At 58.2% G+C, this 1078601-nt stretch overlaps 3 protein-coding genes, 3 long non-coding RNA genes, 1 other non-coding gene and 1 pseudogene across 15 annotated transcripts; 3 read left to right on the top strand and 5 right to left on the bottom strand.

Moving 5' to 3' along the window:
* The first annotated feature begins 80536 nt into the window (after window positions 1-80536).
* ERICH1 (glutamate rich 1) lies at window positions 80537-96221 on the top strand. The gene is made up of 9 exons (XM_054701137.1): window positions 80537-80587; window positions 81070-81362; window positions 88365-88946; window positions 91153-91262; window positions 91585-91770; window positions 92156-92311; window positions 92931-93335; window positions 94660-94845; window positions 95782-96221. The coding sequence occupies exons 1-9, from the start codon at window positions 80537-80539 to the stop codon at window positions 95850-95852; spliced, it is 2040 nt and encodes a 679-aa protein (XP_054557112.1). The 3' UTR covers window positions 95853-96221.
* Window positions 96222-104756: 8535 nt separating this feature from the next.
* TDRP (uncharacterized) lies at window positions 104757-108630 on the top strand. Its single transcript, XR_008553733.1, has 3 exons — window positions 104757-104813; window positions 107833-107936; window positions 108547-108630. It is a non-coding gene; the product is annotated as an uncharacterized TDRP (transcript).
* A 2959-nt stretch (window positions 108631-111589) lies between these two features.
* FBXO25 (F-box protein 25) lies at window positions 111590-130457 on the bottom strand. 5 transcript variants are annotated; one of them, XM_037526736.2, is made up of 11 exons: window positions 126583-126632; window positions 121413-121595; window positions 120287-120390; window positions 119659-119708; window positions 117754-117846; window positions 117170-117263; window positions 116035-116219; window positions 115167-115349; window positions 114029-114172; window positions 112564-112590; window positions 111590-112171 (listed from the first exon to the last, which is right to left on the bottom strand). In XM_037526736.2, the coding sequence occupies exons 2-11, from the start codon at window positions 121526-121528 to the stop codon at window positions 112082-112084; spliced, it is 1086 nt and encodes a 361-aa protein (XP_037382633.1). In that variant the 5' UTR covers window positions 121529-121595; window positions 126583-126632; the 3' UTR covers window positions 111590-112081. The 5 variants fall into 5 exon arrangements, with proteins under 5 accessions (XP_037382633.1, XP_037382637.1, XP_037382638.1 ...); XM_037526740.2 differs by lacking the exon at window positions 112564-112590; XM_054701104.1 differs by lacking the exons at window positions 111590-112171; window positions 112564-112590; window positions 126583-126632 and adding exons at window positions 112597-113893; window positions 130417-130457.
* A 25305-nt stretch (window positions 130458-155762) lies between these two features.
* LOC119258298 (uncharacterized) lies at window positions 155763-161014 on the top strand. 3 transcript variants are annotated; one of them, XR_005128172.2, is made up of 3 exons: window positions 155763-155855; window positions 157485-157700; window positions 160666-161014. It is a non-coding gene; the product is annotated as an uncharacterized LOC119258298 (long non-coding RNA). The 3 variants fall into 3 exon arrangements; XR_008554063.1 differs by having other exon boundaries at window positions 157485-158247; window positions 160684-161014; XR_008554062.1 differs by having other exon boundaries at window positions 157485-158247.
* Window positions 157387-165156, bottom strand: LOC129146803 (uncharacterized). Of its 3 annotated transcripts, none has more exons than XR_008554065.1 (4): window positions 165120-165156; window positions 162696-162749; window positions 157924-158077; window positions 157387-157671 (listed from the first exon to the last, which is right to left on the bottom strand). It is a non-coding gene; the product is annotated as an uncharacterized LOC129146803 (long non-coding RNA). The 3 variants fall into 3 exon arrangements; XR_008554066.1 differs by lacking the exon at window positions 165120-165156 and adding an exon at window positions 163414-164578; XR_008554064.1 differs by lacking the exon at window positions 165120-165156 and having other exon boundaries at window positions 162696-162797.
* Window positions 165157-201254: 36098 nt separating this feature from the next.
* On the bottom strand, window positions 201255-830977 carry CSMD1 (CUB and Sushi multiple domains 1). The gene is made up of 70 exons (XM_054701136.1): window positions 830896-830977; window positions 628217-628433; window positions 523533-523645; window positions 396101-396295; window positions 387158-387365; window positions 343079-343191; window positions 341806-341883; window positions 326454-326541; window positions 320284-320408; window positions 317276-317397; window positions 312296-312399; window positions 309013-309125; window positions 307477-307659; window positions 306295-306621; window positions 305419-305613; window positions 304528-304666; window positions 303271-303458; window positions 301426-301614; window positions 298419-298535; window positions 297625-297840; window positions 296540-296728; window positions 295038-295207; window positions 292955-293111; window positions 283266-283457; window positions 282858-282984; window positions 274585-274787; window positions 273951-274142; window positions 271479-271617; window positions 271104-271291; window positions 268870-269064; window positions 267736-267852; window positions 266527-266640; window positions 265595-265690; window positions 262928-263131; window positions 262136-262260; window positions 261734-261830; window positions 260230-260334; window positions 254928-255046; window positions 252316-252385; window positions 251732-251848; window positions 247913-248122; window positions 245643-245831; window positions 243112-243289; window positions 242869-243014; window positions 242264-242344; window positions 241406-241519; window positions 240630-240818; window positions 237543-237689; window positions 235376-235564; window positions 231824-232009; window positions 227947-228141; window positions 225834-226007; window positions 225550-225723; window positions 224538-224711; window positions 222870-223058; window positions 220501-220674; window positions 219740-219922; window positions 215669-215845; window positions 214996-215175; window positions 213083-213256; window positions 212761-212934; window positions 211577-211650; window positions 211109-211220; window positions 209937-210116; window positions 208868-208912; window positions 206712-206873; window positions 205362-205474; window positions 204784-204871; window positions 202183-202315; window positions 201255-201434 (listed from the first exon to the last, which is right to left on the bottom strand). The coding sequence occupies exons 1-70, from the start codon at window positions 830975-830977 to the stop codon at window positions 201275-201277; spliced, it is 10692 nt and encodes a 3563-aa protein (XP_054557111.1). The 3' UTR covers window positions 201255-201274.
* An 87850-nt stretch (window positions 830978-918827) lies between these two features.
* LOC119257041 (thioredoxin-like protein 4A) lies at window positions 918828-919255 on the bottom strand (annotated as a pseudogene).
* Window positions 919256-1045406: 126151 nt separating this feature from the next.
* Window positions 1045407-1050324, bottom strand: LOC129146802 (uncharacterized). Its single transcript, XR_008554061.1, has 3 exons — window positions 1050114-1050324; window positions 1047982-1048022; window positions 1045407-1045428 (listed from the first exon to the last, which is right to left on the bottom strand). It is a non-coding gene; the product is annotated as an uncharacterized LOC129146802 (long non-coding RNA).
* Between the last annotated feature and the right edge of the window lie 28277 nt (window positions 1050325-1078601).

The raw sequence follows: 1078601 nt of genomic DNA, 5'->3' as shown, positions 1-1078601 counted from the left end.
GGGTATGGTTTGGCTGCAATGTTGTTCTGCTGAGCTGAGCCAGAGCCTTCAGAGAAATTGAATATTTTTGTTGTTCTTGCTGTTTTCTAATATTTATGGCAAAGCTTCCCAGAATCTGAGTTGAAGGGAGAACTGGGTACTCTTTCATTTGATTGATTAAAAGGGACCTCTGGAGCCTCCGAAGAGCTCCTGAGACATGGGAGAGATTCCCCGTCCTCATGGGAAAGAGGTTAGCTGGACGGGACCTACTTGGTGTTTACCTGGTAAGCTGGAACGTACTGGAAGGCCTGTTGCTCGGGAGAAAGGCATAACTTAGGCAGGTGCACACACGTTAACGCTGGTGGGCTGAACCTGGTATAAAACCTGTAAGTGCCTGACATGTGAACTGTCAGGTCTGACTATCGTCCTGCAGTGCTGTTGGCTGTTTCCACAGCTGAGCGTCTTCAGAAAGTGTTTCTGGAGAAATTAATAGCAGAGAGACCTCAGCGCTTTCCAGCCATGGGAACCGCAGAGCAAGGGTCTCCTGCGAGGGGCTGCACGGGCTGTGGGGAGGAACGAACTCTTTTAGGTTCTGTCTGAAATATCCTGGGTTTTTTTTGTATTTTGTTTTGATGCAAAGAAAATCATCCTGTCTGGGCTGACCAGGGTCTGCGGCAACATCCGGTGTTTGTAAGCGGAACTGACCCACGTTTGCATTTTCTCTCTCCCTTTCTCTCTCTCTCTTTGCCATTATGGGAAAAACAAAATGATAATAATTTTCATTACTCATGAAAATGGGTCTGTTTCTGCATAATTTCAACAGGGAATTCTGTCTCCTAGAACTGGAGAATTGAAAGCATGTTTCATAACGTGGCCTTGATTGAACTTCCAGGAGTTGAACTTGAGCTGAGCCGAGAGGAGGACTCGCCAGCGGCCTGGAGGGCCCAGGGGCCGGGTGTTCTGGGAGGGGGGTGGGGGGCTGCGCTGCCTTGGCAAGTCCAGGGTCGGGAGGACGGGCCTGGACCCTGCCGCCCACACCCTCACTTCGCTATTTTTCCTTCAGACCTGCAGATTATAATTTCCTTTTCCTTTGCGGACACCTGCATTCTTCCTGTGGTGAGCTCAGGTGCGCCGGGCTGTCTCTGTGGTGGACTTTTCCCTCAGTTACTGCTGTTTCATCTCCAGGATCTCTGCTCAATTGTTACGATTTCTACCCCTTTACACTCTCATTTTGTCCACACGCTCTTTTGCCACGTCCCTTCCATTCTGGGAGCGGGACTCGAGCAGCTGTTTCCAGACCTTTGGGGGTGCACCCTGGTTCCTCCGCTCGGGCCGGCTCCTCTGAGGCTGAGCCTGCGCTGCGGGGTAACTACAGGGACGCTCTGCATGGGCCGGGCTGCTGGGCCGCTACGCAGTCAGCTCAGAGGCCTCCCGCCTGCGTGCTGGTGAAGGCTGTTCTCTGTGGTGTGTGGCTGTGAAGTTTTGCCCTAAGCTGTGTCCACCTCGGATCCAGGCGCTGTGGAAAAAGCCCCAGAGAATAGACAATGAAAGCTGCTTCCAAGGAGCCATCCAGCCCCACGAGCAGGCGGCCAGTGGCCAGGAATGCCCAGAGGGGCCGAGTCTCAGCAGGTCTTTGTAAACGTGGACGCTAGCCGGCGGTACGTGCGAGGTTCGAAATTCTCCCACACGAATGAGTGTGGGGTGGGGGGCGGGGGTCAGGGATGGTCATGACTGTATCGTTTTGGTTTTGACCAGCACTTTCCTATGAGGCTGCACCGCTGCACCTCAGGAACTGAGCGGTGCGGGAGAAGGTGCCCCCCTGAACGGGCACAGGACGCAGGCGCCTCCGTCCTCAGGAAGCAGCAGCCTCCACTGAACCTGGACGGCAGGGGCAGGGTCACCCCACAGCTGGACATGCATCTCCGCACAGAACAGCCCAGTCTGCATGTGTCCACCTGCATGTGTCCACTGCTGGGCCACATTGGGCACAGGGCTGGGCCCAGGGCGGCCCCCCTCAGTGGGATGGATGGACAGGGGATGGGGTGTGGCGGGGTGCCCTTGGTAGGGACACTCAGCCTACGGTGAAACACAGGTGCCATAGACCAGAAGGGTAGACTCGCCAGGGTCCGTGGACTTGACGCGGCTGTGGCATGCGGCTGCTGGGGTCCCCCACGGCCCGGGCCTGTGCTCTCTCCTGCGCCTCAGGGCTCCCATCTGCCTCCCTGGTAATGGGACCCAAGGCCACGCTGGGGCCAGAGGTGCCGCCGACTCAGTTCCCGAGACACATGTCTTTGTAGAGCAGAGGGAGACATGGGCACAACCACCCACATTCAGCAAGAGAAGACACACAGAGACTCCACCCCCTCAGGCGCGACGCCTGGGGGACGCTGCCGCCCGCTCCACCGCTGGCCCTGGCCGCCAAGTCGCATGCGACCCTCTCGCCGGTGCTGTGATGTCCTGCAGGCACACAGGCCGGGGTGGACTCCGCTCTGTTCCCCAGTCACGCACTGAAGGCAGCGGAGGCCACCTGGCTGGCCTGCGTGGGGGCCACCTGGACATGGACGGAGCATGAGGCAGCAGTCTGGTCTGCGGCTGACCTTGACCCCCAGCTGGAGGGCACCTGGGCCTGGGTCTCACCATGAGCGGGTGAGCAGGGAGAAGGGCCGGAGGTGGCACGATCCCCATCACCCTGAGGTGGGGGCCGCAGGACAGGATGCTCTGAGGTCACGCCGTGGGGAAATCCATGTGCGAAGTGACTTTGCCAGACCTCCCTGCTGGCCGCCAGAACACAGGAGTCACCTCCACTCTCCATGCCTGGCCTCCCCCCGCAATGCTCCTGCCGTGCTTGCTGCACCCCAGTCTCAATGTGGAGCCTCGGGCAACGAGGTTGTCCAGAGAGCTGTGGAGCGATAATCAGGCTGACAGCAGGCCCAGCCCATGGGGAGCCAGTCGCGTGGATGTGTCCTCCGAGGTCCCAGGTCACGCCTGTGCTCCAAGGTCCACTCAGACGGTGGCCACTTTCCCTCCACAGCAGTATTTCTAGGGTTTCCAGCCTTGCCCAAGGAAATAGTCATGAATAAGCACCTACATAAAAGCATGAATATATTCATGAAAGCGTAATTCATATTACTAAAAAGATTAAAAACAGCTTAAATTTTCATGGCGGGGAGATTAATCCAAAACCTCGCGGCTCCCACAATAGTGGGGTCACACAACCACCCGGGCCCTCTGCACGGGCAGGGTCGAGATCCACAGGGGTGGACAGGCCCTCGGGGCCGTGCCAGTGGCCACGCCTGAGCCCCCAGGGGAGAGCCGGGCATGGAGATTTAGTAGTTTGCATTTTAATGGGAAAATTACAATGTCGCTTCCAATTCAAGAGGACAAATAATGTCCACCCACAGTAAGATATACGTAAATAGTGCAAACAGCTTCCAGGTCACTAACAGCGCCCCGAGGCAGCGCAGAGCAGCCGGCTGGTCCCCCAGGCCTCTCGCGAGCCGCTGACCTTCGATGGGCACGCCCGCCAGGTCAGGGCCCGGGCGCCCTCGGGTCTGGGCCATCGTCCCCTTTGGCTTGAAGCCGAGGAGGCGGCGGCCTCGCCAGGTGCCCGTGGTGGGCAAGGAGCTGAGTGGTCTGAGGAGCGCAGGGCGCGGCCGGCTGGGGTCAGGGTGGGCGGTCGGGGTGCTGCTCACGCGCCCGCCAGCGAGGTCAGAACGGGCGCATCCGGAGCGCAGCAGCGCCTGTGTGCACGGCACAGCAACGCGAGGGTTTCTAAAACGGGCAAGTGGGCTTTTTTTTTTTTTTTACAAAAAGCATATTTTATTTTGATCCCTTTAGAGTTCTCCAGGCAACCTTAGTTTATTTTGGATTTCATGCTTTCTCTCCCTTCGGAGTGAGGGCGGCAGGTCCGAACTGACCCCTCACCCGACCCTGGCCGACCCCTCACCCGACCCTGGCTCCACAGTGCCCACTGGCCTGGCCGTGCCCCTCCCTGCAGGGGCCTCTCCTCCGTCCCGGCCACGCCCCTCGGCCTCTCTGTTCAGGGGAACCACTGGGCCCGGCCCTGCTTCTCTGGCTTACGTCCTCCTCAACCCCCGGGCTGGGGCTTCCTTTCTTCCGCTCAAGTGCAGCCTCACTTTGAAGCACAATCACGTGCATCCAGTGGCAGCAGGACCCACGGTGGCCAGGCCAGAGGGGGTGGCCTGCGGCACCCCCATCACGGCGGCAGGCCTCTGCCTTGCTGTGGTATTTCCCGACTCCCACCAAACACCCGACCGTTTTAAGGTCCTAGAAGACAGCTTGGTTGGAGCAGAATTCTGTTTTCTCTCCCAAATTAGCTGAATTCTTTAGTTCCTAAGCAACACTAATTTTTTCTAGAGTGCCTGGCACATGTTGAGAACGCAATACGCCAGTTATCTCTACCAGCCCTCCCAGAATAGCAGCCAGAGGCCCGCTGCCCCGGCACACCCCCAGGCAGGGCCCCTCAGCGCCGGCCCATGTCTCAGGGGGCACCAGGAGGCCTGCGCCCCCACCCTGCCCAGGCAGCCCCGGCCCTGCTGCTCAGGGCGCGCCCCCAGATGACACATTCCATGAAGTCACAGAGGAGCGCGGAGGTTTCCGTGTTCAGAGCCGCTTGTCGGAAAGTCTCGATGTTCCAGCATGAAAGGCAGCCCACGGCCCCTCCGTGCAGGCAGACCTGCTCTCCGTCCTGCCTTGTGAGGGGGACAGGGGTTCCCGCCTGTGCCTGCAGCGGGTGGGGCCTCTGCGGCCCACGCGCCGGGCCGGCCCAGCCGAGTGAGCAAAGTCCGCCTGCCAGGTCCAGGGAGGAGACGCGTCCCGTGAGCTTTCTGCGATTTTGTAAAACCCAAGCGTTGCTTTTGCACTGGAATTTATGCAAACAGCACTTTCCGAATGACACTCTGTCTCTGCCCCGCAGTGGCCCGCTGCGTCTGAAGTTACAACACCGAGGCTCTACCGCTGAAAAGCATTGCATGCTTACATTCACCGGAAGAGTTTTGTGGCAAAACTGTGCCAAATTTACACATAATAGGTTACTTTATCTCTTAGTTGTCATCAGTTACATAACCGGAAGTAGGTGCTGTGATGGCGGCGGGTCTCGGGCGAGCTCTGAACCGTGGCCTGTCTCCCGCGCCAGAAATCTATTTGCCAAGAGGTTAGAATTGAACCCAAAATATAAACAATACACAGACCCAGCAAATGAGATCCAAACAGCAAATATGATCCCTAGGGACAGTTAAGTCTCAGCACTATCAAGCTATCGGGGCCACTGCAGCCTGAGTTTGATCCTGGCCAGGGAGCTACCCACAGGGCGCGACAGACTCTCCTGCCTCGCCCGCTGCTCCCCTCAGCAGTGTATTTCAGTCAGTCTGCCTGTTCTGCTGCCCACTCTGTCTCTGGTGGATCCTCTCACCCTCCCGCATCTCTGGCCTGTACCCCAGTTCGTCTATGCAAAATAAATAAATCTTTTTTTAAAAAAGGAAGGAGAAGTGAGCCCACTGTTAGTGGATTCTAGACTTTCTGTGTTTTTGGAACTGGTCCCTGGAACAGCAAACCCGGAGGCGGCAGGGCCTGCTGGGCGGGAGGGCACAGCCCAAGGCCTCTTGCCCATCGAGGTCAAGCTGTGTGTGTGCAGTAAGGAGGCACCGACAAAAATATATTCCATCAAACATTTTCATGTCATCAAAACGGTCACCCAAATTTCAAAACCCTCACAACGCAGGCAAACGTGCACCCTCAGAAACTGGCCCACCGCTCACCCACAGAGAGGAAACCGAGGTCTCTGAACACAGGCCCCGTGGGCCCTGGGCCCCCGCCCCAGGACACCTGGCAGGCGGGCCCCAGAACACCCGTCCTGCCCCAGTCGCCTCTCCATGGCGACTGACCACTCGCGCGAGGGGCCCCCGGCTCAGCAGTGACCCTGCTGGGGCCCTGACCTCCCGGGACAAGCCCCGCAGCCCCCTCTGCCCCACGCCAGCCAGCTGGTCCTCAGGGAAACTGGAAACCACTGCGCAGATGAGCCGACTCCAGGCTCCCCGGCCGCGCAGCCGCCCTTACCCAGCTGGCCACAGACCCAGCAACACTCATGCCTGTTCCCTGGCCGAGCCCGCCCTGGGGCCCAGCGCATCTGAGGCCCCACCCGCAGGCCGGGGACCCCGCCAGGGCCCCGCGGCTCCATCAGCCTGGGCTTCTGCCAGGCCAGGGGGTCTCTGCCCCCGTGCTGCCAGGGACACTTCTCCCCATCTCACGACTGGTCTCAGAGCCAGCTGCAAGGGGCCCCTGAAAATGTGGGGAGCCCCAACAGTATCAGGGACCCGAGTGTGGGGGAGCCCCTGAGAATGTGGGGGTCCCCAAGAGTGTGCAGGCCCTGAGGGGGTTGGGGAGCCCCCGAGAGTGCAGGGGCCCTAAGGGGGTGGGGAGCCCCTGAGAGTGTGGTGGCCCTGATAGGTGTGGGGAGCCCCCGAGAACCCCAAGGCTCCAGCCCTGGGCAGCAAGGACAGCCAGGGTCTCAGGTCCAGGCAGGCAGGGCCCTGCCGTGTGGGCTCGACAGTCCCCAAGCTGGCCCCGTGCTGAGCAGGGCAGCCGCACGGCTCCACCGCCCAGGAGCAGCCGCACAGTGGACGGGCAAAGGGCGGCACAGCTGTGCCCGAGCCCCCTGGGCCGACGGCAGGGGCAAAAGGGGTGAAAGGGGCCAGCGCGAGCACAGGCCCAGGGGCAGTAGCCATGGGTGCAGACGAACGCGGGGCCCAGCCCACACGGCACTCGGAGCACAGGGGGTGCCCCCTGGCAGGCTGGGCAGCCCCAGGCACTGGGCCACTGCCTGAGAGCCCTGCCCTCTGACCTGGGACACCGCGTCCAAACCACTGCCACCTGTTTCACCACAGCGACCTTAGGCTTTAAAAGGTCAGTCCAAGAACTTTACGGCGCCTGGCACCTCGCACCCAGTGCTCGGGAGAGGCCACTGGTGTCTCCAACCTCCCCAAGGAAGCAAGCCCACCCCTGCCCCGCTGAGCTCTGAGACCGGAGACCCCCGGGGCCGGGTGAGCCCAGGACTGAGTGAGCCCCGGGAGAGCCCCGCAATAATGGCTGAGCCTGGCGGCAGTGCAGACAGTGGCTCTCACGACCAGCCCCGGGACGGGGGACGCACCAGCAGGCTCCAGCCCATGCTGGCTGCTCGACCCAGTGTCTCCGGTGTGGGCCTGTCTCCCCAGCCCTGAGGCTGACTAGTTTTCTAGGCGATTTGCTTCTTTCTTTTGAGAGGAGATGAGAAAACCAAGAGCGGCTGATTCTGAGGCCCCACGAGAGGGGACGCATTCACCACATCCACCTTTCTCCTCTGCTCCGAAAGTGAAACATCATGTGCCTTTGGGTTCTTTATTTTGGAACACATTTCACTTCCCTGGTGAGCTCCACGTTTCACAGCACGCTAGACACGTGCAGTGCCAGGTGCCAGCGATGCAGGGCCTGGCCCCTCCCCGTCACCGTGGGGGTGCCTGGGGGCCGAGCCCGCCAGCCGGGCCCACACAGAGACAGTGGCGCACACCACCTGGAGGAGGCTCCCGACATCTCCGGGGCACTCAGGAAGGCCGTGCTGGGTGCCCCCGTGGGAGCACCCGTCCAGGCCTGGCCAACCCACCCTCCGTCCACCTTGCGTCCCGCACTGGGAGGCCCAAGCGGTGCCCCTGGCCAGGCAAGCACTTACCTTCTGGCTCCCCGCAGAGGGTGCACTGGGACTCTGCAAGAGAGAGAGAGAGAGAGGTGGTCACTGCAGGCTGCTGGCCCAGACCCGCACCGGCGGACAACAGGCGCCTCCTGGCGGGCACTGGCCAAGCCCCGCACCTGCTGCCTCACCGTGCCCGGGGTCCATGCACACAGCGAAGGCCACGGCCAGACCGGCGGTCAGGGTTAGGCTGTGCCACCACCTCTCGGGCTCAGGGTGGCACTGAGCCGGCCCCGCAGGGCATCCTGATGCTGAAGGCCACGCACACCTGGCTTAGGCGTGCTCTTCCTGGGAGGGGCTGGCAGGTAAGCCAGGAGTTGGGGTGTCTTAGCACCCCAGGCCAGCAGTGGGGACAGGCCCAGTGAGAGCCAGTGCCCTGGGGCCACCTGCCCAGCCAGACTCTGCCCCACGCCAGCCTCTGCATGGGCGTCCAGCTGCCTCCTGGGGCCACCAAACTCCTGATGGCTCAAAAGGGGGTGAGTTTGAATTGAGGCATGAAAATTGGGGTGACGCAGTCCCATTCAGGGAGCTGGCTGCGGTGCTGGCCCAGATGGGGTGGGCAGGGAAGGCAGGGGCGTGAAGCTACCGCGGCACACACTGGCGGGTGGCGGGCGTGTGTGGCTGGAGGGCAGGAGTGGGGGGTCTGAGGGAGCGGACAAGAAGGGGAGTCTGGATTCTTGGGCCCCAGGAGGGAGTGGGAACAGGGGCCAGCGAGACCATACGCCTTGTGGACCCGGAGTGTCCAGCTCCTGGGACTGGGCTGAGGCACCTTCCCACAGGGACCTGGGAGCCCCAGAGGGAGCTGCGCAGCCGGGGTCCAGCACTGCCCTCGGCCGCAGACCAGCTGGGCCAAGGCTGCGGCATTTGCCACCGTCATGGTGCTGGTTTCTGCTCCAGCAAAGGTCATACCATCCAGGGCCTCCCTGGTGGCGCAAGGGGTTAAGCACCGCACCATGAAGCAATTCGCCTCTGCAGCATGAGGTCAATCCCCAGCCCGCCAGGGAGCTACCCCCATGGCGCAGCAGACCCCTCCTGTCTTGCCCGCTGCTCCCCTCAGCAGTGCACTTCGGTCAATCTGCCTGTTCTGTTCCCCGCTCTGTCTCTGGTGAATCCTCTCACCCCCCACACTTCTGGCTTGTACCCCAGTTCTTATACATATAAATAAATAAATCTTTAAAAAAAAGATTACACCATCTGGTGCACCCCGATGGCTGTGCATCACGGGGGGTCTGGATGAGGAGGCACAGGCAGGAGCCCACCACAGGCCCCTCACGGGCGGCCAGCCCGCCGGCCCCGCCCAGTCGTCACCCCACAGTGGGGGGTAGGGCAGGGCAGAGCTGGACCCCAGGCACCAGGGGCAGAGCTGGCCCACCAGGTGTGCCCATACCCACAGCGGGCTGGGCACCAGGTCCCACCACCTGGGCCTGGATGGCCACACGTCAGCCGGCCCCGGGAGGCACCTCTGGAGTGGGGCCACCCCCGTTCTGCTGTCCCCAACTCACCGGCTCAGCCCTGGATGCAAGGATCTCAGGCGCAGGGGACGGGGGACCTCAGTCCGGGGGTGTCCACTTCATCAGGGGCAAGTTCAGAGCCGACACCAGTCCACATTCAGGCTCTGACACTGAGGCTTTGTCCCCAAAGGACAACTGCGGCAGAGGCCAGTGAGACCTGTCGCCGCGGCCTCCAGGACCGCCAGCCGGGCCTTGGGCGGGCGGCCCCAGGACACTGGAGCTCAGACCCAGGCATCTGTCATCTGCCCCTTTAAAAATATCCTTGGTGTAGCAGCAGCAAAGGCCCACGGGGGACCCCCAGCACATAAGTGCCTGCCCTGCCCACCCTGACATGCCTGCTTGTTTGTCCACCGGGCGCCCCTCACCGGTGCTGGCCCTTGCCCCAGCCCCACAGTGTGCCGGTCACCCCCTGGCCACCACACTCTGACGCCCCTGAACTGAGTTTTCCGTATTTTGAGTCCTCAGCACCTGTTCTGCTCCGCTTTCGTCCTCAGCAGACAGCGCGTGAGTCTGAATGGCCGTAAGCCAACCTGGACACGAGCAGCGTCTCTGCTGAGCCTGTCTGTCCACAGCGATCTAAGCTGACCAGCAAGTCCAAGTGGGAGCCCAAAGTTGCCACAAGGGCACATCTGTCCTGACTCCACTGCTGTCCCCCGCCATTTCCTGCCAGTCACCTCTACTGCCCCATGTCCCCGAAATCCCCCCGACCCCTCCCCAGGCACCCAGAGACCTGCTGCAGACTAGACGCGCTGAGCGCCTCTGTGCTGACCAGCGGTCCGTGGCCGAGACAAGCCAGGAGACTGTGGCTCCCAGGGGGCCCCTTCCTGAGCTTATCTGCAAATCCAATCCCATCACGGCCACTGCCCGCCGAGCAGTGGGGGTGCCCACCCCTGCAGGCCCCAGCGTCACACCGCGGGGGATGCTCACAGCAGACATGGCACCCGGGCTGCCCTGGGTAAACTTCAGAAAGACTCGGCGGAGCCACGGACAGCGCCAGGGCGGCGCGCCCACGTTCCGGGTAAATCGTCAGGGTGAAGAGCACGAGGGCATCCAAACTCTGACGTTGAACAGGCAGTCGGAGGTTTCCGGAGGCGACTGCTTTTCCACGCCCACCTGTTTTTTGCCAGTTTAACCTAAACCACACTCTTACTCTAAGAAATTAAAACCATGCAGCTGACTCAAGCCCTTCCCACCGTGGACGGCACAGAGCCGAGGGGGCCAAGACCGCCCCGGCAGGGCAGAGGGCCTGTGCTGGCCCAGCTCTCACGGGGCATCCAGGACCAGCGGCCGCCCAGGAGGGCCTGCCGTCCAGCCACGAGGCCCACAGCCCAGGGCGGAGCACAGCCCCTGCCCCAGACACATCCAAGCTGTGGGCAGCTCGTGCTGTCTTGCCCACCTCCCTCAGCAGCCAGGTCCCCAAGCCCGGCGCCTGGAGTGCAACCGTGTTTGGAAAAAGGGAGGTGGTCACGAGACCGAGCCTTCACAGTTGACCGGCTCCTGGCCCGATAGGACGGGTCTCCCCATGGAAATGGACATCGGGGCCCAGACTGGGCAGGTCAGCTCATGTGTTCAGGCCAGTGGCAGGTCCAGCCCCTGAGCAACCGTGCGTCCTGCACTGATGAGCCGGCCCTGCAGAAGAGCCCAAAAAGGGCCTTTAAACCTGATTCCCCTGCAGTCCCCACCTGGGCCCCGTCTGTCCCTTTGGCGTTTCTTCTTGAAACAGGCCAGATACTCAGCAGTGCCTTGGCCATGCAGGCCAGGGCTGGGGCTCCCATGGGGCCCTCGCAGCAGAGACAAGAGCGTCTCATACACAGCACAGGGCCGGGTGGACACCCGAGCACACACACTTGTGAAAACCACTAAGTGGGAACACTCGAGTGCCAACAACTGAGAAACGGATCACACAGCCATGCAACGGAATATTATGCAGCCAGGAAGAGGAACATGGCTCTGACAGGAGCACATGAACGGAACTCAAACACCAAGCCCAGGGGAGCTTGAGAGCCTGACCCCACTCCCAGGCAGGGCCCAGGACAGACAGATCTACAGAGATGGAAACCCAGAAGCTGCTTGGGTGGGGCCCTGGGCCAGAAGCTGGGGCGGCAGCGTCTTAGAAGACAGGGACACCCTCGCCAGGCTGGCAGTTGTGCCCTGCACACGGATGGTGACCCACGCATGTGTCCTAGAAGGATGAGTTACGTCTCCATTAACTACACCTCAAGGCAGCTGCTGGAGGCAGGCGGGGGGAGTGAGGGACGGCACAGGCAGGTTCCGGGACGTGTGGCAGAGCTTCTCTGAGCGAGCCTGTCTCCTTCACAGGGTCCTGTGAGGACGCGTGAGACGCTCGGCCTGAGAGCACCTTGTCAACTGACCACTCCCTGTGCAGACAGACACCTCCTGCCAGCTTGCAGCAACACCCCGCAGTCTGCCCTCCACGCTGGGCATCCGCTAATGACCAGCCCCTGAGGTCACACCTGGCACAGAGGTGGTGGCAGAGCAGGGCCGGGGCTGTGAGGGGAAGGCCCTCCTCACCCCCACCCTGCCCTCTGCAGGCCCTGGGCGAGGGGCTGGGAGTGGACCCAGCTGGGCGCCCAGAGAGGGACCCACCGGCCCCACAGTTTGCTGCCCTGCACCCGTCCCTGCTCTGGCCGGCCCTTGCGCTGGGGCTGCAGTCAGGCCTGGGGCGGGCGCCCGTCTCAGCAACCTGAAGCAGGGTGGGCGCCCTGGACAAACGACTCAGGCTCTTCCAGTGAGGCGAAAAATCAGAATCTGTGTTTACCGAGTGCACAGCCGCTTTCCAATAATAATAAACGAAGTGCCAGGGAGGTGTGGAGCGAGCCCGCGGGTCAGGGATGCCCGCGGCGGTGGCGAGTGTCTTGTGGGCATCACGCGTGCCCAGCAGAGAAAGGCCGGAGCGGGCCTGACAGCCCGGCCCCTCGGCGGCCTGCTCCCCAGCCTGGGCGGCCTGCGCCCTGGGGTGGGGGTGCCGGCGCGCTCCTCCGGCCGAGCCCGACAACCCTGTTCGGGCCTCATTTGCCAGCCGGTCGCGCCCCGCGGTCCTGCCCTCGGCCCCGCGGCCGTCGCGGGCGTGAAGCGCGCGGCGCTGGCTGGAGACGCGCGCGGGCAGCAGACGTGCCCGTCCCGGAGCCGCCCCCGCGCCTGCCCAGAGCGGCCACCCCGGCGCCAGGGCCCGCCCGGGCCCCGCGGGGCTCCGCGAGTGGACGGACCGGAGCCGCACGGCCCTGCACGTCCGCGCTCCCGCCTGTCCTCGCAACGCCCGGGGCCAGGGGCCACTCTCCCCGGCCGCTGCCCCCGAGGTGCCCTTTTGATTAATGGGGTGGGCGGCTCTGCGCTCCCGCTGATGAATCTTAGGGGCCCGCGGAAGAGGCGAGGCCAAGCCCCGCGCACAGCCCCCCCCCCCCGCCCCCGCAGGCCCCCAGCTGCTGCCGGCGCGCGCTCCCCTCGCCCCCGCTGGTCAGCGGACTCCAGGCTGATGCGCTGCCCGCGCAGGGACCCCGCGAGTGCCGCGGCGGGGTGGGGGGCGGGGGGGGGCGTGGTGCAGAGCCCCGGGGCGTGCCTGGCGGGGTCCCGCCCCGCTCCGCCCGGGTTTGAACCAGGTCTGATTTCCAACCAGTCACATTTCAGGCGGGAGGACGCAGCTGAGGCGGGCCGCGCCGGGACCCCCCCTCGCCCTCCGAGGCGGCAGCGAGCAGGACTCGGGGCGGCGGTTCCCCCAGTTCCTCCTGCGGTTGTGCCTGCGCCGTCCCAGGCGGCTCAGAGCCGGACTCGCGCCCCAGCGCGGCCAGGGGTCCACGCGGCCCCGGCCGTCCACGCGCCCGGGCACCACCCTAAGCCCGCTCCCGCAGTGGGGCCGCGGGGCACTCCGCCCTGGTCCACACTCGCTCAGGCCGTTCCCTCGGACTCCTTCCAACCCGACGCGCCGCCGCCTCCAGGCAGCCTCCGGGACGCGCCTCCTCTGCGCCCCGCGCTCGGGAGACGCCCCCAGGGACCGGCCGGAGCGGGAGGCGGGCGCGCGGGCCTGGCTGGGGCTGCGCCTCTGCGCGTCTCCCTCGGGCGCGAGCCCCCCCCAGCCCGGGCAGCGCGTCCTTCCCGCGCACCCCGGCTCCCGGCCTCGCGCTCCCTGCGTCCTGCCAGCCGGTCCCCGAGGCGCAGCCTCCTCTGGGCACGGTCACTGCATGCCCTTCGCTCTGGGGCCGCCGGCCGTGCGGTGACACACGGTCGGGGCAAGTGCGGGGCCGGGCGGGGGCGCGTCCGGCGGGGGCGCGTGGGTCCAAGACCAGCGACCGACCGAGGGGCCGCCGGGGGGCGGGGGGGGCAGGGATGCCGCTGGCCCACGCGCTCCCCTTTTCTCTGGGTAAAATCGGGGCAACGCATTGCGCGGGCTCCCGTCTTCCCAGATTTTGAATCTGATCCAAAGCGGCGCAGCGGTGGGCTGTAAGGTGGACTCCTCTGGTGACCCTTTTGTGTCCCGCTGTCTTTCCAGCGTCAGGAGGAATAATCGAAGTTGCTTTACGCACACGCTTCGCGGGGAAGCGGCCCGCTCACTGGGTGGGGCTGGTCACGCCGCAGACCGTCCACCCCGCGTGGCCTCGCGCCTGCGAGCCGCTGCCCCTCCAGGCCAGGCTGGAACCGCCGTCCCCCTCCGGGCCCAGCCCCCGCCTCAGAGGTCCCGGGGAGCTCGCCGGCTGGGCCGGGCCTCGGGAGGCCACCTCAGGGCTGCGAGGCCCCAGAGCCGCTCCAGCAGGGAGGGGCCTCCAGCGCCGGCCCCGCCTGTCCCCGCCCGGGCCCCGCAGCGCCTCCGAGCGGAGCGTGCCCAGGCCGCCCCCGCACCCCACAGGCCCGCGCCCCACAGGCCCGCGCCCCACAGGCCCGCGCCCCACAGGCCCGCACCGCTGGCGGAGCCCACGCTTCCGCGAAGCCGCCTCTCCAGGGCGCCTGCTGTGGGCGGCGTGCTCTCCCGCAGGCTTGCCAGGCGCTGCCCCTCCCGGACCCACCCCAGCGCCCGGCCGGAGCCAGACCTGCGGTAACCCTGCTTCCAGAATCTTCCACGTGAGCGCTCAGCCACCCCTGAGGCCGCGCACACACGCGAGAACCAGAGGCGCACGCACCTCCCAGGCGGAGGCCAGTCTGACCCACGCGCGTGCACACACGGTGCACACCCACCGCACACAGACGCACACCCACGTGCACACAGACGTGAGCCACACGCACCCCAGGGCCTGGCGGCAGCGGGGACCAGAGTCCCCCGCCTGCTCCCGGTGCCCCAGCGGGGCAACAGCCCGGGCCAGTGTGTCGGGCGGCGGGGCGCGGCTGCCCTGCTTGGGCGCAGGTGGCCACCCCACGCCCGTGACCCTCTTCCGCGCCCTCTCAACGCCAGGAGGTCGTCCGGCTGCGGAGGGAGGAGGACCCAGAGGAAACCGAGGGGCCGCACAACCGCGCGTCGCTTTCCGTCGGGCGACTTCGCAAAGCCGCGCGAGTCCCTGAGGCCCACGCCGCAGCTGCGCCTCCCGCCCCCGCGGGGCCCCCGCGCCCGCAGGCCCCGGCGGGGGGGCGCGTACCTTTGAACAGCGAGAGTCCCAGCCAGCTCCCCTTGATCTTAGTCAGCTTCAGCTCCATGGCCCGGCCTCCCACTCATGTCTGTGGACACGAGAGAAGCCCCTGAGTGATGCGTGAGCCGCGGGTCGCGCCCCCGCCCCGCCGCGAGGCCGTCCCGGGGCCATGTCCACGGGGCGGCGTCACTCGGACACGCAGACACCCCCAAACATTACACACGGCAGGTAAAGGCACACGCTCCTGAATCAGCAGGGACACCCCGGTGACCGTCAGTGTCAGGGGAAGGTCCCGGACACAAGCAAATGGGACGCACCGCTCAAAGGCGCTCACGGCATGCACACACCTGCACATACACACCTGCACGCACGCACCTGCACATACACACCTGCACGCACGCACCTGCACATACACACCTGCACGCACGCACCTGCACATATACACCTGCACGCATGCACCTGCACATACACACCTGCACGCACGCACGCACTTGCACATACACACCTGCATGCACGCGCACACCTGCACGCACGCGCACACCTGCACACACGCATGCACACCCGCACGCCCACAACCCTCCCCCACACACGCCCCCATGCACGCCCCGCCGCACGCCCCCCACAAGCCCCGCCCCCGCAGCCCGCCAGCCCCGCCCCCCCAGCCTCCAGGCCCTGCTCCGCGGGGGGCTCTGCGCTGCTGTCCTGTCCTGACACCGCCTCATTTTTTAAATTTCAAAAAGCTACGTGCTGGCTCCCCAGTAATTTTCCCATCTGTTTAAGTGGGAGGCTCGTGACCACACAGGGTGCGGCCGCTCGGCCTCGACGGCAGCCCCGGGCGGCGCGAGCACCGAGCTGGGAGCCCGAGTCCGCGGGTCCACCTGCCGGCTGGGGTGCACCGCGGGCCCGGCCCGCCCGCAGCCCGTGCTCGGAGGGGGGGTTGGGACCGCACGCCCGCGGGCCCTCGCCGGCTCCTAGACCGCAGACATGGAGGAGCCGCCGGGGTGGCGCCCTGGAAGTCGCCGCGGGGTGCGCTGGCCAGGAGGAGAGGGGCGACCGCAGCCCGGCGGCACCGCTGGCGGCCCAGCCAGTGGCCACTGCTGGGGCTCAGGGGTCACTGGGTCGCTGCCGGGGAGCCCAGAAAGGCAGGCCTGAGAGGTGGGGGGGCACGGCCCCTCCCCCAGCACTGGCCCTAAACCGGCCTTCAAGGTCTCCAGAAACACCCCGGGGGCTGCCCCGCCACATGACGGCTGCTCCTCCGCCTGCCCATCCCAGCACAGAAGCCAGGACACCTGGTTCCAGAGGGTGCACAGACGCCCGCGGGAAGCGCCCACAGAGCAGGACGCAGGCCACACCCACCAGGGCAGGGTGACTGGGGTTCAGCTGTCCCTGCACCGCGGGGAGGGCAGGCTCCTCCACCCCCTTATCTCCCAGGAAGAGGAGAGTCCGGCCCAGCGCCCGCAGGACGGCGAGGAGGACACGGGGCTGGGTCCCCGCCAGCCTCGGAGGACGTGGCCCTGCCCGTGGCTCCCGACTCCCGAGCAGCCGCTGCTCTGCCACAGCCTCCCCTGATCAGCCCACACGGGGGCTCAGGGCATGGGAGCAAGCCCACGGCACCCCGCAGCACAGAGGGCAGCTGAGAGGCCCCATGGGAGAAGGGCCGGGCGCTGGGCTGCCTGCACCAAGGCAGCGGCCTGCTCTGAGGGGCGCAGGGTTGGGGGGGCAGAGGAGCCTGCTCTGGGGGGCGCAGGGTGGGCGGTCAGGAGGAGCACAGGGCCCTGTCGGGGCCGCCCCGGGGCCCGCAGCCGCATGCCCTGCCCGGAACCGGCGGCTATTTTAAGCGCGTTACTCACTGAAGGCAGGAAGCAGCAGCCAGATGGGCGCAGACAGCCCAGCTGCAGGGGGCGCGGCCGCCGCCTCTGAGCCAAGGGCCCGGGAACCCACGTCCAGAAAGTGTCCCTGAGGCCCCCTCCCACCCAGATGCAGCCACGGGACGGCCCAGCGGGGGTCAGGCCCGGCCAGGCCCCGCTGCCGCCCTCTGTCCCCGCTCCTCCTCCAGGTGCCCTCACACCTGCCTTCCCAGAGCTCCTGGGGGCGCCCAGCCAGATGCACTCGGGTATGGGCCACAGGTGAGCTCCCAGGGCCAGGCCACAGGGCACTGGTCAGGGAGGACACGGAGGACAGGCTCGGGACCACAGGAAGGTAAAGCTCCCTGCTGAGGGGGTCCCCAGAGCAGCACAAGCTCTGCTGAGCAGACGGAGGAGGGGGGTCTGCTCCAGGGCGTGGGGGAGGGGGGCACAGCGCACGGACCTGGGTCTTCATGCTGTTCTCTGGGCCTGAGGCCCAGGGGACACTGTCCAGCGGGTGGGGCTGGAGGGCAGCCTGGACCATCAGTGACAGGACCGTGAGGTCATCCGGGGCCCGCCAGGTGTGCAGAGGGGCCGTGCCACCCAGCCGGCGAGCTGCCCCCCGCTCTTGCAGATGCTGAACAGGACGGCAATTTGGGGAGCTGAGGTTGCCTAGCAACCTGCCCACACGGCCTCGCAAGCTGCTGCCATGACGATCCTGCCATCGGCTTTTTTAGAAAGTCCCACTGAACATTTTTAGAATGAATTTCCTAAGGTCGCTAAATGGCACCAGGGGGCTGGGGAGCTGGTGCCAGAGCCAAGGGCAGCGCCTCCCACTGTGTGGCCGCCCACCCCACCACCAGCAGGCCGGGCCCCCAGGGCCGGGCCAGGAGCGGTGGGCAGAGCAGGCGGCCCTCTGCAGCGGTCCCCTCCTCCCAGGGGAAGCACCGGCGAGCCCACAGCTGGGCAGCATGGCCCCCACCCTGGGCCCTCTGCATGAGCGTGGGGTCCCGAGCAGCAGGGCCGCGGGGACTGGTCCAAGGTGGACCCGCAGGGAGAGAGGCAGGGTGTCCGCGGGCGACTCCTGCAGGCGCCGTCGGCCAGACCCTGCAGCCTGCTGAGGAGAACGGGCCATGCGGGGTCTCCTGGCCACTCGGGCGGTGTGGGCGGTCAGCAGGCTCGCCTGGCATGGCGGGCTGCCTGTCTGACCGGGCTCAGCCCTGCGCCCTTGAGACAGGGAGCCCGAGCCTGAGCTGTGCTGCTGTGAGGGCTGACCTGGAGCAAGGGCACTGCCGACCTCCCTCCAGAGAGAGCACGAGGTGGGGGGATGTTGGGGGGCGGGGGACCCCCACACACAGCGGATGACAAGGACATTGGTGCAAAGATACCTTGGCCACTGGGCGGGGTCCATGGCGCCCGACCGCGGTGAGCCCCTGAGCCCCTGCCCCGGGAGAGGCCGGCAGGACGGCCTCCTCACACGCGCCCCACATGCCGCTGTGTTTGTCGGGGTCGCGCCGGCTCACAGCGCCACGCCACTGAGGACGGGCTCGACCTCTTGAGACAGTTCCCCACCCCCCACAAACACCAGGAGCGGGCGGAGCAACGCGGGGTCCCAGAGCACCGGGGCGACCTGCGGCCCTGGGCTCACATGCGCCCCTCGCACGCCCGCTGTCCCCATGGCCCGAGCCCCGCCGCTCCCGAGGCGCGTCGTGCGCCCCCACCCGCGGGAGACGCTGCTCTTTTTTCTTTTTCTTCCTTTCTGCTTTCTTTTTCAACAGGCGTTTTTGGGAAAGAAAACACAGAGGAAAAGTCCCCCAAGAGAGCGCCGCGGCGCTGCCTTGTGGGGTGAGGGGCCCCCGCCAAGGACACAGCCTGACCCCGGAGCGGCTCCCGGACCCCGCGTTACGGGCCCTCACTCGGTGACGCTGTGCCCTGGGGAGGCGTCCGTCTCCCAGGGACAGGGACGCCCGCGCGTCCCCCAGGGTGGGGCAGAGCCGCGGCGGGTGTGGGAGCCCCAGCGCCGCCCACCACATGCCCACGCACCCCCGGAGCCGCAGCCGAGGCGCTCCCGGCTCTCACCTCACGCGGCTCTGGAACTTTACTCGAAAGCAAAACAGGAAAGGAATAAAAACAGGAGCCTTCTGCACACAGGCCTGGCCGGACCCGCGGGCTCAGCAGGGGGCTCAGGCCAGGCCCGGGGAGCGTGGGCGCGGCAGGAGGCCAGCGGGGCCCTGCCCGGCCGCCCCAGCAGTCTGTTCTGTGGACAAGTCGTCCCCCGCAAGGAAGGCAGGCGCAAGGCTCCCCGAAAGCCCCGGTTCCCGGTAGCGAGATGCCAGGTCCAGGCGTTGTTTTAACAGCCTTGTTTTACCCCCTCCTGTCCTTCCTTGGAAGCGACATCAGACGCCTTAACCAGATCCGGCCCCATGTTCCTGCTTCTGCAGAAATCCCCAAGTAACCGCGACGCCTCACGGCGGGGCTCAGGACGCGCAGGCCGGCAGCGACCCCGGGGCTGACTCGCCCCCCACACCGGCCGCGGCGGTCCTGTCCCCAGCGCGGCCCGCTGCCCACTGGACGGCCTCTCCGCTATTCAGCCACTCACCGCTCCCCGTGGGAGGCCGCCCAGGCAGCCTCGGCCCTCCCGCCCGGCTCCGCACACACCAATCCCATCAATATCCTCTCAGCTGAGTCTGCTTTGCCTTTGTGTGCCGCGTGGCCAGACCCTTTAGGGCGCGCAAGGTTGGGGCACCCCTGGGCACCCCTCATCACGTGCTACAAAGCTAAGACTTGTCAGTGTCGAGGACATACAGCTAATTCCCGGGCAGCGGTAAGAACCGTGCAGCTGGGCAGACGCATGAGAAATCATCGGCGGGGCGGGCAGACGGGCACGCGGGGGGGCCAGCCGGAGCTGCCCCCAGCAGGCCCCCAGCCCCGGAGCACCCAGCCGAGCCCAGCGCAGCAGGCGCTCTGGCACAGCTTGGACCCCAACTGGAGCTCAGCAGCAACGCACCAGCCAGGGCACACCCGGCCACGCAGTGGCCGGCGTGGAAATCCTGGTCTCCAAGGAATGGGCGGGCAGAGTGTCCCGAGCAATGGCTGTGAAGGGCTGGCTGGTCCAGACAACCCCGCCAGCCGGCACGTCCCATCTCTCCCTGAGGGGGGGACAGGACTTGGGTGGGGGGTCCCAGCCCGTGTCTGCCAGCGGCCAAGCTGGAGCAACAGCCTGGGCACGCGGGCAGGCCAGGCCGACAGTGCTGACGCGGCTCCTGGCACGTCCTGCTGCCCACGGGTGGAGGTCCACGGAAAGGCACCCGGTGCCGGGGGCATCTGGCCCAGCGCTCCCGGAGGCCTGGGGGCAGGCGTGCCCGCAGCACCATCGCTGAGGCCACAGGGCCTGTGACCGTGACAGCAGGACCAAGCCGCACTCGCCGGCACGCTGGAGGCGCGGCAGGGAGGGCGGCGGGGGTGGGTGGGTGCGAGCCGAGAGGCTCTGGAGATCCCTCGGGAGGGACTCACTCTGGGTGGGGTGGGGCCCTCTGCCGAGACCCTCCCCAGCACACTTAGTGGCCCCCGGCTCAGAACGCGGCCCTATGGCCGAACAGGCGTGGCGGTCAGGGCCCGCATCCTCCTACCCCCACCACTCCCGGTCCCAGGGGTAACGCAGGGGCAGACCGCCCACCTCCTGCCAGCCTCTCCCCCCAGAGCACGCCCCCACATGGAGAGCCGCAGGGTGCCCCACCCCACCTGCAGGTGCGTGAGAACGGGCAGTGGCCATGCGGTCAGCTGCCCGCCGGGCGGGAGCCGGGAGATGCCTGCAGTGCCTGCAGCCACGGAGACACAGGCTCCAGAAGCAGAAAGAAACCACCCCAGAGGCCGCCTCGGCCAGCGCTGGGTCTTGCCTGCAGCACGTTGCTCAGGCTCTAAGTGACCTTCAAAAGTGGAGCCTCGTGGCCATCACAGGACACCCTTCCCGTGAGGATTTCCAGGCCATGTCCGAGCTGTGGCCAGCCAGGAACATCCATCCGTGTCTGATCGTTTCCCAGGAAAGAGTCGAGAGCTGGGTTGTCGCTGTCCGGGCAGGACCAACAGGTGCCGCTGACTGCAGGGGAGACCCCCAGCGCTCCAAAAGGCCTCCCTAGGGTGTGGGGCAGGGGCGCAGGCAGGCCAGGGGCCCTGGAGGCCAGGGCAGCGGCTGGGACTCCAGTGCGGCTTCATGCCAGAGCTGCCGCACCGGCTCCCCCAAACTTAGACCCCTCGTGTGGTGCTTTCGCGGAAGGAATTGGGGAGAGTATTTAAAGTCACGTCACACCCGCCCCGAGCTCAGGTCACCTTCCCGGGAGCCGCAGCGCCGCGTCCTGGGGAAGCCATGCGTGCAGACACAGCACACGCAAGCCCCGGTAGCCCATGCCTATGCCGAGGGCCACACCCCAGTGGGCCACACTCCAGACAGGCCGCACCCCCAGGGCTGCCTCACCCGGACTGGCTCTCCCAGAGAGCGCCCAGCAGCCTCAGCCAGGGGCCAGGCAGTGGGGCTGCGGCTGGTCACCATGGCGATGGCCACTGTTGTGCATGCAGCCAGTCCAAGTGTCACTTGTGGCTCCTGTGGGGCCCAGGGGGCCGCGTCCTTCCGGTCTCGGCTGCAAGCTGCCCTCAGGAGGCCTCGATGCAGTGACCCAAGGCACCCACTGGCTTCCTGGCCGTGCAGCGGAGGCCCCGAGGGGCACGTCCATCCTGGCTCTCCGCCCGGCTCCCTGGAAGGGCTGGTCTCCTGCCCTGGTTTCTTGTCTCTGAGATGCCTATTTTTAATTTTTAATAAGGAGTGATTAAAAAATAATTAAATACAGAGAGCGCATTACAGAGTAAAACAAACCAGAACGCTAATCTTGCCTCATCTGAAAACCTGCTTGCCAAATGACTCCCTCAACGGGGCGTCGGGCGGGTCCAGCAGGCTCCTCCGCGTATGGCCATGGCTGGGGCGTGGCGACTCCCATGGGAGCGGGCCCAGGGGACACGGAAGCCCCTGCAGCCACCGCGCAGCTGCACCCACAGCCAGGGGCGGGCACCAATGTGCGGGCGGACCACTGGGGCACCGGGGCCAGGGCCTGCGGGAGGCCCTGGGCGCTGGGTAGCGACCTTCCGCTGCAGCCGCGCGCTGGTGCCGGCCCTTCTGGGCTCCCTGGAGGCACAAACCTGCCTCCCCACCCATCCACTCCTGAGGGCCCTGGAGCCCTGGCCCAGGGGCCACCCCCCTTCCTGGCTGACCACCAGCTCCAGGGCTCAGGCAAGGGCAGCTCACAAGCCCAGCCCACACTGACCAGCAGGGGCATCAAGCCAGGCTCCCAGCTTAGACGAGGATGGGGGGGGGGTCTCTGGGGCCCCAGGAAAGGTGCCGGGTTCCAGTGTTTCTAGAGCTGTTCCTCGACACCCTCACCTCCCAGCCCCCCCAACAGGGCAGCAGCAGGCTGGCCTTGCTGAACGGATTCTGGGCAATCTGGCCCCACGCCCACCTAGGGGACCGCCCGCCCGCGCGGCCTGCAGGGTGAGGCCCTGCAGGAACCTCCACGTGCCACCCGGTCTTGGCAGACAGGGTCCCTCTGCAAGCTAAGTCCCGGGGGGAGCCTTCCAAGGCTCAGGCAGCGCCCCCCATTCCTCCGCGAGGGACTCACCGCCGCCTCCCGAGACCCCTCCCCGAAGCAGACGGCACGGCAGGTCCTGCTCAAGGGCACGCTGTCCCCCTGGCCTGAGCCCCCAGCCGGCCGCATCCCGCCTGGGCTGGAGAAAGACGGCCCAGCCCCACGGGGAGCAGCCCCTGCGGAGACCCTGGCGCTCCTGTGGGAGGGCGCGGGGGGGGGGCGGGGGGAGTGGGGGGGATTGGCGGGCCCAGGCTGGGCTGGTCAGCGTGGGCGGGGGGAGCTCCCCTGTGCCGCCCCCGGCGGAGGAGAAACCGCGAAACCCCGCGCCCTTCAAGCGGTAAATGCACACGTTCTCGAGAGCAACGGCCACCGGGCAGCGGCGGGCGCGGGAACGGCACTGGGGGTCAGGTAGAAGGTCGAGGAGCGCCCTGGGGCCACCCACTTGGATGCCCCCGATGCCCCCACCTGTCCTAAGAGGTTGGAGTGAACTCACTGCAGGGGCCACCTCGGACACAAGCCCCACCGCGGTCTGGAGAGGCCGCGCGGACACCGGGCCCAGGGCTGCAGGCCGCACCTCACCCAGCGCTGCCGCCCCTGCGCCCCGACTCCTTGCCCTCCCCCACCCTCCCTGCATGGACCTGCCCCCCTGCGTGTTCCCGCCCGGCCCCGCCGTGCTCCAAAGTCTGTCCTCTCTCCCAGGAAGCTGCTCGGGAGGCTCAGGCTCTGGCTGATCGGACCAGTGAGTCGTGGGGCCTCCCCAGGAAGAGGCGTCTCCTAGGTCAGCAGCGTCCAGGTCAGCCTCACCCGGCCGCTCCTGGAGCCCAGACCCTGAGCTCGGCACCCCCAGGAGCTGCTGCGACTGGAGACGGAGCCGCCTGGTCTCAGCCATGGCTGAGCCGCTGCTGTCACGCAGCTCACCCTGGTGGGGCCAACGGGAGCCCTGTCCGCGCCGCCTGGGCTGCCACAGGACGCTGCACCTCAGGGCACAAGTCGCTCGCTCTTCCATGAGAAAACACCAGGACCAGAGGACACGGCCACACACAGTGGTCCAGGAGGGGGAGCATGCCCAGAGTGGGGAGCTCGTTGAGGGGAGCACCCCGGAGGGGGGGCACACAGGAGGGCGGCACGCCGGGAGAGGGGAGCACGCCTCAGGGAGCTGGGACATGTGGTGGGGTTTCGATTCTAACACTCTCCCTACCACCCCTTGTCATCCCAGGCGGAGAACTGCATTCCCGCGTCCTCGGGGAGCCGTTCTGAGCGGCAGCGGTTTCACGCACCAGGCACCCGGGAGCTGTAACGCTCTGAGGCCACACGGAACAGCAGGGACTGTCACCGGCCACCGTGGGAAGGCCGGCCCAGGAGGAACTCTCCAGGCCCCTGCGTGCTCCTCGGGACACCCAGGCGCAGGTGCACGCGGCAGGGAGTGCACGGGACAGGTCCTCCGCAGCGGGTGGGGTGGTGCGCCCAGGAGCATGCCTGCCGAGGGACGTGCAGGTGGGCAGGAGCACAGCCCTCAGCCCTTCGCGCGAGCTCCCAGGCTGGTCGGCACCTGCGCCTTCTCCATGCCTGGGAGCCTCCCAGGCCCTCCCGGGCCCTCACCTTCCCGACCACCTCTCAAGTCCCTGAAAGGAAGCAGGGGGCCTGCTGGTGTTGGGAACCGGCCAGGACGGAAGTGACCTCTGCCAAGGAGCAGGCCCAACAGCAATGCCTTCGGGCAGGCCTGCCCCAGAGGTGTGTCCACCCCTGGCGAGTCCCGGGAAGGGACAGCCTTGGGGCCTCCAGTCGCAGTCTCTCGCGCCTCGGCCCATGTCCCAGCAGGTGGCAGGGCTGCTGGCTGATGTCCCCCCAGCCCCGTGCTAAGGACCAGGGGGCTCCCGAGGGCCAAGCCCCCGGACCAGCACCGTGGCCAGCACCAGCACACGCACAGCCCGGCTCAGTGCCAGACGCCCACACGCAGCCACTCTGTGAGGACACAGGAGCCTGAGGCGCTCCCCACAGCCGCAGCTGAGGCGACACCATTGCTACCAGGGCGGGAAGCTCCTGTCCCGGCTCCGGCTCAGCAGCCCTCCTGGGGAGCCTGGCTCTTGGGGGTCCAGTGGGGCATCCAGCGGGGGTCCAGCTCACTCTCCTGGCCCAGACAGCACTTGCATGAAGAGAAAGCGGCCGGTCCGAGGCCCCCAAGGCAGCTCCTGAAACTGCGTTTAGTGCTGCCTCTGGCCACATCTGGACCACGCCTGCGAAGAGCGCACATTCTTTTTGTCCAAAACATGCATCTTCGCACTTGTAGGCACGGTTCCTCCGGGAGGGCGAGCAGCCCCACTGGGGCTCTCAGCCCGGGCCCCTGCGCTCCCCACTGCAGCAGCTGGTGCAATTGCCCCAGGTCGCAGCCTGAGGCCCAGTCAGGGCCTGAGACCGGCCACTGTGCTGGAGTTCCCTGGCCTGGCTGGCCAGAGGCGGTGTCCAGCCCCCGCTGAGCATCGCAGCAGAGACCAGGCACAGCTGTGGCGTGGGCTTTGTCCGCTGCCCACAGCAGATCCTGTGTGGGGAGCAGCCATGGCTGCACCCACTGTGGGGGCCCCGGGCAGCGCTGGGCGCCACAGGGAGCCGAGCTGCAGACGCCGGCGTCCCGCCCACACAGACCTCTGGAGGGCTGGTTCTGCCTCACCCAGTGGCCCCCGGGCCTTGTCCTGTGCCACGTCCACACGTTTAAAACACCGAGAAAAGGAGGCCCAGAGAGGCCCGTCTCCCCCCAAACAGCGGGGCCACTGCCGTGGCCACAGTATGACCCCAGAGGCAGGCGGCCAGGCCCCGGCCCCAGCCCCCAGGACAGCCCCGAGCCCAGTCAGGCCCCCTGGGGGCCCCTGGGGAAGGAAGGCGCCGCTGCGGGCTGCTGGGCTCTGGCCGGGCCCGGACAGAGGAAGGGCTGCAGTCTAAGTCCATCGTGCTTTCAGAACAAGACACTTGTCCACAGATACGCTGGGACCTGCCTGGCCACGAGTCCCCCGGTGGGCCCCCGGGATGAGGGGACACTCCTGGGCACCCTGCCCAGCCACAGCAGACCCACACACACGCACGCGTCCGGGCCTGGACCCCAGGGCAGGCGCCGCGGTGAGCGAGACCCAGAGCTGTGGCTTCAGTGTCGCCATGGAAACAAGGCACGGTGAAGAGGTGATATTGTCAAAGGACTGAGAAATTTAAGCCTCAGCAGAAAACAGAAAAGCGCTTGAAGGATTTTTCTACCCAGAAAAACAAAATTAATTATTCACTCCCTGCACTGGAAATGCTGGGCATCTCCGTCCTGTACCGCTCGGGACCCGCGGGCCAGCTGAGGGGAGCTCCGGGGCCCTGGGGGCGCATCGTCAAGGTGCAAGTGCCTGGAACACTGGGGCCCGGGCCGGGGCAGGGGCTGGGCTGGGGCTGGGCCAGAGCAGGGGCTGGGGCTGGGGCAGAGGCTGGGGCTGGGGCAGGGGCTGGGCTGGGCTGGGGCCAGGGCAGGGGCTGGTTCTGGGCTGGGGCCGGGCAGGGTTGGGGCCAGAGCTGGGGCAGGGGCTGGTCCCGGGCTGGGAAGAGCTGGGGCTGAGCTGGGGCCTCTCCTGGGGACTCAGAGGCCGTCGGGGCTCTGCGGCTGGGGGCGCTGGGCAGGCAGCTGGTGAGGCCATCCTGTCCTCGGGCGCGGGCCAGGCAGCCTCTGTCTGCTTTTGAGGTTTTCTCCTTATCTGCCCGTGAGAAGTGGCAAGCCCTTCAGGTCGATATGCTCCTCCCTGGAGCCTGCTGTGCCCCCCTCCCCAAGCCCACTATGTTCCCCCCAGCCTGCTGTGCTCCCCCCAACCCATGTGCTCCCCCCTAGTCTGCTGTGCTCCCCCCGTCTGCTATGCTCCTCCCAGCCCGCTGTGCTCCCCTCACGAGGATGGATTCAGGGCTGACAGGTCCAGCCTGGGCGTCAGCACAGACCCGCGCGTCTTCAGTGCACTAGCAAATAGCAAACACGGCTCCAGGTGCAGCGGCCACTGCCCTCGCAGCCTGGGAGGCAGCAGGAAGGCCCATGTGGGGGGCAGTGGAGCCGCCGGGCCTGGCAGGAGGGCTCTGTGTGACCGGCTGGCCTTCACCCTCTCACCCTCCCTCACAAATAGCAGACGGTCAGGCAGACAGAGAGACCCAGGGCCTGTCCTGACTCTGGGCCTAAAGGAAACTAGTTCACCGCCATGGAAGTCAGGGGAACGGAGGTGCGCTGGCCGCCGGGTGCGGGCATGGGGGGAGGGGCCTGTGGGCCGGCGTTGGGTGTCTGGCAGTGGCCCCAGGGTGACCTGCTGCGGGAAACTGCTCGGGACTCTCGGCAGACGCTGGGCAGGCCAGGGAGGGAGGCCAGGGAGGGAAACCAGGAGCCATGGACAGGTGCCCACACCGGGAGGCACAGCACTCGGGATGCAGGGGGCCGAGCCAGCAGGGGCCTGAGCTGGGGCCTGGGGGCCGTGGTGGCCAGGGGAGGGGTGGGCAGAGGGCTAGCCCGGAAGGTAGTTTGGTCCCAGCACAGCCGCGCCACCGGATGGGGAGAGCCAGGGGCGGGATGGCCCTGGCGGCTGAGAGGTCGCGGCTGCGCCACTGTGGGTATCTCCTGCGGAGGTGCCCAGGGGGAGGGAAAGCAGCTGGGAGCGGCAGGGGGACACCAGGGAGAAAGGGAGGAGGCGGCGCTGCACCCGGGGGACCAGACGGGGAAGGCCCCAGCGAGCCGGGAACCCTGGCCTAAGTGGGAGCTGGGGGCCTCAGGGCCACAGAGCCCTGCAGAGGGAACCTGGCAAAGCAGCCCAGGAGGGCGGGCGGAGCCGCAGGGCCCAGCAGAGTGAGATCCAGATGGACAGTCCCTGAGTGGGGCGGGGGGCGGGGCAGGAGCTGGGGGAGCGGGGTCGGGGCTGGGGGCGCCTCACCTCGGCGCCAGGCAGTTTCATACAAATGTCATCAGAAGGACCAACTTCTACAAGGTCGAAAACAAAAGACTTTTAATTCACATTTCAGCCCTTGCTGGTCCCAGCGCGACGTCAGGGAGATAGAAATGTTGCTTTATTTCATCACCAAATGAGAGGCTTGAGCCACCTGCTAAAACCCGCTTACTAAGGCCAGAAGAAAGGCCGGGGCCAGCCCCCCGCGGGGAACACACCCCTGTTAGCTGGCAGCGCAGGGGCCGCCCTCTGTCGGCCGCACAGGGACCAAGGCCGGCCTTTCTCTCCGCAGCACCAGGTCCTGGCTCTGCCCTCGGAGCCCAGCCCGCCGCGAGAGCACCACAGCGGCACCAGCTTCTGCGGTGGGCCCTGCGGTCTGAAGCCCTCTTCTAACAGTGGACTTGAAATCACGAGTTGTCCCAGCTCGGTCCAGCACGAAGGACAAGACAAATCCCACGCTCAGCTGCTGGTGCGCCTGCCGCCGGGAAGGGCCACCCTGAGCCAGACTCGCAACGGTCAGGAGCGTCGGCACGTTGGCTCTGCGGAGGCCACAAGCCCGGCGCGCAGTTCTCACAGCACAAATTCGGGTGAGGATCCCACGGAAGCCAGGCCTCAGCAGAGCGTCGGCGGCCAGTGGGTCAGAACGCAGACGCACTGCGGCCGCCCGGGAGAGGCTGTGCCCAGCTCCTGCGGGCTCAGGGGGCCATGCAGGGGCTGGTCCCCAGCCCAGAGGCCCTCCCAAGCACCCTGCGTGGAGACACCCTTCCGAGGGCAGCGAGCGCCTCTCCCAGAGCGGAAGAGGCACAGGACCTGCAGCAGCTTGAGCCTGGACGCTGGGCCAAGCCTCCTGGCTGCTGCAGGGGGTGCATCTCTCCTGCCATCACGGTGGAGTTCACGGGCACATTAGCACTTCAGTAAGGAACATTTAAATCCATTACGGACCCTTTTTAAAAGGAATTTTTCTCTTTCATTTTCTTTAACGAAAGAGGCTGGGAAGCAATACACACTCCCCCCGCCCTCTTCCTGAGTGGTCTGTCCTAAAATCAGTCACCACTTATTATCTCCACAAAGAAGCATTTTCTTCCAAGTTTTTAAAATTGAGGTAAAATTAAAAAAAAAAAAAACTAAAAACAAGAAAAGTGTCCACCATCTCTCTGCACGCCAAGCCCTTGCCAGAGCCTCCAAGAAGCCACTTCACTCTTTCTCTAGGAGATGAGCCTGGATGGAGACAGGTGGACACAGCTGGGGGCTGCCATGTGCCAGCCCAGTGGGCGCCAAATGTTGGCTCTTTGGCACGAGCGTCCCAGAGCCACAGGCCTCTCCTCGGAGTTTAATTGTCTGTGAGTGTCCTGTCAGTCCGCACCAGAGAGCCGCGGAACCCACGCGGACATGACAGGCCAGCTACTTCCACCTCGACCAGACCCAGGCCCAACCATTACTCCCCAAAATCAGCATTAAAATAAATAGAATGCAAAAATCTGAAGTGCAAAAGGGTCAAAGAAGGGAAAAAGGGCGGGGGGGAAGTATGCAAAATAGTGCATGAAATTGCTTTCAAGCAATGAACACAATTCTTAAGTATGGTCTCGACCTGCTCCTTGACTTCTGTCTCCAAGGACTAAAGTCACAGCAGTGGGGAGAGGCGTGCCCATGCTGCCCAGTGCAGGGGCAGGGCCCAGGCAGGCACTCTTCTGCCCACAGAGTTCCCTGTGGCGTCACAAGAGAAGAAAGGGGGCCATTATCTGCATTTCTTTGGAGCTTCCTCTTCTGATTTAATCTAGAGCTTGCGGGCATTTTCCTGCCATCCCAGTTAGAGCTTAAAAGACCAGGAAAGACCAACAATAGTGTTGGGATCCTTTCACGGCTGCAGGAGTCAGAACACTCTTGCTTGGTGTTCTTTCTCTCTCTGATGCTGGGGTGACATTCAGTTCAGAACATGTGGCAGTGTGCTCAGCTCTACAAAGCTCCTGACGCAGCAGGGGCCTGCACTCGGAGCCCCAGCACACCGAAAATGAAGGGCTGGAGCTAGTAAGAGAAGAAACACACTCCTGGTAACTTCCCTGAAAATACTCACTCTGTTATGAACCAGAAATTTAGTGACACAAATAGCAGTGGCCATGAGTGATGCCTGAGATCCTACTGTGACGGAGTGTGAGGAGTTCACAGGGACCAGCATTTTAATATCACCTCCCTCCATGTTGGGAAGGCATCATTGTTTAGGTGCCAGTAAACATCAAGGAATGTAGCAGGTTCCAACTTTACCATTCCAACTGGAAAAAAAAGTGGAACATATTCATATAGTTATATTTTATAGTTGTCACCTGAATAAAGCCTTATTTTAAATTTTAATGTAACACAATTGTGTGTGAAGATTAAGTAATATATATAACTTTATCTTGTTAAACTATTGAGACATATGTGGCTTCTCCACTTTCGAAGAAATTCTAGTTCTGGGTATGTAGAATGCCAGGGAATACATTACTCCCTTATAGAGGTGTTTACACAGTAAAGTCTCAGCACAACACAACAAACTGGACAATCCCTCAGCGTGTTGTGTAAGTGGATTTGACGCAGTTAAACTCACCACTTAAGGGTTATTTTTAACTTGATAATGTGAGCATCTATGATTCATAACTGGAACTGAGGAAACTGGATCCCAGCTGCTGCGGACAGAACAGCCGCCCGTTTCAACGCCTTTCCCGCAGCAAAAAGTCCGCTCAGCACCGCGGACAGCGGACCGGGCGCCGGCCGAGGCTGTTCAGCACCGCGGACAGCGGCCAGGCCGCCGGGCGAGGCTGTTCAGCACCGCGGACAGCGGCCAGGGCGCCGGGCGAGGCTGTTCAGCACCGCGGACAGCGGCCAGGGCGCGGGGCGAGGCTGTTCAGCACCGCGGACAGCGGCCAGGCGTGGGGCGAGGCCGTGACCAGCACCCGCACAGCGGTCAGGGCTCCGGGGCTAAGCTACATTCACCTCCGCGGACCAGGCCCAACACTCCTTGTGCTTTAGCTTGTAACATAAAACAGGAACTCTACTTCCTTAACTCCTTCCACGGGCAGATGGCTACTTCTAGTGTGACAAGAACACCTAGTGCTAGTGCCCTGCATGGTCAGTGGCCAAAGGGGGTCCACAGAGCACTTGAGGTCACACTCCAGGGACAATGGTCTCAGGTACCCCCACACCCAGTGTCCACCCTGGCAGCAAACTCTGCCTTTGTAGTACATACGGTGCAAAAATCTGCATGCAATGCCTACACGTGACACCCCAGAGGCAGCCCCCCCTTATGCCCTAGTCCATACCACTCAATGGCAGAGGCAGCTGCAAACTCAGCCCCAAGCACCAGCCACCAAGCACACGCTTGGGCCCCCAAGGCTGCTCTTAACCACACTTCTCCCCCACGGACCGAGCTGTCCACCCAGAATGAGGATGAACAACACTAATATCAACAATAAAACAGTAACAATAATGCTGGCCCGTGTTAACACGAGGTCAGGATGTGCTCATTGATCGTTTCTTAAAGTCGCTCACCCCCTTCTGACCGCCACAGCCCCATGCAGTGCTGTGATGCCTCCCTGTGCCTTTCAGTTTGAAATGACTTCCTTCAACTCTGGAATTAAAATGCCAGCTGCACTTCAAAGTCCAATCAATAGCTTTTCACTCTGTGAGATTGTCACTGATCCTTCAGACCCAAATTACACTGACTGCACAGCCACGTCCCCGTGGCACTGTGTCCACGGCTTCCCGGTGGCCTCCAGTTGCCATGCGTTGCTGCTATTTATGCCCACGACGATCTTCCCAACTAGATTATAACCTCATTCAATGCATGAATCATAGTTTAATTGACTCTGTATTTCTAGCACCTTGGAGAGTTCCTATTCATAGTTCATCGTCAGTAATGTTCGTAAAACAAGTGCATGACTTTAGGACTTTTACTTGTGTTAGGGAACTGGTCGTATGAATGAGTCCACAAATAACAGGACAAGGTAGCACATCAAGGCAAAATGGGCATTTAACACACCATCTGTTCCTCGGCAGGCAATGAGTGCCTGCTGCTAACCTGATTTAAACCTTTATGAGTGTAGCTCAACAAAATCATCCAGAAGAAATTAAAACAATGCTACTTCTTAAAAAGACATATATCTATGCAATCTCTTAATATTAAATATACCCTTTTATAGTAAATCTTTTATATCGAATTATATATTTATAATCTTTTTATGTCAAGTAGTCACAAACTGAGATAAAATCTGTGCAAAATGTGTATCAAAGGGTTGGTATCCAAAATACATAAAAAAGCCTTAAAATTCAAAAAGAAAGTAGACAATCCAATTTAAAGATGTGCACCAAGCCTGCATACACACCTCACCAGAAAAGACTCAGATGGGACATAAACATGGAAAGATGCTGCATATCCTGTGACATTAGAGAATCGCAACTTAAAATAATCACCACACACCCTGGCCCCAAAGCCTGCCTCTCTGTGCTGCAAGGACGCGTGCTCAGGCCCCCGGGCGCCAGGGCTGCCTGCCCCGGAAGGAGCCCGTCCACGGCACAAGCAACTACATACACCCTCCCCATGCGACTCCGCAGCTGTACACAGTGGTGCTCACCCAAGGGAGCTAAAAATGCATTTCCACACAATAAAACCCACACAGGACATTTACAGCAACTTTACTTATAACTACCAAAGCTCGGAAGGAATCAAGAAGCCCTTCGGCAGGTGAGAGGATAAACTGTCGACCCTCCAGAAGTGGAATATTGTTCTCTGCCAAGAAGAGACAAGCTGTCAAGCAGGAAAGGACACGCAGGAAAGGAGCCTTAGATACATATGGAAAGTGAAAAAAGGGCCTCCCTGGGGGCGCAGCTATGACGCTATCACCAGCCACTGAATTCGATCCCCGGCCAGGGAGCTGACCCACAGGGCGCAGCAGACCCCTCTGTCTCCCCGCTGCTCCCCTCAGCAGTGTGTTTTAGTGGATCCACCTGTCCTGCTCCCCACTCTGTCTCTGGGGAATCCTCTCAAATCACATACCTCTGGCCTGCACCCCAGCTCTTATATGCATAAATGAATAAATCTTCTTTAAAAAGTGAAAGAATCCCATCCAAAAAGGCTACATACTGTGTCACTCTGAATATGGGATGTGACGGGAGATAAAACCCGGGAGAGGGCGAGAGATCAGTGCTCCCGGGGCTTGGAGCGAGGGAAGACTTGGTGGCTGGGAGCTGTGGAGGCGTGACGATGACTGTGATGCTGTAACGAAGCACGTGTCTCCATATTTTGTCCAAACCTGCAGAGTACACGACCCAGAGGGCCCGGATGGGACCTGTGCCCTAGGGCAGTGACCCGAAGGGGTCACCGTGGCAGTGGCTGGAGAGTGGGGAGGGGCCTCCCTACTTACTGCTCCATCTTCCTATAAACCTAAAGCTGCTGTTAAGAAGAAAGTCCACTGACCACTCCTGCTGCTGGCTGCCGGTCTCGCTCCCATTACAGCTATTTTTCTCGATGAACAGATGAGGCAGGAGAAGCCCTCTGATGGGGCAGCGCGGAGGCATCGGGCCCAACGTCAGGCCCAAATCAATGTTCACGAACATGAGGGCCCTGCCAGGGCCCAGGGGATTAAGATTTACCTGGGCTGGACCCTAAGTCCACTTCTTGCTCTCGGGCGCAGCCAGAGAACAGCACACCTTCAGGGGAGGCCTGGCAGGGCCGTGCAGCCCAAGGAAGCGTGTGGACCCCACAGAGCCTGGCACCCACAGGTACAGGCGCCCACCGCGGGGAGAGGTGGTTTGCAGATGATCAGATGCCAGAGCTGAAGAGCCACCGGGCAGGGCAGCCTCCAAAGGTACAGCGGGCGAGAGGGAGCCTGCGCTCTGTGGACCGTCCGCAGCATGAGGCGCGACGTGGGGCTCTGCAGGGTGTCCATCGTGACGGACAGTGCTGCCTGCTGGGGCCGGGGCCTATGACCTGCCACGGCCCAGCATCTGAGACCGCGAGGGCAGGGGCGTCCCCAAAGCACAGGCCCAACCCGGCGCAGCTGCAGTGTCCCGGGTCCACGCCCCACAAGCCGCCTGGGCTAAGTCCCAGGCCAGACCGTGCCCCAGACCTGCCGGCTGAAGCGCTGGGGGACCCTGCCTACAGACGGCTTCCAGCTTGGGACCTGCAGCCTCCAGGCTGAGAGGCCCAGAGGACAGCACCCCTGGATGGGGGCCATCACAGGAGGAGGCGTGACTGCTCAGTTCCCCAAATCCACAAGGTTCAGGAAGGAGGGGCACGGCGGCCTCGCACAGGCCCGTGACCCGGGGGCAGCAGGTGGAGGCAGGCGGCCAGAAGAGCCTGCTTCCTTCCCGGGAGCTGGCTGGGCTGGGCACCAGCAAGGAGGCGTCTCCAGAGCCCCGCTGGACGCCCTTCCACCTGCGCTCCGGACGCACCACACACCGTCCTCACACCACCCGTGTCCCGCAGCCCACACTCACCGCCGGCGGCTCAGCCACGCGGGGCCCGGGTCAAGGTCAGAGTCAGAGTGTGGGGGGAGCAGCCTGGCCTTCCCACGCCTGCCTGCCCCGCCTGCAGAGCTCGGCCCCTCGCCCCACACCCGCCGGCCGGCCTGGCAGCTCAGCGGAGGGGCTTCAGCCAGCCTCGGCCCGTCCCCACCGCAGCCGGGAGAAGGTAATTATGGAGGAGAGGACAGGGCGGAGACTGTGACTGGATTGCAGGCGCCACAAAAAAATGCACAGGAGCGTGCTCGCTGCTGGAGACCACGCAGCTGTGAGCCAGCGCTCCAGCAGCTTCCACAACGTCAGCATGGCCGGGGGGGGGGGGCAGAGGGGAGGGTGGTGTGGGGTGTGCTCCCTACTGCACCCGCCGGGGGCGGGGTGCTCCCTACTGAGCACCCAGCTGGCCATCCTCCGCGGGCCCTGTGCACCCTATAAGGAAGCCTGAGTGGCGAGCGGGGCAGAAGGTGCCCCTAACGCTTCACACGACCCCCACTCTCCTGAGAAGGAGCTTCCCCGCGCCCAAACCAGACGGTCTCCAGCTCCGGGAGCCACAGCGCAGAGCGGAGGGCAGCTGAGCCAGCGCGCAGCCCTCGGGCCTGCTGGGACGCGCTCTCCTTGCACAGCGGCTGGTGCCGGCCTCAGAAACCCGCCCGCGGCCCGGGGCACTCCTGACCACGCGTTGGGCCGAGCCGTCGGCAGAGCCCAGGAGCCCCGCGGTCACTGCGGCCACCAGCCCAGTGCACGCCCGGAGCCAGCCCTGCTCTTGGCTGCCGGCGGCGCCCCGCGGCCACGGGCAGGGGTGACCCCGCTGATGGCTGCGGCTGTCCGCTTGCTGCGTGGAGCCTGAGCCACCCCTGGCACGGGGCGCCTGGCCGCAGGGCACGGGAACCCCCTTTCCCCGGTGCACCCCCACAGCCTGACGCCAGTGGGCTCACCAGAAGAGCAGCTGGGAGCAGCGGGGAGTCCTGCCGACAGGGGTGCAGACAGCACGCCTCACGAGGGGCCAGAGGGAGCGGGCACTCGCCAGGCTCCCCCGGCGGCCCCTCGCGGCTCCCCGCCACCCACTGTGCCAGGGCTGGGCCGTCCCTCCTCCGCCCCCCCAGCGGCCGTTGGGGCAGCCTTGAGCTGCCAGCCGAGGGCGGGGCTCCCGCCGGTTCCCAGGGGCGGGCGAGTGTGGACAGAACTCACCCCACAACTGGCCCTGCAGCCACGTGGTGGGAAGGTGGGGGGCGGAGGGCGGCCCCTCCGTGGCCCCTCTGTGGCCCCGCCCCGCCCCCCGGGCCACCCGCACCCGCACCCCACGCGCCCCGCCCGCGCCCGCGCCCGAGTCCCCCGCAGAGGCGGCTCCGGAGGAACAGGCAGGAGCTTCTGGCGCGAGAGGGGCCGCCTTGCGTGGGTCTGGGGTCCAGTCCCCAGAGCCCGAGGGCCCGACTCGGCATCGATGTTTCTGGGTCTCCTGTCCCCGCCGGCTGCCTGGCGCGACCCCGGCGCTGTCCTGTGGTGCGACGGCCACAGAAGCCGCAGGACGGCTCGAGGGACTCTTCAGCGTGACCACTTCCCAACTGGCGTCCGGCCCTGTTCTCCTCGGCCTTGAGGATGAGAAGAGCAGGCGGGCGGGGTCGGCAGGAGAGAGGTGGGCTCTGGGGCCCTTGGGAGCCCTCAGGAGCCCTCAAGAGCCCTCAGGTGCACTCAGGAGCACTCAGGAGCCCTTGGTTGCTCTCAGGAGCCCTCAGGTGCTCTCAGGAGTCCCCAGGAAACTTCAGGTGCTCTCAGGGACTCTCAGGTACCCTCAGGTGCCCTCAGAAGCCCTCAGGGACTCTCAGGAGCCCTCAGGTGCACTCTGGAGCCCTCAGGTGCATTCAGATGCCCTCAGGAGCCCTCAGGTGCACTCAAGTGCCCTCAGAAGCCCTCTGGGACTCTCAGAAGCCCTCAGGTGCCCTCAGAAGCCCTCAGGTGCACTCAGGTGCCCTCAGGTGCACTCAGGAGCCCTCAGGAGCCCTCAGGTGCACTCAGGAGCCCTCAGGTGCTCTCAGGGACTCTCAGGTGCCCTCAAGTGCTCCCCAGGGCCCCTCGCAGGCTCTCACAGCACAGGGCGAGAGGCTGGCCAAGCAGTCTGTCCCCGCAGGACCTGGAGACATGAGGTGCAGTAGGATGATGCCTCGGGCCCGATTAAAGCCCCGTGTGCTCCCCAGAGCAGCCAGCACGCCCTGGCAGACAGCAGGGCCTTGCCCGTGGGCTCCCCAGTGGACCGGTGCTGGGCTTGCCCGCACTCTCAGCCAGGGGGCTCACGGGTACTCCCCGCTAGGGGCCCTTTCCTTCCAGCACTGGGGGCTCCCCAAGGCATGGGGGCAGGGACGGGTCAGGCACCCCCGCAGAGGAAGCTCCAGGCCGCGCAGGCTCCAGATGCCTGGCCTGACCCGGCCACCAGGGAGGCCAGGCCCCGGGAAGCGAGCTGGGCAAGAGCTGCTTCCTCAGGACGCAGAGCCCCGGGCAGCCCCCAGACGGGGCGGAGGCAGGCGGTCCCGACACCGAGGGTGTGGCTGGGCTGGCGGGGTCCGGGCCTGTCTGGGGCTCCCGCGGGCGGGGAGGGGGCGATGGAAGGTCTTTCTCCTCCACGGCCTTGATGGAAGCTGGGTGGAGAGGCCAGGAGTGGGGGGTGGGGGATGGGGGTGCTTCCAGGGTTCTCTCAGCGCCTGGGGCAGCCCTGAGGCCCCACAGGCCAGTCCCTGTGGCCCCCGCTCCTCCTCCCCCCACTAAGGAAAGTGCAGGTGAGGGGGGGCCACTGAGTGCGGGGTGGGGATGCGCTGGGGGCAGGGCCGGGGTGGGGGCTGGAGGGGGGGTGTTGGGGGCCGATGAGAGCAGGGCCTGGGGGGGCGCTGGGGGCAGGGCCGGGGTGGGGGCTGGAGGGGGGGTGTTGGGGGCCGATGAGAGCAGGGCCTGGGGGGGCGCTGGGGGCAGGGCCCGGGTGGGGGCTGGAGTGGGGGGGCGCTGAGAGTGGGGGCTGGGGGGGCGCTGGGGTCAGGGCCGGGGTGAGGGCAGGAGGCGGGGCGAGGTGTTTTGGGGGGCACTGAGAGCAGGGCCTGGGGGGCGCTGGGGGCAGGCCGGGGCGGGGGGCTGGAGGCGGGGCCAGGAGGTGCTGGGGCCAGGTGGGGGCCAGGGCGGGGCCTGGGGAGGCTCCCGCCACCCACCCTCAGCACCTCCGCCCGAGGAGTCCCCGCGTCCACACGCGGAGATGCTGACGGGGCGCCCCGAGGCCCAGCACGGCCGGGCCCACAGGTGCCACGGGAGTCGCGGGTCGCAGCCACCTGGACTGGAGCAGAGGCGCGGGGTTGTGGGGTCCGGCCCGGCCCGGCCCGCCACCTCCCCAGGGCTCACGAGGCTGTTCTGGGGGGGCTGGGAGGGTCGGCGTACCCCGTCTCTCCCGCAGCTCCCTGGGGCCCCAAGCCCAAGGAAGGGACGCCCGTGGACGCGCAGCCCCGGCCCCCGCCACACGGCACAGACGCCCGCGTGAGCGCCCCCACCGCGCCCCGGAATCCGAGTCGCCCCCACACCGCCAGGGAAAAGCCTTGACTCCTGCCCTCCCCGTTTTCCCATGGGGCGGAGAGAAATTTCTGAAGACGTGCGAGATGCGGCGCCGGGCGGAGGCCGCTCACCTGCGCAGAGGCCGCCCACCCCCCTGCCCACGCCTGCCCCGGCCACCCCCCGCGCCTGCCCCAGCCGCCCCCTGGCCCCCCGGCCGCCCCATCACAGGGGCCCGGCTCCTTCCAGCAGCCTCGCGCTGGCCCCGCAGCCCCCGCGCCCGCCCCTGCGTCTGACCTGCCCCCCACCGGCCGGGGTGGGGCCCCTCCATGTCAGCCGCAGTGAAGGCTGCCCAGCCAGGGCCTCCCCTGTCCGGGGCCCACCCTCCTTTTCTTAGCAAAGTTCTTAGCGTTGGGTCCTGAAGGACACGCCCAGCGGGCAGAGGCCCACGCCATCTGGGGGCCCCGCCCAAGCCCAGGGGCCCCTCCGCGCCCCCTCGGCGCCCCTTCATCCTTGCCCTCGGCCCTCTGGCCTCTCCTTCCCGGTCCAGCAGAGAGCCCCGGGCGCGCACTGTCCAGTGTGGCCGCCGCAGCCCCACCCGCGCACACGCCTGGGCTCAGCCTGGTCACCCTCTGGACTGCCTCCAGCTGGGCGCGCGGAGGCGCTCGAGGGCGTGCAGGGCGAGCCTCCCGGGGCTCGGGAGGGGCTGGGCAGCCCCGCTCTCTGCCCTTGCTGACCCCGCGGGAGCCACAGCCTGAAATAACCAGTCACTCAGCATGATGCCCCGGAGCCGCGGCCGGGGGCTCAGAGGGACGCGCGGGGCGAGACGCCTGTGCCCACCCCACAGCGAACCGGGCAGCCTGGACTGGGACCAGCAGAGACGGGGGCTGTGGACGGGGACTCCGCCCAAGGGCAACTCTCCCGGGAGCCCAGAGCCTGCGGGAGGAGCAGGGCCGGGGGAGGAGCAGAGATAGGGGAGGGCCAGGGGCCCCAGGGTGGGGCTGCTGGACTGGGGGGTGCCCGGGAGCTTGCTCGCAAGCACACGTGCAGGGAGAGTGACGTCACAGCCGGGCCGTTCCCTAAATAGCAACGTTAAGACTTTCCCTGAAGTTGCTCTTGTGGGGGCGCTCATTTCACCGCCGCTTACTATCTCGAAATAATGATGAACACAATAATGACCCAACGATCGAGTTTCTGGCGAGTGCCGCAGCCCTGAACCCGCCCGCGTTGGGAGCTCGTGGCCCAGCTCGGAGGCCGCCGGCCAGCGCGGAGCCGGAGGGCTGGGCAGCCCGGCCAGGCCGAGAGGAGGTGGCGCCTGCAGTGCCGGTGCCCCCAAGGCCCACGTGCCGGACCCTGGAGGCGGCCTGCGGGGCCACCGCTGCCCGGGGCCGCCGTCTGGCCAGCTTCGCAACCCCTCACCAGGTGGGCCGTCGGGCAGGGCAGCCGCGCCAGAGCCTGGCCCACAGGCCGTAGCACCGGCCTCGTGGACGCACCCGCCTGCCCCCCAGCCCAGCAGCGTCTGCCTGACCGGGTGCGACGCCGGCCGGGGCTGTGCTGGGCTCCGTGTGGGCCCCACCGAAGGCCTGGGAAGCGAGTGCCGCTGCCTGCTGCCACCACACTCGCGGGGGGAGGGTCGCGGCCGGAAGGGGACAGCGGAACCCGGCGCCCCGACGCCCATCATGACCTTGCCCTCCAGGACCCCCTGGCCGCCCAGCGGCTGCCCGCTGGCCAGTGACCCGAGGGGTCCGTGGCCCCGACCAGCACTTGTTGCTGAGTCAAAAGTGACTCCCAGAGCCACAAAGTCTCGCTGACCCGCCCCGATCCTGAAGAAACCGCAGGCCGGCGTGTCCCACCAGGACCCAAGCCTGCGTGGAAACCCCTGAGCTTGGGGACAGATCCCGGCCGCCGGTGACACCCGCGAGCGCTCAGGCGCCCTCCCCGGCGAGCACGACTCCCACCAGCAGGCGTTTCGCTCCCTGGGGGAACTTTTAAAGCCAGCGATTGCCTGGCGCCCCAGCTCAGAGAAGCCGCTTCCCTGGCCAGCTCCGCTGCGGGCTCCCGTCCTGGCTGTGCCTTTCTGCATGGAGAGCCGCCGTGGGCAGAGGTGCCCTCGCTGAACGCCCTGTGCCCATGTCAGTGCCGGGGTCACTTGCTGAGAAGTTCCCTGCTGGCACTGGGGTGGTGGAGCTAGCGCCCGGGGCCCCAGGCCCCTGTCCACACCTGCACGCCTGCAGCAGCCACCCCTGGAGCCCCAGCAACTCCGGCCACGTTTAGAAGTCACCTCTGGCGAAGCTGAGGACGGGAGCTGGCTGCCAGCACAGCGTCCGCGCCTCCGGGCAGGCCGGCGCCTGGCAATGCACCCACCATCACAGACACCCCCCTCCGTGAATGCGGCTGGGGCGCTCTGGCTGCGGGCAGCGCACAGGCGGCCGCCCCGGCTCACGTACAAGAGGGGCTGCAGCCCCTGCAGCGGCCGGTCCGCCCGTTCCCAAGGCAGCTGGTGCGGCCGGCGGAGAGGGCGCCGTGATCCCTCCTGACAAGCCGCCGGGGCTGGCGATGCTGGATCGACGGTGAATTGGAGCTAAACTGCCTGCTCGCCAGCAGCAGAGGGGTCAGGCAGCCCCGCCGGGCCTCCCAGCCCTGGGCGCACAATGCTCGCGGGAGCGGCGGCTCGGGAAGCAGCTGCAGCTGGAGGAGGCGGAGAAAGCCCGCTGTGAGGTCCCTGCTGCCGGCGCGGAGCCGGTCAGCGGAGCTGGCCCCACTCAGAGGCCACATGCAGGCAGCAGCTTGAGGCGCGAGTCCCCGGACTTACCGAGGCAGACCCCCGCCCGCGCACAGCATCCAAGCACGAGCTTCCCTCCCAGCGGCGGGCGAGCGGAAGGCGGTGCTGGGCCCAGGCGGCCGCTCAGCCCGGGACGTCCGCCGGCCCCGCCGAGAGCACTGCAGCAGCGTGGCGGGCTGTGCGGAGCCTGCCCCACGTCTCCAGCCTCAGAGAAAATGCGGATCCGGAGCGGATTCCATGCGGACGTGGGGCCGCTGCACGCGCAGGGGAGGGCGGCGCCGGCTCGGGGCGGGGGAGGGGGCTCGGGCTCGGGCCCAGGCAGCGTGGCCCCGGGGACGCAGCCCCAGACGCGGGCAAGCGGCTCCCGCGCGTGCAGACACACGTCTGTAATCTCATTTCACAAACGGTCCCTGCTCAGGCAGAGCCGCGTATTGTGATGATATCATCTGCTCGAGTGGCCATAAATGGGCAACTTCCTAGGGAGCGTCACACGCTGACGAGGCCCCGCGAGGCGAGTGGGCCGGGAGCCACGGCACGTCGCGCGGAGACGGAGGCTGAGCACCGGCGGGGAAGCCCTGCACCGGGCGAGGGGCCGCTGGGCCAGGCCGCCGGGCCACAGGGGACGGGCGGGCTCCCCACTGACCCGCAGCCGGCTCCGCCCCGGCGCCCAGCCCCGCCCCATGCCCGCAACGCCTCACACCTGGAGGGCGCCCCGTGGGGTGCCGGGAGCCTCCCCAGGGCAGCCCCCCAGCTCCCATGAGCAGAAGTGACCGGTCTTCACCCAGATCCCCTCCCACGCTGGCCCCTCTGCCTGTGGCTGGAGAGAAAGGCCTGGAAGGGTCCAGGGCTGGGCAGGCAGCAGTCCCGGCAAACTTGGGACACCCCCAGCCCCGTGGCCAGGCAGGGTGGCCCTTGTCGGGAGGCTGTGGTCAGCGAGGACACGGGCACCAGGCTACAGTGCGGTGAGCGCTAGCTGGCTGGACGGCCAGCGACCCAGGGCTCCACCCCGCCCTCAGCCAAGCCCACCTGCGGCCCCTGAGGCTGCAGCCAGGGGGATGGGGCTGAGCCGCCACACCAGAGGAGGGCGCTGAGGGGGATGCCAGGCTGTAGGCTGCAGCACGTGGGTTGTTCAAGAGCACAAGCTGGCCAGTCAGAAGCTCCAGAGGACAAACCCCACTTGTGGGCCCCTGGGGAGCACATGTTCTGAAATGCAGGGTGTCACTCAGCTGGGACACCCCAAAGAGTGTCCCCAAGAACATCAGTCCCCAGAACCCCAAAGTTAGGGGGAACAAGATCTTGGGAGACCCCGTGATAGGGTCTGGAGGGCCAGTTGTGGTGGGGCAGGCAGGTCCTGACCCCATGAGGGAGGGGCAGGCGAGCAGGCCAAGGCCAGGACGGGACAGCGGCAGCTCCCACCCTGGCCCTGGAGGACAAGCTCCTGCCGGTGCCACCTCGTGTGGAGGGGCTGAGCAGCATGGGCCTCTTGACCGCGCCCAGGACAGAGGCTCCGCCTTGCGGCCGGCCTGAGCTGCTCAGGCCGCACTCTGCACTGTGCCCCAGTGTCCTCCGTGGCCCCTCCCAGGACCTCTGCACCTTCCTTGGATCACCTGCCCCCACCACCCGCCCGGAGAGCTGGGGCTTGGGGAGCCACGTCCACTCAGCAGCAGCACTGAGGAAAGCCAGGGCCAGGGCCAGGTGGACCCCCAAGTAAGTCGGTACACACCCTTGCTTCGTGGCCCCAAGAGGGCGGTGCCAGCGCAGGGGTGAGGGGGGCTGCCTGCCCGCCCAGACCTGCTCAGCTCCTGGCCCCATGACGTGCACTTCTTGGCCCCATTTTGTGGGGGGGGAGACTAAGGCAAAGCTGGTATGGGGGGCCGGCCAGGTCTGGCTGAGGAACATGGTCCCAGAGTCCACTTTCCTCTGGGCCCCCGCAGGATGCAGGACGCATCCTGGCTCCTGCTGAGCAAGAGCTCCTGTGTCTGTTCAGACGCCCCGAGAGGGCGGCCCCACTCTGGACACATCCGCGTCAGGTCTGCTGGGGGGACGCTGTGGGCGCCATCAGGACAAAGTGGTGTCCCCAAGGGGAGTCCCAACTCCCTGAGATGCGCCCAGCACCTTGCCCACAGCAGGGACACGGCTGCGGTCTGCTGGCCAGTCCACTGGCCGGTCCTCAGCCGACTGACCTCTGCCCTGGTCCTCCCCCCAGGCCCGTGTGCCAGGTGTGCCCACCTGCTCCAGGAGGCTGACCTCACTTGGCCTGCAATCCAAATGCTCGTGCCTCCCAGAGAGCCTCAAGACATGCGCAGAGCTCCCGCTCCCGGGCGTCCCGGTTGCGCTGCCCCGGGAAGGGACCGCCACGGCTGTTCCCGCTGCTGCCCATGAGGGGCCCGCCAGGGAGCAGCGAGCCCCACGGAACAGCACAAGTGAGACTCATTGTAGCCAAGCGGGTGGGACAGCCGGTGGGGCCCCGAGTCTGGGGTCCCACACGCCCGCCGGGGACAGGCCTGAAGGCAGCAGGCTCTCCTGTGACCGCCACCACGCCGCCCTGAGCCCGGGCAGAGGCTGAGGGTCCAGAGGGCACGGGGCCCCGAGCTCCCTCCATGTTCCCCGCATCAGAGCACCAGGAGCCCTTTGCTAGCTCCGTTAAGTGAAAGATGATCTTTCCTTTTGTTTCCTGGGAGCAAGTTCCCGCCTCTGGCCTCTGGCCTTAAAGAAGAAAGAGCACAAGCTGTGCGGGCAGCTCTACTCAGGCCAGCAGGCCCTGTGCCTGCTGATCCCCTCAGCACCTCTGGGAGGTCTCGCTGCGCTTGGAGCGGAGAAGCAGTTGCAGAAATCTGGACACAGTCAAGCCAGCAAGTTACGGAGGCAGCAATGGCCAGGGCTCCCCGAGGGCTGCTGGCCTGGGTGGGAAGGACACTTGGCCGAGGCCCAGCGCGCCCGTACCCGCAGCGTCGGGCTGGCCCCATGGCCCCTGCGGGGGAGTCACGGGCCAGGCTCTGGCATTGCAGACCCGGCGCGGTGCCCACCCTGACTGCGTGGACCTGGGTGGCAGCCCCCAGAGCCCCGCGAGATGCAGGACACCCACAGGAGAGGGCGTTGGGGCCAGCTGTGTCTTGGTGAGTGGGAGGCCAGGCGGCCCACATGGCTAGGAACCCAGGACATCCTGGTGTCCCGAGGCAACCACGCCCCAGAGGGCAGGAAGACTGCAATCCCTGTGGGAACCACCCCATGGGGCGCCCCACCCCGCGGCTTCAGCCCCTGCGCGCCCCTGCGTGCCGGACAGCTCCCACGGGCCAGGGTTGGGGTCCCCCCTGGGTGCACCAGGCTGTGGCGGGCCGGTCTCTTCACACAGGAACTCCAAAGGAAGGTGGACGCCTCGGAAGGACCCTCTCATCTTTGGGAAACTATAAACCCACTAACACTAAAACCACAGCGGAACAAGTTTCCTTCTATAAATAAGCTACAGTTATGATAATGAAAAATCAAATATTAAAGTTTCAGTTCTTAAATATTATAATGACTTTTTGCTGCCTGCCAACCTGCTACGGTTACCCGCTTGGTTGCCATGACGACCTCCTACTAGCTCCCAACATGTGAGGCAGGAAAGATGGGGGCCCTTTCCGGGGCGCCCCAGCCCCGCCTGCTCCCGCCACGTGCAAGCCCCTCCCTGCTTGGCTGGCGCTCCCAGGCGCCCGCCCCCAAGCCCTCCCGTGGGTCACCCGAACGACTCGTTCCTGAGTCCCGAGGGGCCGGACTCAGGACCGGGGAGGGCACCGAGCAGGGGGACCCCATGGGCAGCAGGGCCTCCCGGGGAGCTGGCCAGGTCCCCACCAGCCTGTGAATGGCCCTCTGGGGGAGCCCGAGGCCATGGCCCCCAGAGGCCCCAGAGACCATCCCTGGGCGGGGAGCTCGAGGTCAGGGCAGCGGCCGGCAGGAGGGGACGCGCCCCACAACACCCACGTGTCTGCTGGGAGTCCTCTGAGCGCCCCGCCCAGAGCGAAGCGCGGAGCTGCCCCTGGAAACGCACACGCAGCCGAGCGACCCTCGAGCGGTCCGACGGGGCGTCCACGAGATGTGGCCACCCCTGCCCTGCGGCCGGCGGTGCCTCGGCCACCACGCTGTGGCCCCGCTGCGGCCGTCTCTGCGCTTGGCTGAGTCTCGAGAGAAGACGCCGCCGCAGCAAGATGGCCCAGTGCTGGCCGCTCCCGCGGGCTGTTGGCCTGTGGGCAGCCCCGCGGCCGGGACCAGGCTCCGAGCAGCGTCCGGCGCGCATCCCCTGGGGCGCCCCACGGTCAGCGCCTGGGCCGGCCACACCTGCCGCGGGCTGTGGGGCTGAGCCCCACACCAGCCCCGGAGGGCCCCATGCGCGCGCCGCAGTGACAGGCGCCAGCCAGGCGAGCGTGGCCGTGGACAGTACGCGGCTGTCCAGGTGTGGGCCCCCAGGGGGCACGGGGCGGCGGGGCAGCGAGAGAGCTGGAAACGCGGGGCAGCGTTGCTAGAGTCGAAGCAGGAGAAACAAGGGTTTTCTGTCTGGCCCATCGTGCCCTGACCCGCACGGGCGACGCGGCCCGTTCCCGGGTTTCCTCCCTGTCTGTCCCCAAAGTAGGGCCCCACCATGTGGACGCCTGTCCCGCTGGTTCCCCCTCGCGCGGTTCCCCCTCGCCAAGGTGCCCCGGCCTGGTCGCCGGCACCCGCTGCTGAACCAGGGCAGGGCAGAGCCGACCCGCGCGCTCTGGACAGCCTCTGCCCGCCCTCTGGACGGCATCGGGGCGCGTCGGTGCCAGCAGAGCCAGGGGTGCGGGTGGACAGAGCCCCCGGCGTCCACACACCCGCGCAAGCAGACGCGCCAAAAGCGCAAGTGCTCAAACATCAACTCAAGTGAATTAAATTAAAGATTTAAAATACTTGCGGAGAGTCTTTTAGGGCACTTCTTCCCGACATGGCGGGGGATGACACCTGCACCCCGTCTTGCGGCCAAGACTGTAAGCCCAAGTAAGCGCGCGCTCGCCCGCCACGGCCTGGCCTCCCGGTTTCCAAGCCCTTCCTGCGCTTTGATAAATGAATTTAATTTTGAGTAGAATCATATCTCAAAAAATACACATAAGTGGTTTCATGACCCTCACGAACACAGCGCAGGGGAGCGGGGTGGGGGCGGGGGGGCGGGGCGAGGCCGGAGCACGGGGGGGGGGGGGGTGGCGGGGACTGAGGGAGGCCCCTTGCGCCCCTACTCTGCAGAGGACGGGGGGAGCTGGCGTGCGGGCGCAGGTGCCGACCGGGAGAGGCCAGCTCCGGGCGTGACCGAGCCTGTCAGCGGGCAGGGTCCACACGAGGAGGAACTGCAGCCGCGCGGCCACTCGGGCGGGCAAAGCACTCCTTCGGGGACAGACGGGAGGGAAGTCCTGGCCCGCGCCTGCACGGTCAGGCCCCTCGGTCAGAGGGACATGGCCGGGGGCCAGGCAGCCCTTTCTCCACCGGACCCCACCCCCGTCTGGACGGCCAGTCTCCTCCTGCTGGCTTCTCCCTGGCAGGAGCCCAGCCCTGAGGCTCTCCAGCCCAGAAGCAAGCCCACCTGGGCCCCGTGGTGCACAGACACCCCACCCGGGCCGGATGCCGGGCAGCAGCGCAGCTCCAGGTGCTCGAGCCGCGGGGCTCCTTCCCGCAGCCTGCCGGAAGCCGGCTCCCCCATCCCAGCACATCCAGGGAATGGTCCTCCCGCGCCGCCACTCCGCGCCCAGTGCTGCCAGGGCGCCACGTCCCTGACCACGGCAGGGTCTGCAGGGACCTCCCCTGGCCGTCCTCCCTAAGCCCCTAACCCGCCCCGGCCTGCAGCCCCAATCCAGCGTCATCGCTGGACTGCCTCGCAAAACCCATCCCGGGCCTGGGGCCGCCAGAGCCGCGCCGCTGTGCTGACGAGCCGCCCCAACCTTGTCTGGGACTCCCCACCTCCAGGCAGGGCCCCCCAGACCCGACCCGGGCACACGCCACCCCCTGGACCCGACCCCTAGGCACGCCCCCAGACCAGCACCTTCTGCGCGCAGCTCCGCAGCTGCTCCTGCGGGACTGATGCGCAGCAAGTCTGCGCTGAACCCACCAGCGCCCCCACGCGCCGCCACAGGTTCTCCTGGCCGTGTCACGGCTGAGTAACGAGAAATAAGGGCATTTCTTGCATCTCCTACCCTGCGCCTGCACCAGGCAACCCTCACCTGCCCGAAAACAGGCGCCCCATGTGCCGGCCTGGCCCCCGGACCTGCCTCCAGCGCGGGAATGCCCGGCTTTTAAACAGCTTCCCGGCTCACGGACCTAAACACGAGGAAACGCTCCTTGCTCGGTGACAACCTCCGGAATGTCAAAGACAGGCCGAAGTGAAACCCGGGGGGAGGGCGGGTGGGGGGGGGCGCAGCGCTGCGCCTGGCTGGGCCCCCGTGGGCTGCACAGGAGCTCCCTGCAGCTGGAGCAAGAAATCCGGGTCGCTCGGTGCGGGTTTAATTTCGGGCTTCAACAGCTCTGATTCAGTCATGACAAAACAAGCACCTGAGAGCAACAGAAGCGCGGTTCTCGCGCCAGTGGGCATGCTCGGTGGCCAGGCGGGGCGCATCGGCAGGGACAGGGCCTTAACCTAAGCGAGCGGCCAGAAGGAAGGCGCCTGTGGGCGCAGGGCGGCTCCACGGCCGCGAGGGCAGCGGGTCGCACGGACACTTACGCCGGGTTCTGGCCGAGGGTCCCGCGCGGCGGCCAAGGAAACGGGCAGCCACCTGCAAAACCAAAGGCAGAACATGACGTCAGGCAGGGCCCCGGGCGAGCACCACTTGGCGTCAGAGTGCCGGAGAGCCCAGCTCGCTGCGGCCGGGACAGCGCTGAGAGGAGCCGCCCTCGCCGGGCACCGGCTGGGCAGCTCCAGGTGCCCAGTGATGGGGCACAGCCCCTCCTGTGGCCACGGGCCTGCCCGGCCACCACAGCCTGGGGGCCATCCCCCAGGAGGCCCCTTCTTGCCCTCTGGGGCGGACCGACCGCGCCTTCCCAGGCAGAATGAAGCAGCTAGGGGGACTGTGCTGAGCAACTGGACGGAACTTCTCCAAAGACTTTATTAAAGTTCGAGAATCTGCAGATGGCAGGACCGAGGACTCACTGAAAAGAGCAGCGAAGACGCAGCTGAAGTGGGAGCCCCTGCCGCTGCCAATTCACAGGAAACAGGCGTGGGCGAGGGGGGAAGAGAGCAGGATGCGGGGGACGGCGAGGATGGTGGGGACCCGGGACGGGGGGGCAGGGGGGGCAGCAGCGCCCGAGATCCTCAGCAGAGGCTCAGCACCAGATGCCCTGGGCGCGCCCCAGCACCAGGCGGCCTCACCGGATCCGGGTTCAGCGATCTCAAGGAAGGTGTTGTGGGATCTAAACAGGGGGCCTGAGCCGGCGGCGGGGTGGTGCCCCCACCCCCTCTAGGGCAGCCACCTGTGCCTTAGGCCAGAACCTCCTGGATGCAGCTGTGGAGCTGCCCACGGTTCCAAAGAGCTCTGACTCCCGACAGCCGCCACACCTGCTCGGCCCCTGTGCTGCCCCAGAGCCAAAGCCTCACCCGATGGGTCTGCACCCCTACGGCGACAGACAGACAGCGCTGTGCAGTCAGCAGGGTCTCTCCTTGCCCCGTGTGAAAATGGCCGTGACCAGCTGCGGGGGGAGCCCGTGCCCGCGCACTGCCGGGGTAACCTCACGCTGCCGGGGCGACCTCTGCTGCCTCACTGTGCTGGAGCTGGCGCCCCAGCTCATGGCCGCAGCTCCAGGCCCCGGCCGAGGTCATTCATATTCCCACTTCTCAACTGGCCAGTTTCCGCGGGGACGGGAACACAGCGCTGACGCGGCCAGCACCACAGGGGAGGGCCTCCACCCCAGACAGCGAGAGGAAGTCCACTCCCCAGTCACCTCGCCGGCCGGCTGGCAGCACTGCTCTGGATGGTCCCAGCCCCTCCCGGCCCCACACCCTGCGGCTGCTGCTCGAGGGCACCCCGGCCACCACCAGGCGAGCACTGCCGGGAGCACTGCCGGGGAGCGGGAGGAGCGTGGCCCAGGCGTTCACTGCCAGGGGCAGGGGGTCTGGCCAGGCGCTCCCGCCCCACTGTGCGCCAGCGTTTCTTGCTCATGCCGCCCCGTAGCCCCCCACACTCAGGCTCCTCCACTCTCTGCCCCGGCTGCTCAGCAGGTCTGTTTCCCGCACAGCCCTGGCCCCACACTCTCGCTGGACTCCTCCTCAGAGCGCCCGTGGCCGAGTCCTCCTGTAGGCCCAGCGCCCCCCCCGCAGGCCCAGCGCCCCCCCGCAGGCCCGGCACATCCCTGCAGGCCCAGCGCTCCCCTGCAGGTCCAGTGCCCCCACTGCAGGCCCGGCACCCCCTGCAGGCCCAGCGCCCCCCTGTTGGCCCAGAGAACCCCTTCCTGCAAGCCCAAAGACCCCCTGTAGGCCCAGTGCCCCTGGCAGGCCCTGGCACCCCCCTGCAGGCCCAGAGCCCTCCTATAGGCCCAGAGACCCCTGCAGGCCCAGAGACCCTCCCCCACTGCAGGTCCAAAGTCTGCAGACACATGGGGCTTGGAGGGGCAGCTGAGAAGCGCCGTGGGCCTCCAGGATGTCACCGCACAGCCTGAGCCCCTCACTCCAGGTGTGAATGGCACCCACCCTCCCCACAGCCAGAGTCCTGCTCTGAGTCCCTGCACCGCCGGTCTGCACAGCAGGGAGACAGGGAGCATGGGAGCTGGGGGGACGGTGTGGTGTCCCCGAGTCTGAGGGGCGCCCTGTGAGAATCTCACAGACCCCTGTCCCTGGGCCTTGTGCTAGGCCATGCTGCTGGGGGTGGAGAGCTCCTTGCTCCTTCCGATGGAGCCACACAACCCACGTGGCCCCAGCTCTGGCTCCTGCTCCTGGTCCGTCCAGGTCCTCAGCTAGGAGGACGGCAGCTGGGCGGGGGGGGGGGGTGGGGGGGGAGATGGGCGCCGAGCTGGGGGCCTGGACACGGCTGCTGCGGCCCAGCCAGGGCCCTCCTGCACTCGAGCTCAGCAGGCTGCCGCCAGCATCCAAGCGTGCACACCGCGCTTTCCTAGTTTCAATTATGTGCACAAGGTCAAGATGCTCTGGGGTCTAACAAGCACCCCGGAAAGTGAGCTCCTCCCTGCGGAGCATAGTCAAGCCCGAGCTGCTGAGAGGCCATGGCACTGAGAGGCCGGCCGCTTCCCCGGCACTGGCTTCTAGTGCGTCTCACACTTGACCTTAGCCGAAGGCCGAGAGGGGCGACCTCCAGCGTATCTGGTTAAGCCTCGCGTTTCCAAGGACACGGGGCTAGTGTGCGCACCGATGCCTTCCAGAGGTGCAAGGAGAACGCTCTTCTTCGTTTTCCTGTGAGAAGCTTTTCTGAAAAATATCCCTCCAAAATTGAATCTAACCACACGCGCTTGCCCCGGCCCACGGAGGCGCCCATTCTCTTTCCATCACGGAGGGCACTTGCCCAAAGTCAAATAGAAGTGCCTCGGCCAGGCTGTGTCCTCCGGTGGCGAGCGGCAGTGGCCAGAGGCCCCTGTGGAGACCCTGTGTGTGTCTGTGTTTACGCATGGAGTGGAGGCCCAGTGCACAGCCCCCCGCAAACTCTGCACCCCACCAGCTCTGCAGATGCCACTGCTGGCGAGTGTCCACCATGAGCACCATGGTCTGCCACTGTGAGAACGTGATGCATCGCCCGGTGGCCCAGGGCCACAGCAGCCCCTCTGCCCACTGTGCCTGCCCCACGTGGCCATGGCTGCTGCCGTTAATGAGCAAGACAAAGGCACAAACTGAGGACGAGTCAGAATCTCACACATTTGTCAGTGAGCAGGCATGAGTTTTTGGAATCTAAGAGAATGTTCCTTCAACTTTTCATGCTGCTTCCAGCATGATGGCCACAGACTCAACTCACTTGTAAGCTTAACCGGCACTAATAGCACATCCTTCATCCATGTGGCCCTGGACCAAGCTCCCCACTTTTCAGACCCCTGCTCCCACATCTCCGCAGAGTCCCTAGGCCAGGGCTCTAGCGCCCCGCTGCTCGCAGGGGAATGTGGCAGCTCCAAGGCCCCGCCAGGCAGAGGGGCCGCCAGCCCTGAAGGATGGCCCCCCACAGTGCCTCACGGGAGGGAGGCTGCACGCTCGGCTGGGGCCACCAGGGGAAGGTCTGGACAGGCAGGCGGCAGCTCAGAGCCCCTGGCCACCCAGAGGCAGCACACAGGACCCTCCTCCCTCATAACCCAGTCTGTTCCTTCGGTGGCCCCCAGCTGCTGCCTACCCAAGACACGGCCACAATCCGGCTATGTGCCCCATGGATGCCCGGCGGCCAGTCCGGACTCTCAGCCAACCCCAAACATGTGCACACGGCAGACGAGGATGGGCCTGTGTGAGCTGACCCTGCATGAGGCCACTCCTGCCGGCAGGCGGCGGGGGTGCTGGGCGCCCACTGAACTGCAGCCTCTGGCTGCTTGATCGCCTCACACCTCTGGCCCGTGCGCCCCAGTGACCGGAGCTGCTCTGCCCTGCCCGCCGCCAGGCTGTATCTGATAACACCACAGCTCGGACCCCCAATTTTAAAGCACCTTCACGGACTGTCCACCATGTACCCAGAGCTGGATCATCCTCAGCGGTCAGGCAGGCCTCGCTGAGGCCTCTGCCCTCAAGAGCAGCCCACAGCCGGGCAGCCCAGCGGGAGCCGGACTGGCCTTGCCTCTGCTCAGACAGCGGGTGGCAGCCCCACCAGCTGTCACAGACCCCAGCTCAGGGGACGCAGCATGCAGAGGCGGGCTGGTCCCTTCACCATCCACAGGGCCAGGCAGCAGCTGCAGAGGTCGCTGCTGCTTGGAGAAAAACTGCCTGTGAGTGTGCGGACAAGGTAGCTCACTCAGCGCAGAGAAAGCCAATCGCACTGAAATGACCTCTCTGCAGAAGCCCTGTTCAAGCATTTCTAGCCCATGGGAGGGCGCTCCCTTCCAGCTTGCCCAGCCCCTGAGACCTGCCCTGGAATCTGCCCCATTCTGGCCATGGAGAAGCGCGTCCCAGACACGGCGCAGGGGAGGGGGCATCCGAGGACGTCCCCCGCTGCCCTGGCAGAAGCTGCTCTGGATCCAGACACTTGCACAAGCTGCCTCCCACCATGGTCCTGGGGGTCCTCCCACTGCCATCCTGGGGGTTTCTGCAGCTGGACAGCAGGCTCCAGCGGGTAAAGTCAAGGGTCCTGCAGGAGGGCTCAGCCGTCACCTCACACGAAGAGCATGGGGCTGGAGATGGAGGCTGCACACACTGGGCCTGTCAGCAGGAAGAGCTTGGCCACATTCTCCTCATGACCCAAGTTCCAGCTTCCCGAGGAAAAATACAAAAATTAAAGAACTATAAAGAAGCAATCAATGAAATCCACTCCAGCACTCTATATCATTATCCAAAATTGTCCTGAGTAATCAAAATGGCAAGAGAAGGTGATGACATATTTCCCTCCCAAAGCAGCCATATGTCACCCAAGAAGGGCCGTGTAGACCCACTGTGCGCCAGCCACCAGCCCCATGGCCGCGCCAGCGCGTGCGTTAGTTCCACTGCATGAAAAGCACCTGAAGACCATGTGTCTCTCAACGTTTCCAACAACATAATTAGATAATGGAACACACAACATTTCTGACATAAGTAAAAAGCAAAGCAGCAAACAGAAGGGACCCAATGATTCATCCCGATCTTTATTCTTTTTCAATTGTGGCAAAATGTACACAGCATAGAAGTCTCTGTCTCGAGGGCTGTAGAGGAGGCAGTGCCAAGCAGGCGCACACTGTGGCCGTCGCCTTGCCCACCTCCAGGAGTCTTTGTCTGCCCAAACGGACAGCCCATCCCAAAGCGGACCCTTCTTGTCAAAAATTCTGAAATGTCTTCAACAAAAAGACTGAGCTCAAAACAAATTACATTCAAGTTGATAAGGACCTTAAATGCCGTGAAAATGCAGAAGCAATAACCACTGAGTCTGCAGAGATTCCAAACAGCCTTTCCTGAATAATGAAGCAAGTTCAGATATGGCAGAGAAACTTCCATGGTAAAAATTAGAATTAGAATCCTCGAATCTTTCACTTCTGAATAAACTTTTGCTTTTAGGAGTAATAATTTCAACCAAATATTCATATTCGACACCATTCCTTTCCTTTTCTGTACTGTACTGTCATAACTGACCTCAAAATGAGACATTTTATAGTATAGAAATTTTTTTAAGGAAGTTGCCTAGTAAATGTCTCTGAAAACTCAAATCTTAGTGGAAGGTAGCTTTGTTGGTGCTAGTGGCTGACTGACTGGATTCTTAAAGCATTTAAAAATCTCAAATTGGTAATGTTTTCTATATTTACTTAATATATATAACAAACTAAGAATACAAAAAATTCATTTCAATATTAAATCCACTTAGACTCCCACAGAACAGCCTTTAACTTTTAATTAAGGTTATATAATTTTCTGCATTTCTCACAATCGGCATGAGGATGGGCCTAGAAGGCAGACCTGACCGGGAAGCCCCCTCCCTGAAGCCACAGCCACTGCATTAAGACACAGCCTGAAAATAGTCATGATTTCCCCACTGTGCCTCATATTTGTATTTCCATTAACTAAGACTGTCAGAAAATAGACTCACAAAACACGTAACCATGCTCTACACAAACTTCCCAACGAGCAGTGAATATGCTCAAATTCACAGCCAATGGTAACTGAATGGGTGAAAAGAAAATAGAGACAGTTCCATAATTTTTTTGAAAAATAACAAGGCTGGGCCTCCCCTGGTGGCGCAGCAGTCAAGCGCTGGGCTGCGAAGCTGCCCGCAGCCTCTGCAGCGCCAGTTCGATCCCCAGCCACCGGCGAGGGTCCCACATGGCGCGCAGACCTCTCCTGCCGCCCGCTGCTCCCCTCAGCAGTGTACTTCGTCAGTCTGCCTGTTCTGTTTCCCGCTCTGGCTCTGGTGAATCCTCTCACCCTCCCGCGCTTCTGACTGTACCCAGTGCTTGTATAAATAAATAAATAAATAAATCTTTAAAAAAAAAAAGAAAAGAAAAATAACAAGGCTGGTAATGTAACTGATTCATATTTACAAATAAAGAGAAATGAAGATTTTATTCTTCCCAAAGTGTTCTGTGTAATGGAAAACGACACCTCGTCAGCCACTTAAGAAGGGCGCCCAGCGAAACACTAGCTGGTTAAGACGTTGTTTATATAAAAGTAGAATAAGTCCCAGCAAATTAAAGTCTGTACTTATCACAAAGGCCATTATGGCCCATTTTGTGACTGACGGAAAACAAACAAGGGCGCGCCTGGCGCCGGTGTTATACCCAGCCAAAGTGTCCGCAGGCGCGTGTGCAGCCGCCACCGGCCGCGCCCAGCGGAGCCTCCCCCTGCAGGCGCGGCGGCCTCTCGCCCCTGGACTTGCTATTTCTTTGACGAAAATACCTTAAATCGCAGCCCCCGCAGGCCAGACAGGAGCGGCGGGATAACCCGCTCCGTATCCGCCCGTTGGTCTTCATCCCAGCTTTGAAACAACAAAATTCCAAAACTTTTGAAAGACTTGTCTTCCTCCTTCGTGCTTCCTTAACGGCCCCGCGGACCAGGCCCACAGCCCAGGCGCTCTCTGCCCACAGTGAGAACCGCGGCCGTGAGAGCCCCCAAGCCACGGCCCCAGCCACGGCCCGAGCCACGGCCCCAGCCACACCCCCAGCCCCCAGCCACACCCGAGCCACGCCCCTGAGCCACGGCCGCGAGCCACGGCCCCAGCCACACCCGAGCCACGCCCCTGAGCCACGCGAGCCACGCCCCAGCCACACCCGAGCCACGCCCCTGAGCCACGCCCCGGCCTCACCCCAGCCACGCCCACCTATAGGTCGGGCTACAACTCGGCCCCGCCCCCGCCATGGCCCCGCCCCCGTCCCAGGCATTTCCGACCACGTGCGGCGCTCAGCTTCGTAGGACAACAGTCTCCAAGAAAGTCCAGGACAACGACCGTCTGCCTCTGTTTCCGTTATCTGCTAAAACCGGATCCCTGCACTCGGCCCGAACCAGCCGCGCCGACCCCTCGTCCGCCCGAACGCCGACGGCGCGCAGCGCCCGCGCTTACCTGTGTTCCCGTCGGGCAGCACGCAGCAGTGCCTCTGCAGGAGGCCGGGCAGCACCTGCGGACGGAGCAGGGACACCGTTAGCGCGGGCGGGCGGGCGGGCCGGGCGCCGCGGGGAGGGCCGGCGGGGCGCGTCTCATCAGGGCGGCTGCCCGGCCGGTGGGGGCTCCACACGCGCCCGGTGGGGGCTCGGCCGGGCCCGGTGCTGTGATGCTTTTGAAAGAGCGGGTGCGACTGGAGCCGCCGCGGGTGCCTGACTCTGGGCGGAAGCCTGCATGGAGGGGGTCACGGGAGACCGCGCTCTGCCGGGCGGAGGCAGAGGGACATGGCCCACGGAGCGACAGCAGGTGAAGACTGGAGAAACGGCTTTCCCAGGAAAACTCGGCAGCATCAGGCGATGGCAAAGCCACTGAAACCTGTGGCTGGAGAGCCCTGGGGACACTTGCGATCCTGACCGCTGAGCTCAGCCAGGGACAGGCCGGGGACGGAGCTGCAGCCGTCCGCAGCCCGGGGACCACCCCCCACCACCCCCACCCCTGGGGGCTGCCAGCCACACCCAGGCACTGTCCCCCATGCAGGGCCAGCTCAGGGAGGCTCAGCACGCGCAGCCCTCCCAGACCCTTGCTGTCCCTACACCCCAGTGCAGTCACAGAGCAGGGTCACCTACACCCGCATGGGTCAATCTCAGACACTGAAAGTAAAGCAAGAGCCAAACCACTACCAGCCCAAAATGCAAAATGTGGAATCCAAAGTTCAAATGCTTGTTCACATGAGGCTGCTGAGGTCGGGCACAAGGAGCACTCGCAAGACCACCCGGGTCAAGATGTGCCACCCTGCTGAAGACAGACACACGGAGAGACACACAGACACACGGAGACACACACGTGCACGCACGGTGAAGTCCCGTCTGTGCACCTTCACTCTGTGGCCCACACACTTGATCACACGCCTTCCCTAGACTTTCCAGGCCACGGGCAGCACCCGGCCACACAGCGCCTGAAGGGAAGGGCAGGGCAGCTGCGGGAGGCAGTGCCCCAGGCCACGGAGGGGAGGGGAGGCCTCCCACCACCCGCAGCCTCCAGGTGACTGGGCCTCCTAGCTGATGGCTCCCTGCAGCGCACCAAGAGGCAACGGGAAACTCTGCCTGTCCCTGAGCTTTTCAAAGGAACTTATACCAGCAGCTGCATCGCAAAAACATCAGGACAGAAGTCTAGGTTCTCTTCCGATACCCAGCCCAAGCTCCAGCCGGCAAGGCAGGCCAGCTCCGCCAAAGGCAGGGTGTCTGGGCAGGCAGGGGAGTGCCCAGCAGGCCAGGGCACAGTGCTGAGGGTGGGAGCAGACTCTGGGGCACGCTGGCCCTCGAGGGGGTAAGAGCACCTTGGGACAGGGCACCCCCTCCGGCTGAGGCACTGCCCGTCGCCTCATCTATCTGGAGGCCGCATGCCCAGATGAAGGCACAGCGGGTCAGGCTCCCTGGCAGGAGCTAGGGGAGGAGCGCTCCCTGCTCCTTCGGCTCTGTGGCCCCAGACACCCCATCTGCTCTGCCACGTGCCACGTGTTGCCCCGGCTGGTGTCCGGACCCAGGTTCTAGGAGGACACGAGTGCTGCTGGCTCCACCCCAGATCTCGTCTCCACTTGGTTAAATCTGCCGACTTGGCCATAGGTCTCGTGACCCAGCACCAGGCGTTCAGACCCCCCCGCCTCCCCGGGCCCCCAGGCTGCCGACACCAAGATGCTCCAAACGGTTAGACCGGAAGACTGGATGCCGCCAGCTTTCCACAGAGCCCCTGCAGCCCATGACAGCTCGGGCTCACGCCTGACAGTGGCCCCCATGCCTGCCTGGCAGCGCCTTACACCCGCCCCCCGTGAGCACCCATAGTCCAGAATCCCCCCAAACAGCAGGTGTCTCCAGGTTGATTTTGCTTCATGGAAACAAATACTTCACGTTGTACTGACTGCAGGAGGCATGTGTGCGCTACTCAGTCATTCAAAGACACGTGCCGAGAGCCACACTCGTTCCTGCTCACCCTCCAGCCCGGGCAGTGCAGCCCCTTAAGGCCCCTGGGCACAGCCCCATGGTATGTCCTCACCCGGCAGTTCTTAGAAAATCAAAACATTGTTTCTCTGCTCCCAGCACCTCCAGGCTGAGATTCTGCATCTATCAGGCCTGATTTTCTACAATCTCTTTCTGGTTCCTTTCTTTTCTTTTTGTTCTACTTTCTGCAAAATTCTCTCGAGTTTAATGCTCCATCGCTTGATCAACCTCCCACTCCCCTGCGGCACCGCCCTGGGCCACTCCCGCCCCAGGGACCATGGGCGCCGCACCCTGGGGCCCGCACACACAGGGACACAGGCTTGACCCCTGCAGACTGCGCGTGCTTGGTGACCCTCATCCTCTCCGCCCTGCACCCCCACCCTGCCCCACCATCCCCAGCCCCCCACCCTGGGCGCACAGCACGTTCCCCCTGGGTGGGTGCTGGGTGGGCTGGCACGCCAGGGGCGTCAGGCCTCTCGATCTCCTTCACCATGAAAGAAGCCGCAACAGGCAGCGCGAGTGCAGGGGCGGGAGGATGCCCCTCAGCCTTCCCATGACCCGCACACACCGCCCCCCAAGGCCAAGAGAGAGGGAGGCCGGCCCTGTGGTGCCAAGGCCACGGCGCGTCTGCCGGGCTTGCCTTGGTGGGAGTGGCCAGCGTCCTCTGCGGTCCAAATGGCCCCTGACGGCGACAGGTGGGCACCAGGGAGGCCCTGCTCATCCACAGATGTCTCCAGAGAGAAGGGCCACAGACACAGGGCAGCCATAAAACACTGTGTCCACGCCAACGGCCAGCTGGCCCCGCCCTGCCCGAGGCTGGGACGTGTCCTCACTGTGACAGGACACTGGTTTGGCCACATCTGCCTCAACAGGCACTTTCCTCTTTGCTGTGTAGACAAGGGTGCACATTGGTCCATCTGTTTAATTAACTTTAATTAAATTTATTTGCAGTGCAAGAAAATTCGAGTGCACAGGCCATGTGTGACAGAGATAAATCACAGGCCCATTTAATCGATTACCTCGGCACAGTTAAAATTCAGGAAACAATTCTTCAGGATTGGTCCATGTGTCTTTCTTCCTTTTTACTTAATGGAGGAAATTAGTGTATCCGTTGATCCAGAGAAACAGAAGCAATAGGAAAGGCATGTCCTACCCCCCCACCCCCTCCCTCCTCCATCATCTGCGCATCCACCCACTGACCTCCTAGTGAGGGTCGATAGACGCAGGAAACTGACCGTGAGGCACCAGCTCCCATGATCAGGCCCTGAGAGCCCCAGGCCCACCCCTGTGAGCTGGAGACTGGGAGCTCCAGGGTATGAAAGGGCTGAGACCAGGGGAGTGGGTGTGGGGGGCAGGGTGAGGCGTGAGCTCCTCCCCCATTCTGGTTCCACGCCCTGGAGAGGCTGGAGCTGCCCCCAGAGAGAAGAGAGCTGCGTAATGCTGGTCTCCCTGGAAGCACCAGGGATACTCGCATGAGCAGACACAGAAAGGCACTTTGCTCAGTTCCCCTGAACTTGGGGCTCCATCTCATGAGCTGGGGTAAAGCAGGAGACACCGTCAGGCAGGGCCTGAGCACCGGCTGCCTGGGCCCTGGAAACCACCACCGCAGAGGCAGAGGACCCAAATGATGCCACTTCACGTTCCTCTCAAACATGTGTCTGCAGAGGCCCCGACCACGGCCCACCCTCAGCCACGCGCTCACGGATGAGGAAACCGTGTGGGGGTGGCCACCCCTGGGCCCGATGCTGGCCACGTCCAGCGCTCTCTCCAGCCGCCCGACCGAACCCCAGTCCTGGCTTTCCTCGATGGATGCACTTAGTTCCCAGCTTGTCCCTGCCAGGAACAGCAGCTTCCAGCCAGAGAAGCTCTGCCTGCGCTAGGAGGAGCTGTGGTTCCCGGCGCCGCATCCCGCACACAACCCACGGCAGAGCAGAAAGAGGAGCTTAATGTACGCAGCTCAACTGTATCTGATCTACCAGACGGGCCACATTCACGAAATGTTCGTGAAACCATGAAATTACCATTTCTACGTTTATTCCAGAAGAATTACAGGAGACTGTTGAAAACACTGATGCACAAGTTGGAATTCCTTCAAAAATCTGTTAATCCGAGCAGTTGGTGGGGTGAGGATTTACACACAAGTGCCTTCCAGATAACTTCCTAGTGATCCCAAGGGAGACATTCGCGTTTATTTTCACTGAACCACAGACGCGTCACATGTGAGTCGTCAGCAAAGACTAACCTCCTGGCAAGAATACTCACATCGTGAGAGACCAGGCACTGTAAAGCAGGGCCAGAACAAGCCCGGTAGCAGCCACAGCCCGCGGGCCTCGCCGGCAGGAGCGCCTCCAAGCCAGCCAGAGAAAGGCCAGGCACCCACGGAAGCAGGCCAAGGAGCCTCCCTGGTGGTACAAGGGGTTAAGATGCATCCTATGAGGCTATCCGCAGCAACCGCGGCCTGAGTTTGATCCACAGCCAGCCAGGGAGCTTGAAACAGTTCCTCCACCGGTACCAGCCGATCAACTGCTCATGCACAATGCTCAGGAAAGCACCGACACCCTGGCCATGAAGACCACCTCAAGCAGATGCTCCAGTTGGGTCAAGAGCTAAGTATCCGCTGCCCGCCAGGCATGACCCTGGCTCGAGGGACTCAGAAGCATGCGCAGAGGCACGTGGGCCCTTACAAGAGCCAGGCAGAGCTGGGCCTGGGCGTTTGGCCCAGAGGAGGCGGGGCAGAGGCAAGCCAGGTGCAGTTCAGAGAGGAGCTTCCAGCTGGGTGTACAGGAGGAGCCCTCGCCTGCGTGGTGATGGCGTTGGTTGTGTTGAGGTTGGCCCCTTGGTGGAGGCAGGTCAGGAGGAAGGAGGTTTTCAGCATCCTTTGCTATGCAGAGCCTTTGAGTTTGAGTCCTCCCGTCTGTGTACAGGTACAGGAGAAGTTCATCATCCCTTTATTAGGTGAATGTAAATTAAAACTACAATGAGCTATCACCTCACACCTGTGAAAAGGGCTATCTATTATCAAGAGACACCAAGCACTGAGTGTTGACAGGAAGTGGAGAGAAGGGATCTCACACACGGCTGGCAGGAATGCAGATGGTGCAGCCGCTGTGAAAAAGAAGGAGATTTCTCAAACAATTAAAGCTAGAAATCCCATATAAAAATCACCAATTCAAAGAGATATCTGCACCCTTCCCCCGCCATGTTCATCAGTGCATCATTCACCATAGACAAGAAATAACCTAAGAGTCCAAGGACAGAGCTGTGGACAAAGAAGATGCCATCTAATACATGGTGGAATATTATGAAGCTATGAAAAAGATGAAGTTCTCACCATTTGCAACAACATGGATGGACCATGTTGGATATATAAATGTATCATCTGCAATGAGAATACACACGACAGAGACCTGTTCTAGGATGAGGCTGCTCCTGGAACCATGACTAAGGCAAGTAAGTCAGTAGGAGAAAGACAAACACGGTATGATTTCACTGACACGTGGACTACGGAGAAACAGATAAACTAAATAAGCCAAAACAAACATGTAGACGATCAGACCCATCACCGGCTACCAGAGGGCAGGAGGAAGGGGTGGTAAGCTGGGTCAGGGGTCAGCTGTAGGACCGGATGTCCAGTGGGGAGCTTGCCACAGCGGACACAGACATAGAGTGGTGCCTCCTGACGTGGGTGTGAGGCTATAAACCAATTTAGGGCGACTGAATAAACAATCACGGGAAAAAAGGAGCGGGAAGGCGGCGTGAGGCCAGGTGAGGCAGGTGAGGTGGCCAGGTGAGGAAGGCAGTCGGTGCGGAAGAGGGGCCGTGACCAAAGGGGCTGGGTGAGGAGACCACTTTGGAGCCGCTGCCACCCCAGGCCACGGCCACCCTGTGGGCCTTGCTCCCCCCAGCTGTTACCCCTCAGCCCTCCGCTGGGCCGCCTCCAGCTCCCCTCCCACGCCTGCGCCCAGGGCTCTGGGCTGCGGGAGGGACTTTCCCAGAAGGTCCCAGACTTGCTCGAATCCAAGCACTAGAGTCGCAAATGTCCATAACCAAGTTCCCCTGGAGATGTGCTTAACGCTGCTGTGAGTGTCAGGAGACCCTCCAGCCGTCAGAATGCGCAGCGACAGGCCGAAAAGAGCAGAAATTAAAAAATATTTATCCTGGTCTCACGCATAGCAGGAATCTAGAAAACTTAAACAAGGGACCAGAAAAAGAATAACTATAAGAAAGAAAATATCAAAATCAACAAACAACTATGAACAAGAGACACTCTATGGGGGTTGGGGGGCGGGGAAAGGAAGGCTTGGGGTCAAAATAAGGAGGTTGTAATTGTATGGGGAATATAAAAATAAAATTTAAATTAAAAAAAAAAATAAATAAAATATTTAGCCTTCTCGGTCTAATTGGGAAACAATAATCTAAAACAAAAACCAAGCTCAGTGTGTAAAGAAACGCTCTTGTCCGACACAATCTGTTTTTATCACCATTAAAAACCCCCAAAAAGGTGAGACCTCAGTATTGAATCACCGGACCAGAAGTGCCTGCTGTGCTGCACCCCGACCGTCGGCCGGTGAGGCGCCCCCCGGCCCACCCCGGGCACGCCGGCTGCTCGAGGCCCCAGCCTGTGTCGGGCCTGACCACAGCCGCAGGCACCCGGTCCCGCGCTGCACCCCAGGCCTCCGCAGCTCTGCCCTCTCTGGAGGCCGCGCCCGGGCCAGGCCGGGTGATGTGCACCCCGGCCCCTCACGTCTGCCCGCCCTGTGCCCTTTTCTCACGGGCCGCGCTGCTCCGCATTTCGGGGCCTGCGCGAGGCCGCAGAAGTGCAGTGTTGGCATCACACAGGCCGCCGCTCACTGGGTCAAACAGCGAGAAGCGGCCCAGCGTCGAGAAGTGGCTGTGCTGGCGGCGCCCCAGCAGGGCAGCCCTCACGGGGCTGGACGTGTCCCGCGGCAAAGGGGATCCCCGATGTGGGGACTGCAGCCCTCCGAGCGCACACGCCTGTGAGGTCTTCACGCCGTTCTCTCTCCTTGGTGTCTCCTGAGATTTTTGGTCCATTTTAACTTGGGTTCTTTGTTTTTTCTTGTCTTGCCTCTGGAGTCACCTGTCGTCGGAGACGCTGGCCCTGGGGCCTCCCAGACGCTGCTCCACCTGCGGCCATGGCTGGCACCTCCCTCCTCAGAGCAGAGGCTCTGATTTCAGCCCAGTCCGCCCTCTCCCTCCTTCCTCCCATGAGCCAAGCCTCGGGCCCACCCAGCCTCGGCCCGGCCCTGCTCTGGCGCCTTCCGGGCCTCACACCCTGCCTGGGCCCAGCCCCACCGACCTCATGCTTCGCCCTTGTTGGTGGGGTCACTCCAGGGCCGCACTGAAGTGACTCTTCACTCTCGGGTGTCACCTCTGCATCCTTGTCCAGGACCAGCCATGCACACCCAGCGGGTCTGCTCTGGGCTTACACCCTGCGCCCTGACACATCTGTCCTTCCTTGCCAGCACCAGCTGCTCGCAACACGCCGCGGGGCCCTCTCAGGCCTCCAGTCTCCATAGAAACATTTGGGTCAGTGTGTCAGGAGCCAGGTGCTGGGCTGGGGTGGGGCCACGCTGAGCTGCAGACTCAGTCGCGAAAGCTGCTCAGTGGCCAGTCCGTCCGTCCACCCTGTGCTCTCCCTCATCACCATGAGGTGGTTCTTTGATTTCCTGCCCCAGAGGTCTGCGGTCAAGCTCAGGCAACTCCGCATGCCCAGTGGGCGCCCCTGGTCTCCCGGGGGTGGGGTCGAGGCTGCTTGGCTGGCGGGTGTCCGCGCAAGCGAAGGCAGAGTGAAATGCCTCCTCGCAGGGCCTCGCGCGAGTGCAGGATGCAGGCGTCGCTCCAGGAACATGGCAGCCGGGGCCCCGGGAACACCAACGTCCTGCTGCTGCAGCGGCGAGAGCCAGGGAACCGCGGCCCTCAGCGCAGACCCGCTGGCGGAAGCCACAAGGCTGCCTGCGCGTCTTAGCTGCCGCGGGCGCCTGAGGCAGGCAGGCAACTAAGCCGGCGGGAGAAAGACGGAAGCTGTGCACGGAGTCTCGGGCAGAACGCAGGCAGCCGCTAATCCACGAAGCTTTACAGCCGCCGGCCAGACAGAACATGGAGGAAAAGGGCGTGGCGAGTCGCTGGGATTTGCTGCTGGCTTTTCTCTGTTCTGGCCCACAGGCCAAGTGTGGTGCGGGCGCCCCCCACCCCCTCCCGTGAAGGGCCACGCAGCTCCACCCAGGAGCCAGCGGGACCGGGAGGCGTGGACACCGCAGCGTGGGCGGAGAGGAGGCCTGGTCCTGCAGGCGTCCTGGGAGCCTCAGCACTCAGCTGGGCCGGGGCCAGACTGTCTCCACACACGCAGCAGGGCAGGCGGGGAGGTCAGCTGCCTGGGAGCAGTCATGCCAGGCTGCCCCTCCGACGGTCTTGAGACGTCCACAAGGCTCCTGAGGGCAGCAGCAGACACGGTTTGGACCCCAAGAAGCTGAGCACTGGCCCCGTTCCCCGCTCGTGGGCACAGTGTGGCTGTCCAGCTGCCCCAGGGAGGCTTGTGGGCAGGGTGCTCGGCAGGCCCCTCCGTCGCCGCCTCCGCTGACACCCAGATGGGCTGAGCTGGCTCCATATCCTGGGCGTCATTCCTGGGGCAGGGTATTACCTGGGATGTCCCCCTTTGGAATTATGCTGTTCCAGGCTTTACTCTTAGCCAAGCCTTCTATCCTCCGTCGGTCCAGGAGCCGGGGCACCCACAGCACCACAGACAGGCCTGGCCCCCTAAGAATAGGCACCGGGCTGGGCTGACAGCACATCACTGCATCCTGCACCAGCAGCAGGCACCTGGACCTCAAGACAGAGGGTGGTGGCCAGACAGTGCAGGACCCAGGCAAGGGCGGAAGCCCAGTGCTGGTCGGGGGTGCGCAGTCCAAGGTACACCCAGCCCCTTGCCTGCTCCCACTAGGAAGGAAGAAGCAGGAAGCCATGCATCCACCCAGGGGCTGGCGGGAGGCGCAGATGCCGCGGGGACACCACGGGGACCAGAGCAGGGAGAGGAGGGGAGGGCCTGTCGGTCTCACCACAGCTGCTCGTGGGCAGGCTGTGATTTCAGCTGGACATGACACCCAACACCAGCACTGCGAGGACGATGACGCAGCCAGAGACGCGGGCCAGGACAGACACGACCCGGTCGCTAGATTCCAACCGTGACATGAAGGGAGCGTCCAGCAAAGGCACCTGAAGTGCCTTGAGGAGAAACGGAGGCCTGGACGTCCCTCTACCACCAGCTGTGGGGTCTGTACCTTGACATCCTGCGGAGCAGGCCCAGCCACGAGGCCCTCCGGCCAGTCCTGCCTGCGCTGGAGCTGGGGGCGGTGTGGGCCCTGCAGGGGGGTGTGAGCAGCCCCCGGCACTGGGTGGGGGCGCCCCCAGCGCCCTACCCAAGAGCACGGGAGGGGCGATTCCCGATCCCGGGCTGGTCATGCACGAACATGTGTGAAAGTCCTGTGTGAACAAAGCCAAGTGTGGGATGTTTTCCAAAAGTGGAACAAAGTGCGCCCTTTCCAAGACCGCAAATCTGCCATTAGAGGAAGCGTCAGGACCGCGGCGTTAACAAGGAAAACGAAAACCCTGCAATGCGCGGGCCCAATAGAGGAAGAAAAGCATGTGCTGGAATTTAACACCATTCTTGGTTTTTAAAAGTGCCTCACAAATGAGGAGCAGGAGGAAACCTCTTTACTCCGGATAGGACAGAAGAAACACTATTTTATCGGGATGAGAAGCCATGAACTGTGCCCCAGCAGCACTTCTTCATTACAATAAAAAATGAAAAAAGGTGTAAGGATTAGATAGACTTCGTGGATTAAAGACTAAAAAGAAGAGGTGAGTGGTCAGGGCCAGGCTGGGAGCCAAGCTCACCACTGCACCCCAGGGCATCCAGTCCTGTCCATGGAGGAGGTCAAAGCAGGAGGGTCTGCACCCAGGCCCCACTTACCCCCAGCCTCCCTGACGGTGCCTGCGGGCAAAGTCTGACTTGTTTGAACCAGTGACTCCCAGCCTCCCCATCAGCCTCCCCACAGCCTCCTCACAGCACCCCCAGCCTCTCCCTCAGCCTCCCCACAGCCTCCCCTCAGCCTCCCCTCAGCCTCCCCTCAGCCTCTCCTCAGCCTCCCCTCAGCCTCCCTCAGCCTCTCCCTCAGCCTCCCCTCAGCCTCCCCTCAGCCTCTCCCTCAGCCTCTCCCTCAGCCTCTCCTCAGCCTCTTCCTCAGCCTCTTCCTCAGCCTCTCCTCAGCCTCCCTCAGCCTCTCCTCAGCCTCCCCTCAGCCTCCCCTCAGCCTCCCTCAGCCTCTCCCTCAGCCTCCCCTCAGCCTCCCCTCAGCCTCTCCCTCAGCCTCTCCTCAGCCTCTTCCTCAGCCTCTTCCTCAGCCTCTTCCTCAGCCTCTCCTCAGCCTCCCTCAGCCTCTCCTCAGCCTCTCCTCAGCCTCCCTCAGCCTGCTCCGGGCAGGACCCCAGCCCTAGGGGTAAGGCTCTAAGCAGACTTGAGCAAAGAAGACTCTTCATTGAAGGAGCCACAAGCAGGTGAGACCGGCCCGAGCCAGAGACCAGTGCATGACAGCACCATCCTGCGTGTCCTCAAGGCCGGACACCTGGACAAAGGGCGCCCTCGGGAGGGGCCGGGGTCACTGCAGAGTCGGGGGGCTCGGGGGACTCCACCTGCCTGGACCCCAGGCCCAACGTGGGGAGGGCGGTGGCTGCGCGAGGGGGCATCCATCGGGGGAGGGGGCCTGCGCGTCCACCCACCCGGCCCCAGGCACGGGGACTCTGGGGGGCTGCAGGCCGCACCACGTAGGGGGGAGCCTGTGGGGAGGACGCGTGGAAGGGCAGCCGCAAGCAGAGGCGCCAGGCGCAGCCCCGTCCACAGCCTGGCCACCGGGAGGACCGAAGACTGACCAGCCGCGCGGCCAGAAGGAGGTTCGGGTCAAGGCCCAGAGGCGCCGGCGCAGAGGCGAGCGCCGCGGAGCAAAGCATGGCCGCCGGACTCCAGCCAGCGACCCCGTGCTCGGCCGCCACGGGGAGGGGGCTTCACCCCAGACACACAGGACGTCCAGGGCACTGGGGGGGTGACCCCAGCTGTGCCCAGGAGAGCCCCGTGTGGGGACCCCCACAGAGCCCCTGGTGGGGAGCCCACATAAAGCATTAGGGAGTGGGGGCAGGGGGTCCCTGCTGGGGGCGTCTGGCCAGGGCTCCCCTGAACCAGTCCCTCCGCGCTGGACTGAGCATCTTCCCTGGACCTAGAGACCCACGCCTGCGCGGTGGGGCACCCAGCAAAGACCCCGCAAAAGAGCCGGGTCGGGCCAGGGGTGCTGAGTGTCCAGGACTTGGGGTCCTGCTGGCAGCCTGCGTGCGGCACCTGTGAGGAGGGGGGCCTCAGGGGTGAGGGGACAAGGCCAGCACCCCCCTTCCTGAGCCGCTGCACCAATGACCCCCCCGCTTCGAGCCAGCCCAGGGAGCCAGAGAGGCCGGCGACCCCCACCTCAGCCGGGAGCTGCCCGCCCACCCGCGCCCCCGCGCCCTCGGCTGGAGCGCGCCAGGATACTTACCCACCTGGCGTGACATCCCCCGCTGCTCTCCCCCGAGACGCCGCGCGCCGGTGGGCAGGGAGGGAGGAGAGGGAGGTGGCACCGTACCTGAGCCGTCCCCATGGCGTGGGCGGCCTCGCGGCGGGTGCGCGGCGCTAGGCCTGGGCCTCGGGCGGGACAGCCTGCAGCGGGGAGACAGGACCGGAGGAGCCGTCAGAGCAAGAAGAGGCCCAGAGGCCACCCCCCACCTCCACTGCCCAAGAACGTGGCCAGACCCGGCCAGGAGGAGCAGCGCTGTGCGTGGGCGCGAGGCCTTCTGTGGGCAGCGCCAGTGGGTTTGTGGCGAGGACCCACGAGGCCTCCATCTGGAGGACATTCATGGGAGAGCAGTGTGGCCAAGGCCCAGGGCCAGGCCCTCGGTGCCATCGCTGTCCCCGGCAGGTGTCGCTGGCAGGCCCTGCTGTCCAGGGCCCCTGACCCATGCCTGGCCCCACAGGACCCTGCGTGGTGGGGACGCCCAGTGTTGGGGGCAGTTGTTTGGGACTCCCGTGGGCCAGCCCCAAGGTCCAGACCCTGACCCTGCACACGGCTCGTGCACCCAGACTTCAGGAGACCTGGAAACGCCCTAGGTCTCAGGCCACATGCCCGACGGATCACCAGCCCCAGGCCACTGGAGGCCACACCTACGGGCACGACCAGTGGGGGAGCTGCTGCCCTGCCCCACAGCACGTGGGCGCCCACCGTGGAGACACCCACCGCAGAGGCCTTTCAACACATTTTCTTTTAACACCCTGGCGCCCGTGGCCCGAGCACAGCAGGAGGCCTCGGCTCAACCCCTCAGCCGCGGCCCCCGCAGGGCAGCCACACGGACCCCAGGAAGACCCACCGCAACCAGACAGCGCCCTGGGCACGTGGCTCAGTCCCTGCCCCCTGCTAGCTAGCGGCCTCCCCCAGGTGGACAAGCGGATCCCAGGGCCAGGCCACTCACTCTGGGTCAGTGGCACTGGGAAGGCCTTTGCAGCCCGTGGTCCTCACACAGTGCCAGCCTCTTCACAGGTCCCCCGCTTCCGGGGGGCTGCCAGCCCCACAAATCTGCCTCCTTGTCTGGGGCAGACCCTAGCCTGGAGTGGGTGTCCACACCCCAGGTCTTCTGCCCACCTCTGGGCTGCAAGAGCCCCTCCTCTGCCGTAAAGCAACCAACCCATTCCGAGCAGGTTTATGAACGGTTCTAGCAGCCACATGCTCTTCGCCGTGGTTTGTAGTCGCCGCCCGCCTCCGTGCACTCCACCCTCACCCTCGACACCGCACGACCACCACCCCGCACTCTGCTGCGCCACCCTTATAAGTCTCTTAGCGCAGGTGCACCCACTCCAGGTGCCGCCATCAGGCCTGCGTTCAGGACAAGGATCCATCATCTGTCCTGATGGCGGGAGGGAGAAAAGCCTGATACCTTTTACCTAACCCTACAGTCCACCCCCTCAGGGTTTTCTGCCATACAGTCTATACATATATGTACAATTTTCTAAGCAAACAAACACTGCAGCCGTGGCCCACAAAAGCAAATACATCAAATACAACAAAATACAACAGAACACACATAAGTCCAGGCAGGGCCCCAACCTAGTGCAAAAGACAATTATTGGCACCAGCAGATGAGCCACCACATCCGCTGCCGAAGGCTCTGCTCACACGAGGGAGGGGAACCACTCACGGCATCTACTGTAACACGCCAGGAGCCGTCGGGCTTCCCGGCCTTCTCTGGCTGTTGTCTCGGCTACAAGCCACACGCCGCATCCACCCCCAGGATGCTCTCGCTCTGGGACTGGCGATTCTATTCTGTTGGGGGTCATCGCCCACCCTCAGGGTTTCTGTCTGCGTCGCTCCAGCACTCGGCCTTCACAGCCACCCACGCGACTCGCGGACCCCTGCACTCAGGCCCGCTGCACAAGCACCTGGGTCGGGGATCAAACTCTGCATTCGGCTTGGGCTCCACCCCAAGCCACGTTCCCCACCCGTCCCCCAAGGACGGGTTCCTCAGCTCCTCACCCTCACTCAAGAACGAGCAGGGCGTCCCCCACAGGTGATTTTGCGAGACTCACAGGGCTTCAGCACACCCAGGCTGCTTCACAGCCGCTCAGGGCTTCCCAACTTAGCATCAGCACCAGCTTTTGCCTTCTCAGTGGGCTTTTCTCCTCCACCTGGCTGCTGGGCATAACAGGCTGCTTTCGGCCATCAAGGCCCACTGGCCACCCCCAGATTCCCATCTCCTGGGGTTTACAAACAAAACTGTTCCACCCCCAGGGTCCCAAAACATATCAACCTGCAAGGTCCTCCGCCTTCTGGCGGGATTGTCAGTCCATCAGTTCAAGTCCATTGGCCTCTCCCTGCTTCAGCAACGGCCTGCTGCCTCAGGGGTCATTAGCTGGTCCTTTCCGGCGTCGTTGGCTGGTCCTCTCGGGGCATCTCCTCCATGCGAGGTCTCGTCCCACAGCTCCGGACTGTATCCACCTTCTGTGCCGCCCTGGCGCCTCCAGCGTCGTCACAGGCAAACAGTCTGTTCTCCTTAGTCCCTCCAGGTCTTCGGAGGGCTCCATACCCGTCTGCATGGATCATCTTGCCGACTTACGCCAATTGTAAGGGCAGGAAAGGCCACAGCGCAGGTTTTCTGATCCCATGCAGACCGGGTCAAGGAGGAGTCAGAGTCCTCAGTGGCTTTTGCAGGTCTTTTATTGGGGTTCACCAGGCATATGGCAGGCAGGGGTGCTGGCTGGGGGGCTGGCAGGCTGGCAGGCGTCCCAGCCCCCAGCAAGTCTTCACTCTATCTGAGCTCTCTGGAGTTCGTTCTGCTGCTTTTCGGCTTCGGCTTCGGCTTCTACTGCTGCTGCTGGCGTCCCCATGACGCCGCCCTTAAAAGCACAGTCTTAGCTCAGCTGAATCCCATCTCCCTAGGCCCACCCCCTGCTCCAGGTGCCGCCATCAGGCCTGCGTTCAGGACAAGGATCCATCATCTATCCTGATGGCGGGAGGGCAGAAAAGCCTGATATTTTCTTTACCCTACATCTGCCCAGCCACTCGCAGCTGGACAGGCCTCCCTGTGTCCACACTCGCCCCTCACCTCTCCCTTGATGGCTTCTGGGGCCACAAAGATCTCCCTCCTTCCAAAACTTCAAGACCATAGCCTCTCACATTTTCTTTTAACTCACCTGTACCTGTTCTTAATGACCTTTTGCACACCTGACACTCAGCCCGGTGAAGTGATGAGCATTACCCACAGCAGCTAATTCCCCGACAGGCAACCAGAGGCCCTGCACCTCCCGGCTGTGCGCACCCCTCCCTCGCTGCACCAGCTGGGGCCACTGCCCCGACCGGCTGTTTCTCTCAGGGCTCGGGCAGGAGCCGGGGCAGTGTGCCGAGGGCGGGCCTATGGTCAGTGAGCAGGAGCCCAGCCCGATGGCAGCACCCAGGCCGCACCTCCTTCAAGGTGATGCTGAGTCACTTTAAAGTGGACTCTCCATTTTCACTGCTTAGCGCTGATAAGAACATTCCCGAGATCCCCTGCGCGGACACCGCGGGCAGCGGCCCTGGGCTCTGCCCACTGGGGCCCAGGGGCACAGGGAGGCGGGATCTGCCTCCAAACCACGGTTCAGTCCCAGCTAGTGAGGCCTGAAGGTGTCGCGCGTGGTCCCGCCTGGCAGGGCAGCTGCGAGCATCTCCACCAACCCCCAAACACCGCGGACGCAGGTCGTGGAATAAATACCAAGGCCCGGACAGCAGGAGCCGGGACAGCAGGAGCCGGTCCAGTTGCGGGTCTCCCGGCCCTTTTGTAGGTGACGGCGGATGGAAACTTGGCGTTCAGCGGCCTGCGTGTCAAATGGCACAAAGCCAGGAGCCGCATCTCCTGGAGTGCAGGGGCCGCGCAGCTTCCAGGCTCGGGACCCCAGCGCTGTCACCTGCTACTGCCCAACGAGCTTAGAACTGCCAGCCCGGCCGCGCCAGAGACCCCAAGGGGCTCGGCGGGTCACCTAGGCGCAGGCACAGTCTGAGGGTGACGCACAACGCAGTCCAGCCCCGGGCCGCCCTCCTCCACGCTCGCCGTGGCTGTCCTGGCCCCGTGAGCACCTGTGCTGGGAGACCCAAATCGCACAGAGTTCGGCGCCGCACGACCTGCTCGGGGAGCAGCCCCTCCTGGGGCTCACCCTGCGCCGGCGGAAACTCATTCCCACCCGCTCGCCCACCGCTGCTAGGACCCAAGTCCCGGCCGACCTGCGGCCCCATCCAGGCTACGCGGACTCTCCACACCACACGCAGGGCCGGGGCGGGCTGGGCCCCAAGCGGGTGCTGGACCTGGCAGGTGCGGGGCCCGCCGCTGCGCAAAGGGCCATCGCGGTCAGTTTCCATTGAAACGTTGGGCGTTGCCATCAGCAGAGACCCGCCCCCAAGCTGCCTCCTCCCGGCCGCGGAGCTCTGCTGGCGCGACCAGAAGGGCCCGGGTCAGGTTCTCGCCCGCTGTGGGGTGTCAGGCCCAGCGCCCCGCTTACCCAGGCCCTGGCTGCCTTTGCACGCTCAGCCTGGCCCCCCTTAACCCAGAGGGAAGGCCCAGGGCTCGCGCAGGAGCTGAGTTGAAGGGCTCTAGCAGATGAACCTTTCCAGCCATAATTTGACTTCCACTGTCTCTTGAAAGTCCTTGAATTCAATTTCCTCCCAGTGTCAGCGCGGCGGGTTCCCGGCCCACAGCGCCGTGCAGAGACGAGGGGCCGGCCCGCTGCGACTCTGAGCACGGCCCGCGCACCCAAGGGGCGGTCACCTCTCCGGCCACGAGGGTAGACCTTTCGGCCGAGGGCCCTTTACTTCCAGGGCACGAAGATGCGGAGCCCGCCCGCCCACTCTCGTTATTTTAGTTTGTAAAAGAGAGAACAGACGCGTAAGCCAAACAGCAGCCACTGCTCTGCCCCCCGCCCTCTGCTTCCCCCCGGCACAGACGGCCCACAGGCCCCGCACCTCAAACTCAGTCACCAGATTCTGGACAGTAGGTCTCCCGGGCAGAGCCACAAAACAGATGAGGGAGACACAGATGTTCTCCTCACAGCTCAGCCTACAGACCAAGCAAGGGAGACGCCAGGGGGTGCTGAGTGGGGGCAGTGCCCCACAGGGAGGCCCCGCATGTGCAGCACCCAGTTGCTGGGGTGTCAGGAAGGTGACCCCAGCTCCCCGCCCCCAGAGGTGCCCACAGCCATTGCAGGCGGCCGGGCCCCTCCGCTGTCACACACGCTGCCCCGGGCTCCTTATTCCAAAGCCCGGCAGCCACAGAAAGCCGCTTCCCGAGCGGGGCCGCCGCAGCGCGGGAGACGGGAGGGACCATCCCCCGCAGGCCTCGCCCGCCTCCGGGGCTCCCGGGGGTCCCGCCTCAGAGCGCAGGCAGGGGCGGCCAGGCCTGCTGGTGGAGCCTCCTGCCCGGGGCCCCGCCCGCCCGTGCCTCATCCCCAGGGAGGGGCGCCCCAAGGAGCCCTGGGGGAGTGGCGCGGGCAGGGAAAGTGGACGCGGACCCCGGGCCCGGAGTCAGGCTGTGGGGGAGCACACGTGTCACAGGCTGTGGGGGAGCACACGTGTCACAGTCGCCCGAGGACTCGCAGGCGCCGCCGCCACCAAGAGGAGCTTGAGAAATCGGAAAGCGGGTGAAAGTGAGGCGGAGGCAGGAAGAGGAGCCCGTGGAACTAAGGAGAGGGGGGCAGAGGGGCAGGAGCCGGCCCCGCAGGCCCAGGGACCCCCCAGGCCTCCCAGCAGAGGAGGGAGGGGACGCCCTGGGGAGCAAGAGGGAGCCGCCCTCAGGGAGCGGGGCCCCACGGGGTGCAGCTGTTTATTTATGTCAACTCATTTATCTACAAAAGCTTCTGAGCATTGCCGCGCCCAGAAAAACCTGCCACCGCACAGGAATATTGTTTTCAGATAACAGGGAAGCCTGGATTGATAAAAAATAGAAATCCAAATGTGCTGAACTTAAAAACACTCCACCCACCCACGAAACGCAGACATCCCCAGCGACCTCAGCCTCCCGAGCCACAGCATCCGGCCTGCGAGTCCCTGGAGAGGGCAGGCGGCTCAGCCCAGGACTGACCACCCCTCACCAAGGCACAGGGAGGGACGGAGTCCATGTGGTCAGCCAGACCATTCCTGAGGCCTCAAGTAGGCCGCAGGCGGAGATGAAAAGGGATCCGCTGCATGTGCGAGAGGCCACTTCCCTTGGTCAGCGGCACACAAGCCACGTGGGGACACCAGAGTCACCTCCATGCAGCGGGTTCAGGCCCTGCCTGGCCCAGGAAAACGGGTACCACTGCCCCTCCTGCCAGATGCCAGGCCTTCCCGCCCATGTGGCCAGTGGACATCATCCAGCTGGCGAGGCCTCAGAACCATCTCCAGGTGCTGGACCAAGGGAAAAGGGCCGGGGGACTGGAGTGAGCGTGAGGACAGGGAAGGGAGGCTGCGAGCTGAGGCAGGCGCTCTCTCAGGTGGATCTGTTTCAGGAAAAAGCACGTAGGAAGCACCCAAGTGGGAACATAATTCCCTTAACACTGTCATGTCCTCTACCCCACAAAGTCGTGTGGACACACGGAGGAGCAGGGCCTGCGTTGGAAGACGAAGTCACAGCAGATTCCCTCTCGAGCTCGAAGGAAGACGACTGAAGAGACCATGTCTGTCCTCAGCCCTTAAGCTCGAGGAAGTGGCAGGCGAGCCCCGGCATTGTATGGGCCTCTCTTACAGCACAAAAGCAGAAGGCTGAGCCGAGACGATGAAGGGACACCAGCGTGCCCTGGACCCCTGCCCGCGGCCGCACATTGACACAGCCTCACCCGCCCCAACACACGCAGCCCCGCAGCCCCTGGTCCACTGTCTGCAAGACAAGGCTGCCTGGTTCTGGCCCTACTGTGTGTGCTGAGGGCCCTGGGCAGGCACCCTGCTTCCGGCCACCTGCAAGCTGACAACAGTCTTAGTAAAGAGGCCTGGGAGGTCCAGGAAAGGTCTGCGCCTTAAGGTGTCTTAGAGCAGGTTTGTCACTAGCAGACAAGTTCTTGTGAATGAACATGCTGTAAGTTACTCAAATAAGACAAGGCTGACGGCGAGAAATAGTTGATAAAATTAACACTGAAAGAGGAGCACAGGAGGAGGAGCCACAGGAGGAGGAGCAGCAGGAGGAGGAGAAGCAGCAGCAGGAGGAGGAGGAACAGCAGGAGGAGGAGCACCAGAGGAGGAGCAGGAGACACCGGGGCAGGAGACTCGACGCCTGGCATAGGAACTACAGCTCCCGTTCCTGAACATGGGTTGATCTCAGCTTTCCACGGCATTAATTTAACCCAGATTGGTTTCTCAATTCCTTTGGTCAAGAATTAAAATATCTCATTGTGCGTTAAAAGTCAGTATTACATAGAGAATCAAGGATGATTAACGTTTAAACATTAATTCTCCTGAAATAAAGCGTCTCAGCATTACAGTACTTGGTGTTTGTGCCGACCAACAGTCCAGAGACAGGAGGTGACCATCCGTCCCCAGTTCGGGCTTGCAGATGCCTGGTCGGGCCTGGGATAGCCCCAGCCCCAGTGCCGAGGCCCCACCGTCACAGGAGGCCCTCCCTGTGGGCCCAGGCGTCCTCCTGGGCCCAGGTCATTAGCTCCTAAGGTTCTGAGCTTTTCCTCTTTAACAAAAGAAACACAAATTATACCGCACAAATTGTATTAAATAATTGTTGCTGCAGAAAATTGTAACATGTCAGGAACTGAGGTTGGAGTTTCCATAGCAACTGCTACCTGGGATTCTGACTGACTTGTGTGTTTGGTTTGGTTCTAGAAGTAACTTAATCCCATAAGGTGCCATTTAACTGTCCGGTCACATGCAAGCTGTGGCCTTGTGCTGGTGCCGGGGCACTCGCCGCGCCCCTGCCCCCCAGTCCAGAGAATGAAGGAGCCTCCCTTTCAAGAGGGTCACAGCCCTGGAGTTAGCCACGGCCGTGGGAGGTCTGCCTGCTGCGAGCCACGAGGTACGGAAATCCCTGGGGGTCCCCTGTGCTCCTGGCATCCCCCACCCATGTGAGCATGACCAGGGCTCAAGCCTGTTGACCAAGAAGACTCAAAGAATAATGAGAAAACTGCTAATGGCACTTAACAATGGGCAACATAATTCAATGAATGACAGAACTTGGCGTGACTGGGTGTCCCAAGAAGCAGCGCGGTGCTCGCTACTGAAGACGCGATGTGTTGACACGAGGAGGTCAGCAGGGCCCAGCAGGCAGACGCCGTATTCTGACACAGGTAAAGGCCCCTCAAAACATAAAGTGTGGCTATTGTGCACAGCGCCCTCTCCGTGCTGACACGAAACAGAAGAGCCTTAAAAACCACAGAGCACACAGCCTCAGGGCTGCAAGGGCAACTTCTCCCACATTAGCTCCACTCACAAAACGCAACATGAGTGACTCCTCTTGGCCGGCCCGGGGTGCCGTGGGCAACGCAGTGACCATACGTGGGTGCAGTCACCTAAGGCAGGCGTGAGCATTTCCTGCTGCTGTCTCTGTCTCTGTCTCTGACTAAGCTGGAAGGGGCCGGGACCCAGGGCCGGGAGGCACAGGACAGTGGGAAGAAAGTTCTGGAAACCAGAGAACCTAAGTCAGGATACCTTCCTAGAGAACGGCCTTGCAGATCCACCTGACGAGCATGTGCTCCTGCCGCCCGCCACCTCCAGGGCATCCTCGTTGCTGCTACAGTGAGCACGAGTGCACACGTGTTCACAGCCACTGCACAGGGCCACGCACACGCACGTGAGCACGCTCAGGAGCGGAGAGCGCACATGGAGCCCTGCAGCACAGGCTGCAGGACCCTCGGTCCACGGAAGCTCAGAGTCTGCGGCAGAGGACCTAGTCCACTCCCTGGGACACGGTCCCTCCTGCCGCCACCAACCACGGGTCTTGGGGCCGTCGCACGTGCGCACGTAGGCCAAGCCTGAAACACACGTCAGACCGTCAGGATGCAGCGCCAGAGGCAGCACACAGGGTACTCGGCGATGACGTCATACATGGAGGCGATGACGTCACCTGAGATGGGCGGGCCGGCACGTAAAGCCGATGCCCCCGACCGCATCACCCAGCCCCACCGCGCCCGCGGTGCCCTCTTGGCCCACGGGCCTCACACGGAGCCTGGACGCTGCAACGGGACCCGCTGGCGCGGGACAGGCCTGGGGCGGGGCCGGAGAAGAGGCGGCGGCCCCACCTCCCGCACCTCTCGGCCTCACCGCGCCCGGCGAAGCCACCCCCGGCCCTCGAGGCGACTGCGCCGCGGGGAGGGCGTCCCGGGGCGGGCGTGCCCAGGCCGACCCGAAGGCCGCGGCGGGCCGAGGGCCGCGGTCACTCCCGCCTCCGCCCTGGCTCGCGCCCCGCACGCCCGAGACCTCACGCTGCGGTGAGGGGTCCAGGAGGGTCCGCGCTCCAAGTGCTGTGGCTGCGGGTCACGCGCCCCTGCCGTGAGGGACGCCCAGGTGCGCGCCGCGTTCGCAGACCCTCAGGCAGGTGCGCGCGCCCAGGCCCTTGAAGCAGGTGGGGGGGGCCGAGGGGCAGGGCGGGGCGGGGCTGAGGCGGGAGGGGCGGGGCTGGGTGTGGGCGGGGCCTAGGAGAGGGGCGGGGCCGGGCGAAGGGGCGGGGCCAGAGGCGGGGCCGGGAGGGGGTGGGGTCGGATGGAGAGGCGGGGCCAAGGAGGGGCGGGGCGGGGCCGAGAAGGGCGGGGCGGGGCGGGGCCGAGGACGGGGTGGGGGGCGCCTCCCCTCAGCCTTGCTCAGGTGCTGACTTAGCAGCCGCGCGGTCACCTGTCTCCGGCTGGCGCGCAGGTGCCCCACGCGGCGCCCGTGGGCTGCTCTCCCACCTCGGGGCGCTCTCGGACGCTGGGGGGCCCGCGAGCAGGCGCCCCGGGACGCACCCGCCGTGTGACCCGTCGCCCGCGTTTCCGCGTCTGCTGGGGAAGCTGAACCCGGGCTCTGGCCGCGGAGCCGCGGAGCCAGAGCGGGCCGGGGTGGGGGTGCGCGCGCCCCGGCAGCGCCCCGACTTCCCCCCTCGAGCAGAGGCCGCCACGCGGGGCCGTCCACGGCGGGGCCGCCGCGCTCCCCGCGGACCAGAGCCCAGCCGCGCGGGTGGGGGGGTGGGGGGCTCAGGAGGGGCTCAGGCTCGGGACAGGGCGCCGGACAGGGGCTCTGGGGCGGGGGCGCAGGACGGGGCCCTCCTCAGCCGGGGTCCACCACCAGCCACCCGTGTCCACACCCGCTGCCGTGGCCCGGCGCCAGGGCCGCCCTTCCCAGAGCCCCAACCCTCCCAGGACATGCAGGCCCAGCCTGGGGTGGTGGCCAGCGGGCGGCCGCGCTGGAGCGTGTGCAGCACGTGAGTCTGTACCCCAGGAGCCGCAGCCCGAAGGCGGAGACACAGCAGACCAGTGAGGCTGAGAAAGCGGCTCAAGTGCTTTCGGGCCGAGACCTCGGCGGCCCCTCTGGGGTCTGCTTCCACGGGTGGCTGCGCCTGGGCTCACCAGCCTGGCCACGCCTGAGCAAAGCAGAGGGGGTGGTCGAGTGACCTTGCCTTGAGCCCCGGGCCAGCCGGAGCTGCAGAGGCGTCCAGAGGAGGCCCGGTCAGAACCCGAAACGCCAGTATCTGAGAAACAGCCGCGTGGAGAGGTGGGCGGGGAGGGGTAAGCTCAGCACCCGAGGCCGAGGCCGGGGTCTGTTCCTGCCCACTGTGGCCAGCTCCCAGTCTGCGGCCTCCACACCTTCCAGAGACCCGCACACCTGCCCAGACAGGGCTCTGTCAGGGCTGGAAGCGCCCGCACAGCAGGGAGGGTCCGAGGGGGCTCTGCCCCCACCACCCAGGGTACAGGTATCTCCCGGAAGCCCATGGCGCACTGGACACAGCAGCAACGGCTTCCTCGCCTCCTGCACAGGCCAGCGCGGGTGGGCACAGGAACACCAGGTGTTCTGGCATGAAAGGGGCATCCCTGCTGATGGCCCCCGCCCCTGTGTGCAGCCCACTCTGGCTGCTGAGCAGCCGGCATGGACGAGGCTGGCACCAGGGGAACCCAGGCAGAGGCCCGCCTGCCTAGGGCCCTCCCTGGCCCTCCTCGGTGCTGAGGGTCTGGTCCTCCTCGCATCTCCCGTCAGCCAGTTTGTTCTGGACAAGTGTCGGGACCAGCTCCCTTCACGAGTCCCGGCGCGCAGTGGGCGTTGTCGCGAGGCGGGCGCGGGGCCGGCTGTCCCCGTTTGCTCCTGACACCTTTGCCATGTCGAGGGCGGCGCGGAGAAGTCCTCTAAGACATTCGAGTCACCAAAGTGTCACGGGCCCTTGGGTGAGCCAGAAATTCCAGAGGCCTCTTCCGGAGGCCCAGCCCGGTGGCCTCTGCCCCCACCCCCAGCCCAGAGCCAGGGGCCCTGGAGGATGGGTGGGGGGGGGGCAGGCGAGGGAGGAGGGGGATGGGCAGGGTCAGGCGGGGGAGGGGGAACAGGTGGGGGACGGGTGTCCAGCGGTCAGGCGGGTGGTGGGGGGAGGTGCGGGAGGGGGCAGGGAGGTGGGGGAGGGGTCGGGCTGAGTCAGGCAGGGGGAGAGGGGGAGACAGGGCAGCACCCACCCTGGCCAGGCAGTGGCCTCACACCCCTGCAGCCTCTCCTCAGCTCTCGCAGCCGCTGCCCGTGGCCTAGCAGCGCTGGCCGCCTGTGTCCCGCAGGCAGCCCGGGCTCCACATCCCTGGTTACAGCCGCGGGGGCACAAACACCAAAAACTAAACTGGCGAACCCCACAGCAGGGGAGGGAGGCGGCGGGTGGGAGGCCGAGGGTGGGGCAGGCTTTAAATAGGCCTCCCTGAGAAGGGGGGGTGGTTTGGCGCGCGGGGCTAGGGACCAGCGTGGGCTCCGCAGCTCAGCCAGGGCCTGGCCAGGCCCCTCGCCCCGCAAGCCCCTCGCCGGGCAATTGGCCCCACCACGCCCACCTCTGCCCGCACCCCAGCGGGGAGGGGCCCTGCCGTCTGGGGGTGGGAGGCGCTACACCTGCGCCCCGCAGCGGCCTTGCTCCCGTCGGGGACTGGGGACAGCCCCGGGTGTGAAACAGGAGCCCTCCGCCATCTTGGTGGACGCGGGCGTTGGGCGAGGTCCCGTCACCGCTGTGCTCCCGCATCTGTCCAGGAGACGCAGCTGGAGCGTGTCGTCGGGGGAATCTCCCGCAGCCGGGGGCTCAGGCGCGCCCTTAGGGACGGTGAAGCCAAGAGAGACATGACCTGACACCATGCCAGGCACCTCCAGCGGCCCCCTCTTCCACTGCAGTGACGTCACCTGCAGGTGGCGAGGCAGGTGCGCAGGCACTCACCTGGGGGCAGGGAGGGCCGTGCAGAGCCCCTCGAGGAGGACACACAGCAGGGAGCATCGATTCCCACCCCGCACTTGGTGCCTAGGGCCCAGACACCCCGCTGGCCACGGACGCAGTGCCCGAGAGCTCGGCCCAGTGGCTCTGGTAATTTCAGAATCCACTACAGGATGCGGTTGTGGAAAATGCTTCTGTTCTGTACAGCCATGAAGTATCAGCCCTTCAAACAACGTCCACAGCAAGGACATCTTCCGGGGAAAGTGTTTTCTGGAAACGAGGACAGACAAGGCAGCGGGGGTGCCGCTCTCCAGGGTGGTGTCCACCACGGAGCCGCCTCACGCCTGTGGGGTCACTCCCACCACCTAGTCCCACCTTGGGGACGTTCTGGCTTGTCCTGGGGCTCAGCCAAGCAGCTCGGTGGAAAGCAGAGCACCAGAGATGAGGCCGGGTCACAGACACTCTCGGGAAGGTGTGACCGTGTCCAGCGCGGGGCAGGTCAAACTCAGCCCCATTTTATTTCTTCCTGATCAAAACAGCCTGTACACCCCTCCCCGCCGGGCCCCACCCGCCCCGCACCTGGGGGCAGAAGCCAGGCCCAGGCCCGTCCCCGGCGCAGAAGCCTCCGGCAGCTGGCGAGGCCTGAGCACGGGGACACTAGGGCACAGGGTCAAGGCCACCCCCAGGGCCCTCGGCCTTTCAGTGTTTTCTCTTCTGTGCGGGGTCCAATACGCGTCCCACACCCGAGCAACCCACACGCCGCCTTCAAGTGTCTGCTGCGGTTTCAGGGACGGACGAGTCACCAGTGTTCGTGCGTTTTCAACAATGATTCGTTTTAATTTTTTTTTTCTGTGAATACACCAAAAAAGTGACACCAGACAAAAAGATCATCTGGAGACGGGCAGATGCCGCACTCGGGGCTCGCAGGGACATTTGGGGAAACGAAACCCTCACATCCATCTGCTCTCAGGGCAGAAAGCCCAACGCACAGGGGAGAACTTCTTGCTTTACTTAATGAATCAGGCGGTCACGGCGGCTGCGGCTGCCACCCTCCCACCCGAGCCCCCACCCCGGCCCCCAACCTCCCCCTCTGCCCCCGGAGCCCCCAGCCCAGCCCGAGACCCCACCTCAGTCCCATGAGCTGGTTCCAACACCTCCAGCCCTCACGTCTTCTTAGCTCTCTTCCTAAAACTCTCCTCTCCTCAAAAGGCACCTAAGACCCTGGGCTAGAAGCACCGCTGACCGGCGGCCACAGGCCACACAGGCGGTGGCGTTCAGGATGCCCAAAGGGGCACCACCCCTGTACCGGGCAGTGAACGACAGGGGCGTGCCCCCTCCGAGGACCGATAAAAACACGTGTATTTGACCCCCCTCTGAAATCAGCCGCCAAATCGGGTTCAACATGGGCAGCCGAGGGCATCTGTCCTCGGGCTCGGCCTGCGGCCAGGCGGCCTCCCCATGTTCACAGCCAGTGCCCACACGCCTGGACTCAGAGCTGCCAGCTCAGGCTAAGTCTGAGGCACCCCACATCTTGCGCTTTGGGGCTTTTGACATAGAACTTGGCTCGTGGGCCTCCCTGGTGGTGCAAGGGGTTAAGCACAGGACGGTGAAGCTGTCCGCAGCCTCTGCAGCACGAGTGCAGTCCCCGGCCAGCCAGGGAGCTGACCCACAGGGCGCAGCAGACCTCTCCTGTCTCCCCGCTGCTCCCCTCAGCAGTGGACTTTAGTAGATCTGCCTGTTCTGTTCCCCACTGTGTCTCTGGGGAATCCTCTCACCCCCACAACTCTGGCCTACACCCCAGTGCTCGTATGCATAAATAAATAAATCTTTAAAAAAAAATAAAAAAGAACCTGGCCCTTCCGCCTGTCTGGACAGAGGGTCAGACCACACCTGAGAGCAAGGGTTGCCCGGAGGCCACATCCCGCCACTGGCCAGGGGTGCAAGGGGCGCTGAGCTCCTTAAAGACTCACAAATCGTCACTTTGCCTGCAGCCCAGGGACACACCCGCACCAGCAGGGCCCAGCACCTGGGGGGGGGGTGCAGAGCCCTTGGAGAGGGAAGAGGGGGTGCCCCCAAGCCTCTGAGCCGACAGGTCAGGGAGAAGACTCAGTTTTCACTCATCTCTGGACGACCTGCCCAGCGGCCCTCGCTCGCTCAGCTCCCCCGAGGCTCAGGCCTGACCCTGTGGGCGCCAGGAGTGGCCAGGGCTCCCCGACACTCCCCAGGACTGGCTATTTCAGGCAGTTGCTGAAGGGGCGGCTCTGGTGGGCCTGGAGGCTGCCCTGGCTTGCACGGGGCTGGGGGTGGCCGGGCAGGGCAGGGCACCATCGGGTGCTCTCTGCAGGCCCAGAAGGGGGAGCAGACTTTCTGGAGCCCACGGCCAGTGCTGGGGTCCCCATCTCCAGGCGCTGGAGCCATCGCGCCTCCTAGAGGGCGGCGCACAGGCCCGTCACCATGGAGCCAAGTCGTGAGTCACCACCGCCTGCACAAGGGGCCCGGCTCCGGGTACACTCTGAGAGGTGACATTTTTTAACACCGGAGTAATAACTTGGCCTGCCAAAATCACCATTTTTTATCATTTCACTGCTTTTTGCCTGGGCTACCTACTGCCTTTCACCAAGGCTGGAAGGAGCAAGGCTCGCCGGCTTCACTCCCAGAGCCTGGGCAGGGGCGCGGCGCGCGGGCTGGAGGCGCGGGGTCGGGTCGGGTCGGGCGGCCGGACCAGGACCCGCCGCGCCGCCGCCTTCCCGGGGCGCAGAGCCGCCCCGCCGCGGGCCTTCCCGGAGCCGCAGGGGTTCGCGGGGGCGCGGGCCCACGCGCCCCCGGCCCGAGGCCCCCGGGGTCCGCGCCGCCCGCCCCGCGCCCGCTCGAGCGCCCCGGCCCGGCCCGCGCGCAGGCGGCGCCGCCGGACACCCGCGCGCGAAACCCGAGCCCTCGCGGCCGGCCGGGCACGGAGGGGACGCGCCGCCGGGCGCTTGGTTTTTCAGGGATCCCAGCGCGCCGCGCCCCCAAGTCACGAATTCCGGGTCCGGCCCCCGCGCGCCGTCTGTTCCCGCAAGGGCGACCCGCGCGGACCCGCGGAGCCGCGCGCAGAGTCCCCGCCGGCCGCGCCGCCCGCCCTGGACGCCGGGTCCGGCCCGCCGGGTGCCCACACGGGGCGGCGGCGCCCCCTCAGCAGCCCGCCGGCCGCCCCCCGCCCGCGAGGCCGCGGCGACGACGCCCGCTCCCCCCGCGAGGCGCGCGGAGCCGGAGCCCGACAGCCGCTGCCGGGGGAGGCTTGGTTACGGCTCCGCGCCGGGCGCCGCGCTTAGCAACCGCCCCTAAAAAAGCCGGGTGCTCTCGCTCTCACTTGCGGAGCGGGGGGCGGCCACCCCTCCCGGCGCGCGCCTCGGCCCCGCCCGCCGCCGCGCAGGCCCCCCCGCCCGCCGCCCGGCCCCGCGGCCCCGCGCGGCCCCCGCCCCGCCGGCGCCCGGTCCGGCCGCGCTCCCCCCCCCCCCGCTTGAGGGGGCGCCGCGCGGGCGCTGGTCGCTCCCGGGGTCTCCGCGGCGCCCCGGCCCCCCGGTGGCGAGGAGACGGCACCCCTCGGCGCGCCCCGCCCGCGCTGCCCCCCCCGCAGCCCGGCCCGGACCCCCGCCCCGTCCGCGCCGCGCGCCGGCCCCGCCGGCACCGCCCCGGCCCGGGGTCCCCGCTCAGCCCGGGCGACGCGCCCCCGCAGGGCCGCCCCCGCGGGTCCCCGCGCCGGCCCCGCGCCGCCCCCGCCCGACGGCCCCGCGCCCGGCCCGGCCCGGCCCGCCCCGCGCGGGCTCCGCGCCCCGCGGCTCGCACCGTGCTCCGCGCGGACATCCTCGGCGCTGCCGGCGCAGCAGGAGCCGCGCCCGCGGGCGGGCGCCCCTCAGGCCGGCGCCCCCGGCCCGCTCCGCCCCGGAGCCGCGCCTCGCGCTCGGCCGGTCGGTCCGCGGTCCGTGCGCCGCCGCCACCGCGCGCCCAGCCCCGCGCACTCGGGGCCCGCCCGGCGCCTGCGCACTCGGCGCCCGGGGAGGCTCCGGCGCGTGGGGGCGGCCGCGGCGGCTCGGGGGGCCGGCGCCGCACCTGGGGACAGCGCCCCGCCGCGCGCAGACCCCGCCCGCGCGCCCCGCCCCGCGCGCCCCGCCCCGCCCCGCCCCGCCCCGCCCCGCGCGCCCCGCCTGCGCCCCGCCTGCGCCCCGCGCCCGCCCCGCCGCCAACTCTTGCGCGGAGCGGCGGGGCGCGCGGGGCCGGCCCGGACACCGGGGTTCGCCGCCGCGGGCGGGCCGGGGCCTCCTCCGCCCGCGCTCCCGCCGCGCGCCCCGCGCCCGAGGTGGGCCGGGCAGCCGCGCGCCCCGACTCCCGGGGGTGCTGCCCACGCGCGCCCCGGGCGGGCGACGGCCTGACGGGGCGCGGGGGCCCTGCCCGAGCCGCCCCGCCTGCGGGTTCCGAGAACCCCGCTCGCCGCCCGGCGGCCCCTCCCCCCGCCGCCCCCGCTGCCCCGCGCGGGCGCCTGGGCCGGGACGCTGCGCTCGGGCGGGGCGGGCGGGGTCCCAGCGGGGTGTCGCCGCCCGGGCTAGGGGCACCCGCGCAGCCCCGGCACCTGGGCGCGCGAGCAAACCCGGGATGCCCTCGGCACGGGGGGGCCCCTGGAGCCCCGCCTTTTCCCTGACACCGTCTGTCCGGAGTGCAGCCTCCAGCCCCAGAATGTCGGTCGCCCGAGATTCCGCCCGTGACGGGAAGTTCCCAGGCTGCGGGCACGAGCGGGCGGAGGAGTCCTGCCTCCCGTTCCTGTAACAGGGGGTCCCCAGGAAAGGGGGCTCCAGGCGCCCCGCCCCGCCCAAGGGAGGGTGGAGCTGCGCAGGGAGAGAAGGCGCCACGGGGGGCACTGGGGGGCCTCAGGTTTCCGGGGCGGAGCGGGACCGAGCCAGAAGGGGAGCCGCGGGAGGAGCCGACACTCGTGCCTGTGGTCAGGGCCGGGGACACGGACGCGGGGGAGGCCCGTGGGGAGGGGCCTTGGCGGGTGTTGTCTTGGTTTTGACTTTGCTCTTTTCCTCCCAGGCCTGTCCGGTGATTTCCGACCCTGTTCTGTGGGTCCCCCTGGAAGGAGCTTTAGACCGTGGCAGCTCCGGGGCCTGCTCTGGGCCAGTCCCGCTTGGGTGGACCTTGACCCGCCAGGGCGGGTGCCTGTGGGTGCTGGGTGTAGACTGTGTCCTTCGCCTGTCCCGTGGTGCTCACCACTTGTGCTAAGTCCTTCCCACTAAAGTCTCCTGTGTTTTGTGTTGATGGGGGGGCGGGGGGCAGAACCTATTTCGACCAGGCAGGTTCGCCGGGTCTGGGCTGCCCCTCCCTGCCCTGTAGCATGTCCAGCATCCTCCAGTTTGTCTCCACGCTCAGCGATGGAGGACTTGTGTGCTGACCCTCAAACATCTGGATCAAGGACCACTGCTGTGACTGGAGCGGCCGTACAAGGGCCACAGAAAAAGTAACAAAAACGATCTGAGTGACCCTTTTGTGGGTGCCCAGCAGTGACCCCAGCCCAGCCACCAGGGCCCGGCCCTCGGGCAGTGGGGGGGGGGCACCTGCGACCCAGGGGGCAGCGAGGACACTGGGGTGGGGCTGGGGGGCGGGCTCGCTCAGGAAATCGCAGGTTAACTTTGCTCAGGCAGGTCCTGAGGGTGGACTTAGGTAGGCCAGGTAGTGGGGGGGCGTGGGGGGACTCGATCCTGGGAAACCAGAGTGAGGAAGTAGAAGAGCACGCAGGAAACGCAGGGTGAGCGTGGAGGGGATGGCCCCCGCGGGGCTGTCTGGCTGGGCCCCCAGAGGGGCAGGCGGAGGGGCCTGGACAGGCTGCCTGGGCTGGAAAGGGCCGGCCATCCCTTCCCGGGCCGTCCCTGCCGTCACGCACCCCCCACCCCTGCCTGTGCAAGGCCCACAGCAAGGCCCACGGGAGGCTGGTGCCCAGGCCCAGGGCTGTGGCATGGGGCAGGCCCGCGGGCGCTGGAGATGAAGGCCAGGGTGCGTGGGCACCAGACAGGGGCCGTCCAGGGGCTGGGGACGGGCAGGCCTGGGGCTTTTCCTTCCGGACGAACGGTCGGCGGGGGTCGGTGTGTCTGGAATGAAGGAACCAGGCGCGGCAGGGAGAGGGGACTTTTCCCGCGGCGGTGGACACCACAGAGGCCCCCAGCTGCCAAGCTCCGCCATGGCCCCAGGCCACCCAGCAGGGGAAGGCAAGGCTGCCCCATGCCCCCGCCCAGCCCGAGTGCTGGCAGATTCCGCCGCAGGGAGAGAGGAAGGCGGTGCGGGTGGTGCAGGGAGAGGCCACCCACAGCTGGTGCTGGCATCGTCCCTGCCCCCCGACCCCTCAGCGCCGGCCCCTCTCTCCCTTGGTGCAAGTTTTCCCTGCGTGTGGAGGGCGTCTCGGCGCCTGCTCCCACACCCCTGCATGTGAGCCGTCCTCCCTGGGCGGGAGCGGTGGTCAGGCCCATGGACGAGGGGGCCCAGCGATCACCTGCCATTGAGGAGGAGGTGGGGTGGGGCCAGGAGCGGGGCGAGCCGGGGGCGGGTCTGTGATGTCTGCAAGGCTGGCCGCGCTGGAGGATGCAGCAAACGGCTGCTCCTGGAGTTGCTTCCGGGGTCCGGTTGAGGAGGAAAGGAGTGGGCGCATGTGCACCCCGGGCTGGTGGACGCCACCTTCGGAAGCCCGTGTGGAGGAGCACTGAGGAGCGGCGCTGCCTCTGCTGATGGCCCGGCTCGGCAGGAGCGGGCGGGGGGGGGGAGGCTGGCGGGCTGGCTGTGCACGGACCTCCCCAGGACGCTGGGTGTGAGCCGGGCAAGGGCGCATGGGCTCAGGTGGATGTGGGGTCTGAAGGAGGAAACCCACACTCAACAGGAGGATCCCAGGGCCTCCCCGGTGGCGCAGTGGGTCAAGCATAGCGGGTCGAGCGAGCGCTGTGAAGCTGTCCGCGGCCTCTGCAGCGCGGGTTCGATCCCGGCCAGCCGGGGAGATAACCACATGGCGCAGCAGACCCCTCCTGTCGCACCTGCTGCTCCCCTCAGCAGTGTCCTTCGTCAGGCTGCCTGTTCCGCTCCCCGCTCTGTCTCTGGTGGATCCTCTCAACCCCCCGCTCATCCGGCCTGTACCCGGGTTCTTGTATAAATAAATAAATCTTTAAAAAAAAAAAAAAGAGGAAGGTTAGAGCTGTGACTCTGGGAGGTGGACGGGGCACCTGGAGGAGGCCGCCTCATAGCCCATGTGGGGCACCTGCTGCCCCCCCGGGGCTCTGGGCCCGTTATGTCTGGGTGAACTGGGGTTGGAGAGCGGGTTGGAAGGAAGCCGTGTTCTGGGCCGCTCCTGGGCAGCACGGCAGGTCGCAGGTGCGGGCAGCCTGGCCACACACGTGGCCCCCTTGTTCCTCTGCTGCCTGCTTTATTCCTTGTTTGAAATAGACTTTATTTCTTTTTTTTTCCAAAGATTTATTTATTTATACAAGCCCTGGGTACAGTCAGAAGCGCGGGAGGGTGAGAGGATTCACTAGAGCCAGAGCGGGGAGCAGAGCAGGCAGAAGGACCGAAGGACACGGCTGAGGGGAGCAGCGGGCGGCAGGAGAGGTCTGCGCGCCATGTGGGACCCTCGCCAGTGGCTGGGGATCGAACCCGCGCTGCCGAGGCTGCGGACAGCTTCGCAGCCCAGCGCTCAACCACTGCACCACCAGGGGAGGTCCAAAATAGACTTTATTTCTTAGAGCAATTACAGTTCACAGCAAAATCAAAGGGGGGTACAGAGGTGTCCTGTGCCCCCCCACCCCCAGGTGGCTCATGGTTACACCGACGGACCTGGGGCACAGCATCGCCCCGAGTGCACAGTCCTGTCACGACGTCCACACCGGGTGTTGACCTGTGGCTTGGACAAGCGAACAGCGAACAGGGCCGTCTCTGCGGCCTTACAGTCTTGGGGGCTGGTCTGACCCCCGTCCCCGCAGCCTCGCCTGCTCCAGGACGTGCTGCAGCAGGCACCGCGGGTGTGGCTTTCTTAGCGTGGCGTCTCTCACCCAGTGGTGCCCCTGGACCCCTTGCGTCCCGGTGCGGGACGCCCCCTCTCGCAGGGATGGTGACATGGCGCTGCCCGCCGGCAGCAGCTCACTGAGCCAGTCCCTGCTGCCCTCTGGCTCTATTTGTTGATGGTTCCCGAGGAAGCGGCTGTAACATCCGTGTGCAGCTTTCTGTGCACAAAAGCTTTCAAATTGGGCCTCCCCGGTGGCGCAGCGGTTGAGCGCTGGGTTGCAAAGCTGCCGAAGCCTCTGCGACGCCGGTTCGATCCCCGGCTGCTCCCCGGCCACCGGAGGAGGGTCCCGCATGGCGCGCAGACCTCTCCTGCCGCCCGCGGCTCCCCTCAGCAGTGTCCTTCGGTCCTTCTGCCTGCTCTGCTCCCCGCTCTGGCTCTGGTGGATTCTCTCACCCTCCCGCGCTTCTGACTGTACCCAGTGCTTGTATAAACAAAAAACAAACAAACAAACAAATAAATAAATAAACATGCCTCTATTAAAAAAAAAAAAAAAGCTTTCAAATCGTTGGGGTGAAGCTACCTCGGGGTACAGCTGTGGTGAAGGAGGAAGCTTGGCCGGGTGACACTCCAGACTGCCCAGCTCACGGGCTCCTGCCGCCCCCACTCGCAGCACCGGGGCTGGGGTCCCACCGGGGAGCTGGGGGGGGTGCGGGGGCTCCCTTGCCATTTCGGTGTGTTTCCCTGAGCACCCAGGGGCGGGGAACACCCCTGCCCACATGCCCTCCCGGGCCTGCGAAGGCCTGTGCCTACTTCATCTTGCTGTTTCTGCTCCACCACTCACTCACTTTCCAGTCTCAACTTAATCAGGCCCTGCAGGACACACACTGTGCACGTGTGTGCGTGCACACGCATGTGCCCCCGGCTCTGCAGGCACACGCCCCATCTTAGAGGCCTGCACCTGCCTTGCACAGAGTGATGTCTGCCAGGCGTCTCCCGTGCGTTGAGCTCCCCCGGGCTTTGCCTCCAGCACCTCAACAAAATTGCCTGACTAGGTCCCCTGCCACCTCCCGGACAGGTGCAGCTGCCTGTGAGGTGCATCTCAGCGCCTGGGCCCCTGGACAAGAAGGGCCCCCCTGACTGCTTCAGGACGCCAGGCCCCTTAGCGCCCGCAGCGCGCGCCAGCCCTTCCCGCCTCTCCCCGAAGTCAGAGCTCTGCCCTTCCCCACCTGAGGCAGCCTTGCAGCTTCACATGCTGCCTCTGTGAGGACGGGACACCCTCTCCCCGGGCTCCAACCCACGGTCAGAGCCCCTCAAACTAACGTGTCTACATTTGCACACCCTCCACCTGCCCGCAGCCCCCCTCCACCTGCCCGCAGGCCTACCACCTGCCCGCAGCCCCCCTCCACCTGCCCGCAGCCCCCCTCCACCTGCCCGCAGGCCCCTCCGCCTGCCCGCAGCCCCCTCCGCCTGCCCGCAGCCCCCTCCGCCAGCCCGCAGGCCCCTCCGCCTGCCTGCAGCCCCCTCCGCCTGCCCGCAGGCCCCTCCGCCTGCCCGCAGCCCCCCTCCGCCTGCCCGCAGCCCCCCTCCGCCTGCCCGCAGCCCCTCCACCTGCCCGCAGGCCCCCTCCACCTGCCCGCAGCCCCCCTCCACCTGCCCGCAGGCCCCTCCACCTGCCCGCAGGCCCCTCCACCTGCCCGCAGCCCCCCTCCACCTGCCCGCAGCCCCCCTCCACCTGCCCGCAGCCCCCCTCCACCTGCCCGCAGGCCCCCTCCACCTGCCCGCAGGCCCCCTCCACCTGCCCGCAGGCCCCCTCCACCTGCCCGTAGCCCCCCTCCACCTGCCCGCAGGCCCCCTCCACCTGCCCGTAGCCCCCTCCACCTGCCCGTAGCCCCCCTCCACCTGCCCGCAGCCCCCCTCCACCTGCCCGCAGGCCCCTCCACCTGCCCGCAGACCCCCTCCACCTGCCCGCAGGCCCCCTCCACCTGCCCGCAGCCCCCTCCACCTGCCCGCAGGCCCCCTCCACCTGCCCGTAGCCCCCCTCCACCTGCCCGCATCCCCCTCCACCTGCCCGCAGCCCCTCCACCTGCCCGTAGCCCCCCTCCACCTGCCCGCAGCCCCCCAGGCTTCTGCTGGCCCTTCCCGCCCCGCATCCTCAGCTCTGAGGGGGGTGGTGCCGCCCTGGCCCACGTGGCCCGGCTCCGGGCTGCCGGGCTGGGGTGCTGGGGAACCCCCTCTTCCTCTCCCGCCGGCTCTGAGGCCCCGCCCCCCGGGCAGCCCCCCGGGGCCGCCTCCGCCCCACCGGGCAGCCTGCGGGAAGGACCCCATCGGCCGAGCGGCGGGCGGGGCCGGGACGGCGGGGCTCGCGGGCCCGGGGCCCCTCCCAGAGGCAGCGCCCTCTGCCCGGCATCCCGAGCCCGCGTGCCTGGGCGGGGCCGGGGGGCTCCGGGCCGGCCTCGCCGCCCACACGCGCCGCCCTGGGAGGGGCTCCCGCGGCCGGGAGACCGCGAGGGGCACCCCCGAGGCCCCCGGCGCCTCCCCACGGACCCTCACCCCTCCCGGGGCCCGTCCCCGGCCGCGGACCCCTCGCGGCGGCCGAGCCCAGCAGCCGGGCGGCCGGCCGGGGTCAGGCAGTCGCCCCGCGCATGCTCCGAGGCTGCGCGCGGAGGCCACGCCCACCTCCCCGGACGGCCCAATCTGCGCCCGGGGGCGCGTCGGGTCGGCTGACGGCGGCAGATCCTGCATCCGGATTGGGCAGCGCGCTGCGGGGGGCGGGCCTCGGGGGCGGACCCGGAAGTGCCGCGCCGCTCCGGGCGGCTGCGCTCGGGCCGGGCTGCATGGCGGCGGCGCGGCGGCGCGGTAGGGGGCCCGGGGCGCGGTAGGGGTTCCGGGGCGCGGTAGGGGGTCCCGGGCGCGGTAGGGGGTCCCGGGGCGCGGGGGCGGGTTCTCCGGTACGCGACGGGGGCATCTGGGCTCTCGGGGACGCGGGCGGGGCTCTCGGGGGCGCGGCGGGGCCTCGGGGCGCGGGGACCCGAGGGTCGGGGGCCGGGCCGGGCCGGGCGGCGGGCGCAGGGCGGGGCCCGGGTGTTCAAACCGAAACGGCGGGCGCGGCCGCGGCCCCGAGAGCCGCGTGGGACCCCCGGGTCCCCGCAGGACGCGCCCCCCGCGCGGGCCGGCCCGGCCCCCCCGACGGGCTTTGTCCCCCGCGCGTGGTTTTCCCCACCGGCGCGACCCTCCCTCCCGCCTGGCCCTGGCGGTCGCTGCGGGCGGGAAGCCGCGCTTCAGGCCGGGCCGCCCGCGCCCAGCCGCGGTGCTGCCAGGGCCCGGGCCGCCGTCCCCTGCGCGGCCCCTGGCCCAGCCTGGCCCCGACCCGGCCAGCTGCGGGAGCAGAAGCGACAGAGCCAGCGGCCTCTGCCCGCGGTGACTTAGCCCGGCCCAGGGCAGGGGTCAGGCTGCGACCGCCACACCGCGCAGCTGCTGGACCTGACATGCTGGTCAGCAGGGGGTGGCCCGCGCGGCAGGCGGGACGCAGGGCCGCTCAGCAGAGGGGGTGGGGCAGCGAGGCCCCCACGCGCCACCTTTCCCAGGGACTCGGTGCCGGCCCGCGTGGACAGGGCCCTGACTGAGGGCACTGGGGCAGCAGGGTGTCCGTGACTGCAGAGGGGCCAGAGCGCATGCAGGAGGGGACCCCCTGCGGTGTGGCCTTTGGGAGGGACGCAGCTCCCAAAGCCACGCATGGCCCTGGTCAGCACCGTCCGCAGCAGCACCAGCCTAGCAGCACCAGCCTAGCTGCACCAGCCTAGCTGCACCAGCCTAGCAGCACCAGCCTAGCAGCACCAGCTTAGCTGCACCAGCCTAGCTGCACCAGCCTAGCAGCACCAGCCTAGCAGCACCAGCCTAGCTGCACCAGCCTAGCTGCACCAGCCTAGCTGCACCAGCCTAGCTGCACCAGCCTAGCAGCACCAGCCTAGCTGCACCAGCCTAGCTGCACCAGCCTAGCAGCACCAGCCTAGCTGCACCAGCCTAGCTGCACCAGCCTAGCTGCACCAGCCTAGCTGCACTGCATGCTGAGCTTTGCGCCGCAGGGGAAGCTTGAGGGCCAGGGAGTGGAGGACGCAGGCCAGGGTCCCGGGGCAGTGCTGGGGGCAGCAGCAGAGGGCCTGTGCACCCCGACGGCCTTCCCTCGTGTCCTCACCGCCCCCCACCCACGCAGCCAAGCTCTCATGGGCTGGACAGTAAGGAGAATCAGGGTGACGTGTGCTGGTGGCCAAGGAGCCAGGGAGAGGCTTGGGGCCCTTTTAGGTGATTCTGGGCCCAGCTGTCCCCGCCCTCCCCCAGGGAGCTCAGGCAAGGGGATCCGGCCAGCCCAGGGCACAGCGGGGCTGCAGCTACAGGGGCCTCCTGCCCGTGGCCTCTGGCCAGGGCCCCTCTCAGGGGCTGTCTCCTCTAGACCTGGTGTGGGTTGCAGACCCTGTTGTGAGTCCGGCCTGAGCCTTGTCCGGCCGGGTCCGCAGACCAGCCTCCCGTGTCAGTGGGTGGGTCCGGTCTGGGCGGCGGGGTCTCGGGGTGAGAGCCTCCCTGCTGGCCCCTTCTCAGTCCCAGGTGCGGGCCTCGCAGCCCATGGGGCGGGCATCTCAAGGCTCTTCCAGTTCATGAGGGTTCTGGCTTGCCGGGGCAAGTGGGGTGTGCCTTTTGTTCTGCCTTTTGTTCCCCAAGAAATTGCCCTGTCTGTGGCCAGGCTGACCCTTGGGGCTACACTTGGAAAGGGGGTGCATAGGACAGTTTCGTATCTGGCTGGCCTTGGGCCTTCCTGCAACTCCCTGGGCACACAGCGTGTCTTTAAGGCCTCCCTCAAGCAGCCTGTGTCCCCAGGAAGAGCCTTCTGCAGCCGGCTGGCCTGTGGTGAGGGGTGTTCAGGCGGTCACCGGGGTCTAGGCCAGGCCCTGTCTGAACGGCGCTCTCCAGAAGGCGGGCCCCCCGGGTTGCCCCAGCAGCTGCCTTGGTGCTGGTGTCCAAGTGTCCCTGGCTAACGCGGTTTCGTCCCTCTCACGTCCACCCTTTGCAGCCCCGAGCTCCCCAGCCTGTGCGTTGCCCAGGGCCCGTGGAGACTGGAATGTGGGGTCCCACCAGAGACCCCTGGGTCGGCGGCCGCAGAGCTGCCTCCTCTCAGCCTCTGTGTGGCCTCCAGGTGGCCGGTGCACACCACGGGCTGACCCTTGGGGCTGCACTTGGGGTACCTCACCCCAACTTCTTCTTCTGGTACCCAGCCTGTGCCACTTAGAAATAAACTGGAGAGGAGATATGACGGGAGCTCCATGCTCAGGGGCCGGGGTGCGCCCTGAGTGGCCTGGGGAGACTGGCCCCTGTGCGCACAGGGTGCTCTGGGGACGTGGCTTCAGCCACCGGCAGATGAGACCTCCATGATGAAAGTCTGCGCGCGGCTGCAGGAAGAGAGACGCGAGGAGCCCGCCATCATGTTCTGTCCTGTCGCCTGCAGTGTTTGTTGAGAAAGTGCTGAAGAGGCTTTTTGCGGGAGCACCGGGAGCTGGGGAGCAGGGGGCACCTCCCGCCCACCAGGAAGCTCCAGAGAGCGCGGAGCCAGGGCCAGAGGCGGAGCCTGGGAGGGCCTGGGGCGCTCGGCCGCCAGGTGGGGGCGCCCCGCGGCCAGGTGTGCGTGCTGCAGGTGAGAGCCCGCGGCAGGCAGCCCCTCCCCCCAGCATATTTGCCCGTCCACCACCTTCCAGAGCAGACTTATCACCCCAAAACCAAGTCCACCCTACCGCCAGCGCCCCCCCCCCATGCTCTGCAGCCCCTGATGTGATGATGTCAAGTGGATTATTTTTCCTGCGTCCTACTGGAGAATTATTTATGCTTTTCCATCACGTTATGAAAACCCAGAGGCTCACAGAAGTACCTAACGCGGAGCTAAAGAGCCGCCGCGTGAACTCACTCCTCTGGCGAAATTCTCAGCTTATTAAAATAAGTGCCAACAGCCCCAGGGGGTGAACCTGGCCTGGCGGGACCCCACTGCAGGCTGACCAGTCCCCACACGCTGTCTGCCCCTGTAGGCGGCCCCAGCCAGGCCCTGGCCAGGAGGCGGCCCTACACCGTGAGCCTGCCGCCCGAGGGGTACCTGCCTGCACCCCTAGCCCCACCCTGCGGCCCTGACGCCCCGAGCCCCAGTGGCAGCAGCAGCAGCAGCAGCAGCAGCAGCGAGGAGGAGGGTGAGTGGGGGCAGGGGTGGGGGGGGCGCCTCTGCAGGAGGCCAGGCCACCGCCCTGAGTGTCACAGCCAGACCCGCTCCTGTCTGGAGCTGCTGGACGTGGGATCCTTTGGGGGAGTCTGTGGCCCCAAGTCCGGCCTACCCCATGGGGTGCCCGCGCGAGTCTTGGTGTGCCAGACATTTTTCTACACTTTCCAGCCTTGTAAATCCCTGAGGTGGAGAGTCAGTCCCGAGATCCTGGAAACGGCCGTGGGAGCCGAGCCCTTGGGGGGCCTGGGCGCCTCTCCCGGGCCAACTTAAGTCCCCCTCTCAGAGCCCCCTGAGCAGGGGTCCGGCCCTTCCCAAGACCTTTCCCAGACGGCTGTGAGGGTCTGACCTCAGAGACCGGTGGAGACCAGCTTCCCGCGGGCCTTCCTGACGGAGGGTCAGAAACTCTGACGCACTTGCAACCCCCGAGGGCATTTTAAACTCCTCCCCCCCAGGGGCGCCTTCCAAATGGTAGAATTAGGGACGTGTTCTTCACCTGACATGTTAGGCGTTGCCTGGTCAACTCAGGAGAACTCAGTTTTGTACTTTAATTTTAATTTTTTTAAATTCATGTATTTGAATTTTTTTCCTAGACCAGGATCCTCATGATCAGCCAAAGAGAAGAATTCGAAAGCACAAGTCAAAGAAAAAATTTAAAAATCCCAATAATGTTCATGTAGAACAAGCAGAATTAGAGAAACAGCAAAGCCTTTTACAAAAAGAATTGCAGCCGCAGCACACAGATGGCCCCACAATAAGCAAAAATAAAAAAAGGAAACTGAAAAAGAAGCAGCAAATTAAAAGGAAGAAAGCAGCTGGTCTGCTGACAAAACCAAGCCCCGGCTTGGACTTCACGTACCAGCCCGAGGCCTGCGGGCAGGAGCCGGCCCCGCAGGGCGAGGAGGCGGGGGAGGCCGGGGACCTGGCCGGGGCCTCCCCGCCCGCCCAGAGCCTCCTGAGCTTCCTGAAGTCCACGCAGGAAACTTACTTTTATGACGGTACGCGCTTTCCTCTTTTCCTCTGAGGGAGGGCATCCCCCTGTGTGGAAGAATAACTGTGTGAGAATGTAGGATGAGGACAGCATCCAACACACGCCACTCGCTGTGAAGCAGAAGCTCTTCAGGGAGTCTGGAAGGGGCCGGCAGAGCCACCCAGGAGCGTGGCCTCAGGGCGGGGGGGGGGGGGGCGGCTCCCTGGGATCCCAGGTTCCAGCTGTTTCTGGGGGGAGTGGCCCGGCACCTCCTTGGGGAGCTGCCCCTTGTGCGCCAGCGAGGGTGACCCCAGACTGAAGGCCCCTCAGACGCAACTTGGCAACCCCGTGTATTTATAGAGTCTAGAAATAGTTGTTCTCTGCACTCTGGTGCGGGCTCCTGGGCTTCCACCCGAGTTTGGGCTGGCCAGGGCGGGGCCCGTTCAGAGCCAGCCTGGGCCCAGCCAGGCCCGGGGCAGCCGCGCCCTCCCCCCCCCAGTTGCCCCCCGGGGGTCAGGGAAGGTGGGGCTGGCAGACCCTGACCCCAGCAGGACACCTGACCGCGTTCTCATGACCAAGACCCGGAAATGCAGGCGAGCATGGGGCGGGACCTCCGGGAGGAGGTTTGCCCGGGCGTGTGTGTCGGGTCTCCAGGCGCTGGCCCCCGGGGCCCTCAGCGCCAAGTGAGGGTGGACTCTGCGCGCGCAGGCTGAGCAGAGGCCGGCCGAGTCTCTGCAACCCAGCCCTGGGCTCCGCGCGCACCCCAGGCCCAGGCACCTCACGGGCGAGAAGAGATCTGTTGTCAGGCAGGAGCGCAAAACGGTAAGGGAACAACGCGAAGACGCAGAGCACCAGCTGATGTGATCTCCTGAGGCCTGGAGATCCTGGACTGCGCTGTGTGACCAAGTGAGGGGCTGGGGGGTGTCCGAGCGGCCACTGGAGTGGGCTAGGGCGGCCGCAGGGGGCTGCAGGGAGCTGGCACCCGGGGCCGGAGGTTTTCAGAGCTGCGAGCGCTGTCAAGTCACAGGGTCAGAAGGTCCTGTGGCTGCTGGGCCGGGCTAACGCCTTTGGCAACACCTAGGGCCCAGGGCCCGACCCGCTGCTCAGGGCAATGAAGAACCCCCCCGGCCCCTTGGGGACCACAGCTTTGCTGCCTGTCGACCCGCTGCGCCTGCCTCTGGCCGCTCCAAGCTTTGGGGGGCTTTACAAGATCAGACCCTTGGAGCAGTGGCTGATGGGCATCCCGGGTCAGCAGGGAGACATGCCTGTCCGGCCGCCCTGTCCCTCACCCGGCCCGACGGACAGGAAAGGAAGCGTCGCCTGCGCCCCTGAGCCCTGTCCCCTCTGTCCAGGCGTCTCCGACCCGGCTGTCTCCATGGAAACCGCGGAGGGGCTCCTCCGGCACCTGGAAACCCACGGCCTGGCGCCCTCGGACCTGCGCCTCCTGGACCACATGCAGACGCTGCTGCTGTCGGGGGACGCCGCGGGGCTGCGGGGAGCACTGGAGGCCTTCCCGGGACGCTGCGAGCTGCCGCCCGGTGCGTAACCAGCCTCTGGCACGGGGCTGCGCGTGTGGGGCTGCGCTGGCCCATGGGGCGGGGCGGGGTCCCCGGAGCTGGGCAGGGGCCTGTGAACCCCCAGGTGCTGTTGGACGGCAGGAGCCGGGGCGGGGTGGGGCCGGGTCGGCGCGCAGCCGGTGCTGGCACCGCTCCAGGTTCGTTTCTGAGAATTCAGGTTTCCATGAAAGCCTCACCTCAAAATGCAAAACGTCAGTTTCACTGGGCTGAACTAATGCCAAGTTCTCAGGGGGAGCGAAAGTCAATCATTTTAAAATTCACGCTGGAAAGCGCCTGGCTCCAGCCGGCTCCGGGCGGGCCTTGTGGGTCTTGGTCCTGCGCGGGGGCTGCATTTCGTGCCGGGCGGTGTCCATGACCGCGGGGTCCCCTCTGGCGCCCCTGGGACGTGCGTGTACAGCCGCTCCGTGTCAAGCCACTTCCTAAAATAAAGCCGTGGTTCTGTCAGACGCCAGGCATGTCCTGCGCTTTCCCGCGCCAGCCCCTGGGGACGTCGGGGTGGCCGCGGCCCACGAGCGTCCTTGTCAGCAGCCTCATCTGGTGGCGTGCGGGCCGCCCCCCAATCCAGTGAGGGCCGGGGGCCAGGAAAGGCCCGGCAGCCCACGCTGGGTGTTCCCCACGCCCGTCGCTGCTTCCGCTGGGCCCTCACACACGCGCCGCCACCCCACACCCCGCCCCCCGCCCCGTCCAGCAGCTGTGCGTGCTGTCCCAGCAAAGCCCGCGTGTGGCCTCACGCGAGGCCACGTCCACCCTGTGCGTGGGGCCCAATGCTCCTGTGCATGCAGGGCTCACGGCGGGGCTTGGCACCCCGACATCCCCTGCACTGTCCTCCCTGGGCCGCAAGGCCGATGGCTACAAAATATTACTGGTTTATGATTTCTGTTTTATTTTGCTTTTCAGACCATGCCAGAGTAATCTCAGCGCTCTTTAGTTACTGGATCACACACGTTCTTCCTGAAAAACAGCAGTGAAGTCGCCTATTCACAGACAGCTAATATTTAACAAGAAAATATCAAAGACTAATGTGAAGTACCGGAGACATGACTCCTGTGTGCAAAGATGAAATCAGCTATATTTTCTCTTTATTCCTGTTTTGAGTGTTGTTATCATGAAAGAATGTTGGATTTTGTCCAAAGCGTTTTCTGCTTCCACTGGGAATGTGTCCCCCTTTGCGTGTGGTGTCCTGTGGGCGCCCTGCAGGCGTCCAGCGCTGCCCTGGGCAGCCCGGGGGGGACGTGCGCCTTCTGGCCACTGAGCCTTGGTGGTGAGCATTTTGTTGAGGAGTTTTGCCTCAATATTTGTGAGTCCAAACTGGACTGTCATCTTCTATCTTTTTTTTTTTTTTAAGATTTATTTATATAAGAGCTGGGGTACAGGCCAGACGTGCGGGCGGGTGAGAGGATTCACCAGAGACAGAGCGGGGAGCAGAGCAGGCAGACGGACTGATAACACTGCTGAGGGGAGCAGCGGGCGAGACAGGAGAGGTCTGCTGCACCATGTGGGCACCTCCCTGGCCGGCTGGGAATCGAACCTGCGCTGCAGACACTGCGGACAGCCTCACAGCGCTGCGCTCAACCCGCTGCACCACTGGGGAGGCCCTGTCATCTTCTATCTTGCGTGCCTTGGTCTGACTTTGTTACCAGGCGCGGGGGCCCCACAGAGCCGGCTTGGAGGTGTTCTCTGCTCTTTGGAAGCTGGATCAAATCTCATCCATTGGCACAAAACCCAGAACCCCAGGAGTGTGGCCAGGAGCCTGGAGCACTGAGCATGTGCCCAAGGGGGTGCTGAGGCCTGTCCTGAGCGCTGGGTCTGGAGGTGGGCCTTTGGGGGGTTCTGGGTCTTGGGGTGGAGCCCAGACAAAAGAGAATGGTGCCCCCATGTGAGGACCCAAAGGCAGCCATCTGCCGGGGGAGAGGCCTTCCTGGGGACCTCTACCCCAATGCCCCTGTGGTTAAGCTCCCAGGAGGTGGACTGGGAGGGGGAAGCTGGGAGCTGCATGGAAGGGCTCCCCTCAAGGCCCCCAAGCGCCAGGTGGTGGGCACCTGTTCCCACCTGGCGGCCTCCAAAGCAGCACCTGTGCTATTTCCAGGGGTGATGGTTGGGTAGCTGGGCTGTGACGCCAGACACTGGGACCCACGAGCCCACTGCCCCCCCTGTTGATCAGCCCTGTTACCAAGCTGCAAGGAAGGCCTACAAGGCCGGCCTGCGTGGCAACAGCGTGGGCCTGGCTCAGGCGCTGCCGTCCAGCCCTGCCCCTCAGGGTGGGCCCAGCAGGTGCGTGGAGGCCTCCCTGGTGCTGCCTGGGCCACGGGCACTGTGCGCCGCCTCCACGGTTGGCCCCAAGCAGTCGGTCGTGGGGGCTGCGGGGCTGCGTCTGTTTGGGGCAGGATGCTGGTTCTCTGCTCTTTTCCTAACACTGGAATGGAGGCCACTGTGCAGACAAACGTGCTTCTGCACTTCATTGAGCCTCCCAGCTTTGCTCCAAGAGCTGAGGAATCCTGCAGTGCTTGCCTGTCCCTCTGTAAGGTCGAGTTTTTAAAGCTATGGCTGTAGTGGGGAATATTCTAATTTTTCTCCTTTTAATTACAGCTGTGAGATGCTATATCGATTTTGCTCAAAGTGGTTCTAGCTTACAATGTGTAAAACCAATTCCAGCGAACGCGACTCCTGGCTCCGCTCCTGACGGCATCCGCAGCCTGCACTGGGCGCTGCTGGCGAGCGGGCGAGCGGCCGTGGCTGGTAACGGCCGGGCTGAGCAGAGACGCCGGCTCCTGCTTGGAGGAGGTGCCCAGGTGGCGGGTGGTGGGCGCCGGGGCCCTAAGCATAGGTGAGAATTTAGGAATACGCAGAATCACGCTGACTGCTGAATTGTACCCCTGTGCCCGCCCCTTGTGACCAGCCATTAGCTGGCTCCAGCTGCAGTCCTGGAAACTCTAAAAATTGTCACATCCCTAATGAAACGCTCTGTCCCTCCGGTCATGTTTTTGCATGAAATCGGCGATGGAAGGCACGGAGGCCACTAAAAAAAACGCCCAGGGCTTCACACTCACTCTGAAAAGACAAGATTCCACGGGTGGAAGCCCACCCTGCCCTGCTCAGGCGGGTCCTCTCACGCACTGGCCAGGGCGTCTGCAAGCCCAGCGGCCCGGAGGCCTGTGCCCACCCTGGGCCGGCCTGCGCTTTGGAGGTGGCCAGACAGTGGGTGGACAGCTGGCCTCCAGCACTTTCTAAATCTGTCTGTGAGAACAAATGGGCCTCTTAGTCCCCCCATGACTTTCCCGGGTCAGCAGCAGCCCCCAGGTTCACCCTGCAGCCCCCACGCCCGCAGACCACAGCACCATGCACAGCTCGGCCCCTCCCAGGAGAAGCCGAGAGCCCCAGGCCCGGCCCGGAGCCTCCAGGGCCCGCGACCAGAACCAGCCCGGGCGGACCTGCCCGTCATGTCCCTGCCCCTGGCGGTGTCCCAGGAGGAGCCAGCCGCGCGCAAAGAAAGCCACGCGTGAACAAAAGTGGGTGAACCAGTCTCCAGGGTAGCGGCAGCAGGCCAGGGGGACCCCCACCCGCCCCAGGCACGGGGTGCCACGGGCCAGCCTGCGCCGAGGGACGGCTCCCCACGGGCCGGCAAATCAGGCGCGCTCGGCTGCCCGACCCGCGGCCGGCCAGGCACGCGGAGGCCGCGCGGGGCGCAAAGTCACCCCCAGCCGGGCCGGGGCGCCCCTCGGGCTGGCCGAGCGCTGGGAGGGCGCCCGCAATCCGAGCCTGGGCCCCGACGTCCTGCCCCCGGCTTCTGCGAGCGCGCAGCCAGCGGCGGGGGGCGGGGTGGGGGTCCCCCAGCCCTCTGGACCCCGCTGGGCCCCCGGGAGGGCGGCGCCGGGCGAGCAGCCGCGCGGAGTCCCGGCTGGCGGGGCCGGGCTGGCCCCTGGCTCCCGGGCAGGCGACCCTGGGCCTCGGCGGGCGGGCGCGCCTGCAAGAGCCCGTTCCTGGCGGCTCGCAGCCCCCGCAGGTCACAGCAGCCCCCGCAGCCCCCCAGACGCGGCGGGGCCGAGGGCTCCTGCCGGGACCGCAACCACCAGCCTCTCCAGCGTTACCGAAATGAATCGAGCGGGATTCGTGGTCCCGGCGGCTCCGCGGCACCTGCGGGGCGCGCGGGCACGACCCGCCTGCGGGGGGACGGGAGCCGGGACCCCGCGCTCCCCAAAGCCGGGTGTCCACCCGGCGGGCTGCGGGGCCGGCCGGGGCGGGGTGCGGGCCGCTCCTGCCGGGCAGCCGGAGCGGGAGCGCGCGGGGCCACGTCCGGGGCTGCGGCCGGCGTCCCCGCTCCCGGCCCGCGCGGGCATCACCCCCGCCCCCCGCGGCCCTCCCGCGGCAGGGAGCCCGGAGCGGAGCCTCAGCCCCGGGGGCCCCTCCCTGCTGGCGGGCTCCAGGGGCAAAGCTGACCTCTGCCGCCCGCGCGTCCTGCGCGCGCCGGAGCCGAGGCCCCCGCCGCAGGGAGGGCGGGGCCTGCAGGGCGGCGTCTCCGGGGCCGGGGCGGGGCGCGCGGCGGGGGCGGGGCTGGCGGCGAGGGGCGGGGCGCGCGTCGGGGGCGGGGCGGGCGGCGAGGGGCGGGGCGGGGGGCGGGGCGGGCGGCGGGGGCGGGGCGGGCGGCGAGGGGCGGGGCGCGCGGCGGGGGCGGGGGCGGGGGCGGGGCGCGCGGCGGGGGCGGGGCGGGCGGCGAGGGGCGGGGCGGGCGGCGGGGGCGGGGCGGGGGCGGGTGCCGGGGGCGGGGTTCGAGGCGAGGGGCGGGGCGGGCCGGGCCGGGCCGGGCCGGGCCGGCTCAGCTCCTCCGCCGAGGTCTTCGCAGACAGGTGTCCCTCAACCCTCACCGGGCCACCTGTCCACCTCGCCCCTCCGCGAGGCCACCTCCCACCCAGCGGCGGGCTCACCTTCAGCTCTGCGTGATAAGACAGTCCTTGGCCCGCTCGCACAGCCTCAGAACGTCTGCGGGGACCGTGTCCTCCCGAGGCGGTTTCTCCGGCCGGAACGCGCAGGCGAGGCTGGAGAGCAAAGCGCAGCTCTGATTCCTGCACACCGTCGCCCGCCCAGCCGCGCCCGGGCCCGCGAGCCGAGCCCCGCCGGTCCCCACCCCGCCCACCGCACCCCCACGGCACCCGGCCGCCCTCGAGTCCACGCTGGCTCGCACCAGCCCCGCCCGCAACCCGCCTGTCCACACCCGCCCGCCATGTTCCCCGCGCCCACCTCCCTGGGCGCGCGGCCAGCCCTGTCTGACCCTCCTGTGCTGGTGCGCCAGCTCCAGGGGCATCCCTGGCAGGACAGGCGCCATGGAGGGGGAGACCGAGGAACACAGCTTGATTTTTCTTCCCCAGCGTGGAGGGGGCAGAGGGAGCGATGGGGCCAGGGCCTGTTACCCCAAAATACGGCACGCTGGTGCCTTGACTATCTCACCCTGAATGGAGCCTGAGGAAATGGTAGAGCAGGAAGGTCACCCTGCCCCTCCCTGGCCCTCCTCTCCAAATCCGGTTCCCGCGTACCAGGAGGATGGGGCCCTCTTATCGGCACAAATAAGGCTGGCGGCTTCCTGGTCGGTCGATCACTACCCCACCCAGACCCGTCTGTCAATTCCCCACGGCTGGCTGTCCCTGCAAGCCCCAGGCCTGCGTCCCAAAGGCCCCGCATGGCCAGGTGCTCTCCCGGCCTCCACCTCATCAGCACCCAGACCCAGCCGGGACCTAGGGGGTCAGGAAACGCCGTCCTTCCCGACAGGGACGACAAGCCCCTCGAAGAGGTGCCTTCAGCTGTGTGTCCCAGTGCTGGGGTGGACCAGAAGGAACGTGGGGAGTAGCCACAGACCAGCAGGCCAGCGCTCCGCCCAGCGGCACAGGAGTGCCCTCAGGCGGTGCCCACACGGAGGCCCCTGGCGCTGGGCTCCTGGGCTCAAGCAGGCACAGCTCTGGGCTTTGTAAACACTGGCGGGATGCGGCTGCGGGCTACGGGCTGCGGGCAGATGGGCGAGCACTCCAAGGGAAGAGGGGCGCTCTCCATGGGGTGGGAGGGGACACTTGGAGGGAGGGGCTGGGTTTGGGGTGGGGGACCAGGGCTGGGGGCTGGGCATCGGGGTAGGGGTGGGGCCAGCAGAGTGGGGGGTGGTAGGGGCCTGGAGTGGCAGCCCCTGGAGCTCGAGGCTCTCTGGCTGGGGGAGGGGGGACAGGGCTGGGGTGGGGGTGGGGGACAAGGGGCAAGCGGGGATGGGATGGGGGTGGGGGACAGTGGGGCCTGGGGCAAGTGGGGCTGGGGTCCCTGGGGGCCGGTGTGTCCATTTTCTGACTTTGGAGCCCTGCTCTGGCCCCCCGAAGCCCCAGCCCGTACAGGGCAGTCACCCCAAACCTGGATGTGGGCTGAGGACCGCAGGGCCTGCTCAGGAGCAGCCCCGAGGTGGGGTTTTGCAGGTAGTGGGGTCACTCAGACCCACCAAGCAAAACGCAGCCTTTGTGGCCAGGGCAGGTGCCAGAAAACCCCTGAGGAAGGAAGCCTAGGGGGGTGGGTTCCCAGATCCATGGGGCAGGCCAGGGCGGGACACCCCGAGGCAGGGATTCCAAGGCACCCAGTGTGCCCCCCACACCCCCGCAGCTTCAGGGAGCTTCTGGCCCCAGGGCCTCAGAGGGGTCACAGCCAGTGGCATGCAGCCTCCCCATTCAACCTGCGCCCTGCACCCTCCCAGCTCCCAGCCCTGCCTCAGGGATGGAAACAGCAAAAAGCCAAACCAGCTGACCAGGGTCAGAGTTAGCAAGTGAGGGCGCAGAATCCCTTCCATCTGCCCCCGAGCCTCTGCCCATCAGTGTGGAGAAGCCTCTGCTCTGCAGCTGCCTGAGAGAGGCCCTCTGCGAGGGTCTTGGCCGTGGAGGGAGCCCGCTCCTCGCCCTCAGGCTGACCGGCTGAGTGCCCCTGGAGACACAGCCAGCCTTGCTGGACAGAGAGTGTCCACACCCAGCTGAGAGGCCTGGCCCCACCCCTGCCCTCCAGGACGGGGGCCCCAGGGCTGCTCCTTTCCTTCCCGGCGGTTCTGGCTACCAGAAGGCTCCCCCGGAGCCCCAGCAGCACCCCCATCCCAGGCCGCCAGGCTCTGGGGGCCTCCAGGAGGCGCGGCACGCCCGTCCTGTGACGAGTTTGCAGGGACACCGGCGAGCGCTCGGGACTGGCTTGAGCAAGGCCGCTGCAGGCAGCAGGTCTGCGTCCCCACCCTGAGCTCAGCTCCTGACCTGCTCCTCTTGGCCTTTAACAGCAGCGGCCTTGGTTTTATAAAACACATGAGTGTGTGGGTGAGTGGCTCATGTGGGCCCAATGGCCTCTGGCACCCAGGGGTGCCCTGTGCCCTGGACCTGCTGGGCCCCGTGTGCGGAGGGCCCACCGTTGGGAGCCCTCTGGGGCTGCATCTGCAAGGAGAGCCATGCACAGGAGGGCCAGGGGCGGAAGCTTCCGGCACCCCAAGATCGGTGCCGGCCGGGCCCACTAGGCCCCCTGGTCACAGCTTCTGCATCGGCGCTCACGCTCGTGAGTGGTCACCCGGCGGCCCTGGGACATGGCCGCACCGTGGCCAGCAGGCCATCCCTAGCCACTCGGCCACCTGGGATTCCTGCCCTCCCAGTCGCAGGGCCAACCCCGCGGGGCAGAGCAGGTGGACAGTGAGGCCCAGGCCTGCCCAGCAGGAGCGGCCTGGGCAGTGACCTCTGCTTTCCCTCATTTCGCAACCTCAGTGTGCCTGAAGGGTCCAGAGGTGTGTGGGGCAGGGAGGTAGGGGCCTGTTTATCTCAGGACCCGTGACCCTGCGAGAATGCAAGGTGGGGTCCCGTCTTGCGTCCCAGGTGGCTGCTCATATTTAAAATCTGACTCATGCTGTTGGCACTTTGGCCCCAGAGGCCAGAAAAATGAAATCAGATTGTCCAGATTCCTGCCCAAAGGTCTTCAGTGGCCCGCCCGCGCGGTGGACGGCGAGGCGGCCCTCACCCCTGCAAGCGTGGCTTCCCCAGGAGCTGGGGCCTGCTGGGGGCCATCTCCAGGCCCAGGAATCGGGGTGCTCCCGGCCCTCCTCAGCCCCTCTCGGCCCTGCCTCCACTGGCGCACAGCGAGCCTGGGCCCGGCGCAGGGCTGGGGTCGGGGGCATCGCTGGGGAGGAGGCGCGACCCCGCACAGCGGGCCCGCAGGGTCGCCCGCCCTCCCGGGGGCACCGCGCCAGCAGTGCGCATGCGCCCCGCCGGGTCCCGCGGCTGTTGCCTTGGTGACCGGAGCCGCCGCCGCGCGCCCCGCCCCCCGCCCGGCGGACTTGGCCGCGCCCCACGGCCGGGGTGAGGGGTCCGAGCAGGGGCTCGGGGGGCCGGCCCGGTCGGGCTGGGGGGCCGGGGGTGCGGGGCCCCGGGCGAGGGGCGCCCGGCAGGGTCGGCCGGCCGAGGCGGGGGCCCGGGGCGAGGGGCGCCCCGCGCGGGGCCGCGGTGAAGGGCGCGCGGTCAGCGGCCGGCCGGGCGGCCTCCGGGGCGGGCGGGTCCCGGCGGGCGGCCCCGGGCGCGCCGGGAGGGGCGGCCTCGGGGGCGGGCCCGGGGCGCGGGGGTCGGCGCGGGCGGGCCGGGGCGGGCCGGGGCGGGGCGGGGGGGCCGGCGGGGTGGCCGCCGCCGCGTCCGGGCCCAGAGCCGCAGCCGAGCGTCCGCGCGCTGGGGACGGGCGAGCGGGGCGCGCGGACGCCGGAGCCCGAGGCCGCGCAGCATGTGGAGGCTGCGCCGGAACCGGGCGCTCCGGGACGACCCCCTGGAGGAGGAGGACCTGCGCGGGGCGCTGCCCGCCGGCCCCGCGGCGCAGGTGGGGGCGCAGGTGGGGGCGCGGAGGCGCTGGGGTGCGCCGCGCGGGAGTCGGGGCGCGCAGGGGAGCGGGCCGCGGCGGTCGGGTGCAGGGGCGGGGCGCGCAGGGGGGCCGGGCCGCGCGCCGGCGGAGCCCCGAGTGCTGGTCCCGAGCCCCGCGCGCCGCCCGGGGTGGCCCGAGCCCGGGTCCTCGCGCCGGCGGGGGCCGCGGGGCGGGCGGGGCGCGCGTGGACAGCGGGCTCTGCTCCCCGGCCCGAGGGCCGCGCGCGGAAAGTGCGGAGAGCGTGGACTCTCGTGATCACGAGGGTCCCGGGGGGCCTCCCGGGCGGGCCCCCCTGGCGCGGCGCGGCGACACCTGGCCGCAAAGCCGGCTGCGCAAGCGACCGCGGCGCGGAGGGTCCCGCCGGCCCCGCGCCCGCCCGGAGCTCGCCCGCCGGGCCGTCCCGAGCCGCGCGCTCTGCGGAGTGTCCGAGCTGGGGAAAGGCGGGCGGCGGGGGGCCGAGCCCCCGCGGCGCCCCGCACCCCGTTCCCGCGCGTGTCCCCCCGCGGCGGGCACCCACGTGGCGGGCGCGCCCTGGGGCCCCGCGCTGCGGGGACGAGCAGAGCCCCCGGGGCGCCGAGGCCGCGGCGGGGTCGGAGGGGGAGGCGCGGCTCCTGCGGGGGCCGCGCCGTCCCGGCCGGGGACGCGGGCTCTGCGGGAGGCCGGGGCGCACGGCCGCACCCGCGCGCGTTCCGGTGGGGAATGACGCGCCGTCGGGGCCGGAGTCTGGAGTCCGGCCTGGAACGAGGACCCCGTCGGCGGCGCGTACCTGTCGGGGCCCCGGCCCGGCCCCGCCCACCCCAGCTCCGGGGCCCGCCCACTCCAGCTCCTGGCCCCGCCCACCCAGCTGCGGGCCCCGCCCACCAGGCCCCGGCCCCGCCCGCCCCAGCTCCGGGCCCCGCCCACCCGGGCCGGGCCCCGCCCCGCGCAGTCGCTCCGCCCCGGGCCTGCCGCGGGGGGCCGGTTACCTGCGGGCGCGGCCCTTTGGGCCGTTGCTGGGGCTCGGGGGACGCTCGGGGGGTTTATAGGGGACCATGGACTTCCGGCAACAGGTTAAGTTTGAGACATTTCTAGAAAAAGCACCTTTGCCGTTTACATTCCGGCGGCACCGCAACGCGCCGCGCTTCCCCGGGGGCGGGGGACGGGGGGGGGGGGGGACGGCGGGTGTGGGGGGACGGCGGGTGTGGGGGGACGGGGGGACTGCGGGAGTGGGGACGGCGGGTGTGGGGGGACGGGGGGACTGCGGGAGGGGGGACGGCGGGTGTGGGGGGACGGCGGGTGTGGGGGGACGGCGGGTGTGGGGGGACGGGGGGACGGCGGGTGTGGGGGGACGGCGGGTGTGGGGGGACGGCGGGTGTGGGGGGACGGCGGGTGTGGGGGACGGGGGGGACGGCGGTGTGGGGGGACGGCGGGTGTGGGGGACGGCGGGTGTGGGGGGACGGCGGGTGTGGGGGGACGGCGGGTGTGGGGGGACGGCGGGTGTGGGGGGACGGCGGGTGTGGGGGGACGGGGGGACTGCGGGAGTGGGGACGGCGGGTGTGGGGGACGGGGGGACTGCGGGAGGGGGGACGGCGGGTGTGGGGGGACGGCGGGTGTGGGGGGACGGCGGGTGTGGGGGACGGGGGGGACGGCGGGTGTGGGGGGACGGCGGGGTGGGGGGACGGCGGGTGTGGGGGGACGGCGGTGTGGGGGGACGGGGTGTGGGGGACGGGGGGGACTGCGGGAGGGGGACGGCGGTGTGGGGGACGGCGGGTGTGGGGGGACGGCGGGTGTGGGGGACGGGGGGGACGGCGGGTGTGGGGGGACGGCGGGTGTGGGGGGACGGCGGTGTGGGGGACGGGGGGACTGCGGGAGGGGGGACGGCGGTGTGGGGGACGGCGCGTGTGGGGGACGGCGGGTGTGGACGGCGGGGGGGGGACACGGCGGGGGACGGCGGGGACGGCGGGGGACGGGGGTCGGGGGGGACGGCAGGGGACGGCGGGTGTGGGGGGGTGGGGGACGGCGGGGGACGGGGGGCAGGGGGGACACGGCGGGGGGGCGGGGGACGGCGGGGGGGGGGGGGGACGGCGGGGTCCACGGCGGGGGGACGGCGGGGGACGGCGGGTGTGGGGGGACGGCGGGTGTGGGGGGACGGGGGGGACTGCGGGAGGGGGGACGGCGGGTGTGGGGGGCGGGGGACAGCGGGCGCCCACTCGCGCGGGCCTGGCCGGCGCGGGCGCCGCGTTGTGGCTCGTGTCTGGGCCCGAACCTCACCGAACCTCACCGAGCTGAGTGCGGCGGGACGCGGGCGGGTCTGCGTGTCCGTCCTCCGTCCCCGCGGGCCAGGGCTGCGGGCGGGGCCCCTGCGGGCTGCCCGGGCGCGCCGCGTGCGCTCTGGGCCTCGTCGGCTGCTCGGGTTCCGGTTCCGGTTCCGCTCGGGCCGCGCTTGCCCGGAGCTGCCCCGCGCTTTGTGCCGCTTGTTGCCTGCCCGGGGGTCAGCCCTGTGAGCAGGAAGCGGCCGGCCCTGCCCCCCGACGCCCGAGAGGCCCCTCCGCCAGGACCTGCCCCGGGACAGGCAGCGCGGCCAGGCCTCCAGGAGGAGGCGCCCAGCCCCGCGTCCCTCGGGGCCCAGAGGTCCAGCTCGCTGACCACGGCTCTGAGGGCCGCACGCAACCCCTAGGGAGGAGAAGCCCCTGGCCTGGGTGCCCCCACGGCTGCCCACGCTGCGTGCGGACCGAGGGAGGCCTCCCAGCCGCGTGGACAGGCCGGCGCTGGGGCAGGAGCCCTGGGCAGGGCCTGCGTGGGCCCGAGGCAGCCAGCAGAGGCGGGAGGTGCTTTTGTGCCAGTGGTGGGGGCCGGGTGCTCTCAAGGCGCAGTCCCGGCCCACGGCTCTCCCGAGGTCCGGCCTCATCTGCTGGGGGTACAGGTCTGCACCCCTCTGGGGCCCCCACGGCAGCCTGGGACTTGCCCGGCCCAGCTGGCCAGCGGAGCCTCTTTCCTGCCCCGCCCGGGCTGGCTCCACAGGGAGGCCCCCCGCAGGCCCCTGCGCCCCCTCCTCCGGCGGCCGCCCTCCTGATTGTCCCCGCGGCCAGTGTGGCCTGCGCGCCCCTGCGGCGCTCCGGGTGTTTTCCTTCAGCTCATTTCCTTCACGGTGGTTTCCCTCCTGCTCCGCCTGAGGCGCCCACGGAGGCTGTTTGGCTGTTTTCCGTCCCTCACCTCCTTGGACACGTGCTGTCGGGAGTCACTGACTCCAGCGCGTCTCCTTCCCTGTCACCCTCACAACATGGGACGGGGTTTCCCGCCCTGGAGCCTCCTGGATGGTGCGAGGGGTCGGGGCAGGTGGTGGCTGAAACCGTCACCCGACTCACAAGGGTCTCGGCCTGTTTCTCCCCCCCTGTGTGGGCGCATCCCTGACCCAGGCTTGGAGCTGGCCCCCCAGCCCCTGTGGGATGCACCCCTGGAGGACAGCGCCCCCTTCCTGCCGGCCCGGCAGCTGTGTCCTGGCCGCTGGGGTTTTGTGTGAGGGGACTCAGGCGTGTTCCAGAGGAGGGGCCGCCGCCCCACCCTGTTCCTGCCTCTCCGTCACCCAGCCTGCCCAGCCGTGTCGAGGGGCCACAGCAGGACCCCGGGCTCTGGGGCACAGGTCCACTGCCCCCCAGCGTGGCACAAGCAGAGGCCACGGCCTGAGCCGGTGGCCGCCCCTGCCTTGGCTGGTGCTGCCTTGTTGACATGTCCAGTATTTTAAAAAGCAAGGTCTCCCCAAAGGAAAGGCGCCTCCCTGCGTGGCCTGGGCGTCAAGCCCCGGCAGGCGGGCACCGGGGGCTGTGAGGCCGCCTGCGTCATTCCCTCTTGCGTCTTCCAGCCCAAACCCACGTTGAGTATCAAACGCGTCTCGATGGAACGCGGGCTGCAGAACCACCGGCTCAGAAGCAGCCCAGCGTGGCTCCTCCTTGCACGCAGCCGGGGGCCGGGGCCTGTGCGTGGCCGGGTGGCCGGGCAGGGCCGTGGGGCCTGCAGGCCGGGATGACCCAGCTGCCCCCGACCGTGCCCCACTCACCTCGACGTGGATTTGATCCTCCTCGACCCTTCCAGGTGCAGGGAGCAGGTTTCCGGGGCTGGAAAGAAGTGACGTCGCTGTTTAACAAAGATGATGAGCAGCACCTGCTGGAGAAGTGCCAGCCCCCCAAGATGAGAGAGTGAGTGGGGGGGCCCTGGGTGGGAGGGGCTGGGGCGCTGCCCAGGGTGCAGGCCAAGCCAGGTGCTGGGCAGGCCTTGGAGGGAGCAGCAGTGACTCCTGCGGCCTCAGTGCCCCCCACCACGACAGGTGACCTGGGGGGCAGACGCGCGAGGGTCGTGGGGGGGCAGCGGTGCTCGAAAGGCTGTGGAAAGGTGGGGGGTGGTTCCGGGGCCACCGCGGGAAGGCAGGGGTCAGGGGAGCCTCTCGGCCCGAGCCCAGCGGCTCCAGGAAGCACAGCCAGGCCGGCGCCCTCGCAGGGCCCAGAAACGCGAGCCCAGCCCGCCTGTGGCTGCCGCCCGCATGCGGCGGTGCACCCGGCCGTCCGCAGGTGGACACACGGGCTCCCCAAGGCCTCGCGGCGCCCCGAGGCGCTGCCCCCACGGCCCGTCCTCCTCGTGGCGACGCCGTCCCCCGCCCCGCTGACTCCGCGAATCCCCTCCGCGCCCCGCAGCCCCGAGGCTGGACTCCGAGTCCCGCGCAGCGCTGGCGGGGGCGGGGCGGGCGCGGGGTCCCCTCCCGGCACCCCTCAGCCCTGGCCTGAGGCCTCTGTTCCCGACACCCCTCCCCAGAGCGAGCCTGCGGCTGAAGGAGGAGCTGAAGGCGGCGCAGAAGCAGCAGGCGCGAGGGGCCCCCGCGAAGCTGAGCGCGCCGCCCGCGAGCCCCGACGACGGCGCGGAGGCCTGGGGCGAGGCCGCGCCGGGCCGCGAGGACGCGGAGAAGGGCCCGGCCAAGGGCAGCGGCCTGGCGGGCGCGGGGGGCCGGTGGGCGCTGCGCTCGGCCGGGCGGCTGGTGAGCATCCGGCGGCAGGGCCCGGGCGCGCGGCGCGAGAGCTGGAAGGAGCTGGAGTGAGCGGCCCCCGCGCCCCCCCCCGCCCCGCGCCCCCCGCCCGGACGCCCCCCTCGCGCCCCACACGGCCCTGCGAGCTGAGCCTCCCGGGACCCGCGGGGACTGGCCCCCCGGCCGCCGTGGGAGGGACGTCCAGGCCCGCGGCCGCGCCACCGAGGGGGGCCGTGAGGCGCGTCCACGCGGGGGAGCGGGCAGGGGCGGCGCACCCCCAAGTCCTCTGGCCCCCTCGGGCCGGGGCGCGGCGCTTACCTCTGCAGATCTTTATTTTCTTCTAAAAGTGGCCTTGGGTTTCAGATTAAAGGATGCTACAAAGTGCGAGTGGACTTTAGTAATTTGGGGGGACTGGAGTCAGGCTGAACACAACCCACCAAGTGCCTCTTCTCTGGGCGCGGGCTCGGGGCTCCTGCGGGCCGCCAGCGCCAGGGCCCCCTGCGGGGAGACCCCGGCTGGTCAGTGTCGGGGCGACCCGCGTCTGCAGAGCGCGGGCTGCAGCGTCGCCACCTTCGCCTTGTCTGCAAAGATGCCGAGAAACGAGTTTTCTTCTGTTGCATCTGATTAAATGGAAACAGCTGTGGTTGAAAATACATTTTAATGCATTTATTGGGGTGCTCTGGGAGAAAGGTGTTTTTCTTAATGGACTTCAATTTGCCGCAGTGACCTAGTGACCTCACAGGCTGATGACCTGGCCCTGGGGAGGTGCGGGCGCCGCGGCCGGCGGGGGCTGGCCCTGCGGGGTGCCTGGGCGGAGCTCCAGGAACGACACGTTTCTACATTTTAAGGCTCGTTGTAAAATGCAAACAGCACATGTAGAACGGCCCATGAATAAACGACCAGCTGCAGCCAGTTCCGTGTCCTTCTTGCACCTGAACTGCCCCGGGCCTGTCCTGATTCCCCCACCTGCGTGACCAGTGACTCCGCAAAGGAGCCTCCCCGTGCGCTGAGAAACCACAGACCTGCCGGTGCTGGGCTCCCTGCCCGAGGGCGGCCGCTGCCCCCGCCGCCCCGTCGCTTCCTCCTGACCGGTCTTGCCCCTCCCGTGGGGCTCCAGGGGCTCTGCCGGCTCCAGACCAGGCCCTCGGTGCCCACTCTGGAGAGCCGTCCACTCTGGGGAGCCACCAGCCCTCAGCCCCCATGCGCTGCTGGCGCCCCCCACTCCTGCAACACAGGCGGGCCCTTCTCCACACCCTTGCGGGCAGGGTGAGGCCGGAGCAGCTGCCCCCGTCCTCTGGGGTCCCGCTGCGTGGCCCCCTGGCCAGGGAGGCTGTGGGGAGGGCTGTCTCCCCGCGGGCAGGGGACCCTGGCGGGCAGTGGCAGCCACCTGAGAACAGGCCTGGGGCTGGCAGCATCTGGAGAGCAGCTGCCGGGCGTGGCCCGAGAGGCCTGGGCCCTTCCCGGGGGTGGTGCCGGCACTGAGGCAGCGGGCGCAGGGCAGGGCAGAGCCCCAGGATGGGCTGGGGTGGGGGGAGGGGCGCCACCGCTGTCACCCCCTCGGGGTTCACGCCGTTCTGGGTTGTGTCTGGAGGCGCGTCCCCTGGTGGCTCCTCAGCCTGTCCCTTCGGTCAGGAGGCCAGGCTGCCGGGCACCGCAGCCACCCCCGGCCACATGCTTGCCGTTCCAGGCCACTTAAAAACTGGGGCGCATTTCAGCAAAGGGTCAGAGAACTGGCCTGGGGAGCCCCAGGGCCCGGCCCGCGCCCGCCCGCGGCACGGGGGGGGGAGCCGCGTGCACACGCTAGTCCCAGGCGCTCCCCACGCGGGAGAGGACAGGCCTGGGGCGCCCCGCTCGCCCACCCCGCCCGGGCGCCGGCCCCCTGCAGCGCCCGCCCCGGGAGGCCCGGGGCTCCCGCCTCAGCGACGCCGGGACGGGCCCCCGGCGGGGCGGCCCTGAGCCTGCGGTGCTGGGCCGTGGGGTCCGGGTCGGCCGCCATCCCCGCCCCGCGACCCGGGCGGGCACACCCGGGGCCCTGTGCTCCACCCGGGGGGCCGTCTCGGCCCGGGGTCCCGGGGTCCCGGAGCATCGGCCTCGGGACACGCGCCGCCCGCCTGCCCGGCCCGGCCCGGCCCACCCACTGCGCGGCTCCCGCGACGGGGGGGGGGGGGGGCGCGTGGCCGGACGCGGGGAAGCGCCGGGACAGCCCGACCCGCCCGGAGACCAGAACCCAGGCGGCCGGACGGCCCCGGCGAACCCGAGACGGGAACCGGGACGCCCCGTTGGCGACAGGCCGGGCGAGGGGCCCGGCGCTGCCCCAGGCTCGGGGCGGGGCGGAGGGAGAGGCGGTGGCCCGGGCGGGGCGCGGGGTTGGGGGGGCCAGGTCGTTCCAGGCCGCTCTGCTCGTGCACGGCGGCCGGGCCGGGCCCCCGGAGGTGCATCTGCTCCGGAGGAGAAATGACTGGAACAGGGCGGCGCCCCCACAGGCTTCGGCAAAGAGCATTCATTTACCAAAAACTGGGGTCCGGTGGAGCTCGGGAGGACCCCCTCGTCCGCCCAGCCCCGCGCGTCTGGGGAGTCGGGGCCTCCACCTTCAGTCCCGCCTGGTCAGGGTCCAGATGCGGCGGCCCCTGCCCCACCTGTGCTCACAGCAGAGACCACCCCGCCTGCTCCGCGGCAGTCCCAGCGAGGAAACCAGGGCGTGGGGGCTCAGCCGGGGGACCCCCCTGGGGACCGGGGCAGCCCATGTCCGTGTGGCCTCCCGGGCGCCGCCTCCGTCAGGATCTGGCCCACGGGCGCCCCAGCACACAGCGGCCAACCAGGCTCCTGGGGGGCAGGAGCAGGGCCAGTTGCTTTTTATTAATCTTTATTTTCAAAATTTTCTAGAACGGACATGCATTATTCTGCAGGCACCCAAAGGCTAGGAGACGGCGCGGCCCATGGGCAGGGCCTCCCGGGGGCTGCCAGGCGGCCATTCAGGCGGGCGAGGCCCGGCTGCCCCTGTCCTGGAGGTGGTTCCTGCATAGGCACGGGGGCAGGCACGGGGGCTGGCACCGGCGCAGACCCTCCCTGGCCAGGCAGCGCTGGGGGTTGCTCGTCTGGACACGACAATGCAGCTAAAATACATCTTAGGAAAAATAAATATCGTATTTACAAGGCCCCGACCGTCCCCTGCCCCAGTGGAGAGCTGTCGTGGCCGGGAGCCCCCTTGGCCACCGGCCGGTCCAGCGGGTCCCGGGCCCGGAGCCACGTTTCAGACAGTCAGGGCGGGCTCCTGCCCTCCGCCAGGCCGGGCTCGGGGTGCCACAGGCAATGCGACTCGCTGGGGCCTCAGAACTTGAAGAGGTCGATGAAGTGCTGCGGGGACACGGGCATGAAGCAGCTGGCGGGGTCGGCAGCGGTGCAGGGGTGCCCCGAGTCCTGTGCGGGGAGAGGCAGGTCACCAGGGGACTGGGTTCCCGGGCCCCCAATGCCTGGTGCGGGACGGCGACATGGCCAGAACTGGGCCCGAGGGCAGTGTCCAGCAGATGCCCGCCGCTGCCGGGCAGCCCCGTCGTGCATGCTGGGGCAGGGCCCGCTGCAATGGTGTCCCCGGGGGCCACCGCCCCCCTCGCTACCCGAGACCGAGTTGCAGGAGCAGGGAAACAGCAAAAGAAAAACAGGCTGTGTTAGATGACTGTCAGGCTGCGCGGGGGGCGCCTGGAAGACTGGGGCGCAGGCCTGGGGCAGGTGGCGTGTGGGTGGATGTCCAGGGGCACAGGCTACAGGGTGTCGGCGGCCGGTGACCCGACCCGTGTGCAGCATGCAAGTACCTTGAGGAACAGAGCAAGGCGGCAGTCCTGAGAGGCGCAGAGCCGGGGGAGAGCGGGAGGGAGGAGAGCAGAGGTCAGCCGCAGTGGGCAGGACGCGTCATGGACATCACTGAGACCACCAGGCACGAGGCCAGGCGCAGGGGCCACCCTCCACCCAGGCCCTGACGCCGGCAGCCCCTGTCCCACCTCAGGTGGGCAGCAGAAGGCGTGACACGACCCCGTCGTGCCTGGAAGCAGGCGGGCAGCCCCGCGCCCCATGCGTGTGGAGGCTGGGACCGTGTGGCGCCGAGGCGGAAGCCATTTATCCTCACATGTCCGAGAGTCCAGCCACGCGCCGCTCTGCTCACGCAGCCCCGGCGCGTAGCCAGGGCCCACACCCGGCCCGGCACATCCGGCTCTGGCCGAGGTTCTATCGTGGCGCAGGGGCTGGCCGGCCCGGATGTGCCCCCAGCCGCAGAGGCCAGCTGGGCACGCCTGCGCAACATGTGCGTCTTAAGCAGAGCTGTCCCCTCCAGGCAGCTGGGGCTCCTGCAGCCCTGGCCGCTGGGACTGTCAGCGGCAACGGAGGCGCCAGCGCCATCGCACGTCAGACACCCTCAACCGCGAGGTGAACCAGGACTGGCAGGGCCCACAGCGCCCATGGAGTGGACGCTGCTCACTGCGGAGGTGCTGGGGCCGTGTGGCCACCGCCACACACGCCAGAGCCAGACTGCCGGAGGGGACGCTCCAGGGCCTCGCACCAAAGGGCGCGGTTTGCAGGGACGTGGGGTGTCGCGTTCACTCTGACCAGTGCGGAGGAAACGGCTGCGGCCTGTCTGGGCTGGCTCTGGGCACGGCTCTGGGAAGAGGAGCCGGAGCCAGAGCTCACACCTGCGGAGGGGCCCTGTGGGGCCTGGCAGTGTGGACAGAGCGGGGCTGCACAGGCCGTGTGCGGGGACCCCAGCACTGCCGGGCTCTCAGATGCACCTCTCACGGGGTCCGCCTAGGCACCCCGGGGCAGGAGGCGGCCAGGCGTCCCAGCCCCGCCTGCTGGTCCACACCATGGTTCATTCTGCTTTTCAAAACAACTGTTCCTGGGCCTCCCTGGTGGCGCAGCAGGTTGAGTGCTGGGTTGGGAAGCTGCCCGCAGCCTCTGCAGCTCCGGTTCAATCCCCGGCCGCCGGCGAGGGTCCCACATGGCGCGCAGACCTCTCCTGCCATGCCCGCTCCTCCCCTCAGCAGTGTATTTCGTCGGTCTGCCTGCTCTGCTCCCCGCTCTGGCTCTGGTGGATTCTCTCACCCTCCCGCGCTTCTGACTGTCCCCAGTGCTTGTATAGATAAATAAATAAATCTTAAAAAAAAAACAAAGATACTTGTTCCTTTGCCCAGTAGTTGGTGAAACACGCCCCACTTCACCCCACCTAGAATCCCCCGTGTTCTCACCACCACACGGAAGTCAGGGGCTTTCCCACCAGCCTGGCCTCACCTTCCAGAAGAGCAGGCTGCAGTGCCGGCAGAAGTGCAGCGTGTCCCCGAACTGCTCCCGGGGCGGGTAGCGCTTCCGCAGCACGAAGTACATCAGCTTCCACTCCACGTGGCCCTTTTCTGAAAGGATCAAATGTCTACAGAACTGGACAGAAACAGACTCTGCTCAGAATCGAGAGGTTCTCATCACACGACGCTTGGCGCAATTCACGAAGCACCCGCCCCCCAGACACGATCTGAGGTGAAACTTGGGTTAAGTGGGTGAGGGACTAAGTAATGAGCATGCAGGTCCCCGCCGGGGGTGGCCCGCGGCTGTGAGGCCCCGGGACCCCTGCCCGGTTCTGGTCCAGGCTCGGGGTCTTGCAGCTCCACCCTGACCGTGTCGCTCGTGCCTCTAGCCAACAGTCCTCCTGAGACTGCCAGGCCGCCCCACGTCCTCCCTGGGCGCCCCCCTGCCCCGGCTGCTTCTGCCGCAGCCACGCCTGTTCCAGCTGGGAGCTCAAGGGGCACCTCAAACCCCACTCCCGTCTACCCTGGGCGGAGTTTCTGCTCCGAGTCCCTGGCCCACCCACCAGAGGCGTCCCCTCCCGCAGATAGCCCGAGGCCGCACTTGCCCTGCATCCTCACCGCAGGGGACCCCCAGGCCCCTGAGAATCATCTCCCCACCCCCAGCCCCCCAGGACTCAGGGCTAAGAAGCCCACGGCCAGGCCAGAAGGCATCCCCTCTGTGGTGTGCACATGGCACCCCTCAATTTTACCCACACTGCAGAGGACATGTGATGCTGTGCCCCACCTCTGTGGGGCAGGGCCACCGACACAGGCCCCCCTCAGACGCCTGCAGCTCTGGGGTAGGCCCCGAGGTGGGCAAGCTTGACCCCGACAGCGCCGCGGGCCACGGGGGACTGTGAGCATGGGAGGATGTGCCCCTCAAATGGGGGCATGGAGGCCATAAGCCAGACGTCAGGACGGGGGCAAGGGGCTCGCCACTGTGGTGTGGACGTTTCTAGAATTCTGTTCTCTGGTTGCCAACAGCACGCTCGCAGGCCACACAGGAGGGCCAGCAGGGGCAGCCCTCTGGCACCCCCCACTTCGGCCCTGCCCCCACCCCGGCCCACCCCCATTCTGGGCCCCGCCCCCACCTGCTGCTCCGCGAAGTGGTACTGGCACAGCGTCTTCCAGAGCCGCCTGTCCTCACTGAGCGCGTGCAGCGTGGGGCTCACCTGCCCCAAGGTGACCACGTCCCAGCCGTCCGAGAGCCGGTACAGGATGTCATTGAGCGTGTGCAGGGGGAGGTCGCTGAGCGTCAGGCCTGTGCGCACCTGCTGCTGGGGCAGGGCCAGGTGAGGACAACCACACGGCGCTCGCGGGCACCCCATGTCTACGAGCGCGCGTCTGGCCCCAGCAACTCCGGAGACTGACTTCCAGGCTCCGGGCTGCGCTTGCCTCACTCAGGCACCCCTCGCTGGTCAGGCCCAGCTTTGCAATGGCCAGAAGCCCAGGGGTCACTTCTGAAGCCCGCTCCCGGCGTGAGCCTCGTTGCGGGGACAGGGCAGTGCAGCCTCACCTGAGCGAGCCGTGACCCCGGGGCCGCCCGGCTCTGGTCTGCCGGCTCTGGTTATGAGGGGCAGGGCACAGCCAGGCGCTCACTGAGCCGCCGGTGTTAGTGTTTTTCTGTGGAAACGAGTGACCAGAACAAACCAGAAGTGCCAAGACGGCCGACACGCTCTGCCTCTTCTCCGCAGAGGCCGGGGCCACCTGCAGAACCCCATGGCGGCCCGGGAGCGGGCAGAGACAGCGGTCCCTGGGGGCCCGGCCGAGTTCTGGCTCATCGGAGGCCACTCCAGGCTGGAGCACATGCCCTGGAGGCCGATCAGTTTCCCCGGCCACCCACGGGACCCCCGCCGTCCTGGTAGTGACGGTGCCTCCATCTTCCTGCCCTGACCCGCCTGGACGCCGCTGAGCCCTGCGAGCCCCCGTGAGCCCCCGCGGCCCCCAGCCAGAGCCCACCTCAGTCATCTGCAGGCTCTGCAGCTGCTGCTGCCAGGCGAGGACGGCCTCCAGCCGGCAGCCCCAGACGTCCATGCTGCCCACGAGCACGGACTTGCCCACGCCCCGGAGGAGCAGGCACAGGGTGGAGCTCAGGTCCCGCAGCAGGCCCTTGACCAGGCGAGGGTTCTGGTGGTCAGCCAGCACTGGAAGGACAGAAGCCACGGTGGACAGCTGCCCGCTCCGGGGAGCCCGGGCACCCATCACCTATGGACAGAGCTGACGACCAGACAGGCCACCGCACCTGGGGAGGACACGAGCCCAGCCCGCGAGCGGCCGTGCAGGGGCCAAGACACCAGGTAGCCCTGGAGGCAGGCAGGCCCATGGCTGGGAGGGTCAGGGGGGCGAAGTGGGGCGGGCCCACGGCCGGGCGGGGGCGGCTGTGGGGTTCTGGGTCGCAGGATGCGGCAGGGGGCGAGTTTAGGGCCCTGAGCTGCACGCTCTGCAACGGGGGGGGAGGGTCCCTTGTCTCGCAGCCGGACCGACAGCCCACGTCCGCTCTCGGCGCCCCGAGCGCGCCCCCACTATCCCAGGGCGACGACGCCCGAAGGGCCGGCCCACCGCCCGCAGTATCGCCTGTGAGGCCGGTCGTTCCCTCCCCACGGAGCTGGACTCAAGCTCCACCCCTTAACCACTAACCCAGGCAGAAGCATGGGGCTCCCTGTGGCCCCGGGCCGCACCCTCCCTCGGGGGCAGCTCCCTGCAGCCGGAAACTCGGGCTCAGCGGGCGTGTGGGGTGCCTGGCCTTTGACTTTAAATCGGGAAATAAAGGAGAAATCCACCCCTTGCACCAAATTTCTAATGAAGATCGATTATTAAAACTATTAGTCGTCGGGCCTCCCTGGCGGTTAAGTCTCAGCACCATGAAGCTGCCCGCAGCCTTGGAGTGACCCACAGGGCGCAGCAGACCCCTCCTGGCTCCCCTCAGCAGCGTATTTCAGTCCGTCTGCCTGTTCTGCTCCCCCCTCTGTCTCCGGTGAATTCTCTCACCCCCGCATCTCTGGCCTGGACCCCAGTTCTTGTATGCATGAGTAAATGAATCTTTTTAAAAAAATCAGTGTGGAAGAAGTAATAAAACTATCCGTCATCACCTTACCCTTCTGAACGATCTTGTCCAAAATGTTGAAGTAGTTCTTCTGCGCCACACCGCTCAACGAAGTTAGCTGGGATTTCGCAATGAGCTGTAGCAGCTTCAAAAGAAAGAGGGAAGAAGCTGAGCAGACGTCTGCTTGGTGAGCTGGATAGGCCGGAGACCAGCCTGTGCCAGGCCGCAAAGGCCAGGGCTGCAGCTGCCCACCTGCCCCCTGCCTGCACGGCGCTGCCAGCCTCCCCGGTGGCAGAGAAGCATTTGACCTCACGGTGAAGGCACAGCCCCGTGGGCCGGCTGGCTCCGCAGATGTGAGCCCCCCGCAGGCTGGCAGGTCCAGCGGGAGCACATGGGTCCGATGGCTGCCGCACAATACCCACTGTGGGGATGCTGGAGATGGCCCAGGCAGACCCTCACCATCCAAAGCCCCATCACAGCCACCCCACAGCACCCAGAGCCCCATCACAGCCACCCTGTAGCCGCATTGCAGCTACCCTGCAGCCCCATCACAGCACCCCACAGCCCCATCACAGCACCCACAGCTCATCGCAGCAGCCGCAGCCCATCGCAGCAGCTGGCAAACAAGCGCTTACCTTGACCACGTAGTCAAACCTCCGGACGTCCTGGATTGCGCTGGAGAAGTCCAGGCGGTTGAAGGCCTCCCCCAGTGTGCAGTAGCCGTGCCTCTGGGGAGAAATGTGGGGTCAGAGCAGGCAGCTGGCCGGGCCAGGCTGCCCAGCCCCGGCCATGCCATCCTGGTCATGCTGGCCCAGCCGCACCGGCCACACCATGCCAGCCATGCCAGCCAGCTGCCCTGGCCATGCCGCCCAGCAGCCAAGGGAGCCGCTTTTATTGCTGAGGGCAAAGTCAGGGGAAGCCGGTGTCTCCACTTCCTCCCACTCCTCAGCAAGTGTTTTTTTGGCTGGAAGCGCCGACCCATCCTGGTCTGTGGGCCCCGGCCCCAGGCTCCTGCTGGCCAGCCAGGAGCCGGTCACACGGGCCTCATGAGGGCGAGAGCCCTAGTCTCAGGCACACGGGGATCAGTGTGTGCTGAAGGCCGCAGGCCGCTCTCTCTCTCGGGAGGAGATGAGGTGCTGACTGACAGCGGCCCCAGGCAACAGACTGGCTCCTCCACCGCTGCATCCCCAACAACTCTCCTCTCTGAAGCGACCCTGACTAGAGGCGCTGGGGCAGGGGCTGCGCTTTTGGGGGGCAGCCCCTCTAGACCTCCGAGTGTTCCGTCTCTCCCCTGCACTGCTCCCAAGGCTGCTGCCCAGGAGGCCACACAGGTCCCTGCCCCCTCTTTTTTTGGGGGGAATTAAGTCGATTCACAGGTGTGAGGAACACAGGGCACCCGGGCCTTATTCACCACCCAGCGCCGGCTCTGCTTCCCCCCAGGCGTCCTGCCCTCCTGTGGGATCTGGTATCGCAAAAGCACTTGGGAGTGTGGTCACGGGCACCAGGGCCCGCAGGGACACCCAGGCCGCACAGCCGGGGCAGGGGTGCGCGCCCCTGAAAGCATGGACGCCCAGCCGAGATCCCTCTGGGACCAAGGGCAGAGATGGTGCTGTCCTGGGCCAGGCCGCCCGGCCTGTGCTTGTCCCCTGCTCAGTTTAAAGGCCTGTGGACTGCCTAAGGCCCCAAGACTCCTTCTCCATTACCCAAATCCACAGGGACTCTGGGAGGGGGGCAGCCCCCACTATGGCACAACAGGGAAGACCACAACAGTTTTTGGAGCGAGGAGGAGACCCTGCTGGGGGCCATAGGGCCCGGCCTTGCCAGGCAAGGGCAGGAGTGCGGCCACCTGGCCTCCCAGGAGTAGGGCAGAGCAGGAGACAGGCGCAGTTGAGGCCACAGTGGTCTGCTGTGGCCGCTTATGCTCAGCCTTCATGTCCAGACACCGCTCTCCACACGGCCCTGCAGCCAGGATGAGGGCAGCTGCGCACTGCGAACCAGCTGGGTGCCCCAGAGCAGCCCTACAGCTCTCAATCTCAGAGCTTAGTCCTGAAGCTTCTGGGGAGCTGGGCGGGTCCCAGAACATCCACTGCCAGCACTCGCATGGCTCCGCCATATACACTGAGCAGCAGCAGCTCCATCCCTCCCAGCTGCCACAGGCGGGCAACTCGGTCTCAGGCTGCAAAAGGGGTGTCCCCAGAGTGAGAAAAAGGAAGCACAGGGCTGGAGGGGAATTGATTTCCACTGGGGAAACGCTTCAGTGGACCTGGAGAGGCCAGGGCCGGCTGCACCTGCTCCTGGGGGGAGGGGGGCGGCTGCACCTGCCCCATGGCCCACACCCACCCTGCAGGCCGCCCACCCCGCCTGCGCCCCGTGCCACACCCAGCACCGAGGCCGCGTGGCCGAGCTGCTGGCTCAACAGCCTGATGCGCTTTGGCCGTGGGGCAGGGCCACAGAGGTGACATCGCAAAGTGACTTGGTGTGACAGCCAAGTCACACTCAACCCACTGCGTGAAACAGGCTCGTTAGGACAGAACACTCACTTCTCTTGTGCTTTCTTTGTGGACATAGATCCATTTTTCCCGATAAAAACCTACAAAAAAATTAACATTTTTAAAATCTGGTGAAACATTTCCAAGCGAAGACCTCGCGGAAGCGCATGAGGGCAGCCAAACGTTTCAGGAGAAATGACGTCTGGCTGAGCCCCAGCCGTGGGAGAGGCCAGCTCCGGGTGCCGCATCACTTTAACCACCAGCCACCGGGAGCCGATGCTCAGGTACCCGGGAGCCGAGTGCTAAACTTTTGCTACCTTCGACGGTATTTATTAAAATACCTTTTTCAAGGAACTCAAGACCCAAGGCACGAAGTTCATGACAACCGCGTGTGCCCGAGCCCACTTTTCCAGCAGAGTCTCGACAGGCAGGGCAGGGCTGGCCCCGCAGCCACCACAGCCCAAGGCTGGACTCCAGTTCTTAGGCCCAACGGCCTTGGCCTCACCAGTGAAGTCTTGTTTTCGCGACTCTCGTGAAATACAGAGCTCGGGGGACCGGGGCAGTGGGCAGCCCTGCACGCGGGGCAGGGAGTCAGAAGCCCGTCCACCTGCCTCGCGGCCAGAGGCGCGCACGTCAACACACTCAACAAGGACACAGCACAACACGAGAACGCTCTTACACTGAGCATTTGCGTCATTGTTAAAATGGTCCTTTTTCCTTTTTTTGGATACATATTCACGCTCTTCATTGTTGAACTTTTCTTCATCTTCACTATTTAAGATACTGAAACAAAAAGAAAAAAGATTGAAAGACTTTTACAAGGAGATCTTTATTTTTTCTCCACAGAAAAGGTAATAAATGGTTTGCAATTCAGGAGATCAAAATGAAACCATGTTAAATTTTGAAAGCAAGCAGTTACTCTTCAAAGATCCAAATCAAAGGTTTGAAATGACAAGGTCAATAGATAATTTTTTGAGAAATCTGAGGTTTAACCTGGCTTTCCTGATAACGTCCTACCAGGAAGCCGACTGTTTCGGGATCTCCTGGGGCTTCTGCTAGCTCAGCCAGGGATGTTTAGGACTTCAAAATGCTTTAGTAAAACAGATCACAGAGACCCTAAATGCTCCAGAACGTGTCCGTGGCAACATGATGTCCACACCCACGTGACTGGCTGGACCCCACGGATGCTAAGAAACACTCGACGTTTCAGGTTATCTTCTATTCTCAAAGACCGAACTGAAACTATTACAACATTTTCTTATTAACCAAATAAGCACTGCTCAAATAGCGCGGCAAAGACACTGAGGCCTGGGCCTCCCTGGTGCAGCAGGGCTGTCTCACGCTGTCAAGCTATGACCAGCCGCTGTGGCCTGAGTCTGATCCCGGCCAGGGAGCTACCCACAGGGCGCAGCATCCCTCTCCCGCCTCCCCGCTGCTCCCCTCGCCAGTGGATGTGCCTGTTCTGCTCCCCACTCTGTCTCTGGTAAGAATGCTCACCCTCCACACCTCTGGCCTGTACTCCAGTTCTTTTATGCATAAATAAATAAATCTTTAAAAAAATAAAAATTAATAGAACCTTTAACAGCCAATCAATGAAAAAATGAGCAAAGGGCTTGAAGGAACATGTCTCCAAAGACATGCAGGTGACCCACAGCAGTCCCATTAAAGAAAGGGACCCAGGCAGCAGCCGGCCGCGACTCGCCACACCGGGGCGATGGGGATGGGGCTGCAGGGACGGGGCGGTGGGGACAAGGCTGCAGGGAAGGGGCTGCAGGGACAGGGATGGGGCCTGGGGCGGGACTCACAGGCCACGGCTCCCGGGCTGCAGGCCCTCGCCCCAGGGCTCGCACCGCTTCCAGCCGTCTTCTGTCTTCATCCAGCTCCACCCAGGCGACCTCCAGTCCTGGCCCAGGAAGGGCATCGTTGTCCAGCCAGCGCAGGTCACGCAGAACCCGCGAGAAGCAGCTCGTCTCACTGGGGCCTATGGGCTGATTTTAAAGAGTAAACGTCTCTTACTGTCAAAGGTTGCCAAGGACACGCTGGGGACACACTGGTGACCTGGGCTGACTCACTCGGGTCAGCACCGCGGTGGGCACCCCGCCGGCCACCCGCCGCCTTCCGGGGACACAGGGACGGGCTGTGGTTCTGAAGCGGGGGCGGGGCGCCGGGCCAGGTGGGAGCCCAGCCCCGGGAGCTGTCACTGCAGGGCCAGACGACAGGCCCCCACGGGCAGGCGGCCACCTGAGGACAGACGTCAGGGCTCCCGGCGCTGAATTAAAGGAGTGACGCACGGAAAGCAGAGGAGTGTGGAAATGCTCGGGAGGCAGAGCCAGCACCCAAGGGCCCAGCCTGCTGGAAACGGGATGGTCACGTGTGAAAGGGCGACACCGGGGCGCTCCGGCTCCACACACACACACACACACACACACACACACGCACACGCACACGCAAGCGCTCACAGCGGGTTGAGGATTTAGATCTAAAACCCCAGGGTGTGCTCTGGCCATAAATTAGGGTGAACAGGATTTCATCCTGGGCTTCGGCGTCCACTTCGCTCATCCACGTGTCTAGTTTAATTGCAGTATCGTGTTTCAATTACTGCTGCTTTATAATGTGGTTCAACATCAGGTGACGGGAAACTTAGTTTTTAGCATTGCTTTAGCTATTCAAGGTCTTTCGTGGTTTCTGTGTAACTTTTTGTATTTTTTAACCTTATTTTCCTGAAGACTGCCATGGCATTGTAGCGGGCGTGACATGAGAGGCATGTATTTCTTTGGGAACGGTCACCCTGACTGTATTTCTCCTCACCATGGACACGGACTCTCTTTCCGTCCTGTCTGTCTTGTTCTGCGCTCAATCGCGTCTCACGGTTTTCCCTGTATAAGCCTTTTGCCTTCTTGGTTAGCTTAACTCTCCGTGACGTGATTGTAAATGGAATTGTTTTCTTTTTCTTCTCATTCGTATATAAAAACACAACAGACCTCTGTGTGTTCATTTTGTAGCCTGACACTTTCCCGTATTTGTTATTTTGGTGGCTGCTTGGTGGCGCCTCAAGGGCTCCTCTGCACAGCCCAGGAAGCAGCTGCAGATTGAGACCCACCACGTGGGGAAGCTGCTCCCAGCAAACCATCCACCGGTAACCCCGAGCCGGGGTCGCCCCTGGGGAGAGGTGGCAGCTCTCAGCAGACGTTTCTGCCAGACGTGCGGAGCCACCGGGCCACGAGAGCTGGGCCCTGGACCAGAGGGACGTGGCCAGAGCCGCAGTGGGCGTCACTGCACACTTGGGAGGCACCCACGGCGAGGGCCTCGGGCCCATGGCTGGTGAGGACCTGAGAGGAGCCTGCATGAGCCGGCAGGACGCGAACACTTGTCTCAGGAAGTGGCCTGAAGGGCCCGGAGAAGTGAGAAATGGGACATCGCACGCCCGGCGACCCCACACTGGGCATCCACATGGAGTCAGCCACGGGTGGTGAGTGTCTACTGTGCTCACTGACCACCATCACCACCCCAGGACAGGGCCGGGGGTGTCCTGGGGAGGGCAGCGAGAGCAGTGGTCCGTTCACAGGTGGACACCGGGTGTGGGTGCCCACGAGCTGGCTGCTGCTGGCCACTCATGGGCAGCTGCGGGTGACGTGCTATCTGCAGACCCCAGCAGCGCATCCTAGACCATGCGGAGTGTGGCCGGCCGGGCGCTCAGGCCCATGGGCCTGACTACGGGACTGGCTCTGGCGGACTCAGGCCCCTCTGCCTGCAGGGACGTCTGCTGCTCGGCTGACGCAAATGTGGATGTGTGGCCACCAGGTGTGGTCACCACGTCCCCTTAGGTGCAGTGCCCGTAAAACTCTGTCCTGCATTCTGACCCCACCACGCCCCTTATCCCTCAGGCCGCGGCCGGCGACCCCTCGCGAGCCCGGCGCTGCAGCCCACACAGAGTCTGGCTTCAGCCTGCCCGGCCACGGGTCCCCACCCACCCGCGCCACAGCCAGCCCTGCAGACAGGGAGGTGCGGCCGTCCCGGCAGGACAGGGGCCGGGGGCGCACGGGGCGGTCAGGGAGGCAGAGCAGGCCTCGCTGCGGAGCAAGACAGGCTCCGGCCCAGACGGGGGGAGGCCATGGGGCGCGAGGGACCTGGACTTGGTAACAAGTTTTGAAAAACCAGCAGCGCAGGCGGAGCAGGGCAGCAGGGACGCCAGGACCCGATGTCCAGGGACAGATGAGGACGGGCCAGAGAGCCGGAAAGGACAGCCGGGGGTGGCCCGGGGGTGGCCGGGGGGAAGGTGAAAGAAGGATGGGCTTTAAGAAGGAAATGCCCAGGGCCTCCCCAGTGGCACAGCGTTTGAGCGCTGGGCTGCGAAGCTGCCCGCAGCCTCTGCAGCACCGGTTCGATCCCCGGCCGCCAGCGAGGGTCCCACATGGCGCGCAGACCTCTCCTGCCGCCCGCTGCTCCCCTCAGCAGTGTCCTTCGGTCCTTCTGCCTGCTCTGCTCCCCGCTCTGGCTCTGGTGATCCTCTCACCCTCCCGCGCTTCTGACTGTACCAGTGCTTGTATAAATAAACAAATAAATAAATAATCTTAAAAAAAGAAATGCCCCGAGGGAGGCCGTGGAAAGCTAGGGATGAAGAACACAGAGTTGCAGGGGGCAGCAACTCGCTTCCCAATCCCCACATACATAAGACAGCAAACCCAGGCTCGCAATCCTGCTCAAGGAGAAAACACCTCCTGGGTGGCGCGGGAGGTGAACCTGCTGGAGCCCTGGCGAAGTTGGCAATGGCGCAGGAAGTCAGGGGGAAACCAAGCCTGGCTGGGAACTCCTGCAGAGACTAGCTGGCACCCCACGCTCAAGGCTTGAAGCCCCCAGGGTCAGGTGTCAGAGTGCACATAGCCGTGGAGCAGAAGAGAGAGCAAATGCCACGTCCCACAGGCGGTACGGCGTGAGCCAGATGACTCGTGGCGGTTGCGATCTGAGAAGGCCGCAGAAGTGGGGAGGCCCGTGGACTCCAGGTGAGCCCACTCCGGGTGAGCCCAGCGGTGGGATGGAGCCAAAGGGGTTTCCTTTACAAAGTGAACGACCCTGTAACCCGTGTCACTTCAGTAAAGAATTTGAACAACAAAAAAATCATTCTAAATCTCAGCACTATTGGATCAGCCTCACCCTGCAGGGCGTCTCGAGACCTTCACAGGGCAAGCCAGAGAACACGCTTGAAGAAGGCTGTACCGCGATTGGAGCAGGCGAAGCTGAGCGATAGATTTAGCCTCATAAAACATACAGAAAAAAAGCCCCAAGCACATCTTTAGGAACATCTTTGCCTAAGAATTTGGCGATGTCATGTGACTATGCCTTCGGTTCTGTTTGAAAAGATCCGCGTGGCCACCACCTGTTGCAAACCAAGTACGGTACTTGTGAGAAAACCAGCGCAGACAGAAATATTACGCTGTTCCGAAGGCGCCATTGTGAGAAAGGAGAAGACGCACAGCAATAGATGAAAGAGGCTTCCCGGTGGCGCAGCGGTTGAGCGCTGGTTGCGAGCTGCCCGCGGCCTTTGCGGCGCCTCGATCCCAGCTGCTCCCCGGTGGAGGAGGGTCCCGCATGGCGCGCAGACCCCTCCTGCCGCCCGCTGCTCCCCTCAGCAGTGTCCTTCGGTCCTTCTGCCTGCTCTGCTCCCCGCTCTGGCTCTGGTGGATTCTCTCACCCTCCCGCGCCTCTGGCCTGTACCCCAGCTATTGTATAAATAAATAAAAGATTAAAAAAATAACATTTACAGTTTCTGCTGTAAAGTTAAGACTGAACCGGGTGCTTTCAGTAAGATAATCAATTCTTTCACAATTATCAAAATTCTACAGATAATTCATTTTGACTTGACGACACTGAGAAATTGATGTAGTTTGCTTCTCTGCAGATGGGGCATCCACGGGTTTGTCATGTTATGCTCCTGAGAGCACAGAAGTCTTATTTGCGAACTGTGGCAGTGCATGTGCTCACCAACCACAAGCTCAGCCTCCTGAGCGCGTCCACAGAGACAACAACAAAGGCAACAACAACAACAAAAATTTAAAAAAAGGCGCGTCCCCCTGGGAAGACCGGCTCTCCAAAAACCGCTCCTGATGGAGGTGTGTGACTTAGCAAGTCAGACGACATCACCAAAGTTTCGGAATTTTTAAAGGGAGTTTCCTTGTCTGCACCCCCCCCCCCCGGAAACGAGCCCTGGGGGGCACCGACATGTGAGAGCAACCTTTCACAGGGCGGCCTCAGCCGCACCATCACCTGTGCCGCGAGCTCACCGCACCTCAGGTCAGCTGACGTCAAAGGGCACCTGGGCCCGAACTACCCGAACCCCCTCAACCTCCCGCACGGCGGCCGCGGCGCAGGGGCGGGAACCCGGCGGCGCCCGCGGGCGAGGAAGCTGCGGGCGGGAAAGTCCGAGCAGACCGAGGTGTTGGTCCTTCGCGCCCACTCGCTGTTAGCAGCAGCAGCGGCCGTTCACCGGGCCGCGCGAGGCCGGGTCCCCCGGCGCGACGCGGGTCACCCCGTTCGGGCCGGCCCGCCCCGCCCCGCCCCGCCCCGCCCCGCCCGGCGACCGCCCGCGCCCCGCAGGCCGAGCCCCACCCGCCGCCGCCGGGGCCGCCGCCCGGGCCGAGCTCGCAGCGGGGCGGCCGCGAAGGGAGGCGCCGCCCTCGGAGCCGCGGCGGGGGCGGGCGGGCGGGCGGCCCCCCAGGCCGAGGCGCGCCCCGAGCTCCAGGCGCAGCTCCACGCGCAGGGCGGGCGGCGGCGGCGGCGCGCGGCTCCGGGCCCGGGTCTCGCGGCGGGGCGGGCCGGGCTCGGGGGCGCGACGGCCAGACCCCGCGGGCCGGCGCCGCGCTCAGGGCGCGCTCTCGGCGGGCGGAGGCCGCGGCCCGGGGCGGGCGGGCGGCCGGGGTTTCGGGGCGCCGGGGGGGGCGGGCGGGCCGGGGGCTCCGGGGCCCGGGCGGGGCGACTTACGGTGACGGCGCCGATTCGGGGACCCCGGGCGGCCGCGCGGGCAGGCGGGTCGGGCCGGGCCCCGCGGGCCGCTCCCGCCGCGCGCCCCGGCCTGCAGCGGCGCCCCCGCCCGGCCGCACCCCCGGCCCGCGACGCCGGCGGCGGCTGTTGCCGGAAGCGCCCGCGCCCGCGCGCCGGGCCCGCCCCGCCCCCCGCGCGCCGATTGGCCGCGCCGCGCGCGGGAGCGCCGCGCATGCGCAGCCCCGCCGCCCGCGCGCTCCCGAGCGTGGCGCCGCCTCCCGGCGCGCCGGGGCTTCCGGGCGCGGCCTGCGGGGCGGGGCGGGAGGCGGGGCGGGGCGGGAGGCGGGGCGGGAGGCGGGGGCCAGCGCCGCGGACTCGGTGCCCCCGCCCCCCCTCCGGCCGCCGCTCTAGGCCCGGCCGCCCCTTCGGCCGCTGCTCGCGGCCGCGCATTCCCGGGCGGGGCGCGACTCTGCGCCCTCGGGGCGCCCGGCCGGGGGACGCGGGCGGCTCGGCCGCGGGGCGCGCGCGTGTCGGGCCCCCGTCCGCGCCCCCTGCGGCCCGGGTCGCGCCGAGGTGCCCCCGCCGTCCCCGGGGCCCGGGGAACCCGGGAGCTGCCCGCGGCGACTGCGGGCGGGGCGCGTCCCTCCTCCCCGACGTCCCGGCGGCGCCTCCTCGGCCCCCCGCGCTGGCGGGGACCCCGCGCCCCGGCCCTGCCGCGGTCGGACCCCCCGCCCGCCCGCCCCCCGACGCTGCCCGCGCTCCGGGCCACGCTGTGAAGCGCCCGAGGGCGCCGTCGGGGGCTGGACGGGCCGCGGGGCCCGGGCCGTGTCCCCCGCGCTGTGGCCTTGGGGGCGCGGGGGCCGCCGCCGAGGGACCCCAAAGCTCCGCCCAGCCGCCCTCCAGCTCCGGCGCGGGTGGTTGCGAAACCCGCGGCCGTCAGTGCCCCGCGGGGTTCCCGGCCGGGCGGGGGCTGAGGGACGCGCGAGGCCCGAGAGCAGGCGGGGGTCGGGGCGGGCTCGGCTCCGGAGCCTGGACGCTCTGCCCTGGGCGGGGCCGCCTCCGACGGGCCCCCCCCCCTCCCCCACCAGGCGCCTGAGCGCCCAGGGATGTCTGCGCGGCCCGCGGTGGGTGCCGCCCCCCAGCAGCCCGAGCGAAGCCCGTCGCCCTCCGAGGAGTGGACCCGCCCGACCCCGGCGGTCGCTGCGCAGCGCCCGCTCCTGACCGGGAAGGGCCTGTCGGGCTGTGTGGGCCGCGGAGCCCGCGCCCGGCCTGGAGGAGCGTTTCCAGACTCAGTTCGCCGTCATGTCACTCGAAAGCGTGATTTGCTGTGGAGACAAGAGCAGCGCAGCCGCCTCTGCTGCCTGGCGCCCGCCGGGCTGAGCCTGCACCTCGGCGCCCGCCCTGCACCTGCCCCCTTCACCAGCCGAGAAGCCGGGTCACCCCGCGGCCTTGAAAGGCCCAAATGGGGAAGCCCCAGGTCTGCATGAGCGTCGGCTGCTCAGCCAGGGGCGCCCGGCCGGCCGCGTGCAGGCCTTGGGTTCCCAGGACCGGAGTTGGCTTTGAGGCCCTCCAACCCTTCCTGAGGGCGCCGCTGGCTCGGGCTACATTGTTCAAAGGGGGCTTGGGGTGCAGGCACCAGGCCGGGCCCAAGGAGCAGAGGGAGGGCTCCCCGACCCTGCACCCCTTTCTCCCCAAATTTCTTTCTCAGTCTCTAGGTCTGGGGTGTTCTTCCTCCTCCCATCCTGGGCCTGGGGGGCCGGCGGCTCAGGAACCGTCTCTGGCGAGCTCCCGCTCCCGCGCTCCAGACAAGACGCCCAGGTCTGCCTGCGGCCCCAGCGTAGGGGAGCAGCTGCCGTCCGGCCGACCAGGGGCCTGTCCCCTCGCTCCAGCAGACTTGTCCTGGGGACCGTGTGGTCACCCGGGAGGGCACCGCTGGCATCTAGTGGCAGAAGCGAGAATGTTGCTCCCTCTGGCCCCCAAGACCAAGACTGGGCCCACCCCAGAGTTCTCTGCCCGGGTGTCCGGGCGGCCAGGCTGGACACTGAGAGCAGCACTGTCCACTAGGGACGTGAGATGTGCAACAATTAAAGGTAAAACTTTTCTGCCAGCGACAGTGAAGGAAAAGCTGAGCAATGTTCACGCCGCATTTTATTTGACGCAGTCGCTCCAAGCTGCTGCTCTTTCCACTCGCATCCATCTGAACCCTCGGCTGAGGTGTCTTACATTCCTTTAATTTTTTTTCTAAGCCTTTGGAATCCAGCACCTGCTTTTCACCGTCAGCGGAGCCGGCCAGCGGCTGTCAGCCCAGCAGCCTCGGCACCGGACAGCAGGCCCGGCCGCGCCTGACCCGCGGCATGCAGCGGGACGGCCCAGCTCCCGCGCGGTTTTCTGAGACAGGTTCTGTCGCCGTGTCCTCCCCGCTCCTGCGCGAGGCGGCCAGCGCCGTCACCGCTTCACCACTGACCGAGACACCCGGGCCCTGCGGCCGGGCCCGAGCGAGCCGGCTCCGGCGAGGCGCGGCTCCCAGGGGTGGGGCTGGCAGTGCAGGGCCAAGGGTCCCGCGGCCCGGGGAGGGCCGAGGGCAGCCCTGGGCAGGGCGGACGCCCAGGTATTTTGCACAGCAGTGAAGAGGAAGAGCGCAGGCCAGGAGAAAGGGGGGGGCAGCGTTTAGGGGGCACCCTTCAGCCGCAGGAGCCGCGGCAGACGCGTCCACGTCTCACCACTCCCCAGACACATCAGGAGCTGAATTCGGGCGTCGGCGCGCGAGGGTCCCGGCCGGGGAGCAGGGGGCGGGGGCGCAGCCGGCTGGGGCTCCCGGAGCCGGGCAGGATCCTGACACGGTGCTGCGGAAGCCTCAGGTGCCCGGGCCTGGCCTCCCGCCGGGATGCGGCCCAGGCCCGGGCAGCGCCGACCCGCCACCGGCCGCCACAGCGCGGGGCAGGTTGGCGCGGGAAAGAGGAGCGTCCTGAGCAGAGAAGGGGCAGCCGCCAGGCGGGACCCCGGCGGAGCCGGCGGGAGGGGGCGCGGGGGGCGGGGGCTCAGACCTGCCTCCGGGAGGGCGCGGGGGGGGGGGGGGGCTCAGACCTGCCTCCGGGAGGGCGCGGGGGGGGGGCTCAGACCTGCCTCCGGGAGGGCGCGGGGGGGGGGGCTCAGACCTGCCTCCGGGAGGGCGCGGGGGGGGGGGCTCAGACCTGCCTCCGGGAGGGCGCGGGGGGGGGCACAGACCTGCTCCCCCGGCCCACAGCCCGTCCCCGTCCCCGTCCCCGTCCCCGCGCCGCCGTCCTCGGGCCCCGCCCGCCGTCTCCGTGCGGCCCTGACCGCCGCGCTCTCGCCCAGTCCCGGCTGACCAGTGCCCTCTGGGGCCGCCGCCTCGCCCGGCGCCCTCCGCCCGCGGCCCGCGCCGCCCTCGGGCCGCTGGATTCCCGCGCCCGCCGGGGAGGCCGCTCGCGCCTCCGCGCCGGAGCCAGGCCGCCCGCACGGCGGGGGGGGGGGGCCCGCGGAGAGGAGGGGGGGCTCACGGAAAGGGGGGCCCGCAGAGAGGAGGGGGGGCCCGCGGAGAGGAGGGGGGGCCCGCGGAGGCGGGGGGGGCCGCGGAGAGGAGGGGGCTCGCGGAGAGGGGGGGCCCGCGGAGAGGGGGGGCTCGCGGAGAGGGGGGGCTCGCGGAGAGGAGGGGCCCGCGGAGAGGAGGGGGGCCCGCGGAGAGGGGGGGCTCGCGGAGAGGGGGGCCCGCGGAGAGGGGGGGCTCGCGGAGAGGGGGGCCCGCGGAGAGGGGGGGCCCGCGGAGGGGGGCCGGCAGTGCAGGACAGGCCGGCGGGGCGCGGGGCCCGAGCTCACTCTCCGCTCCGGAGGTCGCTCCCTGGTCGGCCGGAATCCCGCGTGTGTGTGTGTGTGTGGGGGGGGTGGGGGGGGTCTCCTCAGGGCGGGGCGGGCCTTCCTCGGGGGCGGGGCGGGTCTTCCTCGGGGCGGGGCGGGTCTTCCTGGGGCGGGGCGGGTCTTCCTGGGGGCGGGGCGGGGCCTCCCTGGGGCGCGGCGCCGTGGGCGGGGCCTTGCGGGCGTGAGGGTTGGGCAGCGCCAGGTGGGCGTGGCGGGAGGTGGGCGTGGCGGGAGGTGGGCGGGGTCCGAGCCGCGCCCGCCCCGAGCGCCGCGGGGCAGCAGCCCAGGCTTTGGGGCAGGGGCGGCTCGCGGGGCCTCAGGGTGGGCGTCTCCGCGCCGCGTGGGCGGAGCTCGGAGCCGCGCCCTTTGCGGGGAAGGCTGGCGCGTTTCCCTGCTGGCGAGCTGGACACGCATCAGGTGCCACTCCGTGAGGCTGGGGCTGGCTTTCCGGTGCCTGCGGCCGGGCGGGGGTGCAGCGGGCCAGGGTGGGGTGCAGCGGGCCGGGCGGGGTGCAGCCGGCCAGAGTGGGGTGCAGCCTCCTGCTGCCTTCCTGGAGCCGGGGCTCGTGGGCAAACTCAGCTCCAAGCGGGGCTGGGTGCCAGAGCGCTCAGGCCTGCAGGGGACCAGCAATGTCCACTCTCTGGCCAAGACAGAGAATTAGCTGTTTCGGTGTCATGATGGGGAAGTGGTGGCGCTTAGTTGCCTCCAGGCGGCTGACCCGCGAGGCCGCAGGGCCCAGCCGGGTGAGAAGACGCCCCGCGTGTCCTGTGTCGGGTTCCTCAGGCGGGAGACGCGGAGCCACCAAACCCCGAGTCAGATCCAGCAGTGAGGCCCACAGCACCGGCGCTGGAATCCGAGAAGCCACCTGGCCTGGAGGTCGAGAGTCCCGGTATCCACTGACCCTTCTTCCCGTCAGACTGGAACGTAGAATTCCATCATCACTACGACTCTTAATTTTTAATTATAATTTTTAAAGTCAAGTGACCACAAGCCTCGCGCACTCTGTGGGGCGGGCGTGTCAGTGGGGTGCGGGCTCCTGCTGGACACGCAGCATGGGCAGGCGGGGCGGGTGGCCGCGGGCAGAGGTGCACGCTGTGCTGGCCCGTATCCGCAGGTACCCAAAGAGACAGCCTTGCTCTTGCGGTGAGCACCGTCAGGTCTTCTCCTGTTTGCAGCATGTCGCTCGGCAGTGGTGACTGCGGTCAGCCAACACGGCCGGGAACTTTCAAGGTGATTGGAGAACGTGAAAATGTGAAGGGCCCCTGTGCCCCGGGACAGTCTGTCCTTCGGAGGCGCCCGACGAAATCCCTGCCCAGTGTGCGGGGATGTCCCAGCTGCACACTGCCCGCGGCCCTGCACGTAATGGGGCAAAAATGGAGGAAAAGTGTCTGAAAACATCGACACAAAAAACTAGAGTAACACTGGCCATAGAATTCTAACAAGCTGTGCTCACAGAAGGCACGAAGTGAAGCAAGTCAGGGTTACGCAGGAAAAAGAAAGGCCGGAGAACCCCTAGCCTGACCCTCAGGGCCTCGGGTCCTGCCAATCCCTTCCCGTTTTGCTTGCCTCCCTGGGGGAGCGCCAGGGAAATTGGAGCCAAACTTTCCTTTGTTCTTCCACAGGGGAAAGCAGCAGGTTTGCGCGGGCACGTCAGCCTTGTCTCCCGGGGGAAGCCCTGGCCAGCCCTGGCTGGTGCCCAGGGGAGGTGGGGAGCCCTTGTGTCCCCAGGTCTGCGCACTGGCCTCGGCTGTGGTGGCCCCAGGGTTCCCACTTACTTCTCATGGATGCGCCATTGCTTCCAGCGCTGTCCCCCAAGCCTCAGGCGCCCCTCAGCAGCAACCTGGGAGCGGAATGAGCACTGAGTGGGTGCCCTGGGGGTGCGGCTCTCGTGTGTTCTCCCCGCTTGGCTGTCCTGGCCAGGGTGGCTGCGCCCCTCGCGCAGAGCAGCCCACCGGCCGGACCCTGGGGCTTCAGCAGAAACATGCAGGGCGACCCAGGGCTCATGCAGGCTGCGGGGAAGCGGGCGACGGACGTTGGCTCGCGTCCTGTGAGAAACAACATGGAGCACCTTCCTCGGGAGACAGGACCGAGCAGCAGAATGGCGGGGCTGGTTGGTTCAAGGCTTGAGGAGTTTGTTTCAAAGTGCAATATCCAAGTCAGAGTCTAGCCCCGGGGAAAGGGGTGGTCCCGGTTCCCGGAGCCCAAGGGACGGGCGCTGGGGGAGACGGGAGCTGGGGGAGACGGGAGCTGGGGAGACTGGGGGACGGGGGATCAGGAGGGACCTGGGGGCGCCGTGCAGCAACCCAGGTGCAGCAGCCCGCGGGCCGCTCGGCCTGGCGCGGGCACCAGGGGCTCGGGTGGGGAGGAGGCCCTCGAGGGCATGGACGGCGGGGCCGTGGGGGCGACGCGGCCTTTCCCTCGCTCGGATGTTGGTTTTGCCCTTTTCCTCCCAGCTGGGCCTGCCCCTCCCGCTGCCCTGGTCCGGCGGGCGGTGCCTTTTGTGGGGCAGGCTTGGGGCCTGGGCTGCCTTGGCCGGCCTGTTGGCTGGACACTGGCCCACGGGGTGACCTTCAGTCCTCGCGGGGAGCCTTTCCCCGTCTTCTGTCCTTCCTCGCCGTGCCGGGTGTGTCCAGGGTCTGTCCCACTGATGCTCTTTCGCACTAGAGCCTGTTCGTCTCCACCGAGTGCAGAGCCCGTGGAGCGCAGGCATGCTGGGGGTCCCGGGGCCCCTCACCTGCCCCCCAACAGGCATCCCCGGCCCACACCACGTGAGCTCTGGTTCTCTAGTCCCGGAGAGACGCTGGCACCACTGGGATTTGCGGGTTCCTGGCCTGCCCGCTGCGTGCTGTCCACTCAGGTCCCCGCAGCCTCCCCGCTCCCGTCCGGGTCCCCCCGCTGTCACCCCTCGCTCTGACTGTGAGATCAGGTCTCCGCCAAGTGCCGTTGGCGTTGCTGACAGAGGAGCGAGTAACATCCCGGCGTTCCCGCGCTGCCCTCCCCGCAGCCAGCCTCAGGGAGCGTCTCCAGCGCCGCCGGGGAGGGGAGGGGAGGGGAGGGCCCCCCCGCACTGTCCTCGTGTCCAGCCGCGCCCTGCGCGTGCAGCCCCCCCCGGCCGCCCCCTCTGCCCTCGGGATCGAACCGGCGCTACAGAGGCCGCGGGCAGCTTCCCAGCCCAGCGCCCAACCGCTGCGCCTCCGGGGAGGCCCCGCCTACTTTAAATTTTGATGGCACTAATAAATGGCATTTCAAAATAAGAGAATCAATAGGCAAATAAACTTACGATGTACACAAATAACACTAGAATGACAGTTAAGACGTGGCTTGGCGCCCCAAACTGTAGTTCACATTCAAATGTTCTAATTGAGCTAAATACACGTTTCGAGCATGTAATAAAATTGGAACTTAGCCAATATATTAGATTTCTCACCAGCAATTAATGCTGGCCTCTCCCCAGTATTATTCAGTTCAGTTTAATCACATTTATTATTCCAAAGTTTCGCCTTCCGTATTCTCACATTGTCACAATGATATACTCCACCTGACATGTCAGCACTTTGGCCAAAATTCTGAGTATTTCTGCGCAATCATTCACTCATTGGTTCTCTTTAGTTTTTTTTTTTTTCCAATCTGAAACTTCTTTTTTTTTTTTTTTTTATAGAGGCATGCTTTATTTATTTGTTTGCTGGTTTGTTTGTTTGTTTTTGTTTATACAAGCACTGGGTACAGTCAGAAGCGCGGGAGGGCGAGAGAATTCACCAGAGCCAGAGCAGGGAGCAGAACAGACAGAAGGACCAAAGTACACTGCTGAGGGGAGCAGCGGGCGGCAGGAGAGGTCTGCGCACCATGTGGGACCCTCCTCTGGTGGCCGGGGAGCAGCTGGGGATCGAACCGGCGCCGCAGAGGCCGCGCGCAGCTTCGCAACCCAGCGCTCAACCGCTGCGCCACCGGGGAGGCCCCCCAATCTGAAACTTCTAACATGGAAACCATCTAAAGATTGATACGCTTTTTCCTCAGAACTGTTTTCCTCACAGCATGTGTGAGATCATCAGGGCTGAGGAATAACTAGTCATTGAAGAGACGCCTTCATTTATGACACTGAGAGTGTCTCAGACACTTTTAAACATGTTGCTTTATCAATAAAGTAACAATGTTTTTTTCATAGAACAACATCTTCAGATTATCTTGTATTAAGAGGCTCTGCCCTCTTAAAACACTTTTACACCTATTTCTTGTTTTAAGAGGGACCACAGACACTGGTCCCTCTTCCAGGGACCCAGAAGCTTGGCACGAGGCTTGCCAAGTTGAGAGGACATGTCCAGAGACCACAGACCTAGAATTCCTTACCTGTGCAGTTTCATTCATAATGAAAGGAATTGTATGTCAATTACATACAACTCGTAATATAACTTCTGTTTAACAGAACTGTGGATGTGCATTTTTCCACATTCGTCTTGTTTATAGTGCGAGTTCTCCCAGGTCAGTGTCTAAAGGTTTTGATCTATAAGTGACGTATGGATTCTCCCCTGAGTTAACTTAGGCTGAGTCAATAACTTCCTACATTGATTAAAAGCATAGCGTTTCTTCAATGTGTGAGTCAAGAATAGTGTTTGACGGTATGGTTGGAGACCTCCATATTTACCACCTTTACGGTGTGTGTTCTCCCATGTTGTCTGAGGTTAAAATATTTACTGAAGGCTTTCCCACAGAGATAACATTCGCAGGGTTTCTCTCCAGTGTGAATTCTTGTATGCAGTCTAAAGTTATACCTTCTATGGAAGGCTTCATCACATACTTTGCATTCATATGGCTTCTCACCACTGTGCGTTCTCTCGTGTCTTCTGAGGACAGAGGAGAGATTGAAGGCTTTCCCACACAGGTGGCATTCATAGGGTTTCTCTCCAGTGTGAGTTTGCTTGTGTTGTCTAAGGTACGAGGTTTTACTGAATGTCTTTCCACATAGATGGCATCCATATGGCGTCTCTCTAAAGTGACTTCCCTCATGCTAAGGTCAGAACAGTGAATGAAGGTTTTCCCACATAGATGACATTCATTTGGTTTCTCTCTAGTGTGAATAATTTCATGTCGCCTAAGGTTATAACTTTTACTGAAGGCTTTCCCACATAGATGACATCCATAGGATTTCTCTCCAGTGTGAGTTCTCTCATGTTGTCTAAGTCAGAACAGGGCGTAAAGGCCTTCTCACGCAGGTGACATCCATGTGGTTTCACTCCAGTGTGAATCATCTCGTGTCGTCTAAGGTGAGAACTTTTACCAAAGGCTTTTCTACATAGGTGGTATTCAAATGGTTTCTGTCCAGCTTCGATATTATTGTATTGTTTAAGAGCTTTGAAAAAATGCATTCCCACGTTGGTGGCGTTCATATGATTTACTTCCGTTGTGACCCTGCACATCTTGATTGAAGAATGACCAGTAAACTGATGGCTCTTCTGAAGTCCTGGTTGAAAAAACAGGGTGTCTTTCCCATGTCAGGTGTCACATACTGAGTCATTGTTAAGATTTCAGTGAAATTTTCTCTCAAATCATTACAATCAAAAGGATTCTCTTGAGTGTGGCATCTCTGCTTTTGGAAAGGAAGGGGAGATGTTTAAAAGTTTGGCCAAACTTATTCATTCCTTCATTTATCTACATATCAACTCTATAGTAAATTATTCAGCGATAGGTTCCAGTTAAAATTGTTCACACACTAGTTCCATAAACATGGGCTATTACCTTCCCCCAGCATAGAGATTTTCTCCTTTGGCGCAAGCATCACAACTGCAGGGCTATCCTATTACTGTTTAAGCCATTGTTTCAAAGTTTATGCACATCATCCATATTATGCAATTTGTGTTTTCAAGCCCGTAGGTAATGGTTCTGACTTTAATTTCTTCCTTAAAGCTAAACTCATTGAAGTTTGCTGCTACGAGAGGCCTTGAGCATACTTTAATTAGAGCCAGGTAGTGGCGCTAAATTCCTAAATTATTCGATTCCCAGGTCTTTGGAAGAACAGGCCCACACCCATGAAACTTACCATTGCACCAATGAAGGATACGTCCTTTTTGCAAATGTGATGCGTGGCTGTCATTTCTTTTTTAAAAGACACTCATTTATGTGTGCAAGAACTGGGGCAGGCCGGTGAGCTCTCGGTGTTGAATGGAGTTCATGGACGGCGGCGGCGTTTCATGCTGTATCCAAATTTTGGTTACTGGACCATTTTAACTTTTCTTTAATGAATCCCTTGGATCTTTCAATATTTCCACTGGCGGTTGGATTATGTGCCATATTATATTTGGGAATGCCATATTATATCAGAGTTTTGGGTCCACTTTGTAGCTTTGTAACTTGTGAAAGGGGATCCGTGGTCACTATCAGTTCCGGCAGCTGCTCGGGAATTTGCTGCCCGCTGCCTTCGTGCGGGGACAGAGCACCTCGAGTAGGTGTCTCTCAGGCTCTGGCCATTCCCAGGCCAGTTCTTGTGTGTCCAGTCCTGCGTGCGTATTTGTGTGGATCTTTTAGTCGTCCTATGAAATCTATTTGTAACATAAAAGTACGTATTTGTGGCTTATATTGTGTGCCTGCTTCTTTATGTCTAAACCTTGTCTTTCTGCTCGGGCACTGGGTGCAGTCTCTCATATTGTTTTTGTTATGTCTGCTGTTACTTGTGATCTCCTATTCTGGCTTTCTTTTCTTTTCTTTTCTTTTTTTTTAAGATTTATTATCCATTTATACAAGAACTGGGGTACAGGCCAGATGTGGGGGAGGGTGAGAGGATTCACCAGAGACAGAGTGGGGAACAGAACAGGCAGACTGATGAAATACACTGCTGAGGGGAGTAGTAGGCGAGACAGGAGAGGTCTGCCCCGCCATGTAGGATTCTCGTCGCCCGGCTGGGATCGAACCTGCGCTGCAGCAGCAGAGGCTGCAAACAGCTTCACAGTACGGCGCTCAACCACCTGCGCCACCAGGGAGGCCCTGGCTTTCTTTTCTTCTATTTTTGTATCTCCCAATGATCGTTGTTTTTTCTTTTTAAAGATTTATTTATATATGCATACAAGGGTTGGGGTACAGACCAGAGGTGCGGGGGGTGGGAGGACTCACCAGAGACAGAGTAGGGAGCAGAACAGGTGGATCCTCTGAGATCCATTGCTGAGGGGAGCAGTGGGGAGACAGGAGAGGTCTGCTGTGCCCTGTGGGCCATCTAAATATCCCAGGATAGAACTCATGCTGCAGTGGCTGAGACTTAACCCCTGGGCCGCCAGAGAGGACCCTATGATTTTTTTTTTAAGATTTATTTGTTTGTTTATATAAGCACTGAGTACAGTCAGAGCGCAGGAGAGTGAGAGAATTCACCAGAGCCAGAGCGGGGAGCAGAACAGGCAGAAGGACCGAAGTACACTGCTGAGGGGAGCAGCGGGCGGCAGGAGAGGTCTGCGCGCCATGTGGGACCCTTGCTGGCGGCCAGGGATTGAATCCGTGCTGCAGAGGCTGCGGGCAGCTTCGCAGTCCAGCGCTCAACCGCTCTGCCACCTGGGGAGGCCCAACCCTATGATTGTTTTAAAGACAGAACAGAGGGTGGCTTCAGAGGGTGTTTGAAATATGCTGAAAAAATGGATGAAAAGTAGCTGCTTGAACTCCAGGGGTCGCTCATTTTGGGGACCTGAGTTTTGAGAGGTTCTCTGTGATCCCTTCAAAATTTGTACAAACCTCTGTCTCAAACAGCTTCACATCCACTGACCTGCCAAGCCAGAGTCTTAGAACTCACCCCAACATCCGGGCCACCCACTGGTATGGCTGTTCGCTCCGGACGCACATCTGCAGGTGGGGCAGGAACCCTCCTTCCTCCGTTTCTAGAGCCTCCAGCTGGTCCAGACCTCCACGATGTCCTGCCTGGAACGACATCTAACTGCCCTCTCAGTTTCCACTCTCCACCTCAGTCTATACGCCACAGAATAGAACGACCCCGAAAGTGAATCAGAACGTGTAGCTTCCTCCCACCTCTGCTTCAACCCCTCGTTCACCTGGAATAAATCCCGTCCCTTTGCCTGACCTGCAGTGACTGGTACGTGCCACCTTCTCCCTCGTATCCCTGGCAATGGCGCCCTCCCTTCCAGTTCCTCCTACCCCGAGCTCTCACCTGGACACCTGCCCGCGAGCTCTTCCTCCCATTGTTGTGCCTGGTTCACCCTCATCCTGCAGCTGCAGACTCCAACTTCATTTCCTCAGAGAGGCCACCCCCGGCGCCACCCTCACATCACCATGTCACTTTTATATTCATGCTCAGGTCTTTGCCTTCGTCACGTTTGTGACACTACGTCATCATGTATTTCTATTTGTTCACTGTATAAGTCCCCTGCTGGGCTGTGAGCTGACTGCAGTCAAGGATCATCAATCTTTAGTTATATATCCAGCTTTTTGCATGTTGCTTGACATACAGTAGATGCTTAATTAACATCACTTGAAAGCATTATGTTCTGAAAACCCTTCTTGACCCTCCAGAGTTACAGTCCTTCCCTGCTCGGCGTTATAGAGGGAGACTTGTTTCCGTGGCTGTGTGCATGGACTCGACAGGAACCCTGAGGCTCAGGTCCGCTCTGAGGACCTTGGGCCAGTTATTCTATGCCTGAGAACTTCACCTGTAAAATGGAGAGAGTAATAATAGGAATAATACTTACTGGAGGACAGCAGAGGTTGAGTACATGAGTCAATGTATCTGTAAAAATCAATGCCTGATACATAGCGAATTGGCTGTCTTTACTGTATCTGTAATTGTGTCATTAGTTGCTACATCACTTCTTTGTGTAATTATTTTCATGCCTGTGTCACTCTCCAGACCGTGCATCAGATCCTCACGTCCCTCACTCTCACACTAAGGAAAATCAGCTGACCTGGGTCTAGTACACAGTATTCATCTGTGGGGAGTGTGTCAATAACTGATCATAAAATCTGATTATTTTTTGGTTTGGGAAAGGAAAAGGAAATCAAAGAGCAGAAGTAGGAAACTCCTGGAGAGAAGAATTCCACTGAGCTTTAGGAAGGACAGTCTTTATCATTCTAGCTGAGACTCCGCTTGGGAAAGGAATCCTTAGGCCGCTCCTCTAAGCAACGCTGGTCTGGAAGTTCTGGCTGATGGGCCCAAACAGGAAGCAGCGGCCTGGCAGTGTTCTCCAGCCGTGGCCTGTACAGCAGCCACTCCCAGGATATGTTCGTAAAATTAATCCGGGTCGCCCACGAAGATGAAGGTCGCTGGCTGGCCACGTTGAGACCCCGCTGACCACAGCTGGGTGTCCCCCGTGTCCGCGCGCCGCGGCGCCACTCGTGGGAATCGATGCAGCTGCTGCGAATCGTGTTTTCACAAAAACTTTCGTGTCCACGGGACACAAGACCAAAAAGCATAAAAGCAAGACCCCAAACTGCGCTTCTCTGTGTTTGTATGTGACTTTAACTTCCCTGTTTAAAATTTCTGTGCTTTCCAAACTGTTACACATGGATGAAAAGTTTATTTTTTTCCAATCATACAGACTGTTTTTGAGTTTGGCCTCGTCCCGTCATTCTGTGTCCGAGATCTGCGGCTCAGAAACAGGTCACCCGAGAACCCGGGGGCGGGCGGGGCGCGCTGAAGGCTCAGTCCGCGCTTCGGGCCGCACCTGCCCGGGGACGCCTCGCGGGGCGCGGCTGAAGTTCGCGCCTCCTCGGCTGCAGCGACCTGGCAAGTGGGGAGAAACCCGCGTCCCGTGGGCAGGAACCGCGGGTCTCAGGACGTGCTCAGTGAGTGCTTCTAATTGGAAGAATTTAAATTTTCATCTCATTTTTTAAAAAAGCTGCTCGCGGCCTCGGCCAGGAGAGGGCGCGGGTGACCCGTGGACTTGCTCCTGGGGCGTGGCAGGAAAATCTTGAGAAGAACCGGCTGGAGGAGCCGGACGAGCCTCCACCCAAACCCCGACGCACATCAAGAAACTGGGAAGAATTTAATCCTCGGGGCGCTGGGTGTGCGGTCGCCACCCGGTCACTCTCCTTTTGGGAAAGACGGGGTTTCGGGTCGCTCCTTGGACCGACACTGTTGCGGCTCCCGGCCCGGCTGAGGCCGGGGTGGGGGCAGCAGCGGGAAGGGACGGAGGCGCCAGCCCGGGGCAGGGGGAGACGGATGCCGGAGCCCCCGTGGGCGCCCCGCTTCCTGGCGGCCCCCGGGCAGGGGGGTCAGCTCCGGCTTGCTCGGGGGTCGGGGGTCCGTGTTTGTGATCCGGCTCTTTGTCGAGGTCCTTTCCCGCCCGGAATCAGTGGGCCACAGCGGCGTGGGGTGGGCTGGGGGAGTCTCCCTGCAGGTGGACGAGGGGGTGCAGATTGCAGCCTGCCGGGGTCTCCCCTTCAGCATTCCCGGGCCCGCGCCGGGCCGGCTGGACACTCCTGCTCAGAGGCCGCCCTCTTGAGCGGGCGCTGGCGCCCGGGGCTGTCCCCACGCGGGTCTGTCCTCACTCCGTAGCATGGGAAAGACTGACAAGGGGGTGTGGGGCGGGGACAGAGACCCCCGTGGCTCAGGCACGGTGTTCGGGCAGGTCCGTTCCAGGACACACGCGCGAGGCGGCGAGACCCCGACAGCCGGTCCCCCAGAACCCAGGAGCCTGAGGGCAGGTCAGGGGTGTCCTCCCCCCGCAGCCCCTGGAGGGGCGCCTTGCAGAGAGGACTCGGCAGGCGCGGCCCAAAGCGGGGGGGCGGTCACTGGGGGTTCCCGGGACTGTGACCCCGTCCTGCTCTCCCCTTCGCCTCCCTCTCTGGCCGCTGCAGCCCATGAGACGCGGGCCGGACTCCTGGGGCCGGATCCGGGAGGCTCAGAGCCAGCGGGCCGGCGTCCCTGTCGCCTCTGTCAGGCGGGTCTGGGCTCCTCCTCGGAACGGGCAGAGCAGCTCTCCCCTGGCTCCCCGCGCCCCGCCCCGCGGACCCTGGGCGGCCAGATCCCGGGGGCGGCCTGCGCCGCGCTGAGGATGCAGGCAGCGTGGACGGGACGGCTCTTAGATCCCGCCCGGGAATGCCGCGAACACCCTCGCTTACTCGTTATTTCAAATTCTTCTCTGTGCTGTTTTGTTCTCTTTCTACTTTGTGGTCAATTTCTTAGGGTTCCCCATCGCCGGCTATCAACGCCGTCGAGCCCCTCTGCTGTATTTGTTGTTATTTATTTTTATTTTCTGACATCATTGTTCATTTCTGTAGAATATTTGATTTCTCCCCTCGGATGAGTCCCCCTAATTCTCCCCTGACCCAGCACCCGAGTACTGTCAGCATAGTCCCTTGTGACCTTCCCTCCCCTGACAACCCCCCCCACTTCTGTGTGCCCCAGACCGGTGGGTGCCTGCAAGTTCTCCTTTTCCCTGGCTGCTCCGTGTCCGGGGTGCCGCCGGCCAGTGAAACCATCTGATGTTTGTGTTTTTCCTTCTGAGGTATCTCGCTGAGCACCACCCCTGCCAGCTCCATCTCTGATGCTGTGAGCGGCATGCGTTATCTTCATGGCTGAGTAGTAGTCCATGGTGTGCAGAGTCCGCATTTTGATCCGTTCATCTGTTCAGGGGCATTTGAGGAGTTTCCATAACTCGGCTCTTGTTCATGGTGCCGCAGTGATGATCCAGGCACGGGTTCCCTTCAGATCCGTGTTTCTGTGTCCCAGGAGTGGGGTCGCTGGGTCCTCAGGCAGGTGCGTCAAATAGTAGCTATTGATGGTCAGAAGAAGCTGAATCCCACATCGCCGCTAAGAAGTCAAGTCTTCAGGCCACTTGTCCTTGGGGACCTGGCGTCGTCGGGTGCAGCCGGGGAGCATGGCCACTTGGCCTTGGCCACCCCACGGCGGTGCCTGGAGGCTGAGCGCCCCCATCATTTATTGAATCATCTATCTGAGTTCTACTTTCTGCTCCAGAAAGGAGTGTGCTTACGTTCTAAACGCTGAGCAAGACGCCTGGGTCTGTTGCAGACCATCTGGAGCGCAGGCCCGCGGGGACTGGTCGCTGAGGTCGCAGCGTGTTTCTAGTCGGGAGAGCCGCGGCCGGCCGGCAGCACTCCACACGTTCACGCCCGTGTGCTTGGCTCATGCGTGTGCATGGCACCCCACCTGGTGAGGGACACCCCTTCATCTAGACCGGGGTGGCTGACCATGTTTGGGGACATCTGTGGGTGTCACGACTGGACGGAGAGTGCAGAGCCACCGCCATCCAGGGGCAGAGCCCAGGGACGGGTGAGACCTCAGCCATGCCCAGAGCAGCCCCCGTCCCCAGACAGCGGAGCTGGGGTGCGGGCCTGGAGTGGGCCAGTGCGCCACTTCCATGGTAAAGTGGGGGCAACTGCTGCATCCCCCCAACCCTCCAATGCCTGCAGGGGGTCCCGGCGTGGCCGGTGGGTAGGGAGCCCGGGGCCGCGCTGGCCAGAGAAGCCGCTGTGAGGAGCAGCAGGACACGGGGGCCCCCAGCGGCTGGCCCCCAATAGGTCTGAGCACCCCCCAGCCTGGCTCCGCCGCCCCGAGCAGCGCTGAGGGAGGCGCCTGTCCCCCCCCATCCCCCCTCCAGAGCTCGAGCTGCCAGAGACACCCCTGCGCAGCGGGGCGGGGTGGGGGGCGGCCTCATCCCGGCACCACCCCGGGCCGCAGCGCAGGGTCCCCTGAGCTGGAGCAGCCTCTGGTGGGGAGAGGCCGGGGCCGGGCCAGGGGCCCCCCAGGGCTCCAGAGCTCGGGGCAGGGTGGGGCGGCTCCTGTGAGGGCGCTGGTGTCCCCCACTGCCTCCTGGGCCGCGGGGCGGGCCAGCGTATCCAGGAGGCCAGGGAGGTGGCCGTGGGGCCCTTCCCTTGGGGGTGCTCGGATTTTGCTTCTTTTCCTTCAGCCAGTCCTGCCCCCCGTCCCTTTCCCGGGGCCCTGCCACATGGGGCCTCAGAAGGACAGCTCCGGCCTCGGCGGCCCTGTGGGCGCCCCCGTCCGCGGGGATTCCAACAGGGCCGGAGATGCGGGCTGTTTCCTTGGAAACTGTTTTACCTCTGTCCCGGCGCTTCGCTCTCGCACGCCAGCCCTGTTGGTGATTTTCTGCGGAAGGGCTCACTAGGGGTATGTTTTGCAGATGGCAGAGCCGATTTAGGGTGTGCAGGGTTTGGGGGTCCCGGGGTGCCTCTGCCCCTGCCCCTAGCACTGCTGCATGCTGCGGCCGCTAACTTTCCCTGCTCTTTCGTCACTTCACGTTCCCTCTTCTCAGTCCTGGGGTGATGCCTTTGAAGTCCCCTCTCGCTCCCTGCTGGTTGGGGGCCTCGCCCCGGATTCTCCCGCCCGTGGTGAGGACTCCCAACATGGGTCCACCCCTTCCTTCAGGTTGGTCCTGTGACACCTGCTGGCGTCCATTTGGGGAACTCCTCCGGGTGTGCGTCGGGATCCTGGAGAGAGGAAAGGTACGTTCTCTCTGCCCTGCAGGAGACGTCCTGGAAGGAGACGTCCCTGCACCGAAGGCCAGTTAGTGGGAGAAAAATACATTGGAATAATCACGGGTTCCTCCTCGCACACCTGGGGAGACCCAGGAAAACAGCAGCCCGCCACATGCCCTCAGCCCCTCGATAGCATCTTCAACTGCAGACAAAGGGCAGAGTGCGGGAAGCCCAGCGACAAGGGCAGGGGTGGTGCCACCCAAGGAGCCGCCGCCTCTGATGGGGGGTGGAGAGATTGGGTCAGTGCCTTGTAGCGTGAAAACCCAGGAGCCTCCTCACAGATGGGGATGTCCTTTATTCCTGGAATGTGTCTTGCACAAGGGCAACCTCCACCTGCCTGTCAGAGCCCCCCCCCCATCCGATTCCAGAAACAACCAGTAAATATAATCCTGTCAAAGAGGCCCTCGTAGAGCCTGAATGTCCTCCCCGCCGGCCCACACAGGCTCCATACCACTGCATCCGATTAATACACTTGCTATGTCGGCTCAGCCTCTTGGTAACCAGCAAATTGAAATTTAACCTATAAGCTACCCCTGATTTGTTGTCCTCCACAGCACTTACCTGGTGAAGAGGTGAAGCCGCTTGCCCCTCACCTTCCTGTGCGGGGCCTGGCCGCTCCAGCCCCGCTGCGTGGCTCAGCCTGCTGCCCAGTGAGTATATTTGTCCGAGACCCTAACTCCCCCTCAAGTTTGAGGTTTTTTAAATATTTACTTTTTTTTTTTATTTATGAAACAGAACTGGGGTGCAGGCCAGAGGTGCGGGGTGAGAGGACTCCTCAGAGACAGAGTGGGGAGCAGAACAGGTGGATTCACTGAAATTCACTGCTGGGGAGCAGCGGGGAGACAGGAGAGGTCTGCTGCTCCATGAAGTCAGCTCCCTAAGTGGGGACTGAACTCAGGCCATCGCGGTGGACATTTGCAGTGGTAGCGCAGACACTCAATCCCTAGGTCACCAGGGAGGCTCTGAGCTTGATTTTTTTTTCCTGTTACTTGATGCTGACATTTGATCTTTTTGTCATTTAAGGGATTTTATTAGTAACGCCAGAGAGGAGAAAGTAAATGATTTAAAAAAGAAAGACCAAGTACACGTCACCTCTTCAGGTTGCAGTGACTCTCAAGCAGGGGATGGGGCCAGCCTGCCCAGGGTGTCAGGTCAGTCGGGGTGTTCCTGTTCCCATGAATCGCCGCTTCACCAGAAGGGCAGCTCGTCCAGGCAGCCAGTCCCCAGGTACCACACAGCCCTGGCTTGTGCTTATTTCTCTATTCTTTGATCTTTAAGATAATGTCGGATATTAGGGATCCCAGCCAGTCATGTTCTATTTACGTACTGCCAATTCCATCTCTCTGTATACCTTGTTTTTGGCCAGAATTTCTCAGGAAGCATGTCCCACCCTCCACACCTCCACCCCACTGATGGTTTTCCCTGAGTGAGGACGCCAAGTCCATTTCTAAATTGTTTTCATACACGGGTGGGCCACCTCCCAGATGCCGGGCACCACTCTTTGTTAGCTTAAGAATTTCTCCATCTCATCTAGATTGTTGAGCTTGTCTGCATATAGATGTGTGTAGTGATCTCGGATTGTGTTTGTGTGACCCAGGATGTGGTCTTTTTCCTGGTCACAGTTCCTGTCTGCTGTGTCTGTTGTGATTTCTCTTTCATTTATGATCCTATTTGAGTTTTCTCTCTTTTTTTCTTTGTGAGTCTAGCTGCAGGTTTGTCTTTATTTCTTCAAAGAAACAGCTTTTGGTTTCATTGAAATTTTGGACTGTCTTTTATTTCTATTACATTTATTTTTGCTTCAATTTTTATTAATTCCTTTTTTCTATAGGCTTTTGGGTTTTTTGTTCTTTTTCTGGTTATTTGAGATGGGAGATTAGGTTCTTTCACTGTTTTTTTCCCCCTTGTTTCTTGATGTGGGGCTGAATTATTGTATCCTTTTCTCCTAATACTGCTTTTTCGTTCCCAGATCTTCTGAAAAGTTGTTTCCTCATTTTCATTCATTCAAGGTACTTTTTAATTTCTTCTTTGATGTCATCATGACTGCAGTGGTCGCTCGGTTGCATGCTGTACCGTTTCCATGTAGAGTGGGGGTTCCATGTTCATTTCATAGTTGATTTCTAGTTTGATGCCTTTATGGTCAGAGAACATCTTGATATGATTTCAGTCTTCATGTGCTTGTTGATGTTTGTCTTGTGACCCAGTACATGACTGATCCTGGAGGATGATCTGTGTGCGCTTTGAAAAGTGTGTATTCGGTTTTGGAGGTGCATTGTCTTACAGATGTCTGTCAGGCCTGTGTGGTCTAGATCTTTATTTAGGGTTATTGTGTTTTTGTTTAGCTTTTGTCTTGCTGATCTGTCCATTGGTGAGAGTGGCGTGTTCAGTAGGTTGGGAGGAGAGATTTCCCTTAATGGCACATAATTCGCAAGTTTTGTCTTTTTTTTGACATTTTGTTCAGATTCTCTATATTCTGCAAATAAATGAAACCATCTGATATTTATCTTTTCCATTCAGACTTATTTGCTTAGCATAATAAGTGAATGATAAATTTAAGACTTTTTCCAATTATTAGTTTTTCCATTTTATTGATTAATGTGGTAATTATGTTTATAAATTATTTGCTTTTAAACTCTTGCATTTGCATTGTGGTAAATATATATGTAAAATATACACAAAGTAGTTTTTACTGTGTCAGCTATTTTTTTAAAAGATCTATTTTTTATTTGTACAAGAACCAGAGTACAGGCCAGATGTGTGGGAGGGTAAGACAGGGACAGAGCGGGGAGCAGAACAAGCAGACTGACTGAAACACACGGCTGAGGGGAGCAGTGGGGAGACAGGAGAGTCTGCCGCACCATGTGGGTATCTTCCTGGACGGCTGGGATGGAATCCTCACTGCAGAGGCTGCGGCCAGCTTCCCAGCGCTGTGCTCAACCCGCTGCACCACCAGGGAGGCCCCGTGTTAACTATTTTTTTAAACACCCTTGTTTATTGTTTCACACTGTGGGGTTTCTCCCCTCAGGTGTGGTCAGTATCATTTTCCCATCACCAAAGTACCCACCGTCCTCCCCCTACTCCACCAAGTCCTCCTGCCCCCCCTTCCCTCCTGTCCTCCCTTTCTCCCCTCCCCCTCCCCCAGCTCTGAACTCTCACCCTCCCCCTCTCCTCCTGACCGTCCTGAGTATCTCACACTCACACTGCGTTGTCAAGGGTCCGCTTTACAGTTTGTCTCTGTCTGATTCTGTGTTTGGTTTGTCTAGACGCCACATGTGAGTGAGACCATCCGGTGTTGATCTTTCTCCTTCTGGCTCACTTTGCTTAGAATAATCCCTCACAGCCCCATCCACGTTGCTGCCGTTGGCTTGAGTTTATCTTCTTCGATCGCTGAGTAGTATCTCATTGTGTATACAGACCCCATCCTGTTCCCCTGTCTGTTCTGGGGCATACGGGTTGTTTCCACATCTTAGCTCGTGTAAATAGTACTGCAGTGAGCAGAGGAGCGCAGGTTTCCTTTCAGATTAGTGCACTTGTGCTTTTTTTTTTTTTTTTTTTAAAGATTTATTTATCTATGCATACAAGAGCCGGGGTGCAGGCCAGAGATGTGGGGGCGGGGGTGAGAGGATTCACCAGAGACAGTGGGGAGCAGAACAGGCAGATCCACTGAAATCCACTGCTGAGGGGCGTAGTGGGGAGACAGGAGAGGTCTGCTGCGCCACATGGGTTAGCTCCCTGGCCAGCAGGGGAATGAACTCCTGCTGCTGTGGCTGGCTTGATAACGCTGTGTCTTTAACCCTTGCACCACCAGGGAGGACCCGTTGTTTGTATTTTTGATAGTTCAGCAGCATTTCCAAATGTTTTATTCATATGCAATATTTTTATATGTTCTTGTCTTAATGGTTTCCAAAAGTAAGGACAGTTAACTCAGCACCATCTAAGTCCACTGCAGGTTCTTTACAAGCCATGTCAGTGTTCGTGTGGATGCACATTCTGGTGACCGGGACACTAGAAGTGGACATTGTCCAGCACATCAGCTCAACACTGATGTAACCACATAAAAATTAAAAGCAGCATGTGGTGTTTAGTGATATAGACGGAGGCCGCCCCTGAGCTGACATGCAGTTACCTGACTCCTCTGTGCTCATATGTGCACCCACACAAAGCAGTGGCCCAGAGCTTTAACTCTGGGGGGGGCGTGTATCACCAAGCAGTCAATCTTAATGACTTGGGGTCAGGAAGAGGTCAGTGCGTTCACTGAGAGGTCAAATCTAATGACTTGGGGTCATGCTGAGGTTAGTGGGGTCATGCAGGGGTCCGTGACCTTGGTGGAGACTTCAGTGAATTCAGAGTTGGAAATTATAGGTATCAAACTGATTAAATTGTGGTCAGGAACTTCAAATTCTTCTTTCATTTTAAAAGAAGATAATATATAATGAACTTTTGAGTCTAGAGACCTAGCTTTTATGACTAATCTTAAGTGACTTTAGTGGTCTGGGCCATGTAATTGTTAAAAAAAAAAATAAATTGATGGTCTTTAATTTTATTAAAGATGGCTATTTTAATAAGATACAAGGTTTATTTCTGAATTATTTGATGTCATTCTTTCCTTTTATACCAGATGGTATAAAACTCTTGGTATTATTGTATTTTATTCTAATGTAAATACTACATTGGTGTGAACATATCATGTTTATATAATCGTTAGTCTCCATCTTTTCCATGAGAGAAAGTATCTGACTGAATTTCAGCTTTTTAAAGAATTATGCAGATTCACTTTTGGGTAACATTTTTTTATTACAGAAAATACATTAAAAATTTACAATCTATTTAGTATAGTTCAATAGTGCTATAGTTAGTATTATTTTCTGCTTCAATGAATTAGTAACACAATTAATAATAGCACAGTTAATAATATGGTTTTTGGTGTTTTGTCGTTAGCTTGTTTCACTTAGAATAATGTCCTCAAGTTTCATCCATATTGTAGCATGTGTCCGAATCTCCTTTTCAAAGGTTGAATAATATTCCATTGTATGTATATACCATTTTGTTTATCTATCTATTTGCAAAGGGACATTGACGTAGCTTTCACCTTTTGACGGTTGTGAATTATGTCGCTATGAACAATATACAACAAATACCTGCTTGATTCTACTTGATTCATATGGTAATAATGTTTGAAAAACTGTTACACTATTTTTCATAGTGACTGTGGGTAACATACTTTTAAAAAAGATGACTATCAGGGCCTCCCCGTGGCGCAGCGGTTGAGCGCTGGGTTGCGGAAGCTGCCCGCAGCATCTGCAGTGCCGGTTCGATCCCCGGCTGCTCCCCGGCCACCGGAGGAGGGTCCCACATGGCGCGCAGACCCCTCCTGCCGCCCGCTGCTCCCCTCAGCAGTGTACTTCGGTCCTTCTGCCTGCTCTGCTCCCCGCTCTGGCTCTGGTGAATTCTCTCACCCTCCCGCACTTCTGACTGTACCCAGTGCTTGTATAAATAAATAAATAAATAAATAATTAAAAAAAAATAAAAAAGATGACTATCCTCCATTTCATCCTCTCTTCTTCCCACCTAGGTGTGATCTCATGCTCTAGGCAGGGCTTAGTTAGGACACACTGTGACTGTCACCAAATTACTGAAACACATTTTTTAGGTTTGCTGAACTGCGTTGCCGCATGGCCATTTTCATTTAATCATTTTTTCTCTTAAATGTAAAGCTTTATTCTGTATACTTTTTGGACACATTTTAAAAAATTATCTTATGTTTGTAACTGTTAACAGAAAACAGTTGAATGTGACCATGTTTTGGCTACATTTCTTTCAATGTTCTTTTTTTCGGTTGTCATTTTCACAAGCAGAGCCATATTGCTATTAAAACAACCATTTTTGATGTTTGCTTGTAGTTCGATTTTGGTTTTTGCAAATATGTATTTTTGTTTGCTCAGTTTTTTTGTCTTTTTAAAATTTTAAATGTTTTTACATCATTGTTCATTTTTAAACAATATTTGCTTCCCCCCACCCCCTCAGGTGTAGCCTCCATAATTTCCTTCACCGGTGCACCCGTGCACCATCACCTCAGTCCCCTGTGCTCCTCCCTCCCTCTGATACCTCTCCACCTCCTCCCCTGCAGTGTGTCTCTGATTTATAATTGTCTGTTTTAGCTTTGTTGTGTTTTGTACTTTTTTTTTTTTTACATTGATATCTAATTTGGTTCCCCTATATTCCTGCTATCAGTGAAACCATCTGATATATTTCTTTTTCCTTCTGGCTTATTTCACTGAGCATAATTCCTTCTAGCTCCATCCATGTTGCTGCGAATGGCATGATTTTATCTTTTTTGATTGCTGAGTAATATTCCATTGTGTATATGGACCACATCTTCTTGATCCAGTCCTCTATTTTTGGGCATTTGGGTTGTTTCCAGGTTTTACCTATTGTAAATAGTGCCACAATAAACAGAGGGGTACAGGTGTTCTTTTAAATCAATGTTTTTTGTGTCCTTTGGGTAGATCCCTAGGAGTGAAATTGCTGGGTCATATGGTAGCTCCATTTTTAGTAGACTGAGGAATCTCCACACAGCTCTCCATAGTGGTTGGACCAGTTTGCACTCCCACCAGCAGTGCAGGAGAGTTCCTTTTTCATCACATCCTCGCCAACATTTGTTGTTGCTTGTTTTTTTGATATCTGATTGTGGTTTTGATTTGCATTTCCATAATAATAAGGAATGAGAATTTTCTTATGTTCCTGGTGGACATCTGTGTGTCCTCTTTGGAGAATTATCTATTCAGATAGTCTATTAAAAAGTAATTATGAAGTCGTAAGAGTTATTTTCATACCTTGAATATTAACTCTTTATTAAATGTGTGCTGTAGAAATTGCCTCTCCCATGCAGTAGGCTGTCTTCATTTTGCATGTGTTGATATTTTCTCTTGCTGTGTAAAAAGCTTTTTAATGTGACATAGTCCCAATTCATGGTGTTTTCACATCCTGCCTCATCTCAAAAAATTTCTACTTGATGATTTGATCAGACAGTCCCAACTTAAGGGCAACACAGTAGCTTTATTCATCACTGATAACCAGAAAACTAATAGAGGGTAATTTGCCACTTATTTTCCAATTTAGCTTCAAGCCCTGGGCATAGGGGTGGGTCTTGGAAATGGGGCATCTAGGTGGATCCCGTCCCTGGTACCATGCCCAGTAGTTGGTGTGTGGGCCCATTCTGTGTGTGGCGCTGTCCTTTGGATATGGGGACAGGAGGTATGTGCTACTTCCTGGTCTGTGTCATCCCTCCAGGATCTCCCCGCTCCTTTAATTCATCCACATGGAGAGTACCCATAAGACAATGAGGAGGACAGAGCTATAAGATATTCCTGGGTATTGGAAATACTGTATAGACCATCTGTTAATCACTAGTACTATTATGTAAATTAGAAAAAAACTATTGTGATAACTCATATATTTTCAGATTCACTGTTAACCTAACCAAAGTGAGAATTAGATGAGAATTTGATCATTAGAAAAACTATCTACTAATTTAAAACAGTGGCCTCCTAGGGGTGAGCAGGAGACTATTTACAGTTTGTTCTTTATCACATGTTAAGTTGAAGGAAATTTTACTGCCATTTAATATATGCCTTACTGGTAGTACATACTTGTTAAATAAATTTACATATTTTGTTTTGAATAAAAGTGAAGAAGAATTTTAGTAAAGTAATTAGACAAGATTAAAATGTTCTAGATGTCTCTGATCAAAGATCCAGCTCCAGGTGTAAAGTAGACACCACGGATCCCTCAGTGGAGGTCCTTATATAAGCAAGCTATCCCAGCTGTGCACAGCCTAAATTGTAGCCAAATATCAAACTGTGTTTTCAAGCCATTCACTTTGGGATGATTTGCTAGACTGCAAAAGACAATGCATAAAAATGGTTTTATAGAAGAAACCTATTACTTAGGTGAAGGCACAAAGTTGATTATAAGTAAAGTTAAGATGTTTAAAGAATCATAAAAAGTCATATTAATAAAAAATGGATGGGCCTCCCCAGGGGCACAGCGGTTGAGCGCTGGGTTGTGAAGCTGCCCGCAGCCTCTGCAGCGCCGGTTCGATCCCCGGCTGCTCCCCTGCTGGTTCTATCCCCGGCTGCTCCCCGGCCACCGGAGGAGGGTCCCGCACGGCGCGCAGACCTCTCCTGCCGCCCGCTGCTCCCCTCAGCAGTGTCCTTCGGTCCTTCTGCCTGTTCTGCTCCCCGCTCTGGTTCTGGTGAATTCTCTCACCCTCCCACGCTTCTGACTGTACCCAGTGCTTGTATAAATAATAAATAAATAAATCTTTAAAAAAAATGGTAATAAACATGGTTTCTTGTACTTTCCAAACTACCTCGAAAGGGTAAAAATGCCTTCCAAGTATATGATGATTTGATTTAACGATTCTACCTAATTTTACATCCCCGAGCAATAGATTACTCTTACCATAGCATTGATGCAGCTGAAGTGAGCTTCTCTGCTCCATGACTTTGGACTTAGCCATAGGCCATATAATTCACTTTGGACAATGGGGTGTTAACCAAAATAACAGATGCTTAAAATACACTTGTGGTTGGACTTGTCCTATTATCTTTTGTCACATATCTGTTCCCAGATGAAATCCTAAAGGGAGACATCCTTAAGTCAGGTCCTTCTGACGGCTGGATACCTTTCAGACAAAGGACCTGCCTTGGGCTGCGAGGTAATTTTTATGTGGAGAAGCAGAACTGCTTGGGAAAAACATGTTCGTCTTGATAATGTAGCCAGGCTAGAAGACCGAAAGTATTTAGAATTGGTTAACATTTAAGCAATAAGCAGAAAGAATGCAGGACTATTTTGGGCGTGTATTTAAGCCTTTGGGGACTCCCTGGTTTCAGAAATGAGAGTGACATGACGGTGTGAGTGTACGTAATGCCACCAAACTCTGCACTTAAAAATAGTTAACATATGCCTTCCTATGTACAAATAATGAACTAGAAGAAGAAATTAAAAAAACTGTCCCACTTACAATTTCACACACACAAAATTAATTACCTGGGAATAAAGCTAACAAAAGAGGTGAAAGACCTTTACCAGGAAAACTATAAAACGTTGTTAAAAGAAATAGAAAACACAAAGAAATGGAAAGATATACCCAGCTCATAGGTTGGAAGAGTCAAAATTGTCAAAATGGCCACCCAACCCAAACCAATTTATAGATTTAATGCAATTCCAATAACAATCCCAATGGCATTCCTCAAAGAAATAGAACAAAGATTATGGAAGTTCATATGGAAACACAAAAGACCCCTGATATAAAAGGGGGTAAATGAAGGTATCATACTTCTGACTTCAAACTATACTATGAAGCCATCATAGTTAAAGCAGCATGGTAATGGAACAAAACAGACACACAGACCAATGGAATAGAATTGAGAGCCCGGAAATAAAACCACATGTTTACGGACAGTTAATATACAAGAAAGGAACAAAGTACAGACACTGGAACAAGGAAAGCCATTTCAATAAAGGGTGCTGGAAAATTGGACTGCCACATGTAAAATAATGAAACTAGACCATGATCTCACACCACACATGAAAATCAACTCAAAATGGATAAAAGACTTGGATAGAAGACCTGAAATCATAAAATATAGAGAGGAAAACCTATGCAAAACCCTCCCTAACATAAATCTCAGAAACATATAAAGGAGAAAATAAAAGTTTTCTCTATGGCAAAAAAGACAGTGACCAAAACAAAAAGAGACACCCTTCTGAATGGGGAAAATCCTCGCATACTCTACATCTGATAAGGAATATCAAAGATCTACAAAGTACTTACACAACTAAACAAAATGAAAACAACCCAATCAAAAATGGGGCGAGGAGCTAAATAGTCACTTCCCTAAAGAAGATACGCAGTTGGCCAACAGGCACATGAAAAATGTCTCATCATTTATCATCAGGGAAATGCAAAACACAATCACCACGAGAAACCACCTCACACCTGTGAGAATGGCCCACAGTTAAAAAAAAACCACACACACACACAAACAGCAAGTGCTGGTGAGGATGTGGAGAAAAGGACCCTCTTACACTGTTGGTGGGAGTGTGAACTAGTCCAGCCACTATGGAAAGAGGTGTGGAGATTCTTCAGAAGACTGAAAATGTATCTTCCACATGACCTAGCAATTCCACTCCTCTGGATCTACCCAAAGAGCACAAATGAGCGGCCTTCCTGGTGGCGCAAGGGGTTAAAGACAGTGCTGTCAGGCTATCACGAGCCACTGCAGCATGAGCTCGATCCCCGGCCAGGGAGCTGACCCACACCGCGCAGCAGACCTCTCCTGTCTCGCCCGCTGCTCCCCTCAGCAGTGTGTTTCAGTCAGTTTGCCTGTTCTATTCCCCACTCTCTCTGGTTAATCCTCTCACCCCACCCTTGCACCTTTGGCTTACACGCCAGTTCTTGTGTGCATAAGTGTTTTTTTAAAATTCTCACTTTTTTTGTTGCTGTATTGTAAAAATCACCATTTTCTATAAGCTTAGTTGTGTGCTAAGTTTTTCAAGGGATGCCATGGTGTCCACGACCCACATATGATTGGAATTCCGTGACACTTGTACATGATGGCATCTGTGGAAGGGTTTAGTATTGTCAAGTGGGAAAATACTGTTGATGTCCATCGAATGGTGAATAAAGAAAGGCTCTATAAACTTCAGTATGATTCTGTCATTTGAGGAACAATATAAAATAGCACAGCTGCCATGGGAAAACATTCTGGCCGTTCCTTTGAAAATGAAGCATAAAATGAATGGATGACAGAGCAATTCCACTTCAGGGAAAACTGAAGAATTCAAAGCAGCGGCTGAAACTGACATCTGTATGCCCACAATCATGTAAGCATTACTCACAGCCTGTCAAAGTCTAGAAAGAACTTGCATGTTGATGGAAGAATAAACGAAAAAACAAAATGTGGCATCTATGTGATGGACTATTATTCAGCCTTAAAAACGAAGAAAATTCTGATACAAGCTACAACTGTAGGAACCTTAAAGTCATTACGTTAAGGAAGACGCAAATGGACTAAGAGCCTATAAGTCCATTTCTGCCAGGGGTCCAGAGCAGACAAATTTCAGAGACAGCAGTAGAATGTGGGTGCCAGAGGATGAGGGTGAAGAGGAATGGGGAGCAGCGTTTAACTGGGGGAATGGAATGTTCTAGACATGATGTGAATGTGGTTAATGCCATAAAATGCCTGGCTTAAAAATATTCAGCGGTAAATATATTTTATAACAATGAACAGAATAAACATAGTCCTGACACATTCACAACACACATCAACATGAGAAAGGGAATGTCAGGCAACCGCCTCCACATGTTTATCCAAATTATCACCAAAAAATGGTAACAACCGGCCTCGGCGCTGTCATGACTAAGGGGTTAGGGAGGTCTCGGCTGTCACGACTAAGGGGTTAGGGAGGTCTCGGCTGTCACGACTAAGGGGTTAGGGAGGTCTCGGCTGTCATGGCTAAGGGGTTAGGGAGGTCTCGGCTGTCACGACTAAGGGGTTAGGGAGGTCTCGGCTGTCACGACTAAGGGGTTAGGGAGGTCTCGGCTGTCACGGCTAAGGCTGGAGTGCGGCCCCGGCCAGGGAGCTGACGCGCCGGCACAGCAGACCTCGCCTCAGCCCCTTCCCCTCAGCAGCGGGTTTCATGGACCCACCGGTTCTGCCCCCCGCTCTGTCTCTGGGGAGTCCTCTCACCCCCCACCTCTGGCCTGTACCCCGGTTCCATACAAAAAAAATTAACGCGTGCGCCCTGGCCGAGCAGACGAGGCCGATGCTCGCTGCAGAGCACGCGGCGGCCTCGGGGACGGAAAGTCGCCGTTTATGGCAAAACGGACGCGCGAGGCAATGGTGCGCGGCAGAGCCAGACGGACGACGGAGACACACCCCCGCAGCCCCACAGCACAGGTCAGTAAAATCAACCACCAGTAAAAGCGGCGCCTGCTGGTGACCCGGGAGGCGTCCGGGCCTGGGGGCAGGGGGCACCGCGGTGAGTGGCCGGGCCGGGCGTTCGCCTCAGGGGGCGTCTCCGCACGAAGCCGCGCTGTCCCCCCAGGGCGCCTGCCCCCCCCCCCCCCCCCCCCCCCCGCCCGAGCCCCTCCCTGAGGCGCTGACGGGTGCAGCCTCCGCCTCCGAGAAGCCCCGAGGGCCCCAGGCCGCGGGTTAAGCCTCCTCGGGGGCCTCCGGGGCCCGGGTCGAGGAGACGCCTCCCTGCGGGCGAGGCCGGGGCGGCGGGTCGGGCTGCTCAGACTGGGGGTCGGGCCGGGGCTTCCCTCCGCCTGCTAGGCCCGGGGCGGGGAGGGGGTCACCCCAGAAAACCTCAGTCTGCCCCAAGGACACCATCACCCACAGTAGCAGCCGCGCGGCCCGGGCAGAGCAGCGCCCAGAGCCCCCAGGCGCGTCCTCGAGCCACGAGGAGCCGGAGCAAACTCGGGGACCCACGGCCGTCAGGGGGTCCCCTCAGGCATGAAACTGACCCCCTAGGTGACTCCGTGCTCAAAACTGAACCCCAAAGACCCCCCCAGTTCTCCTCACCAGCCCCCCCCTCTTCTGACCGGACCCTCCTTCAGCCGCCCAGGGAGACGCGCTCGCCCTCCCGCCCGCCCTCCCCCGGCTCACCTCGTCCTCCCGCGACGCGCGGGGCCCGCGGGGTCCTGAGGGGCGCGCCCCGCAGCGCCGACCTCCTCGCGGCCCAGGACGCCAGGAACGCCGGAGGGGGCGGCCGGGGAGCCGCGGGCAGGGGGCGGGCAGGGGGGGAGGGGGGCGGGCGGGGGGCGTCAGGCGGGCGGGCGGGGGGGCGTCAGGCGGGCGGGCAGGGGGGAAGGGGGGCGGGCGGGCAGGGGGGCGTCAGGCGGGCGGGCGGGGGGCGGGCAGGGGGGGGCGTCAGGCGGGCGGGCAGGGGGGCGTCAGGCGGGCGGGCAGGGGGGCGTCAGGCGGGCGGGCAGGGGGGCGTCAGGCGGCGGGCGGGGGGGCAGGGGGCGGGCAGGGGGGCGTCAGGCGGGCGGGCAGGGGGGCGTCAGGCGGGCGGGCAGGGGGCGGGCAGGGGGGGCGTCAGGCGGGCGGGCAGGGGGCGGGCGGGGGGCGGCCCGGACACACCTGGACGCTCGGTGGCCACGCCCGCCGGGCCGGCCTTTCAGGGTTCAGTGACCCGGGGCGAATAGCCGTGTGTTCTCCAAAAATAATGTCACCAGAGCTTCGGGCGCCCCTGAAAAGCGGGACGTGTCTCCTTGGGGTTAGACGCGCGCCTGCTCCACCCCCACGCCCCCCGGGCGCCGCCCCCCCCCCGTTATCCCCGCGCCCCGCCCCGCCCACCCCAGGCCGGCCCCGCCGCTTCTCCGCCCTTGTCGCCCCGGGACCCTCCGCGTTCCTCGGCCCCCAGTCACGCCCCCTCGAACCGCCGCGCTTCGTCACACGGACACACGGGGACTAGCCGCCCCCCCCCCCCGCGGGCTCTCAGCAGGCGCTTCCAGACAGTCCTCTCTGTGAAGCAGGTGTTGGGCCTCAGTTCATACTTAAAATTTTTATCCGTATTTCCAGCGTTTCCTCAGGTCGTTTCCCCAAAGTGCAGTCACTATCACAGGCCGTGCAAACAGTCCAAACGCAGTTTTCTGCAGAAGGGAGGAGCAGCTACTCTCTTCTCAGAACGAATGGCAGCACCTGCGTCACCTCGCCGGCCACCAGCTCACGCCCCTGTCAGCTGCAAGCTGTTGATGCTTCCCTCGCACTAGAACCAAGTACACAAAAAGATTATGTGTAAGAAATACATACTTTAGACTCTCAAAAAGGAACATTAGCTCACTAGGACTAGCAATGAAAACATTAAACTATCTCAAAGTTTAGGAAGTAAAGTAAAAGGGTAAAAAAAAAAAAGCAGATGTTTTTCCCCAATCATGAAATTGTAACACCGCAGGTAAAAATTATTTATCTGTTGATGCACTATATGTATCCATAGTTCACACACACACACGCATAAAACCTTTTCTCAGTCTCCAAGAATCACTTTTCACCCCATCCCAGTCGCTACTGCACCACTGAGAATGTCTTGATGATAGAGTGTGCAGGATTGGAGGAAGGTGCTTCTGTATCCTTGTAGCACCCCAAGCAAGGGAGGAAGGAGAAGACACCTGGGCCTAATGAAGAAAAAAAAAAAAAACACTTGTGTGTGTTCAGCACGCTCTGGAGACAGCCTGAGCAAACAGCAGGAAGAGCAACTGGGAGGACTAGGAAGTGTCGTGAAAGGGGCCACCTCAGGGGAGAGACGTCCGCAGTGCCCACCTGTGGAGTAGATGGGAGAATCAAGGTACACACCTTCCTAACATAGTAAAGAGCTTCTGCACGGTGGGCAGGTACACCTCAGAAGGATTTCATTGAGAGAGTAAGTAATATGATTATCAGCTGCTATTCTGATAGGAAAAGGACTAGGCAGCCACAGCTCAAAAGCTGCCTCATGCCTAACAGCTTTGTGATTCCAAGGAGCAAGCAGACATGGCTGAGGGCTGCTCCTTGGCATGCTGACCTGGTCTGCTGCTCACCAAGTACCATCTCAGACACACACCTGAGTTTCCTTTGGGGTCCTGAGTTCTACAAAGAAAGGCATATAGGACAAGACACCAGCTTCTCAAGGCTCTTTCGTTCATGAGCACACAGGCTGTAGCAGTTTTTGCAGCCTGGGTTGTAGCCAAAACCTTCACCCCTAATCAGGTACACACACCTGCAAGGGTTCATTTCAAGACATGTAAGTGAAACATACGCGCTGAGCACTCCATCTAACCCTTATCTCCCTGCAACTTAATGAAGTCACTGTAAAGGCAGGACATGGGCACAGGGCAGGTTTTCTGATCCCATGCAGACCGGGTAAAGGAGGAGTCAGAGTCCTCAGTAGTTTTGCAGGTTTTTTATTTGGGGTTCACCAGGCATATGGCAGGCAGGGGTGCTGGCTGGGGGGCTGGGAGGCTGGCAGGCCTCCCAGCCCCCAGCAAGTCTTCACTCTATCTGGGCTCTCTGGCCTTCTCTGCTTCTGCTTCGGCTTCTCCTTCAGGTTCTGCTGCTGCTGGCTGGGGCTGCTGGCGTCCCCCCGTGACGCCGCCCTTAAAAGCACAGTCTTAGCTCAGCTGAATCCCATCTACCTATGCCCACACCCTACTCCAGGTGCCCGCCATCAGGCATGCATTCAGGACAAGGATCCATCATCTATCCTGATGGCGGAAGGGCAGAAAAGCCTGACATTTTCTTTACCCTACAGTCACCTTCTCCATATTCTTTATTTTTTATTTTATTTTTTTTAAAGATTTATTTATTTATACAAGAACTGGGGTACAGGTCAGAGGCACGGGAGGGTGAGAGAATTCACCATAGAGTGTGGGGAGCAGAACAGGCAGACCGATCGAAGACACTGCTGAGAGGAGCAGCGGGTGAGGCAGGAGAGGTCTGCCACGCCATGTGGGTTTCTCCCTGGCTGGCTGGGGATCGAACTCATTCTGCAGAGCCTGCGGACAGCTTCACAGCACAGCGTTCTACCGGCTGTGCCCCAGGGAGGCCCCTCCATATATAATAACCATGGTTCACACAGGGCCACATAAGACTTACTTATTTAGCAGAAACACCCAGCTACACTGCCACCAGAAAAGTATATCTTCCCGAAACATGGACATAGCATTTGTATGTTAGGGATGCTCAGACCTCAGCCTGCTTAGCTCATATACAAATTTTTTACATAAAAATTATGATCTTTGAATTGTTAAGGTTCTTGTTGTCTTTTCCAGTGCTTAAGGAAAACAGGCACCTGTCACTGCAAATGTCAGTCTTTCTGTGTACATTAATGATGAACAAGCATACTGCAAGTTGTTCTATAAAATCCATTAACTGCAGACCCAAGTGAAAGGCTAGCTTTAGTGTTGGTGCATGTATGTCCTTAGCTTATTTTCCACAATGTGGTAACCATGAAAGCTAAACACCAAATACTGGGAACAAACAGCAGAAGAGGTTCACCCTAAACCCACCAGAACAAAGTGGCCACTGAGGCTGTTCAAGCAATAGCACCTACATTATCCTAGACTCAGAGAGAAAATAATACCATAGTAACCCACACAGACTCAGCTCACACAGACTCAGCTCAATTGTTCCAGATTATTCTGAATATTAAGTATTATAATATTCTAAATTATTTAATCTAAAATACAATGATCACCAGATCTTCCATTATACCAAAGATGCCAATTTTTCAATCTGCCTCAAGTTGTAAAGTCTGCATGTAAAGAATATGACCAATTCCACAGGTCTCAGAACATCTACAAGCCTCTCAGACAATGCTCACAATCACATTCATAATGAAAATATTTTTAGTGAAACTTCAAAAATAACTTACACATTTGTATTAGTATTTCATAACATTAAATGAGCTCAACCAATAATTATGCTTATTCAACATTAAAGCAAACTTTGAGGGCCTCCCTGCTAGCCTAGGGGTTAAGTCTCAGTACTGTCACCACAATGGCCCACCAGATGGCCTGAGTTCAATCCCCAGCCAGGGAGATAACCCATATAGGGCAGAGAAGACATCCCCTGTCTTGCCCGCTGCTCCCTTGAGCAGTGTATTTCAGTAGATCTGTGTGTTCTGCTCCCCACTCTGTCTCTTGTGAATATTCTCATCCCCCCACACCTCTGGCCCACACCCCAGCTCCTCTACACAAAAATAAATAAAATATCTTCTTTTTTAAAGATTTATTTATTCATGCAGGCAAGAACTGGGGTACAGGCCAGATGCACGGGAGGGTGAGAGGACTCACCAGAGACAGAGCAAGGAACAAAACAGGAAGACTGACAAAATACACCGCTGAGGGGAGCAGTGGGCGAAACAGGAGCGCCATGTGGGATTCTCGTCGGCAGGCCAGGATCAAACCGACGCAACAGAGGCTGTGGACAGCTTCACAGCGCTGTGCTCAACCCGCTGCGCCACCAGGGGAGGCCCAAAAATAAATAAAATCTTTAAACAAAAACACAAACTTTGAATTCGAAATCGGTAGAGTTCTTGTATGCATAAATAAATACAAATGCATGAATAAATAAAAATAAACCTAAAAAACCACTGATGGTTCAAAGCAACAAAGCACAGAAATGGTACCATGATCCCAAGTGTCGACCGTAATGTCATGTCCAGTTTGGGGAGCGAAAGGATCAGCAGGTGGCAGGAAGTACTGGCTTCCTCCCTGCGGACACAGGGATGTACAGCCTGGGGAAGAACTGAACCAGAAACCAAGTCATGTTTCCCACTCTGCTTGCTCTGTAGCTCTTCAGTAACATCATAAACACTAAACTCTGTGTTTTCTACTTACAACTGAGATTCCACCAATGGTAGCTATAAGGTTTTTACATTTTTAAAAGACTGCATTTAATTTTAAGGAGGCTGTGTGTATAGCACAGTCCCTGGCAGACAGTGGGCACTTAGCAAACCCTTGTTCACTACTTTGAGTGTTCATATCATGGAAGAGAATGTTCTATCATGGAAAAGAATACACACTCTCCAGTGCCGATGTAACTGCTGAAAAAACAGTCATGCACAGACATCATCATTAAATTGGAGTCCACTTATCAAGATATGTGTACTTTATTAAAACCCAAAAGATCATTCTCACAAGTGTCTATAAAGGCACACCCCGTCCTGCTTGCTTTGCTTCATCATACCTCTCAGGTACTGCCTTTCACAAAGTGAAGGTTTGTGGCAACCTGGACTGGAGTAAGTCAAACTGCTATTTTCCAAAAAGTATATGCTCACCTCACGTTTCAGTCATATCTAATTAGGGTATGTTGTTATTAGACAAAACACGATTGCACACTTAATAGACTACACTCTAGTGTGAGCAATTTTTATTCATACCAGGAAACCAACAAAAAAGTAGTGACTTGATTTACGCAGTATTACGTTTGTTGTGGTATTCTGGAAATGAACCAACGATCTCTCCAAGGTGTGCCTGTATCACCTTTTATTTAGTGGAGGGTAAGTACACCTACTAAAGCAAATAAATGTATTTTGCTGAGGCTGCTGTTTGGGGCTGGCCCTACGCCCACTATGGCAAACCTAATAAAGATAGGAGGTGATCACAGCTGGTGCTTGGATAGAGAAACGCTTGTCACAATATGTTTAAAAATATGTGTCATGATCAAATAGACCTGGTTTTATCTCCAGAGAATTTTTTTATTTTGTTTATATCCAAAAGACAATTTAAAAGCTAAGGTAAGTAAGGGACGGTGCACATACACCAGTGGGCAGAAAGAGCTGTGAACGCAAAAGGTTTGTGACAAGAAACGCCTGCACAGTCATAGGCAGGCGGGAGCGCCGCCTCTAGCTCCAGGGAATTTTTTTAAGTAGGACATACATCTTTACACTCAACTTTACATTCGGTTCATTGTAATGATAAAAATAATCAGTATCATTTCAGACAAAGCATGTGTGCTCTTCAGTACTGGAAAGAGAATTACTAAGAGCGATGTGCAAGGATCTAAATTTTAGAACATATATAAATAACCCCTTTTAATCTAATCACAAAATAACACAAGTTCATTGAGAAATCTGTCAACAGAAAAAACATGAATAACAAAATCACCATGAATACCAACATCTTGAGGACACTGGTCACTGTGTCTAGCATGCTTCTCATTTGTATAGATGAGATAAATCTAAACATTAACAACTAAAGGGGGGGTCTTATCCTGAATAATACTGCAGGCACTGCTAAGGCATCCCTTTCTTACCAGTTGCTCTAGATCTGCAAGAATCCCTTCTGGTAGGTATAGAAGTTAAGCATGCTGTACGGGAAAAATTAGAGAAAAGATTTTTTAAAAAAGATTTATTTATTTATTTATTTATTTATTTATTTATTTATTTATTTATTTATTTATTTATTTATTTATTTATACAAGCACTGGGTACAGTCAGAAGTGCAGGAGGGTGAGAGAATTCACCAGAGCCAGAGCGGGGAGCAGAGCAGGCAGAAGGACCGAAGTACACTGCTGAGGGGAGCAGTGGGTGAGACAGAAGAGGTCTGTCACGCCATGCGGGACCCTCGCCCAGCGGCCGGGGATTGAACTGGCGCTGCAGAGGCTGCAGGCTGCTTTGCAGCCCAGTGCTCAACCGCTCTGCCACCAGCGGAGGCCCAGAGAAAAGGTTTTTTTTTGTTGACTGCAGTCTAACAAGTAGCAATCACATTTGGGATTAGAACTAGAGCGATTCTAAAACTATTAAGTAAATCACGTCCAATATTAAAGACAGCATCTGCCTGTAATACATTGGACTTCTGTATTAACCTGAGGTTCCCTGTGCAGAGGACATCCAACACCGTAGAGCTGTTTTGAGGATGCACAGGGTCGCCCACACTCCTTCCCTCCCCCTGACCTCCAAGGGGGTTTACAGTTTAGCCTCATTTGACAACTTCTGATTCAGACAAAAATACGAAGTCCAAAAACGCCTGACCTTTGTTCTTATTTGTATGATCTTACACAAGTTCCTGGTCTCTTTTAGACCTTAGGATTCTCAACTACGGAGTAGGAATATCTCTATAGCGTCATTAATGGAGATCACATAACTTAAGTGATGAACTTGTTGCACAGGATCAGGTAATCTCTGGCAGGTGCTCAATAAACATTGATTTCTTCCTCCTTCCCTGAAGAGTCCAACTTTTCTCCGAAGCAAGCATAAAAGGATTTGGGAGAGGAAGTAAAATCAGTTTAACACATTATAAATGTTAAAAAGTAAAGTGGATTATCTACAAAATGTCTAACCCCAGGTGAATGAGTGATTGTGTCTTATTCAATCCGTGAAATAGGAGGAATCCTCTTATCACCAGATATCAGTAGAGAAAAGATCTCAAGATCTTAGGAAAGGGCCCTTCCATGTCTCAGATTATTCCCCATGAAGGAACTTTCCATCCCTGTTAGGGACAGTGCCCAGCTGTCCCTGCTGCGGGGTTTCTCGGGTGGGTCCTTTGATGATGCAGAGAAGGTCACTGCTTGCACTACACTGAGTTAGTTAATAATAATCCGCTTTAGGAAACCAGAGATGTGCAGCCAGAGTGTGGCAGCCTTGTGGCTCCTGGTCACTCAAAGACTCAGGAAAGCCTGGATTCTATTCAAGGGAGAGTCTACAGTTGCCTCAGGCAGTTTCCGGATGTCAAACTCCCCCTTCCAGGCTCTGAGTGGCCACATCACGGGCACCACAGCTAAGGGAGCCTCAGCCCTCAGATGCGGGCCCACGACCAACAAGGGCAGCCTCTCAGACCCTGTGAAAAAATGCAGGGCCCAGGTGCCATGCGACCCATTGGGTCAGAACCTGCATCCCCGGGAGACTGGGATGCGGCTTGGCCTGCCGGCTGGACCTGGGTTGGGGAGGGGGTGTCGGCCCCAGAAAAGTTTACAATACGTTCCCCAAATTATAAGTCTACAGAAATAAAACATGCAGATCAATGGAGCAGAGCGGGGAGCCCGGAAAGCCCCCGGGGGGGGGGGTGTGATCAATGCGGCAGGGAGGAGCCGGGAGCAAACACGGGGGACGCGCTTTCCGTCAGGGGTGCTGGGCACCCACGGGTCGCACTCAGGGACGACCTGCCCCCCATGTTCCTCCAGGACCCAAAATGACCCGAGCAGAGCCTGCACCCCCAGCCCGCCCCGCCCGGGTCCCCTGACTGGGCCGCTCTGCACCGGCCACCGGCGGGGCGACGTCCTCGCCCTCCCCTCGCGTTGGGGGGTCGTGAGGAAACCGGGGTCCCGCAGGCGAGACTCGGAGTCGCGGGAAGCGAGTGCCAGGCGAGCCCGGCCGCGGGGGAGTCAGGGGCTGGGCGCAGGGGCGGGGGTGCGGGGGGTGCGGGGGCTGCGGGGGGTGCGGGGGCTGCGGGGGTGCGGGGCAGAGGGGAAGGCGGGGGGGGGTGCTCACGGGGGCGCCCGCCCGCCCCGCCGCGGCTGAGGTTTAGAGGCTCGAGCTGAAGCGGAGGCGACTCTCCCCGTCTCTGCAAATACGATCATGTAACATTTCCGCGGCCGTGGGGCAGCGACCCGCGCGCCGCGCGCTGGACACGCGCCCGCGACCCTTCACCCCCCACAGGGGCCCCCACCCGCCGCGCCCCGCTCCGCCCGCCCGGCCTTTCCCGCCGGCGCCGCAGGCTCCCCGGAGCCGCGCGTCCCCACCTCGCCGCCGGGCGGCGCGCCTCCCGCTCCCGCCGCGGCCCCGGCGTCGCCTCCCTCGGCCCGGGCCCTCCGCGGGCGGGCGCTCCCGGCTTCCGCGTCCCCGCCACTTCCGCCCCCGCCGCTCCGCGTCAGCGCGCCGGGCCGTGACGTCAACGCGCCGGGGGCGGGGCGAGGCGAGGACGGAGAGGCGCGCGGGGGAAGCGGGCCGGAGCAGCGGCGCGCGCCCCCTGGCGGCGCGGAGGGCGGGGCGGGCGGGGCCGCGGGGCGGGGCGGGACGGGGCGGGGGGGGGACACGGAGCCGCGGCCGAGGGGCGGGTCTCCCGGGCGGGGGGGGCGCAGCCTGGGGAGCCGTGGGGGGCAGGAAGCGGGGGGTGTGACGTCGGAGCCCTGGAGCTGGGAGACGGCGTGACGTGGGGCGGGAGCCCGCGGGCACGGGGTCCTCGCGCGCCGGGAAGCGCGCGGGGTGGGGGCGCCCTCCGCGGGCTCGGGGCTCGGGCCCGGCGCTGGGGACTGTGTCTGCGCGCGGGGCGAGGCCGGCCGCGGGTGCTGGAGGCGGCCGGGCGGCTCGTGTCGTGGGGCCGCCGGCGCGTCCCGCGCTGACAGGAGCCCGAGGCCGCTCGGGCTGTGGGGAGGCCGGGGTGGGGGGGTGCGTCCGCGGGGGCTCGGGGTGTCCGCGGGGAGGGGGTGTCCGCGGGGGGCGGGGTGTCCACGAGGGGGGTGTGGGGGGCAGCCGGTGTCCGCGGGGGCGGCTCTGACCGCCCTTGCCTGACGCCCCTCGGGCACCTGCGCCCTCTCCCATGTCAGAGCGGTCACGTCACCGTTTAATTTGCTATTTTAGTCTCTAATTTACATGCTGCTGCTTACATTTAAATAACTCCACATTATTTAAGACTTTAAACATTAAAGCTGTCATCGATCAATCTGATTTACTGTTATTTCATTTCCATGGTAATATGTTGCTAAGAACCCATTTAGCTATGCAAATATATGCACACTTTATGTCTGAAAATTCATTTAATTTTAATAAATAAGTGAAGAGACAAAAATCATATATTGCCAAATTAAAAGGATTATGAATAAAAAATGAAACAGTGATTACCTCACCAGAGGAATTTTTATTATTCAATTACTCAGTTAAGAATTAAAATGAGAACAGTAATGAAAAATTTGAATTGATCCAGTTGAATTATATACTTTTGGGACAAAATCCTTATTATTAATTTGCTAAAAAGCGAAAAGAAAACAAAATGGAAGCCTCTCTCCAAAGGTGGCCAGAAACGGCCTAAACCACTAAGCTCTTGTTAGCGCCCCTTAATGTTTTTCTGCTTCCACAAAGCAGAACTGAGGTTTTGAACCCGGAGCCACACCCCAAAGACGCTCCATTGGTATTTTTAATAATAAGCATCATTTTAGGCAGCATCAGGCAAACATTTGCTCCAAAGCCTGCAGAGTGCAGCTCTCCCAACTTTTGCAGAGTCTCAGTGAACACGCCTGCAAGAACGTTCCAGGCCATGCAAGCACCGTCTGACCTCCCGGCCCAGGCATGCTGGCCCCGGAGCGCGTCCCCCTGACCGCAGCTGCGGCCACGCCTGCCTCGGGACCTCCCGCCGGTGACCACTGCTGGGTTAGGTACGTGTCCAGGCGCACTGACAGAAACGATCGTTTAGTAACGTTTGACTAATTATTAGAATTTTAAAAAGTATGGGCATTTATAATTTTCTTCAAAAAATTTTAAGTAATCAGACAGGAGCTTTTCAGACTGGATTAAAAAAAATTCTGTCTTGACACGAACCCTGTTCCGAGTAACCTGAACACGCTTGCGACCTCGTTCCTTGCGAACGTTTAAATACCCAAACCCCTTGTTGCAGGCTGCTCTGTCCAGCAGCGTTCACCACGTGTGGAGCTAAGCCCGTCTTTTGTGCCTGGGCTGTTTCGCAGCTCAGGTGATTCTTACCTTTCCAATTTCAGTTTCCAGGGCGAGAGCGAGCCGCGTCCGGGGACTCCGCGCAGTAGCCGGTGCCCACTGCAGCCTCCAGCAGGACGAGGTGCAGGAAGATGGCCCCGAGGGGTACCCGGCTCCGGGGTCGCTATGGAAACTTGGAGGAACTGACCTTCAACAAGCTGCACCAGGTCCTCAGGTATTTAGAGACCAAGCACGTTGTGAATAATTCATCACATTCAACTTTATCACAGTGGTTGTTGCTTCAAAAGGGACTGGGCTTCGCATAGAGCACCCGTGGGCAGTGAATGTGGCTGACAATTACTCATCACTATGTTAATGAAACTATAGAATCTAAGGATGCCATTTTTACAATATTCATTCTTTATTACTATGGCAGATTCCCCAAGGGGAGAGATCTTCACACCTTCATGCATTTTCTAAGAAAGTGGAGAAGTAGTGACGCAAGTTACCTGAATGTGACTTGCAGAAAATTCCAATAGACAACCCAAGGTCATGCCTAGAGCAACCCGGCAAAGAGGAACAAATAAGACCCGTAATTAGTAGAAGGCAGGAAATAATAAAAGAGCAGAAATAGAGATCAGAAAGACTGCAACACACCCGTGAAGCCCGGAGCTGGCTCTTTGAGAAGATAAACAAAATAGATACCGCGCGAGGCTCACAGAAAGGAAAGCATCGATACACAGAATCGCAGGTGAAGGCGCAGTCCCTCAGATAGCAGTGATTTCTGTTAATAAATTCCATATAACCTTGAAGAAAAGGATAAGTTGGTAGGTCAACACCACCCACCAGGACTACCCCAGGAGGAAATGGAGGAACTGAGCAAACCTTCGCAAATGTGGACTTTGAATCTAATAAAAAGCCTCCTGAAAAGCTAAGCCCGGGCCTGATACTTTGCAGCTGACTTTGATCAAACCTCAAGAAGCAGTGATGCCTGCCAGGGGGCACAGTGGATGCCGCTGGCCTCCGGGGGGTGTGTGGGCACGGGGGGCACCCTTGCCAGGCGTCCACCCTTCCTGAGCAGCCAGGTTGTCCGGAGGACGCATGTGTAGCCTTCCACAACTGGTCGTCGGGTAGCTCCGCCTGTGCTGGGTCTGGCCTCGCAGAGTCAGGAGGGTGAGTGTTTCGGTAAAATATTCATTCTTGGTGACGTAACTGCGGTGACGCCCCGGAGTTTGCAGTAGGCTCAGAACTGATGTTTCCCACTCTCAAAACAGACGTTCACACTCTTGGCAAGGATTTTCATGGCCTTCACCTGCCCGCAGAGCCCGCACTGCCTTCCAGGCACCTTGCCGGTTAGCGAGAGCACCTGCGGCGGAGACGACCTCTGTCCTGGCTTGCTGGGATCTTGGTGGCATCTGCTGTCTGCGCCTCACGGGTCGAGAGTCTTCTAGAAATGGCCTGAAACACGACTCCCTGGCCCTCGCTGCGTCCTGCGGTTGGTGGCCGTCTCCGTCTGTCCCGGTCCGTTTCCACGACTCCAGCCCGTCCTGTCGCCCTCCCTGCTGCCGCCAGGAGCCTCCTCTCCTCTTCCACGTGTCCGTCTTCCTGCTCTTCTTCCTTTTCCTTCTCCCTTTCCTTCTCCTTCTTAAAAAAATCTGCTTTTGGGCCTCCCTGGTGGCAGAGGCAGTTGAGCGCCGTGCTGTGAAGCCTCCCGCAGCCTCTGCAGCGCCGGTTCGAATCCAGCCGGCGGCGAGGGTCCCACATGGCGTGGCAGACCTCTCCGGTCATGCCCGCTGCTCCCCTCAGCAGTGTATTTCGTTAATCTGCCTGTTCTGCTCCCCACTCTGTCTCTGGTGAATCACCTTCCCGCACATCTGGCCTGTACCCCAGTTCTTGTATAAATAAATAATCTGGCCTGTACTCCGGTTCTTGTATAAAAATAAATAAATCAGGCCTCCCCTGGTGGCGCAGCAGTTGAGCGCTGTGCTGTGAAGCTGCCCGCAGCCTCTGCAGCGCTGGTTCAATCCCCGGCTACCGGCAAGGGTCCCACATGGCACGCAGACCTCTCCTGCCGCCCGCTGCTCCCCTCAGCAGTGTCCTTCGGTCCTTCTGCCTGTTCTGCTCCCCGCTCTGGCTCTGGTGGATTCTCTCACCCTCCCGCGCTTCTGACTGTACCCAGTGCTTGTATCAATAAATAAATCTTTAAAAATAAAAATAAATCTTTTTTAAAAAAAGAAAAAAAAAATCTGCTTTTAGTTTCTCAGCCCTCTGTGATGGAAAGGCTGATGCTTGCGACCGAGGTGAGGCTGGCCGCGGCGCACCTGTCAGGTGAGGGCCGCCCCACGGCTGGGGAAGCTCTCTGCAATGCGGAAAGCGACCTGACACCCGCCCCAACGCAAGATCTGGATTCAGCACTGAACCCGTGTTAATGCACAAAAAGAAACTACGGTTGTTATTTTCATGCATGATCCCAGGTGACAGAACATCGCCCCTTCCGTGACTGTGTGACTTGCAGGAAAAAGGAGGCAGGGCCTGATGTCCCGCAGGGCGTCGGGCTTTGCCTACACGAACATGAACTTGGATGATTCATAACCTTGAGCTGATGATGCTTCCCCAGTAACATTCTGTCCATTTCCTTCCTGTCTCCTTACACTGGAACAGAGGGGACGGCCTGTATGTTTCGCCGTCTCCGTCTTGCCTCCTCAGAAGATCACTGAACAGACAATTTTGCTTTCACCAACACGACGTGCTCCCCAGACAGGCCCGACTGCTGCTGGGCTGGGCTGGAGGTGATGCACTTGCGCCCTGGCCCTCGCACCGGCCTCGGCTCCGGGCTGAGTCATGAGCAGGTGCTTGCGGGAGCGTGACGGGCTCGGACCATGATGTGTGGTGAAGCGTGGGGTGAACACACGCATGCATCTGAGTTCCCAGCCTGTTGGAGAAACTAGCTCGATTTTAATTTGAATCTTTAACTATATCCAGCAAAGTAGATCTTGGAAAACAGCAGCAATTGTAAATATTAAAAAGAATTTTCAATTTTTGATTGTTTTTCTAATCCCAAAGAGTTGATAATCCCTAAATCATCACTGTTTGAATTGGAAATGAATCCATTTTGTTTTGCTGCTAAATTAGCTTCACTAATTACCTTTTATCAAAACGAATATTTACATTAGTTGGCATTCCCTGGGCACACACTAATTAATCCTGGATTGCGCCAGGAAGAGCTGATCAGCAATTTAAAACACTGGAAAAGGATGCAAATACCAAAGCCGTGGCATTAGGTCGGGTTTGATTCAGTCTTTCGTGCCCTTTACATCTCTCTCTCAAGACCGCTGCCGTGTGGCAGGTCGAGCAGAAGCCCCTTCCCTCCTGCCGCCTCAGAGCCCCTCCTGGCGTCAGATGAGCCTGAAGACCAGGAGGGAGTCACGCTTCGGGGGCCTTCCCGCGGGGTAGAGGGTGGGGATGGCCTCGCGGGCGGTGCTGTCCTCCGCGGTCACCTCCCATGCGTGCTGGTTCATTGGTGCCAACTTACCCCACTAAGGAAGCCCAGTTGGGGTGAATGTGGTCATGGGGCCTGCGAGGCCAACCCCCGATCTCTTACCTGGTGCCTGTGATTCCGGGGCCTTCCCTGCGAGCAGGTGGTCCGGAGGAGAAGGCTCAGTGCCCTGGACCCGCTGCGCTGGGGGTGGTGATCTGTGTCCTGCAGCTGCCCCCCCCGGGGCCAGAGCGCCCGCACTCACCCTGAGGTAGGGACCGCGCGCACCTGCTCGGAGCAAGGCCCTCGCTCCGGTGCCAGCCCCAGGTGCCTCCACCCCACTGGGAGCCGAAGGGCCTGTCCAGTCTGTGAGGCTCATGGGCTCCAAATCCACTTCAGCCCCTGGCCTGTGCCCCTCTGTACCCCGCCTGGTCTACCCTGCGCTCTGAGTGCGGCCTGCCCTTGACCCCTGCTCTGCTCCTTGAACCAGCCCTCCCCCAGCACGGAGCCCCCCGACGCAGGAGAAGCAGCATCTGGCCTTGCTCTGGGGCTGGACGGAGGCTCCCGCTCTGACTCTGGCTCACTGCCAGGCTCCACCCCAGACCTTGCTGGGGCCAAGAGGGGTGCGAGGCGGCTCCTCTGGGCCATGGGCTCCAACCTGAGCCGCCCTCGGCTTTGCCATCTAAGGTTCTAATGGGCAGTGGGGGTGAGCGTGGCCAGTCAGGGGCCCTGGGGCCTCCTCACTCCCACACCCAGGCCCTGGGACAGGGCCCAAAACCCACCCTGCTCAGAGGGTGCACCCGAAATGTCCCCCCTTGACGGCTGCAGTGCTTCCCTGCACGAGTCTGCGATGGCGAGTCAGGGGTCGGGCCCGCCGCGCCCTCAGCGAGCGCTGCGGGACTGGGCCTGGCTTGGTTCTCAGAGAGTCCTGATTGCGAGTGGCCTGGTGCGGGGGCAGAAGAGGCAGCGTGTTCCTGGGGTGCGTCTTAGGTCGTTGTTTCTGGAGTTTGGAGAAAACCCCGGCCCTGGGCCCTGTGGGGGGCTCCGTGTAGCCTCTCCTGCAAGGTTGTCGCACGGCGGCTGCTTCCCCCTGCAGGTATTGTAGGAAATTTCCTGGGAATTTCTTAAAAGTAGGTATGTTGGGGCCGCACTGAAACCATAAAGTCCGCTCCTGCCGCTGGGACCCAGAAGGCTGCGTTCCCTCCCCCTGCTGTCCTGGGGTGAGTCACCTCGCAGAGCAAGGGCTGCCTGACCTTAGAAAAATGGAAAAATGAGAATCACAACATCCCCTTCGGGAGGCGCTTCCCTCCAGCCTGTCTCTGCTTCCCAGCGCCCCAGGCCCTCTCCGTGCAGGGAGCTGTGCAGGCTCAGCCACACTCCTGGCCGGCCACGCCGCCCTCCGCCCTCACACCACCTTCCACCCGCCACCCTCCCTCCACCTGCCACCCACCACCCACCACCCTCACCGGCCACCCGCCACCCGCCACCCACCACCCTCCACCCTCTCTCCACCCACCACCTACCACCCACCACCCTCACCCGCCACCCACCACCCTCCACCCTCCCGCCCGGCCATCAATATTGTGCAGCTGTTCCCTATTTCAATCATGGTTATTTTTAGGGCCTATTATAGCAAATTGCCAGAAACTGAGGTTTTCTCTTTTCTATGAGTTATGGCTTTCATGTGAGCCAGACTTGGCATTAATATTTCATCGCAGGAGACGAGTCATCGGCACATCCTGAGCGTGACTCTGCACACGGCCGGTCACACGCTGCCCGAGCCCGCTGGACGGGCCGGATGATCTCAGCTCCCGCCGTGGCTGCGCCCCGGCTGCGGGTTGTTAAACGTGCGGCTCCCCCTGTGCCTGCGGGGCCGCCCCTGGCCCGCACGGAAGAGGCGAGTGCCGCCGTGAGTGCTTCGGGGGCTGGGCGGGTGTCCCCGGGTCAGTCGCCAGAAACACGCTCATGTTCACGCTTCACGCTGTTTCATTGACTTCGGAGACTGGAGACGTAGCCAGCCCCGAGTTGCACATCTGACCTTGTTCGCTGCAAAAGAAAAGGAAAAATGAACGAGAACACGTCTTTGCAAAGTCTCGTTTTTTCCACAGGAAAGGCAGTGCCTGCGGACACACGCGCACACTCATGAGTGTGCCCTGGCACACCCGTCTGCGTCAGTCACCGCCTGTGTCTGCCCCCACCGTCTGGCGTCCCTCCCTGGCAGCATCCACCCCCGGGCAGCGCATGGTCATGTCCCCCGGGGGCTCGGCGGTGCTGCCCTGGGGCCAGCGGGAGGCTCCGTGGCGCCTGCGTGGGACGCGCCGCCTGGTCCCTGCCCCGGGCGCTGGCAGAGCAGCGTGTGTCCACCTGCAGGCTGCGCCACGTCGGGCTCCCAGGACTGGTGGCCATGAAAGCGGGACAAAGTCTCCGCGAGAGGAGAGAAGGCGGCGCTGACTTTGGGGTGACCTACGGCTGTGTGGTGAGGCCTGAGGGGCATGGGGCGGGACTGAATGGGGGTGCGGCGGCGGCAGGCGCCCCTCAGCCTGGCAGCAAGGTCAGGTCAGTCCCGTGAGGTCGGGGTCAGGCCCCAGGCTGCCCACGCCCTGTTTCTGGGGAGCAGCCTCCGTGGCTGGTGACAGCCATGCTCCCTCCTCTTCATCTCGGGGCCGCCCTCCCGCCCCCTAACCGAGTGGCCCTGCCCCCACAGCCCGTCCACCCGTTGTGCCTGCCGCACCAGCTTCAGGCCAGAGCACAGACCCGCCTCGTCTGGGCCTCAGGACCCACCCGACGACCCTCACCCCGCGCCCTGCTGCATTCCCTGGGGTCGCTCGGGAGGCGACGTACCCCGCCTTGTTCCCACGCACGCAGGAGCCCGGCGGGGCCAGGTACTGGGCTGTGTCCCTGGGGGCAGCCAAACCCTCGCCTCGGCTGCAGGTTGCATCAGACTTTGTTTCGGTCAAGCGAAATTTGGTGTTTCGTGCTGAGGTTTTATGCTACAGAATGAACAGAAGGAAAATGCTGGCCCCGGAGGAGCGTCGTGAAGACGGGGGGGGGGGGGGGGAGTTTAGCGCATCGCCGTGATCTACAGTGAAAATGTGGGTTGCAATTCATGTTTTCAGGAAGAAAACAAAAGCTCTGTTTTCAGAAAACTCAAGTGAGTGGTCAAAAGCCAGTCAATGTGCTCTCGGTGTGGGGCGACCCTCTCAGCCCGGGGTGCACTCGGCTGGGGCCACGGCGTCCAGGGCTCCGTGCTCAGGCCGCGGTCAGGGAGCCTATCCAGGCCTGAGGGAAACAGGTGAGCGGATGCCAAAGCTCTTCCGCCCAGAACACTTGATTTCCCATTATATGCTCCATAATAATGTGATTAAAAAACAAAATTGCGTCTAAATTGCCACGTTGTTGCTGGTGTTCTTCATTCTGGGGGTGTTCCGGGGGCGCGGGAGCTGTCGGCCTCACGGCTGCAGCTTGCACTGGCCCCGCAGCCCACCTGTGAAACTGGATTTGTGCCTGCAATGAATGAAATTATTCTCGACACATTTACCACAAAAAGGACATCGTGGGGACCGACACGCCAGGACGCCGCCGCAGCGTCTGTGGGGGCACAAACCAGCTGGCAGATGCCGTGGCGCCAGGGGGGCGCGCCGTGGAGAGGCAGCCGTGCCCAGGAGCCGCAGCCAGGAGGACGTGCGGCCTCTCAGGGGCAGCCAGTGCTGAAACTCCTGAGCCGCACCTGTCCCCACACGCGCGAGAGTGACCCGCGTCAGCCTTACAGCCCCGCCGCGCCGGCAGGTAGACGGAGCCTGCGGCGGTGCACCCCCAGCACGTCGGCACAGGCAGGTGCAGAGAGGGCGGAGGGAGGAGGGCGGGTCTGTCTACACAAGATCGTCCTCTGCCCAGGGTGTTCTTTGGATTAAAAAATAAACTTGAAATCATTACAAGAAAGAGAACTAGCAAGAGGCCAGGGAAACAGTGGGCTCAGGTGCGCGCGTGCACACGTCTGTTTTGAGGGAAGAACCACGTACAGATCTGAAAGTCACTGGCCTTGTAACAAAATACGAAGAGGCCTGTCGTTGCTGACTTGGTGTCTCATCTGTCTTAGGTGGTGGCCACTTGCCCCGCAGGGGAGGGGCCGCCGGTCCTGCCAGGCCACCTGGTCCGTGCGCGACGGCCATGGGCCTGCCAGTGTGGCCACAGGCCTCGCAGCCTGCTCTGGCCCCGGGTCAGTGTTTCCATTTCCAACTTCTGCATTTGCATGCACTGGAACGTGGCTGGAATTTCCATTACTCTTTCGCACCAGGGAGCTTCGCTTCATCTTAAACAAAACTCTGTGGAAGTTTCCAGGAGTCTGGGGTCAGGTCAGCAAAGGTGGGGGCAGAGAGGGCTACAGTCTCAGAGGTCCAGCCCAGCCTAACCCCAAAGCAAGGAATTCCAGACCATTTCATCGAGGAACATTATGCACAGCTCCCCGCGCCCTGGCAAGCGCAGGCCCCGCCATGAAGCCCGCCTGTGTCTATGCAGGCGCCTGTTTCCTTGGTCAACCTGCTGTGCGCTGACCGCTGGTCCTCTGCTTCTTCGCTACCAACCGGCCTCAATGCCTCCCGGAGTCCTCACAGATGAGCGAGGACAAGCTCCTCGCTCTCAGGTCTCTTACATGCCCCTGCTCCCTGTCTGGGAGACGTCACCCTGATTTCACAGTCAGGCACCCACCTGCCAGGCCTCCTGCCCGGTGTGGACCGGGCCGCGTGAGGCTCAGAAGCCAGGCACAGCTTCCACATGCCTGTCTCACCTGCTGGCGCAGCCTGGGCTCTGCTGGGAGGGGCGGGCGCATGAGGGTGTGTGGGAGTTGGGGTGGGGGGTGGTGATGATGCCCACACGATGCCCGCAGATGCCACACAGGGTGTCGCCACACCTGCCTGTGCCCCGTGCTCCTCTAAGAGGCTCAGGATCTGGGGCCCCAGGCCCAGTGACCCGCCCTCCGAGACGGGGTGTGTTTACGAGCACACACAGGGCCGTGGCCGCGTGCCAGGGGCTCCGCGTCGGGATCCTTGCTGTGATCTGAAAGACCGTGGCTGAAGCTTACCCGAGACTTAACATCAGACTCTGCCGTTTCAATGCTCTGTTTAAACTTTCTAGGATTGTTATGACATTTAAAATACCGTCATTTTCAAACAGTTCTAAAATTTCAACCATGTTTTTTAAATTCTCCCTTGGCAAATCTCTAATGCCCCTGGGAGGTGTTACATGCCAGTCGCCGCACAGATCGCTCACGCGTCCAGGTGAAATGGAAGATGGGCTTTTAAAGGAAATGCTTATAAATGTCACTGCGCGGGGATAAACAGCAATATCTTTAACATCTAATTAATATTTCAAAAGAATTGTCAAAAACGAAAGCAGTGATTATCTGAGACGAAAATAAGGGCTTCCTCCGAGCTGGATCACACTTACAGAAGGATGCGGGAACGCTGGAAACAGTGACGGCGGAGAGCCCTGTTGGCGCACCAAGCGCAGAGACAACACGGTTGGGGGTTGGGGTGAGGCGTGACCGCCGGTGTCTGCGGTCAGGGCGCCCCCGGCCGTGGAGGAGCCGGGTGACCACGGTCACACTGGGCACTGCCCTCGCCAACGTGTCCACCTGCAGCCTGTTGGCAGGGCCGGCTCTTCAACCACTGTGCCCGCAGGAAAGCGGCGACTGGCTGCGGCGCACCTGTCACGGCGCACCTGTCTCGGCTCACCTGTCACGGCGCACCTGTCCCGGCGCACCTGTCCCGGCGCACCTGTCACGACGCACCTGTCCCTGCGCACCTGTCACGGCAGGTGTCTGTGAGCCGGGAACCCCGGGCGCGGGTGACACACAGGGGCGCTCCCGCGACGCCCGCAGTCCCAGCAGCTCCGCCCGCGCCTCCCTCCGAGGTGGCCGCGCCCCAGCGGGGCGTCTTCTGGGGCGGAGACGCCGCGGGCGGCCGGGCTTTGGGGTCGCCGGTTTCCTCCCGCGTCCGCCGAGAGCCCGGGCTGTGAGATGTTCCCGCGGCGGCCCGTGTCCGCCTCCTTGTCCGGCCCGGCCGGGCGCTGTCCCGGGGCGGCCGCGGGGCCAGGGGGCTCGGGGTCCCGGGGTGCCCGTGGGGGCGCCGCGGCCGGGCTGCAGCGCGCGCGACCTGGGATGCCGCGTTTCACGGCGCCGGCAAATTAAACCGCTTTTCCTCGGCGGAGGAGCCGGACACGCGCCCCTGGGCCGCCCCGCGCGCCCCCCCGCCCCCCCGCCCCGCGCGCCCCCCCCCCCCCGCCCCGCCCCGCCGGCCCAGCTCCTGCAGCCCCACGCTCCGGAGCCTGCTGCTGAGAGGAGGGGCGTGTGCCTGTGTGGCGTGTGCGCGTGTGTGCACGCGTGGTGTGTGCGCGTGTGTGCTGCGCAGCGGGTGCTGTGTGTGCATGGGTGTGTGCACGTGTGCGGGGTGTGTGCCCGGCCCCGTGAGCTTCGTCTTTCCGCGAGGGGCCAGACGAGACCCGGGCGCCCAGACCCCCGGGGCGCCCCCCTGCAGGCGGACGCGGGCGGCCTGGACCCCGCAGCCCTCCCGACCCGGGGGCGCCGCGCGGGACCCGCCCCAGCCCCGCGCCTGCCCCGGGCGCGGCCCCCGCGCCGCTCCCCCGCGCAGACCCCCAGGCCGGCGGCGCCCCGAGCTGGCCTCGGGCCCCAGGTGGGGCGCCCCAGGGCCCCGATGTGTCCGCTCACGGGGTCAGGCCCGCCCGCCCCGCGTCCCCCGCAGCGCGGCCGGCCAGGGCAGGGGGGCAGCGCTGGCACCCCGAGAGCCCAGGGTGGACGTGCCCCCCTCCTGCTTTTCTTTTTTGGACAATTTAAAGGCTTGTTTCATTCTGATTGTTTAAAACTAGGTTCCTGCTCTGCTGCTGGTGGAGGCCGGGAGGAGGACGTCTCAGCTGCAGAGTGTGTAGGGGCAGGTCCGGCCACCGGGCAGGTTCTCTGATCCCATGCAGCCCGGGGGAAGGGGGAGCCAGAGTCCTCAGTGGTTTTGCAGGTCTTTTATTGGGGTTCAGCCGGTACTTGCAAGGCAGGGGTGCTGGGGGGCTGGCAGGCCTCCCAGCCCCCAGCAAGTCTTCACTCTATCTGGGCTCTCTGGAGTTCGTTCTGCTGCTTCTCGGCTTCTCTTTCGGCTTCGGCTTCGGCTTCGGCTTCTACTGCTGCTTCTACAGCTGCTGCAGGCGTCCCCGTGACGCCGCCCTTGAAAGCCCAGTCTCAGCCCAGGTGAATCCCATCTCCCTAGGCCCACCCCCTGCTCCAGGCGCCGCCATCAGGCATGCGTTCAGGACAAGGATCCATCATCTATCCTGATGGCGGGAGGGCAGAAAAGCCTGACATTTTCTTTACCCTACAGAGTGTTATTAATTTGGATCTATAAAAATAGCAATATAATTCCCACACCCCACTAATATGCAGGATCTATAAATAGCGGAGAAGCCCACCCTCGTTGCTATGGTGACGAGGGATTTCTCCTGTCTCTGCTCCAGCTCCTGCTGCCAGAGGGCGGTGTCCCCTGCAGCCCCCGGCCAGTTCCACTGTGGGGGGGACCCACACAGGCGCGGGGCCACGGGGGGGTGCGGGCCACAACCTCCCAAGTGACTCTTCCTTCTGTTGCTCTTGGGGGTCCCCCACAGAGCTCCTGGCCCCCACCTGGACATGTGCAGGGCACAGTCAGCTGTTTCAAGGCCTCTGAGAAACACGGCCCTGAGTCCACAGGCCTCTCCTTCCACAGGCGTGAGTCGGGTCCCCGCGTCCTCTTCTGGGACAGGTCTGACCTTGGCCCTGACCCTGCCCTGCGGGCGGGTCTAGAAGGGGTCCTCCCGAGAGCCAGGGTCCAGTGCAGGGGCCGCCAGGCCTCAGGCCCTCACTGGCGTTCACGCGGCTCCACCCCCAGCTGGGATCCGGCCTCCTGAGGCTCCTGTGGGGACCTTGCGATTGGGATCCCACCACCTGGACCATCGCCCCTGCTCTATGGCACTGGGGGGCCAGTCTCTCTTCTCTCTTCGGCAAGGCCTTCCTTATCACGGGGATAAAAGCCAAAGTTGCTCCTTAACGAGCCAAACCAGGGCCAGTCGAATGCCGAAGCCACTTTACTGCCCGACCCCGGGAGAACAGGGTGCCCCTGTGCTCACCCTCAGATTCCTGATTCATTCTCTCAACATGCTGAGAAAACAAGGAAACTTCCAGAATAATGTTACGACACACTTGTGATCATGAGGATTGTAAAGGCAGGAACGGGCACAGTGCAGGTTTCCTGATCCCATGCAGCCTGGGTAAAGGAGGAGTCAGAGTCCTCAGTGGTTTTGCAGGTTTTTTATTTGGGGTTCACCAGGCATATGGCAGGCAGGGGTGCTGGCTGGGGGCCCGGGAGGCTGGCAGGCCTCCCAGCCCCCAGCAAGTCTTCACTCTATCTGGGCTCTCTGGCGTTGGTTCTGCTGCTTCTCGGCTTCTCTTTCGGCTTCTACTGCTGCTCCTGCTGGTGCTACTGGTGCTGCTGGCATCCCCGTGACGCCGCCCTTAAAAGCACAGTCTTAGCTCAGCTGAATCCCATCTACCTATGCCCACACCCTGCTCCAGGTGCCCACCATCAGGCATGCATTCAGGACAAGGATCCATCATCTATCCTGATGGCGGGAGGGCAGAAAAGCCTGACATTTTCTTTACCCTACAAGGATCATGAACCTATAAAAAACTTAAAATCAATTTCCTTTAAAAAAATTGAAAACTGGGCCTCCCCGGCGGCGCAGCGGTTGAGCGCTGGGCTGGGAAGCTGCCTGCAGCCTCTGCAGTGCCGGTTCGATCCCCGGCTGCTCCCCGGCCACCGGAGGAGGGTCCCATATGGCGCGCAGACCTCTCCTGCCGCCCGCTGCCCCCCTCAGCAGTGTATTTCACCAGTCCACCTGTTCTGCTCCCTGCTCTGGCTCTGGTGAATTCTCTCGCCCTCCCGCGCTTCTGACTGTACCCAGTGCTTGTGTAAATAGATAAATAAAATCTTTAAAAAAAAAAATGAAAACCATTTGTAGGGTAAAGAAAATGTCAGGCTTTTCTGCCCTCCCGCCATCAGGATAGATGATGGATCCTTGTCCTGAACGCATGCCTGATGGCGGCGCCTGGAGCAGGGTGTGGGCCTAGGGAGATGGGATTCACCTGGGCTGAGACTGGGCTTTTAAGGGCGGCGTCACGGGGACGCCAGCAGCAGCAGCAGCAGCAGCAGCAGCAGAACCTGAAGGAGAAGCCGAAGCAGAAGCAGAGAAGGCCAGAGAGCCCAGATAGAGTGAAGACTTGCTGGGGGCTGGGAGGTCTGCCAGCCTCCCAGCCCCCCAGCCAGCACCCCTGCCTGCCATATGCCTGGTGAACCCCAAATAAAAAACCTGCACAACTACTGAGGGCTCTGACTCCTCCTTGACCCGGTCTGCATGGGATCAGAAAACCCGCACTGTGGCCGGTCCGGCCCCTTACACCATTAAAACCAGGTTTGGTAAAATTTACATTTGAGTTGAATTATTTTAAACAGGTGTAGCTTCTAGGGAAAACAGATATTTATGTGTTGCTTGGGCTTCAAGCAAGCACTGAGCGCCCGTCCCGCTTTCTGTCTTGCTTTGCCGGCGGTCGGGAATAAATGAACGTTCTTACGGCAGCGTCTTCCCGCGGCGCGCCACTAAGGGATAAAAGCCATCTTTGGCCTGTATCGACAGCTTCCAGCTTCTCTTGACACGAGGCATTTTTATTGGTAAATCTTGGTGCACCAGCTGGTGAAGCGGAGGAGAGCGAGACGCTGGCCGGGGGCACGCACCGCCCCCTGGAAAGGACTCAGGTTCTGCCTTCGTAACTCGAGCTGCTCTGCCTTTTGATTTCCTGATCGGGGCGATCACAGGAAGGAGGAGAAGACAGACGTGGTCTGTAGCTGATGGAACATCCCTCGCGCGCCATCCTCTGCGAACTTAACGAGAGCGGCTCGACTGTCAATTTAGTGTTTTAAACTGTCGCGATCATTTAGAAACAAGGTGCATTCCCAGGCTTCTCTCTCCTGCGTCAGAGCGCGGCTCGTGTCCGAGTAACGTCAGGAAGGACCACGGACCACTGTCCCGCCCCGCGGAGCCGCGCAGGGTGTGGGCCCGGAGCCCCAGGTCCCCGAGTCTGCGGGCGTGGGGAGGGGAGGGGCGCGAGGGTGCGAGCGCAGACCTGGCCCCCACAGTGTCCCAGCTGCCTGGTCAGCCGCTTCTCCGTCCGCGTGTCCGGGCGGAGTGGACGCTCAGCACCGGGAGGGACTGCGGGGCCTGCCCTGAGGGGGCTCCGAGCAGCTCAGGTCTGCAAGCAGCAGACCCCATAAAACGAGCTGTGGCCTGGGATTCACCCCGTTTGGGGGGACCCCGTCAGACCTCCATGGTCTGACGGAGGCCATCCCCGCCCCGGCCCTTCCAGACACACCTGGAAAGTAAGAACCAGGCATGTGCTGCGGCGGCCGCGGGCAGAGGTGGCTCTTGCTGAGCTGAGCTTCGCACTGCAGCTGTGCTGGGGCCGAGCACCTGTCAGGCCAGTTACAGGACAGCAGGACTCGGGTTAGGGGACAGCCGGACTCGGATTACGGGACAGCTGGACTCGGGCTACGGAATAGCCGGACTCGGGTTAGGGGACAGCTGGACTCGGGCTACGGGACAGCCGGACTCGCGCCTCGCCCAGAGCAGCGGCCCCGGGCCCGTGTGCTCCCGCCTCCGGTCACGGCCTGGGCGCTCCGCCGGAGAACGCCGCGGACCGAGCCCAGACAGGTGTCCAGAGCACCTGGGGCTCAGAGAGGCCGCGGCTGCCCGGGTGAGGCGGGAGGGAGGAACAAGCGCTGGTGACTTCAGCGCCACAAGCGGCTGCTGTAGTGTCCTGTCCCCAGGCCCAGTCCCCAGCCCTGAGGACCGAGTCCTGTCCACTGCAGCCACCGCACGCGGGGGAGCGAGCCCGGCGAGCAGGCGCCGTCTCTGCCTCTGGGGTAGCTGGGCACGGAGCTGTGCTGGCCGACGCTTCCCTGGCCTGCCTGGTTGCCAGCAGCCAGCGCCCCTCATCCTTCCTGGGGGGTCGCCCTGGAAGCGAAGGGGCCCCTGTCCCGGGAACCTGTGACTCTAGAATTTTTTTGAAAGCTAGTTTATTTATTTATACTTATTTATTCTAGAAGTGGGGTACAGGCCAGAGTCGGGGGGATTCACCAGAGTGGGGAGCAGAACAGGCAGATATACCAAAATCCACTGCTGAGGGGAGCAGCGGGCGGCAGGAGAGTCTGCTGCGCCCTGTGGCAGCTCCCTGGCCGGCGGGCATTGAACTCCGGCCGCAAAGGCCAGGACAGCTTTGCAGCGCTGCGCTCAAGCCCCGCGCCCCCGGGGAGGCGCCCCAGGGACGCCCTGCGTTTTTGTACTTAAGGAGCAGGTTTATGAGGGAAAGGAGCAGACGAGGAAGAGACACTTGTGAAGACACCAGCGGGCGGGAAGAGCCGCCCAACGGGGGCAGGTTTGCTGGGAGAGGCCTGCTGGCTGCGGGCAGGGGCTCGAGGAGCGCCGTCTCCGCTGAGTTAGTGAAATCAGGACACAGGAAACCAGTCTCACCGGCCTGGGGGCCAAGTCCGGCCGGCCTGGCAGGTGGGGCGGGGAGGGGGCCGGCGCCGCAGAACAATCAGGGCAACACGCTTTGCAGGTAACAGGTTTGAAATGTCGTCATCGTGGAAACGTCCGGGCGGCGGGGACGCACCCGAGGGCAGACAGCAACGCGCTTGTCACGACCGTGATGACTGAAGTGCCGATCGCCTCGCTGGGCCGTCCTTGCCCGATGATGCGTCTTGACGTCGGCCGTCACGTTCAACTTTCGGTGATTTAGCGAGATAATTTCACGGCCAGATTAGAACGAATCTGGCACATCCATGAAGAAATTGTGTTGGCTAAATGCTTTGTGGAGAAAGAAAGCAGCGACAGAAAACTGGGATAGTGAAGAGCATTCGGGGATTTACTGTGGCTGAGGTGCGCGTTTTAGCAAAAATCTGAGACTTCTTTTCTCTGTTCATTTAGAACAAATGACACTAAAAGGTCCATCTGCGAAACTGATTAACTTGGAAAGTCCTGGGCGAGGGAGGCTCACGGTGGCCTCACGGTCCTGTGTCCAGAACTTTAAACCACGGTTATCTGGGACGGGCTGTGTCTCCCCAGAGCGCGTCTTGCAGGCCTAAGTCCCGACGCTGAGCGCGTGACCCTCGAGCACTCAGGCCTCACAGAGACGACCAAGTCAAATCGGACCCACCTGTTCCCTCGCCTGGTGTGACCGGCCACGGGAGTCTGGACGCAGGCAGAGGGGAGAGCCCTGGGGAAGGCCCCTGGGCGGGCGGCACAGCCCAGCCACGTCTCCGGACAAGCACGAGCGCCGGGGCCTCCTCAGCCGTCAGGGGACAGCTGCTGCCCACGCGCTGGGTCAGGTTCTCAGTCTCAGAGCTGGGAGCGGCCATTCCTGCTCGGAGCCGTCCAGTGGGCAGCCGTGTGGGGGGGCCCTGGGCCTCTGGCACAGCCGAGCTTGTGCCTGCGCAGAGGTGCGCCCGCAGTGAAGGACCGTCCGGTCGCCGCGCCGCGCCACCCGCCCCCAGGACTCCAGGGCTTGGCGTCAGAAGCCTGGCGCACGGTAACCAGCCTCTGCCTGGGGAGAGTGAGGTGCCTGGTGGGGTGGGGTCCCCGCAGATCCGGCCACCTCTGCAGGGCCGCGCTCGCCGCTGGGGGTGCCCGGAGGAGGGTCTGCGGCGGCCGAGGGGCTTGACCGCTGACCGAACACCGTCCGGACCCTGAGGGAGGTCGGAGCCCGGTGGCGTTTGTTGCTCTGGTTTTTCTCCAGCACCATCGAGTTTCTTGGCCACACTCGTCCCACCCCCCCACCCCCCCACCCCGGCCCCAGAAGCTCCTGGGGCTCAGGGACAGACTCTTCTTCCAGCGCCCTCGGGCCCAGCTTCCTGGACAAGCCCCCGTCTCAGCTGCTGCAGATTCATTTCGCTTTTACTTTTCAGCTTTTGGCAGTTTTATCTTCCGGATGAAAGGTTTTGAGGAGAAAGCAATAAAGTTAAGTCTGATTGGCCTCAGCGGGGTCTTCTTTGGGTTTTGTTTTATTTTAGCGCAGACACGGGAAATTCCATTTACAGAGTCGGGAAAGTTTCTCAGCCTCACATCGTTTAACCGGGAGCAGGGAACACGCGTCCTTCACATTTCAGATGAGCCTGGACGGTCTGTCCGTCGGTCTTCCCTGACGGACGCGCCTCCCTCACAGCGCCCTCTCCCCGCCTCTGCATCGGAACCTCCAGAACGCGGTCGCGCCGTGAGGAGGGTCCAGCTCCCATACCTGGCTCCGAGCTTAGGGGCCCTCGAGCAGCGGGGCCAGCTGAGACCTTGGCATGTGATTTGTAAAAAGCGGAAGAGCAGCTTTGGGGGGGACTCGAGCAGAGACTCGGAGGCTGGATGCCTCCTGCCCCAAGTACATCCCTCGGGCCTGGGCCCCCAGCATCTTGGGGTCGGGGGTATAGAGAGTGGACAATCACCAGCCATTGCTTTGAGAGGTGCCTTTAATATCTCTCCAGGTTTGTGATGAAAAGTAAATAACAATGGCAACAACAAAATAAAACAAAAACACAGACTTCACTCACCCAGCACGTTCTGATAAACCTCCAAAGCGGAACCGCGTATCTAATAGGATTTCAAAGTTACAGCTGAGAAAAAATTTGACTCAGAGCAGTCAGTCAGATTCTTCTTAAAGGAGGTAACATTGGGCTACGGCCCCACCTGGCAGCAGCACCTAGTCCGGGGCCCCTCCCCCCGGTGGCCTCAATTCTACCGTCAGATTTCTAGGGTTAGACCGGCTTGGGTTCACCTGGCCCCTCGCTTTGTTTCTCTAGATTCCACCTGGAAGTGACACGTCTGGTGTTTGTCTTCCCTCCTCTGGCTTATTTCACTGAGCAGCATCCCCTCCAGGTCACGGTGCCACCTTGTTTATGGCTGTGTAGTACTCCAGCGTGTGCAGACCTCCTCTCTGTCCTCTCACCTGTCGTCCTGCAGTTAGGTTGTCTCCCCAACTTGGCTGCCGGCATGTGGTGACTGTGGGAGTCGGACACCCTTCAATTTACTGCTTTTTGCAGAATTGTGGGTCACGTGGAGATGCTCTTCTGCCCATTTTTTAAACCGGGCCACTTGCCATCATTTTGTTGGGTCGTGGGAGTTCCGTGGGTCTTGGCGTCCCCCCTCAGCGGGGTGCGCCTTGTGTCACCGACACTGTCTTCTGCGGCATAGACGCTTTTCGGTGGGATGTGTCCCGCGCGCTCGCGCTCCGCTGCTCTTGGCGTTGGCGGGAAGTCCACGGGGTCGGCGTGGGGAGGCCGCGCGGCGTGTCTGTGCAGGCAGGGCGGGGCCTTGAGCTGCAGACAAGCAACGACTGTATCCGGCGTCAGCCTGTGCCCTGTACTGTCCGGGACAAACGCCGTTGCTTACACTAATGTAAGGAAAGCCTGTGCTATAGTTGAGGCCACTTATACCAAAATATATTTGTTCTTGGCTGGAGATTCCAATCTACCTGCGCGTGCTGCCAGCTCCCGGCTGCCCGGGGTGCTGCCTGCGGGTGGGGGCCTGGGGCGACGGCGGCTTCCCTCTTTTTGCTGCTCTCTCTTCCCAGGACTTCCTCTCACTCCTTGACCTTCTCAAAGAACGACTCCTGCTTTCTTTCATTTCCCCTGCGCTGCTTTTCCGCCCTCCCTCCCGTCGGCTCCTGCTCCTGCTCCCTCGGTGTTGCCTGTGCAGCTGCCAGAGTGAGCCTCAGGGAGCGGCCGTGGGGGTGGGGGGCGCCTCCTCCCGCACCCTCCGCAGTGCCCCAGGGCCTCTTGCTGGGCTCTTCCCCTTGGGTTGAGAGTCTGCTGGGGAGGAGTGAGGCGGGGTCTTAAAGTCGTCTTTAAGCTCGGGGGCCGGGATGGGCGCCGAGTCCCGGGAAGCGCGTCGTCTGCGAGCGCGTTCCCTGCGCTGCCCGTGAGCTCAGACACCTCGAGCCCTTGGATTCTTAGTCGTTGCGGCGGAGAAAGAGCCACACTTTCCACCGAGAGTCTGTAACCCCCGAGGAAATCCTTAAAAATTTGACGAATTAAATCCATTTGAATTCTGTTTATTATTCATTAGCTGCACTCCTGAGAGGCTAGACCGCGCAGAGTAGGTTTCCAATCCCAGCCCTGCCGCTCGGCTGTGTGATCTGGGCCAGTTACTTAACCTTCAGAGACTCTGGCTTCTCCATCTTCCGTGCGGGTGACAACCACGCTCCCTCCGAGGGCTCTCAGGGAGATTAGATGAGTGAGTAAAAGTAAAACATTTTGAATAATGCCTAGAAATGAGGAGATAAAACAGTTGATTAAAAGCTAACCGGGGCTTGCGGAGATATTAGAATCACCAGTCCAAGGTAGTGCGTGATCGGACCGCAGCCCACGCTGCCAAAACTCGGGGCGCTGTAGAAGGTACAAGGAAACGGATGGCAGGGATGAGACCACAATGTCTCAGACGGAAAAGACACTGACCAGAGCAAAGAAATCACTTGGCGAAATGATTCTGAAGAAGAAGAACCAAGATTCAGGACGGCCACGCCTGATTATAGGTTGACCCTGACCCCGCAGTGACCACGGCGTGGGCCACGCCCAGCGGAGCACACGGTGGGGCCCCCGGAGCCGGCGACGCCTGGGCAGCCCCCGAGGGGACTCCCGGAGAAGGAGCCGTTTCCTCAAGAAATGAGGCAGAAAGAGCTGGCAGGAGGAACGCACGCCTTCCCTTTCAGACTGCGGGACAGTCGCTCAGCTCCCCGGAGGACGGTGCAAACGATGAAACCGCTGGAAGAAAAGCAGACGAAAGCCTCGGGGCGGGCGCTGAGCAGCTCACCAGCTCCACGGCCGCGTGGCCGCGCGTGAACACGAGAAAGTGGACGCTGTGGGAAGGCAAACCTCCCCTCAAGAGACGCTAGAAAGGGAGAAGGTGAGGCCAGAGCGCGGCCTCAGAGCCCGCGGCTGAGCGGCCACGGCCACAGGTGGCCAAGCGCGCCCTTCAGAAGGGAAGCGGGAGGAGGGAAGGCCGGAAAGGGCAGCAGCCAAAGGCGCGGGACTTGAGAGGCCAGCCTCGTGCGCAGGATGTCCAGCATCGCTGCAACTCTGGGGCGCTCAAGCTAAGAGCACAGTGACGACCCAGCGTCACAGGCACCTTCCTCAGAAGGGCCACGCCGCGTGGGGCAGGCTGGGTGGGGAGACCCCCCGCGCCCCCCAAAGCCGCTGAGCGCGAAGTGCTCTGGTTTTGGGCACAGTCGCTCCTTATAAAGATGGAGTCACTGCCCAGACACCCGCCATCCCGCCCGGAGCAAAGTTTCTGAAAGAAACGATGACAATGTCCCCCCACCAAGACCTGTCGCTTCGTGTTAGAGCAGCGTCATTTGTTGCAACTAAAAGCTGAAACAGCCCACGTGTCCACCAGCTGGCGGTGGGCCGGCGGGTCACGGCGGTGGGCAGACAGGTCCTCTGGGCACTTGCGGACGCTCTCCGAGGCGGACGGTGACGCGACCCGGAGGGGCCTGACCCAGTGGCTTTCTGGACCAGAGGAACCTGCAGGGCAGAGACCAGCTCAGCCACTGCCCCGGCCGGGAGGAAGCAGGGTCCGAAGCCGGGGGGCACGGGGGAAACCTGGGGGGATTGTGTGTGGAGGGAACTATTTTCACATACGTACATTCCTGCAGATTCGTCATCACACACACGGCTCTCCCTGCATGCTGGGCTGTCCAGATGGGGTTCCACGGTTATTTAGGGCGCCGCATCAGGGCAGTCGGGAAGCTCCCCTCGGTACAACTCCCAGCCTCTCCCCGGTCGGCCCCAGCCCCCAGCGGGCCTGGGCTCTGCATCTGAAGTCAGCACAGTGATTCGATGGACACCAGAAACCGCCACTTCAGGCCACGGCCGGCAGATCGGGGTGGGATGGCGGCGCCTGAGCCCCACCTCGGCTAAGGGCGTCTCTTCTGCTCTCAGCCGGGCTGCCTGGGGAGGGGGCGCCGCTGGTCCCGGCAGTGGCTGCTGGAGGCCCCTGCTCTCCAGAGCTCTCGAGCCCCGCGGGGACCGGGGGAGGGGGGAGCGGGCGGGGGGCTCACGTGAGCAGCCAGAACTCTGGAAAGGCAGCAAATGGCTCTTGCAGCCCCAAAATATTTTACTAGAAGAGTGAAAATCCCCAAGTTAACTGTTTCTTTGTATTTTCATTTGCATTTTCTACTGACCTCACTGCTGAGAATCAGTGAGAAAAATCAGGACAGGAAGCAGCGTGAAGGTGAGGCGCAAAGTGCGTCCTGGCTGCTGGGGGTAGCTGGAGCCCCCCCCACTCTGGGGTCCCCCACTCTGCCCCCCAGACACTCTGGGGCCCCCCACCCGCCATCGCTGCCTGGCAGGTCCTGCGGCTGTCCAGCCACCCGGACCCGGCAGGGTGCGCTGCACCCAGGGTCGCTCCCCCGGTGACCCAGGCGGTGCACCTGCTGGCTCCTCCTCCCCGATCTGTTGGAGTTTGTACACAGCCCCCCCCAGCACCCCTTTCCCGCCTGTGCACCTCCCCGTGGTACAGTGGGGCCTCTTCAGGTGTGACCGAGCTGCACCCTCGCCCCCCCAGCTGCCGGCGGCCCCTGAAACTCTGGGAATCGCTTGTGCGGTTTGCGCTGCCCCAGGTGCTGCTGCCCGGGCTGCTGCTGCGCTGGGGGTCGGGACTTGTGGCTCCAGTGCGTTGGGAAACCCCCGAGGCCGTCGTCCTTGAGAGAGGACGGGCTATGTCCTGACCTGTCCTGGCCGGTGCCTGGCGTGGGCTCCACCACACGCGTGCTGCGCACCCGGACACCCTCGTCCAGGCTAAGCAGGCCGCGCGCGGGCATTCAGGGCTGCACTGGGCCGGGGGGTGCGGCCGCGCGTGGGGCCGGGGCACTGGGGCTGGCGGGAGCCGGCGTGGAGTGTTCAGAGGAAGCTGCCACGTGCCCAGTCACCACCGCCTCGTCCCCACGCAGATGCACCCCAGGGAGCTCCTCCCGTGCGTCGGGCACCACCAGAACAGAGGAATAGAGTCCCCCAATAAAACACGCTCCCCCGAGGCCCCGGCAGGCCACCACACCCAACGCGTCGCTGAAATAAAAGCGAAGCAGCGAGTTGCTGCCAAAGATCGATCCCCGCAGGGCGCACAGGCTGGGGCTGGGGCAGCTCCTCCCGCTCTCAAGGCCGAGCTCCCCAGCCGGTCCCCGCGCAGGATGCTGGCCTGGCCTGTCCAGGTGCAGGGCTGCCCGCCAGAGGCCCCACAGCCCCGACACCCCCAGGTCCCCCCCAGCCGGGGCCAGCTCCAGCCCCGGCATGCCCATGTCCTTGGACATCCCTGGACAGCCAGCGCAGCCCTGGGCAGCTTTGAACCCGTGGGGTCCGCTGGTAGCCGGCTCAGTCCGAGGCTCCAGGGCGCCCGCTTCTCACCCGCCCACCCGGGGAGCTTGGCCCTGGGGCCCTGGGAGTGGCCGGGAGCTCCACGGTGTCTCCCGGGGCTCCGCAAGGCGCGGCTCAGTTATTCCACCACCGGCTGCGAGGGCTTGGCCGCCGCCTCTGCCCTGGCCATGCCCAGAGCCGCAGATGCTCAGTAGAGAATGGATTTCAGGGCCTCCCTGGCGGCGCAAGGGGTTAAGACGCAACCTATGAAGCTGCCCACAGCCTCTGCAGCGCGAGTTCGATCCCCGGCCAGGGAGCTGCCCACATGGCACGGCAGACCCCTCCTGTCGCCCGCTGCTCCCCTCAACAGTGGATTTCAGTAGATCTGCCTGTTCTGCTCCCCGCTCTGTCTCTGGGGAATCCTCTCACCTCCGCATCTCTGGCCTGCACCCAGCTCTTGTGTGCACAAGTAAATAAATCTTAAAAGAAAGAATGGATTTGGCAGTCGAGTGTGTGCGCCTGTGGGGCGGCGGCCTCCCGGGTCCTTCCTCGGGTCGGCGAGGAGAGTCAGGCGGCGGCGATTGAGCCGCAGACCAGGGCTTAGCCCGTGTGAACAGACACTGAGGCAGCAACACACGAATATTAATGATGAAAAAGTTCATTAAAATGCACATATTATGTTTTGTTATGTATTAATGAATAGCAAGGAATTGAGGGAACAAGCAAGGAATTAAATCACGATTCTCTGTTGTCATTAAGTGATTCATGTCGATGTTAATGGGGACTGTGGGGGGGTTGGCAGCGCCGCCGGGGGAGGGCGGCGCTGGAGATGATGGAGGCACGAACAGAAACAGAACTGAAGAGGAGGCGCCCCGAGACCAGAAACCCGGCCCCCAAGGAGGCGGCGTCGAGGGAGTCGCACCCCCTTGACCCAGCTACAGACACCAGGACCCTCCGGCGCGGTCGGCCCCGAAGCCGAAACCGGTGTCCTGGGCGCGGCCGCCGGGTCCCAAAGCACAAGACCCACGCAGAGCCGGGGGGGGGGGGGGGCTCCAGGGGGAGGACGTGGCGATGGAGCCACCGTGCAGCGCCCGGTCCCTTTCAGACTCTTCAGGGTTGTCCAAAGTCGGCAACCAGCCGAGGCTCACGAGGGGCGACGCCCCCAAACAGGAGACGCTCTCAGTGCAGTGTCTGCCCAGGCTCGGGGCCGCCATCCCCCTGCCCGCCCGGGCCTGCGCGGGCGCCTGGTCACCCGCTCCCTCCTGCTCGCAGCCGCCTCCTGCCTGCCCGCGCCCTGTCAGGGCCGCCCGCCGGCGGCCACGCGGGCCTCCCAGCACACCTGCTCCTTCGGGGCAGCCCTGCCTGCCCGCTGGTGCCCGTGCAGGGGTCCCGGCCTCCGCCGTCCCCGCCCCTGGTAACCCGCCCTGGGAGTAGAAGCAGCGTCTCGGCCTCGCGGAGAGACTCGCCTGGGAACCCGCCGAGCCGCTGAAGGGGCGCTCTGCGGACGCCTTTCCCAGAGTGACCCCCGGGACCCGCTCTCCAAACCCACAGACCAAAAACCGCAGCAGGCCTCGCGTCCACGGGGGCGGCGCCGTCTCGAGAGGACGCCGCACGAGGACTCGCCCGGAGACCCGGGGTCTCTGTGCCTCGTGCCTGCTGGGGCCCAGGGGTGCCAGGACCCTGCGGCTCTGACGTCCGTGCAGGGAAGACTCTCGGGGGAGTGAGCGCCGGGGCTGCCGGCCCACAGGGCACCCGGCCGGGGCCGCTGAGCGGCCGTCTCAGGGCGCGGCTCCCCTGGCGCCCCAGGCCCACAGATGCCATCGCTCGGAACCCAGCAGAGGCAGACGCAGGAGCTGCCTGAGCGGAGCGGGGGCCCTTCCGGGCCGCAGGGGGCGTGGGGAGCCCTGCCGTGCGGGGGAGCCCCTCTCAGGCCTGGGGCACCTCTGGAGTCGGCAGCCCCGAGCCCCCCAGACTGTGTCCTTGGACTGGGAGCCGCTATTGTGCAGGCATCTTGATTTTTCTGAAAATGTTCATGTTGACGCTAACGCTGAGAACCGGGGTGCAGCGGGGTGCTGCTCCTGCGGCCTTTGCTGCCGGGCCCAGCTCAGCCCATCCAGGGGACCCACCGAAAGGAACTCCCCGGGGCCTCGCCGACCTGCTGACCCGCTTCCGGCCCCTGCGGAGCTGCCGTGACCCTAAACCCCCCCCGCGGGGCGCGGAGCCTCAGCCCACAGCGGCAGGCCCGGCAGCGCAGAGGGGGCTGTGAAGGGCAGGACTGGACACGGAGCAGGATTTCTAGGCTCCAGCCGACCGGGTGAAGGAGGAGTCAGAGTCCTCCGTGGCTTTTGCAGGCTTTTATTGGGATTTACCCGGTACGCAGCGGGCAGGGGTGCAGGGGGCAAATCTTCACTCTACCTGGGCTCTCCAGGGCTCTCCGCCTCTCTCGCGGCTTCTGCTGCTTCTCTCGCGGCTTCTCTCGCGGCTTCTCTTTCGGCTTCTGCTGCTTCGGCTTCTACTGCTGCTCCTGGCGTTCCCGTGACGCCGCCCTTGAAAGCCCCGTCTCGGCCCAGGTGAAGCCCATCTCCCTAGGCCCACACCCCACTCCAGGTGCCGCCATCAGGCCGGCATTCGGGACCGCAGGGTTCCTTCATCCATCCCGAGGGCGGGAGGGCAGAAAAGCCTGACCTTTTTCCTTACCCTACAGGGGTCCGGCCCGCACTCCCACAGGCCCCCCCACATCCAGCTCGGAGCCCAGAGCTGCTCCCCGGAGCTCGCCGGACGCCGCGGTCAGGGTCCCGGGGTCTCTGGCTGGGTCTGGGGGCCCCAATAACACAAAGGCTTTGCAGGGGCCCGGCCGAGCGGCGCCCCGGGGGGCGTGTCCCCGAGTCCGTGTCGGGGAGCTGGGCTTCGGCAGGGGGAGCAGTCGCTGCTCTCGCTCTGAGGCTCCAAGGGCGCAGTCGGCGTCGCGCACACCCGAGCGCAGCGTCAGCAGGAAAACAATTTAAGTAAAAATTGTAAACGTAAAGGAAATCGCCCCGTTCATGATCCTTAAAAAGGAACCCCACGGCCCCCAGCGAGCGTCCTGTGCCGCGTCGCCCAAAATATCTGTCTTTCCAACAAGCCTGTGATAAGAGAAATTTCCCCACAGCCCAGGCTGCCGCGTCAGCTGCCGGCGCTCGGGTTCTGCCACGGAAGGCGCCGCGGCGGGGAAAAGGCATCGGTGGCACAAACTGTCATTTCCACAGTCTTAAGGGAAACAACTGTTCTTCCCCGGCACAATCCCTCGTCAAAACTCAGCACTTCCACAGCCCTGGGGAGGCCCCGGGCGGCGGCGGCGGGAGCCGGAGCGTCTCTGAGGCGCTGGCCCGACCCTGGCGCCGGGGCTGAGAGCAGGCGGGACACGGGGCCATCGCGGGGACTCACCTCCGCCGGCCGAGGGATGCCGGGCTCGGCGCCTCCCGTGTCCGCAGGGTCACGGCAGAACCCGCCCGGGGTGGGCTGGGGCTCCAGGGGGGCCGGGGGCGCGGGGGGGCTGGGCGTCTGGGCTTCTGCTCAAGCGTCCCGGCGGCGGGGTCTCTTCCTCCCCGCGAAAGGTTAGAGACGCCCCCGGCGGCGCGCGCTGAGGCGGCAGAGAAGCGTGGCCGGGTGTGGGGACCCGGGAGCCGCGTGGCCCAGTGACCGCGACGGACAAGGACCCGGAGTCACGGGCCCGGGTCAAGAGGTCGGCCCCCGACTGGAAGCGCGTGCGGCACCGGAGCGGGTGCTGAACCCTGTTTCCGAGGACAAAGTGTTGTCTCCACCGGTCCTGGGGGAGGGTCAGCCGGTCAGGAGGGGCAAAGCCCCTGCCCAGGTGGCCCGAGGCAGCGCGGCCTGCCGGAGAGGCCGCCATCCCCGGACAGGTCGGCCGTCCCGGGCGGCGCGGGCCAAGGGCGGCTTTCGGTGGAGACACAGAGCCGGGTGTGGAGGGGGCGCCCGCCCGCCCCGCCCCGCCCGCAGTCTGTGCCTCTGAAGTGAGGAGAAGCCGTGGCACCCCTGCCGGGCACCCCTGCCGGGCACCCCTGCCGGGCACCGACGGCTCGTTAAAATGGACACTGCAAAGTGTCTGACCGCTGCTCCAAAACGCCAGCATCAAGTTAAATAACAGAAACTTGTTCCCCAAAATGAACACGACAGCGGGCAGGTTTCGGGGTGATGCTTGATGATCGGGACGCCTGGAGCGAGTCGCGCTGCCGTATTTTCCTGAACCTTTACAGCCGAGCCGGACGTCGTGCGGGGACACGCGGGTGAACTCCCGGCGGCTGCGGCTCCTTCATGGGGCGCGGATGGACCTTCCGCTCGCCGTCCCGTTCGAGCCCGTCAGCCTCGGGTCTGCGCCTCCGGAGGACGCACCAGGCCCGGACGGGCGCCCCCGGCCCACGCAGCAGCCCCGGCCCGGACCCTGCCAACAGGGGGGAGGCCCGGCGTCCGCTCGTGAGGATGAGACTCGACGGTGGCCCTCGAGGCCCTGGTGGCGGTCGCAGACCGTGGCCAGCCCAGGCGGGGGACCGGCCGCGCCCCTGCAGCGGCGAGCCCCTCTCACGAGCTCGCCCCACGCCCTTGGTGCCGAAAACACCGGAGACGACCGAGAGCAGCATCTCGGTCCGACGTGGGACTCTGCGCGATCCCGACGTCCTCCCGCCCCATCACCCTGCACGGGCCGAGGCCGGCGCCGCGCGTCCCTCTCCGGCGCCCCGAGCGCCCTGCGGGGAACGGCCCCGCGGGGGTCTGCTGTGGCGTCTGTGAGACGAGGGTAACGGCTCCCCGGGTCCCGCATCGAGCCCAGGTCCTTGGGTTGACGTCCGAGACAGACCAAGTCCTCGGGGGTCCCCCGCTCCCCGCTCTGTGTGGCACCCCGTCTGCGGCCGGTTAACGAGTGCAAGACTCCAAGCCCCGCGGCCTCAGGCCCACGAGGGGCCCGGACAGTGGCGTGCGTCTTTGCACGGCGGGAGGAAGGGAAACCACACCGAGCAGAGAAACGTAGGGACATCGGCCGAGCGGACTCAGCGCCTCCGCCAAGCACTTTAAGGAGCTTCGGCTGCCGCTTTGCAGATGCAAGACTCTGCCCAGGTGTGAGAATATAAATGGGGGGACGTCGGCAAAGAGAATATAAATGGGGGGACGTCGGCAAAGAGAATATAAATGGGGGGACGTCGGCAAAGAGAATATAAATGGGGGGACGTCGGCAAAGAGAATATAAATGGGGGGACGTCGGCAAAGAGAATATAAATGGGGGGACGTCGGCAAAGAGAATATAAATGGGGGGACGTCGGCAAAGAGAATATAAATGGGGGGACGTCAACAAAGAGACAAGAAAACTTCGAGTTACTCCGGCTTCCAGGGGAGACGGAGGAGGCGCCGCAGCGTTGCCGGCCGGTCCTGCGGGCCCCGCGGGCGGCCATCCCTTGGCGCGTCGTGGTGAAAGAATGTTCGTTTCCTCGAGAAAAGGCGCTTGGACGGCGGTTACGGTTTCCACAGCTTGTTTGTCTGCGTCTGACTTCAAAGCCAGCGAGAGCGAAACGGCCCGACTCCTGCCCGCTGCGAGGGGCGGACGCCCGCCGGCCTGGAGGCGGGAGGACATGGCGGGGCCGAGCTGGCCGTCACCCCAGTGGGTGACGGATGCTTTCCCAGGATGCTCCGGAAAGTTCCGAGGCCCTCGTGGGGCACACGGTGCCTGAGAACTCGGGCGTGACCCTGGGTGGCCAGTCCAGACACCAGGGGAGCATGGGGTCACTGGACACTGTCTGCAATGCCCTTGGGAGCTGTCACCCTGGCGCCCGCTTTTGGTTGCTGCTGGAGCTACTCCGCCGTGCATGGGGTCAGAGGATGACCCCAGTGGGAGCACCCCGTGGCCAGGAGCACCCCAGGGCTGGGAGCACCCCGTGGCCAGGAGCACCCTGCAGCCAGGGGCACCCCAGGGCCAGGGGCACCCCGTGGCCAGGGGCACCCCACGGCCAGGGGCACCTCATGGCCAGGAGCACCCCAGGGTCAGGGGCACCCTGCGGCCAGGGGCACCTAGCGGCCAGGAGCACCCCGCGGCCAGGGGCACCCCGCGGCCAGGGGCACCCCAGAGCCAGGAGCACTCCACGGCCAAGGGCACCTCATGGCCAGGAGCACCCCAGGGTCAGGTGCACCCCGTGGCCAGGGGCACCTCATGGCCAGGAGCACCCCAGGGTCAAGGGCACCCCGCGGCCAGGAGCACCTCATGGCCAGGAGCACCCCAGGGTCAGGGGCACCCCAGGGTCAGGGGCACCCCGTGGCCAGGGGCACCTCGCGGCCAGGAGCACCCCAGGGTCAGGGGCACCCCAGGGTCAGGGGCACCCCGTGGCCAGGGGCACCTCGCGGCCAGGAGCACCCCTGGGTCAGGGGCACCCCGCGGCCAGGGGCACCTCGCGGCCAGGGGCACCCCGCGGCCAGGGGCACCTCGCGGCCAGGGGCACCTGGTGGCCGGGGCGGCCCGCGAGCAGGCGCTGCCCAGAGGAGGACGGGCCGCTGCTGCGGGCCGCTGGCCCCGCCGGAGGAGGGAGCTTTGGCCCCCGGGGCCGCTCCGGCTCCGGCTTCCGAGTCCGCCGGGCCGGGCCTGTCCACGCGCCCGCGCGGCGGCTGCCGCCGCTGGGACTGGAGGCCGCGGAGGGGACGCCGGCGGCCTGTCACCAGAGACACCCCGGAAACCCGACGGGGGTCCCCGCCAGTGACCTGCCTCCGCCACGGCCGCAGGAGCGGAGGACGCGCCACTCGACTCCGCCCCGGCCCCGCCCCGCCCCGCCCCCGCCCCGCCCCCTCCCCCGCCCAGCCCCGCCCCCCGCCCCCGCCCCACCCCCCACCCCGGCCCACCCGGCCCCGCCCCGCCCCGCCCCGCCCCGGCCCCGCCCCACCCAACCCCCGCCCGGCCCACCCCCGCCCGGCCCCGCCCGGCTCCGCCCCGGCCTGGCCCCGCCCGGCCCCGCCCCCGCCCCACCCCACCCTGGCTCCGGCCCCGCCCCCACCCCGCCCCCACTGGCCCCGCCCTGGCCCCACCCTGGCCCCGCCCCTACCCCGCCCCCGCCCCGCCCCACCCTGGCTCCAGCCCCGGCCCCGCCCCACCCCGCCCCGGCCCCGCCCCGGCCCCGCCCCGGCCCCGCCCCCCGCCCCACCCTGCGGCTCCCACAGTCTCTCAAGGCCCGGTCAGGAGGAGCGGGGGGCTGCCCCCCAGGACCCCCGGCTCGCCCGGAGCAGCTGCCTGCGGGGCCGCGGCGCGGCTGGGGCGGAGGGCCCGAGGGTCCGTCCCGAGCCCGTGGGCCGCTGCGTGTCGCGTCCTCACGGCAGGGGGTGCGGGGGGCGCCTCTGCCGGGGTCGCAACGCGGGCGCCTGTGTTCGCTGGGAGCCGGGACCCGTGGGGTCGAGTCAGAGAAGCAGACACGGCCGCAGCGAGGTGGGAGGAGCACCTGCGGCACCTGCGGCACCTGGGGCGCCTGCGGCACCTGCGCTCACCTGTGGCACCTGCGGCACCTGTGGCACCTGCGCTCACCTGCGGCACCTGCGGCCGCCACCCGGGCTGGCCGCGTCTCTGGTCTGCGCAGGCCCCGGGCGGGCGCCGGGCTCGGGCTGCGTCTCCCCCGCTGCGACCACGCGCTGGAGGCTGGGGATGGCGGCTGGGGAGGGGCTGGGGAGGGTGACGCCCTCCTCGCGCCTGACAGCCGGGGTCTCTGGGGCTGGTGCCCCCGGGCCAGCTCCACCCCCAGGAGGTCCTTCTGGCTCAACCCGGCCCAGGTGGGAGCCGCCAGGGCCCTGTCCCTCCCCGTCCCCACGGCTGCGCCCCCCGGGCTTCCCCTTGTCCCCCGCCCGCTGGGGTGCCTGCCTCCAGGTGGAGCTGCCGGGGCGTGCGGGGCACCTGGGGCGGCTGTGGGGGTGCGGGGTGCGGCGCTGAGGCCGGCCTGTGCCTGTCGCCTGCCTGCAGGACGGCGATGCTGGCCCCCGAGACCCCGGAGGCCAGAGACTCTCCCAGGGGTGTCCACGGGACTTCCAGGACGGGGCTTCTTCCCCGTGGCCTCTTCTCTCCTGTTTCCCCCCAAGTTGCACTGGCAAAATGATACAGCTGCGCCCATGGGGTTCGGGCCTCTCGATACCACTGAGGACGGGGCGCCTCCCCCTCAGCTGAGGGCGGGTCCGAGAGGCTGAGGGCAGCAAGGCCTCGTCCAGACCAGGAGCAGGCCCACCTGTGCAGGTGTGCCCAGGCCGGGCGAGGGGGCAGTGACAGTCCCCAGCGCCCCTGCACCTGTGGGTCCCCCCCAGGCCTTCTGTAGGGACCCGAGGGCCCAAGATGGGCGCCGGCCCCAGGCCTGGTTTCCAGACCACTCTGTCACCTGCCGGGCGCTGCATCCATCTTCAAGATGCGTGGGGGGGGGGTGGTGCGCTGAGCCTAGAGCTGCGCTTGCTATCGGGGTGACAGGCACCCCCCAAAAACGCAGGCCTGAGCCGTTGGGGGAGGGGCACAGGTGTCCCTGAGTGGCTGTGATGACGATTTGCCAAAGAAAAGCCGGCGGAGCAGAGCAGAGCTGCTGCAGGCTCCCTGGCCCCGGGGTGGTCTGTGAGGTCTGGGCGGGGAGGGGCGGGGGGCCGAGCCGGTGGGTGCCGAGCCTGTGGCCGCTGCCGCCGCGCCCAGCCCACTCACTGGCAGAGCCACCCACCTGAGCCGCCACCTCGTGACCTGAGGCTGCGGGTGCAGACAAGGTGGCGGCGCCTGGCGGAGCAGCGTGTGGCGGGGCCTCACCTGGCCGAGGCGCTCAGGCTCTCGGAGGAGCCATGGCCTCTTTCCCCGGACCCGCGGCGGCCACGTCTTGCTCTCGCCGGCGCTGTCCACTCTTTGCTAACTGGCCTCGTGCTGCACCTCCCCCTGCAGTGACCCTCGGGGCTAATGGCTGTTGCCATGGTCCCTGAGGTCCGGCGTGGGCAAGGAACCATGCGCGCGGTGGGGGAACAGCAAACTCCCTCAGATGCAGAGAAGCCGGATGCCTGCCAAGAGATGACGACCACCAGAAGCCGCCACAGAGATGATTAAAAGAAATGCTGACCACCTGGAACCTTATCTCGCTTTCTCAAGGCCCATAAACTGTATTCTGCTACAACTGTCTCTCTAAAATCTTTCCTTTTTCTGGTCATTGATTGCTAATTAAAAAGCATACGTAATTTAATAATTAGGCTAATGCAAATGAAACATTACTCAACACTGTGTTATAATAGAATTGTAGTTTAATAATCTTTCTATTATGTGCTTGACTTTAGTACCTTTGATATTAACTGCATGATAATATAAATTCACCCATGACAATTAATTATGAGTAAACATAAGTAGATAATAGTAGTAGTAATTAGTACAAGAATATAAAGAGTTAATAGCCTGTCCACTTAGGAATGCGGCCAGGTCCAGGTGTATTTTGGACATAGATCACTGCCCTGTCAATGAAAAGCTAAACCTATGAGCAAGCTGATTTCCTTGATGTTCACCGTTCCTATGCCTTTAGAAAAAACATATATATACTGACCACTAACAAAAATAAAGTTACACTCAGGTTTACACTCTCTCTTGAAGTGTGTCTGTGTGTCATTTCTTTAACCGAATCCCTGCCCACCCTGCGCAGTCTCTCAACCCTGAGACGGCCTCATCGCCTACTGCTGTGCTGGTCCGCGGCAGCCTCGGACAGTTGGCGTGTCTGTGCCCGGCAGGGCCTCCGGCCATGGGCCTCGAGGCCCCAGAACTCCGTGTCCTCGGCCCAGGGTCGGGGTGGGGGGGGCGCCTCCAGGTACCAGCCCGCCCGCCCCCCGTGTGCAGACGGCCCTCAGCACTGGGCATCCGGCAGGCCTGGCCCGGCGCCGGGGCTCCCGCGAAGGAGCCGCTGTGTCGCTTCGTGAAGATCCGAGCTGGAGTTTAGCTTGGCGGGAGCTGACAGCGCCGGCTCTGAAGGCCGAACGCCGGGAAGTCCGCGGACGCGGGGACGCCGCGGGGCCGGCTCCCGCCGGGAGCACCGAGCGGTCAGGGGGTCAGGGCGGGCCCGTGTCCGGCGTCCTCACGCCCGAAGCCTCTGCACGCGGAGGGGCCGGCGCTGGCCCTCCCGCCACGGACACGCAACGGCACAGAGCCAATCAATCCACGCCAAGAGGCAGAAATCTAAAATTAAATATTTAATTGAACTCTGATCTGCTTGAAAGGTGGGTGGCATCGCACAGGCTATAGTACACCTCCTTCCTAGAGTGTCGACAGCAAAGAGACTGTCCGCTTCACGGCCGCGGGGTGGGAGTACACGCGACACGGGCCGGGGCTGAGTCGGCCGGCGAGGGGCCGCTGGACGTTATTGGGAAAATTACAGTTCTGTATGTAAAAACATTTATTTTTTTTAACAATTTACCTACATGAATCAAAAAATTACAGCATATTTAATAATTTTACAAATTCTTCATAAAAAATAGATCTCTGTACAAAAAGGTCTGTGCACCTACGGCGTCTCAGCAGCGTGTGATGGAGGCGGGTCTGGCGCAGCGCCGGCCTTCCGGTCCCTTGTTAGAAGAGCTTGAGTGGTTGTTTACAAAACAGTTTACAGAAGAAAAAAATTATTGCAGCGAGCCGGAAGAAAGGCAAGATGTGTGAAACGAACAGCGGGTGTGGACAGCTCTGAAGCGGGGCCGGAGCGGCGCCCGGCCTCCGCCCCCCGCGGCCGGCAGGAGCCTGTGGCGGGCCGGCCCGGCTGGGGGCTTGCACCTGCGGGGGGGGCCTCTCCAGGCCGGCACCCCCTCTCTGTTCTCCGCGACACGCTCCGGCCCGGCCCGAGGGGCGCTCCAGCTGGGCGTGGGCTCCCCGCCGCCCCTCGAGGCGCCCCCAGGGCGAGGACCAGGTCAGAGGTCGGGGCGCGGGGGAGCCGCAGGCCCCGGCGTCAGTGTCTGCCCCTGCTTGGAAGACCCCGCTCCGCGCAGGGCTCCCGCGAGCGTGTGACACCAGCCCCCCGCGTCCTGCCCCCGGGCCCAGCTCTCACCCCACTCCGGGCCGCGTGGCGGCGGGAGCCTCAGTGGCTTTGGGGTCTCAGGGCGCCAGGCGCAAAGCAACCCGGCCCCAGGCCGGGGGCCCAGCGGTGCCGAGACTCGGCTCAGGACGCGGGCTGGGGGCGCGGGCTCCAAGGCGGGGCTGCCGGGGGCGGGGCACCCTGCGGCAACGGACACCCCCAGCTCTGAACGGCTCCCCACAGCTGCTTCGCTTCACCTCGGCAGCCCCCTGGAAGCCGCAGCCCCCGCCGGTCTGCGCTGACCCGCGGCCGTGCCCGCCTGGAGAGGGGCCGCCGGGAGGTGGACCATGGACTCAAAAACCAAATAATAAAATAATCACTGTCTTTTCAAAATATTTTTTATCAAACCGTTATAAATAAAAATAAGATGATTTCGCCTTGAGGTTGTCACGTGAACATTCTCGCGCCTGTGCCCCCCGCGCTCGGCCGCGGAGCCTGGTGATGCCGCAGCAGCAGCAGCTCCGCTCCCACCCGCGGCGTGGCGGGCACGGGAGACCCGCCTGGCGCGGCCCTCGGGCAGGGCGGGCGCTTCTGCCGCCACAGACTCGCGGGTCTGGATCGGCCGCTTCCCGCGCTCGGGCCGGGGGTGGCGGGTCAGCGGCCAGCGCCCGCCCAGGCCCCCGCAATAAATTACGATTCACACCTCACACGCGACGCCGGCAGCCCGCTCGCGGGAGCGACGACAAGGACGGGACGCGGGGACACGTGGAAATAAAAAGGCCTCTTTGTTCTCGGTGGACGAGCCGATGGAGGGACACGCGATGGGCTAAGAGAAGCGACCGTCCAGCAGCTCCACCTCGCGCTGCGCCCAGCCGCGGCCCGTGCTGCCCGGGGCGGCCGCTGCGCGCCGGACGCGTATGTACAATGGCGAGTGTGTATAAACCCTGTGGAAACAGTTTATTTTTATCAGAATCTGACTCAGTCGTTCAGAACACGCTAGTGCAAAAGATTGTGCATCGAAAACTCCGCAACAGAGCAGCTGACGGGCAGGCACCCGCGGGCGGGCGCTGAGGTGAGCGGCCCCTTGAAGCCGCAGGTCCCGGGCATCTGGGTCTCGGGGCCTCCCCGGGGCCTCTCCCGAGTCCTCGCGTCCCGGGGGTGAGCACGGAGGGACGCGGCTGCCGGCGGGCCCGGGGCCGGGCGCTGGCGCAGGGCGGCCTCCCGGGGTCCGGCGGGCACGGCCGGGCGGGCGGGCGCGGCGCGGGCGGCACCAGAGGCCTGGCGGCGAGGTATGGCTGTGGCGGCTACACCACGGTGCACACGGTGTTGAGCGTCGTGTCGAAGCGCACCGCCTTGGCCTCCGTGGGCTTCAGCGCCGTGTCGTACATGGGGTTCTCGAAGGACGCCTGCCCGTTGCTGCTCTCGTGGCCCGCGTAGCCGTTGTACTGGACCTTGGGCCTGGTCCTGCAAGGAAAGCGCAGCTCTGCCTCCGCCCGCAGGGCCCGCAGGCGCGGCGCCGTCGGCCCCACCCGCCCGCCCGCCCGCCCGGAGCAGGACCGACTCCCCGGCGGGTGACAGCCACGCTCCTGGGGGCTGGCGGAGACCCCGCACACCAGCGCTTTGTCAGAAGCAGAGTGAGGTGGAGACGCCCGCGAGGTGTGAACCCGGGCGTGCCCCCGCAGGACCTGCCTTGGGGGACACCTTTTAAAAAATTATCCCGAGGAGGCTAGGGCGGAGGGCGGCAGGCCCGGCCATTGCTGACCCCGCAGGTCGCACCTCGTCTGCATAGAGACGAGCTACAGAAGGACTTTCCGGCTCCTCCGGAAAGATTCTTGCTTTTTGGGGTGCTCGCTCGAAGGAAAGGGTCTATTTTAGTGAGATTGCTTTTCTCCAAGTTTGACAGCCCCCAGCGACCCGGGACGTGCGATCTCAGCGCTGGGAGCCGAGCCCGGGAGGACGCGAGGGCCGGCGTGGCTGGCCACACGGCCGGCCGGTCTGCACCCTTTCCCGGCCGAGAGCCGCTGGGCCCCTGCCCTCGCCCCTCGCCCGCCTCAGTCCCGTGGGGGTGGAGCCGCCTCCCCTTCACCCTCACGCGTCCTCCCCAGCTCGCTGCGCAGGGGCCCGTCACCTACACGGGCAGGGACCTGACGCTCCTGAGCCTGTCCCGGCCAGGGGGCCGGGCAGTGGGCGTGAGGGTCGGCCCGCCGCGCACCTGTGTTTGTAGAGGTAAAACGCAAACCCAGACAGGATGAGCGCGAAGAACGGGACCAAGATGGCCGCCGCCACGGAGCCGCTGCTGGTGCCCCCGCGGTGGCTGGGGGGGCCCTGGTCAGGGTCCGGCGGATCTGCAAGACACAGAGCAAATGTGGCTGCGGGCACTGCAGCTGCGTCACACCCGAGGCCCACGCCCGGGCGCACTGAAGGCGCAGGCGTCCTGTCCTGCGGGGACGAATGGCTCCTATCTCCACCGCCTCACAGCCACCCCAGGGACCGAGGGCCCAGGACCGTCCTTCGCACGCCCACAGCGGGAGGACGCTGGCTGGAGGCGGACAGGCGGCAGGGGTGCTGCCCCCATGCAGGCGGCGGCACTTGCACGGGAGAAGGGAAGGCCCGGATGCTGCTGTTCCTCCTGCCCTGAGCGCTGGTGCGGACCCCGGAGTCCAGCTCCCTGCGTCAGCGCACTGTGTCCTGCAGGTGTGAACACCCGGTACCAGCCTCTTATTTCAGGAAGAGTCCAAAACCCGCAGCCGAGTGTAGAAATCCCCAGAGCCCCAGGGCAGAGACAGGCGGGCGCCCAGAGTGAGTTTCCGTCAGGCACAGGGTGGTAGCAAGCGGCTTCTGTCCTTGCGGAGGGAAGGCGGACTCTGAGCACCTGACCCAGGACGTGCAGACGTCACCGCAACACCCACGGCTCCGGGTCACCCACACAGCCCGGCCTGGCTCTGGGTGCAAGGGGCTGACTGTGCTGCAGGAGCACGGGGCGCGCCCCGGTGGGCGGCCCTCCGGTGTGGGTTGTTCTGGTGCACACGTGAGACTTGCTTTGTTCTGATGTGACGTTACCGCGATAAAAAGCAATAAAAACTAAGAGGAAAGTCAAAACAGCGGATGCTTATTAAGCTACTGTTGCTAAACAAGGGGCTTCGTTCCACAGCCGTTCACTTGCAGAACCGGTTTTGGGGTCCATCTGGCCTCCTGCGGAGTCCTGCGGAGGGCGCAGCGCAGCGGGCCGGGCGGAGCTGCACCGCAGGGTGGGCGGGGAAAGCGAAGTCTTGTTTCAAACACGTTTTTATGGCTCATAAATGCAAAGCAACAATCAAATAGCAAAAAGATGTAAATAAAAATGTCGCATTTTCACATAAAAACTTAAAAATGACGCTGCTTGTCACGTTCGAGAGGCGAGGCCGCGCGCTCTGCGCCAACCCGGTACCGCCGCGCGGCTGCAGCCTGCACCCGCCAACCCGCGGCCGTGCGGCCGACACACGTGCTCCCGCCGCGGAGCGGCTGCTTGCGGGTCGGTGTCGTGGTGACACGCTCGCCACTGCTGGGGAGCGAAGGGCCCGTCACAGGGCACGTCATCTCCCTAGATGCTAAGAAAAAACCGGGTGATGCAAGACCAGCAGCAAGACGGAGGCGCAGCTCGGTCCAGGCGCCCCAGCCGAGCCCAGGGCCTGTGTGGGCTGGGGCGGGACGAACCTCAGGCCGGGCTTCCGGCGAGGGAAGGCGCCCCGTGTCGCTCCTGCCTCCAAACGGCGGAACCCACCGCAGCACGACCGCCACGAGGCTGCGTCGGAACGGAGAGCCCTTTCATCTGAGATTCTGCGTCTGGACCAAGTCTGCGTGGTGATGACGCGGGGCGGCTCCACCGCCTGGGCCCCGGTTGGATGAACGAGCTTCTCGGCCAGCGTGGCGGCGAACGGCACACGCCTCCCCCGGGCAGCGCTGCTCGGGTGAGCAGACACGCGTGTTCCTCCTTCGGGCTCGCAGCCCAGCAGTCTGCGGGGAGCGGGCGTCCGTCCTCCTGGGAGCTGGCGCGCGTCCAGTGCTGGGGTGTCAAGGGCTGGCGGGGCGTGGGCAGGAGCGGGCCCAGCTGTGTCTCCACCTTCTCTGCCCGCTCAGGGGAGGTGCGGCCGCGGGGCCTGTGCGCCGTGCAGGTGACACTGGATCCGGGGACGTGACTCTCAGGAGGGAAAGCCCAGCGGCCGGCAGAGGCGAGGCGGCGGCTCCGCAGCCGAGTCCGGGGCCTGCCCCCAGCTGCACGGGCATTCCCTGCCGTGAATGCAGCACAGGCCGACGCCATGACCGGGCACCCCGGGAGCCTGCACACAGTGGCTTCGACTGTTAAGAGCCTCTGCTGTGGACACGGCTGGACGGGCAGGGCAACCCGAACTGGCCGCTGAGCTCTCTTGCTGCGGTGCTGGGCGAGGAGACCGTCCAACTCCTTGACTCAATGTCCGGCAGAGCTGAGCCCCCGAGAGCCTGCTGCTGTCTGCTCAGAGCTGACCCCGCGCCCGCACCCAGACCGGACGGCTCCGTGGCCGCGTTGGCCTCTGTCAGCTCCCTGCCCCGCCTGTCATTCCCGAGGGCACCGCTGGCCTCTGCAGCCGAGCCTGTCTGTGCCCTGTTCACAGCAGCCTGCAGCGGGCAGGACTTGCATGCGGCACGGGCACGGCAGGCTCCCCACTCCCACCGACCGCCCGGCGAGTCCAGGAGGTGCCTCCCATCGGCCACCTGCGCCCCCCACCCCCCGCCCCTGCCTGTCTCTGCACGCACCGGAGGCCGGGCGGGCACTGAAGAGTGAGATAAGGCTGTTTACCTTGCCGTTCAAGCCTGAACGCCCCGAAGCCCTTCCCGTGCACATCTCCTTGGAAAGTAAATCCTCCTCTTTCAAGGCCTGAAGACACCTGCCAGGCAGGAGGAGGGAGAGCAGGTGCGTGAGAGGGAGCGACAGTCCCTTCTCCAGGGGAGACATGCCTGTTTCTCACGCCCACACGGCACCGGCAGACACTGGGATGTGAACCTCAGCTGACACCGACCCACTGTGCTCCGCGCTGACCTCAGGACAGGCCGCACCTCTCAGGACGTGCCGGGAGGTGCCAGCATCTACACACGACATCCGCCCTGCACTTCCCTCCGTTACATGCAAGCGGATGTTTGTAAATAGAACGCAGGACTCAAGCGGTGTCCAGCCCACGTTGCAGGCCCTCCCTGGAGCCACGAGTGTCCCAGGAGAGCTCTGTCCCCTGGCCAGCCACGCCCGGCCTGACCCCTGCAGTCTAAGGGGTGGCGGCACAGACCGGCCCTGAGTCTAGGCGGCTGCAGGTGGCCCTGGGCGCAGGGCATTTGCTCACCTCAGAGGCTCAGCTCCTCCCCAACCCCCCACCAAACACTCACGTAGCCGTCCAGCGCCCAGCCGCCGTCTTCAGACTCGCCCAGAAGAATGTCCGCCGGGCCTTTGGCTTGAAGAGCTTTCAGGAGTAAATGGGCCTCCTCCTTCTTGTAAATGCCTGTGGGGGGTCAGAGGGCGCAGGGCAGGAGGGAGCGTGGGGCCTAACTGTGGACGCCGGGCCCACCCTCCCCAGAGTCTCGCACACATGAGGGTGTCGGGTAACAAACTGTTATTTGATTTTTAAACATCAGCTCCAGCACTTCTTCCTTAAAATCCTTTCAAAAATCCAATCTTTAAAATCCAATCATTTTAAATAAAATCTTTTGAAAGCCTGTGCTGTCTGGATCGGGAAGGAGCCACTGCGGTAAACCCAACACCTCCACCCACAGAAGGACTCCGAGTAGCAGAGTCAGTCCTTAAGCCCCAGCAGCACTCACACCGCCCACGTGGCGAGAGGGGCATGTGCAGCTGCCTGGGGGGGAGGGGCTCGGTGTCGCTGGTGCAGAGAAGACGATCGGGGCCGCCTCGGGGCCTGGCCCAGCAGGCAGAAGCAGCTTCCGGCCTGTTTCTGTGCCAGAAACGCCTCGTTACGTCAGATGCAGCCTCTGAAGGCCTCACGTCTGCCTCGGATGCTGCAGGTGCTGGCCGGAGCCGCCCTCTGTGGGTCCCGTGTGGGAGCAGAGCCCCTGCCGCCCAGCCCCTGCCGCGTTTTCCCCAGAGAAGTTGGGGGCCACAGAAGTACCCCCCGTGACCAGAGTGGGCGCCATTTGCCATTTGAACCCTCCCCTGGTCCAGAACCAGGACTCTGGGAGAGTCTCAACCTGAGGAGCTAGTTCACAGCTGGGGGAGAGACCCTGAGCGGCCTCGGCGTCCGGAGCTGTGGTGAGGGCGAGTGTCTGGCGGCGGAGAGGCTCCGCGTGTCTGAGCCCCACAGGAGGCCCGGCCGCTCCCCACCCTGCTGTCCCTTCCCTCCTTCATCAGTGAGTGTTTCACTAAGAGCGCCGACATCACGGGGCTGACGTGGGGACGGGCGCGGGGCCCGGGGTGCAGGGGATACCCAGGGCTGCTGTCTGCTACCCGGGAGATGAGCGCTCCGAGGGGCGCCCGGGCACGGCGGCCTCAGGGCAGCAGCTCAGGACACACATGTGCAGTGAACCCTCGTCCTCGAGCTGATGCGCTGGGGCGCCGCCATGAGCCAGGAGCCTCTGCTCTGAACTACTTTCTTGATCTTTAAATGAGAAAACAACACTGCGGCCGTGAGGGCGTGTGGCGAGGCGCAGGTGTGCAGCCTGGCGGTGCCGGGAGCACTAACGCCGGGGCTCCTCTGGGACGGGCCGCGTCCGCTCCCCACCTACCTGTCAGCTTCAGCTCCACCTGAGAGGCCTCCAGGAAGGTGGCGTTGAGCTTACTGCTGCTGGCGTCCAGCCAGTCCACAGTCAGGGTCCCAGGCTGCCTTTTCCCTAAATGCTCGTAGTGCCCCTTCCACACCGAGCCCACGAAGAACACGTCCGAAGGAACTGCGGGAGACAGGTGAGCGTCAGCTCAGGAAGGGGGCGCAGGGTGCTGGAAGCACAGGGCGTAACCCAGCAGTGGGGGTCACACCCGAGGGCAGCAGAGGCGCGGCCCGCAGCCCCCAGAGGGTGAGGAGGCCCGCGGTGCACTCGCGCCTGTTCCTTGTCGGGAGGGACGTCTGAGACTCCAGAGCTCGTTGGGGCAGGAGGACCCGGGCCCCGGCGCAGTTCATCTTCATGTGCTCAGTGGAAGCACCTCCCCGCGGTCCCGGCAGGAGAAGGGCGGCGAGCCGCCCACCGCTGCGGACACGCACTGGGCAGGGCTGGCCGCGCCACGGGGAGGGTCCTCCCTCCCTCGGCCCGGCCCTCTGCGCGCTCTGGTCTTCCCGGACAGCATCCCGCAGCACCGGGCAGACGTGGGCCTCGGAACCACGAGTAGCGTGTCAGACCAAGTGCATGAGACTCAGAAATAGGAGACAGAGTCTTCAAAAAAATTCAGCGTCTCTAGGACTAGAAGATACAGAGGTGCTGGAGTCTCCTGTTGCCTCTGGCTGTGAAAAGCAAGCTAACGTCTCCCGTTTCTGCAACTTCCCTTGTGTTCACCAAAACAGCGATGGCAACTTATAAAACAAAGTTAACGGGACTCTGCGCCGGGGTTCTTAAGCCCAAGACCACGGTCGGCAGGGGTTGCGGCTGCTGCGACAGTTCTGTGGCTTCTGCTCGGAACTGCCACGCTGGCCTCCGCCGGGCCTCAGCAGGTGCACTTGCAGCAGGAAGTGTCGTGCTCCCGTCTCCCGCAGACGCGTCCAGCCCGGCAGTGTCTGGCAACAGGAGTCACGCGCAGAGGGCCGGCCCGTGGCCCTGACGCGCCCAGCCTCCTAGCGGCAGTCAGCGAAGGAGTCACCAGCAGAGAGGCCAGAGGCCCCGCACGACCTCGCCGCTGCAGGCGCTGCCCGGCCGGTGTCCAGCAGCCGCAGCAGAGGTGGCTCTCCGGGCAAGTCCACGGCGGCTTTATTTCCTTTGCGGAGCTCACGGGCTTTCCCGGGGCACCAGGATGGCCCACGTCTGCTCAGCTGCTGCTCTCTGGGCACCCGCCGGCCAGCGCGGGTGAGTGTGGGCTTTAGGGCGGGGCGCCGTCTGGCCATAGCCCTGCTGGCTGTGTGCAGGGAACTGCAGCCCTGGCGCAGGGGGACTGCGTGGTGAGCACCCCTGGAGGGCCTGGGCGAGCTGGAGATGCGGCGGGCACTCAGCACCGCGAGTGGAAGTCACCAGAGCAAGCAGGCACCCCACAGCAGGGCCGGGTGCGCGGGTCCCCAGGGAGGGCTGGCGGGTTCCTGCCTTGGTCTGCAAGTAACACCTAGAACCATCTGGAAGGACTTTTGCAAACAGCCGTGGTCATGCTCATGGCGTCAGCCGACAGCAGGCCTGTGTGGGGTCCCGGGCCAGTCCAGGACAGCGCAGGCCCTGGCTGAGGCCCGGGAGGCCCTCACAGCCCCCAAGGTAGCTGACTGTTAAAGGAAATCGGGGTGGGCGTGGCTGTGACGCCGGGCGCCGCACCCCTCGCCTTTCCCGGGGCAAGGACCGTGCAGCCGCGCCAGGCGCCTGGGGGATGGACACCGGGACCAGGCAGCCCCGCCACCGCCACAGCCAGAGCAGACCAGACCACATGCGACAGAAGCGGGACGACACTGGAGGCAGAGGACGCGCGAGCCCTGGAGGCGCTGGGAGCCTGGCACACGTGCTGCTGAGACGGCGGCCTGGCCGGCCGCGCCCTCTCTCTAAGGCCCCTGCTGCAGTGGCGCCGGCTGCCCGGCCCTCTGCTGGACACCGTCGCCCTCAGAGGAGTGTGGGCACCCAGGCCCCGGGACTGCCGAGAGCCCACACAGGCCAGGAGGTGGGCTTGGGCAGCAGCGCCAGCGTAAGGCTCGAGTCGCTGCACAGTGTATGGTGGGGAACAGTCGCTCGGGCGGCTTAGATCTGAAACTGTTCTGGATACGAACCTGGAGCTTTAGTAACTGTGTCATTAACTTCTCTCTCTCCTTTACCTACAAGTAAAAAGACAAATTATCATTTTCAAAAGCATTTATTTTTGAGTAAGTTTGAAAAACTGTAAAATTGAAGCCACTTTCTTTTCTCTAGATTTCTCGAATGGACGGAGTAGGAGCCGCCTGCCCGGCACGCTGCCCCGAGGCCACGGCGCCCCTCGGGTGTGCTACAACAGAAAGCCTGGCAAAGGCGGGGCGGGTTCCTGCCCGCCGCCAGCAGGGCCAACTGCAGGGCCGTCCGAGACAAGCTGCCCAGCACCGCCTGCCGGCCACGCCCCACCGGGACTCACGGAGTGCACGCGCAGGCGGAGCACTTGAGACCGTGTCCCGCAGAGCGGCTTCCCGCACCGAGGCAGGATGACCCCGGGAGGGGTAGTTTGCACGGATCTCTACCGCGCCACGCTATCACTTGTTAGGGCTCCTGCCTTTCTCCTCGAGAGCGCGCGTCTGAGCTCTCCAGCTCGAGGGCACTGAGGCTGCCGTCTCCCCAGGGGCAGCTTCAACCCCACTCCGCCGGAGCCGTGGGCGTGTGTCCTGCATCTGCCTTCTGCGGGGAGCGAGGCCCATCCCTCACCGAGTGACCACAGCGCCACTGCTCTTGGAAACAGAAACTGACAGTGATCACGGCGCCGTTCCTGTTAGATGCTTTTACAGCTTTACAAAGTAAAAGCGACACAAAGAGGTGGCCGAGGACAACGTGAGGTTAACGTCCGTCCTCATCTGCCTGTTTTCACGTGAACACGCTTTCCCAAAACACTGCCGTTTACCTTCCTCTTGGCCCGTAGTGCTTTTCTTCAACCAAATAGCTTTCCATTTTGGTTTAAGACGTGCAGATGACAGCACTGTCACTTAGCCTGTGCCTCCAGTGTAGGACACACACGCATGTGGGCTCACACATGCACATGGGCACACATGCATGCACACGGGCACACGCACATGCACACAGGTGCACACACATGCACACGAAGCTCGGGCTGGGTGGGTGCTGGCGAGGCCGCCGCCTCCCTCCACGGCAGGGACTTACTTTTGCACACGGGCGACTTCCCGGTCCACCGCATGTCTGCTCTGCATGTCCGGTGCTCCGACCCTCCCGCCAGGAGGAAGCCCGGGTGGCAGGAGTAGACCAGCGTGTAGCCGAAGGCCGGCAGGTCGATGGCCCGCACGTCGGCGTGGGCTGGTGTCTCTGGCTGCCGGCAGGCGTGCGCTGCAAGGGCGCCCCCATCAGGACAGGCTCACGAGCAGGGGCCAGCCCGGCCCCACGCATGCCCGCAAACCACCCCCTCTCCAGGCCCCGCCTGGGCTCTCCTGGCGTGCGCCTAGCCTGACGCATCACGAAGAGACGCGTGAGGAGTCTCCCTTGGGCAGCGCACGGTGGCCGGAGCACAGCGCCACGCCCCGCACAGGCGCACCCAACCCATCTGCCCACCCGCACAGCGGGCCCGGTCGTGAGAGCTCAGGCTCCCGCAAATCCGCCCCAGAGCGGAGGCCGGCTGCTCCCGACCGCACGGCAGATGCACTGCCACCCCTTCTTTGTGTGGTGTGTGCAGAGGGAACGCGTGCATGTGTGTGTGTGCACAGACACCACACACGTCGCACGAGTATGGACTCAGGAAGAGAGCCGTGCACTGCACACAGTGGCCACACATGGCAACAGACACACACACACATTCACACTCATACACATTCATACACGCTCACACCCAAGGCAACAGTCACACCCGCACACACTCATGCTCACACCCATACACACTCACACCCATGGCAGCGCAGCGCACGCCAGTCTCCGTCTCCACCAGCCTCCTCCGCGCTTCCGCAGCGACACCCGCTCACCTGCGGACGAAGCCGCCGAGGGCCCCGTCCCCCCTCATGACAAGGCACGAAACCAAACTGGTTTCGTAAGAGACTGCGTGACGGGCCGCCTCGCGCTGGCTTCAGAAACGGCAGTCCACCCGGGCTCTGCGCCCAGCCCAGGCCGCCGGCCCCAGGGCCCCGAGCTCAGCACAGCGGCCCCTTCGCGCAGCCTCTATGGGGGCACTTCTCGAGCTTGCGGGGGTCCCCCAGGGCCTCCGCACGGCCGCCCAGTCCCACCCTGCCCGTCTCTGGCTCCGCAGGCCCGGCAGGAGCTGTCACGGGGTAGCTGGTTGCTCCCAGCCTGCGGGGCGCAGCGCCCCCGGCCCCCCACGGAGTGGCACTCACGGATGCACTCGGTCTGGGTCCCGCTCCACGTCAGGTTCGCGAGGCAGGTGCGCGTGGTGGAGCCCTGCACGTGGTACCCTTTCCTGCACCGGAAGAACACGGCGCTGCCCACCTGGAGAGGAGAGTCTGCGTCGGGCCAGGCCAGGGCAGGTGCGCACCGGGCTCTTCCCCTGCCAGCGCGCTGCGGAGCACAGTCCTCCCGCCACGCAGCGCGCCGGCCGGGCTGGCCCGGCCACTTTGGGCTGAGCCTGCGCTGGCCAGAAGGGTGTGGGTGCCCCGTGCGGCCGCCGGGGACACACGCTCGCGCACCCCGACTGACAGGCCGCCGGGGACATGCTTGCGCACCCTATGACGGGCCACGTCCGGGCAGAAGCCCTCTCCCAGGGATGCGTTTGGGCAAATGTGTTGGATAAGCACACATGGTGCTGCCTCACACACAGGGACCCAGTGGGGGGGGTAGGGGGGCACCTCGTATCCTCGAGAGCTGTTCTGGGTTCCGAAGTGCGGGGTGCCAGGGTCGGGGCAGCTGTTATGAGCCGGATCTGAAATTCACAATCAAAAGGACAGCGGCAGCTACCGTTACAGGAATCCAAACATTTCTACAGACAGGCCTTACAAAGCCGAGGAACTTGTGATTCTGACAAAAGTGTGAGACGTTCTGTGTGGGAGTGGATGTAGTTGGGCGCTGCCTGGCGGCCCGCGGCTCCCTTAGACTCGCCCGCACCCCCGGGCGGAGCGGCTGCTGGCGCCCCTTGCTCGCACTCCCCGTGGACACGCCGAGCGGGGGTTTAACAACACCCTGTCGCCAGCACTGTCAATTACGACTCTTGGTTTTTAAGAATTGGGTTTATGGCACCTCTGAGGGTCACGCCACGCGCCGGCGCCGCCATCCGTTTCCTCGAGGGCGCCGAGTGAGTGGTGAGAGCCACAGTCAGTGCCTCGGGCTGGGAGCGGCAGCCTCCTGGAAACGGAGCCTGGGCCGCCAGGGTAGAGCCCGGCCATGGCAGCTCTCAGGCCCGGACGTAGCAGCTTTGTGCATTTGTCTGTCAGAGAAACCAGCCCCTGGGGAGAAGCCCGCGCCTGGTGCGGAGAAGCTGCCACCGGGCAGCGTCTGGTCGGCAGCATGACACCCGTCAGACAGGGGCTCCCGGGGAGCCACTTCTGAGCTGTCCTCCTGAGCAGACGCCTCTGCCCCTCGGGACACAGCCAGGCTGCAGACTGCTCTGTGCTGCGCAGCCCAAGGACACCGACCTGTGCCCACGGCTGGCTGGAGCCCCGGCTGCGCCCACATAGGCTCGGGACAGAGAACAGGGCTCAGACAGGTGCCCCCCCGCCGGGGACTGGGCTCTGCCTGCAGGAGGCCTGTGCTGCTGGCGCTTCTGGGGGGGCATCCCGAGGCCACACGTGGGGCCAAGCAGAGGGTGACGGAAAGGGCCCAGGACACAGCTGTCCGCTGTCCTTCCTGAAGAGTCTCTCGGCAGGGTGGGCGGGGCTGGGCATGGAGGGGAGGTGTGCAGGACGGGGGTCTGCTGGCCTTCTCCAGGCCCACTGGGGCTCCACACTCGGGCTGCGCGGCCCAGCGCCCGCAGAGCTCGGTGGTGGACGCAGTGTCTGCCCGCCTCCAACACCCCCCCACCCGCCGCAGCACCTACCGATGCAGCTGGGCTGGACCCCACTCCAGGAGCCATCTGCCTGGCAGAACCTTCTGGAAGAGCCCACCAGCACGAAGGGGGGCTTGCACTGGAAGGAGACTTCAGACTTGTAGGTGAAGCTTTTGCCGCTGAGTCGCCCCTCTGCAGGGGTGCCAGGGTCCCCACAGAAGACAGCTGCGGGACATAAGGGGTGTTGGTTAACACCATGGGGCCAGGTTTGCCCGGCTAGTTCCCGATAGACCCCCGGGCTCACGATCCGCAGCACCGCTGGGGCATCGCCCACCCAGGGGCCTGTGGCCCGGGTGGCGTGGTGGGCACTTACGCAGGCACTGGGGCGGCTCTCCTGTCCACACGCCGCGGCCCTCACAGGACAGGATGGCCGAGTAGGACAGCTGGAAGCCCGCACTGCAGCTGTAGCTGACACTGGCACCCCAGCGGAAGTCCGTGCCCTCCACGCGGCCATTCTGCACGGGGGGCGGCTGGCCACACAGCACGGCTGTCGAGAGAGGGGTGTCAGGCGTCTGCACACCCACGCCCTGAAGCTGTTCCCATGTCCTCATCACCTGAGTCACAGGGGACACGGCAGGGCTGGGCTCTTAAATAAAAGCCCCGGTGAGGGAGATGGTCACAATGACATGTGCCTGCAGTGCCCCCCGGCTCAGGTCAGAGACGCGGACTAAGGTCAGAGCCTGCCAGGCCGGGGTGGCCGCCATGGGCTGCCGAGGCAGGGGAGGGGCATCCCTGTACTGCCTACCCGCTCCCTACCAGCCCCCTACCTGCTGCCTTACCTGCTGCCTACCTTGTGCTTACCTACCTGCTTCCTACCTGCTGCCCTCACCTGTTTTTTCTCTCACACGTGTGCTCACTGCTTTCATGTGAAAAAGACACAGATGCACACAGATTCTTTCTCTCTCTCTCTCTCTCACACACACCCCCCCCAGCAGGTGGACGTGCACCTCTTCCATCCAACCTTCTGTCTATTCACCCCCAGCTCTCAGGAGCCCCCATGAGGGGGTGGGGTCCCACGCTCTTGACTGTGGACAAGTGAAAAGGCCCCCAGGTGGGAACAGTGGTGGCTGCACAGAGGTGGGGTGGGCAGAAGCGCAAAGGGAGAGGGCTCGACGGGGTCTGGTCCAACGCAGTGGGTACTGAAGAGGACAATGACCCACTGGCCCCCAGAAGCCCTGGCACCCAGGCCAGCATCTGCTCCCTGCACAACTCCCCGCACTGCCTGGCGAGTCTCGCTGACCGCTAACTCTGCCTGTCTCCGCATGACAGATGGAAAGGCCAGTGGGCGGCATGCAGCCTGGCGCGCTGCTGGTCTGGGGTCAGGTCTACGCGCTCTGGGGGGAGGAGGACACTGGCCTGGGCGTCCTGAGCCTGGCGAGCACCCCACAGACGCCATCCTCAGAGCCCGCTCTCCACGGCTGCTGCGCCTCCGGGCCCCCGGCCGCGGTGCTCAAGTAGCGCCTCCCCGGTGGGACCAGGAGTGCATGTGATGTCGGAGTACCGGCCACTTTCAAGCCCACTGGCCCTGGACCAGGGAGAGGCACCTGCCCGCTCCCCATGGTGCTGAACCCCCCAACAAGGAGAGGCGCCTGCCCGCTCTGCTGGTGCTGAAGTCCTTCCTGGCAGCCCTGCCCCGTGTGACCACCTGCCCCCCCATCTCCCTGGCTTGGCCTTCGCTGTGCCCCCAGGAAGCCCAGCTGTGGGAGGGCCAGGGGTGCTCGCTGCATCTCCGCATTTGAGCGGCATCTTCAGTCCGGCATCTGCCCCTCACAGAGCATCCCCACACTCACCCCTCTTCCATCACACTGACATTATTTGAGGATTAGTTTCTCTCTCTCCAGCCTGACTCTAAATTCCTATAATTATATTCCCCATCGTACCAGCCGTCAGGCTGACTAGATCCGGGGTTGGCGTGTCTACCACAGGGAGCAGAGCATTGGGATTCAGAGCACAGCCCCGGGGGGAGACCGGCTGTCACTCGAGCCCCGCGTCCCCAGTTACTGATCTGAGATCCTGAGCCGCTTGCTAAGTCTCTCTGTGAGTCAGTGTTCCCAGCTGTAAAACTGAGATTACAGTATTAAGAAAATGAAGTGCTTGAATATTTGCAAAGGAGTTTTTAAGAATCCCTAGTACATTGAAGGGCTACACAAATGCTTGCAAAAATGAAATAAAACCTGATTCGTGAAGACTGCTCTGTGGGTGAAAGCAGAGCACAGTGGCACGGACCTTTGCAGGCCGGTTTGCTGTGGTTCCACGTGCCGTCTTGGGTGCAGCGGATGGTGGCCGATGCGGGGGGCTCCATGAGGTAGCCGGGGTTGCACTGGAAACTCACAGTCTTATTGAAGGTGAAGTCAGTGCCAAACTGGATGCCATTGGCCAGTGTCCCCGGGTCTCCACAGCTTATAACTTATACGCAAAGACAAAAAGAGTTAGGGAAATAAAACATGAGCATGAGCATGAGCAATGAGCCCGTCACGGTTTCCAGCTAGCTGACTTACGCGGCTACTCAGTGAGCAGCAGCCATGCTCCCCTCTGTCCACGCCGAGACACGCTCTCAGGCATGTCTGGGGTCGCTGAGCTGTGGCTGTGGCACGGGTGCCACGCTGGCCTGCCTCACTTTGGAACCACATGCCTTCTTATTGCCCTCAGACTGGTCCACAGAGGAATAGCCCCTGACTTTTCTTACTTCGCTTTACAACATCCAACTCGACCAGCTACATAAGTGACCTCACCTTATAAATGAGAAAATGGAAATACATCTAAAATGTCTACCGAGTAGGTCATAACATCCAGCATGTACTTCCCTCCGAGGGTTACCAAGTCAGTGCTAGTGCAGAGGTGTCCTGGGTCTCGTCCCCAGCGGCGGGGGGCGGAGGGTCTCCCTGCCGTCGCCACTCACTCGTGCAGTCGGGGGCTGTGCCCGTCCAGGTGCCGTTGGCGGTGCAGTGCCGCGTCGTCAGCCCTGAGGTCCTGTAGCCCTCCCAGCAGGCGTAGACGACGGAGCTGGAGAACAGGACGCCGTCGCTGCTAACGATCATGCCATTGGTGGGCGTGCCGGGGTTCCCGCAGGACACGGCTGGGGGAGGCAGAGAGACGGGGCTGGGAGGGACCCAGAGGCGGTGACCCCGGCGGGGTATAGCTGGGAGGTCAGTGCAAGCCCAGCGGGCCCACATCCCTGTTCCCTGAGCAGAATGTAAGCTTTAGCATAGCTTATGGGGACAAGTACTAAGAGTTGCCTAATGCAACCGACACGGTGCTGCAGCGGGGGGCCCATCCTGGGCATGTCGGCCTGGAAAGTGAGTGAGCCTCTAAGTCTGGATTTCTCGTTAATTCATTGATGTTTAAGGAACTCTTCAAAGGATTTTTCTTTGGCTATTCCCTGCTATGGGCTGGCAGAATTAACATGTAGATATACTCATTTTACCGCCCAAAATATGCAGATTCAATGCACCCCCTAAAAATTGTCAATAGCATTTTTTAAGGAAATAGAGCAAACATTATTAAAATTGACACTGAATCACGAAAGACCCGGGCTAGCAACGCAATTCTGACAAGCAAGAGGAAGGGGAAGTATCCCAGAGCTCTCAGGCTGCAAGCTGTACTCCACACTGCAGCGACCAGACAGCACCGCGCGGGACTTCCAACTGACACCAGCAATGGGACAGAATTAAGAGTCCAGAAAGAAACCCACTCTGGCATGGACAGTTAGTTTATGACAAAAGGGCTAAGAATATGCAAGAGAGAAAGGAAAGTCTCTTCAACTATGGTGCTGGGAAAACTGCACAGCCACACGCGAAGAATGAAGCTAGACCCCTACCTCACACCACACAAGTTACCTGAAAAATGGATCAAAAACCTAGATGCTAAGACCTGATGCCATAAAACACACAGACGAAAACACGGGCACACCCAGCGATGCTCTGGTCAGTAAGTGACGGCTCCTGCGTGGCTAGACTAACGCCCTGGGGGGTTACCCCAGTGCCAGAGGGAAACACCTGTGGAAAAGCATTAACAAAAAATGGTTTTAATTTTTTTCACCATTTAAATCTGCAAAACCGGAGTGGCAGAGGCCAGCCTGATGCAGCACGCACAGCGCCAGGCAGGGTCCCTCAGGGAACACGAGTTCATTCAAGGGAGGCTGCTGAGCTGCTGGGGCTGCTGTTTCCGCGAAGCTTCATTCGCATCCAACCCAAAATTTTCAAAATACTTTCGCCCCACCCCCTCTCACTTTTTCTTCTGGGATTCCAAGCACGTAAATCTGCCTGGTGTTATCCTTAGCACATTACTGGGCTAAGGGTTTTGCTTCCACCTTTTTTCTCCTCTCCAGGTCAGCTGCTCCCCTTGGCGCCCTCAGGCTTACCGGCTCTCCCTGCCGCCGCGTTTTGCTGTGCTCAGCCCGCCCAGTTCCCAAGCCACACAATGTATTTTCCAGCTCAAGAGTTGCACCTGAATCTTTCTTATTATTTTTTCCTCTGTTGAGCTCTCCTGCTTATGAGCCAATTTACTTCAGGTTTTGAACATATTTTTAAGCATCACTGCATGTGATTTTCCACAACTGGGTCATCTCAGGATTGGATTCTGTTTCTGTGGTTTGCTCTGGCTCTGGGCGCCAACAGGAAAGCCTCGCAAACCTTCGCCAGCACTGCACACTGGGTTGGGCTGTTGCGCTGGGCTGTGTCACCCCTTTAGCTGATGTGGGATCTGCTACTTCAGACGCCTAAGCTCACGGTGGGTCCTCTGAGTCCTCTCATTAGATCCCTTCGCTGTCAGCGGCATCTGTTCAGTTTTTGTCCCCCCAGGTCCTGCTGCTTGAGAGCAGCAGGCACTCATGACGTATGGATACTCGGGGCTCCAGGAAATGTCCCGAGCACAGTGAGCTGACTGGCTGGTGTTGCCCAGTCTGGCACCACCTCAGATACCACGGGCCCCCCGTCACCTCTGCAGCTGGACACCTGTGCATCCCTGAGCCCTGCCCTGTGCTCATGGGCCCTGCCTCCGTGGAGTCACCCAACGAGCCCACAAGCACTCTGGTGCTTCACTAGTGGTGCGTCCCTCCTCATGTCCCTGTTCGGCAAATTCCAGTGAGCATTCCTGAATAATTTCTACTTCATGGCTTCACCAAGCCACCACAGCACCTGGGTCCCACCTCCCTGTCTCACCTCAAGACAAGCACACACACCCCAGGGCTGTGGGGCGTATCACGCTCCACCTGCCTGTCAAGAGCCAAGACAAGTGCTTAGTGGCCGCGCAGCTCACCCAGCTTTTCAGCTGTTCTCAGCAGGAAGACTAGACGCCCGGCGTACTAAGTCATACATAAGGCGACGTCTGATTTAATCGTCCTAATGTTCAGGTAGATTCTGGATCAACAAGTCATAGGTACAGGATAGAGGGAGACACTTAAGTGGAATTTAAATGCAGATTAAAAAGTCCATAGAATTTTGAGATGTTACCCTATATAGACTACAAGACACGCAGGTCTTGGTGAGAAAGAGATGCTCGTGCAAAACTTAGCACTCAAGGCTTCACAGAGGGGAAGCATTTGAGAAAATTGCATCTAAGTAAAAACACCTACCAGCTGGCAGTCACTGGCCTCAGTCAGAACAGCAAGCTCAGCCCTGCAGCCCCAGGCCAGGCGGTCGCATCTGATTCAAGCCTCCGCCGTCGAGCCTGGCCTGTGGGTTTGTATTAACTGTGTTGTCAGGAGGTGATCTGGAGTCACAAATTGTCTTGGGCCATCGTATACTACCATATATTTACATTATAAATTTGCAGACCACTCGTCCAGAGCTAACCTTTAGATCTTCAAGACAATCTCTGAGAACACACACACACACACGTACATCTATGCGTGCACATGGTCTACACATCCACCTGTGCACACACACAGTTGTTTTAGTTACAATTTTACATGATGTAGATTATATGTAGCATGGTCAGACCATGTCCCATGTAGTCTTACATGCACACATTGTTTTCTGTCAGTCTGTGTGACACATCACAAAACAAGCTGGCGGGGGGCCCTCCCTGGTGGTGAAGGGGTTGAGATGCAGCACTATGGAGCTGTCCGCAGCCACTGAGGCACAAGTTTGATCCGGGCCAGGGAGCGACCCACATGGAGCAGCAGACCTCTCCTGCCTCGCCCGCTGCTCCCCTCAGCAGTGGATTTCAGTCAGTCCACCTGTTCTGTTCCCTGCTCTGTCTCTGGTGAATCCTCTCACCCCCCCACACCTCTGGCCTGTGCCCCAGCTCTTGGATGCATAAATAAATAAATCTCTTAAAAAACCACAAAAAACAAAAAACAAGAGGCAGGAACAAGCAGAGAAGCCACCGTACGATGGGCAGGGATGACAAAGTTTCTGGTACTGACAGTGGAGGGACTTAATACAACTGATCAAATTATATGAACTAATCTGTGCACCCATTTTAGACTCAAAACTTAAGTAATTAAGAAATTGATATGGGAAAAATTCTAACATTCAAATCTTACCTGCCTGAATTCTATGTCAGTTATTTTCTGGGCTCGGAACAAACCCAGGGTGCAGGGCAGCACCCCCGCGGCCCAGTCCAGAAGGCGCCCGCAGCCTTTGCTGCGGTCCGGGGGGGCACTCTCTTCCAGCTGTGCCTCAGTGCACGCGCCGGTTTCCTCGGGGAGGCAGGGCTTCGACACGGCCGCCCGCAGGTCCTGAGACCCCTGGCTGGAGCCCCGCTTGAGCACACCCCTGGCGGGCGGGTCTCAGGAGGCCCCGCAGACCCCGTAGCCGTGGCGGGAGGCCGGGCCCCAGAGAGGGGTCCTCGGCAGAGTGGGGCAGCCTCACGGGGCCCAGCTTTCCGGCCCGGCCTCACGGGTGCGCTGAGCAGCCGCCGCACTCAGCCGGGCCCGGGCATTCGCTCACACGCGCTGGGGAAACGGGCTGGTGGGCAAGCGGCCTAGCGCCAGGACTCCCACAGGAAGCGCAGGGAGGAGGCTCACCCTCACACACGGGCTGCAGCCCTGACCACGAGCCGTCGGGCAGGCAGGTCCGCTCGGGGGAGCCCCGCAGCTGGAAGCCCACCTCGCAGGAGAAGCGCAGGAGGCTCTTCACCTTGAACTCGTCCCCCAGTCGAGAGCCGTGCGCCGGGATCCCGGGGTCGCCGCAGAAGCCAGGGTTGCTGCCTGTCGACACACGGGGGAGGCGGCACCTGTTCAGACGGCTGCCCTCTGGGGCGCAGGCACGGACGTGGGGCAACCCCGCCCCTCCCAGCGCCTGGCGAGCGCTGGCTAAACCGATGCAGCCGGTGGTGGCCACGAGCAGCTCCCCCAGATGCAGCCGGGGGCGGGGAGGGCGGGTGCAGGGGCTGCTCTGGGGGGGACCGCGCAGCGGAACGTGCAGTGAAGCCTGGACACCCAGGGGCCTTGTCCCTCTCCCATGGCCAGCGCTGCCAGGTCACTGAGCGCTATTTTCCAAAGAGACCTGCAAGAAGTAAGGGGGTCACTTTCCAAAGACGAGCGCGCCGCTGGCATCAGAGCCAGGGCAGCGAGACTGGGGCCGGGGACCCGGCAGTGGAGAGAGGCGCGAAGTGAGAGGGGCCGCGTGGGAGGGCTGCGACCATGACGAGTTTGGCTGAGGTGCTCTCAAGCGGCGCCACCGCTGTCCTGACGCGCGTGGAGGGCACACACGGAGGGGCGGGGTGAAGGGCGCAGCGGGGTGCGGGGGGAGGGGCATGCAAGGAGGGTGGGTGTGCGAGGCCCACCTGTGCAGTGGGGCGGCGCCCCGCTCCAGCGGCCGTCCTCCTGGCAGATGCGGGTGCTGTTGCCCACCAGGCTCTGGCCGCCTTTGCACGAGTAGTGGACGTGCGCCCCGTACGTGAACTGTTCTCCCGCTAGCACAGCGCTGGCAGGGACCCCTGGGTGCCCGCAGGAGATGGCTGGAGACAGAGGGGACATCATGAGCACGTCACTCCCGCCCGGCATCAAGGCTCCCCACGCCCCAGAGCCCCGGCAGGCAGCTCAGGCGCCGGGAAACCACCGACACGCAGAAGGTGCCTGGAAGTTCAGCGTCACTGAGGACGAGGGGCGCCTGGACAGCGAAGACTCTTCAGGTCTTCAGTCACAGCAGCTGCACTTCAGGGAGCAGCGCACTTAAGCGTCCCGGAGCAAGTCGCCCTACACGCTCCATCTGCCCTCGGTTCTACCCCGAAGGCAGCGCTGTGCAGGGCGTCAGAGACCGGCCCGCTCCGGCAGAGCCACGGCCGGGACTGCTTCAGCGGACGTCACGCCCGCGGCTTGTGCGGGTCCAGCTCCAGCAGCCCCGCTCCCCAAGGCAGCCCCTCCGCCGGCCCTTCTCTGGAAGGGCATTTGCTCAAGTTATTGTCTGAAATGAGCTCAGTGTTTCCTCCATGTCCTCACAAGCACCGGATCCGACCCAGCCTCGCGTTCTACGTGAAGGCCCCAGAGGGCCGTGCGGGCCGGCGCCCGAAGGCCGGGAGGACTTCTCTCCCTTGCACAGAGTTCCAGCTCAGGGCGCGCCGCCCCGACGCCTGTGCCGCTAGCTCACGGACTCAGGCCCCGACAAACGCCTCGTGGCCAACGGCCCACGTCCAGGGTCGTGGCATCTGGTCTCTGGGAACCCCAAAGTGTGACTGACCAGGGAGGGGTGCGGAGGCGGGAGGCTTGCGGGGCCACGGCGGCCCTTGCCATCTGACGCGCACGGCGACCACTCCGGAGAAGCCTCTGGAGAACGGGTGACTCTAGAGAGTCCGCACAGGCGCTGCTCAGGGCAGAGGCGGCCGGGCGGCTGGTGAATGACCAGCTCCAAGTGAAACGAGAGAGAAGCCAGTGAGGCGACAGAGCAGGGAAGCAGGGGGCGCTCAGCTGCTGCGGGGCGCCACTCCACGGTGGGGGGGGCAGCGTGTTGGTGACGGGGGCAGCCACCCGGGAGAGGCAGGGCGGCTGGCGCTTGCCGGGCCCTGGAACACGCCATTACAAAAGCTAATGGAGTCTCGCACTAGCCCCGGGAGATGTGAAAGAAATGTTTGGGGACAAAGAGAAAAAAACTATTTCCCTGAAAACCCCACGCCTAGGGTGGAGCGGGGGGCGAGCACAGGGCACCCCGAGGCAGACAGCAGCGTTTCTGGACGCTTCCTGCTCTGGGGCTCGGCCCGCGCCTGGGAAGTCAGCAGCCTCGCCGCGGGAAGCCACCAGACCTCAGGGAGCCTTTGGCTGAAGCTGCACTTGGGGGGGGAGAGGGGGCAGGGGCCACGGTGGGGGGGCAGGGGCAGCCCCCGCAGCGGCTCGGGACCCGGCCCGCCAGAGGCGCAGGGGGGCGGCTGGAAAGGCAGGGCCGGGCTCTCCTCGCAGATCCCTCTCACGAGGGGCCCGTCCCGGCCTTCCCGGCCCACGCGCCGGCGTGTGAGGACACGAGATCCCGCCGGGCTGTTTCATGTCCGCCTGACTTTGAAAAGCCCAGGGAGAACGAACCTCTTCCCGGTCCCTCTGCGTGTTGGGGAAGGCGATTCTCTTCGAGTTAGGGACAATTTGCTCTTTCAAGGGAAAGAAAGCACGACGCTGGCCGTTCGGGTGACAAAACCCAGCGATCCACACGCTCTAACTCCACGGAGCCGGGCCTGCTTTCGGGCCCTCGTGGGCTCTGACTCTGCCCGCGCGTGGGGGCGGCAGACGCGCCAGGAGCAGCGTCCCCGGGCCTGGGCTGACAGCTCAGCGGCTCCTGCCCCCATCCAGGGCCGGGCATGTGCCGTGCTCTGGGCCTGGGCGCCAGGACAACAGAAGGGCACTTGTGCTGGGCTGCGCCAAGCGCTGTGGGGGAGCGAGAGGGAGGGAGGCGAGAGGCGCGAGGGCGAGGCAGGCGGGGCTGCGCGGCGGGCAGCCCTCGCCCACTGCCCTCCGGGGCTGGTGTGGGATCGGGTGGGGCCCCACCCTCCCTTCTTGTCCCTGGAGCTAACGTGCCAAGTGCTGTGTCTCTGGAAACCCGTAACGACAGCACAGTACGGACAGACTTGTGCCGGGGGGTGGAGCAATGAGCCGTCACCCCAGCCCTGGACCCCACAAAGAGCCTCTGCTCTGTTGCTGGGGCTGCATCAGGAGCCCCAAGGCCTGCGCTTACCCAGGCACTTGGGCAGGGCGCGGTCCCAGTGGCCGCTGGCCGTGCAGGTCAGGGCCGACGAGCCCAGCAGGTAGAAGCCCGTCTTGCAGTGGTACAGAACGCTGCTTCCGTACTCAAAGGTCTCGGGGAAGCTCTCGCGGCCCTGCCGGACGCCGTTCTCCACGGAGCCTGGATCCGAGCAGTTCACCACTGGCGGAGGGAAGCAGAGACACAGCTGGGCCTCCTGGGGCGCGGGAAGCCCCTCCGGGAGCCCGAATGAGAACAGCATCGCGCCGCGTCATGAGGCCCTCGCGGGAGACCACTGGCTGCTTGGGCCATGTGGCCTCTGACGCGCAAGGAGGCCTGGCCACCAGTGGGCCGGCCAGGAGGCTGACCGCACGGCGCTCCCCGAGCACAGGCCCCTGTGGAGTCAAGTCTGAAATTGGTTCTTGGTGGAGTTTTCATGTTAAAATAGAAGCGGCCGGAGTCAGCTCCCCTGAGCCCTTCTCCACGAGCGTCAGCCCTGCAGGCGGCGAGGTCACGCCCTCTCCAGCCCCGGGGTGGCCTCCAGCTGCCACCGTCAAGCGTCTGGGGCCGAGGAGACCATGGTTCTCACACCAGCACTCAACAGAGAGGAAGCCAGCCTGGGCCGGAGGTCGCCCTGCAGGGAGCGCCCAGGAGCAGATGGACAGCTCTGGCCCACCTGCAAGCTTCCTGGTGCCTGCGAGGCAGCAGCGCTGGCTGCAGGGAGGGGCGGGTGCCCCCACTCAAGCCAGGCTGTGCCCTCCCACCCGTGGCCGAGGCTGGAGCCCATGTTTCCCAGCAGTCCTGGCGCCTGGGGTGGTGGGGCAGTGTTGGGAGTGGGAAGTGGTTAGGGCCCAGAGAAAGTTAGCCAAGGACACCAGCAGAGGGCCGGGCCCGAGCTGGGCCACGCTCTGGCCTCAGCAGGAAGACAGCACAGGCCAGCCCTGAGTGGCCTCGGTGACAGCGCAGGGCGGGGCAGGTGGCCAGGTCATCACACGCCTCTGGGAAACTGGGGTACAGCAGCGAGACCCCAGCCTGGGGAGTGGCCGGAGCCAGCAGCACTAAGTGCTGGCACCACGCGAAGCGTGGCTGGGGGCTCTGGGGCTGGCACGGTGTCTGCAAGGGACAGACACGTGGGCGGGTGTTCACAGACATGGTGGCCAACAGGACGCGGCCCCCTGACATCCTCCAAGCAGCCCGTCGCGGCACGGCCCATCGCGGCACGGCCCATCGTGGCACGGCCCGTCGTGGCACGGCCTATCCAGACAGCGGGTGGCCAGGAGGGGGCCAGTCTGACCACGGCTGCCATCCCCCTCACTCTGGAAAAGCAAAGTGAGGGCTGGGAGGGCCGGGTGGGGGGCATGGAGCACATTGGACCCCCGGGCATGGCTGCCATGTGACGCTGAAGTGGGTGCCTGCTGTTCATTTGCCCAGCCCATGGGATGGACGCCACCCAGAGCGACTGCTCCCTCTGCGGATGCTGACGGCAGCAAGTGAGGTCTCGTCAGGGTCCATCTGGGGGGTGTGACCCCTGGGGGCGGACAGTGTGGGAAGTGCCGACAGCAACCCCTCTCCGGCGTGATGTGCCCCACGTGGCTCCAGAACACAGGGCCATTAGAGCGGATTCCGGGGAGAGGCCTGCCCGCCCAGCGCCCCGGCGCCTACCTCGGCAGGTGGGCAGCGGGCTGCTCCACTGGCCGTCGCTGCGGCACTGGGCCCGGGCGGCGCCCTGCAGCAGGTGCCCCGCACGGCAGGTGAAGTTCACCACGTCGTTCAGGTTGAACTCGCTGCCGTCCGTTAGCCCGTGGGCGGGGTTCCCGGGGTGACCGCACGTGATGGCTGCGGGGCAGGACATGGCGGTCGGTGGGGGCCTGGGAGCCAGTGTGCTGTGGCTGCAGATGCCCCCCTGGGACGCGCCCCAACACGCCTGCTGGCCCCTCCCAGAGGCCGTGGCAAGGCCAGGCAATGACATGAAGCAGGAAACAAGAGATGCTAAGATCCTGGAGTCACGAGCCTCCAATGTTCCCTCCTTCTGAGGGACGCTGGCCTCGGGCGGCTGAGGTCTGCCGCAGGCTGAGGCCGCGTACACAGAGGTTACCCCAACACCAGCGTGGACACCATGGGCAGCTGCGTGCGGAGCTTCCGTGACACCCTTGCGGTCCTGGGAGTGTGGCTGCCACACGACACCTGCCACCCTTTGCCCAACTCACAGAACACTCGGGCTGCATCAGGGGACCAGCAGCTTAGGGTGAGGTTTGTGAGCAGAGAGCACAGTTCTTCTCGAAACACCCCTCTATCTTGGCAGCTGGGTGTGAGGACACCGCGCTCACTTGGCCTCCTGCCTCGGGGGCTGCCGACAAGGTCTGCTCCGGGTGACACGGGGCAGGAGCAGGAGGCCGTGGAGCAGGCCCTGGTGTGAGTCTGCACGGCCTGGCAGAGGCTGCCCCCAGGCTGGCTCCAGTCAATGATGCCAAGTCCCCCCCACCCCGGGTCCACCGACGAGCCGGGAGCTTGGGAGACACACGTACCGGACATCAGGGGCACCGGAAGGAGGAGGGCAGAGCCGCAAGGGCCTCCCCTCCTGCTCTGTCCAAAGGGCTGACCTGGGCGCGACACAACTCAGAACAAGGGGAGCGGCAGGGAAGGCTGCGCCCTGGCCCGAGGCCGCGGCACTTACGGACGCAGACGGGCGTCTGTCCCGACCACCTGTGGTCCTGCAGGCAGATCCTGACGGAGGTGCCCACCAGCCGGAAGCCGGGGTGGCACTGGTAGACCACCGTGTCCCGGTAGCTGAAGCCGTCCCCGCTGATGTGGCCGTTCACGACGGGGTCTGGGGAGCCGCAGTGGCCCGCTGGAGGCGGGGGGAGAGCCATGAGACCGGGCGTCCACATGGGGGCCTTGCGGGTGTCACGTCCCCCAACCGCACCCCTGCCCCCCGTGCCCACAGGGCGGCGGCCTCACCTAGGCAGCGGGTCTCGGGGCCGCTCCACAGCCCGCTAGCCAGGCACTCGCGCACGGGGGCGCCCACCAGCGTGTAGCCCGTGTTGCAGGTGAAGATGGCCGTGGCCCCGAACACCGTCATCGTCCCGATCTTGTTGCCGTTCGGGGGGGAGGACAGGCCCCCGCAAGAGATCACTGCAGGGGGTGGGAGGGTTACTCGTGCGGGGGCTGCTTGGCTCTGGGCCCTGGGCCTGAGGACTAGGGTCTGCGAGAGGCGGGCGGGCAGCGTCCCGAGCCGGCCTGGGCCTCCGCTGTCCCCGGGAGAGGCACCGGCCGCCTGCCCTCAGCACGGGGAGTCCAGGCGCCAGACACGCCCTGAGCAGGCATCCGTCTGTCACGGAGTCCCGGGGGCCCACGCTCCAGCTTGGGGACAGGCCCCACGCCCTTGCACCCAGCTGAGCGGAGCCCTCTCAGGCCGCACCCCAGACCGTGTGGGCGCAGAGACCACGGGTCTTGAGGCGAGGACAAGCTCACTGAGTCACCTGGGCTCGGAGGCCCAAAGCATTTCAAACAGCAGGTGTGAGGGGAGCTTTAGGGGGCTGAGCCCAGGACCGCGGAGGCCCCTCACGCATGGCCTCGGGACCCTCCTCCCACCCACACGGTCACTGGGAGGCACCAGGCATGGTGCAGGCTTCCGCGTCCAGCCCAGCCCATGGGCTCCTGGGGGTGGCGGTCAGTGCCCGCCAGTGCCTGCCAGCACTGAATAGGCTGCCTATGAGGGTCAGCCTGCCCAGGGCAGCTCCGTGCAGGTGCGGGGCTCCTCAGCCAGAGTGAGAACACAGAGGCTTCACGACAGCTCACATGGAGGAACGCGTCACGCCTGCCTCAGATGGCCTCAGGCCGAGCCGTCGCCCCACATGCCACTGCGGATGGCAGACGAGCGGCGGCTCCGAGCAGCCCATTTCGAGTCCACCTCGGGCAGCGCTGGCGCCTGGGCGGGACCCCAAGCAGCGTCGGTGCTGAGCTCCGAGGGCCTGGTGTTGGCCCTGGCCAGACCTGCTTGTTTGGTGGCGGCGGCCGCCTGGCGGGACTGAACACCAGGCGTGAGCTTTCACCAGGCGTGGCCGTCTCGTGACTGCGACGTTCTGAAGAGCCGTGTGCAGCCACGTAGAAAGGTCGCGTGCAGAGCCTAGTGCTCGTGGGGGTCAGCGCCCATGGGCCTCCAGAGCGGTCCTGAAGGGGGAGGCGCCCGGAGGGCTGGCGGGGCCTGTGCCCGGCTTCAGCTCCCCCCGCCAGAGGCTCGCGCCGGGGGAAGAGGAGCCGACCCAGCAAGCCGTGTGGCTCTTGGCAGCCGGGCCAGGGTTCGGACCTCCGTCTCCAAAGCGGGAGCCAGCACCCTTAGAAAAGGCAGGAGGAGGAAACGCGCCAGGCCCCTGAGAAGGAGGCCTGGCCAGAGGTCAGGGAACGTGCCTGCATGTGTCCCCCGGCTGCGCTCCCGCCTCTGGAAAGGCGCCCACACTCTTCTCCATAGCCGCCGTGGAGCCCATGCTCAGGACGCTGCACGGAGGCATCCCCGGCCAGCTCTGCCCAGTCCCAGCCCACCTGGGTCCCCGGCCCTGCCAGGCCCCTGGCTCTGCCAGGCACCCCAACTCTACCCTGTCCCCAGCTCTGCCAGGCCCCTGGTTCTGATCTGTCCCCGGCTCTGCCAGGTCCCCCCACTTTGCCCGGTTCCTAGCTCTGCCAGGCTCCCCCACTCTGCCCTGTCCCTGGCTCTGCCCAGTCCAAGCTCTGCCAGGGTCAGTGGCTGGGCCTGCACACTGCTCAGGTGCAGGGAGGTGCCATGGGGTGGGAGGGAGGGGGCTCGGTGCCACGCGGCTTCTCAGACCCGACTGGAAGGCACAAGGCATCAGGCTCGGGTCCCAGCATCTTTCCAAACACGGGCCTGGGTTTGGTACTGAGCCGACTGGGGATGGCTGAGCGCCCTCGTGTGTAAGTGCGCAGAGAACGGCCATCCACCAGGAAAGAGCACGCAACCTGTTCCGGCGGGTGCCCCCAAGCCAGAGTCCCCTGCACAGGGATGCACTGTCCACGGTGGCGGGGGCGGGGGGGACGCCCAGGAAGCCGCCCTGCTCACCTCGACAGCGGGGCCGCTCGTGGCCCGCGCTCCAGGTCCCGTCCGCCTGGCACCGCAGCAGCCGTGGGCCCTCCAGCGCGTAGCCCGGGCTGCAGCTCAGCACCACCTGGGCCCCGAACTCGTCGGGGGACCCGGAGACCAGCCGCCAGGTGACGTGCTCCGGGAGCTGCGCCGCGACGCTGGGGCAGGTGACCGCTGAGGAAGAAACAGCCGCTGAGCGTGCGGGCGGGCCTGGCCTGGCCCCAGCCGCCCCGTGCTGGCGTGTCAAGTGGTGGCTGCTGCCCGCGCGGGTCCCGAGGATGCCTCGTGCCAGGACCGGCCACGCCTGCAGGGGGCTTGGCACTCGTGTGGCAGGAGCGCACCGGCAGGCAGGACTCACAGGCCCTTGTCTCCCGCCCGTGCCCTGAGCCGCCCTGGGGTGACTGAGCCGCGGGCACCGGCCTCCGCCCCATGCGGTGCCCATGGCCCCTCTGCCTGCCGGGGCCGGGGGCCTGGCCCTGCTGGAGGGGCTCGGTGCTGCTGCGGGGCGGGCCCCAGAGGCACAGGAGGGGCGGCAGGAGCCGCGAGGGGAAGTGAATAAACGCGCAGTGTAGATGCGCCGAGAACACAGCGTGTCTGGTGCGCGTGAGTGTCACCTTCCTGCAAAGGGGAGCCGTATTTGAGAGGAACGTCACCGCGTCCAGGAGAGTCCTGCTCCCCACGCGAGCCAGCACTGCCCAGCCAGCCAGCAGCACCCCTGGCTGAGGCGCTGTTTGGTGCCCAAAAGGTTTGGGGAAACCGCAGCTTTTGTCTGGGGTGCTATTAATGTGTTTTCCTTTGAATGTAATAAAAGCTCATTATAATTGATTCAGACGTATCAAAAAATGTTACAGAACTATTCCTTCAACAAATCACTAGTATGTGTAGCAAGAAAGTAAAAATGGGCCTTTTTGGTGATATTACGGCAACCCCATCAGCGAGGTTTAAAATGTGGAGAGGGTTTGCGCATTTAAATCCTTGTATCTGTTCCTGCCAAATATTTTTAAAATAAAACAGTTATCCAACATTTATGCGCAGGGGCCGTGGGGTCAGGTCTCAGCGCTGTCGCCGGCCCTCGCCTGGACGCAGAGTCCGGACTCTGGGCTGCGTTTCCCTTTCCCGAGGCAGAGGGGCCGGGCGAGCTCCGGGTCTTCACGCAGGAGACACGGCTCCCGAGCACCGTGTCCAGGGAGGGTCATTTCCTGATCCCACGAGGGGCGGGGGCGGTGGGGAGAGAAGCGCTCGCGGGGTAAAGTCCACGATGCAGGAGTTCTGGGCTCTGGGTCACGCTGAGGGGCGGAGGGATGAGCCGGGCGCCCGCCTCCCTGAGCCCTCCTCCCACAGCGCCGCCGTGCCGTGGAGGCGTGGGGGCGCTCCCGCCCGCGGAGACGAGGGGGCGCGGGGACGAGACGCGCCGAGGGTCGGGCCAGCAGCCGTCCACGGCAGCCTGACGCCGGGCGGCGCGTCGGAGGCCCGGCCGGAAGCCTGGGATCTAAACACAGAGTCGGTGACGCCCCGAAGGCGGGTCAGGAAGCTGCGGGCTTGTGTGATTGTGTCTCGGGGTGATCGCTCGAGCCCGTGTCCTGCAATGTTTTGGGATGTGAGCGTGCGTGTGTGTGCGTGTACGCGCACGTGTGTAAAACAGGAGACCCCGGCCTGGGCCGCCCTCCTGGCGTGGGGAGTTTGGATCTTTGGCGCTCGCGTCCCCTGCAGGTGTCCTGCTTCCTGCGAAGGTCTGTGGGAAGGTGGGGCTCACTCAGTGCTCCCTGGAGCCCAGACAGCCCGGACTGGCCCCCCGCCCCCTGGGGGCTCCCCTTCCCCTGGGGTCCCCCTTCTGGTTTGTGGCAGCCTGGGGATGTGGGGCGTGGAAACGAGGAGGGACTCCTCAGATCTGCGCTGCTTGCTCGGCTCAGGCGTGCCCGGCGATGCCCCCAGCGCACCCCCTCTCCTCGCCTGGAGCCTGCAGCCGCTCATAGGGGGCGAGTGAGGGGCCGGGCGACGCCCCCTTACAGGCGTGCGGGCACAGACAGACGTCCCCGCCGGAGGAGCCAGGACAGACGCGCGCACAGGCTCTCCCGAAAGGCCGCGCTTGAACGGAGGGTGCTGGAGCGACCCCCGCTTGAGAGCGAGCTGCAGGAAATGCTTTTGCAACACATCGAAACTCTTAAATGTGTCTCAGCATATTTCAGGCTCATCACATTTGGCTTCCCTTGTTTAGAACTTGAAATTGTTTCTATTGACGCCCGTGAATAAGCCAGGCTCGCCCACAATAGCTAAATTTTTGTTCTTTTTCACCCACAAGATGGGGGCGGGGCTCAGGGCCGATGGGGGGCCTCAGGGCCGCATTATATGAAATCGCTGACTTTCAACTCCCTTGGGCTGAAAAAAGGAAACTTTGCACAGTTCAAGCAAATAATCTAGAAAGATTTCAGCTGGACACGGAAAATTTTTGAAAGTGAAAGATTCACGTGAAAACACCAGGGACACCCTCCTATGGCCTCGCCGGCGTGACGACCCCAGAGAGAAGGGACCCGTCCTGACCCTGCTCCGCTCCTCGCGGGGCCTCGGGACGCTCAATGTGGGCGCGTGGGGCGTCCTGGGGCAACGTTCTCGGCCGGACACAGGGCCGCGCTGTGACCCGAGCCTCAGCTGCCCTCGAAGACGCCAATGGAGCGAGGCCGGACCGTGCTCCGGGAGGCCCCTGCGCTGGCCTTGTTTGTATCCAGCACCACACAAGCAGCGCTGCTCGCCCGGCTGCCCGCCCGCCGGTCTCCAGACCTGCTGTGAGCGCGGGGCTGGCCCCGGGGCAGCTGGCATCTGCAGGCGCCCAGCCGGCGGTGGAGCTCCCAGCCTGGGCACCGCAGGCACAGGCCACAGGCACAGCCGCTCAGTGCCAGGGGTCTGCCCTGTCACCCATCCCTTTGTCCTTGGGCAAGACAGCTCCCCACAGTGGGGACGTGTCCCCGCCCCTCCTCCTGCCTTCACTCTGCCCGCATTCACCCAGGGACTGCCAAGAGCCGCCGCCCAGCTCCCTGCCCTAGGACGGCCAGTGGCCTGGAGGTGCCTGCGGGTAAACACCCAGGCTGGGGCCCCTGCGCCAGCAGGCGTGTGCACAGGCGACTCTGCTGCGCCCCTGGCTGGGCAGGTCACCGCCTCCACAGCACACAGGCAATGGCGTGAGCCTCACTCAGCCACGGACACACGAGGAGAGATGACAAAGCACAAAGGAGGATGCGGGTAGGGCTGGGCCATACCCACTGGCTCGGACTCCAGTGGCTTCAACGTCTCCGGTCAGAGCTCAAGTGGCCTGTGCCCGAGCGCGGACACAGAGCACAGGAGCCACGGCTGTGGGCGTGTGGGGCTGCGGGAGGGCGCAGCTGCGGGCGTGTGGGGCTGAGGGAAGGTGGGGCCTGGGGTGTGCGGGGCTACAGGAGGGCAGGGCTGTAGAAGGGCGGGGCCGCGGGCCTGCAGGGCTGTGGGCATGGGGCTAGGCGGGGCTGCGGGCGTGAGGGGCCACGGGTGTGTGGGGCTGCGGGCTTGCAGACTGCGTGAGGGTGGGGCTGTGGGTGCCTGGGGCTGCGGGCTTGCTGAGCTGTGAGTCTGGGGTCCCCACTGGGCTCCTCTCCAAAGGGCGAAAGCATCTGGTCTCATCTGCTGTCACCCCAGGCGGAGGCCGAGGGCATCCAGACAGCCTCTGACCGACCCTCTGGGTGGCGCAGTCAGTGGCGGAGACACCCTGCCCTGCGTGGGCTGGGCTGGTTTCCCATCACGGGCCAGGAACACAGTGCATGGGACGGGGGGGGGCCATGGCACACCCGACACTGCCCTCCGCTCTCCCCGCAGCCGTGGGAGCACTCACGTGTGCAGGCGGGAGGCCTTCCTCCGTTGCTCCAGGTCCCGTCCTCCTGGCACACGGCCGAGGCAGGGGGGCTGGTGGCCAGCACGAAGCCCTCGTGGCAGGCGAAGGTCACGCGGCTGCCCAGGGAGAACTCGATGCCGCTGAAGGAGCCATTCCCGGGGGCCTCGGGGATCCCACAGGACACAGCTGGTCAGAGACAAACACAGCGGCGGCTCTCACCAGTCTCCAGTGCGCTGCAGACGCTGCAAAGCTGGTTCTGGACGAGGAGGAGTAGGGGCTGCCACGCTGAGGGTGTTTCTGGAAGGTGCGGCTAAGCGGCCAGAAGCGGTGGCCAGGTGGCTGTGGTCGAGGCGCCACCGGGCAGGGCTGTGTCCCTGGACATCGAGGATGCAAGGGACAAACTATCCCCCTGGCCCTCAGCCCGCCTGTGGATGTGGGCCCCACAGGGGGTCCATGTGCAGAGCAGCGTTGCTGCCCTCGCTGGCCCTGCTACCCCAGAACTGTCTGCTGGGCACACAGGATCTGGGCCCTGCTGGAACCGGGCACCGGGGGAGTTGCGGAGGGGGCAGGACTGGCAGGAACCGCCCCAAGGGCGCTGCCCCAGACCGAAGACCAAAGACGCTCCAGGCCAGGCCACATGTTCACAAGCAAAGAGCATCTTATGTGTCATCAGATGATCTGATATTTAAAAAAAATCTCAATTTCTAGAACCACTGCATTATCTTTGTGCACACAGAAACAGTCATTTCGTAGAAGGAAATAAATACGTGTGAGTCCGGAGTCCTCACCGCCTGTGTGCTTTACACTGATAAGTCAGCGTTTGACACTTACAGTCGACTCTGTTAGTCGGGGCGCAAGGACCCTAACGTCCCCTAGCTCTGGGTGACGGAGTGGTTTTGAAATCAAGAGCGAAGAACCGTTTCCTGTGACAGGTGCAGGTTCCGGGGCCTGTCGTCCAGGGAGGGCGCAGATTGGGGTCGGGAGACCAGGCCTCGAGGGCCTCCTCAAGTGGCTGCGGGAGGGGCAGCTTTAGGCAGTCAGTGGGGCAGAGGGCAGGCGGCTGGCCAGCGCCCCCACACTCCCGTCCGTCAGCATCAGGCCCAGGCAGCGCGGGCTGTGGGGCCCCCTGTCCTGGGTTTGCCTTTGAGAGCAAAAGCTCAACCGTGTGCTTGTGAGGAGGAGGCTCCCCCGGCTCGCCGCTCCTGCGCAGTGACCCACGCACGGTCACTGACGGTGAGGCCAGCTGGCCCGGCTGGGGGAGAAGCGGGCTTGACGCCAGAGCCCTGGCCCTGCCCCCGCCTGCCGGGGCAGACGTGGGTGTGGGGCCGTGCCGGGCAGCTGACTGGGTCTTTGTGATAAGACAGGAGATTTCTGTCCTAACTCTGGCTTCTCCTCCAGATCATGGAGATTAGCGTGGTGGCGGTGGGAACAGCGGCTGGCGGAGACCTGCTTGTGCCAGGAAATGAAGCCAGGACAGAGGCCAGACCTGGCGCATCCTGGGGGACAGGCCAGCACAGCTTTCCTGGAGAAGTAATTTACAAGGTCAAGCAAAGAGAGAAGGCGCCTGGCGGCCTCTGAGCCTGTCACACGGCCGCTCCTCGCTCTCCCTTGCCTCCTGCCTATCCAGATCTTCCCGTCCAGATCTTTCCAGTTTGAGGCCAGGCCCCGGGGCGACCACTGCTCTGGTGGGGTCCAGCAGGCTCTGGCTGCCCAGTTGAGAGGCGCCCAGTTCAGGTACGCCATCACCTGGTACCTGCCCCTTGGGAGCTTCCGGGCATTTACGCCTACAGCCTCCTCGAGGCCTGAAGCTGAGCCAACCCCACCCCACCTGCCCAGCAAGGCCCAGGCCACACGCTGTTCCATTCAAATTGTTCACGAGCCTTTCCCCAAAGCCTTGATCAGTGCTGATTTTCACTATTTATTTTAAAAGGCTGAGTTTTATCTTCAAATTGAAGAAAAGATGACAAAATGCTTTCACACCGTTTAAATCAACAACACTGCTTCCGGTCAGGGTTTCGCAGCATCGTGGCTCACGTGGGTGAAAAGCTTCACGTGTTATTATAGTTGAAGTGTCATTTTACATAAACTGCTGACACCTGAGGGACAGTGCATGAATCTAGACATCTACGGTAAGATTATCTGCAGAACTTCTTTATCAAGAAACAATTTGAAACCCCGAGGCAGGGTCTGCACTCTGTGACCAACATTTCTGCATGTTAACAAGGCCACAGCCTCAGGATTGCAGACCGGCGGCTGCTGAGGGGCACCAGGTGCACTCATGTCCAAGATCGAGGGCGGGCCGGGAGCTGAGGGCTTCTGGAGGAAGGGAAGGCAGGAGGCACGGATGACTGACAGTGTGGCTGGGCGGGGCCAGCCTTGGGCCACAGCGCCAGCGGATGTCCGGTTGGCACCTGCCCGCAAAGTGATGGGAGTGGCGCCTGGTGCCCAGCCAGGGTCCCCAGCCCTCCTGTGCCCCTGGCCCTGCCCGTCCTGCAGCCGACCGTGGCCGGTGGAGCCCTCTGGCCGCCCGCCCGCTCCTCCTGCTCCTACGCAGGTGAGTCTGGGCCCTCTCAGTTGTCTTGGCTTCCTGCCCTTGCTGCCCCCCGCCCGGGCGGCTCCAGAGGGGGGCAGGCCCTCCAGCTCCATCCCTGCTCCGACACACGCAAGCTTCACCGTTATGAGAAGCGTTTCTTTTTAAAATACAAAGTACTCTGCTTTTAGAGAAAAAAACCCATCCCTCTCTATGAAACAGACTTTTGGGATCTGTCTGTCTATCTCGTGTGAGGGGAGCTCCAGAGGCAGCACGCAGCAGGCAAGGTGCGCGTGTGCCTGCCCCCTGTGGCGGGCACAGACAGCGGGGCGCGCGCATCTGGCATTGTGTCACAAAGCGATACCAGAAAACGTGACAGCTACTGGGAAGAGAGAAAAGACGCCCAATATGAGACTCCATCCACACACCATAATTCGCTTTCCAGGGCCAGTCTTCATTATGAATGTAAATCTCGATAAGAAAAAAACTATGAAAAATTCATGCCTGCAAAGCCTTCAATTAAAATTAAAATGCCTTACTTGGAAATCTGATTTTTATCCATATGACAGATAAAATGCAAAAAGGCATGAAAATTAAAATCAACTTAAACAACCCTAGATTTAAATGATGAAAAGAAAAGGAATATACAGCTTAAAGGAGGAGCTTTTACTCTAAAATAAGAAAAATGAGTTGTAGTAATTGGATTTTTAAATTAACAAAGCCGTCAAAAAATATTTTGAATCTACACCGGAAAACAGTTTTCACGTAAGGGAAATAACCAGCGAGTGTCAAGAGTAACTGGCGGCCTCTGGAGAGCGGCCAGCCTGGATCCAGGCCCCCGCCCCCAACCTCCAAGGCTGTGAGGGGTCGGGCCGGCAGGGGCAGCTCTGCTCCCGGGTTGGGGCTGGCTTTGCCCGGGAAACCCACACCCTGCCCTTGCCTCATGCCAGCCTGCCTCGGTGACTGGGCGCCAGGGCAGAGCAAGGACAGCACAGGGCTGTGGGGGCGGGGCGGCGACTTACCCTGGCAGAGGGGGCTGGGGGCGTCCCACTGGTACATGCCCGCAGGGCTCCGCCTGCAGGTGGCGTTGCTGCGGCCGACCATCCGGTACCCGGGCCTGCAGAAGTAGTGCACGGTGCTCCCCGGCGCACCCGCCGTCCTGTTGAGCACGCCGCCGTTCCGCAGGGGCTGGGTCAGGCTGCAGTAGGGCGCTGCGGGCCCACAGGAAGGGAAAAAGGAAGAGTGACCGGTGTGTGCCTCACTAGGTGCTAGACGTGGGGCACCCCTGCACTGCTCAAGCAGGGGATGTGGCGCGATGCGTGAAGCTGCTCTGGAAGCGTCCCCAAGGCCCATGTGGGGCGGACGTGGGCCGGGCAGCTCTGGGGGCTTTCGGGTCCTTACACATCACCCCCCAGCAGGGCGTGCCCTGGGTTTCACCCAAGGGAAGGCCCAGGGTATGGGGGTCTGCGCAGACCTGCCATAGGGTCCACCCTAGCCACAGTCCTGCAGCCTGGAGGAGCCGTGAGGCCCTCAGCATCTGGACGGCAGGCTTGCCCCATGCGGGGGTCTCCACTGAACAGCTCCAGCTCCGGGAGGACCCTGACATGCAAGTCCCCGGGCCTGGACAGGCCGCACGTGTGCAACGCCAGGGACCATAAGCCCAGCGGGGTGGCTGCCAGGCAGTGGCCTGCTGTGGCACCAGTGGTGGGCACGTGGCCCCACGTCTGTCCAGAGCATGGACCCACCAGAGACCCAGTGGCAGGAGGGCCCTGGCCCCCACCGGAATGAGTACACCGCCTGTGGGTGGGGGTGCTGGGGCGTGGGCGCGGGAGACAGATGGGGAATCGATTGTGGTCCTAGGTTTGAAACAAAAAATTCACAACACTGCAAAAAAAGGAAATGTCATTTCAGTGGAGAAAATCGAAAATATAATATTTTGCAATCAAGGCCATTAACTGTCCTGTGTCAGAGCTGAGTGGGCCTGTGAATCTGGCAGGAATGGAGACATTAAGCTTCTTTTTAACAAGAGATTTATTTTTTAACAAATTCTCTGAAGAAAATGAGCTACTTTAGGGCAACACAAATCTTACAATAGCTTTAATCATCTCTTTTCAGGGAGACTTTAAATTGGAGACAGCCACTTGCTGGATGACTTTGCCCCGCTCTGGCCCACCACACACCCAGGGGCAGCGTCTCCTCTCAGTCTCCTGGGGGCAGTTTTATTGCCCATAAGCCCACGGACTCTCCCCAGGTGAGCTTGAACAGCCACGTGCAGGTGAAGCGTCACGACGGCGGTTCCTTCCAGAGAAGGGAGCTCTGAGGGCTCGGCAGGTCTGGGGACCCACAGGCAGACCCTGAGTCTGAGCCGACGCGGGAGCTCTGGGGTCCTGTGCCAGCCTCGTTTCCATGGGAGGTGGGGGCCGGTGTCATGGCCGGATGCGGGAGGAGGCTGACCCGCGCAGCCAGGCGCACTACCTGGCGCCGGCCCTGTGCCTCTGCTGGACCTTGTGGGGAGGCCCAGGAGCACCAAGCCAGTCCCGTCAGGCTGGTGGGTCCGAGGCTGGGAGGGCCTGGCCTCAGCTGCACCTGGGCTGCGTTCCTGGAACCGCAAGGCGCCCGCTTGGCCCCCTTTGCTTTGAGAGTGTTGTGGTCATGAGGGCTTCAGCCCAGGCCCCGTGGCCCCTGCAGTGGACCCAGGTCCACCTCAGTTGCTGCGCTGACCATTCTGCTGACGAGCTCCAGCAGAGGAGCTCGGATTTTAACTGAAAATCTGTAAGATGCCGTGTCGCCACTGCCCAAATGTGAGGCTGGACAGCCTCCGAGATGCTGCGCCTCCCTCTTCCACCAGCGCAGCGTGATGGACGGTCCCGAGCTCCAGGAGTGGGAGCCCTCTGTGGAGCCGAGGCGCTGCCGACCCGCCCGCGTTTCGCCCCAACTCAGACCTGCTTTGGATTATTTTACGTCTGGGATATTTTACCTCCCTGGCATGCAGTTAAACAATTTATTTGCTGAACAATTAGTGTTTCCAAATGTCAGTCGACAAGTATTTCCCTGACGTACTTCTGAGGAATGACTGGGAGCTCCACCCGCATCGCTACTGAAGCACGACCCCGACTCGGACTGTGGCAACGGGGTTGTCACTCCCGGCTGCTCGTGCTGACGGTGTCCGCGCCCCGGAGCCCCACTCACCCGTGTAGCGGATCTTGAAGCCCTTCTTGCTGGTGGCATGGTCCGTGGACCAGCGCAGGTAGAGCTGGTGACCCCTGCTCGTGAAGTTCGCCTGCTCCGTGTGGTTGCCGCTCAGCACGACCAGCAGCGGGCTCTGGCCCGAGGAACCTGCCGAGACCAGAGGCGTCTGGTCAGGCCCACACAGCCCCCAGCGCCAGGCACTCTGCAGCGTCTCCAAAGTGGGCGTAGCGTCCCAAGGAAGAAAGCAGAGTCATTATCTGGTAAAGGAGAGGAACAGCCCCCACCTCAACCCCAACACACTCCTGACACATGGTGGGGAGCTGTGTAGCGCATCTGAACGTCGTGTCATGGACAACTCCAGTGAGTGTGGACTGTGATGGGCGCTTGAGAGGTGGCCCGGACCCCAACCTGAACCCCAACCCTGTTCACACGCCTGTGCGGGTCTCCTTGAAAGCAACTCGGTAGTACCCAGGAAATGCAAAGTTTCCTTTTATCTCCTGCACGACAGCACAGGTCCACAGGCAGGATGGCACAGGTGGGAGCGCACAGGTGCACAGGTGGGGTGGCACAGGTGGGACGGCATAGGCGGCACAGGCAGGGCGGCACAGGGGCACAGATGGTGACAGCACAGGGGCACAGGTGGGGCAGCACAGGTAGGGAGGCACAGGCAGGGCAGCATAGGTGCACAGGGGCACGGGTGTCACTAAGGGCACTGAATTTCTCGTAGACTGAATTCTTCGTAGTCGCCTGCAGCTTTAATGTGTGCCGAGAGGGCCGCGCCAGAGCCCGTGCCGCGATGGAAACGGATGGCACCTGCAGAGGGGGCTGTTCGGATGTTCGGATGATGTCCCGGCAGCGGCAGGTCTGTCCCCAGTTCAGGGACAGGGCGAGTGTGGGGATGTTCAAGGTGAAACGATGGTGTGAGCTCAGAGAGGTGATGGCTGGACAGAGGCAGGTGACGGGCAGTGTGTGGGCCTGGCTGTGAGATGCCAGGGGAAGACGCGACCCCACCCCACGGCCTCACGCCCTAGGAGGAGCAGGAGCAGTGAGATGCGGGTGGTAGCCCTGACATTTTCTGTACACCTGAGTCTTTTAAAAAGCAGCACCTGAGGTAAATTGGAGAAACTTCAGGCTCCTCACCTACATATAGACTTGTAAAATGTCACCTTTCTGGAAGATGGTGCGAGGACATGCAGCGCATGGCCAGGCTGCCGCAAACACAGGCTGGCCAGGCTGGGGTCTCAAGTGCTTGCCAGTGCCATACCTGCAGAGGCTGCACCTGCTGGGGCCGCACCTGCCGGGCGAGCCCTTCGGAGCTGCAGGAGCACCACAGGCCAGGGCTGCTGGCAGTGTCCCCACAGGCCTGCGCTTCCCCACAGGCCTGCCTGAGGTAGCCGGGACAGCCCCGCGAGCTGTGTCCCACCCGCTGTAGGTGAGGTGCTGCCGGCATGGCTCTCTGCGGACAGAGCTGGCCAAGGCCAGGTGGGTGCCAGGAGGATGTTAACTGTCACCAACGATTGTCCTTTGGGTGGACACAGGACACAGATAATGGGAGCCGCCGAGTACCCCACAAACTGAGGGGTGCTCTGGTGCAGCCACAGAGACGAATGCACCCTGCTAATTGCACCTGAACAGTCTACTCCATGTGGCTTCTGTCAGCTCATGAATGATGAAACAGTCACTGTCCACACGCGAGGAACAGGAGGCAGCTGCCTGGGGAGCGTCAGTGCTGACCCAGCCCCCGCGAACGTGTGGCAGGAAGTGCCTCTGAGCGGCCTCTGCTGCCCACGCTGTGTGCGGGTCCCAGATGGTGTGGCCTGTCCACACTATCAGGGTCAGGGTGAGAGGCAAGGGGTGCACGCTGCGGTGAGGTCACAAGACTGCAGCGTTTGGGGGCGAGGGCGAGCCGACAAAGACAAACAGGGAGGGCGAATGGATAGGGATGGAGGCGCCAACCCACCAGGTAGGTGCAAGGACCGGGCACACGCACAGACACACACATGCACAGACACATGGACACGGACGCGTAGGGACACACACACGCATGGACATGGTCGCACATGGGCACTCACACGCACGGCCGGGGTCACAGTCCCGCTCCCTGACAGAAGCGCCGTCCGGCGTGCGGCTAGGGGGCGGCCTTTCCGTGTCAGGGCGACGGGGAGTCACGGCCGCCGTCTGTTCCAGCGCTCACGTACGTCAGCGCTGAAACGGAAGCGGTGCCCCTCGTCCTCGTGCTGCGCGTGACTGGGTTAAGGCCAGTGTCGTAACTCCCCTCTGGGGTCTATCAGTTTGACACACGTGATGTCTCCCATGGGACGAGTCTGACTGTAGTTCACCCAGCAGGGAAAGGCTTACAAACGCGCAGGGAATCGATGACAGTGACTTTTCCCCACTGAATGGATTGTTATTTATTTTAACCCAATGACAAACCATCAAACCATGAAACCCTGTTACTACGGCAACCGGAACTGTCTCCGGGTCTAATCGCTGCTGTGATAAAGCCCCAAAGAAAAACACCAACGTCAACCACTGCAAACGCTCACCCCCTGCACCGCTCCCAGGCGGCCGCTGCTCTTCCCAGCCATTCGGATGCACGAGGCGCCTGCCCCGAGTGGAAGACAGGAAGCGCACCGGTGCAGTGTCATGCTATTTTTTAATGCACGTTGAAGACTCAAGAGCACTTGCTATCTCGAAAGCTCCATGAGTGAGCTTTTTCACATACTCCTACTAAAACAATCATTTGGATTGACTAATACACCTTTAGCTTTCTTAAATGTCCTAAAATGTCTTCTGAGTCAATTCAACACTTAGAAGGAAGCACAGAACTCTTTGAGAGCTTCTATCCTAAAACCGCATCGAGGATTAAGAGTGGCGAACTAAGGTACGTACATTTTCAGATTTTACTTGTTAAAAATCCTAACATTAACCAAAAAACTAGTGTATTACAGACCCCAGGAGGCTGATGCGTCCTAGAGTAATTCACTTTCTGTTAAGGAGATGGAATTTAACGCAAGGATAAATTCAGACTGTGTCTGTCAGGACCACACGGAGCTGTCCCGGGCCCCGGCCACGAAGATCACTCACCGTCAAACACCTCCAGGGCGTCGAACTGCTTCTCGCTCTGGAAGGCGTCCACGTAGAGGGTGATGTTGTAGTCCGGGTCCACACGGATGCTCCAGGAGCACGTCTGCGAGTTCAGGTAGCTGCCCGGGTAGCCGGGGCTCAGGATGACGCCAGCAGACTCAGTCCGGACCTCGTTTGCGGGGCATTGCGCTAGTGAGGAGAGCAGCCAGAGTTTCCCTTAACAGAGCAGACCCAGCTTCGGTGGATCGCACGATCTGAGCGTGTCCGGGCTAGAAGAGACACTGCTGACTGCAGAGGGGAGGCGACTGGGGCTTGTGTGTCACCACGCCCTGGCACGTCACTGGTGCCCGATTCATGAGGGGCGGCTGGAGGCTCGGGGATGGCACAGGACAGAGTGACGGGGCTCGCGCAGGCTGCACGTGGGGCGGGGGACGGCGCCGCACTTGCCTCGAGAGGCAGCGGCAATATTGGGCCGGACAGGGGAGAGCAGGGGCGGCGGCCGCGCGCAGGGCGGGCATGCAGAGGGGCCGCTGTGTGGACGCAGGCGTTTAACTGTCATGACCCAGCTTTGCCGAGCGCTCGGAACGTTCCTGGTAAACTAGATGTGGGTGAGCCCTTTCTCCGCGTGGCCTTGGTCTCTCTGGACGTCAGTGCAAGGGCAGGAGCAGATGTCTGTGAGCAGGTGCCCCATGGCGCTGCCCCGAAAAGGAGTGGGGCGAGCTTGGCCCCAAGCAGTGCCACAGCGGGAGCCCACCCTGACGCCGCGAGGGGCCCACCTTCACACTTGGGGGGAGCACCCTCAAACTGCAGCTGAGCGCCAAGCTTGCAGGTCAGAGTGTCAGCTCCCGACAGCGTGTAGCCCGGCTGGCACCGGTACCTGACGAAGTCACCTGCAAGGGCCAAGGACACGCATGGGTCAGCACAGACAATAGGGAGGGGCCAGGCGCTCCTGCCACAGCTGCGCCCACCCCGGTCTGTTTTATAAAATGTCACCGAGGCCAGCACAAAGGCCATCTTGGTTGAGACCAACGCTGGCAAGGACCCAGGTGGCCGCCCCTCAACCGCTCTGCCTCTGCTGCCTCCCTCAGAAACACCGACAAAAGAAAAGGAAGTGAGTGCTTGGGGCTTGGGCTTGAGGCGCCTGGGGAGGCTGGCAGGACCTGGGCTGGGACAGGGTGGCGTGGCCGGACCTGTAGGGACATGCGTGTTCTGTGGGGCGACCAAGGAGCCTCGTCTCAGCGCCACATGGCAGGCAGGGCCACGTAGCTCCCGACGTGACCTGGTGGCTACGTGGCAACGTGGACCCTTAGAGGACATGAAAGACAGCCACGCTGGGCTGGCTGTGAGGAGCTGGCACCACGTGAGCAGAGGCCACGCTCTCGGGGCAGCCATGAGCTCGTCCCGGCGTGCAGGCACTGCTCAAAGGAAGGACCAGTGATGCTTGGAGGGCACAGAGAGGACCAAAGCGAAGCTCCAGTGGCAGTAAGGGACAGAGCAGGCCCGGCTGTCTCTGGGCAGCCCTGCACCTGCAGGGTGTCTCTGCCAGACCGCACGGCCTCTCCCAAGCAGCTATGCGTCAGGTGGGTGTGCTGGAGCCCAGCTGAGCTTGGGGCGCTGAGCGAGGAAAACGTTACCTATTTCGAAGTCCTCGTCCTCCGCGACCATCTCTGCCCGCGGAACCACTGGGGGAGGCTGACATTTCTTCAGCTGAAACGCTACGTGGTTCACAAAAACAGACCGAGCCTGTGGTTACGTTGGCTGAATAAACGGAGGCGGGTGGGACGTACCCCAGGCTGGCCTGCTCGCGGGATGCCCTGCGCCTGAGCACTGTTCTGGGAGATCCGTGGCTGCTCTGCACACAGGCCCTGCGCACCCCAGGACAACGACAGCCGCGGGAGGCTCCGCAGCGGGGCTCTGGGGGGGCCGGTGGGGCTCTGTGGCTCCCACACTTTGGGTGCGGGGGGTGCTGTTCTCTGGGGAAGAGAGGGCCTTGGATTCCTTTCCCCAGATGACTCAGTGGTCATCTAAGAGCCCTGGGGGCTTCTGTCCTAGGCCTCTGGCGCCTCTTCACCTTGGGGGGGGTGGGGGCGCTTGCAGGGGCCGACCCGCGGGACGCGACATGGTCAGGACCCTCCACGCACAGGGCCGCGTGGGGCAGAGGCAGGGAGCCTGGGGCCCTCCCGCAGAGGGGGCCCAAGAGCGCAAAGCGGCCGCCCTGGCCCCAGTGGGCCGCACTGACCATGGAAGTTGAGCACAAAGAAGCCCCCGTTGGAGAAGTCGCTGTGGAACTTGAGCAGCACCTGGTTGCTGGAGCTGTGCGCCGTCTCCAGCGCCGTGTTCCCGCTGAACACCCCTAGCTGCGGGGCGCTGGGGTCGGGGCCGTCCCTGGGGGAGGCAGCAGCCTGAGACGGGGCCACGTCCGCCCCGCCTGAGCCGTGCTCCCGCACACGGAGGGGTAGGGGAGGCCGTGGCGGGCGCCTACCACACGGCAATGTAGTCGTTGACGGCCTCAGTCTGCAGCAGGCTGAAGTTGACATAGACGCCGTGGCCGGGGGGCACAGTGATGAGCCAGACGCAGTCCTTCAGGATGGGGTACTCGTCGGGAAAGCCGGGGGAGTAGATGGTGCCGTTCTGAGAGGTCACGTTGTACCCACAGGGAGCTGGGGGGCGAGCAGCAGGTGAGCGGGCAGGCGCTGAGGAGGGGCTGCTGGTGCCTGAGGGGCCACCTGCCCGGTCTGGCCTCGGCAGAATTACACCCCCACAGGAGGCCCTCTCAGCACCCAGCACCCCTGCAGGATAAAGTGCCCCAAGTGATTAAGAGTCAAGTCCTTGCTCACCAGCCACCTGCGGCTGGGCTGATGTCCCTGGATGCTGCTGCAGGAGTGACCAGGAACCCGCCTGACCACGCTAGGACACTGTCAGGCTTGCCAAGGTCTCTAAGGCCTGCTCAGCGTGTCTAAAAGAGGCGTCTGCGTGGGTTTGCCTTGAAGCAGACATTATCGACTTAGCGGCTCTGAACCTGAGGGAAGAGGCTGGGTCCACTGAGGGTGCTTTTGGGAGCCCAGCTGGTCGCACCCGCGCCCACGGTGGAAGGCATCCCAGTGAGCTGCAAGCTACGGCGTCCACGCCACCGCCTGGTTGGACAGAGACGGACACCAGCAGGAGTCCTGTGTGCTCTCCAGCTCAGCGTGTCGCTCCAGACAACAGGCTGCTCGCCCGGAGCTGAGCCAGAGCGGGAGCCTGCCTGGGCGTGGGGTCCAGGCAAGCAAGTCGAATGCCCCGAGGGTGTTTTTTGAAAGTTCAGTAACAATTCAAGGTGAGAGTGAAACAGACCTTGCCACCGCACACCAGGCCTGCGTGCGCTGGACTCCGACTGGCCCGGGACACCACACTCTGAGCGAGGCCTGGGCGTGCGTGGGACTGGAGACTCAGGGGCAGCTCGGCCATTTCCCAGGACGTAAGTACAGCTGTGAAGCCGGATGCCTGGGGTGCGTCTGTCTGGCGAGGGTCACTGGGGCAAATAACCCTGAGCCAGTGTATGTTTCCATGTAGGAAACTGGGCTTGAAAAACCATGACTCGGCTGAACATTTAATTGCATTTTCTCATTAAGCCAAGTAGTTTCCATTCACATGTAAATTCGTGGAACCAGGAAAACATTACAAGAAAGGAAAGGTTTTAATCCTGACAATTCAAAGCAATTTATACATATAAATATGTGAATTTTAAAATGAAGAAGAACATGAAGGGGTTTTTAAAAGTCTTTTAACTGAAAACTGCCAGACATGCCATTGCTATACTTACTTTATAAAATAATTTTTAAAATGCTTTTTATGTGTTACTAAATTTCTATTAGACTAAGATAAGGACATTTTTAATGCAGCCGAAGTCTTCTTTCCATGTGTTCTTAACAGTGACAGGGAATGGAAAAATACAGGTAAAAATGGGGTCTTAGAAGTGCCTGCTTTTTTTACTTCTTCAACTGAAATTCAAACACAGCTAGAAACCTTTTCCTTCCCCTGGGATACAAGTATTTAGCATTTCAAAGGTCCTGGAGCTGGTAATTTCCTAGATTTTTCCTGCCAAGGCACTGTATTTGCGGTCTGGAAGGCAGGCAGGGTGAGGGGACTTTGCTGTTGCGCGTGCATGCTTCCTGAACAAACTACTTGATCTGTTTATTTTAACTGGATATTGCAAAACTCTCAGGTCATCATAGAAATCAGGGAGCCACACAGAAAGAAGCTTCAGAGAAGTGTCTCTGCTGAGGGGAGGTGAGGGCCTGGGATTCCTTTCCGCAGACGACTCAGTGGTCATCTAAGAGCCCTGGGGGCGTGTGTCCTAGGCCTCTGGCGCCTCTTCACCTTGGGGGGTGGGGGGTGGGGGCGCTTGCAGGGGCCGACCCACGGGATGTGACGTGGTCAGGACCCTCCACGCACAGGGCCGCCCGGGGCAGAGGCAGGGAGCCCGGGGCCCTTGAGCTTGGAGCGGCCGCTAGAACCCAGAGGCTCTCTGCTGCCCCCACACGGGGCTGCTGCTCAGGGCGCTAGCCTTGTGAGCCCTGGGGGCGATGGTGGGTCAGCCCAGGGCCAAGGCCCAGGAGGCCTCCTGAATTCACAAGCCCAGAAGCTCTCCTGCCAAAGTCAAGGAGAATAACCTCTGCAGGGGGACTGGCAAGCCAGTCTGGGTCTGCTGAGGCCTCGGAGGCCAAACGCTGTCACAAAGCTCTCCCTCAGCCACACCAGGCCCGGCCTTGCCTGCTGCACGCTGTGCCTGGCGTGTTGTGACCACGCGCCATGACCTCGCTCTCATCTTTGAGGACCGGGCACATCTACTCATCCTTTTTACATACCAGCACGTGATCTGCCCTGGAAGTCCTACACGGAATGGGTTCCGCAGAGCAGATTCCTAATCGATGTTTGTTGGACAAGCGAACAATTCTTGAACACGCTCAGTTAAGACTGCGCGCTGCCTGCCTGGGAGGTGCCACCGCCGGCGCCGGAGGGGCAGTGACTCACCGTCGCATTTTGGAAAGGGGTGATTCCAGCTCCTGTTGATGCCGTGCTGACAGGTGAGGACAGGGTGGCCCATCAGGACGTACCCCGGGTAGCACTCAAAAGAGATGGACTGGCCCACACTGTAGTCCGAGCTGACCATGTAGCCGTTCTGGAAGGGTGGCGGATCCGGGCAGTTCTGCAGCTCGTAGGCTGAAACAGACAGGTGGGGTCGGCTGGCGGCCTGAGGGGTGAACTCGCGCAGCCCTGAGGGATGCCCTGTCCATGCAGCTTAAAACGTGCCTTTGCCAGTGGCCCATGGCCAGTGGCCATGGTTGAATTACAAAGTGTGTACTTGGCCGCTCACTGCACGCCGGCCTGTCTGGGAGCAAGACTCAAGGGGCGCCCGGGTGCCGAGTTCAGTTTCAAAAGCAGTAACAGGACAGCAACAGCACACATGGGCACCTAATAATCCTTTTAATTTAAGAGACTCACACTCTGTAGAAACTGGGTAGTTTTGTGTTGACTGTTGAATTGTTCACCACAAATAAAAGAGAAAAATCCACCCTTGCCTTTGCCCCACAGGCCTGTGGACGCGGCCCTGGCCATGGCCGCCAGGCCGCCCTCTCAGTGGCTTCCGGGCTCGTCACTGCGTCCGCTTTGCTCCCTGCAGACCTCCAGGTGGGCTGAGGGCAATAGGTGCGGCTGGGGCCGGTGACTCAGAAACCTACATGCGCCTTAATCAGAACTAGGGCCCGCAAGCCAAGGGCTCTCCGGCCGTGGGGTTCCTGCCAGAACCTGCCCTGCCCACAGCTCTCTGTCCGCCTGCTCTGTGCAGGGGCTCCTCTGGCAGGGACTGCGGCGCCCAGGCTGCGGGAGGCCCCGCCCACCTGCTCAGGGAGCCTGTGTGGCCAGCCAGGGGTTCTGGCCCCGCAAGCCCAGGGTAGAGCTGTATGAAGGCTCAAGAGGCTCCAGGAGCTGGTCCTGGGGGCACAGAGCAAGAGGGGCTTCGAGTGCAGATGCGGGCGCAGCAGGGGTCTCCCCGGTGGACAGAAACGCGGCGTCAGCAACCAACGCTGCAAAGCGGTGTGGACTGTGAGCTGGGCCAGGCACCGGAGCTGTGTGTCCCGAGCCTGTGCACCTGCTGCAGGGGTGAGGAGGGAGAGGCCAGCGCGGCGGGTGGGGAAGGCTGCTGGCCGGTGAGCAGGTTGTTGAGATGGGACAGACCATGCTGTGGGCGGCGGCTGCCGCCTGTGGAGCCCAGTCAGGATGGCCAACCAGGCTCCCCCAGGAGCCTCGAGCCAGGTGCTGACGTTGGGGGCAGGGGGTAGGGGGTGCGGGCCGGAAGCACCGGGCCTTGCGAGCTGACCCGTCCCACCAGGTCTGCGTCAGCTTCCCCCCTCCCCGCCCACCCCTGCCTGAAAGGCGTGTGTCCCAGCCCAGCCCCTCACCTGGCCCTGCACAGCTGCCTGAGCACCCTGGCCCTGGTCGCCTGCCAGCGCGGCAGCTCCCCTCTTCTCCTTGGCCGGGGGCTCCACGCTGTGGCCTCCCAGCCCTGCCACGCCCGTCCAGACTCCCTGACTGTGTCTCCCGAGGGCCTAGGCCTCCTCCCCGCCGGACTCTTGATTAGCTGACATGGATCTGGGAGAGCCGCACTTATGTCGTGCATGCGGAGCCACGGTTCAAGCAATGGCGTCCAAATGACCAGCACAGAGCAGGGTCTGCTCCGAGCCCCGCGCAAGGCCCCGCGCCCCTCTACGGCGGCAGGAAGGCGGGCTTGAGAGAAGCCTCATTCCTACACCCCAGCGTCACCTGACCTGCCACGTAAGGAAACCAGATTATTTTGTACGCAATGAAATTCTGGCCTTTCTCATATATGAGAACGCTGTGATAACGTTGGTTCTGACTTAGCTCCTATTTTGTAGGGCTACGAAAGGATGAGCTTTGTTCTCTGAAGTTTTTCTGGTACGATCTGAACGTGACTGGCTCAGCCCCCCTCAGCGCTGTCACTCGTGAGGACATCCACGGCAGTCCTCGCCCCCGGCTGTGCCCCGCGCGTCTGCTGCTCCAGTGGACAGGGCGCCCTCTGTGGCTGAGCGCCAGAGCCTGGCCGGGTGCCCACAGGTCTCTGGCGGCAGAGGGGAGGGGAGGGGGTGGTGGTCGGCGCCAGACCTCTGGCCAGAGCCGCTGTGCCCGCAGGGCAGCCACGGCCTGCACGACCGCTGCTTCCCCCGCTCAGTGCGGCCCAGCAGCAGCCGGCGCTTCGCAGATGCCCGACGCAGAGCCGCCCCTACCTTGGTAGGCAAGCTTGAACCCCTGTCGGCTCTGCGAGTGGTCGCTGTGGAAGTGGACGAGGGTCTCGTGCGTGGTGCTCAGCAGCGGGGCGGGCAGGTCGGGGCCGCTGAACTGGCCGATCGCGGGGCTGGAGTGGTGGGGGCCGTTCCGGACCTCCAGGTAGTCATGGTTGGCCTCGGTGGAGAAGTTCAGGAACTGGATGTGTGCGCCTGCGGGGACAGCCTGGTCAGCGAGGGCGGAAGGCAAAGCCGAGACAGCAAGGAGTGGCCAGATGCATTAAATTCCCCAGGCTCCCACAAAACCCTCCCAGGAGGCAGACGCTGGGGGCAGAGGGGACGCGCCCTGAGCCACAGCAGCGCTCGTCCACTCTCGCGGGTCCCTGCATTTGGACTGTCGGGTGGTCAGCCCCGAGCGCTCCCCAGGACACATAGGAGCGCGGGACAGCCCCAAAGGACAGCCCGGAGGATGTGACTAACCGCGGCCGCCTCACCCGGAAGCTGCCCTCCGCTCATCAAGGAATGCGCCTATCTAGGTCTAAATAATGCAAAGAAAGTTAACGCTGGGTTTTAGACGGACGGTCCTGCCATCACACAGCCCATGTGGCAGCTGACAACACCGGCCTCTGCGGGGCCCTCGCCCAGCCAGTGCGACCCCAGCCAGGAGCCGGTGCCGGTGAGCCCGACCCTGCAGCTCAATACCCAAGACGCCGTCGAGTGGCGAGGTGACAGGTGTCAGGAAGGGTCACAGGGTCTCAGGTGACAGGTGTCGGGCAAGTGGCAGGTATCATATCATGTCACAGGGTCGCAGCAGGTGGCAGGTGTCACGCGACCTGCAGTCACAGGAGCTACGCTGGCTGGTCAGGAGGAATCCCGAGGTGTCGACTTGTTTGCTGTGGGCTGGTGGCACTTTTGAAAGTCAACTTGACTACCCTGTCTGAAATGTATTTTAATTCATCTAAGTAGTTTATATAGAACTGCAAAGACACCAGTTTTTGCATAAATCCATGATAAATGGGGTTTCTAAAACATAGATCGAGAGTCTCAAGAGCTACTGCAGATCATTCTTGCAACCTGGAGAAAAACGTCACTTGGTGGCCTTCTCCTGGCCTTGAGAAGCAAGAATCTTCTTTCCTTTCACCTAATACGCTTGATCCATTTTTCCTGGGTGGGGAAAGCTGAGGATCACTCTCGGGCGGTGTCCCGACCCCAGTGTAAATGCGGGACTTAAAGCAGACACCCCGTGAGAGACGGGTGTGAAACAGAATCATCGAGAGGCAGAACTGGGTGAAGAGCGAGGAAGAGACCCAGGCACAGAGCGGGGCCCTTGGGCAGCAGCTTCCTGGGAAACCTGCGCGGTGCCGAGCGGGCAGGGCATCACCGGCGTGGATGTGGCGTCACCGTGGTGACCACGGGCAATCCAAGCATGTTAAGTGGGATCAGTGTCCAGCCGTGTGTCAGGACTGGCCAGAGCCCAGGCCGGCGCAGACGAGGCTACGCAACTATTTAATTTTCAGGGAATTGGGTCCAGCTTGATACCATGAAGCGAAATGAAGGGACTGAAATAGGTTGACGTGGTGGCCCTGGTCACCCCCCGGAGACTCCGCCCGCTGCCCTGGCGGAGCGCACGTTCCGCCCTTCCCGAGATGCCCTCCCAGGGCAGGGTCACCCTGAGCTATTCGGAACCCGGCCACAGGAGGTGGGAGGCATCCTGGGACATCAGCCAGAAGGCCTGGCCCACCTCCCAGCCTGCCCGCTGCCCTGGGAAGGAGGTGGACTGCACTCCAGGACCACCTCAGGCTGGTCCTTGCAGGAGCCACACGTGGGAAGAAGAGGGGTGATGCGTTGCCCAGTGATGGTGCCCCCATATCTAACCAGAGACTGGGGTGCTTGCCACAACAATGCAGACTCCTGGGGTCTGAGCCCAAAACCACTTCCTCAGACTTGCGGGTGCGGGGGCTGGTATTTGCCTTCGGTTCAGGAGATGCTGGGAAGAGCCGTTCCCCAAACGAGGTGACGCCGAGGGGCGCAGAGGTGCAGTCAGGCCCAGGTGAGCTGAGTGGAGCCACCACGGGGACAGGGTGGGGTGAGCTGGGCGCCTGCAGGCTGCGGAGCCAGAGGGGACGCGGTGGCTGGAGCTGGACGAGGGGGCCGATCACTGGGGTCCCGGCCCACGTGGTGTGCCCAGGCCTGTATGGCGCCGCTGGCCCATAGAAGCTCGGGGTCCCCAAGCCCCCAGCCTGGGCACAGACCCTCAGAGGATCTTCCCTGCAGGGACGTGTCTGTGGTCGCTGCCCACCGCCAGGCAGGCCCTGCTCATGCGGGGTCAGTTGCCTCGCCAGGGGCTGAGTGGGGTTTGGAGTGGAGACAAGATGGTTTTTCTTCTTTGCCTTTTCTTCCAGATGCTGATTGAAACTCATGGGGGAGCAAATATTTAAAAACGAGCGTTACTTATACTATCTCTTTGCTGTCTTCTCCTCTGGCATCCCTCAAGTCAGCAGCGCGCAAGTTGCCCTGTGGCTCAGGCCGTCCGGCTGTGCTGCCCGGAACCACCCTCTGGCGGGTCCACTCAGGCCCAAGCAGGGAAGGCCTCTGGGTGCTGGAGCCGCAGGGCAGCGAGGCTGGAGGGACTGAGTCCATGAGGGGAAAGGAAGGTGGGAAGCGACGCAGCGATGACGCCCGCAGCCGGTCTCTGCCTGTTGAGGGCCGGCCCGCCCGCGCCAGACCCTCGCCCCGCGCAGCCGCCCTGCCCTGCAGCCTCCAGTCGCCGGGGTCGGGCTGTGCCCTTGCCCGCTGGCCCCCAGGCCGCAGCTGCCGGCGCCAGGTTGCCTGGCTGGGATTCAGCCACTGGCCGCGAGCGGCCGAGGCCCTCGGAACCCGCCGTGCTGTGCCACTCTGTCAGCCGGGGGTCGGGCTGTCTCCAGGGGACTCCGAGTGTCTTGGGGAAGCCACACAGAGGCCTGTCTCCTCTGGCGCAGAGCAGGAGGCCTGGCCAGGCTGCCCGTCCTCCCTGGCCACCTGGGCGTCCCTGCAGACCCTGAGCACAGCAGGTGTTCTCCGGCGGGTGCCCTCCCGTGCCCGGCCCGGTCAGCTCCGGATCTGTCCGCACCTCCGCCTGGGCTCCTCTCGGCTGAGCGGGGCCTCCCTCTCTGGGCTGCCGCACATGTTAAGGCAAAAGCTTTGAAACGTAACACAAAATGGGGCTGGCTCCCAGGCCTGCTCCACTCCCGCGTCCCGGCCCCACGCGGCAGGGCTCTCGAGAAAACCACGGGCCAGCCGGGAAACTCAGCGCAAAGGACAGAAGCACCAGCCTGAGGCGGCCGTGCGGCTGGCAGGGTCGCTGAGACCAGGGGTCTGGGAAGGCTGAGTGAGACCTCGGGGTTCAATTAAATCCAGAAATTTCTAAGGCAAATAATCTAAATATTCGTAAATAAATATTTTTAAAAGTCAATGTAACACAGAATCAAGAAAACTTACAATACTCGAAAACATTCAGAAAAAGCCCTAAACATTGGTCAAGGACACAGCAGTGACATGGGCTCCAGACGCAGGGGTGACAGGCGTGTCCAGGGCTGGGCGCTGGCCAGGCCACAGCTGGTGCCAGGCTCCCACCCTACCCACCAGTGGACTGGCCTGGGCAGACCTGGCAGCAGGACCCAGCTTTCTGGTAACTTTCTGAGCCAAAGCTGCCCTAGTCCCCACCGGTGCTCACCTGTCCCCACAGGTGCCCTCCCCACGCCCACAGCTGTCCTCCTGCCGCTCCCCCGCCACGCCCATCTCGTTCGGGGCTGGACAAGGGCCTGCGGGGCGGGCAGCACTCACCGTAGCCGACAGGCAGGACGATCTTCCAGGTGCAGTGCAGGTTGTTGGGATATGCTCCCGGGAACCCGGGGCTCAGCACCACGCCCCCCATGCTGCTCAGCGTCCCTCCACAGGTGGCTGTGAGGTGGACACAGACACTCAGGCCTGGGGCACATCCTGCCGATGGTCCCCTGGGAGTCCCCCCTGCGCTGGCCATGCCCCACCTTGGGGCACCTGCTTGGGGACAGGCTGCGGCTCACCCCTTTCCCCAGGCACCACAGCCCCTAATGTCAGCCGGGGGTGGCCTGGCCAGCAGCCTAGGCCTGGGGTTCCGGGCTGGCCCTGTGCACCGCCGTGCCCAGGCTGAGACGCATCACCCACAGCCGCAGCCAGCAGTGAAGCCCCTGCGCCCCCAACCCTCTGGGGAGGTGCAGTGAGCCTGGGTGTGGCCCCCCACCGAGGAACCCTTGTCCCAGGGGAGCAGGTGGCCCCCCTGCAGCAGCTCGCCAAGGGTCGCCTGTCCCCTGGGGCTGGGCTCCGCCCCTCCGCCCGCCTGCGCCTGTGGTCTCGAGGCCGGTCAGCAGCCCCGGCCCAGCGGTCCTTACCGATGCAGAGCGGGGGCGGGTAGTTCCAGCGCCGCACGGTTCCGGGCATGCAGGAGATGTGGGACCGGCCCTGCTCGGGGAGGAGAGGCCGTCATGCGGGAGCCTGGCCTTGCCGACTCGCCGACAAGCGCAAGGACCAGAAACTCTGCAAATGGTTCCCACTCCTGTTCACTCATGTTTGGAACCAGAATGGAAAACCCTGCGCCACTATATTTATTGCCACTGTAGTTTCCAGTGTCCCCACAACTGCCCATCCAGGTCAGCATCGCGGCCCCCGCTGCCCGGCAGGCCTCGCAGCCCTCGCTCTCGCCCACAGCTCCTCGTCCCGGGTGCGCAGCCTTCACGCCTCCCTTCCGCCGCGCTGCCCCGCACGTCAGGGGCGGCAGTCGGCCTGCGCGCTTGCGGGCGCTCCTGGGGCAGGGGCCGGCGGTCTCCTCTGCCCAGGGCTCCCCTCGCCCCTCCCGCTGCCCCTCCGTCGGCGCTTTACAGGCAGCTCGCCCGCACAGAGCAGCCCCGCCCAGCAGCGCCGGTCCTGCAGCGTCGGCATGGGTGGCTCGGGTCTGGGCGTCCCCCTCCCAGCCCAGGTCCGCCGTCTGCGTGAGCACAGAGCGCCCGCGCGCCCCCGAGGCCTCCGGGGGACCGCGGCGCACTCGCCCCGGGTGTGGGCAAGGACCAGGCGCCAGAGGCTTTGGGGATACTTAGCGAAGCCTCTGATGAGAGCGCTGGACACCAGTCCAGGGTGGAGTCTGCTCCTGACGCTGCACGAATGTTTCCTGTCAGACCCAGGTCAATTCCTGTGAGGGTTCACAAGGGGGGGCCCCGCGTATCTGTTTACTAGATTAAGCGGGGAATTTTCTTTTTTTGTCTTTAAAAGAAACAACGTAGAACATGGCCATCGCCAGTCACCTGCCAGGAGAATGAGCCCAGTCTTCAAGGCACCCCGTCCATCCCTCATGTCCCCTGTCCACAGCGCGCCCTGTCCATTTCGCTGCCCTGTCCATCTCGCCGCCCTGCCCATTGCGCCCTGTCCATTGCATGCCCTGTCCATCTCGCTGCCCTGTCCATCTCACCACCCTGTCCATCCTGGCCACGGTGCCGCAGGCACACCTGTGTGGGCGTGGGCATGGAACGATGCTTCTGTCTGTCCGAGTGTGTGGACAAGCTGCAGAGTTGTAATTGTCAGCAATTTTTAAAAATCTAGAATCCCTTTTGCTCTTGTGAATGGCAACCACAGCTGTGCCCTCAAGCCCCGCTGTCTGCAGGAAGGAACCAGCTTCGTTTGCATCTGAAAGGCTGGGGCTGGCATGAGCCCAGCACTTCCCCAGGGGCTGCAGGGCCTTTGGAGAAGGCTTTTCTCTGTCCTCCTCTGCGGGTCACAGTGACCGCAGAGTGGGCAGCATGGGGAGAGCAGGAACAGGGTGGGGGCAGCGGGTGGGGCTTGGGCCGCTGGTGTGACATGCGCGGCCACAGTGGGTCGGAACACGGGCTGAGAACATGCTGGCGCATGTGGCCTGTCCTGCCGCAGCTTCGTGTGGACCCTGCATCCCATCAAGCGGAACTCTGGGCATGCACTGGGACGCCGCCCGGCCACCCATGGGACAGGAGAGCTTTGTTTCGACGATGCTTCAAGGCAGCTTCCCTCGGCTGCGAACAGACGTGTTCAGGCCCCACCCCTGGGGGCGCTGCCTAGCAGCTGCCTCTGCTTCCGGGCCTGCCCTGCTCGCCTACAGACGGGCCAAGACTCAGACAACGCGGCTTTGAGGACGGCGCCATCACGCGCTGATGCTCGGGCAACAGCAACCCAGGCATCCTTCCTGGAGCGCGCACAGACCGCCTGGTTCCTGCAGGTGGCATGGGGCATCTGAGTGCCCTGTGCTCCCTGCACCCCTCCTGGCCCGCGTCTCACGACAGGGTGCCACCCCACCACTCTGAGGCCAATGCATGGGCACGCACAGGCCCTCAGCACCTGCCACCCGGCCCTACTGGCTCTGGCCGCCCCAGTGCACGTGCACACGGGAGGGCCTCCCGCTGTGGCCTCGGCTTCTCCTGACATGTACCCAGAGCTTTTCAACCACTTAAATAATCCTGCTGAACAGTTCCCCTGAGCGATGCTGTGCCTGTGCTGGACATGCAGAGTGTGTCCCCCACATCCTCCAGGGCAGAACTGAGAGCAGCCCAAGGGCCCCACGTGCTTTGAGTTAGGGGTCGATGTCAGCCAGCGTGGCCGCGCAGGAGCTGGCGAAGAGCTTGTTATTTATAAGTTTATGCCAAATCACAAAAAGATCATGCCAACTTCAGCTCAGCGCTTTCCGAAAAGGATTCGAGGAGGCTGCCTTGCTCCTGACCACCAGTGGACGCAGCCCCGCGGGGTCCAGAAGGCGCCAAGCGGCCTGCATGCGGCCGGCGCGGGGAGAGGCCCAGGGCTCAGGGCTCCCCAGAGGCTGCCCCGGTGAGGATGCGCGACCCTGTGCCAGGAGAATGTGCTCCGAGACCAAGCAGCAGGAAGCACAGCGCTTATCGCCAGCCCCGGCCTGGGCAGGTCCCACCCTGTTGCCCCCTGCGTCACATGCCCGTAAGCGGCCACCATGCCCCCCCGGAACCCCGAAAGGTACCTGCAGCGTGTAGCCCGGCTCGCACTGGAAGGACAGCACGTCGTTGACCAGGTAGCGGTCCCCGGTCCGGATGCCATTGCTGGGCAGGGCGGGCTCTGGGCAGGCGGCCAGACCTACAGCTGGAGAAGCAGACACGGTCGGCACCAGCCCGGGCCATGCCGCTGGAGGACCCCGGGGCCCGCGGCTCCGCGCGGGAGGGGACGGCCCTGCCTCTCCACCCCCAGCGAGAGACAGAGTCAGAGCCAAGCGGATCCGGATGTGCTGCCTGGCTGCCTGCTCTCGTCATGCAGGAGCGTGGCTGCCCTCGGCGCGGCCCGCCCGGCACCACAGCTCGGAGGGCCCCGCAGAGCCACGGCTGCTGCTCCGCACGGCGCTGCGCCCGTCACCTGCTCTAGCTCCTCCAGCGCCATCTGTCCCCCTGGAACAGCATCAGCGCCAACATCTCGTATTCCACACGACCTCTTTCACTTAAAAACAACAGAAGACGCCCAGGCATGCCCCGGCGCACACGTGACCCCCAGCCGGAGTCCCTCGGGACAAGCACCCACAAATTTAAATAAAAAGAGCATCATGTGACCCCGGGCTTCAGGATAAAACGCCAGACACACTGACACTACGCATCACTTAGCGCCGATTGTGACCAACACTAACGCTCACCTCGTGCATGAACACACCCGGGGGGCTGAGGGAGGCGGCAGAGCCCCCTCCCGCCATGGGCGCCCGGGTCACCCCGCCCGCTCAGCCACCGGACGGGACGTGGGAAGGACGCTCCCGCACGGCCACGCTGGCTCTGCGCAGCCTGGGAGTCCAGCCTCGGCGCTGGCCTTGGCGTCGAGCTGGTCAGACCCCTGGGCCGGGCGGGCCGGCAGGGAGGGGCCTGAGTCCAGGGCGGCCTCGGGCAGAGCATGGCTGCTGGCGCCTGCCTGCCCACAGGATGGACGGGGTCTGCCGCGAGATGCCGGCCACCCTGGACTCTGCTTCAAGTGAGGTCCGAGACGCCCCACGAGCACAGGCGGAAGAGGGAACTCCTGGGGCTGGGGGCTGCAGGCTCTGAGCCCCGACCCACGTGGTGCCATTCCCGGAGTCGCCTCTGGCCGGTGCGGGGACCCCGGGCAGGGATGGAGAGGGCGTGCCGAGGCCGCCGTGCGCTGGCCACGTGTGCTGCTGGGGGCGTGACCTCTGGCCTCTGGCCCCCGGTCCCACGGGACCTCTGACATGAAGGAAGGGAAGCCATGCAACAGGCGTCCCCGACGTGGCACCGGGTGGCACAGCAGGCCCCTCTGCCCCTCAGCGCAGGGGGTGGGGGGGCGGCGACAGCACACACTGGCTCCCTGGAACCGGGAGTCAGAACCCGCACGTGAGCCGTCCCCGAGGATTCTCATGGGTGCGGTCGGGAATCACCCCCAAAGCTGAGCGGTGAGACAGAGACAAGCGTCTCCACGTCCCAGGCGGCGCCGGGCGAGGCCGGTGTGGACCCGCGGGCCTGGACCTGTCCCCCGACGAGCAGGTGTGCGGGGCCTCGTGTCAGCTGCTGGGGCGGAGCTGCTGTCCCCACACGGCTGTGCAGGCGCGCGCAGCACCGCGGGACTTCACCATCGGGGCATTTCAGAGACAATAAAATTGCTGACCATGGAAAAACCCAACACCTAGGCCTCTGAAATTGTTTTACTGGCACTGAGTCTAACTGCTCTCTCTCAGACACAGGTTGTAACCACCTTCCCCCTTTCCCCAGCGCGGGTTGAGAAGGCTGGGGATGGTTTATCACTGTCTAAAAAGTCGACCCTAAAAGAAACGCACCTAAGCTGTCTCGGTCTGAGACTTGTGCTGCAGCTGGCGCACCACAGCTGCCTCAGGACAAGGACCCGGGGCCACGCCTAGAGTGGAAACGATTCCCCGAATGTTCAAGATGGACAGGAAATAGAATAGAGATTATGGAAAGAAATGTGACCAGTAACTCAAGAACAAATTGCAATTATTAAACCCCCATCTCTTTCCACAGACATAGGATTCATAATACTTACTTTTGCATGTTGATTTACATGCATACCTTGTATCTTAGTCTACTTTACTTTTCACCTTCCTTGAATTCTATGTGTAAATTCCACTGATCCTTTGCAAAAAATAAAAAAATACTAGCATTTGTAGCTATGCTCATAAGAATTGTAATATATTTTGTGCATAAATTTAAAACACACACTGATCGTAATGTTTGACGCGAGGCTCAGCAGCTGCTCAGACGGGGACATGGGAAGCGCAGACAGCGCTGCCTCCTCAGACGCGGCATCGGCAGGGACACCCCCCGGCAGTGCCTCGCACCCGTCTGTCCATTCTGCCGAGGGGGCTCCCCACGGCCTCTATTCCTAACTCTGCAAGGTCCACCTGTGGCCCCGAGTGACTCATGCCACAGTCAGGGGGCTGGTGTCAGAACAGGGTTCCGGTGTCAGGGCTGGAGAACCTGGCCCTCGCGGGGAGGGGTGTGCAGCAGGTCTGGGCTGGCACTGGCCGGGCGACCCCAGGGGGACCTGGTGGAGACAGCACTGTCAATGCAGAATGCCCAGGGGTGTCTCCAAGGACATGCAAACGAACGGCTGTGCAACCCTCCCTACATGAAGCCACAAGGTGATCACACGAGAAAAACTCATCTCCCAGAGGCAGTGCCACCGGGACGCGAGTCGCTCATCACAGGGCAATGCTGTACGGGATGGGTCCCTGGTTCCGCCACAGTGTGGCACCCGCCCTGCCCAGAGGCTACGAAGCCAGGCTTCACGGAGGCGGAACACGGGGGCGCACGGCCATCCTGACCAACTGTGGGACAGCGCCCGTGGGGTGGAGCCCTGGAGAGGCCCAGCCAGAGCCCCGCCAGGACCTGCACTGCACCCCCCACGGGCATGTTCGGACCATCGCGGACCTCAGGATTGGGGCCTTCTGACACGCGCCTTCTTATGAAAGCGTGATTAGATTTAGAAGGCAGCAGACCAAGCCTCACACCCAGGCCTGCACAGAGAATACAAATGGAGCATTAAAAAAGAGTGCCCTCACCCGACCAGACACGCGGCCGGCCCCGAGCTGGCAAGGCCCCTGCATGGGCTGTGGCCTTGATCCTGGGTTTGTCGGGAGAAGTTCATCCCTGAACTTAAACCTTGCTTAAAACTTTGACAGTGAAAATGATTTTGAAACACAAAACACACGCCACTTTTGGCACACGTCTGGAGCAGGACGCAGTGGGGAAGCTCAGCGTTCTGCTCGTCTGAGCTCTGTCCCCCTTCGCTGGCAGCGTCTGGCTCTCCAGCCCATAATTTGGAAAAAAAAAAAAAAAAAGGGTCACTCTACTGGGGGAGTGCGGGGCAATGGTGACAGTAACAGGACGGCGAACGCGGGGAGAGGAAACAGCCCAGGCCCCAGGGACAGAGGGAAGAACGGCCCCCGCAGGCAAACACGAGACCCCTATATGCACCCAGCAGGCGGACACCCTTCAGGGTACACGGGTGAGGCGCCCCAGGGCAGCATCCCACGATCTCGCAAGGCCACAGCTCAGCTCAGTGAGAGGCCAGGTGGACACCAACACCGCACCATGGTGTGCTGGCAGCTGAGGAGGCGCCATGCACCGCCAGCCAGGCACCGGGAGGCACCGCCCTGCGCGGCCCGGAGCCACCAGGCTCGCCCCCAGGCAAGGAGACAGACTCCTCCTGGCCAGAGGTCAGCGTGGGATGGGCCAAGAGCGCTTTTTGCCCTCCAGCGCTGCCTGCACGGCAGACACTTTCTGTCCCTCCAGTAGGGCCCAGAGGCCCTTGAGGTGGCCCTTCACCCTCATCTCGCCCGGGGTTCCAGTGGGAGCCCAGGGCTGCCCCATGGGTCCAGCCGTGACGGCACGGGCAGAAGTGCTTAGCTGCTGGGTACGCTGTCAGGGGTGCACCCTGGTCTGGTGTCAGCGCCAGGGGCCGCTCCGCCTCCTCACAGCGCAGACGGACTCTGCAGGCAGAGCCCCAGCTCAGCACCAAAAGCCCCAGGCCCAGGACCCAGATGCTCTCCCTCTGTTAGTGTGCCGGGGGCTGCCCCACTCAGGGCAGGACCTCCGCGCTCTGGGGGCAGGGTGCCCTGGGGAGATGACTGGCAGCTGGGGCCACAAGGGTGGAGCCCCCACCCCCTGTGGGGTTGGTGTCCTTTCAGAGGAGCGGGAGAAAACCCCACATGGGCACCTGGCAGGGAGGTGACACCACAAGTCAGAAACCAGTCCTCGCCGGGACCACGCCTGCTGGGCCTTGGCTGTGGCCTCCAGCCTCAGGGTGATGAGGCCTGAGGTCCGCTGTTTGAGCAAAGCCTGTGGAGGCAGCCGGAGCCAAGACCCTGCTTGAGACTCAGGCCTGGGGACCAACAGACATGGCGGAACTGGTAGTGGGCACAGGATGGTGCATTTTGGCAAAATGCACTTACTCATCAGCTAAGAAATTTTTGATTGCTAAATAATGAGTCCTCGGCTCACCCATTAGACAGGAACCAACAGCGTGAAATGGGCGGCCCCAAGCGGTTCCTGGTCTGCAGGAGAAAGCAAGGGCAGCAGGTACCCACTTGTCTGGCCTACCCACCCCTCCTGTGCCCACCTGGCCCTGGGCAGCCCGCACGTGTCCCCAGACCTGCCTGGAGATCACCCTAGACATAGCCGCAGGGGCCGCCCCATGTCGTGTCGGCTGTCAGCGGAGCGGAGCGGAGCAACTTGCATGCAGATGCCCGTGAGGGGGTCGGGGCGGGGGGGGGGGTGTTTAAAGATGGCGGCACAGCCTTGGTCTGCGGCTAACTCAGGCTCTGCTGGCCGAGCCTGGCCTCGGGCAGCAATTTGCCCATGGTGCCCTGGCTCAGAGCGTTGCGTCTGCTCATGGAAGCTGCTCCTTAGAGGGGACGGGCGCGGTGCTGAACCTGGAAATGCACCCTGAAATAAAGCTTTCTCATCTCCCTCTCATGAGGTTACCTGCAGAAGCAAACGCCAAAGGGGTCTGCTCTGTGGCCCCTTCCTGGGTTAAAGTGAATAATGTGCCTCAGGCGGTTGGAGGGGGTGGGGGCCTGGCTGCCTTGCTCTTGGGAGCAAGGGACAGCCGCACCCCCAGGGACAGCGGCCTGGCGGAACTGTCCAGGCACAACTCCTGCGTGTCCCCACTGACCTGCCGTCTGCACGAGAGTGACTGTGGATGACCTGATTCCACGCAACGTTTACATGCGGTTTTGGAACATCGTGGTTCAGCCAGACCAGGCCAGGGTCTGCCCTCTGAGAGCCACGCGGTGCACAGCGAAGCCCTGGCGTGGGCCTTACTTTTGTACTCCAGGTGGAAGCCCGCGGCGGCCACGCTGATGTCAGACTGGAAGTGCAAGTAGAGCTGGTTGGACGTGCTGTTGAGCAGTGCTGGGACCGTGGTTCCTGTGGAGACAGCAGGTGGCTGCAGCGGGAGGGCTCCCTGCTCAGGTGCCCAGGCCCTGGTGCTCCCCCGTGCTCGCCCCGCTTCTGCAGGGCAGGCCAGAGCCTGCCCATCGGGGTGGGGGGGCATCCCTGAGCTATGGCTGCGTCCTCCCACACGCCTTCGTGTGCTCCTCACACCCAGCTCTGGCTCTCTCGCAGGAGGGCTGTGTGTGCTGGGGGAGCAGAACAAAGACGGGCCGGGCCTAAGGGGCTTCCGGGAAGTGGGGCCGCTCTGAGCCCCTACGCTTCTCTCGTCCACCCTGGTGGGCCGTGAGGGACAGTCTCCTGGGCGGGGGCCAGCTGCGGTGGATGCGCGGAGGAGGTGGCAGGCGTCCACACCTGTCCCTGCGCTGGGGTGTCTGGCCATGCGCCCGCCGGGGCACCTGGGACCAGCGCATGGGGTGGGCGTGGAGGAGCCGGCTGGTTCTGGAATCAGAACCCCGGGAACGTCTCATGGGGAGGGACAGCGACCAGCAAGCCGAGGCCCAGCTCTCCTGGCGCTGGGTGTTCCACACCAAGCGGACGCTGACCGGAAGCCCAGGACGCGGCGAGAGTGAAAGGCCCCAGGAGCTGGAAATCGCCAGCAGGGGCCAAGCAGAGCCGCAGAGAGCGCCACACTCCTGAGGAGCAGCAGGGGGCACGGTGCGGGGCAAGGCCACCCACCCACGCGGGAGGACCCAGCCCCAGAAGGCAGTGTGGTGAGACTCCACCTGGAGTGCCGAGACCTCACTAAGCGTGTTGTTTGGTCCTTGCACGTGTGACAAGTCAGGAAAATGAAAAGTGAAAGTGGTGTGTGATCCACCCGTTGCCAAACGTGGCTGCCGTGCCAGGGTGGGTGTGTTTGCTCTGGCCCGCCACCTGGGAGTCCCCTCTACATACCGCTGGCTTCCCTGAGGTGGGCAGCTGGCTTCGTGGGGCCCCTTGCACACCCGCCTTCGTGGGGACAGCGACGAGGCAGTGATGGGACAGTGATGGGAACAGCAGTGGGGCAGTGATGGGGACAGTGATGGGGGCAGCGAAGGGGCAATCATGGGGACAGCGATGGGGTCAGTGAAGGGGGCAGTGAGCGCCACGGGCTGTGGGGCTGGGGCAGTGGCGCCTGCACCTGGGCACACAGTGGCGGGGCCTGCCTGACCTGCGGGGCTCCTGGAACTGTGGTGCTGGGGCCGTCCTCCTGGCCCTAGTCTCCTGCCCCGAGAGTAGCCCTGGCCGGCGGCTGCCGCTGCATGGACCTTGCCTGGGCCTCTTCCATGCAGGAGGCTGATCCATGGTGGGGAGGGGGAGCTTCACAAGGAGTTTGCTGCTGCGCGTTTCATGGGCGTTGACGCTCTGTCCAGCCACGCGCCAGGTGGCACCTCACCTGAGAAGCTCCCCAGCCTGGGGGCGGATGCATCGGGCCCATCGTGGATCTCCAAGGAGTCCCAGTTCTGCTCCGTGGCGAAGCCCACCACCTGGATCTGCCGGCGACAGGGCCGGGTCAGCACCTCTGTGCCTGCAGGACCCGCCCACGCGTTGGGGTCTCCACGACATAAAAACAGGCATGGAAGAGAAAGGTGGAGCCCACGCCCCAAAGTGCCATCCTGCAGACTGTCCCCTGGCCCTGACCAGAGGTTTTATGCTAAGCGTCCTGTTATTTTCACTCCAAATATAAAAATGTGATTAGCAACTCTGTACAGAAATACAAAGAAAGAGAACAGGTATGCCGGGGCTTTAAATGCCGACACCACGCGCAGGAAGGGGCCGGGCCACACCACGGACGCACCTGGATGCCCGAGCCCTCGGTGACCATGATCCTCCACACGCAGTTCAGGTTGTTGCCGTAGGGCTCGGGGTAGCCGGGCGACAGGATGGTGCCTCTCCGCTGTGTGAAGTTGCCGCTGCAGGGGGCTGAGCACGGATGGGGCCGTGAGACGGAGAGTGGATGGGCCGGCACCCCCCGGTTGATCAGGTAGGGGGGCTCTCGGGGCTACAAGACCCTCACCCTGGCCAAGCCCATCTGTCTTGTTAAGGCAGCACCCACCGACCGCCCCTACTGCGTGCGGGCGAGAGACTGGGGTCCAAGGCAAGTCTCCTCACGCTCCCAGAGGCCCTGGCCTGGCGGTGGCAGCCACGGCCCCGGGCTCTGCTTTGACTGGTTCACGGGTCACTGTCTCCGAGTGCCTCCCGAGCGTGCGGACGCACAAGACGGGGCTGTCTCCAGGTTTGTGTGGAGCCCGGAGACGCAAAGCGGGAAGGGGCCACTGGCTCAGGGCGGGTCTGGGCTGCACTTGGGCCCCAGTGGGACCGAAGCCCCCCAGCATGCTGGCCATTCCGGCCTGGTGCTTCCCACCGTCCCCAGCCTGTGTGCGAGGACGCCGCAAGTGACACCGTGCATCAGCTTGCCGGGATCCCTCCAGTGAGACTGTGCCTCCCAGGACACACCCCGCAGAGGCTGCTGCCCCCCGCCGCTCCTGACACAGAGGCCGGGCTGTTCTCGAGGGGTCGCGAGCCCACCCAGCAGGCTGCCGTGGCGCTGAGGGTCCGAGGTGGCGGCAGCGCGGGCGCCCGCCCTTACCCACGCAGCTGGGCACAGTGTCGTTCCACTCGGCCAGGGCGCTGGGCACCGCCCGGCAGCGGATGGCCGCCGAGCCCTGCAGCAGATACCCCGGGCTGCACTCGAAGCGCACGACGGAGCCAGCCGAGAACTCGGAGCCGATCCTCCTCCCATAGCGGGGCTCGGGCACGGAGCTGCACTGCGTGTCGCTGGTCCGGGGGACGGCTGCAGGGACACAGAAGCCGCGCCATGCTCAGACGAGTCCCACTCTGGCTCTAGCTCAGGGAGCCCATGTGTGTGCGTGGGGCAGACACTTCCTGGCCTCAGCACTGGGCAGGGGGTTGGGGCTCCCTAGGCCCCACAGAGACGGGGTGTGGCTCCCCACTACACTGCACTGGCGTCCTCCGGGAGCCCGGGCACACCTGTCCTTTCAGGGGAGAAAGGTGTGGTGTGCGGAGAATGAGCAGCTGGGAGGCCTGAGGTGTCCAGTCAGATGGACGTAAAGCAGCCCTGGGCAGCTGTGCCATGGACGTGGCTGCTGAGAACGCCCCTCCTCCCGTGGGACCCGCTGCACCGGGGCGTCAGGTACAGGCCCTGCGACCTGAGTGAGAAGAGGCCCAGCAGCCCCAGTCTGGGCCTGGCATCAGGGCCCTCGAGATAACGTGGCACCATCACACATCTGAGTCCCAAGAGGCCTGGGCCCCAGCAAAGGGGGTTGGCGGCCGCTGCTCCAGCGTGGGTGGGGGAAGGAGGCTCCACCGCCCAGAGACGCCCCTTCACACCGGGTCAGGGCGCCTTTTCCGTGCTGGATGCCCCGCGGCTGGGTCCCCGCACCCCTCACACAGACCCGCTCTGTGGGGCGGGCGCGGCAGCCCGTGACCGCGGAGACCGAGCCGTCCCGTGCGGTTTTAACGGCCAAGGCGGCTGGCGCCGGCTCCCAGAGGTGCCGCTCAGCTCGGCTTCTCGACGTGCTGACGTCTTCCCCCAGCGCGCCGGACTGATTTATAAATGGCTTTCGTGATCCTGGTTCCTCACCGCCAAAGGATTTAGCTTTGACAAAAGATCAAGTTTTTGCATGACCTCTGTAGCAGGAAGCAAGGGAAGGAAGTTCAGCGGAACTTGATACAGAGGCGATGGGTCGTGCCCACGAGCACGGGGAGAAGCCCCGCGCGTGAGAACTTCCTTTCCCTTCTGTGTGCACGCGTGTCAATGACAACATGTTACTTTAAGCAAAAAAAAAAAAAAAAAAAAGGTGTAAAATCACGACTTCTAAGGATAACGTGAAGACGGGGTGGACTGATCTGATGAGCGGATTGACATTCTAATTTTTATCAAAGATTCGCGTATAACTATTTTTCATCAAGGCAGACAATGCCAGTAACTTGAATTTTTCTGGGATGAAAAACTAGCTGCAGGGATGATCTGCATCTACGCGCTGCTCTGACCTGTGGGGCCCGTCCATCCGCTGTAGCCGAGTAGCGGCCCGTTTACTTGAGGAACAAGTAAAGTGGGTTCCCGCGACTGTCCGCGTTTCAACGATGTCCGTTGTCTCAACATGGCTTCACTGTTACGTTTACGCCAACAGCATCACTGGCCAAGCAGGTGCTATTAACCCGGGATGAGGGCCCTGCTCCCCAGTTTGCCTCATTCTCATCCTGCTCTTTCTTTTTCAAATTGCCTTATTGCTGAAGAAGGGTTTTCACAGGGAAATATTTTGAGGGTGTGGATTTTGCGGTTTGAGATTATTAGAAACGATTTATGAACTATGGGTCTATAAATTTCAGGAGGCTTTTCTATATAAACTTTTGGGGGACCCCAGTTGCAGCACGGCCTGCATTCGCAGAAGTCGTCCTCAAGGGAAAGGGCACGCCTGTGTGTGCCTCACTTCCGACAGGAGAGGCGCTTGAACACCACCTGCAGCTCTGCCTCAAGGAGAACTGAGACCCAACCAGCTTCGCTCCTGGCGTCCGCTGCGGACCGCTCTCCTGTCTCAGCCTCGCGGCCTCTGCCAGTCAGGCCAGGCCCGACTCAAAAGCCTGACGGTTTACACGGCTCCTTTCCAGCGTGGGCCGTGAACGTGCAAAGCGAAAATGAAGCACGGTAGGAAAAAGTTCTCAACCTTTTCAGAAACTCTGTGCAATCTTAACTATCTTGAATAAACTCCAAATTGAAAAATAAATGTAAACATATCTAAGGCCCTAAAATGAGTAGGATACAAACAAAATACATAGATACTTATCAGGAAGGAGACAAGACAGTTTGTGTTTTGTTTTGTTAATTGCCTTTTCAGTTTTTACAGTAATATATGGCATTTATAATGCACTTTGAATGCAGGCCATTAAGACAGTTTCTACAATCAAAACTATTATGAAACATTTTACTTGGACAAAACACCATAATGGTCTGCAATCATTTTGCAGACTGTGACTAGCTCAACTGAGGTAATTCACTCTGTGCCTGCCTCCTAATAGTGGCAGGAAAAGAGGCATTATTATGTCTGTGCCATAGAAATTCATCTCGTGTCTAAAGCAAAACTGCAATATTTTTATTAAATAATTTTTGTAACTCTGTGAACACTGTCAATTTCTTAAATAGCAAAGACACATACCCCACTATATTTGGGGTTCCCCTGGAAATGTCTGCTGGCATGTGCAGTGTGGGGCAGACCCAGGGCACAGCAACCCCTACCTTGGAAGACGAAGTGGAAGCCCCGGGCAGACGCCCCGCTCTTGGCGCTGAACCGAAGCAGGATCTGATTTGAGGTAGCCAGCGGCAAGGTCTCACCTGGGGGGAAATGCAGGATGGGCTGTCATGCCCCCAGGCACGGTGGGGGCCTCAGCTCCTGAGCTGCACCACACCCCAGCTCCTGTGAGCGTGGCATTGGGACCGAGGCCCCAAGCGCCATGTCTGTGCAGGCGTCACAGCTCTGCCCGCGCCCGTCCTACTGACACGCCGTCTTAACCGTCACCTTGTCTGTGCGTCCTTGGAAAACACCTGAACGTGGTCTGTGGCAGGCAGTGCAGGGGCGCTGGGTGAAAATTGACTCAGTCACCTTTATTTAATAAATTCTTACTAGGATTTTACTGAAAGTAAGAAAATGTCTTCAAATCCAAAGCTAATTTAAAAAAGAGAAAGAACCCAGAAAAGCCTCTGCACACTATTCGGAACAGCAGCGACGGCAGCGGGCCCAGTTTCATTTTTGAAAGGAAAGGACGCTGCCGGTGATTTTCAGTGAAAGCACTTGAGGAACACCGTGTCCTTAGAGCCACGCTTTACGAAGCCCCTCAAGTTCACACGCACGTGTGTGCACACACAGGCGCACCAGACACGCGTGGGGGTGGGGCCTCTGGGCGTCTGGGTCAAGCAGTCCATGCTCTAGATCTGCATGTAGCACAACCGGGAGGCGGTCACGGCACTGAGGTGGGTCAGGGGACACTTGCTGACCACCGGTCCCCAGTGCAGGTGGGACGTGGCCACGCCGGAGTCAGAGGACAGAGCCAGCGGTTTTGGGGCCGGGAGGAGGGAGCGTTGGTAGCTGACACGGAAAGTGTGGTTCTGCTCAACAAGCAGGGAGTGCAAAGATGATTCGGTCTCCCCCACACAAAAGCCGAGCACCTTACCTGAGTGGGACCCTGAGAGGGAGCTCAGGAGCCGGGCCTGGGGGTGGGCACCGTCGAACAGCTCCGCCAGGTCATTCAGCGCTGTCTGGAAGTAGGCGAACTGCCCGAAGACCACTGCAACACAGGGCAGGCAGATGCTGGGGGGCCACGCTGGGGGAACTTGCTGGGCGAGGTGTTGGGGGCACACTCGGGCGGGAGGAGCTGGCCTGGGCCAGGCTCCAGCACATGCCATCCCAGCCCCAGCCCCACAGGCGCGTGCAGAAGCCTCCTGGGGCCACCACCACAATGGAGAGTGGCCAGTGGGTGCCCCCCCAGGGCCTGGAGGGGAGACCAGCAAGTCTCAGGACAAATGGTCCTGAGACCCAGGGAGCACCGGTGGCCGCACTGTTCCTGCGAGGCCGGGGAAGTGACAGGCGTTCCCAAACCCCACACGAGTCCCTTACACGAGTCCCCATACCAGTCTCTTACCCAGCAATTAACATTCTTGTCACATAATTGTGTTTTGAAAAATATTTTACCTCAAATAGATTCTAACTTTAGAATTTGTATCAACTTTATTTCCGAGCGTGGGAAGCTGCTATTTTAAGTATAAAGAAAAACCTTGACACAGTAGGATTTTTAATTTTACTCCTGGAAACACAAGGGAGTTTCCTATAAATCTACAGAAGCCTCCACCTGGATTCCTCCAGAAAAGAATCCAACTCAAAAAGGAGGTGACCAGGGGCTCGAGGCCCAGTCCCGGCAGCAGCTGCGAGGACCGACGTGAGTGGGATGTTCTGGCTCATTCCAGATCAGACGCTTCTGAGTGGCTTCCAGGAGCGAGTCCCTCTGAAGCCCGTGCTGACCCGGACGCCAAGTTCAGGAGGGCACTTGGCAAGTGGGCCTCGGGCTCAGGGGTCGGCCTGTGTCCACGCTGGACTCCTCCAGAGGCCACATCCCGGGATGCCGGGAACTTGCCGCCCAGCACAGCCAAGGCGCTGCCCACAGGGACCCGCCTCCTGCCCACGAGTGCAGCTGCCGCCCGCCCGTCACCGGGTAGGCTCTGAGGCAGACATGGTGTCACCGATTTGAGAGTGCGGGGGCTGCGCAGACATAGCAGAAACTTCTGGGGGGGCCAGTGCCTGGCCAGGGCAGGGTTATCTGTTTCCAGATGACCCTGCAGGGGGCTGAAAGGAGATGGGTAATGACTTGAAACAGGGAGGCTCTTACCGAACTCCTTGGGCACCGTTATGGAGTAGAGACAGGTCTGGCCCGCTGTGTAGTTGCGAGGGTAGTTGGGCGACAGCACCACCCCGTCTGGCCCGGTGTACTGGCCCCCACAGGGCGCTGCAACAAAGGCTCAGCTCACGCATGCATGCGCCACAGCAGGGACGCTGGAACAGCAGGCTCCCTGCCCCGGGGGCCTGCTCAGAGCTCAGCTGTGGGCCTCGGTCCCGGCCTCCCTCCAGCAGCATGCTGGGTCATCAGGAAGAGTCGTGACAGCAACAGGCCTCGTAAGGAGGCTGAAGGACAGCGCCCGCCCCATGGATGATGCCAGCAGGCTGCCACCGGCAAAGCCGGGAAAACCCACACATCTTCCTTCAGTTCTCAGGAGCCGCTCTGCTCACACGGCACACGGCTCCATGGAAGCTGAGGAATGCCTTGGGGCAGCAGGCAGAGGAGGGCTCAGGTGAGGGGCCAGGCGTCTGGCAGGGCAAGGGGTGGGGGGCAGGCCATGAGCACCCCCCCGAGGGTGCGGCCCTGGTGTGCACTCAGCTCTGGCCCAGGTTCTTGGGAGATCTGGAGGGCGGTGGGCCTCGCCTGGGGGCGCCTGAGCTCTGAGCACTACTTAACGAATCTGCAGGAACGGGGTGCTCAGGGGTCCACTGCCTGGGGCGCCAGGTGAGGGACAGAAACGGTCTCTTGCACACACTGGCTGTTCTATAATTGAAGTTGCTACTGCCTGTGAATTCAAACTGGGTGCAATTTGATAGCTTTTAATAGGTGATTTTATCCATTTAGTCTCTATGTGAATTGATAATTGACAACGCACTGATTTTGGGGAGAAATGAAATGTTTAAAAATGTGTGACTACATGGAGCTATCGGGGAGCAGGAGGGTGAGAGGAGAGGAGAGAGTATACACCCCAGGAAGAGACCAGCCGGGGGGCGGGGGCGGAGGCAGACAGGTGGGCGAAGCCTGGAGACTGCCCCGCCTGCGGTGGAGACCAGGCCTGGCCAGGGCAGCAGGACGGCCTGATGGCACCGGCACCTTCCGCAGCTTCCAGGAAGGCCCAGCCCCAGGAACACGGGGAGCGGTGGGCCCCGCACACTGGACCCTCCCCCGGAGCTGGGCCCCACGCACCTTCGCAGGCCGGCAGCGCCCGGTCCCAGGCCGGCCTCCCGTCGGCGCCCATCACACAGGTGACAGGGGCGGGGTCCCCCAGCGTGTAGCCGGAGTCGCACTGGTAGCTGACGCTGGAGCCCAGCTTGAAGTCCGAGCCAACCCTGGTCCCGTTCATGATGCTGCCAGGGTCGAAGCAGGCCTCCCGGGGCTTCTCTGCAGGCACAGGGGGAAGCCCTCGGCACTGGGTCGTGTAAGACACGACGGAAACGCCCCCCCGGCTGACTCGCGAGCAGTTAACCCCCACAGGAACAGCCACCGCCAGGAGTTACCCAGCTGAGCCGGCATCCTGGAAACACCCGGTTAATCATCACCAAATTGGTAACTAGCTGTCAGGCCACGTGAGACATTCCTTCGTGTTAAAGGCACATTTCTCCTTGTCACAGCGCGTCTGACCAGACTCTGGCCGTGTCGCCTCCACCCCGAGGGTGCTCCTCCGGCCCCGTGCACCCTGCTGAGGCGAAGGCCTGGTCCTCTCCCCGTGCCTGCTGACAGTGACAGTGGGAGCGGGAGAGGCGGCCCTAGCGGAGGGGGCCTCCCTGCCAGGTGGCGCCACAGCTGGTCCCTTCAACACGGGGCCCCTGCGATGCCCCAGGCAGGCGGCTCCAGGGGACCCAGAGGCCCACCGCCTTAGAAACGCGTCTTCCAGCCCCGAGGAGCTTCGTCTGTACAGAGTCTCCTGCCGTGCAGCTGCCGCAGGACCGTCTGACGACTGTCCTGCTCTGTCACCCGCGGCCACTCTAAGCACTCGTGCGTCCGAGGCACCCCTCCCCACGAGCACCCCCGCCTCACGGCGGCGTGGACACGAGCCAAGCTCCCTGGCTCCGTCCCGGGTCCTGCAAGAGGCCGAAGCCGTGCAGCCGCGTCCCTCAGAGCTGCGGTGGCCCACACGGGGCCTCACCAGCAGCCTCTCAGTTGGCTCGGCTGACCACAGGCCGCCTCACTTCTCTGGATCGAGTCTCTTGTCCCACTGGCCAGCAGGGGTGCCAGGGGCTTTTCTGTCTATGTGTGCGACACAGGTTCTGCCCTGGGTCCCCTTTCTTGGGGATACCAGGGGCCCCCTGATGGGAGCACGACTGGCTGCCAGCCACCTGGTCCCCCAGCCTCCCCGGCCAGTGCTCCTGCCTCTGCCTCTGGACTCGCTGAGGACCCCAGGGGGACCTGTACCCCAGGACCCACACAGAGAGCGGCTCCCCAGCCCTGAAGGGCACCCTGCCTCTTGAGGCCGCCTCCATCGTCCACTCAGCCAGCGGGGCGTGGAGCCCGGCAGGGAGGCACCCGCGCGAGGAAGAGGTGCAGGGGCCCGGCAGTGGCACTGGCGCCAGAAGAGGCTCCTCGTGGTTGCCAGCTCCAGTGCCCAGGGACGCGGCTGCCGGGCCGCGTCCATCTGCGGTTGTACATTTTAATAAAGATTGGTAACTGCAGGTGTTGGGGTTTGGGGGAAAGCATGAATTTATACTTAAAACCATATAAAGAAGTAAGTGGATAAAGTGTGGCAAGAGAGGACACATCCACGATCCGTTTCACACGCTCTCCAGTAGCGGAGGGACCGCGCACTGGTCTGCCGGCCCTCACCGAGCAGACTGATGCTTCCTCAAGTTTCTCGGACACCTCGCTGCCCTAAGTCTCCGTCACTGCCACGCGTTCTCTTTGTCGGGGGGAAACAATTGGAAATGCCTGTATTCATTTTCATGGACACAGTGTGATGCTCAGTTCGGGGCGTCTGTGTGTGTGAGTCTGTGCTCGCTCTCTGGGTGCCCGATGGGGAGCTGGGGCCTGGTGCAGCACGAGCCCTCACTGGGTGCCCCAGTCCGGACCCCCGGTCAGGACCCCTCAGCCGGTGCCCCCAGCCGGCACCAGAGGAGGGCAGGGGCAGGGCAGCAGGCGTTACACTGAAGACGCTGAGCTAAAACTAAGCTGTTTTGTTGCACATGCACTGTCCTGAAGGAAGCTCTGAAAGCTGTCACGGCACAGGCCGGCATAACCCTAATGCGAATTCTGCGGCGCACAGGCTATAATTTACTTGTGAGTGGCCAGGGGTTCAGGGAAGGAACTTTTGTCCCCTTTTCTCAGTGAAGGCAGCAGTGCTTCCCTGGAGAGCCTCCGCCTGAGATGGTCCCTCCCTGACAGAAAAGGGCGCTGGGCAGCTGCACCTGAGACTGGACCCGCCCGCCTGGGGGAGCTGAGGCCGGTACCTTTGAATTCGATGGCGAAGCCCGACAGGCCCACGGAGGCGTCGCTGCGGAAGGCCAGGAACAGGCTGCTCCCGCTGCTCTCGAGCCGGTCGGGCGCCTGCGCGCCCTGGAAGCTGCCCACCAGGGGGCTGTTGGAGTCCTCGCCCTCGTACACGTGCAGGAAGTCGTAACTGGGCTCCATGCTGAAGCTGCGGGCGACACGCAGCTCATTCCGGCCCCTGGCGCAGGCCCGCAGCCAGAGCCCTGTGCGCGAGGCTGAGCAACCTGCGGGGCTGGGAGGCTGCAGCTCAGGACTCCCTGCAGGACAGGCCCCGGGAGAAGCGCAGCCACTTCAGCTCCGACACCAAACCCGCGGGGCACCGGGAGAGGCAGTACCTTTTGAAGATCAAGGCGATGACGAAGTCGGGGTTCACGCGGATGGTCCAGTCACACTCCTTCCCGGGAGGGTAGGGCTGAGGGTAGTTGGGGGACAGGATGACGCCTGACGGGCCGGTCAGGTTCCCACCACAGGCCGCTGCCAGGAGAGGGGAAGAGCAGGGACAGCATGTCATGGGCGCATCAGTGATACGCGTGGGCAGACGCAGAGCACTCGCCACGCAGTCCGCACAGCCGCAGACACGGCGTCCAGGACGCCTGAGCCCAGAGGACTGGCGCATCCTTACAGCGAGAGGACCTTCTCCCCGGCCTCGCCCAGCGCTCAGGATGGCTTTTGAAGGGCTGAGAAGTAAAATTCACTTCCTAAAATTTTAAAGTTTACTCAACTAACCTAAACAGATTACATCAATCCCCTTGCTATGCATGTGCACACACACACGTGCTATGCATGAGCACACACACGTGCACACTCACACGCACTGACACACACCAACACGCACCGGGCTTTTGGCAAATAAGATGAGGTGCCTGGCGTTCAGCTAGCAGGATGCATGCGTCTCTGCGCACACGGCCTTCCCGACTACCTAACTTTCCACACGAGGAAACAACAGAGCAGAGATTTGGGTCACAACCTCGGGCGTGTCTGAAGTCAGGCACCAGGAGGTCCCACAACCCCTCTCAGACACATACTCGGGGGCAGAGCCCCAACCCCAGCGCCCCTGGTTTCCATGCGTGTGGAGCCCATGGTCTCGGGGTCTCCCAGGACACAGCTGTAGGGATCAGGGGTCTGGTAGCCATGAGCAGAGCTGTGCAGATTTGGGGGGCCCGAGGAGGAGAAAGGGGTGCCTGAGGTTCTGAGGAGACTGTCCTGTCTTAAAGGTCGTGAAAGAGGAAAAGGGCAGGCGGGGGCCTGGCTGCTGGGGTGCTGTCTCAGGACTCGGGTGGGGTGTAGACACGGGAGGACAGGCCCCCAGTCTGCAGAGTGACAGAAAGATGAAGCCGTTTCCCCCTGCACACTCCTTTTCCTGTACCGCGCGCTTGTGTGTGGACAGCCTGTCTGGCACTTGCTGCGAGGTGTCTGCAGGGCTGTGGCAGGGCCTTGAGTGGATGCTCAGAGGGATGAGGTGGGAGCAGCTTTCTGGGCCGCGGCCTGGGCTGTTTAGTCAAAATGAGGTAGCAGGAGAAGCAGGTGCAGGCGAGACTGCAGGTGAGTTGGAAAGGTGGCAGATTCCACATTAAGTGTTTAGATCAGTGTAAACAGGTGTTATCTTGAAACAGCAGTTTCGCTTTTGAAGCCTTCCTCCACGATCCTAAAATCATGCAAAATGGGATAAAGTGCATTTTCTATTTAAAACTAGGCCAAGGGTTTTGGAGGATGGTTGCCATTTACAGGTGATCACGCCACCTAGACAGGGAAACGCGCTGAAGTCTCGCTGGTCTCCCGGTGACTCAGCTTGAAATCAAGTGCACGGCCGCTTGGCCAGACTGGGGGCGGGGCGGCCGGGGTTAGACGGGCGCGGGCCTCCGTCACCTCCAGGACACTGCTGAGGGCCTTGTGGTAAATCAAGAGCTGGCATCACAGCTGGCAGGGCGCTGCGGGCGTACGTGACAATAGGAAGGTTTCAAATCACAAAAGCCTCCAAGGTCACCCTACGCAAAATGGCCAGTCAGCCCGGAGGCCCTCTCGCTGTCCCCGGCTCTCTCACAGATTCCTTAAATGTTACCTTTTCAAACAGATGAGAAAGAAGTACAGACACTGACTGTGCGCTGAAAGAATCAAGCTTGGTCGTGTTTCTTTAGAAAAGTAAAGGGAAAACTGTAAACGGTTATTTCTGTTGAAGTGTTGTGGAATGAAAGGACAACTGTGCAATGATTATTTCATATAAAAATAAGGACGGCCACAGCGCCCTGTTTGTGGTGAGTCTCTTGGGCCACCAGAGTGTGCGAAGCCAGCGTCGCCCTCTCCACAAGGGCATTAAGTAAGAATCTAGCGAATTTCAGAAACAAGTGTCTCCTCTTATCGCCCACTGACACAAGCGGTGTGATTTCCCTTCGGCAGGATTCTATGTGCAATGTACTGAAATGACGGGAAAAGCACCTGAAAAGAGGAAGTACATTTCCGCGAGGGCTCTGCCTCGGGCCGTGTTTCTACTCCAACAGGAGGGGCTGGTGGGTGAGGCATTTGCAGCTGCCCAGAATTTTTAAATGACGGTGATTTTTAAATGACGGTAATTTGTAAAAGACGCCAGTATCTGAGTAACACTGTTACTGACGGGAAACGGGAGGTACAGTTGGTCACTGTGCTGAGTAAACGGCCTCCCCCACTTCACCCGACACCCCAGTCCCATCACTCGGCCGTGTCCCATCACTCGGCCGTGCTGCCTCGGAAAACTGGGCCTCTGAGGGAAGAGACAATGGATTCCCGGGCTTCCCGCGCGAGCCGCCCCACGCGGCTCTCCCCTGCAGCGGTACCTATGCACGTGGGGGGGTCCGGCTGCCAGAAGAAGCGGTTGTCCAGCTGCACACAGGTGATGGTGGCCTGTCCTTGCAGCTGGTAGCCGGGGTCGCACTGGAAGGCCACCGTGTCTCCCGGCTCCCTGCTGTCCCCGTAGCGGGTGCCGTTCTGCGGCGTGCCGGGGTCATTGCAGGTGGAGGCGACGGACGCTGCAGAGAGGACAGAGGCGGTCGGCGCCTGGTGCCCACCTCCGCGGCAGCCCCGCGACGGGCCTGTCTGATGGGTGAAGTGAGCCGTCTGTCCCACCGCACGTGGACACGTGTAAGAACTTCTTGCAGCCTCGCGCTGGCCCAGCCAACCCTGGGCTCAGCATGTTGGCTCCCAGGGACTACAGCGTGCCTCCGTGTCACACTTGGCAGCAGCCCGGCGTGCCCCGCGCCCCCACGGGCACAGTTTTAAGGCACCAAAGGTTGACCAGCCACGGAATGTCTTGGCCGCCCGCCACCTTCCCCCACCCCCCAGAGGGCTGTGGGCAGAAGGGCCGGAAGGCCGGGAATCCCTCTGGACGAGGGTGGGCACATGCCCAGCCTCCCAGTCCCTGGGGGCTGACCCACCCACAGCCCGCAGTCGGCCACTCGGCCGGGAACCTACTTGAGAACTGGATGGAGAAGCCGGACTTGCTGATGAAGAAGTCGCTGGAGAACTGCAGGGTGAGCGAGTTGAAGGTGCTGTGGACGTCCTCGGGCAGCGCCGAGCCGCTCCACTCCTTGAGCAGGATGTCGCTGTCCACCGGCCCGTCCCAGACCTTCAGGATGTCGTGGGCCGCCTCCGTGTCGAACACAATGAAGTGCAGGCTGCAGGGAGAGACAGGGTTGTGGGCCAGGGTGGCATGAGCCCTGGGGGCTACTGAGCCCCCCCACCAAGACCCAGGCTGCTTGCAGGGCACAGACCACCCAAGGGCGCCTGGAGGCCGTAGCAGCAGCGCCGGGGTCAAGGCTGCCATGGGCAGGGGGCAGGAGGCGGGGCTCCTGTGAGCTCAGGGGAGGGCGGGCCTCTAGGGGTGCGGCTCCGTGCCCTCAGCACCTTCCAGGGCTCGCAATGAGACACATATCTGCGCACTTTGCCCCCTTTCAGTCGCTTAACCAAGTGCTGGTTTGCAACGTGTTTAGGTGAGGGACACGCCAACGCAAGTGTGGGTACCGCGTCTGCACCCCCAAAGTCCCCGACCTCCACGGGCCTGGGCAGCTCTGCAGGGGTGGCTGCGCCCCTGCTGGTTCCTGGGCCCCGAGGGGTGGCATCTCGCCCGCCGCGCCCGGCACCCCAGCGTGGGCCCCTGAGGCCTGAACCCGGCATGGCGGACTGGCTAGTCCACTGCCTCTGCCCGGTCTGGCGGATCCAGGCAGCCTCTCGGGACATGGGCCCGACGCACGGGGTTTTCCTCGGAGGCCGTCCCTCCCACTTCATACACTACCTGGAACTGCGTGCCCACCTCCCCCTTGCCCACGTGTGTCCAGTCCACCCCACCTGACCCAAAGACGGACCTGCCGAGGCTGAAGACAGCAAGTCCAGCCCTGGACTCGGTGACGACGCACCCCTGAGCCTCCAGGCACCCACGGGGCCCTCCACAGTGGCTTTGTTCATGCCCAGCACGTGCTGCTCCGACAGAGAAGGGCAGACATGGCCGTGGAGGCGGTCCAGGGCCCACCTTCCTTCCAGCTCGAGGCCCAACTCCCCGCCGGCGGCCCTGCGGAGCGCCCAGTCTCTGACAAGTGACCCTTGTGCGCGCTTGCACCGCTCCCACGTTGCCTTTATAGCCGGCGTTTTCTTTTTTTAAGATTTATCTATTTATGCGCACAATAGCTGGGACCCAGGCCAGAGGCGCAGGGGGTGAGAGGGTCCACCAGGGACAGAGTGGGGAGCAGAACAGGCGGATCCACTGAGATCCACTGCTGAGGGGGGCAGCGGGGAGACAGGAGAGGTCTGCTGCGCCATGTGGGTAGCTCCCTGGCAGGCCAGGATGGAACCTGCGCTGCAGAGGCCACGGACAGCTCCACAGGCTGCGCCCAAGCTGCTGCGCCACCGGGGAGGCCCCTGTAACCGGTGTCTTCTGATATCCCCGCCTGCCGCTGCCTGGCCTGGTGGTGCCTTTGCGGAGTGCTCTGCCCGTGAGATGCTTTAATGCGCCCATCATCACGTTCAGGGCAAAATGCTCATGTTTGCTATGTTAGGAGACATTTCTCTTCTTCTTTTGTCGACCGTAAAAACATAAAAACATGGTTAAATCTCGTTTCCTAACCCTGTGTTGATAGCATCACAGGATGTGGTTCTCGGCTAACCAGTGGGAGAAGCCACAGCTCAGCCCCACCCCGCCACTCCTGTGCCCGTCCCTGACGGGCAGCAGCTCGCTGACCAGCCAGGCTCTCTGGACTGAAGATGTCCCCAGGACAAGGCCTGACAGTGCCCCTCAGAGGCCCGTCCTCACAGGCTCTCACTGCTGCGCATTGATGACGGCTGTGGGAAGGGCCTCTCCCGAGGCCGGGGTGCTCTCGCAGCATAGTCTCCAGGCCCCAGGGACTGCCCCAACTGTCAGTCGGCCCCACTCAGGCTGGGGCAGGCCCCCCTCAGGCACTGTCGCGCAGAGCTGACAGGCACACATCTGGGCCTGCTTTAGTCATGCTGCTGCAAGGCCGGCTGCGTGCCCCCATGATGAGGGACAGGTCCTATGCGCCCGCTCAGGGCCTTCCCAGGACCGCTGGGTGGCCACTCTCCACGTGGGAGCATCCATTTCTTTTCCTGTCCTTGCTGCTTCCACTGTGTCGGGTCCTTTTGGTGCTCGTGACACCTCAGCAGAGACTCCCACTGCATGCCCTGCCGCGCAGGACACGAGATGTGGCTTGTTCCTAGTACGGGATGTCTGGGTGTCCACGGGTATGAGGGCAGAAACATGCCAGCTCCAGCTGCAGATGTCTTTTAAATGAGCTTGATGACCGCATGGCGCGGGCTTCTGTAAACTCGCTCATCTGTCATTGGTAGGATCTGGGAATCACAACCGTGGAGGTGAGCTGTGGGCCGCCAGGGCCTCCCTCACCCAGCCTTCTCATCGTCCTCCCCTGTTTTGAGGGGATGGCTGTGCCCAGCCATCACGTGTTCCTGGATGTGCCACCCCAGAACTGCTGCGCATTGATGACGGCTACGGGAAGGGCCTCTCCTGAGGCGGGGCGCTCGCCCAGCACAGCCTCCAGGCCCCCAGGGTCTGCCCCGACCTCCAGTCGGCCCCACTCAGACCAGGGCAGGCCCCCCTCATGCACTGTCGCACAGAGCTGACCGGCACGCATCTGGGCCTGCTCGGAGCTTTAGTCATGCTGCTCAGGAGCGTCAGACCTATGTAAATGCAAAGTTCACATCTGTTAGCTCCAGGAATTAGGGTGAGAAGGGGAACCGCCACTTGCTATGAAAATCACCGCAGTATCATTTTACATGATTGTGCATTTAGCATTTGATAAAATTAAAACTAACCAAGGAAGGAAGAAAAACAGGAAATGAAGCACACGTCTAAATCGACGGTCGGGCATTCTGCCTGACGCACACGTGCGTTCCTGAGAATGTAAATCACCTGGTGATCAGGGAGAGAAATAGAGACTAGTACAGGGTTGCGCATCTTACATCTTCCAATTATTTTAAAATTGGATAAATGAATTTTAGGAATGTATCCAAAAGAATGAGATGTTCAAAGGAATTAGAAGCTCAGTAAATATAACACAGGGAGAAATCCATAAAGTATTGGTAAGTTAAAAGATAGAGAAAACACTATGCTTTTTATTTGCATAAATAATTTCACCCATTATTTCAAATAATCTGACTATAAATTTTGGGGATTTTTTTACAACTCTAGATGTTAAAATATAACATTTAAAAACGTATCATGAGATTTTCCTACAAGTAAATACACTCTGATATGGAGAAACCGTGAACACTGCGCCTCTGGGCCCGGGACAGGCCAGCGATGCCGTCGCCCCCACTGGTCATCAGCGTGCGGGCTGCCACTGCAGAAAGCAGGAAAAGGGCACAGGCCTAGACCAGGGGAACAGATCTCTCCTTACTGTGGATTCTGCACACACAGCATACGTACAATCCTCAACATCATAGGTTTACAAGTGAACTGACACCAGGGAAACAAAAAAGAGAATCCATTTTTCAGAGAGAAACCACAAGTCAATGTCCGACGCTATGCTACGCTACAGGGAGTCGCGTGACTCCAGACACGGTCACGTGGTGTCTCTGCGGAAACTAACACGCGTCCCTCAAAGCCACACGCAGCGTGCGGGTCCAGGCAACTACAGGGAGGGCGTGGGGCCGAGGGCCACGGCGCCCACACCAGCACTTAGGCGCCCTCGGCGGACGCAGAGAGGATGGTGGGGACAGGCGGGCGGCGGGACAGGCCCAGAGGCTGGCGCCGACTCATGGTCCCCGGTCCAGGACAAAGGCGGCGACGAGGGAAGACGGACTTCTCCACAAAGGCCGGCCGGTTTCCACCGTGGACGCGAATCCTCGGCTCCTCGCCAGGCCACAAGCGGGACGCCAGCCAGATGAGTGGGGACGCCCGTGTGGAAGGCACCAGTGTACTTCCCAGCTCGGGGCGAACGGGATTTCCTAGCCGGGGCGCAGAAGACACTGGGACCGACCCGGCAGGCGCTGTCCCTGAGACGCAGAGAGAAGCGCGTCCAAACGGGGACGGCTCATGGAGAGCAAGGGCCTGCGCGTAGCGACAGCTGCCATTACCGCGCTGAGGACCGACCCCGAGGGTGAGGATGCCAGCGCCCAACACGGGGCCGGCGGGTGCCGCCCCACCTGTGGGAGAGGCCAAAGCCCCAGGATACAAAGGGCGTCGCTACAAACCCCGGCACCAGGCTCGTCCCGAGGGAGGTGGCTGCTGGAAGGGGCGGCCTCGCGAGCAGGCACAGCAGGCAGGGCCGGGCCCGGCCGTCCGGCTCCGCCACCGGGCCGCAGGCGCACGGGGCGCACGCCAGGCACACTTCTAGCACCAGCGCAGCCAGAACTCGCGTGGATGCCCGGGGCAGCCGAGCCTGGGCCATGCCGAGAACCGCCTCCGGAGTCCAAGGAATCCTGCGATGCGGTGAGTCTCGGGCACACGAGGTGACAACCGCTTCCCGTGGAAAGACACCAGAGGTCACGGCCAGACAGGCTGGGCAGGGAAATCAGATCCGAGCGAGGCTCAGACCTCCAGATGAGGGCGTGTGACAAGACCCCTGCACCTGTCCCACCTCCCACAGGCAGGACGAGGTGCTGCTGAGTGTGTGGGCGCGAGCCCCCCTTTGCCTCAGGCGCCTGTGGTGGGCCTGTGGGCCGCGAGGCCAGGGCCTCCAGGAAAGCCGAGGAGGCCGTTGGCAGAGACGCCTGTCTCCCGTCAGACTAAGATGCAAAGACCGTTCCCTCCTGAGAACGTGGCGTCTCCACCTCTCACATCTGGGGGAGCCACGTCTGTTCCGTTGAAGCCAATGCTGACCTGCAGACAGCTACACCCATGCAGGCCGGCGGCCCGGGCGCCCACCCACACAGGCGGCCAGGGCGCGGCTGCCCTGGCGAGAAGCGCTGAGACAAGCCAGACCTCCCCAGGGAGTCAGGTAAGCGAAGGCCCCGCAGGCGGGGCTGTCACCAGGGCCGCCCAGAGGTGGCAGGGCCACGAGGGCGGGCAGCCTGGGCATGACCGTCACCTGGAACACCTCAGGACAGCGCGGCGGGCGCTCGTGTGAACCTGACGAAAGCGCTGAGCCAGCAGCTTTTACACGCTTGCATTTGCAGGAGAAACTAGCAACACAAACACCAGAGTTTAACTCCAGTTCTCCTGGGCGCCAGGGTTAGAGCAAACGACTTTCCAACACTGGTACTTCTCGGCAACACTCCTCAGGTGTCGCACCAAAGCGGGGAGAACTCGGAAGGCCCCACAAACACGCCTGCACGTATCCTCACGCGCTGCGCCGGTGGGCAAGGGAACCGGCCGCTGCCGCTCACAGAGCAGCGTCGAGACAGAACTGATGCCGCTGTCGGCCCCAGTCAGAGAGGGTCCGGGAACCTACTCAGACGCTAATCACACACGCGCTCACACGTCACAGGAGAGAGGACGCTGACCTGAGGCCCAGGGGCCGGCGTCTCCCCCTCCCCGGCTCCGCCCCGCCCGCGGCGCCAAGGCGTGGCTGTCCGACGTGTCCGTCACTCCTTTCAAAAGGCCCGTCTGTGAACGTCCAGTCACGTCAGATGAGCGTCGGGAGTGAAGAGGGCCAGGTGCTGGGGTGGTGCGAAGAGGCACACGGGGCTCGGGTCCAGGCCTGGGGAGCCAGTGCGGGAGGCGGCGGAGGTGCCAGTGCAGCCGCGCTCGTCGGGAGTGTGGGAGGGAAAGGGGAGCCCAGGGAAGCGGACGGGTTGCTGGGGCGGGTGTAGGAACAGGACGGGAACGGAGGTGAGGCAGGAGTCGGGGAGCAAAGCGGGGATGCGGGTAGCAGCCAGCGGGCAGGAGAGCCCGGCTCGGTGACTTCTGCTGTCATACGTCGCCCTCGCCCCGGCCAGGCCGCACCTCGGGCGGACACCAGGCTGAGCCACCCCCATGCCCGTCTGCGGGCCCAGCTTCGCCCTCTGTGCGTCACCCCTTCATGCCTCTCGGAGGCACGTTCTTGGCCTGCGCTCCGCCGTGTGCGGAGACCCCGCAGAGGCCCACGAGGTGACAGGGTGGGGCTGCTGTGCAGGTGCCAGAAATGACGGGAAAGCAGCAGCCGGCCGGCCACAGGCCTCACAGGCAGCAGGGAGGGCCCAGGGCCAGCGCCGGGCACCCAATCCCTCCCCAGCCAAGCGCCAGTCCTGGTCACCGCCCCTCGCTCCGGGGCGTGCCGGTGCCTTGAGATGGCTCCCCCTTTCTCTTCTCAAAGATGAGGGCGCTCCCTGCGGCCTCACAGGAAAGGGGCGACTTGGGGCGCTTATGCCTGCCAAGCCCGGGTGCGTGGGTCAGCCCGCCTGTCCTGGGATCTGCACGTCTGCTCAGAAGCAAACCGAAATATTTCTGGGCCTCTAAGCCGGGCTTGCTGCCTCCCTTGGTCGCAAGGCCCATGGCCAGCATCCCAGCCCCTCCTCGGAGCGGCGCCAGCTGACAGCCGCGACACGTTTCTGATGTCCTCATCCCGCAAGCGCTTTTCTAAGGGCGGTCTCAGGTGAAACTTCCTACCTACGAGCTATCAGGAGCGGAAAAACTTTCCAAGTGCGTTTTCCAGACAATTACACTTGCAGAAAAGCAATTAAAACACAGAACAAGACCCATGTTGCCGCAGGCGGCGCTACCCATGCTGTCTCTTGACAAGGTCCGGGCACTGGGGGAGACTCCCGGGAAGAGGGGAGTTCTGCACTTCCCAGAAGACCTGAACTAGGGAGTTTCCTCAGCAACGCCTGCTCATGCTCTTCTGCTTGTTCTTGGTTAATGCGAAAGTAAGTTAGTTATAAATTGGCTTGTGAAAACCTCAATCGGGCCAAGGCGTTAATTGGCCTGTTGCTCTTACGCGTGAACTACTACAAAAGAAAGTAAAATTGCTAAAGCGTAGCCAGGAAAGAAATGTTTCGGCCCTGAGAACTATGGAGAACAAGCTGCCCTGACCAGCTGTGCTTGGAAACCATGGCCTACCCCAGGGGGAACGAGTTTGCGGCGGCAGGACGCTTCCTGGGATATGCAAAAGGTCAACAGTTTGCAGGCCGTGTGGGGGTTCGGTATTTCCAGTTAAGAGCTAGACTTCCGTAGGATTAAAATAGACTCGATGAGTTACCTTAGGCCACTTTGAAGTCATTGATAGATTAGCTGGATTACGTGTGTGCTGGGGAGATAGGCTGATTTTAGCGACAGCATATAGGGTAGGACTTCCACGCCCGCTGCAAAATTAGGAAAGTTTAATAGGGTGATTGTTACCGACTACTGGGCTGTCTTAGGTGATTGATCACGATGGCAAATCAGTTGCGGTTGCACTAAGAAAACTAATTGTCGCTGATGTTTTCCTTAAGGGGATCAAAGAAGTGCCCTTTCGGCAGGACCCCAGGAGGGTCTATGTTCATGAGAAAATAAGTAATGATTGTCTGTTTTGCTTCAGTGCTTACGGTGATGTCATCTCACCGCTCGCCGTAATGTATAAAGACCCGCCGAGACCCTCAGCAGGACATACTTGCACCTCATCAAGCGTCAGTGTCTCCTCACTGCCTCATCTCCCCCCTCCCCTCAGCCCTCAGTTTTCACCGACGCTGTCTCCTCCTTTCAGGGACTCCTGACACGACTTTCTGCTGAAATGGGCCTCCAGCACCGCGCACAGCCGCGTGAGGGCAGCACTGGCGCCACCTGCCGGGAGCTGGCCACGCAGTCGCCCCTGTGCCGGCTCTGGCCCGTCCCTCGGGAAATGCGCACACGCCGCTCTTCGTGTGGCTGAGTCTACTGCACGCCGTGACGTCGCTCTTTGTCAAGTCCAGCTCAGCTGCTTGAACAGCACGTGCTAGGACAGCCCTGTCCAGACCCCAGCGCCTGGGGCTGTGTCCTGCCTCGAGCAGAAAGTGGTCTGTGCTCAGCCTGCTCGGGGCTCAGAGGGCCTCCGGCCCAGGCGCCGCCCGCACAGGGCTGTCAGCGGAGGACGTGCACGCAGGGATTCCAGGCGCCCCGGCCGCTGAGAACTGTCCTCCCCACCAGCCGCTGGAGGAACACGACAGTCCCCGCTGTCCGCCCAGGCTCTTGCCTGAGAGGCTGGGAGCCGCAGGCCTGTGCCCCAGGACAGAACCCCCAGGCTGCAGCCCCTCGTGTGTCGGGGGCAGAGATGCTTTAAGGAACTAAGTTCTGGGGCCATCCATGACCCGCCCACCTTTGCAGGTCGCGGGGCCCAGGCGCGCGGTACCTGATGGTCCTCCCCGGGTCGGCCTCCAGCACCCACGTGCAGTGCAGGTTGTTGTCGTAGGGGGCCGGGTAGCCCGGAGACAAGATGCGCCCCGAGGTGGCTGCGTGGACCTGGCCCCCACACTCCGCTGCAAGAGACAGGGAGCCGGTTACTCGGGGCGCTCCTGGGGCCCCCTGAACACCCACCCACGAAAGCCAGCTCAGCAGCGCCGTCTCCCAGGCCCGCGACGTTTCTTCCTTGCAGGGAGACCCCGGCCTCCCGCCCGGGGACGCGCGGGGGCCAAGCCTGCTCTGCTCTCACCACAGCCCCGCAGGGCGCCCGCCTCACGCCCGGCCGCAGGCGGACGGCGGGCCGGGACCCCGCGGCGGGCGAGCAGACCCCACCCCGCGCGGCCCGCCCGGGACGCACCCACGCAGGAGGGCAGCGGCCGGTCCCACACCCTGCGGTGGCCGCCCAGGCAGGTGAGCGTGGCGCTGCCGTGCAGGGCGTAGCCGGGGCTGCAGCTGTACACGACCGCCGTGTCCGCGAAGTGGCCGTCGTCGCGGATCCGGTAGCTGTAGCTGGGGGTCCCGGGATCCTCGCACTTCACGAGGTCAAAGCCTGCGGGGCAGAGGCGGAGGGGAGCTTGGGGGCCGGGGCCGGGGAGGGAGGGAGCCCGACCGGGAACGCGGCCACCGCCACGGGGCCCGCCCGCCGCCGCCGCTCCCTAGGCAGGGGGCGCCTCCCCGAGACCCGCGGCCCGGGACCGCCTTGTGTGGCCGGCGCAGCCCGCCCCCGCCCCCCGCCCGCCCCCGGCCCTGCGGCCGCCCCGGCCTCGCCAAGACCCGCGGCCCGGGGTGGGGGGGGCTGCGGCGGGGCCGCCTGGAGCAGCTCCGAGGCGAAGGGCCGCCCGCTCGCCCCGCCGCCCGCGGGCCACGTCCCGGGGCTGCACCCCGCACCCCGCCTCGGCGCCGCGAGGGCGGACGCGAGCCGCGAGGCGACGCCGAAGCACCGGCGGGCCCGGCCGCCCTGCCCGCGCGAGGCGGGAGCCCGGGGCCCTCGGCGCGCGAGGCCGGGGGAGCCTGACCGGCAGGCCCCGGGGACGGTCCCGCCCGCCTCCCGCGCTGCGGCGGCCCCGCTCGGGAGGCGGCCCGCGGCGGGCGGGCGCAGCCCGGGTCGGGTCGCGGGGCCCCGGGGTCTGGACGCGCCGGCCGGCGGGGCTCGGCTGCCCGCGTGGGGGGCGGGGACCCCGGGGCGCCGCGCATGGACGCCGGCCGGGCCCGACCCTGCCCGGGCCTCCGGGCGCGCCGGAGCGGCGGGAGCGGCGTCTCCCTGAGCGAAGCGCCCTCCTGGCAGGCCGGAGCCGCGTCTCCCGCAGGACCCGCGCACCCTGACTTATATCCTGGCTCAGGGAGCCCCGCCCACCAGCCTCATTGGACCATTTTTCAATTTCGTGGCTGATTGGACCATTTACCCATCAGCCCATAGCATCTGATTGGTCCATTCCACAGTCCCGGACGTGCACTTTACATAAAAGGTTTCTGAGGCTCAACTGCGGTGAGAGGCCGGTCCTGGCAGCAAAAATCTGATTGGACCATTGAGCACCAATCAGCTCATAGCTTCCCCCCTGATTGGTCCATTCCACCATCCCGGAAGTCCACCGCTCCATAAAGGGTCTGTGGGGCGCACCTGCCACAACCGACTCGCGGTGGCGCCGGCCGCGGCGGTTCCAGCAGCCGAGGAGCCGCCTCAGCCCCACGCGTCCGAGCCCTCCCGGGAAACAGCCCTTCAGTGCCGGCGCCCCTCCCCTGGGCTCTGAGCCGCGCAGCGGGGGCGGCGGGGGGGGGGCAGACCCCGCCCGGGAGGGAGGCCCCGTCGGGAGCAGCGCCCGCTCCTGAGGCTCGGGGCTCCCCAAGAAGCCCCAGGGTCTGAGCGCAGATTCGCGGGGCGGGGCGGGGCAGTGCCGGCCTCCCCGAAGCCTCCCTGTCTGCCTGCGGCGGCCCGGGCCTCCCCGGCCAGCCCCCGTGACCCCCGGAGCCCCGCCGCCCAGGCCTCCCCGCCACCCTGGTGACCCCAGAGCCCGGCCGCCCAGGCCTCCCCGGCCACCCCTGTGACCCCCGAGCCCGGCCGCCCAGGCCTCCCCGGCCACCCCCGTGACCCCCCGAGCCCAGCCGCCCAGGCCTCCCCGGCCACCCCCGTGACCCCCCGAGCCCGGCCGCCCAGGCCTCCCCGGCCACCCCCGTGACCCCCGAGCCCCGCCGCCCAGGCCTCCCCGGCCACCCCTGTGACCCCCCGAGCCCGGCCGCCCAGGCCTCCCCGGCCACCCTGGTGACCCCCGAGCCCGGCCGCCCAGGCCTCCCCGGCCACCCCTGTGACCCCCAAGCCCAGCCGCCCAGGCCTCCCCGGCCACCCTGGTGACCCCCGAGCCCAGCCGCCCAGGCCTCCCCGGCCACCCCTGTGACCCCCGAGCCCGGCCGCCCAGGCCTCCCCGGCCACCCCTGTGACCCCCCGAGCCCGGCCGCCCAGGCCTCCCCGGCCACCCTGGTGACCCCCCGAGCCCGGCCGCCCAGGCCTCCCCGGCCACCCCTGTGACCCCCAAGCCCAGCCGCCCAGGCCTCCCCGGCCACCCTGGTGACCCCCGAGCCCAGCCGCCCAGGCCTCCCCGGCCACCCCTGTGACCCCCCGAGCCCGGCCGCCCAGGCCTCCCCGGCCACCCCTGTGACCCCCCGAGCCCGGCCGCCCAGGCCTCCCCGGCCACCCTGGTGACCCCGAGCCCGGCCGCCCGGGCCTGCAGAGAGCATGCAGGAGGACAAACAGCAGGTGCAGATGCTGCGGTCTGAGGGCAGCCGGTCACGGTGGGCGAAAGGAGCGTGGAAAGAAGCGCGGGACCCGCGAATCTGGGGAAGGCAGAACGCGGCTCCCAGGGGCTCACTCCAGGCCACGCTCGCCTGCAGCACACACACCTGTCCGGCACCCCCGGGCTCGGGCCCTGCACAGAGTCCTGTGAGCAGGAGCCGCCGCTTAGGGACACTGACCTCACGAGTCAGCTCCCCGGCTTGGACACCCCTGACGCACCCCGAGACCCAAGAACACACCACGCCACAGTTCGTGCAGGAAGGAGCATCTTCTCCGGCCCCAAAGCCGGCACGGAAACCTTTCTGGAGATGGAAGGGGCATTAAACACCAAGCAAGGAACAGAGAAGCACCCGCCACGAGGCCTGCGGCGCGTCGCTGTCTGCCAAGAGAGAGTCCGCTCCTTGCCTCGCGCCTCACCCAGCCGGGAGCGCCAGCCCGTCCCATGGCCTGACTGGAGACGCGAGCTCGCCCCGGGCTCTCCTCTCCCAGGCTTCCGTTCTCTACGGGTCACGTAACTCCCTCTCGGTGTCGCCAAGCCCCACGCCGCGCAGGAAGCCCGAGCCTCAGCCCCACCAGAGCCACATGGCAAACAGCCCCTGCCCGTCCGAGAGCGGAGCAGCATCTGGACGCTCCAGGATCCGGGCGTCCAGTGTCCAGCCCACCGTCGCGCCCTCTTCGCTCACAGGTCCCCCGGGCTCAGGAACTGTCGCCGCTCCAGGCGGACGCACCAGCTGAGGCGCTGCGGACGGGGTGATGAGCCTCTTGGGGGCTCCGAGGGCCTGGCCCGGGCCTCCCCAGACGGCTCGCACGGCAGACCCTCCCTCCGCGGCCCCTCGGGGGTCACACGAGCCACCTTCTGAGAGTTCCCGCGTTTGCTCCGTCCCAGCCGACGTGGTGGCAGAATCCCGGGAGGCTCTGACGCTCGAGCTGACTCTGAGTCTGCTGTGGGAGGGCATCTGCCTGCGCTCTGATCAAAATACCTCAGAAATAGTTAGGATTTTCTGTTTAGATCTGCAAAGACATTCCTCCCAAGTAGAGGTACTTTGTTTTCACGAGAACCTGGAAGACTTTAGAAGCATCGGTGTTAGGGAGATCAAGAGTTATGACTGAAAATAGAAATATCCCTTTCTCTCTCAAGTCTGTAAGAAGTCAGTGTTCAGAGGGTGATTCTGTGTTTTCTTTATGTTGTTAGAGCTTTTAAAAAGATTAAATCAAGTTATTTGTGTCCAAACTATTAAGAGTTGCAACTGTGGTTTGAATCTATTCAGTAATTCAATTCCTCTCTGTCTCCAGCACTTTCTTAAGACACACACTCGGAGACGCAGTGGGAAAACTTCCCGGCCAAAACAGGCTCCGGGCCTCCGGCGGATGAGAACCGCTACGTGGGGCTCCCGCAGTGACGACAGCCTCGCTACCTGAGGATTAGATTCTGTGTCTCCTCAATCTCTGACCACGCGTCGGCGGTCATGGCTCCCACTCCAGCCCCAGCACCTGGCGGGCCCCGGGCGAGGCCCCAGGAGGGTACGCAGGTCCCCCTGAGCCCACGGGAGGGGGCCTGGCCCCGCCAGCCCTGCCAGCCCCCTCCACGGAGGACGTGACTGGAGAGGCCTTGCCGGCTCGCACCTGAGGGCACCCGAGAAGGGCTACATGAAGCTTGGGATGTTTCTGGAAACCTATCGGCTCGTCCTTCCCCTGACATCTTTGATGCGGAGAACACACTGCTCTGGCAGCCATCTCTCCGGTCATCAGCGGAAGTTGCCGCGTGTGGAAATGCCCCAAACAAAAAATGCTTCCCACGCCCGCTCAGTGGACAGGAGGCGGCACCACACCGACACGTTCTTTCTCGTTCATTCTCTTGATGACGCCTCCGTGACGAGGGGGCTCGGGGAGGACTCGTGCGGCCGGCGTCGGCTCACGGGGCTCAGAGCTCGCCGGCTGGGATCTCCCGGGATGGCCGCGGGCTCTGGCTTCAGACAGAGCTCCTCTGCCTTGGGAATGAAACGTGGGTGAAGTGCGTGTGACTTTTAAGTTATTTTCTGTTAGATTATGCGTCAACGTTGTTTGTAAGCCGGCACTGGTCTCCGGCCGGTGCTTCGCCAGCTTGTCCCTGTGTAACTCCTTGTCCCGTGTGCTTCTGCTGTCCCCTGTGACCCCGAGACCCCGCGGTCCAAGGGCTCGGATCGTGTCACACGAGAAGCCCCGAGCGGCAGAGGGAAATCCAGAAGCAGCCACGGGGCACAGGCGGACAGAACTCACGGAGCCACCACAGCCCGGGCCGGGAGTCAAACCCGTTTTAAACGCGACGCGTGATCCCTGCGCACACGCTCATGCTCCGCCTGTGATGGCCCGGCAGGCAGAGGGGGTGGCCCTGGGGGCCACGGAAATAGGGAGAACACTGGGCTGAGGCCCCCAAAATCCCCGGTTGGGGGGCCCGGTGTCCCGGGCAGAGCTGTTTCCAGGAGCTTCTGTGTCTCGCGGGAGCTCTGTTCTAAGCACGTGGGGGCAGGTGAGGGGGCTGGAGCCCGAGGGCTCCCTGCCTGCCTGAGTGGACACGGCCTGGGGGGAGGGCCGGGGAGGGCAGGCTGCACGGGGGCGCAGACGGGCATGTGCGGCGCTCGGGCAGTGCGGGTGCAGCTGCAGCAGGAGGGAGAAGCAGGAGGACGGGGGGTGGAGGTGAGCGTGACCCCGAGGAGGGCATGGCGAGCGGATACGCTGGGCCTGGAAGCGTGGACAGTCCCGCTCAGGCGTGGACGGGGCTTTTTTCAGTTACAGGATCCAGAATGCCCTGGCCCGTGCCAGAGGAGCCACGACAGAGACATGACCGTGACCGGCTCCCTCCAGCCCCACGGGGCTGCACCCCAGACCCCGCCCGCCCCAGAATGACCCTCCCGGAAGCTCCGGGCCTGCCGGCGCTCTCACCGCGGTCACTGCTCTTATCGCCCCAGGAGAACGGAAAGGAGGCGTCCTGGCTCGCCCTAGAATGTTTGTTTTACTGCGTTTGGTGAAGCCTCTGTGCACCGTCATGTTCTCAGTCTCCAGCCGCACGCTCGAGTTTGAGCCTGGCCCCTCAGTTACCGACGTCGCCTTCTCTGGGCTCGGTGCCTCCAAGTACCAGTGGCCAGCAGTCCAGCCATTGGTCGGAAAAGCTGGACACAGCCGTGTGGAACAGTTATCCACCATCACAAAGTAGAACAGCTAATTGCAAAATTAAAAGGACTTATTCACAAAACTGGGCCTCGGGGAAATCACGCCGCACTGCAGAGGGCTCCCCGGCCTTGGCACCTGGGTGAGGGGCAGCCTCTCCGCCTGCTGCGGGCGGGCGTCCCCGGCTCCAGGGCTGCGGCAGTCTCTGCGGTGCTCCGGGACGGGACTCCCGCAAAGGCTCGCCAACCGCTCAGCGAGTCCACGGTGCCGATATGGCCCTGGCTCTCGGCTCCGTCCACGTGACAGGCGGTGGCTGGTCAGACTGTGTGGACGCCAAGGCCCTCATGGTCACCCTGTGGCCAGGCCCCTCTTGCAGCAGCTTGGTGTGGGCGGCCCCTGGGCTCTGAAGGTGGGGCTGGCTTTACTGCAATGGCAGGAACCTCACTTCGCCGGGGTGTCTCCGAGTCTCCAACGTCCCGGGCGAGCACCCGGCAGCTCAGCTGTGTCTTGTCATGCCCTGGGGCTAGACCAGGGGGCTGCCACTCTTGGTGTCCACGGTGCTAAAGCAGATGCCACGAGGCGACTAGCACCCTCTGGCGGCTGCCCAGCTGCTGCCCCCTGGGGCTGGTGGGTGCCTTTGTCCCTCCCGGGAGCCGGTGCAGCTCCTTCCCGCCTGCCCGTCTGGGCACTGCGGGGACGTGTCCATGTGTCCTCCGCACAGGCGGGGCAAGGCGCCCACACAAGCACCCAGGTCCAGTCCCACCCAGGCCTCCAGCTCCACGACCCTCGGGAACAGGGAGGAGAGGCAGCCCTGGCTGGGCCTGAATTCTGAAGTCCTTTTATTCTGGTCCTTTTTTTAGAAAATGTTCTTAAAGTGTATTCAATAAATATTTATTATGCACCTGCTATCAGACAGACATAGATATTTTCCCCATAATGGCTCCTGTGTCTGACTGACAGCTCTGAGCTTATTCCAGAGTCAAGACAGGAGCTGGGGACAATTCTGATGGCCTCAGAGTTCCCGGTGGGGGTTTCAGTCCTGCTGAATGAGGAGACACTTGCAGACAGAGCGGAGCCGTCTGGGTTCTGGGGGTGGGGGGGCGGTGGCTCGCCACTTGTTGGTTCCGGGAGGCTGGTGAGACTCAGGCCAACACAGCCGAGGTCCACGCACATTCCGGGGAGGGCCAGGTGGGCTGGGCAGGCGCCCCGTGGGCAGAGGCAGGTGCCCACAAGCCCCTGTTCACGTTGCCAAGCCACATGCTCTGGGAGAGGCTCAGTCACACCCCCAGTCAGCACCCTGCGCCGGGAGCGCCCCCACGGCCGGCACAGGAGGGAGGCAGGGTGGGGCTTCCCTTCCAGGGCCAGCCTGTACCTCGCTCCCGCCGGGGGCTCAGCCGAGGTCTGTAGTCCAGTGTCAGCACACACGAGCCTCAGGCCCAGCAGGAGTGTCGCCTGGAACGGGGTCCCCACACACAGAAGGCGAGACGGCGGGCGCCCAAAGGCGCGACCCCTGGCGGCTTCGAGGCCATGGAAGGGGAGTGTCAGAGAAGCAGCCTCTGCTTTGAAGACACACCGAGGAGCTGTCGGCCGGGCCCGCGCTCAGATGGCGGTGCTGGAGGGCACGGGGGCGGGAGGGGGGAAGGTGGGTGCAGGCACCTGTCCCCCCGGACGCCACGGGCGCTCGCCGAGCCTCATTTCTACTCTGGTCACGTGCCCCGACTGGCTCGTGCGTGCAGATTAATTAGGGTCTGAAAGCCTGAAATATCAGTTTCCCTAAGCAACGCAATTAACGAGCAAGAGGCAATTACGAAAGTCTTTTGAAAATAGTCGGAAGTGCCTTTTCATAGCCTCACGCGCTAGAAATTTTCTCCAAGCGATTTAAAACCATTTATTTCCAAAGCATCTTCTAGGGATGACTGTTTGAATCAGGTGTCTGATCCCACTGTAGGAGTCTGGGGTTTCGTAGACTTAATTACTTGGTGTTTAATCTAGGAATTTAGTCTGTGGTTAATCATATTTTGATTTCAGAGCTATTGGCACCGTCACCGCTTCATCATGACCGGAGCCCTTTCCGAACTGGCAGGACCTCGGCCCGAGGGACGCCTCCCCGGCCAGCCCTGGCCCAGGGGCCGCGAGTGGGACAAGAGGCCCGGACACCTCCCCCCCGCCCCAGGATGGGCTCGCCCGAGGAGCTAAACGGCCGTCAGTCACCGCCAATACGACTTTCTGCTGTTTCCAGAGTCTACGCTGCTACGTGATCACAGCTGGACAGCGCCCATGACACACCCACAGATCCCACTCTCCGGAAGTTACTCGGAGGAAGGGCGGGGCGGCTGGGCTGGACGCCACGGGGAAACTGAGTCACAACAGCCGCAGGAGGAACCAAGACCCCACAGAAGGTCAGCAGCCCGGGCCCGACTCCCGACACGCCGACCGGAACAAAGAGAGGAACCAGGATCCTAAAGGCCGGGTCTCCGCCCGGAGAGATGCCGCTCTGGGGCCTTCCAGAAGCTTCTGCACAGTGAGCGCGAGGACCCAAAGCTCAGACACCACGAGTCATCCTGGCTGGACGTAGCTGGAGGGCGATGGCAGCCGTCGCCAGGGCGGGACGTGGCGAGAGATGAAGGTGGCGTGGGCCCCCTGGGGAGGCGCTGGCTGAGGGCCCAGACGTGCGTGGGGCGCAGCCGGGGCAGGGAGTGGGTTAGGCGCATGGACCCGGGGGCATGGCTGCCAGGAGAGCCAGGACTGCAGGGCCCGGGAGCGGCCAGCGGCCTGGGACTGTGCTCAGCATGAGGGGGCGTCACCAGGGGCCCGGGAGACACTCGTGGGGGCAGGCGGGGACAGCCGCGTGGGGGCCCCGGGCCCCCTGAAGCCCCTTCCACAGGGAGAAGCTCTGGAAAGCGGCATCACGGTGGAGAACAGACTTCCGGCGCCAGTTCTGCTCAGTTACTTCGCACGTGGCGTAATCTTCCTGCTCTCCACTTTCAGAATCTCTTCAAAGTGACGTGAAAATGAAACTTTGCTGGGAGTTGCCGGCTACACTTGACCGTGGGGCGCTGGGCTGAGGCGGCCTGTCTCTGCGTCCTTGCCCGTGTGCGATGAGTCGGCCTCCACGGTCACTCGCGCTCGTGGGCCAGCGCGCGAAGCCCCAGTGCCCCGAGCCACGCGTCTGTGCCGTGAAGACTCCCACGGCCGGCCCGGTGAAAGGCTGATGTTTCCTGATCGTCCACGCTTCTCCGTTCACTGCCGTCCACGTAATGTGCTGTCCACCCACCCGGCCACTCACCGGCTGTCCACGTAACGTGCTGTCACCCTCCCAGCTGCTCATCTGACTCTGTTCATTACCAAAATGCTCGTGTGACAGCTGCCATATCTGAAAACACACGTTTCTTCTCCTTGGCCTTTACCTTCCTTAGCTGTCTTCGAGTTCACCTTCAAGTGAGCACGTTTCCTGGAGAGCCTGGCTCCACACCGCTGCGCCCCCAGTCGAGTGAACCCTGACTCCATGCCGCCGCACCCCCAGTCTTGGGTGAACCCCGACTCTGCGCCGCTGTACCCAGTCTCAGAGGAGCCCCGGCTCACGCCACCATGCCCAGTCTCGGGTGAACCCCGACTCCACAGCGCCCACACCCAGTCTCTGGGGAGGCCTGGTCCACGCCGCCGCGCCGGTCCTGGGCACATGGTGCATTTAGTTGTCCGGGAAATCCCTGTGACAAGGACCCTCCCACCCGGGCAGAAATCTGAGTGGACATGTGTGTGCAAACGCTTATCCCCCTGATGCGGTCAAGTGTGCATGTGATGCGCCCTCTGGTCTGACACGCGGCGGTGTGGACAGCCAGCGGGCGACACAGGGCAGACAGGCGGGGGGGCACCTGTGGCGTGGTGCGAGGTGGCCATCCAGAGACCATGGCGGTGGCCCCGCTGGGCATTCCAGAGCTCTCCTCTATAAGCCTGCGCGCATTTGCCTTGGTTCTGTCACAGTCGGCATTTTTAAGTCCGGAAGGTCTTCCACACACATTTTTCTTTCCAGGCATAGCCACTTCCCCGTGGACGCAGAAATAGCCCAGGAGCTGGCGCCCTGCGGCCGCAACAGGGGTGGGGGGTTGGGGGGCACTTACTGGTGTAGGTGAGCTGGAAGCCCTGGCGGGTGTCGGAGCCGTCAGAGTCGAACTCCAGCCACAGGTGGTTGGACGTGCTGTTGAGGACCCGGCCCTCGAGCTCGCTGCCGGTGAAGGCGCCCAGGGGCCGCGAGGCACTGTCCTTGCCGTCATAGACCTGGGGGAGAGGACCCCGCGTGAGCCGGCACGGGACTGGCGTCACCGTCACCCTAACAAGGAACTTGATCTTCCAAGACAGAACTTTGCACTAAATGGTCCCCAAGTTACAGAAAGCGGGGCACACTTTTGTGGAAGTTCCGCCTGAACACCCCTTCATGCTGCAGCTGCGGCTTGAGAGCCCACCGCTGGCCCAACAGGTGAGCTGGTCAGAGCCACGCCTGAAGGGTCTGCTCGCGGGGAGCGTGCCCTCGTCTGGCCTCTCCGGGGCCCCTGTTCTTGTCACCCCACAAGGCCCCGGAGATGCGGTCGGAGTGGGCCTTGCCTGGAGTCGGCCTGGATGCGCCTGCTCAGGGCTGACGGGCTTTGAGCTGGAAGGGACTGGCAGTGCCCTGGCGAGCGGCTGTGTCGCACCCACCCCGAACTCAGAGGGCAGCAGCGCTCTGGGAGCGTGGGCCTGACGCACACCTGGGGTGACCGGGCCCCACACCATGTTGCCCTGCTTCCCTGGTGCAGGCTGGCGGGGCCTGAACGCTGGCAGTGGGCCCCGGGGCTGGGAAGCCCACAGTGCAGGGCGCGCGGAGGCAGCAGGCCAGCTGAGGTGCCATGGAGCTGCGGGGCGAGGGCCTCTCCCAGCTCCACAGGAGCTAAGCCCCAGGGCTGAGTCCAGCCTGCTCACCCCGCCAGCCCCCGGCCGCTCCTGGCGCCACCAGCAGGGCGGAGATTCTCTTAACTTGGCTTTTCCACAAGCGGCAGGAAGCACCGCGTGCCCGGGGAGGCCCACCACGCGGCCTCTTTCTGGCCACACCACGTGGGGGCGGCCGAGGGACATGCTGCCACTGAGGGTTTCTCGCGCTGAGATGCTGATCAGCACCCTCACTGACACGCGTGTCAGGACAGACGTTCCCGGGACGGCGGCTCCTTCGCAGCTGCCCGTGGCAGCCAGGCCTTCGCCTTTTTGTTATGATCGACACCTGGCGCTGCGGCCATCGTGGAAGGGAGTCCTGCTCCCTCCAGCCAGCGGCATCTGTCAGGCCTGCTCAGCGCAGTCGCCCACCGCTCACCCGCACCGATGGGCGCGCACCCTGGAGAGTCTGCTGCAGACCTGCTGCGTCTAGAGCTGAGGCCATTCACGTGGCACGGGACACGACACTCACCCGCAGGCCCCGACACTCCCGTGCTTGTGGCTCCCCAAGGGGCCCAGGGCGGGGCCATGTCATGTAGGGGGAGGTAAGCAGACGCCTTGGAACTGTGGGAAGGGGGCAGGAAGCCGAGTCCCAGTCTTGGCCCTGGGCCTGGACATGGTGCCCACTCACGCTGGGACCAGCATTCTCTGCGCTCAAACCCCCCTCCATGTGCTGAGAGGACCTGCGAGGACGCCACGTGTAGCCTTGCGATCTGGGGAATTCCCAGTTGGAGCTGGGGTTATATAAATTGAGGTGAGGCCTAGGAGCCCCTACACCTGCCTCCTGTCTTTCCTCTGGGGCCATGCATAATGTGGGTGGTGGGTGGGCTGGGTCCTGAACCCCCAAGCTGGGGCGTCCCTCCTGGCGCTGGCTCTTGGTGACCTCTAAGGCACAGAACCTCCCCCTTCTGCATGGGAGGCCACAGCAGGACACCATGTCCCGGGCTTCTTCTGAGAGCCAGACCGTGTCCAGGGCCACCCCCATCCGCCACGCGGCCCTGCGTGGTCACTCGCACCATGACCGTGGGGGGGGGGCAGGTTTTCTGTGAGCCGCTCTGTGCGGACAGGCCCCAGGCCTGGCCCCGTGTGTTCTGCCACTGAGTCCTCAAGGCAGCCCGGGGGCTGTCTCGTGGCGCGTCCAGGTGTGGACTGGGGGGCGCGGCGTCGCGCTTTGTCCAGGACGGCTGCAGGGGCGGGGGGTGCAGGCGGTGGCTGAGCCTGGGCAAGCCCGGGCGTCCGTACCTTGAGGACGTCACCGTGGAACAGCTGGAAGGTCGGGGCCCGCAGCCGCACGCCCTTGCCGGGCTCTGTCTCGACGCTGTAGACGCACTCGTGGTTGTTGTCGTAGTTGGCCGGGAAGTTGGGGGACAGCAGCGTGCCTTCGTTTCCCCGGACGCTCGCGCCGCACTCCGCTGGGGTAAACGGGACAGTGAGAAAAGAGGGTTCAGAAGGGGAACCACTGACGTGACGGGGCGCAGCTTCAGGCCAGGGCGGCCTCTCTGTGACGCGCAGCTGACCATCCAGTCTGACTGATCACCCACGGGACGGGAGTGCTCCCCACGCGCCCGCTGCCGAGCCGCCTCGGTCCTCTAGGAGAAGGCCCAGACCCCGGACGCCCGCGGCCTCAGCGCACCCGCCTCGCAGGACGCCCGCCAGCCCCCAGCTGTTCCCGCGTCTGCCGGCTCCGAGCGGCCCCTGGGGGTGGGGGCGGGGCAGCCGGGCGGGGGCCACCGCTCCTGCACACTCACTTCGCATGAACAGCCTGTGACCAGGGTGAGACAGAAAACCCGGGTGTGTGCACCCGTGTGTGCCTGCGCTTGGGTGTGCAGGCGTGTGCACCTGCGTGTGTCACTAAATGCCATGTCCTTTCCTTCTTCAGACCGATCAAAACACGCATGCACTGCTCAATAAAAAGCAAAACCCTCCCAGACACGGGGAGGGCGCCCGGGCAGCAGAAGAGGGGTCTGCGCCCCAGTGGGACCACCCAGCCTGGCCCTCGCCCGGCCCCTCCGCGGCGTGGTGATTCGTCCGGACATTGCTCAGGGCGGCAGTGAAACCCCGAGGCCCGAGAGACCCAGCGCAGAAGCACCTGCTTCCCTGATTTGTTTCATCTTTCATGGCTTCGGAGTCCTGTTCTCACAACCGCCCGCCTGCGCTGGGGCAGCAGCCGAGAGCCTGGGCTGCCTCCTGGCCCCAGGCTCCATCGTGTGACCGCGGGGCTCAGCCGGCTCTTGGCGGGGCAGGCCCATTGCAGGTCCGGGGCTGAGACCGGCCTGAGCTGGCCCTGAGCCCTGGCCCCTCTGCTGGGCGCCGGGCACGGTTCTCAGCAGGCAGTGGACACCGCCCCGCTGTGAGCTTCCGCCCCGCCTCAAGGCACCCAACAGGATGCCCTCGACCTCCAGATCCTCAAGGACATACAGAACATGCGCGCTTGGCATCCACCTTGCTGAGGGTCCCGCTGTAGGACGCCCCGCCCCCTCCCAGGAGTGCCCGAGCCGCGCCCTTCTCCCGGCCCCTCACGGCGCCTCTCCACGCCCATGGGGCCGGCCGGGCGGAGCTGACGCCTCCTTTGTGTCCAGCCTGTTGGCAGCGTCCGTCTCCTACGAGGCAGCTGCTCTGGGCCCTCTTCCTCAGCCACGAGACTGAGGCGCGGCCCCGGCCGCCCCCTGACTGCCCCGGCTGCCCACCCGCCCTGACCGCACAGCCCGCCCGGATGAATGAAATGAAAGCGTGTGGCCACCTACCCACACACCTTGGCAGAGGTGCGCTCCACACACGGCGGCCCCCGCCCAGGCAGGTCAGCTTGGTGGCCCCTTCCAGGCGGTACCCCGGGAAGCAGGAGAAGGTCAGCACGTCCCCGACGCCAAACTGGAAGCCGACCCTCCGGCTGAAGGCCGGGACGCCCGGGTCCTCGCAGGGCTCCAGGTCGTACTCTGAGCAGGCGGAGACGCGGGGCAGAGACTCAGGGCGCTGGGGACACACAGGGACCCCAGGCGCTGACCCAGCGCCCCACGAGGCTGCAGGCTGCTCCCAGGACAAAGGCTGACCTCGCGCCACCGGAAAGCCCCCGAGGGTAAGCGCTTCATTTGAATGATGAAGTCGCTATTTATCTGGACATTTAAGAAATAAGCGCCATTAATTTAGTGCCAATTGGTGTCCAGGCAAAATGCCTCCAGAAGGAAAGGCTCTTGCCCGGGCTGAGCTCGGGCCCTGCGGAGCTGCTGTGTGTGGCCCCGGAGGAGGCAGCCCCCAAAGGCCTGCGCCGTCTGCTCTGCCGCCCACCGCGGGCCTGGCCGTGGCTGGAGACGGCGCATCGGTCTCCACGCCAGCGTCACTCAGCCTGCCCCAAAGCCACGGAGACCTGGGCGAGCGTGCTCTGCCGTCCTGGGTGTCGCGGCTGGCTGCCAGCGCGGGAGCCCACCCCTGCTGCGGTGGCCCTGGCCTGCCGGCTCTGCGGGGGCCGTCGAGGCCCAAAGGACGGAGCAGCGCGGCCCTGCCCCGTCCCGCGGACTCTGTCTACGCTCCTGTGGGCGTAGAGAGGGGGCAGCCAGTCTTCGGGGGACACTTTTCAGGGGGAGAGTTTGCGGGGTCTGTAGGCCAAGAGGCGTTCTGTGGCTGGCAGGCGGTGGGCTGGGCTGGGCCAGCTTCTGGGAGGGCCGCCCGCTCCCTCCCTCCCGGTCACCCCGTGCCAGCACCTGCCTGTGACTCCCCCCCGCCACTCTGCACCCACGGGCGCGCACACATTCACGCACACTCTGCACCCACACTCACGCACACACTTAAGACACTCACACACTCACGCCCGCCCTCGGCCGCAGAGCCCGCGTACCCAAGAAGGTGACGTTGAAGCCCTCGTAGGAGATGGAGAAGTCGGAGATGAAGCGGAGCTGGGCGGTGAAGTTGCCGAACAGGCCGGCCTTGACAGTGTGGGGCAGCACCGAGCCGGTGAGCCTGGCCACGGGCGCCGCGAAGCTGCCGTCCTCCGAGATGAGCAGGTAGTCGTGGGAGCTCTCCAGGTGGAAGGTGTGGAACATCATCTGGACGCCTGGGCCAGAGGGGGCGTGAGCTGCGGGCGGCTCCGGACGCAGAGACCATGTGGCCTCAGTGAGCAGAGCCGCGTCCCGGGTGGGAAGGCCAGGTGGGGGCTGGGCAGACAGAGCGGCTCGAGGGAGGGAGGCGGGAGGGGGGACCCCGTGGGCGAGCGAGCGGAGGTGGATGAGCCCGTGCAGGGACAGACAGACAGACAGGCAGGCCTCCAGCCAGGCGCCAGGGCACAGACAGGCGCAGACACAGGCCCGCAGGCGCACAGCGGGAGCTGTGGGCAGCCACCTGGGTTGCGCCCCAGGAGCTCTGGCCCAGGGTCCCAGGCCCCCGCAGAGTCCCCTCGGGTCGTCCCCCATTTCCTTCGGGTGAGCCAGCTCTTACATCCACTGGGCGTGGCCCCCTTCCTCACCACTGTCCCCGCCCCCGGCCGCCCCTACGGGAGCGGAGCAGAACATGAGGCCGACCCTGCGCGTGGCACCGTGCTCAGAGACCCCGACCCCGATGACACGGAGACACGGAGCCGCAGGCTCTCTCCTTTCTCGCCCCCGCAGTGCCCGTCCGGGCAGGCGCCGGCCTTACCCTTCCCGTGAGAGACTTCGATGGTCCACGTGCAGTTGAGGGAGTTGGGGTAGAAGTCCGGGAACCCGGGGGACAGCACCGTCCCGCTCGTGCCGTGGATGTAGCCTCCGCACAGGGCTTGAAACAGGAAAGGCACCTTAGGGTCAGGCCCACAGGCCCGCTAGGACGAGGGGCTTTTAGAGCGTCCTCTGTAGCAACCAGGGCAGGCGCAGCCCGTGCCCGGCGGGGGCAGGGTGGGCGGCCAGCGCAGCTGCCCTTTAGGAGGCAAGGGTGGCCCGAGGGGGTGATGCTGAGCGGAACGGCCAGAAGGGATGCCAACTGCTGCAGGATCCCCCTCAGGGCGGGCTGGGGGAGACAACAGCCCCAGCAGCCCTCCCGGGGCAGGCACAGGGCGGGAGGAGGCGGGGTGAGTCTGCCTGCGGTGGGAAGCGGCTTGGAACCTGCCAGTTGCCGCAAACTCGCGGAATAAAATAAATCAAAGATTTCCCTGGCCTTTGCCTTTCCCCACATACAAAGAGGGTGACGTCGCCCAACGCCCGTGTTATTTTTCCAAGACTGAAGCGAGGGGGGCTCCGCGAGGAGATGCGGGCAGCTCCTCTGACATCATGGGATGTGACACGTTAAGGTCAACATTGGCTTCTTCTTCCTTTGCTGAGAATTGGGGGTTTTTAAGGTTTAAATATCCTTCTGCTGTGTCGTCTGTTACGATAAAGCAGCCCTGGGGGTTGAGGAGGTTGCTTGAGATTTTAGAGGCCGACAGGAACGATCCTCGCAGTTAACCCCAAGCCGTCGGCATGACCCCGACGCCCGCAGAGCCAGCACCTCCCAACACCCTGCCCTCGCAGGCTCATCCTTCCCTGGTAGGTTCTGCAGCAGCAGTGACGCAGGGCCTCCACACCCTGTCCCCGTGGGGGGCGCGCCTCGGGTGCAGGCGTCTTGGGGGGGCACACCCGGGCCTCGCCTCAGCTCCAGGATGCTCAGCCCACGGGCAGCCCGCGCCTCCAGACCGGGTCCTGCCCAGGCGGCCGCGCCTGCTGTTACCCAAGCTCTGGGAGCCTCAGCCCTGCAGACCGTGCCGTCCGACAGGGGAGCATGCTGTGTCTGCAGAGAGCGGCTTCTGGGCGCCACTCTGGGCCTCAGGCTGGTTTTGACCAGGCCCTTTCCAAGTCCTGTTGGCCATGAGCTCACCGTCAAGGCCAGGGGGCTGTGCTGAATGGCCTGTGCTGGGCACCCACAAGGCTCGCTGGCTTGCCCAAGGCCTCCTGGCCACCCCCGGCAGACTGACCCGAGGACTCAGCCCAGGCGTGGGGAGGCCCTTGGGCGGTGCGTGGGCCCAGGGAGCAGTGTTGCTGCAGCCAGAGCCCTCAGAGGGACAGCCCCAGAGGCCTTGGCCTCCTGGTGTGAGGACATGGGGATGCGGGAACCAGCTCGTGGGTACGAAGAAGGTGGTTAGGACAGAAGTGTTGGGAGGGAGGGACTGAGCTGGGCAAGGAGTGGTCAGCTGCTGGGCAGGGCCAGGAAACAGTCTGGTTAGATACCAAACCACCGAGCACAGCAGATATTGACACGGAATCAAGAATCCCCGTGGCCTGAGCCGGGCAAGTCCTCTTCCGGGCAGAGTCCCGGGGCCAGAGCACCATGGTGCCGGGACCAGCAGTAGTGGGTGACCCCGATGGCTGCGCATCCTCTGCGAGCCGAGGACCACACGGCTCTGCACCAGGCTCAGCGGCCGCGGCCTCCACCCCTCGGCCTGCGGGGGAGCCGGACTGGGGTGACTGGGAAGCCTGCCCTGCCCAGGGTCAGTGCCGGCCGCAGCGGTCCCCAACCTAGTCGCGCCGAGGCTGGCCCGGCAGACAGCAAGCTCCTGTCTTGGCGCGAGAGTGTCCGCTCAGCTGCATGCACGCGTGACTTATCCTGCTGTGGGTTTTGGGGGCCGCTTAAGAAAAGAAACTGGGTGCTAGTGCACGTGAGCAACGCTAAGGCCTTTGAAGGGGAGCCTTGTTCTGGCGCTCTTGCTCCAGCGGGCCCTGAGAGCAGCGGACGTGCGCACACAGACCGCGCTGGGACGCCCTGAGCACGGCGGACGCTCCCCCTGCCAGCACGGGGCGCCTGGTGAGCGCTCCCTCTCCATGCGCTGATCCCGGATACAACCTGGTGCTGAACGTTCAAACCACAGCCAAAGTGCCGCGCTGACCCCTAGCCCCGGCCGCTGGGCGGCGGCCTCCGCTCGCTGTCTGTCCTGTGTTTCTGTGAACACGCGTGTGCAAGGCCGCCAGCGTGTGCCGTGGGCACCTGCGGTCACCTGCGTGCTCGTGTCCCCACGCGGGTGTGTGCAGCGGGTGCAGGGGTGCGCTCTGCGCGTTGGACTGTGCGTGTGCGCCCGGCACCCCCCCCCGGGGTTCTGGGGGCGCGTCCCTCGGGCCGGGACAGGGTCCGGGAGACCCAGCGCCGGCCCGGCCGCGCCACCCGCGCTCCCGTGGGCGCCACGTGTGTCCTGGGCCGAGGACGTGGCCCCGCTGTGCACCGGTGCCCGCCGTGGTGCCCGTCAGGGGCCCGCGCCGCCCGCTCGGCCCTGTTGGGAAACGGGGTCTCCCACGGACAACCCTGGCGGAGAGGCCGTGGTCTGGACAGGGCGAGACTGGACCATCCCTCCATTTCCCTCCCGCGGGTGCTGCACGGCAACGGGGCTCTGGAGCGGCTGGGGCAGCCCCTGCTGTGAGCCCAGCTGCAACGCACGCTGCCCCGGCCGCCCAGAGCCGCAGGGGCCTGGCTGTGGCGCGGCCGCCCTGGGGTCTCCCGGGGAAGCCGAGCCGGGTGAGGGCCGCGGGGGCCATGGTACAGAGCCGACGCACCGCCCAGCTGGCCTGGCCCTCGTGCACAGGCTCCTGCTGTGTCCAGCCTGACTCTGGCCAGCCTGGCCAGCCGCGGGAGACCGCCCTGCCCTCCCTCCCACGGAGCCCGCACGGAGCGCAGCTCTGGGGCCCTCGCGGCCCACGGCGCCACCTACCGTCGCAGCTGGGCAGCGCGTGGCTCCACTGCTGGCTGCTCTCACACACCAGGGGCTCCTCGTCGCTCAGCGTGTACCCCGGGTCGCAGCCGAAGGTCACGGCGGACCTGACGCCGAAGTCGCTGCCGCGCCGGTGGCCGTTCACGGGGATGCCGGGGTCCAGGCAGGAGTCAGACTCCAGGGTCACACCTGCTTGCACACATGGGGCCGGGTCAGCCCCCGCGCGGAGCAGGTGCGCGAGGGACGGCGGGGCCGGAGGCCATGCGAGGGAAGCCCACAGGCCTGGGCACCCCGCGCTGTGGGCAGGAGGCAGCGGGCAGCTGGCCGGGCGGGCCTCCCTCCCTGTTCGCCACTTCGCCCCTTTACAGGAAAGTCGGCACTACCTTGGATGGCGTCCGCCCTGCCCGCCTCTCGCCCCCTCCCTTAGGTGACCTGCTGGATGCGGCGGCCACATGCCCGCTCTCCTGTGCACGCGCACACCGACCCAGCACACACGCGAATGAAGTGGCTTTCTAAGTGTGCGCTCCACCAGCCCACGGTTCTGACTCCCCCGGGCGGCTGCCCTGAGGGAGGGGGAGCCTTGTTAGAAGGTGCCAAGGAGAGTGGCCCCGGGCCAAGCCCTGTAACCACCTTGAGTCGCTGTTCCTTTCCCATGTCACTCTCTCTTCTCAGAGTGACACGCCACTCCCCGCAAGGGCATGAGTGAAAAGGGCTCCACGTAAGCCAGTGGGTCCAGAACACTGATGACTTGAGCTACTAACCCAGCACCTTCCACCGTGTTCAAGCTGTTTAACCCCCAAGAACGAGCTCCGGGAGCCTGTTTCTGATCGCGGCTCACCTGTAACCACAGCTTGGGTGATGCACCTTATGAAGAGGGCATCGCATCTGACATTTTTGCTAAGGGACCACAAGGAATGTGCCTGCTGTCTGGTAGTGACAGCGGCTGAGCTCCCCACGTGGGCAGGGTCAGCGTGCGAGCCTCCTGGAGCCAGCCAGGGTGCGCTCGGGCTGGGCAGGCGCGCCGGGGAGGCTGCTCCTGGGGACGCTGGCCAGGGGGCAGCTGTGCCTGCACAGGGCGCAGGGCCCTGCCGATTCCCGCCCTCCCAGGACCTGGCCCGCCCTGGGCTGGTTCCAGCAGCTTGTCTGGGCAATGGCTGTCCCAGGACGTCCACCTCCCCCTCGGTCCTGCTGGGGACGCCTGCATTTTCAGCGGGTCCCAGGACTGGGGGCGGGGGTGCAGATCCTGCCGTCTGTAATGCCGGCCCTAAGCCTCACGATTGGATGAGCACCAGGTACAGAACCGCAAAACACCACTACCGGGGCGCTCTGCTAAGAAGAAACATTACAATAAGCGAGAGAAAAGGAGCAGCGAGGAAAACACCATCTCTGCCCCAGGACTGGGCTGCGTCTCCCGGAACCACCATGGAGTCACCAGCGGGAGATCCCACGGCTTCTCCCCAGTAGGTGGCTGAGGCCGCGCCTCCACCCCTGGGGCGCTCTACCGGGGACCCCCACGCACCCACGTTGTGAATGGCGCTGTCCTCCCTGCCCTGCACCCTGGAGGGCCAGAGGGCCCGTGGCCAGCGCGAGGCCCCCCTTACGGAGCAGCCCTGGCTAGGAGGCCCGGCCGTCCGCGTCCCCGAGACCCAGGCTGGAGCAGGCTTCCGCCCCAAAGCCGCGCCCCGAGAAGAGCCCCTCACACCCGGGAGCCCGCTCGCGACCACGGAGGCCCGGCCGCAGCCCCGGCAGCCCCGGCAGCCCCGGCGCGTCTGGGCGCCAGGGAGGAGCCGGAGCGCCCGACAGAAGCCCGCAGGGGCCGGCGCCCTGGGCCCACGCGCGACTCACTCTCGTAGCGGATGAGGAAGCCCACGCTCGCGCGGCTGCTGTCGGTGGTGAAGAGCAGCGACAGGACGTTGCCGGTGCTGATGAGGAACTGGGGCGCCTGCGTGCCGTGGTACTCCCCGATGAGGGGCGCGGCGCCGCCCGGCCCGTCCCGCACCTCCAGGGTGTCGTAGTTGACCTCGGTCTGGAACCTGCGGGGCAGCGTCGGGCGCGGCCCTCAGACCCGGGGCTGGGGCAGGGCCGAGCCGGCGGGGAGCCTGCCGCGGCCCACGCGCTGGCAGGCGGCCGGGGCGCACGGGGACGGCGACCCGGAGGGGGACACGCGGAGTGCCGGGTCCTGAGACGCCCCAGTGCAGCTCCCCCGAAGGAGCGACCCCAGAGACGGGCAGGAAGGGGCGCGGGGGGGGTCCTCGCCAGAGTGCCCCACCCCAGAGACCCGAGTCCTCCCCCGAGTCCTCCCCGAGTCTCCCCCGGTGCTCCCCAGAGCCCCCCGACAGTCCTCGCCCAGAGGCTCACCCTGCAGAGCCGCTCACCGCGCGCCGGGCCCCGGGGCAGCGAGCCTGGGGCTGGCAGGGATGCCAGGACCCGCGCCGCGCCGCCCCGCCGTGCCCGCCCCGCCGTGCCCGCCCCGCCCCGCCCACCACAGCCCGGCCCCGCCCACAGCCCGGCCCCGCCCACAGCCCGGCCCCGCCCACCACGTATCCAAACCCGCCCACACGCCCGGCCCCGCCCACAGCCGGGCCCGCCCACCACGTGCCCAAACCCCGCCCACAGCCCGGCCCCGCCCACAGCCCGGCCCCACCACCACGTGCCCAGCCCCGCCCACTCCACCCGGCCCCGCCCACATCCCGGCCCCACCCACTCAACCTGCCCCGCCCACTCTACCCGGCCCCCGCCCACCACGTGCCCAAACCCCGCCCACAGCCCGGCCCCGCCCACTCCGCCCGGCCCCGCCCACTCTGCCCGGCCCCGCCCACACGCCCGGCCCCGCCCACGTGCTGCCTCGCCACTGTGCCCCCATCACTGTGCCCGCCCCGCCCACTCTGCCCAGGCCCGCCCAGGTGCCCGCCCCGCCCGAGGGCCCCGCGGGCCGCGCCAGCGCGGGGAGCTCCGGGAGCCTGTCCAGGGCCTGCCCTGCCCGCCGGGCCGCCTCCCGGGCAGCTGCGGGCGGAGCCGCCGAGGCCGGTCCGGGGAGCCCTGGCGCGGGGCGCGGTGGGGCCCGCGGGGCGCGGCGGGGCCTGCGGGGTGCGGCGGGCTCACCTGTCGAAGGTGATCTTGACGGCGTGGCCCGGCCTGGCTTCGATGACCCACTCGCAGTTCAGGGAGTCCTTGTAGTAGCCCGGCCACCCCGGGGGCAGGATGACCCCGCTGGCCGCCGTCAGGTGCCCGCCGCACGGGGCTGGAAGGCAAGGGCGCCGCAGGTGAGGCGCGGGCGGGCGCCACCCAGACCGAGCCCCGGCTGCACCCCTGGGCGCGTGAGAGAGGAGAGCCCGGAGCGGCCGGCGCAGGGTCAGCCTGGCCCCGCGGGCACCCACGGCCGACCGGGCGCGGGGCTGGAGCAGCGGGCGGGGAGCAGGGCCTGGGGGGACACTGCGGGCCGCGGGGGTGCGGGCAGACCCGGGAGCAGGCCGCGTGCCCCGCGTGCCCCTTCACCCGGCTTGTGTTCCTTGCAGTAAGGTAAGTTTTCGTGCACGAAACTGAATTGTTGGCGAACGTTAGCAAACGGAACCTAATTCGTGGCTGATGAGCCAGGTCGGGCCGGGACTGGCCGGGCGGAGCGCAGGGCAGGGCGGAGCTGAGGGCCCGGGAGGGCAGCCACCGCGGACGCTCATCTGTTCTACTCAGCCGCTTCACTTTCTGATTTATTTTCCGCAAAGTTTTTTGCTGAGATTTCCACCCATGTGTGACGCGGCACGTGTCAGATGAAGTGTGTGAGAACATGCCGGGCACAAAGACCCGTCCTTTGGAAAGACGCCTTCGCGGTGCCCGGCACCTGCGCGCTGACGGCACCGGGGCCCAGGCGGCGGCCCGGACACCCACAGGCACCAGCGCAGGAGCCGGAAGGACAGGACGGGCCGGGCCCGGGCCCCGTGGTCGGGGCGTGGCGGGCAGCGGGCTCAGCCAGAGGGCGCGGCAGGCGGCGGCACCCACCTTCGCAGCGGGGCACCGCGGCGCTCCAGACCACGTTGCCGTCCTGCAGCACGCAGGTGATGGACTCGGCACCCTGCGTCTTCACGAAGCCGTCGTCGCAGTGGAAGGACACGGAGCTGCCCAGCAGGAAGCGGTCCCCGAAGCGCCGCCCGTTCACCGGGATGCCGGGGTCGTGGCACTCGTTCTGCCCAAACGCTGGGGGACAGGAGAGGGTGGGCAGCCCCAGGGGGGACACGTGGTGAGACCAGGATACGCGTGTTCACGGGCAAGCAGGCCGTGTCCCAGGCGCCTCCACGGCCGGCGCCCCTGCTGGCCTCCCGAGTGGCCTGGGTGCCCCCGGTGGCCACGAGCTGCCTCCCTACAGAGTCGGGACGGCGAGCCTGTGGGCAGCGCTGCAGGGGTGCTGGTCACTCTGACCCCACATGGCCCCTGAGAGCAGCAGCAGTCGCTAAATTATGTCACCACACCTCGTCCCCAGCGCCTCTCCATGCCCGCTCCAGAGGGCAGCTGTGTGTGGACACAGCTGAGGCACAGAGGCAGGCGTCCTGCCAACATCATGGTCATGCAGTGCTGCTGCCCCACACACCCGCCTCCGGGCCCCGCCGCCCTGCGCCATCACAGGAGGGCGCTGGACAGAGGGATGGGCGGGGCACGGGTGCTGGGTGGGTGGGGGCGGAGGGGTGGTGAGGGGATGGGGAAGGGACGGAGAAGGCGAGCGGAGGGGCCGTGCGGTCAGTCTTCAGTGTGGGGCCCGAGGGCGGCCTCAGCAGAGTGCAGCAGCTTCTGCTGTCAGGTTAGCGCTGGCCAAGGCCAGTCCGGCTACCAGACCCCGCAGGGGGCCTGACGCTCAGCCGCCGGGGAGCGGGGGACACTCACTGGTGTAGGTGATGTTGAACCCCCGGCCGGTGGTGGAGTGGTCAGACTGGAACTCCAGGCGGACGACGTGTCCACTGCTGGCCAGCTGCGAAGGCACTTCGTTGCCGGAAAAAGTACCCAGGACGGTCATTTCTGAAATGCCGTCGTCCTTGACTGCGAGGAAGTCAAACTGAGGCTCCACGTCGAAGTCGTTGAAGATGAGGTGGACCCGGCTCCCGGGCTCGGAGATGACCAGCCACACGCAGTTCATGTTGTTGCCGTACTCCTCCGGGTAGTTCGGGGACAGGATGACCCCCGCCGCCGCCGTGAAGTTGAAGAAACACGAGACTGCGGAGACACCGTGGGTCTGTGGACAGCCGGCGCAGGCCCCTCGGGGCGGAGCACCCCCCACGGGGCGGGGCTGGGAGCCCAGGAGAGCAGGGTCGGGACGAGCCCCTCGGGGGCTGACCCTGGCAGGCGCCGGAGCTCCGGCGTGACTTCCCGCGTCCCTGACCACTGCCAGCCCCTAAGGCCATTGGTGCCCCGCGCCCCTCATGGGCTCGGCTCGCTCTGCACCCCCACATGCCCTGTCTCAAACGACTTGGTCTGGTCAGCTATGGGGTGACCATTGCGAGCTCTGAAAGCCACTGAGCTGGGTGAGAGCACAGGACTCTCCCGGAAAATTCACCTCCAGTGCGTCTAGCCACGGAGTGCCAGCCTGGACTCCGCACGGAGGGCCAGCCTGGACTCCGCACGGAGGGCCAGCCTGGACACCGCGCAGCCCAGGCGGAGGGACTGCGGGCCCTGCGGTGAGGTTAGCGTCTTGCCCCGTGCGGTTTCTCGTGCATGTCCCGGACACTGCCTGGTCAGTGGCAAGATTGAAATTCCTGCTTCCCAGCAGGCCGTGAGTGAAAGCCCTCTGCGCGGGAGGGGGTCTCCCAGGGACACGCCCCGCTGCCACCCCTGTGTGTGCGTCACCGGCCGCCAGGCCCTCCGCTGTCCACGCCGGGCCTGCAGCCGGAATGGCCACAGCCGGATGGCCGCAGCGGGGTGCCGGGCCCTGGCGCCCCTTTATCCCGGGGACGGGGGCATCTCAGAGGAGCTGCAGTTACGTGGGGGATGCGGGAAGGCCGTAGGGCCTGCGTGTGGTGAGGGTCCCCCGAAGGTGGGCGCTGCCCCCGCCCCCGGCTACAGGACACTCACAGACGCAGCTGGGCTTGTTCCCCGACCACTGGTTGTTCTGCTGGCAGGTGATGACCCGCTCGCCCACCAGCTCGAAGGCCGCCTGGCACTGGAAGGTCAGCGAGTCCCCGTGCCGGAAGCTGCTGCCCGTCCGCTTCCCATAGGGGGGGACGCCAGGGTCTCCGCAGCCCCCCTTCTCGATCTCTGAACGTGGGAGAGAGAGAGCAAGGCCTGTTACCCCCCAACCGACAAGAAGACCGCGGCGGCGTGGCGGCCGCTTGGGAGGTGGACGGTGTCCTGTGGCTGCTGCTCGGAGCATCGCTCTGCTACGGGCCCCAGACGCTGCCTCTGCCCAGCAGTTAGTGGGGATCCAGGAGCAGGGCGGTGTCGGGGGTGCCAGGTGTCGAGGGCACGTGCCACGCAGACCGCTGGGGTCCGGGAGGGGCTGCCCCCAACTCGGCTCCACTTGGTGGCCGCCCTGCCCCTCCCCCGTGGCCCTGCCGGCGTCTGCAGAGGGATGGGGGGCGGGTCGGCCCTCCTCCAGGGACACGGGGCCGGGGGGCTGCCGGGAGTGACGTTACTTCAGTCGAGGACGGAGCCATTTTAGACTCTATCAGATCTCACCGGCTGGACATGGCACCTACCATTTCTTACCCCTGAATTTCATTAAAAAATAGGTTTTATTCTTCCAGTGGCGAAATTTAAAATTAAGTAGATTTTCAAAATTCATGCATAAGTTTTGAAAGTCCAAACAATTCCTGCTGCCTGCGAGGGGACCTAAAAACAGTGTTCAAATCACGTCCAGCGACTGTTTAATCAACATTCCAGGCAAAAGGGAACTTGAGAGACAATTTTTAAAAGTACAGAAATAAACAGCCCTGCAGCCAGAGCTGCTCCCGACGCGGTTTTCCTGGGGAAGAACTTTCCAGAAGGCCAGAGGACAGCAGAAGCGCAGGGGGCGGCTGCGGCTGGAGGGAGACAGCAGCGGCTGGCACAGCCAGGAGGGCCTGGCCGCCGCCGTGTCCACTGTGCAGTGTCCCCAGACTCGCTCAAGCCAGGAGGGCGCTGGGGGGCACTGGCCGCCAGGGGGCTGCGCTGCAGGCAGCGGAGAAACAGCCTCGCACAGCTGCCGAGGAAGGGACGGCGCTGCCCGCGGTGGCCTGGCAGCTCCTGGGGGAGGCCCGAATGGCATCGGGGGACCCAGCTCTGGTCCAGGTGGCAGCTCCTCCGCGCAGCCTGGCTCTGAGTGCAGACCCTAGGACCCGTGCCCCGCAGAGGCTGGATGCCCACAACCGCACCCAGCGCCCTCCGGGACACGTGCACCCCGGGCACACCCGGCCCTGTGCTCAGTCAGCAGGTCCCGGCACGTGCCCGCGCTCCGCACACCCCGCAGCTCCGCACCCCGCCCGAGGGCCGCGCCCCCAGCCAAGCCTCCAGAGCGGGGGTCTCGGTTGCCAAGACCTGCGAGCAGGCCCTGTTCGAGGGGCACAGTTACCCTGTGCTGCCCGCCCAACTCCCCCAGGGGGCTGGCCCAGGGGAGCCGCCCGCCCGGCCTACCTTGGTACACGGCCTTGAAGCCGGCCGAGGCGATGCTGTCGTCAGACTGCAGGTGCAGCCACATCTGGTTGCTCATGCTCACGATGAGGTCGGGCACGCTGGAGCCCGTGAGCCTGCGGGGGAGACGGGCCATCAGCCGCCGCGCCAGGGGGCGCCTTCCCAGACGGCGCGGGGCTTGTGCATAAGCAGCCCAGCCCGGAGGCGGCCAGAGATGGTGCTGGCGGCGGCCAGAGGGACGGAGGTGGTGGGGGTGGCGGGTGGACGGGGAGTAAGAGGACAGGTGGACAGACAGGTCCGGCCTCCTGGTCACCGCGCCCCAGGAGCTGAAGGGCCAGGGTCACGCAGGCAGCGAGCAGGCTCTTGTGACCTTCCGAGGACACTGAGGGGCCATCACACGTGCTGGGGTCTGGCCCGGGGCGGCCTCGTGGACACCAACGTCCTCTCACTCTGGGGACCCGCCTCTTGGCTCCCCAGGCGAGTCTGGCCGACAGCCGGTGCTGCTGTCAGAGCTGAGGGGTGACTGCTCGCAGCCCGCTGCCCCCGCAGTCTCCGGTGTCAGTTTCCAGTGATTTCGCGTTTGCAGTTCAGGCTGAAGTGGGCCCTTCTGCCGGCGAGCGGGGGCCTCAGCGGACCTGGAGCGGGCGCCGCCCCGCCTCCCCCTCGCGTCCCGCCGGCCCCGTGTCCGCGTGGGCACCCCTGGGGCTGCGGCTCCCGACGGCAGCTGGGCGCCGGGGCACGTTCTCCGCCTGCTCTCTAGGCCGGGGTCGGGCGGGTGGTGGCCTTGGTCCTGCCGAGCAGGCGGCTGCCGTCAGCGGGTCCCTGCACGCGCCCCTGCGCCGTGTCCCGCTCACCAGCCGCGGCTCCGCGCCCGATGGCACCCGCGTGATGTCGCCAGGCTCACGCCCTCACACTTCCCGGTGACGCCTGCGGAGGAGCCCCCGAGCCCAGACTGTGCGTCAGCCCGGCCGGCGCCGCGGCGCTCGCGCGGATAAACTGCCGAAGTTGATCTTCAGTTTCTCTTAAAGATAGTCGAGCACGATGGTCAGAATAATCAGTTTAAATTTTGTATTTTCACGGCCTACACATTTTTCTTATTTCTCTAGCTGGGGGATCCAGGACTGCCGAGAAGACACGATTCCAACGGACACTCTTGTCTTCCTCTGGCCCTTGGAACGATCCTCCGTCTCTCCCCCCGAGCGGGAGGTGCTGCAGCGCACGCGGGACGTCACCAGACACCTCACTGTCCCTCGGTCACTCGCTCGCGAGGACCCGCCGCCGGGAGGGCTGAGCCTCGCCGGGCCTGTCCACCTGCTGCGGGGACGGCGGCGCCTGCGGGTGCCGTGACGAGACGCGACGCTGCGCCCCGTGGTGACGCAACAAGCCTCTCGTTTACACTCCGTGGAGTTCACGGTGAGAAGAGCCCGGGGTGTTTCTCCTCGCTTGCCGGGGTGTGGACTCAGAGACTGTCCTCGCTCCTGGAGGGGCTGCGCGGGGACGACTCTCACCCGCAGGCCCGGCGGCGTCGCCCGTCTGGGTCCCGTCCCCGGGGCGTCAGCCACGCAGGCCACGGCCCGGGCTTCCTGCTCTCGCTCAGCTTCGGCAAGCAGCTTCTTCCAAGGAAATGCCCCACGTGTGTATTTAAACGCCTCGGAGAGATGTTCTCACCACCACTTACTTCACCCTGGCTTCCACCTTCCCGACCCGCCCGCCCTGCCCGGGGCGGCCTGCTCCACGCGGCCAGGCCGGGCCTGTGGGGCGCGTGTGCCTAGCGCCCAGGACCCGCCTCGGCCTCCATCCTTGCCTGGAGCCTCTGTGACGGGCAGGCCACGAGCCGACCCCCTCCCCTGGGCCTGCTCCACCCATCACGGAGGCGCTGGCCCCGCTGCCCTCTCACGGCGGGCTCTGGAGGCCCTTGTGACGTGGCCCTTCTGTCCAGTGGCCTCCCCCGTCCCACTCACAATCCTGAGCCGGGGCCAGACCTCGCCCCCGCCTTGACGTGCGCCTGCTCCAAGCGCCGTCTTCCCTGGTGCCCCTGCAGCCCCATCACCAGAAACCTGCCCCGCCTGCCCCAGCCCTGCTCCGGCCGACCCACAGCGCATGTCCTGGGCGGGCCGCCTGCGCCACCAGCTCCCCCCACTCCGCTGCTGGTCCCCCCCACCGTGTTCCTGCTCTCAGCAGCGAACGGCATTTGGGAGTCCACAAGGAAAATGTTCCAGGCCATTAAGACATTTAACTCCTGCCTCTCGGATTCTCGGAATCCCCCAGACGCCACGACTGTCCAGAACACTGACCGGCTGCGAGGCTGTCCCGTCCTCCCGGCGCGCCCACCTGCACCGGAGGGGGCCCCGCATCACCCCCTCCCGTGCTCTTCCCTCGAGGGCGCAGGCGGCCCTGTGCCCCCCCGCAGGCGCGTTAAGGCCTGGACACCTGGACACCAGCGGTGTTTATTTTACTGCATGATAATTTTTAAAAACTTATTCGAGTCTGGAGACCAGGACGCATTCCCGACGCCGAGCCGGAGGCTGCTCCCTGGGCGAGGCCCGCGGGCTGCAGCAGGGCCCCGGGGGGCGGAGAGCACAGGCCTGCCGCCGACACAGCCCCGCCTGGCAGTTTTGGGGTTTTTATGTCCGTGGATTCCATAAATGCCGCAGACGGGGGGAGATGCAGAGCTCTCGACACACGTGTCATCACCCACTTGCCTCGGGGCTGGTGTGGCCACTGGGGACGTGCCGGGGGCAAGCGGGGAGCTAAGATCCGGGGGGGCTGGGCTCAGGCGCCCCCAGCAGAGGGAGGGCCTTCGCAGGGCTGCAGGGGCGGGGGCTGGGCCCACATCGCGGGCGCACGGCAGCCCGGCCGGGGGTCGCATCCACGCCGGGGCGGGGCGGCCCTTGCTCCCCTCCTGGGGTGGCGGCCAGAGGGTGTCCTGTGCTGATTCCCTTGCGCGAGAGACGGGCTTTGTCTGGAGAGCGTTCAGCAGCCGCAGCGGTGGGCGTGGGGACGGTGTGGTGGTGACAGGTGTGGGTCTGGCCAGAGTCATGCCCTCGGGCCCCTGCCCCCACTCCCCGGTCAGGGCGCCAGGGAAGCTGCCCACCTCCCGGGGCGTGGAGGACCCGCTGACCCTCCCAGAGACGGCCAGGAGCCCCTGCTCTGCTCTCACTCGTCAGTACTTTTGCTCTTGCTGCTTTTTTATGATTCTGAAAAAACAACAACCCGCCACAGGCCGCGCAGCCCAGCGCAGCTCCCCCAGGGGGCCGCAGGACGCCGGGGCCGGGGCCGTACTTACACGTAGAGGACCGTCCTGCTGTCCCCCACCTTCCCCGCGTCCCCGACGGTCAGCGTGTCGTAGCCGCGCTCCAGCTCGAACTCCTGGAAGGCCAGCTTGATGACCTGGAAGACAGGCGCCCCTGAACGCTCGCCCGCCCCACCCGCTGTGCCCGGCAGCCTCAAGCGCCTTGGAAGGCGACCGTTTTGGGGGACCGAGAGCCCTGAGCCAGGCCTCCCCGGGCTCAGAACGGCTTGTTCCAGGCGCGATGGTCAGTCTGGGGATGGGCTGTGACCCCCGGGACTCGCGTCTACCAGACGGCAAGGCTCACGGTGTCTGCAGGGACCCAAGGCGACCGGCAGGGACGCAAGGTTCACGTCGCTGGCATCTCTCGGAGGCCCGAGACCAGCGTCACCCGCACAGCCACAGACGCCAGGGCCGCCCACGCCGCCCTGCGGACAGACCCGGCCGGGCTGCCCCGACAGCTGCTCTGCCAAGTCTTGAAGTTTCTGTTTATGAAACACTTTGCACAGGATGGACACCGGGTCACACCCACACCCCACCACGAAGGTTCTGTGCCTCCCGCAGTGCCAGACGCTCGCCTCCAAGACGCGCCCTCCGCAGTCAACGCGGCACGTCCGCCGGCGCATGCCGAGGAGCCGGCCGTCTACGGCTCTCTCGATGGCCGCGACCCCGCTCGCTGCTGGGCTCCCCCGGCCCCCTCTCCACCCCCTCGACCAGCTGCTTCCTCCTTTCCTGCCCCCGCGGAGCCGCAGTGTGTTCCTGGCACCAGGGGGGACCTCGGCCGAAGCTCAAGGAGGCGGCAGCGAGCACCGGGGTGGGCGCAGGAGGATGGGGGCCCGCCAGGGCACGGCGCCCACCTCCGGCCTGCAGGGACTCAGCACAGGCCCGTTTCCCCGAAGGCCTCACATCGTTTTCTTCATCCCACCTCAAGGCAAACCTGCTTTACGTGTGAATTTCAAATGCAGATGCACTTACACGCGCACGCTTGCTTGTGCTCGCTTTTAATTCAAATGTTTTTTTTCCAAAAAGGCGCCAACCACGATTTGCGTTTCCCCCTCACTTTCCACGCTCGTCATCCCCTGCGTGAGCACGTCACACACGGTCACTCGTCCACGGCTGCGCATCCGACCGCACCGGCTGCGGGGCAGGTGCGGCCCAGGAGGCCTGTCCCTGAGCTGCGGCCTCCGTGTCTGCTGGGGTCTGGGCTGCGCAGGGGGACACGCGGGAGCCTTGGAGCTGGCGGGGAAGACCGGGCGCCAACACAGCCAAGGCAAGTCCTGCGTGGAGCAGCAGCCTGGCCAATCCCTGGCCACTCCTGACCCACCAGCCTCCTCAGAGACAAAGGGCACGAGACACTGGCCTACTGCGCAGCATGAGGGCCGCCGTCCGCGAGGCACCCCGCTGAGGAAGCTCACGCCCGCGAGTCGGAGAGCGGGAGCCACCCGAGAGGCCGGAGAGCGGCCGCTGGCTCAGGGCCCTTGGGACAGCAGCTCTCGGAACAGTGGCCCCACCCCGACCTCCCCGCAGCAGCCACAGGCCCCGGCTGCAGACATCGAAAGTCTCTGCGCCTCCCGGGGAGCCGGGAAACACAGGCCGGGCGGAGGGTCCCGTGAACGAGAACGACCGTCTCTCGATGCCGCCCCTGCACAGGCCGGGCGTGCGGGCCGCGTCCTCGGCCCACGGGGCATCGGGCTCGTGCGCAGTGCCCAGCGCCTGGCCTCGCAGGGCCCCAGCTCTGCTGTCCAGCTCCCCCGACCGACGCCGCCCACACATGTCCTGGACGCCAGGGCCTGGGGCCACCGCCCGCCCCAGCCCTGCTTGAGGCCATGGGGACAGCAGCTCATGGAGCCGGAGACACTCGGGCCCGGCGAGCCTGACGTCCTGTCACTGGAGCGCGAGGGCAGACGGCAACGCGTGCTCACACAGACCCTCAGCGCCGCGCCCCCTGCCCCGCTGCAGAGACAGCCGCGTCTCCTCCCAGCAGCTGCCCGTGCGACTCAGCGCTGGCCGCCCCATCACGGGAGGCGGCCCCGCTCGCCCTGTCAACAGGCTGTGCCTGTGGCTCCCACCCTTGGGAAGGCGTGGCCAGGGCAGCCGCGGCCATCTGGAAGCTGACCTCCACAGATGGAACCTCCCTGGCCCTCCCGCGCCAGCCCTGGACACAGCTGAGCTGGGCTGGTCACCGCTGGGCGTACCGGACGGGCCAGTGCTGGCCACGGATAGGAGAAGGTGCGTGAGGACAAAGGCGTGCGCTGGGGGACACGTCCAGTGCCCTGTGGACTTATGCTGCACACGCTGCACATCCTGGCAGGCGTGACTACGGGACTGATTTCAGAGCCGCGGCTTTGTACGAAGAATTTTTTCTTGTGACTTGGCGTAAACTGACCGTCACCGGTTCCCGCCGGAACGCGGCGAGAGCAAGGCCTTCGTGCAAGGTTGAGGCTCTGAGGACAGTGTTTATCCTCTGATGGACGCTGGGAATTTATCTTTGTTTTCTATTCCAGCTCCATTCTCAAAACTTTGCAACTACTTCAAGTGACCAGTCCGGGAGCCCCGGGGAGAGGCCTCTGCTCTCGACGCCACACGGAGCTCGCCTCGTCGCCAGAGCGCTCATTCCAGAAACCCCCTTATTTGGAATTTCTCCCAAGGAATCAAATTAAGCCTAATTATACTTAATGGTGATGGCTGCTGCTTAATTCGGACGGTAACGCTGCTTTATCGAGTTGCCGTCAGGTGTCTGCACGACGGTCTCCATGAGCATCCCGTGCGGCGCTGTCGGCCCCAAACCCCTCACCAGGGCGCTGAGGGTCTGTGTGTGCACGCGTGGCCGTCTGGACACCTCGCCAGGGCAGGGCAGGGTGGGGAGCCCCTGGGGTGGTGCGCGGCTCCCGGTGTGCAGGCCATCGTGCTCGGAAGTGGCCGAGCGCACACAGAGCCCGTCCCGACGCACACAGAGCGCACAGAGCCCATGGACGCAAGCGAGAAGTGAGGCCTCTCTGAGACTCGTGGGGCCATGTCGCAGACGCCACCCTCAGCTGCCACTGTGCTCTCTGGTCAGGCTTACAAACCGGCTTCAAGATGACCACCAACCACACGCACACCCATCTGACCACAGGGCCAGAGTGCGCCACTGCCCACCTCCAGCCGAGGGCTGGGCGGAGACCTGCCGGGCTCATGGGCTCTGGCGCCGCTTGGCTTCCTCCGCAGCTGCGTGACCACCCGTGTGACCCCAGCGCCCATGTGACCGCCTGTGTGACCCCAGCACCCGTGTGACCCCAGGCCGCCAGGGCCGCCCCCCCTCAGCAGGAAGCCCCCGAAGGGCTCGGCAGTCCTGCGTCTCGCCAGCGGTTTTCCTCCAAAGCAGAACACGCTCGACCCGTTTGCTGACAGCGCGCCCAGGAGAGAGGACGGGGGAGAAGCCCCGTGGGTGGGCGTCCAGCGGGTGTCCCAATAAATCCTCTATTAATCGAATTACTTCTTTTTAACTTTTTTCTTTAAAAAATACGCGTTCAAGTAAAGAGGTCTGCTGCCTTCCAAACTGCAAATGTAGCGTGACTGAGCATTTTGCAAAATGCCCAGCGATGTCACGTCCTTAACACAGAGACGCTTCCTCCCCGCCCCTCAGGGGAGCGGCACAGCAGGTGCACCAGCCCTTCCCACCCGACAGATGCCCACAAGCCAGGCCGCGGTCGTGCTGCCCCTAAGATTTTACCATCTGACCTTAAGCTCTCGTAAACGCCACAGACACGTGATTCACTCGTTGGAAACAAAACGAAACGAGACCCCACAGGCCTTCAGATGTTCTGCGTTGAACCTTCACGCCCCACCGGGGTGGCCACGCGGGGACAGAAGCCCGGCTGACCAGGGGCGGTGCAGCATCCAGCCACCCCCTGACCCGTCAGCATCTCCCTTCACAGGTGGGCACCCGAGGCCCAGGGCCTCCACCAGCTGCCCAGGGCCCACGCCTCGGAGGCAGGGCTGCGGCCCGGGGTGGGACGGCCCGCGGGAGGAGAAGGCCCGCAGCAGCCGGGGCGGGGTTGGCCTGGACACCAGGCGCAGCCGAGGGACAGCGAGAGGGGGCGGCTTCCGTGGGCGTCAACGCCACCAAGAGGTCCCGCGTGGGAAGGGAAACCTACACAACCCTGAGCGAGTGTCAGTTGTGGCGACAAAAGCTTCTGTTTTCACGTAAGTCAGAACTGAGACGCTGGAGCAGACAGCAAGAGGTGCCGGAGTCAAAATCAGAATCTGGCCTCTGAGATCTGAGAACTCAACAGCTTCCCGATAAATGTATTTAAATCTGACAAATATTTCAATGAAAATAAAAGTGGAGGTGAGCCTTTCAGACATGGGCCTCCCGGCAACACCCAGAAACTGACCGTTTGAATGGGCCCAGGACATTGGGTGACTGTTACTAAAAACTATTCCCCTTCATGTTATTTAATTTAGTGAAATCCATACTTGGTTTTTAGACCAAGTTTTTATTAAAAAAATCAAATCAATACAAGGATGTGAAATGAAAAACGTGGGATCTCAGTGGCGTCTCAGACCCAACTCAGACACACAGTGAGGCCGGGGGCGGGAGGCCGGGGGCGGGAGGCCAGGGGCGGGGAGGCCGGGGTGGGGCCAAAGGCGCAGAAGTCCAGCCACGGGGTGGATCTGGGCGCCCCGCAGCCGGCGGCTGGAGAGCACGACGCTGAAAGGTGGTGAAGGGACAGATTCAGAAATTCCGACACCAGAAAACCGCGAGTGGTCGGGAATGTCAACGTGTCGTGGCGGCCGCTTTGCAGTGAGTTTATCCCCCAGTCGTCACGCTCCTCACCTGAAGGAGCCACGCGACTCGCCCGTGCGCCGTGGGCAGGAGAGGCAGACACGGCCCAGGGCCAGCAGGGCCAGCAGGGCCCGCGCGGAGCACGGCCCGAGTGTCTGCGCCCAGACCCGCTCACCCACAGACGGCCGCACGGCGCGGCCAGGGCCTACCTTGTCGGGGTCCGCGGTGGTGATGACCCACACGCAGTGGGCGTTGTCCTCGTACTGCACGGGGTAGTTCGGGGAGGTGATGACGCCGCTGGGCCCGCGCAGGTTGGACCCACAGGTTCGAGCTGAAACACAGAGAGGGGGCGTCGTTCCCAGCACGGCTCCGGGCCCACCGGCCAGCTCGTGGGCCAGCTCGTGGGCCTGACGCGGGGCTCAGGCCTCTGCCCACGGCCGGCAACGCTGCGCGGAGACACGGCTCGGCAGCCCCCAGGACTCCTGCCTCCTGCCCGGGGCGCCCAGCGAGCCCCGGAGGGCGGGCAGCTCCCTGCTTGGGCCGAGGCCTGGGAGCTGCAGTTGCTGCTTCCCGCCCTTCAGCATCAAAGTGAGAACTGCAGATTTTGTCCCATTAGCGAAACAGGCGCCACTGTGGGTCCTGGTGCGTCAGCGGGACGTGCCCTTGAGGCCCAGGAGACACGCGCCCTGTGCCACGGTCCCAGGCGAGCTCGCCCATGGCCGCGCTGGGTAGGGCTGGCCCCTTGGCCACTCCGAGCCCCGCTCCAGGCGACGGTCTCTGTGCGCGGGGCGCAGAGGCTGGCACAGTGGGCGGCGGTGGCTGCGGGGTGCAGCCGTCCCACAGCGGGGGGCGTAAGAGCCCAATGTCTCTCCCATCTGAGGCTCCATCCCACAATAAACTGTGCCGACGCCTTTCAGAGCAGCACGCAGGTGGACCGAGAACATCACTGGACGTTTAAAAAAGTAGGAATGCAGACTCCAAAAGGACAAAGAAAATACCTTGAATTTGAAAGACAAAGCAAATTACACGAATTGCATAACTCAATAAATACGACATTTCCAATCAAGATCTATTTCAGCCTCCGCTGCAAGAAGGGGTGCGTTTCCCCCAAATCAAAAGGCCATTTTGGAAATCAAGTGGCAGCCTGGGCGCCAGCCTCAACGTCAGTCATTTGGGCCTGAGCAGGCAGCGGAACAAGCTGATTCCGCGAGCAGGGGCCAGAGGGAGCGACGCTTCGCCTCGGAGACGCGGCGGCGGGGACTCGCCCTGGGGACCCCGGCGGGTCCGCCCCAAACTAAACAGAACCGGGTCCAAGCTCCAGGCCGTCTCGGAGGGGAGGCGTCGGGAGAACAACTCTCGGCTTCTCCTGCTCCCCGGGGCGGACGCGGGCCCCGTTTATACCGACACGAATACGGGTCACGCGGTTGCCGGCACCCCCTGAGCTGGAACGACCCGCCGCAGCCCGTGTTTCCAGGGGCAGCGCTCCCCGCGGCCGCGCCCTCCCCTCCGCTGGGCACCCTCAACGCTGCCTGCCACGGTCCCTGGCTCTCACGGGTGAGAAGGTGCAGAGGCGGCAGCAGGCGACTTCTCGCCAGTCTGCTCTAACTGCTCCACGACACGGGGTCGGCAAGGGCCTCTGGGCGCGACTCTGAGCAGGCGGCCTCGCTTCCCGCACGCGGCGCTCCTTGGCCGAGGCTGGACGCAGCAGGTGCCCTCGGGCCTGACCCTCACGGGCAGAGCCCGCCTCTGGAGACAGCTTCCGAGAGAGGACGCTGGCGAGACCCGGGAGACTCCCTGAAGACACTCGGGCACAGACGCTAACGAGGGGACGCCGCAGAGCAGCTCCCGGAAAAATCAAGTCCCAGCGCCTGCACGTCAGACGCTCACGCGCGGCCAGATTTGCTCTTGAGCAGCTGCTGTAAGCAGAATCAGCGCTGCTCTCTAAATACTCGCTGACGCGATTTCAAATTAGCATCAATGCGAGGACCGTGTGCAGCTGGGACTCGCGTGCCGCCCGCCCCCGCCCCCACGTGCTCCTGCCCGCGCCCGGCGCCCCAGGCTGCTGGAAGCGTCACCCCGAAACTGACTTATTCAAAGTGGCCACCAGCTCTCTGCGAGAATCCCCTCCCGCTGCCTGGGGACACGGGAGTTTTCGTGGTTATATTTTTGCGAAATAACTGTAGGTAAAATATCGGAGGGGAGCAGCTCGCTCACTGGATGTCCAGGTCCACACGGCGCTGCCCCGCACAGAGCAGGAGCGCAGGCCCTGCAAGGAGCTTTCTCGCCCAGAGTCGTCTAAAGAATTTTCTGTCTTTGCTCTCTTAGAAATAAATCCCTATTTTTGCAACTCTTTTTTGTATTAAATAAGATTTTGGCTCTTTTTACCCACACTTTTACTCAAGTCATCAAAGTAAACAGATGAGACGGAATCGGCTGCCCGCCCGGGGCAGGGTCCCTCGGGTACCCCGGGCGGGGAGCCGCTCCCTGGGTCCCGGCGTGTCCAGTCAGCACTGAGAGTTTCCAAGCGGTCGCCTTCCCTGACACCATCTAACTGCGGCGAGTCCTCGTCCTCCCCAAATAGCTCCCTGGGACCCTGCCCTGCAGCTCACTCTGGCTTTGCTCTCCCACCGGCCCCTGCCCGCCCTGCCTCCCGCTGGCCCTCCGGGCACCACCGCCCCGCACCCCGCCCCGGCCGCCATGCTTGTGCAAGGGCTTCCCACGGGCACGCGGGTGTCCCTGTAGCTCCCAGCGCCGGCATGATGGTGCGTCTGCAGGGAGTGATGTTGCCCCTGGGCTGTGAGTCCCACGAACGCCCCAGACTGGCTGGAGGTCACATGCAGGCCCCGGGTCCCCACTCTCCAGCAGGGCGGGTGCCGCGGGGCTTCTTCCAGACCGGGCAGCTAGGAAGGCTCCCTGTACCTGGACACTCTGACCCCCGCACCCGGACTCTGACCCCCGCACCCAGACTCTGACCCCCACATCTGGACTCTGGCCCCTGCACCTGAACTCTGATCCCTGCATCAGACTCTGACGCCCCCGCACCCCCGTACCCGAACTCTGACCCCCAAGGCCTGGATGCTCTGACTCCCACACCTGGACTCTGATCCCCCGACCCGGACTCTGACCCCAGCACCCGGACTCTGACGCCTGAGGCCTGGCGTGTGTGCCTGTGGCCCCAGCAGCAGGGGCCCAGGCGGCGGCCGTGGGGGCAGCTCACCTCGGCAGACAGGCCGGTGGTCGCTCCAGGCCGCCAGCGTCTCGGTCAGCCTCTGGCAGGTGACGCTCTTGGAGCCCTGGAGCACATAGTTGTCCTCACAGGAGAACTGCACGCTCGCGCCAACCCTGAGCAGCCAAAACAGAAAACACCACGTCAGCCGTGGAGGACGCTGCAGAGGCGTGAGGGCTACGGCGTGCCCTGCCGCCTAGTCGGCCGCCCATCGAGTCCCGCCGGTGTCTGTCAGCATGACGTGCGGGCAGTCAGCTCCGCCTGGACTCAGCACGGCACCCAGCCCATGGGCCTGGCTCTCGGGAGCTCTCCTGCCTGCACTGCGAGGCAAACATGTGAGAGAAGAGCAGGGTGACCACGAGGGCCCGACACGCTTGTGGGGAGACAGTGGACAGACCGTGTGCTGCCGCGCAAGCACCACACAGACAGGGCCGGGCACGCCCGGGGCAGGAACCAGCGAGGCGCTCCCGAGGCTCAGGACGCAGATGCAGGATGGGGCCGTGGGGCCCAGGAGGCAGGCGGTTTCCTGGCGAGAGCAGCAGAGGGGCCAGTGGTGGCAGCTGCTGCAGGATGCGCCTGGGTCCACAGCCACGTGCTCTGGCCACGCGCGGGTTGCGGCCTGTTCGGTGCTCTCGCCACTGTGATTTTTTAAATTTCCAACAAAGAGCAAAACAAAAGGCCTCAGTAAAGAATCGATGCTACGACCACAAAGAGTAATTATATTTTAGAAAAATATTATATTCTTGTGACATTATATTTCAAAATGACATATTATAGTCCGTGATGTAATATTTCAAAAATACGTCTTACAGGAAAAGAATGATTTGTTTTACAAGAAAACAATCCTTTCCACCCAGAGTTAGATGAGAAATTGCTTTGGCTCCAGAAAAAACCTCCTTTGGCTTCACTTGAATGCGAGGCGCCCGCCCAGGGCTGCTGTGAGGCAGAGGAAACTTCAGAGCAACTGGACAGTGAGGCCCCATCACAGGTTGGGGGGAGCACAGGGGGAAGAACCAGAGAGAGCGGGAAACAGAGGGACACCCCTAAATTCAGCGTCAGCATCTACTCCATGTGAGCAGCAATGCTCGTGTTCAGAGACCTCAGGCGGGAAATGCACACGAAGCGCCGCCAGCTCCAAGGCCCATCCCCCGTGGCCGATGGCAAGGCTGTGCCTCTGCCTAGCTGCGTAGTATTCCGCTCCAGGGGGCTTATAATAAAGGAAATAAGTCAGATGGAGAAAGGCAAACACCAAATGCTTTCACAAGTGTGTGCAAGATAAAGACAGCAAACACTCTAGCGAAGCAAAACAGAAACTGAGATGCAGAGAGCAGCCTGGTGTCCGCAGGAGCCCAAGGGGAGGAGGGGAAAGTGGGCCAAGGGAGCCAACCGTGGGGTCTTGGACAGAAGCTGGGCCGTGGGCGGCGACCACCGTGCGGGGGAAGCAGATGCCTAAGTGCACGGCCAATTCCTGGGACATACACTGGTTTAAAACAGGGCCAATAAAAATTTTAAAAAGCGCGAACGGGCCTAGTTCCATATAATAATGTCCCCAACCCTTGCATTGACACGAGTGATGTTCGTGCAGGAAGCCATCGCAGGGGGCTGGGCTGTAGAGCGTCCTAGTGGACCGGCCAGGCTCGCCCACGGGGAGCAGCAGGGGCTCCGCCTCCCTTCCTGCACCCGGGCCAGAGCCGGACCCGCTGGACCTCACCCGTGTCCGGACTCCTCCCCACCGGACAAGCTACACAGGTGTCCACAAACTGCTCGCGGGTCAGCGTGAGGGACGTGGAAACATCCAGCCATGGCAATTTTCCTTACTGAAACCATTAAAGTCGATAATGACTTATTTGCGGTTGATTGATGACATTTAGTTTCAAATTCCAGCTCTGAGCATAACCAGAAATATCTTGCTCTGTCATCATTCTGGATCTCACAGCTGTATTTGTGGACGTGGGGTGGCTGTATCCGCCTGTACCTGGCTCACGTCCCACCAACAGGAAACGGAATGACAGATGTCCGTGCACCCGTCAGCTCTCCATCCTGATTCCAGCTCCATCCTGTGCATGTTGGTAATTGAATTTTTCCATCCATCTGCTCATAAACACTCAGTTCTAATGAGGATACTTTGTCTTTTAGACAGTGGATGATGGTGAAGAAAATGGCTCCAAAATTGATCTGAATTCAAATAAGAAAGCTTATCCTCTTGGACACCGTTCATTTAGAATTCTTTATAGATACTAGCGGAATTAATATTTAGATGGTCTATGGAAAGAAAAGATTTCCAAAGAAACAAGAAGAATACTATAAATAAAATCAGATGAGAAATATTTTATCAACCTAATAAAATAAATTCTTTTCAAACAAAAGCAACCCCAAATTACACGCAATTACAGCACTAACTACAGATGAATCCCATCCTCTCCTCTTGACAATTCTGGTCATTAGTTTGGAGGACATGTTAGTCATTCAGTTTGATTTATTACAAGAGTTTAGAAAGAGCTGAAATGCCTTTCATGAAAAAAGTCTCAGAAAGATTTAAAATACCCAGGCTGGTCCTCCCCCGTCTAACACCAGCACGCGCAGCAAGGCCCTGCAGCCCGGCCACCTGCACGCGGCGCCGTGTGGCCTGGCGGGTGACTGTGCGTGGGCTCCGTGCGCACAGAACACACTCAGCTGGACAAACACAGAGTTTGCACATCGGACCCCAGGACCACCCCCATGGTTCCAACTGTCAACTTGTGTGACACTGAATTTAATTCAGCTGGGCACAGCGGCACGTTCCACTGGTCACCGGTTCTGCGCCCTCAAAGCTCCAACCGAGGACGGAGTCCATGCAGCCGCGTCACCGGCCCGCCCTGTGCGTTTGTTCCCTCTAAGACGCGAGCTGCAGACCGGGTGGGGGTGAGGGGCCCTCAGAGGCTCTGGTTATTTGATAATGATGCTCATCATAGGCATGCTGAGATGGCATCTGCCTTTTTCCAGATGTTACTGATGATACGAACACAAAGGTGGGCAGAACCGAGCGTATGAAGGTGAATCCGGGCAAGAGCAAAACGGCCCCAGCAACAACTAAACATGGAAATCAAAGGCCAGTGTCATGTTAGAAAGTCCTTGATGAAACAGGAAAACATATCAATTCTATGATGCTTAACCCTGAATTTCAAATGCACGTCAGGGGACCTCGAGGAAGGAAGCACAGGAGAAACTGTTGAGGTGTGAGCGGAACGTCACACCTTTATTTCCCTGGAACGTCTCTTTATTTGAAAAAATAAAAAGCTGGTGTTGCTGAGACGCCGGTATTCCTCGACACGTTCCAAAGAACGAGGGAGTGAGCAACTCAAGGAAGACAGCTGACAAGCCTTGCAGCCAGCGATAAATTCCAAGTTGTACAATCACAACTAGTGTTTTTGAAAAGTTGTATTTGTTACTGCGTTCTACAAACTGCAGTGCTTAGAGTTTTCCTGATAAGCTACGTCATGAACAAACATGACGCGATATTGTGCATTAAATGCACCGAAAGGCCAGTGCACAGTGGTAGGGTATCACAGGGGGGACAGACGGGACACTGGGCCAGCGCATTTCAATGCACTGACCTACAAGATGTGTGTTCTTGTGATTTCATATTTTATATCTCAACTAACCTTTAAGAAAATTTAATTGGTAATTTCTGTTATAATATCTAAAAAGAATTACATAATCATTGGAAAGGTTATTGGAATATTATTTTCAACCATAGATGAGGCAGCATTTTTAAAATATTAATCAAGGCGACATGATGTGACAAATGAAATGTAGAAACACTTTCCCAAGGTGATAAAAGAGGCCCAAGGAGGCTCAGCACCACAGTCACGCCTAACGATGCGCCAGAATCTTCCACCCAAGGTCACCCAGTGCCAGAAGTTCTAATGTGACCTTGTACTATATGTCCTGGCCGGTGCCTTCAGGCAAAGGAAAAAGCCATTCGTATTGGACAGAATTATTTGCAATTGACAGGATCACCCCAAGGATGAAGGAGAACGTCCTGCAAAATCTACCAAAACGCTACCTGTATTTTCTTATGAAAATACAGAATATTTTACCTTTCAAGTTATTTTTCCAGCTGCTGTGCTGTCTGATTCCCAGGGGCTCAGAGCCGTGTCAACAGCACAGGGGTTTCCCGGGACAGTAAGAAGAGAAGTCGCCAGCTCGCCTCCCCCGAGACGCCAGCACTGCCTCAGGCTGAGTGGTCCGGAGGCTAACAGGGGCCAGGCTGTGACTGCGAGACGGGGTGAGGCCAGTGGCCATCTGAGACGCGGATGAAGGCCCCTCACTGCTCGTGCCAGCGCTGGCCCTGAAGTCCTTGTTACCTTCGGGAGATTCAGCAGCTTCTCTGTTCTTCTCGCCAGAGGATGCAATTTGAGCAGCGTGGCACTGTCAGGTGGAATGTAACTTGCTGTCTTGAAGAGCAGAGCTCTGCCAGGAAGACCAGGAGGTGTCCAGGCTCAGGGGAAGAATGTCGGGGATGGCTGAGTAAAAGACAGGCAGGGCGCCTCCTACACACTGGTTGGCAGCCTGTGCCAGCACCACCTCCCCTACGAGACAGGGATGGAGACCCTCGTGCATGTCCTGGAGGAGTGAGCGTCAGTCCTGGAGGAGCGAAAATGGACCCGTCACTCACGATGCAGCTCCGGGGCCGCCTGCCACGGGAAGGCGACGGGTCCTTAGGGAGTGAGGCCTGGAGAGCGTCTTTCCTGAGTCGGCAAATGGAGGTGACTTGAGACAAGAAGGGATTACAGAGGGCAGAACCCTGCAGGGGCTCTTGCAAGAAGGTGGCATTCCACGCATGTTCTTCCGCTTTGGAGGTGAAAGTCCTAAGTGCCTCCAGCTGACCGCTCTTCTCCATGTGAGACTCCGGCGTCCATGTCGGCCGCCTGAGCCACACGCCAGAACGCACCAGGTTGGGGTGAGCCACGGCTGCTCCTGACCCCGGTGCTTCCAGAGTGCCCTGGGCTGGTGAGGGAGCCGAGCTGGCGCGGGCAGTGGCAGCCGGCAGCCAGCTGGGCCCCTAGCATGCTCCAGAACCGAGGGGCAGGGGCGTGCCCCCTTCAGCCAGCTCCTGCCCCCCTCACTCTGCCCCCTCTGGAGCCTCCTCCCTCCTGTGGGGCGCACACTCCCCAGAGTCTTGTGTAAGATCCCCGCTCAGGCTCTGCTTCAAGGAGCGCGGACCCACCCGCGGCCGTGATGTCCCAGCGCCCGTGGGGACCCTGCGGCCCCTCCACACTGCCTGCTCTCAGCCGGCCTCCAGCTGGGAGGCCCGCGCGGTCAGGCTCACACCCGCGCGGTTTCCCCTGCCCGTGGGAGCACAGCCTGACCTGCGCCACTAGGCACCCCTCAGCGCGGCTCTTTGCTGTGCTTTCCGAAGATGCCAGAGCTGCCCGGCCACCGGCCCTTCCCCGGGCAGCGCTGCCGCCTGGCGGTTCCCGGCGCCCAGATCTGGCCTGGGTCTCTGCACACGCCCCTCCCTTGCTCTCAAGACGGTGAGATTATAAGGCGAGAAATCACATCCGTGCGACCTTGGATTTGGGCGTCCTGCACGCTTGGATTTTGCAGCTGCCTCACAATACAAGTGTCCACCTTGTAAGCCGGAAAATGTTCAGTTTCCACAAATAATAAAAAATGCAAACATTGCCACCATCAGCACTCCAGCAGTCACTCTACATCCACAATGGAACCACTAGACAGCGGCGTCCAGTCAGGATAATGCTGCCGAGGGGACACAGCACCACTGAGTGCCACTGGCGTTCACCACCGCACAAGTTTATTTAATGAGAAGACTGTAGCTTTGGTTAAATTTTTGCCCCATTAATTTGTTAAACATTAACTAAAATACACCCATATATTGAAAGGTACCTAATTAAAAACAGAAGGGGGAAGAGCCTGGAGACAAAGTTTGAACATTTAGAGCTAAAATTTCAGTGGTGGTTCAAACAGCGAACGGCATCAACTGCAGAGAATCTGCAATTTCTCATCACGATGTATTTTAGGATTCAGAAAATAGCACGGCTGCATAATAAGCAGAAGTTGTATTCTGAGTGAGAAAGACAAAGGAGAGAAGAGCGGCGCGCTGAAATTATACGTGCTGGAAAAACAGCACGCTTTGAAATGATGGCTGCATCCCCTACCTGAAGTCAGAACCTGCTCTTCTTCCATTTTCTGGAACCCCAGGGTCTGGACACATGTCAGAGGCCAAGGCAACACCTCCTTGACTCACTGTAACGGAAAGAAACATAGTTAAAGTTCCCTTTAATTATTGAGGAACTATCCAGGAGATAAATTTACATTAGGCAGGTGTTATTCTTAAATTAGGATTTAAAATATACGTCAAGATTTAAGACAGCTTAGCTAGGTTAAAAGGAATCTATTATTCCTGTCGAACAATAACTTTTTACCCAGTGAGAAGGTGTTAAGATTTTTTTACTTGAACTCTTTCCTCATTGAAGAGGTTTACATTTAATTTAAAAACATTTCTCATTATGATTATGCTTATGACAAGTTGCAATTAATAATATGGTTGCAGAAAATAGCACCATGGCATACAGGCCGTAGCTGATGTCAAAGGAAGCCTTCATGCATTCCCCAGGGTGAAATAGAGACATTAATTGTCTGTTAAGACTGATACAAGGAATAATTTAAATAAAATTACCTATTATCTTCTAAACATCAAACATGATTTTCATTGAGCTAATAAGAGTGCTGTTCTTCTTGCACAGACACGCTGGAGCATTTCCTGAATCTGCCCCAGGAGGAAGCTGTCTTCCTTTTGGGATGTTGTGCTGCTACCGAACAGCTTGTGGAGGGTGCACTTGCTGATCAGATAGAGCGGCCAGCGTCCCTCGAGGGACCCTACTGAACCAGTCTGACCCAACCAAGAGGATGCTTCTGTCTTTCCAGAAAATTACATTCCATAAAGCCCAAACACGTGTGAACATACGATTTTATCACTTGCAGCTATAACGCATGCGTACAAACAATTTTTCCACATATACAATGGCTCCAAAACAAGAAAAAAATTAGTGTGGGTAGATTTGAACTTTATAAGCATCTTATTAAGTTCTGCACAATAAAACACCAATAATGACAGCAAGAGTTAGTGTTTATTGCTAAACGAGGGTGAAATGGGATATGGACATAAACCTTCATTAACTACAACCCTTACAGACCGCAGTCGACGAATGCGTGCCTGGGAAATATTTCATCATTACAGTTTCATTAACCTATATCTCTTAGAGATTTTATTTCCTTTTCATTAAGTTTTTATATCATCTAAAATATTTTGCTGTGTAGTTTGAAAGATAGGTTGAAATTAAAAATTTTCTTTCCCAAATATTTAATTTGCTCAACCCAACTTAAAAACAGTCACAAGTTCAGGAGTGACATGAGCAAGATGATGCAACAGGCAGCCCAGGACCCACTGTCCCCATGGAAATACCAACCAACAAGCATGACTATGAAGTGTATTTTGACGAAATTATCCAGAATCTAGAGCAACCAGCAAACATCAGTGAAGACAGAGTCACATGTACTATAAGAAACATCCTTATATTACATCTCGAGTGCAAGTTCCTTCAGCATTTATATACAGTTCAGCTGGATTAAATTTAATCATTTTTCAGGCCCTTGCCCGACGCCCTCCCTACATGACCCAGCACAGTGGAGAGGACTCAGCCCAGGGTCCTCGCTGAGGCGAGGATCTGGCCTGTGTCGGCTGCCTGACTTGACTCCGTCCTGCCTGATGTGAAGTGCAGAAGGGGAAGGTGGCTGGCAGGCAGGGAAGGCTGCACCAACCACCACTGCATTTATAAAGGGCAGGGGACGGCAGCCATGTGGGTGCCTGGTAGCAAGATAAGAACACAGTGAGACAGTTAAGACCCCGCCAAGCAGGCAGGGTGGGGCTCCGTGTGTTAAAGCAGTTGGGAGAGGGTGGGGTTGGAAGCTCACACAAGCCCAGCAGAACATGCACAGGCAGGGTCTGAGAGGACACGTCTTCCTGCCAGGCTAATCTCAAGGGAAGCGCTAATTAGCAATGGTCTTCCACACCCCCCTGCAAAGCCTGGGAGGGGTTTCTTTCAAATGCTCAATTTTTAACAATAATCGGAAGACATACAAAGAAACAAGGAAACGTGGTCAACATTCATATCCAAATGAGTCCCTGAAGACGCACAGGCATCAGCGGCACCAGACAAAGACTTCGAGGCAACTGTATTAAATGTGAATGTGAATAAATAATGGGGGGCCATTCTCAACTTTGACGAAAGAGATAAACACACCAATCCGAGGAGCACAATAAACTCCAAGTAGCATAGACTCAACTAGCCCCGTGACAAGAAACTTACACTGTCAAAAGACAAAGACAATTTTGAAGGCAGAAAGAGCAAAACAACTTATCATGAACAGCAAATTTCCAATCCAACTATCATTTGACTTCTCAGCAGGCTCCTTGGCGGTCAGAAGCCTACGTGGTGATAAAGTTAAACACGGAGAGAAAACAAACACGGTCAACTGAGGGTTTTCCATCCAGCAGAGCTAGTCCTCACCGGAAAGGAGGGAACACGAAGACATCAGCAAAAGAAAGCTGAGGGAGCTCACTGGAACTGCAGAGGGTGTGGTGTCTGCTGTGGTTACTATTACGCTGATTCCGTGGGAGACGCCGTCACTGGGGCTCTTCTGTGTGACCCCCAGGGCAGCACAAAGAACATATCTACAGATTACACACGAGAGAACCTGCGAAGGGAACCCCAATGCATCGCTACAAAAAAAAGTGTACTTAACACAGAGGGAGAGAGAAATGGCTGAAAGAAGGGCCCGGAAAGCCATGACACGCAGAAAGCAAATAACAAAATGATGAACAGCCACGCTTTCCCATCAGTAAATTTATTTAAATATAAATGGGACCAATTTCCTGTGCAGGCTGAATCATACCCCCAGATCCCCAAGTTGAAGTCCCGAGCCCTGGACTCAGAACATGCCTGAGATGGGGACATGGGGCCTCTGCTGAGGGAGGTGAGAGAAAGTCTCGTGGGCCCCCCTGTGGCGCAGGGGTTGCGTCTCAGCGCTGTCAAGCTGTCCGCTGCCATCGTGGCCTGAGCTCCTGGGATCAGCTGTGTCTGTGCCAACTGCTGAGTCTTCCCTACTTTGAGGTCCCTGCCCTGGCGGCCGGAGCCCGGGCAACACGGGTGGCCAGGGCCGGGCCAGTCGCTGCTGTCGCGGTGAGAGGGCAGTGGGTGGTGTCTCCTGGGCCCTCACGGGTCCTTAAGCCTTGAGCCTTATATCGGCAACGCAAGAACAGACAGCAGTGACGCCCCTGGGGATTAACAATCCGGAATGAGTCATTTAAACACGTTCACACTTCCCAGGGAAGCTGCCCCCGGGGGTCGCGGCCTGTCTCACTGCTGAGCCTCTTTCTGCAGAGCCGAGAGCTGCCCTTTCGTGGGGGGGACTCTGACGTGGCCGTGGCCACCTGCAGTCCCAGGAGCTGACGCATGCGTGAGCAGCACAGCTGCAGGCACATGCTCTGCCAGCACAGTCGGCTGAACCCCGCCAGACCCAACTGGGGGGGCACGCTCGTTGGCTGGGGGCCTCGCAGCAGCGGAGACCAGTGTCCACAGTCTCCGGGGTGGAGGGGCAGGCCGAGGCCGCCAGGGCAGGCCGGAAGCGGCAGCCGCACCAGAGAAGGCCCAGCCACGGCCCGATGCGAATGGGGCCTTGGGTGGTGCAAGGAGGTTTTCATGAAATGGCCCCTTCCTGATTTGCATCTCCCCTCGCTCTGCGCCTGCGCGGCTATGGAATAAGAGATGAAAACAAAACCTACTCGACTTCAGGACTAAGAAGCTTGTTTGGAAAGGGGGGCTTGCCTCTATAAGATACAATCATTTCCTTTTGCAGTGGAAATAACCCTGCTGGTGCCCTCGCTGGGATGGGCCGGAACATCCCTGACGTGTGTCTGCTCCCCTCACTCTCCCCGGCCGCGGGCCGCGGGAAGCCCCTGCAAAGGAGTCACTTTCCGGGTTCCCGCCACAGGCAGGCTCCGGGGCTCTGCGCGCCCCCTCCTCAGGCCCCGCTGGGCTTCTCCGCGGAGCGGCTCCCCGCCCGCCCCCAGGAGGCTGCCGGGGCGGAGGGAAGGTGGGGCCAGGTGCCCCATCCCGCCTGGCCCTCGTCTTCCCCACACCGGCCACTGCTCCGGCTCTGCCCAGAGGGCCCTGGGGAGGCCGGCGCGGCCTGGAGCTGTCCCTGGGGCTGCTGGGAGCTGTGTCCCTCGTGCGGCGGGAGCGTCCAGGGCTGGTCGAGGTGCCCCCGCGTGAGGCCCGAGCGGGTGACCTGGCCAGCCAGGTGGGTGTGGGCGGTGGCCTGAGACCAGGAGTCTGGCCGCAGCCTGTACCCTCCCTTGTGGCCCGGATGGCAGGACGAGATAGGCGATTCCAGGAGCCTGGGGCGCGGCGGGCTCCAGGCCGGTCAGCTGGCGCGGCCCAGCAAAGGGAACACAGCCCGAGCGCCTGATGACTGGTCAGATGTCCCCTCTGCGATAGCCAAGGGCCGAGTCACTGCCTCGGGTCACCCTGATATCAGTGTGAAGGCGCCCACATACAGGGGGCCTGGAGGGAGGCCTGGACGTCAAGGCAGGTGGCTGGGCAGGACCCCCCGGGGCCAGACCGCTGCTCCCAAGGGTTACGCAGGTCATGGCAGGGACGCCCTCGCCACAAAGGGGCAGGGAGGGGTGGGGGTAGGCAGGGGGCGGGGAGGGGGCAGGGAGGGAGCGGGGAGGGGCAGGGCAAGCCTGTGCAGGGCGGCAGGCTGGTCCCACCCGAGGCCTCCGCGGTGTCGCCCCTGGACGCCTGCTGCCCAACTGCATGCCCCGCGCGGCGCCTGCGGCTCCTGGGGACAGGCTACCCCCGGCTGGCCAAGCAGCCCCCAGAGTGTCCTCTGCATCCGCGGGCACGACCAGGGCCCCCAAGGCGGCACAGAGACCTAGGTGCCCCCACTTGTGCCCCAGCCGGGAAGTGCTCACCCTCCCCGGGGGCCGCGGTGTGTTCTCAGGGCATCGTGAAGCGCGCCCAGGCCTGAGCTGCGGACGGCGGGGTCCAGTGCAGGCGCCGCCCCTAACGCGCTCGGGGCCTCAGGCCGCGGCGTCAGGCCTTGTCTCACCGCCCGGGACCCCAGCTCTGCGCTTGTTCTGTCCCCTCCCAGCTCGGAAGACAAGCGCCAGAGGACTCGCCCTAGTCCCAGAGCCTAGAACTTTCCAGCGTCTGGTTGGAATTTCATAAACATTTGCTGACTGCATAAAGCAGCACCCCTGAAAGGGGACCCCCCCTTAGCTACCTGAAAGCATCATGAGCACTCTCGGGACTATTAAAAATGCTCAAATTCCATTAAAACTCAACGAGAGACACTGGAAGAGCTTCTAGCGGCAAACGACGCTTCCTCGGGGCTCACGCGCCAGCGCCAGCCCCATCCACCCAGCGGCCTGTGCTCCGTCTCAGCAACGGAGAACTTCAGGTTGCGCGCTGCAAGGTTGGAGCTGTTTTTAGAACTGTGGCCTTTCTAGAGCTTCCTCTGATGCTGTCTCTGGTCAGCACGGGGTCAGGCACCTGAGCCCAGGTCCCCCTCCAGATGCACCCGCCACAGCTCCCCGGGGCCCGGGGCCGCAATCCCGGGGCTCCAGTTGAAGAACAGCAACTGGAAGAGGCCTGGGCAGGCCCCCCCGGTGACCCCAGCACGCTGGGTCTTCAAGGGACTCGGCACACGTCGTCACATGTTGAAGGGCCACGGCCAATTTGCCAGGTCACTTGGATATTTACTTTGGTTTTCATTCCCAGGTGGAGTCTCGACCCCAGCGAGGTTCCGGCTAAGCCAGCACTTGCTCCCGTGCCTGGAGCTGGCGGCGTCAGCCCACCCATGGGCGCCTCCGCTCGTCACGGGAAACCTGGCGGCGCTTCGGTGACCGGCGTGACCAGCCGGTGCGGCGCAGAGCGGCTGAGCAGGTGGGTCCTGTCAGGGGATGTGACGGGACCTGTGCGTGGGGCCGCGGGTGTGCGGGGCACTGTCGCCGCCGCTGGCTCAGGCGCTCACGCACGCCCAGGCCACGGCGCCCTGCTCCACGGTGTCTTAAGGCAGCTGCAGCTTGAGCTCCAAAGTACTTTGCGTGTGACTTTGTCAGTCAAGGTGTGGACATCACAGAGATGGGAAGCTTATGAATTAACTTTTAGTGGGGTCCAGAAGCCACGTCCGTGGTGTCGGGGTGCGTGGCGTTCGTCTCACACCAAGCACAAGGGTCAGAGCGTGTGCGCGCGGTGTGGGTGCACACATTTTCCAAGCACGCAGGGAGTGTGCTTTAAAAATCAAGGAAAAACAAAATCAGTTCTGCAATGTTAAGAGAAATTAAGTTAAAAACAGGGATTAGTGATGATTCTGTGGAAGCTTTAGGGGAGGAACTAACTTTCGCATGAACTCAGAGCGCCCTGCCACCCTGCCCAAGCCAGCGAGACGTCGGGGGGCTGGTGGCGAGAGCCCTGGGGAGGCCCTGGTGAGACTGGCCAGCCTCCCAGAGAGCAGGCAGGAGCTCATGAGGGGCGCAGGTCCCAGCCCCCCCGCAGGCTCGGGAGGTGGCAGGGGGGCCAGTCGGCCAGGCTCCACAGGCCCCCGCAGGTCGCCACTCCACCTGCTCCCCACCCTGACGGCCCTGGCCAGGGCAGGCCCGGCGCCTGCCTGCCCTCAGCTGGCTGCTGCCCAGCGCCTGCGGGACTGGTCTGGGGGTCCCGCCTCGCTGGCCTTGGTGAGCGGCTCTGGTGCAGCGTGTCCAGAGCGACACACCAGATCTCGCTCACCGTGTTTTCGTTAATTAAACAAAATCCCTCAAAGAGAGAAACTATTCAACATATGGCTGTGCATCCTAAGCCAGTGCACTGCAAACCCGGACATGAAAATGGCCCCGATTTCCCACTTCTGAGAAGCAGCCTGCAGGCCGCCCCGTTTTTTCTTCCCTTTTTGCAAAGACCAAGTCACCGAACACCTGAAACTTCCAGCCCAGAGTTACCGTAAGTGACGCAAACCTCATTCCCCCGGAGGCTCTGGACGCATCGTCCTCGCCTCCCTTCAGACTTCAGAGCGGGAAAGGGCTCCCCGCGTCACGCTGGCAGTCACCCCCCCGCAGCTCATTGGGCAGCAAGTCTCACTTTCACAAACAGCTGCCTTTTCACACTCCTGTCCCCCGGGTGCGACTGCTTTGTGACAGCATCATGATGACAAGTGACTCCCCCGCGTCGGGTCAGCACTGATGGAGAGTCTGCGCAGTTGCAAACACAGCTGGGAGGCCCACATTTGCGGGTGCTGGGAGGGACCCCAGGAGGGACCCCTGTGGGAGCGCGGCGAGGGGCCTACGGGAGCCGGCTAACCCGCAGGCTCGGGAATTAAGTGGCCCCTGACAAGGACAGAAACATCTTTAAATCACAAAGAAACTGGCTGGCAGTAGAGGACTTGGGGAACTGCAGAAAGGAATCTGGGGTGCCTGATATTGGGGTGACCCAGCAGGAACCTTCCTCGCCTCTAGTGCAGCCCTCAGCCATTTACCAACGAGAAATCAAGGTTCTGGACGTCCAGGGCAGCGCTGGGCATGGGCGAAGACCCCGGGGATCTGGGCAAGAGAAGGGTCGGCTCCACGGGCCACAGAGGCAGCTCGGAGCGGACGGGACAGGCAGCGCCAGGGCAGCGGCACAGAGTGTCTGAGCGAAGGGCCGAGAGGGCACCCCCCGCGGGGGTTCGGCCGGGGCGGGCGCGCAGCCTGAGGAAGGCTCGGCCGAGGCCCTCGGGCAGGAGAAAGACAGAAGTAGCCGCCACCAAACAGCCTTTGCACCCGCCTTTCCAGAGTGCAGCTCCCTCTCCCGCGGGCCGGAGCCGCCCTGCGCCGCGCTGCGATGATCCACGCGCCGCTGAGTTGTCAGGTCTGACGCAGGCACCCGACCTCCCTGCGCGTCTAAGGCAAACAGTTGTTCCCGTGACCAGCCCAGCCGGGAGGGTTTATTGTTCTCTGCAAACACAGCAAACCCGGAGACGCCCCCCTGCAGGGAGGCTGCGGGATGTGGCAGAGCAAGCACAAGACAGTAACGCCGTTTCTATTAGCGGGACGCGCTTTTCTGCCAAGCTCCAATCAATTTCAAGCTCGATTCTACCCATTCCCTTGCCGGCCTCAGGAAAAAGTATCAGCAAACGCCTGAAGTTCCCAGGATGCGCTTGAACTGGGCAGGAAAATCAGGCGGCGCCAAGCAGCACGCCCCACGGGCCTCCGCGTTGCCAGAGAAAGGGCGTCACAGAGGCGGCAAGTGCGGAAACGTGGCCCCGAGGAGGAGCTCGGCTGGTCAGCCCCGAGGAGGAGCTCGGCTGGTCAGCTCCGGCACAGTGGGGTTCCGGACTCAGCACAAAGCTGCTCGTGCTGCTGGCTTTGGACAAACGCGTCTCTGGCCATCAAGCCCCTTCCTGCTCTGTGCTTAGCAGGGCCCTCGGGTGCAGGGCCCCCCAGAAGCGCAGCCCGTGGGGTGCTGCTGCATGGCACTGTCTGGGCAGCACTTGAGGTGCTGCTGGGGGCTGGGGTCCAGGCAGCGTGGACGTCTTGAGCCAGGACTGGGTCCCGGGCGAGGGGACTCCTGGGGACTCACTGGCCGGGCCAGGCACACCTTCCTTCCCTGGTCCTGTGCGGCCTCTGCTCTAGCATGGGAGAGTTATGATGTCCACCTTGTGGGGTGGCCAGAGGGGAGGGGACAGGTGGTCAGCAGGGGCTGGGGAGGAGCCCTCACTCACGCTATGACCCTGCCGCCTAGGAGCCCAGCCAGAGCCCAGTGCAGGGTGGCCTGGTGGCCTTCCCGGGTCACGTGGCTGGGTTTGCAACGCGTGAGCAAGCAGGACAGCGGGGTACCCCCTCAGAGTGAGACCCACAGTCAGGGCTGCAGGGGATCTGCTCCTGCCCCCTCGCCTCTCGCCCTTGTCTGGTGCCACGGCAGGGCTGTTCCCTGGCTGGCCCCGGAGAAACCCGAGGCCTGAAACGCTCCCTCTGCCGGGCCCGGCCCCGAGCCAAGTCTCCATCAAAGTCTCTGAGTCACTCCCTGGGTGGGATCGAACTCGGGCCACCATGGAGGGCCTTCGAGGTGGTAGTGCTGAGACTTACCCCCTAGGCCATGAGGGAGGCCCCAAAATTTATATTTTAAAAGTCTGGGGAAACTGTTGCATGGCACAGATTCTGGCTGCAGAGACGAGCTTGCTACAGGGAGTCACGGCCACTGCGTACTCAGCGGCATCCAGGTGCCCGGACGGCCCCATCCCTCAGAGGGAGACTCGGGCGTTACCCAAAGAAGTGGGTGGAAGACTGGGAGGAGGAGGCCACGCAGGGAGGACAGGAGCCAGGAGAGGGCGGTCAGCACGAGGACAGCTGGCATGTGTGCACGCACGGGCACCGTGTGTGCTGTTTGTACATCTGTGTGTATCTGTGCACACATGTGCACCGTGGCCTTCCTCTGTGTTGCATTGTGTGCTGATTGCATGCATGACATGCGGGGGCATGTGAGTGCATGATGTGTGGTGAACAAGTGTGTTGACACTTGTGTGCACATGTTCAATGTGGGCAGGCACCTGGGTGCACTGTGCGTGTGAGTGGGGGCTGTGGGCGTGTGCTCTCACGGGGCACGTGCATGGGGGGTGCTGGCTGTCAGGGGCCGAGGCTGGGGAAGCCGGGAGGCCTCCCCGGGGCTCAGAACAGCCCAGTTCCCAGGTGCATCCTTTGCAGACTTTGACACTTCGATCTCGAGCGATTTTGTAGTGCTTTACACAGAACTTGCACATTATACCCCTTTGCTGAGTAAGAAAATATGAAAAGGAGTTGCTCACACTGTCCGTGTGCTCAGCTCGTTTTAGCAAAGTGCCCGCCGGGAACCGGCCACGAGTGGCTGTCCCAGTCCCGGAAGCGGGAGTCTGCCCTTCTGCTGTGACAGCGCCCGCGGCAGGGGCAGAGGACACTGACAGGGCATCATCCATTCGTTTCCACGGGGAGGAAAGGAAGTGGTCATTCTGGAGGCTGACGGTATTGAGGAAAATCTGGGCCTGTTTCATAAGAACACGCGGAGACACGCTGGCGCGCGTCTGCACGGCCGAGGGGCGCGGGGAGAAACCACGTGGAAGCTGCTCCCTCGGCCGAAGCCCCCGGCCAGTTCAGTCCCAGGCCAGGGAGCGACCCGACCCGCAGGGCGCAGCAGACCTTGCCTGTGTCCCCGCCGCGCCCCTCAGCGTGGGTTTCATTCAGTCCACTGCCCCGGGAACAGCACGGAGCCTGAGACTACAGCGCCGCAAATGTTATAGATGAGTCTTCCGTGGATTCTGGCGCGTTGTGCCCCAGGGTGAGGAATGGAAGTTTGCTGGGAAGATAAATCACAGCGAAACCCCGTTCTGAGCGCCCTGGGCGCGTGACAAGCGGGGTGCAGACGGCGGTCAGCCGGCAGCCTCGGCAGTTTACAACAGGGGTCTCCTGCCCCTGCCCGGGGGCGCCGCTCCATCTTCCCCGACGCGGCGCCCGGTGCTGCTGTTCTTCGCGGTCTTGTTTTTAAGGGTAACGGGTGAACAAGCTCGCGACGCACGGAGCCCGCTTCGCAGACGCACAGAAACGCGGGGTCTTCTCCCGGCCAGCAGCCCCGGGCCCTGCGAGCGCTCAGGCCAGAAAACGGTGCAACGGCTTTCTTGGGGGGCGTGTGGGAAATTTCTTACATTCGAACCTTCATTTCGTTAAAGCCGTGCTCTTCACACGCACCGAGAAAGGATCTGATGTGGGCGTGGCGCGGTTTGTGCTATTTTCCACGCCCTCGAGGCGGCCGGCTCCAAGCACGAGGGAGCTGGTCTCAGGAGGCAGAACGCCCCGCAAGGACGGTCAGTGCGCAGTCCTCCGTGCTCACAGAGGGGGCACGCCCCTCCGCACACGCACTCACACACAATGCACACACAGACATGTAACACAACATGCAATGCACAGACACGCGACACACACAATGCACACATACGTGCACGTAGCACACGAGCAACGCGTGCATACACTTTACTGATCACCTAATGTCGTGATCTTAGCTTATCTCTTGCTTGCCATGTATTTTCACAGAGCTTAAAATAGAACTTATTTTGGGCCTCCCTGGTGGCGCAGGGGTTCAGTCTCAGCGCTGTGAAGCGATCGGCAGCCACTGCAGCAGGAGTTCAGTCCCCGGCCAGGGAGCTACCCACACGGCGCGGCAGACCTCTCCTGTCTCCCCCGCTCCCCTCAGCACTGTGCTTCGGTCCTTCTGCCTGTTCTGCCCCCCGTTCTGTCTCTGGTGAATCCACTCACCCCCCCCCACCTCTGGCCTGCACCCCAACTCTTTGATGCATAAATAAATAAAATAAATCTTATATATATAATATATAAAACTTATTTTTCTTCTGCAGCAAAAACTACCACTGCCTGCCTCTCTCCGTGAGCTTTCTATTTATGAACTGAACTCAATGAACTGTCCATGAACTGAACTAAAACTGAAAAAAATAAGTGATATTCCAAATAAATATAATCATTTATAATTAAATTATCTTCTAATCCAACGAGTATGATGATTAATTTGGATTAGAAAAAAAAATGGGGAATACTTTCAAATACTGAAACATCATCGTTTTAGAGGTGAGAGTGTGACTCTGCAGGCAAAGCAGCGGTAAAGAACATGAAATTGCCCATTTTAAACCTAAAAATATGCAGTCAAATTAGATATAAAAGATTAAGAATTTTGGAAAAGATCAGTTAGGAATTTGTACAACAGATGTCTTTTACTCTTTCACATTTGAATTCAGCTTCACTTCTGTAATTTCGGGGTTACCACCCACAGCTCATTTGAATTCCCAGGAAATCTGGCACCCATGGGGGTGCCGAGTGAGGACCTTCACCCGACTCTGCCTTCCACACAGGCCAGAGTCCAACCCGGGCCGGACACCGGCCCCAGGTCAGGACAGAGGCGCGGCTCACGGGGCGAGCTCTGCACCGCGAGGCCGCAGCGATGGGGAGGGTGTGGTGCAGGGCAGGGCCGTGCGGGCCTGGGGGAGGGCGCCTCCCGGTCCCCGGGGACTCGCCTGGCGCGCAGCTCAAGCTGGTGACACCGCAGGGGACCTTGGCGGTCCCAGGTCAGCCGCCACCTCCTTGGGGTGCCTCGGAAGGCGCCACCTCAGGGAAGGGGGTGGGGTCAGAAGCCTTCCTGCAGATTCTGTTCACGCTTCCCGGAACCTACAGTCAATTCAGAGGAGACGGTGGCTGTGGGGGTGGCAGGTGCGCGGGACATCTCTCTCGTCCACACCCAACGCCACAACCCCACGGCCCTCGGGGTCCGCCTTTCTGATCGTGAGGTGGGAGTACCGATTTCTTATAAAATTTCACAAAAATACATGTGACACGTTGCGCTCCTACAAAGCACCAAGCGATGGAAATACTAAGAGCACGTGCTCCTGGGGGCCGAAGCCTTTGCCGAGTCACCGTGGCGATAAACAGGCGCTCGGAGGGGAGCTGCTCCCTCCCCACGGCCACGGACGCCCACGGAAGCGTCCCGCCGCTCCTCGACCAGGTCCGTCACCTCGCCCCGCGTGCCTGGAGGGGCGCTGGGTCTCGCGCGATCCCGCACAAAGACGCGCATTAGTGACGGACACGCCGTCCAGCGCAGCCCGTGGCCAGCAGAGCCGCTCCCCGGCAGACAGCGGTTCCCAACAGGGCAAGTCTCCCCCCGCGTTTCAGATGTTCTCTCCGGCGGTGACAGAGCCTGGTTAGAAGCTGCGGGCGCAATTCTCTGACCTGGCGTGTGAGGCGCCTGCACCGCCTCGCGTGCTCCAGCGCACGGCTCGGAAAGCTCGGCCTCTCAGTGGCAAAACCCCGTGTTACTGCGTTTACGATGGAACAGAGGAGAGGGGGCCATTCCCCTCTTGTTTCAGCAAACCTTTCCCCACGGGTGCAGGTTAATGGGACGATCATTTCTCCTACTGTCCGGACCTGCTTCACGGCAGGATCCAGGGCGCCGAGCGCGAGCCCAGCCCGGGGGGGGTTCTCTGCAGCAGTCGCTCCTCACTGCGGCTGCCCCGGCCTGCCAGTCACAGGTGATTACATCCAACAACATCTTCAAAAACAAAACCGGAGAAGGAACATTTCTGGGCATTTGGTACCAAACCTCGTCGCCGCCACACGCGTGGGCTTCTGGGGTGGGTGAGGAGAGCCTGTCAGTCCCTGACTCACCCCTGGAGCTCAGGCGCAGCCGAGCATCTGGCTCGGGCAGTGACCAGAGCGAAGGCCCGTGGCCAGGGCTTCCGGGCAGAGCCTCGGGGCGACCCGGGCGGCGCACCCGGCCAGGGACTGGGGTGGGCAGACCGGCTCCTCTCAACCCGGGCTTCGGTGCTGGGGCTCCGGCCTGGCGCTGGGGACCCTGGTGCTGGGGCTCCGGCCCCCGTTAGCAGCCTGGCCGTCGCTCCTCACGGAGACGAGGCCAGCGCCGCGGCCCGCGGTCTGCAGGCTCTGGAGCCCGGGGGGACGTCCCAGCCCCCGTCGCGCGTGGCAGCGACGCAGAGAGGCAGCGTCCTGGCGGCAACTGAGCCCCTGTCTGGGCGCAGGCGTGTCCCTCCTCTGGGAAACGCCTAACTCCGCTTCCCGGTCACCCCTCTGCTGAATATCCCGTCGCGCCCCCGCGACCGCGTTGCTGACCTGCCAAGACTCCGGCGCCTTCAGCTCCTCATTTCCCTAGAGACTCGTTCTCACGTCTGACAAAGTCCAGCTCAGCCCCGGGGGGGCAGGACAGGCCTAAAGCCCGCGTGTGACTCGGTGTCGGTCCCGTCGTGGGAGCAGAGACCCGCTTAGGCCCCGGCCCGACGCAGAGCCACGGCCGGGGCTGGGGGCGCCATGGGGCTGCGCCGGCCGCAGGGGACCCCGCGCCTGGGTCTCCTTCCCGCGGCCACTTCTGCCCGGTCCCACCACACACGGCCGCTCCAGGGTCGTGCACACGCCGCCTCCCCGGGGGCATCCTGAACTAGCAGTGCCCAGACGTCAGACTTTGTTTTCAAGGAGTTCTCCCCTGGCAGCGCCCCCCCCCAGTCACCTCGTTCCGCCCCTTCCTGCCTTTTGAGCCCTTCGGCGCCCCCAGGCCGTCAGCAGAGGTCGCGCCAGAACACTCAGGGCGTCTGCTCGGGGCCAGGGCCTGAGCTGCTCTTGGGCTTGGGGGTCCCTCCCTCGGGACACTGAGTGTTTCGGGGCCCCTGAATTGCACAACTTGAAGCCCGGACCCCATGGTGGCGGGGCCGGGAGGGGATTCATCCCAGGGAATGGCCCGGGCAAGTCTGTGCCCTGCTGCAGGAGCCGGAGATGCCCTCTCTGCCTCTCTGCCTCTCTGTCTCGGTCTCGCTCCCCCGTGATGCCAGGAGAAGACACTGTCCATGAACCAGCAGACGGGTCTCGCGGGACAGGGGTCTGCGCCGTGACCGGGACCCCAGCCTCAGGGCTCAGGGGTTCCTGGAGGTGCCCGGCGTGAGGCTCTGCTTTGCCTCGAGGGGTCCGGGACACCGTGCCTGAGGCTGTACCCTGGGGACCCGGTCCCTGCTCAGCCTTGAGCGCTGACTCAGACCCGCGGGGGGCGCCGGCCGGGGACCCAGCACCTGCAGACACCAGCGTGGGCCCGCAGAGAGCAGCAGAGGCCACCCGCCGCGTCACGCGGCAGCAGGGGTGCGCTCGCTTTGTCTGCTTGTTAGATCTGGAGGCACTTTTGTCACCAGCACAACCTCGTGCAACACCCACTACATCACGCAGGGGATCGCGGGACCGTTACATCGCACCCCTCGTCGGGCACCTCGCACCGGCTGCCAGGATGAAGCACGCAGATCCCGACACTGCTGGGGGCACCGGAGAGCGGGGGGCGGGGGGCACCGGAGAGCAGGGAGGGAAGAAAATGGGTGGGGGGAGCACCGGAGAGCAGGAAGGGGGAGCACTGGAGAGCGGGAGGGACGGCACCCCAGGAAACTCCCAGGAGCAGGCGGCAGAGTGAGGACCTGACCATCTAGGGCAGGGTCGGGGCTGGGGAGAGCCTGGGGAGCTGCGGGGGAGCACGGGGGAAGCATCAGGGGAGCATGGGGGAGCTGTGGGGGAGCACAGGAGGAGCATGGAGGGAGCACGAGGGGCTGTGACAGGACAAGTGTCTCAGGCCTAAGAACACAACACAGGTGGGCTGCTGGCTGCGGCTGGGCCCCAGGGAGGCCTCGAGGGGTGGACACCCGGCGCCTGCCTTCCGCAGGGGTGTGGGTGGCCCCGTGAGGGCGAGAGGAAGGCTGCTCGGACACCCCGTAGAGGGGCAGGGACCCTGTTCCAGCCCTGTGGGGTCAGTGGTCAGTGCGTCCCCTCCCAGAAAACACTCCCGGGCCGAGCCTGAGTGGCCGCAGCCGTGCCCGCCCGAGCGGCCGCCGCAGCGAGGGACTCACACACGGAGTGCTTGTGGCTGCCGTCCTTGCTGGGGAGCACCTTCACGCCTCTGGACTTGAGCTCGATGGCCTTTTTCACTGCAAGAGAGAAATCAGGCCATTAGCAGGCAGGACGAGGAGGGCGCCCGTGCCAGGGCGCCCGGGAGCTGCCCCCACCCGCCCACGCAGACAGGAAGCTCCAGGGCCCTCTGCCCCTCCACAGTGAGGCCCCTGCCCCCCGTCCCTGCTGCTGGTGGGTCTTGGGGCCCCGCCCGCAGCTTCCCTGGGGGGTGCAGAGTCCGGGAGTCCCCTGAGGGGCCTGTCCTGGCACCTTCAGGCCTGCAGGAAATTGGCAGCTGTGTGCGGTTCAACGCACTGACAACACCCGTAGAAGAGGGAGGGCTTGTGGGGGTGTGGGGCCTGCAGGGGGCCTGCGGGAGGGTGGGGCGTCTGCAGGGGGGTGCAGGGGACTCTGTCTCCGCCCAGCCCCGCGGCCGGGCACAGCGGCACGCGTGGGATGCAGCGCCAGGAGGAAGCTCTGCCGGCCACCCGGAGCGCTCTTCGTGCAGCGACTTGAGACAGGCCCGGGTCTGCGGCGCTGCTTCCCCACGGCAGCTTTCTAAGCTCATCTGTTTTGAGCATGACTTTAAATTTCTAGGAGTCAACGTTCATTTATAAAATATGACGTGATTTCTGGAGGAACAAGGCGAAGACGTGGAGGCCTGAGTGCAGCGGGGGGAGTTTCTGCGACCGCTCAGGGAGGTGCTTTGCCATTTTCAACACCCGGTGTTTAAGCTCTAACCTCAAAACACACAATGACGCCACCCACTCCCGCAGGGCGCCGCCGACCCCGCCTGGACGTGAGCCGTCCGGGACGCGCCCCAGAGGTGAGACGGACAGAGCCTGGCGGCGGTGTCTGTTGTGATGGCCACTGCACGGCCAGCCGCTGGGTCTGTGTGGCTGGTGACGCGACCGTGCGCCGGATCCCCCCCGCCACACGCTGCTGTCCCCACGGCAGCGAGGAGGTGATGGCCTGGCGGCGGAAGAGGGGGGCAGTCGCCATTTACGCAAAGACATGTTTACGCGCAGAACTTGGCAATAGCCCCAGGCCAGCCGGAGAGCGCGGAGGCCACGATTTCAGGGATAACATTTCCTAGCAAGGCCTCCCCGCGGCCTCCACAGACCCAGAGGCGCGCCCGCGCCACGCCCCTCGCGCCGCCTTCAGGAGAGAAGCCGAGGTCCGGGCCGGACGGCCGAGCCTTTCCTGGCGCTTGCTGTGGAGACGGCGTCTCACCTTGGAACTGCGCGCTGAAGCCCTTGCGCCGGTGGTTGCTGTCGGACGTGAAGTGCACGCGTAGCCAGTTCTTGCTGCTGATCACTGGGGACGGGAGCTTCATGCCGGTCAGCCTGCGGGGACAGAGGAGACGCGTCACACTCGGCAGCACCCCGGAACCGGCTCCCACCCGACTGCGTGAGGCTCCCCAGCAGCGGGGGGAGGGCGTGCGGGCGCTGGAGCCGGGACCCCACTCTGCTGACCCCGAGGGGGTGCATCACCAACACCCCTCACTGCGCCCCAGGCCAGGGGCGGGAAGGGAGGATCTGTGGTGTCACCAGCAACTCGGCCGCCGCCCTAGCTGGGAGAATCAGGCAGAGGACGCAACGCTGCCTTTTATGTCTGGCCCTCGGCAGCTCTGCTCACCGGACACCAGCTCAAATGCCGGCGTCAGCGGCCCACCCCCGCCCCAGGTCCCGGGGCGCTGTCCTGGCGAGGGCCGAGAGCCCCCTAGGGCGCGGCAGCCAGGGCCTCGGAGGCTCGGGGTGGAATGAGGATGCGCTGCGGCAGGCAGCACATCGACAATCAAATCTTTCAGAGATAAAAGTAAAATAATGCATTCAATAAAATATACGTAAAAGTAAAATATTAAATAAATCCCTTAAAAATAACTGATCTGTGGTTAGGCCTTTAGACACCCAACCCACATTCCATGGGGACAGAGAGGAGCGGCAGCTCGCGTCCCCCACAGAGGCCGCCGCCGTGGCGGGGGAGGACGAGCCGGCTCAGCAGCGAGGGAGCACCTGCGGCAGGTGACACGCGCAGGTGTGCGGGCAACTATGTGCTGGCTCCCCCGGCGCTAGGGGTGCTGTGCAGAGGCCACGTGCAGACCCCGCCTGCGCCAGCGGCCGGGGCGTGCGCTCTCCGCCGTAGTCAGTGGCACGCACGGGGACCCCTAGAGCAGGGCGGGGCGGCACAGGTGCAGGCAGGTGCTGTGTGGGGTTCCCGCCTGCTCGGCCCACCTCCTGGCAGAGAAGCTGTGGCGGGGAGATGCGGCCGGCCTTGGGGGTCAGGGGTTCAGTGTCTACTCTGGGGTTTAATGAAAGTGTGAGTGCCCACATCGCACAGAATTGCCTGCTCCGCGCCAGGCCCTTCTCCAGGTCTGTCCGCACAGGCCCGCGGGCCCCTGCGGCTTCGCCCCTGTGCGTGCTCGAGCTGCCCTCACAGATCTTTGCCACGTTAAGTCCTTCTCGAATTTCGAAGCTTTTGCAAAAGAGTTTCCCTCCAAAAGGGCCTCCTCCTACCGTCTTGGAAGCAGCCGCCCTGGCCTCCTCCACCCCAGCACCACTCCACAGGCTCCGCGGACCCGGCGGGGGCTCCCTGGCACCCTGCAGGGCGAGCCCAGGGGGCGGCGGCGCCATCAGCTCCCCCGGCGTCTGCACACGCCCGAGTCGCATCAGCGCTGCGCTGAGCGGTCACTGCGCTCTTACTTTTGCTCATGATGCGAGCTACTGGGCCAGCAGGCGCCTGGGACCACGCGGATTTGAGATCGTTCAGGGCGACCATCCCGGCTTTGCTCGCACAGATTTCCCACTCGCCTCGGGGGCTGCCAAGCGCGAGGCCGCCTGGCTCACATCCGCCTCCCGGATTCCCCGAGCGTCACGGGCCCAAACCACCAACAGCACTCACGGAAGCGGCGGGAAGGCCCCGAACAGGGCGGGCCGGGGGGGCAGGCGAGGCCGTGAGCGGCCAGGGCTAGGCCCAGCGGCAGTGGGACTTGAGCGCGGCCACACATGCTGAGAACACGCCCAGAGGGCGGGCGGAGACGCGGGGAGAGGCTGTGACAAACCCCGAGCTCGCAAGCCGAGGGGCTGGACCTCAGGATTGCGGGGACGAGCCCGGGAGCGGCCGTGCAGACCCGTGATGAGATGCGACAGGGACGAGCCGGGGGTCGGCCTCTCCGCGGGGTGCTGGCCCGCAGCCCGCGCTGCTGGCCTCACAGGACACACCGCTTGCCGGAGCGCCCACACCCGCTCGGCCGAGGGGCTGGGGGCTTCCGCGCGTAGCCCGGGTCCTCCCGGGATGTGTGATCTTGGTGGCCACAAACCCGTCTGGATCTAAACCGACGACTTAGAAAACAAAACCTCCAAGGCCTGTTTCTAATCCTGTCTGATCCAGGGCGGCACCGAGGTTTGCAGCAGGAAAACCGCGCCTGGCTCGGCTGCCACCCGCGCGGTCACAGCAGCTGGCGCGGCGCTGGGCCGCGGGTCGCCAAGGCCGGCCGACTCCTTCGTGACGGGAGACGCCGCAGGACAGGCGCCCGCAGGACAGGCGTCCATCGTGAACAAACACGCAGCTTAACACTAAGCTCCCGGCCGTCGGGGGACCCGGTGACGACACGGACACTTGAGGACACTTGAGGTCCCCAGGGTCTGTGGCTCTGAACCCCGGCGTTGAGGTGGGGGTGGGTGGGGTGGATGATGGAAAACCATAATGAACTCAGGACGAACACCAGCTGAGGGTCAGCCCGGCCGTTACCTCTGCCGCAGCTTGGTCGTGGCACGAGCCCTTCCACAGGCAGGCGCTGCTCAGGGTCCCCGCGGGAAGCCCGGGCTGGCGTGCTGTCCGCGGGTGGGAGGAGCGGAGAGGCCAGTCCTGACTCAGCTCTCGCTGAGCTCGCCCGCGGCCCCTCCTCCACCGCGCTGTCCTCCTCGAGTGCTCTGGCTCTTTCCGCACGTGCTCACCGACTCATGCCCCTCGCGCCTGGAAATGCCTGCTGCCTCCTCCCAGAGCCTGAGGGTGCAGCGGCCCTTCTCAGACGCCGCCTCACACCTGCCGTCACCTGGCCTCCCCCGACCCGCCAGCCTCGTGCTTCCCTGTGCCTCATCCGTCCAGGCTGGGCTCACGTGCCCGGGCTCGCCCCAGGGAGAGCGACTCCTGCAGACGCCTCGGCCAGGGCGCCACCGGACGCGTCCCCGCATCTGATTCAGCGGCGTGCAGAGGCCTGGGTTGTGACGCGGCTGGTGGCCGCGGCCTGCTCCCCAGGTGCACGCGGGGCGTGCGGGACAGCGCTGTCCACGCGCGCCCCCGGCTGCTCGGGCTGGTCCTGCTGTGCTGAGCCGCCGTGGACGAGGGAGGCTGACGCAGAAGCAGGACACGCACGCGTGAACCAGCACCGAGGCCTCGTGTTCCTCTTGGCCATCAGGAGGCCGCTGCTTTCTGCCTTCTCCTAGGTAATCGGCAGCTCTGAAGGAGTTAAAGTTCCCACCATTCCTGCGGGGTCGGAGCCAAAAGCATTACACGAAATCACTCTGACCACCGGGAAGGGACGAGGAATCGCATCTTGACCTCTGCCGCGTCGCGGGGCGTCCCGGGCGCGGGGCCTGCTTGCTGTTCTGACGAGCAGGAGGGAGTGCGTGCCCGGGGCCGGCCGCACCCACAAAGCTCACGTCCACAGGCGAGGTGGAAGGCTTCGCTGGAACACACAAGTCAAAACCAAAACTTCACATTCAGAGAATGTGGACGCAAACAGGAGTGTGAGCTGGGGCGGGGCGGGGCTCAGGCTGGTCCTCCACTTCCGAGGCACCTGGCAGCAGTGGCCGGGGTGGGGTGGGGGGCGCCACCCGCAGGGCACATGCCAGCTAGACCAGCCGGGCGCCCAGGGGGTGGGCTGTCGGGGGCCACCCCGTCTCCCCGCCTCGTGCACGGACCAAGCCAACTCGGGGTGGCGGGAGGAGCTCACCACTCTGGGGGCGGAACAGGAGGCGCGGGAGCGTTGGAGGCCTCTGTCCGGCCCCGCCCCACAGGCCCAGCCCCTGCCCCACGCCAGGACGCCAGGCCCCGCCCCGCAGGGCAGCAGAGGGTGACAGGAGAGAGTCAGACCGGGTGGGGCCCCCTGCGGCCAAGAGTCCTGCATTCTGCAAACATGGGGTTCCCCGGCAGTAACAGGCAGAAGAGCCGCCGACGTCGCACGCGGGGGAGCATGGGGGGCTCACGGCCCGGCTCAGTCTTCACAACACGTGTGGGAGCTAAAACCGGGATTCAGTGAAGGACTCGGCGCACGGCCCTGCCAGCTGTGAGCGGGGAGTGGACACGCACAGCCCTCGCGGGCCGCCTGCTGCTCTCTGCAGCCCCAAGGGGGGCCTGGGGCCTGCCCTGGGCGGGGCGGGGCCTGCGGGGTGGGGGCAGACGGACGCCTCCAACGCCTTGGTCCTCAAGTCCTGTTCTCGACGGGCAGCGTGACGCCCCTTCTCTCCCCAGGCGGAGGCAGAGCTGAGTCCGGCGTCTCTCACCAGGGTACTCGCTTTCTTTTCTCGAAAGCTGGTGCCGTAGAAACCGGCTCCGGCACATCAGGCAGAAAATCTATTACTAGGGCCAGATCCGCAGCGGCGCCGAGGACGTGCTGGGTTCCTGCAGCCCCCCACGTTCTCTGCCCTTCCTACACCCCAAATGATAAAAGCTGCTCTCAGAGGCCGGACCCGACGGTGCTCCCGGGAAGGGGGGGCTGTTCTCCTGGCCGCGGAGGGGGTGATCACGGGGGACCCGCAGGACGCCTGGGCTCTTCTCCAGCAGAGAGGGAGGCGTCCGAGCTGGCCGGCTCCGACTGCCCGGGGTCTGAGGGCCTCCCACACCTCTGATGGGGTCACCGCAGGCCGCTCACACAGGGCGTCAGCCCTGCGCCTTCCTTGACGCGAATTCAAGGGTGACAGTCTTGTCAGCCTGACCTGGCTGTGCATTTCTGCATAGTGTGAGCAGCCCCGGCCCCGGTCACAGCACAGCGCCTCGCCCGGGCAGGGGACAGTCCCGCAGACCAGCCAGAGGCCAGCCAGCCGAGCCTGGCGCCCGCGAGTCGGCCACGCTCATCTCAGCGTCACCTCAGAGGGTGTCGTGAGGCTCCGCGTTACCTCCCTGGCACCTCAGGAGGAAGTTGTGAGGACGACGCAGGAAAAAGCTGAATTACCACAGAGTTAATCCACATAAGCTTGACCTTGGAGCCTGTCCTAACTACAAACTGCTGTTAAACTAAATGATATGTGCATTACAGCATCTAATGGTTCATCGTGCCCCTGACTGGCACATAAAGTATTCACTGTACAAGTTCTCTTGTAAACAAACGTTTCCAAAACCCTCTTGCAAAACAACGGTCAGCTCTCGGCTTGCCGGGTGAGGCGAGGTCCCGGCCTCGGGAGCCGCGGGTGTCCCTGCGGGGGGAGCCGCGCGGCGTCTGTGGGCAGGTGCAGAGCAGGGATTTAGCGTCAGAGAGACCGAGATGTGAATGCTATTTTGGTTGATTACTCGCTGATGTCATTTGAGAATTTTTCCCAACCTCGCTCAGCCGTGCTCCTCGCCCATGAGATGGCAGACGACACTGTTACCAAGTGTTAGAAGAGCTTCAATTATCTGGCGCGGGCACGCGCGGGGCCAGCGGAGGCGGCGGCAGCTGATGGGCGGCGCTCGCGGTGGCGCCAGGGCCACGGGGCGTCGAGCGCTGCTGGGGGGGGATGGTCCTCTTTACATGTGCACACACATGCCACGTACAGGCGTGGGTCACACGTGAGCACACACACACACGCACACACGTGGGCTGTACGTACAAACGTGTGTGTCCTCTGTGCGCACATCTAGCTCCTTCTCGGGTGACTGCACTCCCCGAGGTGGGGACACAGTCAGTGACTTGTGCCATGTTGGCATGACCTGTAAGTGATCCTTTCCACTTCCCTGTGGAAACTGTAATTTGCAAATCTAAAACAATGTAGGTCAGGTTAACGTGACGCTGGCGTATTACCTTGTTTAATGAGGTCTCAGAGATCATGGCAAACTTATATTTTTGCCTAAAAACCCTTTTCTTCCATCTTGTTGCCTGAGCACAACCTTTTATTTTACTCCCGCGCTGGACAATAGGTTTGCCCAGTGGATCCTTCCAGAGCTTACAGCAGACGGAGAAGGAGCAGGCCTGCCTGTCTGGCGCTGGGGGCACGTGCCTGACGTCCGCGCGGGGCCGCAGTGATGCAGCAGGCCCTGGGACTGTGCATTATGGACGCACACGCCTGGTGGACGCCTCCTGACCCTTCCCTGCAGCAGGAGCCGCCGATCCCAGCCTGCGTCTCGCCCGAGCGCGCTTGTGCGCTGAGACCCTGAGCCTCTTCTCTGCAGCCGCAACACCAGGCGCCCCAGCCCAGCCCGCCTCTCCCGCCCTTGCCCGTCCCCTGACTCCAACTGCAGGGCTCCCGTCCTGGAACCCCGTGTCTGGAACCCCCCGGAGAGTTTCTGGTCTCGCTTGGACGCGCTGAATCCAGACCGGATGTCGCCGTGACAGCTGTCCCGGGCTGTGCCGGGCACTCAGCAGCTTGAGACGCCCCTTTCTAGCACCTTCCTGCACGGGCCCAGCTTGTGCACGCGAGCGAGTGACCAGTGAGGGGACAAGCGTGTGAGTGGACCAGTTAGGAGCTAAACACAGACTTAAACTACGGGTGTGCGACTAGCGATGTTTTAGTTGAATGTCGGATCGTCCCTTTCTGGGAATTTATTGGCTAGTCTCTAAAAGACGTGCTGGGTGCCGGGGCCGTAAGTCCAAACAGACAAACCAGACGCCTCTGTCCCTTTAGCAACACGCGCGTCTCCCTGGGTCGGGGACCCCGAGTCAGTAAGAGGCCTAATAACGCCGACTTTCTGGTTTTGGTTTTCTGGGGTTTAAATTGCGTGGGTCCCTAGTGCTGTCTTTCCAGGCAGCGCCCACCCCCCGCACAGGCGAGCAGCTCCCGCACCGAGGCCGCCTGCGATGGGGCGGGTCTGGCCGGCACAGGGCCCCGCAGCCGGCCAAAGGCAGGCACAGGGACGGCCCCACTCCGGTGCGGGGAGCCACGCGCGTGCCTGGGGGTCAGTTTTTTTAATTAAAAGAAATTTTCTTAATATATTGGAAATGGTGTCTTTGACTTGTGATGTGGGGGGACACCGGCTTCTGGGCAGGCGTGGGGGCCCTCAGTCGGGGAGGGCGAGTGTCTTGGCGTCTCCCACCCCGCCCGAGGCCCGACCCTGCCCATCTAGTCAAGGGCTCAGCTGACTCACCAGCGGGGTCCAGCCTCGCGGGGCTCGCGATGGTCGCCCTCTCTGTCACACTGGAAGCTGCCCTCGGTGCAGGGGGGGTGGGGCCTGCTAAGCCACTGTCCTGTCCGGGATGCGTGAGACGGGCTGCAGAGGTCGGCCCCCCGGGCAGAACCGGAGGAGACCCGGCCGAGACTCCAAACCCGGCCGCTAAACATGACAGCCTCAGCCCCCCTGACGGCCGCGTGCAGCCGGCCGCGCCCCACTCCCAGCTAATCAGGAACGGGACTCAGGGGGAGGCGGGATCGATACGCTTCCAATTACACCCTCCTGCCGGCCGGCTCCGCTCTCAGCGCAGCGTCTATTTTCCTGCGAACGGCCTGAGGCGACAACACGTCACTAGAGAGTGGACTGGTCTCAGCTACATCTTAGAGGGGAAACTCTTAGAATATTTTTAATCAGGCAAATTCTAAAGTGATCTGCCGGGTCACCGTCAAGGACGGTGTGGGCGGCTGCTTCCCGTGGACCCGCCGGCCTCCGCAAGCACCGAGGCCTGAGTGTCCGCTCCTGGATGCCGGGGTCCGGCTGCAGGGAGAGGGGCCGCCGTGGCCGCAGGACGGAGGGGGGGAGGCACAGGGGAGGGAAGCGGCGCTGGCCTGCGGCTGAATTAAGTTCCTTAAAGGTGGTTGCCTGCAACCATCATCTGCTAAGGATGCTACCGGCTGGGCGTTTCCTGAGCACAGACACGCAGGACGCAGTTAGCAAAGTTGATTTTTTTTGTATAAAATGAAATGGTGAGGAGATAACACCTTTAATTATGTGACAGAATTTTTAAAAAAAAATTTTTAGTTTTACATCATTGTTCATTTTTTTTAAAAGATTTATTTATGCTACAAGAACTGGGGTGCAGGGCCTCCCCTGGTGGTGCAGCGGTTGAGCGCTGGGCTGCAAAGCTGCCTGCAGCCTCTGCAGCGCCGGCTCCATCCCTGGCCGCCGGCAAGGGTCCCACAAAAAAAAAGAACTGGGGTACAGGCCAGAGCTGTGGGGGTGAGAGGATTCACCAGAGACAGAGTGGGGAGCAGAACAGGCAGACTGACAAAATCCACTGCTGAGGGGAGCAGCGGGGAGGCAGGAGAGGTCTGCTGCGCCGTGTGGGTAGCTCCCTGGCTGGCGGGGATCGAACCCATGCTGCAGAGGCTGTGGACAGCTCCACAGGCTGCGCTCAACCCCTGCGCCACCGGGGAGGCCCCAGTGTTCCTGGAGGGCGGGGCTGTGAGCCCGCCTTAAAGGCCTGATGTGTGTGGGGGTCCCCAGGGTGAGGCGGGCAGTGGGTGGTGCTGATGTGTCCAGCCAGTGTGAGGCCAGCAGTCTGGACCAGTTGCCGAGCTGGCCTCGCTGGTTTGTGAGTGAAGTGTTAACGGCTGGTCACTCTGGGGGGACGCGTCCACTGTCAAAGGCCCGGCTGAGTGTCCAGGACAGACCCTGAGACCCTTGCTGGCCCTCTGGTACACCCACGTCATGCACTGTGTCTCTGCAACCACGCCAGCGGTTTCTTCTTAAAATTACGATCAAATGAAAGTCGCGGGTGTGGTGAGTCACCAGCCCGGACCACGCAAGACCCATGTTGCCCACCAGATATGCTCGGCAGGGGTCGCCCTTCTGGGCCATCGGCCTCTGCTCCGTCCCCCTCACTGGCCCGGTCCAGGCCCTGACGCCCTGCGTGCCGTCCTCAAGCGATGTGCACTAGCGTGCTCTCTCTGTGCGTGTGTGCGCACACACACAGAGACACGTGTGCTAGTTACACTCAGAAATCAACTTGCATAGTTTAGGAAGATAAAAGTTTTTTTTTAATTATAAGGAAATTAAGCTAAGCAGCAAAATATCTGGAGAATACAATTTACAGAGAAGGAGCAGTCGGATACCACGAGCTAAAACTGCTTTGCCATATGGTAGTTCGTTTGCTTGGCAATCTGGAGCATCGTTTCCGCTCAAACAACCTTTAATAAAGAACTAAGACCCTGCGACTTAGCATTTTGGGGAGTTTGAAAGATGCACCCTAACATCCACGCGTAGAGCAAGAGCATTGGCTGTGGAGCGCGCCCTTGGTGACACACGAAAGGGGATTTGTGAGGGCGAATGTCGAGGCTAACGCGCGAGCTCAAGGTCGGGAAGTGTGGGTGTCCGGCGTCAGGCTGGCCAGGTGGCCCCGGTGGACACAGGTGGGTGGTTCACTCCGGGAGAAGGACAGGACTGCCCACCCCAGCTCAGCCGGCCCCGCCGCCCGCCCTCCCGGGGCGTGTTAGTCCAAGCGTGCTGCTTCCGTGCTCGCAGCGATGTCCCCAGCTGTGGCTGAAGGGTCGGGCAGGAGCGACAGGTCACCGTCAAGGCTCGAGGCCGCCGAGCCGGGCGCAGCCTGAGCTCGTGCCGGGCAGGGTTGTCCTTCGCGGGGACAAACCTCGCGACCTGGATGTTTTCATTTTTGTTTTTCAAAAGTGCCGCTGTTACGAACACTCCGGCTCCGGCTACGAACGTGGCTGCAGTTCATTGCAAACCCGTCTCCACCGTCCTAATCACACTTGGCGAGACCCGCGGTGCCAACGGAGTCGCGACAGACGCGTCAACACTGTGTTTACAATCCTGATTCACTGCGCGTTTCTCATCCACGTTTACCCAGAAAGGTAGTCGGAGGGGCCCCCCTGGTGGCGCAGGGGGTTGAGACGCAGCCTGTGACGCTGTCCGCAGCCTCTGCAGCACGAGTTCCATCCCCGGCCAGGGAGATTCCCACACGGCGCAGACCCCTCCTGCCGCCCGCTGCTCCCCTCAGCAGTGGATTTCAGTCAGTCTGCCTGTTCTGCTCCCCGCTCTGTCTCTGGGGAGTCCTCTCACCCCCCGCATCTCTGGCCTGCACCCCAGCTCTTGTGTGCATAAATAAATAAATCTTTTTTAAAAAAAGTAGTCTGAGCAAACGGAGACCCCTTCAGGGACAGGGGAGCCTCGGCTCGTGTCTCTGCCACGGCCACCCCAGGGGTGGGGACGAGCACCCTGTGCTGACTGCAGGCAGGGCGGGGGCGTCCCCATGACACGGGCCCCTGCGTGTCCTCCATCCCCAGGTACGGGTCCCTCTCTGCCTCCCCGATCACTCCCACTGTCCTTCTTGTTGCTTTGGGTCCCGCAGGCACCTCCGGGGTGTAGCAGTGGCAGCGTCCTGGCCTCCCAGCACGTCCTGCAGCACAGCGGCCGGTACTGGTGACCGCGGCCCTGAGTGCATCGCCCGCCCCGCACCGGCCCCTGGCTCTGGGTGAGGAGCCGTCCTGTGCGTCCTGCTTCCTCACCCGGGCCACGCGGGCAGAGGCCTCCGGCCCTGCTTCCTGGAGAAGCACCACAGAGGGCGGACACCGCGCCTCGCCCCGGCCTGCACTGGGCCAGACACGTGTGCATGGGGCCCGGAAGGGGGACATAAAGGCCACTCTGAGCACACTGACCCAAGACACGTGCTGCGGAGATGAGAACTTGAGCCCGAGCACATGTTGCTGGGCAAATAAAATAAGCAGCCGCACCCGGGGCCCAGGGCCGCCGGCCAGCGGGAGAACGGCTCGCCGGACAGTGCCGGGGGCTAGGCAGGCGGCCTCCTGGCTGTGCTGAGTGTCCTGGGCTCAGGTCTCCTTCAGTCTCTCCATCACGAGGGTCCTTCCCCAGCCGGGGTGGGGTTACAAAGCCCAGCACCCGAGGAGCTGCGAGGGTCGGTCCGGCCACGGCGGTTAGTGCTGGTCCTCACGGTGGGGAGACGAGCTTTATCAGGGCGTGCCCCTCCCCAGGAGGCCTTCCCAACCAGCAGCGCCTCTGTCCGCTCCCGCCCCCCTCGCCCCGAGCATCCACCTTCGCTCCCCACCCCTGCACCTCCCCAGCGAGACCGGCCCTCCTTATTAACACGCTTTGTCCAAAAAGCACCCCTTTAACAGACTAACAGCTCAGCATCTGGGATTCGGGCACGCGAATGACTGAATTATGATCCCACCAAATTAGAGCCCAACGGTGCGGGCCATGAGCCCGGGGCCTGGGGCTGTCTCCGGGCAGTCGCGGACCCTCCGCCCGCGGCACGTTCCTGGGCCGTCACGCTCCTGCAGGAACAGCCAGGACCCCAAAACGGGCTGGAACCCCTGTGCTGGCCTGTAGCGCAGAGAACCTGTGGGCCACGTTCCTGTTTCCCGCCAGGAGCTTGAGCTGCAAACCTGTTTCTCCCTCTTTCCTGCACGTTCACGGACGGGCAGCCGAGAACACAGCTCAGACACGACAGGCTCAGACACGACAGGCTCCGCCCTCGGCCTGCGAGTCCCCCGCGGGGCCCCGCGCCGCGACCGTCACGTTAATCTCATCATGTCCATCTCATGAACGCAGAGAAGGAAGCTGCTTCCCGCCCGACGGCCGCTTGCTGTGTGTACAGCTTCGAAGACGCATTAAAAATAGATCATGGGGTTCTAAATGGAACGCTGGTAGAACTCTCTCTCCTGGGAGAGTCTCACATTAAGAGGTTTTTGACTCAGTTATTCACTCAACACCCAGGCGGGCGTGTGGTGGGCAGGGGGAGTGTGCGCCGTGGCCTCTCCAGCACCCTCGCGTCCGGGTTAATGCTTTGCTGGGGATTCTCCCCCGCGTCACCGCACGCTCGCCTGCAGCTTCTCCCCTCACGCGCCCTGGCGTGCCCAGCTGCTGGGGTACGGCTGACTTCGCAGAGTGCGTGTGAGGCCTTCCCTGCTCTCCGCCCTTCCGAGGGCTTCAGGGGGATGGCGCCGGCTCCTCGCCGAGCTTTCGGTGACTTCCCCGGGAAGCCGTCTAGCCCGGGGTCTTGTTGGGGGTTTTGATGATTTAATCCATTTCCTGAGTAATAATTTGCTTGTATATTTTTAGAATTTATCACCTCTTTTTTGAATAAATACAGACTTTATCCCATATTTTTAGGGCTCATCCCCTTCCGACCCGCAGCTGTGTGGTGTGCCCGGCCTCTCCGCGCCCACGGGTGGCGGCTGCGTCTCCCGCCCGCGTCTGACCCGCCTGCGCGGCCTCTCGGCGCCGAGTGCGGCCGGAGGTTCCACCAGCTTCATTTTCTCCTCTGAGAAGCAGCTCGTGGTTTCATTGATTTTTTTTCTATTGTCTTTCAAATCTCTATTTTATTTCTTCTCCGGCCTTTGATATTTCCTCCGTTGTCCTAATCCTGAGCCTCACTCTCCTCCTGGCGGCTCCTCCGGGGCGGCGGGGGGCACCCCGCGGGCCCCACCCTAGGAGGCCCGGCCGCAGCCGTCCCTTTTCGCGCCGCGCCCCCCTTCCGTTCGGCTCAAGGTATTTGCTTTCATTTCCCTTTAGCTTTCTCGTCGGCCTGTTGGTTCCGCAGCCGGTTGCTTGACCTTATACATATTTTTATTGTAACGCACGTTCCTTTTTTAAAAGACACTTTGTTTCTCCTCCAAGTATTACGTTGAACACGTTTCCATTTTAGAATTATCTGTAAATGGGCTGTACTATCTGATTTCTCAGCTTACGAAAAACCGATCTTATGGTGGACAAAAGTTCAACAATTCTGTCTGCGCTTCCTCCCAGCCGTGGGCGCGTCACTGGCCGTGGGGGTTCCCGCTCCTGCGCGTCTCCCTGCGAGCCGCGGGGCCCTGGAAGGCCGACGCCACACGTGGGCTCCCCTGCCGCGGCCCCTGCCTGCTCCCAACGCGCTGCGCACACGGAAGGTGCACACTTGTTGCTCTCACTGCGCTCCAGGGCCGTGGCCTCTCTGCGCCGGGGTAGGCTGCAACCAGGATGGGGGAGCCCGCGCGGCCCCCTCACACCTGCCACGTCCCGCGTGGTAACCAGGCGTTGCCCCTGGGGACGGACGTTCAGGTTTCCTTCTGCCGTGTCCCCTCTCCCGCGTCCTCTGCCGCAGGGACCCCGCCGTGTCCTCGGCCAGGTCCCCCAGAGGCCCTCGCGCCCGCGTCCTGGCTGGTGAGTGATGCCGCGATGAACCCAGGAGCGCGCAGATTCTGTGACGGTGGTTCCAGGCCCCAGTGTGGCCGCTGCACCCCAATTGCTGCTCTGCCGTGTCCCCATTTTGATCCTTTTAAGGTGAACCCATCACTGTCCACACAGCCCTGTGGCCACACAGCCTGCGAGAACCCCAATTTATGTTTTTCTCTGTGGTGACTTGGCCAGCGGGGGACAGCGTCTGGCCTTGCAGCACCCGGAGAGGCCAGGCACCCCGTCTGCAGAGCCCCGGCTCGGCGAGGTCCTGCCTGTGGTCCTGTGAGCCCCAGTGACTGCCGGCCTCGCCCACGGGGACTGACACAGATTCCCCCGCCGATCCCGTCTCGATGAAGACACGAGGACCAGTTGCGGCTCCCGGGGAAGGAGCCGGCTGAGTCACACGACAGCGAGCAGGGGCAGCCGCGTGTTCCCTCGAAGCCCCGGCACCTCGAGTCATTCCCGCGCAGGAGTCGGGCCTTGCGAGCCTGTTATTAAAAGGTGCAGTTAACCAAGCAGCATATCGCCGGTGTCTGCTCAAGCGCTGCCTCGCGCGCCGCGCCCAGGTTACAGGGAGCTGGGCGCTCCCGGCCTGGTGGCCGCTGCCCTTCGGGACGCGTGCCCTTTCGGGACGCCCTCCGTCTGCCACACGGGCTGTGGCCGGGCCTCTGGGCGTCTGGCCTCGTCCCCCTCTTGCTTGTCTCGTTGTCAAACCGGCTATTTTACTTTGCTGTCGAGCTGGATAAATTGCTGCTGTTTCTGTTGATCGAAGAAAGAAAATCACCACGGCCAGAGATGGGGCCCGTCGGTGTCATGGGGCCTCCATGACGATTCCAGGCCCGAGGGTCACAGGAGGAAACCGAGGCCGTGACCAGGTTAAGCCCCAGCCTGGGGCTCACACTGTGGGGCGGGGCGCCTTGGCCAGGCACACGCAGTGGGCAGCCCCCCGGCCCTGAGCCAGGCTGCCGGAGACACTGTCCTGGCCGCCGAGCCTGGCTGCCTGGGAGCCGTGGCCAGTCGCTGGGGGGCTGCATCAGGGGGCTGCATCAGGTCACATCAGAGGCCACGCTCTCGCAGCTGTTCCGGGAGTGGCAGGCACAGTTCCTCCGCCTGATGTATGAGCAGGGGCAAGACGACGGCTGTTTTGCCAGGTGTTGAACCTCATGTGAAGCTCCAATGTTCCTGCCTCTAAAGTGCAAATAACACCACTGCCCGCGACGGGGTCGCTGCGGATGAGGACGAGGAAGAGCTGGACTCCACTGCCAGCCGCCGCCTCCCTGCTGTCCTTGTCCCGGCCCAGCAGCTGGAACCAGTGAGTCCTGGAGCCAGGGCTGTGGGTCTGACTTGGGTGTTCCAGAGTTTCTGGGGTGCTGGTGTCGGGGCCTCGGGGCGCCTGCATTCCGCTGCCCTTTCAAACTCGGCTACAGAGAGCTACCCCAGGTTTGGGGGGAGATGGGCCCCTCTTTCATGATCACAATGAGCTTTGTGATGGGGGGACTTTGATCCCCGCCTGTCCACTCAAGTATCAGCTGAGCACCGGGCCCACGGAGCCCTGGGAGCCGTGAGCTCTAAGCCAGGGGGCCGCCCCCCACCCCATGTTCTCAGCCCTCGGAGCAGACACGCCAGAGGGCAGGTTCACTCCGGGAGAGCCCAGGCCTCCCAGGCCAGGCACACGCAGCGTTCGGGGTGGCCCCGGGGAGGACGAGCTTGGGGTTGCGTCTGGGGGGTGCAGCCTGTTCCCACGTTTTCTAAGTCTTAAACATCGTGCTTTAGCATTTCAGAATTTAGCTTTTCTCATCATTATAAAAAGTGATGAAAGGTCACACTAGAAGACTGTCCCCGACCGTTTGTTGGATTCCATCTTCGAGGCTCGGTAGGCCTTGGACGCGCCTGACCTGCCTGGCCACGCTGCGTGGCCCTGGCAGCCACCGCGCCCAGCCCTCAGGCGTCTCTTAATTAGAATAACTTAAAGGGCACCTTCCAGGGCTGGTTTCCTTGCCTCTTGAGGTGCCACTGGTAATAGAGCAAAGTGACAAACTGACTGCTTTATAGGACAGGACTGAGAACCGAGTGGACACCCCGAGGGGTCTGAGTGCGCTCCTGACCAAGCAGGCACGGCCTTCGCCCCCAAACCCCCCCGCTGCCCGCCCATCCCTGCCTGGGGCCCGGCTGTCGCTCGAGCTGCAGGTTGCAACAGAAACAGGCGTTCACACCACGAGGCGGGGCTCGGACAGCGCCACTGAGCCTCTCGATTCCCCACGTCTGCAAACGCGCGGTGTGGCCAAAAATGGAACCAGTTTAGTTATTTTAGTCTAATAATTTTTGTTTTATTTAGTTTATTTGGTTGGTTTCTCTATATTCCACAAACAAATGAAGTCACACGGTGTTTGTCTTTCTCCACCAGACCTACTTACTAGACATCACCCTTAGTCACCCACCTTGCACGTGTGCTGGGACCTCACCCTGCTTTCTTTTTTTTTTTTTCCAGCTGAGAGGATTCTTGTTTGTACACAGACGGCATCTTCCTGGCTGGCTCCTCCGCTGGGGGCACGTCGCTTGCTCACAGTCCTGGCCGGGTGGCGAGTGCCGCAGAGAACAAAGGGCAGGTGCCCCTCGCGACAGGTGCTGTGTCTGGGGGCTGGTGCTGGGAGCGGGATGGCCGGGTCCTGCGGGAGATCCGCCTCACAGCCCCGGTGGAAATCGGGTATATGTGGGCTCCAATTAAAAGGTTCTATTAATCAGTTACCTTAGAAGCTCTGACTCATAGTATATGCCACGTGCATGATTCACCTTATCAGAGCCTGAAAGAGTTTGCTTTTCACACTCACTCATTATGTGAACCCGCCCCCATTTTCCAACGGTTTTCAAGTGAAGACATTATGAAACTCCCAGGAGTTAAGGAACACTGTGCAACTACGTGCAGCAAATTGAGGGTGATACAACGAGATTAGAAATTTTCTCATATTTTAGTTCTTTGTGCAGACGATACACTGGATATTAACATATATATTAATATACAGGGGAACGCACAGAAATATTTTCTGTGTACGTGGAATCTGTTTAAGTTACTTTGTTGCATCTTTTCATACGCACATGTAGACTGGATGATGTCTGTGCAGGATAGAGAAAAGGCATTAGGGGAAGAAAAATAATGCTTTGCTCAATTAGAATCAGCCATGAGTTTCTAAGCATGCTCTGTAGTACCCTTTCCGGGTGTGGACATTCACAGCTGTTGTATCTCCGTGCATACATGTGCTTGCACACTCATGTTCAAATGCTTCTATGTATACATTGATTTATACGTTATATGGACTCATATTATTACTGGTTTCATAGAATCTCAGATTATTTATTTCACTTGTAACTGCCTTTCTACTATAGAAGCCTTTTTTTTTAAGATTTATTTATTTATTTATACAAGCACTGGGCACAGTCAGAAGTGGGGAGGGTGGGAGAATTCACCAGAGCCAGAGCGGGGAGCAGAGCAGGCAGAAGGACCGAAGCACACTGCTGAGGGGAGCAGCGGGTGGCAGGAGAGGTCTGCGCGCCATGTGGGACCCTCCTCCGGTGGCCGGGGAGCAGCCGGGGATCGATCCGGCGCTGCCGAGGCTGCGGGCAGCTTCGCAGCCCAGTGCTCAAGCGCTGCGCCTCCGCGGAGGCCCAGAAGCCTTTTAAATATATGGACAAGTGCTCATCAATAGCCCGTGCTGCTTTTCCTTCCTAACCTTCACCTTTGGAGGCTACCCCCAGGACAGCGGGTCAGAGGACCTGAGGCTACATTGAGTGTGTAAACGAGACACCAGTTCTGTGACACACTACTGCACACAATGCATACAAATCCACTTAGAGTTACATTACACCTAAGCGTAAATAACGAATTCTAAAATGTCTAGAAATATCAGAAGGGACTAAATTCACAAACATAGGACAGATGAAGGTGTCTCAGGTTGGATAAAAATGCTAACTAACCACAGAAGCAAAAAACCCTGATAAATCCTGTCTCCTGCAAGTCTGTCTCTGAGAAAATGAAAAGGGAAAGCTAAAGACCAGGAGACTATGACCGAAGTAGCTTTAGCTAAGAGGACAACACATTTAATACGTATTTATATAAAGAATTCCAGCCGGCCATCCAAATAAGGACACAGAGTTTCAGGAAACAATTAAGAAAAGAAACACAATGACAAGTGTGTGAAGTCTCTGCACCGGCCACGATCAGCCCCGGACTCGACACCACCATCAACGAGGGACAAACCGAAGTGGTGACGGTTGGTGGCAGGCGGCGGTGTGAGCAGCGTGGCCTCACCCCCAGGCTGGCAAACACGCGGACGGCCACCGGGGACGCGCCCAGAGGGCTGCGGGAAGGGCAAGGCCTCGCGCGCCTGGTGAGCTCGGGACCCCACGCTTTGCTCTCGCTGCGTAATGAAATGTCACGTCCGCGGCACGGTTTTCACAGCAATGTTCGTGGCAGCCTGTTCATCTCACCACAACCTGAACAACCCAAGAGCCCACCGGCGGAACAAAGTCCCACACGCACAGCCTGGAATACCAGCCGACGGCAAGGAGAGTTACGGATGCGCTCGGTGGTGTTAGTGACCCGTTCAGACATTACATTGAGAGAAGCCGGCATAGGAGAACGGCCTGACGCAGAGTCCATCCAGGAGACGAAGACCAGGCGGGACTCGTTTATGGTAAGAGAACGCGGGCAGGTGCCCGTGGCGGGCGGGACTGCACGGGAGGCTCGGAAAGGGGCTTCCTGGGGTTTGGAAACCGCCTCGGCTGGGCAGGTGGACGATCTGTCAGAACCGTTGATGGTGCACGTAAGACACGAGCATTTCACTGTGAACGTGTTTCACCTCTATTCAAAAAATATTCTGTAGCAACTTGGGTTCCGAGGTAGAGAGGGTTGGGGTCCGAGGATATTTCAGATCAGATCATCTTTGAATTTCAAGGATTAGGTTTGACTTTGTTAGCGTATTTCACTATTTACTGCACTTCCTCCACTCTGTCCCTTGCTAAAGGAGTGTCTCAGCAAGGTGCAAACTGCCTGCCAGCAAGCGGGATCATTCATAACAGATGTTTATAGTTTTTAATGTTACTCATTCCCTATTAGTTCGAATGAGCAGTTTTTAGTTGTAGAAAATTATTTACTTACAGCTCATATCGCTTGCTTGGTAACCAAAATAAAACTGCCTTTCAGATTTCGGAAGGACGGGGATGCGTGTCAGGGTGAGTCCTGTGACTGCGGGTTTCATGGGCTGACCACAGTGCAATGCTGCCAGAGGCGCAGAGTCAACCTAATTTGGTTTTTTTTTTTTTTGATAAAATATATAGAAAGATATTTCAAAACTATGATGCTCAAGAAGTTTACAATAGTTTCAATCACCTTGAAACGGGTCACCTTCCCCGCAGACGGCCAGGAGACATGTCAGGGGTAGGCGCCCCGAAAGGCGACAGTCAGCAGCCGGCTGACGTGGCAAGGAAGCACCCCACTCTCACCCCACACCCACCCACACCCACCCGTGCGAGAGGCCTGGGACGCAGACCTTGCCAGGCCTCCCCACATGCTGCAGTTCGGCTTCCAGCAGATGGTTTTTGTAAACTCGCCCACAAGGGTTTCAGCAGGGGAGCACGGGGACCCCAACAGCAGGTCTCCCCACCAGGCACGTGGGGCGTTCTGGACATGTCCAAGCCGTAGCTCTTCACCGGCCACTCATCACACAGTGACTGAGGAAGTCATGTCCACGCCCAAGTCCATTTGCACTGAATTAAATCAGCTGATTAAACACCTCCCGGGAAGGTCAAGGATGCCAGCCCGGAGCCGAGCCACCGTCGGGAGGAGGCGGCCGGGACGTGGCACAGAGCGGGGCTGGGACGCCACCGCACAGAGGACGCGTCGGCCAGTGGAGCTCGGGTGCTGGTCAGCAGTGGCCACGGCCCACCCACAGCCCGGCAAGGGGCTGCTCCGCCCTCCTACAGGATGCAAAAGAAGGTCGGGTGGAGGCTGCGAAGGGCCTTCGGGAATGAAAGGGCACAGCACAGAAAGGGCACAGCACAGAAGCCAGCTCCGCGGCGACCCTGAACAGAGTGGCGAGGCGGAAACGGTGCCTCCGCGACGGGGCGAGGAACACGCCGCCTCTCACGCCAGCCCAGCCTCGGCACCCGCGGCTCTCGGCAGCAGGCCTGGCGGAATGGCTCAGACCAGGAGCAACACTTCTCAAGGAAGCCCGGAGCCAGGAGCACAGATGCCGGAGCTCCGGCCGGGCCCGGGCAGCCCCACGCCTGGCGGCCGCTGCACCACACGCCAGCAAGGAGAGTCCCGGGGCCGCAGCTTCCCCAGAAGCCTGTTGCTCAGGTGAGCCGTGCCCGGCCTTCCTCGGCGCAGCACCCTTTTACTCCAGACCTGCGCGCGCCCACCTGGCTGACTCCGGTGCCGGAGGCGTGCGGCGGCGCCCCCGCCCTTGCTGCCGAGTTGCCCGCTCACGGCCCAGCCCGCGCCCTGGCGGGGAGGGCTTCACGCTGAGGGGAGGGAAGGGGCAGCTCTTGACCTTGTTGAATCAATCAAGCACATGATGAAAGCACAGCTCATTGCAGTTTAATCAGGGCGGTGGCCAGTTGAGGGCCTGCAGTCTCGTATTTCCCCAAACATTTATATGACGTTTCGCCTGGCGCTGGGGAATCCACGACGAGCCTGGCGGGAAGCTCCAACGCACGCCCGGGACGTGACTGACGTGGGGGATTTTCATGGGAGCTGCTGAAAGGAAAGAGCGCTGTAACCCGCTCGCAGCAATCGGAGTTCGAGGCGCTGGGCCTTAGGGCAGAGGCGAGGGTTCTTCTCTTCGCTGTGGCGCTCCAGTTCACGGCTCCGTGAGACGCCCTGTAGGGGCCGGACAGGGCACAGGGCAGGTTTTCTGATCCCATGCAGACCGGGTAAAGGAGGAGTCAGAGTCCTCAGTGGTTTTGCAGGTCTTTTATTTGGGGTTCACCAGGCATATGGCAGGCAGGGGTGCTGGCTGGGGGACTGGGAGGCTGGCAGGCCTCCCAGCCCCCAGCAAGTCTTCACTCTATCTGGGCTCTCTGGCGTTCTCTGCTTCTGCTTCGGCTTCTCCTTCAGGTTCTGCTGCTGCTGGCTGGGGCTGCTGGCGTCCCCCCCGTGACGCCGCCCTTAAAAGCACAGTCTTAGCTCAGCTGAATCCCATCTCCCTATGCCCACCCCCTGCTCCAGGTGCCCACCATCAGGCATGCATTCAGGACAAGGATCCATCATCTATCCTGATGGCGGAAGGGCAGAAAAGCCTGACATTTTCTTTACCCTACACGCCCCTACCCGGCCTGAGGGGAGACAGAGTCTCTCGGGTTTCTCCAGGGCCCCAGCACAGGCGGCTGCGCAGACAATGGGGGTCCTGGAGGCGCGGTCTGCACCCCCGCAGCCTGAGAGTGTGACGCTCCTGCAGCGATTGCTCGCGTGGGCACGTTTGGTCACGGAGGCCTCCCTCGGCCGCGCGGCTGTGGCTGCACACCGTGTGGAGCGAACTGGGCTCCTCGGGGCCACCCACGGACACTCCCGGGCTCGGGCCACCGCTGGGGCCGGGGCAGCTGCCACTGGACGGGCGCTGAGGCTCCGAGTCTCCCTGTGCCTTGTTCCCGGGCCTCGGGGCCTCGGGACCGGCTTCCTCCTGCGGCCCCCGAGCCGGCGGCCGGGCCGGCGTGACACTGACGGGACACGGCTCTTCCCAGGGAGAGCAACCACATCCCGGGGCGAGTTTCCACTCTCCAGTACCCTGAAAATTGTGTAAATATTTATTACGTATCGTGCAGGGGCGTGATCTATTCTAGGGAGGTACCGTAAAGGATCTGCTTAAGAGGAAAAAAAGTATCATTTCCTCTTAATACACCGGGTGCCCATCCCTGGACTTCCACGCAGGGTAACAACGACTTTCCCTCAAGCACATCTCTATGGCAGCGGCAGCTGAGCTCCCTCGCGCCGAAGTTTGCTGAGCAGAGAGGGTGGAAACAAGCTTGCAGCTCCCGTCAGACCAGCTTTGCTTTTCAGGCTTTAACCCCTTTCTTATTAGCTGTATTCTTGATCATTTACATCTTGGGCTGAACCCACCGGCGCAGAATGGGCAGCCTCCGTGCTCCAACCGCTGCGCCTCCTTCATGGAGCTGGCTGTGCGGGGGGCTCGGGGAGCGCGGTGCCGGCGCCAGGGAGGGGGCGTCGGTGCGGGACCCCGCAGGCCCGGGCGCACGGGTCCAGGCGACACTCCCCCCGCAGATGACTGCAGGCCCCACGCCCCACACCTTGCGTCTACACTTAGCATGCAGCGGGGGGCACAGACTTCTCCGCGCACCGACAGCGGCCCTCTGGGGAGCTGCAACTCAGTGGCCAGCCCCCGTCTCCTGCCTATCGGGGGACAGACGCGGGCAGGTCTCAGCGGAGCCTGCAAGGGGACAGGCGCGGTCACTCCAAGGGCCTTGTGGGCATCTCTGCGCTGGCGCTGGCTGCTCCTCTGCGACAGGCCACCTGCCTCGTGTCGGCCTGGGGCGTGGCTCCCCGGGGGCAGCCCCACCGACACCCACTCAGAGGCCTGTGGAGCCAGTGTCCGGAGCTCCCTGTGGGCACAGTGGCTGGTCTCCAGGAGAGGATCCCTGCGTGGACAGACACGTCTGTGAGCTCGCCCTGGCCGTGCCTCTTCAAAGTGGCAGTGACGGCTGGGGGCTGCGTGGGGGGTGCGGGGGGCTGTGCAGAGAGGGGACAGGGGCTGCGTGGGGGGCTGCCTGGTGCAGGGGCGACTTCATTCTTGTGGGGCAAGGGTGCAGCTGACAGCCCCTGAGAATAAATTAATCTCAGATGCACACTTGGTTGAAAGTGTATTGATTTGCTGACAAACGGCTCCTCTCGGAAGCAGCAGCCTGGTTTAGTTTGGGAACAGCGGACCGGACGAAAGAACCAACACAGACGTGAGCTTTCTTTAAAAACTGACAATGTTTGTGTTAAACGTGGACAGTGCGAGCGAGCGGGCAGCACACTGTGAAGCAGGAGCCTTGAGACCCACAACACCGGGCGGCGCCCCGTGCGGGGGGTTTCACTTCCCACCTTGCCGTGGGCGTGAGACGGAGCCTTGAACGTTCTCGCCGCCAGCCGCGCCAGCGCAGAGCGTGAGGGGAGGTCGCCGTCCCCGGGGAGAGCTCTGACCTGGGTTCTGAGGTACGGAGGCAGCGTCCCCCGCGCTCGGTGTCGGCCGCCATCCTCAGGCGCTTGTGAATTTGCTCTCCACGCTAGCACTCGCAGGAGCATAAAGCTGTTTTGAAAAATCATGTTGAAATGTGAGTAAACGTTTGTAATAAGGACGCGGTTAAAAAAGGAAACAAAATAATCAGTGTATTGAGCAAGATTCCAGAGCTTTGGCCGAGTATGACGGTGGGCGAGGGCCGAGCCCTGGTGTGGGGTGCGGGGGGCGAGCGTGGGGGGCGAGCGTGTGGGTGTGACGTGGACGTGAGGGCGAGTGTGCGCGTGTGTGGATTACGTCGTGAGGAAACAGATCACAAGGCGATGATCAACGTGTAATTTTAATTTTCATGTCTGTTATTTCCTCTATTTTCAGAAATGTTATATAATGTACTGAAATGTCAGATTAACATATTTTGAAAAGTCGTGTGCATTGGCTTGAACACGTCGTCCTGCTGAAACACTAAGTCCCCGGACAGGCACGTGGCGGAGGAGGGGTCGGTGGGCGCGTGGCTCGTGTGGACTCCTTTAAAAACGGGGGAGTTAGTCTCGTCTCCTCGTAGAAAAACACAGAAAAGACATGGCGTGACTTTTCTGACAAGCCACATTTGCTAAAGTAGAAACAAGGAGGCGCGTGTGTCCGTCTGGCAGTCTGGGGGCGTCTGTCTGGGCAAAGCGAGGGCCCTGCGGGCTGACCCCCGCCTGCGCTGTGAGCCCGTCCCCGGCCCGCTGGCTCCACAGCTGCGGGCGCTCAGGGCCCAGCCAAGCGCGTCTGGGCGTCGGTGAGCGGCTCCTGTCCGTGCCTCTGCGCCGGGTGCAGGGCGGCCGACGGGTGGGCAGCAGCTCCCATGACCCGCCGTCGAGGGTCTGCAGGTGGCCAGCGCAGGGGACGTTGTCGTGGGCGCGTCTGGAAGCCCCAGCGCCCTCCAGTCTGAGACGAGGCAGCTGCGGCGGGAAGGAGCAGCCCCAGGTGCAGGTCAGCACCCGCCCCCTGGGCGTGCGGGGGGACGCCCCAGAGCTCAGGGCCTCTTCCTGGGCCTCCCTCTCCCCGGTCCTGGGCACCAGCGAAGCGGGCATTGCCAGGACGCTGCAGCCATCAGCCTCGGCCGCCGCAGCCCCGCAGCCGGGAGACCACGCCGCGTCCTGCAGCGCCACCTGCTGGGGGCCGGGGACAGTCTCCGCCGCCTCCCGCACAGCCAGGCCAGGAGGTGCCCGCGCCCCCAGAGACAGCCCTCGCCAGGCCTGGGAATCGCCGCAGAGGGCGTCACAAAGAGAAAACGAGAAGCGCCCACGACCCAGGAAGCCCATCGCGGACCCGGCTCAGCTGGTCAACAGAGGGTCCAGACCTGGGGAGACGCCTGCGCCGCTGGGAACGGGCTAAGGCGCAGGCCTGGCCCAGCGGGGGCCAAGCAGGAGCTCGGGGCTGCAGCACCCAGTGAGGGAGGGTGCACGAGCGTTAGGGAGCCTGGTGGGGAAGCTCAGAGGCAAGTGGGGTGGGGGGTGAGGCGAGGTCTCCAAGGAGGGCCGCCCCAGGGCCCGGCACACACAGGAGCGGGGCTGCATGCTGGGGCCACAACGGGGAGCCCACCCGTGGGAGCAGGACGCTGGGTCCGTGTCGCCTCTGCGCAAATCCACCCTCGTGGGACGTGCCGTCAGGAACCGTCGTTGAGAGGTCCCGAGCATGGAGCCCCCGGACTCCAAGCAGCCAGTGCCTGGCTGGGGCAAGTGGACGGACACCCCCAAGGGGTCACGCAAGTGCCCAGCAGCGGCCTCACAGCTCTCCCCAAGAACTGAGGGAAAGCGGACGCCTCTAGACTCATCTGCGAAGCCACACCCCGCAGCCAGAGCAGGGAACCAGGGACATACCAGACCCAGACCCCAGGAGCGCAGGTGCCAGCCGGCCGTGCTCAAGCGGTCGGGGAGCCACGCTGGTGCCCGCGAGGACGTGGCTCCGGCGGGGACGTGGCTCCGGCGGGGACGTGGCTCCGGCAGCGCACCGGGCAGTGTCACGCGGATCTCTGCCAGCAGACAAGCACGCGGGGCGGGAGCGCGAGGACCGCAGGCCCGAGCCGGAGAGGACGTTGGAGCTGCGTGGCGCGAGGGGCGGGGCCCAGCCTCTGTGAAGCGCGCGTCAGCTTAAACAACTTTGTAAAAGGCTGAACCCGATGGACATTTCCCCAAAGAGGACTCAAGAATGAAAAGACGCTCGGCAGCACGCGGCGGAGAAGGGCAAACCCAGGCCCAGCAGCTCGCGGCGCCCGCTGCGCGCTCAGCCAGGACCCTGGAGCCGGCGGCGCGGCTGGTGCCAGGCAAGGTCTGTGGGGACGCCCCCCACAACATTCCCTGGACAGTGACGAGAACACGTGCCAGGCACCCCCAGGGCCCACCCCCGGGATGTCCCAAGAGGGGACAGCAGGGCGTGGGCGAGGCCCAGCAGCTCCACCCGTCCCCGCCCTGTGCGAGGGCTGAGATGCGGCCGGAGGCGGCAGAGGGTGGGCTCAGGGGGACTTGCTCAGCCCGAGCTGGGGGGCATCTCCCCATTGTGAGGACGTGGGTGGCCCCTGAGCACGTTCTGCTGAGTGAGGTAGCTCAGGTCATCACGGCCCCACACGCGTGGGGAACCAGCCTGTTCGCAAGCCCCACGCGCAACAGTGCAGGCCTGAGGGGGTGGCGGTGAGGGGCAGCGGCTCACGGCTACTAAACCCCACAGAAACGTGACGCACAACTTAGAGGAACGCGGAGCACACGCCCTGGACACGCGACAGCAGCCGTGTTACACTGTCTAAAGCTCTCAGAGTGACTTCCCTAGCCTGAAGTTACACAGTTATGCCTTGAATTTAACACACACACACACACACACACACACACACACACACACCACGGGAAAATCTAAAACAGCAAAGAGAAGAGGGGCCGGGGAAGGAGCGACGCTGGCTTTGCTGGACGCGTTCAACAACCCTTTGAATTGGGAAAGCTTTTCTCAAAAATTTGTTGTGAGCATTTTAATGGCTTTTTAATATATTTGGATGCTGAGCAGAGACTTCAAAAATGTGCACCTATTTCAGGATGGATGGCGCCGCCTCTCCGACTTGCTGGCGTCAGTTCTCGCCGGGTATTTTTAGAAAGCGTCACCGTCTGTGGAACTAGGAGGGCTGATTGGTTGTGTTCCATCAACTTAATAGCACAAAAATAATGATGGTCCCCTAATTAGTTGGCACACGGTGGTGTTTCTTCAACAAGCCTTGTACAATCAAAAGCAAATTTTTAGTCACCAGTTGTCGGTGTTGTGGGGTAATTCTCTTTGTAAGAAACACTTCAATTTTTAGTGTATTCAATGTTTAGAAATGAATAAAAGGAGACACTTTCTCAGAGAACTGACTAGATTAAAAAGAACTAGTAGGGCAATTGGTGACGGTTGCATGGTACGTGGTGCCAAAGTGCGTTGGTACAATAATGACAATGACTTGAATTTTTCCCATTTACAGAGTCCGCGGATGCTCATCTGCAGATGCGGCCCGGGGGAGGGCTACACGCTTCTAACGTTCTCTTCCCATTCTGAGCATTAAATTGCATGATTTAAAACGCCGAATCTCGTCTTATAAACAAACGGAACAAAGCTGCCTGCTCTTTGGGCCTCCCTAAGAACCCCAGTCAAGCCCTGGAGGGGGCCAGGCACAGAGTCGAGGAGCGTGGAGAGTGTGGGGGGCGGTCAGAGGACCTGGGCGGGCGTGCCCACACTGTGGGGCGCCGGGCCGGGAGCCCAGAGCAGCACAGAGGTGACCCGGGCACGGTCTGGGCTTCTGCTGCCTCCCTCCTCCACGCCGCAGGTGCCCCTGGGCACGGCGCCCCTCGCCCCACTCAGCTGCTCGCACAGGCCTCTTGGGGGGCAGTGACCGCCTCGGGGCGGCAGCACAGGGGGTGGCTCCGAGCTGCAGAGTCCCCTGCACTCGCCAGGGCGGAGCTGGGGCCCCGGGCCCTGCTGGCAGCAAATGCGGACGGAGCTGCGGGGGGCTCCCCTCGCTGCTGGCCCCAAGACCCCCGATCGGCCGTCACGATGCACTGACGCCCCCCAGGTCGTCGCAAGCACCGACTGAGGTCACTTGTGTGCAGCAGGAGGGACAGTCAGTGGCGCAGCTTTGATCACAGCCACACGAGGCCAAGGCCCAAGTCCCATCAGAGGAGCCACCGGCTCGCGCAGAGACAGGACGCAGGGGCTGGCGACCTTGTGGTGCTCCGCTGCCCGGGGACCGGTGGAGGGGTGCAGGGACGCTGTTTCTAAGGGTATGATGACGCCCCTGCCTCGGCGCCTTTGCCCCAGCTCGGGGGCCGAGCACAAGCCGTCGCGAGAATCGCTGCCCAGGGCCGGGCAGCAACGCTGCAGGGGACCCCCGTCTTGCTCCTTGGGGTCGCAGCCTCCTCGGGGCCGCGTCTCCCGCACTGCGCGCGTCGTCTTCCTCCACAAGTCACCCACGTTTTCACTGTTTTATCACCCACCAGGGACACGGCGCGGGCTGCAGGCCTCGTCACAGCGGTGAGCGACGTTGAGCTGTTAGGCCAAGAAGGCAACCTTGCTAAAACGGAGGTGACTGGCAGCAGGGCGGGTGGGGGCGGGTGGGTGAGGGGCAGCAGGGCGGGTGGGGGCAGCAGGGCAGGTGGGTGGCAGGCGGGGGGCCGGCGAGGCCACAGGCGCTGTCCCCTGCTCAGACCACGGCAGGAGCACAGTTCACCTCCGCTTTGATTCCCGAAGCCATCCCAGGGAGGAGGCATATTTTTTACATTTTTTTAAAATATTCAAAAGGAATCGTTAATGCATTTTCTAAATCTACAGGGGGAGGGACTGTATCAAAGTCGTTTATCTCGAGAAGGTGGTTTTGGCAGCGCCTGGCATTGGCGCCCAGAAGCCGGCAGGCGATGACACCGGTGGTTTCAGTTCCCGGGTGCCTGGACCGGGGGGTCCCTGCTGGCCGGTCACGCACAGCAGGCACGTGAGACTCTGCGCCCCGCGGCGGGGAGGGCGTGGATCACAGAGCCTGAAACTCCGCTCTGGGGGGACACACGCCGCCCCAGCCTCTGCAGCCTCACCCTGACGCGCCCGCACGGGGCTGGCTCCTGCAGACCAGGAGTATAAAGGCTGATAGCTTGGCTGGATGACGTTTATCACCAGAGATCGAAAATATAAAACATCAAGGGAAATGCAGTTATTCCAGGAGACAGTTGGTGAAAAAAGCCATGAGAAATAAAATCGGAATATGAAAAGCATGTGCATACATTCCGTCGAAACGTAAAATTAGACTTGAGGGCATGAACATTTTGGGGATTTTAAATGTAATAGCTGAAGAGAAGATGAGCACGGCTCCTGCTGGGAACAAATTATTGGACTGTAAAGTCAATGTTTTTAAAGAGATATAAAACATCCCAGAGGGGATAAAACCCATAAATAACCGGCAAAAGGTGATAAAGAAGGAGTCGATGAGTAAGAGGCAACATAACGGGGGGAACTGCCCCCGGCTGTGGCGGGAACGGCGCATCGGCTCCTGGGCAGGAGTGGGGACAAACACGCGGGCACGGCAGGTCCTGGGAAATCTATGAATGCCTTGAATAAAAACCCGGCATTTCCCGGGGGAAGGCGCATGTGGCTTAAGGAGCGGTTGGTGAGGAGCAGCTCCGGCGGCCCCGCGGGAGGAGGGGAGGGAGCCCTCCAGGGCGGCCACGGGCCAGAACCACTTTCATCACGCGAGGACGCAGCCTTCCCCGCGCACAGCCTGGCCCGCAGCGGCTCCCACACGCCTGCGCCGTCAGGCTGGCTCGGAGGGTTCTGCTGGGCCAGACCGGAAAGAGATGGGAAGTAGCACCCGGGGGTGATAAAACTGAGAGCTGCACTCTCAAAGAAGAGAAAAGTTAGGGATTTTAGGACAAGCAGCACCTCCCTGAAGACAGACGCTGAAGGACGTTCCTACCTGTTGACTAAACGCCAGAGAGCAGCGCGAGCTGCAGGCCTGACGGCGTGGGGCGCGTCCCTGCACCCAGGGGGCCTGAGACCGTTCAGGGGGCACAAGGCGCATCTCGGGCCATGGCGCCAGCCGCCCCGCCGTCGGCTCCCCGTTCGGCCCGTCAGGCCTGGAGACGGCGCTGGTGTGGCGGGAGCAGGCCCTGGAGCCCTGGCCGGAGCGCTGGGCTGGAGACGGCAGAGGCGCCCACGCCGCGAGGCCCGCGGGGGGCGCTGGGGAGGTCGGGCCGGCCTCACGCACAGGGCCAGTGTCTGAGACGTGTAAAGAAGCCACACCACTTAGCAGCAAGATTCACTCAATTGAAAACGGGCAGCAGCACCAAGTGGACATCGAAATGGCCGCCAGCCCGGGAAAAGCTTCTTGACACCGGGAGTCATCGGAGAAATGGAGAGACCGACGGGACGGACGCGTGGGCTCGGCAGTGCGGCAGGGCCCTGCTGGCGAGGGGAGACTGGTGCGGTCAGCAAGAAAAGTCACCAACCGCTGCAGGTGCCACCTGGGCCTCAGCGTTGGTGTGTGTGCCCTGGGGAGCCACGGCCGCACCCCGTGAGTCACGGGCTGTTTGTGTGGTTCCCACGGGAGGGAACGGGAACGCTCCTTCCAGGAGCGGGAGAGACAGTGGTTGGCGTCTCTGTGGAGTACTACTCAGCCAGGCAAAGGAGACCCCCCCCACTGAATACACTGAGTGAACAAAAAAAGAATACTTTGAGGTTTAAATCTAATAAAGGGCCTCCCTGGTGGCGCAAGGGGTTAAGATGCAGCACAATGAAGCTGTTGGCGCCACAAGTTCCATCCCCAGCGAGGAAGCAGCCCACATGGCGCAGCAGACCTCTCCTGTCTCCCGCTGCTCCCCTCAGCCGTGGATTTCGTCAGTCTGCCTGTTCTGCTCCCCACTCTGTCTGTGGTGAGTCCTCTCACCCTGCCTCACCTCTGGCCTGCACCCCAGTTCTTGCATGCATAAATAAATATTTTAAAAAATACATTTAATAAAATATATGGCACATTCAGAATAGGAACGCCGTGCCTGACCATGTATGTGCCCACAGGCGTGTGTCTCTTCTTAGTGTCAGTCACTTGATGTGAGGCCCGTGTGTATCGCAGCAGGATTGCACACGCAGCGATCGGTGTCAGACCACAGCTTACTATTTTAAAACACTACATAAAACCTATTTTTAGACCAACCAATGGACCTCGGTTTGAGAAACGAAGGTCCTTGTGTTACTGCTCCTGTACTATGTCTGTCTCCCTCTGGCCTGAAATCTGTCCCTCCTGGGAAGGAAGTTTGCTGAATTTAAAGGTATTTAGTTAGAAAGTGTGACTTGAGCGTTGCCAGGTGTACAAAGAGCTTCGTGCTGTGCATAAATCATCTTCATGAATAGCAAAGCATGAGGCGTTTGCTTGAATAACTTTTTTGTCAACAGCGACAAGAACCTCGTTTCAGAGAAGAAGTTGTGCTTGAAATTCACAGGAGAGTGACAACGAATTTTCATCCTAACAATAAACATTAAAGTCATTTTGGAGGCTCTGGAAACGAGAGTAATTTCCTAAATTATACTTGTTGCTAATAGTCCCCTGAGGCCTGCACGTCCTCCCTTCCTGACGGCGGCGGGTCAGGGACCCGCAGCCCTGGACGCTCGGCTGGCGGGTGCCGTCTGTGAGTTCACCGCACCCTCGCTGCCGCGCCTTGGCCTCTGTGTCACGTGGAGCTTTTGTCAGGAAGGGCAGCAAGCCGGGCGCTCCACATCCTGCCACCGAGCTCAGCCTGTGAGGGTCCCGCCCGCCGGCTCCCGTGAGGACGCATGGGCAGAGCTAAGAGATGGGGAGCGGGGGTTTCCTCGCCTGCCCAACCCCAGCGTGAGCCGGAGGGACGGACGGGGCAGGTTCTTGCTGCCAGGGAGGGCGAGAGCTCCTTGCATTTTTGAACATATTTTTTAATTTACTTGTCGTTACTGAAACGCCCTCGTCCCCTGCCTGGTGGCATTTTGCCGGTTCGGGGTTCCCGGGTGTGGCCATGCTCGTGCCCCCCGCCCCCACTGCCCTCTTGACCACAACTTGGTTAAACTAAATTTCTCGAGACATGGCTTAATGTAAATTATTCCGGGTCTTGCACAAAACTGCGTCACAATTGCTTGCTGAGGCCTGTTCAGCCTACGCTTCCAGTCAAATGCGCGTCTCAGCGGGGGGGGGGGCGGTTTCTACTGAAAAAGTGTGGTTTTCCATTTGCCATGTTTAAGAATCTGGCTCAACTCGTGTTTCCCCCGGGCCCGACATCTTTTGCCTCGTTCTGACCGGGCCGCTCCCGGTGAGGCGTCCCAGACCGCCGTCGTGCCCGACTCCTCAAAGCAAGTGATAATTCCTGCCTGTCAGGGGTGCAAAAAGACGATGAGACAAACAACGCGCTCCTTGGCGTTTACACCAAGGAGCTAAAACCTGCGCACACGCGGCCTCGCGCGCTGCCAGGGAGCCTGGTTCGCACCTGGACGGCGGCGCCCTCCCCGCGGCGAGCAGCGGACTGTGGCGCCTCCGGACGAGTCTTCACGCAAAAGTGAAACCGGCTGCGAGGCCACAGACAGGCGCGGAGGAGCCCGCGTGCTTGTCCGAAGGGAGAGAAGCCGCCCTGAAAAGGCCGCGGGCTGCGACTCCAGCTCCGCGACCGCCTGGGACAGCAGACTGGGGGGGCAGGAGAGGACCGGCGTGGCCGGTGGGTCCCAGGACGGGGCAAGGGGGGTGACTAGGAGGAGCGCAGGGCACCCCTGGGAGTGCAAACACTGGGGACGCGCTCTCTCGGCGGGCTGCTGGCCGGCACGCACCTGTGCAGACCCAGACACACAGGCGGCGCCGGGCGCGGGAGAGGCCCCGCGTCACTGCTCACCAGCGGGACACAAGTCTCGGCCACAGCGGGTCCCAGCCCCCCCGTTAGAATGAGCAATACCGAATGACGAGAGACGGCAGGTTGCGGCAAGGATGGGGTGCAGAGGGCCCCTGCACACTGCTGGGGTGCAGACTGGTGCACCCGGTTAGGGAAGTGGCACGGAGGTTCCTCAAGAACCCCAAATAGGGACCCCATGTTCACTGCAGCATTGTTTACACGGGCAACCGGAGGCTCCATCCACAGAGCAGTGGACGACGAGAATAAATGTATTTGTTCAACGTTCTAGGAAACATGTTAGGAAATGCTAGCAAGGGAAGAAACGCATATTCACACCGTGCTTCGGGTTGGCTCGAATTTGTAAAATGAAGAAAAAAAAGTCAAAACATTAAATATAAAATACAAAAAACAACCAAAAGACCAAAATAGAGAAATAGTGAAAAAAGAAATAATAACGTTGAAAGAGCTTCCGTGAGGACAAGCAGGCCAGCGCCCTGACATGATGAGCATTTTATTTTTCTTGTAACAGCATTTCCCACCGCATCGGAGACCAGCGTGGCCTGATACCAGGAGCTCTGCTTGTGGCACAGCAGCTGCGACCGGCCCAGCGTCCGTCACAGCAGGCGGGCGGGGAGAGCGTGCTGACACAGCCCTGCTTTGCGGGGACACACGCGGGTGGGGACTTGTGCTCCACACACACCTGCTTCCCGGTGGTGAGGAAGGGCTGAGCCCCCTCGGGGTGCCGGCACCCCTGCCCAGGGCTCTGGCCTCCTTGGGGAGGCTGCGCTGTGCTGACAATCAGGAATGTTCTCCAAAGAATATTTAACTTTTAAATATTTACAGAATTTCACTTCAGACAGTGAAGAATAGGCAAACTTTCAACATCGGTTGAGTATGAGTTGTAATATTCCTGAAGTTGTTTCTTTCTTAAAAAATAGCCTGCATGCCAGCAAGTCAAAGCTACAAAACTCTTTATTTTTAAAGATTTATTTATTTATTTATTTATGCACACAAGAGCTGGGGTGCAGGCCAGAGGTGCGGGGGTGAGAGGACTCACCAGAGACAGAGTGGGGAGCAGGACAGGCAGACTGACAGAAGTCCACGGCTGAGGGGAGCCGCGGGGAGACAGGAGAGGTCTGCCGCGCCATGTGGGTAGCTCCCTGGCCGGGAATGGAACTCATGCTGCAGTGGCTGCTGACACCTTGATAGCGCTGAGACTAACCCCTGCGCCACCAGGGAGGCCCATCTATAAAACTATTATCACTCTAGAATTTAAAAATAAAAGTAAAAAAATGGATAGCGGGGATTCCACGGCTACGTTACTTCTTGACATTTATTGTTTAGCTTGCTAAGTATCTGGATGTCAGAAAAATCATGATGCATTTTTGCATAGAAAACTTACACCATGACTTTTCCAACAACCCAATATACCGCAACGTGTCTGCCACTGGAAATAAAAAGAATGATAAAAATAGGTTATCGTTTTCTAAGATGAGTTAATATTGGGTTGATAAGTTCATCTAAACCAGTTTTGGTAAATTCAAGATTCAGCAGCTTTTTCCTGGAAATCAGCCCCGTGAACTTGTCTCCGGGCCCAAGTGCGCCCCCACGGCACAGACACCTGCTGCTGGAAGTGCAAGGCCACCTATTAACACATGGCAAAACTAAGAAAAAGTTCAGGTACTAAGGAAAAAAAGTCCTTGCGAAAATATTAATGTAGTTGTCTCAGAAATTTAACTATCTCCTTTCGCCTGGCCCACTCTATCTTCCCGTGATAACACCCACCCTTGCTCATCACGAGCCGCCAGCATCGGGGGCAGCAGCTCAAGCTGCTTAGCTGCGGTTCCGACGTAGGACACTCACCCGTCCACTGGTCACGGACACGACGCGAGCGCGTTCACGAGCGGGTTTAGATCACAAGCGGACGACGCCACTCTAACTAACGTGCTGAAAAGCAGCACATCCCGGTGGGTTCCTGGCTGGGCAGGACAAATCCCGACCAGCATCTGCTCAGGGCCCAGAAGCGTCTCTTCCTCGGAGGCTCTTCCTGGACTTAGTTGCAACATCTAACGGGCTTTACATCTCCTTTGGCGAAGGTCCAGATTCCCAGTGAACTTCACCCCACAGCCTGAAGGCAGTTTCCCTGATCTGGAAATCACGGTGCTCCGTGACGTCGTCTCTCCTCGGGTGTGGGGACGAGAAACAAGCCAGGAACAGCCACTCGCTGCCCCAAGGACTGCCGGCCTCACCCACCGACGGACAAGGAAGCTGGATTCCCGAGAGCCAGACCCGAACGACAGACGTTCAAGAGCCAATTATCTTAGTCAACGACCTTCTTGCCTCCAAAGGAAGCATTTTCCAATTTCAAAGGGAGCTTTGCATCCTTGGAATCTGCGCAGGAGTTTGCGGGACAGCGGCAGGGCGTCGGGCTTGGCGAGACGACCGCCCCCCCGCGACAATCTGGCGGTTATTTAGCATCTTTAGCTCAAGTTTTAATTCACAGAATGCTGCCCACCTCACTTTTCCTGAAGATTGAGTATCATAAAGTGCATTTTGCATCCCTGTTGTGATCTCCGTCTATGCGCCCTATGAAACGACTGTGAGCATTGAATATTGGGGTGTGGCAGGCAGAAGTAACCAACCCCCAAATTGATTGGCATTAACGTTTCTGATAAACATGTCTAATCGTCTCCACAGTCGATCCCGTTCAACACTTTGACTTTGTTACTTTCCCAGCCGAAGTCTCTCCAGCTGCCTTTTGGGGGTTCAGCACCCCCCACACCCAGTGACGTCACTCTCTTAATTCCTAGTGATGTCATCACCCTCTGCTTCCGGACAGTGGGGTCCTTCTTCAGTGCTGCCCTGCGCCGCGGTGCTCCAATGTTGTCACACACGTGGACAGAGAGGGCTGTGCCAGGCCCGTCCGGGGACAGTCCCAGGTGATCCTGGGCATCAGGAGCGAGGGGGACGCCGAGCCCGAGTCATGGACGCTCAGCAGGGCGCTTCTGCCTCTGACGGCGCGGTGGGCCCTCTCCTCCCCTCATGCAGCTGTCAGGCACCCTGGTCAATCCCAGAGGCGCCGCCCCCGCCTGGGGACATGGGCACCTGCCCACAGGGGCGATGGCTCCACATGGACAGAGATTCGCACCGTGCGTGGCTCAGAGGAAGGGCTCCCGTGGTAGCGCCCGTGGCTCCCGCAACGCCAGCGGCTCCACTCCGGCCCGGCCTGACAGAAGGTGACGAGTCAGAGGCCGGCCAGGCACCGCCTCACTGCCCGCGGACTCGGGGGCGCCGGCCGGGCAGCTGAAAGTGTTCTCTCGCAGCTTCCTTTGCTGACCGCGTAAACCTCTCTGTTGTTAATGAAAACACATTCTTCAAGGACAACGTCGAGACGCGGTGGCGCCTCCGTGTTTACATAAGACAGACGTGAAGGCCGCCGCGGCTCGTCCCCAGCAGAGATGAAAAATATCATGCGAAGGAAAGTGGGAGGACGATTCCCCACGTCCTGAGAGACGAGCTTCACGGGCCGGGTTCCCTGTCCCTGAACCTGGCGCGAAACTACCGGGGAGAGGCCTGGGGCCCGGGCCCACGCTCGCTCCGCGTTCGGTCTCCACGGGCTGCCGCGTGAATCGTGGTGACTTTCAGAAATGATTAAAAATGCATCTTCCCGGTTTCCTCTCCCCTGCCAGAGTAAACCCACGCATTTTCCTCCTACCATCAGCACCGCTTTAATCGCCATGTCAGGATGTAAATCTGACAATTCCGGCAACGACGCCGAAGCTGTTTCGAAGACGGATAATAGTCTCCGGGGCAAGAAGCGTCCGGGCGAGCCTGTCCCCTTGTTCCTGATGTGTTTGCTCCCAGCCTCTAGAGAGTGACAAACGCTTCGCAAAGACCTTTTGCTGACTCAAGTCAAAAGGCAACACCCCAGCTGCCATCCAGAGCAGTGACGGGCATGGCCTGCGGGCTCCGTGGGGCAGACCACGGGGAGTTACCGTCCTGTGCCCAGGCGCCTGGCCAGTGCCGGGGCCCTGGCGCTGACAACCCTCGTAGCACAGGCATCCAGGCCCCGAAGAGCTCGGGAACGCGGGCCTCCCAGCGGGGGGTCCATGCAGGTGGGGCCGCGGCTCTCTCCATTCTGCAGCCGACACAGACGTGGGTGCCGGCCGCCCAGTGTCCTGCCCAGGGGAGACGGTACCTGGCAGAGGGAGGCCACGGGTCCAAGACCCACGTCCTGACCGCGGCCCAGCCCAGCACACGACTCTGGGAGCCGGGCGGCTCCTTCGGGGCTCCCAGCCGAGCAGCAGCATTAGCATGTACAGACCCTGCCCTGTTTTGCGAGGTGCGGGGGTGACGGAATACACGCCTCTCCCTGAATCCCCCGCCACCCCTGCAGGCCTCGCGGCGCCTCCCCGGGGCCTTCCGACCTCAGTGTCCCGGACGGGCAGGGCAGCGGGCAGCGGCTTAGACGGCCCTTTCCTTTCTCCCCGCTCAGCTCCGCGAGGCATAATTGACTGAGCCAGTGAGTTTCACAGCGTCGCCTGCTTTGTCTCGGTACTAATTAGTGTCCGTTCATTTCCTCCTGAAGGACTCCGTCAGCTCTCCGGGCAGGCCGGCCTCGCGGCGACAGACTCCATCAGCTTTTGATCGTCTGCAGAACTCGGACTAATGGATTTCGAAGACGGATGAGGCTCATCTGGCCGGGCTCCCCGTCCATGAGCTCCGCTTCATTTGTGTTTCTCCGAACCCCCGCTTCCCCCACTGCCTGTCAGGAGAGTCCACCACACCGCGCTCTTGGCTGCCTTTTTTTTCACTCCATTTCCTTTATGGACCTCACCACAGTTGATCAGCGTCTGCCTTTTGTGTGTCTATGGGTTGCAAACTCTGTGAAAGCAAGAAGATCGCGTGGAGCCTAGAGAAGGTGGGTAAACATGAAAATGAAGTAAATGAATTTGATCTAAGTAGATGGTTTCTCCAGACAGAGAAGGGGATCGAGTTCATCTGAGAAACATACACACCTAGAGACTGAACTTCTGTCTTCATTTCCAGGCCATTCCTCTTCCCTCCATAACATGAAAGGGTCCTAATTTTACACCATTATTGATCAATACTTCTATTTCAAGAGTTTGGATTTATGTTAAAGTCAAATATTATTAGGCAAGAATAATTGCCCAGTATCTGGATTTTATTTACAGTCAAACTTACTAAGGAATAACGAAGTTCTACTCATTGTTCACTCATCACCCGAGTACACACAACGGTCTGATTTCACACCAAAAAGTCACGATTACTGAGAAACAGAATGTGAACCATAAATCACATCAAAATAAAATGGATTCGGTGCAAAATGCCTAACGCTGTTTACGTCCAAGGAAACCAACACACAAACACACGTCTAGGCCACACGTCACGCGAATAGAGGATCCTTTTAATCAGAAGCTTCTCCGGGGGTGAGCGCCTGAAAACCACTACGAGCTTGGAGAAGACTTGACTGCAATACACGGCAGATGTTTAGGGCGTAGATGTGAGGCAGCCTCGCAGCCAGAGAGGTGTGAGCTGCACCCCAAGTCCCACATCTGCACCTGTGTGGCTGCGATGAGAGTAACATGGTGAAGGGAATCACCTCGCACCACCCACGCATGATTTCCTATTAAATTTCATCTTCTCCTGCTCAGTGTGTTAAATATTTTAAATTTTATTTTCAGATATAGCACTAAGAAAATATTTGCCATTCTTAAGAGAAATTTGGAAATGTCTTTTTTTTTTTTTTTTTTTTTTTTTTGCTAATGAGAACGTGGTAAATCGCCAGCTTCCTTTTTTGCCTGAGAAGCCTGGAAATTAAAAATTAAATATTAATTTTGATTTCCATGATTCTATTAATCTCCATTCATAGTTAATTACTTTGCTCCTTCTGGCATTCATTTTCTTTTTCATTATATTATGCTGCATGTGTTTTGTTCAAACAAGCCAGTGGAAGCAATTTGTAAACACAGGTTATGAGCACATTTAATAAGCAGGAGGATGGAGCTGCTCTCTGATTTCATGTCCCCCCCACCGTGGTGGCGGGGAAGGTCCCCGTGGACAGGCAATCCCTGTTGATCGCCTGTGACGGTCCCCCCAAGAGCCACGTCGCACCCGACCCTGCGCTGGCCGGGTGGCCGGGACTGCGGCCTCCGCACCCTGCTGTCATCCTGGAGCCGGGAACCTCCTTTGGGGTGAAAATGAGCTGCGAGCTCTGTCCTCCAGGAGAGCGTCGCCTCAGTGAAGATTCAGCGTCTTACAGGCCAACCCCTCCCGGGGCCAGGCACCCCCCGGGGGCCACACCAGGAGGCCCCAAGCGCCCCTCAGCAGCTGTGGCACTACCACCCCCAATCTCATCCCCCTCGGTGCAGGCAAGTTTCACCTCTTATTATAAAGCATCCATGGACTGTGGGTTCATCCCGCTCGTATTGTCTCTATCCGCGCTCCTGGAACCCACCTCCCAAGAGGCGTCATCGCAGAACCAGGAATGTGTCTGCGATTTTAAATATTCCGGCCGCGGCGGCTGCATCTGATCGGCTCAGGGGCTGAGACATGCGGGTCCTCGCAGGGGCTCATGGACACACCACCTTGAGCACAGGCCTGCGAGCTATTAAAAGCTCCGAGTAACCTGTGGCAAAGGGACCTGCTCAGCTTTTTAGCCTAATGTTCTCCAAAAGAGTCCAAAGCGAGGTCATCTGGATGCGGCGATACTGGCGGACGCGAACAAGGCTGCAGCCACGGGGCGCCTGAGGCCAGGAGGCTGAGCGGCGGGTCTGGCCTCCTCGTCCCTCCCTCGCTGCTCATGCGGCCACGGCCGAGCAGCCTCTACCCCTGGGCCGGAGCTGTGGACGGAGGCCCGTGACCCTGCCGTGAAGCCCAGGCTGGGGATGACCCGAAACTTCCCGGCTCAGCCCCATCTTGCCTGAGGAGCCTTCACGGCAGTCTGAGGCCTCTCGGGAGCGGAGGGCCCACATTAAAAATGCTGGACATCGTTAACTACTGCAAAGTCGCTCGCTCTCGGGGAAGCCTGAGACCCTGTCCTCGAGGCAGGCCCGCACGCTGTGTCCACGCCGCTTACTCACGTGGCAGAGAATGGGGTCCAGGGGCTGGCGGCAGGTCAGGCGCGTGGGTGAGGAAAACGCGGTGCTTGTGTTTGAGCTCCCGGCCCGCATGTGCGCAGAGACACCAGGAGCAGAGCGCTGGGGCGAGGAGCCGCCCGCAGGCCCTGCCCGGCGTTTCCATCCCGCAGACGGGGTCTGGGCCTTGCCGAGGGCGCCGGCCCTGGGCCACTGAGCCCAACTTGGCGGGCCCAGAGCCGCCTCCGGCTCACACCCAGGTCTGGCCGGGGCCGCCGCCGCTGCTGCGTGTGGAGGGACAGGGCCAGGGGCTGGCCGCTGGGCAGCGGGTGGGAACGCTTCGCAGTGCTGGCTCTGATGGAGCTGCTTCTCCTTAACAAAGTCAAGGTGTGTTACCGTGCAGGCTGCTGCCCCGGAGGGGCTTCTCAGCCGTGGCCGCGTTCCCTGCACAACGCCCAGCGACGAGCTGTTGCTGCGGGCCGAGTGCTGGGCCGCGCCAAAGGGCCTCCTCCCACGCAGTCCCCCGCGGAAAGCGTGGGCTAAAGAAGAGAAAATTAGACGTGCCAAGTTTTGAGAGAACCCGACATGAAGACAGCAGAAGGTATAACTGGACAATGGGGGGACCAGCTGGTTGCTCCAGGGAGGAGCGGCGTCCACAGCAAGACTTGCGAGTGACCGGAACGAGCCGGCAGGAGGGCCCCGGGAGGCGGCTGCGGTTAAGACACGTGTCCCTGGCAGCTGTCACTGGGCCGTGCTGGTTTGCTTATTCCCTGGACAAACACCCTATGAGAATAGAGGCGTGGGGCCTCCCTGCTGGCACAGGGGGTGAAGACGCAGCCTATGGGGCAATCTGCAGCCTCTGCAGCACGAGTCGGATTCCCCGGCAGGCTGGGGAAATACCCACAGGGCGCAGCAGCCCTCTCCTGCCCCCCGCTGCTCCCCTCAGCAGTGGATTTCAGTGGAGACACCTGTTCTGCTCCCCACTCTGTCTCTGGTGAGCCTGCTCATCCCCACACCTCTGGCCTGCACCCCAGTTCTTGTATGCACAAACAAATAAATCTTAAAAAAATAATAGAAAATAGAGGCGCGGCACGAAACTGGGGATTCTGCATTTTGTGAAGGGAACTCAGATTCCCAGGGGGACAGTTTTCCCATTGCCTGCGACACAAGAAAGCTCAGAAACGCAGTCTCAGTGAATGCGGTCAGCTGCGGGGGCCCCACTGGCAGAGGAGGGCGCAACTGGACGCCGCTGGAGTCCCCACTGGGCCTGCCTTCCTGCGAGCGCCGCCTCCGACCAGGGACGTGGGGGTTGGTTTGCGTGTGGGGCCGTGTCCTGGACACCGCTTGGCCCTAAAGTGTGGCCTGTTATCCAGATAAACGTGACCTGCCGTCAAGTAAATTATATAAATATTCCGTATTCAAAATAATTAAAACAAATACCTGCAACTTCACCAACCTGGTCCACCTGAAATCTGGGTGCTGGTTTAGGGTCAGGTGCGGTTGCCTGAGCGGGCTGTGGGCATCTGAGGCCTTGGGAGGGAGCACCGGGGCTGCAGGGGAGACGGCCGGGGGGCTGCAGGGGAGACCGGCGGGGGGTTGCAGGGGAGACCGGCTGGGGGCTGCAGGGGAGACTGCCGGGGGGCTGCAGGGGAGACCGGCGGGGGCTGCAGGGGAGGGCCTGCAGGGGAGACCGGCGGGGGGCTGCAGGGGAGACGGCCGGGGGGCTCCAGGGGAGACCGGCGGGGGGTTGCAGGGAAGACCGGCTGGGGGCTGCAGGGGAGATGGCCAGGGGGCTGCAGGGGAGATGGCTGGGGGCTGCAGGGGAGATGGCTGGGGGTTCAGGGTAGACGTCCGGGGGGCTGCAGGGGAGACCGGCGGGGGGTTGCAGGGGAGACCGGCGGGGGGCTGCAGGGGAGACCGGCTGGGGGCTGCAGGGGAGACGGCCGGGGGGCTGCAGGGGAGACCAGCAGGGGGCTGCAGGGGAGAATGGCTGGGGGCTGCAGGGGAGATGGCTGGGGGTTCAGGGGAGACTGGCTGGGGGCTGCAGGGGAGACGGCTGGGGGCGCAGGGTTAAGCTGCCCCGAGACTGGAGGGGCTTGGGGGGGCCGCACGGGCCTCTCCTCTCCCCGCCAGGCAGCAGGGGGTTCGAGGCTACGCCCCCGTGTCGCTCTGCCAGGGGGACAGGAGGGGCTGTGGGGGGCAGGAGGGGCTGTGGGGGGCAGGAGGGGCTGTGGGGGCAGGAGGGGCTGTGGGGGGGCAGGAGGGGCTGTGGGGGGCAGGAGGGGCTATGGGGGGCAGGAGGGGCTGTGGGGGGGCAGGAGGGGCTGTGGGGGGGCAGGAGGGGCTGTGGGGGGCAGGAGGGGCTGTGGGGGGCAGGAGGGGCTGTGGGGGGGCAGGAGGGGCTGTGGGGGGCAGGAGGGGCTGTTGGGGGCAGGGCCCGGAACAGCCCCGCGAGGCGCACGCGGTGGGGGCGGGCGGCGCCCCCACACCGAACACCCGGGGCCGGGCACGTGACGTCACGCCCGCATTTAGACATGGCTCCGTAGCCATGGCGACCGTGACGTAAGCGCAGCTGAGTCGGTCTTTTCGCTCGCAGTTGATGGAAATGAAACGAATCAGCCCACCCTGCGGCGCCCCGACAGAGCGATACCCCCAGAAGTGCTGGGCAGCGAGGGGTGATGGCTGGCACCGCCCAGCTCTCTGCGGGGAGACCCCCTCACCCGCCCTGCTGGGAGACCCCCTCACCCGCCCTGCTGGGAGACCCCCTCACCTGCTGGGAGCCCAGCTGGGGAGACCCCCCTCACCCGCCCTGCTGGGAGACCCCCTCACCCTCCCAGCTGGGGAGACCCCCTCACCCTCCCAGCTGGGAGACCCCCTCACCCCCTCACCCGCCCTGCTGGGAGACCCCCTCACCTGCCCAGCTGGGGAGACCCCCCCTTACCTGCCCTGCTGGGGAGACCCCCTCACCCGCCCAGCTGGGGAGACCCCCCCACCTGCCCAGCTGGGGAGACCCCCCTCACCCGCCCAGCTGGGGAGACCCCCTCACCTGCCCAGCTGGGAGACCCCCTCACCCGCCCAGCTGGGGAGACCCCCTCACCCGCCCTGCTGGGGAGACCCCCTCACCCGCCCTGCTGGGGAGACCCCCTCACCCGCCCAGCTGGGGAGACCCCCTCACCCGCCCAGCTGGGAGACCCCCTCACCCGCCCTGCTGGGGAGACCCCCCTCACCAGCCCAGCCAGGGAGGGCCTCCCCCCGCCTGCGTCTGGGGAGGGCAAAGCTTTCCGAGACCCCAGAACGCAAGGTCACGGCGCAGACCGACCTGAAACCGGGAAAAGCACCTCGCGTGGCCAGCCCGGCCCTGCAGTCCTGGGCGGCTGCGCTGCTCCACCTCCCCGGCCGCCCCGGAGGAGCAGCTGAGGCAGAGCCGTCCGGCTCGCGTGGCCCCCGGGCCTGGCGGACAGGCTGCCCTCAGGCCTCCCAGGGCGGCGGCTGGTCCAGGGCTCTGAGGCGAACCCACGGCGCAGGGCATGGGGACCGACTCCCGGACGGGCCCAGCTCAGACCCCGTGTTCCGTGGGCACAGGCTGGGGACAGGGTGGTGCGGGGGTGTCCTTGAGCCAGCGCCCCTGAGGGCGAGCTCTGGGGGGGCCTGGGCGCTCAGGCCGCCTCCTCCAGTCCCCCAGCCCCCCGGGCTGCAGTGACAACGGGCCGGCGACACTGCTCGGGACCCCGAGGGGCTTTTGAGCCAGGACAGTTGGGGCCACAAGGTGCCCATCAGCACGGCTGACCGTGTGTCCAGAGAAGGCGATCGAGAGGGCAAGGCTGAGCCCCGAGACCAGGGGACCAGGGCCCCTCCACCCGAGACCCAGGGCCAGGGGACCCACGGAGGACCTTCTCGGCACCGACCGAGTGTGTCCAGTCTGGCCCACCCCGTCACCGGTGGGGGCCGGGGCCCGGGGATGTGGAGAGCAGAGGAAGGTGCGGAGAAGCTGAGGGCCGGGCGGGGGCTCCTGCCCCCTCTTCCCTGACACGAGGGCGGCGCCCGTGCCCCGGGGAGTCGTGGTGGGTCAGGGCCCTCGCCCTGCTGCGGGGCTCTGCTTCACTGTGCCGGGCCTTTCTCTTCGCAGCCGCTAGTTTGGATTTTAATCTCAGGCTGACCTGGACCTCTGGCCTCAGCGCTGCCCACACAGCCGAGCCCGCCTGGGGGAGGAGCGGCTTTTGGAAGCCTGGTCAAGCACGCCTCCCTCTGCTCTCGCGGCCCGCGGGCCTGGAGTGAGACGGCCACCCCCGCCGTGCCCCGGGGTCCCTCGCCAATCGGCCCGTGGGCCTCGGAAGACCAGATCCCAACTGTTTCCTGTTGTGGTCATTTTCCTGAGACCACAGCGGCGTGTTGGATCTGGGGAGGCCTCGCCATGCGTCTCCCGTGACGACTGACAGAAAACAGGCACCACACAGAGGCTCAACGGACGGACTCAGAGATAGATGATGCAGTTCTGCCCGCTCTGATGTGAACAATTACATGATCGCCCACGGGTGCCGGCCCGGCTGCTGACCGCAGGCCAGAGCCCAGCGGGAATGCAGGTTGTGTCCAGTGTGCCTGGCGCACAAGCGGAGACCGTGACTTCAAGAAAGTGGTGACGGCTCAACGCCAAAGTCACAACATAAAATCAGCCAACGGGAAACGCGCGCCATCTAGGGTGTTGCTCAAGGTGAAGGAAACTGAGAACAAAGATGGTGCTGACAGCGGTCACTGCACGGACGGCTCTCAGGGACGCCGCAGGGGGAGGATCCTGCGCTCTGAGTCTTGAGTCTGGGAAAACTGCATCACCTTGGCCTCAGCAACCGCAGAACACGGGCTGTCCCGCTCTGACCGAAACGCTCGCAGCCGCGGGGGACATGCTGGTCATCCTCGCCCTCCCCCTGCCCAGTGGCCACCTCTGCTGGCCGCCTGCACTTGAACACACGGTTCACGCAGCTCACGGTCCGCCGGGCACGGCTAACCCGGCCTCGTCTCCACCGCTAAGGAATTAAATAACTCGAAGTCGTGTCCGGCCCACGCCCGCGCTGGGAGGTCTCCCCCTGCACCCCCGACCGCGCCCCCCGACCGCGCCCCCCGACGCCCGGGCCCGCCGAGGGCCTGGCCCGCGCCTCCCGGCCACGCGGCCACGCGCCTTGTCCACGGCGATGCGCGCGGCTGCGGGAGGCTTCCTGGGGGCCGCGCCGGCGGCGGGTGTCCGCAGGGGCCCTGGACACGCGCGGGGCCGCCGACGCCTGGACGCCCGCGCGCAGCGCCGCGCAGCCTCGGCGCCCGGGTCGGGGAGCCCGCGCAGCGCCCGGGTCGGGGAGCCTGCGCAGCGCCTGGGTGGGGAGGAGCCCCGCGCAGCGCCCAAGTCGGGGAGCCCCGCTGGGCCACGGCGCCCGGGTCGGGGAGCCCGCGCAGCGCCCAAGTCGGGGAGCCCCGCAGCGCCCAAGTCGGGGAGCCCCGCTGGGCCACGGCGCCCGGGTCGGGGAGCCCGCGCAGCGCCTGGGTGGGGAGGAGCCCCGCGCAGCGCCCAAGTCGGGGAGCCCCGCTGGGCCACGGCGCCCGGGTCGGGGAGCCCGCGCAGCGCCTGGGTGGGGAGGAGCCCCGCGCAGCGCCCAAGTCGGGGAGCCCCGCTGGGCCACGGCGCCCGGGTCGGGGAGCCCGCGCAGCGCCCGGGTGGGGAGGAGCCCCGCGCAGCGCCCAAGTCGGGGAGCCCCGCTGGGCCACGGCGCCCGGGTCGGGGAGCCCGCGCAGCGCCCAAGTCGGGGAGCCCCGCAGCGCCCGCGCACGTCCCTGGCCCCCCACGCCGCGCCCTCGGCCGGGCCCGCGGCCACTCACCAGACGGACGGCGCGTCGGTGCCGCTGATCTCCAGGAAGTCGTAGCCGTCCTCCAGCTGGAAGTCGGTGAAGACCAGCGCGATGGTGTCCCCGGGCTCGGCCAGGACGGTCCACGTGCAGTCCGCGTTGTTGTCGTACTCGGCGGGGAAGTGCGGGCTGGAGATGGCGCTGCTCGTGCCGCGCAGGGTGCCCCCGCACGCGCCCTCGGCTGCGGAGAGGCAGAGCGGACGCGTGTCCAGGCGTGTCCAGGCGTGTCCAGGCGCCCGCGGGGCCCAGGGTCCCCTCCCCGCCACGCCGAGACACGGGAGACCCTCCGCGCCGGGGCGCCGCCCGGCCGGGCACGCGTGGGCGCGGGAGGCCCCTGCCCGGACGCAGGAGCCGCGGACCCGCCCGCCGGCGAGGCTCTCCTCGGCCGCCCGTGGCCGCCCCCGGCCCGGCTGGGACGCGCGTCTGGCTTTGCCTCCCTGGCGGGTCCTGCGCTCACGGGCGGGGCGGGAGGCGCCGCCCGCGGGGAGGCTCGGAGGCCGCGGGCGGGACCCGGCGTGGACACCCGGGAGGGCGGGAGGGGCCGCAGGGGCCGCTGAGAGCAGCCAGGCCCCGTGGAATTTTCCAGAGTGAAAATAGGTAAGTGAGAAGCTCTCGTGTTTTCTAAAAATACGCCTGTCGTGATGATGCGTTTGCGAGTGGAAACACCGCCGTGAGCCGGGAGAGGGTCTCCTGTGAGGCGCTCGCTACTGCCCGGACATGCTTGATGGTGTAAAATAATAAAACAACAGGCAAGTCGGAGATGAAAGTGGCTGCGCCCTTGCAAATGTCTAATTTCAACTAAGCAGAAAGGCCAGATGTTCCCAGGCAAAAGAGCTGTTGCAACATGCCGACCTAATTTATATCATTTTTTCAAAATAAATAAATCAAAATCAAGATAAATCCAACAGGGGCCTCCCCGGGGGCGCAGCGGTTGAGCACTGGGCTGCGAAGCTGCCCGCGGCCTCTGCAGCGCCGGTTCGATCCCCGGCTGCTCCTCGGCCACCGGAGGAGGGTCCCACATGGCGCGCAGACCTCTCCTGCCGCCCGCTGCTCCCCTCAGCAGTGTCCTTCGGTCCTTCTGCCTGCTCTGCTCCCCGCTCTGGCTCTGGTGGATCCTCTCACCCTCCCGCGCTTCTGACTGTACCCAGTGCTTGTGTAAACAAAACAAACAAACAAATATAATAAATAAATAAAAACATGCCTCTATAAAAAAAAAAGATAAATCCAACACAATGAAAATATTTGCAACAGCACAGCAAAGGGATAGTATCTATACTTATTTAATTTATACATTTAAAAACAATACACAAATAAATTCCCAGGGAAAGTTTGCAAATGATAACTTAAGAAACGATATTTTCAGAATAAATGAATAAACCAAGACGGGCAAAGGTTTAAGGGCTCTTATTATCATAGACATTGACATGAAAGCGACAGTGAAATACCTGAAGTCTGAAAATACATTTTTTTTTATTTTTTAAATTTTTTTTTAAGATTTTACTTATTTATTTATACAAGCACTGGGTACAGTTAGAAGCGCGGGAGGGTGAGAGGATCCACCAGAGCCAGAGCGGGGAGCAGAGCAGGCAGAAGGACCGAAGTACACTGCTGAGGGGAGCAGCGGGCGGCAGGAGAGGTCTGCGCGCCATGTGGGACCCTCGCCGGTGGCCGGGGAGCAGCCGGGGATCGAACCGGCGCTGCAGAGGCTGCGGGCAGCTTTGCAACCCAGCGCTCAACCGCTGCGCCACCAGGGAGGCCCTGAAAATACATTTTTAAAAAGGGAAATAGCAAAGGGTAAAGCTCACAAAATCCACACTCCTGGCTTGACTGTGCGTTGACGGGAAGGTTTGGGCCATTTGACAAAGTGCACACGGGTCACCTAAGGGCTCAGGTCTTTTAACAGTTCCCCAATTTAGGGGCTAAAAGTTACTGAGTACAGTTTAGTCTGTACTAATTCTCCATGTGAACCATTTTATTTAATCATTTCAAAAATGCATGAGGCGATTATTGTTATTCCTATTTCACTGTTGTCAAAAAAAGAGGCTCTGATTGTTTTCATAAAACTGTGTCTAGGACTTGTTCATAAAGTCATGAAATATCAACATGGCCCACGAAGCCGCATCAAGATTAATCAGTGTCAGCATATTGCCAGGCACTTAAAATGAATGATTTATGAAAAACAGAACAAATTGGCCTCAATCATGACCTAGACGTACAAATAACACTTAGACTTTAAGAACAAAGAGTCTCAACGCGTAGAATGACTGTGGTATGGGGATAATTAAGATAGGAGTGATTTGAAGACGTCTTCGTGCGCTCACCAGCAAACACTTCAACGCCTGAACGATGCCCTCGGTTGATGAATGAGACTCGTGAATTCTAACCCTTGTGTATGTAAAACTTCTGCCACTGTTTTTTTAACGCAATTCTGCACATACCTTTTTGGATAGGAAAGTCTCCGATGCCATAGGAAAGGTGGTTGCCTAACCTAGTATATATTTGAAGTTGGGTGCTCATTTTTTGTAAAATAAAGAGAAATCTCATTTTTTAAACAAGGACACAGTCACAGAGTAACCACTGTCACGCCAAAGACAGCACGTTTATTTGGAATTTTCCTTCTTTCCACAGTGTCCTGCTCTAAACCATGTTTAGGTTCGAGTAAATTCTATGTAATCACTTTGATCAAATATTTAGCTGATTAGTCTTTAAATTTTCAAGCCTATAGGAATTCCTTGTAGCTGCAGAAGTGAAGCGAGGTGCTGCCTGCACCCCAGAACAGATGGCACCGTCTCGGGGGGCAGCGCCTGCCGCGGCCCAGCCCAGCCCCGCCAGACGGCAGGACCAGGCCGGCGTCTCCCGAGCCCGGCCCCGCTGCTCCTGCCTCAGAAAACAGCTAACTGGCCGGCCCCTTGTTTGACGCATCCCGACACTCTAAGTCGTCGCACACGGCGTTCGGTTGCAGCGAAGGAAACAGTCACGTCCACGACGGCCCGTCTTGTGGCCACTGAGCCCGTCCACGGGGGGTGATGGCCGGGAGCCCCGGGAAACCACTTAGGGTTTGGCCTGTGTGGAACCTGCTTCACAGCCCCTCGCGTCTCCACTCAGCGAGCACCGAGCGCTGGCCCTGCGGGCTCTGGAGGCTGGTGCGGTGGAAAGAGCCTCAGAAGCGAGACGAGCCTTACGTCAAGATTTGAGGGAGCGCGTCCATCACGGGATGCGCCGAGGAGCGTCCTGACAGCGGTGATGAGTGAAGGTCAGGGGTTCTCCCTGCCTGCCGGGATCAGACCCCCGCGCGCTGTTTTCTCTCCAAGTTCGCGGCCTCCGTGTAGAGCCGCTTCTGAGACTCCAGGAAGGCCGTGTCTCGCTCGACCACAGGGCTCCTCTCGCGCACCAACAGGGGTGCCGCTGGGAGTGGACCCTAAGGCTGAAAGGCCCTGTCCGGGCGCCATGACCTTTATTCAAAACTGACGCTTCTCTTGGTCTAAAGCTCACGGATACAGCGAGAGGGTAACGCAGCGACGGGCGTGCTTTCTTTCACATCTGCACGCGTGCATGGAGATACTAGGATGTTCCTTCCCTAAGACGAAGGGAGGTCAGCGCAAGCCGCGCTTCGTGCGGATGTCCGTGGGTCGCTCCACCGCCCTCAATGCTGCGCATCTACAGCCTGAGGCCTCTGACCGGGCCAGGGAGCGCCGTCTACTCCGCCCGGCCACACGCGGCCTCCTGGCCCAGAGCCGTCCCGTGCCTGCCCAGGGCCTTTGCGCTGCAGCCTGCCCACTGCCTCAGGGCACTCAGTGGTCGCCTCCTGGCTGTGCCCCACTGCCAGGTGCGAAGGGCACCCCCTTCCACCTGTCCCGTGCGGGCACTGCCCTCGGCCCAGGAACCCGCCCCGTCTGAGCAGGCATCGGCAACAAGGTCACTTTCTCTTGCTGTTTTTCTCCCTGGAGGGCGACACCCACATTTCCTGCAGCGTCACCCCCTGTGGGGCGCCTCCTCGCCTCGACCAGCGTGACAGGGCTCCCTGGCGGGGTGGACTCGGGCCGTGCCCAGGGCGCCATCTCTGAGGGCAGAGGGAGGAAGGAAGTCCATGCAGGGATGGGACCATGTGGCTCTCGCCAAGCCGCCGCCAGCCTCAGAGTGATGTTTCAGACAAAAATTAGCTGCCAAGAGGGAGGGTTTATACTCACACGAGCCCACGAGGGACTCCGTCAGCGTGTTTGCTTTGCTGTGTTTGTTTTCAACAAGTAGCTGAGCCACAAGTCTGGGAATGTTCTTTTTAGTCTCAGCAGAGCGGCAGGGACATTTCAAGAAGAGGTGAAGTCCAGGCAGAAAGCGAAACGGTCACCGAGACCGTGGCGGGCCCACCGGGGCTCAGGAGCCACAGGCCTGGAGCAAGTCACCGGCCTCGGGCCCACTGCCCCCTCAGCAGTGTGGTCCCGAGGGTCAGCCTGTCCTGCTCCCCACGCTGTCTCTGGGCCGTCCTCTCACCCCCACACTTCTGGCCTGCACCCCAGCTCCTGTATGCATAAATAAATAAATCTTAAAAAATGATAAATGGTAAATAACATTAAAAGAAAAGATGTATCAAATTTTACTTTGCTATGGATTTCCCTCTATCCCGAGGATCTCGAAACTGAGAAGTTGGGGGCTTAGTCAAGTGAGTGCTGTGTGGCGGGCGGTCTCGCCCTCTCTTCCTGTGTGCAGCAAGAAAAGGAAGTTATGTCCTAAACGAACTTCCAGCAAATGCTTAAAATGAGCATACAGAGCACACAGTTTGTAATAAAATGATGAATCTTTTTTTTAAAGATTTATTTATTTTTTTATACAAGAGCTGGGGTGCAGGCCAGAGATGCAGGGGGTGAGAGGATCCACCAGAGACAGAGTGGGGAGCAGAACAGGCAGACGGACTGAAATCCACTGCTGAGGGGGGCAGCACGGAGACAGGAGAGTCTGCCGCGCCATGTGGGTAGCTCCCTGGCCGGCCGGGGATCAAACCTACGCTGAAGAGGCTGCGGACAGCTTCACAGCGCTGCACTCAACCTGCTGTGCTGCTGGGGAGGCCCTTACTGAGTCACTGCACTCGGGGCTTGCCAGGGAGGTGGCCGGCCCGAGTTGGGGGTGGTCCCAGCTTCTCTCCCCGACACTCTCCTCAAAGTTACTTCTTTAAAAGGGTTTCCTCTACTGAGTCCTTACATATCCTTGCATTGCAAGAAAAAGTTCTACAGCTAAAAGGAGTTTGACTACTGCTGAGTTACTCCAAAAGGAAGATGAAGTTTTTCATAAAATACGTGTGGACTCTGCTGATCTCTGTGCGGGGACTAACTCCATGTGGACGCGGACGTCGGGATGCTCTTTCCCTGAGGAATTCTGAAACGTTTGCAAAGTTTTACTCCCAACTCTGAAATTATTTCCTGCCTTGCCTGGGTATACTTGTTGCAAAGAATGGGCCTTAGGGGCATAATTCAAAATACAGAATAAAACGTTACTTAGAGACGTGCTTGGCCGCATTTATCATCAAGAAAAACTGAAACCACCTGAATGTTTAACAGCAGAAAAATCATCACGAGAATGTGACCCCGACCCCGCGCTCTGCCTCGGCCTCAGGAGATGCCCAAGCCCCAGCCTTCACTTTATAGAACGTGGGGGCGCACGGTGGGTGTAAAGTCTCCAGTCGTCTAGGAAGGTGTCTGAGCACATGGCCAGGAGAGGCAGCACTCGCTCCCTCCAGCGCCCCCGGCCTCCGCTGGTGGCCCCCGAGGCTGCGCCCCACCCGAGCCCGCAGGTGGAGCTGAGTCTTTCTGGGGACCCCCCAGGGGAGTGGGGTGAGGCTCAGGGTGGCTCTAGGCGGCGCTGCTCCCGTGCAAAGTGCTGCTGTTTGCTCCGAGGTGCGCAGTGACCCGTCGATGGTCCCTGAAATGATTTTGTGGCATCTGAGCACAGGTTTCCAGCCTCTCTGCTCTGTCCAGCTTCTCCTCCTCGTGACCTCACGCTGCCGCAGAGGGGCCGCCCCAGCAGCTGAGGGTTGGGGCGGGGTGCTGGCCGGAGCTACCGCCGGGCGGGTGCTGTCTTGTCCCCGCTGCAGACGCCGCCGAGGCCACAGGAGAAGGTTCCTTCATGTTCCTGACTCTTGTGTTCTGACCCGGCCACCCGTCCACGCTGTGGCGGCCCCTCCCCAGCCCCCCGGCTCCAGCTGGTGCGGAAACCCCAGGCCACTGGGGGCACACCCCGTCCGTGCCCCTCCACGGTGCTGCACCCCCTCTCCGAGGAGCAGCTGATGCCCCCAAGGCCCCAGGGCATCGTCTGGTCCCCAGCGCGGGCCGTTGGTCCCAACGCGCCGGCACTTGCCTGGGGGTCCTCTGTCCTCGGGAGCGAACCCCCCTCCCTCCTGTCATGGGCAAAGCCCTCGTGCCCCCTCCTGCCCTGAAGCTGTGTACGCCGGGGCCTGGTCTGCTTCCCCGGCCCCACTCGCCCGCATCCGTTCAGGCTGGGGAGACCAGGTGGGCCTGCAGTCCACCCGCTGCCCCGTGCTGCCCACACCCCACCAGCCCCGCGCTCGCCCCGCTGCGCCCGCATCTTCTCCCCGCCAGGCCAGGCGAGTCCAGGGCTGGGACTTGGATCCCCAGGCTCTCCCCATCTGTCACACAGGAGGAGGCCCTGCTGGCCGCCGTGGGCCTGTGACCTGCGCCCACTTGGGCACTAGCTCTCCCCACCGTCATTACAGTAGGTGGCCAGTGGGCACTGACCCGTGAGCCAGTCCTGGACAATACTGCAATTATTAATGCAAAAAGGGGGAACGGCGGTCTAGACCTGCTCACGATCACAGCTCATGTCTGACAGGCTGCACCGGGCAGCATCACGAGCCCACTCGCTGAGCGGGCGGCGGGGCGGGAGATGGAGCAGCTCGGCCGAGATCCACTGTCCACAGGCATGGCCGATCATTTGCTTTTCCGGCTTGGTCAGATCTGCATTGGAGTAGTTCGTGGCGAGAGAGCAGGACGGTGCTCAGACCTGACTGAGAGCCGGATTCCGGCCCCAGGCCTGTCCCGCCAGCCTCACGGCGCAAGGCCTGGCTCCCGCTTGGTGGCTCCGTGAGATTCATCGCCAGGTCACTTCTCCGGTGGCTGATGCAACCACAGCTGGGTTTTAAATATCACAGAATTTAGAGGCTCCCGTGACGTGCCTGACCCCGCCCTGCTCCCCTCAGCCGTGTCTCTCCAGTCTTCCTTCCCGTTGCCCGCGCAGCGAACGTCTGCGATGAAACCCGGGCGACGGGTCATGAAGCGTCGCACGTGGCACGCGGGAGGCTTTGGGGGGCTGATCCAGTAAAGAGCGTGCGATTCCCCTGCTGAAGGGAGCCGGCGCCTCTCACTCCCCGTCCTATTAAGGGGCACCGAGCTCCCCGCTGCTCCCCGCGGCGCCGCTGGCCGGCGGTCACTCACGCGCCCAGGGAAGCCACCGCGTCCTCGAACGGACAAAAATCCACGAGCTCTTAAAGGAAACAAAAGCGAGGCAGCCGCCGCCACTTAATTCTCCAAAGCTGTCACAGCGCAGCGACAATGTGTTGTGACACGTTCGCTGACTACTTATCGCCCGCGCGCGTGTGTAGACAGACGGCAACGAGGTCGCCGCTCCCTGGGCGAGCAGCCTTCCTTCCGGGGGATGGAGCTGCTGTTAGTCAGTGTTGCGTGGGGCGCGCGTCCCAGCAGGGCACGGGGCGCCCCTCCACCTGCTCTGGGGAGGCAGCCAGACTGCGGGGTGGGAGTGGGCCCGGGGCTGCGTCTGCGCCGGGCCGGGGCGTTGGGAGGGGCGGGGAGCGGGCGTGGCCCACCCACTCCAGGCAGCCTCTGCAGGACGGGAAGACCACGGAGACACGGAGCCCGCGGGTTTGTCTGAGGAGACTGATGCGCGAGAACGGCTCAGGAGGTCACGTGTGGCCTTGCGGCACAGCGCGAGGGCGCCGGGCCCAGCCTCTTCTGTGGGCTGAGCCTCTTCTGTGGGCTGAGCCTCGCCCCGGCCGTGTTCACACCGACGGCTCTCACCCGCGTCACAGGCTGGGGCAGCCGCGCCCAGGAGCGAGGGAGCAGAGGGGCGACCACAGATCTGAGGCGTGCAGAGGGGGAGTGGGTGGGAACAGGCGGGGAGCCCGGGGGGCTGTGGGTGCCTTGGTGATGGGGGTGACAGGTGGGCTGCAGCGGCAGACTGAGGGGTAGATCCTGCCTTGCCAGGACCCCAGCCAGGACGTGAGCCAGTGGGACTTCAATAAAAATAGACAAGTAAATAATTTTTTTTTTTGTGGGCCCCTCCCCGGCGGCCGGGGAATGAACCGGCGCCGCAGAAGGTGCCGCAGCCTCGCAGCCCAGCGCTCAACCGCTGCGCCACCGGGGGAGGCCCAGTAAATAAATTTTTGAGAATTCAGGGAGCTGAGGATGACATACACATGGTGCCGACGTTAGGGCTGCGGCCGGAAAACAGGGCTGTGGCAGCCCCTGCGGCCCAGCGGGGGACCCTGAGGACCGGCACCTGGGGTGGGGGCTCGCCTGTGCGGACGCGGCCGGGGGGCAGCTGAGGGCGTAGGGCCGGCCTCGTCTGTCATGGGAGGAGGGTACAGGGGGAACCGCGGAGCTGACGGGGGCGGGAAAGCCCGGCAAGGCTGGGCAGCGGCGTCAAGAAGAAATTTGATGATTGAGGCTAGATCTGAATTTCATGGCGTCCAGCGTCCTCACCACAGACAAGATTCCTCTTGGGAGCAGACCTTGGTTCCAGCCCCAGAGCCTCTCCCCACCCAGGCCCCCCCAGCCCAGGGCCAGCCCAGGACTCCCCCAGCCCATCCCCCCAGGACCCCCCCAGAGCCCCCCCAGCCCGGGTTCCCCCCAGGGCCAGAGCCCCGCCCCCTCCCCTGCCAGGGGCCCCACCCACCTCGGCAGAAGGGCGCCGGGAAGTCCCAGGAGGCGCCGGCGCCGGGGCTGAGGATGCAGGTCAGGGTGGCGTGGCCCTCCAGCACGTAGCCCGGGAGGCAGCTGTAGCGGACCTTGTCCCCGACGTTGAACCCCGTGCCGTGGAGGACGCCCTTCAGGATCTCTCCAGGGGTCCCGCAGGCGCGGCTCGGCAGGACTGTGGGAGGAGGGCAGAGGCCAGGGTTAGAGACTGTCCACGGACCGGCTGTTGTCACAAGCGGGCGCAGCCTGGCACCGAGGCACTTAGGCACGGGCCCGATTGCCTGATTGTGCCTGAGGTTCATCAGGGCAGGCGTCATGTCACTTTCCCAGGATTATTTTATTTTTTTTAAAGATTTATTTATTTACACAAGCACTAGGCACAGTCAGAAGCGCGGGAGGGTGAGAGAATTCACCAGAGCCAGAGCGGGGACCAGAACAGGCAGAAGGACCGAAGGACACTGCTGAGGGGAGCAGCGGGCGGCAGGAGAGGTCTGCGTGCCATGTGGGACCCTCGCCGGTGGCCGGGGATCGAACCGGCACTGCAGAGGCTGCGGGCAGCTTCGCAACCCAGTGCTCAGCCGCTGCACCACCCGGAGGCCCATTCCCAGGATTATTTTTGAAGGGTAAGGACACGTGTCTCCGGGGGAAGGCGCTGCTCTGGAGGGGGCCTTCTGAGGGAGCCGCTCTTCCTCGGGAGGGTGTGCGGTTCAAGTGCTGAGCAGCAGGGTGCCGGGGTTCTGCCCTGGGGAGGAGGAGGGAGGAGCCCCCGGTGGCGCTGGCGCCTGGCCCACAGCTGGTCAGCAGCTTGGGGCTGGACAACTCACTGAGAGGACTAGCCAGAGGCCTGATCAGCTCAGCTCCTCTGTTGGGGGCCAAATAGCGCCTGCGCCATGTCCCGGGCCTGGCAGTCCCCCAGATGGCATCCTCTTTGGAGTTTGTCCTCTGCTGTCGAGAACGGCGTGGGACAGCGGGTCAGCCGCCCAGGGCCCGCTCTGGTCACCAGAGCCCCACCCGGGGCTCAGCTCGGCCCGAGGCCGCCTCGCGGGTAGCCGTGTCCCCGCTGTGCACGTCCAGCCCAGTCCAGCCCTCAGCAGGCCGACCACACACAGCCGCCCGACGCGAGGACACCTGGAGGGTGACCCCCGCCCCGGGAGTGCACCTGATGAGATTTGCATGCCCTGGCTGGGTGAAAACAGGCACAATCACACACTTTTCCAAAACCCGTTGGACGAGACAGCGTTTCAGAAACCACGAAGCAGCAACAAATGCCTCGTTTGTCACTGTCCCCCGCACGGCTAACGACGTAAGTAGGGATCAAAGCTGAGAGTGAACACGGGAGTTTTCAAAGCAAAAGAGCCGAGCAGACGGGACAACGGGAGCGACAGGGTTGAGAGCCTGGAGCCTCTGGCAGCACCAGTCCTGGACGCGTTCAGGATTTCGGGATGAGGGTCCCTGCTGCCAACTGATTCCATTTTAAAAAAATCATTAGAATCGTGATGTGAGCAATGCCCACAAGCAGATAGAAATAATGAGGATGAATTAAAACACGGGCTTCTAGGGCACGCAGCAAAAAACACACGCACGTGGCTTTATCAAAGCGCCATCAATTTCACTAAAAATAGCAAAATGCCCTAATTGTGAATAATGGGTGAAAATAAATCTTTGCTAAGATTTAAGACGCAGACACGTCGGCCTGGCCAGCACAGGATGACCAGTGTTTGGGAAAAACTAATTTAAAATGAGTCTATTCACCCAAGCGGTCACGTCTGCCGATTGCATTTTAGTTGCATGTTGAAGCCGCCCAACGGGCCTCTGCGGCAGCCCCAGGACAGATGTGCAGTTAGCACCCACAGGCCCTGGGCATGGGCATGTGGTCAGTGCCCACAGAACCGGGGACAGGTGTGTGGTCAGCACCCGCAGACCCGGGGATGGGCGTGTAATCAGTACCCGCAGACCCTGGGCATGGGCTTGTGGTCAGCACCCACCGACCTGGGGACAGGCGTGAGGTCAGCACCCACAAACCCTGAACATGGGCTTGTGGTCAGTGCCCAATGACCCAGGGATGGGCTTGCGGTCAGCACCCACTGACCCAAGGACAGGCGTGAGGTCAGCACCCACAGACCCCAGGCACGGGTTTGCAGTCAGCACCCATTGACCCGGGGACGGGCATGTGGTCAGCACCCACAGATCCTGGGCACGGGCTTGCGGTCAGTGCCCACTGACCTGGGGACAGGCATGCGGTCAGTATCCACAGGTCCTGGCAGAACCTATGTGAGCCCTGCCTTCACATCCCGTTGTCCTCTTGAAGCCACCTCCACGCTGCCCCATGGATGCTTCACAGAACAAACTCACGTGGATCTGAGGATCCCCCACCCAGGGAGCCCCTGGCAGGGGAGCGGGTGTCCTAGGGGAATGGGCACGCCGTCCCTGTCGGTCGGGCATCTGGACAGTGAGGAACACGACGGGACAGCTTCCTCAGGCATAGAGGTGGACGCTGGCCCGGCTACTACCTCTCACCCATGGGGCTCTGGGGTCTCCCAACGCTTCCTCCTACAACAAAACGCGTCTGTGTCTAAGGCGAGTGCAGGAAGCAGCTTGGAAAATTAATGCAAAATTTAAAACCCAAGCAGGCTGTGCTCTCGCCTGCGCTCCCGAGCAGGAGCTGCCTGGGAACGGCTGAGGAGGGTCCCGGTCACCTCCTGCTCCAGCTGCCAGACTCCCCAGCACAAGGCCCAGCAAGGGACTCAGCCTGGGCAGGCCAGCAGGCCCCAAGGCCCGCGGCCCCCACGGGGAGGGAGCGTGTGGGTTCCCAGCTGGCCCCTGGGCCCCCGGACGGCCTGGTCACCGCCACCACGACAGCAGCCCCGGTTTCTTCAGCTCAGGCGACGGGTAAGTCAAATCTTCTGGAGCTGGGACGTTGGCCTTCGGAGAGGGGGCTTTAAACTTGCATCTTCTAATTTTAAGACATTTGTACAGGAAACACGACAAGGGGTGCCATCATCTGGGGCAGCCCGTGGGTCTGTCCTCTCTCGTCCGTGGTCGCCCGGTCGTCCCTCCGTCTAGCCTGGTCTAATTTTTCTTCTAGGTGCTGGCAGTTACCGGCTGAAAATAGTCTTAATTAAAGTTATAGCCATAAGCAGTTTACCAGGCACTGGGTATCACTAATTTATGATTTTCATATTCATTTGAATCTCAAAGCTTCCCATGATTGAATTCATATAAATAGCTCAAGCTTTATTAAAAAGAGTCGTCTGGAAACGCTGTGGCCTGCTTCTCTGCCAGAGCTGTCGGAGGCACACACGCCTCACACTCGAGGCTCGGGCTGCCCCGTGCCGGCTCGAGCAGCCGTCGCAGCAGCAGGCAGGGGTGGCCAGGACAGAGCAAGATGCAGCTCGGAGGTCACGTCTCTTCTTTTTTTTTTAAACATTTATTTAAACATTTTTTTAAACATTTATACATTTTTTAAACATTTTAAACATTTTTTAAACATTTTTTTAAACATTTATTCATGCAAACATGAACTGGGGTGCAGGCCAGAGGTGCGGGGGCCAGAGGATTCACCAGAGAGAGCGGGGAGCAGAACAGGCAGACTGACTGAATCACACTGCTGAGGGGAGCAGCGGGGAGACAGGAGGGGTCTGCTGATAATTTATCGTTGTCTCTAGAATGAGGTCATCCCAAACAAACTCTGGATTCTGTTGCATGTTTCCAGGAATGGTGGCATCTTTATTTCTTTTAGTATTTTGGGGGGTGGGGATCTTTTGCTTCTCTGACCCTAAGCAATTCGCTTGGCTGGACTCAAACAGGTAACCCTGGGGGGCCGGTTCAATTCTGGGTTCAGGCCCTGTCCCCTCAGCCACCCTGCTTTGAATCTGCTGCTCACACTCCTCTTCAAGACTCGGCCAAGGCGCTGGGCAGAACTCAGGACCGTTTGGGGCTGCGCCTTGGGTCTCACCTCTGTGGGATTTCCCCTCACTTTCCAGCGACTGGGATTCCCCAAACCTACCGTCTGGCCCTGCGGTTGAGAAATGTGGGGTTGAAACCAGAGTCCAGGCGGCCCCGGCTCCAGCCCTGGCTGTGGAGGGGCCGCATCCCCAGCCTCACGCCGTGCCTCTGCCCAGCAAGGCCGGCCCTGCTCCTCCGCCGGCACCTTCCCTGCTGCCTCGCTGGCCGGCACGTTGTGCACGGCTGCAGCTGTGAGGGCTGGGCCTGCGGTTGTTTGGATTGCCCTGAATTGCACTGATGGGGGGTGTTGGGCTCCGTCCTCAGGCTGCATTTGTTTTTATCTGACACAAATAGTAGCTTCCAGAAAGGCCATTTTATGTTTTAGATATTCAATGTGCCAGTCATGCTGTACAACATGTCATTTTATTCCCATTATTTCAAGTGTGTAGTGAAGATGACTGAAGCTACAGTCCCCACACACCCTGCGAGCTCTGAACAAGGCTCAGGTGGCTGAGGTCTCTAGGTAAGACACGCGTGTGAGCTTATGTTTCATGTTTGTGTGGATGAGTTAACACGGGATTACCGAGGGTGCTTTCATTCCGGTGGTTTGCTAGAACAATCCCAGTGCCTTGACTTGAGATACAGACACAGACTCGAAGTCTAGAACATCTACCTGTTCTCTGCAATTCCTTGTCAGTGCTCCAGAGCGACAGGTCATAGTTACACAGACTCACGGAGCTCGAAACACTCAGGGCTGAGCCACCTGGAAATCTCTTCGTTACAACAAGGTCCGTAAACTTGAAAACGAAACGAACGCCTTGATAGAGGAACGAAGTCAGGTCGACGCCGTCTCGCCTAGATGGCCACCTGGCACGCTCCTCGGGAGCCTGGACGGTTGCACGCGGGGCACCGGAGCATTCCCTGCAGGTACCTGCCGGTCGGGTGTCCGCCGCCCCGGGCAGCACAGAAGAGTCAACACCCCGGCTTCCTCCACCACCAACCTGCTCCGATTCTCTGTTCTCATCGCTGTTCTGGGAGTTGGCACAACACAGGTATTTTCGTCCTTGCAATTTTAGAAAAAGTTGAAACTAAACACTTCCAAAAAAAAAAAAAAAAAAAAAGCTCTTAACACGTACTTTATGTAAATAAAATAATAGGTACATTCAATGAGTGGACTGGAAAAACAGGCCAAAATTAGACTTGCAAGAGAAGCAGGCGGTTGGGCGAAAGCCGCACGATGGTGTGTTGTGCGGATTCACAGATCTCGGCCACACAAGAGCAAGGTCAGTCTTAGTGGAGCTAAAAAAAGGAAGCGCAGAAGGAGCTGAGGGAAGTGTGGGGACTGCTTGTTCTTCTGTGTCACCATCTCACTTAAATTCTGTTTTCTCCTCATGTTAGTTGGGCCTCCTGTTTCCAGAGACCTCGTGGGTCCCAGAGCCAGCGACATAAACAGAGCCACGCTGTCGCCCCAACGCGTGGAGATGGAGACACCCGATTCTCAGTGTTTAAACTGGATCAATTCTTAATGATTTTGCTCTGGGAAAGAATTCTCTGAAGTCCACTTTATGTTTTGATTATTTCCAGGGAGCGAGGTAACGTTCGAACATTGATCCGCGCACACAACTGTCCTGCTTTCCATTTCATCAGTTTATAAACTTGAAAAGCAACACAAATAAAAATGTTTGCTAATTAGTTATCTCACTATTAATTGGTTCAAAATTGGTGTAAAATTTCCAGTAGAGAGCCGTCGGCATTGCTCAGGCCAACCTGAAATCTAGATTTCTAGAAATAGCGGTTTTTATTCTTTTTTTTCTTTTTTTCTTTTTTTTTAAGATTTACTTATTTCGGGCCTCCCCTGGTGGCGCAGCAGTTGAGCTCTGGACTGTGAAGCTGCCCGCAGCCTCTGCAGCGCCGGTTCGATCCCCGGCCACCGGGCGAGGGTCCCACATGGCGCGCAGACCTCTCCCGCCGCCCGCTGCTCCCCTCAGCAGTGTCCTTCGGTCCTTCTGCCTGCTCTGCTCCCCGCTCTGGCTCTGGTGGATCCTCTCACCCTCCCGCGCTTCTGACTGTACCCAGTGCTTGTAGAAATAAATAAATAAATCTTAAAAAAAAAAGAAAAAAAGATTTATTTATTTCTATACAAGAGCTGGGAAACAGGGAACAGGCCAGAGGCATGGGAGGGTGAGAGGATTCACCAGAGCCAGAGCGGGGAACAGAACAGGCAGACAGACCAAAGACACTGCTGAGGGGAGCAGCGGGCGAGGCAGGAGGGGTCTGCCGCGCCATGTGGGATTCTCACCGGCCGGCCGGGCTGGAACCCGCGCTGCAGAGGCTGCGGACAGCTTCACAGGGCGGCGCTCAACCGGCTGCGCCACCAGGGAGGCAGGAAGTTTTTATTCTTAATCTATAAACTATTGTTGATGATTGATTTGTGTGATAACTCACTACAGCAAATTCCAATCTTCCACTACAGGGAGGGATTACAGTTTCGACCCTTGCTTATTTAATTTGTTATAGTATCGATGAGCGCTAGGACGTTCTATGACACAGTGCATTAAGTCAGCTAAATGACTTTTAACTTAATCGTGCAGAGCCAATGTGCATATAAATATAATACTAACCTTATTTGTTCGGCTGGTTTATGTCACCGGGCAAATTATAAACAGATTCCACCACGTTTTTAGCCCACTGAGAGTGAAAACAAATGAATTTATCAGGAAGGCGGCGAGAGCCCTCGAACCATCAAAGAAGATAAAACTGCAGATGAGTAAACTTCAGCACCTAAATATTTATCCAGCAAAATGTGGTTTTTAGCCCGTAAACGACGGTGAGCGAACATTTTCCGTCGGTGGCATAGCCAGACTGAGTGTATTTTGCACGTGATTCTTCACTCTCTGGAAAGGCATTCATCTAAAATCTGTTCATCTTTCCATTACACACATCTAAAATTCGATCCATTACAGCAGGTGACATCCGAGGGCAGGACGGGACACTCCCGCGGGAGGCTGAGGGGTTGACCTCGACTCCTAGACATGGTGCCAGCCCCTTGCTGACCCGGGCTCAGGCGATTCTGCAGCCGGACGCGTCGCTGAGCGGCCGGCACCCAGTGGCGCCGCGGGGACGCTCTGTGGGGCCGGCTGGGCGCCTGCTGTGGGGTCTCCAGCTGGTGTCTCTGACGCTCATGCCCCTCCCCGGCGTCCGGTCTCTGTGGGCGCCTCCGCATCGTTCTTCCCGAGCGGCTTGCGGGGTGCAGGACACAGCCCAGCTCCCGGGCGAGCGGGCAGAGAAAAGGCAAGAGGGAGGCGGCTCCACTTTCCAAGCCAGGGACCCTCGTGGCCGCGCAGTGAATAAATCAAACGACATTTAACCCCGGTGTTCAGGGAGAGCAACGTGCGCAGCGCCAGGTGTCACCGGCCAGGGAAGGTGCGTCATGGGCACACAGGTGAGGTGGGGGCGTGGGGTGGGGCATGGGGTGGCCCCCTCGAGACCACGCTGTTATCACTAAAGAAGAGTGGGGTTCCACACTCCTGGTAACACCCCTAGTTGGGGCGCCGCTGATTCCGTGGCCCTCGGTGCTGCTCTGCGGCAGGCAAGACAGAGCAACCAGGAGTGTCCAGGGAGCGAAGCGGGACACGTCATTCACCCGAGGAGAACGCGGTGTCGGGCGGACACTAAGCAGAGACTCGTGGTTTCTGTCCACTCGTGGCTTCTGCAGGCAGGTGTGACCCCGGTCCTGGGGCGCTCCCTCCGCAGTGGACACACCGCAGCTCCAAACTGGCCGTGGAAATGGCCCCCAGGCTCCGTTTTTCTAGACCTTTCTGAGTGTGTCCAGCAAGCCCAGTCTCCTTGGGGAGTTGAGAAGAACTTTGTGAACTTGGTTTTTATCACTTTAACCCCCAGGGCCACGAGCAAGGAGCCAGTGGTCAGCCACCCCTCCGGTGCGCACAGTGGCCGTGGGGTTCCGAGTCGCCTGAGGAAGGAGGCCAGCGCCCTGGCTCTGGGGCGGACACTTGCGTCCTCCTGGGCGCAAGGAGCTCGGGTGACGCCGAGCCTGGTTCCGTGCGAGACCTGGGCGCTGGGACCAGCCTCAGGGAGGCTCAGGGGGCCATGCCACGGGGCTGAGCGAGGGGGCGTGGGGTGAGCGAGCTGCCTGCTGCCCCGGCCCAGGGAGGCTGGCCGCCATACCCTGGTGGGGCACCGACCCCCACAGCCCCAGCACCCCTTCTTGGACTTACAGGGAGGAACCTGAGAACAAGTGTCGGCGTGTGCCCCGGTCTTCGCCTGCCCTGTAACAGCCCGAGCTGACGGCGCCGCTGCGGTGGTGATTATTTAATGATGCTAATTATTAGAGCTACACGGATATGTGGGCTAGTGAGAGCGCAACCCCAAGACCAGCCGGGCAAGCAGGGCTGAGTGTGCCAGGGGGAGGACCGTGGCCAGCCTGGGAGAGGAAGCGCCCCTGCTCCTCCCCCGCACCGGCCCGGCTGCCCGCGCCTCACCTCTGGGCCAGCCCCAGGCGCTCTCGGCCACGGGAGCCGCTCTGCTCGGCCCTGCCCGCCTGCCGCTCTCTCCCTGGACACCGCAGGTTGACTGACGCGCCAGCTGCCCAACTGGCGCATGAGATGCGTCGGGACTATTACAAAGACCTCGCTTGCTAGCGACCTTGGGAGAAACCCCGGCACGAGGGGCGTCCTCTGAGCCACACCGCAGCCCTGACCTCAGTGCCGGCACCCTGGGATGCAGCTGCAGTGGCCTTTGTGCAAAGAGGCCGTCTGTGCTGTCACCGGCCACGCTCCACGGCCCGTCCACTGGACTGTGGGTGACCGAGCTGCCACCAGGGCCGTCCCGAGTCTAGAGGGATCACGTGCCCTGGGCCCAGGGTCACTCCATGGGAATCCGGTCAGCGCCGTCCCCATTAACCGGTACGCCCTCGATGGCCCGCGTGTTGTGCCAGAGTCTCGGTGACAAGCCAACGAGAGAGCTTGACCTGACTCTGCCCGCAGTGTTATCACTGGCCGGCGCGTGTCTGCACTCACCGGCGCTTCAAACACACCCGCGTGTGCTTGTGTTTATAAAGCCACGTGCACCGATCTGTGCTCTGTATACGTGCCTGTTTACAAGCTAAATACAGGCATCTGATCGTGTGTAACTGCATGCGTATGTGTGTTTGTTATGTGTAAAGGCACATATATCATTGCTGGTTATTGTTTGCACTTACATCTGTGTGTATCATGTGTGAACGCACGTGTGTGACTGCTTGTTGTCATTCGTGACGACGCACACGGTGCTGGCTGTCCCGTGTGCGTGCCGTACAGCCTGTCGCGTGTGCATGCGGACCAGCCCCACCAGCAGAGGCTTTTCCTCAGCTCCTTCCAGAACGATCCTCACTCTGGCCCGTGCGAGTTTTCCGAGCCATAAACCAAATCCAGCCTGGAGACGCCTCAGCCCACGCCTGACGGGGAACTGGCTCCTAATACGGCCGCGTCCTTCCAGAAGCCCTTGCCGCCCTCGTAAACGCTGCTCCGGCGCGCGGCACCCGGCGCACGTGCCCCGGCCCTCGGGGGTGCCTCCTCTCTCAGCGGGAGACACGGTGCTGCTTCGGGAAAGACTCTGCGCCCCGCGATTCCAGAGAGAGAAATCCTCAAGCCAGTGACATGGAAATGGGGAAGCGATGTTAAAATCGGTTTCCGCGTTTCCAGGGGCAATTCAGTTTATGCTTTCATCTCAGCGAGCTGCGTTTTTATTGCTTTTTCTTTCAGTTTTATTTTTACACCTCTCAATTTATTACGTAATTGAGCCATGAATTAATAACCCAGATCTAATTCTGTCACAATGATGAGCTTGAAGTTAAATTTTTAACATAAAATCTTAAGTGTGAAAAACGGTACTTCTGGGTTTCCTGTAATTCGGGTTCTTCAGACTTTGGAGGCGCCAGACCCGAGGCCTCTGGTTGCACAGACACCTCTGAGCTGCTCCTCTCCGCCGGGTCGCTGGGCAGCCCCTGCTTCCCGCGCTGTGGCACGGCCGGCGCCCGGGGTGACCGGCCCGCGGGTCCTCGATCGTCTCCCCGCAGCTGGGGCGCGCCTGGGGTCCAGCGGCATTTGGGGCGCTTCACAGCCCAGGTGACCCCCGCTGACCCCGAGCCCTGGGTGGGTGGGCCACCGCCGCAGGACGTGACCCGGTGGCCGAGGCCAGGCCGGCCCGCACCTGCCCGCCGTGAGGCCGCCCGCGCCCGAGGACGCGGCCTCTGGAGTCGAGCGTGGACGCTCCGACCCGCCCACCGCGGGGCAGCAGCACAGACGTCCGCAGGGCGTCGAGCCAGGAGCTGGCTAAGCTGCCCGCGGACAGGCCGTGCGCGCAGGCTGGGCGCGCCCTCGGCTGGACACGCGGCCTCACTCAGGCCCGCGGGCCTCCGCGTCAAAGCTGGATGCTGACCCTCGGGGGGTCCGTTCGTGGCCCTCACCCCAGCCACGGTGGAGCCTGTCCAGGGGCGGGTCTGTCCAGGGCGGGGCCCTCCGTGGTTGGAGCCTGGCCGCGGCCGCCTCTGCACTGCAGGGCCGCGAGCCTGCCGTGGACGCTGACCGCGCGTTTTCCCGCCGACCGCGCGCGGCTTCCCGGACAGCTTGGACGGGCTCCTCGCTGGACCTCGGCTGAGCCGCGACGTCGCCCTCCGTGGACGGTCCCCGCCTGGGCTCTCCCTGCTGCCCGCTGCCGGCTGCGAGCCCCGCGGACCCTGCGGCGGGTGGGCCGGGCGGGCGCAGAGGGCAGGGCGGGAGCAGCAACTGCCCGCCCGGCCCGGCCTGGCCGCCTAGAGGCGCCGCCGGTGGAGCCGAGGGATGGGCCCGGACGGGGCGCCGCCCCCGCGGTCACTCCCCGGTGGCCGCCTGGGCTCGCCCTCCCGGCCGCCCGCGCCGCGGAGGCTTCTCGTCGGGGGCACCTGCCCGGGCGGGTGCAGATGCGGGGGCGCCCCGAGTCCACCCCCGCCCGCGGCGCAGCGGCTGCGGGTCAGCGGGCAGAGGCCGGGGGCGGGCAGAGGCCGGGGGCGGGCAGCGGGGCGGGCGACCCCACTGGCCGAGTGCACACCCGCCAGCTCTCAGACACACCTCGCGGGGGAGCTCAGGATGCGCTTGGGCCCTAAGGGAAGCGCGTGTCACGCTCCAGGCATCCTGGACACGGCGCACACGTGCGCGCGCACACACACACACACACACACACTCTCTCTTGTCCGCTTGTCAACCTTCTACCACGTCCAGGCCCTGCCCCGCGAGGACCTTCACCCCAGACGCCTGTGCCTGTCAGTCAATTAATTCCCGTGATCGTTTTCACCTGAGCTGCTCACTCGGGCAACAATCTCCTCATCCACATCAGGCCTGTGAGCGCATCCATGTCAAATTCCCCTATTTCTCAAAGTAGGAGTCACATGAACGAGGAGGTTGGCAGCCCCCGGGCCCGGTGGTGCCTGTAAAAGACGGCGCACCTGGGCGGGGCCTGCCCGGGTGTGGGCAGGGGTGGTCAACAGGCCTGAGCCACTGCGGGTGCCTCTGTCGCAGAGGCCAGGTTGGAATGTGAACTCGCTTTACCTATTTTTATTAGGAATTCATGAGGGCCTCTCCGGGGAACGGCCTACGGGGTCTCAGGAGAGGCCCGGGACCTGCGTGCCCCTGTTCTGAGGGCGGCCTGTGGTCACTCTCTAGCCACAGGGGAGCCCAGCGGCCAGGCCCCCGGGCGGAGTGTGGACGTGTTGGCCGCCGCAGCCCCAGGAAGGCGCCCCGACGAGGGCGCCCCACGCCGACTTGCGCAAGAGAAGGCGATTCGGAAAGGCACGAGCTGAGTCCCGCCGCCCAGGCCCGGCCCGGCGCTGACCCACGCCCTGCCGTGGCCGCCTCCCGAGTCCCCGCAGGCGCGCCGGCGCTGTGGCACGTTCTCCGCTCATTTTGAAAAGCCGTCATCGAAGCCCAGTTGTCGGGCAGTTCTCATTTTAATTAGGGACATTTAAAGCATCTTGGCGATGTTGTTTATAAAGAAGAACATTAAACATGAGTCATTAGCTATTATGCATTCGAAATAAATTACCAAGTGTCAGATTTTCCACCCTTTCTCCTCCTTAATTAACACCTGGGTCTGATTGGAAGTTTGGTTCTTTAGGAGCAAACATGGGAAGACTGTGAAATAGAAAGCAGGAACAAAACTCGAAATAACTTGCAGCTCATCAAGAAAAGCTTCAGCTTCTCTCCACTCTTGGATTATTCTTCCCTAATAATAGCAGCAGGCTCTGCGCAGGCCCGTCGAGACTCGGTCTGACGCAGGAGCCAGGCCGCAGGAGCGGGACGGAGGCCGGGGCTGGGGCGGGCGAGCTGCGGGCGCGGGTTCTCGGCCACGTGGCTGCTGTTTCCCCGAAGCTAAGCGGCACGCGCGAAGTGGGCGGCAGCATCGGGGTGTAATGTGGGCCACGTGCACAGAGAACATAGTCAGGTTGGAGAAATAGAAATCCTGGGGGGCAGGGGGGTGATTAGAAATTAACCACGTTTTCGGCCCACCTGGGCCGGCCAGGCGGGGTCGCGCTGGGCAGGGACGCGCTCCTGGTCGCCGAGACGTGTTTGAGGGGGAAGAGCCTCCGTGAAGCACCTGGACCTGAGGGGCGCCTGGGGCCTGCTTCCGCGGGAGCTAGGAGTCACCATTTTGCTCCAGACTGAAGGGCGCACGCGAGGGCCGGGGGAGCTGCCAGAGCGAGAGGGTGGACACGGACCCGGGCCTCACCGGGTGACGCAGGACCCCTCTGGCTCGGCGACTAGGCCAGAGCGCCACGTGCCCTCGAGCAGTTCTGCCAGGTGGAGCTTACTGTCCTCTAGAGGCCCCGTGACACCCGCCCTGCGTTCATTTCCTGACAATTCAGCCCGCGGTCACGGGGGCAGCGCTGGCCGAGGCCCGACGTTCGCAAGGGAGTGTTTGGCGACGGAGGGCGGATGATATAAGTTCTACGCGAGGCTTCGAGTGGGGCAGGCGCCCTGTTGTCACCCCACTGGCTGTCCCCCGTCTCCAGCCAGCACGCGCCCCAGGAGGGGGTCCAGAGACTCGGCAGACATTCCGGCCCCTCGAAGCGCTCGGCTACTGCCGGGCGCTAACGTTCGCCGCGTTCTCAGGCGGGGTCTGCTCTCCACTGCTGCTCCCACAGCTCGTGCGGGACACAGCGCCCACCGTGTGGAGAGAAAGCTTGTCCTTGGGGCCGTCTGAGGCGCTGTCAGAGGGGCCCTGCCAGTCGCATCCCAGAAGCCGGAGTCGGGCACGAGCCCTCGAGCTGCGGCCGTCACCTGCGCTCGTCCGAGCAGGCCCGTTGCTGGGCTGCCCGCCCGCCCCGGCCCGGCCCTCCAGGGCAGCCCCGACGCGCCAGCGCTTCCCCAGCTGCTTCAAGAGAATTCAGCCCCGCAACTGTCACCCACTTTCTTCGCTAGTGCAATAATTAGACGTACGCTTTTTAAGTTTTTCCAGGGCCAGGACATGCGCAGGAGGAGTCGGGGGCGTTATTTTAGAGGAATGTGATGCTCTCGACACCGCTAGCAAAGAGCGAAACATCGTAAGCGATTCTGAGAAGAGGAAGTTGGATCTAGACCATCGGCTCTTTTTTTTTTGTGTGTTAAAGTCCAAAAAGAATTCACTCGGTATTTTTCTGGGGAATATTTCACTTGAATTCACTTATTGAAAGTGACGTTGCCAGCATTTCGCGCTTCTGCATTTCCCCGAGCCCGAGTGTCCTCTCTCTTCGCGGCGCGCGCGTGGGCCGTGCCTTGGACGTGTTGTGCCCCAACTCCACGCCCCGGGGGCCGGGCGCAGCTGCCCCTGCCCTTCCCAGCAGGCTGCTCGCTCTCCCCCACCCCGGCTCCCTCGCTCGCTCGCTCCCGTTCTGTGCGGAAAGAGATTTATGCAGGGGCGGGGCTCGCTCGTGAACAATTTCATTTATGTGTCTGGCTGGATGTTCCCTCAAAACATAGTTCTGCGCTGAATATTTTAAACATGTAATTAACTCAAATGCCCTTGTGCCTACCATCCCCAGCCATAAATAATGCAAGGCTTTTTGACTGTTACCAGGTTTATATTAACAAGTAAACAGAAAATTTTAAATTTCACATTATGTAAATATTTAAAGCATAATTTACATATATTTACATAATATTTGCTAATTAAACTAAACTCACACTTACATGAAAAAAATGATTTAGCCTACACAATTTAGATGAACCAGCTTTTGATTTCCATGAGGTTAATACTAATGTTGTGGATAATGAAAGTTGCTTCATGGTTAACACTCGCAGTTCAGAAAGTCAGATTATTTGAAGCCACAGATGCCCCTGACTCTCCGGCGTCCCCTGAGTGGGAACGGAGACTCTGCAGGGAAGCTCCGCAGACGTGCGTGTCGCTCCTGATTCCGAGGGACACAGGGAGATGCTGAAGTTTTCGAGTCTTCTAGTTCATATAAAAGGAGCTGTTTTCCTGATTTGAAAATCAAATGTTGGCTGGTTTTGATTTCTAGATGTGAAGGTTGTTAAGAGAAGCAACAAAACCAGCAAGAGCTCAGTCCGAAGCCTGAGGGCAGGGGGGGGGGGGGGGGGGGGGTCCCTGGGGTGGGGCGGAGGGTTCCGGGAAGAGGAGGCCTGGCCCCTGGGGCCGTCAGAGAGCGTCTCTGCAAGCCCAGCCGTTCAGCCCCAGAGGAGCCCGAGGCTGCAGGATGGTCCCGGCCCTCACGGGGCAGGGCAGGCCTGAGAGCCAGGCTGACGGCGGGGGCCGTAGGGAGGCGGCAGGATGGAGCCCCGGAGCGGGCTGGGGACCAGGATCCCAGCCTCGAGCATCTGGCCGACGAGGCCGGGCCAGGCGGGAGCCCGCGGGAGGCGCCCTCTGGTTGGAGGACTCCAGAGGGGGCACCAGGAGGAAGCCCAGTCCCCGAGCTCGGGGGAAGGTGGGGCCAGGCTGGGTGCAGGGTCCGAGTGGCGAGCTGGGGCTGGGCGACCCCGCGGGTGCTACTAGACCCAAGAGTGTTCTGTGGGTCAGAGGGGACTTCTTTAAGGTCCTGAGCGGGCTTGGGGGAGAGGAGGAACCCCCCTAACTCACCGATGCACGCAGGCCCTCCAAGGGGCGCAGGCGGGCAGCACAGAGCTGCAGAAAGCCTGGCGGGGCCGGCAGGGGCAGAGCCGCCCGAGGGAGTGCAGAGGGGGCCGGCAGGGGCCGCGGGCGGCCTTGGGAGGGAAGCCGCAGGTGAGAGGGATGAGGCTGCCGGCAGGGAGGGGCTCCCCAGGCGCGCCCAGTCCTCACCCGCCCTTGACCCGGCCTGGCCATCCTCGGCCCCCGGGAGTCCCCTTCCTGAGCGTTGGGTTTATGACTTTTCAGCGTCCATTCTGCTATGCTCGGAGCCAGCGTCCGCCCTCCCGGCAGCCTGGCCTGCGGGCAGCAAACCAAACCCACCGACCAGCATGGCAGCCGCTGGCAGCTCCCGGGCCCCTCACTGTGTGTTTCTTTTTCCAAATTGAAGATAAACACTTGTCCCCTGCATCGAGGAAATGTAGATCCTCTAAAGTATTAAGAAAAGGTTAACTTGGCAGAGGCAAAGGAGCCTGGGAAAGAAAACTGTGGGGACGCAAAAGCTGCTCGGCCCGGCGGCTCTGGACTCGGCCTGTGGTGTGGACCACGAGGGCTCTGCCCTGGGCTCTGCCGGCGAGGGCTGAGCTTTCCCCCACATGCCCAGTGCTCTGGGTGGCCCCACAGGCGTGCAGACAGACACACACACGATGGGGCGCTGCTCCTGCCCGAGCCTACTTGGAAGTCAGGGGCGCGGAGCAGCGGCCACGGGCAGAGGAGACTGACCACACGCAGCAGAGGAGACTGACCACATGATCTTCGTCCAGACTTGAAACCGGTCATGCAATAGAGAAGAAAAGCAAAACCTCGTTGCACCAGAGCCTGGAGGCCGTCACAGATGGTCAGTGATGACACGGGCAGGCGGCTGCAGCAACGCTGCTCCCTGCAGCTCAGACGCCGCGTCCCCGTCAGGCGGAGCTGCTGAGCGAGGCTGGAACCGGAGGCAGCTTCCCGGCTCTCCAGGCAGAGGGCGTGGAGAACTGGCCCCAGGGAGGCTGCCTGACCCCCACACTCGCCCTCGGGCGTGCGCAGGAATAGAAAGGCCTGTTCCCTGGGGGCCAGCAGACTGGCCATCTGGGAAGCCCGCGGCCCCGAGCAGACGCAGCAGGAAAAGGCAGGGAAGTGGCCCCAGAGGACCAGGACGAGGACGCGCGTCAGGAAGGGAAACAGGCTGGACCCACGGGAGCCAGCGTCTGCTTGAATCTAGAAGTTTCCCCTCCTCTATTAAGGGCTGGTCATTTACGTATTTAGAGGGTAACTCCGTGCCGCTCGTGCTGCGATGACACACAGTCTTGTTTGACTCTCGAGCCAGGCGACGGGTCTGTGCACTCGTAACTCAAGCAAGAAGCCCCGGCGCCGAGGGCGTCGTGGCCGCGCAGGCCCGGGATGCCGTGGGCGCCCGTGGACCGTGGGGGCCGTGGGCAGCGGCGGGGCTGGAGTCTGGCTCATCGTGGCCTCCCGCGATGGCTGCACAGGACTGGGGGCAACAGTGGGGGATGCTGTGCTGTGTGGACTGTCCCCAAATGTGCTGTGAGCCTGAAGCTGCTATTGGAATTAAAATACACGGTGCACGCGGAACACGCGAGTGTGCGCTTCTTGTTTATGAGCAGCGAGGCCGCCCGTGTCCTCGCGGACCCGCCCGTAACAGCCCCGTCGGGTCTTCCGACCGCCTTGGGCTGGGCCTCGCCGGGGTCTGCGCCAGCGCAGTCCACGCCCAGCCACGGCTGCCGGCCGCCTCCCTCCGGGCGTGGCGGGGCACCAGACAACCGGGCCGCGGTCTCCTCTCCGCCTCGTAAACACCAGCGACGCCCAGACGCTCGTCTGTGGTTGCCTCTGCACACGCGTCCGCTTGGCCGGCACAAACGCCGGAGACTCGTGCGGGGCCGAAGCACAGCCCCAAGGGCCCACCTGACAAGGCGCTGCTGCTGCTGCAGGGTTCGTGGCACTGACGGCTGTTCCAGGGCTCACGGCTCAACCCGGGGACAGGAAAGAAGACGCCCCAGCATCTGGTGTCGGGACCCCACGCTAACGACCTCACTTGGGGGGCACTACCCCCCCCACTGCCCGGCAGGGACAAGGCTGACGGCAGGACGGATGTTCTGGAGCTGGTGGAGGAGTTGCCAGCCCAGGGTGGACACGAGTGGGTTCCCACAGGCTCCACTTGGGACAAAGAAAACCAGAGCTGTCGCCGCCTCCTGGGCGATGCGCAGGGAGTGGCAGGAGCCCAGCCCGCCCCTCAGCTGCCACCGCGGGGTCTCCGCGACCATATCCTCATGGGCCGGGCCGAGCCCTGAGCGGGAGCTGCCGGCCCGAGCTGGGGGGAGGGAGCATGACAGGGGGGCACCCGCTGCGGCTGAGCCCCGGGGTCCTTCCCTACAACCCCCTGCGCGAAGCTATGGGCATGTGGTCTTTGTCCGGGAACACGAGCACGCGCCGAGGCCCGTGGTTCCATCAAAGATGCCGCCGCGAAGGCAGAATTTAGATTCTCTCTCACTAATCAGATTTCTTATAAACCCTTTCAAATTGGGGCACCGCGCGGCGCCGCTGCAGAATGACGCTCATTTCCCACTTTGAATAGACTCTAATTGTATTCAAATAAATACACGCAACGCGCCCCAGACGTGACGCCCGTGAGAGCAGCACGCCAGCGCCCCGAGCCCGCGGCGTCTCAGGAGGAGGCACCCGGGGAAGCGGCGGGCGCAGCTCCTTCCTGCACGGTGTTCGTTTCTCGGAGGGTGCCTCGTCGTTTCCGGGGGGCTTTCCAGCTCGGCTGTCTCTGGGCACGATTCTGGGGCTCCCGCCCTCTGTGGCGTCAGCGCCACGACCCCGTCCGTGGCTCGGAAATCAGAGACTCGGGGGAAGCCCGGATCTGACACCCTGAAGGCCCCGCGGCCGAGCGGGGAGAGGCCCCCTGCCCGCCGCCCTCGCTGGGCCTCCTCCACGTTCGCGCCCCGTACCCCACTTCCAGACAGCAACACAGCGCCGGGGGGAGGCTGCGCCGGGGAGCAGCCCCTCCGGGCCCCCAGGCCGGGTCGGCGGCCCAGCCCTGTCAGGGGCCAGCGATAAACCGAAGAAGCAAAACCGAAACCGCCGTCCGGTGCTCAAGGCCAGGAGGACGGAGGGAGCTCTCGGCCCTCGCGCCCGCCGCCCCGTCAGCACAGCTGCCTCCTCGGCCATGGCAAGCCTGAGGCGGGGCCGGGGCGGGGCCAGCAAGGGGTGGACGCGGGTCTGCTCCCAGCAGTGGGTCACAGAGAGCGACGTGCCCGGGGACAGCGAGGGGAAGCGAGAGCCGGGGCTCCGCGGGGCAGCGTGTGGGGGTCCCCGTGTCCTGCCCGGCACCCGGGCGGGGCTCAGTAGTGACCGGCCCGTCTAGAGCCTGGCACGCGTGGCCTTGGCTTGGCCGAGCGGGGCCCACACGCGGGGCGCGCGCACGGGAGCCACGCGGCCTCCGGGGGCACTTGGCCTCAGAGGGCGTCTCCCCTCCCCCGTGCGCACCCCGGGGCCAGAGCTGCTGTCTGGGCTGCTGCCAACGCCACCCCCGTTGCCATGGTGACCCGCCATCTTGTCAACAGCCAGAGCTTCTCCCGCAAGGAGCTCCCTGCTAGGAGCCGAGATTCGCGTTTTTGCAGCGGGGGACCAGCCGGAGTCGCGGCGTCTGCGCGTCCCGTCGCGGGTGAGCAGCGTCCGGGGGCCCGGCGGGCACCAGCCCAGGCTGCCAGCCCCGCGCCGCCGTCCCCCGCGCCTTACCGCAGCTCTGGCCGCATCCTCGGCTCCCGGTTTTCTTTCCCGGGCGGGCTGAGTCGTTTCTCTGCGGGAGGAGCCGCTGCCTGGCCTCGCCCTGCTAGTTCCAGACGCGCGACCGTCCTTCGTCACCAGGACGGCGGCAGGACCAAGCTCCCGTTTAAGATTTTCATGGAAAGACACTTTCTCCTCTTTCCTGCGAGAGAAACCCGACGCCGGTCCTCTGGGGAGGAGACCCCGGAGGCCGTGCCCGGCGTCAGAGGCGTTCACGGAAGTCCTCGGTGGGTCCCAGGCAGACCCCGGCCTGCCAGCGCCGAGGGATTCTCTGCAGACTCGCGCCAGCGGGGGCTGAGGCGAGGGCCAGCCCCTCCCTCCCCACGGCCGGGGGCGTCCAGCCGCGAGCTCAGCGCCCCCCGTCCTGGCCTTTCCTTTGGCCCCAAATTAAACAATCCACGGTCAGGACGGCCGCTGACGTTCTTCCAAGAGGTGCCTAGGAGGCTGAGCGAGACGTGCAGGGCGGCCCTCCGCCCGCCGCGAGCCGGCAGCTGCATCTCCCCTCTCAGCCCGGACGCGTCCTCCGGTGTCTTGCTGGCCGTCAGGAAGACTCGGTGTCCTCGACTCAGTATTTCAAAGGTGACAGCCAAGCGCCGACTGCCAGAGTCAGCAGCTCACTCTCAGAATAAACGGCAGGTTCCCTGACAGCTTTCCCGGGGGCAGAGCCGGCCGAGCCGCTGTGGGATCCGGGCCGCGCCCTGGGGCGCCGGAGGCCTCCTCGCGGGGTTGTTTCCAGGCCCGCCTTGGACTTGGGTCCACACAGATCTGGGCAGCGGCGCCCACCTCCGGGCCAGGCCAGGCAGCAGCTTGTGGGGCACAGGCGGTGGGGGATCGACACGGGCCTCGCCCGGCCCTAAACAGAGCCCTGCGTCTGGGGCGCAGTGGGCCCACCTGGCGCCGCTGTGTCGTGGCGCCTCTGCCCCGCGCAGGGAGACTCGGCCTCAGGATCTGGGTCTCAGCGACACGCCTCGTCCCTCGGGAAACGTGGTCTCATCGCTTTGCAGGAGCATCCGGCAAGCAACGACAGAGGGGCAGAGGAAGCCTTGGGAGGGGAGGGGAGACCCTGAGGAGCCACACCCAGGCCGGGGCTTGAACTTCTGAAAGAAGGTTCCCTGTTACAAACGTGGCTGCTTCCACCAGAGGCGTGTGGGGACCGGGGGCCGTGGGCGCAGCCCACCCGCACGTGGCGATCTCAGCTCAAGCGTCCGCAAAGCCCCGGGATCTCTCAGCTTCACGAGGAGGCTGGCACCCCAGGTGCCGACAGCAGCGCCAGAGCGGAAGTGCGCAGAGACGGCGCGGCGGGTCTCTCCCCGGGAGGGGCGGGGAGCCAGGGTCTCCACGCTGCAGAGGCTCCTGGATCCCCAAGAGCTCACCCCAGGTGGGCGCCACCGTCCCCCCATGGTCATCTCAGCCCCGTAGCCGTCCTGCCCGGCCTGGGCCATCCCCACGCTCAGCTGCCCTGCCCGTGTCCCCCCGCAAGGACCGAGAGGCGCCCCCAAGCGAGCTGGAGGCCACGCAGAGCCCAGCGGGGATGGCAGCGGAGACTCCCCACTGTCCCCGCTGTCCCCGCTGTCCCCGCTGTCCCCGTGCACCCGCCCTCGCTGCACGACGCTGACGCCTTCCGCTTCTGCTGCTTTACACGGAGCCCCTGCTGCACAGCACGTGCATGGACACGCAGCTCACGCATGTTCACACACAGCGACACGCACGCACTCACTCGCACGTTGACACTCTCACGCACACTCGCAGTGAGCTCGGCTCCTCTGTGATGCGTTGCCGCACCAGCTCCCAGCCCGCCCTCCGCCGCCACCTCCACACGCCGGTGAGAGACCGGGAGGCCGGCCTGGCACGGGGACCCTCTCGGCGCCAGGACAGTCCCCCTCCCGTCTCGAGGCCCCACGCCTTCCCGCCCGAGGGTGTCAACATCAGTCTCAACGGCCAACAGGTGCCGAGTGGATCCGCACCCCGAGGCGCTCCCCGTGCACACGTGGTGTCCGCAGGCCCACGCACAGCAGAGGGGGCGACTTTCCGGTGGCGTCCGTGTGCTCTGCTTCCAGGGACTGAGCGCGCCGAGGCCTGGGCACCGACCATGGGGAACTTGCCCCCAGGACTGAGTCCCCTCCTCACGCCCCCGAATTCACACTCTTGCTAGGAAGCTGCTTTTTTGTTGCGTCTTTAATACACGATTTAGTCAAATGATGCTGAGATTCTGAACCAGAATGTACCAAATTAGGCTGAGCGTCACAGACGAGAGCTGAGCAAAACAAAAGTGAACAAGAAACAACTTGCATCGGCCAGAAACGTCCCCAGAGCGGCCTGGGCAGGCTGGACAGAAGGAGGCCCCAGCGGGCCCTGGGCGCTGGTCAAAGGCTCTGAGTCTCCACCCCCATTTTTCGTTAATTTTCCTTTTGCAGCCACTAAGACCCCCACGGCCTGCCATGCTGCCACACAGAGCGCTGCACGGAGAAGGCAGGTCAATTAGAAACCACGCTGTACACATGACCACGCCGCAGACATGACCACACCGTAGACACGACCATGCCATAGACATGACCACACTGTAGACATGACCACGCCGTAGACATGACCACACCGTAGACACGACCACGCCATAGACCACGCCATAGACATGACCACACTGTAGACATGACCACGCCGTAGACATGACCACACTGTAGACATGACCACGCTGTACACATGACCATGCCGTAGACATGACCACGCCGTAGATATGACCACGCCGTAGACATGACCACGCCGTAGACATGACCACGCCGTACACATGACCATGCTGTACACATGACCACGCTGTAGACATGACCACGCTGTATGCATGACCACACTGTAGACATGACCATACCGTAGACATGACCGCGCTGACCACACCATAGACATGACCTCTCTGTGGACAAGCTACGGCTCTAATTTCAGCTGGAGACGGCAATGAAACCCCCGGGTGATCAGCAGGTACGGCTGGCGCAGCTCGCGGCTCCTGGGGTGGGGGCCGGCACGCAGGGCCCCCGGCGGTTGACGTGCAGAGTGTGCAGGGGTAGGTACCGGAACCCTCCTATCCTGGGCTCTCCTATCCTGGGCTCTCCGCTAGGGTCAAAGGCCACGGGAACATGGGGAGTGGCTGTGGCTGGAGGACCCATGGAACTAGGAGGCCGAGGACGCCAAGGTCATCTCATGTCATTGCTCCTGCGGTGTTAGCCTGAGCCTGAGCTATTTCTGAAATGCTGCCTCGAGGGAGCTTAGACGTGCTTTAGGAGAAAACTGCACAAAATCTGGTTCACAGAAGAGCATTTTGGGGAAAGAGCCTGGGTATTGGGTAAATGCACTGGACGGTCTGCTCATCCAGGCGGACTCGGTCCTGTGCAAGGAGGGCGGGCCTCTCGGCGCCTCCGGGGCTGGCGCAGGGCAGGGAGGCGGACGCCCGAGGCCACCTCCAACAACACACGGAAACTGCTCATCAGCACGTCCGGCAGCTGTTGCGGCAGCTCCCACATGAATGGCGACGGCCAGTGTCCGGGCAAGAGGCCGTCCTGGATGCTGCCCCATGCCCGGCCCCTCCGTGGCTCGGCCCAAAGCCTCCCCCTCAGCGCGTGTGCCCTTGACGTGACCTTCAACGACCTCGCGCCCTCGGCCCTCCCACTTCCAGGGCTCGCAGCCGGGGCTTCTCGTCTGTCTTTTAACAGAAGATTCTGATTCCGAAGAAAGCGTCTGACTTGAGGGGAAGGCGTGACTGTCACTGCCGCGGCGCTGGCTGGCGCAACGCTGGGGAAGGGACGTCGCGGCCGAGGCTCACTTCATCTCCACAGACCTCGCCTGTCTCCTCTGCTTCTGACTCAACACGATTTCCGGGGATCTACATTCCTCTCTGCAGAGAGGCACAGTTTAGTCTGAGAACGAGCCTAAAGAGACCATCAGGACGCAGGGGTCCAACGATGAGACGCCCAGGGGTCCTGACCCATCCAGTGGCGGGTGCTGGGGGCACTCATGGGTCCCGTCCTGGCCGGGCTCACCCCACTGTGCTGGGCTGCATCCCAGATCCCCTCCCACAAGACCCCGGCAGGCCACGCCTGGGTGCTACTTGCCAGATGTTTCCGGTCCCCCCTCAGTACTGGCCGACCCCGCTCCTTCTGCTCCTGGCTCCCTTCCGACACCGGCCCTGGCCCCCCCCAACATGAGCAGGAGAGGCAGCCTCATCCAGAGGCCCCTGGTCCTCAGGGGCCCCCATGGGCAGGCTCCGCGCTCCGCTCTGTGGGCACAGGCCCCAGTCTCTGCCCTTCCACCAAAGCGATATTCTAGTAATGCCCCCACCGCCTCATGCAAGCTGCCTTCTGCTGCCCCCACGGCGCCCGCGGGGAGGGACGCACGAGCCCCCACGGCGTGGGCGAGAGCCGGCTGCGGACGCGCACGGAACGGTCCGATGCTAATTTAGTTACCACATGTCTGGGCTGTGGGCTGATTTCCCGCGGAGGCTGACAGAGTCGTGTGTCCCGCTATTGACCAGCGTTACCTCCGAGAAGAGCCACAGCTTTCCAGCCAGTTCTCCGGGGAAGCAGAACCGAAGACGCCTGGCGAGCTGAGTCTCCACCTGCACGACTCCCTCTCTGGGAAAACGCAGAATCGAAGCTCGCAGTTGCGCGTGGGTGGATGAGCGCGCAAGCCGGTCCTCGCGTTCACAAACCCTCTAATGACACACAGAAGGACGAGTCCTGAGAAGCAGGCACGAATCCCACGTCCGAGGCCCAGTCTGCTCGGACACGGCACGACCCCGAGGGCGCCCGCGCCTGGCAGCTGACGCGGCTGGCACTCGACGGGGATTCCTTTCGCAGGCCAGTCCCACGGCTCCTGACACCTAGAACCCCGGATGATGAAAATTCCATCCGTGGCAAAGTTTATTCTCTGCAGGTAAAATCAGATTGGGCAAGACACCAAGGAGAATACGAACGACCTTCGTGCAATGTTTGCAAAATTAATCTAGTCGTCCCGCTAGACAGTCGACCCTCCAGACAGCGTCTGATAACGAAGTCTCCTCATGGACGCCGCTCTTTCAAAAGGCAAAATACCATGGACGGCTTTCTCTTTAAACAGAACACTGATAGTTTCGTCGATTTTATTATGTGTTTTCCCATTTCTGAATATTATTTAAACATGCTAAGGTAACAGTGAGTCCCTTTGTGCTGCAGCAGACATCGTCCATGACTTGGAATCCATTCTAGAAAGTCGCTGGCATCCTTAAGCTAAATACATATTTCATTTCTAGAAGTCGTGGCAACCTGACGGGCAGCCCAACCCGACACGCCCCAGGCTCCCGGCAGGTGCTCTTTGCTCAAAATGCTAATGGAGGTCGGTGTGGAGGCGCAGAGAGGTGGGTCAGAAAACCACGAGATGAAGAGTGTGTGAGTGTAAAGGGGTGATTGGTGGACGGATGGGTGGAAGGAGGAGGATGGACACAGGGAGGCTGGAGGGATGATGGATGGATGGATGGAGGGGGGATCCATCTCGGGTTTGATCCACATACAATACAGTTACCGGAGCTGGAACGACGGGAATCTACAGAGTAATGCGAAGTCTACTCCCGTGATATTTCTATAAAGACTACATCAGCTTCGTCACCGAATATAACAACGCTCAGCCCGTCTTATTGAGAAAAAACGTCGACAAAGTGACTTCAGTGTTAACCCCTCCCGGGAGGGCCGGAGGGGCAGCTTCTCTGCGCGCAGGAGCCTCCCCTCGCGGGCGGAGCAAGGAGCTCGGCGCCTGAAGTCCTGCCTCTGTCCCAACCTGCACTCCCGGGCACGGAGCTGTGCAAACACCCATCCTTTCGCCTCACGTCAGCTGGCACAGAGCGACTCATTGTCGCGGACACGGCAGCGGCCCCAGCGCGCGCTGCCCTCACCCGCCAGAGGACGCGGCCCGCACCCGGCCGCAGGGGTGCTCGGGACCGCGCGGTTGTGGCCTCAGAACCGGCCTGGGAAGGGCACTGCCCACGGGACGCCCCGCGCAGCGTGAGGGCAGCGAGGCACAGCCTGAGGAACGGGAGGGGCGAGCGACACACTTTGCACAAAAGTGCCAGAGCACTTGCTCCTTTTAGAAAAGACCCAGAACAGGGAACAATATTCTGGCGACTAGAAATAGCAAATAAGGGCACAGGCTGGCGGCTGAGGCGCTGGGGAGCGGCGGCGCGGGGCCACCTCGGGGAGTCCCTGGCCGGCGGCAGCCGCTCACCAGAAGGGACGGGCAGCGACCAAACAGACGCCACCAGCGGACGCGACACGCAGGCGCGGGCTCGGCTCACAGGGACGCCGTCCTCGTGAGCGGAAACTGCCGTGAGGATTTCGGAATCAGGCTTGAAAGCGCGTCACTGGAACTACGGGCGTCTTCCCAGCCCAGAGGTTCCATTGACTCGTGAAGACGCAGACGTGCAACGAAAGATCCGCTGTCGCGGCGTCACGGTCATCGCACCAGTCCGCGCCTGTGCACAGCGCTGCAGCTTCTGCCCACGCCCGCGCCCAATCTGAATCGCACACTCAATCCACTGGGAACACCGGGCGTCTTGCCGCGTGGACCGTGGAAACGTCCCGCGAGCCCTCGCCGAGAGAGGCCACGGCTGTTTCCCAGCGGGGTCGTCCACACATGGCCCCTCGCGGCCGCAGGGCTCGCCCACGCGGGGTGAGCGCCGGGCAGCGCCGTCATCACGGCTTGAAAAAGCCCAGAAGCACCTGAGGCCCGTCTCCAGGCCCCGCGCTCATCGGCACCTCGATCTGTCGGCCCCGTGGCTGCCGATGGCCGGGGAGGCCAGGACTGCCCGCTGGGAATGGCCCGGAGCCCCTTGACGTTCACACACAGAGCCTCTGGAGACGGCGACCCAAGCAGGGCGTGTCCACTCGAGGATCTCGGCAGTGTCCACTAACAGGCACTAAGCTCGGTGTCAAAGACTCTCTGCAGATAAGCTCACGTGCCTTGGCCTGCGTGTCCGAGGGGGCGAGCCGTGAGGTCCAGCCCACCCCCGCGGGAACCTCGAAGGGGCTGTCCACTCGGCCCCCAGGGCTCCTCCCGGCAGTGCCCGCGCCTCCAGCAGCGCCTGTCTCTTCGCGAGTCTCCTCACCGCCAGCTCGCAGCACCCAGGAAGCTTTCGGGCTGGGAAGGGAGCCTCCCCCAACACATCTGGCGAGACGGCCGTGACCTGTGGTGGTGTTTTTCACATGAGAGACTTAGCCAAGGGACAGCACAGCCTCGCCGCCCCCCCAAGTGCTGGGCTGGGGCATGAATCAGAGCCACACGGACACTCCCTCCCTCCCCCGGCCGAGGACTAACCCGGTCGGGCAGCCGCGCTTAGGCCTTGGTGCCATGGCTGCAGTTGGCCACCCTCGGGCCCTGGAGCCCCTGGGTCACTGTGCCGTCCCCTGCCCGGGCCTGAAGGCAGGATGTCCCGCTGCCCCGTGCCCAGCAGCCCGTCCCGGGGGCTCGCCATGACCGCCCGCTGGCACTGCAGGAATACGGCCCTGGTGGGGCGTCTGCTCCCACCGTGGGCGCGACAGGGCAGAGGCGCCTGCGGACGGGGCAGCACAGGGCAGGGGGCACAGCACAGCCTGCAGCTGCCACCAGTACCCCACTGGGCTTGGCACCCACGCCGTGGCCCTCCGTGGGCAGAGCCCCGACTTTGGGCCGCCACGGTTGCCCAGGCCCGGCCCTGGTGTGCTCGGCTCACCGCATCCTCACCGCGGCGGCGTAGAGACGGCTGCTCCCCCCGGCAGGCGCAGCGACCCGCGCCCACGCCACGCGCAGCGCTGCGAGCCGCCCTGCTGATGTGAGGAGCCAGGGGCCTGGTCAAGTGATGGCCAGAGATGGCCAGAGGCGGGAGGACAAGGGTGGGAAGCTGACCGGGGGCTCTGAGTCGGGACGGACACCCGGGTCTTTGGGAAAAGGTAGCCTCTCAGCCCCAGAGTCGGGAGAAACGGGGAGCTGCCTTGTCATCTCCTCTTCATTTCTCAGAAAAAGAGAGAACTGAAGCCGAAGAAGCAGCTGAATGGCTCGTCAAGGTCACGCAGTTGTTGAGCTCAAAGGAAAAGAGGGAAACTCAGGCCGAACGATCCGGCGTCTGGAGCCTCGCAGCCGTCCCTGGGGGCTCGCCAAATGGCGCCGGCAGACGCCTGCCCGTTCGGAGTCAGGGCTTAATGTGTCTTCCCACGAAAACAACGGGAATACAAATCACTACAATTTAGCAGAAAACACCTGCAGTGAACTGTAAGGAAAATCTTGTTGACTTCAATTTCACTGATTCTGAAATGAGCAGCAAGCTATCAAATTAGACATTTTTGATCTGGGTGAAAGAGACACTGATTTGCGTCTATTTATGGGCTGGGCCATTACCTGCTTTCTTCTTCTGTGGAGTTTAATGCTCTGACCTTTGCCTTAGAAGACTTCATAATGGTTCACAAAGCGAAGCCTGGCTGCCGCGCACGTAACTGTTCAGTAGCCGTGGCATGAAGCGTGCCTTAAAAGTAACTTCTTGATGGTGACTCTGCATTTTGACGATCCATTACGTGTCTGCACACGACTCCGCTCAACTAAGCAATTTTCTTTAATGTCAACCTTGATGAACAAGGAAGCATTAAGGCGACACTTAAACACCAAAGTAATACATGTTAAATGAATCTAAATAAACCAAGCCAGCCAAGAAATCATAATTAGTTTCACGGCCTGCTTTGAGTAAATTTTCTTTCCAAAATTCCGTATGTGTTTTCTAATTGTTTCTTCACCAGTGTTCATCTAAGAAACTCCGCACGGTTAAACGTGGCACATTTTCAAACTGAAGTTGGCTAAATTAAGACTCAGCAGGATTTAATGGATTGACATTACCACAAAGGAAATTTTATTTTTCTTAAATGGTTGATCAGCAAATATTTTTAGGTCATCTGAGGAGTCAGTGGTGAAACGTGCAGTGTGACGGACGAGAGAGCCACGGGTGAGCTCCGCTTAGGGAGATTTCCACCGGTTTGAGGAGTTGATGCTTGAAAAGTCACCATCGTGAGCCGACTCAGCGGAACATGCCTCAGCAGAGGAGGCCGGGGGACGCTTCCGTTTCAATAGCAGCCGTTTCCCCTCCCATGGAACGTCACAGGTCAAAGATTCGTGTCCAGGCAGCGGTCCTAAGTGACGCTAAGAAGCGCTGGCGTGAAACACGCGACCGAGGGCCACGCCGGGAACACGCCCACGGCTTATTTGGGTATTTCTGTTGACTCCGCTGACCGACGACGAAGTTCACAGCCCAACGCAACGAGGTGAGGGGGTGATGTGTGCGTGGGAGGAAAGGGCTTGTGGGGCGGCGAGCGCACCCCTCGCTCGGAAGAGGTGACTGGCGAAAGGACCAGCGTGAAGCCAGTCGTCAGGTGAAAAGATGGGTCACCTCGGAGCTGAGCACCAACCGTGCTGTGTAGCAGTGAAATCTGCTTAGGTTCCTTTCACAGGCAAAGCCGGGGGGCCGAGGGGCTCTGGCGAGGGACGTGAGGAGCGTGGAGGCCCACGCGGGTCATGGCGGGAGCCACCTGCCGGGGCCGCGCCGTCAGGGAACAGAGGAACCATGTTGCGATACGAAGCCAACATCTTGCCTCGGGGGGCGGCGGGGGGTGCTCTCATAATTAAGGGAAAATCCTGACTTCTCCAATTCCAAAGAAAAAGAAGGAAAAAACCCGACGCGCTGGGCCTCCCTTCCTCGGCGCGCCACGGTGCGCTTCTTCTTGCCCTGCTCCCCTGAAGCCCACCCGGGCTCCGTCCTCAGCGCCCCGGGACGGAGCAGGCGGAGCCCGGCCAGACCCCCTCCTTCTGGAGCCCTCGACGCGCCGGCTCCTCCCCGGCGCCGCCAGCCTCCTCCCGCCCAGGGCCCCGGCCCGGCTCCTTTTCCTGTTCCCTCGTCCCTCCCAATCCCGTCTCGCTTCACCCGGCCCGGCAGCCTCTGTTCCGTGAGACGCCCTTGGCGACCCGGCCCCGCGCCAGGCGCCAGAGGAGAGGCGCGCTGGCCCCAGCGGCCACTTTCAGAGTCCCAACGTCGCTTCTCCGGCCAAGACACCCCTGAAAAGCCGGCTCCGACAGGAACCCCAGATCCCCTGTGCTCGCAGCACAGCACCCGGGCCCTCCAGCTCCGTCCCCTGCCCTCGCCCCCACGGGGCGGGCGCCACGACACCTTCCCGCGGCTCTCGCGAGCCCTCGTGGCCCGGCCGGCGCCTGCTGCTCGCCTCCCGCCTCAGCCACCCAGTCGGCCCCGCCGGCTTCTTCCCGAGAAAGACATCGACGCTCCGGCCCCTCATCGCCACCTTCACGCATGCATCGAAAGAAGCTTCTAGCATCGGCCCAAGCCGCTGTCCTCACGCGCCATCGAGAGTCCCAGTGAGGGCGGGACGTGCTCGGCCACCGCTGCCTGGAAGGCGCCAGGTCTGCCCGCCTCACCCGCACACGAGCCGATGTCCTTGCACAGCCTCAGGACAGCGGCCTCCCGCCTCCCGGACCTCGTGTCCTGCCCCGCCCTGCGCGGGGGCCCCCCAGGCTGCCCGTGATGTGCCGGGGTGCGGCCACCTGCCTGCGTCCACACTGGCTGGTTCTCACCCCCAGTGACCGGCTTCGCACTCACCACCCCGTCCGCTCAAGGCCCGTCCCGCCGGCGTGGACACGCCCGCGCCTGAATTTGGAAACGCGCCTCCCAAACGTGCCTGCCTGGTGGGTGTCCAGCACCTTCTCCCGGCCCCTGCTCGCCCCAAACGTGTCCTTGCACTTCGGGGCTCCGGGGCGCTGCCTGCGCCTCTGGGCGCGGCTGTCTCCGCACGGGGGTGAGCGAGGACGGAGCCGCCTTGAGCGTGAGCCCCCGGCAGCGTCCTCTGCCCACGGCCGGCGGCGCGCCCGGGGCACGGAGTGAACAGAGGGTAAATACTTGCTGGGCTGGTCAAAGGCCGCTGTGCCCGGCGCCGCGGGGAGCCGCGCGGGAGCTTCATGTCGGCGCCGCCCGGGCCCTGCAGCAGCTGCTCCCGCCAGCGCCAACAACCTCCCCGTTGCCGAGCCGCCCTCGCCGTGGCCGCGCTCGCTCTGCTGCTCTCCGGAGCCGCGGCAGCGCCCAGGCGGGAGCCCGTGCGGTCTGCCCTTCAGTTACACCCCGAGAAACCAAAACTACCTTGACCCGTGCGGCTCGGCACTGCCCGACACGGTGATGCGCGGAGCCAAGCGCAGCCTGAGGAGACTCTTCTCTGCACTTGGTCATCAAAGCGTTAAGGCGCATCTCTTGCTTCTCGGTCCGAGACCCCCCACATCTGGCGACTGAAATGAAAACGCTGCTAAGCAGATGTGGCCCCCGCAGTCTGGAAGACGTGGGACGGGACACCCCCCGGCAGCGTCCGGGCCGCGCGAGTGTCCACAGCCCGGATCGCACACCTGGACACGCGCCGGAGGAGCAGGTGGGGAGCGCAGCGGGCGTCCAGGCGGGGGGTCCTCACCTGCTGGGCTTCACGTTTTCCCCAGATTAATGCTTTTTGGGCGGAGGAGAGCGGGGGACGGGACGTTTCCAGTGACGGGTCAGGGACGCGGGAGGACGCGGCATGTTTCTCGCGTCTGCCCCGGCTCGATGGCGCCGGCATTTCTGCTTCCACCTCCCGGCACGCAGCCGCGCCCTTCTATGCATCTCCACCGCGTGTGCGCTACTTCAGGCGGGTGCCATTCTTGCAGCGCTGGAGGTGAGCTGAGGGGTCCAGTTTGCACCCCGCTGGGGCGGGGGACAGCTCCTGCCGGACAGCGCTGCCCACCCAGCCCCTGTCCCTGGGGTGCCCGTGCGCTTCCCTGCCCACAGGGCCAGGCTCCCTGCCTCCCTCCGCCCGCGCCCTTGGCTCCGTGGGCTCACGCGCCCCCGTCGCACAGGCTCTGCGAGGCTCCCCCGCGGCCAGTTCCCGGCGCTCCAGGCCGGCGCAAGTCCTGCCTCGTCCTCGCCACACATGGACTGAAGGTGCCCCCGGGCCGGCAAGGAGCAGGGAAGACGCACGCTGGTCCCCTTGAAATCTGCTTCTTTCCAAAGTCCTATCGCACATACATACCCACACGTGTACACACACGCGGTTTTACCACCGCAACCACTTTCCACTTCGTGTTGTAACCAGCCGCTGGATTGATCAGGCATGACTCCTCTGCTCCCCTATGAGGCGATCAATAAGAACAGACCGAGTCTGATCCATCTCTGCAGCGGCGGCGGCGCGGCCGGCCTGCCCCCAATGTCAGACGCGCGTGGCCTGCGAAGGGACCGTCCATCACTGCGCAGCGACTCAGAGGACGGTCCCGCCACGTCCCTGACGTGCTTCTTCCTCCCCATGCAGATGCGCTGGCGCAATATTTACAGCCAAGTTTATTTGTTTCTCCTGATATTTATGTGCCAAGTTTCTGAAATTTCCATCAACTTCATCCTTTTTTTGCTCACACTCCAATTTGCTTGAATAACCTCATTCATAAGACAAATCAACTAAATCTCAGTTTAATAAAAAATGCCCATTATGTGTGATTCTCTCATTACTTACATCAAATACTTGAACGCTATTGTCTGCATGTTTTTACATAAATTATGGATCACGCGATACACTAGACTTGGTGTTCTTTTCTGCATAATGTAATAATCAGCATCCTCCGTTTGAATATCCTGGTTTAATACCACGAAAGCAGATAACATTTTCAAATAAAAGGAAAAACTATGTAGATTGTTTAAAATACCCCTTCTCAGGAGTGGATTTATCAAACAGCTTCTCGTGTTGTAAAAAACCCCGTGGCTTCTGTGTCTTGCCGCCCATGGGCGGGGACCAGGGCCAGGATGGCGCAGTCCTGGGGGCTCCCGGGGCCTCACTCAGGGGCTGCCCCCGGCTGCTCCCCACAGTCGGCGCACGGCCGGGCCTGGAGCGGAGGGGCGCCCGGGGGAGCGGGTGTGGGGAGGGGCTGTTGGAATAGGCATGGGCCCTGCACGTTGGGCACAGTGGGGGGGCCGTGCCCAGGGCTAACACCGCAGAGGCGAGTGGGGTCGCGGCTACGGGCAGGGGTCATGTGCACAGAGACTAGGGCGCGACCGTGGGGGAGGGGCTCTGGCTTCATCCACCCGCAGGCCCTGCTGCAGGGGTCGGACTCCACTGTGGGTGGGGACGTGCGTCTCTCAGACATCCAGACACCGAGAGCGGCAGGTCCTGGAGTGGGGGTTCCCCAAACGTGCCTCCGCGGGCTCGTGCTGAAGCTGGCCTGTGAGGGTGCGCGCGGACGGGCTGAGGAGGTGCGGGAGCCCGTGGAGTCCGGCTGACCCGAGACCTGGTTGGCTCCCCACAGGCCCTGAGAGATCACGTGTGTTTATTGTCTTCAAGCGGCCGCAAGGCTTCAGGGTGACCTGCTGCGTGACGGGGGCCCCTGCCGGTGTGATTTCTGGAGACAGTGGTGAGGAGGACCTGACAGGCAATAGGGGGGGCCAGAGCGTGAGCGCTGACGCGGGACGGCCAGCCAGGCCTTGCACGCGCCGTGTGGGCAGCTTCTTAACTGCTGCCTCGCCCCCAGGAACCGCCGCACACGCTTACGCTGCAAACATGTACTTCCCCGCACGCAGCCTGCGGCGGCCTCGGCGAGCCTGGGCAGCCTCGGGGCAGGCGGGGAGCGGGCAGCCAAGCCCGTCAGGCGAGGAGGGGAGACGGAAGTCGAGGCGCGCCGTGTGTTTCTGGAGCCCAGGGCACAGCCACGGGGGCGTGGACAGAGAGCTGCGCCCCTTGGCGCCCCGCGAGCGGAGGGGTGCCCCACGGTTAGGTAAGGACACGGGGCTCGAGCCGAGGCCTGAGCTTCCCCGAGCGCAGAAACGGCAAATGCTGCGTCCGGGCCGGCGTGTGGTGGTGGTCGGGGCATTTCTGAGTTTCTCAGAGCGCTCAGGCTCGCTCAGCGCCCTCTGTCGCGAGTGAGGAGTTTTTAAATGAACCCAGCTGGGCTTGATGGGAAACACGAAGCTCATTCACTCCTGTACCCGGGACGGCACCGACAGACGGGCGCAGGCCAGACCACCGCGCGTGGGCCGCTCCTCTCCGGGGTGCACTTTCCCTGCCTGAGAGCCCTGAGCTGTGGTTCCGGCCGCTGGTGCGGCGTGGGGGTCCCCCCAGGTCAGAGCAGGCCCCCCCACAACTGGACCCGCCCGGTGCCCCGTAGCCAGACCGGGCACTGCTGCCCTCAGCTCCTTGGCGGAGGCCTGGGCGTGTGCCCACCCCTGAGCCCATCAGTATCGGGGGCAGGGCGACGGCACCCCGGGACAGAAGGGGGACACGTGCAGATCAGGGCTGGCCCTGCAGCCCAGCGGCATCCCGGAGCCCACGGCCGGACAGCGCCACGGCTCTGCTCAGACTGTCCACCTGCGCGGACGCCGGCGAGGACAGGAAACCGGCTGACCCAGTCTCCAGGCTGCTGGGCTCGTCAGCTCTCCGTCCCTCGGTCCCGGGATAAAGACCTGGTCCCACCGACCCCGCCCCATGAGGCGTCTGCCCAGGCAGCTGTCCATGGCCTCGCGCGTCTGATGGACAGAAAAGGAGCCGGTCACCTGTGTAAGGGCTTGGGGGATCCTAAAGCTCTGGGACTAGGGGTACGTGGAGAAACGACACACCCCTGCGCCCCCAGGGGAGATGTCCTCACCACACTGCCAGCACCAGCTCTTTTTCTAACAATGAAAGGCAATTTCTGAGAGCGCGGAGGGACGTGGACGCAGGTGCCTGCAAACTCCCCAAAGGCGGGGGGAGGCTGCAGGGGCTGGAGGGGCTGGGAGGGCAGTGGGGGGAGAGCAGGGAGGGGCGCAGGGTCGGAGCAGGTGGGGAGACAGGAAGACGAGGGAAGCGGGGGGCGGCAGAGGGAGACGCCCAGAACGCGGGAGGTGCCTGGCAAGCCACGCCCTGGAACAGAATCCAGATGAAATATTGACGCGACTGAGCAGCAGCGTCTCGGCCCCACGCTGACATTTCTACAGATCTGCTGTCAGTTCCTTAATTTAATTTCGGAGCCCTTTAAATTATTATCGATGGCTCTTGAGATCCTCCTGGAGTCACTTATCTCGCTGTCTCCACTCTGAGCATTTCATTCTTTTCTGAAGTGAACCCCGAGTCTCTCGCTGACCTCTGCGCTTTCATAGCTGAATGCTGCCAAGAATAATGTTATCTGAGGGATGGTGTAAGACCTTGACCATCAAGAGAGATCATTGTTGAAAAGTGATTTTTAATTACTTCTTACTGAGGGACTCCGGCGGGAGCCGCGGAGGCGATGGAACAATGTCAGCCAAGCGCGTGAGCCCATTTACGTTTAACTGCCTCCCAGCGAGGTCACCCCAGGACCCCGGCGCCTGTTGTCGGGTAAGTCACCTCTGCCCCCTCGTCCTGGCTGCGCTGACCAGGGCCGGGCTGGGGTCTGAGTTGCTTCCTCCTTACAGGGAGGCGTGCGCTGCCCAACAGAACGTGCGCCCTGACCGCGTCTTACGGCAGCAACGCACCCGCCGTGACGGTCTGTGGCTCTCCAGCTCGAGCACAGCCCGGTGCCAACCCAATGAGGGCAGCGCAGAAGGAATTGGCGTGGAAGGTGTGTTAGGAGGGTGAGCACAGGGCGAGGTAGCGGCGGCAGCAAAAATGCAAAGTCAGAGGAGTCCAAGAATCCCCATAACAAGCAATTCCCATCACCTGGTGCCTCCCCTGCGGGACAAGCGTGCCGCAGAGGCCGTGGGACCCGCGAACTCGCTGTGCAGCGAAGTCAGGATAAAGGGGGTGCGGGATCCTTTCTACCACAGCCGCCTGGCGCAGGCGCTGGGCTGTGAGCCACAGAGGAGAGCCGTGGCCAGTGCTCGGGGGCCGGGCTGCACCTCCACTGACCCCTGGGGCGAGGAGGCCGCGGGGGCCCCTGGCCTGGCAGGAGGTGGACAATCAGAGGCAGCAGGTCCCATGGAGCGTCCCTGAGCAGTGGTGCCGTGCCAGGGGTTAGGAATGCCCACGGTGGACCCACATCTGGCCCACGGGCGCGGCCCCCGTGCTTCTGCAGGCCCTTCCTGCCAGCCAGGCGCAGGGCCTCCCTCCCGAGAGGGACCACCCGAGGGTGCTGGTGCGTCCCGGGTGTCCCCCGCCCTCCCTCCCTGGTCCTCAGAAAGGAGGGTGGGTTTAGGGTTCCTGAAAAGCAAGAGCAAGAAGGGGTCAGGTGGACCTGGGACTTCAGGGTCACCTCTACCGCCTGTGTCCACACAGCAGGCCACGGGGCGTCCACGGAGGTCGGCCAGACCGGGAGGTTGCGAGCAGCGCGTGCTGGGCTCCCGCTCGGGAGCGGGCGTGGGGACAGCCTGGACCCGGGGCGGGGGCGGGAGGGCCGGCTGGGCACGGGCAAAGGCGCCGCCTGCTCTTGCCGGGGGACGTGAGCTGGCCCCTGTCGGCGCAGCCTCCTCCCTGGACACTTCGGCGGTGACCGGAGCGGGGAGATGGGAGTTGGCAGAGCGGCCGCGTCTCAATAAAAGCGCGCGAAGACGTGGCCACACTAGGCCTGAAATACTTAAATGGCACACAATTCTCCTAAAGACGGTTTTGGCAGGAAGGGGCACTTTAATTTATGTGAAATTTGACTCGCTTGACCCAAACAACGGAAGCCGGGCTTGGCCCGTCTCCCAGCCGCGGGCCCGCGGGCACCGGGTTCTCCGCATTCAAGCGGAATGAAATACAGACCGAGCCCCAGACTCCGGTCTGCGCCGGCCGGGGGGGGCCCGGGGAGCCGCTGCCCTGCAAATCCGGCTCCACGTACGCCGTGGGGGTTGGGAAGAGGGTCCTGGCCTTGATGACGGGTCGACCCTGGCAAGAGAGTCAGCCCGGACCCGGCTGGCCGGGGCCGCCTTCCGCAAGCCCAGCGGGGTCGGGGGGTGTGGGGTGAGGGCTGGGGGGAGACTGCTGGTCCTCACCAACAGGGAAAAGGGGTTTTTTAAACCTTTTTTAAACTTTGAAATTTTTAGTTTTTATAAATGAGAGAAAATGAGAATAAATGTAGACTTTTACGGGCAGGAGGACGGGCCAGGGAGGCCGGGAGGGGTGCTGGGGCGGGGCCGGCAAAGGGAGGACGCCGAGGCCCTGGCCTGTCCGCCACGGTCCCCGTCAGAGGGAGGCAGAGGCCGGAGTTGCGAAGCTGGTGCCGCCGCGTGTTTCGCTGGCCCAGGTATCGCGGCCCCACAGTCGGGGCGGCCAGACCCGCGCCAGGCTGGGCTGCACCAAGCAGCTTCCACTGGGTGAAGCCGCTGACGTCCCAGCTTCTGGGCTGAAGAGACCCCTGAGCGGAGGCTGGACTCACCAGCGCGGCCCCCGGCAGCCCAGCGTCGCGCGTGGTGGGAGCCGGGGGGACGTGTGCAGGTGCCATCCAGGCGGCGCCCCACCTGGGCCCCGCACCCGGCAGGTGAGGGCCGCCCCTGCCTGCAGAGAGCCGCCCGCGTCTCTGCCGTTGCCGGGGAGCCCGGGATGCGAGACGACCCGTGTTTGTCCCGGGTGACGACGGGGATGGAAACGGCCCTCGCTGCGCCCAAGCCGTGGGCACGGGGAGGGGCACGCAGGCCCCCAGGTGTGCGTCGGGGACTGAAAAAGAATCACGACACTTCTACCCCTGGGGGGGACCGGCTGTAGGAATTTATACTGAAGGTGCCCCGCGCCGCAGCTGCCGCAGCCGCCCCTGTGCGGGCATCGCACGTCCCCACTGGCCGGGAGGCCGGGAGGGTCAGGAGGGTCAGGCGGCGCCCAGGGCTGCCATGTGTCCGCGCAGCTCTTGATGCTGAGGCCTGGGCCTGCCTGGTGGGTGCATCATGACGGATAAATAAGCATTTACCGGGTCTCTCTATGCCTGTCCTAACTGATGGGCTTAAAGGAAATTATCAATTATGGAAATGACACCGCGTTGCCAGGTACGGAGGGTGCACCCGTTTGGGAGCGCGGCTGGCAAAGCATCAGCTTCACTGGCGCATAACACAGAACCCGGAGTCGGTTCTCAGCTGCGGCCAGCCCGTCCCTGCACCTGCCCACCGGGCCTGGGGATGCCCCGTGGACAGCCCGTCTCTGCACCTGCCCGCCGTGCCCAGGGACTCCCCGTGGACAGCACGTCTCTGCACCCGCCCGCCGTGGCGGGGGCTCCCCGTGGACAGCCCGTCCGTCCCTGCACCCGCCCGCCGTGCCCGGAGACGCCCCGTGGACAGCCCGTCCCTGCACCAGCCCGCCATGCCCGGGGACTCCCTGTGGACAGCCCGTCCGTCCCTGCACCCGCCCGCCGTGCCCGGAGACGCCCCGTGGACAGCCCGTCCCTGCACCAGCCCGCCGTGCCCGGGGACTCCCTGTGGACAGCCTATCCCTGCACCCGCCTGCACGCTTCTCTGGCCTCAGCCTCCCCAGCAGTCAGTGCAGCCTCCAAGGGCGTCGTGACATTGAGGGGGGCCCTGACGTGGAGCCGTGGTCACAGCCCGAGGCAGACAGCGGCGACGGCAGTGGGATGAGTTACATCCGGTTAGAAACGCCAAGCGAACGTGGAATGTCTGCCTAGAGATGAGAGAAGCTGGGCTGGGCGGGAGCCAGAGACTCTGACGCTGACTCCGTGAGCACAGAGGCCGCGTCATCCCGTCACGTCCGTGGACGCGCAGACTGAAACTTTGGCTTCACAGCTAGAGAGAACGCGTGTGACAGACGTTTCCTCGATAAACAGGGGGAGAGAAAGAGCCCAAGCCCAGCGCGGCCCGTCACGCGTCATGTCAACAAGGCGAGAGCAGAGGCCCTGGCTTCCTGGGGGTGCGCGCGGGCGGGTGGGGGCCCTGGGGGCGCCCGAGTCAGGCCCCTCGCGGCGCACGCTCCTGTGTTGAGAGAAAACTACCAGGTAAATGGAAAGAAAATAAAAAGCCACGTGAAAAATGCCTCGGGCCGGTGTTCAGTCCCCTGCGCCTTCGAGCGGCGCGTCCTCGGCTCACACGGCGCGGGAAGGCCCCGGACGCGGCCGGTCACTGCGCGGGGCGGGACTGAGCTGCGGCACCGGATACGCTGGTTTTAACCCCGAGGCCACGTTTACACGAATGCGTGAGAAGAGCTGAGTCCACACGTTTTCTGCTTGAGGCACAGACCTGGAGACAGTTTCTGGGGCGCAGGCCAGTGCTCTGAGGTCGGGTCCGAAGTCTCCCCCCAAATGCACGGACGCTCTCACCCGCGGCGCCGTGTGGCGTGGAGGGGAAGGTGGCTCTGGCGCGGCTGCAGCTGTCACGTCACGAGCCGATCACATCTCGGCCTCCAGGGAAGGAAATGCAAGACCAGAAACCAGGGAGCGCCTAGACGAAGCCAGGACGGGCGCTCCTGACGCGGGTCCTGTGACCCTCACTCGGGACGACACCGGAGCGAGGCCGAGGCCGCCCGCACAGGGGAGGGAGCCGTGGGACAGGGCCTCTGCCAGGGGAGGCCCTCGGCAAGGAAAGGCCCCCCACAGGGGAAGGTGTGCGCGAGCCGCGCCGAGGAACAGGGTCAGATCCGCAACAGACACGGAGCTCGGGCAGGACCGTGCGGAACAGAACAAACAACGCAGCTGAAAACGGGCAAATTACCAGCCCAAATGGACACGTCCTCACAGACACACAGCACCCGGCGCAGGGAAGAGGCTCCACCTTGCACCGCCTCAGGGGATCCCACGTGAGACCTCGGGAGCCCCTCCCCGCACCCGCGATGCCGTCATTGTCAGAAAGACAAGGCCCCGGCGCGGGTGAGGACTCGCAGAGGAGACGGCCCTGTGGCAGGCAGCGCAGCCGCGCAGCCCCAAGGAAGCAGAGGAAGTTCCTCAGAAAAGTCCCGACGGAAGGAGGCAACACGCACCAGAAGCCTGCTCCGGGGCAGAGCCGGAGAAAACGAGAGCAGCCGCTCCAAGACCCCGGGGCCAGGGCGCGCGGCGGGCGGCTGCAGCAGCACGTCCTGAAACACGGCCGCACCCTCGGCGGAGGGAGAAGGGACGAGCTCACTCTGTCTCTGCCTCGCTCTCCCTCACACGCACACGCACACGCACACGCACACGCACACATGCACACACACACATGCACACACACAGGGATGTTATCCAGCCACGGACAGCAGGGACCCTTCCACTCGCAACAACACAGATGAATTTCAAGGGCACTATCCCAAGTAGGGAAGACAGAGAAATGCAAATCCTGTCTCTGAATATGGAATCTGAAACAAGAGCAAGAAACCTGTTCTCGGGCCTCCCCGGTGGCGCCGCAGCGGGTGGAGCGCAGCGCAGAGAGGCTGTCTGCAGCCTCTGCAGCCTCTGCAGCGCGGGTTCCATGCCCACCGGCCGCGGGGTCTGCCACAGGGCCCTGCAGCCCTCTCCTGCCTCCCCGCGGCTCCCCTCAGCAGTGGATTTCAGTGGATCCGCCTGTTCTGTCCCCCACTCTGTCTCTGGTGGGTCCTCTCACCCCCCCACCTCTGGCCTGCACCCCAGCTCTTGTATAAATAAATAAAATCTAAAAAAAAAATAAAGTTTAAAAAAAAAAAAACTTGTTTGATTCAATCCTTGTTCGGTGCGTGGATCGAGAGAGACTGTGGTCCAGACTGAATATTGTTAATTCAATATTTCTCAGGAACTGGGTCCTTTGCCTCCTAAAATATATTTTTTATAAATTCAAGACTCAAGCATCCCATTGTTTTGATGGAAGACTGGAGGTTTGCATTATTCGCGATTTGCATTAGAGAACAACAACCACAAAATTCCCTTATAATGATTTACGGTGACAAAACCCTCGGTGCTCAGAGCAGCACAAGGGTCAGCGCAGCGTCAGGGCAGCTGCGGGCACGGCGAGCCTCAGCCGCGCGGGGAGCTGAGCTGAACGGGAAATGGTGGCCACTGACATTTCAAAGGCTGGACAGCTTGAAAACTGTCTTGAATCGTCAGGAAATCCTGACTAATAATTAAGTCTGAGCCCCAACAAATCACGGATAAAACTTTTCTGACAAGCATTTATTAGAAGTCAAAACATCTCAATAAGATGTGTGTCCATTATTGCTGACGTCTGAAATGTCAAATGCTTCTCTTCACAAAATGCTATTTAACACTATGATCATTAAAATAAACTCCGGTTAGATTTCCAAAACAATCCCGCTACTCAACTTGCTCATAATAATTCTCCTCCGATCACCGCGTCAGTGTTTGTTATGCTTCGGTTGTACTAGCTTTTAAGGAAAAAAACTAAAATTTAAAACACAAAATATTAGAAAGGAAAGAAAAATCTGTGCCAGCTGGAAGTAAAAGGAAACCCATGAGTCTCTCTCAGTGGACTAGTGTTTTCGACGAGCATGTTAGTGAGTCTCAGGGATGAAATCACTCAGGTAAATTTTCTTTTAAGTCTTCGGAAGTCAACATTGTGCTATCAAATAATCAAAAATCTTCAAGATGTGCCAAGCACCGTTAAAGGGATTTGGATTCATGTCTTTTCTAGTTCCCATAATAACATTCTGAAAGTTATTTTGCCATTTAATTTTTCCTCCTTAGCATCTTATTTTTCCTTCCGCATCCAGATGCTCTCAGCACCCACGACACAGGGGCCCCTGCCGTGAGAGATGGAAGACGGCAAATCTCATCCGTCACCCCATCCAGCTGGTGCCGGGCCAGGACTAACCCCTCGGAAGGATAAGTGGCTTTAGATATAAATTATAGATGATCTTTCACAATCGAAATGATTGCTGTAAGGATTAAGCGGAGTTACATGTGCAAAATCTCCGACCCCCTATCGGAGGGAGAAGAGAGATTGGTGAATTTTCTCCTTTGTCCTGTAAGTTGAAGCGCAGGGAGGACATAAGAACCGAAACACGGAGCACGAACTGAATACAGAGTACCGGGAGCTCTTACTAGCCTCAACCATTCTTTTCATTTCCAAAATATAGGGCAAAGGAGAATAATTTTGAAAATGCGGGTGCACAGCAGAGCACGCCGCATCCCTGCAGGACGCCCCGTGCACCTGCCGCCCTCGTGGCCACTGTCCAAGCCTGGAGCGCCTCCTGGGAAGGGCGCTGGGCCGGGCCCGACTGTCAGGCCAGGCTGTGCTCTGGGGCTGGGGGGAGGCGGCCTGCCCTCGCCTTGCTCGGTGGCGCTCGTCTGAGGTAAACACAAAAAATCCTGGGACAGAAAAAACCCTTTTCCCACGTCAGAGTTCGTGCTCTGGGCAGGCAGTGAGGAGCGCAGGGGAGCGGCGACGGCGACCACGCCGGCCTCCCGGCTCCAGCGAGAAGCATTTTTTTTTTGTTTTACTCTGGAGAAAACATTTTCAATCAGCCGTTTCTGGACGGCGGCGACCAGCTGTCTTAGATGCGTTATTGCTCCTCTAATGACACCGCGGAGTGAGCTGTGACTGCTCGATGAATTGTCTTTTCTTCACCAAATAGTTCGGTTTTTATTCATTTTCCTGAACGTGCTTTAGAAAATGAAGCATCTGCCCTGCTTTTCAAGGGCTCCTGGCAACATGGCATCGGAGAGCCTCCTCGAGCCGTGAGTTTGCTTTTCCTCTGGCCTTCGCTCCGCGCGGGCCGGCGTCCCGGGAATGGGAGACTGTCAAGGTCACGGGAATGCACACGTTGTTTCCTGGAATGGATTTTAGCTACGTCTTCGAAAGCAAATTCGCAGTTTATACTTCAGTTTAAAGCTAATTTCTGCCAACACGGTCTTCGACAAATCACGGGGTGCAGTCGCTAAAGAGGGGGGGTCTGTCGTCTCCGACCTCGTGTCCGTGGAGCTGATGCGTGAAGCTCCGAGGCCGGGCTCACCCCAGGGGTGGCGGCAGGCGAGCCCCAGAGCTCACTCACCCTGGATGTGCCTCAGGCCAGTAACGGTCACTGCAGCGCAGTGGGGGCGCTGACTGGACGCTGGGCAGCACCAAAGCAGCATGTTCGGGGGCAGGACATGGCCTGTGCCAAGCGGGAGCAGGGGAGGCCTCGTGTCACTTGTCTTTGGGCGTTTGGGGCGCCCCTCCTCCAGATGTCACCCCATCCCAGGGCCCCCAAAAGTGCTGGCTCAACTGGCCAAAGGTCCGGCGGCTGTGGGGGAGTCCAGGTGAGCGTGATGGCGTCCTGGCACCTAGCACGTGGCCGGTCCCTCCGCCGTGGTCGGGGCACATGGGAGGCGAGTGCCAGTTTTGCTCTGCAAACAGCCTAATCAAGGAAGAGCTTCTACGCCATTTCATGGGTGAAGAAACGGAACCTCACAGTGAGGACTGACCGAGCTGGGACAGAGGAAAGCCGGTGTGGATGCGACCCCAACGGGGGCTCCTGCCAGCCCGTGCGCTCCTGGAACGGCCCCTGGACTCAAGTCACCCCAAGCTTCTCCCCAGTTCATGTGTCTCCTCAGCCCAATTGGTGGCCCTGAGGCACCAACAGACACTCCGGGGAAGAAACCAAGCTGGCGCCCGAGGTTGTTCAGGCACGAGCTGAGACTCCAAACGACAGCAACCGCCTCCAACACCCCCAGGCGCAAGAAGCCCCCCATCACCTGTCCCTGAAGACCTGCGGAGGCACCTTACAGCAAGGTCTATGGGTTCTGAAGTCACCCCCTTATGTCCTCCCCCAGGCCCCTTCACAGCCCCACTGAGGGGCTTTTATCTGCTTTTCCCCCAAGAACCGCCGCCTCCGAGCAGCCTGGACGGCTCCGGGCGAGGCTGGAAGACCAATGGGCGGGGGCCAGTCTCGGAGGTCCCGGCTCCCCCCCGCTGCTCTGGGGACGCAGGCAGTGCAGACGCGCTGGGGTTGCAGCAGCTCGGCAGAAACAGGGTCATTTCAAAAATAATAGTTGTTCATCTGGACGGGTTCACGGTTTTTAAGTTTTGAGTGATTTCCCATGAGATTCTAGAGGAATCTGTTTACAATATTATTTCCCAAGTAGCAAAACTGAATATTCAATAACTTAGATTTACACAAATTGACCCGTCCTTGAAAGATAGAAGGTACCATAATCTGTAGAGACTCAGTCCACACCATATAATTATAACAACACTGTCTAAGAATGCTTCAGCGGGTGCGATCACATCTATCCCTTCCAAATGGGTATAAATACTTTGCTGCTGCCTCTTTTTTTTTTTTAAAGATTTATTTATTAATGCATAGAAGAACTGGGGTACAGGCCAGAGGTGTAGGGGTGGAGGGGGGTGAGAGAATTCCCCAGAGACAGAGTGGGGAGCAGAACAGGTGGATCCATTGAAACCCACTGCTGAGGGGAGCAGAGGGGAGACAGGAGAGGTCTGCTGCGCTGTGTGGGCAGCTCCCTGACCGGGGATCGAACTCGTGCTGCAGAGTCTGCGGACAGCTTCATTGTCCTGCTATTTAACCCCTTGCACCACAGGGAGGCCCCTGCTCTCCTTCAGACGGGGCATATTGTTAGTAAGAGACTACTGAAGTATTTTCTAAATGATCGTAAAAATACTACAAGCGGTAGAAATAAATTGTTGTATGTTTAGTGATAAATATAAAATTTCAAAATGAGATAGATAAAAATGAACGGGTAAAGCGCTACTAGGACACACAGAACCAGCACCGCCATCCTCACGAGTGTCAGCATCTGTCCCCGGTTACGGCCGCTTCAAATCACGTTGGCATTCGTGGCGGGGACGGGGGCAGGCAATGACCCGGCCGTCTGTGAAGCAGATCGACACTGGAGCTTCCACACAGTCAAGGGAGATTTAAAAAGTAAATATTTTCTCTTTGATCAAGTCTTTTGTAATTACCTTTGGAGGTCGAACCTAATCTAAAATGTGACGTGGTTGATTTAATTTGTCTTAGTCGTCTAAAGCTGTTGTCTTCTGAAAGGCTGACTCTATCTTCAGGTGACCCCTTTTGCTTGATCTCCAGGGTTCTTGCTTTTAAAAAGATAAATATGAAGATGAGCCCCCGAAGGAACCACATCCGGTTTCCTGCATATTCCAGGTCTGGGTTTCATTTAATGAGGACGGTCAGCGGCGGCCGTCCTGGGTCCCTGCGGCGCTGGCATTCAGTGTCCCTGGCTGCCCTGTGGAGCGGGTATGTTCTCAGGCGATGCTGCTTTTATAAAGGTATAAAAAGCAAAACATAAATTCTGAGTTTCACTGAAAAAAACCCTGTTAGTTCTTAATCTGAGAATTAAAAACATTTTAAGTAGGAAGCGGGAGTTGTTTTGTGGGTTACTGAGCATTTACTGTTGGTTTCAAATAAAACCTTTGTTGTGGGGGTGATTGTACTAGAAATCAAACCTCAGGAGCTATAACGTCACATTTCATAATCTCTTTGGATAACAAACCATTAAAATTGATAAGGCAAAAGGCCAAACTAATTATGTGGAAAGAGATGCGATCTCAGACTCAGTCATGTTATTTATAAATTGGCTTGTAATCGGGGAGCAGCAGGTCAGCATGAAGCAAAACACAATTACATTCCTATTAATTAGTCTCGTTTTCCCATTTCTAGGAATTTATCTTTAGAGAACGTCTATTTCATCACAAACTGTTTAAGCAGAAAGACTAGGCCCTCGAGTCCCAGCGGCGGGGCTGGTAGACAAGAGAACAAGATGGCAACTGGGTCCTGTTCACACGTGAAGACGGGAAACCACGTGTACGACGTCTGGCCCGTGGCGGCGGGATGGGAGGCCCACGTGGGCCGCCATTGCTGCGCGTGAAACCCCGAGGTGCGTGGGTGGAGGCCCGCGGGCCGAGCGGTGAGGGGACGCAGCTTGGAGGGGACACGGTCCTTCCCCGTAAGGGCAAGTGCTCTGTCCTCACGCGGCGCCGGCAGGTGCACGAGGGGGAGGGAACAGAGGCGAGAGGAGGAGAGGGGAGAAATGAGGGGGAGTCAGGCCTGATGTGGATCTTCCCCCGAGGACCAGGGCAGCAGCCCCCGGGGAGCTCAGCCGCTGGCTTGTTCTAATTACCTTGATATGAAGCCTCCGTCCTACTTGTTTTCAGGACCGGCTCTGCCTTAGAAAGTTGGTAATTGATGTTTCTATTCATTTGCTTCTGAAGCTTATTAATCTAAGATGAGCTGTAAGAGCAGATTATATTTTAACTTTATTATTAGATTGACTCCACTGATTTTATTTTCTTTTTGCTACTGAAAATAATTTTAAGAAAATGAATCTAGAGGAATAAAACCAGGACTATACTATGCAGCAGAACAACAGACCAATTCTGCAGAAGCTGATGACGAGCCAAGAAATGTCTGAAATTCTAAAATTATACCAGATTCGGGCAAGAGAAGGTTTGGAATAAGGAGAAATGACGATGGTGGGGATGCGGCACGGGGGAATCAGAAAAATAACCCGTAGAATATCTTCCCGTTTAACGGTTGTTGACTTTAATATTCAGGTTGAAAACTACAGCAGCAATAAACGAACCCTTCAGAATACCTTGAGTGGGATGCTCTTGACCTTCTCTGCTGTCTGCCTTCCTGACAAGAGGGACAGAAATGCACCCGCATCGAGCACACACTTCAGAGCGAGAACACGGGGTGGGGACCTACTTCTTGCCCCGGGAAACCTAATGAGGCCCGCTCGCCCCAGCGCCGCTGCGCCTCTGAGTTCCCCCCTGCGCGCCTTGCCCTCGCCCGCCCGGGGCAGACCAAGTCTTCTTCCTGAGAAATAGTCTCCAGGGAGCTCGAGCTTCTCTTCAGACACGCCTTTCCTCTCCTAACGGGCCAGGCTTTCGAGGGACAGTCGCAGGCGACCGAACCCAGGCTGTCCCCGTCTCTCCCGCCCTGCCCTGTTCCCGGGTCTCGACCCCAAGCCTCCCCTCAGTCTGGCAAAGAACAATAAATGCAGAAAAAACTGTTCTGTTCCTTGAATACGTGGAACGCTGCTGGGCCCCTCCAGCCTGGGGGGAGCGCAACCTCAGCCCCGCCCAGGGGCGCCAGCCCCTGCCCGACACGCCTCCCGGGGTGCTCTCGGGACACACGGCCTCCGCCCCGGCCCCCGCGTCTCAGCCCCGCTCTCCCGGGGCCTGCGCGGGCCAGTGTCCTGGGAAGCAGCACCTGCCGAAGCGGGTGGCCGGCCGAGCGACATCCCCGCGGCCCTCGCCCCCAAGCAGCGGGACGGGCGGAGGTGGCTTTTGTTTGGATTTTGAGTCTTTCATTCGCAACCTCTAGGGTCTTGTGACAGGATAAGCTGGCGTCCGGCTGTGACAAGTGGGGTCCTGGTCACACCGAGTTCCCTGCTCCTGTTTGGTTCTGGGCGCTGGTGACGCTCATGAATCCCAGTCGCTTGAGACAGAAAAGGTGGAATCTGAGACTTGAACTGTAGACAGAAACCCACGAACACGACGGCTCTTCTGCGGTTGCCCTGGAAATACTGGGTCATCTGTGAACTTCATACACATCCAAATAGGAAAACAAATATCTGGTCAATTTCCTAGAATATGGAGAATGAAACAAGTCAACAGCTAGTTAAACAACGCAGGAGGGCTTTTGAGTGGCCCTGGGAAAAAAAACTGCCTGAAGAAGACAGATTTTCCTCGTCACTTTGCCTGCTCGGCGCCAGCCGCGATGCAGGCGGGTCTCTCGGAGCCGTGACGATCAGCTCATCCTCCACGGGCTGAAGCATTAGGGACCTGTCATGTCAGAGTCCGCGGCCAGGGGCTGCTCTGCAGATCCCGAGACCCACCCCTGCGCGGGGCTTCTGTGAGGAGGAGGCGCGCCCCCAGGCCGCCCAGCTCTGCGGCCTCAGTCTCGGCTTCAGGCGGGGTCGGGGTGGACTTCGGCGGCGGTGAGCGCCCCTGAACGGAAGAGTCTCCAGAGGCAACAGGTGCCCATGCACCTCAAGGGCCTTGGGGAAACGCAGTATTTGAAAATATCGAGACGCTTCTTCCCGTAAGACTTTCCTTCTGCGCGTCACTGTCAGGCGTGTCCCCGAAATGCACTGGCTGGAGAGATCCACGAGCTGCGTGTCGGAACCACAGAGCCCCTGGGAAAGCCGCACGTTTCCTAACATCGGTCAGGCGAGTTGGACCCAAACACTGGAAAGAAAACCCCGATGACCCCCCCATCACCCCTGTCGTCCCATCCAACTCTGCGCGCCCCCAGCTCCCGCGCCCCTGGTGGCCCCACTGCGCGCCCCCAGCTCCCCGCGCCCCTGGTGGCCCCACTGCGCGCCCCCACACCACCAGGCAACTCAGGTGCCTCGTTCCCGGTTGCGAACATCTCGCGGCAAAATTCCTCCTCTCGACTCTGAAATGGACTTTGTACCGAACGCGACGTCTTACGCTGTGGTGGTTTATATTTTTCACAAGAATCTGAATCTCATCTTTTTATAATATCGTTTCTAAGGAGCAGTTTTGCTTTATTTCCCTTAAATGACACCATAACTTGTTCCCTGCTGAGCCGAGGCGAGTCCTCTGTTCTCTGCGACATGGCGGCCGCCTGCGGGGGGTCATGATCAACGAACGCTATTATTTATTATTATTATCATCGCCCCGTCTCCCAGGACAGGCTGAACTGCGGGCCAGGCCCAGCGCCCAGCGCGGCTGCTGACCCCCGGGCGAGCGGAGGGACGGAGGCCGGCCCAGGGCGCAGCGCTGTCTCCCTGCAGCCCCGCGCAGGTCTGGCCTCTTTCTCCTCAGGGTCAAGCTCGTGCGCTGACGATTATTTCCCCTCAGACTTGTCCTGCCACAACATGCCCCTTCTATTTTCACAGCAAAAATCAAATGCACACTCTTCCCTCTGCAGAGCTGGACCTCGGAAGCTCCCCCCGCTCTGCTCACCCCCTCCCCCCACCCCCCGGCCTCAGCGCCCCACGTGAGCCCATCACCCGCCGCCCCAGCCTCTGCGCCTCGCCGGCCTGACTTAGGGCAGTTCTCACACCCCAGCACGTCCCTCCTTCACCAACCAGGGCAGATGGTCAGGGAGCCCTGGGCTGTGTGCTCTCTGCGGCCACCCGCCCCCTTCTCCAGAAGGCCCCGCCGCCCTCGGCTCCGACCATGGCCTTCGTTTCTTCTCTGCGGGTCACCCACGCGCAGCCGCGCCCCGGCTGCCCAGAACCCGGCTCTGTCCCCGGCGCAGAAGAGGCCCCATCCACATGGAGGGCATCGAAGGGCCTGGGCAGTGACTTGATCCGGCTCTTGCCCACCCCAAGCCCCCCAACAGAGCGACCATCTGCCCATCCGCTCTTGAGACTTCTCTGCTGGGGCTTCTCACGACCACTGCGAACGTGGCTTCAACATTTACATCTGAGCAAAACCATAAAAATGTATTTTGGTTTCACTTCTATGACCGACTCCAGCCACGGGACACCAGGGGGCTCCGAGCCACTTAGTTCCCGCTGAGATGACCCCACCCAGCCGGGGGCTTGGGCGGCGCCCCCATCCCACACCCCCGTTCCTGCGATGGCCCCTCCTCCCGAGGGGCATCTGCTGCTCGGCGCCCCCAGCCGTCATCTGTTCCTTCGCTGGTCAGCAGGGACCGGCGGGCCTGCGTCCGTGACTTTTGTTCCCCCGGGCGGAAGGCTATGAAAAGACACGCCCTCCGCTAAAGGCCGTCCACACGCGACGCGAGGCGAGGCGCTCCCGTCCCCACGGGCTCCCCGCTGCTGACCGTGGCGGTGAAAGATAAATTACTTTCTCCACTTTGTTATCCTGTGCTCACAGCTGCTGATGGAAGCAGGCGCTCCCGGAAAGAAGACGCGCCGCCGGCCAGCGGGCTCATAAAAACTTCTCACCACTCATCATCGGGGAAATGCAGCGCTGCCCGTCGAGAAGCCCAGACACAAGCTGGGGGGGGGTTGCGGGGAAAGAACCCTGGTTCCTCCCCATGGAAACACTGTGGAGATCCTCAAAATACTGACACTAGAGCTACCGATGAGCCAGCAATTCCGCTCCTAGGTGTGGCGCGCAGGATGCAAACGCGCTGCAGAGAAGGAGACACGGGCCGTGTTGACGCCAGGTCGAGGTGCAGCGAGGTGCCGAGGGCAGGACAGGGTGGGGGTGCTCTGCACACACGGGGAGCGCCTCAGGGCGACTCCTGCCATTTGTGACAAAATAAATGGAACGAGAGGGGTTTATTCTAAGTGAAGTGAGTCAGAAGCAGAAAGACACGCCCCAGGGCCGTGGCTGGTCCCTACACGCCTCTTCCCAGCCCACGAACGTCACCCACAGCGCTCTCGGCTGTGCATGTCCAGTGGGAAATGCTGCCCTCGGGGGCACAGGGCTCGGCTCCTCCCCTCCTGAGCTCCTCTGCGTCCTCATCCCACCCGGGGGACACGCCCTGTGCCCTCTGGGGCCGCGACACCACGGGTGCCCATGGACTCATCCCAGCGGGTCCGTCCACATGCCCTCACGCCGCGACTTTCCCTTTGCACCTTCAAGAGCCACAGCCTCTGCCCAAGAAGGGGGCCTTCTGGCGACAGGGCCCCGACGGGAGGAATCTGACACTTGATAACAAGGAACTTACAAGTCCTGAGGCTCTACTTGACGGCAAGGCCAGCGTCTGCAGCAGTCACAGGGCTCTGAGGCTGACATTCGGTGGACAGCGCCCAGGCTGCTCACGCGAGAACAGAGGCCGCCCGGATCTGCAGGCCGACCACGGCATCAGCACCACGATGGAGATTATAACGCTGGCTATTCTTGATACACTTCACCAGACTGTTTTAAGATCTAGGTGTTTCTCCTCATTGCAATAGACTGTTTGGTGGCTGCTGACGGGGCTTATCCCTCAGTCACATGTTGACACATGTGACTCCGCAGCCACACACCAGCTGGCCGCGCCGCCCTGTCATAGACCAGGAGACCCGGGCGTGGGGCAAGCAGGCGCCCCGGGCAGTCCAGACGCTGACGGGGCCGGAGGCTCGGCCAGCCCAAGGCCGCTCCCCTGTCATGCCAGCGACTGAAAATCTTCATCTGTTTCCTAATAACTCATTCCTGAACTCAAACCCCACTCACGGCAGACAGAATCACCAGCACACGTTTTCACATGTATGACTAATTAGGCCATTTGCTTGATTACGCAGGATAACGAGGTCTATCCCTAGATCAGGCCTTCAGCATCATGGAGACAGGGCCCAGGACGGGCCTAAACCCCAGATCTGGGGTTCCCAGGTCGTCCGCTCTGTTCCCCACGAGATAGCAGAGCAGCCTGGACATGCCACAGCCTCGGGCCCGATGACTCCACAGGTCCAGAGACAAAGACGTCAACGTGCTCCCGAAGGGGACCGGTCATCACCCCTCACTCAACTAGCCCGTCCCGGCGCAGTGTCAGTTCCTTTCCCTGGGCGCCCGACCACCGTCGTCCTCAGCGGGGACACCACCATGGCCACGCCAGCAGGGACCCTCCAGTGCCCGCCCCCCTAAGCCTATCCCCCCACCTGCAGAGGCCCAGTACCCCCGGCCAAGGCTGCAGTGACCAGAGCAGGCCCTGCAGTGCCTGCAGGTCAGTGTGCAGACGAGCTCTGGGGGACGGGGTGCCACGGATGGGCTCGCCCTCTGTGCCCCCCACAGCCTCAGCCCGACTTGGGTCCCCCAAGGAGCCACCTGCCAGGCAAAGCACCGCACAGCTGGAGACCTGGGGCAAAGGCCCAAGAGCGGCCCAGAGGGATTGGGGTCGGTGAGGTTTGTGGAAGTCGCAAACAGGTGTCCCCACCCCCTCTGGACACCCCAGCCATGCTCCCTCGTGTGGGCGCCGTGGAAGTAGAGTCCAGGGTCCATCAGACTTTTCCATCTGTGATGACAGGACTGAGGGGCAGAGCCAGGCGCACCGCAGGGCACCCCCCAGGCCTGATGCTGTCGGGGAGGGGGCGCTTGTGTGTGCTGGTGACCCCGATACTCCGAGATCTCCACTCCGGTGACGGCTCTAATCCCTGCACGACAGCTTCCTCTCCCTCACCGGACAGACTTGGGGGCTGAGGATTGTGTGTCCGGGCCCCCGCAGAGATTGGCCGTTGCAGTCTGTGGCTCCTGCGCGCTGACCACCCCCATGTCCGCAGGCAGCGGGGCGGAGGGTGTCTGGTCGGCGAGTCTGACTTCTTCGCCTCCAGTCCCTGCAAACAGGGAGAGCTGGGCCGGACGTGGAGACAGGCTGGGAGCGCTGCGGCCACCGGGGTCAGCACCACAGGCGAGGCTCTCGGGTCGGCCCCTGGCCCAGCGGGGGCCGCTGCCACCCCAGGCGTCCCCCGAGGGACTCCCTTCACCTCTCCTGGGGGCAGTTCTTGAATGAGGCGGAAGGAGAAGCAGGACATGGGAGTTCACAACAATCCTCCTGGCAGTGTCCCGTGGCCAAGCCCTTTGGTGACTCGCAAGGGGGCGGACAGAGGACAGCAGAGCACCACGAGCGGACGCACCTGCAGCCCCGGACACCCGGAGGCGTCGCCAGGGGCTGTTAACGCGCATTGTTCCCAGGGCAGCACTGGCGGCTGCAGCATCCTGAGGCCAATCCTTGCATTTCAATAGCAGAGGCGACATTCATATGGAAAGCATATCACCGACCGATTGTCTTTCTCTTCCTGACGCTCATGCTGGAGGGGGACTGGCCTCAGTCCCGTCCTGGCGATGGATTCTGCAACCTCTCTCCTCCCGCAGCGCAGAGTCGCCACCCTCCTCGCGATGGGTCATCTGGACAGATCCCCGCCGACCTGCACGGAGGATGCCCAGCCTCGCGACCCTTCCTCGGTGGGGCTTGATATACTGTGGTCGTTCTGCTCCAGGAGAATTCCTGGAGAACTCCTGCTCCAGAACTCCTGGTTCTGGAGAATTCCAGGCCAAGCGGCATCCGGTGGCGTCTGCATGAGCCAGGCTGCCTTGGTTCCCGGAGGACCCTTATTTTTAGAAAACTAAACTTCCGAGGTGATGTCCCCTAAGCAATTGGATTAGACGTGTCCAGGGTGGCCTGCCCTTAGGTCTGTAACAAAGGGAGTGGCCTGGTGATGCCCCTGAGCTGGGAAGTCCAGGGCACAAAACACTGGAGGCCCCCGGAGCGCCCTGGCCGCCCGCACCTGCCCGTTCCGCCTCAGGGGCTTTGCCCGGCCCTGGCCCTGAGCTTGTCCTTCCGCGCAGAGGAGGCGGATTCCCCACGTAGGTGACGCCCAGGGTCAGTCCTGACCTTCCTCTGGGAGGGCGGGCGGGATGGGGGGCATCGAAGCAGTGTCAGCTCATCACGTGACTCCTGGGCACCCCTTAGGGCACTCGGGGATCCTGCCCCGGGGTCACTGTGGCCTCCGCAGCAGGTCGGGCCGGTTGTCCTCGTGGGCGAGCCAGTCCAGCCGCGCGTCCCCCGCCACGTGAGAACAGCTGCCCGCGAGGACGCGCCCAGGACTGACCTGACTGGAGGCGCAGGTCATTTTCCAAACGAAATGGACTTACACATTCATCTTAGACCCGAAACCTGCTTTCAGAAATCATTCCTTCAAGGCTGATGCCAAATTAGCCACTGAGATGTGCTCGTCTCAACCCTGGAGCTGCTTCTCCAACACGCCAAGGACGGCGGCGCCCAGGCCGCTGGCGAGACGCACCTGCTCCGCGCGGCGGCCGCACCTGCTCCGGCTGCCTTGAAGGACGAAGCCAGCGCCGCCCCCAAAATACACGGGGCAAGAGGACCCCTAATTACTTACAATTGGCAGCAGTATAAATCGAAATTCCGGGTTTGTTCAGCTAAAATTTTACTCTGAACAAGCGTAAGTCCTATTTCCTGGCCGGTGGCTCCACCGCAGACCAACTATCTTCTCACACGTACAGACTCCGAGTTGCCCGTGGCCCACGCCTGCGGCCCGGGGAGACCCTGGCCTGCCCCGTGGGAGGCCACGTCTATTTCTCACTCTCCTGTCGCCCACAACTGCTGGCGCCGCTCCCCGAGGACCGGGTCCCCCGCCCGGGCCCTGTCCGGGCCGTAGCTCCCAGGCGGCCGCGCGGCTGGCTCCTCCCGGGCGCGGGGTGAGCGGCGGGTCCCTGCGCAGCTTCGCTGTCCGTTGCTCCTTTCAGAGCAGACCTGCGCCCTGGGTGCTGGCGACACCCGGGGAGGGGAGGTCAGTGTAAGGCGCTCGTTTAGCCTCTGGATCCCCCCGCTGCCCTGAAGACTCCCAGCAGGTCCTGGCCCAAGGGTGGGGTAGAGCCCTCGCGGGAACAAGCAAACACGGGCGGGAAGGGCAGAGCCCTCAGCCTCGAGGAGCTCGTGTCTCAGCAGCGGGCGCGGCTGCTGGCAGGACGCGGGGCCGGGGGCGGCACCGGGGTGCTGGGACAGCGCGTGACCCCTCTGGCCGCCAGGGTCTTCGTGCCGCGCGGCCAGCACCGCGCTGGACGCCCAGGGCAGCGAGGGCGCGGGGCTAACGAAAGGCAGCTCTCCGGGCCTCGCCTGGACACGCGGCGAGGCAACATGTCCACCCCCGGGTCCCACGATGCTCTGAGAGCCACAGAGAGCGTTTTCTCCAAATGCCGGACTGGGAAACGATGGTGACTCGAAAAGTTGTGCTTTGTCAAGTAAATGAGATAAGAAGCCCGCCGGCGTCTACAGCTCACGCGCTGTGACCGTCTGGGGTGAAGGGCCGAGATTCCGGCGCGGGTCACGCGGGGAGGCGGCCGCCCTCGCGCTCCGGAGCTCTGAGTTAAACAGGAAAACGCTCCCGCACGCGAGCCAAGGCGAGGCTCTGCCCCGTGACCCCCAGACACGCGGAGCAGCCGCCGCGAGGGGCGAGAGCGCAGCTGCGGAGAGGGGCCCTCTGTGTCCCGCAGGGACGCACAGACGCGTCCAGCGGGGTCCCCTTCTCCCTGGTGAGACGGACTCACGGGGGCCGAGCTGTGGACACAGGCGATGGCTACGAGGTCGGCGCTGGACGGAGGTGGGCGGAGCGGGGAGAGACCGGCGGGCGAGGCTCAGTCCCAGCCAGACCAGGCCAGGCCTGCGTCCACACGGCGCTGGGGGACCGGAAGGGGCGCCCCTGCTGGACGGCCCGGCCCAGGGCTCCCATTGGGGCGCCTGCCTCGCGGGGGGCCAGCCTGTGCGAAACTTAAGCTGGACGGTGCTGAACACAGGGTGAGCACCTGCTCCTGGTGCCGGGAGGGACCCAACGCCCCTCAGCCGGGATCTAGCCTTTGGGCGTAGTCGGCCATCGGGAAATCCCCAGCAGGGCACTGGGAGGCAACGTGCGGTCGCCGAGGGGGTGTTTTAAGGGGGGTTAGCCCAGAAGACAGGCTCGTCCCACCCGCTGAGGGGGAGACGGCATCTGGGGGAGGCGCTGCGTGTGATCAGGGCTGCGTTGTGCAGGCGCCCGCGTCGGGAGGGCGTCCGTCCTGGAAATACCACGAGTGTTGCCTGATCCTACGAATTTTTCCACCCCGTGCAATTAAGCCTCTTAACACAGAAAAAGAGTCTTTGTGTTCCTGGCATATTTATATGTGCAGATTTATCTTTTCAGACTTACTTTGCATTTGTCCGAGGAAGGCACTTGGTTGAACAGGAAATATTTGCTGAGATCTGAAATTAGAAGTGAACGTGAGAACAGCGGGGACGCGAGGGCCGGGGCTGTCTCACCGTCTGGGCGAGCCCCTGGTGCCGACCGCGCGTGGCTACAGGAGTCAGCCCGCGCCCCCCACCCGAGAGCGGCAGAGCCACACGCGCCCGCACCCGGCGGGGCTCCAGGAGACGGGCTTCGCTGCGCCCGTGCTGCAGACAGCATCGCCTCCTTTCCAGAAATTTCTATTTCTATTCGGTTACCTTAAGGACACCTTTCCAAGGCCAAGTGCGTCTAACGTGAGAAGTCTAAACGGCCACGGAGGGTCTCACGGAAGGGAAGGAGAAAGGAGCGAGTCCGTGTCACCGGAATTCCCCCTCGGGTCACCTCAGGCCGGAACACAGACGCTGCTCCCCGGGCCCCGCCGGGGACGCCGCAGGGGCCTCCGTCGACGGCCGCGACGTGGAGCGCAGGCCCCGGCTCCTCCGGGCTGTGTCACGAGTGGTTAAGAGCAGAAGAAACCAAAGCAATCCAAGCCTGGGAAGCTAGTCAGTAAAGTGCAGAAACACACACAGTTTCCATCTAAATCCAGCCTCGCTCACGCTCCAGCGGTTGTCAGTACCGTCCCACCGTCCGTCCTCGATTCACAGCCGCCGGGCTTCAGGCTGCAGTTGGGGGGAGACCCCGGGGGAGGGGGGCGGGGCAGGGACAGGCAGAGGCGGAGGAGCGGGCGGGCCGGGCGGGACTGGGGACACCCTGGACCCCCGGGTCCCACTGCCCTCAGCCCGAGGCCACGAGCTGGGGGTCCAGGCAATGTCATGAGCTCAGAAACAACTGACCCATTTCCTGGGGTCAAACCCTCAGCCCAGGGGGCCAGGCGCCCCGCCCAAGCCTGGCAGGGGAGGCTGCGTCGGGACCGGGGTTCCCGGGAGGGAGTCGGGCCTGGCCCTGTGGATTCAGGCCCGTCCCTGCCTTGGCAGGTGGGGCCTGCGCCCTCCAGACCCCTGCACAGCACACGGACAGCCTGGGGCACAGACGCCCAGGGACAGGGGGCTCGCCTGCTGGACGGTCCCCATCCCTGCAAACGGGTGACGTCACGCCCGGCACGGCCCAGCAGGCGCTTCCTGGGAGACCGGCCAGATCCGGGGGCGCCTGAAGCACTGAACTGGCTCTGAGATCTGCGGCTGCCACCTTCAAGTTCTTCTTTTAAACCTAATTTATTGTTTAACCGAAGCCGCATCACTCTACAGTGCTATAAAGGCCGGCGTGGGCCACGAGATCAGCGGGTGTCCACGGTGCTGCTGGGCCTGCGCCCCCCGTGCCTGCCCCACACCCCACTTTCTCCTGGCGAGGGCTCGCTGCTCGCTCATCCGCGGAGGGGACGGTGAACCTGCGGGCGACCTCTGCATTTCTTTTGCAAATGACCTTGAAAATTGCGGCGCTGCTGCTCTCGGCTGTAGAGAGAAGATCGTCGTCCTCTCTGCAGGAAAATGATACTCTTGAAATCTGCGGCGCTTACTGGAGGCGTGTCCCGAGAAACGTCCTTAATTACCGAGTCCCAACCAGCCCTCCGAGAGGCCAGTCTGGGGGTGTGCGGAGGGGCCCTTCCTCCAAGGCCCAGTCAAGAAGAAACAGAGGAACCTGTTCTTCCTTTAACAGAGGGGGCGTCCGCAGCACGAGGGCAACGCCAGGGCTTCCCGGCAGGCCCTGAGGAATCTGCTCATCAGCGCCGTGAGGAGGGCTCGGGAGCTGACCCTAGAGAGCTGACGTCTGGCAGCCGCTCTGCGGGAGGGAGTTGGGGTTCGCGCTCAACTGAAGACACCGACGCCGGGCGGGCCCAGAGGACCAGCAGGAACCCGAGCGGCCCCTCCCCCGCCCCGGTGACTTCACAGCACCCCGAGCGCGTTCCTTGTCCCCCAAGAGCCTCCCGCGGGAGAGCGCAGGCAACGCGGAACCCACGGCACCTTCGGGGTGCGCCGGGGTGACTCTGTTACTCAGCAGACAGCGCCTGAGAGGTCCCGTGTGAACGCGGGGCCGGGTGGGTCCCCGAAGGCGGCACCATCTGCCGGGGACCCCACCGGGGGGCAGAGACAGGGCAGCGCCTGCGTCCCCCCACCTGTGCCCCCAACGCGGCTCCCGCGGAGAGGATTCCCGGGACAGCCCTGGAGTCCTGCCCAGCGACGCCGCACAGCTGTGAACAGGACTTCACCCGTTAAATACGCCCAGTGTTGTTGTTGTCATGTGTGTTCTCGGCGGCTCTCACGCTGGCGCGTTGCCACGGTTACCTTCCGACGCCAGCACTCACACCTGCTGATATCCGGAAGCTAGAGGCTCCCCCAGCGAGGAGAAGGGGGAGCAGGAAACCCCCCACTGGCTGATGCCGTTGCATTGCACCGCATTAGTTCACAAGAGTCAGTGTAGTTTCTCGTTTCTTGAGGGAGAGAGCAGAGAAGGCCGGAGACCCCGCGCCCTGCCAGCTCGCGTGCACGCGGGACGCTGCCCCGCCAGGGAGGGGCGGGCGCCCTCCCTCCTCCCTCCTCCGCGCCGGCTCTCCGGACGCCGGTCAGCCCTGACGGGAGGGACGCCTCTGTCCTTGCGGACGGTCACACTGGCATGTGCCTCCGGTCGTGGCTTCCTCTCGGCAGCGGGAATCAGCTGCCCTCCGGGCGCTGACTCTGGGCCCCGGCCGGGTGCCGCGGCCTGCTGTGACCGGGCAGCTGGGGGCAGCGGCCACCTTCCAGCCCGCGGCCTGCGCGCCCTCTGGCCCGTGCTCCGCTCCCCGCCTGGCCCTCCTCCCCTTCAGACTCTCGCCCATCGCACCTTCTCCTCGGCCTGCCCTGACCTGCCCGCAGGGCCCCTCCGGCTCCGCCTTGCCCCGTCCTGCTCCTGTGCAGGGCTCTGTCCTCAGCTGCCTGACCCTGCGCCGCTGCCTCCCCGCTGCTGCCTCCCCAGCGCACAGGGCGACGCCTGCCCGTCCCATCGCGGCCGTGCCAAGGCCTGCCCTGGGTCTGGCCGCGGTGACCCCTCGGGCGGGCGCTGACAAGAGCCGCTTCAGATCCGAGTGGACGCGGGAGGCAGGCGTGCGTGAGGGCAGCGCTGGGGACGGGCTCAAGGCCTTCCTTGGCCTCTCAGGCCAGTCCTACCACCAGAGCCCCCCAGCGCCTGGTGAGGCCCGGCTTGGGGGGTCAGGGGTGAGGGGGCGCTCTGCCAGGGGGGCTTCGAGGAGCTCCTGGTAAGCAGTGAGAAAGATGCAGTCTCTCCGGTGTGCTAAGACCCCTTCCCCGCCCAAGCTCTGGCCAGCAAGCGCGAGTGGCCCGTGGGCTCTGCTGGATTGATTAGACACTGATAGCCCTTACATCACAGCCAGTGACAGGCATATTCTCAGCCGCTGGACACACACTCAAGGCGGCGGCGCGCAGGTGCTTGTGGAAAGCTGTCCTCGCAGCTTCCCCGCCAGTTTTCTGCAGACGACTATAAATCAGTTTTTAAAAACCAGAGAGGAAGAGCAACGTGTAAAGGCCGAGGGAAGAGGCGACACCACAGAAAGGGGGGGCGGCTCACGTGAGAGAAGGGGCAGGGCGTGACCCCCCCCACCCCGCACCGCGGGCGCATGGGGCTTGGCCACACATTCTGCTCAGTGTCTTGGTTCCTGGCACGTGATGCCACTTGCATTTTCCACGCCCTTTCGGTGCCCCAAACACAGGGGCTGGCGGGATGGACGGTGGCGCTGCCGTCAAGCCCTCGCCTGCTGAACTCCTGCTGAGAAGGCCCTGAAGACCCGGGCCTGCCCCCCGCCCGCCCCCAGCTGGGGGGCTCCGCACCACACGGGCGGACGGACATTTCCGTGTGGACGTTGGAGATTCGCCAACACGCGTGTCATCCCATGCGAGTGTCTGAACGACTCTCCTGACCTACTGGTCTGAAGACACGTTTATGTCTCCAGATGTCAAGACACGGCCGCTCCCCGTGATGTTGTCCTCATGGGCTACTCCGGGGCAGGCGGGCAGCGTGAGCCGCGGCTGCTTAAGTGTCTGTGCACCTTCCGGAGAGAATCTGAACTGTCAGGGCGCGGGTGGCGGCGTGGAGGGAGGGACGGAGACGGAACGGCGGCCGGGCGGTGGCAGGGCACGGGCTCTGTCAGCGCAGGACTCGTGCTTCTCTGGAAGTGATGACGAATAGAGATTGTCATCAGCAATTAAACTGTAATTGATGGACAGACATGGGAACCATCCAGGAGACAGAACCAACCGGAAAGGAGAATTTCAGTTTTGTTCTGTTCCTTCAGCAGACAGAGCAAGGGGGAGGAGGACGCAGGAGTTGAATCAGGACACAGGTCAACCCCCCCCCCCCCGCCCCGGGCCCTGGCCCCCTCTGGCTCCCTCTGAATCCCCCTGCGCCATCTTGCACACACCCACGTGCCGCGCCAGCTAGGCCAGGGGGCGTATGAGGCGCAGCCCTTGGGTGCAACAGATGCCTTAGTTATATATTTTCCTTTCCTAGTTATTAAAACAAAAACTGAGATCAGGAGGATATAAACTGCAGGGAGCTGAGGGGGAGGCGTGCAGGAGACAGGCTTGCTTCACAGAGTCCACACACCCTCCTCTCACTCCATGACAACCCCTCGGAGCTTGACCACCTCAGGAACTGCAGGCTGCCCACCCAATAATCAGTTTTAAAATTCTTCATTACTCATAAAACCCAGTTTTGGAGGGAGCGCCAAGCTTAACATCTGGAGACTCCCAGGTGGAATGCACCACACGGTGGGATGTTATCAAGTAGCTCTTTACTTGGATGGAGTTTTTGGAAACGGTTAAGTGGGGCCTTCACGCAGACAGGCAGTGGCACACTCGGGCCTCTCCTCTTTACACTTTCTTCACGTCAAGGGTGCGTGCGGGACGGCCGGTGGTGCAGCTGCCGCTTTTGCACCACAAGGGAAAGACAAAGAGAATTGTAGGTGCTACGGTGCAGACCTGCGTGAGCTGCTGAGCCAGTGGCGACACCCGCCGGCTCCAGACCCGCATCCCTGGGACAGACACAAGAGTCCGAGTGTGCTTCAGCCACTGTTGCCTTTTTCCTGCATCCATGTTTATAAGCTGGAAAACTCTCCACGCAGAGAGACTCTTCTGAGCTACCCTAGCATCATGCCTGGCGCTGGATAAATATCGAATAAACATTAATCAAGAGAGCACACCAGTCAGCATGTGCCCTGCACACCCTCCGCCTTCCTTTCTCTGAACCGAGCAGATCCCTGCCTCGTCTTCAAATGCAGAGGCGCTGACGTCTCTAGACAGCCTGAGTTCTCAGTACCCCGGGGCAGAGCAGCCATTCTCGCTTCAATAGTCACAGTCTAGTGGCTTCCTGTTTTTCCACCCTAGACTTTGCCATAGTATGTGTTTTTATCCATGTGAGTGTGTCCTTCGTCAGCTGCTTCAAGCACACGTAGAATTCATGTTCCCCTGCATCCCCGAGCTTAGACAGCTGAGGTGCTTGTCAACACAGTCGATATCTAATGCGTATTTGTTCACAGGATTGAGGTGTTCATAAGGTCCCAAACACTAGACGGGGCGCTGGCAGGCGGGAGGGGAAACATGCTGGTACTTGCACCTGGAAAGCACCAGCTGTGGCGAGGGCCTGCTAGTCCTGAGCCGCCGGCTCGGCCGCCATCTCGCTGCCTGCGGCTCTGCCTTCCTGCACGAGGCCACGGCCGCCCGGGCACCCGGCCAGAGCCAAACCGCACAAGAGGCTTTCAAACCCCCCAAGAGCTCACCGCCGCCGGGGCCACCCCCGGGCGACGGCCCGGCCCCGGCGCCAGCGCAAGTCGGCGCGACCCAGGGCGGGTCACTGAAGGTTTGACCTTGAGCGACACATCGCGGCAGACATTTTTCAGCATGAGAAGTTTTATGAAAGAGACGGAGCTCATGGGGCCATGTATTTTAATTTTATGATACCGTCTCTCTGTGCCCTTTCTGTTACGGCTTATTATTTCACAGCACAGTTTTAAACGACAACTATTTTTAACTATCCAGGGAAGGGTTGAATAATTTTCTCTTTTAGAAAATTAAATATTACCATTTTTCTTCATCTCCTGTATAATCACGGGTTTGTACTTCGCCTCACTTTAAATTGATTATGAATTCGTTCTTTAATAGTTTTTAAAAATGCACATATTCCTGGTCATTTTAATATTTCTTCCCCCCTTTTGAACACAGTTATGCATAAAGCGCGCTCCATTATGTTTTCTGAATCCGGAATTAGAGGCTGATACAAATCTGGTCCTGCTGGATTAAAACACAGGCGACGACACTGTCGCGGTGGGCGGCGGGAACGCGGCCGGCGGCAAGCACCCGCCATGGCCTCAGCGGGCCTGCCGGACGTCCTCCTGCTCTCATCCCCCTGCTGGCCCGCGGCTGGACGAGCCCTGGGGCCTCAGGGCTGCACGGGGCAGCTGACCACAGCACGCTCTGCCTGGCCTGGGCGCCTGCAGCCTCTGCCGAGGGTCATGGCAGCCACGGCCACAGCCCTCTCAAAGGTGACGGTTTTCAAGATCATGCGTGTCCCACTTGGTTTGGGCTGTTCGGACGTGACACCACAGGCTGCGCCTGAGCAGGGTCATCCCCTGGGGCTGGGGAGCTGTCCAGGGCTCGGGGCGCCGGGATGGCCTTCCTCTGCGTCCTCCAGGCCCGGCCGGGCGCTGGCCGGTGGGGGCGAGAGGGCAGCGGCCTGCTTGCTCTCCTCATGGGGACACAGTCCCACGTGGGCCCCTCAGTCCGTCCTTCCTGAACACCTCCCGGAGGCCCCACCCCTAGACACGCCGCTGGGGGCATCAGCACAGTCGGGGTGGCAGGAACATTGACACCCAGATGGTGGCCAGCGGGCTGTCAGTGGGACCCACGCCGGACACCATGGACGCAGTGGACACCCCCGTCTGCTGCCCCGGGCTGGCGTGGCTCCAGGCTGCTCTACAGAGGAACCCGCCCGCACGCGGTGCGCTCCGCCCCAGCTTTTATTTAGGAGTTAAGGAGATTTCCTGGGGAAGCAAGTTTGTTAGGGTGCAGCTCATCGAAGGGAACCCCCAAAGACCCTGCGCTCCAGGAAGGAGGAGCCCCGTCGCAGGAGCCCCAGAACGCCAGCGCTCCTGAGTTCCTCAGCACAGCTCCCCACGCGACGGACCCTCCCCGAGCTCCGTCCTGCCCACAGCAGGTGTCGGCCCGAGGTGGGTCCGCCGTGTTGATGCGCACCTGGGCTTCCGGCCCGGCCAGTTTGGATGGACTGTCCCCCACGCGTGTTCTCCCCCGTGAGGAGAGGGAGCGTGGCAGCAGGGGCCACCGGCCCAGACCCCACAGACAGGCCGTGAGCCCTGCAGGCTCCGCGACCCGGCAGTTACGCCGGGACATCCCGAGCTGAGCCTCGCTGCCGCCACCCCCGCTTCAAAATAACCCTTCGTGGGGATCCTATGACCCCCGAGCCTTTCCTCACGGTTCAAAGTGAAATGTGCTTGTTCACGATCTCTCGAGGGCTCGCCAGTCACGCTTCGCGTCCCAGTGTAGGGCGGCCTCGTGTAAGGATGCGTCCGACATCTCAGACGGCGGAGTCCTCGCCCCAAGCACAGCCGGCCCTGCCCAGCCCTGTCCTGCACCGCACGGCACGCTCAGGGCACCGGGGCGCGGGTCGGGGTCTTCACACACACTCGCCGGGCACGCGCAGACACTCGCCGGGCACACGGGCACCAGCGTGGGGAAGAGCTCCATGGGCCTCAGGAATGCCCAGGATGGGCACGGCAGGTGCCCACTGTTTGGTATCTTGTCCTCAACGTTGTTTCTGGAATGTAGCCCCAGGGAGAGCCAGAGCTCGGGCCCTTCCACAGGTTCCGTGGCTGCTTCCGTGTCTCACCTTTACAGCCAGAGGCGCAACGGCCACCGCCACCCCCCAACCCCCGCACGGCGGCTCCTGGCGTGTGTCTGAAACGGGAATGCTGAGTTCTGAGCGCACCATCTCCAGCTCCACGGGGCACCCCAGACTGGCTGCCCTTGGGCATCAGCCGGCTGGGCAGAAGCGGGCGGGCGGGCGGCTCTGGGGCCCCGGGCCGCTGTCTGCCGCCCCCAGGCTGGACGCTGCAGGCTGGTGCTGCAGGGAGGTTGTTATTCGCACCTGCACCCGCCTTACTATTCTGGCCACTGATCAGGCATTTCCATTTGACAACTGAACACTGAGTCCATGTTCTCTGACTCTTCTGTTCAGACCTTTTGCCCAATTTTTGACCAAGCGTTTACTGACCTGCACACACAATTGCACGTGCTGTTCTGACACAGAGACAACAGCCGTCTCTGTGCTTTACGCAGGGGCCGCGCTTGCAGCTTTATATAAAACTGTCTGTGTCCCTAACACTAGCTTTCCCTTCAAAGGACAGATTTTAAAGTTTGTTTTGCACGGCAGCGAGAGGGAGGCCTCCTTGGTTACACAGTGTTTACCTGGCACGTTCCTTCCCACTCCCTAAAATCCCTCGCTGTCTGTTATCTCCTGCAAAATTTATCATTATTTTTTTTTAATTGTACGGAACAGTCCCTATGTGTATTGTGAATTTGGAATTTCAAATACCCTGTTGCTGTGCCACTTATTATACACCTTCCAGAAGCTTCTGATCCTTACCGTTCTGTCTTTGTCAGTCATTTTCCCCCTTAAACTCAGTCTTCCCCTCCACCGGCTTGCAGGTGCACATTCTGTCTCTGACGCAAACGTAGAGCAGGAAAGTCGGGAACAAGCAGAACAGAGCTGGCCGCGCCTCACCCTCCTGCTTTGCAAGAACGAGGCCCCGGGAGGGCGTCCCCGCCCCTCCGCCAGACCAGCCGCCCTGGCGTCCGGGCCCACCCGTCTGTCTGGGCCTTTCCCCGCGAGGGGCCGGGCGACGGGGGCTTCCTGGGAGCCGTGTTAACTATGTTCTTCCTCTGCTCCTGCACAGCGACACCACTGACGTTCTTTTCCGCTGAAGGCCTTACGTGCCTAGCGTGCTCTGTCCCGATGCAGCAGATGGCAGATCCCACGTAGAGTGTGTGCAGCTCTGGGGGGCCGGGGGTACCCCCCACTCTGCCCGCCAGCACTACCAAGGGACGGTCCCTCCCAGTAGCAGTGGCGGTGAGACCGCTCGGTGAGGAGCGCTGAGCCGCCCGAATCGCCGCCTGTGCACGTTCACAGCAGCAACCGCAGCCCCGTCTCAGCCAGACGGCGGGTCAGAGGGCGGGACACAGTCTGCTCTGTGTAAGGACCAAGTTTTCCTGGCGTGGAGATCAATTTCCATGCAAAAGCAATGTTCTTTCTTATGGGATCACTTGTCCCTAATGCATTTATTCGAAAATGATTATGTGAAAGTAATTTACCGGCCACTTATGCATTTCAGGATTTGCTAAACAAACAACAAACCAAAGAAATAGCAGATGCCCAGTGACGCCCAGTGATGCCCAGTGACACCCAGAGGAGTCACCCATGGGTTGGGGGGGGTTCAGCCTCCCCGCAGGGGTTCTAATCCCAGTCGCAGGTTGGCACCAGTGAGGGTAACGCGGCCTCCTGCCGGGAGAGATCTCTGCTCTAGCTCCTGACCCCGCCCGCCTCTCTCCGACCAGGAAAGTCTCCATTTCGTGCAGCCCCACGGACAGGCCTTTCCACCCGCGGGGCAGGGCGCTGCAGCCAGGCTACTCCAGGACCTGCGATAAAGTCAAGTCGATCTTTACATTTATTTGGGTGAATTTTGCTTTTTAATAGCATCATATTAAAAATCAGTATAGCCCCACCCCTGGCAGAACCAGCCTCTGCTCGCAACAACTTCATTTCAGGGGAAAACACAGGGAGACAGCGAATGTGATTCAAGGCTCTGATCTGCTCGACACACAGCACGCGGAATTTCCCTCTCATGTGGAATATTTATCAGGAACGAGCACCCAGGCACAGTCATCCTATTGCGCTAACATTTCTAAGTCATCCCTTTTTGATGTAATAGTGCATTACAGGAGTCTGAGTTTTAAAACAAAAAAAAGGAAGGGGGAGAACTGGGTTTCAGAAGGACAGCTGGAAAGGAGCGACTTCCTCTGAGTATTTTCCATATGAAAAGCGGGGCTAGTGGGTGCGGACCCAGAAAGGTTTCTAAGCTGACAAGTTGGATTTCCTAATAACCCCCCCCAGTAAAAAAACAGCTCCCCAATGAGCTGTCTGCTCCCTCCAGCCCCTGGCCAAGAGCAGCAGCAGAGCAGAGAAACGTTGCTCTGTCCGCACTTGGGTCAAATGAAGACAAATGCAGGCGCGCGCGGGGCCGTGTCTAGATCTGTGAGACGTTGTTTCTTGGGCATTAATTCAGCCCTGAAGCTGTCTGATGTGACAGCTCGTTTCCTTCTGTGACACCTGTTATCAGAAACTTTGATGTCTTTATTGGGGGTGAATCATCAACAGTCTTGAGAGCCCCAACAGCCGTCACTTCAGCACCCCTGCGGGCCCCACCTGAGCCCCCAGCACCCCTGCGGGCCCTACCTGAGCCCCCAGCACCCCTGCGGGCCCTACCTGAGCCCCCAGCACCCCTGCGGGCCCCACCCGAGCCCCCAGCACCCCTGCGGGCCCCACCTGAGCCCCCAGCACCCCTGCGGGCCCCACCCGAGCCTCCGCCAGCTCTCTGCAAGGGCGAAATCATACCATGTCAGTTTCCTCTTCTTTTTCTATTTGAAATGATGAAGATGAAAGCTAACTCCACCCTCTAGTATCTGGAGGGCCTGAGTCGTCCATGTGTTTTCCAAATGAAAATCCTGCGGTGCTCAAAAAACATTCCGCTGGCACTGTTTGGGCCAGGATGACCAGAACAAGGGCAGTAAAACCCCTGATTTCATGAAGTATTTATCGACACACCTAATGTGATTTGGTGGGACGCGAAGCGTGGCCTCGGGAGACGGGATCTTGAAATGGGGTGCTGCTGACCTGTGGCTCTGTGGACACCGGCACCTCGCTCCGTTCTTCTCTCTGAACCTCACGTGGGATTACAGGGGACACAGGGGATAGAGTAGCTCAAGGGCCTCACCCCTCCGCCTGACACCGAGCTTTTGTGCAGCAATTTTATGCTATTACATCAGAGTGACGGCGGCTCCTGGGGTCACCCTATGCAGTCAGGACAGTCCCAGACGCCGCTGTCACGGTGCATCACATGGCGAGCGCCAAGGCCGCCCTCCAGCCAGCGGTCAGCTGTGCCCCTTCTGTGATGAGATGTCCCCACGCAGTCATTTCCACATGCTACGAGAAACCCCTGGAGGTTGACCGTGTCTCGGGGCACCCAGTTCAATAAACTAACTATTGATCTAAGAACTCGCAGACGATAGCTCCCCTCATGGCTCCAGTCCGTGAACTAACATGCAGCCCCTGGACCTTCGCAATTTCAGTTCTCACAGCTTTACACGCTCGGGGCTGTGCGCCCTGGACTCGGGAGGGCAGGTCCTTCAGCCACGGGGGCGGGAAGGGTCCTTCCCCTTCCTTCCCCACCTGCCGGCGGCAGCTGCTGCCCAGGCCGCTGGGCCTCGAGCCAATGTCCAGGCCCCTAGAACTGGGCCGGTCAGTACCACAGAGCCAGAGACAGACGCGGAGATATCTAGAACTTTCTCTGGCTAAGACTGCTCCACACACTCGGGTAAGTTTATTATCTTTTTCAAACCTCTTCTCTCAACCAAACAGCACGCGTATCAAATGAAGTGCCATAAACCGTGACGGCAGAGAGCGCAGGAACTGGGCGTGACTCCAATCTCCAGACTGGAAGGTCGAGATAAACATTTGAGGAAAAAAATGTCGCTGAGTCAGCAGCAGCCACGGCAGGAAACGCTCGCTAATCTCGCGGCCGGCGCACGTGCCCGGCGCCCACCAGGAGCCCAGGGACGAGCGAGAGCTGAGCCTGCGGCCCCCCACGCCGGTGCTCCCGGGACAAGTCCCTTCCTGACTCGCCCTCGCGCGAGCGCGTCTCAGCCAGACCCCCGGGCCGGGCTCCCCGGGCGCCGCACCCCAGACCCGGAGCTTCCCTGCCTTCCGCCGCCCCCCACAGCCTCCGCGCCCGGGCGCCCTCAGGCCGCGGCTGAGAGAAAACACTGTTTGGCCCTCAACATTAGCCACAACCTTTTGGAAGGTAAAATAGAAAATATTCTCCAGCCGTAAGAGTTAAGACGTAACAACGTGACTTAAAACAAAAGCTTTGCAATAAATTTCAGAGCCGTGAGAGGTCGGTGTGAAGAAAGGGGTCACCCCACCGAGCAGCACGAAAGCTTCGAATCCGTGAGTCCAGCTTCTCCTGGATGCCAGAGCTCCCGCGTCTCGGGCCTAAGCTGGCTGCGGGCCTGGCGGGTCTCCGGAGCGCCTGGGGCGTGGGGCGGAGGGCGCCCCAGCAGCGGGACTCAGGCGGCCCTGTCCGTGCCGGCGCCAGGCTGAGGCGGCCTCGCCCTCCGCGCTCGCCTGTGGTTCCCTCCTGCGCCGAGCCGGCGGGGACGCCGGGCCAGGGGCTTCAGCCCGGTGCTCTCAGCTCGGGGGCGGCACCGGCCTCGTGCACCGGTGAGTCCCTGCCATGGGCGCCGGCGGCTCTGCTGGGCTTTTTAATTTTTTTTTTTACAAAGGCAGTAACACCTGCGGTTATGTTTCCAAATTAAATATTAAAATGTAAGACTATTTTTAGGGTTTTAATGCCCGAAATGAAAAAGGATTTGCTCCTTCATGCCCGGTGTGTACTCCAGGGACACTTTCAGAGCGTCGGCTGGGCACTGCCAGCCAGGCCGTGTCGGGAGGGGCGCCCCGATGCTGGGGCCTGCCTCTGCCCAGCACAGCCTTGCCAGCGTCACGTGGGAACAGCCACACGATGCTGACGGCAGGAGCGGGGCCTCCGGGGACACCCCCGACCCCGCCACACTGGCCTCGGGCCGGGGCAGGCGGCCCTGCGGCGAGGGAGGATGCGGGGGCTGGCGGGTGTGACTGAGTTTCTACGTCTGAACAAAGCGGTGACTGCCACGGGGCCCGGACTCGGCCTGGAGTGAGGATGAGCCTCTGCGGGGAGCGCGTCCCTCTTGGGTCAACGCGGGTTGCTCACTCTCAAGAGAAAGCAGCTCTTGGTGGCAAGGGATGGCGGCTCCCGGCCAGCCGGGCAGTGCCGTCCTCGTGCAGCCTCCGCTCTGCGAGTGGAGAGACGTGCAGCACAGTCATCCCGGAACTGCATTTCATTTACTTGAGAGACAATTGTCCTCATTGGTTGTTTTTAAGGAGTATCGACGTGAACACATGAGGCTCGCAGAGCACCTAAACTAGCCCCAAATATCAAATACCAGCAACAGAGTGATTCCCACAAATGAAGCTGAACCGGTTAAGTAACACAATCCAATGCTCGCACTGGTTCAACCCAATCGACAAAAAATAAATGTCCGCAAATTGTAACGTACTCACACAGGAAGAGACGGCTAATTGGTTGACGAGGGCCTCGTAATTATCCTAATATGTCACACGTCCAGAAACAGATTGCTTTCCATATAAAATTTAAATTCAGGATACACCATACTGTCAGCAAGATCCTTGCTGTTTGGAGAATAGGAATTAGTTCCTCAATCTATTCTCTCATTTTATTCATTTATTCAGTACACGAAAGATTTTCTTTAATGCATTTTCTGATTTCAAAATAAAGTATATGATTAGATATTGTTTCTCCAAGAATTGTACTCAGGCTGCGTTGCTTTTGATATTGATTGCAAGTTTGCTCTTTCAAGGCTGATAATGCAATTTTATCAGGGCCCACGCACTGTTTACCCGGGGCCTTCTGAAAGGGAGACGTGTGTTTTATCTATTTCAAAAAGCCCTCGGTGTCTGCAGTTTGCTGGGAGCTTTGTTCCCGTCTCGCCGTCCTCGTCAAGGCCCCCCACGGCCCCCTCCCCCCGGCACGTGCAGGTGTCCCCTCCGGCCGGGGAGGACGCGGCTTCACACCCAAGTGGCTTGTGTTTCTTGAGTCCATCCGTGAAGTTTACCAACTAGCCAGACGCGTGAACCCTCACCTGGGCGTGATTCCCGCTGAGACGCCGCCAAGACGACCTTCACGGGAACTTGCAGTGTCCACATCTCCGTGGGTCTCATCGGTCTCCAGAATCCACGTCACGCCAACCCTCCCCGCCGCCCCCCGCAGAGCCCGGCGCCGTCCCCCGGCACTCCTGGGGCTTCAGCCCCGACGGTGACAGAGGAGGGCGTTGCCAGGAAAGGGGGCGCTGACTCAAGCTGGGGAAGCGGCTGCTGCCTGCGGGGCCTGGACGCCTGGCGGAGGGGGCACAACTGCAGGGCTGCACGCGGGCAGCGGCCGAGCGCGGGGACTGGACTTGAGCGCCCGGTCATCTGCTCCGGTGACTCCCGCCGCTCCTCTCTCCCTGCGCCCTGGGCCAGCCCCGGGGGACCCCACCTTCCACTTCGGTCCCGCCATGGGGCTGAGACCCTGGGAAGAGACAGACCTGCTGGCAGCCGCTCCCTCTCCCCGAGACTGAACGCGAGCTCCAGGCCGGGGAGACGCCCGAGAGAGAAGTCGTCGGCCCAGCTGGAGAGAGGGGACCCGGCCCGCCACCTCACCGGCCTGCGCTGGCCACTCCCGGGCATCGCCTTGGCCACAGGCGGGTCCTTGCTCAGGTGCTGAACAGAGAGGCTGCGGCGAGTGGTTTGCACGCATGTGCGTGTGTGTGTGCGCGTGTGTGTGTGTGCGTGTGCACATGCAGGTGCTTGCATTGCCTGTCCTGGGAGGGCCACGTCCACTCTCAGTGCCCACTGCCGGAGGCTGTGGGGCCGCCCAGGAGTCGCTGGCGCCCTGGGGGACACGCCAGACTCTTGGAAACATGAACCAGAAAGAAGAGAAGTTCAAACCTCTGGCATTTTCCTGAGAAAAGATGTGGAGTTTTGTGGAAGACTTTCGTGGTTCGCTGGAGAAAACTTGACTGCGGGTCAACGAGCTCTGCAGAGAAGAGACCGAGTTGGGGCAGGGGACCCGCGTGAGCTCTGGCAGGAGAGTGCGGGGGGCCTGCAACGGTCTCTGTCTGAGGAGGGGTTGGGGGGCTGGGGAGAAGCCCGAAGGCACCCAAGACACACTCCACAGCGCCAGCGTGCGCGGCTGCCCGGCGCTGACAGACCCCAGCAGCGTTTAAGGCGTCTTTGCTTCCAGGACGCCCGGCACGGCCGGGACACACGCGTGTAAGCTGAGAGCAGCAGGGTCCGTGCACACCTGGGCCGGCCAGGCCGCGCCGTCTCGCTCGCCCAGACGCACCAGGGCGGCCGCCCGCCCCCCCGTGGGCTCACCCGAGCCTCCGCCGGGGTCAGGCGTGGTCGTGTCCGCCGCAGGGCGGCCTTCGGGACTCAGAGGCGCCTTCTCTGAGGGAAGACGCTGGACCCACTGGCCACCTACAGACACGGGACCCTCCGGCCCCGCGGCCCGCGCTGCCCCCACTGTGAGCGGGCGGGACCCGCAGACCCGCATCCCGGCGGCGCCTCGGCATCGCGTGGGAGGCCCCTGCTCCTCCCTGGGGAGAGCCCCCCGCGTGTCAGGCGTGTGACGGGCGTGGGGCCGGCGCCACGGGGGAGCTCCGGAGAGACGCCCGTCGCCGCGCCCGCCCCGGCTGCTCAGCGCCGCGGCCGGCAGGCGAGGAGGAACCACACGCCGAGCCGCGCGCCCGCGGCAGCCCCACTCCACGCGCCGGAGGGGGGCCCGGAGCCCGTGGACTCGCGAAGCCGCTTCCCGTGCAGACAGGACCGCGGGCGCCGCTGCCAGGACGGCGGTGGCCGCCGCGTCCCTTCCAGCCCTGACTGCCCGCAGCCCGGCGGCAGCGCTGTGGGGGGCAGGCAGCCCCCCCAGACGGCCACCCCGGGGCCCGCGCAGCCAGGGGTCTCCTCCCAGGACCGCCGGCGCCTCCCCACAGCCCAGACCCGAAACCAGGCGCCCCGGCAGGGAAGCCCAGATGCCAGCGACAGAGTTGGATGGAAGCCACGCGCCTCGCGACAGAAGCCGGGCGTCCCTCGGGCTTTTTCACAAACAAGCCACGGGGCTGATTCACGGACACGTGTCTTCCGCAGGCAAGGGCTTTGGGGCTTCAGTTAGGTCAGTAAAAGCCAAACTCTTCCTAGCACGGCGAAGCTATTGCAGATTCATGGAGAATCTACTTGTGTGAAGTCCCGGTTGGGTCTGTATTTCCCTGAGACCTCGCGGCAGACGGGAGGGGAGTGAGGCCCGAGGCTGCGTCCGACTCAGGCCGTGCACACCTGTCCCCTCGACGAGGGACGGTCGGCCCCGCAGGTGGGCTGTGGCAGGAAGTAGGTGGCAGGCAGGAGGACACGCAGGTGATAGCTACCAGGTGGGTGGGCAGGTAAAGAGGGGATCGATCCAGACAGACAGACAGACAGACAGACAGACAGACAGGCATTTCTCAAGAAGCTGCAGTTTCATGCCCTCACAGAGACCACACGCCAGGTAAGACTTTGGTATAAAATCCGGACCCAACAGTATTTTTCATTTCAAAGCAAGAACAATTCAAGTCTCCTGCAGCCGCAGTTCCGTGTCGCCCACCATTTAAAAAAGAATCGACGGCCACCGTTCCCCGTCACGATGGTTCGCGGCCGGAGGTGTGAGCACAGCACAGGAGCGAGATGGAGACACAGGCCGCCACTGGCTCTTTCTCTCTCAAGAGAGGCTTGAGGCCGGGGGCACAGGACATGGGCTTGGACGCCCAACCATCGTCCTTCATGGAAAGGACAGTTGGCGCAAATGAAATGGGAGTATCCGTGGGCGCGCCCGGGCGCACGCCTGCGCACATGTGCACGCGTGTCTCGGAGTCCACGCCACGTCAGCAGTCAGGGACAGCGCTGACCGGGGCGGGGGTCATTGAGGAGTCACCCGGGAAATGCCAGCCCTGCGGCCCTCGCCTCTGGAGAGTGCTGCCTCCCGGGGCGAGCATCCACTCTCTCTGCACCTTCCGTGTCTCCACTAAGGCAGGTATGGAGCCACCTGATGGGGCTATTTTGAGAGATGTGTGATAAGTGAGAAAATTAAATTAATGTTCACATAAGCAACAAATAAACGTCGAGGATAACTATTCACTGTTTACCCGAAATCCAAATTTAACTGGATTTCCTGCCGTTTTATCTGGTAACCCTGGTGATGGGCGGGTTCCTGGGAGGTGACTCCCCACGGACAGCCTGCACCGGGGGCAGTGACGGGGCCTGCGGGCCGCGGCTGGCGCGGGTGTCGGAGGCAGGGCCAGGCCCCCCCACGCTGCCCTGTGAGTGCCCAATGGGGCCTCGCTCTGATATGGAACAAGACTCGTCCTCCCCGCTGAGACCACCGACTACGAGCTGGCGCCCCGGGAGGGCCAGCACACGGGGAGCCGCCATGAGGTCACGCCGCTGCGCTCGAGGCCCCTGGTGGGTGCACGTGGGACCGAGCTGGTTCATCAGTGGGAGCAGCGCCACGGCGCTTGACAGACTCCCGGCGGCCTGCGCGGGAACAGCCTCGCTGCTGTCCCCTTGCCAGGATAAAGTGCCCGGAGGCCAGCTCGCAGGTCTTCCCAAAGCACCACTGTCGCCGCACGGGTCACACACCTATTTCCCCGGGAACAGCATGAAAGAGAGGGCTCTGCCCCACGCGGAACACACGCATAGAATGCGGGGTACACGGACAGCTAGGGGGGGTTTGCCTTTGGGGTTCAGAAAGTTTTTCTACCCGAATATTCCCCCAACACTGAGATCAGTGACACAAAAGTGAAACAAAGAAAAATGTCCTTAGCCTGACAAAGAGCATCGTCGTCTGCGTGAGAGCAGGTTCTAGGGCCTGGCTATGTTTTCCTGGACTTGTTCCCGAAAGATTTGAGTTAAATCCTTGTCCAGTTTACTTGTTATTGATTCTGTTGATAAGTAAATATGGAAGGAATTAAAGGGATACAACCTCCCCTATATTTCATGGAAAATGGAAAGATCACAGCTGTGGGGGGTGTTTTCACTAGGAGGAACTCCACGCCGAGATGGAAGAATCGTTCTTAACTTCTGCACGAAGGACAGAGGCTCGTGGATGTATGCTGATTTATGTGCACAAACCTGGTCCTTTATTTAAAGTTTACAGTGATGATTATGGGCACATCATGTCGTAAAAACCATGCGAGAAAACAAACACCTACATCGTATTGCAGTTTTACGAGCCGGTTAACTTGGAAAGCTTCTGAGCGCTCATAATCTGCATCTAAACGAGGAACCAATATTGCCTTTTCAACCCCGGAGTGCTAAACCCCGATGTGTCAGACTTCATAGATATGCAAATGAACACAAAAGTGATAAACATTTTGGTCTAAATTTACACTTTTTTCCCTAATGATGATATTCACATGCTTTCGCTCATTGCTGGGAAGAGCGTGAACGTGGCCTATTGGCGGTAACTACCTCAGCCACAACACCGAGAACCCTGGGCTGCTTCAAAATTTCACGTGTTAAGGAACTGTGCTGGACAGTATCGCGTGACATGTCTGTTCTATTCTACAGAGTATCGATTTTAGTTGGGAAAAACACAAATTAAACTCCATGCACGAAAGGAGAGGATTATTTAAATGATATTTTAGGTTAAACAGTCCTTGTGGTTGGGTGAACGATTTCTAAATGGGCAGTAAATACGGAAATATTCTTCATATAACGTCAGCACCTAGAGCGACACCAAGTCTTCATGTATATGGTGGTCACTGGGCACGATTTGGAAAACGAACAGGATGTGTCCATATTTTGTGTCATTAGGAAAAGAACAGCAGTGGACTTATCTGGGTGTTACGTTTCCTTCCAAAAACAAGTCCGCTTTCATCTCCCAGTCAGAGACTCGCTGGACAGCCTGAACATCTACGGTTCACTGCGAACAGGCCATGGAGGATGAATTCATCTCAGAGTAGCTCTACATGTCTTCATATCATCCATGGAAACACAAACTAGCTTTAAATAAACAATAGATGTGTGTATTCTAGGGTCCTGTAAGAAAAGTTTTCAAAATTATTAAAATGTCCTCTCTCCTTAGAGAGAGCGGCCAGCGAGCAGGGCCCCGTGGACGGCGAGCAGGGCCCCGAGGACGGCGAGCAGGGCCCCGAGGACGGCGAGCAGGGCCCCGTGGACGGCGAGCAGGGCCCCGTGGACGGCGAGCAGGGCCCCGTGGACGGCGAGCAGGGCCCCGAGGACGGCGAGCAGGGCCCCGTGGACGGCGAGCAGGGCCCCGAGGACGGCGAGCAGGGCCCCGAGGACGGCGAGCAGGGCCCCGAGGACGGCGAGCAGGGCCCTGTGGACGGCGAGCAGGGCCCCGTGGACGGCGAGCAGGGCCCCGTGGACGGCGAGCAGGGCCCCGAGGACGGCGAGCAGGGCCCTGTGGACAGCGAGCAGGGCCCCGAGGACGGCGAGCAGGGCCCCGTGGATGGAGAGCACGGCCCCGTGGACGGCGAGCAGGGCCCCGAGGACGGCGAGCAGGGCCCCGTGGATGGAGAGCAGAGCCCCGTGGACGGCGAGCAGGGCCCCGTGGACGGCGAGCAGGGCCCCGAGGACGGCGAGCAGGGCCCCGAGGACGGCGAGCAGGGCCCTGTGACAGGGGGCTCCCTCCCCTGTTCGCCTTCTCTGCCTGGACCCTGGGCTCCTGCCGAGCCCTCGTCCTCTCCTGCCATGACCGTGTCCATCACCATCCAGTGCCCTCCACGACCCCCTCTGTGCGCGACTCAAAACCAGCACATTTTCACCGTGCCCGTGCCAGCTGTCGCCTCTATCTCCAGAACAGGCACTGGGTGCGGCGCCACCGCTGCTCCGTGCCCAGATGCAGGTGTGCGGCCCGGTGGTGCCGCCGGCCCCGGGCCCTGCTGCTCGCCCCGGAGTGGGCATGGGGCCACGCGCGTTTGTCCCACACCGGGACCGGCCCACGGAAGCCTGGGCCGCAGCGCGGCCCCGCACGTGACACCTGCCGGCCCGGCCTGCGTTAGGATGATTAAAATTCCCTTTATAGAACCTTTGAAGGTTCCATTTCTCTTTCTATCCTTCTCGCTTCCCCAAGTGATGCAATCTATTCTGGAATTTCAGACTGAAGTTCATAATTTATACATCATCCCCGGGCCCAGCAGACTCCGTGCCTGGTGAGTCTTCAGTGACACACAATGACCAAAATTCAGTTTTATTTTCAAAGAATGGAGCTGAAAGACTCAAGATTCCTTAAAAAGACAGTGCTAACGCCTCAGCACCTGCAACACGCCCAATGGATGCCTCAACATTAATAAACAAGTAAACTGATCTGCGCAGTGACCAGCCATAAATATTTACACACACACTGGCTCCCAAAAGGGACTCAGACGTGGATGCATGTAAAATCCAATTCAGCAACATAAAGTGTACATTGGCAGTAAATATGTAATAAGAAACGATGTCAGATTCTGTGTGGATATTTTTAGAGTTTAATTAATTAATGAGGGATAAGAAACGGGCTATAAATTTAACATGAATGTGGTAGCTTCTTATTAGTTGATGAAACAGACTGTAGCCCCAGAACTTAAGACAAAATTAGGGTGACTCTGTGCCAGCGTCCTCGGCCTGTCACTGGCACTAGACAAAGGGGTAGAGCGCGTGGCTGGGAAGCAGATTTCCTTCGGGCTGCACAGATGAACTGCGGGGCGTTTACAAGATAAAAGATTTAAAAACCACATTCTTGACTTCAGTATGATAAAGAGTGTAACTAGTGTGTGTAGACACACGCCTAGATATACACACAATACATGCATATGCACGCAGCACAGATATACGTGCATACATACATACACACAAACACCACGTGCTTGTGCATGTGCATACACACAAGCCCTATACATGCACAGACATGCACGCACTCTCTCTCTCTCTCTCACACACACACACACACACACACACACGTGTACACTGTCCAGTGTTCCCAGCACCTTTCTTTGCTGAAGAAACTCCCTTTCTCTACTGTACACGCCTGGCTCCTTTGTTGTAGATAAACTGTGCATATATATGTGGGGGGGGGGTTCTCAACTCTATTCCATTGTTCTGCACGTCTGTTTTATTTCCAGTACCACACTGTTCTGATACCTACAGCTTTGCAGGTACTGGCGTGATACCGCCTATTCTCTTCTTTTTTGTCAAGATTGCTCTGGCTACCCAGGGTCATTTGTGGCTCCATACACACCTCACTTGTAGACACTTCCCTAAGTGAGTGTAAAAAGCCTACTGGGCAGGTTACAAGGGGCAAAAAAAACACTGGAACCAGACCCCACATCTTGCCGGGTCTCCACGAGCCTTAGGTGGGCCGCTCTGGAGCTCTTGGCAAACATCCCTTTGACTGGAAGGGCCAGGCTTGGTGGTGCCCCGCACAGCCTGTCTCACTGAGCTGGAAGGCAGAGCTTGCCGCTCCGTGCGGAGAAGGGGTAAGAAGCGCACTGTCCGCGCGCGACTCTCCGTCTGCTTCCTCTAAGCCGAAGGTCCCGTTTCCTCCCCAGATAGATTAGCTGAGAGGTCAAAAGCAGAAATCTGGGCACGGCAACATTGTTCAAGTATCTTAATGTTCAAATCATAATCACGCAAGTTTCTTGCATTTTTTTGTCATTCACCGCAGGTTTCAATGTGGCATTTCTGAAAAAATAAAATGGAAAATAAACTCCAGGGTAAGAGACAGAGGCCAGGAGCGCCAGGCTGTGTATTTCTGATGATAAAGTGACTGCGCGTTTGCGAGCAGCTTGCTGTCAGTAAGAATGAATCTGAAACAGATGCCAACCGCGTCGACAGCTTGAGTCCCATGCATTTTTTATTAAGCAAGGACACAAATCAGGAGAAAAAATACAGAGCTGCCCAACACATCGGAGGGCCCCATTATTTCATTCCAGCCCATTTGGGTTTGTCTGCCTCCCCCCCAGACCGAAAGCCACGACCTGGAAGGTAGCAAACCCAATGTTCGCTTCGGTGTAAAAAATTAATGGCACCGTCCTGGAGGCTGCCCTGTCTTTGATGAGAACTCGAAATCTCACACTCCTCTGTATTGTCATTATTCATGTGCTTGAAAGAAGTAATTAAGATGGACTGATATTTCTTAAATTATAGTTGGCCAGGCAAGGGTTACTTTCTTTTTTCTTCTATGTAGCTAATGATATTACCTACTTGATACACTTTTTTAATGATTTAATATAAAAATAAGCTTTTTTTTTTTTTTAGCAGTGGGTCTATCACTGCAGTCTACAGACTACAGCTTCCAGCAAATACTATGGAATGCATGAGACACACACATAGAACTTGACGGCGGAATCAAACTTCAATATAGAAATACAAGTGAGTGAAAACCTGATGTGAGCTTTGCACTCCTGACACGTCCGCACGACCTCCTTGGACCCTGCACGTCTTAATGGACAGAATAAAAGTTTACAAGCAAATTATTTATAGGGAGTCAGTTTGCACATCCACATTCAACCTCAGCTGGCAGTTGTGTGGGAAGAGCGGACGGTGCTGGGGTGGACCCGGGCCCAGGAACGCGGACAAGCTGTCAGCCGGGCAGGCGGCTGGCGAGGGCGCGCCAAGCCTCCGCGTCAGCTCTGTGGGCGCCGGGCGGCCGCACTGTCTGGAAGACACATGACAAAATATTTAAAATAGGGGAAATTAATTCTGAGGCCCTTGTAACTGCCTCCGTGCAGACGCTTCTCCAAGGGCTGTGGCGGAGAAAGCCCCGGGGGTGCTCGGGTCACACTCACGGTTGTCCCAGCCGCCGCCCATGTGAGTGTTCGCTGGACATCCATTTCGGGTGCTGAGCGCTCACGGATTGACAACTGGAAAAGGAGCCACGCACGTCCAAAATCTTCCAACACACTTTCCATTGGACAACGCGGAGCGAAGGGCTGGTTTCCCCAGGATGCCAAGGCGGCACCTGGACTCGGCCACACGCGCCGCCGCGGCCCCCAGGGGGCGCCAGAGCCCGGCGCGCAGAGGCTGCAGGTGCGCGCGGCTGGGAGAGGACGCGGCTGCCAAGGCGCGACCTTGGGGAAGACGCCATCTCAGCAGAATACGCAGACGGTGAAAGAAAGGAGGAGAGTGGAAGGCGATGGCCAGACGAGCAGGGCCCGAGACCCTGGGACCGAGCGGCCGGCGCCGCCGCGGCAGGCCCAGGAGGAGAGAAGGCGCAGCGGGACGCGTGTGCCCCCGGCGGGCCCAGGCCCACGTCTCGCAGGGTCAGGGTTTGCCACGGTTCATTCCAATATTTTCACATTCACGCTCATGGGCAAGTCTTCTAAAATGTTATGTTTGATACACGTGTACTTTCTAGTCCTTGTTTTCAGATCTAAAAATGTTGGAGCCCCAAGCGCGAGCTTTCAGGGCTACGTGCTGGTTTCTCGGCACGTGATTCCACGAGACCCACTTCACTTCTGCATCCTCACACCTATTTTTCACAATCTCCATGTCATAACATACATGCAATGTCTATGCATCAACTTCGAATTTGGTGAAGTCCCTATTTTCTCTTCAAAAAACATCATGGAAAAATGAAGGGATAATCTTATTAAAATGTAATTTAATGTCATCAGAAGTAGGAGACGTGCATTTGCTTCCACTGCCTCATCAGCGCTGAGCATGCACAGAAGTGATGTGGGGAGATGAGCAAAGCCTCTCAGAGGCCAGGCCAGGGGACAGTCCCTGAGGTCGCAGACGCCAGGCCAGGGGACAGTCCCTGAGGTCACAGAGGGCCAGGCCAGGGGACAGTCCCTGAGGTCACAGAGGCCAGGCCAGGGGACAGTCCCTGAGGTCACAGAGGCCAGGCCAGGGGACAGTCCCTGAGGTCACAGAGGCCAGGCCAGGGGACAGTCCCTGAGGTCACAGAGGCCAGGCAAGGGGACAGTCCCTGAGGTCGCAGAGGCCAGGCAAGGGGACAGTCCCTGAGGTCGCAGAGGGCCAGCGGCCTGGGATGTTGCTTCTGGGAAGTGAGGTGGCCACAGGCCCCGGCCACCCCCCCACCCCCCCCCGTCACAGGACTTGCAGCCCCGCGCCTGGTCTCGGCTCCCCTGAGCCGTGCCAAGTGTTCATGGCACAGATGTTTCTGGAGTGGGACAATGAGGATACGGACTCTTATATTAATCCCAAAGCATTTTTAACATTTTACATGTAGCCAAATATTGTCCAAATACTATTTCAAACTAGACTTTATTATTACAGTAGAACAACACACATTTATTATTATTTGAACAACAGGCATTTATTATTATTTGCAGCGACACCATTCAAAGGTGAGTCTGGGGAAGTGAACTCTCCCCTCGGGGCGTGTCTGTTGCCTTTTCACAGCCGGCTGCGGACCTGGAGGGGGGGCCCACCCAAGCCCCCTCCTGAGGCCGCGAGGCTTCCCGCGCGTTCCCCGGAGTGCTCAGCCCGGGAGGCGCCCGGCACGCCCCCTGGAAGCCTCTGGCACCCCTGCGGCCACCCGGCTCACCCTGGACAGGCTGGGGCGCCCTCGGGTGGGCGGGTCGTCGGGCGGGTGTCAGGGCCATGGGCACCTGGAACCGGGAGGCCGTGCGCGAGCAGCACGACGGCGCGCGGCAGCTGGCACAGTCTGCGGCCGGGCGTATCTGGGCATGCGGCACACGGGAGCGCCCTGGCCGCGAGCCCGAGGGGACCGGCGGGTCCCCTCCCGGGGTCCCCGAGCTCTGGGCGTGCCCCGGCCTCCGCTGTGACCCTCGGGGGGGGGGGGGCCGCAGGTGCAGATCTCCGCACTCACCTGCTCCTCCAAGCTGGGATTTCTCCTCTGGTGGGGTCCCCTGGGACGGTCCCCCCATTTCCAAGCGACTTGATAGCTGGAAATGGGCTTGTTTTTTGCGGAAATTCGCTGTTTTTAGGAGATTTGGGAAACGGACACCAGCGGGTAGGGTGGGCGCGGCCTCCCCAGCACCCCGCCTAGACGGGCTCCGGAATGTTCCCTCCCCGGATCCAGCCTCCTGGCGCCCCGTCCTTGGCAAGCAGGGGAGCCAGAGACCTCACCAGCCCGCCCCGGCCCGGGCCTGGTCCCGCGCTCCTCCGGGCGCCGCGCTCTGTTCCCATCAGGTGCAGAGGCTGCAGCGAGGCCTTGGGCAGGGCAGGTGTGCCAGGCGCTGCATTAATTATCGGAGCAGATTTTTCCCATTAGAGTCCCGGCTTCTGCATGCAAACCACCGTCATAGCGCCTCCTCCCTTTCTTGAAATGTGTCTGCCTGGATTTCTGCCCAATCCTTGCACCTAAGGACACTGGTTTTATGGACCCCTGGGGGGACGTGCAGGTGGGGGGGCGAGGGAAGGAGGGGCAGCCCCCCAGGCACGTTGGCGCGAGGATCGCAGGACGGGGTTACCTATTCCCGATGACCACAGTGTGAGGACGCAAGGACGACCCAGACGAGGGCAAAGAGGGGAAGGAAAAGCAGCTTCTACCCAGCGCTGAGGCCTGCACTTCCCCAGACGCTCCACAGCCTCGAGCGCTGTCGCCCGGGTCCTCCCTCAGCCGCTCACCCGGTTCTTCACCCTCCACCTTGGCGATCCCCGCGCCCAGCCGGAGAAGCAGCTGTCTTTGGGCTGCGGCTCCCGGGCCTGGGGGTCTCTGCTCGCGCATGTGCCCTCACAAGAGGACACCTCCCGGCTAACAGGCCCGCGCGTCCAGCAGCCCGAGCAGAACCGCGGACACTCAGCGGAGGCCCCGATGGCCAGAGTGGGGGGCCAGTTCTGAGTGTGGCGCCCTCGGCAGGGACAGATGAATCCCTTTGCAGCAACAGTAGGGTGTGGGCGGAGAGCTGCCCTCTCGGCTGGCTCCGCGGAGCGGCGAGGATGGCGCTGGGTGGCTTTTTGGATACTGGTGACAGCGGGGAGAGCCGTGTGACTCGCGAGCTGCCGTTTTGAGGGGACCAAAGTCCACTGCAGGGAAATGTGCGTGGATCCGTGACCAGGGCGAGGGGCACAGGGCCCGCGGGGCTGATGGCCGGTGGACCCCACTTCTGATGCCACAGAGCGTGGAGCGGAGGCCACGGGGCCTGGCTTCATGCTACTGGCTAGACGGTGGAGATTGGGGGGAAAACCAAATAATTTATTCTTCCCACTAGCTATTATTTAAGAAAATTGGTTAATTTAAGCAAAGGCACAGCTCTCATGTTAACAGTTAATAGTGCGCTGTAACAGTTTTAGACGAAGGCTCAGTTTCCCTCGTCTTCAGTCTCCGACATGGTAAATGCCGGCACAGCGGCCGCAGGTGACTCTGTGGAGTCATCGATCATTTTTAAAATAAACTATCTTGGGGTAACTTAAATTTACCAGATAGTTGCAGCATGTGCCTGACTCCCCCTCAGCTGGCGCCCCAATTCCGCGCACACGTCTCCCGACGGCCAACATGGCCACGTTCCTGTTAACTCGAGACGGTATTTGGACTGAACCAGGGCTTTTTTGACTAAAGTATTTTTTTCTGCCCAGGGCTGACTCCTGGGCGACACATTCCGCGCAGTCATGGGCTGTTCAGAGCATTAAAGCACCTTGAGACGAAACTGGGTGCGACAGTCTCCGGGACACGTCTGTTGGCACCTGTGCGGGGGTGACCGTGCGCCTGGCTCCCCATCTCCAGACACCCGTGTTCGTGAGCTAGAGGAGCCCGGGCGGCTGCTCGGGAACTCCCATGAGGGTGGCCTCGAGCATCTCCGTGGGGCCCAGGACGGCCTGCCGTGTGCCTCTTGCCATGAGCCACCCACCGCTGCCCCCGGGGTATGTGCTGCCGGCAGAACACGAGCTGAGGGGCCCGCATTGTCAGGTCTCCAGATTCCCCGATGGTTTCCGATCTGCCACTCTGCGAGTTACTTGACTGTGGGCGCGTCGTGGAGGCCGCTGGCCTCAGTCCTTCGTCAGGAAAACGGGAGTGATGGAAGCCCGTGCGCTGCTCTGCGGTGGGACTCACAGGCGGCAGTGAGAGCAGCGCAGGGCTTAGGGAGGATTAGCCGGTGCTATCGTCACTTAGGAGGTAATTGCTTTTCCCTTATACATATTTAGGTCGTGCGGAAGCTTTTACCCTCTGGATTTTACTCTCTGCACATCCATCAAGGGGAGCCTGCCTGGGAGCCGGGCACCGGCGTCCCGTTCCCTCGCGTTCCCCGCGATCCGCGCCACACTAATGCCATTTCATTCCTCCCGAAATAATCACGTTCCTCTTTGAGGCCAGGCCATTCTTTCTCTGTACACGCCCGTGTAACGCTTATCTGAAACGGCAGCCTGCGCCATTCTGGGGGCAGAGGGATTTGTGGTCACAGATCTTGAACCAAATTTATCATCAGAACACCCAGATGAGGCATTAATTCGGAGCTGTGGGGTGACGACGGGAAATGGCTTCCAGAGGGGGGGCGCTGGGCTCATTCTCAGGGCCGGGAGCGGCTCTTGCTGGCTGAGGAGAAGCCGCTGTTGCTGGTTTGGTCCACCTCCCGGGGCCTCTGCTGAGCGTCCATCAGCGCCTCCCTCAGTGTGCGCACATCGGGGGTGTTCTGGGGTGCAGGGCCAGGGAAGAGCTTCCTTGTGGCCGGGGATCAGGGCCACCGCGCCCGCCGGTCCGCGCTGTGCTGGCGAGAGGGCGCCCTGGTCTGCCCCTCGCGGTCACTGACGCACGCGTGCTCCTGGCCACTTCGGTCGGGGACATCCTCTACTTGTGGCCCTTTCTGCTCGGAAGACAGCGCAACCCAACTCTGCAGGCGGGGTCTGCGCAAGTGGCTCCGACGGGACATCTCCAGGGAAACGCTGTGCGCCCTCCGCGCCTGGACACGGAGCCGCTTTCACCCCGCGCTCTGTCTGGCCCCGGGGGATTTAGAGTCTCGGCCCAAACCCTGACACTGCTGAGCAAACAATGCGCATTTGGTAGCGCCCTGGGCACACTCGGAGGTGCGCGCTGAGTTCTGAAGTCCGGGTCCATGAACACACCGCGGGGTGGGGCAGTCGGCGCTTCGCTGCTCTGCTTTGGGCTGGACGTTTAGGCTCCCACGAGCTCGTGTGGAACCTCCCCCACTGCTGGTGCGACAGGTGGTGCTAAGCGTGGGCCCTGAGGGCCGCGTGCCCGTGGATGGGGCCCTGTCCTTTAGGGTCACGAGAGCTGGGGCGCCCGGCCCTCCGACGGCACAATGCAAGGCTCCCTGGAGGCCCCCCCACCATGGCAAGCCTGCATCTGTGGCTTCCAGGCTGTGTGGTCTGCGGCGTGGACACAGCGGCTGGAGCCCGGTCCCGCCTCCTGTCCAAGGCCCCCGGCTGTCCCGGTGACGCAGCCAGGGCTGATGTCCTGACTTGGGCACGTCTCCGCGGAGCGAGGGCGGGAGGGAAGGGGTTCCTTCAGCGTGTTCAGCGCCGCAGCCCCCTCCAGGCCTCCAGCGGAAGGGGTGGGGGACACGCCCGGGAGGGGCTCATCTGGCATGTGCTCACTGATGCCGCCAGCCGTGAAGGGCCCAGTGTGGCCTCGGATTGGGGCTCCGCCCATGACTCGCGGGAGGGGGAGGTGGGGGAGCTTCCCCAGCACCCCTGGGAGGGGAGGGCCCGGCTCCTCAGCTCCACCTCGTCACCTGCTGGTGCCGGGTCTGGCCCGTGTCCCTGCGCTGGGGAGGTGCCCGTGCTACTGGGGCTCAGGCAGGGCCTGGCTGAGCCACCAAATGGGGGTGAGCCCGATGAGCCGGGCCTGCACATGGGGCCACCGCAGGCGGGGCGGGGCGGGGCAGGGCGGCCGCTGCCTCTGAGGGACAAAGCCCGCGGTGGCGCCAGGGTTAGGCCTCCTCCCCCAGGGAGTCGCAGCCCGCACTGCGCTCGCGGGGGGCTGGGGTGCAGTGAAGACCCAGAATCCCTTTTCTTCACTGAGGTCACGGTAGGGGGAACGTCAGACGCTGGCGTCTGGCCAGAGTGGGGGCGCGCCTGTGCCCTGGTCTGGGATGGTGCAGCCAGAATCGGGGGATCTGCAACACGCGCCCCTCTGTGCAGCCCGAGGGTCCCCAACACGGCCCGGGTGATCTGACTTCCTAAGCGAGGCCTAGGACATGCCATTAGGATTCGGCTCAGCGAGGAGACTCTGAAACCGCGGCGCCTCAGGAGCGTGTGCTCGGCCGGCCGCGAGGACGGGAGTAATTAGAGGAGTGACTCCGGATGAAAGTCGGGGAAATTAGCAGCCAAGGATGCCGGCCGTAACGCTGGGCTCTAAATCACGTCAGAACACGAAGCAGGTGCGCGCGGCCGAGGCTGGGGGGCTGGGGTACAGCGCCTGCCAGGGCGGGGCTGCCTTCCCCGCGTTTCTATTTTGGCCACGTTGTTAAACAAAATGTAAATTATTTTTCATTTACCAAAGAACATAGCTCCTGCGTAGACATTTAGTAAAGTGAAAATACAGTATTTAATTTTTTTGTCATTTTTCATGGTATTGGATTTTTCCCCTGAAATTTCGGCCTCAGTGTAGAGACTGTTTCTATTTACTAGTAAATGAAACCCTCATCTGTTGGGTGCAAGGGACCACACCCAGCCTTATGCGGCGTACGGGAGACAACAGCCACAGGCTGAGACGAGCTCATTGAAGTAGCAGATCAGAAAAACATATTGAGTTCTGTCTCGCATGAGGCGTATGTTCTCTGCAAAAATCACTGAAAGTTTTCAAAATTTGGAAATTATCTCGAAACCATTATGAAATTAAATTTAAAATTTAATCCAATGATCAGTTCAGTTTAAATCCCACATGGCCTTCCCGGCAGGGGAGTGCTCCATGCAGACGGGAGAGACGCCGCGCTCCTCGCGCGAAAGCAGCCAGCGCGGGAGGGACGCGGGACGGCCGCACCCTCTGTGGGAGGCGCCGGGCGCGGGCAGCAGGGCCCTCGGGGCCTGGTCAGGCGGGCATGCAGGGAGTGGTTCCAGGGAGCAGGAGAGAGGGGCTCCCCCTCCCACGCCGGGCTCCGCCCCGCGCTCTGCCCCTCTGCAGGGAGGTTTCGGGGAGAACCCACACAAGGTGCTGCGGGTCCAGGGCCTCGTCCTGCGGAGGAAACTGGTCCCCGGGGAGCGGGGTTCTGGGCAGCCATGACGACGAGCCGGCCCTGGGCCAGACGCTTCTGGTGACGGATAGAAAATCACTGCTGCCTTATCAAGAGGCCAAATCGGAGCTACCCCGAGGGCTGGCTGGCTCCGCTGCTCTCCCCAGCTCGAAGTGCAGAGTCAAGGCCACGGACGCTGCACCTCGCGGCTCTGGCTGACGCGACACGGTCTCCCGCGGCGGCCCAGGGACTCGCGTCCCCCGCAGCACGGGCGCGCCACGCGCCGTTCTCTGCCTGGAGACGATGGTGGAGCTGTCGAGAGCTGAGCCGACACTGGGTGCCGATGTGGTATTTTCTGTACCAAAAATAAATAAATTATAATAATGATTCATCACTCAAAACTTGTCTCTCTCTGCAGGGGGCTTTTACGTCTCTTGAGACAGGCTCTCGGCAGTCCTGTGCTCGCAAAGGGTGGGGAACTTCAGGCAAGGAGGCGCGGACTCGGAAGCCACCTTCACTTTCCACCGCTTGCCTCCCTGCTGGCCTTGGCGACTGGACACTGGAGAGGCGGATCAGGTGGAGGAATGTTCTAGAGAGTCTCCCGGGCAGCTTCCCACAGCAGGGGGCAGTTCTCACAAGGCTTCAGCCAAAGCCCTGGGGAACTCAGGATTCGCCTCCTTCATGCAACCGTTGTTAGAGGATTTGCTGAACCTCAGAGGGTGCAGGTGTGCGCCCCCACGCAGGGCCCCAGTGCCAGCCCCACCGCAACCGCAGGGGTGTGGCCAGCCGAGAGAAACCCCCTCTTGCAGCTGCCGCGCGGCTGCGAGTTGGCTGTAGCTGAGTCTGGTCTCCTGACCTGCGGGAAATAACAGTCTAGTCGCCATTTTGAGCACGACCCAGCCCCGTAGAGGCAGCATCATGACGAGCAGACGGTCGATTCCTCCTGACCGGTGAGAACGGGGGAGTCTGCTGAGCACCCCGCCCGCGGGGCAGGCAATGGCCTCCGCTGGGACAAACATTGTCAAGGATTCTCTCGTCGGGGGCAGAGGTGGTGCTACTTACTCTGTTCCGCCGGGGGACACCGATCGCTCTCCCGGGGTCACGGTCAGGGGTGGCTCGGGAGGAAACCAGGCCCGGGAGGTCTCCAGGGTGACTCCACGGGAACCAACGTGGTTTTTCTTGGCGCAATGACATTTTAAAAATATTTTAACATGAGCATCTATTTTAGCTCCATTTGCATCTGAAGCAGGGAGCTGGCAGTGCTGGCCGAGGGCTGTGGCTTTCCATTTCTGCTCGTCATCTGGAACAAGCGCAGGTGAAATCAGCCTGGAGACAGGGTGTCACTCCCGCGGTGACTGAGTGACGCGGGCACTCCCGGGTGACTCGTCTGTCCTTCTTTGCCTTTCAGAGCCCCGTCCCCATCCCCGTCCGTCCACGCCAGGCATCTGGAACCTTTCTTCTGGCCTTCCCCACTCGGCTCGTTTCCACCCCAGCCTCGTCCTCATCCAGAATCTGTCTTCAGAGGAAATCCGAAGGTCACATCCATTCCTCGCTCCCCATCTGTCCAGCTTCCCAGGTGGACAGCCGGCCTGTCCCCCGGGGCCCGCTTGGCGCTGCCCTGGAGCTCCCAGGCCCTAGCAAGGACACGCGCTTCTCACCAGCACCGAGGGGTCTCAGCGCGGCTGCTTGGCCACTTCCTCTGCGAGAGAGAAGCCCCCGTCGGGAAACACAGGCACAGCTTGCCGTGGAGGAAGAAGTTTCTAGAAAGGAGCCGGTGGCCTCAGGACACCCCACATGCCCCCTCCTGCGCCAGCCCCCAGCTCGCACAGTGGTCCTGTCCAGGACCTGGCCGGTGGCCACCGAAGGCCACACCCCAAGGCCTCAGTGTCCACGGCCTGTTGACCTGGGGGGCTGCCCGCTGGAGCCCGAGATGGCCAGCAGCAGGGCACACGCCTCTGACAAAGAATCCGCAATCAAACTAGAGGCCACCCCAGGACCGCAGAGCAGCTGAGTGCGGGCCACACTGGGGCTGCCCCTTCCCGAGAGCTGCGCACTGCCGTGGGGCAGGAGGGTGCCTCTGGGCAAGGCTGGCGCAGTCCATTTCTGTTGTACTTTGTAAGCAAATATTCACCAAGCAATTGGCACGTGAAGACCCTGCGCTGCCGTGACTGCAGGGACAGAGAGGGGCTGGCCCGTCCCAAGCAACCCTCTTGTGTGCCCCTCCCTGCTGCCAACACCACCCGTCCGGAGTCCAGGCTGCCAGGCAGGGCCACAGGGCACAGCCCGGGCATTCACTGAAAACCCGTGGGGAGGGCTCGCCCGCTCCAGCCTGCCATGGACGCTCACATCTGAAGTGGAAATGCTCTGCTCAGTCCAGGGCATGAGAGTGGACGGCAGAGACCCGCGGTGGTAGTGCGGGAGGGCCAGAGGCGGGAGCTGTGGAGAGCAGGTGCGCAGGGGCCGGCCAGGCGGAGGGCGTCCCGGGCCTCCCTGACACTGGTCCGAGTCTGATGCAACGACATTGAAAATAAGCAAAACCATCATGGAAGTGTGGTTAGGGCTCCCTCGCTGGCTCCCCTCCGCGCCGTGATGACCGCCGTGCTCGGACTGGCCCCTGCAGCCCCGCAGGCCCACCTCGCGAGGGCTGACATCAGACACGACCCGGAGGGCGCAGATGAGCAAGTTCTAGTGAAGCTGACGTGGAATTTCTCCAGCCCTAAGCGTGGGGGGGGGCTCTGGAATTTGGCCCTGCGGCTCCTGTCTGGGTTCTACACTGAAATCAGGCGTGTCGCGCCCAGCAGGCAGCAGGGCGAGAAGGCGGATCTGGGAGAATCATCTGGTTTACCTGGATCATGGAAGACCCGGGCCGGGCAGGGAGCACAGCCCCGCGGGATGCGTCACAGCCCAGGCGCTGCTCGTCCAAGGCAGCCCTGGCCGTGGTGGCTGCAGGGGGTGACCGGTGCCCCCCGAGGTGACCGGAGCCCCCGGAGGTGATCTGCGCCCCCTGCCCGAGCCGCGCTGGCCCTGCTCTGGGGCGCTGGCGCAGCCGCCCCGCTGGCATTTCGTTTTCCCTTTTAACTTCTGGGTCTTTGCCGGGATTTCATTCCCCTTCTGTGACATCTCCTCCGTCTGTATAGACTCAGATGCCCCTCCGTGCCGGTCACACCCGAACACAGCCCGTCAGCCAGAAACATCTCCAGTTTCAGCAAATAAACCGGGAGAATCAATTAGACCCTCTGACAAAACCCCATTAGCAAGCGCACGTCACATGCAATTAGTGTCCTCGCTTCACTCCGATCATCACTCAGGGGAGCGCTGACGTCTCTGTCTTCGCCCCGACTCACCTCGCTCCATCACTCTCTGAGCAGAGAAAGCCTCTTCATCCGTCAAAAGCGCACGCGTTGGGGGCTGCCTGTGGGGACACCCGCCGGCGCCCCAGGGCTTTCCAGACCCGCGCCCTGTGGCCCGAGGCGCGCCCCGCCGCCCGGGCTCCCTGCAAAGGCGCGAGTGGCCGGATCAAACGGGAATAAAACAGAGCCACGCCCTGCAAACGCGGGCGGAATGTTTTGTAAACAGAATTCTGACCACGTGTCCCAAGTCCATCTATTAGCCACTGCCCCAGAAGAAGTGATGAGGTTGGGTCCTGGGGTCCCTCTGGAACACGCTTCTCTACAGGAGGGGCGAGGACACACGGGGGGGTGGGGGGCATCAGCCGGGGCTGAGCCCACGCGGCCTGCTGGGGGCGGGACCCGGGCCTCCCTGATCGGCTGCGCCGCGCCTGCCCTCGCAGGGACCACGCACTCCTGCGGGCGCGAGGACACTAATCCGGCTGCGGTGCGTGTCCCTGGGGGCTCTCTGGGCCCGGGGCCGGTGGGTTCAGGGACAGCGGGCATCTGGGGAGCGTGCAGCCTCCGTGAGGCCCGGTGTGAGCAGCGGACACGGCGGCGGGACCCCCCTGAGATGCCCCACCCGCGGGCGGCTCCCGAGACCCCGGCTCCTGGGAGGGCCCGGCCAGGGCGGAGGGGCCACCGCAGGCTGGAGCGCTAAGGGCTTGTTGCCAGAAAGTAATTAGAATATTAGGTTTCAGACAGAAGTCCCTGCAGTGTGTGAGTGTGTGTGGGGGGCAGAGAATGGGTATGGGTGTGTGTGAATGTGAGCGTGCGAGGCCGTGAGTGCGAGGGTGTACGTGTGAGTATGTCCATGTTTCTGTGTATGTTGTGAGGGTGAGTGTTCGGGTACACGTGACTGTGAGATTGTGGGTAGGTGTGTGTGCTGTGACTGTGAGTGTGTGTGTGTGTTCACACTTTACTTGGAGACGCCCCTAAAGAGCACAGCAGAGTCTGGGCTGACTGCGCCTGCTGCAGCACCCACGGGTGAGGTGAGGCCTTTGGGCGGGTGCCTCTCGGGAGCTCCCGGGGGCACAGGAAATGCACCTGTCTGCCCGTGGGAGACCTCTGCCCCCAGGGAAATGGGTGGTGGCACCCCTGGGGCCTGGGCTGGCAGGGCCAAGGTGGCAGGCAGGACACTGGAGGGGTGTTGTGTGCAGGGAGCAGCGGGGAGTCTAAAATATTTGCCCATCGTCACTTTCCCAGTATCTCAGAGACCCGGAGTATCCGAAGGTCAGAGCTGATGCTCACCCCGGGTTCCGCCAGCCTCACGCCTGCTTCTCCTCTCATTCCACTTTATTCAACATGAAAATTATTTGCACTGTTTGTGAGTTACATTTTATGTCAAAATGAGTTACAGAAAATTGTGTAAGTGCTGCACCCCCATCACCCTCAGTGCTGGTTCCGCAGCCGCACGGGGGCCCTCACAGCAGCTGCACAGAGTCCCGCTGCTCGGGCTCACGGGTCCCGTTGTGTGAAGCTCGGAGCTCGGACGCCTGACGCAAGTGTGAATGATGAAAGAAAAAGTAGATCAGTATATTGGAAAATCAGGTCTCCAGAAATCAGCCAGGCCCCGGCCCTCCCCGCGGGCGCTCGGGTCTGCAGTCAGGTTCCGAGGGTTTGCTTTGGTTTGGTTTCGTCTGTTCCTTGTTTTCTTTCTGTCTAGTCCACACACGAGTGAGAGCCACGGGGGTTGGCCTTTCTCCTTCTGGCTTATTTCACTCGGCGCCCCCAGCCCCACACTGTCCCTGTGACTGTTCCACCGACACCCCATGAGCGGATGACTCCTGGTTGTGGGGGTGGCGAGGCCGATCTGGACGCAAGAGTCAACGCAAAGCAACTGTCCCCATCAGGTGGGAGTCGTGGAGCGTTCGTATGATTGAGGGTCACGTCCGTCTCACGTGACTGCTCAGTCTTTGCCGGGAACTATTTTTAAAAAACGCAGAATTGCTGTAACGGTGAAGATGCACCAGGAGAGACAAAGCAAAGCATGACTTCTTAACTCGGCCATGCACCCCACAGATGTCGTGGTTGTCTTGTTACTATTTTCTTTCCTTTGAAAACTCAAGCATTGTTGAAATCGGGAACTAGCTGGGAAATATACAAATCCTCGAGTAGAATGAAGTGGTGTGTGCAAGGCAAACACTCATAATCACTAACCTTTTCATTTTTTTATTCTATTTTATTTTTTATTTGTTTAGATTTATTTATTTGCACAAGAACTGGGGTGCAGGCTAGAGATGCGGGGGGTGAGAGGACTCACCAGAGCCAGAGCAGGGAGCAGAACAGGCAGACTGACGAAGTACACTGCTGAGGGGAGCAGCGGGCGAGACAGGAGAGGTCTGCGCGCCATGCGGGACCCTCGCCAGCCGGCCGGGATTGAACCGGCGCTGCAGAGGCTGCGGGCAGCTTCACAGCACAGCACTCGCTCAACCGCCTGCGCCACCAGGGAGGCCCTCATTAACCTTTTGAATAACTACGTCAAAGGCTTAAGCGCCCTAAGAGTCTCTGCACCACCGAGGTTGCTCAGGCTGCAGACGAGCAGGGTTCCGGGCTCTGTAGAGCGCGTCTCTTGCCTTGTCCTCAGGTGACGTGTCTCAACGACACGTGGCTTCATCCGAACACTGTCCCGTCTGCCACCCTGGGGTGCTGCCCCCGTCTGCCTGGTTCCATGTGAGGAGGTTGCTCTCCTCAGCCTGTCCTGGAGTCAGCAGAGTTGACCTCACACCAAGCGCCCCCGCGTGGTGTTCCCCGCCTGGGCAGGCCGGTGCGAGCCCCCCGCCCCCGGGGCTGCTCCGGTAACAGAGACACCGTCCTCAGGGCCGGGTCTGGCTGAGGGACGCGTGATATGAACAGCGATGTTGCCAACAAAGTCCCCGGACCCGAATGTTTCAGAAACTCGTCAGATGGTCCCGGCAGGAGGTGATGGGGGAACAGAGTCAAGTCTCAGGCCCGACACCACGGACACTCACGTGAGGCCCCATGTTTGTGCTTAAAACTGAGGGCGTCTGAGAGGGACGACGGTCTAACAACGTGGCCCCACGGCCAGCGCGCCGACCCCTCTGGAAAAATGTGAGCGCCCCACTGCTGAGCGAGCTCGGGGCCGCGGCACCCACAGCCAGGGGGGCACCCCGCTGTCCCCAAACCTGGGCCGGGAGAAACGCCCTGCTCTTGGGAACAAGCGCAACGCGGGCCTGAGGCGAGGGTGCGGGTGCAGCACCCGCGGCCACACCCACGCGCAGGCCAGCATTTCCACGGCCGCAAGAGTTTCTCAGGTGCCTGCGAAGGAACCGCGCCATCAGTAACCGTGCCTCTGGCTGAGCACCGACGTGCTTCCCAGGAGACCACGCGTGCCGGCTGCTCCGAGGGTGTGCGCGCCCCGCGGCGCTCATTGGCTCCAGTGGGCCTCCAGCAGGGGCTCCTGAGCGGCCACGCGTGTCACCCCCACGTGTGTCAGCGTCCCCTCCACGTGTGTCGGCTTCCGTACCCCTCGCAGCTCCTAACGGCGCAGCTGGTGAGACCTTCAGCCACATCCCAGCTTCACGACAGTCCAGTAAGAGAAACACCAGCTTCTCTCTCCAGCGGCTCCAGACCACGCTGAGGGCGCGTGTGCAGGTCCGACTTGCTGGCCTGGTGTGGGGGCCCGTGGGGGACAGACACTCATTTCTCTGCTCCAGTCGGCTGCACTCCCCATTCTGCAGGTTCCGACCTCGGGCCACGCAGACAGCCGAGGTGGGGGGGTGCGCCCTGGACCTCCGCTGCCTGCCCGCAGCTGCCCGCAGGGCGCCCACCATGGCGCGGGAGGACGCGGCTGCTCGTCTGCCTGTGCGTGCTCTGGAGACAGCGTGAGGGGGCCGGCGCGCTGCTGCTTGAGGCGGATGGGTGGGTGGCAGACGGACAGAGAGACGGAGAGACGGAGAGAGAGGTGGCAAGGTGGTTAGACATGGACAGGAGGGGCACTCTGCAGATCTGAAGTTGACAGCAGCAAATGTGCGTGGGGCTGGGGCGCAGTGAGGACAGCCTCAGCCACCCACACCCGCGCGCTGGGACGGGTCACGCTCAGTCTGCCCCGCTCTCCGCACGCTCCCTCCCCAGAAGCGTCCTGCTGGACAGCCGCAGGAGGCTGCGGCAACGCATAGATGTTGAAAGCATGTTTTGGACCAAGTAACCATCTGGGGGGCAGGTGGAAACAGGGCCAGCCCTTCAGGGGTGCAGAGGAAATGCGCTTGAGAACGAAGCATCGCGTGGTGCTGCCTTTCATACGCTTCACACCCTGAGCAGCCACGCGGGCAATGTTTGGATACATAATGAGAAATCAGAATTAATTCCTTCATCAATATATGAAATGGTGGATTAATTTTTCTCATGTAAGTTTGCAATTTGTTTGTGCATGTCTGTAATGAGCCGCCGATTGCAAGCTTTGATATGATTAGAGAGCCGGGGATATTAGGTGATCATATCTCTACTCATAACTGAGTATTGTTTCTGTTCTTCCACAGGGTTTTTTTTTTTAAAGATTTATTTATTTATACATGTGAGAGCTGGGGTGCAGGCCAGAGACGTGGGGGGTGAGAGGAGTCCCCAGAGACAGAGTGGGGAGCAGAACAGGCAGATCCACTGAAACCCACTGCTGAGGGGAGCAGCGGGGAGACAGGCGGGGTCTGCTGCGCCCTGTGGGCTGCTCCCTGGCCGGGGATGGAACTCGTGCTGCAGAGGCTGCGGACTGCGTCATAGTGCGGTGCTCAACCCCTGGCGCCCCCAGGGAGGCTCCTCTTCTACAAGTTTAAATGGCACCGACTGTAGCTACTGGGGGGTCGTCTTCAATTCAGAAGGAAGTGATGTCAGCGATCTATTTAAGAGTTTCTCTGAAGTCCAAGTTCAACCTTCTTATCTCCACAAGTAAAACCCAAGAACGTTGCCTTTAGACGCTCATCTCTCACTTGCACGCACGAGCACACTCTCACACACACACCTTTCTCTCTCTAGTTTGATCAGATCCCCCGATGTGCTGTGCACAGAACACGGAGAAATCGTCCCGGCGGGGGGACGGGTCGTTCACAGGTAACGATGGAAACTCCCTCGCAGGACGTGAGCAAGAGGACACGCAAGTACTGGCTCATCAGAAACGTTATTTCATAGCTAGTTTAGGTTACACAGCGCAAAAGCCATTTGATTGAAATGGTTGTTCTTTATGAACAATGCTGGTGTCTTAGTGCACAAAAAGATCAACATACACAGGGGCTCACTCTCCTCCCGCCTGATCTGCCTCTTGGGACTGTTCAGTCTCCCCTGATCCTCACGGGAGCAGAGTCAAGTCTGCTCTTCCTTCAGGAGGGGACAGCAGGGAGCTCCTCGCGGGGCTTTGCTGGGGCTGGCGGGACCAGCTTTCCCCTCCCACCCAAAACAATGTCACCTGGGCACCGTGGGCACACAAAGCTGCTCTGCCCTGAAGCCACCGGCCACCCCAGTCTGCCTGGTGCCCCGGCAGCCTGTCCCATAGCCTGTCCCACGGCCTGTCCCGTGGCCTGTCCCGCGGTCCCGCGGCCTGTCCCGCGGCCTGTCCCGCAGCCGGTGTGGGGAAAGCTCTCCATAGCCACGTCTCAGTTTCGGCTGTGTCTCTGCTGAGCGGCTCTGCTGCAGCCCTGCGGGTGCCTCAGGAATCACAACGCGGGCCGAGCACCCCAGCTGCCAGCGGCGTCCGACCGTCCACTAGCGAGAGGCCACCCTTCCCCACCCCGCGGCGCCTGGCTGGCGAGGTCACGCTCTTTACGGGACTCGAAAGGGAGAGTCGCGTGGAGTGGCGGGTCCGGGAAGCTTTGTCAGAACCCAGTGGGTCCAGGCCTGCCGCCGGCTGGACTGAGGAGGGACGCCCTGTACAGGGGCGTGGCGGGGGGGCCGCCGGGGGTCTCCGAGGGGCAGCAGGATGGGGGGCTTCAGGGAGGGCGAGACGTAGCAGGGGCCTGGAACCGACACCAGTGGCCGTCCAGACAGACGCCTGTGTGTGCGTGTGGTTCGACACGCACCGTCTCATGAATCACTGTTGACGATGGTAACCGCATCACTTAACAGTGACACGCTCAGTGGCGAGGCAACTAGCATCGTATCTGCACACCGCACATGGCTGCCGTGATCATGGATCACACGTATGTGCCATGCAGTGGGCCCTGCTCACATACAGCCGCGGTCACTTCACCCAGGCAGAGATGACCATTCTCGGGGACACGGGAGCCTCCGCTGGCCTCTCAGTGGGCTGCGGGTGCCTCGGCCATGTGGACACGGTCCCGCGCAGGAGACGAGCGTGTTCCTCCTGGCACGTTCCCGTGGCCACTTGAAGATGCCGGTGAGGGAGAGAATGACCGCAGAGGATGCCCGATGCTGCCGTGAGGGCGTCCCCCTGACTGTCCGGCTGGGGTGGGGACAGGCCTCAGGAGCAGGCGGCTGTGGTGCTCCCGGTCACCGGGGCCCACTGGGCGGCTCCCTTCACCTGCCATCTGAAAAGGGCTGTTGCAGGGAAGACGGGGTGTGGGTACAGCCAGGGGACCAGCAGCTTCTGAGGTGCAGGCGGCAGGAGCCAGTTAAAGGGCTGAGAAGCTGCGGGAGGGAGGAGGGTCAATGTGAGGATGACAGAGGAGAGTCTTCAGGGAGCACCCACCTTCTGGGGGGGCGGACTCAGCTGGACACCTCACCTCTGAGAGCAGCCCCAGAGCAGCCCCAACCAGGGGGCACTGGGGCCATCAGAGGGCTCTGGGGCCATCAGGGGGCGCTGGGGCCATCAGGGGGCGCCGGGGCCGAAGAATCCACTCACGAGTCCCTGCTGTAGGAGACGCATCCCGATCGGCCTTAAACAAAGTCCCATTTTAGCTTCCTCGGCTCTTTAAGTCTCTTTTCCCTCACATTGTCTCCTGCTTTGTGAGGCTGATTGTGAAGAGGACACGAAGCGGCAGGGAGCTAAGAGGAGGCTGATGGGAGAGGCTCTCTGCGATTGCACAACCTCACGCAGCCCAGGGCCCTCTGTGGCTCCCGCGGGCACCTGACGGGAAATCCCAACACCTGCCCCGGGCACCTGGGGGGGTGTCTGCCCTTGAACCCCCCGCCCCCAGCTCTAGGAAGGGCTAACATTGCCATCCCAAGCGAGGCCGAGGCCCGGGGCGGGGGTTGGACTCCCAAGCTTGGCTGAGGCTCAGACAGTAAAATACAAAGTAAATGGCGACGAGAAACCCGGAGTCCGAAACGCATGACCAGAGCACTGGCGCGTCAGTCCAGGGGCCGAGCTCAGCTGCTGCTCAACCGTCTTCTGGGAAAACACGCGAGGCCTGGCTCGAAAGGGACGACGTCTCGCAAGGAGCCCGCGCTGCCGCTGGAGCTGCCCGCGCGCCGCACGCCTCGCTCCGCCGCCCCTGGTCGCGGCCTGTCGCCGCCCCCGGGACGCTGCACCTGCTGCTCGGCACCCGCACAGCCGCTCAGCGGAGCCCGTCTGCGGGGCTGCCGTGACGGTGCCTCGGCCAGCAGGGGCCTCTGCGCCCGGGTCGTGATGCTCACAGCTGCACCCACCGTCGCGGGGAGAGGCGGGAACTGTGGGCTTTGACAGACTCTGCACTTGGTTACGCCACGCTCACGTCTCTCCCGAGCCCACCATGCCCCGTGAATTACCCTCCCGACCGCTGTGGAGTCCCACGTGAGGCGAAGGCCTCTCTCTGAGCACCGGAACCTCTTCCAAGCCGGTGTCTGTGCATCCTCCCCGCCCGTTGGCCAGGTCAGAGCTGCCCGCGGACACCACGTGAGTCTGACACCCAGCCTGAAGGTGGCCCGGCCAGTGTGGGTGCCGAGAGCTCACCCCGGGCCGAGCTCACACCGGTCCCCTCACACGGGCAGGCTCTTCCCTCGGATGAACGCTTCAAGCACCACTGTCGCCGCAGCCTGGAGACGTGACAGCGCGTCAGCAGCCGTCACCCCACGCTCCCCGCCTCCCACTTTTGGGGCAGCTTTGATTTCTCAACATTCTCAAGTTTCGCTGTCACAGATAAGGCGGCATCAGCAGGCTTGCAAAACGTGTGAAATGGCGCTCCTGCCTTTTGTCACAATCAAGTCACTTTGTTTAAAAATACCCAGTTTATGTGCCAGGGACGGGCCCACCTCCCTCGCGGGAGGCAGCCGCACGCCTGTGCTCGACCGTGGCTGTGCCTGAGCGGGAGCTTGTGCTAAATCTCCTTGTTGTCCAAGCCCGCGCCTGGCACAGCGCCCTCTCTCCGTTAAAGACACTTGTCAACACCTCCATGGTTTCAGAGGTTGGAGCACCTTTTGCCAGAATAATCACAACTAAAAGCAGTGACAGGCCCTCATCTGCTCACTTGGTCTGCATCCCTGGTGTCCATTTTGCATTTGCTCTGTGTGTGGGCTCTCGTCCTGCAGGGTTTCGCCCTGACCAGCTACACGCAGGCTGCTCCCCAAGGCTTCAGCGTGACGCCCACTCTGTGCGTGGAGACACCGGCCATCCCGGAGTCGCCGAGTAGGATGCTGAGGCCGCGCCGGGACGCTCAGGCCACACATGGGGCTGCAGTTGGGGGCGTGCAAGCCCCTGACCTGTCCCAACCCTGGGCAGTGCCCCTGGGGCCCATACGCAAGTCACAGGCGTGGAGATTCTGAACCCCAATCTGCTGGGGCTGTGTTAGCTGAAAGGTGCACGACACATCACACCGCACAGCTTCTGGAAGGAGAGTCCGTTTTCCTGCGTCCTGTGCAGACGTGGAGAGTCTCTAGCTGCCGACTGCCGCTCACCAAAGCGGGTTCTCCGCGGTACCCGAGCCAGCGTGGGACACCTGAGGGCAGCGAGTGCAAGTTGAGGTGGGGTCTGGGCAGCACCCTGGGGTGCAGGGACATGCATCTGTTCAGAGGGGGACTGGTTCCTCCTGACACCCCGGGCCTGAGCGTCAGGACGGCCGGAGGGAGGGGAGACGCCAGCCCCGGAAGCCTGGGCGCCCCAGATGGGAGAAGCCCCAGAAGGCGGCTCCGCGTCCTTGGTGAGAGCAGTGGTGTGTCAGCGGCATTTCAAGTAGAAACACCCAGAAGTTGTCATAGTAACATCTTTTTAACTTCTTACTAACACCCTGCGGCTTCTCTGTGATTGTCAGATTTGAACGTAGAGGCTCACATTCACAGGCCACCAGCGCGTTCTTCATTTTCCTCCTAGTCTGCGTCCAGCGTCCTCTTCTGAGCCTGGCCGGGCTGATGCTGGGGCCGGGGCTCCCGGGCGGCAGGGTCAGGGGGCCCGGCCAGGGCAGTCGGCCTCAGAGATGCCCCACCCGCCGCGCCCACCAGGCCAGCCACGGCACGGGACTGTGAACAACCCCTCATCCCTCAAGAAACCCCTAACTATTCCCCCAAATAATTTATCCCTTGATGGGGGAGTTGAGTCCTTCACCGAGCATCAAAGGCAAAGCTCTTTCAGGTCCTTCCCGTACCGGCACAGGCCAGAGTGGATTTCAGAGTCCACTGGATTTCAGAGTCTGCTGGGCGAGCCTGGAAATCGCTGGCCGGCCTCCAGGAGTCATTCTGGGCCTCACCCTCATGGCTGACGGAGAAGTCACAGGAGACTGTGGCAAGCTCTTTCTTGGCAAAGGCGCAGCTGGAGCTGGGGCCAGAAGGTGTGATGAAGCCAACCAACCGGCCGGGGCCCCTGAGAAGGGCTGGCGAGATGGGGAGGCAAGCGGCACTTCTCAGCGCTGCCCTGGCCCGGGCCGTCGGCGCCAGTCCCGACACTGGCCTCTCTGGACAGGCCAGGGCGCTGGTGGCAGGACAGCTGACGACTCTGCCCAGCCTCGCCAGGCTGGGATCTGGCTCCTCCTGTGGCGCTGTCTGGGGTGGGGTGTCAGCAAACCCCCTGCAACCCGAAGGAAACTCAGGACCGGAGGCGGAGCCTGTGCTTCTCCCATGTATTCTAAGCTGCGTGCTTCAAGATTGTCATCATCCCATTATTCAGAGAAAAACATTCCAGTTTAAAATCCACATTCTCAAGCTACGTGAAAGGTAAAATCGGGGAGCGACGTGGGAGAGGAGCAGCCCCCTCACCCCAGCGCTGTTGCCTGGTAACAAGCACAGCTCAGCATCTTGAATTGGTGGGTGCGAGCATCTATATTTGGGATTCAAATCTGCAGCGGAGGCAGGCTCCATGGGGCTGGCGATCGCACAACTGTTTCCAGGAGTTTCTGGAGCAAAGTGGTCGGTCCCACATCACAGGGACACGCTGCAGCCTCAAGTGCACGAGCCAGTGGCTGGCGCCCGGGAAACCCTTCCACGTGCAGCTCAAGCACGAGTGTTCAGTATCAGAGGAGTCGCTGGACACCGCAGCCTCGAGCCCGAACGGTGGGGAAACTGCTGACCAAAGGGGCGGACGGGCAGCTCGGGAAGGGACACCCTCGCAGCCAAACACAGACCAATCTGCAGCCACAAGGGTGACCCTGAAGGCAGTGAGCCAGCGGCCACTTCCCCCACTGAGAAGAAATGCTGACGCCCCTGTATGGAATGCTGGGTGTGTCTCGGCGAGGCAGGGCCACGTGGACAGGACAAGAGGGGTCAGATGCGTCAAGCGGGCTTTGGAACCAGTGAGAATCAGACCGTTGGGCAGGTGACCGGGGCTGAAGACACGTGGAGACTGGACATGCCGCTGCCTGGATGGCGGGAGGACACATGGCTGCGTGGCAGGAGGGGCCTGACCCGGCGGCCCCGTGGGTGCGTCCGGGACGCCCTCGCCCCATGCACCTGGGGCTGGAACAGATCGTCCTGGAGGGCGCAGGCATCGCAGCCATCAGCCTCATTCCTTTCGGAGATGTGGGAGCAGCTTGGAAGGGACACATATCCGGAGCATCTTCGAGATCTGAGGATTTGAGTAACGCGAGCCCGTCTCTGTGTTACTATGGAAACTCTAAAAGGAGGATATTTAAAGCATTCTACTAGGCCTACATCTCAGCCTCTGATGGAAAACTTGGGGGCCTCTGTGTGTGTGTGTGTGTGCATGTGTGTGTGTGCGCGCACACACGCGGGAGTATTTTAACTACTCAAGTCGAGCTCCAGAAGTGGCCGTGCATGAGGCAAACCCCAGGAACTGCCCACACGGGGGCTGCACCCTCCAGGGACCACGTGTGGGCACCCGGTCAGGCCCAAGGGAAAGAGCTCATCACCCCAAACTGTGTGTGGGGGCTGCCGGTCTGAGAGCGGGGTCCAAGAGGGAACCCAAGGACCTTGGCGCGCTTCCAGGAGGAAGGGTGAGGCTGGACAGCACGGGGGTGGGAAGGCACCCCCAGCTCCTGGCCACAGACCTTGGACGTGACTCAGAGACTCTTATCTCCCTCAGTGCCGAGAGCTCGGGAGATGCCTCTTGGCCCTACGGCTCCCCCCATGACCTTGGGGCCTCTGGCTCACAGAGGGAGCTCAGGAATCAGAGGCAGGGGCTTCAGTTCCTTATTTGTGAATGAATATTGTCCCTTAAAAACTTCTCTGTCACGCAGGCTTTGTGGTTCAGAAATACGATGATGTGAAAGGGATCTTCATGGAAATACCACGAAAGCACAAATCCACGACACACTTGTTTCACCATTACTATTGCCGATACCCTTCCAGCGGGCAGGCGACAGGACACAGGCTAGGGTGACCGCCAGAAGCCTGAGATGCCGGAACGAGCCCTCAAGATCCTAAGTCGCCATGGACTCTGCTCCTGGACCCCAGGCCCCGAGGGACAGGGCAGGCCGCCCGGCCACCCCGGACAGCGGCGCTCGGCCAAGCACAGCCTCGCCAGCCGACAGCCCACACAGCACTGGCTTCATGCAGAGAAGGATGATAATCAGAAAAGTAAGTGGATGACTTGAAACAGGACGGGAGTGGACAGAAGCGCAGACAGACTGACCGCCGGGCACGTGACAGCACCTCCACGGCCCCGCTCGCCGGCCCCACACTCCGTCTCCGGCGGCTGCCGAGGTGGCCTCACTCAGATCCCAGGCGTCCTGTCACGTTGAACCCACTTGGTTTAGCACCTGAAACACACCGGCCAGCCCGCCGGGAGCTAATGGGATGAGAACCCCAGTCAAGGGTGTGCCATGAGTGACCTTGAGGGCTGTGAAGGTCATCCAGGGGATTCAGGGAAGTATGCAATTCATGTTCAAATCATCAGCAAGGTTAAAATTCAGTATTAGAAATCATCTCAGATAATTCACACAACAGCCATGAATGTGTCTGCAGACCCTCAGGGCATGAGACACGCCACTGTAAATGCTTTCTTTTCAGTTGAAAAAATAGTAAATAGCCCCAAAACTCATTCTTAGTCACTTCCAGTTTCCAGAAATAGAACTTGCCACCTGGAAAGGACAACAGGAGTCACCCGTGTCACCCCTCATTCTGCCTGTAGGTAACAAAGGGCTGGAAACATTAGCCCAGATGGACACAGCTAGCAAGTTATTACAGTCATGTTGCATGTTTTTCTATAAAAACCAATTGAAGCATCTTATAAATTCTAATCTTTGCTTTCGATAATAAAACTATGATACTTTAAGCAATAAAATAGTCAAATCTCTAGCTAGACTCCCTAAGAAAACAGGGAGAAAAATCTAATAAATAAAATTATAAATGAAAGAAAAGTTACAATGGCCATTTGGAACTACAAAGGGTCAGTAGCGATCACTAGGAACATCGATTTGCAGCCCACTGGATAGTCTAGGCGACTGAGCAAGTTCTGAGGAATCTCAGCCCTCTGCGCGGAAGAGGAAACAGAAAACCTGAACAGACCAATCACAAGCAAGGACATCCTCAATGGGGAAAGACAAGGGTTTCCACTAAGATCTGCACGCGGCAGGATGTGTACATTCATCATTACTATTCAACACAGTCTTGGAAGGCCTGGGAAGAGAAATTAGGCAAGAGAAAGATAAAAAAGGGATTCACATTGTAAAAGAAAGTAATTAAAAGACTCAAAAAACGAAAGCTCAGACCCGGATGGTTTCACTGGTGGGGGCTACCAAACCTTCCAAGACGGACGAGTGCCCAGCCTTCCAGCACAGAGGAGGAGCAAAGTTCCCAAACCCACTCCAGGAGGCCAACATCGTTCTGACACCAAAACTTGACAAGATTCTACACAAGGAGAAAACGCCAGGCCAACGCCCTGATGAACACAGAAGTGAGACCCACCCCCCAGCAAAATCTCAGCAGCCAAGTTCAACAATCGATCAAAATGGGTCATAACAAAGTGGGGTTTATTCCATGGACACAGGGATGTTCCATGTCCACACTCAATCAGCGTCGTTCACACCCCAACAGGGAAAGATCACAGCTACACGATTACATAAATGGATGCAGAGAAAGCATCGGAGAAGACCAACATCCACTCATGATGAAAATCCTCAAGAAACTGGGGACAGGAGGAATATACCTCAACATAAACAAGGTCATCCAGGACAAGCCTGCAGCTAATCCATCCTCCATGGTGAAAGACTGAAGGTTTTTCCACTCAGATCTGCACGCGGCAGGATGTGTACATTCATCATTACTAGTCAACAGTCTTGGAAGGCCTGGGAAGAGAAATTAGGCAAGAGAAAGATAAAAAAGGGATTCACATTGTAAAAGAAAAAGTAAAACTGCCACTATTTGCAGATAACATGATAATATACATAGAAAATACTAAAGGCTCCACTAAAAAGCTAATTGAAATAATAAATCAATAAAGTTAAGTGCAGGGTACAGAGTCAATTTATAAAAATCAGTTGTGTTTCTAATGCAAACAAGTTAGAAGAGAAATAAATCAAGAAAATAATCCCATTCACAGTTGCAACAAAAAGAATTAAATAACTATGAGAGAAAGTAACAAAGGGTTTGAAGGATCTGTACAATGAAAACTATGAGACATTATTAAAAGCAATAGTAGAACACACACACGCGAGGAAATAGCTTTCCTTTTCATGGACTGGAGAATTGACATTATTATTTTTTGTAAAGATTTATTTATTTATTTACACAAGCACTGGGTACAGTCAGAAGCGCGGGAGGGTGAGAGAATCCACCAGAGCCAGAGCGGGGAGCAGAGCAGGCAGAAGGACCGAAGGACACTGCTGAGGGAGCAGCGGGCGGCAGGAGAGGTCTTCGTGTCATGCGGGACCCTCCTCCGGTGGCCGGGGAGCAGCCGGGGATCGAACCAGCGCTGCAGACGCAGCGGGCAGCTTCGCAACCCAGCGCTCAACCGCTGCGCCACCGGGGAGGCCCAGAATTGACATTATTAAAATCGCCATCTTACCCCAAGCATTATACAGATCCAATGCAATCTCTCCCAGTGCCATCCCTACCGATGCTGTTCTTCAAATGAACAGATCAAACGTTACCGAAATTTCCATGGAGCCGTAGACGGACCCTCATGGCCAAAATAATCCTAACAAAAAAGAGGAAGCGTGGTGGCTTCACATCCCCAGACTTCAAACCATACCCCAAACCTTAGTAATCAACACAGTGTGGTATGAAACAAAAACAGACGCAGCAACCATGGAGGAGAGTTGAGGCCCTAGAAATAAGCCCACGCGTCTAGGGGCGGTTAATTGCTCCAGCGAGGGAGCCAAGAGTGCACACTGGAAAAGGAGCGTCTCTTGAGCAAACGATGCTGGGAAAACCGGCCAGCCACGTGCCAGAAATGGACCTAGATCAGCATCTTGCACTTTACATAACCTTAAATCACAGCGGATGGAAAACATGGATGTCAAACCCCAAACTGTAAAATACACCGAAGAAGACGTAGACTCGGGGACAGCTTTGCAGCACCGTCCCCGCCGCCAGAGAAGCAAGAGCAAATGCAAACATCGAGACCACGTGCAACGAAAGTTTCCTGCCGTGAAGGAAACTGCCAGCGAAGCACAAAGACCCTCCTGCCTGGGAGAAGCACCTGCCCGTCACCCCCCCCAAGTGCCGATATCCAGGGGCCGGAAACAACACGCGCAGCTCAACAGAAAGAAAACAAACAGCCCCATCAAAATCGGCCGCGGAGTGGGACACGCCCCTAAAGAGCCACGCGGATGACACGCGAAGACGCGCTCGTCACCGCTCGTCACCATGGAAACGTGGATCAGGGACAGGGGCGGCACCTCACGCCTGCGAGAACGGCGTCTCCAGGAGCGGAAACGACAGATGTTGGTGGGGATGCGGACGGGGCGCGCCCGGTGGAACACAGGGAGGCGTTTTCCCTCAACGTTAAAAACAGATGGACCACCCCGTCCAGCAGCTCCCCCGACACAGCTGCCCCGAAGCAGGACACCAGCCCGCGGGCCTCGCCCTCGGTGCCCACGGCAGCAGGAGACAGCAGCAGGGGACAGCAGTGGGGGACGGCAGCAGGGGACGGACGGCAGCAGGGGATGGACGGCAGCAGGGGACCGATGGCAGCAGGGGACAGACGGCAGCGGGGGACGGACGGCAGCAGGGGATGGACGGCAGCAGCCGCGGGGCGGCCGAGTTTACCAGGCCCGGGCGCCGGGATGGACAGGTGCCCTACCGCGGTGGGCAGGCTCACTGCAGGAAAGAGGGAGGGAGGGACAGACAGACGGCGGCAACCCGGTCCTACCTCAAGCAAATATTAGTCTAGAAAGAAGTGACGGCGGGCACATTCAACAGTCCCGGAAAGAAAAAGCGCGACCTGGGGCGCTCAGGGAAACGAGAGCGGAGCGCCCCGCAGCGTCGCCGAGGAGGCCGGGCTCTCTGGCCCGTGGCGCGGGGGGGCCTCTACACGGGGCGGCCATGCGCCTTTGGGCCCCTCCTGGCCAGCGCCCCGGTGTCCCCAGAGCGCTTCGGGCAGCGGAGGAGGGCAGGGGTTAGCCGGCGCCTCCGTGGGCAGCGAATGTCCCCCACCACGCACGGCAGGGCCTGCACACGCCACTCAAAGGCGTTTCCAGAGCGTGTCCGTTTGGGCAAAGCACTCGCCGGCCTCTCTTCGCTCATGGTCTCTGTCCAGTTCCTTCCCGCGCCCGACGGCACCTCGCTGCAGCTCTCCTGCCAGGACAAAGCTGTCAAGGACATGCTGCGGTCATTTGTGTAAGATGGTGGCCACCAGCCCCCGCGGCACGTCCTCGTGCTGGTGCTGCTGCCACGCCCGGGGCCCACCCAGGACCCGCCCCGGCCGCCCTGCCTGCGGCCTGGCCCGAGCTGTGCGCCCTTTTCTGCCGCTGCTGCTGGGCAACAGCTGGTCTCCAGCTGGAACAGGACTTGAGGAGGTGACTGCGTGGTCTGTCCCAGATCTCCTGGGGCTTGCAGAGGTGGCCTATTGGACAGTGGCTATTCAGTGAATATCTGATGAGCACATTTCTTACAAAATAAAGTCCTTCTCAAAGTCAGTGTCGCAGAGAGAAGGCTTTGGCGTTGGACAGACGCCCCCGTGGCCCATGCTGGGGCTGGACATGCGGCCCCTGACCACCGGCTGCCCCTGAGTGCCCGGGCGGCAGGCCTTGTGGGCGGTGAGGCCTGAGTTAGGAGACACACTTCACGCGCCTGACGGGAGGAGCGTCTGTCCGTAGCCCCGAGGGGGACACCCTCGGGAGCTGCCCTTTCCTGCAGCCGGGGGTGGACGGCTGGGCATAGCCGGCTCAGGGTTGAGTCCATTGCTTTTACACACTGCGCGCCGCTTCCTTCTGAATTTTGATGCGGGTTCTGACGCTCCTACTTTGCATTTATGCATTTGAAACAGGGTTAAATGCCTGCCACCGGGCACACGTCTTTTTTTGTTTTTTAAATAATTATTCCTTCATTGTAAGGTATTTATTTATTTTGGGATAAACCTGGGGTGCAGGCCAGAGGTGCGGGGGTGAGAGGATTCACCAGAGACAGAGTGGGGAGCAGAACAGGCGGATCCACTGAAACACACTGCTGAGGGGAGCAGCGGGGAGACGGGAGGGGGCTGCTGCGCCTGTGGGTGCTCCCTGGCCGGGGATGGACTCAGGCCAGTGCTGGGAGAGCAAACAATGAGAACTGATGGAGACTGCGACTCCAGCAAGCAGCAATTATTTGGCAAGCCTTGGGGCTGTGCACACAGAGGGAGACGGAGGCAGAGACAGCCCAGGAGGACAGTGTGGAGGCGGGGTGCTGGGTGCTGGGGTGCTGGGGTGCTGGGTGCTTGCAGGGACCCAGGCATCGGGGAGGAGCAGAGATCAACCCCGCCCTCTGTTTTTCCTGGTTTGGCCCCTTCGCTCTTCTCAGCTGCAGCCAAGGACTCCGACCCCGGCTTGGGCTGCTGCGGGTGTAAGCGGTTTGCCTGCTTTGGTTCCTGGAATCACCAAGAGTCGAGCCGAGCAGATTTCAAAGCCCCCCCAAGCACAGCGGGACACGCAGCCGGGGCCACAGCCCGGCCCGCTAGGCACCCGCCAGGGCCAGGGCGCTGTCCTCTGACCCCGGGGGCGCCGTGCGAATCCGCGGAGGGCTGTCGTCCCGCTAAATGTAAACACACCGTCCAGAGCTCTCGACACCCCTCCCTGCGTCGCTTGCGTGTAGCGCACGTCTCACGGGGCCCGGAACGGCCGTGCTCTCGGGAGCAAAGTCTGGTGTCTTTCAAGAGCTAAGTTTTACAAACGTGCTGTGCGGAGACATGTCTGCCCAGCGAGCGCGGTCACAACCGCGGCTGCTGCCCCGGGCGGTCACCTGCTACGTGCCCGCGTCAGCGCCCTGGATGGTAAAGCGTCTGAGCCGCCGCCACGGGACGGTGGCAGACGGGGGAGGATGTAGCGTCCTCGGCGGAGTTTAAAGACGCTTGTCGTCCTCGCTCTTGCTCCCGGGCCCCCGCAGGAGTGGAACCCCCACCGCCCGCCCCGGCCAAGCCGGCCTGGGCAGCAGACCCGGACCCAGAACGCGGGCGAGCGGGTGAGGCCTGTGTCTGCTGAAACACTCTCGCTCCTCACGCCCCCCGCACGCCGGTGACGCTCACTGGCTTCCAACAGGTGAGCCGTGCTGTGTAGTGATTGGCAAGAGTTAATAAAAGAGCCTTTGCTCCCCACCACCTCCTGTAAGCGGATTTGCCCCCGACAGCTTTGCTCTGGAAGCCGCCGCGGCGAGGCCAGCAGCGAGCAGGTGGGAGTCAGCACGAGCCGAGCTGAAGGCTGGACGGAGCGCGGCCCGCACAGGCGCAGAGCGGCACCCAAGGCCCCTGCGCAAGCAAGGCGGGGCTCGGAGAAACTCCTGGGAGAATTAGCGGCTGCTCCCCCTGCCTCCCTCACACCCCTCCTCCCTCGCCTAGATAGAGTTCCTCAACAGCCGCTCGCGGCCATTCCTCCCTCAACTCTGCACTTGGCCTCGCTCAGTTCTAAACACCTGAGGTAACACAGACGCCGACACAGAAGCCCGGGGCAAGCCGCACACGCAGGAGGAGCAGACCTTGCTCCAGCTGGCCGGTTGTAGGGTAAGGTAAAAGGTATGAGGCTTTTCTCCCTCCCGCCATCAGGATAGATGAGGGAACCCTGTGGTCCTGACTGCAGGCCTGATGGCGGCACCTGGAGTGGGTGCACCTGGGCTAAGACTGTGCTTTTAAGGGCGGCGTCACGGGGACGCCAGGAGAAGCCGAGGGAAGCCCGAAGCAGAAGCAGAGAAGGCCGGAGAGCCCAGAGAGAGTGAAGACTTGCTGGGGGCTGGGAGGACGGCCAGCCTCCCAGCCCCCCAGCACCCCTGCCTTCCACGTACCCGCTGAACCCCAATAAAAGACCTGCAAAAAACCACTGAGGACTCTTGACTCCTTGACCCTGTCTGCATGGGATCAGAAAACCTGCACTGTGGTCCATTCCTGACTTTACACCGGTAATCTCGGGGCGGGGCAGCCTCAGAGTGGGGACACCGCCCAGAGCACCTGGCCCACGCCCCAGGCCAGTGCTGTGGACAACAGGACACCCAGACACCGGGCCTGGGGACCCCACTCCTCGCCGCTGAGCTCATCTGGGCCACATGCCTGCTTCCGCCGGCTCAGGAGAAAGCAGCAGCCAGCCCCAGCCGAGAGGCCGACTGTGGCGTAAGGGACGGGGGCTTCAGAGCCGCGAGGCCAGGCCCAGAGAGGCAGAGGCGCATGGGCTGGCGCGCTGTGGGGGCTGGGAGGTTCCGGAACGGGAGGGGGTGACGAGGAAATGGGACGGGATCTGTTTTCAGACAATATCGAGTCCACAGTGATGTCCCATCTGATGGCTGCGCTCTGGCCATGTGGGGTGCGCGGGAGGCGCTGGCGCAGGCTTCACGGGACACGAGGACAAACCCACGCCAGGGACAGGGCTGCGGAGCCGCCCGCCTGCTGCTCCCAGAGCCAGCCTCTGCGCCCCCCGGACATCCTGTCTGTACAGACCCCTCCCCTCCCGCTGCTTTACAGCCTTGGCCCAGGTGGGGAGGAAAAGAGGTGAACGCGGAGAAGCCCGTGCAGGCACCGGCCTCTCCCGGGGTGAGCCGCCTCGCCCTGGGACTTGGGTTTCCGGCCCGACCCCAGAGGCAGGCCCGCGGGCTCTGCAGTGGACAGGGAATCGGCACATTTTCTTGTGATGCTATGACATCACTGGGGGCGGCGAAAGATCCCTCCAGATACTAATCGGTTCCGTCAAGCAAACACCACGGAGCCCCGCTGGCCGCGCAGGGAGGCCCGATCAGCTCTCCTCCTGCCGCAGGGCGAGCCGACCCGGGGAGCAACCCTCCTCGGCAGCGCCAGCTCCAAGCCCAGAGCCCTGAGCGCCCCCCCCCGCCCCCATCACCCCAGCTGCTCCCGAGGCGTGGTGCCCTCGGCGGCATCCCCGCGGAGAGCCGGAGGCCCGGGCCCCTCGGATCTTGGAGCCGCCGCGCCGCTGTTCCTAGGAGCGGACGGTGAGTCCCGTCGCGCTTGGCGCCGTGGTGCAAACTCAGAGGCCTCGGAGGCCCCGTGTTCACGCCTCGCGCGGGCCGTGGGCACTGAGCGGAGAGCAGGTGCGCGCCCACGTCGGTGGCTTTGACACGCGCCTCGGACTCGCACAGCCTCGCGCCCTGGCCCGCGGGCAGCTCCGGCTCGGGACGACGCTGTCCGGGTGACGCAGTGCCACGGGGGCGGCCACCCCGTGCCCACGCGTGCTCAGGCTCACAGTGGGGCGCCCTGTCAGCACGGGGGCGCCCCAGGTGGAGTCCTCCCCCGCCCCTCCCGGCCCCGTCCTGTGCTCTGTTTCCCCTGCCTGGGACGCGAGGGCCGCTGCTCCCCGTCCCCTGGCCTCCCCTCCCGGCCTCCCCCTCCAGCCCCCCACGCTGCGCCCCAGCTGAGTGCTGGACTGGGCAGCTGAGTGCCCATCGCGGGGGCTGTGGTGGCCACAGGTGAGGTCCTGTGTCCAGCGCAGCCGCGTCTGGCGGTGCTGGGGCTCTCAGGAGGACGAGGAGGAGGAGCCGCACTCCACCACGGGCAGTGGGACCAGCACTGCAGTGGCCCGGAACACTCGTGCCTGTTCCCACGATGTCTGGGCAGCCCCCGGGCCTCCCCGGCGGCCCCCGATAGTGGATGAACAGAACCCACAGCCTCTGTGATGCCAGCCCTTGGTGCCAAGAAGCCAGGCCATGGCCAGGGTCCGGCTCCAGGACTCATGAGAGCCCAGCCCCGGCCCCACACCTCGGGGGCTGGGGTGTTGGTGGGCGGGGCCCGGCCCCTCAGCACCCTCGGCGTCGGCAGACTCCCCTGAGGAGGGGAGCCCCCCCTGGAGGGGGAGCCCCTCCCCCCACGGGTGAGATTTCCTCCCCAAGGCAAATCACCATTTTTACAAAAGCCAAATGCTGTGATAGCTAATATTTGCGAAAGTGGGACTGGAAATAGGAACGCTGAAAAGAATAGAATTTTGAAAAGGAAAATCTCTGCCTAAGTACATCGCAGACATTCACCTGAGTGCCGAAGAGCACGACGCGCCGAAGAGAGACACGTTTTCTCTTATGGAAATAAAAGCCCTCGGTCGGGAGCGTTTACGTGGCGCGACTCTGGAAGGGCTCGGGACGCCTCAGCCCCTGGCACGCGCCTCTCATTGCCCAGCGCGACCTTCCTGCCTCGCGGGGCTGTGGCGGCCTCTACGGTCACCCACCGTCTGGCGTTGCGCCCCTCCCACTCAAACAGCCCCAACATCAGGGCCCCACCCCTGACCTCTCCATCGAAACCCCTTGGTCCCCTGAACACCCACAGGGGATGGGACTCCCCATGCCATTTTTTGTCTGACTGTGCAGAAGAGTCTCACAAGCCTGGGCGAGCAGACCCGGCAGGCGGGGCCGAGACCCAGGGCCGCAGCGGCTCCCCGAGGTGGCGGCGCCGTGGACGGCGTCCAGGGTCCCAGATGACTGGCCCAGGCAGAATGTCCTGGGACGAGGGATGTTCTGGGAGAGCCAGGGAAGCCTCTAGTAGGTAAAAGCCACAAGGAACCTTCTGGGCTCTTGAGATGTAAGCAAGAAAAAAGAAGCACTAAAGAAAGATGGTGCCATGGGCAGGGACAAGACTCTTCCAGAAAATGGAGACTGAGCAACGGTTTCTATCATTTATTTGAGGGGAGTGTCGGGAATAGGATTCATTTGAAATAGACTGATTTTAAGATGGTGGCGGGGTACCGGGTGGAAGAAATACCATGGGTGGAGAGCATCCAAAAGCACCGTCTGGGCTTAGAATAAACGGCAGATTCCACGAAGCACGTGCAGGCGGCCTTCTTAGGGGGCCTCGGCGGGGGGCACACGACGCGTGTTCACTTTGTCCAGACAAACCAGTCATCTCTGATTCTGTTGTCCACCGAGGCTGTCAAGGCAGACGGAGCGTCCATACCTGCGCTGCGGATACTGATTTTTCACAAAAACGTGCAATAGATGGAAGAGCAGCCTACGCTGGGGAGGGCAGGATTCTTCTCTGCTTTTTGGCTAAATAACAAATCAAGCCGTTCTAAAACACGTCAGTCACGATTTAACGTGAATTGTCAGGCTACGCGTGGCCGACGTCGTCAGGATGCCGCACCCGCTTCCCCGACGTGTGTGCACAGATGTTCAGCCAAAATCGGTTCTGGGAGAGCTTGTCTTTTACACGGAGAGAGAGAAACTCAAGGTTTTTTTTTTAAAAAAAGGAAGGTTTGGGAGCATTGAAAGCAATTACTACAAGCACTATTTATAATGACTGAAAATAATAACCTACATCAATTAACGAATTTCCCCAAGAGCAGCCTTGAGGCAAAAGTACTGTTTCCGCTAAAATGGAAATATTTATACAACTTATTTATAATGAGGCCTGGGAGCTTAGGAGAGTGAACGCGGGCTCTGAATATGTTTCTCCCCAGGGAAGCGTCTGTCTGTCGTCGTGAGTGACGCCCGTCGGCAGCCGCCGCCTTCCTCCCCAGACACGCGCCCGGAGCCGCACAGAGCCCCGGGCCCGGCCGCTGCGCGTGGCCGAGGATGTCCCGCCCGGGACACTGGCGTTCTGGAAAGCGAGTTTGGAAAGCGAGCCGAGCGTGTCCACGCCGAGGCGCCGGTTTCCGCAGACCGAGGCCCGTCAGAAACGCTCTTTCCCCAGGGGAGCCGCGGGCCTGCTCGGGCGCCTTCCTCCCGGCCGCGCCTCCGCCTCCGGGCCAGCTGGGACGCGCTGACTCAGCCCAGGCCGCAGGAGCCGGGCCAGGCTGGGCTACCGCACGCGCCGACTGTCCCAGGCCCCGCCCGGGGCGTGTGCGGTGGGCTTGCTGGTCAGGAAGCCTCAGAGCAGCGAGGCCCACGGGCACTTGGGTCTGAAGGGAATTCCTCAGCCTCCCCAGAACACTGCACGGTGCAGTTCGTGAGAGATGCTCCAAAGGACCCGCCTCCGCGCGGCTTACAGCACCGTTTGCCACACCGTGTACTACGGGCTTACGGGAAGGCGTTTAATTTAAAAGCCTGCAGGTCACATGTTTACTCAGAGCGCAGCTGTCTGGGCGTGGCTGCCACTAGCGGCCACCCTGGGGTCGGCCCCATGGGGTCGCGGCAGGTCTCCAGGACCTGGCGGGAGGAGGCAGTGGCCCTGTCTCTGAGGGGCTCTGGGGGGGCTGAGCTTGAGGTCAAGGATCGAGACGCTGACGTGGCCTCAGCTGCTGTCCCTGGCCGTTGGGCTCACGTCCGATTTCCTTTCTCAGGGCCTGGGGTCCTGGTCTGCCGTCCTGCCAGCCGTGCCGTCCCCTCGCCGTCTGTCCCGTGGCTCCTCACGCCCCCTCCTCTGGACTGCGCTCACGGTGTTCTGCCGCGTGCGGCTGCGCTTATTATAGCAGAAACCCATCTGGAAGAAGCTTCCAGAGTCCAGGTGCAGGACCCTCCCTGCAAGGCCCCTGAGGCCTTGGGTGGGCAGCGAGGTCTGTGATTCTGGGAAACTCCTCTGGCCGCTTCCTTGTCTGTGCTGCACGGGTGGCCACGTCACGGACACTGTGCCCTGGCAGGCGGGAGGGAGCTGGGCGAGCGGGGAGTTGGTGCAGCGGGCGCGTCACTTCCTGTCACCTCTGAGTGTTGCTTACGCCCACCCCAGGGGCAGGGTCACTGGGGGAGTCTCCCTTGTCCTAGGGTCAGAAAGGCCAACGCGGTGAGGATGGACAGTCCCACGCAGGACAAAGGCCCCAGCACGGGGAGTGCAGGCGGGGGAGACAGCGCAGCCACAGGCCACGCAAGAACAGTCTGCAGGGCGTCCTGCCGCCAGGCCTGAGCAGGGAGCCGAGGGCTCAGTTCTCACCGATGCCCGGTGATTGCAGACTCTCTCCTGACGCCCTCGGTGAGGACGCAGACGTCCACGATGCCTCTCAGCTTTTCTCTTTCATGATGAGACTCAACTGTAACAGGCGTTGGCAGCATCCCTGGGTTTCTAGGTCACACACCCGAGCGGGCCCGCAGGCCACGAGAGTGGGGAGAGACATAAAACAGGGTCTGCGTCCCAAGTGTCAGTAACCTCTGATGAGTCATCCTGGAGGAAAAACACGGAATGAGCTTTTGATCTCTGAGGAAAGTAATAAACTGTCATTTTCTAGGGAGAGGCGATCCAGAGCCAGGCAGGGGAAGGGCGGGAGCCGGCCTCACACGGCTGAGGCGCTGATGAAACGTCATCTCTCCTGCATGTGTTCTTCTGCGCGATGCCTGTGCTATTTTTAAGCTCTTCAAAAGTGACGCTCTCCTGCAGCTATTCCAAATGAATATTCGGCTTCATAATCACGCTTTGTATTCCTCTCCTTGAAAACCACCACGTACACTCTCGGGGTGCGCGTCTGCTGAGTCACAGCGCCTGCCCGGCGCTCCCCTCCTCCGGAGCTGGGGATGACTGTCCCCCGGGCCACTTCTTGGTCCTGAGCCGACGGGCAAGGCCTGCAGCGACCCGGTTTGCCTGGCGCCTCCTCTGGGTGCTGAACAGCACCCCTCGCTACGTCAGTGTGAGGATGACATCAGGCCCCTGCGCTGGGGGGGCTTCGCGGAGGGACGGGTTACGACAATGCTCCGCAAGTGGGAACCTTAGGAAGCAGCAGTTGCCACCAGCCTGTCTCCCACCTCTGGAGCCACTCCACGCCCGGGGCACACCCCACGCCACCCGGTGCGTAGGAGAGGCCTCTCCCGGGCATTTGTGCCTCGCGCCCCTTCCTGGAACTCAGAGCCCCGGCTGCCCACTGTGGCATCTCGGGCTTCGAGAACAGCCCTCACGTCCAGTCTGTGGGCGAGAAATATTTGTAGAACGAGAGATGCCAACGCCATGGGGAATGAAATACGTGCAAGCTTCTGCCCCACCTGTGTGGCACACCTGGGACGGGCACACCTGGGACTTGCACACCAGGACGGGCACACTGTGACGGGCATGGGCATCTGGTGCCCGCGTGGCCTGGCGTGAGGCAGCAGAGGGCGCTGAGCACATGCACTTAACACAACGCACATCTCAGCCAAATCACCCCCAGGCAAGGGTTTCCCTGTCTCTACATGGGCTTGTAAGCGAAGCGCTTTCGTGACAGTCATTGCAGCTGAGACTCGCCAGCGAGAGGGACTCAAGTCCCTTCCGGACAGGACACCGCGGCGGCTGACCGCGCCGACCCCTGGCCTCCGGCACCAGGGAGTCTGTGACTCCTGCCCTCCAGCCGGCTCCTCACCCCGTCGGTCTTCTCATCATGCGGGTGCTCGCGTAGCTCCGGCGCCTGCTGTCTCTCCACCGTGTAACCCTGAACGAGCCTCTGACAGCGACGGGACGAAGCATTGCGGTCCTTGTGTAGCTGCCCCTTCAGCGCGGCCATCTCGGGGCCCAGTTCCGCAGGCGGGTCCGCCCCCCATGGCCGCCCCCGCCCCCGATGGCTCCAGGAGCGCTGACAGAGGCACGGCCCTGATGCCTGGGAGAGCCAGGGGGTGGGAAGCGCCTCGACAGCAAAGGCTGAGTGCAGGCCGGAGCCCAGTGGTCAGCACCAAGATGTCCGTCCCCTGGACCAAGGTCACTGTCTCCCCGCCTCAGGCTTCCTCTGCCAGGGAGCCCCGCCTTCCCCAGGGGAGGATGGGGTGCAGTTAGGGGCAAACATGGGAGACAGGCAGGATTCAAAACACTTTTTCTCAAAGTGAGTCTCAAGGACCCTCGGCCCGTGGGTCACCCCATGAGGACGGTCCAGGGCCAGGCGTGTTGGGGAGACTCACTCGGGACAGCCCCTGGGACGCCTGCAGGGGCGAGGACGGAGGGTGTGGTGAGGAAACGGTGAATCATTAGCTCTAACATCCCGTCAAGGAACTTTCTAAGATTAATTAACTTTGCATTTTCCCATCACCTCACTTTCAGCCCAACATTTATTAAAACCCATCACGAGATCCGCAGGAAGCGCGGCCCCGCGGGAGCCGTCAGGCTGGGACGTGGCCGGAGCGAGCAGGTGCCCACGGGGAGGGCAGAGGCGTGAGAGGACACGTCCGAGAAAGATGATGTTCACTGCCATCAAATACACCATCAAAAACTCCAGTTGCGATTCAGCTACTCGCAAGACATGAATTTATGTCAAATTAAACATTAATACTTACAGTAAACGATATACTCACTCACGTGGGCTTGCGGTGCTGCCATGTTCATGTATACTGCATCGTGTTTGAAATCCATGTGCCCCGCGGTGGCGCCACACGCGTCACCTGCCGAGCGGAGTGGCTGGAAGCAGCGCCCGCCCCCACCCTTGCTCGGCCGGGAATGGCCCAGACTCGCCCTGCCCCAGCGCCGTGTGCCGCTGCCCCGCCCTGGTCCCCCGCCCGGCCCGCGCCGCCGTCGGTCTTCCCGCCACGGCCCCAGGGGACACTGAGGCACCAGGGGGTGCAGTAAGTAACTCAGACATGACAGGAAGAGCGAGCGCTGGGGCCAGTTCCTGGAACCGCAGCCGCCTGCCCTGCCGGCCCCCCCGGGGGACGCCGCGGATGGAACAGGGGCCCTTGGTCCCCTGCCCGGTGCTCTAACCTCCTGCTGTGCCCTCTCCCCCCAGAGTCTGTCAGAAGAGACACAACGGCACGAAGTGTCTGATTCGAAGGATGTCCTCGGGTCTGTCACTGACACGAATGGCTTTACTTGAGCTGTGAATACTGAGCTTGGACAGGAAAAGCAAAAGGCAAAATGATAATTATCTCATTATATGGAAGGGACCTACCCCATTTCAGTCTGTCTGTCATCTATCACCCATCAATCTATTTACCTGTCTATTTATCTATCTGGCACCTGTATCCATCCACCCACCCACCCATCCATCCACCCACCCCTGTGTGTCATCCATCTATCCTCTGTCTATCTGTCTTTCTGTCTATCTATCTGTCTTTCTTTCTATCTATCTATCTATCTATCTGTCTGTCTGTCTGTCTGTCTGTCTGTCTGTCTGTCTATCTATCTATCTATCTATCTATCTATCTATCTATCTATCTATCTATCTATCTATCTATCTATGTATCCGTCTATGTATCTGTGTCTCAGTCTTCTAAGGACAGGGATGGTCATTAAATTCTGCCTCCAGGCACCTCCCATCTGTCTGCACACAAATAAGTTGCTTGACTTCAGCTTCTCCAGCGAGATCACGCAGCGCACCAGCCTCGCTGCTCAAGGAGTGATTATAAGACAAACACCAGGAAAACATCCCTGGGGCCCGGGATTACGCGACGCAGAACATCGCTGGTTTTGCCCATGATCAAAAAGGAGCAGAAGAAGGTGTCTGGTGTGCTGCCGTGTCATCCTCCCTCACGGGCAGGGCGAGTGCCCGAGCATCGGTGCCCGAGCGCCGTCAGCACACACGGCACGGCTGGGGCCGGACCTGCCGCCAGACCTGCCGCCCAGGGGGACGGAGGGTCGCTTAGAGACGTGGGGCCAGTTCTCGCCCACCCCGACATTTGCTGTGAGAGGCGCCCCTCAGCTGGCGTCGTGCAGCCTGATGCCCTGAGCGCTGGGCTGAGCCGGGACGGTGCCCGCCAGAGGGCAGACTCCAGTCGCTTCTCTCTGTGCTGCGGCTGAACCAGCGCCAGCGGTTTTATTTTTGGTCTCTTAGTAAAACGACGACTAATTCATTTCACGGAGCAGCCGGGCAGCTGTCAGGTGGCAGGAGCAGAATAGCACACACCATGGTCGCCGCGCTGACCGGCGTCGCCCCGCAGCCTTGTCTGGAGGCGAGACCCCCCCACCCCCCCGCAGGGGCCAGGGTCTCGCTCAGCCCGGCCTGGGCAAGCGCAATTCAAACAACACCTCTTCACAGGGGCGCTGGTGGCCCCCACATCCAAAATGGAAAACTGGGGGAACCTGCGGTGACACATAGATGTTCCATGGCGGTTGTTTCTGAAACTCAGAACGATCCCAGCCACATACAAATCCCACTCGGCGGACACTGCCCTCCACATGCGCTAGTTGCTGGCCCCTGCGCACCCGGCCCGTGGACACAGGGGCCTGGAGCTGATGCTGCCACACCCCCCCGTTGGGGCGGGGATCAGGCACAGTCGTGGGTCTGTGCTCCTGAGAACCAAACCCACAGGACAGGAGAGCAGGGCGGGCAGGAGGCACAGATGCTTGCGCCGGCTGTCACTTCTATCCGGCTCTGGGCAAGGCAGTTGGGGCAGGGGCCGGGCCCGCCTAAGGCGCTGGAGCCACACAGGAGCCACACGGGAGTGACATGAGAGCCTGATCACGGCACCTACCCTGTCAGCCTGCCCCTGGGGGGCCCTTCTCTCCCCACTGCGTGTTGGGGGAACAGCTTAGGCCACAAAGTCGAATGGACAGGGGGGAATCCAGCTTCGGGGTAAGGAAGGCTCCTGGCCCAGGCAGCCTCCCCGCGGGGTCACCTGTCTGTGTGGGGGGTCTACAGGGCCAGGGGTTCTCACGCAGGCAGCGCAGCAGCACGAGGGCAAAGCCAGAGGCACAGGGCCCTGCCAGACGCCCCAGCCACCGCTCTTCCGGGCTGCAGGCAGGCTGGGGTCGGCCCTCCTGGGCCTCGCCGCGGGGACGCGCCCGCTGACCACCTGCGGCTGATGGGTGAAGGTCAGTCACGCATGGTCACTCCCCGGCCAGCGGGCATGGCGCTCTGTCCAGAGCGGCCAGGAGTGGAAACGCCGGGGGTCAGTGTGGTGGAAACAGCTCCTGATCCTGCTGCGAGGCGGACGATCCGCTGTGACCCAGTCTGTCCCTTTGCCGGCTCCCGTCCCGCGGACCCCGAGGGCGCGGCAGTGCGTGGGGCCAACGCTGCCGGGCCTGAGCGCGCAGGTTCTGCGCGGACCTCGCTCCCGGAGCCGCTGACTCCGCAAACTTCAATGATAACAAAAAAGCCGGCGTCGCTGCACTCGGACAGAAGCAGCACGACCCTGACGCCTCCGTGTCCCCCAGAAACAGAGGGCCGAGCCTGCAATCCCTGGGATGGCGGCGGAGAGGGGCGTGGAACCCCTTCCTGCGCCCATGCACCCCACAGCCCGCGCCCCCACGCTGCTGGCCCTCACCCCTCCTCGCCCCCAAGAGCACGCCAGTCCCCGGCCTGATACTTAAGAGCAGATTGTAGGAAAAATACAAGCCTGTCGGAGCAGCGAAGTCAGAATTCAGAAGACACGTTTGGTGGAAACAGGGAGTCGGCAAATTAAGGTGCCGGTTCAGAGCCTGTGACCATGTTTCTCCTTAGGAGTGTTTCCCTGTCCCCCCAGAAAGTGAAAGAACACACGGCTTGTACCTGGAAGGAACCAGTGACCAGGACGCCTCGGGCTGGGGCATCTGGGAAGGGGACCCCTCGCGGCCACTAGGCGGTGCCTGGTGCAGCGTGGACGCACCATGGTCAGCTTCCAGGGAGGACACAGATAATCGTGGGGTTATTATTTTATTTGGAAGTCTTGTTTCCCTTGGGCCAATCAAAGGTCTGTCCCATTGGGTTTACGATGCCCAGTTAGAGCAGGGGTCGGGCGGCTGGAAGGATTCCCGTGGTCAGCAGTGGCCGAGCACAGACAATCCCGACTCAGAGCCACGGCTCCTAGTGTCTTTTCAGGCTAATCAGTGCAACCAGCGCCTCATCTCGCTGAAGCCCAGCAGGCCCGCGGCCGCCATCCCTCGGCCAAGCCCCACAGGGACCCCCACTCGGCAGCATGGGGTGGGGGTGGGGATGCCGCTTTCTGGCTACAGTGGCCAAATACTGAAAAAGAAGGAAGTCCCTGATAAGGATGGAAACTTTTTAGACCAACATCCCCTTTGAAAAATGTGCTTGGAACTGGCAGCCGGGCGCCTAATCCAGCAGTGCCCAGCGTCCCTGCGGCGGGAGGACGTCAGACGTGAACCAGCGCGGCGGCAGAGTCAGAAAGGGGGAAACTCGGGGCGTCCTGGGGCTCACCCAAGACTCTGCAGGTGAACGACCCGCGTCTCTCTCTGTCCTCGGGAGACACACCGAGTCTTATCACCCTATGGGGGACTGAAACACTCTTCGCAGCTCCACGCCCACCAGAAGCGCAGGCCGGCGACACCCGATTCACCCGCCGGGCGGTCATGACATCAGCCGTCCCCTGCACCAGCCCAGTCCGCTCCGCGAGGCTCCTCCACGCGTCCTCATTCAATTATCTCGTGTCGCTTCTGAGCTCTGGGCGACCCCCTGCGCCCGCGCGTGCTGCGGGAGCGCTCCCTCTGCGCCAGCAGACCCGTCTCTCTCCTTCACCGCTTGGCCCCGAACGGACCGCCAAGGCCCAGAAACAAGCGCACGGGTGGAAACCCTGCTGTCCGTCAGCACCACGGTCCGATACAGCGATCAGATCCGAAAAGCAGCACAAACACGTACAGAGATGACGTGAGATCTGAGAGGTGAGAAAGGTGACCTGGCCTTACCTGCAGGGTCAAGCCCACGCTCTTGTCATGAGGCGAGACGGTGGCCTCAGTGCTGGTGCAGGAGAAGCTGGTGAGAACTTGGAAAACAAACACACACGGACTCATCGATGTTCGGCCATTTTTTAATTACGGAAAATGATCCGAGATGCAAACACAGAGGAGGCGGGTCGAGCAGGCACGGGTGTCCCTGGAATGTCAGAGGGACACGGGGCATAATGACAGGAGGCGGACCTTGGGAGGCTCCGAGCGGCGACCGAGGACAGAGCCACAGCACACTCGTCAGGCCACCCGGCCGGAGAGCACGTCCTGGAGGCACACGCGGGCACGGCAGGTCTCAGGGCCAGAGGGGACGGTGCAAGCAGCTGACCGCTACGGGTCATCACGGGGTGGGGGGGCGCCCATTCGTCACCCCACAGGTGAGGAGTCTGGCGAGGAGGGAGCTTCGGCAGCACCCCAAAGTTGTGCCCATAGTGATGTGGAAAGTGGGAAAACCCAGAGCTCAGACCCCATCCTCACTCACTGAGACGCCGAGACGAACCCCGCGGGCACGCCCGTCTCCAGGACACAGCACGGAGCCCGGGCGCGCAGGTGCACGTGAGGAGACACGGGGGCTCCGAGTGGGGTGCGGAGTCCCATCAAGGGCCCATGGAGGTAAAAAAGGAGAGAAACTCTTCAAAGTCTCTCATCTCAGTACATTTGCTTATAAAGTTTCATTTAAAGTAACGATCACGTTTTATTTTTCAAATGTTACCAAAAAAACTTATTGCCAACGCCTGTAGACCTCAGCCGGGTGGCAGACCCGATGGCTGCGTCAGCTGTCAGGCTGCGGCTGGACGGCGGGACGAGGGGCAGACACATGAGGGTACGTGGGAAAGACAGGGGCCATGAGCCTGGCGCCTTGGCCTGCGGCATAAGACGTTACTGGGAAAGCAACAAAAACTAAAAGGAGACTTGAGAGGAGGGTGGATACGGGGGTGACATTCCAATGATGACCCAGAGGAAACACACCGAGAGGTGCTGACACGATGCCCCGGCTTGGCGGCCCCCAGCACGGAGCTGGAGCCGTCCCTCGTGTCCCTGTGGAGCCACCCCGCGGGCGCTGGTGCGCGGAACTGACTTGCCTTGGGCCGTGTCCCTTGGGCGCAGGCTACACCTCCTGCGAGCACAGCCGAGGGGCACACGCGAGACAAACGGTTCTGTCGGACTTCGGAGCCCGTGATCAAGCCCAGGACGACAACACCGACAACACTCAAGTGCCCGGTGGCGCGCCTCGCTGCACTTCACGGGGAGGGTCCGCCGGGTGACGTTCATTCCCCGTCCTCGTCAGAAACTCCCCTGCACGCGTCTGCTGCGTGGTCTGCTGCTCGCCGCAGGCGCGGGTGATGCGCTGCAGAGGGGAAAATCAAGCAACCATCCTCCTAACCACTCCAAGTCCACCATCTTCTACACTTTTCCGAATACTCATAAAGACGCGTGAGTAAAGCACACACTCGTGGATGCAGCCCACGAGCCAGCGCGTGGGTCAGAAGGCCCAGTTAACACTTTCGGTGCATGGGATGAGACTGTCCACGTTGGTGGGACGGTCCTGTTGAGTCCACTCCCGGCTCTTTGTGTACATGAATGTGTCAGCATGTACATGATCACACATGTGTGCGTGTAAGTGTGTGTCAGCATGTACACGAATACACACATGTGTGGATGTGCATGCATGCAAACGCCTAGAATATTTTTACCAAGACGGGATCGCGTGACTTCCTTTTTCACTTTCCCGTATCACGGCCACGCCCTTGGCCAAGACACTGCGAACTGCAACCAGCACCCTCAGCGTGGCAGCGCCTGAAGAAGCTGCTTTTGAAGACGCCACTTGGAGGAAAAGAGCACACAGCCGCACGGCCAGGAACGCGAGCAGAGACGGGGCACGTGAGTGTGTTACGTACACTCTGTGTGTGCTCGCGCGTGGCCATGGCAGGTGGTCAGCTCAGTGCCTCTGCACAGGCTCTTCGCAGAATTTATACCTTTAATGAGCTCGCAGTGACCGGCGCCTCCAGATCAGAAGCAGAGCGCAGTGTGGACAGCAGCTCCTCTCCCGGGGCCAATGCCCGTGGATGAAGCCCACGAGCCAGCGCGTGGGTCAGAAGGCCCAGTTAATACTTTCGGTGCATGGGATGAGACTGACCACGTTGGTGGGACGGTCCTGTTGAGTCCACTCCCGGCTCTTTGTGAGGCTAAATTATAACCTGAAGGTTGTTCACTGGAACCCGGGTAACAACCACAGAAGCAAGAAACACGACAGACACGGGAGTCGGAGAGCAGAGCGCCCGATGCCTCAGGGGGCAGAGCGATGCCGTCGGCTGCAGCGGTCATCCTGACCACGCCGTGGCCGCCTCGGGCGCTCCCCAGAGAAGGCACTGGAGCCCACGCTGCGCGCGCAGTCACAGCCTCGGGGGAGCTGAGATGATCCAGGATCCCCATGTTGAAAAACGCATCTGTAGATCAGTGGCAGCCTTGCCGTGGACCCGGGGGTCAGGCCCACCCCGGACGGGCTGGCTGCGGGGGGCTGTGGGGCTGGGGCCCTGCGTCCTCCCCTCCAGACTGAGCTTCGCGGCTGGCACTGCTGAGCCTTATTCTTTCATCAGCCGTCCCGATGGCCACCGGGCACGTAGAACCTCGCCGGACTGCCCGAGCTCGCTTCTCTCAAGGCCTCTGTGTCTCTCTCTGCTCCATTCTTTGATTACCTAAAAGTTGCCCTTTCAGAAAGTAACCGTAGCATCACCCCAAAAAATATTAGTATCGATGTTTCTAGCAGCAATAACTATTTCCAAGTGCCATCTAAGACCCTGGTTCGTGGTTGTGACGCGTCTGCTGTGGAACGTTCCTGCAAATCCAGGTCGGAGACGACGCTGGACTCTCAGCCCAGCAAGACGGTGCCTGGGGACCGGCCGCTCCGGGAGGGCACCAGCTCGCCAGTCTCGGTTTCCTAAGCAGTCGGGAGGCAGGTCATTCTCAAAGGTGTCTGTTCGTTTCAGCCTCCGCGATGCTATAACCCAAACGACGGCCCGTGTCCGCCACGGCCGGCCAACCACTGCAGCCTGTGCTGCCGGGATCCTGGCCTCCGCCCGCGGCCCCTCCTGGTCCACACTTTAATTCAGGTTGAGTCTGGATAATCACTGCAAGGAGAGATAAATCAGCACTGACATCCTAAATAAAGCTTTGGTTTGAAGGGTAATAATCTAGCTGCTCTTTCTAAATCCAGATGCAGGGATGTCACAGGGAAGGCAATTCCGCCCGTGGGATGTGGCAGTGCCAGAAGGTGCCCCCCGGGGCTCCCGGGCGCCCCCTGAGCTGCCCACTCAGCACCCCGGGGAGGAAGAGTCTGCGGCGGCGTCAAGACTGTCTGGGAATGCAAGTGTGAAAATGGAGACCACTTGCTCCGGCACAGCCAGTGTGTAATGCATGGAATTAATCCATTTTAAACGTCTACAGGCCTAATGTAATGGCCTGTCTGGTGTGATTATTTTCACAGAGGGACGCCTTGTGTGCGCTGTGGATTAAACCTCTCTGCGTGCGTCTTAGCTCGTCTCAGAGTTCTGGGGCCTTCTGGACAGAGGTGGGCTCAGGCGGGGACCCCGCGGCAGCCATGGGGCTCTGCCTAGGCCCAGAGGACAGCGATGGGCCAAGGGCTGGGATGAAGCTGAGGTCGAGGGCGGTATCTGCCAAAGCTATTTGGGGCCAACGGGCAAGGGCCCACTTTTTCATGCGGGCTCCCTATTGCCCTCAAGGGCACAAGAAAAAGTGGCGCCGGAGGGACAGAGGCAGCACCAGGGCCCCGCACCCGTCGCTCCCCTGCTCGGCGCCAGAGCGACGGCCAATGCAGGCCGCGAACGTGAGCCGCGCCGCCCGGCACTGGCCCGCGGGACGAGTCAGCTCTTCTCCAAGACACTCGCAGAGGACGCGTCCGGCGGAGGAGGAAACCACATAATCCCAAGCTCCTGATCCTGGGGCTGGGCCAGCGGCCCAGGACTCCCCCTGCGCCCCCCCCGACCCCCCATTGACTCTCCCCACAACGTGCTCCTGCCGCTGCAGGCCCTGCTCACGGCAAGCCACGTGCCCCTCCGGCTCCCCACGCGCCTCCCCCTCCCCGCCTGGCCTTCCTGGTCTCCCCCAGGCCCTGCGTCCCCAGGCCGGATCGAGCACATTCTCCAGGCACGCGGGGGCCACGCCGTGTGAGCTCGGCACCAGGCCCGGGCAGAGGTGGCCTTACCACTTTTTTTTGTTGCTGCCAGGTTTTATCAAGCCATGCCGCGCCCGCCAGCACGAAGCCCTCCCACCGAGCGCTGCCGTTTCTCCTGCGCCGGAGCTTGGGCGCGCTCAGGCCTGTGTTCCCACCAGGGCGCCCGTCGGTCTCAGGTGGGAGCCTTGAGGATGCTTAGTGACCACAGCAGAGAAAGAACGGGGGTGTGTGTGTGTGTGTGTGCGTGTGCTTACACAACCACAAATCACGGTGTGTGCTTGCACGTGTATTCACGCCGATTTCTTTGTGTATTCACACGTGTAATATGCATGTATTCCCCTGCAATCGCATGCATGTACACACACAAACATGCTTCACATGAGAGAACGCACAGCGGGAGGTTAAGAATCACCGCTTGGAAAGACACACATACATTTTTGCTGCCACTTTTTAGCGTCTGTGGGGTTTCGGCCACTGCGATCCTGAGGCAACTGCCGCACTTTCTCCGACAACATTATGCAAATCTCTTCACAGGAAGGGCGGTTGTGAGGATGTGCACAAAATGCATATGGAATTGATAGCTTCCCGAGCAGGCCCACCCCGTCCATCTGTCCGTCCATCTGTCCATCCACCCACCGCCCGTCCATCCGCCGACCAGCCCCAGCACGCATGTGCCTTGCAGCGTGACAGTTGTTAGAATGAAGAATGTTGAGACAAACACAGCTTGAAAGGGAAGGTTCCTTTAGGAGAGCATTTTGCAGAGCTCGGGCGCCCCTCAGACCACCCCGCGGGAACCTGCTTCTGCAGCGCGTGGGAGGCCCCGCGGGGGCACCTGTTCCTGTTTCACCATGTCCCGGGCTACACAGCCGCGTGTTTTTCAAATGAAAATGGACCCGACACTTCCATCCTCCCCGGCCGCGGCCCCCGGGTGAAGGTCAGCGCCGAGAGTCGGCCCCGGGGGAGGCCAGACGAGGGCGGCCGCACAAAGTCAGCGTTTTGTGACCAAAATATTTGACCGCCTTTGTGGAGACAAGTCGTCCTTCCCGGGGCTGGATCGCAGCCCCACATGGGACGGAACCTCAGGAACGACAGCGTCTCAGCGCTTCTCAGCGCGGCTGCAGCAGGACTCCAGGCAGCCTCCCCCCGCGCCGGGCGATGCCTGCCGATGTGAAATGAATGTCTCCGACAAGACAGGCATGTCGTTTTCCCTGCAATTTCTTTTAAAAACCTGCCACCCTATGGATAAAGCTTTGTCAACTGCTCAGAGAAAATCCGGTTCCCAGCCGGGGGCTGCCCTGGGCCGCTGAGCGACGTTTGGCCGTGCGGGGTGGGGGCCGCGCGGACGCGCATCAGGCCAGCGACCTTGAACCGCACTGTGGGTGGTATCGACCCGGCGCGGCCGGGATCCCACAGCGCGGGGCCCTCACGCAGAGTCCCGGACAACAACAGCGTCAACGTTGAAACAAACATGTCACCTACGAGAAGCCTGAACGGCTAAAGAGCGGCAACTAACTCACGAACACAAAGCATTTCAAATGATCACCAAGATTCGGGTTATTAAAAGTCAGGGTGTAAGAACTGCCAGTGGGTGTGCAAAAGATCTGAGATAACACTCCGGACACGATGCCTACGTGAACCAAAGAAATTTCTTCTAAAAACAAGTGAAGTCTTTCAAAACCAAAGTAGTCAAGCTGGAGCCCAGGAGTTTTCATCCATCCCGAGTGTCCCTAACCGGCCTTTGTCAGCAGGGGGGAAAGCTCCGTAGCCGGCAAAGTCCTTCCCGCTGACACGCGGCGCCCCCGGGTGAGGGTTGGGGCTCCCTCTGCAGATTATCTCAGGCGCCTAGCAGGTGCCTCGGCCCTCCCCCCGCGAGGAAGTCCATCCTCTGACCTCCAGGTGACCTTCTCCTAAACAACACGTGAACTTGATGCGAAAACAAAGATCTGGTGTTGACAGTTGAGAGCGTCACAAGAGGTGGGGAACAGGAGGAAACCCGTGAGCAAACGCGGTTCATGCCCGTTCTGGGCACACGGTCATCTGGCCCTTCAGGTGTATTCTGGCTTCCCGCGGGAATCCGGGCTGCACACGGGGTAGTAAACTCACTTCCAGAGCCCCTCCGACGAGAGGGGTTAGTGTGAAATGTGTGAACATGTCCATTAGCTGCGGGGCTGAATTCAGTGACTGAACACGTTAATCACAATCATTCAATGTCTTTGCTTCTGTACTCGCGACGCGGTTTTACATTTCCACGGGTGAACAGCAACTTCCGTAACAGGGGCCTGTTCTGACTTCAGCCTGGACACTGTCACGTCCAGGGCCCAGCCTGACTTTGTTCCCAAGCTCATCACGTCCAGACGGATTTTAAAAGTTTGGGGGATTTTTCCAGTTGAAACCAATGAACTTAAATTAAGAAGTTAAATATCACTCTGGTGATAGTAAACAAATTCTAACTTTATTGAAAGAAAGCAGTGCTGGTTTGAGGATCATAGAAAATTAATTTTTAAAGCCGATTTAGCATTTTATATCTAAATTAAGCTTTCTTGGGCCTCCCCGGTGGCGCAGCGGTTGAGCGCTGGGTTGCGAAGCTGCCCGCAGCCTCTGCAGCGCCGGTTCGATCCCCGGCTGCTCCCTGGCCACCGGAGGAGGGTCCCACATGGCACGCAGACCTCTCCTGCCGCCCGCTGCTCCCCTCAGCAGTGTTCTTCGGTCCTTCTGCCTGCTCTGCTCCCCGCTCTGGCTCTGGTGAATTCTCTCACCCTCCCGCGCTTCTGACTGTACCCAGTGCTTGTATAAATAAATAAATAAATCTTTAAAAAAATAATTAAAAAAATAAATTAATTAAGCTTTCTTAGTTGTCTTGAATAAAACATCAACATTGTTCCCATTAATTATAAAATTTACTTGACAGTTTCCTCAAAAAAAAAAAAAAATAGAGGGTTAAGAAGGAAATCTGAATCATCAGAAGCATTCAGAGTTCTTGTTTTAAATGATTTTACCTATTTTCTGACCATTATCATTGGGGACACATTAGACTTCAAACAGGTACATGTGCATGTTTTATGTGCGATTTTTTTTTTAATTGAAAGTTTATATCATCCACTCTTCTTAATAAAATATCGCTGTTTCCTGAAACGGTGCCTTGGTAAGTTACAGTTGTACCAAGTTCCCTGTGGGGACACGTCCTACTGAACCATCAATTTAGGCTCCAAAGAATGTGTCACCCCTCCAGAAAAGTCCTCTCCTTAAACAGTGTTTAATCTTCTGTTTAGTCTGTGATTCACTTTATTGCTCCAGATATTAAACATTTCTTTTCTCTGGGGACCTTCAGTTTAATTGAGAAATATTTTTAAAATTTGAAAATTACATATTGTATGCAATTTTGATTTTGCTGACAAAGCAATTCTAAATTTTATAACTTTTTCTTTTCAAAATAAAGTCTTCTATCTACTTGTAACTATCACACTATATTATAAGGTTACTACCTAAAATATAAATTGTTTAAAAATTCCACATGCATTTAAAATAAAACATTTAATGTAACTATGGTCCTGTGCAGTTTCCAAGTTGCTTTGCATTTTTTAAAAAGATTTATTTATTTATTTATTTGTTTACACAAATACTGGGTATAGTCAGAAGCGCGGGAAGGTGAGAGAATTCACCAGAGCCAGAGCGGGGAGCAGAGCAGGCAGAAGGACCGAAGGACACTGCTGAGGGGAGCAGCGGGCGGCAGGAGAGGTCTGCGCGCCAAGTGGGACCCTCCTCCGGTGGCCGGGGAGCAGCCGGGGATCGAACCGGCGCTGCAGAGGCTGCGGGCAGCTTCGTAACCCAGCGCTCAACCGCTGCGCCCCCGGGGAGGCCCAGTTTTGCATTTTTTTAATAACTCAGAAATGCTTGCCCAACAGAGACAGTCTTGCCACTGCTTTCTTATGTGATCACAACACCCGTAATTCAACAATGGCCTGGAAGGACCCCATAGAATTTTTCGCTTCACAGTCTCAAAACCAGCAGCATTTCAACACCATTTTCTACGGACGGCCAGTGACTGCTCAAGCACCAAGTGGTGGTGGTGGGGGGGGCGTGGGTGTTTGCCCAGGTCTCTGCAGTGTCCAGGCATCCCAGGACAGACACCTCAGGTGCTGGCTGCCAGTGGGGCGCCCTTGGGTGGGGGTGGGGCTGGGTGAAGGTCAGTGAAGGTCAGCCAAGGCTGGTTTCTAGGCAGCCACAGACCGGCCAGCTCTGCAAGCTACTTGCATCCTTTAATCTTAGCTCAGCATCAACCTTTCCAAACCAAATCAGGCCCTGGTGACCAGACGGGCTTAGAAGTGGCCGAGCGGCAGACTCTGGCCGGCAGTGCCCCCGGCCTGAGGACCCGGCTGGGAACGCAGGTTACATGTGGCGTCTGGCACACGGCGTGGGTGGGTCAGGGCACAGGTGGGGCGTTTACGGTTGGGGCAGCCAGGACATTCCATCTATTTCCCCACGATCACGTAGCAAAGGTTGGTGCACAAACCACACAGGGTCTTATCTTCCCACAAAGAACCGCTCTTCCCTCGCACGGGGCATCAAATGGGTCCCCGTGGGAGAGCTCTGTGCTGTCATGGGCCTGGCCTGGCCTCACCACAGAAGCCTCCCAGCCGGCGGAGCTTATGTCAACGAACAAGAGCGAAGCCATGACACAGGCGCGTGAGGCTCAAGCCCAGCAGAGGGCGCCGCGCAGCCACGGGGTACACCCTGCACCGTGGCTGTCCCGGGACACAATCTGAGCTCATCAACCTCTTAAAATTTCCACCCCAAAGTTGTCCAGTCACGTGATCAGGGTCCAAAGGCATCTAGCCTGAAAGTGACGAACCGCAGAACGACACGTAGCCGAGGCCTTGAGCAGCCACGGTGAAGCCAAAGCCATTTTCGCCATTAAAATGTCAGTTCCCGCCGCGGCCTTCCGGGATTCCCCTCACCAGGCCCTGTTGCCTGTGCCGCCCAACGCAATTTTAACAAAGCAGAGAAAACAATCTGCTTCTGCAGTAACATGAAGTCTCCAGAAAAAGGGGAAATCGGCTAATCAGCATCCAAAACTTCTTTACTGATGTCAAAAAGCAACGCAGCTTTTCCCAATCAACCAGAACTTAACCGAAAAGGCAACGCTGGACACTCGGAGCTGCCAGGCCAGGCTCAGCCCGACGGTCGCGCTCCGGTTGCGCTCCCCGCAATCGGCCACACAGTCCCCGGATCCCCTGCCCCGCGGGGCCTCCTACCTTCATACAGAGCCTTGAAGCCTTGGGCGCTCACGGCGAAGTCGGTGGTGAACCAGAGGGTGAGGATGGAGCCGGTGCTCACGATGGGCGACGGCAGCTGGAACCCCGACAGCCTGCGCCCCAAAGAGAGGAACAAAGTTAGGAGTGAGGACCTGCCAACGAGCATCCCCCAGCCCACCTGGACCCTCAACAGCCCAGTGACCCCACCAGGGATGGGGAGACTGGGGCGAGGCTCGCCTGCCCCCCCCCCCCAGGCGACCCCGCTCCCCACAGGCACGTCTCCGAACCCGCCGAGCCAATTGTGGCTGCTCTGGAGAATCACGGTCACCGTGGGGGACAGGTCAGAGCCCACCCCAACCTCGCAGGCCCAGCAGAGCAATGTTAACATTTGCCTGGAAGACAAGTCTTTGGGCGTCTAAGAGACGCTTTCCACTGATCACCGGGGCTGAGAGGAGGCAGAGACTTTAACAAGGCTAGTCAGGACCCTGAGGGGTGGCGCTGCAAACGCGGCCTCCAGTCAAGCACTATCCTCTCTGGAGCAAGACCGGAGCTGCTCCCCACAGACCCCCGTCCCTGGCAGTGCCCGAAGTCTCCCTGCAGCATCCTGCAGCGCTTTGAACACAGCCGCCACACGCGGAGCTCCCTGCGCTCACCCCGGAGACAGCAGGTGCGGACTCAGGACCGCGGGTGCTGGGTGCAGAGTCGCGGCTCCCACCTGCCCCGCGAACTCAAGCGCCGACCCCACAGCTGCCAGAGGACGAGGCCGCAGCCGCAGCGCGGGAGGCGACAGGTCAGTGCGGGCAGCCCCGCGGGCGAGCCACATGTGTGGGTTCACCTGCTCAGTCTGAGCAGACATTTCGGATCCTTTGGGTTTCGTTTGTCAACGTCAGCCTGGCCCTGGCGGCCGCCCTCTGCTCCCAGACCCCATGTTGTAGAAACCCATTTTAAAGTCAGTCCCTTTTCCAAGGGAGTCACACAGGCCCGGCCAGGGCTGTGTCCGTGGGATGCTGTTCCCCTCCGAGGATTCCTCCCTTGCTGGCGCGGCGGCCCCTTCACCCACCGCGGGGGGCTCTGAGGATCCGAGGGGGCCCAGCACAGCTGCCGTTGCTTGTGTGGGTGCGTGCTGGCAGCCTCTCCGAGCGCGATCCTAAGGCTTCCACCAGCAAAAACAGAGTGACACGAGGGACAGCGGCATCACCGACCGCCCTGTCCTTCCCGGGCAGTGTACGTTCCAAGCCCGTGACATTAACTGTGCAAACGCCGTGGCCAGAGTCTCAGAAAACCGGAACACTAGGCATGTGTAGGCTGACACGCGGGGCGTAGATGTGAACGCAAAGCTCGTTGGGTCTCTGCATTCCCTGCATGAAGCCGACGGAGCTTTGGCTGCATTTAGGGGCCCTGGGGTGCTGAGGCCGCCGGCACAGCCGGTGCAGGACGGACCCTCTGGAGAGAGTAGAGGGCTACGTCTTCCCCAACAGAAGCCGGAGGAGACCCCAGACCATGACTAGAGCCCGCTGGTCCCAGACAGCCCTGCTCCCGAGCTCCCGGCCTCCTGGCCTGCAGGCCCGGCCGGTCCACCTGCTCCCTCCCACCTGCCTTCTTGATTTCTGTCTCTCCAGCCGTCACCTCCCCACCAGGCTTGCTTATGGCTGGTGGGAGCTTCACCTTCTCTGCCATTACTCTCGCCTGCGTCAGCCTCTTCCTTTGGCCTCCTGAGGACCTGAATTCCCTCGGTCCTCCTGCTGGGTGAGCAGTGAACTGCTCCAGGCTCTCCACTCACACGGGGCCGGAGGCCTGGCCCGTGGGGAGAGGCCCTGCTGCGGGTGGCCCACCAGGGGCACTGGCCATGTTGGTCAGCGCCGGGGGCACACCCTGCTCCCGACAGGGGCCCGAGGGTGGACACACTCTTCTAGCACAGAAATCGGCACATGCACAGGCCACCAGCAGGCCGCTGGCAGGACATGGCCAGCACGCTGGAGCACTGGGCCTGACGGAGCCGTCCGGGGCACCTCCACACCCAGGGACGTGCCATGACAGTGGCCTCGCTGCCCCGCGGGTGCCCGGGGAAGAGCAAAGTTGCCCCGAACCAGACAGGCTGTGGGAGAGGATCCTCACCAGAGCTCAGCTGTGGCCCAGACCCCTGCCTTCTCGTCCCGGCCGGGAGGAACGCGTGGTCTGGGTTAAGCTGCCAGTCTCCGGGGTTCCGTTAAGGGGCCCGTGAGGGGAGAGACATGCCGATGCCAACCAGACAAGACGGAGCAAGAAAACCACAGCCCAGCGTCCTTCACAACCACAGCTGCAGCGGGCCTCCCCCGAGCTGGGGAGAGAGGAGAGGTGAGCAACAGGATTTATCAGAGCGATCAAGTGTTCGTCGAGGGATGGGAATGTTCAGTGTTCAATCCCTGATAATCAATCAAAGGAACATGCCATGATAACAGGTTATGAAAAACTGCAGATCGTAATAATCCATGTAGGAAAAAAGCATTTGACAAAATCAGGCGTCTAATCATGAAGAAAACTCAGTGAAATAAAAAGGGATGAGAAATTCCCTGAATGAACAGAGTATCCACAAAAAAACAAAGCCAACCAAAACCCAAAGCCCACGGTGGACGCAGACGTCGGGGGGTGCCGGGGCAGGCGACAGGGTCTCTGCTCTCACACTCTTACCCCAGACGGCGCTGGGCACTGTAGCCGGAAATGAAGCCAAGACAAGGAAAACAGGATACAAACAATAAAAAAAGAAACAAAACTTCCCCCCTTTCAGATCACACAGTTGATACGTAGATTATGTGAAATAAAATAAAAATCTTAGCACTGACTTTGGTGACCAGCAAGACACGACCTGACTCCGCGTCCCGAGCTGGACGGCCACCCGGGAGAGCCGAGCCCTCGCGTGCCCAGAGCGCCGGCCGAACACCATCCGGGAGCGACGCAGCTCCGAGCAACAGTCGGCGAGGCCAGGTAGGACGCGTCTGTGCCAGTGGACTGGAAGACAGCCCTGAACAGATGTCAGTTTTCCTCAAATTCATGTGTTGGCTTAGCGCAGTTTGCATCAAAATCCCCGCAGGGTTCTTCTGCAGACGTGGAAAGTCTCCTGCAACGGACGTGGGCGCTCACAGAGGGGACCTGCTGACTCTGAAAATGAGTAGAACAGGAGTCGTCAGTTTACCCGTTTCCGAGGCGGGTAGCTGCAGCGGCCAGTCCTCTGGCAGGACAGACCCAGCTCGGCAGTCAGAGCAGAGGCCCGGGCACCAGCCACAGGGAGAAGCCACTGGTTCTCACAAGTCCGAGGGCATCTCAGCGAGGAGAGAGTCTTCCCCAGGTGCAGCCGGAACATCGGGGTGTCCGGGGGCAAAAACAAAACGCGCCGAGGAAACAAGACTAACCCGCTCCCCTCTTACTAGTCAACGTGAACAGCACAGACGTCAAGTGTGAAACTGTACAATTTTCAGAAAACAGTAACGTAAAGGGGAATCTTTCGGACCTAGGGCAGTGCCAGGATCGGGCACCGAGCAGGTTTTCTAGGATCTGAGCAGACCGGGCGGGTGAAGGAGCGTCCTGGCGCCCTCGGTGGCTTTCTCAGGCTTTTATTGAGCTTTACATGTAGTTCGGCACCAGGTACACGGCAGGCAGGGGTGCCGGAGGCCGAGAGGCCCCGGCAAGGCTTCACTCTGGGCTTCTCTGGCTTCTTTCTCCCCTTCTCTCTCCTGCCTCTTTCCCTGCTTCTGCCGCTTCTCTTGGTGACTCTCTCTGTACTCCTCGCGTGGCCCACAGCGGCAAACACGCCCTCAGCTGTAAGCCCTCAGCTTATAGGAGTGTGTCACCTGCAGGTGCCCATCAGGCAGGCGATCCTAATGGAGGGAGGGCAGAAAAGCCTGAAAACCATTTACCCTACGCCTGGGCCGAAGGCTCCGCCCGCGCACACCGAAAGCACAATCCATGAGAGAGAAAACTGACGTCGCCGCTGCACAAAGACCGAGGCCTTCTGCTCCGCAGGCCCTGGTGGGGGGTGAGGAGATGCTCTAGGCAGAAATGCGAATCGCTTATCTGGCAAAGGACAGGCTTCTCGAACACACAAAGTACCCTGAAGACTCAACAGCGAAAGAACCAACAATTCAATTGGAAAGCAGACAGAAGACACACAGAGGGGTTTCAGCTAGAAGGATGTCCACATGGCAACAAGCACGCGAGCGGACCTTCACCCTCGGTCGCCGGGGAATGCAAATCCAGCCCAGGCGGGACCAGGCCTGCACACCTGCCAAGAGGGACTGAGATAACGCAGGGGCACGCGGGAAGCTAGGACGAGGGGAACCGGCTGCTGGGGAGTGCCGCTCGGAAGGTTCTGGAAGCCCTAAACCAGCAGCCCCACCGGTCCAGCGAATCTCTCCTGGACACGTGCCCCAAACCAAGGCTGGGCCTGAACACCCTACGCCTAACCCAGGTCGTTGTGCCTTCGAGTCCGGCTGAAGGAGAAAATGCTTGTTTTCTTTACTTAAATTTTCTTTTACTGCAGCAACAGGGAGCCCCGCGGGCGGCGGGCAGAGGCTGGGGTGCCTGGGGTGGTCCCGGGGCGGGCGTCCCGAGCAAACCCCACTTGCTGCTCCCAGTGACCGCGGGTGGACGGAGCCCGGGTCCTCCGAGGACGCAGGTTGCTCGTGGCTCGCGCGGCTGCTGCACTGACAGTGGCCGGATCCAGAGAACAACCAGGGGAGAACCCGAGGGCGTCCATCTGAGTAGGTTCCACTTTTCAGCGTTCTTGAAGTGGCGGGGTTTTCGAAACGCAAACGAGACTTTATGCGGCCAGGAGTACGGAAGGGCTGAGGCAGGAGGGCGCGGGACGCAGGGAGGGCAGCGCCTTGGGTGGGCACGGCCGTGCGGGTCGGGGGGACCACCATGTGGCTTTCATCCACCGAACCCCAGGGTCCCGGGAGAGCTGCACACAGAACCCCATTTCTCAGAGCTGCGCGCGCACCTGTCAGTCTTTCACATTCAAGAGATCAACAAAACAACAGGTTGGAGGACTTGAGGCTGGGGGGCGCCTAGGACAGTCCACAGAGAAGAAAACCCAAACGCAAGACGTGCCCCGCTGGACAGAGCTCACGACTACCAGCTCCCCGCGGGCCTGGCGCCTCCAGCTCTACCCACCCGCGCGGCGTCTGGCAACCGGCCGCCCCGGACAGCTCGCCCTCGGGGGCCGGCGGCGAAGGGCTGCGCTCCGGGACTCACCTGCCTCAGGGCCAAGGAAGCCATGGGCGGCTCTGGGGGCCCAGTGCCCTCTAGGCCCTCCGTGGTCCCCCCACACGCCGCGGGACCCTCTCCAAGGGCTGAGCCTTGCAGGGAGAGCGGTGTGGGGCGGGGCCGGGGAAGGGGCAGGAGCCCGCCCAGCCTCAGGGGAAACCCGGCCCGCAGCCAGCTGTCCCGCAGGCCCGCGCTGGGTCTGCCCTGGAGCAGCCGCCCCGCACAGCCTGAGACGGGGGAGGCAGAGCCGCGCCCAGGACAGGGAGGGCCGGGAGGGCGCGGGGGAGGGCGCAGCGGCTCCGCGTCCCCACGCGTGTTCACGGGCCAGACACACCCGTTTTAGGAGTCAGTGGTTTTATTCCGTCTCCTCCTGAGGAATTACGAGGATGAACCGCACCGTGGAAATACATCCAGAAGAATGGGCTCTGTGCCGTCCGCCAGGATACGCCAGGCCCGAGCACCAGGGCAGGAATCCTGACCTTAGAGGCGGGAAACGGCGGAGCAGAACAGACCAGCGCAAGCGCCGCGGCAGGAGACCCGGCCCGGGCACAGTCCGTGTCGCGGGCCTGGCCGGGGGCGGCGCGGCGGGGCAGCGAGGGGCCGGCTAAGCTGCGGAGAGCGCACACCCCGCCGGCCGCGCGTGGATGATTTTAAATGTCAACTATCTTTAAAGCTACAGTTTAGTTAAAATGTCAAGTGAATATTCTAAGCAAATGAGGAGAAAAGTTCTGAGTTAAATCGCTTCAGCCGTGAGCACAACTGCTCGCAAGGAAACCTCTCGAAGACCCGGGGTGGCCACTCGCCTTCAGTCACCCCTGGAGAACGTCGCACTTCACAGCACAAGCCAGCACGGAGATCCTTGCAACGCAGCTTATTAAAAAGCTGCCCTGACACCAGGCGCGAGCTACCCCAACAGCACGATTTACCCAGTTTTACCAATTAAATTCATTATCTCAGAAAACACCTAAGGAAGCCATTGCGTAGGGCTGTGAGCGCTGTCAAGGCTAAGAAATAAGACCCCCCCCACCACCCCAGCTGCTGGTCCTTGTGGAGCCCGCCCTGCCCCACGGGGCTTCTCCAGTGTCCGCTGCCTGGGGGGCTTCCTGAATTCACACCTCCTGCTGGGAACTTACAGATGGGTGGTGCCTGGATGGGTGGGTGGTTGGGTGCGTGGGTGAGTGGATGGGTGGGTGTAGGGTAAAGAAAATGTCAGGCTTTTCTGCCCTCCCGCCATCAGGATAGATGATGGATCCTTGTCCTGAACGCATGCCTGATGGCGGCACCTGGAGTGGGGTGTGGGCCTAGGGAGATGGGATTCACCTGGGCTGAGACTGGGCTTTCAAGGGCGGCGTCACGGGGATGCCAGGAGCAGCAGTAGAAGCCAAAGCAGAAGCCGAAAGAGAAGCCGAGAAGCAGCAGAACGAACGCCTGAAAGCCCAGATAGAGTGAAGACTTGCTGGGGGCTGGGAGGCCTGCCAGCCTGCACCCCCCAGCACCCCTGCCTGCTGTGTACCTGCTAAATCCTAATAAAAGACCTGCAAAAAGCCACTGAGGACTCTGACTCCTCCTTGACCCGGTCTGCATGGGATCAGAGAACCTGCACTGTGTCCATTCCTGCCTTTACAGTGGGGGTGGGTGGATGGTTGAGTGGGGTGAGTGGGTGGGTGGAGGGATGGATGGTGGATGGTAATTGTAGGGTAAAGAAAATGTCAGGCTTTTCTGCCCTCCCGCCATCAGGATAGATGATGGATCCTTGTCCTGAACGCATGCCTGATGGCGGCGCCTGGAGCAGGGGGTGGGCCTAGGGAGATGGGATTCACCTGGGCTGAGACTGGGCTTTCAAGGGCGGCGTCACGGGGACGCCAGCAGAAGCTGTAGGAGAAGCCAAGAACAGAGAAGCAGAGGGAAGGCCAGAGAGCCCAGAAAGAGTGAAGACCCCCAGCACCCCTGCCTGCCGTGTACCTGGTAATCCCAATAAAAACCTGCAAAACCACTGAGGGCTCTGACTCCTCCTTCACCCGGTCTGCATGGGATCAGAAGACCTGCTCGGTGGTCATTCCTGACCCTACAGGAATCAAGCCCGGCACCTGCTGTGACTCACACCTTCCCTTCCTGAGAAGCTGACATCACGAAGACTCGGGCCTCACTGAGACGCACCCACACTCACATCCTGTCACCGCGGGGCTGCCTCTCCCCGGAATCCTGGGGAACGGCACTCATCTATGTGGATTCAGTGTACTCCGTAGATCTTAGTTTGCACTAAACAAATGTCCTCCTGCGGGATTTCACTCTCTACTAAACACTATTCTCTACTAAGAGCGCCACTGGGGAAAAAAAAATCCCCCAGATCGCATTCTAAACAAATTTGCCAAGAATTAATTCTACTGATCCTCTTTTCTATCACGGCATCGAGTTATTTTGAGAAGGTTATTTCATAATTACGCTGTCTGCATTACACGATTGGAACCAACAATTTAAGCAGATTTTGCCCCCAAGCATGAAATAACATCCTCTGGGTGTGACTTCGCGATGACAACAGGAAGAACCTCGATTCCACCCCCCAGTGTGAGCAGGTGCTGTCCCCCAGGCCACCCCGCTCCAGCCCCCAGGGCGAGGCGCCGTGCACTCTCCCTAGTGCAGGATCCGTCAGTGGGGTTTCACGTCAAGATCTCTGTTCCGTCTGTTTGCCCCGGTCATGCTGCTTTTCCAGGTTAACGTTTGAGACGAGCCGGGGCCCTCCCAGCTCCCGGGCTCCGCGGGCCGGATGCTCGCGGGACGCACAGGTGGCTGCGAACATCGGGGCCCCCCACGCTCCCGGGCACGTCGGGTCTCAATCATGTGAGACAGGAAACAATGACAGGCAGACGCGTGTCACTGTCACACCTGACACAATACATGTTAATTGAAATTTTGTGATGAATAACGAACCTAACCTTTCTGAGAAAGTGGAAGCCGGAATCCAGTAAGTAGGCGGCGAGGTGTCGCCTGCGCCCTCAGAGGTGTCCTGAGCCCAGGCCAGGCGGGCGAACGCGGGGCCGGCTGGGGTGACGGGGCGGAGAGAACCAGCGGGCTCTGCGCTCTGCGGGTCGTGACGCGGCTCCGGCAACAGTGTGGAGTCACACTGTGTTCCCAAGCCCGGAGCGAGGCAGCAAACCCGCCAGCGCCGAGGGAGCTCAGGGTCAGCCACGCTGCGTCCGCCTCGGGCCCGTCCTGCCATTTCCTGGCGGGATGAGGGAGGCGCGTGTGCACTGTCACGGCGTCTGAGGACGGGGTGACGGCTGGTAAGGAAGAGTGACTGCAAGTAAACGGCGCTTCTTCAAGGCCAGAGCAGGCCCCGCGTGTGCGCACTGCGTGGCGGCGCCTGCCCGGGAGCTGCCCGCGCCTGCAGGGCCGGAGCGCAGGCGAGCAGAGCCGCGGGTGGGCCAGGCCCATCTTCCCTCCTGGGATGAGGAAAGACACTTTATCAAAATACACGTGGCTTGTGAAGGCACGGCCAGCACTCATTTTGAAAACACTTGGAAAATAAAGCTTGAGTTCAACAAACGGCAGGAAATGGCTTAAGAGAGAGGAGGGGTGGCCCTCCCCGGGGGCGCAGCGGTTGAGCGCTGGGCTGTGAAGCTGCCCGCAGCCTCTGCAGCGCCGGTTCGATCCCCGGCTGCTCCCCGGCCACCAGGGAGGGTCCCACACGGCGCGCAGACCTCTCCTGCCGCCCGCTGCTCCCCTCAGCAGTGTCCTCCGTCCGTCTGCCTGTTCTGTTCCCTGCTCTGGCTCTGGTGAATCCTCTCACCCCCATGCATCTGGCCTGTATCCTGGTTCTTGTATAAATAAATAAATCTTTGAAAAAAAAAAAAAAGAGCGGGATCCTGGGAGCCACCGGCCGCAGAGCTGCCCCGTCAGGGGCCCATGCACGGTCTCAGGCACGCACCTGCGGCTCCGGGCCCTCTCGCCCATGTCTCCTCCCCCCGGGCCCCGCGCTGGGCCTCCAGGGTGTCTGGGACCCAAGGTCTCAGCCCTTCCCTGGCCGAGCAGATGGGGGCTGCCGTGCACAGCGGGGAGGGGGGAAGCGCTGGGATGGGCCCAGGCGCTCAGCAGTGTGGGTGTGTGTGGGGTGGGGCAGGGCGCTGCTCCAGAAACGGCCGCCTGGCGCAGGCTGACAGGGCCACCACCCGCAGGACGGCCCCTGGGGAGACCCTGCTGGCCGCGTGCCTGGCGCCAGGCCCTGGGGCGGCCCAGTGGGGGCGGGAGCCAGGGTGCCGCTGCAGGCTGCATGGAGACGCAGGGATTCTGACAAAGCCACACGGAGGCTGGACTCCCAGGGTCACCGCCCGCCAGCGTCGTCCTGCCCCAGACGCACAGTGTTGCGGGGATGTCCTGTGCAGACACTTGCTAGGGCAGACGCCAAGCTGAGGCCACCACCGGTGGTAACTGGGCTTCCACACCCACGAGGCAACAGGCCCGCGTCCGCTGCGAGGAGCAGAACTGCAGAGACCGAGAGCCCACCTCAGAGTGTCCCCCTCTCTCGCCGGCTCCGCGCGGGGCTCCTGCACCGGGTCGGCTCTTGTCTGGAGGCGGGTGTCAGTGGGGACAGAGGCCGCCAACCCGGCCGCTCGGCCGCTCGCAGAGCTTGATTCCCTGGTTTATTGATTAAGGGCCGCCCCGCGGGCCGGGCAGGCTCGGAACAGCCTCCTCCCGCCGCCCCGGCCGCCCGCCCCACCTGGGCGCAGGGTCTTCCCCAAGGCGGTTCCGCCCCGGGAGGGCCGGGTGAAGGGTGGACGCCAGGGTTGCCAGCCCAGGGTGCGCTGTCCACACCCACACCGCCCGGCCAGCCACAGCAAGCTCTGCGCCCCCCCCATGGCCCACGAAGCAAATGCCTCCCCAAGGTCGGACGTGAAGTAGCGGGGAATGAATCTTTCTTCCAGATGACTGACTTAGGAGGTTGATTTTGAGAGAAAAATCTAAGCTGATTTTGAAAAGGAAACAAACGGTCGGCTCTTCTGGAAACCCGAAAGGTAAACAATGCAAAATCGAACCGCGTTTCCCAGCGATGATCACATCCGCACGGCACTGGGAACACGCTCACAAGAGGAAAATAAACAGCAGCGCGTGTCCCTCTCCAGATTTCCTCTACCCCAGCCCCACGTGTGACTTGTCATCACTCCCTGCACTGGTGCTCAGGTGTCTCCGACGCCGGGAACACGCGCTTACGCCTCGGCGCCTTCCTGTCTGCGCCTCCCGGCTGCCCTGGCCTCCCCAGGCCCAGAGCCACCCCAAAGGCTCTTTGACGCGCGTGTGAAGAGACTGAGCCGACTGTACCTCTGCCTCACACACCTGCAGGCCGCCTCTGGGTCAGGCTGCGGAGGGGACGGCCTGGATTCCTTCCGGGGGGCCCCTGCTGCCAGCGTCGTGGATCCGGCCTCGGGGTGCCGCTGTACCAGCCCGGGCCCCGCAGCCCGCAGCGCACAGAGCTCGGCGACGTGGCTGCGGGGCCGTGATGTCCACCTGCCAGCCCCGGCAGCTCCAGAGAGTTCCTCTCAGATTCTCACAGAAATCCGGTAAAACGATCTGACTCCACTTAAAATGCCGGCCCGGGTCAGGCACAAGACCGAGGCATGGAGGCCCGTAACCGCCACCCACACCCAGCGCCCCCAGGGAGAGGGTGTCTTCGGCGTGCCTGCCCACGCCCGCGTGCCCAGCCAGCCCCTCCTGCTGCGTGACCAGCACGGCCCTGTCCGGGCTCCGGCTGCCCACGCCCATGCAACGTTACTGACAGTCGCCAGCCACGGGGGCAGCGCGAGCCCAGGGCTGATGCCAGGGTGAGGAGAACGGGGCGCACGCGGTGGGCACTGCTCAGCTGTTTGCAGAAGGGGAACTTCTGCCATTTTCAGCAAGATGCATACCCTGCAGGGGCGATGCCCAGTGAGGTGAGGAGGAGAAAGGCAGATAGCGGACGGTGTCGCTCACTCGTGGAATAGACAGGAAGCGAAGGAACAGACAAAACCAGCCAAGCAAACACCTGACTGTGGCACGGAGGCTCCCAGAGGGGGGTGAGGGGGAGTAAACTGGACAGGGGCCCCTTGGACAGAGGCCAAGGAGGGGTGCAGCGGGGTGGGTGGGGTGTGGGCATGTACCACCAAAGAGGTGGGCTGCAGTGAGGACGGTGTTGCAAAGGGCAGGAGTTAACTGTTTTCATGGCTGCGTAGTACTCCACCACGTGTGTCCTGTCCTCTGTCCTCGGTGCTGAGGATGTCCCATAGCTCGGTTATGGCGGGTAACGCCGCAGCGCACCTACGAGGGCTCACTTTCCTTCTAAGTAGTGATTTTGTGTTCTTGGGTAGACACCGGGGGGGATTGCTGGGTCCTGTGGTAGATGCATATGTAATAACAGCAACCTCCACACAGCTTTCCACAGGGTTGGGCCCGTCTACACTACCTGGCTGCCTGGTAATAAGTACAGAGGGAGTGGGTGGGACTTAAACTCAGCCTGTGCCCAGGATGCCCACGCTGCCCGCCCAGGACAGCTGCAGGCCAGAGCCCACCGCAGCACTTTCAGGAGAAAAATGGGGTTTGTCCTGCTCGATCCTGCGTCTGACTCTCCATCTCTGAGCCCGCGGGAGTTTGGGGTGTCCTGGCGCGAGACAGCGTGTGAGGCCGCTCTTCCATCATCTCACGCCCATGGTACCCCACCCAGGAGCCAGGATTCATCCGGAGGCCCCCGGGACCCAGCCACTTATGCCACCCCGGCCTCACACTCCATGGAGACACTGCAGACATGGGGAATGCTGGGCTGCAGACGAAACCACTCAAGCAGCTGCCCCGCTTCCAGGCATCTTAGGGACCGGAAGACTGGCTCATCACTCAAGACCTGATTCTTGAAGCAGAGCCGCGTTGCCTGACTCTGCCGCGTGCGCCCACAAAAGCATGAAATTCTTGTTCCCGCTCACGACCTGGCTGAAGGCGCCTGGGGGATGAACACAGAGCCCACACGCGCCGTCGGCCCCGCGTTCGTCCGTTTCCATGTGGGCACCACACGCGGCATTTTCTCGGGGCCTCAGCTGCCGGGCCTTGTGGGGCGCCTCGTTTCGTCCTCTCCTGTGAGTCATGCCAGTGAATCAATCAAAACCCAATCAAGTAATCATTTATATTCCTTTCTGACTGCTTTGGTAAAAATCCTTTTTAATTACTTAATAAAATTGTCATTTTTAGAGGAATTCAGAGTATATTACTGTTCTTCAAAACAACTGGGAAATTGAAAATGACCTTTCACAGATGCTAGAACTAATATAGAATTCAACACGCAAAATACATTTTTTCCGAATGATGGAACTTGTACCAGGAACACAGTGTGGGACTCCGTGCCCCGGTCAGAAGGTTCTGACCAGCAAAACCCTTGATAACTCGGTGACTGCTCTTTCCTGGTTTATTTTTAACTTAATATTCTTTTAACGTTCCCTGACTTCTCACATTTGAATACTGAACTTACAGTTATTGTGCATAGACACACATACAGGTGCTTGAAATAGGTATTCACTGCATGTATTTTAAAGCATATGTTTTTTTCACTATAATGATTTGGCTTCTTATCCATTGTAAGTTGAAGCAATCGTGCTGCTGGAAGGCAAGCTAAAAGCTGCAGAGACATTATAATGGCCATGCCTGTTAGAGGCAGGCTTTGAATTTAATTCTTTTTTAAAAAAAAGATTTATTTTGGGCCTCCCCTGGTGGCACAGCAGTTGAGCGCTGGGTTGCGAAGCTGCCCGCGGCCTCTGCAGCGCCGGTTCGATCCCCGGCTGCTCCCCGGCCACCGGAGGAGGGTTCCCCATGGCGCGCAGACCTCTCCTGCCGCCCGCTGCTCCCCTCAGCAGTGTCCTTCGGTCCTTCTGCCTGCTCTGCTCCCCGCTCTGGCTCTGGTGAATTCTCTCACCCTCCCGCGCTTCTGACTGTACCCCGTGCTTGTATAAATAAATCTAAAAAAAAAAATTAAAAAAAATTAAAAAAAAGATTTATTTTTATGTATTTATGCATACAAGAGCTGGGGTACAGGCCCGAGGTGTGGGGGGTTAGAGGACTCCCCAGAGACAGAGTGGGGAGCAGAACAGAGAGATCCACTGAAATCCACTGCTGAGGGGAGCAGCAGGGAGGCAGGAGAGGTCTGCTGCGCCCTGTGGGCTGCTCCCTGGCCGGGGATGGAACTCGTGCTGCAGAGGCTGCGGACAGCTTCATAGCACTGACGCTTAACTCCTTGTGCCTCCAGGGAGGCCCTCAACAGGGATTTCTACCCTCCCCTCTGCCCCTATTATCTCCCACCCATCTACATAGACAGCACACACATGTCGTGCGTGTGACACGCACCCACCCCATTGCCGACACACACATATGTGCATGGTTTTGGAAGCTACAAAAGGAACTTGAACAGTTACCTACAATCGTCTCTCCGAAGAGGTGAAGACAGCGTGACATGCTGCTGAAGGTAATTTCACTGTATTAATTTATTTCTGCTTTTGAAAATTTTATCATGTGACAGTTCTAAAACCAATTTTAGAATATTAATTGAAATTATGTATCTAATTTAAATTCTAAAATCCACAATGTTGCACAATTTTTCTGATGATGGGAGTATTTTTCCAAGACAATTTATTTTCTTAGGAAGAAATCAGTGAGGAACAGCCATCTTGTTACCGCCCGCGGGGCCGAGCGCAGCGGAGCTTTATATAAAACTCTCGCTATCATGACCAGCAGGTGAGTGAAATGTGAAAACACACTCGCGGAACACGTGGACCCGCTCACGCTTCTCCGTGAAGCCGCGGGATGTCCGCGTGCACCGCTCAGGCGCCTGATGCTCCGTCTCCAGACAGGCTCGGGGCTGTCTCGCCAACGCGCTGCTTCCCGCGGCCATAAACACTCATGACATGAAACGTCTTCAAAACCTAGTGAAGAACGAGGCGTTTTACTCCGATGCTCCGCTGCGATCTCTGCGCGCCGAGGCTCGGGGCTCCGGGCTCGGGGGCCCCGAAGAGCCAAGAGCGAGTGGAAACCCAGGGGCTTTGAGCCAACGCCAAGGATTTTGCTGCAGTTTGAGGAAACGGCTCTGCGCGTTCGTTTTCAGGCGCCGACGTGACCCGCCGCGGCGCGGACGAGCTCGGAGCCACGTCACCGTCCACGGAAGGCGCAGCCACGGGGTCGGCGCCGGGTCCCCAGCCCTGAGCGGCGGGAGCTGCACGCGGGGCCGGGCTCGGCGGGGAAGGCTCCGTGGACAGCGGCTGCGGGTGCAGCGGCAGAGCCCGCGGGGTCCACTGCGGGATGCAGCACAGAACCGAGCCTTCCGGGCCCGCCAGCCCGGGCCGCGTGGTGGAAGCGCGACTGGCCGGTGGGCACGGGACCCCGGTGTCTGCGAAGGGCGGCGTCTCCTGCACGGCCCGCGCTTGTCCCCGCGCGACTTCCGCGCCGTGAGGGTGGCTTCGCCAGCAGGCCGAGCCGCGGGAGGGCGGGAGGGACGTCAGAGGCAGGACAGCGGCCACCAGGCATGGAGAATCAGGCAGCCCAGACGGGCCCCCAACGGGTGCTCTTTACACGCCTGACCCGGCGAGCCAAGCACGACCTGGGCCCCTCATGGCCTCCCTGGAGACGAGCCAGTGAGGAGGAGACGCGCGTCCTGCTCGTCTGCAAGAGCCACACGAGTCCGGGGGCTGCGCAGAAGGGAGTCGGGGCTGGACACACAGGCACGCGTGTCTAGGACAGTGTCCACCTGGGACGGACCTGGCCTCGCTCCAGACAGCAAATGCGGCTTTTTATGTGACACGCGTGGGGCTGAGGGGGGACCCGGCCTCAGGTCAGGGCACTGGGCTCTGACCAGGAAGCCCCGGAGCCACGACCGCATCGTGTCTCTGGGCGAGAGCTGCTGCCCACACGAGAGCCCCTGCACACACCAGGCCGGTGAGCTGCTCCCCCTCCACCGCCGGCCGGGAGGAGGCAGGGGCACCCCACGGTCTGGAGATCGCCGGGACCTTCCTCAGCAAGACCCGCCGCCCCCTCACAGCTGACAGCCACGCACGGACGCCGTGTTGCCCGTCAGTGGGCACTGACGCCGAATCACGGAAGAGCAAGTTTTGCGTCGGGGGCACACGGGCGCTGGGGTGGGGGCTCTGGTTTTGCAGATGGGGGCCCTGCCCGTACAGGCCAGCGCCCGCCTGTGGCACGACCGTCAGCGCCCAATTTTGTCATCTGTGCAGCAGCATCTACTTTACAGGCCCACTGTGAGGACGATGAGGTGCCGACTCCCAGGCTCGGCCGGGGCAGGGAGGGCGCCGGACGGCGGCACAGGCCCGTCAGAGGCCACTGCTCGCCCCACGTCCCTGAACTCCCGGCGCGTCCAAGATAAAAAGACTGTCCCCTCCTTCGGCGGAAAATAAAGGTGACGCCTCCAGACGTGACAGTAACGGGAAACCCACGACGAAATGTTGCTGGGCCTTCGCGTCCGTGTAAACCCCGGCCCCGTGCCCGAGGGGAGCAGGCCCCGCTGGCGACGTGGGCGGTGGCCCGGGGCGCGGGCAGGCGGGCACCCGCGGGCGGAGCCTACGGAGGTCCACTCTCCACGCCACAGACGGGAGAGAAAAGGCTTCAGCCTCCAGAAGGCGCGGGGAGGGCGGCGAGACGCGGTATTTCATCTGGGCCTCGCGGAGGAGCAGGGCTGTTCCTCGGGGATGGAAACACTCCTCAGATCTCAGCTCTGAACGTTCCCTCAGGAGTTCGAATCCCGATGCCTCGCGCTGCGGGCGTGGAGACAGACGGCACGGCCACGCCAGGGTCCCGCCACAGGGAAGCTTGCACGGCGTCCCTCGTGCTGTAAACAGACGGCCTAGGGCCTCCCCGGGCGCAGCGGTTGAGCGCTGGGCTGTGAAGCTGCCTGCGGCCTCTGCAGCGCCGGTTCGATCCCCGGCTGCTCCCCGGCCACTGGAGGAGGGTCCCGCATGGTGCGCAGACCTCTCCTGCCGCCCGCTGCTCCCCTCAGCAGTGTCCTTCGGTCCTTCTGCCTGCTCCGCTCACCGCTCTGGCTCTGGTGAATTCTCTCACCCTCCCGCGCTTCTGACTGTACCCAGTGCTTGTATAAATAAATAAATAAATCTTTAAAAAAATAAGAAAATAAAAAATAAATAAAGGAGACGGCCTGGCCCACAAAAACGAATCAGCTTTACATTTTCCTGCGGCGTCTCGCTCCTGCCCTGAGGGGTTCAAGTCAAGACTCCACATGCGGATCTGGCCGTCTCCCTGAGGGAACACGCGGACGTCAGGAGGGAGGGAGGGCGACACGGCCACGCAGCCCGCGCCCCCGCGTCCCTGAGGTTTGGGTTGAGCAAAGGAGGGCGCTGCCCCCGCGGCCCCTGCACTTGGTGGTCAGGGACGGGAGGACCCAACAGCACCCTGGAGGCGACAGCCCAGAATGCCCTGGAGGACTTTGAGGGGCGCTGACCCTCCACCTCAGAATCACACGCCAGGTCCCTGTGCGTCACCCGGAGCTGCGCTGCCAGCGGCTCGTCCCCTCCGCTGTCTCGGCCTCGTCCCGCTGGCCCCTGAGCTCCGGGCCTCCAGGGTGGACACGTGGCCGCGGCGCCTGCGGGTCACCTCTGCAGAGAAGCTGCTTCCCAAATGCCCACGTATCAGCGTGCCAGACAGGCCCGGGACGAAGGGGCGCGTCCTCACCACCCACCTGGCCTGTGCCAGGAGAGCACGTGGCGCCTGAGGGACGCAGGGGATTCTCTCCCGGGACAGTCTCCGCCCCCGAAACTCCCGCAGCCCCGGGGGGATCCCCTTTGGACTCTCGCCATGAATTAATTGTCTAGACAGGAGCACAGGGGCCTCGCTTGTTTTATTCCCAGTTTTTCTGCTTGCATCAAATTCCACAGGCCCCACCAGCCGTGCCCGCCCGTCCCGAGGCTGGCATTTCCTGCTCACACATTTCATCATGGAAAGTCCCGCCGCGGTCGGCTCACAGCACAGGGGCTGGGAGAGGACAGTTTCCCTGTCGCCTCTGATAGCTGGAGTCTCCACCCCGCAGCCTGGCTGTGCCTTACTGGGGGGTAAGAGACCGACACCCCCGTCCCGGCCCGAGCCCACCCGGAGGCCCACCAGCCACTCGCCCGGGGCCTCCCACAGCTGGGCGACCCTCTGCGGGGGGGGAACCCCAACAACCACGAGGGTTGTTCCCTCAGCTCGTCTCCGGGAGGCCCCCGTTCCCTTATTCCCGGGACGCGCCGTCCAGGCCCGTCTGCGCAGGCCGCGCCTCCCTGGCAAGGTATTGGTTTCCCAGTCGCGCCGGGTCCCGGCTGTGGATGCAGCTGAGGCACATTCACTATTATCTGCGCACAGTTCGTCTATCTGGGGGTTCTCGACAGCGAGGGCGCGCGGACGACGCTTCCCCGGGGCGGAGCGGCTTCTGAGGCCTGCCGGGGGAGAGAGCCGCTCAGCCCCGGCCCCCCGCGGCTCCGGCTCCGCCTTCTCACCGCAGTGAGGCGTCGCTTGCAAAATTACGCTGTTTCAAGCTGGTCGGGATTATTGGAAGAAAATAAGAAAATTCAGGAATGTTTCACCAGAAAGAACTGGGAAAAGACTCAGTGGCCCACCCTGGTGACCACCACCTGCTGGTGGCCGCCTCCCCCTGGTGGCCGCCTCCTGTCCCCCAGGCCGGCCCGCTGCGGACCGGGGACGCCGACACACACTCAGGAGACGCGGCGGGCGGGTGGTTGTGCTTTGCACTACGATTCCGCCTCTATCGCGACCATCAGTGTGAACAGCAGGGGCTGCGCAGGCGCTGCAGGCTGGCGGGAAGCCCCAGGGCGGGGGGCGCCCCCACAGCAATCGGCAACACGGCGGGGTCTGGACAGTCGCCAGCCCCGAGACTGTCAACGTGAGACAGACGGGAGGGAGGCGGGCGGCGGGGAGGGGAGGGCAGGGGACATGTGGGGGGAGAGAAGGGGGGCCCTAGTCAGGAGCAGCTGTGTCTGATGCGCAACTTTTACGCATCTCTCGAGCTTCCCTCCCACACCCCAGCGCAGCCGGCGCCTCCACCACCACCGAGTCTTCACTTAGGCCTCAGCCTCCGTAACAGATGCCAGGCCGGGACCCCACGCCCGGGGAGGCGCCGCCCAGCCCGGCTGCCTTCGCCGGCGTCCCGGGGCCTCAGCTGCCCCCGCGCGGGACCCCCGCCCCGCTGTGTCTCCCCCCGGCCCGCACCAGCACCCTCAGTCCCCACGGCAGGCGGCCCCGTCACAGGCACTCGCGAGGCGCGGGTGGCAGGCGCACCTCGAGGCTGGGCATGAGCGCCAGGCGGGCTCGGCGTGGTCCACACGGCAGGTGGGCACCTTGCCACACCTTGCTGCACGCGCCCGTGCCTGAGGGGGCCCTGACAGCAGGGGGAGGTCGAGGCCACAGGTGGGCTGGCCCTGCAGGCGGGTCGCAGGCCGCTACCTGGTCACCTGGGGGCGGGGCAGATGCCACAGGGGAGCTTCCTGAGCAAACGCAGGAGGAAAGTGGGGTCTTCCGGCAGGTCGGCCTGGAATCCACACGAGTCACGCGACTTAGAGCGTGCGATTCTGGGGGCCAGCGGCCCTCGCAGCCCTGGGCCGCCTCCGTGACGGCTGACCCGGGGACATCGCCGCCTCTGTCCCCTGTGTGCCCCCAGACACAACAGGGCTCGTTCTGGAGACTGTCCCGCCGCGGTCAGGCCCTGCCCCGCCAGCGAGGAGACGCGGCCGGCGGCCCTTCGAAGCCACCCCACTTTCGCTTTCGGAGCAAAACCACAGCGTGCAGTGGACGCCCCACGCTGCCAACCCGCGTGCCCCCAAGGGCCCCTGTTCTCGCCAGAGCCCTCTGCCCCCCGCTGACGGCTCTCTCCGGGGGTGCGGCCTGCGGGAGGGCGCCTCGCCAGCGTGGGACACGGGGGCCGCGCGTGCACAGAGGCTGGGGCCCCGCAGACTGGGGCGGGCTCACAGGTGCGGCAGGTGAGTCCAGGGCCGTCCAGCACCCGCTGCAGGGGATCTAATACCTAAGTGGGTGTGACCGCCCCCCGTGGTTGCCGCCAGCTCCGGGACAAAGAGCCGTTTGGGGGCCAATTTCCAGCCCGCCATGACCTCGTCCTGAGCAAGGGGCCGCGCGCATTTTCAGGAGGTTTGAAGACTCTGTACGAGTCCATGCACACGTCCCTGCCTCGGGGGCCCCCGGGACAGCCAGAGTGTCCAGCAGACGGTGAAATAAAGATTACTGTCCACTGGCACCAAGTCATCCCCCGCCAGCGACCTCGCGCTTTGCCTCCCAGAGCGCTGGGCTCGCCATGGGCGGAGACACCCGCTGCAGGGGCCGCGTCCACACCGCCCGCTCCGCTGGGGGGTCCTTCTTGCAAATTCCCCGCAGGAGCTCACATTCGCGTGGGATTGCACGCGGGTTCCTCTGGTTTGGGGGAGGGTTTTGCCTCGAGAACCGGGTTTGAGCAGCGAAGAGGAGCGGCCGGGTGTCCTGCCATCTTCGAGGAACGGAGATGCTTGCCCCGGGGCGTCCAGGAAGACGCAGGAAGAACAGACATTCCCACGCGCACCCACGACACCCGCCTGAGGAGCTTGGGCCTGGTTTTCTAAACAAGTAAAAGTGCGGCTGAGAAAATGCAAGTCGTGCAACAGATGTGGCCGCTGACCCCTGGTGCTCAGAGGAGGCCCCTCAGCCACAGGCCACCCTGCGCTGAGGACCCGAGGCTGAACCGCTCTCGCCCAAGGATGCCACGCCACGTTTTGTCGCAGAGGCTGGACCCATGCTGGGCAGGAAGGACCGTCCCTTCCCCTTAGAACCCCATCTCCAGCCTCCAGCAGCCGGACACGCCTCTCAGCTCACCTCCCCCCGCCCCACGGACAGCGCCACGGTGACTTCCGGGCAGGGTGTCTCCCGGGTCCGCCCACAGAGGCCTCGACAGGGGTGGCTGTGCTCTGAGCATCGGCCACTCAGCCCCGACCTCACCTGGGGGCGTCGTCTCCCCTGATTTGTTTTTCCCTCAGTGGACACCACTCAGTCCAGGAGAGTGACCCCCCCAACGCCTGCCGATTCCCGTGTTTCCAGATTCCAAACGGGAAAGTCTGCTTGAAGCAGTTTCATCATGAGGGGAGGGACGTGGGCAGAACCCCAAGGGAGCCTGACTTGGTTTGGCAGCAGAGACAAGGCAGGGCCGGACCCTGAAAATAGTGGCGAAGACAGACTAGACAGACAGTGACTGTGTGGGAGCAGCAAAGCCCACGGTGTAAGTAGCCTTGTCACCTCGCACTTGACTGTTGAAACATTTACACTCACTAATACGTTTTTAAAATTCAATACAGGTTGGGCCTCCCCGGTGGCGCAGCGGTTGAGCGCTGGGCTGTGAAGCTGCCCGCAGCCTCTGCAGCGCTGGTTCGATCCCCGGCCACCGGCGAGGGTCCCCCATGGCGCGCAGACCTCTCCTGCCGCCCGCTGCTCCCCTCAGCAGTGTCCTTCGGTCCTTCTGCCTGCTCTGCTCTCCCCTCTGGCTCTGGTGAATTCTCTCACCCTCCCGCGCTTCTGACTGTACCCAGTGCTCGTATAGATAAATAAATAAATCTTTAAAAAAAAATTCAATACATGTCAATGTCCAATATAAGAAAAATACTGAAGGTCCAACTGATGTACTGTGTATAGTTACATGCTAGAGGCATAATAACATTTCTATACCTTACTGTTGGAAAAAGTAATCTGTATTAAAATATTTACTATGGGGGCCTCCCTGGTGGCGCAGGGGTTAAAGGCACAGCACTGTCAAGCTGCTGCCAGCCACTGCAGCACGAGTTCGATCCCCGGCTAGAAAGGTGACCCACAGGGCACGGCAGACTCTCCTGTCTCCCCGCTGCTCCCCTCAGCAGTGGATTTCAGTGCATCTGCCTGTTCTGCTCCCCACTCTGTCTCTGGGGAGTCCTCTTATCTCCCATGCACCTCTGGTCTACACCCCAGTATGCATAAGTAAATAAATCTTAAAAAAAAAAACTCTTTAAAAAACATTCACTGTGATCACTGATAGGAAGGTGCCTTAGGCAAAGAAAAGGAGTGGAAACAGCACAGCAGAATGTTGACATTCTAGATCCCTGGGGCATACTTTATTTTCTTACTACTAAAGAAAAACATTGTCCTGCCGTGGTTGATGAATCCAGTGAGGGGGCAGCTGTATGCTCACTCTTTTATTCCTTCAACTTGTCTATAATCTCGAACATGTCCAAAGTTCAAACATTTGAACAACAGTGTATTCATTCACTTTCTTTTGGAAACAAACACTGCAAATATTCTAAAATATGCATATTTAACCTTCCATACCAGAATTTTTAAAAACAAATTTAAAGTAACATAAGTCGGTGATATGACACGATTATATAAATCCAGTTGCAGTGCCGTGTAAACTGTATAGATTTCGTAGTGAGTAAACAATCACAAGCATGGCAGTGCGTCCTGCGTGTGTGCCAGGTGCGTGAGCCAAGGATGCCGGTGCTTGTACCACGACCCCAGGCTCATGCCCCCGCCCCAACCCAGTGTCACGCCGGCTCATGCTGGCGCTAAAGCCAGGACCTCCCTCCCCCACCGTGTTTCCCCGGGAAGCCCACCACAGCAGCCTCCTCTGCCCCTAGGAGGAGCGCACAAAGCTCCTTCAAAGGCCTCCTGCCAGCTCCGCAGCCCAGGGCTGTCTTCCTCAAGGACCTGGAGCCGCCCTTGGCAAGGCCATGGCCAAGGTGACAGCAGCCCCAGGTCTGTCCCCGGGGAGGGGAGGGGCCACTGCAGACACTGTGGAGTCATCAGAGCAGTCTGTGGCCTGAGACAACCTCACTGTGGGCCGTGCCCCGAGGACCAGCCTCCCTCCCGGCGTCTGCAGTGCTGCCTGGCTGGAGAGCCCTCCCGTCCGCCTCGCGCGGAGGGTCAGCCGCTCTGCTCCCTGCTACCTCATGTCTTCTTCTGTTCGACGTTTGCGTGGGCGGGTGTTGCTTCCATACGAGACTCGAGCCCATAAAACAAATGGCAGAAATAATATAAACGTGTCCTCCATCGCTTTTTCCTACAAAAACTCAAAAAAACACATTTTGGGGAGTGTTGACATTGTGAATGCCCCGGCTCGTCACAGAAGCCTGGACTTCAGCATGGAAAACGGCCCCCCACCGCACAATTAGCTTCTGCTTTATTAATATTCGATCTTATTAAAATGTGTGAAATCGAAACGGACTGCACTGAAACTAGGCTGACCTTCTCTTCCCAAATTCCAGTTTCCACCTGCTTCAAAGGGAGTCCAAGCAACCCGTCTCTCTCTGGCCTGCTCGCAGCCCCGTCACCCCCCGAGGCCATGCGGGAGGCACGTCCTGCCCCAGTGGTTACGCTCACACACTGTCCCACGTGGCATGAATTTTGAAAATACAGAGGAGAAGAGAATAACAGTGGCAAGCAAGCGTTAAAAGTGTCCAGCGTTAATGATCATGTCATATAGCAAATATTAAAAATGAAGGGAGGATAGACCATTATTTTCTAGTTGATGCTAATACTACGTACGAATCGCCTTTGCAAGGTGATGTTTGCATCTGCAATAAACATGTTTAAATTTGTATATAGAGTATAATAAGCGGATGCACCCAGTAATTACACTCTATTTAACATGCGGTGTTAAATTGCAGTACTGAAAAAAATCAATTGAGAGAAATCAAAATAAACACATAGAAAAATAAGTAGCCATTTACGATTTAAATGCAAAGAAGTGGTTTCGAGCAGTAGACACTAAGGTGAGTTCAGCAATGGGCCTTCTCTGGATATTCCTAAAATGATAATGAGTCTTTACAACGTGTCCCCCCCACCCCGCGACTTCCGCCTGAAACCCCACCTCCTCGCCGCAGGGAGCCCCAGCAGCTGAGCTTGTTCTAAGCATCATCCACAGGCCTCAGAAGCAACGAGGTCTGTCTCTTGGCAAAGAAATAAAAAGAAAAGTGATTAGCTTTGATTTCTTTTCAAATTTCCACTTGTTCTTGCCCTAGATTCTTTAGCATCACAAAAATAAAAAATAAAGAAAGAGGGGGCCGGAATTACCGAGGCTGCCGGCAATGGTGAAAGTGCTCCCCAATTTCCCCGTGTCTGCACAAAATGCCAGGGCCTGCTTCCAGCTAATAATCGACTTCAGTTCACATCCAATTAAACCAATTCAAGGCGAGGAAATCGGAGTCGCTGCGCAGATTATCTAATTGACCCAGTGCTGGGTGTGTGATCCCCACCTGGAGGGTGCACCCTGCCCGCAGCCCCTCCCCTCCCAGGCCAGAGGAAGGACCGGTGGGGGTGTTATAGGACAGGGAGAGGGGCAGCCCAAGCCCCGCAAACCTGCCTATTCTACATGGGTTCTGCCATCCGCCGCATCAACACAAAACATAGGAGACTTTAATGGGAAGGAACTTTAATAAAACTAGGAAACAATACAGGAAAGGCAAAGAGTCTAGTTTCTAAGTGAAGCACCCAAAGTGACCCGTCCCCTCGTGGGTAAAACTCCATCCAAATGGGATCGGCCCAGAGCAAGGCCCCAAAGCCTGCCACGAGTCTAAAGCATCTTCCAGTGGGGACCCACAGAAAAGGGTCACAAACAACCGGACAAGCCCGGAAGGAAAAGAGCAAAATCAACATCAAGATAAAAGCTGCCATGGTCACCTCCCCACGGGTCTCACCCACATCTGTGTCACCCCGTCCACGACCAAAAGACAAGTGCAGCTTCTTCACGTGTCTCTCGGCTCCATGCGCCTCCTCCAGGTCTCCTGGCTCCATCCTGCTTCCTTCCTCAGTCTCTTCTGCTGCTTCTCCTCTTCCTGCTCAGCTCCACCTCCCTTGGGTGGGGCAGGGAACCTCCCCCTTTCCTGGGGACCACCCTGTTACAGGGGGAGGTGTTTGTCCTTGGGTGTCCTGCCACAGGCTGACCCGAGGAGGGGAGGGGGGCCGGCTAGCAGCGACCAGCTTCTGTCTTTGCGCAGAACAGCCTGCTGAGACATTGGGGGGGGGGGTCCTTTTCCCCTCCAGCAGCCGGTTAACTAGAGCAATTATTTTTCTGTTTTCTGCACTACCCTGTGATGTGACGTTTCTCGTCCATGGCCACCAAACCAGGTGCAGACTCGGGAAACTGGGGTGCACGCGTATTTTTAAACCTCACACCTGGTGAAAGACTAACAAAAATATAACCTTAGAAAACAGTTGATCTATTTTGGGGGAAGTTGTGCTTTGTTTTGTTTTTACATGTTCTGGGAACGACTAGAGGAAAAAGCTGGAGGAATCAGGACTGGCAGGCCGAGGAGACGCGCAGCGGACGGACAGCGGGAGCCCCGCCCCCAGCGAGCCTGAGCTGCTCACAGAGGGATCATCAGTGATTGCAGCGCTGAGTCCAGCGGACGGCAAATCATCAGTGGAGCTAATTGCTCACGAGCAGCAGGCCCAGGGCTGCCGGCCCCAGGAAGCTGCCCCAGGACCCGCGGGGGGCGCGGCCCAGCCCGGGCAGCCGAAGGGAACCTGCAGGGACCGGTGACGAGCCGCTCGGGAGATAGGCCCGGCTCATCCTCTGCCCTTCTCACAGTGGAACCCCGGGGCTCTCTTACAAAGAAGAAAGGGGGGGTCCTGTCGGGCAGACGGCATCGGATGCCCTGAGGGGAGGGGGCAGACCACTTTGCCTCACGAGAACCAGAAAAAGTCAAGGGATGGAGAACAGCCCCAGAAAGGCAGAAGAGCAGGGGGTCCAGCTCGGAGAAGGGATGGGGGGCAGACCCACCTGGGGGTACCAGCCGGAGAGGGTGAGGCGGAAGGGCAGTGCGAGCTCTCTGACCACCCCTCTGGGCTGGACTCCTGCCCTGCACGCTCCACCCCCCGACACTGAGCCCAGGTCAGGGCAGGCAGGCAGGGCCGCCTCCCCCAGTCTCCCCCTCTCAGGTGCCCCGTCAGCACCCCCAAGCTCTGCTGCGTCTGTGCTCACTGAGGCTGGCGCTGGCCCCTCCTGCTCCCTCAGCTCCCAGGTCCCCTCACCCCGGGGCCACTCCTGTCCATGCGCCACCGACGCCACGCTGGGCAGCGTCTGCTCTCTCTGCCCCTGTCACCACCCCATGGTCTCCTACAGCGTCAACAGGCCTTCACCCACGGGGTCCAGCCCTTCCGGCCACCCACCTCCGGGCCCAGCCGTGCTCCCCTCCCGGGCATGTCTCTGGAGCTCCAGCTCCAGACACCCAGGGCCTTGGCCTGCGGCTCCCTCCCCGCTGCTCCCGCCAGGCCCTGCAGGGCGTCCTCTGCTGGCACCAGATTCCAGGAGGACCCCCCAGGCCGCTCCCTCCCCTCCCTCTTTTATGCCTCTCTGGGGAATCATTACCTGACAATGATTCCAGGCAAGACGGGAAGTGGCGCCTTCTGAGCTAGGCCCGGAAACACTGAGTGACGGTTACTGGGGAGGAACAGAGGGAAGCGCGAAGGGGAGTCGTGACGCCGTCAGCGGAGCTCAGCCTGGTGGCCACGAGCCGCATGCCCTGGCGACCGCCGCAGAGAGCGCCTCGGCCCAGCGCTGGCTTCCCGGGCTCAACCGTCTCGCCGTGGCTCAGCCACCGCCGCGGCCCGAGGGGCTCTGGAGAGGGGCGGCCGGGGCGCCTGCCACGAAGGAGCTGCGAGTCTGCGAGGAAAACCGGGAGCGGCTCTGAGCGGTGCAGGCGCCGCTGCTGGTTCCTCCGACTCTGTTCTTTCTGCAAAAAACCCCTGCCGTGCCTGATGCCATCGAACCCCTGTGAGCAGCGGAAGGCGCGTCGCGATGCGTGACTCCGTGCACGGAGAGGGGCTGTGCCCGGGGCTCCCGGATGAGCCGGGTCTGCAGCTCTTCAGCCTGCACGGCCTTGCGTCCCGCTCAGGTGCGGGGTGTCTTTCATTCTCTCCTGAACGATTTGCTCTATCAATTCCCTCACTCGCTAATCAGCTAAGGAGCACCTTTGACATCCGCCTGTCATCGCTATGAGGTACACGGCGGAGCCGCCTCCCAGAGCCTGGCAGAGCTGCCACACCTCGGCCGGCCTCGTGGACTGACCCACGCTGCCCGGCGCCAGGGGGCTCCCGCCGGCCCCCAGCTCATGGGAACAGGCAGCGCCCGGCTCCCCAGACTGAGAGCAACAGATTTTACGAAAAACGTCTAACAGGAAGGCAGGGGAGACCCCCAAACGCAGCCCGGTCCTTAAACGACATTCAGGACAGACCCCGTGGCTGCTTCTGAGGTCCCCGGACAAGGGGTCACCAGGAGCCCTCGGGCACAGGCTGGGCGGGGTCCCGGGCTGCAGAGGCGCCCCCACCAGGGAAGAGGCCGCGCGGTTGGGGGAGGGCCGAGGGGTGCAGCCGGCGACACAGGCGCGGGTGCTGGGCCTGGTGACCGGGAACACGGCCTCTCCTGGAGTAACTGCGTCCCCCTGCGGAGCGAGAGGCGCCGCATCCGGGAGGAGGGCAGGAGCAGGTGCGGGCGCCGGCAGAGGAGCAGTGACTGGAGGGGCCGGACCCCCAGGACCCGGCCGCCCTCGCAGGAGAACCAGTGCTCCCTGCAGGTCCCCCAAAGAACGACCTGCACACGCAGCTGGAAAACCTGGTTTACAGCGTCCACAGGACAGGCCTGCGGGGCGCCCTCCCTCCCGCGGGGGAGGCAGAGAGGAGGTGACGCCGTCACGGCAAAGGCGCTTCCCGAGCGTGGTCTCGGGCTCCACTTAAACATCGAAAAGGATGCGACTAAAGCCACACTCTCCCACGCCTAAAGCTCTGTCTCCTCCATTAAACCAGCGCAGGCGCCACGAGGCCTCGGAGTCTGGCCGCGGCCGTCCCAGCTGACCCGGAGCCGCGGCGCTGCCCGGACAACCTCAGCACTCCCATTCCAAGGCTGCATCTCGGTGTTTGCTTGTTTGTTTTGCTTTTGCACATGTCCCAGGGAACGGCCCGTAGGATAATTGAGCTAAACGAGAGGGGCCCAAAGACAGCAACTCATGCTTCAGAAATAAGGAAAATCTCCAAGGAATCAAGTTATTTCCCAAGAGTTAGTTTGAAACATTGCTCATTGTTTTGAAAGGCCAGAACATGATTTTCTGTGCAGCTGAGGGAAGACAATACATTTTAAACAGATAATTTCTTGCTTATTTATATGAAGAAAATTATTTACATGAAGAAAATGCGTTTCTTCGCTCCAGACGGCATTTCGCTTCCCGGAGAGCTGCACTCACGTCTGTTTTCAATTCAGAATTTATTTTTAAGATGTTCAGTTTGGTTGATTTTAGAGGCTTATTAAGGAAACAACATTCACCACTTTTAAACATAATGATGCGTCATTAAATGCATTAATTCAAATTTAGAAAAAAATAAAGTGGTTTTATTATGATTTGATCATATACAGGAATCGTCACCCACCTAGACATCCGGTACATCCGTGTTTCTCTACTAACCCCGCCCGGGGCCTCACTGGTGAAACTCCTCAGAGTCAAAATATCCAAACTCTGCCTTGACTTATATTTTGGGATGTGTCGAAGTTACTGTAAAATTAATCCATTGCTCCCGTCTTGAATGTGGATTATCGCAGCCTGATAGGAAATTCTTAGGCTGTAGATTTCAAAGGCATTTCTCTGAAAAATCAGTATTTTTTCAATAAATAATTTTTATAAGCAATGGCAGAGACATTTTCGCAAGGTAGTCTTTTTCCCCACAAATTTTAACCTCACAGAGTCACCAGGAAATGGGAGTTGGGGCCTGAGGCCAGACCCAGGACAGGGTGCAGACCGCGGGTCCAGGGGGAGGCCGGGAGCCGCCTGCTGCCCATCTCCTTTGGAGCAGCCTCGCCCCGGGCAGCGTGGCTGGACCCTCGAACAGGGACCCGCATTTCTGCCCGCTCAGCCGGGCGCCTCTGCCCTCCTGTCTGCTTCTACCATCAGCCCCCGCGGTCAGTGTGCCAGGCGGGCTCCTGTTCGGCCTGGCGCTGCGGTGGACGGTCCCTTCATTCCTGAAGGCGAGGCCGTGACACCGGAAGGCTGTCGGGGTCGTGCCCTGAGGGGCTGACACCGCTGCTCCCCAGGAGTGCGGCTCTTCTCCCCCAGGTGGGCTCGGCTGCCCGCTGCTCTCCGGCTGGGGGAAGGCCTGGGGCCGGGGGCTGACGCACAAGGCCAGGACCACGGAGGCGGCTCTCGGGGCCGAGGGGGCACGGATGTGCTCCGGTACTGAAGTGACCAGTGTCCTGCCGAGGAGGAATTTGGGATCCGCCTGCCACATGGTCGCCAAGGTAACTCCCTGAGAGGCCGAGGCAGTGGAGGGAGCCTGCTGGGACTGACCACCCGCGCGGGAGGGCAGGGAAAGCTGAAGAGACACATGAACTTAGCTGCTCTAGAAGATCATCTCTACACATGCCAAGAAACCTTCACAAATGAAGATGTAAAGACAAGGGTTGGCTGAAAAAGCCCCGAGGCGTCTTCCTGGGACTCGCTCATGCTGCAGGACAGGGGCAGCATGGAGACTGATGCACGCGCGGAGACAGAGCTGTCCGCCAAGGGCCGGCCTGCACTGCTCGGCTGCTGCTGCGAGGACGAGGGGGACGCCACGCAGAGGGGGTGCCCACAGCAGGGGCCACTCTGCAGACCCCGCCAGCCTGAGCGGGTGGGTGCCCTGGCCGAGGCCGCCAGCCACAGGGTCGGCTCAAATGCTGGGGCTGGGAACTCGGGGGAGGGAGAGCAAGGCAGCCTCTGGGGCTGGGACCCACGGCCCCGCGGGCCACCCCTGCTGTCCACCCCGTGTCCTGCAGCAGCCGAGCAGAGGCAGCATCGTCCCGAGAGGCCGGGAAGGAGCAGGTGCTCCTCCAGCGGGAGCCCTGATAGGACAGGCCCTGCTGAGGCCGCCTCCGGGCGGGGACCCCGACAGGGTGCGCAAAGCAGCCTCTTTGCGTGTGTGTCTCCGCTGCCAGCGTGTGTGGGTCCGGCCCTGGAAGTGCCACGCCCGAGCCCAGCAGCTTCGCGCGACCCTGGTGCTCCCAGTTCAGGCGTGGACGGCACCGAGTCCTCAGCGGGACGGCTCACCCCCAGCTCACAGGGGCCCTCTGCTCCTGGCGCGGGCCCTGAGCTTCTGGGGAAGATGCCTGGGCCCGTGGGGACCTGACAGCCTCAGCCCCCCTGAAGCTGCGGGGCCCAGGACCAGCCGGACCCGCTCCCGGGGCTGAGACCGGGCGGTGGTTCCCCTGATCGTTTACAGCTTGTGCTTTTGCAAAATGCGGCGCCTGAGTCCAGTGATCAGCAAGACAAGAGCCCCACATCCTCGGAACGATGGTATTGTGATTCCAGTTAATTTTGGTTCTAGACATTTAATCCATAATAGGAATTAAATTTATAACCTAATAACCTTGATTTCTAAAACTCACAGGAGCATCTTTCAATAAAGTGCGGTTTCCTTCCCCAACGTGATTCGTAATTTATATTTTTTCACAGAAGCGAGGATCTCTGACCAGCGATCTGCCGTCAGCCCCTCGTCCCCGTGGAGGAGCACGCGCTCCTCGTGGGGGCTCCGCGCGCAGCCCCGCGGGCAGGGCCGGGCACCCCGGGCATCGCTGTGCTGGCATCTGGGTCTGACTTTCCGGCGGTGCCATTGCTCCTTCTGCTCCTTCAGTCGTGCCCCGAGAACACGGGCGTCAGCGCCGGGGCCAACGCCACGCGCCCCTCACCCTCCGCCACGCGCCCCTCACCCTCCGCGGCGCTGCGTGGAGGGCGATCCCAACACACGGGCTGGGCAGCAGGACGCCCTCACGCACGCCCGGCCCAGCGACTCGCGGCTTCCTCGCCTCCCTTCGCCTCCCATGCTCGTCCGCTCGCAGAGCGGCTTGATTGCTTTTAATACTGAAACACGTCCTTAGACACTGAGCCCCGATTTCCTCCTCAAGTTAATAGCGAAAAGCAAACCGCGTGAGCGTGAGGCGCCTCGTGGAGCAGCGGCGCGTATTTCACACTTGCTGCGGCGAATAATACGCCCTGACAGACTAGCCCCGGACTCTGAGCCAGGCCGGCACTCACTCCACAGCAGCACATCCCAAGTTCCCTCGGGTGAAGACGTACATCTGAGTTTGGCTTTAGATTATTTGCCAAAATCTGAGAGAAGTGAGAACCGGGGGCAGGTGCCGCGCGGGCTCCTGTCCCCAGCCAGGGCTGTCCAGAGGCCGCACTCACCGCCACGCAGAGAATCGCCGGGCGCTTCGCCGACGTCTGGATGCTCAGTTCTCCAAAGCGAGTTCATTTTGGGGTCATGCCAGGGGCGACTGGGACCCAACAAGGCTGGGAAGGCCGCCTCTCCCCTCCTTGGCTGACAGGAAGGCACAAAATAGACTGAACAGCAAACGTTCATATTCTTTAAATTTTTAAATACTCTTTAGGGCCTGACACCCACACTTCCCATTGCATTACCTTGGGGTTAGGGACAGTGTTTCAAACACAAACCTGGGCTAATAGCGAGAAAAAACGGAAACTTCCTTTAGTAGCCAGGAGCTAGGATGCTGGGCAGTCGGCGACACTCAGCCGCAGCGCTGCCGCAGGCCCAGACAGCGCGAGGCCGGAAAGAGGTGCGGAGCGGTGCTCCCCGCAGCAACATTCTCAGTCAGCCCCTCCTCTCCCTGCCGCTCCTCTCCTTGGATGGATAAGTGGGAAAAAGGCCGTGTTTCATGCTGTCAGGATTGACAAAAAGAAAACAAGAATTTGCAAGGAAACCCGTCCTCTGTGTCACAGCAACACTGTTCACAACAGCCAGCTCTGGAAACCACCCCAGGGCCCAAGGACAGAGGAGTGGGTGGAAGGACACGGTCTGCATGCACAATGGAATACTACGCAGCCATCAAAAAGATAAACTCGTGCCATTGGCAGCCACATGGATGGCGCTGGAACGGGCGGTGCTCAGTGACATAAGCCAGAGGAGAAGGAGACACTGGTTTTCACTTCCATGTGGAATCTAGAAAAACCAAACGAGGCTAAAGACACGCTGTAGGGTGAGGTAAAAGTGTCAGGCTTCTCTGCCCTCCCACCATTAGGACTGATGATGGGTCCTTGAGGTCCTGAATATATGCCTGATGGCGGCACCTGCAGTGGGTGGGTGTGGGCGTGTGTAGACGGGATTCACCTGGGCTAAGCCTGGGCTTATGAGGGCGGCATCCCGGGACGCCAGCAGTAGCAGAGCAGAAGCAGAGCAGAGAAGCAGAAGCAGAACCACGAGGAGCGGAGAACAGGCCACCAGAGAGCCCAGACAGAGTGAGGACTTGCTGGAGGCCTGCCGGCCCCCTGGCCCCCCGGCCCCCCGGCCCCCCGGCCCCCCGGCCAGCTGTGTACCTGGTAAAGCCCAATAAAATCCTGCAGAAGCCACCGAGGGCTCCAGGACTCTCTCTTCTCCTTTACCCGGTCTGCTCGGGTCCTAGAGATCCTGCTCCGTCCGTTCCTGCCCCTTACACACACTCAAACACCCACCCTTGAAAGCGGATCACAGATCTGAGGCATCCAGGGGGCGGGGAGGGGTGAGGACAGGCTGGGGAGAGCACCCTGGCCCGGGGGAGTCCTGCGGGGGCTCAGGCCACGGCGCGACCCGCCTGGGGGAGTCCTGCTCTGTGACCCGCTAGGAGGTGACACAAGGGCCCCTGTGGAACAGGCCAGATAAGGTGGGTGAGATTCAGGTGATGATACATTAACAACTAAAAAACACGACATAAACCAAGTTCCCAGGAGTCTAATGACCTTGTTTTCCAAACCTCCTGGCGATGACAGACACACACACAGACAGACAGACAGATGACAGACACACACACACACACACACACACTTTTCTAGATGGAAGAAAAACTCTGGAGTGTGATGTGATCTCCTAGTTTAAAAAGTAGGTATAATATGATTTATATGTGTTCACTATATTAAATGTGATTTTTGGAAGTGAGAATAAGAGAAATTAATGGATAAACCATCAGCGTTTCTTCGCAAGACTTCACGGGTACAAGCACCGCCGAGGACGGACACCTGGGAAGGGACGCTGGCCGAGCCTGACCGCGGTATTTAGAGGAGCTGGAGGAGCTCCAGGCGCCAAGAGGAGGCGGTGGGGGGGACCCGCTGCTGCCGGTGCGGGGCCCAGGGAGCCGGCCCAGGGAGCCCCTGCGTTCCTGGGGCGATGTGGGTGCCGCGGCTCCTGGTCATTGTCATTAACCACCCGCGCAGCCTCCGCCCGGCGCCCACGGGCAGGCGGGAGCAGCGGGAGCTGTGGTTTAATTAAGTTTATCAAGTGGGCAGCTCCCCGCACCTGGCCCCCAGAGATGGCCCCGTCACGCCGCCCTGCTCGGCCGGTGCCACCTCGGCTGGCGGTGAGGCGGCGGGAGAGTCCTCTGCAGGGGTTTCCGTGCATTTCCCCTTTCCAATTAAGCTGGAGACTAATTTTGTCTGTTCAGCCTCGAGGAAGACCGCAGAGGAAGTGTGTTAAGTGGCAACTTTGATTAAGACGAACGCGTCCACATTACAGCAGAGCTTAGCCCCGACCCTGGTTTTTTTTAAAAAGGATTTTTAAGTAAAATAATGAAGTCAAGTTTTGAAACGGTGCCCTCGAGCCCCGGGTCAGAGGCTGCAGCGGCCGCCGTCATCAGCGTAGCTGCCTTCACTGTCTGAGGCGACTTCTCAACACTGCGGAGAGGTCAGCCTGTTGGCAGGGGGTGGACGAGCCCAGGGAGCTCACCTGAGCTTTGTTTTTCCATAAAACCAGCTCCGTGCCCTGGAGGGAGGGGAGGGAGGCAGGAGGCCTGCGCTTCCAGGGCCTTGTGAGCCTGGACAGTCGCTCTGCCAAGTGCTGCCCCGAAGGCGTCCTTCACCAGGACTCAGTCCATCCTCAGACGAGCTGCGGGTCGGGCGGGGCAGAACGGCCCACGTTCAGGAGACGAAGTTAACTAACTTGTCCTAATTCCACCCGAAAAAGGCTCGGTAGCGAGCAAGGACTCGGTGCGCCTGGGGGGCCTGGGGCGGGGACAGCGGGCAGGGCTCGCGGGGCGCTGGGGGGGCCGGGCTCAGGGTCTCAGCGAAGCGATGGCGCCCTGTCGGGGGGAGCCGGCTGCCCTCGACCCTGCACTTGAGGTTGGCTAAGAGGAGGCCCCTCGGTTCTCTCCGGACACAGACGGGACTGGGCGAGGCGGGGACACGCTGCCAGCTGGGCGGACCCGCCGTTCCCCGGCGTGTGACCCCGGGAGCCAGCTCGGGCCTGCCTCGCCCACACCAACGTGCGCCGGGCAGGGGCGCCCCGTGAAGCCGGGGCAGACACGCAAGGCGCAGGGGCCTCGCGCTCCCGGGGAGCTGAGTCCTCACATCTCTCGCCCCCTCCCCGGCCTGCTGAGGGCTCCCCTACGTGCTTCCAAATCAGTCCAAGTTCATCGCTTTGATGCTTTTCTGTTCTTTTTGGCTTGTTTGCTTTGCCCAAGGAAATAAGGTTCCCTCTCGACACGTCGGCGCACGCCTGCCGGCGTCACGGCCCGGCGCGCCCGCCCTGCTCTGTGGGCACGGCCTCGCCGCTCGGAGGCTGGTCCTGGTCCTTGTTCTTCCCTCAGAGGGGCGGGTGGGGGGTGGTCCGCGCCGAGCGGGCGCACGCCCAGAGCGCCGAGGGCAGAGCGCCAGCCAGAAACCAGGCCAGGTCCCGAATCTGTCGCCGTGAGGGGTGGCGCGGGCCAGGGGTTCTGTCCTCTGTGCCCGTTTCATCGAAAACAAAACTGGAAACACCCTCCCTGACAGCGTTGCTGCGGAGGGGCGTCCGGTGCCTATGAAGCTGTGAAACGGTCTCGAGACCCATCCTCTGTCACAGGCGCGGCCAGTTCCGAGGAAGCTGATCCCCGCGGCGGTCACCGGGCCTGGGGCCGAGCGCGCTGGTGACAGCGGCACCCAGAGGGGCCTTCCCGGCCTGGGATGCCGTGGGGCGCTGGGAGGGGAGTCTGAGAGGAGCGCGGGGCCGTGGGCAGCGCAGGCCTGGCCAGGCGAGGGGGGAGGCACGCGTCTGGACGCTGCTGCCCAGGGTGGCGCTTCCACAGCCGGCGTCTTCCGCGCGCCAGGCGATCACTGTGGACCCTGATCTCGAAAGGGCAGCAGCTGCCGTGTAGAAGGGGACACTAAATAACTGTAGATTTTTGTGTTGAATCATTTTGGTAATTTCACCTCTTTGCTCTAACATTTCACGGTTTATCTCCTGGAAAATGTTTTTCTAGAGCAAACGACCCCGACAGGCATCTCGCCCTAAAAGGCGTCCGAATGGGAGCCGACCTCAGCAGGAGACGCTCCCGGCGCGTGAGGAGGCCCCAGCCCAGAGCCGGCTGCGCCGCAGGTGAGGATGCGGGGACAGGTCGTCACCGGTGCTGGGGGGGGCAGCCATGAAGATAATCGGGCAGTTTCTTGTAAATCTTAACGCGATCTCACCGTTTGACCCACTGTTGCATCACAGGTATCGGCTCAAACCAGTGGAAACATGTTCACGTGACGCCGACGCAGACGTTCACACGGCACAATCCTTCCCGCCAGAAACGGAGCCCCCGGGCGCCCGCTGGCAAGGGGAGCGGTGACGAGGGCGCATGTCCCTCCTCAGAGCATCGCTCGGCCGGGGCGCACAGCGGGCTGCGACGTCACAGGGACACGGAGGGACGGGAAAGCACCTTCTTACACGGGGAAGGTCCACCTGTGCGAGTCCAGCTGGACGGCGTTCTCGAGAAGACAGAGGGCAGTGGGGCGGACAGCGCCGGCTCCAGCTCAGGCGAATGTGAGCTCGGCGTCCTCGGGCACAGGCCGCGGAGCCTTTCACTGTGTTGATTGGTTTTATTTTTTTTTTTTTTTATAGAGGCATGTTTTATTTATTTATTTATTTGTTTTGTTTGTTTGTTCTCTTTATACAAGCACTGGGCACAGTCAGAAGCGCGGGAGGGTGAGAGAATTCACCAGAGCCAGAGCGGGGAGCAGAGCAGGCAGACTGACGAAGTACACTGCTGAGGGGAGCAGCGGGCGGCAGGAGAGGTCTGCGCGCCATGTGGGACCCTCCTCCGGTGGCCGGGGAGCAGCCGGGGATCGAACCGGCGCCGCAGAGGCCGCGGGCAGCTTCGCAACCCAGCGCTCAACCGCTGCGCCCCCGGGGAGGCCCTGTTGATTGGTTTTAAATATCAATTCCGTAGCTGACATGGACCATCGTCTGAGGATTGCAACGTGTTTACTTGATGTATTGATATTACCATAGATGTCTTTTTTTTAAATAAATCTGATAATTGTGATATTGACCATCTTAAAGTCTATTTGCTTCAATTTTCCTTTCAGAAAAAGAAAAATCTTAATCATTTTAGGGAATTAAATAGCTTCATTTAATCTTCATTGAACACTGAGCAACTGAGCACTGCATTGTCCTTGGGCTTGCTTTTTAAAAAAGATTTACTTATTTATTTATACACAGAAGAACTGGGGTGCAGGCCAGAGGTGGGGGGCGAGAGGACTGCCCAGACACAGAGCGGGGAGCAGAACAGGCGGGTCCACTGAAATCCACTGCTGAGGGGAGCAGCGGGGAGGCAGGAGAGGTCTGCTGCGCCCTGTGGGGAGCTCCCAGGCCAGCTGGGGATCGAACTCGTGCTGCAGAGGCTGCCCATAGCTTCGCAGTGCAGAGACTCAACCCCTTGCGCCAGCAGGGGGACCCTGGCCTTGCTTTTTTTATGAAAAAGGAAAGAACTGCTGGAAACGCCGCAGCCCTCTGAGCACAGGAAGTGGCCGCGGACAGACGTCAGCACGGGCAGCGCTGACCCCGACTCCGCCCTAGGCCCGGGCTCCGGAGGATCTGCTGCGAATGCTGCTTTGTTATTGAGAACACGCTTGAAAAATACATTTTTCATTTAACACAGGCTTTTGCTATCAATTAGATAGAAGAAACTGTCACAGACAGCGAAGACTCTTATTAAAAATTGATTTTAGCCTAGTTAATGCTCGATGCAACTCCATCTTAAAATCAAAGTTGCGTCATAATAAAGGCCAACAGGACGAGATCGATATCGGCCGTTCCAGGGCTGGGCTGGCACATCTGCTTGCAAAGGAGCTGATCCTCGGATATGAAGGACACAGCTAGGTTGGTGCTGTTAAGGAGATTATAGATTTCTTTAAGGACAAAAATAATATTTCGTGGACCGAGGCAGTAATAATTACGTAACTACATTTGCTGTGCAAAGAAATAATGGAGAAAAGGAGCTTAAAATTGGTTTCATGAATAATTGCCGTATCTTTCTAAAGCGACTCTAGAAATCCTCAACGTGTGTATGGGGGGTGTGCGTGTCCACCACCTGGTCACCTGCAGGCGGGTCATGGCCTGCTGGCGTGTTATCCGACTCAAGCTCATTCCAAAGCCAGTGATTTCGCTCTTAAATTGGGCTCACTCTATCACAGTGAAGGGTGGCAGAGGAAGGGGGTGCCCCTACGTGGCCTCGGGAAGAGCACAGCATTCCCTTGGTCTCCACCAGGTCACAGCTCAGGCACCGGCCGGAACCCAGAAGCAAACACGATGGACGCTGCATGCCACTGGGGTTTTCAATTTATTTTGGACAAAAGGGCCAACGTGCGTCTACGTGTCCCCTCCAAGCCAGCGCGCCTGCCCTAAGCGCCAGTGGAAACGGGAGCGGGGGTTTCGCTGGAGAGGGAGCTCAGTGTCTCTGCGGAGGAACCCGCTGGAACCAGCTCAGCCCGTGCTCCCAGGGGGTTTCTGCAGGATGGATAGTGGGGCGCAGAGGGAGCTGGTGGGGTGACTTCTGGAGCCGGAGGGGCGTGACAGGCAATCATGCCTCCGTTTCTCTGCCCCAGACTCTTGTCAGCTCCATCCCTGCTCAGCAACCAACTCAAACACCCCGACCAAACAGCGATTTCGCTGCAAATTGCACAACTACAAAGGGCAGGACCTTTTCCTCATTCCTTGCAGCTGCCGTGTGCGCCGGCGGGGAGGGCGGGCGGCGCTTGCATCACGGTCCCGGGAACTTGCTCAGAGAAACTCAGGATTTACTAGTGAGAAATAGGAATAGCTTTTATTTTTAATACCCACAAATCTGTTTCCCTAAGATTATTTATAGCATGTGTAATTTCAAATATTTTTACTACTTTCTTTCGAAGACAGTCCTATATGAATTTTCTCAAAATAAATTATTCCTATCTGCTCAACATTGCTGGAGATTTATCTGAGCGACGGTTTAAAAATACTGCCAGTCAGTAAAACTTCACAAATTGCATTAAAATACAGATTTTAAGTTACTTTTCCCCATGGTTGCATGACAGACTCACCCTCACTATTTGCAGAACATGAAACACAACAAGCCCCTGTGGCCGCCCGTCAGGGGTTTGCGTGTGGGGGCTGCTCTGTCTCGCCACCTGCCCTCGGCCTGTGTCCGCCGTGGGGTCCAGAGGTGCAGGCCCCACGCAGGCCGCGTCCAGGCGGGCAGGAGGGGACACAAGCCCGGGCGCTGAGTGTGAGGGGAGAGGATACACACGCGGGCGCGCCGCGATCGAGGTGACAGGCCACAAGAAAAGCAGAGAAGTGAGGACCGGAGGAGTTGGAGAGAAAAAGGTACATTCAGCGAGAAGGACCCTGAGAGCCCGGCTGGCCGGGAGGCGCAGACGCAGAGGAGACCCCAGGCCCTTCCCAAGCGCCTGCACCCAGGTTCTCCGGGGATCTAAGAGAGTCGTCGAGAGCCCAAGGGCACGGAGAGGGCGGGGGCAGCTCCATGTCCTCTCGTCTCGCTGTCCTCTCTCCTCCCCCGCCGCGTCCCCACGCGGTGGGCCGTGGCTCTGCGGTCACAGTGCGCCGTGGGCTCGCGTGCGCCCGTCGTGCTCTCGCGCATGCACATGTGCGCGCGGTGCGTTAAGCTGTGTCTCCAAAAAGACAAGCTCGAGCCCCAGCCCCAGGCCCCACACGGACCTTACTTGGGGTCTCGTGAGGAGCGAAGATGAGGCCACACAAGACCCGCCAGCCCGACCGGGCCTCAGGGGGAGACCTGGGCGCAGGGCGCGGGCAGCCCGGGGCACGGGCGGGAGGGAGCGCACGCCAGGGGTGAGCACAGCACGGCCAGGGGGCCAGCAGGGAAGACCCCGGGGGGAGGAGAAGGTCTCTTGGCACCGGGCTCAGGGCCCGGCCTGGAGAGCCAGGAAGATGAAACGTCTCTGCGGTCAGCGTGGGGGCTCAGCCACGGCCCCACAGAGCACCCCACCGCGGCCCAGTCGCGTGCCCGCTGGCCTTGTCTGGGGAGAGCCAGGGAGGTGAGAGGCCAGAGGGGGTGGGGCTGGGCCTGCCCCTCTTATTAAAAGGAAAGGGGAGCATTGGGGGAGAAGAAAGGAAATAAAAATGTAAATAAAATGCGAGCAAGTCACCCGGCCGGGGAAAGGCTGTCTCCACGTCTTGCAGGAGAAGGACCCGCAGCTCGTGGAGTTAAGTCTCCACCAAACACCTTTTCACTTTTAAACGTATTTTTCTAAGCGCCCGTTCGTTCCAGCTGATATTTGTAATAGGCCGTTTTCTAATTCACCCAAATCCCACTGTCTCTGCTGAAGAACACCCCGTTTCCGCGCCACGGCCCAGAGGCGGAGGGCGCGGGTGCGGCCGGGCCCCAGCGCGCGCCACCTCGCGGTTCTTATCTGCAAATATTGAAATAACAGCAGAAGCTCACGCGCGCTTCCTGCTTCCCCCGCCCGCCCACCCGCCGCTGCAGCGTGAACGGAGAGACACCCGGGAGCAGCCATCACCCAGTCAGCTGCTCTGTCAACCAGATCATGAACTTGAACTTCACTGCCCGGTCACCTTCCCACGTCAACAATGCCCGCGGGGCACGTGCGAGTCGGAGAGAGAACAGGATGCCCGCGGGTCATGTGCCGCGTCTGCGACCCCCGATCTGCAGGGAGCTCTCGAGGCCCCTGCTCACCCGCTCATTGTCGCTCATTGTCATTTTTGCAAAGGAAAAAGCAAACCTTCGGTTGTGGGCATGCAACATGTTCTGGGCCCACTCCCGCCACCCCTCGGCAGACAAGAAAGGCCACCTTCATAGCCGTGCAGCGTGAACATGCTCCACCCAACGCAGGAGCCAGGAAGCCACGGCTGCGGGCACAGCTCATCCCCCACCGAGGACCCCGCAGGCAAAGGAGCCCCAGCAGGCCTGGCCGCGTCTCTGCAGGAGCCACAGGGAGGGCGAGATGAAGTCCCAGGGCCTCCTCGCGCCTCCGCACTCTGCAGGGGAGGACAGCTCACACCTGCAGGCCCTCCTGTCAGGAAGCGCGACGCCCTGTGCCCGCCTGCACACACCACGTCCACACGCGCGTTTCCTCTCCCGGAGCACAGCCCAGCGCCTGCTCCTTGGGTCTGGATCTTCACTCTGATGATCCTGAACGACCCTGAACACCACGACTTGTTAGAGCTCCAAAGCAAGGGACTTGGAAACGCCCTTTCAGTACTTGGCAGAGCCAGTCTATTAATCCAGCCCCTTGCCTGGGTGCGGCAAAATCATTCCCTTAACCCACGCCGTTGAAGGTGATATCTGGGGGGGAGTAGTAAGTGCTTTTCAACGCATGCACAAGCTTTCCAGACCCAGCTGTGTTTCACGGAGCTAGAACCTGCCCCGGCGCTTGGTTCCTGCTCCTGCTCCCAGCCTGCGCCCAGCTCCTTCTGTGCATGGAGTTCCCGGGGGAGCCGGGGGGAGCCGGGGAGGCGGGGTGGGGGGGCAGAGGTGTGGCCCTGCCATTGTCATTCCAGGCACGAAGTGAAGACGGGGAAGGGGAGCCGAGCCTGAGCAGGAAATTACCAAGCACCCACTGAATGACAGAAGACAGATGATAAAGGGGGGCCGCTAAAAACACAGGCCCTTTCTACACAGACCCTAGAAGGAGGCGGGAGAAACGCTGCGCCGAGCCTGAGGTGTGGGCAGACGCAGCTCTCCAACGCCAGTGTGGAAAATGCCATCCTGTCCCTGACGGCAACGCTGGCCCTGGGGCAGCCACGCCGCTGGCACCTTCCGCCAGCTCCCTCCTGCACGCACCTGGGGCTGTGCTTGCAGCCGCCCCTGCAGCATGAACAGGAATTCCCAGAGGAACAACAGGAGCAGGTGCGCCCCCAGCGCGGGCAGCCAGCTCCCCTGATGCTCAGTCACAATGTGGGGCCCGTGGCCCACGTGCCGGGGCCACCTCCAGCGGCGGTCCTGTCGTTGGCCGGGCCCTGGAGTCTGTGCAAGCGCCAAGAGCCAGAAGGATCTCGTGGTCTGGCCGGCTGTGAGCACAGGAGGGAGGCTGAGTCAGCACCACCTCCCACGCCGGCCAGCCCCCGGGGGCCAGGCTGCGGGGCTCCGGGGAGGAGGCGGGCTGGGAACCGATGCTTTCCCAGGTATGTGTGGGTGAGGCCGCTGAGCTCTACTCTGTTTACCAAATACATCGAATTATATATTTATTCACGCGAATGTCTTTCTACAGCGCTGCAAAGGGGGCAGACACTGCCTACCTGCTACGCAGTTTCATGCAGGTCCACGTTGCTAACCCGGCTCTCATGGGCCCGGGGAGAGTGGAGAGGGTCCGCCCGTGGTGTTGCCGGGGGAAGGTCACGCGCGACTGAAACAGTCACTTGGATGTAGCATCGTGGCGGTGAGACGAGTCCCGCCTCAGCTCTCCGGGGGCAGGAATTGGTGCTCCTGAGCTCCTGCCTGCACCCGGCACCGAGCCAGGCCCTCTGAGTGCCCCCCGCCCCCTCCCAGCGGGCCCCCCTCCCAGCCGCCTGCGGAGGAGAAAGCTGACCCCCGTCACCCCTTCCTCTGGGGCTCTCCTGGCAAACGGCCACGGAGCCCCGCAGCGCGCGGGAGGCCACAGCTGAGGCGCGTGTCTCCCGCTTCCGTGCCTGACCCAGACCCAGGCCGCGAGGCAGCGCGAGGGACCTGGAGAATCAAGCTGTGTCCACCGGAGGGCTGGGCGCTTCCTCGACCGGCACAGACGGCGGAGCCGAGTCTCCACAGAGGAAGAACAGAAAGGGCGGGTGGAACATCGCGCGGTCCCAGGAGCGTGAACCCCCAGGCCCAGCCTTGGCGGTGTCGGCCAGCGCCCCGGGCGGGGTGCCAGCGAAGCGTCGCCCGATGAAGCCCGACGGGGCAAAGGGCAAACCTCAAAGAAGAAAGATGGGAAAGTTTTATAAACATCCCTCAGGTCAGCATAGATTCTTTGCCGAGACCCCGGCGTGTGCACAGACGGCTCTCCACGGCATCCATGCCCCAGGCGCCGGGACGCCGCGCGGGAACGGCCGGAGCTGTTTGCTGCGTCACTTGCACGCCCGCGGCCCGCCCGCCCCGCGCCCCCCGTCACAGGTCGCGTTTGATGATCTTGCGTCCTGTCGGCACGAACAGAAACGCTCCGTCTTGCAGGAAAAAGCCGAGGCTGAGAAGCGGGGAGGTCCGGGTTCAAGTCCTTGCACCCGACATGTTCCTGGGCCTCGGCTGCCAGAGGGCAGTGGGGGGGTGCCGGGGGAGGGCACTGGCCCGGAGCCCGGAGACTCAGCTCAGGCCAGGGAGGGGACCCCGCACCCCTCTCAGATGGTCCCGCAACGCCTGTTGGTGGTTACGCTGCCTCAGAGACCTTCCCGGGGCCTGTCGCGGCTGACGCGAGGCCCTGACTGTCGTGAGGCCCTGACTGTTGCGAGGCCCTGACCGTCGCGGTGACCCCACGGCAAACTTGGGGGTCTGCAGGGATGCTCAGCCTGTGCAGTCAGCTAAGGCTGCGCGGCAGCAAGCCGTCCGTCGCCTGAGAGCACCGGAGCGCCGCGAGCTCAGCGGAGCCGACAGCGAGGTGGGGCTGGGGCGCCCTCCGCACCCAGGCCGTGCCGTTGGGGAAACAATCACAACTGGGGGGCACACGCGAGACAAAAAGAGCAAAATCCTGCGGCTTCTTCCAAAACATGTCAGTAGAACATGCCGGTTTCTCTTAGGCAGCGGGAGGGCCGAGGGGGCTCTCCGGGGCGGACAGCCGTCCAGTCGCTTCTCTGCCGCTGCCCGTGCAGGGAGCTGGCGCGGGGGTCCCTCGGTGGCCTTGAGGCGCCCCAGGGGCCCGTGGAGAGCTCCCAGGAGCCTGGTCTCTCAGGCTGCCAGGTGGACAGGGTTTCAGCAACAGACACTCATTTCCTCAGAGGTCCGGAGCCTGGGAAGGCTGAGCAGAGAGGCCGACCTGTGGTGGTGAAACTCGGGGCTGCAGATGAACCCTGAGCCTCACTGCACCCCACCTGACCGGTGTCCCTATCTGAGGAGGGCACAGCGAGAGGTGGCCTCTGCAGTCACAAAGAGGTTGCCGGAGAAGCCAAACACTGTCCTCCGAGGGGGGGCACAGCCGCCGGGACCACTATGCGGCCGAGCGCGTGAGCCCAGGCCGGGGTGATGCTGCGGCCCGGCACTGACAGGCCGAGCCCCTCCCGCCCCGCGGGGCGCTCTGGCCCAGAGCTGCTGTGGTCTCAGGCCTGGAAGCCCCCTGGCCCTCCCACTGCACCCCAGGGATCCCCGGGTCCCCCTCCCTTTCTGGGGGACCACTCCACCCGCGCTGCAGGGGACACGGGCTGCTGCACCCCTGGCCCCGCGCCCGCCCGGGAGTGCGTCTGGCTCTGGACGGAGCTTTCCCCTGAGCCAGGCCCGGGCCTTTGCACGTCAGTGTTTCACCAGCCGCAGGACACCTTGGCTGCTGAACCAACTCACGCAAATCTGCGATTGATTAACCCAGGAAGTATTTAACTACATATTTTTTGGTTCTTTTCAGGGAGATAGAGCTTTTTTTTTTTCTTTACAGTGCCCTGGGGTGAATACAAATGTAACTTTTTATACGAACATGAATCTCATGACTCAGGCTTATTAATTCTGCAGCCATTGCTTTTCACCATGAAAAATGAAAACCTAAGAGAAGTGAAATACCAGATGCAGTCCAAGATTTGGAAGAATAATTATCCGGGTCTCTGTTTTTGTGCACTTTATTGTGACTGCAGCATTCGGAATCTGCTTTGGGGTTATCCATATAGAAGACTTTAAATGAAATGAAGAGAGCAAGGGCTCCTAAGTGCCCAGCACATGAAGTAACTCCTGTAGGAAGAGACCCGGTGTGTGAGCCACAGGATGGCACCGTGGCGGGTCCCCTGGCGAGGGAGGGGCCTCGCGTGATGGCAGGTGAGCCGCGGGATGGACACGGCTGTCGTCCTGGTGTCCTCAGCACCCACCTGCTCTCAGTGTAATCAAGGGTGAGGCAGCCGCTCCCTGGGCCCTAGTTTCCTCTCCCACAGGAGGGTGACACAGGTTGTTGGAATTCAGGTGGCTACATGGGCAACGCTGCCGAAACAGTAACTGCGGCATAGTAAGTGCTTAATTAATATTGATTTCAAACTCCCTTTACTCCTTTACTTCGAAGCATTTTCATTTTACAGAGTCAGCAGCAAATATTTATCATATAGTTAAGGTGCACGAGCTGTTGAGCACATAAGGGCCAATATGTCATCAAACTGAAAAATACGCGGCGCAGCCCTGCCTGAGGGGGAAGCCCGCGCCGCACGGGCCTCCTTCCAGCCGCCTGTTGTGACACAGACGACGTCTCTGTGCAAGGAGTTGCTCGACGAAGACAATCTCAACGTGCACAATAAAAAATCGAGTTCTAAAATGATTGTAAAAAATACATATTCAGTGGTTGTTAAATAAAAAACCACCTGCATTGCATAGTCCATAAAATTTGCACGGCCGAGCTGGCTTGTTTGCATCTGAAGAGGATCTACCACAGGGGCCTGCGCTGTGGCATTTCCAGCAGCTCCTGTGAAAGTGCAACCGTGTCCAGGCAGAGCTCCTTCCATTCAATGGCCACGTAAGCTGTGTAAGAAAGGAAGATGTCGCAGAGGCCGCCGCCCGCTGCATTAGGACGGTTGCGTGGCTACGTCGTGCAAAAGCAACCGCACGGTGACACACTCTGCCCCAGCCCGTGCCTGGACCGCCCAGACAGCTCGCACCGGACGAGACGGGGCTGGCGCTGGGGTGAAGGTGGGTCGGCTCAGTGCACCGCGTGGTCGTAAACTGGGCCGGTCACCCCCACCCCACGGACACGGGCAGCCCCCACCACGCGCGCCCGTCCTGGCAGAGACAGTGGGGCTCAGTCCTTCGCAGCAAGGGACGCTCTTCAGAAGGGCGATGTGGGAGTTTCTAAAAATATGACGCCCACGTAAGAACCATATTGCAGACTCATTTTTTGAATATGTAAGTGGAGCGGACACGAGGTGACTTTGATGAAATGACAACAGACGGCGAACACTCTAACAGATCAAGATAAAAGCTAAGAAAACGATACAGGAAAATCGGACACGGCCCAAGATAAAGCTGTTGCTTTCCAGATCTTTGAAAGTCCCCACATCTAGTGCCAGAGGAGGCAAAGAATGGATCAACCCGGTAGTCACGTTATTTATTTTTTTACTAGAAGAAACTCCACGCGTTCTCCTTCCCGACAGTCAAGTTTTCCTCACAGGCTTTCCCCGCGCCTGGTTCGTTCTCGTCTTTCTGGACGCCCAGGGCCCCTGGACCGCGACTCCCCTAATCCGGGCGCCCGCCCGTCGCCCCGCGGGGTCCACATCTGTGATGCCAGAGCAGTGGCGCTGTCTCTCTGCACAGTCGCTGCTCCGAGGACATCACCTGCGCCTGCCGCGGGCACGGGCGCGTCTCGCTCTCCACTGTGTGTGCGGCGCCAATGCGCACCCAGGGCGCCCCCGGAGACAGCCGCTCCCGCCCCTGGCCTGCGGGGCCGCGCTGCGAGGCCGAGGACAGCCCCGGCCAGACTGGGCAGCGGAGGCCCCTGCGGGCGGGGCGCTGACCCGGGCGCTGTGTCCTCCCCCGCGCGCGTCACCCCGCCACGGTCTCCAGAGGAGGCGGAGGACACCCCGAAGCGAATCAGGACACGCTGGACTCCCCCCGCTCAGCGCCCTTTCCAGATAAATGTCAAAACCCACATTTGCACCTGAAGTTCTGGGTTTTATATTTGCTTTCATCGGAAACGTTACAAGGGGGGCCGACGACCCCCCGGGGCGGCTGGGGCACGGCCACGGAGCGGGAGCAGGGGCGCCCCGCGATCCCCCCCGGCCCAGAGACCCCGCAGAAGCGCGGGCCCAGCGTGGCTCTCCCTGAACCGCAGGAACATGGACCGGCGCTTGCGGCGCGGAGACGCGGGAGAGGACACGGAGGGCACCCCCCGTGCTCAGGGGCGGCTGAGGGAAGGGCCCCTGGGGGACCCGCCACGGCCAGCAACATGGGTACATGGGGGCAGCCGCCCCTGCCTTGCGAGTGCATCGCTCTCCGCAGCCGAAAGGGACCGCCCCAGCCTGGGCTTGGGAAGGGGCCCCCAGAACCCTGGTTCCACTTGCGTGTTTCGTTGGGGGACACTCCCTCATAACACCGCGTGACGGGCCACAGAATCCCCCCTCGTCAGGTGCTGTTTCCACACCACCCCTGCCACCAGGCTCCCACGTCCTCCACACAGTCCCCTGGGGACCCCCCATGTTACCCCCAACCCCACGCCCCTTCCCTTGATGACGCAGATTTCTAGGGTTTCAGGTATCGTGGACAGTCCCTTTGCTCTGTTTCGCCACACGTGCGTGAGACCACCGGGAACGTGTCTTTCTCTTGGCGTGTGCCACTGGGCGTCTCCCCTCCTGCTCCATTCATGCTGCTGCGAATGGCAAGATGCCGGCTCTCTGCGGCCGCGTGGGTGCCATCACATGCAGACGCCACTTCCCGCCCCCCACCCTCCGTCCTCGGGCACTGGGCTGCCCCCGCAGCGCGGCTGCGGGAGACAGGGCCGCGGTGAGCACGGGAGGGCGGGCGTCCCTGCCAGTGAGTGAGTTTGCATCCTCTGGGGAAATGCCAAGGAGCAGAGTTGCTGCTTTTCCCACAGAAAACCGGGAGTGCGGGATCAAGGGCGCCCCCAGGCCGTGGCAGGGCCGGTCCTGGGGACAGACTGAGCAGACGCGCATCCGCGCTGCAGAGCCCCGAGGCTCAGAGGCTGCAGACACCGAGGGCAGGACACGGGCTGCTGGCTTCTCCTCACACACCGTGAGCGCTTCCTTTTGACAGTGGCAAGGATCCCATCCACGTGGTGACGCAGAGCGTGGACTCAGCCCCTGCGTATTTAGAGTCTCCCGTGGGCGCTGCGGAGTCAGAGACAAGCGCACACTCAGCGCTCTGCGCAGGGCCTGGCGCGCGGGTACCTGCTTTGTCTTTCTTCTACAGAAAGCTTCTGCGAGAACTGACTCCTCTAAAGGAGATCTTGCTGCGGCCCTTGCTGCTGCTCGCTCGCTGCTCGTCCTCATATTTACATGACGTGTGCTGGCTGCCGAGGCACACGCTTCTTTTAAACATGTACTCGAAAGGATTATAAGAGGATTTCTGGCTGACATTTGCAAGTTTCATCCTCACACGCACACAGACAGAAAGTGTAAAATGACTCGCTCAGGTAACAGCGCGGCACGCCAGGGACCAGAAAGTCAGTCAGAAGCCCAGATCGGCCCGTTTCTGGACAGGCTGCAGGACCGTGGGCCCGTGGGCCTGCCTGGGGCATGGATGCGACACCTTCTCCACCGCGGGGTGGGCTCGTGAGGAGTCGGCACACAAATACGACGCACATCAGATGACATAATTGCATTGAGGGTGATAAATTAAAATCGACATAATTACATGAAACCGCAATTATGTTGTTTCTGGGCCAGCCTCCCCCCGCCTCTGCGGGTCTTTGGAGTGAGGCTGCAGTGGCGCTTTCTTTGGAAACCAGTCATGGTCCCTATTCCAGTCACCCGGCCCCCCGGGGCCCAGAGGAGGCTGGCGCTCCCCTGGCCGCGGCCTCCTGCTCCCCGCGGGCTGCGTTCTGACCTCAGCGCTAGAGGACACTTGGGTGTGCAGCCTCCATCCGAGTCTCCGGGATGAGCGGATCCTGGGGCAACCCTGGAAACAGCGCCCCGGCCGGAACTGCAGGGAAACCAGCTTCAGGCTCACGGACCCTCGAGCGCTCAGGCCCCTGGCAGACGCACGGTCCAGGGGGCAAAGAAGCCGGCGGCAAAGCATCCAAGGAGGATCCGCGCGCACAGGGGGCATGAAAAAGCCACCAACAGCTACCGAGCTACTCAAGGCATCCCCCCCGGGTGCTGCCCACCCGCCGGCCAGAGCTGCATCTGACAGGCAGGGAATAACACGCGAAGGCGGGTGCACGCCCGTGGGGCAGGGAGAAGCTCCCGGGTTCAAGCTGTCCTGGGGGACAGGACGGGCAGAGCCCACAGACCCAGCAGGACGCCAGCTGCCGAGCCGCCCGCGACTATTTCCTTTCATGACCCGGGTCCAGCTCGCCTGGTCGTTCTCCAGTGCCACGAAGCAAAACGCCCCCCGCCTCGAAGCCTGTGCTGCGGAAACACGCACGTCACGCACAGCGACGGGACACCCGGCCCTGCCGAGTCAACGCACACGTTAACCCAGACGCACCCAAACCCCCTAACCCGTCGCTGCCCTGGTCCTGCGCTTCTAAATGACCCGTCAAAAAGCCCCACCCAGGCTCGCTATGGTCTTGGCATTTTCACCAATAAGACGCTGTTAGTGGTGAGCAGCTACTGTGGCGGCGGCGAGAGACTGTCCCCGGCGAGCGTCACTCATCCTGTGACAGGACGTGGGGCTCTTCTCGGCGCAGCTGTGGGTTCGGCGCTGAGGCCAGCGAGCCGGGGCCGCCGCACCGTGTTGAAGGCACAGTCTGAGGCAGGGCCGGGCCTCCTGCAACGACTGACAGATGGTGGTGCGAGCTGAGTTGAGAAATTCAGTGTTTTCCACTGCAGATGCCAATTAAGCTGCAAGTCAAACACATCAAACTTTCCAGAAAATAGCCCAGGTCAAGTGCAACATTTTCAATCAACTCTGAAGTAACGGAGAGAAGCTGGCAAGCGAAGGAGGAAAGAGAAAAGGACAAAGACAGGAGGAGGCTGAGCCTTGGAGAAAAACCCTTGGGGGAGCAGCAGAGGCGCGGCCCGTGTGCCCAGACGCCACGACAGGACGTCCCCGCTGGCGAGCGGCAGCACCCCACTCTGCGCCCCGCTCATGGGCCACCTGCCCCCGGCGTGAGGCCCGCCCTCCCCTGCACAGGCGGGGCAGCCGCTCCCCACCACCCCTAAGCACCTCCAGAGCCGGCTCCGGCGGAGGCCGCTCGCCCGGAAGCTCCTGCCTCCCGAGGGGGCAGGTGCTGGCTCAGAAGCGGACCTCTCTCTCCAAGGGCTCAGAGGCCCTCCCTCCGGAGAGGCTGCCGCGTGTCGCTGGCCCCTGCCCATTTCTCCTGGAGTCTGTCCCCCAAGCGTCCTGAGGGCTGCAGGGAAAGGCCTCTGTGCAGTCAGTAGTTGCCATTTTTTCGCAGCTGGGCTGAAATGAGCCGCGCCTGGAGGGCACGGAGGGCGGGTGCGCCTTCCAGGTCCCCGCAGGGCCGGGCAGCGTCACCCGCACGGCAGCTCCAGGGCCTGGTCTCCTGAACACTCACAGGTTAGTCACAGACGAGAGACGCAAAGGGAGAAAGAGCAGCAGTTGTATTGAGTTTGGGCATCTTAAAAAAACTGCACAGACAGGCAGACAGACAGACAGAGACACCTGTCAAATACCTGCATCCACATCCTCCTTGACCACAGGCCTGCGGGGGCAGAACAGACCTGCGGGGCACCGTGGCCGGTGCGGATGAAAGGTCCCCTGTCCCCCGTGTGGACACGTAAGCGTGGGGTCACGGAGGGCAGTTTCCTCACGAGACAGAGAAACGCGCAGTCTGTGACGCGAGCGCGCGCTGTCCTCCGGCCAGCTCAGCGGCTTCGCTGAGGACTTTTCAGCCGACCGCATGGAGAGAGGAGGCATTCAGCAGGAAACACCATCGAATTCAACGCCCTACGCACCACCGTCTGAGAAGGAAATAGCCTCTTCACTGGGCGTCTCCTAGGACAGGGGGGTTATATGGCTCCCTCCCGCCCCCACGTCCCTGGCTTACTTGAAACGGCCCCATGTTTATGGTAAAGGTCTTTACGTCAGCCGCTTATCAGTTGGAATTTAATTTTTTTAAAGATTTATTTATTTGTTCATGCAAGCACTGGGGACAGTCAGAAGCGCGGGAGGGTGAGAGAATCCACCAGAGCCAGAGCGGGGAGCAGAGCAGGCAGAAGGACTGAAGGACACTGTTGAGGGGAGCAGCGGGCGGCAGGAGGGGTCTGCGCGCCGTGTGGGACCCTCGCCCAGTGGCCGGGGATGGAACCGGCGCCGCAGAGGCCGCGGGCAGCTTTGCAACCCAGCGCTCAACCGTTGCGCCACCGGGGAGGCCCAAGGAACTTAATTTTTTTAATACATAGGCTTTATATTATTTTTTTTGCCGGGATAGCTAAAATTTATTCCTTTATCTTTTTCTCCCTTGTAGAACCAAGACAGAACTTACAATTTTTAAAACATGCTCTCCCACATGGGACAACATCGACAATGAACTGTTGGCATGAAACCTGGATATGACACGTTGGAAATGCTTGGAAACCGTGAGTTTCAAAGGTAACTGCATTTTATTTTTAACAGATTTCTTTATTACCTTTATGGTGCATAATTCCTAGACGCTTGTTGAAAATGAAGTATGATGCATGGATCCTTTGCATATCTGTGGTTATGCTGAATATTTATCACGAAATGGAAAAACAGGTAATTCTCCAAAACCCAAATGTGTACTTTTACCTCAAAACAGACAGGAGCAGCCAGTAGTCAGAACAGCCGAAACTCAGAGTACGGTAATCACTTGTCTCGTGATCCTTCAGGACGCTGTGTACAGGTGAAGACAGTGTTTTGTTTTTGTTTTTTTACTTTTTATTGTTGTGTTTTAGAAAAGCGAGTTAGGCCCCCAGGATCCTTCCAGTAAGTGGGTTCATGTCCTGGGTCTCCCTGTTCTCCTCGAAGGCTCTGGGCCCAGGGCTCACGCACAGGCCGCAGGCTGACCGTTCCGCTGTATAATCTCACAGCCGCTCGTGACGCTCTCCTCCGCCTTTATTTGGCTTTCACTACGAATCAAGAAACTAGGACTTCAACAGTATTAGCGAAATTGTTAGCTTTACCTTATCAGTGCATAAGTCTTAGAATCCCAGCGCCCACATTCCTGACAATCATTTGAAAAGAGTTGACCCTTGCATGAAGAGCTTGTATTTGGGGGGTGCCCCACGAAGCCAGTCGACGGAGTCGCAGGTCCCAGCTCACCGGACTCGCCCACCCCCGTCTGAATGGCCAAGCCGGCACCCCGACAGGTGACCCTGCGTGCCCGCCTCCCCGGCCTGCGGCGTCTGCGTTTCATGCTGGCTGATGTTGTATGATCATGTGAAATCATTTGCAGGATTCTACACAAAACCTAGAAAGCGTGTTGTTAAGAGAGATTCCGTTTTTATTCCTGTTTATGGGACCCTCGTCCTCCCTTTCCGGCAGGTGATACTAATTTGTTGTTACTTTCTCCGTTCAGTTTCATCCTTCACTGCATGACACGGACCAGGGACCCGCTCCTCGCAGGCGTGGCGTTCCAGCCCTGCCACACTCACCCTGTCTGCTCTTTTCCACGTAACAACCACGCTTGAAGGTTGCCGTGCAATCGTGTTATCCTCGTTCACGTTCCTCCCCACCTGCTGAGGGCGCGCCCAGCAGAGCCCGCACGGACGCCCTAGAGTTCGTCGATGTACAGGTCGAAATGTGGAACTTGGTCGTGTTATGTGTTTATAGTTTGCAGGCCGCCTGCACTCTCGCAGCGGATACTTGGGGGGCCCACAGCAGCGTATGAGTCCGAGCCTGGGGGTCCTGGGGTTTTGCGGGGTGTCTCCAAAGTTCCTTTCATGGCACGGGATTCGTGGTTCTCAGTGACAGGCGAGGGCAGCAGTGTCCCCAGAATCTCATCAAGAGAGTATGTTGGTAGCCTGGTGTCTTCACCAGCTTGGTCAGTGAGCGCCGGAACAGCATCTTTTTTTTTTAAGATTTATTTATACAAGAGCTGGGGTACAGGCCTGACGTGCGGGAGGGTGAGAGGATTCACCAGTGACAGAGCGGGGAACAGAACAGGCAGTCGGACGAAGTACACTGCTCAGGGGAGCAGCGGGGAGACGGGAGAGGTCTGCTGTGCCCTGTGGGTAGCTCCGCGGCCGGCAGGGATCAAACCTGGGCTGCAGAGGCTGCAGACAGCTCCACAGCGTTGCGCTCAACCTGCTGCACCACCAGGGAGGCCCCAACAGCATCATTTTTAACCTGCATTTCTCTCCACAGTCGAGGCCTCAGGTTTGGTTCTGAACACCAGCGGCGGCCGACTTAACCCAGACCGACATCAGAGAACGGCCGGTGCACGCAAAGACCCTGGACGCTTGCGGCTGTGTCATCAGTGGTGGTTGCACTTTGGATCCTGTTGCACTTTCTACAAATGAAACCGTAAACATAATTCAAATGACAATGTCATGTGTTGAAAACAACACTGATCGAGAAGCAGTTTGTCACGGATGCAGGAGGAGTTTGTAAAACAAAGGCTCCCACCCTTTACACTTTGCTTATATCTTCACGAACGCACTGGCCGGTGTGATCCAGTAAGTGTAACAAGAAGAATCCTGTGTTAAATGTTGTCTAATGTGGGGGGGATGAAGTGTCGTTGACAGTCTCTCTGGTGTCTGGTTAGCGCCATTATCGTCACTTTATGGCGCGTGTCCCGCTGTCCAGTGTGTGGCCGATGCTGTGTTCACCGGCTTGGCTGCCCGCAGTCATGTGTTTCTGACAAAAAGTCTGTTCTGGGGATTCGGGGAAAGACTCCCGGGGCTGGGCCTGCGCGGGGGTCGCCTCACTGTGCGGTGTCTGGAGCGCGGTGGGGCCGGGCGACCCCTTCATCCTGACTTGAAGGTCAGCCAAGGAGAGTGGGGTGGGTGGCAGTGCTGACCCTGGAGGCAGGAAAACTCAGCTCCCGGGGCGACCGCCCCCCAGGCTGCACATCGCCCCAGCGAGGGACCCGGCAGCGCGGCCCTGGCAGAGGCCCTGCCGGAGCGGCCCCTGCGCTGAGGGAGCCGCGTCCGCATCTCCGGTCAGGCGGGAAAGGTGTTTGCTACGATCAGGCATTCTTCCTTTCTACACTTGTATTTATTCATTGTTTTAAAAGAACGTCATCTCCGCGCTGCATGCGTGGGTCGCTGCTGACACGGACCACTCCTTCAGACGCCATCGCCGGGGGGAACCGCCGTGCACGGACCCTGGCGCCGCTGGAACCACGCGCGGCCGAGCCGGTGCTGGCCTCGCCGCCGCAGGACACGCGCGTCTGTGCATCCGTCGGCCTTGAGAGAATGGCCGAGAGCCGGAGCTGGCGCTGGACGCTGGGCCGATGGCCCCGTGTCACTGTGGCCTCCTGACGCCGGTGCCTGGGCGCACGGGCGCCCAGGCTTCCCATCCTGTCCCCGCCGCTGGAGGCCGTGCCCGCCCCACCGCTCCCCCCTGCTGCCGGGCAGCCGCCCAAGGCGCCAGGCGTTCCTGGCAGGAGAAAGTGGTGCAGTGACACAGGGCGGCCTCCTCCTGCCGCCAGGCGAGCACTCCTGTCTGCGGCATCTAACAAGCTCGTCCTCTGCAGTCTGAGGAGAAGGAAGGGCACCCCTGCGGGGACAGCAGGACAGTCAACAGCCGAGGACGTCAGACAGCGGGTGTCGGCGAAGCAAGCCGGAGCCCCCGACCCTGCGTGGAAAGGACACGCGGCCCCGCCTCTCCCTTTTGTTGACGCCCTCGCAGGCACACCCCTGCCCTCTGCTCAGAGCGGGACGGGTCTCTCAGACACGGGTCCCCGCCCTCCTCGGTTGGTCCGCAAATTAAGCTACTTTCCTTCTCCTCAAACTCTGTCCTTTTATTTTACTTTTTTAAAGATTTATTTACTTTTTATATGAGAGCTGGGGTGCAGGCCAGAGATGCGGGGGTGAGAGGATTCCCCAGAGGCAGAGTGGGGAGCAGAACAGGCGGATCCACTGAGATCCACGGCTGAGGGGAGCAGCGGGGGGGCAGGAGAGTCTGCTGTGCCCTGTGGGCAGCTCCCTGGCCGGGGGTGGGACTCAGGCCGCAGAGGCTGCGCTTGCTTCCTGGTGCTGTGCTCAACCCCTGCGCCACCGGAGAGGCCCCGCATCTCCTTTTATTGGCTGCTGGAAACTGAGGATGAGGTTTGGCATCAAAAGAAGACAAAGAAATAGCAGCCCTCGCAGCTGCCAGGCCTGGCGAGACACAGCGCACCCGCCAGGCCCTGGGCGCTGCCCCGCTTCCCAGAGGACACGGCTCCGGGGAGCGGCTCTGGCCCCTCCCCAGCGAGCGTGTGGCCGTGACTGAGGCGCACGTGTCTGCCCCCGACGCTCTTGTCTTTAACAGAGTGGAAACTGAACGTTCACGTCCCCGCAGGAAGTGTCATGTGTCCAGCCAAACGGGTGAATTCCAGCTCCCGCTCCGACGCCAGCTGAACAGACAGGAGCCCCCGTCCCCGCGCGGCGCTCACCCCGTAGCACCAGGGCTGGCTCCCGGGGGAAGCCGGCATTTCTCTTCTTGGAAGAGCCGCTGCGTGCTGACCTCCGGCCTGCGCGGGTCGGGGGCAGCGAGAGCTGGGCTTCCGGGGCCCAGCGCGGCCAGGCGGCGTTTCCGCCCGGGGAGCCGGCCCGGCGTCAGCACACATGTCCCATCTGGGTCGCGCGCCCACGCGCTGCTTCCCGGAGGCGCCTGCACGCAGGGGCTGTGAGATGCGTCTGTGGAGGCAGTTGTAGACTAAACAGACCCGAATGTCCGTCCTGAGCCCAGGCCCCGGCGGCGAGGCTGCGGGCGGTGCCGAGGACCAGCTTCCTGCCGGGATGCGGCCACGTGTTCAGCCGGTCTCCAAAACCCTCTTCAAGACCCTCTGGAAAAATACAATAGCGCCCCCCACACCCCCCAACTTTTCTGAAATCTCAATTCTTCGAGCCTTGCCGAATGAGTGTATTTTCAGGGTGGCCCTGGCTGGCGGTGCGGGGAGAGACAGGGAGAGGGGCTGCCACCCGTACAGGGCCGCGGCGACCGGGTCCCCGGGGCACGCGCATCACGGCTGTTACCCGGAGAAGCCGCTTCGCTCTTTCCCCGAATGACTGAGATCTTAGGAGAAGGCCCTGACCTTCCGCCAGTTCCTCTCCAGGAGCTCGGGATGCTTCCATCTTGTTCTTTCCCCTATGGGCTTAAGGTTACGCGTATCAAAATGGAAACGGCTGAGTTTCTAGCACAGAATGTGAAGTGTTTTACTCACAGTCGTTTTTCTGGGTCAAATTCTGCCCCAGGTGATGGGCTACAGAGAACAGTCAGGAGTGCTCGGCTCTCAGGGTGCTCCCCCGCCACACCCCACCCCAGAGGCACCACCCCCAGGCTCCCCTCACCCACCCTGACCACACCAAGGTCCAGGCCTGGCCTTGAGGGCCTCAGGGCTCTGAAACCTCTCACCGGACATCCTTCTCTCCCGGTTTCCAAGAGGGAAGCCAACAACCCTCAGGCGTCCCTGTCTCTCACCCAGGCAGGAGACGTGCCACTGGGGGTCCCCAATGCTGGCACAGCTCCTGAGGGAGCAGCAGAAAGCAGGCACCCCTCCTCAGCGCACAGTGCTCCCAGTGGCTCTGCTCTCATCGAAGCCCAGACTGGGGGGCGGTGCCAGCTCTCTGCCCCCATCTTCACGCCGCCTGCTGCCCACACGGCCCGCGCTGCCCACAGCACTCCTGGCCGTGCCTGACGGGTGCCACGGCACCCGCTGAAATCAACGCCCCTCTGGACAAGACGCACTCAAGCTTGGGCCCAGAGAAGCCAAAATCCGTACATTTAGCTCAAAGTCTTGCTCCAACTGTGTTTCTGAGCGTGAACAAGACACACCGTGGCTCACAGGAAAGCGATTCAGACTGAGCCGTTGTTTAAGGGAAATATTAGACGAGCAAAGGCAAGTGGGATCATCAGCATGTCCACAGGGATCTCCACCTCCCAGGACAGCACCTCGTAAACTCTGCAAGAATCGCGTTCCTCACACAAGAGTGAGGTCCACTGAGACTCACGTTTGGGGAGAGGGGGCGGCGCTGAGCTCGCCGCAGGCCCTGGCGAGGGATTCACGGCCTCACGCTTTGGCTCCGGCCCTCTTGCCAGTGGGGGGTTCGCAGCCCCTACTCTCATCCCCGCGTGACGGGGCGTCTCTTGAGAGCTGAGCCGCCCGCTCTCGACGTGGCAGCACGACTGTCGGGCGTTGGCCCGTCTTTCGTCGGGGTGTGACTGCTGGGTTTGCCGGCACGAAGGCGTCTTGTCAGGAGGCCGTGCGGCGCTTCTTCTCCCGGGTTTACCGCCTCGTTTTCTTAATGTTGCCCTTCACGAGTCTTTCCAAAACCTTATCTTTTTGCATAAATGATGCTAAAATTTGAATCAAGTTCAATATCTGGTGTGCTATCGCCTGGATCACTCTTTTGGTGTTTTATCTAGAAAGGCAATGTCGGTCTCAAGGTTACCGAGATTTTCTCTCTTCTAGAAGTGAAATAGTTTCAAGTTTCACGTTAGGTTTATGATCCATTTTGAATGAATTTTGCGAAAGTTGTAAAGTCTGTTTCCAGAGCTTTTTATTTTTTATTTGCATGTGGGTAGCCACTTGTTTTGGGGCTGTCTTGGAGACGGCCGGCCCCCGACCCACCCACAGAGGCTGCCTGGGAGACGCTGTGCGGTCAGCGGAGTGGACGGTAGCCCAACTGCTTTTGTGAGACGAATAATTGAGGTCTGTATGAGGCATGGCCAGAAAGTAAAAGTACCTTGTCAAGGGTGGACGTTATAAGCAGAAGATTCAGATTTTGAAAGTAAGCAACTGAATCCTCAAACCGAAATCTTCTAGAAAATGGGAGCTAACATGGCAGCGGGAAGACAGAGCGGCTACGTTTTGTTGCCTCGAGGGGACTGGACAGGAGATCCCTGCAGAAATCACAGACAATAATTCAGTGGAGGCCTAATAAAGGCCTAGAAAACACTTTGGTTTTCGGTCTGGAAAACAAAGGAGGGTAATTACGTTTATTGAGCAAATGTAGGCCACGGTTCCCAGGCAATCCGCTCGCCCCACAGAAAGCCCCATGGAGCTTCGCCAAGTCTCACGATTTATTAAATAAAAGGCACAGTGTAAAGAAAGAATCAGAAACTATTCTTAGTTGTTTGCGCTGATGGTGATGGTGTATTGTGTGGCGCTGAATTGCTGGGAAATTGTAGATTTCTGCCGCGGCCTCTGTTGGACCTAATGTGGACCCATCAGAAATCGGCATTTAATAAACAGTTTCTGCTGAGTACAAAAGCGAATAATTACGTCTGCGAAAGTCGTTGATAAAGACTCACTTCTGTTTATGCCTGTATATGTCTCACTTTTATTTTAATAATCTCACCGTGAGACGCGACGTTGTTCGTTGAATATTTATGGGGTTCATTTGGATGCGCTGTCTCTATTACCCTGTTATGCTATAACATTTCCAACTTTCATATAAATATAAAATCAACCTAATTGCATTCATATAAAGCAAGAGAGAAGCCCTCAGAATGGAAATGCCACACGCAAAATGAATGCCTCTCCTTTCACGGTGAATTCAAAGCACAGACTTTTCTTTTTAAATATATAATTAAATGTGATTTGATTAGTAATGGATGCAAATGGCTTTTTTCCCAGTGAATGTTTTTAAAAAATTGTTGCAATTAGGTCTTTGATTTTCCATCTACCTGACTCCAAGTGTTTCTCTGTTTTAACTGATCCTCGATTGTCTGACGCGGCAGCTGCGTCCCAGGTGGCGCCGGCGGCTCCCGGGGGGCAGAGCAGCCCGCACCCGCACGTGGGCTGAGGCCGCGGCTTCTCCGCACCACACGGGGCCAAGCCCTGTGGCCCGAGACGCAGGCCCGTTGAGCTCGTTCTGCAAGAGGCGTTAAGATGCCTGGCTTTGTATTTTGAAGTGCGCAAGCAGACGAGAGGCTCCGCGCACCGCTCTCGTTTTGTACGTCTGCAGAAACTTTAACTTGCCTAACTCTGAGTTTCAAGAAAAATGAAAAACGCATTAAAATTCTTCAAAAATACCTTGGGCCTCCCTGGTGGTGCAAAGGGTTAAGCACAGCACTGTGAGCTGCCCACAGCCTCTGCAGGACGAGCTCAAGCCCCTCTCCGGCCAGGGAGCTGCCCACAGGGCGCAGCGGACCCCTTCTGTCTCCCCACGGCTCCCCTCAGCAGCGGATCTCAGTAGATCCGCCTGTTCTGTTCCCCGCTCTGTCTCTGGTGAGTCCTCTCACCCCCCGCACCTCTGGCCTGCACCTCAGCTCTTACACGCATAAATAAATAAATCTTTAAAAAAAAATACCTCATTCACACACCCTGGGGCGGGGGAGCCCAGCAGACTGACCAGGGAGCGGGACAGTGGCCTGTGGGCCGCCGCATGTCGGCGCTGGGCATTCAGAGTGCCCAACTGCTGGTGCTGAAGACAAGTGCCAGCAGCAGGGAGGGGTCTTTGGGGAGGAGGGGAAAGCGGGGAGAAGCCGTTCTAGAAGAAACAGAAGCTCCCAGTCTTGTTTGGGGGCGTATGAATCAACGATGACTTAACAATCCAAACCCCACTGTGCCTTCCAGCCAGAGCGGCTCCCCACACACCTCCCGTCCCCAGGACTGCTGACGCTGGGGCGCGGCCGTGACCCCCAGCCTGAGGAGAGCAGGCCGCAGAGCTGGGGCCGTCTGGGGCTCTGAGGACAGGCCCGCGTTACGGGAACGTGGACGGCAGCCCCAAGCGGCCGTGGGGGTCGGCCGCGCCCGCTGTCCTCTGGGGGAGGCGGAGGAGGGAGCGTGTCGCCCCCAAAGCACCCGCCTTTCCACAGACGCGAGGCGCCTCGGCCCGGACCTGCAGCTCCCCCTGGTTACCCGGGGCCTGAGAACTAAGGCGGCTGGGCGCACGGTCAGCGCTGGACAGGAATGCTGCGCGCCGCCCCCTCCTCGCCCCCCGTTGCACGGGCGTGTGGGGAGCACAGCCGGCAGGCGCCGGGACGTGAACCCGGGGTCCCTGGGACCTCCCCCGCCGTGAGCCGGATGGCTCTGAGCAGGCCTTGAAGGACAAGCAACTAAAGCCACCGACCGCTCAGCCACTCACGGATCTGCCCGCTCAGCTCGCCCCCCGCGGACAGGAGCCCCCAGCCCCGCGCTGCTGCAGGCCGGACTCCCGGGCTCTGGGCCTTTCTGTCCAGCACGTTCACCCGGCAAGCCAGCCCGCAGGCGGCCTTTCGGAGACAGACGCTCGATGCCCGGTTTGAAAGGACCTTGGCAGGTGATCCCCGCCAGGGTGCCGCCCGCCGTGCCCCCTTGGGCGCAGCGACTGAAAATCAGCCTCGACTCCCGGGGCGCCGCCTCATCACTGTCCACGCGGGGCTCTGCGGCCACTGGCGACTCCGCCGGCGCAGAAGCTGAAAACCGTCCACTCCCCCCATCAGCCTGACCTTGTCGTTCCACATAAGAGAGCGCGCCCAGGGGACCGCCCAGGGGACCGCTTAGGTGACCGCCCAGGGGACCGCTCAAGTGACTGCCCAGGTGACCGCCCAGGGGACCGCCCAGGGGACCGCCCAGGGGACCGCTTAGGTGACCGCCCAGGGGACCGCTCAAGTGACTGCCCAGGGGACCGCTCAAGTGACTGCCCAGGGGACCGCTCAAGTGACTGCCCAGGGGACCGCCCAGGGGACCGCCCAGGGGACCGCCCAGGTGACCGCCCAGGGGACCGCTCAAGTGACTGCCCAGGGGACCGCCCAGGGGACCGCCCAGGGGACCGCCTGGACGGGCCGCGGCTCTGCGGGCGGAGAGGCCCCGGCCGGCGGGCTCTGTGCCATCGGCCCTCGGGCCGCCCTGGCGGGGTCTCCGGGGCGCGGCTCCTGGGGGGGCCGCCCGGCCGGGCCCGCTGCGCCCCCCGAGCCGCCGGCCTCTGCCGCCCGGGCCCCCGCGCCCCCTGACCGCGTCCCGCCGGGGCCGCCCCCGCCCCGTCCCGCAGCCCGGCGAGGGGCGGCCCCGGGCCAGGCCGGCTGCGGACACGCGGCCCGCGGGAGGGGAGCGGCCGCGGCCCCGAGAGTTGCCCGCGCCCCCGACCCTGCAGCCCCTGCAGCCCGGGCGGCTCCGGGTCCTGCGTTGGGCCGGCCGCGTCCCGAGGTGCCGTCCGGAGCCCGGGTCGCCCCAGGGTCCTGCAGCGCCCCCCAATCCCGGGCGAGCCGCGCCCCCGCGGGTCTTCGGCCCGGCCTTCCTCCCGCGGGCTGCGGGGACGGCCCGTCCGGGCGCGCCTCGGGGAGCGGCGGCCTCGGGGAGCGGCGGGTGCCCCCAAGGCCACGCGGAGGCCGGCGGGGGGCCCGGCGGACACTGCCCCGCACGCCCCGCTGCTCCGGCCCCCGGGGGCGCCGCCCGTCGGGGTGCGCGTCTCCCAAGCTCACCGGAGCCCGCGGGACCGTCGGGCAGCGCTGCCCTCCCGCGGGCTCCGGGCGCCCGGCCAGGCCCGCCTGCCGGCTCCTCCCCCGCGGGGCCGGGGCGCTCGCCCCCTGTTGCCAAGGCCTGGGGGCTGGGGCTGGGGCTGGGGGCTGGGGCTGGGGCTGGGGCTTGGGGCGGGGGGGCTGGGGCTGGGGCTGGGGGCTGGGGCTTGGGGCCGGGGGGCTGGGGCTGGGGGCTGGGGCTTGGGGCCGGGGGGCTGGGGCTGGGGCTGGGGGCTGGGGCTGGGGGCCGGGGGGCTGGGGCTGGGGCTGGGGGCTGGGGCTGGGGGCCGGGGGGCTGGGGCTGGGGGTTGGGGCTTGGGGCCGGGGGGCTGGGGCCGGGGGGCTGGGGGCTGGGGCTGGGGCTTGGGGCCGGGGGCTGGGGCTGGGGGCTGGGGCTGGGGCCGGGGGGCTGGGGCTGGGGGCTGGGGCCGGGGTCCAGGGGCTGGGGGGCTGGGGCTGGGGCTGGGGCTGGGGCCTGGGGGCTGGGGCTGGGGCTGGGGGCTGGGCCTGGGGCTGGGGGCCAGCGCACCCTGCTCACGTCGCGTCCTCCGGGGCTGTGCCCGGCCCAGGCGGCTGCGTGGAGGGTGGGGGGGGCACCGTGCCCAGTGCCGGACATGAGCCCGCGGGCAGGGCCGGCACCGGCTCGCCTGCCGCGGGGCGCCCGGGCCAGAGCCAGCCGCGGGCGCGAGGCCAGTCACGCCGGGCTCCTGTCAGGCAGACACGGCCCGGCCGCCCGCGGCCATAAACAGCTCGTCGGGTGCACGCGGGACGCCCTGCACCCCACTCACAGCGCCTCGCCTCCGGGCTCGGAGCCACCCCGGGAACTGCACCGTCAACACGCGTGGGGTCCCCGCTGGGAGCACACGCGGGGTCCAGGCTGGGAGCACACATGGGATCCCAGCCGCATCCATCAGGTGAACAGCGGCCACAGCACAGGCGTCACTGAGGCGCCCCTGCGCCCCTCTACCCTCGCCCCGGCCGGCACCCTCAGGACAGGCCGGTGCAGGAAGAGCCCAGGACCAAGGGCTGCTCAGCTGTGCCCAGGGTGATGCGTGGGGCTGAGGAAGCGAGACAGCCCCCCTGCCGCAGGGGATCGCCAGGTGCACGCAGACCCCCAGACACGACCGGTGGACGCAGCGCCGGCCCCGCAGGGGAGGCACACACCTGCCTTTGGGGGTCTGACCCTCTCCTCGGAAGAAACTAGGTTATGACTCAGTTCACACCGTGCAGACGGAGCTCAGGAGAAGCACATCTGGGCAGCACGTGTAGGGCCGTGGAACACAGAGCAGCTAACGCATAAAAATATTAAAAATGGAAAAGATTGGCATGCCTCGCCCATCAAAATTATATTTAAGTTTCTCAGGTCAAGAAACTTTAGACCCATCAGGACTGTCAGCTACTAGGAGAGGCACTAGCTGGTGCCTGGGACGGGCCCGGCCTGCCGCGCGGTCCAGCTTCACCTCCAGACGGAGCTGGGCGGGCAGAGCAGGCAGCATCATCCGCACAGGCGGCTTCGCCCTGTGAGGTGACACAGCAGGCCTCAAGATATTTTCTGGAAGAACAAGAAGATTCCTATGCTGCCCGGAATGTCCAGGAAAACCCAACATCACCCTCCTCCCCTCGCAGTAACAGCCGATGTGCGTGAAGAAGTGAATCCCAGCCGGGCCAGGCGGCCTCCCCTGCACAGCCCAGCGTGCCCCCGGCGCAGCAGCCTGCACGGCCGGCGCTCTGATGCCATTTCACTCCCCGCAGCCAACTTGAACATTCAGAGATTCTCCCACAAACCTGCGTGTCTGGGGTCTCTTGGGCAGCGACTGCTCACACGCAGCGGTGCCCGGACACCACCTCCAGCCGGCCCTCCCTGTCACCCCGCCCGCCCGCTCTGGCTGAGGCAGCCGCCCCACCCTGACTGCTCCTCGCACAGGACTCAGAGCCGGTGAGATGCTTCTTTACCTAAAATGCAAAACCTGGACACCAACGGAAAGTGTTGAATGTTACGAAACCTGGAGGAAACCTCCCTCCTTCCACACAAACCACGGCCGCCGCAGACGGTGGGACCTGGAGCCCCACGACGTGGCCAACCGCCCGCCATGGGTGTCGGAATTCTGGTCCCGTCCTCAGTGCTCTGGGGCAGGAGAATGTGGAGGGTCCTTGCCAGGAGCCCTTTGTTTGAGTTGGGAAGTAACAAAGAGTAATGTCGTTTAAAATGCTTGGCCTATAGCTGCTTCCACAGGATGATTCCAACGAGCACAAAACGCGACCCGGGTGTGGCTGGGGCCGTCTGCCTGCTCCCGGGAGAAGCACTTTCTCCAAGGCTGTGACGATGACCCCGCACACGTGGTGCTTGTCAGGGACCTCGGGGTGCGGGTTAAGGTAAGGCTTAGTCGGCTTCCTCCGGCGCAGATTCGCATATATACGATGACCCAACAGGGAGAGGGCAGAGGACACTCTCGCTTTCTCCCCTAGACACCCGCAAAGAAAATTGCAAAATCCTTAGACCCTGATTTCATAAATGTCTTCATTGGATTAGCACACAGCACAGGGGCCTTTACCTACTACTGCAGTGGGCTGTTGGAAAGAAGGTGATTCAAACTTTAGCAGTTCAGATAATGATGGCAAATATAAAAGGCAGGGTGTGGAACCGCAGGTAATAATTACATTTGCTTGCAGGAAATAATTCAATTTGCTCGAAAGCAAGCTTTGCACTTGCTTGTATCAGGAAGCATCTAATTCTAAAGTTCTGGGCACCTCATGAGGTTTACAAATTACATGAATTCAGTAATTGCATTAAAGACATTTGGAAAAAAAAAGAAACAAAAACAAAAACAGAACATTATGAAATAACTTTTACCCACAGCCAGGTTCTAAAATACTTTGTCTATTTTATTACAAATGGATTCTACATTTGCTTTGCCCTTTTTTGCCTGAGTCCTGTCTCTGCGTTGTAGTTAATAGTCACTTTCTAACTTTTTAAATCTTGAAATGCTGTAAGGAATGCGGCATGGCTAGCCTTCGGGATGTTGGTGTGAGCGTAATGACAGGTGTTTTCTGGCTTCAAGATGCCTGGATCAAGAAGATGGGGTCCATATACACCGTGGAATATTACTCAGCATTCAAAAAGATAAACTCAGGCCATTTGCAGCAGCATGGATGGCGCTGGAGGGGATCATGCTCAGCGAAATAAGCCAGAAAGAAAAAGAAAAATACCGGATGGTCTCACTCAACAAAAAACTGTGAACCAGACACACTTTTTGGGGGGTGGGGGGCAGGAGGGGAGGGATTGGGGTCAAGATAAAGGGGTTGCAATTGTTTGGGGAATATAAAAATAAAAAAATTAAAATTAAAAAAAAAAACAAAACGTGTTTTGAGGTAGATACTCTGGATAACCGCGAACCGGCCCAGGAACTCTGCCCTGTCCCCACTCCGGCTCCTATCATTTTGCTCGACTTGATTGGACTTATTTGCATTGATGGAAAATAGCAATGACAACAGCTTTTCCAATATAGCCTACGACATAACCTCAAGAAAGTTAAGAATCCTCACCCACGGTACTTTTGCAGAAGATGAAGAGAAAGTGCAGGTCTATAATTTTCGAAGCCATTTGCGGGCAGCTGTGGCTAACCAGTCGCTCTAAAAAGGGCTGGGAACAAACCCTGCACAGCTGTGGGGTGCCCACGCGCACCTCTTCATGTAAACTGCAGCAGATGCAATGCAGTAGGAATTTTCCAAACAAAATATAGATTTTAAAACTAATTCAGCCATTCTAGTTTCTTATCTTTTTTTGGAACACATATTAATTTTCCCTGTGGGAAGTAAAGACATTTTTACATTGGGTAGATTTTTTTTCTTTAATGCTTTCAATCTTATATGATATAATCTATGTTTGGATCTACCTAATTCTGATTTTTGAGTACAATTTTACATTTACTAGGGTTTTTTTTTTAAGATTTGTTTATTTATACAAGAGCCGGGGTACAGGCCAGACGTGCGGGAGGGTGAGCCGATTCACCAGAGACAGAGTGGGGAGCAGAACAGGCGGATCCTCTGAGATCCATTGCTGAGGGGAGCAGCGGGGAGACAGGAGAGGTCTGCGCGCCGTGTGGGTTGCTCCGAGGCCTGCCTGGATCGAACCCGCGCTGCAGAGGCTGCAGACGGCCTTACAGTGCTGTGCTCACCCGCCTGCGCCACCAGGAAGGCCCTTTACCTGGGGTTTCAGAAAGACTGTTAGAGGGAATTTTGCCTATTAGTGAACTTTAATATTTCTAAAGGCAGCTATCCAAAATTGAGTTTGCAAGAATATACTTTATCTAAACATAAACAAACACTCTGCTATTGTTATTAGATGATGCTGTGAATTCATCTACAATAGACCATTCTAGTCAATATACAGAATTTCAACAATGTAGATATGAAAGTTTTCACTAAAACATGGGTAGTTGGCATCACGTAAGATAATGATAATGTAAATTAAAAGAAACAGGGGCTGTGTTATTAGATGTATGACACGAGAACTTTAAAGTGGAATATTTTGAGAAATTTAATTTTAGCATTTTATATAAAAAAGGATTGTCCAAACATTTTAAGTGGAATGTATAGTTTCATTACTTTAACAACTTAATTTTAGCAAATATGGTTACACATTTCTTCACAAATTGTAATGTCAAAAAGCTGCAGGTCTTATCATTTCAACAGAGCACAATAATTTCTTTCAAAAGTATTGACTGGTTTGAAAGTTTTCCAGGGAAAAAAAGAACCTGGGAATTAAAACTTTATGGTGTTTCTACAAAACAGTAAGACCTGAGCAAGCCTTAGAAAAGTCATGATTTTCCCAAATATAATTCTGTGTGCATTATTTAAGGAACTAACAGGTGTCATACAGCAGGCTATCAAAAAAGGGATTACAGGCATAGTTTATAGTAATCACCCAGTACTAGAAATAGATGGTTTTAAATAGAAGTCACACATTGTGTCCCTGTCCTGAGTGGTCCATGGACCCCCATACAATTATTGGTGCAGTAGCCTTTTATTAGTTTTATTTCACAATGCATTAAACAGCCAAAGACGTGAGTGAATAAACGAATTATAATTGTGTTATCTCTCAGAGCTGGCAACACCCCACAGTCTTTGTTGACAAGGAGGCAGACACGGCCTGTGCTATTCCCGAAACTGGACAGGTGGTGGCAGGAGCGGGACGGTCGGGTCCTTCTCGCCGCAGCTCCCTCCCTGGGAGGGTCCAGGGAGAGGAGTGGCTACTTTATCTTTTCCTCATGGCTTAGAAATCACAGGCAACTGTGAGGAGAATATGCCTTCATTTCCCTACTCAGTATCTGAATTTGTTACTAAATGGAGCTTAACGTGCCCCAGAAAGAGCCCCCCTTCTGCGAGACCCAAGGGATCCTAGACGGGCCCGCGGAGCGCCCAGACACCACGATGAGGGACGGCGTTCCCTTGGCCAGATACTGAGTGCAAGACGCTTTTAGCTGTATCGATCGCCGTGTCAGTGATGTGTATAATGTGCACTCTGCTTATTTTAAAATATTGCTGGTCATAAAATTATCACAGAAAGGGAAAAAAGTGAGGCTTCACGGGCCCATTAACATTTGCCATCAATTCAGAATCCCTATGACCGTGCTGAGTTCTACTTTTGCTTCTTTTTCTTTTTAATAGGCTCAACTGCTCGACGACCTGAAAAGACCCGGCATTTGCACCTGCTCAGCACCAGCTCTCTGGGCGAGCTTTGCATCTGGGCACGCAGGTGGAACAGCCTGAGAACGTGTGGTCACAGACGACCTCGTCTTCAAGCTACTCATCTTAATGCAAATAAAGAATGTACATTCCAGACCATGCTCACTTCTAAGGCGGCTCCGTGTCTTTACTCATGTGTCCGTGGGCCTGTGCCGGAGGGCGCTGATGGTATTGCGGAGGTAAGAAGCGGCCGCGCTTGCAGACTCACGGGCATCAGCGTCACCCACACCCCGGCCACCACGAGACACGCGCACCGGGCGGGCATCTGGCCGCGTGGGTACGAGCCAGAACCCAGCCACGCCACGAAGAGTCTCCTGCCAGCCGAGCCCACAGAGCCGTCCGGGACATCCGGGAGCTGGCTTCTGTCCTGATATAAAATCTCTCCAAACAGGAGCGGGCGCATGAGGGCAAGCTTGTTTTACTGGATTATTGTTTTTAAATTATCTCGCAATGGCTTCCTTCCTCGTGAAAAACTATTAAATCAATGCATTTAATTATAATGATTAAGTAATTTTCTAAAATAGCATCTCCTTATTAATTACATTAAAATATATTTAAATGTTTATCAGGTACAAGGCGCTAGGTTAGAAAATGAAAAGGACTTGTAGATTTCCAGTCAAATACTTTACAAGGAGCAGGGAGGACAAACGTGTAGAAAGGACTCTAATTAAAAAATGAAAAATGGTGGCAAACAAATAAAACCTACAGAATAACATGTTCAGAAAGAGGAAGGCGAGGCTGTGGGGAGGCCTACTCAACTTGTGTTTTTTTTTTTTTAAAGATTCATTTTTATTTATTTATACAAGCACTGGGCACAGACAGAAGCGCGGGAGGGTGAGAGGATTCACCAGAGCCAGAGCGGGGAACAGACCAGGCAGACTGACGAAGGACACTGCTGAGGGGAGCGGCGGGCGGCAGGAGAGGTCTGCGCGCCATGTGGGACCTTCCCAGCGGCTGGGGATCGAACTGGCGCTGCAGAGGCTGTGGGCAGCTTCGCAACCCAGCGCTCAACCGCTGTGCCACCAGGGAGGCCCTCAAACTTGTGTTTGAAGGACATCTGTAGGCAATATTCTGGACAGTCCATGTCCTAATCCTAATTTATTCTAGGTTTGGTCCAAATCTATGATTCTATTGCAGTTAAAAAAAAATTACGTAAAACCTAAATTTCGTGGTGAGTGGAAAGATTTTTGATGCGCTCCCAGAGGCTGGCATGTGAGTCTGTGCACCTGAAGCCAATGTGTTATAAACCAACGCTACTTCAGTATGTTTTTAAAATATCTAAGTGCATAAATTTTCCCGAAGTAGTGCAAATGTGCTAACTGTATAAGTAAGTTATGTAACTCATGTATGCCTCTCTCGAGTCTCCTGTGTTTGCAGTGTAAAAGCATGTATTTCATTTTCTTAAGGATGTGTCTTTGTAAGCTGCAGCTCTCTGGAGACGGTAACTCAGTCTATAGGTGACTGTGCCTTTCTCCTGTGTCTGCGTGAAGGGAGGCAGACAGGAACCCCTAAACATGGTGCTTCCTTACCAGATTTCATCACACAGAGCAGGAGGTGCCAGGTCTGCTTTTGCCCCGTCACCCCGAGGCTCAGGGGTGGGAAAGCAAGGTGCAGAGGAGGGACGAGGACCCCTCCATGGCAGGGGAACCCAGGCGAGGCCGACTCTTAGGCTTGGACATCAGACTGTGGCCCGAGTGCTGAACCATGGCCAGGGTCTTCCACCGGCTCCTCACACCCCGGCCCTCAGCCCGACCCCCGTCCCCCGGCGGCTCTGCCCACGCTGGCACAGCGCCGCCTTCTCCCGCAAGCAAGGGGTGGCTTGTCTTCTGAGGCGATGGCTGCAGTCTCTGGGTGTCCCCGGTTACATTCTGAGTCATCTGTCTCTTCCTTTATGGACAGTTTGTTGAAGTCAGCCCGTCACAGCAGCTCCGGGAGTCGGCATGTGCACGTGCGGCAGCCACAGTCTCCTCGTCCCGGGCCACAGCACTCCGTCTTCTCTGGAAATGACAGCCCATCTTGGAGGACAGCACTCTTCGTGGAGGTTGTCTGCAAACCCCTCCAGCGCAGGTGTGATTTAAGGCTCTTCCCGACCACCATGCCGGGCCCCTTCTCAGAGCTGACGTAAATCTCAGCCCGGTGGAGGGCGTGGCCACCTCCCTGCTCACTGCTCCCCACAGCGGACATTGATCGCTGAATCCACGGGTCAAGCAAGGAATGTGAAATTATCTTTAAAACTATAATTGAATGATTCAAATAAATAAAAAAAAAGGAGAGGTTGAGAGCAGCTTTTTTCAAGGACAGTGACTATAAATCCCAAATACTGTTTGTAAATTGAGCTGACTTGCTGACAGGACCAGGGGCAGTGGAAATAAAAGGGTGCACTACCCAGGCGCCCAGCCTGCTGCGTGCGGACACGGTCCGAGAGGGCCGCGATGAAGCGCCTGAGCTGACCGCGGACTTGTGCAATGACCGCGTGTTGCCGCCCGGTCTCCAGTTGTAACTTCAGTGTGCAGGTCACCACTTGCACATTTTTCAGCTTGGCAGAGCTGTCAGAAGTTGTTTTCCTTTTTGTAAACCGGATGGCTTTTGAAAATAAGATAATCTTTTATGTAAAAATGTGTGAAGAGCATGCATTTATTTAAAATGTGTAAGGCACATTCATTTTAAGCACTGGAAAATGCTCAGTATTTCATTAAGACTCAGATTTTAAGAGAATTTAGGAATTATTTCACCAGTGACATGAAAGTCAGTTAAAAGGAGATTTATTTTATTTAGTCTGTGCTGCCAGGAGGGCGGATGAGCAGGTGGGTTATAGCAGATTCTGGACAACCCGTGCTGGGGCTCCTGTGAGACTGGCAAGGCCCTCGAGCCCCGGGGGCGCCCTGGAGGAATGGCCCCCTGCTGGTCCTGGGAGCCCAGAGCATCTGATCTGAGAGGCCCCTGTGAGAGGCCCCTGTGAGCGGCCCCTGATCAACAAGGGACAGTCAGAGGGGACAGTGAGGGAGTGTGCTTGAGGAATGACACTCATAATTTCAGGGCCAGGAGGGGTTCCACAGGAGGGGACACTCACAAGGGACAGCAGAGCCTGGAGGAAAACATGGCGGGGGGTGGAGGCTGAGGTTCGTTTTGATGTGCTCCGTGAGCGGTGCACGAGCAATAATTTCTTAATCGCGTGGAGGTAGCGAGATTGGGTGGAGATGTTTGCACCACGTCTGGCACATAGTAGCCGCTGGAAATTGCCGAGAGTGGTAGCGGGCTGACTGGTAAATCATCCAGGACGTGTTCTTCTGGCTGCAGCAGGACAGCTTGTAGCAAACCAAGATTCCCGTTGAGACCAATTAGGAAAAGCACACACAGGATACAAAAAGCAGATAGAATAACTGTTTAAAGAGAGGAGAGAATGGTCAAGGCAGCGGCGAGAGGAGCGCAGATGGAAGGGGAGAAACGCAGAGCAGTGAGCGCCGGCCCCAGCCCTGCCCCCGGCCCTCGCCAGTGAGGAGAGGCCTAGCGCGACGCGGTTTCGAAGACTCGCGTGCGTGAGGAATGGGAATGAAGGTTCGAGTTTCAAGGGGAAAGACGGCTCCAGGACACACCACGGCTCTCGGCTGGGAGCCCCGGAAGGGGGGGACCCTGGACAGACCCCTCAGAAAGGGGCTGTTCTCTGAGACAGGAGCCCGCTGCACAGTAAGCTCAGATCCAGACTGGAGGGCGATGCCCGTCTCAAGCCTCCACCTCCCGGAATAAGGAGCAAACCCCTCCCGGAAAACGCGACCTCAGTCAGAATCTCAAATTACTCCTACAATTGTTCATTCGGAGTCCTAGATTGTAAAAATGCCCAGCAAATCAACAGAAACAGACCAAATGATCAAATACAGTAGAAAGGTCACATTAGGAAGAGTCACGGGTGGCCCAGACGCTGCCATGATCGACGCTGATTTTAGAGTAACGGTGGTGAGCGTGTTCAAAACCACAGCAGCCAGCAGCGTCAGGAGAGCGCTGGCATCTTCTCGAAGCAGGCGTGAAATCCGGGTCTGCAACTGATAAGCCAAGAACTAAATTTCAAAGTGGATCGGAGATTAGGCCCAGCTGAAGGGGGGATTAGACAACGAGAGGGTCACAACAAAATCTTCTAGATAGAGATAGAAAATAATTGTAAACAAAGACCAGTTGTCAATGAAACTTGGGGTGTGGGAGAAAATATTGAACATTTCTCCTGAAGGAACAAAAGTGATACTTGAAGAGATGATGGCAGGAAATTTTCCATAATTGGCTAAAGACACTCAGTTGCAGAAGTGAAAAGACAGAAATACAGAGAAAATTCCAAAAGAAAATCTAAAAACCATCAAAGGAGCAAGATAAAACCGACAGCTGATATCTCCAGGGAAAACTTGAAGCTGGAGGGTGATGGATGGTATCTCTGAAACTACAGTAGCTGCCAACAGAGAAGTCTGGGCCATGGCCGTGCCTTTAAAGCAACGAGGACATTTTCAGATAAGCAGAAGCTGAGGGTCCCCTGGACTCAGCCAGGGAAGAGAAAATGACCCCAGGTGGAAGCAGGGAATGCAAAGTCCACAGGTAAATGCAAAGGGATGGAGCCTGCCGTGATAAATGAACGCTCATGGGGTTTAAATATGTAATGAAGACATGAACAGCTGTATCATTCCTTTTTAGGAATTTCTTGTATAAATGCGAACTTCCATGTACGGCATTGACTTGATAGGCTAAGTGTGCACAGGCCAAAGACCTTCACCTAAATACTGTTTCTCCTGCCTCTATATCCTCTGGTGAAAATATGTAACAGTTTTGAAAAATACAGTTCAGCATGTTTTCTGAATGCCCTTTAGTCCTCATATTTCACTAACGATTTTCAGATGAAAACAGGCGAGCAGAAGAGCAAGCCGGCAGAGGGGGCTACGTGCATACTATAAAAAGGCCCATCTTACCCTCCCAGCTCCTCCCCACCGGGGCTCTATCTCTAGCCACTTGTTCACTCGGGCCTCCATACGTGAATGCGGCATGTGCTGGTTTCAGGATCAAAATCCCAGAGTTTCTTTTCAGACGAGGACAGCATCCTGGCAATTCTCCAGGGGCATTTTTGGGGACTGTTCATTTTCAGTGTCTTGTTTCACATGTGGTTTCTTCCAGGACTTTCGGAGGAAGACTGCGCTCTCCCAGCGATTATCTCACTAAAATGCGGCTCTGAAATTCCTTTCTAGAGTGTTGCTAGGCCTCATCTCAAACACCCCAGACCACAGAAGCAGGCCCACAGCGGAGACCTCAGGGAGGTTTGCATTCCTGCAGTGCACGCCACGGGCTCCTGGGCGATGCGCTGGATGGTGGCCGGTGACGGCAGCTCTCTTTTGCCATGGTGCTGTGGTGAGGTTTGCAACAGGACTTGAAAGGAAAGTTTAATAAATGCTGCTTGATGAACGAGTGTGTCCTTCCATGCATGAAGTGCACGGTGTAAACGAACCCTCGCTGCGTCAGAGTGACTGAAAGGTCACAGTGTAAACACTGTTAGGTGAATAGCACTTCACAGGTGTGACCCCATGAGATGTCAACTTTACTTTAATTGCGATTGTAGCTGGTGGCCAGGGACACTGAGGGACGAGGTGCCCTCTCTTCTATGCTGGGCTTTTCTGCCCTTAGTGACCCGGAGGGCCCGCAGGCTTGCGTCTTTCATTCCCGACTACGGGCCACCTTTACTAAAAATGAATTTTCTGTCTGCTGTGCTGTTCTAAAAGGAGTGTTCAGGACGGGTGCAGTGTTTAAAGAAGGCTTAACAAATGTTTCCACACTTTCTCTGCAAAAATAAGGGTATGGATAATTTTAGAATTGTCAGTTTTTCAAAGGTTGCCAGTTCTTGAAAGAGAGATAGATGCAAATACTTGCTTGTTCCAAGTGGTTCAAGTCCTAAAGAAACCCCTCCGGATAGAGAATGTTCCCTAGAGGTGCCAGAGAAATGATCCTCTCCAGACAGATGCATGGAATTTGTCTCACTTACTGACAGGGGCTGTGTCTCGTGAACTCCCGTGCTCCTGTGTGACGGGCAAAGGCTCCCGCCCGTCTCTACCACCTTCTGAAAAGGAAGAGGACTTGCGTGGAGAGCTGGTGCTGATGCAGGCGGCTTCTACATGAGGAGCTCTGGATGTCATTCTGCTAAAAGGCTTGATCTTCCCACTTAGAATTACAAAGCAACATACAGACTTTGCTGAAATGTAAAATTGAACCCCCTTGGAAATGTGGGGGCCAGGATCTCCACAACTCACCAGCCGTGCTGATGAATGGTTAACTCTAGATTTTAAAGTGACTCATTCTCCCCCATAGTTTAGAGCAGACCCGCCCCGTGACCAGGGCTAGAGAGGGTCTGGAACACGCACGCGCCGCCTGTGAGGACTCAACTAGCCCACAAAGCCAGCGAGGTGCAGCCGGCCCTCGCAGTGTGGGCCGCTCGAAGTGTCCCCAGGCTCCTTCCACCGAGGCAGGTGGCGGCTGTTGAAAGCTGAGCTTCTTTCCACGACGACTTCAACTGCGGAAACACTTTCTTAGACCGAAGTCCATTTCAGAGGCGGAGACGGGATCTTTTCCTAAGTGGAGAGCGAGCGAATGGCCGTCGAGGTGAGGACAGTGGTTTACAGGTTGCAGCCACGTGCTGGTCACCGGCGAGGAAAGGAGAGAGCAGCCCCCGAGCGGGCGCGGAGGCCCGGGTTGTTATGAAAAGGCTGTGAAGCCTCCAGACGCTGCCCGCACTGGCCCGGCGCAGGGTGCCGCGCGCAGGAGCCGCCGCCCCAGAGCTCCCCCCGGACACACGCGCGCGCCCCTGCGGCCTCAGAGCCGAGGGGTGTCAGAGCAAAGCACCTCCGGGGCGTCTCCTCCCCAAAACACACACACGTTTACAGCGCGTGCATCGCAGAGCGCGACACACACCCCGCGCCACCGGAGTGCAGGACAGAACAGCGGGAGCCGTTGTCCCACAGATGCTCTCGGAGAACGGGGGGTTGTGCCCTGGCCTCCGCGAGGAGAGCCTGAGCCGCGGGCGGGGGCGCAGCGGCCTGCCCGGCTCTGAGGGCACAGCTGTGTCTCCTGCAGAGGCGCCCGCGGCCCCCTGGACCCAACGCCACGCGACATGCGTGAGGGCCACGGAGCCGCAGCCGCGGCCATGCACACACCCGGGTCCCCGCGCCCGGGTCACGGCTCGCGCGGCAGCGTCTCGTCTCGCCAGGCGCTCTGAGCCCACACGACCGTCCTGCTGAGACATACAATTGCTCTTCTCCCCGGAGCTGAACACGGGTTACCGGCCAACTATTTGCTGATCAGCGCGCGGGAAAGCAGGGCTCAGGGGGCGGCGTGGGGTGCAGGGCCCACGTCACAGCCCACCCCAGAGCCAGGCCTGCACGTCCTGGAAGGCGCCTGCGGGTGCGGCCCCGCCTCGGAGCAGCTGCGCCCCTGAACTCGGCAGGCGGTGCCCTCGCCCGCTGCGAGCCGCTCCCGCCGTGTCAACAGTTCTGGTCACAAGGACACGATGTTCGGATGGCGACGGCCACGGTGAAGGGGTAAGAAGTCAGCAGCCAATGCGGGGCCAGCAGACCCACTTTCCGCGGCGGGTCTCAAGAGCACGCCCGCTTCTTGACTCGCTGGATGGCCCCGAGCGGCCGGCAGAGGACCCCCGGGACACCTAAGCCTGTGGCTTCGGCATCACCCACACAGCTCGCCTGGCGGGGGCCCTCGGGGGTGTGTGATCAGATGCCTCTGTCCCGCGGTCCCACTGCCCGCACACGGGGCGTCTCTGTGGGGTCGTGTGCTCAGCAAGCGCAGGCTCGGCACAGCGCCGGGCGCCCTCCCCACGCGCAGCCTCCCGGCCCCGCGCGCCCCCTCGGCCCTCGGAAGCGACCGTCCCGGTGTTTCCAGGGCGGAGGCCGGGACGCAGCCGTGCGGACTGCAAGGGGCGCCTTGACCTCTACGCGTGGAACTGTGTCCCCACAGTTCCCAGGTTGACATCTGACCCCCACTGGGAGTTAGGGGGTCCGGTCGGAGGCTGGGGCTGGGGTGGGGTCAGAGCGCGTCTCCCCTCACCCTGCGCCGGCAGCCAAGAGGCCACCAGGCCGCATCCTCCTCAGAATCACCCCTGCCGCTGCCGTGGTTTGGACTCTGGCTTCCAGAGCCGTGAGGAATAAATGTTGGCTTGGCATTTGGTTTCAAGGCCTGCGTGGGCTAGGATGAGGGCGGCCCAGGAGCTGGCCGGTCCCGGGAGGGGGCACGGCCGGGGCTGGTTTCAGAGGATGCAGCAGCCGCTCCTAAGCGGCTTCAGCCTGGGCGTCTGCATCTCAACGGGCAGCGGAGACTCTGAAGTCACCCCAGACGGCCGCGTCCATGTGGCCAACGCGTCGCTGTTCAGGGTGCTAATTAAGGTTGTTCTGGGCTGCAGAACACCCGTCAGTTCTCTTGTATATAAACGGAGCGTGGGCACCGCGCCTCGAGGCTGTCGGCCCTCAGGGCATGTGGCTGAACACGCCCGTGTGTGCACAGACGTGCTGTTTACAAATAAAATTATATTCTAATAATGTGTTGCTAAAAGTTGGCTTCTGTGATACGGAGAACTATGTAATCAGGATGGAATCTTATGAAGAAAATGCCGCGTTCTGCGTAGCTGCGTTTTGTTTACTTCCATGATCTTTGTTTTGCCTATTTGATGAGACTGGTGATAACATTTTTGAAGGATTTTTTCCCTAAGTTAACTGAAGGTTTTGCTTTTTGTTGACTTCTTTCTAGATACATATCTGTTTTTTAATTGGTGCTACAAGCCTCTTTCTTTTTCTTTTTCGAATTTTCTTGTTCTTGCTTTCACACGGTGGGATTCCTGCCCTCAGGTTCGGACGCCCCCGTTTTCCCACCACCAAGCGCTTGGGTCTGCACCTGCCCGTCCCACCCCAGCCCCACCCCGTTCTCTCTTCTCCACGGACACCAGAGCCCGGGCCGCGCGAGGCTGTGACGCAGTCTCCGGCAGGGGGCCGGGGGCCAGGACCAGCTGGGCGAGGAGGCCGGGACATCTACTGGGCCAGCCCTGAGGGCAGCGGGCACCTGCGGCAGGAGTCGGGGCGGCTGGGCCGCGTGGGGCAGGTCCTAGTGGGCCGGGGATGCTCTGGGGAGGCTGCGAGACACAGGCAGTGGGGGGCGGGACAGGACCCACCTGAGGCAGTCCTAACAGGACAGGTTAGGCCAAGGGGCAGCAACAGAGGGGACATCACCTCCGAAGCCTCGCAGTCTGGCTTGGGGAGAAACAAATGGTGACAGGTAAGTGGGAAGTGAGACTGAGGGGCCCTCGGGGGCCGCCCTGAGGCAGCGCAGGGTCAGCACAGGGCAGTGCCAGGGCAGCGCTGGCGGTCAGCCGGCTCTGCTGGGTCCTGAGGGGCTTGCAAGGAGCCGCCAGGGAGAGCCCAGTGTGCACCATGTGTCGCCTGCCAGAGCACGGACGCCAGCAGGAAAGTGCCAGGCTCCCTCCCAAAGACAGTCATTTTTCAAAATGTGCACCTCACTTTCTTTTCTTATTGGTTACATCCACTCACCTTTCCAGGCGACACAGTATGCAGATGGTTCTTTATCTTGGACTGCCTGGGAGTTATTCCATAAAATGATGCCCAGTTTTGTTTTTTTTTTAAGTATATTCTCTAGCTCAGGTGACTAAATTTACAAAAATCAGAAATGAGTGCTAAGCTTACCTTCATTTAAATTTTGTATTTTAGAATATGGGTATCTACAATCTATTGAATTTCCCAATATTGAATTTTTATATTACTGAAATGAGTTTCCTTTACTTATTGCATGTTAAACTTTTAATTTACTCCCCAATTTTTCATGACTATTCACTTAGAAGTATCGAAAAAAAAACATTTATAGGTGAGATTTGCTATGGGTCTCTTCTTGTGTGGGTTTCCCATTGAAATTCACAAATAATTTTGGGATTTTTTTTTTTGTCTATGTGCTGAAAGAGTTTTTAGCAAATCCTCAAGGTTCGTGGATATCATGAATAATTCATCCACCCCAGTCCTTGGTCTCATTACTTTCTTGGGGAGGCAGGATGATCCGTCACGTGGTATCGGGGAAGCGCGTCCACTCTGCAGAATGCAAATGGACACTAAAGAACCCGCTAAGCAGCTACTGCTGAAAAGCAAGGTTAATAGAATTTCTGCAGGAACATGCGCACTAATATGATTTTCCCATCTATTCCTCTCGTTTTAGCATGTACATAGCAAATTAATTAAATACCGCTACTGCATTCCTAAAGCTTTGTTATTGTCATGATAAAAATTTTGCTTAATAATTTTGCTGCTAATTATGCATTTTTGGCGTACTGTTTCATCTCAATAGAAATACCCTTAAGCACAAGAGAATGGCTATTTAATGGAAATGCAAAATAAAAGAGGATGCTTTTAGAGTCTTGGATTAATTTCCAATTATAAATAGCTTATAAAGTGACTGTTTGCAGCACTTAAAGTTTATATATAATCACACTTCATAATGGAAATAACAAATGGCAAAAACATTTCCACGATTTGTAGCATCAGAATTCCTACAGCTCTGAAAAGATGCTATTTTTAAAACATCCTAACAATGTCCTCCTGTTAAGCGCCGACGGTATACCAGTTGCCTCATAGAGAGGGTCAAAACGGCCCTTTGGACAACAAGTTCATTCCCACTCAGCTCAGTCCAGGAGGCGACACATCCAAAGGCAAGGTGTCCAGGTCATGCTGGCCTGACTCCTGGTGGATCAGGTGTGCTGCCCGGCTGTGGACGCGGCCCTACTGGTCTCTGTCCTCACCGCGGCCTCCCACCAGTGCCCGGCCCTCTACGCATTGAATGTCCCCATGACACAAGGACACCCACGCTCTTGGTTTAGAGCCTGCCCCTGTGACCTCACTGCTTCTTTAAAGTCTTATTTCCAGATCAGATCGCATGAGTGTGGCGGGGGTTAGGACTTCCCCATGTTTTTAAAGGGATCACAGTCCATCTGTAACAGACAATAAGGAGCAAACATGCATGAGCACACTAGCTGAGCCTGTCCTTGCAACTGCAGAGCCTGGATGGGGCGCTGCCTGCGCCTCTTCTTATTACCGAACGCATGTGTGAGGCCTTTCACCTGAGCCCAGGTTGCTAAATGCCTGTTCACTTTGTATTTTTCCTCCTTGAACTCCCTGCTCCTTAAGGCAGATATTTCTTCCTTTACAATTGTGTCCTCGTAGCAACAGCTAACTCTCCAGTGTGGCGCCTCTTAGTAGCTATTTATTGTGCTGAATAGATTTGGTGACTTGACAAAAATGTAAATGATTCCAGTCTATACAGTGATCTGAATGTTCGGGTAACATATTGTAATTCAATAATAGACTTTTTGATGTTATATGCCAAAGAAATTAGATGAAGGCAATCAGTGTGCATATCTGCTATGCACAATTCATCTCTGGAACCAATTAAGGAAGCTCCAAATGGTAAGCAAGGTGGGGGCACTTTTACAGCTTTAGCAGAGGTGGCATTTTAAAAGCCTGAGGAGTTCTGTCAGCCCTCATTTAGTTTGCCACAGTAAAATAGTGTTATTAATGAATTGCTGAAGCACCCTAGAATATAGGTGGGTGCGTAAGAGCATAACTCACGTTGGCTCGAGCTGGTTATTACTCCATAAATCTACAAGCGGACGTGCTAGGAGGGAGGAGAGGACAGATCATCCAGATGCCATTCTGGGGTAAGGGATGATCAAGGAGATTTGACTTTCTCTATTTTTTTCCATTTCTTTATCCATGCCTTCATTTAATCCATGTTCTTTCCACCCGTCCACCCACCCACTCCATCCTCCAGAGTGACGGGAGCTCCGTGCAAGGCTGCAGCCCTGAGCTCCCCGTGCAGCTCTCTCTCCAACGGGAGCTGCCGCGCCAGCACACACACCTGGTGCACAGCTCGTCCTCTGTAACGGGTGCACCCCCTGGGGGGGGGCTGAGAGTGGGGGAGGCTGGACAGGTGTGGGGGCAGGGGGCGTGGGGGAACCTCTGTACTTTCACCTCAATTTTGATCTGAACCTAAAATAGCTCTAAAAACTGATGCCTCGCAGCGGGGGCGGCAGCATATGTCTGAAGGGGTGTGAGCTACAAGAGTTTCTTTATAAAGCATATCTGCATTCACAACCGCCGCCTTCAGTGAGGCAGGAAAGGCAGGAATAAAGGAAAAGAACTGGAAAATGCTTCCAACACGTCCCTTGTATTACTTTACCAACCCAACCCCAACCAGACGCACATTAGGTAAATAAGGCTTGTGTGCACTGGGGTGATGGTGGCGTGTGATTAACAGTCACGTGCCTGGGATTCTCTCCTCTAATCCACGCCGACCCGCTCTGCTCCGAGTGACACGTCATGCTCTCTGGTCGAATGGTGATGATGAGCCTGAGCGCCCAGCACGGTCCCTGCTGGAGGTGGGCAGGAGCGAGGCGTGCGTGCCTGGGCAGCAGCCACAGCCCACGTGACCCTGCTCCAGAGACTAGAGGAGTCGCCAGCCCGCCAGCACCGCCAGCACCGCCAAGACCGTGGCCACACGCCTGCTGCCAGCATGAGCCGGATGTTAGTCCCCATGGACCAGCACCCATGTTTCTCTCCATTAGATAATCTCAATAAAAATGAACTCTTCTTAGAATCCAGCCCCCCAGCGTTGTCTGCATGATTTCCACATGTTGACAGGTGGTATTACTGTGGGTGGCAGGACAGAAACCTAGTTTGTGTTGGCTAAAGCAAATCGGGACTCGATTGAGAACATTTAATATTTATAATCAGAGAAATATGGTAGGTTTTAAGCAGGGAAGTTTCCACTTGTCTGAGCTTACTAAAGCAAGGAAGAGCTGTTATTCTTGAAGGAGAAGGAAATGAGGTTTTTTTCTAGATTCATTGAAGATCTTCAAAAAAGTAATAATTTCAGTTGAATGTAATAATTTTAGTCAATTAAACTAGACTTTCAGACAGACACCGGATGATGTCACTTATCTGAGGAACATGGAAAAATAAAACGAAGGGTCAAATAAACCAAACTAAAGAGCTAACTCTTGAAAGCTGCTGACTGTGGGATGGGGGCAGTCGGAGGGGGTCAGGGTCAGGGGGTGGGGACGGAGCAGGGGGCCGGGTCTGTGGCAGCGGACGAGCGTCCCTGGGTGGAGGCTGCACCTCGGCGACTTTGTTGAACTCGGGGTCCTGCACGTCCATGAGGGAAACAACCACATAAAGCAACAGCAGCTCATGAAAAGTGTTTAAAAAACTAGTCTTTCATTCAGGTTATAAATCTGCAAAAAAGTTTTAGTTTTTATCATGCCCTTCATTTCTGTTCAGCACATCCAGCCAGCCCGGTGTGGTGGACGTGGCAATCTCGTCCACCTGTGGCCTGCGGAGACCTGCCGAGAGGCCCCGCCCCTGCGTCTCCTTCCTCCTGCCCGCTGGACTCTCCGTCCAGGATCACCCTGGCCGCTGGGCGTGAGCGCTGCGACAGCGGGTCTAGGCTGACCTGTGGCTGCGGGTTCGCTGCAGAGCGCCGAGGGCGCACGCGGCGCTGCGGCTGTGAGCGGGAGGACAGTGTGCAGTGGGCAGCGTGGGCCAGGCCTCGCTCAGGAGCAAGCCAGCGGTCAGCTGCGCCCCCGCTCCATCTGCCCGCAGACAGCGCGTGGGGAGCGTCCGCTGCAGCGTGGCCGCTGTCCCGCCCGGGGAGCACAGCCCCCGCCCGAGGGTCTCCCACCCGAGGGTCTCCCACCCGAGGGAGCTGCGAGGGAGCTGCGCCGCAGGCGCGGCCGAGCACACACCGGTTACCTGCCGAACACCTCCAGCACCTCGCGGCGCCGGCGGAGGGCATGCAAAGAGCAGACTGGCAGCCCCTGGCCCACGGCGGGCAGGAGGTGGAAACGGCACAGACCCTGCCCTGCATGGAACATTTATGTATTTATTTATTTTTGTGGGACCCTCGCCGGCAGCCGGGGAGCGAACCGGCACTGCAGAGGCTGCGGGCAGCCTCTCCGCCCAGCGCTCGACCTCTGCGCCACCAGGGGAGGCCCAGGAGACCAACTTTAAGGCACCAACTTTCACTTAGCCACACACACGCCGACCTCTGAGACGCTCCCCGTCTGGGAACCCTGCAGCGTGCCAAACTTCCATCCTAATTAGATAAAAGAGCAAGAAAACACGGCAGAAGAGCGAGCGTTCCGAAAGGAAAGTTTGGGGCCCTAGGGGAGTCCCTGTCTTCACGCCGGGCTGTGACCTGTCTCTCTCGGAAGGGAGGGCTCTTCCCTGCCTCAACTGCGCAGACGGCATTGTTACTTTTTGTACAATGTCTGATGTCTGCCCTCAGACAGGGTCCTGTGACCCTCACCACCGCCCGTCCCTGCGCGCTCCCTGCCTGCAACTGAGGGCCCTCCAGGGCTGGGCCCGGCTGCAGCTGCGACCCCCAGTGGGGGTTTCAGTGACTCCCCCTTGCCAGTAAGACGGTGAGCATGGCCTCCCCTTCTGCACTGGTGCTCTGAGCACCACCTGAGGGGGAGACAACGCTCAGTCCCATCTACTCCCCCCAGTGGCCAGTGAGGGACCTTGGTTTGTCAGTCTGAGCGGAAACTCGGAGAGACACCGTGCCCAAGAATGCCACCTTCCTGGGGACAGGTGCCCCATGAGAGCGGGGACCGCAGCCCTGCACGGCACTGGCATCCTGGGTGGCAGGGCCAACCCTGCGGCCTCTGGAACTTTTTATCTTTACCTTCAGAAGGACAGTTGCCAGCAGGCCTCCCAGAGAAGCTGGATACAGCGCAGATAAGAACGGATCAGCAGAGTCAGCAATTGCATTCGCTGAGATAAGAGCCTCCGGAAAAGCACTGTGACTCCTCCCGCCCCCCAAAGGTGAACAGGCTTAATGTGAAAATGATTTTCCTCTTTGCAGGCCTCGGAGCACCGCGTTCTGCCCATGCCATTGAAAACTGATGGCGCTGGGGATTGTTTTATGGGACGAGAAAATCTTAGGAGGAAAAACGAAAAAGCAGTGTTGTCAGGTGAGGTAGTCGAGACGTCTCATCTGAGACCAAGGGGCAGCCGGAGAAGCTGGTGCAGAAGTTGGACTTTAACCTGTGAGTCCCAGAGACCGACGCAGGAGCACGTCACTAAGACGGTTACGGAGAAGACAGTGGAGACCGTAATAAACTAGCCAGACTCGTCTGGAATAGCATGAAGCACTCAAGCAAGCGTGTGATGAAATTATAAATACTGAGGGATTTATTTGTTATTCCAACTCGGGACAGGATGGCGAACACTGCACAAAAACCGTGCGAACTCCAGAGGTGGCGGAAGGGCTGCTTTCTTTTTATAGTAGAACCCGTGGAAACAGTTCTGTTAGTGTTTAGTGTCTTAATATCTTAGTTTAGTGTCTTAATATCTTCATTGTTCTTGGAACCTGCGTGGAAGCCACCACCGGGAGGAGGCTGCCTACAGAAAATCTGCAGCGAGCATTTTCTGAGTGATGCCTCGCCCTGGGGGGTGCACAGCTAGTTATCTCCCTCTTTGATGGCGAATACCAGAAGGCCCATCCTACTACCACGGGAATCATGGAGACCGATGACATGGAATGAACCACCCTCGCATTCAAATTATTGGGTGCTTTACTTTAAGGACTAAATTATTTTGTAATGATCACTGATTTGCAAAGTGAAATTCGAGTGATTCAACTCAGAGTGTGATTCTAACCCTAGATAACTGAGGAAGGCATGGACATTGACCCATACGGCACCAGTTTGAGCCCAAATATTTTAAAGAGACACTGTTGCATTTATAAATTTAAGCACATATCAATTCCAATTGCATTTAAAATTTTCAGTGTCAATTTTTATCACGAACACATAAAAATTGACTTCTGACACTGTCGAGGTAGAGGGAAGTTCTAGAGCCTTGGCCTGCCATGATTTTTTTTTTCCTATCCCTTTTATTTACATTACCCTCAATCTAAATTCAGCCTCATTTTTATTTTTAAATTCCCAAGATACCATCTTTAAAAATTTCATATCAAAACTTTATTTATTAGGGTCAATCTCTGTTGAAAATGTACGAGTATAAGCTTGATCCTAACAAATACTGCACAAATTATAAAAATGAGTATTAATTCATTTCCACGAGAAACTCTGCAGAGAAAAGGAAAAAGAACAAGTGTGAAATGGTCTCACAATTTCTTCTGAGTTAACTTTGCAAAATATTTAAAGAGTGAAAATAAAACAAAAATAATCCTGTCAATCAAAATCACCTCGAAACAATGTGGATTGTCTGTCATGCAAGATTGTGATTTTATTCCGTGTAGAGATGCTGGGAGGATCCTGCCTCAGGATGAAGCTCGGGGGGTGGTTTCGGCTGCCAGGGAGCTGGAATGGGACACAGCCCGAGCACCAGGCACCCCAGGGGCGGCGAGGGGAGACAGCAGGGGTGACTGCCAATCTACAGTGGAGTCTGTGAGAATTTGGGGCATGAATGAATGTCTTAGGTAAACCCTAACGCAGATTTGTGATTTCTAAATAATTTACAAAGTTGGCATATTTTACAAAAGTTATTCACTATGCAAGTCTGTCTTTAGAAACTGTAATGAAACAGATAGATTTCCTGATGCTGAACTGGGGTGACAGGTACGCGTGTGGCTATTATTTTGACACGTGGGCTGATGCGTGCCCACCGCGGCCCCAGGCAGGAGGCGGCTGCGAGGTCTGGCACAATCGGGGCAGCAGCGCCCCCGCCCCAGACTTCAGGCTCCTCCTGCCGCTGTGCTCACCATGCACATAGGTGAAACCATGTCTGAGGGTGCAAGATGCCCACGGCTGCGAGCCGACGCAGAAATCTGCACTGAATACTTCATATGTGACGCTGCGGTGGCGACTGGGGCTGTTTAGGGAGGCAGAACTCCCCAGCTCCTGCATTCCCGCTGCTGTCTGTGCGGGCTCCTCCCGCCCTGGTTATCAATCCCTGCTTTGGTCACATCACCAGAGGTGCAGGTCACACGCCTCGCCCCATGATGCCGATTGTTCCGGGGTGACCCCCTCTCCCCCCTCCCCCGCCCCCTGTGCTGTGTGGGGTGGAGGCGGTGGGAGCGGCAGCCCCGGCCCCGCCCGGCTCCATGTGGACAGGGGCCGGCCCCCGGGGCCGCGTGGCTCGGCTCACACGGCAGAACCCGATACGGATGTGCTCCCTGCTCAGGACTTGGCCGACTGCCTCCTTCAGCCCAGGTCTGCCGAGAGCGCAACCCCTGCTGCCAGCAGGCAGGACCCCTGTTGCCTGGCTCTGGCCCCGGCGGCCCCGTTCAGCTGCCGCTTGGCCGGGCCGCGGGGCTGTCCAGAGCACTCAGGCAGCGGCCGCTCACGTCTTGTGGCTGGACACCAAGTCCTGCCGCTCTGAGAGACCAGCGCGGCCTCACAGGCAACTCCTGGTTCAGACTGGGCTGCTCCTGCTGGCGCGAGCCTCTCCCGCCATGGGGTCTCCGCACCTGCGGCAGCAAGAGCGCTTGAAAACAGGCTCCGATGGAACAACATCGAGGACTAACCAGCCGGGCGGGACCCCACGGGGTCATCTCCGCCCCAGCGTCCTCCAGCAGGCCTCCCCCAGGCTGGGCCTCTTTCATCAGTGGCCCCAAGCTGAGTCCTCCGCCCTCAGCTCTGGGCTCTGTGACAAACTCTGTGAGCTGTCCCTAGAAATCCCGGAGCAGCAGCTCAAGGTGAACAGGAGACTCGACGACACCTGCTCTCGGCCACGAGCCTGGGCAGCTACACCTGCTGGGGGTCCCGGTCCCACACGACCAGGCCTGTCCCCCACCAGGGAAACCGCCGCTGAGGACGTGGCCTGCTCCTGAGAGCCGGGGCAGACGGGCCTTTCTCGCTGCTGCATTTGTGCTTAGCTTGAGCCTCAGCCCCGAGAACCACATCCAGGGGCCTGTAAACTCCCGGGAAGAGGGGCCAGCGGTCAGCCCTGAACACAGCCGAGCCACAGCGGCCCCAGGATGGTCCTCACAGGGCGTTCATCTGGCTCTCGGCCCACACACGGATCTGCCCAGGGTGTGGGGTCCCAGTGTCAGTCCTGGGGACTGACAGTGGCAGGAAGGCCCCCAGGGAAGGGCTGGGAGGCCGGGGACCAAAGCGGCTGGCAGGGCCATCTCTACCGCCCACCCCACCTTTGGAAGGGGCACCCTCACCAGCCTTGAACACGGGCTTCAAGGCAGCTCAGCAGCCCGGAAACACCAGCCCCACCCCGCGGTCTGTGGCCCCCCCGGGAAGCAGGCCGGCTGCTGTGGGAGGCGCCTGTCTCTCGGCACTGGTGGGTGCAATGGTGGGGGGGGGGCAGCTCGTGCTGAAATGACCATGTCAGGGTGCGGCCAGGTGAGGCTGGAGCACACGCTCTGGACGGTTCCCCGGATCAAAGCTGAGGGGAGGGTGCAGGCCCCAGCGGACGCAGAGGAGCGACAAAGCCACGGAACCAGCCAGGGCGTGAAATATGGACTCAGGCCCGCGGGGCAGGGGGTGGTTTCTCTCCGGACGCTTGGAGGGAGAGGATGTGGCCGGCTCACGCACGTGGGCTGCTGGCCCCCGGGCAGCCATGATTGACTTGAGCCCGAGCTCCACCCCGCGGGGCCCGGATCCTCCGGCCTGCGCTCAGCTCAGCGCTCCAAGCGCCAAAAGGAAAAACAGGCTTCATTTAGAAATAAAGACGAATCTCAGATGGGGGCTTCCTTTGAGGAGTACGGCCCGTGCGAGCTGGGAAGGACAGTCCGGGAGGCAGGAGGTGGCAGCCGTGGGCAGCTGTGGGCCGCAGGCGCCCGGCCTGTGTCTGGCTCCCGGGCGCGGTGATGCGGCGCCCTCCCCGCCAGCTAACAGCGCCTCCCGAGGCCAGGCCTCGGCCACCTCGGGTCTGCACGGGGCTGGGCCCAGGCCGGAGGGGGACGGCCGATGGCGGGGGGCGGTCAGGGCCAAGGACGGCGCCGGCCCGAGAGCAAGCACAGGAGCGTGAGCACAACGGCACGGGCCGCAGGAGACACGCGCAGCACCAGGCAGGGCTGGCTCCCGGGGCGGCTGCCACGCGGCCTCTTACCCACCACCCTCCACTCCCAGGCACTGGAAGGACGCGGCAAGGGCCACTGCCATCTCCACAACCGGAGACACTAAGATCTATAAATCCGGAAACAATGCACTTCGGCTAGAGATGAACTCCCGAAGATCTCTCAAATCCAGACCGTTCTCTCCACTATATTAGCATTTTAAAAAATGTCCTTACAGGGAGATTTTCTTATATACAAAGGGCAGAATCTTTGACGCTCAGAGGCCAGGTGAATTTTGTGACACGGCAGCACATTTGAAGCAGCGCGGTGCCAATGTTGAAAAGAAAATATTTATTCCCCAAGGTCATTTTCCTCCCTACGTCTGCTCGCTCCCTGGACCGAGACGGACGGGTGACTTGTGGGCTTCAGGACGTTTCTAAATGCCGGGAACACTGAAAAGACAGGGTGCTTTTAGGAAGCTTGGGGCCCAGCCTGCGCTGGGCGAGGCTTGACAAGAAGAGAATGAGTAATGAGAAGTGACTGCGGGGTGCGGGCGACGAGGGAAGGGAATGGGGGGGCCTGGAATACGAGGGAAGGTTCCTTGGAGCCTTTGGGGACGTACCGCGGGAAGTGACCGCACCAAGGTGAGTGCTGCCGATGGGGTTCCAGGCCTGGTGTCCAGACCAGCGGTGGGTACCGCAGGGGAGGCCCAGAGGGCGGCTCAGAGCTGGGGCCACGCAGACTCCACAGCGCAGGGCCAGGGGCGCAGCTTCACTCCAGGGGAGACGGGAATCCCTCTCGGGTGTCGAGCGCTGGGGCGCCCCCTCTGAGTCCACCAGTCTCCGGGGTCTCAGGCAACCCCCAGCTGCAGGGGCAGAAGCAGGGAGGCCATCGCGAGGTCCAGGTAGGCTGCGGGGGGTGTGAACCTGCTGTCGGTCCAAGGGGCCATCTGAAGTCAGTCTGGAGGCTGTCTTCAGTCCGCTTGGGCAGCTGGGCGAGGCCAGACAGGGCGGGCAGGCGCACTTCGCAGGATGAGCGGGTCGCCCGCTCCGCAGCGGGTGTGGGGTCGGTGCTGTGCGGGGCTTCCCTGTGGTGCCTCTCCCCGCGCCTCACCGGGGGCAGTGGGGAGGCAGGGAGCGCAGCAAGGCCTCCTTCTCAGAGCAGAAGTCCTGTTCTCAAGCGGCTGCGCCCTGGAGACCTGGCCATCCCCCAAAGCCAGCCCCCCCCCCATCTTCGAGGGCTGGGATTTCAACATCTGAGTTTGGGAGGCGTTGGCCACCGTCAGACCCGAGCAGGGGCGTGGCTGTGAGGCGTGGGGGCGGATCCGCCGCGGGAGGAGAAAGCCAAATAGCCGCCTGCCGCTGCGGAGATCCGGGCTGCAACCCGGATAATGCACCCCCGCAAGCATTGCGTTAAGGACCACCTGCCCCACCAGGGCGAGGGGCGCTGGGCCTGCCGGTGGGTCCCTCTCCCTGCAGCCTCCACAGCACACACTCGCTTTTACTCACCGAACAGTCTAACACCGTCCCATGAAACAACATCACTCCCGGGCGGCACAACTGGTCAGCAGGCAACAGCGTTCCACAGGACGCTGGGGTTTGGCCGAGCCCCGCAGGCCCCGCTTCTCCTGTCCAGGTTAGAGGCCTGGCCTCGGCAGCCGGCGGGGAATCAGACGGAGGCTCACGTCTGAGAGCTTCTCCTTCCAACGTGCGTCTTCAGTTTCCCCACGCTCAAAATGGGGTCCTCGTTCCGATGGCCCCAAAGGCCTCCTTAGCTCTATTACACTGATCACTCAGTGATTTAGTGTGCATGTATACATGTGCATGTATGTACACATGTGCACACACACGCGATGGCTGCGTTTTCTGTGTTTGGCCCAACACTGACCGGAAGTGACAGAATGACACATCGGGTAGGGAGACCACGGAGCGTCCGTATTAAAAAGATCGTTTAGAATTCCAGTCCTCGTGGGCCAGCGTGTTTTCATTGCCCATCTTCTAGGACAGTCGGGACGTCAGACCAACACGAGGAAGCACGGCGGAGACGCCCACACGGCGGGGTCCGGCTGAGGCTGCGCCAGAGACAAAGAGCAGGCCGGAGGCGGCAGGGCTGAGCTGGGGAGAAGCCAGCGGAAAGAAGCCGCCAGCAAGTGCTGACGTGAAGGCTCGGATGTCGTCACTCGCACGGCCAGGGGCGGCGGGTGACTGTGCTGTGTCGCATCCCCCCCAGCACGACAAACCATCATTCTCTCCAAATCATGTACTCGAAGGACACTTCCATGGTTCCCTGTTAGTCTCCCCCCCGCCCGGGGAAAAAGTGTGATTTAAACGTAATAAGTTATCAGTACCTGTGTTTCTCTCTCTACTGCTCCTGAAACTGGGGGGAAGCAAGAACGCCCGCCGCCCGGCACGTCGTAAGAGCTCGACTCTTCCCGGGGCTCAAGTGGGAGGTGACGGACACCCCGTGTCTCCGTTGAGCTAATCCCGTATTAAATCTCAAGTAGCCAGGGCTGTTGAGGATGTTGCGAGCGCTGCTCATCCATCTCCCTCCCGACAGCGCCGCGCCACGGCGAGCACCCCCCGGGCTCACCTGGGAAGGCCGGGACGGACGCGCACCGAGCACGAAGGCACAGCGGCCCGCGGCGCCCGGCCCGGCCCTGGGGCTCGCCGGCTGGAGAGCCGAGCAGCGGACTCCTGGGCCGCGTGCCGTCCGCCCTTCTCTGCCCGGGGACACAGCCTGGACTGCACGGCGCTGAGCTTCAAACCCATTATAAATCGCCCCTTGATGCAGCCCATGAAGTCATTCCTCATTCGCTAAAAAAACCCAGGTCTGTGGTGACAACAGCTCACCACGATCCTCCTGGACTAACCCGCGCTTCGGAGTTCCTGACTAGAATAACGCTGCTGCTGCTGCTGTTTTTACAGGAATTTGGGGTGCTGTGCACACGTCTGAGCGTTAGCAGCAGCGTGCATGGCTAGAAACCTTACACAACTTGGCGTTTTAATCATTTAATGACATTTAATTACCCAGGAATAGTGATAAGAATAACCCACCGTGTTGGAAACAACAGTTAATGAGATTGTGCCTTTTTAAATGAAAAACTACACGCTTCCCCTGGAAAACAGCATTCATTTCTCCCGAGCAGCAGCAGCCAGCTCTTTCCTTTTGTCTAATGGCCAAAACTTCAGCGCAGCAGGGGCGGCCACGCCGCCCTCTCCCCTGACACACTGTAATTACTCTACAGATCTGTTTCGTGCTCGCGGCCGCTCAAGGCCTGCGCTCGCCTCTGCCCACCGACACGCGAGCTCTCAACACAGAGAAACGGCGTGGGGGTCCGGCTGCTGGCAGTGCCCCTCTGATGTGGGGGGCCATCTTCATGTCGTCAGCTCTAGGGGGGCAAAAGCTGGCGCCTCCCAAACAACATCTGATTTGCTCGTGGTTATTAAAACCTTAACTGCGGCAGGGCGTGATCCCTGCGTATGCACCCGTGTCCGCGTGTCCACGCTCCTCGGAACAGCCGATCTGAAACGTGCAGCTGACACACCTGCACTGCTGAAGGCTTCGCGCACGCGGTGCACGCTTCCTCGGGTGTGTGCGCCCCCATCCCAGCAGTGGGAGCCGCTCCCCACAGCGAGGCCAGTCCGCCGTGCTGTCCGCAGAGCGGGGCTTCTCTCGCGGAAGGAGGCTTCTGCGCCGGCTGGAGCTGCCTTTTCATCCTCCGCCGTCCTGCTCGCGAGTTCTTCCCTCCTGCTTCCTGAGTGTGTCTCCTTCCGCTTCGTGAGAGCGCCCGCGGCCAGCCCCAGTTTAGATGGGGTTCCTCACCGGCACCCGGCGCCTGGCACACTTCATTCTCGCTTAAAGGTCAGCAGGCACCCGCGCCCCGGCTCACATTCCAGATCCCTGGGGAGTTTGCCCAGAGCTGGCATCGTTTGCTCTGCTTTTCCTTCCGCAAGTCAGATCTCAAACATCAAAATTTCAGTAACTGATCTGAATAAAAGACGCTGCTGCGTCTTCCTGGTGCTCTGGGGGAGGCGGGCGAGTGGCTGGGAAGAGGCCGGGCTGTGGCCTTTCACCCATGCTGGCCACAGGAGGGGCCACTCCCACCGAGGCCACGAGCCTGACCTCAGTGCTGGGGACCGGCCAGCGCCTCAGTGACCGCCCCGCAGTGGCCTCGGGCTGTGGCGCAGGGACCGCGGGCGCAGGGCACCAGACAGACCAGAGAGCCTGGGGCGCCCACTCGGAACTGCCATTGGAGTTCTCTAATGCCACCCACGGCATCCACGCCCTGCCGCTCCCACGTGCCCACAGGTGCTCGTGTCACAAACAGCCCCGGCAACGCAGGTGCAGCCCTGGATGGTCGTGCGCCCCAGCCTCATGTTTGAATCCTGATGCCCAAGGATGACGGTGCCTGAAGGGGCCTCGCGGAGGTGGTTAGTTCATGGTTGGGGGGGGTTGAGAGGAACCCCCACCCCACCTGAGCACACGGGGAGAGGCACCTGCCGGCTTCCAGGCAGGATCCCCAAACAGGACCCTGGGGCTAGACCTTGGCTCAGAGCTGCCGGGAGGGTGCTCGTGTCTGTGAACCCCACGCCTACACACCAACCCCCCCACACCACACACACCCCGCACACATCCCACCCCCCACACACCCCCCACACACCCCACACACACCCCATACACATCCCACACTCCACACACATCCCACACACCCCACACCCCACACTACACACACACCCACGATCCTAAGTGGGCAGCTTGTCTTTCCCCTGCGGGAGAAGGGACTGTCTGCTGCTGCCCCGGCGGGGGGAGGGGCGCAGGAGGCGCGTGTGCTGCGACGCCCTGTCTGTGGCAAGCGCCATGGCAGCTGCAGCAGGCCCAGGAGCGGCATCGCCGGCTGCACCTGCTGACAGACGGGGAGGGCCGTGAGCACCGGGAGGAGCCTGAAGCTCTGGGCGGCTCCAGCCGCCAGTAAATCAGGCTTTGAACCAGGGCGGCTGCCTGGGCCCTGCTGCTATCCCCCTGCAGCCTGGCTGGACCCCACACCAGGGTGCCTGTGCACCCCCAGGCCCGGCCGCACACTCCAGCCGCGCTCATGGGGAGCAAGAGGCTGCCCCGGTGCTTGGATTCCTGCCCCATCTCTTCACTGGAACCCGACGTGGCCCTGCAGCGACAAACGCAGGGGCAGACGCCCGTGCCAGGCCGGCCCTGCCCCTGGAGACCGCAGAGGGGAGCCCCGCAGCCCAGTGAGGCCAGAGCCGCGACCCAGCCCCGCGCAGCGCTCCCGCCCGGTCTCGCACGAGAGAGGCTGCCTCGCGGCACCTGCCCCAACCCCAGGATTAGGGGACCCCAAACGCGTTGCATGCGAGATGGTTGTAGATAATTACTAATCGGCACAGATTTGACTTTCCATGGACAAACCAACGTGACAATGACCACAGGCATGAGGCCGCACAGGCATGAGGCCGCACAGGCATGCAGCCTCCCTGGCCGCAGGGAGGGTCAGCTTCCAGAGGAGGCCTCGGTGGACAAAGGCCGCCCACAGGCAGGGTGCGGCGGGGCCACGGCTTCCTCACCTCTGAGCTGCGCCCACACAGACTCCCCCAGGGACCCCAGCGGGAGCCGCCTGAGAGCAGGGCTGCCCGGCGTCACCAAGGAGCCCGCGAGGGCGCGTGGACAGCGGGGCCAGACACCAGAGGACCCAGGTCCCAGCCGCGGCCCCGCGAGCTCCCCTCACACCTGGGCGGATGCCTCCGCCTCTGGCCTGACTCTGTCCTTTCACATGGAGGCCCGGGAGGCTCTGTGAGAGACGCGGGAGTGAGCTGCCGCCACAGCCGCCCCCAGGAGCGCACACCCTCCACACTCAGACCGCCACACACACCCAGATGTGCACACACCCCAGGCACCCCGACACTCATGCCTTGCCACGGGAGGCCTTCGAGACTGCAAACCAGCTACGGTGACAGAATCAGACGCCGGCGGCCGAGCTGCATCCCCCTCAGGATTCACCGCGAGCCCCTAGACCGCCCCTCGCGATGCGCCATCAGCTGCGCCGACGCTCTCCTGGGAAGCTGGAAAACCGCGCCACGTCCCTAGTGAAATTCTCTGCGTCCCCCTGGGTTGACAGTGGCGCCGGAACACCCGACAGCAGAAGAGGATGGCCTGTGGGGAACTGAACACCTTGGCCGGTCTCCTGCGTGGGTCCTCCGGGCCGGAGGCGGGAGGGTCATTAATCATCTTTAAAACCCACAAATGTCCCCAGGCCTGGACCCCGAGGGGGGAGGGAATGATTAACTGTCCTTTACAGCAGAGCAACCCAACCCCAAAGCGGGAAACCCCACCGGGGACTGTGAGAAACGACACTCCCAACAAACTCGAAGGCCGCCCCGTCCTTTGAAAAGGTGGCCTTTGCCAGCTCGGGGCTAAGAAAGCGCCCCTTGGTCTCAACACACTGGAGGTTGCTCGTTAGTTACGCTGGGATGACTCCTGCAAGAGACCCCAGAACCAGCCCACTCGTCCCACATCCCACAGACACCCCAATACACACACACTCACACATACACCCCGATACATACACACACATACACCCCAATACACACACACACTCACACATACTCCCAAATACACGCACTCACTCACACATACACCCCGATACATACATACACATACACCCCAATACACACACTCACTCACACATACACCCCAATACACATACTCACACATACACCCCGATACATACACACACATACACCCCAATACACACACTCACTCACACATACACCCTACTACACACACTCACACATACACCCTACTACACACACTCACTCACACATACACCCCAATACATACACTCACTCACACATACACCACAATACATACACACACATACACCCCAATACACACACACACCCACACATACACTCCAATACATACACACAGATACACACACACCCCCCCCAATACATATGCACTCTCACATATACACCCCAGTACATACACACACTAACACATACACCCTGATACACAAACACTCACACATACACCCCAATACACCGACATATACACCCCAATACACACACACACACACTCTCACAGAACACCCTGCAGACACACAACCCAGACACACACACACACACACAGGGTACGCAGATAATGGAAATGATATTATCTCACAATTCTCTATTAAACTGGAAAGATTGAAGTTTCTCATCTAAGAAGACATTTTAAAATATAATAAATCTGTAACACTTAATATGTACTAGAAACTTCAAATATTAAGCTCAAAAACTTAGCTGGAAACTAAGCTATAAGAGTCATTTCTTCAGAATAAAACTCATTCACCAATCTCAAGATAATTTTCTAAAATGTTGCTAATTTTCTCTGATTTATCTGAAAAACAATCATATTTATAGCACAAAGTAATTTAACCTGAAAATTAGAATTGGTGGACTTTAATGACTTCACACTTATTTGCAAAGAAGAATAATTTCCTATTTATTCGAGATCCTCCAACCCATATAATCTATTAGTGCCTCCATAACACCATGACATAAAATAAATGGGGCACAATAAAGGGGAAAAGCAATTACCTATTTCAAATCTATGATCACCCTTGGACTCTCGATGCAAAGAGAGAAACAAAGTGAGTTTTGGCTGAGCCTGGGTGCGCGCACATGCCTACACACACACACACACACACACACACACACACACACACACACACCAGAAACTACACTAGTTAATTTATCAGTAAACAGCATCAGCCACCTCCAAAGTGTCCCTGAGCAGCGTCAGCTGTCCCCACACAGGCACAGCAGGGTGTTTATTCACGTCTCCTGTGCCCAAAAGTCTGCAGACCATCCTCAGGTCCACATAATCCAGAATGACATAGAAATCAGACCAAGCACCTGGTCACAGATGGTGGTAACTGAACAGCTTAGAAATTTCCAGGTCATGTAAAGTCGCCGGCACTTTCGGTTTCCAGGTTCAACACGTAACTGAGGGTCACTGCGGGTCTCACGCGCTGAGGGAGACTGTGACCCACGTCAGTGCGCCGCGCTCAAAGTCCTGAGAAAATAATGTCTTTATGGTTATAAGGTCTCATTTCCCTGCATCAGCCGGAGTAGCCGAGCAGTTAATTCCATAAAACTATCTTTATCATAATCCCGAGAATATAAAAATGAAATAGAGGCCATTTTAGCGAGTAGCCTTTCACTGCTTAACACACGGCCTTTGAATCTTGTTCCTGATGACTTAAAAATGCCTAGAATTGGTACAAGAAACTATCTAACACTGATACATCGTTCTTTCACAAAGATTTCAGCGGTATCACATGAAATGTCCCTAATCATTTTGTTGATTGGAAATAAAGTCTCCGAGATGGTTAGAAAAAGGATTTATTAGATCATCAAAGTGAGGCTTCAGACCCAGGAGCAGTGAACAGATTTTACTCTGGGAGACTGTTCCGAGACTCGCGTCGGAACGTAGTTTGCTCCGGCGGGAGGGGTGAGTCACCGACACGGAGACTGTAGTTATTCTTGACAGAGGGGCTTCGGTTCTAAGTTGCCCCAACTTCAAGACAGGCTGGCGCTGGAGAGAGGAGCAGCAATGCTCACGTGCTTCTTGCTCCAGACGCCTGCAGGCTCGGGAGGCCGGGCCCTGCCCACTCTCCCCTCGCCGGCCCTGGGTGGGGACGAGGGGCCGGCTTTCTCTCCAGACAGCAATTCCCCCAGGGGAGCCTGCTCTACTTTGCTCTCTTGCCTGCTACCCAGGGATGTGGGGCCCTACAAAATTTTACATTATGTTCACAATTTGTACATCGACCCCTTTAAAAATGTACACTCAGAACTAGCCTGAGACATCCTCAGATTGCGATGTAAACAGCCTTATCTCTCTTTCGTGAGATTGCTTCAGGAATTATCTGGAATGAGGGAAACATAACTCCACCGAATTGTTGAGATTGTTCTCGCTCTCCAGGGTGACCTGTCTAAGCCCAAACTACGTCCTAGAAAATGCTCCCTTTGCTGCTGGCAAAACAAAAACAAAACCCCCCAAACCTCCTAAGTGAACACTCTAAAATATGGCTTTTGCTTGCAAAGTTGCACATTCTCGATGAGTCTTTTGAGACTTGAGAAAGTAAGATGCAGTGTCTGCCAAACCCAGGCATTCCCTGAACTTTCCAGCAGGTTCCTTCTGCAGGAAAAGAATAAAGCAGCTGCCTACTTTGCTTGTGGACACCCCTGCCAGGTGTGAGCCTCCGCGAGGCAGTGCGCCCTGCAGTATCTGGGCTGCCCAAGCCCTCTGGTTATTGAATCACTGTGAGAAAAGGATTCTTGTGAGCTGGTTTCAAGCCTCTCTATTCACACTCTACGGAGGACATTAAGTAGATCAAATGAAATCTTTTCTCATTCCACCTGTTGGCAAAATATCATTTGTGATATGTTCAACAGAATCGAGGTAACACACACATGCTCGCACCCGCACATCTGAGGTACAGAGGCGAGGCCCGGCAGCTGGCGGGAGCCTACACGCCCTGTGAGGTCGCGGGCGTGGACTGAATTTTACCCTGTGAGAATTTTGACTCATCCGTCTTCTGTCCAGTGGTGAAGATCAGTATGTTTTCCCAGAATATCAGCACAGTGCACGTCTGCCCTTCATTATTTTGAGAAATCAAAGGAATAGTTACACTAGTTAATTTAACTAAAGACTCAAAAAGTCATTCTATTTGGCAGACATCTGATTGACTTTTAGTTATAGTTTGTAGAACAATATGGACAGACATCAAAGTATTAAAAAGAAACTACCATGAGATGTAGCAGTTGCATGCCTGGATATCCACCCTAAGAGTGCAAGAACACTAATTCCAGGGGACATTGTGTTCACTGCAGCGCTGCCTACAATAGCTGAGCCGGAGAAACTGCACTCCAGAACACACAGGCGGATCAGGAGGGTGTGGTGTGTAGCCCCACGATGGGATACTACTCGGCTGTGCACATGACAAACTCCTGCCACTTGCCATGCATAGATGGAACAGGACAGGGTTGTGCTAGATGAAATAAGTCAGAAGGAGAAAGACAGATACCAAATGATCTCACTCGTGTGAGGAATACAGAGAAACAAAATAAAGGAACGGACAAAACTAAACCGAAATCAAACCCTGGGAGTGTGACTAGACAATTGATATTCCAGAAGGAGGCGGTGAGGCCAGGCAGAAAAGGGTTCATGGAGCCAATGGCGGATGGTGGTGGGCGTATTGGGGTGACATATCTCAGAAGAGGGTGGACCTATTCTCTGCAATCATGTAGACTCTTATAAGCCAATGCTACCTCGGATGCTAATAACACAGTAGTTCTAGTCAACAACCAATTGCAAATTTATTCAAATAAGTTTTTTTTCCTAACATTCCACAAGATTTCTTATATGATTTTAGATTTTAAAACTGATTATAGAAGACCTTATTTTAGAAATAATGGTGTTTGACCATGTTTTTCAAAGTTCACCCTCCGCAGTGCAGAGTGGGGTCACCCCCCACAGCAGTCAGGCGGAGGTGCGACCAAGCGCCACAAGTGTCCTTGTCCCCACAACAAAACGAACACCCCGACCACTTGTGGGGGCTCTTCTGCTGGCCAGCCCATGCCCCTGCAGGAGCGCACCCCCTGCAGGCTCCCGCCTGGCACCTGGATACCAGTCCTTGTCCCTTGATTCCTCTTTGGAGACACACCTGAGATTCAGTGACACAGTTTTTCCCTCAGAAGCAGGAAATTCAGAAAAATGTTTTGCTAGATGCCTGTTTTTTTTTTTTTTTTAAGTGGTATATGATGGAGCATTTAAAATGTAGGATTAGGGTGGCACAGGGGTTAAAGTCTCAGCACTATAAAGCTATCGCCAGCCTCTGCCTCCTGAGATGGACCCCTGGCCAGGGAGCTACCCACAGGGCACAGCAGACCTCTCCTGTCTCCCACCCCTTCAGCAGTGGATTTCAGTAAAGCCGCCTGCTCTGCTCCACACCTCTGGCCTACACCCCAGTTCTTGTATGCATGAATAAATAAATTCAAAATAAAATAAAATAAAATAAAATAAAATAAAATGCAGGATTACTTTAGAGGGGCTTTAGCAGAGGAGCAGAGCGGGCAGGATTGAGCTGAGTGGCCAGGCCAGCCGAGGCAGTGCTCGCATCCTGCCCGGGGAGCCACACACGGATCTCAGGAGAGAGGGTTTTTTCCGAGGCTGCATATTTATCGCCTTGCTCCTCTTATCTCCTGCACAGGCCTCTCTACACCCAGCGGAGGCGGTTTTGATGTTTCCGGGGCCTTGATAGCCAGAAGCGTTGCCTTGGGAAGCAGTTAAATCATTTGCTGCATTGCAATCAGGCAATACTTCAGCTAACCTGGCAGAGCCAAACTGCCTATCGCATTGTTTTCAAAACTGGGGGGAATGTGGCCAGCACCTCCTGGGTATCGCGGGGAAGCCCAACCTGTATTTCTCACTCACAGGATCTCCGTGTTACCCACAGCTAATGCATGGCACTGCACACACAAGAGCGAGTAATGGATGGAGTGGGCCAGAGTAAATTCTTCATAAAAGAACCCACAAGAGCAAATCCACATTTTGTTTCTAGCAGAGACAGCAGTAACACCAGGTGGAGATTAAAATAATGCAATTCTGTTTCAAAAAGGATTTACCTATTTCCCTCTGTGCTCAGGCATTTCCCCCCCTTAGAGATGCCAAACAAATATTAAATCATAAATAATCATGCTGAATTTCATTAGTATTTTGTCCTGGATTTAATTCTCATGAAAGAATTTAGAGATTTTCCACTATATTTTTTTTTTTTTTGGTGGGGGGATCAGGCTATCAGGCATCTACATTATTGGTTTTCCAAAGCTTATTGATGTGTTTTAATGCTACTGAATATATTGAAACAATAAAAGTAATGTTCCATAACATGCTCAAAATAAACACAATCTCAGCTACCACTCAGGGACCAACGAGGTAGCAGCAGACTTGAATCTGTCCTGGAATTTGTCCTTCCTATCAAGAACTACGGGGGCGTGGCCCAGACGGAGGCTGGGGTGGTGTGGGCATGAGGATGACAGGCCGTGCCGTGGCCGGGTGGCCCCGAGTGCGATCCACGGCAGCCGCGCTGCCCCCGAGTGCCTCTAGCCCCCTCACACCAGCCCTGCGTGCCGCCTGCCTGGCCTCCGGCTCCTCGGAGCCCTGGGGCAGCAGGACGTTATTTCAGGGCCCGAGGCCCTGCCCTCCTGCTTAGTGACCTGTCCGCCCCCTCCTCTCCCCTCTACTGGGCTCCGGGAAGCCAGCATGGCCCTGGCAAGCCGGGCGTGCGTCTGACCTGCCAGGACCCTGGCACTTCCGCTTAGAATGGAACACGTCCTAAAGAACGAGGATCTTGGCTTTAGTATGGAGCAAATAAAGCATAAACATCAGGACTGTGTCAGGCAGATCTAAGTGTTAAATAATTGTGAATCCACATTTATACACTGGGGCACTCACATGGGCTGCTAGAAGGGGCACAGCTCCAAGTAAGTTCACACTCCTCTTGTTAAACTGTACGCTAGGGGTAAGTTGGTTTTTTTTTTTTTTTTTTTTGTGGGACCCTCGCCGGTGGCCGGGGATCGAACCAGCACTGCAGAGGCTGCGGGTGGCTTTGCAGCCCAGCGCTCAACCGCTGCGCCACCAGGGGAGGCCCAACACTATGGGTAAGTTAAAACTTTATTAATTTAAGACGTGTCAGTATTCATACTCCTATTTCTTAAACTCTATCATTAATATGGGAATGTATGTTTTCCTTCTGTAATAGTGGGTATGGAAAAACCTATCTCAATTCTGTGTGGTTCTCAGAACGCAGTAACTGTGGGCAACATGTAGAAATGTTTGAAAAGACAACTACTGAATGAAATTAAATATATTAATAATCAATACTCTGCCTACCCTGTTTCAAGAATGAGATCATATATTTACATATATAAAACATACACACGCATGCAGTAGACATGTATATGCACACAGATAGGTTAACACTGTGAACTAACGGATGTGCCCAGAGTCTTCAAGGTAGTAGATGGCCATGAGGATGCTGAGCGTGGGGAAGTTCCCCACGCTGACAACCAAAGGTGAGCAAAGCAAGTTTCAATAAACATAAGAAGATAAAAATCAAGGATCATGAACTTTAAAATAATCCCAGGAGGAGCAGAGGCAGGTAACAGGTGAAAGGGGTCAGCGATTGGTGAGGGACAGAACTGGACTCTGAGTGGTGAACTGAATGGAGTTTGCACTTGTTGACGGACAACAATGCCAGAAACGTGTGTGATAACTCAGTGTGACGTGAGCAAACATAAAATACAGGGCAAGTTACATGGAAAAACAATCAAGGATAAGTCATAGCAGAGTGTGTCCTGACCACCACAGAGTTCTGAGAAGTCAGGAGCAGCAGAACTGCACACAACCTGAGACACTGGCGTCTAACACTATCGTCCATGTCAGAGATGAAACTGTAAGAAAACAGAAAATATCTTAAACTAAATAACTACAAAATAATTTAAAAAAATTATTACAAAATGTGTTGCACAAGGTAAAATAGTGTTCCTAGAAAAACTTGCTTCGATACATAAAGGAAGAAAACAGAGACCTCATAGTCTACTTAATTTCTAAAAAAGAAAAAAATAAACAGAATAAACTGGAGATGAGTGAAAGAAGAAATGAGAAGAGTAAAAAGCAATGAGGAACATAATGATACCGAAGTTTATTATTTGGGAAAAAAATTAAGGAAATCGACAAACGCAGCTAGAAAGAACAAACACTAATATTGATACTCACCAATCACTAATATTGATAATGAAAAGTGATTTACAAACACATAGATTCTACACACCTTAAAAAATATTATTAAATTAATATTTAAATATTAAAATACTTTTGATAAATACTATTGATAATACTTAAAATACTTAAAATACTATTGATAAATTTGAACCAACACATTGGATAAGAGAGATTAAATAGATAAATACTAGGAAAAGTGGAATGTACCAAAATTGACACGAGAAGAAATAGAAAATTTGAATCTAAATTTAGAAATTATCTTGAATTTACTTTTTAAGAAGAGCCTCAAAAGAAAACTCCAAGTGCACATATTTCTCTCTTGAATGACATGAAGGAATACCAGGAGGCGGGAACACGACCTGATTTGGGGAGATTAACCTGACACCAACATCTGGAGGTTACCCTAGAAGGAAACTACAAACCGAAATCACTCAAGTGTATTCAAATAAAAAATTCTTAATAAAATGTAAGGCTATTGAACTCAACAGTAAATAAGATGTTCCTATCAGCAGTAGACTTCGTCTGTGCGAGGTTAAATTAACATTAAAGAATCTCGTCAAAATAACTAACCACAATGGAATAAAAAACTATCAGGATTTCAGCTGACGCACAAAAGCACTTGCCAAAACTACATCCTTCCTCACATTAACATCCTTAGCAAACTCCAAGTAGCACAGCCCGGCCTCTGACTGATAAAACACGGGTGGACAGTGCCCGGCCGCCAGCCCGGTCCCTGCAAGGGGGGCGCCCACAGCAAATGGGCAGGACCCGCTATTCACCTTTTCAAATAATTACTTTCCCTACATCATCGCTAATTCTTGGACACTGACTGGTTTCGCCCCGGGGCCTGCTGCGTGCAGCTTATGCACCGAACTCATGGCAAACAGTGCACGGGTCACAGCCCTCCGGGCTCGCCTCCAGCGGGGTGCAGCTCTAGGGTGCAGCCCCGGGGCCCCGAGTCCCACCGCAGACACAGCAGTTACCCCGCCAAGGCCCGAGCCTCCTCCCCACGCATCTCAGCCCGACTCCCTCGGCAGCAGGGATGCACGTGCCCCTGTTGTCCAGCGGCCCAGTCTGTGCCATGTGAGGCCCCTGGAGCCGCCCTGCGCTGGAGACTCCCGTGGGGCTGCTCCAGCTTCAGCTCAGATGACTGAGCTGGGGCCAGATGACTGCGGGGCTTGCCCACCCCGGGAAAACCACACGGGGTCCCCTGGGCTGTCACAGGCCGACCCTCCTGCCCCAGGCGGGCCCCCCACAGCTGCTTTCCACCCCACTAGCGCTTTATTGCAAGCTCCTGCGTGCAGCTCCCGACAGTACCGGGGCGACCTCTGCAGCCCTCAGCCTCACAGACGCCCGCCCCGCCCGCAGCCCGCCCAGCTCTTCCAGGCCTGCCCCTTCGCCTGGCCAGCTGTGGGCCAACGGCACACTGGGGCTTGGCCAGGACTGCGGAGGGCAGTGTCCAGGCGCCAGGTGGGCCCGCAGCTCGGGACTGTGGCGGCTCAGCAGCCCCCCAGCCGCCGCCACGGTTCACAGACCTGCCAGAGAGGGCTGATGGCCAGCGACCCACGGCGACCAGGCTGGCCATTTGCCCAGAGCGGAGGGGCCTTGTTCAGAGTAGGTGCAGATGGCCAGGCAGGTGTCCCCAGAAGTCGGCTCTCCCCGCCCTCCAGTGCAGGCCACCCAGACAGGACCCCCGTGACAACGGCTGTCTCACAGCAGCAGCCCTGGGGCCGGGAGCTGATCCTGTTCTAGGAGGGGTTCAGAAGAGGGGCCCAGTGGAACCCCGAGGCCTAGGAGACAGCCTGGTCCCTGAGGCCTACCCTGACTGTCCGCTCTGCCCTGCCAACTCCCTCAGCGGCTCAGGAGTTGGTCAGAATGCTGCCGGCTGGTGAAATGCACAAGCTGATGAAACACCCAAATGTCAAAATTCCTCCTTCTAGGTAAATATTTGTCCTTTGGGCTATTTCAGTACCTTCAGAGGCAAAGGAAATCTTTGCATATGCAAAGAGGGGCGTGATGGTGTTTATTATAGTGAAGGAAAGAATGGTCTCAGGTCCTAAGTCACGTCCTATCCCTTTAGTTTGAATTTTGTAAATTAAAAGGCTACAATTAACACATCTTTGTACACGACATGTCCGTGGGCATCTAGGACGTTTGTCAACACGCCACCCTCCTTGAGAAGCTACAGATGAGAGAGAGAGTGTTGCGTGGAGACAGCGCGGCTGCCTCACCCAGCCCCAGGGACAGGGCGCCCCGCCCCGCGCACACACGCCCTCCAGGCCGCGCTCGACCTGGAGAAGGAACATCTGGTCTAGAGGACCATGACCAGGGCTGCCAGGATGGCTCCGGGTCACCCCGAATGAGCTGATGGCCGTTCCCAGCTTCCGTCACGGCACCTGCTGAAACCGCTACCCGCCTGACAGTCACGGGCCAGGACGGGGTCCAGAAGTCCCCGTACCCGGGAGGCCAGGGACAGCGTTTCATACGGGCCACTGCACCTCCGTTGTTAAAGAGAATGAAACTCTGCAGCTGGATTCTCTAATTCCATATTTAGTTGTAAATGTAAGACGGAACCGCGAGTTCTCTCTGTATCAGCAAATAAAGGTCCCGTCAGAACCGCTCCCTGCGCGGTGCTTCACACACAAGCCCGCAGAGGCTCAGCTGGCCGCTAGGAAAAGACATTCTTGAATTTTATAATATTATCAAAATATGCCAAGGAGCACCCTTTGCATATATTTTATAACATTTGCAGGGATATTTGTAGAATAAATTTTTAGTGCTGAACGGAAGAGTACATCGGCTTATAAATTTGAAAAAAATTCAATAATTTTGTCCCAAAATAATTGTAGTAGTTTATAACCCACCAAGGGGATAAAAAGTCACTTATCTTATGCCCTAAAAAGCTGCGGGTTTTCAAGAATTTTAAGTTTTGGCATTCAGTATGGTGAGATATTATTTTGCATTATTATTTAAATTTGCTTAAAATGCATTTGTCATGAACTATATTTAAACTCCTTGTTCACATTTTACCTGCTGTTCTCAATTAAATGATTACTTTTATTTCCTTATCGTTCTGAAAGTGCACCTTATGAATGACGGAGTCAGCTCTTGTCACTCAGGCCTATGTAAATGCTTTTCTCAATTTGTCATTTGTTTTTAAATCTCAGGAAGTAAAATCTCCTGTCATTTTCTTCCTGCTGTGCAAATGATGTGTCTTGAAGAGCTTCCTGTTAGTGTCTTTATTTTTCTCTATTAACATTAACAATGAAGCTTTTACGTTTATCAAACTGTGTCTGCTGTCAGGTTTCCACGACCGAACACAAAATGCTTCTCTGCTGGACACGCCGCAGGTCACCTGGTGGGTCCTTTTCTCTCTCCAAGTCTGATGCCTCCCGGTGCCCGCCCTGTGCTGCATCCCTGCGAGAGACGTCCCAGGAGCCGGCCTTTGGCTCTAATCCCCCCCACTCGCTGCACCCACCCCAGGTGATTCTTCAAGGCCTGCGCTGCCGTGTTCACAGGCTCCTCTGCTCCCGAAGGGGCTGCGATTGACACGACCGTTCATTTTCGGCTACGGCAGAAAACATGGCCTCAGTGCGGGGACGGAGCGGGCGGGGAGGCAGTGGTCCAGGTCCAAGCACAGTCAGAAGTGGCTCACGTCCTGCCATCTCGCGCAAATGCTCACGCGTGGCCATCTCGCGCAAATGCCCTGTTATCCTGTCTCCAGGGTTTCCGTTTGCTAGAAGCGCAGCCATTTCCGTTGCTAAAATACGAGTTTTAAGGAAATAACGTGCCCTTGTTCTCACCCGACGCTGCCGTGAGGGTGCCCGGGGGAGGACCTGCCTGCGACGGCCCGCAGGCCCTGGCCGCCCTGGCCCCGCCAGCGCCCTCTGCCTGGCCAGCTGCGAGCAGCCGACTCGGCCCCGACTCGGGCCTGCCAGTGTGGGCCGAGCCTGCCCCGAGCGCTCATGGGGCTGCACTGAGGCGGGGATTCGGGCGATGCTCAGGGCTCTTCCCACCCACCTGCTTCACAGGCGCGAGAGAACCGCGGGCGTGGAAGCTGGGGCAGGGGCAGGGGCCGGGGCGAGACGGACACTGGGCGGCCTTGCTCTCCTCCCGAGGCTGAGGCCAATGGTCAGGGCCAGCGCTGAGGCCACTGCGGGGCAGCCGGGGGCCTCCTCCCTGCCCTGGGCTGGCCCGTCCCCACCCTCTCTTGACCCTGATCAAGGGCTGGGGTCTGCGGAAGGGTGAGATGTGGCGCCTCGGCCTGTGCTAGGACGAGCCTTGGCCCCTAGGGAAGCGTTTCCACCGGCTCCACCTGACGCTGCAATTTAAATTGGACGTTGGTCGCCCGCCAAGCTGAAAACAACGCGACACTGAGATTTTCACCCACGGATCTGTAAATGGCCCCCTCGGCCCTCCTGACGGACAGCAGGCCGAGTCTGGCCACTGCTCCATGGACCCTGGACGCAAGCGAAACCCCGTGCGGGCCCCCAGGTTCTCGGGCCCAGCCTTCCCGGCGCCGCCAGCACCCGCCTTCTCGCGGCTCTCGCGCCAGCGAGTCACCAGGTCCAGGAGCCACTGAGGAAACGAGGCTTTTGGCAACCACCTCCCCTCCCCTGCGGGGCTCCCGACTCAGCAACATCTTCACTCAGACCACCCCAAGACTCACCGACCCCGGGAAAGGGGCGCGCCTGGGCCTCTGTGTCCCGAGGGCCTCGAGGCCCCTCAGGGTCTGGCCCGCTCCCTCCGCCCGCGTGAGGAAGGGGCCCAGAGCAGCCCGGCCGTGCGTCCCTGCAAGCAGCCCCCAGAGGAGAGGCTTCCGTCTGCTGCTGGCCGTGAGCCGGGCCCCAGGGCGGGGTTTCTGGAATGAACACAGGGCGAAGGGGGCTGGACTGTTTACAAGCCAGATGCGCAGAGGGGCGAGGAGGCAGCGAGATCAGCTCATCCCCCTACACGGACACGTCAGGGCGATCACAGCCCTTCAGACGGTCAGAGAGCCGGGCTGCAGGCTGGCCGTCCCGTCTCCCGCCGCCCCTGCCCCAGGGCGACGGAGGGCGTGTGGGCCTGCGGGAGCCAGAGGAGCGACCCCTCAGGGGTGGGATAAGAAACGGATTAAAATCCCATTCTTCGGAAGACCCAGGAGGCCAGTAAGAAACGTGCATCAAGTGAGCAAGCAGTGCACGTGGAGCCACGAGGCTCAAACGTCCCAGCGCAGCACCGCAAGTGCTCACAGAAGAGGAAGAAAGTTTATCCAACTGGCCAGAATGGGGACAATGATGTGAAAGAGACGAGTATTTCCAAAACCGACAACAGGCGTCGCAGCTGACCCAGAAAACATTAGGGTTCACATCTGAAAAGGCATGAAGGAAAGGCCAGCGAAAGACTTGAAATAGACCGATAGGACATACTTAATCCCCGACGGGTAGTCAGTCTGCAGACACCGGAGCTCGGCGTGAACTGCTGTCTTCTAGCCAGAGACTCTCAGTCCACAAACCCAAGAAGCGCGTGACCGTCACGACCAGCATCAAGGTCAAGGCCCTTGTACTCCAAACAAGCAACTCCTGCGGCTTCCTGGCCCCTTCTCTGCAGGCCCCTGAGCCACCTGGCGGCCCCCACGACGGCAGCACCTGAAACCAGGGGGCTGCCTCGGCGCGGGCTTAGCTGTGCTCCTCGGGTTGGCTCTGGAACCCGGCCGCCTGGAAGCCAACCGTCCTCTTTCCTTTGCAAAATTAAAAAAAAAAATACAACATTTTTCTTGTTGATAAATGAAAACCAACTTACAATCGTCCTTGCCAGTATTCGTCCTCCCGGTGGTAAAAACCAGAGACCGAACGAGAGAGCGAGCGGGCGGGAGATCACGCGCGGAACGGCCACCCCCAGGCGCCGCCACTCGGCGGGCGCCGCCCCGAGTCCCGCGGGGTCTGACCACCCAAAGGCCGCTGCGGTGCCTGACCTGCGCGCCTGCACTGACCTTGGCCATCTCCCCCCGCGCCACAGTGGCTTGAAAACAACGGTGTTCACAAGGTCCCTGAATGATCCCGGCAGCCTGCTGCGCAGATCGCGAACAAGCTGGTGCCCGTGACTCTCACCACAAGCGACCTGGGATCGGGACAGCGGTGCTGTCTCGCCCGCACGCTCCCCCGTCCCCCGGAGCACCGGGCACACTCCCTCGCTGACAAGCAGTTCCGAGGAGGGCTCAGCCTCCGAGCCGGCAAACAGGCGGCCCAGTCCGCAGTGAAAGCGCGAGACTCACCTGACTTTCAGGTTCCCCTGCTGGAGCTGCCCGTCGTACACGGACAGGATGTCGAAGTCCTCCTCGAGCGCGAAGGTGTGGAAGGACAGCTGGACGCGGCCGCGCTCCCCGGTGACGATGACCCAGGTGCAGTTGGCGTAGTTGGGGTAGCCGTGCGGGAACCCCGGGCTCTCGATGGTGCCGTTGGGCCCCTGGACCAGGCCTCCACAGTTCTGGCCTGTGGAGAAAACACGAAACGCGGCCCGTTAGATCGGCCGTCTTCACCCTGTCCCTGCAAAGATTCCCGGCCGCCTCGCGCCCCGTGATGACTTAGTTTGCGGTTTTCATCCCCAATTACGGGGTGACCTATGGCCACAGAGTCTCCACGGGGAGACAGAACAAAAATGAGGCGGGGTCTGGGGGAGGGAGAGAGAGAGCAGAAGGCAAGAAAGCAGCCCACGGCCGCATCCGGGAGCTGGGAATTGCTGGGGGTGTCTGTCATTTTCCGACGCGGCCCCTTGGCGGTCAGACGGCGTATTTGGGAACAAGGTTGGGGCCAGTTACCTCCAAGCATCGCGCTGGAAACACTTTGCCCATGACTTTTTTTTTTGAGGAGGGAACTAGCTGGACAGATAAAATGACCGGTAGGAAGCTATGTAGACGTGCACTAGGACATTCGAGACGACTGCCATCCCTGGTGACGCGGACGGCGGGAAAGGCCGCGTCCTCCGTTCACGCACCCGATCTGCAGCCACATTGGCCAGGGCCCTAGAAGCCTGGCGAGTATAACCAGGGGCATGACTATGACCTGGTTGAACACAAAGGCCTGCAAGCCCATAAATTGCATTACATTAAACTTCAGGAGCAATCCAGGAAAATACCGGACCACCCCCAGCAACCTCTCCCCACTCACAGAGGGCGACGCTGGGTGCAGGGCCCGCTGTCATGGGGACCGACCGTTAAAGACGGCGCAAGACTCAGGACTGGGCAGGGAGAACTCGGGGCCCCTACACAGCTTCGCAGGGCATCCACGCCCCACTCACCCCTCTTCTTTAGTGCCCCATGGAAAGGTGGGATTAGGATCTTTGTCGGCGTTCAATATCCAGTGTGTGCCGTTGCGCTGTGAGTAACACAGGTGCTCTTGGCCCCCATTTCTGCACAGAGCGCCGAAGCCGCGACTCCCCAAGTGGGCAGAGCAAAACCAGGTGAGCTCTGCAAGCAGGGGACGGTTGCCAGGGCGACCAACGGTGTGACGGGGCCATTTCAGGGGCCTCCAGGGAGGGGAGGGGCTGGAGGTTGAAGCGACCACGGTCAGCCCATCGGTCAATCATGCCTGTGTCACGTAGCCTCCATACGAACCCAAGGGAGGGGTTCTAGGAGCACTAGCCTGGCGAACCCCTAGATTCTAGGAGCTCTAGGCTGGCGGACATGTGGAGCCCCAAGCTTTTCCCCGATGGCCCCGAGTCCCTTCCGTGTTGCCATCCAATCTCACCCTTCAGTACCCTTTGCGCTAACCCAGCCAGGGGTGGTTTTCTCAAGCCCTACTCTGGTCACTTAACCCAACCCAAGGATGAGCTTGGCATCCTGAGCTGGGGGGACCTTTGGAAAGTCCCGCCAGGGCTGGTCGGTCAGAGCACGGGGAACACCCGGGCCCGAGACCGCTGTCGGGAGTGGCAGCAGCGCCGCGAGACTGAGCCCAAGCCTGGAGTCCCTGCTCTTCCCACAGAGGGTCTCGGGCCTGAGCTGAACTGGAGGACACCGGGCAGGGTCCAGGAACAACTTGTTGGGTGGTGTGGGGAACATGCCACCATCATGGAAAATTGGGGGTAGCCCCCCAGATAACATGATACTGGGGAGAAGATAGGAGGGTCGGCGGAGCACCACACCCCCAGCCATGTTCCAAGATCTGGCTGCAGCTCAGCACCGCCTCGAGATCTTGATCTACTGATTCTAGCCTTTGGCTTCTCTGTCAGTTCTCAGATTTCCAAGGAACAGCTCTTTTGAGAAAGAGCACCCCGGAATTCCTGTAAACTCTGCCGTCTGCTGAGAGGTCGGCTCTGGAGAGGGGGCAGCCACGCCTCTGGCCCAACTGCACTTGTCTCATCAGACAGGCTACGCCACCCTATCGTCCTCCAGGCCGTCTCCTTCCTCTGCCTACTGTGTGCTCCTTCCCCCTCCTACTGTGTGCTCCTTCTCCACCTACTGTGTGCTTCCTTCTCCTCCTGCTGTGTTCTCCTCCACCTACTGTGTTCTCCTTCCTCCTCCTACTGTGTGCTCCCTCTCCAAATACTCTGTGCTCCTTCCTCCACCTACTATGTGCTCCATGAGGCCCTTTGTGGCCATGGCTTCGCCTCCTCCTAGCCAACGTGACCTCCTGCACATAAGCCTCCAGGGAGCAGCTGGTTTGGTCCCTACAGCCGCTGTGCTTCTGCTCAGCTGCCTCTCACAGTGCGCCTGCCTGGCTGGGTGAGGCCAACCCGGTGGGTGAGGACGCAGAGGGCCCAGGACAGACCCGCTGAGTGGACACCTCTTGATCATCTTAACTGCACGTCGCCTCCTGTGAGGGAGAAGTAACTCCCAGCAAAGAGCCGCGCCTCCCTCTGAGGTCGGCCAAGCAGCCCCGGGCCTGTCTGCAGGGCCACTGCCTCCTCACTGCCTGCCCACCGATGCCGTAGGCGCATTTCCACGTTTTGACAGGGCGGGTATTGAGAAAGTTCTGGAGAGAGCGAGGCCCACTCAGATTATTGCATGTAGCGTAAGGCCTTGAATACAAGTATTGCCCCAGCTTTTCTCATTGAACTGCAAACAAAATTATTTCCGACGGCATTTTACACTTAAAAAAAAAAGTCGCAATAGTAGCTCTCGGGGAGCTCGACCCTCGCACGGTAGCATCAGCGAAAGCTTGTGGAGTTCGCGAAGTCTTCATAAAGAGATTTAATGAAAAGGATTTATGAGTAAAAAACCAAAGAACTAATAAGAAGCCCATTTTCCACTAAATTTAAATCTAACAATAACATTGTAACAAGCAGATATTAAAGCTGTGGGGTTTTGAAAGGTCTTTAAAGAAAATAGCTTTTCTGGTTCATCTAGCAATTCCGGCGTCACAGTAAATCAAAAAGCGAAGACTTGATTATAAACTGGAGGAAAGAAAAATAAATTCGACAGAGCGCGTGTCCGCTGGAAGCAGGCACTGCCCGGCCACGCGCTGCGCCGGTCTCGGGCGGTCAGGCGGCCAGCAAGGCCGCAGGGAGGGCGCGGGCCACGCGGGCAGGGAGCGGCGAGTCTGGCGGGCGAGCCTCGGGCGGTCACTGACAGCCCCCTGCGCCCCGAGAGACCCGGGGGACGGCCTTCCAGGGTGGCTCTGGGCGCCTGCTGGTGCCGCCACCTGAGGCGTTTCAGCGCCTCTGAGTCCGAGACAGCCTGTCCTCGGGGCCTGGGCCGCGAACGCCCGAGCAGTCCCCACGGAGGGCGGCCCGAGCTCTGCCGCGACTCAGGGTCACATTTTACTCGAAAGCCACGTAACTTAGTGCTGGACGCCCGTGTCCAGCCCACCTAGATCAGCTGCCGGCGGCTCAGGCCAGAGGCCCGGGCACACTGCAGAGGCTCAGCCACCAGCTTCAGGGCCAGGGTGGGGCCGGCGCCCGGGAGAGAGATCTCTCCTTAGATGCCGCGGGGAGGAGACATGGGGACGCCAGCCTCGCCCGGCACCAGCTCTGCCTGTGGCGGATCTAAAGTTAAATGTCAAGCAATAATGCTCCAGAAGAAAACATTACAGACCCCCATAACTGAGGGGTAAGCGGAGATTTCATAAAGAAACACAAGAAGTGACAACCCTAAAAAGAGGGGAAGGAAACGAACCATGGACCGTGTGTGGTGCTCAGGGATGACGGCTGAGCCTCGCACGCCGGTGAGGAAACAACGTGACGCCGGGCCGGGTGCCGGCGGCTGCGACTCGCGCACAGAATTATGCTCTGAGAGTGGAAGAGACACCCAGACGCTGCAGTGGGAAGGAGCGCCCGGCCCTACCACTTTCTGCCCGAGCCAGGCCCAGCCTGCAGGAGTGCGGGGTCGCGCGTCGTGCTGAAGGGGAAGAAAAGCAGGTTCCTTTGGCCTTTCTTCGGAGAGGGAACAGCCCATTTGGGTCATTTCCTGAAACTGGCCCCAATAGGGAAACGTGAACGTGCCAGCAACTTAGAATCTCCTGACCCATAAAATATCTTGATTTTTACTTAAAAAAAAAAGCCTCGTGAAAATAATTCCGCGCGCACCCAGTAGCAGTGAAACGGTGCTGACAACCTTCCTTAGAGCCGGTGGCGTTAATTCACAGCCCACACGAAACTGAATTGCAGGAGGCCTCCTGGTTTAAGCTCCTTCATTGTTGTGGGTCTCAGATCACCGTGGTCTCGATGAGGTCCACGCTTCCAAAGCACTCGCAAATGTCATGCCAGATGCCATCTATCCTGAAGCTAAAGTGAGTCTCCAAGGGGATAATCTCAGGCTGTGCCTATCGCTGAGCACGGCGCGTGCTCACCGCTTCCCTGCTTCCTTGCTGCTGGCATTTGGCTCAGGTGCAGGCCGATATGTACCTGAATAAGGACCGCTACAGTGGGAAAAGGGACTTTATTTGAATGAAACGCAGCTGCAGCTGAAGTGCACCGAGACAAAGGCCGTCCGGCCTTCAGAGCTCACGTCACGGTCAACCTAAGACGGAGCTGGACTGGGATCGCCCCCTCCAGCTTGGGATGGATTTTTTCCTCAAATGCTCCCACCAAAGTTGTCTGCCTCTCTTGCTTACCTGAATTTTCTCCTCAGTTTATACTTTAAAGGCACCTGTCTGCCAGAAAGCTATAAAATATTCTGCAAATGTTTTCTTGTGAAATGGCTTAAATCTAGACTTGATTAAAATATGGGCCTTCAAAACAGCTTCAAATAAGCAGATTGTTTTAGCTGGAAGATAATTTTAATAGACAAATTTTAAATACTATGAACATAGTCACCCATTATCATACTGCTCAACAGGAATCTCTTGTAAGTCCACTGGTAAGTTATATTTCTCACTGGCAATGATATAAACTGCAGAGTTTCAGGAGAATTTTAATCTCTTGGGGAAAATTGTATTGTTTTTTAAGGATTGAAAACTCAATTATTACTGAAGAAAATATTTAATTTTTTTCTTAAAAGAATGATGCTGGATTTTTTCTTGAAATCAAACATCAATGTCAATGGGGAAAACTGGGAAGAATATAGTGTGTGTGTGTGTGTGTGTGTGTGTGTGTGTGTGTGTGAATTGTAGGTACACCAAAAATATCCATCCCATAGGAACATGCAGAATGACACATACTGGTGAAATTCTATTTTAACTCTACTACTATAAGAAAATTTCAACACACATTATAGTTTCAAGAAAAGTGTATCTAACTATTAGATATCAATTATACTGAATTAAAGATGAGAGGGGAAATCGCTTTCTAAATCATCTAGAAGTTAAATTGCGAGGCCTCTGGCTGACATCTGACTGTCATCACCACAGAATGTCGGGTGCAAGGCCCAGGTAGAGCTGGTTTCAGTGGAATTTCCACTTCGCTCAGAGGTTCTCTAGTCTCAGACACAAAGCGGGCAGGAGTCTGGTCCGCTGCCCATACTTCTGGAGGGAAGCACTGCTTCCAAAACACGTCCCCACACATCACCTTGCTGGACCAGGCAGGCGCGGCCACAGCAGGGCAGCAGGACAGGGATGTGGGTGGGGTGAGGGTGGTGCCCAGGTCTTCCCGTGACAAGGCCCGCCCTGCGCAGCAAGAGCTGATCAAATCCCAGCATCCGCCTCAAGCAGCGGCTCAGATCGCACAGCAGAACAGGGTAAATCCAGGTGGTCGGTCACTCCAGGAGCACAGGAGCCCACCTCCAGCTTGCTTTAAAACTAATGGAAGCCCACAGCAGGGAAAAGCAAAAGTATAAAGTAACATTTAAAAATAAAATCGCTCATAATCCCACTCTCAACAAAATTGTTGCCATTGCCTTACTGACTGCTCCTCACTCCGCACTGTGAGGGTGTCCTGTTTCCTCCTGATTGTGTGTCTGCCCGTGCTGCAGACCTCGGGGCCAGCGAGACTGCGTCTGGGTGCAGCTGGGTCAGTCGGTTGGCGAGAGGGTGGGTTGATGCTATTCTTTATCTGAAAAGACACTCAAGGTCACCCCCACCTCTGCAGAGAGACCACAGAGAGCCCCTGAGTTCTCGTGAGCAGGGCACCTGCCCGTGGGGAGTCGGGGCCACGTGGGAGGTGGGGGGCTGTGAGGGAGGGTGGCAGTCATGCCCTTTGAAAGTTCCTCTTGAAAATCAGCTTTGGAAACACTCACTGAGAACATGGCATCATGCTCTTGCTATTTCCGAGGTGACATAACTCTCTGCTCCCACTGTTCCCATGATGGAGTCTGCACCTCCCCTAAGATTGCCGGCCGGTCTGTTCCCTGCTCAACCTCCCCACTCATTCCCTAGAAGCATCTGCCGAGATGATTCATCTGTGATTCCGTTAATTCCTCATCAGCACCTGATGGATGAATGTGTGCTTATTCACAACCCACGAGCTTCCCTCTACTCTGGACCTAATGACCTGTTTGCAGATAGTGAAAGAGACGGATAAGATGTTTGAAAACTCACGTGCTTGGCCCTTGCATGTACAGAGTCATTTTAACCTTGCGCAGCCTTTGAGATGGGAATCATCTGCGCTTGTGTGGGGCCAGCTGTTGTAACATTTATTCAGATTACAATCCACGATAAGATAATGCCTGTACTATGTAAAACCCCTCTCCGAGAGCAAACATTTCACTATCTGGGGTATATCAACCTGTTACTTGTTTCCAAGGCTCGAGAAAGAGGTGGTTTACATTATTCAGTATGTGAAGAAAGTCAGGGAAGACTTTCTTGCACTGAATTCAGTCAACAGGGAACTGAATCACGTGGCAAATGACTACGGATCTGTTGTCACATAAATACAAAGGATCAAAGGATCATAGAAGATCTTACTATGAATGAGTCTATGTAAACAAGCTGGAAAATCTAGACAAAATGGACAAATCATAGAAACATATGACCTTTCAATACCGAACCCTGATGAAATCGACAGCTAAAACGGAGGAATCACAGACATGGAAATTGCAAGAGTAATCAAACGTCTCCCTAAGAACAAAAGGTTCTAAAGGATTAAGTGGTTGCTCTAGTGACTTCTACCATGCTTCAAGGAAGACCTAATATCTACCTTACCGGTACTCTTCCAAAAAAAGTGAAGAGGATAGAGCTCCCTAACACATTTTGAGGCCAACATCACTCTGATCCCAAAACCAGCAAGGACATCCCAAAAAAGGGAAATGATAGGCCGATATCTCTAATGAACATAGACACAAACATTTTCAACAAAATCTAAGCAAATAAAATCCAGCAACATATTAAGAGAATCATTCACCACGATCAAGCAGGTTTCATTCCAGGGATACAAGGTGGGTTCAACACATGCATATTAATAAATAGAATTCATTCGATAAACAAAAAGAAAGATAAAAATCACATGATCACTACAATAGTTGCCAGAAAAGCATTTCAGAAGACTCAATGTTTATGATAAAAACTCTCAATGAAATAACAACTCTCAATAAAATGGGAGTAAATGGAATGAATCTCAACATAACAAAGGCCGCATACAAGAACGCAGCTGACGTCACACAGATGATGAAAGTGCAGAAGCATTTCCCCTGAGATCAGGGACAAGGATGTCCACTCTCACCACTGTTACTCATCAGTATTGGGATGCCTAGCCAAAGAAACTAGGCAAGAAAAATACATAAAAGGAATTCAAATTGGAAAAGAACTGACACCATCATTATTTATTCATAGATGACGTAAGAATATACAGAAAAAATTCAAAAGACTCTACCAAAAATCAACTAGAAATAATAAATGAAAAATACAGGAAGATACAAAATCAATTCACAAAAACCAGTTGCATTTCTATACACAATGAATTAGAAGAAAGAAAAACAATAATAAAAACTCCATTTATAATCACATCAAGGAGAAAGAAATACCTGGGCTAAGCTTATCAAAGGGGTGAAGGGCCTATATATTGAAAACTGTAAGACTCTGTTCAAGAAAGTAAAGACACAAAGAAATGGAAAGCTATCCCAATGGCAAGGATTGAAAGAATAAACAGGGCCTCCCCCGGTGGCGCAGCGGTTGAGCGCTGGGCTGCGAAGCTGCCCACAGCCTCTGCAGAGCCGGTTTGATCCCCGGCTGCTCCCCGGCCACCAGCGAGGGTCCCACATGGCGCGCAGACCTCTCCTGCCGCCCGCTGCTCCCCTCAGCAGTGTACCTCACTCCTTCTGCCTGTTCTGCTCCCCGCTCTGGCTCTGGTGAATTCTCTCACCCTCCCGCGCTTCTGACTGTACCCAGTGCTTGTATAAATAAATAAAATTTAAAAAATAAGTAAATAAATAAATAAAATAATAAACATTGTTAAAAATGTCTAAGGCAACTTACTGGTCCAATGCAATACCCATTACAACCCCGAAGACTTTTTTTTTTTAAGGAAAAAGAACAATTTTAAAATGTGTAGGGAACCACAAAAGGCCCTGAAGAGCCAAGACCGTCCCAACAGAAAAGAAGCATAAATGGAGCTATTACACACCCTGACTTCCGACTGCACTACACAGCAACAGTAACTTAAACAATAGGGTGTTAGAAACAGACAGAAACACACATTAACGGAATATATTCAAGATCCCAGAAATAAAACTATACAATTATGTGCAGCCAGTCTTTGAAAAGGGAATCCTGACCATAGACTGAGAACACAGAAATAAATTAATTCCGAATGGATTACAGACCTGGACACAAGACTTGAAACCATAAAATGCTTCCATGACGACGCAGGTGATACGCTCCTGAACATCCACCTCGGAGATGTGGGGGGCACTCAACTCCCCAGAAAAGAGAAACAAAAGGAAAGGTGAAAAAAAATTATGAAAACATAGAGGCCTCTGCAGACTGAGAAGATTGTCGGTCACATGTCTGACAAGCGGCTAATTTCCCACATGTATAAAGTGCTCGCAGGACTTAACAATAACCAGAACAACAAATAAGTAAATGGGAAAAGATCTAAGTAGACCCCCCAGAGCCGACATTCAGGTGGCCTAGAGTCACATAAAAAAAGATTCAAATATCGCTGGTGATAAGGAGAGAGAGAAACCAAAGCCGCAGGGGCACCGCCTCTCCCCTGGGCCATGGCCCGCGTGGGGATGGGCGGAAACTGCAGCACCGCGAGGGCGGGAGGAGAGGAGCATCATGCGCGGTGGGAGGGGGCATCCCTTGGTGCGTCCTCTCTGCAAAACAGAATGGAGGTACCCGTGGTATCCAGCAGCTCCCCTGCTAGGTATTTACCCACGGAGTAGAAGACTGGGATGCAGAGAGGTTCACGCCCAGATTTATTAGCATTCTCCACGCTGGCCGTTCCCCGTCACCAGCCAGCGGGCCGTCGGCGGTCGGCAGGATGAAGAAACGGTGGGGCGCAGAGTGGAATACTACTCAGCTCCTAGGAAGATGCAGTGGTGCCGGTTTGAATGGCTCCCGAGGTGCCGCAGCTGAGTGACATGGGTCAGGGAGGGAAGGGCCGGCACGGGGTGGCTTCCCGCATCCGTGGGGCACAAATAACCCGAGAACAACAAACAAAGCGCAGCAGCACATCCTGAGACGGACTCGGCTGCCGGCTCCCGGGGGAGGCTCGGGAGGTGCGTGGGGGTGAGGGAAGCGTGTGCACACGAGGCGTAAAAATGCACCCCCAGGCTCATATAGATAAAGTAGATCACCGAGAAATTGATTTAGAAATGAGGAGGCCGCAGAGAAGGAACCTGCACACGGGGGCTTGGGCACGGCGCGACCCCTCCTGGCCCCTGGCCCCGTCCCTCACAAGAGCGCGGATCTGTGTAAGGCGCCCTGAGACCCGGGTGGCGGCGCGTCCACTCAGCAGCCGTGTCCTGCCCCCGCGTCCGGGTCAGCACGTGGCTGGACTTGAACGCGATTCGGGAGCAGCCGAGACAACACGGATGACCCCGTGGCGGCCCCGGTAGGTCCACTCTGTGAAAAGGGCAAGTGAACTTTTCCACGCCCTACGTGAATGACGCTGCAAGCGAAACTTTAATGACCTCCCTGCCACCAGATTTGGAGCTCCGAGCTTCCACGGTTGTGACATTTCCGTGGAAATACGACACTGCACACCTGCAGGCCGGCTATAGGCTGGCACGGCCCAGCGGCCTCGCCGGACCACCTGTGGGAGCCGCAGAAGGAGCCCACCGTGCGTGCCCGGACGGCCTTGAGTGACAAAGGGTCTGCGCCTCTCAGTGGAGCCAGAATCTCCCGCGTCAGGGGCCTCCTGTTTCCTTCGGGGTTTCCCCGAGCGCATCTGGGCCCTTTGCCGCGGTCACCAAATCAGACACGCTCTGAATCCTGCACCACCCACCACGGCAGGTAATGTCCACCGCAATCTGGAAAATGATCGACTGCAGAAGAGTCACGGCCTCAGGTGTCCTCCCCAGGCTTTGATGAAGGTGCTTCAAGGCTCGAGTTGTGCAGGAACAAGGTGCCCTGCTGGGGGCTTTTCAAGCACAGTCCTTCTCCGCACACCCGGCAGCGCGGGCCGCCCCACTGCCGCAGCCTTAGGGTGCTGTGCGGCTCTTCCTCCCCAGCACTCGGGGGCGATGACTCACGGCACCAGCACAGGAAAAGCCAGCGGCACCAGAGCCCGAGAAAGGGTCAGGGAATCAATAGCCCCTCCCCGCACGCCACCCGTTTCCACCGCCCGTGAGCAGGGCCGCTCGGGAGCCTTGACTCTGCAGGCAAACCTGTCCTGCTGCTCACAAAACACAGCGCGGTCTTCCCGGCTGGACTGCGCCCGCAGGGGACCGCCTTGCCGTCCCGGAAAGCTTGTTATCACAACCGCACGAAGGCCCGGGCAGCTTCCCTGCTCCCCTTCCCGGAGCACACCAAGCGTGTCCCTGCCTCAAGGCCGTCGCACTTGCTACTCCAGCAGCCAGTGCTCTCCTGGGCCTCACGAAGGTCAAGCTACAGGGTGCTCTCCCCAAACATCGCTCTCCATCACCCCTTCGCAAACATCCCATAGCTTTATGTTTCCTAAAGTATTTGCTGCTCTGTGGGAAGTATCTTGCCTGCGGGCTTGCTCATTGTCCGTCTGTCTCCACAGCTAGCAGGCACATGGCCTTGGCGCAAGTCTGTCCACCCGCTGCTGGCACAGAGGCCCCTTCCCCGCAACAGGGCTGCACTCGACCACCAGCCCCTGAAACATGTGAGTGACGGGGCTGCCTGTGGGGAGGGCGAGGTGGGGGGTTGAATCCATCTGCACACTCCCGCGAAGGAAGTCTGGGACAAGGCAAGTTCGTGGTGCCAGAGGGCGTGTGAATTTGGAAGGTTCAGATTATCTAGATGGCCGAGAAGACTCAGAGCCGTGCGTGACGTCCCTCTAACCCGCAGGAAAGGAGTTTAGCTTCTCAGCCGGTTGGCAGCCGGTGCCCAACAGTCCCTGCACCACTTCAGACACGCTCTGGTTTACCTGAAGCTGCGTTTTCTTCTGCACAACCCTCCTGTGTGAGCCGGCAGCCCTCCCTGCGCAGTCTGGACGGGCCATCATTCAGGGCCCGACGAGGATCAGTGAGTCAGACCTGGAATGATGTCACTGCTGCGTCCCCAGCCACTGCTCCCCGGGCTGCCAGCGCATCCAGCACGGTCATATTTTTGCCAGCTGAGAGCTGGAACGTCGTGCATCATGTAGAGGCAAAAGCAGCAGAAAAAGCAATGGGCTTTGGAGCCAATAAAGCAAAAATATGATTAATTTCCCCGGTTTCTACAGCTGGGCCGTGGGGTGACACATCTGTCAACGCTGTTTTAGTGCTTAGAGGTGAAATTGTTTTGAGCAAGGTAGAAGCGTGGTCCCCCAGATTCCTCTGCTGAGACCTAACCCCCAAGGTGATGGTGCTACAAGGGAGGGTGTTGAGGGGGTTGGGCTGTGAGGGTGGCGCCCCCTGACAGCATCAGGGTCTTGGAGAGAGGCCCCTTCCACCCCCTGAGGCCACCCAAGCAAAGAAGAGCCGAGACCTGACACTGAATCTTCCAACCCCTTGACCTTGAACTTCCTGTCTCCAGAAATAGGAGATATAAATTTCTGCTATTTATAAGGCCGGAGGTTCTGGCGTGGAGCCGTCCCACACTGACAGGCGCCGGCAAACGCAGCGGCCCCCGCCACAGAGCGCGCGCCTGTGAGGAATCCGATCGGTAAACGGACGCCGGGGGACGACTCCCTTCCTCTGGCTCTGTCCCACCCGCCCTGCACGGGTCTGGGCTGACACGCCTTCCAGAGACGCCTCCAAGGGCATCCAAGGTCACGCCCGGGCGGGGCACCTTCCCCACGTGGCGGCCAGCGCACACCACTGTGCTGCCAGCACTAGGGCCGCGGTCGCCGAACCGTCGGGTCAGCACACAGCAAAGGAGCAAAGCCGCGTCTGCCGCGCCCCCGCGCCCCACGCCGCCGGCCCACGCCACGCCTGACACAGGCGCCTGTCTCCCCAGCAGCTGCTCTGGTTCTACTTTCCTCACAGAACACACCACCCTCCACGACGGAGACCACCTCTGTGCCCAGACGCCAGGACTAGCGCGCGTGGCGTGTCACGGCGCCCTGGCCGGCAGGGGAGCAGGTCCCCGTCCTCACTGCCCAGACGCCGCCACCAGATTCTCGGGGTCTTTGAGGGCGTGTCCATCACGTGACCCCTGCTGCTGCGCAGCCAGAAGTGCCCCCACGGTCCCCGCCCAGGAGCATCCTGGGGACCCCCACTCCATTAGCTTGTGGCCCGCTTCATGACCTGACGCTACGCTTGGCGCAGGCCGAGCATCTGCCCAAGGGGAGACGCGCGTTTCCCGCCAGGGGCTGCAGCGAGGCACCCGGAGGGACACGGCCCCGCGGGCTGGCGTCACCCCCACCGCCTCGCCCAGCAGGTCTTTGACATGTACACTGTGCATCTGGGTGGGGAGCCTAGGCTGAGGGCACCCCGCGTCCACCCCAGGGTTCCCGCTAGGCCTGACCCAGCTGCGTGCCGGGAGCCTCCCGCGGGGGCGGTGCCCCAAGGGTCACGAGGGACGTGCTGCGGTGGTCACAGGGTGAAGTGGGGGGAGCTGGTCCCTCGGTCCACCACCTCGGTGTCCGCCAGGGGGAGCTACAGCGTGAGGACCAGGTCCCATGGGGCAGAGGGGCACCCCACCAGCCTGGAGGGTGTCTGACCCTGCACCCAGTGCCCACTGCTGTCCCCTGGGCGCTGGCCAAGGTGAAGCCATGGCCACCAGCAGGTGCTGCCTTGCGGTTCCCTCGGGACTCGTGCCCCAGGCCTGCAGCCACCGCAGGGCAAGACCTTTCTTTCTTTTTTTTTTTTTAAAGATTTACTTATTTATTTTATACAAGAGCTGGGGGACAGGCCAGATGCGCGGGAGGGTGAGAGGACTCACCAGAGCCAGAGCAGGGAGCAGAGCAGGCAGAAGGACCGAAGGACACCGCTGAGGGGAGTAGCGGGCAGCAGGAGAGGTCTGCGCGCCATGTGGGACCCTTGCCAGCCGGCCGGGATCAAACCGGCGCTGCAGAGGCTACCGACGGCTTCACAGTGTGGCGCTCAACCACCTGCGCCACCAGGGGAGGCCCGGGGCAAGGCCTTTCTGCTGGGGCCGTTGCTCCTCCCAACCCCGCAGGCCCGCGCTGCTGCGCCCTGGGGACTCGAGACATCCACAGGGACCGGGAAGGACCCGCGCCAGCCAGAGCTCACGGCCCTGCACCTCGCCGGTCACGGGATCCAGAGGGGCAGGCGCGACCGTTCCCTGCGCTGACCGGGACGTGAGGGCTGCCGTGACTTGTCCAACTCCCCCCGCAGAGCGGGAGACCTGGGCGTGAACCAGGGTGCGTGGCCCTGCGCTTGCAAGAGGAGCCACAGCCTGGACCCCAGCCCGGCGCTGCGCTCCCGTCCTAAGTTGGGGGGTCTCCGGGTGTCCTTTCTCCCCGCTTAATTATTTATTCAATCGTGTATCTAAGTCAGTGTGGGCTCATGGATATTTATCATATTCCTAGGCTTCATATAGCATTATTTATTCATCCGTGTAAGGAGCAGGTAACTATGTAAACTGGCAGAGAAAACAAGAAAGTGTTTGTGTGTCTGAGCTGAAGGTTGGAAGCGGCTCACTTGTGTACTTATAGGGGCGCATGTGTGAATGCAGAGAAGCTAATTCTACGTGGAGCTTCAGTCCTTTAAGAGCTCTTTGACCCAAGCTGCTATATGGATTCCGCCTTCAGTAAAGGCTTTGGGATGCCAGTTGGACCTTGGGGTGTGATGGGTGAGCCCGGCAGACACAGGTGGCTTGGGGCACGGTTCTGGGGTGCCCTTCCACATCCTCCCCTTAGAGGAGCGACTGCGGAGGATTTGGGATCGGCATTTCTCATGGCTCGGATGAGATAAGAGTGGTGTGAATGTGCGTGAGCAAGGCAGGGAGCACTGCCAGGCACAGCCCTGCGCTCGGCTCCGTTGCACCACTGAGCCCGTCCTGCACACCCGCGGCGTTTTCGCAGCCTCTGCCTGGTGACTGGCTGCCACGCTGCGGGCAAGAAAGCCAAGCCCTGGCTCCTACCCCTCACTTTATCTTGCTTTTGTGATGTTCCTGAAGAAATCATGCATGATATTGAAATTCCATGGAGGATTAGGATCGGTTATGCAAACTGGCAAAAAGGAACTTCTGCTTTTTCAAATCTAGGGCCCAGATTTGAAACAAATGCAGTCGAGAGCTGATGCTGTGTTTTTATTTTACTGATTTCTAATTAGAGTGCAAAAGGTTTTCTTCTTCCTTTAAACAAAATTACTTCATTTCATCTAGAGCCTCTTGTTCTTTGTTCTTATCCTAGTTTAGCTTTCAAGGTTTCAGCTGAGAAACAAGCGCAGGGCGAAAAACGTCTTCTGGCTCATAAGGAGCGTCAGCAGAAGTTCTGGTCTTTTGCAGGAAAACGCTACTGGATTTACTTCCCTCAACGATCACAAATAAACCTGAAGATCGGTTCATGATTTCACACACGTAGCAGGAAGGGATAAGGACACCGAGAAAGGGACCCTTTGCCGTGCCAGCTGAGCAGAGCCGGGCAGGGGCTCCAGGCTGTTGGATGCGCTGGTGATCGCTCGGGAAAATACAACACCGGAGTGAGCTGCCAGAAGCAGAAGTTAAAATCGGCACGTTGCTTCTGCTGCGCGAAGAATCGCAGTGAAGTACAAAATCCCACAGTCAAACGTGTATGTGTTAAAGGGCGTCTGAAAACTGGCATAGAGCAAAGGGCTGCTAAGAAGTGACAGGAGTGTTTCATCGCCACGAGCTACGGTCACTGCAGCGGAGACAGTGATCAAAAGTTCCAGAACTCCAGGTACAAGACAGATCCGTGCTGGGGGCGGCGTGGATGGCGTCTCCACAGTCTCCTGGATGAAGGAGACCGTGACGGCTCTCTTAAGGGAAAATGTGTGGCTATTGATGGCGACAGGTGCGCGCCAGATTCATAGAGGTTATTATTTCCCGATCTCTGCAAACATCAGGTGACTGTGCTGTATGCCTGAAACCCCCATGATGTTGTATGTCCATTCCACCCCAATAACAAAAAATAACACCAACAAATAAGGAAAACAGGCATTTCCAGAAAGAAGCTTGATAAAACCCACCTCTGACGGCGCCTGGAGTTTGGAGATCAATAAGCCGTGGAGCGCGGCCGCCTGGAGGGAAGAGGGGCCGCTCTGGGCCCTGAATCTTCATCAGTTCCAATAGTTTTCTTGTTTTATTTTGTTGGTTTTTTTCCTGTGCAACTTGGTTATTATCATTTGTGGAAATGAAACCTTCAACAAGTGAACGTGAATCAAAGGCGGGTAAACCTTAGCGGCTTCTCTGCCGTCAAACTCCACATTCGCGCTAAACCCCCCTCCGTCTCCGCTTCTCGGGGCCTCTGCAGGTGGGGACCCCAGGGGCCCGGAGGATGCGCCTGCAGCCGCCAGGTTGCCATGGCTCTCGGCCGGGGCCCCTCTGTGGTGGCGCTCACACCCAGTGCACAGGAGGCACCGCCGTCCCCACCCTCGCTCCCTCCTCGGCCCTCCGGCGTCCCTGGAACTGCGTGTCTGGGGCTGGGGCTGGGGAGCGAGGGGTGGGCCGCGGCCACGCAGCAGGGGGCAGCAGGGCCAGCCCTTCTTGCTCCTTGGCTCAGGGTGCAGCCGGCGCTGCTGGGAGGAGGCCTGGGGCGGCAGCGGAGGAGAGCGGTGCAGGGGCCTGGGGGAGACGCGGGCGGGCCGCGCGGGAGGGGCTGAGGCTGTCCTGGTCCCTGAGAGACCGTGCGGCCACTGTCCTGAGTTCACGGTGGATTATTGGGTAGGTTTTGAATTCTGGATCTCTCCTCTTTCCCAACTCTCTGGCGCATGCTGCAGCCTGTGTCGTGGCTCCCGCCAGAAGACACCGCAGACGTGTCGGCCTTTGGGGCCGCAGGGGCCCCACTTTGGGCTGACCCTGCGTGCATTTTCCCATGAGGACATGGGTAACTTTATTAGGAAACTTAGTGGTAACCTCCTGTCCCCTCTTCTCTCTCTGCACACTGCCAGAGTGCTCCCCTCGCCTTCGTGTGGAGGATGCTGCACCACGCACTTCTCAGTAGCTCGGGGCCCCCAGGTGCCCCCGGGTCATGCAGGTCACATGCCAACACTTCCAGAATTAAACACACATGTCTCGTTCTCATCTGCGCTGTGTGATGGGCAGGGAGTATGTTCAGTGTGTGTGGGGGGGTGTTGGTTCAAGGCACAAAACAGTGATGATTGAAATTAAAAGGCTCTTCTCTTATCAATCACCCTGGCTCTGAATTAGGAAAAGTGGCTCATGTGGCAAGTCCCGGCACTATTTGCAGAATGAAAGTGAGGAATTTAACTCCGTTCTCTGGCTCGAGTTCCCTAAACACAAAGAAAATAGACGAAATGAGAGCTTCCTGAAGTCCTGAGTCCTCTAAGACACAGAGGGGCTGTGTGTGAGCGAGAAGAAGCTGGAGGGTCCACCCGAGTGTCCTGTTTCAATGACACAGCGGAAAGGAGAGGCCGCGGAGGGAGTGGAGGCTCCATCCCAGCAGAAGGGGGAGCGGTTGCAGGAACAGGCGTGTCCCAAAGAGCCGTGAGCGTCAGGGGTGGCCTGGGAGAAACACACAAGAAGGTAGGTCCCGCCCCACCCACACCCGGAGGCCAGGGGTAACCGCGGACAGCTTGGCGTGTCTTGTCAAGCTCACCATGAACATCAGTGAAAAGCTTCTGAAGCACACGCAGGAGACTGGCCCTCTCACACCCAGCCTGTTTCTCTCCGCTGTGGGAGGGAGGGGGGTTCACCTTAGATGGAGCAAGAGAGCCCACCCCGCAGCCTGGGGAAGGCGGTGGACCTGGCCCCGGGAGCCAGACCAGGGGAGCTGGCGAGACCATTGAGTAAACTTTCCAGAGATGATTAGCTGGTGAGAACGCCAGGTGGCCGTTTTAGACGTTACGTAAATGACTTTTAAAACCTACAACATCCTGGCCAGTGTGAAGAGATAATTTCATGCAAAGATCCTCAGGAAACCAGATGAAAGTGACAGTCACCAGCACAGGTGAATTAAAAGCGTCGCCTTCCGTGGGCACGTCGGCGCACGGATGGTTAGTCTGCATTCTGCAGTGAAGGCCCAGGAGATGAAGTGACTTTTTCCTATTACTGAGAATTCTGCGGCTGCGCTTAATTCATCACAGTAGTTTAACTCTCACAATGTGGATCCAAAAACGTTATTCTGTTCTCTAGACTAATTCTAAATTCTGAGTTTTAAAGGAAGCAAAGACTTACGGGAAAGAGACTTTCTGCAATAAATTTTAGAAACCGTGATCATGATTGTTCTATTTGCTTCAAAACAGACACTTTTCTTTGTGATTTATGACTTGCATTAGGAGTCCTAGATAACAACTCAGCTCGTGAAGTCGGCGGGGGTTGCTGGTCTCAGTGTGATACTCGGTGGTTAAGTTGCCCCAGGCTGAAATAATCATAACACAAATGGCAAAAAGAAAAGATCGGAGGAAAATCTAGCTTCAGCACATTTCCTTGGTGCCCGAAACGGAGGCGTTTGCACTGGTCTTCATCCAGTGCTAGCGTGTGAGATCCTGAGAAAAACTTAGATTTTTCACGTTGCTATTCATGCAAACTACCTCCGTGGTCACAGTCCACCAAAGGACGTCACTGAGAATACTTTGAGATTTGAAGTGGGTTTGTTCACTTATGATTAGGGCTCTGCTACCCACGGATTAGGTAATTCTGCACACGAACCAGTGACAGTCGACAAGTTCAACATGCTTCCATGCGTCTCTGAGCCAGGCTCGGGGACTCTTCCCTCTCCCTGTGCCACGCGGGTCCACGCTAAGCCCACACTTGCTGCTGCCAGTGTTGTCTCTCGCACTGTCTGTTGATCCTTCTTCAAACTGCGGTGGGCTAGACACGAGTCTGCACCTGGGACTCCCAACAAGGTAAATTATTTCTCAAGAATTCAGTTCAGAGAGCAGCGAAAGCAAATCACCAATGACTACGCACAGAGAGGGAAGGAGACCCGTGTTGGCGAATGGTTTCCTTCCCTCTGGAGGTGACCTCATGGGTGCGATGCCCTGGTCTCTCTCTACGCGCCATCATTACACCCCCTCTTAGAAATCTGGAGAGCAGAGATGGGATCCTACCCTCTCCTGCCTCCAGGCTTTGCGCTTGCAAAGCTGCTGAGTTCGCGGGGAAGAGATGGCAAAGGTGAGGCCCCGTCCAGAGTTCCGGGCCGTCGGCACCAGCTCAAGTTGCCACAGTGGACTAGTGTGTAACCGGGTTGCCTCCTATTTGTGAGTTCCCATCGCCTCGCTCTTATTTCAAAATTTATTCATAGTGTAGGTAGGGAAAAGGTTATTTCTTGGGCCCCATCTGTTTACACAGGCGGACAAGCTCGGGAGATTGGCTTATTTGATTGACCAGACCGGAACTCTCGCTCTAGGTCAACACACCACCAATGATTGTATTGAAAATGAGGTTAAACGAGCGTTTGACACATAAACAGGCCTCCGGTAGCGTCTAATATCATCTACGTGCTGCTGACTTCGCCCACGAGAGGAGCCAGGGAGGTTACTTTCTATGAATAATGCTCAGGATTTAGTCTAAGTCTCGACTTTGAGTCTTCGACCTGATAAAAAAAAATGCCTTTCGATAGGCAGCCCTCCTGCCCGCCTGGGACGACGAGGGGCTTCTCTTCACCAGCCTCCCCCTTGGCAACGCAGCAGAGGCAGCTCCCCCACCCCAGCACCCCATCCTCCGGCGCCACTGCCCGGGACGAGGCAGCAAACCTCATGGCAGCCCTTTCTGCCCGCTGTGTCTGTGCAAGCGCCCTTTATTTATCTCCCCTTACTTACAGTAAACCTGCCCTTTTTGGAAGTAACTTAATCTATTTCCTTCCTCCTGCAAAGCTTTTCTTTCTAACTATAATGGGAACAGGACCCCTTTAATGTCCTGGTCGCTCCCAGACCCCACTCGAGCTCCTGTCTCGAAGGACCGGGGGACAGGACGGTGCAGGGCGGCCAAGGAGTGTCTGTGCAGACTGAGAATATAAGCCACAGGCACAAACCCTGACTTCTTTTTATTTTTAACTGAAGGAAAATCTCTGGCAATTAGAATTTTTAAAAAGAAGCTCAGTTGTAATATTGCCTTTAACTAAAATGTAATGAAGAAGTAAAGAGTTCAAGTAATGAAATTAAAATAAGTTTCTGCCAAACAACTATGTCTGTAACTTTGTGGATTTTGTCTTAAGAAAATATAACCTGTTCTCACTTAACAACTGAGCTGAAACATGTGGGTAATGCAAACACTAAGTATGGTGCAAGGAGATGTTAAAAATATTATTTTAATAACAAAAGCGTAACGGCTAGAGCCTCCCGGGTGACGCAGCGGTTGAGCGCTGGGCTGCAAAGCTGCCCGCAGCCTCTGCAGCGCCGGTTCCATCCCCGGCTGCCGGCGAGGGTCCCACATGGCATGACAGACCTCTCCTGCCGTGCCCGCTCCTCCCCTCAGCAGTGTATTTCGTTGGTCTGCCTGTTCTGTTCCCCGCTCTGGCTCTGGTGAATTCTCTCGCCCTCCCGCGCTTCTGACTGACACCATGGGGGAGTTGATGGCAGCCCCTGACACCCCACAAAGAGCTGTGGCAAGAAGCGGCTGAGACCAGTCCCTGAGGCTCCTAGCACAGAGCCGGGCACCAAGCCTGGGCGGGCAAACTGCTGTCAGACGCCAGACGAAGACAGGGGGATCTCACCTCCCCTACTTCTTGTTTCCAAAGTTTGCTTTTCACGAACACAGCAAAGGCGGTGGCTTTGGACCACCCTGATCTGGAGACTGAGAACCAGAGGTGGGGGCTCCCCGAAGGCAAGGGCCCCCCAGAAACTCAGACCTGCAGAGTCTGAAGAGAAGCCCCTGGTACTTCTCCACACACGAGCTGCCCCCGGCGACCGCCAGGGGACTCCCCACGCCACACGTCTTTGCCCCTGACCTCGTTTTTAGAAAGTAAAATCTGGCCCCTTTATTCACAACCCCGTCCCCAAATACCTACCCAAGCTACGCCCTTTCTTCATTTGGGAGGTAGATTTGAGTATAACTCCCGCCCAGCCAACCGATTCCCAAATAAAGCTCCCCCTTCGCCAACACACCGGCTCCACCGACTCCCCGACTCTCCCAGTGAGGCCACATTTCTGATCCGGCTACGTTTCCTCAGGGCGGGTTCCTGACCTCTCGGACTAGATCAGCTATAGCTGCTTTTAGGCCTTCCTGGCACCGGGGGAGGTTTGCATTTTACGACAGATCACCGCTGCGTTGCACGTTTCTCCACCCCCTTATTGACGACCCTCTCACGCGGCCAGACTGCGAAGCTCAGGAGTCCTGCTCGTGCTCACCTCCCGCCCCTGCTCTCTCCGGGAGGCCTGGCCGGGGACGCAGCTCAGCAGGCCACTGTGGGGCGTGCAGGGGAGATGGGCGGGGGCGAGGAGGGACGCGGGACGGTGAGAGGAGGGAGGGGGAGGAGAGGAAATGGAGGCATCGCTGAGATGACGCACAAGCATCGTTTTCACGCTGCCAAGTCCCTGTGAGCCTTTGAAGCCGGACACCGGTCACCTGAGTATCAGCACCAGAGGCGATAAAATAAAAGGCACAATCCTTGCCTTTTTGTTTTGTTTTTTTTTTTTTTGCCAGAGACAATAATACACAAAGCCCGCAAGACCACACGCAGCTGTTTGTAAACAACTCGCCACGTGGAGTCAGGGGACTGCTCTCAGGCTGTTATCGGGTTGGACGAAGTGACAAAAGCTCCAGGGAAGAAACATTCCACCACGAAGCCTGGCGGGCGTCGGCGCCGCTTGTTCCGCGGGGAAACCGGGTGTGATGGCCGGACAGTCAGCGAGGGAGTGTGCAGTGAGTTCTAGAAAGACCCTTTGCTAAAGACTCGGTCACTTCGCCAGAATGAAAAGGCAGAAACACCCACGCAGACTCTCCCGAGAAGGGCCTCGCTCCCCCGCTTGCCTGGGAAACAGACAACCAGACGCGGCTCCACGCCAGGCATCCGCGGGGTGTGAAGACGTTTGGGGGGCCCGCTGCGGGGGGCAGGCTGGCTCCACGCACTACAGGAAGCACACCCGGTCTGTGCTTTTAGGGTCTGGACCAAGGCACTTTGCTGCAGGTGACGAGGGGCTGCTCCATCAGCGGCGTCACACCCTCCACCGCAGACACACGCCCAGTGCTGCCTAAGGCCTGGCTGCTGGCTGCACCATGGCCTCCGGGACCTGTGCCCCCGGCTGTGCCATCAGCACCAGCTCCCACGCCTTCCGTACCAGTCTCTGGGGCCTGTTCCTCCCCAGGGCCTCACACTCACAGGGGCGTCTCGGGACACCTGCTCGCCTGCCCTGGGCCCTCTCCGCGGCACAGGAGGCTCCCGAGCCTCGGGCTGAGCCAGCTCCTGGCCTGCACGGCCTGAGCAGCGAGGACAACTGACGGGGCTGAACAGGCCTCACCTTGGAAGCAGCCCTCTTGGGGATCAACGCCTTAAAACTGCTCCCAGCTCCCGCCTACTGCGGCGTGCATGAAGCTGTCGAGCCTCCTCCTGCATCTTGGCGAGGGGCTTGGCGGCGCATCAGACAATCTAGTGTTTGCTCTCGGGCTCACCCTCACCTCCCAGCAGCGCCCCAGGGCGGTGAGCTGGTCTGTGCCTGCACCCGCCCCAGCTCCAGTTCGGGGCAGGGGCAGGAGGCTGCTGTGAGCCCTGAGGCCACGTTCCTTTCTCGCTTGGACTCTCTCGGGAGCAGGACCTAAGGCCAGAACCGCCCTGGGAGCCGGGGGCTCAGCGAGGGCAGTCTCATGGTGACTCAGTTTCCCTGAATGCGACTGGGTCGTCGCGGGAGCCGAGCCACGCGCGTGCGCGCTGCAGGTGTCACATGTCGCCGTAAAGCAGACGGCCAGCCCCACGTGGGTCGCTGTTGTGTGTGCGAGGCCGCAGGGTTAAGGCGTGATCCTGGACCGTTACATGTAACAGCTTGAAATGTGTTTGAAGCTCAAGTACTCATAAAATAAGGCACGCAAATGAATAAAACATCACGCCATTAAAATGCCTTAAATATACCGTTAAATCATTTAAAAGCTCCACAGTACTTGGTGAAAGGGCGTTTTATTTGGTCCCAACAAGGGTCTGTTTGTACCTTCAATGTGCAGAGTGGTGGCGTCGTGGGCACTGCGACCGGGGTACAGCAGGTCGGCTGTGCATGTGGGGCCACCCGAGGGGGGCCCTGGGGTGCCACCCGAGAACTCTTGCCTTTCCTAGAATTAGCTCAGTCATGTTCACTCCCCCACACCCCGGACAGAGCCGCGGGAGCCGTCACCACGGGAAGGGGCAGGCGGGGCTGCACCTCCTGCCCCACGAGTCCCCGCACCCACCCGGTCCAGGCCGCACAGGACGCGCCATGGCGCCTGCAGAGGAGCCCCACTGGGGGCCGTCCAGCCCGAGCAGCCCGAGCACGCTGAGCTCAGAGGCGAGTGAGGAAACACCATGGCTGACCGGGTATTGTCCAGTAAACTAGTTTACGGAGAGACACCACCCCACGCCCCACACCCCATGCACCACGCCCCATGCCCACACCTCATACTCCATGCCCACGGCCCATGCCCACACCTCACACCCCATGCCCACGGCCCACAGCCCACGCCCCATGCCCACACCTCACACTCCACGCCCACGGCCCATGCCCCATGCCCACACCTCACATCCCACGCCCACGGCCCACGGCCCACGCCCCACGGCCCACGCCCCAAGGCCATGCCCCACGCCTCACACCTCACACCTGTAAGGACGGCCTTATGCCAAAAACCAGTCAGGACAAGCGCTGACCAGGCTGTGGAGAGAGGGGCCACTCCACTGCTGGGGAGCCAGAAGTGGGCGCAGTTGTTTAGAACACAGCCTGGGGGTTCCTCAGAAAGTTAAAAAGTAGCAGTTCCATAAAATTCAGTTGTCACACTTTTCAGTATTTACTGGGAAAATGTCCCACCAACGTGTACAGTGATACGGTGCCATTTTACAAATTTTATTTGTTGTAAGATTTATTTATTTATGCACACAAGAGCAGGGCACAGGCCAGAGGTGTGGTGAGAGGAGTCACCAGAGACAGAGCAGAACAGGCGGATCCACTGAAATCCACTGCTGAGGGGAGCAGCCGGGAGGCAGGAGACTGTGCTGCGCCCTGTGGGTAGCTCTCAGGCCGGGGATGGGACTCTTGCTGCAGAGGCTGCAGACAGCTTCACAGTGCTGAGACTTAACCCTGTGCCACTAGGGAGGCCCTTTTACAAATTTTAGAATAGTTTTTAGGGACAGTAAAAAGCCTGTGGAATTTTGTGTAAGTGAAAAAGAACCATAAAATGATCTTTTCCACACATACATCGACAGTGAAATGAAAAAATACAACAAAAATACCTGCAGGTTATTTCTGAGTAAGGACGTTGCAGCTAAGGTTATTTTCATGTTCATTACTGGAACATATTTCTACAAAAAATGTGCATTGGTTCTTGTTTTTTTAAAGATTTATTTATTTATCTATACAAGCCCTGGGTACAGTCAGAAGCGCGGGAGGGTGAGAGAATTCACCAGAGCCAGAGCGGGGAGCAGAGCAGGCAGAAGGACCGAAGGACACTGCTGAGGGGAGCCGCGGGCGGCAGGAGAGGTCTGCGCGCCATGGGGGACCCTCCTCCGGTGGCCGGGGAGCAGCCGGGGTTGAACCGGCGCTGCAGAGGCTGCGGGCAGCTTCGCAACCCAGCGCTCAACCGCTGCGCCACCGGGGAGGCCCCACGTTGATTCTTAACAATACATCGAGGACAGCAGCTTGCTTCTCCCGTTCCCCGCGCACCAGGTGACCTCTCTCCTTCCAGGGCGGGTTCTATTCCCCCAGCCCCGACACTTTCCAAAGCTTAAAGCTGGCGCTTCACCAGAATTGGCGTCTGCTCTGAGCAGACGCCATCTCCATTCTCACCGCAGCCGAGCTGGTGTCAGAGCTTCTCTCAATCCGGGTTTCCCAGGAACACACTCGGCACTTGGCCCAAGCCACGTATTTGAACAACTGAGCGTGAACAAGGATCCTCGTGTGAGAGTGAGTGCAAGGATCTGTGCAACCTCTTTGGCTCTGTGTGCTCCTCCCGGAGAACCAGTGACGGGGCAAAAACGGGCCATGCCCGGTCGTTACTGCTGCGGGTTCATTTTTCATTTCAATTCTTGCAAACGTTAAAAAAAAAGGACTAACTGCTCGTCTGTGTTAAAAATAGAGTAAAGTGTTGTTTCCCTTTCTTCCTGACCAATAGCTTGAGAGAAACATAAAATTGAGAGGTAATGATGCCGTTTCCATTTTGCCAATCGCTTCTATTTGCTGAGACGAGACCACCGTGTCCCCTCACAGCCAGCAGAGTCACGCGGCCGGGGCAGGCGCTCAGGAATCACGCAGCAAATCGGCGCCTCCGGGCCCGCGACCCCCACCGGCCTGCCTGCCACCCCTCTGGGTCATTTTCTTCCAGCATCCCTGGAAACAAGACGCCCGAAGAGGAGCAACAGAAGCTGATGTCACACTTGCAAACACATTTAGTGCCCCGGAAAGCACCCAGGAAATCCCAAGGAAGAGCAAAGGCAGGCGCGGGGCTCCCTGGGGGCGCAAGGGGTTAAGCCGCAACCTATGAGGCTTCCGCAGCCTCTGCAGCGCGGGTTCCATCCGGCCAGGGAGCTGCCCACACGGCCAGCAGACTCTCCCCTCTCCCCGCTGCTCCCCGCGGCAGCGTGTTTCAGTGGCTCCACCTGTTCTGCTCCCCACTCTGTCTCTGGGGAGTCCTCTCACCCCCAACCCCAAACTCTGGCCTGTACCCCAGCTCTTGTGTGCATAACTAAATAAATTAAAAAAAAAAAAAGAATAAAGGCAGCCGAGAAAGTCATAAATAGGAGAAAATAAATGCAAATCCACACACGTACGCTGAGAAACGACATGAGCTAAATTTTAGACACACACGCCCCAGCCGGGACAGCCAGATCGATGTTTAAATTGAGAGATGATAAAACCAGCTGCATTGAAAATTTAGTAAAAGGAGGTGAAATGGTAACATAAATGCTAAACACATTTTTTAAACTATGTTTCAAATCCGCTGGCAACAACAACAAAAAAAATAGCTGCTCCCGGGTTTACCAGAACAGGCTGCGTGGCCGCGGCGGGGGACGTGGCCGTGGGACGGGGATTTTCACAGTGACGAGGCTGAGAGGGGCCAGTCAGCACCGCCTCAGCTCGGGGAGTGTGACCAGGCCCGAGGGGGGAGATGTTGATTTTAGCCTTTCGGTGTAACTCCACCCTGCGGTTTTCCCCAGGAACTCAGCAGTGATTTTATTTTGCCTGCATTCACCTTTTCTTTTCTTTTTTTTTTTAAGATTTATTTATTTGTGCACACAAGAGCTGGGGTGCAGGCCAGAGGTGTGGGGGTCGGATCTCGTGCTGCAGAGGCTGCCAAGAGCTTCGTGGTGCTGTGTATGCTTAAGCCCTGCGCCCCCAGGGGGGCCCTGCATTCGCCCTTTCGTTGTGTGGTTTCTGTCTCTATCACCCACCCAGGCTGAGCCCCACCTTCCCCACGCGCGGGCGGGGAAGGCTCATTAATAAAAGTTAAGTGAAATACCGAGGCAGAGTTTAGAAGCTGCCTGCAAACAGCAGTAGGGAACAACTTCATCTCCACATTAAAATGTGTCTAAAATTAAGAGATGAAAAAATAAAACTAACACAAGAGGAGCAGCTGAGTCACCGTCTCCCCACACACACAACGGGGGGCTCCCGAGAGCGTCCAGCCTTTCCTCTGGCAGGTGCCCGGGGACCCGGCTCTCTCGTCAGGGCTTGTGGAAAGCCAATACCTCCACGAACTCGTCCTTCCGAGCAGACCCTGGCGGTCGGGCCCCGGACGCCCTAGCGCCCTGGACGCAGGGAGCGGCGGTGGCTCCGCCGGGACACGGGCAGGCGCTGAGGTGGGGCAGTGCCCAGCGGCCCCTGCCCCCAGGCCGACGCGGACACTCCCTCTGGGTGTGCCCCGGGGCCTGCGTCCTCTCGGTCCGAACGCCGACTCTGCTCCGTGTCCTGCCTCAACCCGCCCGACCACGCAGGACCTGGGAGCGCGCTGAGCCGACGGGCCGCAGCCCCCGCCGGGCAGGACAGCGGGCCTCGGGCAGAGCCAGCGAGCAACCCAGGCGGCCTGCGGGGAGGGGTGGCCGCGGAACGTGCCCGCACAGCCTCGCCGGTGGGGCCCGCGCCGCGGTGGGGCTTGGCCTGCAATAATAGGCATGATGGATCGAATTTCATTAAGCACCAAGGAAAATCCTCCAAAAACGGATCTTAATTAAATGGTCTCCAGCTAAGCAGCCATCGGATCTGCACACCCCGCACGCTGCTCAGCCGCTCGCACACCCGCCCCAGCCCTGCGGTGGGGGCGACTCATAACAAGCTGCTTCTGGACGGGGCGGACACCGCTGTCTCCGCGGCCCACGGTGCTGACAGTCGCCACCCAGTGGGCCCTCCCGGGTCAGCGCAGCTCCAGGAGAGGCCTCAGCCCCTTCTGCCCGGACTGTGCTGAGTGGCGCGGGCCTGCTGCCCAGGGCTCCCCGGTGAAGCAGCAACGTGCTGGCCGGGAGAGCACGGCTCTCTGATTTTGCAGGAAATAGCCATTTTCTAAACATTTTGTGACCCTACTCTAAAGTGTCCTGGGAAGCCCTGGTCCAGCAGGCAAGAGAGCAGGGCCACCTCCACAGACGCAGTCAGGCCGGCTGTCAAGACTCTGCGGGCTGAAGGCACAGCCCTTCCCCCACCGAGGCCCCCGCAGGTAAAGGAGCCCGAGCAGGCCCAGCCGCGTCTCTGCAGGCGCCGCAGGGAGGGCGAGATTAGGCCCCCTTGGCCTCCCCCGGCCTCCGCACGTCTGCAGGGGAGGACAGCTCGGGCCGCAGGCCCTCCTGTCAGGAAGGGCGACGCCGCGCCCTGTGGCCCCCGCACACACCACTGGGGTCACTGGAACGAAGCAGAATGACATCTGCTGGGCTGCTGGCGGGTCGGGGTCCTCCTTGGATGATCCGATGAGCTCTTCGTCTGACTATCAGTAAGACGCTGCCAGTTAATACTTTTAGCAGCTGCCATCGGCTAATGACGGGGCCAACGCGCGGGTCGCACAGGAACACACTCCCCCGCGCACAGTCAGCCCTTCCAGAGGAGAGCGGCTCGGGGCTGCCCCGGGGGCGCTGCTCTCCGCTGTGATCCCAGACCCAGCAGCGGCACAGGCCACACCCCGAGGAGATTTCAGTAGGTCTCGCTTTGGGCCTTATGCCTGCCCTTGGGGCGTACTTCCCCACAACACCAACAATAGTACGGACAGGTTTACCCAGATCTCAGTTCCGGTAAGTAGAAAGGTGCATCTGGAAATTGCTAACTTAGGATTTGATGCCAATAATACTCCCTTTCCTGGATGATTATTTTTAACACTGCAGAGTCATCTCGCCCAGCTCCAAGTGTCCAAACATTTCATAAGAAGCGAGAGTCAGACTTACTAGGGATGAACTTACGATCGACCAGGTTGGGTGGAAACACTGAATTTCTTTGTGTTATATTCCTTGGACATATTCTTGGGCAATTTTTAAAGTCTCATATGCAATTCTATGAATATTCATGGTTCCGTATATGTTTTTTGAATATGAAGAAAATATTCGGTAACAGCCTTTGTGGTCCAGAGAATAGAAAACACCTAAGACATGGGCCTCCCCAGTGGTGCAGCAGTTGAGCGCTGGGCTGGGAAGCTGCCCGCAGCCTCTGCAGCGCCGGTTCGATCCCCGGCTGCTCCCCGGCCACCGGAGGAGGGTCCCGCATGGCGCGCAGACCTCTCCTGCCGCCCGCTGCTCCCCTCAGCAGTGTCCTTCGGTCCTTCTGCCTGCTCTGCTCCCCACTCTGGCTCTGGTGAATTCTCTCACCCTCCCGCGCTTCTGACTGTACCCAGTGCTGTATAAATAAATAAATAAATCTTTAAAAAAGAAAAAGAAAACACCTAAGACAAGGCAACAAGTCTCGCCATCTTTTTTCGCCAAATGCCCGCGTCATCTTCCCAGCCACAGGGAAGCGTGCTCGCTCCAACTTTGCCATAGTGAATTTTCCTCCCGTCCAGCCTGCTGGTGCTTGAAGGCTGCATGTTAAATTCATCAGGGGCGCCCAGCAGTGCTGTCGTGGCGCCTTAATTACTAAGTCACAAAGCCCGGAGAAAGGCGTTGCAAGGCCCCCACGGCCCGCCCTCGTGGCACGGCGCTCCCAGGCTCAGCCCACGGCTGTCGGCACAGCGCATTCGCTTGTGAACACGAGCCTTTGTTCTTGAGGTTTGGAATATTTTAGAACTGTTTAAATGTCTCCAACAAGAACATCACAGCCCAGGTCACACTGCCCCAGTTCTGAAGAAGGCCATGGGGCCACTCGGAGGCCTGATTTAGGGAGACGGCGATGCAAAATTAAAACCCTTCAACGTTTTCTCTATTTCTGAACAAAGTAAACCAGGGGAGCGCGGCGGTGCATTCTCAAGTGATCTCAAGTGAGCAAGCAGACAAACAAGAAAGGCAGCGGAATTAGAGGAAACTCCAGGATCTTTACTTCAGAAACTTGTCTTGGACAGCGGATAAGAGCTCCTGCGTGGCAGCTCCTGGAACGTTTTTACAAGCTGTGATAATACGTTACAGAAATGGGGTGAATTTACCTGGGCTGCGCTCTGAGCACATGCATCCTTGTTCTGAAAACACACAAAGATGGTCACTGAGTGACGGTGTCCCCACTCGTGATTTGACTTTCTAAACAGGCACTTAGAGTGTCGCCTTTTATGGGGTTCTGACGTCTTGACAACATGAAACGTCACCTTCCACCGTGAACCTGACCCCTGTGAGCACACGCAGGCCCCCGTCTTCCTGAAGGAAACAGCACATGGCGTGGGAGCCAGATGTGCAGGGCGCGAAGCGTGGAGGAGCGTTACCGAGAGAAACACATCTGCAGGGAAGGCTCAGAGCTGGGGGCCAGGCGAGGCCGCCCCGGGAATCTGCTCGTCAGCAGAATGAGCCGCAGGAAGGTCTGGATTTCGGCAGAAAGTCTCGGTTTAATTTTCTTTCCTGATAACCTTTAGCATGGGCTGCTACCTCCAAGACACGGACGCAACTCACCCAGACAGACGCCTATTACTACAGAAACCACCTTCTCGCGGCACACGGAGTGATTCTATTCATCTTGATAACACCCTCCCCGACAGCCCTCGCCGGCAGAGCTCAGCCCGGGAGATCACTGGAGTCCCCGCTGACCTTGTGTTCTGAGACGCGGGCTCTGAAGAGCAAACACCATTTGTTATGTTACCTTGGGACATGGCCCACGTTTTCCAGGAACGATGGCAAAAATTCTCCCCTTTCTGCCATCCATCTCCACCTGTCAAGCCGCCCCTGTGGACGGGAGGGGCCCCGATTCCCTCAGTTGTGCTGCTTTTTAACCCAGGTTCCCACGTCCAGGTACCGTGTCACTGGCAAACCACCACCAAGTCCAGAGGCTGGAAGTGGCCGGTGTCCTCACATCCAAAACATGGGCCATAATTGGGCAGGAGACATGGACTTGGGGGACCCCTCACTTCTCACTGCCTGCAGACACTTCACGGCAGACAAGCAGCCACTGGTCTACCTCATTTCAGACTCCCCTCTCAGTGGCCCCTGCCACGAGGGGTCCACTCTCCCATCACAGTATTACACCCTGGACACACACCTGTCCCAGACATCTGGGCACGCACCTGTGCACACATCTGGACACTCACCTGTCTGCATACCTGGGCACTCACCTATCCATACACTTAGGCACTCACCTTTCTACACACCTGGGCACTCACCTGTCCACACACCTGGACACTCACCTGTGTACACATCCACACAAACGACCTTCCTACAGTCCTGTCCCATCACCTGCCACAGCAGTCTCCACCTGCTCTTCACTTTCCTCCTCTCCTCCCTGGCGACGCAGAATCATGGGCTCGCTTGCTGCAGTAGATGCCTGGGGGTGTAAGTGTTGGAGCACGTGGTTGATCTATTTTTAATATTGTGAGAATTTTCCATATTGTTTTCACAGGGGCTGGACCCGGCTACACCCCACCACCAGGGTATGAGGGTCCTTTTTCTCCCCATCCCCCCCCATGTTGTTTCTAGTCTGCATGACGCAGCCCTTCTCAAGGGCGGCCTCTCCCTCTGGCCCTGCCTGCCCGCCCTGGTGACCGGCAGCGTGGGCACGTCACGTGTCTGTGGGCGTCTTCGAGTCCCCTTTGGAGAAGGGTTGAGTTCGCGCTTCTGTCCACTCTCTGACCAGGTCATTTCTTTCCTCTTGGCTGAGTCGCATGAGCTCTTTGTGGGCCTTGGGCTCAGCCCGCGGCAGGGGTGTGCTCTGTGCTATTCCCTCCCGCTCCGGAGGGGTCCTCGCTGGAGCGACACTCGCTCTCCCCGTCCAGAGCTTTGCAGGGCGGAGCGCCCGGGCGTGCACGATCACCTACTCCTGCCGCGGGGCTCCTGGAGTCGCCTGCAGCTCCCGGGTCTCCACGCTGCTCTCCCGGGTTTCTCTCCCGCTGGCCTTTGGGGGGTCTGCGTGCTGGGCTGTGAGGGGCAGGTGCCCCGGGCACGGGGGTGGGCAGGACGTGCTCCTGGCTCAGACAAGCCCGAGCTCCCCGAGGGGCCAGAGGCACCGGGAAGAGCGAGACCCGCAGGCCCTGACTAGGCCTTTGAAGATGAAGGTTGCCCTGCTGACAAGAGCCCAGGGGGGGACTGGGGGGGAGGCCGGGGGCATTTTCTGGACTGACTCCAATGAGCCTCCCTTGGTGAGCCCTTTGCTGCCACCCTCCCTGGCTCGGTGGGCACCGAGCCCGCACGATTCCTCTTCTCTCTCTTCTTTCATTCCTTGTCATCTTCCCGGTCTCACGCTCAGCTCCAAGGCCTCCGCAGGGCGTGTGGCCCGACGTTGAGCGCTGGTCCCCCTTCCTGCTGCAGCTCCCCGGGCGACCCCTCGCATCCAGAGCCGCTCCCAGCGCCGGGTCTCTGTAACCCCCCACGTGCATTCCCTTCGCTGAAGGGCTCGCGGATGTCCCCGCGCTCACCCGCCATTTCCTGTCACCGCGTCCCCCACACAGCAGATCTGATGCCTCTTCAGTCAAGTGCTCAGCTTCGGGCTTTCACACTGAAGAGCATCCTCCAGTGTGCGGCCCAGGAAACGCTGCCCAGCGGGTCCCGGGTCAGGCCTGCCCGCCGCCCAGGCCCTGACCACACTGGCCCGGAGCCCTCCCTGGCCCTGGTGCCGCCCGGGGGCCGTTGTCCTCCCACTCAGGGGCCTGTGGGCCTCGCGTGGCAGACAGGGTACGAGGGCGCCTGCCCCCCAGGGCTCCAGGGACACCCCGCGGACTGACCTGAACATTCTAATGCTCAGGAACAGCCAGTGATATTTGTTCAGACTCTGTGTAGATGTGACTATTAATTATCTGGTTTATTATCTGTTTCCCCTAAAATATTACTGCCTAGATTTTTTTCGAGGTTAACAGCATCAGCAGGTCGCCATCCAGAAGACAGTGCCCAGATTTTTTTACTGTGAGAACCCCTGGCAGGTGTTGGAGACCCCTGAGGCGTGAGGTGCTGGGCCAGGGAGAAGGTCGGGGTCATGACTGGAGACCGGTCAGCACGGGCTGGAAGACCGGCCGCGTCCAGACCAGTGTCCTTTCCGGTGTCAGCAACGCTCAGCCTGAGAAGCAGGCAGGCGTGAGAGGGAGGGGAACACTCCCGGGGACGCAGGACCTTGTGGGAACGCGCGCCCGGACCAGGCCGAGCGCTCAGAGAGACTCACCGTCCAGTGACTAACCGGGAGGGAGGGGGTTTGTCTCAGAAACATGAGATGCCGCCTCTCGGGGCGCCTGGGCCGGACCCGGACAGGCCTGTGTCCCCGGGCCCCGCCTGGCTTACACCCCGCTCTGAGTCTGTCCTTGCTTTGTTTCTCGGTTCTCTCGGGTTCCCCACTCGACCCTGGCACGGCGCTGGTCTCCGGCAGGTAGGGGTCAGCTTTCATGGTGTCTTTAATTGCCATCGGGTTTATGGAGCAGCAGGTATTCAATTTTATTTCATTTATTTATTTTTAATGACTTAATTTTGTTGGCGCCACAGAGCATGATGACACGGCAGCGCCCCGCTGCTCACGCTGAGGATCAGACGCGCACAGGGGCGCGTTCACTGCTCATTTTATTTTTTAGGGGTGGAGCTCGGCCTGGTTAATAAATGTCCACCTGAAAACAGGGTCGTAATAGTTTCTAATCTAAGGTCAGTCACAGGTTTAGAAGAGGATGAGGGGCCTCCCTGGGGGCGCAAGGGGTTAAGATGCAACCTATGAAGCTGTCCGCAGCCTCCGCAGCACGAGTTCCATCCCCGGCCAGGGAGCTGCCCACAGGGCGCAGCAGACCCCGCCTGTCTCCCCGCGGCTCCCCTCAGCAGTGGATTTCAGTGGATCCGCCTGTTCTGCTCCCCACTCTGTCTCTGGTGAATCCTCTCGCCCCCCCACACCTCTGGCCTGTACCCCGGTCCTTGTATGCGTAAATAAATACATCTTTGAAAAAAAAAAAAAGAGCAGGACGCAGGTGTGGGCTCAGGGTGGCGGCTGCCTCACAGGTTGCGCGCTCACAGCGCAGCCGAAGCTGGGGCAGGAGAGGCAGGAGAAGGGCAGCGCCGGCCGGCGGCGCTGGTGTCCGGGCGGGAAGCGAATAGTCAGATAAAGACAAGCCGAGCCACGAACCTTGACGGCTGGTACAAAACTGCAGCAGCGGAGCGGGGGCGAGGAAGGACGGAGCGCAGGGTCTGTGGGGGTGCACGTGGGCCGGCTGCTGGTGAGTGCACAATAGTACCAATGCCTGATGGGGGCACCCCAATGTTACCCCCCTTATGGATGAAACAACATGAATGCGCACCTAGACACGGCAAGCTATGTTCAGCTGATGGGTTAATGGCTGGGCCACAGAGCTTGATGACGCCCAAAACACCCAAACCTCTCTGCACGCACCTGCCGGCTCATCTGGTGGCTCGCCCACCCCTGCTCCCTCTCAGCGGCGCGGACCCGCGGCCAGCTCTGCGGTGTGGAGGACGGTCACTGACTTATTGCCCCAACCCCCTCCTTCCCCCCGCAGGGTCTGGGCCGTGAGCGCTGGGAGTGGAGGCGCATCCCTTCAGGGCTCGCGGGAGGGAACGGCCCATCTGGCTCGGGCCTAAGCCTCCCCTGCCCTCGGAGCCGGGATACTCCGGCGGCGACAGAACCAGGCAGCCATGAGGGTCCGCGCCTCCCTCGCTGCTCTCACTCGCTGTCACTTCGCACCTTTCACGGGTTTTGCATATACTCCGTTTTTTCTTTCATGGGCTCTTTCTGCCCCAGAGAAGGCGCGAGGGCCGGCGTCAGCTGACCTCTCAGCCCAGCGAGCCCCGCGGCCGGCCGAGCGGCTCCCAGGTAACCGCTGGCCACCCAGCACCGCGGGGCCACAGGGCCACAGCCTGCTCGCCAGCAGCCCCGGAGCCTCGTCTGCAAACGCCTAAAAAGTCAGTTGTCCTTTGATGTGGAAAACAGAGACAGAGCCGCAGGGGGAGGCTCAGGGCTCTGGGCGGGGCCGGCAGGGGTCGGGGGATGCCCTCGCGTCCCGCTGACTCATGGGAGCCCCGTGCGGCTCAGGCCATCGAGGGGCAGCCCAGGCGGGGGTGACCGGGGCCCGCCCGGGGCCGAGGGGCTTCGGGTCCAGGCTGGCCCTCAGGTGGAACGCTGGCCGCACAGACGTCAGCCACCCGGGCACCCCGGCCGGGGCTCAGCGGAGAAGTTCAAGTCATGTGACCCAAGGCGGCTTACTCGGGGCAGACACTAGTGACCGCTGGCACTACTCCCACGGACAGTCTTAACGAGCGTGCTGAGCTGCGTGGACCCCTCAGGTCCGAAGGGAGGCGTTACTCATCGGCTTAATAAACAGCGACGGGTTCAAGCGCAGTTACGTTCCGCAAGCAGAAGACACACCCGGCCTTTACGTCAGAGCTAGGAAATGGCCAGTGCGTGCGGCTCCCCGCCGAGGAGGGACAGTCGTGCCTGGCCCAAGGGACTGCAGGCACCGAGCACATTTAACATCTTAGTCCCGTCGAGGTGATGGTGCCGTGCAAGGCCAGCGTCCCTCACCGTCGCTGATGCACACTTGGAGAAACACGTTTGCGGAACTGGAATGATTTCATCAAAATATTAAGAAACCACAAATACGTGAAATACAAACTGTTCCCATCTCTGGACATTTTTGGTCTGGATGGTTTGTTTGCTTGTTGGTTTTTGCTTGTTTTTTGAGCACAAGGAATTGCACGTCACACACCGCCCTGGCCTTAACGGAGAACTTCCGCCCTGCCTGGGTCTCCACCGTCCGCCCCCACTGCTTCTTTGCCATGGGTCTGTGGTGTCGCAGGCAGCTTGGTGTGCTCATCCACCCACTCCCTGCACCTGCTCACTGCACCTGCACCTGCACCTGCACCTCCACCTGCTCTCTAACATTAAGTTGGAAATGTAAGGACATAAAACTCCTCAGTCTTGGTGAAAATATTGTTCAAAAACTCATTGAACCATTACTTTCAAAGGGCACGTGTCAATATATACAAATTACATCTCAATAAAACAGTGGGGATGGACGACACCGTTATGGGGTTAGGAGCAACACGGCAGAGGGATGGGCTGAGGAGGAGCAGGGTGGCTGCCTTGCGACCGCACGGAGACCCCATGAGGTTTCCGAGGGCCACGGGACATTAGTTTTGGACGCCAGGTGTCCCTGGTCAAATGCAGGTATTCAATGTTATTTCATTTACTTATTGCTAATGATTTAATTTTGCTGAAGCCACAGAGCGTGATCACATGGGAGTGCCCCGCCCCGCTGCTCACTGCTGACACTCAGGCGCTCACATGCAGCAAGGTCACTGCTCATTTTATTTTTTAGGGATGGTTTTTATTTTACCGTCTCATTTGAAGTTTTATGCCTTTACATTTTTCTTTTTTATTGATGTAACATTCATGAGAAGATAATGGAAGTTTCAGGTGTGCACTGAAAATCTGTGTGTGTGTGTGTGTGTGTGTGCGCGCGCGCTAAGTCACGCTCACAGCCAAACCTGCAGGGATAGAGCTGGGCTGGCGCTAAAGGGAGGGGCGGGTGAGCAGAGCATAAACAAACAGAGGCATCCCTGGCTTGCTGGTGTGCTGCAGGGAACAGCGAGAAGAACAGGTGATGGTCATGGCCAAGAGTCCAGGTTCTTTTCAGGGGCACAGGCAGCAGCACCCACAGGCTGCCTCTAGGTCACACCCTCCCTGCCAGGTCCTCTAACCGCTTCCTGAGCCCCCGTCCCGCTCTCTGTGACACCTGGGCCGCTCAAAAGCCTCTTTTCAGATCACGCTTTCTTGGTGCTTTCTCTTAAACCACTTCCTGTCCTGAGGTGGAGGCTCCCTGCACAGCCCCAGGAGCTCCCCAGGTAACCACAGGCCTGCCCTCGTCCCTGCACATCTGGTGGGGATGGACCCCAGCACCCCTGTACCCCATCTCTGTGTCCTCGCGCACAGAGCAAGGCTGGCCCAGAGCAGGCGCTGGGGAAGCACTCCGGGAAGCACGTGAGGGAGCAAGATGGGCAGAGGCCCCACACGCTCACGCTGGCCTCAGTGCCCTGCCCGGCCTGTGCCCGAGCCACGGGGGCCGGGCGCGGATGTGAAGTGAGTTGGCCTAGTGGCTGCCCACTCAGGACCCTTCTTCTTAAATAAATAAATATATAGGAGCATAATGGTGATCGTTCAGAGGCTTCTCTGTATAAAAATTACACCTTAACAGTAGTTTCTTAAAACAAGTCTAGAGAACCTGGTGAAGGTTGAGCCCAAACGCCTCTTGATAGTGAGGCCTGGACAATCCCGCTGACAACGGAGGGGGCAGTTTTCTCAGACCTGGCCGGCCGCAGGCCCTGACTGGACCAGGAGCCGCCCAGAGCCCTCGCGGCACCCTGAGGAGCTCCCTCCTGAAATGACCGCTGAGACACGGCACCCTACAGATCAGACTGGGCCCACCCACTAGCCACCGTCCATCACTTTTTTTTTTAACAAGTTGCAAAAAAACAACATTTATGGGCTTAAAAATCACAAGACATTCGTGGACAGTGAATCGTGGTAGATTCAGCGTGAGGACACTGCCCGTTGCGAGACGCACCTCCTCGCTAGTCAACTAAGCGCAGCGTGACAAGCGAGGACTTCAAAGAGACGCTCCTAACAGCCGCCGGCAGGACTGCATTTCTCAAGGAACCGCCGAAAACTGCTAGTGCAGATTTTATCTATTTTGAGGAATGAAAGAAAAAGCATAAATTCTAGAAAAAATGATAGCAAGTTGAATAATTCAGGGATGCTTTCATGATTTGCCTTCGTACTTTCACTGGTGGCAGTACGAAAACAAGTTTATTATTGGATTGAAAGTTAATTGTGCATTTCCATCACAGACTGTATACGTTAGAAATATTCTAAAGTGGGACATTACACTGAGGATCTCAAAACGTGATTTTTAAATACGTGCTCTCAAAAAAAGAGTGATGATTTTACATCCTGAGAAAAGGGTGGTGACTTCTCATCGCTGACGGCTCGAATTATTTGACACCATTGTACTTGCACCACAGGGATGGGCGGTGCTGTGGCATTGCTTCCACGCAGAATCTGATAAAAAAGGAACGTGCTCGCACCCCCTGAAAGAGACTCAAATCTCTGCCGCATCAAGCGTGGAGGCTCGGGTCTGGCGAGGGAAGCAGCCTTTCCGGCGCGGCCCGGGCAGGGTGGAAGGGCAGTGCTGGGTGTGGAAGACCCCGCGGTGTTTCTGCACCAGATCCTGCTCCACATCTGCTGGGGAGGGATCGGCCGTCCCCACTGACGAGGGCAGTGAAGGCACCAAACCCCTGTCCTGCGCTGTGGAGCAGGTGCCTTGGCCTCTGCGGGACGCCGGGCTCTGGGAAGGCGCGATGACCACACCCCGCCTCGGGCAGTGCTGCACCAGTGTGAAGGAGTCTGTACCAGTGTGAAGGAATTAACTTGCGGTGACATCCACAGAGCATCGGGACACAGAAATATTCAGAAAAATAGTAAAAAAAACATTTCAGATTTCTAGGTATTTCAAAACAAGGAAATCTTAAGCACACGTGATGTCCTCTATTTCCCTGGCCGCGACCCGAGGCTCAGGCCACCCTGCAGGGGTCGGTCGGCCTGGGGGGGGCTGGCGAGGGCGAGTCCCGGCCACGGCTCCCACGTCTGGCCTGTCCCTGCCCGCCCGCCACGCCCCGTCACCTCCGCCTGCCCCCATCCCCCCCCGCGGCTGAGATCGGGCGACACGGGGTCCCCGAGCTCGCGTCCTCCATTCCCCGCGCCTGACGCGGCGCCGACCCCGCGGCCGAGAGGCCAGTGGCGCGGCAGGGCCGCAGCTGGTGCTCTGGGCACGGAGACCTGCTGCCCGCGCCCCACGCTGCCTGCCCGTCCCTGACGCTCGTCCTCGGGGAAGAACCGCTGCCCAGTGGCGGCCGCATCCACACCCTGGCGGGCCCGTCCACACCCCGGCGGGCCCGTCCACACCCCGGCAGTCCAGTCCACTCTGCCGGCGGGCCCGTCCACACCCCGGAGGGCCTGTCCACACCCCGGGGGGCCTGTCCACGCTCCAGAGGCCCTGTCCACACTGACACGGGCCCGTCCACACCCCAGAGGCCCCGTCCACACCCCGGCGGGCCCGTCCACACCCGGCGGGCCCGCCCGTCCACACCCCGGCGGGCCCGTCCACACTGACGCGGGCCCGTCCACACCCCAGCAGGCCCGTCCACACCCGACGGAGAGCCGCTGGTCTGAGCACTCACGGGGGCGCAGACACCCCACCTTCCCGCCCGCGCTGTCCCCGCTCTCGCTGCTTCTGCAACTTTTTAAAACTTTCACTTATTTGTGCACCCAGGAGCCGGGGTGCGGGTCAGGGGCGGGGCAGGGGGGGCGCCTCCCCAGAGACAGTGCGGGGAGCAGGACAGGCGGATCCACCGAACCCACTGCTGGGGAGCGGCGGGGGGGCAGGTGGGGCGCGCCCTGGACGGAGCCCGCGCTGTGGACGCTCCACACGAGCCCCGGCCGCCCACGCCGGTCTCCAGGCCCCTCTGGACGCGGGGCGGCACCCGCACCCCGGCTCTGGGCCTGCGGGGCGCGGGGTCCTGCGCATTGAGAAGCCGCTGCTGGCCGGCTCCGAGCGGACCCTGGTGGACACACCCCGCGGGGCGCCCAGCGCAGAGGCGCCCCCGGACCGGCTCCCGGAGCACCTCCCGTGGCATCGCGCGGGCACACGGGCTGCCTGGGCCACAGGCGCGGTTTTGGGGGGTCTGAGAAAGTTCTGACAAAATGGGTCCCTTTGCACCCAGATGGTCACCCAGGAAAGTCATTCATTTGAGTTAAGACAATTGCCAGGAAGACCTCTATTAAAATGCAAATGTGTTCCCTGGGCGGGGAAACACATTAAATCATTATCAGCCATTAACACTTTAGACCAAATTAGTTTCAGATTTATTAGCCAATTACTCACCACACAGAGGAGCAGCAGGCGGGAGAGGGGCGGCCGCTGTTTGTCTCGGCCAGGGAGGCTTGCACTGGTTTTTAATCTTATTATCCACTGGATTGTTTTTTTTTTTTTTTTAATGAAATGGTATGTAAAATTTTCCCATAAAATATTAAAAAGTGGAACTTCTTTTGAGGAAACAGAAGTCAGTGTCAAGAGACCTGACTCTTCCCACCTCCCCACCTCCAGCCAATCCCCGATTTCCAAATAATTAATGGGAAATAAAAGACACTGCTCCTACCCCCTTGGCAGCGCATTTTATGTTTGCTGGTTGGAAAAGTAAAACATCTACATGTGTGCACTGCCGTGGAGGGTGCAGGACCCATCTGTGCGATCGGGACATTCTCTTAATGCACGTATAGAAAATAAAACATAATATTTTGACGGCAGTTTCCTGTTATTAACACAAGATTATTCTTAATACTTCAAATTCCGTTCCTTACATTTATCCCGGTAGCACCAGGCGCAGATGTGGAATCAGCTCATTCCATCCTCACAGCCGAGGAGCAGAAGAAAGGATTAGCTGGAGGTTTCCTGGATTCTCGGTCTATTCAGTATTTGAGCAAAGCATTTACTTTAAATTCCAAATTAGTCTGCATAATTAGAGTGCCTTCGTGATGACTTAATTCTGTGGTTTCAGAGGAATTAACTAAAACCCAGGTCTCAGTAAACAAGGGAGGACAGAATGAAGTCAGTGTCTTGCTTTGGGGGGGCACGTTCAGACACCCCACCGCAACTAGTCAACATTGTGATTCTAATGAAAGAACCAGGTCTTGTGTGCGTGTAATGCTGACACTTATTCTCTAGAAAAATGGCAGAAAAACAGCATTCTAGATTTAAAAATGAGATTGAAGAGGCCAAAATAATTCACTGACAGCTGGACTTCCGGTGTTTGAGCACGGTTCTCGAAGGCAGCTTCGTTCTCTTTATTTTTATATTATGTTGCGTCAACACTTGGCGGTTCCTGTGTGTTACTAATAATTGGGTAATGAGGTGTTGAAGTTCTCGCAGCTACGAGGGACACATGACTCTCAGGGTGGCTGAGGCCTGGCCTGGCAGGTTCTGTGCTTTTGCACAATCTCCAGTCTTTTCTCTCATTGTAGAAAAAGACTCACCCTCTACCTTTTTCCCTCAAAATGCAATTGTCATCGAAATCTAGAGACAATCTTCAGGGTGAAAGCACTCGCGAAAGTCAGGAGTACAGGACAGGGGGAGCACAGAAAGGAGTGGGCTGTCCAGACCAGGACAGGTGCCAGCGACCCACACCAGACATGTGGATACTCACCACCTGCACACACACACTCACACACACACACACGAATATTAACCACACACAGATATTAAACACTCACCACCTACACACACCACACACACGTGAGTACTCCACACCCTCAGACTACACACCACCCACACCTGCCACGTGATACCAGGGGCACAGGGAAGCGAACGATGTTCCTGTCCTGGGTCAGGGTGAGGGGCTTGGGCGAGCAGGGAGGTTGGTTGGGAATCTGACTCAGAAGCGTGTGCAATGCAGAGAATGGCTCAGAGAAGCTGCACCTGCAGAGAAGTAAGATGGAGATTGTGCAAAAGCACAGAACCTGCCAGGCCAGGCCTCAGCCACCCAGGAAACTCCTGCCTTTACTAGGTGGAAGGACACTCAGCACCCCTCCTTGAGTTACTACCAACAAACAGGAACAATAATGTGTCGACACAAGATAATATAAAAGGTGCGGGAAAGAGCAGTGAAGTTCATATGAAATATGAACTTATAATATGAACGTATATTATATACATATGTGAACCTTCTATTATGAGAATCCCATAATTGTTTAAACTTATCCAAATGCTTACAAATCGATTCTTGTTTCTCATGATAAACACATCTAACTCACCTCTAAATCCAATCTAATGCTCCATAATCTTTTTCAGGGGCACCTCTATTAAAAGCAGAAACTCGGGCCTCTCTGGTGGCGCAGGCAGTTGAGCGCCACACTGTGAAGCTGTCCGCAGCCTCTGCAGCACGGGTTCGATCCCGGACGGCGAGAATCCCACATGGCGCAGCAGACCTCTCCTGCCTTGCCCGCTGCTCCCCTCAGCAGTGTATTTTGTCAGTCTTCCTGTTTTTTTCCTTGCTCTGTCTCTGGTGAATGCTCTCACCCTCCCATGCATCTGGCCTGTACCCCAGTTCTTGTATAAAAATAAATAAATCTTTAAAAAAAAAAAGGCAGAAACTCGACCAGGGTGATATCTGGTGATGCCTCCAGTATCATTTAATATTTAGCAGAAACTAGAAATCCTGGTAATTATATAAGAAAAATAAATAGTTTTTTAAACCTGAAAAGGAGAAGATAAATATGTACCAATAGTTGCTTGGGGTCTGATTGCATACAAGGAAAACAAACTGAGATCAATTGTGGAAAAAACAAAAGCAACTACAAACTAACCAAAAATCCACTAAGATAATAGGGACCTCGTTATTATAAAATAATTATTAACTTTCATATAAAAAACAACAACATGATGATTTCACAGGAGAAAAATATCAATGTACTAGAGCCACAACAATTTAAAACAGGAGGGGACAAATGTAAGAAGAAATACCTAAGACCTAATTTAAGAAAAACTTAAAAATACCTCCAAAAGACAGCAAGGCACACATATATAAAAAGACATAACTGTGAAAACTATTAAACTTAACAAAAGAATGAGGATGTTTTCTACATATCGATATAAAGAAGACCATGACGTAGAAGAGCTGTGCTGCCCTGAGAAGCCAGGAGAGGGGAAAGTCCATGCTTAGTCATCACTGATGGAAGAAGGCGGAAGGCTCCCTTTTTAAAGCATTTCGTTTATGCACAAAGAGCTCTGAGAGATGAGCTGGAACCTAAGGACACTTGTCACCTGCGAGGGTGAAGCAGAGACCACGTCGGAGCAGAGGGGAGGGGGACACAGCTCAGCCTGGGGTCTAAATCTTCAATTACGTGCATGAGACCCCCAGGGACAAGTGGGTAAAATGGATTGTAGTGAGAAATGATGGAGTTCTGATCCCCGCCCCTTGTTTCGCTGAAATTATTCTTACAGGGCTATGCATTTATGGCTTAATTTTTCAGAAACTGCACCATTCATTTTTTTTTTAAGGTTTATTTATTTATTTATACAAGCACAGGGCACAGTCAGAAGCGCGGGAGGGTGAGAGAATTCACCAGAGCCAGAGCGGGGAGCAGAGCAGGCAGACGGACCGAAGGACACTGCTGAGGGGAGCAGCGGGCGGCAGGAGAGGTCTGCGCGCCATGCGGGATTCTCGCCAGCTGGCGGGGATCGAACCAGCGCTGCAGAGGCTGCGGGCAGCTTCGCCGCCACCAGGGGAGGCCCCTGCACCATTCATTTTCTTTGAGTGATTTGTAAGTAAATTTGTCTTAAACAAAACCAACTTTAATGACCTACTTCCTTAAAGACTTTCAAGAATGATTGAAATATGTCCAAGACATTACAGAATTCTAGGTATGTTTTTAGATGGGGAATGTAAATAAAAGTTTGGCTCCTTTTCCTACTTTGTTCAAAAGATAAATTTCCATTTATTTTGTACTCCCGGATGAAAGTCATTTGATTCGTGAATTTCAGTAAGAGCTAAGGGGTTTTCCATGACTTCAGGCTTTCTCGATATGCCTTTGTGATTTGAAAGGCTAAATTACTATTTCCCTTCTAGACCTTCAATGACTGCCTTTTTCTTTGGTAAATAAACTTTTATCTCATTAAAGCAGTAAAAAGCACTGAAAAGGACGCCCTATGGAAGCCTCACCGATACACACTCAGCTGAGAAGTGATTGATTTACCAATTGTTGATAGTTACTAACGTCTCCACTTTAAATTTTTCTCTTCTATATTTTACCTAAAATAATAAAGCATTTTTATTGAATTTAAATACTTACAGATCATTCAAGCTTTTAAGCAAGGATTCCTGGGGTGAACCTACATATAAAATGAGAATTTCTTTACAATGTGGCAGGCTGCCTGAGTCTCTGATCCCTCGCTGTATTTTAGCAATTAGCACGTTAAAGGAACATAACACTTTGGGAAAATCTGAAGAAATTCAGAAATGTTCTAGAAAGGAAGCCTGTGGATTTGCTGCTTCTCAGAACAAATCTTCTACCCAGGATGCTGTGGCCCCGCGTGGCGTCTGAGAGGACGGATGAGAAATGAGGCTGAGCGAAGCTGGCACTGCGTCCACACACAGAGAACACTACAGCATGGCCTTCATTTTGGTGTTGGAAACTGAAGTTTTAGAAGGACCATCTTGGTCGGTATCTTGTGACTTAGAACCCCACTGCAATCATCTGCCTGCTGGGCAGAGACAGAGCACGGCGGACATCACAGAAAGGCAGGTCCTGGCGTTACCTGGGCACTGGTGCACCTGGCAGGCTCCAGCCAACGTCTGAGCATCCCTAAACCCGCCCCTGCCATCTGGGAGCCTGCCCTGCCTGCCGAACAGGAAGCCTCGCCTCGCTTGCCCCGGATCACACACGTGGCTGACATTTGGGTTAAAGGCGCATCTCTGAGGCCAGGGACGGACTGGCCTCTCAGGATGACGACAAGATTCACAGGGGCGCCCGGGGCACCGGGAGCTCACACACGCAAGGACAGTCCTGATCAAGCTGACGTGACGGCGCCGAGTCCACCCTGGCGCCCTCCCCTGGCCCTGTGCTGGGCACCAGGCTCATCATACTGAACAGTAAGTGAACAGGTTTGATGCATCGTTACAGGACAAGGAGTCTGGGTGATTTGATTAACAGAAACATCCTGTTCTTATTCTATTGCCAAAGGAGAAAATCAAGGGATCGTGTGTTCTTCGCCGGAAACCTGGATGTCTTTGACTATTGGCAGATTGGTTTGCGCCATTTTGAATCTATCACTTATTTTTGTTTAAAGATTTATTTTATTTACTTAGGCATACAAGAGCTGGGGTGCAGGCCAGAGGTGCAGGCCAGAGAGAATTCACCAGAAGACAGAGTGGGAAGCAGAACAGGTGGATCTATTGAAGTACACTGCTGAGGGGAGCAGAGGGGAGACAGGAGAGGTCTGCTGTGCCCTGTGGGTCAACTAGCTGATCAGGGATCGAACCCGTGCCTTCACAGTGCTGAGACTTAACCCCTGCACCACCAGCGAGGCCCTGAATGTATCACTTATTTTGAGGAAAAGAGATGGTGTATTTACGGGGACACAGATCTTGCCGCCAGAGCAATACAGTTGACCCCCAACACTGTGCATGTCTGGCTCCACCCCCAACGCTGTGCACGTCCAGGCCGGGGTAACCTGGTACCGTTTCTCTGAAATGCGACACGATAAGCTCTGGGCCGCAGGCTGCCCCCACTGTCGGCTCCCCAGGACGCGGGGTTGCTGCCCCTCCAGGATCCCCACCTCGAAGGGGAGAATTTCCAAGGCAGGTGGCAGAGCTGCCAGCGGAGTCGGCCCCCCGAGCCTGCCCGCAGGACGGTGCCGGAAGGACGTGGGTGTCACTCCCGGCCTCTCACCGCCGCTAGTTCCGCTGCAAAAACCTTTGAATCTGCATATGATGAATTGGCTAATTTTCACAGGGAAAAAATTGGCTGTCCTTACTCAGAAAAATGACACGGACTTGAACTCGACTGCTGCTTGAATATTTCAGGAATAATTATGGTCTCCAACCGCTCAGCAAACTCATGCCCGCTGCTCGCAACACCCCGCTCAGGACTCACCCGGGACGGGCTGTCCTCCTGACGCCTCCCGCCCCCGGGGCAGAGATCAGCTCTCCATTGGGTAGGGCCGTGGGCAGCTCGCTCGCCGAATGCCATGGACCTAGGGGAATGCTGGGCACACTAGGGGAGACGGGTCCATCACGGGCCTCGCCGTGAGCCCCGGGACCACAGTGTGTCACGGGGGCCTCCTGACCCGGCGCCCGGTGGTTTTCGGGCCTGGCCTCATTCTCGCCTCTGTGTCCACCGGAGAGAGTCCAGCCGTGGCGTCTGTAATGCCGGATTGAAGCCAGACTGGGGACAGGCTGCCCCGGGGACGCCAAGCAGGACACCAGCCCGGCGGCCCGACTGTGGCTCGGCTGGCAGTGCTGCCCAGAGACACTGGCCCGGGACAGGTCGCCCACGGGCGTGTGCAGGTGGGTCACTGGCTGAGCTAAAGCAAATACAAAATATTATAAAATTTGCAAAACAAGAGAACATTAAAAATGTCAAAGCAAGTGGTCACTGCTTCTGATCTCCATGCTGGCTCTGTTCCCCAGGGCTGCGGAGCGGCCAGTCAGAGACCCTTCTGCCGGCCTGGCGGGCAGTTCTGGACTCTGCCCTTGGGCCTGGCCCTCTGTGCTCCCACACTGGCCCAGAGCAGACGCAGCAGGGGCGTGAGGAGAGAACGGACACCGCCCACATGCTCCGTCCACGCTCACAGACACCACCAGCAGGAAACCCCCAGAGGGGCCGAAGCCTCTAGGACGAGCTCCTGTCTGAGCTAAACCACACTCCGGGATCTAGAGCAGGAAAATATGCCACTTGCTCAAGCACCGCGAGGTGGCTGCCGTGATACACGCGCAGAGCAGGTCGCGGCTTCTAGAGCGTGTCTGCAGGGCCCGGGGGCGGCAAGGCCTGGGGTTTGGAAGATGCTCTTCTGGTGTGGAAACAACTTGGCGTTTTCTGAGCTCAACAGACCTGAACATGACAGGACAGTGTCGCGGTGCTGACGGCTGACGCTCTGCTCGCTCCCAGCACAGCACCTGCGCAGTCACGCCATGCGTCATGTCATGCGTCCTCGCGTGGGCCCCGTGACTGTGTCTAGTAAAGTAATTCCATGTTCTGAGGCTGTCACCTCCGGATTTATAAATATAAAAAACAAACCAGGATCTCACAGGGCATCCTGCAGGTGGATGTGGCTGCACGAACTGGGTATGTGAGGGGGCATATGACCTTCGTGGAAGCGTCACATATGTCCAGCTCCTCAGGACCCCGCCAGTGCCTCCACACCTGCGCAGCCTCACGCTCCAGGAGAGAAACAGATAAGGACGAACGCGCATGTCCTGGTTGGAGCTGAGGCCCCTTGTGCTTGATGCATGAATGAGGCCAAAGACCCGGGGCTCAGCTCCAGAACCTCCCGTCCCTCCTGGGGGACTTCTCCGCTCTCCAGGAGAAAGTCCTCCAGGACCGTCCACCCACCGCCAGGGTCATCGCCGCCTGGGTGAGGGGGCAGCCGGGCCAGCAGAGGGCGCTGCTGGGTCTGACCTGACACATGTGCCCTTACCCTGCTTCCCAGCCCTGGCTGGGGTGAGCGCAGAGGGAAGCCAGGCACCGACCACTCCCTGCTCCCTCCTCCCCCGCAAGATTCCCACAGGGGAAAGACGCGCAGAGTCAATTTCATGGCAGCGTCAGACAGGACGGGTGATGGAGAGCAGGGAGACTTGGCTACGGCGACTATGAAGAGCTCGTTCTCTTCAAGGAAGCTGCTCAAGCAGCAGCTCTGGGCAAGACATAGGCGGGACGGCCCTGGGGCCTTCAGACTTGACGGACTTTAAAGAACCCTCACTCCAGACAGCACGCCTGTTTCCCCCCACAGAACTGAAGCTCCTAAGTTTAAACCACCCCATAATTTCACTCTTAGGTATCTACCCAAAGAACAAGAAAGCACCCATTGGAAGGGAAGCCTGTATTCCTATGTTCACTGCAGCATTATCTGCAGCCACGCCGAGGAAGCAACCCACGTGCACGAAGACGGATGAGTGGATTCGGGAGCTGCAGTATATGCACACATGGAACATTACTCAGCAATCCAGAAGACACACTTATGCCATTTGCAGCAACATGGATGGAAACAGAAGGGATTAAGCTAAGCAAAAATAGTCAGAAAGAGAACAACAAATACCAGGAGTCACTTATCTGCAGAATATACAGACACCAAAGAAAGGGGCAGGTGAAGACAGACTTAACCACCCCTTGAATGCCAACGACAGAGCTGAGGTATACAGGGCGTGGGGGCACAATGGACTCTGGTGCTGGACTCTGGGAGCACCATGATGGGGAGCCTGTACTTCCAAAATGCCAACAACAATGTAAACCAATAGTATCTCGATGACCCAAAAATACTAAAAATAAAGTGGTTAAAAATTTTTGAAGCAAACATAACCAAAATCTCATTATTATGTATTAAGCATATCTCCATTTATAATTCCTTTAATAAAAATGAAGTATAAGGAGATACACGGAAAATGATCTATTAGGACTGAATAATCTTTTGTCCTTAATGCTTCAGATTTAAGAACAAAAACATTACAATCCCCACAGACTCTGTCCTGTTATCTATCCCCTTCCCCGCAGTTCCCACAACCCGCTGTGCGTGTGCTTCTGCGGGTGCCCAGGACATTTGTGGAGCAGGCAGAAGCATCTCTTAGCAGAAGGCTGAGGAGGCGCATGCACATGACTCATTAATCTTCCATAATTAGGCTTAGAGATAAGCATCATTGTTGAAACTCATTAAATCATTATATCATAATGAAAATCATTACTATAATTCAAAAATGTGATATTTCTCTCTCAAATCACACTCTCTCTACACAATTCCACCTTGATGTAACTTGTTGATGCAACTCGTTGAAGCCACAAGATTTCTACGGTAATAAATGACCAGAAGAAAGTAACTAGTTATTCTTAAGAGACACGTTGAAAATGCATCTGTTCTTTTATATCTGTCATAAAGATACGCAAGGATTGTGGTAGAACAGTATGCAAGTACGATCAAAACAAGATTAATCTCATCTTCTGAGCAGTGGTCGACTGCTCCTGAAGTTTTAGACCTCAGTGTTGTCTCAGGGACGGCACAGCAGCATCTCCAAGGGACAGCAGGTGACAAGGACATAGACTATTTTATGAGGAAAATAAAACCCGCTTAGTGAGTTACGTCTTCTACATCCTCACTATTCAGCAGGGTCCCATAGCTTAAGCATCAACTGGAAACTTGCTAGAAATATGGAGTCAGGTTTCCACCCAGGGTTCCAGCTGCCTCTACACAATCCCAGGTGATCCACAAACACATCAAGTTTAAGGGGCACAGCTCTGCATCTTCAAATGTGGGGTGAGAATGTGAAGATTGTGCCGATGTCTGGAGGCTTGTGTCTCCTCGATATATGGACATTGAAGCCTGATCCCCACCGTGATGGCATTGCAAGGGGGGTGCATGGGAGTGATCAGGGCCCTCATCAGAGGGATTAGATTCCTTACATCAGAGACCCAAGTGCCCCCCTCCCCTACCACCAGGACAGGACACGGTGTCCCTGAGCCAGGAAGCAGGTCCTCAGCACACCGTTCTGTAGGCGCCTCGATCTTGCATGTCCAACTTTCCAACTCCAGGGCCATGAGAAATAAATGTCCCTGTCATGAGCTTCCTGGTCTAAGGTGTTCCTCTGCGCAGCCCGAGCAAGTCTTTAATCCACATGGAGTGGATGTCTGTGTATGGTGTGAGGCAGGGGTCTAGTTGCGTCCTCTGCAGGTGGCTGTCCAGGTTTCCCAGCACCATTTGTGGAAGAGACTTTCCTTTCTCCAGTGTATACTCTCAGCTCCTTTACCGTAAATTAACTGCCCACATTAATGCAGGCGTATTTATGGGCTCTCGATTCTATTCCATTGTATCTGTGTCCACTTTTATCCCAGTAACATATTATTGTGGTCACTATAGCTTTGTAGTGTAGTTTGCAGTCTGGGGTGAAATGTTTATTTTTATTTAGTTATTGTTGTTTACAAGTTGAAAGCCTGTGTTAATGCCGCTTACACAGTGAGATGCTTGTAAGTGGAACGTGCCTTAGTGTTGATAATCCGGTTAATTTTAGTGAAGATGCCGCTGTGAAATAGTCTATGGCGGGAAGGGAAGCAACCGCACACTTGACTGGATGATGTATCACAAGTGTCCAGTTCTGTAAACCACAGAAAAATTTCATCTGTAACCTTCTGATCTAAATTTCCATTACCCTATTTTAATTGTCTTTCAGAGACATGTGCCCACCAGAAGTGCCAAAGTATATGTGAATATATGTTATAAAATGTATAAATAACACGAGGAACTGCACTTCTTAGAGCTGAGGGAGAAAGACGCACTCACTTCATCGACCACGAGCTTCCCCACACTCGCATCTGCACCTACAGTTATTTCCCAAGTTGTTTTGTAGATTTTTATTGCATTTGTTATTATATTAACAACAACTTATTTGGGTTGGGTGTCTATGTCTCTACAACCTGCCTGTGGATTACTGAGAACAGATACACCAAGAAAAAATAGTCAAATATATAGCAGAAGAGATCCCATTCCTGAACAAGTAATCTATTTAAAACGTGTGTAAAGAATTTGACAAAGACCCAGATTCCAGTGAAGGGAAACACGCGAGCCCACGAAGCTGAAAACACATGACAGGCAACGGGTAAGCCAGTGACGACGTAATCCACAGAATGGAATAAGCAGGGCACTGTGCGTGTAGGTGTCTATGTGTGTGTGTGTGAGAGTGTGTGTGTGTGTGTGCGAGAGAGTGTGTGTGTGTGTGAGTGAATGAACAAGTTGGGGACTCTGAACCCACCCACCAGACTCAGTGCTGAAATCCACAGATGACCTGCTCCGAGGGACATCCCAGGGAGAGTCACGTGTTACTAGAAGTGCGTGAATTGTCCAAATTTACACAGCCCCGCCCGGGTTTGCTGACAGGTGCCGCGGCATTCCTCGGGTCTAGCCCGATCTTGCTGCAGGAGCGACATTCTGTATAAAACCCACAGGGCACGCACAGCGTGCAGTGGAGACCTTTGGTGGCCTGGAGCCCAATCACGACCACTTCATCTCAAAGAAAAGCCCATGAGATTCCAAGTTTCTGTCTATCCCACTTCTGTCTTCTGGAAATTTCCGCTTACCTCTCTCGGTATCTAGTTAGACATTCATCTGTCACAACCTTTCGTAGAGAAGAGGAGTCTTCAGGCCACAGACAGACCCCACAGCAGCGTGTGCCAAGCACAGGTGTGGACATGGGGGGCTCACGGCAGCCCCCCGTGCTGGGAGGCTCAGGCCGCCTCTTCCTAGTGGGGCCTTTCTGGTAACTGGGACTAGCCGAGCTGCGAGGAAGATTCAGCGCTTCCTCTGGAGTGATGCCCACCAATGACAGCTTTCCGGGGTCTCCCTCCACAGCACCCCACCAGGTGCCAGCATGCCCAAGGGCTGTGCTCCCTAACATGCCTCTTGGGCTTTGCTCTGCCTGTTGCATGCTCGCTGGACGGCAGGGCACCCTCCCTCATGCCCTGGTCTGCGAGTCTCGAGGCTGCCGCACCCTCTCTGCGGCCATCCTGCTCCGGGGGCTGAGGATGCCTGGACGCGAGGCCCGCCCCAGCTCAGCAGAGACCCGAGGACGGCGTCAGCACTGCCCTCTGCTCCTGCAGCCTGATGCGGGGCGGGGGTGCTCCCTCCTGGCACACCCTGGTCTCAGGGAGTGGGTGCGGGTCCTGCGGCCCGCCCACGGGAAGCACTGCCTAAGAGCAAAGGCTGATGCCGTGTCCTCGCTGGCCGAAGCTCGCGGGCCCCTGTCCCCACTCACGGGGCGCTCAGGATTGTCCCTCCTAACCCTAGTCATGTCCCCCCTCCTCAGCCTTTGCACAGGAGCCCGGCCCAAAACCCGGTCAGCGCTGCCCGCCCGGCAGCGTGGGGCTGAAGTGACGTGGGGCTGAAGCGCCAGCTAGCGAGGCCTGGCCACCTCGGCTCCCTCCTGAGTCGCCGGCGGCTGTGCAGGTTGCGTTACCTTTTGTAAAAACAAGACGACCCAGGCCGGTGGCCAGCGAGACCCCGGGAGCCGGGGCAGGAGGCTCTGCGGGGGAGGGAGGGCCGCGCCCCTGCAGACAGTCGCCGGAGCCAAGGAGGCAGCTTCTCCCGCGCTGCGCAGGACCCTCCACCCCGAGTCACCGCGACGCCGAGACAAGGTGGCGCCGAGGTCCCGCTCGCCTGTCTGCATTGGGGAAGACCCCAGGGCGACTGGCTCCGGGAGCTGAGAAGCTGGGGGGCGTCACAGCACCGTGACCCTGACTTGCCGGTGGGGGGACAGCTCACGACTGGACGTGTTTTAGCCTGAACTGCGCGCACGGTAAGGCCTCTGCCGCCCCAGGGGAGGGTTTCCAAGAGGATGTGAGCCCGGGAACCCCGCTGCTGGGCGGACGTCGTTTCCCGAGTGTGTAACGAACGACTGCTTCATTGCGTCCACACCTGACACCAGCATTTTCCCCTCGCCGTGGTTCACACGCACACACGCGCACGTCACTTCGGGACGACTGGCCCAGAATTTTTTTCTGATCCTGCCCTTGACGGCCGGGCTCCCTGCTGCCGCTGAGCAGGAACGCGGCTCCCCGGGGCTCTGGGCCTGAGAGGCCACGGGTCATCTCGGGGTCTTGCCAGGGACCCTTGCCCGGCGCACACCCTGCTCCCCCTGCGCCCGCAGTCACCGCCGCGCCAGCACGCCCGAGAGCCCCAGATTAGGCCAGAGAGGAAACATGATCGATCGCTATGGATTAGAGGAAACGGAGCAAATCAAAACCTGTCCATGAAACAAGCTCAGGGCTTAACGATCGTCTGCTCTCAGCGGGAATGTGGTGGAACGTTCTGCACACGTCGCCATGGAATCCTTCCAAGGTTAGATTTAGTTAAACACCGACCTACAATAAAGTGCGGGTTTCAGCAAGAACCCTCTGAAGTCCTCAGCCCGCACAGGATAAAGGACTCCCACATCCAAAGGTGCTTAACAGTGGTGGTGCCCAGCCCGGCGGGAGCCGAGAGCCTTTCTGCGGACGAAGCCAGGAGGCGGGGGTGACCGATGACCGACGTGCGTGGCGGGTCCCTCCACTGACCCAATGCCACGCTAGACCCTGTTGGTCGATTGTCCGGGAAGTGCCAACGATCACGCAGAGAGGTTACCCGCTCCCGGGATGTGTCGGTGTCCAGAGTTTCACTTGAAAGGAGACGAGGCGCAAGGAGCATCTCTTCAGCAAGAGCAGAACAGCCACGAGGAGAGGAAAAGCCGGGCCGTGACATCACACCCGCCAGGGCCCTCACGCAAGCCGGAGGAAAGCAGAGACACACCCGAGCCCACGGCAGGGGCAGTGCGTCCCCACCCCGGCCCAACAGCGCGGCCAGGCACAAATGGGACGCCGTGGAACGGGGACGGCTTCGCACAAAGACACATGGAAGTAAAGACGCCCTCGTGCTCTGGGGGGAGATCTGTGAGTCACGCCTCTGCCAGGGGATGGGCAACCTGAATGTATAAAAACTCATAAAGCTCAACCACGGGAAAACAAATAAGCCGGGCAAAGGCGGAGCAGAGGCCCAGCACACGCTCCTGCGGCGCGGCCGTGGCGGGGTGGGGGCCGAGAGGACCTCCCCATCCTGCTGCTGCAGAAACGCCAATCAAAACAAGGAGACCCTGGGCCTCCCCTGGTGGCGCAGGTGGTTGAGCGCTGGGCTGCGAAGCTGCCCGCAGCCTCTGCAGCGCGGGTTCGATCCCCGGCCACCGGCGAGGGTCCCACATGGCGCGCAGACCTCTCCTGCCGCCCGCTGCTCCCCTCAGCAGTGTACTTCGGTCCTTCTGCCTGCTCTGCTCCCCGCTCTGGCTCTGGTGGATCCTCTCACCCTCCCGCGCTTCTGACTGTACCCAGTGCTTGTGTAAATAAATAAATAAATCTTAAAAAAAAAATAAAAACCAAGGAGACCCGCCGCCCTGGGGACGGCTATTGTAACTGAGCACCCAGAAACTGGTGCTGGTGAGGATGGGGGAAGGGGCCTTGGTTTGGGGGGACGGGCAGCAGCCACGCGGAGGCCCAGGGGCAGCCCGGGCCGGGAGCTGCGCCCCTCGGGCCACGGCAGGTGCGGGTGAGACGGCGCGGTCTGCGGGCGCAAGGTCCAGGAAAGCGTGTCCTGCCGTGTGTGGCAACGCGACGGGCCGCAGGGCCGCGGCTGGTGACAGAGTCGGATGGAGCAGGACAGGCCGCGTGATTTCGTTCGCGGGGACCGCAGCGGCCCCCCGCAGACGCGCCGGGTGGGACGAGAGTGAACGTCCAATGAGGAGACCACTAGGGCGACTGGGGGGTAAGCCCGGTCCGAGGGGCCAGCCTCGCATCCGCCGGCCCAGCGGCTCCTCCCTCGACCGGGCCGTGAAGTCACCTCGCTGCGGAATGACACGTCGTGACAAATTCATTTTCCCTGTAACGCCAAGGTTTTATGATACTAAGTGAGAGAGAAGCTCGTCTGGGGATAAAAGCTAAATCTATCCAGGAAATGCAGCCGAACACTCCATGCTGGGGGCGGGCACCCCAATGGACCTCAACCCAAAGCAACGCTGGCTCGAAGCATGTGCGGGACAGGGGCGGCCTCCTCCTGTCCTCACCAGGCCTCCCACCTGCTTCCTCCCTCCGGTGTGCGCTAAGGGGGCGGAGGGCGGCCCTGGAAGGTGAGGCGCTCCCCTGGAGGGGGGCTAATAGCAGCACCCCCAGCAGCAGGGTCGCTGCCGTGCCCTCGCCCAGGGGGCCGCACGTGGAGGTCAGCCTCTCCTCTCACCCCACAGGCCCGTTTACTCCGCGGCAGCTGGAGCCCGGGGTCTGCAGCGTCTGCGGTTCCAGCTCCACCCAAAGCAGCCGAGCCAGGAGGGTCCCGACCCACACAGGCCGCCCGGAGCCCGGAGCCCCTGCACCTGCCCACCTGGCGAGTGGACGCCAGGCCGGTGACTCTGGGGCCCGTCCGCCTGCTGGCTGGCTGCCGCTGTGTGTGGCGGGCGTGAGCACACGCACACCCCACACAGACGCGCACAGGCTCGTGAGAGGAAGACCGTCACCTCTGCTCTGTCGCCTGTCTGAGAAGCAGGTGGAGAAGCGCATGTTGTACCGTTTCTACCGCGATAAGCATTGCGGCTCTCATCTCGCGGATCTGTCCAGGCGAGGGGCGCGCTCGAGCTCAGGGGTGCCCCCGGCGCATTCTGCTCCCCGGGACGGCCCTGCCTGCCTCTCCGGCCGCTGCCGCCGTGCCCGGAGCTCCGTCCCCGGCCCGGCTTCATTTACGCCCCTCTAAGCCGCCTCCTCTGCCTGGCCGCGGGCCTTCCTGCGTCTCTCTGCGCCTGACCTTTCTAACTCTCTTGAAAAACAGGCACAACAAAAGCTGTGGCTTTCTCTAAGGTCACAGGTATTGACTGAGCGTGTGACTGATTGTTTAATAACGCTCGGTGCGCGGCCCTGGGTAATCAGGCGGTGTGCGCTGGCGGCTCCAAGTGTAAGGCTAAAGCGTGAACATTTATTTGCAACTCACGGTTCAAACTCCTGTGCCCAGATGCACCCAGTGAAACCAAAGTGGATTAACTGCATGAGTGAGATTCTAGAAAAACAAGGGAGCAAAGGAGAGAGAGGGGAAATCGATTGGCCACATCCGCTCCTGGATGGTGAAGGGGCTGCTCAGCACTAGGTCCGTCTCCCCTGCCAGGCTGGAGGCCGGGCACCTGGGGTGTCCTCCAGCGGAGAGTGGGGTGCACAGGAGCCAGTGAAACAGCAGTGAGGGGCCCGCTGGGCACAGCCATTCCCTCACCCACCGGTACCCGGGTACTCCCCTGGTGGGGCAGGGATTCCCTCCACCGCGCTGCGCAGACTCATCACAGGTGGGGGGGCTTTACAGAGCATGAAAATGGCAAGGGGAGAGGGGCGTAGTCTGCCTGACTGTCTGTCTCTCTCTCACACACACACACACACACACACACACACACACACTCCTGTGCTTCTAGATTTTTCTCCTCTGCCCTCCTTCCTCTCCACTTCTCCTGATCTGTCCCAGCTGCTGTAGCAAAGCAAATAAACAAGGGGACTAATAAGCCAGCGGGATGCACCGGAGGCCTGGACTGCACAGCAAGGCCAAGGTGCCGGCGGGTGTGGGGGCAGCGCCTCGTACGGTGGTGGGGGGCAACCTGGGATCCTAAGGACAGTGATCCCCTTCCTGAGTCTCCACCTTCAGATCACCCACCTCCTAACAGCACCCCTGGAGCCCAGGGCTGGCGCTGGAATGCTGAGGGTGTGCACAGACCCCGGGCACGCTCACGCCCAGGCAGCTCCTGCAGCCTGCAGCCCCGCGCAGAGGCAGGCACCAGGCCGCTGTCCACGCTCCGGAGGGCTCTGGCTCCAAGCGCACTTCCCGCCAGATGCTCCGCCCTCCTTCACCAGCCCCGGCTGCCCTCCTGACTTCTCCCCACCAGCACCTGGGGCCACTGGGGAGCTGGAGGTGCTACGGCATTCAGCCTCCCCCAGCTCCATGCCCCTCCGCCGGGGAGTCTTCTTGCTACAGCACGACCCCACCCCCTGCCATCGGCTCACCTGCAGCGTCGCGTCCCAGCGGGCCACACAGCCAGCCCATAAATGCGCTCGCAACATTAACTCCCGCCAGTAGTCACAGCCGTTAAAATAAGAAAACCGCCGACTAACCCTCACATGGGGTGCACAAGGGGCTCCCCGCCCTCCAGGCGCTCCCCTCCACCTGCCTGTGACCACGGTCATGACGTAGATTCCTCCTGTGGGCACGCGCGGCCTCGGAGGCCACTGTCCACTCAGCTGCTTCACATTTTTGATTCTCCGGGCTGACCGGCCACGTCGGGGGAGCAGCGGGGAAGGGGCCAGCCCAGTGGGGACCCCAGAGCACCAGGCTGTGGTGGGGGGCCGCACCCGTGGGCCGGGCTGTGTGGGGAGCTGGGTGGGACTGAAGGTCGGCGCCTTCTCTGCTGAGTTGGGCCCACGCTCTCTGCAGCTTTTATTAAGGATGCGTCGAGATTTTTTTAATAAAAAGTGGAATAAAGCTTGATACAGGATTTGCTACACAAATATTCTTGAAGATATTTTTCTCGCCCGCTCGCAGTGCTACTTGTAAAAAGCTTCAGGTGAGAAATTTCCGGGAGAACCAAACCAAGGAAATATTTGCCAGCGCCGCGGCGCTGACACGCTTGCTCTTCGCTTGGGTGTGTGCTTCTTCCCAGGATAAGCCACGTCTGGCCCGCGGCCGCCTCTTCTGTCTCGGGAGGGACAGGCTTTCAGCCACTGCCTGGCCTGCTTTTGACTCTTATTTACGTTTCCCTGGTTCTGACCCCTGTGCTCCCTAAAATTCTTCTCAACTATTTCCAGAGGTTTCCTCTGGGGTCCCGTCAAATCCTGGGGGTTGGTTTTGGACGACAGGTGGCACAGAGCTGTAAGGGGGGGCAGGGGGCGCAGACCCCAGGGAGGCCCAGGCTATTAAAGGTCTGAGCCCCAGAAGTGACCCTGAGGGGGCGTCCCGCCCTCTTTCAGCGAGTCGAGGTCTGTGCAGAGAGACGATGCGGCCGCGCATGTTTAAGGTCAATAGGCTTTAGGTACCGGGGAGCGAATGGGCTTGCCTTCTCGGAGTTTCGCTGATTTCCGCAGCGGCCAGATGCGCACACCTCACGGCGCACAGTCAGCTTGGGACAGGCGGGCATTTGTCACCACAGCGCCCTTAGGTCACCAGGCCCCGCCCCCAAGGGTCCCCAGCCCCGGTATTCGGTCACGTGTCACTGACAAGCAGGCGTGATGTGCTAATGCAGACAATTATCACAGAGATGAAAAAGTGGTAAGAAGAAGTTGATGGGTGTAGGGTAAGGAAAAAGGTCAGGCTTTTCTGCCCTCCCGCCATCAGGATAGATGATGGATCCTTGTGGTCCTGAACGCAGGCCTGATGGCGGCACCTGGAGTGGGGTGTGGGCCTAGGTAGGTGGGATTCACCTGGGCTGAGACTGGGCTTTTAAGGGCGGCGTCACGGGTACGCCAGCAGAAGCCGAAAGAGAAGCTGAGAGAGAAGCAAGAGAAGCAGAAGCTGAGAGCAGGCCGGAGAGCCCAGATAGAGTGAAGACCTGCTGGGGGCTGGGAGGCCTGCCCGCCTCCCGGCCCCCCTGCACCCCTGCCTGCCGTGTACCGGGTAAATCCCAATAAAAAGACCTGCAAAAACCCACGAAGGACTCTGACTCCTCCTTTACCCAGTCTGCTGGATCCTAGAAAACCTGCACCGTGTCCAGTCCTGCCCTCTACAACGGGAAATACACCCAAGTTTTATCTTATAAACAAGACATATTTTGTTTGCTTTTTGTTTTCCTACAATTTTCAAATTCATCCTAGCGCAGTATGCGTTTTAAGAGAAAAATGATCCAATTTGGGGGAGGGGGCAAACCTGACTGTGGACATAATCTTAGGATGCTTCATTAGCAAGGAATCATCAGACTTTTTCCTCCTACCGTCGCTCACATTCCTGTCTTTCGGAAAACACGCAGGGAAGGCGGGAGCGGGGTGTCTCCCCGGAGCTCACGCACAAGGGCCGCCTTCTCCGAGACCAGCGGGCCCAGCACCCCTGGGGTGGGCACGTCCCCCCAGCAGCCCCCAGCCGCACCGTCAGCCACTGCAGGGCGAGAATGGGGAAGTGGCGCCACCTTAGAGACACTTAAAACCGTCCCAGGGAAGGTGCGAGCTGAGCGGCCAGCCAGGTGGTGCCACGGGAGGTGACTGGTCCTGGGCTGTCCACCCCGGGCCCTCGAGAGAGCCGGACGCTGCTTGGGCTTCAACCAGCACAGCGCCGGGAACCACTTCCTTCAGCACGTTCACGTGGCTGCCCAGTTGAATGGCCATGTTGATTTTATTATTACGAAATCAATTCCCCCTGTCTCTCTTTTTCCACTGGCTACTGAAAATTCCACACTGACCACGCAGCTTGTCTCTATTCCTATTGGGCCGGCATGACCCGAGCTGGCTGGAGACAGTGGCCACTGGCTACAAACCACTGACATTTAAGCCGCAAATCCAACCACTAAAATTGAGAAGTGTATAAGCGTCTTTTATTAAAATAATTAGGTATTTTGCTGAATCAAATGATTCAGAAATTATTTCCTCTGAAGTAATGAATTAGGCAGAGTTATTTTCAACGACTGGGCACCCGACTTATCACAAGCCTTTCTTTGTTTAACATTGTGAATAATTCTGCCAGTACGTGAAACAGCAGAATAGTACACGGAAATATACATGGAAAGATTCTCCATGGAAAAGCATCCCAGTTAACACGGAAAACTCGATTACAACTTTTAAATAATATATTAGGACTCAGGACACTGATTAGGGCTAAATAGGCCTCGTGTGGTCTGGTCTGAATACAGCAGTTACTATTGCAGACTCGAATTCCCCTATGAAATGAAAAAGATCCAAATGGCAAAATGTCGCCCCAGAGCACAGAGGAAGGCTGGCCGGGCACTCGGTGGTGGCGTCCTGGACAGTCTGCCTTGGCCCTTCCATGGGCTCTGAGGGGATGGCGGTGGGTGTGGTCTTCTGAGATCTGCTACTAATTGAAGGCAAAGAACGCAAATGAACCCCCAGGCTGGGATGTGGGGCCATTTAATACCTCCAATCCCACCCGCGTTCTGAAGCAGTAACTATGTTTTCAGGTTGGACGAAAGGTTGACTTTGCTTCAGAGTCTCCCTCATCCACACGCTGTGATGGACATGGAAGTTGTCACCATTTACATACGCAAACATGTACATCTACCCTGAAAGGAAGATCCAAAGACGCGATTGGGCTACATTTCAAAAAGCCCAACCTCAGCGGCGGGACGCGCACGCAAGGCCCGCGTCTGCGACCCGCCTGCCTCTCCCGCGCTCAGCTTCTGTGCTGGGTTCTCCTTCCCGATCAATAAGGACATTATTCCCGGCGCAGATGCGATGCCAAGTTGTCTATTGTGCTGCCTTCATCACGATTCAGTGCTCCTGCGGCTCCAACCTTCTCCGAGCTCTTTGAAACAAGGCCAAAAAATGTATCTAAATTACACCATTTACTCAGGCTAAGAAAAGATCTTTCTTTGCCATGTATTGGAGTTAATAATATTTATTAGCCATCTCATTTATAAACCCTCTCCATAGCAACACTTTAGGTAAGGTTGTAATTTTAAGTCTAGACGGGCGTGTACATCCCAGGGTCTGGTGCGGGCGGAGCAGAGGGACAGGGCACCTTTGCCAAACCGACTGCGTTTCCCAAACACGCAGGGCCGCAGCCGCAGCCGCCATGATTCCGCAGCTAAGATGGCCGGGGAACGGACACGGTGCCGGATTTAGCATCCGCCTCCAAAGACAAAGGGGTTAGTGCAGGAAACAAGGCAAAACATGCAAACCATCACCCCAGCAACTCAAGGATTCTTGGGTAACGCTGAGCTAAAAATCTCGAATTCTGTATTTTTCTTTAGAAAACGACTTTGGACAAGGGAAGAACCACGGTGAAGTCTATGTGCTTTCACACATGATTCTGCTCCCCCTCCTGGCTAATTTCATCCCTCATTGCCCCAAGGTTTCCTATTCCCCACGCAGAATCCTTCTGATTGCGTTTCCGGACGGCTGGCTCAGCCCGCACGGAGAGGAAAATGTAGGTCAGCCACAGACAAGGGCATCCGGCCCATCGCAGGGTCTGCTGGTAACGCCAGAGCCTGGCGGCGGGGCACCGGGAAGGGGGTGCAGGCACGTTCCAGCGGGAGCGCCTTGGGGCAAAGTCCCTCTCCCACCGCGGGCTGGTTTTCTAAGCCACCGACTCCACGCCTGTGCGAGCCCTTCCAACCAGCTACAGTGCAAGGACGAACAGGCCCTGGGACGCGAGCAGCCCTGTGCGCTGCGAGCAGCTCCAACTGGAATGTGCTAGCGGAACAGGCGCCCGGGCGGCCTGGAGAGCAAGTCTCCCCGAGGGTTTGCTGGGGCGTCAGGGGAGGACGCGCACCTGGAAAGGGTCAGACAGGCCTGACTCCCGAGGCTGCTCCGGTGACCGCGTGTAAATTTAGTGTGTGCAGGTGGGAACGGAGCGCGGCGTCGCCCTTCCTGACTGACAGCAGGGCCTGCAGGTCTGAGCTGTCCTCACCTGCACACGCGTGGAGGCCAGGGGAGGCCGTGGGGACCTAATCTCTCCCCAGCAGAGACCCGGCTGGGCCTGCTCGAGGTCCTTGGGGGGGGAAGGGCTGGCTGTACCTGCAGCCTGAGGGTTCCTGACCGGCTACAGGGGGGAACCTGTTCTGATTTTGCCCTTGCTCTCTTGCCTGCTGGGTGTGTTCGGGGGGAGGGGGGTTCCAGAAAATTCACACTATTTCAGATGTGCACTGTGACAGAACTGCGTTGCCATTTCAAAACCCGTATGCAACAGTTTCTTAAAATATGCTGATTTATCTGAAAGGCTTGAATTAATATTTTTAAAGTATTATGTTTAATTTCCACTTGAAAGATTTTCCTGAAGGAAAACAAACAAAAATAAATAGAATACATGATTAAGCTATCACGAAATAACCCTGAGCTCTTTAAAATATCAAGTTAGAACAAATCACAATATTCCTCATGCCACTTATGACGTGTCAAAACAGTAGACGCCAAGAGAAAACCAACGTCTAGTTTTTAATTTAAATTTTACAAGAAGCAGCTGCGAACTGTCAATGAATTACAAGCCAGCAGACAACATTCTGCGAGCACTGTCGATCCAGCGCCACCTCCGTCAAGGACGCAAAGCCGCACGGCAGACACCAGCCGCGGCGAGGCTGCTCAGAGGCCCAGGACGGGGCCCGCAGGTGAGGGGCCTGCAGAGCGAGCAAGCGTGAGGGCTGGGGTGGGGGTGGGGGTGGCCCCTGCTTTGACTACACAGATTCAGAATCGAGAAATTCACATCGGTGCACAAAATAGCAGCCGTGCAATTCCGGATTTTCTGGCATATTAGCTTTGTACGTTTTTATCAAGTTTGGATCCAAGCAAATTGAAGATAATGCTACGTTACCCTCTGTATTCTTAAGAGTATTAAGTGGAAAAGACAATTAGCATTCTAGGGAGTAGACGTTTTTCTAAATCACGCGTTCTGCCCAAACTGGAAGCCAGCCAAGTCGCGCTCTAAAAATATCGACTGGAACTGCTGTTTTCTGAAATAGCGGAGAGCAGAGTTGGGTCTACCGGACTGAGATCACTCCCGTGTTGCCAGCCTATTTTTTTGGTATCTGAACTCACGCAGGCCTCACAGCTCCGACCGCAGTCAGAGGCTAAATGATCCCTCTTTTCCTGCCTCTTTTGTTTTCTGCCTTGTCAGCCTCATCAGCCGTTCATTAACGTCACAGGGTAAACGCTGCCGCTCGGGCCACGCGCTGGGCTGTTTTCACGGAACGGTCCTTCGAGAAGGCGAACACTAAAGATAGCGCGGTGTTGTTATTCTGTGAAATTTTAATCCAAAAAAAACATTTCACTCCACTTGCAAGCTTTTTCTTTTAAAATCCACCGATTCTGAGCAAACGCTGCTACGGTGGTTTTGATTTTAGCTCCGTGTGGGAGGTGACCTGTGGGAGCTTGCCAGCTGAAAACACGAGTATTTCCCCGTTGTTGGAAAGGTGCCAGTGGAGGGTCTTTACCAAGCCACACTCTTTGGGGCAAAACCACGAGCATGTGACCCTTTCCAATGGCCAGAATGAACAGTCGCTGAGCGTCACAACGGCCAGTGCGGGCAGATCACCAGGGCACGCGGCGGCACCGGCCACTGCTGCGGGAAAGAGGGGCTGCAGCTCGACTTCCCCATCCGGGCTGTCACTACCACAGGCCTTTCTTACCTGGCTGGTAAGTAAGTAGACACAGTGACCCAGTGTCTACTTACTAGTGTTTATTTATTTATTTTTAAAGATTTATTTATGTATGCATTCAAGAGCTGGGGTGCAGGCCAGAGGTGCGGGGAGTGAAAGGACTCCCCAGAGACAGAGTGGGGAGCAGGACAGGCGGTTTCACTGAAACACACTGCTGAGGGAGCAGCGGGAGGCAGGAGAGGTCTGCTGCGCTGTGTGGGATGGAACTCGTGCTGCAGAGGCTGCGGACAGCTTCATAGTGCTGAGACTTAACCCCTTGCTCCCCGAGGGAGGCCCCAGATTTTAAATGGCAACACCCATTTGGGCTCACAGCTTCCCAGGTGCACGGCTGGTGCAGGGCCTTCTGCCCACTTCTGCCGGGTTTCAGAAACCTGCCTGGCAGCGACGCCCACTAGTGCCCCTTCTCCCAGAGGGCGGCGGTTCTGGGCAGTGCTGACGCGCCAGCTTTGTCTCACCCCCTCCGACCCCCCAAACCTGTGTGTGGCGGAACCATAGAAGACAGTGCGTCTCCACACAGCGGAGGCAGGAACCGGGGCCAGAGAGCAAGCGTTTACAGGCCCGGCTCTGCGAGGCCTGTTGTTTGAAGGTGGAGCCTTCGCTGGGGCCCTTTTATCAAAGTCCTTCCACCTGCACATTGAGTTTCCTGCAACGGGGGCTCCTGGCTGAGGAGGAGGCGGGTGCTGCCAGCACCAGGTCGGGGTGCAGGAGAGGGCAGCCCGGTCGCGGGCACGCGGCTCCCCGCACACTCGCATGTCAGACGCGCTCGGGGACCTTCGTTTCCTGGGTTTAAACTGGAACCAGCGCCTGCCCGTGGCGCTCCTAGAAGGGTCACTAGAGAAACGCCTTGGCCTGGACCGGGCGGGCAGCGGCGGGGCAGGGCGGGCACGGGAAGGGGGGTGGGCACGGGAAGGGGGGCGGGCGCGTCGATCCCCGCGAGGGCTTTGCACGGGTGGAAACTTGGCTCCTCACGCCGCGCTGCTCCGGGGCTGTGAGCCCCAAGTCCCTCTAAACCTGCCTTCCGAGGCCTCCGTCATCCGGCGCCTGGTCCCTTTATGCCCCAAACCTCTTTCAGAGCAGACAAGCCTCGCCCTGTGCTCCGCGGACCCTCAGTGTCCACTGGTCCCGTCAGCCCAGCTGGGCCAGCTCCTCTGTGTCCCGGCTTGAAGTCAGATCCCCCCGCCCCCCGCTTCCTGTCTCCAAGCTGCAGGCCTTGGGCGGCCCCGGCCAGCCCCGTCTGTGGCGGCTCCGTGCCCAGCAAGACCGTCCCTCGCTTCCTGCCGTCCTGAGCCCCCGGCCCCGGCCCCGCTCGCCTCAGACTCGCCGGCGCTGGACCGCGGCCACGGCGCCCGCTCCCTTCTCCTCGCGTGCCGGGCAGGAGCCGCCCCGGGCAGGTGGCGTCCAGCTCGCCTTGGGGAGAACTGAGGGGGACCCCGCGCGCCTGCCGGGGAGCAGCTGCAGGTGCTTTTTCAAGATAATTGAACGTGCAGCGTGTCGAAGCATAATTCAATTTATCGCAGTTCAGTTCAGTTCAAAAAATGTTTGTTGGATTCCTACTGAGTTCAGAATCGTAACACTGGGGAGAAAATGGAGGGGAAGGAGAAAAGCAAATAACTAATTAGTTAACTAACACGTGGGCATGAGAGGCGCCCAGCGAGCGTGCGAGGGCGGAGCAGCCGCGGGAGGAGGCAGGGCGCCGGCTGGGGGGAGCCCGGCACAGCAGGCATGGGGAGAGGGACCACAGGCCTCCCTGGGGGCGCAGGGGTCGGTCTCAGCTCTGCGCAGCTGTCCGCAGCCGCTGCAGCACGAGTTCCGTCCCCTGCCAGGGAGCTGACCCCCACCCCGGGCACAGCAGACTCTCCTGGCTCCCCGCTGCTCCCCTCAGCAGTGGATTTCGGTCAGTCTGCCTGTTCTGCTCCCCACTCTGCCTCTGGTGAGTCCTCTCACCCCCCCATCTCTGGCCTGCGCCCCAGCTCTTGTGTGCACAAGTAAATAAAACTAAGTATTAAATAAAAAAAGAAAGGGGCGGTTTCAGTTTTGAGTGACAGGGTACCCGGTGGAGACAGACGCCAGGCTGGGCGAGGAGCAGCCTACGCCAGCCGCCCCCTTTGGGGTTCCAGCCTCCGGTGGGTCGTGCCCCGGGTCCAAGCTCCTGGGCAGGATGAGGGAACAGACGCCTACAAATAACTTATTGACTTTTTCTGTTGTTTTAAGCTCGTGGGTGATTAATGCAAAGACAAGGCTCAATCTTCGGGAATCCATTGTCTGAAACACTGGCGTCCAGGTTCCATCTCAAACTCAACCACCGCGTGGGCGTCTGGAGGCGAGCGGGCAGCGGGCACACGCATCAGCCATGACTGCAGAATCCGGAAATAATCTGAGAAATAGCTCGAAAGGCGGCATTTTCCCAAAGGTGACGAAACCAAACATAGTTTCACTAAAACATGCGCTGACGCGGTCGTGGCCTCAGCCTGACGGCCCGGCCACTGGGGCCCAAGAACAGAGGGGCGCTGGCCCCCGCCGGGCTGGACGCACAGGGGTGGACAGTCCCGTCATGGTCATCTGATGTGTTAGTGGACGTTCATTCGTGCAGAGGCTCCGGGGAGATTTCCATGACAACATCCCTTCACGAGAGGCTCCTCCACGCTAAGGAGCCGCGTGCACTTCAGCCAGGCCATCCGGGCCAAGGGCCTGTTCCCTCTGAGCACCTTCCACTTCGCAGGTGGTGGCGCCGGCAGCCTGCTCAGGGGTCCCCTGGGAGAAGCACCCGCAGACCAGGGGCCTCCCGAGAGCAAGGACTGAGCTTCTTGCACCAGCTCGGGTGGAAGTGAGGTCAAAAAGCCTTTGGGAATGCTGACCCCATCACTCTAGAAAGGCGTGTCTTGTTGGCATTTTTTGTTTTCTTATGCTAAAAACGGCAAATACTCTATTAATAAACAATCTCCTTATATCGCCTATTTTATGAAATAGAAATGTAAAGTGGGCAGTGAAAACACCTGGGCTTGGGGTCAGACCCTGTCTGCACCCTGCCAGGAGGTGTGGAGGGCGTGCCAGGGAAGTCTACTAGGGGACTCCCCTGCCTCAGAGGGCGCCTGAGCATACACCGGCAAGCCTCGCTGTGGTAGAAGATTCTGGAATCCACAGTCACACAATCAGCTAGGACCACACGGAGGCGCTACACCAGTGCTCCAGACCCACCCTCAGTGACCGCTGGCCAGCCCCTGCCACATGGTGACCACAGGCGCACGCGCCCCAGATGGTGTCCTGTAAAAGGCTCCAAGTGTAAACCCCTGTGGGCTCGCCTGCTGAGAAAGGAGAGGCCTGTGATCTTCCAGCGCAGACCCCGGGGTGACGGAACCGCCTCTCCCTTGGGGACGGCAGTCCCTTTCCCTCATCTGGGACAGCGAGGCCGCGGGGATGGCCAGGCAGCTCACCCGGGCCCTGCCCGCCTGTCTGCCTCACCCGCAGCTGCTTCCCAGCCCCGCAGTCGCTGTGGCCTGTCCTCTGCTCCTGACCCGGCTGCTCAGCAACCTCTCCTCCAAGGCCTGGCTGCGGTGTCACGAGGGCAGTGATGGGGACACTGACAAGGCGGCTTAGTGCAACCGGGCCCCATGGACCTGAGCATGCTGTCCCCTGTGAGCCACGGCACCCACTCCCTCCCAGATGCCGCCTCCCACGCCCACTGCTTCCCTGCTGCCTCTGCCCGCAGAGGCCTGGAGGGTGGCAGAGCCAGCCCAGAGGCTGGACCCGCCCTGGCAGCAGCTCAGCTCAACGTCACAGGACACCTGCCATCGCCGACCAGCAAGGGGACTGCCATCCCTCTCACAGGGGGGGAGAACGGGTGTCAGGGAGGTTAAGGCTCACGGCGTGCGCATAACAACTTTGGCTGTGTAAGAAAAGAACTAGGTCGTCATCCGTATACCTCCCGTGAGAGGGAAGGCAGTCAAACACACGTACATGGAAGCACATTTTGGGGTCAGCTCTCCATCATTTAGAGACAGAGCACTGAGATCCAAAGAGATTAGGAAGTTAAAAGGCACAGTTTAAGATTATAAAGGAATTAGAAGCAGACAAAAATAGAACTTTAAGTATCTGACTTCCAAGCCAGAGTTTTCGGCAGCACAGGCACTGTAGTAACGGAACCACCAAGGAGATCTGTATAATCACCAGGAGCTGTCTTGAGACAGCCGGCAAAACAAAACAAGCTCAGGCTGTAAGAACAGAACAGTGTCCCCAGGAGGGAGGGGCGGGGCAGGCTCACCCGGAAAGGGGTCAGCTGCGCCATGTGGCTGGGTCAGAGCGGTGAGGACAGTGGCATGCATACACACCTTGGTCTAAAAGTCAACACCTGAAACTGCTATTGGATCATAAACCAGTGTCACTTCATTTAAAAGAGGAAAGCCAGGGCCTCCCTGGTGGTGCAGGGGTTAAGACGCAGCCTATGAAGCGTGTGCAGCCTCTGCAGCCTGAGTTCGATCCCCGGCCAGGGAGCTACGCACATGGCGTGACAGGCCTCTCCTGTCTCGCCCGCTGCTCCCCTCAGCAGTGTGTTTTAGTGGATCTGCCAGTTCTGCTCCCCACTCTGTCTCTGGTGAATCCTCTCACCCCCCACACCTCTAGCCTGTACCCCAGTTATTGTGTGCATAAATAAATAAATCGTTAAAAAAGAGGAAAGGCAAAAAATAATAATGGTGATGGTGATGATAGCAATGATGACAAATCTTGAGCTCTCTCAAACCCAACGAGAGGTGACATTTTGTGCTTCTTTCTTACAGGGACGTAAAGACATTCAGGAAGCCCCAGATCACAGGGACGTACACGGCAATGCTTGTGAGGGGTCCAAGTTTCATGGCGCCAGCAGAGGGTTCTCACCTGCAGCCCGCTCTGTCCACTGGAGAACGACCTCTCACACTGAAGCCACATGCCTCATTGCTAGGAAGGTGGGACTCAGGGTGGGGGAAATGTCAGATTTACAAGAGTGTAGGTGAAATCTCTGACGTAAGGAAAACTGCTTTCTTGGAATAATTAAAATAGCCTCATGTGCAGCCACATGTAGGGAGAGAAAGAGAAAACAAATGAATGCAAGTGATTAAGAAAGAGAACCACAGATCTGGGGCTGGACAGAACCATCTCACAGGCACTAAAGGTCAAGAAATGAAGGATTCCTTTGCATCTTGACCTTAGGACACTCATCAGTTCTTCATAAATCCAGCAAGAAACTGTCTTTCAAAAACATCATAAGAGAGCTGAGACATTCTTAACAATATGGAAACTATTTTAATATCCACTTATAATACATTTTAATGCCCATGCATTGGAAAAATTAACATTATTAACAAGGCTATATTACCTGAAGTAATAGAGCTTCAGCGTAATCCCTGTCAAAATCCTGACAGTACTCTGCACACAAATAGAACAATAAAAATACTTGATACCATAAAAGACTCTTAATAGTCAAACTCCGAAGAAAAACACACACACAAATGCTTCCTCAGTCCAAACTATACTACGAAGCAACATTAATCAAAGCAGCATTGTATTGAAATGAAAATTGACACATAGATCAATGCAACAGAGTTGAGACTCCAGAAGTAAACCAAGATTTATATGGGCATCTAATTTATGAGAAAGGAGACAAGAGCATACAGAAAACGAGTTTCCTCCGTGCAATAGAGAAAGAAATGTCTCTTTAATAAATGGTGCTGGGAAAATTGCATAATCACGTGCAAAAGAAAGAAACAAGACCATAAACAATCATTCATTCAAAAAGAGTAAAGTATTGAGTGTAAGACTTGAAAGATCTGAAAATACATGGAAGAAAATGAAGGCGAGATGGTGCTCGATGGCAGCCCTGGGCGTGTCTTTAGAGACTGAACCGAGGGGTAAAGGAAATCAATAGCGAAAATAAACAAATCTGAATACAACTAACGAAAAAGCTTCCGTACAATGAAAGAAGCTATCAGCCAGAGAAGAAGTGACGCTTGTCACACAAACACGTGTATATACACAATCAGATACCATACAGCTATAAAAAAGATTAAACCCTGTCATTTGCACAGCACGGGGGACACTCGGCGCCGCACTAAGTGAAATGGTCAGAAGGAGAAAGACAAACACCATGTGATTCATCGTGGGGAAGAAAAGAAACGAAAAACAATGAACAAACCAAACGGACTTCTAAAGGCTAGGACTGAAACGGTAGTTACGAGTGAGGGAGGAGGGCGGCGGGGAAACTGGATCAAAGGGGCTCATTGTGCCATGAAAAATGGACGGTGGACCTTTAATGGTAGATCTGGATTTATGATACTTTACACTTAACACCTACGCAACGTTACAAACCAATGTTGGATCAATAAGAAAATATACAAACACCAACAAAACAAAAACAATAAAACAGCAAAAATCTACAATAATATAAATTGTTTTCACGAAGGTAGAATGAATTGAACATTTTAACAATCAAAACAGTCAGGCCGCCGCATTTCACACGTAAGGAAAATGTTACCAAGACCCTGGGAGGAGGCTCTACTTCACCTGGAATTGTCTACGAGGGCGCCCCAGGGCTTCGCTTAGTGTCCGGGATGCATTTTTCTCTCATTCATTGTAACTTAGAAACAGCCCTGTGTTTCCATGAGCCCCACCTCGCGCCCTGCACTGCTGGGATCTCCAGCGCTGTTTATCCATCCCCGGGCCTCTGCTCTTCTCCTGAGAAGGGGCCCTCTCGGAACTGTTACCGAAAGGCCCTGCCTAGGCTGGTTTCTCTTTATGAAGGATGCCTCATGCTCCCATTGCTGCAGGATGTTTTATGCCCAACAACTAAGGAATAATTTAATAAGGTTCTCTAGAGCCAGCACAGAAAAGTAACCAAAAGCCTGACTAAAATGATTAAGGTTATTCATTAGCCAGGGGATTTGTATTTTATGTTTACTTCACAGTATGGCTACAACAGAAAATAGATTTCTTCTCCTCTTCATTGATTGCATAGAAAACCCACTCACTGGTGCAGACGGGATAATCACTGAAATCACGTCCGGAATCAACATCACGACAGATGAAGCACTGCACGAGTTTTCTCACACCGATTCGGTGGCATCACACATTATTGTTCTCGAATTTTACTATTAAGACACGGATTCTGGGAAGATTCAGGGCTTCAGTTCAGAGGCTTAGCCGCCTGGGTTGTCCCGCGGCGCTGCCGAAAGCCGGCTCACCTCACCCGCGTGGGGACGCTCCCTTCCAGTCTGGCTGTCGCGCCTTGAGGACAGACGCACAGTGTTGTCCGCACCCCCAGGGCCTGCCGTGCCGCACACCCACACCACACGCCACGACCAGCGGTGTCATCGCAGCCACGACCTAAATGACCCCAAGTCACTGTATCATAACCAATACATGGGGGAGTAGCCATGAATGACAGGAGCGCTTGTGTGTTTATTTCATTCATTTCCATTAAAATTCAACATCTACCTTTTTAAATTTTCTTAATTTTTTCTCTTTGCATCGAGGTGACTTTGCTTTTCAACGCTGTCTCGACTCCAAGTGAAGTTTCTCATCTCAGCCTCTGAGCCCTGCTCACCACCCCGCTCCCAATCGCCCCGTCTCCACCCCCCACCGCCTGGCTGCTCCCGCCCCCATCTCAGCCGGACTCTGTGGTCAGCGTCCAGGGCTCTGTCCCTGTTTCTGCTGCGTGTATTTCCTCACTGTTGCTTTTGCTTATATTCCACAGACAGCGAGGTCACGCGGTATCTATGGTTCTCCTTTAGTTTTATTTCATTAGCTCAATCCCTCTGAGGTTCCAAGTTGCCCAACACGGCAAGATCTCAGCTTTTCATGGCCGAGCAGTATCCCATTGTGTACATCGGGGTCTTCTCAATCCTCGCGCCCCTTGTCTGGCACTGGAGTGTTTCAACATCTTGGCTACTGTGCACGGTCAACAGTGGTGCCAGGCGCACAGGAGTGTGTGCACCTTTCAGAGTAGAGTTTTCACAGTCTTGAGATGAATATCCAGAAGTAGGGTGATTGCATCGCATGGTAATTCCATTTTTGAGCCCTCCCCTTCCACTGCTTTCCAAGAGGGTGTGCCAGGGGGCCCGAGGGCCTTTTCCTCCACATCCTTGCCAGCCAACACGCAGCGCTTTTTTGCAAACACGCGTGAGATGGTCTCTCGCTGTGGTTCAGATCTGTGCTGAAATTTACTTTTGAGCATCAGACAACAGCCCCGTCAGTCGGGCGGGGGGTGCACAATACCAGTGAAAATAAACAGCCTCCACATGTAATTTTCATGATTAGAAACTAATGGTAATAAAGGTCACCTATTGAATGACTTACAAAGAAAAAATAGCATCTTTTTGTTTTGATTAGGTTGGGTTAGTATTTTCTTAGCTATTTCTTCAATCAGTATTCCTCAGGTCTGCATGGTTTGGCTGCTGGGCAGTCTCTTATTAATTTGATCTTCAACAGTAAATATCAGCAAAGGTACTTTGTTCATCTCAGAATGATTTTACTAAGTACAGTGTTTTCTAATTATTTAAAATCCTTATGCCACAGAACCTGTGTATAGATATAATTTTGTGACCTGCTACCACCAAGCTTCTCATTAATTGAAGATTTCTGGGGAAATGGCAAGCTGTTTTGCCTGTAGTAAAATATCCAACTATATTGTGCAGCCAGGCTCTTTTGATAAATTGTGAAAACACTTTTCAAGCTGATTAGGGTCTATTATTAGCAGACACATGCATCTTTGAATAAAGCGTTTTGAGAAAACTATTAAAGATTGCTTTAATAGTGAAAAAAATCCATCACAATATTTCATATTAAAGATAATCCGAATGTACAGGCCACATACATGCGTAAGAAACCATGTTAGAGAGCGTCCGTGGACAGCTGTGCCTTGAGGCGAGTGGTCTTGAGTGGCCTGGAGCCAGCTGGGAGGGCCAGAGGCTGGCTGGGCCCAGCTGTGCGGTCCCCTGGTTCGTGTGTCGGTCCTCCCACAATCCGGCGTCCTCACTATTGTTAGTAAATTTTATTTCATTTTTTTGAGATGAATGATTTTAGTTTTTTAAACAACGACTCATTCTTTTAGTTGGGGTGACATCACGACTCTCCCCGGCAGGCCTGCAGGGGGTCCGTGCCACATCACACACAGTCGCCTCCGGGGTCAGTTGTGCTTCTGTCCCTCTTGGGTCTTGTCCTGCCTCTCCCACCACCACCGACCCCCCGCCCCGGCCCCCTCACCGCTCGGGGCTTCCGAGGGCCCCAGAGCCAGCTTTCAGATTGTCTCTCTGGCTCTTCATGTGGTTTCTCTAGGTGCCACCTATTTAGTGACGCCATCTGGTGTATCTTTCTCCTCCGGATTTATTTCACTCGGCGTTACCTCTTCCAATCCCCTGCATTTTTTAATTTGACGTGTTAACGTGCCCTGAATTTGCCGTGCGGGTTTGATGTGTGTCTAGTCTTGTGCCATTCTACGGATGGGAGTTTTCTAAAATCTATGATACATAATGGACAAAGAAAGAAATTTGGCTTTTGAAAACGCTCCATCCCTTACATTTCTGGAATACAAAACGGTTAGATCTTAAAGAGTTTATTTGGGTCAGAATTATTTCTAGAACCAACTAATGAGCGAGGCACGTCTGTACCAGACCAGCATTGGCTTTATAGCTTAAAGTCCTGCCTTTAAAGGTGACTGATGCTTTTCAGTCCAGAAAATCAGAGATGAGCACAAAATCCCAACAGCTTCTTGTTTCTGGGAGACTTGGCTTCCAGAGGCCCTGCTGGGAGCCCCCACAAAGATCCTCTGTGTTCTCAGATAAAGCATCCTGTTGCCCGGCTTCCTCAGTGGCTTCTTATGATTCTGTTGACAAAACTTGACGTTGACGTTCACACAGATCCTCCATTCTCATCCCGCCGAGGGAGGACCAAGGCCCCATTTACAGGACGTTCCTTTACCCGCATGTAGGTTACAGCAGTGGCCTTCAATTGCTGTTTTATAGCCCTCCTCAGGCGCTGGGTGCACTATCCCCCTCACTACACCCTTCTTTACATGTTGATGCAGCGTAGTAATGACTGCACTTGTATCATTGATCTACTTGCCCACTGAACTCCTAATCCGGGGCGTGAAGAAGGAATCCGAACCGTATCAATCGTGGCTTGAGACTCACCGATGCCCGGCTCTGCCGAGCTGCCTGGCACATACCTTCGTTGAAAAGATGCCCATCGTCTGAGAAGGAAGCAAGCAAACCACCGGCAAGGCAGCACGAGCTCGGCTTTCCTGGGTTCGGGAGATGGGGTACTGGGGGGGATCGCGCTCACAAACCACAGGGAGGCAGCGAGAGGCCGGAGCACAGCAACCTGTCAGGCTACCTTGTGAAGACGAGCGGAGGAACACAGGTGCAGGGGGCATGGGGGGGGGCAGTCATTCAGGGGTGTGCTGGCTTCTGTTTGCAAGTGCCAGGCAACTTGAAGCGATTTTTAAATTACCTGACAAAAAATATCAAGGCAGCGTTATCCGTGGGCAGACATGACACAAAATGTAAGTTTGGAAATGACTCGAGCACAGTAGACCAAGTGCGGTGACTGGGCTTGCCCAAGGATCAAGAGCCACAGAGAAGGAGCTAAAATAACACACACACACACAGAACCTCCTCCGGAAACACTCGGTGACTCGCCCCAGCCACACCGCGGCCTGGAGTTTTATAATTTTTTTTCATTTTGGGGACACAGAACTACAGCAGGGAAAAGAGAAGCTGAAGATGAATCAGAGAAACAGGAAAGATTAAATCAGACCAAGAACAAACTCTCGCGAGGAATCGAGGCCTTTCGAAACCAGTGAAACAGGCGAAGAATCTCTGCCGTTTGGACAGAAAGGTGTCATGCGAGACAGAACCTTTTGAGGTTCTGAACACCTTTGAGCAGTGGGATAAGGGGAGCGGAATCTGTAAAGCTGGCGTGTCTGGCATGTGCTTCCATCACTCAATTAAATATAAATGCATGACGTCGAGCGTGCAGGTTACACACTCATCATTCCAGCACCTCAGGGCTCCCGTGTGCGGGATCAAGGGTTATTGATGGGAAAAAGAAATTAGATGTCATTGGAAAGCAAGCTAATCAATGTTAATTTAAAAAAAAAAAAACCTTTAAATAATACTCACATTTTCCCTAAACTTTCTTTAGATTTGATCATGAGAAAAGAGAGCTGAGTCAGTGTGAGGAATGACCGCAGGGACACTCGGGCACCTGTCTAGGGAGTCCCACATGACCCACATTTTGTTCAATTATTTGTAGCACACGTGCGGGGAGGTGATTTTTACATGCGCAACCTCCATAAAAAGCCACACTCACGTGTGGGAGCACAGCCGCCCTTCTGTCTAGTGGAGCACAGAATGGACGACGGGCTCGGGGGATCCACTGAGAGACACGCCTTTCCTGCACGTAAATGAGGCTACAGTCAGCGACCAACACTGAGCAGACATCGTGGGCAGACCCGGCAGACCCAGAAACCCTGCGCTTCAAATCTAGTATTTGCACACCAAGAATTGACAGATGTGATCATTCCCACGAATGAGTGCTTAGCCGTCCGCGTCGCAGACGTAGGAACTGGCCAGGACTGCCAGGACCGCCGAGGCGAGAAGATGAATGAAGACGAAGTCAAGAGGACTTGAGAGAATCATGCAGCCTTAGAAGAAAGCCTTGTACCCCAGCAAGTATTCCCAAGACCGTCTTCCCGGGGGAAACTTGGGGTGCGTTTCCAGCCCTTCCCGAAGGAGGCTAGCGGCCAGCTAGGTAATACCAGGGTAGCGTTTCTGAAATTAACTCCGCCCGCTGCACCCTGCATCCGCTCACTGGGTCTTCACGACATCCCTGCCACGTGATCACGGTCCTTATCTTACACTCAACGACTCTGGGACCCAGGGAATAAGCGCTGCAACTAGACCCAGCAGGAACAGGCTCCTGGGTCCTTCTGGAAGGTGCCACCACGTTTCTGTGGCTTTGTGTTTCCTGTCTCCTCCTTGGCTTCTGCATAAAGCCCCACTTAGGTGAACTCTCAGTATTACGACCTGGAAGTTATTTAAAGAGTTTTGTTAGGCGGTAAGTGCCAAGCTTCCCCCAGCAGACAGAGCATCACAAAACCTTCCAGACTCACGGCAAATGCCACACACAACCACTCAGCAAGACACCTGCGGTCTCCAGAGACACTTGGAGACCATCGTGGAAAATAATTTGCCTTTAGAACCAAGGGTTTAGATTTTACTTCTATTTTTTTTAGCCAATTTCTAATTCTGCAGCTTCTACGAATCGCCCTGTTAGTCTCCGCTTATCCTCTTTCAAATAAGAGAGTGACGCTCTGCGGTGACTGACACAGCTAAGGGCACCGGTGTCTGTAAGCACGCTGCAAGTCACAGCTCTTCGTCAGCATGGTTTAGCAAATGCTCATAAAGCAGGGGGCCGATTTCTGGGGGAGATGTCCCCTCGTGTGTGGCCTCCTCTGTCGATGGCCACCCCCAGAATGGCCCGGAGACCGGCTCTCCCCAGCGACGCCACCAGACACCTCAAAGGGAGCCGCTAGGAGGTGATTAGAGGGTCGATTCCAGCTTCCCGCTTTACCTTGTGGTTGTTATTTCACCAAGGAGAGCTGCGAGCACCGGGAAACAGAGCATCCCGCAGGAGCAGGAGGCGAGGCCGTGAAAGAAACAATTAGGCCTAATTGACTCAGCAGGTGGAGAAAGCCAGAAACCAGGTCTAGAAACCAGAGCAGAGCCTGGTAGACAAGATGTCTGTTTCTGAGCTGTGCGGGATGAGGGGGGAGGAAGGGGGAGCCCCCACCCCAGACCACACTGTCCACTAGATTGTTCTTAGGGGGGGATGAGCACCTAACAGCCGATGGCGATGAAATCAGAATTAGAAATAAGACAAAGGACCCCGCCAGGCTATTCTTGGAACATGGCACATTTTTAAAATGTCCTAATCTCTTGTTAAAGTGCCCCCGCGCGCTGGGACTGCATGACGAGGGCCACTGCGGAGGCTGCACCTGCACCCCAGAGCATGTACACGCTTTGAATCAATAAAAGTGATTTAATTAAAAAATGATGAAACCAAACAAAATGAGATATCACTTCAGAAGCAAAAAAGTAATAAACTACTCAAACCAGACGGCATTTGGAGAAGCCGCTATCCCCCGCCTCGGCCGCGCCAGGGGCCCCCGGCCAGCAAGGCGTGGGCCGGGCCGAGGTCCACACAGCGCTGGCCCTTCCTGCTGCGAGTCTGGTCCATACCCAGCAGCACCGCTGCCCTTCCCGCTGCCCTCGCTGCAGGCCCCGGCATATGTAGGGGGGTGCACCCCCAGGTGAGGCGCACAGTGCCTCATCTGCATCCGCAGGGGCTGGGCCTGTATCTCTAACTCAGACACAGCCTTGCTCACTGTTAGCTCCATTAAAAATATAATCTCATAGAAAATAAAAAACGGGCCCTCCTTGGTGGCGCAGGCGGTTGAGCGCCGCACTGTGAAGCTGTCCACAGCTTCTGCAGCACGAGTTCGAACCCTGACCAAGGAGCTGACCCGCATGGCTCAGCAGACCTCGCCTGTCTCCCCGCTGCTCCCATCAGCAGTGGATTTCATCAGTCTGCCTGTTCTGTTCCCCGCTCTGTCTCTGGTGCATCCTCTCACCCCCCCACCTCTGGCCTGCACCCCTGTTCTTGTATGCACCAATAAATTAAAATAAATCTTAAAAAAAAGGAGTCTTTACCTTGTGGTGTAGAAAGCAAACACTGAAAGGGACACATCGGAAGGAGCTCAGTCTGGTGCTGTAACAGACGAGCTCATGTCTGTTTCGGGGGGATGGCACAGGAAAAAAAGGACCCCAGCTCATGCACATAGCAAGTGAATCTTCAATACAAAGTGATTCTAAAAACTGGCTAAAATTTAGGGGAGAAAAATATACCAGTCTCAATATAGACAAAATACTTTCCAAAAAATACGAGGTTTTTGAAAGTACTAGAAACTTACACATATTAATATTTATGTCATCCCATGCTGATAAAGATCTCATTAGGGAAACTTCAAAACCAGAAGCTGGGAGGAAAAACATTAATCACGTTGACCGCCTAAAATGACATATAATGCTGGCATCTCCCGGGCACCGTCAGGAACACGAGAGAGTGAACAGACTCTCCCGCAGACTCGCCGGGTGTGAGCCCAGGGCCACCTGCCCATACCCCTTTCCCCCTCCTCACGTTCCGCACCCAGGTGTCTCCCAGGAGGGGTGTGGATGTGCCAAGGAGGACTGGGGAGGCCTGGGGGCCCGGGGCAAGCATCCCTGCCGGGCTATACCTGCACAGGGCTCCAGGGCCCGCCTGCCCTCCTGCCAGTCTCCCAGGGCTCTGGACCCTGCACCCGGTGGGTCAGTCAGCACATGGAAGATGCAGCTTAATAAGGTTAAACGTTATAGGGATGCACGCATCAATAATTAAAGATAAAATCTGCAAGTGATGACACTGAAGTGGCTGCTCAGTTCGTAAACGGAGCAGTAAACAGTTAAGTCTTGAAAGACACCCGATGTATAATCAAAGAAACAGACACCCAAGCAATAAGGTGTGGCTTCCTCCCAGGAGGCGCAAGGCTGCACAGGCCCACCTCCCTGAGCTCTCACTGCCTCAGGACCTGATCACCCTGCTTTCCTGGGGCTTTACTGTGACTGCTTTGGGGAGGATAAATCAGCACAGCTTTTCTGGAAATTCTGTCATTATTACCACAGGCTGTATATTCTGACATGGAAATCCCATTTCTAGGCGTCTGTCCCACATCTTAAGAAATGGCAATATGGGCCTCCCCGGTGGCGCAGCGCTTGAGCGCTGGGCTGCGAAGCTGCCCACAGCCTCTGCAGCGCCGGTTCGATCCATGGCTGGCTGCTCCCCGGCCACCAGAGACGGTCCCACATGGCGCGCAGACCTCTCCTGCCACCCGCTGCTCCCCTCAGCAGTGTACTTCGTCAGTCTGTTTGTTCTGCCCCCCGCTCTGGCTCTGGTGAATTCTCTCACCCTCCTGCGGTTCTGACTGTACCCAGTGCTTATATAAATAAATAAATCTTAAAAAAAAAAAAAAAGAAAGAAATGGCAATAAGCCAAGGTGTATGTCTTTCCTGCACAATGTGTTTTAATTCATAGAAAACAATCCACTTGAGTTGGTAAAACAAATTCTATCTGTGGGTATAAAAAGGACACACGTTCTCTTAAACTCAGCCACATTTCACTGATGCCCGAGCGTTTACTATAAAAAACACTTGGGAAAATATGTTGCATGACAACAGTACTTATCTTTGTAAAATAGAAATTGAGTTCCCATAAAGTATATCCTTTTTATAAACTAATTTCTAATATACACAGGAAACTAAAAACGCATAACCTTTGTCTTATGTTGCTTTCCCAGAATCATACTCCAGCACAAGCCCTCGCAGGGGGATGCTCTTACAGTGTGGCCCCTGATGACACCAGCTTGAGTCTGGGGGACGAGGCCGGGCCTGGCACGAGTAGCCAACACCTGGGGACACATGGCACGGTCCCTGGAGCGCTCTGGAGATGGGGAAGCTTCCGATGTCCTGGGCCTGCCACAGGAGACAGAGGGAGGCTTGGCAAGGTCAGGAGGGGACCCCTGGGTGCCTCGGCAGGGCCGCGGGTGGAGGCTGCAGGGCCCGGCGTTCTCGGGACCACACCGTGGCCAGCGAGGCGACCAGGCAGCTGCCTGCTCCCCGCCACCTCCCAAGGGGCCAGTGGAAGCCAATGTCCGTTGGCCGCTGCAGGGAGGGGCACTGGGGAGTCTCTGCACGCCTCTCCATTCCCCAGTAACCCTAAAACTGCTCAAAAAACCAGTCTTTTAAAAAGTTTTAAAAAGTCAGCCTCCTTTTCTCAGTTTTATCCCAAGTTGTGAAGGAGGAGCAAAGGCCTTTGAGTCCCCGTCTTTTACGCCTGTGATGTCTCATCCTCCCCGCGGGACAGATTCTCCAATGAAAAGCAGAACAGGGGAGAAGGTGGCCACGGATGTCTCCTGGCCTCGCCAGACCAGAGCCGAGGGAGGCCCTACTCCGAGCCTTGTCAAGTCATCTCCAACTTCCTACCAAGGCGTGCAGTCAACAGACCCGGCGCACGGAGCAGCCAGCCCGGGGCCTGGCAGGAGGCGGTCAGGAGGGGCCACACCCAGCCAGCAGCCCTGGCACTGGGAGCCACGGGTGGAGCCACGGGCAGGATTCACGGGTGGAGCCACGGGCTGGCCTGTGCTGTGCCTGCTCTGGTGGGTCCTGCGGCGGCTCTGCCCAGTGTGGGCCCCGGGCGGGCTCCTGCTCAGTGACTCACCACGTCCCGTCCTCACCACCCCTTCGGGCAGCCGGTAGTTCACGGGGCCTCACCAGTCTCTGCACCCACCACGCTGGAGCCACAGCCTCAGGCTCGACACCGCAGAGACGCCCTCTTCACCCCAGGGGGACGCTCTCCCCTACTGCGGACACTCTCTCCCGAGGAGAGTTAGTCCTGCAACTGCCGTGGTTCTGCTGGGCCTTGCGCGCGCCGGGGGACGGAGAACCAGGCCATGTCCACGTGGCTTCCCAAGCACGTACGTGATCGCAGTCGGCGCTGAGTCGTGGACGCTGTTTTCTTTTCTCCGTTCCGGGCAACAAGGTCAAAGAATTTTCTTCGCCTTATTTAAAACTCGCGCCTGCAGTTCCTTCCTGCTGACCCTAGTCACGTTACAGTTGTCCCGGTCACTCTGCCAAGTCTGGGGTGCGCCGAGCTTTCCCATCACGTGACGTGGTTCATGACTTCTCGAAAACTCTTCCCTGGAAAAGCACCCCTGGGCTTTGCCCCCTCAGTACACAGTGAAGAATTCAGGGCCATGGCCTTAAAACAGAAACTAGGGCTCGTTCACGACTGCTGGCGACTCACTCAGCCCCCCAAGTCACCCGCTGCTCTGTCAGCTGCAGCAGAAGCTGGTTCAGATGGTCCTGGGCGCAGGCTGGGCGCGAGCTTGGTAAGGGCCCAGGTGGGCCCACTCGGCCACGCCTGTTTCATTCACAAAATAGAGTGTCCCTCCCTACATCCCCCTAGGATCTGTCTCCACCTCGCCCAAGCAACTCACGGAGAAGCAGGAGGAAAGGCCACAGCCGTGACGTGAAGCTCTCTGTGGCTCCCGAGGCCTGGGCCTTCGCCTGTGGAAATGCAGATACCGCGGTGGCTCCTGCACCGTGGTCAGCGCTTCAGTCTCCAAGGTCACCGGGGCCCCATCCTGGGGCTCTGTCTCCTCACACCCATCCAGCCCCCCCAACCCCTCCCCACAACTCCCCACACCTCCCCACGCACGGCCCCCTGCCCACTCCACATGCCCACGCAGGGACACTGAGCGGCGGGGGGGCAGCTGCAGGAGGATCAGGCCAGGGAGACCAGGAAGGGGGTCGCCACCTGAGGGCTCCACACTCCACGGGGCTCCCTGGCACAGGGAGCCGCTCCTGGACGCAGAGAGACAGCACTGGGCGGGGTGTCAGGTTTCCAGGGTCCTTAGCTAAGTCCCCTTAGAAGCGGCCCTGGAATCGAGGGGAAGGAAGCCGTGAGCCAAGGCCCCCTCCACGGACCACAGTTAACGACGAGTTAATCACCTGCCAGAGCTCTGCGGTGCGAGCCGGTCGGCACCACCCCGGGTACCCGCAGGAGGACGCGGCGCACACTGGAAAACACTCCGTCGTGGGATACTCAGACGCTGAAACAGATTCCCAAACCAATCAATTTTGCTTAAAATATTTTAAGGCCTATCACTAATCTTGGTGTGCAATTACGAGATAAATTGCCAATCACAGACTGTTTTCATAAGTGCGATTTTTTTTGATGTGTGAAGGAGCCGTCAGCTTACTTTATATCATCACCAGAGACAAGAACTCCCCTGAAGAAGGGAAGGGAGAAGCAGCAGCGACAACATTTAGATGTGACTGAGCTCACACCACCACACCGGGGTTCTAGCAGATGGCTGGGGGGGGGGCTCAAAAATATCCTGTCACCCAACATCTTGAGCGATAAGGAATAAAACTTTAATCTGCAAATACAACTTGCGATCCACGGCAGTGGTATGTACAGAGAACTACTTACACACGGCTTATTTCACTACTTGCATGTATTTCTAGTTAAACTCTATGATGAAAAAATCGTCACAATCTTGCTGTCCTTATCAAATTTTAGAGTCAAATGGTTATTCTTTATTTGGAGGTATTTTAGAGAGCAATGTCTGACACAATACAGCTGCATCCAAATAAACATCATCTTCACAAACATGTAAATAAAATTACTCATTATGCTTCAAAAACTGTACACATGTAAAATTAAATATGCATGTAATTTGTTTCTTTTCCCCAGACATGTACTTTAGATCTTTTTTTTTAAATTAATGTGATGTTGGCAAAGATAAAGCTAATTTTTTTTTGCTTTTAGTCACCACGTAACTGGGTTTTCGATCCCCGCAAACAATGCTACGAACTGGAAGAACAACATGTGCTCATGGAAAGATCTGATCAAAATATGAAAAACAGTGACTTAAAAAACCTCATCCGACGGTAAAGCTATTCTGATGACCCAGCAATTCCACTCCAGGATGCAAAAACACTAGTTTGCAGGGGCACCTGCCCTCCTGTGCTCACTGCAGCACGGTTTCCAGCAGCCACGCGGTGGGAGCAGCTGAGCGCCCAAGGACAGAGGGGAAGGTGAGAGGATGCAGGCCACACGCGAGGGAATATTAGGCAGCTGTAAAAAAGACAAAATCTTGCCACCTGTGACAATATGGACGGAACTAGAGCCCATTCAGTCAGAAGGAGAAACACCAGATGATGTAATACACGTGAAATATGGAGACACGAAACAAAATAACAGACACAACTAAACAGAAACAAACCCTAGACACTGACTATAGAACTGAGGTGACCAGGTCGGGGGGTTGGAGAAGGGCAGGGCTATGGCGAGGACCGGCCTTGCGGGGTGTGGTGTGATCACAGACCCCTGAGAGCTGCGGGCCCGTCTCACTGGACATGAACAGTGTGTCACCAACACTGCCTCAATAACGTAATAAAAATTAAAAGCCATTATTTTAAAATTTAAAAAAGAGGCATTAAGTCCCACTTTGTAGACACGCAGTGATGGACGGCGAAGGCTGCGGATAGTGCCGGCTGCACTACCAGCCAGTGGCCATAACATGTTTGTCTCTGAAAATAAAAATAAAAGCATGAAAGCTGAAACTAGAGCAGGATAGTAAAGTCCTGTCTTGGCCCATCTGTGTCCCCGGTGGCTCCTGAGAATCCCACTCGCGTTTCTTACTAGAGGTCACTGAAGCCTGAGGATGGACCCCGCGGCCACTGCCCTCCCGCGGGAGACGGTCCAGACCCAGGCCAGTGGCCAGGCAAGCGCGCCCCGGGGCGCTGGGGTCAGGCCCCGAACCCCCATTCTCTGGCGCCAGCGGGGACCCCGCGGGCTGCACGCGCACCTCCTGGTGCAGGCGCAGCCGAGGACATGGCCGCGGTGAATCACAGGCGGCTCACCCGCGTCCAGCCAGGCAGAAGCCACGGAAGACGGGGCGCGCGGGTCGGGCAGCCAGAGGCGGGACGGGTCAGCGCGGCGGGGACCAGCCGGCCGCCGGCCCCGTCCACACCCGCGGAGAGGCCTCCGGGCCGGGCCCCGCGGGGAGGGCAGGTGCCGCCGGCAGGGCCGGGTCCTCGGGGAGGCGAAGCGCGGCCACGCGCGAGGACAAGCCCGGCGCGGGGACCAGGGGACGCGAACCGAACCCGCGCCGGCCCGGACAGGCCCCCGCGGGCCGGACACGCTCCCCCGGCCCAGGGCCCTGCGCGCCTCGGGAGGGCGGCGCCCCCGCGGCCCTGACCGCCCTGCGCCTCGCCCGCGCGCGTGTCCCCGTGGGTCCGCCGCCCCCCCCAGGGGACCCGCGTCCTCGCCGCCCCCCCGGGGGACCCGCTTCCTCACCAACCCCCAGGACACCCGCGTCCTCGCCGCCCCCCACCCGGGACCCGCGTCCTCGCCAACCCCCCGGACACCCGCGTCCTCGCCGCCCCGCACGCGCCCGAGCCGGCCCTGCGCCCCGCCTGCCGCCCCCGGGGAGCCGACGCGCTCACAGAGCCGCGAGCCCCGCAGCCGCGAGCCCCCAGACGCGAGCCCCCAGACGCGAGCCCGGAGCGCGCGGCCCCCTCGCCGCAGCCGGAGGCTCCGCGGCCGCACCCGGGCCGGGCCGGGCCGAGACGAGACGGGCCGGGCCTCCCGGACCCCGCAGCGCGCCCCAGGTCCGCGACGCGCCCCGCGGCCCCGCTCTTGAGACCCCGCGAGCGCCGCCTGCGGGTGAACGTCGCCCCGTCTATTTCCCGGCGCGCGTGGCCTGGACGCGGGGCGTCTCTGCTCGCGGGGTCCCCGGGACTCGCCCCCGGCCTCCAGGGCCCGCGGGTCGCCCCGCGGGGGGCCGGGGCCGGGCCGCGCTCGGGCCGCCGGGTCTCCGGGACTCGCCCCCGCGCCGGGCCAGCGCGTCCGGGAAGGCCCAGGCCACGGGACCGTCTCCCCGACGCCCGGACGCGTCTCCGCAGCGTTCCCGGAGCTGACGGGAACCCGCGACTGGACGCCCGCGCCCGCGCGACGCCGCGTCACCCCGAGGAGCTGGGAAGGGCTGAGACGAGCCTCGGAGGCCCCAGCACGGCCGAGCGTGCGAGGGGTGAGGGGGAGCTGCGCTGGGAATTAGTTCACGGAGATTAAACGACTTGCAAGAAAATGCGAGTCCCCCCCAGCCACGGACACCGACCGCTGCCTTCCTGCACGCGAGATCCGGGAGCGTGATAGAGCCGGCCTGATATTAGAAGCAAGCGAGTCAGGGATATTTGTTCTCAGATTTTCATTTTCTGTGTGATTCCACCCGGTGAAATGTGCACCAAAATTAAAGGATTAATCAGATCCTATCAGCAAAGCGACTCAAGCATTTCGGAGGAGGCGCCGTGTGGGCGAGCGGCGTCTTATTACACACATAAAAGATAAAGTGAGAAAAATAAGACTCCGGTGACATCGCCGATCACGGCCTCATTAATTTCTCCTCTTCTGTGTCTGGAACGCGGAGCGGCACAGAGCCGGGGACGAGCACTGTAGCTGGTTCAATTTCATCGAATTTCAAGTTAATCTGTTTAAATAAGAAATGTAAAGCCTCGTGTCAATTGGGAGGATGGCGGCTGATAGGGCTTCTGTCCGCGGCCTGAATAGCAGCCGCCGGTTTGCACCATTTGAAAAGGATTCGTTTTTCTAAAGTAATATGTTCAGCTGAATCATCGAAGACTGTTCTGTGAGCCTTTTCCCCGGAGCACACGTCTCCACGCGTGCCGCCCGGCAGCACTGCAGGCAGGCACTGGGGTCACGGTGGCAACTGGGAGAGCAGCGGGCCCGCGCCTGCTGGCAGGAAGTGAGCGTCTGTAACGCCCGGTGCCCGGCACTGATGTCACAATGCAGGGGGGCTGAGAAAAGCAGGTACTTTTTTATGTCGGAATAACCTCTGTCGGCTCAAGAAGTCAATAAAGTAAGAAAAGAACAACCATTTGTAATCATTTGTTCCTGTGATGCCTTTAAGTCATTTTGTCTCTCCGACATGCAATTTCATTTTAAGAATATAATTTGAAATGCTAAGTTTGGCAAAGAAATCCTGTTTTTTCTGTAAGACTCAGTGACAGCAGAGCCCCTCCGGGCGCGGGCCCCAGAAACACTGGCCGTTTCTGCCGGCAGAGGCAGGCATGACTCAGGGCCGGTCCTGCAGACACGAGCCGGGCTGGGGGAAAGTCCACGCGAAAGAAAGACCCGCAGGCAGCATCTCCTCCATCCCAGCAGGAGGCCGGAATGACAGCGCTTTCTGCATTCTGTCATCTACACAGCGCGGGCACCGGCCGAAGTCCCTGCAGAGTGGACAGGACTCGCTGGCCAGGAGAGGCGGAGCGGCGGTCTCCTTCTCTGGAGCTTCCAGGCGCCTCCCGTGGGAGGAGATAAAGGCCGCTGCCCTCTGGCCCCGCAGTCGCTGGCCACCCCCGCACGCACAGGGGCAGCCCCGGGGGGGTTCCTCCCCTCACGTCCCCTCCTAGGGGTGGAGGCTGCTTCCGCTGAAGGCAGAGGCTCTGAGACCCTTTTAAGGCAGCCCCCCACGTGGCGATCCACACAGTCCATGCACACCCGCTCCATTTGCTCCGTGTACCTTAGTGCGTTACATAAATGAGTCATGTGGTGAACAACAACAACAAAACAATAATCTTAAAGACTCTCCCTCCCTCCCTAAAGTAGAATCGAAAGGACGTGTTCGTGTGTGTTGGTGGAGGCTGTTACACAGGACACACATCTGTAATATCCCACTTTTTATAAGGCAGCCTTGACATGGATATGTTCTCAGGATGCTTTATGGCACCCTCGAGAGCCAGGTAATAATGCTTATGTCAGAATATAGCATGTTAAGCCATGCATTTCTTCAAAATATTCTAAGAAGGAACAACTCTTCGAAAAAAAAAAAATGGCCTTGTCTTATTTATCTGTCAAAACTCACATCAACATTGGCTTCGAGAAGGAGCAACAGGATTTTAACCCACTTTTAAGATCCCTCCGGCAGATGCAGATATTTATGCATGATTTACACAGTTGAGAAAAGCTATTTCTAAAAATATGTTGAGCTCTCTCTAAATCACTGACATCAGCGTCATTGATTAATTCAAAGACTGAAGGAAACATTCCATGTTTTGGTCTTAGGAATATATTCAAGGAGAAAGTGTGCTTAGGAAAACACGGAACGCTGAGGAAGAGATTGCTATTCAGAAATAAAAAAAACAAATCACTCTCCCACCCGGAGCCTATGATGAAAAGAGAAATAAAATTTTCTAAGATTCGGGGGGGAAAAAGTTCAAAAGAATATGAAACTGTCATCAGCCCCATCTTAAATCACAAGTGCAATCTCGCGCTCTACCAGCTCGCCTGCTCTCTGCCTTCTTCCTGGGCGCACAGGGAGCTGCTGAAAATAAATCTGAAGCTTTCTGATTTGTTTTTTATTCTAACCCAGTGAACAAGCTGAGTGCACGTGGTGCTCTTCCCAGGGAGACTTTCCATCGAGGGTGGACCCTCTGCCGAAGGGACCCAGGGCGAAAATAACCTCAATTCACACATCGCAGGAGAGAGTGGCCCACTGGGAAGAGACTCCAGGGTCCTCAGGAACCATGATGAGAACAGGAGAGACAAGACCTGACAAGCGTCCTTCCAGGGAGTGTTTGGAGCCACCGTCCTGGGTGGTCACTGAAAGCGTCAGGGATGCCAGAGCCACCCGGGACAGGGAGCGGGACTCGGGGCGGCCACCGCTCCAACCTGGGTGCTCGCGCGGACACCCTGGAAGCTGAACCCCCAGAACATCGCCGTGTCCGCGATCCCGTAGTGATGTGACATCGTTGATGGTGATTAAATGATCGGTTTTATTAGAAGGCTTACATCAATAGATGAACAATGAACATTATTTCAATGCCTATGCAGAGAGGGCCTGCTGGGCGCTGGGCCCTGCACAGCTGTGAGCACCACAGTCACCCCAAGGAGGCTCGGGGACTCAGGTGGGGACGGCGTTCCAGCCGCTGGACAGACACAGCCCAGTGGTTCCGTTTACAGAGCTCGACGTCCGCGTAGACAAGAACTTTTATCAGTTTATGTGACTCCACATTTCTATGTGATGATGCTTCAAAGTCCCTGGTGCTGTGTTGCACATATTTGTACATATTTGTACATATGTGCTCAAATGAACGGTGTGCTAACATGCCTGCTGTGTCTCGTGGGTGCTCTTACTGAGACGCGCGGTTGATGACAGAATAGGTGGGTCCGTTTCCTGCAGACGCGCGCAGGCCTGCTGCCCTGGGAGTGCCCGTTTACGCCAGTTCCTCAGCTCACATTTTCCCCCCACAAGATAAAATTTACAACAGAACCGAGCGGAGGAAGCTTGCGCGAGACCGCACACCGGGACTCCTGCCACGGGGGAGAACCTGTCTGCAGAGGTGGGGCAGTGCATCCCTCCGGCGAGTGACCAGCAGGTATAAATCGTCCAGCAGGCCATCCACTGCCACAGACGGTGATGACACCCTCTCTGTCTTGGTGGGCAGGGCTTGCTTTTCAACTTAAATGATCTCTTTCCACATTTTGAGTTGGTGTGTACAATCAAAATACAATTTCTGAATCAAACCAAACAGTTTAATCACATACTTAAAATCAATGGAATTACAAGGCAAATTTATGAAAAGAGAAGACTATTGCAATCAATATTTTAAAGTGCATCGTTGTGTTTATAGCCAAATTAATATAATCCAGTGATCACACTAAATATGTACTCTCAATATGATTAGAAATAAATCATCAGGAGTCATATGCTAATGTAAAAACCTTACCACTACGGCATCGGTGGTGAAAATCGAAAACAGTTCATGATTTGAAATACAGCATCGGCAAAGGAAATTGGAATCACCAGCCACAGATATCGTGTACCCGCACGCCCTGCACTATGCTGTCACCCGCCAACCCTGCCACTAGAGTAGTGTTAAAAAGCTAAATGTCACATTCAAATACCAGCATCACTCAGAGCATCTGTCAGCAGGCTCTCGTGTGCACGGTGGGGTACGCAGGCTTTACATCAAACTGAGCACGCGCAACACGTAACTAAAACCCCTGAAGCCCATTCACAAAACCTTGTCCTGCACACGCAGAGGAGAGGCGTGGCCCTGAGCGTCTCCGGCCACCACACTTCTCGGGAACCCATGTCCTTCAAGGCATCATGAGAGAAACCGCGTTCCCGCTCGCGGCGCCTTTCATGTTAAATCCGACGCGCCCCAGCAGCCGCGCTAACCAAGAGCTTTAGGAAACTAACCAAAGCCAAAGCAAAAATACATTTTGCATATTACCTGCCTGACCACGCATGCCCTTTATATAACTGCTTTGGATTTCTCCCTCGAATGGTTTCCGTCGTCAGTGCTGCACACCAGACACGGCGCACCCGATGCCCGCGGTGAGGACCCCAGCCAGAGGCGCCCCCACAGTGTGCTGAGCAGCATCGGCATGGACCACACCCGCCCCACAGCCTCTTCCTGCGTGGACACAAACACACGCAGGCAGGCGCTCATGTCCGCGGGGCAGTAACGCACGCATCTACACAGCCCACAAAGATGAGGGCACATGCATCACAATGGAGGCGACTTCAATCCACACACCTGCTTCTCATGTGCAGATGCATGCCCGTGTGAGCGGACACACCTGTGCCCAGCCTCACACGTGCGGCTGTCAGTGCACACGTGCCTGCGGGTGACGTCCATGGCCAGGCACATGTATCACTAGGCAGACAGACACGCGGCTACAAACACGCATGGATGCAGATCTAGGGAGATTCTCCCTCAAATACACCTCAGGTGAGGCCACGGGCAGGGACGCCAATGACAGGAGGTGACGCCTTTATGAGAAGCGCCGAGGGTGGGTGCGGGCGTGAAGGTTCATAAGGACCCGGCGGCTGCGGGGGGGAGAAGCTGCAGGGGCGGGGCGGGTAGCTCTGCTGGCCGGCCCAGGGATGGGAGTGGGGGGCTCCGCTGTGCTCTGCGACTCCACAGCAGTGCTCCCGGCCCCAGGCCTCACTTCCCGGGGAGCTGAGGTGCTGGTTCTCACCAAGGGATGTGCCTCTGGTGAGTCAGAGAGCAAGACGGGGGCTCGCTCCTGGCCCCAGGGCCATGGCTTCTGAGATGAGGGTCCCGGGGACCTGGACGGCACAGCTGGACACTGGCCGCCCGCCCGGGCTGCTGTCAGCACAGTGACCGAGGCTGTGGGCTGGCTGTTTATTTCTGCTACGGTTGCCCCTCAGCTCCCAGCCAAGCACCGTGCGCTGCTGACGGAGGGGATATTCCTAACTATTATTGCATCATGATCTCCGTCGGCGGTCCACGATTCGCACAAGCTAGCCGTGCCTCCTCAGTGTCGCGGCACCTAACGATCCCGAGACCACATACTCGAGCCCAGGTGCTGTCTGGCATGAAAATGGGACTCCAGAATTTGGGCCACTTTATCAAATATTGTGCAAGGCTTATAGAGCAAATAAAATGCACTCGTTGCTCCCAAAATTATTGTTGCTAAATTTAGGGACACCACATCCCAGAGCTCTGTGTGCACAGTATTGCGCGGGGTCACGTTTCCCTTGCCCTGGACCGAGGCCTCCTCACACTCCCAGCACGAGAACCACGCAGGGGCCACGGTGTGCGTCTGCAATCCCCCCGTCTCAGGGTGAAATATCACCCTGTCCTCCCCGACGCCGCTGCTCTGGTATCCTGAGGACAGATGCCGCCTGCTGTGGCCCTGGTCCCGGGGACTCTCCCGGCGGAACCGCTGACTTGAGGACGTACTTGGCCACAAACTGTTAAACACTCTGGGCCAGAGCCGGGAAGAGGCAGCCCAGGGGCCGTGCAGAGGGGCCAAGAGGGCAGGGCGGCCCTGCGTGGTGAGCGCTGAGTGTCTGGAGGTCCCTCTGGGCCGGGGGTGCCACCTGCACGATGTGACGGCTGAATTCTTCCCACTGGCCCTCAGGCTTGCTTTAGTGAGCAGGCCCAGCGCACCGACCTGTCCCGGCACGGAGGCCTCCAGGCATGGAGCTCCCTTCTGGGGAGGAAAGCGCTGCGGCCAGCCCCACGGTGGCCAGGGGGCCCGCGGGCCGAGGGGCTGAGGCTGCCTGGAGTGCAGAGCTGGGCAGAGTAGCCCAGGAGCATCCTGTGTGGATGGGAGGGGAGACAGGGTGCGGGGTCAGCCCTGGTCGGCTGGTCCCCAGAAGGCAGAGCCCAGGGCAGGTGCAGCAAGGCCAGCCACGTGAGGCTGGGTGGAGGCAGCTACAGGAAGGCACCAAGAGGCCGTGCGCGCTCGCTTGGTGAGTGCCCTGGACGGCGCCTGCTTAGCCATCAAACTCTAGATGTGGCTGAGAGTCAACGACAACTGGCTTCCCGTGGCTTCCCTGTCCCTGGCGCCCAAAGCCACCACGGAGCCAGGGGAAGCGTCACCCTCTTTCAGAAAGACGGAGAGAGAGTTAGAAAACAGCTTGAAAAGGAACCATCAGAAAAGGCACAAACTCTAGCTGTTTGCAGCGTGGACAGGGCCGAGTCGGGAGACGTGGGGGCAGGCGTCACCCTCAGGAAGCAGACGGCCAGCGAGGGGAGAGAGCAGCCCGGGAGCTGGCCGGAGACCTGGACCGGGCAGGTGGGCGGGGGCGGCAGCAGGAGGGACCACGGGTGGGGTAGAGCCTCGGGGGCGTGAAGCCCCCGCAGCTGGGGCGACCCTTCACCCCTAGAGACAGCCAGGCAAGCCTGCGTTATCTCAAGAAAAGTAAATACACGTAGGAAAGGACAGAAACCAAGAAAGCAAACCGCACAGACTGCCCGGTGTCCCCTAGACCTGTGGGGCTCCAGCCCGGCACTGTCCGGTCCACACGGGTGTCCTCGGGAGGGAGGACGTGCCGTCTGCTGGAGGGAGGCTGCCCCCGGTGCTGGCCTGCAGGTCGCTTCAGACAGCCCGATTGGATCAAGACCCCAAAACGGCCAATGCCAGGCACACACGGGGCGGCAGGACCGGTGCCCGACATGCTCTGACTCCTGCCCGACTCCTCTGCCCCTCCTCTCCTTCCCGGTGGGGCAAACACGACGGCACCTCGCCTCAAATCAAGCGCCCCCACCTGCAACTCGCCTGGACGTCGGTGCTCCCTAGGGTCAGCCATCCACCCCGGGTTTGTGAGGCCTGTCTGCTGCACCCCCACGAGCGGGGCCAGCCGCACCTCGCCCACCAGAGGCCGGGCCCCGCGGCTCAGCGCAGAGCACGGCTCGGCAATCCGGCTCCGGCGTGGCCCGAGGGTGGTCACGGCCGTCTCATTTCCCCGGCTACCCGGGTGACTCCGCGTGGGGCAGGCGTCTTTAGAAAGGCTAACAGCAGGCTGGATGGGGATGCCCCCACCTTGGGCTGGGGCACGCGCCTGCTCCTCGGTGACCGGGGATTTGCAGGACAATGGACGGAGGCCCGGGCCTGCTTTGTTTCTGGCAACGCACAAGGATGGAAGCACGGAGACACTCGAGGCGCTGTCACTGCCGCTCTCTGCAAAATATGACAAACGGTGTCGACCTGGGTCGGGATAACTTAGTGTGTGTGTAAACAACGCTGGCCTCTCTGCTGCGCTGCCCAGCAAGTCTCCCCAGAACGCCCCTTGGGCGGGTGGGACGGGCGAGGAGTGTCCGATCCAGCTTCTCTGTCTCTGCCAGGCGGCGCGTGGACAGCGCGGCCGCACGGCCCTGCCCGAGGGCTGCCTTCCAGCTAATTTATTCCACTGTCCCTGGCGGTCATGCCTAGAGCCCTCGGGAGCCCGGTAATTAATTTTATTTCACCGTATCCAGTGCTGATTCCTTCACCGCGTCTGTGAAATGCATTTTTGTTGCTCCGTCCACTGAATTTATTTTAAGTGATGTCTTGACGGAGCATGATTTCCTGGCGTCAGCCTGAGCTGCCCGCCGTGACCAGCACAACCTCGCGCCACGCGGGAGCCGCTTCCGCGTGTACGTGTTGTTACGGTCTCTCACACGCATGCCCGGGAAAGCACTGCTGCCATCCGCAGGCCCGTGTCTTTCGACCACAGAGACTGACACGTGCTGTCCTGGAACCTCCGGCTTGTCTCGGGAGCCGAGCCCGCCTAGGGCGTGACCAGCGTGATGGAGAAGGGAGGCGGCCGTTTTCTGGGGTCCTGCCCCCCCTGCCACGGCATAACACTTGTCACGCTTCGGTGGGGGCAGGCAGGCCAGAGCCTGAATGATCTGAGCGTTCTGGCACACGCGGAGGAGCGGTTGGTCGCTGGGATGTCTGGGGGGGATACGTTCTTGGCGGAAAGGCTACGGATAAAGGACCTTAGGGACAGGGAAGGGCGTCTCTGCAGACTAAGCGTCTGGCCTTGTCCAGGTGAAGCATCTTGGGGGTGGACGAGGCTGACACACGAGGGAGACGCCTCGAGCACAGGAGTCTGGATCTCGGAGGACGTCACAGGCGAGGTGTGTACCAAGTCAACGGAGGCTCGCAGCCAGGGCGGCGGTTCTGCTTTCGCGTTTCACCCAGCGAGGAACCGACATGGGTGTTACAGGACTGACTCTTCCGGGCCTTGTCACTCAAGCACGGAAGCCGGGGAGGGCAATAATTACTATTTTAATGCACTCACTAGAAATGACCAGGTAGAGCCTATATTTAAGAAACACTCAGTGTTCCCAGGGGAGACGGTGTCACTGTAATAGGCCGTTGTCACGGGGTAATGGGCTTGCGCCGCCACCCAACGCTCATGCAGAGCCCTGACGTTTCGGGAAATCAAAGTTGCGGTAATCGAAGAATTTATTCTGAAAGGAGAGGAGCGCAGCACAGGCCGCTGGCTCCACGGGCTTGCGTCGTCTGTTCTGAGACAGACCTCCTGGCCGTTTATTTCCTCCCCTGTACAGTTTTGCACTGATGTAGCAACTGAGGGAAAACACCGCCGGGCGCACCTCCTTTAACGCAGCCATTTTCCCTCTAAGGAAGGCGCGAGAAGGTGAAGCCACTGAGGTCTCCAGACTCTCGCGGTCTTGGGGTGCAGAACCAAGTGTCCAAATGGCCGTCCCTGGGGAGCTTCCGTCTGTCCGGCACGGCCTTCTACTCTCACCCATCTCTGTGTGGGGTGACTGCCATCCCGTCCAGAGCAGGCCCAGAAACACCGCCGCCCGGCACGCCTGCCCCCACTGCTCCACCAGCCATGCTGGACTGTCCGTCCAGGACACAGCAGCAGGGCCGGGGGGCAGGACGCAGCCCACACAACCCCCGCGCACCGGAACTGCCTGACTGCATGGACAGCAAGCACCGACGCGAGTATGGACACAGGGATCCGAGCCGGCCCCAGGGAGCGCAGCTGTGGTCTCCACAACTCCAGGCGGAATCCGGGTTCCCTGACACGCAGGCGAGTGAGCAGTCGCTGGGAACACTCTAGAAACACCAGGGAAGCAACACCTGCGGGAGTGCGGGAGCTGCCTCGGTGGACGCGCTGCCACTGCAGACTGCACGGTGCCGCTGTGCCCAGGCGGGCGAGGATGCGCGTGGCTTTGTCGCTGGGCCCAAGCAGGAAGGTTGGAGGTTTCTCACCTCAACTCTAAAGCTTGAAGGGCAGACGACCACCGTGGGTCACTCTGAGGGTCCCCGGGGACTTCGGAGGTGGCTGGGTGAGCCAAAGCACTGCAGAAAGGGTCTTTCTCTGCAGAAACCTCTTCCCCCAAGTAAAAATAAGTGCACCCAAGCCACTTCAGGTGAGCGACTTCACAGTATTCTCACCTTCCCTACCAAGGACTTTCCAGACCTGCCATAGCTCTGTCAGTGAAAGTCCAAGCACCGCACTTGGGGGTGTGCGCCCCAGGGCCCCGTGCGGACGCCACTGGGTGGGCACGGCTTGTTGTTTCTACGCTGATTTACTGAAAACGGCGGAGTTCTGTTCATCCACGATCTGCAGGACGTGAGCTTCACTCCTGTGTACTTACTCTTTCCCTCCAAGTTATTTTTTGCACCGACGTCACATCGCATGATCCTAATATAAAGCACAGGTCATTGTGAATCAACAGTTGTATCCGCCGTAACTCAGTCACCTGCAGTGGGCACCTGACCCGGGTCCCCTTCCCCGCTGGTCATCGGTGAAACGGCCTTACAGCCCAAAAGTTGCTTTTGTTTTCTTTAGTTATCTGCTTGGTTTCCCTAAATAACAGGAGTGAAGTCACTAGGCATTTTATTTGTTTTTCTCTCTCTGACTTATTTCACTAACACGATCCCTTCTAGGCCATTCCGAGTTGTTACAAGTGATGTCTTTTTCATGGCTGAGTAGTACTCCCTGGTGTACACAGACTACGTCTTCCCGCTCCGCCTCTTGTGCTCGGGCAATTGGGTTGTTTCTAGCCCGGGGTTCCTGTAAGTTGTGCTGCACTATCTGCTCAAGACTGACCTCCAAGCCAGCGCCGAGAACCCTGAAGACCTTTACGGTCATCTACAGGCGCAGACTGTTCACATCCTTAGTTCAGTTGCTGTCTGGCATCTAATAGTGTTTCCTGTCCTCGAGCAGCTGTCTGAACACAGTGGATAACGGCAAATGCGACGCTTGTGAGTTTTAAAAGCAGAGGGATCAAAATATATAATCTCAACAGCCGCATAATAAAAGTTGTGTGTAAAATGTGTATTAAATATTTAAGCCAGTTAGAATCCAAAGCAACATAATGGGGCATTTTGTTTATTTGTTTCTATGAATAAAACATTATTCAGCTTTTTGAGAAAATTACACAAAGTTGAAGTTTCAACATGGCGCGTCGTCCCGCCGGGTAATTGATTTCCAGCCACGAGCAGGTGCTCCCGAGGGTCTCACGGCAGCCGCCGCCGCCTGTTCCCCCCGCGCCCGGGTCACGGGCGGAAACGAACCTTAACCCGCGGGACCTTCTGCGCGTCGCGGACATCGCGCGCACGAGGCGCCGGGCTCCGGCGGGCCAGACCGGGCCTGGAGGGGTCCCGGGTCCCGCGCCCGGCCCGGCGGGTCGAGCCCCTCCCGACGCCCCCCGGCCGGCCCCGGGAGGAGGGCGCAGACCCGGCCCGGCCCTCCGGCTGCTCGCGGCGGCCTGGGGCGCGGTGGCTCCTTCTGAAGGCGAGAACGGCGAGCAGAGCGCGCGGACGTCCACTCCGGCTCCTGGCCCGGCCCGGCCCGGCCCGGCCGCCGCAGCCCGCAGGCGCCGCCGCAGAGCCCAGAGCGCGGAGCCCACGGCGCTGCCCGCACCCGGCCCGCTCGGGGGTCCCTCGGGTCGCCAGTGCGCCCAGGGCCCCAGGGCATGCACGGAGGCGCGGAGCTCGGCCTGAGCCCAGAATGGACAAGCTGGCTCTGGGCCCGGGAGCTGGGGCTCGGGGCTCGAGGCCCGGACGCCGCGGCCGACGCCTGCCCGGTGCCCGCTGCCCGGGCCTCTCTCAGCTCCCAGGGCGCCGGGCGTGACCACGTCCGCCCGCCCCGGGGACGAGCGCGCAGGGCTGCTGGGCCCCAGGCGCACCCCGGGCCTCCTTCGGTCTTTGAGCAAAGAGGCGTCCACGCGGCCGGCCCGCGCCTCAGGCCAGCACGCCGGGGCACGCGTGTGGTTCCGGGGAGGGGCTCGCCTCGCGCGCCGGCGCACCTGCTCCCCGCCCTCACGGCATCTGGGTTCTCGCCAGCACCCGCAGGCGTGCGGGACGGACCCCGCGCGCGGTGCCCGCTGCCCAGACGGCGGCCGCGGCCCGGACCCGCCCTCCGCGCTCAGGCCTGGCGTCGGGGCGCGGCAGCAACGGCACCGAGCGGAGCCGCGACCCGGGCGCGCGGGCAGGCGCGGGCAGTCTGTCCCGGCGAGGCCCCCAGGCCGGCCGCACCCCGCGCCGCCCGCGTCCAGGCCCGCGGCGCAGAGCGAAGGCTCCCGGCAAGGCCTCGGCTCACGGCGCTGCCCACACGTCTGCCCCGGGCGCGGCGCAGGGCGGCGAGTGGTTCCTGCTCGGTCCCTCCTGTCCGAGAAGCCCCAGCCGAGGGCCCGGCTGAGCCCCGGGCACACAGGTCCTGGCTGGAGCTGGGCGGACCGTGGCACGGAAAGCGCAAGAGGAAGCGGCTGCGGGTCCCCACCTCCTGCTCCCGCCCCACCGCCTCCTGCCACCCCACGCGCGTCCCGGCTCGGTAGAGAACTGAGGCGCGGAGCAGCACCCCCGGGGCACAGGCTCGGGAGGCTGAGCTGGCGCTTGGGCGGGGACGTTCCTTTTTTCCCAGCAGCTATTTAGAGCCTGTCCTTGCCTTGCAGGCTCAGGATGCAAAGACTAAACACTGCTGCCTCTCGTGACTCACGGCCGCAGAGCAGCCTCTCGTGTGAAAAAGAAACATCATTAGACCAAATAAAAAGTGGACGGACAGGCGATTAAAAAATAAATGGTAGAGCGACGAGAGGGACTGAACCACAGCTGGCACAGTGGTGCTGGGTGAACAGGTACATAGATGCAGCAAGAGCTGAGACATCAGAACAGATGCATAATGAAAATGGTGGTGTGATGACAGACAGACAGATGATGATGCCGGGGCAGACAGACTAAGCCACGGTTTGCCCAGAGCAGGCACCTTGGCCAGGGCTGCAGACCTGGAACTCACTGCCCAACCAGCCGGTGCCATGACCTGCTGCCCATGCATCTCCGCTGTACCCTGGCACTCTAGGAGGTGAAAACACTGGTCACGGCAGGGAGCGGCACGCAGTCGGCTCAGAGGGGGCCGGGGGTGAGGGAAGAAGCAGAGGGATAGAGGCCCTGGGGAAAATAAAGGAATTCTGGAAAAAGTAAATCCCGAGAAGCCGTCTCTGGAGCCTAGTGAACTCTCAGTGAACCTCCTTCTTGTGCCACCCAGAAGCTATCTGCAGGAAGAGCATGCGCTCCTCAGGAGGCATCTAAGGCCTTCCTTTTGGGACTGCACCAGGCAGGTCGTGAGCAACACGATGATCTGCCCTTGGCTTCAACTCCACACATGCGGAGTCGGAAGGTGGGAGGGCTGTTTTTCCATCTTTCCTGTGCTTGAGAATAAAGAGAAACTGTCAAAACTTCATTAAAGCATCAGCTATTCAATGGACAAAGAATGTGGGATCTGAAAAAAACAAATACAACTATGGCAGCTGGTTTCTCACTCTCCACCCCTGACGAAAGGAGGCGGGAGCGGCAGGAGCAGAATGGAGCTGTGCAGGAAGCCAGCTCTGCTCCGCCTTGCAGATCCGTGCTGGCGGGCCGTGCGCCTCCTACCCCAATCCGCGTCGAGGCGGAGCAGGGACAGCCGCGCTGCAGGGGCCGCGGGTGAGTCCGGACAGCTCCCGCCTCACTGCACCAAGCATGGAAGAGGCAGCATCTTTTCTGACTTAGGTCAAACCCCTATAAGCCGCATCATCCTTATTTCATATGGCTGCAGGGAGTCTCGGCGTGTCCAGAGACTCTTCTGGGGGCCGGGGCCAGGGGCCCAGCGGGGCTGCCCTCCCGCAGACACTCGTGGCCAGACTCGGCCACCAGGTTCTCTGATCCCTTCTTGTCTGACAGCAGCTGCTCACGGGATGCTCACAGGAAGCGAGGCGGGCACGCTGGGGGAGATGGCCACGGCAGGGCCTCCGCGCAGTGCCCTCTCCACTGCCCTCCCCCCCACTCAAAGACAGGGAAGACGAGGCTGCCCACACCACCCGCCTGGAGGCTGAACCATCTGCAGGAGCCTCAAGCTCCTGCCGGCCAGAGGGAAAGGATTCCGGCCGTCCCCGAGTGCCTCGCCCCACACTGGGCTTTGTGGCCGCCACCTCCTCAGAGCCCCGCGCCGACTCGCAGGCCTGGCTGGTGTCTCAGTCCCCCCGAGCAGACTCAGCGCTCTGTGTGTGTTGGGGAGGTGTGGAGGATGCTGGGGGGCAGAGTCACATGCCATCAGCCGCAGGGAAAGGGCCTGGCTCTGTTCTGGGGCTTCCAGTCCTCAGGCCCACGAGGGCACCGCGCAAGAGGATGAGCTGTGGCCAGACACGTCTAAGGCTTTAACAAAAACATGGTGGCGGCTGACTTCCACTAAGCATTTCAAGGGCGATTTTAGAGAAGAGATGATGTGGCCATAACAAACTTAGAAATCGCCCTGTGAAGAGGTTGGGGGGACTCATCTAGAGAGAAGGACCCGAGCCGGCAAAAGCCCCAATGGGTTAAGGGCCCTGCCCTTCATGACAGGGTCCGGCTGTCAGCTCAGAGTGGGGCGTTTTCCTGGCTAATCGTCACTGAGCACGTACGATTTGTCAGCTCTCCCCAGTGAACGCTTTACACGCGTCATCTCACCATCCTTACGAAACCCTCAGGCGAATGCCACAGCCACCTTTTTACTGACAAGGAGCTAAAGAGGGATTTTCCGACTGCACAGGATCACACGGAGTGGCCCGAGTGGACACTGCTGGCCCACCAGGTGGCCCAGAGCCCTCTGCCTCGCCGCCGAGCAGAGCGAGTGGGACAGAGGGAATCAGCTTTGAACAGCTCAGGACTCCAGTCCATGCGTCTCAGGCTAGTCACTTGTTCCAGAAAGTTCTAAGTTGATCTTAGTGAGGGGGCTGCTGGGCTGTCTGGTGACTACTACATGGGCTGAGCCACCTCACTTATTGGGTTACATTAGAAGATTGTAGATGGAAAGTGGATTTCCAGCCACTGGATTTAAATACGTGTGCAAGTTTCTTAATTCCTCGTGACAACAGGAAAGTAGAAACCAACGAAATTCAGCCACCCACAGTAGGTGAGTCATCACTGTGAACCAACTGTGAATTCTGGGTGGAATGCGAGATTATCAAAAACAAGGATGCAAACTCTCCAGCATCAACCCTTCCAGGTAGAGTGAAACTTGCAAAAAGCAAGTGCTCCGCCAGCACCGGGGCAGGGAGGCGAGCCCTTGTCCACCTGGAAAGCAGCTTTTGGTTTGCACTGACCGCTGCTGGTTGACTGAAGACAAGGTCATGAGAGGATGTGCTGACTAAGAGGGGGACCTCCATCAACCCCAAGCTGGGATTCCACGTCAGCTCTGTGCCCTGGGGGTTGCATGCACACAAAGGACTGAGACCATGCCTTGAGGATGCGCCTCCATGCCTGTCGCCACTGACTGAACCAGCCCCTCCTGCACGCAGGACTGTCCGCCCAGATTTTATGAAACACCTCTGGGGTGCCATACCACACATCACCAGTAGGTGTCAGCATCAGCCGCGTGATGTACTAGTGCACCCCGAGATGTTAAATGGATTCTTTCTGGGTTTTGTTTATGCAAATAGATGAAGAAATGGCGGCTCAGGAACACCCAAGTCCCGTGGAAAGAGCAGGGATGTTCCAGTCAGATCCAAGCCTGCATTTTTAGAGAATAAAAAGCACGTGACTGGTTAGAAAGTGGGAGCACGTGGCACACTAAGAGCCGGGCACGGGGCGGAGGACAGGCCAGAACCCCACCCTCTGCTCTGTCACATCGCCTCTGGGGAGACGCAGATGAAGGGACACGCCCCCTCACCGGCACAAAGATACGCAGGGAAAGGCCTCTGGGTGCACGACACAGTCACGGGCGAGGGAGATGGTGCCGAGTGGTGGATCCTCAACTGACGAAGGGGAGGAAGAGGCGCTCCCTGCAGACCAGCAGTCCTGGCGGGCCCACGCGAGTCCAGCAAGGACAGCTGGCCCCGGGTGGTGGGTGGAGGAAGCGATGGCCAGGTGATGTGAAAAAGGGGAAGACCAGGTAACTCGTGACCTCTCCTTCCCCGCTGGCCAAGGCATCTTGGACGTTGTCCTGCAGGCAGCAGGGAGCGGAAGCCACCGGCCTGAGAAGAGGACGAGCAGCGTGTGCGTGAGGGGGGTGAAGGCAGGTTCCGTGAGCTCGAGGGGCGGCTCTGCGCAGAGCAGCTGCGGGGCGGCACACAGCAGAGGCGCGGCTGGCGGGATGGCCTTGGGGCCGCCTTTGGCCCGAGGTGTGACGAGCCTGGAGACAGGCTGGTTGTGAGAAGGGGCGCGCGAGCGTTACCTCTCGTGAGAAAGAGGACGTTGCCCTCGGAAGCGGAGCGCCTTATGGCGAAGGGAACAAGGCTGGGGGCTGAGCCCCGGCTCCCTGTGCTGGACTCGGGACACCTGCGAGATGTTCAGTTCACAAATGAGCCGCTCGTCGGGACTCGGGGGAGGTTAAGTTGGGGTTATCCTACTTACAGTTTGGGGATTTTATCACCAACGTTCTACATATGAGTGGTGACGCATGTGAAACTTGCATGACAAAGTTTGCTTGCCAAGGCGATCACATTTTAATAAACATGTGAGTTTACATTTAACAAAAAAATAAAGACAGAAAACTGTAGGGACATCTTTTAAACAAAGCGAAGGGGATTTCCTTTGAGCTGGGTAAGTGTTACTCCAACTTTACCAAGTGCCTTTCAGCTGGACACCTGGACTCTGCCTGAGGCTGCAGAGACTGGCCTTTCTCAACCTCTGAGGACCCCAGACACGACCCCAGACACCCCCAGATACCACGTAGGACATGCGGCCCAGTCCCTCAGCCGCAGGAGCCGCCGCTGACTACCCACTTCTAGCAAATGCTCGTAATAAACCGTGATAACTGTGACTACAAAAAAGGAATGTAGTTTGGTGTTTGTTTTGGTTTCTGTTTTTCGGAGAATCCCTCCCGGGGTTCCCAAGTAGGGGCGCCGTGGGAGTCCCCAGCCTCAGCGGCCCGCAGGCCTCGCAGGCGCGGAGCAGGTCAGCAGCCAGAGCTGCGGCCTGGATTTTCCGCACGGAGGGACTGAGGCTACTTTCAGAGCGGGCTGTTTAAATTGTTAATTGTGAATTGCTTCAGGAATCCACTTACTCGGAGGTATTAGGTAGTTCATTAATGGCCATGACTCAGCTTTTCGATTTTAACACCCAGATTCATTTTCCGCACCTTCTGCCTGTCAGATAGTAATGACTGCCTCCTCCCCGGGGCCACTTCACAGCCCAGGCGGCCCACGCCTGCCTCCTGCTGGCCGCTGGCCGCTGGGGTCACCCTCCCCAGCCGCTGAGGGCCGTCGGGCTTTCCCAGGGCCGGGGAGGGACCGTCCAGGGCTCCTTGAGGACTCTCCGCAGGACGAGCCTCGCCAAGGAGGCAGACAGGTACGTGAGTCATGCCTGTGCTAATTGTAATAAATAATGAAAATATTTAGACACAGTGAGGTTTGAACTTGAACCTGATGAATAACGTGATTAGCAGGCGGCGCAGCCGCGGCTCTGTTCTGACTCCTGCAGGCATGACCAGCCCGCTGCGGTCACAGCCCCTCTCCCCGCCGCCACTGCTCTGTGCGGGAGCAGAGGATCCTCGCAGCCCCACCTCACACCCGGGGGCGGCCTGGGCCCTGGCCTCCAGCCTGGAGCTGCGGTGGACACTGACGGGCCGGGACTGGGGGGCGCGGGGCCGGCCTCTCCCTCTGGGCCGCGCTCTGCCGCCGTCTCCGGGACCGGCCGCCAGGGCTGGGCCAGCCGGGAGGGGAGCAGCGGCCACTGTGGCCGCTCAACTGCAGGGACGGAAGGCCAGACCCTCTGGGGCCTGCGGGTCTGGGGCTGGGCGGAGAGGCCATCGCTGGTCACGATGAGTAAAAACACACAGGAAAATGGGTGGACGGGCGGGGCAGGCCCCAGGGCCGCTGGCCTCGGGGTGGCTTGCTTCCTCCGGGCGAGGACCCACAGGAGGTTCCCTGTAGAACTTCCAGAACCTTCCCTGTTCACTGACCGGTACCAGCCGGCGGATGGACCCGTCACGGCGCGGCCACGGGGTCTCATCAAAAGCGTGATGACTCCCCACGCCGGGCAGGCCGGGGGCGCGAGGACACGCGACAGCCCGGCGCGTCCTGGGCGCGGCGCCGACAGAGGCCCCGTGGCCTCTTGGCCTGACTCGCACGGGCGGCGCTGCCAGTGGCCAAGCGGCGGGCGGGGCCATGGGCGGCGGGCAGCGGGCATGGCGGGGGGCACGGGCGGGGCCATGGGCGGCGGGCAGCGGGCATGGCGGGGGCACGGGCGGGGGCGTGGGCGCTGGGCGCGGCGCCCCGCAGACGGGCGGGCGCCAAGGCGCGGACGGGGGGGGGCCTCCGGCTCCAGGGGCCCCCCAAGCCCCCCCCCGCGCCCCAGGGGCTCACCCAAGCAGCCCCGCCCACGAGTCTCCCACACGCGCCCGCCTAGCTGCCCGCGCCTCCTCTGCCCAGTGCCCCACCCCCGCCCGCCCGGGCAGGCGGTCTCTGGGCGCGGGCGTGGGAGCCCCGAGGCCCCTAGAACGACTCGAGGTTCCCGGCCGCGATGCTCGCCTCGGCCTCGGTGTCCCCCGAGCGCGCCCCGCGCCCACAGACCAGACCCACGGCCCGCGGGGCGCGAGCGGCCCCCGCCCTCCGCTCCGGCCTCTCCCCGCCTCCTGCGCCCACAGCCGCCGGCGCACGTCCAGGGGCACCTGGCACCCCGAGAACGGCGGGGACCCCAGTCTGCGCGCCCGGAGCTTCGCGCCTTGCGCGCTCAGGAGGGCAGGGAACGGCCCTTCGCCTTTAACGGCCGCCGGTGCTCGCGCCCCAGCGGGTTTAGACGCCAGACAGCGGGAGGCAGACCCGGGCGGACCCCAGAGCCGAGCGCAAGACCAAGTTCCTTGCGCCCCCACCCCGCACCCGGGCTGGGGACCTGGCACGCCGAGGCCCCGGGCGGAGAGCGAGCGCGCTCAGCAAACCAACCCGCAACCACGGTCCGCGGGAGCGGCCAGCAGAGCTCACGGCCTGGCTTGCAGATGACCAGGCGCGGTCCGAGGCCACAGCCCGAGGCCCTCGTGGGTCACCGAGCACTCACCACTGCGCGTCATTTCTGTGGGGAAATAAGCCACGTGTTCCTGGATGAAAACAGTTTTCATGGGGCCTCCCTGGAGGCGCAGGCGGTTGAGCACCGCGCTGTGAAGCTGCCTGGAGCCTCTGCGGTGCGGGTTCGATCCCGCCGGCCAGGGAGCTACCCACAGGGCCCGGCAGACTCTCCTGTCTTGCCCGCTGCTCCCTCAGCAGTGTATTTCAGTCAGTCTGCCTGTTCTGCTCCCCACTCTGTCTCTGGTGGATCCTCTCACCCTCCCGCATCTCTGGCCTGTACCCAGTTCTTGTATAAATAAATCTTAAAAAAAATAGTTTTCATGGTTTCTCTCCCCTTTTTTAGGGCATCCACTAACTCTGCAGCCGGACTGCAGTAACCACAGGAAAGGCAGCAGGTCACCACCGTGATACAGGACGCTCTGAAAACACCTTCAACCTGGTTATCTGTTCAAGGTTACAGCTGGTTCCAAAGACACTTACAACACCTGTTGTCTTAGGTTAAGAAGCGATCGTAAGTGAAAATGCAGCCATAAAACATTTACTGAAGCAACAAATCACAAAACAACATGTCCACAAAAACAACAAATGAAGAAATGTCACAAATGTAATAAAATATGTCAAAGAGCCTGCTGTGACGACATGTGCTGCTGGCCATTCTGAGTGAGGCACCAGGTGCCCAGGGCCACTGAGCAGAACTGAGGGGCACTGCCCACGTGAGCCGCCAGCAGAACCAGCCCCTCCAGGCCCTGTCTGCTCCATGGAGCTTTCACACCACCCAGGGCGGGGCACAGAGTTATTAGTAATAATGACTAGTTATAATAAATATTAGTTATAATTACTAGTTATAATAAAAACAGTGTTTTATTTTAGTGCCAACGAGTGCCAGTCTATTTACCACAAATACTTAAGGTAGAAATGAATCTTCCTCATCTGTGAGAAAATGACCCAACTGACCCAGACTGATAAGAAACACATGCCTTCATGTCAGTGTTTGCAGGGGGCCTCCCTGGTGGCGCAAGGGGTTAAGACGCAGCACTATGAAGCTGTCTGCAGCCTCCGCAGCACGAGTTCGATCCCCAGCTGGCCAGGGAGTGACCCACGTGGCGCAGCAGACCTCTCCCATCTCCCCCGCTGCTCCGCTCAGCAGTGGATTTCAGCCAATCCGCCTGTTCTGCTCCCTGCTATGTCTCTGGTGAATCCTTTCAACCCCTGAGACTCTGGCCTGTACCCCAGTTCTTGTATGCATAAATAAATGAATCTTTTTTTAAAAAATAAATGCTTGCAGGCAGCTCCCTGGCCTTACAGTATCAACTCTGACATTTTTCCTTCAATTATTCAAATTTTCTTCAATTATTCACACCACTGGCAGCATGCCTGTTTAGAAGGACTTGCATTTACTGCAGAAACAACATTTCAAAATAATTGGCCTTGTCACTTTTACTATAGAACACATATATAAATAATTGTCAGAGTCTCTCTTCTTGTGAAAACAAGTGTTCACCGCATTGATAGAATTCTAGCAAATAAGAAAAAAATGGAAAAAGGGTGTTTCATGTTGCCAAGCAAACTTTGGTCATTAATTAGTATATTATTTCCCTTAAACTTTATTTTCTATCAAATCATCATTGATTTACAACATCATACAATGTTGGGGTGCATCATCACTGCCATGTTGTGTGTATAAGCCCCCCTCACCCACCACTGAGTTTCTAGTTCCCATTCCCACTGTTAGGTTCGCCCTCTACCTCCCCTCTAACAGTGTTTTATTTTATGCCAAATATTGCCAGTGATTTAAGGTAGAAATGAGTCTTCCTCATCTATAAGTGAGAAATGACCCCTTCTCTGCTCCCTCTGGTGACCGCCCTGTTTTCCACATGGCTAAGAGTTGTTTATGCTGTGAGTTGTTAGTTCACTTCTTTGGCTGTTTATATTCCACGTATGAAAGGAACCATCTGATAACTGTATTTCACTTTCTGGCATATTTCTCTTTACATAATCACCTCAAGTCCCATCTATATTGTAGCAAAAGGCAATTTTGTCTTCTTGCATAGCTGAGTAGTATTCAACTGAATCTATACAGATAAAGATAGTCCTTAAACTTTTAAAAATACTGAAAATAAAATCAGATTGATTTTACAGGTGGGACAGCTCTGTCCTAGGAACCCACATTTGTAACTACTGAACTTCCCAATGGCCTGGAGTATGTAAATAACAATCAAAAACCTCCCTAAATAAACGCCCAGGGCCACATCAAATTATAAGCAAATATTATCAAAACTTTAATTAAGTTATGTCTATCAAACCTTTAAAGAAAAATGTGCACTCACGTTGCTCAAATTATTCCTTAAAAATCCAAGAATAGGGAATGCTTACTAGTACATTTTATGATGCCAATATTACCCAAGTACTTCACCCAGATGAAAAAATATAAGAAAACTACATAAGACAAATATCCATAGTGATTATGGATGCGAAATTCTTAATCAAAATAATAGCAAATCAAATTCAACAACATATTACAAGGAACATACATCAAGCTGAAGAGTAATTCGTGCCAGGAATGCAAGGGTGGTTTAATAAACACTATCAATCAACGTGATAATATATTGTATCAATAAAAGTAAATATAAAATGTATGATAATAGCAACAGATGCAGAGTAAGCACTGAATAAGATTCAGCATCCATTTATGATTAAAAAAAAAAACTCTAAAAGAAGAACCTATCTCAACAAAGTAAATGTCATATGTCACTTCATGATGAAAAACTGGAAACACAACTTTTAAGATCAAGAGCAAGACAAGGATGCCCATTGTCACCAGCGCCGGTTTATGTAGTATAAAAAGTTTTGGTTATAGCAAGCAGACAATAGGAAATAAAAGAAATCCATGTTAGAAATGAAGTGAAACTATCATTATTCACAGATGATAAGATACTATATATAGAAAACTCTAAGGACACCACCAAAAGGCTACTAGAAACAATAAGTGGATATAGCAAAGTGGTAGGTTATAAAACTATCATGCAAAAATTTGTAGCCTTTTTATATACAAATAATGAGAAGAAAAAGAAATGAAGCAAATATTTCCATTTACACTTGCTTAAAAAATAACCAAATGTCAAAGAATTCACCTAGCCAAAGAGGCAATGATGCACACACAATGAAAACTCTACGACGCTATTAAAAGAATTAGGTAATTACTCAGAAACTGGAAAGACAGTCCATGTTCATGGGTGGGGAGAATCAGTACAGTCAAAATTGATTACCCTACAAAGCAATACATAAATGCAATGCAGGCCTCATCAATAGCAACAGTATTTGTTAAAGAAACTGAACCAAACGTTATTAAAATTTATATGGGATCATAAAGCCCTCAAATAACAATGTAGCCCTGAGAAAAAAAGGGAGACTATGCAGCAGCACCACCTCCCTGACTTCAAACCATACCATGAAGCCACAGTCGTCGCAAGCGTGCTGTTGGCATAAAAACGAGCAGCTGAGTGGATGGGAGAGAATGAAAAGCCCGGAAGTGGAGCACGTGTGTCTCAGGACTTAATTCACGGCCCAGCAGCCAAGACCACGTGCCGGAGAAGGAAGAGTCTTTTTAGCAAATGTGCTGAGAAAGCTGGACAGCCGCAAGCAAAGGAGCGAAGGTGGCGCACGCTCTAATTCCGGGCACAAAAAGTAACTTTAAAATGAAATGAAGACTCATGTGTAGGCCCTGTAACCACCCAGTATAGGAGAAAACTTGGCTGGTACGGTCCATGAGGCCCATCATCAGCATGTTTTTGGAGATCTGACACCTATGACAAGGGAAATAAAAGCAAAAATAAGCAACTGTGATGACCTCGAATTAAAAATTTTTATATAGTGAAATAAAACATGAGTAGATTAAAAATACATCCTATGGAGGGCCTTCCTGGTGATGCAGGGATTGAGCACAGCACTGTGAAGCCATCCACAGCCACTGCAGCACAGGTTCGATCCCCAGCCAGGGAGACACCTACATGGCGCAGCAGACCTCTCCTGACTCCCGCTGCTCCCCTCAGCAGTGGGTTTCAGTGGATCCGCCTGTTCTGCTCCCTGCACTGTCTCTGCTGAATCCTCTCACCCACCCACCCCGCCCGCACCACTGGCCTACACCCCAGGTCTTGTATGCATAAATACAAAAGCTTTCTCTCTTTTTTTTTTTTAAAGATTTACTTTTCATTTATTTATACAAGAACAGGTTACAGGCCAGAGGCGCGGGAGGGTGAGAGGATTCACCAGAGACAGAGTGGGGAACAGAACAGGCAGACTGATGAAATACACTGCTGAGGGGAGCCGCTGGGAGACAGGAGAGGTCTGCCGCACCATGTGGGACCCTCGCCACCAGCCGGATTCAAACCGGCGCTGCAGAGGCTGCGGACAGCTTCACAGGCAGTGCTCAACCACCTGCGCCACCAGGGGAGGCCCAAGAAAAGCTTTTATTAAAAAAAAAAAAATGCATCCTCCAGAATGGGAGAAAACATGTGCACAGAGCAGGACTGATAACGTGTTGACACCTGACTTACCAAAAATTGATGCAATTTAACTACTAAATAAACCTAATTAATAAAGGGAAGGGACAGATCTGAGCAGACAGCGCCCAGGGAGGGTCCCCAGGGGCTGCAAGGATGACTCAGCTTTTGCGCAGGGCTACACCTCTCATGGCAGAGCAACAACAATGCAGGACTGAAATGAATCTCTGCTTCCCTGTAACATGGACTGGCGAAGGGATGCTCCGGGCCGTGGGGGACACGCGGGGGCACTCCGGGGTCGTGGGGGGCCCCGCTCAGACGCGGGCCGCGGCGGGGTGGGCAGGAAGGACGAGGCAGGGGTGGGTTTGAGGTGCGGCCTTCGCCTGCAGTCCAGCCTCCCCGAGTGTGTAAATGTTTCTGGATTTTATCCATTAGAGAAAACAGGAGCCGCGCTGCGCCTTGCACTGGCTGACGTCGATTCACACATTCTACTTTTTCCACCAAGTATGAATCATGGTCGACTGTCCCCGGTGCTGACAAAAGAAAAATAAGAGCATAATTGCCGCCACCTGGTATTCTCGGGCAGCACCCAAGGCTGCGCCCGACCCCTGCTCCCCGGAACCGGAGCGCCCCCTCGGGGGACAGGCCGGCCCGCGCCGTCTGTCCCGAGAAGATGGATGGGCAGGGACGGCCCTTCCCCAAGGAAATGAGCGGATCTGAATATGGATGCAGCAGCCACGGCGCCTTTTATTTTGGATTCTTATTTACTCAGCATAAAGCCCTGCTCGGCTCACAAGTGCTCCGTCAGCACTCCGGGCGCTTCAAGGTCACCCCCGAGGCCTGGCTGTGCGGCCGGCGGCCCTCAGGGCAGGCCACGCATAATTGTCCTCAGGTTGCTTCTGCGTCTTCATTGAGCGAGCGCCCCTTGCAAACACCGCGCGCAGACAACCTTTCTTAGGACCAAAAAATAATATTTACTCACTACTATCCCAGACCCTAAAGACCCAAAATAATGGTCACAATTAATATTGTTCCTTGCAAACCATCTCGGGATGTTCTCGTCCATTTCCAGGCAAATCCTGCGACTGGCAAGCGTGCTCAGGCCTGCGGGAGAGGACCAGCCAGCCTCCGACCCCCGGCGCTCTGAGCCAGCGCTGTGCTCACCCTCGGCAGGCAAGGTGGGTGGGTTTTGTTTCACTTTGCCCATCTCAAAGTGACATCAGTCCATTTGGAAACCTGCAAAGCTTGGTATGTAGAGTCAGAGCGATTACATTTTTAAAAAATTCACAGAATTTCTAAGATTTTCATTGCACATCACAAGAGTGGAAAGGCTCCGGTCGTGTGTGATCCTCTCACTAGCTGTGTTATTAGCATCTTAAGCATGTCACTGACAACAATCACGCCTTCTGAGAAGGATAATTATTACACAAACGTGTTTTGATGATGGTATTAGTTATTACTGCATCTATAAAGAGTAAACAATCAAAAGATTTTGGCATTAAACAAGGAACAGCAATTTACTGAAAATAGACCAAGACGAGAAGCAGATGACCCTGAAGCCTCACCCCAGCCTCAGGGTGGAGAAGCACTCCCCGGGAGGGGTCTGTGCCCCCCCACAACCTCCGTCACTGCAGCTCTGCTCACAACAGCCAGTGATGGAAACAGTCTGAGGACCCCAGGGCAGAGGAGCGGACCAGGAAGGTGCGTGTCTGTACACGGGGAGCACTACGCAGCCAGGAAGCAGGAGCTCGTCCCACTTGCAGGAACTTGGATGGCCCTTGAGGGGATGGTGCTAAGGCAACAGCCAGAGGAGAAAGACAGATGCCAGAGGGTGCCACGCACATGTGGAATATGGAGAAGCAAAGCAAAGGGCCAGTCAAAGGTAAACCAGTAACAAACTCTGGAAATCTGACTGGAGAGCTGAGGTTTTGGGGGGGAGCAAAGTGGTGAGGGGCCCTAGAGAGCCATGGTGGAGACTGTGGGGCCTGGGTGGTGGGTGTGTGGTGGCTGGTATCTGAGAAGGAGGGGTCCTGTATCCCAGCATCACATACAGTGTCGTGAATCCAAGTTACCCCAGCAACTACAATAACGAAGGAACACTGATGGATGTGGCTGTCCCCAGCACCTCGCCAGGGCACGCACGGCCACGCACACCGTCACAGCACTATCTGTCTTACACTTTATGTTCCTGCTGCTTTCATAAAGACCCTGAAATCAACCAATAATATACGTGCACATCAGCAAAAAAGTTTGAATGATGGATGATTTGGAAATAAAACGCCCATCAACTACATCTTCGAGCCATTACTCAGCTCCGGCTGCCCGTGGCACCTTGCTTCTTGCATAATCAAGCAATATTTATTGGGTTTCTACTATATGTCAGGCATTATTTTAGGAGCTTTGGATTCAAACTTGGAAAAGCACATCCCCTGCTTTACATTCAAGTCCAAGGGCGCGATGAGGCAAAGCTAGCATTTGCGTTTTGAGCAGAGCTGGGGTAGAATCCCTGATCGCGGCCACACAGAGTAGCTGAGACGGAGCAGGGTGGGCGGTGCTTGGAGGCGCCATCGCTGCAGAACATTGCTGGCCACGGCAGATGTGCTGACAATATCTGCAGGTGAATTTTTCCCACGACACGGTGAGGGTTTCATGCATCGTACCGGTGAGCCAAAGGTCGGCTGCTGCCAGCGTCAGCTCTCGGCCTCAAGGGCACACGCGCGTTGCTGAGTAATCAGCCGTGTGTTTCCTCCATCACGGAGTGGATGCCACGGCCTCCTTCTCGTCTCTGTCCTTGCAGAGTGAAACCCTGGCCGAGCCTCCGCCATCTCCCTATAACCAGCTGCACTTGTCTGGAATCACACATGGGCCCTGAGGAACGACCTTTCCCTAGAACCTGCTCGGGGCTTGTGGGCGCAAGCGCAGACACGGAAAAGCCTTCTCCAGGTGCAGCCCTTACTTGCATCGTGGGGACATGGCCAGACCTCTCCCGCCTCCCTCCGGTCTTGCTGTGACAGCCATCAGGGTCACAGGGGCCAGAGACGGGCCGCTGTGGGCGCCGCCCCAGGCCAGCCCAAGAGCCAGGCCCTTCGGTCAGCCTTCCCTGGAGGACCAGCTCTGGCTGGGTCCACTGGCCTCGTGACCCGTCTCTGAGGCCAACCTCCATGTGGCCGCTGGCCCACACTGGCCTCGATGTAAATCCGGGCTCTTCTGCTACGGCTCGTGACTGACTGACTGCCAGAGGAGCGCGATGGCTCGTGCGTAGGAAAACTCGGGCCTTTGGCCTGGGCCTTGAAGTCGTCTCATCTTGAACTGGGTCCCCTTAACACTGGGTATCTGCTTGGGATTTTTGAATCCTGTTTTTCAGTTCAAGGGTGCCCAGTCTTTTTATTTAGTTAGAAAGTAGGTAAGTGCAGAGCGGATGTGCTTGCAAAATCCCGTCTGAGATGCCGCGTGTGCGTGTCTGTGCACCAGCTGTCTGGAGCGTCAGCTGTCTGCGCGTGTTTTAAATAGGTTAACGCATGACAGAATAATACCTACATTTACTAGAAAATAGTATGTGATTCTAAAGGCGCCTATTCAGTGAGAGACAAAGTTATATGGTGATTTTTTTCCTTCAAACTCTACAGTAACGCCATTGCCTTGTGATTTGACAGAACAGACATTTGTTCAAAAACACACCCTGTCCCGATGCCCGCTAACGCCACCCAAGCACACGGCTGTGCTGCCAGGTGAGACCCCAGCTCCACCAGGGAGGCTGCAGCTGTTTGCTGGTTTCTGATGCTGTTCTCAGCTCAGCCTCTCTGTGCGCAGCGCCCGTCCTGCCAGCGTGGAGCCAACCCATGCTGAGGGCAGTCGCGAGCGTGTGTGTGAACTATTCCTTGAAGGTTGCAATCCTTTAGGGTTGCACACTGGATTCTAAGAGAACTAATTGGCATAAGCAATTCCTGACACCAGATCTTGATTCTTAATTCTAAAGGATCACATTTTAAACCAGTGGAGGAAAAAGAAAAAATAAACTTATTTGAATGGAAATTTCCCCCTGGCTCGTGGCCAGTGTCCCTGCTATTATCACCTGCACAGGCGTGGGGCGCCAGAGCTAACTCCCAGCGTGCCCAGGCTCATGCTGGATGTCCAGGTACGGCCTGGGCCTCCCTGGAGACCACCCCCTTGGTGGGTCAAGGCCACCACGTTCTGTCCGGTGGGTCTGGGCTGTGACAGGCCCCAGAATCCTCATCCTTCATGGCCAGTCTCGAGGAATTCCTGCCAGGCCACGTAGCACAACCTTCTGTTAGGATTTTTAAACAGCTCCATTGAGACAGCAGTCACTCACCACTTCACAGCCAGAGCGTAACGGCCTCAGGATGTCCTGACGGATCTCAACAACCATCACCACAGGCAACTCAATCTATTTTAAAACCTGAAAGTGCACACCCTTTGATGACCTCCCAGCCCCCACCCCAAAGGCCCTAAGCAACAACTGACTGACTTTCTTTTTTGGACATTCCATGTAAATGAATCCTATATGTTCTCATCTTGCTCAGGAGAATGTCTCCAATATTCGCTCTGTTGTAATACGCATTGACCTTTTCATGGCTACATAATATTCCTCTCATGGCTGTGCCACACTTGCTGATGTACGCATGGCCTGATAGGTAAGAGTAGCTTCTACTTTGGGGATACATAAATAATAGTCCTTTAGCTGTCTGTGATGGAAGCTTGTGTGTAGATAACTGTTTTCATTTCTATTGGGTTCACGCCTAGAGGGGGCATCAGGAGCTGATGTGGGGATGCCACGTTTAACAGTGGAAGGGCCGGCCAGACCCTCTTCCCAAACTCTGCACCGTGTTGCCTTTCCACAAGCAGTTCACGAGGCCTCCGACTCCCCACACCCTCGCCGCCCTGTCTCCCACTGTGGCCACTCAGCGTGCGGGACGTGGGCTCTCACTGGGGTTTCCATTTGCTTCCCGATGCTTTCAGGCCTCTGCTCTCCTTGCACACCTTCCCATCTTCCCTAGAGGAATATTTATTGGGGTCATTTCCTGACTTTTCCATTGGATTATCTGTCCTTCTAATTATGGGGGGGTAAGCGTTCTTTCCACACTTGGACACAAGCCCCTTGCGGGATGCTTAAAGTACAGACGCTGTCTCTCATTCTCTGGGGTGTCCTGCACTTGACGGCGCCCTCTGAAGCACAAGTGTTCTGCTCCGACGACTCCAACACACCTGTTCTGTCCCGCGCTCTTGTGGACTGTCCAGGAGACACCAGTCAAGTAGCTACTGCGGGACTCACTCCCTTTGCCCCCACTCCTGCTCCCATCCCCCTCCCCGTCCGGATTCTCCCCCTGCTCTCTCCTCTCACCAGAGGCGGGCTCTCCTCTGGACGCTACCTCTCCTCGCCTCTCTCCCGTGACAAGGCCGTCAAACCACGTCCTTCTCCATCCCCTGCCCTGCCCACGATCCCTCTTGCCGCCGATGGACCGCATCGTGTCCAGGGGGGCAGCGCACACACTCAGGGCTCCATTTCTCAGGCCCCGTACACGTCCCACCCGGCGGTGTGCCCACTAGCCTCAGCGAAACGGCTCTTAAAGCACAACCAATTTTTGCTAATTCAGTAAGCTGCGTCGTCCTCGGGCCACTTGAACACTCCTTTGCGCTGGAGATGTCGCCTCTTGCCCCGCACGCTTCCGCTCCAGGCCTCCCTGACACCGCGGTGGGGCTTGCTGCTCTGGCCCCCTATCCCCAGCGCTCCTTCCCAGTCACCGCCAGCCTCTCTCCTCTCCTCACGGCCAGCCTCTCTCCTCACCGCCAGCCTCTCTCTCTCCTCTCCTCACGGCCAGCTCTCTCTCCTCATGGCCAGCCTCTCTCCTCACGGCCAGCCTCTCTCCTCTCCTCACGGCCAGCCTCTCTCCTCACCACCAGCCTCTCTCCTCTCCTCACGGCCAGCCTCTCTCCTCACCGCCAGCCTCTCTCCTCTCCTCACGGCCAGCCTCTCTCCTCATGGCCAGCCTCTCTCCTCATGGCCAGCCTCTCTCCTCACGGCCAGCCTCTCTCCTCTCCTCACGGCCAGCCAGCTCTCTCTCCTCTCCTCACGGCCAGCCTCTCTCCTCTCCTCACGGCCAGCCTCTCTCCTCTCCTCACGGCCAGCCTCTCTCCTCACCGCCAGCCTCTCTCCTCTCCTCACGGCCAGCCTCTCTCCTCACGGCCAGCCTCTCTCCTCTCCTCACGGCCAGCCTCTCTCCTCACCGCCAGCCTCTCTCCTCTCCTCACGGCCAGCCTCTCTCCTCACCGCCAGCCTCTCTCCTCTCCTCACGGCCAGCCTCTCTCCTCACCGCCAGCCTCTCTCCTCTCCTCACAGCCAGCCTCTCTCCTCATGGCCAGCCTCTCTCCTCTCCTCACGGCCAGCCTCTCTCCTCACCGCCAGCCTCTCTCCTCTCCTCACGGCCAGCCTCTCTCCTCACCGCCAGCCTCTCTCCTCTCCTCATGGCCAGCCTCTCTCCTCACCACCAGCCTCTCTCCTCTCCTCACGGCCAGCCTCTCTCCTCACGGCCAGCCTCTCTCCTCTGGTCTCCTTCCTTATGCCCGTCGCTCCTGCTCACACTCTCAGGTGTGTCCACACGGCTCCGGCAGATCGGTGACCCCCTCCCACGAGCGCGAGTCCTGCCGCCTGCCTCGCTGGTGGCACTTCGACGCCCGGGCCAGGCCGCTGGCCCCTGCCCGGCTCCAGGCAGACACGCCGCGAGCATCTCTGAGCACACCGGCTCCGACATCCCCGAGGAGAGGACGGCCCGGCAGCGCCCTGGGGCCACCCACCCACCATATTAACCTTTTTCCCCAGTGGCTCTGTCCAGGTTAACACACTCCGACACCCTCCCTGGGTAATGTGCCCGCGGCGCTCCCGGTGCGTTTGCACAGGAGGGGCCGTCCCCACAACGCACCTTCAGGTCACTCCATCCGCCCAGAGGACGCCTGTGCCGTGCGCCCGGCCCTGGCGCCCCCCTCCCCCGCCCCTGGCACGGCGCTGACCTGCTTGCTCCCGACAGGTGCCCTCTGTCCTGGACTTGCATCCGCTGCTGGGTCTAAGTGGCCTGCTCCTCCGCGGCCTCCAGTCAGGCCTCTTCCGCGGCTCAGATTTCCTTTTGTTCTTATCTATGTTATTGAAATTTTCTTCTAACTTGGCACACGAAATATTGTCTCCTCTCCAGTCTCTTGCTGCCAGAATGACTCTTCCAGTGGCAAATGCAATCGTGTCCCTACCCCGAGTATCAGAACTAGTCCTCGCTGTTTTGCAAACGCAGCCCAACGCCTTTCTAGCACATGCATGTCCTGGACCTCAGCCCCGCGCCCCTCCCGGCCGCCTCCTGCATCCCGACGGCATCAAACTGCAGCTGTCTGGAATCGGGTGCGTATCCCCCACCCAGCATCGCCGCCCTTTCTAGGCTACTTCACACCCGACTCCCCTGCAGTGAATCACGCTGATCCCTCATCCCCAGCCCGGGCACCAGCGGGTGCGGGGACACAGATCGCCACGGCTGGCTGTGACCTGGGCTCCCCCAGGCTCAGGCCCCTCATGCCATTCCAGCACGCACTCGGCCACTCCTTCATTGGCCTCTTCCACTGACAGGGACGATCCATCTAATTTGCAAAAGCTACAAAGTGCCCTTGCAGCGAGCATCCGTTTAATAAATGCTGGCCGGACAGCCTGTGGCTGGAAGCTAACAGGAGACTTTCACTTTCCTCCTAGAGGATTTTCTCTAGGCCGTCTGACCACGATTTTAGGCAGAAAGACGCCTTTGCAAGTACACACTGAAGTGAAACGGCATCAGTGTCAGATGTGTGTGTGTGTGTGTGTGTGTGCATACACACGCGTATATATTACCTTTACACACACGCTGAGACAAGCACGAAGTCTGACATTTGGGCCTAGCGAGGCCTGCGGCTCCTCTGGAAGAGGCCCGATGGCCCTGGTGCAGACAGCCCAGCTCCGAGTGGGCGGGCCAGGCGGGGTCGGGCGGACGGGGCTGGTGTCTGAGAGCAGAAGGTGGGAGGCGGCATGGACAGGGCTGAAGGGGAAACGTTCTGAGTGGGGATAATGGAGAATTAAAATATGTCTGAATGATATACTCATTCGAAGCTTTATGATGTTCTCAGTCAGATTTATCCTTCTTTTTCTTTTTTTTTAATCTTACCAGGACTACAGAATTAGTTTGGATGCCTGTACTTCCCCAGGTTCATGGGGGAAAACCTATTTGCATGCGTTTTCTCCCTACTAACTTAAGTCTTCCATTTTTGAAAATAACTACCCTAACAATCCCTTAGCCGGTTTTAAATAAAAGTGAAGGAGTGGAAGACATATTTTTCAATAAATCATCTAAATTATGAAGCTCTAAAGCAATTTTCCCCAAAATGTATTAAAGTGGTATTTCTTGGACCTATAACGTTTGCCAGGGAGAGTATTTGCTGGGTAGAATCAGAGATGGGGAGGGAAGTAACCTTCAGAAACAGGATATAGAAACACAAATAAGCTAAAGATAGAGGACACCATGCATTACCTAGTCTTGAAAAGAAAAATAAAGTAGGGAGCGGGAGATTCTGGACGGGGGTGCATTTCAAGGCAGGGTAGCCAGGAAGGGCCCTGCTACTGGGGGCTTCTGGCTGCGAGATGAAGGCTGAGCGGGATGAGCAGGGTGGCACTGGGGGGTGCTGGGAGGAGAGCAGCCGGGGCAAGTGCACCGCTGGGAGCAGCTGGAAGATTCTAGAACAGGGAGGCAGCCAATGTAGCACCAGCACCCTAAGTGGGGAAGACAGGGTTGAGGTGGGAGAATCTTCACATCCTGAATTATGCAGGATCTGGTTGCTGTCCAGGAGTGAGCGCTCCCTGGACGAGATGAGGGTTTGCCGTCAGCAGCAGCGTGGCCAAGGAGGAGCAGTTCTAGTGCTTTCACAGCGGCTACGGACTGTGGAAACTGGGTGCTGGGTGAGGGGGTGTCTTAGCGTGTTTGGGCTGCCCTCACCGTGCACCAGGTCGGGCGTCACTACCTGACAGATCTTGGCGCTCTGGGCTCTGGAGGCTGGATTCAAGGCCAAGATGTGGGCAAATGGGGCGTCTGGTGAGAACTTGCTTCCACGTTCCGAGACAGACCATCTCCTCACATGGGCACATGGGGAGCTCAGGGTCTCTTTAGAAGGGCACTCACCCCCAGAGAGGCCCCTTCCTCAAGACCTCCTCACCTCGAAAGACGCCCCTCCTAAGACCACCGCCCGAGGGGAGGTTCCAAGAGAGGGTTGTGGGCACACAGGACCCTGTCCTCTACCACGACGCGCACAGTAAAGTGCAGAGTGAAAAGGCAGGTCCTGGTGGTGCGGGTGACAGTGAGCGCAACAGGGTCTGCGCCGGGATGGCGTCGACGTGGGCAGAGAGTGAACAACGGGATAAGACAAAAGGTTGGGGGTGCAGGTTCAGAGAACAATGGAAACCCAGACCTGCGATGGCCATTCACTGACCCGAGAACTGCCTGGAAGGTGTCACAGACTGGGTGGTGCTGTGGGGACCAAGCTTAGTAGCTGGATGTTTTTATTCATTAAATTGATCACTGGTGTGGGTTTTCTCTGATGTCCTAGATGATAATCCTATGCACATACAAAAGGCGAGGTTTCCAAAATTGTGTATCCACCAAGCTGAGGGACGCACACTCACACACTCACACACAACGTGGCGTGCCAGAGCCATGACATATTTGGAATGGAAATTAAAAACAGACAATTACTCAAAGTGCGTCCATCTTCCAGCTGTGGAGAAGGTATTTCTGCTCCTCCTGCCACTGGCCCCGCGCTCCTCCCTCCACGGGAGCATGGGCAGCGCCGCCCGCGCCGAGGCAGGTGCCCCCTCTGCACCGCGGGGATGTGGAAAGCGCCCCTTGAACTGAAATTCTTCCTTTTCAGGGATTTCAGGACACATTTCTCCCAATGTAACTGAACTAAATCACAAGATCAAAAGAAAACTCATTGTGAAGAGTTTCAATCTCTTGATGTCAATAATTCAAAAATTGCTTCACCCCCAGCTTCTAGCGACTCACGTGCGCACACCCCCCCACCCAGGCCCCCCAACCCCTGGTCCCCATTCCCCCCACCACGGACTGGCATCTCGTCCCCCACATGGGTCATCGGCCGTGGCCGCCCGCTGCTGCCCCTGCCCCGACCGCGCGATTTGCAAAAGCACAGACGGCCCCGGCGGGGCTGATGCTAAGTGCAGGAGGTCAGGAGGGTGTGTCGGGCTGACTCCCGCCACATGCAAAATACAAGGAAACAAAATAAAGGAAAAGACAAACATCAAACAAGCAAAAAACCCTGCACATCTGACTGCAGAGCCGATGCTTCCGGGGAGGCCGGAGGGGGTGGAATGGACTGGTGGGGTCTGTGGGGTGACTTCCGTGGCCGCGCATCTGAAGACGCACAGCAGGGTCGCACGCCACTGCCGCCTCAAGTCATCAAAGGAAACACACATAACTAAGATTGAAATGTCGACATAAAGGTGATCTCCACATTCACTTCTGTCCCATCGCTAGACACAAGGTCCAGGTGAGGGGAAGACAAGGGTCCCATCAACCCCGGAGGACTTCTCGCCTCCTCCCTGGAGGACCCGGAGGACCCGTGAGGCTGCCGGCCTTCCCAGGGAAGCCCCCACGTGCTGCGGGGCCTTCGGATGGGCGGCTCCTGGTGTAGAATCGCTTCTCTGAAACCTCAGTTGCTAATTTTTGTATTCAAAATAAATCACCCGGTAAACAATGGTTTGCCTGAAATTTAAGAAAATAAACTGAGCCCTGGGATAACAAGGGGACACGTACCACTTACTTTCAGATTTTGTTTAACCATTACTACAGCAAAAAATGCGGGGTGCAACATTCAGACCATTTGCCAAGGCTGGACATTCGTGGGATTGTCAGGCCGCGCAAACGGGCAGCTGTTCCCCCGCTCGTCAATGTGCTCCTGGCCTCCAGCAGCCGCCCGGCTCCCGTCCTGTCAGGACTCACGACGGAGCATCTGATGAACATCTCTCCTCTGCCCACGAGGCCGAAACTGGGCTGATGGAGGTGCCGTTCCACTGCAGAACCCAGATCGCCAATGTAAATGAGGACGTCCGGAGAGGCTTGGTTATTTATAGGCAGCAATTATCTGAGGCCAAAACACTTTCTATGCAAACTTGAACTCTGATTTAAGATTTCTTTACTTTTACATAAGCAAATTGCAGCCATATTCCCACAGCGGCCATCATTTGACGTTTTCATCGATGCTGTAGTTTGCACCACCTTGCAATTAACTTTATGGTTGACATACAGCTTGGGTTCTGGATGGGGGTGCAGGGGGAGTCACATTTGGGACACCCTGATTCATGCATACGTAAGTTCTCAAAGTAAAGGCCACAGGAATGCTCACACCTTGAAGTTACATCATAGGGCGATTCAAACATCGGGGACACCACGGGAAAGCTGTCCAGGAGAGAGAGAGGCATTGGACTCCCCAAACACAATGGAGCTGAAGTTTGGTTAAGTAGACGGCCGGTCCTCAGGCCCCTTGGGAGCTGGGGGGGAGCTGGAGAGTAGGGTCCCTGGTGGAGAAGCCGCAGCCCCCTGGTGCGCCCAGGCTACAGGCCTGTGGGAGGGGCATGCATGTGTCTGCTGCGGGGAGCCGGCCTGGGGGCACGCTGGTGTGGCACAGCTCCAGGGGCTCACAGCATCATGGCAAGGCATTTACATTTCCACGCCGACATACATGTTGGTTTCTTTGCTGGATAATTTCCAAATGCCTCCAGCTACACATCTCGATATAGACGACGCCTAGGGAGCCTCAACCCTGAGATCTATCCATCCCAGGTCTCATCCAGTGGCATCTCCACGGCTGACCAGGGGAGCACGTGTGACCAGGCGCGACGCTCCGTGCAGGCATCTGCAGAGGAGTGACTTGTGGGCACCCGCACGTGCAGGTTCGCTTCATTTTCATGACTATCATTCCGTGTGGCCTCTAAGAGGTAATTCCCTCAAACACTTGGAAGCGCGTGGCATCCAGAGAGTAAACAGCTTTTCTTGAAATGTAAATATTAAATGAAATACGAGCGACGGCACCAGTAGCCTCAGGAGGGAGCGCTGCACCATCACTGGGGTATTTTTTGTGCAGGCGCTTTTATTTCCCTCTTTTGGTGTGTACCTCATAGTGTGGATCTGTGAGCAGCCTCCCCTACCGTCTTTTGTGTTTGCAAACACAACTCCATTTTGTCATCCAAGAGGAGAATTCCCTGGGTCCCTTCCTGTGAACCCCCAAACCACTCATGCCAAGAATTTTCTTTGTACCTTTCTGGAATAAATCAATATTTTAACACTCGCTGGCTATTGGCTGACGTGAAGGTATTATTGCTCCATTTTTAGCATGGGATCTGACCTGATGGCCGGTGTCAGCTGTGGCTTCCCCTAAGGGGATATGGAGTGGGACAGTGATAACCAATAGGGGGTCATTCGGGCTGGGCGGGGAGTATTTTGTGGAGGTTTGAAATTTGCTCCGATCAAAAGTTCTCTGAAAATATACAAAAAAGTCCTTTTATTCATTCACATTTTAAATCCATGCCAAAGAGCCATGTGTTCGGGTGCGAAGCGTGTGCAGTCACACAGGGGCACACAGAGTGAAGGGTGGCCTGTGAGGGCGCTCAGCAGGTGGGCCAAGGACGCACAGAAGCCACACAGGGAAGTTTCACTTATGAGAAAAGACTTGAGAGAAATTTACTTCTTGAGGGTGACTTCAGCGGGGCTGGAAATGATTAAATTTTATGCACTATCTTAGCATCTGGGAACATATTATGCCTCAGAGTTACTAACAATCCAATTCTTTTCAAGGCTAGAGCTCTTATTAAGCAATCAATAAACTCATTCATTCACTCATCCATCTTTCCGTCCACCCATTCAGCAAACACGTATTGATGATGCAGGGGAGAACTAATCAAGCAGAATCAATACCTGAGTCCCTGACTTGAAGAAGTCCAGAGCCTAGAACACGATGCATCACCTTGGGGTGAGAGCCGTGCTGGGCTGAGAGCTTGGCCACACAAGGGCGGTTCCTATAAACGGCCTCATAACTCACGTCAAATGAGGACGGAAGATGAAGACATTTTTAAGCCGTTCTGGCTCCCTGGGAGGGTAACTGGGAAGAAGAAAGGAAGGAGAGGCAGGGAGGGGAGAAGCGGCCGTGGAGGCATAAGCGATGGGAGACGTGGGAAGATACCAGCGCAATCTCATTCAGAGTAAATACCCAGTTCTGTGGGCTGGAATTTTGTCCGTCCGTCTGTCTGTCATGTATGGCTCACCCACACGTCTGTCTCTACCTTAAAACTCACACTCAGGCTGGCACAGCACAGGCCTTGGTCTGCAGTTTTCCAAAACGCAGTGACCAACGCAACCTGGGCCGTTCCCCGAGGGGTGGCCGTGAACCCGCGGGACTTTGAGATGGAGAGTCACGGCTTATCTGGTCACAGTTCTGGTGAACAACCTGCTCCTAAGTGGTTTTCCACAATACAACCTTATTTTTTAAAAGATTTATTTATTTATGCAAGAGCCGGGGTACAGGCCAGATGTGCGGGAGGGTGAGAGGATTCACCGGAGACAGAGCGGGGAGCAGAACAGGCAGACTGACTGAAATCCACTGCTGAGGGGAGCAGCGGGCGACAGGAGAGGTCTGCGCGCCATGTGGGCTGCTCCCTGGCCGGCCGGAAATCGAACCGGCGCTGCAGAGGCTGCGGACAGCTTCACAGTGCTGCGCCCAACCCGCTGCGCCAGCGAGGAGGCCCCACAATACAACCTGTAGCTTGAATTCTTCATAATTGGATCTTTATAATTTTAACCGCTTTTTCAACAAAAGGGAACTGAAGAGGATAGTGGGACAGATTTGCCGCCCGGTGACTTGGTTCACCATCTAGAACAGCTGTAGCAGCGGCTGCAGCATACTAGCAGTAATCTAAATTCCAACAACCTTTCTATAAATTCCAACAACCTTCACATGCACATATTAATCTTCGTATATGTAGACAGGTGCACACATGCATATACACAAAGCCCACTAGCATGTTCAGAGTTAAAGCCTGGATAACTTGTCATTTTCCATATAATTTGGTGGGTAAAACTTTCCACAAATTTTAATTTTCCCTTTCATCTTTTTTCTTTTCCTTTTCTTCTCTTGCTCCTTTGATGCCTCCCTCCCCCCAGCCCCCCTCCTCCTTTCTCCCTCTCTTCTCGCCTCAGGAAAGCTGCCCTGAAATTAAGAATTCACAGCAGGTCCTGCAGCCTTCCTCCGTCGTTACAGCATGCGATGAGCTCTGCCTAAAGATCTGGAACGTTCTCCTTTCTTCCTCTATCCAGCGGCCCTGGAACAACCCGCCTTAGAACAAAGCCGTGAATTGTGGAAGAACGAGCATCGCACCCAGGTCTTCGGATGCTGAACAGGCTCCTTGACTCTGACTTTGAAAATGTGTTTTGGTTTGGGACACATGACAGCCATGGGAGATTTAGGAACTCAGAAGTGACCCACTTTTACCAGAGCCATCATTTCACCACAATGAATTATTCAACAGGTTTGATTTTAAATCTGAGGTAAAGTGCAGAGCAACTCACATCTGCTTTGACTCAAAGGCTCCTGCGCCACACCAAGGGCCCGAGCTTCGGCATTTGTCTAGCGCCATCTGCTGCCCAAGCCGGGCCGCAGCACCAAGTCCTCTGCCTTGGCAGGAAGCGCAAAATGGCCTCTAGTCCAGAGGGGCCCGGCCAGAAAAAGAAGAGAAATTCCACACACCACAGCGGGGAAGGCTCGGTGCTGAGAAGCACACGGAGAGCCGGGGAGTAGGGTGAGCGTGCAGGCCCAGAGGCACGCGCACGCAGCCCCCCCAGACTGGAGGCAGGGGCTCCAGAAACCCTGCTGTGAGTGTGTAAATTGCCAGAGGTGCTGGGCAGAAGCCACCGAGGAGCATCTAGTGAAGCAAAATGTTTCTGAAGATTCCAAGAAAGACGGACTTCCTCAGCAGAGGCCCCGTTTCATACTAATTCCAAATAAGATTTCTATTATTATAATAGAGTAAATATGTACGCAGTCGAGTAAAAAGTTAGACTTTCGGTAAAAGGGAAAAAGCACCCTTGGGTCCACAGAGAGGCCGCAGGGAGGGAGTCTAGGGGAACGTACGGTGGGTTCAGCTTGCTCTGAACAACGGCAAAATTACGGAATGCAAGAGGCGGCCGGGTCATCCCCTGCTGGGTAATAACATGAATTTAACTAAGTATGTAGGGCACGTTCAGAACTCAGTCTCCACGTCGCCTGTTACTGTGATATAATCCCACCCTCCTGACAAGATCATGCATGTGCTACCACCATGCAGCCCATCAGGGGCGCGCTCAGAGGCCGCACGATGCACGCGGGGCTACTGAAAATGACGGGGTAAGAGTCCACGCCTCCTCGAAACCCAGAACAAGCTGTCCAGAAACACCAGTGGCCTGTTCTAGCCAATATCTCGATTTCAGACAGAGGACCAGCCTTCGGCTACAATTTTTGCTTCTTTTTTTTAACTAGGTGTCTCAGAACATAACTGTGTGTAAATATTTCAACAAACGAGCATATTTCAACGCTTTCTCAATCCGAACTGCACAAGGACACTTACTCATCTGCTTTCACTGAGCCCAGCAAGCCGGTGGGTAAATGGCTACTTAGCAGCAGGCAACGAAGCTCTTGGCCCCCGCGCGGGTGTCCGTGCGGGCGTCTCTCGCTCCCTTCTGAGCCCACGGCGACCTCACCCCTGCGCCGGCTGCACCGCGCATTGGAGGCGCTTCTCAGGTCCATGCAAGTGCTCGCTCCCCCTCATATTTAAATTAGTCCAAGGAATAGAATTTAAGAACAAGGAGCAATTAGCAGCACTGCAGGAAAGGGTGGACGAATTGGGAAAGAACAAATGACTGGGGCGAAGTTCTATTTTTCTTTCACATGCAAAAAATAGTTACACATTATGTAAACTCATGGCACATAAAAAACTATGTGAAATACAGGGGAAAAGATCAAAGAGTTTCACGGAAGATAAAATACAGCTCTCTCCTTCGCTGAGAGATTAATTTCAACAGTTCTGTTTCACATTGACTCTGCTCTGGCTTCCATTCTAGAGGATTAAGTGTTTCTCTTATCATCTTCTTATTTATAACACCATTTACTTTACACTCAAAGATGTGTCTGCTGTCTATGACCCTCAAGTAAGAGGGGAGAATAGCGGAGTAAAATGCAACCGTAAGTCTCCAGAGATGTGCACAGCAAGATTCCACCGCGTAGCCCGTGTTCTCACCATTAGAATAAAAGAGAAGAACCCGATGGATCTTAAAATTCCCTACTAATAAAAGTTCAAATGCATCAGTTTCCTTTACATTTTCGTTTGCCACAAGAAAGATAAATACAAAGCAAACAAAAAGAAATAAGCAGAACCATCTAGAAACATTTGAATATTCGCAGAGAGGCACAAGATGGCTGTGTGTGTGCTCTGAAAGCCCCCGCCTAAGGGCTCCAGGCTCCAGCCTCTTGACTGACAGATCCTTCTTACTGTGCCAAGTGGAAATAGGCCCACAGCCTCCCTGGAGGCCTAGGGGTTAAGTCCGCACTAGGGTATGAGTTTGATCCCCAGCCAGGGAGCTACCCACAGGGCGCAGCAGACCTCTCCTGCCTCCCCGCTGCTCCCCTCAGCAGTGGATTTCAGTAGATCTGCCTGTTCTGCTCCCCACTCTCTCTGGGGTCTCGTCTCACCACCCCCCCTGGCCTGTACCCCAGTTCTATGCAAAAATAAAATAGATAAATAAAAAGAATGGTCTCCTCTCTAAAGACCATGGTGCTTATTGTACAGAAATCAGGCCCACAAATTGCCCTAAGCAACAGCTTTGTGAGCAAGCGAGAGATGGTTGGACCGGTGGAGAAGTGGCCCCTCGACAGAGACGCTGAGGTCCAGGCACCCACACATCCCTGCCGAGAAATCCTGCCTGGCAGACGCCTCACAGCACACCCCGGCCACTTCGCCTCGGCAGCTAAAATCCCTACAAAACGCACCACCAAGGGCTGAATCCTTTCCCTCGAAGCTGAGTCTCAGAACATTACTGGGGAGCGAGGAGATACTATGGAGGCGACTCATTATCAAGCGACTTAACCTGTGGCAACCACAGCTGCCTGCTGGGGAAGTCAGAGCAAGGAGGGGGCACGTCCCCGCCAGGCACCCCACTCAGAGGCCTGAGGGACCTGAGTTCAGTGCATCTCCCAGGTCCCGGGAAGAATCAGAGCTACCGGAGAAAGGCGCCTTTGCAGACAGGCAGGTAGAGGACAATGTTGAATCATCACTTCTTGAAAATGTTCTGCGGAGTCTTGCACGCTTTCTCTCGTGCGCTCTCCAAGAACGTAAGTGAACGATGGCCATGCAAATGAGTCAGCGTGCTAAGAGGCCCGTGCGCATCACAAGTGGGGGCCGGTGGTGCTCTTTTGAGGGGAGCTGTTGGCATGGGCGCGAGGTCTCATAGCCTCTGTTTTCTGTGACCTTAAAATGTTGGCCAGCACCCAGTCGTTGCTCACCCGGAGACACCCACAGCTACTTTGCTGATTTAATTTCTACACCACATGAATCTGAAGCCAGCGTTGGGAGACAGTGGGTCACGATGTCACTATCAAAGGACAGGTTGTGACCTCGACACGCAAGCGGGTGATTGTGCCCCCCGCCTGTAGGGACGACTGATGAGGGCGTCCTGAGAGGGTGGGGAGGTGGGGCAGGACGCACGCAACGGTGCAGGATCAGGATCTGAGAGACGTCCAGGGTTAAGGATCTGAGAGACGTCCAGGGTTAAGGATCTGAGAGACGTCCAGGGTTAAGGATCTGAGAGACGTCCAGGGTTAAGGACCTGAGAGACGTCCAGGGTTAAGGATCTGAGAGACGTCCAGGGTTAAGGAGGTGTAACGATATTGCAGACCCAAAGCCGATTTATGCACAAGAACATAAGAGCACGTTTATTCTTGGAGCGAGCAATGGCAGCAGCAGAGAAAATGTGCCGCAGGAGGACCCACCAGCAGGCTGCGTGATGGCCCGTGAAAAGAGGGAGGCCTGCACTGGCGGAAGGACTAGGGGCATGGGGCCCGGCGGATATTTTCTAGACGCGTGTGAGATGTATTTGGCAGGACTTGGAGGGCAACGGACGTCGGCACTCGGGGAGGAGAACAAGTTCTAAGCAGCCGGAAGCCCCAGTTGGCCCAGAGAGAAGGCAGTTGACTGAGTCCCAGGACAGGAGCTGGGGGGCCTGGGGTGGGATCCCAGGAGCTGTTTGAAAATCAGGAGCACGGGTTTGGGGCTGACGGTGGCCTCAGAGCAGAGCCACAGCTCTGCGGTTTACTCACGAGGAAATGAACGCAGTTCCTGGGGAGGCTGCAAGCAAGAAGATAAATGGAAAGACCTAATCTAGAAGAGCAGCAGCATTTAGGGGACCGGCAAGGAAAAGAGACAGCAAATTGGTCAAGAAAACCAAGGAGGAACATCAGGTCTGGGCCAAACGAGCGTTTGAACAGGGTCCGGCATAGGCCCTCGTGGCCGGCGATGACAGCCGCGTCCAGCGGGGAGGAGGTCGCCTCGTGTCCCCCAGATCTGGTTCTCCCTTCAGGGACCATCCACATCAGGATGCTCCTGTCAAGGCTCATGGCCTTGGCAAGAAAGCAACATTGTGCCTGAGCCACTTACTGACTGTTTTATGTCGGAGTTTGCTTTTTTTTTTTTTTAACTAACATAACATTTTTTAAGATTTATTTTATTTATACCAGAGCTGGGGTACAGGACAGAGGTGCAGGAGGATGAGAGAATTCATGAGACAGAGCAGGGGTGAACAGGCAGACGGACTGAAGACACCGCTGAGGGGAGCAGCGGGGAGCCAGGAGAGGTCTGCCGCGCCCTGTGGGTAGCTCCCTGGCTGGCCCGGGATCGAACTCGTGCTGCAGAGGCTGCGGACAGCTTCACAACCCTGTGCTCAACCCGCTGCGCCACCGGGGAGGCCCCATGTCTGGCTTTCAAGTTAATTTCTTACCTTTCTGTTGGACTTACTGGTCTCAGTTGTGGTGAATCCCTAGTAAGGCCTGAGAGCCCCCGCTTGGGGCTGAGGTGCTGGGCGTGCTCCCGGGGCGCTCCTCTGGGAGATCACGGCAGGAGCACGCTGCCATCACTTCTTGAGACAGTCACTCAGTGAAGGGTTTCCCAGAGGACGGGGAGAATTGGGGTGAGCTTTGGGGATCCCATATAACACAAAGATCCAATTGCAAACGCATCGCCCGTGGCAAGACAGTCAAATTGGCTTTGGAATTTGTGTGCAGCTGAGTATGCAATTTGGCGCGGGCCTGGGGGGCCTGGACTATCCCCCGAGGCGGGACCCCATGTGTCTGGGCCTTTGGCGTTGGCTGGAAATGAGAGGGACTCCCGTGCTGCTGCTGACCCAGGATTTACCTACCCTCCAAGGCCCCAGCGCGCCCCACTGGCCTCCGAAACCCCCTGGGTTAAAACGACAACCCCGCGCTCCCCAGCACACTCTGTGTGGGATCTGGGCGGCTGACTGAAGTGCGCAGGCCCCATAACTGGAAAAGGAGGTGCGGGCTGTTCCGTTGCACCTTCGGTTGCCACCGCGCAGTCCACAGATATCACAGCTGTAGACATGGTCAGGGAACGTGGAACAAATCCTTTGCCTCCAACACACGCATTGCTCTTGCGCGCTCATGTGCTGTGGCGGCATGTCTCAAACCTGGTTGCTGGTCCCGGCCCTGGAAGGGGCCCCTTCGGAGACCCGAGTGGCGCCTGAGGTTGGGTTTCCCGAGTCCCGAACCAGCAGCACTGGGCTTCGTGCCACTTTCTCCTTCTTCAAACCCTCCCACTTTTTAGGACTCAAACCCCAACTCTTTTCCTGAAGGGTCCTGCCAGCTGCCCTGGCCTGCACCTCCCGACCCCATCCATAGCGTCACCAGTGCCCAGAACCTAGATTTAATCATATTTTACTTTTGGTTTCCAGGCTTAGCACTTCTGAGTGCCATGTGGCTACAAACAGATTCCTTCCAGAACCTTGCACTAAAGTGTCGACACGCGTGTCCCAGAATGCTCTGCCGGGCGTCTCCACGGCCGGGCCGTGTGCATATCAGCTCTAACTTCACAGGAACCGCACGCTGTGGGCACTGTGTGACCATTTAGTGAGCAGGTGCATGGATAAGTGGTTCCAGAAGAATAGTGAGCATCTGTTTCCATCCACCCACCCAGCCATGTAAGCACCTGCCCGTCCACCCACATGGAGATGTACTTCTCCGCACACGCATACGGCCATGCGTGTGTGTATACGTCCACCCCCACCACCCTCCATCTACCAGTCCATCCACCCACGGAGCCGTCTGTCATCACATCATGCATGCTCACACATACGTGCACCCTGCACACACACACGTGTCTGGGTGTATCCGTGAGCTTGGGCTGCCCCTCCATCTGCCCACTCACCCCCGCCCCCGGCCGCTCCGTCAGCATCTCTCCACGTGGTGTGTCTGTCTCGCCTCTCCCCACAGGGGCACCTTGGGCTGGGGGTGGGTTTCTGGTCCATGGCGACATGATGCCTACAGTGGTGTGAGCCAGCAGGCTGCTTCCCAGCGCCACCGCTGCATCCCCACCCCCTCCAGCACAGTGCGAGTCATCCAGCTTCTGCAGACCCTCCCCAGCTCGGCTCCGCCTGTCTGCGCTACCAGCCACCCCCGTGTCCGCGGCGGGGCCATGTGGCCTTGATTCGTGCTTGGCTGGTGCTGCTGAGAGCCGCCCACGGCAGCTGCTGGCTGCAGGTCGGGCCTGCGGCCCTGTCTTTTCATGGGCCTTTGCCCGTTTTGAAGCAGGGTTGTATTTTTATTATTGAACAGTGAGAGCTCTCCGTGTATCAGAGCTGCAAGTCTCTCAGCAAACTCCTGACTTGCGAAATCCCCCACCTGTGAATCATCCTTCTACTTAGCGGTGTCCTTCGATGAACAAAAGATTTCAGTTTTGATGAAGTTCGTTTGTGCTTTTTACTGTGTTGCTTCTGCTTTCATTGTCTTATCTAAAATCCAAACCAAAAACCACAGCTTTCCTTCAGGTCACAAAGACGAACAGCTTGTTTCATTTGTGAGACAAGCTCTTTCACTCAGGCCTTTGATTCATTGTGAGTTAATGTATTGCACGGTGAGTTGGGTAGGGGCCACATTCATTACTTCTCACGAGGATGTTCAGTGGTTTCAGCACCATTTGTTGAAAAGATTAGTATTTTCCACGCTGAATTAAGTCGGCAGCGTTGTAAGAGTCATTTCTTAATCAAGGCTCAAATGTGACAGCTTATTTTTAGACCCTCCGTCCTGGGCCCTGGACCTGCACGTCCATCTCTGTCGGGACGCAGCTGCCTTGGGTACTGTGGACCTTTGGGAAGCGTCAGGATCCTTTTCCTCCTCAAGACTGTTTTGACTATTCTGCTCTCTTTGCATTCATACAAGATTTTAGGATCAGATACTCAATTTCTGCAAAGAAGTCAGCTGGGTTTTTCACCGTTGATGCATTTCACCTTTTATACTTTTTAAAGTGTAAGTTGGAACTTCTTTGTTAAAAGTGTCCCAAATATACGTCTTTTATGTCACTGCAAATGGATCTGTATTCTTAATATTATTTTCTGATTGTTCATTACACATGGGTAGAAATGATTGATTTTTGTACTTTTATCTTGTGTCCTGCAAACTCGATGAGCTTGATTATTAGCTTTGTTAGTCGAATTTTTTGGGTTCCTTAGTATTTTCCATATGCAAAGTTGTATCATATGCAATGAAAGATAGTTTAACTTAATTCTTTCTAATTGGGATGCCTTTATTTTTCCTTTTCTTGACAAACTGTCTTCCACTGCAGCGCTGGATAGACATACAAGAGTGATGTCCTACTTGGTCCTGATCTTAGGGGGAAAAGATTTAATTTTTCAGCATTAAGTTACCTGTGCATTTTCCTAGATACCCTTTATCAAGTTGAGAAAGATTCCTTCTCTGTCTTGTTTTTGAGTACTTTTCCTATAAAGAATTGCTGGATTTTATCAAACGCTTTGACTGCATCTCATGGGGCTTTTGCCCTTTATTCTATTAATATGATATATTAGTTGATTTTTTTAAAGATTTATTTTTATTTATGCATAAAAGAACTGGGGTACAGGCCAGAGGTGCAGGGGGTGAGAGGACTCACCAGAGACAGAGTGGGGAGCAAAACAGGCAGATCCACTGAAATCCACTGCTGAGGGGAGCAGCGGGAGACAGGAGGGGTCTGCTGTGCCCTGTGGGTAGCTCCCTGGCCGGGGTTCAAACTGAGGCCACAGCAGGGATAGAGGTGGGGGTGTTTAATTTCCACACATCTATGAACTTCCCATTTTCCCCCTTTCAATAGTTTTTCATTTTATCACACTTCAATTATACAAATTATTTTGTATTATTACAACCCTTTTTTGTGTATTGGGGCTTGCTTTATGGCCTAATATATGGTTTATCCTGGAGACTGTTTCATGTATAAATGAGAAAATGCATATATTGCTGTTGTTTGGATGATTTTATAGAGGGTTTGTTGGTCATAGAAGATTTATAGTGATGCTCAAGTCTTCATTTCCTTGTTTATCTCTTGCCTAATTAGTCTATCTATTTTTAAAAGTGGAATTCAGGTCTCCAAGTATTATTTTTGAATTGCTCCCTGTGTCTGGGGCTTTGTCATTAGATGTATATGTTTGTAATTATCAGAGAGACACAATTTTATTATTTTAAAACGGCCAATTCTATCTCTAAGAATATTTTCTATTTTAAAGTATATTGTTTTCTGATATTATCTATCCACTTACGGTTTCTCATAATTGCCAGTTTCATGATGAATAATTTTTCCATCCTTTTTCTTTAACCTATGTGTACCTTTGTATACAAAGTTTTTCATCTGTATGCAATGTATTACTGGATCTCATTTTTAAATCCAATGTGACAATCTTTTAACTGGATTATTCATTTTATTTCCACCTAATGGTACCTACTGCAAAAGTTGGATTTATAATCCACGATTATGTTTATCTGTATGTCTAAATGTTTGTTACCCCATTACTACTTCAATACTTCCCTTTGGATTAAGTTAATTTTTGCTTCCATAACATTTTAATATTTTTGGAGATTTTTCTCTATATCCTTTGGTGTTATTTTCATTAGGCACATTTTAGCTTATCCAATTCTACTTCAGATTTTTACTAACTTAATTCTTGTGAGGTAAGAAATGTTACTCTTATATAATTCTATTTCCTCTTCTGTTTTGTTATTATTTTTATGCACAGTACATCTATGCATTTTACTAACCCAGCAGTACATTATAATAGTTATCATTTTACATAATTTTAAGACTTTTAAAGAAGCTTAGAATAGAAGGAAGAGCGAGTATTTATTTAGTTTGTGATATTAATCTTCTTATTTAACAGTTTTGGTTTCCTTCTGTTACGGCATTACTCTCCTCCAGCAGAACTTTGCCAATCCACCTTCACTGTGCTGTTTGTTAAATATTCCATGTATATATGCGTGATGCGTATATATGTTTCAAATTCAAAAATAATTTGTTAGGAAAGAAAGGAAAATAAATGCACATTCAAGCTTTCTTTTATAATTATATGTTTCACTCGCCCATTCCTTTTGGGTTTTTATTAGCATCTGAAATTGTCTGGAGTCATTTGCTTCCAGGATGAAGAACTTCTCTTAGAATTTATTGTGAAGTGTGGCTGAGAGCAATGTAATCTTACACTTCTATTTCATGCAGAAATGTTTTTATTCACTTTCGATTTTGAATGATGGCTGTCTGGACATCAGATTCTTGGGCGATACACATTTTTCTCCTTTCGCCCTTTGAATACGCAGTCCCACTGTTTCTGGCGTCCATTTCCTGGCTCAGAAGTCAGTGGTGGATCTCGCCTGGGCTGCCTTTGGGGGTCTATGTTGATTTAATTTTTTTTTCTCTTTCTCTTAAATTTCCAGCATTTTTACTCCCTGGGTCTAATCGTGGTCTCCTTGTTTTGTCTGCTTGGAGCTCACTGGCATACTTGGGAGTGTAACATCTCTCATCAGCACGAGGAATTCTGCCAGTATTTCTCTGAGTAAGTCTATCTCTGGCCTGCCCTCCTGGTGCCCCAAGTGTAAGTACCGTCATGTTCTGGAAGGTGTCCACGTGGTCTAAGGCGCTAACCATTGCTCCTCACTCCTTTTTCCTCCCATTCTTTGAATTACATAATCTCTGAGAAAACGGGCTCCCTCGCTGTGGGGCTCAGTTTCCACCCTGGGAGAGCTGCTGGCTCTTTCCCCATTGAGTGACTTTGCCAGAGTCTCTATCGAGGGTGCATTTCCTCGGGGCGTGACGACCACGGAGTGGCCATGGAGGAACAGTAGGCACACGCCACTGGGTTGGGAAGGGGCCTCTGGGCTTGTCCCTCCCCAGACTTCCAGGGAGCCATGCCAGACTCTGGCACCGCACCCAGTGCCCTCCGGACTCGGGGGCGTCCTCACAACATTCTCAGAGGTAACGGCCCGAAACGCCTACCCAAGCAAAGGCGTTTCCTCCATCGGCATCGCTTTTGAGGACGGCTGCTGGCCTGGCAGCCGGCTCTGAGCTCAGCAGGGCCTTCTCAGGTGACCTCCTGTAGCTGCTCTGTGCTGCGGTGACTGTTTGCGTGGTTACTCGTCTCATCCTGATTTCTTTCCAACAAAACATCTGCTGCTTGGGGGTGGCTGCCCAGGAGGGTGAGCTGCACACCAAGGCTGCGCCGGGGCAGAAGCCTGGAGAGCTCGGCTGCGTTCGTGGGGCTGTCTGGGGTACCTGCCGCCTCACTCCTGGGAAGGCGTCTGCACGGCTCACCTGCAGCTGGACGTGCAGACAGAGGCTGCTCCTCTCCTGGGGACGGTCTGCTCTCGCACAGGCATCGCGCAGGGAGTGGGCTCATGTCTGTCCAGCCTGCCGGCCTGGTGAGGAAGCCGACCCCAGGGGCAGGTGAGGCTGGCCTTGCGGGGCTAGAGGCCCCTTATGAACTGAAGCGCCAGCCCAACCATGCTAAAATACACATGTGTTTCTGTTGCCCTTGCTTTAAAGTATTGGAAGGGACCTAAATGCCTCATGTGAGGACGCGAGTGCATCAGCTCCGGCGGGTCAGTGCCTCCACCGTGCACCCAGTGAGTGATGAGGACGTGAATAAAAGGTTTTTAATAGTCACTGGTAGGGAACAGTTACCAGTGTAGACTGGTAAATACAACTCACGGTTGTTCTATCTCTCTAGATAGTAAAATACTGATATAAAAAATAAACTTTAAGACTGACCCTGAAAGCGGATGACAGACCTGAGACACGGGGGGAGAGAGCAGGGAGGGGGCGGGGAGCACAGGGGTGGGTTGAGGAGCATGACCACGGGGACTGGGGGTGCCTTGGTGGTGGGAAAGCTCACACCCGAGGGGAGAAATCCTACATTGTGAAAAAATGAAAAAGGCTACAAAAATAAAGAAATAAAATACATATTGAAAAATAATAAAATACAGATATACGGAGATAGAAATATAGAGAGATACATATGGGTCTACGGCTGTCCAGAAACATAATGATGCAGTTATAGATCGCATGTATGTCACCCTTCCTGTAAGACAGAATAAGAGATACAATACGCAGACGGCTCTTCATTCACAGAGAAAGGAAATATGAAAATGACGACGCAATAGCCAGCGAGAGCAGTTCTCCCTGGGAGCTTGCTGGGAGATTGTTAGAAAATTCAGAGGGACAGGAACGGGGCAGAGGAAAAGGCAGAAGCCCCACTTTTCTGAGGATAGGGACAGGAACAGGTCCGGCTTGCAGTGCTGAAGAAACATCTCAGACGCATAACAGCGAGTAACTAAGGTCAACCAGAAGGCGAGGACAGCCTGATTAGCATACACAGCTACACAGCGTAACAAACGGCCTGACTTTGCTGCAAAGGTACAGCTCCATGGGGTGGGGGGGTGCGGAGTGAGCTGGGGCTTGGCTAGAGTGAGACTAAACAAACACAAACATGCACACCATGTTCCTTGGTTTTCTCACCGCATGTGCATAAGCAACTCCTAACCTCTTGGTGTGTGCTCTTATTAGAAAGTCATTAAATACCTTCTGGACAGTCAGGGCTGGGGCGACGGAGATGAGTTACAGCATGAAAGGAGGAGCGGCCTGGGCGAGCCCTGAGTGCCGGGTCGCAGCCAGGGTTCAGGTGAGTTCAAAGTTTCAGGAAGGTGGATGACAGACAGCGGGAGGGAGCCAGGGAGGCAGGTGATAAGACACATGACAGCTAGACAGGGGCAGATGGGTGGATGGACAGATACAGATGATGGATGGATGGATACGGCTGATAGACAGACAGACAGGGGATGCCTGTGTATCAAGGCATCCGGCCACCTGCACCTGTGACCTGGCTGCTGGCTTAGAGAACCACGGACACGTGGCGCTGAGACATTTCCTGAGGAATCACTAACTCTGTGGCCGAGGCAGGGAACTACAAGGAAAATCTGGGACATCTCAGGCCAAAGGTCAGAAAATATTCAAGACTGAACGCGACACGGGAATGCCCTTGCGTGGAATCCCCGTGGACTGCCCTGAGACACTCTAAGCAACAAAACAAGTAACGGGAGCGTGGACTGAAGCCCGTGCACGAAACAAAGGCCCGCCAGCCTGACTTCGGTGAATTAACCATGGAATAAACCACGAGAAGGCGAGAAGGCAGAGCTCTTACTGCAGGATTCCAATGAATATCTAGCAAGGAAATGATGAAACCGAAAGACCACCATTTGGCAAACACAACGGCAGTCGGCATTCCGGGCGGGCAGCACGCGTGTGTGGTAGAGCCAGCAGAGAGAAGCGAGCCAGCAGAAAACACAGAAGTAACTGTGGAGTGGAGAAATCTGGAAGACACAGCCCAGCGAGGTGGTCCTCCCCTGCCACGAGCCCTCTCGACACCACATACCCCATTTTATAATCGACTAAGCGTGACATCAGTTACATTATTGTCCCAAATTCAGAGCCTCAGTTTAACCACCAGAAAATATTAGACAAATGCAAACTGAAGGGCAGTCGACAAAATAATTATTCTGCAAATGTGTCAATGTTTTTGCAAGCTGAAAAGTAATGAGAGACTGTTCCAGATTCGAGAACAGTGAAGAGTCAAGACATAGTTTGACTTATTTGGTATTTTAAGCAATGATCAGTGAGCCACAGGCCCCAAGGAGGACGCCCGGGCGCTAGCCATACCCAACTCCTCATCAATCAGCCCAGTCCTGAAAGTGGCCAATGCTCACTCCTGATCACCTGCATAAATATCACCTTCCTTCCCGTTCCCACAAGGAAATCATTTTTGTTAAAATGCCATGAACGTGCTTGGTCCCACTCAGGTGGCTTATGATCCGGCAAAGAAGGAGTAGATCGTCTGGCATGACCGAGGGATGTATGCCCATCATGTGTAGGCTGAGAAGAAGGTTCCAGTGGACTGGGGCAAGGGAGGCTTCTTGGAGGAGGTGCCCTTAGACAGCAACCAGCACAGAGGGGCTGGCTACAGGGACGGCATGGCTCCAACCCACTTCTCTTAAGCCAAGTCTCTCTTAAGAAAAACTCTGACCATAAAGGGTGTGTCTTGCTCTAGTAGCACAGCACCGCCCCCACTGCCGCCCCCACCCCCGACCCTTGCAAGTTCCTCAGCCACAAGAAAAGTGCCCCGTGGTGGGGACGGCAGAGGTAAAGCCTCTAGGGCTGGGTCCAGTGCTTTGTTTGATTTTATATTAAAGTATGTGTTAAATGAAGAATTCCCCAGATAAACAGTTATAGGGAAAAGGCTCGGCCCATTAACTGCCCAAGTTAACAGAATTGGCAGAACAGAGGGAAGGTGGGGCCGAGCCAAGCCCCAGAGCAGATGGCTCTGGCTTGTCCCACACGCTCTCTGCAAAGCAGTTTTCAGAAAACTTATCTGTGAGCTGAACACTTGACAACCCTGTCCCGCTTCCAGGTACCCAGAGCTGGCTCCAGAGAAAATTCTACATCCAAGGAAAGAGAAGAATTTTTCAAGCTACCTCCTTAACCTCGCAGTCGAACCTTGGAAAATACTGAGGCTCACAGCATTTCACTCCCTTCTGCCTCAACACCTGGTGGGGCTTGGGGGCAGAACTTCCTTCTAATTTGTCCGACTGCATATGAATAAAACTTAAGGCCACAATAGTCCTTTCATTAAAAATGGTTATAATTAAGGGCCTCCCCTGGTGGCGCAGCGGTTGAGCGCTGGGATGTGAAGCTGCCCGCAGCCTCCGCAGCCCCAGTTCGATCCCCGGCCACAGGAGGAGGGTCCCGCATGGCGCGCAGACCTCTCCTGCCGCCCGCGGCTCCCCTCAGCAGTGTCCTTCGGTCCTTCTGCCTGCTCTGCTCCCCGCTCTGGCTCTGGTGAATCCTCTCACCCTCCCGCGCTTCTGACTGTACCCAGTGCTTTATAAATAAATAATTAAATCTTTAAAAAAAATGGTTATAATTAAAATAACTAGTGCCGGACTGAGAGCTGTTGTTTCCTATTCAGTTTGCCATGAAAATCAGATGATGTAATGTACTTTTCCTCCTTTTTAGGGACTCTCTTGACCACATAGCCAGCTGCTTTGTTGAAGATGTTGAATATAATTTTCTTGAAAGTGTAAATACGTTTGTGTTTCCTTAGGCCTCTATCAATGCACACAAACCACTTTACCAGTTTTCAGAAAAAGACCAAGTTATTTCCCAAAACTCCCCAGTTATTTGAGTCAAGCAATTAATTAGCAATCCATGAAGTCTACATTAATTAAGTGAATTTACATTATTTGTGTGGAAACAACCTTGTATTATTCATCGATTGCAAGTTGACATTCACTTTTCTAGTCTATTTTAGCAAATAAGCAGATGGCAGGTGATCAAAGGTCTGGGGGGCGGGGGGGGCGGGTGGCCTTCCTAGACTTAAATTCCCAAAGAGCTGAGACCAAAATAGAGCTTCGGCGCTGGGGAGCTCACTGACACGCCGCGTGTAGAAATAGACGTCCTCTGAGTCAGGAGAGGTGCGGGAGGTACGAAGAAATAGAATTTGCTATTTTCTTCTTCCCTGTCACATGTGAATGTTTTTTCAACTCTCACCTGCAATTTGAACAAAACAGTTCCATTTCGAAATAATTGGAACGACTCTGCAAGGCCCTCTTGAGGAATTTAAATACGGCGGCAAAGAAACAGCTCAAAATAGCACAGGAGCCCTTCCGGCCGGTATCCCTCTGCTGACAAGGAGGCACATGGACTGACTTTGGATTCATGCAGTATTTTCTCGCCCTCCCCCCACCCCGTGATGAAATCATGTGCACAAAGAGCCCTGGTGTGAACAGGAGGGGGTGGCACCAAGAACCCGGGTTTCACACCCATCTGCCTCCCACCGCCCAGCTGGGAGGCATTTTGCACCTCAATCTCATTTTCCTAACTGGCACCCAGCACGGGCCTGGGGCGCACCATCAGTCTCAGACTAACTCCCTCAGCAGGACTCACTTCGGGGGAGTAAGAATGAGCCTCTCAAGGGGCCTCCCTGGTGGCGCCAGGGGTTAAGATGCAGCTTGTGAAGCTGTCGGCAGCCTCTGCAGCACAAGTTTGATCCCTTCCAGCCAGGGAGCTACCCACACGGCGCAGCAGACCTCTCCTGTCTCCCCGCTGCTCCCCTCAGCAGTGGATTTTGGTTGATCCGCCTGTTCTGCTCCCCACTCTGCCTCTGGGGAGTCCTCTCAGCCCCCCCACCTCTGGCCTGTACCCCAGTTCTTGTATGTACGAGTAAATAAATTAAAAAAAAAAAAAAACAAATGCTGGGATATTTTTCTCAGAATATGCATATTTGCCAACACTTACTTTTTTTTCCCCCCTGAACTGGTTCTCACCCATGTCACAGGCCAGATTCACACGGTTACGTGTGAACTACGTAGCTCGCTTCCTTCTGTATCTGTTACTTGAGGAGCTAATGCCATATTGCTTGCACTGCTATTACTTTAAAATATATTTTGATATCTGGAAGGGCAAGAGACATTACATTGTTCTACTTTCTTTTCCAATACCAAGAAAAGTTGATTGAACCAGAAAAAATAGGAATCTCTTTTTTCCAAGGGTCATTTTAGCTGCTGCAAAGCTTTCTGTCCTTGGTCTATTTAGGGAGAGACTGGTGGCAGCTGTTTCAACCTCATTTATGATACTGGAAAATTTGGTTTTCTCTCGCTAAGTCATTTTGGTCATGTTTTCCTATGTTTTGGCGCCACTGCATTTCTTGGTATAAACCTGCACGTTGTATCTAATACTATTTTTTTGGATACAAACCTCTAAGGAACTTCCCAAGCCCTGGAGCTCCCTCCTGCCTCACCACCTTCCTCTGCGGTTTACGGTTTACGTCCCTCACGTTTTCAGCTGTGCACAATCTGTCTTTCTCCTTGCTGGTCTCTCTCTCTCTCCCTCATTTTCTGTCTGCCTCCCCCTCCCCCCGCCCCAGAGAGGCCAAAGCTTCATTCACTTTGTTGGGAAAACGTAGAAACACAGTTTCCTCTTTTACCGATCACTTCTTTTGTTTTGTTTTTTACGTTTTAATACCACTTTTATTTTCTTGTGTCTCCATTTTCTGTCACATTAACATTATGGTCCTTTGTAGATTCCAGAGATCACGGAAATGACTCACTTTCATATTTTCTGCCCCTCCGGCCCTCCGTGCTGTCCTCTCCAACAGCGTGTGCGGCTGTGTTTTTCCTAAGTACTGCGCGGGTGGGTCAGTATGAAATAATAAGTGACCTACTAATACCATTTACTTCCACATGGAGTTTAATTTCAGCTTTGATGTTTAATTTAACCCAAGTTATTTGGAAGATGTGCAACCCGGGGTGCACACGCACGCAGGTGCAGTCTCGGGAGCTGCTCAGTGTCTCCATTCAGTGTTTCCTTGTGTGACCTCAAGGCCCGGGACTCGGCCTCTGTCAACTTGCTGGTGACTTCGCGGAGCTAGTGTGTGTGGTCGCCGCTGGTCTTGTCCCATGAGCTGAGCATGGATCCTAAGCACCCGTGAGCCCGGAGGAGAAGCTGTTTCCAAGACAGCAGCAGGTGGGCCCCCTCAGGTGTCCAGCGCCCCTGGGGAGAACCTGCTGCCCCGGGCCCTGACCAGGCCTTCAGAGCCCCCCAGCTCCCTCACCGGCGGGGCCGCTCCTGTATTTCTGTGTTCAGCCCTGTTCCCAGGGCAACCGCGTCCTTCTCCAGGATTGGTGGAGGTTTTCATTCAAGAGAAACTGGATTTACATTAATCTCTTTTCGGCGAGGCATGAAAATTCGTGGAGGGTCAAACAACAGCAACACAAAACCTCACCACCTGCGGGCAGCGTGGGCGCGCGTGGACTGGGGGTTCGGGCCCCGCGGGCGCGCGTGGACTGGGGGGGTCGGGCCCCGCGGCGCCCGTGGGCAGCGGCTCTGGGGCCCCGCGTGCTCCCCGCCGACTGCGGGCGCCGTTTCCATAGATCGAGTGAAACCAGCCCCCCCCCGGCCCGAGCTCAGAGCGCCCCGCCGTCCCCCCCCCCCCCGCCCCCGCGCCGAGTCCCGGCTCGAGTCCCGGCTCAGACGCCGGCCGCCGGGTCCTGCGGGCCCGTCCCGTCCCCCCGCGGTCCAGCTTCCCCCGGGCGTGGCCCGCAGGGGCGCCGAAACCCCGCGCCCGCCCCGCCTCCGCGCCCCGCGCTCTCCCAGCCGGGTCCCCCTGCCCGAGCGGGGTCCCCCTCGTGGATCCCTCCGCGGGCCTCGCGGCTCCTCCACCAGCCCGGGCCGCCCAGACACCGCCTGGGGGACACGCGGCCGCCGCCGCCGCCCCGCGGGCTGTCGCCGGCCCGAACGAGACCCGGGGCCGGGGGCTGGTTCCGGTTCCGGACCCGCCAGGCCCGACGGCCCCGCGGCCCCGCTGCTCCTCGCGCCTCTGCTGGCGACGCCTCCCTGCGGCTCCGGGCCAGCCTCCCCGCCTCGGTCAGCGGCCCCGTCTCCCGCGGGCGGCCGCGTCCCACCGAGACGCGCGCAGGGCGGTCCCCCGGCAGCAGGACGGTCCCCCCCGCGCAGGGCGGTCACCCCGGCAGCAGGACGGTCCCCCCGCGCAGGGCGGTCACCCCGGCAGCAGGGCGGTCACCCCGGCAGCAGGCAGGGCGGTCCCCCCCGCGCAGGGCGGTCACCCCGGCAGCAGGGCGGTCACCCCGGCAGCAGGACGGTCCCCCCCGCGCAGGGCGGTCACCCCGGCAGCAGGGCGGTCCCCCGGCAGCAGGGCGGTCACCCCGGCAGCAGGGCGGTCCCCCCGCGCAGGGCGGTCACCCCGGCAGCAGGGCGGTCACCCCCGCGCAGGGCGGTCACCCCGGCAGCAGGGCGGTCCCCCGGCAGCAGGGCGGTCACCCCCGCAGCAGGGCGGTCCCCCCGCGCAGGGCGGTCACCCCCGCAGCAGGGCGGTCACCCCCGCGCAGGGCGGTCACCCCGGCAGCAGGGCGGTCACCCCCGGCAAAGGGCGGCCCCCCCGGCAGCAGGGCGGGTCCCCCCGACCCCCTGCCAGCGCGCCCGCCACCGGGGCCGGGCCCTGGTTTCAGGCTCCCCGTCGTCTTTTCAAAAGTCCCCCGGGCGTTTGTCTCTCTCTGACGGTGACACCCAGGGCTGCTCCTCCGGCCGCTCCCGGCGGCTGGACTGGGCTCCGGCGAGGAACCCCGAGGAACCCCGAGGAACCCTTGCGCACGTCCACCGTCCGGTCGGTGGAACTTGGGCGCTGCAAGTCCGAGAAGAGCTTTTTTTAAATTTTTAGTTAGGCGCCACCGTTTTAGACCCTTTCAGCTTTGTCGTAACACAGGACCCTCCCCTCAGCTGTGGTCCCGCGGCTCTCCCGCACCGCAGCCCCACGGCCCCCTCAGGCCCCTGGGCTCGCCTGCCCTGCGCCTCCGGCCTGCGGTCCCTTCCAAGGGTGCTTTAAACGCTGTCCGGGACAAACCTCTGTTGGCCCTTCCCACGTCCTGCCCATGAGGGGCGCCCTCCGGCCCCAGCAAGCGGCCACTGCACGCGGACAGCCCTCCCGGCCCCGTCACGCTGCTGCCAAGACATGGGCTCGCGGTTCTGCCGGCCGGTGCCATCCCACGGTGGAGCCACATCTGCGCGCTCCGCGCATCCGCCTGCGGGCGTGGGGCGTGGGCTGCCTCCCCGGCTCGGCCACAGCCAACGGAGCCGCCGGAGAAGCGGGAGTGTCCGCCTCCTTTCCAGGGGTGCTCCGGGGGCGCCTCGGCGGGACTCCTCGCGGGCCGCTGGGGCAGAAGGCAGGCGGCAGGCCCGTGTCCCGTCCCTGCAGGAAGCGCCGCACTCCCGCCACGGGCTGGCCCCGCCTGCCTCGGGTGGGCAGCACCAGGGCTCCTTCCCCGCGCCCTCACCAGCACCGGCTGCGTCAGGTCTGTCGGCGCCGGGCCACTCCCGCAGGGCCAGGCGGTTTCGCATTAAGGCCTCGATTGGCATTTCCCCGGTGACAGTGCCGAGGAATACTCCTCACGTGCCCGTTGGCATCTGTGTGTCTTCTTTGGACAAGTGCCTGCTTAGCGCTCCTGCCCGTGTTGTGGTTGGCTTGTTTTCGTTGTGTTGACTTGTGCGCGTTCTTTCTAGATCTCTGATCAGGCCTTGTCAGATGTGCGGTGTACAAATATTTCCTCCCCTTCGCTGGGGCGGCTCTTTGTTTTGGTAACTGGCTCTTTGCTGTGCACGGCAGATGCAGTCCCAGGGGTTTATCTTCTCCTTTGTTGTTCGTGCGACTGGGGACAAATCCACAGATTCTGAACGTCACTTCAGAAAGGGTTTTGCCTGTGTTTTCTTCTATGTATTTTATTTTGCTTTCTGCCTTGAATGCCAATTTTAATAAGTTATCGCTTCAAAATAATTAATCTTCAGAGCTGAAGAAGCTTCTCCATCATCTCATCCACCCAGCGTGGCTACGGAGAAGCAACGTCTTGGGCTGGACCTCACACCTTCGCAGATCCCAGCCCAGCACGTGCATGCAAGCGTTACGGTGGATCTTTGCGCTTGCCGTTCTGAGGTTTCCGTGGCATGTTTCTCATTAGGGTTTTCAGTCATTCATGCTTTTTAAAATTTAATGATCCTTTTAATCTGGAGATTTGAGTTTGCCGTCCGCACGGGGAGGGATGCTGCGGTGTCGTCTTTCTTATTCACTCGCTTGGTTTCCTGGTGGCGTCTCTACAGCAATAGTGCAGCCTCTGAACTGAACACGCGTGTCTCTGCACACTCATTGTGGACTGTACATTTCCTGTCCCTTGCTTGGCGCGAGAGCTTCCTTCACCGAGCCTTGCGGACTCCCCAGGCTTCTGCCACGTCCCTCCATGACCGTCCGAGTCCCGACGGGGAATAGAAAATGCTCAATATTTTAAAAGGGGGGCTATTTTCTAGGACGCTGATGGGAGGTGCCAGCCGGAAGGGCTGCAGCCAGCATGCCGAGGCCTGGCCTAAGCCCAGTAGACACTGGCCAAGGCCGGAGGGGACAGCGCAGCCGGGGTGAGGGACGCTCAGTGGCTCCCGACAGTGTCTCCCTGACTCTCTAGCTCCTCCTGCTCGACACCTCCTCCGCGCACGCCTCACCTGGGCTATAAAGTCAGAGAGGAGTAACGACTGCCTGGGCGTTACTGAGTGTGCAGTTTCGGGCTCGGCACTGGGTGTTTCAAACAAGCATGTTATGACCAAGGCAGATCACGATAACATCCCCTGCGTGCAGACCAGGCCATTCTCCAGGCTCGGCGGAGGCGGAAAAAACACATCATCTTTTCTTACTCTCAAAATTTCTTGATCTCGTCAAACAAAAAAATGCCAGTGTCTTCCAGGGGATGAACACGTGACTAGGGAGGAAGGTGACACAGACGGACTTCCACAAGCGTCTCGGCGCCCTCGTCCCTGAGCACCACCACGAGGGTCTGACTGCTCTTCACACATTCACGGCATGACTTCATAGGAAACTAAGAAAATACATGATTCTCCTCTGCCTACTGAGGGGAACAGTCTTAAAGGCTGTTCGGGACACTGTAAATGTCACGTCTGGCCCTCATGGCGCCTCCACTCCTGGAGGAATGTGTGTAGTGATGTGACGAGAGCACAGCTGGGACTCAGTCTTAGGAATCCCCTGGTCACAAATAATGGCCCAAGGGTCGTCAATAACCACTGAGCTGTGCTTCCTGATGCTGCACCCCCTGCCCAGCAGCCTCAGAACAGAAGGACAAACACTGGTGACCCGTGTTGTTCAGTCACCTCAGGAGCTCGGTTCACAGACTGGCAATGGATGGATGGGTAGGTGGATGGATGGACGGATTAAACAGAATTAAATGTTTCTGCTAAAATACTGACGGTAGAGAGGAATCTCGCAAACCTCTGCCCTTTTAAAGGGCCCGTTTGCCATTCCGGCTACTGCTCATACAAATAATGACAAGACATGATGGTTGTAAGTAAAGATATTCTATTTCTCAGCATACCTTGAGGTTTTATGATAGTGTTTAGTTTTAAATTATGTTTAAATTATGCCACGTTACCTTTGTTTCATACTGGGAGAGCAGGTCCCGACTTATGAAACAAAAAGAAAAATTAAAGAAGTTTCCTTTCCTTAACTGACAATATGTACCTAAAGGTTATCGTAACAGAGAGGTAACCAGTCACCGAGGTAAACCAGCTCGGCACATGTGGATGGGTACACATACACCACAATGCTGTGCAGCAAATACAGTGTGCTCGATACCATACGCGGCACGTCATTTTTATATATTACATCCAAGGGTACATTTTGAAGACTTTGCATGCCAGTCTTGGCCAGAGGTAAGATGCCAAGTGCGTCACTGAGACATGCTCACCTACTGACAGTGTCACGTTTGTAATCGTGGGTATAACTTGAGGGCACCCTTGACAGGCGGGGCAGTGGTCAGACCCCGGTGAGTGGCAGCCACGTGAGGCCATGTGCCTGGGACATGGAAAGGGAAGGCCAAATCCACAGGCTGACCCTCTCGTCGTCCTACACCTGCGTCTGCAAGCAAACCGCTCTGCAGAACACTGAATGGCAAATAAACACAATCAACTGAATAAAAATGCTCATGAAAGAAGTTTATGGAAAGTGTCAGATTACACAAGCAGAAAAGTCTGAGAAACACGAAGTGGAGCAGACTTTATTCTACTCCTGCATGAGGAGTTGATTTAGTTCATTATTGGCAGGAGGTGGAAAGTCACCAAATAAAAATACCACCATAAATATTCATGTTGTCTATCAATGTCAGTAGGAGCTTTGGCTGAATCCCATCATGGTGTGTTTTATGCAGGTTTTACATCACTGATAAGTATTAGGTACAGTTTGATGTCATGAGATTTAATGCATCACAGCTGAGAACACAGCCAGGGCTCTTCTCTCGCACGGAAACAACGGTGTCTACTTAAAACCAGGCAAGGGTGAGTGTTGCTGTAACACCGCAGCCCCATCTGGGAGCGGCCTGTTTATAGAACAGCAGCTCCTGTCCTTTCCTTTTTGGAAGTGTTTATTTCAGCTTGGTGCGGGCATAGCTGACCACAGGCACTGGATACGCCTGAACACACAGCGTGGCCACGTGGCACTTTCAGGCCCTGCGGTCACCCCAGCACAGGCCGTGCAGCTCTGCCGCTCTCCCGGGTGCCCACCTCCTGCCTTTTTATTTTCCTGAATGAGAATATTTAAGATTAAACTTCTCGGCGAATGCCCCGCATGCCTCCGGTGTGTGTGGGCGGCTGTGAGGCGTGCTGTTCGCGTCTTTGGAAAAGAAATCTCTTTCTGAGCAAGTGCTGCAGAGGAGCTTCCCTTGGGGTGCTGAGATGCGCCCCTTTCTGCAGAGCTCGGAGGCCTGAGGGAGCAGCAGTGAGGCGTCTTCCTTCCAGAAGGGGCCATTTGCAGGGCTGCAGGGGTGTGTTGGTTAAAATGCCATCGAAAATGCTGAGGAATTATTCGGAATATACGAAGATGCACATTCCAGCGAAACACTCTGTGCCACTGGGGAGGGACCTCAGGCGAGTCAGTCCACGGGAAGGAGCCACGACGTGCCGGGTCTCCTGAGAAACGAGGTCGCGCCGGCCTCACCTTCCCGGCTCCGGCCGCGGACCGCAGGGTGCTCGCCGCGCCCCTGGAGACGCGCCGCGGAGAGTCTCCTCTGTTCTTGCCGAGACTGTGAAGCGACCGTGTTCCGGGTGAACTCTGAAATCAACGACCCTAAAATCTCTCATCACATCTCCAAGGGATTTTTTCTTCTCAGAATTTAAAAAAAAAACCCCGTGCCGCGCCGCCATTCCATCACCTGCCGCGCGGCTCCGCGCCCCGCGCAGCAGGGGCTCCGGACACCGGGTCAGGGTCCCGCGCCGCTCGGACCAGCGGTCCCGCCGGTGCCAGGCCCTGCTCGTGCCCGGCGCTCGGAACGTGCTGGGGGCGGCAGGTCTCCGCTCGCGCCCGGCTGCCCCAGGCCCGCGTGGAGCCCGCGCCCCGCAGCGCCGGCCTGGGGAGCCCCGGGGGCAGCGCGGGCTCCGGCGAGTCTCCCACGCGCAGCGGGGCCGGGCGGGAGGCCACGCGGGGCGGCGGGGCAGGCGCCCACCCGGGCAAGCGCCCGCGTCCAAGCGCGGAGCCGGACCCCGAGGCCGCGCGGGCCGGAGGAGGCGCGGGGCGCCGGGCAGGCGTCGGGAGGGGAACCGCCCGGGCGAGGTGGGCGCAGGGGTGGCCCGGCTCCTCCAGATCAGCGCGGCTCGCGAGAAAAAGCCAGCGAGGAGGTGGAGACGCGCCGACACCCCCACCGCGCAGCGCCGGGGCCCACGCCCGCCTGGACGCGCCGACGCCCGCCACCCGCGCTTGGTCGAGCCCTCCCGCCCGCCTGCCGCCTGCAGCCCGCTGCCCCCGGGCCCGGCCCGCCCAGCCTTCCCGCCGGCGACGACGGCGCCTTTGTCCACTTCACGCCCAGCGCCGGGGGGTCTCGGCCAGCGGCCTCAGAGCCGCGCGCTCCCGCCGCCCCCCGCAGCCCGCGCCCCTCGCCCCCCAGCGCCTCGCGTCCAGCCGGCCTCCGCCGCCCTGCCCTCGGGGCCCGCGGGGCGTCCGCGCCTGCCCGCTCGCCCTCGCCCACGGGCCGCGCCGCGCAGACAGCCCGGGCCCCGGCGGCCCCCCCTTTCCCCGCCTCCCTCCCGCGGGAGCCGCGTCCTCGCGCGCCAGATGGACTCAGCAGGACGTCCCCGGCCGGGCAGCCCAGCCCGCAGGAGCCGCGCCACGCGGGGTGCCCTGCGGCGCCCCAGGACGCGCGAGAAGCCGCAGGCGAGCCCGCAGGGGGTGGCCCGCACCCCCAGCCGCAGGCACCCGCGGGCGCGCGGCGAGGCGAGGGCGCGCGGGGCAGCGGGCCAGGGGTGGGTTCTGGCCGCAGCGGCGACCTTCAGGGCCGCGAACCCGGAGCTCGCGCCGCCTCGCACGGGCTGGCCCATGAACGTTTTCACCAAAGACTGACCCGGTGGCCCGGGTTCTCTCAGGACCCAGCGCTGAGGTTTCCGCCCTCGACGCCAGCTCACGGCCTTTCCTGCTGTTTGAGACGTCGTGGATTTCAGTGGCCACTTCTGAGAAATTATTTCCAAACGCCTCGGTCAATTATTGTCTTTCATCCTTGTTAACGTAAAACGAGTCTCCATTAGAATATGAGTCCCCAGCCAGAGGACGGAAGAGAAGAAAGAGCCAGTTCCTTCCACACCTTTCCTGACGCGTCTATCCGTCTTCCCTGCGCCCCCGCCTTGGCGATTCAAAACCGGGATGTTGGCGACACCCCCACGCGCCCCACGTGCAGCGGCCCTCCCCGGCCGCCCTCGGGCGCACAGCCTGGGCGCGCGGCGGGTGCGCGCACAGCTCATGGCGGGCAGGACACGTCCTGTAGGGCACGCGGTGCTGACCCCATATTCTCGAGGTCAGCGGGGCTCTGACGCCGCCGCGCGCCTCCTTCCCGCCGGCCCTGGGCGCTTCCACGCCTCCTGCATCCGTGCAAGGGGCGGCTGCTCGGGGGCGGGTCTCAGAGCCACGCGCAGTGAGGAAGCCCGTCTGCCCAAGCTGACCTGCACCGAGGCGGCATCAGGGGTCCACACCAGGAGACGCTGATCCACGTCAGGTGACGAAGTGAGCTACACACATCACACAGGGCTCTCAGCCACCCAGGCAAGCACATGCAGTCACTGTGTCCTCTACCTCTATTGTGGTCATGACCCCTCTCCACCTTCTCACACGCGCCTCCGAGAGGCCCGCGCGGACACGCCGGCAGCGACGGCCACACTCATGTACCTGCACCAGCTCATCTCAGCACGCGCCGTGTTCCGTCTACACAGCCGCGCGGTGCTCCACCGACGGGAAGGCAGCTGGTCCTCCGGCGGGAGACTTACTCTGTTTTCTACTATATTTTATTATGCATAGTTCTACAATTACAATACTGACAATTCGAATCCTTAAAAATATGTGCATCAATTTATGAAGTCACTATTAGTCATTTAACAAAATACATAGGAAACTGCACTCAGTATGACTCTGAAAAAAAAAAGGAAAACGCTATAAATTTAAAAACCAAGATTGCTGCAGACATAGAAAGAGGAAATGAAAATGGAAGCAATTAGATTCTCTAATGGTTCCACTAACTTAAATAATAGTGAAAATATCAATTATTTTCTTCTTGAATATTTCTATGAATAAGAAATTGGAATGCACCGACATTTAAGGTTGACACTAATCAGAAAATTTCCCAAGGAAGCATCCTCCACTGGCATGTAAGTGGTTGCAATGATCCTCCAACATTATTATAAATTAGAGAGAATTAAAGTAGAAGAGCAAGCTATTTTTAAATAAGGTGACCCTGGTCATCCATTTACAATATACGCGTATAGGCCATCGTTATTTTGTACAACTTAGGCCAATAAAATGTTATTTGCCAAATGTATTTATATTTAAATGAAACTGGAAGAAGTTCTGAAAAACAACTAGAATATGAACTTGACCAAACAATCAAACAATCCCTCTCAGGGAGAAACACAGGAAAATGGCATATAGATTCTAGAAACCATGTCAAAATCACATCCACTTTAAAAAAAGAAAAAAAGCAACTTTCCTACTAAACAATACACTTTTTTTTAAAAAGCCTGGGCTACCTAGAGACTCAGCATCATATATGATTTTGTTTGTGTTATCACAGGAAATTAAGGCAAAATCAAGTTGTTTGTGTTATCGAATCACCTTCCAGGTAGCCGCTGGCCAGTATATACAGGTGTCCTAAAAAATATCAAATCTACAACAATTTGAAACCAAAGAGCCAAGCTTGCAAGTTCGGCTAAAAGAGAAATCTTATCAAGAATCATCTCATTCTCGATGTTAACAACAGACCCTAAGACATTAGGAGTGACAATTTGCTACAGAAAGAAACAAAAAAGATACAAATGCAATCAAAGCACTATGTAACATTTTCAATCATTTATTGATGTTAATTAACTGCAGATTACTAAGGGAGCTATAAAAAGAAACTATAACGGATGCAAAACAGCAAAGACTAAAAAGAAAACTGAAGCCTCAGTCATCTCTGCCCTCATAACTTGCCATCATCGTCTCCTCTGTAAGTCGCCGCGGGGGGTTGGCACATCTGCCCCCAGCAGCGCCAGTTTGTGGGGTCATTCTTCACCTGCTGGGATGTGAGGGCGACACCCACTCGGGAAGGCTGGGGAAGACTAGGGACTCACTCGGAAGGTGCGCGTGTCGGACCCCGCCCAGCCCCGCCGAGGGAGCTGTCCACTCCGCGGGCATGGCCCCCACTGGCCCTTCACCTGCGCGGCCGTTCTATGGACAGAGTGACCGTGTCCAGCCTCAGTCCCATACGTGCACCTGCGCTTTCTGTTCCAGGCTTCATGGCTATGAGTGGCCTCTACGGGCTGTTTTCCCCTTGAGGAAACTGTGCTAAAGCAAATGCAAACCTCAGCGCCTCCCCTTCCAGCCATGTATGAATGACTCTGTCTAAATGCGTGTAAAACGCACACGAGAAGACTCACAGGCTACATGGTGGCCACCGGGAACGCCTCTCATTAGCAGATTGCGTCAGGCTCATCTGCTGCGTCGGGAAGGATGTCTGGCTTGGGTTAGAAGCTCTGTCTTTAACGCAAGTTACACAGACCGAACACCTGTGAGCAGGGGCGGAACGGACCTGCATCTCTAAGGAACCCAACGGGGGGCCGGGAGGGGCAGGAGGGACAAAGCTCCTGCACAGGCTGGAGGATGAGCTGTAGGGCCCAAAGCGCCCGCCCCTCGCCCAGCCCGCAGGGTGCGTGCGGGGCGGCAGGAGCAGGGATGATTTTTCCAGGCTTATTAATTTGCCACCAAGATTCAAAGTCACAATCCCAGGAGTAAATCCTATTGTTCCGTTTTCAGTTGTTTTACTTTTGTGCCCACCCTCTGCAGAGGGAGACCATCGGAGGCGTGAGAAGGCTTTGGCAGCAGAGGAACCTGAGGACAAGCCCGCTCCCTGCTGGGCCCCGCGGGGAGGAAGCTGGGGTGCGGGGTGGGGCGCGCACGCTGGCTTGGCTTCTCCACACTCAGTCAAATCACGACAATTAACCGTCAGTTACAATGATAACGAATATCAAGCTCCGACCCGATGGCTCGGGTGGGGTCCTGCGAAGACGGGCTGGAAGAGGAGAGCTGACGATCGGGGCTTGGCACCCAGCGCAATCGTGCAGGCGAACTTCAACTGTGCAGACCGCCAGTGACTTCGGGCGGTTGCGGTAATGAGTGATGCAAGCCCGACCCCAGGGGCCCTCAGCGCTGTCCCTCAGCGGACGAGACCAAGCGGGTGATTTTCTAGAATGTTGCCTGGCGTTTCTGGGGGCCACGGAGCTTTGCCACAGGCTCCACTGGCATAGTAGACTTTGCAAAGGTATTACTCACTCCCAGGTAGCGTTAGAGTAGAAATTAAAAATAGCAGAGACCTTTCGGAGCTCTCGAACATTTTCCTGCCAGCGCTGGATGGCTCCCCACTGGGTATTTTTAGTGTTCGATACACTCAGCTTTGAAATGTCACAAGCGGCGCGATCCCGGGCGTACTCTCTGAACGCATCTGGGCAGAAACTCCTATTTGATATCTCATCTGCAAGTTGATTCCGACTTTATTTCATCTATAAGTTACATATTAGGGCGCATTTTGGGTCATTTGCTGAAGTGAGGGGCTTCCGGAGTCCGAGAGACGATGACCCTTTCCTTCTCTTCTCCGTCGGAGGAGACATCATTGGATGCATCGTCTCCCTAAATTGGAAAGGCCCCCTAAGCTCTCGGGGCTTCCCTTTTTTAACTTTGTGAAGATTTGCGGCTACTTGACCTGTTGGGAACTTCAGGAATTAAAAGGAAATCTTGACGGGGGCTCCCACACCGCTTCACGCACCGTCACCTCTTGCGGGTAAATCTGCCCGCAGAGAGGAGTTGGTCTAGAAACAGCTGCATGATGTGCACAAGCGCACACATACGGTGTGAAACTGCGCGTGAGTGCACGTGTAGTCTGAGATGCCGGCAGAGCTGTGGCGGGAGGCTTTGCACGAGCACATGTAGTCCAAGGTACAGATAATGTAGGCGTACGCGTGCGGGGGTGAGGTGGGTGTACGGTTAGACCGGGAGGTCATACGTGCTCCCCTAGGCACACACATGGCTACATATCCACATATATGCGGCGTAAGATGCTGACACGGACCATGGGGCATAAAACCCACAGTTGCTTCTGAAATACTTGAGACCTGAATAATTTCCTTCTACTCTCTAGTGTCTCTTGCTAAAGAAAAATCTCCCAAGAGCCTTTTGTTGTTGTTTCTCACCGCCTCCTCCCGCGCCCTCCCCAGTCCGTGGCTGGCGCCCTCTCTGATCCCCCCTCTCCGATCCCCCCGTTCTTCTTGTCCTCCAATACTTTGAAAAACTCCACTTTCGCAGGAAGTCTGACTTGGCAAATTGGAAAGCTATAAATACCCGCTCACGACACTGCCGAGACTGGCTCACCCTTGACCCCTCTTGCGAGGGGAAGTGGCAGCCTGGACAGCCTCGCCGGGCTCAGGCCCTGTTCCCAGGAGCCGCCGGCTCAGCACACTCACGATGCTCCACTGTGTTACACAGTCTCCAGCCTCAGGCGCTGCCTGCGTGCCCGAGGGCTGCTGGGGGGAGACCACTTAGAGGTCAGGGCTTGAGGGAGGTGCCGGCCCTGGCCGTCTGGGGGGACGGTGGTGACCGCCCCTCGAGCCGCTCAGGACATGCTCCCTCAGCATTACTCGTCAACCTCGTCTTCCTCCCATTTTCTCCTCCTACTTTCAGGCTCGTCATCCCAAAGGAACAGCTGCGCCTGCGCTTCCTCTCTGCGTCCATGTTGGGCTCCGCCGGGAGTCACCGCAGAGACCGAGCTCGCCGGCGCGCCTGACCCTGCCGGTCCTCCCTCAACGGAGACAGTTGTTCTCGCCCAAGACTCGCTTTGCGTGTCTTCCGTGCCACAAGAAGTTGAGACTGAACACAACAGGGCGAGCTGTAGATTTCAGTGTCAGAACCAGCCTTCTCCAGCCAAGACCTCATTGTCACTTTCTGTGCGTGAGAAAGAGAATCACGACGAGAGGAACCTACTTCAACCACTTTCCTTTCTGCTTCTATTTTTCTAAAGTTACTGTTTTTTGCTGAATTTTTTTCTAATGCAAAATATTTCTCTATTTTAAGCTACTTCTCTCCTCTGGGGTGTGCCCCTGACACCGCGAGCTCCCCCTTCTCCTGACACACAAGGTGGTGAAAGCTGGGGGGCGGGGGGAGTCCAGGAGGCCTGTGCTCAAGGCCCTCGAGCACCAATGGGCTCCGGGAACCCTTGCCAGAATCCAGTGGATCGATGAACTCACCGGTAACTGCAGCCATAAAAACAGATAATGAAAGCCAGTTACCGAAAGGATATGTGGAAACCATTTGCTCAGAAAATGAAAGGCCCCGACCTTGGTAAAGCCACAGACACCCTCACACAGGAAAGGGAAAGTCGTCATATTGAAACAGTCACCCACTATTTATAGACGTGTGACGATCCTGTCTTGCTTCGTCTGAGCTGTTTACTACCGTGCAGTATTTCTCAACTTACGACTTCCCCAGCCAGCAGCCCAGAATCAGGCCCATTTTCTATTTTTATAAACTCTGATCACGAGAAGTTTATTTCCTTCCTCGGAGACAGATGCAAATAATCTATAATTTCTGACACACCTGAAATAGACATCACAGTGTCTTCGCGGCGGAGTCAAGCAAATACCATCCTGAAATGTACTTTAACTCCATCCGCTCAGAGCTTGAGGCTACATGAAAGCATCAGGCTCTGCATAATCCATTTCTCACATGTTGTGTTATAAAGTTGAATTTAACCAGAAAGAAGAAAATGTCCCATAACATCCATTTGTTTGCTATGTTGCCCGAATTCCTTCCTTTGGATTGTGACTCTTGTTTTTCTTTAAACACAGATAAAAGCAGGTTGTGTGAGGAATCACTGCTGCCTCCCAAAGACTGGGGCATTTTTTTTGTATATTCTATTAATGTCTACGTTACGATTTTGTGGGTTATTTTAGAAAGTAATTATTTATTCAATTTATTTAATAGGGATAGGGCGACTCTCTCTGCTTCTCCTTGCGTGAGTCTTGGCATTCATCTCTGTCAAAGAAGTGGCCGGCATGATCGGCAGTGAAATGTGTGAGCACAGACTTGTTCCTAACACTCCTCGGAGTCCATGAGGCCACGGGGGGCGACCCCTTTCCTTGCCGATAATGGACATTTGCATCTTCCCTCCATTTCTCGGGGTGTGTCTGGCTCAGGGCTGACCACGTTCACGTACTTCCCCAAACAGCCAGCTTCAGGTTTGATTTTCTCAATCGCTTTTCTCTTTCTTAATTTCATTGATTTCTGGCCTATTTATTATGATCACTCCTTGCTTTGGGTTGAAACCGTTTTTCTTTCTCTCGTTTCCCAAATGGAATGCCTGCCCTACTGATTCCACATTTTCCTCCTTATCTAAGATGAGTTCTTACTGCTAGCAGTTTCCCTCTAGACGTTGCTTTTCCTGCACCCTATAATCTCGAAGTCTTGTATATTCCTGCTCTCTGATTCAGAATATTTTACAAGCTCTACTGAGGTTTCCTCATCCATGCGCCATTTAGAAATCTTCTGTGTCATCCAGTTTTGAAGGATTTTCAGCTGTTACTGATTTCTAGTTAACTCTACCATGAGCTCACATGTATTTTGTATCAGCTCTATTTTTTAATGTGTTGAGGTCTGTGTTTGGGGCCCCAGTATGGTTCCTTCGTGTGACGGTCTGTCTGAGCTTGAGAAGGATGGGCGTTCTGTTGTCACGTGACGTTTCATTCTACATCGACCAGGTCACAGTTGGCGGGTGGCAGGAAACGTTCAACCATGTCCTCCCTGATTGTTTCACCTCCCCGAGCTTCCGGGTCTAGAAAGAGGCGTTTGAGTCTCCGACTATGCCAGCAGACTTGCTCATGCCTCCTTCAATGTCCAGGCCTTGGCCTCTTGCTCCTCTGATGTTTCACGGTCAGGTGCACACACGTTGAGGACTGTTACATGTTCAGCACATGGACCACTTTGTGCCTTAGCAGCCCCGTCTTCAGAGGTGTGCTGAGTCCACATCCACACCAGACCACGCGTCTTCTTCACTGCCCGCTCTTGACCCTCCTGGATGTCCTGCTCAAAGCAGGGTGCTGCGTGTGCAGTGTGCGTGGGGGTGTGCCTTATCACTCTGGCAATTTCTAACCTTTAATTGGAAAATTTTAGTTCACTTACATATAAAATAACTGACATAGATGGATTAACATCAGCTGGTTTCTAGTAGTTTTCTATTAAATGCACCTTTTGTTCCTTTTCCTCCTCCATTTCTGTCCTCCCGGGTGCTAACCGAGCACTTGAATGGTTCAGCTTTATCTCCTGTACTAGCACATAAATAATAGCTGATTGTTTTTTTTTTAATTAGTGTAGTGGTTTCCAGAGAATTTAGAAACTGCACTTTCACCAATCTAAGTCTACAATGAAAACAAGCAACCTATCAGGGAGCAGCTCCCGCCGGCCCCTCCCGGCGGCCCTGACTCGGCTCAGCCACCGCGGCACAAACACCGCACGCCCGGTTCTCTTCCTTTCCGACAGTTTTATCAACTAAGAATAAGTAAAATAAAACGCTGCGGTCTTTTCCTGCTCAGACTCCTTTAACCTGAGTCTCTCTCATCTCCTCACATACTGTTTGTTTCTGCCAAGGAACCTCTTGCGACCTTTCAGGAAAGCTGTATAAACAGCAAAGGTGGGCGCCCTTTGACGGCGGGAGGTGCCCTGGCCAGGGCTGCCAACTGGGTGGGGGCCCCCCAGCTGGCATTCGCACCCAGGAAGCGCCGCCGAGCCTCGCCTTCCAGGGAGTGGAAGTGCAGAAATAGCCACCAACTTGCCAGAAACTACCCAGTGAGGGGAAAGACTGGATTCCAGTCCCTTCTCCCTGCAGGACCTGCACTCCTGCACTTTCTCTAGCATTTGACAAGCTCCGAAGAGGGAAGCACCCACATGCGCCCTGTTCCCTCCCTGGGCAGAGGCCATGGCCCCCGGCCCTCATGGCTCGGTGAGGAGACGCCCGAGCATCCCCGGATCTGGGGCCCCATGGGCGGGACATCAGGAGGCGCTCAGCCCCTGCAGACACCCCATTTCTTCAAGAGCAGATGAGGCGGCATGGCGAGCGGCAGGGGCCCAAATGGAATGGGCCCTTCCTGGCCCTTCCACACAGCGCGGCGCCAGGAGAGCGGCCCTGGCCTGCGGGAGGATGGGCAGCCAGTCCCGCGGAGTCTCAGGACGCCGCCAAGGGCTTGCGGCGGGAGGGTCGCCGAGGGAGGGCAGCCGGGGAGGCCGGGCACTGGCCGGCCCCGCTCACCGCGGGCCAGAGACACAGCAAGGGCACGGGCATGACCAAACCAAAATTAACCCTAGAATCTGCCTGCAGAATCGGGGCCTGGGGAGGGTGGCGGGAGGGGACCCCAGGGACCAGGGTGGGGACGAGGGGCGGGTGCGGAGATGTCTCTGGAGGGCACGAGGCTGAACCCACAGTGCCGCCACCCGAGTCGCCCGACACTCACGGAGCCCACAACACAGCCGCGGCTGCCGGGCCTGACCCCGGCCAGGCTCAGAGGGTCCTGGTGCTCGGGGGTGTTGGGCCTCGCCCTCGCCACAGCAGCAATTCGTTTCCTGCTCCCACCTGCCGGCCCTACCTGAGCACCCGGGGCTCAGCACCCACCATGCTGCTGCTGCCTTGGGGTTGATTGTTTTCTCTGAGAAATGGGACCCACCACTCAATGTCAAGGCTCGCAAGGCTCACAGGCCAAAGGGTGTCAAACGCCAGCTGCGAAGGCGCGGTGCAGACTGCCTGGGCCCTGCGGGGCAGGGCAGAGCACCACGTCCACTCAGCTGCCCTGGCCGCCAGCAAGGCCGAGGGCTCTCTCCGCTCTAACCCCAGATGCTTGAGCCCCAGTGCTGCATTGTCACGGTTTATTGTAACTGTGTAATGTCTGCTCACAGCCTTGCCTCCCGTACCAGAAAAGCTTCTGGAGTGGGGCCCGTTCTTTCTGGAGAGTGGCCACGCGCTGGCCAGTGATGCGCAGCACCCAGCAGCTCGTGACCGAGGGGTGGCAACGGCTCGGCGTCCTCACCAAGGCAGAGAGGTCGGAAACCGCCCCCGGAGCCTTCTTCCAACCAAAGGCCCTGCCCTCCACAGGCTGCAAGGGCACACGCCCAATACAGCCCATTCCAGAAGGTTCCAGCCCATCAGCTTTGCGGCATTTGCCACCAGGCCAAGACTGATCTTCATGTCTGCCAGATGTGCCCCGCAGATTAGACTCCCACTTCCCTATTTTTGCTGGCTGTAATTAATCTTAGGAAGGGCAATTGACAAATCAGCAAGCGGGGAATATGGACACGTGCCAGTTCGCATGCCAACCGCCCGCCATATTCTTTAGGGTTTCATAACTAGAAGAGCTTCTCCAGCCAGCAGCTGTAGGGTCTAAGAGTTTGGCTGAAAACCAATTACTGTGCATCCTTCTCAATTAACGTGATTATCAAAGGAACCCATACAGAATAGGGCTCTAATTAATTGCATCCAATTAAGGTTTTAAACTATAAATTCAGTGATAATTTCATAGCTTAGGTGTGACACTGTATTTTCTCATAAACACTTCTTGGAGCAACAGATGACAACATGATACCTAAATTGGGCAGTGAGAAGATGTGCGCTGTGGGTGGCTGCCTGAGAGCTCCTTCTGAGCATCTTCTAACGGAGTAGATCAAAGGCAACTATGGTTAAAATAATGAGTGCGCAGGATTTCTGACTAGATGACTTGTTCTCAAAGTCTACAGAGTGATACAGAGGAATGCGTGGAGACGAAGGGAAGAGAAATGCCTTGTTTTAAAATATCAGAAACTATAAACGGAACAGCCTCCCTTCAGTTCTGCAGGGTTCCTAACAGATTCTGTTTAGACGCTAATCAATAAACTTGGAGAATATGCAAATTAATACAGATTAGAGGTTCTCGTGTTCAAGAGCAGACCGCAGCTTCCCAGCTTACATCACTGCCCAGGCCGGCTCACGGTTTACAGCGACGTATGGGAACAGCGAGCCTCGGCCTGAGGACATCGTGCGGTTAAAACGCTGCTGCTCCATACACCAGGCTGGGATCACCAGAAAGCCTAAAACCTTCTCACGGCCAATTATGAGTCAAAGAAAACACAACAAGAACATTTTACCCAAAGCAGACAGTACCCTCTCTGCTTCATGTCAAGCTACCAGGTAGCAGTCATAGAGCTTCATGTTAATACTTGGAAGGTGCATTCAGTTGCCTCAAGGCCAAGGTGGTTCTTAGAGATAAGGTTGCAGAATGAGGAACATAGGGTCAGTAGGTTCAAATCTATCAACTATCAATCATCTACCTATGTGCCATCCACCCATCCATCCATCCATCCATCCATCCATTCATCCCTCCACCTATCCATCCACGTATCCACATGTCCATCCACCCATCCATCCACCCACCTATCCACCCGTCCACCCAGCTATCCACCCACCCATCCACCCACCCACCCATCTACCCACCCACCCATACATACATACATCCATCCCTCCACCCACCAATCCCTCCACCCACCCACCCATCCATCTAATATATCCTCAGAAAAACAAACCTAGCAAGATTACTCCTACTCTAAGACATAATACCCACACACCCCATCGCCCAAAATTAGACTTTTCTACTTGGCTTTATTGCGATGGGAAAAGGTATTTGTTGACAATTATATTCCATTTAGTCCAACCATTACCAACTCTACCCGTGAGTCACCTGTCACAGCATCTACCCTGGACTGTCGGACGTAAAGGAGAAACAGCACGTTGGCATACAATGTTCCTGTCCTCATACCCTGCAAGTTTTCTTTCTTGAGTTTCCAGAAAGAGAACACATGTCCAGGACCCAGCTCTGAGGCTTCGTGAATGTGTGTCCCATAGAATGTGTGTGAGCAGGAAGGCCGCCACACCTGACTTCCGTCTGGGTGATTAGTTTCTGAGCCTCCCCACCAAGACCCTGAACAAGTGGCAGCCCCTGGCTGGCAGCAGCGGGTCAGCAGGAGCGTCACATCCAGGTTGGAGACAGACATCCATTTGGATAATCCTGGCGGAGACTCAGACTTTTAGCAGAGACACTTGATGCATAGAAGACTTGGCATCTTGGCCAGGCTGACACCATCTGCGAGGGTGGCACCCTGCCCATCCCAAGTGGGTGGCATCTTTTCAAGGAGCCATAGGCGCCAGGCAGGGGTGGGTCTGCGTGGGGACAGGGAGAAAACGGCAGTGCCCGCGGCCCGCAGGGAGCCTCTCTTCTGCGGCCCCGCCTGCCCGTTCCCTGCACGGCCACACCTGTTGACACCTGCTCACACAGCAAACTAACTTCGCCCGGACAGGAAAGCCCTGCTTCCACCGTGCCCTGATGCCAAGGAGACAGGTGGTGCTCCAGCAGGCATCTGATGAAGTCAGGAAGATCACTCAGGGCATAAAAATGTTTTTATAAAGGAAAGTGGAGTACGCGCCGTGGGGGCGCCGAGCACCGACACGCCATGCAGCCGGGAGGACGGCCGCTCGTCAGAGCGAAAGACAGCGGGTCCAAGCACTCGCTGGGCTGCCACGGACACTGCGGCCAGCACCTACGTGGTCAGGCCGCCCCAGTGAGGGCGAGCGCGGAACCACAGTGTGGCCTCGACTGCAGGTCACGTATGGATGGACGGGAGAGGGTAGCGTGGAGGCGGCTGTCTGGAGATGGCAGCTCCGCGAGATCAAATCCTCCCAATGCAACAGGACACCACGGAGGCCAAGGCCCAAGAGTCTCAGCCTCGATGAGGCCCCCTCAGAAATGCTGTAGTAAGTCTCTAACACAAACGCTCCGTGAACAGAGTCTAAAAATTTCCTTATGGATGATTTTATTTAAGCAAGTCTAACAAACGGCTCCTGTGACGCAGGGACAGCCGCGCCGCAGGGAGAGGCTGAGCCAGGACTGGGTTTTAACTCAACACCCCACTAACACTAACGGGGGTGAAGTGCTTCACTGCGCCCCTGAGGACGACACGGTGTCCTCTGTCAACATCAGGCCCGGCTGGTCGGGGCGCCCGGGGCACTGGCAGGTGCAGGACCCCCACGCAGGGGCCTGGCCCCAGGAGACCCGTGCAGAATCGTTTCAAACCCATGATTCCAAACAACAAAACCGGAACCTGAAAATCACTGCAAGAGTCAGTGTTGGCAGCGCCGACGGAGAGACGGGTTCCTGAAAACGACGGTGTTTGCGGTGAGGCGGGATCACCGCTCTCGGCACTGAAGAAAGTGAGACAGGAGCTGGGGGAGCTGCTGGAGGCCACGAGCTCTGCTGCACGCGGTGGCAAAGCAGAGAGACAGGCGTTCCCTTGGCTGGCAACAGTGAGCTCGGTGAGGGCTGAGGACTTCCCATTCTTACGTTTGCAAGTAAATCCGTGCGAGTTAAAGACTAAAAATAACTCAAATGCCTGCCATATTTTCATGAAGCAGCCCCCTGAAAAGGTCCCCCCCTCCGTGTGGCTCAGTGCTGAGGTTACACGACCCCACTGTCGGGGTGTCTTCCAGAGGTGCTGGGTGGAGGCAGTGACTTTCTTAGGGGAGCACAAGTCCCACGCTACCCTCCACGTCTAATGATCCAGTGAGCGTGGCCCAGAGCCCACGGCTCACGTCTCAGTGCTCCTGGGACCACGGTCACCTGCGGGGTTGATCGGCATCCCACGCCCCTCCCTGACGATGCTTGCAGGTAAACCAGCAGCCGGACACACTGACAAACATCTTGGGACACTTTCTACTTGAGTGAGGCGCTGACCGTCTGGCGGGGAGCCAGCATGGCGGGACCCTGAGTCCAGCTGGGCGAGTCCTACTGGATCCACGTGGCCAGGGCCAGGCTGTCACCGCTGGAGTTTGACGTGATTTTATCAGGATGCTGTCACGAAAAATCATTAAGCATATTCCTGTAAAATGAGCTTTTGTCTATGTGTGGCCTATTTAATGAGAGGCTTCGCAGCAAGCACAACACAAATGGAAAATCTGAGAATTCCACAAGCATTGGCTCACGGTCGCGTCACCCAGACTTTTTAACACAGCACCACGCTGTTTTCATTTTACAGCTTAGTATTCAGAAGACACGTAATGTTCCTGAGTTTCTTCACCTGGTGATGGAGAGCTGGGCTGTGAGCGCAACCCCTCTCCCAAGCTCCCCCTCTACCTACAGTGTCAAGTCGAACCTTCTCCAGCGTCTCCTGCACAAAGCAATTCAATGCACACTTGTGGAAGGAGCGAACCAACGAATGACCGTCTGTCACGAACCTTGAGTTATCAGCTCATGGGTCTGAGTATCTCCTGTGTCAAAAGCCAGACACCAGATCTTGAGACGGTTGCCCTTCAGATACAGGGGGGTACGTCACTGCTCCCGGCACTTCAGTGTCCCCCAGCAGAGGGATGAGGAGGACACCCCGAATATCGTTACACCGGAGAATAAAACATGGTCGATTCCAGCTCGAAGATTTTCTTCAGTGAGGCCCGTCTTCTGCTTGAGGTACGGACGCCAATGACTCCACCTGAAGGCCACCCTCCGGACGCCGGCTGACAGGCTCTGAGTTGGTCATAATGGGTTCTGGTCAAGCTCCACATTTAAATCTGGTTTTCTTTAGCCCTAAGTAAGCCCAAGGCGGGCCGCCACGCTCGCTTAGAATGTGCATTTCCTACAAAACGGATGCGATGATCTCAAACTCACTCGAATGTGACGAGGCTCAGCGACCCCAGCCCTGCACTCGCCACCTCACGCACACGCCCCCATATCCCTTTCGTGTAAGTGGGTGTCGTGCCCGACACAGGGTCCTTACGGCGCTCCCAGACACAGCCCGGGCTTGCCGCCCACAGGCTCAACCACGCACTGTTACGGGTCACGAGAGCTCACCGAGTCGGGCTCCATGAATAAACAAGCGACCTTCCAAAAGGACCGGCACTTGGAATTTCTGAAAAATCGTGTTATGTCATCTCTGCCCTGGTAGTCTCGAGGGGCCCATGTCGCAGCCCTAAGACGCCGATCAGCTCGGAAATATTCAAATTACAGGGTAAGGAAGGAGGCAGCTATTACATTTATTTCTTCTTGTGGAAAAAAATGAATAAATGGACGTGTCAGGTGCAAACGCGGGTCTCCCGGGCTCCGGCGCAGGGGAGTAATGAAACACCTGTCACGCCGCCCTCCTCCCCGGGCCGCGCCCTGACAGCCGCCCACCCGTGCAGGGTCCCCGCCGTGCGCCCGGCCAGAGCCACGGCGCCGCGCCCCCGTGGCGTCCACGCTGCGGATCTCCGGGTTTAATTAGCATCTTCGTTGAGGCACAAAGCAACAGGGGCTCAGGGGAAAATCAAAATCAAAATGCGAACAATAAAAAAGAATTGAAGCCAAGGGCAGAGGCTGCTCCTCCCATGGGCCCCGGCAGACGACGCCCCCCGCCCCCAGGTCTCCGCGTGGGCTTCGTCCAGGCTGCGCCCGCCCAGGACCCACAGCCCCGCGCCCGGCGCGTCTCTCCAGCCTCTCCCGTCCTCTGGGCTCTAGGACATGGGCCGGCTGCCTGGGCAGCTCCTATCTGTCCTCACGTTTATTTCATTTATTATCTAAGGGTTTTAAGCTGTTCCTAGCTTGGGGGCACAAACTCGGCTTTGGCGAGCCTTTTAAACACTCACGCGGACCCAAGAAGCGACCCTGGCACAGGGGCCGCCGCGAAGGGCCCCGGCCCGAGGGTGAGGGCGTCAGTGCGCCAGCCACCGCCGGTCACCACGGGCAGGTCTCCGGCCGTCCACTGCTGGACGTTCCCTCCTGGCCTCCCCCCAGCGATCCGCCTGTGCTCCCCGCTCCTCTGCCGGTCTGGAGTGACCAAAATGCCCCAGGAGCTTGGACCCTGGCGCCCTCGGTCTCGGCTCCACCGTCGCCATCCCCCACACGCTCGCCGGACCTCCGGTTGCTTCACGCTCCTCGGAGTCACCCGGTGCCCTCGATCCAGACCGGCGGGTGGGCCAGCATCCACCTGTGGCTCCCCCAGAGGTGGGTCTGCACCTGCCAGCGGTGTCCAGCACGGTGTAGCCCAGAGTGTGAGGGCTTCACGCCTAAGAGACCAGTCGGACCTGAGAGGTGCAGACCACGGCCCTCACCGTTGGGGCCTGAGGTTGGGGCCTCGGAGGGGCAGCGCAGACACGGGCTGCAGGGGTGAGGCCGTGTGGGCACGATGAAGGCGAGACTCCCCCAGCAGAGGACAGGGAGCTCTGGGGAGGGGACCCCGGAGCGGCCCTCGCAGCTGCACCCCTGCATGCTGCAGGACGACTGGACCTCCACGGCCTCCGGCAGGAGAGCCGCGCAAGAAGGCCCAGGCAGCGGCCATCGCCTGGGGGCCTCGGGCTCCCTCCCGGCCGGGAAGAGCGAGCCCCTTCATTCCCCATCTGTGACCCGCTGGCGTGACTGGGCCAGAAGCCGAGTTGGCGGCAGAAGAATCTCTTCAAAGCCGCGGATAAACGAAACACGGTCGTGTGCTGGGAGGGAGCTGTGCCAGGTACCCTGGACCGTGCAGTCATGAGATGAGACACCCTGGATGCGGAGAGCCGCGCGCGGGCAGCTGCCGGCGTGGACCGGAAGCGCCGTGTGATCCTGTGCTTCTCAGCAGTGACTTCATCCTTTGTCACACCTGCGTGTGACCCACGTACCCACCCCCCGCGCCTCTCCCCCGGAGACCCGGGGCCTCAGCTCCTGCTTCACTTTCCCCTGGAGCCTGTGCTGCCCACGTGGGCCCCGTTAAAGCACAAGCCACTGCTTCCAGGGAGCAGCACGGGCAGACCCTCCGCTCGCAGCCACACGCCCTCCCAGTGGGCCCAGAGGACGGCGAGGCGTCCAGCCGCAGCGAGGACACTCGGGCGCTAAGGCAGCTGCCCGGGAAGGGACAGTCTGCCGTGGGGTGGGAGATGCATAGACGTTTCCTTCAAGAACTGCGAGTCATGGCGAGACACGGCGGTGAGCGCGGGCGGGGGCGGGGAGCAGAGGGTCCCTTCCCGCCCCGGCTCATGCAGTGGGTGGACTAGGGTCTGGAGAGCGAGTCGGGAAACTAGGGGGACAGGACCTTGCAGCGTGCCCTTCCTGACCCCAGGCTTGCGCGAGTCACACACAGTGAGGACAGAAGCGTCTGCGTGCGGACAGCATCCGTGCACTCACGTGAACGCCGACCGCGCCGCCGCGACCTCAAGGATGCAATGAGAAGGTCCTGAATCCCCGTTTCACGCGCGCACACACACGCATGCACGCACACGCCCCGCTCCTGTGCACACACACGCAGCTTCGAGAAACACGCACTTGAAGAGAAGCCGCCCCGGCCCTCGCGCTCCCAGCACAGCTGGGCCGGGTCCCGCCCGAGCGGGCGGTGGCGGCTGCGCCCGTGGCTCCCGGCCCCAGCGAGTTTCTATCTAGTTGAAGGCCCCTGCTGAGGTTGGCACGGCTCGGAATACAATTACATTTCTCACCTGTCTCTCCAAAGACGCGTTCCTGCCAAGCCCAGTGCTGCTAATATTCCCCCCCCCAGGGGTCACTTTTTAGGTCATTTGCATGGTGGCTAATCCCAGCTGGGCATCAGCCGTGGACACAGATCGTCAGCGGGCTCTCAGCGGGGGCACCTACGTAGAGGAGGAGCAAAGTTCGGGTCCACGCTGCATCCCTTGGCTGCTGTGTGGTGCAGCTCAGCGCTACCTCGCGTGACTGCCGCGAGCGCACGGGCTGGCCGCTGCAGCGGGATGGCGTCGTCGATGAGGAGCTTTAAGTTTTCGTCGGCTGTGCGTCCATTTTCACCATATCCTGTTACCTCGCCCAGGGCCATTGTCCTACACAAGCCCAACACTCTAGATGCTTGTTGAGCTTTGAGTTAAAAATAAAAATAGGGGGCCTCCCTGGTGACGCAAGGGGTTAAGCACAGCGATGTGAAGCCATCCCCAGCCAGGGAGCTGCCCACATGGCGCAGCAGACCTCTCTGGTCTCCCCACTGCTCCCCTCAGCAGTGGATTTCAGTAGATCCGCCTGTTCTGCTCCCCACTCTGTCTCTGGGGAGTCCTCTCACCCTCCTGCGCCTGACTGTACCCCAGTTCTTGTATAAATAATCTTTAAAAATAAACAAATGCATACATCCATAAAAAAAATAAAAAGTAAAAGCACACGAGACCAGCGCATCTGCAGGAGGAGGCGTGAGGATGGTGCACCACTGACTCCCTGACTTAACCGGGGCCCGGAAAGCCGCCTGGGACACGGCAGGGATCACCTTCCCGTCCCACCGATGGCACCTGCTTGAGGCCGCTGCTCTCATGCCTCATGTGAACTGCCGTGGAGAAGTTGGCCGATTCACCCACCCCCACGCCCTAGATCACGCCACCCCCTCTGCCCTCAAGGCTCTCAGGGCTGGACATCACCGCTGGCCGTGCGCACGCCTCTCTCCTTCGGACACAGATGAGCAGAGAGCCCTGTCTCGCGCAGGGAGGGTGGCCTGGACCCGGCGTCAGCCAGGGAGACGCGAGTGGAGCCGGTGGAGCCACGGCTGGTGGAGGCGGATGGTCGCTCCCTGACGCTGCTGGTGCCCACTCTGCTCAGGGCCCAGGTGGCACCCCAGCGGGGATGGGGAGGCCCAGCCTGCGCAGCGAACCCTGAGCCTCTGGGAGGGGGTCACGCAGCCCAAGGGAGCCCTGCGGGCTGCCCTGCCTGGACAGGGGACGAGACGTGTGTTCCTGCTTCAGTCTATGTCAAATAAAACTAAGCAAGTGTCCACTTCCGAGCTGACCCCAGGCTAGTCTCACCACAGAGGCCACTTTTGGAGGCTGGCCATCTGGAAGGTTCTACGACACGCGTTTGTTCTCCAAAACTCCAGGCTTGACGCTTCAGGGGTCTGAGGTCCTCAGGCTCTCGCGTGCGCCTGCACGTGTCCGGCCAACCCTCCCGCGTACCTGGGAGGCTGACACCATGTGCCCGCGCCCAGCAGAGAGTTCCAAACCACGGTGAATGGGAGGGCTTGTTTAACACGGGTATTAACAAATGAAACACACACCGCGGACGCCGGGTGTGCTCCATGCTCGGCCCGGCGTGGTTCCGTTTACCAGAGCGGTTTTCATGGGGATGTTGTCACCTCTCACCACGGCCGCGCGCCTCCGGACAGACCCGCTCCCGCGCTGGGGCGAGCGCGGCTATAATTAAAACCGTAGACTTCGCCTTTGTTCCCTTCACTTCATTTTGGGAATCTTTAAATAGAACTTGTCTTCTGTTGGGAAAGTGACTTTTACATAAAATTATTTTAAAAAGTAACATTTGGTATCAAGTAACTACACACTTGACATATTTCTAGAATAAAATAAAACACCGAATGTCTGAGTTCAGAAACGGGAAGATCCGGCACGGAGCCTACTCCTTCTGTGAGCTCCAGATACAGCCGCTCCGGCTCCGGCAGTTGGTCTCGAACAGAAATAATCTACTACTTCATTAAGCCTAGTTCAATTAAAATGAAATATAAATGAAAGCATTTAGCTAGGAGCTAATTGAAAATAAAACCCGCCGTTTGTCACAGACAGTCTTGTCTTGGAAACCGATCGCCCAATGGTTTGGCAAATGGATCCGTAGTTTGTGAGGCGACAGGCCCCTGTGGACTGCGGGGGGCCTGCGGGTCCCAGGAGTGAGTCTGGGGGCGCAGGGCCCCGCGCCGACGCAGAAGCAAGCGGTGCGGGGCTCCCCTGGCAGTGAGCATCACCTCCAGCTGATTGAAGCTTGGAGTGTGTCTGCCCTGAGGGGTCCTCACCCCCTCTCTGCTCAACGGTTCAACTCTTCAACAACAACGCCTCCGGCCCCCCAAGGCGCGCCTCCCCACCTCCCCAACGGCTCAGGGGCTGCCCGCATCTCAAGAGGTGCCGAGTCATAGACGGCGCTTTCCAACAAGCTACAGTTCCCTTTGCTGATGAGCAGGACGAGGCCCCGACCAAGCCGTGGAGTCAGCGGCGGCAGCACCTTCCTCAGCTGCGGGAAGCCCTCAGCCTCGTGGTCTGTTCTCCAGCCAGAGCAGGGTTTTCTCTCTCTCCCGCTCCGCTACTTCCTTCCTCACTCCCTCACGCCCCCCACCCTCCCTCCCTCCCTGCCTTCCTTCTCATATTTTCCCGCTAAATATGTTATGATGGCTCCAGTGAATTTTAGAAAAGCAACAGCAGCATCCTCTAAGAGGAACACACGCTGCCCAGCTGCAGGAGCATGTATTAATATGCTGTTTAAATATAGTAACCCCCTCTCGGTAAATTGTAAGTTCTGCTGCCTCCTCACCGTCTGTTCCTATGGGGAAAAAAGTCATATTTTGGGTCTTTGTGTCAAGATAAAGAAAATTAATTTCGGAGCCAACAAGGAGAGAACTGCTGGTGCAGAAGGTGAGTAAATGCCAGCAGTCGCTCTGTGGCTTCAAGACAGAAAGAAAAATACTTCTCAAAAATTACACTTTGATCCAAAGAATTCAGGAGCTTGTCTTGCAAGAAGCACATCTCCCCACACAGAGTGCGGCCACAGCTCTCGGGCACTCAGGGGACGTGGGAGATGGATGGACGGATGTGTGAATGGGGGGGAGATGATGGATGGACGGATGGACGGGTGGGTAAGTTGGTGGGTGGGTGTGTGGGTGGGTGAATGATGAATGGATGGGTGGGTGGGTGGACTGTGGCTGGCTGGATGGCTGGATGGATGAGTAAGTTGGTGGGCACATGGGTGGCTGGATGAGCTGGGTGGCGGGATAGACGGATGGATGGATGGGTGAGTTGGTGGGTGGGTGGAAGGACGGACGAGTGAGCATGATGAATCGACAGTCACAAACATTCATGCACATCCCCTCCCCCCCTTTTCTATAGAGACTGGACATGAGTTTATTCAATATACATTCATGTTGAATAAAAAATAATCGATAAAAACATTCCCCAAAAGGTGCGGTTGTGTAGAATGGACACAGACGGGGACCTACAGACACAGCCACCGAGAGGACAGCCTCCAGAAAGGTGCTCAGAGAAAGGCCCCAGGCTTCTGCACCCACAAAAGCATGAGGTCAACGAGCTCGATGCCCACTGGCGTCTCCCCGCACAGGTGTGTACGAACTCAGGGCTCATGAACCCCGCTCCCTGCAATTTGTTCTGAAGGTTGAAGCACAGATTTGGGCTGATTAGGGATGGGGTGGCGTCGCTTAAATGGGGTTTTCATTTGCTACGTGTCCACACTCCATCACAGCCAGAAGCACGTCACATTCAGCATCGCCCACATGGCCTCCCGCCCGGGTCTTCGGCTCTGTTTTAAGTAAATAAATGGGGCATGGGTGGCGGGCCTGGGCCATGGGCGAGGCGGCCTTGGCAAGGGCATGGGCACTACGTGCCCCAACGTCATCCCGGATTCCACGTGGGTGGGGGGCCCACGCCCCAAGGGGTGGGTTCAAATCCCTCAGCACTGGGCTCCAAGGACCAGCAATGGTATTTTCCAGTTTTGCTTAAATTTATAATTATTTGTCCGCATGTAAACTATTATTTTATGATACCTCCGAGTGAATGTCATAAATCCAAGATATTCCATGTGGCTCACGAGACTGAAAATGTACAGGTCGTGTTCACGGGCACCTCCAGCCTGTCGGGGGGCTGGGGTGACAGCCGGGGTAGGGGGTGCAGCGCTGGAACTGCTGTCCCAGCGAGGCGGGGCCTGCCACGGAGGGACATGACTCACTGAGTGCTCCTGTCCACATGTGTGTCTCCACGTATACACACACACGGGTGTCAGTTTATAAATTATAAATTTAAATTTAAATGTCTGTATCACCTATCACCTATCATATCCATCTATCAATCTACCCATTATATCTTTATATAGATTTCATATATATAATCTCTCTTTATAAATGTATATGTCTGTGTTATCTGTCTCTCCGTCACTTGCTTTTTATTTCAATCCAATCATCTATCCATCCATTTTATATAGATAATATATCTTTATAAATTTATCTATATCATCTATTTATTCATCTACCTACATATTAGTTATCGTCTATCATCTGTTGGTCTATCCATTATATGTAAAAAGAGGTATAACTACATATACATATACATATATATATATATATATATCTCCTCAATATCTACCATCCATCTACCTACCTACCTACCTGTCATCTAATCTATATCCATCTATCTATGCATCCACCCATCCATCGTCTATAGCATCCATCACCCATCCATCCACCTGTCCATCCATCTCTCCATCCATCCAACATTCATCCATCCATACATCCATCCATCCATCCATCCATCCATCCATCCATCCATATATCCATCCTCTATATCCATCCATCCATCCATCCATCCATCCATCCATCCAGCATCTGCCCATCCATCCATTCTTTAAATCCATCCACCATCCATCCATCCATCTAGCCATCCATCATCTACCCCATCTATGTATCTTTGAATCTATGTCACTTTAAATACTAGATGTTTCGTGTCATCATAAATACATGTTTCTCCTCTCTGCACCTAGAGGCCCGGGACACCAGCACACATATGTGCACAGATGGTGGCCCAGACCCCACACCATAATGGGTCCATGTGACCAGGCTCCTGCCTTCACACCCAAATTCATCTCTCGCAGCCCCCGCCTTTACCACATGTAAAAGGATTTAGACTCTCCTGAACACGCCATGCTTCTGTACCTCTGCCTTCCTAGACGTGTTTGGTGAACTTAGATGTTTCCTCCACAACCGGCAAGCCAGACAGCGTGACTCGGGTCACGCAGCACTTTCATGGGGACACTCCCCGAGCCGCATGGGGACCACACTGCTGTCACTAGCCCGTGCGCGCAGCTCCCAGCCCGGCACTCTGGACGGTGGCTGCTGGCTCACTGAAGGCGCTTGGACGGGCCTGCTGACGTCTCATCTGAATCTGCTAAGACAAGCAGCATCTGCTTCTTGTAAGGCGGCCGCACGTGCTCGAAGAATGAACAAAGGGGTGAATGAATGAATATACCCCTACACAGCTACGTTTTTTCTTAATTTCAAAGTTTTAAGCAATAAAGCGCTTGGCCCTTCTCATTTGCCCTGAAGCTCCAACACGGAGCGGTGCGCCTGTCCGCGCAGCCCCACCGCCAGGCTCAGGACGCGGCCCCGCGGTCTCGTGTCTCACAAAACAAGAAGAAAGGAGCTGAAGGTGGTGGGCTAGGAGGAAACGGTGCCTGCGAAGCCCGTCTGTGACCGGAACGGAGAAGGGTGAGCAGGCCACGCAGGCCGCCCTTGACGGTTCATCCTGTGCCTCTCCCCACACCAGCAAACGGGCGGCAGAGCCTGCGCCCCTGCACCCCGGGAGCGTGCGTGGATGTCACGGCGTCTTCAGAACAGCGAGCGCCTCCACGCCCTTCTCAGTGGCCTCACAGAGAATCAGCAAAACAGCCAAGAATAATAGCAACTCAAAGTGCAATGCATTAGGGAGTGAAGACTTAATCAAGACACAGCAAAGGGAAATTGAAATAATCACAGGCAGGCAGTGCAGGTAATTACAGTTATAAAAATGGTTTCTGTCCTGCTCACATCATCTTTCCCTGCTGCAGCCAGACCTCGAGAAACCACGCGAGCGGGAGGCAGGAGCCCGCTACCCTTCCGGGGCACAGGGACGGGGCAAGCGAGTCGGCAGAGATCGCGGCGTCACAGAGCACGTTGTCTCTTTGGGATGTTACCTGTCAGGTGCAGGGAGTGGCGATGAATAAATACAGGGACGTGGAAGGTAGATCCCTGTCTTCAAGCCTCTAGGGTGGGAGAGACACTAACTTTAAAGAATGTACATCCATTTAAATGGAGAAGGTGACGGAGGGGGAATTTGTCAGATACAGGGACTGTGCAGATGGGTGATCCAGCTCGCGCGCTCCAGGCCTGCAAGTTCAGAGGTTGTCCCTTCCCGCCAGGCGTGTGGGACAGATGGTCCCGAGCGGTCTGAGGGGCAGACCTCATTTCATGTCTTGACCACACTCCGAAGGGCCCACAGGCTGCTGCCCAGTGCGCCTGCCCCAGGCCTGTCCCCAAACTGTCCAAACACCGTTATTGGTAAAACCAAATGAAGCCCTTAGCAGGGTCCACTGTGTGGGTGGCCCCTAAAATCACAGCGACACCAGGGAAATTAGTTTCGTCTTAAAAAAAAATCATGACTGAATGAAGACAAAACAAAAATCATGTGAAGATTCGATGTGAATTTTTACTGTGTTTTGTGCCAAAATTATTTTTCCTCTTGTATTTGGTGACCAAAAGAACGATTCTTTCCAAAATACAAGGGAACGTCAGACGGGTTCTCCTGCGCCCAGGAGTGCACAGTCCTCCCGACAGCTCCCCTGCGGGAGAGCAGCAAAAGGAGATGATGCTGAGGGGGGCCTTGCGGGCGCCTCTGCCGGGGGTGCCCCCAGGAACGGCCCCGGCTTTCCCGTTGAGTCACGCTGAGGGCGGCGCGGATGGACGCGTTGGATAAAAAGAGATTTGCGAAGCCCAGGCTGGTGACAAAAACGACAGCTCGTAACCTACTGCACCAAATTTCTCCTTCTGTCAGCGTGACAGAACCAGGAGAAGGAAGTCCTCCAAATGCCCAGGCAGAGCCGCGCCTCTGAGGGAAACATAAAGTACAAGCGCCCAAGTCACCTTGGCCCACGCAGCACCCAGCACGGCTCCTGGAGTGGAGGGGGTGCACACCGGCTGGCACAGGGAGGGAAGTGCGCTCTGACCCACAACGGGGTGATCACACAGCACATGTGTGCCCCACACACACCACGCACACCACAACACAACATCACACACACACCACGGCCGGGGAGGCTGCCAGGCGCACAGAGCAGAGGTCTCACAGCCTGCACAGGCCCCGATGACGGAAGGGGGAAACGCACTAGGCGGGGCTGCTGAGAAGCTGCGCTGGCTGTTTCGCTCTGTGACGACCAGAGCCACAGACACGCCGAGCCTGAGCGCTCAGAGGTGAAGAGCTGCGGGCAGGAGCAGCTGGGGCTGGAGGGCAGTTGTTTCCTAGTCCAGAGCTCTGCTCCGTGTGCGTGCTGGCCTGTCCAGCTCTGTGTGTGTGTGTGAGGTGTGTGTATGTGGTGTGCTGTGTGTGGGGGGTGTGCTGTGTGTGTGTGAGGTATGTATGCGCGTATGTGTGTGCTGTGTGTGGTGGTGTGTGTGTATGTGTGGTATGTGTGTGTGATTCCCCAGAGACACAGTGGGGAGCAGAACAGGAGGATCTACTGAAATCCACTGCTGAGGAGAGCAGGGGAGTCAGGAGCCTCCCTGCGCCTGTGGGTCAGCTCCCGGGGCAGGGGTCCAACTAGCACTGCAGTGGCTGTGGATGGCTTCACAGTGTGAGACTCAACTCCTGTGCTGCCAGGGAGGCCCAATGAACGGAACTTCTTAATTGTCATTTATTAATTGTATTTTTCTGCTCTGGTTAGTGCTGTTGATAAATGTGTTTTAAGGAACACACTATGGAAATACTATTTTATTCTAGAAGTTTCAATGTCTATACTTTGCATTTATTAATTTATCTCACACTGTTGTTTGTGAATGACTTGAAATGGGAATCTGATTTCTTGTTTTTAATTTAAATGACCTTCCCTGTAATAGTTGTTGAAGCCCCCCCCGCCCCCGTCACTGACCAGGGGGTCACACATGTGCCCTCCACTAGTTCCCAGCCTCAGGTACACTGTGACTTCCTGGATGCTCTCCCAACCCCCATCACTCTATCATCATCCTTCTCTCTAAGCCTCATCACTTTGTATTCTTCCTCATGGGCATCTCGGATATTGTTGATGCATTCTCTTTCACAAAAATTTCTAATCATCTTTTCAAGGTCCAATAAAAATTCCTCGTTGGTTGGAATGACATGGGGGAAGCGCTGATATATTTTTGATAATTCATGTTCACATGAGACCATGGGTGAAGTCTCCAGGACTCTGTCACGGCCTTAAAATACAGGTCTATGAATGTATTATAAATTGTATTCCTAGTAACTGGTTTTATGGCCAATTTAAATGGTTCTTTTAAAAATACGTTAAAAAACTATGCTGAAATACAGAATTACAAATGAATATTTGTTGCTAGGTTGCTAAACTCTTATTTCAAATAAGAGTATATAATCTTTTGAATTTTCTACGTAAGCAATTATGTCATTCAAAAATAACAGTTTCGGCCTCCCTTGGTGGCGCAGCGGTTGAGCGCTGGGCTGCGAAGCTGCTCGCAGCCTCTGCAGCTCCGGTTCAATCCCCGGCCACCGGCGAGGGTCCCACATGGCGCGCAGACCTCTCCTGCCACACCCACTGCTCCCCTCAGCAGTGTACTTTGACAGTCTGCCTATTTTATTCCCCACTCTGGCTCTGGTGAATTCTCTCACCCTCCCGCACTTCTGTATACCAGTGCTTGTATAAATAAATAAATAAATCTTAAAACACACACACACACAAAAGTAACAGTTTCATTTCTTGCTTTATATTTGCTTTATATTCCTGAAATTCTTAACGTGTTTTTATATCTCCTTATTACCCCAGCTGGGAGCTCCAGCATAAGATTGTTGAGAAAAGGTGATGGTGGAGATATTTTTAAAATCTGATTTCAAAGCAAAGATGATGTTTTCTATTACAATAATGCTTCCTGTAGATTTCTGGTAGATCTACTTTATAGTTTACACGGAAAATCTGATAGAATGCATATCTTTAAAGAAAGGTCTTCCGGGGGTTAAAGTCTCAGCTCTATCAAGCTATCACCAGCCACTGCAGCACGGGTTCTGTCCCCAGCCTGCCAGGGAGCTACTCGCATGGCGCAGCAGCCCTCTCCTGTCTCCCCGCTCCCCCCCCTCAGCAGTGAATTTCAGTCAGTCTTCCTGTTCTGCTCCCCACTCTGTTTCTGGTGAATCCTCTCACACACCCCCACACCTCTGGCCTACACCCCAGTTCATGTAGGCATAAACAAAAAATAAATCTTAAAAAAAAAAAAAAAGAAATGCTGTCTCTTCCCAGTTTGCCAATGTCTTCACCATAAAGAAGCATAAAATTTTATCAAATGCCTTTCCTCCTGCTTCTGGACAATTCTCTTATGTTTGTTGTTTTAACCTGGTAAAGAAGGCAAGTAGTTACATATTTCTGATATTAAACCTCCTTTGAATTTTGGGGTGCCCTCTCTTTGTGTCAGAAATGACAGCCCATTGAACTGAGTTTTTCACCGACTATGTGCAGGAGTTCAGGCCTCCTTGCAGAACTGGCAACGAGCAGAGTTTTCCTCTCCCAGACTCTCTATATCTGTTTTGATCTCAAAGTTATCTTGACCCCATAAATTGATATTTCTCTTTTTTCAATTCTTTGGGAGTATTTGTATAAATCTGCAGTTATCTGTACCCTCGGTGTTTGGGAGAAAACACTCGAACGCTGCCTTCTCCACCTGGGAAAATGGCGCCTCCGAAGTCTGGAGGCCTTTGTGGTTGACAGGAGCCCCCAAACCAGTATCTCCTGATGCTATCAGATCTTGGTCCCCAGACGGGGCCCCACCCCACCAGCTAAGAAGACCATGGCCCCAAATGTCCAGAGGGCCACTGTCACCAAGTCCTACAATAATTAACACCAAACGACCTTTTACTGAGTCATTTTGTGAAGTCACAGCCTTCTGAAAATGTGCCCATTATATCAAGATTTCCAAAGAAACTGAAAGGAAGTTTTTTAAGCAATATATTTTAAGCAAACTTGGAGTGTGGGTTATATTCAAATAACTAGTAGAAAGTGTCTTCAATTAATTCATCATTAAGATATATTATGATTAAAGCAAATCAGCATGAAGGAGAATGAGAGAGCAAAACACCTCAAGGAAGACAATTTAGCACCATTAAAATATTTGTGTGTATGGCTGTCTGTGTTCCTGGAGTGTAGACGCGTTTGGTAGGATTGTGCTATTACAATTCTCTGTACAAATGCATCCTGAAAGGCATTTAATGACTTTCTGAATCAATTAAAAACACAAAATTGATCCTTCACACCAAAGCTCTCCATTATTTTACGGTTAATTCTGATTACCGAGTGACTGGCCAGACTGTGTCCCATGTGCACTTGTCTCGAAAGAGTTTTGAAGATTAAGTCAAAAGGGTGTCAATTGGAGGCCAATATCACTGATGAAAGTAAGTTTTAAGATCCTATTGTTTTAGACACAGCAACTGAGCCTGAATGTGAAATAGAGCAACTGCCGTGCAAGGATAAGAAACTAAGCAGCCTCGGCCTATTCACCGCACCCCGTTCTCACATGAAAACAGACTTTCTACGGCCCCGTTATTGTGACCCTGATGTATGGAAAGAGTGATGCCGCGTCTGGGGTCACATCTGTCACTCCTAAGTGGCGAGGACTTCAGGGCATACGCAGGGCAGAGGCCTCTGAGGGCAGAGACAGGGCTGGCCACACACGCGACACCACAGTACTCAGGCTAGGGGGGCGACGTTTGTGCCCGACCCCTGGTCACCCCAGCGGGCACCCCTGACAAGACCTGGCTGGCGTGGCACGAACATGGGCCCAGCCCCAGGGGTGCAGGACCCGGCGCCTTTGCAAGGGCGGGCCTGGTAGCAGCTGACAGCAGCAGGGACCGTTAGAGAGCTCAGCCTTGTCTTATCTGTTGGCAGAATCCTCCCCATGGGCAGCCGTGGCGGGACACACGGCGGAGAAGAGAGAGCCGCACACGCACTCGCACGCACACGAGCTTAGGGGAAAACAACTTAACCACAATGTAAACAGATGGCATTTACCTATAAGGCTTTAGAGTTTGTCTTCTACACATTATTGCCAGCAATATCAGGGGGTATAAGTTGGAAGAGGTAGGTCCAGGGAAGCAACAACAACAAGGCCTTTTTGGGGCTGAAGGAAACCTGCCGACCCGCGCGGACCGAGGGGCTCCTGCCGCGCCCAGGCGGCGTGTTCACACCTAACTCTGAAGCGGCCGGCGCTGCAGCGGCCGCACTGAGGAGACTCCCGCCCCCTGAATGTCCAGCAGAGACCGTGGGGACCTGGAACATGCCTCTTCTTCCCGAGTGTGGAGCTTCTGCTTCTCCTCAAGACTTTCCTGAATACAATTCTGGAGACCTCGTTTTAAAATACCCTGCCCCGCGGGTTTGGACTGTAGTCACACGCGCCGGGTCACCAGGGAGGTCCAGTCCACGTTCCAAGATGGGTGTTAAGGCAGTCAGAGGGCAAAGGGGGAGACGCGCCCCAGGAAGGCCCAGAGGGCGTGCCGAGTGGGGCGGCCCAGGGGTGTCGGAGCCGGCGGGCACGTGCCCCACAGCCCCCGATGACCGCCCACGGGGCCGGGCTGCGGCCCGGGAGTGTGCGCTTGCACGCGGCATGCGGGCGGCCACGCTGGGGCACGGATGTGGCAGCCGCGGGGGTCTCCCCACTGGCGCGGGGGCTTGAGCGCAGCGCTGGGAAGCTGTCCGCAGCCTCTGCAGTGCGGGTTTGATCCCGGCTGGCCAGGGAGCTACCCACATGGCACGGCAGACTCTCCTGTCTCCCCGCTGCTCCCCTCGGGGGTGTGCTTCAGTCGGTCTGTCTGTCCTGCTCCCCACTATCTCTGGTGAGTCCTCTCACCCCCCACACACACCCCTGGCCTGCGCCCTGATTCTTGTCTAAATAAATAAATCTTGAAAAAAAAAAAAAAAGAAACGTTACTGGGGCGAAGCGCACACCGAGCCGGGCTAGTGGACTTGGGGTCCCTGACACGGCCGCCCCCAGCGGGAGGGGAGGGGCGGTGCACACTGCTGCCCTCGCAGCTACGGCCACTGCCTCCTGCGCGTGAGTGGCCACAGGCGCCCCTGCGAGGGCCGAGTACACTGAAGGCCCCCAAGGACACCGCCACGGGACAGCACCAGCCGGGACCATCAGCTCCCGCCGCCGGGCTTGTCCTCGAGGGGCGCACGGCCTCCCGGCCGAGGTGGCAGGTCCAAGGACGCGTCCCCGCGAGCTCGCTGGGCGTCCGAGCCACGTGCGCGGAGCCTCCCTGCCGCAGCGCCGGGGAACACCCGTCCCCAGCCGGCGCCCCACAGAGCGCCTCAGCGCCTGCCGCCCGCGAGGCAGAGACAAGCAGAGACAAGCGCTCCGCGCAGAGCGGGCGACGCAGGCAGCAGAGCTCGAGGCCCTGCCGCGCGGTCACCCTGGACCGAGAAGGCCGCTCCTGGGCGCCCGGGCCGGGTCCTCCCCGCAGCTCCGCCCGCCGGCCCCATCCGCGCCGCCCTGAGGGCGCCCGCCAGGCCCGCCCGCGCGCGAGGAGTCCCTCAGAGACCTCGATGGACCGCGGGGTCACCCGCAAAGGGGTCCGCACACGCACAGGGGTGTCAGTTAGAGCAAAGAAAGAAGATACGCAACATTTTTCCCTTCTTGGCCACGGGTGGATTTTATGATTTGCCCCGAGTCCGGGTTCGCGCCCGGCCCTGACGCACTCGCCTTCCTGACCGCAGGCCCTGCGGCGGCTCCCGGCTCGCACCGGCCGGCGGGAGTGTTTACACCGCAGGAATTGGCAGCCTGTGCCCCAGAGAGCAGTCGCTAAACACGTCTCTGAATTCCACGGGCCAAGAACTTATATTTAAAGCTCTCCCAGGGATTCTGATGGATGGTCACGGGGGGGAAATCCTGGTTTTCACAACAAAAAGGTTCCAGAAGTTTCCTTCAGAGGGTGACATGTTTTCTTGCTCTGTGATTTATGCTGAGTGTTGTCAAACCTGGCTGGTCCCGGTCCACAGAGACCCTGTGGTCACTCTCTAGTCTGCATAAAGCAGGCTCCTTCCTCTCACACCATAAAGGATATGGTCTCCCAGGATTTTTTTCTTTATTAGGTTGTTCAACACATTGACAGCCCTCATTAAACTCCAATAAAACTACTTTTATTTAATTTAAAGGGACAGTCCATACATTATTCCCATAATTAAAAAAAAATCTCTCAATAGAATTAACTTCAAATATAAATGTATATTGTGTAGGCTAAGATGTGATGACACAAAATACAGTTATTAACAAAGTTACAGAACAAATGCAGAAAATTATGAGTGTGGAAGTGAGACCTGGAAGAAGACAAATTATTGTATTATGTTCTGTTCCTCACAGCATAATGAAGCTAATGTTCCAACATTATATAAACACTATGAGTACAGTACTCCAGGGACACAAGTTTGACAGGGATGCCATTCACCTTCCCCTCCCACCTGCTCCCACACAGCTCATGAAGCCACTGGAGCTGCCCGCCCGGCCCGAGTGGGTGCTGGTGCAGACCCACCCGCTGCATCTTACTCCAGAGAGGGAGGAGCCCTGGCAGCATTCTGGTTCATCCTTGTCTCAGCCGCAGCAGATCCGAGGTATAGGTAGGAAAGACCTGGGAAAGACCCTTAACTCGGGAAAAGAAACATGCATTCATTTAGGAGCCTCTCTGGATAGGCCAGAGCTATGAAAATGAAAGTAGAACAAGTCATGGGGAATAAGACAAATAAGTGAAATGTGTTTCTTCTCGTGGAAACACTTCCTCGCAGCGGGGCCGCCCTGGCCGGCTGGCCCGAAGCTGCAGCAGGCGTCTGTCTGTCATGAAAAAATGATGGTGTCGCCTGCAGGAGCCCTGGAGGGGGCTTGTAATGCTCGCCCCAAACCAAGCAGCCCAAGGCCCAGTCATTCTTTAGCAGATGGAAAATGCTGGCAGCGCAGGGTAACGCTGGGGGCTACTAAAAGATTGTGTCTAAAAAGCAGTTATGTACAAACCCGCAGCCACTGGATCAGAAGCCCAGAAAACACACCTCTGCTCTGTACCTGATCCTCCGCACATCAGGGCAGGGGTCACTATCAGGGTGGGGTCATGGCTTTCCTTGATGTTTGCAGTGTTTTATGAGAGAGAGCGGTTGTGACATCAGCGTCTTTGTAGCTGATTAACAGTAACAGTCTTGTAACACGATCCTCTTATGGAAAAGATGCATGCGAGAGAGAGAGAGAGAGAGAGAGAGAGAGAGAGAGAGAGAGAGAGAGAGAGAGAGAGAGAGAGAGAGAGAGAGAGAGAGAGAGAGAAGTCATATCTAACTTTCTGGAGAAAAAAAATGACAAACACAGAGGAAGAGCCATCCCTTTCTTAGGATGGCCCTTTTCTTGCCCCTTCTCATGAGCATCTTTATACTGGACCTAGGACTGGAAGGGTGCGAGCAGCACACACACACACGTAGCAAAGGGATGGTGTGCTTGGAAATCACCGGCACACACCGTGCCAGTGCTCACAGGTGGGCGTGCAAACCAACCAAGCTGGCGTCCACACGGATCCGTGTCTCAGCCGTTTACTTGAAGTGCTCCTTCTGCTTCTATCTCCTTAGTAAGATGTTATTTTTCCATAATCGTGTGATGTCAACAGATGGTGCAAATCACGAAGTTGAGGGGAGGAAGCCTTGGATTCACTCGCTGTCAGGGAGCTGTGAGGACTAGGTGTCTCTGAATCCAGAAAAGAGATCTCTAGGATTCCAGGAAGGCTTCGTGTGCTTGGAATCTGTGTTCCCAAAACCAAAATTTCCTTATGATCCAGTGTCTGACATTATTAGCTTCCCTATTAAGGGCTTTGTATTGTCCGTGAATCATATGTTCCATTTGAGATGAGCAGAGTTCAACCAGAGCCCCTCCCCACAGTTGACACAGCAGCACCATTTCTTCAATTTTTTGAAATGTTTCCCATTGTCAAGCTCAATTTAAAGGTTAAAAGGCAGGATCTTCATCCACCTACTTTAAACCATGATGAGTAAATTTTGTGACCTGTGGACTTTTTTTTTTTAACAGATGTGGGTCTGCACTAAGGGTATATGAAGGCTACAAGTCTGAAGGGAGATTTGCAATGATACTGAAGATAGCGAGGCTTTCAGACCCAAGCACACCCTAGCCAGAAATATTCCCATAGTTAATTTATAAACTCTTGAAATGAATAGAAATTCTGACAGCTTCTTAAGCAGAGCTCTGAGCTCTGTTGCAATAATAATAAGCTATTCAAGTATGGAACCTATGTGAATCAGTCGCTCTGGTTTTGTGAGTTACCATGGAGTTTTTAAGAATAATAGACCTAATTAGATTTAGTGACTCAATAAATAAATGAAACTTTTTATAAGCCATCAGTAATTTTCCTGTTTTAAACTACAAGTGAAAAAAGCAGAGCTTTCATGCAGAAAATATATCCTATGCTCTTGACAAGTGTCTGAAAAATGCATGTCCTCCAGTTGAAGAAAGTAGGTAATTTATTGACTTCTCATCCAATAAAGAAAAAAAAGAATATGTTTAGGAAAATAACACAGAAAGCTGCCCTTTGCCTCCGTGGGCCCTTCTGGACTGAAGGAACTGGAAACAAGGCCGCGGCGAGCCGGGACTGCGCGCCTGGGTGAGCGCTGGGCGGCCTCAGTGGGCCGGAGCCCGGCTGCTCCGAGTGAGGCGGCTTGTGGTGGATCCTGTGGCAGCATTTGCAAGCCTGTTCTCCGCCAGCTCAGTGCCCCAGGTGGTCACCGCCATGTCTTTTCCTGAAAGCTCCCGAGGTCACGTGGATGGGGCCAGGTCGGTGGAAACATGGCGGGAGCGTTGACCTGAGGGTCTTCCCGCTGGACTTTCACCAAGGCCAGTGCCCTCAGGAGTCCTGCGGGGTCGAGCTTCATTCGCCATCAGACACACCCAAAACACAACGGTGTGTCACCTGCCCGCCCCGCCCAGGTGCGCGGGTACCCCCAAGGCAGGGCGGCCACCTTGCCCCCAGCCCCCACCAGCCCGCAGTGCCCCCAACAGCAGACCCAGCAGCTGACCGCGGCCCAGGTGAGATGTCACACCGCCGGGGATGCTTTCTGCCCCCAACTCCACCTGCTAAATAGCTATTTCAGTCTCTTTAAACGTCAGTTTCTCAATGAAATGAGCTCCTGTTAGAACCGCAACAACCCTCCCTGTCCTGCTCTGCATTTTCCCTTGTGACATGACAACTCTTGAGCTCCAAACACTTGGCCAGCTCAGGAGGCGTGTGTTGGGCCACTGTTCATTGTGTCTCTCCACTAGAGTCAGCCTCGACAGTGAGTGCCTGCCCCGGAGGGGACTGAAAAAATATCTACCGAATGATGGATAAATACATTTTTAGGGAAGATATACTGTGTTTGGTATTTCTGACATTTGTTAAATCCCCAAATTTCATTTTCAGTGTTTCTCTAAAGATCATTGTCTCACCTGGGAGATGCCGACTGAGTAGGTCATACAAACCATCTACATGGAAAGTGTTCCAAGGATGGATAAGCTTCAACATAACATTGGATTCTGCAACATCCCTAACTCGGAGACAGATGTAGCCAATGTTCTGTCATCGTACACAGGACAGAATAAAAAGATCTTGCTGTGAAAATGTAAATTGAGGCGCCAGCAGGCTATCAGCTCGCTTGTTCCCACTGTTGGGACGACCTGTTGCTGGCATGTTCTGGGGATAAGGAACGCAAAAGAAAAGTTCCAACCTAAGCTAAGCTTTTATTTACAAGTCTTTGAAGAACAAGGCAGGAGTACAGTTGAGTGTCTACATGTCGGCGGAAGCCCCGCATTCTTCATGCAGGACAGACAGAAAAGCAGCAATGCCGTGGTTTGATCCACACAGGATGAAAGGGCACGTCTCTTCATTTGTCTCAATGTAAAGAAGTTTCTTGTGGGGCCTCCGCGGTGGCGCAGGGGTTGAGCGCTGGGTTGGGAAGCTGCCCGCAGCCTCTGCAGCCCCGGTTTGATCCCCGGCCGCCGGCGAGGGTCCCACATGGCGCGCAGACCCCTCCTGCCGCCCGCTGCTCCCCTCAGCAGTGTCCTTCGGTCCTTCTGCCTGCTCTGCTCCCCGCTCTGGCTCTGGTGAATTCTCTCACCCTCCCGCGCTTCTGACGGTACCCAGTGCATGTATAAATAAATGTTAAAAAAAAAAAAAGCTTCTTGTGTAGGAGGGAGGTGATCATGCACTGGAAACCGACAAAATTACCTATCAAATGAATACATTTACTTCAATCTATGATATGCAGAAAAAGAAAAGCTTATTAAAAAGACACCTCAGATTCTGAAATACAATTTTTAATTCCTCTGACTGTTTCTTCTGATTTAACTGTGCATTTTTAAGTAATGTTCTTAGCTTACACTCCACACTGACTCCCTAGCATGTTAGATGAACACAGGCCCTCGTTCACATGACCTCTTGGCTTTGCATCTCCAAAACAATGACCGCACTTTAAAACAAAAGTAAATCCAGCGTTTACCTTGTCATGCCAGTAAAAGCCAATATGGTTACTGTAATTAATTTCTTAAAGTGCACAGTCATTTTACGTTTCTGAATCATATCTATGTAGCTAGTCATATTTTCCATAAACAACTGTGTAGTTTCATAAAAGCTTCAAATTATTAATTTCAGCAGTGTCAAATCAATCCAGTCATTGGCCAGTTCTGTTCTTCCCTAGAACACATAACTCAGCTTTCTGAGATGCTCTTCTGCCTGGACAGTGGCTCTCTCGGGGCTGTGGAGAGTAGAACTCCTTGCTCTTCTCCCTCTCTTGAAAGGACCTCAATAGAGTGACTTCTTAATCCATCAAGACGCATGAGCTCAGCTCATCTGAAAATCTGTCCTCAAAGAATTCTCAACATGTTGTCCACTGCCAGGCAGATCTCCCTCTCACTGTGGAAAATTCAGTGATACTCTGTTTTCTAAGCCCCCGTATATGCCCTATTTTTTCAAAAAAAAAAATGTATAAACTATCTTTTCTTTGTTTTGGGAAAAATACTATTTTTAAAAAAAAATGTTTTTCTTGGACTGGGATTGTTTCCTTCGTTCAGTTAACATTTTGAATCTGGTAATTCATATCATTTCTTTGTGAGAATTTTTTTGTACTATTGATTGGGTCAATATTGTCTGATGACTAATTTATTCTTCTAATTTCCACTGTCTGTCTCTTGATTTCATTTTAAAATTTCACAAAAGTTTTACATCTGGGAGATTTCTTTGACTCTTGTTTTTGGTATTCTGTTTTTGCTTTCCAATCTATTGATTGTTTTATTCAACCACAATATTGTCTATTTTTGTCTATTTTTTGTCTTGTCTATTTTTACTGCATCCAGTTCTTGTTTCATAAATATACGGTTTATCTTATCTCTGGAGATTAAGTATCACTTTGGAAAGTTTTCTTCTATCTATCCTATTATATGTTTTCTTCTGTCTTCAGTTATGTTTATTTTAGTTTTTGTCTTTGTGTTGGAGACTTTTACAAACATCTAGTGAAACACAAAACAATAAAAATGTTCAATTCCTTTTTCAGCTTACTAGAGGTGGAGATTGATTCAGATGATTTTACTGAAGAATTCTGGCTTCACCAGATTGACTTTTGATAAATTGCCCCTAGACACCAGTATCATAATTCATGTTGCTGCCAACTCTCTCAAAAAAAGAATCCTCCACTCATCTACCCGAGGTGTACAGCAGAGGGTACAGGGTGAAAGGAGAAAAGAGGAGTAATAAATAATGGTGGGAGAGAAGCTGGCTGACAGTGTTCTGGAGATAGCACAAAGACATAGGACTGGGGATCGCTCTATTTAATATAAACACTTTCACTTGACCTTTTCAGTGTTTAGTTGTGTCCCCGAATCCAAAGATGCTGTCATATCCCCCCGGAAAATAAATCTCCTCTTTCCTAGGCTGCAGGACAGAGTGAGGGAAACATGCCAGAACACGCATAGTGCAGGGAAGAATACCTAGGAATCTATTCAGCCCACATCTAGAGCTTCGGTCGCCTTCCATGCCCCCAGCCTCAGGTCCTGTGTATACAGACTTCATTCCCATGTGTCTTTTCCTGCAGGCAAAATCAACTGGGATTCCTAGTTCACTTTCACCCTCCAAAAGTCTCTCTTTATTTTGTTTTACCTATCATATCTTATTTGTCCTCTTAAGTTTATGTGCTTATTTTCATTGTTATTATTTACAGTAACTTAGGGAACCACATGTGAGTTAACATGTATAGTGTTTGTGCTGAAATTGCTTTAAGTAGCCAGGGGTATCTCAATGCATTTCTTTGACCATTTAATTCCACCAAAATGGCTTTAGTCACTTAGAGGGATCACACAGCAGTCCCCAAGCCATAGCAATCTCACCATTGAATTCCTTGCTAAGTGTGTGAGTCGCCACGAAGTGGGAGCTACTTGTTGGAGATTATGGGAGTGTCTGCCTTTTCCAATTGTTACTGAAGGACAATACCTGAAACTTTCTACAGTAGAGAGAACAGGTACGTGCACACCGCCTGCTCCGTGAGGTACGGGGTGCCGACTGTAGGAGCACAGGGGAAAAACATCTTATTCTTTTCTTGATGGGTATGTACAGCTGACAACTCATTTCTTGGTTTCTTTTCTTCATCATCTCACTTTTCCCTAAAGATTTTGGGGCCAAGATGCAGGTGTGAGAAAAGGGCAAAGTAAATGTAGAGCAAAACGAATCAATAGGTAGCCAGTGGCACAGCGCACTGGCCCCACATCGATTAATTAGTGCTCTAAGGTGTGTAGGGTGTTCCGGGGAGACATCTGACCGACACTTGCTAAAATCTTCTCAGACACGTTTCATCCTCTGAGTTATAGAAATTCTATTGTGGTCCCCAAACCAAGGTAAAAAGTGACTATTTTCTCTGACTTTTCATTAGATAAAAATTTGTTTAGTGACTGAAACTGTTCTTTATCACACTCTTACACCAGCTATGCCCCAAACACTGGCCTCAGTTTTATACAGTGGTGTCTGGCTCAAATGCTGCAGCTGAATCACTGGTGTGGACAGGAGTGAGGCACCCAGTGGTCAAGCACATTGGGAAACTGACTTTAGCCTTTCTGTGCACTACACCCCTCATATCTACCAATTCATAGCGCACTGGATTATTTCTTCACATCAGACACTGTCTCCCACAGTACGCATTTTGCTTTGCTTCCAGAAACTTTTCAAATATATTTCAACGACCTCAAAAATCTCTCTTGTGGGCAAATAGATTAAGTAATAGGGACACATTTTCCTGCTTTGGGGAAGGACAAGCAGATCATTTTACATACCACATGAAAAATTATGAGATAAGAAACCTGACTCAGGAAACAAAACCACATAGACAGCCTCTGAAATAAGCATTTCTGAGATCTCTGCTTTAGCCAGGGGACGCAGCAAGCACTGAGTGCCCGTCCAGACTTGCCCACGATCACACACGGCCCTGGCTGTCCAACCACTTTGGGTTTTCACTCAGTGGATGCAGGACAGTAGCACAGGTGAGGTGCTGGGGCAAAGAGCAGAGTACTGAGGGTGGAGATCACTCCCCTGTGCCCCTGCTCGGGCCCGTCATGCCATGAAGTCTGTGGGGTTGGGATTTTTCCCTTCTATGAATGAGAGGGTTGGGTTTACCTCCAGTTTAGTCAATTTCACCCATGTTAAGTGGAATGAAAGAAGCTCTAAGTTCTCCCATGCGGTCATTCAGGTGCTCAAATGTCCTAAGAGAAGTGAACACATGGTTTAGAGTTTATAGTGAAACGCTGATGGTTATTTAGGAAAGGAAAATGGCCTGGGTTTGAGTCTATTTTTGTGGATACTGAGGACAAAATGCCTGCATGATCCCACCTACGAGCAGATGAAGGGCTTTGAACTGGCCTTGTCACAGTCACAGAGAGAATCTGGGCCAGCACCTGTGTGTGACCCGAGTGACCCGAAGCTCTTGCGACATCGCCCGCTGTGGTTACCACGTCTGGGGCCAACATGTCAGAATAAGCCAGAGGGTTTCACTGAACAACGACAACCAGCAAAATCGGGATCAGAAGAGCTCCAAACTGCCTCCTGCCACTCAGACCCGCTAAGCTCAGGAGCCTGCTCCTTGTCCAGCCTGGGAGGACGTGCCCCCGGGCCGCCAGGGGCGGTGGGCGCCATGGAGAGGAGACGTAAGCGGAGTACATCCCCAGGGGAGCGAGAGGCAGTCCTAGATGCCCTCCGTAAAACCGAACAACTGGGAAAGTAAATATATTCTGAGCAAAAAATGATAATTAGGCACCCCAGATTATCCTTCTAATAATTTTTATTTGGGAAAAAATCCTAAAAGGACTGTATGGTTGGATTTAACATGTGCTTTGATTAAAAATAGCTCAGCTATACTTAAACTATAAAAATCCAAGGAATTTATGGTGTGCTGTCAACATACCCTTCAAGTCACTGAAATCGATTACGTAAGATCATCTTTCCCTGTTCACAAGCTCAGTTAAAAATACCAATAGAAGTGGCTGAGGCATTGGCAGTCTGATGTTGTAAATTCTTTTGAGAATTTTTCCTTTTACAAATTGTTACTTTACTTTAAGACGTCCTGTGCTTCTGATGTCACCGCATGGAAGGAGATTGGCCAGACATCGCCATTTTCTCCAGAGGGTGATGACAACTTCAATTAGGCATTGATTGAAAATGATGGTGCAGATAAACTTGTCTTCAAAAAGAGGTCAGAAATCAATTGAAAAAGGAGACTCCTTGTCTTCAGAGAATAATTTTTAAAGACTGAGAGCTGTTACTTCTCATCTGTTTGCAAAGAGCCCAGAGATAAGGAAAGAATCATGGCTGAAATGGACTTCGACCACGTGTGTATCAATTCATCTGCTTTCTTTAGCCCTTTCGATCATCTTTACATTTCCTTCCACCGGGCAATTAATCCCACCTTTCGCCTGTTCTGAGAACACAGTAATAATCTCCACTGTGATAAAGCCATTGAACCTAGAACACACATGGAGAAATAAGTTCTACAAAAATGATAAATACATGTTATCGCGTGCCACTCAACCCAGGGAATATGCTAGATGCACAATAAACACCCTGCCAGGCAGTGCTTATTGCAATAGCACATCTAAATCCTAGGACAACACTTTTTTCCCCTAGTAATTCGAAAATTCCTGTTAACTCCATGTAATTTTGACAGAGCTTAACATATAACAGCACCTCACTGCAGAGCTATATCTTGGCCTTCAATAGTTTTATTCTCCAGTTTCAAGGAGATCGCATCTTGAATAATTTTCTCACTCAAATGTTCTTAAGTCTGTGTACATTTCATTAATGTCACATTAGTACATCAGTAAGAATCCCCTTGTTGCTACCAATTCACAGAGCTAAGGAACTGTTAGGATGACGTCGGCAGGGGCCGAGTGGGGCCAGGAGAGGAGATCTGACCACTGAAACAACAACGTCGCAAGTCGGGAGACACACAGCTGTCCAGAGCGCTGTTCTGCAATAGGAGTGCAGAAGGCTCCAAACCTTCCAGAATAATTGAAAATGATGCATTCTCCTTACATAAGATGATGGGAAATCGAACATCGCCAGAGCTTCACAACGGCGTAGTTCTGTGTGATTGAATCTGACATACAAACCAAGCCAGCCAAATTAGAGTTCTTAGGTTAGCTGAGAAATATAATTTGTTTCATGATGAATTTCCATTCAAATATGAAAGAGAAGTGATTTTTATAAAGCAGGAAAAATACAAATACCAGATTTCTGAAATAAGATGACGTAAGTGCAAAACCCTGTGCCAAAGCTACTTATAAGGGAATGCAAAACTCAAAAACTCACTTTCTGTGAGCTCCCATCAGTGGATTGATACGAATGTGAGGCCATCGGCCCCGTCTTTAGAATGAGGGAAACGGTAGGCCTTGCTTTTCCTTTTCCCCACGGGCCAATTTCAAGGCCGCTCTCACGGGCGCAGATCTGCCCCTGCCCGGAGCTGCGCCTGACCACTTCCAGCCTCTCTCGCTCCTGTTCAAAGGTTCTCTCGACAACTAAGCCGAGTCCCAAAGACTCAGGGCCCCTCGCACACAGCAGCCCCCAGCTGCAGCCGGCTGGTCCACACAGCAGCCTGACAGCGTCTCCCCCTCGCCTAAGACACCCCGCAGCCAGGGTCTCTCCTGTCCTCACCGGAGCTCCCCGCCACACCAGCGTGGAGAGCCGGGCCCCTCTGGGTCTCCGGCCTATCCTGGCCTGGCTGCCGAGCTCGCCACCTCTGGCGCAGCCAGGCCCCTCTGCAGCCTTAGTGTTTCTGGAAATCCAGGTTATTTCCCCTGGAAAAGCATTACTCATCGTTCAAATGCATCCCAACGCCAGCAGGTGAGGAAAGCGCCACCCATGTCAGCGGCCCGCTGGCTCCTGCCTGATTCCCAGGGTCAGGTGAGCGCCGAGCTGCCTCGGTGGGACTCTGTGTCGTCTCCCTAACCACGTCTACACCAGCAGCTAGTTCCAAAGCCATGACAGTCAACAAGGCAATGTTCTGCCGGAGATGTTGAGGGAGTCTCAGTTGGCTAGGAACGATTACTTAACACAAGCAGTTACTAAATATCCACATTGTGGTTTTTCTTTATCTTCCTTCTCCACTGTTCCCCAAACAAAGTGAGGCACCATGTGCAACCCTAAAACACATGGATCCCATGGAAACTGCTCCGACAAACCAACTTAGGAGCTGATTCACCGAAAACCCGCGTCGCGCATTCTACCCGCGCCCCCAGCAGGAGAGGTGGAAAGCAAAGGTCTCTGTAGCTTTCCTTCCTCTCTGTCTGCCTTTCCTTCCTCCGACCCCCCTACTGGTGCACCCATCCGGGCAAGAAGAAAGCAAACTAAAAATCATGTTTTCTTCTATCAAAACAGCCCAGCTTTTATCTCAAAAATTCAGCGTTTATAAAATTTTCAGTCATGTTATCAGACACGATTTTATCGGAGCCCACTTTTGTCCGGGTGTGCCTGTAACCCTGGAACTCGGGGGGTCTGGGTGTTCCCGTAACCCCAGGACCCGGGGGGGGTCTGGGTGTGCGTGTAAAACCAGGACTTGGGGGTCCCTGCGGATGGAGGCGCTCTTCCTTGTTCCTTGGCAGCCCTCGCACTGCTTCAGATACACATTAGTGTATCAGCTAGTTTTATGTGGTTCATACATTACTCCTTCAGAACCCCAAAATTGACAGTTTAATGCTTGAAAGATGTCTATATGTACAAAAGGCAGCGAGTCAGTTGGGGGTGATACTATCCCCACGGAGGAAAGGTCTAACAGTGCGGTTGGACAACTTTGGGAAACACATAACGTGAATAATAACAACTAATGATTTGTTTTTATTTCCAGAAATAGCCCAAATATATGATATAATAGGAAGTTTGTGTGATGGTGACATGTTATCATAAACGGTCAGGGGAAACACTGTGAATAATTCTCAGTTGCCGACTTGGCAGCACCTGCCCATGCTTAGGTCTTTATAAAACCAAAGAAGAGTCTGTTTTCCAACTACAGAATCTCAGAAAACAATGTAACACCCAGGCTCCAACCACCAGGATACAAGTACCATCTATTTCAGAAAGTCATTTCAATAGTTGGCTGACATAGGAAAGTGGTATGGCGTGCTATTTCACGTGAGAGGTTGGACTGAACTCACATGTCTGTGTTTACCACTGAAATTACACCTTCAGAAGAGCTTAGATCTGGTTCTGTGGACGGCAGGTCTAGCGCCTGGGTTAGAAGGGACATGAGTCTGAACTGAGTCCTCGCTTTGGTCGTGGTGATGCCTGTGATTGGTCTCTATTGCACATTTCCCTTACACCCCAAACTAAGACTCTGAACAGCTACAACATAAAGTGTCTGAATGGACATATAATCTCTAGTTTTTTGTCCAAACACAAACAAAAAAATGGCATCTTTGATCAATGAGATTTAGTGATATCAAGCCCCTATAAAAAAAAGTTGATAAAGCAATTTTAAATAATTATACATAAAACTCTTAACATGCTTTCATTATGGATTTCCTCCACATCAATTTGTGAATCATGAATTAATTCTGACCTAACAAAATAATCCATCACAGCAACCCTATGGCACAACAGATTCTACTTTGTGAAGGAATATTTAGAGGGCACTCTGCTCTCTAACACTGCAATAATTCAAATTTCCGTAATCCTAGTCTTTTGGCCTAGAAGTTGGCACCCAGGTGCTATTTGCCATAATTATTATGAAACTAAAGAAGGAAAGGAAGGAAGATTTATTTTTATCTGACATCATTTCTTGAGTTTAAGTCATAAAATGTATTTAGCAGTAGGCTATGTTTATCACACATTCAAAGACTGCAATTTCCAACTGCAAAGGCACACATAAAAATGTATAGTATTATCCTTATTCCCTTGCTCATAAATGACTAAAACTATTTTTGGAAAAAAAAGTTCACTTTTTATTGTGCAAATATTATCAAATTTCATAAGTTATATTTTCTCTAAAATTAATGTAATTCCCATTATTATAAGTGAAAACACAGAATTTAAAGCTCAGTTGACTTGTTTGATTGCTTCCTGTTGGGAAGAAATCGCCTTCAACCCCCCCACAAGCTCAGACATGCCAGTGCTGGCAGCTGATGACATATTTCCCATAAAGGACTCCTTGGAAGCAGGCAGCATGCACTTCAGGTGTGATAAATGGCTATTAGTGATCAAGTTTTAAGTCAAAGGTAACAGCCTGCAATTAAAGACTATTTTAAGGGACTTGGGGAGAGGGGCATGAGAAGAAAGCTGAGAAGAGGGTAAGGTATCAAATCTCTTTCCAAGTCCATTCCGATCTCCCCAGGGAAAGCAGGCCCAGTCTCAGTGTACCTGCCCCCGCAGACAGACGTAAAACCACGCATGGAAGTGACAGGAAGGGTCTTTGGCTGGATGTAAAGCCCGGGCGCGGGGCTGTGGATGCTGTTCGAGAAGTTGCCGGCTTCCCCACGTGCAGAGGCTCTGCGTGGGGAGAAGCTTTGCCCACGGCTGCGAGGACCCCCAGCACTTTCGGGTTCACTATGTAAACTACAACCCCATGAGTCGGCCACAGGCCCTGCTCTTCTTAGTCACTCTGTCTTCTGAGTGTGTTTCCAAATTCTGGAACAGAATAAAATTGCTAAATGTCTGCAATAAGCGAAGGGGCCGGCACCTATTTTGGGTGGGTACCCCTGAGAATACCCCACGCGTACCTGCCCCAGGGGCTGATGTTTTCAAAACTGAAGGCCCACTTGGGCTTTCTGAGTGTCCTGTTGCTCCATCATTTAAATCCTCTCAAAGTTTTCCCCTGGGAGAGAAAACGGGCTGTAAAACCTGAGCCACCCAAAGGGGCCGCTCTGCCTCTCGTGTGTCTAAAAATAGAAACGGCAACTGAAAAATGCACATGCTGCCAGGAGATGCTCAGCCCGCAGCACAGCGCACACCACGCCCTCGGTTCTTGCTGCTAAGGCTCGTCAGTCACTGGGAAAACCCTCCTGGCTGGGCCAGAAACACCTGACCGGTGTGGCTCTGGCTCCAAGGTGAGGGGCACACTCAGGGTATTAGAATCCACCTCAAGGATAGACAGGGACGTGCCTCACCATCCCCAGCCTGGTCCCAGGACTCGTTCTAGCTCTTCTGCTGTTGTGAGGACCTGGACCAAAAATGCAGACGTTGTCCTGACCTCCACTGCAACCCAGAGTCCATTCCCACCAGTGCTGGCAATGAAAGGTCTCTAACTGCCCGTCCTGACTGGCAATATGCATGGCCTCTTGCCCAGGAGTCCACTCTCCAGGCCATAGGCCCTTTATCCCTCTCATGGCAACAGAGGGATCCAGCACAACCAACCTGGCCAAATGTTTTTCTGCAAAGTGTACTTCCTGAGCTGAAAGGCAAGTCATTTATTTTTATTTTTTTCTTTTGCATACAAGAGCTGAAGTACAGACCAGAGGCATGGGAGGGCGAGAGGATTCACCAGAGACAGAGTAAGGAGCAGAACCAGCGGAGCTACTGAAGTACACTGTGAGGGCAGCAGCAGGAGACAGGAGGGGTCTGCTGCGCCATGTGGGTCAGCTCCCTGGCCGAGGATTGAACTCAGGCCACAGTGGAGACTGCGCTGACTTAACCCCAGGCCTCCAGTGAGGGCCCAGGAAAGGCACTTTTGGAAGGAGCCTGATTCAAGATGCTGGACCCGGAGGCCGGGGTTCTCAGATGCCCTTGCCGGTCCTCCGTGTTGTCTCCACCGCACAGAGGCAGGCAGCCAGCGCTAGCCTGAGGTTGGAAACTACTGATAATCGAGAAGATTCTGGAGAAACTATGCCTGTCATGTCTGCTCTTGAGTCCCAAAGGTGAGTGGTCACCAAGGAAATGATTTTCAGAAAAACTCCTGGAAGGGCCATTCAATATGGACTGGCCTTTAAAGATAAACAGCTGGGACTACATCAAATTAAAGAGCTTCTGCTCAGCAAAAGAGACAGTAACCAAAACAAAGAGAAAACCCACCGACTGGGAGAACATTTTTGCACCCAACACTAATGATAAAGGACTGATCACAAAAATCTGCAAAGAGCTGATGAGACTCAACAAAAACAAAGAAAATAATCCAGTCAAAAAATGGGCAGAAGAGCTAAAAAGAAACTTCTCCGAAGACGAAATACAAATGGCCAATAGGCATATGAAAAAATGTTCAACATCACTTGCAATCAGGGAAATGCAAATCAAAACTACCATGAGATACCATCTCACACCAGTGAGAATGGCACATATTAAAAAAACTAGCAACAACAAATGCTGGCGAGGGTGTGGAGAAAAAGGAACTCTCCTGCACTGCTGGTGGGAGTGCAAACTGGTCCAACCACTGTGGAGAGCTGTGTGGAGATTTCTGGACCTACTAAACATAGAGCTTCCATAGGATCCAGCAATCCCACTCCTAGGTATTTACCCAAAGGACACAGAAACATCAATTCCAAAGAGCACCTGCACCCTATGTTTACAGCAGCACTGTTTACAATAGCTAAGCTTTGGAAACAGCCCAAATGCCCAAAAATAGATGATGGATCAAGAAGATGTGGTCCATATACACCATGGAATATTACTCAGCATTCAAAAAAGATAAACTCAGGCCATTTGCAGCAACATGGATGGCGCTGGAAGGATCGTGCTCAGCGAAATAAGCCAGAAAGAAAAAGGAAAACACCGGATGGTCTCACTCATAGCAGGAATTTAGAAAACCTAAATAAGAGACCAAGAAAAAGACTAATCAATGCAAAGTAATAATCAAAATCAACAAACAACTATAAACCAGAGACACACGGGGGGGGGGGGAGAGGGGGATTAGGGAGTGGCAGGTAAAGGAAGAACTAGAGTCAAAATAAGGGGGGGGTGCAATTGCAGGGGGAATATAACCAAAATGAAAATGCATACATTGTACAAAGATGAAAAATGATGTAAGAATTATATAAAATAAAATATTAAAAAAATAAATAAAATAAAATTTCATACAAATAAAAAAAAAAGATGCTACTTCACATCCTCTAGGGTGATGCTAATAAAAGGAACAGATGATAACAACAAAAAAATATGGACTGGCCTTTGACCACCACCCAGGCCACGGCTCATCATCCAGCTTTCAACGTCTGGACGCCAGCGCGGCCGCCACCTGCCGCTGGGAAGAGGCCTGTGGTGATGGCACGGCAGGGACAGGCCCTCGGCCGTGCTGCGACCCCAGGCGGTGGCTGGAGGGGACCTTGGAGGCGGAGCAGGTGGGCACCGGCACTGTCCCGGCTGCGGCAGCTGAGCGCTGTCAGCCCCACCGGCTCCAGGTAAACAAGGAATGACGCTGACGCCCCTGGGGCGCACACCAGAGGGTATGAGGCGACGCTCGGCTCCCAGACATGGAGGGACACGGAAAACCAGGCTTCTCGGGGCTCCAGGAAGGCGCCCCTCAGGGGTGGGGCTGGAAGCAGCAGCCCCAGGGGGTCAACTGTGACCCCGCCCTGCGAGGCAGCTGGAGGAGGCATCTGGGAAGCAGTGGGGGAAACAGACCCCAGTGAGTCACTCCAGCTCCCGCTAATTAGAGGAAATAGCTGCAGGACGGTGCTGAGGGGGGACTGGGCTGCCGAGTTCAGTGCATTCAAAATAGGAGAGGAAGGATCACCCCATCACCTCTCCCCGGCTGCCGCGGCCCCTCGGGTGCAGGCCACCCCCCGAGGACGCGAGAAGACCCGGTCACCCCTGCGTGCAGGGTAGACCCCAGCGAAGGCGTGTTGGGGGTGGCAGGGGAGCCAGGCCGTTATTTTCCCCAGCAAGAAAGTGAAGCCTGAAAGCCCCACGGCTGGAGTCACAGGCCTGGGCGGAGGCGCAGGCGCAGGTGAGGAGGAGCGGGCACAGGTGTGGAGGGCGGGCGCAGGTGTGGAGGGCGGGCGCAGGTGCGGAGGGTGGGCGCAGGGTGTGGAGGCGCAGGGGCGGAGGGCGGGCACAGGGGGAGGAGGAGCGGGCACAGGTGTGGAGGGCGGGCGCAGGTGTGGAGGGAGGGCGCAGGTGTGGAGGGAGGGCGCAGGTGTGGAGGCGCAGGTGCGGAGGTCGGGCGCAGGTGCGGAGGGCGGGCGCAGGTGTGGAGGGAGGGCGCAGGTGTGGAGGGCGGGCGCAGGTGTGGAGGGCGGGCGCAGGTGTGGAGGGCGGGCGCAGGTGTGGAGGGCGGGCGCAGGTGCGGAGGTCGGGCGCAGGTGTGGAGGGCGGGCGCAGGTGTGGAGGGCGGGCGCAGGTGTGGAGGCGCAGGTGCGGAGGGCGGGCGCAGGTGTGGAAGGCGGGCGCAGGTGCGGAGGGTGGGCACAGGTGTGGAGGAAGGGCGCAGGTGTCTCCTGGGACACCCACAGCTGCGACAGCCCCAGGCCGCGGAGGCGGGACACGCGGGGTCTGCCGGCCGCAGGAGGACGCGCGAGGCGCTCCAGGTCGCCGCCCCACCCGAACGCGAACGCGACCCGATGCCGCGCGCCCCGCCAGCCGCCCGGCCCGAGAGGCCTCCCCGGGTGGCGACGTCTGGGGCGCAGGCTCTTCCATGACAAACACCTGCTGCCACAGACGCCGACGTCACGCGAAGCACCTCAGGGCCAGGGGTGCCGGAGCAGGAGCCCCGCAAAGCCCGCGCCCAGGGGGCTCCGCGCCTCCTCGGGGGTGAAGGCTGAGCCCGCTCGGTCGCAGCCGCCGGCACAGCCCGGGGTTTCCTTCCCGCCCGGAACGTGCCCAGGCGCCCCCGCGGGCGGACTCCCGGGCCCGACTGGGCCACGCGGGGAGGAGGCCCGGGCGCGCGGGGCCCGTCGGGGCGCTGCTCACCTGCCGCCCGTAGCAGAGCCCGGGACCCGCGCGGCCCCCGCGCCCCGGACTCGCCCACGCGGCCACCGGGAAGGGACACGGGCGCGGACTCCGCCCCAGGCGCCTCCAGGCCCAGGGGTCTGGGAGCCGCCTCGGCCCTGCCCAGCGGCGCGCCGGGGACCCGGGCCCGGCCTTTCTGTCCGGAGGCTGTGGCTTATTCGCTCGTTTTCCAGACAATCCTTAAAAATTGTAATTTTAGTCATTTTATCTGGAGAAGTTTATCATTTAAAAAGAAACCAACAGCACTGAGGCATCAGTTGGAATCTGGGCGTTTTTTCAGGTATTTGTCCCTAGGTCAGGAAGCAGGTTGCTCTCCCCGCACAGAAGACATGGGAGAGAAACACTATTTTGAATTGTCAGCTCAATACTTTACCACGGAGACACGTCCTGGAAGCAGCCGCCGCGTTACTTATTTATTCCACTATTTCGGGATGAGGCGCATTTAAGCTCTGTGCAATTTTTCACTATCAGCAGCGGGGCTGCAACAAATAAGCTCGCACCGCTACGAGGGGTATCACACCCCGCTCAAGATATTTAGAATTTGTATTGGTCTCGCCAAATGATGCCCCCTCTCAATGTTCCCAGATAATAATAGATTACGGACGCAGCTCCTTGTGCACTTGCTAATGTGCTGTAGCAACTGTCGTTTCACAAACGCATCAGACAAAATAACACGGTTACATCTACATCCTACTGATCAATAGTAAGTCAGGAGTTGGTTCCTGGGTTTATTACTTGTGTTTGCGCTTTGTGTAAAATGCTGCGGACGCCACCGCCGGGTGCTCCCCCGCCCGGGCTCCCGGTCGGCATGCCCAACGCGCTCCCTGCCAGCGACACTCCAGGGCAGTTCACGGGCAGACCCCGGGCAGCCGCCCCCCACCCTTGCGCGTCCCCTTGAGACGGGTGGGCTGAGACCTCAAGCCCCTGGAGTGCAGCAGGGGCCGCACCCACTGTGCGTCCTGGGCCTCGTGACTGTGTGTGACACGGCGGGGCTGGCTTGCTGGCGTCTCTCCCTCCTGGGCTTTGAGCCACACGGGGGGCCCACAAGAGGCAAGCGGCCTGGACAACCTCTAGGGACACGGAGCAGCACCGGCCAATGGCAGGCGACATGCACCAGCTCTCGGTCCTCGAAGCGCAGGGAGGGATTCTTCTGGTACCTGGGGCATCTAGGGAGCAGATCCTCCCGTCCTGAGCTTTGGATGACACTGAGGCCCCCGATGGCAACATCATGAAGCCATTAGCAGAAGACCCGTGTGACCCCACAACGCCTGAGCGACCCTGATGCATGGGCCTGTGAGATCAGAGGCGGGAGCCCCAGCTGCCGGGTTTGCTGCCCAAGCAGGCAGCCGACCTGGGCCCGCCTGGCCTCACCGTGCTTCCGGCTCCTAGGGCTGGGCTGGCAGCAGCGGAGAGGACGCGCGGGGAGGCCAAGAGGCACCCCGCCGTCATTGCCTCGCTCTCTGGCCCTCCCCTCCTTGGTGCGGCACAAAGGGTGCGTGGACATTAAACAGTGTATGAAAAGGGCTCTCATCTCTCATTCTGACGTAAAGGCTGCAAAAAGTGACACCAGGTCTCTAACTTACTTTTCCCTCACCTCACGGGAGAAGCGAGAGCAGCTTCACTTTTTCACAGAACACTTTATATTATTTTTAAACCACCTCTTTTAAAAGGTCTCTTATTGTCCATCGATCATAAAAATCGAAAGAAACACACATTTGCGAGCAGAAATAAATCCCAGCCCAAGGCCCGGCACAGCTGCTGGCTCCCCTCACTCAGAAGACCCTTCATCTCTTATTTCCTTAAATTTGCGTCACCGATTTCTAATGTAACTTCACTGTTTTCGGGGCTGTGCTGTGACTGCAGGACCGTGGGGCTCCATGCTGCCGAGCCTGTGGTGCAGGGGCAGGACCCGCTGCCCCCGGCTGGGCGACTGGGCTGTGAGATACAGGGGGGCAGGGCAGGGGGCAGGGAACTCACCCTGCTCAGTGTCTGGGGTGCTGTGACGTTCCGCACCCCTCTTGGTTCTGGGCCAACAGGGAGGGCACAGCCTGAGTCAGCTCAGGCGCCTCCCCAGCCACACAGGGGCTGAGGCCGAGGAGCGCAGGCACCTCTCAGCCTCCAGATATCCCGACGCAAGGCCTCTCGTTCCCACCCAGGAAAAACCTCTGCAAAGGCAATTTTGTAACTGGCTGTACAGGGCAGGGGCTGAGTCCTTCTGCTTTTTTCCATAACCCTCTTAGGAAATTCTTTTACATTAAAAAGTTGTGCAGTCACATTGTCAGGGAGATCATGAGGACAGTGGCAGGTGGACACGAGGGCTGATGTTAAACATTATGGCAAGAGGAAGCAGCAAGCAGAACCCCAGGTCCTTGCAGACGAGAGAAAACACGAGGGCAAAGACACACGTGAATAAACACCAGGACCCGTGACGTGTTTGACACCTGCAGCCGGCGTGGGGAGGGATCCATCCCGCTGAGGACCTCGGGGGCCCGCCCTGCCACCGTCCACAGCCACCGAACGTGGGTCTCTCCATGGAAGGCCGCGACACTCTGACTCACCCACGCAAGACTGAGGACGGAGCTGCCACGCTTGTGGTTTGCCCAAGAAGCAGCGAGTTACCAAGGACGCGGGGGAGGAGTCGGGGCTGCAGGAGGGCGTGAGTTCTCCAGCACTGTAAGGCCGCGGAGTAGGAATGAGCCCCCACGTCATGGCGGCGGCTGAGGAGCATCGTGAGTGACCAAGTCACATGAGGAGAGCCTGGGGACCCTCCAGGGGAGGCCCAAGTGTGCTGCCAATGGGGGACAGGGTGATGGCCTCTGCCTCCTGGTGCTCTCCAGGAGGAGAGCAGGGACAGAGCCAGGGAGGCCTTGACAGTCTGGGGGAGTGGGCCGCAGAGGCCCCGGGCGCCCCAAAGCCCTTGTGGCAGGAGACCAAGGTGCTTTCTTCACACCCGCCGCCCCCGGCTCTCGCGCTGGCCCTTCAGCAACCCTCACAGAACTTGGAAGGGCCTGAAAATGGCAAAACCCTTGTTTCCGAGAAACAAACAAATACTCAGTTCAGACAAGGGCTTGACCACCGGATGAAAGGAGGGAGGAGCCTCAGGAAGGGTCCGGGTGGAAGCTCCTCCTCTGCCCCTCCCTCCCTCTTCCCCCCCAGTTGTGCACCCTCAGGAGCAGGTGTCCTAACTCGCATTTGTAGGGTCCCTGTGCACACCGCCTGCCCCACTGTGCCTCAGAGGGGCCAGGCCGAGCCCTCCCAACCTCCCCACTCTCACTGAGGTGCCAGCTCCCATCCCCCTGCAGGTTCTCCAGGTCCACACTCCCCACCCTGTGGAGACCCATTCCCGAGGGTGGGGGCCTGTCTGTCTCCGGCACAGGCTGGTCTCCCGCAGGTGCAAGTGGCCTCCCGGGATTCCTTCTCTTTGGACATGAGACTGAAGGCTCCCTGGGCGCCGCGGGCCGAAGCGTGCAGGCCGGCGTCGGCCGGGTCTTCCTGGCACGTGGGCCTGAGTGACCAGCGCCGAGTGACCAGTGCCCAGGCCAGCTTCGTCAGTGGGCAAGGCCGTGCCACAGCCCCCTCGAGGCCCTAGACGCCCCACACGTCTAGAGTGTGATGAAGACGAGACGAGACTGAAAATGTGAGCCGTTCCCTGGGGACAGCAGCTCCACCTGGGGATGGAAGAGCGACCGAGAAAAATGACTGTGCCTGACAGTGACGCGGGACAGCTCCCGGGTGACTGCCCCGACCAAGCACAGGCTCCCGAGAAGCCTGCTGCGGGTCTGCACTCCGCCCGGCCCCTCGCACACACGGGGGGCCTACGAGAACGGGGTCCCAGCGGCTGGGTCCGACCTAAGTTGTTCTGATACATTTTGTCCAGAAAGCAGAACATCACTGAACGGACGGACCGAGAAACGCAGGATGGGGCTGGAGAAGGGCACGTTCCTGGCACCCAGGAGGAAGTGTCTGCGCAGCTCGGCTGCTTCTTCTCGGGGCTCCAGAGCTTCTCCAGGGAAGTGCCCTGTCCACAGCGTGTCCACCAGCCCTGTGGGCACCAGCAACCCTGGTCACTCGTGCCCGATTCTCGAGAGGAAAGCGAGCACCCTCACTGCAGGAGACAGGCGCGCTCCCACGAGATGGTCTGGTCTGACCCTTTCCTTCCTGAAGTTCACCCACCTGCTCCCAGACCATGGTCCACCGCGCTGGTGGCTGCTCCACCCTGGCCAGCAGGGAGGGAGGGTTCCCTGGGAGCCACAGGGCAAGGTGCGAGCCGCCGTCTGGTTGAGGGCTTGGGGCTTGCGGGAACCGGGTTCGCTGAGAGTCCCTCCTCTCTTTCCCTTGAACATCAGCTTCAACTTCATGTAGAAAATTACCCACTTGTAAACGACCAGAAATGACATGCTCTCTAGAGCCAGAGCAGAAGCAGCTTCGCAGAGGGCAGCAAGGGGTTCACCAGGCGCCCGGGAGAAACTGCTCAGGATTGATCTTGAAGGTTCTTGATTCATTTGAGACCACTCCACAAATCATTCAAATCGTTATCTAACCGTCGCTTTCTTAGACAAAACTAATCCTGCCAGTAAAAGAAAAAAAATAAGACAACTCACTCGTCCACGCTGACGCTCGCGGGCAGTGGCTTCCCGTAACGTCAACCCTGCGCCGCAGAGCTCGACGCTTGTTTGTGGCATCACCGCAGAGGACGAGCCCTGAGAACCGGGGCGCTGGGGACAAGGAAGCAGCCCTCTGACGTAACTGCGCCCCTCGTGCCGCATACCCTCATGGAGTCACGGGGGCGCAGGGACAGCTACTAGACGTTGCTGTCTTTTACTGGAAGGGAGGCAGATGCGGAGGTGAAAGGTGAGTGGGTGGGCGGCTGCATGAATAAGACAGACGATCACTCACAGACAGGTGACAGCTGCTGCCAGCCAGAGAGCAGGTATTCTGACCTCTGACACCACCCAAACCCCGCGCGTTGGGAGTCCCGGGGGGAGAAGCCTGGGGACTGGCATCTAAACAAGCCCTCAAGCGATTCCTCTGGAGACAAAGTTTGCAAAGTGTGTAAAGAATTCCCCGTGATCATAACGCCAGGCTGTCACCTGCGGTGGGACACACGCGCTCCGGAAACAGTGTCGACACACCATGCAGTCCCAGGGGCTGCCTGCTCCCCCGGGCTCGCGCGGCTCACAGTGACCTGGGTAGCTCAGGCGGGACACTGGGTTTGCACCATTCCCACATGAAGCTGGGATTCCACTCAAGTGATCCCAGGTCATACCAGTTTTTCTTGAATTTTATTGAGGTCAAGGGTCTCCAAAGGATATGAAATCAACCCATTAAATGGTAAAAGGCTTTTAGAACGAGGCTGATATTTTTACATTGAAGTCTCGGGTTGTGACCGTGTTCTGTGAGTGACCTGCGGGCACAGAAAATACTGGCGGGAAGTGGCAGGACCACATGTCTCCTTCCCGCCTGCCTTCCCCTGAGCGTGTGCTAGTCACTGGGAGAATCTTCTCTCACAACCTTCCTTCCTGACCTAGTGCTTTGCAAACAACAGATGCACAATTACAGTGAGATCATTAGCGCTGAGGTGCAGCTACTTCACTCCAGGATATATGAAGAGAACAATCCAGAAGGGTCCCTTCCCCTTTACAGCTTTCTCCCCAAGCTAACCTACAAAAGGAAGCAGGAAGATTTCAAGAAACTACACCCCGGTTCTTGCACGCATAAATAAATAAATCTTAAAAAAAGAGACGAGTATTTAGCTTTAATAGGTATCCACGCCTGCCTGTATTTTTGTTTTCATTTACCAAAGAAGTTTTAGATAAAGATACATATTGCCACCGCGGGTCAAAGTAATGTTGGATGGAAATCAAGCTCGTGGATCCCAAGGGCGAGCCTCGGCAGGCCGCCCACGGCATCTTCAGAAGCAGGTTTGGGTAAAGGAGGCAGAGGGCCTGGTGGGTGCTGAAGGGGCTCACGGGGCGGGGAGACAGAGTCATGGAGGATGAAGAAAGAACACCCCACTCCCCAGCACCTCGGCCCTTTCCTGCCCCTGAAATTAGCGGTTGATAGAAATGGTTGAACGGAAGTTGCAGCTGAACTCACAAAGCGGGGACAGGAGAGCATTTTCCACTCTTCAGCTAGAAGGGTTGACCAAAGAAAACACCACTGTAAGTTGTGCGTTATTTCCATAAAGTTCCTACAGTCACTCATGTTCACAGTTCAAGGAAACTAGTGTCTTTCCTTCTGTTTTTTACCTAAGACTTTAACTCTGTTACTTATCAGCCTCTGTGCTGACTCTCGCGCTGCATGTAGACGTGTCTGTTAGTCAGAGGTCACTTGAAGCCACGTGGCTGAAACATTTCCCTGCACTCACCAAGTGCACGGACAGGTGATGTGCTGCTGGACGCTCTGGAAACGGACATCGGGGAGCAGAGCGCGCCGGCTGCGCAGAGGAAGGCAAGGTCAGGCGTTGACTTCCCCTAGCATGAATTCCTTTCCAGCCAGCCGAGGTGTCCACTTCTTGGCCTCTGGTGGCTCACCCAGGCAGTGCTACTCTCTCAGACAGCATTTATCTACCCGAGGCCAGGGGTGCAGGCCAGAGTCGCACGGGCTGGCTTCTATCGGCTGCCATGGCTGGCCCCTGCAATCCAATTCCCTAACCTACCGGCATGAAAAACAGTAGATTTTTAAAGCTTTAAAACCTGCCCACACCACCCCGAGGCACAAGCACCTTGACTCAGATGTCTGCCTCTGATTTATTAGCTAAACAAACACAATTAAAGTAAGGGGACATACCTGCGTGGAGTGCTCCAGCCACGCTACCCATTCAACCTCTTAATTCTACAGGGAAATGAACTTCACCAGAAGAAATATAAAAGGCCAAAGGGAAAGTGTAGTTTAAATTGCATGTATGCAACTTGTAATGGCTTATTTTCACCATGAGCTCAGCAGAAAAACTACCAGAGGCACATTTAGAATTCAGTGGAGCATAGAGTATTTAATATGCCATTTGCATTTTGACAGCTTAGAAATGTCTACACTGGATTTGCTGTCTGCGCTGCAAGGAGCGCTAACTGGCCACTGAGCCTTTGTTTATCTATTTCTTAAAGGGAGCTGAACCATTTTCTTGACATTTTCAAAGCTCAGTCGGTGTTTGTTTGAGACAATAAACTGGAGAGGAAGGAAGCTTCGCCCTGGAGAAGCTGTTTGTGCCTGCGGGAACTTCTAAGCACGGTGGCTGTGTGTCCTCTGACCGAGCGCGGCCGAAGCCAGCGTATAACCAGGGACTCGTCCTGGCAGAGGCTGCAAGCAGGAGGCCGGGCCTGGGGGAATCGCTGCTGCTTTCCAACCCGGCTGCTTCCCTGCCTTGTCAAGGGTGAGCTCACTGACCTGCAGAACCTGTCACTTCCAAAGAAAGCCTCTCCTTTGCTGATCTTTGTAAGGACTTAAAAATCCTAAACTAAGAACCGAGAGACCACCAGGAGCTCCGGAGCTAAAGCTGCATAGTTTCCAAATTGAAAAACAAACAATCCCCATGACAACGGAATTACATGCACACGCACCTAAGTGTGCATGGGCACGCGGCGCGACTGCCGCCAAGTCACGGGTGCAGGCAGGTTCACTTCACCTCCACTCCTGCCCTTCCCTGGGTGGGGTCCGGGTTTCTACAAGGTCTCGGCTGGCAGCAGCTGCTGCTTCCCGGGAGAGAGGGCCCTGCCCTAAAGGAACTCCACCTGCGGAGCAAGGTCAGTGTCTTCCTTGGTGTGACAAGAATTGCTGAGATGGTAACTCATCTGAAGGCTTGAGGCTTTGGGAAGACCTCTCTGTCCCCCCCCCCCCATGGAGCTGCTTGGTTTCCGTGGCGATGTGGCTGTGCAGGCTCACATCTCCTCGCTGTGTGGCTCAGTGATCCTGAGAATCAGGAATTCCAGCAGCACTCCTGACCCCCTCCTGGGAGGCCTGGGGCTGGTGCCAGAAGCTCTCCCCCAACACGGCGCACAGACCCACAGCTCCGCTGCACACTGGCAGGAAGCACAGGGACGCAAACTTTGCCGGAACAGCCTGTAGATGAGCCCTGGGAGAGGCCCCCGTCTGGGAGCCCAGAATGACTCTGACACCCCATTCCTGGCGCAGGCGCTCAAGGCCTCCTTCCCCGCCCCGACGGCCTGGCTTCTAGGTGTGCACCCGGGCCCCTGCCTGGACAGCCACGTTAACAATCAGAAAGCAGAAGAAAATCCAGCGGATCGTGCACCCGGAGGTCGCCTGGAAGCCAGGAGCTCCTTGAGGCCAAGCACTCAGGCATGGGGGGAGGGGGGGCTTCCATGGCAGCCCAGGCTGCCGCCTCCAGCTTCTCACGACTCGGCAAACAGGTCACGAATTACGCCCCATGCATCCAAACCTCCCCCGGCCTCGGCCACCACCGGGGCGCCCGGGCGCAAGCCTCGCACTCCCGCCCGCGCAGCCCGCGCGTCCCGCGGAGCGCGGCTCCTGGGGAAAGCCCCGCGCATGCCGGCGCCCCGGGGCGCCCCCGAGCCCCCGCCCCCGGCCGAGGCGCGCGCCCCAGGCCAGGAGAAGGAGACCCTGCCCCACGCCCGGCGCACACGCGGCCCCCGCGCCGGCGTCAGCAGCCTCCTGCTGGCCTGCAGACGCTCCCCGCGGCCTCTCGGGCTCGCGCTGCCGCCGGCCCTGCGGACACCTCCGGGGTGACAGGGCACCCGAGACCCGGGCCGCGCCGAGAACGCGAGCGCCGGCCCCCTGCGCACAGACACAGCCGCGCGCGCCCCGGCACCCCCTCCTCTCGCGCGGCGCACGCGAGGGCCCGGGACCCGGGGTCCACTTCTCGGTGGGTGTCGCCAGCCCGGATCTGGGACCCCAGACACCAGAGGCTCCCCCCACCCCCGGGGCTGCCCCTCTGGCTCCGGTGGCGCCGGGGACTTGGCGCCCCCTGCCAGCTCACCCCGGAGGTACCGGGCAGCCCCCGCCCTGCCTCGGCACCCCTCCCCCCGCGTGGGGGCGGGCGGCGCCAGGCACACACGTGTGCGGATTATCAAGCAGCCGGCCGGGCTCCCGCTGCGCGCAGCAGCCCCTGCTAATTGCGGGGGGAGGCGCGGGGCGCGGAACCGCGGGACAGACCATGCGCTCAGAGGCCGGGGGCCGGATGGGCGGCGCAGCCCGCGAAGGGGCGCGAAGTTTCGCCGAGCGAGTTGCTTAGCAGGTGTTTCCTCTGCGCGCAGGGCCTGGCTGGGCAGCGCCGCGCCTCCCCTGGCCTCCGCGCGCATCTGGGCAGACACACCCGCGCGCACCCCTGGGCACAGCCGGCTCTGCCCGCGACCTGCCGGCTTCCCTGCTCCCCTCCCAGCCGCCTCAGCTGGGCCAGAGGCTGCCCCGGCCGTCCGTGCCTCGAGGCAGCGCAGCCCTGGCGCCCCACGGGCAGGGACTGAGCCCGGGGGTGGGCAGAGGGTCTGTGTCTGCAGGATCCTGTGAGACCAGAAGCCGGGGCTGTGGACTCCAACCCTAGTGCCCCCTGTGCGTGGGGCCTGTGCCAAAGGACGCCTTTTGCAGGGCGCTGCGGGGTGGGGGCCGCGGCCGCTGGCTCTCCTCAGCCCTGGCCGCGCAGCGCAGCCGGCCGCGTCCCCTGCCCTCTCCAGCCAGGCCCATCTGGAGTTCCCCACAGAAGCAGCCCTGGCCTCCCTCGCCTTGTCAATCACGCCGAATCTGGAGCACGAGGGGAGAGCGGGGTGAACTGGCTGCCGGAGGAGAAGGGGCTTGGTGGGGGCGGGGGAGAATCACCACCTGGAAACAGACCCGCGGGAGCCGGCTGGCTCCGTCCATTAAAAAGCAGAAGCAGCACCTCTCCACAGAGACTCCCTGAGGGGCGCGGCGGGTGCTGATGGACGGGGGGCGCCCGCGGGGCTGAAATGAGGAAATGGGGCAGGTACTTTCCAATGTGAAAATCAATCAATATTCTCCCCCACCCCTCCCCTGCGGCCGCCCCCCTCTCCCCGGGATCAAGAGGGAGCTTGTTTTCCTTCCAGAGAATAGACAAGCGCGGCGGCTGCTGCCAGCCCGGGGTGGCCGCGCGGCCCGGGGGCGCAGCACCCCTAACTCACTGCAAGGAGAAACCGAGTTCCCGGCTCCCGCCGCGACCCCGAGGGCTCCTGCCCCGCGCGGAGGCCCGCGAGCCGCCGGCGAGCAAGCTCCCAAGGTGGCCCCCGGGTCTCCTGCGTCCTGCTCCCCTCCTCGGCTCCTGCCAACTTACCCGAGCGCGCGCCGGGCGACCCTCCCAGGCGGCTCCTGCCCGCTCCCCTCCGTCCGGGCCGGGCGGGCGCGTGGCGGGGGCCCCGTCCGCCCGCGGGCAGCGCGCGCGGGTGCCGGCCCGAGCGGACAGCCCCAACTTGCCAGGCCGCCGCCGGCCACTTCCCCGGTGCCAGCGCCAGGGACCGAGTCCGAGGGGCCCCCGCCGCTCCGAGGGGGCAGCGAGCCGCCGGCGCCGCGCAGTTTCAGCCCAAGTGGCTCGGCGCTGCCCCCCGCACCCGCACCGCACCCGCACCGCACCGCACCCGCACCGCGATTCCGGGGAGCCCCGCCGGGGGGCCCGGGGAGGGGGCGGGCGGGGGCCCGGGCGCGAGCCCCGCGGCCGGCGGCCCCCGGCCCGGCCGCCGCCCGCCGCCCGCCGGCCCCGCGCCCGGGCCTCGGAGGCTGGAGCGGGGTCCGCGCGCCGGTCTTACCCGCAGCGGCCGCGAGGAGCCCGGCGCACAGGAACAGCGGCCCCAGCAGCGCGGGCGGCCGGCTCTGCCTCGGCGCCGTCATGTCTGCAGCAGCCGCTCTCCGCGGGCGCGCGGCGGGATCAGCGGAGGGCCCGGTCCCGCGAGCCGCCGCGCAGCCGACGCCTCCGGCAGGTCTGGGCGCCCGGCCGGCCCCCCGCTCCGCGCATCGGGGCCGAGCCTCGGCGGGGCGGAGCGCGCGGGCGGCGGCCGGAGGGAGGGCGCGGGCCGGGCCGGCGGGACCCGCGGCGGCGGGCGGGAGGCGCCCGGGGAGCCGAGCCGAGGCGGCGGGCGCGCAGCGGGGCGCGGAGCCGAGCAGCCCGCCCGCGAGGGCGAGAGGCGGAGGGCGGGAGCGGCGCGGCCGCGCGGGCGGGGAGGGAGCGCCGAGCAGGCTGCTAGCGGCGCCCGGAGCCGCGGCCGCGGCGGCTGGACCCAACCATCCTGGCCGCGGGAGGGGAAGGAGGCTGGGCAGCGCGCAGTCCCCGCCCGGCCCGCCCGGCCCCGCGCCCGCACCCGCGCGCCGCTCCCTCCGGCCTCCCGCGCCGCGCCGCGCCCGCCGGGGGGAGGAGACTCGCGGGGCGCCCGGGCGGGGGACCCCGCGCCGCTCCCCCCCGCGGGAGGCGCGGCTCCCCGGCCGCTCCAGCCCACCCGAGGGACCCCGCGGGGGCCGAGGCCGCCTCCCCGCCCGGCCCCCGCCTCGCCGCCCCGGGAGCAGCCCGGGCGCTCACGAGAAAGGCAGGTGGCCGGGGCGGGCCGCGGGGCCAACTCCCGAGGAGAAGCAACGTTCTGTCCGCAGGCAGGGACCCTCCTCGCCAGGACGGCCGGGGTTGGCGGCCTCGCCCGTCCTGACCTGCTGCGGGAGGTCGCCCCTGCGCAAACTTAGGTCCACGGGCCGCGGCTCGCCGGCCGGGGCCCGCCGCGAGGGGGCAGCTGGCTGCTCCGAGGAACCCGCTGGCCAGGCGCACTGGGCCTGGGGCCTTCGGGGAGCCGAGCCGGGGCTTCTCAGGGAGCCTGCAAAGGGCGGGAGCCGCAGGGGGGTGAGCTGCAGGATGAACCTGCTTCTTCGGCCCCCAGGACAGGAGGTGGTGGGGCTGCCCTCTCCAGGGGGAGCAGGACACTGGATGGGGGCCGTAGCCAGTGAATAGAAAAATTAAAAACCAAGGGGACACTCCCAGCGCCCCCATTTTGACCGGGATGTTTCGATGACTGCGGTGGAGATGCAGGGTGGGAACAAGGCCACCCACACCTTAATAAGGGGCCATCCCTAGCACCACCCAGCCCTCCCAGGTGCCCTGCACCACCCATCCTGGAGCCTCAGGGCGGGGCCGGGCTTGGGAAGGGCCGAGGTGCTTGTTCCAGCTGAGTGTCACCTGGGTCCTTCAGATGAGGTCAGCTGGTGGTCCTGCTAGGGACCGTCTCCTGCCGCAAGACTAAGCCCGGAAAATGAAGGTCTGGACATCAAAGCTTGAGGCCTGTGTCCTTCGCCCCCAAGCAATGGGATCACCACGCTCTTGCCCTCTCGAGTCAGAGCACCAAGCAGGCACCGCCTCTGCTGCTCTGGCACTGCAGCTGGGCACCTGGGGGGCTCCCCATGCACCATCCAGTGCTGTCAGCCTGGGCATCCCTGGGGGCCAGGGAGGGCAGGGGTGCGCCCTCTGTGACCAAAGGCAGGCCCTGTGGCACCGGCCATGTGGCACTGGCCATGTGGCACCCGCCATGTGGCAAGGGAACAAAAAGGCTCTGAGGCCCCTGGCGTGCGTCCACAGCTCCTTCGAGGTCCTCCTCGGGGAAGACTGATGTCCTTTCCGGGCTGGGGGTCACGTCTCCTTGAGGAACAAGCTGCGTGTGTGCTGCGGGTCCTAACGGCTCGTGACCCCGAGCAGGATTTCTGTCATCAAAGAGCCCTTCTCCATCCCACGTCCAGGGGGGACGCCACCTCATTAAGTGTCCACTCGCAGCTGGCCCTGGGCCCCGGCAGGTCACAGGACTGGCCCTTGCACGGGGGCTCCTTGGGGCTGACAGGCCGCCTCCGCTCTCGGGGCGCAGACCCCTGGCTCCCAGGCCCGGCCACTGCTGTCTCCACGGGCCGGGCCTTCGCCCAGACCCGCTGCTGGGGGAGAGCGACTCGCCCAGGCTGCCGGACACGGACCGGGCTGTCGGGGACCAGGCGCCTGGGTAAGATGGAGGTATCTGGGGCTCACCTGGCGGCGCGCGCCCCACCTCCGCGCGGCTGGGCCGAGGGACGCGCGGGGCTCTGCTGCCATCTAGCGGCGGGCGCCCCCCCCCCCCCCCCGCGGGATCGGGGCGGCCCTGCCCCTCGGGTCTGGGGGGCCCCGCCGGCCGGGCCCCCGTGGCCGCGGAGGGCGCTTGCGAAGGGCCGAGAGCGCCCCCTTTGGCTTCCCACGGGAGCCTGAACGCCCCCTTTGGCTTCCCCGGGAGCGGCGCGGGCGGGCGACGGCCTCAGGCGCGAGAGCCAGGCGGGGACCCGGCGGGGCGGCGCCCGAGCACCGGGGGCGGAGACCCCGGCCACGCCCTGGCCGCGCGGCCGCAGAAGGGCAGAGGCGCGGCCTCCCCGGGGCCCTCCCTGTCCGGGGCCCCGCGACCAGCGGCCCCCAGCGCGCAGGCAGACTCCAAATGGCCCATGGGAACGCCCGACGGCGCCTGCGCGTGGCCAGAGGCCCGGGCTGTGGTCGCGCCCCCCCCATTTCCCCCTTCACCCCCCCACCCCCATCCCTCCTCACCCCCCCACCCCCAACCCCGGCTCGGGTGGCAGCGTCAGGCTCCGGACACCCGCGCACCCCTCGGACGCCCGCGCACCCCTCGCAGCTGGCGGGCGGCGGGAGGGACGCGCACGCCGCACACACATGCACACCACACAGACACGCACACCGCACACACACACATGCACACCGCACACGCACACACCCAGGCCCCGCCCTCCCGGGCCTGCGGACCGCAGCCCAGTGCCCACCCGTGCGGGGCCCCAAGCTGGTGCCCCTCCGGCCTCCCGTTCCTGGCCCAGGTTTCCACGGCCGCTCCTGAGGCTTCCTGACAGACGCGGACGCCTCCAGTTTTTCCAAGAAAGCACAATCTCCAGCTCACATATTTTATGAGAGAGAAGGGGACGGTCCCTGCTGTTGCAGACAGGGCAGAGGACAGGGCGGCCTCCATGGAGCTGGGGGCACCGGAGCGGGTGGAAGGCACCGATGCCCACCAAGGCGGGGCAGGTGGGGTTTGTGTGGGGTCACGGCTGCCAGCAGAACCGCCTCCAGGTGGACTCTGGCCTCAGGGTGTGGAGAATCCACATGGCTGGTGGTGTCCAGGTGCCTGGAGGGGTGGGGTGCTGCAACGGCTGGTCCTGGGGTCCAAAGGGCTTGTTGGCAGCCCCCTCCGCAAGCTCCCTCTGCCCCTTCTGGACAAGGGGTCCTGACCAGAGCAAGGGTAAACGCTAGTCTGAAGGTGGGAAATGATGCCCAACCAGGCCCGGCGACGGCCAGAGGGCAACTCTGCGACAGCCCTGCTTCTCCGCAGTCCCAGCCGCAGCGGGGACAGGCCTCGCAGGTAGGGGGGGCCCCCCGGCCCCGCCCCGCCTGTCCTGAGCCCGATTCTGGTAGAGGGCCTGTACTGGGAGGGCCGAGGATCGCCCTGGTCCTGCCCCCAGATTGCCTCAAGGTGAACCCAGCAGAGTCCAGGTGGGGAAGTTTCCGGCTTGAGCCACTATGACTCTCACGATCAGCCTGAAAGGCTTCTGCCCCCTGGCGTGTTGCCCAGGCGTGTGACCCAGGGGGCTCGGGCGGCTGGCAGGGGGCACGAGTCCAGGAGTGTGTGTTCCCTTGCAGGAAGCTCCGTGGGGACCCCATCCTGCATACACCAGTCAGTGCATACACAGCTTAGGGGACGCACCCCCAGAGGCGTTGCCAGGGCCCAGCCCAAGCATCCCAGGGGTCGAGTCCCACGGAACCACCCCACACTGCCCCCAGCTGCCCGCCGGCCCTGCCGCCTCCCCTGGGGACAAGCAGGGCCCTTCCTGCCTGCGGGGCCGCTGTCTCCTGTCCTCCGTGGGCTCACCACAAAGTGCCACGTGCTGCTGTGTCTCAGTCAGGTTGGGGGAGCCGCGTGGAAAGACAGTCCCAAGTTATAACATGAAAATGTCTTTCACAAACGGCTGGGCAGAGGCGGTCCTGGCAGACCGCACACCCACGCCTGGGCGCCCTCAGGGCACCGTCCTGACTGCTGATGTTTTCTCACAAAACGTCTGTGAACTGTGCAGCAACAAAGAAATGAAAAGTCATCGTTGGGGCCTCCCTGGTGGCGCAAGGGTTAGTCGCGGCACTATGGAGCTGTCCGCAGCCTCTGCAGCACGAGTCCACCCTGGCCAGGGAGCTGCCCCCAGGGAGCCGCAGCCCTCTCCCGCCTCCGGCGGCTCCCCTCAGCAGTGGATTTCAGTAGATCTGCCCGTTCTGCTCCCCGCTCTGGCTCTGGTGAGTCCTCTCACCCCCCACACCTCTGACTATGCCCAGTTCTTGCATGCATCCATCAATAAATCTTTTTTAAATAAGATTTTAAAAAGTCATTGCCCACGAATGTCGGGTCCAGCTGTGGCGAGAGGTGGCGACACCAAACAGCCCGCCGTGGCTGCCGCCTCTCCGGTGGTCGCCTCGCACTGAGGAGCCAGGCAGCTCAGCGGCCGCGCTCTCCGCCCTAAGACACAGGTGGGAAGGGGCCTTCTGAGCCCGGGCTGCAGCAGCCTCCGTGATGGCGCCCACAGAGACAGAGGGTCTCCACCCAGCCCGTCTCCATCGCAGAGGCCAGGGGGAGGTGCCGGTGCCGACAGCACAAGGAGCTTGGAGCTCCCTTCAGGGAGGGCTTGTCTGGAACACCCGGGCCTTGAGGTGCTGCGCCAGAAGCCCCCAGCCCGGGTGGGGGGTTGAGTCAGTCCGATCATCCAACCTGAGCCTCTGGGGCATGAGGCCTCTCAGGGACCACGGGTTGGCAAAGCCTGGTCCTCGGCGGCCCCCTCTGCACCCCTGGGGTGGGCAGCCTGGCCGCCAGCCCCTGAGAGTCATCCCCACAACCCCGAGACATGGGGGTTCACCTCCGAGACCCTGGGCTGGAATCTGACCCGCCCCCACGGCGGCTGCTGCCCCATCTCCATCTCCTGAGCCCGCCGGACCCCGGGCCCGCGCCCGCGGAGTGTCCTTTGCTGCGTATTGATTGAAACAAGAGCCTTTAAAATAGTTCCCGGCGCTGCGTGCACAATCATCGCTGCTGGCAAAGCCGCTCTGAGGCGCCGGCCTCCAGGGTGGAGTCGGCGCGGAGCGGCAGCCCCGGCGGCCTCACACCCGCAGGGGAGGGGGCGCCCCTCAGGCAGCCTCCGGGGCCTCGGAGCCTCCGGCTGTGCCGCCGCCGTGGGCGAGGCTCGCGGGGTGCTGCTGCGCGGGCTCCGGGGTCGGCGCCGCCGCTGAAGGCCCTGGCGGAGGCCGGCCGCCGCGTCCCCCTGCGCCCGAGGAGGGTTCTGGACCTCGCGTTCATTCCAGGGCGAGCGTGGGGGAGAGGCACGGTCAGCCTCACCGCGCCGGGGTGGCGGCCGCAGGCGGGGCCCGCGGGGATGGGACGGGACGTGAGAGGCGCAACCACGGGAGCCTGCGGGGCCGACAGCTCCCCCCCGCCAGGGCGCCCTCGAGGGCGGGGTGCTCGCGGGGGGGGGGGGGGGGCTCTCCCTGAGCCTGCCCGCCGCACCGCCTCACCTGGGGCCACAGGGGTGGCCCCGCCCCTCTGCGGGTGACCCCGCCCCTCTGTGGGTGACCCCGCCCCTCTGCGGGTGACCCCGCCCCTCTGTAGGGTGGCCCCGCCCACCCGCGATGTGGCCCCGCCCCTCTGCAGGGTGGCCCCGCCCCTCCGCGAGGTGGCCCCGCCCCTCCGCACCACTCCCCACCTCACCGCCTCTGGCAGGTCGCCTTGGTTACCGGCTCCAGGGTCCGGTCTCTGCCCCGGGGAACAGGCTGCCCGGCCCGGCCAGGTGCGCCCCCTCCGCCAGGGCCCCCCGAGGTAGCGCGGACATTGTGGGGATTTCAAAGACGTAGAGGTGCTCCGCGAAGTGCCCGAGAACTGAAAGCCCGCGGGGCGCACCCCCAAGCCGGCCCCCCGACACAGCAGCCAGCCTGTCACCCCAGACCCCCGCGGCACGGCGGGCGCTGCCGCTGCGGGCGAGGACGGGCGGGCAGCCGGGTCCAGGCCTGGCGTCCGCGACTGGCGACCCCGGACGCAGCAGTGAGTGTGAGTGTGTGTGTGTGTGTGTGTGTGCACGCGCGTGTGCACGTCTGCGACTGTCCGTCCGGGCTGCTGACGCAGAGCCGCTGCCCCGAGAGGGGAGGCGAGGCCCCGCGCCGCTCACCACAGGCGCCGTCGGGCCGGAGAGGGACACAGCCAGGCGGTGCCCGCGCTGCCAGGGCCCGGCGGCCCGAGCGCATCAAGGCGCCTCCCGCCTCTCCGCGCCCTGGGCGTGCGGGTTCACTGCCCCCTGCCCGCAGGACCGGGTTTCCTGTACCACAGCTCCGGAGCCTGGTGCAGCCGCGCCTGGAGTGTCGCAGTGGCGCGGCTCCCATCGCTGTTATCAGAACTGCTTCTCCGCCTGGAAAGCCAGCCCCGCGCAGGCCTGGCCCTCCCAGACTTGCCGTCCCAGCTCCCACCAGGGCCTGAGCATCGTGAGTGTCACACGCGCCCCTGGAGCCTGCTCCAGCCGGCCTGTGCTGGGGTCTGCACCCCTAGGAGCTGTGCACCCCAGGGCGCCGGTGTGGCGGCCCCAGGCTGGTGCAGAGAAGGCGCTCCCTTCCCTGGTCAGTCTGGAGCACAACACGCCACGGGCAGCGGGGGCTGCAAGCCACGGCAGAGGCTCCTCACGGCCAGAGGCGCAGCCCGGCCCAGCCTAGGGTCCTGGGGCACGGACCACGGCCCTCCCTGGGCCTGCTCGGTGGGTGCCGGGCTCCCGGGCCTCTGGCTTGTTTGTATCAGCTGAAGCCTCACAGCATCGCCTCTCCGCGAGCTCGGGCTGCAGCCGGAGGAGCAGGTCCTGCCCTGCTGCGAGACGCACAGCTGGGCTGCCCATCCTCCTGGGTCTCTGCAAAGCAAGCGCACTGAGCCCTCCCATGAGGCTCTGCCCTCTGACCTCGCCCTCCCCAAGGCCCCACCTCCAAACCCATCACTTTGGAGGTTAGTTTCCAAATATGGATGTGGGGGAGCCCAGACGTGCGGTCCAAAGGCACCACCAGGAAAGCAGACACGGGAGGAGCTTGAGGCTGGGCTCGGGAAGCCCCTCGGAGGCATCAAAGTCCCCACCACGCGCAGGGTCAGGAAGGTGCCGTAGCCCTCTGTCCATGGCCCCCCTGCAATCCCAGCAGGCTTCCACGCCACCCAGCCTCTTCTCTCAGTTGTTCCTCGGTCTTTTTGCTCCTCGTGTCTGCCGGCCCCTGCTGCTCCCTCCATTCCTGCTTACAGGCAGGCACAGGGACATGGGGGCCGGTGGCGTGAGCCCCAGGGGCCAAGTCTCAGCCCCAGCCACACAGAGCCTCACCCACGTCTTGAACCCTGTGCTCCCTGAGTTCCGGCAGTGTTCCCTGTGCTCTGGCAGTGCTCCCTGTGCTCAGGCAGTACTCCCTGTGCTCTGGCAGTGCTCCCTGTGCTCGGGCAGTACTCCCTGTGCTCCAGCAGTGACCTCTGTGCTCCGACAGTGCTCCCTGTGCTAGGGCAGTACTCCCCGTGCTCGGGCAGTGCCCCCTGTGCTCGGGCAGTGCCCCCTGTGCTCAGGCAGTGCTCCCTGTGCTCCGACAGTGCCCCCTGTGCTCTGGCAGTGCTCCCTGTGCTCCTGTGCTCTGGCAGTGCCAGCTAGGGCACCCCCACCCTGTGCATTTCTGGAGAGGGTCCTCTACTAGACTGAGGACTCTGGGAGGCCCCCTGTTGGCCTGTGACAAGGCTCACAGGGACCCCCCAATTCCCATTTGTTTTGTAACTGACTGGCGGAACTGGCTCCCTGACCTGTCGCACAAAAGCCCCTCTGGCCGACCCGCTTGGCCTGTGGCCGGGTTCCTCCCTGTCCACAGGTCCCTCAGCGGGCCCCCGGGCTGGTGGCGGAGAGGCTGGTGGCTGCTTCCACCGCCTTCCCAGAGCTGCGGGCAGCCTCTCCCGCCTCCTTCGGGCGCCTCCTCGGCCGCTCGCTGCGGCAGAGCCCGCTGGGGACACAGCCGCTCGCTTTCCTTTCCTTTCCGGGAGACTGTTTTACTCCCTCTCGCTGCCGAGCGATAGTGTCACCAGATACTGACTTTGCAATAGATGGTTCTTTTCTTTCAGCTCTTGAAAGAAATTGTGCTACTTCCTCTCGCTTCCACAGCTCGATAAGAAATCTGCTGTCACTCAAGTTGTGCAGCGGCGACGCGCCCTTTCTCTCGTGGCCTTCCGGGCTCTCTTCCGCGCGCGCCGTGTTCAAGCATCGTGGCGACGAGTCTTCCTGCTTGCGGGTGGGGGCGTCCATGTGAGGGCGGCACAGCTTCTGGAATCGAGGTTTGTATCCTGTGCCCAATCTGGAAGGTCTCACCCCTGGATTCTTCCGTCACCCTGAGCCCTGTTCTCTCCTTTCCTTCTGAGTCTTCAGGGAAACACACGTCAAGACTTTCCCTCTTGTCCTGAGCGTCCGGATCTCTGTCCCCCTTGTTTAGGCCTCGTTTCTCCCCACTTTCAGACCCAGCGCCCTGACTTCAGCCTCAGTCATGTCTTCCCGGCTCTCGGCGCCCCCCGGGGGCCTTGATCCGTGGCTGTGTTTTCATGCGTGTATTTCCGCCTGGTTCTTTCCTAAGATCCTTGTCTTTGCTGGAAGGCAGATCAGCAGGGCGGGGATCCATGGGGAGCTCATGGCGGCCCATGCGCGTGGAGCACCACGGAATGTGGGGAGCCGGAGGGAGAGCGGCGGTGCCCGCGGTGCCAGAGAAGACAGCGGCCGCGCCAGGGACGCGAGGGACACCCCAGCACTGGCTTCTTGCGCCCGTTCACCGGTGTCTTTAGTGAGAGACGGCGTCTTGCAGAAGGCAGCCCGCCGAGTGTGCTCCGAGGGCAGGGCAGGGCCGCGCGGCTGGGCCCGGGTCAGCACCCTGCCGGCCAGGGTCCCCATGTGCTCGCCGGACATTCTAGCCCCTGGGGCTTCCCGCGTGGCAGCGAGCCTGGGAAGGGAGCTGGGCTTCCCGCCGGGGCTGAGTGCCCCAGGCCAGGGCCAGGCCCCGCGGGGCCCCCGAGGGTCGGGCCTCCGCTGCCCGGCGCGGGGTGGCCCTGGGGGTGCGCTGCCCGGGGCCCAGGGCTCCGGGGCCGAGGCGGGCCCGGCGGGAGAGCAGGTCCGCAGGGACCTGGCACGACGTCCCGCCGAAGCGGAGCCTCCCGCGACCCAGTCCAGTGGGGAGTCTGGCTGGGACCCTGCGAACCAGGGCGCCGTGTGTGCCCCGCGGAGAAGGCGCCGCCGTGGAAGCCCGCGGCGGGCACCAGGGCCCGAGGCAGCGCGGGGCAGGCCGAGAAGCCGCTGAGGGGCCAAGGACGCACCGGGGGTGACGGGGGCGCAGAGGCGCCGCGGGGCGCAGGGCCAGGCGCCCGTTGCGGGTCCCTCCAATCACAGACTGCGGGGAGTCCCGCGGGCGGCCGGGGCTGAGGGCTTTGAACACTCCCGTGACCTCGATTTCACGCGGGCTTCTGAAAGGCGAGCGGTCCGCGCCCACGGCAGGGCCCAGGAGGCGCCGCAAGCTCAGCGGACGCGAATCTTTGCATCTCAGGGTGACTTCAAAGGCGCCCTCATCTGCAGGCCGCGCCCCAGGGTGAGGCCGCCAGCCCCAGGGCCAGCCCCAGCCCCGCTGGCCGCGCGGCTTGACCTCCTTTGCTCCAGGGACGCAGCGCTTTGATGTTCTGCGTCTTGACACTCGGCCCGCTGAGAAAACGTGCAAAGCCTCAAGACCTCCACAGCCCGCCCCTCAGGAGCCATCAGGGCCGCGGAGCCTGGAACCCGCTTGTCACTGTCTTAACGATCAGACAGAAAGCTGGGGCGCTCGAAAGGGGAGCGCCCACCTTGTTCCTGGTGCACGAGGCCCAGGAGGGCCGGTCGCCCTTAACAGCCCAGAGCCACAGCCTCCTCTGGGGCTCCGGCGCCGACACCTGGGGCCGAGTGTGGGGACGCCAGACAAGCACGTCACCAGGATTTATCTCGCCCGGGATCATCCAAATCAACCAAATCTGAAGAACACTTACGTCAGGGCTCTGCCCTTTCAAGTCCCATTTCTGAAATCGTCTCCAGATAATCATCTAATTTCCTTAAAAAGCAATCCCTTGCATCCTTCTACCTTCTACTCGTGATTGCATCCGACAGATAGAGGCTCGGATATCAGATTATTATGTTGCCACTTAGTTATTTGTCAAAATATATTCCTTCTTACCCTTCACATTACCTTTAAATCGTGTGGCATGGGATACAAGCAAAAGAAAGACAGGCATAGAAGACAAGTTATAAGACGAATGAGAAGTCACAGCTCTGTATTACAGAGATAAATCAATGACCGGTTGGAAGGCACGTGTACGTGAGCACACACTGGTGTCTGTCAACATCTGTCCAGGGACGCACCCACACACACTCAGCTAGCAGAGCACTGGGGCAGGAAGAGACAGACACCGCGAAGCCATGTTGTTCTTTTTTGTTGTTTTGTTTCATTTTCCTGCCTTTTAAAAATAAAGCAAATAAAAGAGCCAAATTATTTCTATCCTGGAAAATATCTTAGATTTTTGAAGACAAGCCCAAATGCAGATCAAATACATTTTTCACCGCTAAATACATGACGCAAATTTTGAAAACACCTGCAAGCATTTGTGCATTTGAACGAGAATGTGGCTTAGACATAACAATTGCACGAATGCCCTGTCACTGGGCAGCAGTGTTGACCGTGCTCATTTTTGTTGGCAAGATCATTAGATCCATCTGACCTCATATGGCCACGAGGGAGTGGAAAAGATCCCAGTTAATTCAGTAGAAACTCGTGACATTTGGAGTTTGAAAGAGAGTGATTTCAACAAAATGGTACAGTGGGCAGTTCCAAGTAGCCCCTGCTCCACAAGACAATTGGAAAATCAGCAGAAACAGTCAGGGTGACCGTGCCAGGACTCTGGACAGCAGCCAGAGGGGTCCACACACTGGCCCACCACACACACTGGCTCAAGATGAGGCCTTTGATGGCAGGGCTGCCTTCCCAGGCTTTGCCCCCACTGCCTCCCGGCTGGCACGCTGCAGGTGGGCACCCTCTTGTGCGGCTTGGGAGGAGGCAGGAGAGCTCCATCCTCACCCACCTGGGGTGGCCTGAGGGACTAATGCAGACCTATGACTTGGAACCCAGCAGTGACCAGCATCAGGCTGGCTCAGAACGCTGTGGGACAAAGGGCGGCCCGCAGCCCTCTGGGCAGAAGGCTATCTGAGATACGTAACACACCACAAAACCTGGGGGGCTGTCAGAAGACAGTTTTGGGAAATGAGGGCACCCCAAAGCATCTGTGTACACCAGGGGCATGAGGAAAGTCACATATAGCACCGGGACCAGTTGTGTGCTGAGAATGGCCCCGAGAACCCAGCTCTCCCCCCGGGCCCGGCAAAAGCAGAAGGCAGGCCATGGGAGAGCTGCAAATGGCAGCGGGACCCAGGGCTGAGCCAGCTGCAGAGGAGGACAGCATTTTTTTTGTTAGGTTTGCTTTTTTGCTTTGGCATTGAAGGAAATGTATGTGTTAACACTGTGCTAGTTGAACAAAAGGTCAGCCTTCACGCATTAAGGAGAGAAAGCCCTAGAGAAGGGAGAGAATTTGATTTATAGTTTTCAATGAATAATAATCCAATGTCCAGTTTTCAACAACAACAGAATCAACAATCGTACAATGAAACAAGGAAATGAAGCCCAGGCAAGGGGAAAAAACCCTAAATTGAATTTTTAAAAAGAATCCCAGGCAGTAGAGTTACTAAACACAGACTTTAATCAAATCTTTCAAATGTTTTCAAAAAGTTAATGAAAATGATAGGTAAAGAACTGCAGGAAAGCAGGAAAATGTTGAATAAACACAATAGGATATGAATAGAGAGGTAAAATTTATAAAGGGGAAGCAAACAGAAATTCTGGAATGACAAAGCAGAATAACAAAGGGTGGCTTCATTAGGAAAATGTAGCAGCAGATTCAGTTAGCACAAGAAAGAATCAGTGAACTTGAAGACGGGACAATTGAAATGACTGATTCTGAAGTGCAGAGTGAAAGAGGAATGAAGAAGATGAACTTAAGGGGTCTGCGAAAGAAACACCTTCAAGCTGATCAGTGCATCCCAGAAGGACAGACAGTGGCAGAAGCAGAGAAATTGTCTGAAAAATGATGAATGAAAAGTTTCAAATGTGTTGATGGAAATGAAGCGTATATCCAGGAAGCATGTAAACGCCAAGCACGAGGGATGGAGTGCTCTACCCCAAGACACTTACGGTCAAATTGTCCAAAGACAGGACCTTGAATGTGGCAAGAGAGAAGAGACTTTTCCAAGAGACCTTTACTGATGATAATAGATTATTTCTCCTAACAACCCATGAAGCAGCAGGGGGATGTATGGCATATTTAAAGTCAGCCAAGAATTCTATGTAAAAAACGGTCCTTCAAAAGGAAGGCGAATGATGGCATTCCCAATTAAGCAAAAACTGAGGGAGATTATTACTTTTAGTTACGCCAGCAGGGACCCTTCAAATGGAAATGAGAGAAGCCTGGATAGCAAATCAAGTCAGTCAGAATAACTAGTGACACAGTGAGGGCGAGTACTGGGTACATATAAGAGCAAGTATTGTTGCTCTTTTGGCTTATAACTACCCTTTTGTTTCCCATGCAAAGGCAAACTCACAAAGCAACAACTACGTGCCCATGTTAATGGGCACACAACACCAAAACTGATGCTGATGCTGCTGATACTAGGGCGGCATTAACTGGGTGAACAGGCTGACTGCAACCTCCAGTGGAAGCCCTAGTAAAGTAACAACCAAAAATACAGAAAAGGAAGGGAGACTCAAAATGACACTAAATTAACTACATACAAGAAAGACAATAGTGGAAAATTGAAGGAAAAAATAAGACTTACAGGAAAAAAAAAACAGCTAAATGGTAGAAGTAAATCTTTCTTACTTTTTTAACGTAAATGGATTTAAATCTCCAACTAAGGAAGAACCTAAGAAATGTTGAAGGCATTATCTAGCCATACACTATCTGTGACTTTCATTATGACTCACACACAAAGCTATAAGGAGATTTCAAATGAAAGACTGGAAATTGATATTCCATGCAAATAATAACCACAAGAGAGATGGAATAATTATAGTATCAGATAGAATGGAATTTAAGTAAAAATGGGTACATTGGACCATACACATTATTCAAAGCTTCACCCTATCAAGCACATATAACAGTCATATATTATATATGATTATATGTGTATGTCTAATAACGGTACCAAAATACAGGATGTAAAATATCTGACATTTTAAAGAGAGGGATGGGCAATAGTAGTTGGATGTGCCAATAGCCACTGTTAATGGCAGGCAGAGGTCACTGTGGAAACAGAGGACTTAGATGATGCCCACACCAAGCAGACTCTACAGATACTAGCACAACCCAGTCGACGGCAGCAGACACACGACTCTGGAATGCATGTCGGACACGCAGTGGAGCCACAAAACAAGCCTCAGTGAATAGAAAAAATCTGAAATCATGCCGAGTGCTTTTGCCAATCACTGTGGAATGAAACCAGACTCAAGGACAGAGGAAAACCTGGAAGAGGCATAAATATGTGGAAGTCACACAACACACAATCACGGTATTAAACAAAAAATCACCAGGGAAATCAGCAAATACTTTGAGATGAGTATAAACAGAGGCAATCTTGGAGACTCGGGGAAGAAGTGCTCAGAAATGTAAGTGGCTGTTAGACTCGCCGAAGACGCTCGGTATCATTAATCAGCAGGGAAATTATTTTGTATCCCAAGCCACAGTGAGATCCTTTTTAACACCTACAATGATGTCTAGATGAGGAAAAAAAAAAAAGGAAAATAACAGGTGCTTGTGAGGATCTAGAACAATCAGACCCTTGCGGGCTGGTGGTGATGTAAAACGTGTGGTTGCTATGGCAGCAGTTGGGTTGTTCCTCCAAGAATTAAGCACAGAATTACCATATAGCCTGCGCCTCTGCTAGATATATACCGACCCCCCAAGAAAACAGAAAGCAGGGTCTGGGGCAGATATGTGGCTACCAGTGTTCGTCGCAGCATTTTTCACAGTATCCAAGAGGCAGAAGCAACACGAGTGTCCGCGGATGGGCCGGGAAGAGAAGCCACAGACAGAACATTATTCAACTGTGGAGAAGGAACCCAGTTGTGAGGTGACACAGGTGGGTGGCCCCCACACTGCACTGAGTGGGACAAGCCAGGCAGTGCCTAATAGCGTCAACACAAAAGTCTAGAACAGGCAAGCTCACAGCAAGTGTGTTGGAATAGAGCCGCAGGGCCCTGTGGGAGACGGACCTCACACGGAGAGGGGTCACCTACCAGGCGTGCCGGGCGCCGTCCTCTGCCGCCTCGGTGGGCACCACGCACCTGAAATCGAAAAAGAAAAGTTCCTTTCTTGTTAACTCAACAATGATTTCGACAGGCCCCACGCCACGCTCAGGAATTAAACCTGCTTCGGCTCTTTCCATTTAGCAGATCACGGAGAGTCTGACCGCACCTCACGATGCTCTGAGACTGACGCGCTGATTACAAAACGCGGTGCTTACCACCGACATCTTACGTGCAAGCAACGTATTGGAGCGTTTGTTGCAGGTGTGTACACAGATGGTGTGAGGGGTCTCTGCCCTCACTTCACATGTCACTGACTGTCCCCCAAATCCCCACTGAGGAATTCACTCTGCATGCAGGCCAGACACCGTCACGCCTTTCTCGGACACACGCGATCAGCTACTGTTTTGGAAAGGTTGTGCGCTGAAATAGACGAGCTTCCGTGTGAGCACACGGGGACCTCGTGGTCAGCGGCGCCACCAGCAGCGGGCGTTAGCGATGGGGGCACGCTCACCCTTTGAGCGGGACTTAGTCGCTGCAGTTGGGGCGGAGCTTACCAACCCATCTCCCCGCGTGCACTGGCTGCTGCAAGCCAACCACCCTGCGGTGGGAACCAGAGCTGGGGCTGGGTTGGGTGGGAATGGGGCCGGGTGGGCTGTCCAGTCATGCTGGCCCTGCCGCGGCTGCTCCAGCTCTCCCTTCTCTGGTCTCCTGGGGAGTTCATGAGAGCGAGTCAGACCTCGGCTCATCTCGTCTTGCTCTGAAGCTCTGCTGTCTCTGTCAGTGCCCCGGATCACTGTGGCTGGAAATAAGCGCAGGGGCCGGAGGGAGGGTCACATTTCTGCTGAATAGTGTCCCAGGTCTGTGTCCGCTGCAGCGCCTGCTTGGCCAGGGCCCTGGGCAGCTCCCGGCCCTCACACCGCCGTATTGCAAATCCAAGCTCCTGGCCCTCACCTGGAAGCTTCTTGATGCTCAGCTGCTCTCTCCAAGGACGAGGACTCGCAGCAATGTCCTGGTGTGATCTCTGCTCTGGAGGGAGGGGCAGGGCCGACTGGGCACTACCAGCACTGACCGTGGGGCCTGTGGCCACAAATGCCCAAGATGGTCAGACAGAAAAGCGTCATCCTGCGTGTTTAAACAGCCTCCCTGTGCAATCTGGTGAGGGCTGGGCCGGGGTCGCACCCACAGAGAGAGCATCGTGCGTCCCGAGAATGGGGAGGGGGTTTCTCAGCCAAGTGTGCCATTTGTCATCTTCGTGAATGGACCTTGGCTCAGTGAAATCCCCGGAGGGGCAGTGAGCACTCGGCAGCCCCAGAGGCTGCAGCGTGTGTAAGTCAGACACGCCGGGGTGTTCTCCAGAGAGGGGCTGTTTAATGTGGGTCAACCTGACCTCCCTTTTCTGGATTTGTGCTTATTAACACGCTTTGTGCAGTCTGGACAGAGGGCCGGGAAGGGCTGTTCCTCTTCAGAGACAGGTCAGGGGCCAAGCTAAGGCGGCAGGATGGCACAAGGTAGGTGGGGGGTTTTCACAGAGACCACGCCCCACTCCCCACTCCCCACACCCCAGCCCTCCCCAAGCTAGTTACTGAATCGTTTTGGAGAGAACCCACGGGTCTTATTTCCCATGACCTTTCACCGAGGGTGGCCAGCCCCAGCCCATGGGGTGTCTGACTCCCCAACCCCACGAGTTTGCTTCCAGAAGCCAGAGCCGGCCTGGTTGGACGGTGAGAGCCTCAGGGGGAGGCTCTGGCTCTGAGCTCATCTGGCGCGGCTACCTGGGGCGGCACTGTGGGCAGTTCCAGGGCGGGGACTGGGGGCTTTGGGGCCTTCAGCACACGCAGGTCCATGCAGGTGTCCCCAGAACCCCCAAACCCAAGCTTTGCATCTCCAGGGGCCTGGCAGGTGAGGCCTCAACCAGGGCTGCCATTAAAGTCCCCTGGTCCCGGTTCTGAGAACTGGGTGCCCTCCAGGCGTCTTCCCTAGAATCCAAGGGGCCTCGTCCTACAGGGGCCGCAGCTGCCCCTGGCCACCCCCCCAGGCCTGGCCAGTGCTGGGCTCCCGGGTCCCAAGGGCCCCATGTGGCCAGGCCGAGACCCCAACAGCTGCCCAGCGCCCTTCACCCCGTCTGTGCACCTCGGCGCACCTCTCACCGCCCAGGAGAAGAGCGACCCCCCTCCTCAGGTCACGCCCTTTCCTGTTACCCCGAAGGGCTCTGGGTGTCCAGCTCCTGCGGAGCCGCCTGTGCCGGGGTCAGCCTCGCGAGTGTCCATCCCTGCCCTCTGGGGTCACGGCCGCGGGGCGGGAGCGGCAGGAAGCACAAGGACCCAAAGTCACACTGAGCGGGGTGCGGGGGCTGGCGCGGGGTGACCCTCCCCGGGGTGACGGCGTCTTCGCTGGCACCTGCGCCTGCGGGGGGACAAGCGCCGACTGGCTGCCCTGGTTGAGGCTGTGCCTGTATTGGACGACAGCGACTGCCCGCGCGGCTGGACACAGCTGCGCCCGCGGAGCTTCGGGCTGCGTGGACCTGCCGCACCCCAGGGCTCCCCGGCGGGCAGATCCGGGCTCCCCACTGCCGCCATCTCAGCCGCAGGGGGGCAAAAGGCCAGTCAGAAGCTCACGAGGGCGATGCCCAGGCCGGGCTCTCAGTGACCCTCAGGGGCCTGTGTTCCCGCGGGGCCGACCCTGCAGGGCACCGTGCTGGAACCCCGGGACCCCCGGCCCTCGGGACCCCACACCTTGTGGGCCCAGACCAGGTGGCCACAGCCAGGCGTCACTGTAGGGTAAAGAAAATGTCAGGCTTTTCTGCCCTTCCGCCATCAGGATAGATGATGGATCCTTGTCCTGAATGCATGCCTGATGGCGGGCACCTGGAGTAGGGTGTGGGCATAGGGAGATGGGATTCAGCTGAGCTAAGACTGTGCTTTTAAGGGCGGCGTCACGGGGGGGACGCCAGCAGCACCAGCACCAGCACCAGCAGCCGCCGCAGCCGAAGCCGAAGCCGAGAAGCAGCAGAACGAACACTAGAAAGCCCAGATAGAGTGAGGACTTGCTGGGGGCTGGGAGGCCTGCCAGCCTCCCAGCCCCCCAGCCAGCACCCCTGCCTGCCATATGCCTGGTGAACCCCAAATAAAAAACCTGCAAAACTACTGAGGACTCTGACTCCTCCTTTACCCGGTCTGCATGGGATCAGAAAACCTGCACTCTGCCAATTCCTGCCCTTACAGTCACACTCACAGGTTCGGGGCTCCTGCCTCTCGCCCGCCGGTGAGGCGGTCACTGGTCCGCGCTGCAGCCAGGTCAGAGCCAGACGCTCAGCAACAGCACCCGCGGCCCTTTCTACATCCATCCGCACCCGCCCCCGGCGCGCCCCACCTGCAGCCCGAGGGGAGGCGCCTGCCAGGGCCAAGCGGCACCTGCCTGGACGCCCACGGGGGCTCCCGCAGCGGTCACTGGGCGACTGACCCCCCGCGGGCCGGGCGAGGGCCAGGTGGAGAGAGGGGAGATGTGGACCCCACGGCTCTCCGGCCTGAGTTTACAGCAGAGCCGGCATCTCAGGGCCGCTCAGAGGAGGCGGAGCCCTCCCTGCAGGGCGAGGAACCCACGGCGCCCAGCTGTCTGTTCTCATCGGAAAGGTCAGGCCTCACGGGAAACCAGCCGCACCTGGGCCTGACCAGGCTGCACCAGCCCCCGGGCGGGACCCAGCCCAGCGCAGCTCAGCCCACGGGTAAGGGTCACCGCCAGGGGAGGGCGGCCAGGACAGACGAGCACCGGCTTCCAGACTGGCCATGAAGATGCGGGGTGGGCACCGCCCCATGAGCAGCGCAGGCCCGAAGCTCTTCTGCCTGCTCTCCCCTGGGCTCTCCGGAGCTCGCCAGACTCGCCCACTCGCAACAAGCCTTGTTGATTTTGTGGAATTAGATGTAAACAATAAGGGAGCAGCCCTGATGCCCGGGAGCAGCCCCACAGCAACGCGCCTCACACGTCCCGTCAGACGGCCAGACAGCCGCGGGCGGACGACAGACAGACAAAATGGGTCAGAACACAGCTGGTTGATTTGAGGCCGACTACACTAGACGACGTCTGGCGTGTAACAGCGACAGGAGTGGCCGTGGGCCTGAGGAGACTGCCCAGGTCCGGCTGCATGTGCTGGAGGTCAGACCCCGGCCCACCTGAGCAGAGCAGGGAAGCTGGAGGCCATTGTCTGCTTCTGGAGCCGGCACTCCCCTGCAGCAGCCATTCCACCTGGGTGCAGGGAGGATCGGCCACGCCCTGCCCTCGGGCCCCACTAACACCCCAAGGAAAAGGATGCTTTTCTTCCTCCCCTGCAGATCCACTTTTCAGGAACTTTTCTTCACTACAATTCCACACACCCCCGTCCTTCAATTGCCCTATATTCTACTTCTGAAGAAATGAAGAATTAGACCATCTTTGCTGTCCAAAGTTACCACTTTTTTGAAGTATCCCCATTACTGGTCATTTCTTGCTGTGTAACTCCTGCAACTTCCCGCTATCGGTCGCTCCTTGGTTGCTCCGCTTTGAATGTAGCTTCGTTTCCATGTGTGTAAGATTGTGCTTCAACCAGACCTAGGATTTCTCAGCTCACTTTAAAATTCTTTGTTTTCTTGATTTTTTAATTTTCTGTGTTTTAGAACGTGATACCTCAGCTTCCAGACAGTGTTTTCTGAAGATGATCTTTATCTCCACACAGCACAATGGGCATGTTGTGCCCAGGGAATAATTCCTCTTCCGTTTCCGGTGCAATTAATCTTTGGGCAACATTTTCTTTCTTTTTTAAAAAGATTTATTTATTTATGCATAGAGGAACTGGGGTACAGGCCAGAGATGTGGGGGGTGAGAGGATTTGCCAGAGACAGAGCAGGGGGCAGAACAGGCAGACTGACTGAAATCCACTGCTGAGGGAGCAGCGGGGAGACAGGAGAGATCTGCTGTGCCATGTGGGTTGCTCCCTGGCAGGCTGGGGATGGAACTCGTGCTGCAGAGGCTGCGGACGGCTTCACAGTGCTGCGCCCAACCCCTGGCACCACCAGGGAGGCCCTGGGAGCAATTTTCTATCTCCATTTTCCTCATGAGTATTTTTCCCTCACGTACTCCTGACACCCTCAACTGTTTTTTGGAATCTCTAGATTTTCTTTGTGCCTCTTTCTTATTTATTCATCCATTTGACAAATATTTAGCAAGAAGCTCTTGAACTTCAAGAAATCGCTGAGAAGAAAAACTCTTTATGGAACTGTAGCGGCAGGAGGGGACAGAGCAGTTTCTTTATGACCGGGCAGGCGGAGTAAAGGCGCGTCCTGGAGCCCTTGGTGGCTTTTGCAGACTTTTATTGGGATTCACCAGGCACCCAGCAGGCAGAGGTGCTGCGGGGGGAGAGGCTGGCAGCCTGCCAGCCCCCCAGCAAGTCTTCGACCTTTCTGGGCTCTCTGGCTTCTCTCGCGCCTTGTTCCTTGCTCGTTCTCCTCCCTCTGCTCTTCCAGTCTCTTTCCCTTTTGCTCTGTGGCTCTGCTTCTGCTGGTGTCCCCCTGACACCGCCCTGACAAGCCTAGTCTCTCAGCCCAGGTGCACCCACTTACATCGCCCACGCCCTACTCCAGGTGCCGCCATCAAGCGTGCGTTCGGGACCGCAGATCCATCATCCATCCTAATGGCGGGAGGGCAGAGAAGCCTGATGCTTTTTTACCTCACCCTGCAGGAGCCGCAGAGAGCCGCACGACAGAAACTGAGCACATGTGTATACACACGTGCTTAAGGTACAACAACCTATGCTATGAGAAAGCAATTTTAATAGCTGGAGAGCTTTTTTAGGAAGGATTTTCAAAGATTTGTCTAGAAAAATGGTATTTGAGCTGGGAAAAATGTACTGAAGGGCGAAGTGCTCTGAATCCGGGACACAAGGCTCCAGTAGAGGACAGAGACGCGTCTGGCCTGGGCGCAGCCTGGAGGCGGGGAGAGTGCGGGAGTCTCCCTGCCCTGTGGGAGGACAGCAGGGACAGCCACACCTGAGGCCAGGAGGGCGGGCAGCAGCCTCTGCAGGGCCAGGTGGGCGTGGGCAGGCTGCAGGGGCCAGACAGCCCAGGACTCAGTGTGCAGGGCCTCTTTCCACATCCACCGCCGCCTCTTACTGTTGGCTCAGGGGAGCCCCCCTTCCTGCGGGCCGGAGCCTCCCTCCAGGCACCAAGTCCAGGGTCTCCTCCAGGGCCACCGTCCCCAGACCAGGGAAAGGGCCGCAGCGGGAGAGTCAGGGGAAGGGAGTCCTGGGGCTGGCGAGACCCTTCTGATCCAACACCACCAAGCCCCCAACACAGGTGCCAGCACAGACGCCTGCCTCCTCCAGGGCGTGCGGGCAGTGTGAGGGGGGCACGCTGGGCCGACCGCCCCCCCTCCTGCCCTCACAGTGTAGTTGAGTAAAGTGTCAGGCTTCTCTGCCCTCCCGCCATTAGGATTGATGAGGGATCCCTGTGGTCCTGAGTGCACGCCTGATGGCGGCACCTGGGGTGGGGCGTGGGCATGCGTAAGTGGGTGCACCTGGGCTGAGAGACTGGCCAATAAGGGTGGTGTCATGGGGATGCCAGGGCAGAGGCAGAGAAGCAGAAGCAGAACCACGAGGAGCAGAGAAGCAGAGGCCACCAGAGAAGGCCGGAGAGCTCAGGAAGAGTGAAGACTCGCTGGGGGCTGGGAGGCCTGCCTGCCAGCCTCCCCGGCACCCCTGCCTGCCGTGTGCCTGGTGAATCCCAATAAAAGCCTGCAAAGCCACTGAGGGCTCCAGGACTCCTTACCCCATCTGCTTAGGTCAAAGAGAACGTGCCCGGTGCCCGTCCTGCCTTACACAGTGACCTGCGGGCCGGGCCTGAGACTCCGGGTCTGGGGCCCCCCGTAAGGTGGGGGTGACCTCGAGCCTCAGCCAGTGCTGGGACGGCGAGTGGGGCAATGAGGAATACGTCGGGTGGGCGGGGTTGGGGGGACGGGCTGCAGCTCTGGGTGGACGGCCCAGGGTGGACGGCCTCGGCTGCTCCGGGAACCCGGGACGGCCGTGATGGTTCCGGTGCTGGGGTCGCTCCTCCCCACGAGGGTTTCAGTGGCGGTGGCTGATGGGCAGTTGGAATTGATACCGGAATTGTCAGGCCTAGTCTCCCAGCCAGGAACGGATCTCAGGCTGCAGGGCAGCGCTGAGCCCCGGCCACTAGACCCCCCAGGGTTGGTGTCTCACGAAGCCGCAGCAGGAACTTCGCAGACGCTCAGGCAAGCAAGCGAATAGAGGCAGGTTTGTTTAGAAAAAGTTTATTGAGAAGAAAAAGAACAGAAATAAAGTGGGACTCCCGGGCCAGGGAACCAGGCCTGGGAGGGGCAAGGAAGCCAAAGTGGAGTCGTGTCTCAGGGAATATAGACCTTTTTTCCCTCATTATTCTAAAGCTGCCCCAGTCTCTCTGTGATGGGTTAGTTCTCGGCTGTCTCACTTAATCTGCTGCTGAGTGGGATCTTCACATTCCTCATCTAACAGCTTTCTCTTTCCCCATTTGTTGCATCTTTAAATTTATGGCCCAGTCCTCTGGATGGGCCTCCCTGCATTGAAGCTAAACAGCTGCCCTTCTAATGGGACCATAAATTAAACCACTCTCCATGTCTCCAATCTCCGCCTCCCTTTACCACCTGAAGGAAACCAGGACCAGCGTTAACAATGTTGTCCTTGGTCCTGACATGTTTGTTTTTCCTAATGGAATGGGTTACTTTCCCTTGCTTGTCCTTATCTCTGAAGCCTCCCTAAATTTTTCAGAGGTCCCCTCCTGCACTGTCCCTAAAACTGCCTAATAACCCTAGCTTGCCCTGTCTCAGAATCACTTGCATGGAGCTGAGGACAAAGATGGAATTTCAAGCATGAAGAGTGAGTCGGGAAGTCGGTGTGTGAGGAGGTGTAGAGCCCTGGAGCGGGGGTCGGCCTCGCGGGCGCGGGGTCAGGGAGAAAGAACAGGAAACCCAGCCCTGCAGGCCGGGGGATGGTCTGACCGGGGACCTGCCAAAGCTCCCGGGACCCTCGGTTTCCAGCTGAGAGTCAGAAGCGCTGGCCAGACACGCTCCCGCAGGCACGGCTGCGGCGCACACACGCGGGTCAGCACCGCCCGGCGGCCCCCGCAGCGGACCCGGAGGCCTGAGGCCCGAGGCGCAGCGAGCTGGGCCCGCCGTGAAGGCCGCGTGTTCTGGTTTGAATGGTAGCTCTACAGACCCAGTGTGAAGGCCCCAGGTTATTTTTGATGGGGACGAGGTAGGGGATGAGACGGGATGCGAACTGAAAGGGAATACAATGAAAGGGAAATCATTTTCATTTCTAAGATAGGTGCACGGAGGGGGAGACACACTTTTCACGCTTAGCCAGAGCGCGTTCTGCTCAAATGCCTGAAAATCAAGTGAACCAGGGAGCTGTAAGCCGCACCCCGGGGACCTGAAACTGGAAGGAAAAACACCAGCGCCGCCAGAACAACTGAAATCAAAATGAGCTAAAGTATTTACATGTAAAAATAAGGTTCCTGACTGCAAGCTCCAAGGCTTCTCTTTTAAATGCATTCTGCACACTTGCGCAATGCTGAACAGGGCAACATTAATGGGAATTTAATCCAAACTATTTTTCACGGCAGAAGCATAAATAGACAATGTTCTCCTGTAAAGCTACAGAACCCAAGAAAATATTTTGAGATTGTGTTAAAAAAAAGGAAACAGTAATTTAATCCGGTGGAATTTATTTGAAAAGGGATGTCTCCGCCGCGGCGCGGCGTTAGTGGACGGCTGGTAAGCGTCGCGTCGGCGGTGCAGCCAGAGCTGTCCCAGACGAGTCTCCACGGCAGGCTTTTTATTTGGGGAGCCTCTTTTTGATACTCAGGTCTTTACATAAGTACATTAGAAAAAACTTTACCGTCACCTTATGTTTCCTAAAATACCTATAACTCATGAAATCCGGGCTGTTAGGAAAGCAAATATTTGCAGAGAATAACTAGGGGAGCAAGGAAGGGCTGAGACTGAAGTCGCTTCCTAATAACACCTCAGCAGCAATCCCCAAGCGGGAGTGCTCCGTGCCCAGTCGACGGCGGGCCCTGGGCTCTCTCTGGGAAACCCCCCCCTTGACAGAGTGAAACGCAGACATCGGTGAGACAGCGAGAACCACGCACAGCTTCCCCGGCTGGGCAGGCGCCAGGCAGGTGCCCGGCGAAGCAGGCAGGTCAGCACGCCCATTTACCTCCCCCGAAAGGGGTGCCCCAGGGACGACGCAAGGTCTGTTCCAACTCAGCATAAGATAATCAGGGCCTGCTCGATGGAGACTAATGAACTTGGCAGGAGATAGCAGGAGCGCCCTGAGGTGGCAGAAAGCGTGGACCAGACTCTTCCTTGGCCCGGCAGGTGATCTCCCCTCCACGGACTGGGAACTGTTCTCGCAGCCGCCCTTCGCAGCGTGGGGCGAAGATGCCCTCATGTGTGCTGCTGTCCTCGGCCGGCTCCATAGGACTCTAGAGGCTTCGGGCTCTTCCTGTCTTTCTGACGACTGCACTGATGTTCTGCATGCAGCGGGGGTTCTTGTGTGGGCTGCGCTGTTACAGAATGCACCTCCATGAAAGGGAAAGAAGGGGGTACCTTTTCCCCCGCCCCACTTACACGCAGCCACCTAGGACGACAAGCCCCAGTGAGCCCCAAACTGGACTTTCTGAGGGGCCTGCAGGGAACGGGGAGGAGCTTCGTGGCCTACACATCACAGGGTGCAGGCAGGTCTCTGACTCTTGGCTCCACCACCCTGCGACCCTGCCTGCACCCTGGTGCTGCTGGAGGGGGCACTGGGAAGGGGACATGGAGGTGTGGGGAGACGCGCAGAAGGGGCACTTGGACGAGACGCGTGGGTGAGTCCTGAGGGGAGGCTGTCCTTGGCAGACACGGCAGCTGCTGTCTTCATTTGCACTTTGATTTCAAATTCTCTCTCCCTCCGCCCATCTCTCTGGGACCTGCTTGAGCCCTTCCTTATGGCTCCCCGCCAGCAGGTAAAAGACTTGTGGCAAGATTCCAGGCCTCACTGGCCCCAGTTTGGGCAAACCCTATGAGACGGAGCATTTGCCCATGAGGAGAGGGGTAACAGGGAGGGGGTTCTGGAAAACTATTACTAGGAGTTATCCTTTCCTCGCTTCCCTCCTTACGCACATCAACTCTGTTAAAGAATCTCACACAATTTATTTTCTTTGCCTTTGTGCATGTGGATGGCTGAATTCCTTTTAGAACGTGCACCCCCTGAGCCGCTTGGGGTGCCTGTGGAGCCTCAGCCACCCACTAGCGTGAGCGAGAGGAGAGAGTGAAAACCAAGTGCACGCGGTCCTGGAAGGGCGGGCCGGGAGGTGCTGGTATCCGAGGCTTTTGACAGAGGACCCTCACGGCCCGCGAAACCGTCCTTTTTGACCCCGGCTGGCAGAGGACCAGCGCAGGGGAACGGGTGGGCGTTGCTAATTAACAAAGGCCCCTGGCTGCAGATGGCCTGCGGCTCCCTTCAATGGGCCCCAGTTTAGCCAAGCCCAGTTTCCTTGGGCAAAAGGAGAAGAATCACCTCACATTTACCGGTTGTGAGGGATGGGCTGAGAGGCCTCATCTAGAGAAGCGGGCGGAGGCCTGGAAAGCACGTGGGAGCATCACTCATGAGTCGCGCTGTTCGAGGTGGATAAAAGAGCCAGACAGTGCTGCGCCCTGCTAACAGGCTCCGGCCAACTTATTTCTGAGGAATTATACTGGATTCCTTGTTCTCAAAATGTAATGAACTAAAAGCCACGTGGGTTATTTTTCTTTAATTTCATGCCTCTTCTGTGCGTGCTGAAGAGCTCAGTCCAGAGCTCGGCAGACCCCGCACAGCCAGCTATGGTGTGCCGTCCAGTGCTGGCCAGGCCCGGAGGCCGCCCTGGCCTCTGCTCTGGCCGCTGAGCTGGCAGATGACGCCGTCCGGACTCCCGAAGAAAAGCATTAGCGCGGCTCCCTGTCCAGGGCGCGCCTCCCCAGCACCCACACCTGCTCCCGCGCCCCGCCGCGGCCTGCGCGGGCCTGGAGAGCCTCCTGGGCTGGCCACAGTTTCCATATTGCACTTCCCGGCCTGCTTGACTCTGTTTCCCCCGGACGTCTGCAGACGGTCGCGAGGCTCCCGCGCCGAATGAGCCGGCGGTCGCGGTCTTTCCAGCCGTCTTGCTCGTGACCAGCGGCTCGCCAGACAGCAGACAAAAACCACTTGTTTCCTGTTAGCGCCTTCATGTTTACACTCGGACAGCATCATTTCCTTCCAAGGACTACCAAGAATTCAGCGTCCTGGTGGCTCCGGCCTCTGCCCCCGAGCGCTGACCAGAGGACGCTCCTTCCAGGCCGCCTTCTCCTGCCGCGCCGGCACCCTGGCCCTGCCGCCCTGCCCGCCCGTGCTTCGCCGTGAGCTGAGTCTGAATCCAACCTGAAATGTTCTCAAGTTGTTGAAATTGCTTTTCTTGCCCGGCTGCGTGAAGGGGTTTTCTCCTGCTGAGCTATATCCTAACAGGGCCCTGGGCTCGCTGTTTTCTGCTTCTCTCTCGGCTGCTGCGTCTGCTCCCCCGAGTGACCGCTGCCCTGGGCACGGCATCTCCTGCGCCTGCTTTTGGACACCGCGGCCCGGGGCCCCGGAGCAGAGCCGAGCCGCGTCTCCCACGCTGGGGTCCGTGTCACTCCCGTGGCTGAACTTCCTCTACTCGTCCATCCGAGCTCCTCCAACGCCCGGGGCTGTCTGTAGTGTCCGGTGGGAGCCTGACCCTCCAGCAGGGATCTGGTTTCCCTCTGGGCGGTCACTTCCATTTGTTCTGGACCTTTGCGTGCCAGCAGCCTCGGGGACCAGGCCCACACAGCCCAGTTCTGTGCACTTGGCTTTCGGCTGTTGGGACACAGGCCAGGCCTCACTCTGGCCACCCCTTTCAGCCACACCGCTTTGAAGTGCTGGGCCCACCCTCCTCCTCACCTCCGGCTCCACCCATGGGGCGCAGTGCTCGTGCGCAAGAGAAGCTTCTCCTGAGCCTTCCCCTCCTCCATGGAGCTCCAGGGCCTGGGTAGATGGACCCACCCACCCTTTCGGGTGGGCACAACCGATCAGTGCTGGAACTCCTCTGCCTAAGAGCAGTTCTAGGCAGATGCTGCTTCAAGGTTTTGCAATGTATCTTCACAGCAAAGTAAAATTTATATTTCTTCAAGAATGTATAAAGTGCTAACAAATCCCCAAGACTTTGTACCTTCAAATCTGCAGCCTTGGGGCCAAATTTAGATTTAATAGATTTATCCGGAGGTTAGTTAAATGCTATTTCTCTATCAAGTGTGAAGGATGTGTTCTTTCGGTTTTCTGCAGGGTTTCTGAAGGGGTGTTTTTGCTGTTCTTTTTTTCTCTCCTCTCCATGAGCCTGTCCTCAATGGACATAATCCAGAGATGCATTCATTATGTTGGGCTAAAAATGCAAGGCTCACAAGCCACCTTCTGGCCTGGGGTGAGGTTGGGTGGTTTGGCTTCTCTGTTCGCTCATTTTGCAATTTATTGTCAAATTCAGCCCATCTCTCTCTGTGCGTCTCATTGTGCAAGTATCGAAATCTGTAGAAACGACCTCCTGGGATCTGGGGGAAAGGAGCTCGGTGGATTTCAGCCGAGTGGCCTGAAGGAAATCCTGGCCAGGATGGAAGGAGGCGGCTGGCATGCCGGGGACAGCAGGTCTGGGGTCACCAGAGTCCAGAATCCTCATGCTGGGACCAGAGGCTCGCGGGGACTAGGGACACAGTGCCCAGCCCAGGCAGGAGGGGCCTCTGCTTCGGAAAGGCAGCCCAGCTGCCTGGAGCCCCATGTGCAGAGGGAGGGCCAGGGAGAGACGCGGACAGACAGGTGTGATGCGGTGACAGGTGGATGAGGGTAGGAGCCAGGCAGGGAGCCGGTGGGGAATGGCCCAGGGTTCCCCGTAGATGGACATACCCATGAGGCTGGTTGCCAGTGGAGGGCTCTGCAGGGCGACTCTTGCTTCTTGCTGGGCACTGAGTTCCCCTTTTAGGCAGAATCCTGATTTTGTCCTCTGGCCTGTGATGCCTTAGGCCCGGAAGCGGCGCCCAGGCCGGGCCCTCCCGCGGTCAGCGGGCGCCGGAGGGTTTGCATGGAACCCGCGCTTCGCGCAGGCCTGGGGTGCCTCCTGTCTCTCACTGGGCAGGGGGCGAGCACGGCCCCCCGGGCTCTGCAGCGGGGCCACTGCAGGCGGGCAGGGCAGTGGAGCCATGGGAGGAGCGTCCCCCAGGTGGGCCCTCGCCCGCACAGCCTGTCCCCGCGGGCCTCCCCTCAGCGAGCCCCTCCGGGTCCTCATGAGCTTCTCACCTCAGTGACGGTCCCACCTCATGGTCTTCAAACGTTCCGAGAGAGCCTTTCACAGAAACATCTCGCCATTCCGCTGTTCCATTCGAAATTATTCTCCCGTCTCCCCCAGGAAAGGGACACAGGAGGCCCAGCCTTCTGGGCCTGGGGGGCACGGAGCCCACGGAGCCCACCGCCCGGTGCTCGCACCCCAGCCCTGCTCCCCACCCTGTCCTCTGCCCATGGGGCCCTTGCTGGCCCAGCCTGGCTGCCCGCCGTGCCCTGTGGCGCTGCCGCCCGGGCGGAGACACTCCCTGTGCTGACACTGTAGCGCTGGCTGATGGGGGGGGGGGTCCCTGAGACACGGCCAGTGAGTTATCAAACACCCCGTGCTCGCTCGATGCCGGTGCAGACACTGACAAGCAGGCGCCGGCCAGCGAGGACCCAGCGGCCACGGAGCCCCCACCTGCCCTGAGCGACGCTGCCCGCGCCTCCTGGGAGAGGCTGCTCCTCACGCCCTGGGGGGGGCAGGGGGCCGGGCTGAGCCTCTGGCCTCTCCCTGGGGCGCGCTGCCTGGATTCCAGGACCCCTCCCCGCTGCCTGCCGGAGCCCCCCAAACTTGGCCTTTGCTGCTAATTAAATCACGTGTTTGTTTTTTTATAATGTAGATTACACCCCCCCCCCTTCATCCGCAGTTACCTGCACTTAGCTTGAGTTTTGAGTGAACCTTCCTGCTTCTCACACGTCCCCGGGAGACCCCGAGCTGACCCAGCCCGCCCGTGGGTGGGTTCCCGGTGACCCCGACAGCGGGTCCATCCCACAAGAAGAGGCCAGGAGATGCTCCTGTTTGCCCTCCTGCCCTTGGACCCACCACATGGCAGGGAAGTGATGACCTTTTACTTCCGTCCCGGCCAGGCTCTCCTGGAGGACAAGGATGCTGCGCACCTCCCCACCCCAGCAGGCTGGCGCAGAGAACACCCCGCTGTTTTTGTTGAACTATATCCCAGGGGAGCAGTTTTTGGCATCCACTTAATTAATGGAAAAAATGTAATTCCTGTAAACCATCAACCTGCATCTAGAAGAGAAATCTGCAAGATCTGACACAGTAAAATGTGAGGCCTGCGTAATGAGGATGCTGGGGGCGGGGGCGGAGAAAGGGAACACAGAGCGAGGGCGCCCGACTTAGCAGAGCTCAGAAGCATCTGGAGGAAAGCGTGACGGAAGCTCGAGCTGTTCCCTGTGTCGGCGCCTCCGCCTGGAGCAGGAGGCCCGTCAGGGAGCAGCGCAGGGAGTGGCCCACCTGGAGGAGGGGCCGCTGCTCCACGGAGGGGCCCGAGACGGCCAGGTGCCAGAGCTGCCACCCACAAACCTCCACATGAAATCAAGCTTTTATGGAAACAGCTTTCACGGCACTGAGTGTAATTCAGGGCCGCAGGGTCTCGCTTCTCCGACGCGCGTTATCACACCCCGCCCAGCACCAAGCCACCCCGGACCCGCCACTTGGTCCGCTGCCCGCTCTCCTGCGGATGTCCCCGCACCCTCCTGCCGCGTAGCCTCGGTTCTAAAGCCACATTTCCAGGGTTTGCTTTTGTATTTCCAGGGTTTGGCAGTTCCTCCACGTGTTTCTTCTCTCTGTGTTGCACACGCGTGTGAGCCCATCCGGTCTCTCCGCCTGGCTCACTGAGCATCATCCCCTGTGGCCCCATGTGGCAGCGTTCACCGCTGTTATACTGAGCAGGACCCCACTGCGCCACAGACACATCTTCTCGGCCCACTCACTGCTGTTGGCCGCTTAGAGTTCCCCATGACTTGGCTGTTGTGGAGGGCGCCTCGGCGATCACGGGACAGCCTCTGAGTGCTCCTCAGGGAGACACCGAGGCGGACTTGCTGGGCCATGCGGAGGGCCTGTTGTCAGTATCCCGAGGGCCTCCGCTCTGTTTTCCATAAGGACTGGGCCGGCCTATATTCCCACCAGCGGTGGACGAGCCTCCTTTTCCTACACATTCTCGCCAACACTTGGTTCTCGTCTTTTGATCTGGGCCATTCCCACAGGTATGAAGGGGCATCTCTTACCAAAGAGCATTTTCCTTATGATATAGCCTGCTCGTGGGCTGGAAGAATTAGCATTGTTAAAGCTGTCAATTGATCCAAAGACCTAGACAGATTAGAGCCCTATCAAGGTTCCAGAGGGATCCTTCAGAGAGATCAAGCAAATATTACTGGAATGTATGTGGACCCTCAAAGATAACAAATAACCAAAGAAATCCTGGCAAAAAGACAAAGGATGGGAAATCGCGCCCCCAGCTTCAAACTATACTACAAACGTATAATAGTCAAAACATCATCATCCTGGAATGAAAATAGACACACAGACCGATGGAGTGGCATTGAGAGCCTGGAGAGAAACCCACACGTAACGTCTATGGGGCTTGAAGAAACACGGCAAAGGAAAAGACGAAACAACTGAAACGACCCTAAGAGTCCACAGAGCTGAGCTCCCAGGGTCCGGGAAGAGGAAAGGGGAGCGCCCAGGGGACGGTGGGGAGACGGCGGGCCTGTGACGGGGGCATGAGCCTGAACCCCCACAGCACATCCAGTCTTGGGCACCAAGGTCCCCTCGATCCAAAGGTGATGTAAGGAAAAGCCACGCAGGGAGAAACCTGCTCTCCCCGGGCTGGCGCCGGCGCCGGCCTCCCCTTCTCGAGACCCGTCCTCGTCAAAGGAGCAGAGACTGGGTTTTTCCATCCTTTTTTGAGACCCCAGACGCTGCCTTACCTCTCCCCAGAAGTCGCTGCGGCTTCCCGGCGCCTCTTCCCGGCGCCTCTCCCCGGCACCCCGCGGTCGCCCACTCACAAAATGAGTCCCCGAGACAGTCAGGCCCCGCGCGTGGACAGAAGATCCAAGCGGAGCCCCCTCCCCAGCGCAGGCCCACCGCGAGCGGACCCAGAGGTGCTTTCTGGGTTTCTGCGCATTTTCCACGGCACCTGCGCCCGAAAACTCTTCCCAACTACTTGATCCCCCAGCAAAGGAGACTTCCACGAACCCGTCAGCTCCTCCTCGAGTGTTGTAGTCACCCCCAAAATATTCCAATTACTTAACTGTGAGCCACTTCCATCCTCAAAGGATTGTGATTTCGTGATTTAACATTAGAAGATTCTCTATCCTCAAAGTCCCCTTCCTGGGCTGATCAGACGAATCTTGATCTTTCCGACATTAAAGATGAAGCAGGTGTAAGCATTTAATTGGAGAACATCCAAAGGAAAGGTTCTGAAGACTCCGTCACTCTCTTCACACCGGGCTGACCCTACTTAGCAAGGCTGTTTTATTATTTTTTAAGAAAATAAAATGCCTGTTGGAGTAAACAAAGTGTTTTTGTGTTCTTTCTTAGTTTCTTCAAATATTCTGAAATGGTAGGATGGAGCTAGTCTGTGCATAAGACGCTAAGCTGGCATGCTCGTCACCAGGGAGTTCTGCCTTATCTCCTTTTTGGAGAAATTGCTTCACATTCGAAATTGTATTTTTTGAATATTGGGTATTAAGTGCTTGTCTTTTATCAGTTCGTTCCTCACACACACACAGACACGCATGCACACACACTCTCAAGGACTTTGGAAAAGTGTATTTTCCATTATTTGGAAGTAACATCTCTTAGTTTAATCATGAAAGATGTAGATTTCATATAAAAATAATTTAAAATAATTCTTTCACGACTGTATTTCTCAACTCCAACATAGTTTCTGGTTATATTGTTGTTCATTTAAAAAAAAAAATTAGCAATGTTAACTCCTAACACGCTGTTCCTTTGGCACCAGTTTGTTTCATGTTTTCAATTATTTGTAAATCCTGCTGAAATATGACTCTTTCCCTGCTCTGATTTCATTTATCTTTACATCTGTGATTTTTTCAAAGAGGCAGATTTTAAAACTTTTTTATATTGAAATAATTATAAACCACAGAGGTTGCAAACACTAGTAGGCAGAGGCCTGCAACCCCGCACCCAGGTTCTGCGGATGCTAACGGAAGCCCCCGGGCCCGGCTCCGGGGCCTCAGAGCTCTGGACCTCGCCCCTGCCTCCCGGCTTCTGCGAGGCATAGACGCCGCGCCTGAGGACTCAAGTGGAATTCAAGACTGTAATGAGAAACATTTTTAAGGGCATCTAATTAAAATATGTCCTCTAGTTCTTCCAAATATAACTAATTAAATTCGTGCAGTCACAGTCATCCGAGGCTTCGACACACGGGGAGTCGCTTGAAAACGTGCAGCTGCGTGATGGGACACGCAGCTCCTGCCCCCATGTGCTTCCCGGTGGCGGAGAAAGAGACACGGGTCCCCCCGTTCAGGCTGGGGGAGTCTAACCCGCAGGACTTTGTGGCTCCAGAAAGGTCTTTTCTGAGTTAAGTCTGTTCACCACAGAGTAGTCGGGGGCGATGCTGAGACAGCAGACAACGCCAGGAACAAGCGGGGAGTGACCGTGTAGGCGGCCAGAAAATAACCAGCTGTTGCTGGGGGAGGTCAGGGAGGCCTGTGCTCTGCGGGTCAGCGCAGAGTTGGTTTGGTTTGGTGTTTTTTTAAGACTAGAAAAGAAACAAAGCCCCAAGGAGTGTCCGCCGGGGAGCCCGGCAAGGGGACCGCTCCAGGGTGGGGGGCTGTGGTTCTGGGTCCCCTGGATCAGAACCTGGGTGTCAGCTGGACTGGACCGTCCTGCTCATCATCGGCAGAGCCGAGAACAGGCATTTGACCTCCGCGTTGGATGGTTCTCAAACAGGACAAATGACAGGTATCTCCAAACCGAAGGGGACCCGGGACCCAGGGACACCTGACCGAGAAAGAAGCGAAGGGCTTCGTCACGGGGCTGTTGTGAGCAGAAAGCGGCTGTGGAAAAGGCAGGGCATGTCTGAGGGGGCCGAGCCCTAGTAAGTGCCGAGCCTTTTCCTTTGATGTTCTCCTGCGAAATGCTTACACCGGCCTAAGCCTTTCATGTCGGGAAGATCAAGATTTCTCTGATCTGTTGCCACCTTTATCCTCCACCTCTCTTAAAGCCATGCAGCTTCTAATCTGGGTGTGGGTCCCTGGAGGGCCTCCGGTGGCCGTGGACTTGTTCCAGCGATGTCACGGGCTGGCACGCGTGTGCGCAGATGGGCCACGGCGCAGTGGACAGTCTCGGCGTCACCGACTGCCGGGGACACGCACATCAACCCACAGGGGAGCCCTCGCCCCGTGAGAAGGGTCCTCATCACAGCGGACAAGTGCTGCCCAGGCGTCGAGGCCGGGAACGCTCACGCGTTGTGGGGGTGTCCTTGTGGCAGCCTCAGTTGAAAATGGAGTGGCGATTCCTCACAGAGACCACGACGGGACTGCGGTGGCCCAGCAGCGCCCCTCCTAGGCACCTGCCCAACGGGGATGAAAACTCTGACACAAAGTACTTCCGCTCCTGCACTCGCGGCCGTGGACTCGTGAGGGCCGAGCCACGGAACCACGCCAGGGCCGGTCCCCAGCAGCCGCAGGAGGAAGTCAGGGGCCGTACAGGCAACGGCTGCCCCTCGGCTACTAAAATGATGAGACGGTGCCTTTGGCAACGATACCGATGCCCTTGAGGTGACCGCACAGAGCGAGTCGGAAAGGGAGCGAGAGAGTCACGATGGTGTCACTCTCATGTGGGTCAGGAACCAAAGAGAACAAACTGGCGAAACGGAACAAGAAACACTTAGACTCTGAGAATATGGCGGCGACCCGGAGGGGCAGAGGGCGGGGAGATGGGGCGTGTGGGGCCGGGCTCCGGGGGAGTGAGGGAGCCCCACGTGTCGGGTGAAGCTGTCCTCCCGGGAATATCATCATGACAACGATTGACCCGTCAGCCAAGTGTGATTTTTAAACACTCTGAAATGAACCCAACGTGTGTGTTTAACTCCCGGAGCGCATGAAAGCAGCGGTGACTTCACCGGGAGGGAGGTGGCTAGGAGAGGGGCACCGCAGCTAGCCCGGCCCTGCGGCCCTGCCGAGGGGTCCTGGGGGCCCTGGGCCCTCTGCTCCCTGCTCACTTCTGCCCCCACCTCCATCCGTCCCTCGGAACGAGGCTCCTCGGAGGTGGGTCTCCCACGACTTACCCCCCAAACCCCAGACGGCGTTTCTTGCCTTTATGGCCGGGACCCCGGTGCTGCCGTGTGTGACATCCCGGCTTCGGCAGGAGCTGAGTGGGGCTGGCCCCCCGCGGGCAGGACCGGTCTCCGCTGGGAGAGCTGCTGACGTTTTCTGACGGAACACGCATTGCAACAGCGTGGTCAACACAAGTATTAACTTATGAAGACATTATTAGAGTGACTATGCACATAAAAGTGAAAATTACATAAGGATCCTTAATGACCATATGCATGTTCATGCCGTGTGCATTCTGGGAAGTACAAACTTCAAAAGGACCCTGTCACATGATGCTTTTCATTAAGATTACATGTTGTGTAGTGACAGATAAAAATTACATTTCAGTATTTTCTGCATTTCAAATAGATCAATCAACTTAAGATTTTATGCTCTCTTTGATCAGCTACTGAGAATTAATTTATTGTTGTTTCATCATTTCCAGAACTGAGTAGAGGATTTTAAAGACTAAGAGGGAAAGAGATTTGAAGAACAGTTTCAAGTGAGAATTTTGCCTTTACCTTATCAGCGTCCTAGCCTCTACACCGCTGCGAAAATGAAAAAGTTATGTTCATCAAAACCCTAATGTGTGTTAAATCCCATGGTTTGCAGAATAAAAAAGAAACGAGGTTAGGATGTTTGCCTAAGTTTCTTGGTTTTTTTCAAAAGTTGGACATTTTTGTGTTTCTAATCTCACACGGTGGCACCTGACGTATTTCTCTGGCTGACAGACATTTGAGCTCCTAAAACCTCTGTGAAGAATGCATTTTTTTTATAATTTATTTTTGTTATTTTTAAACAACATTTGCTTCCCCCACCCCCTCAGGGGGGTCCCCATAGAGTCTCCTTCCCCAGGGCACCCGTGCCCATCACCCCAGCCCCCTGGGCTCCTCCCTCCCGCCCTCCGATCCCCCTCCCGCCTCCTCCCTGCAGGACGTCTCTGGTTTATGATTGTCTGTTTTTTGCTCTGTTGTGTTCTGTACTGTTACTATTTTTCTACACTGATGTCTTACTGGGTTCCCCTACATTCCTCCTAGAAGTGAAGCCATCTGATATTTTTCTTTTTCCTTCTGGCTTATTTCACTGAGGGTAATTCCTTCTAGTCCATCCCCGTTGCTGCGAATGGCAGGAGTTTATCTTTTTTGATGGCTGAGTAATATTCCATGGTGTACATGTGCCACATCTTCCTCATTCAGTCATCTATTTTTGGGCATTTGGGTTGTGTCCAGGTTTTGCCTGTTGTAAACAGAGCTGCAGTAAACAGAGGGGTGCAGGTGCCCTTTGGAATCAATGCTTTTGTGTCCTTGGGGTAGATCCCTAGGAGTGGAATTGCCGGGTCCTCTGGTAGCTCCATTTTTAGTAGAGTGAAAAGCTACTCAAAATAATCAACCAGCTCAGTAAAGTAGCAGGGTGCAAAATCCACACCCAGAAACCAGCCGCCTCCTGCACACCGCCAGCCTGAAGAAGAAGAATCAAGGACACCGTCCCTTTCACAACTGCCACACACAGATCCAGTGCTTGGGCGTGCGCCGAACAAAGGAGCGCCTGTCCCGACCCTGCCGGGCCGGGCTGTCGGGACGCGACCACCAAGGCCGAGCCCGGCCGTGCGCCCCGCTGCGCCTCGGGCGCCCGCGGGGAGCAGAACCACCGCGGCTCCGCGCCGGGGTTGGGGTTCCCTGTTCTGAACCCCGGTGCAGACCAGGCGGCCTCTGGGCCTCCGTGCCCCGAGAAAAGAGATGCGCCCGCGGGCTCCAGGCCCAGGGCGGCTGGGGCGCTCCCGCCAGGCAGCGGGGCCGTGGCACGAGGAGCCGGGGCGCACGAGGTGGCTGCAGGGAGGGGGCGGGACAGGCCCTGCCCACGCTGGGGTCTTGCTGGAGGCACCCCGGCCCAGCGACGGCTGTTGGGAGGGGGCGGGTGAGAGGCAGACGCGGCGCCTCCTGCAGCGCTTGCGACCAGGCTGCGGCCTGTGCCGGGAGGGAGGCAGTTTGGGGCGGGATTGGGCGGTTTGGCTGAAAAACGGCGAACAAGCGCAGAAGCGACGCGTGCGCACTTGGGTGCAAGGGCGGCAAGGGGTTGACCCTCGCGCCCTCGACAGCGAAGCTCGCGCTCCCCGCCGGCGGCTGCATGTGGGCTTTGCGAGCCGCTGCTCCGCAGGGTGGACGCTCCGCAGGGTGGACGCTCCGCAGGGTGGACGCTCCGCAGCCTGGACGCTCCGCAGGGTGGACGCTCCGCAGGGTGGACGCTCCGCAGCGTGGACGCTCCGCAGGGTGGACGCTCCGCAGGATGGACGCTCCGCAGCCTGGACGCTCCGCAGGGTGGACGCTCCGCAGGGTGGACGCTCCGCAGCGTGGACGCTCCGCAGGGTGGACGCTCCGCAGGGTGGACGCTCCGCAGCCTGGACGCTCCGCAGGGTGGACGCTCCGCAGGGTGGACGCTCCGCAGCCTGGACGCTCCGCAGGGTGGACGCTCCGCAGGGTGGACGCTCCGCAGCCTGGACGCTCCGCAGGGTGGACGCTCCGCAGGGTGGACGCTCCGCAGCGTGGACGCTCCGCAGGGTGGACGCTCCGCAGGGTGGACGCTCCGCAGGATGGACGCTCCGCAGGGTGGACGCTCCGCAGGGTGGACGCTCCGCAGGGTGGACGCTCCGCAGCGTGGACGCTCCGCAGGGTGGACGCTCCGCAGGATGGACGCTCCGCAGGGTGGACGCTCCGCAGGGTGGACGCTCCGCAGGGTGGACGCTCCGCAGGATGGACGCTCCGCAGGGTGGACGCTCCGCAGGGTGGACGCTCCGCAGGATGGACGCTCCGCAGGGTGGACGCTCCGCAGGATGGACGCTCCGCAGGGTGGACGCTCCGCAGCGTGGACGCTCCGCAGGGTGGACGCTCCGCAGGATGGACGCTCCGCAGGGTGGACGCTCCGCAGGATGGACGCTCCGCAGGATGGACGCTCCGCAGCCTGGACGCTCCGCAGGGTGGACGCTCCGCAGGGTGGACGCTCCGCAGCGTGGACGCTCCGCAGGGTGGACGCTCCGCAGGGTGGACGCTCCGCAGCCTGGACGCTCCGCAGGGTGGACGCTCCGCAGGGTGGACGCTCCGCAGCCTGGACGCTCCGCAGGGTGGACGCTCCGCAGGGTGGACGCTCCGCAGCGTGGACGCTCCGCAGGGTGGACGCTCCGCAGGGTGGACGCTCCGCAGGATGGACGCTCCGCAGGGTGGACGCTCCGCAGGGTGGACGCTCCGCAGGATGGACGCTCCGCAGGATGGACGCTCCGCAGGGTGGACGCTCCGCAGGGTGGACGCTCCGCAGGGTGGACGCTCCGCATCGTGGACGCTCCGCAGGATGGACGCTCCGCAGGGTGGACGCTCCGCAGGGTGGACGCTCCGCAGGATGGACGCTCCGCAGGGTGGACGCTCCGCAGGATGGACGCTCCGCAGGGTGGACGCTCCGCAGCGTGGACGCTCCGCAGGGTGGACGCTCCGCAGGATGGACGCTCCGCAGGGTGGACGCTCCGCAGCGTGGACGCTCCGCAGGGTGGACGCTCCGCAGGGTGGACGCTCCGCAGCGTGGACGCTCCGCAGGGTGGACGCTCCGCAGGGTGGACGCTCCGCAGGGTGGACGCTCCGCAGCGTGGACGCTCCGCAGGATGGACGCTCCGCAGGATGGACGCTCCGCAGGGTGGACGCTCCGCAGGGTGGACGCTCCGCAGCGTGGACGCTCTGCAGGGCGGAGCCGGAGGACGCGCGGGCAGAGGCCTCCACGCCCGCAGAGCTGAGTGAAGCGCGAGGCAGAGGCCCAGGAGCAGCGGGGGCGGAGCGGCGGCCCCGCCCAATCTCCAAGCCGTGGGCTGCGCTCCGGCCCCGTGTGGCGAGCGGAGACAGAGCGCGGTCAGCGCGGGCGCCGGCGCCCAGGCCTCCAGCCCCGGTCCGCGCGTCACCGGCAAGGGCTCGCCGGCTCCCGCCCTCCAGCGCGCCTGCAGCCTCGACGCTCACGCAGGCCCCGGACAGGAACAACCTCCGGCCGTTTCCCGGAGGGGGCTGCGCAGCAGCGGTTCCTGCTCGAGGAGGTCTCCGTGGGCGACGCCGTGTCCAGGGCAGCAGGGGCGGCCGCCCAGGCCCGCTTCCTTCCCGGAGCAGAGCCGGCCACAGGCCTGGGCGCGGCTTCTGCCAGATGCCCTCACACGGGGCCTCAGCCAGCCTGGAGCCAGAAAAATACCGCCTCAGTCTCCACATCTGTGAGCCGGGCTCGCTCCCCCAACTGGCAGAACGCTGGGAGGGTTAAAATCCCCAAGACGCGATCTGTTCCCAGCGAGGGCCGTCCCAGCGATGGGGTGGAGCCTGCATGCGCCCGGGCACCCTGAGGCGAGGGTTGTCTTCGGGAATAACTCGGGAGTGCTCTGTTAGGGGGTGTCTTGCTATGTTTTTGAGACTGCAAATTGGTTTTTGGTCAGTTAAACCTGTTTTAAAGTAAGATATAATATGGAAGTCCCGCCTATAATTTGATAATCTATTTAGAAGAAAACCTATCCATTGAGAAGAGAATCTGCTTTATACAGGACTTTCAACGTCGTTGGGTATCAGGCCCTTGTGATATTTTCTTCCTCCGCTTCTTGTTGAAAATCATGGATTTCTAGAAGTTGGCCTCCACCTTGCAAGTATATCCAGCCAAGAAGAATTTTAAAAACTGCAACTTTGAGTAGAAATAATTTTATGTTCATTTCAAAATAATGATGCATTAGAAACCTGAATGGAGCTATGAAAACTTACATCCCACCCCCTGCCACGGACTCTGCTTCTCCGCAGGAAGCAGCCGTGTTCTGAAGACCAGGAGCCTGGGTTGCGCGCTGGAGGGAGGGGGGCGGAAGCCATTTGTCTCCCGGGGTTTAGTCTTCCGGCTGCCAGTGACGGCTGTGGCAGGTGACCTTGTTATAGGGCAGCCCCGATATTGAACGGGTGGCCTGGCTGTGGGTCCCCACCCGCGCTTACAAGGGACTTATGAATACTCCACGGCAGGCACACACAAAAGGTTCATAAAAGGTTTAGTTACAAGGGAAAAGGAAATAAGGAAAATGTACAACTCAGGGAGGAAATAGGAAATAAAGTCTTTCATGCGTCCCACCCGATCCGCCGACCTGGAAACCCAAAAGCACTCTCCGAGCTGGCCGGATGCTGCGAGATGGCGGAGAGCCAAAATGGGGGACCCCCCCCAAAGCCCACTTGTCTGGTTTTATACCAACCTGGCTGCTGAACCCCACCCTCAGGTCCCAGCCACCTTCCCTGTGGTGGTGATGGGATTTGGGGTTCCCAGTGTCTTTGGCTTTGGCCTGGGGTGGGGGTGGCGTCCACAAAGCCTGTATGGAATTAGCTTGAGGACATCCTTTCCCCCTAACAATTTCAGTAGCAGTTAATGTAACAAAACTGTGCTTTCAGGTGGCGCTGGCATTTGGCACTGCCAAGCCTGAGAGCAGATGGAGCCGGTCAGGCCGCGGGAGCTGCTCTAGCACTGCTCTCCACGTGAGGGCCACGTGACAGACACGTCGTGAAAACATGCCTTCACGTGGAAATCTGCACTGCTTGCATGCTCGCTCATAGCATGTATGTGCTTATAGATAAGGATACCTGAAATGACATGAGACCTGTCACAAGGCATGCGCTCTGGAGGTACCAAAGAGGATGACCTACACACTTCTCTGCATCTTTCTGTTGGGCCTTCTTGAAACTTAAAGGGAAGCAGCTATTTCCGTCCTAAGCGGCACTCCACAGCCTGAGAGGCAGCAGGCTCTTTCAAAACCCATCAAGAGTCGGAGAGTTTAGGACCCTTTCTGTCCAAGCCCTCAGGCTTGCGCTAATGGTTGGGGGAAGCCGCCTGAGGAAATGGAACTTACAATTCCTGTTAACATCAGTGAAGATAAATGTTCACATTGAATTAAAGAATGATGGTCTCAGAAGGAAATGGCTCCTTGAGGTTTTAATCCATCCACGAGGACGTTAAGTCTTTGTAATTCCATCAGCATTCGGAGTCTGTTACTAGGAGAAACGGATCTTAAATGGTAGCGATGCCTGCTCTCTCGGGCTGACGTTTCTCTCGTGATTTAGGAAGAACACACCTGCTGTCTTTCATTTTGTTGTAATTGCTTTTCAATAAAAATATTTCACCCAACGGTTACTCGGCAATTGTCTGACCCTTCAAGCCCTTCTTTCCCTCTCGTGACGCTGCTCTCTGCTGCCCTCAACATTTCAGCCGGTGCGCGTGGACAGGGAGACAAACACTCTAATCCCATTGGGCTTTATCTCAGGACGCAAGCAGAGGGGGAGAGAAAAGCACTGGGGGGAGGGTGTCGGCCTGCGCTTGTGAACTGAAGAGACAGGACGCTCCTACTGGCCCTCCAGGCCTTGACCCGGGACAAGAGCGACTGGAGTGTCATAAATGGGAAGGTCTGTATTCAAGGGCATCACTGTTAAGCCCTATAAATGCCTTGATTTGTAACTGTGGGGGACACTGTTTACACGACTGGACAACTCTAAACTGGGAGCCGGGCAATTTCCTGAAAAGCATTCTAGTCTCTGAGAAGACAAAGCAGTTTTGCCTCATATATTTCAGGGTTCCTGGATTCCTCAGGCGATGCTGGGGCCTCTTCTCCTTGCTGGGGTGCTGGCCTACGCTGGTCTGAACGCTCGGGATGGAGTGGGGCACACAGGCTCTCTGCCGCCCGCCTGGGTCTCTGGATGGACAGAGTTAAAGCACCAAGTGCGGGAGGGGGGAAGCGACCCCGCTTTGTGCGGGGCACGGAGAGGCAGGCTCTCCCCGCTAGTCCCCTGCACCCCTCGGAGCCCCTGGCCGTGAAGGACACTGCAGGAATGTGGGGTGTATGTTTTCTAGCGCGATGGGCTGTGGCCGCTGCCAGGGAAATTGCTGTAACCCCCAGGATGGAAACTGAGCCCGGATTCCACGCTACACAGAGATCTGCTGGTTTAGATGTGACTGGATCATGTTTCGTCAGATGATGATCTCCTGGAAGCTGTTTCCCCCCTGCTTCGCCAACAGCGATGTCTGCGTCTGGACTGTTAGTTGTTCCCGTGTGGACATGACGCGGGGTTACATCTTTGCTCCTCTGTGCGCGCCCACCCTTGAGATAACGTCATGTCTCTCTCCCCCGGCAGCCGGGCATTGGCTGCGGTCGCAGCGCGCTCCTGGGACCGCCGACTGCAGCTCAGAGGACCAGGCCTTGCAGAGCCCCGAACACCCCCTGCCTTTGCAGGCGCCCTGGGAAGCTTTCTTCGCAACATCAACACACAACGTGAAATCAATACTGGTCTTGCTAGAAGGACATTTTGTAAACGTTTCTAAAAGCTTTTGTTTAGCAAATTTAGTTCATTTCATGCCCAAGGGTTTCCCCCTTCAGGGCTGAAACCCTGTTGTCTCCACTCGGTCTCCACAGTCACAGCCTCCCTCAGGACGACACTCCTCACTCCTTCCCGCGCGGGGCTCCACCTGCTTCCCGCCAGCAGACTCGGCGCAAGGCCCTTCCCTCCAGCCCTTCCCTCCCCTCGCCCCGGCTGCGCCCTGAGCTTATTCCTGGTCCCCGGCGTGGCCAGCCTGTTTTCTCTCTGTGTTTACATTCGCTGGTGCTGATATTTAAGGGCTTCGAAGCCGCCCCTGCTGATTAAAATGGTCTCTTAAAAAACACAAAGCATCTCATCCCAAATCACGTTTCCTCAGATGTGATTTATGGAGAGACGCTGGCAGGCCGACCCCCTCCCCCACACCCACAGAAAGAGCCGGCCTGGGGGGCTCCTCCCAGCCAGCCTGGGGGGCACCAAGTGGGCGTCTCCTGTCCAGAGGCCGCCTTCGGCAGCTCAGAGGGTGTCCTTGTGCCCCGTGGGTGACGGCTTGTTTCTTTTGAAACATTGGTAGCTCATCTGCTTTTATAAACATTAAAAATTGTCTTAGGGGAAAGGGAAAAGGACATTTAGAACATGCTGTCAGGACAATCATGAATAAAAAGGTCTGTTAAAACACGCCGCATGGACCGCGCGTGCAGGGAGTGCCGCATGATACGTGTGCACATGCACGCTGCGTGCAGCGCGTGTACAGGTGGGCTCCGACAGGGGTTACGGAGCCTGTCACACCAGCGAAGCAGCCCTCACTGTGCACCCACCCTCCCAGCAGGGCTCCAGGAGCCCCGCCCGGTCCCGCCCCTCCTGTGCCAAGCCCTCCTGGCCTGTGCGGGAGGGTGAGATCTGAGGGGGGAGTCACCCCGGGTGATTCTCCCTGGGGTTGTCTCCTTTCCTGAGATGGAATCAACACTCCGCTGTCTCAGGAGGAAGAAAACAATCTATAGAAAGCGGGTAGCTCCTGTGCAGGCAGGGCAGGGCAGGGCGGTGTGGATGTGCCCCCGAGCACCTTACACAAGAGTATCTCCTCCCGCGGGCCGTCCCCGCCCTGGGGTCCAGAGTCTGGCCAGTCCTCCTCGGGTGGGTGAGGACGACCCTGGGGGCCACCCAACCGCGGTTTCTTTGGAGACAAGGGGTGGGGGGCTGCGACAGGGGCTGGGGGGCTCGCCAAGGGTCTGGCTGCCAGCCTGGGTGGGCCCCGGCCCTGCCCTGGGCAGAACACGGACTGGCCATGAAGCGTGGCGCTCGGGCTGCACCTCGCCCAGGGTACTAAAGGCAGTGGAGCCCAGGCCCGGCCCGAGGCTCAAGGTCTGCAAGGCGGTGCCGCGGGGTTTCCCTGCCAGCGCCGCGCCCCGCCCGTGCCCTCCATGAACCCCTGGGGAGCACTGGGGAACCCTGGGGAGCCCTGGGGAGCACTGGGGAGCGCTGGGGAGCCCTGGGGAGCTGTGGGGAGCCGGGTGCGGCCCAAAGACTGACCGCGCGCTCCTTGTGCCAAGCGTTTGCGCCTCCCAGAGGCGCCTGCGAGGCCCTTCCCTGTAGTTATTGGAAGCAAATATTGTCTAAAAAATGTAAAAAACGATAAATGTTAAAATAAAAAAAATCTAAAAAAATAAAAAAAAGAAAAGAAAATGTCCAATAAAAGCCCAGCTCTCCCGGAACCACAGCTGGGCGGACGCGTTGCAGGTTTACATAGACTCTGAACAGTCCAGTGTCTCTCCTGCAGACTTATAGCGGGATTCTGCTTCAGCCCAAAGATTTCGCTCTTTCCCGGCCGCCGTGCGGGCCCCTGTTCAGCACAGCTCCACGCTTCGGGGGGTTGCAGCTTTTCTGGACAGTATTTCTGAACATCACCAAAGTCTTCGTGCTGCTCTAAAGCAGGAAAATGTGACTCCGGGTACAGGGTACCGCAGCCTCTTCAATAGCCCAACGATGTGGAGAAGACCCTGGACGGATCACCCGTGCCCGCGCAGGAGGAGAGCAACGTGGCAGGAGGCCAGCGGGGAGGCCGTCTCCACCCCAGCGCACAGCGCGGCCTGGCGCCCCTGTGCAGCCACCTCCGTACAGGAGAAGTCAGTCCCCCCGCTGCTGAAGGCTGTGGCATTTTTAGATTAACTGTGTTGTCAAAATGTTTAAGGTATGTAATTCCTTTGATCAAGGGCGTTTAAAATGCAATTTAACATAAGTCTGACATTTAGAACTTTTTAAATGTTAGAAATAATACGCCTGATTCATGTGCTAACCCGCCACAGCCTCGCCCCCTGCGTTTACCCGCACGGAACGGGGTGGGAGAGCCGCGTTGTCTGTGATGCGATGGTCAGATTCCTCCTGGAAAGATTTAAAATGTGCATCACTCACAGGCTCCAGCTGGGTGGCAAGCCCTGCCCTCCTCACCTTAACGAAGTAAAAAGGAAAAAGAGGGAAGACAAGAGGAATCCGTGGGTGGGGCGTGGGGCGGAGAGGAGCCGTGGCAGGGCCTGAGCCTTGTGCAGGGGACGTGCCTGCGCCTGGGCCAAACCCCGATGAGGGCAGGTGGGGAGGCTCTCGGGGCTGCTGGCTCCCGACTTGCTTACTAGACATCCGAGCTGATGTGTGACGCGGGCAGCTTAGACACGGTCTGGAGATCGGAGCAGCTGGGGTTGTGGCGATTGATCCGGGCGTTGCTCACAGTCGGGACACTGGGCGCATCAGCTAGGGGTGCAGATGAAGAGCAAGGGGGGTGCATGGGCGAGGGACCAAGGGCCGGCGGTGGAGAAGAGTGGAGCATGACAGCTTGAACGCTCAGAGAAGGGCTTTCTGAAGTGGAAGGGGCCACGGGAGAGGACGAGAGGACAAAGAGCCAGTGGAGAGCGCGAGCTGCAGGTGCACATGTGGTGGCTGACTTGGGCGACAGCCTCAGGGTGGGGGGCCCCGAGCCGAGCCTGTCCCGTCTGAGCCGGGTCACAGCCCGCGGTGCCGGTGCCGCTGCTCACCTCTGCTGCTGCGATTTGTCTTCTGATCTCTTTATCCGCTTCTGATTCACTGGGCGTGTCCTGGCTTCCGCCTGCATCTGCAGGGAGCACACCCTGTGGTGTGTTTCTCTGTTCTCACACGCGGAAATATAATCATCGGTGACCCTTTCATTGGTCCTCAGTTGATCTGACCTGTTAATCCCAAGTGGGCTATTGCACTTTTATGTAGGGTTGACAAACATAATTAAGATATTTGACAAAGTCTTCCAAAACAAAACAGTCTGTCTTGTTGGCTTGGCCTTCGCAGCGATGCCCCTCTGTCCCCACAGCTTTCTGCAGGATTTGGTGGGGTCTTTGCCCTCCGAACAATCTAGAAATGCAACAGCGTTTGATTTCTTCCCAATGAAGACCAACCTCTAGAAGGAAATCAGTCCTCACAACTGGGTCTATGCTCCTGAAGTGCCCAGGAAATAATCTGCTTTAAGGATTCTTCCAGGACAGTTACGCGCCTTGCACTTGAGGGACATCTGTCCTCGCCAAACCCCTGGACCCCATCCCTGCCCTGCGCCCCCCTCACCCTAGGGAGCCCAGGCTGCACAGGAGCCTGTTCCTGCTTCTAAACAGATTTACACCTGAAAGGGATGTAAATAACCGTCCTTAAATAAAGCCTCAAAGCGGGCGTTTTTGTGTGAGGACGCAGGCCATTCTGAACAATGACTCGGCCAATGCCCCAGACACTCAAAACACATTTGAAAATAACTTTCTGCCTTGTTCCAACCGACCTCACTTACACGCGCGCTCGGCCCAGCGCGAGCGGGGACGTCATCGGTCCCTCTGCTATTCAGCGGGCCGGCCTCGAGTGACTTCTCCTGTGGGGACACGCGTCCTCGCCGGGCGTGTTCTCCCGGGCTCCGCCTGCAGCCGCACAGCCGTGCAGGGCTCTTCTTCCCAAAGGAGCACTGCGCTTCCTTCAGGGAGGAGGCCCTGACGAACCTGGCCAGGCTGGAGCCCACTGACGTGTCTTCCTGGTTGTGTTCCAGCCGCCTCCCTCCCGCGCCCGCGCTGCTCCTGCAAACGCGCTCCTCCTGCTGGCGCAGAAACCTGCCCCGGCTTTCCCAGCTTTCCCAAGGTTAGGCTGTCCCAACCCCGCGAGCTGAGTGGCTGCCTCCTCCCTCCCCACAAGAAGAGCATCCTGAGCAGCAGGAGGGCGTGGGGGAAACTTCTGGCCCTTTACGCTGTGCCAAAGATTTCTGCTTGCTCAGTTACTCGGCACTGTAGGCGGACGTCTGAGGGTCTGTCCTCGCCCTCGCCGCCGGTTGCAGCTGTCTGCAGAAACCTCCCATTCTGTGGGAATCCCAGAGGCCAGAGTGCCTGGGGGCTTTGGAGGCCTTGGAGAGGAGCCCTCTGGCGCATCCCCCCAAAGCCTTAGTTATTCACTGGATGTGCGCCGGGTCCTTCCCCGGGCTCAGGGAGCACAGCCTGCAGTGTTTCCCTTCCTCAGAGCCTCCAGGGGGCACCACAAGTGACAGGCATCATTATCCAGAAACTCTACACCTCACATTAAATATCAGTTATTTTTAAATTTAATGGCAGACGAACAAAATATTAGAATGTGGGGGAAATAATGCTAAAATTTTATAGCCCTTAAAAAAACGAACGCCTGACTATGTCTCGGGTTTGGGGACTCTTCGATCTCCCTTTATTCTCAGGGATAATTTCCAGACACGGAGCTAAATGGATCAGCTGAGACACAGAGCGAGCTTCTGCGGGAGCGGTTATGAAACTCACGTAGAGCCCAATCGCTCTTTTTAATTCTCGTTTTTTCCACCCACTAAATCATTACCTTCATTAACAGTGATTAAAACTAAGCCTGGAAGCCGGCGAGGTGGATGGAGTCTCACATCTCTCTAATGACTGCAGGCCAAAGTACCCTTTCGGGGACGGGAGCCCCTCGGAGGCCGAGGACGCAGAGGACGAGGGGCAGGGCGGGCGGAGGGGGCCCCTCTCCACCCCGGGCTGCCCCGCCCGCAGCCTCAGGTGTGGGAGCCCAGCCGTGGGGGGGGGGGGCGGGGGGGACTGTGAGCAGGCGCCGTGGGGGGACGTCCTCAGTGTCCTTGTCCTCAGACTGAACGTCGAGCCTCACACGGCTCGGAAATTCATCCCCACTTTAGCCCAGAGATGCTGGTGAGAACGGAGCCGAGTGGCCAAAGGGAGGTTGAACCCTTTGCCTCCGTGACGGGGAACATCGCCGGCGCCACACGCGACTTTCTGAGCTGTGGGGGCGACACCCGCGCTTCACGGGAGCCGGAGGGTGGAGATGGGGCTCGGAAACGTGGGTGACGAGAGGACCTGCGGGAGAACCGGGCCCCGCCTGTCGAGGGTCCGTTTTGAAATGAGGGTCATCGTAGAGGCACCTCTCGACCTTTAAAATTTGACAACCCCCTCCAAAGCCACGGCAGGACGCTGAGCACCCCCTCAGTGTCGCCTTAGACGGCCGCGCCCCGCAGCTGTCGACGCCGAGTTAGCCCCGTCGTCACGCGGGGTGCCAAGGACGGAGCAAGGAGGGCGTCTCAAAGATGAACACATGGAAAGGTCACAAGAAATAATACAAAGGAAGCGGGACTCCAGGGGTCAGAAGGAGGCGTCCGACGTTCCGCCTAACAAACGCGTCCACCTGCTCCCCCGGCCCGCGAGCGCCCGCGCAGGCCTGCGAGGAATCGCGCTCATTGGGAGGAACCCGTGGCCTCGTATTGAAAACGCAACACTTTTAGTCTTGTTCTCTGCGTCTTGTGCCTAAAATCTAATCTCTGAAGCAGCAGCCCCGCGAGGCGGCGTCCCCCGCTGTTCCCGCGTGGCTGTCATCCGCCACCACCCCGCTTTGCCGAGAGATCAGGCAGGGAGGCGCATGGGGGGTGCTCCAGCCAGTGTTTTTCTTGTAAAATAAACGCTAGTCTGGGCAGATGACGACCTGACTCCGATGCTGTAGCTGCAGGCATCAGGCAGACGCTAGCCAAGGGCTAACACCAAGTCTGCTCATTTGCGATGCCATTCTATGAATTTAAAGACGTGAGGAAGCCGGTGTCGCCCTGGGGTTGGCACCAAACAAATGGCAGCTAGAACAGCTCCTCGGTGCAGCAGAGTGGGTTTGGCTGTTTAGTGCTAAATCGTGATCCTGCAGCAAAATGTCCCACAACATGGCCCACGACCTGCTTCTCTTAAAAGGGTGCTCGCAGCCCCGCCGCCCGGAGGGCCGAGAGCAGGCACACAGGCTGGCATGATGGGGGGCAACGCCAGCGTGGGGGCCCGGCCCGAGCACTGAACTCCGACTGGCGCTGGAGGGAAGGGAGGCAGGTGTGCAGCCGTCACCCCTAGTTACACAGTTGTGGAAACCACTTATGTGAACAATCGGCAAAGCAATAACATCTTCAAAAATGAGGACAGGCAAGCTGGCCGGGACAGAGCCCCGCAGAGAGAGCCCTGCAGAGGCTGGCGATGCTCCCTCCAGACGCCTCCCGAGCTCTGACTCCTGCAGGAAATTGGAGACCGTGAGAAATTGGAAGAAATAAGGCGAGCTGAAATAGAGAAAGAAAACTCTAGTGGAAAGGAAGTAGGGAAGCTGGAAGAGGAGAAACCGTTGGTGAGCCTTGGGCTCCCTAGAAAAAGGAACGTGCGCGGCTTCTAGGACGCGGGCAGCAGAGAGCAGCGCGGAGGCGGGAACACGGGGCACAGAGGGGAGGGTCTCGGGGGGGGCTGTGCGCAGCGGGGTAGGACGGCCTCTCCAGCCACAGGGTGCGCGGCCTTTCCAGACCGCAGGCCCAGGCGCGGCCCCCGAGGCGCCCGTCTGCCGAGGGAAGGGCCCGCGCCTCAGCTCCTGGCTGCTTTGGCTTCCTGTGGTTCAGCAGCGACCCAGCGGCCTTGAGGGAGCCCGAAGGGCCTGTGGACAGGGCCGGGGCTGGCCGCGGGCGCACGTGGAGCGAGGCGCGAGGAAGTCGGGGCTTTCCAGGACTTAAAACCCCGGGTCAGCGAGTGGCCAGTGTCAACACGCACTCGAAGGAGACGCTGCTGAGACCCAGCAGAAGCAACCCGATAAGACACGCCGGCCCGTGGACGCTGCGCATGGGCGAGGCCAGGGCTTGGTCCAGACTGTACCCCGGGCAATGTCTGTGCAGGGCGTCCTCTTGTCAGTCTGTGAAAAGACCTCACTGGATCCCTCTAGTTTGTTCTGAAACTTCTCTTCAGTTTGAATACGGACAACAACCCTTAGACAAATAAATTGTGGTCATTGTTTTAAAAGGCCTCCCGGTGAATGGCGGTGCAGGTCCTTGGCGGGCTCGGAGCTGCTGAACAGGTGAGAGGAAACTAAGCTGCCGCTGCTGCCCGCAGGCTGGGGGAGGTGGGGTGGGGGTTGCGAGGGAGGGCGGGGGACAGCAGCGGGTGGTGTAGGGTGAGGAGGGCAGGCGGGGGAGGGGCTGCAGAGTGGGGGGGTTCCCTCATTCCAGGAATGGGTTCTGATTAAAAATCAACAACAGATCTGAGGAAAACAGCCAACTGAAAGAAAAACAGTGGAGCGTGATGCTTCCAGGCTCATCCCCAGGGCAGCACCCGTCAGTCCTCATCCCTTCTCCTGGCCGGCTAACATTCCTCTGCGTGGCTCTGCCGCCTCTTGTGTGCCTGCTGCTCAGCTGGCAGATGCTGGGTTCCTTCCCCGCTGGGGCTGCGATGACTAACGCTGCCGTGAACATCCATGAGCATCTTTATTGCAATTAACTAACTTCTGAGGGGACGCCGGTGTACAGCTCCACACACGATTCAGAGAGTTACACCTCCTCAGAGGAGCCACCCCCACCCCCGAGCCCCCGCGCTCCTCCACCACGCACAGGGGCGCCCCGCACACGCGTGATCGCATCGGTGGGCAAAGTCCGGAACGGGCGACCCCGTGCAGAGAAAGATGCCCGGCGGCCTCGGCGTGTGGGCCGGGCAGTACGAGGGGCCGGGTGCCGGCTTTCCGGCCAGCTCTGCTCCCGTGCCAGAGCCCGGCCCGCCCTGCACGAGCCTCGTCTGTTCGTGCCCAGGAGGGCCAAGGGGCTAGGGGACCATGGGCACCTGCCCACCACGGGCATCTGCGATGAAGCCCCTCCGGACGGGAGATTTGTCACAGAGTGGCATCAAAACTCGGTGGAGAAACGCCAGGGCTCGCAGGCCTCTCGTTGACACGCAGGCAGGAAGCGAGCCGCACGCTGCGCTCAGCCGAGGGCGCCGCAGGCCAGACACGAAGCTGGGCGGGAGCCCGTGAAGCGTCCGCTTTGCCTTTTTCAGACTCCAGATGTGGGTGCAGGAATGAGTCATGAGACGCAGCCGGGGGCCCAGCCCGGCCTCCAGGCTCAGAGAAAGTCGTTCATGGACCAATTCATGGACCATTTAAATGACTGTTCATGGTTCCGTTCAGGTGTGACAGGCCCAGGACACGCGGCACGTCTGTCACGCCCCATCCCATGTGGTCTGGGAAGCAGCCTTGCTGCCGGCACCGCGGCTGCCCCGACAGTGTCCCCCAAGAGGTGCCTCGAGCTCCGCTGGGCTTCTCCCTCCAGCCCTGCCCCCGCTGCCTCTCCCCCGTCCTCTCTCTAGCACCTGAAATTAGTTAGAAGAATTCTCTAGAATTTTAATAACTGAAGCCGCCAGTATGCAGTCGTTTCCACCTGCCTTCTCCATGGAACAGCATCACTGAGTGAGTTCACTGCCGAGCGGGTGTCAGCTCTCGGTTCATTTTGGAGCTAATTTGAATTCCTTCACTACCTCAGGCCCTGCCCACGCAGCAGGTGCCGTGTGTGTGTGTGTGTGTGTGTGTGTATGTGTGGTGCGTGTGTGTGTATGTGTTTGCAGTGTGTGATGTGGGGTGTGTAAGTGTGTGGGGTGTGTGTCAGCACAGAGCAAGCCTGGATTCACACTGACATGACGCTGCTACCGGGACAGCCTGGCACTGCTCTCTCCAGGCAGACCATGACCTGTGCTTCAGCACACTCGTGTATGTACTCATTTGTATGTGCAAAGCCTTCAAGTCTCCGGACGGTTCCTGAGGCATGTGCCAGATCCCCACAACTGTTCGTTGACCCAGTCAAAGCAAGTGGGGTGACCTGTGCACAGCTGGAGGTCCTGGGCCAATTAACACAAATGTGGAAAGATTAAAGTTTATGATTTTTTTTTTCAAATTTTCCTTCCAACTTTCAAAACACAGATGAGTCTGATGATTTTGCAAGAAACATAGATCAATATTAAAGTATAAAATGGTATTGCTGTAGAACAAATTGAGGTCCTTAAAAAAACCGACATCTCCACCCACGCAAAAAACAACAACAACAAAAATTCCACAGCATTTCATAGGTAATTTTAGCAGACTTGTAAAGAAAAGTAACTCAATTCTCCTTAACCGCTTTCAGAGCATAAATTAGAGAGCCATGGTAAGTGTTTATGCTTTGCCATAAATCTGACACAGAGACCACAAACACACAAAAATTCTGAACCAATATCACTTATGAATAATAATGCTACCATTTAAACAAGATATTAAAATATGCAGTAGAATAAATTGATATGATCTCTGAAAGCTGTTAAAATGAGTCCCAATAAGATATAAAAGGATGAAACTATCTCCCTAGGAGTGAAAATGCACTTGATAAAATCCAACATCTGACAGAACATCTTGAAAGGAATATCCTGGTGTGGTTATGACGTGACGTGTGTGGGGGTGTGTGTGGTGTGGTTTGGGGGGGTCCCACCCTAAGGCTGGTCTCGCGCTTAGAGGAAACCGCAGATGCAGACCCAATGAAAGTCACGAATAAGGTAAAGACGTGAAAACATCACCTTCAGTTTTCAACATTCTTCCTCATATGCTATGAATGCGATTAGAATAAAGAAATACGATGCTGACAAATTGTGGATTTGCAAAAATTCTTCAGAGACGTCCCCAGTAACGGCCCCACGCTAGCTTAGGACTCTGCACGTGCTGTATTCATGACTTAAAAGTTGTGAACGATTCAACTCTGTAAAATGGCCTCTAAAAATGCATCCCTTGAGAGTCCATTTGTTTCTCTTAATCTACATTACATAAACACTGGGCACAATAATTGAGAGAAAAATTAGTTTGAATCTTAATTTCTCTATAAATGGTCAAGACTCACATGCTAATCATGAGAAAAACAGGGAGCACTTTCCAAAGACAAAATGGATCATTTGGGTGGAAGTTGTTTTGTGTGGACTAAAAGATTTTCACTGATTCTTTAACCTTATTTTCCTGTCTTCAAAGATAGACCATAAGAGCATATTTGTAAAACACACAGTCAGCTGGACATCTCACAGGAGACTGTGGCTTCATACTGAAATGACAGATTCCCCAGTGGCGTTATTCCATTTTAGGGAAACAATTTTAGATACTTTTGGAGTTAATCATCCAACAAACTGTTTTATGTGCATGTTCTGGGATCGCATAACGATGGTATGTCCATATTAGAAGCTTCAGTTACTTATCACCCCCAAGCTGGCTGAACAGGACTCACTCACGTTGGGTTATGGCACGGAAGATGCGCCGACTAGCCCAACACAGAGGACTCAGTCCTGCTGGTACGGAAGACACCTAGTGGGGGGCCTCCCTAGAGGCCCAGGGGTTACTCTCAGGCTGTCACCCCTGCAGTACAAGTCCATCCCCGGCCAGGGAGCTACCCACATGGCGCAGCAAACCTCTCCTGTCTCCCGCTGCTCCCCTTAGCAGTGTATTTCAGTGGATCCACCTGTTCTGCTCCCCACTCTGTCTCTGGTGAGTCGTCTCACCCCACAGACCTCTGGCCTGCACCCCAGCTCTTCTATGAAGAAAGAAAGAGAGGAAGGGAGGAAGGGGAGAAAGAGAGAGAGAGAGAGAGAGAGAAGACATCTACAGGGAAATCTTCCAGAAGATGTTTCCAGTGCTAACGATGCTGCTGGAAACACTTGGAGGCCTGTTGCTAACTTCCCTGAAGCACAAGGCCGCAGATTCTTTCTCCACGTGCCCCAGAGACCAAAAGCCCCCATTGCGGAGGATGCCACCCTAGCCAGGGTGGGAGTGAGGACCCAGACGCCCCAGGTGGGTGTGAGGACGTGTCAGGAGCCCCGTCTGTCTCTGAGCGCCTGTAGGGTCCTCACCACCCGTCCCTCTGACCACACGTGTTCGCTCCATGTCCACATAGGCCACGCCATCAGAACTGTCCTGTGCCGGCTCCTGTGATGGCTACTTGGCCGTGACTCACTGCAGGAAGCAGACGCCACCCCAGTCATGTGCACGGGTCTCGGGTGGTGAGGCCGGGGCCGCTCCCCCAGAACAGCCCCTCCTTGTCCTGTCTATCCGGTCGCCCTGTTCTTCCTCCCGGCCCCTTCCTTAATGAGCTGGTTTTCCTGCATCACTGAAGAGATGCTGCACATGGAACCGAGTGGCTGAAGCTTCCTGCTGCTGACATGCTGAGTGTCCTAGAGCCTGTTGCTAGAATGTCGCAAACACACAGCAGTGAGGGGGTCACACAGTGGCGGCCCATCCCAAAGCCTGAAATAGCCAGCCCTAAAGTGAGATGCCGTGTGAATAAATGTTCAGGTTTCCTACAGAAGCAAGCTTAGCTGGAGTTCTGCGGGGCCCACGGGGAGCGACGTGATGCCTGTAAAGGGAAATGGTGGGACGCGGCCTCCCCAGGGCCCTCCGTCCAGCCCACACGGCGAGCCCCACCCGCGCCTCCGCCTCCCCACCCTCCTGTGGCCGCCGGCGTGTTCTGTCTGTCCTCAAGTTGCCTTAGTTTTGCTTGTTTGCTTTTCTTTACATCCCACCGCGTGAACATGTCTTTCTCCCCGGGAGCCGTGTCACTCTCCAGGCCCTCAAGGCCCAGCCCACGGAGACGGCCTTGGTTTCCTGGGCTCAGGGACCGCCCCGTGTGGATGCAAGTGCTAGGCCTCCTTGTCTGGCCTTGCTCTGAGGACAGAGGCGCTTGCACACCCGGCTGGGTCCACAACGCCGCAGCGAGCACTCTGGCCCGTGTCCTCCTGAATCCGGTGATCATCTTCCCCCATAAATGCCCAGGAGTAAAAACAGCCACGTCGCTTTCTGATATTTCTATTCTTAATTTCTTGAAGAATTTCCTTTTTTTTTTTTTTTTTTTTTTTTGCATATTGGCTACAGGATTCTCCTTCCCCCCTGACAGTGCATCTCCAAGATATTAAAAAACATAATTTAATAACAAAAAACCCCAGCCCAGGGGGCCGAGTAGGAGGCAGATCTGCACAAGCAGCTCCCCACGGGGACTTCGGGGGGCCAGCAGGCACGCGGACTCCTGGGCGAGCCGCGAGCGCAGGTCAGAGCAGGCGCCGAGTGGGCAGCGCGGGGAGCCGCTGGCCCGGGCCTCGGGCGGGGAGGCGCAGGCTGCGGGGAGATGGGGCGGGCGCAGCAGGGCGCGCGGGGCGCGCGTCTGAAGCATCAAAGAGACGGAGAAGGACGGCAGAGCCGTCCGCGGACACGCAGGGGACTCGCGGCCATCGGGCTGACCAGGGAGGCCTTGCGGGCCGCAGACGCGGTAGCCGGCGTGTCCGAGTGAGGAGGGCGCGGTGCGGGGGTGTGGGGGGGGCGCAGGGGCTTGGGGGGCCGTAGGGGGGCCGTGGGGGGCGCTGTGACAAAGCCAGCCCGCGGCCCGCGAGTGTGCGGGACGGAGGCGAAGTCAGAGGCACGTGGACTGAAGCCGCGCTGGACGCGGGGCCCTCACGCCGGCGGGGGTGACCCGAGGGGCTGCGCCGCTTGGACACGTCGGGCGCGCCCGTGGGGTCCAGGCCCGGCGCAGGACCGTCCCGTCGCGGCCACGCGGTCCAGGGGCGCAGCGGGGCGGGCGCTGCCCCTGCGCCGGGACAGCGGGGTTGGGGGCCGGGTCGGCGCCTGCCGGGCTTCCCCGACGCGCGGGTCTCCGGGGCCGCCTCTGCCCGCGGTGTCCGGCCACGCGAGCCCCACTGGGCGCCGCCGCGCGCTGTGAGCGGGACGCGCCGGCCTCGCGGGGACAGAGGGGCCGCTGGGCCGGCGCGGCCCACCTGGTTTCCCAGAACATCCCGCCGGGCGGCGGCCGGGTCTGCGCCCCCCACCCCACCCCACCCACCCCCCACCCCACCCACCCCCCACCCCACCCGCGCTGCCTCGGCGCCCCGGACACGCCGGCTCTGGCTTATGTTAGGAAATGTAATAAATACGGCCGCGCGGAGCTCGCCCTTGTGTTTGTTATCCTCAGCTGGTCCTGCGGATAATTTGCGCACATCACACAAAGCTTCTTGTGCAGAGACGCAGGGACCGACTCCTCTCCTATAATTATGAAGAACCGTGATGTTCATTCCCAACGTTTTATAATTGGGACAATGTGACAGATTCTCTCAGTTCTTTCTCTTTGACTCCACGAGTTCTCCTTGTAGCCAACCCTTGATGGCAATTTAAGCTTCTCAACATGAAGATGGCATCCGCGTGGGCCAGTCGCGGTGCCCTGGCAGCCCACTAGACTCCTCAGCCTCCACCCAGCTGAAGCCGCGTGCTCCCGGAGATGAGTGCCCCTTCCGAGAGCTGAGGCCGGAGGCCCGTGGCAGGAGTTGGCACTGGCGGTTGCTAGGGGCCCAGCTGAGCTCTCCTGCCGTTTATCCCCGGGGCCAAAAATACTTCATTTATGCACATGGGTTTATCGTAGCATCTAGATTTTCTTGCGTGTTTCCACGTTTAAGGAAGATGGAACCTAACAAATCCACTGGATGGCTTCAATTAGGTCACCTCGTTTGCCTGTTTCCTGCTGCCCTAAATAAGAGTGTTTTGACAAGCAGATTTCAAAAACACATAACCGTGGAGTAGTGATTATAAAAATACTCTCATTTAAAGTCCAATGAACAAAAGAAAGAAAAGATAAGCCCAAAGGCCCCCGTCCTATCCACACCCCGTGTGACTCAGCATCTCAGGAGTGAGCGCCTGCAGGCGTGAACGTGCCCTCCGTGCTCAGGGAGACAGCGCGGGCTGCTCCCCCCACCACCTGGCCTCCGGCCACCGGGCAGCCTGGGGAGGAAGCGGGGGTGGATTTGGAGCTCCTAGCCCCTAAAATGTTCACCGGATAAGCGTTGGCTTTTCCTGTCTTATTTCTGGTTGCCTTCGTCATTTATCTATTTTATCTCATTATCGCTCTGCTCTTCCTGTCATCACCCTCGACCCCTCTGCGGAGAACACGGAGCGATGGGCGGACTGCGTGACCCGGGCTGAGTCACCTCTGTACACGTCAGTTCTCTGGTGTGCAAAATGAAGGTTTAGATGATGCACTTACACGCGTCCGCAGCGTCCACAGGCAGGGAGCCGAGCGAGCAGGAGAGGGAGGGTCTATGCAGCAGGCGTGCGGCTGCTGGAGACCCAGCCCAGGGCCCAGCCCGCGGCAGCAGGCGTCACCCTCGGACGGCAATTGCTCATGTTCATTCAGATCTCTAACTCTGGCTCCTGGGGTGGGGGGGCGTAAGAAACCAAAAAAGGATTTTTAAAAAGAGGAGGCTACTGGCCGCCGGCTGCCCGCGAAGGGCTCTCCCTGGCCGCTGCTGGCTGTACAGCCAAGTAGCATCATTTCCCAGAGGCTCACAGGGTGATGAACGCTACAACACGTGCTTTGCATAAAACGGGAACGCCCTTTCTTCAGTTACCCCGGAGCCCACAATTTCTTTTGTAAAGACATTCTCTTCGAAGCCAAGACCCTAGAGCCCTGTGGGGCGCGGGGCGGAGAGAGAGTAACAGCGGCGGGGCGCGCTGGGCAGGCCTCCGCCTCCCCATCTCGGAGTACCTCAGGGCTCGATGCTTGGCTGAAGCTCCAGGAAGCAGCCATGACGGTGCTCGACGACGCCTCTTCTCCGGAACCGCTTCCCAAATGCCCGGCTGCCGGTCCCGCGCTTGCTTCCATGTTAAGTGAGATGGGCCTTTCAAAAGCAATAGACGCCGTAAGTTAGGTCCGTGCTCTACCTCAGATACGAGGACGCGCGCTTGCGGGTACGCACCTGACCCGCAGGAGCGATTCGGACCAGAATGACTGCTCCACGCTCCCAACTCTGGTCACTTTTTCAAGACACAGGCCTGGAGCTCTGAGAATGGGAAGGAAAAACTAAATACAGAATCTGGAATGTTTTCGGGTTTGACAGAAAGTCAAGAAGGGTGTGGGAAATGCACGCTTTCATTTTCCTCTGGGGCTTGGGTCGTGGGAAGGGGTGGGACGCGGGGCGGTCAGAGGGCAGCGTGGGGAGCGAAGGGGGAGGTGACCGAGGGGCGGCCTGGCACGACCTGGGCGTGTGTCAGCGCCCGGTGGGGTCTGGCGACGGCAGGGCCGCCGCGGCAGCGTGTGCGAGGCTCATCCATGGAGAAGCACTGTGGGTGGAGAGAGAGAGGCAAGGGCGATTCAGCTCAGCCTGGAGCTCCTCTGTGATGGCCCCGCCCGGGGGGGGGGCGGCGAGCTGCCCAGTTAGGGCTCCTGGAGGGCGGGCGCAGGGAGGGCGCCGAAGGATGCCTCTGGAGCAGGAGCTGGGGCCAGCTGGAGGAGGGGGCAGAGGGCTGCTCTCGGCCCGAGCACGGTGATGCCAGAGGCTCTGCGTGTGAGGGAAGAAGGATCACTAAGAACTTAAGTCATCGAGAAGGAAGAAAAAGTGGTTCTGAGCACAGAGGTCGTCCTGGATCTATCAGGCCGCACATGGAGTATATCTGAGTGTGTGCTGGGACTCGAGATCCGAGAAATGAGAGCAGATGGAGGGACTCCCTGGTCGTTTGAGTTCCTGGACCCAGTCGCAGTGAGTGTGAGTGTGAGTGTGTGTGTGTGTGTGTGTGTGTGTGTCTAGGCAGTCATAGGAGCCAGCAGAGAATTCACTTGACCCGCCGCCATCATGCTGCTGTCCACCCGGGGCCAGCATCCCGCTGGTGAAAGGCTCGTCCTCCAGGGACGGGTGCCACGGCTGGTCACTGCCTAAGCGCCTGCCCACCGCTATAAGGGGAGCTGCCCACAACAGCCCCCAGTGTGGGCGCAGAGAGTTTCCTAGACGGACTCAGAGAACTCCAGAAGACTGTTCCCCACCGGGCAGCTGATTCTTACTGAGGCCATCAGGACACAGACCAGCGGCGAGTGGAGACACAGCGGGCGGAGGAGCATGCTGAGGCACGGCCCCAGTCCCGACGCCTGCCCCTCTGGGGTGCAGGCGGCCCCCCGAGATAAGCTAGACGGATTAGTGCCTTTCTCGGTCGTGACCGATTCAGCCTGCAGCCCTTGCCCTCCCTGGAGCCGGGAGACCAGGCTGGGGGCCTGCCCTGGCTGGGACCCCTGGCAGCTGGGCCCTCCCCACGGGCCTCCGCCCGCCTAAGCCGGCTGCGAGAGGGGCGCGTCGCTGTCTGCAAGGCCGCCACTCCCCCCGCAGCTGCGAGCTGCAGACACAGACCATACTAGGGCCCAAAGGTGCCGCCATCATCATGGTGGGCTGGGAAATCCCAGGCTGTGGGCTGTGAGCCAGGAGCTGTGGCGAAGACCAACCGCACGTTATACCCCTCACAAATCACACGTGCTCCAGCCAGGGGAGAACAGCTCGCAGCGCGGGGGGAGCCGGGGAGGCCTTAGCCCAGGGGTGCCCGCTCAGACCTGGGCTCGTTTTCCCGTTTAAAAAGAAATTCACCCAAAGGCCCTTAGAGACCCAATGGGTCACGTCAGAAGGTCCGTCCGCCGGTGTCATCCTGTCGGCGAGGACCAGGGGCCGCGGGCCCCGGGCCTCATGGCGGGAACGGATCGCAGGAGAGGGAAGGGCTGTTTCTGGCGAAGCTGCTCTGCGCCCACCCCGCCGGGCAGGCCTCGGTCCCGCAGGGATCCTGATGGGCGCCGGCCAGCAGACCCCGGGCTGGCAGGCCGGTGTCCCCGCAGGGAGAGGCCGGGCTGCTCGGGAGTGATGCCGGGTGGGCTCGGCGCGCAGGAGTGCAGGTGGGGTCAGCGGTTCCAGCCACTGCTCGCGTCCATGTCCCGCTATAGAAGAGATTAAAGCTCCACATGGCCTCGGGCGCAGCAAGCCGCCGCCTCCGCGCCTGCCCAGCACGTTCTCCTCGAGTTCTAAGAGCGACGGGGGACAGCTGCCGGCCAGCGGGCCGTGAGGGAGCTGGGCCCGGCGGGGTGGCGGGGGGCGCTTTCTGGACCCGGCCCCGGAGCCCGGACACGGCAGGGCTGCTGCGAGCCCGGGCGGGCGGAGCTGCCGGGACACCCTCGAGAGGCTCGAGCCCCAGACTGCGGCCTGGCCCTGCTCAGGGCCGCCCTGGGCGCCCCCGCCGGCCCCGGCCCCGGCCCCCCCACACCCCCACGTCCTCGCGCTCAGCGCGCCTTTCCTCACCCGAGACCAACACGCCCTGTTCCCTCCTGTCCGTGTGTCCTGCGCGCCCGAGGACGGGGACGGGGACCGGGGGACGCGGCCCCTCCCGCCGGCGTGTCCACAGGTGAACTTTTTTTTTTTTTTAATGCAAGGAACCGCCGGGCGACGGGGTGGCGTTTGGCGTTTTCTTTATTTCAGCTCAAAATGTCAAAAAAGGCGCCCGCGGCCAACGACTCCGCGCAGACCCGGCCCCGCCTCCGCCCCGCGTGGGCGTCGCGCGGAGAGTCTCGGCGCGTGTGGGGCGTCTCGGTATCTGATTATTTGCCGGCCAGGACGAGGGCATTGGGGGCCAGGCCGATTTCCTCTCTGCTCCAGCATTTGGGGACCAGCCAGACGACCCCCACAATGGCTGGTCACCAAGATGGCGGCAGGGATGGGCGCAAGGACGGGGAGCGCCTCCGCGAGCCAGAGCCGTTTCCACCAGTCAGACTCCTGCGCTCCCTCAGAGACTGTTTCTCTCTCTACATGTAGGATTGATGAGAGACAAAACAACTAGGGCGGATACTACGGCAATACTGTAATGTCTGGTTCTATAGAATTGACCCTAATAGCAGCTGCTGGCCCTAAAAGGCATCTGTTTCCTGGATTCCTCCCCACCTCCAAGATGTTTCCACACTTCCTTACTTGGCTTCAGTTGGATAACGTAGAATTCTCTGCCCCAAACATTTTGGAATAGTGAAGCCAGCTTCTTGGGTGACTCTTTCTTGCAGAACTTTAACATCACTGTCGGAAGAGGCGCCTGAGTCAGGTCTTTATTTTGGGGCCTCCTGAGACCTTTGCTTTCAACCCTCAAAGCAGGGCTCTTGTTCCGCAGATGTGGGCTGTCTGGTTTGTGTTTGGGCGTTATATCACCAAGTCTTTTGTTTCATGTTACCCGGGGGATCTGCTGTTTTATGGTGTTTTCCATGTTTTTTATGCTGTTAAGGTTTGAATAACATCCTTTCCACCTGCAGGTGCTCTTCTGTTTGGTTTCCATAAGCTGGCCATCTACCCACCTGTCGAATTTTCCCAGTCTTGAGGTTTGGGTACAGGTGTTTCCACCCCCAGCCTCTGCTTTCTGTGCGGTTAATCTCAGTGAGCACTAGGGCCAAAGCTCTTGCTACAAAAATACTGGAAGTCAAAAAGCCACATACTTTGGTGGGTGTGGGTCAGGGTGTAAATGCTATTAGAGTTTGCTGCCTCAAAGGAATCCACTATGGAAGGATGAGTTGGTCGTGGAGCAGGTGAGAGTGGCACCTGCCAAACACAGGAGGGTGTCCCTGCATCTTGACGGTAAAGCACACCCCAAATCCATACATGCATCCTAGGTCAGCATCTGGCTCCAGGAGACCAAACTGTAGCTGAAACTTAATGATTCAAGCCTTTACTTTTGTCATGGCTTATGCTGGGAGTGAACTACTCTGGAATTTCTGGTAAGCTATAAAAAAAATCTTACTGGTTGGTTGAGTGGCTATTGAATTAGAAATATTCCAAATTGCTTAAACTAAATTGCATATTGGATTTTTGAAAAATTCAGAGAGCTCTCAAATTAAATTTCTTATTGGAAAAGATTGAATTGGAAGGAAAAAAGGGAAAAGAAAAGTTGAGAATCATCTTGGCTGGCCTTAGGGAATGTTTTTAATAAAAGTACAGTAATCAGACTTAAGATCATGTCTTAACAAAGATTATGGTCTTGCTTTTGCAAAATTCTTAGCTTGCTAGTCCATAATATCAAAGATGTCTATAAGGTCTCCAGTGGCCACTAGGGAGCCCCTTTAAGTTTCCAAAATTTGTCTTCTATGTACCAATTCAAAACTGCAGATTCAAGGAAAATGAACAGTTTTGAATCCAAAGCCAATTTGGGTCAATAAACAGCAAAATGTAAGGAAAAAGACCTCAGGCTGTCCCTTCCTGTACTACTACACCATCTGTTTTGTGGGTGAGTTATTGTCTTAGCCTTAAATATGGATGGATAGATGAGAGTTTCACTATTTCTACACAGTAGGAGTTATCTTAGGACCTTCTTTGATGATGTTGGGAATGGTTTTAGTCTGAGCCCACGGGTTGTAAAAACAGCTGAAGAGGGCACTTACTCTAGTATACAATAGTGTTACTTTCCACGGTTATATTGGGAACTGGTCCCTTACATGAAAGCACATTAGAAAAAAATGTAGTTGAATGGGCATGTCACCCTGATGACACAATACAGGCTACAACCCACATGCTATGGGGAATGAGGCTATCTTTGCTCTGCAAGTAGATTCCTTACCAGACCAGAGGCAAAACTTTAAGAACAACTCATCGTCCGTCTTTCTAGGTATTTAAAAAGGGAGGAAAAAAACCTCTAGCCTTAGGAAGCCTTAGAATCTGTCTCTGTGATGTAAATTTTCTTTTTTTTAATATTTATTTTTATTTATGCATACAAGAACTGGGGTGTAGATTAGAGATGCAGGGAAGGGGGTGGTGAGGATTCACCAGAGGCAGAGTGGGGAGCAGAACAGGTGGATCCACTGAAATCCACTTCTGAGGGGAGCAGCAAAGAGACAGGAGAGGCCTGCAGCAAGGTGTGGGTCAGCTCCCTGGCGGGGGATCAGACTCAGGCCATGGTGCCTGCCATAGCTTGATAGCTCTGACTTTAATCCCTGAGCCACCAGGGAGGCCCTATGATGTAAATTTTCTGCCCCCACTTTCTTAAGGACCAAAGAACCTGTCTTTAAAGTATAAATTTAAAAATAATTTCTGATCAAAAGAAAGTACCGGATATTGGATCAGTAGAACTTTGTGTTTTCACAATAGGGGTAGTCCAATGGGATGTCCTTAAAACCAATACATGCAGCTGAGATTTTTAATGTGAACTAAGAGACTATGTTTGTATCCAGTTGCAAATTTGTGTGTCTACCTTCTTGTGAGTCATTGTGTTTAAACTCCGCAATATTATTAGAATTAATTTGTATATAAGTGAGTTACAGGTGGTATCTATTTAAATTTTAAATGCAGATATATAGTAGCAACTTACCCAAATGTTTTTCAAGAAACTTGATCTGGTGTAATTTTTGGTGAATGAGAACTAACTCAAAATGTAACGCTTTCATTTGAGACACGCAAGTCTTTAGAATTAAGAATTCTGTGTTTATCGATCCGAATTAGCCTATGGGACCTAACAGGAAACATAACTGACTCGATCTCGTGAGTTTTTGTGGTTAATATCAAGAAATAACAAAATGGGGCAGTTTGTCTTCAGCCCGCACTCAGTGTAGACGGGCCGGGATACCCTGAAGCTTCCCCGGCCGGCGAGCCTGCCTGAGAGGGAAAGCCTTAAACCAACAAGATGAAAATCACTAGCGACGATTCGTCCTTCAGCTACTTTTAGTAACTTAAACTCTAGAGATGGATGAGACCAAATAATTGGACCAAATCAAGTTTTATTTAAGGCACAATGACCTGACCGTGTGGCCCCACATGACTGAATCGGGGCCCCACACTGGGAGACACTGAGCTGCAGCCTCACAGGTGGGGGAACTTGTGGGTGCCTCGTGTTGAGTCTGTTCCTTTTTATCACCAATAAGACAGTGTCCCAAATCTGGGGAGAATGAAAAGTTTCACCAAGCTGAATGGTTGGAAGGCGTGGCACATCTCGTCATTCTACTCAAGTGACTGGACACAGGATGACTCGTGACCACCCACTGCAGAGAAACTAAAAGAAGTTTGTTGCTATGAACACCATGTGTCATCTTGAACACTTATACACGAAGGGCATGGTCTATGGGCCACCCCGGTGGCCTAGGGGTTAAGTCTCAGGCTGTCACTGCCAGGGATGGAGCCACATCCCCCGCCAGGGAGCTACCCACAGGGCGCAGCAGACCTCTCCTGTCTCCCGCTGCTCCCCGCAGTAGTGGATTTCAGTGGATCTGCCGGTTCTGCTCCCCACTCTGTCTTTGGTGGATCCTCTTACCCCCCACCCCCGCATCTCTGGTCTGTACCCCAGTTCTTGTATGCATAAATAATTAAAAAATCTAAAAAAATAAAATAAAATTATGTGAAATTTCCTAAAACTCTGACACGTTCTGGTCCGTTCTGCTTATTATTCTAAAACGTTTTATGCCACAGAACTGATTGTATTTCCTTGTCACTGTAGCATAATGAAATCTGTAATTTTGTTCATTTTAAAATCTTTTGCCATTTGCAGAGACTCTTTACCCTGGTGGTTTACTTTCAGAGGGATTCACAGGAAAAGGACTTTGACAAATACTTTAGAATGCAGGTTTATCATGGAACTGAGAATTAAAATGACAGAGATTATGGAAAAAAGGGACTCATAAAAATTTCTACTAAAAATTGAGATTTTTCCACATGGGACTGAATGAACTATAAAGGATAAATACAAATTTTAATGACTTTTTTGCTTGAAAAATGACTGGTTCTTTTATGTTTTACGTTCTTCCAGATTTGGGAGATATGTTTTTCTTTTTTTAAGCGATGGCCCACAGCAATGACAAATTACGTAAGTTACATACTTTTGAGCATCACTGATGCAAACTTTGCTTCTCTCTCTCCCTGACACCCTCTGCATGGAAAAACCTTCCCGCAAGTATTCTTATTTCTCGTGGCAGGTTTAATTTAGCCATAAATTAATTTCACGGGACTCCAGGGGTCACAGATCTGTCCCCTCAAAACATGTCTCTTAGGTGAAAGAAGGGCTGGTTTCCAAGGGGGGGCCTGAGCCTGGGCAAAGGGTGCCCTTTTGCACAGAGGCTTTGCTGGTGTGAGGGACACGCTGTCCCCCGGCAGGCCCCCTCCCTGTCCCGGGGGGAACAAATAGCCTCCAAGCCTGCAGCCGAGCAGGCAGGACATAATCTGCAGACCTTGGATGACCCGCTCTGCGCTCCCGGCCTGGGCCTCAGCTAAGCCGCCAGGACTTTCCTGCCCCGCTGCCGGGCGCATCTCGGGGCATCCAGAGGGATGCGCCTTGTGCTCACTTTCTCCCTCGCTTTGTTCTCTCATCAATCTGCTCAATTACGTGCAAGCCTGTGAGAGCCCAGAGGGCCCTGGGTGACTCGCTGTCTGCCCCAGCGCGCCTGCATGTGAGTGACTGCGGTTTAGAGCCGCCGACTGGGGTGGCGAGTTGTGACTTGATAAGCCGCGGGTGAGGGTGAGTTTACGTTTTAGAAACTCACAACTTCAGGAAAACACAGGAAACACTTTTTATAATCACCTTTCTCCTTTCCAGGGATCACTTCAAGAGATTCACTTGGAATGCTTTCCATTAGCAACCCGGGAGATCTGGAAGGTGCCGCCAGTGGGCCCTAGCTAGGCAGACCTAGCGCATGGAGCAGGTGCAGGTGACTCTCCAGGCTCTCCACAAAGGAAGAGCACAGCTTCCAGGTGGACGCGGCCAGCTGCTGACGGAGGCCCAGCGCCCACTGAGCAACTCTCCAGGCTCCAGCTTTCTCCTTCTAAAAATGGGTGTCACTTAGCTTCCTTTTAATAATTTAATTAGTAAATTGGCATAAAATGCTGCTGGACTGTGGCATATCAAACAGCAATTGCTTTAATTATCAAAGTTACTAAGTAAACGACTTCTCCTTCATGGCATGATTTTTTATAGCACATTGACATGTATTTTTCTATAATTAAGAATGCACGTTAGGACTGAGACAAAGTAAGAACAGACATATCCATCCATCGTGCTTAAGCTCTGCCTGTTTGAATACTCGGAGTGGAAAGCTATGCTCGCCACCGACCTAAGAATGTTTCTGGGTTTCAGGAAAACTTTTTCTCCAGTAAAATGTTTATAAGGACTTTCCTCTTCACAGCGCCTCTGAGGACGCTCTAGAAAGCTGTTCATGAAGACGTAAACTCGTGTGCTCCTTCCGTCGTAGCGTCATTCAAGGGATTTCTCCCTGCGGTGAGTGCTCTGAGCTTGGGGGACCAGCTCGGTGATCACGTTTACAAGTTCCCCTACAGGGGCCATGCGTCTTCATCAAATCCTGGTGTTTGCAGGTATTTTTCTCTGCATGAGGCATTTTTAGGCCCCCGTTTCTCAAGATTCTCCTCCTGCTTCTGTGGACTGGCTCTCTCCCCTCTCCCCTGGGGATGAAGGTCCCGTGACTGACGCCTGCAGCCCGACGTGGTCTCAGGACCGTCTGGCTGAGCCCCAGGGATGCCCTTCAGTGGCTCGCATGTGGGGAGAACTGGCTGACCTTAGGGACTCTCTGGCCTCCTGCCTTCAACCATGTTCTCATGCACAAAATTGGCACCTGGGTACCGAGTGTCCCTGGGGAGGTCGCCATTCTCAGGGGCTGAGGAAATAGCAACGCTTGAAAGTGCCAGCCCCCCAACCCCCTCAGGGAGGCACGCTGCTTCCTCTGATGTCTGGAAGCCTGAGGAGAGCAGGCCCCACCAGGAGAGCTGAGAAGGTCTTACTGATATTGACTGTCGGAGACTTGCCTCGTGTCAAAACCTGGTTCTGGCTCTCTTGGGTTGCCAGAGGGCTGAGTGGGCCTTTCTGAGCGGTCTTGACTTAACGCAGAGCACCGTGTTCTGCACAGCTTCCTCAGGGCCCCAGGTGACTCGCTTCCAGTGGAGTTTTCACTTGGTTTGTATAACGAGCGGACATCTCTTCTGTCTTTGTTTGCGGCCTTCCTCCATCCTGCTTTCTGAGACTCTGAGCCTTTCTCTTCTGCACTATTAAAGTGGTCTGAGCTGTAAGTTTCACTCATGTGGATGACAGCCAGTGCACAGGGGTGTAAACTCTTTTGAGGAGAAGAGTCGATAAAAATACTCCAGTGACTGTTTTACAGGAAGTGCTCTAGTAACGCAGTCCGTAGAAATTACAAATACCCAGAAGTCAAAACAAAACAGACTCTCCCTAGACTGATTTATTCGAGAGCGTATTTACTGCTCACCATTAAATACCTTTCTAATTAGTGTCCACAGTGGTGACTTACAGCCGAGTGTACTGTACACTGTTTCTGTTGGTCCTTTTAGGAAGTGTTTTATAGACCAATACATAGAAATAAAATGTGCTCGTAAGTTCCACATAGCTTTTACCTAATCATAATGAAGTGTATTATACATAGTTCAAAATACATTCTAAAAATATGTCATTTTTCACCAAGGATTAAAAATTTATTTGTGCTCTTTTAAGATAGTTTATCCCGGGCCTCCCTGGTGGTGCAAGGGGTTAAGATGCAACCTGTGAAGCTCCCTTCCCGCTGGGCCGTCCCCGCCTCTCTTGGCTCTGGGTCTGTGGCATAATTTCGAGCCCCCGTGTCTCCGGGAGCACCCCGGGGGTTTCTTGGCTCATCACGCACAGAGCCAGGAGCAGGACGCTGGTGTGACCGCTGCGCTGCCCACACGCCGCCGTCCAGGGCACAGGCGACACCGTCCCGGCGCCCACCCGCAGGCTGACCCGGGCAGCCTGAACCCCCGGGACCCTCCACCCGCCTCACCTGCCCAAGCCCAGAGAGGCCTTTCTGTGCCCCCTGGGGAGTCTGGGAAAACTGGCGGCTTTTCCAAATCTTTCATCACACGATGCTCTGGATTATAGTAAAAACTCCACAAAACCTGTTATTCACATTCCAATTTTGAGACTCATATTCTCTTGAGGTTTCCAGGATGCTGGTCCTTATCATGAGCTTTTAAAAAGTCCGTTTTTGAAGTTGAAGATGCAAAGGCATTTTGCTCCTGACAGGATTCTCCCCTTTCTGAAGCAGCAATGAACAATGCTAATAGTTTGTTTTACTCACATAGTTTAGAATTTTCCAGAACATCCTCACTTTACAAACCCTGATCTACTCTCAGTAACATTTATTCATCAATTAGCAAACATTTACTGAGGGATATTGTTCTGTGCAAACCCTGAGCCATGATAGAGAAAAAAGACACAAAATATAAAATATTTTAAAAATAACTAGGCAAGGCCTCCTCTGGTGGCGCAGGCGGTTGAGCGCAGCACTGTGAAGCTGCCTGCAGCCTCTGCAGTGCGGGTTCCATCCCGGCCGGCTGGTGAGGGTCCCACATGGCGCGCAGACCTCTCCTGTCTCGCCTGCTGCTCCCCTCAGCAGTGCGTTTTCAGTCAGTCTGCCTGTTCTGTTCCCCGCTCTGTCTCTGGTGAATCCTCTCACCCTCCCGCACATCTGGCCTGTGCCCTGGTTCTTGTATGAATAAATAAATAAATCTTTAAAAAAAAACAGGCAGTAAAAATAAGCAAAACCCAGAAATTCTGAAGCTTTTAAGCATGTAAGATTCCATGTATATTATGACAAATACTTTTCTTGTGGCACCAATAATTGGAACCCTGAACTCTAAAACCCCATGATACATGTCACAGATGACCTAAACTTGATCAAAAGGATTTTTTCTCATTGATCTATTTTGCTGATTTTGTCAAAGTTACTGCACTCTCACGAGCCAGCCAGACTCCCAGCGCTCTCCTAACAGGCTTGCGGACAGCCCCGTTAGCCAAGCCTTCCCTCATTCCTGCAGCACAAACAAGGACCAGCAGGGCTTCCCTCTGTGTACAGCAGTTCCTCGTTGCCCTGAATCCCACATACTGGCTCCGCGGGAGAACCCACCACATCCTCCTCCTCAGGCCATCTGTGAGCCGCCAAGGCAGGCTTTCTGGGAAGGGCCTCCATGTGGAGACTAAGCCTGGCTGGGAGGGAAACTGCCCTGACAACGCCAGGCTGGCCATAGGCTGAGGACAGAAACAAGAGCTCGGTTCCGAGGACACATTCTGGCCCCAAACATTGCCAGACCTCTAAATGAAATAAAGACAGATGGAGTCTAGTCGTTTCTACAGTCACCTCCATGCTCTCATTCCTCTTAACACACTGGCTTCAGTTCAGGGTCAGGTGGCCGCAGCCTCTCCCAGCAGCTGAGGTCAGGACCCCCCAGGGCCCCTTCTATCACAGGGCACTTCACACCCACACTCACCCCGACTGGGACGGTGCAGACACCCCAGAGAACCCGCAGGCATGTCCTTGGGACGAGGGAGGAGGGTGGAGAGCCCAGAGGAAGCCCCGTGGACTGGGAGGAGGTGCGGAGGCCAGACAGCGGCCCGTGGGCGTCCTTGGGTTTTCTCGGCCCACAGTCTGACAAGGCGGCTGCTTGAGGGCCTGCGGAGCTCTGCTTCCCAAGAACGTCACCTGTTCCTGAGGGAGCTGAGTACCAGCGCGGCGCCAGTCTCCCGGCTGGAGTCGTCCTTTACGACAGGACTCCCCCATTTTAAAGCTGACGTCATACTCATAAAATACAGAAAAGAAAAAGAAAATCACATGCAGCATTGGAAAGATCTGCTGATACCGTTTCTTTTCTAACATTTCTGGAAGTCTCTAGCTCAATAAAAGTGATAAAGGTTGGGGGAAATTTAGTCTCGGTTCAAAAATAGAAGAGTATTTCTACCACACTGCTTTCAGAAAGAGGAAGACACGCTCAGGTAACCTTCCTCATGGATCTTCTTCCTCGGCTACATTCCTAACAGCGCCCCTCCTCCGGGGAGTGACACAGAACCCCTAGAACCGCGAGCCCGCCCATGCCCCGCGGGTTTCATTGCGCGCCGCGCACCCTCTGCCCGCGCCTGAGTCAGAACGGAGGGGCTGAGAGGTGCTCACTGGCAGCTGTAAAATCAGCAGATCCCGGGGTGGGACGTACAGCACTGGACGGGCGTCAATAATAATGGATTCCGTATTTAAAAACTGCTGAGAAAGCAGATCTTGAACGCTCTCTTCACAAGAAGAAATATTTGTCACTTTCTAGGTGGGCACTGGACTCACCGCGGTGCCCGCTTGGCAAATGTGTATGGATAGCGAATCACGCTGCTCACTGAGACTCGCGCGGGGCGCACGCCAGCCAGAGTTCATGAGCAAAGTGAGCTGCGCCTCCAGGAGCGCGCGGAGCTGGGCTCGTGTTAACGACTACCGGTCTTTGTGGCCCACTGGCCGGTTAAGATGAAAGCGCAGGGGGGGGGGGAGAGGGGGGAGAGCCCATGCCAGGCAAGCTGTCGAAGAAGTTATTTCCCATTGACAGAAATTCTGTGTTATTGGTGAAATTCTGATCTCACGTAAGTCTGTGCGGGTCGGAGGCCTACGTAGTGAGAGCAGCCTGCAGGGGAACGTGCCGTGAGTGCTGATGACCTCGGCAGAGACCGAGAGCCTCTCCGTAGCCGTCAGCTGGCCCGCGGAGAGGCGGGTTCTCTGGAAACCACTGCCGAGCTGCCAGCGTGAAGCCGAGCCCCGGGGGAGAGAAGCGGGAGCCGGAGCTCAGCGCTGCAGGGAAAAGCTCTCGCCCAGCCAGGACCCGACACTTTTCCCTTTGGCTGCATTAAGTCTGAATCACGACGATCGCGTGATCATGTTACTTTTCTTAGCACTGGCTCCTGGAAATGCTCATCTGCATTCACGTCCACGGGGCATCTACGAAGATGGTTGCTACAGACAGTTTGCTGCCCTGGAGACACAAACCACTGAAAAACCACGGGCTGGCTAGGGAGGATTTCTCCTCAAAGTGCTGAAACAAGTGGTGTCAGTTCAGACGCATCAACTCAGCGAGGCGGATGGCTGCCCAGGGAGTGTGTGTGTGTGTGGGGGGGGGGGGTCCTGATTTGTGTCACCCCGTTTTTTCCTGGAATAACAATTGGAAGCGGCTCTTTCATCGCTTTTATGAATAAAGCAGAATGAAATTTAATCATCTCAAAAGCTGTTAGCTTCAATGTTGGGTGTCTGGAGCTCTGTGCGCACCGTCCAGCGACGGCGCCTGCAGCTGCTGTGGGGGCTCCGCCCGACTGTCCGGTGTCTCGCTGCGTGCAGAATGAGCAGGTGCCCCAGCTGAGCGCTCACAGAGGGGCCGGGTTAAAGCTGGCTGGTCGCTCGTCTCCTGATTGACACTCCCCGTCGCTCTCAACGGTGATTTGCAGTGATTTGACCTGAGTCACTGAGTCTGAGCAGCGGCTCCCGTGCCCACCGGCCACTGGCTGATTGGTTTTGGCTCATTCCACGGATGACGTCGGACACCAGGCTGCAGAGGGAGAAGGCTGTGCTCGACGTGCTCAGATCGCGCTGTTTCTACTTAGCGATTTTCCTTTGATGTTTGTATCATTGACCTTGCTAATTCTTTTTTTTTAAATCAAATTTTGACTTAGCAGCATTTACAGAACCACCCGGTGTCAGGAGCACAGCTTCACACCTTGACGTCACTCACCCTTTGCCGGAGCCCAGTGTCACCCCCAGGACACTCACCCTCCTGCTCCTTCCGCTCCCCGGGGTCCCCACCCGGCCACCGAACCATCCCAGAGCCACAGCAGCCTAGGGGTCGGGAGAAGATCGTTCCCCAGCGCACATCGGGCAAGAGGCTACTTTCCAAGTGTAAAAAGCGCTCGCGTAGCTCAGCAACAACAAAGTTCACACGACCCATCGAAACTGCAGGGGCGTGAGCAGACGCGCCTCCAGGGCAGACGGCGGCCCGCGGGCTCGAGGACAAATGCTCAGCCCCCCCAGAGGAAGGGGGCGCCCAGGAGAACCACGAGAGCCTTGCTAACTCCTTCATGAACAAAAATCTTTTCCTGAATACATTCCTCCTACCCGGGGGCCCCGGGGGGCAGGAGGCCGGGAGTCCCCGGGGGCAGATGCTGCCACACCTGTGTCCGCTCTTCTGGGACACGAGTCTGTACCGGCTGCGGCGGGGAGAAATCCTGCACGGCGTGGAAGACGGAGGAACCAATTCCAAGTCTACGTGGGACCCCTGCAGTCCCCTTGGGGAAATTAGGGCACTCTCGTGCCGGCGCGCGACCCGGAGGCCCTGGGCCCGGCAGGGAGGCGCTGGCCCGCGCAGCTGCTGCTCTGACCACACGCTGGTCGGGCGCCTGGGAGCTGCTTCCCGACAAGGTCCGTGTCCTGGGGAGCCCAGGGCAGCGAGGTCCCGCCGGTGCGGCCGATTCTTTTTACTGCCTCCCTCCCAGGGACCCCGCCCCGCAGCCGAAGCCCCGCTGTCCTCGCGGGGGGTGGCCGCTCCTCCCCACGTGGCTGCCCGGCGTCTGCCCACGGCCCGGGCCCTTCCCGCGCGGCTGTCCGCGCCTCCTCGCTGGCGCCGGGAGCTCTGGAGCTGGCGGAAGGGTGGGCCGAGCTCAGCCTCGCCCCGTGACAGAGCCTTCCCCAGGAATTCTCCCCAGCACTCGCAGGGACAACACGCCGTTTCTCGGGTGAGGGTCCCCCCCGGACCGGTGAGGGGACACCATCGTTTTTATCACGTTTTATGATGATTTATGTTGGGGGCCAAGCTCAACTAGCCTGTGCCAGCAGGGCCTTGGGCATCGGGATGGGGCAGGGGGCGGCACTGCGGAGGCGGCAGAGAGGCTCGGGGAGCAGAGAAAGGAGAGACCCCAACTCAGACAGCACAGCGAGCGCGAGCGCGACATTTCCATGGAGGACGCGGGGCTGAGTCTTGAGGGATGGGGCGGCAGGTGACGGGTGAGTGTCCCCTGAGGGGAGCCAGCGGCGAACCCCACCGCCCAGCCAGGGAAGCACAGGCCGCTGTGAGGGAAGGGGCCGGTGCCAGATCTCACCCCCCGCCCCGCTGTGACACGGTGTTTGGTTTATTCATCGTCTTATTTGGTGTTTACCTTGGACAGCGATAGTCAGATGCCTGCCTTGGGTAGATTCCGTTTCTTAAACTACCGTTCTGATCGCCCCCTCTCACTACTGCAGCGCCGCCGCTTCACCCCTCGCTGACACCCTGAGCACGCGGGGCCCGGCCCCAGGCTGGCGCCTTCGCTCTCCCCCGACGCGGTCAGCAGGGGCCGCTCAGTCCGGGGTCCTCACCAGGCTGGGGAGTGAGTGTGGCCCTCACCCCGCCTCCCTCCTGGGGCCCGACGGCACTTTCTGCTGCGGGGCCACCCGCCAGGACAGGGTTGAGGCACCAGTCCTCGGGGGCGGGATCTCCTGGCCTTCGCGGCCCCGTCCCTGTAGGGACAGGGGCTTTGCAGACAGAACCCAACCGAGGGCGTCCTCGGTGAGCAGGAGCCAAACGAAGCCTTCATGGCATAATCCACAGGGACCCGGGGCTGGTGGAGCCAAACCCCGGAGGCTAAGGAGGCCAAGGCATGTCCCAAACGCCGCAGCCTGTGATGTCACGGCCCCCCTCCGGCCCCGCAGCACCGTCACCCGCTCTCCATCCGCCTGCTGCCCCCGCGTGCCCCCAAGCACCTGAGAAGCAGGAAGCGGATGGTGAGTGTCACAAACATCCTGCGCGCCCGCGGCTTCTCCGCCGCTTCCCCGACAGCCCTCAGCTCGTGACACCGTTGCTCTTGCTTTCCGGCTCCACTCAAGGCCGCTGGAGTCGCCTGGGCTGCCCCTTTTTGCCCCCCGTCTCCAGGAAGATCAGGTAATTATTTGCCGACAAGGCAAAGCCTAGGGTGGCGGGACTCCAAGGGCCCCGGCCGACGCGAGGCGCCGCCTGCATCTTCAAAGGAGAACTGAGCGGCTTTTTATACTTGAGACGCTGAGGCGCCCAAACTTCTCCCTGGAATTGATTTCTAAAACTGAGCCCTCCTATTCTCACATCATTAGCTGAAGATAAGTGGAGTCTTTTATTCACATCAAATTGACACCCGGCAGCGAGGAGCACGCTGCAGAGTGACATCTCAGCGTTCACATGCTTTAATTTAATTCCAGATGCAAGATGGTTCCCATTTGCCTCGACGCACACGCCCATCTGCATGCGCCGCCACGAGCGCGCTGAATGATTCCCAAGCACTCCAGTGAAATAAGCCTCTTGGCAATGGCTGGAATTCGGAAGCAGTTTCCGGAGACGAAAAGCAACGCTTGGGGTTTGAATGAGCTCGAGCGATGGTGGCTGCTCGTCAACAGCCTCGGGGGTGTCCGTCAGGGCCTGAGCAGTCAGGCGCACGGAGCCTCGCGGGTGCCCAGCATCCCTGCAGCTCTGCAGCGGGTCCACAGCGAACCTGCGGGGCTGGAGCTCCTCCACGGGACGGCCAGGGCGGCGCCCGCTCCTCCTGGCTTTCCAGACGCAGAGGCCGGGGGCACCGTCCCTCCTCTGCCTGGCGCCCACGGAGCATGTGTGTGTGTGCCACCATCGTGCCACCGTCGTCTCTCTGAGGGGAAGCACGTTGGAGAACCAAGACCAGGGATGGAAGGCTCCGTTCTGAAGGGTCAGCCCTGAGGGACACCTTAATTACGGCCACGTGGCGCGCCAAGGGGGTTCCATTCGGAGGGTCCGAACCAAAACAGGCCCTGGCCTGGGGTCTCCCCTCGTGTGGGCGTCACCAGGACAAGGGAGCAGGGGGGACCGCCGGCATCCCAGCAGCCTGCGTCAGCCTCCTCACCAGTGGTTAGAAGGGGGAGCCCCAGCCACTTCCTCTCGTGTCCCCACCGCAGGACCCTCACCAGGGGTGTCCCAGTGAGCGACCGCGCTCTGGCCAGACAGTGGGACAGACGGGCAGTAAAAATAACTGCCTTGGTGCTCGCAGCCAGCACTGGACGGACCGACTGAGCACCCAGCGCGCGACCGGCCTGTGTCTGGACTCAGCCCGTGCGGCGCCATCTGTCCACTCGCAGCCTCGCCCTGCCGGGTCCGCTTCCCAGACGGCGCCCCTACACCTGCCGCCCGACACCTGCCGCCCCGATGCCGGCCGCCCCGACGCCTGCCGGCCGGACACCTGCCGCCCGCGCACTCCGACGCGGCCGCCCCGCCTCCCGGATCCGCGCGGGCAGACAGCGGGCGGCCAAGGCGGGCGGGGCCCCAGCGCCGGGGGTGCGCCTGCTGGGCGCCAGCTCGGCCGGCCTCGGAGGACGTGGCCCCACGTGCTTCCCGCCCTGACGGTGCGCCCCGAGCTCCCAGCCCCAGGCACGCGGCCCTGTGACCCCGTCCCACCGCCTGTCGTCCGCATCCTCTGCCGGGGAGCAAAGCCCCAGGGCAGCTGCTGGGAAGCGTCTGGCAGCGGGGCGCTCTCCCGAGCTCTGGTGGGCGCCTGGTTCAAGCTGCCCCTTTCCGAGGCGGAGTCCGGGGGGCCTCTGCATGGCCACGTGCAGGAGCGAGGGGCACCAAGCAGGCAGCGCCCACCTGCCAGCTGGGCCCAGCAGGGGCCACCGCGCCCAGGCCCCCGCCGGTGCCCGTCCCTGCAGCACCGGCGCCGGGTGCCCCAGCTCCCATCGGGACTCCCCACACGCCTGACCTGAAATGCGCTGTCCCCTCAACAAGCCGCCAGGGCTCCCCCTCCTGCTCATCTTAGCAGCCTCAGTTCCCAGAGACCTGTCCAGCCACCTCTGCAAGGAGACGCCGAGGCGCTGGGCTCCTGTGGCTCCTTCTAAGCCAGTCCCTCTCGGAGGACCCGCCTGTTTGATCCGGGTTCCCGGGGCGTGATGGTCGCACTTCTCAGGGGTCACTGCTGGCACCCCAGCGCCCTCATGGCAGACGTCTAACTGTGGGTCACATAAATTTACTGGGCTCAGTGGACACGTGGGTCCTCCCCTGGCTGGGAGTCTCTCTCCGTGGAGTAATCCATTACCTGCAGCTCAGAGCACGTCCGTTCCGGAGCTTATCTTGGAAGCTGCTTGTCTAATCTCTGTGAATTTATGATTTCTCCCGTACACCTAGCAGTCCTTAAATGTTTCTGCTTAATAACAGAAAGTGGTTATGGCCGATCACAATTTTTCTGTAAGGTTTATTTCCTGTTCCGCTGGGACTGCAAATGGAATGAAGTCATGTGCTCCCTTCACAGGGCTGTGACATCACAGGGCTGTCTGACCTCGCAGGGCTGTGACCTCAGAGGGCTGTCTGACATCACAGGGCTGTGACATCACAGGACTGTCTGACCTCGCAGGGCTGTCTGACATCACAGGGCTGTATGGCATAACAGAGCTGTATGGCCTCACTGGGCCATTTGGCCTCACCGCACTGTCCGACACTGGAAGGCCGCCTGCCCTGGCCACGGCTCTGCTCTGCCCCTCTCCCACGCCGCGGGGCTTCCTGGCCTCATGACCTTATTTGCAAATGAGGCCCTTGTGGTCCTCAAGCAAGTCCCTTGTGAGGTTCACATGAAAATCATACTAAAGAACAAACGGTAAACAAAAGAATTCTCCATAGAACAGAGATTTCATCAAGGAGGCTCAGAAGTTTAGACGCACTCAATGCAAACCTAAAACAAAGGCGTTTAACCAGCCTTACTAAGGAATGTGATACAGGCCCCAAGCCCTTTCGGTGTGGACACAGCCCAGCAGCCACTCTGGAGACACCGTAAGTGCCTGCCTAGAGGAACAGCAGGTGAGCAAATCTGAATTCAGATTTTGATATTTTGTGATTTAAAAAAAAAGGATGAGGGGGCCTCCCCGGTGGCGCAGCGGTTGAGCGCTGGGTTGTGAAGCTGCCCGCAGCCTCTGTGGCACCGGTTCGATCCCCGGCTGCTCCCCGGCCACTGGAGGAGGGTCCCACATGGCGCGCAGACCTCTCCTGCCGCCCGCTGCTCCCCTCAGCAGTGTCCTTCGGTCCTTCTGCCTGCTCTGCTCCCCGCTCTGGCTCTGGCGAATTCTCTCACCCTCCCGCGCTTCTGACTGTGCCCAGTGCTGTATATATAAATAAAAAAATAAATCTTTTAAAAAAAAAAAAAGGATGAGGGTCTCCCTGGTGGTGCAGGGGTTAAGTCTCAGCTCTATAAAGCTATCCGCAGCCTCTGCAGCATGACTTCCATCCCCTGTCTCCTTGCTGCTCCCCTCAGCAGTGTGTTTTAGTGGATTTGCTTGTTCTGCTCCCCACTCTGTCTCTGGTGAGTCCTCTTACCCCCGAAACTCTGGCCTGCACCCCAGCTCCTATGTGCATAAATAAAATGAAATAAATCTTAAAAAAAATTATAGAGTATATTAAAAATCTCAGAAGAGAGCACATTAAAGGGATCACACGATGGGTGAAGGTAAATGGACACTGCATGATTGGAATACCGCTCAGCTCTAAGAAAGATGAAGTCTTGCATTTCTGGCAGCATGGGTGAAATTGGAAGGGATGATGCTAAGGGAATGAATCAGGAGAAAGACAGATGATTTCACTCATCTGTGGACTATAAAGAAACAACACAAAGAACAGACAAAACTAAACCAAGAGAAATCCTAGACATCTGACTGTAGAGCTGCAGCTCCGGGAGGGGGAGACGAGATGAAAGGTGGAATTGGGGTGGGGGCAGCGGATGACAGGGGCCCAGTGGTCGGCATGGTGGGACACAGCGCACTAAAGCAACATGACCCCATTAAAAAATACAATTTAAAACAAAAAAATAAAAGTATAAAATAATAAATGAAAAGAAAGTTGAGTCCCGGCATTCACGCTGGGGAGACACACACACTCTACTGGCTCCGGAATGTTCATCGCAACTTTAACCACCCAGCACTGAGGCCAGAAGCCAACAAGATCGTCCTCGACAGGGCGAGCAGCACCTGCGACATCTCTCCCCGGGAGACACGCCGAGTGGGAAGGAGCCGGCCGCGGACCCCAGCCCGGGACGGCGGTGGACAGCGTTTCCCGTTTCCGTGGCGGGTCCAGCGCCCACCCCCGGCCTGCGTGCAGGCAAATGGCTTCGCAGTTGCTTCGGCTGCCATGGCTCCCTCCTGACGTGGCCACCCGCAGCCCCCTGCACGGCCCGGCCCGGGGTCCCGTCTGACCTGCCGTGTGTCCCCATGGCGAGTGGGTTGTCCTAGCCCGCGAGGGAGCCAGCCCTCCCGGCCCGGCCGCAGGGCTCTGAGGCTGAAGGCGCGCCGGGCGGCTGCCGCCGTCTCCCTGTTCTGCCCCAGGCTCGTGCTCTGAGCGGCAGCGGCCCTGGTGACCGGGTGACCCTCGCCGCTCTCCTGGCTCCAGAAGGCGCCGTCCTGCCCCTCTGTCGACTCCACACCCACCCCCTTGTGCCTTCAGGAATCCATTAGCCACCGGCTCCCTTGTACACAGTTTTCGGTGCTTGTATTTTTGTTACCACCATTGAAAAGATGCCTGTTTTGTCACAACCGCGGATATAGACAAGGAAGGAAACTACAGTCGTCTGATTCTGGGGCTATTTTTAACTCGCCAAAGCTCAGCACCTTATAATGAGTGTTCTGCTGCCTGAGTTTGCAGAAGTTCCAGAGAAAATGATTTTCAAATTGGCATAGGACGGAACGTTTTGTAGTCGCGGTTGAAAATCTCACATTCTAATTTTTAATAGCTTTGCCATGAAAGAGGTGCTTTGATTTTAGGAGTAAAAGGGATCTGAGGACGACACGCTTCAGAACCTTCATTTTACGGGCGAGCCATGGAGACGCCAAGTACCTCACACAAAGACAGGCTGCCCGCGCCTCCGAGCGGGGTGAGCGCGAGGGCCTCCTGCTCCCTGCCGGCCTCCTTTCTCCCCCTCGGGCCGCCCCCAAGAACTAAGTCTATCTCAGTCGGGTTTGGCTCGGGGATCTTCTGTGCGGCCTGGACAGCTCTGCAGCCCTGTTGTAAGAAGGGCGCCGGGAGGGAGAACACACCGCCTGGGCAGGAACGGGGATGCAAGACGGGCTGCCCTGCACCCCCCAGGCTCCCTGTTCACCAGCATCCTGCGTGCACCCCGCTGCAGAGCCACCCCTGTCCCACTTCCCTGCCGGCTAAGGGCGCCCCAAGGTCAGCAGCTAAGTCCCCGCCAGCCCCTCGGCAGCTCTGTCCACTCCCTGGTGACAGAAGAAAGACACACGTTCCATCATCTTAAGACGCAGTTTGAATATTTTTGAGAAACAATCGGGCAGGAGCTGAGCAGCCAAATCTCGAAGGCTGTGCCGCGGGGGGGAACTTCTCCATCAAAGACAAGTGCACGGGAAAGGGGCGGGCGATGCAAACTGAGAGAAAATTACAGCATCTGCGAGATGAGTCGCGGAGAAAGTCATTTCCACAGAGAGGACGGGCCGCGCGGGAAGATCTGTCCCTTCCGGGGCGAGATGTCACCCGCCCCTTGGAGACCGGAGCGGCAGCGGCACCGGCAGGGCCGCCCGCTGAAGCGCCGTTGCTGTGAGGGGGCGACGCTTGTCTCCCTGGTGTTGTAAATAAACACACTTCAGTGATCAAAACCACAGATGTTTTCGTATTTTGTGTCCATATCATTTTATTATATTTTTATAGCTACGTGTGTGCAAACGTACAGAGGAGCAAAATGTTAGCCGCACAATTCTTAGTTTGCTTTTCTTGAAATAGTTTCATTTGTTTTGGGGAGTGTCTCTTTAGCTCTTCTGCCCACTTCTTGACTGGATGAGTTGTTTCCCTTTCGTTGAGATGTCGGAGCTCTTTATCCATTCTCGCTACCAGCCCCTGTCAGGTGCACGATGTGCAACTATTTCCTCCCACTCGGGAGGGTGTCGCTTGCCTTACTAATCATTTCTCTTGCAGTGCAGAAGCTACTTGGCTTGCTGGAGCCCCTTTGTTTACATTTGCTTTTTTTCTTCTTGACGTGGGAGACAAATCCATAAAGACATCACTGAAGCGGATGTCATGGCGTGCCGGCCTGTTTTTTGCTTCAGTCATTTTATATTTCAGGTCTCATGTCCATGTCTTTGATCCATCCTGAGTGGACACACAGACGGCATGTGGGAAACGCTCTCCTCCCTTCCCTGGGGGAGGCGAGTCAAAGGCGCCTGCAGCGTCTTACGCCAGGGCACAGGCCACAGAAAAAGGCCAGACACAGCGCCGGCGAGGAGGGAGAACCAGGATCCTCAGGTGCTGTGGGTGGACAACAGGCAGGTCCAGCGCCAGGGAAATCAGCAAGGAAATCAAAATACAGTGACAGTGGATCTACTACGCGATCCAGAAATCGCACTCCGGAGTATCTGCCCCCAGCACAAACCCCAACTCCAGGGGACGCCGGCTCGCCTGTGTCCACCGCAGCACCACTGAGGGCGGCCAGTTCGTGGAAACCTGAGTGCCAGTGACAGGCGCGTGGATGAGATGAGGTCTGCACACACAACGGGAAGTCACTTGGCCCCGAAATAGTACAAACTCTTGCCATTCGCAACAGCACAGATGGAGCTGAAGGTCTGTGCTGAGCAAAACAAGTCAGAAGGAGAAACATTCGGAGCAATGACTTCACTTACGTGGGATACAGAGAAACAAAGGAACAGACACAACTAAACCAAAGCAAACCCTAAAAATCTGACTGCAGAACAGAGGGTCCGGGAAGGGGGTACGGACACCAAGGAGGACTGCGGGGGCTTTGGGTGTGATACACATGTCTGACGAGGCGTGAACCTGTACCCCTCAATTATAAAGTATTGCAGACCAACGTTTCCTCAATGAAAAAAGTGAAATGATGGAATTTTAAAGCATCGCTGCGGCTGTGGAGCCAGGTGGGTGCCCATGGCCCCTGCAGACACCTGGGCTCCGGGAGGAGGTGACAGGTCCACCCGCCAGCTGGACAAGCCCAGCCCAGGCTCGTCCTTCCCTGTGTCCCTTCCAAATGGGGTGAACTCTAATTCACGCTCCAGTCTGCGGCCCCCAGATCACACTCCCGTGGGGTCAGGTGAATCCCACGTGTGGACAAGTGGTTTATCTTTACCCAGATGCTGCAAGGCTGCCCCCAGGACAGGACACGGGGTGCGGTGGCCCAACTGCTCCTGCCCGCTCGTGTTTTTATAACGTACCGTCTAATTTGCCATTATAATTCAAAGTAACTTCATTTTCCCTGGTGGAGCACTGAAAATTACTGTAACTTATAATTTTATGGTAATTATAGTGAGAACTCACATAATTAGTGTAGCAAGATCACTGTTCTATTTATTTTCCCAAATGAATCACGTCCCAGGCAGGGCAACTCTTGAAGTATAGGTTTAAAATTCCAAGTGCTATCTATAGACGCACGGCAGCGCCACCGTCACCAGCTGATCGCTCCCGGCGTCCCTCTGAAATAGTCTCCTGGCCAAACTGAGGAAAGATCTAAATTGAGGAGGGATGGACCATGGACTTGTGACTCGGACACTCACGCTGTGGTGGTATGGGGGGGGAGAGGAACTTTGGACACGCAGAACACCAGCATGTGCTTGCCGGCCACCTGTCCCGTGTGATAAATAGTCATTCAACAAACATTCCACGCTGGGGACAGGCCTGCCGCAGACCCTCCCCGCCTGTGGGTGAGCCCACTCTCCTGCACGTCCTGGCTTCCTGGCTGGGGCCGTCCGTTTGGGAAGGGACTCACGCCCCGTGCCCTTCCCAAGGAGGACTCCGGGCTGCCCCTTTCATGCCTGGGGCGCCTCTGCATCCAGGGAGCTGCCTGGCTCAGCCCTCCTGCTCTGGCCCTGTTCTAGGTCTCCCTGGAGACGCGCACCCACGGAGAAATCACGCCCCGCCCGAGCCACAGGCCGCACACACACCTTTGGAAAAACAAAACCGAAAATGGGTTGTCAAGGACCTATAGCAACGGGAACTTTCATTTTCTGCTGGTGTGAACTTGAACATGACTGACATTTGGGGGAGAAATAGGCACTATTGAGTAAATCGGAAGGTGACTGTGTCTCACGGCCGGGAAATCCCTCCTCTGAGTTATGAATTAAGAACAGGCCTCCGGAATCTGCACCAGGAGGTCCGCGCAGCGCTGTCCCTAACAGGGAACGTGAGGGCAGGGATGTTCCCGCAAGGGAGAGAGGGTGGGCATGTGGGCATCGTACACGGGGTGGCGGTGAGAAGCGGCCACGCTGGAAACTATAATTTACTTTGTCAGGTTTGGTAATTCAGGGACATAATGTGGAGTAAGAAAAAGTAAGTTGCAAGCAAAAATACAGCTTGGACCCCTCTAAAGCAATATAGAGCAATATGTAGAACACATGTGTCGGGAACCACCCCAGGAAATTGGCCGGGCACCTGCTATGCGCCCCAGTTTCCTAGGCGCCGACTGTCAGGAAGGGCAAACCCGTGGCCTGTGGGTGAGGGTGTGTGGTGGGGAGGGCAGGAGGCGGTCAGGGAGCTGGGCTCAGCTTTCTCTGGCCTCTTCAAAGCTGCCCACACTCCCGGGGGAGTCCACGAGCGCCTTGTCCCCCGTGCTGAGCCTCACCCTTGGCGATTCTCCCGCTGCTGTCTGAGAAAACCTTTCCAGAACAACCTTCGCCATGTCGAGAGCGTGCTCTGAGTGTGAAAACGCTACTTGAGAAAGAACCCCGAGGCTCGGCAACTCCAGGACGTGAAACCGGAGGAATCAAGAAGGAGACGACGGTCTCTACCTTCCTTCCGATTCAGGCCGCCCTCTTAGGTCAACAAAGAGGCAACATTTTCATGTAAAAAATGGGAAAAAATACATAAACGTGCAAATAAGTGATTGTTCTCCGCGACACTTCAGAGCTTCGTTTTATATATATATGTATGTAAACGAGAAGCTTCGTCAGGTGGACGCTGCAATCACGTCTTTGTTTTCATGAAAAAGAAAATTCTCTTGAGAAGACGAGCCGCGTTGGGACAAACTATTTGCAAGGGACAGTCCGGCAAAGGAGGACGAGCCGAGCGCGCAAAGAACCCTGAAAACTCTCCGACGAGAAGACACATGCATTGAAACGAGCCGAAGGCCTCGAGGGACACCCGCGGGGGGCGCCACGGGGAGGCGCGAGGAGCAGCCGCCCAGCCGCCCCCCAGGCCCGCAGGGAACCCCGGCCGGCGGAGGCCGGTGCAGGCGGTGCAGGCCCCCCCGGGAGCCCGCGCGGCCCGGCCCCTCCCGCCGCCAGCAGGGCCAGCGCGGAGCCGCCGGCGCGGGGGGCTGGGACCCGCCCTCCGGGCCCGCGGGGAGCCCTGACCGAGGCGCCGCCGGGACAGACCCCCCTGCGGACCCTCCCTGCGGCGCCCATGCCGCGTCCCGGGCCGCGGGCAGCGGGGGACCGGGCGACCGGCCGCCCACGTTGGGGCGGGCTCCCCGCGAGGGTCAAGGAGCCGAGGCCGCCGGCAGTGACCGCTCCCGGGGCCGCCACGCCCGTGAGCTCTCGGGAGCCCAGGCAGGGCTGCGGGCGGGGGCCGGCGGGGGGCCGGGCCCGGGGGACCTGGGGGGCCGGGCCTGGGGAAGGCCGGGCCTGGGGAAGGCCGGGCCTGGGGGGGCCGCTCCTGGGGGGCCGCGCCTGGGGGGGCCGCGCCTGGGGGGGCCGCGCCTGGGGGAGGCCGTGCCTGGGGGAGGCCGTGCCTGGAGGGGTCGCGCCTGGGGGGACCGTGCCTGGGGGGCCGCTCCTGGGGGGGCCGCGCCTGGGGGGGCCGGGCCTGGGGGAGGCCGTGCCTGGAGGGGTCGCGCCTGGGGGGGCCGTGCCTGGGGGGGCCGCTCCTGGGGGGGCCGCGCCTGGGGGGGCCAGGCCTGGGGGGGCCGGGCCTGGAGGGGTCGCGCCTGGGGGGGCCGTGCCTGGGGGGGCCGCTCCTGGGGGGCCGCGCCTGGGGGGGCCGGGCCTGGGGGGGCCGGGCCTGGGGGAGGCCGTGCCTGGGGGGGTCGCGCCTGGGGGGGCCGGGGCGGGCCGGGGCCAGGACACGGGGCGGCGGGGAAGGGGGGCCCGTCTGCTCCCGCCAGGCCGCGCCTCTGACGCCGCCGAGTGGGTCCGCGCTGAGACCTGTGCCCGCTCCGCGCGACCTGGCGGGGCGGGCAGCGAGACGAGGACGTGGGCCTCACGGGCCTCTTGGGCCTCTCGGGCCTCACGGGCCTCGCGGGCCTCGCGGGCCTCGCGCGGCGCGGGGCGAATGCGGTGCCCAGGCCAGCCCGGCTGCGCCCCCTCCGCGCCTGGGCCGGGCGGTGCGGCGCGCTGGAGGCGGGGTCGCGAGGGCGCACCCTGCGGACAGCCCCGGGGGTCCCGGCGGCCCCGTGAGGGGCAGCGGGGCGACCACGCCCGGGCCTCGGCGGCCGCCGCTCCCCAGCTCTGGCCCCGCCGTCCAGGGCGCAGCCGGGCCCGGGCACGCGCCCCTCCGCAGGGCCGGCCGCCAGGAGCCACCGAGGTGAGAAGGAAGCAGGAGGACCCCGCGCCGTGACCAGCCCCGAGCAGGACACGCAGGCGGCGCCCCCGCAGGAGGCTTGGACCCCGCGGGGCAGGGGGCGCGGGCCCCAGGCGGGAGAGGCTGGTGCCCCGAGACCCTCCTCCTGCACGGGCGGGGCGTGCGGGGGGCAGCCTGGGGGCGCGAATGTGGCTCCTCCTCGCAGCGCACCCCCAGGCGGCAGCAGCCACGCCCAGGCCACCCCCGGCGCTGCTCTGGGGGCCGCGCACCTGCCGCTCGGGCGCCCCGAAGTTCACGCGTTTGCTGCTGATGAAACTGATTGTGTCATTGCCACGTTCATTTCTGTTTCACAAGTAGGGCGAGCTTCCCTGGGAATTATTTTAAAAACAAGAGAGCAGGAAAATCAGCTTCAGAACTACAACAGCAAATCCTCAGCCAGAAGCCCCGCTGGCGGCGCCACGCCGGCTCGGCCTGTTTTCCACGGCGGCAGCGCAGAAGCGAGTCCCCGGCTCAGGGCGGATTCTGGTAAAGATGATACGGAGACCAAAAGGACGAGAAGATCACATCTTGTGCGCCCTTTGCGCCCAGGAAGGATGGACCCACTTACAAGCGACAGTGCAATTTCTATGGGTTTGTTCATTGCTCGCCTCAGGGGCCCCTCTTTGAAGAAGTGCTTGTCAGGACCGGGACCTCAGAGGAGCCACAGTTCCAAGTGACCTGGCAGATACACGCGAATGAAGAGGCTGCAGTCTTGGGTGAGCGCGCAGGGCCGTGGCGTTCAGTCAGCACCGGGAGCAGGACTGGGGTTTGAGCACCAGCGACTTAATCAGGGCGGGGCCCTGCGCCAGGAGGCTGGGGAGGGGCCTCCGAAGCTGGGCTCCCCACAGCTGCGAAGGGAAATGAGGTCTGCAAAATGCTTCTAACAGACACAGTTCACTGAGTCTCCCTGGCGGCGCAAGGGGTTAAGACGCAGCCTATGAAGCTGTCCACAGCCACTGAAGCACGAGTTCCATCCCCGATCAGGGAGCTACCCACAGGGCGCAGCAGACCTCTCCTGACTCCCCGCTGCTCCCCTCAGCAGTGGATTTCAGCCAATCCACCTGTTCTGCTCCCCACTCTGTCTCTGGTGTATCCTCTCACCCCCCCACACTTCTGGCCTGTACCCAGTTCTTGTGTGCACAAATAAACCTCATCGCCGGGAAGGAAAAAAGTGCTGAATCATAAAGTCCTATGTCCCACTGGACCCCGTGAGGGGTCCCTTCATGTATGAACCTGGTTGTTCTGTGATGCCGAGAGTTGACCAAAGCCAAATCCAGATGTTGTCGTGAGAGTATTTCATTGTGCGACCAGCAGTGAAGTCACTCGATGCTGAGGATACAGAGGGTCCGCCTCACTGTGGGTGGGCCTCGCCTAACCAGTGGAAGGCCTCAAGAGAGAAAGGCCAAATTCTCCCAGAGGTAGAAGAAACTCCGCCGTCAGACTTGAGCTGCAGCGTTAGTTTCTCCCGGTGTCTCCCTCCAGCTGGCCTGGCCTGCCATCCCTGCAATCACATGAGCCAGCTCCTTAAAACAGCTCCCGCTGTCCCCCATGGTATAGGTGGCTATATTCCCACTTACTCGTGGCTGTGGTAGACCTTGTACAGCTCACAGGTGATCTGAGTTTATTCACACAACAGGCGAGGATTCCCTGACCTGAACCGTGCGCCGTGCTCTGAGCAGTGCAGGTGGACGGCGCCTTCTTACCGTTCCCACCGGGGCTCACGTTGACAGGCGCCCACGCTACGCCACGCACAGGCTTATTACCGTGGACCTGTGCCCTCTTAAGGTTTCTGCCAGAAAAGACTCGGACACTTTTATTCACAGTTCATCGGCGAACACATGCACATTAGCTCATTAGGCCTCAGAGAGGGTTGAGAAGCGCAGCCCCCTTCTGAGCACAAGAGAAGGCTCACTGCACTCCCTCCTCAGAGGAAAGGCTGGCAGAGCCCCCGGGTCATGAGTTAAGCCGCCTTCCTGCCCTCCATCACTGTCAAGCCCAGGATCTCCGCCTCCTCTGCTGTAAACACTCGAGAGCCTGAGCCAAATGGACAGAAATGTCCCCTGTACTGACACAACCCGCAATAATGGAACGAGATGACCTCAAGCAGCACTCCCTTTTGAAAGGACCCGCGGTAGCTCTGGTCCACACAGCTCTAAAATGCCGCAGGGCAGACATCGACAGAGGTGATGTGTGTTTTCTGCGTGACTGATTCTTACCTTTGCTGGACCAGCGTCTGCTCCACAGAGTGCCCATACTTCCTGTCATGTTCCTCGGCCACGCGGGCGGTGGGTGATGGCGAACCTGCTCTCCTGGGCCCGCAGCGCCTCCTCTCTGCTTCCTGCCAAGGGAACCGTGGGATTGTAAGGCTCATTTTACATACTAAATGGCCAGAAACATTTTCTGGGAATAAGACTTTGGTTTCACCGGCAACACAACTCCCTTGAGACAAACCTTATTTATTTGATTGTGACCGGACCCATGAACCAAGAGCTGAGCACACTATTCTTTCCTTTTTCTTCTGAAGCCACTTCTTAGATTTACCACATTTCTTTATTTTCTGACTTCATACTCCCACCAACCGTGTGCGTGTGCATGTGTGTGTGTGTGTTTTCATAACTTCATTGCGGATTGCCCTGGCTTGAGTTTACCAGATCTTGTTGAAAGAGTCACAGTTAGACTTTTATCCCTGAAACATCTTCTGCTGTTGATTTCTGGCTTATGAACTATCACTGGTTGAAGAATGTGCTGACATCAATCCTGGTTTGCATACAAACCTTTGAAAATTTGGCTACAGGTGTGCAGAGAGCCTGGTAGATGAGTCACCTCAGAGGAGGAATCATCGGAGCGCAAAGCGCAATGTTTTCTAAGTCTATGCACTTGAACTTCAGCCCTGGATTTGCCGTATATATTTGAGCTTGTGAGATATTGCTTCCTGGTGTCGCTCTGACCCCCACAGACACAGCAGAGCTTCATTTCAAGCTGGAACTTCATCGGGACAACGCTCTTTACTATGGATTTTTCACCCTGAGGAGGCATTGATCACATTTTTGTTGTTGTTTTGGGAAACCCTTCAGAATGCAAATACCATTGCATCTGGGCACTTTTCCTAAGACGGATGTAACTCCATCCATCCCCCTGCTCTTTCTGCAGAGAGTGGAAATGAAGACACTGACTGAGCGCAGACCAACTGATGCCTTGAAGAAATAACATAACGTATGCAAGTTCAATCGCAAGATTTTAGAACAGCTTATTGTAGAGAAAGTACTGCTAAAGATGTTGGGAAGCATAAACTTTTATGATTTTAAAGTCATTTTCTCTGGCAGTATTTGAATTTTAATTGATAATGGCAAACAAATGTAATCTGATGCTTCTGTTGCAAACAATGTATGTTTACTCGTAGAGTTGCTCGGGAAAGAATATGTCATATTTGTCTGCAAAATGGATAGGAATGTATAAATCTGCTGTCCAGTGAATATAGATAACACTAGCAAAACCACATTAATAAGTGTTAAGCTTTCAGGATTCCAGCTTATAAAATTATATAATTAATGGAGCAAACACTTTATTATATTAGGAGAAGAAGAAACTAATGTTCTCTACAATGATATTTTATATTAGTGAAGAAACTACAAATTTGGAAAAGGGACACCAATGTGACAAATTTTCTGCAATATTACTATGAAAATATGCTAATTAGTTATAGGGAAACAAATGGCAGTATAAAAATCTTTGCCAAAAGTAAACAAGGTTACATTCAGAATACTATCGTATTGTAATGGCGGTATCTAAATTACTTATAATGGTGGTATATAAATTTTATGAATTACTTATAAAAGGTAAAGGAGGAAATAATTTAAAATAATTGTAACAAGATTAATATGTAAATCCATACACAGTCTAAATTAAGTAAACTGTAGCATTAGAAACATGCATGTGGCGGGTAGTGTAACAATGCAGAGCTTTTTGTATGCATTCAAAGTTCGGTGGTTATGAGCTTAAACTAGATTGCTACAATTATAAGCTATTTTATGTAACCTTTAAAGCAACCCTTAAACCCAAACCCCCAAAACCTATAGTAGATAAATAAAAGAAAAAGAGAAACGAATCACATTGTAACACTAATGAAAATCATCAAATCAAAATATAAGAGAGAAGAATTGAAGAAAGGAATTACAAAGCAGCCAGAAACACTGAACAAAACGGCAACGGTGAGTCACGACCTGTCAGCTGGACTAAATTCTCCAATCAAAAGCTGTAGAGTGACTAAGTGGGTGAAAAAACAAGACTCAAGTATATGTTGTTTCCAAAAGACTCCTTGCAGCTTTAAGGACACATATAGATTCAAAGTGAAGGGAAGGAAAATATACCCCACACAAATGGAAACCAAGGCAAAACAGGTGAGGTATACTTATACCAGACATAATATACTTTATTTTTTTAAGATTTATTTTATTTATTTATATGTACTAGACCTGGGGTATAGGCCAGAGGTATGGGGGGGTGAGAGACAGAGTGGGGAGCACAACAGGTGGATCTACTGAAATCCACTGCTGAGGGGAGCAGCGGGGAGACAGGAGAGGTCTGCTGCACCATGTGGGTAGCTCCCTGGCCGGGGATTGAACTCCTGCTGCAGTGGCTGCGGACAGCTTCATAGACTGCATCTTAACCCCTTGCACCACCAGGGAGGCTAGACATAATATACTTTAATACAAAAATGTGACAAGAGGAACAGCAGATCAGCTCACCAAGAAGATATAATTGCAAATATTTATGCAATGAAAATCAAAACACTTAAATAGATAAAGCAAATATTAACAGAGCTGAGGGGAGAAAGAGTCAGCAATACAATATTAAAAGGGGACTTCAGTACCACACTTGCAAGGGTGGATAGATCATCCAAAGACAAAATCAAAAAGTAAACATTGGTGTTGAGTTTCTTGTTTGTTGTTGTTGTTGTTTTGGGAGGGTGGGCAGCAGCCCCACGGGCCATCCTTTATTTCTGAGGGTATTTACAGGGATGTTGGGGCAAGTGCCCGGCCAGGCCCTCTGCGCAGACTCAGTACTGGTACTTGGTGGAGTAGTCCTTGGGGTCACCACCAGCCCGGGGTCCTTGCGGGCGCCCCGGTTCACGGTCTCGATGAGGTCGGTTATCTCCTGCTTGTCCTCCACTGCCCAGTTGATCTTGTTGCTGTTGCCAGTGCCCAGGCCGGTCATGATGTGCTTGGTTCTGCAGAAGAACATGACGGTACAGTGGTCATACAGCTCGCACATCTTGTTGAAGTCGGGTACCTCCGTGATGTCCACCAGGTAGATGATCTTGAAGTTCCTGACCTTCTCGGTGATGCTGTGCAGAACCTCGTCCATCTTCATACAGGTGGGGTCCCAGCCGTGTCCGAAGTGGATGACGACCCCTTGGTCCTGCTCCGACAGGATGGCCTGGTCCACCTGCCAGCCCTTGTGCAGGTGCAGGAGCACGTAAGACATCCTGGGGCCAGGCGGGCTCCAGCGCAACACCTCTGCGGGGGAGGAGCCTGGTGGCGAGTTTTACTTTAGATCAGAACTACCCAGCATTCATATGTAGGACGTTCCATTCAATATCAGCAAAACATGTCTTCTGCTGTGCACAACTGGAATGTTCCCGGATAGATTATGTAACAGGACACAAGTCATAACATGGTTACTAAGTCTTAATATATTTAACTTGCATGAAATCATACCAGGCATTATTTTTCCAACCACAATGGTATGATACTAGGACTCAATTACAGAAATACTTGAAGATTCATAAATATGTGGAGGTTTAACAATGTATTCCCTAACAATTAATGGCTCAAGGTAAAAACTAAAAAGAAATTAAAAAATATATTGAGGAAAAAAATTGGAAACTTTATATAAAAAAATTATGGGGTGTCAAAATAGTTGATCCAAGAGGAAAGCTTGTAAAAAATAAGTGTCCTTAGGAGTAAAATGAAAGCTTTCAAATAACCTAATGATATGAGTAAAGGAACAAGCTACCACTACACCTAAAGTAGTAGAAGAAAGGGAAAAAGAAGAGCAGGGAGAAATAAAGAAGACAGAAAAAGCAATCAAACTATATTTTATAAAAGAAAAAACAATTATATTTAGCTAGATGAAGATAAAAAGAGAGACGTTTCAAATAAAATAATAAAGAATTGAAAACAGAAATACTAAGGATTAAAAGATACTATTATGGAAAACATATGCCAACAGATTAGGTAACCTGCAAAATATGCATAAATTTCTAGAAACATACACACTATAAGGATGAAATCAAGGCTAAATCAAGAAGAAATGGGGCAGATAAATTACTAGTGAGGATATTGAATAAGAAATCAAAAACTTCCCAATAAGTGAAATACCAGCATCATGTGGCTTCACTCATGAATTCTACCAAACATTTAAATAATGAATACTAATCCTTCTCAAACTCTTCCAAAAAAAAAAGAAGAGGAGGGAATACTTTCAGACTCATTTTATGAGGCCAGAATAATCCTGATGCCAACACCAAACAAGTACACTATGAGAAAAGAAAATCACACGCCAATCTCCCTGATGAACATAGGTGCAAAAGTCCTCAGCAGGGTATTAGGAAACCAATTTTATCGATATATTAAAATGATAATGCAGTATGATAAATTTATCCTTGGGGTGTAGGCATGGTTCAACATATACAAGTCAGGATATATACCACATGTACAGGATATATACCACAATTTAAAAGTAAGCGCTAAAAATGATGATATGATTATCTTATCAGATGTAGAAAAAACATTTGACAAAATTCAATATCCCTTTGTGATAAAACCTCTCAACACACTGAAAGGAATATAACGCAATATAGCAAAGGTCATATATTACAAGCCATTCTAACATCCTACTCAATAGTGAAACCTTAAAGTTTTTCCTCTAAAATGAGAAGTAACAGAAGGATGTCCACTCTCACCAAAGTGTATTTAACATGAACACACCCAGAGGTCAGAAAGACGTCCAAATTGGAAATGATGACATAAAACTGTCTGAAGGCGAAATATTTATATATAGAAAACCCTGAAGACTTTACTAAACAAAATCATTAGAATTAATAACAACTTCAGTAAAGTTGCAGGACACCAAATCAATATATAAAAATCCAATGTGCTTCTGTACACTAACCAAAAGCTACTGGAAAGCAAAATTAAGAAAACAATTCCACTTGGATTAGTATCTATGTAATTAAAATGATGACACATTGATAAAAGAAATTAAGGACGCATAAATGTAATAATATTTGTGTTCACAGATTAGAATCATGATGTTAAAATGTCCACGCCATGCAAATCCATCTATTGCAGCAGTGCAGGCACTATCAACATTCCAATGGCATTTTTCACAGAAATAGGACAGTCAATCCCCAAATTTTTATGGAGTCCTGAATGGCCAAAGCAATCCTGAGAAAGCAGAGCTGGAGGCAAGCACTTCCTCATTTCAAACTATATTTCAAAGCTACAGTAATAAAAACATTAGAGTGGGCCTCCCCTGGTGGCGCAGCGGTTGAATGCTGGGCTGTGAAGCAGCCCGCAGCCTCTCCAGCGCCGGTTCGATCCCCAGCCGCCGGTGAGGCACATGGCACACAAATCTCTCCTGCTGCGCCCGCTGCTCCCCTCAGCAGTGTACTTCTTCGGTCTGCCTGTTCTGCTCCCCGCTCTGGCTCTGGTGAATTCTCTCACCCTCCCACGCTTCTGACTGTACCCAGTGCTTGTATAAATAAAAAATAAATCTTTAAAAAACCAAAACATTAGAGCATGGTGTAAAAGCAGGTACATAGATCAATGGAGCAGAGTAGGGATCCCAGAAATAAACCCATTTATATATGATCAATTAATTTTCCACAAAGTAACCAAGAATATGTAATGGTATTGGGAAAACTGGATATTCACATACAAAATGATTTAACCGGATCCTTATCTAAAAACCATACCCAAAAATCAACTCAAAATGGAATAAAAACATGAATATGAGATCTTCAGTCAAAACTAGGAGAAGAAAATATTGAGAGTAAGTTTCCTGACACTGGTCTTGGCAATTTTTTTTTTTTTTTTTTTGACATCAAAAGCAAAGATGAGAAAAGCAGAATAAACAGGTGGGGATAAAAGTGAAAAAGCTTAGCATAACAAAGGAAATGACAAACAAAATGAAAATGCAACCCATGAAAATGGGAAAAAAAGTTCCAAACCACATATCATGGGTCATTATACAAAATAAAGAAATAACTCATACAATTCAGCAGCAAAAAAACAAAACCAAACCCGAACTCTAAACTATCTAAGTAAAAGTGGGCAAAGACCTCATGGACATTTTTCCAAAGACACACAAACTGCCGACAGGTACATGAAAAGTTGCTCAAGTCATTCACCGTCATGGAAATGAAACAAATCCCAAGGTGAGGCAGCATCTCGGACCTGTCAGTGTGTCTGCAAATAAACTGACCAGTGATAACCAATGCTGCTGAGGGTGTGGAGACAGTGGACATGGCAGGTGGGTGGGATGTAAACGGTGGTCACTCTGGAGCCAGCACGGAGGGGCCTCAAGAAATTAAAGACAAAACTGCCCTTCGATGCAATGATTTCATGTGAACGAAATAAGATGGCCGTCGCCAGGTCTCAAAGTGGCCTGTTTGCCTAAGGCCCTTACACTATCATTTGCAGGTATGGAAACAATCGAGTGTCTGTTGGCAGGTGAGTTTATAAGATGTGCGTGCGTATATGTGTGCATGCATGTGTATATGTGTGTGCATGTATGTGTATGTGTGTGCACAAGCGTGTGATGGAACATGATTCAGCCTTCAAAATGAAGGTGGTCAGCAGCCCTCCTGCCTGCCTGGGACGACGAGGGGCTTCTCTTCACCAGCCTCCCCCTTGGCAATGCAGCAGAGGCAGCTCCCCCACCCCAACACCCCCATCCTCCGGCGCCACTGCCCGGGACGAGGCAGGCCTCTTTCAGCAAACCTCAGGGCAGCCCTTTCTGCCCGCTGTGTCTGCGTAAGTATCCTGCCCTGTCCTTCCCTTTTTTATAATAAACCTGTGTTTCTGGATATGTGAAGGAGATCAAATCCTGCCATCTGGGACGATCCGGATGAGCCTGGAGGGCATTTTGCCAAGAGAGATAAGCAAGCAAGAGAGAGACACAGGGCACGGTGTCGTTCATAAGGGAAACGTTACCTAAACAGGTGAGCTAAGACTCAGGGAGCAGAACGGGGGTGGCCAGGGACTGAGGTGTGGAGATCCTGAGGCTGAGGCAGGCTGCACGCGTGTAAGCTCTGTGACGACTGTGCCGCAGGATCTCATGCAGAATGTGGTGACTTCAGTGCGTAAAACTGTTTTCTGTCACTGGAATTTACTAAGAAAGTAGCATTTAAGCATCCCCACCAAAATAAAAAAGAAAAGGTAAATACATGAAGCAATGGACGTGTTAATTCATTCAAGGGGGGAGGCCTCTCACGGCACGTGTGCCCCTCACACCACAGTGAGGCCCGAAAGACATCACAGTGCAGGTGCCAATGACACCCCAACACAGCTAAAAAGGAGCACGTCCGGACTTTGCTGGTTTATAATGGAAAAAAAGGGACAATTAGTCAACATTTAATACAGGAAAGTTATACATTCCTTAGAAGCAATCCAATAGGGCTTTAAAATGGTTTTCTTTGTGCCAGCAATAAAATTAGCTTTCTATGTGAAAAAATTCTATGAATAACAATCATCCCCTGGCTGCAAATGTAATGGTCAAGCACCACAAGGTGGATTTCATATTTCAGTCTGAAACTGCTTCCTGGATTTTAAATTTTAAATATCCCATTGCTTTTACAAGGATATTTCCTCTTCATAACTAAAGGCAGAATGAAAAGGGAACTTGCTTCTTCAATTCACCTCTGAAATAAAGTTTGGCAATTATTAGACATAAGTTTCTTCATTAAATCTAGAGACATCCGGGGTCCATCCCTTGCTGTCACCTCCTCCCATACTCTCAGGTTCTGCTTATTTGACTGTTCCTGCAAGAATAAAGAAGGAAAGTCAACCACTGTTTACAGAAAGCAAAGTGCACAGCAGCTGTGTGTGGTTTAAAATCATAGCTGGCTGAAGCTCTTTTCCAAACATTCTCCCTTGGTTGGCTCAAGGCTGTATTTTAAAAAATCATTAGCCGTGCCTGGTGGGTGTGCCGCGCCGCGGTCAGGGGGCTCCGAGCTGGAAAGCCTGGGCTTGCACGCAGCCCTGCCTCAGGCCCCTCATCCATGAAAGGGGCTCATGGCGGCACCTGCCTCTCCAGCAGGGGAGCCGGGGGGGACCGGCTCGAAGCACTCATGAGGGCCTGTGTGCTCTGAGTCAGAGCCTGCTGTCTGTCCTGCGGCTCTGTGATTCAGTCAGTCTGTCAGTGGCCTCACCTGTCCTGTCTGATAGTGAGTCCATCCGTCCTGGTCACGTTTGTGTCAGAGACGTTATCCAGTGAGGAGGTGAGCAGTCTGGGCTCCAGACTCCGTTGCCGAAATGGCTTGAGATGTGGGAAAGAAACAGTTTTTATGGTTAGGAGAATGAAGCCTGCGAAGATATTTCTGTGAGCTTCCCATGCATCCTGAGTTGGTTTGGGTAGATTTTCCCGAGCTGACAGTGGAACCCATCTTAACTTTCATCTCCACGGGGCCTGGGCAGATACAAGGAGGGAGAGGCTGAGCAGAGACAGGAGCAGCGTGATCAGTCAGCCGGGCCCTGCTCTCCCGGGGCGCCTCCAGTGAAGCCTCCTGGCTCAAGCCGATAAAGCAGGATAAATGGTCACTCGCAGCCAGTCGGGCCCTGGAGGCGGCTGTGGGTGAAGCCGCAGCCACTACGCCTCGCTCGCTCTCCCAGCAGCAGGATTTATGGCTGTAAGCAACTCAGTCCTCTGCATTGAGTTTGGATGAAGCTAATAACCAGAGCAGAGACTTGATTTTCTAGAAACAAAAAACCAACCTCCATAGCAATGCTGTAGTAAGAAGGCACTTGCACATTAAAAAAAAAAAAAAAAAAAATCACCAGACACATGTACTCTGTTAATAACGGCCATTTTTTGTGAAAACCTGGTGGTGTTGAAAAGCTGGTGTCGAGGAGGGCAGGGGTTATTCACTGATGGTTTTATTTTATGACCTATAGTCTGATTAACTTTAAAAAACAAGAGTTTCTGGGGCCTCCCGGGTGATGCAGCGGGTTGAGCACCGCGCTGTGAAGCTGCCCGCAGCCTCTGCAGTGCGGGTTCGATCCCGGCCGGCCAGCGAGGGTCCCACATAGTGCAGCAGACCTCTCCTGTCTCCCCGCTGCTCCCCTCAGCAGTGGATTTCATCAGTCTGCCTGTTCTGTTCCCTGCTCTGTCTCTGGTGAGTCTTCTCACCCTCCTGCGCCTCTGGCCTGTACCCCAGCTCTTCTATAAAAATAAACAAATCTTTGAAAAAAAAAAAAAACAAGAGTTTCTGTAACTTCAAAAGTTAACATTTCAACTCCACTGACCCAAATTTTTAAGTATGCAAAGATGACTACAGTTAATAAATCATATTATTTGGGTTGAAAAAATAATAAAATGTCATTTACGTTTGCTAGATAAATGTTCCACCCACTAAGTCTCACTTAAATACAAACTTTCTTCAGGAATGTCCCTCACTCTGCTGACGTCAGCCCCAGCCAAGAGTAATTACTCGGGGCCTGAACAGGGCCTGGGTCTTCTTTCTGAGCTAATCCTGTTCATTTACTTTTAGTCTCACTTCCAATCTTGGAGCTCTCTGGAGAAAAATAACGCTTTTATTCAAAACTGTTATATATACTACATTAACCAAAACAGCAAAATGTACACATATTATTGTATTATATATTATATATTAACATGATAAGATCAATGATGCCATTATATATTATGTATCAATAGATACTGCCATAATAGCACGATGGCATATATAATATAGTTAGAATATATTATATGTAATAATTTATATTGTGCATTATATAAAATAATTACCAATATATCTTATAAAAATACTTTGGCATGTTTCATATTATGTTATGTAAGTGTATTACGCATTCCATGAAAGTTATCAACATTGAAGGAGACATGTATTATGTAGACATTTTGATATATTTTCTGTAAGAGTGTGTTTTGCATGAGCTGACCCTTATACTGCCCTGTACCTGGTCCCACTATATACCGTGCTCTATTCTCTGTCTTGACCTCTGAAAGGTCACCCCCTCTGTCTTTCATTCACTCAGCATACATTAATGGAGAGCCGTCTGTGGTTAAGCTACTCCCGACCATCGCACCCTTTCTCATTGACCATAATGCTTATGCGAAGGTGCTGACACTGGAATCAAGCTCCTTAGGAACAGAGATCATTTGTGACAACGGACAGAGCTGGAGGGGATGTGCTAAGTGGAATAAGACCAACACTGAGGGAGTCACTCATGTGGAATGCAGAGACATGAGTAAAGGGGGCACAAAACCTAGCCAGTGGCCAACCCTAGACATCAGAATGCAGAATCCAGGCTCCCGGAGGGGTAGGGGAGGTGGAGAGCAGCACCGTGGCCTCTGGTGGAGGCCCATGGTGCCCTAGGGGGGTGGTGCTGGCATCCCGCTGAAGAGGGGGAGCCGCACCTCCGCTCACATGCACTGCTCTAAGTCAATACTGCCCCAGCAACATTTCAAAAATGAAAAGAACGGGAATCAGAGATTTTAGAGTATAATGTTAGTTTAGCACAGTTCTAGCAGGATGGCCTGTATGAGCATTGCACTATTAAATTATACCTGTTACACACACACACACACACACACACACACACTTCCATTAAGTGACTGAGGAATAGGCAGCACCTAGTTACTTCCGGATGAATCAATACCGTCAGGGAGGCAGCAGAGGCCAACAGGGGAATCACAGAGGACTTTGGGCATTTGGTCTCCAACTCATCGTCATGTGGTCACCAGACACATATGAAGTTGAGGAATTTCAGTTTTCCAAGTTTCAGGCAGAAGGAGACAGTTGGGTGCCAGGGAAAGGCTGCCGCCGACCACAAGAGATGGTGTGGAGATAAATATTCTTCCTGGAAGGTCACTTCTTGGAGTGTGCTGAGTGCCGGGGTTGGGGTCATATTAACATATTTTTATCAGTGTTTATCAAACAAGGGTCCTCTACAAAAATATGAAAATCCCTATTTCTGTTTACAAGATGACCTGAAAATAATTACTTTGACCATAGTTAAGGGTATCCAGGGGTCGCTGCTGTGCACTGAATGTTTGCGTCGCCCCCTTGGACTCTCTTTCCCCAGGTGGTTGTGTTTGGACATGGGTTCCTGGGGAGCTGGGTGTGAGGTGCGGCTTCTAGGCAATGGTGCTTCATGGGCGCAGAGCCTCTTCTCCCCACCGTGGGGCACAGCCAGGAACAGGCCCCACAGAGCCCGCCAGGCCGGCACCCGACCCCAGACTTTCAACCTGCGAGAAGTCATGTGAGGCCAGCACTGGACAGCATGTGCCATGGCAGCGCAGGGTGGCCGGGTCATCAAGAGATGGCCAGGAGCCTCCCGAGGTCCTGCTGGCAGCCACCCTCCCCTCCGAGGGCTGGGAAAAGATGGGAGTGTCACACAGGCCATACCCTGCTAAGGAACTAGAGCCAGCAGGGCGGCTCCGGGGCCACAGGGGCCAGCCCTAACCCCCCCCAACTCTGTCTCTCGGCTTCGCTCCTGCCTGGATAGTGCAAAGCCAGAAGCACACGGGAGCAGTGACTCTGCGTGTGATTAAACACCACGGAAGATAGTCTGACTCCCAAAAGAACTTACTGCACCGAGTTCCACCTGTACCGACTGTGTTCTCGGCTGAGCTATGGGACCTTCTTTTCTCAGATTCAAAGTTTTACACTCAGCAGCTATGAACTAGGAGTAGCTGATCCCATAACTGACAGGTTGAACAAAAACACACAAGCTGGAACAGAGACCATGATTTCCATTCCTATAAAGTATCTGCATGCAATCTGATTGGTAAATATCATATCCTTTTGAGTGTTTGCTCTGTAAACTCGTAAAATTTCAGACTTAGAAATGTTCTGATTCATCAGGAGCTTAAACTCCCATTTCATACAAATGAAATCTGAGGTCCAGTAAAGTTCAGGAAATGCTCAAAAGTACTTGTTTTCTCATGGGATAATCAAGAATTTAAATCTCTTGATTACCAGTCTAAGGGCGTTCGAAAAACAAAAGCATTGCACTATGAACACTCTCATGTTTAAGAGTATTAGTGAAATAAATATTTTCATTTTGCCCCATTGAATATTAATAGTACCAATTTGATATGATTGCTGAAGAGATTATACTCCAGTGAAGAGTTTAGTATCCAATACTAGGGCCTCCCCGGTGGCGCAGCGGTTGAGCGCTAGGTCACAAAGCTTCCCGCAGCCTCTGCGGCACCGGTTCGATCCCCGGCTGCTCCCCGGCCACTGGAGGAGGGTCCCACATGGCGCGCAGACCTCTCCTGCCGCCCGCTGCTCCCCTCAGCAGTGTCCTTCGGTCCTTCTGCCTGCTCTGCTCCCCGCTCTGGCTCTGGTGAATTCTCTCACCCTCCCGCGCTTCTGACTGTACCCAGTGCTTGCATAAATAAATAAAAATAAATCTTAAAAAAAAAAAACAAAAAACAAACAAAAAAAAGCCCTTCTATTTAGTATCCAATACTAAATAATAATAATTACAAGGAGGAGGAGGAAGACACAAACTTCAATACTATGTAGGTCAGTTAGAGCAAGGACTTCATGCATCCAGTGTATGCTGTTACAGCCTCAGCTTTAGGCAGTATCTATAAGGTAAATAGATGATAAATGTTTCAAAAAGCATTTAAATGAAGTGTCATATGTGCCCATATATGAGGATAACAGCATAAATGCAGATATTATCATATCTATATATTATCATAACCCTCATATTATCATATCAGTATGGATGGGTATTTATGTTCATATACATGGATATTATCATGGGAAATTAAATTGGATTTTTACCTTATACCATAACTTAAAATAGATCTGAATACATTAAAAAGTTCAATATTAAAAGCAAACTTTTAAAACTTTTAAATGAAAAATAGGAAAATATTTTTCAGAACTTATGAAAGTGAAAAACCCTTAAATATAATCTCATCTTAACTATAATCCAATTACATTAAAAATAAAGCCTCTGGTCTTCAAAAGTCACCATAAAGTAAATGAAATGTCAATTTTCCCTTTAGAAAATATTTGCAAAACTTTCCCCGATAATATCCTATTCTTTTGTGAATGTGCCAAAATGACATTAATCCATATTCCTCAAAAGGAGGATGCATTATTAAACTGTCATTTACAAGTTAATATACATCCCTGAGAAATATTGAATATTAGATAGAATATGTTGATTGAAAACAAAATTTCAAAATGAATTAGATTAAATCTTCTTAAATATTAAAAAAAAGAGAGAAACACAAAGTCCAGTGGGTGGTCAGCCTCCAAGTTTGGAGCCAGTTGGGAGCAGGTTTGGGAGGGAGGGAGGCAGGAAAAAGGTAAAATACAATTGCATGATTTGAGTCTTGGATCAAACCTTCCTGGCTTTCGTGGCCATCTGACATCCTACAAACGGCTTTCTTTGTGAAGATAACCCATTCATTCTATATTTTATGGCTCACTCTTCAAGATTTTCATTGACTATTCCCACTGCTTTTAAACGACATGCCACGACATACAGTAGCGAATCACGCGTGGTCACGCGATGGATTGTGATGAGACTGTGGTCCCTCCTTTGAGGGGCCCACATGCACCACCTGGGTGACATCCCGCTGGATTTCTGCAGGACTCGAAGACCTCAGCATGGTCTGTCTGCTGGAAATGTTATTTATGATGATGATTCATTAGCAATTAAGATACTCCTTTTAAAATACCAACTTCAAATACAGGACATCTTCATCTCACCAACATTGTAAATATGTCCCCGGCCCCGATGCTGGTGCCGTGCTGCGCCTGGCAGCCCCACGGCAGCTGCCGAGTATAGGCCATATTTTAAGGGTGTTTATTGGAAGTCTGGTGTTCATGGAGAGTCCTGGATCCAGTTCCGGAGATGGGTGGATACAAAATAGTTTGTCATGAAATTGATCTACTGTGGGCTCTGAAAATACATATTCATAAGGGTAACTCGTGCTTCTAGTAAAATACCATGCGCTGCACATGAACGACTGAGCCGGAGCAGGGGGGTGCGCTGGACTAGGCCATCGCCCCAGCTAGCGTGGTGGGGAGACCTCGCGTGAGAAAATAAACTGAACAAAACCTGGTGGAGGGTGGAACATATGGAACTAAAGTGGCAGAGTAAAGATTCTCCAGGCAGATGAACGACACACAAGATGGCAACTAGTGAGATTTTGTGATGAAAATCACTAATGGGAGCCCATTTGTTGACCATGTGTGTCCTGGCATCTCATAATGCGGCTCTTCATCTATTTTCCATGACTCGGTACTGTTTGAAAAAGTCACATTAATGTGGCAATGGCTGAATCGCCACCAACTTTCATTAAATCAAATGTGCATGGAGATCATTGGGTGGGATTCCTAAAAATAAACAAAATTTAATACAAGGATATTAATGGGGTTAATGACCAAGCTATTCCAGTGCTGGGAATCTCAGTACTAAGTTAGAAATGCCACAATTGCTGAATGTGTGGACACCGCAAATTTATACCTAGATGCTGAATATACAATTAGCTAGCTGGACACATACTCAGAACACTGTAATTTCCTGTAGATGGATATTTGTGAACGGGAATAAAATTTCCTCTATATGATCATGCATGTATTTATAGCACTATATGCCAACCAAATTGCCTAGAAAACATAGTGAAGTTGAGGACTAATAAATATGCTGGTTTCAGAGATGAACAGAAATAGTCTAAGCTAGTTTTGTAAAATATGAACCTATTTGCAGTAAATATGTGGCATTCTCTTTGTCCTACCAGTCTGGTGGGCAACTCCTTTACTTTTCTATATACTCTTTATTTTCTAAAGTTTTATTTTTAATTCATTTATGCATCAAAAACTGGGGTGTAGGTCAAAGGTGCAGGAGGTGAGAGGATTCACCAGAGACAGAGTGGGGAGCAGAACAGGCGGATCCACTGAGATCCACTGCTGAGGGGAGCAGCGGGGAGACAGGAGAGGTCTGCTGCGCCCTGTGGGTAGCTCCCGGGTCGGGGATGGAACTCAGGTAGCAGTGGCTGGAGATAGCCTGATAGCGCTGAGACTTTAACCCCTGCACCCGCAGGGAGGCCCGTTCCTATATACTCTTTACCTGTGTTCTTCAGTTGTCAGGATTTTGCCACTTTCACCCCATTGGCGCAGTGGTGACATCAGCAAGCCTTATCACAGCTGACGCTAACCTTGATCTTCTCCAGACCCCATCTGTGGGAGGAAGTCACTGTAAACCATGGAGAGTTATGGCGTAGGGCTTTATGGCCTTCCAGAAAGGTGGAAAATACCCATAAATCACATGGACTTCTCCCACATGGGAGAGTTGTCCCATTGCCTGCATTTATTTATTTATTCAATCCTTAATTTGTAGCAGCATGCCCTCAAATATTTATTTTGTTTGAAGTTATCATTCATGTTACTTTTGTAAAATTAGTCCAGTATGTAGCTCTCCCTCAGCAAGAAGCATTTAAAGCTCTTCCATTTCTTTTCGTGATCTACCCATCCTTTATCCCTGAATGAGATCCCACTGTGTGGATGTACTAAGCTCATTTATCCCTTCGAAGGACAGCATCTGCTTTGGATGCCATTGTCAATCACACATTTTATTAATTTCAAATTCAAATTGTTCTGTGACTATATTCAAGAAAACAATTGCCTTGTCTGTGAGCCCTGTATTCTATGCTCACTTATTAGTTCCAGAAACTTTTTGTTGCTGGTCTTGATTCTTTGGGACTCTCTAAATAATCATGTCTCTGTAAGGAGAGTTGTGTCACCTCCTTCCCAATCTGCATGTTTTATGACATGTCTTCAAGCTTGCTGGTTCTTTCTAGGCTGTCCTAGTCCACCAATGAGCCCGCTGATGGCACTTCATGTTCCGGCACTGACCTTGATGTCCAGTAATTCCTTTTGATTTGTTGTCTGCTCACTTAAAGTCATCTGTTCTTTCATGTGATTTGCACAGTTCTCATTAGAGCCCTTGACATGTTGGTCATTGATATCTACAATATCCTATCTGGTAATCCAACCCCATTGCCACATTGGAGTCTGCTTCTGAAGTTGTTTTGTTACTACATATTCTTTTATTTTCTTTCACTTTGCATGCCTGGTAATTCACTACCCACAGATTTATGGTCAACTAATCTTTGACAAAGGAGCAAAGACTATGCATTGGAGCAAAGAAAGTTTGTTCAATAAATGGTGCTGGGAAAACTGGGTCGCTACATGCAAAAGAATGAAGCTTGACCACTACCTCACACCATACACAAAAATCAACTCAAAATGGATTAAAGAACTAGACATAAGACCTGAAACCATAAAATATATAGAAGGAAATATAGGCGAAACACTACGTGATTTGCACATCAAAGACATCTTTACAGATACATCACCCAAAGCAGTGATAGTGAAGGCAAAGATAAACAGCAACAACAAATGTTGGTGAGGGTGTGGAGAAAAAGGAACTCTCCTGCACTGCTGGTGGGAGTGCAAACTGGTCCAACCACTATGGAGAGCTGTGTGGAGATTTCTGGACCTACTAAACATAGAGCTTCCATAGGATCCAGCAATTCCACTCCTAGGTATTTACCCAAAGGACACAGAAACATCCATTCCAAAGAGCACCTGCACCCCTGTGTTTATAGCAGCACTGTTTACAATAGCTAAGCTTTGGAAACAGCCCAAATGCCCAAAAATAGATGACTGGATCAAGAAGATGTGGTACATGTACACCATGGAATATTACTCAGCATTCAAAAAAGATAAACACATGCAATTTGCAGCAACATGGATGACACTGGAAGGGATCATGCTCAGTGAAATAAGCCAGAAAGAAAAGAAAAATACCGGATGGTCTCACTCATAGCAGGAATCTAGAAAACTTAAATAAGGGACCAGGAAAATGAATAACTATAAGAAAGTGAAAATCAAAATCAACAAAAAACTATGAACCCGAGACACTTTTTGGGGGGTGGGGGGGGAGGGGAGGGATTGGGGTCAGAATGGGGGGGGTTGCAATTGTATGGGGAATATAAAAATAAAATTTATTATAAAAAAATAAAAATCTTCAGTTTAAAACAAAACAAAACAAAACAAAACAAAAAAGCTGGACATGATGTATCAAGCGATCGGAACTGAGGTGAACAGGCGTGTGTGTGACGTTTCATGTTATTCTGCTATTTGTTTAATGTTTACTTAGCTGGGGGTACAAGAGTCACCGATTTTTTCGGGTGCCTTTGTTGTTTTCCACAATCTTGAATTTGGGTAGCTTGAGCTCTCTCTTCTTTTCCAATTTAATTACTTTTTTATTGAGATAACATTGGTTGACGACACGGTATATGATTCAGGTGCACAGGTTTACACCTGCTCAGGTGTGTGTCACCACGCCGTGCCCACCACCAGACATGGCAGCCTCCCCCACCATCCATTGTGTCTCCTCCCCCCTTTGCTGCTCATCCCCACGCCCCACCTTGGGCAGCCCAGGTTGTATGGTCAGATTTCTAGCATTTATTTGGGTTTAGTTTTGTCTGTCTCTTAGCTTTGTTTTTAATATCCCACATGAGTGAAACAATCTGCTATTTGTCTCCTTCTGACTTATTTTACTTAGCATAACTCCCTCCAGGTACATGCATGTTGTGATATAATTCAAAACTTCACCTTTTCTATAGCTGAGCAGTATTCCAATGTATACAAAGACTGCATCTTCTGAATGCACTCTGGTGTCCTTTTGCACTTAGGCTGTTTCCGCTGCTTGGTTATTATACATAGAGCTGCAACCAACACAGGGGCACAGACATCCTCCTGAAATAAGGTCTCTGTCTCAGAGAGGACTGGGTCCTGCAGCTCTTTTAACTGTTCTCCTGTCATCATCCTGGGTCCCTAATGGTGCAGTGGTAGGATGGACAGAGGGAAGCGTCCTAAGGTTTGTGATGACAGCTCTGCCTCTTATTGGCCTGTGCCTCTGGGCTGTGGCCTGAAGACAGTACCTTATCCTGGAAGCTGCTTTCCTTCCCCAGCTGGGACATGCTTCCCTCCAGATGCTTCTCTGGAGACTCTGTTTTGGAGAACTCTGAGGGGGTGCGTCACCGCAGTTACTCCTCTCCTCCCTCCGGTGCCAGCAGGAGCGCCTCTTGGCTTTTCACTGTGGAAACCTAGTAGGCTTCCTACACGTCATTCAGCACCAATGTAGGTCAGCTCCCCTGAGGATGGCCCAGGATCCCTCCCACACTCAGCCTCCAGCTTCTGTGCCCGCCCTGCCTGCTCCAGAAGCTTCCTGCCAGGCCAGCGGTCTCTGCTCTGTCTCCTGGTTCCTGCTCCGGGCTCCCCCAGGGCGGGGTGCTACCCCAGGGCAGGCTGCTTCCCCAGGTAGGCTGCTCCCCCAGGGCAGGCTGCTCCCACAGGGCGGGGTGCTCCCCCAGCGCAGGCTGCTCCCTCCCGCAGTTCTCGGATGCGCACAGTGAAGGTCACACCCTGCGTCCTCCGGGTGTGGGGATCAGAGGAGCAGTTTCCGAGCGCGCTACCTGCCAGGCTGGCCCTAGGGCCGGGGAGTCGGCGGGGCACCGCGCAGAGGCGCGGGAAGGCGGCCCCTCTGCCCGGCCGGGTGTCCAAGCCCGGACCCGAGAAGATCCAGCCAAGCGGCACTGCCTGCTCCGCCCGGGTTCACCCGCAGGCCGAGGCACAGCCGTCTGCGCGGAAGCCTGGCGAGGGCGCGGCGGGCCAGGAGCAGCGCGGCATGGGCTTGGGGTCGGCCTGGGGACAGACCCCGCCCCGCGTGCCTCGCGCCCTCCCCAGGCCCGGTGCTGGCCCGCGCGGCCCGGGGTCTCGTGCCCTGCGCGCCCGGCTGGGCCCCGGCGCCATGGGAAGCGCGAGGAGCACGGATGTGCGCCCCGCCCCTCCACGCCCGCAGGACCCCACATGGAGCAGCCAGCGCGGGCGGCCCAGCGACACCCGGCCCGGCCCAGCGCGGTCCTGAGCACCGCACCCGCCTGAGGCCCGGCCCACATCCCGCGCGGCAACCCCGCGGTGGCTGCAGATGCGAAACTAGAGCTGCTCTGGGCGGCCGCGGAGAAGGGGCGTCCTGGAAACGGGGCGGGGGGTCCCTCGGGACCCAGCTTCGGCCCGCCGCGTCCTGGGACCGCAGCCCGGAGCCTGCCCGTCTGTGTCTCCCCGCGCAGGCTGCCCGGGCCAGCGATCGGGGTCCCCCGGGGAAGGGCCGGCGTCACTCCCCAGGCCCCGCAAACGCGGGTGCACAACGGCCTTTTGTTCTTGGACCAAATGGCATAAAACAGCCCCACAAAACGCGTGTCCCGGGGACTCCTCAACCGCCTCATCGGGCTGACACACACGTAACGGGCTCTCACCCCAGAAGCAGGAGCGGGGGACCTGCCCGGCCGGGAACACAGCCCCTCGCGGGGGTTCTCGGGCACAGCCATGAGGGGCCGTTGAGGGCGCGCGGGAGGCGCGGGGCCCGAGTCGGGGCTGGACGCCGTCTGTGCGGTGAGACGGGGCGGGGCCGGCGGTGGGGCCTTGACAGAGGTGTGGTCGGTCACAGGCCGCAGGGGTGAGCCTGCACCCCTGAATCACACGCAGCTCGGGCACCACGGTCACCGCAACAAAAACGCACATGGAGAATAAACAGACTCTCCCGAGATTCTGTGTGGAAGCTTGAACCGGCCTCCCTCGGTCACTGATGCAGCAGCGAAGACACCACGGGGCTCCTCAATATTCAAGCACAAGGAGCAACTCATCGGGGTCCGGGGCGCAGTCTTCTGGGGCCTCTCCCCTGCACAGCGCACAGCTCCTGGACGCAGGTGAAACAGTCACCAAAATGGACTGACTACAGGTCTGGCCACAAAACCGGGCTCCATATTGTTCATGGTTTAAATAATTCAGATATTTTAATCTCTGCAAAATTAACTAAAAAGTCAAGAAACAGGGTAACTAGAAAATCAACAAATGACTGCCAACTAATGAAATGGTCATGAGCAGGTTCGGCGCAGCCAAGCCCTGGCGGGAAGGAGAGGCGCGGCGGTCAGGGCAGAGGGCAGGCGCCAGAGGGGGGAAAAAAAAAACTTAGAGGAGGCTTGACTTCTGGTTGAGGACCCAGAAAAGTAACAGCAAGTGCACAGGGATGCGTGGGGTAAAATAACAAAACAAAAAATAGTAACAAACAAAAATAGCAGAAATGAAGAAAATAGGAAACAGAATAGAAACAAAATCAAACAGGCAGAAGTTTATTCCTTAAAAATATTAATCAAATTAATAAGCCACAAGCATAACTAACCAGAAAAAAGGGGAAAGCAAGAATTACAAATAGACTGAGTTTGAGGTCTACCTTACAGATTCTACAGACATTTGGATAATAGTGGAGGATTATTTTAAGCAACTTTGTAACAATAAATTTTAAAGTTTTGATTAAATTGAGATACTTTAAAAATACAACTTGTAAAAATTGGTATAAAGAATAGAAAGCAGGAGGGCCTCCCCTGGTGGCGCAGCGGTTGAGCGCTGGGCTGCAAGGCTGCCCACAACCTCTGCAGTGCCAGTGGTTCCCCGGCCGCCGGTGAGGGTCCCACCAAAAAGAAAATATATATATATAAAGTATGAATGGCCCATGTTTTCAAAGAAATTGAATCCATAATCAAAAATCTTTCAGTAAGGAAAATTCCAATCTCAAATGTTTTGACTTGAATTCATGAAAATGTCCGAGAGATAATACCAACGCCGCGTGAAAATTGCAGAGGATGGAAAACACAGGGCTTCTTTCCAAACACATTTTACAAAACCCCCAGAAGTGCGATACTAAAACCATAAAGAACATTCCAATGAAGGAGAATTAGGAGCCAATATCTTTCATCAACTGGGATGTGATTATACTAAACCAAACATTAGCGAATAGAATCCAAGTTGCATATACAATGATTAATGAAAACCGTTGACATAAGAGCTCCATTCCAAAAACACAGAGAGGATTTCATGCATTTGGAAAGAAAGAAATGAATATAATGCAGCACATGAACAAAAAGAAGGACAAACCAACCATTTCAAAAGACAGAGACAGCATTTCATAAACGTAAAATATATTTAATTAAATTCCCTTCCATCAGGCACAGAAGGGCGTGTGCTCCTTCTGGTAAAGAACGAGCCGTCGGGCTACAGGAGCGCCGGATCTGGGGAGGTTCTGCACGTTCTCCCCGCGGGCTCGGGACCGGGTGAGCTCCGCCCCCGCTCGGCGGCCAGCTCGGGGCCCCACCTCGGCCGGGAGCGCGCGGGCGCCACGCGCCGCCCGGACAGCCGGCGTGGGAAAAGCCCATTTTGCTCCCACACACAAGCGAGTCGGGGAGAAGGAAACCCGACACAATTTACGAAAGTGATGTTGCTTCAACAAAAATGGAAACCGGCACCAAACGTGCCGCATCAAGCCGCTGCCGCGCGTGCAGGACGCACCCGCGCGCTCCGGGCCCGGGGAACCCAGGTCCAGGCGTCCGCCCTTATGTGCAGGTTCGCAGCGGTCGCGCTCGACCCACGGGGACGCCGAGCAAGTGAACACGCGGAGTCCACGATCCCCATCGCAGGGCAAAGGCCGCTGGCCATCGCGTTGGAAGCTGCCGGGGCCAGGACCGCGTGCGCGCTCGGCGGTCTCGAGTCCTCCCGGAGTCCGCGGGGACCGCGGCGCGCACGGTGTGGCTCTGTCCTCGCGCCCTGCTGAGACTGCGACCTCGCCACGCCCGCGTCCCGGGAGGAGAGCGAGCACCCCCTGGGGTGCGTGGGTGAAGCTGCGTGTTGCTTTGTGTTTGCGGCGCTCACAGCTCCCCGCAGGCCGCACCGGCTCCCTCGCCGGCCCTCCCCGCCCTGGCTCTGAGGTGTGTGGGGCCCTCAGCTGTGGCTCTGAGGACGCCAAAAACAGACAGCTGCCCTGGCCAGACTCCTGCCTTCTTCTGGGGTCGCCCCATCTCCGCGGCTGCCCATCGCGGCGGCTCAGGCAGCCACAGGGCCTTCCACTCCCTCTGGCCCAGGTCACCCCAGAGCCGCCCAAGTGCCCTCTGCCGCCTTCCTTACTCAGAAATTCAGCCTAAGACAATGGATCATTTTATCTGTTCAATAAATAGGATTAACTCCCCATCACGCAGCGCAAAACGCTGGATCACAGAGGCGGGGGTTGTGGACAGTAAATAATTTTGCACCATCAAGGGAACATGCTAATGGTTTGCGCTTGTTTTTAAGAAAAGGGTCAACTGAGTGTTGTAAATTTTTCTGCTTCCAAGTACCAAGTAAGTTCCTAAAAGCTTCAAAACTAAGCACTCGTCAGTGCCATCGAATGGGCGGTGTCTGAATGTGGGGTGCAGGCGGTGGGGAGACAGGCCGGGTGGCAGCGCTCTCTCTGAAGCGTGGGGAGGCGCAGACAGTAACGTTCTAAACTCAGTGCCGTTCTCCACAAGCATCGATTAGTTCCTTTGCCCAACGAAGGGGCAGTTTTCTGATTGAAGAGGGTGACTGCGGAGCTGAGACGGAAGCTTGATTTTCTTACTGAGTTTCTGTGAGATTAGCCAGTGGGGTCCCGAGGTGCACGCAGGGGGAGCAGGCCCATCGCCCCGCGGGCGTCGGGGCAAGAGCCCTGGGGGAGAGGCCCGTGAGGAGACCCCAGACGAGAAAAACAATCAGGACGGCACACTAAGCTTCTAGCGACTTTGGTATTTGGAAGCGACGGCTCGGACCCCCTGGTTTCCTGCCTGATCTGCAGGGCGACAGCAGCTTAACGCGGAGGAACGAAATGAAATCCGTGAGCACACGGCGGGGGTGATGGCCAGCACATGGAGCCGTCTGCTGGACGTTCATCGCCTTCTAAGTGGGGAGGAAATAAGATTCCGGCCCATGCAACATAAGAAAATGTTAGTGTCCGTGTTTTCCCCCTGATTTATCTGTATCACGCAAAAATGACATGATGAAAATAACTAAAATGTCAACGACCCTCTTCCCCGAGTTACGGTTTTTCACTGTCTAATGCGCGGCCCGGCCCCGGACGCCCGGCCGTGAGGGAGAGGACCGCGTCGCCCCCACCCGGGAGCACCCAGCGCGTGTCCCTGGGGTGTCCGATCCCTGCCTTTGCGCCGCGCAGGCACTAGCTCGTTCGTGCCGAACAGAACACAGGAGGCCAAGGCCTCGCTCCGCCGTCAGGAGCGCCTGTACCTGCATTAGCAACGGTGAAGTATGTGCTTTCTCTGGCTGCCCGGAGACATCCTCGGGGACTGCAGGAAATGCGCGCCTGAGGCTGAGGACGCTCCACGGGCCATCTCCCTGCTTCCCGGGCACCGGGCTGGGCAGCGTGTGGTCAGGAGCGTCCTGCGGACCCCCGCGGAGGAGCGGGGCATTTCGGGTTTACAAGAAGAGCTAACACCAAGAGAAAGCGAAGCCAAGAAGACATTCAGGGTGGAGGGAGTGCCCTGGGATGGAGGGTCAGCTGCTGCGGTGCAGGCTGGGCTGGGGCGCTGAAGAAGGGGTGCTGGGGAGACACGGCCCCTCACTGTGGCGTGAGAGGGAAGCTATTCGAGCTCGCTTTAGAATAAAAACCGGTCTTGGGCTTTCTTCACCGAAGTGCTCAGGGGCTCCCTGGGCAGCCTTCCCCGGCGCCAGCTTGGACAGGCCGCGCCTGGCCCGCTTGCTCCGGCAGCGCTGGGCTCTGCAAGGGCTGCCTCGTCCCCCCGAGCTGCTCGGTCCTCAGGGCTGGATGTCTCGGAAGCAGCGGCTGGGGCTCCCCGCCCCTGGGAAGCCATGGGAAGAGCCTGCCCTTCCATCATCACGGCACCCCCTGGGGCCGCCCGCCAGGGTGGGCCAGTTGTCCCTGAGCCCGTGAGAGGCCTGACGATCACATACCCACAAACATGACGTCCCCCACATTTGGCGCCAAATCATTCTCCGAGACAGCCTGTCCTCGCGCCGGCTGACAGCAGACTTGGTGAGGCGGGAGGCAGCGCGGGGCAAGGCCGCTGAGCAAGGCTCACCACAGGCACCGGAACGCCTCATGGGGAGGAGCCACAGGGCCGAGTGGACACACCTGGCTCCAGAGAGGCGCCCCCGGCCCGCGGGGAGGAGGGACGGGCAGCTGAGCTCAGCACAGGCTGCAGATGCCCTGCGAGGCCGGGGCAGGGCCGGCTCAGGTCCAAGGCCAGGATGACACTCGTATTTTCACACGAGGCCTCCTTAACCCGCCTTCCTCAGCGCAGCGAGCACTGGAGACACCAGGGCGTGCAGGGCAAGCTTGGGGGAGGTCTGGGCGCTGCCCTTCACGCCCGCGTGCCTGTTTTCAGGAATAAACTTCCTGATTTTCTCTCACGGAGCATCAGGCTCACAGGTGGTGTAGAATTTCCAGCTAAGAATATGCCACGAGGGCCTCTCTAGTGGCGCAGCGGGTTGAGCGCAGCACTGTGAAGCTGTCTGCAGCCTCTGCAGCGCAAGTTCAATTCCCGGCTGGCCAGGGAGATGCCCACATGGAGCTGCAGACCTCTCCTGCCTACCCGCTGCTCCCCTCGGCAGTGCTCTTGGTCTGTCTGCCTGTTCTGCTCCCCACTCTGTCTCTGGTGTGTCCTCTCACCCTCCTGTGCCTCTGGCCTGTACCCCGGCTCTTGCATAAACAAAAAATAAATCTTAAAAAAAAAAAAAAGAATCTGCCGTGAGATCTCATTCCTCTGCTTCTGAATTAATTTTCTCTCTTCATATTGATTGAGTCAAATAATGTAATTACAGCCCCGTGCAACACACCGTGTCAGAGGGGGACCGTCCCCTGGTTTTTTCAGAGTTGTATATAATTATATTAAATCGCAGCTCTTCTAAGTAACTCAATTGATTCTCCACAGAATATTGAATTAAGTAATTGATGTCAGAAAAGGGATTTTTGTTATCTCTCATTCACTTGGAACTCAGTGGCCCCAAATATTTTCACGTTTACCTGCACCCACGCATGCTGCCGACGCACCACTCACAGCTTCGGTCCAAACCTCACTTATACGTCACTTAAATTTCTTCTTCCATGTATTTATACACATTTTGCCTGTTGTCAGGACCTCCTAGGGCTCTCATAATCTATTTTTTTAAGATGTATTTATTTATTTATACAAGAGCTGGGGTGCAGGCCAGAGGTGTGGGGGACGACAGGATTCACCAGAGACAGAGTGGGCAGCAGAACAGGTGGATCCACTGAAATCCACTGCTGAGGGGAGCAGCAGGAGACAGGAGAGGTCTGCTGTGCTCTGTGGGTAGCTCCCTGGCTGGCCGGGGATAGAGCTTGAGCTGCGGAGGCTGCAGACACCTTCACAGTGCTGTGTCTTAACCTCTGCACCCCCAGGGAGGCCCCAGGGCTCTTATAATCTCAAGGCGGCTCCTTCCTTCCATGTGCCATATGATATTTTAAGGCAAAACGCCCATTATGATCAATCATTCATAAAAATTTCATACTGAAGAAAACTAAATAGCAGCCCCGAAATAACCTCTCATCATTAACAGAAACAATGGCAAATTATGCATGAACACTCGCGGTGTCAGCTCCTCAGCGCGTCTGGAGAGGCCTTTGTGAAATATTGATACCGCAGAAGGCTCTTTTCTCCTGACGGGTCTTACAGGAACACGCTGGTACCGAGGAGACCATTATGCTGGCGGTGGGAGGGTTGATGCACTGACAGCGAGACCAACATTTGTAAGTGGGGTCAAGAATACCTCGGCGTCTGCACTGAACCCTGCGGCAGGAGTCTTCAGAGAAAAGCAATCACCGATCGAGCCAAGGTCTCTGCAAACCTGCTCACACGCCGAGGCCAGGCACCCGTCCCCACGCGTGGGAGAGCCACACGGGGCAAGCAAAAGGCGAGAAGAAATGGCTGCAGCCCCAAGTCCGCAGATGGCGGGCCGTCCTGGAACAGCTCCCCCTCTGTCCCTCACAGGGCGCATCACCACCTGCCGGTCCCAGGCCCCAGGCTGGAGGGCAGGTGAGGCAGGACGCAGGGGCAGGACCCGGCTTCTGTCTCTCCAGCACGTCAAACCCTCCAGGGTGTGGTCTCAGAGCTCAGAGCTGGCACCGCTCTGCACCACAGACAAGACACAAGCCCTGTCCCCCCACATTCCCGGGTGTGCTTGCCATGGCACAGCCTCAGGACGCTGGCGTTTCTGTATCAGTCTCTGCAATTGTTTTTTCTGGAAAAGACACTGCGCCTGTGAGAGGGTTTGGGGTGAGGGCTGGGGAGGTAGCAGCAGAGCCAGCGGGGAAGCCCTGGGCTTGGGAGAGGGCCCTGGCACCACCACGGTCCTGGCGTCCACGCGAGTGGAAATCCCGACCTGCTGGCTGTCCGGACAGCGTGGGGCGCGACGCCCACAGGCCGCTGGGGAGGTGAGCCAGCCCCCCAACCCCCCACCCCACCCCGCCGGGGCAGAGGGGGCGCGCAGGCAGCCTTGGCGGGCTCCCTGCAGATGGGGCGCCCCTGGGGGCAGGCAGAGCCCCCCACCGCCCCCCCAGCACATCTCCCTGGGCGCGGATTGACACCCCAGGGCACAGGAGAAGGTCCTCGAGGGACACCGAGGGGCCCGCCACGGGCGACCTCGGGACCCAGGAGGGGACCCCTGCCCGCGGGAGGGCGCCCCGGCCCAGCGCGTGGGGCCAGTCGAGGCGCCGCCGGGGTGGCAGCCCCTGGGGCCGGCGCGGGCTCGTCCGCAGCGCACAGCCCGCAGCGTGGCCTCCGCTTGGGGGCCCCCGCACAGCCCGTGGATCCCCCACATTCCCGCCCACCGGCAGCCCGCAGCGGGCTGTGCCTCGCCCCAGAAAGGCCAGATGCTCCCGGAGGACAGAGACCGCAGCTCCGCGGGGGCGGGCGGGCACCTGCTGCCTGGCGGGACCCTCGGGCCGCGCTCTGCCCCACCGCGGCCCTGCTGGGGGCGCCCCGGGCCTGCCCGACGCCCCAGGGTGGCCTGGACTGATGCCCCGGGCCTGCCCAACGCCCCAGGGAGCTCCCGGACGCTGCCGTCGGGGAGAGCGCCGCGGAGCCGAGTCCCGCCCAGGCACGGGTCCTTGGCGAGCCTCTGCGGGCGCGTTTCAGAGCCCCAGACAGTGTCCCGCTCTGCAAAGGCAGAGAAATGAACCCTGAGCCCCGAGGACTGCGCGCCCAGAGCAGCGCGCGGGGGGCCGCTGCATTTGGACGCGGAGCCGGTGGTTTCACAAATCCACGCTTCCCGTGCCCGTCGCGCCGCCCCGGGAGGCAGGAGGGGTTTTCATGCCCGCTCTGCGCTCCGCAGAGAGCGCGTGCCTGGTGAGGCCGGGCCTCTCCACAGACGCCCAGGAACCGAGGGAGGATGGACTTGAGGTTCGCGCTCTCACCACCCGGGGCGCCCCTTTATCCTGAGCCGCAGGAGCGCGCGCTGGGCGGGCAGCTGCTCTGCAGCAGAGACCAGAGGAGAAACAGCCTCGCTGCCCGGAGATCTCGGCAGCATTTTCTCCAGGAGTCGCTGCAGTCCTCCGGGCAGTTGCTCTGAAAGGGCTGAATACAACGGCAGAACATGCCCAGCGGCGTCTGCTTGTTTTGGGGCCATGACCGCGTCGTGGGACTGAGGCGCTGGGGACACTGGAGCACAAGGGGGGTTTGTCCCCCCTGCGGGGGAGCCGAGGCAGGGCAGGCGCCGCAGAAGCAGCCCCGCAGGCGGGCACGCAGCCCCCCAGCCAGTAGCCCCACCCCTACCCCCACCGCCACCCCCCACAGCCTGTGCCCGGAGGAGAGGGGCCCTGCCTGCTCGGGCCCTGCCTGCTCGGGCCCTGCCTCTCCCACGGCTCCGTCCCCACAAGCTGCTGCCCTGAAGCCCGCGCCACTGGCCAGGCTCGGGGACTTTCTGGAGGAGAAACACCGCTCGCCAGAGTGCCGCGCTGGGGAGAGCTGGGCCCTGTTCTCCTGAGGGCCCTGCCGCTCTTTGCAGGTCACCAGGCCACCCCTCAAGCTCCTTGCGTGTTTGGTCACGTAGTTTTGCACAGCACGTGACTGTCAGCAACACTCATGTGCCTGACCCAGCAGCAAGCGGCGCCCGCCGGCCGGGTGGAAGCGTGTGGAGGTCGAGACGCCACCATCGCCGCTGCAGCTGCAGGGAAATATGGGGAGAAACTGCACCAAATAGTGTTCCTCGGGGTGAGATTTCTTTAACATGTCACAGCCAGTGGCATTTCTGCTATTTCCTCTCAGGCACAAATACTTTACTACGACGCCATCTACTTCACCTTTTTTCTTTCTATGTAAAGTTTGCATTATTTTCATCCACAACATTTTTTTTAATAAAATAACCTCTTATTTTCTATTAAAAGTGAAATGCTAAGTGACCGCACAGTTTAAAAGCACTGGTCCCTGTACACGACTGTGAGAGAGCCTGTGCTCACACACGCATAGTGGATCTTGAGAAAGAAAATGGTTCCATTCTGGAGGACGGCTGTGCACAGGCGTGCATGGAACCTTGGCTTTGTACATTTCTTCTGTGTGCTTATATTTGTTTGCTTAAAATTGTGTGTTCTCAATGATGCCAGACTTCTGGTATGATATCCTGAAACTCTGAGGATTGAACCTTATTCAATGTTTTATCCACTTAATTTACTATGAAGCTATCCTGCTGGGAATATTCCAACCTCACACACCTTGAAAAGCAATGTCAAATTTTCATTTAAACATTCACAACGGAAAGTGTTTTTCAGAGGTAGTAACCACGGAGGTAGGGAAGCTGCTTGGAAGCCAGATGTCATACATTATGATATTAAATGGAGCTACATAGCCTCATCCAGAGCTTTCCCCGACTAAGACTTCAGGGGGGCCTGTGTGAATCAGGGTATTTGCTGTGGCAAGTCACTGTGTCTTGACCGTGAGGAAGGCGCTGTTGTGTCATTTCTGAGGCGTTCAGAGTGGACGGTTTGGATCAGACAGCGTGACGGATTCAGGCTAAAACTTGAAGCCCTCACTTCAGAACTTACTTTAGAAGATTAGGTGTCTCTAAAAATGCATCTTATTAAGCGCTGTGTCAGTCGCCCTCTGAAAGATCCATGTTCCGCGCCAGTTCTCTTGTCCTTAAATGATGTCAAAAAAGCCCCCTCCTGTGAGTTTCTGCTTGCTTCACGGACAGGTGGGTGTAACCTTGGGCCAACCTCTCTGAGTCTGACAGCATTAAGAACAGACAGGATCGTCAAGACCAGGTTTTGTTATCTGCTTCCCCGGACAGAGCATTAAGAGGTGGTCTTTGCCTTCCCAGAAGGCATCCCAGTGGTGTCAAGTGTGTGTTTTCCCCTGCGGGTGCAGAGTTCACCCACGTCTGACTTCTCACTGTCACGCAGCCACTGAGGACAACGAATGTTAAATATATTTAACAGAAAGCAACAAGGCTCGTGTCAGTCTAAAATAATTTTCTGGGGCTTTAAAAACGCATATAAAATGAAACAACTGTCATTAAGTAAGAGAGGAAGATACAGTCAGTGTGTCTGTGAAGGTGGTTTTGGCAAGAATGACAAGCGAATACTAGACGCCCGGATGTGGGTGGGCCTCACCCTATTAGTCGAAGTTCTAGACAGAGAAGTTTAGTGAAAGGGCGCTCCTCTCTCCCAAGCACCTCGAGCTGGGACGTGGATCTCTCCGTGCCTTTGGACCTGGACTGAAATTCAGCCTCTCGGGTCCTGAGCTTGAGAGCTTCCCAACAGAAACAACGCCATCCGCACTCCCAGTCTCCAGACCGCGGCTGCAGACCTGGGACTTCCCAGCCCTCACGACTGCGTCAGCCAATTCCTCAAACCCCTCTCACCTTCCCTCTCTTCCTCCCTTGATTGATTCTGTTTCTCTGAAGAATGCTGACTAATATAATCCTGACCTTACAGAAATAAATACATGAGTCATGATCATTTAAAATGAAAAAAAAAAAAAATAAATAAAGGCAATATTGGCCCCAAAACACCCACCCCAAACCTGAATATTCTGTTGTATGAGCAAAATGGAAAGCAAATATGCAATGATCTCAGCTAAAATATGAACGTGTCCACGTTTCTACGTCTCTGTGAGTATTTAGTACAGTTTCAAGCTTGACTCACTTCTGAGGTATAAATTCTATCAGCTAAAAATCACCATTACTTAAAATGTAACCTATCACACATGTTCATCACTTCCTGTGCGGTGCTATACTAGTAACGTGTTTCCAGATTGCCCTTGGGTGATGGGTGGCCTGGCTGGTGACCGCGGGCCGTGTCCTCCCTGTGCCTTGTCCTATGGCTTCAGAAATTCATCTTTATTCATCCCAGGCTTGTCCAGCATTGCCCACGGATTCTTTAATTCCCATCTCTCTGCTGAAATTCTCCACCTACTTATGCATGTCCTAGCTTTTCCATTGGTGCCTTTAACATACTAACTGTTGTTCTTTTAATTCACACTGTAATATTAATTCCCATTTAAGTCTTAAATATGGTAGTCCAGATGCATGGGTGAAGCATGGGACTTCATTCTAATGAACTTATTCTCCTGAGAGCTTCCCCCACCTTTCCTTGCATATCACATCATATAATTTTGTTTAAAAGTCAGGCATTCTGTGCCTCCCTGGTGGTGCAAGGGGTTAAGATGCAACCTATGAAGCTGTCCACAGCCTCTGCAGCACAAGTTCCATCCCCAGCCAGCCAGGGAGCAACCCACATGGCACAGCAGACCTCTCCTGACTTGCCCACTGCTCCCCCAGCAGTGAATTTCCTCAGTCTGCCTGTTCTGTTCCCCACTCTGTCTCTGGTGAATCCTCTCACCCCTTGCACTCTGGTCTATACCCCAGTTCTTGTATTCACAAATAAATAAATCTTTTCCAAAAAAAAAAAGATAGATTGGGTCATTTTTATTGGGTAGAAAGGGGTCACCTGTCCTGTAAGTGACCTTACCCTGTGTCTCTTGGGAGCCAGGATTTAAAATTTCTGGGGAGCTGGTTACTTCAAATCTCAACTCTCAGATGGGTTAAAAAAAAAAAAAACACATCATTTCATAGATGATACAGCATCCTTTGTAGATTCTACCTACAGTTGCAAGGGCAAGAGCCATGTTTTATTCCACTTTCTGTATTCAAGCAGAAGTCAAAATGTAGTGTTTGTAAATCAAGTATTTTTAAATTTTTAAATAAACATTTCACTCCCTCTGACTGGAGACAGAAAACCATGCAGAAATTAAAGTTAAAAAAAGTTTTTTTCAAAATTTACAAATCTTCCAAACAATGTTTTAAAAATGTGTGCCAGTTCTACTTTTGAAGCTATCAAAATTTTAAGCTGCTTAAGATGACGAGCATGTGCACGGGCGTGTATGTGCACTCGATTGTATACGGGTCAAATACACAGTGCAGTGGTTCTCTACGACTGCCTTGATGGCTTAACAACAGACACTCCCTACTAGTTCAGGCACCGGATGTCCAGCCCCGTGTTGGCAGGGCCACACCTTGAAGAGCTGGGGAGACACAGGCTCCCGACTTTAGCTCTGGTATTGCCACCCTCCTGGGTGTCCCGGGCATGTAGGGGGGCCTGTCTTCACACGGCTCTCTCTCTCTCTCGTGTCTGTGTCTTTTCTCCTCTTCTGAGAAGTGCATCGTGTTATATAATCAAGGGCTCATTCGACTCCACAGTAAGCTCATCCCAAATTAGCCGAACGCAGCTGCGCTGACCTTAATTCCAAATAAGCGGCATTCTGAGGACTGGGGGCCTGGGGACCGCGACTGTCTTTAGCAGGAACAGTTAACCTGTGAGAGGCACGCAGGCACCCATTACGGCAGGGGGCTCATGTCTGATTTACCTCACCCTGCAAGGATGGCTCGACATCAGATAACCTATCACCGCAATTCATCACGCCAGTGCTCGCATCATCATGGCCTCCGATGATGGACAACATATTAAACCTAGTGTCACCCATGCACCTTACAATGATGGATCCTTTAATATAAAAGGTTTACCTACTAGAAATCTTTCTTACATAGCATGTTATTTATGGAATTCTAAGAGCACTCCCCAATGACCCTGGGGGAAGCGAGCGTCAGCCCATTGTTGGCGTGAGTCATTGTTCTGAGCCTCTAACAACTTTCAGTAAAAAGCTAAATGGATTTGCATAAAAGTTGGTAAAGGGGGGGCAGCATTTTTATGAATCCTGGTGATCTATATCGTTCTAGAATTTTACACAGACTTATGAAAATGCATACTTAATTCTGTGTGTTTTTTAAATGTTAATTACTCCTCAGCAAGCGATGAAAAGGCAGTAGCAGGGGCTGATGCAATGTGGATGTCACTGAGTGCATCCCCTCATTACACAGATTGGTAAACAGCAATTTATAAAATAAAACCAACTAGCGACACAGAAGCCCAGTGAAGCCTCATTTCCATAGGTTTCAAACGGCTGCTGTGGGCGGCGGTGACAGCGGCTGCGAACTGAGATTCAGGATCATGGACGGCAGGAGAGCAGAGAGGGCTCATCTCCCCCCCAGAGAACTCAGCCAGCGATGATACTGCTGGTGTTCTCACTGGGCGGTGCTGGTTAGTGACACCAAACACCCATTTATTCCTACACATGTGTAATAATTCTGCTTCATATGTTGGGGTGTAAACACACAGAAACTGTCTGTTGCCCTCTATAAATTAAATTATTTCTATCATTTGCTATCCTCCTATAAAATAAAGACACAGGCCGCGCACACACGTTGTTAAAGAGATAAATGGATCCTGGTGGACAGGACTACCTCGGCAGCACCATTCCAGAATCCAGGTAAGCACTGCTACCCTCCACACAGAGGAAACCCAAGAGCACAGGAGGGCAGCCCAGCCCACGGACCCGGAGAGGCCTGGCGCCAGGTGCCGGCCCCACAGAGCCAATCACGCGGTGGTCAGTCACCTGCACCACCATCCCCTTCACTGCAGCAGAACGTGCTGTGTCCACGCTCTACGCAGTCACATGTGAATCAGGTTGAACTTGAGTCGTAACATCCTTGAGTTGCAGGACAAAACAGCAACCCTTTCACCACCGCGCACGGCGTGAGGTCACTTTCCTTCAGAGTCACCCTGGATCCTAATCACAGTAGTGCATGGAAGCACATCCCTGCGCCCCCACCGTGCGCGCCCACCACGGGCCCTGCTCCCGCGCCTGGCCCTGCGCCTGCACCCGGCCCTCGGCTCGCCGCCGCACAGTCCGTCAGGACCCTGGGGTGGCTCTGACGTAGGCCATAGCGCCCCGACATCTCTCAAATGAAAACCAGGAACTTTCATTTGCTCCTTCAAACAGAAACGGAAGGAACCCAGCTGGAGAATGTGGCCCCGCGGCTGGGAGCCCTCGCGCCCCGCAGCCTGTCCCTGGGGTTTAACCAGCAGCACGGACTCACGGTCCGGTTTCCCACGCAGCAGCCCACGGCTCCATTATTTTAGTCCTATCTTGCCCTCCTCGCTCTCCTCTCAAGAAATACGCCCGGATGATATATATAGATGCAGATATAAAATAACAATTGCTGCTAAAAATAAAGCGAGCGGGAGCGCAGCGGAGCGGGGAGGCAGGTTGGGGCGCCCCGGAGAAGAGAGGCCCCACCTGGCGCGTCTTGTGTCCCTCTCCTGCTCCTCCGTGCCCTGGAAGCCCAGAGCCTTGCAAGGGCGGCCCCGCGCGCACCCCCGGCGCCCCCAGGACACTGCTGCCCAGCGGGTTTGCGGCCCTGACCAAAGGTCCCCGGGCACGCTGTCCAGGGCACAGCGGCTGCTCCACCCGCTCCTCTGCATCGCCGGCTCACCCCATGATGCTCCCCCAGACTCCTCACTCATCCCAGCACGGCCCCCACTCGGTTCATGAATTAAAAATCCAGGGAGAGTGGCCCTGCCCGGCACGTGATCCTGTTTCCCTCTCCCACGTGAAGCAAGGCCTGTTTCCTGGATGGTGACCCAACTGCTCTTGCTCTCAGAAGAGCAAACTTCAGAAATTCTCCCCTGGGATGAGAAGCCGCCGGACGTGGCCTCAGAGCTGCAGCACCGCACAGGCCGGGGCACCCACCTGAAGCAGACCAGAGAAACCCCCGCTGGGGTCCCCCGGCTTGGCCAAGTCCGCAGACACACAGTGGAAGGGGCTGGAGGCGAAGGAGCGTGAGGGCAGACCCAGCTCTGAGCTGGGGGAAGCCAGGAGTGGAGAAGATGCCGCCTCCGCAGCCACCGCAACTGTCCAGCTCATCACGTTACATCTTTTTCACACTCAAGGATCGCATGGCTCCACCTCGCAGAGCAGTCAGTACCTTACACAGCGCGGGCTTTCAACACTTTTTAAAGTCTTTACGCTAAAAAGCAATGACGATGCTTGTTATTTTATTAAAATAATATTAAGTTCAAAATAAGCTCGTGATTTCCCAAACACACGCAGACACACTCACCCTCTGTGCACGGACCTGAGTTGAGGGCCTGGAGGAGGAGCCCCTAATCATCAACGTTCAGAAATTTGGACTTTGCAAAAGCAAAATCCACCTTTTCTTAGGAAGTTTAATGGCGGGTGTTTCAGACTCAACGTTAAGATGGACGATCTCAGCGCGACGCTGAATCCTCCTGCAAGTGACAGCGACTCGACACGCGTGCACAGGATTGAGAAGATGTGGGTGGGAGTGTGTTTTAGCAGCTCTGGGGCATGGTGAAGACACCCGCTGGAAGGAAGAAACGGAGCGCGTTCAGCTTAAAATGTTGTCAATGTAATAGTGCATCGCTCTATCTTTTCAAAACAAAGACCGACGGCTCTCCATAAAAAGACGAGTTTTCCTTTGGGGAAGAGAAAGAGAAAGGAAATATAACTCCTACTGGGTTGTTCAACTTTAAAACAGGCTCCACATTTGGTTTGCTTTATCTAGATCATTCTGAATTCACATGGAAATATTTTTTTAAGTATCCGTGCATAGATACAGCTTATATAAAACACGTATCTCATGTCTGGTTAAAAAAATGACTAGAGAGGGCCTCCCCTGGGGGCGCAGCGGTTGCGCGCTGGGTTGCCAGGCTGCTGGCAGCCTCTGCAGCGCCGGTTCGATCCCCGGCCACCAGCGAGGGGCCCACAAAAAAAAAAAAAAAAAAAAAAAAGACTAGAGAATGTCAGAAGAAAATAAGCAGGAAGGAGAGACCAGAAGAATGGAAAGTCTAAGAACAAGAAGACAGCACAGAGGGCACAGATGTGACCGCAGGGCCCTCTGCCGCACGCATGGGGGGCCGTGAGGCTGGAAACCACACACTCGGCGAGTAGTGCCTGCGGGAGCCCGGCCTTCTCACCAGACTGCCTCCTTTCCTTTCCAGGAAGCAGATCACAATGATGGGGAAACTTGGGGGTCACTTATTTGCGGCTCCTTCCCCTGAACTAGTCGGCATCTCCCATTATTACAAACACCCATGTGTAAAGTACAACCGGCGATGATGTGATTCTGGGACGTTCCATGAAATAACGTGGCCTCTTGGCTGACTGTCCTCTTCCTATGGTCCTTCCTTCAGGCGGGGGGTGGGAGGGGACGTTTCTGGGCTCCCCGCTGTTACCTCAAGAGCTGCAACACAGATTTGATGACCGAAGACACGCCTCTTAAGAAGCAATGGTTTTCAAGGAACAGAAAATCACAATCTCATGAAAATGAGAACATTTTGGAAAGATAATTGGTCCCTTAAAGGATCAAAAAGAAAGATCTCCACAGTGTCCTGAGAATGAGCAGTCACGGTCGGGGTCAGAGGACTCATCCACCATCACCCCACAACGTGACTGGAAATCCCGTCATTGACTTGACAGCAGCAGTTTCTTGAATGAAAGGAAGTTTTACATGAAAAAATCGACGGAGTCAGAGTCCATGGTAGAGACGTGGCTGCACCCTGTACCTCTAACTAACTTGGCGTCCCAGGTCTCAGCGTGTGGGCAGGACCCCAAAGTCCTCCACGTGACTTGACAGCCTCCCGCATCCCATCGCCTGAGCAGAACATCAAGTGTCTGCCTGCGCCGGGCCCTTTCTCTTCAGAAAAGCATATTCCCTTTTTCGTTGCTCAAGAGCCCTTCCTGATTCCAAAAAGATAATTACTTGAAATATCACTTGTGGTGTGGAGTTACAGAGACAATGGATCACAGACTTACCAGCCCAGGACGAGGATAATGACGACCTCTGTGGCCCGGGCAGAGCTAAGGGAGGAAAGCGCGGTCATTTCCCGGTGGGGATTCTAAACATCCACTTTGCAAATGAGAGCCCTGAACGGAGCTTGATAATACAATAGGGAAGGGGAGCAGCAGTGGTTTTGAGCAGCTTTGGTTTTTGAGCCTTTCACATAACCCCAATCTATGCACGGACTCGAGAGTGACCTCGAGCTCACGATTATTCAAAACATGATTTGCAGCTCGTCAAAATAAGGTAACAGCTTTTAAAAGGTGTTTGCTGACTTTAATAACAATCCGTCTACCATATTATTGCCCTGGGATAGAGCTCAGGTTAGACAGAATTTCACAAGTATGCCAAAGTTTGTGTCAGATGTTTGATTAAAACAACTTACTCATACATCATCAATCACTGCCAATACGGAATAATGGATACCCTTCAACATTGGCAAAGCCTTCCGAGAACATAAACGCACTGCACACGTTGAAAGTGTTCTTAATTCATGTTTGAATCTGTACTTTAAATTACATAGTTCTATTTAAAAATGACATTTAAAAATTACTCTAATATGATAGCAGCAAAAATATATTCCTGCGCATATAAAAGAATTGAGCTGTAAAATATAATAATTAAGTGATTCTGTATTTTATTTTAAAAGTATGACTAGTGTTTCGGGTTTATTTAAATGCACGCACGGTGTGGTTGGGGGAGGCATGTCACGATTCTCTATTCCATACTTTTTTCCTGAAAGGGGTCAGAAAGGATCCTTGAACAGTCAGCTCTAGGAAGTGAGTGTTCAGAAGGCCGAGCAGAGGGACAGTGAGAAGTCGACCCAACGGAAGGGGCAGCACTGTCCAGACACGCACAGGACACACTTGCTGAGTGCCCAGCACGCTGGCCGGTGGGTGGGGCTAAACCTCCAGGACGAGACCCAGCACATGGGCACTTTGTGCTGTTCCTGAGGAGTTCCCTCCAGTGCCCTGACCGTCTGGACTGGGAGCGGCCACTGTGTGGACACTGGGGAGCAGGGAGGTCACCTTCCAGTCACCTGTAACTAGCTGCACAGGCGCCACACATCCAAACACCTGCAGGGCACTTACTTGTAATGCAGCATTCTACTCAGTCTGAGCTGCTAATTAAACCAAGCTTCACCCAGGAGGCCAACACAGCATTTTTGTTCTAGAGTTTAGGTTTTTCCAGCATTTCTGGTGGCCAAGCACCAGGGGGGCCTGGAGACCTTCAGAGACACAAACTTCTGACTCCTTCATTGTGGGGCCCTGAAATATCTGCTAAAAATCTTCCCTGAAACTTGAGGGTAAAGTCTGGCTCTGATGGCTCAGCTGCTCCCACGGCTGCCGGACACCCTCACCACCCAGCACACTCACCGGGCCCCAGAGCAGGGGTGTCCGAGGAGCACCCCAGGACCCAGCCCTGCTCACGTGGATGCTCAGGCCACTGCTGCAGCCGCAGCCTCCGGGTTCTGTCCTGATCTCCGCCCGGGGACTGGACAGCAGCAGGTGCTTATGGAACCTAATGAGTATTTAACGATATGCTGAGCATGATTTAGGGCCTGGACGGCTAACAGGGTGAATAATAGCTCCAAGTTTTGAGACGTTAACGCCAACCTTGGCTACCCTCCACCTACTAACTTTAATCATCTCTCAGAGTCTGTCACAATATTTAAAAAAGCAAAGGCAGGCGTGGTCCTCTCGGATCTGCCCGATGTCTCCTGGGCAGGGGTGGGGTGGCCTCGCCTCCCGGCGGATCCAGCCTCTGCGGGCCGGGAAGCCCCCAGGCGGGCGGCTGGCGGGCGCGTCTCGCGGCGTGTGGGCCCGCGAGGTAGCGCTGGGGGCCTCGTGGACGCTCGAGGGGAACCGAGGAGCCAGCGGGGGTCGGCGCCCCCGGGCCCTGCCCTCCCTGTAGGGGGTGGTGCGTGGGGCGCTGAGCGGAGCCGCCCCTCGGGCCGGACCGGGGCCTCCTGCATCCCGCGGGCCTCCCTCCCGGGGAGACACAGCTGGACGCCGACCCCAGGCCGCGCGCCCCTGCCCGGCGCGGACCCGGGAGAGGCCTGTCGCCGGCCGCGCCTGCTCTGTGGTGTTAGACGCCGACGCCCAGCCCCGCGGACGGCGCGCAGTCGGGGTGAGCGGCGGCGCCCCTGGCCGGCCCTCTGGGCTGTCTGGACACTCGGGGGGGCGCAGGAGAAGGGCCATGTCTCCCCAGCGCACGGCCCGCGCAGCAGACGCCCATCCCCAGGGCTGGGACCCCAGGGGGCTTTGATGTCCTCCGGCTGGGCGCACGCGTGCGGGTCCGGCGCTGCTCGCCGTCGGGGAACTCCGGGCGCCCGGGGAGCGCTGACCTGCGCGCTGGCCTCCGCCTTCTGTCCGCGCCGGGGAAGCCTCTGCTGCCCGGAGGGCCTGGCCTGGGGGGGCGCCGCACAGGGCCGTCTGCGTGGCTGGGGTCCCGCGCGGATGTCGGGGAGCTGTCCGTGCTTCGTTTGTGCGAGAGTCACAGAACCTCCTTCTTGGGGTTCTGACAGCCACGCGAGCAGGTGCAGGTGGACATTATGAGCATCGAGCAGCTGTTTACAGTCGCTCTGAGCCACCCCGGCCTCCCCTGCACCCCAGCGTCACCCGGCTGGCCAGGCCTCTCCTCGCCGGTCCCCAGAGAGGCCCCGCACACCATCCTGTGGGCTCCTCCCTCAGGCCCGGCCTCCCTGGGCCTCCCCGGCTGTGAGCACCCGCCGAGGTCTTCAGCACCCTGTGCCCAGCGCTGTGTCTCGGGAGCGTCCAGTTCATCCTTCGAAGGCAAATATACTTCATTCTCTAATCCTCCATCTCTGACTTACATTTCTCTGACCTTCATGCTATCAGCTCTAATCATCCAAACTGTGTGTGTCAAAGAATATTTTTCCAGTGTTGAACATTTTATGAGTAAAAAAAAAACAGCACGCGTCCAGGCAACACGCAGCAGCACCAAGGGAGAAACCCCCTCCCACTGACAGCTGCCACTGTCTTCTCCTGCGCCCCAAACAGCCCCCCTAGAGAAACACAATCAGATGAGCCGTTTCAGTAAGGCTGACGCTCACATGAGTTCACGTCAGTGCACTTGGATGTGACACGTGAACCTATGTTACCCTTTTCATTGGCGGGTGTCCTTGGTCACACGGGAGTGCCATAGTCCACTACATCCTCTCAGTCAGTCACTGTGAGCTCCACACACACACACACGCATGCACACACACATACACACGCGGGTACATGTGTGCAAATCCCGGTCAATCACACACACACACGTCTGTATCATGTGTGCTACATCTCCGAGTCCTCCTCACCTTAATCGTGCCTGAACATCAACACTCAGAAGTGAGAGTGCTATAAAGCACATCATGAAGATTTTCTAGATATTATCACACTTCCCTGGAGATGTCACACCACCTGTGACACAGTGGCAGCTACCCCGGAAGCTCGCGCCTCTCCATGACAACCTTGAAAATGTCACCTGAATTAAGCTGCACTAGTCTCTCTCCCCAAGTCATCTTGTCCTTCGTCACCGTCCTCTCGCCTCCCTACATGCACTGAAACCTGACAAGATGCTAAGAGGCCCCAGAGGACCCACAGGAGGAGGCAGACAGTAGGCCCGAGGCTCTTCCAGACCACACTCGCTTCAATGAGAGTGACTCCCGGGGGACACTGCCCTCACACCACCATCCTACAGGGAGGGAGGGTCAAGCGTTGCAGGCAACAGCACTGCTTACTCTGACATCGCTCCTGAAATCCCGCATCTAGAAATGGGGCTACATCGCCACCTGAGGCATGCGGCGCACACGCCCTGAACACCGTGTGCTGTGCTTCGCTTTACGTGAGAATTTTTCTAGAAACTTTTATGTCCCATTTTATTTTCACATCTCATTCTTAAAACTGTTGGGGTGCTGTAGTTTGTCATTTTCAACTTCCTTCTGTGATAGTGGTTTAAACAATTTCCAAAATGGGACAAAAAGTTATGTTTCTATCAAGTTATGTTTCTATCAAGTTATGTTTCTATCAAGCTATCTGCAGCCACTGCAGCACGAGTTCAATCCCCAGCAAGGGAGCTGACCCACAGGGTGCAGCAGACCTCTCCTGTCTTCCCGCTGCTCCCCTCAGCAGTGGATTTCAGTAGATCCACCTGTTCTGCTCCCCACTCTGTCTCTGGTGAATCCTCTCACCCCCACGCCTCTGGCCTGTACCCCAGTTCTGTATGCATAAGTAAATAACAATAAATTTAAAATAAAGACAAAGTGGGGATGTGTTTTGTCTTGAGTCTATTATGACTTTAAAGTTCTACTCATCAAGCTGTGTGGGAAATAATAAGGTGGTTATAGGCATCATTCCATTATTTCACATGATAAATTAATGGCAATAAATCTCATCAAAGGTAATCGTGACTATCTGAAAGCCTGTAACATCTGGTTCCACACGCCTCTTGCAGTAAAGACAGTTTTACTGTTACATTTAACAGATAGTATCTGCATGGATCTAAAATTTGCCAAGAGGTAGCTTTAGAGAAAGATATGTAGGTGTCTTAACCCGAATCCTGATCCTAGATGTCACCCACGAGTCGTCACATTTTTCTCCCCATTCAAACACAGAGCATCACTCGCCATGTGTTGCAGCAAAATGAACATAAATACACAGGGCAGGGCCTCTGCCTCGTCCTGGGCAGGCCCAGCTGTGCAGAGCACACTTCACTCCAGCTACTTTCAACAGAAAGAGATTAATTACAAGTCGTAACTGGCATCCAGAAGTTTGGGGGGCGCTGGAGGGACACTGCTGGGCTACATTTCCAGAAACATCTCCCAAAGTCTGATCACCGTCATGCATTGCCAGTGGCTTCTGCACTGCCCAGGTCTCGGGAACGCCTCTGTTCCCAGGGAGCGACCCTGCAGCCCCCGCTCCAGGCACGGGGCCTCTGTTCACACCAGCGCCTAATCCTGAAGGCAGAACCCGAACAGCCCATGTCGTCTGCGGAGGCTCCGGGGATGCGGCCTCCTCCCTGCCCCTCTCTCCTCTCTCCCCCCTTTCCCTCCCCCCACCCTTCCTTCCTTCTTTCCTTCCAGTTACGCAAAAGTCAGAAACAGAAGGAGGCAGGAGATGGGACCTTGCAGACACCCACCATGACCCTCAGCGCCTCAACAGCCAGACACACACTCCGGCCGCGCCGCTCCTCCCGGGCGACGCGTTAACCCGTCGCCCGGTCACTGTGTCCCCCTCATCAGCTCCAGTGGCTTTTATGGTCCTCGATTTCCGTCTGGAGGTCGTGAAATCTCTGATACTAACCAGGAACAGCTCTCACTTTGTATTTTCACGTAGAGAAGCAGGCAGAAAATACGGGGAGTCAAATCTCGTGTCCTGCAGTTATTTGAGGTCACTGCTGCTAGTTACAATTGTGTTCGTCCACTGCTCACTCTTTTCACCTTTCCTATCAGCCCACAGATAGCGCCTTTGGGTGGTTCTTTCTTCATCCAGTGGGATGACTCAAAATATCAATTCTACGGCCTGAGCACAAAGTAATTCTGCATATATTGTGTCTTTGTAGTCATCCAGGATTTTTCACTATTGGAACTGACACCCAGGGGGATATCCTGAGTGAGGGGGACAACTGAATCTCCTCTCAAGGTATGTTTGAGCCCCGGCCCTCAGCGCATGAGAATGTGACCGCCTGTGGAAGTCGGGTATTTGAAGATGTGATTAGTAAAGAGGAGGTCTATGATTTCTAGGAGAGCAAGATCCAAGGATTGATTTTCTTGTAAGAAAATAAAATAGAGACACAAAGGGGAGGTTGCCAGGTGGAGGCAGACAGAGGAGTGAGGCACCTATAAGCCACACATGACAAGCATCCCCAGCAGCCACCAGGAGCTGGCACAGGCGAGACAGGCTCAGAGAGAGAACACAGCTTGCCAGGCACCTTGTTTTCAAGCATCTGGCATCCAGAGCGAGAGGAGATATATTTATATTACTTTAAACTGTCCAGCATGTGGTACTTTGTTACGAGACCCCTAGGAGACTAATACACTCTGCATTCCAGGCAAAATATTTCTGTTTCCACTGCGGCATTCATGTTTCCATGCAGTAATCCAGGTTAAAAACCAAGGCTGGAGGTAGCTCCCCCCAGCTCGGCTCTATTATTCCAGTGACATCAAGTAAATTATGATCTAAGCTATATGTTTATTCACAGTATTCATGTATCCCCCAGCAGAAGTTTCTTGGTATCATCCCCTAATGTTATGAGACCCCCCCAAGGAGTAGAATTTATAGCCATACAGATTCAAAAAAAAAAAAATTGCTGTAGGTACCTCATCCGGTGAGGCACGGTAGTCCTGTATGCCGCTTTGTTCCCCAGACACATGCATTTAGAACATGGGAGAAGCAAGGTTATATGCTGGCTACTGATGCACAGAAAATATTTCAGAAAGACACTCAATCCTGTAACAGGTTCCCTATACCTAAAGGAGCCAAATACATACTAGGCCATGCCCCTACACGACAGACCCAGCTATTTTCCCCAGACCTGACAGATGCTACAGCCAGTGAATTCTATGTGTTTTAACCACATCACACCTCAAGTTTGTCAATAAATAAGACAATATTGTATGGCATAATGCAATGGGGAATTTTATGTAAGTTAGTGAGTGAATTTCCTGATGTGTGTGATTCTGAGCTGTCTACTGCACTGCACTGCCCCACTTGGCATACTCGTGCTAATACCACACTGCCTTGATTAGTGAAGATTTGTAGTAAATCCTGAAGCTAGGGCGTGCTTTTCTTCAATATTGTCTTGGCTATTCTGGGTCTTTTGTCTCTCCATGTAAACTTTGCAGTCATTTGGTCCATATCCACAAAATAACTGGCTTAGATATCAGTTGGGATCACATTGAAACTATGGATCAAATTTGGAAGAATTGACATCTTAAAATACTGAGTCTTCCTATCCATGAAAATGGAATATCATTAGCTATTCTCTTATGTTAGATCAACTGGGGTCAAATCTCTTGGTTTCTTTCATTTGTAAATATCTTGATTTCCCCCCTCATTCCTAAAGAATATTTCATTGGATATAAGATTCCAAGTTCACAGCCCTTTAAAAAAAAATTAGTCTCTAAAGCAATTGTGTCACATTCCTCCAGCCTCCTAGTTTGATATGAATTGTGCTGTCCTGTCATTTGAATTATTATTTCTCTCCACCTAGTTTCAAGATTTATCCTTGAATCAAATTTAAAATATGTCATAGATAAGCAATAAAAAAAATCCAGTAAGGAATAAAAGATATAAAATGGAATCCAGTAGAAAATTTCAGGCTGAAATTATGATAACTGAAATTTTACAGACTCTCAGTGGATAAGCTCACCAGCAGAATGGAGAGGATAGCAAAATTAACCAGAGAACTAGAAAAAATAAGGACTATACACAAAAGATTAACAAAGAGAAAATAACTGGGGAAAAGTTTACAGCATCTTAAGGACAACAAGGACTACAACAAAGATATGTTATTGTAACATATATTGTAACCAGAACTCAGGAAGGGGAGGGAAAAAGGAATAGGTCTGAAAAAACACTCCTGAAATTATGGTTGAAAATTCTCTAAATTTGGCAAAATGCATAAACTTACAGATTGAAAAAATGCCCAAATTGTAAACAACATAAACCCAATGGAATTCACGTTACAATGTACCACACCAAACTTTTGAAAACTATCATTTATTTTTTTAAATTTAGTTTGCATATCATCTTCTCTGAGATGATCCCCATGCCCATGCCTCACACACACACCGAGAGATTAGATATTATTCCTCTAGACTTCCTTGTAACTGTCACACTCTTTAACATGAACTTTTCACCAACTAGACATTATAGCGGTTCTAAAAATAAGCAGAATATATGACCAATACTTGCTTGGGCAATAATGACATTTTTTGCCATGCATAAAAATATAGTTAAGCAATTTCAGAGTTGAAGCAAATCCCAGATGTGCCCGAGATTGGGGTCAGCGTCCAACTCTTTGGCTGTTGTCCAAGTTTCAAGATGGCTGCTCGAGTGCCAAGACGGCTGCTGGATGTGTGGTCCTTATAGCTTTAGATTATCATCTCAGACTTGCAGAAAGGATGGGAAGAAAAAGGAGAATTTTCTCTTATTTCAGGGAAAAAAACATACTTTCCAAAACAATCTCTCATCAGTGTTTGATCAGTAACTCATCAAGCTTCAGAGAGGTTGTCAAACAGTTTTTCCCCCTAATTTTATTATGGGTGGTTACAAAAGAGACAGACGTGAGAGTCGCTTTGGATACCTAGTGAAGAATCAGACACAATTCTGATGATGCTATACCTACATTTGTACTTAGCAATTTCTTTCCTACAACTTTCTTGAAGCTACACGGCCCTTAGTATGTGGTTTTTGAATGAAGTTATAATGAGGACCTGAACAATAATAGAATCGCTCCAATATCGGTGAACTATATAAAGGATTAAAATGCAACACTTTGCTTATCCTTGAGAGGTATGAATTATTTTTATTTTTGTAACTGAGGCTGAATGCTCATTAACTTATCCAGGGTTGAAGAGAACTTTCATTCTCTGTCTCTCTGTTTCAAAGGCGCTTTCATTCTCCATCCCTCATTTTGCCCCCAGAGTCCAGTTCACCTCCTGCAGCGGAACAAGTTGGGTTATATTAACGACAAAAAGTGGGAGTAAGTAAATGTCAGGTGTGCATTTGGAAGAAAGTGGAAAGACAGAGTGAATACAGAGCATTTTATATTGTTTACATTCTGCCGTTCTGTTTACTATTTTCATGTCATCATAAATTTTACATGATTTATTCTAGCATAATTTTAACCTGTGGTCCAGCCAATTCAACATGACCCTTCCTTTCCTGATCTCCCCCTAGTCTGACAGTTAAAAAAGTACAAAGGAAATTTATAGTGTATTCTTGGTGGATTTTCAGCTAGAGATAAAAGGGATCTAAATTGTAGTGTTTTCAGCCACAATCTAATTCTAACTTCTGTAAGAACTGATTTCCTACTAAACTTGAGTGATTTTAGTTCAAATTTGGATGATCCTCTCAGTCCACCAGCTCTGATTTAAAGTGCTCAACCTAAAATATACCTTCGGAATGAGAATGGACGTCTTCTTTGTAATTATGGTATTTTTAGAAGCAGTCAATACATTTTAATTTTACAGGAATTATGACTCATTTACTCTTTAACTTAAATTTGCTTGCATTAGGGACTGTGCTTGTACACCGTGGTTATACCATTGAGGAAACTCTTGAAATCACACTTAATACTCATCAGCAATCAACATTATCTAAGCAGCATCTTTCTCCCATTCACTCTGAAATAAGCTGGAACTGCCGGGAAACACAGCGGCCCCTCCCCGACCCGTTCCTCCTCCTGGGCCCTTTGCAAGGAAGACCCAGCCCCACACACCACTGCAGGGGGTTAGATCTCAGAGGCACTTTTTGGAAACCGGGACCCCTTCCTCCTGCAAGTGGCACCGCTGAACCCAGGGCTCCTTAGTCCTGCTGAGCAGGACGCTTCCTCCTTGCTGGGGTCCCTGTGCTGGTCTGGCGTCGCCCAGGTCCTCTCCCTCCCTTCACTGCCCCGTTCCCACTTCACCTGTTCCATCGTGAAACCCAGACCTCCTAACCCTGCCAGTTGCTACAGCAGCACTGGTGAGGCCATGGCTGGGGGAGGGCTGGGCCACGCGTGGGGGTGGGTGGAGACATACTCTGAAAGGGGGTGAATCTGCACCCCTCATCACATCCAGTGCTGTAAGCCAGCATTGCCTCCCATAAAAAAAAAAAAAAAGCTCTTATGATAACACTCATCCTGTAGAAAGTAAGAACTAGGCCTCCCTGGTGGTGCAAGGGGTTAAGATGCAACCTGTGAGACTGTCCGTAGCCACTGCAGCACTAGGTCGATCCCCAGCCAGGGAGCTACCCACATGGTACAGCAGACCTCTCCTGTCTCGCCCACTGCTCCCCTCAGCAGTGTACTTCAGTCAGTCTGCCTGTTTTGCTCCCCACTCTGTCTCTGGTGGGTCCTTTCACCCCCCCCCCATACCTCTGGCCTGCACCCAGCTCTTGTATGAATAAATAAATAAATCTAAAAAAAGGAAAGTAAAAACTACGTGAAATATATTATCACACACCACAAAGGCAACATTATCAATCTGTGACTTTATAAAACCAAAATGTTCAAAAATAACCCCAGTGCAAGCAGGGCTTACCTGAATTTACTAGTGAATCACTGAATTCAGCAAGAAAAATAAAACAATGCTCATATATAGTGTAATAAAAATTGAGTTTTAGGACTGCAATAGCTTTGAGATAGATCCTGGAATAGTATCAATATTTTACCAGGAAATGAAGCATTTGTAACAACACTGGATTTTAGCCAGTGAGATTAGGCGCTCGATGAAACCACGCTATGCTGCTCTGAGATTGCAGAAGTTTGGACAATTCATTGAACTTCAGAATCTTCATATTTGAAAAGATGAGGACATAAGAGAATCTCCCTTGTCCTTTTAAACAATTACATACCGAGTATTTTATAATTTTAAAACTACACACCGAAACATTAATTCATTGCAAAGATACACGTGCATATATTTTATATGTACAATAAATATGTATATATGTTTAATAATTATTTTGTCTAACTTCAGAAAATATTAAAATTTGCATCCTTACATTTTACTTTGAGAGAAGCTGTGCAAAGTACACACGCCAATAAAAACGAAACTTGAAAACGTGACAGTCGGGCCCGTCACATCTGGAGGACAGCAGCGCACTCCCAGGGAGCGCAGGCTGGCGCAGCAGTGTGGGCACCCCCAGGGCCAGCTGGACCAGCCCCTCTAAGTGGCTCCTGTTCCTCAGCTCCTCAGGCTATTTATGCGCCCGCCTCTGCTTTGGAGCAGCTCATTGTGACCATATGCAAATGACGGATTCGGGAGGGAAATGTAACACCAGTGTAATGAGGAAAAATTACCCTAATAGAAAGAAATAAAAACGGGAAAGCCAGCAGGGATGGCTGGTGGTGAGCCGGTAATGGGCGCAGGAGGCTGGCCTCATATGTCTGCATATTAAACGCCCTGCACGCAGCTCCTGGGAGCCGTTCCTGCCCACTCCAGGCCGCAGGCTGGGTTTAACACCACTCCTAGGAAATGGCTGCTCTCGCCGTTTGCTCACTGGTCGCATCTGCACACGACGTTTCGAGGTCTCTGACTGTGCCTGCTTGTGGGGTGCTGGGTGCCAGGGTGGGGAGCGCCCTGGCAGGGGGGCCTGGCTGCAGCCCAGAGTGTGTGCAGAGTCTAAATCAGAGGAACCATGTTTAATTCAGATGCCTCATTCTCACATGGCAAATAAAACTCACCTTCAAAAATTGTTCTGGGATTTTTTTAAAGTAGAACACCTTTTTATTTCTTAAATCTCCTAAATTTTGTCTTGGCTGAGAAACATCTATCTTTACATTGATGAACACAGGTTCAACGTAAGCTGGATGGCAAGTGCATCAGATTCATAATTACTGCTTCAAATTGGCTCATAAACGTGTGTCCATACTCACTAGTAAACAAGTATCATTTTTTAATCTAAGTGACTACTTATTTATTTACTTTTAAGATTTATGTATTCATTTATACAAGAACCAGGGTACAGGCCAGATGCAACGGGAGGGTGAGAGGATGTACCAGAGACAGAGTGGGGAGCAGAACAGGCAGATCCACTGAAATATACTGCTGAGGGGAGCAGCGGGGAGGCAGGAGAGGTCTGCAGAGCCATGTGGGACCCTCGCCACCTGGCCGGGATCAAACGGGCACTGCAGAGGCTACAGACAGCTTCACAGGATGGCGCTCAACCGCCTGCACCATCAGGGGAGGCCTTAAGTGACAATTTATTAATGATGTCTCTATCTCCTTCAGAAATAAATGTGATCGCCCAAAAGTAGCCCTAGATGTCCTATTTCTCAATGGCGCTTTCTTTTTTAAGGGACTGTTGGTTTAAAGCACCATATGTGGGGCCTCCCTCGTGGCGCAGGAGTTAAGTCTCAGCACCCTGCAGCTATCCCCAGCCATTGCAGCATGAGTTCAATTCCTGGCCACGGAGCTGACCCCCCCACACACAGCAGACCTCTCCTGTCTCCCCGCTACTCCCCTCAGCAGTGGATTTCAGTGGATCCACCTGTTCTGCTCCCCACTCTGTCTCTGGGGAATCCTCTCGCCCCTGCACCTCTGGTCTGTCCTACACCCCACTCTTGTATGCATAAATGAATAAAATAAATCTTAAAAAAACCGAGTCTTAGGAAAGCTCTGGGATTTTCCAAAAGCGACCCTTATGCTAAAACACGAAGACACACGGGCAGAGGGAAATGTGAATTAGGAACCACGAAACCTAAGACACTGTCATCTAACAAGCAGAGACAGAGAAGTCGCGGGAGCGAACGGCCCACCGCAGAGAACCCCGAGGCCACGAGCCACCCTCAGACCCACGCCGATGCGGCCTCTGAATGAGCAGACCAGCCGCGGCACCCACGCGAAGGGACGACAGCAGAGACCCGAGGGCACAGCAGGCCTGGCCATGTCCACCCGCCCTGTCAGGGAGCCAAGTCTGTCCCCCACACTCTACCGTCTTGGTAGCCCGATTGCAAAGCCAAGAAATGTGTGTGCCCCAGCCCCTGCGGGGGTCTTTCGCTATTTAAAGAGATGAGCCGGCAAACAGCTCCTTCTGTGGGTGTCCTCTGCGGGTGCGAATCCTGAGTCTGAAATGCTGGTGACTGCTCCTCGCGAGAGCGGCCCCTTGGGCTGGGCAGTTCACAACCTGTGGAGATGCACAAATGGCAGGCGCTGAGGCTGGCCGGGGGGAGGAGGGCTCAGGAAATCAGGGCAGGCGGCCTGGCACCCCGCGGTCACTCACAGGGGCGAGGCAGACCTGGCCAGGCAGCAGGGGCTGGGTGAAGGAGGCCCAGGAGGCCCCGCCCTCAGGGTCCCCCAGCCACACCTGGGGTTCACTCCTGCTCCCCTTGGCTGCCCGATCTCGGGCACATTTTGCCCCACTGAGAACAGGGCTCATAAAACGCTGCCCACCTGCCTCGCGCCGTGGCGAGGGCACAGGGAGAAGCAGGGCAAACACGCCGCACGCTTAAAAAGCATCTTGATGTGGACAGACCTCCTCACTCTTGTCTGCTTTCCTGGCGGCTGAGCAAGTCCCCATGTTCCTGGTGGACACCTCTTAGACCAGTTCAGTGATTCACGGCGGTCAGTGTGGGCTGGGGGCGTGTAGTGAAGGCCACAAAACAGCTAATATTGGTTAAATTTGTTTTCTAAGATGGAGCGCCCCTCGGCTGCTGTGGGCCTGGCTCATGTCTGTGTTCTCTGGGTATTTCGCTTATCCAAACGTGCAGCCCCATCCTCCCCTGAGATAAAGTAGATTCTAAAAACACGGTAAGTAACCCATGCTAGAAATGGAATACTGTAATCCAATAGGTTTTGAAGCTACTGACACTCGTGTTGAAGCAGTTTCTGGCCTGACTGTAAATTCTAGTCTTGCTGTCTGTCGGCTGGACACTGGCCGGGCAGCGAGGTGGCCTGGCTGACCTGCGGGCCTGTGTTGCTGCTCCTCGGAGCAAAAGATTAGGTGTTGGGCCTCCCCTGGTGGTGCAGCGGTTGAGCGCTGGGCTGCGAGGCTGCCCGCAGCCTCTGCAGTGCCAGTTCGATCCCCGGCCGCCGGCGAGGGTCCCACATGGCGCGCAGACCTCTCCTGCCGCCTGCTGCTCCCCTCAGCAGTATATATTTCGTCAGTCTGCCTGTTCTGCTCCCCGCTCTGGCTCTGGTGAATCCTTTCACCCTCCTGTGCTTCTGACTGTACCCAGTGCTTGTGTAAATAAATAAATCTTAAAAAAAAAAATCTTTAAAAAAAAAAAAGATTAGGTGTTGACACGTTCATGAGTGAGTCTGAAACCGGCATTGTCTTACCTGTGCTACTACTCATGGATGGACACTTCTACATAAACAGACTAATTTCATCTTTAAAATAATAAAATTACTTAACAGATGAAGAAACTGTGCTTTTAGGAAATAAAGGTTTAATGAAAGACCCTAAGATTTTATAATTTTCAGTTTTTCTCTTGATTAAGACCTTTGGCAAATAGTTTTGGAATATTTAACTTCGTTTTATGATTTATTAATGTGAATTCTAAGGGCCTTATTATTTATGTGCCCTCTGTTTTGCCAATTTATTTGTCTTCTGTCCTGTGACCTCAGGGGAGGAGACAGACGCCGGGGCTGGTGCTGGGCCTGTCACCTGCCATGCTGAGGGGAGTTCCAGGCCGGGCTAGCTCTGAGAACGTTTTTATAGAAATGTGATGGAGGAATTTGTGCACATTGCCTCTATTATTAAAAATTATTTTAATTTTCTGACAAATAATTTTGCTGCATTCATAAATTATCGGACCAGAGTGCAAAAATGCAAAAAGGCCTAGTTCCTCGGAGGACAGCTCGAGAAGAGCGCTCCTTGAGGTCTCTGGCTCTGAAAATATTATCCAAACAATGTAACAGCACCGCGAGGGCCCCGCCACATTTCCCTCGGCAAACAGGTGCATTTGCGGCGTATGTTTTAAAACAGACTGGCTTTATATCAAAGGGGTGCTCGGCCTTTGATGCCTTCGCGCTCCCGAGGGCCGCACAGCCCCCACCTGCGCCCCCCGAGTGTTCGGTCACCCTCACTCTCGGGACTTTTAATCTCACATTTCACCATGTCTGAAAGCAGCGCGGCAGCTCCTGTCTCCCCGGGGCTGGTATTGATTTCTCCGGGCCTTTATTTGTAACACTGAAAAGAAAACCACTTACTTTCCATGTAAAAAATACGCTCACTGTCCATTAGCTGAATTTTAAAATGCAGCGCAGAAATGTGGCTGATCGTAACCCAACCTGGCAGCGTCTAAGAAGGAGAAGCCGGCCCCATTCCATATAAAATATCTGGATCTGAGTTTATTTGCTTTCATTTGTCATTTGCTTCCTTTTTTCTTCCATGGTGTTTCTCACTTTCTTTCCTCTTTGCTTATTTGAAAATTCTACTGAGCTCCCCACCCCTGAATATCTTCCTTCCCTCAGTCAAAGCTCTCTGTGCCGCTGCGGGGACGCACCAGACCTCGTCCCTGTCGGGGGCTGGGTGACTCCCGCCCCAGGGCTCGAGGCGCCCGCTGTCCACCTGCACCTGAGGGCTCCGCTCCTCTGCCCTTCTGGTCACGCCCTTGGCACGGGGCAGCTGATCAAGTGACTGAATCCTGCCATGCTGGCATTTGTGGGAAACACCCACTTACGATTTGACTCTCACACAGTCGCTCCTTTCCACCTGCTTATCATTCTCCATCTACCGACTCACGCGCAGCGCCAGGCAGTGTGGCAGACGGTTCTCTGGGGACTGTGGACGCTGAGGCTGGGCAGGGAGGTCTAAATGACCGCGGAGGACACGGGGCAAAGGCATCAACGAACGCCCTCCTATCAGCACAGCAGGCCAGTCCCTGGACTGGGGGGGGGGCTGCGCAGAGCCCTGTCCAGCTCCGCAGAGGCCTGTGTACCCCGCTGGGGAAGTGGGCACGATGCCCTCCCGGGCCCTGCTCTCAGCCACCAGGCCCCTGGCACCGGGGGAGCCCCAGCCTGTGCGCAAAGGTCGGCACAAAGGCCCAGACTTGGAGCCAGTGTGACCCTGTGGTCTCCTGTGGGGTCGCGGAAGCCTTCGTGACAGCTGCGGCCCAGCCCAGCGACACACCTGCCCGGAGGCTGGATGCCCGCGGACTCCAGGGCTCTCAGCGCGGTTCGCCAAGCAGACCCGGGGTCGGGCAGCGCCGCCCGCGACGTCCACCTCCAGCCTGCAGGAGACCCTTGATGGCTTCACGGGGCTGCCACAGGGGTGCGCAGATTCTAGAATGGTCGCGCTAAATCCATGCAGGGACTTGATGAGATTGTTCAGAGTCTCAGGCTCGGAGACAAGGCGGAGGCGCGCACGGGACCCAGCCTGGGCTGTGCCCCATCCTGCCGCGAGGGCGCCGGGCCCCGTGGGTTTGTGAGCCACGGGTGCGGACCTCAGGACCTGGCCCCTCACCGCATGAGGACAGCCAGGGGCCACCTCAGGGTCAGCCCCAGCCAGAGGCAGGTGACACCAGCGGGGCTGGTACAGAGGTGGGGCCGCTCACGTCTGCGCGTGCAGGCTTCCGGGCTCGGAGGCTGCGCCCAGGGGACTTGGGTGTGTGGGCACCTGGGTCAAGGACCAGATGTGGACACATGGAATATGGGGTGGCTTTGGACAGATGGGGTGGCTTTGAGGGAGCTGCTGGAGGGAAAGAGCAAGGCCCTGAGAGAGTACCCTGGAAAGCGACACCCCAGACCAGTCGGCAGAGGAAGAGGCTGAGTGGGTGAGCAGAACGCGGACCCGGCGGGGCCAAGCCGGCGATTTCCAGACCCTGCTGGACAGGCGCAGGGAGCGGCCCAAGCCAGGGTGGCCGCAGGAGGCAGCGTGGACATCAGCGGGCAGTGTGAGCGCAGGGCCGGGAGCCGGGACAGCAGGCAGCAGAGCCTTTGGGTGGGCAGGGAGGGAGCGCAAAGCAGAGGCCCCGGAGCCAGAGCCTTAGGCCTGGCAGCTGGAGGGACTGGGGACAGCAGGGAAGGGAGGGGTTGCGGAGCAGCCCTGGGCTGAGGGCTCTCTAGGGAGCACAGACCAGGACTGCTGGGGGGGACCCAGCCCAGCCGTCCATGGGAGGAACCCCCCTGGAAAGGGCCTGCATCAGGACCCGGCCGCCGGACCTGTGGCCCGGGAGGAGGCCCTGCCCTGGCTACCCCGGCCAGGATGAGGGAAATGAAGACCCGGGACCACAGAGAGATCCGGAAAGTGGTTCCCACAGAGGTCACAGGTGACTGGGGGGAGGGGGTCCTCTGGCTGTGGAACCCAACTGTTCCAGGCGGTGGACGACCAACAGCGGCTCGTAGGCACCCCTCCCCCAGCCCTCAGAAGCGGTGAGGACAGGGCGGGACATCTAGGGCAGCACAGCGCTTCCCGCGCATCTGTCCCAAGGTCACTGTGACCTTCTTGCAAGTCACATCGTCACCAGCTTGTCCACATCCTGCACTTCACAGAAGGATGTCACATTAGCTCACCCTGGGTTTCTAGACGTCACATGTTGCCATTGCATAGATGTGGCAACTGAACTTCATTTCAGACACTTAATATTGTGAACTTAATCCAGTTATGTTCTGTGATTTCAACAGGGCTCTGCAGGAGAACAGAAAGCAAACTGATTTTTTTAATCATTGCCCTAAATGTTAAATTTCTGAAAGAAGTAACCACAGAAGATTAACACAGCTTTCGTCGTGGTGATTCACATAAACATCTAAATAAAAAGTTATATCCTGTAGGTACTGATTTTTGCAAAAATAAAAACAGAATATGCTCTAATATTGAATTGTAGTAAATTAGATTTAACAGGGATATCTTATTTTATAAATATATTCCTTTATTTATAATGGAAACACTGAAGAGACTTAGTGGCTCGCGCGCATGCAGAAGTCACAGCTCCCTGTCCGTGCTCTCAGAAACAGCCGTAGAAACAAACAAGGCCCTGAGGGTGCAAGAGCAGATCCAACAAGAGGTGGGGAGTCTGGTTTGGGGGTTCCACAACCTGGCCGCATGCTATGACCTGAGAAATGAAATCTGACTTTCCTAAATCTCCATTTTCTCCAAAGTAAAGCAGAGAGAAAAAATGCCAACGAAAAAAGTGTTTGCTTTTAATTTCCAGGTTAACTAAATCAGATAACTGTTAGTGCGAATCCTTAGAAATGTTCTATCTTCAGTATTTATAAAATTAATATGTACATGAATTTTGTTGTATTTTGCAAATGGTACCAGAAATGTAAGAACGATTGTTTTTCCCTTTGGGGCTACAATACATTGTTGTGAATATATGTAATCACTAGTGGACACTTGTTATATTCCAGGTATCACGCTGGCTTTCTTCAAATGAATTACATCCCAAGCCGAGTCTTCTTTTCCTGGAAATAATTAGTGTTGTAATGACTTTTTGAAATTTCACACATTCACGGTCGTCTCATTTGCTTTATAAAATAATCAGGTCCCCATTCTAGAGGAAACAAAAATGGTGTCGGTGAGCCCAGATTACAATAATCCCATGTAAGTTAATGCAATTTCCGAAGGTCCGGTTTCTTTACTACGGGAGAGCTTTACTTAGGATTTTTTTGAAAGCTGGTCTAAGAGGCTGAGGATTCAGAAAAGAAGTTTTGTACAGGAACGCTCCAGGGCACGCTGGACTTCATGGAGATTTCCTTGTAATAACGAATCGGCAAGAACAGGGGTTTTCCAATGGCTTTGGCTTTTCTCACGCCGTTGAAGTGGGGTTGACCCGACCCCCTCATCACATGGGCCGCCAGCGTCGGAGGCGCGGCCCCCCAACGACACCCCCAACCCCAGCCCCAGACAGGCCCGGGCGGGCTTCCCGGCTGCGGCCCCGGCGGCGCGCGCGTCCAGGCAGGTGAGGCCCATTGGCCGTGACGTGGGATTCGCCCTCGCGGGCGCCGCCGCCACACAGAACGGAATTTGTTGATCATTTTCGGAACAAACAAGCAAAAACGCCGTGTTCCCTGCAGAGGCGGCGCCTTTCAAAAATCAGCATCTCAAGATTCTTGATTAGCAAATGCGCGCAGCTCAGGCCGAGCCTCGTTTCTGCTCCTCGGAGCGGCGTCCCTGAGTGAGGCGTGGAGCGCGGGCAGCCTCGGCATCTCTAAATACCACACGCTCTGGGGTCAGCCCTGCGCACCAGCCGGCGCGGGGGGCGGGACGGGGGGCGGGACGGGGGGCGGGACGGGGGGCGGGAGGGCCCCCAGAAGCGACGCCAGACTCCGCGCGCGGACGCCGTGGCCGGAGAGCCGGTCCCGCTGCAGCCGCGCGGCGAGTGTCCTCAGCGGACGGGTCCTCGGCGGACGGGCCGCGGGTGAAAGCGGGAACCGGGATTCCTCCTGCGACGGCGCGGGATGCGGCCGTCCGAGGTCAGGTTCACTCACCTGCTCGGCCCGGGAGGATGCGCGAGTGTCCTGACCCCGGAATCCCGCCCGGGGACAGTGGCGCGCCGGGTTCCGGAGCAGCAGAAGCGCGCCCGGCTGGGGAGCACCGGGGCGCGGCTCCTCGTGGACGGCGGCCAGGCGGGGGGTCCCGCGGGAGTCTCGCTCCCCGGCCCAGCCAGCGGGGGCGCCGGGCTTCCCTCTCCCGGGGCGCCGCGTACCCCCCACATCTCCTGTCCTGCTCGCGCTCAGGGGGCCACAGCCCAGGTGTCGGGGCGCAGCCCGCCCCGCGCCCCGCGCCCGGCCTCCCCGACGACGCTCCCAGCGTGCGGGGCCTCGTTGCTTCCTCGGCAAGCGCCGCCACTTCCAGGGCCCGCGCGCGTCGGAACCGGGCCACGCTGGGCTGACACCGGCTGTGGCGGCGGGGAAGGTGACCTGGGCTGCGGAGACGGGCTGCCCGCCCCGTCCCGCCAAGGGCGGTTCCAACCCCGCGCCGCGCCTCCGAGGGCGGCGGCTCTTCAGGGACAGCCCCGCGCCCCGCACGTCGCCTGTGGCGCCCCGTGGCCGGGCCCGGCCCGCGGCCACCGCAAGGGCGCTCCGCGCGCCACGAGGCCAGGAACGGTCCCCCGGTGCCCCGAGTGTGGCGCGGAGCGGGGCCGCGGCCGCACCTGCCGGCAAGAGGGGCTCGGAGGTGCTGCCCCGCCCCGGCCTCCGCTGCGGCGCCGGGGTCCGTGCGCAGAAGGTGGACCTGCTGCCCGCGTAAAGGGCCGCGGGCCGCGAGAATAAAACAGCCTCCCCTCGCGCTCCGCGGGGTCACTAGGGCTCGCCTGGGCTTCAGTCCAGCAGCCTTCGGTGCAGAAGCGCTGGCCTTGCGGGACGCGGCCCCCGCAGCAGGACTGTTCTAGGTGTGTCTGGCCTGGAGCCGCTGTGCAAAGAAGCACCAGCAGTAAGGGCTTGTGTGCAGGATTTGGGGTTCTCTGCTTGCTCCAGAGCCCAGAGGGCACAACATCCCCATCATTTTACCGGGGAAAGAAGCTCTTTGGGCACAGAAGTGATGACCACTGTGGACACGCTGTCACCCAAGATGCTCGTATCCTGCAGAAGCTGCAAATTGTATCTGGCAGCGTAGTAAACAGTAATATATTTTGGGCCTCCCCGGGGGCGCAGCGGTTGAGCACTGGGTTGCGAAGCTGCCCGCGGCCTCTGCAGCGCCGGTTCGATCCCCGGCTGCTCCCCGACCACCGGAGGAGGGTCCCCCATGGCGCGCAGACCTCTCCTGCCGCCCGCTGCTCCCCTCAGCAGTGTCCTTCGGTCCTTCTGCCTGCTCTGCTCCCCGCTCTGGCTCTGGTGAATTCTCTCACCCTCCCGCGCTTCTGACTGTACCCAGTGCTTGAATAAACAAACAAACAAATAAATAAATAAATAAAAATACATGCCTCTACAAAAAAAAAAAAAAAACAATAATATATTTTGACAACTTAGGGTTAATTAGAGAAATAAAAAGGGAATCATCTTGCACTGATTTCTCCAAGCTTGGAACTCTAGTTCTTGGGCTTGTTTTATGCAGGGAGTAGTGGGCAAGCTCGAAAACTTGCTTTCAATACCAAAGTCTCCATTGTGTGTGTGTACAGCATACATGTGTTAAATACAGTGCATCTATTATTATACTAACGTATAAAATATATAATGTGCCATACAATATGCACTATTAGTATATATACTTCATTATTGTATACCTATATTATACTATTACAAATGGTCATGTGTTCAGTCTCTCATTTTATTTCAGACAATTTCCATGACCTGCCATCTTGACAGAGGTGGATCAGAATATCTTAGCCATGTGTCCGCCTGAATTCTCTTCCTCAAGACCATGCTAGGCATGATCTTTTAATCAGCAATTAAAATGCTGATGTTCAAACACAAATGAGTAGATCAGGAAGCTCTGTGGTCTATATACAGAATGGAATACTACTCGGCAATGAAAAAGAATAAACTCATGCCATTTGCAGGAACATGCATAGAACTGGAAGGGATTATGCTCAGTAAAATAAGTCAGAAGGAGAAAGAAATATATCGGATGGTATCATTTATAGGAGGAATATAGGGAAACCAAACAAAGTGTCAAAGAAAAAAAAAAGACAAAGTTGTGGGCAAAATATAGATCTGACCCATACAGCAAGGGGGGATTGGAGGGGGTCAGGACAGGGGAGGGAAGAGCATATGGGACTGTGATGAGCTTTATGTGATTTCTTCTCTGTCCACATCATCCTATAAGATGATGATGTCATTGAAATACTTTTCTAGCATTATTCTCTCTCTTTTAAATTTAATTAAACTCAAGTTGTATAGAGGTATGGATTAGTTTGGGAGTGTTCCCACAGGAAATTGCATAGCTTTTTAATTTAATATTTTTCAAATAAAACAGCATATGTGATTTCTAATTTTTTGGCAATTATTGGCTGTAGAATCATTGTGTGAATATTGCGGTCAATATGTGCAAACTGTCCTTGGATCTCTGAAAACACTGAATTTTCACCGCAGAGAAACCAGACGCAATGTGTGCATATGTTTGTGTATAGACATGTAGACATGTGGATGTATACATTTTACTCATTAATTATTTCAATGTGTTACATCTAAGTTGATGTTGGTAAGCAGTATAATAACATTCATTACAAGGAAATTTTTCCAAATCAAGAGACCATCATCGCGGGAATCAATCCAGAGCATTTTTGCTTCAGGTATGAAGGTTTAATTCAAAGCAGTAGGGTGCAAGTCATTTCCTAGTCTTTCATTCCTTTAATCAAATTCCATTTACTCCAGCCCAGCAACTTCCCACTTAGCTGCAAATTCAAACTCAGTCACTCATTTTTCTTTCATTGTGATAAAAAAAAAAAAAGAAATCTACTTTTTTAGCAATTTTTTAAGTGTGCAGGTAACATCTCTAACTAGACGCATGTGGGTGTCTGGCAGATGCCAGGGGCGTTCCCATCTTGCACGATGCAAGGTCTGCACCCACCGGACAGCAGCTCTGCAGCCTCCCACCCATGAGGCCCCTGCCCTGTGCCTGCAGGCTCCTCCTTGCCAGGTGCTGTTACTGTGGCACCTGCAGTGTCTGGCCCTTGTGTCCAGCCATCACGTTCCCACGGTTTGTGTATGCATCACATAATCGCATTCCCTTCCTTTTTCAATGCTGAGTAATATTCCATTTTGTGTATATAGCACATGGACATCTTTTACTTGTGCATTCATCTGTTGAAAGATAATTAGGTGGTTTCCACTTCTTGGCTATCGTGAATGGTGCTGCAATGAACAGGAGAATACAAATATCACTTCAAGATTCTGATTTCAATTCTTTCGGATAAATTCCTGGATATGATGTGTCTTCATCGCATGGTCAGAGCGGTCCCCACAGTGCTCACTGACACCCCCACCCACTGTACACACCCTCACTAACACCTTATGTGCAGTGACCATTGAGAACAGTCGTCCTAACAGGTGTGAGGTGACAGGTGCTTTGCCTTGCATCTCCCTGGAGGTGAGTGATTGGGCATCTCTTCAAGTGCCTTTAGCCACTGATATGTTTTCTCTGGAGAAATGTCTACAGAAGACATTTGCCCTCTTTTAACAGCTCATTGTATGCACATGTGTGTGTTTAGCTCCTGAGCTGCAGGACACCCTCGCATGCCTTCGACACGAGCCCTTTAGCAGATACATAGCTAGCAAAAACCAAATCCCATTACTGTCTCGGTTCCCGTTCTCTGCTCCCCAAATCAGGCAGCAGTTCTCAAGGGACGAACAGGCCATTTACAGCAAACCCCCTGTGTCAGGGTCTGCCTGGGCTTTGAAGCCACAGGCCAAGTGCACCCTGTTGGTTCTGTTTGCCTGTGGGGCGGCGCCCAGTGCAAATGGGGCTGGGGCTTGGGGGACCACGCAGATCTAGAAGGCAGCTCGAGTTACTCTCGCCCCTCTACTGTGCAGCCACCTGATGCCCGCAGTGGGCAGGCCCTGCTGAGTGGCCTCTAGCAAACAGCGCAGCAACCTCCACACTCAGGGCAGGCCGTAAAGTACCTGCTTCAACTGCTTTCCACCCTAGCCTTGACGGTTTCACACCTGACCTGGTTCCTTCCTTTGACGGCTTGCTACTCCATGCCTTCTGTGATAGACAGGGTTCTGCAGAAACAGAACCAATAGCAGCAATTGACAGAGACAGAGAGACACCAGAAGGTCTTCAAGGAGATGGTTGTATGCTGGGGCTGGCAGCAGACCGAGCCCACCTGTGGGGGAGCTGATGCTACAACCTTAGCCCCGAATCTGCAGGCTGCAGACAAAGACAGAGCCACTATGCTTCAGCCTCTTATTTATTTTGCTTATTATTATTTTTTTTAAAGATTTATTTATTTGTTTATACAAGCACTGGGTATAGTCAGAAGTGCAGGAGGGTGAGAGAATTCACCAGAGACAGAGCAGGGAACAGAACAGGCAGACTGATGAAATACACTGCTGAGGGGAGCAGCGGGCGCAGAAAGAGAGGTCTGCGCGCCATGTGGTACCCTCGCTGGTGGCCAGGGATCGAACAGGTGCTGCAGAGGCTGTGGGCAGCTTCGCAGCCCAGCACTCAACTGCTGTGCCACCAGGGGAGGCCCTTATTACTATTTTAATTGAGGTAACGTTGGCTGAGAACTGTGTGTGTGTGACTCAGAGGAACAGATGTGGGTCCCCACCCACGCCACCACCCCAGTGCTCTCGTCCTCCATCACTTTGAAGAAGTTCCTTCTTCCAGACACAGTCCCTGCTCTCGAGGCCTGCAGCTGGTTGGGGAGACCCACCAAACCTAGCAGGGTGAGCTGCTCCCCTGAGGTCTGCTGGCTTACACCTTAAGGACACCTAAATCACCTTCACAGCAACATCCGAATGGGTGTTTGAGCAAAGAACTGGGCACCACGGCCTAGTCCAGGTGACCCACAAAAATGCCTAGGACACCTTCTAGTTCTCTTCCCCAAGCCTGCCCCCACTCCATCATCTCAGGGTCACCAGAACACGCTAGAGCTTATTTCTGTGACCAATAGCTGATGACTTTGCACTATACGCAGGGGTCACGATCTCTTGGAAAAAAAAAAAAGTCAGACTGGAGAGGGGCTGGCATGCAGGGCCTTGTGTCACATCAGCTTAGAGATGCCACAAAGTGCCTCTGAGGACAGGCAGAACATTACACTCTCCATTCTCTCGTGTCTGTTTTCCTCTTTGGAATTTTGGCAAATCGTCGAAAGCCCAGTAGAAGCGCACGCTGCCTTGCGTTCTTCCCAACTGCCAAGGCCGAGAAAAAATAAAGAGTAAGGAGCTTTCTTGTCAAAGAAGACGAGTTTCATGGAAACAAAATGTGACACGTGACCCCAGACTGGACTCTGGGCCAGATCAGGGCATTGATGGGACATGTGGTAACAGCTGAATAAACTCTGTGGCAGGCGTCTCTGTTAATATGCACATTTCATAACTGTTCTGTGGTTAGATAAGAAAATGTCTTTGCTTCTAGGAAGTGCAGAAGTATTTAAAAGTAAACTGACATAAGTCTGCAACTGGAAAAGTTTCAGAGAAGAATCCCATACATGATTCAGATAGAGACAGGCAGGTAGACAGACAGACAGATGAACAGGTGGATACACAGATGGATGAGAGAGGTAGAGGGAGAATCACTGAGAAAATACAGATGATATTGATCAGGGAATTAAAAATGTGGTAAACATGCTAATATCTGTGTTTGAAGCTATTTTTACAATGTTTTCACAACTGAATTTATTTCAAAATAAAATGCTAGGCAGATGAACAAGGAATGAAAACATTTCACAACTGGTCGATTTCATGACATCTCTAGATTTATCTGGTTGCTATAAACCTGGTGAGTCCGAAAGTGGCTGTTTTAATGTTGGCACAAATAGAACACATCAGAAGGAATCCGTTTACGGTTATAAAAATACCCAGTCCCAACTCCATACATTTTTCCTAAGTATAAGATGGCTACATCTTTATCCCACAAGCCCCACTTTGAGAAAGGAAGTCTCTGTGCTCACACCACGAGTCAGGAGGACGGCCTAATTAGTGATCACATGTGGGCCACGAGGAAGTATTATGAGTGGCATCTTTCAGTGTTTTATGTGCATAGTTTTGACAGCTTCATAAAATATTCTAAATTGCATACATTTAAAATTCTTTCTAAAATGTAAATCACTATAAATGATAGGTAGAGGAAACGGCAGCCTCCATTATAACTTACTTGGATATGACTGGATGAAATATGATGTGGTTAAGATGAAAATTAGTACAAACAGCAGGTAGAAAGGGATTTTTAATAAAATCAAAGACACCATACTTGATATTAACATGTAAATTATGTGGCGCATGATAACACTCAATTCATAGAGAGGATGATTAAAGGACGCAAGTGTGTCTCCACCACTTGATAGTACATTAACCTAATGTTCTCAGCACACTTGTTTTAGATTTCATCAAATAATAATGTGTCAATTCTCAATTTCAAACTCTTGTTCCCTAGAGAAAGAATGCCCACTAGAGAAAGACGAAAATGACTGCAAGCAAAATAACTCATGGATTCTAGATCAACATTTCAGGTTACAAGGTAATTTCATTCTTTTTCTAAATCAATAAAAGTGCTGCATTTGCATACCAGAGTTTTCAAAGTGAATTCACGCACATGATCTCATTTGAAACATCCTTCCAAGCAAACATGATTTGAAGGTCAATAAACTCCTGTGATTTGGGCAGGAGATACTGTCACGGCCATATGACAGATGAGGCAGCAGATGAAGACAAAGAGAAAAGTGACTCCGTCAGTGTAACAATGCTAGAGGCAGGTGCCAGTCTCAAAATATGAGGAACATTAACATTGTTTACGGCATCTAGGAAATCTCAGAATCATTTAAAATACCTAATATAAACTCATTGGCGGTTAGGTACAACAGACAGGCAGACAGGTGCAGCCGTGGACATCAGTAGTAATTCACGGACACAGGGAGAGATCTGAGCATGGCCGTGAATGTTGATCAGTGACAAACTCTTCATACAGAGACTCTCCTTCGGCTAGCTAGCTGCCTGAGCCTGCCGTTCTCTGCATACCAGAACCCGACAAAAATACCACAAGGATACAAAGCTACAGGTCAATACTTCTGCTAAATGTTGATGCAAACATCTTCAACAAAATACTAGCGTACGGAATTCAACAGCATATCACAAGGATTTTGTACCACATCCAGGTAGGACTTAGCCCTGGAATGCAAGAATGGTTAAGAATATGCAAATCAATCTCTGCAACACCTCACAGGAAGACAGTGAGGAACAAGAAACTTTTGATCATCTCAACTGATGCAAAAAAGCATTTGAAAAAAATCCAACACCCTTTCATGATAAAAGCAAACACACAATCTCAACAAAGCAGGAATAGAAGGAAACTGTCTCATGACAGTTTATGACAAGTTTATGTCTCAACTTGAAGAACATATATGAAAATTCCACAGCTAATATCATATTGAATGATGAGAAACTAAAACTGTTTCCTTTAAGATCAAGAATAAGAGTGGGGACACTCAATTTCACAGATTCTGTTCAAAACATAATAGTACAGGATGTCCTAACCGTATCGAATTAGGCAAGAAAAAGAAATAAAAGACATTCAATTGGAAAGAAGATCTCTATTTATGACGACATGATGACATGATCTTATTTGTAGAAAACAGTGGAGAGGAAACAAACATTTGATAAGACTCACTAGAAAAATGAGATCGGAAACATCCTGTCTCATCCATGACTAAACTTAGGCATGATTAAATTTTATGATTAAAACCCAATAATAGAATATCTTCAAGTTTCAATTTAATGTAACTTTATGAAGTCCTTTATCAAATAGTGATACTCTTTTCTATCTATCCTTATTTTTTTTGTATTGAACCAGTATCATAAGTGAAAACTATATTTTATGAAATTCTCTTTTCTCTATTGCTATTAAATTACTATTGTTAGTGTGATAAGTTGTATTAATTGAGATCTTTACATGTTATAACAACTGTAATTTCTTAGCATATGCCACACTTGGTGGTGATACAGTTTTTTAATTAAGGCCTTCTAACACTGATTTTTTTTAGATTTTTATAACTATGTTTACACTGGAAATGGTCTGTTACTTTCTTAACTTGGGATCTCTTTGTGTTTTTGCTTTCGACTGCTTTAACTAGTACGACGGTTCTGGCATCTTAAAATAGCACATACAAATCTCACAGTCCAGGGGTCAGAGTCTAGCAAAGAAAATTATCTCGGCTTTTAGAGGGATCATGTAGGTACTAAAGACAAACATGCCAATAATTTCCATATCTTAAGATCAACAGACTTCATAGTACAATTACTTTTGAAAAATGTCCTTTATGGCCGTACTTCGTACTTCTATGGATGTTTTACTGAACAACCAATAGGCAAGAACATTGGAGGAGAGGATAATTTTAGAATTTTTCCTACTATGGTATACCCTTAAATATTCACATGCTCATAAATACAAAATACATTCACTTCCTTCCAAGGTCACAAAAAAAAAAAAAGCTATCATAGCATTAGTTCAGTGTGTAAACTCTCATCATCAAAGTTAAATAAAGATGAAGCCACTTAGTATTAAATCTCTGGAGATCTAATTATTTTGTACCTGTGAAATTAACAGACAAAGCATTGGCCTCCAAATGAACCATAATGAGATAGGCATGAGAGAAGAATTATAACCAATCTGTCCCCAAAGCTTGGATAGGGGAGATAAAAGTGCATTGCTGGTCCAAAGCAGTTTTGAAATCCAGCTAAGCAAACCCCATTAAATTTCAAGGTCTGGGATTAATCTTCCAGGGCTCTGAGTTTGGAATTCTGGGCTCTCAGCACTGACATCTGAGTCAGCCTTCCTTTCTCACTAATTATTATTGTTATCATTATTATAATTTTACTACAAGTATCATTTTACTATTATATATCCAAGAATCACAAGGCCAGATGTACACCAAACATATGTACCAAAATGTTCCTAATAGCACTTTCTGAATACTCCTAAGCAAAAATAGTTAATGCCCATTAACAGTAGACTAGATACATAAATTGTCATGTATTTTCTCAATGGTATATGCCTAGCAGTGAGAATTCATGGACTGCAGTTTATGTAGATGTGCATGGATGTCACAAAAACAATATTGAGTGAAGAGAGAAAGCATACTGCATGACTGTATGTATATAGAGCAGAAAGCTTTGCGAGACTACTCTGTGCTGTTAGAATTCAGATAGTGGTTGACCTTGAAGGTCTACTGACTGGAAAGGACAGAAAGAGGAATTCTGTAGGTGCTAGTGAAGTTCTGTTTCTAAATCTAATTTCTAACTACATGAACAAATGTATAATTAAAGAAAATCCATCTCAAAGACATTCTTCTGTAATAACACACAGCAAGCCTGTCCACACTGTTCCCTCGTTGTTAGACCACAGCTCCGTGAGAACACAGCCCGGCAGTTCCGTGTTGTATCTCAGTCACACTAAGGCAAGTAAGACACATTTTTATAAACAAGTCTAAAGATTAGGAAGCGCTGATAATATATGGATCTTTTTTAAAAGGAAAAAAGTTTTAATTCTGAAATTCTGAAGTTTTAAATTAAAGGTTTAAATGAAAACTTACGTGCTATATGAGGACCAAAGTACAGTAAAACATGGTAAGATGGGTTATATTGTATTATTATTGAATTGAAACCTGGTGATCACACTGGGGAATTATGATAGGTAAGCGTACGAGTACAAGAGAAGTGGTTATATAAATATTGTTACATAATTTACTTAAAATATTTTAAATGCTACGAGCTTGACACTGAATAAATATTAAGATCAAGACAATGAAAACTTTCTTGATGTCCTTTCATCAACTTCGTTTGGAAATCATTTTTGTTTTCCCTGCATAATTAAATAGCTTTATAAAGCTTTGTTGCTGCAAAATGCATGTGCATTGATCTATTATCTCAAAAATTCCATCTTAGTTATAAATTATATCTAGAATTAACCTTAATATAACATTTATCTGATTTCTCCCATTAGCCCTTTTTTTGTTTGCTTTTAAATTGTCCTCCTTAGAAGTGCACATTAAAAGGATTTTTGCCATTTATTTTGTATTTATGGCTTTACAGAGATTGTAAAACTAAACTTTCTTGGTTCCACTTGCTTTCTTGTAAACACTTCTACTTTAAAAGGAGATGTTTAATTGTCCAATGTCTGAGTAACTTTGTTGATGTCAACATGGTCTGTGCCATTTGACTTTAAAGATTTCCTGTAATATTGTATTTAAAACTTCAGATAAAAGTTTTGTCAAAAAATTCCCCTGAAATGAAAGAAAGAACCATGGTTTTATTTAGCGATAAAAGTGATGCATTACTTATTTATGAAATACTTCATTATTCAAATTAAGTACATACGTGCTACCTACAGAATATATACAATTTAAATATTGTTTCAGTGCTACCGGTTTATTTGAAGTAGGAAGAAAGATACACTATTTTTTTTTACTTTAAATATGTGTTGTTTCATTTGATGACATCAGTCGGATGTATGAATGAGAAATATTGGGTTGTTGGAAAAGTCATGATGCATTTTTCTATGTTTTTTAAAGAAAAAATACATCATGGCTTTTCTGACAACCCACTATTTAAAAGCAACTGTAGGGCCTCCCTGGTGATGCAAGGGCTTTAGACGCAACCTATGAAGCTGTCTGCAGCCACTGCAGCACGAGTTCAAGCCCCGGCCAGGGAGCACCCACATGGCATAGCAGACTTCTCCTGTCTCCCCCTGCTCCCCGCAGCAGTGGATTTCAGTAGATCTGCCTGTTCTGCTCCCCACTCTGTCTCTGGTGAATCCTCTCACCCCCCCCCACAACTCTGGCCTGTACCCCAGTTCTTGTATGCATAATTAAATAAATCTTAAAAAATAAAATATTTAAAAATAAATAAAAGCAAATGCAATCATAAATTTAAAAACGTCACTTAAGATTAATGGAATATTACATAAATACAATGTGACTATTATTAAGATTTAGAAGTATGAAGAATGCTCCTGAAATAATTTTAGCTACAATTAAAATTATAAATAATTGGTAACTGTGCATATTTTATATTTTTTACACAGATAGGAATTTAATATTAAAAAATGTAAAACTTTTTTAATGTTGTAAGCTGGAGTATTACTTTTCCATAAAAAAATGCCATTTGGCATGGCTTTAATAACTTTTGAGTTGGAAATAACAATTCTGTATGATGTCCTTCCTCTTTCTCATCTTTGTTAAATGAGACACTGTCGTTTTTCCCTCTGCACTGTCAGCTATAAAGGCATAAAATTGTATTCCTAAAACTGGGACTGTGCAATCCAGTCATAAATCAACAAAACTTAAAAAATGAATTAATCCATGGTTAATTTTTTTTAAAAGAGAGAGAAGAGAGCAGGTTTACTTGAACTGGGCCAAGCAGAGAGCTGGCAGCCAGACCTGGGGGTCCCGTTTCCCAGCTCTCCCCCCCCCAAGGCACCTTCAGCCATGAAACACCTGCACACCTGCACACCTGGGCTGGGCTAGTCCAGTCCTTCACGTTCTTTCAAACTGACTGACATTTTCCATTTTCAGTTGTGATAAACATTATATAAAAAGAATATGATCTCATGTCTCTTTATAAGAAAATGAAGTAAGCATAGCTCTACTAAAATTCCTGATTAAAGGGCCTCCCTGGTGGCGCCAGGGGTTAAGCACCGCACTATGAAGCTGTCCGCAGCCTCTGCAGCACGAGTTCCATCCCAGCCAGGGAGCAGCTCACAGGGCGAGGCAGACCTCTCTTGTCTCCCCGCTGCTCCCCTCAGCAGTGGATCTCAGTGGATCTGCCTGTTCTGCACCCCGCTCTGTCTCTGGTGAGTCCTCTCACCCCCCGCACCTCTGGCCTGTACCCCAGCTCTTGTTTGCATAAATAAATCTTTAAAAAATAAATAAATGAATGAATGAATAAATAAATAAAATCCCTGATTAAAAAGTGCCAAGTGAAAGACCTGTTAACCCAGGAGCCGAGTTCAGACGGCGTCATAGTGAACCGAATCTCGCGCAGTGCACCCAGGACAGCGCCTTCGTGGGTCCCACGCGGCTCTGCGTCGAGACCCGGCCGGCTCCCCGCACACACGCTGTTCATCTCCCTGCTGGGTTTCTCCTCTGGGTCTCCAGCGCCCCCAAGCATTTCATGTCTACTGTCTTGATGTGTAAAACCTCTCACAATTTTCTCCAAATCTGCTCAGTTTCAAAATTTCTCCAGTTTGCAAAATCCATGTCTCTGCAATAAGAACTCAACACGATGAACCGTGTCACATCCGAGGCAGCAGAACACGAGTGGCGACACGGGGTCCGGCCCGGCCAGGCTGCCCAACCGTGATGAAGGAAACAGTGAGATACGTCGCTACATGCGAAAGAATGAAGCTTGACCACTACCTCACACCACGCACAAAAACCAGCTCAAAATGGATTAAAGAACTAGACATAAGACCCGAAACCATAAAATACATAGAAGGAAATACAGGCGAAACACTACATGATATACACCTCAAAGACATCTTTACAGACACATCACCCAAAGCAGTGATAGTGAAGGCAAAGATCACAGCTGGGACTACATCAAATTAAAGAGCTTCTGCACAGCAAAGGAAACAATAACCAAAACAAAGAGAAACCCCACCAACTGGGAGAACATTTTTGCACCCAACACTAATGATAAAGGACTGATCACAAAAATCTACAAAGAGCTGATGAGACTCAACAACAACAAAGAAAATAATCCAGTCAAAAAATGGGCAGAAGAGCTAAAAAGAAACTTCTCTGAAGAGGAAATGCAAATGGCCAACAGGCATATGAAAAAATGTTCAACATCACTTGTCATCAGGGAAATGCAAATCAAAACTACCATAAGATACCATCTCACACCAGTGAGAATGGCACATATTAAGAAAACGAGCAACAACAAATGTTGGCGAGGGTGTGGAGAAAAAGGAACTCTCCTGCACTGCTGGTGGGAGTGCAAACTGGTCCAACCACTATGGAGAGCTGTGTGGAGATTTCTGGACCTACTAAACATAGAGCTTCCACAGGATCCAGCAATTCCACTCCTAGGTATTTACCCAAAGGACACAGAAACATCCATTCCAAAGAGCACCTGCACCCCTATGTTTATAGCAGCACTGTTTACAATAGCTAAGCTTTGGAAACAACCCAAATGCCCAAAAATAGATGACTGGATCAAGAAGATGTGGTACATATACACGATGGAATATTACTCAGCATTCAAAAAAGATAAACACATGCCATTTGCAGCAACATGGATGGCGCTGGAAGGGATCATGCTCCGCGAAATAAGCCAGAAAGAAAAAGGAAAACACCAGATGGTCTCACTCGTAGCAGGAATCTAGAAAACCTAAATAAGGGACCAGGAAAAGACTAGTTACTACAAAGTAAAAATCAAAATCAACAAGCAACTATAAACCAGAGAGACACTGGGGAGGGGGGAGAGGAAGGACTAGGGTCAAAATAAGGGGGGGTGCAATTGTCTGGGGAATATAACCAAGATGAAAATGCACACATTGTGCAAAAATGAAAAAGGGTGTAAGAAGTATATAAAATAAAATATTTAAAAAAAAAGAAACAGCAAGAGCTGCTGAGAAGGGGTGTCTGAGAGCCCCCCAAGAGTGTGGGTATCCCCAAAGGTGCCAGGGGCCCAAGCCACCTGAGAGGGAGGCCACCCTAACTAAATGGGGCCTCTTGAATTCCCTCTCCCCCAGGGTCAGCACAGGGGCCTGCCCGAGGGGAAGCGCTGCTCGCCGCGACCCCGCTGTCCAGTCGGGGCTCCCAGACCTTTGGAGAAAACTATGTTTTTTTTTCCCTATTTTTATAATTTAACTTGTTTAGAGCGATCTTAACCTCACCATTTTAGAAAAGGCCTAGAAAGACCTCATCACCACGGCCAGTTACAATCCACAGCTGAGGCCCATCTCAGCCGCCCAGACCCTCTCCTGGAAGGGAATTCTCCGGGGCAGCCGGCCGCGAACCCGCTTCCTTCCCACCCAGGTCCAGGGCGGCTCAGTGCCGAGTTAGTGTCTATCTGCACGTAACAAAATTAACGCACTTTTGAAATATTTTCAAATTGGTCGGACTCAGCAGGAAGCACCTCACTGTCCATCTTAAAGCTGGTGGAGTCCCCGGGCTCGCGGCTGGTGACTGGGGCTGAGTCTGCGCTGCTCCCTGTAAGTAAACACTGAGGAGTCACAGCAGTCAACTAAGACGCCTGCCAATATAGGAGACTGTGAGCAGCACAAAAAAGGCGACGGTGAAGGACATTTTGCTTTTTCCAGAATAAACTGAACTCCCAGGAGACCTGCCAGTTATGTTGGTCTCCAGATCTGATTTTCCCCTTAATGTTTAAGCATTCTTGAGTGGGATACATCTACCTAAAATAAATAAACTGTTTGTGTCCCCAATTCCACGTGAAACTCTTCAAGAGAATTTGTAAAATGAAAACACCATTCAACGGACAGTTATTGATTACATTGGGAATGTCACCACTTTATGTTCAAATAGTATCACGATTAAATAATAAATCTGGATATCGAAGCTATTTTAAGCTTCTAATAAACAAACAAAGTCACTGCATCTATCTGTAGCCCATGAATAAATGTTCAGGACAAGTGCATGTTGTTTGATCGTCTTCATCAATACTGTTTGGAAGGGAATGAATAAACAAAGGTTAAAATTGTTTAATGGATGGAAACAGCTAAATCCACAATTAATCATTGTGAACAAATTCTGACAAGGGACTGAACACTGAGCCCAGCGGGGTGTGGAGGGTAGGGGGCATGTGGAAGGCCTGGCCCGAGTGGGGGCACCTGCCTGGGGTACAGGGGCTCAGCTAAAGGGGAAACAGGCATCCCATCTGCCAAGCTGCGCTGGAGGGAGGAAGGGGGAACACTCCCCAGCACTCTGTGGCGCTAAGTAATGACACTAACACACCTCGTTTGGGACTGTTGAGGAATATCAGACTTTTGAGTGAAATCTCTGTGTGGTAGTGATGAGACTAAGGAAGCACATTCTTTTCCATCTTTTTAAGCATATGTATATATTTAAAACTTCCCAAAATGGGCCTCCCTGGTGACACAGGAGTTAAAGTCTCAGCACTATCGAGCTATAGGCAGCCACTGCAGCACGAGTTCGATCCCCGGCCAGGGAGCTACCCACATAGCACAGCAGACCTCTCCTGTCTCCCCACTGCTCCCTCAGCAGTGGATTTCAGTGGATCCGCCTGTTCTGCTCCCCACTCTGTCTCTGGTGAATCTTCTCACCCCCCGCACCTTTGGCCTGTACCCCAGCTCTTGTGTGCATAAATATTTAAAAAAATAAATAAAACTTCCAAAAATATTTTTAATAATTGTATATGGTTTCAACAACTCTGGTTGACATGTTCTATGTCCTCTAGCGTTGTTCTCCACAATATTTGAGTTTGTGGATCAACTATATTTAGCCATTATCTCTACTCTCAGTTCTGGACAGTGTGCTAAAGTTAATGAATTTGTATAAAGACAGACCTGTTAGAAATGAAAATATAAAATTGGACAAAGTCTAAAAATAGTAAATATATTGGGACTTATTTTAAAAATGTCAGTTTTTATCAAGCCGAGATGGTCACAGAGAAAAAAAGTCTATTTAAAAATGGACCCTCGTGACTGTCAAGACATGGAAGACACAGAATCACACCAAGACTAAAAATAGCATTAAACTTATTTATTTGCAAGTGTCAGTTTTTATCTAGCTGAGTTATTCATGCAAGGAAAATCACAATTTCCGGAGTAGACAGTGCCGAAAACACCTTGACGCTGTTGAGTCACCACCAGTTAGACATGCGAAGCAGCCCCCCTCCGGCACTGGTACCCCCCCTTCTCACGCCATCCAACCAGCCGCCGGGCAAATGAAAGACTGAGCAGGCACTCCAAACGTGCAATGTAAAACAACGTGGCGAAAAGGAAAAGTCTGATATTTTGGTTACTATTCAACAGTAAAAATACTAATGAACATAATTGTTGGCAAAGTAATTATTAGCAAAGGAAACAACTGTTTGCTTTGACTCCAAGGCTCTGCATTGGATTGGGGCACCACCTCCTGATGCTCGGGGACAGCTTTCATTGTAGTCACAAAACACAAGCCTCCCTTCTCAACTGTGCGGGCAAAGCAGACGCCACTCCCCGCGTGGGAGTCAAGGAAAGGCGCTTGTCGCCCCGCCGCCTTCTCGGCGCTACTGAAGTTCCAGAACAGTTTCCGAGGTGGGGAGTGCAGGGACTGGACTCCAGACCCGGGGAGGGGAGGCCCCCTCACTTCGCCTGCAATGGGTTCCCCGTTTACCAATTTGCAGCTGACTAACGAAGCGAGGAGTGCAGTGGCTAGTGGGCGTGGGATGTGAGTTACTGTCAACACTTACTGAAGAGAGTGTGGGGGGCAGCTCTTCTGACAACATAGAAGTAGATATTATTGGTCAGAAGGCATGACTTCAATCAACTCGTTTTTATTTTTATAAATATTTTTAAAGATTTATTTACACATGCATACAAAGGCTGGGGTGCAGACCAGAGGGGTGGGACTGTGAGAGGACTCCCCAGAGACAGAGTGGGGAGCAGAACAGGCAGACTGACTGAAATCCACTGCTGAGGGGAGCAGCGGGGAGACAGGAGAGGTCTACTGTGCCTTGTGGGCAGCTCCCTGGCCAGGGATTGAACTCATGCTGCAGAGGCTACGGACAGCTTCATAAGTGGTGTCTTAACCCCTTGTGCCTCCAGGGAGGCCCAGATCAACTCATTCTTAAATGAACAAACTGAAAAGAATTTTTAAAAATTCCTGTGGTCTAACAGGAACAGGGGGTGGCTAACCCTCCCTGCCGAGTGACTCTGGACAGCACTCAAGGGTCAGGGGCATGCTGGGGGTGGTGCCTGCAGGAGCTTGAGCTGAGGCCTCAGGGACATGCAGTATAGACACAAGACTCACAACTGTGTCCCCTCACCGAGGGATTGATGGGTCCCAGCGCCCCACGCAGTCTGGACAAACACTGAGCTAAGAGAACGAAACAGAGCCCGGCAGGGAGAGCAAGGGCAGCGCCTTGAAGGCTCCCCGGGGAGCTCACACCAGCTCTCAGGCCTTGTGCAGCCACCGCTGCGGGGGTGAGCCTGGAGGACCCACAGGGCACCAGGAGGCTGGCCACCGAGAAGGACGCACAGCTGGGAAACAACGTCGAACAAGAGCCCATGGAAACCAGACCCGAGCCTGCGTGGAGAAACCTTCTGGTTTCTCTCAAGGACTCTGAAGCACCAGTGATGAGCCTTCTCCCTACATAGCCCATTAGTCGGGTTTGGGAAGCGTCCTGCTCCTTTCCTGTGTCACGTTTCTCAATTTTATCTTATCTAGCATTTTAGTCATTAAAATTACAGACTGGGGTGTACTAACCACAGATTAGATACAACCAGAGGAAAAAAGAATTTACCAGAAATGGCTGACGCATTTATTCAGGATGCAGCAGAGTGCAAAATGGAATTCTGTTTTTCTTAAACAGCTATCGTGGAACGTGAAGAGTGAACAAGAGGGTACAGATATGATCAATCGGAGAAAGAGTAGGAGGCGGCTGAGAAATTCTTAGAACTGATGAAAACGTGAATCTTCAGATTGAAAACGGGTAATACAACATAAGTAGATTACTTTTCAAAAAGCATATACAAGTTATAATGAAATAATAGATTAAACAGACGAAGTAAGAACTTAACACTGACTAAAAGGATAAAACCAGGTCACCTACAGAGGTGTAAACATTAGAAAAACAGAATTTCCAGTTGCTTGTGGATGGAGTTGCCACTCTGTCCTGACAACGTATAAAGACCTGAACACACTGAACAGTCGGCGTCTGACAAAATCTACCACTGATTCACGACAGGAACGATTACCCAAACACAAAAACAATTCTTAAATCTCAACAATAAGGAAACAACCCAATTTGAAAATGGGTCAACTGTATTAATAGGCACCTCACCGAAGAGATGTCTATAGAGAGAGAAAGTAAGATACGAACAGCCCCTCCACATCATGGGCCATTAGAGACCTGCAAATGGAAACAAGGCAAATCTTTCTACATTTACTACAGTGACCATCGTCTGGATACTTACAACCACAGATGCCGGTGAGGTGGCGCAGCGGGAACGCCTGGCCACGCTGTGGGGTGAGGCTGCACAGTCACTTCAGAAGACAGTTTGGTCGTTTGCACAGAACTGAAACCTACTCTGGCCGTGTGACCCAGAGATTACTCCTTGCTTTTCACCCAAAGGAGTTGATTATATATGTCCACTCCAAAGCCTGCAGGGGTGTTTCTAAGAGCTCTAGCCATGACGGCTGACATTCAGAAGCAGCTGAGCTGTCCTGCAGTAGGTGGACAGACATGTAACCTGTGAAATGTTATTTGGCTCATACATGAAATGAGCTGTTAAGTCGTGAAAAGATGCACAGACTTCACAAGTGTGTGTGACTAAGTGGAAGAAGCCAATCTGCATAACTCCATCTAGGTGACCTGCTGGACATGGCAAAACTCTGGAGACGTGAACAGGTCAGTGGCTGGCAGAGTGTGGCCAGAGAGGGATAAATAGGTGGGCATCAGGCTGGTAGGGCAGTGACGACACTCCGTGGCACACCCTGGCGAGGACACACATCAGCACGCCTTTGGCCAGCCCCACAGGATGTCTAGCCAGGGAGTGAGGGGCTGGCGGAGTCCGGCCATCACGCCTGTTTCGGTGGCCGTCGGCCGTGACAGATGCACAGCTCTAGGGGTGGGGTGGGAACAGGGGGGAACAGTGCAAGTGCGGGGTGGAGTCTCTCTGTATCTTTACCTTAAAATGAGTCTTTAAAAATATAGTCCTTGTTTTGTTTTAAAATTAGACCAACAGCAGCTCCTTGACCTGCCAATCTAGAATAACAGACTAGCACCCTCTGAGTGAGAATTCTGTGACTTGTGAGACAGTAATGCCAAAAAAAAAAAAAATAAAAAAAAGACAAAACAAACAGAAATAAAGATGACTCAGAGAACAAAATGAGAGATCACAGCCAATATATTTCTGTTTGATAAACCTTTAAAGTATGAACGGAGAGGGACAAAGGAATATTGAGCAAAGAAAGGATGGAATCTAATATAAGGGGATGAAATATGGGGAAGCAAATCATGGGTGAAAAATAACATATGAGAGTCAGCAACTGGTTACTATATTCTAGAATCCTGTCATGGCTTGGGATTATAATAGAAATAGTGAATAATTTTGGATTTTATATTAGTCACTTGAAAATAATAAAAAAGTTGGAAAGTGATGTGATGGTATGTGAAATAAACCTAACACGGAAGAGAGCAGAAAATGCATTTTGGATCTGGCAAACTGTCGAGCAGCGTGTGTGCTGGAATTTGTTCTCACAGGAGAAGCGCGCGTGGATCTGAATGCACGGGGTGACTCCTGTGGAAGGGAGAACCTTAAGCTATGAATCTATTTAAACGGCGCCTCCCAGAAGCCAGGGTAAGTCCTCCCAGGAGGACGCACCTTCGGTCTTGGGTTCAGAGAACTGCCACGGATAAAGTAAAAACCAATGTCAACTCCCGATAAACACACACACACACACGCACACGCGCACGCACACGCACGCACACGCACACGCAGCCTACCCAGATGCCAGAAATTTCAAGTCATGGGTGATGTGCATAGATTATACTGCAACTCTTCTTGACATGTTTTAAAAATGAAAGCTTGCACGTGGGTAGGGCGGATGGCCCTTCAGGCTTGCACAGCTGTTTCCCTGTGGCCAAAGGAGGTGATGATACACGTGTGCGGCCCTCTGCGCGTGCAGGCGCCAGGCCCGGCCTTGGTCACAGGACCCGGCCGCGCCCAAGGTCAGGCAACTCCCTGCAGATCAAAAAGCCTGCTCACACCTAACGCACATTTTCACTCATCCAGACAAGCTGCCCAGAAGCAGCGGTTGGCGAGGGGGGGCTGTCACTCTGCCCTCCTTGCCCAGACCGGGTCGGCTCTGGCCGCCTGCACCCCCATCGCTGTGCCCTTAGGGCTCTGACCCTAAGCAGGCCTGGACGCTGACGACGACACTGCAGACAGACGCCCCCGCCAGCCTGGTATGCCGGGGGTCCACCCTCGCCCCTGCTGCGGGGCCTCGGAGCCACACACCGTGACCTCTCAGCAGTCTGGGCCTGGAGGGCCGTGGCCCCTGCAAGCCTGCCGGGAGCGTCCACGGCGGCCATGTGCTGCGGCCCGGGGGTCCCGGTCAGCCCTGCAGCCCCAGCGCGGGTGACCTGGAGGGAACAGGCCCTGGGCCTAAGGGAGCTCTCTGTCCGGCGAGGGCGGGAGTGGTGGACACGCCACTGTGGCCGGGGGAGTCGAGGAACGGACAGGCACACCCGGCAGTCGCCAATCTGAGCTGCGAGAGCACTCGGGGCGGGGGGCGCAGCAGGTAACCCCCTGCGGGGTGGGGGGGGCGTGGGTAACCCCAGCGAGGGCAGCGCGCACCGTGTTCCCAGCAGACCCGGCTCTGAGCCACTGCGGTGATTTTAATTCGATTCCAACACACAGATTCAGAGGTTAGGACTAGAGCATAAACACTCCCGGATTGGTTAAGTGGTCATAAAATGGTTTCCTAATTCCATGAGAAATTGACTTGAGAAAATTGAGAATTGCATAAGTATATTCTCCCGTCTGTAGTACTGTATTTAATTTCATTCCAAAACCCTATTTAAAATGTTTGGATTGAACTGTTGCTAGTTATCTTTAAGAAAAACTAACATTTAAGACAGACCTAAAATGACCTTAATTTTTCTTTTTACAAAGAATACATACTGATTGAATTTCCATGCCACGGCATTCAGTTACAGTGAAAACGGCCTTCAGACATTTTTGTTTAGGTAGAAAGTAGCTGCCATCACGAGCAGCTGCTTAGCTGATGCATGTTATTTAATGTATGTGTGGCAGTTTTTCAACACGTATATCTGAAAAGCACTTTTCTGTAATGTTGTAAAAACCTTATCACTATGGGAAATGCTATTATATGTTTACATTTTTCAAGAAAACCGTAGCTGCTGCAGGAGTTCATAAATGCTAACTCCACTGCGTGTTCACATGAGCCCACCACGCTACCCAGACAGCACTCACAGGCCCCCGTCCCCCAGCCCCCGCCAGCCCCCCAGGGGTCCCCCACTGGCCCCCAACCTCCCACCCGTGAAGCACAGATGTGCTGTGTCCAGGTCGTGAGATCACACCGGCTCGTCACCATTTTCTGTAGCTTGAACACAACGGCTCGGGGAACGGCGGTAAGTTCTCTTTCTAAGCCACATCCTCCACAAAGGCGCCCCTTTGTGCCCGCCGCAGGAGGCCCGTCTGCAGCGCCGACATTCGGGGACATTTCCATTCCACAGCGTGTTCCCATATCACTCATTATTAATTAGAATCATGTAAAACATTTAGATGCACCATAAAGTATCGTCAGATCGCCACAAAAGTGCATAACTCGACCACAATCGGGATATAAAAGTAGCAGCAGCAGCAGCAGTAGATTTTAGGTGGCCAGAGAGTGGAGGCCGAAGCCGAGTCAGCAGTCCACACTGACAGGCCGGCAAGGCGCAGCTGGGAATACAGAGGGAGTGGGTGACGGGGCAGAGGGTGTCCTGTGGCCAGAGGGACAGTGCTGATGTCCCAGGGAGCGGAGAAGCCAGAGGACACACATCAAGGTCGGCCATTTCACCCACCGGTGCGCTCTGCATTTTGAAAACTCAGGTAAGGAAGCTGCTTTATACCATCTGCAGTTTTCACAGTTCATTTCCTGGCACACGTAACGCATACGAGGAAGGACTCCACGCAGAGACGTCGGCCGGGGAGCTTGTGTGCTGTGTGACGTCCCAACTAACAATAAGTCTTTGCAATATTTTTTTTTGATCACAAGACAAATGCCGCCAGTTCTCCTGAGAGAGATGGGAGACTCTGACAGTGGGCACGGCAAGAGAGACACAGTGGTATGGGAGCAGAGTGAGGCCGGCGCTGCGAAGCTCCAGGTCGTGTTTGGCCACTCTGGTGGTCCTGCCTTTGACCCACCCCGTGGTGGCTGATAATGTGGAGCTGAAACTCAAGGGTGGCAGTGGTCCAGGGGGCTGGCTGGCTGGCTGCTGGGTGGACGGGGCTTTGAGGAAGGCCGGGCAGTGCGTGAGGAGACATGAGAAGAGGGTATCACATGATAGAATGGCCCCAAAGGCATGGGCATTAGAATGAATTGAGGCATCTACAGGAGGAGGAGACAGTGTGAGCACATGCAGGGCTCTTCGGGAAACAATGGCCAGTTAATGACACAGCTTAAGTCAAGACTGTAGCATAGAAGTCATTCAAAGGGGTTACTCTTTTTCTTTTGAAAGATTTATTTTTATTTATACAGAGTTGGGGTACAGGCCAGATGCGCAAGAGGGTGAGAGGATTCATCAGAGACAGAGCGGGGAACAGAACAGGCAGACTGATGAAATACACTGCTGAGGGGAGCAGCGGGCGGCAGGAGAGGTCTGCGTGTCATGTGGGTTGCTCCAAGGGTGGCGGGGATCGAACCGGCGCTGCAGAGGCTGCAGACAGCTTCACAGCACTGCACTCAACCGCCTGCACCACCAGGGAGGCCCAAAAGGAGTTATTCTTGATCCAATGAATCACAATGTATTTTGAGATTATTGTAAAATTAATATGTAGCAGAGTTGCAGTGTCTAGGTTTTCCACCCACACTCACTCATTGTGGCCCACGGTATCCCATGCCATCCGTGAGCAGCCAGCCATTAGACATCCGCCCCAGTTCTCCGACTGCTCACGTACAATTGAGAACATCGGTTACATTACAGTCAGTTGATCGACCTGCCTTCCTTGGCTGGGATCTCCTCTTCCTCTTCGGGGCCTACAAGAGCTATTGCTGGTTCTAACATACGATAATAATCAGTCCTTCTTGTGTTAATAGATAAGCAAAGAGCTGTGTTTGAGCCTTAGTGCACGCCCTTTGAAATGCCTGTGCAGGTTCACTCTCTCCCCAGCTCCCCTGAAGGTCAGCAGAACAAGCCTAATTGCCCACCGGGAAGAGCCCCTTCTACTCTCCTGGAGAGCCTTATGCTTCCGTTTCTCAATGTCCATTCATTTTCCCCCTAGAAATTTCATAATTTTTAACATTTCACATAAAAATACCAACCAGCTTGATGAGATTGAAAGAAACAGTCAGCCCCATGCTCGCTGGCCCTGAGGCTTTTGGGAAGACCAGGGGGAAGCCAGGAGCACATCAGGGGACTCGCAGGGCGGCTGCGGAGCCCGCGCTCACCAGGAAATCTGCACAGCGGTTGGGCCCTGTGGCTGCCTGGCCAGCAGAAGGGCCGGTGGTGTTCACAAGTCCAACAGCAGCCGCAGAACACTCAGGTGGGCACATACCTGATTCATGCAAGAGAAAACATCGTGGTGGGGGGGCGGATGGGAGAGAACTGTGAGGCTGGGAATTCTCAAACGAATGATCGGTTGATCTTCCTACAAAATTTACAAGGGAAATGAGGAACAAATTGCTAAAAACATTTTGGATCTATATCCAGAAAAACAATCACACAAAACGTGTCAATTCTTGAAAGTCTGAACAGAATGAGGGAGGGACAGTCTGGCACCATGGTCTTGCCGCGTCGGCCTTGCCTGCTGAATCCCTCCTCCTGGGGCAGGCAGCCCTCATTTTCCAGCTTGATAGGGCTGCAATGGACTTAAGTTTGGAGAAAGTGTTGCTGAGCTTTATTTATTTCTTTCAGCTTCATGTTCCACGTCGCTCCTTTTATGTGATGACTTGATTGCTCTGCAAAACCTATTGTCAAGTTTTGTGGGAATAAGATTGTATGAAGGTGAATCACTGAAGAAATTACAGTCTATTCTGTTGATTATTCTATCCTTTCTAGAGCTCGGAAAACTAATTCTAATGATCAAGACATGAAAAGGCATTAACTCCTGCTACACATTAGTCAAGGATTCATGTTTGAGCTCATGAATAATTACAAAAAATACCCCCTGTGAGCACATATACAACAGCCGGAGAAGTTCCTGATAAACACAAAAGAGGCCAACAATGTGGGTAGCAGAGAAGCAGGTGGAGTAAATACAAAACAAAATGTGGGTGATAGATTTAAACTCAAATATATGAAAAGGAAGGCCTTCCTGGTGGCGTGGGGTAAAGGCTCAGCGCTATGAAGCTATCAGCAGATACTGCAGCCTGAGTTCAATACCCAGCCAGGGAGTTGACCCACTGGGCGCAGCAGACCCCTCCCATCTCCCGGCTGTTCCCCTCAGCAGTGTGTTTCAGTAGATTCACCTGTTCTGCTCCCCACTCTGTCTCTGGTGACTCCTCTCACCCCCACACTTCTGGCCTGCACCCCAGCTCTTGGATGCATAAATAAATAAATCTTTAGAAAAAGAAAGAAAAAAAAAAGAAACACATAGGGACATTTTATAACAATGACAGGGAGACACAGAATATAATGTTTTTATATTCATGTACAGCTGTGATGTAGTACTTTTATAGAGAAAGTGAAAAATGACAAACTAAAAGAAAAATACACAAAGTCATCGCAGAGGGGGCAAGAGTAATATCCTTCCATTTGCAATGTGTAGAAAAAACGGGGATAATGTAAATAGACGTGGAGGATTAGAATAAATTGAAAAATGGACCTGACTGGCTTACAGACACCACAACACCCAACAAAAGTGTCATTTGTTATAAATGAACATGAATCATCTTCCAAAACAAACTGCATGCGAGAGACTAAATGAAGCCCTAGAAAATTGCAAATATTGGACTCAAACACAATGTGGTATTTGCAAATACACGAGAAACCAGTAATGTAACTAGTAAAATTGTGAAATGTTTGAAATTAAGAGACACACCTCTAAATGGCAGTGGCTAATGGACAAATGGAAATAGAGATAGAACATACTTAAAAGTATATTGAGAACATGGTCTAAATTTAATGGTGGCAAAATGATATTTAAAGAAGATGTTTATCCTTCAGTAGATATTTTAGATGACTGACATTTTCCCCAGGTATTTGTAAAAAATAGTTACTTAAATTAAGAGACTGTGGAATAAGATACATATAAAATGGGGACAGAAATTAAATAAATAGAAAGTAAATATAATCGAACAAGATAACAGTCAAGATTATTTCTTGAAAAGGAAGCGTGTATACAGCGATCAGGAAAAAAATAAGAAAAGTAATAAAAATACAGAAGGAAATGGGTTTACCCTAATGTGTCTTATAGTTTACAGGAGATAAAATTGAGGAGATTATAAGCGATAACTATAGCTTATGCAAGACACAGGACCAGAAGACAGTCCTGGGGGAAAAAACACAAATGTGAGGAAACCAGACACAGAACAAATATAAAAGCTGACCAATTAAATGGACCTTCCAGGAAGCAGCATTTCAGCTCTTTCTCTGGGCCTAAGTTTCTCCCCCCAAGTCTTCAAACACGAAGGAAGACGGGACGCGCTGCAGGTGCAGACTTTCTGGAACGCAGGACTCGGAGACTCACTTTCCTGCCTACTCCACGCGAGCAGCTCCATCCCGCCACCAGAGTCTGACAATTAAATTACAGAAATCAAAATAATGAGCCAAGTTTCCTGCTGATCTCAGGTGTGAACGGCGAATGTCAGCAGCAAAATGTCAGCGACACATTTCAGCCCCACAGAGCATCCGCGCCGGCTCCGCGCGCGGCCGGAGCAGAAGCCACTGCTGGGGGGACGCGCCAGTGGGGCGCCCTGCCCGGGCGCGGGGGCGGGACGCAGGACACAGGCGCGAGTGAGCAACACACTCTCACACTCTCTCACACACACACACACGCACACAGGCCCCGCAGATGTCCCGACAGGCACCGAGGCGTGGAGCAGGGCTCAAGATCACGAGACACCGGGGCGCACGTATCTGGAACCCACGTCCACGTCTCGGGGACCGGCGGCCCCGCGTGCGCCGGGGGCGGGTGGAGGCGACGCTTCTCGCGGGAGCAGCAACGGCCGGACCCGCGCGCCGAGGGGGGGGCGCGTGTGACCTCGGGCACCAGAAGGCCCGCGGCGCGCGGACGAGCCCACGCCTCGGCGGGCCGACACTCAGCCGTTCCGGACGCGGCTGGACGCGGCGGGTTGCGGCGGCTCCGCGCAGAGCCGACCCTCGCCGAGGCACGCGCCGTGGACAGAGGCAGGCCGAGCGCCGCGGCCCGCAGGGGGGGCGCGGGGCGCGCGTGGGGCCAAGGGGGGCGGGCGGGGCGCGCGGGCGGCCGGGAGGGCCTGGCTGTGTCTCCGGCGCGGGTGGGGCCACGGGCAAGGCCTCCCCAAAGTCCGCCAGCTACACACGCAGTCCATGGGCCCCCCGCGGGCCGCGTCTCAGCGGGACGCGGATCCCCGCGCAGGACAAGCGCTCGGCGCGGACAGCGGCTCCTCGGCCTGGGCGCACGGCAGCCCCCGGCCGGCCTCTCCGCAGCCCCCCACGCCCGCGGGCGCAGCACCTCCCCGCACGCGCCGCCCCACGGTGCAGGGGGGTTCGCGGGGCAGCCGTGGGGGCGCGGGCGGGCGGCCCCTTCCGTCCCCCGTTGCCGTGACGTGATGAGTGTTTTAGCGACGCCGACCCGCGGGTGGGCGCGTGTGCCGGGCGCCGTGTGCGCGCGCCGCGGTCTCGGCCTCGCGGGCCCGGGAAGGTCAGGGGCACCCGCCGCCCCCGCGGCTCCCGGGGCGCTGGACGCGAGTTCCGTCTCCTCCTGCGGCCACGGCGCGCCCTGGCGTCAGGCAGCCGGGAACCCCTCCGGCGCCCGACCTGCAGGAGCGCAGGTGGGGTGGGGGGGGGCCAGCGCCCCCCGACCCGCAGGCCCGCCCCGCCCACGACCAGTGAGCCCTGGAGGGGCCGGAGCACAGGAGAGCGGAGGCCACGGAAAGGCTCCTGCGTTTCCATGTGTGGCTTTAGTGTGTTCTGGCGGGGAGGGCCGGACGCCCGGAGCGCGACCCTCCAGGACCCGTCTCGGGAGGACACCGGCCCGAGGAGGGTCCAGCCTGGACCTGCTTCTGCGTAGCCACGCTCAGGGGGCGCGAGAAACAGCGGACTCGCCCCGAAAACCCTCGCAACTCAGCACAGAGACAGAACGCGCCGCGCTCATTGGCAGGACCCGGGGCTCGACCCCGAGAAGGGGCGGCCGGCCCCTGTGGACACCGACCCGCTCCCGGGGCAGCATCGCGCGAGGCCGGGGTCTGGGCTCTCGGCACATCTGAAAAATAAATAGGAACCGATCCTGCCAGAACTGCCTCGCGAAACTCCTCTCCGGTGTTGCTGTTGTGTGTGAAGTGAAGTGTTTTCAAAATTACAGCGGATCAAAAGTCCCGGGAAGCCTGACTCTTCTATTAAAATATAAAAATTGGGCCTCGCAGTGTAGCAAGGGGTTAAGTCTCAGCACCATGAAGCTGTCTGCAGCCTCTGCAGCATGAGTTCGATCCCCGGCCAGGGAGCTGCCCACAGGGCACAGCAGACTCTCCTGTCTCCCCGCTGCTCCCCTCAGCAGTGTGTTTCAGTGGATCTGCCTGTTCTGCTCCCCACTCTGTCTCTGGGGAGTCTTCTCACCCCCCACACCTCTGGCCTGCACCCCAGCTCTTGTATGCATGCATAAATAAATCCTTAAGCAAAATAAAATATAAAAATAAAAGTTGGCAAATCAGGAAAAGGCGGGTTGCTGTCTTCCGGGTGAATACTTAATGATGTTTCTGTTTTTTAAGGGGAAAATGTGAAGATCATGTACTCCGTGTTAATTCCACAGACAAGTTTGATGTTACTATGGCCGAGGAAAAGGCCTTTGTGAATTTCAAGATGTGGATGAAGTAATTTGCACCCTTGAGGTGCTGAATAGTGACATCAGCGCATCATGACCGGGAGCCCTTCAAGAGAGGCTCCCAGGCTTTGCTGCTGGAAATTCCATTACCGTGACCTGCAATTCGGGGAACACAGAAGAACCATAAAAGGGCTTCCAGAAACCCTCCAGTCACCACCAACCCATCACAGCACGATTTCTGCAACTACGTACTTGGAAGCACTAGTTGCTAATTGAGAATTCTGTCTTAATCACATTTCTAGCTGATGACACCCACAGGCCTGGACGAGCCTGACGCCGGCCCAGCTCGCACGCCGCGGGAGGCCGCGGTGTCTGTCAACAGGACTTCACTGAGCGCACTTTGGCTGTGAAGACACTCACCGCGGATGGCACCAGCCTCCTGTGGCTGCACCAGACCCTAGCACCCCCCACCTTGTCGGTGTGGTGGGGGGTGTGGCTGGTGGGGTTCAAGTTTGTTCTGTGTGTCTCCCCAGCAGGGGTGCAGGTGGGAGCAGGCTGGGGGTCACTCTGCTGGCCAGAACAGCAGCAAACAGCTCCTCGCCCTGGAAGTGTCCACTGAGTGTGGTCACTTCCGGCCCCAGGCCACCGACCCCACCATCTCAAGGCTGGGCCCCAGGCCACAAAGTCAGGGGCCATCTCCACCCACCAGAGGCAGAGGGGTGACGGAAGAGCAAAGGGCACACACTCAGCCCCTGCGTGCAGACCCACTGAGACAGCGAGACGGTCCCGGTGCCTCCTCACAGGCGGCCATTAGGTGACACGTCCTATGACAATCTTCTGACAGACTGAAAGGAGTGGGAAGCTTCAGACATCAAATCCATAGTCATCTGTTCAAATGAGAACATCTAACTTTTGGGAGAAAGAGAAAAGAATTCAGAATGAATTCTGTCCTCACCCCGCTTCCCCTACTTAACCATTTTAATATATTTTTGTACTTTCCATCCAGAGAACTGGTCTCCAGGGTGAGACCAGTCTGGTCTCCTGGAGGCAACAGTCTCAGGAGCGATGTGCGGGAGCGTATACCCTGCCACCCATAATTGGGGTAGAGTCAGGGGAGTGTTTCCATTATTCTGGAAAAACATAAGGGACAGTTCAGAGAGAGAGAAAATGGGGAGCAGGAGAGTCTATTCTCCTCCAACAAGGCAACCGGGGGACCAGGAGGTGCTTTCCTTGGATGAGGAGAAGGACTTGGAGACTAATTAGGTCATGTGCCTCCTTCTAGTAAGCGCCCGAGCTCATTACAGGGAAGTTATCTACAAAAATACCTCCCAACGTCAGAAGACTTGAGAGTTGGGAGCCAGACAAGAATAGAGACACAATACACTTTCGTCCCCAGGACACCTTGTTAATTTAAATCTCGGATGAAACAGGCGGCTCCTGTCTAATCCACGTGACCTCTGAGACGCGCCCGCCTGCACCCAGGGGCACCGGGCAGCGAAGAGGGAGCAGGGCACTGGCTGGGGCGATGACCTTGGCTGTGACACCAACCGCAGACGTGATGAAAGCAAAGATAGACCAGGGGGATGAGCCAAGCTACAGGCACTGCAGGCGGAGGAAACCAGGAATGAAAATCTGTAGGGAGGGAATCTGTGGAACGGGAAAAGGATGAGCCAGTGCGTATCTACTACGGGTTAAAATCCAAAACGCATAAGGCGCTCCTGTACTCCACGGCCACGAAAACAGCCTGGCTTTGAAAATGGGTGAAAGACCTCACCAGGCATTTCTCCAAAGAAGACTCACACGCGTGGCCAGCAGATCCGCGAAGGCTGCTGCCACCACGAGTCACCAGGTGAGGGCTACTCGAAGCCATGGGGACACAGCACCCACACCCGTGCTGGGAGGACGTGGAACGTGGCAACTGGGGCACTCTCCGGGGGAGGAAAATGGTGCCGCCACATGGAAAATAGTATATAATAATATGTTATTATAATATATAATAATAATACGGAGGTGTCTTGATCAAAAAAGTTGGACTTGCATACGACCCTGTTACCCCACCTCTAGACACGCACCCGCCCGCGCAGGGGACTGTGGGCTCGCGCACTCCACGCTGCCCGCAGCCCCACCGGAGGAGGCAGAGATGACAGATGACATAACCCCACGGGGGTGCAGGTCACCAGGGGCTGCACGCGACTCTGAAAGGAAGGAGATCCTGCCACTGACAGCACGAGGCGGGCTGGAGGGTGCTAGGAGAGGGGGCCCCCCAAGGACAGACACGCACGATTCCCCCTCGGGAGGTTTGGAAGGGGCCAGCCCCTCCCCGCCCCCAGAGCAGAGCCCAGGGGCAGGTCCTGGGGGAGGAGGGAAGGGGGTCCGCCTCTCCAAGTCCCTCGCCCCATGGCGATTGCCTCCCCGAGCTCTGTCTACACTGACCAGGGCAGCACAGGGACTTAAATTACCAAGAGGGGAGAGCTCACGTTTGGTATTTTTACCATAATTTAACAAAAAAAAAAAAGGACAGGAAAACAGCTGAGCAATTACACACGCCCCGTAGCAAGAACAGAAGGACCTACGCCTTGATGGAAGGAAATTCAACATATGTATGATGATTCCGTAGGTGATGGGAATTAAGGAACTCCTTTCTAATATTTTTCTACATTTTATTTGAATTATTAGTGATAAGTATTTGTGAAATGTATTTTACTTTTATGGTATAAAGAAGTATTTATTAATACAGTGTTTTCAAAAACCAGCTTTGGGGAAATGATAAATCATAAACGAAATGTCATGGCTCTTCTTGACTGTGTCAATAAAAATCAAGCAAAAAGCAGTGCTTGGCGCTCGCCTGCCTCTCTGCCTGACTGGGTTTCCTCTGTTTTCCTGCTGCCCTGTGAGGCGGAACCGGTCTCCCAGGGCTGAGGACCCTACCTTCCTCTGGCGCCTGGGGTCTCTCCCGCTGCATCCCCAGCCAGGCGAGGTCCCTCCTTTCTCCGCCAGCTTCCACACCCGCCTCCATGGGGCCCCCAGCCCCCCCGGTAAAGCTGGTATCCACCTGCTGAAAACACCCGGGCTGTGCCCAGTACACCCCTCACAGGCCAGGGTCTCCCCTCCTGCTGCCACGACACTAACTGAACCCCTTATTAGGCATATTCTGTCCACAGCAGGAACTGGGGGTGCTCTCAAGGCATCTGTTTGAGCCAGTAAGGACATATTGGTGAATATCTACCTCACATTCAATTAGCTGAAAAGTGACAAGAAAATATAATGTTGCTTTCTTTGGTGTCACCACTCATTCTTCACTGTCCACACAACTGGTGTGTTTAGAGTTTTCTTTCTACACTAATAAAGCTGCTGTCCACGTGTCACGGTGGCGGGTCTAACCCGTGACCTGGCGCGGCGCGAGCTGGGCATGGCTGGGGCGCTGGCCGACCGGCTCCTCCTTCACTGGAGGGGCGGTAACCCTGAATTGGGTCTCTCTGTCCAGGATTCATTCACTGAACACTGACCCGCGTCAGGCTAGAGATAACACACTGCGGGTGATACTGTGAATCAGAGAAAACAGCCTCTCTACCTTCAGTTGTATAAGTCTGGTTTTGGCATTTCTAGATTTTCATATTATTAAAATACATTCTTAGACATATACAATTATATGGCTGTCAAACATACCTAGGACACCATGGACAATTAACTTCAGAATTCTACACTCTACCTAAAGATCAAACCTAGGGAAAGTCTTCTAAGTATGGAGAAACTGTCAGGAAAAAAAATCACTAGCCTATGGTCATAATTAAATTTTAGTAAATTTAGTCAATGATTTTATATGCACATAATCTCAGCAGAGACAAAAGCGGAAGTTAAGAATGATCATAACCGCCACATCCTTTATTTTCTGTAAGACCCTCAATGTAAAAATTTTCCCATCAATGTTCACCTGGTTTATATCTCCTGTAATAAAAGCTAAAGAATCAGGGCCTCCCTGGTGGCACAGGGGTTAAAGACAGTGCTACCAAGCAACTGGCAGCCACTGCAGCATGAGTTTGGTTCCCAGCCGGCCAGGGAGCTACCCACAGGGTGCAGCAGACCTCTCCTGTCTCCCCGCTGCTCCCCTCAGCAGTGTGTTTCAGTCCATCTGCCTGTTCTGCTCCCCACTCTGTCTCTGGTGAATCCTCTCACCCCCACACCTCTGGCTTGTACCCCAGTTCTTGCATGAGTAAATAAATCTTTAAAAAATAGCAATTTAGGGCCTCCCCGGTGGTGCAGCGGTTGAACGCTAGGCTGCAAAGCTGCCCGCAGCCTCTGCAATGCAGGTTCGATCCCCGGCCACCAGGTGAGGGTCCCGCATGGCGCGCAGACCTCTCCTGCCGCCCGCTGCTCCCCTCAGCAGTGTACTTCGGTCCTTCTGCCTGCTCTGCTCCCCGCTCTGGCTCTGGTGAATTCTCTCACCCTCCCGCACTTCTGACTGTACCCAGTGCTTGTATAAATAAATAAAATCTTTTAAAAAAATTAGCAATTTTATAAGTAAATAAATAAACACTAAAGAATCACACACAAACACACACACACACTCCCATGCACATGTATACACACTCACACAAATACACACACACATATACATACACACACAGACAGACTCACACACATCTACACAGAGAATTTTTACCAGAACTGAAATGTTACAGTTAATTTCCTGTCAAATTAAGGTAACTAAAAAATTAACTTTTTTTCGAATATTTTGGCTAAAAGCATTTATTAAGTAAGCCAGCATAAATTGAACAAATATTGATTTAATTTTCTTTTTTTTAGATTTATTTATTTATGCACACGAGAGCTGGGGTATAGGCCAGAGTTCGGGAGGCAGGAGGACTCAGCAGGGACAGAGCGGGGAGCAGAACGGGCAGACTGACTGAAATCCACTGCTGAGGGGGCAGCGGGCGAGACAGGTGAGGTCTGCCGCGCCATGTGGGTAGTAGCTCCCTGGCTGGCCGGGATAGAACCCGTGCTGCAGAGGATACAGACAGCCCCACAGTGCTGCACTCAGACCCTTGCGCCACCAGGGAGGCCCTGATTTAATTTTCTTTCGACTGTACTAACAAACCCTTTACTTGCTGTTGAACAATCCCAAACCACAAGAAGATTCTTGTTGACTAAGGGATCTTTGTGGGATTTTCCGTGTTCTGTTTGACTCATCTTTATAGAATTTATCCCAAAGACGCTCGGGCTGCACCATTTCCAGCCACCCTGATAAGCAGCAGAAATGAAAGGGCTGAGCAAACACCGACAAGCCTTTTGAGAATTCCAGAAGCTGTTTGCTTGCCTTCGTGAAAGCTCAGGGCTGTTTGGCTGAGGCTTGCCCAGCAGAGGTGGGCAGTTGGATGCGCTGAAACGAGCTCAGAGAATCTACATCTTGAAGGGGAAGAAGGACTAGGGTGAAATTTTTGCCTCCTGAGACTTGGAAAAATCCCTGTGTAAAGGGAAGACGTATCAGGATGCCGGGACAACGTTAGAGGAACTGACTACTTCACTCCAATGAGTGTGGACAAGAGACATCCCGACAGGCACTGCACTGAGAATCCTGAGACTTGGGGTACACCACAGGGCCTCACGATCACTGCGGACCAAGCCCATCGTGAGGGGTGGAGACGCTGCGGAAGTCAGTGCCAGGAAACACTGATGTGAGGCGGGGCACAGGCTTCTCTGGCGCAGAAGCCACGGTCCGTACCTGCACCAGGGCAGGCTGACACTGCTCGTTGTAGACCTCACCGTGGAGAGACGGGCAAGAGTGCGGTGGTGACCAGGCAAACTGGCCCCCCAGGCGGAAGGGGAGAAGCTGAGAAAGGCTATTCGCACTCCGCCCATTTCCCCTGGGAGCAGGGACAGGGACAGTGAAGCCCAGCCCGCTGAGCGCAGGGACACAGGCTTACAGCCCAGAGACAAGGGCTAGCAGTGGACGCAGGCCCAGGGGCCACCACGCCACTTCCAGCAGCGCAGTCCTCCAAGGGGCCCAGCTACGCATCAGCGCTCCCGGCATACAGCATCCTCCACTGAGAGGTGGAAGCTCTGCACCCTCATATTCAGAAAGCAAAGAACAGAATATTACTCAGCTGTTAAAAAGACGAACTCGTCATTATAATTAGTCTTTTTCCTGATCCCTTATTTAGGTTTTCTAAATTCCTGCTATGAAGTAAAAATGAAAATCAACAGGAACTATAAACCACAGACACACTCCAGGGGGGCAGAACACAGTAGGATCGCAACAAGGGGGGTGGGAATTTCATGGGGACGATAACCGAGATGAAAATGCATACACTGTGCAAAAATGAACAATGATGTAAAAAATATATAAAATAAAAATTAAAATAAAATAAAGACAAACTCTTTCCACTCGTGACGGACGGAACAGGAGGGATGGTGCTAAGTGGACTCCCTCAGAAGAAGACAGCGCTGACGGTGCCTCTCCTCGGGGGCTGCAGAGAACGCAAACAGCGGGGCAGGTGAAAGCAAACTAACAGCAAACCCTGTAAAGACGACTGGAGAGTGGAGCCCCCGGAAGGGGAAGCCGAGGAGGGGCAGTAACAAAGCTGGAGGCAGCTCAGTGGACGGCGGTGGAGGACCAGGGTGCTGGGCGGAGGGTGTGCTGCGGCAGCAGTGCCTGGAGCGGGAGACCCCACACCTCCAAACCACAAGCCGTGGTGTGAAACCAAAGCCACGCAATAAAAACACACACATGCATGCGTGTGCGCACACATGACAAGTTAAGGAGCTACGGAGTGGACGGATGTGTGTGTGCACTTGCTTGGCCCAGCCCCATGTGCACGGCGGCCCGAAGTCCTTGTGGGGCGGGCATTAGGGCACACGTGCTCCTCACTTCTCGCAGAACTTGCTGTGCAGCAGTCTGAGGGCCAGGTCAGCCACGGGAGAGGGCCAGGCTGCTCTCTCAGCCCTGAGCAGCCCCCGGCATCCTCTCAGGCGCCCTCTCCCGGGGAAAACCCATCGGAGGGTGTGCGGCTCTCGGTAGAGACGGCACTGGCACAGGGTCTGCAGGCAGCACTTCCCACAGGCCCGGCTCGCACAGGCGCCACTCAAGGAAGCCCGACGGCTTCGTCCATGCCCACACCGTCCCCGGCACTGGCCGCGCTGGCCGCCCTGGGGAGCTGCAGTGGCGGCAGGGAGAGGGCTGCGGAGGCGGAGGGGAGTCTGGCCTTCCTGGTGCTGCCAGAGTCCTCTCTCCTGTGAGGCTCCCCTTTGCTGGGCCCGGAGTCCATGGGGGTGCTGAGGCTGAGCCCGGGGAGGCTCCCTGAAGACCAACGGACTGGCTTTGGGCCCTGCCGCGGCCCCTGGAGAGCCCTGGGGGAGCAGAGCCCGCCCTCCCTGGAGCTGCCTTTTCCCAGGGCCCGGCAGCGGTGGCTCCAGGCAGCTAAATGCAGCCCTAATTGACAGAGTGCTGACACGAAATAGGGACTCGGGGCTAAATTTTTTAATGGATGGAGATTATTTTAATGGGGGATGAAAGGCGCAGCTCCAGGCCCAGGCTGGGTCGGGCCACCGCAGTCTCCCTGGGCTGTTCCCGGGCCTCCGCCTGGCTCAGCTCCCGGCGTCTAATAACTTCCCTGGAACCCACAGCAGAGCCACTCGCCGGCCCTGAAGCCCTGCGCTGTCCTCACCGCCTGACCTTGACCGCTGTGGGGCTTGTCAGCCGCGGCCCCCCGGCAGGAACGCTGTTTGCACAGATGTGAAAACTGCAGAACCCCGCCCGGCAGGTGAGGCTGGCTTTTCAAGAAACCCTTTTCATCACCTTGACTTTATTTCAGCTCAGAATTCTGAGCAAACTCCAAGAAGGTTTGGGGTGCAAGACACCCGAGCGAGCGCACAGTCGGAGTCTGGGGGTTCCAGGTGCTGAAGGGACCAGCAGGTGTCCCGGGAGGGGCTCCCTGAGCAGGGTGCCGGCTGGCCGAGGGGAGCGCGCCCCCCAAGCCCCATCCCGCTTTCTCACGGACGCCAGAGCCAGACTCCTGCGCCCGCGGCTGCGGCACTGAGCGCGCGGGCTGAGCTGGCGGCCCTGCAGCCCGCGCCTCCGCGGCCCGAGCAAAGCAGAGTCGTGGGTGCAGCCAAATCGCCTCTGAATGAACTTAGATAAAATCAGACAGAAGGGGTGAGGCCAGGCAGCCTCGGAGGCGCCCCGGGAGTTTTGCACGTGTAAAGTCCATCGAGGGAAGCGGACGAGGTTTTACTAGACGAGCTCCCCGGGTCGCGTCAGGGTCCGCGCAGGACACGGGCACGAGGGCGGGACGCGGCCGCGGGGGACAACAGGGGGTCCGGGGCGAGGGCAGCTGAGTGTCCTAGACCCCCAGGGGCGCGGGAGCGGCGGCTTTGAGGGGACAGGTGAGCCCACCGGGCAGGTAACAGCCCCTCGGGTGACGGGGTGACCGCGCTGCCGTGGGCTCCCCTCTCACAGGGAGCTGCGCCCCCGCGGCGCCGGCCCCACCGCCCACCCGGCCGGAGCGCGCACGGGCCGCGCGGGGAGCAGAGCGCGTCGAGGAGCCGCCGGGCGCGCACCCTGAAGCCCGGGCCGGGGTCGCGTGGGGCGGTGAGGATGCCCGGGCGGGCCGGGGCTTCGCGCACCATTCAGTCCCCGAGCCCAGAGCCTGGCGCGTGTCTCTGGAGAGACCCTAAGTGACCAAGGGAAGGGCTGGAATATCAGGACCGCGTCGTGGTCACGGCTCCCGGGCGACGTCAGGTCACCCGCTGCGCCCCACCCTTCAGTTCTGCTTTCATGCCGGGGGTCCGTCCCGCAGGCGCCACGCCTGCAAGGCCGCTGCCCTCCGGGGGGGCGCAGGTGCCAGCATCAGGGCAGCAGCCGGCGCCTCGGGCCCTCCCCCGCGCCCCTGCGCCCTAGCGCGCCCTCCCTGTGCCGCCCGGCGGGTCCCGGGGCGCGCTGTCGGCCCAGCCGCCCACACGCGCGGTTTCCCTGCAGAAAGGCTGCGGGGACGGCGGCTCCTCGCGCACAGCGGGAGCGCACAACCCGCCCCCGAAGGGGCACAACCGGCCCCCATCCGCCCCCGAAGGGGCACAACCGGCCCCCACCCGCCCCCGAAGGGGCACAACCGGCCCCCGAAGGGGCGCTCCAGAGATCACCGGCAGGGAGGAGCCCCGGGAAGGTCTGGAGATGTAGGGGGGCTTCGCCGTGTCCCGCGCTCCTTGGGTGGCGCCCGGTCCCCCAGCCCGTCCCCACCGTGGCCGACCCGCTGCTTCGCGGCCAGCCCCGGGACGCCGAGCCCCGCAGACGCCGCGCGCAGCCGCTTGGTGCCCGTGAGCATCTCGCGCTGGAGGAGCTGCGCTTCCCCACGGGCTGAGCTCCATTAACACTTGTGTTTTAATTTTCACTGCAAAGACAAATAATTTCACTCCCCTTGCTGAACTTTTTAACTTAATTTATGATAGCACTTAGGGTGTTTTTACATTCAACCGAAATAACTCCACACGCATCATTTTATTCACTGAATTGAACGAAAAAGAGGGAAATTATTGGAATTAACTGGCACAAAACTGCCATCAAGTAAATATTTGGGAAGCTCTGCTAATGGAGTCAACATGTTAGCAGTTGTGACTCATCACTTTTTGCGTACAGACGGGAGAACGTGGGCTCCGGAACGAGCAACCTTCCCTTAGAGCCACCCTGCGTCTCCCCGAAGGCCCAGCGCCCCAGGGGCGGCTGAGCCGATTCATCAGCCCCTGAGTCCTCACCCCTGGGGCCATCCTCCTGCGGGCCCTGAAGCTGGACAGCCGACGCAAGGTCTTGGGACACCCCACCCCAATGGGGTCTACACGGCTGGTAACATGAACGGGTTTCACAGAAAAATAAGAACATTTTAAACCTGGCCGGACACTAGGACACTAGGCTGGACACTAGGCTGGACACTAGGACAGGGTGGCCGAGCAGCTGGGGCTCCCTTCGTGGCGCCATGAGTGGTGGGCGACTAGGCGTTAAGTCACCTTGTATCACCGCAATCCCCATCTCCGACCTGTCTAGCCCCAGACCGGCTTTGTCCTAACACCTGTGTGAGAAGTGCCCGCTCTCTGCCGCTGCTCTGGGGCCAGCGTGGTGTCTTCCTGACAGGCGGGCGAGTCGCAGTTGGCACCGAGTGTGGGCGAGGGACAGTACTTGCTCTTTGCCACTGAGCCTCCACGTCGCCGTCAAGAACCTACTACCCTCCTAGGAAGGCATGTAAGAGCCGCGCGACCAGATGCCTTCCAGCGAGTCGGGGAGACTCTGAAAGCAGGCGTGGGAACCTCGCAGGGATCGTGGCTCCAGAACAGACGCCTCTTGGGAAAGCTTTCGGCACGAGGCGTGGCCGGGCCTCCTGGAGGGTGACAGGTCCGGTGCTGGGAGCGCTGCGCCGCGTGTGGGAAGGGAGCAGAATAAGCGTTTATGTGACGGGTGTTTGCTGTTTGGTGGAGCACATGGGAGCCGCGTGATGCAAATGTGTGACAAATAGTCTGAGAAATCTATTTCAAAAGGCTGAGCAAAAAATTGAGCTGAAAGAATCATTACATAATAATTTAATTTACATCATCATTTTTCTTTCTTATTAGTGTGGAGACGTCTCAATTTTTCATTTCCTCAATTTTTCATGTCAAAATATCCCGTTTATTTTGAAACCTTGCTAACGCCCATGAGCCATTCGCGTGATGTCCACAATGAGGGCGCTCAGGGGCCGAGTATGTTCTCACACACGGTCGCCCCTTGGGCTGGAATGAAGGTGGGGGTAAGACTGGGTAAGAGGGGCTCCCCTGTGGCCTCGGGGATAGTCTCAGCGCTGTTACCACTGCAGCCTGAGCTCAACCCCGGCCAGGGAGCCACCCACAGGGCGCAGCCGTCTCCTGTCTCCCCGCGGCTCCCCTCAGCAGTGGATTTCAGTCTGTCTGCCTGTTCTGCTCCCCACTCTCTCTGGTGAATCCTCTCACCCCCTGCATCTCTGGCCTGCACCCCAGTTCTTCTACACAAAAGAAAAGGCTGAGTAAGAAATGTTGACTCCTCTGGCCTGAACCCCCACTTCTTCCTGCAATGCTAATAGTTTTCAGTGCTTCTGTGCTCGTCTCCCTCCACTGCTCCCCTGCCTCCGTCTCGGGGACTCCGTTCTCACTCCAGTAGCAGCGCCTGGTCTATTTTGTACGGCAGTTTATGGACGGGAGCCACTGAGCTTTCTGGAGACGCCGCTGTGGGGAGTGGCGCATCCCCTCCGCCCCGCAAGCCTCCAGGCCCCTTAGGGCTCCTTGGACGTCTTTGAAGTGACAAAGGAAGCACCTGCCTCCCCCAGCCAGCGAGAGGCGAAGCCCGCTCGGGTCTCGGGAGGCGCTGCCCATGAGGGGGCGGCTGGGCAGCCCCCTGACAGCACAGCGTCTTTGAGGTCCAGACGCCGGAGACACGCAGCGCCTCCACGCACTCATGCAGGTAGGAATTTGGAATCATAATTTCATAAATTCAGCAGCAATAAATTTTCGTCTCACAGACCTGCGTATCGAACGTATTTGAAATGAAAAAGTGAAGAAGACTCGCTTCCTCCTAATCAGACGTGGCCCGACAACGGGCATTTTGTTGGCGAATCCAGGCGGAACTCCAGACCCGGGCGGGAGTGACTCCAAGAAATCCCCCCAGTTCCAGGGGGCTGCCGGTAGAGAACAAGAAACTGGGGTGCGAGCCGGGCACGTGCCCACGGGTTACTCAGCGGGTTCGGCGTAAAATGACCCAGAGCAGCAGCTGCACAGAGATGGACACTACCCCACCTGCCAGTGCTCCTTCCGCGCAGCCTGCCCCGAAGAGAGGATGTCAAAATCCGGGAAGCCTGTTTCCAGGAGGCGTGAATTTGCTCAGAGAAAATAGTTTGACAGGAAAATTACCACGAGAGAAATAAAGAGTCCTTAAAAAGTGAGAACCCTTAATGGAGATGGCCAAGGGGAAGCGGAGCTAAAAGGCTGTCATTAGCTCCCCAGAAACACCCCGCGCGGCTGCTCCTGACCTTCTCCTGCCCTGGCCGGGTCCTCTCCTGGCTCGCGCTCGTCGGGCTCCACTCCTTGATACTCACGTGCTCGCCCGGCCTCCTTCCCGTGCTCTGCACAGCGAAATTGCTGAGAGAAAGGACTGCGCCGGGAGCAGGGACAAGCGGGTGTCCATAGCCGGGCCGGCTCTCCCGCTTGCCCTTCCGCTGTCCTGCCCCCCACGGACTCCTGCCCCGGGACCCTGATCTCGGTGGGCTCCGCAGAGCAGCCCCTGCCCTGTGCTCCGGCCCGGGAAGGGGTGCGACAGGGAGCCTTCGAGGCGGCACGTCCCTCTGCTGGCTCGCGCCCGGCCCCCCGGGCCCGTGCCCTGTCCCCAGGCAGCGAGGTCGCCTCCTTTGCTTGACGCCCCCTTCCAGGTGCAGGACAGCGCCATGTCCAGTCTCCCTCCTCGTCCTCCAGCCCGGGGACCTGCGCCCCCCCAGCCCTGGGCTGGGACCACAGACGTCTCATGCTTGTGGGCGCTCGGACCCGTCCTCGGAGCTCCTCGGAAATAACGCGATTGCTCCTCGCTGGAAAGCGGCCGCCAGGAAGCGGGCAGGTGTGGGCCCCTCTGCCAAGGACAGGCTTTCCTTCCGCACGCCCCCTGCCCAGCCGCGCTGCTGCCCGGAGGTCCTGGCCCCGCGGACTGCGGGCTCCCTGCTTGTGCTCTGCTGCCTCTGCGGCTGCTTCTTCCAGGGTTTTCTTTACAAAAGGGGTTCATTCTACAGTAATGCTTCTGAAATGGACTTTTCCCACTCGATTTTATATTCTGGGCCTCCCGCACCTGCCGTCTGCTCCGCTGGGGTCTTCACTGCACCACCCGCGGCCGAGGGTCGGCGGGCGATGGCGGCCCGCACTGCTCCGGCCCGAGGCTGCGCCCTGCTGCGGCCCGTGGCTCGGGGACACGCCCGCCGACTGCTGGACCCGGCCCCGCCGCGCTGCCAGGACGGCCAGTGAGAGCAGGTGGACACCCCCAATTTTACGGAAAGTGGCAGAGTTTTCCAAAGCAACTATGAGACTTTTTCAAGCCACCAAAAGGACATAATGATTCTAAGAATTCTTTGCCAACTCTTGATATTGTCCAACTTTGAAATTTTCACAAATTGAGTCCAAGTGAAAGTTTGTGGTTACAAACTCAATTTGCAATTCCCTCGAGAACTAATTAGACTGCAAATCCTTTCATCTGATTATGATTTTTCCTTGAGTCCTCTGCCCATTTTTTTCTAGTGAGTTGTTGACTTTTTTCCCCCAGAATTTTAAGATCTCTATAAAAATATCCCCTATGTAAATCCTTTTGTAAGTTATATGTTGACATTTGTCCCTAGTGTGTGATTTAACTTATTTTTTTATGGAAGATTTTGAAAAAGGTTGTAATCTCACCATGAATTTATAACCTGAATTTTAAAAAAAAAAAAATATTTATTTATGCATACAAGAGCTGGGGTACAGGCCAGAGATGCGGGGGTGGGGGGGTAAGAGGATTCACCAGAGACAGCGTGGGGAGCAGAACAGGCAGATCCACTGAAATCCACTGCTGAGGGGAGCAGCGGGGAGACAGGAGAGTCTGCTGCACCCTGTGGGTAGCTCCCTGGCGGGGATTGAACTCGTGCTGCAGTGGCTGTGGACTAAGCAGTGCTCATAGTGCTGAGACTTAACCCCTGCGCCACAGGGAGGCCCCTATAACTTGAATTTACAGCACTTGCTGACTGGCTTATCTGCAGACTCAAAGGAGAGACGCTATCAGAAACGGCTGATGGGAACCCAGACATTGCGCGCCCCGGGTCTCTCACAGCTGATGAAGATTATTTTATGGTGAAAGTGACGTCCCTCTGTCCGGCGCCATTATCTGTGACAGGGCCTGCAGTCGCCCAGCTTGGGTGGCACGAGCATGGAGATTCAGAAAACTCTTCCCTTTTTTTTTTTTTTTTTTTAACAGAAAAGAACCAGGTTCTCCAGCACCTCACTGGACAGAGGTCATGGTGACAGCTGCAGAGAAGATGAGATGAGGAGTTGGGGCTCAGCTCACTCCCTGTACTGGGGTCAAGAGACTGGGAGGGAGTCGGGCTTGAGTTAGACACATGAAGGAAAGCTGCCTGGAGGGAATGAGCTTGGAAGCTTCCAGAGGGCAGGATAGAAGGCTGGACATACAGACCAGGGCAGGCTGGGAGAAGGGGCACAGCGCACAGGAGAAGCAGGTGGCAGGGCCCCGAGCTGGGAGGTGCAGGGCGCTATCAGGACCTGCCGATCAGGCCCTGCCCTCCCTGGGAAGGCCGCCAGCAGTCATCGCAGCGTTTATCTCCGCAACCCCACCCCGCCTTCCCCATCTCCCTGTCTCCATGCCCCCTACGCTTCAGCCTTCAGCCGTGCTTTGCTTCCCAGTCCCCCACCAAGTCCCCTAACAATCATCTTCTGTATGTCTGCATCTGCAACCACCTCCTCAACCGAAGGTGAAAACTCGTTCTTTCAACCACCTGCCCCTTCTCCAGGCCCCGGTCAAACACAGCCCAGCCCGAGGAGCCCCCGATTCTTCACTGCAGTGTGGATGAGACACCTCGTGTCAGAGCTCTCATTGTTCTCACATAACTCAGGTCATGTTCCATTTGTACAGACACACAGTGTGGCAGAAAACAAGGGTGTTTTCACCCTCCATGGTAACTTGCAGATCCTCTTGACTACAGTCAAAAATTCGAAGGGGCATAGAGACAGGAGAACGGGCTGGTCTCCCGCCTCCTGCATGTCTCGGATCTGCTTGGCACTTTCCTGGCTTACACGCAGTTTTATTGCAATGATGCGAGAATTGAGTATTGTCATTGCGTCCTTACACACGGGGCCTGACGCTGCCACCTCGCACGTGGGCAGACCTGGGACTCAGAGGTGGGCAGACTCCAAAGCGCCTGACCCCATGCACAGACAGGCCGCAGACATCAGCGGAGCCCGGTCCCAATGGTGGGCCCTCCCCTGGGCCCAGGAAGCAGAAGGGGCAGGAGCAGCAGTTAGGGAAGGCCGCACACATGAGGGGACCCCCAAGTAGGAACTGGCTCTCCTCTGTGTGCACCTGTGCTGCGTGCCTGCACTCCCTGCACAGACGCAGAGGCACAACCTTCCAGAGAAAGCTGAGCCAGTAGTGACCAGCCACAGAAACCTACGCATGACTCCCTGGCATTTGCTGAAAGCAAAAGAAAGTTTTCACAACAGTGCACTATTTGAAATCGAAGACCAGACTAATTGAAAGACAATTGTGTGATCAGAAACTCAAAGTTTCTTTTTTGGAAGTTATTATTGTATTGCAATATCCATCTTGAGAAGTTAATACATTCATAACGTATATTAAAACATATAGAAACCTAATTTGAAGGTAATTTAGTAAATGGAAAAATTTCTTAAAGATATAAAGAAATCCTTCTGCCATTTACTTCTTGTGCCTCAAACTTGCTCCGGGTTGTCGGATAACTCAGAGTTGGCTCCAGTTTGCACAAAGTGCAACAGCGATATCAGTCTAAAGAAAACACGCCTTTCTTAACATGAGCAAAATCTGAATCTCCTCCTAGAAACAACAGGGGCCTCTCTCCTCAGAGCACATGGACATTTTTGGTTGACAATGAGTGCAGCCCACAAATATTGCACAGGATTCTGAACTTGATTCTCATGCTGAGGATATTAAGGCTCAGTTTGCTTAACAACTGTACTGTTTCTTTTAAGTGGGACCACGTTTTTCTAAAGTTCTATAGTCTTTTATTGATCAATAAATATTACTTGCAACATAAAACTCTATAGTAGGTGAAGTTGACCATATTAATTTTCAACCAAAGCAAACCTACCGAAAAAATATAACGGACACAGAAGAGAAAATGTTGCTAAGTTTATAGAATAGTAGACAAACGTCATCATTTAAGACATTTTTCTTCATTACTTATTTAACTTCCAAATCTAAAGCAGCTCTATTAAGCAATTTTGGTTTTGTTCTCATATTGTAGAAAAGAAAGTTTAGTGTGAAAGAACTATAATCATAATAAAATGCAGGGACTTCATAATAACCAAAGTTAATAAATAACAAAAGGGAATTTTGGAATTTTTGTATCTACTGCAGATCCCCTTACTATTATGCAAGCCAGGAAAGTGTAAACACAAAATTATAACCACATTTTTAAAAAGGGCAAAAAACAATTATCATAGCTTTCTTATTGATTCTTTCATCACTTCAGAAAACTTGAAGTATTCATAGTGATTTATTCATCTTTGTAACCCTGCAGTCAGCTAGAACAAATTCCTCAAATTCAAGTCTGTTTTTCATAGTGCCATGCTGAAGTTGGCATGAATAAACTATTTGTACTTTTCAAATGTGTTCATCACTTTAAGAGAAACTCAAAGAGTTCCTGGAGCAATAGCCAAGGTTTCTAAAATCCCCAGGCTTAACTCTTGGTTTGAAGAGAGAAGCTCTGGGTATTGGTACTTCCCACCACACTGTGGAGATTTTGAGTAGAAAATAAATGTGAAGAAAGAAGTAGAAGCATCTGCCTCCATCTGCCCTCTCCCCGCCAGAGCCAAGCAGTCCAGCACCTCGGACAGCTCACCCTTTCCCCACTCGGGCCCTGCTCTCTGATAACTGTTCCGTGGGCAGGTCTCAGTCCTGTCCACCATCCGGTCCTGGGGCCACTCTGTGTCTCCCCAAGCCCACCCCCGCCCAGCCGACGGGGCCCAACAGCTGCTGCCTCCAGAGACAATTCGCTTCTCGTGCCCTTCGGGAAGGCCTTGGTGGGTCCCTTGTAAGTGGCTTACAACTGGACTCAGAATCTGCTGTGAGAACTGTGATTTCCTATTGATTTTATGCAGTGTGTAATGTGGACTTAAGTGATTATATTTTCCAAACTAAAATTCAAGATTCATTGTTTTAGCCAAGAAACCGTTCCCAAGCAGTAAACTCAATAGTATGAGTTTGCAAAGGTGTGAAAACTCAAATCACATTTTCCTACATGCATAATATATTCTGTTTGGAAGCATTTATATTATTGTTTTGCCAGCATATTGAGCCCTATCTAGGTTAAAAAATGCATCTACCAGGACTAGGTATCTCTAAACAAATATTGGGGCAATCTGATCCTGGAATAAATCCTTAGGTGTATTTGTATTTGCTTCAAAACTTTATAAGATTTGCAAATGCAAGTTCATTTTGAGATTCAGTATTCTTGATGGTAAATGAAAATAACAACAGATTGGCATTATGCACTTATTTGAGACTGAACTGAGATAATACACAAAACTGAGTAAATTTAAAGAACAAGAAATGCTAGTTTTCAGCATGTGTTGCCCTCAGAAGTGCACCGACTATGAACCGTGGACAGCACCTTGAAAGTGCCCTTGGTGCAGCCATGAGCTGGGCAACTGCATGCTGCAAACGCTTGGAGCTCAAGCCCCCTCAACCGGCCTGTGAGTTCTTTCCTGATCTAATCCTACCTTCAAGCAATCTCAGCCCAGGGAGACAAAGTGAACAGGGAGGCAAGTGCTGCTCCGGGAGAAACGCAGGGGAGGAAGAGAGGCGCCTGCCCAGCCCAGGGCCAAGGAAGGTGCCAGAGCAGAGCCCAGGGGATGCTGGGAAGCCGTGGCTCCTGCAGGGAGGCTCTGTCCACAACTGCAGGTGGGCACCAAGGAGACCCGCAGGCCCGGTGTGGTACAGCCAGCGAGTGCTGTCCCCTGAGGCCTGGCCCCAGCACTCTGGATCCCCAGGCACCACAGGATGAGGAGACGCAGAGCTCCGGGGAGGGGTTCGGACTGGGAGCTGCTCTCAGTGACCCGATGTGAGTCGGGCCGAGCAGGGCAGGGGCCTGGAGCTGCCAGCAGAGAGCCCTGGGCCAGCCGCGTCAGGGCGGGCTGAGCACGGAGCACGGAGGGGTGGGCAGCATCGTGGGTGAGGCTCAGCCAAGAAGGGGGCGAGGAAACCAGGACCAGAACTGTGTGCACCTGAGACTGTTTGCTTGAAGACACTCGTTTCTCTCTTTTATTTTTTTGGCTTTCATATGCTCATACTTCAACTTTTTAAAATTATTTTACTTTTGACAGAAAAGGATATAAGAAAACGTTCATGAAGGAGCAAAGGAACAGAAGTGAAGTGGCACTCCCGGGCCAGAGGAACCAGGCCAGGGCGGGGCGAAGTGTCTTCAAGCCATTTTAAGGCAGTTGCACGCGGAAGGTGATCTGGTTTGGTCTGTTGACCGACGAGCCGCGGTGAGAACATGGGCCCAGAAGCAGCCGCGGGGGGAGGCCCACTCGTGCTCGGAGCTGTGGGCGCCGTGCCCAGAGGGGATGCAGCGCCCGGTCACCAGCTGGTCAGCTCCGTCATGGCGAGTGTGACCGCCTGCCCCCGGCCTCAGAGGTGGCCGAGCTGGTGCCCTCGCTCAGGCGAGGTGAGGGGCAGGTTTCGTCCAACATGCCTGCGCTTGGGTCCAGTAAAGGTGCTTTGGGACCAAGGGCCTGGCCGGCCTTGCGCCCTGACTCCCCCCAAACACCCGCAGCACCTGGCATTTATATTATTATTTTGCCAGCCTGGGTTTGAGGTGAGCTCCGTGGCAGGGGCGGAAGGCTGCTGCTCCCACACCTTGCGTGTCCGCGTGATGGATTTCCCCTTTGCATGCTGCTTTCTGCACAAAGAGAATGTGTGCCCCGGGCTCCTCAGCATAACAGCATTCAATCCGCACAGCTCCCGGAGCTGCAAGGCTTTCCCCAGACGCCCAGCCCGGCTTTCCATCACAGGAAGCACCATGTCCGATCTGCTCCTTTTGTAATTTTTACTTTAATCACCAGCATAAACAACGCACACCCTCAGACCACTCACAGGCGCTTCTTCACGCGGCTTCACAGCCTCTGGCGGAAGGGCCCCTCCCCACCCACCCCTGAGTGGGGGCTCCCGGGCAGCCCTGGAGGGTGCGGCCGCGGGGGACAGGTGCTGAGGGCCGGTGGGGAAGGCTCCCCTCCCAGGCGGCCCCGGCGTTTCGCGGTCACCACATCCTCTTCCACCGACCCCCGGGGCAGGTTTCGCTTCTGCGAAGGGGCCACGTTTCCTGCAGCCGAAAGCGCGCGGGGCGCACACGCACCCCGCTTTGCACGCCCAGCCGCTGCCCCACGGGTCCCCCCGCTGCCCCGGCGCCCAGCTGCGCCCCGAATACGCACCTGCGGGCCTCGCCTACCCCGCGGGCTGCCCCCCCCAGCCGCTCGCAGCCCCGGCCCCGCCCCCGGGTCCGTCCCCTGGGGGCCCGCACACACCTGCCGGCGGGCCGGCGCCTGCTCCCCTCTGCGCGGTCCCCCAGCGTGTCCGGCGCGCGGGGCGCCGAGCGGGGCAGGGCCGAGCAGGCGCCGGGCGCCCCAGGGCGGACGGCCCAGGCCGAGGCCAGCGAGACGGAGCCCGGGAGCCAGGAGGGGCCGGCGGCGGCCACGCGCAGGGACACGCCGGCCGGGGCACGTGGCTCCTCTGGGTTCCCGCGCCCCAAATTTCAGTACATACAAGCCGTTCTAAAATAAGACGCTTTTAAAACAAAATAATGGCTTACCCGGCGCCTTCTCCCACTCGGGTCTCAGGCCAGACGAGCTGGCGCGCCCTCCTGGGTCCGGGAGTGTCAGCGCCGGCGGCCACCGCCCCGGGGTGCCCCTGCGCCGCGCAGCCCCCCGACCCCTGGCCTCCCGCCTCCTGCGGGGCGCTGACCGGCTGCAGCGGGTCTCCGGGCCTGGCCGCGCCGCCAGAAGGGCGTCCTGGCCCTGAGGACACCCGCGGCCGCACCCACGGGAGGCTGGGCCGACCCTGCTGTCCTCGGCCTGTGAGTGCCGTCGCGGGCCTAACAGCAAGAAGCTGCCCGCAAGGCGGCCAGAGGGAGCCAGCCTGTACCCCGGACACAGTCGGGCCTCGGCGGGAGGGCCTCCCAGCCAGCCAGGCAGACACAGGGGATGTGACTTCTTTAGTTACCCCTGGACATCTGGAGGAACCCAGCGCACCTCCAAACTTTCAATTGCAACTTTGTCATGCAGTTCGTCTTCCTAAATTTTTACATCGTTTGCCAATTAAACTCTTTCCCTTAAAATAGCAAAAAAAGAGACCATGAGCCATTTTTCTTTGTCGGCTGCTTCTCATGTTCTCGCTGGGTCTCGGCCCTCTCTCTCTAATACACACACTAACCTCCACCTCCTCACCACCACTCACGCAGCTCGTGGCCCACACTAGCTCACACAGGTGGCGCAGGACAGCATCTTTGTGGTTTTGCATCCATACTGCAAATATGTGTAGAAGTGGCCCATTGATACTCGGATTTTCTTGTAAAAAGATTTTCTTGCAAACAATGTCAACTTTCAGAACTGATAACCAGGATGCTGCAAGTATCTTCTCAACGTTTCCTTCTCCACCTTAACCCACTGTGTAATACACGATCACAGAGCGCAAGCTACAGTGGGGTTCACCTGCCGGTACGGGAAGCCTTCTACTTTGGTCAGCAAGCTGTCAGCAGTTAATTTAGGGGGGGTCAAAAGTTACACATGAGGGCCTCCCTGATGGCGCAAGGGGTGAAGACGCAACCTATGAAGCTGCCCGTAACCTCTGCAGCACAAGTTCCATCCCCGGCCAGGGAGCTACCCACATGGCGCGGCAGACCTCTCCTGACTCCCCGCTGCTCCCCTCAGCAGTGGATTTCAGTGGATCCGCCTGTTCTGCTCCCCACTCTGCCTCTGGTGAATCTTCTCACCCCCACTCCACACCTCTGGCCTACACCCCTGTTCTTATATGCAGAAATAAATCTTAAAAGAAGTTACACGTGAATTTTCTACTACGTGGGGGTCAGCGCTGTAGCCCCCCAGAGTGCAAGCATCGGCTGTATCAAGCTATGTCTGCAGATGCTTTGGACTAGTTGTATATGAAAACACTTGTTTCACTTGCATTCTTGCCAGGGTGGCGGCGCTCACTGGCAGGACGCCTCCCCGTCTCCTGGTGACTCGAGGGGGAGCGGAAGACGGCTTCCGCTTGAACCCAGAGGTACCTGCTTCTGAAGGGGACAGTTTGTTTGCCCCGGAGGCGCTCACGGGCTTAGGGGTTGGGGTACAGAGCAGCCTCCAGGCTGTACGCGGCAACGTTCACGAACCGTCTCCAACCTGAACTGAAGTCCTCAAGGGAACAAAGCAACAAAACCCCATGTCTCCTCATTAGGAAAGCGCCCTCTCTCCCCGTCCAATCAAAAACGCCCCCGTAATTACACACAAATGATGCAAGTTCCCACTGTTGGGGTGATCGATTCCTAGAATTAAGTGCAGCACATCCATATTTTCACAGCCCGCAGGGTCACGGAATCACAGGTGCTCTGTGCCAGGCTGTTGCCAGAAATGCAAGTCCAAGGGCACCAGCAGACTCCCGCTCGCACAGGCCAAGCACGGCGGCTTGGAAACCACGAGAAAGAAAGAGCTGTGTGTGCTCTGACGTGTTTCCCGGCCATCCTAGGAAACCTCTGGCTTTTATCAGCAAATGTGTAAGCCTAGAGATAGTCTTTAATCTGGTTCTCTGAGCTGGCGCTGGTCCAGCAGAAATCCCATTTAAAATTCCTACAATTAAGTTGGCTAATGAGAATCATGTTAACACAAAGTTGCTCATGCTTCCGTGTTGAGAAAGGATCTTCACATTCCTAGTTAATAGAGGTTAAAAAAAAAAAAAAGGACAAATTAATCCAATTACCTTGTTTTTCTTCCCTTATTCCAAGGAAAAAGTATGTTTCTTCACAATCAACATTCAGCACATTTCCCTAATTAATGCAATTTGATAAAATGAAACAAATTCATGATGTCATTAGCTGAGATCTGCCTAATGAAGTTGGGTTATATGAAACATTAACTGCAGAGCAAAACCCATTTCTGCGGCCAGAGAAACACATTTATCATTTCAGTACATTTACTTTGGAAGTTCCAATCATGAAGGCTTATCGCTACAATCACCGTGTCTTGATAAATCAACATAAATTAACATTTTGTTCAAGGGCACCATGAAGCCAGGCTGTGGGAGCAGGACCCACGGTTGCCAGGTGCTGCGAGGCCACCCTGCCTCGGGCCAGGGTGCTGGCGGACAGCGGCCACCGTCCCACAGGGCTGCCCGTCCCTCCAGCAGGCCGCAGACTATAGAGAGGCACTGACTGCTGAAGACAGCCCTGGCCGGAGTTTGAAGCAGGACGAAGGACTGAGACGCACTAAAATTAACATGAAACTTACAAATACCCTTGCTCATTCAGAGTCTCTTCCGGGCAGCGCTTTTTACGTTCCAAGAAGTGTACTTTCCACGTGGCAGATTCTAGATGCACTGGCATATGACTTGCTACGTCCCTACATTTTATTTTAATGACGTGGCCTTGATTTACAATATTCTGTAAATTTCAGGAGGACAGCTTCACACCTGCATAAGTGGACGCACCACACCCACCACCAAGAGTGCAGCCCACTCACACTGTTGCCTTCCCGAAGAAAAACAAGTATTAGGGAAAATTGACTATATCCCTGGTCAGGTAGCTATACACTCAACAAATGCAAATATTCCTTTTTCCCCCCTTTTAATTCTCTTTCTATTGTTCTAGAAGGCATGATGTATCTAGCTCGTTTATTCTCATTTTTATTATTATTTGCAAAAGTCAATATTTTGATTGTCTTAGTTTTTGTGTTTGCATTTTTCCTTCTTATAATTCTTTATTTGCTATTTGTATTATGTGCAAAGCCAAAACTATATATGTTTAGAGATACAAGCTCATGCCTTTCACATATATGTCACTGTACCATGCCCCCACTGGGCCCTGTAATCCTCCATCACCATCCACTGGACCCCCCCTTTACTATGCTTCCCATCCCATCAGACCCCCCCACCCCCCATCAGCATCAATCCCGCTGTCAGGCTTCCAGTGTCTGTCAAGTTTGTCTGCCTGTTCCTCCGCCTGTTTCCCTGCATTCCCCATGCAAGTAAGACCACCCAGTGTTGTCTTCTTCTCCCAACTTATTCCACTCAGCATCACCCCTCCAGCTCCACTGTGGGGTCATGATTCCAAGTCTCACCTTTTTCAGCAGGTGAGCAGGACCCAGTGGGCGTACAGCCCCTATGGCCGTGGCTGCCCCTGTGCCAGCCCCTCCTGGCAGCTGCCGGTCTCAGCTGGACACCACCGGTTTTAAGAGAAACTTATCAGGCAACTTGAAGCATGTGGGGATGCGTCTGGTCTTCCCAGCAGGGATTTGCCTGGTTCCTTTGCCCATGACTAGGTGGAACCAAGGTTTCAGAAGGAAGCCACTGTGCATGCCCACGGCGGCTACCTCTGTGGTGCACACACCACTTGGAATTGTGTGGTGCGTGGGCTCTGCCAGCCTCCCTTACCACCCGCTGTGCCCCTGGCCGAGCTCCATCAGTCTGGGTGTTTATTTCCTGCTTTGGGTTATTGTCTGTTATTACTTTGCTTATTTTGCTGTTCAAATTGTTCCAGGTTTGGTTACTCGCCACCTCTTCTATGGGCACTTATGCCCCTTTGACATCCCTACCATCTGTGTGTGCCCAGGTGTGTGCAGGTGGGAGCACATCTGGGTGTGTGGGTGCACATCTGGGTAGGTGGGTGCATGTGGGCATGTGGTTATATGTGCCAGGTGTGTGCATGTATGTGTGTTATACGTGTGCATTGGTGTTTTAGCTCTCACGCACCAGCACAAGATGCCCTAAGCTCGTCTTGTATCTCCTCTCTGCAGCCATAGAGTCAGCCATCTCTCCAAAGAGAAACACTCTGGATGGGATACATTTTGGTTCTCTGAATTTACCAGTTTCCAGGGAAAACTGACTTAAAATACTGATTCTTCTCAGACTGACATTTGAGATATTTTTCTCAGCATATAAAGTCAGAAACTTGGAATCTGGCAGCCAATGTATCAAATCTAATTCAAATGTACATTTGAAATTTATTAATTGCCTCTTATGTCTGTCATGAAAGACTGATGGTTGATTTCTAATACCCCATCAGGGACCCGCTGGCCATGTTTTACAGGCCCTCTTTCCTGTGCATGGACTGGACCACGTGACTCAGCTCTGGCCAAGAAGTAGGAGCCAACATGGTCTGTTTATGAACCTGACGAATTTGCCTCCACTCCCTTGAGCTCCTCCCTGGGGTCCAGAAAGCCAAGGAGGTGGCGATCACTCTGGGATTACAGGCTCTGCACAGGCATGATAACATAGAAATGATGCTGGCACTTGTGCACGGAGTTGCCAAGTTCACCTCATGCCTCCAAGCCTCCCACTGCAGCGGCAGGGAAGACCTGTCTGATGGCCCCTAGCTCCAGAGCCCCAGCTCCATCAGAACACAGCCCCTTCCCCTCGCTGGTCTACATGGCCCTGAGGGCTGTCACCTTCACCCCCGCCCGGCCCCACTCTCTCGCCTGTCCTGGATGCACTTAGGTTTCTAGAAGTGTCTCCTTCCTCCGCAACGAATGATTCCAACCTCATTGAGACCACTTGGCTGGGCTGACCCTAAGGTGGTTTTCCAAAATGTCTGCACATAGGAGCTAAACACTTCGCTCTGATATCCCATCCTCAGAGCGTCTGGTTGATGTTCCAGGGAATGGTCTGGGATTGGCAGCTATTTCAAAGCTCTTCCAGTGACACGGATGTGCAGTCAGTTTTGGGAACCACCATTCTAAAAGCCGAGGACACGCCCTGGAGTTAGGTCCACTCCCTACAACTACCTGTGCAGCCTGGCATGTAGAACGGCACCTGTGGGCTGGTCCAACGCCAGCCTCGTGGGCACACGTGGCCTTCTCAGAACCAGCTGCTAGTGGTTGACTATAATGGGCTTTCCATTCCAGTCAGTGGAGCTGACTGGGGTCTAATACAACTAGATTCCTACAGGAAATACTTTCCAATGTGTTAAGGATCTAAATGATAAATGTAAAACTTTTTAAAAAGAAGTAATATAGAATATCACAGGAAAACTCATAATATATAAGAATTTCTTGGGCAAAACTGAAAAGACACAAAGAATGAAAAACATGGAGTTACGTGTATTAAAAGATAAACATTTCGATGCAATGAAAACATTGGGAACTCTCTGTAATGCACAAAAGAAAACTTGATGGGTAGCGGAAGTGAAGAAAAATTTGTCAGGCAAGTAAATTAAATCTAAGTATATCCACGGTGTGCTTTGCTTTGTGCTATTAAACAGAAACCAAAATCCCATAAAAGGTAGCTCTGCTGATTTGCCATTGACTGGAGGTCTCAAAAGCACTCGATGCAATCATGAAGAAATTGTTTGAAGCGAGTGCATCCATACTAAAAGTATAAGGCGGGAAGGCGCACCCGCCAGTTGGGGGGTGGGGGTCTACGGGAGGGACGAAGGTGGCCAAGCAGCATTTCCATAATGTGATTGAAATTTCACTGGGTGAACCACTCCTTGGAGTAAACAGAAAAAAAACTCATTCAGCTGCCCCATCTGGGTGGAGGGATAAGTGGTTGTATTAGTCTATTTTTTCAGAATATTTGAAATTACTAGCAGAGGTGAGAGAAATACATGACAAGCTCAGGTGACCAGTTCCCAGGGCTTATATTACAGATGACAAGTCTTCCTTTTAACTCTTGTATTTTCAAAAAAAAAAAAAAAAATGAAAACTGTGATAAAGAAAAAAAAAATTGAAAGTAAAAATCTTGTTAAATTTTTCCAATTTTTGACATACATTAAAAAATAAATGTATGGAATGTATGGAGCACGCTCTCTTTCATCTGTCGGCGCGCGTGCGTGACCGTCTGTCCTGTGCATCTCTGCATCCACAGATCTGTCCACCCTCCCCCGCCCACCCACCACCCAGTCTACTCCTAAAACCGCGCGCCGGGCCGGGCGAGCAGCACCGCGTAAACATCCATCTCGGAGGCGTTCGTGTTTATAACTCATCAGCACAAATTTACTTTTCATGGCCCTCGTTTGCATGCTGTCATAGGTCATTCTGACTTTAAATATTCTGCAGGGAAAGTGTCTGGTTTTGAAGCGCGTATTAATCATCTCTCAGGAAAGTCGTTTCCTCCCCAGCCCGCGGCAGCGAGGCGCGCGCTCTGCGTTAAGGAGGCTCTGGGGCTGCTGCTCAGAACTATTTATCTTTTGTTATTACCACAAATCACTGCTTTTTTCAGGAAAAGGCAGCGATTAGATGAATGGCATGACAGGATCAAACACTCAAAGATAACAGCCGCCAGCCAGAGCATCCAGGCGCGAGGCTCCCCGAGGGCGCAGCGGAGGCTCCTCGGCGAGGCGAGGCACACGCTGAACACGCGGACAGGCCCAGACACGCGGGACAAAACGGGGCGCAGACCCGCCGTGTCCGCAGCCCCCGCGGCGACTCGCCGGCCACGCGGCCGCGGCAGGTCGGGCCCGAGAGCAGGACGGGGTCTCCGCCGCCGCCGGGGACCCGGAGTCCAAAGGCACGGGGCCCGGAGAGAGTGGTGGGGACGGCCCCACTCGCAGGGGGACCCCAAAAGGCAGGGCCAGTCACTCCTGTATCAGGGGAAGCAGATTCCAGCCAGAGCGGCGGGGCGCGGGCATGGCCGGAGCTGAAGCGGAGCAGCCCCCACCCCGCCGGCGTCCAGCCCGGCCCAGCGCCCCCCAACCCCCGCCGGCATCCAGCCCGGCCCAGCGCACCCCCAGCCGGTGTCCAGCCCGGCCCAGCGCCCCCCAAACCCCGCCGGCATCCAGGCCGGCCCAGCGCCCCCCAAACCCCGCCGGCGTCCAGCCGGGCCCAGTGCCCCCCCGCCGGCGTCCAACCCGGCCCAGCCCCCCCACCCCGCCCCGCGGCGCCCACCTCGGCGGCGCCGGTGCTTGTCTGCAGCGCGCAGCCTGTCCAGACGGTCCCGCAGGGGAGTCCCACGGCCCTCAGGGAACCTCTCGCGCCGTCACCGCGACGCCTCAGCTCGCCGCGCGCCAGGGTTTCCTCCCCGCGTGCGCCAGGCCCGACCGGGCGCGAGTTCGTCCTCCCGGTCTCGAACACACGCCCTTGGCGACGGCGCCGGCCCCGGGCCCGGGCACGGCGGGGACACGGGCTTAGGAAACGCCTCGGCCCGTGGGCGCCCGCGCCCGAGAACCCGGCCCCGCGGGGAGGCCCGGCCCGGAGCCCGGCGCGAGGCGGCCGCAGCGGGCGGGTCAGCGGCCCGGCTCGGGCGCGGGGGCCGCGCGTCTCTGCACCGCCGACTCCCGGGTCAGCGCCCGCGCCGGCTGGACGGCGGGGCGGACTCTGCTCGTGCTGGACGCGAGGACACAAGACCCCGGCACGAGCCTTCCAGGGGCGCTGGGCCCGAGCCGGCACCCGCTGAGGGGCGCACCCTCCAGCCCCAGGACGCAAAACCAAATTGAAAACACAGAAGCCCCGGCCTGAGCCTCGGTGGTGATAATCCAGTTCTGCTCGTGAACAAACCACTTTCTTAAGAAAACTCCAGGGCCGATGCCCCCAGGGTGAAGTGAACGCAGTCTTTGACGCACATGTGTGTGCAGGTGTGTGCAGGTGTGTGCCTCTGCGTGTGCACGCGTGCGGGGCACATGTGCACCTTGAACATCATCGGAGCACAGCCCTACCTCCCCGAGGCCGCAGCCCTGGCCAGCGCGGTGGGAGAGACCCGGGCAGAGCCGGCAGCGGTGCAGCCAGACAGCAGACGGGCCATTGCGGCGGCTGTGGAAGCCTTCAGTCAGCACATGGGGGGCAGGTGCTGACTGGGGCGCCTGCGGGGCCTGGGCAGGGACATGGGGGGCAGAGCTGGGGCAGGGCGTGCATACGCAGTGCAGGCTGGGTGGGGACAGCCAGCTGCAGCATATGGAGCAGAGCGCCCTCGATTTCAGTAGAAACAGGAGTAGGGCCTGGCTTGATGCGTCTCTGTCACCCGGTGCTGTGCTGTTATGTAACTTATTTGCAGTTGGGAGAAAAATAAATGTTCTATCCGCGTCCTCCTAAAAGCAGAGCTCCATGCAGGTATAAATAAATGCAGCTTATGTAATGCGTCTAAGTTGGCCAAGCGGGTGTAGCAGGAACAGATTTCAAGTCAGAGGTTAGGTTGCAAAAATATCACTCAGGGGTTTCTCTGTCACTGGGCTGTTTAGACCTCGGGTCACCGTTGCCGCCTGGTAGTCGGGCACCATGTTGACATCTCCAGCCAAATCTGGTCATTGCTCGATTCACTTAGTTTACCTTCCAGGTAACTGTCCAGTCCAGCGACACCAGCCCTCTGACCCGCCTTCCTACTTCCTTGGTGTCAGGGAAAGAGGATCCTGTTCTTACATCAGTCACCAGATCACTTTCGTTCAACCTGACCCAGCTACATGATTCATGAAAAATTCTACTGACTCTTCACCCTGCTCGAGCAAGATGAGCTGGCGGTGGTTCCAGAGGACACCCCACATAGCCAGGGCACAGCCACCAGCGCAGGCTCACGGCTGTGGAAGAGCCAGTCCCCAGTGGCAGACCTGTATTTGTGTGTGTGTGTGTGTGTGTGTGTGTGTGTAAACCTAAATCATCAAAGAAACAAACATCAACACTGCAAACACTTTTCATGGCACCTACTGTACATCCCACCCTGTCATTCTGCTCCTGAGAAGATGTTGAAGTTGAAGGGATGATCATGAATTCTGACATGCAAATGAAAATGGGGATAATTTTGCGACGTAAGTGACTCCACTCTCGGGTCTCTCCATCCAGAGTTTCCCAGTAAAGTCTTCACACGTGATCATGAGTCCTGCAGGCTCAGAATACAAAGTGCTAGGGGCGGGGGAGGGCCTGGGCCCCCAAGCTCTCCGCCCCGGCTTCCAGTCCTGACAGGGTGGGGGGCTGTGCATCACCATCCTCCAGTTTTGCAAGCACAAGGAGCGGGGCCTTGGATTTAACTGGTTGCCCTCAGAGGAGAAGGGAAGTAACAGCTCAGCAGCCTCCGGCCATCAGGGAGCCCCTTTACTGGAAACTGACGCCTTTTGAGAGTGAGCAGCCACCTGGTGTCCAGGAGGGAGCTGTAGCCAGTACAGGGAGAACCAAAGACAAGGAACCAAGAAATCAAATAATGTCAAATTTTCGGAAGCTGACTGCTAGTGTGTTCTTAGCATGTCTTTTAACTTTTAACATGCATCTTTGAAAACACAGCATCGGCGCGCCCCGTACCATGCGGCCTAGTGCTCTCCCTGCAGTCTCTGAAGGTGAAGGTTAGATTTCTGGACACTTCACGAGCAGTCACTTCCACGCCAGGTGGCTCAGCCCCCGCGGACACCTCTGGACGGGGGGCTCATGAGGTCCTCCACCTGCAGGTCCCCCCTTAAGTTGTAGGGGTCCACAGCTTCCATGTAATCGCAGAGGTTTGCAACCAATGCCAGAATCAACATAAGAAGAACTTTCCCACTCCTAAAGATACCTGCATTCTAGGGGCTTCCCTGGGGGTACAGGGGTTAAGTCTCAGCACTATGAAGCTGCCCACAGCGCCTGAGCTCGATCCAGGCCAGGAAGCTACCCACATGGCGTGGCAGACCTCTCCTGTCTCCCCGCTGCTCCCCTCAGCAGTGTACTTCATCAGTCTGCCTGTTCTGTTCCCCGCTCTGGCTCTGATGACTCCTCTCACCCCGCACCTCTGGCCTGCACCCCAGTTCTTTATGCATAAATAAATGTTTCTTAAAAAAGGCTTGGTTTTCATCTAGAGAGAAAATATAAAAATAAATTTCATCACCCCATGGGAAGAAACTCAACACGAGCTACCTGTTGTTTGGACATTTTCAAAACCTACTTTTGTGCCATTATTTCTTTCTGTTCAGTTTTATGGCTAATTAGAACCATAGTCGGTTTTTTTGGTAAAAATCAATTAGGGCTCCTATGGTCACTTTCCACGGTGTCCTATCTCTGTCTTCTTAATAACCGCAGTATCTCCTTTTGTTCTCTTACATACCATTGTGGGGGGCACTGAAATGCCTCGTTTCAGAGTTACAGGACACCCATATAGCTAAGCCCACTCGAAAGATTTGCAGATTATAAGCATCCAGTTTTTCAGCTAGAGTGAGATGATTTTATTCTAATCGGAAGACATTGCTATTCACTTGGTAATTTATCTCCCAGATTGCTGAGGCCTCTCAACAGTGACGTGCTACCAGGGACGTGTGCACAACGACAGCCACGGAAACACCGAAGATCTGGCCCTTAGGAGACACGGAGTGTGTTTGGAAGTCATTGGTAAGTGGGTGCAATTAAAAGCTTTGGGAAAAAATGAAATATCTTCAGAGGAGAATAAAGCTAGAGGAAAGAGGAGTGAGGCCAGCAGCAGCGGCCCCAGGCACGCCGGGTGGGACCTTAGAGACAGACTGGAGAGTCACCGGGAAGACGCAGGCGGCACGCGGGGGACACACACAGCTGTGGTCATGAATGAGCCGGGACAGACCAGTTTTCACAGAGGAGGGAGAGGCCCTGAGCGAGGCTGCGCAGCCACACGGGGGGCGCTTTTCACCATGTTGAAAGCAGAGGCAGGAATGTTTGGGGGAAAGAAAATTCCAGACGGTCTGGGATGAAAGGCCGTCCAGGTAATCAGGGTAAGAAACAGGCGCGGCGGCAGGTCCCGGGGCACCAGGGGCTGGGAAGAGCTTCTCTCTCTTGTCTGCCTGGTGGCAGCCGGGCCCCACACGGGGCAACGGGCAGAGCCAGGAACGGGAGGCCGGGCGGCGTGGAAATCCTGGGAACACCAGTGCGTGGCCGCTGTGAGGGTCCAAGCAGACAGCGAGGACACGCGGCCACGGTCAGCCCCCAAGAAGTGCTGGACGGGCCTTGTTCAGTAAGCGCTGAACCCCGAAGCCACGGCCCTGAAGCTGCTTCCAACAGGGTGAAAAGAGCCCCCCGCGTTTGCCCCCATCTGTCTCCATGACACGTCCACCTGGCGCCACCACGCCCGCCTCGCCCTGGCACAAGTTCCCCTGCAGTCGCCCCCTGCCCCACAGGGGGTGCACGTGCCCGAGGGGCGACAGTCAGCCGTGTCAGGGCCAACCAGAGCGCACCTAATGGGGAGAAGGCGGCCTCCCCTCCCGCCCTGCGCCTCTCCGACGCGGGCCCATGTCCCTCTCCACCCTTCCTCTCCTCCCGACGGGACGGCGGCCCCGGCAGCGGCAGAATCTCCTCTCTGTGGCCAGCATGCGGGTCTCCTATCGCCCCCGCGGCAGCTCTCGTGTCTGAGGCGCCCATGTCTCTGTGTTGTGGAGCTGGCGGCGCATTGGGATGGGGCCGGCTGACACGACCTCATCACCATCCGGGAGGCGCATTTTAGTCCAGAGTCAACGAGCATCAGAGCACAGGGCGACGAAGCCGTGGCCGGCGGACTCGGCGGCCCAGCTGTCCCCCAGCCTCCCGAGCTCACCCACCTGCAGACCCTCCCTAACGCACTGGCCAGACGCACCTGCTGCCCCAGCCAACAACCACTACCCGCTTGCACCTCCTGCGCCGCACGGGGCCCTGGTAAGCAATTCTCTCAAAAGTTCCTCCCTCCCAGAGTCACGGGGAAGTTGAAGGAAGCCATGGACACTGTGTCTCCTCCAGAAGGCAGGGGCAAGCCCCCCCCCTCCAAATACAAAATCTTTCCTTTTTTTTAACTTGAGAAACAACCTTGTTGGAAATTGAAATTCTTTCTTGGACTGTGACGTAGGAGGAACATGCAGCAGTGACGACAACAAAAACAAGGGCTTCCCTAGTCATCCCCTGCCTGGAGAGCGCCCTGGCCCTGGGGCGGGCCGGATGCTGCGGCAGAGCGGGGGGCCAGAGCCAGGCTGGTCCGGACTCGCATGCCTCCTCACCGTGCTCCCCGCCGGGCTGGATGCCTGTGCCTCCCAGACCCCGAGTCCAGCTCGCCCGGGTGGATAAACCTGAACATGAGCTTCTGAGGATCTAAACCAAGTCTGCTGGAGAGGCGGAGCGGGCGCGAGAGGCCCACGGTCCCTGAGAGCCAGCGCTCCCCCTGGTACACTGACCTCATAGACCAGCTGCGCGGCACCCCCGGGCAGCAGCTCTTCTAAACGTCTCCTCTTCCTGCTCAAAAAATTACAGAATGAAAACTTCTTAGTACCTCATGGGGCAGTTGTCATCATCACGCGATAAGAAAAATAAAAACAGCGATCGGTGTGTTCCAAAGGCGAAGTCCCTCTGATGGCGGCAGTGTTTACCCTCCTCACTCTCCTACTACCCGCCCGCAGCGGTGCGCGCCTCTCTGTGCTCCGCAGCGGCGCTCGCATTCGGAGGCGAGGCCTCTCTCTGCCACATGACAGGCCATGGCGGCTGCAAGGGTTGAAGGCCGCGTGCCCCGGTGGCTGCAGTGACGCCGGCGCCGCTGTGATGAGAACATCGCACAAGGGACGGTGCGGGCAGCAGCAGGTGAGTCTATGATGGGACAGAGATAAACTGAGGCCGTGGTGATAAAAATCCACCGCAGTCAGAGAAAACACAGAAGTCTACCGAGCAGCGAAGGGAAGTGTAAGCAGGAGACAGGAAACAGCCTGATTGTTCTTTTATTGTGGTTCAATTGTGAGTGGCGTCTGGTGGTGAATAAACCCGACGCTAGCCTAGACAGGCTTCTACCCTTTGACAAGGAAATGTTGACTTGAGCAAATCATTAACAAGAGAAATAGTAACGGACGGCGGGATTAGCCAAGCATTTACACGATGTTCACACTAAGGACACAGCAGGAGTGAGCACAAGTCATGAAACGCTCACGTGTCTGAGACGGGCTGTGGTCACTACTGATGCCACATGTTCAGGCTAGTTTCCTTTCCCTGAGCTCTTTCCTGTTGTGCCCCTCAGAGGTCCCGTTATGTCTAAGGGTACATTTCCTCAGCCGGTTCTTCTCAAAAGATTAATCTTTCATCATGCATAAAATGAGAGACGTAAGTCTTGGAAAATGTCAGAGATGCCATTTTTGAAAGGAGACATTTAATTTTTGTTTCTGGTAGGATTCCTAAAATGCAGGACTCCGTTGATTATCAAAATATAAGTAAATCAGGGCCTCCCCGGTGGCACAGCGGTTGAGCGCTGGGTTGCGAAGCTGCCCGCAGCCTCTGCAGCGCCGGTTCGATCCCCGGCTGCTCCCCGGCCACCGGAGGAGGGTCCCACATGGCGCGCAGACCCCTCCTGCCGCCCGCTGCTCCCCTCAGCAGTGTCCTTCGGTCCTTCTGCCTGCTCTGCTCCCCGCTCTGGCTCTGGTGAATCCTCTCACCCTCCTGCACTTCTGCCTGTACCCAGTGCTTGTATAAATAAATAAATAAATAAATAAATAAATAAATATAAAAAAACAAAAACAAGAGAGGTAACACGGTTTCTCTTTGATGGCTGCCTAGCTTCATTAAAAAAAAATAATAAGTAAATCAGATGAAGACAGAAGACACCACAGTAATCACTATCAACACGTTTATCACAGGGCTCAGCCAACGTGACAATCACGGCTCCACACAAGGGCCCAGCGGGAGACCGCAGCCGGCACATGTTCTGAGACTCTCAGTTACGTCACACGACGTCTCCAGGGTCCTGTTCCGATTCCTGAGCCCCCGACCCTCGTGCCCTCCCTTCACGCCTTACGGCTGCCTCGCGCTTGATCCCGTGCGAGTCCTGAGGGTGGCGCGGGCCCTTCTCCCTCCCCGCGGGCAGGTACTGGGGGAGACCCGGGGCTCCGGAGGGTTCCAGCTTCCCACTGAGGAATGAGTCCATGCGGAATCATTGTCATTTTTTTATGCGAGACTGTGGGGTTGGGCATTTTATCGTAACCACTGTCTTCTCACAACGCATCAGTCTGAGACTCGCTACTTCCGAGGCATTATTTGACTAAAGCCCCGTGTAGCGAGCGGGGTTCACAGGACAGAATGCAAGCGTGAGGGTAACATCAGGTGTCTGCACAGACTGGACGGTCTTCAAGGAGGAGGAGAAAGTGAGGGGGCTTGAAACTCCCGGAAGCTCAGCACACAGCTGGGGCCGCAGAGCAGGTGGTGCAAACGCCGCTGACGGGGCAGAGCCGCACGGGGAGACCGAGGCCGCAGAGGGGTTTGGTTGTCTGGCACTTGACGGAGGGAAGGGGGTGGCGGGGGGCTAGGGCCGCCGTGGGGGTGTGGTGTGGTGGCAGGCATCGGGGAGCTGAGGCCCTGCTCCTGGGAATCGCACGCAGTGTTGTAACCCAGTGCAACCTCCCAAAGGAATGAATACAGAGAGACAGACGGACTCAGTCTGCTCCCCCCTTTAATTGTCTTGTTTGAAAACCTGGGTGCACTTGAGCCTTTGATGTCAGTGCACTTGTCCCCTGCAGTACAGAGACCCCTTCACACAGGAGACCCTCTGCACCCCGATGAGGATGCGGCTGGAGAAGCCGGAGAAGCGGGAGCTGCGGGCATTCGGCCCTGCCTGGTTCTTCACAGTGGGGTGCGGCTCCGAGTGTAAAGTGAGGCACCCGGGATATCCTCATGCCTGGACTTGCCTCTGGTTCTAATTGATGTCTTGATCCAGGGCCAGTTCGGATTATCCAAGTTCAGAGTTCACACTTTCCCCCATCAGCACACACAGCTCCCGCCCAGAGGCTGCAGCGAGGCAGGGCTTCAATAAATGCTGGCTAAAAGCAAGGATGAATAATTAACAAGTGACTACTTCAAGTCAACCTCTTCCAAGAACTTCTCTGCACCGCCCCACTCTGCCCCTTGGGATGTCTCTGCCCCACTTAATTCCCTGTCAGTAGAGAGGTTCCCGGACAGAGGTCCCCACACTGTCAGCAGCTCCGTCTCTGGATTTCATGGTAAAATTGAATTTTCACACATTCAATTCAAATGCAAAGACCCTGCTCCGTGCCCCTTGATTCTCGTGGCGGCCGGGGCAGCGGGCAGGCCGGGTTCTGGTGCTCTCAGCTGAGGCGTGGACAGCCGTTTCAGCGACCCCGGGCCTCACTGTGCTTCTGCTCAGTCCTGGGTGGTGCTGGGAGCTCCCGCCACGGGGCAACATAACTGCCACAGTCAAACAACAAGAAGCACTTGAGTCAGTGGCTCGTGATGTGAAATGATGCGTCAACACACATTGTTATTGCTGACAACCTAGACAGGCCTCTAACCGATGGTGAAAAACCTTCCTGGAAATAGATTATGGAGCAAAGGCAACTTGAAGGAGGAAGTACATGGAAACAGGAGATGTGGCTGCGGAAGGGAAGGCCCTCCCTGCAGAGAGTGGGGGGACCCAAGAGGGGGGAGCCAGCACAGAGGAGCCGTGAACAGACGGGCCAGGCCTGAGAGGTGCAGCCACAGGAGGCACTGGCCGTGCCACAACGCTTGGGACCATCTCCAGGAAGACGCCGTCCACAGAGGTGTAAGAATGGAAGAGGTGGCGAAACCAGAGTCAAGGAAACACTGGGTGACAATGCGCAGAAGGCCCCGCACCAGAGGAAGGAGGAGGGTGTGTGGTCTGCAGACAGGAGCCGCCCTGACTCTGATCAGACCCACAGAGGAGTCTGGAGCAGGGGGCAGCACCTGACTTCATGGGAGTGTCAGCCCCCACGGACTTTCTTTGGTCCACACACAGTTTTTTTGTTGTTGTTGTTTTGTTTTTTAGTTTTATTATTTCAATATTAAGACACTCCACTTAAAATTTTGAATTTCCAGCTTCTATTGAAAAAGGCGTTGGCACGGCACATGTAAGGGTGTGTGACTAAGGCAAAACTCCTGTCCCATTTTCTCCTTGGAATAGTCAGGTGTGTAAGTGATTTCCCACGCCACAGTCCCCACTCCTCCCTCCCTATCGCCCTGAGCACCCTGCGATGTGTGAGCCTCCACCGTGCTGTTGGCCGCTACACCAAGCTGGGTCCATTCCACTGGACGCCTTTTTATTTTAAGCCCTTCGATCAGTGTCGTAGAACTGGGGAAAGCTAAGTTACTGATGAGTTATGGGGAGGAGAGAGGATTATTGACGATTCTGGGGTCCTGATTAATGTGAGAAATGTGCCGCCATTAGCTGAGGTTGGTAGCAAACGCTGAGCAGCAGATATGGGGAACGAAACAGCTTGATTTAGCTGCTGTGGAATCTCTACAGATGCATCTCCCGGGCAGCTGGCGAGGCTGGCCTGCAGCTCAGGAGCGCAGGGAGGCGGGAGTATTAAGCTTTGTGACGGATGAGCTGCTCCTCGGGGAGTTCATAAAGCAAAGAGAGGCGAGCCCCGAGGCCGGGCGCCGGTGCTGAGTGGGACAAAGAGGTGTGGACAGAGCATGTTAGACAAGAGGCTGACCAAGCCGATGGCTCCACCCGCGAGCGGCTGGCTGGGGGCGCCGGTCCTTCTTCAGGCCTGTCCTGCTGCTGCTGCGCAAGGGGAGAGCCGTACGTTCAGCCCTTGTGTTCACCGAGGGAGACATTTTATTCTTTCTTTTCCTTTCTCCTGCCTATAAGGGAATCAATTTGCTTTAAATGGAGCCTCAATGATTTGGCCCCAGCTGGGCAAGCACAGAAAACGTTCCTCCTCGAACATGTCCCTCCGCAGGCCACGGTGCCATGTCGCGAAGGAGCCTCGGGGCCGGCGCCGGCGCGGGCGGGAGGGGACTCGCCTCGCGGGCAGCCGGGGCGCTGCCTGCTGCGCCTCCCGGACGCGGGGGGTCCCACGCGCGCACCCACCCCCGGCGCGGCCGTCGGGAGGCCCAGGACCCCGGCAGGCCGGCCCCGCCGCGCGGGTCCCCGGGCAGGACAGCGGCTCGGCCGCCGGCCCCGACGCGCTTCCACACTCGGCCGCGGCGCGCGCCCGGCCAGGGCTGCTTTCGCGCAAATCCGATTTAACGGGACAAACACCGCCTGCCCCAGGCTGTCCCGAAGAGGGGCCGGGCCCGTGCGCTTTCCAATGATTGAAAACACGGCGCGGTGTCCACGCCCGCACCCCTCACTCTCCGGCGAGAGCGCAGCACCCGCGCCGGCCTCGGCCGCGCACCCCGCTCAGGCGGCTCTCGGGGCGCCCGGGGCAGCGGGTGCCACCGCGGCTGGCGGCGTCCGGGGCCGTGCGGGGGCGGCCCCACTCTCGGGGTTCTCGGGGCGCTGCGGAGGGCTCCCCCGGAGCGCGGGGAGACTCAGCCCCAGCTCGGTGTGCGCGCAGGGACTCGCTGTGGCCTGGCCGGGCCCGCGTGGTACCAGCGACTCATGAGTGCGGGACGCCAGCCGGGGCTGTGCGAGGCCTCGTGAACATTGACCGCACGGCCTGCTTTACCCGGGGGTCATTTTTTCACTCTAACAACTGCAATATGAGTAATCAAGCGCTCCGTTTCTGTACTGAGCCTTGATTCCTTGCAAAGCGCAGTTCCCTGAACGCGAGGCGCAGGCCCCTGGCTCCAGGCTCTCTGCTCCGCTGCTGCCCTGAGCTCAGACAGCTGAGGCGGCCGCGCTAGCACAGGCCTGGCCCGGGTCTGCAGGCTCAGGCCTGAGCGAGTCAGGGGAGCCGCCAGCAGGAAGGGCCGGGACGTCTGGAGACACACCTGGGCTGGGTCTTCTCTACAGGTGGTGGGTGTGGTTCTCCCTGCGTGACTGTGCAAACACACAGGACACGCGTGCCCATCGCGCAGCCCACATGGGGCTGTAGTCACACATTTTTCTACAGTCACCCCGAGGACACTGAGCGCTGGAGAATCACTGTGACGATGACGTGCTCAGTGCCGGTTCGCCTCAGCACACGCGAGAAACAGTGGTGCGGGCGCATAGTGAAGGCCCTTCCTGCCTCCACAAACGTTTCACATAAAATTACCAAATTATTCTCAACATTAAAGCTGAAAAGATTGCTCAAATAACATCATTATTAGGGCGAAGCGACGGGTAGGTGCTCGAGTTCTGCTAGTCGCACCCAGAGACAACAGTCCGCGGTGTCACCAGAGGCGTCTCTGCCGCCGCGGCCACTGCCTGCTTATTGCACCGAGCTGGTCACGCGCTCCCGATCCTGAGCCCCAGGGTGGCACCTCCACGCGTGGTCATGCCGTCGGAATCAGCCAGAGGCCACGGCCCAGCGCCCACCCTCAAGCTCACGGTGGGTCCACGGCAGCGGCCGAGCTGCCTGTGCCTGTGTCCTGAGCGGGTGTGAGGGGGGGTCAGCTGCTGGCACTGCCTGCTCCCCGCGCTGCTCAGCCAGGCCCGAGCCTCGCCCATCCCCCCAGTCCCTGCCTCCCGCCTCAGGACTTGGCGTGTGTAATTCCAGCTTTCCCCTGCGCCCGAGGGACCCTCTCCCTCGGCTTCTAAACGCGCTTGTTCCGTCATCACCCCTTTCTGGATTTCCCGGCAGGTTACATTTTCACGTCCCGCGTGACCCAGGGCTGTGAAGGGAAGGCCTTCCAGTCCCAGGCGGCAGCAGCGTTTCCTTTCCAGCTCCCCGAGCTGTGATCAAAGGAGGTGTCCTGTGACCTTCTTGTTCACAGGATGCACTGTTTACTGTGTTGTCTCATGGAGCTCTTTCTTTCTTAAAATGGTGACCTGTACTCTCTTCTGTGTGTTTTCTGAATTTAAGGTGTTTGTGGACAAACATGTAAGTAACAGAATCACCTACAGTGCTCACTCTATTATGTAGGGACCTTGGGGTTGATGGGGGGATTCTTTTATTCTCTACATAATGGTCTCTTCTAGACTGTGGGATTGACAAACAATCCAAATTTTCACCTATATTAGAAAACAAAACATTTGATACATTATACATTCTTTATACATTAGTTGTATAAAGTAAAATACCTCAGATTTGAGAGCCACCGAGGTTCTGCTTTGACCACCCAACGGATGCATCCCTCGAAGCCCCAGAGGCCTTGGCAGTGGACACGAGGACATGCCTGAGGTCCAGTTAGGCTCTGCGCCCTGAGACTCTGGACAGACTGGCCTGCGGGAAGAAGTCTGTCGAGCCTTTTTCTGGACCACAACTTTCTCGTGTCTTTTCCTTGTAGTTCCTTTTGTTTTTGCTCCATGACAACAAATGCCGAAAGCCAAGTTTTTGGCTCTCAGCTGTCCAAAACCACTACGTCCCCCACCTCTTTCCTTTAATGACTCTGGGTTTTTCCTACTTTGCAGCTGCAGCTTTGCAAAATGTGTACACTACATTGTAACACGAAGCCGCCTTCCATTAGCCTTAACTCTGCCTTTAAATATTTAACACCCCTCAAATCATGTTTTCAGTTACTTCTTAGTAAGAATTTCCACCTGGTATTTTCTACAAGAGGTTCCTGCACCTCCATGCCTAGAATCCCTTCACTATTATCTAGCTCGGTCCTCCCGCGTGGAGGACCTTTGGTTGGCTATGACAGCATTGGGGGACACTCTTGAGTGGATGTCACTGTAACACTGTCACTTTGCAAGCAGTGAGAGTGACTGTCAAGAAATCGGAGGCCAGAATCCGGTATTCTCCTCTTAATATGGGTTGATTATTCCATCTGACTTGACATCTCTGAAGTTTCCCCGGAACTCTGGCTACAGCAACGCCACTAGAATATCTTTGCGCTGTTCGCTTTTTAGATTATTCTACGAAGTTTCTTGCATTTGTTGAAGATGATCAAGTCACTATTGTATGCATTTTGCCTACGGCTTCCTCTCTGCAGCAGACACCAAGAGATCCATGATGAATTCTCTGGGTATAATTTATTCATAATATTTATTGATCATGCTTATCTTTCAGTTGTTGTTGGCATGTTCTGAACCCCCCTTTCTTCATCATCGAGCTGTTCCCTGCGGTGTTGTCTCGCTTGCTTGGCTTTCCACGAGGCTTCCTTCGCCACCAGGCTTATTCCTCGCACTTCTTGCTGAGCTCCGCCAGCTCACGACGCAGTCTCCTTTCTGCACACCTTCCCGAAGCTTTGCACTGCAGAGCTGTCTCTTATTTTGTGAAAATGATTGCTTCATTAAATTTTTATTCCCTTAATTCATAGCAATATATCTGACACTGACCGGCATCTGCTTTCCGGCAAGGAGTCCCTGCTCCATGCTCTCCATTACCAGGTGCTTTTCTGATTTCTTTTCCCTCCTGTGTCGTCTGTCCTCTGGGGTGGCCAGGGCTAGCGCTTTCCATTTCTTTCCTAGTATTTCTTGAATGAGCTGTTTATCACCACAGCTATGGGTAAGGGAAGAGGGCAGGCTTGGGTCTGGCTACAGGGATCCGATTTCCCCTCGGATTCTGCTCTACGTGAGATATTTAACCTTTACTTCTCCCCAAGGCTGGAGAGAGAACAGCTGATCTGCTCACAACACAGAGCACCCCCCTCTCGTCCCCTTGGCACTTCTGCCCCTCTGGGCACCCCCACTTTTGAGAAAGGCATTGGCTGGGTTTCTGCGGGTTTGTTCCCAGGAACCAGGGCTGCCCACACCCGCCTGCTCCGCCCTGTCTCCTTAGCTCCCCTGCCCCCAGGCAGGGAGACTAGCCTGCCTGAAGCCACGGTCACTCTCCCCACTGCCTCCAGTTAATCTGGGGGAAGAAAACACAGACATGCTTTTGTTTATCCTTCATTAGAAACACAAAGCTCTTCTCTGTACTTTTCCATATTCTAGAAAGTTCCACAGAGACATGTCAGTAGCTTATAATAACACAAATAAAATAAATAGCCTGAGGTTTGAAGCGGGCGAGAGCCAGTGCCTCCCTGGCGGAGCAGCTATCAGTCTTATGTGCCAGATTTTAAGGTTTTGCTTTATGCCTGATATTTTTATATTTGTTAACAGTTTTGATCAATGAAGACTGCACCTAAAACACTCGAGGACAGTGTTTTAAATAGAAGGATACGTGCATTACACCAAGACAGTTATTAAATACTAGATGACATTCACATCCATTTCTCATGGTTCTGGGACTGGGGATGCGGGGTCAAGGCCGGCCGATCTGGTGTGTGGTGAGAGCCCAGCCCTGGCCTCCCTGGCCCCTCGTGATCACGAGCAGAGAGCCAGCCAGGGACCTCCGCCTGACCTGCGCCCGGTGCCTGAGACTGCCGCCCTCCGCTCTGCCCCTCGAGGGAGGTACATATCCAGTTGCCACAGAGAAGGCAAGGGTGGGTGCGGGGAACGGACAAGGGTTCCGGGGTTATTTGTGGGGCGACAGGTGAGTCAGCGAGGCGCGGGGGAACGTTCTGAACTTGTCCTGTAGGATGTTGCCTCCGGCGTAACTAGCACTCCTCTGTCAACACCCACAGAAAGTTACAGAACGAGGGGCCGACCTTAAGCAAGTGTAAATGTCCTTGTCTTCCGTGGCAGGTGTGGGTTGGCAGCTCTGGTGAGTGCCGGTGCGGAGCTCCGCGCGGGGCCGCGAGCGGCGGGTCAGCCCAGACAGCACTGCAGCTGGACAGAGACACCAGGGAGGGAGAGCGCATGTATGGGTGAGCCCTCTGTGCCCACCAGGCCTGTCTGGTGCTGCCAGCTGAGTGGGTGCAGAAAGGCCCACGTCACAGGCTCAGCACCCACCTCACCTTCCACCGCTATTCTCCGGCAAATGCACCCAACCCCCAGGAAAGGCCAGCGATGCTAGAGCTGAGACAGGGACGTCCAGGAGCCTCCAGGTGCCGGGACTCAGTGTCCGCACTCACCCACACTCATGCACACTCTTATACACGCACACATGCTCTCACATCCACACACACACTCGCACATTTTATAGCTCAATTCCAGTTGTGTCAACAAAGTGATATAAGATTCCATCCCCCATAGAAGATAAATGTCCATATGCCCGCAGCTACTATGAAATGCACTTTCACAGAGAATAGAAAGAAAAGTCTCCCATGGAGAATTCCAGAGTTCACGTGGTTACTCCACCATCAAAGACTCAGAACATGGCCCCTCCCCATTCAGAGCGGACTGTGCTTAGTGACCTCTCCAAGAGGAGAGCGCCAGAAGGGTGGAGGGTGCAAAGACTGGAGCAAGCCAACAGCCCTGCCTCAGCCAGGTGACACAGGTAGTGCAGGTGACACAGGTAGTGCAGGTGACACAGGTGGTGCAGGTGACACAGGTGGTGCAGGTGGTGCAGGTGACGCAGGTGGTGCAGGTGATGCAGGTGGCGCAGTGGCCCAGGTGGTGCAGGTGGCTCAGGGGGTGCAGATGGTACAGATGTCTGTTTGCTTATTTCTATAAATCTTATTGCTCTGCATCCAGTAATGCCTTCGAAAGAAAACCATAAAGGGGATGAGTTTGAACTCCGAACCTGCCACTACCCAGTTAGGGGATCTCCGCCAGCAGCCCTGGCATCTGCTATGGGTCTGCAGGGACGTGACAAGGGTGGGGAACGGGCACGCGCGTCTGGGTCAGTGGTTGTTTCTGCAGAGCCCTGAGAACGCGCCTGTGGTTGGTGACCAAGTGTAACCTTATTCCCGAGGGCCCACCGAGGCCCACACTAACCCCCTGGCCGCCAGCGTGCTGGTCAGGTTTTCTCCATGTTAGAGGTGAGCATTGAGGCTTCCTGCTGCCTCCCGCATCCTCTGCGTGGCCCTAACTGTGGCCCGGCCTCAGTGGCCCTAACTGTGGATCCAGCGCCCAGTGAGCCCATGCACAGGGATTAAGAAAACTGCTGTTTTGCGTCCTTCCTCCCAATGTCACGCCTCGCTCGCGCCATTATCCCAAGTCCGCTCCCCCAGCTCCCGCCGCGCGCAGCACACCTCACCAGGCACATTTCTGAAGGCTTCTACATTTTCTGCGGCTGCAACAGCCGGCTGTGCCGAGGGTCACTTTCTTCTTCTCCCAGGCCCAGCAGCGTCCCCTTCCTGGCCCTGCGCAGCCAGGTGAGGCCACTGGCAGGTGTCGAGGGCACTGGGTGCCCAGGAGTGGGCTGGGGCCAGCCCTGGATAGGGAACTGTTGATAATTCCTCGTCATCTTTAACACGTCTGCTGTCAGCATTTCCAGTTACAATAATCAATAGTTTTCACCAAGTTGTCAGAAGAGGGGGTTTTCTCCATGTTTCTGAAGCCAGTTTACCGAGTGCATATTTAGGGGCCTTGATCATCCTGTCACATCAAGACATACTTGTCTAGATCAAGGTCACATATGCATTCTCCTGTGTTTTCTTCTAGAACTTTCATAGTGTCAAGCTTTACACGCAGATGGTAGTCCATCTGTCCATTTTAGATAGATGCTCCGCTTGAGTGCGCCTTTTGCTTCTGTGGGAAGAGGCTGCTGCCCACACCCTGCAGAGGCTGCTGGACACTATGTGAGGGGCCTCTTCTCCCCATAGTGTCTTTGCATCTTCTGCATAAGCCTGTTGTCCATTTTTATCCTGGGCTATTCCGACACACGTTCTCTGACACAACTGAGCTATTTTGCATTTCTTTGCATGAACACCACACTGATTTGACAAGCACGGCTCCCTGTTGGTCTCAGAATCAGTCGGTGGCCGTTCTCCTTTCTTCTTTCTCAAAGATGTTTTGGGTATTCCAGGCCCTTTGCATTTCCAAGTGAATTTTAGAATCAGGTTGTCAATTTTTACAAATCATACTACAATATTACTTGGGATTACATTAAATTCATAGGTCAAATTGGGGAAAATTGATTTCTTAACTATGGTCTTCTCAATCATGAACACTGTGCGTCTTTCCATTTATTGGGGTTTTCTTTGATTTTTCTTAGCGTTGTTTGGTTGTTTGCAGCTTACAAGACTTTGAAATATTTTAATTCCTAATACTTTATCTCAAAGTATTTCATGCTTTTGATGATATAATAAATTATGTTGCCTTTAAATTTCCATCTCTGATTGTAATTGCTAGCCCTTGAAGCTTGTAATCATGTTTTATGAAAAGTTGATTGATGTGCTCTGCCTTCAGACTTCAGTCTTGCTGGAATCGGGGACCTGGTTTCTCCCTCTGATCCCTCTGCTTAAATGCTCCAATCAACTGAGCGAGTGATTGATTTGATCTTTATTTGCACAAGGATTTTTAGGACTGGCATCTGGAACAACCAGCACTTTGCTTTGCTTAGTCCTGGTTTATATGCTAGGAAAGGGGCCCTGCCCAGCCCAGCTGCTTCCGTCCACCACCACCTGGCACAGCTAACGCCACTCTCCACACAAAGCAGGTCTCCAGGACTCTAGCTACCACAAAGCTTGGAGAAGCAAACTGCTTAAAATATATGTAACTTTCATGTCTTCACTTACATTAAAATATGCGGTCAGGCTATTTGCACAGACACGGAAGACCAGCTTCTCAGAATCAATTATGAAGTCAGATGAGCCCAGGGTATCTTTTAGTGCGGAAACAGAAAGAATTGTCCGAGAAAGGACAGAAGCCTTCTGCCGGGGAATTTGGAAACAGCTCTGATGGCTGAAACTGGAGCAATTTTAGCAACCTATTGAATAACAAAAATACTGCAGTGTTAGCCACAGATTAAGTAGTCACGCTTCCATGCTGATATAAGTAAATAATTTTTAAAAGTCATGGAATATTTTTTCAAAATGCAGGAAAACATAAAACGATACTGACGCCACACAGTTCTGCAAGGTAAGGGCTGCTAATTTTGTTGGGTGAAAGTTTGCAGAGAAACAAAACCATGTCCTTACAGAACCGAAAGCACTCTCTCTGGATATTTATTAATTAAAAAAGGAAAAGTAATAATTCTGTGAGCCAGAAACCCAGCAATATCACTGTGGTCAAGAGAACAACTTTATTCCCAAAAATAAAACCCGACCACAGCACACACACTGGGATGAGGCTCCCGGGAGGGAATCCCTGGGCCGGATCCTCAGAACCCCTCACCTTCGTCAAATCAGCAGGAAACCTCAGGCAAGCCCAGGGAAAGGCACTTTCCACAGCATCCGTCGCCAGCACTCTTATGAAGCCCAAGGTCATGAACGTCCAACCCCCAAGCCTGGCCCTGCCCCAATCAAAATTTTAAAGAGGTGGAAAGACTGCTGGGGGCTGGAAAACTAAAGCAGCGTGGACGGAGCTGGAGCGGCTGGCGCTGAGCGAAATGAGCCGGAAGGAGAAAGACAAAACACCGATGGGGTCTCCTGTCTGTGGGACAGAGAGAAAAAGACAAAGGAACAGACACGCCCAAGCCAGCAGCGACCCTGGAAGTCGGACTGCAGAACTGAGGCGGCGGGAGGCGGGGGACAGCAAAGTGAGGGTTCAAAGGGCGGGTGCTTGGCGGGGGGTGTGGTGTGGTGGCAACACCTGAAGGGGGGGGGCTGTATCTCTAAATCACCCGCAGTGTTGGAACTAAATCTACGTTAGCTCAAAAACAAATAAAAAAGAAGAAACATCACAATGACTCTCTTGTGGATCCAACACTAGGTCCTGGAGCAGAAAGGCCATGGGGGAGATCTGGCGAAACGGAAATAATCCGCACCAATAATCGCTTGATTTTTGATCACTGATGTCTGTTTGTCAATTTTTAACACTAATAAAAACTAGATGAAAAACATTAGTTTTGATGATTTTCTATAAATCTAAGATAATTTCAAAATAAGTGGTAAAAAAGAGTTAATGAGAAATATAAGGTCAAAATCCATTTCAGTTTTTGTTCACTCCTCTAATAAGGAAGTTTTTTTTTTTTTTTATCTCAGTTCTCAGAAAATTGATTTCCATTTAGTTCATTCTTACTTAATCTACATTTTTCAACGAAGCATCTGCATTAAAAATCTCTCTGCAAATCTGGCTTGCATTCCCAACATGGAAGCGGATAGCGGGCCCTTCTCACGCTCACAGTCGAATGGGGTTTTCAACTCACAGCCCACACCCACATGAGCCTCTTCCTTGTCATCATGGAAACCCACACACCCGTATCTGCCCTGCTGCGGGAGCATCCCGCACAGTTGCTAATGGAGTTGGGACCCAGCTGGTGGGCGGCGGCGGGCAGAGGTGGGGCTGGGACGGCAGCATGGGCTGCTCTCCACACCGGCCAGGCGGGCCCGGGCCTGCCCTGGCTCTGTGCGCGTCTGGGAAGCCCGTGGCTGGCTGTTCCGTCAGCCAAGCTACTTCTCTCTGCAGTGAGAATTTTTCAATGCCATGGAGAATGTCAATGCAACCAGACAATGCCCCAAATAAGCAATGATTTCACTGGGTTTTATAGGTCCCTTGATAGCCAAAAGCAATTACAGAGAAGTTGGGAGAAGCCCCTGGGGGTCCGAGGGCCGAGCCTGCCTGCGCCTGCTTCTGTGTTGGCGAATACAAGCACATTCTTCAGAGTTGAAGCTGCAGAATTTTATGTCTCCATGCTGAAGTCGCGTAGAAAGAGATAACACGCGTCTCAGGGCATTTAGGCAACAGGCAGCTGGGAGGAAAACAGGAGAGCGGTGCCAAGCGCTGACCCCACGGGCAGCGTGGACTCTGGCGAAGGCGGCGAAGAGGAGCTCACTCTCGGGGGTCGCGCACGCTCGCTTCGCTCTCACAGTTAAAAAAGTGAGCTAGTGAATAAAGATCACCAGCGTGCCTTCCGCTTGCCAGTCTCAGCGTCCCTGGGGCTGGCGCCAGCTGCAGCAGGAGCACCTCCCAGCGCGCCGCTTCCCTGCGTGTCTGCCGGCCCGGCAGCTCCGGCCCCCCCAAGCTCTGTGGCCTCTCAGGGCGTGTCTCTGCATCTCCCCCCATCACAGCCCCATCTCCCCGTCTCCTCCACGCCCACACCGCCCCTCTCTCGTCACCGCCACGCAGCTTTCTGGGCTGTGGTCTCCTGTGGGTTCACGCATCTTCCATCTAGAAGACTCTGCGGCAGGCCCGGCTCTCATTCTACACGCATGTTAGCAGCATCCCCCATCACACCTCCCTCTCCCGCCTGACCCCCATCCCACTGGAAACCGACCCTCCTCTTCAGTTATCACATAACCACATGCTCCAGGCTGGGGCCGAGCCCACTCATCTCTCTCCTGCCAGCTCCTCGTGGCTACGGCTTGAGCTACCATCTAGAGGCAAAAGACTCGCAGAGCAACTAACCACCTGTGAACTCGTGCGCTGCATCCCGCGTGCTGGCTGCGTGCTGTGCCCTGGGGTCCGAGATGGGTTCCGATGAGCACCAGCACCTACATCCTCACCTCTGAGTCCAGACTCAGAGCCCATCTATCTCCTCCTGGGTAGCTTAAGGTGTCCCACATTCTACCTGGCAAGGCCTCTCGCACTTCAGTCCATCCCCCACCAATGCATCAGTAGCAAACCCCACGGCTTCTTCCCCATGTTACCCGGCAGTATCCAGCTTGTATCCCAGGATAGATTGGTGCCATGTCCACAAGGCCCCGCCCTGGTCTGTGCGGTCCTGCCCATCCTTCCTCTGCCCAAGCGCTCCCACGTCTGTCCATAGCATCCGCCAGGGACCCCTCGCCTCTGCTGTAGAGCCGCTGGGTGAGTGAGGTCCTCTCCCCAGCACAAAGGTCTTAGCTTAACCATGAAGCCCTTACGGCACCTTAACTCCCAGCCCAGGCCAGGCTCGCTGTGTTATACACCGAATGTCACCCACTGAGCACACCTCTGGTTTTGCAACTTTTGGAAAGTTTTGATGCTGTGATCAGCAGCTATTTCTGCTCAGGATACCTCAGTTTGATGAGGATAAGCATGGTGATCCCTTACCCCTTCACACCAGCATGTGGGAGCAGGCCTGGGGCTACCACATGGGGGGACAATAAGCGTCCTGCTTGAGGAAAGGTGAGGTGTGAGTTTAAACGAGGTGATTTTGAGTTTGGAATTATTCAGATACTAAAATTCACCCTTTTCTTTCAAAATGCCTCTGAATCTTGCCTTTGGTAATGTCAAAATAAGCCACCGACATCAATGGTCTTGGTCGTGTGACTCTAAGATCTAAAAAGTTGGACCCGTTAGATTGACTGCCAAGTGCCTGCGGTGTTGATGACGAAAACCTCTCTCAGGAGCTTGTGTGAATCGGCCCGTGGGACAAACACGGGGTCACCACACATGTGGACCCTCAAGTGTGTCCTCAGCCTCACCCCAACTTGTGAAAGCCCAGGAGACCAGCTGTGGCAACCCCAAACAGCACAAGCAAGGAAATGGAGAAATCAAACATTGTCGAGCAAAGTTCTCATGTTACTCATCATGACAGGAAAGTGTGAGAATATCACAAGGGAAATACCACATATTTTGTAGTTTGCAGAAAATAATTATTTGGAAAAACAGCTATATTTCAAAGCATTTAAAAAAATTGTAATTAATACGAAAGCAATTAGGGATCTGCAGGTTGACTATATATTCACCGAAATGCCATATTTGTGGCAGGAAATGTGTGGTCTTCTCTCTACTGGTCTGCGTGAGTCACACCAGCTCTCTTCCACAGAGCCCACCCTCAAGCCCTCTCCACTGATGATCACTGCACAGTAAGGCTGATATAAATGAACGCCATTCACGAGTAAGAGAACTGTAAAAGCTCTGCTACTTTCACTAAAACTAAGATCTTAATTTTACACGTAGAAGCTCAAAACAAAAAGAGGCCTTTAGTCCATTATGACAGAAAATAGCTAATATTTTGGCTCAGAAATTCAGCAAAGACGGAAGTTCCACTTAATTGATTGTGAGATGCCTGATGGTCTAACGAAGACCGCGCTGTCCTTATTTCGAGAGTTCCGCTATCTAATAAGGTTGTGATGTATTTTACAAAGCATTGTTTTTCAGAAATTAGAGGAATTAACACATTGATACACAGCAAATAGAGAAACCGGTAAACAGATACATAGGTATAGTGAAGCCTAAACGGGGAAGTAATACCAAAACAAAGAAATACCTTCAAGAGGGATATGTTGTTCTCTATAAATCAAAGTCAATAACATTTCTAGAAATGGATGCTTTGAGTTCCCACCACATATTATCACACTGACTGATGGCCACTCACCGCATGAAGAGGGGGCTTACGAAGCTGGCACCTCTGGAGATCTGTAAGAGAAGAGAAGGGTTGAGATGAGAGAGGCGGGGTCTGCAGTTCACCCCACTATGGAGTCAGCACATGAGTCCCCTGTTACTCTGACAGGTGAAGGCATCAGAGTGGACTGTCCACTCTCAGTTGGACCCCAGGTACGGAGGAGGTCCTCAGTGTCTTCTCGTAGGAACCGGAATGTCCAGTCCCAGCCGTTCCTATCAAGCTGAGAAAGCGATGCTGCAAGAATATCTCAGTAACTACCATGAACACAGTTTGGGGAATGACTTGTCCACACACAGTTTGGGGAATGACTTGCCCTGTAACATTCTCGTTCCTATTTTAATTATATATTGAAAAATGTCAAGGGTTCTCCAGTGTTTATTCCTTCATTTGACCACTAATTAATTCATCATAATTGCGCTGATCCCCTACTATATGGAAGGCTTTATATTTACAGCTGTGTGAAACATTTTTGCAAAAAAACAAAGTTAGAAAACCATGCACTTTTAATACACTGGAAAATTCTGATTCCCATCAACATAATGCTGGGGAGCTGGATGTGATTTGGACAAATGAAGATATAAGATAGAGAAATACCAGTTACCTATTTTCGAATCTATTTTTCTCAATGTACCAGAGTAGAGGGTGAGGTTTGTGAACAGAGATGAGAGGATCTGAAGTTCTTGACCTTGACTGGAATATCAGGGTATTTCTTGGCCGTTGTAGCGCTCGGCAGTGAACACGCCTTTCCCTCGCCCTTCCTAATCAGTAAAGACCCAGAGTAAGCAGAGGGCTTGCTCCTCAGGGAGCCAGGAGACAGCCACGTGGGCCCCGGCGCCCACCGCTCACGTCCACGCTGTGCCGAGGCAGAGACCAAGGACGCAGACAATCGCCCTCCCTCAGTCCAGCCAGGGCCCCAGCGTGGGCAGCCAAGCTCGCCTTCTGCGGCCAGCTGAGTGTCAGGAGAGCGGGGTCTGCTCCTCTCTGGAGCGCCAGCCCCGGCGACACGCAGCACAGCCTTCTCCACAGCACCCTGGCCGGGTTCCTGTGACCCTCCCCCTGGGGTTGCCTCTCCAAGCCGCCTCCCTCCGCCCATAGAATCCGAATACAATTTGCTGCACACTACACCGTCCCACGTCGTGCTTAAGCAAAGCCAGGATTTCAGGAGCCCTGCCTCTCCCGCGTCCACGCCTCCTGCTGGCCTGTCGGCCTCCGTGTGCTGAGAAAAAAATCCTAGTGGAGACGCCGGCCTGGTGGTTTCACCCCTCACTTCTCAGGCCTGAGGCCACTTTCCTCATTTCTCAGATCCAGGGAACCTGCCCCAGGGCCCAAGAGTGCAAGAGACGGGGCCTTGTTCGCATTAAGGAGAAACAGCAAAAGGCCTGAACCACTTAGAGCTCAATTTTTATTGCTAATGAACCAGTATAGACCCTCCAAGATGCCCCTCCCTGCATTACCGGGAGGGAGATGAGTAAATCAAAAATAAAGACTATTTAAATAGTTAAGCTGGTCCGAGACTTCTGAATTTATTTTAAGGGCTAAAAGCATACGCATCTATGACCCCTGACGCGAAATGTTCCTTCTCATACATAGAACAATTTTGCATGTGTTTTTTCCCCCCAGATTTCTCCACTTAACCACAAGCCAGGCCTCTCGGAGCCGGACTGGAGCCGAATGGATTGATTGCGCCCGATGCTGTGGAAACAAAGAGAATCACTCACACCTGTAAGCTGAATTCCGCGTTGGCATGAAGAAACCCCGCTGGCCACGGCAGCACAGGCGAGCCTCCTTCCTCATGGCCTGCGCTGCCCTCGGGTGCGCGTGCTCACCGGCTGGCCAGGCTGATGGCCGAGGGCGCGGCTCGGGGCCCGCCGCCTGAGGACCCGCACGCCGCTGCTCGGACCAGCGCTGGCCGGGCTCTGAGACTTTGCCTTTAAGAACTATCAGGAAAACCTGTCAGAGGCATCTCCACATGCAAAATACAAGCCATCCTCCAGCAGGGCCAGTGCTGCCTCCCTCCCCTTCCTGAACCTTGCGCATCTGTAATGATGGAAACGGATTTATGATCAAAACTTGGGGGTCTACACCGGTGACTTTCCATGACTGACCTGGCGTCTCAGACACTGGATTTCTGACAGCACCGCACGACTGGAGGCCTCACAAGCGCAGCGGCTCTGAGGCATCTGTGAGCCACTGTGCATCTCCTCCACAGACATGTGTCCGGTGCCCGCTGGGTGTGCATCCCTGCGTCCTCATCTGTGTCTGTTTCCAGTGGGGAGATTTTTGGAGAGTCTTCACACAGTGCTGGGGTCTGCTGGCACCACCACCCAAAGCAGCCCCGGGGGAGGGGAGCGGAGGCAGCCTCAGGCACTCCCACCACCTGCACGCTGACCTGCCGTACAGAAGCAGACAGTGAGGTACCTGCAGGTGCAGCTCCTGAGGCAGCACAGCCTCACTTCACAGCTCAGGCCCTGCTCACAAGTCAGAGTTTGAGGAGAACCAAATTAACTCATACATAGGAGAGAGCCTGGCACGCGGTCAGCACTCACCTCAAGTCAACTCTGACATGGAGGGGCTCAAAGGATTTTTTTTAAGTAATAGAACAAATCAAGTGTCTGTTCTTAATTACTTTCTTGCCAAACCTTAACATCCAGCCCCTCCTCACTCTGGCGTGTTCCCCCACTCCTGGTTGTGAGCCCCCTCTGGGGTCCCCCCACCTGGCATGCGTCTGCTTTGTTCACGGCACCCTGGTAACCACGCGGGTGAGTCACACGCTTCTCTGCTCGTACTCCAGCCACCCCATCCCCCCCAGAGCTCCTCCTTCCAGAGCAACCACCGCCTCCCGCCCCCTTTCTACCTGAGCAACTCGGAGTTTAACGAGGCTGACAATTAGCCGAACTCGTCTTGTTCCAAGCTGACTCCCGCAGCAAGGGAGAAAAACCCGAGCAGACACATGGGATAGGGTGAAATCGAGACTCCCACTTTATTTTAATCTCACTTTGGCATTTAGGCTAATGTTTTCCATTTCACTTGCTTCTCTAACTTAAATCAAGGTTAAAGACAATTTCTGTTTCACTTAGTTTCACGAATAGAACTTTGAAGACCTGGGTATGAGGCTGATTTTTCTCTGTAGTCGAGCAACTTTAGAGTTAGTGAATATTAAACAGAATCTCAGCAACACAGAGCGAGAAGCTCAGAAACTAGCCCATCGAGCCCCTCATTTCAGAGGGGAGGAGGTGACATTCTCCGGAGAGGGCCCTAAGGGCTACGTGGAAAAGTCTGTGGCCCGAGGAGCGACCTCTGCTTCTCCCAGGCCTGTCCACGCCTCACCGCACACCCCACTCGGGCTGCACAACACACCGGCCAGAGCTCTGCCCGCCGTCCACCCACGCAGGCTGGAGTGGCCGGGGCACTGCCAGAGCCGGTGGCGGAAAGAGAACTGTAGCTCTTTTTGATCTATTTGCCTTTTTATTCATATTTTATGAGCACGGTAACCCGCTCACTCATAAAGTGCCTGCACATAATGTGGCTATACATCAACATTTTAAAATGTGCTCTAAAAGAGCACATGCACACATAACTACATATTTTCTTTTAAAATTGAGGCACAATACACCGGATCCACAGAGCACCGAAATTAAAAATGATGTTACGGAGCACAGCTCAGGTTTCCTCCTAATCTCAGCGGCCTCACTGATAAAGCAAAGGAGATATGAGTGATGTCTCCGCCGGGAGCCCGGCTGTGGGGAGCGCACAGACACCTGCAGGCGGAGCCGAGGGGAGTCCAGGCCAGGCTGCCACCCCCACCTGACGCCTCTGCTCACAAAGCAATCTCCAGCCTGGGACTCCTGGTGGCCAGGAGATATTTTTCACATTTTCAGTCTAATTTCAGGCTTGCCAATGCCAATTTTAAAAAGAAAAATAGTCCTAAGTAATGGAATAATATTAAGATTTTTCTGGCAAAGTCTGAAATCAAAAGACATTTTAAAAAGAGGAGTAAACCACCCCTCGTCCTGCCGGCGCTGCAGCCAGGGCCGCGGTCGCCGGGGCCTGCGCTTGGTTTCCTCAGAGTAACAGGCCCGGGGTCGGGGCCGGGCCGCGAGGAAGAACCGCGGCGGATCTTCGCTTCAGAAAGTCGTCATTTGTCAAACACTAACCCCAGCGGAGACTCGGCTTCACATCAAGCTTTCGCGGATTATTGCTCAGAGACAAAACCACAAGCAGGCGCCGCGGGCCTCGCGAGCAGGTGGCCGCTGCCCGCTCCCCCGTCCACGCGGCGCCCGGGTCGGGCCAGCGGCCGAGCCCGCGCAGGTTCTCCCCGAGTCCCGCGGCCCCCGTGGGCAGCGGCGGCGCCGGGCTGTCTGGACCTGCCTCTCCAGGCGTTTCCAGAACTGACCCTGGGCCCGACTCGCCCTCCCGGGCCGCGGGCACCGCCCCTGGCCGCGCCCCGCCCGCCGCGCCGAGGCCCAGCCCAGGAGAACCGCGAGCGCCGGGCCAGGGAACAGCAACCGCCGGCCCGGTCCAGTCGCGCAGCCCTTGGCGGCCCCTGCGCCCGTGGCCCCAAGACACGCGCACCCGGAGCCCCCGGCCGCCTGCCCACTCCGTGTGCGCGGCCCGCGCAGCCCCGAGGGACGCGCCGCAGGGCCCGGCTCCCGCCCGGGGCCGCCTCTTGGGGGAGGCTGGGCGCGCAGGGGCCCGCGGGCCTCCACGCCCGCCCCCGCGCCCGCGCCCATCCCGCGCCCGTCCCGCGCCCATGCCCGCGCCCATGCCCGCGCCCGTCCCCGCGCCCGTCCCCGCGCCCATGCCCGCGCCCGTCCCCGTGCCCGTCCCCGCGCCCGTGCCCGCGCCCATGCCCGCGCCCGTGCCCATGCCCGCGCCAGTGCCCACGCCCATCCCTGCGCCCATGCCCGCACCCGTGCCCGCGCCCATCCCATCCCAGCGCCCATACCCGCGCCTATGCCCGCGCCCGTCTCTGCGCCCATGCCCGCGCCCATGCCCGCCCCGGGGGCGTGGGGCCGGGCGGCCGCGCCCTCCCAGAGCGTCAGGCTCGGTGGTCCCTGCGCTTCGCATGGTCCTGAGCTCCTGGCGCAGAGTTTTCCATCGGAAACCGACTGTTCCGTAAGTCAGCGCGGGAGCGAGCAGCCGCGTAGCAGCCCGGCCGCCTCCGCTGCCTCCGTGGCTGAGCCTGAGGCCCGGCAGCTCCTCGCCCAGCAGCGGGCGGGATCCGCGGAGCTGCCCGCAGGAGACAGAGAGAGCGCATCCGCTGACGAGTCCACGGAAACAACAGACGGACAAGCCAAGGCGAGCCGGACAAGCAAGGTCCTTAAGATAATTTAGAGAATAAAAATAGAAGTGAAAGTTTGTCCCAAGATGCTTGTTTTTAAAATTGAAAATCAGTAAAATAATCAAACCTGTAACACAGCTTCATAATCTAAATTCTAAGAAGCAATTTTCTGATAATGTTTCTCAGAATTCCTCGTGCCACGCGACTGACATGTACATTTAATTGATGGTGTTTTATTCCCCTCCGCCGTTTGCTACCTGAATGGCCTTCCTTGAAACCGATGGCGTCTAATGAAAACACAACCAAAGTTAAGGGGGAAAATGCACGACAAAATTAAGTATGATACAGAGAAGCAATTACAGCCCTTTTAGGCAGTAGATTAATTTCAAGATAGAAGGTCACCCGGCGACATACACAACTGCGAGGTGACGGCACAACCGGTTCTGTGGGGAAGGAGAGAGGCCGAGGGACAGAGACCGAGGGGAAGGCCGCCCCGGCCCAGGCGGCCCTCGGCACCCAGCGGCTCAGGGGAGGCTGCCTCCTGTGCCCGCACAGTCCTTGCGCTGTGCGCCCCGGCATCTGTGCCCCCCGCTGCTCTGATGAGCAGCTGGGTGATGCACCCTCGTGAGCGTGGGTGTGACATCCCGTGACGGCACAGACACGGTACAGCCCTGACGGGCACAGACGGCTCCAAAGGCAGGGTCACTGGAGAAGGTGCACTTCTGGGCTCCTCCTCCCGCCAGATTCCAGGGGCGTCCTGGAGGGCCTGGGGCGCTCTGATAGATGTTCAGCACGTGTTCTGTCCTACACACAACTTCCCAGGGGATGCCGTCTGGTGTGGGGGAAGAGAACAGAACTGAGCTCGCAGATGACGGGTGTTCACAGAGCGACCACGAAGTAAGTAACTCTACAGAATCATCTCAAGCCGACCTTCCTTGCAAACCAGCTCTGGCCCCCCACGCGCAGGGCACCCCACAGTGCCTCAAAAAAGTCAGGCAAGTCCTGGTTCACAGCAGGGGCATCTGGGCAGTGATTCTTTATTTCTCAACTGACTCAACATGGTGAGGCAGTTCCCATTGTCAGAGGCGCTGTGATCATCGTGGCCGCGGCCCTGGGGCTGAATAGCACTTAACCCAGCAGAGGAAAGCAAGGGCGGTGTGAACAACCCCCACACCCCACGCACACAGGCCTTGAAGAATGAAAGAACAGGGAAGAGCCCCCAGCCTTTGGGTTCAGACCTAGGATGTATGTAAGTGAGCCCCTCACACAGGAAGGTAAAGGAAGTGGTGAAATGAGGCCTCAGCAGCCCTGCAGTGAAAGCATTAAACAGATTAAAGATCCTGGCCTTTGCCTGGGAGAAGACACACACATTCCCGGTGGAGACCCCCCAGGAGCCCGGGCACCCCTGGAGCCCTGGCTTGCCATGAATAATTCATCCCCATCTATCTTCTGAAGAGGTGTTAAATTGCCCTTTTGGCATGTCTCTGGTTTCTGAGGAATGTGTTCACACCTCATTATCACTCCATGATGGACTCCAGGGAGAGTGTGTAATTGTCTTCCAACCAAGGGCTTTGTCAGCCCAGCCATGCACAAGTCCAGGCCAACAGAACCTCCCCACTGACAGGACAGGACAGGACAGTGAAAACCCCCCAAGAAATCAGGGTAGCCTCGCGGGCGCCTCCCTCTCCCTAAGAGCCCCGCGCTTTCCCCCACTGCCCCTGGGATTAGAAGGCACCGGCCCCACCTTCCAATTTTTTCAAAGTTAAAGTCTCTGAAAAGGAAATATTAGGGAAATTAGTTTCCGAAAGTGCCATAAAGACCTATTTCCCCAAATCACACAACTTCCCTGGACCGTGCACTTATGAAATAATCACGAGGAGTCATTTGCCGCTTCAGGCAATTTCACTGTTTTATTTCCATGAAATTCTAAACACCTGAAGGGCCAGCACTCTCCCTCCTTCTGGGCCGGGGCCGGACCCTGCCGAGGATGCAGCGGCTCACGCCGCCCAGCCGGCTCTCCACTCGCGCCCAGACGGCCCGGTCCCGCAGAGTCCCATCAGCTGTTTCTTTCCCGTCCCGGCGCTGCATTCTCCTGGAAAGCCACCGAGGCAGCCTTTCGAGAGCACCAGACCCGCCCACCTGCATCAAGGATGTGGAGGAATCCCGGACTCTGCCTGAGGACCGGGGGAGTCCTGAGCCGCGCCACGAAGTGTGTCCCGTGCTCGTGGGCTGGGTGCAGGGTGGAGGCGGCCCACGGTCAGCCAGTGCCGCAGGCGGCCAGGCCGGGCCTGGCTGGACAGCCCCGGGGAAGGAAGGAGAAAAGGGAATGACGCTGAGAATCCTTTAGACACCGAAGTCGTAGTCTTCCGGAAAGCTGGCTCTGCGGGACGCAGGGCTGTGTCTTCTCTGACACAAACACGAGATGTCTGTGATTTCAGGGGCCCCTGTGCCGTGATCAGCCGCCTGGGCGCGGCCTGGACGGGCCTGGGCAGCCGGAAGAGCAGCAGCATCCAGTGCCAGGTAAGCAGCACCGTGCAGGAAGGTGACCAGGGCACCTGAGCTTTGACTGGCTATTGGGAAAAGACAAAGGCTGGGTGTGCCCTGCAGACACGGCCCCTGCCTCAGAGCTGCGCTCAGGGAGATGCAGCCCCCGCCCCCGGAAGGGGCATCCTAGTGAACTAGGGGAAGTCTCATCGGTTCCGCTCACACGCCGACCTCCGTGATACAAGGCTCCGGTGCGTGACTGTCCCTGGCCAGAACCATCACAGGAAATAAAGGCTGAGACGTCACATCCACGAAAATGACACAGTGTGTCTAGGGAGACAAGGTCAGCGGCTGAAGTACATAAAAGCCATCACAACGTGCACAGGGCCACAGCGAGGCTGCTCCACAAGGAACAGTGGGCGAAGGACAGACCAAGTCACAATGGGGGTTCGCGCGCGGGAGGCGCTATCAGACCGTCTCTGGGCAAACGCAAGGACGGTGAGAATCGCTCCGAGGGACAAGGACGTGCAGATCTGGGGACAGGATGGAGACAATCAGGAACGGGTCAGCGTCACAGGGGCCACGGGGCGTGCGCAGAGTGGAGGGTGTCTGGGCTGAGGTCGGGCGGGCAGCACGAGAGGGAGGGACCAACGGCTAGAAGCACGAGGTCACGCTGGCGGCCAACCCCCCACCCCCGGATGGGAAGTGGAAATGGGATTAAAAAGCACATAATTTAACACCATGTGTGTGTGTGTGTGTGCGCACACTTATCAAGTTTGAAATCCTGTCTCTCACCATCCCCCGAGCCTGCATCTTCACCCCCAACCTCGCAGACTTGCCGCTTCTAGGGAGCAGATGATCTTGTTTCTGCTCCAAATACGCCAACCAAAGGAGTCGCCATAAAGACGGCCTCAAAGCTCCCACACGGCACAGCCCCATAACCCGGCGGCGGTGAGCGTGGAGGCTCTGGGCTCTGAAGCCTCTTCTTATGTCCGCCACCCCTACCCCCGCCAAATTCCTCACTCTCCATTGCTGCTTCTTTGCACCCTATTTAAGCACGACCCAAGGTCCCTCCTGGTGAAGGGCTCCTCCTTGGCGTCCACAGGCCCCTGCTGAAGGGGACCGAACGCCTCAGCTGATGCGCAGGTCGCGCAAGGCTCATGGGACAGGAGTCCGGGAGGGCTGAGAGAGTCCGCACTTTTTGAAAGGTGACTCTGCCTTCTAATTCCCTTAATTGAAATGTGGGAGATGTCACCGAGGTTGGGCACAGGAATAGGAAAACCACTTCAAAGACAGGTGTCGAGAAGTAACAACTGGTGACGTCAGCCGCAGGCCTGCGCGCACAGAGCCGGCCAGGTTCCCCGCCAAGGGGGATCCAGACGGCGCGTCAGCGCCCGTGTCAACGGGCTCATGAAAATTCATGGCTCTTCCCAGTGATGCTGCTCATCTGGCTCTGTCTTAAGACAAACTCTTATGAGCAAAAAAAAGGAAAACTCACTGTAGTTAAATTTACACAATGGACACATTTGAAACAACGGAAATGCTCAGCTAGAAGGGTTATTTATATTCCAGAGCACATCGGGATGGATTACATGGGCTTAAATCTATGGCTTTATGTGCTGGCCTATGAAATTCATAAATTATGCATGAAATATGTAATAACCAAGCCAAACATAATACCTTTTGAGATGTAAATTTGCCTGGTATGATTCTGCTACACTGTTAGCCGCGACTCTGACAAGGGAACGCTCACCACTTTCTCTTCAAGGGCTGAGTTCTCTTTTTTCCCCTGTGCCAAATACAGAGTTCAGAATTCCACACGATGATCCCCCTCCCTTCCCGCTACACTCCACACCCAACCTCAGTAACGTCTGCACAGTCATGGGGGCTGGCCGCGGGGTGGACAGAGGAAAATGAGCGTCCGGGAGACTCTGCTTAGAGAGATGGTGGCGTTTTGTCTGTATCACGGTGAGTGCACACCCCACACACCCCCCACATACACACCCCCACACACCCCACACACACATCCCCACACCCCCCACACACCTTCGCATTTCCCACCCAGCTCGGGTGCGGGCCAGGGCCCCTCACTTTGCACCCACCACTCACCCCAACGGGCGGGATGGTCAGTGCACCCCAGGCACCCCACGGGCCTGGGAGGAGTGCAGGCCCCACGCAGACCTTGGGCGTGGCTGGATTGCTCCCCACTTTACCATACAACGACTTGGACAAAACAGCATTACGGCAGGATTGCACCTGCACCCTCAGGCCCAGCACCCACCCCTCCGTGGTGGCGACACTGCCGGGTCTGTCGTCCTTGGGACCTTGGCCTCTGGTCTGGAGTGCGGGTGGGGTCCATCCAACCTGGTTCTGGAGCTTGTTCAGGAGTCTTCCCCCAAGCAATACTGCTCATTACCTGTAGCCATTTGTCAATCCCCAAAGGCAACGACCAGCTCTCCACCTTGGCCAGCGAGCCCATCCCCACAGTAGCAGTGACAGAGGCCCCACCGGCCGCCTGGGCCTGGAGCTGTGGGGCAAAGCGACGCCAAGACACCCTGGGGCCTGCAGACCAGGCTGCAAGCAGCACACTGGACCCCGAGTTGTCTTCAAATCCAGTTTGCGTGTGAAAGACCATCCCATTTTGCAGTGGCCCAAACTAAACAGGCAGGAAGAGGGAGGCAAAGAAGGCGCCCTAAAAGTCAAGTAATATTTGGAATTCCACTTGTGTCCGACGTGGAGTTTCATGCCTGTGTTCACAGACGTACAGTGCTGTGATGAGAATTAATGTCTCTATGCTCACAACTACGTGTAGTGGCTTTGCCAGAGATTCCACTGCTGCACCTTCAAGGAATCCCTAATGCGACTGTGTTAAGGGACAGCAGTGCCTGCAGGGAAGATCCCCAAGCCAGGGCGAAACCCGAGCAGCAGCACCTCCGACTACTTGGGGCTAACATTTTCATTTTGCAGAAGTCAAGAAAAGCAGAGCTATAGTCCCTCCATAACCATTCGATAGATTCAAAGTAACTATTATACACCGTGTGGAAATGTAATCTCCCGCAGAAAGGGCCATTTTTACTTGTCCTCGTGATCCTCATGGAATTCCGCTGACTGGGACGCCCCCAATTTAGCATCAGAGAAGCTGTTCAAGCGAATACGGTCTCAGTTCCATGGTGTCACGCAGCAATTCTAAGTCGACATCCTTTTTCAGAAAAGCCTGCATTTAGAATTGCTTCAGATCGATCATAAACACCTAGATTGAGAAAATCAAATTTATTTTCCTTAAATTTCTGAGTTCAGTGGTCAGCCCAAATGGCCAGCCCTAAATGAAAAGTGGCACATCCGACAAATAATGTGAACCTGTGTCCAAAGTCTCTAAAGTTTGGAGGCAGCAAAACTTTACATGGAAACAAATTTCAAATTAAGCAAGTAAAGCAGCTGCTTTGCCTGTGACTGTTCACAAGGGGTAATTGGTCCCAGCGCGACTCTTTTCACTAAACAAGTGTCTGAAGTCATAAAGTTTTTGCCAAAGTAAAGTATAATAAGGAATATGCAGGCAGGTGTGAGTCATGTGCGGCTGGGGGGAGCCGGAGACAGGTGCATCCTGCCCCAGGTGGTCCCGTGGCTGGAGAGAAGAGAAGCTGCCTGTGCAGGTAAGACAGGGCTTCCCTGGGCCTGTGCCCCCTGAAAAGTAAGAGTTAACGAGAAGACTAAGAGGAAAAATATTGCAAAGCCACATTGAAAAATTCTTAATGACACCCTTTCCCTATAATTCATTCACTTACCCAGTCACAAAATACGCAGGAAGCCGCTCCTCCGTGCAGGAGAAGGCACTAAGAGTCAGGCGCAGGGCAATCATGAGAGAGAGATGGCCCTGCCTTGTTAAACTTACATTTTAATTAGGAAGTCAAGGAGACCCATAACAAAACATCATGAATAATTAAAACGTTTTGATAGCTTCCTTTTGTTATTAAAGCAAAAATCAACATATTTAATGTTGCCATAAATAATCTTATTTATATTTGATAAGCTCTCCTTGGCTGTGCGTGATAAATGGGTCTGAAAGGACCGAGTTTGCACGCAGTGACACTAGAGAGGGGGAGAGGCACGGGTACTCAGGCTTTGGGGTTCTCTGGAGAAATCAATAGCTTATCTGCATTTCAAAGTACAGGCAGCTGGGTGTGGGCACCCAGAGGGTGTCATTTAACAGAACAGCTGTGAGGCCTAGGAGGGGTGGCCCCCACCGCAGCACCCCTCCCCCCCAGCTGTTGTGGGCTCAGTGCATGTTCTGGGCTCCCTGCGGTTCCGTGAGGCTCCGCGGAGAAGCAGCGAGTGAGACGGTACCCAGGGCGGCACTTGAGGCAGCGCTGGGCATAGACATGTGATCTGTGCCTCGCAGGAAATTCTGAATTTACTAGATATTTTTCCTTATGCTGTTTGGTCCTGCAGAGCTCCTTGCAGCTCTCTCCTGAGTTTGGGAAAATCTTGGCCCTCATCTCCTCCCAGATTGCTGCTTATGCATTCTCTCCCCCCACTGTTTTTGTGACTCCAACTGGAAACATTCTTAAGTTCTATATCTTTATTCCTCATGTAGCGAAGCTCTCTAGAAGCAGCCCCGTGGAAAGCATCCCCCTTCAAGAGAAGCCCACATTTCAGTGGCAATAACGGAGGCCAGAAGACAGCGAGCGGAACTCACTGCCGGGAGGTGAGGTGGAGGCGTGAGAGCTCTGCAGTGGAGGCAGCCTCCGAAAATGAGGGCTAAATAGAGATTAGTTTGTAAACAACAGAATTTATCACAACCAGAAAGAACCTAACGGGCATGAAAAATAAATGGTCCTAATTTATAAACACAGGGAGGTAATAAGAAGAAATGATAAATGTGGGAAAAGGTAATCAGGGAAAAAATACACACACACACACACACACAAGTGAATACTGAAAATGTAAAGAACAATGAAATGTCTGTGGGCCTAAAACATCTTCTATATTAAAAATTTAAAACATTAACTCAGTATCTGAAGACAGCCTGTGACGGGGCAGCTACAGATAGGAGAGTAAGTTTCTTGCATTTTCTGGAAAACCGAGTGGATGATAGTTTAGGTCACAGTGACTCGAAGCACGCGCTCTAGAGCACCAGTGAGGAGGTGGAAGATGGGTCACTCTCAAGTCACTGAGAGAAACAGATACGCAGGACATTAAAATACATGAGGGAAGACAGAGCTAAACCCATATACATACATACATATATATATATATATAAAATTGTATTAAATATAAATAAACCCCATACTCCAGTTAACTACAAAGTGAGACAGATTAGATTTTAAAATGATGGCGGTTACTGGACATGTGTTAAGTATAAGGATGCAAAGATCCTGAGAGTCAAAGGGTGTAAAAAGTGACATAATTCAAACCAAAAGGACCTCAGGCAGGAAGATCAGCGGACACAGAGGGAGGGAGCCCTTCGGCGGAGGCACAATTCCAGTCCGCACTCACGACACGACCTCGAAATACAGCGAGCACACGCTGTGAGAATTACAGGAGAGACGGGGTCGCCGTGAGCCCACCGGGCCCCCAGTCCAGGATAACAGAAGAGGCAGATGCAAACGTCTCCGGGGCGGAGGCCCGGTGGGCAAACTCTGAATGGCTGGAACAGATTGTTGCACCGAGCACCTCTAGACACACAATGTCCCCAAGCACGGGGAGCACTTGCCAGAATGTACTTAACGTTGTTCTGTGAAGTCATGTTCAATAAATCCCGGGGGTTGGAACACATTTACAATCCACTCTGACCACAGTGCAATTCAGCGAGCGTTCAGGAACAGGGTAGCTGGGACTCTCCAGAATGCCGAGACCGAATAGACTTGTAAAGAAAGCAAATGTCAACTGGAAATTGGAAACTTAAACTTAATAATGATAACCAAATTATTAATGAAAGTACAGTATGTCGAAGCTTGAGAGGGCAGAGAAACCATGAATAAAAAGCTCTTAAAATGTTTCTCGGGGCGTCTGGACGGGGCTCAGGGGCTAAGGGCCTGTCCCAAGGTCCTGCTCCCCATAGAAGATGAGGCGTCCCCACGCCTCACTCCAGGCGGATCCCTTTACCCTCTTCAAGGAGCTCCGGGGAGTCCTCACCCCCTGACTGGGCCGGAGCCGGGCCCGACCTCACAGCCAAGCTGGGCCCGGGAGCTCTGACCCGCATCACTGTGGTGCTTGCGCAGAGCGAGGCCGGGCAGCCCTGGGCCAGGCCGGCCTTCCCCAGGCCCCACCCCGAGGCCACTGCGGCCACCGCCCCAGGGACGAGGCCTTTAATTCCCCCCAAGTTTCTTAAACCCCAGATGGGGACCTGAATTGACTTCAGAATTGTAACCTGTCTGTGTCTTTGGCCCTTTTTAAATCGGGGTTTTCGTATCCCTGCGTCTGGAGAGTTCTTTCCACGTTCTTCACAGACATGTAGCTTGGAACGACTTCCAGATCTGCGTGTGCCTTCAGCTTTAACAGCAGCATCTTTGGAAGCGCAAACATTTAATTTCCATGAGCTCCAGTTCACCAGCACGTTACTGCCTGGATCCCGCTCAGGTGACACAGTTCAGGAGCCCTGGCCGAGTAGTTCACCGAGACCTTCCCCACAGGCCTCTGGAAAAGACATGCGCTTCTCCTGTGTGGTGTTCTCCTGTCCTGGCCCGTGCTGGGCTCTGTGCTGAGCCGTCCCGCTCCCTCGGCTGCCCCTGGACCGTGCAGGATGCAGCTGTCCAGTCACCCGCAGGTCTGTTTCCCGCTCCCTAATCTGCGTGCCTCAACATGTCCACCTTCGAGCTGTGGCTTCCCCCTGAAGGTCAGGTCACGCGGGTCCTTCGAAGCTGCTCTTCCTCTCCAGTCCGGCTGCTCTGAGAGGGGGTCTGACTGGACTGCGTGGACGAGTCTGGGCAGAGCTGGTGTCTGGACATGCGAAGCCTTCTGGAGGGCCCAGACCGACACAGCTGGACACTCGGGGGGCCTCTGCCAATACCTGGTGTTTCCCTGAGTGCCTCCTCCTGCAGCCACTATGCCTGCGGGGCTGCATGTCTGTCCTTCCACAACATGTCCAGACAGACCCACCTGCCTCCACTCTGGCTGCACCCCGGAGCTGCAGTCTGGAAACACTTTTAAAAAGTCAGGCCAAGGGCACTGAGGGCACCCCTTGCTTCCTCCTGGCCTCCGGGTGGCTGATGTCCTGCCCATCCGAGTCCAGTGCGTGGAAGCAGAAGCCATCACTGCACATTCTGTGCCCAAGCGAAGTGGCTTGTCTGTGTTCTGTCTTGGCCGTGACACCGTCTGTGCTTGAAACCAGACTTTGGTGTCAAAAGCCCTCAGGCTTGTTCGGTCACTGAGCCATATGCGGCAGCGTCCATGTGTCCACCACAGGAGGGCAGGGACAGGGCTCTGCTGGATTCCAGAAGGTTTGGCAGACCCGACGCGGGATGCTGAGAGGCAGGACGCTAAGTTGTGGCCCGTGGATGACTGAGCATGAGGGGAAGAAGATGGAGGTGACCCCCCACGCAGGGTCAGCTGTGTCTGCGGACCCCTCAGGTCCTCCCTGCTCAGTTGCCAGGTCAGCGCAGAGCACGACCCAGCTAACAGTGGACTGTGTCCTGGACTGGATCTGTTTGGGGGAATGAAACACTTCCTTTGGGAATTAAAAAAGCCTCCAAAAATACTCTGGTTTAGGAAAGAGCAAGAAAGCCCACACACAAACCAGGGTGGGCCGTCGGCTTCTGAGTGGAAGAAAGTCAGAGGAGGTGAAGACAAAAGTCAGCTGCTCAATGCACGACAGCAGGAGGGTCGCGGGGGCTGGGCGGTCAGCTCCCCCACAGCCCCTTCAGAGGTCACTGTCCTCACGTCGACAGAGGGGAGAGCTGAGGCGTTGTCTAGTGACCTGCCTTGTGCCCGCTGATGGGAGGAGATTCTCTCCGCATGTACCTCTCCCCAGCCTCTCAGACTCTGACAGTTTCCTCGGGAGAGACACAAGTTGTGAGAAGAAAAATGTCCTCAAAAAGAGTTAAAATTCACAGGACTTTCCAAAGTCCTCATCCATTTCCAATCAAAACCAATCCAGGGCCTCCCTGGTGGCGCAGCAGTTGAGCGCTGGGTTGCGAAGCTGCCCGCAGCCTCTGCAGCGCCGGTTCGATCCCCGGCTGCTCCCCGGCCACCGGAGGAGGGTCCCACATGGCGCGCAGACCCCTCCTGCCGCCCGCTGCTCCCCTCAGCAGTGTGCTTCGGTCCTTCTGCCTGCTCTGCATCCTGCTCTGGCTCTGGTGAATTCTCTCACCGCCCCCGCGCTTCTGACTGTACCCAGTGCTTGTATAAATAAATAAATAAAAATAAATCTTTAAAAAAAAACACCACCAATCCATCTGCCAGAAAATGGGATTTTCTTAAGAACATGTCAAGAGCAGAAATGTACGTTCATTTAGCATCAGGGTCTCACATAAAACAGCCTTTAGTAAAGGCGGAAGGACAGCAACGGCACCTGCCGTGTGGCTTACGTTGCCATCGCTGAGCTGACCTCGCCTGGCATTTTAAAATCCAGTTCATGCAAATTGCAAACTACAGATTAGCTCTCTGCTGAGATGATTTTTCTGAATCATAATCAAGTATCTGCTACAGTAATAAATGGTATATTTTGACATAACATGGAATTTATTTTCTTCCCCTAACGTAAAATATACAAATGTTGGTATTAAAATGCCACAGTGTCCGATGAAAGATGGCGCGCGCGTACCCTGAGCATGGACGGCCCTGCTCTGCCCGTGTGCGCTTTTTTCATTCACACTTTCTGAACCGGGGTCTTACCGGGACGCCCCACAGCCTTGCGGATGACCTTGGGGCGTGACGCGTTCGTGCAACACCAGCATCCTGTCTTACTTTTGTGAAAAAAGAATAAAATGCAGAAAACCCACAAATAACTCACCACTTCCAGAGCAGAACCACCGATGGCAACTGCCCAGTGAGGAGGCTGTTGTGGGTGTGAGGAGACCAGGGTCTGCTGACCCCTCACTGAGACCTGAGTGGACACAGTGACGGCTCTAAGTGTGTAAGATCCACCATCAGGTTCTGGACGATGTTTCCTGGCAGTTACCAGCCCAGCGGGGGGCGCAACATTAGAGCATTTTGAAGAAAAATCCCATTTTATGATTGAGATTTGAAAAAGACAGGCATGGACGTGGGAAGATGGGATTTACCTTACAAGCCCCACAGAGAGCCAGTTATGTGAAATGTTGCATTTCCCCCACCACTCAGAAGAGGAGGGCGTGCTCTGGCGCTAACTGCCTTTCCGAAAGGGCGAGGATGCAAACTTGTCCTCCTCTGTGGACAGAACGTGGCACTTTCGCTTGCACATCTTTAAACCTCAAGTTGGCACAATAACTACCGTGCTGTGTATTTGTGTGTGTGTGTGTGTGTGTGTGTGTGAGAGAGAGAGAGAGAGAGAGAGAGAGAGAGATCACGCTACTTCAGCAAAATAAGCTACTTGAAAGCTTTCAGCCTGCGAGGCTCGCCACCATCTTGCTGGAAGCACGCCTTGTCTGTCAGGAGCATCTTCTCGCTGGTAGAACCTGAGCTCGCTGAAAACAAACGAAGGCATTTGGAGAATATTAACATATGAGCTGGAGTCACTGAGTGATCTCAGCTCACAGTGGGTGCTTGGTGTCACTTCAGTGTTTTCTTACCAGGAAAAGGGAAGCTAAACTTGATAAACAGACAAAAAACTACCAAATAATGGAGTCTATTTAAGGTACCCATTAAAATAGTCACTGGGTAGAGCTGACTGTACGGGGTTTACGCTGGTTTGTGACACTGTAGTTTGGGGGTGTGGGGTCACACCTGTTCGGATTACACAGTCACAGCCTGGAGGTCTCCACCAGGGCCCACATCCTTCCCCTTTGCTTCTCACTCCTCAGCCCCCCACCGTGACCCCCTGATTGTTTCCATTCTGCAGTCAGATTTCTAGGTTGATTTGGTTTAGATTCTTTGAGGCGTTCCTTTTTTAAGGTAGGTATTTAGTGCTATAATGTCTCCCTACGCACACTTCAGTGACACCCCAAACTTTGACATTTTATGTTTTCATTTTTATGAAGTACAAAATATTTTCTAATTTCCCTTTTGATATCTTCTTTGATCCATGAGTTATTAGAAATGTGCTATCTCCAATTCAAATGTTTGAGGATTTTCCACAGATGCTTTGTTCTTGAGTTGTAACGATCCATTCTAGATAGAAAACATACTCTTAAATTCACTGGAAAAAGTTTAATAATCCAGAATATCACTTATCCTGGCAAAGATCCTCTGTGCATTTGGAAAAAAGTCAATGTTGTTGTTGTGTGGAGTCAGGAGATGACAAACTAGGTGGGTTGAAAGCACTGCTCAAAAAAAAAAAAAAAAAAAATGCGGGCCTCCCCTGGTGGTGCAGGCGGTTGAGCGCTGGGCTGTGAAGCTGCCCGCAGCCTCTGCAGTGCCGGTTCAATCCTGGCCGGCCAAGGAGATACCCACATGGCGCAGCAGACCTCTCCTGCTGCCCGCTGCTCCCCTCAGCAGTGTACTTCGTCAGTCTGCCTGCTCTGCTCCCCACTCTGTCTCTGGTGAATCCTCTCACCCTCCCACGCATATGGCCTGTACCCCAGCTCTTGTATACATAAATAAATAAATCTTTTTAAAAAATGCAAATAATCATTCACAGCCACACAGAAACCTGCAGGCAAGGTGCTTCACAGCAGTGTTCAGAGGCGCCTCAGAGTGGAAACCACCCAGACGCCCATCAGCGGGTGGGTGGGTAAACAAAGGGTGCATTTCAAAGAAGGGAGCCTGTTCAGAAATGAAAAGGAATGAAAATCAAATGCACATAGCTGCGAGGCGGAACCACAAAGCCACTACACCGAGCACAGGGCCAGCCCCAAGGCCCTGCTTCTGTGGCGCCCTGAGGATGGTCACCAGCGGAGACTCAGGACACAGTCCTCCCCGGGCTGTGAGGGACACGAGGAGCTTACTGGGATAAATGCCATCGAGGCGATCGACGGCCACAGATGCACCCCTCAGCCACTGCGGTGAAACCATCCAATAGTGAATATACGTCGGGTGGGTTTTACAGGGCGCGCGCTATACCATGAAAAGTATTTTAAAAGGCAAAACCTTTCAGAGCATCTGTATTGCTGTGGCCAGTCACAAGCACTGCTCTGAGGGCTTGAGGCCCAGTTTGAGACGCCAAGGGCAGGTAACTCCGTGCACGACGTGCGCCTGTGCAGACGTGCCCCGCGGAGCATCCCCTCCGTGGTTGAGCTGCCGCCCCAGCCTCTCGCAGCTGCCGTGTCTCCTCGGTGGCAGGACACTAAGCAGCTACTGGCTCACCGCCGCCAGCCAAGGCGCGGGGTTCCTGGAACCACCCGCGGCCACATGAGGTCCCTAAACCTGCATCTGCTGTCACCGTTGAAAGGGGCTGTCTTTAAAATTGGGGGTGAGAGGATTAAAAGAGTAAACATTCTGAAAATGAAACTGGAGAAGTTCTCAGAGAAATATATATCTTCCCTCTGAACAGGAGAGTTCTTGCATTTTTGTTTTAAATACTTTGCAGTTTGGTTATGCATTTGTTTTGTTTCCTGCTTAAGGAATGAAATTTTACAGAAAAACCGGGGGACCCCTCTCCTCGCACCTTAAAGGGAGTTCTAATCAGCCGAATAGTGTTGCCCTCCCGACCCGTAATTTCATACTTTAGGATCTATGTAAAAAAACATAGATTGTTTTATCATTTTCAAATTTTCACATGAACGTGAAACAATTTCAAAAGCGCGTCAGAAGTCTTCTCGCAGAATCAACATACTGTGTTACAGATCTAGGGAGAGTTTTTAAAAGTCTTAGAACCAAAGTTAAACTGCGATGACTAGAGCTTTCTCTGTTTTTCCATGGGGTGAATCCAACGCACCTCCCTTCTGGCGAGGCCCAGGTCCTCGCAGTGCACCTTTTCATTCTCACTTAATGCAATGGAAATAGCTTGCTGCCTTCACTTCCCGGCTCACGGCGGATAAGCAGCCGGAGGGCTGTGATAACGCCAAGAAATAACAGCCCAACTGGAAGAGATGAGACAGGCATCCTACCCAAGGAGGCGGGAGAAAGCTGTGTCAGGGGCACTTGGCGCAGGGAAACAGCCCCTCGGGCCTCGGCAGGACCTGAGCTACCGTCAAAAATTATTTGACGTCCACAGTGATGTGGAATCACCAGTAATAAAAACGAAGACGCCGGCACCCCAGGAAGACAGGGCCCCGTGACAGTGTCTAAAACCAAGGGCTCGCATCTTAAGCTCACGTTTCCAGTGTGAGTTTCCAGGGGGCTTTCCCCGAGGCTGTCAGCAAGACAGAGTGCTTCTGCAACTAGCGGAGTTGTAGAAGAGAAAGTGTCAGTGGAGAAATGTAGTGACTGTGCATAAAATCAATAGCGAGAAGTAGAACATTCTTCAAGTGATGCAAGGAAGGCGACAAGAAATAACGTCATTCCGTGGAAAACAAGAGGCAATTTGCTCTGTGAAACAACTAGTTGTTATAAGGTGTTACACATTCTTGTAGTGCAAGCAAAACACAATTCACTTGTGGAAATAAACACTGTTATCTCAAAAGCAGCCTACCCGTCTTATGTTTTATCAACGTTGACTTTCATTCTCTGTGTCCCAGTAAAACTATATCAACTGACCTGATGGGCAGCCCCTCCACTGCCGTCAGTCCCAGCCTCCGTGTGCCCTACAACCACCGGAGGGTCTGACAGAAGACGTGTAAACCTGGTCCAGAGCAAAACACTGTCGCTAAATTAAAAAAAAAAAAAAAATCATACAAATTCAGACAGCTCAAGCACTCACCAAATCCCCTCCGTACATTCTGGACTATTTTCCTTAAGCATCTAAAGTTGAAATAACATGCTCCCTTGATTAAAAACTATACGCTTTATTTGGAAAACGTGCACTTATCCTAATGCTCATCCTGCAGAGCAGCAGAAGAGTCTCTCCCTCGAGTGCTGGAGCTCGAGCCTCATGCGCCCACTCCCTGGTGATAAGGTCAGTGTCTTCTTTCTGAATATCTTTTCAGTGAGTCGTGCACTTTCCTGACCTCATTGCAAAGATGAATATGAACCTGGTTCTTGTTACCATCTTAAAAGAAAAATGTTAACTTATATATTTGTTAGTTTTCCAACACCGCTTACCCCCACGCACACCAAGGGAATACCCTGTGAGCTTGAAACACTTCCCATGACAATGGCTCCTTTGCTTACCAGTGAAATGACTAAGTCAAGGCCGTAGAGACCCAGCAGAGGAAGAGGAGAGGCGGAAGAAAGGCAAGGCAAGGAAGACAGCGCAGCCGCCCACCACCACCGGAGGGGATAACGCCGTCAAGGAGGCTGCAGGTACTGCGTGCAGGAAAAAAAATACTGTGGACAATGCTGTCCCTCTCAGAGTCTCTTGGCGCAATGCACACATAAATGAATACATGCTCAGAGAGAACTTTACTTCCAAAAAGCAAAATGTACAAAATGGCAGTGCGCCTACTCCATGGAAATCGCATAGGGATACTTTTTTTTCTTTTCACTCACTGTATTTTTCTAAGTTCTAGCATTCTATTCATTTCTTCATTTCATACAAAATGAAGAAAATGTTAACAATATAAGATAAGCCAGACACAATGATCATAAGCAAATAATCTTTATTTCTAATATCATGTAAATTTTTCAAACATAGAAAATATTTTTGTAAATATTTTTAAAAGAGAAAATGTTCATTTGTGTTTTCCAAACTATAATTCAAAGTTCATCAACTGATATGTAAGCATAATGTTCAGAGCTATTTCTGAGGATGTACATCGTATCTGAAAACAGATACGCCTCAACAATATGGACCTAGGAGAAGATCCTATCACCGTCCAAGGTCAAGGACATGACTGAGCTCAAGTGCAGCTCCCAGTATAATGAGAGCCCATGACGAAGGGTGCGTGACCCCTTCCTAGGATGTGAAAGTTGAAGTTTTCCATTGACTTTAAATCATGCAAGTCATAAGCATCTTAAATGGCTCTTAAAGAATGTATTGAGTCAAAGGCAATTTGCTTACTTTGAAGTGGGTAATTTTTCAGAAAGCATAAGCAAGTGTACACAAATGTTAGGGTGGGAATCAATATTCAGTGGTGCAGATGCTAGTGTAGGCTTCCTATGTCATGAACAATGCCAGGGACACCTGTATCTCTGATGTCACAACGGCACCTCTCTCAGATGAACAGGAGCCAAGCTTGGCCTTAGGTGTGGACGGCATGCACTTAGAGCATAAAAGGTAAGACCAGTATTTCATATTTTAAGAATATTCAGAAAACAGTATGTAAGTCATAGCTTCAGCTGCAGAATGAAAGGTCTCAGTCACTTCCCTTAGTCCACGCCTCTTACTGGTGTTCCTCTGCTAATCCATCGGGATGTGAGAGATCTAATGCACTGATGCTAAGAAAAGCATCTGTCATAAAAAATAGGATGAGGGTTTTGTTGTTTTTTTTTTTTTTGCTTAGTTCTCTTAAAATATATAGTGTGTATATATCCATTTGGTTTTATAAATTAAATTAGCTCTGATAACCCAGCTTTTCCAGAGATAAAATAAGTTACTTTAACAGCTGCACAACTGTCCCTTCTTACTCAACACCAATAAATTCATAGTTTGTATTTCTCATAAAACAACTTCAAGTTCACCCTCCTGTGTTATGAATACAGCACTGTCTGGTGTATTGTTACGTTTCCAGTACTTGTTGTATTGTATAGAGACAACGTCGCAGGACATAAAAAATTTCAAAAACAAAATATGTTTTAAAAAATGGCAAAAAAAGCTCCAGTCATCAAGTAAATAAAACAGAGCAAGTTAACTGAGCCCAGCTGGACTATGAAGATTAACATGCAAGTGAGGACCCACATCTCTGGAAGGACTCCAGCGTGTGGCACTTAGTCTGCAGCCCCGCTGCAGACTCCACTTGCTCTAAAGCCAAGTGCTTCATAAGGAGACTGGTCTTATCTGGCCACCAAACCGTTCACACTCACTCATTCTGATAAGTGAATGTGTTGCGTGTCTGTCAGTCCGTAAAGCAGAATAATTATATTCTAAAAATATAAAGTAGAATAATTGCATTCTTTTGAGTTACCATATTAAATAAGGATTCCAGGTGACTGCTGACGGAAAAAAAAAAGATCAATCTGGGGACATAAGCCATTGACTTCCTAGGAAAAATTAACATTCACTTTCATGACCTTGTGGGATGCAAAGACCTTCCTGGAGTGAAGTCCATACCCGGGCTCAGACAGGTCTCCCTCTGCTGATGTCATGGGCAAACCCACAGAGCATCTTACACGTTAAATCCACCCACTTTCCTAAATGAGTGGCCAAAACAAAACACAGGTAGATTTTCCTTATTATAGTAACTATACTAACTAGATCCAATTTCACATGTTAAAGTCTATAGACTTGTTACACACTTGCCTATGATAATGAATTTACACAGTCAATTTTTACTAAATTCGGATTAGGTGAGGTTTATTATTTGTTTGCTTGATAGTTTGTTGGCTTTTCCCCAAACAGGTGCCAATAAAGACTGCCAAGAATGAGCCGGATATATCTGAACTGTCCTATTAAAATCCATTCATTTGTTTGCATGTTATTCATCCACTGTGCGCTCTCCTGAGGGGTATTATTTATCACACACTATTCTAGGTGCTTGGGTGGCAGAGATGGATGGGCTCAGGCCTCTGCCACATAGAAGTTCACACATGTCAAGTTAGGCTGAAAAAAATCAGGCCAAGATCTCCATGAGTTTTATCTGCTGGAGGCTTTGGAAAGAGAATAAAGAACTTTGACTAGCAGAGTTCAGGTGGGAGTAAATTGTATGTTTGAAGGTGATAAAAACCTGAATTAAATCATGGAAATGAAAAAAAGAAATGGGTTTATGAGTACTTTTCAGGAGTAAAAAGCACTTAATGAGATTAGGGTTGGGTGTTACTAATGAGAAATAGTGGGTTGTCAGAAAACATAGAAAAAATACGTGATGGCTTTTCTGACAGCCCAACATTTGGAGATAGTAGGTTATCTGAGATTCCAACTTGAGTGGAGGGGGACTGCAGAAGATGAGGACACCTGTGAGCTGCTCGAGGCTGTGCCAGGCCAGGAGGAAATCAGTCCCGGGCATCTGGGGTTTGAGAGTCCTAGACAGGAGAGAAAGACTTAGGTGGGTAGAGGTGAAAACCACACACAAAGATGAGATGAAAGGTGAACAAGCTCAGAAATCTGTGGACATTCTCATGCAGTCTGGTCCCGTGAGAGGATGACATTTTAGAAATTCATTATGAAGTTATTCTGCGTAGTAGTAAAAGTTTAGTATAAGATGAAAACTCATGATAATTCCGATTTTTTTTTTAATCAATCGGAGTGTGGAAATATACTCACTGAACCTGGTTCTTGTCACCATCAACATTAATTTTCAGCCATACTTATATGTACAGAAATTCTAATTTAGGGGAGATTAAAATTAGAAGAGTTAAAAATAATAATCAACAGGCAACTATAAACCAGAGATATTCTGCAGAGGGGAGAAGGGAGTAGGATCAAAACAGGGGTGGAAAGAGCACAAGGGACTATGGTGATGAAGCACGGGTGACTTGGTGGGAATTTCATGGGGACTATAATCAAAATGAAGACTGATGTAAAAAATACATAAAATAACATTTAAATATATATATATATAATATTAGCGCTATCTAGAATATTATTAAGAATCTGGTAAGAACCAAACAAGAAATAAATGTAAATCATTTAAAAAAAGAGTTTGAGATAACCCAAGTAAATCAATGGCCAAATATTATAAAATTAGTTATCCACTGTTAACTTGACAAACACATTTTCATCAAATGCATTTTCCATCATCAGTGCCAGTCCAGGCATCGTCGAGACAGCCGTGCACGAAACTCCCACAGTTGCCACCACAACCTCCTGTGCTCCCCAGTCCCACCTTCCCCCTCTGGTAGCCTCAATTCTGCTGTAAAATTTCTAGGGTTTGTTTGGTTTATTTTTGTCTGTTCCTTTGTTTTGTTTCTTTATATTCCACACGTGAGTGAAATCATCTGACATTTGTTTTACTCCTTCTGACTTATTTCACTTAAGAACCCCCTCCACTCCTCTCCACGTTGTCACAAATGACATTTCATCTCTTTTCATAGCTGAGTGGCATTCCAGCGTGTATACACCACATCTTCCCTTTTAATTAACTCAATCAAACTAAAAACTTCTGCACGGTGAAAGAAGCTATCACTAACATGAAAAGACATTCCACCAAATGGGAGAAAACATTTAGACATCACACATCCAACAAGAGGTTAATATCTAAAATCAACAAAGAATTCTTACAACTCAAAGAAAGGACGTTTTCTGTACTCTGGTTTTGAAAAATTAAATGGCGGAGTGTGTATGTGTGTGTGTGTGCATGTGTGTGTGTGTGTATGTGCACCCCTTACATGGGTTTCACTGCGACTCTTGGATCTGTGGGTTTATTGTTTCAATCAAGTTTGAAAATACGTCAGTTATTTCTTCCAGTAGTTTGCCTGCTTCCCCACGCTGTGATTCCACTTTGTCTAGGTTACAACACTTCTGTTTCCATGGCCCCTGGAATTCCTTCTTTGTCTTCCATCCATCCACTCCATTCTTCTTTAGTTTTGGTCTCTTGTTGACTTGCTTCATTTTGAGGCATTTCTATTCGAAGTCTTCAAGATCACTCATTTTTTTTTACATACTGATACCAAATCTATTGTTAATAGCATCTAGCGATAGTTTTTATTTTATGTATTGAGGTTTTCAGCTCTTGAAATGCCATTTGGATCTTTCTAACCACACTTAACTCATTTCTTGTGTTCATGTTTTCCTTTAAACCATTGAACATTTGGAGCACATTCACATGTGTTTTCAATTGTTTTGTATCCTAATACCACCTTTCATTTCTAGTTCCATTTTTAATGACTGATTTTTTGCCAGGTTACATGCTTCATTTTCCTTCTTCATACATACACCCATCGATTTTTTATTAGATGTTGGACCTTTTTTATGTTTTCAAAAGCTGACTTTTGCTGCATTTCCGGAGTACTGTCCTTTGTTCTCATATGCATTTGAGTTCCTTGCAAATATGCTGACCTATCAAACTATGTTTCTCTGCCCTTTCAGAGTGGCTAGAATATCCTTTACTCATACATTAACTTAACCCCATTTTCATGGTGTGTTCCTACCAGGGGCAGGAATGAATGTCCCTTGTGGCAAAAAAAAGTCTCTCAATGGAGAGGCTTATTAGAATTTGGGGGGGGGGAATTGAATAATTCCTAGCCCTGTGTGAACTCTAAGAATTTCCCATGTTTCAGTTACTTTGGAAATTTTCTTTTCTAGAAATTCTTCTGCTAAGCCACATTGGCCTTTAGGATAAGGTTTTAGAAGTTCCTACTAGCCAGTGAACAGCATCCCTGTGCAGATCTCTGGGATTTTCCTTTTTTGAGGTAGTCTAGTCTGCAAATTACATCATTTCCTTTTCTCTGAGTGAAATGTCTGTTCTCTATTTGAACTGCCTTAATAGTATTGCATTTCAGAACCTGCCTCCAGGTGGAAAGTGTGTACAAGTGCCCTACTCACCTTGTCTTATTCTTTTCTTTCAGGAACCACAGTCCTATTGTGCCTGTAATCCAATCTCTGAAAACAGTCCTTCCCCGCAGTTTTCTAGTTGTTTATGGTGAAAGGTTAACTGTTGCGAACAGCAGAAATCAGAGGCTTTGTGATAAGATTCTAAGCACTACTTTTAAAATTATGTATCAGGCTCCCTGGTGGTACAAGGGGTTAATTTTCAACACTATGAAACTGTTCGCAGCCGCTGCAGCATGAGTTTGATCCCTTGCCAGGGAGCTGACCCACATGTCTTAGTGTATTTCAGTAGATCTGCCTGGTCTGCTCCCCACTTTGTCTCTGGTGAGCCCTCTTACCCCCTGTACCTCTGGCCTGTACCCCAAATTTTGTATGCATAAATAAATCTTTAAAAAATAAAATTATATTTCATAATCTATATACTGTCATATAGATTTAAAAAATTCATAGATCCTAATATCAATTGTTGAGTTACAGTTAAATTACTATATTTAAAGTTATTATACAAGCCCCACATAAAAGTCCATAGAAATAAAAAGAGGATATTTTAAGAGAGATTACAAAGTCATTACAAAGACTAGCCATTCTGTATGATAAACTTTTCATATTTTGAAGATCTATAGGCTGGCTAAAAGAACATGGAAGATATTTGATGGGATATATTACATCACATCTAGAATAAAAGAAGTATAGAAAAAATGCCTCCCCTAATTTTCCTCCCATCAGATTAAAATGCCTACAATTTTGCTCCTGATATTTAGTGCCCTTTTAGTGTAAATAAACAGCTTCAGTTTTAGTGTCCTGAAGATTTAATCAAAAATTCTCTTGAATAGAATAATAAATGTTCAACAAGGAAATCTGTTAAAACGAATTGAGTCTTGGGGGCCTCCCTGCTGGTGCAAGGGGTTAAGCACCGCACTATGAAGCAATCCACAGCCTCTGCAGCATGAGTTCGATCCCCAGCCAGCCAGGAGCAACCCACATGGCGCAGCAGACCTCTCCTGACTCACCCTCTGCTCCCCTCAGCAGTGTGTTTCAGTCAGTCTGCCTGTTCTGTACCCCAGTCTATTTCTGGTGAGTTCTCTCACCCCCTGCACCTCTGGCCTACACCCCAAATTTTGTATGCATAAATAAATAAATCTTTAAAAAAAGACTAATTGAGTCTATATGTGTGGCAATCTACAACCACAGGATCCACTTAGATTGTGTAGACACCCACTGCTCACTCAGCCCTGGTGCTCAACCAGGAAGCAGGTGTTGAAGAAAAGAAGACTTTTTTCAAGGGGGTAAACACAGAGCCCACAGGTGGGCTCTGCAGGGCAGGAGAAATAGTAGGCTCAGCTGTCAATACACATGAAGGAGTCTGGACTTAAGCCGAGGAGAAGGGTGGAGGCCGTAGGTGTAGGATTAGTAAGGACATACCAGGAGTAAGGGAGTGACTCTGACCAAGGCCAACTACTGGGATTCTCAATGAAGCTGGCCAGGGTGGTCACAGCACCAAGGAGATGGCGGGGACAAAGCTCGACCCATCTAGCAGGATTCCTGCTGAAATGGCCAATGCAGAGATGAACACAGACATTCAAAAGCCAGGCAGGGCACAGAGCTCAGGAATCTTGTGAGACCATGAAAGCCAACCAAGGAACAGAAGAGCCCAGAGGGGTGGGGTGGGACAAGGGTAAGAACAAGATGGACAGCAGCACACTGGGTACAGTGGACTCCAGGTGATTGGTGGCAGGTACCCTACGGTGATGAGGCTCAATAGGGAGGATCCTAGTGTTACCTCAATTACAAGAATAAATAATTTTTAAAAGAATGTGATAAAGAGGACAATAGAGAATCTTTTTCATATGATGATTCCTGCCATTCTCTCTCTCTCTCTCTCTCTCACACACACACACACACACACACACACACACACAAACCCCAGAAGATATCTGACAATATCTGGAATCATTTTTGTTGTCACAAATGGGGGAAGTAATATTGGATGTCTAGTGTAATAAATGTGTGAGTGAATGAAGGATTTGCAAATTAAATCACTGTCCTACGTGCTTTTTCATATATTAGTGTTAGCTCTGTAGTTACAAATCATTCAATAAAAAATATCAGTGATGATATTCTCAAGTCTTACAATTCCTACCCTCTTTAAAAAAATCACACTACTGAGACCATACTATTATTGAGAAAAATATATACATATTTAAGTAAATGTACACTAATTCTAATTTATTTTAAAGGTAAAAGCCACTTTCCTAAAAATCTAGTAATGTCTATAAAGATAGAAAAATCTATGTGTCAATTATAAACATGCTGATTGTAGGTGATATGAGATCCCAGGTCTTAGTAAGAAGAAAATGTTAATTGTGAATTCCTTCGTCCTAGGAAAATGTTCTGCAATTTCAAATTTGAAAATGAATATGAAGAAGCAAAAATGTATAAATTTAGAGTCTAAAAATATTCTCAAAAATATTCTCATGAAATGGTATCAGCTTCAGCACAACCTTTCTCCTGTTACCTGTTTAGCATCAATGAAATGTTCTCTGTGGTCATTTATTTCCAATGAAGTAATAAAAATGCATGGAAAATATAATTTAATCTTATCAGTCAATACTCTTTATTTTCATTAGTGATTACTTATCTGACATGCGCACAAGTTGTTCATATATTAATCTTTTAGAATGGAATACAAATGTCCTTAAAGAAAACATTCCCTTCTCATTTAACAAACCTTAAAAAGAGATCTCTGTGCTTTCCTGGTGTTTCAAGTTTGCCTCCTAATTCTAAAATGAGTCTCTTTATAAATTTGGTATTTTCTTAACTGACTAATTACTTGAAAAGAAAATGTAAAGAGTAATTGTATTTGACTTCAGGTTTCCAGGGGGAAAAAATCAATCATTCCCCATTTAATATTTATTTACTTAGTAATTATTAATCAGAAACTTAACGTTGTCTGGACACACAGTCAACTGGGTTTGAGTTAATTGAATATTTTTAATTAAGTAACTGAACTCCACATATCCAGCTCCGGATTTCACCCCAAAGGCAGTACTTGCTTAAACAGTTAACCAAAACAGCACTGAAGTGTCACACACACGCCCTAGGTTTGTGAGGAAGTCAGTTTAGAGGCTGATAATCATGACTTACAATACCATGGTTTGCGATTAATACTGCTTTTCGTGAAGGTTATTATTCAAATTAATTGAGTCCAGTACCCAAGCATAGGAAAACTTAGTGACTTAATTATAAGTAAAAACATTTTCATTTTGGGAATGCAAATATTTTCAGGGCACGAAAAATCTAGAGATACAGATTCTGGTCTCTCGAGTTTTTGAATGTGTTTTATTGCTTCAGAGGTTGGCCAGATGGATTCTGTATACAAATCAAAGTAATTTTTATATGCTCTGAAAGTTTCTAATTTCAAATTTCTCTTGACTTACAATCTAAGCTTACACGAGCTGAAATGTAATTAAGAAATAAAATACGGCAGGCCATGTGGCCGTTGCTGATGGACGAGGTGTCTCTGCCAATGAAGTAAGTAGCAGAGCCCAGGACGGGGCTCCACACGGTCGTTAATCAACATATTCACCCTGTCTGCAGGCCTGACGGTGATAATAAATGGCACCCTGCACGTTCCAAGTTTCATACAGAAGATTAATTTTATTGAAATCTACCACTAGACCAAAAATAGACAGGCCATCTAAAAATAATTCCAAATTATAACAGGATTTCTAGTGACCTGCTGTGGTCAGCAACGGGGCGGTGATCTGCGCGGGGAAGCGGCCGCAGTGTGCGGGGAGAGCGTGGCAGATGGAGTTGAAATGCAAAATAAAGTCCTTGTCATCTACCCAGAAATGCCTCCCATTTCTACCAGGGACTAATCACAACTTTGCTGATGAGAGAAGCTCTGGGCCCTGAAAAGTGAAAAGCTGCGAGGATGAGGGTCGAAGTTACTGAGTATCTGTCTCATCAGTAAGTTCTTTCACGCGTAGCTTTCAGGACACAACTTTATCAGGATAAGACAAAGCTGGCAAGTTCTCAGGGAGAAAAAGAGACAACGACCAGGAAAATCTGGGGCCAGGGCAGATCTAGAACCGTCCAGACTGGACATCAGTGTCCAACCGCCCCGGCCGCCCC

Source organism: Talpa occidentalis, unplaced genomic scaffold (assembly GCF_014898055.3).
Source record: "Talpa occidentalis isolate TD23 unplaced genomic scaffold, MPIMG_talOcc4v2.1 talOcc4.4, whole genome shotgun sequence".
Taxonomy (NCBI): Eukaryota; Metazoa; Chordata; class Mammalia; order Eulipotyphla; family Talpidae; genus Talpa; species Talpa occidentalis.
The sequence above is the reverse complement of the archived record's forward strand: the minus strand, read 5'-3'. Positions and strand labels throughout refer to the sequence as shown.

Bases quoted from the DNA above. Each gene is read 5' to 3' on its own strand.
- ERICH1 (XM_054701137.1), top strand. From the start codon at position 80,537: ATGGAGCCAAGTCGTGAGTCACCACCGCCTGCACAAGGGGCCCGGCTC. The intron at 80,588-81,069 runs GTACACTCTGAG...TTGGTTTTTCAG, and splicing joins CACAAGGGGCCCGGCTCCGG to GGATCCCAGCGCGCCGCGCC. The intron at 81,363-88,364 runs GTTACGGCTCCG...CCCCCCGGGCAG, and splicing joins CCGCTGCCGGGGGAGGCTTG to CCCCCCGGGGCCGCCTCCGC.
- FBXO25 (XM_054701104.1), bottom strand. From the start codon at position 121,528: ATGCCCTTCCTGGGCCAGGACTGGAGGTCGCCTGGGTGGAGCTGGATG. The intron at 117,847-119,658 runs GTGAGTGTTCTG...ATTTCTCCCCAG, and splicing joins ACAAAGAAAGCACAAGAGAA to AGGCACGGCTACTGCACACT. The intron at 114,173-115,166 runs GTGGGGGCGGGG...GTTTCTGTCCAG, and splicing joins ACCACTTCGCGGAGCAGCAG to TTCTGTAGACATTTGATCCT.
- CSMD1 (XM_054701136.1), bottom strand. From the start codon at position 830,977: ATGACGGCGCCGAGGCAGAGCCGGCCGCCCGCGCTGCTGGGGCCGCTG. The intron at 260,335-261,733 runs GTGAGGTGCCAC...CTGTCTCCACAG, and splicing joins CAGGCTGGGGAGCTTCTCAG to GAACCACGGTCCCAGCACTG. The intron at 212,935-213,082 runs GTAAGTGCCCAC...TATGTCCCGCAG, and splicing joins AGAGCCGCCCCAGTGCCTGC to CTGTCTTCTGTGGGGACCCT.